Consider the following 1,153,433-nt stretch of genomic DNA (forward strand, 5'->3'; position numbering starts at 1 on the left):
TTGCAATGACACCTCTCCTTCAGCTCGTATATTTCTTGACATGTTAGCTGGAGAGACACTAAAGCTGATCTGTGAAGTAGATCCAGATGCAGGCTGTGTAGAAGACATGACTACACTTGCAAACGACCTGTCACAACACATTTAGGAACTTGTTACAGTGCTCAGCACTTTTTCTTTCAGCCAGGAAATCATAGCTCAGCTTGATCAGCCTTTGTAATCCTATTCCCACACAGCTCACAGCCCCCTTGGTGTCACCATCCATCGTTTCTGTCTCTTCTGATATTCCAAAAGGTTAGAAAGGAGCAAGGCAGTCTAAATAATGCAAGAGACCATCGTGTATTATGAATATGGACCCAGTGAGGCAAACGCAATTGCAGCAGGCAGTGTTAGAAACTGAGAGTAACTTCTGGCTATACTTTTTGTGGAAGAAAACTGATCATGCAAGCAGCTGACATGTGAGCAGTGCAATGTTAGAACAGCTAGTACACAAGATTGCCCCCTTCTCTGCTGTGAGCTGGAAAAAAAATCACAGTTCGCAATGTTTCTTCGTGGAAGTGGAGCCACAATCTTGCGTAAGTTTGCAGCTCCTGTGTTGCACTACTCATATGTAGGTGAATGATATCCTTCTAATCCTATTTCCGCAAGTGTGTGTAAAGGTAAAGGTAAAGGGACCCCTGACAGTTAAGTCGAGTCGCGAACGACTCTGGGGTTGCGGCGCTCATCTCACTTTACAGGCCGAGGGAGCCGGCATTTGTCCGCAGACAGTTTTTCCGTGTCATGTGGCCAGCATGACTGAGCCGCTTCTGGCACAATGGAACACCGACACCAGAGCAGAGCACGGAAACACCATTTACCTTCCAGCCGGAGCGGAACCTATTAATCTACTTGCACTTTTTTTGGTGTGCTTTCAAACTGCTGGGTTGGCAGGAGCTGGGACCGAGCAACAGGCATGTAGAGAGGGAGGGCAAAGAGGTGCCCTGCTTCTGGTCTATTTCCCTTCACCAGTATTTTTTAAATGTGCAATACATGGTGTGCATAAATGCATTCCAGCAGGACTGGGTCTCTATTCTCTGTCTGGTCTATTCCCACATCTCCTGGTGGGGTGAGGCCCTGCCTGACTCCAGCTGTAAAGACGGTTCCTGTTGTTTAAAGTGCCTAGAGATCATCGTGGTGGGGTGTTTTTAAGGAATTGTTGATGGTGTCAAAATTTAGTTTCAGGGATGCACTATTTTTGCTGTTACCTGCATTATTTTCTTACATATTTTTCACTGTTGGGACTTAATTTTGAATCATCAGTGGATTGTTTAATATTCTACATTTATTAATATTAAATGTTTTAATTAGCCTGTTGTTTATGTAACTATTTAAATTCTGGTTACAGATAGGTAGCCGTGTTGGTCTGCCATAGTCAAAACAAAAAAAATTCCTTCCAGTAGCACCTTAAAGACCAACTAAGTTAGTTCTTGGTATGAGCTTTCGTGTGCATGCACACTTCTTCAGATACACACGTGTATCTGAAGAAGTGTGCATGCACACGAAAGCTCATACCAAGAACTAACTTAGTTGGTCTTTAAGGTGCTACTGGAAGGAATTTTTTTTGTTTTATTTAAATTCTGTTATGCCTTCTAATTACTGATAGTGAATTGTTAGTGAATTGTAAATAGGTTGTCTTATGTAAACTTTAGATGCTGTTGCCACTTAGACCATGGTTTACCATGGAAAAGCAGCACATATGTAATGATGATATAAGAGTGTTTAGCACATGTGTATATGAGACCATATGTTCAAGTACATGTGTGTTTGTGTGTGTGTTGTTCATGGTCAGTGGACAGGGGATGTTACAGATCCATTCATTGGCATCCTCCCTATCATTGCAAATTACCACATTCCAACTTGTCCCCACTGATTACCCACAGTTAACTAATGGTGTTGCTTGTTGCTTTATACTAAGAGGATAGGAAAAACAGAAGACATGCCAGTTCTATGTTCATACAGCAGCAGATAGCAGGAACAGCCAACAGAGGCTAACCGCAAAATAACACAAAGACCCGAGGAATAAGTCTGCACACTTTCCATCAATCCCTAAAACCAAGCCACTTGCCCTTCCTCTGAATTCAGTCTGTACTAGATAAATAAATCTGGGAAGCACCCTTATATCAACACCTCTGCAACAATTCTTACGCCTGGCCCCTGGCTCCTGATGTACATCTTCCTCCAACAATGGGGATTTAAAAAAGAAAATATGTGAAGATTCATCTTTCTCCCAGGCTTTCATGATTGTATGATTGATGGTCTCTGCATATGATTTCATTGGCTAATTGCTTATATAGCCCACCCTATTCGTTTTAAACTATTTTTAATATTGCATCTTTTAATTGCTACTAGCACACTGGGACCATTAGTTTTGGGAAGTTCAAGCCCTTCACCAATTCAGATTGAAGATGGCTGAATCATATGCCGTCATATAAGGTACCGGTAAGTGCACAGAAAGGAAGCAGTATGCAAGGAGGATGGCTTGGCCCAGTAGACTTTGGATGCTGGAACCATCTGTGCTGTCCCTTTAACTCTGCTTTGGCTGGGATAATCAAGCAGGCTTAAAGTCCTCCTAAATGCTGTGCTATGCTTATGCATTTAGGTAGCCAGCTGCTATACTGGTTGTGATGATTCGAAAAATGGTTTTGAGGTATCTTTGTTTGTAAGTATATTACAAAGTATATTATATTTTTAGCACACCCTGTGGTCTCTAGTTCTTTTTTAATAAATGAAATTAAAAAATAATAAATAATAATAAATAGTGCAACCAGAGAAACACAGAGCCTATAGAAGCAGGCATTCTTCCACTGCGCCAATTGATAGCACAGTGTGTAAATGCATCACAAAAGTTACTGCTGAAGACCCGTGTGTGAAAAAGGAAGTGCTACCCCTGATGTCCAGTATTCCTGTATTGTTCTTAAGAAGTGGCTTCAGATTAAACAAGCAGGTATTTTTGTGCTTCTGTAGCAACAGCCTGCTAGTTCACCCAAACACTTCCCAGGGTTATTTGGAGACCTCTGCATATTTAACAAGGTTTGTGAACCTTCACAGTCCTGCATAATTTATCCTATAAATCAGGGTACACACAAGAAATATCTGCTATGTCAACAATTCTGCAGTCAACAGGCTCTAATAAATTGGAACTTGGAACCCTAGTTTTGCTCAAAGATTTGTTTGGACATACACAAGGTTATCTGGTCAGCTATTTCTTAGCATGTTAGTTACAGACTCAGGTAAAGAGAGAGAGAGAATTAATCAATTAGATGATGTGAAGTTGTAATTACCTTCATACTCAGTGATCGGATACCAATTCTTGAAAAATATCGGCTATGCTGAGCATTCCTATGGAAAACACCAAATCCCCCTCTCACCATTTTCACCATTTTGCAAGTTGTCAAAATTCTTGTCATCTTGGGGAAAGTGGCAAAATAAAAATTATCTTCTTAAGGTGGATAGAGACTCCCCACCATGTATATGGAGGCAAAGTTTTATGGGCGGTTGGTCTATTGACTCAGCTGGCAGCTTTTGCTTTGCATTTTCATTCATTCTTCCATTAAAAGGTTTCAGCTTGACTCCACCCTCTCTGCTCCTCCTTAGAGGAGTGTCTGACACAATTCTTGGAGAGATAAAAGGTTATCCTGAAGATGCGTCCTAGGCCAAGCAGAAGCAACACTCCTGCTGGAAAGCACCAGGGAACTGCAAGGGACTATCTGTCCCGCTGCTTCGGATTAGGCTAGCTGTGTAAATTTGTGAAATCAGAAGACAAGGAAGTTCCACTTAATGTTAGTCATGCTGATTAGAGACAATTTACAACTGGCACTTACTACAGACTGTAGATTATGTTAGATAGAAAATATTTTGCTATATTGCCTAGTTCCAAAGAGTCTGTCCACATCCTTCAACAATGTGTGTTAAGTCAGCAAAGTAAGAGTGCATAGACAGAATCATTAAGGCAGAGCTCATTTGTGTCTTGAGCATGCATTCTTTGACTAAGAGAATTAAAATTGTATTGCTGGTATATACCAAGAAGAACCTTTTCCAACATTTTTGCAAAGATCCCAGCTGCCCAATACATGATCTTGTGGAAGCTGACCAGTTGTCCACTGGTGGGCCACTGTCTACTTTCTGCATACCTTTGTTCTGCTGTGATGAAGAAACAGAACCACATTGGTTCCCATTAATTTCTGTGGGACAATGTATACAACCTGCAATCTGGTACACAGCTGAATATACAAAAACTATGAAGATGCCCTATACCAAATTAGACCATTAGTTCATCTAAGCCTCAGTACTGTCTACACTAACTGGCAGCGGCTCTGCAAGGTTTCTCCCAGCCCTACATGGAGATGGCGAGGATTCAACCTGGAACCTTGGCATGCAAAGCAGATGCTCTACCACTGAACTATGGCCCTTCCCCATTGCCTCATTCCACAAACTGAGATCACCAATACCAACAGTTTCCCTAAGTGCATTCCTGTACTTTCTCAAACCTAGGTAGATATTTCTCTAGGTAAATATGCTTTTATTGGGCACATCAAATAAATCTGTGCAAATATACCAATTTTATATTATATTGGTATATCTGGATCCAGAGATAGACAAGCAGAACTCCACGCAGCGGGCCTTTTCTGCACCACCCTGAATATATTCCCTTGTGCTCCCCCCAAAAGCCTCTCTTTAGGGTTGAGGAATCCTCTGGTTTTCCCCTCCTGCAAGTCATTTGTAAATAAAAGTCATTAGAAATAAAGAGCACAGCAATGCAAAGGTGAAAACATCCTCACAAATAAAAGGTCATCACACAAACACACCCAATATAATCAAGAGTACAAGCATCCGCAGCCCAAACACTTTGTCAGCTTCTGCATACAGTTAATATGGAGCCAGTCATAGATCTGATAATGTTCTTATTTGAATTTGCCAATAAATAGGTAGGAATTTCAAAGTTTGACCAAGGAGATCTCCTCTTAAGAAACTAATGGAAAAAGCATGCAGTTAGCTTCTTTAGAAATTGAGTATTTGAGGAAAAAAAGCTGCATCTTCCACAACACACTCCGGTCCACTCAGAATTGGAAGGCAAAAGAGATACATATTCCTACACTGCCCATCAATTGCAGAGAACAATGGCACGCATTGCATTTTGAGCAACATCAACACTTTCCTAACAGTGAAATTAAATAAGTCCACTTGACAGACCTCAAGCTCATGTTTTTTTCACATACAAGAAAGGGAGGAATATGTATTATAATAACAGCTAACATGTTATTGGAACTGGAACTGGAGTTAGACTTCAACTTCCATCCACTCCAACTAGCGTGGCCTTGGGGCAGGAATGATGGGAGTTGTGGCCTACAACTTCTGGAGGCAACATATTGGTACATCAGAATTCCTACAAGTGGAGCAAGGAGAGTCATACTTAGGGGCAAGACCAGATCACTAACCCAGTGAGTAGCATAGCAACCACAACGGGTGCACCATGGCCCTCCTTCCTATTCTGCAACTCCAGAATTGTGGAGAAGGGGGCAATATGTTTTCAAAGCTCTCTCCCCCCCACCCCCTTTTTTAAATTTAAGGACATCTGCACTTGCTTCCCAGCCTCCCCCTTTGTGCTTCAGTCTAGAAACATCTGCTTCAGAACTCCCCCCACCTTCTCCCCACTGACAAATAAAAAAATAAAGAATAAAATGGAAGGGGTACCAAAAACAGGCCAATTGAGAACTGGCTGTGTTCATTGGGCATGGAACACTGGCTGGGGTGGGGGACCAAGGAACAGCGACATATAGTGTGGGTTGCCAGCACCCGGCGCAGGAAAGCCACTGACACCGCGAGTGACACACACACCCTGAATCAAGATTTGTAGGCACTAAAAAAACTTTAGATTTTTCCAGGGCACAGTATGAATTCCATTAAAAACAACAACATGGGGGGACCTCCAGAAACAGCCCCAAAAGAAATCAATGACACAGAATGTTGAACAAGTAAGGCGGCAGAACAGAACTGTGGGTGGGGTGGAGGCACAGCTGTCAACGTTTCCCTTTTCTTAAGGGAAATTCCCTTATTCCGAATAGGATTCCTCGCAAGAAAAGGGGAAAGTTGACAGCTGTGGGTGGAGGTATGGAATCAAAATCATCTAACCTCTCAGCGACATTTGTGCCTGCAAATCAGGATGAAAGCTCAATAAACCGGTTGTATGGAAGTGACTAAAGAGGGGACAAAATCCAACCAAATTCACGCAAACAGTTTATAAGTTTAAGTGGAGAGCATATATGCATGTAACAGTAGTAGAATGAAACACTGATATTGCAAGCAGTATACAATATGCATGATACAAGGAATATTAGTGTAATTTTCATACAGGAGATGTGGGAATAGTAGATATGTTCCTCTAAAACATTAATTAAAAGGTCACTCACAAAATACCATATTCTTATGTAACATAAATTTAAATCAGAAGGCATATTTTCTGGTCTAGTAACAAGAAAAATGACTCTCATAAATATTCTGGCACTAAAATGACATGCTAGTTAGAGCTACTGTAGATCAGTAATAACGTTCATGAATTGGTCTTCTGGTTTCTTGTTTTGACCCCCCCCCCCAGTCTTTTCTGAATTTTTTTTTTTTAATTGGGCCACTATTCTCTTTTAAACATATGATGATGCTAATGCATTTTACATTCATGTGACAATTAGTGATCTGCTCCAATTTTAGTCTACACTTATAAATAATGGTGTACATTGAAAGAAAATCTCGTGCAAGAGAATCGCTTGAAGTAGGAGAAAAATTTCTTTGTTGCTCTTGGGTCCTGCAGACTTTGGGAACCTCCATTTAGCACCATTTTCTCCCATTTTTGGCAATGAAGAAGAAGAAGAAGAAGAGTTTGGATTTGATATCCCACTTTATCACTACCCTAAGGAGTCTCAAAGCGGCTAACATTCTCCTTTCCTTTCCTCCCCCACAACAAACACTCTGTGAGGTGAGTGGGGCTGAGAGACTTCAGAGAAGTGTGACTGGCCCAAGGTCAGCCAGCAGCTGCATGTGGAGGAGCGGAGACACGAACCCAGTTCCCCAGATTACAAATCTACCGCTCTTAACCACTGCACCACACTGGCTCTCCAGTGTAGCCAGGCCGAATTTTAAAAGAAACTATATAGGAAATAAAATTGTATTATTATTAACAATACATAACAAATAAATGTACCTTTGAGAATGTGCAGACTTTACAACTGCAGGTGTATTTCCACTCTGAAAGAAGGTGTAGGACTCCCAGTGAAGATGGGAAAAGCTCCAATTAGCCCTCCTGTTTCTATTTTTTAAAAGTTAAGCACTCTTTGAGTGGGGATAAAGCATTCTGCACATGCTCAGGGGTACATTTGTTGAGTATATGATGTTACCTCATATACAGTTTATTTAAAGAAGGGTTAGGGCCAAAGATGAAGGAGTGTTGCTAAACAGAGAGAGCCAAGGAAGGAGGGTGTGTCTATCAGAACACCTTCCCTCACAATGTTATGAGAGCAAAAGGCCAAAGTTGTTCTGAAAGCTTACAGCTGAATATAGTATTCCTCCTATGCCACCACCAAAGACTTCAGCTCTACTATCCTCTGCTAACAAATATTAAATAAATATAGTATGAGCACTGGGTGTACTCAGAGCTCCTATTCTCCCCCTCTCTGCACCTATATTCTTCTTTTTCGTTCACTTCACCCACTTTAAGAAGAAAAACTTTGTTGTAGGAATTAGCCTGATGATCCCACCGTTTTGCACATGGGGTTGATTTTGCTGTGTGAACGTGCAATTTACACATGCTAAGAAACTTCAGCAACTTTCAGCTTCTTAGCATGTGTAAACACAGAGGAAAGCTCTACATTTAAGATTTAGCTTATTGCTACTTGTAGATGAATTTGAAATCACAGACCACCTAGCTGGAACCATCACAGTTGTGTTTGTGGCTGTGTTTCTTCCCCAGGTTAGCAAAATCTGTTTTCAAATATGACCAGGGTGTTTGTTTGCAGGGCTTTTGGTATTAGGGGCCTAAGCCAATTGCTCCTCCATGCACATGAGACCTGTGGTCTTTCCAAACGCAAGCGAGATAAGACTCTTTTCTTATCTTCATCATAAGAGAAGGAACCAAGGTCTCAGAAATAGGTCAAACTCCATTGCCGATAGGATTAGCAGAGTCAGATGACACAGACGATACATGAAATACCTTCCTCATATTCAAAGAACACTTAAGTAGGTGAGGATTTCAAAATGGCTTAACAACCCCCAAACTTCATCTTCCTTCAAGAACAGCCATAGCAGAGAACTGGAGCAAGCGAGCGTCCAGTGTGGTCAAATTGGCACATTGAGTCTGTGGGTTGCGTGAATGAACATTCAATGAAATACTTGAGTGATTGTTTCTGTGTTTCAAAGACCCTATCTTTGAAAGTCTATAGCAAACCACACATAGGAAGGCATCTCACAAGGCTGCCAAAACTTTGTTAGCTCAACCATTTATTATTCTCAGCCTTATGGCTTGGTATATAACTGAGCTTCAAAATCTATCTAGTTCAACGGCCTGAAATAAAACCATGCCCAATTGCCCCTGGCAAATATATTCTCCAACATAGGTGTCAGGGAACTGCCATCGGAGCCAGAGGAGGAGGGAGGGCTCCAGAGGGATGCCAGAGAGCGTCCCAGGAGGGAGAGAGGCAGCCCATCTGCGGGGGAAGGAAATCAGCGTAGCACCAGTGGAGAAGGGGGGCAGATGGGGGAATCGGTGAGGAGGCTCCATGACTCCTCGCCGGAGACCAGCGGGGAGACCATGGGTCCTCCACTGCCCACACCCTCCCTGCGCAGAAGATTTCCGCGCAGGGAGAGTAGGCGGAGACTTGGCGTCAAAGAACTTCTTTGCTGGAAGAAGTTCAAGAAACGCCCACTGACGGATTCTGCCAGTGATTGAGACAGCCACGGATGAGTGGCTGTCCGGACAGAAAGGGTTCACCCAGGTGACTCAGCCAGGTGTGGCGACGACTTACGCACAAGCAACCCCTAGAACCATTACAATAGGCTACCAGCTACAATGGCATCCACATTTATTTCATTTATATACTATTTGATGGTAATAAAACCTCAAAGCAGTTACCATATTAAATGCATGTAACATGTAAGACAGTCAACAATTGCTATCTCCATTCAGATGGGCAGGGTACAATTAATAAATTTTTATTTAAAAACATAACAGGAATTTTAAACATGAGCAGCAATGATGTATGTTTCCTGCAATCTGGGAAGCTATTGGTAAAATATACTTAAGCAAACAGATCGTAATCTATTTTTCACAGAAAGCCAGCAGAATCAGCAGCTATCTCACCCTGGTAAAATTTCTGACTAGCCATAGTGATAAGGCTCCTCCTTTGCCCCAACACCAACACTCTCACAACAGATCCTTTGCCATTCATTGTAGCAGAACGTTAACCTTTAATTCCCTTGCTCCAACTATATATCTTTCCCAGCAGCCCATTGAAGCCTTTCTTCCAAGTGGAAACTCATTTATACATAAATAGACAATCACAATAATGACAATTAGTGATTATAGCACTGATTAATTTAGAACAAAGTGCATTCTGCTTTAATAGTTTGCATGACCTTTTTCTCCTGATACTGGCTTATCTTGGAAGCAAGGACTTTGCTCAAATAAGAAACCGGGAGATTGGGAGGCATTCCGTATGCAGCATTTAAAAGGAGAGAGATGTCTGCCCTGAAGCTACACATTCCTTTTACGCTTTAAGCATAATGTGTCCTTCCACATCCTGTTCAAGGTCTATTTTATTTCCTTTCCTTAAGTCTGGAAGGCTGTAATAAGGGATCTCCTTGGCTTGTTTGCTGTAGCATGCGGAAACAATATAATCCTGTCCTTGACTAGACTTTAAATAAATGAGTATTTACCTATATTGGAGGCCCAGCCATGAATAGTTTATTCATATCAGCCAGTATTTCTACTAAGAAGCCTAGCTGGGAGAACAAGTTCAAGAAACCTACTACTGTCCTTCGTACATGGCAAGCAATTTTCCTGCAATGGCTTTCTATTCCTTGGATAAGGACAGACCAAAGGAGAAAAGCAGGTTTTCTGGATGTCCCTAAACCATGGGTAGGCAAACTAAGGCCCGGGGGCCGGATCCGGCCCAATCGCCTTCTCAATCTGGCCCACGGACAGTCCAGGAATCAGCATGTTTTTACATGAGTAGAATGTGTGCTTTTATTTAAAATGCACCTCTGGGTTGTTTGTGGGGCATAGGAATTCGTTCATATATTTTTTTTCAAAATATAGTCCAGCCCCCCACAAGGTCTGAGGGACAGTGGACCAGCCCTCTGCCAAAAAAGTTTGCTGACTCCTGCAAACCGCACAGGTGAAAACATTTAGGAAACCTCTGAAATAAAGAATATAAAAAGATGTGTTAAAGGATCAGTAAAAGGATATCTATATAACTTTTAAGCAAGATCACACACAGAATACTGTTATCGGTTGAGGTGGGGGCTGAAATATACTCAGAGTCGCAAAGTGATTTCATGCTCTTTATTCAGCTCATGGTGGTGAGGAGGAATGAATGAAAGTCCCCTCAAAGTATCTGCTTTATATACATCATTTACACAATGGGCTGCACATGATTGGCTAATTCCGGAATTCTACTGTAAGCCAATCAGGTTGTGGATTCACTTCAATCTGGAGCATGATTGGGTGGTTCCTGCCAACCAATCATACTGCTGCATTGTTCTAGGACCAATCAGACTGCTGCATTCTGAATCCTATTGTTCTAGGACCAATCAGACTGCTGCAATTTGGATCCTATTGTTCTAGGACCAATCAGACTGCTGCAGTTTGGATCCTATTTGACTCAGTACATAACACCCCTCCCCTCTAAGTTCCAGTCCTGCCCGGGAGGTCGCATTCATAGTCCCCAAGGTACGCTGGCGGCCTACGTGTGCGTTGCGGCCTGGGGTGTTCCCTGGTCCGGGGTTCAGGTTCTGGCTCGTGTTCTAAGGATGCTGGCTGTGATGGGGCTGTTTGGTCTGGCGCAACCGGCTCGCTCAGTCGTGGTTCTGGTTCCGGTGTCCTTTCGGCCTCGCGGGTCCTCTCTGTATTTACTGATTCTGCCTCTCCTGCTGGCCCCTGCTGCTCTATGGGCCTCACTGCCCCACTGTTCCCTTGGGACTCCTCTGACCTGTCCTCCTCCTCCTGGTTTTCTGCCGGGAATCGTCGCCATATCTGGTCGCAGTGGCGGCGCCAGCATTGCCCCCCATCTGTTAGCACCTCGTACGACACGGGGCCAGTGACCCTGGTGACTGTGGCAGGTACCCATGCAGGGCCTGCCCCAAAATTCTTTGCGTACACTGGGTCCTGGGCCTCGAAGGTCCGGGGGTTCCTGCCTTCCCCCACCACTACCTCATCCTGAGCTCTATCGGGGTGAAGGCGGTCCAATCTGATTGCAAGGCACCGACCCATTAGTAGTTCAGCGGGACTCCGGCCAGTCGTTGAGCTGGGGGTGCTGTGCTGTGCTAGAAGGAATGTGGCAAGGCGGTACTCCCAATCCCCTTGTGTCATGCGGCGAAGGGTTTCCTTGGTGGTCCGCACCATGCGTTCTGCTTGGCCATTGGTGGCAGGGTGGAATGGCGCCGAACGGATGTGGCGGATGGCGTTCTGCGCTGTGAAGGTTTGGAATTCTCCTGACGTAAATGCAGTCCCGTTGTCTGAGACGAGAGTGTCAGGGAGCCCGTGGGTTGCAAACAGCCTGCGTAGTACCCGGATGGCTGCGGACGTAGAAGTGGACGGTACCAGTGCGACTTCCAGCCATTTGGTGTAGGAGTCCACCACTATGAAGAATGTTTTCCCCTGAAAGGGGCCAGCGAAGTCCACATGCAGGCGTGACCATAGTACTCGGGCGGACTCCCAGGACTGGACAGGGGCCCTTGGGGGATCTGGGCGGGATTCTTGGCAGGCCTGGCAGTGTTTGACCCAGGCCTCTATCTCTCCGTCGATCCCCGGCCACCACACATAACTCCTGGCAAGGGCCTTCATTCTTACTACCCCTGGGTGTGTCTCGTGTAGGGCTGTGAGGACCCTTTTGCGGAGGGGCTGGGGAACAACGACCCTGCTTCCCCATAACAGGCACCCCTTGTGGGCCGACAGTTCATGTTTGCGGGTTGTGTAGCCGGCGAATTCTGGCCCGGTGCTGCTGCTGGGCCATCCCCTCCACACCCAGTCCAGGACCCGGGAGATGACCCTATCTTTCTTGGAATGGTGTGCAACTTCTTGTGCCTGAATGGGGTGGTCGGGAAGCAGCTCCAGGCTCATAACCTCTTGTGCAGGTGCTGGGTCAGGGCCTGTTTCCGGTAGTGGTAGCCTGCTGAGGGCGTCCGCATGGCCCATCGCCTTCCCCGGGCGGTGAATCAGTGCATACTGGTAGCTGGCAAGGAAAATTGACCACCTGAGGACGCGAGGAGACAGCACTTGGGGGGTCTGCTTTTGGGGGGCAAACAAGCCAAGCAACGGTTTGTGGTCAGTCACCACGGTGAAGGGCTGCCCGTACAAGAAATCATGGAATTTTTTTACTCCCTTCACGATTGCCAGACCCTCCTTGTCGATTTGTGAGTAGTTCCGCTCGGTTGCGTTGAGTGTCTGGGGAAAGTATGCCACCGGTACCTCTCTTCCATCTGGGAGTTGGTGTCCCAGGACAGCGCCAATGCCATAAGGCGAGGCGTCGCATGCTAGCACCACCGGCAGCCTCTCGTCGAAGTGTGCCAAGACCGAGTTTGAGACAAGCAAGTCCTTGACTGCCTGGAATGCAGCCTCCTGGCGCTGGCCCCACACCCAAGGGGCCCGCTTGTCTAGGAGTCTGTGTAGGGGCTCCGCTACCGCCGCCTTGTGGGGAAGCAAGGAATGGTAAAAGTTCAATAGTCCCAAGAAGGCCTGAAGTTCAGTCTTGCTCTTGGGCGCTGGGGCATCACAAATGGCCCGTACCTTGTCCCCAGTCGGGTGGACCCCTTCTGCGTCCACCATAAATCCCAGAAAGTCTACCTGGGGCACTCCTAGTAGACATTTTTCCCGCTTCACCTTGAGACCCGCTGTCTGGAAACGGTGCAGAACGGTGCGGAGGCGGTCCTCAAACTCCTCTGGTGTGGGCCCGGCAATCAACACATCATCGAAGAAGGGGGTGACGGCAGGAATCCCTTTAAGGAGCGAGTCCATTAGATTTTGGAATATGCCTGGTGCCAAGCTGACACCGAATTGCAGCCGCTTTACCCTGAATGCTCCTCTGTGCGTCACAATCGTCTGTGCCTCTGCTGTGGCCTCATCTACTGGCAGCTGTTGATATGCTTGGGCCAAGTCCAGCTTGCCAAAAATTTTCGACCCAGCCAGGGTGGCAAGGACATGGCTGACCACTGGCACTGGGTATGCATGGGCCGTGAGGGCCTTGTTTATTGTACATTTGTAGTCTGCGCAGATGCGGATTGAACCATTGGGCTTGACAGGTGTGATGATTGGGGTTTCCCAGGGGGCATTAGGCACCGGTTCCAGCACTCCTTGCTCCATGAGCCAGTCCAATTCCTTGTCTATACTGGGTTTCAGGGCAAACGGGACCCAGCGGGCCTTGAGCCTGACCGGTCGTACTGCAGGGTCAAGCTGTAGTACAATGGGGGGGCCCATATACTGTCCCAATTTCCCATCGAAAACCCCTGGAAATTCCTTGCATATGGCGTCCACGTCCACTTGTAAGCTAGTGTGGTTCACTTGTAAGCTAGTGTGTAAGCTAGTGTGGTTCACCCCGGTGACAGCTAGCCCCAGTGGTCAAAACCATGCCAATCCCAGTAAGCTAATGTAGGGGCCCTTGACCACAAGCAAGTCCAGTTGCCGCGTCCGCCCTCAGTATTGCACCCTGAAGGTCCCCACCCCCATTGTGGGGACCTTACGTTTCTGGGAGTCCCGGAGGGTGAATGGGGCCGGCCTGAGTTTGGGACCCCCAGTAGGACACAGTTTCCTTAAGGTCCTTGCCGAGATTATGGATAGAGTTGAACCTGTGTCAAGCTCCATGCGGCATGGGCCCCCCTCTATCTGTACCTCTACATAAATTTTCTCTACGTTGGGGTGGGGCAACTGGTACACCTGGAAGTCCATGAGCTCCGTCGAGTTGCCTTGGTGCGTTGGGCCCCGGGACCTGGGGTTCTTGGATTGGTCATCTGATGCCTTGTTCTAGGACCAATCAGACTGCTGCAGTTTGGATCCTATTCGACTCGGTACATAACAGGGGCTAAACCCTGGAAATTAATAAATGATAGGATTTTGATTACTTGGAGTACTGAAGGGAAGATTGGAGGCCAGTGGGAAAGTACAGACTAAGCTTTCTGTCCAAGCCAGGGTCTCACCTGGGATAGAGGCATTAACATTATAAAAGGAGTTTGTGGCCCATCAGAGAGCCTGGACCTGGCAGACAGAGGTTGCCATGGTGATGGGATGTGGATTCGAACATCCACACAGGAAAAGAGAGTCTTTAGAGCAAGGTGTACTGGGAAGAAGGCGAAAAAGAAGGAGGAGGAGAAAAAGAAGGGAGACTGGCATCCATCTCGGGCAGGCTGGCTGAAAGCTAGCTGCCATTTTAAATTCTAAAATAGAGAAAACAAGCATCTGTGACTGTATAAAATAGAACATTCACAAGCAGAAAAAAGGTGATGGGAAACTGATAATAAACACACGCACAATGCCTTGATAAACAACATCAAAAATATTCTGAGCATGTACAGTTCCACATTTTAAAAACTGACTTTACCCATCATTACTTTTCCTCACTTACTGCCTTGTGGCCACTCGGCCTACCTCACATGGCTGATGTGAAGAAGTAGGAGTCCTTAACATGAATGAAAAGGGAGACTTAGCGCTTGTATTGTAAGCGTCAAATTTTATTTCCTTCAATCAGAGTAACATCTATGTTCTACAAACAGATATGTTTTCCACCACTCCAATTAGCACAGCTTCAAGGCTAAGCCCTGGTTGCCTCAATGGACCAGCCTGCAGTGCTCAATGGGAAATTTCCTGAATGGTGACATACAGTGGTGCCTCGCAAGATGAAATTAATTCGTTCCGCGAGTCTCTTCGTCTTGCGGTTTTTTCATCTTGCGAAGCACGGCTATTAGCGGCTTAGCGGCTTAGCGGCTATTAGCGGCTTAGAGGCTTAGAAAAAGGGGGGAAAGGAAAAAAACTCGCAAGAACTCGCAAGACGTTTCGTCTTGCGAAGCAAGCCCATAGGGAAATTTGTCTTGCGAAGCACCTCAAAAGATGGAAAACTCTTTCGTCTAGCGAGTTTTTCGTCTTGCGAGGCATTCATCTTGCGGGGCACCACTGTAGTAAAAATGGCAGTTCCAACTCAGACACCAATAACTTTCTCACCATAGAGTTGGTTGCCCACCACTGTGCCATTTACTAATGCTTCTCTCCTCACAAAATGATGGGCTGCAGATGGTTGCTCTCCAAGTGTTAAGGCTTAGAACAGCCCACCACAGGGTAATTTCCCACATGTCTGAGGGAAGGAGCATTTTGTGGGTTGAATATCTCCCCTCCCCACTGTCTATGCATCAAGACTGTTCAATTATCACCTCACCCAAAGCTTCATTCCTTGTGCCCCAGAAGAGGCAAAAATTACAACATTTTGTTTGCTTTCTTTGGTTGCCCCAGAAAAAGCTGATAACAAGCTGCAGCTGAGGTTCAGTGTGCATACATCCAGCTTGTTGGTTTAACTTACACATAAATACACAGTAGGCAAAGATGTGCCTCGGGGCATGGACAATTGTTTAAATTGGACAGCAAATTCCTGCTGCATACATTCCATTACACTGCTGTTTACCAAGAAAGGAGGTGAATTTTCATCGGCCAGTAAAACATTCTCAGGGGGGAAATGTAACAAATCTACTAACTCAGCCAAATGGCTGCTCCGATTTTTAGTCTGAGTAATTTATCTTTGTCCTCTCTCTGAGGAGCTTTAACACAGTACGTGAAGCAACCTTGTGTGTGAGGATGTATTCATGTGATTATCATATCCTTCTTCAAAACATTTACTAGGTCTACAGCGCCCTCCATTGTCAGGACTTCAAAAATCTGCATATATGGAAGTAGATTAATGGTCGGACTTGGATCCTGGCATGAAGAAGTGCATATATATATATTTGAGACTCCCTTGCCTTTGCAGGAAAATAGCATAGAGTTTAAATGGCTTCTCAAGGAGTTTAAAACCTACCCATCTTTGAGAAATACCCCTCACAGCAGAGGGTAGCAAGCAAGGACTTGCCCTGGTACCATGGGGGGGGGGTAAAGGTAAAGGTACCCCTGCCCGTACGGGCCAGTCTTGACAGACTCTAGGGTTGTGCGCCCATCTCACTCAAGAGGCCGGGGGCCAGCGCTGTCCGGAGACACTTCCGGGTCACGTGGCCAGCGTGACAAAGCTGCATCTGGCGAGCCAGCGCAGCACACGGAAACGCCGTTTACCTTCCCACCAGTAAGTGGTCCCTATTTATCTACTTGCACCCGGGGGTGCTTTCGAACTGCTAGGTTGGCAGGCGCTGGGACCGAGCAGTGGGAGCGCACCCCGCCGCGGGGATTCGAACCGCCGACCTTTCGATCGGCAAGCCCTAGGCGCTGAGGCTTTTACCCACAGCGCCACCCGCGTCCCTATGGGGGGGGTACACATCTATTAATTTCAGGGCTGGCCCAATGCATTTCGGCACCTGAGGAGAACCATACAATGGCACTACCACCCTTGGCCAGGAAAGAAGGGGCGAGAGAATATCCATATCAGGAATAAGGGAGCAAGAGTGGAAAGAGACCAGCAGCGCCTCCTATTCACCAAGAGGCTGCTGCAGAGGCAGCATGGTGGGGGCCGCTGAGGTGGCGGCAGATCCAGCCTCCAAGGCGCATGCGGCAGCTGTTACCGACACCACGGCAGCGGAGGCAGCAGCGGGTGGAACGTTCCTTGAAGGCCGGATCTGCCACCCCTGTGGACTCTGCTGCCTGGGGCAGTCACCTCATGGGTGGGCCAGCCCTGGGGAACTGTACTGACTGAAAGGAAATGCACATTTTGCTGAGCTACTGGGCAGCATAAGGCTGAGGAGCCGATCCTGAGGCACCTTAGGCCTGAACAACATTCACCAAACACCACCTTGCGGAGACAATCATACGATACCACGGCTGCAGCATTTCCTGCTGGTCAAGTACAAAAATCATTAGAGGAAACATGTGAAACTGCTGTATTTTAAGCACAGAAATCATTGAGCTTATGTATTGCTTTTAGGGAAGCCTGAGGGGGAAAAGGAAACCCCAAATCAATAAATAGCAGTCAACTAACAGTGATACTGATGTAGAATATAATGTATCTATTTTCATCTGAGGAATGTAGGAGGGTAGGTCATGCACTGGACTTAGCTCTCGATTTTGAAACTTCCTTGTGAGTTTACTTGTTTGTAGCAAAGGTAAGTAGGAAGGCATTGTCCTTTCTCACCTGCACCATATATTTTATCCAGAGGCTATTGGGACAACTCTCTGTTTGCTAATAGCATTAGTTACAAACATTGGCATCATTTTAAATTGTGATTGTTGTCTTTTTAAGATAAAACAGTTTGAAAGCTGTGTTGGTCTTTTTACTGACGGAATCTATAGAGATATCTTTGTATAGGAAATAATAGATGTTCTTGATTGCTTAGGAAATTACACATCATTGTAAAGTAGCTGGACACCAAAAATAATACTTATGACTCATTTTTAGTTTGTCAATAACTCTTCTGGAGCTATTTTTCAGACTGTAAAATAGTAATCCACTTTTGTTTATTAGTATTTTGCTATCATATCTGCACAATATTTGACTTTATCTGTTCTGAACTTTCTATTTTAAATGGTTCACTGGGGTTCTTCTGCTTTTATTTTTGTTGTGTTTTTTCACTTTGGTCTATTGTTTGCAGTGTTTAGATATTATATAGATATAATAAACTTTCCCCAAAATTAAAAAATAATGAGTTTAATAACAAACAAAATAAAAAATATGTATCTTCATCAGCTTTCAGGCTTCCCATAGGCAACTGGTTGGCCACATAATACTTGACTAATCAGGCTCTTCTTATGTTCTTATCTTCTCTCGTGCCTATTTGAAAAATATAAATATTGGAAAAATATAGCAACTGAGGTTTTAAAGGAGAATTATGATTTGTAGGCTCCATTGGGTAGGTGTAACAGAACAGAAACTATCTCCATGAAAAGACTGACAAGCGAAGAGCAAATTGGCCAGCATTCCATGGCAGTTGGGTCATGCTGGCTAGGTGTGGTCAATGGCTCCTTTGCCAAGATCTTTTTCAACTGGCTACTGCTGCATCAACACCAAGAAATAGGTAAGTGACAACATACTGTGAATTAAAGTGGCTGCCCCTCAATGCAGTTTAACCACCCTTATACCCACAACATAAGGTTGGATTTTTCTCTTGCTCTTTCAGCATCTATTTTAAGGTGTGGAGTGCTAATCCCTACTGGTTAAGGGTGAGAACCAAGATGGGTTCATTTTGTTTTTTAAAAAATAATATTTATTAAGAGTTTAAAGATTACAAAAAGAAAGAAAAAGAATTAAACATGACAATATAATAAAATACAAAAACAAAAACACTACATGAAACATTGAATTAACAAAACAAAACAAAACAAAAACAATTAAAAACACTTCCAATATTTTCAATCTTAACTTTCATTCACTTGTTTCATTGACTTCCTCACCCCTCCCTTTTTGTATTCCACTTCAATTAACTGTTTCAGCAATTCCTTTCCATCTTCATCTGTTTTCTGTCCTGTAATTAATCTTAACATATTCTAACCTTATTTTTTCCCTTTAATACATTAACAATCTATCTGCACCTAGTTCCTTATAACATTTCTGCCAAAGCCATATAACTTCATTCCACCATTTTTCTATAGCTCATTAATTTTACAATATTTCTGTAAATAATCTTTAAATTTTTTCCAATCTTCTTCCACCAACTCTTCTCCCTGGTCTCGGATTCTGCCAGTCATTTCCGCCAATTCCATATACAGTAGTCCATCAACTTCATCTGCCATTCTTCCCGGGTGGGTAAATCTTGTGTCTTCCCAAGATGGGTTCATTTTGATTGTGGATGAATTAGTCCAGGGAAAAATTATGAGATCACCATACATATGGTGAGTGGGTTGGAGAGAAAGAAGAAGATTTGAAGTAGCATTTTCACCAGTTTGGTATACTTGAGAAGCAAATAAGAAAGACTTGGGGAAAAAGGGGAGGGGTGTGGATTTACATTGGGGTATGTGAGGATAAAGCCCTTGTACCATGTGAAGACGGGGACGCGGGTGGCGCTGTGGGTAAAACCTCAGTGCCTAGGACTTGCCCATCGTATGGTCAGCGGTTCGAATCCCTGCGGCAGGGTGAGCTCCTGTCTTTCGGTCCCAGCTCCTGCCCACCTAGCAGTTTGAAAGCACCCTTAAGTGCAAGTAGATAAATAGGTACCGCTTTATAGCGGGAAGTTAAATGGTGTTTTCGTGTGCTGTGCTGGTGCTGGCTCGCCAGAGCAGCTTTGTCACGCTGGCCACGTGACCCGGAAGTGTCTGCGGACAGCGCTGGCTCCCGGCCTCTTAAGTGAGATGAGCGCACAACCCTAGAGTCGGATACAACTGGCCCGTACGGGCAAGGGTACCTTTACCTTTTACCATGTGAAGACAGCTGATCCGTTTAAGATCTGGTAAAGATGAAGATTAAGGGTTATATCCAACTATGTCATACTTGGCATTGATTTCTACTCAAATCAATGGATTTTAGTTAGTCATGTCATGATGTGATATCAGTTCACCTGGTTTTAAATGAGATCTTCATTTATTGATACAAGGACAATCCACGGCAACTAAATGCAACACGTGCCACATCACTTGCATGCACATATTTTACAATGGATAGGAAAAGAAATTCTGCCTTAGCCACAATGGGCCCAAACAGTTGGAGAAAGTATTGAATTTTGGAACTGCACAGGTGCAGTCAGTACTGTTACTCACAAAAGATAAATATATTACAGCTCCCTCCCTCCCTTTGTGTGTGAGGGGTGGGGGGTGCTTCCACATTACACATTTAGTGTGGAATTGTTGCACTTTGTTCACTTGCCATTTACTGGGCAGCTATATGGTGCCATCATCGAATTGTTGACCACCTGTGCTTTCCTTGTGTTCTTGTCATCTGTTGTGAAAGAACAGCATTGTGGCACAAAACCAGCAGATATAAAATGCCCTAGCTCTACTCTTTGGTCTGTTTTTGAAGTGTGCTGTGATGTATTGTCAAGTGTCAAATGTTCTTTTTAGGGGATCCCTCAAAGCCCCAGAGCCTAGAAAGATTTAGGGATCCCTCTCACCACAGGCTTTAGCTCTGTTAATAATCTTATTCTCTTTTGCTGGTGTGCCATTGGGCGTTTTCACCCAGAACTGCCCAAACCTCCTTCTTTGCACTCTTTAGTCCTTTTAGCTCTCTCCTGTCCTTTTAGCTTTTTATAGGTGTTTCCTGAATTATGCACCTCCCTGGGTTCTATCCCAAATGCCTGTTTGTTTGCTTCTCCCACCTGCTTCCACTGTTTTTGTGCCATCTCCACTCCCTGCCACTATCATCATTTTGCCACACCTGCACTTTAACCTTTCCAGTGAGTGTCATTTTATCTCTGTATTCTTGTTTTCTAGCAATTAATGCTAGATGGGATTTTTAAACAAACACATTTGTGAAATACTGTGTAGAAGTAATAATTATTTTTTAAAATATATTGTTTTCAAGAAACAAAACCTTGACCTTCTGGTCACGACCATTGTTGCAGCATTGTTTGTTTGCCCCTAAAAGTCTTTCTAACATTTTAAAGTGTTTGGCACTCTAAAGGCAAGTATTTACTCATTGTTGTTAAATAATGACATCATTGGTTCTTCTTTTCTTAAAATGATTGATTTTTAAAAATGGGATGGGAAATAGTGCGCTCAGAGAATTTTAACTTTCCCATCCATATAGCCATGTTATACCCACAAGTGCAACAGAACAAGGCATTGTGAACAAGTACTATACTTGAAAAATACGTGTGGAAAGTCACTTGTAATTCTGGTTGCAGCTTACGGAACAGCAATGTCTGGGTACTGCTAGGAGCCAGCTGTCTCTTAATACCTGGATATCACACTCAGCTGAGTTGAAATATTAGATAAAAAAGGGAATGAGTGAAAAAAGAGACATGTAGGGCATAAATGGCTTGAGGCGGCACAATTTTCCCCATATCTAATGCTTCAAAACCAAGACAATTCAGAAGAGCTTCAGTGCTGAATACACCACCACTTGAAACAGAGGGTTGCATTCCAAGTTACTCATACTTGGAGCTGAGTCATTGAAATTAGGAACATTGGCACCTGCCTTATACCAAGCCAGGGCAACGGTCCATCTAGCCCACTGTTATCCACTGCTAGCACATTTGCAAAGCTAAGCAGGGTTTGGTATGGTTTCAGATTGGATGGGGGGACCGTGTGTTGAGATTCCTGCATTAGAGGGGGTTGGACTAGATGACCCTCAGGGTCCCTTCCAACTCTACCATTCTTTGATTCTATGATTCTACTCAAACTGGTAGTGGCTGTCTAGGGTTTCAGGCAGGAGTCTTTTCCCAGCCCCACCTGGAAACACTAGGGATCAAACTCGATACCTTCCAACATGCAAAGCAGATGCTACAGTCTTTCCCCTAATTTAACTACAGTAATACCTCTGGTTATGAACCGTACTCCTTACGCACATTTCGGGTTATGAGCTCCGCTAACCCGGAAGTAGATGCTCCTGTTTGCAAACTTTGCCTCGAGATGCGAGCACAAGTCGCGTGTCGGAGGTGCACGCGCAGCAGGAGGCCCCATTACGAAAGCGAGCCTCAGGTTAAGAACGGTTTCGAGTTCAGAACGGACCTCTGGAATGAATTAAGTTCGTAACCAGAGGTATTACTGTATTGGACTAACTTAGGTGCATTTATTTCAATGGGTTTACTCTGAGTAGAACTTAGTTGGATACAATCCAGAATCAGTTGATTTATTCTGCTTTCGTCTGATCACATCTGGAATACTGTGTCCAGTTCTTGGTGCCATAAATGTGCTCTCCTTTAATGGAGGTTGGATGGCCATCTGTCATGGATGATCTAGTTCAGATTCCCGCATTGCAGGGAGTTGGACTAGATGACCTTTGGAGTTCCTTCCAACTCTACAGTTCTATGGTTCTATGATTCTACCACCAAAGCAATTTTCAGACATTCTCTCCAATTCTACAGCTCATGAAACACCAGTAGCCAACACGTCAGACTGCATGAGGCTCCAATGTACACAGAGTCACACCAATATACACATGAAACCGTTCCCTTCTTCCCGTTTCTCTGAGAGAAAACACTGCTGAACACATACAGGCAATGGGAATTATCCATTGCAAGTAGAATATTCCCTGAAGGAGAAAAGAACAGGGCAGCCTTTATTTACCTGAGTTCCTTGTGTGTACTGAAGGAGTGATTCTTAGAAAACAACAATCCTACAGCCTGTTTTCTTCAGTTTTATATACAGCTTCAGACCAGGCCAAAGGAAGAGCTCTCCTTCCACTTAGCATGCTATTCCTCAGATCTGATAGATCTCTGATGTGTGCTGAGGAAACAATATAAGCTAAATACTACTTCAACATTCGGGCCTTTACCTTTACCTTTTATTACTTCCCTTGATCTAGATGCTATACTCCTATTGATGCAGCCCAGAATTGCGTTGGCTTTTTTAGCTGCCGCGTCACACTATTGGCTCATGTCAAGTTTGTGGTCAACCAAGACTCCTAGATCCTTTTCACATGTACTGCTCTCAAGCCAGGTGTCACCCATCTTGTTTTTGTGCCTCTCATTATTTTTTTTGCCCAAGTGCAATACTTTACATTTCTCCCTATTAAAATTCATCTTGTTTGTTTTGGCCCAGTTCTCTAATCTGTCAAGGTCGTTTTGAAGTGTGATCCTGTCCTCTGGGGTGTTAGCCACCCCTCCCAGTTTGGTGTCATCTGCAAATTTGATCAGGATGCCCTTGAGTCCATCATCCAAGTCGTTGATAAAGATGTTGAATAAGACCGGGCCCAAGACAGAACCCTGTGGCACCCCACTAGTCACTCTTCTCCAGGATGAAGAGGAACCATTGATGAGCACCCTTTGGGTTCGGTCAGTCAGCCAGTTACAAATCCACTGAGTGGTAGCATAGTCAAGTCCACATTTTACCAGCTTCTTTACAAGAATATCATGGGGCACCTTGTCAAATGCCTTGCTGAAATCAAGGTAGGCTACATCCACTGCGTTCCCTTCATCTACCAGGCTTGTAATTCTGTCAAAAAGCGAGATCAGGTTAGTCTGACATGACTTATTTTTCAGAAATCCATGCTGACTATTGGTGATCACAGTATTCCTTTCCAGGTGCTCACAGACTGTTTGCTTAATGATCTGCTCCAGAATCTTCCCTGGTATTGATGTCAGACTGACTGGGCAGTAATTATTTGGGTCCTCTATTTCCCCCTTTTTGAAAATAGGGACAACATTTGCCCTCCTCCAGTCTGCCGGGTCTTCGACTGTTCTCCAGGAATTCTCAAAGATGACTGCCAGTGGTTCTGAGATCACATCTGCCAGTTCTTTTAATACTCTTGGATGCAGTTCATCTGGCCCTGGAGACTTGAATACATCTAAACTAGCCAAGTATTCTTGTACTATCTCCTTAGTTATTCTGGGCTGCGTTTCCTCTGCTGAATCATTTGCTCCAAATTTTTCAGGTCGGGCATTGTTTTCTTTATCGGAGAAGACTGAGGCAAAGAAGGCATTGAGGAGTTCAGCCCTTTCTGTGTCCCCTGTTTGCATTTCACCATCTTCTCCTCTGAGTGACCCCACTGTTTCTTGGTTCTTCCTTTTGCTACGAACATACCCATAAAAGCCTTTCTTGTTGCTTTTAACCTCTCTAGCAAGCCTGAGTTCATTCTGTGCTTTAGCTTTTCTGACTTTGTGTCTACACGTGCTGGCTATTTGTTTGAATTCCTCTTTGGTGGTTTCCCCCCTTTTCCATTTTTTGTACACATCCTTTTTAAATCTTAACTCAGTTAAAAGTTCTTTAGATAGCCACCCTGGCTTCTTTAGGCACCTTCCATGTTTCCGTCTCATTGGTATTGCCTGAAGTTGTGCTTTTACTATCTCCCTCTTAACAAACTCCCAGCCATCATGAACTCCCTTTCCTTTTAGTATTACTGTCCATGGGATCTCACCCAGCACTTCCCTAAGTTTTATGAAGTCGGCTTTCTTAAAGTCAAGAAATTGAGTCCTAGTATGCTTGGCTGCTCCTTTCCGCTGTATAGTAAACTTCAGAAGAGCATGATCACTCGCGCCTAATGATCCTTCCACTTCTACCCCACTAACCAGGTCATCAACATTGGTTAGGACCAGATCTAAAATGGCTGCTCCTCTTGTTGCTTCTCCCACTTTCTGGACAACGAAGTTGTCTGCAAGGCCAGTGAGGAATCTGTTTGACCTTATGCTCTTGGCTGAGTTTGACATCCAACAAATATCCGGGTAACTGAAGTCCCCCATTGCTACTATCTCCCTTCCTTTTGCATCTTTCTCTCTTTTCATACAGACACGCACAAATTATACTGAGCCAAGTGTGGCAGGATGGGTGAAGTTTCTTCATTCACCTGCTTCCACGCACAGGTTCTTCATTCCATACTGGCACATTCTATGTGCCAGCTCCAGCCACAGCCAGTCAACAGAAAGGGTTTGCTACAAGGTCTGCTCCTGAGGGCGTCCACCAGGCTCTTTCCCCAGCCGGATCCAGGCTTATAGGTAGAATGGTAACAGAAAGAAGATAGACTGCACTCTTCCGGGGGAGACCTTGTAGAAAAAACGAAAAGCACAAAACACTGAAACTGCTAAATTTAGTTCATTTAAATGGCAAGAATACAACAATATTTGATTATCCACAAAATCTTGCATTGTCTACAAAAGAAAACCTTTTAGCACACAACCCATTTTTAATAATCTTGTGAAGTGCCATGTTAGAATTTAAGTCTCTTAAATATCTCAAGTCAAAGTCTCACTGTGGTCATGTTCAGCTGACAGAGTGGCCAAGCCCCCGCTTCCCACGAGGAGGGTTAGACGAGGACCCAGCCTTTGACCCAGGGCAGCGGGCTGAGCCTCTTCTGCTCGGGTGAAGCCTGGCGGGGAGGCGGGCGGGAGGGAGCCGGGAGGCTTCAGGGCCTGCGACCAACCACCGCAGCCAAGGAGGTTCCCTCAGCCTCCCCAGCGAAGCCCCGAAACAGAGCAGCTGCGCGCCGGCTGCGCTCCTTCCTGCCAGCTTTCCTTGCGCGGCGCCTGTCCTTTTAAGAGGCCGGTCCGGGCGGCGGAGGCGCGCGAGCTTTGGCGCGGCGGCGATTGGTCGGCGGGGCCGGAAGGGGCCGGAGAGGCGCTTGGGCGCTGGCGCGCTGGCTGGCTGGCTGGCTGGCGTCTCCGGGCGGCGCAGGGCGAGAGCGGGCTCCCGGCGGGAGGGGCAGGCTGCCTCCGGACCCCCTTCCCCCCATGGCGGCGCCGCTGCGCAGAGCGGGGCCCGAGGCTCGTCCGCCGGCTGGTGCGCCTCCCTGCGCGTAGATCTGTGCCTACCTGTATGTGTGAGGCTTTGTGTCTTTCTGTCTCTCCTGGCAGGTTTGCTGGTCGCCACCATGGCCCAGAGGGCCTTCCCGAATCCTTTCGCAGACTATGACAAATCCTTGGCCACGGGATACTTTGACTCTGCGGGGAGGGTGAGTTTTGGTGGTGCTTTAAAGCTTGGCGGGGAAACAAGGTGGAAGAAATGGTTAGTGTGATGCTTGAGAGGGTCATAGAATTGTAAAGTTGGAAGGGGCCCCAAGGCTCTTCTAGTCCAGCCCCTGCAATGCAGGAGGATCTTGCCCAACGCTGCGCCCACTGAGCTATTTGCAACACTTCGATTCAGGATTAGAAATAATCGACCTGATCTAATCCTGAAGCCACTTTTGTTGTCTTATTTTGAATACTGCCCCCTCAGATAGTAATTTCTAACCACCTCACTTTTTGTTTCATCAACAGAGTCACAAGGTGCTTGGTTTCTAGCTAGAAATGGAAACCTGTTATTTTACCTTCCAGAACCATCTGCCCTGTCCTCAGGGCCGACCCACGCGTGAGGCAAGATGAGGTGACTGCCTCAGGCGGCAGGACCCACAAGGGCAGCAGATCCAGCCTCCCGGGAATGCCTGCTGGTGCTGCGGCTGCCGCCGTGGCGCCTTGGAAGCTGGCTCTTCCGCCCCCCGAGCATCCGCCATGCTGGCCTCCTGGTGAATAGGAGGAGCTGCCTGTCTCCCCCAACCCTCATTCCCAGGGTAGATTTTCACTCCCCTCTTCTTCCTTGTCATTGGGAAGGGGTGCCATTTTCTGGTTTTCCTCAGGTGCCATCATGTCTTGAGCTGGCCCTGCCTGTCCACCACCACCATTCGGTTCCTCTCTCAAAAGTACCGGTGCTGATCACTCCATTACGGATCCACTAGTGAGGGGGAAATGTGTGTCCCTTAGGGACTGGCAGGCAAGAGTTTTCAAGCTGCTAGGAGGTTTTGCACTTCAAGAAGAAAGGCTCTGTCAGATGCATGAGTTAAACTCAAAAGACCACTTTGGCTAATGAAGCTAAATCTTAGCCTTCGCTCCTGGGTCAGAGAAATGGTGTGCTTTAATAGTTCTAAAGGGGTGAAATTAATAAAGACACAAAGGCATCGGGGGAAAAGAAACTAGCTTACCTGCTGAGTCTCAACATTGAGGATTGGAGCCACTGACTTGATTGCTCTTTAAAGACTAGGAGTGGTGGGTTTCAACTATTCCTCCTGCCCCGTAAGTATGTCGGCATGTGCCAACCTGTATGTGTGCACGTGTTCGCTTACAACGAAAAGGAGGAGTCAAAGGGAAAGTTCTGGTTTCCCAGTGAAGTGTTCAAAGCCCCTTTATCTAAGCCGGGCTTCCTCAACCTCCAAAAGTTTTTGGCCTACAACTCCCATGACCCCTAGCTAGCAGCAACAGTGGTCAGGGATGCTGGGAACTGTAGTCTCAAAACATCTGGCCGAGGTTGAGGAAGCCTGATCTAAGCCAAGCCGGTTTTATTCTCGTTTTAGAACAAGCCACCATACAAGTTCAGTGGAAAGGTCATCTAATCATTTAGCTTCACACTAAGCATTAATCTTGAGAATAAAGAGGCCTGCCTACATATATTGCTTATTTCTTAAAGAATTTGAGATTAGGAACATGGTTTCCATTTTACTACAACTGCTGAAAAGCTAAGATGAAAATAATGAATTACCTTCAGAGAAGGGTGTGGCATGAGAACTTGTCCAATAAGCTAGAAATTGTAATTGTTCCGTCACTGCCCCTGGGCATGACACTCTGCATCACCGCTTCAAATTTCCCATAGAGGGGAAAAAATTGCTATAGGATTTTTGGCCAGGGTAGTGAATGTTTATAGCATCACTTGGGGAAAAAATGTGCTGTGCTGAGTGCCTGTGATTCTCATGAATCCGAATGTAAAGAGAATAATATATTTGTTTTTACAGCATTGCTCTGCTGTTCAGAATGGCACTTCTTCCCTTTTAATATCATCTCTCTCAAGATAATAACTTTTAGGACATTCTGTTGTCACAACAGTGAGGTAGTCTACTCTATATTATGATATTATCAGGATTATTGCAAAAAATGCAATGTAATGCAAGCATTTATTTTTGGGCCTTTTGTGCATGGACCAGCCATTAATTTGAAATCCATACTAGCTGCATTTGAGGCTCCTTACAGGTTGCCTGCATATGGTCCCTAATAAAAGTCCTGTTCAAACACGCACACACAAACATAGTGCATACTTTCTCCTGTGTCAGTAACGCCTTCCAACTGATGGCATTATGCAGGACTTGCTGAGACTGCTCAGTGGTTGCATCATAAGTTTAGTGCTTGGGGTGGGGGGCGGGGACTGTTAAACTGAATGGACTCGCCAAAGATTTTTGGAACTGTTAGCTCGGGTCTCTAGCAGGCAGGAGCTACAGCAGTGACCCATCCAATCTTCAAATTTCTCATCAGTATTATTTAATTGACACCACTTCACTTCCGCTTTTGGCAACAGATACATAGATGCTTCAGTGGGGAAGGGCTGAGAGGATCACTCCATTGGGACAGATTGTTCTTAAGGAGTTTTACCATGGCCTGCAAAGTCATTCTGTAAAATTCTGCAAAGTCAGAATTTATTTATATTTTGTTAAAGCAAAAAGGAATAAACAAAATGTTATGGTTCGAGTAGTAAACTTCTGCAGCTTGACAAACTACAGCAAAAGAATAATAATAATATCTTGATTAATGCTTGGCTTATTCAAAAGTGAAATCATTATTTAGCACATTTTCAGAAAGTATGATTAAAAGCAGAATAACTGAGTACAGATGTTCAAAAAATGGTGACATGAATGTGATGGGTCGGCTGTGTTTCACCACATATCTGCTCTTATAAAACAGGGGAATCTTTGTCTCAAAAACTACATGTGGGTGAGTGGAGATGAATTCTCCCCTGCCATGCCTCCTCCAACTCCCATCACTTCAAGCACTCCCTGCCCCCCAACCTGCCTCCAGTACCAGAACTGAACCAAACTGGGAGCCATGTGGGAGAAAGATCAGCCATCCTCTTCCACAGGTATAAAGTAGAGCCCTCCCACTCCCAGCTTTATATGTGGAAAAAGAAAAAGGAACAAACTGCCCCATCATATCTAGTTTGGCCGTAGCGACTAATCTTTCAGGAGTTCCTTTCTGTGTTAAGTTCAGCAGTGTGGAAACTCCATCATTGCTGTTTCCTGGAAGTTGGAGATTCCAGTGGTCCTAAGCAGTGAAGGAAGGAGCCACAGAACCTTGGCCATTGCTTACTTGGCATGTAAACGCCACCATACATGCAGTTCTCGTCTTTCAAAGTTTTGCGGTGTAGCAATCACTTTCCAGGGCCCTGAGTATCAGAAGCATTAGACACAGCAACACAGAGACGTCATTTTTTGCTACAGTGAACATTTAAAGTGTGCAGGGGAGGCACATATCCTGATACAGTTAGGGAAATGCAGTGGACTTGGCATAGGGCTTGGCTGACGCCCCCTGGCACCCTTGACTATGCTTACGACAGCAAACACTGGTGTATCCCACAATGTCCCGCGCAGCAACTTAACTTGTAGTAGATATGTGGCGAGTCAGCGCAGACCGTCAAACAGCATTGTAATGTACCATTCCCATACTTTTTTGTCAAACTGCAGTCAACTAGCAGAATCTACTGTTTAGAATTTGAGTAGGCTAGAGGGTCCCCTGAGGGTATAGCACAGCAGTGCTATAGCCTAAAGGTAATAAAGGCATGGATAACCAGGTTACCGTTAGGGGAGAGAATATGGCTTTCAATATTTATGTCTGGGTTCTTAATCATAGTTATTTGGACAAAAGCTTCATTGAAATCAGTGGGGCTTTACTCCCAAGTGAATGAGTTTAGGTATGGAGTGATCGTGAGTAGGGCTTTTCTCGGTCTCTCTCTAATTATTGCTGCCTGAGTAATAAGCTCTTTATTTTCTCGAGGTTGCTGAAAGAGATCCAGTTTTCTTTAAAAAGTGCTGAGCGCTTTAAAGCACTTATCCCGCTATGCTGTTTTGCTGCAACTTGATAAGCCGCAGTGTGTCTGCTGAGACATAACAACAGTATTTCTCTTAACACTCACAGCTGACTCCTGAGTTCACTCAGCACCTGAACAATAAGATCAGGGAGCTTCTGCAGCAGATGGAAAGGGGCCTGAAGTCTGCGGACCCCAGGGACTGCACTGGCTACACCGGCTGGGCAGGTAGGATGGTGGCACTTGAAAACGTGTGAATGAAATACATTTGCCACTATTAGGCTAAAGAGCAGCTGAGGGACACATCCTGCAGGGTAAGAAACTCAGATTTATAAGGTAATTGCCAAATGGCACTATAAAACTATGTTACGGTCGCCACAACAGAATGTCTAGGTGCCATCCCCCCCCCCCCCAAGATTTATTTCTGTTTTTCATTTCATTTCTATACAGTGAGGGGATCAAATACTTTCCCCCTCACTGTACTTCTGTGTGCAGAGTGGCTTTCTTACCCTCAGGAAACTGTGCCTAGGACTGCAGCTCAAGCATGCACCTTTTGTTGTGAAGGTTTTTAAGCCAATAACTGTTAGGAAACAAATCACATTTAATCTGCAGGGCAGGGTTCACACACACCAACAGCCCATAGCTTAATAAAGCACAACTTTATAAAACCTGGCTTAGCTTTGTGTGAATCAGGCGTCTTGGTTTGGCCTTGTAACAAAAAGTCTCAGATTGGCATTCATATCAAGGTGCTAATAAAGCCTAGGAATTGGAGCTATTGCTCAGTTAAAGATAACTCAGTACATGCAAATTTATGCAGCTATAATTGGTTAATTGACTATGTATTTGGGAAGAGTTGTTTGTTCACAGAGCATTTGGACATCTCTTATGATATCATGACCACATTTTGCCTAGATGGTTCTCAAGATTCATGAGCCTTTTTTTTTTTTTGCCTATGAATACAGTTGGATGCCATTTTGAATCAAGATGGTGGACTGAACCTTTTCAAACTGCCCTGATTTTACTCACTGGTTTCAAAACTATATAGTTTTTTGGGGGTGGGGAATGTGTCTTAGGATTCCTGAGCAATGCTGACTACAAGGCTGCTAGTTATCAATAAAACCGTAGTTGGGGGAGATTTGTACTAATATGTACTAATTTTTTTCTTTTAAAAACAGTCATCTGCCAGGCATTTTTAAAAATCTGGTTGTTTTTTTAATCAATTAAACTGACAAAAATGTGCAGCCTTCTGGTTTATTGTGGTTTAGTGTGAATCTGGTCTAGTGTTGGGACATGGTGCCCGATCACTCCGACTTTGCTCCTCCTGTGAGCAGTTAAGTTTGGCTTCCTGTGATGTATGAATTCAGGATTGTGATTTGTTGATAGCTAATAAGCCAAGGTCCAAAAGTCAACTGCAAACCTTGGTTTAGGGCTGGGTAGGAATTTGTTACGCAGAAACAAACCACGATCCTGCCTTGATGTCTTTTGAAACTGAGCTTAATTGCAGCTTCCTGGATCCATGTCTTATCAGGAGAAGCAAATGTGTGATTGAGGAGGCATTTATTTACTGTGGAATTGTTAAACTTTCTGCAGGCATCAATTGTAGTGGGAGAAGTGGCTTTGCCACCAGAGAGGCAGAATTGAACTTGAATGGGACAGAGAAGTGCCTCAATGCTGCTGCTGCTGCTGCTTGATTCTCTGCTTGTGAATTCTAAACTCACAGGTTTGCCTAACATGTTTGGAATTGAGAGTGAGTCTCTGAAGGATTTCCTCTGGGTCATGTGTTGCTGTTCCAGGGCTTGCCTGCTCTCCACACACCCCACCCAATCCTATTTTTGTTAATTTATTCGGTGTGGTTTCAGGTTATAAGAAATTAATTGGGCCAAGGCAACAGCATTCCATCTTAATTGCTTCTGTGGGAAAGGCTTGTTGAGCATCTCCTCATGTAGATAATCTCCTGGCAATCCGAAATCAATTGGTGCTTGTGTGGCAGCTAATAAGAGATGTTGGGAAGGAATGTCATGGCTCTTTTCCTCACAATTCCTCCTCTATAAAAGGGAACTGGCTAAGACATGGTGGCAGTGATTTGGCATATGCTGGCGCTGGGCTTCAGAAGCATGTTTTCCTCTGATTGAGTCTTGTCATTAGGCTGCTACCCGGTGCCACCAGGCATATATTTCCCCCTTTCCTTCACAGATACGGTTTCTGTTACCATCCTTTCAGTGGATGGATGTTCCTTAGCCTCTTCTGGGATCCTATCCCACAGTGGCGTGGCGTGAATTTTTTTGTAGGGAACAGTTAGGGCCAGAGGCACTGGCATGTGAGGGCTATGTGTTGCACATGTGAGCATCACGCCTCCTTCCCTAAGCTGGGCAGAAGCTTCCTGGGCTTTGGGAAGGAGGCACCAGGCTTTTGATACTCTAATTTACCAGGAACATTTAGGAGACTAGCCAAGTCACCCTAGTCCACTGATCACACGCTACTGCTCTCCCATCCTCTGATGGATGGTAGAGGCACCGATCAGGTATTCCTCCCTGCTCCCAAGTCCCAGCATGCACTGCATGTGTTGGAAAAGAGCAGTTGACAGACCAAAGGTGGATGGGAGCAACTTGCATCACCTGGTCTGTACTGAGGGCCTTGGCTTTCTGCCTTCAGCCCCTTAACTGGCACAGCAGAAGGTGGTGCTGTTATAGAGTGTTGTGGGAATGGTTTTCACCTGTTAAAGTGCCTGGCTTGCACACTATATTTGCCACACGAAAGTAGGCCCATCTTGCCACATGAGACGCTGCTTCTTTAGAATATTGGCTAGAAAGCTTCCTCCCCAACAGGTAGGGAAAACTGGACCAGTGAATTCATTTATTGTTTCGTGCCTTTGTCCTTTGATGCTAATTTCCCATGCTCTTCCCCTTCATCTCATATCTTGCCTTGATACAGATGCTTGAAATACCTGAAATTTAAAAGCATGTTGACTATGGTACAAAATTGTTGTTTTAAAAAGGATGGTGTCTGATCCTTGCATTTCGTTGGCAGCAGCATACTTTCTGTGAAGATCAGGAATTAGTTCTTGAATCCAATATTGGACTGGATCACTTTTTATCTGTAAAGCAACAAACTGAACAGCTACTTAAAGCAATCTAAATATTTACATGCCAAGTTGTTTCTTATGCAGCGTCTGCTGCCAAAATAAGATTGCAGGTGGCAAATCCTATTTGCATCTTAAATGAAAATCTGTTTGGTGTCTTATTTAAGTGGATATCTTTATCCGCAGCACAACTTCTTTTGGCATAATATTAAATTATGGTTGTATTGTTTTGGTATTGAGTTATTTTGTACATTCCTTTTGTATTTGTTATGTTTTGGTTTAAAAGCTTTTTATTAAAACAACTATACACAAAAAAGGATGTCACAGTTGGGCAAATCCTTTTGTGAAGCTCTTACTGTGTGGAAACATCTAGTGGAGTTCCTTCTGCATGTTATGTTCCATGCCAGTGTTTGACAGGGAGTCTGGCCTGTTTAAATACAAGAGAGGGGCACGTTCAGAGGAAGTGTAACCCCATCAAGAGCAGGCGAACTCCCATTCATCTGGTTTAGTGAACCGCCCACTAACAGTGCCTCAGTCTTATCTGGACTGAGCTTCAGTTTGTTGGCTCTCGTTCAGTCCATTACCGGGGCAAGACAAAGGTCCACCACATCCCCTGCCTCACCTGCAGAGGAGACAGAGAGCTGTGTGTTATCAGCATATTACTGACACCGTACTCCAAAACTGCAGATGACCCCACTCAGCAGTTTCATGTAGGTGTTAAACAGCACAGGGGATGAAATTGAACCCTGAAAAACCCACCTTGCAGGTTCCTTGGGGCCGAAGAGCACTCCCCAAGCATCACCCTCTGGGAACGCCCATACAAGTAGGACTGGAACCACCACAGAACAGAGCCATCCACCTCCCACTTGGACAGCTGCTCCAGAAGGATACCATGGTCGAAGGTACCGAAAGCAGCTGAGAGGCCATGGAGAATTAAAGGGACACATTTCCCCTGTCTCTCTCCTGATAGAGGTCATTATGCAGGGCAACCAAAGCAGTTTCTATGCTAAAACTGGTCCTAAACCCCAATTGAAATGGATCTTGAAAATCAGTTTCCTCCAAGGGTACCTGGATCTGGTCCATAACCACCTGCTCAAGAAGCTTGCCCAAGAAGGGAAGATTAGCAACTGGCTGGTAGTTACTTGGATTTTTTGAATCCAGGGAGGGTTTCTTGAGGAGTGGTTTTATCACTGCCTCCTTCAAGCAGCCAGAGACCATCCCCTCTCATAGACAGGCATTAATTGCCTCCCTGGCTCAGCCAGCTGTTCCCTCCCTGTTAGCTTTTGTCAGCCAAGAAGAGCAAGCATCCAAAACACAAGTGGTTGACCTGACTGATCCAAGCACCTTGTCCGCATCCTCAAGCCTCACTAACTGATATAAAGATCAGCAGAGCATTATTAGCAAAGAAAATTTTTAAGAGTCCAGAGGGGCAGCTCCAACGCTTCTAGGGAGGGAAGTTATTGTCGCCAGTTCCCCCAGTCTTTAAAAGATGAGGAATTGCAATGACATTATCGCCAGGTCTTCCTTTAGGCGCAAGAAAAAAGTACTGACTGTTGAGATACTTTCCTCAGTGGCAATTTTCTGCTGCCAGGGCAAGCAACTACTCAGCTGTAGGTGGACCTTCTGTCTGTCAAGGACTCGGTGCTGCAGTGTTTTGCTTTACCAAACTCTAGAAAAGTGGCTGGCTGCCTGCCAGCATAAGGTTTTCCCTTCTTAAAAACAGCTTCAGGTGCACACCTTTGCAGACATGACTGATAGTAGCATACATCTGAGCTGCCCTCATTGGAAATACTAACACTGAAACTGCCTACAGAGCGGACAAGGTTATTAACTTTAGCAAAAAATGGAAATTTGCCCTTAATATACATGCTGAATTGAATTGTCTGTGGTGTGAAGCTTTGGAGATTACCCATGCAAAATGAGAAAATGATCTAAATTTAAAACGATCCCCTGTATATTGAAAGGTAATTTTGAAGGCTGTTCTTCTTTTTCCTTTTTCTTTTCTGCACTGAAATCTGAAGGCATTGGCTCTATTAATTTAGGCTTAAATACAGAGACCTCTGTCATCTTAAAAATGGTTAATGAGATGGAAAGCACGCTGCTAGGGATAAAATGAGAATTCTGAAGTTGATGCAAGCCGCTGGCTCTTACTGGATTCACTGAGGGTGGTTCACTGTATGTTCAGCTCATGATTAAACCACACTGGTCCAAGCACTGCTTGAATTTGTTTTTAGATTTCTACATTACTATTTAAATAACTAAAGGAGCTTAGCTTATTTGGGGCCTTAGCAGCTCCTCCTGCTCCAGTATGGCTGCTGTCAAAAGAGGATTGTTGCCTGGACACCCTCAGAAATACTGCCTTGTTAACTATTTCCATTTATAATGTATATAGCACTTTCATAATTGCTTTGTGCCTAATAAGAAAACTAAGTGCTTATGAAGCATTCTAAAGGTATTCAAAGGCCTTCCAGTATGTTAATCTTACTGTAATCCTTACAACAGTCCTGTACATTGGATGTGTTCATGTGTGATGCCGACATCGTTAAAACAAGCGCAGTTTAGTAAGCCAACAACAAACCTCAGCTTCAGATAGAGATTTGCTTGCAATAGGCAAACCACAATTAAGCAACTAGGCAGAGTTCATACATAACGCTGAGCCCATGGTATAATGAACTATAGTATAGCATTATGTGTGAACCAGGCCATGGTGAGTTCCTGGAAGAAGTAATACTTGAACTGTAGGCTTCCTGATTCAGCTCAGTCTTTGTCCACTTTACCAAACCAGCTCTTTTTACAGTCCTGCGTCTCCTTATCCTTGCCACAGTCTTATGAGCTAGTCTTTTGATGGTGGTTTCTTGTCCTACAGTGCAGAACTGGAGCTAGAAATGTGACTTGATGAAGCTGAAGTTTGAAACTGATGGGAAGCTTCAAAAGTGTGTATGGTGATGGTGCAGGAGACTGAGGTTCCAGTTCAAAGTAGAAAAGTGGTTGTGTCTAAAGTAATGTTCTGAGAACCTCAGCAATTGTCAGTTTCCACAAAAACTACATGCACAAGGAATGTCATAAATGAAACAGCTGTAGGCATTACCCTAGGGAATTACCACAAAATGCATATCTATTTCTCCTTTTTTTATTTTATTTTTTGAAAGACACGGCAGCAAATGTTTACAGTCTCACTGGACAACGCTCGCATTCACCTAAATGCATTTCTGTATTTCCAGACACTCTCTGAATAAATCTGCAATTGTCAGCATGCCCATGTGGGTGTCAACAATTGCTGCATTTCTGATCTGCACCAGCGCATAATTGCTGAAATAGATATTAAAATGTTACACAACATCAGAGTTAACTTGGGTTAACTTCTTTAATCTCTTTGCAGGCATTGCTTTGCTATACTTACATCTGTATAATGTCTATGGAGACCCATCCTTTCTCCAGATGGCCCAGGAATATGTCAAGAAGAGCCTGAGCTGCCTGACAAAGCGATCCATCACCTTCTTGTGTGGGGATGCTGGACCTCTGGCAGTGGCTGCTGTGGTATTCCACAAGCTGCAGAACGACAAGCAAGCAGAAGATTGCATTGCCCGGTAATGCCTGAAGGGTATTTCAGCTGATATTCCTCACCACACTAGGATTTATCATCTCAGCCAGGGTAAACTGTAATATCTAGAAAGGAGAAGGCAGTCAAAGAGGTCACTCAAATACCGTTTCCATGAAAACACAATAACGTTTAGGGAGTTCTTCATTCAGTATGCAATACCCATTACTTCAGCCTCAATAAAAGCCAGTGTTTTCTGTTGCCACTGTAATTGATATTGACGTAAATTTGGAAAGGGCTGTTAATACACTGCAAAACATTTTGCATTATTTATTTTGACCAAATGGTTTGTCAGGGAAGTGTTGCAAAAGTCACAAATCATATCCATGTCTAACTTTGCAGTTTACTGGGATTTTACTCCCAAGTAAGTGTATAGTATTGCAGCCCAAAGCATCTCTGTCCTAGGTGTGTTCCATCAGGTATATTTTTATTTACTTGCCGTACTTGTATGCTGTGTTTCTGCTAATGCATTCAGCGAAGTGTACAGTTTTAATAGTGGCATGCAATCTAACAGACACAACATGAGAAGAAAAAAGGCTGCAGAGACAATAAGCAAATTCACCCACTGGTTCTTAAATCGTGTTACATAAATGTTTATGACTGGGTGGAATGAGCACTTAGAGACAGTTTAGGCAGCTGGTCCCAGATGGACGTTGCTGCCTCATCTCTGCACCTTAGATAGTTTATTACGTGTTTTACTGGTATAAATGTACGTATCACTTCAGGTGAACCACGAGTATGAGAAGAAGAGCCTTGGCATTGGCTATACATCTTGGCCACAGCCCACCTAATAGGGCACAACGCTCCGTCATACTATTAGGACTTGCATAAAAGCCATTGATATGAATAGAAAATACACCCTTGCTATTCTTCATCAGTCATGCTACTGACTTTGACCAGTATTATAGTTCATTTTGTAATTAAGCTACTTTAAACTTTTTTCCATTTGGGCAACATATGTGCATTGCATGTCATCTTTATATATTCCCCATGTTTGTATTTCCTGTTTTATTCTTATCCACATGGATTTCAATATTCCCTGCTGTTTCCCATTTGTCATGTTGTGATTCTGCATATTTCATGTTGTTTTCCTGATGTGGCTCTGGCGTTTACAAAAGGCATGGGCCTGTTATCACTAGAGATAGAAACACATTCTCCATAATAAGAATATTCACTCCAACGCAATCCCACTCTTTGTTTCATTTTGGAAATTACCGGTACTCCTTTGTTCCTCCCACACTTAACCTCAGCTGTGCTACAGAGTGGGAATTTAGTATAATCCCACACTGCCATCTCATGGTATCGTGAGGGTAAGCAGCCTTATATCATAGTGTTGGGAAGGGAGCATAAGAGTCCCTTTGGGGAAAGGATGTCTAAAGCATCCTGAACTGGCAGTTGTCAAATATGCATTCTCTTTATTTACTTTTAATGCTTTTATATAGCTGCTCTATAGCAGGAGATTAAAACCTCAAAGGAAGGAGCAACCACGGAACATCTTGATGTGTTATGCTTTGACTTGCTTTCTTGCTTTCGATCCTAAGCATATTTATTCATCATGGATCTTTTTGCAGCTTGTCCTGTCTCCATCTTCTCCCACCCCTAGAATCATAGAATCATAGAGTTGGAAGAGACCACAAGGGCTATCGAGTCCAACCCCCTGCCAAGCAGGAAACACCATCAGAGCACTCCTGACATATGGTTGTCAAGCCTCTGCTTAAAGACCTCCAAAGAAGGAGACTCCACCACACTCCTTGGCAGCAAATTCCACTGTCAAACAGCTCTTACTGTCAGGAAGTTCTTCCTAATGTTTAGGTGGAATCTTCTTTCTTGTAGTTTGGAGCCATTGCTCCATGTCCGCTTCTCTGGAGCAGCAGAAAACAACCTTTCTCCCTCCTCTATGTGACATCCTTTTATATATTTGAACATGGCTATCATATCACCCCTTAACCTCCTCTTCTCCAGGCTAAACATGCCCAGCTCCCTTAGCCGTTCCTCATAAAACCCACTGACAAATACCCCTTCCTCTTGGTTCATGTGGAAACCAATGACACTGCAAGCAATAGCCTCCAGAAGATCAAAAGAGACTATGAGGCTCTGGGCAGGAAATTGAAGCAATTAAATGCACAAATTGTCATCTCATCTGTCCTCCCAGTTGAACGACGTGGCCCAGGGAGAGAGAGAAAAATAGTGGAAGTGAACAGCTGGCTTCGCAAATGGTGTAAACAGGAACGGTTTGGATTCTTAGATTACGGACTGCAGTTTCTCGAAGATGGACTTCTGGCAAGCGATGGGCTGCGCCTCACAACGGTTGGGAGGAATGTTTTTGCCAAAAATCTCAGAAACCTCATCAGGAGGGCTTTAAACTGACTAATGTGGGGGAGGGAGACAGTGCTCCTGAAGGCAGGAGTCTATCAATTGATGAAGATGATCATCCAAATGTCTTAGACCAAATGGAGCAAACAGCACGCAGACCTAGTGGTGAGAGGAAAAAATCCTTAAATAAGAGACACGGGGGAATGATTAATGGACTTTAATGTCTGTACACTAATGCGCAAAGCATGGGAGATAAACAAGATGAGCTTGAGCTCTTGGTACAGCAAACTAAATATGACATAATAGGCATCACTGAAACCTGGTGGGATAAGTCCCACGACTGGAATGTAATAATGGAGGGATACAATCTATTTCAGAGAAACAGACCAGACAAGAAAGGAGGAGGAGTGGCGTTATATGTCAGGGATGTGTATACCTGTGAAGAGATCCAAGATTTAGAACCTCAAAGCCAAAGTGAGAGCATTTGGGTCAAAATTAAGGGAGAGAAGAATAACAGGGACCTCATTGTGGGAGTTTACTATAGATCCCCAAGCCAAACGGAGGACATAGATGATGCCTTCCTGGAACAGATGGCCAAGCATGCAAAAGGAAGGGAGATAGTAGTAATGGAGGACTTCAGTTACCCAGGTATTTGCTGGATGTCAAACTCAGCCAAGAGCATAAGGTCAAACAGATTCCTCACTGGCCTTGCAGACAACTTCATTGTCTAGAAAGTGGGAGAAGCAACAAGAGGAACAGCCATTTTAGATCTTGTCCTAACCAATGTTGATGACCTGGTTAGTGGGGTAGAAGTGGAAGGATCATTAGGCGTGAGTGATCATGGTCTTCTGAAGTTTACTATACAGCGGAAAGGAGCAGCCAAGCATACTAGGACTCAATTTCTTGACTTTAAGAAAGCCGACTTCATAAAACTTAGGGAAGTGCTGGGTGAGATCCCATGGACAGTAATACTAAAAGGAAAGGGAGTTCATGATGGCTGGGAGTTTGTTAAGAGGGAGATAGTAAAAGCACAACTTCAGGCAATACCAATGAGACAGAAACATGGAAGGTGCCTAAAGAAGCCAGGGTGGCTATCTAAAGAACTTTTTTTTTTTTTTAATAATATTTATTAAAAATTTTCCAGAATAAAAAGGAAAGATAGCAAGAAAGAAAGAAAAAACAAATATGATTTACACTTGGTTTCAGTGGCATCTTTCCCGGACTTCCCCCCCTCCCCCTCTTGTATTCCATTTCCCTTAAATTGATTCCACAGATTCTTACCCCAAATTTTAAAACCTTATTTGTAATTTTAAATAACCCATTTATTCCAAATTAATTTATCTTATTTATCTTAATGAACCATTTCTCCTTATATTTTATATAATTCCCTAAGATCGACCCCATTTCCCTTCCACGAATTCCCCTATTTTCAAACAACAAACATGAAAAAAGAAAAGAAAGAAATAATATATAATTTTACAGCCTTTGGATTCCAAATCTCCCCCCCCCCATTCCCCGGTTCCAATCCCCAAAGTTCATCCATTGTCTACTGCCAGCCTGGTGTATCCACGTCTATATCTCAACTCCACTTTGCCGTCTTTTGATAGCTTTTAATTTCAGAAAGTCCAATCTCGAAAAAACTCTCAGAAAAAGTCATTGTTCTTCCATCCAGACCTCTATGTTTAAGAGTCTAACTTAAATTCTATTTCTTTGTCCTTTTAAAGTCTGGATGTTCCAAATACTCCGGCTTCAAATTTGGTCCAGCTCTTATTCCTCAGGTTGCTTTTTCCTGTTCTGCTGCAGAAACCTTCTAATTCAGAAACTTCTTGTTCTCCACAGAGGCTTTTGTTATTCAGGAACATAACTTGCGTCAAGTCCCTTCCTTTCTTCAATAGATAAATCCATTGTCTCCTTTAGTATAGAAACCTCTGTAGACAAAATAATGCTTCGTTTTTGCAGCTTTCCCAAGAGATAACAGATCCTGCTCAAATTCATAGTATTTTTCCACTTGCTGCTACTGTTGCAATGTCCCAGCCTCCCTCTAGAGGGAATATGGTAACTTAATTTCTTTCAAAATCAGACCCAAAAGTCAAATAACTTGTTGTCTTTATTTCCAATAATTTATGTCCAAATTGTAACAAATCTAACCAGCAAAGCCATCGTAACAAAGTTCTCTTTTATTTTCCTGCTTTGACAGCTACTTTGACAGCTGTCAAAGTTTCTGTGTCTCTTCACCAGTCTCTCATAGCGGATCGTTCCCGGTTCCCAGGGGGGTTGCATTTTAGTTCCCACAAATCAGTCTTCTCCTCCAGCACAATTATTGTAATTTCCCTTCGTGAAGTTAAAATTTTTTTTCAGGTAAACAAGTTCATCTCTCGATCTTAGTTGTCAAATCCTTGCGTTGAGCCATCTACAACAGGGGTGGCGGACTTCCTTTTTGCACTCCCCCCGCTCGCTCCAAATTCAAAGATCAAATTTCCCTTTTAAGTCCAATCAATTTACTCACGGGTTGTTCCTTTTAGTCCAAATCCGAAATTTTCAAAGAAGAAGTCGTTGCTCTCCGCCGAATGGCATGCGGCTTCGCTGGGCAGGGGAAGCATTGGACTCACAGCACCACACCCCCCCCCCCGTCACCCGCTCCGCAGCCTTTAAAAAGGCTCCTTCGTGGGTCGGGGGGGCGCAAACGGTGCCCGCCGAGTCACCAAGTCCATGGGCATCTCCGCCCATGGTTTTTGAGGGTCCCCGCATCACCGGCACGGCAGGACCCAACCCCTACCCAGCCGACTCCCTCCGGAGCTCGGAGGGGGTCCGCCATTTGGCGATGGCGCCGACCCAGAAGTCCTCGCTATCTAAAGAACTTTTAACTGAGTTAAGATTAAAAAAGGATGTGTACAAAAAATGGAAAAGGGAGGAAACCACCAAAGAAGAATTCAAACAAATAGCCAGCACGTGTAGACACAAAGTCAGAAAAGCTAAAGCACAGAATGAACTCAGGCTTGCTAGAGAGGTTAAAAGCAACAAAAAAGGCTTTTATGGGTATGTTCGTAGCAAAAGGAAGAACCAAGAAACAGTGGGGTCACTCAGAGGAGAAAGATGGTGAAATGCAAACAGGGGACACAGAAAGGGCTGAACTCCTCAATGCCTTCTTTGCCTCAGTCTTCTCCGATAAAGAAAACAATGCCCGACCTGAAGAATTTGGAGCAAATGATTCAGCAGAGGAAACACAGCCCAGAATAACTAAGGAGATAGTACAAGAATACTTGGCTAGTTTAGATGTATTCAAGTCTCCAGGGCCAGATGAATTGCATCCAAGAGTATTAAAAGAACTGGCAGATGTGATCTCAGAACCACTGGCAGTCATCTTTGAGAATTCCTGGAGAACAGTCGAAGACCCGGCAGACTGGAGGAGGGCAAATGTTGTCCCTATTTTCAAAAAGGGGAAAAGAGAGGACCCAAATAATTACCGCCCAGTCAGTCTGACATCAATACCAGGGAAGATTCTGGAGCAGATCATTAAGCAAACAGTCTGTGAGCACCTGGAAAGGAATACTGTGATCACCAATAGTCAGCATGGATTTCTGAAAAATAAGTCATGTCAGACTAACCTGATCTCGTTTTTTGACAGAATTACAAGCCTGGTAGATGAAGGGAACGCAGTGGATGTAGCCTACCTTGATTTCAGCAAGGCATTTGACAAGGTGCCCCATGATATTCTTGTAAAGAAGCTGGTAAAATGTGGACTTGACTTTGCTACCACTCAGTGGATTTGTAACTGGCTGACTGACCGAACCCAAAGGGTGCTCATCAATGGTTCCTCTTCATCCTGGAGAAGAGTGACTAGTGGGGTGCCACAGGGTTCTGTCTTGGGCCCGGTCTTATACAACATCTTTATCAACGACTTGGATGATGGACTCAAGGGCATCCTGATCAAATTTGCAGATGACACCAAACTGGGAGGGGTAGCTAACACCCCAGAGGACAGGATCACACTTCAAAACGACCTTGACAGATTAGAGAACTGGGCCAAAACAAACAAGATGAATTTTAACAGGGAGAAATGTAAAGTATTGCATTTGGGCAAAAAAAATGAGAGGCACAAATACAAGATGGGTGACACCTGGCTTGAGAGCAGTACATGTGAAAAGGATCTAGGAGTCTTGGTTGACCGCAAACTTGACATGAGCCAACAGTGTGACGCGGCAGCTAAAAAAGCCAATGCAATACTGGGCTGCATCAATAGGAGTATAGCATCTAGATCAAGGGAAGTAATAGTGCCACTGTATTCTGCTCTGGTCAGACCTCACCTGGAGTACTGTGTCCAGTTCTGGGCACCACAGTTCAAGAAGGACACTGACAAACTGGAACGTGTCCAGAGGAGGGCAACCAAAATGGTCAAAGGCCTGGAAATGATGCCTTATGAGGAACGGCTAAGGGAGCTGGGCATGTTTAGCCTGGAGAAGAGGAGGTTAAGGGGTGATATGATAGCCATGTTCAAATATATAAAAGGATGTCACATAGAGGAGGGAGAAAGGTTGTTTTCTGCTGCTCCAGAGAAGCGGACATGGAGCAATGGCTCCAAACTACAAGAAAGAAGATTCCACCTAAACATTAGGAAGAACTTCCTGACAGTAAGAGCTGTTCGACAGTGGAATTTGCTGCCAAGGAGTGTGGTGAAGTCTCCTTCTTTGGAGGTCTTTAAGCAGAGGCTTGACAACCATATGTCAGGAGTGCTCTGATGGTGTTTCCTGCTTGGCAGGGGGTTGGACTCAATGGCCCTTGTGGTCTCTTCGAACTCTATGATTCTATGATTCATAAGGCATCGTTTCCAGGCCTTTGACCAGGCCCTCTGGAGTTTTGCTCCTGTTAGTGGTTGTTCTATTTTGTGTCAGAAAACTGCTACCATGGCCCATTACAATCCACTTTATGCCATCCTCGTACATGATTTTGACTCATTTCTTCTCTGAATCCTTACTGGTGTGGATGTGACCATAACATCTAGCATGTGCTCCAGTTGAGCCACCAGCTAGTGCCAAGTATATTGTTAGGAAATACTTCTTACACCTAGCACATAATTATTTTGTTAGATGGAATCCATGTGCACATTTGCCTCTTTTAAAAATAGACGGTGGGATTTTTGTCTCTTCATTTTAAGGTCTAGTTTACATTAATCTTGCTGGAATTTCATTTTTTCCTGAAATTTATTGAGATGCTATAAAAGGAAGTATGTTGGAAACTATGATAAATTCATGTGCTGAGAAACTGGTGGTTTCTCTTGCCACTGGGCCATATTGAGCAGTCAATGGGGAAGCCTGTCTTTTGGTCAAAAACAGTTCCAGAAGGTCTACCCTGAAGGAGTCCCTTGTTTGTTTGTGTGCATTTGCCCTTTCCCCTTATATCTACACTAAAGGCCACTTCAGATTTGACTTTTAGTTAGTATAGCCATACATGTCAGAGTGATGTTTCGCATGTAATTGGCATACAAGTAATGCACATTTACTTGGTCAAGATTAGCATGGTGATTAAGATTTAGGCCTTATGATCAAAAACAGCTGTTAACTTAGAAGACTTCTTTTCTCATTGCTTATTTTGTCAGTTGAAGAGTTCTGTTTGTTTTTGAAAGCTCTCTCCGTGGGGAATCGCTTTTATCCTCTTGATAATTTCATGTATATTGCAGTTCTGTTTCCTTTTCAAGTTACGGGGACTAGCACTAACATTTACACCCGCCTTCCCCAACCAGGAATTTTCAGAGACACTGAGGAGCATTACATTCCCCTCCCCCCCCTTTGTACAAACTAGTCATAACACAGGCCTTGTTCTCACTGAGGTAGTAAATTTGTGTGCACACTGTATGTACCACTTCAGGTTGCATGGGGGGGGGGGGGGTTCACATGACTGAATGCTCCTCTAGACAAAAATATCAGTGTGCATAGAAAACAACTGTGTCAGATAAAGGGTGATAAACTTTGGGGTGTGCCTTTTTTTTTTTAAAAGGAAGTAATTTAGTCTGAAGTGATACATCCCAGACATGGGTTTACTCGTCTTTGGCCAGAGAGCCCGCAATGGTTCTTATCCTTAACCTAAGCAGATATTCATCACCATTTTCAGTTTTCAGTAACCATTGGTCCCACCCAAGCTGATGAAGGGATGCTTGTTTCCCCCCACTCCTTCTGTTGCTACAACTACGCAAAATGTTCCTCTGACTACTATATGCTAAGGGAATAAATAGGGGTAGAGAAAGATTTGTTTCCTTCATGCCTCCCTAGAAGCATTTTGGGAAGAAAAGACTGGACTAGGTGGACTGTTGGTCTGAGCCAGCAGGTGGTAGGTTAAAACCACCACCATCAAGGAGTGCAGTAGAAATCAGAGCTGGTAAAAACAGAATCATGCTGATTGTCAAAGGACAGGTGTTCTCCATGTGCCCTTTGCCCTGCTTTGCTGAACCATTTTCACTAAGGTTCCTTTCCAGCTTTCTCTTAAATCTGCTGAAGCAGCACCAAGAAGGGAAAATACAAACTGCTGCAACCACTTTTTTGGAACAACGACTGTTGTCTCTGAGTAAGGAGGGAGGATCACTTTTCTTTATATCTCGCTGTCAGGGACAACAGGAAGAAGCAATACTTTGAGAATTAATTTGCATCTTCAATGATTGGGCTACAGAGCTAGAAAGTTAAACTTAAGGCTGCAGAGGTATCCTCAGTCTTGGCTCAACTTTTAAGAAGGTTTTTTTTTTGGGGGGGGTGTCTGTTTTCAGGCCCTGCTCCCTTACTGTGCAGCTGTAGCTAGGAGTGATCTCCTAGCCTTATTCTATTTCATAATGCCAAATGGCAGGCAGCAAAGCTATCCCCCACACCAAAAAATATATCTGCTGGCTTTGTCATTGGGAGCACAGCTATCCTCCAGAAACTAAAGTAAAATATAGTCCTGAAGTTTTGATTTTATACTTTATTCACTTGTGATTTGGGGAGAAATTATCATGCAAACAGTATCAGTGTTTAGTGGGTAGAATGCCAGATTTACAAACAAAGAGGAGTAACAAACTTTGTTGTTTAGAATTGTACCCACAAATTGAAAAATGTGTATATCACTGAATTTGTACATGGTGTGTGTGTGTGTGTGTGTGTGTGTGTGTGTGTGTGTGTTTTAAGAATTATAAGTCTCATGTTTTATCTTTCAAGCTTGCTCCATCTGCCCAAACTTGACCCTCGGGTCCCTGACGAGATGCTCTATGGACGTATGGGGTACTTGTATGCTTTGCTATTTGTGAACAAACAATTTGGAGAGGAAAAGATTCCTCAAAACCATATTCAACAGGTACTGTGCCCATTTCCTCTTCCACCTTAAACTATTTAAACTATTCATCTTCTCTGCCTCCTGGGGGGGGGGGAGTCCTGTTGTACAAGCAGAAATCCTTGTGCATCTGATGGGATGCGGTAATTGAATGCTATGCACACTTGTTGTTGTTGTTGTTTAGTCGTTTAGTCGTGTCCGACTCTTCGTGACCCCATGGACCAGAGAACGCCAGGCACTCCTGTCCTCCACTGCCCCCCGCAGCTTGGTCAGACTCATGCTGGTAACCTCGAAAACACTATCCAACCATCTCGTCCTCTGTCGCCCCCTTCTCCTTGTGCCCTCCATCTTTCCCAACATCAGGGTCTTCTCCAGGGAGTCTTCTCTTCTCATGAGGTGGCCAAAGTACTGGAGCCTCAGCTTCACAATCTGTCCTTCCAGTGAGCACTCAGGGCTGATTTCCTTCAGAATGGAGAGGTTTGATCTTCTTGCAGTCCATGGGACTCTCAAGAGTCTCCTCCAGCACCATAATTCAAAAGCATCAATTCTTCGGCGATCAGCCTTCTTTATGGTCCAGCTCTCACTTCCATACATCACTACTGGGAAAACCATAGCTTTAACTATACGGACCTTTGTTGGCAAGGTGATGTCTCTACTTCTCAAGATGCTGTCTAGGCCTGTCATTGCCCTTCTCCCAAGAAGCAGGCGTCTTTTAATTTCGTGGCTGCTGTCACCATCTGCAGTGATCATGGAGCCCAAGAAAGTAAAATCTCTCACTGCCTCCATTTCTTCCCCTTCTATTTGCCAGGAGGTGATGGGACCAGTAGCCATGATCTTCGTTTTTTTGATGTTGAGCTTCAGACCATATTTTGCACTCTCCTCTTTCACCCTCAATAAAAGGTTCTTTAATTCCTCCTCACTTTCTGCCATCAAGGTTGTGTCATCTGCATATCTGAGGTTGTTGATATTTCTTCCGGCAATCTTAATTCCGGCTAGGGATTCATCCAGCCCAGCCTTTCGCATGATGAATTCTGCATATAAGTTAAATAAGCAGGGAGACAAAATGCAGCCTTGTCGTACTCCTTTCCCAATTTTGAACCAGTCAGTTGTTCCATATCCAGTTCTAACTGTAGCTTCTTGTCCCACATAGAGATTTCTCAGGAGACAGATGAGGTGATCAGGCACTCCCATTTCTTTAAGAACTTGCCATAGTTTGCCATGGTCGACACAGTCAAAGGCTTTTGCATAGTCAATGAAGCAGAAGTAAATGTCTTTCTGGAACTCTCTAGCTTTCTCCATAATCCAGCGCATGTTTGCAATTTGGTCTCTGGTTCCTCTGCCTCTTCTAAATCCAGCTTGCACTTCTGGGAGTTCTCGGTCCACATATTGCTTGAGCCTTCCTTGTAGAATTTTAAGCATAACCTTGCTAGCGTGAGAAATTAGTGCAATTGTGCGATAGTTGGAGCATTCTTTGGCACTGCCCTTCTTTGGGATTGGGATGTAGACTGATCTTCTCCAATCTTCTGGCCACTGCTGAGTTTTCCAAACTTGCTGGCATATTGAGTGTAGCACCTTAACAGCATCATCTTTTAAAAATTTTAAATAGTTCAGCTGGAATACCATCACTTCCACTGGCCTTGTTATTTGCAGTGCTTTCTAAGGCCCATTTGACTTCACTCTCCAGGATGTCTGGCTCAAGGTCAGCAACCACACAATCTGGGGTATATGAGACATCCGTTTCTTTCTGGTATAATTCCTCTGTGTATTCTTGCCACCTCTTCTTAATGTCTTCTGCTTCTGTTAGGTCCTTTCCACTTTTGTCCTTTATTATGGAAATCTTTGTACGAAATGTTCCTTTCATATCTCCAATTTTCTTGAACAGATCTCTGGTTCTTCCCATTCTATTGCTTTCCTCTATTTCTTTGCATTGCTTGTTTAAGAAGGTCTTCTTGTCTCTCCTTGCTATTCTTTGGAAATCTGCATTCAATTTCCTTTATGTTTCACGATCTCCCTTGCATTTTGCTTGCCTTCTCTCCCCCGCTATTTGTAAGGCCTTATTGGACAGCCACTTTGCTTTCTTGCATTTCCTTTTCATTGGGATGGTTTTCGTTGCTGCCTCCTGTATAATGTTACGAGCCTCCATCCATAGTTCTTCAGGCACTCTGTCCACCAAATCTAAATCCTTAAACCTGTTCCTCACTTCCACTGTGTATTCATAAGGGATTTGACTTAGATTGTATCTTACCGGCCCAGTGGTTTTTCCTACTTCCTTCAGTTTAAGCTTGAATTTTGCTATAAGAAGCTGATGATCTGAGCCACAGTCAGCTCCAGGTCTTGTTTTTGCTGACTGTATAGAGCTTCTCCATCTTTGGCTGCAGAGAATATAATCAATCTGATTTCGATGTTGCCCATCTGGTGATGTCCATGTGTAGAGTCGTCTCTTGTGTTGTTGGAAAAGCGTGTTTGTGATGACCAGCTTGTTCTCTTGACAGAACTCTATTAGCCTTTGCCCTGCTTCGTTTTGATCTCCAAGGCCAAACTTGCCAGTTGTTCCTTTTATCTCTTGACTCCCTACTTTAGCATTCCAATCCCCTATAATGAGAAGAACATCCTTCTTTGGTGTCACTTCTATAAGGTGTTGTAAGTCTTCATAGAATTGGTCAATTTCAGTTTCTTCAGCACCAGTAGTTGGTGCATAAACTTGGATTACTGTGATGTTAAAAGGTCTGCCTTGGATTCGTATCGAGATCATTCTATCATTTTTGAGATTGCATCCCAGTACAGCTTTTGCCACTCTTTTGTTGACTATGAGGGCCACTCCATTTCTTTTACGGGTTTCTTGCCCACAGTAGTAGATATGATGGTCATCCGAACTGAATTCACCCATAGGGCTTGTCCGCACTTTTGGGTTCCCCGTGCCTGGAAAACACAGTTCCAAGCGGTTTCCCCCTTGCACCACTCCTTTCGCAGAGAAAACCCACTCCTTAGCTCTAAATCAGAACAAACACCAGTGTGTGGAAGACATGATTGCTGTTTGCTCCAGCTGAGTGCTAAAGACTCAGAAAGTGCTGGGGCCTGAGGGAGTGTGGATAAGCCCTAAGTTTGACCGTGACAAACAAAATTTCAAAGCATCCATTTCAGAACAGTAGTCACTTGAGAAAAGCAGAAATAATTGACTGCTTTTCTAAACTGAAAGCTTCAGAATGTTGCCATTGGCCACTTCAGTTTGTTTGTTTGTTTGTTTGTTTTTGTCATCCACCATTTATTTCTGATTTTCCTGCAGGTCTGTGAGGCAGTCATGGCATCTGGCGAGAACCTAGCCAAGAGACGGAACTTCACAGCTAAGAGCCCCCTGATGTATGAATGGTACCAGGAATATTATGTAGGAGCTGCTCATGGCCTAGCAGGGATCTATTACTATCTCATGCAGGTGAGAGGCTTCCTTCAGAGTGGAGGAGGTCCACTTGTCTGTACTGTATGAAACTTCTGATTGATTGATTGATTGATTGATTTGTATACCACCCTTCATCTGAAGATCACAGGGCAGTTCACTACATAAAAATACAAAATAGAAACACGAAAGACATAATAAAAGCAAAAGAAAACCATAACCCCCCCAAACCCCACATTTAAATGGACATAGGATGTTTATCAGCTAAAGGCCTAGTTGAAGAAGAACATTTTCTCCTGGTGCCTTGAAGGTGCCAGGTGAGCCTCCCTGGGAAGAGCATTCCCCAAATAGGGAGCCACTGTGGGGGTGGGGAGCATTTTCATGTTGCTACCCTCCAGACTTCTTGTTTTGCCCCAGAGACAGAAAATGAGAAAAGACACAAAGTTAGCATATTTGATGCATTGAAAGCTGGCTGAAGCAGTGCTTCATCTGTGATTTAACATGGTGCTTGTCTTTTATCTCTCAGCCTGGCCTTGGAGTGAGTCAGGCAAAGCTGCACAATGTGGTCAAGCCCAGTGTGGATTACGTCTGCCAGCTGAAGTTCCCATCGGGCAATTACCCGCCATGCATTGAAGATAAGAGAGACCTGCTGGTCCATTGGTGCCACGGTGCTCCTGGTGTTATCTACATGCTCCTTCAGGCCTATAAGGTAAGCAGGAGGCTTTGCCAAAGAGAGATGGGCAATAACAGTAAGGAAACCTAACACGTTTTCACCCCTGCTTACAAGGAGATTATAATATTTAAATGCAATAACTCCTCTGCCCCCTTCTGAAATGGAAATTAGACTTTTACAAATGATTCCTGAAGACGTCCTTGTCATGCATCCTGAATGCGGGACATTCTTATTGCTCAGAGTTGGCCATGTGTCCTGTTCTGTGGCGATTGACTAATGGTGACAGCCAGTTGTGACTTAAATAATGGTCATGCTCCTTCCATTTATCACTCCAAAAGTCTTTGAAGGTAAGGCAAAGTCACTGTGTTCTTGTCCAAGTTTGTGTGTGTGTGTGAGAGAGGCCACTCCTTGATAAAAGAGCTAATTGGCAAAAGTATGCCCGAGTCCTCCCTGTTCCAGTCTCGGATGATGACGCCGCAGGGCAAAACGCTTCTTGTCTCCGCAGGTGTTTGGCGAACAGAAGTACCTCAGCGATGCCTTGCAGTGTGCTGAAGTGATTTGGCAGTGGGGGTTGCTGAAGAAAGGTTACGGGCTGTGTCACGGTACAGCTGGCAATGCATATGCGTTCCTGACTCTTTACAACCTCACTCAAGACATGAAATATCTCTACAGAGCCTGCAAGGTGTGTGACACACACACACACACACACACACACACACATATGAACTTTGTTTGGGATGAGCATGTTTTCTTTTGAGGTAGTCGTCAAAAGCAATTTTTGGATAAAGAAAAGGGCATGCTAATATCCTGAGAAGAAACTAAGCTGTATCCACTAACTGAAGGTTGATCCTAGCACATGACAAAATCGTTTGTGATCAGCCTTCAAATGCCAGCCTGCTAAGGACTCGGGGAGATCCTCAACTTTAGTCATACTTGGAATAGATCCATTAAAATCAATGTACTTAAGTCCCTTGATTTCAGTGAATCTATTCTGAGTATGACAGATGTTTGATATCACTCCTGGGATGTGGAATACTTTTCTTTTTTTAAAGGCTTGTCTGCATTTTGAAAGGTGCTCACAGGCTGCCCCAAATGAAGATTATTTGTTGCTTCTGGATCATGAGCTCTGAGCGGCCCGTCTCTGCTTCGGGGTTTTCCCCAGACTTAGGAAATCATGAAATGTGATAATAATTGGAAAGCTGGCCTTCACATGTTGCAAAACTTCTGTGCGCAAGGTGCTTCTATTAATGAGTCACTCATATAGAGGTCACAGTAATTAAAAGTGCATGACCTGTTTTTCTAAAATGCTTGATATGATGATACTTAAAGTGTAGCGGTGGCTGTGTGAAAAATACGATGTCCCTGTTCCATGTTTCTCTTCCTGCCACCTTTGGCAGATCTGTGGTGATCTATGTCTAATGCTACTCTGCCTCACATCTTTCAGTCCCAGTATTTAATTTGTCCCAGGGCCCACTGGCGTATCAGAGGCATTCTGCTGATTATATAACCCCTGATTATACAGGGGATCTTTAATACAGGATTGTGCCTTAGTCTTCTTAACTTCTTTCTTTTCTTAGTTTGCAGAATGGTGCTTGAGTTATGGGCAGCATGGTTGTCGAACACCAGACACTCCATTTTCTCTCTTTGAAGGTAATCATTGTTAAGCTTGTTCCTCCTTAACGATTTTCAGGTGTAAATGTATCTACTCCACAGTTCTCCCAGCCCAGAATTCGGCATCAGCTCACTAGAGCATGTGGTTAAAAGTAAGCACATGTGGGGCCTGGTCAAATCAGCTGAAGCTCTGTCATTCAAAGCTTATACTGAAAAGGAAAACACTGTAGAGCAGGCATCCCCAACCTTCGGCCCTCCAGATGTTTTGGACTACAATTCCCATCATCCCTGACCACTGGTCCTGTTAGCTAGGGATCATGGGAGTTGTGGGCCAAAACATCTGGAGGGCCACAGGTTGGGGGTGCCTGCTGTAGAGGAAGTTAAGTTTGTCACGTCTAGCTGTGGTAGGCCTGGCTTCCCTTGTTCCAGTACTTTAGGCTGAAGCCCCCCATAGCTCAGCTGGATCTGCGGGTTATCCTTAACATCCAGGGATCTGGGATCCTGCTCCACTTGGATTGCCACTCACGTTGGCTTTCAGAACCATTGATCGGCTAACTCTCCAGGATCCAAACAAACTTCTAAAGACTTTGCAGGGATTGTTTGGCTGCCACCAGGCTCAGTAAAGAACCACAGAAACCAATTCTGCAGGGTCCGTTGCGTATGCTGCTCTAGAGCTAAGGAAACACCACATTCCTTATGCTGTAAGTAATTGCTATTCTATGACTTTTGTCTCCTCAGGAATGGCTGGAACAATATATTTTCTTGCTGACCTGCTGGTACCAGCCAAGGCCAGGTTCCCAGCTTTTGAACTGTAAATTCCATCCCAGCATGAAGCTTGTTGCACTTCATATCTTTGGAAAAGGCAGATTAAATAGATTTCATCTCATATCTTGGCTAACATGGGAAAATCTTTGGGGTTTATCAGTATTTTACATTCTTTTCAGTGTCCAATCTGCTTTTAAAAGTTACTAGCCGTTTTATTATGTGCATTGTTTAGGTTTACAGGTAAGGAACAGGGTTTTAAAGCTGGCAAATGCACTATATTTTGTTGGAGTATTTTTTAAAAAAAACCTTGCTATTTTATGTATCTTATTTTGAGGAAGGGAGACTTTTCCCATTATGAATATATCTTTCTCAGTTTTAATGATAAGGGTGCAACTTGGTTAATGTTTTGGAAATATAGAAGGGATAAAATATATGGAGCCCAGTTGTTTGTTGTGTGTGTGTGTTATCCCTTCTATCTTTCAAATTACATAACATGTAAGAAATAAGGAGGGGAAAATACAGTTGGAATTAAACATACAGAGAACAAAGGAGGTGTAAATTGGGGTTATTGCATTCATAATCTTCAAGAATAATTATTAATATTGGAGGGTAATAACATTTATTTCCTGCTCCCCCTTGTGTTAAGAGGTATTGTCCTCAGGGTCTTGTGATACTCTCATTTTCAAGCTGGAACCTTGGTGGGGCTTTTTAAGTAGCTACAGCTACAGGACAGGTTGTTCTTGAATAACAGCAGTGCTTGCTTATGACGTTCTTCAATATCTCTGCAAAGGCTTGTAGCTATGACAGGAATGTACCAAAGTCTTGTCGTTCTACTTTTAAGCAAAGGTTCTGTTTACTGCTGCTTGCTGCATCAGCACCCAGTGCATAAGCTTATAACCCCTTGAAGTGATAATGCAGTTTCTTCAGTGAATGCTTTGAGATCTGTGGCAACCTAGTCTAACAGAGACATTGTGCATTTGCACGTGTTACCTCATGTATTTTTCAATCTGCAACAGATTGGAACTAATTTGCATCCTCTATAGCGCATCAGTGTGCTACCAGTTCTTTGTGAAAAGGGCTATCTAAACTGTAATTTGGTGTCGGACTGCAACGTGGCATAAGCTTGACTTAATAGTAGATTCTCAAAGTATTATTAAAAGTGGAAAGTACCCGTATGAAGTCAGGTAGGCAGCAAACCTCAACTCATCTGGGGCTGTGTAAGTGATATGGAAAGCTCAATTTCAGGTTCTGCTTCAGAGGATGACGAGATAGTTGGTCTCGGGGTCCTGGAAAATGCCCAGAGTGCCTGCTGCTCTATTGCTGCTACTATGTTCCCTTTGTCCAGCGTATCCAATATATGATCAGATTTAGCCTAAAGCATTTCTAGGTTTGCATGTCCCGATTCTCCGAGGTTAGGGGAACCCACTGAGGGGGCCTTGCCTGAGAGCCCCAAAATCCTGGAGTCAGCCTGGTAACTGTCACTGATAGCTGACTGCTTGGCTCCTTCCAGTTGATTGTTGGAAGCAACTGACAACTCTGTAGTCTTCCCCATCCCATGTCAGCATAAATTACTAGGTTTTCCAGTGTATATTATAATGGAGCAGCTTAAAAATACTTTCAGAGGAGCAGCAGCCAAAGGTTGATTGGGATCTGCTAGTAGATTTGCTGTAGATAAGTAAGTAGGTAAGTTTTAATAATAGTTCTTTAATAATAGTAGCAACAAAACAAAACAACTTTTCCCATCTAACTTAATATGCTGAAATGAAGAAAGCTAACCAGGAGCATTAAAAGACTATGAGCTAACTCTAAGGACAGATCTTTTGTGTCTGCCTCTGGGTTGTAGATTTTTCGGGTTCTAGTAGAAATACAAAGTAGATCTGAAAAACCTGAAGTTTACCCTGTCCTGTTTTAGACCAGTTGTTCTGAAGACGTTGCCATCTCCTTGACTTTCAGGCAAAGCATTTCCACACTGGTGTGGACAATTAAATTGAAGCCTTTTAAACACAATGAAGCTAATTTGCCTGTTGCCAGATGTCACAGTTGTCACAATTAAAACCGCTTTGGACCAGTATCTTGTCTTATATTCTTTCTGAACATCAGCTATGTTGTGAATAAATTAAAATTGCACTTCCAAGGACAGAGATTACAGCCTGCGCTGAACTTGCATCTTCCCTTTAACTATAGATTCCCTGGCCCTCAGAGTATGCAGTGAGTCTCCCCAAAAGGACACAAGCAATTGTCAAGAGTGGCACAGTTTCTCTCTTCCAGCCCAACATGCATTGATAGAGCACAGAGGTACACATACCCCTCTCAAAATCAGTAGCTGCACCCACGTGCACTCACAAAGTTTGTTGTTAAGCCCTTTTATGGGTTCCTGCTTTGAGAACTGCTTCCCTCTATTTGACGCCAGAGCCAAGGTGAGAGCGGGCAGTGCCTAGTGCTTGCCTATGTTTTAACCAAGGAGGTTCACCACAACAGCTTTGGGGAACCTGTGTGCCACAGAGTCACCATGGCTACAGCTTTTAATTTAGAAACATTTGTACCAGCTTATATTTGAATGTTTTTGAAACTGCAGGGGGAAATGGCTCATTGGCTGGAAGCTGTGAAACATTTAATAAAGTTCAACCCTGAAGAATAGACTCTTATTTTTCATCTTTCACGTGCCCATGTATATGTGTGCATGCTTATGTTCAATACTCATATCCTAAAATCAAAAATTCCACAAATAAAACAGATTTTAGTTCTTAAAGTGTGGAAAAATTAGCATGCATATTGGGTTTACAGTGAACAAGGGTGATGTGTAATGTTTGTCATACTTAGAGACTGCTTAAGCCACAAATTATAATGGGCCTACTCAGAGTATGACAAATGTTGCTTATCACCCTGTGTTATTTGTTATTTTTATAGACTTACAACATGATTACAACCTGCCTATAAATCTTTGTTACACATTTGATAAAATTGTTTAGAGGCGCTTAATGGGCTGCTGCTTCTCCAGCAGGTGGTGCTGCCGTCTGGTGGGTTCTTGCCTCTCATGAGCAAACACTGGGATGCTGTCTTAAGGATAATGTAAACCATTAAAGTCACCAGATTCAAAAATCTGTTAGTCTGTTGAAGTCAAAACTGTGGAGCCCTGTGCCTCTGAGAGCCTCTTGTGAAGTATAAAAGCTGTTCAGTCATGCAACAATTAAATGCTTAGGCTTTCAAGTGCTGCATGATTCTGCCCCCTTTCAGAGTGTTAGTGTTCCTTGGCTCTTAGGATTTACTGCTGCTGATTTTAAATGGGCCCAGTCATCTGATTTTAACAGCAGCATGGTTGCAGAAGTTTAGCGTGTGAGCCTTTTCTCTCTGTGCTAGGAAAACCCCTGCTAAATTTATGTGTAACAGGGTCCTTTTTTCCCCTTGTTGTATAAATAATTTTTTTTAAAAAAAAAACAGGGTCGTTTTAAAGGTATTGAAACAGAATCATTGGGGGGTGGGGAGTGTGAGAGCCTGTTCTGAGGAACTATCATCCCTACTAAGCGTCCCCTCAACCTCTATCATGGAATCCTACATAAAGGAGAAGGCAAACAGTGGTTGCATCACACATTTCCATAGTTGTGTGGGTCATTTATTCCAGTTATTTACACCCCATCCTTTAGCCAGAAAAGCTCCTAGGAATAAAGCTTAGGTAAAGGTAAAGAGACCCCTGACCATTAGGTCCAGTTGTGACCGACTCTGGGGTTGAGGTGCTCATCTCGCTTTATTGGCTGAGGGAGCTGGCGTACAGCTTCCAGGTCATGTGGCCAGCATGACTAAGCCGCTTCTGGCGAACCAGAGCAGCGCACGGAAATGACGTTTACCTTCCCGTCAGAGTGGTACCTATTTATCTACTTGCACTTTGACGTGCTTTCGAACTGCTAGGTTGGCAGGAGCAGGGACCAAGCAATGGGAGCTCACCCTATCACGGGGATTCGAACCGCCGACCTTCTGATCAGCAAGCCCTAGCTCTGTGGTTTAACCCACAGCTTAGGAATAAATAAAACATGACAGACCCTGCCCTCAAGCTTAGAGTCTGAAAAGCTTACACAAAATGAAAAAGTGTCGTCATAGCTTTGAGATGTGGCAACTCCCCCCCCCCATATGTTACAGCAGTCAAGCAGAAACGTTACCAAAATGGAACATTTGGGGTAGGGTGTGGCCACAATGCCTTTGCTGCAAAGCTAAGCAGGGTCCAGTATAGTTTCAGATTGGATGGGGAACTGTTGAGATTCCTGCATTGCAGGGGTTGGACTAGATGATCCCTGGGGACACTTCCAACAATTCTATGAATGCATACCAGAAAGGAATACTCTTTGCAAGAGGCATGCAGAGATAAGCAAGACTGATAAATCTTCAGATATGTCAGATGGCCAACGTTAACCCTTTGCTTCATAGCAGCTGCTACGTCTAACATTCTGCTCAGACGACTTCTTGAAAATTCTTCTACGTCCCACCCCCCCTTTAGACAGACTGAATGGCTGAGCCGCGTTCCACATTCCATGCATGCTATAAGTGCTTATTGGCAACAGCTGCAAACACAAGGAAAAAATGGCAGCACTTTTCCTTATATGGCAAACACCTAAGAGATCACTGGCATCTTTTTTTAGGCAAAATGGATTTATATCAGACTAGTAGGAGGCTAGCAGACCACAGCTTCGAGCACAGAGACTTGGTATCGCCTGCATCTCAAGGCACCTCCGATATCACTGGTATCTGTGGGTACCCCTTTCTTCTTTAGGGCTTTTCGGACATTTCCCCTCACACATTTGCCATCACATGATGGGCAGAATGGGGGGCTGCGCTCCCTGACCCTACATGGTGGCATTTTCAAACAAGCCTCTATATATTGCAGGCTGAATGTCTACAGTGGGAAACTTTTTCTACTCATTGTAGGCCCTCCACGTGATTTAACCCCATCCTCCCCTTAAGGGGTTCTAAAGTGTACATAAAGCCCCCCAATATGTGGAGGGGTGCAGCAAGGCCAGGGAACAGGCCCCCGCTCACACAATGGATGCCTGAATAGGGCTTTTTGGGGTCAAGAGATCTGTGGTGTAATTTTTGCTGAAAATGCCAAAATAAACCAAATACATGCATAATTCAAAGTCTTTGGCTTGATATGTTAAAGCTAAGTCAGACAACAACGTTTATCTGTGGATGCCGCCCCCCTGTTAATGTTTACGTAACTTAGGTTTCAAACTATGTCCACAGAATATCTAGCTGGTATTTTTTTATAGGGCCAACCAATTACTGCATTTCAGTATGCCGATCAGGCTAGATCAAAGACATGGTGTGCTTGTACTGCCCTTTATGCTATTCACCTGGAGATAGATATACCTGTTTCAGAATTTCCTTAAAGGTACAATGGATTATTTCAAAATTAGACGGTAGCTGGCTGACAGAGACAAGTTGTTATCTGTAGGTTTATATGCACTGAGGTGAGAAAGATAATCTAAATTATTTGGGGAACTTTACCATTCTTTGTTTGGATAGTTTGCAGTTCTGCAAATTGTTTAAAGATAAAAATTTAAACATATATGTATCCATCTCCCGTGTGAGAAATTTTGGAGATTGCTTAACTAGTCCTCCTTTCTGCATGTCCAGATATGTGAAACCAGAGCTAATTTTCTAGAAAAATAGGTGCTGGAGCTCACTATGAATGTCTTATAATGGCAGTGGCACCCAGTTCTGGCTGAAAAAAAGCCCTGTGTAAAACAAATCTGCACCATCTACAATTTTAGTGACTAGAGAAGAATGGCATATATTGTCAGTTACAATCCAGAAAGCTCATGCTGAAGTTTATGATCTCGATATGCTACATTATATGTGTGTCAACTATTGTAAAAGAAGGAAAGGACCCCTGACAATTAAGTCCAGTCGCGAACGACTCAGGGGTTGCGGTGCTCATCTCACTTTGCTGGCCGAGGGAGCCGCCGTTTGTCCGCAGACAGTTTTTCCGGGTCATGTGGCCTGCATGACTGAGCCGCTTCTGGTGAAATCATTAAAATTAATATTTATTAAGTTTCAAATAACCACATATAAACACAAATACAAACAACAATAAAAACATACAAAAACCAACAAACAAAACAAAAACAAGTATAAATTCAAACCTTATTTTCTAAACCTAATTTCACCGACCTCCTCACACCTCCCCCTTCTGTATTCTAATCTCATTTATCTTATCAGCAAATCCATTCCCATATTTCCCATAGTTTTTAATAATTCTATTCTTTTTCCTTAATCAAGGCCCCTGCAAACCACTAATTTTTAAACCCATATCTTTTTAACCTTCATTAATTTTATAATATTTATCAAGATAGTCTTTAAACTTCTTCCAATCTTCTTCCACTGTCTCTCTGTCCTGGTCTCGGATTCTGCCAGTCATCTCTGCCAGTCCCATATAGTCTGTCATCTTCATCTGCCATTCTTCCAGAGTGGGTAGATCTGGTGTCTTCCAATACTTTGCAATAAGAATCTGTAGTAGCGTACATAAAAAAAGTTCTGTCCTTCTTTAACACCACATGGCTTACCATACCCAGGAGAAAGGCCTCTGGTTTCTTCAAGAAGGTATATTTAAATACCTTTTTCATTTTGTTATACATCATTTCCCAGAAAGCCTTAATCCTTGGGCATGTCCACCAGAGGTGAAAGAATGTACCTTCATTTTCTTTACATTTCCAACATTTGTTATCTGATAAGTGGTGAATTTTTGCAAGCTTGACTGGGGTCATGTACCACCTATAGATCATTTTCATAATATTCTCTCTCAAGGCATTACATGCCGTGAATTTCATACCGGTGGTCCACAACCTTTCCCAGTCAGCGAACATAATGTTATGACCAATATCTTGTGCCCACTTAATCATAGCTGATTTAACTGTTTCATCCTGTGTATTCCATTTCAACAGCAAGTTATACATTTTTGACAAATTCTTAGTTTTGGATTCTAACAACTCTGTTTCCAGTTTTGATTTTTCCACCTGGAAGCCAATTTTCCTGTCCAACTTATAGACCTCCAATATTTGATAATAATGAAGCCAGTCTCGCACTTTGTCTTTTAGATTCTCAAAACTCTGCAATTTCCACTTACCGCCCTCCTGTTCTAAAATTTCACAATATTTTGGCCATTTAGCCTCCATATTAAGTTTTTTCAAAGCTTTTGCCTCCATTGGTGACAGCCACCTTGGAGTTTTGTTCTCCAGCAAATCTTTATATTTAATCCAGACATTATACAATGCTTTCCTGACAATATGGTTTTTAAAACCTTTATGAGCCTTAACCTTGTTGTACCACAAATATGCATGCCACCCAAAGAAGTTGTTAAATCCTTCCAAATCCAAAATGTCTGTATTCTCGAGAAGCAGCCAGTCCTTTAACCAGCAGAAAGCTGCTGATTCATAATAAAGTTTCAAATCTGGCAGGGCAAATCCCCCTCTTTCCTTTGCATCAGTTAAAATCTTAAATTTTATCCTGGGTTTTTTGCCCTGCCAGATAAATTTAGAAATATCTTGCTGCCAACCCTTGAAATAGTCCATCTTGTCCACAATTTGCAACGTTTGAAACAAAAACAACATTCTAGGCAATACATTCATCTTTATAACTGCTATTCGACCAGACAAGGAAAGCTTCAAATTTGACCAAATTTCTAAATCTTTTTTAACTTGTTTCCAGCATTTCTCATAATTATCTTTAAATAAATTAATATTTTTAGCTGTCATGTTAATCCCCAAATATTTTACACTCTTAACCACAGTTAAACCTGTCTCATTCTGAAACTTCTCTTTCTCAATAGCTGTTAAATTTTTCTCCAATACCTTAGTTTTTAAATTATTCAATTTAAATCCTGCCATTTGACCAAATTCTTGCATCAGTTCCAAAACTCTTTTAGTACTAGATTCTGGCTCTTGTAATGTACGCTTCTGGTGAAATCAGAGCAGTGCACAGAAACGACATTTACCTTCCCGCCCAAGCGGTACCTATCTATCTACTTGCACTTTTGGGTTTGCTTTCGAACTGCTAGGTTGGCAGGAGCAGGGACTGAGCAACGGGAGCTCACCCCGTTGCGGGGATTTGAACCACTGACCATTATATGTGTGTCAACTATTATAGGATACATGAAATGCTGTTGTGGGGGGTGGGATCCTCTCTCTCAGAAGACCCACACATCTAATCTCAAGCAAGCAGCAACACTCTCTTCAATTTGTGCAGCGGAATCCAGTCCATTTCTATGCATGTTCTACTGGCTTTATTGTGTTTTCCTCTAAAGTAAGTGTACATAAAATTCAGTGCTAAGGTTCTTCTTTACATGCACATGAACTGGGAGCTTTTTAAAATATTTAGGTTAGCTGGAAAAGATTGTGCACTGTGCATTCATTTACCCAACTGTTGCTAGGCTGATTTACAGTCTCCTGCTCCAGCTGCTTACATAGAAGGCAGCCACTGAGTTGGGAGGAAACGAATTATGAAGTAGGTCCACAGCAAGAGGTGGCTGCTCAGACCTTGATTCATCTTAAGAGTCTGTAAAGAGTCTGTAAAAATGGTGACATGGTGTCTAGGAGACTGCTGCTAGAGAAAACAAGGATGGTATTTGAGGCTGGCAAAGAAATATGAACTAGCTCTTCTCCCAAAGAATTTCCACATGGCTCAGAAATTTCCGGAAACAGGTACAAGTGTTTGTGCTAGAGGTGTTCACAGCAGCCACAATTTGTTGCAATTTTTGCAGTGACTGTAACTGAAACCACGGGCGATTCCTCATCATCTGTAAATCCATTTGGAGACAGACACATAAATAGTTACCCTTCAGCATGCAACAGGGTACAGAACTGGAACAAATGTTTCACGACTGTTGCTCTAATAGGATTATTTGAGTTGATCAAATTTCCAGTACAGTCATACCTCGGGTTACAGACGCTTCAGGTTGTGTGTTTCCGGGTTGCGCACCGCGCCGAACCTGGAAGTACCAGAACGGGTTACTTCTGTGTCTCGGCGCTCACGCATGCGCAGAAGCGCCAAATCGTGACCCGCGCATGCACAGGCATGGTGCTGCGGGTTGTGAACTCTGTGAGTTGTGAACGTGCCTCCTGCACAGATCATGTTCGCAACCCGAGCATCCACTGTATCGGCCGTTAGTCTTCTCCGATAAAGAAAACAATGCCCGACCTGAAGAATTTGGAGCAAATGATTCAGCAGAGGAAACACAGCCCAGAATAACTAAGGAGATAGTACAAGAATACTTGGCTAGTCTAGATGTATTCAAGTCTCCAGGGCCAGATGAACTGCATCCAAGAGTATTAAAAGAACGGGCAGATGTGATCTCAGAACCACTGGCAGTCATCTTTGAGAATTCCTGGAGAACAGGCGAAGTCCCGGCAGACTGGAGGAGGGCAAATGTTGTCCCTATTTTCAAAAAGGGGAAAAGAGAGGACCCAAATAATTACCGCCCAGTCAGTCTGACATCAATACCAGGGAAGATTCTGGAGCAGATCATTAAGCAAACAGTCTGTGAGCACATAGAAAGGAATACTGTGATCACCAATAGTCAGCATGGATTTCTGAAAAATAAGTCATGTCAGACTAACCTGATCTCATTTTTTGACAGAATTACAAGCCTGGTAGATGAAGGGAACGCAGTGGATGTAGCCTACCTTGATTTCAGCAAGGCATTTGACAAGGTGCCCCATGATATTCTTGTAAAGAAGCTGGTAAAATGCGGACTTGACTATGCTACCACTCAGTGGATTTGTAACTGGCTGACTGACCGAACCCAAAGGGTGCTCATCAATGGTTCCTCTTCATCCTGGAGAAGAGTGACTAGTGGGGTGCCACAGGGTTCTGTCTTGGGCCCGGTCTTATTCAACATCTTTATCAACGACTTGGATGATGGACTCAAGGGCATCCATAGAGGAGGGAGAAAGGTTGTTTTCTGCTGCTCCAGAGAAGCGGACACGGAGCAATGGTTCCAAACTACAAGAAAGAAGATTCCACCTAAACATTAGGAAGAACTTCCTGACAGTAAGAGCTGTTTGACAGTGGAATTTGCTGCCAAGGAGTGTGGTGGAGTCTCCTTCTTTGGAGGTCTTTAAGCAGAGGCTTGACAACCATATGTCAGGAGTGCTCTGATGGTGTTTCCTGCTTGGCAGGGGGTTGGACTCGATGGCCCTTTTGGTCTCTTCCAACTCTATGATTCTATGATTCTATTATAAGTGCCAAACCCCTTCCCTCTAGTAATCATGGTAGGAGGAGAACAATCGTATCTGCACATGGCTTTCTGCACCAATTCCCCTCAGGTGTTTTTATTTTATTAGGGTTCATCCCAGACAGAGCAGTGTGATTACTTTTACTATTTGCTTCTCTTCCTGCATTGGCTGCAACCTATTTACCCTCCTCACAATCCACTGTATCATTCATTAATATGCCTTCTTGTATACTGAACGCTCGGTATAAGCTTAGCCTTCCGAACCAACAACAGGTTTCTATGAGCATGTGCAGAGTGCATTTCCATCACCACACCAATCTCCACTTTTAGGATTAGGATGCTAGCGCTCACATATCAAAAGTAGGTCTTCCTGGCATGCTTGAGCACATTCGTCTCATTTTAGAAATTAAGTACTACCATGCTCTTAGAAAGAAGAGATGTTTTATGAGTTGAGAAGAGCCAACATGACCTCAGTTGCTCCCACTTGAAATTAATATATACATATACTTAGCCACTGGGCACCTCCTGCCACTGAACTATGCCAGCCGATCAGTATAGGAACAATGGTCTAGAAACTGATGCCTGAGTTTTGAGTTGTATTTTCCTCTTCCCTCCATGTCCCCTTTCCTTTGTGTGTTGTTTGTTTGTTTGTTTGTTTGTTTGAATATAGGCGTACGTGTAGGGAGTGACTTGTTTTGATTTCATGTTAGCCTGTTAGCTGCTCTGGGAGCCTTTTTGACTGTACAAGGTACAAATGCTCTAAATTAAGCAAATAAACAAATGGTAAAGGTAAAGGGACCCCTGACCATTAGGTCCAGTCATGGCTGACTCTGGGGTTGCGGCGCTTATCTCACTTTACTGGCTGAGGGAGCCGGCGTACAGCTTCCGGGACATGTGGCCAGCATGACTAAGCTGCTTCTGGCGAACCAGAGCAGCGCATAGAAATGCCATTTACCTTCCTGCCAGAGCAGTACTTGCACTTTTGAAGTGCTTTCGAACTGCTAGGTTGGCAGGAGCTGGGACCGAACAACGGGAGTTCACCCTGTCGCGGGGATTCGAACCGCCGACCTTCTGATCGGCAAGTCCTAGGCTCTGTGGTTTAGACCACAGCGCCACCCGCGTCCCTAAAACAAATGGTACAGGTACACATTACACAGCTTTTGAATTGCACAGCTCTCAAAAGCTTCCACACACATAAAGTGGCTGAGTTTTATATGATCTTCCACACACATTTTTATACTCTCAGTGATCAAGTCTTAGCAGCAAATGTCTATATCAGAAAATTAGTCAGTAAGGCTGCACACACGTTCCTGCGAGTATGCCCCATTGAATGCAACAATATTTATTTTGTAGTCGTATGTACACTGTAGAATTTCTTTTTGATCTTAATTCCACCCTTTACAAAAGCTGAGAGTGGAGTTTAAAAAATAATAATAATACAGTGGTACCTCGGGTTAAGAACTTAGTTGGTTCCGGAGGTCCATTCTTAACGTGAAACTGTTCTTAATCTGAAGCACCACTTTAGCCCGCTGCCACCGCGCCGCTGCCACACGGTTTCTGTTCTCATCCTGAAGCAAAGTTCTTAACCTGAGGTACTATTTCTGGGTGAGTGGAGTCTGTAACCTGAAGTGTACCACTGTAATCAATATTTTAAAATATAAATTATGTTTTTAAAATCCTAATGGATTTTTTCCTTCAACAAAACCAGCACAGATCAAGCAACAGAAATCTATCTAGCAATAGAAGAAAAACTAAGTTTCTGGGAGATGCTGAAGCCAGAACATAGATTAGTTTCCACAAGGTGTAGTTTGGACTGAAATAAATTAAGAAGCAATTAACATATGTTTGTTGCTCTGTGTGACAGCTGCAGTCAACCTCTCATTCCTTGGAGCATTTAGTTGCATAAGAAATGCATTGACAAACCCATAGATCATATTTATATGTATACCAATAAAGCTTTATGTAAAAAAGTACATAGATAAGTTATTTATTATATTTTACATGTATTATGCAAACAACGGTGTAGAGGGCCAGTGGCAAAGTACATGCTTTGATGCAGAGGGTCTCACGTTCAATCCTGGGCAGGCTAAAAGAATCCCAGGTCGTAGGTCCTGGGGAAAGACCCGCCTCCGCCTGAGAAACTAGTAAGGTAAAGGTAAAGGTACCCCTTGCCCGTACGGGCCAGTCGTGTCCGACTCTAGGGTTGTGCGCCCATCTCACTTAAGAGGCCAGGGGCCAGCGCTGTCCGGAGACACTTCCGGGTCACGTGGCCAGCGTGACGAAGCTGCTCTGGCGAACCAGCACCAGCGCAGCACACGGAAACACCGTTTACCTTCCCACTATAAAGCGGTCCCTATTTATCTACTTGCACTTTTGAGGTGCTTTCGAACTGCTAGGTGGGCAGGAGCTGGGACCGAACAACAGGAGCTCACCCCGCCACGGGGATTCGAACCGCCGACCATGCGATCGGCAAGCCCTAGGCACTGAGGTTTTACCCACAGCGCCACCCGCGTCCCTGGCAAAACTAGTAGCTGATGTCAATCAGAGTAGGCAGTTTCCAGATAGATGAATCCATGATGTCACTCTGTATAAGGCAGCACCATATGTTCACAGCCATTTTAAAATGCAAAATTCCTTTCTGACTTTAGGAATCAAGTTCACCTGCTAAAATAAGCTATGATGTTTAGATGTCTAGATACCTCTTTATTCTTCAGCCTATACAGATTTCATTTATTTCTGCTACGTCTATTCAAAAGTCTGCATAGTCCCAAAATAGCCTGATGGACCATTAGATACTTTCAGTCTGCTTTCCAGCCAGAGACCAATATATTAAAGTTAAGCCTAGCTTAGAGGGGAGTGGACTCCCGTACCTTTAACAGAAGAGGGAATCTCAGCAAGTGTAGCAGCAGCACCTGTTGGAATTTCCTCTTCTGCACAACTAGCCCTGTCCAGTTTTGTATCTGGCCACTACGCTTTTCGTTTTCTGCATTTGGACAAGACTTCTATGTTTTGAATTAAGCCTTCTCACCTGTAATAGCTTCTTTGACTCTGCTCTTTAAGAACACCAGAATCCTCTTGGCTCTCATGGCACGCTTCCTGATCTTTAGTAAACAGTCCAGTCGAGCTATTGGCTATGATAACAAAAAAAAATCCTCTTGAATTAATTTGTTCTTATCAGTTTATACTTTTAAACAACAAAACTTTTTTGGGATAATCTGAACTTCTTGCCTTTGCTTCTCTCTCTCTCTCTCTCTCTCTCTCTCTCACACACACACACACACACACACACACACACACACACACTGTGTGTTCTTTGGATCCAGTCTCTGGAGTCTGACTTCACCCTGTTCTGAATTGCTGTCTTATTCTTTAAGATTTATAGATCTATATTTCAGTCTAAGCTGTTGTTAGTTTCCTTCTTAACAATCTCTGATCACGTAAGATATATGAGAAGTAGAACAACATTCTTTAGCTACATGCCGCTTGCCTCTATTGCTAAATAGGGTATTGAGGGGGTGGCAATGGGTGTTTAAGGAAGGTTAAAAGATCTGCCTTGGAATAGGGCTGCCTTAAGAAATGAAGGGGGCTTCTCGGATTATTTTTGATAAAAACAATAGCTGCATTTCATCCTACATCTTTCCAACGTAATCAATGCATTTTTAAAAGAATTGTAGATAATCAACAAGTAGATAAAATAATGTGGGAGAGGCAAGCTCCTATTCTTCTGTAAGACATTTGCGGCAGGGGGTGAAGCACCACTACTTTCCATTCTGCTCTTTCTCAAAGAAGACGGGAGGCAAACACCTGCTTCCCTATGATCTGGTTAAGATTTCTGCTCCCAGACTCAGGAGTTCCCTCCCTGGAGAAGTTAGACTGGCTCCCTCCTTTTTGTTCCAACAGGCCTTTGGGAACTGACTGCTTTTAATTAAAGGGCTGGTGTTGTGCTGTTTTTATTGTAATTATTTCACAGAATCAAAGAATTCTAGAGCTGGAAGGGATCCTGAGGGTCATCTAGTCCAGCCCCCTGTAATGCAGGAATCTCAACGAAAGCATCCATGACGGATGGCCAGCCCACCTCTATAAGCAGATGTATGGTTTAAACCAGGCATAGGCAAACTCCAGCCCTCCAGATGTTTTGGAACTACAATTCCCATCATCCCTAGGTAACAGGACCAGTGGTCAGGGATGATGGGAACTGTAGTCTCAAAATATCTGGAGGGCCGGAGTTTGCCTATGCCTGGTTTAAAGAGATGGTTGATAGAGAGATAGATTTAATCCTATCCATGTTTAATTGGTGGCGCTGTGGGTTAAAGCCTCAGCGCCTAGGGCTTGCCGATCGAAAGGTCGGCGGTTCGAATCCCTGCGGCGGGGTGCGCTCCCGCTGCTCGGTCCCAGCGCCTGCCAACCTAGCAGTTCGAAAGCACCTCCGGGTGCAAGTAGATAAATAGGGACCGCTTACCAGTGGGAAGGTAAACGGCGTTTCTGTGTGCGGCTCTGGCTCGCCAGAGCAGCGATGTCACGCTGGCCACGTGACCCGGAAGTGTCTCCGGACAGCGCTGGCCCCTGGCCTCTTAAGTGAGATGGGCGCACAACCCCAGAGTCTGTCAAGACTGGCCCATACGGGCAGGGGTACCTTTACCTTTACCTTTACTATTCTATATTTTAGCAATTCTTGTTTTTACCTGTAAGTTGCTTTGAGTCCCATCAGGGAATAAAAGTGGAACATAAATTTGCATAATACACTTTCATCCTGCCTTTACTCAGAAAGAAAACAAAATGAGAACAAAACAGTGGCATAATGTATATAAATTTCAAAGCAGCAGAGGTTAAAATACTAAACCAACAGGCACCCAAGCTCTTTGAGATGCGGTAGGAGACATCACCACTACCTATAAACATGATTCCAGTTACAGATAGGTAGCCGTGTTGGTCTGCCATTGTCAAAACAAAATAAAACATAAAATTCCTTCCAGTAGCACCTTAAAGACCAACTAAGTTGGTCCACCACCCTTCTGAGTAATACCCCTCCCCACCTTCTCACTATATAGAAGGGTCTGGTGACTTCTGTTTCAGTGTATCTGAAGAAGTGTGCATGCACACGAAAGCTCATACCAAGAACTAACTTAGTTGGTCTTTAAAGTGCTACTGGAAGGAATTTTTTGTTTTATTTTGTATAAACATGATGATAAACCATGGTCTTGCTGAGTGATAAATGGACAAGTACTGGGAAAACTCTAAAAATATATATTAAAATTAGTTTTAGATTTATTTTAAATTTAAAATCCCTACTTATCTAGGCTGCAGAGATAGGAGGCCACTGAAGGCTAGAAATCTTAAAGAACGGAGGCCGCAGAATTACAGTTGCGAAAGGAAATCCTGCCTTCGACACAGAATATTTTCCTGAACAAGGTGGGTAGTGGCTGACCAAATTCAGGCACTCCTGGAGCAAAATAATTTTATAGAACAATTTTAATTAGGATTTCACCCCAGTTTAAGCATGGAGACTGTCTTGGTCATCCTATGCCAGGGGTCAGCAACCTTTTTCAGCCATGGGCCGGTCCACTGTCCCTCAGACCATGTGGGGGGGCCGGACTATATTGGGGGGGGGATGAACAAATTCCTATGCCTCATAAATAACCCATTTTAAATAAAAGAACACATTCTGCACATGTAAAAACATGCTGATTCCCGGACTGTCCGCGGGCCGGATTGAGAAGGCGATTGGGCCGGATCCAGCCCACGGGCCTTAGGTTGCCTACCCCTGCCCTATGCCCTGTATGTTCTCTATGTCAGGAGAGAGAGGTGGGGAGTGTAGCTTGGACGTGACATATCAGAAAGAAAATATGGAACATTTATATGGAAATACAGAACTTCTGAGGGTCCATGCACTATTTACTTCTCCATCCTATAATGCTCATTCTAACCCTGAAGTCACTGAAGGCAAATATTGAATGAGATTCAAGGAAGACACAGTTCATTTAAATGAGAATTAATACAGTAGAATTGTTTGTTCAGCATTCCAGGGAATAGTCTGAAGTGGAAACTTTTTACAGTAAATGCATGGACTGTAGGGGCCTTGAAGCTGCAAGAATTCAAATTGTCCAAAGAATTACCAGAGAGATTTTATTTTTAACACACGCAGCGCAAGCATGAATGCTGGAATTAGCATCTTGTGCAGAGCTTAATCTTCACATTTTAAACTATCCAGTGAGAACTACCCCACTGGGCCTGTCAGCTAAACTCTTTCCCCTGTGAAGGGTTCTGCATAATGTGAATCATTATTATATGTGTTTTGTGTTGACTGCGGATATCTCAAAAGAAGCTGTGAACAGGTGCTGGCAAAGTGGCTGCCGCAAATTTTCCTGTTACATTATAGTGCTTGCTTACATTTGATAGCCTCAGCGGTACCAGGATTACCAATAAACCAAGGATGCTTTGAGGAGGTCAGTTTTTTAAAGAAAACAGAGGAAAGGGAGGAAGTTTTCAGGATTGTTGAAAATGAAGGAAAAACATATCCCTGGCCATCCACAAGCATGCACATTTCTTCAGAGAAAAAGCTGTGTATACATGGATATGCTTCTTTTGAAATTCTTAATGTAAGCTGGTATCTGAGCAAAGCACTTAAGATTCCCAGCACTCCCCATTTTTAATTTAAAACAAATTTCTAATTTGTATTGTTGGGAAGTAATCCTAGAACACAAACCCTAGTCTTCAAAGTACCTCAAATATTAACTTCAGCGCAATGCATACTAATCAATTCTTTCAAATTTTCTGTAATTCCCCCCACCCCGAGTAGAAAACCTTAATTAAAGAAAAGAACGTCAAATACTAGTTTCTTTGCATCTGAATCTGGACTTCTGGGTGGTGCTCTGGTGTCTAGTAAACAACTGCCGTGGTAGGAAGACATTTCTCTTTGGGCATGCTATGTCCCCTTGAGAGAGGCTGAGGTGCTGGAGAGTTCTAGAAGGAATAATTTGCATTCCTCAGGGCTGATCGCTTAGAGACACTGATATTGCTTTGAGACAGAATTAGAAAACCTTGAGTGAGAGGGCAATGAGGCACAACTGCAAAGTCAGCCATCCGCTATATGCAGCACAGCAGTTGGCGTTCCTCCTCTTAGCGATTGGACACAGCCGCACCAGCCCCACGTCACACAAAGGAAAAACACATATCCCAAACTATAAGAGAGAAAAGAGGTGCTACCCCAGAGTCTGTCAAGACTGGCCCGTACGGGCAGGGGTACCTTTACCTTTACCTTTAACTAAATCTTTTCCTTCTTTTTTGTCTCACCCTCTCTGCTTTTAAGTATAAAATCACTTTCTTTGGGGCTACTTCTCTTATTCTTTTAACGATACATCAGTGCCAATACTTAACAATTCAGTTTGTATCTGTAAATCACGGTCAGACTTCAATAGCCACTCTTCTGTTCCATGTCTCAGATTCATCCAGTTTATCATGAATGGGTGTTTTTCTCATTGTCTGTGATGCTGCAGAATAGCTCAGTCTCAGGGCAAGAAATTCCTGCATTGCAGGGGGCTGGACTAGATGACCCTCACGTTGCTTTCCAACTCTACAGTTCTCTGATTTTATGATAAGAAAGCCAACCCATGATGGAATTGTAATTCAGCTAGGTTCTCGCGTGGAATAACACAACTGCTGCAATGGAAAACATAGTTCTGAAAATCCAAGTTCTATCTTCAAAAATAATGTGCTTTTAACAGAAACCAGCAGAAAAAACTTTCTGCAGCATGGAAGTAAACATTAGCACCTGCAGTTATTTGCAGAACAGGTTGCAATTAAAAGATGCAGGAGCAAGAGCTCATTAGAATGTTTCATAATTACTTTTCCATGTAATGTCCTACTTTACAGAGGACAGTTCTCTGTCTGGAGGGCTGTCTCTCCTCATGGGGAAATTAGAATTCCATTCTGGTAACAGTACAGCATAACCCCAACAATGATCAACTGCTTGTGTGGAAGCACCCTCATAATCTAAGCCTATGTCATGTTTTCTCAGAAGGAAGCTTCATCATTGTCATCAATGGGGCTTATTCCCAGTTGGATGTGTACAGAATTGCAGCCTCACACAAACAGCTTTTGAGGATGTCAGATGCAAATATTTTCAAAATTCTCCATCAATGACTCATAGCAAAATCCTCTTCATTTCCACTCAGAGTATGCTCAAGTGACCTCAGTGTGACTTACCGGTACTCCCAGATAAGTGTGTATGGGACTTCCGGAGGCGGCGCCAATGGCAATGGCGGTCTCCTTCTAGCTCGGAGGGAGAAGCTCCGCGGAAATTGGGTCATCCGCTACAGCGAAGCGGGGACCCTTGCAAAAATCACAGGCAGGAGAAGCCTGTGACCGTGGGACTCGGCGGGCACCGGTAGCGCCCCCGGACCAGCGAAGGGACCCCGTAAGGGGCTCCGGAGCGTAATGGGAGTCTGGCGCGGTACTGAGAGTCGATCGCTCTTTCCGTGGGGTGAAGCCGCAAAAGCTGTTGCCGGAGAGCGCTGACCTTTTTCCTGTGACAATTCAGCTGCTAAACAACAACCCGTGAGTAGGTGAAGCTTAAGAATTGGGACTCAAAGGAGAAGAAAAAGGATCAATTTGGCACTGAAGCAGGAAGGTGTAAACAGGAAGTCCGCCTTCCGTTTCTGTATATAGTTCAAAGCAAAGACTCTTTAAGCTAAGACCTGGAGAGTGGCGTTTTAAAAGCTCCAGATCCGAACATCAAGGCAAAAGAATCCCCCCCCCCAGGCTATAGGAGAGGGGGGGAAGAGGGAAAAGTGACTTTTTCTTTTACTTGTGGAACAAAAATAGAGACACTTACGTAACTCCTGGGAACGGACTGCCAGGTCCACTAGAATTGCTGCTCTGATAGTCGCACTACTTATAGACATTCAATCAATCAATCTTTATTTACGGCTATTAGCCCATAAAATATGTACAAACATAAAAGCACAGAAGCATAAAAACCAATACATCTAACGACAGAAGAGGAACACCACAATGCAAGGGTGGGACATTGAGCAGTGACAAATAACAGCTTGGGGCCCGGAAAGATCCAAGGGACGGTTCACAGAAAAAGGAGAACTGGAGATGAGGTCCGTCATGCGCTCTCATGATAACTGTCCGATTGGTTTTTGTTGTTGTTGTTGTTGTTGTTTGGTGGTTTTTGTGTGTGAGATAACCGCATTCAGGAATCTCGCCACCTGCAGAGTTACAGAGGGATCTGTATCCTGCAAAAGCAGTGCGGCATGTGACTCAACAGGCCTGCCAACCAAGCGCAGTAAAGCAGGACCCAGGAATTTAGTCCTGGCTATGCTATGTAAGGGACAGTGGAACATTATATGTGGAAGAGATTCAACTGTTTTCCTGTCACACTCACATAGCGGAGACACCAAACCCTTGGAAAATCTGTGGCTCAGCAGGTTCGATGGAAAAACATTGAACCTTGCACGAATAAATGCAAGTCGGTGTGGTACAGATGAAAGTGATGACATGTATGATGGAAGGCCAAGTGGTGGGGTTATTCCGTAATACCTGGGAGAGCAGACACCCCCTCCCCTGGAGAGGTTGTGTTGATTTTCAATGTCTGCTAATCTTTGCTCGATAAGGCTTTTGGCTGAGCGTAGGTTCATCTTTAAGGAGTCCACTGGGGAAATTCCGATGCTCAGAAGTTTGGCATGGATTTTTCCTACCCACGGATTAACAAAGTCATCCCGCCAGAGACACTGAAAGAGGTAATGGTCGGGAAGCTTATGCCAGCTGGACAGCCAATAGCCAAAGACTCGCTTCCAGATGACAGTCTCCAATGATGCAATCCTTAACTCCAGATGTATGGCTGCATTGCTCACACACATGGGGAGTTTCAGGAGGCAACGGAGAAACTGATTCTGCAATGTCCCCAGCGATGTTAAATTGGACCCTGGGGCCCAGAGCGGGGCAGCATAACAGAGGGTGGAAACCACTTTTGCATGGTACACCTTCAATGCAGAAGGGATGTGGGAGGCTCCGTCGACCGCAAAAAATTGGAGTAGAGTGTAAAGTATTGTTTTCCCTTTGTTCAGTAAATACTGTATCTGTGGCTTCCAGCTTAGGTTGTAGTGAAAAAAGACTCCCAGGTATTTGAATTTGAAAACCTGTTCTAGTTGGACTCCATCTAACTTCCAGCTGTAAGTTTTCCAAGACCTGGTAAAGACCAGTACTTTAGATTTTCCATAATTAATTGTCAGATGGTTGAGTTTGCAATAAGCCGCAAAAATCTTTAGAGCTCTGCATAAACCGACTCTAGAGTAGGAAAGGATCGCTGCATCGTCAGCATATAGAAGCAGAGGGCAGCGAAAATCAGCTAGGCGGGGGGCATGAATATTGGCTTGAGACTCACTCAAAAAGAGCTTCATGTCGCTAATAAACAAGTTGAAGAGGAGTGGGGCCAAAATGCAGCCTTGGCGCACTCCTCTATTTATTGGGACCTCATTGGATAGGTTTCCCGCCGGTGTGAGTCTCACTCTAGCCGACAACCCATGGTGTAATTGGGTTATAAGCCATAACAGCCTTCTATCTATGCCCCATCTCTCTAATTTCTTCCATAGACAGTTTCTTGGGATACTGTCGAAGGCGGCCTTTAAGTCTATGAAAGCGACACATAGGCGCCCCTGGCTCGGGGCAGAATATTTTCTGGCAAGATGATACATAATTACCATATGGTCAGTGGTCGAATAATTGTTCCTAAAGCCCGCTTGCTCATGGCCAATCAAATTTGAGTCGTATGCCCAATGGGACAGCTTAGCCAGCAAAAATTTTGCATAGATTTTCCCGATGATAGACAAAAGGCTGATGTTCCGATAGTTCTCTGGGTCAGCAGGGGGACACTTTTTATAGACTGGTACGATCACGGCCTCCTTCCATGACCTAGGGATAAGCCCCGTAGAATTAATTGCATCAAAGACTTTGGCCAGGATTTCAGCCCACCACCTCGGTTGCATAACAATAGCCTCAGCAGGGACTAGATCCGGCCCAGGGGCTTTGCCCGTTTTCAGATCTAGTATCAAGTCCATTATCAGTTCTGGGTCGGTAGAGGGCCACAAAGGTAGATGGTCGGCTCGGAATTCCATGGGTGAGTTGGATTCCTCTGCCAAAGAGAAATATTTACTCAAGAATTGTTCCCATGTGGGCGCAGGGATAATCGCCAGTGGGTACTTCCTCTTTTGTTTATCAGAGCCCAAAATTCCTGTGGTCTGCGGGATCTAGAGGCCGCAATCAAGGCTCGCCAACGCTTTTGGTACCACTCGCGTTTGGCCAGCTTTAAAGTCTGTTTGTATGCTCTTTTGGCTTGTAAATAGGAGGGTGGTAGAGCCTGGACATTAAGGGACGCAGGTGGCGCTGTGGGTTAAAGCCTCAGCGCCTAGGGCTTGCCGATCGAAAGGTCGGCGGTTCGAATCCCTGCGGCGGGGTGCGCTCCCGCTGCTCGGTCCCAGCGCCTGCCAACCTAGCAGTTCGAAAGCACCTCCAGGTGCAAGTAGATAAATAGGGACCGCTTACCAGCGGGAAGGTAAACGGTGTTTCCGTGTGTGGCTCTGGCTCTGGCTCTGGCCAGAGCAGCGATGTCACGCTGGCCACGTGACCCGGAAGTGTCTCCGGACAGCGCTGGCCCCTGGCCTCTTAAGTGAGATGGGCGCACAACCCCAGAGTCTGTCAAGACTGGCCCGTACGGGCAGGGGTACCTTTACCTTTACCTTTTTTAGAGCCTGGGCATTAGAGTTTTTGTATTCATTATAGATGGAATGAAGAAGGGATCTTGCTTGTTTGCAAGAGGTGTTAAACCAAGGGGCCCCATTACTGCAATGCGCCACTTTCGCCTTTTGGGGAGTTGATGTAAAAAAAGTAGTGAGGTTTGTTATAAGAAGGTTAAAAGGTTTCAAAACCGAATTGAAATCTTGTAAATCAGTAGTTATTTGAGGTAGATAGGCAATGATTTCCCTATGAAAAAATTCCTGGTATTTTTGGGCCACAGCCTCCGACCATTTGATCCCTCTTATTTTGGTCGATGATGAGGTTTCCAGAGGGACTGAGTGTTTATAGTCCTTCTGGCACCGGAACAATGACAAAGTGGTCACTATTGGAAGGTGATCACTGAAATGTTGGTTTTCAACTTGGAAGGAAAGAACATTAACGGCCAAATTTGCAGAGATCAAGAAGTAATTGATAACACTGTTAGATGCTAGTCCCAGGTGAGTGAACTCCCCCGGTATGTCGGGGGGGAAGGTGCCGTTCAAGAAGACTAAATTCAGGCGAATGGCCATTTGGTAAAGGGTCACTCCTGCTTTGTTTACTCTGTTGTCCTTTGAAGTTCTAATTCTGGCATGTTCCAAGTCAAAGTTGTCCAAGCATGGGGGAGTCCACCATTTGGACTTGGTTAGTAGGTCCCAATTTGTGGCAATACGAGCATTAAAGTCTCCCCCAATTAAGGAGTACGAGTTAGGGCATTTGGTATGACATGACAATAGGTGATTTTCAAATGATTCCCATCTCCAATCAAGATCAGGTGCAGAGCCTTCAGGGGGGAGATAGACATTAGTAATTAGTAATGAGGACTTCCCTTCTGCGATCAGTCCAGATAGAGCAAAAGGCGGGGAAGCCCGTACCAGAGTGAATTTGGCGTGAAGTTGGAGTGAGATCCCAATCAAAAGACCCCCTTTGGGGCGACCACCTCTCAAGGAAGGGGAGGCCGGAAGTGTTAGAAGATCAAAGCCGTCTATGGTAATCTCTTCCTCATCCCATGTTTCTTGGAATAGAATGATATTAAATGAATTTATGTACTTCCTGAATTCGGGATCTGATTTTTTGGTTCTCCAACCAGCAATATTCCAGCTAAGTATTGATAATGTCAGGTCCTTGTGCTGTCCCGGTAATTGTCACTTTGAGTTGTTTAATAGGTTCTTGGAGGTAGAAGGAGGACCCATAAAGAAATCAGTAATTTTAGTTTGTGCGGATAAGGTCTTCTTCTGTGTTGATCGAATCAATGATTTGGTAACATTAACAGGCAGGGAGGGCTTTGCCGGGGTGGAAGAATTAGGCAGAGTTAGTGAGGTCGGATGCTGTTCATTGAAGTGAGTAGTAGTAGGTCTTTGATGGGCTATACTAGTAGATCCGTCAGAGTTGTCAGTCTTAACCAGGGTAGCGCTAAGAGGTGTTCCAGCCATCACTTGTAGTTGCTGCGCAGGTGGGAAAGAATTATCACGCAGATGTATAGAAGGACGTGAACGTGGGGGTGGTGCATGCATAATCATTTCCTGGTGATCTTCAGACAGGGTAGATTCTAGCTCTGGCATTGAAGCAAAGGATTCATCAACTAACATATTTTGATTGGGCATAAGAACTGAGACGGGAGTGTTGAGTTTATCGACTTCCTCCACGGTAGAATGGTGCTGTTGGTCAACAGGTGACTGCTAATTCAGATCAGTAGGGGGTAACAAAGTAGCAGGTTGAAAGCTTATCAAGGCATTTGATGGAGACGCCTTGTGGGGCGTGGAGCGCCTGCTCTCCTCTCTCGTCGGCATAGAGGGGTCCCCTTGCGATAGGAGTCTTTGTTTGAGTAGATCCAATCTGTCGAGAATAGCCTGCTGTTCTTCTGAAGGGAGTTTTCCATAAGAGGAGATAAGATTTCTCTCTTCAGGGATATTCCAATCTCGGCTTGCAATTGGATCATTCCTCAGCGTAACTAGATGGGCACTTGGGATCGCAGGTGGAACAGGGGGTACCCGGCTAGGTGTTTTTTCCTTTATTATAGGAACAGAAGGAGGTAACGAGCATTCATTGCCGGTTAAGATGTTAGCAAAAAGAGGTTTGACACTCGTGTCCTTAAAGACTCTTGTTGTTACAATCTCCCAGGCTGCCAGCCGGTCTTTTTGTCTTGTAAGAAGATGTGGGATCCTTGCAGACTGGAAGGAAAGCATAAATTTCCTTGGCCAGGGCGTGGCATTTAGGGGTACTACAGATATAAGATCTATCTGGAAAAAAGGAATATTTAGCAAATCACGTAGGTACCCTTTAGGCATCCTCAGGTAATTCCACCTAAGTCTGGGGGCGTCACGGGAAAAAATGGATAGACATATTTTATTAGGTTGAAAAATCAAGGAATGCTTGTTCCTTTGGGGCAGTGGCAGCCTGCTTCTAGATCCCTTAAGGTGAGATTTCTGGTCATGTTGTCTCTTTAAGGCACTTACAAGCTGCACAGGAGATTGATGCATATTAGATAGTTCAGTTGAGGAAGATGGATGAGTCAGAAGGGCTTGTGAAAGTTTATTCAAAGATAAAGAAATCCCTTCCAGTTTCTTGAAAATGAAGCTTAAAGTCCTGATTACTAGTTGTATTTGGTCAGGTACTGATTCATGGGCAGTTTGCCCTGATGCGTCCTGTTTTAGTGACGGCGAAGGTGTAATTAAGGTGTCAGGGAGGAGGGCTTCCCTATGGCTTCCCCCTGGATCAACTGGCTTTTCCAGCTCCCCTTGACCATACAGAGGCCAAAAGCGGTTGTATGTTTCGACCGCAGAAACAATTACTTGCTCTGTTGGGCTGTTATTGTTAGTAGGCGGTGAGGGAGATTCAAGCTTTGGCTGCTTTACCTTTCTCAGCAGATCTTGGTCGCTTGCCATGACCCATTTGTCACTGTCTCACTGACTGCGGAGGTTAAAAGTAGAGATAAACGGCGATAAAAAGAGAACTTATCTTTTGTTGACACAACTCCTCTGCTACTCCTCCTCCACTGCTCCGCATAACCCAGTCTTCAAGGCGGCGTTTCTAATCAGCGGCAGGCTTTCTCAGCAGAAGGTTTGAATATCCTTGTTAATACGTATATTGGTCACGACTGGCCAACAGTAGAGATAAAACGGTTAAAACTTCTACCAGCGGTAAAATAATTAAAGTCTAATAAAAACAGCTATAAAAATGGCTATAAAAGGCTGTAAAAGGCTATAAAAGGTTTGTTATCCAGGAGGGTTCACGGAGGAGAAGTTGTTACAGCCGCCATCTTGGGCTCGGCAGCTAAAGTTAAAGTTGTAACTTTTTAATGGTTAACTCTGCAAAGGAGATACTTTTTGAAGGTCTTCTCTGGATTTGAAACTGTTGCTTGCTTTCTGGAGGGGGACTTTGGAAAGTTGGAAAAGACTTTTTATTGTAACTTTAATGACTGTTACAATGTCCCCCTAGAGGAATATTGAAATTGCGCACCCAGTTGGGGGATTTTTCCATTATTGACTTTGGGGATTTTCCATGGTAAGACCTGACCGTGGGATTGACCTTGATTCACAGACAAAAGTGTGATGACGGATAGGGCAACAAGATCCAAGGCTAGAGTCCAGCAGCCCAGCGCAGCTTCCCAGCAACGCAGATCATCTGTTCCCGGCCCTCCTGCGACACAGGGGGAAGATTTTTTACAAGCTGGTTGAAAAGGAATGGCTTCAGAAGGGGATTTTACTTCAGTGTTAAATAAAATTTATGAAAAATTGGATGGCCTAAGCAAACAAGTTACTGAACAATCAATTAAAATAGACCGAAATACTGCCAGCATTAACAATTTGGGACAGAAGGTGAATTCTAACACACAAACCATTGAAAAATTGCTGGAAGAATCTGTCTAATCGAAAAATAGCTGAGGAAGCCAAAGAAAAAGCAGAAGCTGTAGGGGAAGAAATAAAACCGATGCGCAAGCAGATTGGGGACCATCAGTCACTTTTGTCTATGATTGAACTGAGGGAGAAACAGACCAATCTGAGGATTAGGGCAGTGCCAGAACTTGAAAAAGATAACTTAAGTGACTACCTTACACAGGAATTTGGAAAATTTTGGAATTTGGAGGTGTAGCAAGACTTTAAGATAGTAAGTGCGTTCAGACTTGGAAGATGAGGGAGAAAAAACAGGGTGAGAGAGTGTTTGGTTACCCTCCGATCGAAAGAAGAGAGAGATAAAATACTGAGTGCGCACTTCCAGAAGACTTTGGAAATCAACGATTCAAGAGTGGAGATTTTTAAGGACATTCTGAAATATCTATTGGATCTTAGAACCAACTACGGAGATCTGGTGGCCCTACTGAGAAGAAACAGAATTGTTTTTAGATGGGAATTCCCCCAGGGGTTATCTTTTACCTTTAAAGGGAAAAAGGTCAAAATAAGATCAGTGGAAGACAAGGAAAAATTTTTGAGAGACCACGAAGAAGACCTGCAAAAAGAAGTTCCAGAAGAGCTAAGAGCCTTAAAACCAGGAGTACTTGACACAGTACCAACACCTTTGGGATTGGATAAATTAGAAAAAGTAATACCACCGTCAGAAGAAGAAGAACTTTTGGGAGCAGTTGGAGGAAAATAGAATAACTACATCATGTCTCTATAATTATTAAGTTGGAACATTCATGGATTTAATTCCCCGGAGAAGAGGAAGGAAGTCTTTCATTTATTGAAAAAGGAACAATTGGACTTAATTTGTTTACAGGAAACGCATGTGATTAGGCTACACAGGAAAGTACTGATCAATAAAAGATGGAGTCAAGAGTTTATTTCATCGGAAAAGGTTAAAAAGAAAGGAGTTGTTATCTATGCTAAAGAGAGCCTATCACCGAAATTTGTTTTTAAAGATGAAAAAGGAAGAATTGTGGCAATTGAAATTCAATCACAAGGAGAAAAATTTTTGATTGTAGGAGTTTATGCACCAAATGAGGGGAAATCTGAATTCTTTAAGAAATTGCATGAGACATTGTTGGACTATATGGATTACAACATCATTACGATGGGAGATATGAACGGAGTGGTATCTACAAATATGGATAAGTCGCAGAGACAGTTTGTAACTAAAGATGGCAGACTGCCAAAAATCATTTTTGAATTGACTGACAATATGGACCTAATTGACATCTGGAGAACTAAGAACCCCCTTGGATTAGAGGGTACATTCTTCTCTGAAGCCAAAATGACATGGACGAGAATTGACCAAATGTGGATAATTAGAGGACTGGCACCTAACATATGAAAAGTGGAAATTTGCCCAAAAACCTGCTCCGACCATAATGCAGTGAAGATGGAGATGAAACTAACACCAATCGGTTCCTTCAGATGGAGGATGAATGACGCCTTATTTAGAGATCAAGAGGTTACCAAGAAGGCCCAAAAAATCTTGAGAGACTATTCTGAGGTTAATTTGAATACCACGGTTGAAAAAAGAGTAATCTGGGATGCAAGCAAAGCGGTCATGAGAGGGTTTCTGATTCAACAGAATACAATAAAAAGGAGAATTCAAAATGAGAAAAAAGACAAAATCTTGGAAAAAATAAAAGAAGGAGAGAAGAAATTAAGAGCGAAACCAAAGTCGCAGGAGATTCTGAGAGAAATAAAGTTACATCAAGTACAATATATGAAAATGATAAATCAGGAAGTAGAATGGAAAATTAAACAGATGAGACAAAAGACATTTGAATCGGCTAATAAATGCGGGAAACTGCTAGCTTGGCAGATGAAAAAAAGACAGAAATTAAACACTATTACAAACCTAGATGTGGAAGGAAAGAATATACAGAACCCATTGGAGATTAGAAGGTGCTTCCAGAGATACTTTAAACAACTATACACACAAGAGCCACAGAAAGAGACTGATATAGACCAATTTCTAAGAACAAATGGATTACAAAAAATCTCTCAAGAAAATAAGACAATGTTGAACCACAAAATTACAGAACAGGAGGTAGAAGGTGCCATTCAGAATATGCAGTTGGGTAAATCTCCAGGGCCAGATGAACTAACCTCCAAATACTATAGGGTCTTGAAAGACTGGTTAATTCAGCCACTAAAGGAGGTTTGTAATGAGATTTTGGAGGGGGAAAAGGCGCCAGAGTCGTGGAAGGAAGCTTATATCACACTTATACCGAAAACTGAGTCTGAAAAGACACAACTCAAGAACTACCGCCCCATATCCCTGCTCAATGTGGATTATAAAATTTTTGCTGATATTTTGGCTAATAGATTAAAAAAGGTATTAGTTGAAGAGATACATAAGGACCAAGCTGGCTTTCTCCCCGGTAGACACTTGTTTGACAATACGAGGAATATAATTAACATTTTGGAGATGTTGCAAGTGAATATTAATACCAAAGCAGTTTTAATTTTTATAGATGCGGAAAAAGCCTTTGACAATATTTCTTGGAGTTTTATGAAGAAAAATCTTCAGGGAATGGGGGTGGGTCAAGGGTTTGAAAATGGTATAAGTGCAATTTACTCAGAACAAAAGGCTAAGTTAATAGTCAATAATGTGATGACAGAGGAATTTAAGATAGAGAAAGGGACACGACAAGGCTGCCCAATTTCCCCATTGCTTTTTATTTCGGTCCTGGAGGTTTTGCTGAACATGATTAGGAGGGACCATTTGATTAAAGGTATTCAGGTCGGAGCCAAACAATATAAATTGAAAGCTTTCGCAGATGACTTAGTTTTGATGTTACAGGAGCCAGAATCTAGTACGAAAAGAGTATTAGAATTGATTCAAGAATTTGGACAGGTGGCAGGATTTAAGCTGAACAAGTCAAAAACCAAAGTGCTTGAGAAAAGTTTTACACCAATTGAGAAAGAGAAGTTTCAGAAGGAGACAGGTTTAACATTGGCTAAGAAAGTAAAATATCTAGGGGTTAAATATGACCTATTTAAAGATAATTATGAGAAATGTTGGGCAGAAGTGAAAAAAGACTTAGAAATATGGTCAAATTTGAAGCTTTCCTTGTTGGGTCGAATTGCAGCCATAAAGATGAATGTATTGCCAAAAATGTTATTTCTGTTTGAATCACTGCAAATTTTGGACAAGATGAACTGTTTCAAGAAGTGGCAGAGAGATATCTCTAGATTTGTCTGGCAAGGGCAAGAAGCCCAGAATAAAATTTAAAATACTTACTGATGCAAAGGATAGAGGTGGATTTGCCCTGCCAGACCTTAAACTTTATTATGAATCAGCAGCATTCTGCTGGTTGAAAGACTGGCTGCTTCTTGAGAACACAGACATTTTGGACTTAGAAGGTTTCAATAATGCTTTTGGGTGGCATGCATATTTGTGGTACGACAAGGTTAAAGTACATAAAGCATTTAAAAACCATATTGTCAGGAAAGCATTGTTTAATGTCTGGATAAGATATAAAGACTTATTGGAAAATAAAACCCCAAGGTGGTTGTCACCAATGGAAGCAAAGGCTTTGAAAAGACTCAATATGGAGGCCAAATGGCCGAAATATTGGCAAATACTGGAACAAGAAGGAGACAAATTGAAATTGCAGAGTTTCGAGAAATTAAAAGATAAAGTGCGAGACTGGCTTCTTTATTTTCAAATAAGAGAGGCCTACAATTTGGATAAAAAAAATGGCTTCCAGGTGGAAAAATCAAAATTGGAAACAGAACTGTTAGATCCCAAAACTAAGATACTTTCAAGAATGTATAACTTGCTGTTAAAATGGAATACTCAGGATGAAACGGTTAAATCAGCTATGATTAAATGGGCACAAGATATTGGTCATGATATTATGTTTGCTGACTGGGAACAGTTGTGGACCACCGGTATGAAATGATCTACAGGTGGTACATGACACCAGTCAAGCTTGCAAAAATATATCATTTGCCCGAGAACAAATGTTGGAAATGTAAAGAGAATGAAGATACATTATTTCACCTTTGGTGGACATGCCCAAGGATTAAGGCTTTCTGGGAGATGATTTATAATGAAATGAAAAAGGTATTCTTGAAGAAACCAGAGGCCTTTCTCCTGGGCATGGTCGGCCAATTGGTGCCAAAAAAGGATAGAACTTTTTTTATGTATGCAACAACGGCAGCAAGAATACTTATTGCAAAGTATTGGAAGACACAAGATCTACCCACCCTGTAAGAGTGGCAGATGAAGGTGATGGACTATATGGAATTGGCGGAAATGACTGGCAGAATCCGAGACCTGGGAGAAGAGTTGGTGGAAGAAGATTGGAAGAAATTTAAAGACTACCTGCAGAAATACTGTAAAATTAATGAATGTTAAAATAATGTTGGATTGAAAATAAATGGTATTAGCAACAAAGTTAAAAAGAGTATGCAAAAATGAATTGATAATGGGCGAAAATATAGAGTTATAATATGTTAAGATATAGAGTTAAGATAAATGAAAAAGGGTAAGGATTTGCTGATTTGATTATATTAATGGGAATACAAAAAGGGGAGGTGTGAGGAAGTCAAAGAAACAAGCTAATGAGTTTAAAGTTATAAAAAATGGATTTGTTTTAACTTTCCTTTTTCTATTTTTCTAGTTCTCTTGTTTTCTGTATCTTGTATTTTTGTTTAAGAGTTTTTTTTCTTTTCTTTTTTTGTTTTACTATGTATTTTTGTATTTATGACTTTGTAAAACCTTAATAAATATTCTTTAAAAAAAACCAAAACAGATAAGTGTGTATGGGGTTAGAATCATAGAATCATAGAGTTGGAAGAGACCACAAGGGTCATCGAGTCCAACCCCCTGCCAAGCAGGAAACACCATCAGCGCACTCCTGACATATGGTTGTCAAGCCTCTGCTTAAAGACCTCCAAAGAAGGAGACTCCACCACACTCCTTGGCAGCAAATTCCACTGTCAAACAGCTCTTACTGTTGTAGCTTAAAACCCTTATTCAAAGCAACTAATTATTATTTATAAATATATGTATTGAAAGTAGCGTTCTAGCCAGTGTAAAAGTCCTTAAACAGTTCTGAACATGCCCTGTTTTGAAGGAAAGATGTTCAAGACGTGGAAGTGCCTTGTCTGTTCTTGGGAGCACTTCATATTCTCCATTTTTGAGGACAAGTACAGATGTTCAGTTTCCAGACTCTTCTAGTACAGTAATAGTGTTTTGGACAATTTTCAGCTTTCTACCTTCTGTGGAAATACTATAACAGTTTTAACTCCAAAGCAAGTATGCAATGCTTCTAATAAGCAAAGTTCCTTTGCCCCAGTTCAGAGAGTTTAGCAGCAAGCCCTATGATGAAGTGAAGGAGTCTATTGTCTAGGAGCAGAACATATAAAAAGCCAGCTGCTATGGAACACCCGAATCCTCAGCTGTTGCCTTTGCTTTCCATTACAAGTGAAGTTTGTCAAGTCACACTGCCAGGGATGACAGAGTGAAACAGTGATCATATTTAGTTATTTGCTATGTTAAAAGCAGAAGAGAAACTCTGTTTCTGTAGCACCTGGAAACAGATAAGCCTCTGTCACTGTTCACATTGGACTGTCAGTGTTAAGCAGTTTCCCATGTCTTTTCCCAGTGCAAAATGGAGTGCTAGCCAGCTTCCCAAATGCCACTCAATGCTTCTGTTTCATGCCATCATAAGGGAAAGCATCTAAATCCACAGCTGTTCATCTTAAGCTTTACATACTAAACAATTGGTGTGAATTCCTCAATGTGTTCCAATTTCTTTCAGGGGCTTTGAAAAGTACAAAGCACCTCTAAGCCAGGGCTTCTTAAAGTAGATCTTGGTGGAGCTCTCCAGTTCTGTGGTCAGCTCCTCTCCGCATGGTTAAAGTACTTAAACTTTGTCCTAGGCACCCAAGACGTTAGTCACAGAAAATTGACTCTCCTACATGAAGTCTAGGGCAATGGTTAGTTGAAAAAGGAAGGTAGGTCTTATTGTCCAGTAGTGTTTGCTGGCTGTTGCTGATTATGACGACTGAACTTGGTATGTTGATTGAACTAGGCAGCTAGCAGTCCACAGCTTGTCTCTGCCTCCCATGCCAGCGCTTGAAACTTCAGCAGCAAATTGATATGTGCCTATTACTAGGTGTGAAAGCTAGGCAAGAAAAGCTTTATGCTGATTTCTAACCCTCTGTTACCTGGCAGAACTGGGCTAGTTCACAGCCCTTCTCTTCCTGAAGGTGAATTGGCCTCAGAGCAGCAGCAAAAAGAAACAGGCTGTACGTAATTTGCTTGTTTTTAAGTTAACTTTTCCAGCTCCTGCTTTCTCCCCCCCCCACCTCTCCACACAGCCCACTGACCCAATCAATGGATTGCACCTCCAATGTTTGCCCCTCCCCAGCCTCATTGCACAGTCTCTTACACAGACACCACCATGTTCTCTTATTTTACTGAGATCTACATGTATATTATGCCTGTGTGCCTCACATCCCGCTGTTACTCCCCAGCACAGTCCACATGGCTATGTTAAGTGGAGCACACATATTTAAAGTCGCAGAAACTTAAGGCACCATAAACAACATCAGTTGATTATAATTCTCTGGACACTTGAATCATTAATTATTTTTTCCAAATTGTTGCATGTTGGGCTGGGAGTATCCTTGAACTGTCAATCTTAGTATTGGGGGTGGGGGGCCCAAACTACTGCATTCAGCAAAAAAGTACAGTATTCTGTTTTGCTTGTCCCTTGACGGCACAGAGTTGATGCATAAGCTTCTCCACAACAGTGATTTCCACAGCTGTGTTATGACAAGTCTGGCAGCAACTAACATCATTCTAATCCAATCTTTATGCCACCTTCACATGTTACTCACATACAGATGGCAAGCGTGGTGAAATAGGCTGCAAAGCTCGCCATTTAGCCCTGCCCTGGAGTTGTGCTGCTCTTCCTGCCCCCCTCAGTTGCCATGCTGAGAATAACATCTGCAGCGTGTGTGGAGGCATCCCTTATGATGTACAAACTTGGGACATCCTTTATAAAAACATCCAAATATTTCCTTATCCCAAGTTCTCAATTGTAAAATAAGAAAAACAGTGATCGGAGTTGGGTTGGGTTGGGCAAACGTGTGTTTTTCTGCTTTCTATTTCTTTATAATATGAATAATAATGACACACTGGTTGTGTTATGAAGTTTTTCCTCAGTTTAAGGCTTGCCTCGCCATCTGACTCTGTTTTTAAAAAAATCATGTTTGTCACCATGTTTTCCACTCTTCTTCTTCTTCTCCTGCTTCCTTTCACCTCTGCATCATTTCCAAGATTGCTTCAAAACACCTCACTAAGTGAGCCATAAGTTATTGAACTATACATAATACTGAGGCTTGCACGTATCTCTCTACCTGTTGAACTGCTACCAGACTGTCTCGCTTGATAAGTGGCTCTCACATCCATGTGCACTGGCCTTTTAGCTATCATTCACTCTGGGGCACATGTTGCCCAATTTATGATACATGGTTGGGTGTATAAAGCTTTCTAAGAGAGAGGTTTAAGTTATATGGGATCATTGGCTTAAATGCAACACAGTGTAGGCATGTTTAAGCCAATTGATTTAAAGGGGCTTAAGCAAACTTACCTTTGTAGGATTTAGACTATTAATGGAAACTTCAGGGCCAGAGATGGCCATATACATTGAGTGAGGCACCACAAGTCACTCTTTCTCAGATAAACTGGGTGTTGTTGTTCCATTTATAGACATGCCTTCATGAAAAACCAGAGTGGTTTGCAGTATATTAAAAACTGAATAATATACTTGACACCAATAAAATCACAATACGGTACATCAAAATGTTAAAAACCAAGAGTTTCCATCCAGTTCATGAAACCAATATAGCACCCATTAGCACAACCTCATAATGTGCTTCTAATAGACACTGAAAACCCTATATCATAGCTCAAGGAATAAGTTCAAAGATAGGGCACCACCACAAAGACCATGCCCACTGGAACCATGATAATGACCTTCCCTGCAGAACTTTAGGGCCTAGGACAGCAGCTGTAGCGAGAGTATTTGGCCACCAAATGACTTAGCGATTTATAAGTCAACATTTACATTTTGAACTGGAAGTATATAAGCAGCCTATGCAGATCACAGAAAACAGATTCAATATGAATTGAATTGGGTGAGTTGTGCAGCATTCTGGAGGCACTATACATTACCAACTGCAACTTCTGGAACATCTTCAATGGCAGCCTCACATAAAACCTGCTGTTTCATGGAAATGCAACCCCATCTAGAACAGTCTCCATACTTCCCAGACTTGGGAAACCACCCACCGACAGTGCCTCCATTTCACCTGATTTTGTTGTTCTTTAGTCATTTAGTCATGCCCGACTCTTCGTGACCCCATGGACAAGAGCACGCCCGGCACTCCTGCCTTCCACTGCCTCCCGAAGTTTGGTCAAACTCATGCTGGTAGCTTCAAGAACACTGTCCAACCATCTTGTCCTCTGCCATCCCCTTCTCCTTGTGCCCTCCATCTTTCCCAACATCAGGGTCTTTTCCAGGGAGTCTTCTCATGAGGTGGCCAAAGTATTGGAGCCTCAGCTTCCGTCCTTCCAGTGAGCACTCAGAGCTGATTTCCTTAAGAATGGATACGTTTGATATTCTTGCAGTCCATGGGACTCTCAAGAGTGTCCTCCAGCACCATAATTCAAAGGTATCAATTCAAAAGCATCACCTGATTTTAGTCTCTATTAATTGTTTCTGGTGATCTTAAGATACAGCCTTGCCTGAAAAGCAATGCAACTGTGAGCACTGCTTCCTGGAATACAATCACAGAATAGAATCATAGAATCATAGTGTTGGAAGAGACCACAAGGGCCATCTAGTCCAACTCCCTGCCAAGCAGGAAACACCATCAGAGCACTCCTGACATATGGTTGTCAAGCCTCTGCTTAAAGACCTCCAAAGAAGGAGACTCCACCACACTCCTTGGCAGCAAATTCCACTGTCAAACAGCTCTTACTGTCAGGAAGTTCTTCCTAATGTTTAGGTGGAATCTTCTTTCTTGTAGTTTGGAACCATTGCTCCGTGTCCGCTTCTCTGGAGCAGCAGAAAACAACCTTTCTCCCTTCTCTATGTGACATCCTTTTATATATTTGAACATGGCTATCATATCACCCCTTAACCTCCTCTTCTCCAGGCTAAACATGCCCAGCTCCCTTAGCCGTTCCTCATAAGGCATCGTTTCCAGGCCTTTGACCATTTTGGTTGCCCTCCTCTGGACATGTTCCAGTTTGTCAGTGTCCTTCTTGAACTGTGGTACCCAGAACTGGACACAGTACTCCAGGTGAGGTCTGACCAGAGCAGAATACAGTGGCACTATTACTTCCCTTGATCTAGATGCTATACTACTATTGATGCAGCCCAGAATTGCATTGGCTTTTTTAGCTGCCGCCTCACACTGTTGGCTCATGTCAAGTCTGTGGTCAACCAAGACTCCTAGATCCTTTTCGCATGTACTGCTCTCAAGCCAGGTGTCACCCATCTTGTATTTGTGCCTCTCATTTTTTTTGCCCAAGTGCAATACTTTACATTTCTCCCTGTTAAAATTCATATTGTTTGTAGTGTGGAAGATGTAGTGTGGATGAGCAGAACTTATGAAGGAGAACTGCCCAGGCCATAGAGTTCTAGATCTATCCAGGATTTGTTGTTGTTATTGTTGGGGGTGTTAAAACAAGCTCTGGTTTTCTAAATACACCTTGTGGGACCTAAACCTGTGCCTCAGTTGCTTAACACACAACATTTGCAGCATTTGTTCGTATATATTTTTGTCTGGTTTGTGTATGGGCCCTTTTCACACATCCAGGAAGCCACATATATTCACCAATCGCTTTTAGAAAGCTGAAAATGAAATGGGCTTTTAGGATGGTTTCTGACATGTTTATTTGTCTCGAGACTGGCACTGCTCTTTGACCTACTTTGTGAGTAACTGAACTTAGTGCGGCTTATTGCTGAGTAAACTTGCAAAGGATCAGGTTGCATGTCTGGGACACCATCTTAAGATGGTCCCATTTTACAGATGGGCCTTTGCTCTGCCCTTTTGAGACAACATTCCCCCACTTCCATTTTTTGTTCAACATCCAGCCTGAGGAAGAATTTTGTGAAACTCAAAGCTAGTTCACTGCCTTGTGACTTCTAGCTGGTTCTAATAAAAGTCTTATGCTACTGCTGCCTCCCTCTTGGATTTTGCTGGTTATAGGTCATTCTAATTAGCATTTAATATTTCAATGTGTTAAACTGCTATTCCAGATTGGTTTTCTTGGGCTACTACTTAACAGTAGGCAATTACCTAACAAGTGGAGTCCAACTGGGAGGTGATAATCCCATTACATTGTTGCTTTAACTTCAATGTGCAAACCTCATTTATAGATGGTATTCAGCGAAGTGCTAGGCATGTGGCTTCAATGGAATCACTTCCCCCTTTCCTCCCTGCCCCAATGCACTCTATAAATCTGTCCTGGGGTTCCCCCAACCTTCCAGAGCAGTTTTGGGTATAGCACTGGGCATGGGGGGGGTGGAAGGAGAGATCAGAATCCCCCTCAAGTTGTGCAAAAATGTAGTTGAATATCACCCTTAATCATTATGAAGAATACTGGCTTGCTGCAAATTATAAACCACAGTTCTGCAAGGTGTAGATTCACAGTAATGTGAACTAAATGTTATGCAAATGTACAGAGCTTTAATAAACCAGGGACAAATGCAGTGTTTAGCACAGTCCTCCTGCAATCCTGGCTCCTTTGGAAGGAAGGGCAAGAAAGAAATAAAAAAATTAAAAACATCAGAAAGGGTTGCATCTAACACTGCATGAGCAGAGTTAAACTCATGGAGCAGGATACTTCCCCTTCCTCTTTTCTCCCTGTGTGTGCCCAAAGGGGTTGGGGGCTGCGGGAAAGAGAAGGCTCAGTACCATTGTCCAAGAAGAAGTCTTGTTTTGCAAACATAACAGCAGCATTGGATACAAACCAAATAGGTTTTGTGTGTGTGACCCCATGTTAGGCTACATTATGTGGCCTAATTGTGACCAAAAACTAGAAAACAAAATTAAATGAAGACCTTTTGCACTCCATATAGGAGGTTCCAGTCATGGGTGGACAATATTTTAAGTAGACAGTCAGAAATACAGCTGGCAGCCATGTCAGACCATTTCCCAGCTGTTCTTTTCCTTAAAATATAGAAACATCCCCCGCCGCCGCCGCCGCCCAAGAAGAGTGTGGGTATGTTTTAAGGTTACCATGAGTCCAAATAATTGATCATTTTGCCACATCTGCTTCTAATGTGTGGTAAACCCCTCTGAGGCAGATAAACAGGTGATCACACTTTCAAGAAGACCAAACTACTGCGGGAGGGGAAGTTCAGTAATTAATATGGAAAGTAACTAACTTGAATCTTGGTTGTTTTCTACATTTAATACAACCCAACTTGTAATCTGCAAGGATATAAATGATTTTTATTGGTAGCTTTGTGCTTATTATTGGAAAGATACCAGGATGCTGAAATCTATCTAAATGATTTTCAACACAGTAAGCTGAACAAAGCAACAGTTGAGATGGCTGCAGAGGTCAGAAATCCTTCGGATCTAAGAGTATAGTAACCGAATATGGGTTTAATTAACAATGAGAGCAGAGCCCTTCTGAGTAACACAGAAGTGATTAATAAGAGCTTGAACACTTGTCTGCTCAGGAAAGGAACGGGAGAGCATGAGAAGGGGAAATGTCTCTGTGAGGCTGGAAGTGAAGAGAGCTAAATACGTGACAGAAGACTGGCAATTAAATTAGAAACAATAAACACAACTGCTATCCTTGATTGATAGCTATTTTGGTTTTATAAATGCTGTGAGGGAAGGGAGTCTCCTGCCTTTCTGGGAAAATACATTAGGTGGCATGTCTGTCTCCTTTATAAATTGGGCTTGGTTATGTCAGCCAACAATACATGAAATTGGATTAAGCGGAGAGCTTCTGGCTTTTCAGAGTAGCTTTATTGTAGATTCTGAGCTTTATTAAAAGAGTAATAAGAACAGATGGAAGAATCTTGGACTGGAGAGAGTGAGAGGGGGGAGAGAGAGGCTAAAGCAGGATGGGTTTTCCATATACGCCTGCCTTTATTTTTAACCCCCCCCCCCCTACTCTTTGCTGGATCAACATTTTCATCTTGCAAAGGAAGGAAATGGAGGAGGAGTAAAGGAGGGAGGAGGGGACATGATCTAGAGGAAAGAGGGGAGGGGGGAGGGGGAGATGGAAACTGGTGATCATTTCCCAACCCTTAAAGTCAAAATTCCAGATGGAAATTCAATCCCCCCCATAATGACATACAGTGATGGAAAATAAGATTTACAACTTTAGCAGAACTGTAATTCTACCAAGAAAAAAAGTGTCAGTCAATCTTACACTTGAACGAATGTCAACGAGAGACCTGAAACTGGCTTTGTCATATTCTTCCCTCCTTTTCATCTATTGCAAAAATGTTTGGGAGGCTTTAAAAAAGGGCACAGAAGTCCCCTTGAATCTGATGAAGGTCTGACCCCCTTAGATTCCATTTATAGCCTGACTCGGATGACATCCCCCTTGACTAGCAAACTGTCCAATCCAGCTGCAAGTGTCAAGATTGTATTAGGCACTAAGTGAAATATATATATGCCCTTATGGTGTTCAACACACTGGGTCTACCTCCAAGGCACCGGGCTGTAGATCATCCTCACCATCTGCTGCTCCTCATCCAGGAATCTCTCATAAGGGTTTTTTGGGGCACCTTTTAACTTAAAAAAGAAAGAAAAGAAAATGGCACCAAAGAAAGACGCCAAGAAAGCAGCTGCACCTGCCGCTGCACCTGCCCCAGCACCAGCACCAGCACCAGAACCAGCAAAACCCAAAGAAGCAGCAATTGATCTCTCCAGCATCAAGGTAAATGGATGGACTTATGTGGTCACTGAAGCTAGAAAAAACAGGTGCATTATCTTATTCAAATCTGGAAGAGTATTTTTGGCTGGTCTTACTTATGGCTTGAATACTTTAATGAAGCTGAGCTGGAAAAGAAACTGGGCATTTTTTTCTGAAATACTTACAGCTTATGTGTATTTTTTTTAAAAGGCACAGCAAATATTTATTTCAGTAGCTGAACTTGGCATGTTAGAAAACAAAAACCTATGGCGGTGTTTTTGTTTTTTGATTCTGGTGTCTAATCTATTTCAATTTGGCCTGAATCAGAGCTTTCTCAGTTAAATTTGTCTGTGCTTACCTTGTCGGATAAATCAAAAATCGTATAAACAAAATTCACAGCAGATTTGCAATTAATTAAATTAAGCACATCTCCCTCCTTTTTAATAAGGGTTAATTAGTGTGCAATTTTTATTCTGAAATTATTATCATTATATATATCTATATATATAGTTATCAGCTGACTAGCCATTCATTCTGGATATATTGCTTTGCTTATTGTTGATGTGAATGAAAAATAGCAACTCAGTTCATTTCCTTTAAGCTTTAAAATTTGGTCAGACTCAAACTTGGATGTGAGATTAAAAGAAAAGCTGACATGTTTCAGTGACTACATCTTTCATCTCTGTGGATCATGATTTGCAAATTGCAGTGACATGAACAAACTTTTGAGTGTTTTTACTTTTTCAAAGTTGATGCATGCCACCGTTTAGTTGTTGCATGCTGGCATTAAATGTTATGCAGTGCAGTCACTATTTTGCCCAGGATTTTACCTCAAAGTGTGATCCGCAAGGAAGCCGTCTGCCTGTGGAATGAAGTCAGAGGGACAGACCCAGCTGGATAGATTCCCTGAGTGACTAAGTAGAGCGTCATCTTGCCACCTACAAGCCCTTTGATTGATCACAGTACCAATTTAGGAAACTCTGCTTAATAAATGAAGCCTAATATGGCAAGTTAAACAGTGAAAAATGCTGTAAGGGTGGGCAAGAATTTTGATACTGTAGCTCTCTATTTGAACCACCAGGTCCTTCTAGGGAACTCTTAATCATTTTAAGCTGGCAAATGTGGCTTACTTTGCAATACTATCGCTGCATGTTTCCTCGCAAGTAAGTGCCACTGCCTTCAGTGGGGCCCACTTCCAGCAAGTAAGTATGGTTAGGATTTCAGTCTTACAGAGTCCTCCATAACTAATCCTGAAATAGCACACTAATCAGTACCAAAGTACTGATTGTTAGGTCTGATTCTTTGACACCTAAAAAGCAAGCCATAGGGGTGCCAGAGTAAAATCCAAGGGAGCATTATATCTGCATCGCCTAAACAGTGATACTAGACATTTGAAAAACAAAAAGTCTCAAAACTGAACCGAGAGGAGACAGGGCTCCAACGAGACCATCTGTGGCACTTTTTTCCAATTATAATAGATGGTGGATTTCTTGTACACTGAGCTATGAAGAAGAATGTGGGCTGTATTTTCCGCTGAAGTAATTTACATTAGTTTCAAAGCTGCATGTATTCAATTCATTAGGAGAAAATAGAATTTTCAACTCTAGTGGCTCCGGTTAATTTACCTTTACATAAATATGCTTAATGGTGTATTTATCATCTGAAAGATGGAATAATGTAATTTCAGCCCTCACAACAGCCCTGCATGACCCTCTTCTTCAGACATGAAAGCACTTTTCTAACTCAAGAGTGTCACTCTAGCGGCAGAGGTGGACCTTCTGTGACTGGCACCAGAGCTCCTTGCTTTTATACCTAATTAGCTAGTGCACAAAAAATGAATATTCCAATTTAACTGGAATACAGTATGAGAGGAGAAACCTCTTGAATTACTAAACAAACATTTTGCATTATTGCCTCATAAGACGTAGCCTTTTAGTTGAAAGTACTCTATATACACTGCCTCAGGAATTCTTAGGACAACCTTGTAACAAAAGTCAGTATTTTTACCCTGATGTGTGGGGACTGAGGATGCGAGAGTTCATGCTAGTGAGTTCATGGGCAATTTACCAATTCATAGCCCATGCTCTTTATCACTCAGTCACTTCTGAAAGAGTATTCCATTTCTGAAGCATACGATCCCTGTAATCTCTGAACACTTGTATCAAATGTCTAAATACATTTGGACAAAGGTCTAAATAACCATTCTCCAACAAAACTAGATGTGAGAAAGCCACCCTCCCAACTTACAAATAACAGGGGTGGGAGGCAATTGCACTCCCTTTCCTTAGATGTACCCAGTCCTAAAACAATAATGGTTGGTTCCTGTGTTCTAGCCCTGTGCTCTGCTCATATGTCTTCTTACTTATATGGCCCTGTTCTTTACCACATTTGAGACTCCTTATCCTCACAATACCCCAGTGAGGTAGCTGAATATTCTTATCCTCATAACTGAGGCCCGGACAGCCTCATGGGGATAAGGTCACCTCCTGAGATAGTTGCCGTTCCAAGGATTAGTGCTGGGAATCTAGTCTCCAAGCCTAAGAAACATCTTGATGAATAAAATGCTCAGCACTGTAGCCATTTACATTTTTGAGAACATTTTTCTTGGGCATTCAGCCTAGACTCTCAATCCATCTCCCCCTCTCCCTGGGTGCTATGTTCCAGAGTCCTTTCCATTGGTACCTGAAGGAGTTGCATTAGTGGCATTTGCCACTGAATAAATTGATCAAAAGCTATAGTTTATTGCTTCAACTTTGGGGATTTAAGTTTCCAAGGCTTTGTCTGAGACCCAGCAGGCAAACAGATGATAGAGCTGATTTAGCTGGATTCTTTTTCAATTTGGCTCTGTTCTGCAGCTTCCCTTCAGGCATCCTCACGCTGTTTAGTCAAGGAACCCTCATATGAACAGATATTTCCTTTCTCAATGAAAACAAGAGTTTTCAAGCAACCAATGAAGAAATATGCAGCCTTTCCCTACAATAGAAAATCCCAAGTAACCATTTGAAAACAGCCTTGACTCAGCACACTTGGTTGATTCTTTTTATTTAAAGCACTGCATAAACTATTTCCAGCTTCTCTTTAAAATTTTGAACATCAGTAGACAGTCCTCTGGTGGCTAATATTTGCTTATCCATAGCCTTTAAATTCAGTTTTTTCTGAAGGGCGGTGCTAGATGGCTTGCTTTCTAGCACCACCTGTTGGACAGTAAAGCTCTGACTGATTTAATGTGACACATTCGCCTGACCAGAAACTCCACTAATTTCTAATACTCTGTCGTGTCAGTTACATCTCAAATCAAACCACTCTGTGATGCAGCTCACTACAAAACATATCTATTTAATTGCCACTGACCTGACTTGGAATAAAATGCTTCTATTAAAACGACTTGATATAAAAACACACCCGAGGAGCTCCTGGAGTGTTACGAATATTTCCTCTATGTTTACCATGTACAGCAGGTGAAAATTCCACCTGCCTGCGGGTTCAGCCTCCTCTACAATGTCAAAGGCCTGGAAACGATGCCTTATGAGGAACGGCTAAGGGAGCTGGGCATGTTTAGCCTGGAGAAGAGGAGGTTAAGGGGTGATATGATAGCCATGTTCAAATATATAAAAGGATGTCACATAGAGGAGGGAGAAAGGTTGTTTTCTGCTGCTCCAGAGAAGCGGACACGGAGCAATGGTTCCAAACTACAAGAAAGAAGATTCCACCTAAACATTAGGAAGAACTTCCTGACAGTAAGAGCTGTTCGACAGTGGAATTTGCTGCCAAGGAGTGTGGTGGAGTCTCCTTCTTTGGAGGTCTTTAAGCAGAGGCTTGACAACCATATGTCAGGAGTGCTCTGATGGTGTTTCCTGCTTGGCAGGGGGTTGGACTCGATGGCCCTTGTGGTCTCTTCCAACTCTATGATTCTATGATTCTATTCTAGGTGGGGGCTGTGAGGGAAAACAGTTTTGTGGGGCTGTGCTCCATTTGCCCCAATAAAGCAGCCTCTGTTGTCTGCAGTGAAGAGCCTTCTCTACTCAAAGAGCTTCCCTGTGCAATGTAGGACTCTGGAAGAGCAAGGTCTGACATTGTACAAATGCTCTCTACTGCGGAGGTTATAGCTGAACCAAATATCAGATTCTGGATTGTGGCCTATAGGGGTATTGCTCTAGGCTGATAAAGTAGTATTGGCTTACATGTTTCTTTCACAGGAGTGAAAGGCTGTGTGTTTAAGGACTCTTACTTTGGCAGTCCAAAGTTCTACGAAGGATAGTTCCTCCTCCTCCAGGTCTTAGGTTGAAGATCAGAGGGCTGCCTGCATGCCCATCTCGACTCCTGGCTGAGCTCTGCCACCCTGTGGCCGACTTTGAGTAGGGCCACAGATTGCAGTGCATGAAATAAAATGTCTGGAATGAGGGGACTGCAGAGTAGTGTAGACTGTTAATAATAAGTAGCATATACAGCACAGTAAGAGCAATGGGCACAAATCCTGTAAAAAGCTCACCAGCATTTCGGGATATTCAGACAAGCAGACATTGAAAGTATGGCAGAAATGGTTTGAATGCACATATATTGGATTGCACTGTTAAGTTAGTCGTGACTAAGACCACAGTCTTATGCACAATTACTTCTGAGTGAATAAATACCCATACTTCAGTCAATCTTACCATTGTGTAGACAATACAGTGGGTCTTGTTCCCATACAAGTGTAGATAGAATTGCACTGCTATACTGGAACTAACTTTTGCTCGGTTGGATCCAACAATTCTTAAACAGGGAAATATAAAAGGAGAAAGCAGAAGACAAATGAGCATTGTCTTGCATAGAGTCATACAATGTGCTAAGTGTTGACGTGTGACTGTGCATGTGCATGCCATTGTATATATGAATTTTTGCATATTTTGACCATTTTCTTCACTGGCTTTCACAATTACTACTCAACCAGGTCGTCGCTGAATGAACACTACAAGTGGTATAAGGAGAGAAGGTAAACAGATAAATTGCCTTGACAGACAACTCACAGTAGTGTGAAACTCCTAATTGTATCAAAAAAGAGGAAAAAGAAAAGTTTATTAAAACAAACCGTGTATCTTCAACCCTCAAACCCCCATTATGCTAAGGCCTGATAGCAGGTATGCTCACACAACCAAAGAATCTGCAATTAAAGTCTTATATAGTGTTAGATTTACAATTGATAACAGCATCAATACCATACATACTGCTGCAATGCTTTGCACAAGGACAAATGACAGACACAATTTCTCTCTACTTTGCATCTGTGAGACATGAAGAGGATGAGTGTTAATGATCAGAAAAGGAAGTCCTATGTGGGTAAGATCTATTGACCTGCCACTATTCCCAAGGCTGGTCCAAGTGGTCTCTGAGGGTTGGAAGCCATTTCTCTCCTGTTAGACGGAAGTATAAAGTTGGAAGGGATTCATTAGCCCATTAAGTCTTCCTGGTCCTACAAGAGCATAACCATTGCCTAAACTTACTATCCTGATGGGTTAAATAATGAAATTTCCTATAAATCTATGCTTAAGTGGCAGGTGGTTGTGCTAGAGAAAAGTGGGCTATGTGGTGCCCTCCAGATGTTTTTGGATGGAAATTCCCATCGGACCCAGCCAACATGGGCAATGGTTAGGGATGACTGGAGTTGTATTCCAGCAACATCTGGAAGGCACCACATTGGCTACCCCTGGCAAAGAGGATTTCCCTACCTTAATGAATCCTTCCTAGGGTTGGACACCATAGGAAGTAGCTATAATTCTATGGTTCCATGGCCTCTGCCTGTAAAACATGCATGCCAGTTAACTAAATTGATTGTATAAGTTTTTTTGCTTCAGTGCTACTTGAATACTTGTGGTTTTTGAATGTCAAAAAGTACATCATTAAGAAGAGTTTTGCATATCTATTCAGAATATGCATGAACCAAAAAGCTCAAAAAAGTGCTGGCATGACGTTACCCTCCAATGAGGAAGATTTAAGACAAGGCTGGACAGGGATCTTACCAGGATTGCTTTATACATGTAGGGTCCTGATTCAGTGTCCTGGACTAAATAGCAATTCGTATTCTTCTTAGTACTAAAAGTTCTTGACTTGGTTCCTGCCATGCCCAAATTTGTATTATTAAACACAAAACTACTGCTCCCAATAAGGGGGAAATAAGGAGAAATTTCTGTATTTTAAAAACTCAGCTGATGGGCTGAATCACCAAAGTGATGAGTGTTAGAAGATACAGCACAAGTAGCATTCACACCCATATCCACCCTAAATTCCAAATTTGTACTATGTGATGCTCAAATGGCATGATTATTAGAATATTTAAATGTTAATGCAAAGGTAATGGTTGCTACTGAAAATCACTTCCTCACAGATAGGACTCTATGTACCTGTAGTAACTTTTGGATAAGCTACAGTAGCAACCAAGCCATGGTGTTTACTTTTAAGTCAGTCATGTGTGTCTTCAGCAAAGAGAGGACTCTTCTTTTAACCCATACCCACAACCTTCCCCACCACTGACCAGCCCAGTATCTGTGAGCAACAGTGTGAACCTTTACAGTATGTTGTTCCTACAGAGGACGCCTTTTTATAGCAACGGTGAGAAAACATCCCACTGCTGCTGCTTGGATGCTGCTTGAGGTGCCATAGGCAAAATAATTAATTGTGCCTTGGCATCTAAAAGGTCAATAACTCTTCTTACTCTAGAGTTGAATTAATCTGGCCAAGAATACAAATTTAATTTTCTGATATTGAAAAATCAAGATGTTGAAGAAACAAAACTGTACATTTGGATAATGACTATCAAAGGGGTGTCATATATCAAGAGATATTAAAGAGTGGGCTTTAAATATGATCCTTGAATATATATTTGGCACGCTTCCTGTTTACAGACAGAAGTTACATGTTTTGGCAAATAGCTCCAACCCTAAGGATATTAATACCTCAACATGGCCACTGGAAGCACCTCAAAGGAGACAGGTCCCCTGGAACTCACTGTAAATGTCAATAGCACTGTGTTTCTTCATCTTCTACCGTGCTGATTAGAAAATTAGTTGTGAAGAAAATGGAAGTGCTAAGATGTGGTGGTGGTTCTATTCTTAAAGAATCATTACTCCTAAAGCTACGTAAAAACGTATACAATTAGCCCTTGTTACTTCCATTTCTAAATTCCACACCAAAGAAACACATTAATGGCGAATTTCATTCCCATATTTTCAACACATAAATGTAGACTGAGGCTTTTTAGAGTTGTCCATAAAGGTGACACACACACATCACATTTTAGGTGAGAGCTATGGATCAGGGCCCCAGATTCTTAGCATCAGCTCCTCTCGTATTTAGGTGAGCATTGTATGTACAAGTGAATTGGGTTATGCTGAAGATAAAGTGGTGTGAATAAACAACAGCTTCAGAATAGGCCAAGCCTGCAATTCTATTCACATTCACTTGAAAGTAAGTTGCATTAAAATCAACAAGATTTGCTTCGAAATAAACATACACAGGATTGTTGTTACTTGCGTGGATTTTTAAATATTTTTTTTATGTCAGCCCCTGCACCTGCAACCTGAAGTGGCACAGTATCACTGCATTCTTTTGCATGCTTGTGCAGAGACTAGACCCAAATGTGTGTTTTCACAGCTGGGGTGGGATGAAAATAGCATTCAACAGTGACAAAATCTGTTACACAAAAAGGATTAAGGCTGTAATCCTAAACATGCTTGCTAGACAGAACGTCTTACTGTATGATAGGATTTCACTGTCTTTCTATATGCATAAAAACGTAAGGTGCTATCATGCTCTGCAGTGTGCATGGCCACCACTAGGCAGCCATGCCAACTGCAGCATGAGGAACAGGAGGCAGCCCAGGCGAGCTGATTAAAGAAGGGGGGGGGGAGAGATAACCACTGTTTGAAGTGTCACAGCCCAGTATTATTGTTATATGATATCCATGGTTGTAGTAATGTTGACCGTTTAATTTAATGTGATCAGACCACTGATCTGACCAATATGTCAGTTAAGGCATATTGGGCTGCAAACACCTTTAGACCACATTTTGCCCCTCAAAGAATTCTGGGCACCCCACACAGAGTTAGAGTTCCCAGCACCCCTTAACAAACTACAGTGTCCAGAATTCTCTGAGGTAAAGAATGTGCTTTAGAGGTATATTGCGTAAACAAGTCTGACTCATTACTTGCAAAAGTGTCAGAATTCTAGAATGTTATTTACCAGTAACAAATGCTGGTAAAGCTTCTAGATCCTTCCTCACAATTCACACATTTGCCACCCACCCGTCTCACTTTTTTATGGGCAGAGGTTCACCTGCTTTGAGCAGTTGCATGGCAGACAGCAATCTGCCAGTGGTACAACTTTCCTGTATCACCACACCTCCATCCAAGAAAAGCTTCATCTTCTGAGTTTGGCCTATTCTGTAGTTATTAAGACTGCCCATAACAAAGGGGAAAACCCAGCTATGGACTTTCAGACATTACAAAGATATATCCATAGCCATTTCTCTTTATATATTTTGAAAACTGTACTGTTGGATGGGACCCTGAAGGTCACCTAATAAAATTGAAAGTAGTCCTGGGAAATGACAATTTCCTCCTCCCAAAGACAAAAACTACACCCTATTTCTTTTCACGTTTGTTTCCAATTTCTATGTATAGCAGGATAATGTTGAGATGTTGTTTTTCGCTCACACTCCTCAGTCAGAAGTAACACGATAAGATGGGAACTCTTGCTAATAATTCATCTACTATCATCTGACACTCCAAATGGTCCTTATTTCTTATTCCCATGCATGGCTCAACATGGAGATAGCAATTCTTCTTTCACTCCTGATTAGCACCTAACTAGAAGCAGTGGGGGAAACCACATTATTCAATCATGTGCTGGTTTTCACCTGGGGCTTATGGAAAACCTCCCTCCGGAGGAGAGACAGGGGCTTTCCCCCCCGCCTTTGGCATGCCCTCCTCAGGGAAGCCCACCTGGTGCCTACTATGCTAAGGTTACCAGATTTTTTTCAATGAATCCAGGGACACTTTTCAGCTTCAATGGATTTTGTCAGGGGACTGATTTGTAAATCCAGGGACTGTTCCCGGGAAACAGGGACACCTGGTAACTTTATACAGTTGTACCTCGGGTTAGTAAGGACATGGGTGGCGCTGTGGGTAAAACTTCAGCGCCTAAGGACTTGCCAATCGTATGGTCGGCGGTTCGAATCCCCGTAGCGGGGTGAGCTCACGTTGTTCATCCCAGCTCCTGCCCACCTAGCAGTTCGAAAGCACCCCTAAGTGCAAGTAGATAAATAGGGACCGCTTTCTAGCGGGAAGGTAAACGGCGTTTCCGTGTGCTGCACTGGTGCAGGCTCGCCAGAGCAGCTTCGTCACACTGGCCACGTGACCCGGAAGTGTCTTCGGACAGCGCTGGCTCCCGGCTTCTAGAGTGAGATGGGTGCGCAACCCCAGAGTCGGTCACGACTGGCCCGTACGGGCAGGGGTACCTTTACCTTTACCTTACCTCGGGTTAAGAACTTAATTCGTTCTGGAGGTCCGTTCTTAACCTGAAACTGTTCTTAACCTGAGGTACCACTTTAGCTAATGGGGCCTCCCGCTGCCGCCATGCAATTTCTGTTCTCATCCTGAAGCAAAGTTCTTAACCCGAGGTACTATTTCTGGGTTAGCGGAGTATGTAACCTGAAGCGTATGTAACCCGAGGTACCACTGTGCAATCCTTGGGGCACCAGCCAAATACTTTTTCTTAACAGCGCCCCCGACTTTTCAGCAATATTAATAGTTTTGACATATTACAGCTTCATATATGCTCAGTGGTTAATATTGCCTATTGAGTATCTTCAGTAAAGCTTATCAATTTCTTATTGATTCCAATAGCTTTGTTTTATTGTTTATGCCATTTGCTACTTGGCAACCTGAATTTATGATTCTGTGTGTTTTGTTTTACTTGTGAGCCAGCTAGAGGCTTTTTTCCATAAGCAGAATATAAATTCATTGGACAGTGAATAATAATTCCCATATCACTTCATCCTGGCTCACTCCCCTCTTCTTCCCCAGCATTTTGTGGCTCACCTCAGGTGCCAGCCCAGGTCCCCATGGCATCTTTCAAAAGCACCCAAGCAGGATTTGCCTTGAGGAGGAGAGGCTAGCAAAACTGAATACCTCTTAAAGGGCCCCACCTGCATTCTGCTGAATAGTACGTTGTCAAAACCAAACCAAACCAAACCAAACCCAGAAGGCCCAAAGGCAAAGGGATCTGTAGAGAATCCATTTTGCTTCAGCCTCGACACACGCAGACTCTGTACTGCTGAGGAATACAACTCATGTAAGATTCCCCAGCTTTCTTCTTACGCACCAATCAAGGCCTCATCCTGTCTAAACCAGTATTACCTCTGAAGAACTGACAGGTCAACCCTGATAATTTTCAAAGTGATTTGGGCTGTAATTCTGCACCGGTTTACAGGTGGGTAAGTCCCATTGGGTGGATCTACTCAGCAATCTATAGTCTATAAGCAAGCCAATCCCATAATGCCAATTTAGCTGTATCTAAGAATTTCTACTGTTACAGCTGGGAAACAACTTCACTCATGAAGTTTCAGCCTCTCTTTCAAAGAGAAAAATCCTTTCTTACCCACAGCAACAGAAGTGCAAAAATGGCCTGGTTTGTGGGGCCGGATGTGCATTCTCCTTGCTTGTAGGATGCCATCGATAGTGCTGGTGTGGCCCCACTCCTGTCTTTAACCCAAATTTACATGGGATTCATTCATGAATCTCATATTCTGAAAGTTTCTATGGGGTGAGTTTATTGGAAATGTAACCATGCCCTGAAGAATGACCAATCTTGGTCTTGCGGCTCAACAAGGAAAAAATACCTCCTGATAATAGATTTGGCATAGGAACTGAATGCCCTACTCCAGATGCTGCTCTTCACCTGTTAATTAGGAACTGTAGTTGTAGAACTTTATTAGTTACAAATTATTAAATATAATTGGAAATAATGATAGCATGGCAATTACTTGTTTAGCCAATGAAAAGGAATTAGGATTTTTCCCACAGCAAGCTTCACATTTCATTATGTCCAAGGGGAACTCCAGAGTCCTTTTTAGCTCATTCTGGAAGCAATGTTGAGTCCCATTCTGTTACCTCTAAAACTGTGGTAATTATCAATTAATTTTCAAACAAGGTAAATTACTCTACTTTTTTTACCTGAACCAGAATCAAACCTGAGACACGGGTTTAAATTGTTGAACATAAACAAAACTGCATAAAAGCAAAATATATTTAAAATGTGGTCTCCCTACCCACACTTTAATATGCAAGTTAGATATGCAAGTTTTGTATTTTGTAGCTACTAGAAATGTCAAAGAATGGCAAGGGCAATGTTACAGGGATTGCAAATAAACCTGTAAATGTAGTGAGGGAAATGGTCGTATTCCAAACTCCTGTCTCTGAATATGCTACCAGCTTTTTATTATAATGATGGGAACCCTCTCCTGTCTGTCATGAACCAGCAGCATATCATTTTTCCAAAACCTACATGAGCTACATTTTATCACGATTCACAAAATCTAAAAATACAGAATCTTATGAATCATACATACTTTAAATACTAGAAGTAATTCAGATTACATCAGTTCTACACAGGTGAATGTTTTCTGAATGTTTGTTTGATGTGGAATTCACTATGCCAGATTGAACTATTGAAGGCTAAAGTTTGCTCTGTCTTAGTAAAATGCCACATTACATAGGAGACAATATAGACTCAGCACTCAAAACTGATATGGTAAAATCATCTTAACAGTGGCTTTACCATGTTCAAAATTAATGCATGAATCAAGCCAAATTTATCATAAAACCTGCTACTTTTTCATGGATCTTTAATCATTTCCTTTGTGAACTTAACCTGGGAGTAACATTCCCTTAACATAGTGGATCTCACTTCAAGTAAACCTGCCTAACTCTCTGCCTTAACTGGCAAGTGAACTATGCTGACTGAAAGCAGGAGGGGTGGTTTCCCTGGTGTGTAATAATTCGGGATTAAGCTTCTTAAATTCGCTGGCTAGAAAATGTCGTTCTCAATACCAAAGGTATCAGACCTAGCTGAAAATGCTTAAGGCAGCCAGCTGGAGAAACCCTTGAGAGGTCCACTGTCCCACCAGCTGGCTCAATAGGAGCAGGCGTCCATAAGCGATAAGCCTTTTTTGAGGAAGACTACATAAGGAATATTCCATCTTTACGCTGCAGAGTGAAAAAGTGCTGACAGGATTCAAACTCAGGAAAGCAAGCAGCAGCTCCCTGCCTGCTCTTCACCCTCCTAAAAATAGTGCCTACGAGAGGTCCATCAAGAGATGGATCCTTCTTTGCCTTTGCCCTAAGAAAGTTAAAGAACTCCCCTAGGGGGAGTGGCCACTACTCTCTGACACTTAATCCTGCCCATGATGTCACTGGCTTAAGTTAAATAAGAAGAAATAAGGCCAGGGAGTCAGGGCCACTCTCAGGGATTCAGGCAGCTTCCAGCCTTGCCTCCTCCTCTTCCCTTCCAACTTTCGCAATCATGGTGGGTGCAGGAGAAAATTAGTTCTGCATAGTGAGCCAGTGGTTTGATCTAACATTGTCATTTTCAAGTGTGTAATTAATGCATAGCATAAGGGAGTCAGAGAACCAATATAGTGTCCTACCAAAATCATGCAGGAGTGTGTGCATCTATTCTTATTGTTAATGTGAAATTACTGGGATTATTTGGGAAATCTTGTCTTATGTAATAGCTCGCATGTTTCCCGTCTTTTACAGCAGGTTGTTGTTATCAATAGTCTGTAATTCATGTTTGCTGAAATATATGTGCAGTAGAATCCAGATGCACAACCTGCCTATGAACAGTAACAAAATGGCATGTTTTTAAAATAAAGGCTTAAAGGACATATGGGTCTTAAACCTTCTGTTTTATTAGTTCTTTTGAATGTAGTATTTATTGCACAATGATATTTTTGATTTACATTATGTTCTCTACTGTAATGCAATAATATGTTCCTCTAAAAAGGATTAGGATATTTAGCTCATACTTTATATATATCTGTGCTTCTGATTGTGTGCAGGAAGACACTATAATGGACTTCAAATACTTACATGACATTGTTATCTGCTTTTATTATTATTATTATTATTCTAACATAAACTGCTTTTGGAGGGCTTTGCCCTGAAAGGTGGCCTAGAAAGATTTCAAATAATGGAATACATAAAATACATTTGTGGCCAAATTAGTTCACATAAACACACTATAGGATATGTATAACTTTTGTCTGTCAATGCAATTTTCCCTCCAAGAGTACTAGCTTTTTACTTTCCTCTCTCTTTTGCCAAATGCAGTCCTTCAGCGCTGATCAGATTGCTGGTAAGTGGAACATAAATTCAATTCCCTGCGTGTTGATGTGATTCATTGCACGGAACATCAAATACTGGATACTCATTAGCTTAAGTAGGCATTGTTCCATTAGCAACCTGGTGGCATCTCAGCTACACTTGAAAAATCGGACAAAATCCTTTTCTTTGCATCTTGGGAAGATGTTTCAAGGAGCAAGCTGGATGCTGTCAAGTCCAACAAGTCTTTTTTTTTTATTTTTTAAAGGGGGCATTTTGTGATTGATTTTTTTTCTAACAGATCGAGTTCTCCAAGGAACAACAGGATGGTAAGTTTATGGGGAGAGCCAGTAAACATAGAGAGAGGTATTTTAATACCATTGGAATATCCCCGCTGGTATAAACAGTGAAGCTAAATTGACTTCAATCATGTAGACTTCCACCACTTAAAGATCAGGCCACAGATTCCAAATCACTTCTTTAGATGTTTTATGTTTTGCTGTTGACTGCCTTGAAGCACAGATCACAAGAGAGTGCTGCCTTCTCCTTTTGGCACATAGCTCTTCAGAGAGCTGGTAAGGCAGTAATGAGAGAATGAGGTTTAAAGCCATTAGTAAGGAAAAAAGCAGAGAAACAAAAATCTATAAATGTTGCATATTGATAAATAAATAAATGAAGCCAATGCATGTATGATTATGACTCCTAGGAAATGCTAAGGGAATATCAAGCTGTATTGCTGGAGTGGGGCAGAGCTAAATCAATTTAACTAAGAATATGGTATGTAATATGAGTGTCATGAATTAAAGGGAATTTGAGGCTTATTTATTTATTTATTGTAATCAGCCTGTTGTATACATTTCATAATTCCAGTAAATTAATGTTCCTACCCCCACAAAAAATCTTTGTGTCTTTGTCAGACAAAAGAAACAAATAGCCCAACTTCATCAATTAAATATCCTAAAATATTACTTCTGTAAAGATAGTTTTATTTGATACCAATTTATGTAAGTCTTTTATTATTCAATTAAAAGCAAGACACCTTTATCACTAACATCACAGCCCTAATCTTCTCTACTCAGAAGTAAATCCTATTGAATTCAATGGTGGTTACTCCCAAGTAAATGAGGCTAGAATTACAGCCTTATAGTAGTAGCATTATAAGGCTTCTTGCCTATCATCCATTTTAATGCAATGTCACAGCAGTTGAATGGCATGTTGATATGCTACCACTCATACATAGGATCAATATACTACAACGCTTTGGATTTTATTTGTCAAATAATTGGCTTGCATAATGTGATTTAAGATATGAGTATATGATGCAGAATGCCCCAGATATGGTGAATGTCAGCATTCACTGGTATATCTACAAAGAGCTTTGTGGGGTGGGGGATATATTTCTGTTTTCAGGTATTCACAAAATTCCTCTGGATTTCCAACATTCACATTTAAATGGCAACATTCAGCAAAATCTGGATGTTCACTGTAACATGGGGATTCTAAATGAAACCATCAAATGGCAAGATTTCTTTAACTTGATTTGATATGCCCTTGCTGTAGTGAGTACCTATTGTTTTTTTACATTTCTTAGACCTATAAATTGAATTAAAAACTCACCTTGCCTGGAATGTACCTTTGAATTAAAAAGCTCTCTCTCCAGCTTCACATTCTGCATTAACAACTTTCACAAGCAATACATTCCAGATTAAAGGGTATTCTTGGAGTTGCTTGTTAAGGTGACCATAGATTGATTAATTTGCTAGATTAATTTTAAATCAGTCAAAACCAAAGTATTTCAAAACAAAAGAGCTGGCCAACATTTAGTAAGAACACTTTTAACAGTTGAAACACTTTCTTTAGTCATATTAAACTGCTATAAAAGAAAGGTTGCCCCCAGTTAATATCAATTTTTTGGCTTATTAAAAAGTTGACAAACACCTAGCCAATTAAAGAAGACGTGGAAGAACCCTAAAATAAAATTTTTACTTCTGGGTTAATAAATAAATTATTGCACTGCGCAACATGAATGGGGGTAAAATCAGAATCCAAGCTGTGTCTTTAAGCACCCACACACACCTGTAGACTTAGCTTCACATTCTGCCTACTGCAGAAACATATTTTTAAACCTATTGAGATCTTGCATGGAGGGGAGAGGAAAGAATTTCAGTCACAATGCGTGCCTATAAAGAAAGGAAACATCTCTGGCCTTCCAATTGTTTCAGCAATGCCCATCTGTTCTTGGGCTGCAAATACACTGATCCAAAATGCAGAGCAAAAAGAATCTGAGGGACAGAAGAATGTGCTTGAAGCATACTTTACTGAGCCTATTATTACCGTTAAAAATGTTAAACCAGGCTTAAAAGCTGAGCCAAATTTGTTCGGAATCATACTGTAACCTGTTTCCCACCAGTATACATGGAAAACTGACTTCTGTTTGCAGCAGCTGAAAATGAGGAATTTGCATTTTACATTCCCAAAAGTGGGTAGTCTTTTAAAAAGAAGAATAAAAATGGTGATGAGTTGGTGATGAGATCTTCCATTGGTGTAAATGAGTGAAGTTCTGTTGTTTGTAGCCACTCAGGAAATATCAAATGTGAGCCTGGGAGCATGTAGCCGTCTCGTCTCTTCAATTCTAAAAGGCCAGAACTTTATGAGCTGTAATAGGAGAGGGCTAGCTATTGAAGTGCCTTGCAGGTCTCAACGCATCAGACAGTGAGGGGATTAATATCAGATATATTGGGTTACAGACTAGCCACCGCACGTCCTGCCTCAGCAGTTTAGGAGAGGGCTAGGGAACTTCTTGAGGCAGTATAAGGAGGGCAAGAGGGAGCACCAAAATAGTACAGCTTCACAAGCACCCAGGAGAAAATGAATGGAGGCTGCATAATTTGCCCCGTGGGCTTACTGAGCCTGCGTCGACCGAAAGACGGAAGGAGCAGAGTTCTATATAAAGCAGAAATTTACGCTTTGCCAGGCATGGTGTGGATTCAGAACAAATTCCAAATTGGTCTAGAAGAAATTTCAAAACTGCTCTGTGGCGACTGCAGTTAGGTGACACTCTGGGTTCTCAACAGCCTTATTAATGCAGTGTAGAAGGTGAAAACTTTAAACCCCTCCAAAGACACACCTATTCACGCTGTCTTGCCTTTCAATAGGACCTGCTTGCTTTCCCACATTATTCATAAGCTTCGCTTCTATGCCTCTCAAAGTACTTTTACTGTCAAGACACAATGCTTGCTATTTTCAGCTGCTAGTTGTGTCAGATCCTTTTTCCATTTGCTGAACTTTTTGGCTGTCTGCAATGGCCCCCTGCAATGGCCATAATTGCAAGGTTCTGCCTTGCTTTATATGATGATAGCAATGATGGTGAGATATTGATTTATACCCCTCCCTTTTCTTGTAATGGGACCCAAGGTCTCTTACAGATAAAAATAAGAACCATTAAAAACACAGGAAAGACAATTAAACATGGATATTAATTAATATTTTATTTAATTAATATTTAATTAATAATTAAATATAGATATTAATTAAACGGCATTTCCATGCACTGCTCTGGTTCGCCAAAAGCGGCTTAGTCATGCTGGCCACACGACCCGGAAGCTGTACGCCGGCTCCCTCGGACCAGTAAAGTGAGATGAGCGCCGCAATCCTAGAGTCGGCCACGACTGGACCTAATGGTCAGGGGTCCCTTTACCTTTTTTATTAATTAATTAAAACTATATACATATATAACATCTATATGCATGCAGGCAGTTACGATAAAAGCTCCTACATGTGACACAGCCCCGTTGCTTCAGCCGCAGAGGAGAGTAACCAAAAAAGGTGAGAGATCCACACCAGTGCTTCCTTCTGTGGAGACTCCACTCAGGCAATCTCTCTCTCTCAAAAGTGGGGTGAAAGAAGATAGGCAGAGTTTTCCTGGGGATCAGGTGTCAGAGCAGATGCCCCAGCTCATATCTTACCTCCTCCTCCATGGGGCTATGGCAATGTGGCTGTTTCACATGGAGGATTTTAAAATGTATCAACCTTATCAGGGCTCTATTAGCCATCATAAGATATGGTAAACAGTCAATATTTATTGGGGGCAGGGTTGTGAACCAAAGGGGCTCACTGCTTCCATGAAACCACACATTTTTATTTTTATTTTAAAAAGGGACAAGGGAGGGGGCCAAATCTCAGCTTGTAATGGCTATTAGAGGCAAAAAATGGGGGGGGTGTAAAAATAAATTTGATACTACCAGTAAAATTATGCAAATGTCACACCGCTGGAATTTTGTTGCAGAGAAAGTAGCCCTATTAATATTTATACCATAGTAGATACAAACTAGTGTATGGGCAAGTTGTTTAGCTATGGTGACACTGACACTTTCCTCTTGCAGACTTTAAGGAGGCCTTCCTCCTTTTCGACAGGACTGGTGAAAGCAAGATCACCCTAAGCCAGGTTGGAGATGTCATTCGTGCTTTGGGGCAGAACCCCACCAATGCTGAGGTCAAGAAGATCATGGGCAACCCCAGCAATGAGGGTAATGACTCTGAGATGAAATGGTCCATAATATGTCCTCTTAACGTTCAGTCAAATTCTCCTTTCCCACTACCTTAATTTTAGTGAAGATGGAGTGTGCTTTCCTCTTATACAAGCCTTGACCACACAAGCATTTGGGGGGGGGGGGTTTATTTTTTAAAAAATAAAGCATTTAATATTTTGTTATTACGGACATGAGTTTGTAGAACTTGTGAATGTGCAAAGTATTTTTTTCAGCTCAACAGTTTTATTCCAGCTTTTTTGTTGTTGTTGTTGTTGTTGTTGTTGTTTAGTCGTGTCCGACTCTTTGTGAACCTGTAGAATAGACCAGAGCATGCCAGGCACTCCTGTCTTCCACTGCCTCCCTCAGTTTGGTCCAACTCATGTTAGTAGATTCCAGCTACCCACCCAAATTAAATTCCTGATGTCTTTGATGAGAAAGAATCAAGCATGTGCCAAGGGCATATCTGAAGACATATGATACAGCTACTTCATGAAATTAAATAGTTCAAGATCTGACTAGTGCCTGGTGGGACCTATATAAACTGACTTGAAATTGCCGTCTGTACTGAGCCCCTTAAGCCCCCATCACCTCACCAGTAGCTAGTTTAACTATTTCCAGGAATCAGAAGTCTTGATTAGCTTTTAACACTTGCTGAATCCAAGGATTAGAGGGGCTTAGCCAGGATTTTTGTTAGGGGGGCAAGCTTTTGTTGGGGGAGGCAGAACCTCAGTTAAGTATTTTTATTGCTTTTTATTGATTTACAAGGGGCAGCTTCCCCCATCCCCCCTTGGTTGCCCCCATGGGTCTGGCACTCCTCACCCCACAACTCATAACAATATCTAACTCACAGCCCCTTGTTTTCTTTTCCTTTAAAGCTGTTAGCAAGCTTTACCAGTGTGAAGGTGCTGTACGAAAAGCCATAGTACACAGCACTAGAAACACCACTATAAAACTATAATAAATAGATAATGCATGAAATAAATAGCGTGTTCAAATTAAACTACAGATCCTTTTTCACAAGCAGTGCAACCACTGTGTGCTTGTGTTTCCTTAGAAATGGAGCTGGACAACCATTAAATTATGATTCCTTTAAATTATGATTCCTGTAAAAACCGTTTAAATTATGAGTCCTGTAAAAACTGTCCCCCTCCACTGAATACAGATTTGCCTCCTTTATGTGTATGTAGCATCACCTGATGATAAGTACAACAATAAGCAAAGACGTCAGTGTTTTATGACTACCTGAAAGCTTTGGCAGTAGTGCCATATTGTGAAGGAAGAAATTTAATTTCTAAAGGAAGCATAGTTTTGGTTGAGAAACAGATGTAAATCACAGGATAGCACTTCAGGAGAACTTCCTAAAGCATCGCAAATATATCTGAGAACATTGTTGATAATGTTGTTTTATTGTAGAGATGAATGCCAAGAAAATTGGGTTTGAAGAGTTCCTGCCCATGATGCAAGCAGCAGCCAATAACAAGGACCAGGGCGGCTTTGAAGACTTCGTTGAAGGTCTGCGTGTCTTTGACAAAGAGGGCAATGGGACCGTCATGGGTGCTGAACTCCGTCACGTATTGGCCACTCTGGGTAAGGCTTCCAAAAGTCCTCATAGGGTTGGAAGGAACCATAAAGGCCATCTGGTCCAAGCCCGTGCAATACAGGAATATTTTGCCCAACATGGGGCTTGAACCCCTGACCCTGTGTTAACTGTACTACAGATATGTTTTGTTTTTATAAAAGTTACATTCCTTTGGCTTTCTTCAGTTAAATCTGGGAACTGGAATTTTGGTCAGAGCACCAAGAATTCTCTGTAAGGGATCCCAAGGCTTTCCATCCCCTTAAACCAAGCACTGGAGTCCTCTGAGAGATGGGTTGGAATAAAAATAGGAAAATAAAGTAAATGTTTCTGGAGCTGGAGAAGATTAACTTTTTAGCCACTTTAAATCTATATTGGCATTAGTGCCCAATTATTATTTCCAATGTAATAAAACGGATATTTCTAATTGCAAATGCCTATTTATTTAAATTTGGATAATCCACACTTTCCCTGAAGTATAACAATGTGATATAAAACATTCAAGATTATAATAAAATAACTAAAAGTGTAATTAAAAGTAACTCTTTACCATGGCTGTTGATACCTGAGGTGTATGTTTTTGGACCCACCTTATTTTTAAGGTTGGAAGTTGTTTTAAGTTGTTTTTATATTATGTTTTAATGATGTAGCCCACCTGAGATCTTAGCATGGAGAGCAGGTAATACAAACATACATACAGACATCAATAAAGCATCATTAAATCCTGGTTGGTTAAAAAGAAATATATTTCAAAGACACTGAGAATCATACAACCGCAGGAACAGAGCATGTGATCTCAGGGGGTGAAACTTAATTTTTGCAAATTTCTTCAGTGAAGGGTCTTAAAAATATGTTTTAGAGTTTGAGGAATTTATATTTGCTATTATTTTGTGATTAGACAACATTCAGCTTGGTAATTTGATTTGATGAAGGTTTCAAAAAACTAGATAATTTTAATTTTACCTTCTGAAAATCTCAGGTAATGATGATAGATAGATAGATAGATAGATAGATAGATAGATAGATAGATAGACAGATGATAGAGATAGATAGATAGATAGATAGATAGATAGATAGATAGATAGATAGATAGATAGATAGATGATGACAAGAATATGAACTACAAGTCCAAGCACTTGGCAATTGTTTGCAATGATTTCTGTGCAATTTTACAAACATTTTATTTACCAAGCAAAACTTAAGTATATTAATTTAACCAAAATATCTTTTGAATTCCCAAGTCATGATACAACTTTTTAGATCCATCATATTTGGAATTTGAAAGTTGAATAATTCAACATGCCCTTTTGCAGGGGTACCTCTCCTTTGATATCCTGTGTGGTCATGGATCTGTTGTGAGCACCTAGAAAGTTGCTTCCACAGCAGCAGGAAACAAAGGTGATCCACCCTGAGTTCTGCATGTCAGCATTCTGACTGCCTAACCACATTGCACCCTTGGCTGAAAGTCCACATAGATTGCTACAACACCGCAAGTCCCATGACATCAGAAATGAAGAGCTATCAGAACAGATACACTGACCTAGTTTGTACATCTACAGTTAAAATATGGTTTAATTGGAACGAGGAGTGTGCTGGTGCGTGCTGCTCAGAAGTCTCCACTTCAGATCTCCCCCACCCTATTCCTGCTGTTGTCATTCCAGGGAGGAGATAAACCAGAGGCCAGCTGTGTGTTACACGTGAACCAGCACTTGTAGTTTGTTTATCTGAAAGAAACCATGAGCCAGTAAGCTAAGAACAAACTAAGAACAAACTGCTTGGGCTTTCTTTGGAGTGAAACACACCATGAGTGATAGCTGACACATAACACAAAGCCAGTCTCTTGTTTGCCCCCCACCCCACAGCACAGCATAGGCCTCTGTAAGAACAGGATGCTGAACTAAATGTGTCAGATCTGTAAACTGCTTAGAAGCAATTTTGGCACATAAGCAGTATAGTCGTACCTTACTTCTCGAATGTAGTCTGTTCTGGAAGTCTATTCGACTTTCGAAAACCAAGGTTCAGCTTCCAACTGGCTGCAGGAGCTTCCTGCACTCAAGAGGAAGCCATGTTGGATGTTCATTATCTAAAAATGTTCAAAAATGGAATGTTCAAAAACTTACTTCCTGGTTTTGGGCATTTGGAAGCCAAAATGTATGAAGCCAAATGTACCAAGGTGTTTGAGAACCAAGATACGACTGTATATAACATCATCACCACCATAAATATCTTCTGTGGTTTAGGTGAGAAGATGAAGGAAGAAGAAGTAGAGGAACTGATGAAAGGGCAGGAAGACTCCAACGGCTGCATCAACTACGAGGGTAAGTTCCACTATACAGTAGGGGAAAGCAGCCATGGGGTGGGGTCAAATGAAAGAGGGCAACGGTGCTGGAGGAAGGAGAATTTAACACTTCCCTCACCCATGCTGTTTTCCCAAGTAAATTGCACACCCCAAGCTGCTATTTTCTTTGCTTTGCTTTGCCGGAGACCCAATATAAAACAGTGGTACCTGTGTTTTCCTCCCCAGTAGCTTTGGGGAAAACGTGCAGGAGGAAAGGGAGAAATATCCTCTCCCCAGCACTATTTCACTAGTGTATTCCATCCCTCACGCAAGGACAGATGCCTTTCCTTTTTAAGTTGGCATATCAGAGCATGGATTTCTCATGTCACATCTGTTTGTGCTCTGAAGAGATGCTGGGGATTGAATTTAGGACCTTCTGAATGCAAAGCAGATGCTCAACCACTGAGCCACGTCCCCCTCCCAAATGATGGGGCTGAATCTGTCGTGTGCCCTTATCAGCAGCCCAATGCGGACAAGCTCATTGCAGGGGAAAGCGGGTGGCCAGTGTCCAAAGCAAGAGAGAAAAGAAGTGGGATGGTTAGCCCACGTTCATGTCCACCGGAAAAGAAAGGAGATTGTTTATGGGGCCACATGAAAAGTATGGCATCCCTCGCCCACTTTCAGCACTGAGAATGGTGCATGAATAGCAGCGGTTTCTCTTTTCGCCTAGGTTGAAATCCAACACTCCTGGCACTGGAACACCTGTCTTTCCATGAAAGGAATGAAAGGCTCCCTATCATTACTACACCAGCCATGATGCTTTTGAGCTATTAATTTATTAGATGTTGAGCTTTTCAGCATTTCCCAATGACTTCTCCCAAAGATTTCATGTAGGTTTGGGTTGAAGTGTCATTAGTCTGCAGATGACACTTGGTCAGCTCTACCTCAGCTCCCCACAGGCTGTTGAACTTTTCAACCAATGACTGGAGGCTGTACAGGGTTGGATGAGAATGAACAGGCTGAAATTGAATCCATTGGGCAGGGAAACCCATAACTTTGGACAGAGTCTTACATTGGTCTTAGATGAAGCTGTGCTCCTCTCAAAGGACCATGTTTGCAGTTTGGGAGTGTGATCCTGGACTCAGAGCAAATTGGGGGTGTTCAGGTGGCAGCAGTGGCCAAGGATGCTTTTTGCCAGTTTAGGTTGGTATGCCAGCTGTGATCCTATTTGGAGAGCAGAGCTTGCCTCACTTACTCATGCACTAGTGATATCTAGACTAGACTACTATAATGCACTTCATGTCAGAGGTGCCTTTAAAGATGGTCTGGTAACTTTGATTGGTACAAAACACGGTCACTTGGAAACCGGGCATTTGGAACATATTTCACTAATATTGCATCAGTTGCACTGGTTGCCAATGCATTTCTGGGCCCAATTCAGAGTGCCCAAAATGGTTTGGAGACAGGTTCATCTGTACCTGTCTCAACCTGCCCTAATGTAAAGCTCTACATTGCAGGTCCTGTTAATATGCCAGCCTCCAAAGATGGTTAGGTTGCTGGGCACTTTCAGCAGTTGTCTCATGGCTGTCCTGTGTGAGATCAAGCAGACTTCATTCCTCAGGCTTCTTACTATGGACTGACTCTACTGGGGGTTGTTGCTGTTGTTGTGCTTATGCTGACTTTTAATAGCGTTTTGAAGGAAGCAGCTGCTCTAAATGCTCAAAACGGTTTAAATATTAGGTTTTATTTTGTATATCATGATAAGTCAAACAAACAAACAAACAAACAAACAGCAGCTGGAGAAATCCCTGCATGGCTTCACTTGAAAAGCAACAGGCAGGGATCAGAGAGAAATGCCATAAGTGTGGCTTCCAGAGCGTGGGGTAGTGTGGAAGCTGGAATGACTGTTAAGAGAGGGGGGAGGGAGGACAATTACCGTAGCTTGAAAAAAATGCAATGACAGAAAGGGATCAGGAATTGCATGAAAAAAGGACTCTGAACCATTAGCAGATCCTCATATCATAGAAGTCTTGGAAGGCACCCTGAGGGTCATCTAGCCCAACCCTCTGCAATACAGGAATCTCAAAATGTGGTCCTCCATCCAGCTCTATCTACAAGAACGGCAAAGTCTTACCCATAGAGGCTAGTGGCGCAGGGCACCAAGTTCTGGAGGCTGCCAGGGAAGAGGCGGAGGCTGGACATGGCACCTCCTGGCATCAACTCGCCGCCTGCCTCCGCCATGCCGCACTGAAGCAGCACCATGCCCAGAGCCTCCGCCTGCCATGGCCACCACGGCACGAAGCGGCCAGCTGAGCCGCGAGCCTCCGCGTCCAGCCTCCGCCTCTTCCCCGCCAGAGGAGCTGCCCTCCAGCCGCTGCCCGCCTCCTCCAGTTCCGCAAAGCTGTGCATGTAGCCGGCAGCGCTGTCCTCCCTAAAAACGATTGGCAACTCTGGGAAAGGGGGGGCGGCGCCAGAGGGATATTTGCACCACGGCGCCGGATATGCTTAAGATGGCCCTGTGCAAAGACAACCTGATTACTTTGTGAGGTAGCTGGGACTGAAGCAACAGGGCCCAAGAGTGTACAGTATGAGAAGTAATCCCAAGGAAGACAGGAGATCAGAGAATTCACATCTCACTTTGGATTTATCAGTGCTGTCATTTGTCGACTGGTGGCAGGTGCTACTAATTAAATGAGGTGATAGTCAAGTTTTATTTTTTTATTATCATTCTCATAAATTTACACACCACAATTGTAAAAAGCCTCAAAGCAGTTTACAAAAAGATAAAACAGTAAAATCATTGTAAATTTACAACCGTACCTTAAAACATACAAAAGTTAAAATACTAAAACAGATTAACCTTATCTCAACTTTCTAAGCATCTGGGTAGGCTTGTCTAAACAGGAATGTTTTTAGCAGGCACCCAAAAGAGTACAGTGAAGGCACCTGCTTGCTCTCAATAGGCAGGAAATTTCAAAGTACAGGCGCTACCACACTAAACAATCAGTTGAATGGGCACATGTTGGGTAAGGCAACCTCATAGTTTTACTCAGAGTGGGTCCATTTAAATTAATGGACCTAACTTATTCGTGTTCATTAATTTAAATGGGTCTACTCTGAGTAAAACTTAGTTAAATACCACCGACAGGGTTCAGCTCATGTTGCAATTCTACTACTGGCTCATCAGTTCCACTGAAATATGCTCTCAGTACAGAAGAATTTTGACACATCTGGAAATGTCTGTTTTATTTTTATATATACTAACAGTGAACACAGTTCTATTGAGAGCTTGTTCTTAAGGAGCTAAAATGATGCCAGCCTTGCATGAGAAGGAAGTAGCAGTAGCAGCGGGTTGAGGGAGAACCCCAAAGTTTGCAGAAGTACCAAAACAAAAACCCCCACACCTCGGGGGGGGGGGCAGGAGTCCTAGTCCTAATAGTCCAATGTGGACCAAGCACACTCTGTGGGTATGGAATGCTGACTGGCTCTTGGGGAAGGGCAAAAGAAAACCGAGAGGGAGGTGGGTTGGGATCGAGTGTCCTGAGCAGGAGCACTCGATACTGCAATCTCTTTTCAAGTTCCCTGCTTCCGTGACGTATTGATTATGTTTTATTCCACAGCATTTGTGAGGCACATCATGTCTGTCTAAACAGATTTCTCAAGACACGTAGTTTGGTAAGTTCCTTCTGTACACGTGCTCTGGTTTCTTTCGCACTTCCATTTGTGGGTGCCTTTTATTATCTGCATGTAGCCAGCAGTAGCACTGAGCTACTATAGGCGGCATCCCTACCAGTATCAGCTGAATTTCTGTGGGTGACAATTTGAAAAGAGCTGCATTGGTTTATAATACAAAAAGGACCCTGTGACATTTGATCCCTTTCAAGGGTTTGACACAACTGTAACAAGTACATAAATAAGGCATGGCCCAGCCCAAGTGAATGGTGTTTCAGTCCCACTTAGAGCAATTCTGTCTCTCATTAAAGTCCGTTAGAAGAGCTTCACTTGGGCTGGATTGTGTCCACAATTCCTGTCTAATGCTGACTTTTCTCTAAGATAAGGATTTCTCTTTGATTCTTAAACATAGATCATAGGCACACAAAAATAACTAATGGCAGCATTGGGGCTTTAATCATATTATACATTTAACTCTGATCTCCAAATAACCTGACATAAACACTTAGGATCTTATGTGGTCTCATCAGTAGATCCAGAAGATACCAAGTCAGCTATGGCTGACCAGGAACAAGTTGTTATCAGTCTCAGTTTTCATATCTGTAAAATGGAACTATTGCTGCCTACTCATAGGGTTATTTCAGAGAGAAAGTATTTATTGCAAGTTGAAAATGTAAATATAGGCATCCCCCCCCCAACTTATAATAAAATACAGAATCTAATGATATTTGCTTTGCTTTTTGACAGAACAAGATCAGTGGGCACTTGAGATCTACAAATCTAGGAAACTATTGCTCCATCCACTAACACCATCCTAGAGCCTTAAAGGATTGTAATAGATGCCTTCCAATCATCCCCTTTTTTAAAGCCATCAGCATCAGACACCAATTGAATCTCAAAGTTTTTACACTTCACAGAAGAAGCACTTGCCAAGGCAAATGAGGACTACATTGCCACAGCTGTTAAGCCCAATTATCTTTTTTCCATATTGTCCACCATGAAAACAGTGTATGTTCTTGGCTGGGGGAATACAAATCTGATAATAAATCTCTGTGGTCAGTGAATGGCTGGAAAATCTTTCTTTAATCTGTTCAGATCCCCATTAAAACAAATTTGAAGTCTTAATTTATTTTCTCTATATGTTGTATTCCATACAATAAAGTTTTATCAAAAAAAGATATTATCTGAGGTTCAATTTGATTTCATGTAGATCCAAGAGCGGTTTTAATTCCTTGGGGCTGAGAGATAGAGTGAATTTTTTAACAGTTCTTCAATGGTTTCAAATTTTTCATTGGAACATATTCAATTCGTATCCAAGAAAACTTCATAATGTCCATTAATTACTTTAATTGGCCAGTACATTCTTTACAACTTATTAATTGAAGGGACAGGTGCCAGGCAGCTGGTGAATAAGTAATTAAATTATCTCTGTCATAGGCATGTGCCCTTTAGCATCCTCCCAGTTCCTCGTGGCTCAAAGGAATGGAAGGAATGAGCATATGCTAATGGTAATGTCTCTTCCTACCAAAGTAGGTAGCAAAAGTCAGAAGCAACAGATTCCATTGAATTTAGAGATGTTGACAAATAGTGCCCTTTAAAAATGTGTTTATAAACTATTTTAGGAATGCCACTAAAATGCATTTGCCACATTGAACTTAAAAGCTAACTTGCACCATGCAAAATAGCTCATTTAGAATTTTCTAAAGTGGAATTTCGTAAGACTGAGCCATAAAGTAGAACTTCCAGTTTGAATCAAACACAGAGCCTAACTTATCATCAGCTTGGAAATGGGAGATCTGTGATTCAAATCAGAATTTTACAAAAAATGTGAGACCCAACAACAAATATTTTCATTTTAACTGCATTTCAAATGTGAGTAAAAAATTATTGGGCCACCTAGATGGAGTACAACAATTACAGCCACTTGTGTTTTTTTATATATATAATTTTTTATTAATTTTCCAATACATTTATACATTTTTAACCAAATTGTAACAAAACATCTCTTTTGGACTTCCTTCAGCTTCCCTGGAAATCATCCATGTTTATCTCTTAATTACGCATTCCCTTTACACATATTGCCATTTATCTTCCCTCTCCCCTCTATTTCTTTTTTGACAATATCTCTCATTTTTTATAGCGCCTCTCGAAACCCCACTAGCGTTGTTTGTATATCGCATACATTTTTCAGATACTCTACAAACTTTCCCCAGTCTTCAATGAACCTTTGGTCTTGGGCATATCTGATTTTCCCAGTTAATTTGTCCAGTTTGGATTTGATATCCCGCCTTATCACTACCCGAAGGAGTCTCAAAGCGGCTAACAGTCTCCTTTCCCTTCCACCCCCACAACAAACACTCTGTGAGGTGAGTGGGGCTGAGAGACTTCAGAGAAGTGTGACTGGCCCAAGGTCACCCAGCAGCTGCATGTGGAGGAGCGGAGACGCAAACCCGGTTCCCCAGATTATGAGACTACCGCTCTTAACCACTACACCACACTGGCTCTCCAGTTCCGCATAGTCTGTCAATTTCAATCTCCATTCTTCTATTGTCGGTAATTCCTCTTGTTTCCATTTTTGAGCCACTAAAGTCCTTGCCACTGTAACTGCATACTGAAAGAGTTTACAGTCTTTTCTTCTTATTTCTTTCCCTGTAATTCCTAAAAGAAAGGCTTCTGGTTTCTTCACAAAAGTAAATTTTAACATCTTTTTCAATTCATTATAAATGGCATCCCAGAAACCTTTCACCTTCTTACATTCCCACCACATATGGTAAAATGTTCCTTCTTTTTCTTTACATTTCCAACACTTATTACATGTCTTATACATTTTTGCTAATTTTACCGGTGTGATATACCATCTGTAAAACATTTTCATAACATTTTCCTTCAACGCAGTACATGCAGTAAATTTCAGATTTTCTTTCCACAATTTTTCCCAATCGTCAAATTGTATATTATAACCGAAGTCTTTGGCCCATTGTATCATTACCGATTTAACCTCTTCATCTTTCATGTTCCATTCCAACAGTATTTTATACGTTTTTGACAGAATTTTACATTCATTATTTATTATATCTACTTGAAACTTTGAATCTTTTAATCAATCTCTCTTTAATATCTTCATTCTGTATCTCTGGCACTGATCTCAGCCTCAGATTCACCTCCCTCTGTCTCAGTTCATTCATAGCTATCGCATCTTTAATATCTTCCTGTACTTTATTTATTTCCATCATGTCCACTTTCATCTTCTTTTCTTCCCGTTTCACCTCTTTCATTTCTAATTTAACCCTTTTCATCCCTTCTTCCAATGATAAAGTTCTTTTTGGTACCTCTCTTATTTGTCCTTTCAATTCATTGACCGTCTTGTCAATTTTTTTGTCCATTTTGCCAATTTTACTATCCACTTGCTCTAATTTTGTTTCCAAATTCTTTTCACTTTGTTTAATTTCTGCAAACATTTTCAATATTTCTGCTTTGAAGTCCGATTCTTGCTTAGATGCTCTCCTTTCTGTTGGTGTCACCCCCTCCACCCCTTTCTTCTGTTGGTATGCCATTTCTCCCTTCTACAACCTCCCTCCCCAATCCTTCACCGAACTGCCTTACAGTACAAAACCCTATTCATTAAATTAGCCAATAATCAATTATTGTATACCAAATTCGGATGATAATTTTTAAACAATTTTTACAATTTCGATTATTGAATTATAATATGTCCACTTCCAAAAAAGTAGGGAGTAGAGTAGGGAGTAGAATAGGGATATAGTAGTAGTGGGTATAAAAAAGAAAAAAAGAAAAGTACAATATGTAGAGAGGGGTATCTTTTGAGAGAAGGGGTACCCAGATAGGTAAGTTGTCGGGTTATCTCCTTTTAATAACTTCAAAGGAGAAAAGGAGAAGCCAAATCCAAAATCCAAGCCAAAGTACAGGACCGTCTTCTTGCCCCCAATTGGGCTAATCCTTAATTAGAATCTTCTCTTTCGCTTCCTCCCATATAAAATTATAATCCAATTATAATCCAAAGAATTCGTAATCCAAATATTTTCTTTTATAATTCAAATATAATGTCCAAATATAGTTATTTTGCAAAAATAATTTTTCAGATATCCAAATATTTTATAACCTATAATATCAACTCAGAAGATTGATTCTTAATTGTCTTGTTGGTATTAATTCCAGAATATATTTAAATATTTTAAAGATGAATCAATAGAGTCCCAGAAGGAGTATTCCACATAGCACCCAAAACATGAAGTGGGAGAAGTCAGATTTCCTGTTTCTTAAAAATATTCCACGGGCAAGGAAAATCATAGAAAAACAAGTTGTAATGACTCATTCCATCCACTAGGGAATCGGAGTCCAGATAAGTGGCGTAGATCTAAAATTCATATAAGTGTCAGTCTCCAAAGGAAAAAAAATAAAAATTAAAAAGAAAACCACCTCCGTTCCAAATTATACTATATATAGTTTTTTTTCTTCTTAAAAGTCTATATCAACCAAAAGATGAAAAGAAACTTTAATTCTCCCTCTGCAACAGCAGCCTTTTAGCTCTTAACAATGGAGTCGAAGGCTCTCTTTGTCTTTAAAAGTGAAAGTGGAAAAACACTTCAAGCCTTATATATCCTCTGCTACACCAAAGACGTCTATTTGCCACTATAGTAACTTTCTGATCCCTCTTTTACTGTAATAATCTTCCTGTGTCCTTGTAACCTCTTCCAAAGTCTCTTTTATACTTTTTAACTTTAGTTCTAAAAGTTTAGAGAGAAAACAATAGCCGCTAGCGGCAACTCACTTTCAATTTCCAGCTCTGCTTACAATGCTGCGTCTGTGCTGATTCCAGATGACAGCTGAACTCTGTATTAATCCTTTTTAGTTGCAGAGCCTTCCTTAATGTTATTTCTTCCAAATTATAATTTTGTTGAGTCCGAATTTCTTAAATTTGAGAGCGGAGCGCTGTTCCTTGCAAGGTCGGGGCTTCGCTAATCGGCCATAGCAATGGCTTCCCGATAGCCTGCTAATCCTCCCTCCGTACTCTTCACCCCTTTTCGGGGTTACCTGACAGCCGGTAGGCACTTCCGGGAACCTGATCCTCTGAACACCCTCCAGAGGCTTTATGGGGGGGTTATTTCGCCCAATAACCCCCCATTTCGACCGAAATAGCTGGGATTCCTCTAGCGGAAAAATCTATCGCTTGCGACGGGCTCGCGCTCCACCGGAAGTCCACAGCCACTTGTGTTAATTTCTATGTCGGCAATGATAAAACAAGGTTTATTTCATTTGTAGTACAGAGTTAAGACCTTGGTTTAATCTTACTCTTTGATGGCTGCTGTAGAGTAATTAAACAACAAAGCTACATCATTACTGGCATACCTTGGGTCTCAGCTTGACACTTTCCCCATCCCCTGGGCACATATAAAACTACTTTAAGCCCCTAGCCAAGTGTCAGCTTATTCTATAACAGTCTGTCTTAACCTTATTAAATTTCTACATGTGAAATGGTCATAACTCAAGAGGCACCAGGTGCATCAGCGAGGTGGGGTTTGAGAAGCAATGTAATCCTTAATGCGCCAGCCAGCTGTAGAAATGGGTGGTGTCAGGTTTCCATGTCTTCCTCCACCAAACCCCCTCACCACCCCCATGTTCCTATTTTAAACCCTGGCATGCAGGCAAATGTCCAAATTAATATTTGCACTAGTTTGTGCATGGATAGGCTGCCAACCATTCATAACACAGTCTCCATAAGTGGAAGAACAGCCAAGCCATTTTGTGCATGCTTGCAGACGGGAAAGAAGCAACTTGTACCTGATTCCTGACAATTAGATTCTCTCTAGGAATCTATGTTTGCGGGGTTAGTTCCTATATTTAATTGGGATGCAGGGTGAAGGTATTTAGAAATCAAACTTGATTTTTTTATTTTTCATGAACATTAAGGATGTATTAGACACTGCTTTCATTGTGTTTGGAAGGGCATACATGATGTGTTGCCCATTCCTCCCTTCACATCTCTGGAACAGCCAAGGCTGAGAAATAGTGACTGTCCCAAACACTTAGCCATGAAGGGTTAGCAATATGAAGCCATTTCCCCCAGTCCTAGTCAGACACTCGAACCACTGTGCGATACATCTGCCTATACATTTGTTCTTCAGGAAGAAGTAAGAAAAAGAGTAGGCTGCTGTCTAATAACTTTAATTTGGCTATTACATCTACCTGTCAGACTGGGTAGACATACAATGTCACAGGCAGGTTGAGGGGAATAATAGAATCATAGAGCTATAAAGTTGGAAGGGTCATCTAGTCCAACCCCCTGCAATGCAGAAATCTCAGCTAAAGCTGAGTTTGTGTTTAAGGAAAGCAGGGCTTTAGCCTTTTCACCTCAAATCATATTTCTGTTGCATCTACACTAGTCCTCAACAGAGATCATACACAGAGCATGTGACACAAACACTGCTCACCAAAAAAGTGATGCTGTATTCTGAATAATTGTGTAAGGAAAAGCAGTGTTCAATGTGCAGAGGCATCACTGCACCTGTTAATCCAAAATCGTATTTGTTCTATTAAAGGACTGTGACTTAGCTAAAGTTAGCCATGAAATTAGCCCAAGTGAACAATTTAAAAGGTAAAGGTAAAGGTACCCCTGCCCGTACGGGCCAGTCTTGACAGACTCTGGGGTTGTGCGCCCATCTCACTTAAGAGGCCAGGGGCCAGCGCTGTCCGGAGACACTTCCGGGTCACGTGGCCAGCGTGACATCGCTGCTCTGGCGAGCCAGAGCCGCACACAGAAACGCCGTTTACCTTCCCGCTGGTAAGCGGTCCCTATTTATCTACTTGCACCCGGAGGTGCTTTCGAACTGCTAGGTTGGCAGGCGCTGGGACCGAGCAGCGGGAGCGCACCCCACCGCAGGGATTCGAACCGCCGACCTTTCGATCGGCAAGCCCTAGGCGCTGAGGCTTTAACCCACAGCGCCACCTGCGTCCCAGTGAACAATTTAGGCATGATTAAATCCCTTTGCTTTCATTGCAATTATCAGGCGTGGCCAGACTTGGCCCGCCAGATGTTTTGGGACTACAACTCCCATCATTCCTAGCTAACAGGACCAGTGGTCAGGAGTAATGGGAATTGTAGTCCCAAAACATCTAGAGGGCTGAGTTTGGCCGTGCCTGGATTTAGTTGAAGAGTCAGACACGACTAAACGACAACAACAACAAATTTAGCTGGGCTGCAGCCTTTAAATAGCAGTGCAGTTTAAGATGTGATAATCTTTCCCCACCCAGTAACTGAAATACATCCACACATCTCCTAACTCCAGCTTCTTTCTTTGTCACTCTGTGTACTGAATATCGATGTAGATTCAGACTCCTCTTCCAGTCCTTGTCACCTCAGTCCCTCACTGAGATTCTAGGAGGAGGCCGAAATGCAACAGGTGCCCTTGTTCCCAGCATGGCAGCCAACTTAATGTGGGAAGCATCCCTTGATGGTAAGATGGTTGAACTTGAAGCCATTGTTCCACTGGCCTTTAAATATGCAAAGTGCTTTACACTGGTTCCTTGGGAACTCGGAGCAGAAGGGAAGCCCACTCTGGCCACCACTGAGGGGCTCTCCCCACCTCCACTCAGCACCAAAGCCAGGTGGGACTGTGGAGCTGAAGGCTAGAGCCTCTAAATCGCTAGACTGGCTGGTGGAGAGGAGCCATCTTGTGGCTCGCCTCAGGTGCCAAAATGTCTTGGGCTGCCTCTGCCTAGACATCTAAAGACTGCTGCTTTTATGTGGGGCTGGCCCAAAACATTTTGCTGCCTGAGGCAAAGGACAAGATGGTGGCGCTCCCGCATTGCACATACAAAAATCAACTGGAATGACAGTTAAATCTTAATCCGCCCTGTTGACAGGACAGTGTCTCCACTGCCTTAGAGGGACAGGGCAGGCTGTGTGGCTCAGACAATTCTGCCCTCCCCAGCCTAACCCTAACCCTAAAACAACCGCTAACCCTAACCGTACCCCTAGCTCAAAACCTAAGCCTAACCCTAAACCAAAATTTACCCTAATCCTAACCCTAAAACAAACCTTAACCCCAGTGCTTTTTTCCTAGAAAAATAGGTGCTGGTACATGGAGTTGTTGCAGTAACCGTCACACTTTTTAACCAAAAAAAGAGAGGTGCCAGTACTATGTAGAGTTAGGATTGGGGCCAGGACTAGGGCTAGGGCTAGGGTTACGGTTACGTTTGGGTTTAGGGTTAGGGTTGGGGTTAGGGTCAGAGTCAGTGTTAGGGTTATCGTTATGGTTACAGTTAGTTGTTTATTGTTCAGTTGTTTAGTCATATCCGCCTCTTCGTGACCCCCTGGACCTGAGCACACCAGGCACTCCTGTTTTCCACTGCCTCCCACAGTTTGGTCAAACTCATGCTGGTAGCTTCAAGAACACTGTCCAACCATCTCATCCTCTGTTGTCCCCTTCTCCTTGTGCCCTCAGTATTAGGGTTAAAAGATTAAGATTTTTTGGGTTACGGTTAGGTTTTTTAGAGTTAGAGTTAGAGTTAGGGTTAGAGTTGCGTTGGGTTGGGTTAGGGTTAGGGTTAGGGTTAGGGTTAGGGTTAGGATGGGTTGTGTTAGGGTTGGGGTTGTGTTAGGGTTAGGGTTAGGGTTATTGTTATGGTTACAGTTAGTATTAGGGTTAGGGTCTTTTGGTTTAGCGTTAGGCTTAGGTTTTTTAGTTTTAGGGTGAGGGTAAGGGTTAAGGCTTAGCCTTAGGTTTAGGTTTAGGCTTAGGCTTATAGTTTGGTTTAGGGTTGGGTCTATGGTTAGGGTTAGAATTTTAGTTTGGTTTAGGGTTAGGGTTTTTTAGTGGTGGTTTAGTGTTATGGACCAGATTTGGGTTAGGGTTTGTTTTTCGCTGAGTGTTAGGGCTAGGGTTAGTTTTAAGGTTAGGGTTAGGGTTAGGATTCCTGCTTGGGTTAGGTTTAGGGTCAGAGTCAGTGTTAGGGTTATAGTTATGGTTACTGTCAGTATTAGGGTTAAGGGTTAGGATTAGGGTTTTTCAGGTTAAGGTTAGGGTTTTGTTTAGGTTTAGGGTCTAGGTTAGGATTTGTGTTAGGGTTAGTGTTAGTTAGTTAGGGTTATGGATATGGTTACTATTAGGGTTAAGGGTTAGTGTAAGGGTTTGTTTTAGGTTTAGGATATGTTTTAGTGTTAGGGTTTCTTTTAGGGTTGGGTTAGGGTTATGTTAAGGGTAAGTTTAATGGTTGGGCTTAATGGTTAGGATTAGGCTCAGGCTCAGGGTTAGGGTTAGGGTTAGGGTTTGGTTTATATTTAGCATTAGGGTTTGGTTTAATTTTGGGGTCATTGTTAGGGTTGTGGTTATGGTTAGAGTTAGGTATGTGCCACCACAGTAACAGCACAAGGAACTGAAGCATCTTTGTTCTTTGCAGAATGTGGGAAGCAATGGAGATACAGGGGCAGTGAAGTGTATAGGGAAAGTTGTTGAGTGCAGGCCGTATGTAGCTATTCTGGACAATTAATTTCTCGTACTGATCCTTGTCCAGTGCTTGCACAAACCCAAGTTAGCATCTCCATTCAGCCAAAAAGCTCACCCGACTATTTAGTCCAGTTTTACTGGCAATGGTCATTTTAATAGGTCCAATTAATGTGCAATCATGACACGTGTGTCATGCTGGATCCAGAAGGCGGAACAGGGTTGCCTATGGTGTGTTTATATGCACCGCTGATGCATGCAGGAGACAAGAACGGAAGGAACCCCCTTGTGAAATGGTCACCACGTATTGAAGCATTTTTATTATGCTCTTCAGCTAAGGGCTCCCAGAGTAGCTTAAAATGATCTGTTATGAGATCTGACTCTTTCAGTCTAACATGCTTCACAGGGCTGTTTGGGGGTTTTGCTGAGGAAATCCACAAAGGATTTTTTTTGTACCACATCCATATAGGTTAACAGATGCCCTGCCTTGCAAATTATCTCTATTCCTTCTCTGATGTAGATGTGGCTGGTCCATATTATTGGCTGGCTGCCACAGTATTTCTTTCCATATGATGCAAACTTCACAGAAATTCAAGGAAGAGAGACAAAAATGTCTGGTCTTCAGAGTATTCTATTAAGATGCATAGCATCAGAGGTTTTTCCCAGCCAGTCTCATTGACTGGTGACAAACAGTTTTCTGAGAGACCTGAATGCAATACATGAGAGGTTTCTCTTTTCTTGCTGTAGAAATACATTTCTTCTGGCTGAGAGTCACCTCAAGTCAAACAGATTCTGCAGGCAATATCATATAATATATATAACAATATAATAAAAAACTTGAACAACCTGCTTACAAGAAGCAAAAGTAGTATTATGAGGGTATACTCTGGATCCCTCTTTCCTGCTAGCATCAAAATACTAGTTGCCTGTCATCAATATTTGTTTTTAATATGTTCTCCTGCACTGCCATCTTGTGGTTACGTGTAAAGAACAGTGTTGCTTTGCCACAGCCCAGCAGAAGTTCAGATAGAAATTTTACTACAGAAGGCTGCCAGTTAGCACATAATTGGTGAATAACTACTGAAAATCTAACAATAATCATTTGTTCTCTTAATAAGTGATAAACTGTGATATGTTAAGACCCATTGACAGTAACTCCTGAAACTATGAATACGTGAAAAGTCTGCTTCTCTTTCACTGTAATCTTTTTCATGACTAACAGACACTAACTGCTTTGGAATGTTTCGACCTAATATTCATGGCTCCTTGCCAGCATTCTGTGCGGGTGTCTGAATATATATATATTAGTATTCTGCAAGAAAGCTTTTAAAATAACATCTGCCATGGATGCTTTGAGATTCCTGCATTGCAGGGGGCTGGACTAGATGACCCTTGGTTCCCTTCCCAACTGTAGCCACTTGCCACGGAAGCTTTCGTTTGCCGGATGCACACTGTCTGCAACCCCGGGGTTTGCTTAGTGCTTTCATTACGTATGTTTAGGAGCCAGGTGAAAGCATTTCTCTTCAGCTGAGCTGATTAACATTCTACAGCTTTTAAAACGCATTTGCGGGAGCGTGTGTTGGATTTATTATATAATTTGTACAGTATTCTTGTTTTGTATTTTGCTGCTGTGAACTGCTCTGTCAACTACAAATTTAATAAATGCCACTACTGCTAGCGGTGGCGATTCCTGAACCGAGGCTGGATGGCCACCTGTAATGGATGCTTTATTTGAGATGCCTGCGTCGCAGGGGGTTGGGATAGATGACCCTGGGTACCCCCCCCTTCCAACTCTGCAGTTCTACCGCCAAACCAGACCATTTCCTGGCCCCTTCCCTGCGGAACGAGCCTCGTGATTTTCTCCTGCCCATCCTGGGCTGCAGCGCGCTTTCCTCTCCGCCGGAGGAGGGCTCCTGGGAGGCGAGGCGGCGCTGGAGAGGAAGCCGAGCGGCAACATGGCCACGTCGAGGCTGCCGGTGCGCCGAGCCGCGCGCCTGCTGGCCTCTCTCCCGGGCGGCCGGGCGCCTGCCAGGTGAGCGCTTGGGCAGGGGCGGCGGGAGGCTGGAGAAGCGGGCCGAGCTGGACGCGTCCTGGGCGCGGCAGTTTTAGGCCTGAGAAGGACTGGCAGGGGGCGGAGAGCGTCTTGCACCGGCGGGGAAAGTAGGGCGCAAGTATCCCACATAAGTCAGTCGCCCAGATCCTCGCTGCACGCCTGGCAGTTTTGAGATCGCGAGTCTTCAGAAACAGAAACAGAAACAGCTCCCATTAAGGATCTTCTGCTGAAGTTCTTTCTCTCCCTCCCCCCTTTCCGTGCAACTCTCAGTACTTCCGGAGAAGAAGAAAGAACCCTTGTAAATTTAAAATTAGTTGGAAATAAATAGATCTGTGCCTGTTTATGCCACTATTAAAGACAGCTGCCTCTTTATAACATCACTTGGCTGTAGTGGGTAGCTGTCCCCTGAATGTACAGTGGTACCTCGGGTTACAGACGCTTCAAGTTCCGCTAACCCAGAAATAGTACCTCGGGTTAAGAACTTTGCTTCAGGATGAGAACAGAAATTGTGTGGCGGCAGCAGGAGGCCCCATTAGCTAAAGTGGTACCTCAGGTTAAGAACAGTTTCAGGTTAAGAACAGACCTCCAGAACGAATTAAGTTCTTAACCCGAGGTGCCACTGTATTGCAAGCAGTGCCAGATTTATGTATAGGCGAAGTAGGCTGGAGCCTAGGGCCTTTAAATCTCGGGGGGCCCCCCAGCCCACCTGCCCCCCAGTAGGCAGTCTCCCCTCTCCCAAAATTGCAAACCCAAGACTTCATGCGATGGCAGGGCAACCTGGGCAACCCTATGATACTCAGGGCCAGCCAGTGGGGCCCAGTTTGAACCTCTAGGGCCCAACTTGGAAAAAAAATTGTGGGGCCCTAGTTTATAGCCAAAATCTGCAGAATCTTAGAGATATAAATCTCTGTGCTTGGTCATTTTCACAAGATCAGCAAAGCCCTTAAAAAATCAAACCTGTTACTGAGTTCTTGTGCAAGTTTGTACAGTTCACTTCTGGAATTTTTAAAGAGAAGATTTTGATGAGCTTGAGAAGCAAGCAAAAGCCACCTTGCCAAATGTTAACTACAAAACAAGGAGATAAGGAGCAAGGGAACAGAAGACCATCTGATACCTTAGATGCACTTTCTTCAAGAGATAAGTTTAGGATAAAATCCTTTATTCCTATATTAGATGCACCTGAAGCCAATTTAAAAAGAAGTACTGGGTACAGTGATGTTGCACAATTGTTTTTCCATTCTTGCTATTCTGATAGCATCTAAGCAAGAAATTCAGCAAGGTGTTGAACTGTTGATGGAAGTATCCTCTGGAAGATATTGACCTGAAACCTATTGATGATATTTTGCACTTTCACCTGTACATGAGACAAAGCAGAGCACTCTTTGTCTTACAGCAGAGCACTCTTTGTCTCATACAGAGCTTTATCAAATTATATACAAGGAAAAAATTCAGATGGCCTTTCCTAATGTGGAAGTAGTTTTGTGGCTATTTCTTAGTTTTTAGTTAGGGTTAGGGTTAAAAACTGCTTGGGAGATAGTTTTTCAAGACCCAAAAGAATTAAAAATTAATTAAGGGCCACAATGTCTCAAGAGAGGTTGTCCACACTGAGCATTCTGTACATAGAATGTGACAAACTTAGACAAACAGATTTTGAGATGTCCTTTAGAGGAGAAATTGTGAATTGCAGAATTTTAAATACCCATCATCAACCTTGGCTTCATTCAGTTTTGTTTATAACACTCTTCCATTTTCTTCTCCTCGTGAGTGTGGGGGATGGGGAGGGGCCTCACAAGTGGGGTAGCCCAGGTCCTCTCTGCATCTAAATCCGGCCCTGATTGCAAGGAGGGGTTTTCCTGCCACAGGTTATAAATGCCATCGGCACAGTCTTTGCCAGAACTGAAGGGGCAAGAATGCTGAACGCTTCACCTGTTTAATTTCTGCCTGCTGCACATCTGTTGATAGCGTGCAAACCCGATCTCAAAAAAAGGAGGAAGTGTTAATTGCTGGAGGGGGTGCAAGTGGTGCAGATGAGGAGTAATTGCAGTTTGATTGTGATTGTCAATTGCCCCATAATTAGAAGAGGAATAAATTGCCATAGGAATTAAAAGGCAAGTGGCTTGTATCCTTATTTCCAATCCAGAACTCCTGTAAGACTGGAAAAACCAGCTGTGAACTCTGACCCAATTCCTGCCTGTGTTGTGCTGCTTAGATAGTTGCTGTGACATGACAAGGCTGGTGTTGGAAGATACCTTTGCTCTCTTTATCATTTAACTACAAGAGATGATTTATTAAAGGGACAGCCATTGTCTTGGTGGTTTAAAAATAGAAAACTACATCTTTCTTCCCTCTGGCTTTAAAATATTTAAAGTTCTATTTATAGCTCTCTCTCTCTTCTCTCTCTGATGCTGTTGACAAACCAGTCAGTGCATCTTTCATGCCAGGAGACTGTTAGCTGGTGTACAAAGTGCCAGCGTGGGACAGTTCATGTCCAGAGAGCGCTTGAGTCAAGCTAGCTGCTAGATGAATGGTTTGGAGAGGTCCTGGCAGAGGGGAAAGTGTGAGTGGAAGAGGTAGGGGAGGATCCACTAATATCCAAAAGTGCAGAAAAGATAATGCTTTATTTCTAGAATTTACCAACCATCCACCATTCAAAAAAAATTGTAGCGGTGCACAAAAACAAAGAAAAGAAGTGCAAACAAAATATGAGGTTGAAACATGAAAAATAGATTGAAACGCATTTGTAAAACCAATGAGAACAATAGCAAACAATGCAAGCCTGAAAAGGCCACAAGAGGGCCTCATTTGACCTGAGAGTTCAAGCAGGCTGAAGGTGACCTCAGGCCCTTGGCTGCTGAGGAGTTTTGCACTCGAGCAGTAAAAGCGTAAACTTCACCCAGTAGCAGATTGGCAGCCAGTGCTGATCCATTAGCAGTGGTGCCAAGGAAAAGTTGCTTCTATCTATGGTTAGGGAGCACACATGCTGTCAGCTCCCAGTTGGCCTGAGAGGACTCTTACCAGACTACATTTGGTGTTTTGAAATTGTAAATTGCATTGGGCAGAATGGCAGAAGAGTAATATATTTAAATCCAACCAATAAATGTGACAACCAGTCCAGAGGATGGCAGCAGTTGCCAGCTTTTTCCTCTTCGCTTCAGTGTTGCACTGAATACTTTAGTTATTATTTCATCCTTGTTTCATATAATTTAGGGATTGTGGCTGACATCTTTTGCAACACATCAGAATTATTAAATTGCTCTTTCCTGTTTTTGCAAGTGAGCGTGAATGTGAATAATATTAAGTTTCCCGTAAGATCAGGGAACTGAAATTGTTCTGTGGGGAATACCAAGCCTTTATCAGTTTAAACTGTGAATCAGAAGAGTCTGAATCATAGCTGAACCCCACAGGGCATTAAATGAGGAGTGGGAGAACTATGTAAACCACCTTGAGCTCCATGGAGAAAAGGGTAGGATATAAATGCAACAAATAAATAGGTTTTCAGTGGAAGCTATGTTCTTATAACTCCCAGTTTTGCCCACATTCTTCCAGAAGTAGTTTGATTGTGACTAGTGTTTTGCTTAAAAAAAAAATCAGTATAAATGTGATGTTTTTCCTACAAGTCCTCTTATTTAATTTTATTTTTAAAGATATATTCAAACAGAAAATCATGAATCGGCACGCCTTGAAACCTCCTCTGCTAAAACCTTAATGGACATAGGAACTCGGAGGATCTTCTCATCGGATCATGACATCTTCAGGGAAAGTGTAAGAAAGTTCTTCCAGGAAGCTGTGCTTCCACATCATGGAGAGTAAGTTAAACATTGTAAATCTTGTGGTCTTGCCTGTGGCGGTGTTTGTTAACCGGAGTTCGTTCCATTCTCCCCCACCCGCCACCTCCTGTTAGAAGCAATGTTAAATTACATGTCGGTTCTTCTAGGAGAAGAGATTATACTTTTGCCAATGGAAGTTTCAATCCTACAGTGTTTAGCAGCTTTGCAGGACTGGGGTATATTTGCTGGAACAGTGGCATGGGATAAAAGGATTGCAGAACAAAACCACACACACTGTAGTCCTGATCAGGTCTCTCTGTGGCTAAAAATCCTGCCCTCCCCTTGTTGTGCATTCATGCATTTAACATAAATATAGTTTGGCCCTTGGTTTAATAATGTAATGCAGCAGGTTAACAAAGGCTGCAACCCTATACCTACTTTCCTGATAGTTTGCCCCATTAAACTTAATGGGACTTACTTCTGAGTATTATTATTATTATTATTATTATTATTATTATTATTATACCGTGCCTTTTTCCCCTGTAGGCAGCCTACAGACAAAAACAAGAACTGCTTAAAATATAGAAAATCATTAAAAAACGATTAAGCATGGATAAAATTAAAACTATATATATATATATATATATATATATATATATATATATATATAATAACTATTGAAACTATACCAATAATTGCAATAACAGCAGCATGGCACCAGCTGCAGTCAGTTCTCCAAAGCCTGTTTTTTTGGCTTTTGGGAACTGACTTTTGAGAACAAGGAAGTCTTCACCTGCTGGCAGGACAACAAGGAGGGAGTCAGTCTAGCTTCTCTATGGAGGAACTTCCAAAGTCTGGGAGCAGCCACCGAGAAGGCCTTCTCCTGCTTCCCCACCAAGTGTGCCTGTGAGGGTGGCAGGACCAAGACAGGGGCTTCCTTTATTTATTTTAATTTGGTTGCAGTATCTCCATTGGGGGGAAGGGGAACAAATCCAACGAACACCCCCCCCCCCAGTGCTTAAATCTTGCATCTCTGAATCAGCAGGTGTGAGTGTGCACATGATTGAGCATGTGCACGTACAGACACATATAAGCAATCCTCAACTCTTGGTATTGTGTACAGGTTTGCTTCTAAACGTCTTTGTTTTCAGTCAATGCATTTTTATAGAGCAATTCCTCAGTTTTGTGTCCCCCGCCCCCGCCCAGCACACTGTAAAAAAGTATCCCACAGATTCCGCTCAAATCTTGTTTTATTTGCAGGTGGGAGAAAGCTGGACAGGTGAGCAGAGAGCTCTGGGAAAAAGCTGGACAGCAGGGCTTGCTGGGTGTCAATATATCAGAAGAACATGGTGGCATTGGAGGGGATCTTTTCTCTGCAGCAGTCGTTTGGGAAGAGCAGTAAGTAGCAAATGCACCGTGAAATAATTTTTTCAATGTCAAGTACCTTTTTGCTCTTGATTTCCTATGGTCATATATTTTGGGAACGCTGTTGTTGGCTTCCCCTCCCTTGTGCACCCTGATGGCAGCATTTTAGGGTATTGCTAATTCTTCTGAAATGTATAAAGCCCTGAACAACTTGGGATGTAGATACCTGAAGGAAAGCTTCTCTGTATATCAGCCTACCCACTTATTGAGATCTGCAGGTCATAGTCCTTCTGTGTGTTCATCAGAGCTCTATGTGTGGTGGTGACTTAGAATAAGGAATTCCATCCCTCCTGAGATACCATTGCCACTGTTGGGTCCATATTTTGACGACTAAAAAGTGATCTCATGTTGAGTTGTAGACTGCTTGATCTTATTGTGCAGGACATTGATTTGATGCTAAATGGTAGACTTCTGTGAATCTGGTTGTTGTTGTTTGATGGTAATTTTATGTATTTATGTCAGCTCTTGCTGAGAATCAGCATCTCGGCTGAAATGCTCCCCAGACTACTTGAATGTCCCCCCATCAGTATATCCTTTCCCATAGAAAATTTGCACATTGCAGAGAAGGCTAGGCTATAATCCTTGACCCTGACATGTTACTTTCCATTCCATCATCATCCCCAGACTGCAGTGGTACAGTTCAGAAACCCCTACGGCACTTGATTCCAGTTATCTGTATTTGTGTCAAAATGCCACGCCTTCAGTATGTTGAGAGGCTAGGGTGGAATCTAGACACATTAAAAAGCTGTGAAAATGTTATATAACATTTTCACAGCTTTTTATATATTACACAAATGTGGCACAAGATGGCAATGGCGAGCTATGGCAATATATATAATTTGCCATAGCTCACCATTGCCATCTTGTGCCACATTTGTGTAATGCACTTTACAACACACTTAAAATGTTTTATCTGCAGCTGTATATCTCAGTCCTAGATCATGGTCTCTCTCTTTCTCTTTTTCCTTTAAAAAAGGAAAGGCCAGTATGCGGAACTATTGTGTGATTTAAGGAATAATTTTGAACAAGTAAATCCAGTCCCTAGCTTCAGAACTTCCCCTCAGTAACAAAAACTTTAGATATCAAAAACAATGGAATTATAAAAATAATTTGATAATTAGGTTTCTCTATGTTTTGATATTGTATTTAAAAATCAGCCTGAAATCAATGTGAAGCTGCTTTTTTGAACATCTCTTGACTTCTTTTTTTCTTTTTCAGAATGTATGTTAACTGCACAGGCCCAGGATTCAGCCTTCACTCCGATATTGTCATGCCATATATAGCAAATTATGGTTCAAAAGAGCAGATTAAGAGGTTCATTCCAGAAATGGCAGCTGGCAAATGTATTGGTGCAATAGCTATGACAGAGCCTGGTGCTGGGAGGTGAGCCAAGAAATTACAAAAATTAATTGTTGTAAAAAGTAAGTCCCATTAAGTGTGTGTGCATGTGTGTGCTCTGTAAGATTTCAAATACTTTTGTCTTCCTGTATAAGGTAAAATTGGTGGACCAGTTTGTCAGAGCAAATTCCTCTAACTTTGCTGAACTAGGTCAGAGAGCTAGAGTAGTGGTCGAAAGATGGAGCTGTGAACCAGGAAGGAACCAGTTTTAATTTCTCCTCTGCCACAAATTCACTAAGAGTCCACTGGCAAATCACCATCTGTTGGCCTCTGCTCCTTGTATAAAAACAATGCTAAGTACCTTACAAGGTTGCTCTTAAGTATTTCTGAGTGTGTAGACAGGAGGAACTCTTAACACTATAAATGCAAAGCATTACTGATGTTACAAGAAATTATATGCACATGATTCCAAGTGCAGGAGGCAGAATAATTATCAACAGGAAGCTGTTATTCCAGGACTAGATGAAAAAAGAAGCAAAGCACTCACCGCTGAAGTAACATTGGATGCAAATGCTCCATATGAAAATTAAGTGTTAATGTATGCTTTAATTTTTCTTGTTACCCTGTTTAGATAATGCTTTTTAAAAAATTATTGTGGCTAATTAGGCTGCAGTCTGAACCCCTGGAGCCTGGCTGCTGGAGGAGGTTAGGATGTAGCAGATGTCCCTGTCTGCTTACCTCTTCCTGCCTCTGCTGTTGGTGGGCTCTTCCTTCTGCAGAGATCCCCATGCCTAATTGAATGCTATTACCAGTAGTGTTCCTGATATGGCTCTGAAACAGGGCATTATGAAGGTGGAGCAGGATCCTAAACTGGTCCATAACTTGGATAGGGGCCAATCTGTGCCGGCCAACTACTGGAGCAGGAAAAAGAGAGAGAAAGTGCTCCTTCCCACATTCTGCCCTGGCTGGCAAGACCTGGCGAGGCTTTTGATTCTGCTATTCTGTCCCACTGCTCTTTGCTGAGACCTTAGAATTGCTCATTCTGTGATATTATGGCAGCGAACAAAACTGTATTGTAACCTTTGAATAAATGTTTTAAATAATAAAAAAGAGTTGCTCCCTTACTGTGCAATCCTGTGCATGCTTACCTGTGGGTAAGCCGCATTGAATACAGTGGAGCCTCCTTACGGAGGGCAGATTTTGCCCTTATTGCAGCCCTGTTTGTACAGGGACGCAGGTGGCGCTGTGGGTTAAAGCCTCAGCGCCTAGGACTTGCCGATCGAAAGGTCGGCGGTTCGAATCCCTGCGGCGGGGTGCGCTCCCGCTGCTCGGTCCCAGCGCCTGCCAACCTAGCAGTTCGAAAGCACCTCCGGGTGCAAGTAGATAAATAGGGACCGCTTACCAGCGGGAAGGTAAACGGCGTTTCCGTGTGCGGCTCTGGCTCGCCAGAGCAGCGATGTCACGCTGGCCACGTGACCCGGAAGTGTCTCCGGACAGCGCTGGCTCCTGGCCTCTTAAGTGAGATGGGCGCACAACCCCAGAGTCTGTCAAGACTGGCCCGTACGGGCAGGGGTACCTTTACCTTTACCTTTACCTTGTAAGGGCAGTGCTATACTTTCCCCCCTTGTAGGAGTGAATGGCAATGGATCACCATTAGAATAGGATCTATTTTTTCATATCCCTTGTTAACACTGAATTTCCTCCCACATATGCCTAACTATTCTGGATTCTGCTTGGGTTCTTTTTTCTTTGTTTTTGTTTTTGTTTGTGTGACTATTTGGAGAACTTGCTTTTATATATAATAGATTCCCTGGTGTGTGATCTATCTATACTGGGGTTATTTAAAAATAAATACTGTGCCTTTTCCTCTGTACTATTAAGAATTGTTTTATTGTTAGTGATTTGCAGGGTGTGCGAACATACGCCAAAAAGGATGGAAGTGACTGGATTCTAAATGGCAGTAAGGTATGTGCAGGAAGGATAAATTATTCTGGATTCGGTGTAGACTTCATCTTACAGCCCTTTGAGATAATGGCTTCTAAACTGGCCACGGTGGTCTTGCCACTCTACCTTTTGCCAAAGAAGCAGTGCCAAGCTGCTTCCCGTTATGTTTTTTACGAGAATTCATGCTGCCAGGTAATGTGGCTACTTCTGCCGGCAGCCTCAAAACTCAATCAGCCTAGCAGGTGCTCTTCTGTACTTCTTTTATCTGGGGAAGATATAAAGACCATCTGAAGAATTTGGCCTTTTCGTGTTCCAACATAGTTGGCCTGCACAGGGTAACCAATGTGCAAATATTTCACAGTTCAAAAGAGTTGGCAGTAGAATGGCTTCCCTGGTATGAAACTGCCTGAGGGGACCAAGGAGGCAAATAAAAACTTGACTACATCAGTGCAAAAGAGAAAAAAGAATGAGTTTACTTTCTCGGTGAGTGTATTGTTCAGGGTTCAAGGAAAATGCCATGCTGGATGCCAACTGCATGCATCCAGGTTGCTGTTGCTTTGTTATTAGTTCCTTTAGTTCAAACTGCTTCTCTTCTTCTCTGATAAAAGTTTGGGGCAGGGAGGAGGAGGGGGAACACCACCTCTCAGTCTACCTCCCAGGTTGCTGTAAGGATAGAATAGATAGCCCCACGTGCAGGACCCTGAGCAAAATGGAGGAAGGCCAGGATACAAAACATTTTCGTCAATCAGTACAATGCCACACAAAGTTGCAGGGCTTTTTAGGATGTAACAGCATTTATTGCCGTGTTTGGGAAAAGAGACGAGAACATTGTTAATTTTTCCTATTGCTTTCACTTGTTCACGGCTCTTCTGACATGCTGAAATTAGTTACAGCAAAGTGTTCTGCAGGCTTCGGTGGCATGGTTGATTTTCAGCACAATCCCAAGCATCTTTACTTGGTCAGAATTACCGTTAAGTCTCATTGTCCTCCACAGGGCTTTACAGCAGCCTTCCCCAAATGGTGCTCTCTAGATATTTTGGACCACAGTCTCCATCATCCCCAAGCAATATGGCTTTGCAGTCTGGGGCTTGAAGTCCAAAACATCTGGAGGGCACTAAGTTTGAGAAGTCTGCCCTAGTTAAGTGTGCTTACTGGATTATAAGTTTACTTTATGCTAATGTTCGGTTTGCTGCTTGCTGCTTCTTTTTTTAAGAGCTTGAGCTGCATTAGAAGAATCGTGAGCCTCTTTTTTCCGTCTGCTTTACTCCTTGTGATGGGGATCACTTGGCAGTGGGATATATTTGGGTCTCTTCTGTATCCTGTCCTGTGAACAAGAATTCAAAGTGATCTTGATTAAACTAGACAATTAGCACGAAAGCTGCAAGATAAAATGAATAAGCAATGGTTTGCTCAGAGAGAAATCCACCAGTAAAAACGGGAATGGCTGACTCTATGGTAGCATTGTTGTGATGGGTTCCCCTCTCCTCCATGTGAATGTTCATTGCAAATCACCGCTGCATTGTAAATGGCTGCAGCTGCTTTGGAGTTCCTTAACAGAGACCCTGTCTCTAAGACAAAGGAAGTCATAACAATAGTATGTAGCTACCGTACTTTATCCCACTCTACTGTATTGCAGGTGTTCATTACTAATGGTTGGATGAGTGATGTAGTAATTGTTGTGGCTGTTACAAACCGTGAGGCCCGTTCCCCTGCTCATGGCATTAGCCTCTTTCTGGTAGAAGAAGGAATGAAAGGATTCATCAAAGGGCGTAAACTTGAGAAAATAGGACTTAAAGCACAGGTGAGTTGTGGGAGTCTGAGAAGCCACTCCGATGATTGCCTGTGATGAATGCAACTTGAGGAATGACATAAATATTCTAAAACTATTAACAAGTGTATTATTTAGCACTAAAATAGACAGTAAAATTGAAAGGTGGGTGTAGGACCACACATCACGCAAAGGAGCCCTTTACCCAGAAGCTACTTGTGCAGCGGCATCCCATGGCGGTGGCAGCCACCTTTGGCATCTCATGTGTCTGCCCCTTTGACACAAAGTGAGCTGTGGGGCAGGAACCTGATCTTAGCATCAAAAGTGGTGCATTGGTGAAGACAGCTTAACTTCCATTGCCCCAGTTCCCCAAGGTCAGTTTCCCAAACTCCTGCTCTGTGTATGTATATATGTCCTGCCCCAACCCTGTTCCAGTAATGGAAGTGAGCCCATCTGAGAAAAGTACAGTACCTGGGTTGATGGAGGGGTGGGATTTGTCTCCTGTCCCCCATGCATGATGTTAAGTATTAGGCACACCCTACGGCTCTCCAAGTGTTGGCGGTGGGACAGACATTTGAGACAAACATGGCTACTGCTGCTACATTGCATTTGGTCCTTAGAAAATGGATGTGGTGAGCTATAACTTTCATCAGCAGTTTGACTTCTGAGCCTGTGTGTATGAAGGGAACAAGAAGCAGACTTGCAAAATGGTGTTGGCAAATTTTCTGTGAGATTTTTTTTTTTTAAATTAGGACACGGCAGAGCTGTTTTTTGAAGATGTCCGCCTGCCTGCCGGGGCCTTGCTTGGACAAGAGAACAAAGGCTTCTATTATCTAATGGCAGAGCTTCCTCAGGTAGGGGAGACATAAAACCACACTGAGGCACACAAAGGCATGACTTGTTCATTGCAGCAAACTGCGAGCGACAGATTGCATGGTGTGACATTTGATCTCCGACACAGGATTTCAGCAGCCACCACCTGCTGATCTCAGCGTGGGTTTTTTGCTGCTTCATGTTGGAAATACTGCATTTGAAACTGACGTGAGATCTTCTTTCTACTGGGTTACAGACTTGTGTGTTAATTTAAGAGATCACAGCTTCATAAGAAATGGTTTGATAATGTAACTGATTTTTGCCATGCCAGTTTAATATTAAAATGAATGTGGATGGACAATTTGATTTCAAATTATGATACCATATTGAGTAGATCTGTCGCAGACGCATTTGATCACAGCATAATGGATAACTGTTGTTTAACATTAGTGACTCCATCTTCAGCTGTTCCATTCTGGAGCTGGCACAGCGAAAAATGAGAAAAAAACCCATCCCATCCACCTTCTAGTCTGGCTGGCGCAAGTAGCAAGACGAGATGAGGCACTCAGTGTTCTGCTCACTGTCTGGGGTAGGGTTGGGTCATATCTGCTTTTCAGTATTGTGATATATCATCTGCTGAACATCACGTCATCCTGATATCTCACAATGTCTGAAAAAAGGATGTAACTAGAGGCAAATGGGGTAATGTTTTGGCAACAGCTACTTCTTAGGAGTGTAAAACTGATACCTTTTTACTTATCTTTAACATATTGCCCCGATTCATAGAATCATAGAATCATAGAGTTGGAAGAGACCACAAGGGCCATCGAGTCCAACCCCCTGCCAAGCAGGAAACACCATCAGAGCACTCCTGACATATGGTTGTCAAGCCTCTGCTTAAAGACCTCCAAAGAAGGAGACTCCACCACACTCCTTGGCAGCAAATTCCACTGTCAAACAGCTCTTACTGTCAGGAAGTTCTTCCTAATGTTTAGGTGGAATCTTCTTTCTTGTAGTTTGGAGCCATTGCTCCATGTCCGCTTCTCTGGAGCAGCAGAAAACAACCTTTCTCCCTCCTCTATGTGACATCCTTTTATATATTTGAACATGGCTATCATATCACCCCTTAACCTCCTCTTCTCCAGGCTAAACATGCCCAGCTCCCTTAGCCGTTCCTCATAAGGCATCGTTTCCAGGCCTTTGACCATTTTGGTTGCCCTCCTCTGGACACGTTCCAGTTTGTCAGTGTCCTTCTTGAACTGTGGTGCCCAGAACTGGACACAGTACTCCAGGTGAGGTCTGACCAGAGCAGAATACAGTGGCACTATTACTTCCCTTGATCTAGATGCTATACTCCTATTGATGCAGCCCAGAATTGCATTGGCTTTTTTAGCTGCCGTGTCACACTGTTGGCTCATGTCAAGTTTGTGGTCAACCAAGACTCCTAGATCCTTTTCACATGTACTGCTCTCAAGCCAGGTGTCACCCATCTTGTATTTGTGCCTCTCATTTTTTTTTGCCCAAGTGCAATACTTTACATTTCTCCCTGTTAAAATTCATCTTGCTTGTTTTGGCCCAGTTCTCTAATCTGTCAAGGTCGTTTTGAAGTGTGATCCTGTCCTCTGGGGTGTTAGCCACCCCTCCCAGTTTGGTGTCATCTGCAAATTTGATCAGGATGCCCTTGAGTCCATCATCCAAGTCGTTGATAAAGATGTTGAATAAGACCGGGCCCAAGACAGAACCCTGTGGCACCCCACTAGTCACTCTTCTCCAGGATGAAGAGGAACCATTGATGAGCACCCTTTGGGTTCGGTCAGTCAGCCAGTTACAAATCCACTGAGTGGTAGCATAGTGAAGTCCGCATTTTACCAGCTTCTTTACAAGAATATCATGGGGCACCTTGTCAAATGCCTTGCTGAAATCAAGGTAGGCTACATCCACTGCGTTCCCTTCATCTACCAGGCTTGTAATTCTGTCAAAAAACGAGATCAGGTTAGTCTGACATGACTTATTTTTCAGAAATCCATGCTGACTATTGGTGATCACAGTATTCCTTTCTAGGTGCTTAATGATCTGCTCCAGAATCTTCCCTGGTATTGATGTCAGACTGACTGGGCGGTAATTATTTGGGTCCTCTCTTTCCCCCTTTTTGAAAATAGGGACAACATTTGCCCTCCTCCAGTCTGCCGGGACTTCGCCTGTTCTCCAGGAATTCTCAAAGATGACTGCCAGTGGTTCTGAGATCACATCTGCCCGTTCTTTTAATACTCTTGGATGCAGTTCATCTGGCCCTGGAGACTTGAATACATCTAGACTAGCCAAGTATTCTTGTACTATCTCCTTAGTTATTCTGGGCTGTGTTTCCTCTGCTAAATCATTTGCTCCAAATTCTTCAGGTCGGGCATTGTTTTCTTTATTGGAGAAGACTGAGGCAAAGAAGGCATTGAGGAGTTCAGCCCTTTCTGTGTCCCCTGTTTGCATTTCACCATCTTCTCCTCTGAGTGACCCCACTGTTTCTTTGTTCTTCCTTTTGCTACGAACATACCCATAAAAGCCTTTTTTGTTGCTTTTAACCTCTCTAGCAAGCCTGAGTTCATTCTGTGCTTTAGCTTTTCTGACTTTGTGTCTACACGTGCTGGCTATTTGTTTGAATTCCTCTTTGGTGGTTTCCCCCCTTTTCCATTTTTTGTACACATCCTTTTTAAATCTTAACTCAGTTAAAAGTTCTTTAGATAGCCACCCTGGCTTCTTTAGGCACCTTCCATGTTTCCGTCTCATTGGTATTGCCTGAAGTTGTGCTTTTACTATCTCCCTCTTAACAAACTCCCAGCCATCATGAACTCCCTTTCCTTTTAGTATTACTGTCCATGGGATCTCACCCAGCACTTCCCTAAGTTTTATGAAGTCGGCTTTCTTAAAGTCAAGAAATTGAGTCCTAGTATGCTTGGCTGCTCCTTTCCGCTGTATAGTAAACTTCAGAAAGAGCATGATCACTCGCGCCTAATGATCCTTCCACTTCTACCCCACTAACCAGGTCATCAACATTGGTTAGGACCAGATCTAAAATGGCTGTTCCTCTTGTTGCTTCTCCCACTTTCTGGACAACGAAGTTGTCTGCAAGGCCAGTGAGGAATCTGTTTGACCTTATGCTCTTGGCTGAGTTTGACATCCAGCAAATATCCGGGTAATTGAAGTCCCCCATTACTACTATCTCCCTTCCTTTTGCATGCTTGGCCATCTGTTCCAGGAAGGCATCATCTATGTCCTCCGTTTGGCTTGGGGATCTATAGTAAACTCCCACAATGAGGTCACTGTTATTCTTCTCTCCCTTAATTTTGACCCAAATGCTCTCACTTTGGCTTTGAGGTTCTAAATCTTGGATCTCTTCACAGGTATACACATCCCTGACATATAACGCCACTCCTCTTCCTTTCTTGTCTGGTCTGTTTCTCTGAAATAGATTGTATTCCTCCATTATTACATTCCAGTCGTGGGACCTATCCCACCAGGTTTCAGTGATGCCTATTATGTCATATTTAGTTTGCTGTACCAAGAGCTCATAAGGGACGCAGGTGGCGCTGTGGGTTAAAGCCTCAGCGCCTAGGACTTGCCGATCGAAAGGTCGGCGGTTCGAATCCCTGCGGCGGGGTGCTCTCCCGCTGCTCGGTCCCAGCGCCTGCCAACCTAGCAGTTCGAAAGCACCTCCGGGTGCAAGTAGATAAATAGGGACCGCTTACCAGCGGGAAGGTAAACGGCGTTTCCGTGTGTGGCTCTGGCTCGCCAGAGCAGCGATGTCACGCTGGCCACGTGACCCGGAAGTGTCTCCGGACAGCGCTGGCCCCTGGCCTCTTAAGTGAGATGGGCGCACAACCCCAGAGTCTGTCAAGACTGGCCCGTACGGGCAGGGGTACCTTTACCTTTACCTTACCAAGAGCTCAAGCTCATCTTGTTTATTTCCCATGCTTTGCGCATTAGTGTACAGACATTGAAGTCCATTAATCATTCCCCTGTGTCTCTTATTTAAGGATTTTTTCCTCCCACCACTAGGTCTGCGTGCTGTTTTCTCCATTTGGTCTATGACATTTGGATGATCATCTTCATCAATTGATAGACTCCTACCTTCAGGAGCACTGTCTCCCTCCCCCACATTAGGCAGTTTAAAGCCCTCCTGATGAGGTTTCTGAGATTTTTGGCAAAAACATTCCTCCCAACCGTTGTGAGGTGCAGCCCATCACTTGCCAGAAGTCCATCTTCAAGAAACTGCAGTCCGTGATCTAAGAATCCAAACCGTTCCTGTTTACACCATTTGCGAAGCCAGCTGTTCACTTCCACTATTTTCCCCTCTCTCCCTGGGCCACGTCGTTCAACTGGGAGGACAGATGAGATGACAATTTCCTGCCCAGAGCCTCATAGTCTCTTTTGATCTTCTGGAGGCTATTGCTTGCAGTGTCATTGGTTCCCACATGAACCAAGAGGAAGGGGTATTTGTCAGTGGGTTTTATGATTCCTTGCAGTCGTTCAGTTACATCTTGGATCTTAGCCCCGGGGAGACAGCACACTTCCCGAGACATCTTGTCAGGCCCACAGATCACTGCTTCTGTTCCCCTCAGTAGGGAATCCCCTATCACCACTACACGCCTCCTCTTGGGTTTGGTCGGGGTTCTTCCGTGAGCTGTCCGTTCCAAGGTTGCCTGCACATTCCCTGAGGACTGACTTTGCTGCTCGTCTTCATATACCTGATCGACTGTAATGAGGGAGAGATCCTCAAATGGAGTCTGCTCTTCGTCTTCCATGCTAGGGGAGAGGACCTCAAAGCGATTGTGTATTTCTAAGCAATCAGAGCGAACCCTGGGCCTCCTACTTCTTTGAGTCACGTTTCTCATAATTTGAAAATAGCTTCTGCATATGGCCCTACATGCATATATTCCATGTCCAGTTTTTCTCAGGATGCATTGTTGTTATGCACCATCCCAAACTCAAAGAGTGGTGCAAGATTCCAGGAGTTGCAGATGCGCTTTACATGGAGTCTGTTTCCCTTTGGACAATGAGGCATAGAAAAGACTAATGTCTTTACAATATATGATTTATTTACACACACACACACACACACACACACACACATATATACAATCTGAGGAATTTAGGGTGTGTGGCACCTCACAAACTCCTAACAATATATTGTGTGTTCAGAATGTACATACATGAGGTGCATGTACTTAGGTCCCCTGTGTGGACAGGTTCTCAGGCGCATGGATGCAAAGTGGTAATCTCAAACCCCACCCCCACCCCCCGCTGTGCTTATACGCTGCACACTTTGGCCATCAATACAGGGCGGATGTTGCTATTCTAAACACATGTCTAGCAATTTGGATCTGGGACTAAAAATTTTATATCCAACTTGAACCGTGTGGGGATTTTGAAGAATGTTGAAAATATTAGAAGCTTAATTCTCGTCCACGTCACTTTTAAAGACTGGGAAGACTAATTTAGCTTGTGATGAAAGGGCAGGGAATATCAAATACAGAACTGTGCATACGAATAGCTTTTCTGTGGTAATGAGCACATGTGAGAATGTTTTCTCCCTCCATCTCTTAAGGAAAGGTTGTTGATTGCTGATATGGCAATTGCCAGTTGTGAATTCATGTTTGAAGAGACAAGAAACTATGTTAAACAAAGAAAAGCTTTTGGAAAAACAGTTGCACATTTGCAGGTAAGCATTTAGGCATGTTTCTTTGACCTGTAAAGTCATAATAAATGTCTGAATCCCATAAAGCATATATTACTCTGACAAGCTCTAACACCACACTTCAGACTACCGGTTTGATTCACCTAATGTGCAATCGGCCTTTCCCCCATCTCCTTGGCCCCAGATTTGACTCTAGGGTAGCTGGGAGAACCTCCTGGATGGTACATGGGGTAAGGGGAGACGGTGACATCTGACAAACTGCAAGGCTTGCGCTGGTGGAATGTTCACCACCCTATGAATTCCACCCTATGGCTGTATATGCACATCACACTAAAAACATAGTTTAGCAGCATGTGCATGAGTCAGTTCACCATTTTTTCCTCAATAACTTAATTTTTACAAGTGTAAATTTTAGAGAAATCCATAGAATTCGTCCTGGATACAGTACAGCATGACAAACCTGAGATACCCTGAGAAAACAGTATCCTTCCAGGTGAAATGAATACTTTCCTTGCTAGCAATTTCAAACAAAATCTGGGTTCAACCTCATATAATTTATTGCCTTTTCTCCCCTACCTCACCCTGCCTTCTGTCTTTATACTGGTTCTGTTCTCTCTGCCAAGCGGTGCTTCTCAAACTTGGGTCTCCAGCTGTTGTTGGACTACAACTGCCATCATCCCTGACCACTGGTCCTGCTAGTAAAGGGATGATGGGAGTTGTAGTCCAAAAACAGTTGGAGACCCAAGTTTGGGAAATACTGATAGGTATCCACTTCTCACCAGACGCTTTGCCTGTATTGTCTCATTTCCGTTTTCCCAGGCACCTTCCACGTAGCACATCTATATCTGTGCTTCCTCGGAGCACCTCCACAGGTCTTCCTGATGCTACAGTGGCTTACCTTCGCAAATGTTTCCCAGAGTACACAGTGTAATGTACATTTTAAGAATAGTTTGGAACTTTGTGGGTGGTGCATTCTGTGCCGTGGGAGAGCAGAATTGAACCTGCCAGCCTATGGATCATTAACCCACATAAAATATAGGAGAGGTACATTATGGGGTGCCTGACCCGATCTTCCGTTTCAAATAGCCCTCTTAATTTTCAGTGCTGCTCAGTTCTAATGGATCTTACTCCCAGGTAAATAAACTGTGCATTTTCTTTCTTGAATTGGAAGACTGTGCAGCACAAGCTAGCAGAACTGAAAACGCAAACATGTGTAGGTCGTACGTTTCTGGATAGCTGTCTCCAGCTCCACTCCGTGAAACGGCTGGATTCTGCCACCGCTTCAATGGCCAAGTACTGGTATGTGTGTTAAACAAATTATCTAACTTTCCATATAGCATCTCTGTCTTTTGAACAGTTACATTGAACATAACTGCATATGGTTGACAGGCTGTGAAAGGCCTTTCTTACAGGGGTGCGAAGAATTTCCTGTGGGGTGACAAATGTCTCCATGATCCTTCCTTCAGTTTAATTTTGCTACTTCTGTGCACAAATACTTGTGCATATGAGAAGTGGGATGCACACCCCAGGGCTCATTTTGAACAGCAGGATTGATTTTTTAAAATGGAAGTAAAAGTTCCTGAAATGGTTAGGAAAGTGCAACTACTTCTTAAGTAGAACAGGAGTTGTGTTCAACATAGCATGAAGAAGATCACACAATCAGCACAGGGATTTCCCCTTGCACCACAGAACGTTCTCATCTGCACCGTGTAATATTGTTCTGAGTTCCCCTCCAGCCCTCTGGAACAGATTTGGAAGTCCCACCGGGGAGGAGAGGTGGGGGAAGCCCATTGTGCTAATGCTAATCCTTGCACTTGTGCAACTATTTAGGTCTGGATGCTCCACATGAGGCCATTCAACACTTAAGTGCAAGAAAGTTAACAGTAACAACAAATACATCCTGATAGGCTGCCACCACAAACAAAATGTGAAAACCCCCCTCTAAGCCACAGGATTCTGTCTTGGGCCCGGTCTTATTCAACATCTTTATCAACGACTTGGATGATGGACTCAAGGGCATCCTGATCAAATTTGCAGATGACACCAAACTGGTGGCTAACACCCCAGAGGACAGGATCACACTTCAAAACGACCTTGACAGATTAGAGAACTGGGCCAAAACAAACAAGATGAATTTTAACAGGGAGAAATGTACAGTACTGCACTTGGGCAAAAAAAATGAGAGGCACAAATACAAGATGGGTGACACCTGGTTTGAGAGCAGTACATGTGAAAAGGATCTAGGAGTCTTGGTTGACCACAAACTTGACATGAGCCAACAGTGTGACACGGCAGCTAAAAAAGCCAATGCAATTCTGGGCTGCATCAATAGGAGTATAGCATCTAGATCAAGGGAAGTAATAGTGCCACTGTATTCTGCTCTGGTCAGACCTCACCTGGAGTACTGTGTCCAGTTCTGGGCACCACAGTTCAAGAAGGACACTGACAAACTGGAACGTGTCCAGAGGAGGGCAACCAAAATGGTCAAAGGCCTGGAAACGATGCCTTATGAGGAACGGCTAAGGGAGCTGGGCATGTTTAGTCTGGAGAAGAGGAGGTTAAGGGGTGATATGATAGCCATGTTCAAATATATAAAAGGATGTCACATAGAGGAGGGAGAAAGGTTGTTTTCTGCTGCTCCAGAGAAGCGGACACGGAGCAATGGTTCCAAACTACAAGAAAGAAGATTCCACCTAAACATTAGGAAGAACTTCCTGACAGTAAGAGCTGTTTGACAGTGGAATTTGCTGCCAAGGAGTGTGGTGGAGTCTCCTTCTTTGGAGGTCTTTAAGCAGAGGCTTGACAACCATATGTCAGGATTGCTCTGATGGTGTTTCCTGCTTGGCAGGGGGTTGGACTCGATGGCCCTTGTGGTCTCTTCCAACTCTATGATTCTATGATTCTAAGTTAGCCTTTGCCAGCCTGGGGTTGGACTAGATGACCCTCTGGGCCCCTTCTATCAGACATTTTGGACTTCTGCCAGCAAAGGCTCCTCTAGGAGGGTGTCTGAGCCCAGCTGACAAGGACTTCTCTGCTTAAGCCAAGCTCTAGAAATATAAACAGTAAGGAGCTTGATATTTACTTTGCTACAGCTAAGGGGACACAGAACAAAACCCTGTGAAATTTCACTGGAACACTTGGGGGTAGCTTAACAGCCTCCAGCACACAGGGGAAATTGTTAATGAGAAATACATTTTAAAGCAGTGAATTTAAATGCCCAAGTCTTTAAAGAATGTTTGATGAGAGGAAATGGAAGGTGACTATCACACACAGGCTTGCAAATAAAATCAGTAAAGTCAATCTAACTTTGCTGATTATACCTTCTTGCCTGACCAATACAGTGTTCCTTGCGAGAAAGAAGTTCTGAAAGAGAATGAGAACGTCTTTAGGTTCCTGATTTAGATCAAGCCTGTCATGTTTTTTGGAAATTGGAGACCAACAAAAGCTGCGGTCTTAATGGAGGTGCATTGTTTCGTTAGACCGATGGCAGGAGAGTCTCTGCCTTTGATGTAAGGGGTCTAGGCCGCAGACCAGAAATTCATTTCGTGGTTGGTTCCACTTCCTTGATAATTCTAAACTTCCACTGCAAATCAGTTAGCTATTGTGAAAAAGGAGTTAATGCGAAAATGTGCACTGGGAAATTAAAAATGCAATATATATGCCTATTCAGTATTCACCATAGTGGGTGTCAAATACCAGGCATCAGGAGGTACTGTTGGGAATATTTCAGGATGTAGGGGGGCTCGTCACAATAGCAGCAGGCAGGGAATTAAAATGGAAAGAAAACAGAAGAATGCGACAGAGGGTTGTTTCTTGATTGCTCGTGACTAAGAATACTAGTCACGGTCACACCCCATGCAGCACTTGTAGTAGCACAGATGCTGCCTCTAGATGAGAAAAATGGCTTGTCCTCAAAATAATATGATGCCATGAGTGAGGTGAGGTCTATATACCAAATGAACACTGCGTTTATTGGCTATGAACTAGTCTGGAAAGGCAATTAGAAAGTAGGAAAGAATCTGGCTGCATGACTACAATGCAGTACAAATGGGTGAGGACCCTTTAATAAAAGACTCTGGGACCCATTACTGGAAATTACTGGGTTCCTTAGATTTGGAAACTGGGTATGCTGGGTTGGTTTTAAAGCAGCTTTGGCTACTTGCAGTCCTTGAACTGAATAAAGTTTGTCAGCTGATTTATTCAGGAAGATCTTGTATTTCCTTTCCCCCCTTTTCTCTCCCTCCTCCTCTTTTGAGGTAGACAAGTCATCTTGACCTCAGCTTCTAAACTGCTCTTGGCAAAATACAGCTTGAAGAGACCCTGATATTAGAAGTCTGGCTTCCATAACAATGCTTAATTGCTGAGCTGAAAGGCTTTTGGAAACCATAACACAATCTTATTACAAAACAGCTGAAGGTTTATCAAATAAGTAGTTCCATATAGCATGCTGCATAAACATAGACTCGGTATTTTTCACCAAGCATTTCCCCAAATCTCTCTGACTCTTCAGGGTGGAAATGTTGCCCACTTGTTATAACACATCCTGACCTGGGCTGCCTCTTTAGAGTTCCATTTTTCATTAGCCAGAAAAAGCCGCTGGGTTATTATTGCTGTTACATATTAACTTATGTTTTACCAGACAGAGTTAGACAGTAAAAACAGCTAAGGTAATACTTTGTACTGATGCCAGATTGAATTAACTACATGGTTGAAAGAAATCAGATGCTAGATTAGGACAGAAAACGAGGCTATACTGATTTTTCTCTTGTGGAAACTATAGAAAGAGAAACACACACCAATAACAGAGTCCAGATGGGGTATTTCCAGTTATGGAAAAGAAATTTGGGTATAAATGCCTGATAGGAAAGTAATTTTACTTAGCCTCTAAGAAAAGGAAATCACCATTGTCTGTGCAGAAAGATTAACTATAGTCATAACCACATGGTGAATACTGCAGCCCATGGCACCCATATCTTATCCCAATAAAACTCCTTATAGTTTCCTTAAATAAAGCGGTTTCTTGGTATCATTACTGAGTATGACTCTGGCTGTATTCAGATAGAGCTGTTCTCTTTTTACTGCTGCATGGGAAAAGATCCTAGAGTGTGTGTGCACATTCTAAACTGGAATGGAAAACTCAGCGCTGGGAGAAAAGTACCAATCAAACTGTGTTGCCTAGGTAGTGCTTTTATCACTAAGGAAAGCAATACATAAAACCAAGCTGTTGCTGAATTGTAGGGGGCTGGATTCAACTAAGGGTTTCCCACTGCTGGAAGCCAATTCAAGGTCTTGTGCTAGTGCAATATGGCTTTCCCCTGTTCTCTCCCTTTGTACCCCCCTCTCCATCCAAATTGGCTCGGGGGGGGGGTCTGGAGAACCCCCGAAACAGGATTGGGGGCAGGGAGATATTGTTCCCTGGCAGAGTGATCTCCTTAGTGCTGCATTGAATTCCCCTCTAAATGTTGCATCAACCTGCATTTGAAACCTTTTCTACAGCCAATACATTATTTTGAGCATCATGCAAGCTATTTCAAAATGGTGATTATTAAAAGATCATGGTGGTGCAACTTATTTAAGAGCTCAACTGCTTTGGAAACAGACTTTTCTCTCTGTTTAAGGGCTTCTGATCTCCAAAACAATGTGGCTACTCAGTGCGTGCAACTCCATGGAGGATGGGGATATATGTGGGAATATCCAATTGCAAAGTAAGTACGATTACTTTTTATCCTCACAGGCATGCCTGTTGTTTGGGAAAAGCTGATCATCCATAAAGAGAGATGTTTCAGTGGTCTTTTACTTACCCAGTTAAGTCTACAAAGCTGTGAAACGATGTTTGTATTCTTTAAGTACAAAATGTTGACACGGGAGTTTTAATTGAGCCCCCGTGTTCTCTCTGTGTCTAGTCACTGGTTGAAACCTGAAAATCACCTTTAAACAGGATTAAGGCAGTTTCTTCCAAAATGTAAAACTTCATTATCTATTGGTTGTGAAGAAGAGGAGTTGCAGAACATTATAATCAATAGGTCTAGAGAAACTGAGACTGGTGCTTGAGCTGAATTACTAACCAGTTTCTCTTCAGATGAGAAACTGTTATGACAGTGGCACCATGCAGATGTTTCAGCAGCATTATTAATATGATTTAAGGATGACAGTGGGCCAGTTTGGACCTCACAAGCTGCAGCAACGAACGATACTTAAGATCCCAGTTAAGTAATGTGTGGCTCATCACCCAACCTTTGGGGTGCTTTGAGATCTATTATTTGTCTTTATGGTCAAAATTATGTCCTGTTGTCTTTTCAAACATTTAAGGTCCCATCATTTGATTTCTAAGAATTACTGTGTATAAGACTAAGTCTTTTTCCTAAAAAATAATGTCAAAAATTAGGGGGACGTCTTATAGACAGAAAAATACGAGATAGATAGATAGATAGATAGATAGATAGATAGATAGATAGATAGATATTGCTTGCAAGGAACTTTATTGGAAACCTCTAAACACACATGGTCTTTTATGCACAGACCAGAACTTCTTTTGAAATGACTGAAGCATCTGGAAAATAAATTAAAAATGGTTATTATTAACAAGAATATAAATGTTAGACAGTGTGCTAGTGTAATCATCAACATGACAATTAGCTTTGTTTCTTACTTTCTCCTTGTTGTTGTTACTTTTTAAATATTTATCTTTAGAAATAAATAAACAGCATAAAAACAATTTTCTCCCCAAAGCTTAGGATAGTGTGGGAGAATGTAATAGACTCTTATGAAACAATTGCTCTGTAAAAACTACCGTAATTTAAGCAATGCACACTTGAAGATCCCAGGATCCAAGGTTGTGTTCCTGATGACACACGTTTCTATTTAGAAGTACTAATATGTTTTGCAATCTTCTCATTGACATTTTTCTCTAGATCTTTTGTAGATTCTCGTGTTCAGCCAATATATGGTGGTACTAATGAAATAATGAAAGAGCTCATTGCTAGAGATATCGTGATCGACAAATAGGCGTCTGTTTATACTAACGGATAGTCCCAGATTCCATTTCCACTGATAAGGAATTACATTGTGCCAAAAATAAAAATAAGGAGACAGTATGGGTCTAATTGAAGATGAAACAGCAGCAAAAGCCTGTTTAGACATTAACAATAAAAATGTATGTTTTTGTTGATCTCCAATGTTAAACTTAGAATAACTGTTTATGATTTATTTCTCTTATGATTTAACTCCCCAAATGCAAAAAACTCTTACAAGTATTTGGACTACAAGCACAAAATTCATGATGTCATCTAATGCTGAATTACTTAAAACCTAATGCAATTCTTTTCTGTTCTAAATAGAACATATGTTGGAGGATGATGTGAAAAAATTCTACTGTAGAAACTGTAAAGCTCTTTGGAAATAAATGTAGGCCCATTTCTGACAAAAAAGAAATAAATATATCTCTTCTAATGATCTGAATGGGTATGCTTCTCTATAAGCAAAGAAGACAACAGGTGGGCAGTTAATCTTCTAATGTTACAGATGATTGCACAAAAAGAGTGACATTTGCATGCAGCCTAAAGTGCCTTCCAACATGTAACTGTATTTTGTATATGACAATAAAAGAAAAAACTTAAATAATAGTAATATCATAGTCCAATAATATCTTTGATATCTTTTGAGTCAACAGCTTGAAAGTGTCATGATACCTGAGGTGCTCCAAACTGCACTGCAAGATGTGACACACTGGATGTGCAACATGACACCTATTAAATGTGGCAATAGTGCTTAAATTAACTTCAGAGACCTGGTACCTAGCCATCAATTAAATCAGGGGTTGCCAGCCTTTTGAGGCCCCTGTGCACATTTGCAAACTGGAGAAATGGTCATGGGCGCTACCCAAAACTTGCAATCAAGCACATAACCCTCCTATTTGATTGGTTAAAACAGAATACTTCTTTGGAGTCTAATTTCAGTGGAGGAAAGGGACTCAGTGGGTGCCATGGAACGATTGGAAGGCTTGCCGATTGGAAGGTTGGCAGTTTGAATCTCCACGACGGGGTGAGCTTCTGTTGTTCGGCCCCAGCTCCTGCCAACCTAGCAGTTTGAAAGCACGTCCAAGTGCAAGTAGATAAATAGGTACCGCTGCGGCAGGAAGGTAAATGGCATTTTTGTGCGCTGCTCTGGTTTCGCCAGAAGCAGCTTAATCATGCTGGCCACATGAGGGAGCTGTACGCCGGCTCCCTCGGCCAATAAAGCGAGATGAGCACCGCAACCCCAGAGTCGTTCGCGAGTGGACTTAATGGTCAGGGGTCCCTTTACCTTTATGCAAAGATTGCATGGCTCTAAGTCTCTTACATTGACTTACCTTGCCATTTTGCCCTCTTCTCCCCTGTAACCTTATTCGTAGTCCTATGTGAGCAGACTTACATGGAAGTTAAGCTTCTTTGAGCTCAGTTCTAGGGGCGGAGGGAGGGGTTGCAGCCTCAGAAGAAAGCTCGGGGACAGATGCTGCTTTGTTGTGAAATAAATGGTTGTTTGTGCTCAAAGACTGTTGAGTTTGTAAGGAGTTGCCATCTTTAAGCTTTATTCTTAGAACAAGTGCTGTGATTTGAGCAGTGGTGTAACGTGGGTTATCAGCACCTGGGGCAAGGCAAGTAATTTGCGCCCCCTAACCCATGGATTTGCGCCCCCTAACCCGTGGATTTCCCTAACCCCCAGATGTTGCGCCCGGTGCGGCCGGCCCCCCCTGCACACCCCACGCTAGGCCACTGGATTTGAGTGATATCTCCAGGAAACACACACACAATTTATGCAGGAAAGCTTTAAACGGTAGAGCATAAAACTCTTAACCTCAGGGTCGTGGTTTCGAGCCCCACGTTGGGCAAAACATTCCTGCATTGCAGGAGGTTGAACCAGATGGCCCTCGTGGTCCCTTCCAAGTCCACAATGCTGTTGATAACACACACTCTCCTGGAAGTAGACCCGCCGCCCACGCCGCCTCCTTTGCATAGGCCCGTCCACCGGCCCTCCGGATTGGCCGGCCGACGCCCCGCCCACCCCGCCGCCTAAACTACCGCCCGCGCGCGGCCGCTCGGGCTGCTGAGGCAGCTTGGCTCGGGAGCGCCGGGCGGGCGGCTGTTGGGAAAGGCGGCGCCGCCGCCGCGAGTGCGAGGGACGGGCAGAAGAGAAGCGGCGGCGGCGGGAGAGGAAAGCGCGAGTCCCTCTGAGGAGAAGTTCGCCGGGCTGCGCGGCGGGGGGAGCGGAGGAGGCGGCCGGGGAACAGACCGAAGTTGGCAGGCAAGTCCGGGCGGAGGGGGAGGGGGGAGAGGGGCGTCGGGAGAGGCGGTTGGCTTCTTGCCCAAGCGGGGCTCCTTCGTGGCGCGCGGGCCACTCGCCTCCCCTCAGGCGCCCTCCCCAACGGCAGGGGAGCGGCCAAGGGGGTGGGATTTGGGAGAGTGATGGGGTGGCGGCCAATGGGGAGGGGCGGGGCCGTGGAGTTGGAATGCGAGGGGAGGGGAGCGGAAAGTAGATGCTCGCGCGCCTCGGCGGAGGGAGGGAGGGAGGGGGTGGCGTGACGTAGAGCCGTGGGGGCGGAGCCAGCGCCCCAGCCGGGTGTATCGGGAAAGGATGGGACAAGCTTCTCAGGAAGCCCCGAAGGAGGGTCGGGGAGCAGCTGCGGGGCTCTGCGGGACAAAGCCCCGAAAGACCGGAAATGGGAACTTTTGCCTAATACTGGTATGGGGGGGGGGGGAACTACCGCATTTATCTGTCTTTTTTACTCACACTTAAATGCTGTTTTAGATATGAGTGATGCCTGTGAATCCATATATATCGCCTCCTTCAGCATTACTTCAGCTTTGCACTTTGCAACACAGTTCGTTCCCTCAGGGGGAAGTACCTAGGTATATTAGTTGCTGGAAAGTACTGGTATCGAATTGGGATGCGGGTGGCGCTTTGGGTTAAACCACAGAGCCAAGGGCTTGCTGATCAGAAGGTCGGCAGTTCGAATCCCCGCGATGGGGTGAGCTCCCGTTGCTCGGTCCCTGCTCCTGCCTACCTAGCAGTTCGAAAGCATGCCAGTGCAAGTAGATCAATAGGTACCACTCTGGCAGGAAGGTTAACAGCGTTTCTGTGCGCTGCTCTGGTTCGCCAGAAGCAGCTTAGTCCTGCTGGCCACATGACCCCAGCTGTACGCCGGCTCCCTCGGCCAGTAAAGCGAGATGAGCGCCACAACCCCAGAGTCGGTCACAACTAGACCTAATGGTCAGGGGTCCCTTTACCTTTACTGGTATAGAGTGCTGTTGCACTTGCCCTGCTTGCAGGCTTCTCAAAGGCATCTGGTTGGCCACTGTGAGAGCAAGATCAGTGGCAAACTTTGAGTTTTGAAATTTCAGTGCCCAGTGTGGGTGAACCAGGCGTACTCCCATAAATCTGCCTTGGGCCTGATCCAGCAGGGCTTTCCTTGCATTCTTATAACAGTCAGACTGCATGGGACAACGGCAGACATTCAGCTGCTACCACAGCCCTGTGCATTAGGAGGGGCGGTTTAAAGTGTTATTACTTGCAGGTGGTAATGGTGAGCATGCCTTATTATACCTAGGAAATGGAGTTAATGAAAGCCACATTGATAAATATTTATGGGCTGCTATTGAGTGAATGGAAATTACTGCTTCATATGTAAATGTATGTAACTTGGCTTGCTGCCAAACCTTTAGCCTTGCAGATAAAAATTGGTACAAAAGACCAGGATAGAAATATCGTCCACAGTTCCTACAGTCATGTGGATACAGTCATGCTGGACTTGCCACTCAAGATTTTCTGATATAAGATGAATTATTAATACCTTCCAGAATGGTAGCTAACTGTATTGAAAGGTTGCAGTGTTTGAGACTTCTTAGTTTAGATTAGGGTTTGTCCACACTTCCACTTGTCCCTCCTCTTCCCCCTTGTTTACCACTGAATTGGAATAAATGTCAGGTTTTCTGCGGATTGACTTTGACAGTGGTAGCTCGGGTTAGGAACTTAATTCGTTCTGGAGGTCCGTTCTTAACCTGAAACAGTTCTTAACCTGAGGTACCACTTTAGCTAATGGGGCCTCCCGCTGCTGCTCCGCCGCCGGAGCACAATTTCTGCTCTCATCCTGAAGCAAAGTTCTTAATCCGAGGTACTATTTTTAGGTTAGCAGAGTCTGTAACCTGAAGTGCCTGTAACCCGAGGTACCACTGTATTCTGATTCAGCGGTAAAGGGTGGGTTTTCCTGAGGAAAGTGGTGGGGCAAACAGAAAGCCACTCAGACTTATTTTTCTCCTTTACTTATAACACTAGAACTTGTACAAGTTCAATGAAGCTGAATATTGTAAGATTTAGGACAGACAAAAGGCAGGACTTATTCATGCAGCACATAGTTGAAGTATAGCATTTGCTCCCCCGTGAGGCAGTGATGGTGACCAACTTGGATGGCTTAAAAAGAGGATTAGGCAAAATTGTGGAAGAGAGGAGCTGTCAATGACTAGTAGCCCTGATGACAGTGATCTATCTCCATGGTCGGAGGCAATAATGCTTCCGAATACATGTTGCTGGAAGCCACGGAAGGGAAGAGCGGTCTTGTGCTCAGATGCTGCTTGCAGGTTTTCCATATGCATTTGGTTGGCCTTTGTGAGAACAGGGGTGCTGGACTAGATGAGCCATTGGCCTGATCTAACAGGCTATTCTTATGTTCGACCATTTGTTCAGTGTGTTTAAGTCCTGTGATGAATGGCAGCACCTCTCCAATACTTAATGTAACTTTTCCAGGTTAATACTTGAGATCTTCAACTGGAATTTGGAGAATTGGATGTGTTCTATATGCAAACTTGCCCTTTACCACATTAAGCTGCTCTTTGCCAAATAAGTATATTTTTGATTAAATGACATGGATTAAATGACCAGAGGGTTACGTAAGCGGAGGTACTACTGTATTTTGGTAGTCTCTTGGTTTACTCACTGTGATTATCAGTGTAAAGTGATAAGAGTTCAAAGTTAAACTTTCATTATTCTGTTTCTCTTTATTGTTAACAGATCAACATAGTGAAATATTTATACATTGCAGCTGGCAAATGTTTTGGGTATGAACAAAAATAGTCATATTGGAGTTTTTAAAAACTATTCGAAGGCTATGCAGGTATTTCCTAGTTTTTGAAACCCTGCAGTTGTTTTCAGCAAATCGGACAATATTTTTATGGGTCTCACAGAAAACCAATAAGGATGCAATCCTGTACATAAGTAGTGGAGAACCTCCAGCCTGCAGACCTAAATAGGTGCAGCAGCCCCCCCCATGTGACCTGTGAAGCTCTTTGGTAAAGCCACACCCACCTGCCCTCTGTCCAGTGTGACACACGCAAAGACATAGGTTCTTGCTAAAGTGAAGATTGTGCTGTCTTCAGCACTTGTAAAGCCAGTTTGGCAGACACCGACAACCAGCTGATTGGTGGCACTTACAAATTACTGTGTCTTAAAAATAGGGGAAAATGTTTCATCTGACATCACAATTATGTCACATGTTAAAGAGTTGGATAAGCCCACATGTCAAAATGACTTGTGGAAATCTGAGGACCTAAGGTCTTAACCAGCTGTAAATGATTCCCCGCCCCCGCTGTATGTGCTTACCTGGGAGTAAGTCCCATTGTGCTCAAAGGACTTATGATCTGAGGAGACATGTATAGGATTGCACCATTAATTGCTAATTAAATGATTTTTCAGGATCAAATAGTAAAAAAAAGTTAATTCTGAAGACATAGAATAGTTTGAAAACAATATTTTATTGTACCTGAAGTTATGTTTCAGTCAGTCACTGAAGCTATTTCCTTTAATTGAATTAGTGTCTCTGGTAGCTTCCTAGAGAGCATTTCAGATATCACATTTTAATTTTAGATCTTCCCTTAATTCATGATATATATATATTTAAGGAATGTTGACAACTGGTTTTGAGTCTTTTAATTATAGACTTGTATTTAATTGATTGCTTTTCAAAAGTTTAATAGTTTAATTTTTACTTAAACTATATACTGTCATTCAACAAAAATTCTCAAAGTGGTTTCCATAGTAAAATTTAAGTAGCAATTAAAACACATTTTATTTAAAGTTTTCTTTATATTTTATCTTCTGTTCCCTTTTTTGTACACACTGTTCTGTGATGCTGCTTGTTTAAATATACAAAAAGGAAAAGAAACTGTGTTAGTTCATAACAGAAAATACACCTGAGTAACACCTTTATTTGGACAAATGAATATGTTGTTTGGATGGTAGGAGTGAGGAGACAAAGGCAGGCTTATGTTGAAACTACCAAGCCTGAATTTAGTGACTTCAAAATCAAGCCACCTTTTCTCCCTCTTTCCCCTTTCCCCTTCTCAGCATCTAGCCTGAAGAATTCTGGAGAACAGGAAAGCTTTGCTCACTATTTTGTGACATTCTGGTTGGTCCTAGTAAAGGCATTGTGCACTGTGGATAGTACTTTCCCTTATTTTTTTCCTTACTGTAAAACAAAGTAAAATGCTCTCCCTACCCCCAGCCTTTGAAGTACAGCAGCCAGAAAGTAAACAAATTGCTATAGCAAGAAATTTCATATGCTGTTTATATTTTAGGAATTAGGAAAGTGTGGAGAGACAAACAAAAAGTGATACACTGTTAGGCAAGATTAAATATATGAGGATAGGAAACTGTTCAATCTGGAACATTAAAAATAAAAACATTGGAGAGAAAAATATAATGGATGTTTTTATAGGACTCCTATTTTTAATTGGATGACTTTAAAGAGGAAAATTGGGATATGAAAACTGCAAATAATTATTTTGTATAAAATTGAGAATAATGGGAACCAGGCTTACAGAAAGAATTACAGATATCCTCCTGGCTGTGAAACAATGGTCTGGTTCATATGATCCAATCCTGATTGATTAAGCTTGGGTATGCTTGAGCTTTGTGCACTTTCATCATGCTTTAAAGTTGTCTTCCTAATCTTGATTTCTTAGAAAGCCATTAAATGTAATTCATAATTCACACATAATAGGGGTCTTTTTTGCCATTCATGCAAATGAAGTAGTGAATCAGCAGCAAAGGGATTGCATAGGCATGCAGCTCGTGTATGTCTTTGCTTATTGATAATGAAAATGTGGGGGGAGGGGGGAAATACCTGCAAACAGAACTGATTTATATATTTAAAACAGTAACAAGCAAAAGCATACATAGTTATGGTTTCAACATGGCCAGTATTTTGGTGCACCTAAAAATATTACTACAGCCTTTGTTGTTGTGGCAGATGTTCTGAATTAGATGTTTCCATAGATTCATAGAACTATAGAATTGGAAGGGACCCTGAGGATCATCTAGTCCAACCCCTGCAATGCAGGAATACAGCTGTCCCAACTGAGCTATCCAGGCACATAATCACGGAACAGTTGATAAGATTATTTTATTTTCTTAAAGAGCAACTGCAAATTATATCTGGAATTTATGGCACTGCAGAAGTGGAAATTAACAGTAGATATCAAAACAATAGTTTTATTCAGTATTTGCTTTTCTTACAGGTTGGGTGTAAACTGTTTACGACAGCTATGACACCTGCTCTTCAAGAGAAAGCAATGAAAGGGCACGGTATCTGCTTATCATCTTCCTTGTCTTCAAGAGTGATGGAGTCCAATGATGCATTAGGCATGGGAAGTACCAGACCAGTAAAAGAGAAGATGAAAGACGGGTCTGTCACAAAAATTACTTGCTCCATGCTGGGGTTCCCCATTCCTCAAGCCAACCATAGCACTGATTGCTTTAACTTAAAATACTTGGGTTCTCAGTCTTCTAAACACTATCCAGTATTAATGAGCCCCAGTTCTACTTTCCATGTAAACAATAAAAATTGTGTGCAGAGGAACTCAGAAGAGCATAGCTGCTCCAAAGTGAGAAATCCGTTATGTAACAGCACTAATACACACTTCAGTCAAATTATTAATTCAGAATCTGGGGAGCAGGTCAGAGGGGAAACTTTATTAGGATCAACAAAGAACTTACCTGAAATGGGAAAACTATTTGATTCATGTTTAACTGAATCCCACAATGTAGAAGAAAGGCAGCTTCCTAACTGTAAAGGGTATCAGAAGAATGGCTTTTTGAGCAAGGCATTATTTATTAATCCTGAGACAAAAAAAGGAGACCTGTTCCATCAAGTGTGTGATGATGCCCTGGAACCAAAAGTGAACTACAATCCCAGTACTAAAGAACAGGAATTGAATTTTCATTTACTTCAGTGTGTAAGCAAGCAACAGGCTTTGCTCAGCCGGGCCAAAAGAACTCAGAAACGTTTGCAAATACTCTTGGCGAAGCATGTTGTCAAACACTGTGACCAGCAGATGAAATGCTTTGTGAGACACCAACTACAGAGAATGAAAGCCTTTCATGATCCATCCGGTGTTTTGGGTGGCAGCTATCATAGATGCACCAACATTAAAATGGAAAACATAGAGGCTAATACAAGTAAAGATATACAGTGTGATTTTGATGTTTCATCTGATGAAATCAAAGTGTTTGCTCGCTCAACAGCTGGACTCCTATTTCACGCGGAAGAGAGTTTGGATTCTGATGCCACTTGTAGCAGCTCAAGTGAAGATGATGATGAGCAGATTTCCAGAAAAGCTATGTCAGTGTAGGTATTAAAAGAATTGCTGAACTTCTGTGCTACAATCCTGCATGCTCAAGTTCCATGTAAATCTGTGTTATCTCTGTACATAAAGGACAGAAAATGTGATATGTTAATGACAGGATCTCCAAATCTTTTATTTTTGGAGTTTATTTCACTAAGTTGATAAAGTTTACTGATGTAAATGGAACTGCTCTTTGATCATAGCTTGTTATATTAGTCAAATTTTACAGTACAGGCAATCCTTGCTTTGCATGGGGGTTCTGTTCCAGACCCCCATGTGCATTGGCAGGGCCAGAGTAAAGCGTACTGCTCCGCCCCCATTCCACTCTTTTAGTGATCAGGTCACTTCTGGGTTTGGCACTGTTGGGAGTTGCCTGTACAAGCAGCAAATTAGTGACACTATTTCAGCACCATTGAGATGTGTTCCCTGTGGCTGGTATCATCCAGCTGTGTCATATTTTTACATCAATTGAAGTAGTTTTCCAAGGTGTTCCCAAACACAGCTCATTATAGTAGTCTAAATGCAAATCATCTGAGAGTGTGGACAAAGGCCTATCTGTGCTTGAGGGCCTGTAGTTTGCTCACCAAGCTAAACTGGTGAAAGGCACTTCATGCAGCTATTGTGTCATGGTGGCGCTGTGGTTTAAACCACTGAGTCTCTTCGGCTTGCCAATTGCAAGGTTGGCTGTTCGAATCCGCGTGATGGGGTGAGCTCCCGTTGCTCTGTCCAAACTCCTGCAAACCTAGCAGTTTGAAAGCATACCAGCGCAAGTAGATAAATAGGTACTGCTTCAGTGAGAAGGTAAACGGCATTTCTGTGTGCTCTGGCTTCCATCACAGTATCCTGTTGCACCAGAAGCAGTTTAGTCATGCTGGCCACATGACCCAGAAAATCTGTCTGCAGACAAACACTGGCTCCCTCGGCCTTAAAGCAGAGATGAGTGCCGCACCTCATAGTTAAATTCAACTGGACTTAATCCTCCAGGGGTCCTTTACCTTTTATATATTTCAAGTCTGGATTGCCAATGTTACATGGATGGTTCTCTCATGATTTTATTGGCTAACTTATGCCAATAAAGGCTAAATGAATGAAGGTACTTCATGCCACAAATGCCACTTGGACATGGCCATCCAAGTTCATGTAAACCTGCTTAAGCCTTAGGGCCTGTATCAATTGCCTATGTTCTCTAGGCATTTGATTTATGGGAACCAGGAACAAGGCCATCTCTGTAGTGGTACCAAAATTATGGACTTCATGTTGCACTCATGTTCTGCTTTCAGGCATTTGATCCACAGGATGCTGGACTAGGTGGGCCATTGATTCAGCAGGCTCTTACTATGTGCTATATAGTAATAATAATAATTTATTATTACAGCTATGTTTTCAACTCTGTGCAGAAATAAGACTCAATTCAGCTCTTTCTGTTTTTAGCAGATACTTCTAAAAGGCATTTTATGATATATTCACTGCTGTTTTAACCTGTTACCTGCTAGTTATTGTAGCCCCAAAGGCTTCTTGTGATATCCTAAGGACTCTTTTGAGTTGTCTTTCTAAAATAGTGATTATCTCTTCTAACCAATGTTCTGTGTTCTTCCTAGTAACTATAGATCTGACTGGAAATGGCTGGTAGACAGAGCTAATGTTGGCTGTCGCTGGACATGGCTTCAAGCCCAGATTTCAGAGCTAGAATACAAAATCCAGCAACTCACTGACCTTCACAGGCAGATTCGTGCCACCAAGGTATTGTCAGTAAGGAAGAAAAATGGGTTATTGAAATAAAAGATTGATAGATGTTTTTTCTCTGTGTTCTGTGGGTTTCTGGTATCTGGTATCTAAGCAAAAGCCATTATGTAAAATCTACAAAGGTCAATGAAATAGTAAGCTGAGTTTGAGTGTTGTGTTTGTTTGAAAGTAGGATTGTGGTACAGAATCCATACTAAGATTTGTAGTTTACTGGGCGGCCTTGGGCAAGTGACTGTTTCCCAGCTTAATTTATTTCATTCTTTAAAAAAAAAAAAGAGGCGAGGGGGTGAAATCCATCTTGTTTTGTTCTTGTGGTAGTGAAGCTCTGCTGTGAAGCGTAGTCATGGACTGGGAACAGTGACATGAGAGAGAGAGGTAGGGACTGGTAGGAGGAGGATGAAGAGAGGGTGCTTCTTATTTTGGTAGTTTGGAAACAAGTAAGTTGTGTGCATTGGGATGGACCAACCAAAACATTGTCTATAAGTCTCCAGTATAAGTACAGTGAGGAAGCGATAATTAATAGACAGGACTCCTCAAACACAGTCATAAACAATCGATTAAAATAATTTCCATCTTTTCTTGAAGTGTAACTAAACAGAAAAAACACAGATAGGCCACAACTATCTTTTCCCAAGGGGTGGAGAGCATGGAAGAAAATGTTATTGGAAGCAGAGAGTTGTCGACCGGTACCAGCAATCTGAGTCTTGGTTTTTTAGTGATACCTGGTTCCTTGTAGATTAATCCTTATGGAAATAAAGAAAATAGCTGTTGTGGGCAAGTGAAAGCAGATCTTTATCCCCCCCCCAATAATTTGTATTGGTTTTCATGTAAATACAAGAACAACATATAACTACAATTAACTTGTCCAGTGGCACAGTCTTACTAAGTTTCATATGCAGTACACAGTACACAAGCAATAAGTTTTTTTATGCATTGTCAATTCAAGTATCCTCTCCACAGAGGAAAGCAGATCTTTATGCATATATTGAATTGCCTGGTGATTAAACTATTTTTTTGAAGAAAATTGATTGTGCACTTTGCATGATGATTGAGTTCTTTATATAAGGTAATCCAATAAAGATCATGCTTGGTAATCTAGAGGGATAGATTTAATTTATTATTAAAAATTAAATCAAATCTTTATTGTTACAGTCAATGACCAGCATTAAGGAAACAAGATAAAAGGCACATAGAATGCACTATCAAAATGTGTATAATAAAGAAAAGGCTGGTACTCGTCAATCCAGCATCTCTTCTCAAAGAGCTGGAAACCCAAGACCTCAGCACATTGTAAAACCTGGAGAGGCTCATATGTATGCAGGCAGGCAGGCCTGCAGCTAATCTGTTCTGCAAACTAACACTGTCCCAGAAACAAACAAGTTGCCAATATGCCAATATGTGTTCCAAATTGTTGACCATATAAGCCTTCTAGCTGCACCTTTTGTACCAGTTGTCTTCAAAGGCATTTCCATATGGAGCAAACGACAGTAATCCAGTCTCAGTTGTGAACAGAAGATGTGTCACTGATGCAAATCTTGTTTTTTATTATTTATTGCATTTATATCCTCCTCTTCAAGGAGCTTGGTTGTGTGAGGTAGGTTAGGCTTAGAGGAGGTGACTGCCTCACAGTGAGATTAATGTTTGAGTGGGGATGAGTGGGCTGATGTACAGCAACTTGCAGGTCTGGTTGCTGAATCATAGTGTTTGGGCAGCATCACATCTACACTGGCCCTCAGGATGTTTCATTTAGTAGATGAAACTAGAAAATGATACAACACTCAATACATAGATTTGTATGCCAAATTTTTGAACTGGAGCAGAAAATCACTATACTGTTAGCTGTTTGCAAAAATTGAAGTTGCAGCTTTATTGTCATGTGAGATTATTCACTTTGTCTGTATACAGATCACACTTTGAGCTCTAAATCATTAAAGTGTTTCAGGGGGCTGCAGCAGTTTGAGAGATTACATTTGTTACACAATTGTGTTCAATTGCTGTTGTCTAGGGAATGGTGATCCTAGAAGAATTTCCAAATCCAAAGGACTTCTTGAAGAAACGAACACAACTGGACCATGAAGCTTTATTAAACACCACAGGGAATTCACATGCTTCCCTTGAGAGGCAGGATGCTTGGCCAGAACATGATTTTGAAATGTCACCCAGCAGTCCAACTCTGCTTCTCCGCAACATAGAAAAACAGGTATTCAAGTGAGAGTGAGCATCATATAGAATTAGATAATTTGTAGCAAAACACAGGTACACTGTAATAGCTTATTAATAAAACAAAGTTCCATATTTCTGTAAGCATGATCTGCATAAGTTGCAGGAAGTGGGAGATTGTGTAGTGGTTTTTGTACACTCAGAAGGCATCTTGGAAGCTGTAGTGTTAAGACTTGGTTTGGCAGGTCTTAATTCAGAAATTTACTTGTGAAATTCACATTGTCCAGTAACAGTGTCTCCATTTCATCTATCTGTTATGAGGATAAAATGTGATATATTTTATGTATGCTACTTGAGCACCTTTTATGTCACCCATCAGCATGATAAAGTCAAACATTTCAGTTTCAGGCAGGAGGGCTGTGGAAAAAAGTCTTGATTTTTCATTTCCCTCCCTGACTTTTTCCCTTTCCCTTGAGCTTAGTATTCATAATTATAGTGTGATTTGCAAAAGAGATTGTTTAATGTGACCATTGCATGAATGTGTTTTGTGTTTATCTCTCTAGTGCAGGGGTGGGGAATTTATTTGGTGCAGTGGTTCGGATCTTTATCTTCCTTCTACCCCCACGGGCCAACTTTGACAGGCGAGTGGGACCACCTACCTGTCAAATCATCTGAAATGGTGGGGCTTGGTCAAAAGAGGCTTTGCAGATGTTGCTGATTGGAAGTGTCTGCAAAGTCCCTTGCACTGTGCTTTCCTGAGCACCAGCTGATCGCTGGGTGCTTTAGAAGCACTGTGCTTTGAATATAATCCTGAGTTCTTTAGACTGTTATTTGCTGTGCATTCAATTCAAGGTTTTCCCTTTGATTCTTCTTTCAGAGTGCTCAACTGAGTGAAATAATCAGCAGTCTGATTACTCCTCTCAATCTGTCTCCCACATCATCTCCTCTTTCCTCAAAGTCCTGTAAGCAGAAAGAGTTAGCCAATGGCATCTCTATAAGGTACGTGACACTTTCATGTATTTCATAATAACTGGGTATTTAGCATTTGGGGGAATGTAATATAAAATGACAGTACAACTGTTGTTTAAATAACAACAGTGTTATTATTTAAACAAACTTGCAGTAGTTTAGTATTACAAGGCTGCAATCCTACACACACTTGGGCGTATTGCTGCAATCCTAGCCCCCCCCCTCCCCAAATACCTGAGAACTTAATTCTGAGTAGACATAGTAAGTACTTTTAAACTCAGTAGGGCTTGCTTGTGAGGAGACATGTATAGGATCAATGTGTTTTTAATAATGTGTTTGATAATAATGAGGATGCTGTTCAGAAGAGGCTGACATGTGCTTTGAAATACTGTATATGAATTGCATAGAGCAATTACCAAAATAATAAATATATTATTTTAACATAATAGTCTCCTTCTATTGTAATAATGGTGATATATGATAATGTAAAGCACATTAATACAACAATATAAATCACGTTTATAAAGTTAGTAAACAAAATATAAATGAATTCAAACAATAGACTTGGAAAATAAGGTTGTTGTTCCGTCTTCTAAAATCAAAATAGTCATTCTATCATGCAATAGGGGAGGGTGAGAGATGGGATTTCAGTGCTTCTCCATTGGTTCCGCTGAAGGATCAGCAACTTTGGGCTCTTTTCCAAATTGTTCCATTCCAGCTGAACATTACAAGAATGCCGTAAGGAAGAACTAGTGTTTGAGCTTGTTTTCTTGCTATGAAGTCCTTTTCCTTCTGTGCCATGCCTTCTGGAATGTAAGCCTGGGAGCAGGGACTGTTTTATTCCTAATATTTATGAGCTGCTTTGGAAGCTTTTTTTTGGGGGGGGGCCCTGAAAAGTAGGATAAAAATGTGTTAAATAAAACATAAATTAATTTTTGTTAATAATGATTAAAGATGATTGGATTTAGATGGTGGAGTAATGAGATTAGGTCGTATTCTAATGAGATTAAGAAATCTCAACTAAAAAGATGATTTCCCATGTTTTTAAAAGCTATTATGGTCTGTCTTGAATAATAAACTGAGGATGTCTCTTTAATGGTTCAACTTCACTAGGGGTCAGGTCTCATTTCTTTGCCACTGATACTTCTCTATGCTGCTTTTCTTGGGAATATTCATGTTCACAGTTTATTGCTTGCAGCAAGTACCTCTGTGAAAGTACAGTGGTACCTTGGGTTAAGTACTTAATTCGTTCTGGAGGTCCGTTCTTAACCTGAAACGGTTCTTAACCTGAAGCACCACTTTAGCTAATGGGGCCTCCTGCTGCCACTGCACCACTGGAGCACAATTTCTGTTCTCATCCTGAAGCGTATGTAATCTGAAGCGTATGTAACCCGAGGTACCACTGTATAGAGAAATTATGGAGCAATGTTGGAAGGTTTAGAAGTTGGGCTCCCAGCTTTAGAAGATATAATTAAACCTATATGAAGAATAATGTATGGACAAGCAAATCAATATATGTACATTGCCTAGAGCAGCCTTTCTCAACCTTGTGTCCCCAGAAGTCTCCGCTGTCCCGGGAAGGCAGGCGGGGTAAGCAAAGACTTTCGCCCCCCCCCCCGCCGGCCTTCAGAAGAGGTCGGGGGACAGACTGTCCCCGGACCTGGTCTGAAGGCGGTTTCCATAGGAACGCATTGATTGATTTTCAATGCATTCCTATGGGAAACCGTGCTTCGCAAGACGAAAAACTCGCAAGACGAAAAGAGTTGCGGAACGAATTAATTTCGTCTTGCGTGGCACCACTGTATATCACTTAATCCTGAGTACACCTTCTGATCTTGAACTTGGTGTATGGACCTCAAATATTATATAATATGCAGAGCTTATTTCTGACATCCTAGGATAATTATTTGGTGCTTTTCAGAAATTCAGAGAACAATGAGGAGATATCATGCACCAGTAGTTGGTTGGTTGACCAACAACACCTGAAGAGGAGGAGGAAAGAAAAGGCGAAGTTGAGAACATCATCTGTTGCCATGATATGCACATCTGCTCGCACTAGACCGCTTCAGAGTTTCCAGAGGAGGAAGCTGTACAAAATGAGCACTGCTTTCAATTCAAACCAGCAGGTACAAATGCATGTTTCTATCTCTTTAAGAAAGTATGTTAAGGTTCCAGCTTTGTGTGCCAGATTAGTATGGGTGTGTATCTACTACATGCTCCTGCTCTTGTTCTGTTCTGTGAGATCCTAAATTAGGGGAGAAAATTTTCAAGAAGCAGGTCAGATGCGAGGTTGACCACACATAAGGCTAAACTGGATTTCCTAAGTTGGCCTTGTTGACCACCGCGACTTCCTAGGTGTGATGTTGGATGAAGCATTGTATATATTCATCCTTAAAAATACAGTGGTGCCTCGCAAGACGAAATTAATCCGTTCCGCGAGTCTCTTTGTCTAGCGGTTTTTTCGTCTTGCGAAGCAAGCCCATTGGCGGCTTAGCGGATTAGCGCTAATAGCGGCTTAGCGGATCAGCTGATAAGCGGCATAGCGGCTTAGAAAAGGGGGGGGAGGAAAAAAAACCCGCAGGAACTCGCAAGACATTTTCGTCTTGCGAAGCAAGCCCATAGGGAAATTTGTTTTGCGAAGCGCCTCCAAAACGGAAAACCCTTTCGTCTAGCGGGTTTTCCGTCTTGCGAGGCATTCGTCTTGCGGGGCACCACTGTAAAATAAAAAACCCAAATTTGATGATTCTAAATTATTTTTCTTTGTTATCCAATGTCTCACACATAGGGGGTACCCTTGTATTGTCAGCTGGATTTTCCCTTTGGGGGACAAAAGAACAGGAGAGAGAAGCAAGATATATTATGGATTAATTGTACAATGAGTTTCTTTCATGTGACCATTTATATGAGTCCAGAACTGAAAGCATCTTCCATCGACTTCTGGGTTGGTGCCTCCGGTAATGGCGGAATTCCTCTGATTGGGAGGAATTTGCCCCGTGGAATCTGGGTCTGGCCGCCATGGCGAAGGCGGAGACCCGCAAAAAATCACAGGCGGGAGAAGCCTGTGAGCATGGGATTCGGCGGGCACCTTTTGCGCCTCCCCTACTCGCAGGGAAACCCGGTTTCGGGGGTCCGGAGCGACGTGGGGTGAGCGGCGCGGTGCTTTGACTCGTCTGCTTCTTCCACGGAGCGAAGCCGCATAGCTGTTGCCGGAGAGCGCTGACTTTTTCCTGTGGACAATCTGATTTTAAAGTAATTACCCGTGAGTAGAGCTGAAGCAGGAGAATTGGATTTTTAAAAGTTTAATTTGGCATCGTAACGGGGAGGTTCAATACAGGAAGTCCGCCTTCCCCTTTTGTAAATAGACTGAAGCAATGAGGCTGCAAGCTGAAGTCTTGGAAAGCCTACTGTAAAGGACTAAATTTCCACTGGTAAAGAACATTAACCCCCCCCCCCTTGGAGGCAGGAGAAGAGGGGGGAAAGTTGTGGATTGAGTATGCCTGCAGGAGAGAGCGAAGAGAGCTAAAATACTGCCGCTCTGACTCTGGAAACGGGCTGCTAGCAGGATTGACGTCTTTTGGAATGCTTATTGACAGTGTTTAGAACGTTCATTGACAGCTAGCTAAATAAGAGAAATACATTGTTTCTATTGTCTCCGGCTGCTTTTAAAAAGGAGTAAAAGTAACTGAAAATTGAAACTAACTTTGGATTGTTTGAAACTGTGTTTAAAAGAGGACATTACTGATTAATATAAATAGAAACTGTTTCCCCCTAGTGGAAGCCTTTGAAACTGGTTGCTTTACAAGAGCTGGGCTAGGGGAATTTCCAGGTGCAAGATAAAGAACTGAGAGACTCTGGGACTGACCTTGAATTTTTTAAGTGTCATGGCAAATGGAAAGGAAAAAACAGACCAGTCAATTGCTGAAAAAACATTAAGGTCTGGGAGGACTTGGCAGCAATCCAGGAGAGGCTCAACATCAGGCCTCCCTGCTACTTCTGCTGCTGCTTCTGCATCAGTACACTCAAAATCAAGAGGAATGTCGACAGAAGAAGCCTTAGCGGTTGCATTAAATAAGATAAATGATTCACTGGAACAGCTTAACAAGAAAGTGGATGTTGCAACTACTAAAATTGACTTAAATACAGAAAGTATAAATAATTTGGGACAAAAGGTGAATACCAATACAGAAACTATCCAGAAATTGATACAGGAATCTACTTTGATACGGCAGACTGCGGAGGAAGCCAGGGAGAAAGCCGTTGCTGCTGAATGTAAAGTAACACAACTTGAGAGAGAGAGAGTCCCAGCCCTACAGAGGCAACTTGATGAACATAAGTTGACGCTTGCTATGATTGAACTTAAAGAAAAACAGACGAATTTGAGGATCAGAGCCCTACCTGAATTGGAGAAGGAAAGCTTGACAGACTTTCTCACACAGGAATCTGCTGACTTTTGGGACTTGGACTTGGGCCAAGAAGAGTTTAGAATTGTGAGGGCCTTCAGACTTGGAAGAGGAGGGAAAAAAAGAGAAGAATAGATTAAGAGACTGCTTGATCACCCTTCGAACTAAAGAAGAGAGAGATAGAGTCTTGGGTTGGCATTACCAGAAGAACCTAGAAGAACAACAGTCAAGAGTGGACATTGTTAAAGACGTCCCAAAATATCTTTTGGATTTTAGGCCTAACTACGGAGATATTGTTGCTCTGCTGAGAAGGAACAAAATCATCTTTAGGTGGGAGTTCCCCCAAGGTCTATCCTTCAGTTTCAAAGGAAGGAAAATAAAAATAAGATCAGTAGAAGATAAAGTAAAGTTTTTGTATAAATACGAAGAAGATCTGCAGAAGGGACTTGGAAAAGAGCCAAGAGCATCGGATAGAAGATCACCAGGATGAAGTTGATGGACTATACGAAACTGGCGGAAATGACTGGCAGAATCTGAGACCAGGGAGAAGAGTCGGTGGAAGAAGACTGGAAAAAGTTTAAAGATTATTTACGGAAATACTGTAAAATTAATGAATGTTAGAAAAATGTTGGAATGAAGTTATATGGCTTTAGTAGAAATGTTATAAGGAATTAAGTATAAATAGATTAATAGAGTATTAAAGGAAAAAATAAGGTTAGAATGTGTTAAGATAATTATAGTAGGAAAAAATAAGGTTAGAATGTGCTAAGATACTTATAGGATAGAAAACAGAGGAAGATGGAAATGAATTGCTGAAACAATTGACAGAAGTGGAATACAAAAAGGGAGGTGTGAGGAGGTCGCGGAAATAAGTGATGAAAGATAAGATATTGAAATTATTTGATGTGTTTTAAATTGTTTTTGATTTGTTTTGTTTTGTTAGTTTAATTTGTTAGTGTTATGTAGTGTTTTTGTATTGTATTGTATTGTTCTGTTTTTCTTTTGTAGTGTTTAAATTGTTGGAAAAGTAATAGATATTATTAAAAAAAAATGAAAGCATCTTCCATCTTGTTGGGTCATATCCTTACCCAATGTAATGGGGTATGGGGTTGCTGGTGCGTAAATCGCAAACTGCTCCAGGCTGAGTAGTTTGGACAAAACTTTCCCCCCCAGGCTGGACAGTCAGTACACCATGACTGTCTCAATCACTGGAAGAATCCATCAGTGGGCGTTTCCTGAATTTCTTCCAACATAAGAGTTCTTTCACACCCAATCGTCTCCCTTCTCTGCACGAAAGCTGTCTGTGCAGAGTGGGCGTCCCCAGAGGAGGTCCTGTGCTCTCCCCGCTGGTTTCACTGGAAGAGTCCTGGAGCCTTCTCTCCGCAGCTCCCTCGGACTCCCCTTTCTCCCTGGTGTCACCTCTATCTCCTTCCCCAGCGGAAGCGTCCTCTCTCCCTTTGCTGGTTCCCTCTCCAGCATCATCATTAGGGAGCCTCAGTGCCACCCTTGGTTCCGATGGCAGTTCCCTGACATCCACCTCCCTCCCAGGGCCCTCCCCACCCCCGCCCCGGTTCCTGGGCGGTGAAGCAGGAAACCCCTGGAACAAACTATCCCCCTCCTCAGATGATTCAAACATCGTTTTCCACCTGCTGCTGTTCCTGTCCTCTGCCCAATCTCCCCAATCTGACTCCTCTTCCTCTGATACCTCCCTTCCCTCTCCCTCTAAAGGAGGATACCCCACAAATTCTTCATCATCATCCGTGGTTCCAAATTGCTCTTCCCAAAATCTTGCCAACGGTTTCGGCTTCCTTGGAAACTGGCGATGAAACTCCCCCAGCAGACACTCATCCCTTATCTCTCCTGCAGGCACCCACGCGTTTTCTGACAGGCTCTCCCTCCCAAGCTACCAAATATTCCACCTGCTTCCCCTTCCACCTTGAGTCAAGTATTTCCGCTGCTTGACTACTGAGTTCCCTCTCCTCCACCTCTGGGTGACTGGGGGTTTCTCTCTCTCGCCCCGGAAACTCCCTCCCTTCTCGGTATGGTGAAAGTAAAGACCGGTGGAACACCGGATGCAATTTCATGTTGGTTGGCAGTTTTAGCCGGAAAGCCACAGGGTTCACCTGCTGCGTGACCTCAAAAGGTCCCAGCCTCCTTGGCCGTAATTTTTTACAACCTCCCTTGAACGGTAGCCCTTTGGTTGACAACCACACCCGGTCCCCAACCCTTATTGTCTCCCCTTCTCTGCGGTGCTTGTCTGCCTGCCTTTTGTACTCTTCCTTTTTTTTTTAAAAAAAATAATTTTTATTCATTTTTCAAACACATAATAAAAACAAAGCACACAACAGAAAGTCAAAACACAAAACAAAAACATACAAAACATTTAAACAAATATAACTTCAAAATTGTATTTTCATGCCCTTCTTTCCTTCGACTTCCCCATACCTCCCCATCCCTGCATCCTTGTTTTATGATTCTTTAGCAACCCTTTGGTCAATTTATCCTGATTCCCTTTCATTAAATTTCCTTTAGTTTTTTAGTTACAGCTGTAATTCTCTGTTTCTTACCCCTTGACACCTTAGCATTCCTCAATTTTGCAACAGTTTTTAAGGTATATTTTAAATTTCTTCCAGTCCTCTTCCACTGTCTCCTTCCCCTGGTCACGGATTCTGCCCGTCATCTCAGCCAGTCCCATAAAGTCCATCACCTTTGTTTGCCATTCTTCCAGAGTAGGTAGTTCCTGCATCTTCCAATACTTCGCCAGTAGAATTCTTGCTGCTGTGGTAGCATACATAAAGAAAATCCTATCCTTCTTTAACACCAATTGGCCAACCATGCCCAAGAGAAAAGCCTCTGGTTTCTTAGGAAAAGTCCACTTAAGGACTTTCTTAATTTCATTGTAGATCATTTCCCAGAAAGCTTTAATCTTCGGGCAGGTCCACCAAAGGTGATAAAAAGTACCTTCAGTCTCATTACATTTCCAACATTTATTATTTGGCAAATGATAGATTTTTGCAAGCTTGACTGGGGTCATGTACCACCGATAGATCATTTTCATTATGTTTTCTTTTAAAGCATTACATGCAGTAAATTTAATACCGGTAGTCCATAATTGTTCTCAGTCAGCAAACATAATATCATGACCGATGTCTTGTGCCCATTTAATCATAGCTGATTTCACCGTCTCATCCTGTGTGTTCCATTTCAACAGCAAATTATACATTCTTGATAAGTTCTTAGTATTGGGTTCTAACAATTCTGTTTCTAGTTTTGACCTCTCTTTCTGAAATCCTATTTTCCTGTCCTGTTTAAATGTCTCATTTATCTGATGATAGTGCAACCAATCTCGAACTTTGGGCTTTAATTTCTCGTAACTCTGAAGTTTAACCCTTTCACCCTCATATTCTAAAATTTCACAATATTTTGGCCATTTAGAGTCCATATTAAGCTTTTTCACTTCCTTAGCTTCCATTGGTGACACCCACCTGGGAGTTTTACTTTCCAACAAATCTTTATATCGAATCCAAACATCATACAATGCTTTCCTTACAATATGGTTTTTGAAGCCTTTATACACCTTTGCCTTGTCATACCATAAGTATGCATGCCAACCAAAGCTATTATCATACCCTTCCAGATCCAAAATGTCTGTGTTCTCAAGAAGTAGCCAGTGTTTCAACCAGCAAAAAGCTGCCGATTCATAATAAAGTCAAAATAAACATTTTTCATAATTATCCTTAAATAAATTCACATTCTTAGATGTTAAGTTTATCCCCAGGTATTTCACTTTTTTCATTATTTCCAAACCTGTTTCATTCTGAAATCTCTCTCTTTCCTCCATTGTTAAATTTTTTCCCAACACTTTCGTTTTTTGTTTGTTCAATTTAAAACCTGCTACTCGACCAAATATTTCAATTAATTCTAATACTCTTTTAGTACTAGTGTCTGGCTGTTGCAGGGTCAATACTAGATCATCTGCAAATGCTCTTAGTTTGTAGTGTCTAACTCCGACCTGAATTCCTTTAACCAACTGGTCCTTTCTAATCATGTTTAACAAAACCTCCAGGACTGATATAAAAAGCAAAGGGGATATTGGGCATCCCTGCCGTGTACCTTTTTCTATGAATATTTCTTCCGTTACCACATTGTTTACAATTAACTTAGCTTTTTGTTTAGAATATATTGCACCTATACCGTTTTCAAAACCTTGGCCTACCCCCATCCCTTGGAGATTCTTCTTCATAAAGCTCCAACAAATATTGTCAAAGGCTTTCTCCGCATCCACGAAAATCAGAACAGCCTTCCTGTTAATGTCGACTTCTAACAACTCCAAAATGTCTATAATGTTCCTCACGTTGTCTGACATATGTCTCCCTGGGAGAAAGCCCGTTTGGTCCTTATGAATCTCCCCTATCAACACTCTCTTCAATCTTTTTGCCAAAATGTCTGCAAAAATTTTATAATCCACATTGAGTAAAGATATAGGGCGGTAGTTTCTAACCTGGTTCTTCTCAGTCTCTGTTTTCGGTATAAGTGAGATGAAAGCCTCTTTCCACGATTCAGGTGCCTTTTTCCCCTCCAAAATTTCATTACAAACTTCCTTCAGTGGTTGTATTAGCCATTCCTTCAGCACTTTATAATATTTAGCCGTCAAACCATCTGGTCCTGGTGATTTTCCCAATTGCATATTCTGAATGGCACCCTCTATTTCTTGTTCTGTTATTTTCTCATTCAGGATCATTTTACTTTGTTCTGAGATTTTTGGTAGGCCATATTTTTTAATAAATTCTTCTATTTCTTGTTCGTTAACTGGCCCTTGTGCATACAATTTCTTAAAAAAGCTTTGAAAACAATTACTTATCTCATTAGGTTTGTAGATAATTTTTCCATCCATTTCTAGACTTGTCACAGTATTCAATTTCTGTCTCTTTTTCAATTGCCATGACAGAAGTTTCCCACATTTATCTGCTGATTCAAAAGTCTTTTGTCTCATTTGCTTTATTTTCCATTCTATTTCTTGATTCATGAGTTCCATGTATTGCATCTGATAAAACTTTATTTCTCTCAAAATCTCATGGGACTTTGGTTTGGACCTCAATTTCTTTTCTCCTTCTTTCATTTTTTCTAAGATTTTTTCTTTCCTCTCATTTTGTTTCTTCCTCTTTATGGATTTCTGTTGAATTAGGAAACCTCGCATCACGGCTTTGCTTGCGTCCCAAATTGTTCTTTTCTCCACTTCTGTTCTCAAATTTATCTCAAAGTAATCTTTCAATGTTTTTAGGGCCTTCTTATAAATCTCTTCATCTCTAAATAGGGTGTCATTTATTCTCCATCTAAAGGATCCAGTTGTTGTTAATTTCATCTCCATCTTTACAGCGTTATGGTCGGAGCAGGTTTTTGGGCAGATTTCTACTTTTTTTGTTCTTGGCGCCAGGCTACTAGAAACCCAAATTTGGTCGATTCTTGTCCATGTCATTTTTGCTTCAGAGAAAAAAGTTCCCTCTCTCTCAAGAGGGTTCCTTGTTCTCCATATGTCAATCAGGTCCATAGTTTCAGTCATTTCAAAAAAAGTCTTTGGTAGTCTCCCTTCCTTTGAAATCACCTGTCTCTGTGCTTTATCCATGTTTGTGGAGACGACTCCATTCATATCTCCCATCATTACGATTTTATAGTCTAAAAAGTCCATTAAAGTCTCATGCAACTTCTTAAAAAATTCGGCCTTCCCTTCATTTGGCGCATAAACTCCAACTATCAAAATTTTTTCTCCTTGAATTTGTATTTCAATTGCCAGGTACCTTCCTTGTTCATCTTTAAATATCATTTTTGGAGCCAATTTTTCCTTTGCATAAATCACCACACCTCTTTTCTTCACTTTGTCTGATGAAATAAATTCCTGTCCAAGTCTCTTGTTTATCAGCAATTTCCTGTGTATCCTGGCAATGTGGGTTTCTTGCAAGCATATTAGGTCTAATTGTTCTCTCTTCAGGATATGAAAAACTTGACGTCTTTTCCGGGGAAGGTTCAAACCGTTGCAATTCCAACTAAGAAGTTGCAGAGACATTTTGTTCTTAAGTACCTGTTCCTCCGACTGCTCCAAGCTTTTGTTCTTCCTCCGATGGTGGTGGTAAAAGTCCGAATGATAGATTTGCAATGTCAGTTGGTTCTTTCTCCTCTACAATTCCTTTCTGCAGGTCTTCCACGTATCTCTCCAGAAACTGTTCTTTGTCTTGAATTGTTCTTATTTTAATCTTCCTTCCTTTAAAGTTGAAGGACAGTCCTTGTGGGAACTCCCATCTAAAGGGTATGGTATTTTTCTTCAGCAGGTCAACCAGATTTTTATAGAGGGTTCTCACCTCCAAGATATATTTAGGGATGTCTTTAAAAATCTGTATTTGACAGTTCTGAATCACCAGTGCCTTTTGGTAATGCAGGTTCAATATTTTATCTCTTTCTTCCTTTGATCTCAGTGTAATTAGACAATCCCTTGGTTTCTTGTCCTGCCTCCTGCCCAGCCGAAAGGCTGTTGTTATCTCAAATTCATCTTCTTCCCCCCATTCCTCTTGCCAAAAAACCGCAAAGTTCTCTGTAAGGAAGTCCACGAGGCTGTCCCCCTCACTTTCAGGAACCAGTCTTAATTTCAAGTTTTTCTCTTTCCTCTGGAGTTCCAGTAAAGACAGGGTTGCATCATGTTCATTCACTTTTTTTATGATCGGCCCAAACTTTTCCCTTGTCTCCTCTGCAGTATTTTTTGCACTTTCCGCGATCTTTCGTGTTTCAGAGCTCTCTTGAATTAATCTATTTATAGAATCTGTGTTAGATGTTACACTTGCTGTGTTCACATCTAGTCTTGCTGTCAGCTCTGTCAATTTTTTGGAATTTTCTGTAGACAACTTTGTCAGTGCTTCCAAAGATTAATTTATTTTAAGCAGAGCCTGTGTCATAGGATCCATAGAGGCTGTTGCTGCTTTTTCCTGTGCAGCTGGTGTTGTGCCTGATATTGAGCCCCTTTTCTTCTGTGATTGCTTTGCTTTAAGTCTAGTTACTATCTCTTCTGTTGGGCCACTCATATCCTCAAGGTCGTTCTCACAGAAAGAACTTACAAGTGGAAAATCCCACTGTTTCTTTTTTGGTGCAACAGTTTCACTTAAAACCCTCTAGAGGGAGCATTCAATTGTATCCGAATGGAAAGAAGAAACAAAGGAACAAGGAAGCATAAGGCGGTAAACAGCAATTTCCAAAGTCCACACTGTAAATCCTCAGTTTTTCAATGTAACCAAAAATTCAGCAGGCTACTCCCATTAAAGTCCAGTAACTTTGTTTCAGACAAACCCCCACTTTGTATCCAGTTTAGTCTGACAGTTAACTTTCCCGATGCCTTGCTTAGGCAGCCCGACCTGGGGGATTTGGCAGTGAAAGATCTTATTTTCCCATTTATTTTCACACAGGTTATCAATGTCCAACTCCCTTCCCCCCTTCTCCTGCCTGTCGGGGGGAAGCCTAAGTTCGATGTCAAGTTTGACAGCTTAAAAAAAATATTTTCCCTTCAAATGCAGCTTGCTTTTTTCGTTGCTTTGTTTATCATGCAGCTCAGGGGAGGCAGACTTCCTTAGTTTATGCCTTTCCCGTTTTCAGCCAAATTTCCAAATTTTAATGTCCCGTCAATCTCTCAATCTTACTCACGGGTGTTGTAGTCAATTTTCAGTTTCAGGAAGGAATCGGCGCTCTCCGTTCATGGCGACGCGGCTTCACTCCGCGGGCTGGGTGACGACTCTCAGCACCGCGCTTACCCCGATGCCGCTCCGAAGCCTTTAAAAAGGCTCCTTCACAGTACCGGGGGGCGCAGAAGGTGCCCACCGAATCTCCTTGTTCACAGGCTCCGCGCCTGTGATTTTAGGGGTCCCCCGCTCGCCGTAGCGGGTCAGACCCGAACTCGCGGAGCAGTCCTGCCTCGGAGCTTGAGGCAAGGACCGCCATTAAACGCTGGCGCCGACCGGAAGTCCCCTTTTGTACTCTTCCTTGGCCCTCTCCAGGTTCATTTTAAGCTGCTGGTGTAAGGCCTCCATTTCTTCCACAAATTGCTCCGCCGCAGGCACACTCCACCTCCCGTCCACCTCCCCTGGGAAGGCTCTGGGGTGACACCCGTAATTGGCCATGAAAGGACTCATCCCCGTGGACACATGCTCCGCGTTATTGTAAGCAAATTCAGCCAGCGCCAGCTTTTCCACCCAGTCGTTCTCTCTCTCGCCGACGTAACATCGTAGGTACTGTTGGAGTATGCTATTGGCCCTTTCCGCTTGCCCGTTGGTTTCTGGGTGACGAGCCGTCGAGAAACTCACCTCAACTTGAAGCAAGCTCATGAGCTTCCTCCAGAACCTGGAAGTGAATTGCCTTCCTCTGTCAGATAAAACCCTCAAGGGGGCGCCATGCAACCGAAAAACGTGATCCACAAACAGCCTAGCTGTTTCTTCTGCTGATACTGCATGCGAGCAAGCAATGAAATGGCACATCTTGGTCAACAGGTCCACTACCACCATGACCGCTGTTTTCCCCCTGGACCTGGGCAAATCGGTCATAAAATCTATGGATACCACCTCCCATGGCTTCCCCGGAGTGGGCAAGGGTTCTAGTAACCCTGCGCGTGCTGCTTTCTCCCTCTTAGCCCGCTGGCATTGGTCGCACCCCCTCACGTATTCCCACACGTCTTCCCTTACTCTTGGCCACCAGAACTCCCTGGTAACAAGCAACATGGTCTTGTGCTGACCAAAGTGCCCCGCCGTGGGGTTGTCATGCGATTGCTTGAGTACTCTCCTCCTCAAATCCCCCTCTGGTATGTACAATGCTCCCCTGTAATACAATGCTCCATCCTTTTCCTGAAAACCCCCTTGGTTTTCACCCGCTTCCTGGAGCTCCCTGATCTTGGTTTGTGCATACTTGTCGTCCCTTGTCAACCCCGCCAATTCCCTTTTCCCAACCAATACTCTCCCACACACCCATCGGTCCTCGGGTATCACGTGTCGTACTTCTGGTGCCCCCTCTCCTTCTAAGTATTCTGGTTTCCGGGATAGGGCGTCTGCTCGGACGTTTTCTTTTCCCGGTATGCACCGTATCTCAAAAGAAAATTTGGAAAACTCCTGAGCCCACCGCATCTGTCTCTGGTTGAGAACCCTTGCAGTCCTCCAGTATTCCAGGTTCTTATGGTCCGTGCACACCTGGATCTTGTGTTGAGCCCCTATCAACAAATGTCTCCAGCGTCGGAACGCTTCATGAATAGCAAGCAGTTCCCTGTCATACACCGTGTAGTTTTGTTCTGATTTGCTCAACTTCCTCGAGAAAAAGGCGCAAGGTCTCCAGTTGGACTGTTCCCCCGGCTGGAGCAAAATGGCGCCTACCGCTCTGTCTGACGTATCTGTTTCCACCCTCATTGGCTTCTGCAGGTCCACGTGCAAGAGCTGCTCTTCCGAAGCGAACGTTCCTTTTAGTTTCTCAAAGGATTGCTGTGCCTCTGCCGTCCACACGAACTTCTTCTTGTCACTGAGACAATCGGTGATTGGTGCAGTCAAGTGCGTGAAGTTCTTGATGAACTTCCTGTAGAAATTCGCAAACCCCAGGAACCTCTGCACGTCCTTTCGGTTCTTAGGAGTCTTCCATTCCAGCACCGCCTGCACCTTGCTTGGGTCCATGGCTAACCCCTTGTCTGACAACCTGTAACCCAGGAATTCGACCTCTCGGGCATGGAATTGGCACTTCTCCAATTTCACCCACAACTGGTGCTCTTGCAACTTCTTCAGCACTTCTCTGACATCTTTTACATGCTGTTCCTCGTTCTCCGAGTAGATCAGGACGTCATCTAGGAAAGCCACGCAGTTCTTTGTACAAGAGGGACCCCAACACGTGGTGCATGAACCCTTGAAAACATGCTGAGCCTGATTGTAATCCGAAGGGCATAACTAGGTACTCAAAGGCTCCCAGGGGGGTGAACATGGTAGTCTTCCATTCATCCCCTTCCCTTATCCTAATTAAATTGTACGCCCCTCGAAGATCCAACTTGGTAAAAACCTTTCCCTTCCTTACCCTGGTCAAAATGTCATCGATTCTGGGCATTGGGAAGGTCACCGGCTCCGATATTGAGTTTAACCTCCTGTAATCACAAATTAATCTCAGTTCTTTTGAGTCTCTCTTGTCCATGAAAAACACTGGACTGCCCCCCACCGCCCTCGATTCTCTTATAAAACCTCTCTTCAGGTTCTTGTCGATAAACTTCCGCAACTCCTGCATTTCTCTGTCCGACATGGCGTACAGCTTACCCACTGGCAGCTGAGCCCCTGGGAGTAGGTTGATTTGACAGTCAAAGGGCCTATGGGGGGCAGCCTATCTGCCTCCTTCTCACTGAAGACTTCTTTCAAATCAGCGTATTGTGGTGGTATCCTCACCTTTTCCTCCGCCTCCAACCCTGCCACTCTGGCTACGGCCATCCTCGGGATCTCCCCCCCCCCGTGGCAGTGTTGTACACAGTGAGCTGACCCAAAGGATACTGTGCGCTGGTGCCATCCCACCACCGGATCATGCAGTGCCAATCAGCTCATTCCCAGTATGATTGGCGGCCCGGCCAGTGTGGCTACATGAAATGCAATTGTCTCAGTATGCCTAGAGACTCGCATCTTCATGGGAGGAGTTTGGTGTGTCACTTCTCCCCCCAGGAGTTCCCTCCCATCTATGGTCGTAACTTGCAAGGGGCGCTCCAAGGGCAACAGCTGCAGTTGGTGCTCTAGTGCAAAGTCCCTGCTAAAGAAATTGCAAGAACTGCCTGAGTCCATTGAGGATGTCCATTGGGTAGCTCTAGCTCCACCTCTATGGCTATGGCTGGTCCGGGGGGGGGTCTGGTTTGGGCACTCTTACTGGTTGTTTGCCTGGCTGCTGTGCCCCTTGATCGGCAGCCAAGCGCTCTCGTTTCCCTGCTGTGAATGCCCCTCCTCCTCACTGCCTGCGGCCCCCACCATCCGTTGCCAAGCCTTTCTCTGCGGGCACACCCTGGCGAAATGTCCCGGCTGTTAGCAAAGGAAACACTTTCTGGTCGCTTTCCCCTCCTTTTTGCGCACCTCGCCGGAGTTTGAAACCCTGCGCGCCTCCGATTTCCATTGGCTCCTCTGGCTGGGAAGGTTGCCCCGGCATTTCAGGAATCCGGTTGTCATGCCAACGCTCTGCTTTCCCTTCCCGCCTCTCCAAAGCCCGTGCTTCGTGTCGTATTCCAATCGTCAGCGCCATTTTGGTCAGCTGATCCATTGGTTGTGGGCGGGGCGAGCGGGAAAGTTCGTCCTTAACCCAGGAGGCTAAGCCTTCGTCAAACAGCATCTGAATAGGTTCCCAACTCACTTCCTACCCAAGTTTGTGGATTAGCATAGAAAACCGCGACCAGTACTCTCTAACTGATTGGCTCCCTTGCTTGCAAGCCATCAGCTCTCTGCGCCCCAAGCTCTGCTCCAGCTGACTCGAAAACATGTGATCCATGGCGCTAAAAAACTTCTTCAGGTCTTTTAATGCAGCATTGTCCGATGCCATCAAGGGTCTAACCCAATCCCTGGCGCCGCCTTCAAGATGCCCAATCACGAAGGCAACTCTTGCACCATCGTCCACAAAATCATCATACTGCAGTTCCAGCGCATACTGCACCTCCATCTTAAAACCATTATAGTCCCTCGGGTCGCCCCCAAACTTATGCACCAGTCCCGGTACCTTCCTTCCAATGGGGGTGGGTTTCCCCTGAGCATCATGAGTCCGCCTTTCATCTAGCCGCACCGCTAGTAAAGCCAGCTGTTGCTCCAAATCTCTGTTTCTCTCCTCCAGAGTTGGTCCTCCCCTGGCTCCCTCTCCGGCGCCTGCTCCTCCTGTCAGACTCATGATGTTCCCTCCGCACAAACAACGTCAAGGACTGACGGATTGCTGTAATGGGGTATGGGGTTGCTTGTGCATAAAGCGCAAACTGCTCAAGGCTGAGTAGTTTGGACAAAACTTTCCCCCCCAGGCTGGACAGTCAGTACACCATGACTGTCTCAATCACTGGAAGAATCCGTCAGTGGGCGTTTCCTGAATTTCTTCCAACATAAGATTTCTTTCACACCCAATCGTCGTCTCCCTTCTCTGCGCGAAAGCTGTCTGTGCAGAGTGGGCGTCCCCAGAGGAGGTCCTGTGCTCTCCCCGCTGGTTTCACTGGAAGAGTCCTGGAGCCTTCTCTCCGCAGCTCCCTCGGACTCCCCTTTCTCCCTGGTGTCACCTCTATCTCCTTCCCCAGCGGAAGCGTCCTCTCTCCCTTTGCTGGTTCCCTCTCCAGCATCATCATTAGGGAGCCTCAGCGCCACCCTTGGTTCCGATGGCAGTTCCTTGACACCCAATTTTCTGGATGACAGCCTACCATGTATGGCAGTGAGGTCACTTTGACTTGACCAGTGGGCTGGGCTGTGTTAACAGGCCGCATTCTGCTTCATACTAGTTATTTAGGTAAATATTTTTTACAAATGGCTTAACACTTGAGAGTTAATGTGGAAGTATATAAGGAAAGAAAGCAGTGTAACTGAGCTGTGTTATTTGATGCATTCAAACAATATGACTGAGCACTGAAATGGGTTTAAGAGGTCAGCTAGGCTGAAGTCACTTAACCAAGAAAGGTTTTTGCGAGCAGAAATGATACGCCTCCTCAGATAAAAACAGTGTCTTCACTTAGCTTCTACTGAGGCCAAGTGAGGCTAACATTAAATTACAGTCCACGCCCCCCAACCAACAAGGAAATGCAATCTGATTTTACTACACTGTCAGCATCATTAGTACAATACTATACTGCAACATGTGGAAGACAGGAGGGCCTGGCATGCTCTGGTCCATGGGGTCACGAAGAGTCGGACATGACTAAACGACTAAACAACAACAATACTGCAACATGCTGCCTTGTTACAGCAAACTTCAGAATTCAGAAATGAAGCAGCAGTATTGTAGTCCGCTCTTTGCACCTAATACATATGGCTGGACAAAAACGGCAATTGAAAACTATCATACTTTGCTAAATCATAGTGCTGTATAATGAATGCTTTGAAAAGCAGGACTTGGCATGCAAGTAAACCCTGTATTGAATACTAAATTGTTTGCTATGGAAGCAATGACAAGCTTAAGTTGGATGTCTCCAAGAGCTGTTGTAAGACACAGAGAAGGAAAATTCCAAAACAGCTCTCAGTTGCATTTGGGCTTCAGAAGTGTGGGAGCACATGATCTAAGTTACAGAGAGCTACTCTTGCTGCCATCAAAAACTTGTAATTGCTAGCTGTTTTCCGAGTCATAGCCAAAGGTCTTAGTAATTTGGGAGTTTATTGAAGACTGAGTTATGTGTTTGTTTTGTGTGTGTGTGTGTGTGTGTGTGTGTGTGTTAAACACACATTTACGTATAAATAGATGTATTTGTATGTATTTAAATGTACCGTATTTTTCGTCCCATAGGACGCTCCGTCCCATAGGACGCACCTACTTTTTTGGGGGGGAAATAAAGGAAAAAAATGTTTCCTTTATTTTCCCCCCAAAACCAGGTCGGGGAACAGTGGGAGGGCGGTGCTGCGCCTCCCCACTGTCCCCCGAGCTTGTGGGGCTGGCCGATGTCTGCCTGGCGCGAGGGGCGCTCTGCTTCAGGGCGCCCCGCGCGTCGGGCGGCAGGCTACTGTCCACAGCATGGGGAGCCCTCTGTTTCAGGGCGCCCCACGCGCCCCCCCGGTGCGCAAGGCTTGCCGACACCTGCGCGAAGCATGGGGCATCCTCCAAAGGGCGCCCCGTGCTCCGCGCTGCAGGCTGCCGCCCGCAAGCCATGCGCGCCCGGGGGGAAATCCCCCGGGTGCGCAAGGCTTGCCAACACCAGCGTGCAGCACGGGGTGTCCTCCGAAGGGCGCTCCGTGCTCCGTGCTGCTGGCTGCCGCCCGCAAGCCTTGCGCTCCCGGGGGGAGATCCCCGGGTGCGCAAGGCTTGTCAACATGAGCACAGGGCGTCCTCCGGAGGGTGCCCCGTGCTCCGCGCTGCCGGCTGCCGCCCGCAAGCCTTGCGCTCCCGGGGGGAAATCCCCCGGGTGCGCAAGGCTTGCCAACACCAGCGCGGAGCACGGGGCGTCCTCCGAAGGACGCCCCGTGCTCCGCGCTGCCAGCTGCCGCCCGCAAGACTTGCGGACACCTGCGCGGAGCACGGGGCGTCCTCTGGAGGGCCCCCCCGTGCTCCGCGCTGCAGGCTGCCGCCCGCAAGCCTTGCGCGCCCAGGGGAACTCCCCCCCGGGCGTGTAAGGCTTGCGGATAGCTTCCTGGAGCCTGGAGAGCAAGAGACGTGCGCACCGACGCCTCTCGCTCTCCAGGCTTCAGCGAAAGCCTGCATTCGCCCCATAGGACGCACACACATTTCCCCTTCATTTTTGGAGGGGAAAAAGTGCGTCCTATTGGGCGAAAAATACGGTAACTGTTTAAGCCATCCAAGCTCTTAGAGACATGACAGAATCTTCATACAAAATGCATTTTGTTTGTACAATAAAACAAATAAAACATTTCATATATGAGTTTCTTAGGAGTCAGAGGCCTAAAACTAATAATAGTTCAAAATCTCTCATATCAAATTAATGTATCTGTTCTAGTTTCAGAGTCTGGTAACGGTGATGAGAGCATAAAGATCCCCTCCCCCAAACACTTACCTCTGAGGAAGTATGTTGCCATCTAAATCTGCTGTTTATTTTTGGACTATTTATTTAATCACAAAACCTTACACAGCTGGCAGTGCTCAAGTTTAAAGGAAATTGAAAAGCTGTATCTTCTCTCTTTCTTTTTTTAAAAAAAGATTTTTGCTGTTCCAAGCTAGCTTAGTTTTCCTCTTCATAGGCTCAGAAGTGCCTTAAGCTGATCTGTGTTAAATTAAGATTCGACCTAGCATAAACAGCTGCCAAGTACCTGAACTGAAATAAATATTTAATTTGGAAAATTCTGCTTTGCTGCTGTTTTTGCAAATAATCTTAAAACTTAAAATCTTAAAACTTTTAAAACAAAATATAGCATATCACGTGTAAAGCAAGAGGAATGGAAACCTTCACAAAAATATGTATATTCCTCCTACAGTAATATTTCATTAATCAGGTTTTTATTTCCCTAGCAATATGATATTCATAAGAATAGTTTTCTCAGTAAAAAGGAAAGAAAAGAAAAAGGTCAGAGCCAGTGATTGAAGCTAAAAATGTTATGTCCCAGTAAAACTTTGTCTTCACCTAAAAGGGGGGGGGGAGTAATTTTCACCTGTTTAAAATAAAGCAGAGTGGTATCCAATGCTGGCTGTTTACTAGCAGGACAGGAGAGAGAGGCATTTTTGCATGTTCCATCTCCCTTGTACTCCAAAGGATCCCTTTTCAATATTGTTTGCATTTCTATTTAAAAGCTAAAGGTTGCAATTTCAGCTGGCTGAAGATCTTTCATTGCAGTCAGAAGCAAGCACCACTGAGTTCAGTGAACCTTGCATCCAGGAAACTATCGTGCTTATCCTCTTTTAAAATTCTTTTTTTTAAAAAAAAAATTATTGAAATTTTCAAAAAATTATCTAAAATAAAAAAAAACAGAGGAAAAATAAAAAGAAAAAATACATACAAAACATACAAACCACATACAATAACAAGTATAATTCCAGTCCCTTATGTTCATAAGCCTTACTTTCCCGACCTCCTCGTACCTCCCCTTCCTGTATTCCAATCTCTAATTAGTTCAATTCAGCAAATCCTTCCCCTTATCTCTATTAACTTTTTTACTCTTCCTTTTCTTAATACCTAATCATTACAGCTGAAAACCCCTTAATTTCCAAATCCACTTCGTTCTTTCATTCAGTAATTTTACAATTTTTATTAAGGTAGTCCTTAAATTTCTTTCATTCTTCTTCCGCCGTCTCTTTTCCCTGGTCTCGGATTCTGCCAGTCATTTCTGCCAGTCCCATATAGTCTATGACTTTCATCTGCCATTCTTCAACGGTGGGTAGATCTTCTGTCTTCCAATACTTTGCGATGAGTATTCTTGCTGCTGTTGTGGTGTACATAAAGAATGTTCTGTCCTTCTTTGGCACCAATTGGCCGACCATGCCCAGGAGAAAGGCCTCTGGTTTCTTCAAAAAGGTAAACTTAAATACCTTTTTCATTTCATTATAGATCATCTCCCAGAAAGCCTTAATCCTAGGGCACGTCCACCAAAGGTGAAAGAATGTACCTTCAGTTTCTTTACATTTCCAACATTTATTATCAGACAAGTGGTAAATTTTTGCAAGCTTGACTGGGGTCATGTACCACCTATAAATCATTTCCATAATATTCTCTCTTAAGGCATTACATGCCGTAAATTTCATACCGGTGGTCCACAACTGTTCCCAGTCAGCAAACATAATGTTATGACCTAAATCTTGAGCCCACTTGACCATAGCTGATTTAACCGTTTCATCCTGGGTATTCCATTTCAACAGCAAGTTATACATTCTTGATAATATTTTAGCATTGGGTTCTAACAGTTCTGTCTCCAGTTTTGATTTTTCCACCTGAAAACCGATTTTCCTATGTAACTTATAAACCTCCATTATCTGATAGTAATGGAGCCAGTCTCACACTTTATCTTTCAGTTTCTCATAACTCTGCAGTTTCCATTTATCCCCTTCTCGTTCCAAAATCTCCCCATATTTCGGCCATTTGGATTCCATATTAAGTTTTTTTACTGCCTTTGCCTCCATTGGAGACGGCCACCTTGGAGTTTTATTTTCCAACAAATCTTTGTACTGACCCAAACATTATATAATGCTTTCCTAAGAACATGGTTTTTAAAAGCTTTATGGACTTTCACCTTGTCATACCACAAATATGCATGCCACCCAAAAGCGTTATTAAAACCTTCTAAATCCAAGATATTTGTATTCTCCAGAAGTAGCCATTCTTTCAACCAGCAGAAAGCTGCTGCTTCATAATATAATTTAAAGTCTGGCAGGGCAAATCCCCCCCTTTCCTTTGCGTCTGTTAGAATCTTAAATTTTATTCTGGGCTTTTTGCCCTGCCAAACAAATTTAGAAATATCTTTCTGCCACTTCTTGAAACATTCCATCTTATCAGTTATTTGCAATGTTTGGAATAGAAATAACATTCTATGCAATACATTCATCTTTATAGCTGCAATTCGCCCCAACAAGGAAAGCCTCAAATTTGTCCAAATTTCCAAATCTTTTTTCACTTCTATCCAACATTTCTCATAGTTGTCCTTAAACAAATTTACATTTTTAGCTGTCATATTAATCCCCAAGTATTTAACTTTCTTAACCACCTCTTTTAAAATTCTTTTATTGATTTTTCAAAATAACATGAGTGATAATCTGCGAAAAAGGGTGCCATATCACTATAAAGTTAGTATCTTCTCCTTTTCTGACTAATGCCTTGACTTCCTTTGTTAATTTTTTAGAGACTGCCAGTGTCCATGCTTTCTATTTCCACTGTGATAATTCCAAATGTTCTAGGGACTTTCAGTTTTGAGCAATAGGTTGTCTAGTAGCTATCAAAAGGAAGGTGATTAGTTCTTTATTTAAGGATGATAACAGTATCATCTTTAAAACTTAATAGCAGAACCAAGGTTGTGGCGCAAATAACATTTTGGTTTGTAGCCTATCTCATTAACAGAATTGTTCCAAATAGTTGCAGTTTTTTACATGCCTACCACGTATGAATAGTTGTTCTCCTTACACTTTCTCCAACAGAGAGGAGAAATGGTTTTATTGATGTAGTTGCACCTCAGAGGGGTCTATGTAAGATACTGAGAGTGTTTTCTTTTACACATGTGGATACTGATTTTTTTAGCCCACAAGCTTTGCCAATCTTCCCCTTCAAATTATGGTTTCTAAATCTGATTCCCAAGTATGTTTTATTAAATTTGTTTGGCCCAATTGTATGTCATGTACTATTTTGTAATTATTGATAATACATGTTCAGATTTTGCATTAGTATTCATAATTAGAATTTCAAATAGAGTTAGAGGCATAGAAGCATATGCGATAACTGTTGGACTTGCCAAAAAGTGTGTAATTTGATGCATATTCAGCCAATTCCCGATGTTTTGTCTAGCTTTACATATTGATTGTTCTTATGTTCTCCTTTATTTAAAAGTTTCTTGAGCTGTTATGCTGATCCTAATAAATTTGGTATTGTGCTGCTCTTTGGTAAGTGTGCAAGCTCACACATAGTATTTAGGGATGTGGGTTGTGGCTTTGTGAAATATAACTTCAAAATTTGACACTACTTGTCATTCTATATGACAAGTAGAATAAATTGGAGCATGCCCAATATATTTGCCTGCAGGTTGGTGTTAGGTGACTTTAAAAGGAGTTAAGAAATTCATGGAGGATAAAACTACCAGTCATTATTAGTCATCATGGGGGAGCAACAGTAGGAGGAGATAATTGCTTTCATTGGATTTTTGGGGTAAACAGAGAACGGAAGTTAAGAAAAATATTACGGATTTAATTTAGTAAAGTCAGGGATAAACTGGCTGAAGAATACCTATCTCTGGAGCAGTAGTCCTGCTGTCTTGTCCAGCTTGAACTTCAATCTGTTGACACGGTTTGCTTTAGAATGTGAACAAGCTTTAAAAAGTTTTAAATCTGTGTGCCACCTTACAGGCTGTGCAACTGAGAGATGCCTTGTTTAATACAGAAGAGGTGGTTCCAGCCTCCATGTGGAGTACATATGAATTGAGCACCAAGCCCAGGACACAAAAACAACTCATTTTAGAATTGGACACCTCATTCCATCCCGTCTTATCATTTCCTTCTGGTAAGTGGTTTCTTGCTATCATATGTACAGCAGAACATCCCTTTTATTGACTATTTTTTTATTATGCTGTATTTTCTGCATTCCTCCAAGGAGCTCAAGGCAGAGTCAGAGACCCCCCCTGCCCCCATTTTTTCTTGTAAGTACTCTGTGAGGCAGTTAAGATTAAGAGAAACAGTAACTGTCACTAGGGGAGCTTCATGGTTTGGTACACTCCACTTAGCATTTTCTCCACAAAACTACTGGCACTTACATAGTGGAGCGTAGGCCAGACTTCATGAATTAGCCTTTGAAAATAGGCATGCAATGCACATGTAAGTGAATAGATTTTGGGGATAGTAGATTGCAATTAGATGATTTATATTTCTTTACATAGATTGAATCTCTATTTTTCAGACACTTCTCTTCATGTACACTTTAAGACACTGCTCAAGAATTATGAGGTCAAAGGTGAATCTGCCCTTGGTTTAGAGTTAAAAATGTCTCCATCTAATGGTATGCAGTACATAATTTTGACTTTTTTTGTTTCAAAATTTATTATTTGACATTGTTTTGTTGATTTTTCTCCACTGTACTTTTTTTTTTTAACTGATGGGGATGAATTTTTACATTGTAATTTAAAGTGCAAATAGAAAAAATTGCCTTTCTTTAAACTGAGAAGAAACAATAGTAAGACAGTGTTTATTTTGTTGTAGAATATTTTCATTATAAAGGTCCTCCACAACAGTGGATCTGTGGATTTGAATCCAGTTTCAAACATCAGACTGTGTCAGAAGCATCTGAACAGCTGCTAGAGGGAAGAAAGAAAAGGCATTTAAGTGAGACAGTGATTGGTAAGTTGCCTAAGCTATCAGGAGGTCAGGTAAATGACGTCCCCAGCATACTGTCCACTTCTGTCCACAAGAAGAAAGTAACTGTTTGCAGTGCAATCCTGTACATCTCAATTCAGAAGTAAGTCCCATTAAGTTCACTCGGACTTGCTCAGAGGGAAGTGTGTATAGGATTACAGCCTCAAATGGATGTTTTGTCAAACTCTTGAGGATTGCATTCCAGCTGTAGAAACCATGTGGTACTGTGGAGAATAACTTTTTATCAGCTTCCTTTGAATATAGCAATAGGTGAGCATATGTTTGCATTTATACAGATAAGACTCTCTTAACAGTTTCATTGTCACCTCTTGCTATGTTCCATTTACGTTTATTATAACATCATGTGGAGCAGCTAAGTCGTAATTGTAGTAGTTGTTCAGAAATATCGTTCATTACATACAACTTCATTTTCTGAAAGATAAGGACTCTTCCCCTTTTCCTTCTTTTGTGTGGCAGGAGAAAGTAGTAAGAGATGTGAAGCATTTTCCTTTCAGCACGCAGAACCAGAATCCCAGAGTCCTTTTACAGGAGCAGCCAATGGAGACATGATGTCTAGATCAAGTCATAGTATATCAACACAGGTATGCTAAAATTATTGTACTGGAAGATTAGCAGTCTAGACCAACCTTCTCCCACCTGGTGCCATCCATATTTTTTTTTAATTGGAGCTCCCATCATCCTGGCCATTGACCATACTGGCTGGGTCTCAGGAGTCAGGTAGGGTGAGTCTGGTTTAGAGGGGCTGATCTGCTTCAGATGTGTTGCATAGTATAAATTACTCTCTCAACAGCTAAATCAGTATGCAAATCCTGGCAGCTGGAGAACAATACAGATGTGCCCCCAAGCAGCTCCAGCTCCAGCATGGTCCCTGTTCACATGAATGCTATGATACATGATACATGAGAAGGCCATGTTGGCGAAGTCCGATGGATAACAACTAAAGGGTGCCAAGTTGAGGGTTGTTGCTGTCTCAGCACCATCCTTTTGCTTCCTGCACTGCACTGGCTATGCAGTCAGCAGTAGGAGCATGTCTCCTGAGGAATGTAGCAAAGGAACATATTCCAGAGACACTCTGTACCATAACTGGAGATATTAGGGACAATATAAGGGATAAAAGTTGTGCTTTAAAAAGGAGTTAGGACCCTTGTTCGTTTATAGGATACCTTGCCCTTTAGTAAAAAAAACCTCTGAGCGGCTTAACAAAACAAGCTCTAAGACAGCCATTGCCCTCAGGCTCACAAGCTAAAAAGACTTGATAGAAGAGGAAAGGACTAGGAGGAAGAAGCAAGTTCCAGCACTAATTCTTAAAGTTACAGCTGACATCAGTGACATTTCAGGCTGTCTTGTCCTTGTCCATCCTTCCCATGAATCACTCTTTCCACTAGACCAGATGTAGGAGCAAAGCTGGTGGTGATGTCTAGGTAAGGAGGAAATGGCAGCTCTGGTACACAGTTTTTCTCTTGAATAGCAGACTTGATGGCAGTTAAGACTCCTCACACAGGAGGGCACTCGATGGATTTACAACAAAGCCAATAAAAAACATTTTACCTCTGGCTTTGATAATTTAGTATATCCGTTTGTATTTTCATGAATTAATGATTATATATTAGTTTTAAACCAGAGCTTGTTTATAGTACTGACATTTTTCTGTTGGGATATAGTTTCAAAAATTTCTGATCAGCTTTGAGTATTAAAGATGGTTTTCTAGCAAGTTCTGTGCACTTAAGTTTACTTTTGACTTTGAGTGTCCATTTAATGACATCCAATGTATAATGTTATGATTTTTGCACAGCTCAATTCAAGACGTAGACTGAGAAGTGAGAGCTCCTATGATATAGATAATATTGTTATACCTATGTCACTCGTGGCACCGTCCAAGCTGGAGAAACTGCAGTATAAAGAAATTCTCACTCCAAGGTACAGTTAATTTGTGTCCATTCATAAGACAGTGTGAAGCTATATTTTGCTAGGGCCATACTCAACCTTAAAAGTACATTTGAGCCAGACTAGGAGGCCAAATTGCAAATATTTCTTATCTCTAGAAAAATACATATTTTGATGATGTGGGGAGGAGGTAACTCAAAAGTGCAAAGGACAGCTTTCTTTTGCCACTTTCTTCTGCAGCAATGAAACTGCCACAATGCATCAGAACAGCCCAGGTGTTCGCTGGTATACATGTCTGAGCATATATATTCCTCCCAGTGGGTTATGTTCTGGAATGCACATTCAAGAATGCATCAAAACATTCTGATAGAATCATAGAGTTGGAAGAGACCACAAGGGCCATCGAGTCCAGCCCCCTGCCAAGCTGGAAACAGATTTGTAGCTGTTTCAGGATTTCTCTGTGAAACCAGCCAGGATTTGCTTGCCCTTAACTGGTTTCAGCAGAGCCAAATCCTGATTAGTTCCATAACACTGTCATGATTCCTGACTGGACAGGACTGTAGTCAATGAGGAGCTGTCCTGTTTTTGTTTTATTCTGTTTCATTAAAAATGATGCCAAAGCATCAGTAGGAAATTATGCCTGCAAACAGGTGTGAAAAGCAGTATTAAAAAACTGGAAGGTAGGGTTCAAAAGGCTTTATCCACCCCATGAAAGCATGTTATTTGCCATTAGAACAGTGGACAAATATTTTAAAGTCTTGTGCTGAGCCAGATAAATTAATTGCGTCACTGATATCAAAAGCTCTTTAAGCAGTGAAAGCAAAGAGTCTTGAGGCGGAGACCCACTAAAATCACAGGTGGGAGAAGCTTGTGAACGTGGGATTCGGCTGGCACCCTTTGCGCGCCTCCCCTGCTCGCGGGGAAACCCAGTTTTGGGGATCTGGAGCGACCTGGGGTGAGTGGCACGGTGCTTCGAATTGATTGCTTTTTTCACGGAGTGAAGCTGCATTGCTGTTGCCGGAGAGCGCTGACTTTTTCCTGTGGACAATTTGACTTCAAACAACTACCCGTGAGTAGAACGGAAAATTGGATTTACAAACGTCTTAATTGTACTGAAACGGGAAGGTTTCAAACAGGAAGTCCGCCTTCCCCTTTTGTAAATAGATTGAAGCAAAGAAGCTGCAAGCTAAGGTCTTGGAAAGCCTTATGTAAAGGATTAAACTTCCACCGATTGAAATCATTAAACCCCCCTTGGAAGCAGGAGAAGAGGGGGGAAATTTTGGATTGTGTAGCCTGCAGGAGAGAGTGATTAAAAATTAAATTACCACTGCTCTGAACCTGGAAACGGGCTGCCAGTAGATTGACATTTTGGGAGAGTTCATTGACAGTGAAGAGAACGTATGTTGACAGTTAAATAAGAGAAATATATTGTTTCCATTGTCCTCTTCTGTGTTTAAAAAGGAGGAAAAGTAACTGAAAATTGAAACTAACTTTACTTTTTGAACTGTGCTTGAAAGGATTGATACAAGTGGAGACTGTTTCCCTCTAGAGGGAGCTTTTGAAACTGTTACAAGAGGAGCTGGGGAATCTCCAGCTGCATGATAAAAACTGTGAGAATCAGGGATTGACCTTGGACCATTTAAGAATGTCGACAGGAGAAGCCTTAGTGACTGCATTATGTAAGATAAGCTACTTGTTGGAACAACTTCACAAGAAGACGGATGTTTTGACTACTAAAATTGATAACTTGGGACAAAAAGTGATTAATTTGGGACAAAAAGTGAGCACCAATACAGAAATTATTCAGGATTTGGTACAGGAATTTACTTTAGCAGGACAAATTGTGGAAAAGGAGAAGGAGAAAGTTGTTGTTGTCGAACCTAAAGTAATACAAGTGGGAGCCTCAGCCTTACAGAGGCAAATTGAGGATTATAAATTGAGGCCTTTTGTGATTGAAACTAGAAAAAGTCAGATTTTGAGGATCAGAGCCCGGCCTGGACTGGAAAAGGAAAGTTGGAAAGATCCCTCCATGCAGGGATTAACTGACTTTTGGGACATGGACTTGGGTCAGGAGGAGATTGGAGTTCCGGGGGCCTTTGGATTTGGAGGAATCTTGAAACATGCCCTGAAATACTTTATGGATCTTAGCTTTAACTACGGAAATTTGGCTGACCTGTCGAGAAGGAATAAAAGCATCGTTAGGTCGGAGTTTCCCCGAGATCTGCTCTTTAGCATCAAAGAATATGAAGAAGACCTGCAGAAGGGACGTGGAAAAGAGTTAATAGCCTCGGACATAAGATCTCCAGGTTGATGGACTGTATGGAGTTGACGGAAGTGACTGGCAGAGTCCGAGACCGGGGAGAGGAGAAATATTGTAAAATTAATGAGTGATAGAAAAATGTTGGAATGAAAATTTTATGGCCTTAGTGGAAATGTTTTAAGGAGTTAAGCTTAAATAAGTATACTAGTTTTAATGGAAAATAAGATTAAAAATATGTTAAGACATTTATATGACAGAAAATAGAGAAAGAGGGAAAAGAATTGCTGAGACAACTAATAGAAGTGGAATACAAAAAGGGAGGTGAGAGGAGGTCGATGAAACAAGGGAATGAAAGATAGAATATGGAAAAGGTATGATGTATGCTATTAAATTGTTTTTGTATTGTTTTGTTTAGTTTATTGTGTTTAGTCTAATGTGTTAAGGTTGTGTTTTGTATAGTTTATATATTGTATTGTATTGCTTTTTCTCTTTTTTGTTCTTTTCTTTCTTTTGTCTTTTTCTTTTTTGTAAGTTTTAAAAGTAATAAATATTATTTTTTTTAAAAAAAGAAAGCAAAGAGTCTTGATTTTGCATCGTATGAGGCTTCTTCAAATGTGTTTAGATTAAGTTGCTTTGGTCAGTGTCCAGAATTCGTTGAAAATCATCATTCATGATGTCAATCCTAGATTAAATTTGTGCATTTCTCTGCTTTTCAAGTATACACCAGTCAGTTTTTACTGTCAGATTTAGTTAACTAATTGCAGCTTACTTTGCCCATAAAGCACCAACTTTATAGTACTTAGAGGAGGCAGATGAGCAAAATAGTGGCTAGAGAGGGTCCAGTGAGTTCATATCAGCTTATAGTCAATGGATTTAAACTAGACAAGCACTAACCATACACAGAAATTCAATTATTTCATTTGTTGAATTAGTGTATTTGTAGTGTTTACTATGCAAAATGATTTTTCACAATGTGACAGAGATGAATAGTGCATTGAGGAATCTTTTTCATCAACAGCTGGAGAACTGTTAACCTCGAGCCTTTGGGAAGCCTGCATGAAGAAGAAGAAAAGGTTGGTTGTGTTTCCATCCATCTGATAATTTATAACATTGCTTTTGTTTTATCCAGTAGTTTTGTAGATCTCTTAGAGCTGGAAACTATTTTCCCTCCCAAAATAAACAGTATCCTTGACACACACTTGCATGTTTATGAATTGTACAAGCGAGGAAAGGAAACAATAAGATCAGAAATATTGTATGAATGTTTTCTTAAGGTATTGGCTAACTAGTGCTTGAAAGTTCACAAAAATAAGTTACATCAGCCTTTTCAGAAGTACACCTTGAATGACCCCAAAGCCATTTTCACTTGCAACATCTACTGTTAAATTCTGGCTGAAATATCTTTGCTGAACATATGTTCCTGCTTCAGTCTTTCAGAGGGGAAACTTACCGTATTTTTTGCTCTATAAGGCTCACTTTTTCCCTCCTCAAAAGTAAGGGGAAATGTGTGTGTGTCTTATGGAGCAAATGCAGGCTGCGCAGCTATCCCAGAAGCCAGAACAGCAAGAAGGATTGCTGCTTTCACTGCGCAGCAATCCCTCTTGCTGTTCTGGCTTCTGAGATTCAGAATATTTTTTTTCTTGTTTTCCTCCTCCAAAAACTAGATGCGTCTTGTGGTCTGGTGCATGTTATAGAGCAAAAAAATACGGCAGTCAAAATCAAGCAAGCTGTCACCCATTTTTCAAAATTTGCTTGCCTGTACTGCAGGGTTATCATGTTCCTCCTTCAGCTGAAAATAGTAATTTAATGAATGACATATATTTAGACAGGGCTGCTATATCACATACACTGCCATATTTCACAATCTGGCAATGCAAAAAGTAGAGTATACACATTTAATAAATCATAATAGAGCCGCACACGGACACCACAAGCCTAGATTGATATATTCACGGATGCCAGAGAGGTGCAGGTCCTGCAAGTCCTATGCACAGTGCATTGAACAACCCTACAGTAGGCACAGGCAAGAACTCTGGTTACCTAAATCATTGACTTTTAAGTTTGGTTTTACATAGCTATCACTGCTCTTTATGCTTTTTGTTTCCCCCCGACCCGATTTCTCCCAACAGCACCCCAACCTATGTGTATGTCAGCCTGCGACTATATTTCATACCCCTGATGAAATAAGCCTGCTCCATCCAGCTCTGCCCCTTTTCACGACGTATTTATGATGTATTGGGGCTACTTCAGGTTTGGGGCAATTGCGCATCTAACGTACCTAAACTGGGAGTTGCCTGTATAAACAGCTTCATGTAGCACTAAAATACACGTTCTGACCAGAAATTGACCAGTATCAGTTTCACATACTGTATAAACATTTTAAAGTAATACCCTGCCTTCCGCTCTACTCTGCCCAGGATAGTAAAATAACCTGTGAAAGAATTGTGTCTTTTTACGGTTGAAAGATTGGTGTTTTATTCTTACCAAAAAATTAATGTATGTTCTAGAGATGTGCCAAGTTTTAAATTTGTATAGCTATAAAATGTGTTTTATAGACATACATCTAGGTTGCTTTTTTGCAGTTTTTGTTGTTTGGTTTGATTTCCTTTTGGTTTTTCCACAAAAGCTTATGCTACAATAAATTTTGCTAGGCTTTAAGGTGCCACAAGACTCTGGGTAAGATCCAGCATCACAACAGTTGATACATCATTTCCCCTCTTCCCCTTATAAACAATGTTTATAATCTGGGCACTTTAATATTTAGGCAGAAGATCTGTCAGATGATGCCTATGCTTCGCGTCATGCAAACTACGAAGACAAAGAGAGAGCACGGTGGTCGCTGTGGCAACAGTGTCGATGGCCCAGAAGGAACAGGCAGGTTGATACCTATATAAGAGAAATGGTTTAGTCATGTTGGCCACATGATCTTTGGACAAATGCCGGCTCCCTCTGCCTGAAGCGAAATAAGTGCCGTGGTTCATAGTCACCTTTGACTGGACTTAACCGTCCAGGGGTCCTTTAACCATAAGAAACCAAACTTATGATATGATATTTTTCTGGAACTATTATTGCTCAAATAGCAATATTAAAATTTCACTAAAATATATTGCATGTTTCACACACAACTTTGAATAACTAAGGAAAGTGTTTATTAAATGCTGTTTAATGCCCTGTCCCAGTAAAGATTATAGAAAAGGATGTGGTAAGACAGCACCACAGGAGGGTCCTACACTTTGCTACTCTTAAATGCAAGATTTCTTATACAGGCAACTTTCCATTTATGCACATTCAAGGCATGCATGATTGTACGCATCGCTGCAAACCCTGCAAAAATTGCCCCAAAAGAGTGCAAAAACGAAAATAGTGCCTAGCAATCCTACAAGCCGTTGCAAGTGCAATTCCATGAGCCTTTGCACCAACCTCAGGCCCATGGAAAGTTGGGAGTCTGAGCAAGGAGGTTTGGAGGGAGCAATTGTGTTTTGTTTTTTTAAAGGGCTTTTCAAGGGTTTCTGGAGGTTTAGAGGTGGTTTGCAGGCTTTTTCAGTGGTCTTCCCCATATATGTGATTTCACTTACCGTAAATGTATGGTGCCTTGGAATGTAACACCCACATAAATAGGGAATTGCTTGTATACAGTTGTCTGCATTCAATTTTTGGGTTATCCTTTCAAAATATTAAGAAATTTTAATTCTACCCCCTTAAAATATGACAGCATCTTATTTTCCATTAGATGGTTTCTGTTTGGAAAAAACTGGAGCTTTGTCTCATTAATAGAACATATAGCAGAAGTTCTGACGGACAAGATCCAGCATTGAAAGAAAAACAAGGCAACACTGACTTAATATCCGATTTTTCTGAAAACACTGCTGACGCTACTTCAGAAATCCACAGTTCTCTCTGCCTTAGGGAGTCACAGTCTTCAGAAAGAAACCAAAAAACAAAGGTAAAATATATATATTTAGTAATAGCTGGGTGTATTGACTTGAGTCCCACTGACAGAAGGGACCAAAACCTGCTATCTTATAAACCTTTTTGATTTAAATTATTTAGCATTATATGTATTAAAAGTGTAAAACTAATTTAAAGGTCCACATTGTGGTGGTGGGTTTGGTTTTTTATTAATTTTTTTAAAACAAATTAAAGCTAATATTTTTTGTTGACTATACTATACTGTTTTTAATTGTGCTATGTAGCAGTCACTAAGAATGTGAGCTAGAAAATCCCTGGTCATCCCTTACCTCAGTCCTGAACTCACTGTGGGGTGTAATACTACAAATCTAGCCCAGTGGGGCTTACTTTTGAGTAGATATGTATAGAATTACCCTGCATGACTGAAATCAAATCCACTTTCCTTTAAGTAAGTCCCATTAAACATAGTAAGCTTTGTTCTGAGAATTCAGGGATTGGATTGCAAAAGGCCTCAAGAGAGAGGCACTAGATCTTGGTTTCATAACCTTCATCAAGATAATGTTGTTCTGGGGAGGTAGCAGGCAGGAAGGTTGTTTGTACTACAGAGAGAATATGTGAAGAACATCAACATTATTTTTTTGTTAATTACAAAGACTGTTCATAAAGTGGAGGATAAACAATGTTAAGAAAACACTACTGCTTATTTTCAGTTGAATTCACCTCTTCCTCCCTCTTTCATTCCTTTCAGTCTGTTCTTTGGGAACGTCGGTCTTTTCCACTAAAGGTTGAAGAAGCAGGTGCTTTACTATGCCAAGATCAGATAACAGATCAGCAAGAGAATTCAGATGCGGCCATCCCCAGTGACTTTGACTGTACCTCACATGCTGCCTTTAGTTTACCAACTAACCAGCCACAAAAGAAAAGCTCTCCCAATGAGCTGGAAGAGTACAACGAAGCTCACTTGGGAATTGGCAGCATGAAAAAACAGAGGTGACAGAAAGTAATGTGGTTCATCAAGAAAGCTAACCAAAGTGAAAGAATGTGTAAGGTAAAAATATTTTAATGCTCCTAAAAGTGCTAACAGCTTTTGACTCACATTATTTTAAATTACAATACACATTTTGTCTTTTTTATAGTTTTGACAGGCAGGATAAGAGCCCCAGAGATGTAAAGAGTGAATGCTCTTAAACTGCAACCACCTTTGCCTACACATCTGAAAGGAAGACCTATTTTAAATGTACGTATGGTTGCTGTGCAGCAGAATAAGGTTTTTTCCCCATAGCTATGCAACAATTTCAAATGAACACAGAAAAAGCTACCCAAGAAGTTGTTTTTGTAAGTGGCAGGAGCACACAAGTCTACTGTCCTCTTAAGGAATCTGGTTTGCCCAGTGATACATCAAGCACTGTAAATGTGATGAATGGTTACTCAATTCTTACTATAGAAAGACAAAAAGCTTTGTGGGAAGAAAAATCAATTGAAATAATTGATTTTCTGAATTTCACAATGGATATGTTTCATTTTTGAGTGCCAGGGAAGGACTAAGAATTAGAAATACTATACTTTAGCTACTTAGCATTTTTATTACAACATTTTAAACACTTTGCCTAGCCTACAAAAACTATTATATTACACCTGAGCAGATTTCTGAGTAACCATTTCATATTTTGCATTAGCTAAAGAACTACAACATTTAATTAAATGTCAATAACACAAACAAGGCAATAACAATGTTTTAGTTACTGAGGGAAAACCAAATTATTTTCATACTCAAATTCCAGATTGCAGTGTGTGGAATGTTACCTGCATCCTCCCGTGATGCTAAGTGTTGAAAAGCATCACATTCAGTGATGTTAATGCAATATGACTGTATGCTGCTGTGAAACCGAATAGCTCTTCTGTGAGGAACTGTTGAAGGTTTTAAGAAAAGCCCAATTGTTAAGCAAGCTTTTCTTCAATGCCATGTCCAATTGTAGTCCCCCCTCCCCACCCCGGACTGGAAGTACACTGGATATTATAAAAATTTTCAGTTGCATTTCTACATTACAGACTGTTAAGATTGTAGCTTACTGCAAATTTGGTTTTTAACTTTTAAAAATACTTTTTGTCTAATGAATTAAATTTTTAATCTTATCTCTGACACAACTATTTTAAATGCAAGTTTTTAAAATTAAAAATTTTTTTCTGTACACTACAGTGTGATGTTGATAGATTGAGATGCTGAACAGAAAGATGAACCATGTACCCCTTTAGGAGCTCAGATTTTGTATGTAATATCACAAATCATGATTATGGCATGACATTGTTTGCTTGTCACCAGATATTTGTATAATGGATGATGAGCTGGCTAGTCTTTCCCTCTTCTATCTCTTCTGAATTTTTTCCAGGCCTGGGTAGCAGTTTGAGAGAAACTGCAGCGCCATGACTAAAGAGTGGCAGTTCTTACTTAGTTTGCCCTTCAAAACTTTTTAAGCAATATGATTACTGCAAGATAATTGAAATAATGGATATAGACACCATAAATTAGCCAGCTTGTCTTTACTCTTACCACACACACACACCCAGTCCCAGCCTGATAAGAGTATCCTTAGAATCTGTATACCATGTGTTTGAACCTGTCCTGCTAGCCAACAGCAGAGTTGACTCTTCCTGGGCATAGCATCTGTCTCCCAAATCTTTTCTAATGCCTTATATGCAACACTGTCATGAAAATAGTGCACTTAGGAGCTGGCCAGAACTCTGTTCTTAAATGTGACCAAAATAGCACGCGTAGCAAAGGGTGTGTATTTAAATGAAATAAATTTATTTGGTTCACTCTTAAATCCAACTTCATTTTCGCCCTATAATAAATGGAGAGCTGATCTACAACCACTCTTAACTCTTTACTGTACTAAGTTTCTCTGGCTATAATATTTTGAAAGACATACTACAGCTCTCAAAGAACTCTTCTTACAAATTAGTTTGTCTGATGTTGTGTGCGACTTCCATTTACCCAATTGGTCACAACCAAAATGGCTGTATATCTAGCACATTCTGTATTTATTGTAAATTACTGGATGCCATATCATAATTCACCTGTTTACCTCTGCATACAGCTACTGTACCTGTCCCCGAAAGTATTATTTTACACCCTCCCTTCAGTGTTTCAGATTTGTAGAGGATTAACTTGGGAGTCAGTAATTGGTGACCCTGTCACCTTCTTAGAGATTCTTATATTGTAATATTTTTTTCACAAAAGCACCTTCAGTTTAACAGGTGTTAGAGCAAGATCTTAGAGCAATACTGATTACTTTTTCATATGCTTGTATTCAGAAATCCCTGTATTTTGCAAGTTCTTGTTTTCTATATAGATTTTTTCAAGTAGACTTCCTGCTTTTACATCTCCCCTTCATTTTGTATCCTTAAATTTACAGAGCTTTAAGTGGGACGTGGGTGGCGCTGTGGGTTAAACCACAGAGCCTAGGACTTGCCGATCAGAAGGTCGGCGGTTCGAATCCCAGTGACGGGGTGAGCTCCCATTGCCCAGTCCCAGCTCCTGCCAACCTGGCAGTTCGAAAGCACGTCAAAGTGCAAGTAGATAAATAGGTACCGCTCTGGTGGGAAGGTAAACGGTGTTTCCGTGCACCAGAAGTGGCTGTATGCCTGCTCCCTTGGCCAATAAAGCGAGATGAGCGCCGCAACCCCAGAGTCGGTCATGACTGGACCTAATGGTCAGGGGTCCCTTTACAGTTACCTTACTAAGTGAACTGGACCAAAAACTAGTTATCAAGATCAGTTACTCTTGTTTATCAGTGTTTATTTTCAAAACATTTAAGTTATTAGGGAATGAACAAATCTGTGTTGAATGTAGAACAAAATACATTTGTCTTAGATTGCAAGCTGACACATACAATATTCAAGCAAGAGGCACCCTGATTTTGTAACGCATATTACAAAGTTTTCTGAAATCAAAGGATAGCACTGGACCAATATACTTCCATGCTGCCAAGATGATATTCTCTGCAGCACAGGAAAACCTGCAGTTTTCCTTTAGCAGCACCAAATTCCACAACATCCCACCCACACATATACAAGAAAGCAGCCCTCCCAAGTCGCAACCTGATTTCATCGGTCAAGGGAACGCTTTTGAGCAGTTTCACAACATACGTTCCTCAGGAGATTAATCACTGCTCTGGGATCATCACTCTTCATTATAGCACTCCCAGACACAATCATATTTGCTCCAGCCTGCAAAGAGGAAAAAGCCAGTTATATTTTAAAAGAAGAACTTACTGCATGTTTATATTCATGAGATGATGTAAAGGAAATACATTGTAGGGCTGTGCTCAAGACAAATTCGGCCTATTTGGAGGGATGTGTCATGTTCAGGTAACCTTGGATTGCAACAAGTTGGACTGGATGCCCCCCCCCCCACATCACAGCTGTAGAACAGAGGGAGCAGTCCTGCAAGGGGCACTACCTCTGGTCTCGGGGAGGAAAAGGTCGTCTTCCCCCACCCCTCTCCTGGCTATATGTTCAATTAGGATTTGAAAATGCTAATGAAACAAGCCCTGCCCCATATTGGGGTGGTTCCTATGTCAACCTGATGCCCCCCATGGGTCACGGTGACAGGCTGTGAGCAGCCCTAGTACATTCCAATAAGAAATTAAAAGCAACTTGTCAGATCTGCCATTCTAACTTTATATTCTCCTTGCTGCTCATCAGTAGAGAAAGGGCATTCAGAATTTCTCAAAGGTGCAAGAATATTCAACTATTCTGTTTCTGAAAGCTGCTAGTCTTACCTCTGCACATTTATGAATGGTATCTGGCCCTACACCACCATCCACTTCAATATCCAAGGAAGGAAACTGTGTTCTCAGCCAATGAACCTAGTTCACAGAAATAATATTATTACCAAGTCACAGGAACTGTAATCTCTAGTCTCCTTCCATGTGTGCAAAAACTAGGCATCAATCCTTAGTATAACAGCACTCTACTATGAAAACATTCAAAACATTTTCCATAATCCTACTATATTCACAGCTGCTGTACTCAAAATAATAAATGTCCAAATCTACCTTTGGCATCATATCTTCCATGAACTTCTGTCCACCAAATCCAGGTTCCACAGTCATAACTAAGGCCATGTCTATCTGATTGGCCCATGGTGCTAAATATTCTACTGTAGTTCCTGGCTTGATAGCCAAACCAACCTATGGAAACACAATAGATTATTATATATTAACTGAACCTACACCTTGGATTAGCAGTAAATCACACTTACAAAAGAAAGCTATGACATGATTCCCACTAACTCAACAGTGAACATTTCCTCCTGGGCAAAGGAGATCAGTACCCAGTGTTGTCTTCATAAGTTCATTTTTCTGCCATATCTGCATATGAATAAAAGTTGTTTCCGTGCGCTGCTCTGGTTCGCCAGAAGCAGCTTAGTCATGCTGGCCACATGACCCGGAAGCTGTCTGAGGACAAACGCCGGCTCCCTCGGCCAATAAAGCGAGATGAGCGTCGCAACCCCAGAGTCGGTCACGACTGGACCTAATGGTCAGGGGTCCCTTTACTTTTTAAGCTCTTCAAAACCTAATGTAAGCATTGATTTTACATTTCCAGTGATTAAATAGTATCTTGCGATCTCTTTCCAAATATACAATGCCTCTTTCCAAATATATAATTCAGTTAAAATTGTGCCACCATTACCACACAAAGATGATGAGAGCATTATAAAATTCTTGAACTGTATGGACATTTGAGGAGAAATGTGCTTGCTGTTTTCCAGGTGTATAGTTTAGATTATACTTGAGTGCACTCAACTCAAGTACAATCTAAATTAGATTGTCAAGATTGTCTAGAAGCACAGGCAGTTGCCAAATTGCACATGCCCTTAAGAAATTAGCTGCAGTCTACTACCTAAGGCAGGAGTTCCTAAACTGCGTGTTGCATGAACTCTGAGCCTGCCAGAAGAAAAACAGATAATTAAATGTTCTCACTAGCCCAGGTGTATAGCCATGGAAGAGACTTCACTCTGTCTATGTGTGGCTCACTGCTCTGCCAAGCCTCCTTCCAATCAGACTTGGCTGGGATCAGCTAGTTCTGCATCAGCTATGGAGCACTCAAGCACTCCCAATTTAAAAATTGGAATTGGCTATCTTCTGGTGGTTGCCTGCAACATATATACATGAATGAATGGTCTCAGCTTTGTCTCCTTCCAAATTAGAAGAAATGCCCCAAACAATGCCTCAAATAAGCAGAAGATACATGCTCTGTTGAGGGCATTTTTTTAAAAAAAGGTGCTGCAAAAACAAAACCAACCAAACAAACACACTAAAAGGGGTTGGGTGTTTTTTGTTTAAGAGTAAAGTATGTTTACAGCTGTAATTCAGACAAAGTGCTTCATCTTTCAGTGGTTTAAGGAAACGCTTACAAAGTAGCCCCAGAAGCTGTTAAACTGTTTAGCGACCCAAACTTCTCACCTTCATCCCATTTTCTCTTATGTCCTTAATGAGTGCCCCTGGATTGTTGGTAGCTTCTATGTGAAAGGTATATTGATTGGCACCTGCTACAGCCATAGGCTTCACCCACTGTTCTGGCTTAGCAACCATCATATGCATATCTAGAAAGAATCAAGTAGATCAGAAACATGAAAACAGCACATTTACTGAATCGCTACCTCAAGCATGCTCTCATAATTTATACAGCAAAACACGTGCACCTACTGCACCCAAATCTTGTTGGAAGCCACAGTGTATGGCTACCTAGAGAGATGCCTTACTTCCTATAACTTCTTGGAGTTGGAAGCAGCAGAAACCACCTATGGTCCCTCCTCTCAAAATGTAGGCTTTTCAGTGGCCAGCTCTCAATGATTTGTTTAAAAGTCCAAGCATTCTTTAGAGCATTCTGTGCAGGGTTCTGTTCCTGGCATGTCTGTGAAGTGTATATAAGCGGGCCCCACCAGATCCAAAACACGGTGATAGCGCATCAATTGGACGTGCCTAAAATGGTTGCTACCTGTATATGTAGGCTAAGAGCACTTTAAAAAATATTTATTGTGTGTTGCAGAATATGACAGTGTGATGCCAGAGTGTTTAATGTTCTGGCTAAAAGAAATTACTAAAGTGCACTGATTCTACAGATCTCATCACATTTGTTGGCTGTTTTTGTTTCAAAATACCACAGAATCATTAGCAGGAAAATTATTATCAAACAGGTACCGCTCCGATGGGAAGGTAAACGGCGTTTCCGTGCGCTGCTCTGGTTCGCCAGAAGCGGCTTAGTCATGCTAGCCACATGACCCGGAAGCTGTACGCCGGCTCCCTCGGCCAATCAAGCGAGATGAGCTGCAACCCTGGAGTCAGCCACAACTGGACCTAATGGTTGGGGGTCCTGTTACCTTTACCTTTAATGAAACTCATGGGAGACATGTTAGCTGAAGCCTTCTAGTACATGATAAAGTGCCAATGCTGGCTGCTAAGAAGGTAAAATGAAACTCCAGTTTTGCTTCTGAGAATCTTGAGGCAGACATTCAAACATTTTTAAAAAACAAATAGCTTACCGAAGAAGGGCTGCTGACCCAGCTGCTTCCGAAGGCTCTCTACAACAGGGTGGCCAAAAGTGATGTTTGGTACAAAATGCCTACCCAATTGGGAGGGAAATAAGAAAGATAATTTATTTTAAGGTTTTGAGAAAATAGTTCTATTTAGTTCTATACTACTATAAGTGTCAGTCAATTTTAGAATGGAAATTGCTTTCAGCTTTGATTTTATACTGCTATCGAGAAATGTTAAACGCCCCACAATTCAGTACAGGTGACTTGCAGCTTACATACATTTAACTTCCTATCTCTCTTTCTTGAGGATTCTTGAGGGATTTATACAGACCGTCTAGAGAATTGCAGACTACATACACACCAACACACCTCTCAAACTTCAATAGGGCTTGCATATTTATCTGCACCCTGAAGCATGTTTATACAACAAAAGAACAGAACCAGGCCAGTACAATTTCTTTTAGCATGCGCACACACCACCCTGATGCTGCTTATTTGAAGAGGGTTACATTGTAGCCCTAGTCTACTTCCCACAGACAACCCCACAGGGATGCCCCACCCATGAGGAAAAGTGAGTCAAGGGCTTCAGGGTCCACCGGGGCAGCAGGTCCCACTGTCGACATTTCTCCCCACACCCTTGTTTCTGATGCTACACAATTCACCACTTTTTTTACACTTAACTAATATAACCAAGAATGTTCCCAGTCCTGCAAGGAAGAAGGGAAGGAGCAAATATGTATGTGGTGCTTCCAGATAACAATTTATTTATTTGGTGCATGCATGCAGATTTTATGCAGCATTCACAGAACATTTTCATCAAAATGCTATCCTATATGATTTTTCCATTTAATGTGGATTAACTTTTTCCACAGAAAATCAAAGAACTTTATTAAAAGCTCTATGGAAACAGCAAATTGAAATTAATCAGGGATTAATGTAAAATCAGGGACGCGGGTGGCGCTGTGAGTTACTTTCTATGCACAATAAATCTTGCTTGTGTCTATCTTGCCACAAGATTTCAGACAAGACTTGCTCCATTTCACCAAACCCAACAAACGCTCACTAGGGGAGAGAGATTTGATAATTTGACAACACTAATGATTAGGTTGATAAAATCAGATTAATAAATAGATTGGAATGGATTAATAGATAAATATGTCAGATTATTAGATAGATTGTATTAGACTGAGTAGAGTAGATTAACAGGTGGGTTGATTAATGACATTAAATAGATAAGGCCAGAAAGCTAGATTAGATGGACAGATAAATAGATTAGATGATCCAGGTAGATAAAAGGGACGCGGGTGGCACTGTGGGTTAAACCACAGAGCCTAGGACTTGCCAATCAGAAGGTCGGCAGTTCCAATCCCCACGAAGGGGTGAGCTCCTGTAGTTCGGTCCCTGCTCCTGCCAACCTAGCAGTTCGAAAGCACGTCAAAGTGCAAGTAGATAAATAGATACCGCTCCGGCGGGAAGGTAAACGGCATTTCCGTGCGCTGCTCTGGTTTGCCATGCTGGCCAGGTCATGTCCTGGAAGCTGTATGCCAGCTTCCTCGGCCAATAAAGCGAGATGAGCGCCGCAACCCCTAATGGTCCTAATGGTCAGGGGTCCCTTTACCTTTTTAGATAGATCAAAATAATCAGATTAATGGATTGGATCAGACCGGGTAGATTAATATATTGGTTGGTTGATTATTAAAAAAAAATGATTAGCTGATTATATTAAATCGGTTGATTCTAAATACCAGATAAACAAAATCAGATTGGATGGATTGGATTAGATTAGATTGGGGAAAAAGTAAAAAAATAGTCCAGCAGCACTTTAGAGACCAACTAAGTTGTTCTGGGTATAAGCTTTCGTATCTCAAGTGTGCATGCACGCAAAAGTTTATGCCCAGAACAACTTAGTTGGTCTCTAAGGTGCTATTGGACTATTTTTTAATTTTTAATTTCGACTGCATCAGACTAACCAACACGGCCACCTACCTGAATCTGGATTAGATTGAATGGAGTAGATTATGAGGCAGATTGACTATATTAGATTTGCTAGACTGGAATGCGCATATTAAATCTACAGGGCTGTCGCGGGGGGGGGGGTCACCAGAGACGCCCCGCTGCGCGCGCCCCCCGCCGTGCTCCCCCGCTCGGGCTTCCGAGCCTCTTTCGGCCTCCCCTTCGCGGTCCGCGGCGCAGTTACCCGTCCATTACATCCAGGTGCAGGTAGTCCGCTCCGCAGTCCACCATCCGGCCGCACTCGGCGCCCAGGGCCGCCAGGTCGCTGTTGAGGATGGAGGGGCCGACGCGGCAGCCGGACGCCATGGCGGAGGGACGGGAGGGAGAGCTTCGTGGCGAGGCTTCCGCCCGCCCTCCTGGCCTGGCCGGAAACGAAGGCGCCGGGCGGAAGCGCGCGCCTGAGCCCCGCCTCGGCTTCTGGGTGAGCGTCGCTTGCGGCGCGCCCGTCTCGGAAACAAGCCACGCCTCTGCTATTCTTTCCCCCGCTCATCTTTCCCTCAGCTCTGCGGACGGGGTGGAACTACGCATCCCACAAGGCCCCGCGCGCGCCACGTGCCCGCTAATAGACTAAATGTTTCTTAAGGACAAGCAATCGATCAGTCCACCTCGGGGGCGGGGCTGGTTGCCGGTGCTCCGGATTGGCCTCTGAGGAGCTGCGCGCGTGGAAGCCTCATGGTGGGCGGAATTCTATTGGCTGGCTTGGAGGGGGAGGGCGACCAGCCAATCGCATGCAAGCGCGCAATCGTTCCCTTCCAATCGAAAGGCCTCCGTTTGGTAGGCGGGGGTCCTAATTAGCTGTGGTGGAAGGGAGCGCTGCCTGGAGCGCCGCGTTTGGGCCCTAGCGCTCCCTCCGGGTGCGCGGAGCAGCCTAGCTGGGCTCAGGGGGCTTTACCTACTATTATTTGTTAATTTTGTAATGCAGCTGTGATAAGAATTTTAAAGTCTTCGATATATAATAAATGTTCATAAGTGTACCAACCAAGCACGTAGATAGATCAGCACAGGAAGACCGACCTGGAACCATTTTGATTCCCAAACTGCCCCAAACTGCCCCAATGTTTTCTCTGCAAGGTCAAAGGAAAATGGAAAAGCCTCCCCATTGTCTTTTCCTTCACAAATCCTGTCTTAAGGGTATGTACCCAGGCAATCCAATCAAGTAACCTGCCAGACGGGAGATAAACAAGGACAGGAGAAAAAACAACATTCAAATGTTCTGTTTTAGACCACCTTTTTTGTGCTGTAGGTGTGATGTATCTGAGGGGTTTTAGGTTACACCCCTTCTGTGATGTATGTATGATGTTTCTGAGGGTGGTCTTGATCTATAGGGTGGCAATTTCAAAAGTATAAGACCTTGCACACTATTTTTCTGGGTCCCTCCTCTCTCCTGTGTGTGAGGGGAGCACCCTGTTGCAACAGATCAATAAAGATCAAGCTTACTAGCTGCTTTGCTTCTCAATATTCTCTGGTTGGCCTCTGTTATTCTCTCCTACCAATAGGGAACCTATGTAAGGACTCTATATGGGCTCTTGGATACCCCATAAGGGAAAAAGGGCAGATTTTTGTTTACAACACCGCCCACCACTGTAATTGTCCTAGCCCAACACTGTAATTGTTACACCACATTGGCTCCTGTTAACAAGTGGTATGAATATTGAAAACACCAACTGAAAAATATACCATTATGAACAGAAATGTCTTCAAACAAAAATATTTGTAGATAACTTTTATTATTTATTCATATTCAAACATTAGACTACTGTAATCTTTCATAAACATAATTCAGACATCTTTATGCTTCATCTTTGGTCATTTGGCACACATTGCAGATCTAGAACATTTCAGCTCTGTATCCTTACATCCCATAGTTTAAAATGATTCTATCTTCTCAGTGGGCTTCATTTTTCTGGTTAACATTAAAAATTCATTTTAACTGGGTACGAATTCCTAATTTCATGGTTGGCTTTATGGTTTGTATAAACAAATATTTTAATAAAAGTATATCGATTTCAAATATTCTCCCTTAATATCTAACATGGCAAGATAGCCCTTCCTTCACTTCCATATGTAACATTTGTCAATAACATTTGTCAATAAACATTCTCCTGACTGCCCTGAGATCATTTACTAACAGTATACTAACAGTATAATCTGGTGTTATTAAGAGGAGTCGACTTTCCTTTCCCTTTATATTTTTACATATCTCTTTGGCAATGCAAGTGTCAAAATGTATTGTATTAAAGCTTAACAATTTTAATGAATATTTACAGGGAACACCCTGTTTTAAAAATTTGGAGGGAAACAGCTTACTTGTTCTTATAACACTAGTGGAATTCTGATTTTTATGCCAATTTTTCCTTTGCTAAAATATATTGGCAAAATTCTCTAGAAATTAAAACCATTTCAAGTCTCAACAGCTTTTCTTTAAAATCTTGCAGCAGCATTCTTAAAAATACATCCCTTGACATTCTTATACATATAGATGTACACATAAACACACATACAAGTATTTTTGACATTTAGCACAGCTACGATCACATATAGAAAAGACAATTGTAAAACAATGATCATACTGAAGATTTCCAATACAGTAATGCTCCCTTTGTATAAAACTGGACTGGGACTGGGCACTGCTTGAAAAGCTATGAGGAGGCACATGTTGAAGAGGAAATTTACAGTAAACTTCATGGCTGTAATCTCATAACTCGGTATGACAGTCTTTTAGAAAGGGGGACTTTGTGATTTGTAACAATATCAATGACAGCAAGTTAATGTAAAAAGTTGAAACAACCAAACTTTACTGAACACCGACAGACAGTTGTTTTTACACAACACAGATCATTTTTTGAACACTACGTATACATAAGGCCTCTAACACTAAGGAAGCAGCATAGTTTTTCTTCACAGCAGAATATACTTGTCACTTATCAATATACTGGAAAAAGCACAACGTCTGTTAAGAGCACATCTGTATGCACCTTTAGTCAGTACAGTGTGCCTAATAGGACATAGATATACACTTGAAAAACAGGCGTGCTCAGGATTTCAATAAACTGCTTAAGCAGCAGCCTTGCTGAACCACAAGATTGATGTTATTTTAAAGTCACTAATGTAATTTTAAAATTGCAACTTAAAAAAAAAGACAGAAATGAAAACAAGAACACCACAATAGGGATATTTACGAGTTCTCATTATGGCTTGCTAAAATGTATTCAATACCGTACAACTGGTAATGATGAAGATACTAAGTTTTATGAGAACTGGCTTTTATATAGTGAATCACAGTATTTTCTATTCTTAAAACTATGATCAGGTGAAATACTTATTGCACATACAGATAAATACTCCCTTTACCTAAATTAGTATGTCATTACTGAAAACATTTCCCTAAAAATCTTTGTAAAATACAGGTATATGCTTGTTGTCTGCATTGTCATTTCCATATTGTAGTCACATAATGTGCACTAATAAATGAATAAATTTAACCATAAAGAAATCCTCAGTGGACCAGAAATTATAGGTTTGAAATATCAATTAATTTTTTTTAATAAAAATATTTCATTTGCAGTTCAGAAAATGTTTTCCACACATGGGATGGAATCTAACAAAGTGTGAGGGACCTCCCTTTCTTCTCTCCCCTCTGCAAATATTTGTTCACCAGAAATCCAGAGCAGATTGATTCATGGGGAAGGAGAGGAATGAGGAGTCCCAACGCATAAGCAGGAGTCACTTTTGCAAAGCCACCCATGATTCCCAAAGGAAAAGCAAATCCAACATACAGTACTTCTACTGCAGGGCAGACTGTACCACTGCTCTGATGTCACAACAAGAAAAAGTAGTAGAACCTATTTCACAGTGCAGTGCTATCTCTATTCAGAATTAAGTCCTATTGAATTGAGTGCTGCTTACTCCCAAATAAGTTGGGGTAGGACTGCAGCCTCAGCTTGCTAAAAGGTCCATACACTTTGTTATTTGTTTTTACATTACAGTTCTTATAATGCATGTAGAATAAAATAACTCTGTTGACCATGATCATGCTCTTAAAAACATGTTCCCTGATTAGGAGGGATACAAGCTGGGAAACAGAGTGCTGCTTGCTGAACTTTCCCATTCAAATCTCATTGAATCCAATGAGGAAGCCACCCTATGAATAGATCAAATTATCACTTTAATTAATAACATGTAAAAAGTGACACACAAATTCTCTGTGAAAAAAGGCTTGGTACAGAGGCTTGGTTTGGTTTAAAGTGACAGGAGTGATGCAGCGCTTTTTTCCTGCATAGTTTCAGAAACCATTCTCAGCTATAATTTAAGCTTAGCCTTCTGGAAAGGTATTTTGGTAACCATACATATGGCTGGCACAATAAATCCATGTTAGAAACCTGTAAACAAATTAATTGACATCAACTTAATGACATCAGAAAATGTTATTCCCCTACTTGAAAATTAATGCTTACATTCATTCATTCATTGAGTCTAGATTGCAAATCATCCATGATTTTAGATGAATAAGCTTCAAAGAGAGGTATAATTCAATACATTTCACATTGAGAATCACAGATACCTGCAGATTCATATAAGTGTATGTGAAAATAAATCTTCACTTCACACTCCCAGTGTGCAAAAATACTTGTTACACACACATCAACTCTTGGTTTTTTATGTAGATTATATTAATGGAAATACAGATGCAACTATAAGTGTAGCAGAAAGATGCACACACTTTCTTGCTGTTTTTATATTCAGGTTGTTTAAACATTCAAAGCAGGATATTTAGTATAATTTACAAAACACTTGCTACAGTGTTTTACAACTCTGTATAGCAGTATCATTTTTTCCATTCCGTATTGTCCACATTTAGTTTTCAAGAGAGTGAAAAGAGTTTATATTTCAGATAGTGTAAGTGTAAACAAGGAACAGAGATCACCCAAAATATTCCTCTGAACTTTGTTTGGTGGTTAATATTCTGATGCTAATTAATAATAATTAATAATTAATAATACCATCATAAAGCATTCTGCAGTTCTATTGTTAGTAATTATGTCTCTGATGAGTATACTATGTGTGTGTGTGTGTGTGTGTGTGTGTGTGTATATATATATATATATATATATATATATATATCTTCTGAAATTACAAAAATAAACTTTAGATTTAGATTACTATATTAAGGTGGATAACCTCCAAAAATATAGTTCTCTATTTCTGCCTGGCATTTGTTATGTAACTTATAGAAGCTAAAGAGTGCAAAAGATGTTGTGAATCAGTTCTGTGCCTAGGAAGGTTCCAGTGATAATCTCTTCCTCTATTTTATGGTGTGCCCTGAGTCCACCTAGATCTGTCCAAAGCTGCAGCTTATTTTCTAAGATATATTGGCCCAACTTTACCAATAGGATACTAGATGTGTTCCACATGTTCATAAAGTGCTCCTTTACATACCTCTAGAAGAATAGGAAGACCAGAGGAAGATCTCTCATTCCTCTGGTGTACCACCTGCTGCTTCCCAAGTCAAACATGAGACTCATCCAGGTCAATATCAGTCTGTCCCACCTCAACTTGCGTGTAGCTGAACTGGCTGGAAAGTAGGGGATTCTCGGTCCCATTGTCTTCACTAATGTGAAGGACAGTGTCTTCATGCTGCAGTAAGCTGGTGGTTTCAAGGCCTGCAAAATCCTCAGTGTCAGAAAGTTCTGTGGGTGGAGGGGTACTGTGAGCTGGTGCTGGTTTTTGCTCCACATTCTCGTCCTTTTTTTTATCCTCAGCAGAAGCCGTCACATTCTGAAATGAAGAAAGGTTATTGCAGATAAACATTACCCTGCAACTATCCTTAAAACGGTCAAATTCCAATGGCTGCAATCCAACCCCCAGCCGCCCTCGTGGGTGGCAAGGCTGCACACACATCTGAAACCCTGCCACTTATGTTGCTGGCCAGGGTGAAAAGTGGGGCAGGCATATTGTGAGCTGACTCCGCAATAAGACCTGGACCAGTCTTGATGCCATTGCATGATGGCAGCAAGGACAGCTCAGCCCCTCTCTGCACCTGGAATGCCCTGGTTTGGGGCTGCCACTTTGGGGGTCCTACCACATTCAGTGAGCAAAACAGGTCACTCCATGCTGGAAGAGTGACGCTGGTGCCAACGGACCTTGACACCTCAAATTTCAGTGGGGCCCTGTGCAATGCCAAAATCCAGTATCCTGCTCCGCCTCTGACTTTCCATTGGACTTCATAGCTGTGGTGCCTGCTGAGGCAGCCCAGAAGCACTGTGCCTGGTATTTTGCTCTTTGTGTCCTGGACTGTATGGATTTCTGTGGGATTATTAGACATTTTGTAGGCACTTTAATGTCACTTTTGTAAGTCGTTTTAGAAATACAAGAGACTGGGGAAGTAACATTTGAGAGGTTCCCATGCATTACTGTAACTAGATAAATAATAAAATATATATTTAGGGAAATATATTCAAATATGTGCACAAAGAGAGGAAAGGTATAAGGGAACAGAAAGAACAGAGGACTATCTTAAGATACAATGAGAAAATAAATAGCAAACATGTATGCAGAGTAGGGGTGGGCAAATATGTCAATCTCAGTTTCTCCCAGTTTATAATTTTTCCAGTATGATGTTCAATTTTCCATATTTCTATATCAGTTTGCATTTTTTTAAAGTCCTCATGAAAATTTGCCAGCATCTTTGTGCCAATTTCTCCTCCTACATACATTTATATGAAATTTTGCCTAATATACACATTTTTGCAAAGCAGTTTCCCCTAAGCTAATGCATTTATGTATTGTCCAGTCACAAATGTGCATTTATATGCACACTTCGCCACTGTATATGCATTTTTGTACAAATACACATTATTTGGCTGGAGAATTGAATTGCAAGATTCTGGTAGTGTGAATTTCAAAGGATAGCCATGTTTCAGTTTGCATAGTATTTCAGAAAATGTAAATTTGGTAAGTAAGCCTTTAAATGCAAATTGAATCAAATTTTCCACCATCCCTAACGGGAACAGAAGAATAAACTGTGACAAGCAAGCAAACACACTTTTCCCAGTAGATTACCTGACTGGAGGAGACTTGACTATGGAGATCTGCCACAGTAACAGCAGGTGAGGGAGGCAGAGTGGATCTGTTTGCAGCTTCCTGCTTGCTACCGTCTGAAGGGCTGCTCTTTTTGCTGCTTTGCTGCTGGGCTGCAATTGGTGCTGGATCCGGCTTTGATGTCAGTGCCTCGGATTTAGCTTCAGTGAAGGTTACAGATCGTTTTTGATCAACTGCAGAATTAGACCATAAGCAGCAGTGGATGTACCACCACACGCATTTGAAAATGAATTCTGGAACCATTTCATGGCCTGAATGCCTATCTTCTGTCTAGGGATGGATGAACCAGACTGACCTGTCCTGGTTCCATAAATGGATGTCTTATGGATATGCTTTATCCCACCCTGTTCCAGATGAGATTTTTTAAAGGGTATTTCCAGGGAAATCCTTTTAAAAAAACCCTGAATAAAAACACTCACGAAAAGACACATGAAAATGAGGAGTGCTTACAAGGTGAACTGAAAGATTATTCTCCAGGTGGCGCAACAGGAGATGATAGATAGATAGACAGATAGATAGATAGATGATAGATAGATAGACAGACAGATAGATAGATAGATAGAGATAGATATATAAATATATAGCTATATATTTATATATCTCTCTATCTCTATCTCTATCTCTATCTCTATCTCTGTCTCTGTCTCTGTCTCTGTCTCTGTCTCTGTCTCTATCTCTGTCTCTGTCTCTGTCTCTGTCTCTGTCTCTGTCTCTGTCTCTATCTCTATCTCTGTCTCTATCTCTATCTCTATCTCTATCTCTATCTCTATCTCTATCTCTATGTCTGTCTGTCTGTCTATCTATTAGTATAGTGCCTTTAAGGAAATTATGTGCAGTTGCTTCTTGCACCATTTAAAAAGTGTTTTGACTTGGTACAGCAGAGGTGCTGTACTTTGAAGCTGGTCAACACAACTTTAGTGTTAAGAAAAAAGAAAGAGCAATCCCTCAGTTCTCCTCAATACAATGATTAAACTGGCCATTGGAAAAGTTCGTCAATCTGCAGACTAAACCACAATTCTGAGACTTGCCCTATGGAATGAATGAGGTGGTGTTCACACCAAAATCTAGCCTAAATTGAAATCCTCTGACATGCCTATTTCCAGCCCCTTGTTTTCAATCAGTAAATCAATCAATTTATTTTTATGTCATCTTTTCATGGAACAGGCCAAGGTGGCTCACAACAAATCAAAATAAAATAATACATAATTTGATAATCAGTACAGTAGCACACAGGAAAAAACATCATCATGCTTTGTTCCTGCTCCAGAATGAAAATCCCCAATACAGATTAAAATAAATAAATAAATACAGATAGGAAACAATAAATTAGCATCCGGATCCTAAACAAGTTTATTGCAAGTAATTATACAATCTATGTTAATAGAGATAACTTTCACGATAGGAGGAGGAACTTAGGTTACAACTGACCCCCACATAAATTGCAGAGAATTTCCCTGCCTTTCCTTCAAAGTGTATCACTGAACCACAACATGAATGGAGAGAAATAGTTGGCCAACACTGCCCACCTTTAGATGGCAGTTTGGATTTCTGGACCTACAACAGCAATGCCATTCCATCTCCACAATGAGCACAGCAAACATTATCCCATCTTTTATAAGACATGATCTTATGTTGAATCATATTCTTAAGCTCCACATTTACTCCACACAGGCACACAAGTGGCTGTGTACCTGGATCATTTTCTGATACAGGTGGAAAGTACCATTTTGTTTTTGAGAGGAAGGAGAAGGTAGTAGAGTTTTGGGTGAGCACATAGCACTGCACCTGGGAGAGTGCTCAAAATCTGCTTTTGAGGGTTGGAGGACTCTTCAGCAGATTTTATGGGTGCGAAGCAGGCAGTGAGGAAGCTAGCACCCTGTTACATGTGCAGAGGTTCACTAGCTCACCACTGCTTTCCTCACCAGGAGCTTTAAAAAATGAAACCACAGCATTGGAAAAATGTTTCCTTACCAGTTGGTTTTGCTTTGGGCTGTATGCTTCTACGTGTGGTAGAAAGACGTGCACCATGACGGCTGCGAGGTTCCGTCTGTGTTTTCTGACGTGATAAAAGAGGCCTTCTTAGCTGGAAAACATTGAAGGAACAAAGTTAGAAATACAATAATGTGGTTCTGCAATACATCTCACTTGACAGTAAGCCTGCAACATATGTGGGAGTTATGTTCTGCGGATTGTGCCTAAAGAGCTTAAATCACACATCGTCAAAACCTTTTAGGTTCGATGGCAAGTGGGATTGCCAAAGTCACACCCCTTTTATTTATTATTAATTTTTTGCCGTGCACATTAAGCTGAATGCTCACAAGTTAAATGTGAGCTACTGTATAGCCCTATTTTTTTTCAGTAGATACATTTATTTTGTTTTCACTATTTGATCTAACAAGGCAGGTGAACAAAATTGTACCTTTTAGAATTTTACTTGATAATATGAGAACAAGGGAGACACTATTTAATATGGTCTTGTTATTGCTAGGACAGATTAGATAATCTCTCACCATGTCCTGCATTTTTTTAAAAAGTGTCTGAGATTTTTAATGCAGATAATGAAAATGAAATGCAGTGATTAAACATGTGCTCCTAAGGGCTGTACACTCCTCCTTGTTGTCTTGTTGGAACAATGCAATCTCTACACAGAAACAGGCATACATCACAATCAGTTTCATAAACCCAATGCTTAACATTGATATGGTCTACTTCATTTTCAAGCAAATTCTACTGAACAAAATGTAATCATTTATTTCATCCAATAGGCTACCAACGTATTATGAACTTACCTGCCTCAAGCCTCTTTTTCTCCCTAAGGGTTGCTGTAGAAGAAGATTGTGGTGTCCAGGTTCACTCTGCACGCTTGCTACCCTGTTAAGTGTTAAAAGCATTATCACTACTGTAGAAGAACATATACAAGAGACTTGTTTTATTGCAGACGTTGCTAAACATATTGATAAAATAGCTTCCAAGATCACATCACCTCTGAAGGTAATGGGAGAGTATCTGTTAGGTTTGGAATTAGGATATGAAGAGTACTAGGATAAAAAGAGTAATGACATTCAAGAGTAGGCCATATATTGGAAAGTATCAGTCTCGCAAACTGAACTCAAAATCATGCAATAATACATCCCATTATACAATGGCCATTCTGCTCCCCATGCCATGAAGGATGAAGGCAAGTCAATAAAAGGATGTCATTTTATGATCCTAATGTCTTTTTTTGTTTTTTGTTTTTTTGCAGACACTAGGCAACAGTTGGAAACACACATTTTCCTTCCTGTTAGATTTTTAATTTACCCCTTAATCATTTATAATTTTAGTTCAGAAGGTGAATGATGAACACATTTGACAAAGTATTAATTCATGTCATGGGCACAAGACTTAATGGAAAAAGTTATCACATTGAACACATACTTGCAGGCTCAAGTTTCTTTGTGGATAGTGATTAACATAAGCACTAGTCCTAGAAAAAGGATGATCATGGTCTTCAAAAAATGAATTTAACAGACTCAACAGAAAGCAAATTTTCTGAATTGAGAACAAACATAGTTCCATAATTAAGCAGGCACAAAACCCTACTGCAGCACTCATCTGCAAACTAGAACAATGTCTCCCCGTCTGTTTCCATTACTTTATAGTATAAAGTTTATACCATCCAATAAGAACTGTTCATATAACAGGGAATGCCTGCCAGTATTCTAGTTGAAAGAACAGCAATATGAAGACAATTTCAGTAGTAGATAGTACTTTGCCATTGTCTGATTACAGTACATTTTAATTCTGTCCCTTATACATCTCCTTAACAAGCCTTGGCATGCATTATTCCGTATTTGACTTTGAAATAGATTTTGCTGATGTCTGGACTGAAAAAGGCTCCCCACCCCCATCTTCCCTAACTTTGATGGATACGTATGGTTCTTGTTTATTGCAGCTTAAGAAATTGAACCAAATAAAGCAACATTTATAAGTTATCAAAATTCTAATGGTCTTGGAGCACATCAGCATCAATAGTGCTATTGATCTTACGCCAGAGGAAGAATTAATGCTTCGTATTTATGTGGTGTATATGTTCTTTGGTCTATCTCTCACCTAGTGCTGGGCAGAAGTCTTCAGTCCAATGATTTTTGCAAGCTGGGGCATGGGGTGGAGAGATGCTCTTTGAAAATTAATTAATCTTGGGGGAGGGTTTGGAATTTTCAGAGAAGAATCTTAAATATAGAGTGGCTGACCCTTCCAAAATGGTCAAAGGGAATCTCTTTTGCCAAGTTGAAATGTAAGGGTTTAATACAGGGTTGTAACTAAGATGGCAAGGAATAGATCTGTTGGACTCTCTGCACTGTCATACAGGACCCAGGTTGGCTTAGCTCCTCCTAGTGCTTGAAGGAAGGAACGTCATCCCTTCTCAGGAACCTTTTTGTAGCTTGCCCCTGGAAGCAAGCCAAAATAAAGGAAGGAAACACAGGACCCATAAAGAGAACAGCCACACACTGCATATAGGCACTTCAAACCAATTTAGGTAGCTCAGGCAGGCAGCCGAAATGAGCCACATAGAGTGTGGCCCCTGGGTCTAGTATGACAGCATGAGAAAACAACAACCCTTCTCTCCCAATGGATCCTGCTAGAGGTAAAGAGTATCACTAAGGAAAATTCCAGCCAAGTGCGGAGACTCTCTTACATAGCATTTGTCCTAGAACAAAATTCTCTAGATGGACCATTAAGAAATAGCTTTAATCCTATCTGTAGCCCTGTCCAGGCACTGAAGAGCTGGCAAGTTGAGAGAACAGTAGGTCCCACCCCTCTGTTGTGTTCCCTGATTATGCAGAGTTCTATGTATATCGCCCCAGGGCAGCAGACTCCCTGAAGCAGATCCCCTCCAATCCACAGAGGGTAGCAGAATAAGCGAACAGATCCCTACAGTCTCTACATGCAACTCTAATCATGCGATGGCTTTAACACCCAGATATGGCTACTGTACGAAGCTGCAAGCAGATTACTTTGGTAGGGAAGACCTGCCTCAGAAGATGCAAGTAAGTAATTGTAAGTAACACTTCAGTGAACTTCCAAAGATTTTGAAACCATCTAGTAAACCACCGGCTAAAAAAAGGTCTCCCATATTATTGAAATTAGTACATGTGACTAAAATGTTTAATAGGAACCTGACAGATGCTGCACAGGTTTGCTGGAAGTGTAATTAAAAACTAAAATTTTGAACTCACTATGTAATAAATATAGCTAGGGATGCCACTTGAGTAAAATATTGGGAGGGGGGTGTCATGCATCACATGACGTGGTGCATGAACACCATTTGAAAGGCAATGCCCACTAACCTTTGGGGGCCCTGGCCCCCTCAGATATTTTATTTAGGGGCTGAAGACCCTTCGGCCCCTAGGAGTTGGCTCGTATGAATATAGCTAAACAGTTCCTGACAAATAGTCATTCAGGTCAGGATTCACTTAATGAACCCAGAAAGGCAAAGCAGTGCCCTGTGCAGGGCTTTCTGCTTGCACATTGGGGCTTTCCCTTCTCTCCTACTCCTGTGCCTCTGAAATAAGCTTGGGGTGTGTATGCTGGGGGAACCCCCAGAACAGTGCACAGGAGTGATGGTGTTTGCACAGAAGGAATGCTTGCAATAGCACAACGCTGAATTTCTTCCTCAGTTTCCACATGAAGATCTCCAAAGGATAAAATTCAATAGCTTATATTTTCACGTATTTAAAGGGGTTAGTGAAAAGTTTTGGGTATTTTCCCTAAACCTATCTTCTTGCAGCTTAAAACTTTTCCTTTTGTCTTACCTGGCAACAAAGAAGATGAGAGAACTGTTGACACAGTCTTCAAAGCATTTAAATACTGTTATACAGTGGTGCCCCACAAGACGAACGCCTCGCAAGATGGAAAACCCGCTAGACGAAAGGGTTTTCCGTTTTGGAGGCGCTTCGCAAAACGAATTTCCCTATGGGCTTGCTTTGCAAGACGAAAATGTCTTGCGAGTTCCTGCGGGGGTTTTTTCCCTCCCCCCCCTTTTCCTAAGCCCTAAGCCACTTATCAGCTGATCCGCTGATAAGCCGCTTATCAGCTGATCCGCTGAAAGCCGCTAAACCGCTAATAGCGCTAATCCGCTAAGCTGTCAATGGGCTTGCTTCGCAAGACGAAAAAACCGCTATACGAAGAGCCTCACGGAACGGATTAATTTCGTCTTGCGAGGCACCACTGTAATCTATTCAACGAGTTTTTCTATAGTTCCATTTAGTTAAAATGGTCCTTTACTCATTATTGTCCTTCTCTTGCTTCCCTGAACTTTGTGTAGCAGTCCAGTCCTAACAGTCACTCATCTTAAGAGATCCTACAGCAGTTATGGTATTGTGGCAGCAGTCATTATGAGCTGCTTTATGATTTGAATGCCACAGCAGGATCAATGGTTAGTATTCTAGCAAGGGCCACCATTACATTACATGGCGTTTAATACATAGCAACAAAAATACTTAAAAATCACTGTCTCCCATTAACACTGATGTGTTATGTATAAATAGAAATAGAAATAGAGCCCTTTGTTGAGAAGAGAAGAGAAGAGAAGAGAAGAGAAGAGAAGAGAAGAGAAGAGAAGAGAAGACTCTAATCTGATACCTAGTAAAAGCTACAAAGACACGGACAAAGTCCTGCAACAGATAATCTAGGAGTTTGGTGTGACAAGTTTTATTTCACATGGAACCCCCCCCCCCCCGCTTTTTTTTTTTTTTTTGCCAATAAAGGTTACTAGTAATCAATAGTCTCAACTGAACTAGGGTTGCTGCACGTTTGACTTGCAGGCCTGATAATCAATGAAGAACAAGGAACAGGAATGGAGGGAGAGAGAACTGAGGATGAGTAAGGAAAGACAGTGAATATAGGGAGCAGGTTGTTCCCAGCACAGACACTGACATACAGGTAGGGTAAACACTGTACCTAGAGAGGCTGCCCTCAGCTGCCAGGCCTTGGGAGTCATCGAGGACATTAGGTTCACTGCAGGAGGGGCGGGGAAGTGAAGCATTTAGGGAAGAAAATATGTTTTTAAAGCATGCAACCGTCTCTGTGTTCAAAGAAAAGAAGTATCAGAAGGATAGTAAAGGGAAAAAATAACAGTAAAGTTGGTCTCAAAGCTGACTCACTGAAGTTAGGGTCAAACTAGATTTTTGGTTAATGTGTAGACAGCAACTATATTGTGGTGGTTAAAAATGTAATACAACACATGTTGTATATGTGCACTGGGACACTGTTTATCCATTACCTACTTAGCTTTTTTTTTGTTTGTTTTTAACTTCTAAAATTAGCATTGGGAAAAAGCTCCCATTGGCACCAGCAGCATCTTCCCCTCCCCCAAAGCTACCTGCAGCAGGGTGGTGCAATTTTCATGTGGATCATAAGTGGAAAGAGAAGGGTTAAACCTCCCCATTCCCTATAGTTCAGATGAAAATTGGGATCCCACCACACTTTACATTACATTATTTTTTAAAACCCAGTTATAGTTGCCGACTATCCATTGAACATTATGTGCAGTTTGACCCCTAGAACCAATACCTGGACAGAAGACTTGCTTTTTACTCTAACGGGTGTCCTATAGACAGAAGTTATGATGCAAAGAAATATCCTGATTTTTACAATACATCACAATTAGGTGGCATTGTAATAAAAGAAATGAGGATGGAGTGATCTTCAAACCCTCGTGTCCCGTTTTTATTCTATTTACTGTCTTTCTTTTCAGACCCCCTTTCTCCTCAACATCATTTTACAGGACAGCATTCCTCTGGACAGCCATGACCAGATAGGCACCAAAGCTTCTCATATGTTTTGGACTCAACCCTCTTCTCATTTTAAATTTACCCATGAGGCCCACTCATTCTAACATTATTTTTCCCACAAGTAAGGAACCCTAAGAGCCTCACACACAGCTGAATGAGGGCGACCTGCTCCTGTAGGTAAGGGTATGTGGAATGGGAGACCAATGTAATATTGGAACCTAAAGAACCTCACTTTCCCCACCACCACCTCCCCCCAAAACATGCATAGGAAAACATAGTTAAACACTAAGCTCCTTTTTCTGTAGCTCAGGATGTGGCAATGGGGCAGCCACCTGCACAAATATAATGTGGATCAGTAAGAGCCTTCTGTCACAGAGCCTGTTCATCTCATACAGTTCTCCTATCAAGGCTTCACTGCTGCAAGATCCTCTGCTTCCATGGGCATAGCCAGGATTTATGTTAGGGAGGTCAGGATGGGGGGGGGGGGGAGAGAACCAAACTATCTGTGATGCAGTTGCTCAGTTAGTTAAGTATTTTCATTTATTTACAGTGGTACCTCGGGTTAAGAACTTAATTCATTCCGGAGGTCCGTTCTTAACCTGAAACTCTTCTTAACCTGAAGCACCACTTTAGCTAATGGGGCCTCCCGCTGCCGCCACGCCGCCGAAGCACGATTTCTGTTCTCATCCTGAAGCAAAGTTCTTAACCCGAGGTAATATTTCTGGGTTAGCGGAGTCTGTAACCTGAAGCGTCTGTAACCCGAGGTACCACTGTACTTGATTTAGGTGGTGCAGCTGCCCCCTGGCTAAGCCCTTGACTGCTTCCATGAAACTTTATGCCTCACCTGCCGCCTTCTGCCAAGCGTCTCTCCCCCCAGGGATGTGTTATCTCTTAACTAGAGGGAGTGCTGTCTGCAATATCAAACCTGATTTTTTTTTTTCCAGGAGGAAGGCTCAGCCTGCTTCAGAATCTCCTCCTCCTTTGGAACCCTGAAGACTCTCCAGGGGACGAGGGCTCTCCTGTTCACTTTGCGTTACAGTAATGCACCATGACCAAAACAGTTGCAAATATTAGTGTGCCTTTACGTTCTCACCAGTTAATCAATTATTTTTTGAGCAATCCACCAATTAAACTTTGCAGTTTTAGTAAATATACTTTTCAAGCGCTACCAGGCTAATGATGTCATAGCATACAAGTATGATTTACAGTACAGCAAAACATGAGTAGAACTGTTACAAATAGCTTTACAGCTGAACTTAATTTAGGCAAGTTCTTAGGGTGGAAAGCTTATAGCCCTGTCAATAGACAATGACTGCTCTTTCTTTCACAGTTGTCAGCCATCAAGGATTGTTTCTGATGACCAAACTAGATGAGACACAGGAGAAACATGATAAGCATTTCTTATCATTTCTTCTTATGTTCTCAGGGGGAGAACATAAACTGAATCAGGTCCATGGCACTAGGGCAGAGGTCGGTAACCTTTTTCAGCCGTGGGCTGGTCCAGCATCCCTCAGACCATGTGGTGGGCCAGACTATATGGGGGGGGGAATGAACATATTCCTATGCCCCACAAATAATCCAGAGATGCATTTTAAATAAAAGGACACATTCTACTCATGTAAAAACGCACTGATTCCCGGACCGTCCGCGGGCCGGATTGAGAAGGCGATTGGGCCACATCCGGCCCCAGGGCCTTAGGTTGCCTACCTCTGCACTAGGAGAAGGTTTCTCTAAGAGTTTATCTACACTGACCTTTTGCCCCGCTCATGCCACCCAGGCCAGCACTTTAAAGCACTGCGTTGGGGTTTTCACTCTTTAATGCTGAAGTCCAACAAACAGCAATTCAGCTTTTCTGCAGAATGCCATGTGCTCTGATTCAGCTTGAAAAAGCGAGTTTTCATGGGGAAAGCTCCGGAGCACGGATCATGCCCAGAAAGCGCAGAAGAAAGGTAAGTCCGGGAAAGCCCTATTCCTCCCCCGGTGATGTTTTCCCAATTAAAATAAACTTCACAAAGCTGGAGGGTTTTCTCTCTCTTAAGAGAAAACATACAGGCACCAATGCTCAACACGTGCATTAAGTGGCCCCAAGAGCGACTGCAAATTGGTATGGATTTCACGTGATGGCAGCATGGTTGCAAAAAGTTTCCGTTTCATGTTGCATCTTTCTGCCTTACTTTTTCACTATGCATAAGCAGTTGAGAGAGAAAAAAACCTGGCTAATTACTGTGTCAATTTATCACCATGTCAACTGGTTCTCTAAATCCACTGTAAGAAAACAAGACTAGGCTATGGAGGGGGAATACTGGGGATCAATGTCAATTTATTTTCCAATGATTGCCAAGTGAATATAAAAGTTGGGCTATCACTAGATTTAAAACCCCCAAATTCTCTCTCTCTTGCATACACGCCCCCCCACACCCATGCACCATGAGCACAGTTAGCTTTTCCTATGTCAGCAGGTATGGGACAGTTCATGGTTACACATTCTTACTGTCTAAAATCTCACTTTACATTTTAAAGTCATCCTAATGTTCTCAATATGCCACAAACCATAGTGCCTAAAGTTCTGTGCAAATGCAACAAAAGAACACTTAGTTCAAAAAGTAGGACCCCTTAGCTGTAGGACCATAGAAGTAGCTCAGCTACTTCTCAGCTAGATGGACAGATCTGTCCAAGATAGTGATCCATATGTTTTTATTTTTTTAAAATGTTGCATTCACAAGCACCTTCAGCTGAGGCTCTGATTTAGCAGAACGTATCTGTAACTTAGACTAGGTCATGGAATGGAAACTTAACAAGAACAACAATCTCTCTTCAAATTACCTATTCCTCATTAATAAGTATCAAGGAAAACATGTATAAGTTTCTAATATGTAGGATTAAAACAGTAGTTCCTACACCATACACATTTTAACATAAAGCCAATGTTGCATTGCCTCATTTCTTATTTTATTTGACCTTGTGACAACTCTTCTTCTCCAAACACCCATGTGTTGAACACTATATTATACCTTCGTAATTTCTGCTCTTGTGAGAGATGTCAGGAAATGTGAAATAGCCCGTATTGTTACCTTTGGCTGGGTAACATGCCCACCTCAGCCTGAGGTGCAGACATGCTGGAGAGATGGCTGGAGAATCGCCTCCTCCCAATGGCACCCATGAGGTATGCTTCTTGTTCACTTACCACACTGGGCATGCTCACGGAATCATCTAGAGGGGGTAGGATGAAGAATCTCTCACATTATGTTTTAATATCTGCTGTAAGCCACCCAGAGTGGCTGGGGTATAACAACAACAACCACCACCACCACCACAACAACCACAACAGATGGTAAATTGTTTCACATATAGCTTTTGGGGTTAATAGTTTCATGGTTGCCAAAATTCAAGCTGTCAAAACAGGGACAAGATTTACCCCTATAATAAAGCCTTCTGGGAGAAAGCCCTACTGGCTTCAATGGGACTGAGTCCCAGGTTATGTGTGTTCTGGATTGCAGACCTTAGTTACATACCAGAATGAAAATGGCTTCAAGAAGTATAAACCAGTTTGTTTGTTTGTTTTGTTTTTCAGCCTCAGCTTGAGTAATTTAAATCTACTTTTAATAATAATCAGCTAAAAATGAAATAAATTAAAGCTTGCCACCTTAGTTTGAACTTCAGCAGAGCATTTGTAGCAGTTGTAACAGGAAGAGTCTTCCCTTCCTAATATAACTGTAAAAATGGCAGCAAAATCCTACAAATATACAAAAATTTCAGCCCCAAGATAAAAATAATCAAAATGTTTTTGTAAACCCTCTCAAATATAAGAAGTATAAATATAAAAATCTAAGTTCAAAATAATGTACATAAAGGCAATATTTGTTAAGAAAAAGATTAATCTGCTTTTTTAATTGCTTTTTTAGTCCGTATAATTTAAATTAATATGTGTCCACCATTTAATTGTCCATATGGGTATATCTCAGCGCAACAGCCATGTGTTTAAATCTGTGTTTGTATCTGTAGCAGCCATACAGAAAATAGAGGGCCAATTTTCACTTTCAGTAATAAAGGGAAGGGGCAGGATGGCAGTTTACCTCCCTGTAGCCCCTCTGCCTAGTGCTTTTCTCCTAGATGAATGAATGAATAAATTTATTTAATAAATCTGTATACAACCCATTATCCAAAGATCACAGGGTGGTTCACAGCATAAATCACAAAATACATAATGAAAACAAGAACAAAACAAGCCTATAACCCCCCTCCCACAAACACATTTAAAAGAACAAGGCCTGGTTGAACAGTAACATTTTCACCTGGTACCTAAAGGTGTATATGAAAGTGCCAGGTGAGTTTCCCTAATATTATTTCTAGTATTAGAGCACAGCAAGGAAAAAGACTGTAGACAGGTAAGCTGGGAGGTTGCAGCAGAGCAAGGGGTGGAACACGGCCACTCCATCAGCTCTGCTGAAAGACCCCAGGCTCTTTCGTCCCTCCACTGTCACCTGGCCGCAGCCATTGCATCAGAGGAAGGGAAGGGGAGCAGAGTATTTCCACTTGCTCTGCTGAGATATCAGCTCCATCCATCTCCTTTCCCTGAACTGTTTCCATTCCAGTTGGCCATTATAAGAAGTAGTATGTAACTTTAAGAACAGCTGCCTGCCTGTCTGCCTTTGCTTGTTTACTTCTTTTCCTCTCCATCCTCCCCAGCCCCTGCTTTATGAGATCAATGCTATTTTTCTAGAAAAAGAGGTGGCAGAACTCACCATGAGCACCTCCATTGTTCTCTTAGAATGGCAATGGCGCCCACCTGAGAGGTGCCAGAACTGAGTTTCAGCAAGTTCTGGCTGAAAAAAAGCCCTTTATAAGACGTATCTTAGATTATAAACCTATGGGCAGATAATGCCTTGTTTTTATTGATCTTATATAAACTCCTCCGGGAGTAAAAATGCTTCAACTCAGGGGAAGGATTGTGCACACCTCCCAATGCATCTCCCTCTGCCCCTGGCTTTTTAGATGACTGCAGGGGATCCAGATTTAAAGAAACAGGCCTGCTGCCACATCACCTCTGCAATGCTGGGTACTTACTTTCTTCATCTTCCTCATCTGTCCGGCTTAAAGTATCCTGGGAAGCTTGTTGGGAAGGCTCACTATCCTGTTCCCAGACAGTTCCAGTGCCAGTGTTGGAGCGCGACATCGTGGCGAGACTCAGTCGGTATGCAGAGGTAGAGGTGCCTGCAGTGCTGATGGAAGTCTTACCTTGGTAGGCTGATCAAATTAAGGTGGCGGAAAAGAGGTGTTCATTAAAATGAAAGTTGGCAAGACTTAGTTCTTTTCCACAGCAGGAACGAAAGGAGGAGAGTCAGTGATCTGCAGATTCTGAGCCATTGGAAGTGCAGGCAATGTAAAGAGAAGCTTTCCTAATGTACTTACTTTAATTCCATGATACTATGAAGTTACAAGAAGCACTTCCTTGAGACTGATTGAATAAATGTCATGTAAGACATTTATCTCACCATATTTGATGGGCACCAGTGGTAGTCACTGGTTTTCAATTACACTATATATTTAGAAGATATTGTCTCACCACCATCCAGGTGGCAATTATTTCTTTGCAGGACTTCAACCTTAAGGGATGCCAATGTAACATTTTACAAAAGCTTTAAAAAGTTAAATTATTGATCCTTTCCAATTTCAGTTTTAGAAGTGATATGTGGTTTAAAGCATTGTGCTGTTGGTTAAGTGATGATTAGTGTAGTATGTTCTTATCTGAGGTGCATCTTTTCTCAACTGGCTTTTATTCATCAATTTCCTCACCTGACCCACTATGCACAGCCTCCTTGAGGATCTTTAGCTCATTGTTGAATTCCGCAATGAGAGAGCTCTTGCAGAGAGGGCGTGGGATGAAGCGCCGCTCCAACTGGTCAGCAATGTGCTGTCGAGCAGTCATTTCTTCATGATTCTCAGCTGGCTGGGCTAGCAACTGGGGGTGAGGGTGGTCAGGAAGATCCAGGAAGAACAAAAATAAAAGAAGAAGAGGAGGAGGAGTTTGGATTTGATATCCCGCCTTTCACTCCCCTTCAGGAGTCTCAAAGCAGCTAACATTCTCCTTTCCCTTCCTCCCCCACAACAAACCCTCTGTGAGGTGAGTGGGGCTGAGAGACTTCAAAGAAGTGTGACTAGCCCAAGGTCACCCAGCAGCTGCATGTGAAGGAGCAGAGACGCGAACCCGGTTCCCCAGATTACGAGACTACCGCTCTTAACCACTACACCACACTGGCTCAAAACAAAACCAGTTACTGGTAGTTTTAAGTCAACACTCACAGTGATTCTGCAAGTGACCCTCGTAACACTCAACAAAGATATTGGTTCAGTTTTGTAATGCCAGTTCCGTTTTTTTAATGCCATCTGGTTTTGTTTATATTTATAGGTTTATAAAGTTTATATTTATAAAAATAAGAAACACCATCAAAATACTGCTTTAAAATTAAGAGGCGGAGCCATAGCTCAAAGGCAGAATGCCCACTTTGCATAAACCTCAGTTTCAATTCTAAGCTCGTCACTTGAAAGGATCTTAGGTAACAGGGCTTATTAGCTCTCTGCTTGAGACCATACAGGGGTCACTGCCCGGTCTCCCACTTGTCCATCCATTCCCAACAGCAAGGTCTGGTGGACTGGCTGACTGGGCTCCCTCACCCACTTGCTTGCTTACTCTAACACCGCCTCAGCTCCTGACAACCAGCACTCCTTGGCCAGCTCCAGAGGCACCATTTGCCTGGGAAGCTTGTAGCCAGGGCTGCTACAACAAACAGCTGTGTAAGCCTTGGCGAGGCAGAGACGCAAGAGGGCATCAGAAGGCGGAGGGCAGGAAAGAGGGACAGAGGCCAGTGTTGCCTACTGCATCTCTGACCATCATTCAAGGCACCCTAGGGTGCCATGGCACACTGGTTGAAAACCCTTGGTCTAGAGCAGGGCATGTCAACCTGGTCCCTACCGCCAACTAGCGGGCATTTCAGGATTCTAGGTGGGGAGTAGGGGGTTCTACGGCACAAGCTGAATCCTTCTTCCATTGAGCACTGGGGGTGATAAGGAAATTTTACCATCAAGAAAGATGCATTAGTGGGCAGATGGTATAAAAAGGTTGACTACCCCTGGTCCAAGGGACGTGGGTGACGCTGTGGTTTAAACCACAGAGCCTAGGGCTTGCCGATCAGAAGATCAGTGGTTCCAATTCCCCTGATGGGGTGGGCTCCTATTGCTTGGTCCCTGCTCCTGCCCACCTAGCAGTTTGAAAGCATGCCAAAGTGAAAGTAGATAAATAGGTACCACTCTGGCGGGAAGGTAAACGGCGTTTCTGTGTACTGCTCTGGTTCGCCAGAAGCAGCTTAGTCATGCTGGCCACATGACCCGGAAGCTGTCTGCGGACAAACGCCGGCTCCCTCGGCCTATAGAGCGAGATGAGCGTGCAACCCCCAAGTCATCCATGACTGGACCTAATGATCAGGGGGTACCTTTACCCTGACCTTTACCCCTGGTCTAGAGAATCAACACCTTTGAAATGTTTCCTGCTCTTCCTTTGAAGCAAACAACAGGGGTACTCAAGCCTGTTTAGTATCCAAGGAATACTCTCTCACTTTTGAGAGTGCTACTACAACAAAGCATTCCTCGCTCCTCCCCCCCCCCCATCTGGTTTATCAATGTCATTTCACAAGGAAATGGCGATTAACATTAAAAGTAGCTTTACCTTGCACTGAATGAAGGGTCGAAGAAGCACAAAGATAGGAATTCGGGTGCGAACAATAAAATCTATGAAATCCCACAAAGCAAGCCCTCCTACTTTTCGCAAAGCCATCTCTTTGACCTGCAGGCTTAGCCAATACCATTGGCTGCCAAGCTGACGCTCGAAACAGACAAGGATCACCTTCAAAGCTAAAAGCGAAACAAATGTCAGAAGAATTAAAGTTCTATGTGGTGACAATACATGCAACACTTGCATGCATAAACGTTAGCGTGCACAAAGCCTTTCTTCGTCAGCTTCAAGCTCTTCACCAGAAAGCAGACAAAATGTTGCTTATTGATTATAATTCTTACTCCGACTTTTAGTCTAGTCATAAATTCATAAAAACAATTAAGTTTCCTGTTCCCTCTTCCTCCACCAGCAGCCGTCTACATTGTTCAGCAGAGCTCCTGATGAAGCTCTGAGAGGCTTCGTTTTTTTGGAGGGGGGGAAGAGTGCAAACAGGCCCCACTGTTGTCTAGCTGGGCACTGAGAACTGGATGCTGGACCTGATCAAGCACGACTCTTCTTATGCTCTTTCTGGTGGGCATGCAAAAGGCCCCCAGAATATAACAGGTTAAACATACATCCACACCACCCAGAAGACGGCATGTGATTTATATTGCAGTCACAGCAGCTTCCAAGGATTTCCTTCCAGATTTCCCTCTGTGGCTGAGTGTAAGACAGAGCAGGTAGAAGGAAGAAGAAAGGAAGGAGGAGACAATATGAAGACAAACCAAGAAGAAAAAACACCCTCTGTGGCCTGGAAGGTGCAATATGTCAGCCAAACTGAGATAAATGTGCAGAAGCCCCTGTATGAGAAACATCCTCCTGATCAGAATAAGAGGGAGGGGCTGGAGACCTTCCAAACCTCACCAGAAGGAACATGACTGGCCCAAAGTTCTTATCTGTGACTGGCACACAGGAGGCCTTCAGAATACAATGCAACTTGCCCAAGCTAACTGCAATGCCATTCAGGAGGATCAGGTGGCTGAGCACCCTACTGACGAAAGCTACTTCTGTTTATCAATCTCACAGTGTCTAGCAGAAGTCCATGTAGCAGCCCTGCAAATCTCTTCCAACAGAGCATTAGTGGAAAATGCTGGTAGGATGGGCTATAATATTAAGCAGCCATGTCCTGAACCCACCTAGTCAAGGTCAATCTAAACACCTTCTGCCCCAATGTATTGGGCTATTAGGTGCAAACAGATATTCCGCTCTGCTGAAATGGCAGGTTCTTTGGACATCTCTGATGTCCAGCTTATGTCATGCCCACTGAGAGGGTTGGGAGAAGAATTAGGACAGAAAGAAGTTACGGGAAGCTCTTGAGATTTGTGACAAAGAGGACTGATATTAGGAAGGAAATATGGTTTAGGCCCTAGTACTACTCTGTCTTCCTCAAAGGCACAATGTTGGACTTGATAGACAGGGCCTTCAATCTGGAGATCTCTTCAGACTGGCAATAATAACCACAAGAAAGAGTACCTCAAGTGAGGACGGTCTTAATGAAATAGTCCTAAGAGACTCAAATGGAGGTTTCATTGTCACTTGCAGCACCAAACACAGGCTACACATGGGGAAATAATGAACCTTTGGTCCAGTGGTCCCTCTCCCAGGGAAGATGAAAAGGGCCGTGGTTTCCCTTTTAAGGGTGTTTGGCTTGAACCCACCCATGCCAGCCCAGCCTGCAGGAGTCTCCAGATGTCTCCTGTTTCCAGGCTCTGAAGATTTATATGCTTAAATCTGCACTGTTTGAAAAATTATAACAACAGAATAGGAGAGAAAAGAGAGAAGCAGAGAAGACAAATGAGGCAGAGTCCTTCCTGTTCTCCCAAAATATCAGAAAAGAAAAAATATAAATTAAGGGAAAGGGAGTGGTGAAGAGACAAGTACAAAATAAACTGCAGAAAGTAATGTGTGCTAGAAACAAGGAGAATGAGCAGCTTACCAGGCACCCAAACTGGAGGAACAGCCTTGGGAGCTGCCTGTAAGTAACTGCAGTTTAGGCCACATGCCCCTGGCTGCCTTTAGCTGTTGGGGAGTGGGGTTGCCTACTGTGTTCTGCACACCTCCTGCAAGCCAACCAGAGAAAGGAAACTTTTCTCCAGTGAACCTCCTTAGTTTGACTTTACTTAGGATCCAAGCCAGAGCTTTTAGATCACTCAAATGTCACCTCAAACATGATGCTCTTCAGGGGAAGCAGTTTACATGTTCAGCTGTGAGCCATCAAGTTTTAAGACGTCAAATGATGAAATGTCACATAAAATCAATAGATAGAATCAATAGATATCAATAGATAGAAAAGCATGCATGCACCAGCTCTCAGTTTCCTTTATTTTCTTTCTTTCTTTCTTTTTGTTTCAGCTCTGGCAGGCAGAAGCTTTCACTCACCCAGGTAGGCTGCCTGGCTAGTGGATTCGGCTAGCCCTTCCTTGCGCAAGTCCTTCCCTGCGTCCCCAGGGGTGGAGCAGTGGGCAGGAGAGCTCTCCAGCATAAAGTTCTTACTGCGGGAAGTGCTGATGATGCGAGGTGGCAGCAAAATATTAATGACTGTCTGGAGCAGGAGGAGGACCTCTGGCTGCTCCAGCCAAGGGCTGTCTGCATGACACCAAAGGGAAAAGACATAGAGCAGGTCAGGAGCTGACTCACCAAACAGGTTCAGCACCATTGATGCAATATGAACATTCGGCACACCCAACTGGTCCCCTCTACCTTCTCCTCCTGCAAGCAAAAGTTGGGGTTATTCTACAACACCAACATACACAGCACCTAATTTTAACCAACATGATGTTTATGCTCACTTGCACTTTCCCCACCCTCTCACTGTCCTTTGACTTTTAAGGACAGGTTCCCACCAGGGTTGATATGATCAGGTAATGGACACCCTTCCTATTTCTTTACTAACCCCAAGGCAATGGTTCTCAACATTTTTCTCTGGGTCATACTTTCAGCATAAAAATATGCTTGTGCTACACAGAATATTGGAAAACAAAAAGAAACGACTCCTAGAAGGGCTTGATTGATAACGAAGAACACAACTACTTTATAATACAGTCACGGGACATCCAGAATGTATAAAACAATGCAGCTATGTAAGAACATGAATCATTCCCAAAATATAATTATAAATGAGCCTCATACATATGTACTTTAAGTATGCATTCAAACTGTATGAGAGGTGGGAGCCTGCAGTATCACTTGATGCTCTTGCTCTCATTTTGAAAATATATCTAGCCATATTCTGCAAACAAAAAATGTTGTGTGGCAGAACAATTTGCTCAGGTGAATGAGCCCTTTGGAAAATAATTGGTCATACTGAATTAACTGTAATGTGAAAAGCAGAGTTTGAACCACTCAAGTGGCATGGAATTCAGTGAAGAGTAGCTTAAGTGGAAGCTGTGTGGCTTTCTAGTTTGGTTCCATTTCTTTCTTACACATAGGTGGGGTGTTTTGTTTTTGCTTTTGCTCTGCCAGGATACTCTGTCTTTCATTGATCTCAAAAAGAGGAGCTCCTCTGTCAAAGAGTGAATTCAGAAAAAACAGCTGAAATAAAAGAAGGACACCACAACACCCTTTTCCTTTTGTTTGTCCCCTACAAGCCCAACTGACAACAGACCACTGAAAGGACGCTCATAGCAGAAGAAACATAGAGGTGGACGGATGCACAGACATTTTCTGGTTCGGAGAGGCAGCAGGGAGGGGGAAACAGAAGAATCTTTCTGTTAATCAGACCTTTGCTTCCTGATCCTACTGTGAGCACAAATGGAATCAGTAGATTTAAAAGCATTCCTTCCCTTCTCTCCTGATTGGTGAATGGGGAGATCACGTGGCTTAGGGGAAAATCTTCTTTCAAAGCCTGCGCAGTAATAATAAAAAAGAATTAAAATATTGTACTGGTAGAGTATAGGGGTGAAGTATAGTCAAAGAAAAAGGGATCCATCAACACTTCGTTTACACAATGCCCTGTGTCCACATCTGGGTGAGTTCACCAGCTTGGATGACATCTACAAAAGACTCACATTCCAGTTTCAGCATAATCTCTTAAATTTAAATCTGGAGTTAAGCCCCATATTGTTTTGCTTGATCCTGAGGCTTGATATGCCAAATGCCAAAGATTAATAGCAGTAATTGTGTTCTGACACTCTGGAAACAGGAAGGCTTAGCCAGTGACAAAAACTACGTGAAACTGAAGCAGCTTTGTCCAATCTGGGGTATAAATAAATTATTATTATTATTATTATTATTATTATTATTATTATTTGGACTACAACTCCCATCAGTCCCAGCCAGCACAGCTGAATGCTGCTGTGGTGAATGGAGTCATGTCTGTGCTTCCTGTGGTGATGGGAGTTACAGTCCAAAGCATATTGAGAGCACAATTTGAGCAAGGTTTGTAAGTTCTTCAATACTTACATCTTAGGTGTGAATTGTACTTAGGGGTGTGCAGAGGCTTTGTGTGAGAGCTGAATGATGAGATGAATTAGGGTGTTTCAGGGATCTCCCCACTTCAAAGTCAAAACATGATGTCAATACCTCCCTGAGTCAGATCGGAGTCCCCACAAAGTCATGTCACTCTGTTATTCTGTTTCTGTGCTCTTTTGTGCTGTATTGCCTATATATTTCTTTTCTCTAGGTTCATGGGCTTTGCAATAAGTGAGGCCTTTTGGAATACTGCCTGCAGGGCACTAAGGAGCAGTGTTTCCCAACCTTGGGCCTCCAGCTGTTTTTGAATTACAATTCCCATCATCCCTGACCACTGGTCTTGCTAGCTAGGGATGATGGGAGTTGTAGGCCAAAAACATCTGGAGGCCCAAGGTTGGGAAACACTGCTATAGAGGTCTGAATTTTGATGCTGTTGAAGAACAGCAGTGTAGGATTATTATTTTTTAATTTAGACACTTAAAAAAAGTCCATTGCTCTGCTTTAGCACTACAACAGAGCTCTTCAGGACTTCACAGGAAGAGTTGTAGGACCTATTGGAGACCTGTAAAAGCTTATCAGAAGACAAAAAACACCACCCCAAAGAGAAGCTGGTGTGTGACTTAAGTTTTTAAATATTGTGAGCAAGAATACACACTTCCTAATTCATTTAAGCTAAGAAAGAAACAAACTCACACTCCCAATTAAGGGATCATGGAGGAAAATGAACCCCTTTTATTTTCCTTATAAAAAGCCCCTGGACTTATTTGTCTGCAATTTGTCAGGCTTAATCTACTCTGGAGGCTCCTGTGCCTGTAAATTTAATCTATTTTGGCCAAGAGGGGGGAAAGGTATGTCCATTGTTATGTTTCCCATTACATAGAACAGGGGAACCACAGACCTTTATTGCACACAGAGCAGCTCAGAACCCAAAACACAGATCAAAGTGGAGTGAACACAGTGACTCAGAGAGAGTTTGGAATTTTTAAAAATGCACAGATACAATGCAAATTTTGGAGCCTATACACACACATAGGATTTGAATGTGAAATGAACGGACTCTCAAAACAACTTGAATCTTATAATGATGTATTTCCAACACTGCTGCAACTTAATAGTAATAGATAAACAGGTACCAACTCCATCTGAAACATATTAACTGTGAAATGGCTTAGGTTTTTTGTGGGTTTTTTTTTTTTTTTTTTGAAAATTCAATATCAATATAACCTTGGAACTACAAAATTATTTCCTAAGAGTACGTGACTAAAAAACAAGAAACATGTTTGAAGGTGCATACATTTGCTGCCACAGACTGACATGACTACTTCTAGCTAAACTGAATGTATTATATTAACTCTCCCTGCCCCCCCCCGGTCTGTTAATGTATTTATTTAAAACATTATACACCACTTTTCCAAAGCTGACCCCACTCTCAATCAAAATACACTACTGACATCTTTCTTTAGTCACGCATATGCTTCAATTTCTCTAAATCTGTGCTTTGGTTCTTTATTCCTCCCACCCCACCCCTTTTATCATGACTCTCTCTCATCTAGACTCTGAAAAAGCCCCCTCTTGATTCCTTTCCAGTTAACCTGGGCAAAGTACAGTCAGAACATAGAAGGACTACATCATTCCACATGTGGACCAATCTATATGTGTAATATTTCTGCACAAATCTAGTGCTGTTAGGGAACCTGGAAATGGGGCTGAAAGCTTGCCTTTGCATTTAGTAGCTGAGAGCCTTTCCCCTCACTACCTTAAATTGGTGCCAACAAAGAAGTCCAGGCAACATGGAAGCCTAAAGAACCTAAAGCACACAGCTTGCATTTTGTGAGAGAGTAGCACTGTAACTCACTGAACAAAATTATTACATTTCCAATATTAAAGATAGGTAAATATAGTATTTGATGATTAGTATAAAAAAAATTACTCTATGCATTTATACTTTCTGTGGTCTCATCACATTGTTATTTGAATTAAAGTTCAGTTTACCCAAATGTCCTATAACAACAACAATAGTTCAATACAGTTGGACAGAAATAATTAATCTAAGAATCTACACTTTAGAAAAGAAAGGAATGCCTTATGTGAACTTCAAAAAATCCTAAGATTCAAAAGTCATAACCAATCTCTCATTCAACTAATAACGGTTTGTGAGGTGTCAATGCAAAGTTTGAAATTACACAGGAATTTTCAGTGGCAAAATAGCTGGTCCTCGTATTGCAAAAAAAAAACAAGACATCATCAGCATACATTGATCTAGTCATTTCAGATAGTGTGAGAATTTTTTAAAATTTCAAAGCTTGCATACCCATGACCTATACAAGTCCTGCAGTTCTTCACCTCTTTTGTTCTTGTTCTAAGCCTAAAAAGTAACCATGGTTATCTATCTATCAGTCATGAGAAGTACAACTACCATTTGTGTCAGCTCTTCGGCTGGTTTAAACCTGCATAGTCCCAATGTGACTTCAGTGGGGCTATGCTAAACTGGTACCCACCGAGGATCTGGACAATTGCTAAATGCCATGGCATTCCAAACTATTAACATATTTGTTGGGAAATTTTCATTTTGCTTCACAGTTTTTGCCCAGCTTTCGCAGAAAACAAGAGCACCAATGAGTTGGTGTCTCAACCACATGATAAGCAAAGCCTGCTGAACAGGCAAGGCAATCACACCTGAATCTGCAATGCTACAAGCCGGACAACAGCTGTGCTGAAGGGTAGAGGTGGCGAGAGATAAGGGCTGAGATGAAGAAGGGGCAATCCATCGGCCACACTGGAAGGTCCTACTACTCCCATCACCTGCAATACAAACACAGCACAGCACCATGACCAACTATTGCAATTCCATCCATGCCATACCCTCCAGTGTTGGTAAGGTACACACTTCAGGTAGCGCAAGACTGGAGTTGCTCTGCGATTATGAGTCCTCCACAGTGTCTTGCGGTAGCTGGGGCCAGTAAGGAAAAGGAGTGGTTCTAACAGGAAGTGGGTGGGGAGGAAACAGGGACTGCTACAGGGTTAGCCAGAGGGGTTGGTCAGAAGGCACAGGGAAAACCAGTACATTTAAGAATGTACCCAGTACTAGCCCTGAAAAACCAGCACTGTACTGGTAGAAGGAGGAGGGGTTGGAGGGTATGCCATGTAGTTACCGTACTCAATAGAAAAAGGTACTGAAATCACAGTGTTTCTAGTTGGCTTGAGCTGTTCCCTTATTATGTCATGGTAATGTCCTGAGTCAGACCTAGACTGTTTTTTATACAATGTTCAGACTCTCCTGTATGGATGTACTATTACTGTACTTCAAAGGTTAAATCTTGAGGGGGATTGAACTGTTTCAAATCTATGCCTGCAAAATATATTCATTTAGAATGAATTATGTTGCTAGAATGCTTTGAGGTTACAAAAAACGAACCCCTTTCAAAGGGTTTTGTTCAGCTTTGCATCTGTTAGTTAAGAATACAGTCCTTATTACACTTGCATCCAGTGGCTACTCCAAGCTATCTCTCTAGATGCAGTTAAACATTAGTTCTAAGCAATTTGAAGGTGTCCTGAGTTTAGATCTTGCTAGAAGTTCCCTAAGAAGTTTACGGCTGACACAGGTTTCTTGCTAATATGTTGTGATGCTGAATAAATATGAATAAATATTGCTTGAAGGACTAATAGTCACCTTGCTTGGCTCTACTTCAACTTGTATACTTGTAAGTAAACAGAAAAAATTGCAAATGTCTCCAGTGGCACTTACCACCTGGGGAAGTGGAAATTCCAATGGCTGATCAAATAAGCTGATAACTTCCAAGCAATGTGGGACATAACAGGACCATTCAGGATCAGGTAAAAGGACCCCTGGACAGTTAAGTCCAGTCAAAGGCTGGATCAAACCAGGGGTCCATTTAGACCAGTAATCTGTTTTCAACAGTTGGCCAGCCAACTCACAGGCAAGGCACAAAGGCAACAGTCCTTTCTACTGTGTGTCCTTCAACAACTGTATCATTATCACTGAACATGGAAGCTCAATTTTGCCAATATTACTAATATCCATAAATGTCCTCCATTAATGCATCTACTTCCCTTTTGAAACCATCTGTCAATATATCTTGTGGATATAATTGTCTAAGTCTACTTTTATTGTATGTATGGAGAAGGAAGGTTCAGTGCAAAATGCTTTGCAGTACTGGATAAACAGGCAGCTAAATGCTAACATACCATTTCTGCACTCTCTAAAGTGTTTTCTGTATTACAAGTTATATGTTTCCAAATTATGGTTTTCATCATTGATGGAGCAAATTTGATCAAGCATTGTTTGTGAAGGCTTGTCTGGAGCAATGATCCCCATTAAAATGGCAGAAGTCCAGGATTTGCATAAATTCTTAACTTGAATGAAACCTTGTGAGAGTTTAATTTCAGTATAAGAACTGTCAAGATCTAAAACAGAATTGTCTGTTACTGCAAAGTTCACAGACTTGTTCCAGTGGCTCTATACTCTATAACTTCCTCATCAGAAATTCTTCTATTTAGGTGTTCCCTAAAGCAATCTAAGGGACGTGGGTGGCGCTGTGGTTTAAACCACAGAGCCTAGGACTTGCCGATCAGAAGGTCAGCGGTTCGAATCCCCGCAACGGGGTGAGCTCCCATTGCTTGGTCCCTGCTCCTGCCAACCTAGCAGTTTAAAAGCACGTCAAAGTGCAAGTAGATAAATAGGTACCGCTCCGGCGGGAAGTGAAATGGTGTTTCCGTACGCTGCTCTGGTTTGCCAGAAGCGGCTTAGTCATGCTGGCCACATGACCCGGAAGCTGTATGCCAGCTCCCTCGGCCAATAAAGCGAGATGAGCGCCGCAACCCCAGAGTCGGTCACGACTGGACCTAATGGTCAGGGGTCCTCTTTACCCCCTTAAAGCAATCTAAATGTACAAAACACACAGCAACACCGAGATGGATAAAAATGTCCATTTTAGTTTCTCTCAGTTTTTCATTTTTCTGCTCTTAAATTCAGTTTGCCGCATTTCTGCTTCAGTTTCTGACTTGGCTTTTAAAAACGTCATCACAAATATTTATCACCATTTCTGTATACATTTCTGCTGTTTTGCACATTTTTGCAAGCAATTCCCCCCAATATAAAGCATTTTTGTAAGTTATTTTCACCACTAAATGCATTTTAATGCACATTCCCACCCCCCCAATATATGTATTTTGTATGCATTTTGTTTGGAGAACTGCAATGCAAAATTCAGAATAGGGAATATTTTGAGGGATAGTTGTGTTTTGGGTTGCATATTATTTCAGGTAGGCTTGCATTAAAATGTGAACCAAACTGAATTTCTCTTTCACCCTGATAAAGGGGCAGAAGGATCTGAACATTGTACAAGAAAATCTAAAAGTTACTTTAGACCAGGGACATTACAAATGGCAAAGCAAATTTAGTTTAGTAATTCATCTAGTCAATTGCTTATGCCCTTCTGCAGAGCGATAAAAAATGTTGTCTTTCAACAACTTGAGACTGAGTATGTTTCCAGCTTCCCCCATCCCCTTCCAACTCCTCTACCAGGTGTGTGCAGTATCCACCACTCTCCAACTTGCAGCCCTCAACTCTCGGCGCAACATGCAGGAATGGATTTTCAAAATGGTGCATGGAAAGCAGCAAAAACCAGTCACTGGGCTTAGGCTATGGGCTTCCTCCCCATTCGCTCCCCATGCACCACTTTAAAAATGAACTCCACTATTTCTAGTGTCAGTTAAATAGCTTATTTCCATGAGTAGGACTGGGACTGGAAATGGGGAATCTCTACCACAGAAGGAAGTCTGGTAGATGTGCAGGAGATTGGAATGTTGGTTACTCACCAGATTGACACAGACATTGATCAGTGACCTAAGGTGAGGCAGGAAGGATATGATTGGCTGCCTCTGAAGTGTCAAACAAACCCCTTCAATCAAACTGCTGGCAGGCTCCCACTCAACCTGTCGCCTGGAACACAACAGTAGGTGGTGTTAGGCATCCGGCTCCACCCAGAAACCCTGCACAAGGTGACTGAGACAAAAGGACTCTGAGGGATGCTTCAGACAAGGGCATCTCAGATGGCAAAAATTTGCATTACAACAAGTGCATTTTACCTACACTACTGTATTCAGAAATCAGGGAAGCACAGAAAGCACTGCAGTAGAAACTGGACCTACAGCAAAGAAGTGTTGCCATGAGACTCAACAAACGATAGAAAAATATTCAGATCAACAATCGAAAGGAGTAGAAATTGGTGTGTATATGCAAGAAACTAACAACGTGGTGTCCTGTGAATTTGTTTTAAACAGACATACTGCAAATGGCAATAGTATGCTTCTCCTCCACTGATTTCAAAGGATATATATTGCTGCTTCAAATCTCTATGGAGAAGGGTATTCTGAATTTGCCCATCAGAAATAAAACACCAGATTTCTGCTGGGATTTTGAAATCTGAAGTAGAATCCAGCAGATCTAGTACAGTCATACCTTGGAAGTCAAACAGAATCTGTTTGATTTCCAAAATGTTCAGAGACCAAAGCGCGGTTCTGATTGGCTGCAGGAAGCTACTGCAGCCAATCAGAAGCCATGGAAGCCCTGTTGGACGTTCGGCTTCCAAAAATAGTTCACAAACCTGAACAGTCACTACTGGAAGAAAACCATGGAGAATAGTAGTGATAAGGAACTATGATAAGGACTTGATTCTGTGATTAAACCAGTGTTCTCCAGTTCAGATGTAGCGGACAACTATGGCTTAACACAAGACAAGAATGAAGCACCAAAGATGTCAGATGACCGAGGGGGAGGTGGGTAAGAGAGGAATGCTCAACCCCAACCATGGTTTATAAAGCTGGGAAGTAGTGGCCAAACCCCTTTGCATCCTGGCTTTTCCTATGACAAGGGATAATTATAACAAGTGGACTTTCCAAGGTTCCAATCAGAAAAACTTCACAAGCAGAATTAGCTTGTCTTCCTGACACAATGTCACTCTCAGAGAGCGGGAAGGAAATTCAACATTCAAGTCCCTAGGGTACTAATTAATGCTTAAAAAATGAAGAAACAATATTTTTTTAAAAAACGGGTAAGATTTGGAAAACAAAATAATAGTTTGGGATGGCACACACATCAAAATACAATTCAGTTTCCATTAACATCATTTTGATACACACTGGTTACAGGAAATAAGGGGAGGAATAATGTTTAGTTTATTTCATCTCATTGGGAAGATGAACAAAGACAGTCTTGATATGGATATGTGCCCATGCAGATAAGAAATCATTAAATCAAATTTATACAACTTTAGCCTAGTTCCAGATTACTTTTTCTGGGAAGAAACTTGTTGCATGATACGTTAAAGACTAGCAAATGTATTGGGGCATAAAACTTTGTGGACTGGATCTCACTTTGTTAAATATTTTTTGGGAAATCCCCTTAGCTTTTCCATGTCTTTTCCATGCCTTTTCTCACACGTCTTTTATCTAAGCAGCTATCCAGGTAACATGTTCTCACACTCAAATGACTAATCTGAGCCATATGTTTGCTGATGTAGCTAAAACATGCTAGAATATCATGCAGGAAAAACAGCACTGAGGGAGTTCATCCACACTTCTGCCTGTCCCATGCCTAGAAAGGGTCTAAGCGCTTTCCGCCTTGTCCCACTCCTTTCCCAGGGAAAAACAGCTCTTTAGTGCTAAATCAGTGCAAACATCAATCTGGAGAAAACTGTAATTGCCGTTTGCTCCATCTGAGTGATAAGAGTGGTTTTTTCCCAGGGGAAAGAAGTAGGACCAGAGGAAGTGTGCATGAGCCCTGTCTCAATGACTTCTGAAACGACCTCATTTTTCTTTGCCTTTGCAAAATAAGACTATTCATATGGCTTTTTAAGCTCCATAAAGTTTATAATCCTGCATTTAAGTGCATTGAAGGTGACTCGGAAACTACAACTAATCCAGAATGCGGCAGCTAGACTGGTGACTGGGGGCGGCCGCCGAGACCATATAACACTTGAAAGACCTACACTGGCTCCCAGTACGTTTCCGAGCACAATTCAAAGTGTTGGTGCTGACCTTTAAAGCCCTAAACGGCCTCGGTCCAGTATACCTGAAGGAGCGTCTCCACCCCCATCATTCTGCCCGGACGCTGAGGTCCAGCGCCGAGGGCCTTCTGGCGGTTCCCTCATTGCGAGAAGTAAAGCTACAGGGAACCAGGCAGAGGGCCTTCTCGGTAGTGGCGCCCGCCCTGTGGAATGCCCTTCCAGCAGATGTCAAAGCGATAAACAACTACCTGACATTCAGAAGACATCTTAAGGCAGCCCTGTTCAGGGAAGTTTTTAACGTGTGATATTTTATTGTATTTTTGCTTTCTATGGAAGCCGCCCAGAGTGGCTGGGGAGGCCCAGCCAGATGGGCGGGGTATAAATAATAAATTATTATTATTATTATTATTATTATTATTATTATTATTATTATTATTATTATTTTAATACAGTTACAGACAGTTACAACAAAACGTATTCACGGTCCTGCAGAATTTATATCACATATGCTTCATTCTTAAAATCATGAGATTTTAGAAATGACAAAATCAACAAAAGTATTATTCCTGGGCACCTGTTTTGTGGTGGATGCCATATTTTTACCAGTTCTGCTATGGTTCATCATAAAAGATGCATTTCCTCTATTGTTGTCTCACAAATGTGGCCGCATGCATATACAACAATAGGAAAAATACATTTATTTATTTTTTTGCTGTGAGAGTTCAGTGCAGCAAAACACTGTCAATAAAATGACATACCCTTCCTTCAAGGCTTGCAACAACAGAAACGGACCCCTGTAGGTTTCCGTCATACATGCTCACCTCAAAGTAGGCATCTTGTGAATTTTATTGAACATACGATCCAATCGCTTTAAGATGAGGATTAAGGCAGGCCTCACTGCCTCGGCCGTCCAGTCAGTGATGGGCAGCATCTCCATGATGTATCGCCGGAGCCCACGGCTCTCCATCGTCTGGGTGTCGTAAGGTGCCAGCTTCAGAAGGGAATGTGCAATTTCTGCCAACCTAAAATTACTGCTCGTTAAGAGGGAAATCTCAGATTCTACCAAGTGAGCCCCTTTGTAGAGAGCCACAACCACTGCACAGTGGGAAAATACACCCCATTCAAAAGAACGTTAAGTGATCTAAGAACACAACTTCCAGCACACTTGAGGATCACAGTGAGCCAGAAGTGGGTCACTATTTTGGCCCTGTGGGTTACAGGTGGGGATGGGGTGGTGGTGGAGGGGCACAAGCCCATAGGCATGACCAGAACCTGCCGTGCCAATACAGATTAACACAGAGACGTTAGCACTCGGTTACACATGTGTGCACATACCCCACATGGGTAGATAGAAACACAGGGAGGAGCCTCCCTGAGAACGCATAGCACCATTGAATTTGTGCTTCCCAAGCCTAGCTGTTTGTGGTTGGGGGGCACAATTGAAGTGGGGAGATAAAAGCACAGGACAGCGATCCTTACCAACACACAGAAGATCACTACCCTCCCCCATGCTACCTACCCCCCAGAGCCCAGTTGATGGGCAGTAGTGAAAAATGAGTGGAGCTCTCTAAGGCTTGGTGGGCTGCAGAGAATGGCTGTGGGCAATGGGCTGGCCACCACTGCAACACTCCATGGCAAAACTAAAGGAACATAAAAACTTAAGAGACTTAAACCTATGAGTGCACCATCAGTTTCACTTTGCTCCAGACAATGTCTGAGTGGCTCAGCAAGAAAATGTCCTATGCATGTCTTTCTATCATTTTTCGTAACAAGATTCAAAACAGCCTCAGCTCAGTTTTAGTTCTTGATTATTCATAAAGACTAAAGTAAGTGAAGCTGTTAAAATACACAAACCAAACTTTCATGAAGCTGCAATCACTGAGAGAACTTGCTTTTAAAATGTTTACATGAGGAACCTCAACCACAATAGAAGCAGCTATTTGTTTCCACAGCCAAGGTAAGTATTACACTAATTCAACTGGAGACACAACTTAAAAAAATCATAAATCAATGGCATATATTGAGTAACAATGTATCAGCAGGTCATGAAGAAAGTGAGAAACCTCTTGAACTCCATCCTGTAGATGTAAAAACAGCTATGAAGCAACCACATGTAGGATCCAAAAATGCACAAATCAACTGCCCAAGGATTACAAGTAACAAGGTCAAAGGCTCTCTTCCCCTGATATTACAAATAAGTGCTAAACATGGATGCCAGATTTGATGGAGATATAGATAGCTATATAAACTAAATTATGCACCAGCTGTTTGCCTGAACTTGTAAGCCCTTTGCCATCAGCTGCAATTAAAACAGGAAGCCTCTAAATAATCATAGTTTCCTATTTCATCCAAAATGGAAACCTATGGTTAACAGCGTCAGAAAAAGCCAGGATATTAAAATATAGTTTGCACTTGATGTATTAACAACCTGGCTTGTTGCAATGCTAGTATACAATTTTCTACTTCAGACAACAGCGGACACTAAGGTTAATTAGTAGTTTCCTTGTTTTATTATGGGTCACATGACAGAAGTGGCAAATAGGTTCTGTGCACAAGCAGGAGGCTTGTGTACATATTTAGGCTTAATAAACTGAGCTATGATAACCTGTTATTTCTGATAAATACATCTTACTAATTCCACATGGTTTCCCCTTTTGAACTACCAACTCTAGCTGAGCTTTTAATGCTAAATGTTTCTTGTAAATTTCCATCCACAGTTTCAAATCCTGCCCCTGGAACAAAAGAGGACAAGCCTGCTCCTTCTTCTGCATGCCTATACTGCCTCCCTTTAATCTTCCCTTCTCTAGGCTAACCCAGAACTCAACACCATACTTTAGGTGGGGCTAACGGTTTCAGCTAAAGCAATACAAAGAGCTTGCAATTTAACAAGTCTGGGTGTAACACAAAGCCAAACTATGGCCTAGCTCCAGGTTGTGCAGCAGCAGCAGGACCAAGGGATGAGCAATGCGCACACACGTTTATGCTTAGCCATGATTTGGTTTATGCATGAGCTTCTGTTGTCAAAAGCTTTAGGATTTTCCATAAAGGTGTTGTGATAACATTAAATAAAGCTCCTGCAATATATTACCATATATGCTTCAACAGTTTGATATATGTTTTACATATTTCATATATATACTGTACATATTTCAGACATATACTTAATGTGTTATTAAAATAATACCTCATATGAGACTTAACATCCAGCAGCTCTAAGGAAGTCACTCTGGGCTCTCCAGCTAGGTTCTGCAAAATCTTCAGTCTGGGGCCACAGTGTTTATAGAACTCAGTACAGATATTCAACAGGGACTCACGGGGTCTCCTGAACTCCTCCCTAGCAATGCGTTCATCTAGCTCCTCGCGCTGAATGCCTTGGCCTTCCTCCAGCAAGTGAAGGTTTTCCCTGAAGGGAAAGATGCAGAATATGAAGGTGCAAACAGAGAAAATGCACTGATAAAATAAAAGATTGTAACGAACTCCTCCTTTTGAACCCATGAAAATCATGGCTTGGCAATCGACAGAAAATGAAGAGTGAGCAGCTAGGGAGACTAGATAGAGATAAAAAGTCTATTGTCAATTTCCCCTTGTAGCAAATTGTCGACACTGGAACCTAGGGAGAGAGAAAACTGCAGAGGTGTTCATCACAAATGCTAAGGAGACTGGGTGGCAAACTTACAGTACCTGATAAAGTGCAGTTTGGCTCCTTGATCTGGGTATCTAGAAATACAGAGGGAAAATGGTATAAGGGAAAAGACCGAGGACCTTAAATACACTTTGGACCCCTTCAGACAATGCTCCCACAGCATGTGGTGAGCATGCCTTCCCTCCCAACACACTTATTCTGCTTTTGACACCACCTGACATCCATGCATGGGTGTAACACTTCCATGGAGTTGTCTGTGCATGAACTCCAATCCATAAATGCTCTGCCTCTATGCTCAACGGGTGTTCTAAACTCAGAATACCCGATCAAGTGCAGAGGCAAGCCTTCATCTTAGAGGTGATGGGGGCAGGTGGAGAGGTATTGGATTGCTTTGGTTCAGTGCCCAACAGGTGCTCTGAGCACCTGAAGTGGTTGTTCCTGACAGTGCTCAGGCAAAGCAGCCAGCCTTCAGCCAAGAGCAGAGGTGGGTGGCAGAGGCATGGAAGATCGCATCTGCACCCAATGGATGCTCTGAGCTTGGAATGCTCTTAGGCACAGAGGGTAGCCCACATGACTCAGCCTCCTGTCTTCAGCTTAATGCAGAAGGGGAGAAGGAGAGGCACATTGGCTTGCCTCTGCCTGGAGCTCCAGCCTGAGGTTCATCTTGCTCAGTAGAACTTAGATCCCCTCTTGTCATGGGGAGGGACGTGGGGTGGGTAGGATTACTGGACCCTATGTATGTTGTGTGTGTATAAAGTTTCATGGGGAAACAAGGAACCTTCTCTACACACACACGCATTCTAGCTCTGCTCTCCAGGTGCTGTAAACAGATAACATCATATAATTATCGTCTCTTTCATGTTGTGCTTGCAAGTTTCCTGTGAGTATTGGGCAGGCTACTGCTGGAAACAAAAGAAATTGGGAAAGATGGGCCTTTGGCTTGATCCAGCAAGGCAATTCTTACGTTCTTCTCCCAAAGCCATAGTCCCAAACTCCATGTTTCCCCATGAAACTATGTACACACGCATACAATATCATCAGGAACGTTAGGAACTGGAGCTTGGATCAGCAAGTCATAGGACAGCCCCAGTTAATTACCTAGTATTTGTTCCAGACGACATAGTATGGTTAGCAGTAGTGGTTCCTTTATGGCCTTGATCACAGCGACTCATCTGAGGGGCAGTCATTGGCCTGTTTAATGGGGAAAAAAGGCAGGGTCAAAAACTAATATCCTGGTGACAATTTTTGCATTTACCACAGAAATGTGAATTTTTATCACCCAAATGCTGTGATCAAGGTCCAGTATTTGCTTTTGACCTCAAGTTTTTCACCTAAACAGATTTTGCTAATTAAATATTGAAATAAAACACCCCACACTTTTTGTATCATATTTGAAGATTGTGCTGATCTGAATTCTCCTTTGGCAATTCAAATCAGTCCTCATGAAAGAACACCTATCAACTTTTACAACAGGGACTAACATGAAATAATTTTCTTGTGTTCTTCACCTCCTACGTTCTCCATGGTCACAGTCACAAAAGTGGAGCAGCTCACCTGGTAAGAACTTCTACACTGTACAAGAGGGCTTGTAAGGATGTAGCAAGAGCAGCGGTAGCAGCAATCTCCTCTCGAGCCGCTGTCACTGTCTCCACTTGGGAAGTTTGCCTCTTAAGCCTCTGCAGGTAACAGGGAACCAGGGCTTCAAGGACCATCAGCATCTGAAGACTGAGCCCGTGTGAATCATGTGAGGATGAAATCAATCAAACCAAGGGTGCACCCAAGCATACAGAATTCTAATAATTTGAATAAGCATATAACTTGCTCCCTGCTTCTTCGCACAGCACTGACGGGCTTGGATAGCTTCCTTGGAGCGATATTTTGAGTTTAACAGTTAGATAATTAAAGAAATTATGATTATAGTATTAATAATTACTAAACAAATGTTTAATTGAATAAAAATGCACTGCACTGTTAAAAATCAGGCAGCCTACCTGAAACAATCAGGGTAGGTGCTAAGAGTAAAATGACAGCTCTAAAAAACATTTCACGATCCAACAAGAGGAGCCATGTGCATATGTTGGGTTATGTTTACTGAAGTAGAGCAAGCAGTGCACAAGCACAATCCTAGGCATATGGTCTTCAAAGCAACTGACAGTCTGAGAAGCAAGCACAACTTCAACTCCTGAACAGCTCTTCTATTCCCTAGAAATATACACACCATTTAAAAACTTTTTTAAAAGGCAGCTTTGGAAAAGGTTTAAATCATACATAGGGCCATAATTTGCCCATATTATACTTTTCAAAAAAGGAGACATACAGTGGTACCTCGGTTTTTGAACAGCTTAGTTCACAAACAACTTGGAATTCATACACCGCAAAAACGGTAGTAGGTGTTCTGGTTTGCAAACTATTTTTGGATCCAAACGTGCTCCATTCTGAGTGTTGCACTTCCATTTTGAGTGCCACACTTCTGTTGCCTGCTCTCTTGCCGCCTGGCCTGGCCTTCCCTGACTCAGTGCTGGGGTCACAGCAGCTGCAGGCAACATCCAGAATTGGAGGTGGGAGTAGTTGATGCTGCAGTGGCGGCAAAGGTGGAGGAGTGACCCAGCACCAGGCGGCAAGCGAGCGGGCAAGGGATGTCACCACCCCCTAGGGCTGGGTCCCTCCGCCACCATTGCCGCCACTGCAGCATCAACTGCCCGATCCTCCGGTACCAGGTGTCACCCATGGCCGCCGCTCCAGGCCCCAGAGCAATGCCAAGCGGCTAGGCCCCAGCAGTGACATGCCACCGCTTCCCCTCACAGGGCGTGGGGCAGCACGGGCAGGATGCAGGTGCTGCCACTGCAGGATGAGTTCTTCAGTGAGGAGAATGTGCCCAAGTGGCGGAGGCTGCTCATGCCAGCCCTGGAGAAGGTGCTGGACAGGGAGGGGAGGGATCCAGAAGGGCTGGGGGGGGAAAGCAGTCTTAGGGGGGGAGAAAGGGCTGGCGGGGGGGAGGGAGCCGACTGGCTCCTCAGAGAGAGAATTTTTTTTGGCCTTTCCTCCCCCCCCCCCTTGAACTCCCCCTTCATGCACCTGGTGCACAATGACAATGGGTAGATCACTGCCAGTTTTTGATACTGGGTAGTAGATTGCAGCCTGGTTTATTGCTTTCATTTTAAGGATCAATGGTCTTGTTAGATAGTAAAAGTAATGTTAAATTGCTGTTTTAGGGGTTGTTTTTAAAAGTCTGGAACGGATTAATCCATTTTGCATTACTTTCTATGGGAAAGTACGCCTTGGTTTTGGAACGGATTTCCGGAATGGATTAAGTTTGGGAACCAAGGTACCACTCTCTCTCTTTCTGCTAGGCTCATGCCATCAGAGTTTTATTTGCAAATGCACTCAAACTCCAACCCCAAAACATTGGTTACCTTCTGAATGACTCAGGGGCATATGCAACAACTGTTACACATAACTTTATGGCCTCGCTGATGGAAAAAGTCAGGTCCTCGTTGCCGTAGCAGAAATCTGCAAAGGGGGGGGGGGAGTAGATTATAAATTCTGTGAAATGGGGGTGACACAATAAGGAGGAGAGATCTATTCAACAAATCAACAGCAGCCCAGTAAATTGATTACTGAACTGTAATCCGATATTTTGTGGGCTTAGCCACCCGCTCACCATGATTTCTTAGGCAAGTAATTCTCTTTCTATTGCAGATCTTGATTTGTATAATAGGATTTATCCCTGAAGGTTTTTTATGATGATAATAATGGCACAAGAGTAAATTTGACCTACAATGAACTTTAGCAATAGGTTTAGTTATTAACCTATTATTAGTTATTAACCTATATTGCAGCTGATATTGGCTGGTTAGTTAGCACATAAGTTAGCAAAATTAAATACACCCACCAACAACAGACTTTTGGCCTTAGCAATCTCCTTAGCACTGCCAGGGCAAGATGCTGCTGCGGTGAGATCAGAGCAAACAAATCCTCCCTTCCCTGCTCACTTCCTTCCTGCTAACAGTGACGGCTCCTAGGCACCATGTCCCATGTTGCATACTTCTCAGCTATCCTACTTTGAGCAGGACACCCCAGAATTACAGAAGTCATCCAGACTTCTGACTGGATCCCAGGTTGTCCTATTTTGGCTCCTGCGCTCTGGTGCAAGTTAGCTGGCTCCCATTCAGACATTGTTGGACTCTCCCATCAGCCCTAGCAAACAGTGCTAATGGTCGGGCATGATGGCAGCTGGAGCCCAACAACATAAGGAGGGTCACAAGTTCTCCATCCCTGTGCAAAATGGTTTGGAAAAGGTTTGTCAGTCGGAATTGTCATGGCAGCTGAAACTGTGCATGTCAGAAGCACTTCGGCTGCTGAACAACAGTTCAGCAAGGAAACTGTTTTCCCACAAGGAAAATGCCAGCCCTTCCACTAGGCAAACTGAAGCAACTGCCTCAGGAGGTGGGCAGGCGCGGTGGCATACTGAGGCCTTGGGCCCACCACTGGTTGCCAACAAGTCCTGCTGCTGCTGCCCACCGAACAGCAAGACCTCTTGTATCCAGCTCCTGCCTTGCTCTGAGTAGGCCCTCAGAACAAGACATTTTTCCTGGAGTGACTATGAAATCCCCTGTGCCACTGCTGCAGCGATGCTTACTTTTAGAGTTAAGGAGGCAGGGGGTTAAGAATGTAGAGGCTTGAAAGAAGCCTCACTGTGCTTCAGGAGGACAGGCAGGTGTTTGCTATTATGGGAGAGTTTGTGTGTATTGCAATGGGCAGGTCTTGGGAGTCTGTCCAAAACAAAGGTTGGATGAATGGACAAATTATGGTAGACAATAACTATTGAATTTTTAATACTTTATAAACAGTTTTGTGTACTGCCTTGGACTGCCAAAAGGCCATCTATAAATAATTATATAAATAATGTCCTTCATGCTGATAAAGTGGGGTGAACACATTGGCATTTTAAACCTAAATAAATAATAAGAGTTGAAGCTGAAGTATGTTCAAAGGTTAACAGAAAAGACATATTTATTTCATAAAAAAGCTAATTCAAAGAAACTTTGGAAATACCTAATGATTTTAGAGGCTTTTCTGCTTTCACTAGTTCCAGAATGTCCAGGTTGTCAGGAGTGTCTCCTTCTAAGGACTGCAGCAGATCAAACAGGCACTGAGCTGATACGCCTTTGTTGGGTGCATTGTTTGTTGCATCCTGCATTTCAAAAAATAAATGTAATTCTGATTTTCAGGTTCCATTTACATTTTGTTACACTTACAGATGGAAGTAGCATCATATGTATATAGTTATATGTTTTACAAAAATTCTACTAGCTTGAATCCAGTACTACAGGGTGATTGTATGTTACATGTGGAAAATGGAGATCCTGCCCCCCCCCCCAAGGTGGTCTAAACTTCTGATAGAGATACTGAACAACACTTTCCTGTGAAAGATCAGGAAGTCAGTTCCATGAGCCCCACAGCACTGTCAGGATCAGGCTGGGATTGGTAGGCCCAAGCAGAGGAGGAGGAAGAACAGACAGAGAGACGGCTGAACTGTGGGAACCTGGGTTGAAGGAGGGCAGATTACCTTTTCCGCCCCAACTTCAGCCATTTCGCAGGAGAAGCGGGGATGCCAGATCCTGCTTTGTGAGAGCCTCAATGGAAGTTGGGGAGCGCTTTGATCAGCCAGTATGGGATGCTGAACAGGAGGTGGCAGCAACCGAACAGGAGACTGAACAGGAAGATGCAGCCCTGTCACCTAGAATTAGGTGCTGCATTTGTATATGGGAGCAGGAACCCCTCCCCCCACCCCACCCCGCAATGGAACATGCGCTTGCAAGCTTGACATTCCCACAAGATGAGAGAGTTTTGCAAGTGAGTGCACCATGAGTCATCTTTAAAATCTTGGAGGGAGGGGGAAGTTGTTGGGAATCCATTTGTACTCACAGGAAACTCCAAGAGAGGAGCCACACTGGCAAACAATTGTAGTACAAAGGGCTTACGATGTAGAATGTAAAATTGACGGCAGGCAAACTCAATTGCTTGACGGAGCTGTGGGTTGCTTTCGTAGTCAGCATATACCTGGACAGAGAGAAAACACTAAAGGTACTATTTGATTGATAGGCATGATGACCCATTGCAAAATCACACTCTAAAGTTCCACATTTCACTGTTCCTCCTGTTCATTAGATGGATGGATGGATGGACAGACAATTTGGATTTCATATTTCTCTACAAAGCCACGACAATGTGGCTCGTGTCCTTAAATCATGTGAAGAACTGAAACGCTATGTTCTGAAGTGACCAAGTGCAAGGAGCAGATACGGCCAGTGCAAGAAGCAAAATCAGCACCCTTTCTCCACATCAAGGAGCTCCAAGGCAAGTTTAACGTAACAGGACTTTCCAGCTTGATCAGGGCCCTTCACAGTTGCAGAATTGACTTCATGGCTAGTTCAGGCCTGTTCATTTCTCTCTGGTGAGAGACTCACCTGGAGCATAGTGGGGAGAATCCACTGGTACCCACTGAGAGAGAAGAGGTGGTTGAAATGTACGGCTGTGTTGATGACAGTGGCAGCATATTGCCTCAACAGGGCACTGTCCTCAGGGTGCAGGATCAGGGCTCCATTGAATACGTTGAGGAAGAGCATAATTTCATCCCCCCAGGGAAATTCACTAGGCATCCCGAGAAACATCTCCTCTAGCAGTTTAATCCAAAGGCTTTTCTGAAGGGTGTCAAGGCCAAATAGCTCCTTTCCAGCTATAAGAACAAGGTGAGCAACATGAGTTTCAAACACAGCAGCTTGCCTCAAAGATGAATAAACACCTGGCATTCCAAGGAAAATCTCCACTGTGAACCATTGCCTCTGCAGATATGCTGACGGCGGGTGGGGAAATGTAATAATAATAATAATAATAATAATAATAATAATAATAATAATAATTTTTTATTTATACCCCGCCCTCCCCAGCCAAGGCCGGGCTCAGAGCGGCTTACAAACAATAATAAAAACAAGAAGAATGATTACAACTTAAAAACAAAAATAAAATACAACATTAAAATAATGGAACATTAAAATATTAAAATGTAGCCTCATCGCAGGAGGAGAAGGAAAAGAAAGAGAGAGAGAGAGAGAGAGGGAGGGAGGGAATCAAATTGGCTCCAAGCCAAAGGCCAGGCGGAACAACTCTGTCTTACAGGCCCTGCGGAAAGAAATCAGATCCTGCAGAGCCCTGGTCTCATGAGGCAGAGCGTTCCACCAGGCCGGAGCCAGAGTTGAAAAGGCCCTGGCTCTGGTTGAAGCCAATCTAACTTCCTTAGGGCCTGGGACCACTAGGGTGTTGCTATTTATGGACCTTGAGGAATGTAGTGGCTGCTTTGTTTACATATTAGATAATCAAACACTAGATCCTTTAACTTACATCTTTCTGATCTGAAAATAACCTTGTAATATTATAATAAATATTAATGTTATCAATTGGCATTTTAGTGTACTCAGTCAGCAAAACAGAGCTACTGGAGTTGCAGCCAAAGGCTTTCTCCTTGTAGTACCTTGTGGATCACTGAAGAGTGAGAACTCAGCATCAATGGCGCTGCGAGGAAAAGAGGGCAAGCGGAGAAGGTCTTCTTGCAACAGAGACACATGAGACTGTTTGTGAGCAACGGGGATCTTCTGGGTTAGAGAAATGAGGAACAGAACCCGACCCACTTCTTCAAGCTTGCGTGTGAACACCTGGTAAAACAGCCAAAGAAAGAGTCTGAAATTGTGTATGCACACATAAAATGTATACATTGACACAGGAACACTAGTGTCCAAAAACACACCCACAATTAGGTCTTGAATCTGACACCTAGTTAACAGATGCTTTGTTCCACTTATACCCCTAGCCTAAAGCAAGTAATAATAGATGCACAGCTATTGGCAGGGGGACAGAATACCTGTTTCTGAATGAGTTCTTGGCCCCTTTCTGGGTTCATGTGTACCAAATTCAACTGGGGAGATACTGATCTTCGAAATGGATAAATATCACGGACATAGGTCTGAAGTGGAATGGGGGAAAAAAAGAAATATATTTTACCAATAAAATAATGCAATTTTAATCACAGCAGTAATAATGAATGTTCTTTAATAGTAGCTGAATGCTATGCTATCTGTGGTTGCTCATCTAATGTCTGTGCATTAAAAACAACAACAACACCTAGGTGAATCATCCATGTTTCTGACTCTAAAACTGGATGAATGCTCTTTACTCCAAAATTTTAAAATTGCAAGACAAAATATTTCTTGTAACACATCTTTTTCCAAGATGGTGCAATTTACATAGAAAAGCACAGTCGTCAATAGCAATGAAGGGGACGCGGGTGGTGCTGTGGGTTAAACCACAGAGCCTAGGACTTGCCGATCAGAAGGTCGGCGGTTCGAATCCCCGCAATGGGGTGAGCTCTCGTTGCTCAGTCCCTGCTCCTGCCAACCTAGCAGTTCGAAAGCACGTCAAAGTACAAGTAGATAAATAGGTACCGCTCCGGTGGGAAGGTAAATGGTGTTTCCGTGCGCTGCTCTGGTTCACCATAAGCGGCTTAGTCATGCTGGCCACATGACCAGGAAGCTGTCTGTGGACAAACGCCGGCTCCCTCGGCCAATAAAGCGAGATGAGCGCTGCAACCCCAGAGTCGGTCACGACTGGACCTAATGGTCAGGGGTCCCTTTACCTTTACCTTTACAATAGCAATGAATGCATGAAATCAGCTCACAAAACATTGTCTCACCTTATTATAATGAATAAGATTCCATCGTTTATCCATTAAGAAATAGTTGGAAGATTGGGATTCAGATATGTTAAAAAATTCCAAACACTCCTGAAATGGAAAGAAATAAGCAGCAGCTGTTATCTTTTGAGCAAATCATATAGGACGTAATTTAAAATATCTTATTTGGGTTCCAGAATACTTTTTCATTCAAGAAAGCTATCTATTTTAGACTCTAAATTCCTCCTGTGATCACATCTCATCTCTATAAACCACTGCATGTAGAAAGGGGGATTTTAAAAACTGCATAGTTTTTCAAGAGGATGAAAGTATTTGCTTCAGATCCGAAATACTGGAGATTCTTTTTAAAAAGTTATATTAACTGATGTAATTCTGCAAGTATTTTATTGGTCATTCTTGTGAATATAAGGCACAAGTAGGGTGGTAGCTGGGAATCCCTTCATGTCCTTAAACAATTCCTTCTGCTTAGGATAAGAGCTGCCTGGTTTCAGCCATGTTGGCATGTTAATGTTTAATACAATTTTCTTTTATTTACTCTATTTCTTTGCTCCATACACTGGAGGAAATTCATGCTTTTACAAGTGAAGTCTTTACACATCTAAGTTGATACCGGGACAAATAATTCACAGAAAAATGAAGCTTCATATTTCATTACTTCCATAATACTGGTGGATTTGAAAATATAGGCATCAAAACATTGTTCTGAATTGTTTTAATAAAATAGTATTCAGACCTTTAACAGAGCTTCAAACTGAGTGTCCTCATGGACTGGTAACTGAGTTGGGATATCACATTCATTTTGCCCATGAACTACAAGGGTCTTGGTGCCTACAAAAAATATAATATAATATAATATTGTCCTAATATAATTAGTATAATACAAAGTCAAATGTAATTAGTATAATTTAATGTCCTAATATACTATACCAGACTACAAAAGACCAACACTACTGGTAATATTAACCCTAGCATACATGGTTGTTAGAAAAAGAAAAAGGGGTGGTGGAATAAAGTACTATTTCAAAGCCACTGTTCAGTGTCTATATTTCAGTTTATATTTATATCCTGCCCTTTCTCCACAGTTCCCATGGAACTGTACATGCCCCCCCCCATGTTATTTTCACAAGAACCCTGTGAAATATAGATGCTTTAGTTGAGATTCTTGCATTGCAGGGGGTTAGACTAGATGACCCTCAGGGTCTCTTCCAACTCTACAATTCTATAGGTAGGTTAGGCTTAGAGAGAATGATTGGCTCCAAGTCACACAGTGTGTTTCATGGCTAACTGTGACACAATGCTGGCTCTATTGTGTAGACAGCAATCTTTGAAGAGACATCAACAGCTAGGAAGTGTTTGTGGTTAATATTTTATGAATCCTCAGGGGATACTCTAAGAAAAATAATAATATTTGAGAACTCGGGGGGGGTGTTGTTAAAAAGGATGATTTTTGGATCAGTGTCTTTGTTGTTCACACTACAGCAGACATGGCTAACACAGAACTCACAAGGACATACTGTCTATTGCAACCCAATGTCGTTTCTGCAGATGGGTACCAGTTCTCCAAATGTTGTGGCTGATACACCTGCTCTGGTCAATCCCCCCAGTGGAGTTGGAAGAGGGTGGGGAAGTGGCCTGATCAGCCAAAGAGAGTGCCCATCACTGACCTACCAAGTCCTTTGTGAGGGCATATTTAGTTTAGTTTAGCTTTTAAATTATTATTAATAATAATTGTATTTTAAAACCCTACTTTAAATTTTAAAACTGGAAATTAATTTTTAAGAGAATTGACTTTGAATTGTTTAATTAAAAGGAGTGCATCAAAAATAATGAGAAAGAAACACAGCAGTGCTGCAGCAGCAAAAAGTAAATATAAGCAAATTCGGCTAAAAGGCCCCCGTCTATGTACTGTATAGTGAATTCCATACCAGGCATTGAGGCAGTAACCAGAAGCTTCACTTCGCATTGTTCCTTCTTCATAGTCTGTTTGAGATCCTTGAAGAATAGTCCTTCTACATATCCTACAACTTCCCACAGGAAAGTCAGAGTCGCTGAGATAGCATCCATGCCCCATTCACATGGCGTGCGCACAAAATACATGATCAGTCCCACCTATGAATCACAAAGATACAGGCTGCATTTGGCTTAGTTCTGCAAGGAGCACCAGTTAGGCACATATTAGCCCTTGTCTGGAGATCCTCAGTTTCAAAGTATAATGTATTTGGAACTCCCTGCCTATTGAGATCAAGCAGGTGTCACTTTGGAACTCCCTGCCTATTGAGATCAAGCAGGCGTCTTCACTGTACTCTTTTGGGTGCCTGCTATAAAACTTTCTTATTTTATAGCAGGCCTACCAGATGCTTAGAAAGCTGAGGTAATTTTAATCTATTTTAGAATATTAACTTGTTTTCTCAGTTTTATTATTTTTCTCAATTTTATTATTTTACCTTTTCGTAAATTGCTTTGAGGATTTTTACAATCAAGCAGTGTATAAATAAAAAAATAATAATGAATGTGAAGTCCCCTCAGGGAACACGTGTTGCTGCTTGAAAGAGCCTCTTGACTGAGTCTTCCCATCTAGTTTTCTGTATGCTGTGATTCAGTCAAGAGAAAGAGTTCTAACTTGCCCCTAGCCTGATGAGTGAGATTCATGTAGCTATGAAGACTTTGTCTGACTAGCAACAGCAGAGACCCTGTTCTTTCCCAAACTTTTGAATCTTTAGTGATCATCTCTCAGTAATGTTAAATCATATTTCAGGTCCACTTTGTTTTGATTCCTGTATTTCTATTTCTTAGTCACAGGACTATGGGCATCAGAACCAACACCACAATATCAGCCAACTGTATTTTGCCTTTATTACACTTTGGGAACACCCAGCAAGTCTTTTCTTGGGTTTAGGGAGGTGCAAATCAGACCAGTGTTTACATTTTGGAGAAATGTGTAAATAATGGCTACAGTTTTGGTTCTGAAAGGGACTCAGAACAGCTTACCAAGTAATTAAATAGAATATGGGATGTCTGGGCAGGGAAGTCTCCAATGTTGAGCAGAAGTTTCCTCAGCATATACATCAACTCATCCTAGAATAAGAGCAGAATTTGCTTTTCAGCTTTATTACTTTCTTCTCAAAATTTAACTCACTTTTACTCTTTTCATCAAAAAGGATCCACTCCACAAATACATATGAATACCTTCCATTGGTTAACTTCACGGCTTCTACTAGGATAAATTATTGTACCCAACTTCCACCCCTGCCAGCTGAACAGGCTTCCCAGTCATTCACTTTCATGTTAACTAAACTGGAAATCCATAAAACCTGGAATGAAGGTACAGCTATGTACCCTAGTCTTGTCTCAAATGGTTTGGGGCATTTTAAAAAATAATAAATAAATGTATTTGATACTAGTATCAACACATAAAAGTTAAAACCTTCATATGAAGGTAACATTTCTCTAAGATAAATACGTTTTCAAAAGGCAGAATATGAGGTTTGACCAGGGCTTTTTTCCAGCCAGAACTCAGTTCCAACACCTCTCAGGTGGGCACCATTGTTTTTCTAAGAGAACAAGGGAGGTGTTCATGGTGAGTTCCAGCAGCTCTTTTTCTAGAAAAATAGCAATGGGTTTAACCATTCAAATTGGTCATAGCTCAGTGACAAAGAGTTGCTTATAAAACAGCTACTGAACTCCATATTTCATTAACATGTTCAAATAAACCTGAAAGCTGTGAGTTTCACTAATAAAATTATTTCCCAGAAGTTCCCCAGCCATCCTTGTTTCAAAGGTATCTTCTTATGTACCCATTGACAATGTAACATTACAAATGTAGCAGGAAACCCCCCCCCCAAATCATTCAGTTTGTACAAACTTCACACACACTCACACTCACACACTACATACGCTATGCTTCTGTTATAAATTCATAGAAAATCAACCATACATCGGATTTGCACTGTTCCACTTTTATTTTACTCCATGAAGGAAGGACTACAAAATGGGGAAGGTTTGATACAGGGCAGCTGAAATATACTCAGAGTCGCAAAGTGATTTCATGCTCTTTATTCAGCTCATAGTGGTGAGGAGGAATGAATGAAAGTCCCCTCAAAGTATCTGCTTTATATACATTATTTACACAATGGGCTGCACATGATTGGCTAATTCTGGAATTCTACTGTAAGCCAATCAGGTTGTGGATTCACTTATATCTGGAGCATGATTGGGTGGTTCCTGCCAACCAATCATACTGCTGCATTGTTCTAGGACCAATCAGACTGCTGCATTCTGAATCCTATTGTTCTAGGACCAATCAGACTGCTGCAGTTTGGATCCTATTCAACTCAGTACATAACAGCAGCCATAATCCCTTCACCATACCAGCACATCCACAGGAGCCCTGCCCAATTGCTATGCCAACCCTGATGGTCCTAGACAGAAGACAATCAAGATCACAAAGAACTTCCATATGGGAGTGGATTCAGCATGGACTGGAACAAAGGACAATAATCAGCTCTTCCCTCTGCGGGCAGGAAACTGCAAAGTCCCCTCTGTCACCTGGAAAATGACTCATGGGGAGGGGGAGAAGGGAATCAGCCAGGTGACAGGACACTCAGGTTACCACCACCACCCCTCCCTCAACCCCTCCTTTCTGTGATATATGCATGATGTTTCTGGGGGTGGGCTTGACCTACAGGATGGGAATTTCAAAAGTTTTTATAAGGCCTTGCACACCATTTTTCTGTGTCTTTCCTCTCTCCTGCAAGTGAGGGGAGCACCCTGTTGCAACAGTTCAATAAAGGCCAAGCCTACAGGCTGCTGTTTTGCTCCAAGTTATCCTGGTTGGTGTATTTGTTTTTGTCCAAGGGAGCCCTCGGATTTTTCCGTTAACACAAACACATACAAGAAGTTCCACTGGTACATTAATTTTAATTGTATACTAGAAAACAGAGTCTCTACCTGTCGATTGCTGATCGTAAGTTTCTCCAGAAAATGTCGAAGAACTGTAGAAGGATCTTCAATGAGACAGTTCCACAGGACTTGCTGAGCCACGGCACTCACTGCACAAGACAAAAGGAGAGGGCTAGTCTGGGCCCCATTTCAGGAAAAAGTAAATGTCACATGGCAATAACTAATGGTTCACTTTTTTTTTTTAGCTAGGCCAGGTCCCACCTAGCCTTGTGAGTCTAAAATCAACTTGATTTTTTAGTTTACATCTCTCTTCTGCACATAACCAATTCTTTGTGTTTATTTTAAATTATGAGCCATCTGATGGCAACTGTGTTTTCACCTTTCCATGCAACACTTAAGTTGCTTCCCAATAAAGCTCTTTAGAACAGCTGAGGCATTGCTATTCTACAACTGCCTGAAGTGGAAGTTCCACATTTGCAGTGCAATTCTATACAGGTCTACTTGGAAATAAGTCCCACTAAATATAACAGAATTTACTTCTGTTATATAATACAGGACTGTTATGTTATATTAGGACTGCAGCCTTATAGTACTACATTATATAGTGATATCTTTGCTATGGCAATGATCCTTCTACAATATTTTACTTTTACTTAATTACTGCTTATTTAGTGAAATATGGAACCTGGAAATAGGAAACTTTTGAATACAGTAACAGTAGTCCTAAAAACTTCAAAAGCACACTAAGTGCTAGGAATCAAGGAGGCAAATGCATGCTCCAGTTACAACATGAGAAAATGATACTTTAAATGGCTGTTATGCCCTAACAAACCATTTATGGAACCAACCATGGGATTATATAAAATTTATTCCTGTAAATTGCTTCAATTATTTTGTAGAATGCAACAAATCAATTGACCTAATTCAGGCAATAAAACAAACCCCTCTGCCTATAACAGAAAGATAAGGATTTCTCTACCAGCTAGATGGGACACAGGTGGCGCTGTGGGTTAAAGCCTCAGTGCCTAGGACTTGCCGATCGAAAGGTCGGCGGTTCGAATCCCTGCGGCGGGGTGCGCTCCCGCTGCTCGGTCCCAGCGCCTGCCAACCTAGCAGTTCGAAAGCACCTCCGGGTGCAAGTAGATAAATAGGGACCGCTTACCAGCGGGAAGGTAAATGGCGTTTCCGTGTGCGGCTCTGGCTCGCCAGATGCAGCTTTGTCACGCTGGCCACGTGACCCGGAAGTGTCTCCGGACAGCGCTGGCCCCTGGCCTCTTGAGTGAGATGGGCGCACAACCCCAGAGTCTGCCAAGACTGGCCCGTACGGGCAGGGGTACCTTTACCTTTACCTTTACTACCAGCTAGATACTGATTTTAAGTGCTAAAAGGAGGGTGAATGCTTTAAGAGTTTTAGGCTGCAGTCCTACTTTCCAGATAGTCTCCTTTAAAAAAACAAACAAAAAACCCCTTCCTTTTTGATATGGAGGAAAGCTAACAACATAAACACCACCAGAAAATAAAAAACTCCCCCTCTCTTTTTTCCACTGGTGGGGGTGAGTGGGGGGGGGGGAGAAAGAAGAGCTTTCAATTCTTTGTTTTTTTGTGGGGGGGGGGGTTCCCCTCCTGGATTGTTAGCAGACTCTGAATCAATAGCTGAGCTCTAAGTGTAAAGATACCAGTGAAGCTGAAAAGAGTGTGCTGGTTTGTGTGAGGGCTTGTCCTCATTTCTTATTGGTTAGGAGGGAGAGAGCAAACAAAGTGGGAGATAAGGTGCCTGCAAATTATCTGCAAATTATCTGTAATGTGCCCCCTGGGACGCTGTTAAGTCTCCCCCTTTTGTTCACCAGAATGTTGCCTTGTTGAAACACTTATCACGATGTTATTTCAATACCGGTATTCAACGATATGGCAATTTATCGCACAGCCCAAATTACTGCACTGTCACATTCATTTTAATTATTCTAAAAACCCTTAAAACTAAAAACACCTGCTACTCCATCCTCCCGGACTTCTCCGTCTTCCATTAAGTGGACAATAGGGAGCACAGCTGCACAAATACATGCTGGGAAGACTGCCTGTGGGGGCTGGGGCACATGATGATTTGGTGTGTGCTCTGTCGTGTGTTCCTCATCTAGGGGGGAAAACAAACAGATATAGTGTAAATGGAGTCCCGCTTAATAATGAGTCTGTTTCCCATAAGAAAACATTGCAAATATGGAAACACAAACACATTCCTAAACTGCAATCTAATCCAGCAGTGACTGCAAGTTAATTCAAGCATTCAAAAAGGAGAAGGGAGTTTGAAAGCATGGCGAGATCTTAAGAGCCCCCACATACATAAATTATACATAAATATAATTGAAGCTTGTCACTCCTTCGATTGAAATCATATACAGCGGTAGCTTGGTTTAAGAACAGCCCTGTTTACAAACTATTTGGTTTACAAACTCCGCAAAACTGGAAGTAGTGTCCCAGTTTGCGAACTTTACCTCGGTCTAAGAACGGAATCCGAACGGTGGAAGGGCACCGGCGGCTGGAGGCATCCTTAGGGAAAGCGCACCTGGGTTTAAGAATGGTTTCGGTTTAAGAACGGACTTCTGGAACAGATTAAGTTCGTAAACCGAGGTACCACTGTACCTTAGATACCTGAAGGAGCATGATCTGCTATACAGACCTGCCAGTGTGTTAAGATCTATGAGAGAAGCCCTCATGGTAAGTTACCCTACTACATAGTAAACTGAGGGAGGGCCTTCTTGGTGATGGTGCATCAATTATGAAATTCCCTTCCCTGAAGGGAAATCCAGCTGGTTCTGACTCCTGTGAGGCTTAGGAACCAGCTAAAGAATCACACTTTTGCTTTGGCATTTGCAGGATATTTGGGCCTCTTCATTCTTATTATTTTAGTTTTTTTCTGACTGTTGAGAGTAATGTAATATATTGATTCCTCCTGTCTTACTACATACTACATTTTATATAAGCCACTCTGGGACTGCTATCACAATACACAATGGGTTTTAAATAAAATAAAAATAAATGAATTCCCTGATTCAAGCTATAAGCAAAGCCAAATGTATGTAACAGACAAAGCAGCTCCACCAGGCTCTTCCCTCCCATCACCTGTCACCTGACAGCACCCATTCCATCAGGCTGCAGTGATTGAGGGGAGGGCTTGATGGGAAGCAGAGTCATTCCTTTGGCTCTGCTGAGAAACCAGCTCCATTGGGCTCCTTCTCTGCCGGAACCAGTCATGTAACTTTAACGACTGGTCCCTGAGATGGTTTGCATTTCCTCTGGGAGGAAGAAGGTATAAATGCTTTGAAAAAATACATAATCAATGCAAGAAAGAATCTATGGCATTTAACAAGACGATCAATATCCAGTCTTAAACTGCATTACCTTCAGCACTGACTGCTGAACGCACTGACCAAACTGAGCCACGGCGGAAGGAGTAGTTCCTGTGAGATGTGCTGGAGGTGCAGGATGGGCTTACAGAGAGACGGCGGGACGCCAGGTTGGCAACTTCTTCTACTGACGGAACAAATAGTAGATGTAAATTTTGGTTTCTAAACCCTAGTTCTATGCTGGTCTACTGGCTACAGTGATCCATGCGATGGTCACCTCCAGGCTTGACTACTGTAATTTGCTCTACGTGGGGCTGCCCTTGAAGCTGTGCCAGAAACTCCAGCGGGTGCAGAATGCTGCAGCGAGGCTCCTCACGGGGTCTCTGCCATGGGAGTATATTCACCCAGTGCTTTTCCAGCTGCACTGGCTCCCGGTGGAGTACAGGGTCAGATTTAAGGTGCTGCTTTTGACCTTTAAAGCCCTTCATGGCCTAGGACCCTCGTACCTACGGGACCGCCTCTCCCAGTATGCCCCACGGAGAGCCTCAAGGTCCATAAATAGCAACAACCTAGTGGTCCCGGGCCCTAAGGAAGTTAGATTAGCTTCAACCAGAGCCAGGGCCTTTTCAACACTGGCTCCGGCCTGGTGGAACGCTCTGTCTCATGAGACCAGGGCCCTGCAGGATCTGATTTCTTTCCGCAGGGCCTGTAAAACAGAGTTGTTCTGCCTGGCCTTTGGCTTGGAGCCAATTTGATTCCCTCCCTCCCCCTCTTTCTTTTTTTCTTTTCCTTTCTCCTCCTGTGATGAGGCTACATTTTAATATTTCAATATTTCAATATTTTAATGTTGTATTTTAATTTTGTTTTTAAGTTGTATTCATTCAACTTGTTTTTATTATTGCTTGTTAGCATTACTACTGTAATGACCTATCTCAACAGTGAAAAACTCAAGTCAGACTTTTATTCCAAGTTGTTAACAATTGTTAGTGAACTGAATGCTTTTTAAACAACCAGACTGCTGGGAGGAGCACAGAGAGAAGAAACACCATGGTGCACCTAAAGCAGCAAAACCAGATGCCTTCATCTGCCCCAGCTGCAACAAGACAAGCCTCGGTCTCCAAAGCAGGCACTGTAACTCTCCGAAGGTTTGACTTCAACCCTGGAGATAAATGGATGCCAGCTGGCAACAACAGCCAGGTGGTTCCCAATCCAGATCAAGATCACACTGAGGACAGTTCTAATCCATGGCTTCTATTGGGATTGGGCACGGATTCTATTTGCTTCAGGAGGAAACTCCCATTGTCACCATCTTCCATATAACACCCCCCTCAGTCCTCAAACAACTGAATCTGAGCTTCTCCTGTCTTCTTTTGGGGTTATGCAGTTTCCTGGAGTGTCAATCCTGTCAAGGCTGCCAGAGGACCTTGCTGCCAACCCTGAATATTTAAAGACTATTGTCATATGCTACTTACTGACAAACACTTTCCCCACTCCATTTTTAATAAGCAAGAGCAATTACTTTAAGAAAAAAATAGCTACATCAATCCTGTTTAAAGTAATATAAGGAAATGAGGACTGTTCTAGTCTTCTTGTGCTCATTTCACAACAAACCTTGAAAAAGCTCTCAGTCTTTTTCAACAGGTGACAATGCTAATAAATTGTGCTCAAAGCAACTAAGTGCTGCTCCTACTTCTAATCATCAACTGAATCAACACTCGCTCCCCTGTAACCTTGAATTATCTCTACTGCAATAAAATCATGAGCAATTTATGAAGATTATATTACATCCCCAGTAGATTTGCCTTATCAGACTCTAGTAATCACACCTTCCTCTTCCTGCTCCACGCTTGGGGAACAGCTGGGCTCATAGCAAGCTTCCTGGGTGATGGGGATAGCAGTGATCAGACTAGCTTCTCGGCCCAGACGTTTTTTCTCTTCTTCCTGCTGCAGATTCTTGAGAATGTGTTCTGCTCGCTGATGAGAACGTGACACTGCCCGGGCTGAAAATGACTTCTGTAAGCAAACCATTGGGCAGGAGGCAGGCTATGTGAATGAGTTTGCTTGGGTTTTATACAGCACATTTTCTATTTATCATCCATCCATCCATCCATCCATCCACATTTTGCAGTTTATGAGTATTCTGATTAAGTTTTTAACATGGACATAATTTACTAACAACCTTAATAAACTATGGAAACATTCGAAGCAATTTGTTAATAGAGACTACGTACATCAGAAATGTAGCCAGTTCACACTATGTCTACTACATGTGGTATATTACAACAATCTAATGCAACTTTACATGGAAGTAGGTGTGGAGTTTGGAACAGACAGGGTTAAAACTCCATGGTGCCCTGCATCTGGGAGGGGCCGGAAGCAGGGCTTTACGTCACAGGCTTTGTCTGTGAGAGTTACTTTCAGTTCTACCGAGAGACGCTGAGAGACACAGCTAAACAGACAGGCTGTGTCTGTGTGCTTTTGGAAGCACGGAGAATGCAGGAAAACTCCGATGGAGAGACTGATTTATGGCTTGTAAAAAAACGCTTCTAGAGATAAGAACCGATCTGTCTTTTGGACTTGATTTATCCCTTTCTCACATGGACTCAGGACCGCTGCATTATTCTGCTAGGCCAGCTCAGAGCTTCCAGGGATACGGAGCTGAACTGGGAAGCTTGCTGGACCCAATATTCCGGACGGGGAATTTATTTTCATTCCCAAAGGTTATGGGTGTTACGTGTTTCCTGACAAGTGTGAGAAGGGAGGAGAACGCCAGCTTTGAGTTGCTGTGATCTCCTGCCAGGAAGGGCAGTGGGAGACGCGGGGGTGCAGGCCGATCCAAGAGCTCTGAGAAAGCGAAAGTCTCCGAAAGTTGTTTGTGCTTTGCTGCGATGTCCAACAGTGCTGGGAAGCATCCGCTAGAGGCCCAGGCTGCCAAGGACACCAGCTGCAGTGGAATGTCAACAAAGCAGTTTCCCAAGGCCGGTTCTCAGCAGCGACGTGGGAAAGCGGCAGGCCAGGAGAAAAACAAAGACAAGGCATCTTATCACCTCACAGCTGCGACAGCGGCCCTGGGAAAAGGCAAAAGCCTTGATCGGGGGGAGGCTGTGTCCATGGCAACCAGGCAGGACACTGACTTTGACACTTGCAGAGGCCCCGGTGGGGGTGCGAGCGTTGCCATGGCAGCTTTGGAAGACAGCCAGAGAGACACTTTATCTCTAATTATAGACACGGGAGCGACTCACTGTCTTGTGCCATCTGGTGGGCTCCTGAGGAACTGCAAGACAGTTAAATCTGGACAAAATGTCAAAATGGCAGATGGATCTAAGAGACCACTGACTGAATCTGGGTCTTTATATTGTTCTTTCTTGGATTGTTGGGTGCAAGCTTATGTTGTCCCAGAGCTTGCGCACTCTCTTTTAAGTGTAACAGCCTTAAATGATGCTGGGTTCGATGTTCATTTCTCTAACACTTGTTGTTCCTTCTACAGGGATGGGAAGAAGATCTACAGCATTGAGAGAACAGACAGGCTCTTTCTGGTGCAGATGCCTGTTGAAAATGGGGCTGGTGGAAAAATGGGACTAGTGGAAAATGGGACTAGTGGAAAAATGGGGCTGGTGGAAAATGGGGCTAGTGGAGAGTCCATTGAAGATGCCCATGTGCAGTGTGCAAATGTCCCACCACACAATGATTGTATTCATTTATGGCATAGAAAATTTGGGCACGCGGGGTGGTCGCTTGTGCGAAAGGCTGCCGAAAACACCATTGGTTGTAGGTTCAAGGCTTGTGACAAATACCTAGATTGTCAAGCCTGTAAGCAGTCGAAAGTCACAACTTGCCCATATCCCAGATCAGAGAGGAGGACAAGCAAACCCTTTGAACTTGTCCATGCAGATTTGTCAGGACCCATGCCGACACCTTCTTTAGCTGGGTCTAAGTGGGTTCTAGTTCTGATTGACGATTTTTCGAAATTTAGTTGGATTTTTGCGCTTAAATGCAAGTCAGAGGCGGCTACATTGATCAGGGATTGGATCACTGCGATAGAACTACAGTTCTCTACCAGGGTGATTTCCTTTCAATCTGATCGCGGGGGGGGGGGAGTTCACAGGTTCTGCGCTGCAATCGTTTTTCAGGCAGAAGGGTATCAATCATCGATTGACGGCCCCCTACTCTCCGCAACAGAATGGGGTTGCGGAGAGAAAGCTTCGCACATTACAAGAATCTGCGAATGCAATGTTGGCAGACTCAGGTTTGCCACAGCGCTTTTGGGCAGAGAGTTATCGGACAGCATGTTTTGTGCAGAATAGGGTGTACAATTCCAGTGTAGGCAACACACCGTATTACTTGTTGCATCAGAAGAAGCCGAAGGTGGGGTTTCTTCATGTTTTTGGGTCTGAGGCTTTTGTTCTCATTCCAAAAGCCATGCGCAGAAAGGATGAGCCAAGGTCTAGGAAGATGATCTTTGTGGGCTATGAGCCGGGTTCAAAGGCGTGGCGTTTCGCATACCCTACTGGCAACCAGTCTAAGCTGCTTATTAGCGGCAGTGCTGAGTTTTGCGAGCAGAGTGGGTGGAAACGTCTTCACGGGAACCCAGATGTTCTGTCAGACTCAGATGAGGAAGAGGAGGAAGGCGAAGCTGAACCTGCTGCTGATGTGCACGGTCCACAGCAACAGGGTCCAGCGCCAGTTTCTCCAAAAGGGAGTCCCAGGACCCCTCCACAGGTCACTGTCAAGTCTGAGCTAAGGAGTGCACCATCCTCACCAGCAGAACCAGCTGTACGCCCGAAACGGCGCAGCAGGTCAGAGGGGGATGTTTCTGACACAGAGGATAGTAGAGTTGATCCAGGTGAATCAGGCGCAGTTCCAGAATTCACGCTGAGGAGATCAGCTAGATCAACCAAGGGAAAGCCACCTGAAAGGTATGAAGCAACTAGTGTCTGGGTTGGTGTGGCTAGATGTGAGCCTGAATCCTTTGAGGATGTTCAAAAGTTGCTTCAGGAAGAAGCCAGCAAATGGCGTGAGGCGATGCAGAAGGAGATGAACTCAATGGAGTCTCTAGGTGTGTTCTCTCTCACGAAGTTGCCGATGAGCGAAAAAGCTGTTAGCTGCAGATGGGTTTACCGTTTGAAATCCACAGAAGCAGGAGAACCACAGTATAAAGTGAGATTAGTGGCCCGAGGATTCACACAGAAAAAGGGTATCCATTTCACAGAGGTATATTCGCCAACCTCGAGAGCGGAAACTCTGAGAATGCTTTTGGCGATAGCAGCACAGAGAGGTTGGAAGGTGAACCATTTTGATGTAGATGTCGCCTACCTGAACTCAGATCTCAAGGAGGAGTTGTACATGCTTCCTCCTCCAGGGTTTGAAGTCAGTGAGCCAGGCGTTGTGTGGCGGTTGCACAAATCCATCTATGGATTACGTCAATCTGCCAGGAATTGGAATATGTGCCTACATGAAGCCTTAGAAGAGCTAGGTTTTAAGAGATCTCTTGCAGACAACTGTCTTTACATTAAAGAGTCAGTCTTAAAACAGCAAGTGGTGCTTGTGTTTGTTGATGATATCTTAGCAATCGCACAGACAGGTAAACAGGTGGAAACGTTTGCTAGAGAGCTTGGAAAGCGGTTCAAGCTGAAGCAGCTTGGAAATGTCAAATCCTATTTGGGCGTGCAAATCACAAAAGCAAGTGATAGAAGCTTTTTGCTTTGCCAGGAAGGTAAGATTGAACAGTTGCTTGAGAAGTTCAGGATGTCTGAGTGTGCAGGTGCCAGATCGCCCATGGAGGCTGGTTTTGTAAAGGAGTGTCAGCAAGTAGAACGTGTGGTGTTCGAAAACACTGAGCTCTTTCAGTCAGCTCTGGGTAGTCTGTTATATCTGTCACAGTGGAGCAGACCAGATATAGCGTTTGCTGTCAATCTGCTCAGTAGAGAGGCCTCAAGTCCTAGTGTGCAGGCCTGGAATGGTATAAAGCGGGTGCTGCGTTACCTGCAAGATACCAAAGACTTTTGTCTTAAGTTGTCAGCTCAAGGAGATGTCAAGCTGACTGCTTGGGTGGACTCGGATTGGGCTAACCTTGAAGATCGCAAATCAGTGTCAGGTCTAGTGGTGAAGTTTGAGGACTCAGTAGTAGGGTGGAGGTCCCGGAAGCAAAGTCTCATAGCGCTTTCGTCTACTGAAGCTGAGTTCAGTGCGCTATCAGATGCTTGCAGAGAGTTGGAGTTCTATGTGTGTTTGGTCGAGGAAATCTGTGGAGAGGATTGTCTGCCCGTTGTGGTGCATGAAGACAATCAACCGTGCCTTAAATTAGCTGAGACGGGGCAATTCAAGGTGAGAACCAAACATTTGGACATACGTTTTCAAAATGTGTGTCAGAGCGTTCGTGAGGGGCTAGTTGCTCTGAAATACTGTCCCTCAACAAAGAACCTCGCTGATGGTTTCACAAAACCATTAACCTTCCAGAAGCACGAGGAGTTCTGTGAGGGTTTGTGTATGGGGAAAGCATTGTTGGCTATTGTCCCCAGATGCAGGACAAGAGGGGGTATGGAGTTTGGAACAGACAGGGTTAAAACTCCGTGGTGCCCTGCATCTGGGAGGGGCCGGAAGCAGGGCTTTACGTCACAGGCTTTGTCTGTGAGAGTTACTTTCAGTTCTACCGAGAGACGCTGAGAGACACAGCTAAACAGACAGGCTGTGTCTGTGTGCTTTTGGAAGCACGGAGAATGCAGGAAAACTCCGATGGAGAGACTGATTTATGGCTTGTAAATAAACGCTTCTAGAGATAAGAACCGATCTGTCTTTTGGACTTGATTTATCCCTTTCTCACATGGACTCAGGACCGCTGCATTATTCTGCTAGGCCAGCTCAGAGCTTCCAGGGATACGGAGCTGAACTGGGAAGCTTGCTGGACCCAATATTCCGGACGGGGAATTTATTTTCATTCCCAAAGTAGGTGCCATGGTATTGGTTTATAAATCACAGCACTGCTGCCTGCATTGCATGCAGAGATGCTGTATTGTATTGTCTCCCATGATTGTTTGTTATGGGGTGGTTCAACTAGTCCTTGTGAATGGTGCTTGCTGTCAAAGAGAGGTTCCAGGCTCAATTCAAGGTGAAGGTTATTCCTCCTATAAAGCCCTCTAGAGCATTTTATCACACTGACTGAAATCACTAAGGAATGCACCCAAAATGGGAAGAACTGGCTGTCGAAACAGAGGAAGGTTCTAGTCCCTTGGAATTCAGTTCCAAGTGAGGTTTGATACCGACTAACCCTAAAATATGTTTAAAACCAAATAAATGAGAATGTGTCAAAACTGTCCACTTTCCCTCACTGAGTACAGTGGTACCTTGGGTTACAGACGCTTCAGGTTACAGACTCCGCTAACCCAGAAATAGTACCTCAGGTTAAGAACTCTGCTTCAGGATGAGAACAGAAATCGTGCTCCGGCGGCGCGGCAGCAGCGGGAGGCCCCATTAGCTAAAGTGGTGCTTCAGGCAGGAGCACTCCCTCTTCGCTCAAGAAGCTTTGCGTTGCTTTCGCTGAAGCCAAGAGAGCGAGAGGGATTGGTGCGCACTGATCCCTCTTGCTCTCCTGGCTTCAGAGATAGCCATGCAAAGCCTCTTGAGTGCTGCTGGAGTACTCCTGCCTCTTCGCTCAAGAGGTTTTGCATTGCTTTCTTGTTTTCCTCCACTAAAAACTAGGTGTGTCTTATGGTCAGGTGCGTCTTATAGAGCGAAAAATACAGTATATTTTTTCCCAATTTTTTTGTTTAAAATTGAGGGTCATCTTATACATGGAATGTTGCAATTATTTATTTCGGACTCAAAAAGTAGGGGTTGTCTTATACATGGGGGCATCTTATACACGAAAAAATACAGTAATTGCTTTGTCTCCCCTCATTCTTGGATATTCATGGGAAGACCACAGATTTTCTCAAATACCCTTGCTTTTCTGAACAACTTCAGAAGATTTGGGGTGTTTATCCTCATGAAAAAGTATTTTTGTAACTAATGCACATTATAGCAGCAGGCTACCTCAAGTGGTTTACCATGTGCATGGGTATATTGGTTCTGGGTTAACAGACACCCACAAAGATGTACATTCTGATGCAGATTTGGCCTCTGCTTTTTCAATGCTGCTTGTGCAATACTTTACATATATAGACACTCCCCATGGAGTGGAACTTTCTCATGGAGAGGGAATTGTATGGAATTGGACATCTGGAGGACTGCTATAAAAGTAAAATATTTTTATTTAGACCAATTTTTATTGATGAGCTCCATCCCTTTTTAGTAAAAGCATTTCTTGAATTCAATGTATTTATATTTTGTCCCTGGACTTGGTCTTTTTATTCAGGATAAAAAAACTGCTTTAATGGCTGTGTTTTTATGGCTGTGTTACTAATCTAAGATCCCTAGAGCTATTTGTTTGCTTTTCTCCAACACTATTAATATTGTTGATATAATATTCTTATTAATAGTAATTCATGTATTGAGAGAATCATTAAAATGATTTTAAAAACCCACATCCCACATTATTTTTCATGTGCTATGAAATGTACTAAAAATGTATTTCAAAGACACTTAAGGAGTTATTTGGGTGCCTTTTACCTGCATGTCTTGTTTTGCGACTGTCTCACTCTTCCCACAAGCAGCGTATCATTCAAAAAATAAGGCCTACTTCAAGAAGATTTTTTACTTACGGATTGATCTTCATTAATTGGGTCCTGGACACTCCCACTACACTGTGGAACCCATGGAGGGTCGAACATGGGGACGGATGGCATTCCCAGAACTGGGGATGGGAGTGTGAAGTTAATGCTAGGTGGAGGAATCTAGGGAAAAAAGATCAAGACATCAAAATGGGGGAGAAAGAGACTCACATAACCAAAAGCTTCTGTAGAAACAAATCCCTTCTATCTATACTAAATATTTCCTGTTTCAGGTATGAGGAAATGTTCCAGAGTCCAAATATGAAAGGCCATTTAATTTCATCCATGGGATAAAGATGGAATTACAAGCTTCATTATGAAACAAGAAGTGAAAGCTAATGATTCTTTAAACTAAGTAACCTATTGTTATGAAAGACATTTTATTTATTTATTTTTAGAAGAAAATAACCTTATATTTTTCCCTGTGTGGGATGCCAGCCTCACATAAGCAACATGTTTAACTCTAATCAATGCATGAAGGGATTAAGAGCATAGAGCAAGCCCTCCCGCCAGCTTTAGCTAGGTCACACTCCCTCAGCTTGGGAGGAAGGGTTACAAAGCATATTCTGTCACTCTGTGTGGCCAACGCAGTGTCAAAGCCACCTATACCTACAACAATAGGGGAGAAAGCTTTGATCCAGGAAGATCCACTCTAGTATCAGACCAAAGGCCTATCTAGTCTAGCATTCTGTTTTCACAGAAGTTAACGCAGCTTAATAACCTCTTAGCTCCCAGAAAGCTGGATATAAGATGTATGTATCATATCTTCTTACATTTGTCTGCTATCCCAATAAATCAGATGTGGTATAATGAATGGGATAATCTGAGCTGTCACATGACCTTAACCCGTGTTCAATTTATTGCCACAGAATGTTTCAAACTCCTTAAAGACGTCAACAGTGTTAATTATAGTCATATTATAAAGGGAGTCTCATATTCTCCCCATTGCATCTTGGTAAGTTTTAATTTCTATTTTATTTTACTGTAAGTGGTTGTCTAAATTCAAAGTCTAAAAAATGTGTTGTATGGAAAGTTAAAAAAGGAAAACAAAACAAAACAGGATTTTGAAGGTGTATTCTGGTGCCACAACTCGAACACTTAATTGTACCAGACAGTGTCACAATTTACCTTAAAGATTTGCTGAGCTCCTTCCTCCATCCGAGGCCACACCTGATACCTAAATCTCCAGAGGGTGTGGAATTTAAGAATGGCATTCAACCTTTGCACTGCCTCAGGGTGATGAAATTCAGACATCAGCATATCTGACACTGCCTCTGGCACTTTCACAGCACATAGAAGGAACATGGCAGCTGCAGGAAGCAAATATTTCATGAATGGTGCATATCTGTTTTTAACCTCTTATGTTTGTGTGTGTGTGTGTGTGTGTGTGTGTGTGTGTTGCTGTAAAATTCTTTGTTTTTTAATGACATACTCATAAAGAAAGAAGAAAACCTGGGAGACACCTTAATTTTAAAAAGCAGTTCTGGAGGATGTAGTTCAGAACTATGCCTTTGATTGGTTCTTTGAGTAAATGGTTAGGAAACTGCTGTTTTATGAGCAGATCTGGCAGCAAATGGGAAGCTACTGTGGGCCACTCATTATAAATTTCCTGTGTGGAAAGCATGAATACTACATGCAGCAAGAAGAGAAAGGGTGTGTGTGTGTATGTGTACTGTCTTAGTACATGTAGTAGCATAAGCAAGGGCTCACATAATATCAGAATAACATGACTGTTCCAGGGGACAGAAAATTCCCAGGATCCAAAGCTGGGGGAGCGGGGGGAACTGCTATGGGACTCTGTACCACTGCCAAACCCGGATCACTAATATTGCACGCTTGGTAAAGAAAGTTGAATTTTTCATCTTGCAAATTCCAAAAATGAGGGATGCTCAAAAGTTGTAACATTACTTGAGAATTCAAAAGATATTTTGAATAAATGAATATAATTTGCTTGGCAAGTATAAAGTGTGTAAAACTGCAAAGAAATCATTCAAAATGTTTGGCAAGTACTTGCAGTTATATAACAGATAAGAGATATACTATATAATTATTATTTAGCATTACCTGACATTTTCAGAAAATTAAAATTGTTTGGTTTTCCAAAAGCAGTTTCTGTTGCTTCTTCATCAAATGTAGACTTACTAAGCTAAATGTTGTCCAATCACAAACATTATAGCCTCATTATAATGCCTCACACCCAAAAACATATTTTGAAAGACTTGTCACTGAAGAATTTTACAAAAATTATGTTTTGCCCACTTAAAATGGCTTGAGTGCCAGAGGAAGAGGACATTCTTACCTGCTGCCCCAGCCATGTGCTCATCCATACTGAGCAGCAGTTCCCATGCTGCAGGCTGGATGTCCCCATACATCTCTTCTGTGAGGATGGGCGCTGCCTTAATTAACAATGACAAAGGTGCTGGAGACAAACTCATCACCTGCAGAAAAGGAGATCATGCTGTACAGCAGAGCCAAATAGCAATTAAAAGTAAGAGGACATTTATAGCCCCAAAACATGCTTGATCCGAAGAACGTTCTGCTGAGTTCAGCGTGGACTATGTACTAGTGTTTAAGTATGCAGCATTCTCCAAAAGCCCTGCTTGCACCTCATCAACCTTGTTCAACAAGACTTATAAGTGGAGATTTTTATCCCATCTGCATTTGTACTGGAACTATTTTTAACTGTTTTTATACATGGAATCATTTCATATTGTTTTACATTTTCCTTCTCTGTGGTTGTAGACAGCTTTATCTGTTCTATAACGGTGAATTTTATTATTGAGGGTATGGGATGTTAGGGTAGTATCTGTAGTGAAGAACCTGTTGCCCTGGGGTCCCACCCTACAGTCAGCTCTCACCTGTAGCTCCTAGAAGCTGTCAGCATGTGACAGCGGCCACACCCTGGGAATGGCTTCAACTGGTTGGCTAAGCCAGGTGAAGGTAGCTGATGGGTTTCAAGCAGAAGTTAGGGACTTCTGCTGCATGTGAAGACAAGCTCTGGCAGATTGAGTGGAAGAGATCAAGAGTGGGTCCAATGGTCAAGAAGGTGGTTTCTGCACATCCTAGAGGGAAGTGAGGGGCAGATGGGGCTTGCCAACCTGGGAAGTTAGTCCATCTAGAAAAAGTGAAACTCTGATCCTAAACCTCCTCTACCTTGCGGGGCATCTTTGGAGAAGAAAAGGCTAAGGAACAAAGCCTACACAAATCTGGAGTGGAGTCCCTAAGCCAGTTGGATGGTGCTTTGTACACCTCCTTCCAGGAACTCCTGTAGCCAAGCTGATGCCAAACATTTTGCTCTTCTTTCCTATGGACCACTTCAGCGAGCCCGAGAGGGAGGGTCTTGTTGTCTGGGCAGCCCGGGATCTCAATACACACTTGAGGCTTGAGCCTTGTAGAGGTCACGTCGGTGCTCCTAACGCACCTCACGGACCCACATCCATTGTCTCTCGCGAGATGGATACCAATAACATTTTATCATTATAAGCTGCCCTGAGGCCTCATGGGGGGTATTAAACAAACAAACAAACAAACAAATGAAAGAATGAAATCCATTGCCTAATTCAAAAATATTACATTTAACAATTTTGAGTGTATTTCTTGTCCGAAGGACCAGGGATATAGGTATGCACATGCTTCTTTGTTCTTTATATATTAACTAATTAAAAAAAAAATTAAAGGAAAATTACATTTCACTTGCAGCTCCTTCATTAAATCCAATATGTATTTCATTAATTTTTTTTGGAAGCTGCCCAGAGTGGCGGGGAAGCCCAGCCAGATGGGCGGTGTATAAATAATAAATAAATAAATAAATAAATAAATATAATAATAATAATTATTAATGACCCCGATATTAATTATGTTACTATGATCAAACATCAACTCAAATGAATCTGTTTCCAGGTCACTGGCTATTTTGTATTCTTATACAGAGCTAAAAAATATTGTGTTCAGTGCTAGGGCAACACAGCATATTATGAGTGCATTTTTAAAACCAAGTAACTGTTTGAAAAGGAAAACACAGTCCTTCGTCTGAAAAAAACTATAATCTATTCTGGACATATTAATAGAATCAAGAGATTCATAGAATCAGAGTTGGAAGGGATCCTGAGGGTCATCTCATCCAACCCCCTGCAATGCAAGAATCTTTCCCCCCACGTGGGGCTCAAACTCAACAATCTGAAATTAAGACCGAGGCACTGTGGGTTAAAGCCTCAGCGCCTAGGACTTGCCGATCGAAAGGTCGGCGGTTCGAATCCCTGCGGCAGGGTGCGCTCCCGCTGCTCGGTCCCAGCGCCTGCCAACCTAGCAGTTCGAAAGCACCTCTGGGTGCAAGTAGATAAATAGGGACCGCTTACCAGCGGGAAGGTAAACGGCGTTTCCATGTGCGGCTCTGGCTCGCCAGAGCAGCGATGTCACGCTGGCCACGTGACCCGGAAGTGTCTCCGGACAGCGCTGGCCCCTGGCCTCTTAAGTGAGATGGGCGCACAACCCCAGAGTCTGTCAAGACTGGCCCGTACGGGCAGGGGTACCTTTACCTTTACCTTTTACCTACTACTATAAAGACCTTTTCCCATGTTATGTGATGCATACAAGTGGATGTGAAATCATACAACCTATCACACACATTCTTTCCAGGGGTATGCATGCAAAAAGAGTGCCCTGGGACAGGCAGGGTCACTTAGAATATTTCTGCAGGTACAGAGTCTTGTGATTGTTACAGGGGTCCAGGAAGCAAAGACAGCTTACATTTGCACACAGTGGGCTTATCTTTAATAATTTTGCACATTGCTGCTGCAGCAGTGTACCTGGACGACAATTTGTGGGCACACACGAGGGTGGAAGTCAATGGCATAATGGTATATGAAATTAAAAAGGCAGGAACTCAAACGGCAGCTGGGATCAAAAAGATGGGAACTGGGAATTGAGATGGTAGCCGGGAGTACTGTTTGGGCAGAGGGTGGTTCAAATAGTGAACAACAATGAAGGGTGGAAGCAGTGGAACCCAAAAAAGATGCATTCAAAATAGAGACTAAAGAACTTCATAGAACTTTAATGACACCTGTGAAAGCAAGTATAAGGATGGCCACCTCAAGCACAGCCAAGTGCCCTGAAGGCAAATAAAATGGGTGCAAGATGTGGCTACAGCTGTGCGCTGACCAACTTAGTCCAAACAATTCATATCTTTCAACTCAGTGACAAACATTACTTCAGGGAATTAACTGTAGAAAATCACTTTAATTAATAATTAGACACTGGGAATTAATTGTAGAAGGAATCACCATGGAGATGATTCTGCCAACCAGAAACAGAAGGAAGAATGGAGACAACCACAGAATTAATTAAATTGGTGACTCCAGAAGAATGAGGAAAAATTCCTGGCCAATTAGAGGAAAACACACAAACCTAAGCACAAGATACAGACAAACCAGAGCAGCAAGTCAACCAAAATACAAAAAGGGGTCCTGAGCACACATGGCAAAAACAGATGAACAGACACTGAAGTACAAGCCTGGAAAATAAAAACAGAAATTACATTAACACCTGTAAATCTCAAGTTGGTATCCAAAACCATAATTATATGGCTGACGACCTCTGACCAAAAGACTGACTCTAGCACAGGGCCAAATCATGCAACGTATCAGGCAACTTAAAAGCTCCTGCCTTCAAGTACTAAGAGAAGCTAAACCTACCTGGTTCCAGTACACCAGCACAGGAAGAAAATGCTAGCATTTTTTAGTCTTGCAAGAATGGCCTAATCTAGCAGTTCCCAATCTTTACCAACCACGGACCACTTGAAAACTGCTGAAGACCTTGGTGGACCATTTAATGATTCTGCCCCCAGCCTGTCTGTTGTAACAATTATAATGCACTGTGTGTTTTTAATTATATTTTAATTGCTTCTTTTATTTCTTATATTGTATTTCATTGCATTACAGATTTAATTCCATGAAATTTAATTTCTAAAGGGTTCTTCACAGACATGCCGTGGACCGCCCAATTCAAGGGGACACATATATTAAAGACAAAAAAATGATGTTCCATTAGCTAGTCTGTCAGACCTGTAGGTGACACACTCATTACCTGATGCCTGATGTATTTCAGCATTCCAGAATCCTTCTTTCCTTCAAGGTTGGAATCTGTCACTCTCTTCTTCAAGGAGGGTGTTCTCAGGCATGACTTGTCTGAACACTGAAAGAAAATTGGATGGGGGAAATGCTCTAAAAATGTTTTTAGAGGCCACCTTACTTGTGGGGGGAAACTGACCTCACAAGGTGCCTATTACTAATACACACACACACACACACACACACACTAAATGAATTATGGAGCTTTCCCTTTGGTTCTCAGGACATGAGTGACATGACTTCTGAAAATGAGATAAGATGAAATACCCTCCCTTTTCTGCAACCTGATCTCACATCCAAATATCATGCTAGTACAAGTTTCCCTGGCCAGCATGCTATGAAAAGCTGAGAAATGCCCATGCAATAGTTTAATATGCATTAGGTAGCTGAGTTAACTGGAATAAATGCTTGTGTAACCAAGAAGTATTTTGTCAGCTTGCTTACCTCTTTCTGTTTTTTGCTCCTAGCCGCATTGTTTAGTAAATTATTCTCTTTGAGTGAATCCACAGTGTCTCCATACAGGAGTTTGATGGCTCGGACAAGGCGTGCACAAGAGCGACTATGATGGAGGTAACAGTGAGGGTGGCAGTAGTCAATGTGGGTGCAAATGAAACTCTGCTGGTTGCATAGCAGTATCATCACCTGGAACAAAAAGTATGCCCAGATATTTCAGTAGAGATACAGGGCTATGTTTGTACCAAGAAAAGACCACAAAGAAAATATTGAATATAGCTATAAATTAATTTATCAGTGAAAAGCAAAATAAGCTCAGCTCAGCATTCAATACGCGGAAAAAATACTTTTTTTTTTTAATAATATTTATTAAATTTTGTATAACCAATAAAAGACATTCATAATAACATAATATTTTCCATTATCCACATTTCATTCTCAACTTTGGACTTCCTCACATCTCTTGTTCCTGCTTTCTAAACATAAATTTTACCAGCAAATTATTAACTTGATTTAATTCATATAATATAATTTTCCAATATTTAATGTCTCAAATTTTGGGATTTAACATACTCTTATTGAAGCTTAATCATAAAATATTAATTATCCCAAATTTATCTTTTCATCTTCCGATTGAATTTAAATTTATATTCTTTATAACTAGTTTGTTGAAGCCATGTTTTTGCTAATCTTACATCTTTCTTAACAATCATACAATTTACAATATTTTTGTAGATAGTCCTTGAATTTCTTCCAGTCTTCCTCCACCAGTTCTTCTCCCAGGTCTCGGATTCTGCCCGTCATCTCCGCCAGTTCCATATAGTCTATCAGTTGCATCTGCCATTCTTCCAGTGTGGGTAATTCTTGAGTTTTCCAGCTTTTAGCGATGAGTATCCTTGCTGCTGTTGTAGCGTACATAAAAAAGGTTCGATCCTTCTTTTGCACACTCTGACCAACAATGCCCAAGAGAAAGGCCTCTGGTTTCTTAGGGAAGGTATACTTAAATACCTTTTTCAGTTCATTATACATCATTTCCCAGAAAACCTTCACTCTAGGGCAAGTCCACCAGAGGTGAAAGAATGTTCCTTCAGCTTCTTTACACTTCCAACATTTATTATCAGACACATGGTATATCTTTGCAAGCTTGACTGGGGTCATGTACCACCTGTATATCATTTTCATAATATTTTCTTTCAAGGCATTACATGCCGTAAATCTCAAACCTGTGGTCCATAACTTTTCCCAGTCAGCAAACATGATGTTGTACCCTATGTCCTGTGCCCATTTTATCATGGCTGATTTGACCATTTCATCCTGTGTATTCCATTTTAACAGCAAATTATACATTCTTGAAAGTATCTTAGAGCTGGGTTCTAACAGTTCAGTTTCTAACTTTGATTTTTCCACCTGGAATCCTACCTTTTTATCCAACTTAAAAACTTCTTTAATCTGAGCATAATGTAGCCAATCTCGCACTTTATCTTTTATTTTATCCATACTCTGCAACCTCCAGTTAGCTCCATCTTTTTCTATTATTTCCCAATATTTCGGCCATTTGGCCTCCATATTGAGTTTTTTCACGGCCTTAGCCTCCATTGGTGATAACCACCTTGGGGTCTTGTTTTCCAATAAGTCTTTATATTTCAACCAGACATTAAATACTGCTTTTCTGACAACATGGTTCTTGAAATTCTTATGTATTTTAGCCTTGTCATACCACAGATATGCATGCCACCCAAACGCATTGTTGAATCCTTCCAAATCTAAAACATCAGTGTTCTCAAGAAGTAGCCAGTCTTTCAACCAGCAGAAAGCTGCTGATTCATAATACAACTTTAGGTCTAGCAGGGCAAATCCCCCTCTTTCTTTAGCATCAGTTAATATCTTAAACTTGATTCTGGGCTTTTTGCCCTGCCAGACAAATCTTGAAATATCTCTCTGCCACCTCCCAAAACACTCCATTTTGTCCACAATCTGCAAAGTTTGAAACAAAAATAACATTTTTGGCAATACATTCATCTTAATTGCAGCAATACGTCCTGTCAAAGAAAGTTTCAGTCTTGACCAAGCATCTAAGTCCCTTTTAATTTCAGACCAACATTTTTCATAATTGTCTTTAAATAAGTTCCTGTTCTTCGCTGTTATATTTACCCCTAGGTATCTCACTTTTTTAACCACATTTAATTCTGTCTCTGAAACCTTTCTGATTCTGAAGAAGTCAATTTTTTTTCCAAAACCTTAGTTTTTTGCTTATTAAGTTTAAATCCCGCCACTCGACCAAACTCGTAAATCAGTTGTAATACCCTTTTAGTACTGGGCTCTGGCTCCTGTAGGGTCAAAACTAGGTCATCTGCAAATGCTTTCAGTTTGTATTGTTTCGCTCTGACCTGGATACCTTCCACCCACCGGTCTCCTCTAATCATATTCAAGAGCACTTCTAGGACCGATATAAATAACAAAGGGGATATAGGGCAACCTTGTCGTGTTCCTTTTTCAATTCTAAACTCTTCTGTCACCACATTGTTGACTATCAGTTTTGCCTTTTGCTCTGAATAAATTGCCTCTATCCCATTATAAAACCCCCGCCCCACTCCCATTCCTTCCAAATTTTTCTTCATAAACTTCCAGGAGATATTATCAAAGGCCTTCTCCGCATCTATAAATATCAAAACTGCTTTTGTATTAATATTTGTTTGCAGGAGTTCCAAAATATCAATAATGTTCCTTGTGTTTGCAAACAAATGTCTACCTGGGAGAAAGCCTGCCTGGTCCTTGTGAATTACTTCATTTAAGACTTTTTTAAATCTACTTGCTAAAATGTCTGCAAATATTTTGTAATCCACATTTAGGAGGGAGATGGGGCGGTAATTCTTAAGTTGTGTCTTTTCAGTTTCTAGTTTAGGTATCAATGTGATGAAAGCTTCTTTCCACGACTCCGGTGCCTTCTTCCCCTCCATAATTTCATTGCAAACCTCCATTAATGGATGTATCAAATAGTCTTTCAATGTCTTATAATATTTGGAGGTAAGCCCATCTGGCCCTGGAGACTTGCCCAATTGCATATTCTGAATGGCCTCCTCGATCTCTAATTGTGTTATTTTATAATTCAGGATTGTTCTATTCCGGAGAGTCAACTTTGGTAAACCATTCTTCTTTAGAAACTGTTCTATCTCTGATTCATTTTGCGGCCCTTGAGTATATAATTGTTTGAAATATCTCTGGAAGGACTTTCTGATTTCCACTGGGTTCTGAATATTTCTTCCCTCAATTTCTAAATTTGTTACTGTATTCAGCTTTCGTCTCTTTTTCAGCTGCCATGCTAGCAGCTTTCCACATTTATTTGCCGATTCAAAGGATCTTTGTTTCATTAACTTAACTTTCCATTCCACTTCCTGGTTTATCAGTTTTGAATATTGTGCTTGATAATGTTTGATTTCTCTTAATATCTCCTTTGATTTCGGTCTCGATCTTAACTTCTTCTCGCCTTCTTTAATTTTCTCCAAGATCTTATCTTTCTTATCATTCTGTACTTTTTTCTTAATAGTATTCTGTTGTATCAGAAACCCCCTCATGACCGCCTTACTTGCGTCCCATACAGTTCTTTTTTCCACCGTAGTATTCAGGTTTATCTCAAAATAGTCCTTCAAAGCTTTTTGGGCCTTTTTAATAATGTCCTGATCTCTAAACAAGTTGTCATTCATCCTCCATCTAAAGGAGCCGGTTGGAGTTAATCTCATATCCATCTTCACCGCATTATGGTCGGAGCAAGTCTTTGGGCAGATTTCCACTTTTTTTATCTTGGGTGCCAGGCCTCTGGTTATCCAAATTTGGTCGATTCTTGTCCATGTCAGTTGGGCTTCAGAAAAGAATGTTCCTTCTCTTCCTAGAGGGTTCTTTGTTCTCCAAATGTCAATCAAGTCCATGTTGTCAGTCATGTCAAAGAATGTTTTCGGTAGTCTGCCGTCTTTTGTCACGTTTTGGCTATGTGACTTATCCATGTTGGTTGATACCACTCCATTCAAATCTCCCATCATAATGATTTTATCATAGTCCAGATAATCCAGCATAATCTCGTGCAGCTTCTTGTAGAATTCCGATTTTCCCTCATTTGGCGCATAAATTCCTAATAACAAAAACTTTTCTCCTTGGGTCTGGATCTCTATTGCCAAAATTCGTCCTTGTTCATCTTTAAATAGAAATTTTGGTGACAGGCTCTCTTTTGCATATATCACCACACCTCTTTTCTTTACTCGGTCCGATGAAATAAATTCTTGGCCTAATCTTTTATTTATTAACACTTTTCTATGTAGCCTAGTCACATGTGTTTCTTGCAAACAAATAACGTCCAATTGTTCTTTTTTCAAAATATGAAATATCCTTCTCCTTTTCTCCGGGATGTTGGCGCCATTTATATTCCAACTCAGAAGTTGCAGAGACATCCTGGTCAAATCTGTTATTGTTCTAGTGGTGGTATCTTTTTATCCTGGTCTACAGACCCCAGAGGTGTAGATGTGGGTTCAGGCTGTGGTCCAGCCCCTAAGGGTCTTTCAATCCCTTTCTGAAGGTCCTCTCCGTACGAATTCAAAAATTTATCTCTGTCTTCAGCTGTTTTAATTTTAATCTTCTTCCCCCTGAACGTAAAAGATAGTCCTTGTGGAAATTCCCACCTAAAGATAATCAGGTTGCTCCTCAACAGCTTGACTAATTCAAGGTAGGTAGATCTAAGAGCCAAAAGTTGTTTAGGAATATCCTTGTAAATCTCTGCTCTTTTGTCCAAAATTTCGAGTGACTTTCCGTAATGTAGTCCTAATATTTTATCCCTTTCCTCCTTGTATCTCAGGGTAATCAAACAGTCTCTGGGCTTGTCCTCCCTTGTAAGTTTTCCAAGTCTGAAAGCAGTCACAATTTTAAAGTCCTTTTCCTCCTCCAAAGGCCACCACTTGGAAAATTCTTTTGTTAAAAACTCAGTTAAGTTCCCTTGTTCGTGTTCAAGTTCTGGTATAAACCTCAATTTTAGGTTGTTTTCCCTGGCCCGAAGTTCAATCATAGACAGATAGGCCTGTTGTTCCCCAACCTGCTTATGGAGTGGTCTCACCTCCTGCTCCAATACTGCAGTTCTCTGAATGGCTTCCTCTGCCAGTCTCCGATTTTCTACAGTGGATTCAGATAAATTGCTAATTGCTTGAGCGTTCGAAATAACTTGTTCAGTTAACTTGTTAACAGAGTCTCTGGTCTGGTCGATCTTTGCCGTTTGTTCATCCACCTTTTTATCTAGGCCTTCCAATTTTTCAAGTATTTTGTCTAATACTGAAGCAGTTCCACCTGCTGCCATATCTTCACCCGACAGCTGCTCACTTTCTTCTAGTTCCAAAACATCAGGGACCGATGATCTGCGCGGCTGGGAAAGTAAATTCAAAGTTGTTTGCTTTTTTGCTTTACCCGCTCTTGTTTGTCTCCCAGTGCCGCTCATTCCACTTCTGTCTACGAGTCAAGGTCAAACTGAATATGTTCTCATGGGAATCCACAAGCCCATGAGATAAACAACCACATAGGAGGAAAGGAAACCAAAAGGAAAGTCACATATAATTGTAAATCCAAGGATCCTCTAGGGGGAGTCCACTTGTATTGTAGGGAAGAAGTCAAATTAATTAATATCAATTATTAAAATTTTCCAAACTTCAATACTTTAAAAAGAATGTCCAAACAGCCTTTAATTTCTTGAAGAACCTTCAGCAGTTGTATTTAGCAGAGTTGGTCTCAATATATAACCATGTCTCAATAAGTGCAAGATGTAACAATTCAAAGCAACAGTTCCATTTAGGCTCAGCTAATACTGGCTCCAGTAACAAAATATCAAAGTCTTGCAATCTGACAGTTCTAGTGTCTAGGCAGCCCGACTGCCTGGGATTCTTTATCAATTTGTAAATCCAACAGTGGAGGTATCAGGCAGTTCAAAGATTAAAATAAAACTTTCAAAAGTTAAGTCCTGAAATAGCTTAAGTAGATGTAAGAATTAATTGTCCTTTGACAGCTCTTCAAAGACTCCAAGCGTCAAAGCCTTTGCTTTAGATCTTAAGCAGTGGCAAGAGACGGACTTCCTGGTTGCGTCTCTCGTTTTTAGCCAAATTAGCGAAAATTTTGGTCCCAAACCTTATCTTTTCTTGTCTTACTCACGAGTTGTTGGTTCCAAGCCGAATGATTCCAGGAAAAGAGGGCAGCGCTCGCCGACAGCAGCTACGCGGCTTCACTCCGCAGAAAGAGCGATTGACTCACAGCACCGCACCCCCCTCTACGTTCCGGAGCCTCTTACGAGGTCCCTTCTTCGTTTCGGGGAGCGCTCCTGGTGCCCGCCGAGTCCCACGGCCACAGGCTTACGCTGCCTGTGGTTTTCCGATGTGGGTCTCCGCTGCGCCGTAGCGGACGACCCGTTCCTGCGGAGCTCCCTCTTCGCAGTTAGAAGAGGGCAGCCATTGCCGGACGCGCCGCCTCCGGAAGTCCAATACGCGGAAAAAATACTATATTTAATGAATGAAAAACTTATGGGACTTGATTTGTTGCTGACTTACATCGGGCCATGAGGTCTGGAACGACTTAATTTTACCTTTCTTCACTTTGGGGGTTTATACTAGGCTTCCTTAAACTCGGCCCACCAGATGTTTTTGGCCTACAACTCCCATGATCCCTAGCTAGCAGGACCAGTGGTCAGGGACACTGGGAATTGTAATTTCAAAACATCTGGAGGGCCGAGGTTGAGGAAGCCTGGTTTACACTTTCTTAAAGTGATGCCTTAAAGGTAAAGGGATCCCTGACCATTAGGTCCAGTCGTGACCAACTCTGGGGTTGCGGGGCTCATCTCGCTTTATTGGCTGAGGGAGCCGGCGTACAGCTTCTGGGTCATGTGGCCAGCATGACTAAGCCGCATCTGGCAAACCAGAGCAGTGCACGGAAATGCTGTTTACCTTCCCACCGGAGCGGTACCTATTTATCTACTTGCACTTTGATGTGCTTTTGAACTGCTAGGTTGGCAGGAGCTGGGACCAAACAACAGGAGCTTACCCCGTCGCGGGGATTCGAACCACCAACCTTCTAGGCTCTGTGGTTTAACCCACAGCGCCACCCACGTCCCAAAAAAGTGATGCCTTAACTTGTCTCAATGGGAATTTTGGGCAGTGAAGGGGAGAGCAAACACTGGAGTAGCTGGGGGGAGGTCACCATTCAGCCCAAAAACATATAACTCTACCCTGATGATCAGCTGTGAGTTCTGTGTGCAACAAGCTGAGATTCTAGGACCTCGCCAGTGATCTCTACTTACATGCAGCCAAGACATATTCCGGTGATAGTTCTCTTCGGTGCCTGTGCTGCTTAATACTTCAGGTTCTATACTGGGTTCACTTGCACTCCAAGGGCTTCCTTCTTCAAAAGAAAAAAGATACACCCAAGTAGTTTGGTTTTTTCCATGCTTCCTGTGGGTTTTTTTTAAAAAAAACTATGGTATATGCTTGTAATCCAGGCCAGTTTCTTAATGTTACATGTCCTAAAGGGTGCCAGAAATGACATGCCATTAGCATACCAGCCTAATGAGCCAAACACTGATGGAGTAACATTGGCTATTCTCAACAAATGTCAGACATTTCCCCTTATTCTCATTCCCAACCCAACCTTCTTCTATGGCCCCGATTATCTGCTGGGCTGGAAATTACAAGCATAATTCATAACAGCCATTGAAAGAACAACTAATCAGGGATAAACGTTACTCCCTTTTCTGGAAGAGGGGAGGGTTAAGTAAAGAGAAGGATAATTCTTGCATCGTCAAGATGCTGCAAAATTGTTGGTTTCAGTGATCTGCATTGACTGGGCTCTGTGGTTAAAAAACAACACCAAATGTATGGTCCTGCAGCGGCAGCACTTTTGCTATAACTACTGCTGCCGCATACAGGCTACAGCCCTACGAGGTCCCATCAAAGGACTCTAAAACGCCTGGGAATGAAAGGGGGAAAAATCCTGACAAAAGCTAGAGGACAAAGGCAGGGGGAGGGCTCTCTCTGACCCCAGAGTTTCCTGGATGTATTTATTGCCAAATGGGCCTTCTAATTTGCCAGACCTTTAGCACAAAATCTGAGTATTGGAGATTGTAACATTAGGATTGGCTTAGTAAGAGACATGGCTTACTTCCAATTAGTTCTTCCCTGCCCTTTCTTTAAATGAATATGTAGCTGGCTGAACTCGAATTTCCCTGTGGAAGAAAAGAGCATGGGCAATGCCACTGAGACCAGAAGGGTAAAGGAGATTCAAGTGCAGGATTTATCTGTTCCTGACTTTTCTGTATGTGAAATCTTTGGGAACTAATATTCTGGAGATTCACGAGCACACATATATTTATATCTCATACACAGCATAATATATACATATTGTATATATACAGCTATATGCACAGTACATAATATTGAGATATGTATATATATATGTATATATATAAAATACCACAGCTATTATATATGCCATATAGATATATAATATATGGTATTTTTATATATACCTTTCTAAGCATGGCATGCATTGGGTTGGCAGTCAGGAAAATGCCTGTATAGAGAGTCCATGCACCAAACGTTTAGGTTTTTAAAACTTAGCATCCTTTGAGTGGAACAGATCTGACTACCTCGTGTACCAATGGCAGGACTCAATCTCTGCTCTTGCCATGTATTTAAATCATGCAAAAAGTGTGAACTTCTCCTTACTTCAGCTGAAATAACTGGAGGGTCTGCCTAGCCTACAAGCCCTTTTACTACTTCCCTAGACCTGCCTGAGTTGCTTCCAGGCTCAAGATGCTGCCTCATCATCCCGCTCCCTTTTTAGCCCAGCTCATCTATGTTACCTATGTCAGTGACAGTGTCCCTGCTGTGGGACAGCTGCAGCTCCTCATTCTCAGACTCTGAGTCCTGACGTGATAACTTGGTGCTCTTTAGGCTGCCGGCCCGGCGAATGCTGGACAGGGAACCCCCTTTCTTCACCCGGAAACTGCGGGTTCCTTTAATCTGGAGCAAGCGGGAGCCTCCTATCCTGATCTTCCTGCTGGGAACTGTATTAAAAGAATAAGAAAGGACTTTTCCCCCCTTAGGTTTCCCCATTTAAAAATTATAATTGTATTTTAAATATAGAGATATATATAGTTATATTCCTACCCCTCCATCCCCCCATCCTGCATTGCAGAGCCTTTCCTTCTCTCAAGGAAGACCGGCAAGAGGCTCCCTCCAAAGCCAATGCCAATGCAGCTCTATTAATCATCCAGCAAGGGATACCTTGGCAAAGATGTGACATATTTCTTGCCTGTTACTCAGATTAATTATTATCCTTCAATTCAGTCATTAGTATCATGAAAATGCTGTGTAAGAGGCACTGTTGGAAACCCCATAGCTAAACAATCAAAGCTACAATTTGTGCTCCCCCCACCACCCTCAAAAAAACCCATGTTGCTCCAGATTTATTCTTCAGCAATATGATGAGAGACAACTTCTATCCTCCAGCTATTTTGGGACTACAACTCCCATCATCCCTAGCTAATAGGACCAGTGGTCAGGGATGATGTAGCCCCAAAACAGCTGGAAGGCCAAGTTTGGCCATGCCTGATTTACACCATTGCATCTACATCAATTGCTGGCTACCAATGACTGAGTTGTAGACAAGATGCCAGGGGCAAACCTATCCTCCTGCTAGCAGAAGGTTGTTTAAATCTTGTTATAGAATCACAGTGTTCAATCATGCAGCATTCATGATTGTAAATAGACAGCCTGCTTTCTGAAGCTAAGAGTCTACTTCGCTTGCCCAGTTTCGGTATTACCTTTGAACAGATCACTGTTTTTGTATATTAAACTTCACCAGAATTTTACAGAAAAAGCAATAACATGTAGTCCAACTCCTTTCAGCAGCTTTCGGGCATTAAAGACATCTGTGGATGCTGAGGTTTTTGTGTGTGTGTGTGTGTGTGTGTGTGTGTGTGTTTTTAAATGAGCACAAAGATATGGAATGGTTTGAAGCACCAGTCATTTACACATTGTTTTCCACTCAGCTTTAAGGCAGTACATGACATTATGCAAGTCCAAATGTTGCAACACTTAACTGAACATCTACTTAAGATGAACATACTGCACAGGTGCAATGTAGATAAATGATAGCTGTCACTTTTTGAGCAGGGGCAGGCCAGAGAAATGTGCAGTGGTGAGAAGAGATATGTCTAAATTCAACAAAAAATGGGTTTGGGAGTATCCTTCTGATTTCTAGACACACTGACACTCTGCCATGTTGAATGCGCAGTTCTGCTCAGAGGTGTTCCAGACTCTAGCATTATTGTCTTAGTTATGTTTTGCATTTAACTGTGTTTGCATTTTAGAGCTACCACAATCAGGGGAATATTTTTGAATGACTTGGAAACAGGTCATGTGATACACTGCCAGAGAGATAATCACAAAGAATTCTGAGCAGTGCCTTAAAAAACCTAAAATATTCATTATGGACCACAGTCCTCTTCATCTGATGCATGAAGTAAAGAGGACTTGATACTCCTAAAAAAGTCATGTCTAGTTGATAAAGGTTTTTGTAGCAACGACTTTAAGAAACTACAAGGCAGAAGTCTTTATTGTTTTGTGATGGACTGGAAGCTAAAATCCAGTTTGCTTGATGGTTAGTGCTGGTTAAGATCTCCTGTAATGAAAAACTATTTCTAGGAAGCATGTTAACAACAAGAACAACAACAAGAACAGCAGCATCCTGCAGACACTAATATGAGCAAGGCACAACAAACTGAGTAAAACTTATAGTCCTCTGTATGCTGATCGGAATGTAAAATGCTCCAATTGCTTTATAATTTGCATTGCACTGGCTAACAACCTTACTGTTATTCCTATTTATCCAGACCAAAAAAACAACAATTTAAAAAAATGGGAGCGAGAGTATGACATGCAATGTCATCTATTGACTCAGTCTTGCAATGCTGTGCAAGATTTATACTAGCTGGTCATGGCTTCCCCCAAATAATCTACAATAGACAACACTGTGGTAGTAAAGTACACGGCTTAGTTCACAATAATAAATATATTTTCCAAGACTACTAATTAGCCCTAAGTAGTATATCTACATTAGGACCCACCTTTCAGTGACTGTAAAAACATAGCTTTTACATAGTTTTAAAAACACACCTTGGTTGCCCAATCAATGAAAAGTTATTATCATACAAGTGAGGTGAATGTTGTGTGAAAGGAAGAAACAGGTTAATGGTTTTCAAAGTGATTTGAAGCCTGTCCTTGTCACTGCAGATGAGAAAAATCAGATAACAGATTTTAGCTGAACAATAACAAGAGATGCCCTTGTCAAGATCTGCAAATGTTGTTACCTTTAAATTTGAGAAAAGAATAATTTAAATTATAAAACAATTGAATATGTTCATCATAGTCAATTCCAAAGTGTCATAAAGCATCTTACTAACAATCTACCATCTGCAATCTAGTCTTACATAAGAAATCCCTTGTGCCACAACAAAATCAATTCTGAACAGGTTTTTTTACATGGGACTGCATTTTAGCAATTGTTAAGCAACACATTAAAGCTCCTTTTACTGAAAGCATGATTGTATTACATTCTGATGTGTGTTTGCTGAACTGATCTATTTTACTGAATTTACATTATATACATTTTTATTGTTACTTTCTATTCTTATGTTGCCTTGTTGGGTAATTTTAGTAAAAATAGGCAATTGATAATTAATTCAGAACTAAACAATGTGAGCAGCTATGCTAGGAAGAGAAAAATTCAATGCTAAAATGATGGGAAAGGTAGATTCTAGAAATCTGGCTGCATTTCCAGAATCACATACACAGAAAGTGTTGTGATGCCTTCAAGAGAATTAGTGGCTAGTACTGAACTGGGTGAGTTTCTCCTAGCTCACATCAGTTACTCCCTCAGAATCATGAGGAAGTTCCACTTATTTCCGAGGAAATCAAAATCCTGCTCCTTCCCTCCCATGTATTTTTTCTCCAGCTCAGATTAAAACCTGAGCTGGAAAATAATTCAGAGGCTATGAAACTCATCTCAAAGTAGAGTTGAGTATTGCAAACCTCCAGAAACTCATACAAGTCACTACTACTGATAGTCTCTATCATATTAGCCTATGCTCTGGTCCCCAATTCAAGCATGGGCTTCTCTAACAAAAAAAGAAGAAAGGGGGTGGGAGAAAATCACAAGTAGCTTGATTGTGAAAGACGACTGCCTGGGTCCTCAGAAAACCATTACAAGTCTGGGCTGGAAAAAATGATCTGACCAGGTACAAATCTCCCCACCCCTCTCTCTGGCTAGTAAAAGAAATAATCTTGCACTGAACCGTGTTGCTTTTGCGATATGAACTCACATGATGTGACTATGCCCAAAACACCTGCAATGCTATTCCATGCCACGTATAATTTGCATACTGAATTTGCACTGTTGCTCTGTATGGTTTTACATATGGTATCTTCATAGAGAGCTGCGAGAGAACAACTGACGTGGATAATAAATACACCAAAAAGGTTCCATAGCACACCTATTGTTCAAAGAGACTATTAGAAAGATAGGTGTGTATGCTACTCATCCATGCAAGTCATCTTCAAGTACATCTGTAAACATGGAAGAGACTCATAGGAATTTGCAAATAATAATGTAAAAAGCACACAGATACTATACCACTGATGCAGCTCAATGTAGCTATATTTAGAATATTTAATTATATCTTTAAATAAATTGGTGTTATGCAGATTTTGAAAAACCTGTAATGTATGCAAATAACATAATGCAAGAAGCACCTGGGGTTCTTTTACTTGATTTGATTGGGGATCTGTAATGATGATAGGATATCAACAGTATCTACTAACGTGAAAGACAGATAAAACATATAGTATGCAATTCTGCCAAGAGAAGATGACTTCACAGAGATTAGAAACCAATTTCCTATGTAAATCAGAAGCCAATCACAGGCAAAGTGATGCTTTCAATCAATTTACAATGAACAGACTTGTGACAAAAAACAAATAAATAAGAGAAATTCATTGCTCACTGCCATAAAACAGGATCTCTCTTTTGGTTTAAAAAAGCTATTCTGGCAAAGCCAACAGCTTAACTGTGCCAGTTCAGAGGCAAAGAAACTAGAGACACATCTCCATGGCCACAGTTGTGTGGAGGAAGTAATGTCTGGACCAGGATGACCATGTTCGTCAAGCACTGCTTCCTGGTGATCTGCCCAAATGCAACAGGTATTAAATGGGTTTCCATGTTTACACAAACCACTATTAGGCAATGGTAGTGCTGAGTCTGGTGTTACTACTCCATGTAACCATACTCATGGAGAGTTTTAGAATATTTGAACCTACACTGGTGGAGATCTTAAGCATTAACTTGAAAGTGTACTCTACTTAAGTACTTACTTCCACCTAAATATGTTGAGAATTGTAGGGCGGGACTGTACAACTTGTGAGTTAATAAGCTGAGCAAACCCTGTTTCTGCAATTCCCAAGGCAGGTTTATCAAGGTTTATCACCGTATATGGTTCAAGGGCTGCATCTGGTTTCATGCATTGTGAAGTCCCGTGCTGAGGAGTTTAAGACTGAGTTATATACTTCTAAGTGGGGTTCTGCTATCTTGGAAGGACAGAAATCATGGCAGGGATGACTGGAAGCAATAGGTAGGAACAAATTATAGCTGCCTCGTTATCTTGTGCACCAGACATCTGTCATATACAGAAGTGTATGAAAGAGACAGGATGTTTGGAAACCAGGTTTTCAAACAGATTCGAGCTAGGAAGGGTGATTTGCCAGGTACTTGCTGGAGTCTCAAGAAAGCAGCCAAATAATATAGTCAGAGTCTCCAAAGACTTACGGTTCTTCATGGCAGCAAAGCCTGCTGCTCCTTTGAAATCCCTAATTTCTACATTGTGAGACTTCAAAAAAGTAAACAGCTTGCTGTCTCAATTTTCTATGCTACATCTCATACCCTGAACTATTACTTATTGTCCAAAATAGTGTTGTATAAGTAACTGTTACAGATAGGTAGCCGTGTTGGTCTGCCATAGTCAAAACGAAATAAAAAAATTCCTTCCAGTAGCACCTTAAAGACCAACTAAGTTAGTTCTTGGTATGAGCTTTCGTGTGCATCTTTAAGGTGCTACTGGAAGGAATTTTTTTATTTTGTTTTGTATAAGTAACTGTTAATTGTATTTTGTATTGCAACACTTGAACCAAGAGGCTGTTTTCGTGTGCGTGCGCACGTGTGCATGAAATGGCATTACAGTGATAGACACTCTGCTGGCTTTAGCAACCACAGTGAGTTATGCCCTAAGAGTAAACATATTTTGGGGCTAGTGATAGTTCAGCCTTGTGGCTCCATAGCTTCCCGCTTCTTAAAACAATTTCGAAAGTTAGGACATAGAAGTCCAGCGCTAAACAATAGACCTGGAAAAAGTTTGAAGCTTTAGTAGGTAACAAACCTTTCTTCTCTTCACAACCTGTGTCAGATTTCAGGGTATGACTGCTGCTGTGCAAGGAATCTTTTGAATCTTCATTTTCATCCAGAACCCCAGCAAAGCTGATCTTCCTCTCATACCTGTGCCGATCCATCTCAGGGTCCAAACGCAACCTGCAACTCTCCAGGTCCTAAAATATTACATGAACCACAGAAGCACGTGAATATCATGGATACCAAGTTTTATTCTAATGTTAAGGAAAAGACCAATAAACTCAATCAGAAAGGTTGTTTTCTCCATTTGTATCTTCTAACCTCTCACTTGTTTCATCAAGGAGCTTAGACCAGTGCACATAGGGACATCTCAATTTACCCTGGTAGTAACCACAAGGAATAGGTTAAGTTGACAATGCATTTTATTGCCAGCCACCTATATATAATTTTACTTGATACTGTTTTTATTAAATGTTACTTATGCAATGTTGCATTGCTTTTCACATGTTTATTGTAAGTTGCTGTTGTGATCCCTTGCCCTGCAAGTCAGAGTAGAAACTAAAATAATAATGATGATGATGAAGATGATGATGGCTGTGCCCAGTGTTAGCCAGTGAGTTTCACAGTGTGGCAGAGGTTTGAATCCAGGTTTCCCTAGCTCCAAGTACATACACTGTCTCCTACACCACACTGATCAGGGCTGGCCCAGGTCATTCTGCTGCTAGAGGCAAAGAAGAAAATGCTGCCCCTCCAGCCCTCTGCCTCCTCCTCTCCCGCTGAACCACCCACCCACCAAGTGGGTGAGAGAGTCTGTTCGCTTCTCATGAATTGTCAGGGACTGGTTGGATGAGGAAGAGTGGGGGCAGCCAGTGGTCCAGGAGGCACCTGTGGGGTAAGGGGACTTTGAGCCAGGTTCAGACTGGTAGGACAGAGAGGAATCATCGGCAGAGTGTGCTGGTGAAAGGGAGAGTCTTGAGGTAGGTAGCCACAGACACTGATAGAGAAGGAGAAGGAGCTGTGTCTCCTGCTCTGCAGTACAGCTTGTTCCCCATCCCCACCCTCAGCACAGGTACAAAGAGTCCAGAAAAAGCTGAAACAGCTAAGAAAAGCTGAGTCACAATGAAAAAAATGCATGGAGGGAGGATGAATAGGGGACGGAAGGGGCAGGAACTTTAGCTTCTGCAACTGACCTGCTTAACTGATGGAAGTGCTGGGTGCTAACTCTTTGACCTCGGAGCAATAAAGTTAATCACTGCAAGCCTTGTGCCTGGTCTGCTTACAGCATCAGACAACAGGCGGAGGGGCCTTTCTGGCAGCCTGACAAGAATTTAACAATATATTTTTTCAGCTACTCAGCTGGTTTTCTGGTTTCCCCCTCCAATTCTGCAACTTGTGCTTATTCTTTCTTTTTCCCTGTCCTAGATTGTCTCCAAAGTAAATTCCTGCCTTTTGCTCACCACAAGAGGCTCCGTCCGCGGCCTGGGCATGTAGGGAAAGGTCTCTCGAAGGAATGTGGTGATCTCCAGGAGGAGCTGACATGCTGCCATCTTCAGTGCAAAAGGACAGCAACATTTGGTGGGGTTCACAGTACCTAAGAAGTGACATTTATATATAGATTGGTTTTATTAAAAATAGCACTAGGAAAAATACATATTTAAAAACAGATGGACAGCACCACACATGGTACAAGCTGCATATGGAACACTATGGCCTCCTCGCAATATTTTTCTATTTTTACTAACAATCTCATTTGCTGTTATTGCCAGGTAGCACTGGTAATTCAACAACAACAGGATTTCAGTGGTCTCAAAATCAAACTGTTCTATGAATACTGATGTTGAAATGCATACACTTAGACCCTGCTCACCTCTAGAAATGTCACACATTTTTCTCAGAGCAGAAATGTCACACATTTTTTTCAGAGCAGAGGACTACCAGAGGGCAGAGGCACTGGGTTCTGCGTGACTGGGTTCTGTGTGACTTCACACATGTGAAGTCACACACATCGGGAGGAGGCCATGGGGCTCAGGGAGGTTTGTCGCCAGGCGGTAGGCCCAACGAGGCCTTCTGCCGCCACGAAGAGGCCCAGAGGGCCCAGCCCCTCAAGACAGTGGGGGCTCATCCCCATAGAGTTGCCCCCTGTGCCAGAGGGTGTGGCTGCTTTTCTTACCCACACTCACCCAAACCCAGTGCTGCTCTTATCTCTTCCCCTGCATAAAGAAAAGCAACTGGGAAGGAGGGGGAGATGCTATTGGTAAAATAAAAAAATTTAAAAATGGAAGAAAAATCCCCATAGCTTTTCTTTTTTAAAAAAATAATATTTATAACTTTTTAAAAGGAAAAAGAGAGAAAAGAAAAAAGAAAAAAAAGAACAAGAGCAAGAAAAAATAATACAATACAATACAATATATAAACCATACAAAACAACCTCAACACATCACCCAACACAATGAACAAAACAAAACAAAACAAAAACAATTTAAAAACATACATCATACCTTTTCCATATTCTAACTTTCATTTCCTTATATCATCGACCTCCTCTCACCTCCCTCTTTGTATTCCACTTCCATTAATTGTTTTAGCAATTCCTTTCCATCTTTCTCCATTTTCTATCATATAAATGTCTTAACATATTTTTAATCTTATTTCCATTAAAATTAATATACTTATTTAAGCTTAACTCCTTATAGCATTTCTACTAAGGCCATAAAAATTCATTCCAACATTTTCCTGTCACTCATTAATTTTACAATATTTCTATATATAGACTTTAAATCTTCCAATATTCTTCCACCATCTCCTCTCCCCGGTCTCGGACTCTGACAGACACTTCCGTCCACTCCATACAGTCCATCAACCTGGAGATCTTATATCCGAGGCTCTTAACTCTTTTCCACATCCCTTCTGCAGTTCTTCTTCATATTCTTTGATGCTAAAGAGCAGATCTCGAGGAAACTCCAATCCAACGACACCTCCACTCCCTCTCGAAAGGGCAGCCAAATTTCCACAATTAAAGCTAGGATCCATAAAGTATTTCAGGGCATATTTCAAAATTCCTTCAACTCCAAAGGCCCCCCGAGCTCCAGTCTCCTCCTGACCCAAGTCCATATTCCAAAAGTCAGTTAATCCCTGCATAGAGGGATCTTTCCAACTTTCCTTTTCCAGTCCAGGCCAGGCTCCGATCTTCAGAGTCTGACTTTTTCTAGTTTCAATCATAAAGGGCCTCAACTTATAGTCTTCGATTTGCCTCTGTAGAACTAAGGCTCCCCCTTGTATTGCTTTAGGTTCGACAACAGCAACTTTCTCCCCATAGCTTTTCATCACAACTAGATTAGGCCTCGGATATTCCTATCATATATTACAGTGATGGAATAATTAACTGAAAAATATGTTATTGAACAAACTGACCAACAGCAAAACTGCAGTTGTTTTAGGTAGGATAGAAAGGATAAAATTTCTGTATTTTCGTTTCTGTTATATTAGTGAATGTTTGCCATGCAAATCTTATGCCACAGTAAGAGCTGTTTGACAGTGGAATTTGCTGCCAAGGAGTGTGGTGGAGTCTCCTTCTTTGGAGGTCTTTAAGCAGAGGCTTGACAACCATATGTCAGGAGTGCTCTGATGGTGTTTCCTGCTTGGCAGGGGGTTGGACTCGATGGCCCTTGTGGTCTCTTTCAACTCTATGATTCTATAATTCTATGATTCTATAACACGGGGGCGGGGGCGGGGTGGGGAATGGGACTCTGACTGATACTCAGTACCAGGCTTTCTCAACCTTTGGCCCCCCAGGCGCTGTTTGACTACAACTCCCACCATCCCTATGTTATGTTGGACTACAACTCCCATCATCCCTAGCCAACAGGACCAGTAGTCAGAGATGATGGGAAGTGTAGTCCAACATAACATAGGGATGATGGGAGTTGTAGTTGGACAACAGCTGGGGACCAAAGGTTGAGAAAAGCTGTACTACACTGTTGAATACTTAGAACCACTATGCAGGAAATGCATATCTACTACATGTCGTAGTAAATGCTGTTAACCTTTGGAGGAAGATTTGGTGGCATGGGGCAGACACACAAGGGCCATGGCTTCCCTAATGGGTGCTCACTGCATTTACAGGTGCTCGTCTTCACTTCAGTTCATTGCACTGCTCATATAACGTAATGATGAAGTAGTCTTTGTTTATCAGATGATTGCTGCTTAGTTCCTAGAAGCCTAATGACTGCCCTTCCAGCTATGGCCCTGAGAGAATCAAGAAGGGAGAGGAGGGGAGGTCTGAGCTAAGTAAAGTCTCTCCTCACCTTGCCTAACACTCAACAGTAGTGCCAGATGTGCCCATCAAAAGGACATTCTGTCACATCATGGGCCATACATGAGAGTGGGCTCTAGCACATCACCATAGGACCGTCAAGCCAAGCTTCAGGTTTGTCTTGCCTCTGTCCATGACAGATTTAGCCAGTTAGTTCAACTCAATCGATGAAATTAAGCTCCAACCCCCAAATTAGATCTCATCACCTTTTAGGGTTTCTAGGCCCAGGTCCTGAGAGGACCACTCTGCACTCAGCTGATATTATCCATGGGCATTCTGTGAGCTTCCTCCCAGTTTAGATTTATGTACAGGTGTCCCTCTACTTATGCAGGGGCTGTGTTCTGGGCCCCTGCACACATAAGCAAAAATCGCATAAGTGGGGAGCACCCTCTAAAAAGCCTCTAAATGTCAATTTCCCCCCTGCTTTCCAGCTCTCTCGCCACACAACTCTCTCTTCTACTAGAATTGAAGTTCTGGGACCAGCTGGAGGATGCACAGAAAAGTAGCTACTGTTCAAACGATTTTTCCACCAAAAGGAAACCAAAGCCAGCTAAGTGCCAAAGCCCTGAATCCTCTCTCCACTTGGGGAAACATGGAATGTGCCAAAATCTCTATGTGCTAACTATTTAAGTCTGAAGACTGCTAGAAGAAATCAGTGTCACTGTAGTTAGTAGGTTAAGAAACAGAGAGTGATAAGAATTGGGTGGGGGGCAGAGTACCAGAATTAGCAAAGCTGGTATATCTGCTCACTTCCTTGTTATCCTCCTTTCCCTTGCATATGCAACTACAGAGAGCCACTAATTTCTTCAGCCCTTTTCCATGAAGCTTGAAATATGCAGGAAGACACCATAGAGCTACAGTCCTTCTCCACACCTCCATTGTCGCGGCCTTCTCTAAACAGTAGTTCTTCCAAGGGACAATTTATACAAATGAAAGTATGTCTATAAATATTTTTTTCTGAAACTGTCACTAGGAAACTAATAATTCCATTGTGTCTCTAGAAAGTCTAATAGAACATGAAGACACAACAGGCATTTGCAGAGAGGCAATTCTCTACACACAGCTATCATAATCATAATCAAATTATGCCATGCATTGCAGCACTTGGGGAGAAAAGAATTAGATGTATTCAGGAGGGATGTCAAATTCTAGATGCCCACACCTCTCTGACTTAAATATCCCACTTTGTTCTCTATGTTCACTCATAAAGAAGCAGTCATGCAGCTAGACCTACCTAGTCCCATTAAATATCTCCAATTTTACTCCATTAAATACCTCTAATTTTACTCCACGTAGACAGCAACTTGAGCAATGTTTGCAATGCGAGGGTGAAGATAAAGACCCCTCTACATATCCTCCTGCTTTAAACTTCAAACTATGTCTATGTAAAGAGAGAAGACAACACCTGGCTCCATTAATTACATATTTTAACTAGGATTCTAACCCAAATATTTATACTAGCGTTCCTCCATAGCTTTTTACTAATCTGTTCTTAAAAGGTAAAGGTAAAGGGAACCCTGACCATTAGGTCCAGTCGTGACCGACTCTGGGGTTGCGGTGCTCATCTCACTTTATTGGCCGAGGGAGCCGGCGTACAGTTTCCAGGTCATGTGGCCAGCATGACTAAGCCGCTTCTGGCAAACCAGAGCAGCTCACGGAAATGCTGTTTACCTTCCCGCTGGAGCGCTGCCTATTTATCTACTTGCACTTTGATGTGCTTTCGAACTGCTAGGTGGGCAGGAGCAGGGACTGAGCAACTGGAACTCACCCCGTCATGGGGATTCGAACCGGCGACCTTCTGATCGGCAAGTTCTAGGCTCTGTGGTTTAACCCACAGTGCAACCCGCGTCCCTGTTCTTAGAACATTGCAATTGTAGAACAAAGCCAACAAACTTACAAAAAGCTCTAATGGATTACATGCTTTTTGGAAAACAGTAGAGCGAGCTCACACACGAATATGATGTTCGGAGAGGATATTGTACTGAACATCAGTGTAAACTGCACTCTGTATTGGCATGAGGTCTTGTCATGTTCTGCATATTCATTTTGATTTTAAAAAATTCCTGCCTTCATAAAGAATATGTACTATTGTAACACTGCGTTATACGATGTCCTGTTTTCCATGTTTTTAATGCAATGAACACATGAACATTTGATATCTAGTTTACACTAACCTAATTTCCATTTAGTTTTGGTTCTGGTGTGTAAATATTAAGGGAATGGAGATGAATACTATCTTATATCTGGAAGGCTATCTCATCCACATAATTTATAGCATTAAGGTTCCACTTATAGTTTTTAAAATGACATTGTCTCAGTTAAGATCTAATAGTTTCTGCAGATCTGTCATAAGTTTGTCACAGTTGTGGCTTCTAAGGGAGCACCTGTAATGATCTGGTCGGTGTACACTTTTGGACGCAACAGAGGAAACTGACTAAAAATCTCAGCAGGTTCCCTTCAGGATCAGGATCTTTGTATGTAATTAATTAAATACTTATTTGCCCACTTTCACTATATATGGACTACATACATAAAACATGACCAGTGTTTTTGAAAGGAGGACCATCAAAACAACCTGGCAAACAGTCATTCAAAAGCTAACAGAGTTCAATCAGTTTTATTCATGGTTGGTCAATTCAATTCAAGGAGAACCACATCCAGAAGCAGCGCTGGACATAAAAAGTTGCCTTCTGTTGAGTAAGGTCATTGGTCTATCTAAACCATTACAGTCCACTCCAGCGGTGGGGAATCTAAGATCCTCCAGATATTGTTGAACTGCATCTCCCACCATCCCTGGCCATTGCCATGCAAGATGGGGCTGATGGAAGCTGGTTCCCCATCCCTGATGTACTCTGACTGGCAGCAGCTCTCCAAGTTCTCAGGCACAAAAATGGTATTTCCAGGCATTGCCATGTGAAATTATTGTAAATGTCAATACCAGAACAGAACATCAGACCTTCTTCATGCAACTAATGTGTAATACCATCAGAGATGGGTAAATCTTTCTCTTTTTCTCACTTTTCCAGTAACAAGTTCATCTTATTTCCATGGCAGTTTGTGGATTTCCCCCCACTAAAGTCCACATGAAACTGCACCAGCACATTAGTGCAAATTTCTCCAAGCACACACACATTTCTATGCAATTTCCCCTCATATAATACTTTTTATGCTATATGCATTTTTATGCACACTTTACCCTGGCAAACGTATTTCTGTACCGACTACTTGGCTTTTATTGCGAAATTAAGAGAAGTGTGAATCTTGGAAGTTGGCTGTGTTCACATATTTTTTTGGAAAGTACAAATTAAGGAAAATCACCTTTAAATGTGGTCTAAACTCCAAAGCCTGGGGCTTGCCAATCAGAAGGTTGGCAGTTTGAATCCCTGTGATGGGGTGAGCTCCGATTGCTTAGTCCCAGCTCCTGCCTACCTAGCAGTTTGAATGCATGCCAAAAAGTGCAAGTAGATAAATAGGTACCGCTCTGGCGGGAATCGTAGAATCATAGAATCATAGAGTTGGAAGAGACCACAAGGGCCATCGAGTCCAACCCCCTGCCAAGCAGGAAACACCATCAGAGCACTCCTGACATATGGTTGTCAAGCCTCTGTTTAAAGACCTCCAAAGAAGGAGACTCCACCACACTCCTTGGCAGCAAATTCCACTGTCGAACAGCTCTTACTGTCAGGAAGTTCTTCCTAATGTTTAGGTGGAATCTTCTTTCTTGTAGTTTGGAACCATTGCTCCGTGTCCGCTTCTCTGGAGCAGCAGAAAACAACCTTTCTCCCTCCTCTATGTGACATCCTTTTATATATTTGAACATGGCTATCATATCACCCCTTAACCTCCTCTTCTCCAGGCCAAACATGCCCAGCTCCCTTAGCCGTTCCTCATAAGGCATCGTTTCCAGGCCTTTGACCATTTTGGTTGCCCTCCTCTGGACACGTTCCAGTTTGTCAGTGTCCTTCTTGAACTGTGGTGCCCAGAACTGGACACATTACTCCAGGTGAGGTCTGACCAGAGCAGAATAGAGTGGCACTATTACTTCCCTTGATCTAGATGCTATACTCCTATTGATGCAGCCCAGAATTGCATTGGCTTTTTTAGCTGCCGCGTCACACTGTTGGCTCATGTCAAGTTTGTGGTCAACCAAGACTCCTAGATCCTTTTCACGTGTACTGCTCTCAAGCCAGGTGTCACCCATCTTGTATTTGTGCCTCTCATTTTTTTTGCCCAAGTGCAATACTTTACAATTCTCCCTGTTAAAATTCATCTTGTTTGTTTTGGCCCAGTTCTCTAATCTGTCAAGGTCGTTTTGAAGTGTGATCCTGTCCTCTGGGGTGTTAGCCACCCCTCCCAGTTTGGTGTCATCTGCAAATTTGATCAGGATGCCCTTGAGTCCATCATCCAAGTCGTTGATAAAGATGTTGAATAAGACCGGGCCCAAGACAGAACCCTGTGGCACCCCACTAGTCACTCTTCTCCAGGATGAAGAGGAACCATTGATGAGCACCCTTTGGGTTCGGTCAGTCAGCCAGTTACAAATCCACTGAGTGGTAGCATAGTCAAGACCGCATTTTACCAGCTTCTTTACAAGAATATCATGGGGCACCTTGTCAAATGCCTTGCTGAAATCAAGGTAGGCTACATCCACTGCGTTCCCTTCTTCTACCAGGGTTGTAATTCTGTCAAAAAACGAGATCAGGTTAGTCTGACATGACTTATTTTTCAGAAATCCATGCTGACTATTGGTGATCACAGCATTCCTTTCTAGGTGCTCACAGGCTGTTTGCTTAATGATCTGCTCCAGAATCTTCCCTGGTATTGATGTCAGACTGACTGGGCGGTAATTATTTGGGTCCTCTCTTTTCCCCTTTTTGAGAATAGGGACAACATTTGCCCTCCTCCAGTCTGCCGGGACTTCGCCTGTTCTCCAGGAATTCTCAAAGATGACTGCCAGTGGTTCTGAGATCACATTTGCCAGTTCTTTTAATACTCTTGGATGCAGTTCATCTGGCCCTGGAGACTTGAATACATCTAAACTAGCCAAGTATTCTTGTACTATCTCCTTAGTTATTCTGGGCTGTGTTTCCTCTGCTGAATCATTTGCTCCAAATTCTTCAGGTTGGGCATTGTTTTCTTTATCGGAGAAGACTGAGGCAAAGAAGGCATTGAGGAGTTCAGCCCTTTCTGTGTCCCCTGTTTGCATTTCACCATCTTCTCCTCTGAGTGACCCCACGGTTTCTTTGTTCTTCCTTTTGCTACGAACATACCCATAAAAGCCTTTTTTGTTGCTTTTAACCTGTCTAGCAAGCCTGAGTTCATTCTGTGCTTTAGCTTTTCTGACTTTGTGTCTACACGTGCTGGCTATTTGTTTGAATTCCTCTTTGGTGGTTTCCCCCCTTTTCCATTTTTTGTACACATCCTTTTTAAATCTTAACTCAGTTAAAAGTTCTTTAGATAGCCACCCTGGCTTCTTTAGGCACCTTCCATGTTTCCATCTCATTGGTATTGCCTGAAGTTGTGCTTTTACTATCTCCCTCTTAACAAAATCCCAGCCATCATGAATTCCCTTTCCTTTTAGTATTACTGTCCATGGGATCTCACCCAGCACTTCCCTACGTTTTATGAAGTCGGCTTTCTTAAAGTGAAGAAATTGAGTCCTAGTATGCTTGGCTGCTCCTTTCCGCTGTATAGTAAACTTCAGAAGAGCATGATCACTCGCGCCTAATGATCCTTCCACTTCTACCCCACTAACCAGGTCATCAACATTGGTTAGGACCAGATCTAACATGGCTGTTCCTCTTGTTGCTTCTCCCACTTTCTGGACAACGAAGTTGTCTGCAAGGCCAGTGAGGAATCTGTTTGACCTTATGCTCTTGGCTGAGTTTGACATCCAGCAAATATCCGGGTAATTGAAGTCCCCCATTACTACTATCTCCCTTCCTTTTCCATGCTTGGCCATCTGTTCCAGGAAGGCATCATCTATGTCCTCCGTTTGGCTAGGGGATCTATAGTAAACTCCCACAATGAGGTCCCTGTTATTCTTCTCTCCCTTAATTTTGACCCAAATGCTCTCACTTTGGCTTTGAGGTTCTAAATCTTGGATCTCTTCACAGGTATACACATCCCTGACATATAACGCCACTCCTCCTCCTTTCTTGTCTGGTCTGTTTCTCTGAAATAGATTGTATCCCTCCATTATTACATTCCAGTCGTGGGACTTATCCCACCAGGTTTCAGTGATGCCTATTATGTCATATTTAGTTTGCTGTACCAAGAGCTCAAGCTCATCTTGTTTATTTCCCATGCTTTGCGCATTAGTGTACAGACATTGAAGTCCATTAATCATTCCCCCGTGTCTCTTATTTAAGGATTTTTTCCTCCCACCACTAGGTCTGCGTGCTGTTTGTTCCATTTGGTCTATGACATTTGGATGATCATCTTCATCAATTGATAGACTCCTACCTTCAGGAGCACTGTCGCCCTCCCCCACATTAGTCAGTTTAAAGCCCTCCTGATGAGGTTTCTGAGATTTTTGGCAAAAACATTCCTCCCAAACATTGTGAGGTGCAGCCCATCGCTTGCCAGAAGTTCATCTTCAAGAAACTGCAGTCTGTGATCTAAGAATCCAAACCGTTCCTGTTTACACCATTTGCGAAGCCAGCTGTTCACTTCCACTATTTTCCCCTCTCTCCCTGGGCCACGTCGTTCAACTGGGAGGACAGATGAGATGACAATTTGTGCATTTAATTGCTTCAATTTCCTGCCCAGAGCCTCATAGTCTCTTTTGATCTTCTGGAGGCTATTGCTTGCAGTGTCATTGGTTCCCACATGAACCAAGAGGAAGGGGTATTTGTCAGTGGGCTTTATGATTCCTTGCAGTCGTTCAGTTACATCTTGGATCTTAGCCCCGGGGAGACAGCACACTTCCCGAGACATCTTGTCAGGCCCACAGATCACTGCTTCTGTTCCCCTCAGTAGGGAATCCCCTATCACCACTACACGCCTCCTCTTAGGTCTGGTCGGGGTTCTTCCGTGAGCTGTCCGTTCCAAGGTCGCCTGCACATTCCCTGAGGACTGACTTTGCTGCTCGTCTTCATATACCTGATCGACTGTAATGAGGGAGAGATCCTCAAATGGAGTCTGCTCTTCGTCTTCCATGCTAGGGGAGAGGACTTCAAAGCGATTGTGTATTTCTAAACAATCAGAGCGAACCCTGGGCCTCCTACTTCTTTGAGTCACGTTTCTCCATATATCTGGCTCCTGTGTTGGTGAACTAGCCTCCTTCTCAGGGGAGTCCCCTGTCTCCTCCGTGGTGGAGACGGTGTGCTCTGTTGCTTCCAAGAAGAGCTCCAGCTCTCTAATTCTTCGGAGCGTAGCTACACGTTCCTCCAGTTGCTGGACTTGGTCTTCTAAGAGGGCAATCAACATGCAATTGCTGCAGGTAAAGCTGCCTGCAACCTTTGGCAAGATGGCAAACATTGCGCAGGAACCGCAGGCGACTGCAGCTGTTCCCTCACCCTCCATCTTGAGAACGTGTCGTTGGGGGTGACTACAGCGGTCCTCCATCATAAAAAGCGTGCAGACAGGACAAATAACTCCCCCCCAAAAAAACCTAGGTCTCCCCCAACAAACGTTTGAGACTAGCTCCCCTAAATCTAAAAGATGGATCAAACTGTGCGCGCCACTGCCCTGCAACCTCTGATAAGCTCCTCCCACAGCTAATTCACCTGCCTCAACAGAAACCCTGCCCCCTCTGACCTTTGCACAGGGAGAGCAGCTAATCAGCCGCAAGAAACACACAAACAAGAAAACCCTTTTTGCTCCTTCTTCAGCTGCTGCCCTCCAAGTTCGCCTGTAGCGGTTTAGACATGTTGGCCACATGACCCAGGAATCTGTCTGTGGACAAACACAAGCTCCCTCAGCCTGAAAGCAAGATGAGCGCCACAATCCCATAGTTGCCTTTGACTGGACTTAACCATCCAGGGGTCCTTCACCTTTACCTTTTATTATTGATTACATTTATATAGCACTTTTTCCTCCCAGTGTGGTGTGGCTGGTTCTCCTCCTGCTCCCCACTTTATCCCCACAACAGTCCTGTGAAGTAGGCTGAGAGGTGGTGACCAGCCCCCAAGATCACACCCCATGAGCTTCAGGGTTGGGTGGGGATTTGAACCGTGATCTCCCATATCCTAGTCTGATACCACACTGGCTCTTAATTCATATATATATTTATATCCTATCATATATCGCAGAATTGCAGCCGGAGAGTCTTATCTGGATTGAAGGGAAGAACAGTCCATTGTTATAAATAAATATATTGTCCCGATCCCTCCTTGCAGATAGCTGCTGCTTTGAATTTGGGGGGCAGGGGGGTGGATGTTGGGAAATTGGACCACAAAACCTACCGTATTTTTTGCTCCATAAGACTCACTTTTTCCCTCCTAAAAAGTAAGGGGAAATGTGTGTGCGTCTTATGGAGCAAATGCAGGCTGCGCAGCTAAGCCAGAAGCCAGAACAGCAAGAGGGAGCGCTGCTTTCACTGCGCAGCGATCCTTCTTGCTGTCTGGCTTCTGAGATTCAGAATATTTTTTTTTTCTTGTTTTCCTCCTCCAAAAACTAGGGGCGTCTTATGGTCTGGTGCGTCTTATGGAGCGAAAAATACGGTACTTTGTCACAGCTCCTGTGGCTCTCGGGTCGCATTTTCCTTTCGTTCGCCCCATTAGCATCCGCTGACACCCCTCCTTTCAGGTTTAATTGTAGGTTGTTGTTGTTTTAAGAGGTATATCAGGAAAAACCGATCTTCAGCCAAGCCAGGCCCTGACCAGCCTGGAGACGCGTTCAGGCGGCTCTCTCGTTCCTTCTCCCCCGGGGACCTTTGAGAGGCCCTGCGAGGCAGAATATTTCCGCAAGGTGTGCCGTCCTCTGACATAACCTGCTGTTATTCCTCGGGAAGGCAGGGATGTGGGCCTGCTCCAATTCCCCGCCTCCAAATACTGTGCAGACATTTTCCCCTCTGAGTGGCAAGAAAGGGGGCGCAATCTCTGGAACCCTTTTTGCTGTTCCCACAACTGTTCCGGCTTCCCCTCAGATGTGGTTTCATCTCTTCTGTTTTGGGGCCCTCTTCCATCCAGCGATGGGGTTTGGTACTCCTCAGACGTTTACCTTTCTTGATTTTAATGCCTTATCTCTTGTAAATCGCTTTGAGGTTTTTTTAGTGGTGTGTAAATTTTATGAAACTAACAAAGCAAAAAACTGGTCTCCTGGTGCATCAAATGTCTGGTGAACTGTGGACTGATGTTGGCATGAGGCTTGTAGAGAGAGAGGCTGGGCTCAAAAATGCCTGGAACTTTGAAAAGCACGAAATAACTGCTTCCTGTTTGTTCACCTTTTTGACCAGGTCATCTGAACTGGTGGGCCAATGTCGATCCCAGCTGCCAGCAGTTGCTCCCCTTAGCCACGACGGGCGACGGGAACTGCCTGCTCCACGCTGCATCGCTAGGTAAGACCTCCCTGCCACCAACACGGTGCATTTTATTTATTTTTTAAAAAATAATATTTATTCAGATTTTCCGAAATACAAAAACAAAACAAAAAACATACAAAAACAAAAAAACCCCAGCAAAATAGAAAAAAAAGAATGAAAAAACATAGATAACAGAAAAAAATACAAATTCAAATTACATCCTCTCATTAACTTGTTTCTTGGACCTCCTCACACCTCCCTTTTTGTATTCTAATTTATTCATTATTTCAGCAAATTCTTCCCATACTTCTCAATTTTTATTTAAATAATTTATCTTAACAATCTGTCTCAATTTACCATTAATTTCTTTAACCTTATCTTACCTTCAAAACCATAGAATTTCAAAATTTAAACCATATTTACACTTAACTCCTTCAAACCTTTCTACTAAAGCCAATTAATTCCTTTCCAGCACAATCTGTTATTTCATTAGTATTACACTAATTCCAAAAATAAAAAGATACATAAAAAGAAATTCTCTTCTAATTTTATCCAACATCCCTTCTTCCTGGTTTCGGGTTATGTCAGTCCTTTCTACCCATTTCATCCTGTCCATCAATCTGGTGTTCTAATGTCCGAGGCTCTCAGGTCTCTTCTAAGCCCCCTCTGCAAGTTTTCTTGTTCCTGTTTATGGTTACACCCTTCCTTGTCTCTTGTTGGATTCTTTCGTAGTTTCTTCCCTTTTTCCTTGGGGAGTGGATCTCCGGGGAATTCCATGCAGTAATAGTCTCCATTTTCTTTCATCAGGTTATTCCATTCCCCACAATCCCACTCCCCTATGTTAATTTTGTAATCCAAAAGATAATTGTTCCAGAAATACTTATCAACTTGTTTCACAGTCCCACTAGAGCTAAGAACTTCCTTAATTCCAGAAATTTGCAGACACTCTCCAAATTCAATCTTCTAATGTTGCAGCTTTTGGTCATGCAAGGCTTTAGATCTCTCCCTTTGTATCTTTTGGGATGCGATCACAGCCTTTTCCATCTTCATCTGCCCTTGGACTTGCCTTATTGAGCCAATTTCCTGAATTGGTTGTTGTGAGATTTCTTTGTCTTCGTTTCCTGTCAGTTCATATTCACTAGCTACAGCAGTCATAAAATCCAACTTTTCATTCATCAAGTTCATTTTCTCATACAACTGCTGCAGCATAGCATTTACTCTGCCAAGGGCAGAGGGTAAAACTTCCCCCCTGCTCATTTCCGTTCAAGGTCAAGTATCTGGTCCCACGCTGATTTTCACAACTGTTATGTCTCCCTGTGAACTGCAGCAAACAAACTGACAAGCTCCTTCTAGGGGACACAGTTTCTATTTAACGTCCATTTTTAAAATGTATCCAACAAAGGGAAATTTACTTTCGATTTTCAAATACTTTGTTTCATTACAATACAGAAAAGCAGAAAGCAGCATTGAAGTTAATTTGTTTCTCTTTTGTTTCTATTTGTCAAAAGTGTTCCATTTTCAATTGATGGACATCTCCAAAAATTTCTGTCCTGACGTCCCGTCCCCAGGTTTGGGACGATGGAAACTAATATTCCTTACTCTCTCTCTGCAGGATTAAACGGTCAAAATCCCCCCCCCTTTTCTCCTGCTGGCAAGGGGGCTTTGATAGTTATAGGTGCAGGAAATTTCAGTCTTAAAGTCAATTTTCCAGGCTATTTAGCTTGTACGATCTTTGCTTCAATCTATTTACAAAAAGCGGAAGGCGGACTTCCTGTTTAGACCTTTCCGCTTCGTTGCCTAATTCACAAATTTTCTTAGTCAAATCTTCCGTTTTTACTCACGGGTGCTTGTTTAGAGTCCAATTGTCATCAGGAAAAAGTCAGCGCTCTCCGGCGATGGCTGTGCGGCTTCCCTCCGTGAAAGTAGCAATCGGTTCGCTGCACCGCGCTGCTCACCCCACTCCATTCTGGAGCCCCAAAAAGGGGTTTCCCCGCGAGTAGGGGAGGCACTCTTGGTGCTCTGCCGAACCCCACGTTCCTAGGCTTCTCCGCCTGGGATTTCTAGCGGGCCCCCGCCTTCGCCGCAGCGGGAAGACCCAATTTCCACGGAGCCCGTTCCTCCGGTCGGAGGAACTCCGCCATTCGCCGATGGCGCTAACCCGGAAGTCCAACATGGTGCATTTTAAAAGCCAGTGCGATGGGTCGCTCACACAGCGTCCCTGAGCCTTCCACAGAGCCCACAAAATATTCCAGTAAAGAATATTTAGAATGTGGTATCGAGAAGCCACTTCAGATCTCCTAATACACAGCTTAACCGTGTGTGTTAGCACATCTATAAATGTTTATATGTACATGTAAGAATGTGTGTGCCTGTGTGTACATGCAAATATTTATTTACGTTACACGCTGTATATGTATAAGTAGGCTCTCTATCATACCTATATCCCAGGGCATGGTATATGACTGACAATCAACATTTCCAGTATCGTTGTAATGTTGCTGAGGGATGTTTGCCATCATAATAGAGAAAATGAACATTTTCCAGGGACTCCGCTATACAGATGCAAATAAAACATTTTACATGTGCTGTAAAGTGCAGTACACAAATGTGACACTAGATGGCGGCAGTGAGCTATGCAAAATTCATTGCATTTTTCAAAACTTCTTTCTTTTAAAAGCATTTTCACAGCGTTTTCTATATGTGTGTAGATTCCACACAGTATTGTGATATTCACATCCCAGTATTGTTCGTGCTTAATGCTTTGGGGAAATAATGTAGTGTTACATTTGTCCATCTATTTGTATTTTATGAATTTACAAGTCTTGAGACATCCTTTTTTTGGTGGGCGACGACAATGAATAAATATAAACCTACATATTTTCAAAAGAGCAGTATGATTGACAGCTAACATTTTCCGCAATTTTGGAGGGTAAAGATTCCCCCCCCCCCCATCTTATAATGTATATGAAACAGAGAGAACAATTATAGCAACAGATGAAAATGATAAAAGATGGCAAACAAAACTATGAAATAGGCAGGTAGAGTGAGTGCAGTTGCATGTGGGTTAAAATATTAAAAATCCAGGTAAAGAATAGTTGCATTAAACATTTCTAGCATTATTGTTCCTTAATTTTTTTTGGGGGGGGGAATATTTATCCTCATGGAAGGCAAGGGGTGGGTGGAATTAATGAATTCATTGCATCAGCTTAAGTACCACTTCTTTGGTTTTAAAAAATCTCTCTTTCCTCCCTGTAGGCATGTGGGGTTTTCACGACCGAGATCTGATGCTCCACAAAGCCCTCTACGCCCTCATGGACAAAGGGATGGAAAGGGAGGTCCTCAAGCGGCGGTGGAGGTGGCAGCAGACGCAGCAGAACAAAGAGGTGAGGCCTGATCCTGCAGGGCCCTTGGGGTTTCCTTACAACCAGCCTCCACTGGCACCCGGCACTTCCTTGGGGCTGAGGCTCAGCCCAGGATCCCTTTCCTATGTCTTGGAACATAGGGATGTCCACAAATCCCAAGCGGTTTTTTATGTCTTCCTTATTGTGGGAGAAAGTTCCCTGGGAGTGGGGGTGGTTCAGGACGGAGGTTTGCACCAAATCCCCAGTCGGCCAGACTCTATTCAGCAACACGTTACAGGACAGAGTCCAGAGAGTCTGCAAGAGTACAGTTGTACCCGCAAGTCAAACGGAATCCGTTCCAGAAGTCCGTTCGACTTCCAAAACATTCGGAAAGCAAGGTGTGGCTTCCAATTGGCTGCAGGAAGTTCCTGCAGCCAATCAGAAGCCGCATCGGACATTTGGGTTCCAAAGAACGTTCGCAAACCGGAACACTCACTTCTGGGCTTGCGGCGTTCGGAATACTAGGTACGACTGTATTTCCATTATAAAACACATTACACAGCCAAAATGCACGTCATCTGAGCTGCTTTCCCTCCCCCCAACCACCACTTGCCACCCTGTCACCCCACCATATCTCACCCAAACACAGTCCTTTGAAACACTTTGTTGTTGTTTAGTCGTTTAGTCGTGTCCGACTCTTCGTGACCCCCTGGACCAGAGCATGCCAGGCCCTCCTGTCTTCCACTGCCTCCCGCAGTTTGATCAAACTCAGGTTCGTAACTTCGAGAACACTTTCCCACCATCCCATCCTCTGTCGTCCCCTTCTCCTTGTGCCCTCCATCTTTCCCAACATCAGGGTCTTTTCCAGGGAGTCTTCTCTTCTCATGAGGTGGCCAAAGTATTGGAGCCTCAGCTTCAGGATCTGTCCTTCCAGTGAGCACTCAGGGCTGATTTCCTTCAGAATGGAGAGGTTTGATCTTATTGCAGTCCATGGGACTCTTGAAACACTTACTCAACCCATATATGTATATATATATATTACTGGACGTGCAGAGCCCTCCTTGTACCTCACCTGGTTTTTAACTCTTAACATTCCCCCTTAACTGGCTCTTACCAGTTTTGTGGGCAGGCGTACGTGACAGTAGCCTCGCCGATAAAGGTTATCCTAAGTTGTACCTCGTTTTCCAAGTGCCGGTTATGTCCACACCAGGCTAGCTTTAGCACCGGATCCTCTCTGAGCATTCAAGAAACCCTGGACGGTTAACCTCCAGGAGCGCACCATACCCTGCAGACGTCTTGAAAGTAGCCTCGCAGTGTGGAGAGAAGCCTTGATTTACATATCTGTTTTCCCTCTCTTCCCATTCATCTTCCAACCACCTTAGTCTGGCCTCGTTTACACAGAAGAGGAATGGCAAAAGGAGTGGAACGAGCTGATCAAGCTGGCTTCCAGTGACCCACGCATGCACTACGGCACAAATGGAGGGAGCTGCGGAGGGTGAGTGGTATTTCCCTGCTCCCCACAGATCACACCCAAGATTGTTACACTGTGCTCTGCCCTTGAAGGCTCCCCAGAAACTTCAGGTCACCCATAATGCAGGAGCAGGAATGTAAAGTCAAGTAAAGTAACTGTCAGGGAACTGCCATCGGAGCCCAAGGCGGTGGCAGGGCTCCCAGATGCAGGGGAGGGAACTAGCAGGGAGAGAGGGAGAACTTCTGCTGAGGAAGGAGAGGAGGAGGCGGGGGCATCAGAGGGAAGGCTCAGGGACGCTTCCAGCGAGGGCAGCGGAGAGAGCTCAGGACCTCCCATTGGGACGCCCACTCTGCGCAGAAAGTTGTCGCGCAGGGAATCTAGGCAGAGACTCACTGTCAAGGAGCTTTTATGTTGGAAGAAGTTTAGGAAACGCCCACTGACGGATTCTGCCAGTGATTAAGACAGCCACGAAGTAAGCTGGTTAGGGAAAGTTTTAAGCCAAACACTCTTCTTGGAGCAGGTTTGCGCTTACGCACAAGCAACCCCTTATCCCTTTACAGCAATCCGTCAGTCCTCGACGTTGTTTGTGCGAAGGGGGCATCATGAGCAAGACAGAAGGAGCCGGAGGCGGAGAGGGAGCCAGGGGAGGACCAACTCTGGAGGAGAGAAACAGAGATTTGGAACAACAGCTGGCTATCCTAGAGGCGCGGCTCGATGAGAGGCGGGCTCAGGATGCACAGGGGAAACCCACCCCCATTGCAAGGAAGGTACCGGGACTGGTGCATAAGTTCGGGGGCGATCCGAGGGACTACCAGGCATTTAAGACAGAGGTGCAGTATGCCCTGGATCTGCAGTATGATGACTTTGTAGACGAGGGGGTGAGAGTAGCCTTCGTGATCGGACACCTGGAGGCTGGGGCCAGAGAGTGGGTTAGACCACTGATGGCATCTGATAATGATGCCTTAAAAGACTTGAGGAAGTTTTTTGCAGCCATGGATCTAATGTTTTCCAGCCAAATTGAGCAGAGCGTTGTACGCAGGCAGTTGATGGCGTGCAAACAAGGGAACCAATCAGTCAGAGAGTACTGGTCACGATTTGCCATGCTCATACACTGACTTGGTTGGGATCTGACTTCGGAACCGATTCAGATGTTGTTTGAGGAAGGCTTGGCCCCCGCAGTGAAGAATGAACTTTCCCGCGCGCCCCGCCCGCAGTCGATGGATCAGCTGACCAAAGCTGTGCTTGCGATTGGAGCGCGGCAGGAAGCACGGGCTCTGGAGAAGTGGGAAGGCAGGGGAGAGCGTTGGAATGACTTCCGCATTCCTGAAATACCAGAGCAACCTTCCCCGCCAGTGGAGCCAATGGAGATCGGAGGCGCGCGCGGGGGGGGGGGTTTCAAACTCTGGCGAAGTTCGAAAGAAGGAGGGGAAAACGGCCAAGAAGTGTTTCCTCTGCCAACAGCCAGGGCATTTTGCCAGGGTCTGCCCTCAAAGAAAGGCATGGCAAGGAATGGTGGGGGCGGCCGGGAGTGAGGAGGAGGGGCTTAAGGAGCCGGGAAAAGCCAATGCTTGGCTGCCGACGACACGGCACAGCAGCCAGGCAAACAACCAGTAAATGTGCCCAAGCCAGAGCCACCCCGAGCAGCCATCGCCATAGAAGTGGTGCTAGAGCTCCCCAACGGCCACCCCCTCAAGATAAAGGCACTGTTGGACTCAGGCAGTTCCTGCAACTTTCTTAGCAAGGAATTTGCGTTAGAGCACCAGCTGCAGACTCTGCCACTAGGCAGTCCCTTGCAAGTCACGACCATCGATGGGAGGGAACTCCTGGGAGGGGAGGTAACACATCAGGACCCCCCCATGAGAATGAGGATTGCCAGGCACACTGAGATTATTGCCTTTCACGCAGCCACCCTGGCGGGACCGCCAATCATACTGGGAATGAGCTGGCTGGCGCTGCATGATCCGTTAGTGGGATGGCACCAGCGGACGGTCTCATTCGGGTCAGCTCACTGCTTGGAACACTGCCATGGAGGGGAAACCCCGAGGATGGCAATAGCCAGAGTGGCAGGGATGGTGGTGGGAGAGAAGGGGCAGGTACCACCGCAGTACGCTGACTTGCAAGATGTGTTCAGTGAGAAAGAAGCGGATAGACTGCCCCCGCATAGGCCCTTTGACTGTCAAATCAACCTACTCCCGGGAGTCCAGCTGCCAGTGGGCAAACTGTACGTCATGTCGGACAGGGAGATGCAGGAATTGAGGGAATTTATAGACAAGAACCTAAAAAGAGGTTTCATAAGGGAATCAAGGGCGGTGGGGGGCAGTCCAGTGTTCTTTGTGGACAAAAGGGACACTAATAAGCCCAGGCTTGTAGTGGACTTTTGGGCCGTTAATTCGGTGTCGGAACCCGTGACCTTCCCCATGCCCAGGATTGACGACATTTTGACCAGGGTGAGGAAGGGAAAGATTTTCACCAAGCTGGACTTAAGGGGAGCGTACAATCTGATCAGGATGAGGGAAGGAGATGAATGGAAGACCACCATGTTCACCCCTCTGGGGGCCTTCGAGTACCTTGTTATGCCCTTTGGATTACAAGCGGGTTCGGCGTGTTTTCAATCTTTCATGCATCACGTTTTGGGACCCTTGCTGTACAAGAACTGTGTGGCCTTTCTAGATGACGTGTTGATTTATTCAGAGAACGAGGAGCAACACGTCAGGGATGTCCGGGAAGTGCTAAAGAGGTTACAGGCGCACCAGCTGTGGGTCAAACTGGAGAAGTGCCAGTTCCACACCCGTGAGGTCGAGTTCCTGGGGTACCGGTTGTCAGACAAGGGCCTAGCTATGGATCCAGGCAAGGTACAAGCGGTACTGGAATGGAAGACACCCAAGACCCGGAAGGACGTGCAGAGGTTTCTGGGGTTTGGAAACTTCTATCGGAAGTTCATCAAAAACTTTGCCCACTTAACTGCACCCATCACAGATTGCCTCAGTAGCAAGAAGAAGTTTGTCTGGACGGAAGAGGCGCAGCAGTCTTTTGAAAGGCTAAAGAAGGCGTTCGCTTTGGAAGAGCAGCTCTTGCACGTGGATCTGCAGGAGCCGATGTGGCTGGAGACTGATGCATCGGACAGAGCGGTGGGGGCCGTACTGCTTCAGCCAGGGGGAAACCAGTCCGACTGGAGACCGTGTGCTTTTTTTTCCAGGAAGTTGAGCAAGTCGGAGCAGAACTACACGGTTGTCAGGGGCTCAGGAGCAGCAGCACAGGGAAGAGGGGAGATGGAGAGCGAAGGGGAAGAATCTGAGGGCAGCGTAGGGGAAGATGACAGTGGCCCAAGAGATTCCATGAGCCTCTCCAGCGAATCGGAAGATTCACAGAAGGGGGCTCCGATGGCCAGGGCAAGGGGGGTCCCGGGAGGGACGCACCAGAAGCTAGGGGCCAGCAGCGACTCCCAAAGCAGCAGCTGGAGATCGGGACCAGTTTCCCCACCAGAGCGTAGCGGGGGGGAAGAGTCCCATGAGTCAGGGCTGACCACGCCCCTATCGCTGAGTGAGGGAACGGAGGGGAAGTCAGATCCAGCTAGCCCCCCCGAAGGGGGAAGCAGTGACAGGAGCAGTGTAACGGTCAGGAGGAAGGTGGCCGGGTGGGCGCGCGCGCCAAGTTCAAATGTACAGGCGCGCGGGACAGCAGGGAGCTCGGATTGGGAGCCAGGTCCTAAAGCACGCTGGAGGCAGGGGGAAGAATCCGGGGACTCTTCAGCATCAGAAGAGTCCAGAAAGGGCAACACCCCGGCGGGCAGACGGACCCAGAGGAGGAAAGAACAACGGAAGAGGTGGAGTAAGGCTAGAGTCTTAAACTGGTGTCTAGGGGGAGGAGACTCAGACGGAACTTCGGCGGTCTAGGGTTTAAGACGTAGAGCTGCGCGCTACGGCTTTGGAATGGAAACTGAACTTCAATAAAGACTTTTGTATATAACCACGACCTGGCGTTGGTCCTCTGTGAGCTGGGACCTTGGGCAGCTCTGACAACGGTGTATGACCAGGAGCTGCTGGCTATCTATGAAGCATTTCGAAGCTAGAGATATTTGCTAATAGGGGTGCAGCACAAGATCCAGGTGTGCACGGACCATAAGAACCTGGAATACTGGAGAACGGCAAGAGTACTCAACCAGAGACAGGTGCGGTGGGCTCAGGAGTTTTCCAAGTTCCATTTTGAGATTCGTTATGTACCGGGGGAGGAAAACGTCAGAGCAGACGCCCTCTCACAGAAGCCAGAGTATCTGGAAGGAGAGGGAGCGCCGGAAGAACAACATGTGATACCCGAGGACCGATGGGTGTGTGGGGGAGTGTTGGTAGGGTGACGGGAGCTTGCAGAGGGGACGGAAGACGACGAGTATGCCCAAAACAAGATCAGGGAGCTCAGGGGGGCAGGAGGAAACCCGGGGGGGTTTGAAGAAAAGGATGGGGCACTGTATTACAGGGGGGCGTTGTATATACCAGAGGGGGACTTGAGGAGTAGAGTACTCAAACAATTACACGACAGCCCCACGGCGGGACATTTTGGTCAACACAAAACCATGTTGCTAGTCACCAGGCAGTTCTGGTGGCCAAAGGTGAGGGAAGATGTACGAGAATATATAAGGGGGTGCGACCGCTGCCAGCGAGCCAAAGGGGAGAGGGCGGCGCCCGTGGGGTTACTAGAACCATTACCCACACCAGAAAGACCATGGGAGGCAGTGTCCATAGATTTTATGACCAATTTGCCCAAGTCAAAGGGCAAGACGGCCGTCATGGTAGTAGTCGACCTATTAACTAAGATGTGCCATTTTATCGCTTGCTCGCATGCGGTGACGGCGGAGGAAACCACCAGGCTGTTTGTGGAACACATTTTCAGGCTGCATGGCGCCCCCTTGAGCGTTTTATCAGACCGAGGAAAACAATTCACTTCCAGGTTCTGGAGAAAGCTCATGAGCCTACTACACGTCGAGGTCAATTTCTCGATGGCCCGGCACCCGGAGACCAACGGACAGGCGGAAAGAGCGAACAGTATACTCCAACAATACCTACGGTGCTACGTCAGCGAGAGGGAGAATGACTGGGTAGAGTAATTAGCTTTGGCAGAATTTGCATACAATAATGCGGAACATGTGTCCACGGGAATGAGCCCGTTCATGGCCAATTATGGGTGTCACCCCAGGGCTTTCCCAGGGGGAGGGGAGGAGAGATGGAGTGTACCAGCGGCTGAAAGGTTTGTGGAAGAGATGGAAGCCCTGCACCAACAGCTTAAGATGAACTTGGAGAGGGCTAAGGAAGTGTACAAAAGGCAGGCAGATAGGAGCCGGAGGGAAGGAGAGACCATAAGGGTTGGGGACAGGGTGTGGTTGTCAACCCAAGGGTTACCGTTCAAGGGAGGTTGCAAGAAATTAAGGCCAAAGCGACTGGGACCCTTTGAGGTAACACAGCAGGTGAACCCGGTGGCCTTTAGGCTCAAATTGCCTGACAACATGAAACTACACCTGGTATTCCATAGGTCATTACTCTCACCATACAGGGAAGGGCGGGAATTTCAGGGGCGAGAGGGAGAGGTTCCCGCACCCCCACAGGTAGAAGAGAGGGAGCGTAGCAGTCACGCAGCGGAGATACTAGATTCAAGGTGGAAGGGAAGACAGGTGGAGTATCTGGTGGCGTGGGAGGAGGAGCCAGAGTCGGAAAATGCATGGGTGCCAGCGGAAGCCATCAAGGATGAGTTTCTACTGGAGGAGTTTCACCGTAGATTCCCAAGAAAGCCCAGACCTTTAGCGAGGTTCTGGGAGGAACAATTTGGCACCACAGATGACGAAGAGGATTTTGCGGGGTTTCCGGCCTCTGAGGGAGAGGGAGGAGAAGTATCTGAGGAAATGGAATCGGATTGGGAAGATTCTTCTGTGGGAAGAGATAGTAGGAGGTGGAGAGCAATGTTCGAGTCATCAGAAGATGGGGAAGGTTCCTTCCGGGGGTTCCCAGCATCACTGGCCGAAGAAAGGGGACGGACCGGGGGTGAGGGTGGTCCTGGAGGGGAGGTGGATGTCAGGGAACTGCCATCGGAGCCCAAGGCGGTGGCAGGGCTCCCAGATGCAGGGAAGGGAACTAGCAGGGAGAGAGGGAGAACTTCCGCTGAGGAAGGAGAGGAGGAGGCGGGGGCATCAGAGGGAAGGCTCAGGGACGCTTCCAGCGAGGGCAGCGGAGAGAGCTCAGGACCTCCCATTGGGACGCCCACTCTGTGCAGAAAGTTGTCGCGCAGGGAATCTAGGCGGAGACTCAATGTCAAGGAGCTTTTATGTTGGAAGAAGTTTAGGAAACACCCACTGACGGATTCTGCCAGTGATTAAGACAGCAACGAAGTAAGGGCTGTCCGGTTAGGGAAAGTTTTAAGCCAAACACTCTGCTTGGAGCAGGTTTGCGCTTACGCACAAGCAACCCCTTATCCCTTTACGGTAACCTTTATTGGCATCACATAAGCAGGTGGTTCTGCTGGTTATACCACAGAGCCTAGGACTTGCCGATCAGAAGGTCGGCGGTTCGAATCCCCGCGACGGGGTGAGCTCCTGTTGCTCGGTCCCTGCTCCTGCCAACCTAGCAGTTCGAAAGCACGTCAAAGTGCAAGTAGATAAATAGGTACCGCTCCAGCGGGGAGGTAAATGGTGTTCGCTAAATGCGGCATAGTCATGCTGGCCACATGACCCGGAAGTTGTACGCCGGCTCCCTTGGCCAGTAAAGCGAGATGAGCGCCGCAACCCCAGAGTCAGTCACGACTGGACCTAATGCTCAGGGGTTCCTTTACCTTTACCTTTACCTTAAGAACATTCAGAATATATTTAAAATAGATAGGCCAGTGCGATCTCGTCACCACCCCAACGGCACAGTCACCCGCCAAAGGGCAGAAGAGGCGAGCAATCCGCCTCATCTCTGTGGGTTTCCAGAAAGGGCAGGATCCTGTAGCATACTTTGGAAACAAAAAAAATCAAATAGAGGAACTTAGCTACTGTCTTGGTGAGCTCCTGGTCTCTCCCTTGTAATAAGAAGTGCATGACCTCTGTTGCTGGTTTCCATGTTGGAATACATAGATGGTCTAGAAACTGTCGGTGGAGATCATCATATATTTTGCATTTAAGGGCCATGTAAGCTGGTGTTTCCACCAGGTGGGCATCGCATGGGCAGATCCTATCTTCTGCCAAACCCGCAAACCTACGCCAAAGGAGGTTAGAAGGATTAGAATTGAACCTAGCCAGCCAAAAAGCCCTTCTTTCTTGTGGATTAAACAAAAATTGTAAATAATTGAGATTAAATTCCGAGCAGGAATGGATGTGAGGGCGATCTGGCTGCAACATCTCTCACCCCACTGATCGCCAGGGTTGATTCGGCTGTTCTGGCTGGCTAGGCGGGTGTCCCCTTCTTCCCTCACCGCTCCATGTGCGTCCCTCCCAAAGCTGTGCACTTGGTGGAAGAGGACGACCATCCCAGATAGAAGGAGTGTACCATTCTTCGGTCAAGGGTATACAGTAGCCGCACTCCCCTGCTAGAGCAAGAATGTGTCTGTCTTGCATGAGCCACATTCAAGTGGGAGTGGATGCCATGAAATCCTTCTCAATAATGATCCAGATTAGATTCCAATGTATAGTTAGCAGAGTAGAAACTGAAAACACAAGCTGCAAACTCTGATAAGCAACTTCCACAGCTAATCACCTGCCTCAACAGAAACCCTGCCCCCTCTGACCTTTGCACAGGGAGAGCAGCTAATCAGCCACAAAGAAACACACACACCAGAAAACCCTTTTTGCTCCTTCTTCAGCTGCTGCCCTGTAAACGGCGTTTCTGTGCACTGCTCTGGTTCGCCAGAAGCGGTTTAGTCATGCTGGCCACATGACCCAGAAGCTGTGCGCTGGCTTCCTCAGCCAGTAAAGTGAGATGAGCACCGCAACCCCAGAGTTGTTCGCGACTGGACTTAACTGTCAGGGGTCCTTTACCTTTACCTTTAAATGCAAAGAAAACCAAATTTGACTTTCATCTCTAACTACCACAGATATATGGTCCATGGCACACAGAGCCAATAAGAGTTCAGGTACATGCCTGTATCTGCATTGTAATGCTCATCCAGACCCCTCTGAACCTGCTGGAAGTAATATTTGGGTGCAGATGGAAAGGTGAGTCCCACTATCTGTTGAACATGACTAGCTGCACTGAATTAAAGTCTTATTCTCCTTGTTCTGTGGATCCAATTCCTTTTTGCTGCTGCTACCACTACATGACATGTTACATCTTGGCACAGATAGATAGAGAGGGAAAGGGAGGTAAGTGTGGAATACAATTGGGTGGAAAGGGAATGAAAGAGGAAAATAAAAAAGAATTAAGTGTTCCTAAAGCAGAGATTCTTACAAGCGGGGGTTCTTGTAGTAAAGGGAGTCTCCTTACTGTCATCTAAAAAGTCTTCTTCCTCATCCTCCTTTCTCAGTCTTCGCTTGGTCTCCTCATCATAAATGAGGCCCAGCAGATTGGCTGGGCTCTCACTCTCACTATGGCAGAGTTCGTTGAGACGGATGCCAATTGCCTGCCAAGAGAAACAAAAGAAGGAAAATAATGAAGTGTTACAAAGGTAACTTAGGGTAGCAAAGCTTCACCAGAGAGCTGGAGGTTTCAAATAAAGAACATGGCCGGTGTACTTGAAAGAGTTGACGACTGAGATTAGGGGTGTTTGCAAATTTATCAGGTGGGATTTATCAGGTGGGACTGTTCTGCGGCTTGTTCAAGGTAAAGAGGGGATCTGTAAGAGGCTGCATGAGTTGAAACAGAGAACTGTAAAGCACTTAGAGGGGCCTCAGTGACCCTGGCATTAAAACATTGCAGACAACCATCTACTAAAAGAAAAACTATGTCTCTAAGCTTACCACATAGGGGAAACACCAGGGTGCTGAGGGGAGGTGGAGCAGCTTTGCTCAAGTCTCTACCCTGAGGAAAACAATGTGGGAAGGAGGAGATTTTTAGAGCTGAGCATACCTCTCTAAGCTTAAGGAAGATATCAAGAGGTGAGAGGGCAGAGAGGGGAGCTCTGTTATGCCTGAAAGGTTAAGTTTGCAGTAAGAGAATGTTTTACACAGAAAGCAAAACTCTTTTAGTTCTTCTCAAACTAAAATCAAGTTTGGCTCCAAATCTCCTTTACTTATTTATCTACAATTTAGCAGGTTTCTTACCCAGGGGCATCTCTCTCTCTCTCTCTCTCTCTCTCTCTCTCTCTCTCTCTCTCTCTTTATTAATTTTTTTATTGAAAATTTTCTTTTACAAATTTGTTCAAATACAACCATATTTTCCAATTTACAAATTTTTTGACTTCCACCAGCTCCCCCCACAATCCTCATATTTTAATCTTTATTCCGCATTTCCTTTATAATGTATTGCCAGTTTATGGTATCTTCACATCTCTTTTTCTCTTTACAATACCCTTTCTCATCACAAAGCCTCTTTAAATCCAACTAGCGTTGTCTGTTCATCACAAATATTTTCCAGATATATCGTAAACTTTCTCCAGTCCTGAGTGAACTTGTGATCTTTCTGGTATCTAATTTTTCCAGTCATTTTATCTAATTCCGCATAGTCCATTAGTTTCTGTCTCCACTCTTCCAGTGTCGGTAGTTCTTCTTGTTTCCATTTTTGGGCTATTAGGATTCTAGCCGCAGTCACTGCATATTGGAAAAGTTTGTAATCACTTTTATTAATTTCTCTTCCTGTAATTCCTAACAGAAAAGCTTCTGGTTTCTTCACAAATGTATATTTAAACATCTTTTTCAACTCATTATATATCAATTCCCAGAAGCCCTTCACTTTCTTACATTCCCACCACATATGGTAAAACGACCCTTCCTTTTCTTTACATTTCCAACACTTATTACATGTTTTATACATTTTTGCAAGTTTAACTGGAGTAATGTACCATCTGTATACCATTTTCATAATGTTTTCCTTTATCGTCATACATGCGGTGAATTTCATGTTCCCATTCCACACTTTTTCCCAATCTGCTAATTGTATATTATAACCAAAATCCTTGGCCCAATGTATCATGACCGATTTAACTTCTTCGTCCTTTGTTTGCCACTCCAATAACATTTTATACATTTTTGACAATATTTTACAATCGTTATTTATAATTTCTTTTTGAAATCTGGACTCTCCCTCAATATATCCCCTCTCTTTAAAATCCTTTTTAAACATTTCATTTGTTTGAAGATAGTGCAACCAGTCATATACATGTTTTTTAACTTCTTCATATGGCTTCATTTTCCATTTCCCCCCTTCTTTAATGACTATATCTCCATAAGTCATCCAGTGTTCTCTCATATTTACCTTTTTCACACTCATAACCTCCAGTGGGGACAGCCAATGTGGTACTTTAGGTTCCAAAATATTTTGATACCTATCCCATATTTCTATTAGAGAACCCCTGAAAATATGGTTCTCAAAACCTCTATGAACTTTCTTCTTCCCCAACCATAAATAAGCGTGCCATCCAAATCTATTGTCAAAACCTTCCAAATCCAACAGCTTATTATTTTTTAATGTTATCCACTCCTTTAACCAACAGAGACAAGATGCTTCATAGTATAATTTCAAATCTGGCAGGGCGAAGCCACCTCTTTCCTTCGCAACAGTTAACAACTTATATTGTATTCTTGGCTTTTTGCCCTGCCAGATGTATTTTGATATCATTCTTTGCCATTCTCTGAAGATCTTTGTCCCCTTGATTATTGGAATCATTTGAAATAAGAATAACATCTTTGGAAGCACGCTCATCTTGATTGTTGAAATTCTACCCCAAAAGGATAGTTTCATCCTGCCCCACACTTCGAGGTCTCTCTTTATACCGTTCCAAGTTGTTAGATAATTATTTTGATATAAATCAATATTTTGGGGGGTTAACCATATTCCTAAGTATTTCACCTTCTTAGCCACCTCCATTTCTGTTTCTTTTTGCACTTCTTCTATTATCCCTTGATCCATATTCTTCACCATTAGTTTAGTTTTTCTTTTGTTTAATATAAACCCAGCCACCTTTCCAAATTGATCTATTTCCTTTATAACCTCATTTAAACTGATTTCTGGGTCTTCCACTGTAATTACCAGATCATCGGCAAAGGCTTTTACTTTATATTCATTTCGACCTACTGTGACCCCTTTTATTAAATCATTTCGTCTAATTGAACTAAGCAAAACCTCCAGGACCGTAATAAATAATAGTGGTGAGAGAGGGCATCCCTGTCTTGTACCTTTCTTTATATTCACTTCTTCTGTAATTACATTGTTTATAATCAGTTTAGCTCTTTGTTCTGAATATATTGCCTTTATACCGTTATAAAAGTCTTTTCCCACTTCCATCATTTCCAAATTTTTCAGCATAAATTCCCATGATATGTTATCAAACGCTTTTTCTGCATCTACAAACATTAAAACGGCTTGCTTCTCATTCCTGGCAGTCAGATATTCCAAAATATTTATTATATTCCTCACATTGTCTTTCATGTGTCTGCCAGGAAGGAAACCTGCCTGATCTTCATGAATGAATTTCTGCAGTACCTTTTTTAATCTTTTTGCTAAAATACCCGTAAATATCTTATAATCTGTGTTCAATAAAGATATATTCTTTACTTGTGTGGGATCACAATCTTGTTACGGTATGAGTGTAATAAAGGCATCTTTCCATGTCTCTGGTATTTCCTGTTGTTTCATAATATTATTCATAACTTCCTTAAGTGGTACTGTCAGGGCGTCCTTCATTTCTTTGTAGTAAGTCGCCGTAAAGCCGTCCAGTCCTGGTGCTTTTCCTTTTTTCATCTCTTTTATAATTTCTATTATCTCTTCGTTCTCAATTGGGGCATTCAGTCTTTCTATTTTTTCTGTCGGGATCTTTTGCACCTTTTTTTCTTTTAAATTTTTTTCTATTTTCTTCATATTATTTTTTTCTCTTTTTGTATACAAATGCTTGTAAAAATCCAAGAATCCTTTTCTGATACCTTTTGGGTTTTCTATTTCTTCTCCATCCACAATGATTTTATTAACTGTGCTTTGCTCTTTTCTCTTCTTAATTTGCCATGCAAGCCATTTTCCAGGTTTGTTTGCAAATTCAAAGTTTCTTTGTCTCAATTTCTTAATATTCCATTCCACTTCTTTGTTAATAATCATGGCAAACTGTGTAAAACTTTGATATTTTGTTTTATTTTGTTTTATTTTGACATTGTTTGGTTTTTTGATTAACTTTTGTTCTCAGAAAATATGAATAAAGGCACAAAGATGAGTACAGTTTGGGATGCAAGCAAGGCTGTAATGAGGGGATTCTTCATCCAACAGAATGCGATTAAAAACAAAAATAGAGAGAAAGGAAAGAAGGAAATTTTGAAACAAATAATGGACAATGAACAAAAGTTAATCAAAAAACCAAACAATGTCAAAATAAAACAAAGTACGCCAAGAAGAAAAAAAAAACGAAGAAAAAAGCAACAAAAAAAAAAAGGGTCAGGTTGTTATTTACCTTCTGACCACTGGGAGTCGAAAATTCCCGAAAGTTCCCAATTTCGAAAATAGTATCAAAAAGTTAAATAGATTCAACAGGTTAAATAAGAAAAAGAGAGAGGAGTACCAAGTTCAAAAAAAATAATCTTGTAGAGTCCCATAAAATCCAAAAGAGTTCTCTTTCCAATTTCGGCAAACGCTGGACCCCATAGTAAACAATAGCCACTTCCGGAGGCGGCGCGAACGGCAATGGATGCCCTCTTCTACCTGTGAAGAGGGAGCTCCGAGGAAACGGGTCGTCCGCTACGGCGAAGCGGAGACCCGCGTTGGAAAACCACAGGCGGCAGAAGCCTGTGGCCGTGGGACTCAGCGGGCACCTTCAGCGCCCCCCGAAACTGGATAGGAACCCCGTAAGGGGCTCCGGAAGGTGACGGGGTTGGCGCGGTGCTGAGAGTCGATCGCTCTTTCCCCGGAGTGAAGCCGCAAAGCTGTTGTCAGTGAGCGCTGACCTTTTTCTTGGGACAATTTGGCTAAGAAACGACTACCGTGAGTAGGTGAAGCTTAGTAAATTTGGACTTTAAGAAAAAACAATTAATTTGGACACTGAAGCGGGAGATGTAACCAGGAAGTCCGTCTCCCGGCTCTGTTTAAAGATTAAAGCAAGGACGTGTAATATACTATTGCTTTTGAACTATGCTTTAAAAGATAAATCATCTGAACAGAACTTGGAAGAGGAAGAATTTGGCTTTCCCTCTTCCTGCTTGGATTTATAAAAATTTATTCCACCCTCGGAGACCGGGCTGCCAGATTATTGGAGCTGTCAGGCTGCATGAACTGTCACTTTGCAACTTGCATCTTTTGGAGACATTGTAACTTCTTATGACTAACTGCAAGTTAAAGGATTTGAGGCTCTCTGGACATTTGAGACTTACAAATTTGAAGGGATATTTTGTAATTTGAAAAGACTCTGGTAAAGATCTTATTAATGACTTTTGAAAGAAACATTGTGTCCCTCTAGTGGATGATTGAAGTTCTGTAACTACTGGGGGTGTTTTTCCATCTTTGGACTTGGGGATTCCCATGGGAATTACAAATTGTGAGATTGACCTTGACACATAGACAGCAGTGGAATGAGAGGGAGGACAAGATCAAGTAAAACAAAGACACAGCAGCCTAGCATAATCTCACAGCTGCGTAGATCATCTGTTCCCACTATTCCTGTGGCGCAAGAGGAAGAGTTAGAACAAACAGGATCTGAAGGAATGGCCGCAGGAAGAGACTTTACTACAGTATTAGATAAAATATTTGAAAAACTAGACGGCCTGAGCAAACAAGTGACTGAACAATCAGCCAAACTTGACCAAAACACAGCCAGTGTAAACAACCTGACTGAGCAAGTCAGGTCAAATGCAGAATCTATTGGGAAACTATTTGAGGCTACCACAGTAAATCGCAAAACAGCTGAGGAGAACAGACAGAAAGTAGAGGCTGTGCAAGAGGAAATCAAACCTCTGCGTAAACAGATTGGTGAACATCAGGCATACCTGTCTATGATAGAATTGAAATCTAGGGAAAATAACTTAAGATTGAGGTCAATCCCAGAACTTGAGAGAGAAGATTTAATTGAATTTTTGACAAAAGAATTTGCAAAATTTTGGCCTTTGGAAGAGGAAAAAGATTTTAAAATTACAAGTGCATTCAGACTTGGAAAAGGAGGGAGGAAGGTCAGGTCAAGAGATTGCCTGATCTCCCTCAGAACAAAGGAAGAAAGAGACAAGATATTAGGTGCACATTTTCACAAGGCTCTTGAGATTCACGATTTTAGAGTGGAAATTTACAAGGATATTCCAAAATATCTTCTGGATTTGAGATCTAACTATGGGAACCTGGTGAAACTACTGAGAGGCAACAAAATTATTTTCAGATGGGAGTTCCCCTAGGGACTATCTTTTAACTTTAGAGGGAAAAAAGTTAAAATTAGAACAGTTGAAGATAAGGAAAAATTCTTGAGTGAGTACGAAGAAGATCTCCAGAAAGAGATTGAAAAAGAACTAAAAGCCCTAGGATCTGGCCCACTGAGTTCCTTACTTACACCCTTGGGTCTTGATGAACCGGAGAAAGTAATACCACCGTCAAAAGGAGAAGAACTTTTGGGAGCAGTTGGAGGAGAATAGACGTACCTCAACATGTCTCTGCAACTCCTAAGCTGGAACATCAATGGTTGTAACTCCCCCCAGAAGAGGAAGAGGATATTTCATATATTAAAAAAGGAACAATTAGATTTAATTTGTTTACAGGAAACGCATGTGATTAGGCAACACAGAAAAGTCTTAATCAACAAAAGATTGGGCCAAGAATTTATTTCATCAGACAGAGTCAAGAAGAGAGGAGTTGTTATCTACGCAAAAGAAAGCCTATCACCAAAATTTCTATTTAAAGATGAACAAGGGAGAACTTTGGCAATTGAAATCCAAATACAAGGAGAAAAATTTTTGATTTTAGGAGTTTATGCACCAAATGAGGGGAAGTCAGAATTTTACAGGAAGTTGCATGAGACAATGTTGGACTATATGGATTACAACAACATCATCATGATGGGAGATATGAATGGGGTGGTATCTACAAATATGGATAAAGTACAAAGACAAAACATAACAAAAGACGGCAGACTACCTAAAACTTTTTTTGATCTAACTGACAATATGGACTTGATTGATATTTGGAGAACTAAAAATCCCCTAGGAAGAGAAGGGACCTTCTTCTCTGAAGCCCAAATGACCTGGACTAGAATTGACCAAATATGGATAACTAGAGGACTGGCACCGAAGACTAGAAAGGTGGAAATCTGCCCAAAAACGTGCTCCGACCATAATGCCGTGAAGATGGAAATGAAACTAACACTAACTGGCCCTTTCAGATGGAATATGAATGACACCTTATTAAGAGATCAAGAGATTGTTAAGAAGGCCCAAAAGACACTGAGAGACTACTTTGAAGTAAATCTGAAAACTACAGTAGAAAAAAGAGTAATCTGGGACGCAAGTAAAGCGGTCATTGGGGGGGTTTCTGATACAACAAAATGCAATAAAAAAGAGAACTCAAACTGAGAAAAAATAAAAAATTATGGAGAAAATAAAAGAAGGGGAGAAGAAACTAAGATCTAAACCAAAGTCACAGGAGATCCTGAGAGAGATTAAATTTCACCAAGTACAATATTTGAAATTGATAAATCAGGAAATTGAGTGGAAAATCAAACAAATGAGACAAAAGACCTTTGAATCTGCAAATAAATGTGGGAAACTGCTAGCATGGCAGTTGAAAAAGAGACAGAAGTTGAATACAGTTACAAATCTTGAGGTTGAAGGGAAAAACATTCAGAACCCCGTGGAGATTAGAAAATGTTTCCAAAGAATCTTCAAACAACTTTACACCAAGGGGCCACAAAATGAGACCGAGATAGATCAATTTCTGAGAACAAATGGACTACAAAAAATATCTCAAGAAAATAAGACAATATTGAATCATAAAATAACCGAACAGGAGATTGAAGGTGCCATTCAACATATGCAACTAGGCAAATCTCCAGGACCGGACGGATTAACCTCCAAGTATTATAAGACTTTGAAAGACTATCTAATTCAACCATTAAAGGAGGTATGCAACGAAATTTTGGAGGGAAAGAAGGCGCCGGAGTCGTGGAAAGAAGCTTTCATCACATTAATACCGAAATCTGAATTTGAAAAGACACAACTCAAGAACTACCGTCCCATATCCCTTTTAAATGTGGATTACAAAATTTTTGCAGACATTTTAGCTAATAGACTGAAAAGAGTTTTGAATGAAGTGATACATAAAGATCAGGCAGGCTTTCTCCCAGATAGACATCTATCTGATAACACAAGGAATATTATTGACATTTTGGAGCTACTACAAGAGAATATAAATACAAAAGCAGTTTTAATTTTTATTGATGCGGAGAAGGCCTTTGACAATATTTCTTGGAATTTCATGAAGAAAAATTTAAAGGGAATGGGAGTGGGACGGGGGTTTGAAAACGGTATAGAAGCGATTTATTCAGAACAAAAAGCAAAATTGATAGTTAACAATGTGGTGTCAGAAGAGTTCAGAATAGAAAAAGGAACACGACAGGGCTGCCCTATCTCTCCATTGTTATTTATATCGGTCCTGGAGGTGCTGTTAAACATGATTAGAAGGGACCAGTTGATTCAAAGGAATTAGGGTCGGAGCTAAACAATACAAACTGAAAGCTTTCGCAGATGACCTGGTTTTGACCTTACAGGAGCCAGAATCTAGTACAAAAAGGGTGTTAGAACTGATTCAAGAATTTGGTTATGTGGCAGGATTTAAATTAAACAAGCAAAAAACTAAGGTTTTAGAGAAAAATCTGACAACAATGGAAAAAGAAAGGTTTCAGAGGGAGACAGAGTTAACTGTGGTTAAGAAAGTGAAGTACCTAGGGATTAACATGACAGCTAAAAATCTGAATTTATTTAAAGATAATTATGAGAAATGTTGGTCAGAAATTAAAAGAGATTAGAAATTTGGTCAAAATTGAAGCTTTCCTTGTTGGGCCGGATTGCTGCTATAAAGATGAATGTATTGCCAAAAATGTTGTTTCTGTTTCAAACCTTACAGATTGTGGACAAGATGGACTGTTTCAAGAGGTGGCAAAGAGATATTTCTAAGTTTGTCTGGCAGGGCAAAAAGCCCAGAATAAAATTTAAAATATTGACCGATGCTAAAGAAAGAGGGGGGTTTGCCCTGCCAGACATGAAGTTGTATTATGAATCGGCAGCATTCTGCTGGTTGAAAGATTGGCTACTTCTTGAGAACACCGATGTTTTGGATCTGGAAGGGTTCAACAATTCTTTTGGGTGGCATGCATATTTGTGGTACGACAAGGTAAAAGTCAACAGAGTATTCAAAAACCATATTGTCAGGAAAGCTTTGTTAAATGTCTGGATAAGATATAAAGACCTATTGGAAAACAGGACTCCAAGGTGGCTATCACCTATGGAGGCTAAGGCTTTGAAAAAACTTAATATGGAGGCCAAATGGCCAAAATATTGGGAGATATTAGAACAAGATCGAGACACATTGAGACTGCAGAGTTTTGAGAAATTAAAAGATAAGGTGTGAGATTGGTTACATTATTATCAAATAAGAGAAGCCTTCTATCAGGATAAAAAAATAGGCTTCCAGGTGGAAAAATCGAAACTAGAAACAGAATTGTTAGAACCCAAAACTAAGAATTTGTCAAGAATGTATAACTTGCTGCTGAAATGGAATACTCAGGATGAAACAGTTAAATCAGCTATGATTAAATGGGCACAGGACATTGGTCATAACATTATGTTTGCTGACTGGGAAAAGTTGTGGACCACCGATATGAAGTTTACAGCACGTAATGCCCTAAGAGAAAATATTATGAAAATGATATATAGGTGGTACATGACCCCAGTCAAGCTTGCAAAAATTTACCATTTGCCTGCTAATAAATGTTGGAAATGCAAAGAAACTGAAGGAACATTCTTTCACCTTTGGTGGACGTGCCCAAAGGTTAAGGCTTTCTGGGAAATGATCTACAATGAATTAAAAAAGGTATTTAAATATACCTTTCCTAAGAAACCAGAGGCCTTCCTTCTGGGCATTGTCGGCCAAGGGGTGCCAAAGAAAGATAGAACACTCTTTATGTATGCAACAACCGCAGCAAGAATACTCATCGCAAAGCACTGGAAGACACAAGATTTGCCCACTTTGGAAGAATGGCAGATACAAGTGATCGACTATATGGAGTTGGCGGAAATGACCGGCAGAATCCGGGACTGGGGAGAAGAATCTGTGGAAGAGGATTGGAAGAAGTTCAAAGAATACCTGCAAAAGCATTGTAAAATGTTTGAATGTTAAAATGATGTTTGGATATAAAAATAACATGGCATTAGGAAATTGGCAAAAAGAAATTTGCAAAAATGATCTGGAAAAGAAGGGGTAAGATCTGAGTATTATTATGTGGTGATTAAATAAATGATACAAGGGATTAAGTTATAATGAATAGGTGATAACAGTGTTTAAAAGAGAAGGAAAGTAAATGCATAATAGGTTGAAATCTATAAATATTAAACAAGATTGGAAAAAGGGTTGGAAACTGCTGAAATTGATTGTGTGAAGGAGAACACAGAAAAGGGAGATGTGAGGAAGTCAGGAAATAGGGTAATGGAAATAGTAAATGCAAGTAATAATTTTTTGTTTCTTCAATGTTGTGTTGTTTTTGACTTTGTTTGTTTTTGCCTTTTTGATTCTTGTTTTGATTCTTGTGTTTGGTGTATTTTTCTTGATTTTTTTATTTGTTATGAAAAACTTCAATAAATATTTATATATATATAAAAAAAAAAACAATAGCAATGGAGTCAGCACCAAAGTCATAAATCCCCTTCCGTTGCGCAGTTTTATTTAGAAGCGATACCACCGTCTTATTTCTTTAACTCCGCTTCATAAGTCCCCAAAAGGACCTTAATGACTCATCCTCCTCCTCCTCCTCTGTCTCCCCTTCTAAGTCAACTTTGCTACATTTATATCTTCCAAAAAGAAAGTTTTTAACTAGTTGAAAGGGAGAAGAAACAATAGCCGCAAGCGGTAGCTTACTTTCACTTTTGGTCGCTTTGCTGTTTCAACGCGATTGTGGTGATTGCGGATAAAAGCTGGTCTCGTAATTTCTAACTTTGCATCCGGTTTATTTTCTTGATTTAATTTAGTTTTTCCATCCAATTAAGTCCAAATTCCTTCCAGATCGAGAATTGAGAGCTCCCCTTGCGAGCTCAGGGCTTCATTTCTCGAAGGTAGCTATGGCTTCCCTTCAGCCCGCTCTCCCTCCCCGCCGTTCTCTTCACCCCTTTAGGAGTTACCTGACGGCCGGGTGGTTTGCGTTTTGACTGTCTGCGGGAACCTGAGTGTCGGAACACCCTTCCAACACTACTTCGGGGGGTCACTGCGCCCTGTGACACCCCTAAATCCTCCGAAAAACCCGGGATTTCCCAAGAGAGAAAATCCCCGCTTGCGCTCGGGTCGCTGTCAACCGGAAGTTCCCAGGGGCATCTCTCTCATGCCTGTAATTTTCAGACCAATTTGCCCACAAAACACTTAGGGAGATTCAGGGGTCCCCCCTGCTTTTTAAACAAAATTAAGCTTCAAACAGTGCATAGCACCTGGGCTGATTTGCCCATAAATTGGCAAGCTTTATCCACTCTAGAAGGGCTGGTATGACTTCAAATTCCATCCAGTTCTGTCAAAAGGGAAAGACATAGCCTCTAAAATATTTGGTCTGAACCAAATCTGGTGGCCAGGGCACGCCTCTAATTTAAATGATCCAAAGGGTTCAAACTCCATTAGTTTCCATTTTTTAACATGTTTCTGTTTATATTGAACTGGTTCAAAATTTGAAAAGAAATAGAATAGATTATTATCATAAAACTTAACATTTATACAGTACTTTAAAATGCTCCAAGTACTTCAACATATCTTTCGATAATCCTTACGAGAGTCCCATAAGGCAGATCAGCATCATTACCCACATATTGAAGACTGAGGAACAAGCCCAGCATAGAGTGATTTGCCTTAAGGCAGAAGCAACAGTTAAACCAGGAACTCTTTTTTATTTATTAGATTTCTACCTCCCTCTGCAGGGACGCGGGTGGGGCTGTGGGTAAAACCTCAGCGCCTAGGATTTGCCGATCGCATGGTCGGCGGTTCAAATCCCCGCGGCGGGCTGAGCTCCCGTCGTTCGGTCCCAGCTCCTGCCCACCTAGCAGTTCGAAAGCACCCTTAAGTGCAAGTAGATAAATAGGTACCGCTTTATAGCAGGAAGGTAAACGGCGTTTCCGTGTGCTGCTCTGGTGCCGGTTCGCCAAAGCAGCTTCGTCACGCTGGCCACGTGACCTGGAAGTGTCTCCGGACAGCGCTGGCTCCCGGCCTATAGAGTGAGATGAGCGCACAACCCTAGAGTCTGTCAAGACTGGCCCGTACGGGCAGGGGTACCTTTACCTTTACCTTTACCTTTACCTCCCTCTGCAGCACACAGAAATCCCAGAATGGATCATATAACAAATTCAAATCATATTCTATGTAATCATTATATCACATAAAACAAAGTCTTATACAAATTTTCATGAGGACTTTAAAAAAAACTGCAAACTGATGCAGAAACACAGCAAGCTGAAAAATGAGAAGCTAAAATGAAAAGAACTGAATAAAGTCAAATGCAACTGTACTAAGAAGAAAAAGCTGGAATCCTCCTCTCCAGGTAAGCTTTATATGCGCAGGTGTTTTTAAAAAAGAAATTAATAAGGAAGATGGAGTTCTACTGTGCAATCCCTTTAGTCCTTCTCACCCAACTTAAACTTAAAAGTACATGTAACTGAACTGAATGAATATTCTCTCCCCACGCTGCATCCTTATCTCAGCTTTTTTCCCCCTTCCTTCATTGGCCATTTCTATCATTAGGCAGAATCAGGAGATTGTCTCAGGCTGTAGATGAAGAAAGGAGTGGTGACAGGTCCCCCACCCAGTCATTCCCAATGACAGCTCTCAGCTCACCATTACCATCCTCACCAGCTGAAACCAGTGACACTTGTTGGGCTGGGCTGGCTGGCTCTCTCACTTACTTGCCTTCTCCCAAAGCATCTCATAAAACACCACTGAGAAAGACCTTTGAAAGGCAAAGTGGCAGCCATCCAGGTCACATGTACCAGAAGGCATTGCACATGGTACTGCTCTGCTCATGTGACGCAGGCTGGTGGAGGATAACTTCTGCAGGTGGCTACTCTGACTTCCAGGTTTCTAGCATGTACCTGTTTCCTGTTTCCAGATTGGTCTAGAAAGCAATATGGAATGTTCAGAACTAAACACAAATGTTTCTGAATAATGTTGATTACGAGAGAGAGAGAGAGAGAGAGAGAGAGAGAGAGAGAGAGAGAGAGAAAGGTTGAACTTACATCTCCCCATTGATAGAAGAGCTTGGCCGCGTTCCACTGTAACTTCTGGTTACGTTTGTTCCCCACTATTGGGGAGCGCCCACGGGAAAGACCCTTTTTAGTGATGTTCACATGGTGTCCCTTCATCCACTCTGGCCAGTTGCCACGGTTGCAGCGGTGAACGAAGCGAGCACATTCCAGGAAAAGGGCTGCTCTTGCTACCACTGGTGCCTCCTAGAATGTGTTGTGAAAATGTCATTAACAGTTTTTAAAAACCCAAACATTTCTAAAAAAAATGTGGTACCAATTTATATACTCAAACTGACAGGATTTAGATTTCATAATTCAGCTACAAGGTAGTTTATTGAGTCAAATATGATAGATCGCTCATGTGGTCATGCCAATTCATTAGATGACAAGGGTAGAAGTAGCCTATAATATCAATTTGGTGATGGCTTCAACCAAACAAGCAATGCCATAGTTACAGTTTCTCTTCAGTTATTTAGAGAAAAATTGTTAAGTGCTATTATTAAATATACTGATTTTGCTTTCTTAGGAGCAAGTATCCACTGAATTGAATTGCAACACCCACAGCCAGGTTGCTGATATTCCCAATGAAAGTTCTGAAGACAAGACTGCTTTTTTATATTCCTACTAAAAACCTTTAAATGGCATGCCCCTGATCTTCAGGCAGTGCCGTTTCCATGATTCTAGAGCAGGTAGTCATCACTCTTCTTTGACCAGTGGGTATATTTTAAATCTGAGAGTGCCTGGGGGTGCCAGTCTCAAAATGGCTGCCATCAGGTTTGCCAACATGAATAAAATATTGGGGATGGGGATAGGAAACAATACCCCACATAATCAATCACATGATGTGGTGCACACACACCATTTGAATGGCAATGTCCATCAACGTTTGAGATGCAGCCCCCTCAAATACTTTATTGGTGGGGTGAAGGACCTCGGCCCCTAGGAGTTGGTTCCTATGGCTGCAATAGAAGGTGTGTGCCACAACACAAAGTGGCTGCAATGGGAAGCATGGCATAACACAATATAAGAGAGACAACCATCCCTGACAACCTTATGCTTACTATGGGAAACCAGCTATTTGCTGCTGGTCTTTATTGTGGAGATCACAGAGAGAGAGAGAGATGCTGTCGCTTCTAATAAAAACAGGTAGCATTCCTCAGGAGTAGAAAAAATATACACCACTCTCATTGCACAGAAATCACTTAGAAGGTACCTGCACATTTTGCCCCATAAGTTACTTTCTAGAAGGGCTACAACAGTTGTATAACTGTTGCAAGGATTTTAAAAGGTACCAGTGACCAGTTCAGATAGTCCAAGAATTGACAGACGCAGCAATTGGAGAAAAGGAAAGTGAGGTTTATTGCTGAGCAATAATTGACCCAGTGGAATCTTTTCCAAAAGACTGGGCCCTGAGCCCTATCGCCCAGGGGCTTTTATACCTGAGTACATACATCACCGATCATGGCATAATAGGATACAATTGTGAACGGCAGCAAAATAAGCTAATGAGCGCATACAAGCCTTGCTCCTGACCGTACAAAGAGTTCTCTCCCAACTTCTGCTTTTTAGTTTGAACACCAGTCCGACCTATCCCCCAGATTTATAGCAAGGAATAGAAACTTAGGGTAAAGAGGAACTTCGGCTGTTGAGCTCCTACGGACCATCTGCTATAAGGGACATTCTGCGGTTTCCTGTTTCACTGCTCAGACCTTGTCTGGACAAGGGGGGAAATGTGCCAGCACATCAGATTTATCGCTTCCCCCTTTCTTGTTCAGTGAGATAGGGAGAGAACAAGGAGATACTGGGACAAAGTTCATTTCGGATTTCTCAGATCTAAGCAATTTGCTAGTAGGCTAAGCAGAAGCTTTCACGATTCAAACATGGATTATAAAATCACTGTAGAAATATCTGGTTATATGAATATATTGATAACTGATAATTGATTGTATGGATAACTGATTATATGAAAAGCATAAGGGTAAAATTCCTCCAGGTCCTGTTTCACAACAACGATGAAAGTCATAATCCATGATACCTGCCTAGGGCTGCCAATGGAAGCCTTGATGGGTGTCATGGCACCCAAAGGCATCAGACTGAAATTCCTGGTCTAGAGCCTCCAGGAATAAAAGGTGCAAAGACTTTTTCATCTAGGTTGACCTGAATGCTGCAGACATTTGGATCCAATATAGTAAGCAATTCAGACTGGAGCAGTTCCTAGCTCATAAAACATTAGGCCAGTTCACCTTGGTTTGGCACTATAAGAACAAGCCATGTGCCATGCACAGTTTAATCCATCTCTTAGATTTAGGGGAGCTAGTCTCAAACGTTTGTTGGGGGAGACCTAGGGTTTTTTGGGGGGAGTTATTTGTCCTGTCTGCACGCGTCTTATGATGGAGGACCGCTGTAGCCACCCCCAATGACACATTATCAAGATGGAGAGTGAGGGAACAGCTGCAGTCGCCTGCGGTTCCTGCACAATGTTTGCCATCTTGCCAAAGGTTGCAGGCAACTTTACCTGCAGCAATTGCATATTGGTTGCCCTCTTAAAAGACAAAGTCCAGCAACTGGAGGAACGTGTAGCTACGCTCCAAAGAATTAGAGAGCTGGAGCTCTTTTTGGAAGCAACAGAGCACATCGTCTCCACCAAAGAGGAGACAGGGGACTCCCCTGAGAAGGAGGCTAGTTCACCAACACAGGAGCCAGATATATGGAGAAACGTGACTCAAAGAAGTAGGAGGCCCAGGGTTTGCTCTGATTGTTTAGAAATACACAATCGCTTTGAGGTCCTCTCCCCTAGCATGGAAGATGAAGAGCAGACTCCATTTGAGGATCTCTCCCTCATTACAGTCGATCAGGTATATGAAGACGAGCAGCAAAGTCAGTCCTCAGGGAATGTGCAGGCGACCTTGGAACGGACAGATCATGGAAGAACCCCGACCAAACCTAAGAGGAGGCGTGTAGTGGTGATAGGGGATTCCCTTTTGAGGGGAACAGAAGCAGTGATCTGTGGGCCTGACAAGATGTCTCGGGAAGTGTGCTGTCTCCCCGGGGCTAAGATCCAAGATGTAACTGAACGACTGCAAGGAATCATAAAGCCCACTGACAAATACCCCTTCCTCTTGGTTCATGTGGGAACCAATGACACTGCAAGCAATAGCCTCCAGAAGATCAAAAGAGACTATGAGGCTCTGGGCAGGAAATTGAAGCAACTAAATGCACAAATTGTCATCTCATCTGTCCTCCCAGTTGAACGACGTGGCCCAGGGAGAGAGGGGAAAATAGTGGAAGTGAACAGCTGGCTTCGCAAATGGTGTAAACAGGAACGGTTTGGATTCTTAGATCACGGACTGCAGTTTCTTAAAGATGGACTTCTGGCAAGCGATGGGCTGCACCTCACAACGTTTGGGAGGAATGTTTTTGCCAAAAATCTCAGAAACCTCATCAGGAGGGCTTTAAACTGACTAATGTGGGGGAGGGAGACAGTGCTCCTGAAGGTAGGAGTCTATCAATTGATGAAGATGATCATCCAAATGTCATAGACCAAATGGAGCAAACAGCACGCAGACCTAGTGGTGGGAGGAAAAAATCCTTAAATAAGAGACACGGAATGATTAATGGACTTCAATGTCTGTACACTAATGCGCAAAGCATGGGAAATAAACAAGATGAGCTTGAGCTCTTGGTACAGCAAACTAAATATGACATAATAGGCATCACTGAAACCTGGTGGGATAAGTCCCACGACTGGAATGTAATAATGGAGGGATACAATCTATTTCAGAGAAACAGACCAGACAAGAAAGGAGGAGGAGTGGCGTTATATGTCAGGGATGTGTATACCTGTGAAGAGATCCAAGATTTAGAACCTCAAAGCCAAAGTGAGAGCATTTGGGTCAAAATTAAGGGCGAGAAGAATAACAGGGATCTCATTGTGGGAGTTTACTATAGATCCCCTAGCCAAACGGAGGACATAGATGATGCCTTCCTGGAACAGATGGCCAAGCATGCAAAAGGAAGGGAGATAGTAGTAATGGGGGACTTCAAATACCCGGATATTTGTTGGATGTCAAACTAAGCCAAGAGCATAAGGTCAAACAGATTCCTCACTGGCCTTGCAGACAACTTCGTTGTCCAGAAAGTGGGAGAAGCAACAAGAGGAACAGCCATTTTAGATCTGGTCCTAACCAATGTTGATGACCTGGTTAGTGGGGTAGAAGTGGAAGGATCATTAGGCGCGAGTGATCATGCTCTTCTGAAGTTTACTATACAGCGGAAAGGAGCAGCCAAACATACTAGGACTCAATTTCTTGACTTTAAGAAAGCCGACTTCATAAAACTTAGGGAAGTGCTGGGTGAGATCCCATGGACAGTAATACTAAAAGGAAAGGGAGTTCATGATGGCTGGGAGTTTGTTAAGAGGGAGATAGTAAAAGCACAACTTCAAGCAATACCAATGAGACGGAAAGATGGAAGGTGCCTAAAGAAGCCAGGGTGGCTATCTAAAGAACTTTTAACTGAGTTAAGATTTAAAAAGGATGTGTACAAAAAATGGAAAAGGGGGGAAAGCACCAAAGAGGAATTCAAACAAATAGCCAACACGTGTAGACACAAAGTCAGAAAAGCTAAAGCACAGAATGAACTCAGGCTTGCTAGAGAGGTTAAAAGCAACAAAAAAGGCTTTTATGGGTATGTTCGTAGCAAAAGGAAGAACAAAGAAACAGTGGGGTCACTCAGAGGAGAAGATGGTGAAATGCAAACAGGGGACACAGAAAGGGCTGAACTCCTCAATGCCTTCTTTGCCTCAGTCTTCTCCGATAAAGAAAACAATGCCCGACCTGAAGAATTTGGAGCAAATGATTCAGCAGCGGAAACACAGCCCAGAATAACTAAGGAGATAGTACAAGAATACTTGGCTAGTTTAGATGTATTCAAGTCTCCAGGGCCAGATGAACTGCATCCAAGAGTATTAAAAGAACTGGCAAATGTGATCTCAGAACCACTGACATCAATACCAGGGAAGATTCTGGAGCAGATCATTAAGCAAACAGTCTGTGAGCACCTAGAAAGGAATACTGTGATCACCAATAGTCAGCATGGATTTCTGAAAAATAAGTCATGTCAGACTAACCTGACAGAATTACAAGGCTGGTAGATGAAGGGAACGCAGTGGATGTAGCCTAGCTTGATTTCAGCAAGGCATTTGACAAGGTGCCCCATGATTTTCTTGTAAAGAAGCTGGTAAAATGCGGACTTGACTATGCTACCACTCAGTGGATTTGTAACTGGCTGACTGACCGAACCCAAAGGGTGCTCATCAATGGTTCCTCTTCATCCTGGAGAAGAGTGACTAGTGGGGTGCCACAGGGTTCTGTCTTGGGCCCGGTCTTATTCAACATCTTTATCAACGACTTGGATGATGGACTCAAGGGTATCCTGATCAAATTTGCAGATGACACCAAACTGGGAGGGGTGGCTAACACCCCAGCGGACAGGATCACACTTCAAAACGACCTTGACAGATTAGAGAACTGGGCCAAAACAAACAAGATGAATTTTAACAGGGAGAAATGTAAAGTATTGCACTTGGGCAAAAAAAATGAGAGGCACAAATACAAGATGGGTAACACCTGGCTTGAGAGCAGTACATGTGAAAAGGATCTAGGAGTCTTGGTTGACCACAAACTTGACATGAGCCAACAGTGTGACACGGCAGCTAAAAAGCCAATGCAATTCTGGGCTGCATCAATAGGAGTATAGCATCTAGATCAAGGGAAGTAATAGTGCCACTGTATTCTGCTCTGGTCAGACCTCACCTGGAGTACTGTGTCCAGTTCTGGGCACCACAGTTCAAGAAGGACACGGACAAACTGGAACGTGTCCAGAGGAGGGCAACCAAAATGGTCAAAGGTCTGGAAACGATGCCTTATGCGGAACGGCTAAGGGAGCTGGGCATGTTTAGCCTGGAGAAGAGGAGGTTAAGGGGTGATATGATAGCCATGTTCAAATATATAAAAGGATGTCACATAGAGGAGGGAGAAAGGCTGTTTTCTGCTGCTACAGAGAAGCGGACACGGAGCAATGGTTCCAAACTACAAGAAAGAAGATTCCACCTAAACATTAGGAAGAACTTCCTGACAGTAAGAGCTGTTCGACAGTGGAATTTGCTGCCTAGTGTGGTGGAGTGTGGTGGAGTCTCCTTCTTTGGAGGTCTTTAAGCAGAGGCTTGACAACCATATGTCAGGAGTGCTCTGATGGTGTTTCCTGCTTGGCAGGGGGTTGGACTCGATGGCCCTTGTGGTCTCTTCCAACTCTATGATTCTATGATTCTATGATTCACATTCCCCCCTTCTTTTGATGTTCCCCATCTCAATTCAATTAGCAACTTCCTGATTTACGGCAAACCATAGTTACTGGTGTCACAATTGCAAGTACATTTTGAAATACTCACCTTGTTTATCGTTCTTCTTATCTCTTCTTGTGATGCACATTTTAATTCAATTTTGTGCTAACTGCTGGATTGCATTCTTCAAATATGACAGGACACTTTGCAATAAGATCTATGGGTTGTACTAAACTTAGTTTTACTCAGAGTAGACCCAGTGAAATTAATGTTACTAACATAGTCATACCCATTAATTTCAGTGGTTCTGCTTGAAACTTACTTGACTACTGCCCTATGGTTTGTGGCAAATCCACAACACGAGTAATAATAACCTCTCCACAACCTCTCCAGCTGAACCTCTCACTTGCAAAGGCTACATATTTAATTTCTTAATATGATACATCCCCAAAGTCCATTAATTAAAAAGTTAGAGAGACCATTCCACAGGTATTGGCTCCATCAGCCCTTGATTCTGCTGCAAATCCATATTTGATGAAACAGCTATGGCCCAGAAGAGATTATGTCACGGTGTATTTATTAGTTCTTAAGGTGCGACAAGATCTTCTTGTGTGTTTTTTAAACATAGACTTGTTGGTCTGATTATAAAACGTGTGTGTGTGTGTGTGTGTGTGTGTGTGTGTGTGTGTATCTGGGAGGGAGCCTGGTTCTATTAAAATGTTACTGTGTTGATTCTGATGACCCTGGGGTTACATCTACTTCCTCCAATGCAGACAAGAACTTGCATGCTGGGGGTCTCTCTACAGACAACCATGCCTATCACGCAGTTAGAGGAAAATCACTCAACATCAAGGGCGGGGCTAAAAGTGCAGCCCCACTAACTCCAGATTCATACACATGTGAGTAGCACATGAATGGGGTTCTGGTTGTCTTCTAGCACCTATGTAGGGTTACTTCCCCGGCCCACAGAACCTTACCATGCAGCTGTGGGTAAAAATGAATATATTCCTTCTTTGAAATTATCCTGTCTTTCTGTCCCAATATGAGACACTCAAGGCAATTCATAATGAGATCCAATGCAAAATGCAAAACAACAATCCACAAAAAACAACCCAACAGAATTCAATAAGACATAAAAAATGTTAATAAAAATGAAAAACAAAAACCAGCATACAACACCAATCAAATAATAAGAGAGAACAAGAGCATTGGGTGGAGGAGGGCAAGAGAACAAACTTTAAGTATCTAACAGACCAAATGCCTGTCTGGACAAAAACGTTTTCAGCTGGGAATGGAAAGTCTGAATGCTATAGTGGAAGCCAAATGAATATTCCAGGGCAGGGCATTCCTTCATGGCAAAAGGTGCCTTAGGAGACATTCCCACCAAACCAGCCTCAAATGCAAACAGGTCCTGAAGCAAGTCCATATTCTACTTTGTTCTATTCATTATATATACATATTGTATTTTTATGCTGTGAAACGGCCTGAGACCTACGGATGAAGGATAGAATACAAATTTACTAAGTAAATAGCAACAGCAACAATAAGACTGCAGAGAGCCATCAGGCTCGCCTGGTCAGATTCTGAGTGTTCATGTGCCAAGCAGTTTGCTGTTGCTTAGTGGGAGAGAGGGGCATGGAACAGAAGAGTACATTTAGAAGACAACCTTGAGTTCAAAACTGAGAAAAACTACTGTAGAGCATGAGGGATGAGGGAACCTGTGGTCTTCCAAATGTTGTTGGACTACAAAACCCATCATCCTTGAGCATGGTCATGCAAGCTTGGGCTGAGAAGTCCAACAACATATGGATGGCCATGGGTTCCCCGAGTTCTAAATCAGGTTTTCCCAGACACTGGACAAAGTGTTTTAATAAATGTGCTTGGAACTGGTCCAGCACCTTCATGTGCAAATAGCACATTTGAGGGGTGTTTTGGGGTGATATAATGCAGGGAGCATCTACTTCCATGTCGTGCCCCTGATCAGAATTCCCATGGTTCATTTTCCTAAAGAAATAGGTATGTGCAGTTCTAAGCATGCCAAGTTAAACATGCTTTAAACTGTAAGCTATGGTTTGTCCCTGGTCTGCTCAAAAGGAATTCATTGCCTGGTAACAAGGTCCTTAGTTCTTGATTGCATAATTAATTCCTGCAGGATCTTATGCCTAAAGAGATCTCTCAGTCAAAAGGACTTGTGATGCAAATTCCTGTTGACCCATCCTTACGCGTAAAGCAAGTGTTATAAGCATTGTCCTCAGAGAAAATTAGCATGCTGAATGTCAAGGTATTATGAAAATACCCTGCAATAGCTTACCTTACACCCAGAGCAATCTGAAGAAGCAGCGAGAGAAAGATGAAGATGTGTGACAGAATGGGTAAGGATGAATTCACACCACAGAGAAACACACCACAAATGAGGAGAAATGAATCAGCCAGGAGATGCATAGCTGAAAAGAACCACAGGTTACCACTCCACTCATGGTCAACAACAGAAAGCAAAACATCGCCACAAAGTTCTAACAAGATGGGCACTTTCTTTGAAATTCTGCTTACAAAATGGCCTCCCCACTTCCTCCATTACAGTTCTTTCGCTGCTTTTAAATATGGCAAGATAAAACAAAGGCAAAACTGAACTCCCAGTTAAACACTTTGGACACAGGTCATCCAGTAGAGCATGAGACTCTTTATCTCAGGATCATGGATTTGAGCGCCACATTGGGCAAAATATTTCTGCACTGCAAGGGGTTGGACTAGATGACCCTTGTGGACCCTTCCAACTCTACCATTCTATGAGTCTAGGTGCAGGGCAGGCCTAAGCACTGTGGGAAGGAGGGACAGCAGTTTACTCAGCCCTAGAGGTTAAGGAGAGGGAAGCAGCCCATAAGCTGAAAACTGAGGTTGAATTTGAAGAATGTGCTTGAAGGTGTCTATACAAACTTATTTCCCTGTATCTTTTTGGCATGCCCATATGCGATTTGCAGCAATTGCCGGAGAAGAAGCAGTGTGCTGAACAGTTACCTGCCACTCGCCCAGGCCCAGAGAGGGTGCTTGTAATTTGAAACTCTTAATACTTGCAATTTGAGAAACAGGGATGTTTGCCTACCCATGCAACATGCTTACTTGAGAACTACAAATCTCATCATCCCTTAGTCCCTTGCTGATATTGTCTATCCCTGGGCAAGAAAAACCACATGACACAGAATCCATCAGATAGACGGGGTAGTGGGAGCCTGTACAGTTTCACAAGTTTCACAAGTACAGTTTCACAAGTTTCCTAAAAAGGCATGAGCCAGGCTCCAGACAAAATGGGAATGGGGATGGGTGCATAAATGCTAGTTGTCATTTGTGTATGCATGCATGCGATATACTGGCTGTAAACCAAGCCACAATAATACCTATGGAGCTTAAACAAAGAGACCTTAAGAAGCTATCAATCAATTTTCAAAACAGACAAGACCTTTTATTTGGCAAGGGGAGCGGGGGTGGTATGTGACCTGTTTGTACCTGGTCCAAACAAATAGTGCTTGGGCTCTGGGGCAGGGAGGCTATTTGGATGGATGAAAGTCATTTTACTGATTCTGCAGCCCCTCTCACCTCACCCCCCACTTTATATATGGAAGAAGATATGTAGCTTTGAAGTTGTGATGGTATGTAGGCCCTTAGAAATGAGGCTCTGCAAAGACTAAAAAAAGGATTCCAGGAACAGAGCCCCCCACTTTAAATGTTTTAATTGATTTTTTAAAATACTGTATGCTGAGAAATAATACTGGCTGAAGTGAGCAAAGAAGCGCCAGACAAAAATATAAATAAAAAACGCCCAGACCTTTGCCTACAAAGTGCAGAACAAAAGGTAAGTGTGGATAAGCCCTGAATCTTTGTTGTTGTTTAGTCGTTTAGTCATGTCCGACTCTTTGTGACCCCGTGGACCAGAGCACGCCAGGCACTTCTGTCCTCCCGCAGTTTGGTCAGACTCATGTTTGTAGCTTCAAAGACACTATCCAACCATCTTGTCCTCTGTCGTCCCCTTCTCCTTGTGCCCTCCATCTTTCCCAACATCAGGGTCTTCTCCAGGGAGTCTTCTCTTCTCATGAGGTGGCCAAAGTATTGGAGCCTCAGCTTCACGATCTGTCCTTCCAGTGAGCACTCAGGGCTGATTTCCTTAAGAATGGATACGTTTGATCTTCTTGCAGTCCATGGGACTCTCAAGAGTCTCCTCCAGCACCATAATTCAAAAGCATCAATTCTTCGGCGATCAGCCTTCTTTATGGTCCAGCTCTCACTTCTATACATCACTACTGGGAAAACCATGGCTTTAACTATACGGACCTTTGTTGGCAAGGTGATGTCTCTACTTTTTAAGATGCTGTCTAGGTTTGTCATTGCTTTCCTCCCAAGAAGCAGGCATCTCTTAATTTCGTGACTACTGTCACCATCTGCAGTGATCATGGAGCCCAAGAAAATAAAATCTCTCACTGCCTCCATTTCTTCTACTTCTATTTGCCAGGAGGTGATGGGACCAGTGGCCATGATCTTCGTTTTTTTGATGTTGAGCTTCAGACCATATTTTGCACTCTCCTCTTTCACCCTCAATAAAAGGTTCTTTAATTCCTCCTCACTTTCTGCCATCAAGGTTGTGTCATCTGCATATCTGAGGTTGTTGATATTTCTTCCGGCAATCTTAATTCCGGCTAGGGATTCATCCAGCTCAGCCTTTCGCATGATGAATTCTGCATATAAGTTAAATAAGCAGGGAGACAAAATACAGCCTTGCCGTACTCCTTTCCCAATTTTGAACCAATCAGTTGTTCCATATCCAGTTCTAACTGTAGCTTCTTGTCCCGCATAGAGATTTCTCAGGAGACAGATGAGGTGATCAGGCACTCCCATTTCTTTAAGAACTTGCCATAGTTTGCTGTGGTCGACACAGTCAAAGGCTTTTGCATAGTCAATGAAGCAGAAGTAGATGTCTTTCTGGTACTCTCTAGCTTTCTCCATAATCCAGCGCATGTTTGCAATTTGGTCTCTGGTTCCTCTGCCTCTTCTAAATCCAGCTTGCACTTCTGGGAGTTCTCGGTCCACATACTGCTTGAGCCTTCCTTGTAGAATTTTAAGCATAACCTTGCTAGCGTGTGAAATGAGTGCAATTGTGCGGTAGTTGGAGCATTCTTTAGCACTGCCCTTCTTTGGGATTGGGATGTAGACTGATCTTCTCCAATCCTCTGGCCACTGCTGAGTTTTCCAAACTTGCTGGCATATTGAGTGTAGCACCTTAACAGCATCATCTTTTAAAATTTTAAATAGTTCAGCTGGAATATCATCACTTCCACTGGCCTTGTTATTTGCATTGCTTTCTAAGGCCCATTTGACTCTCCAGGATGTCTGGCTCAAGGTCAGCAACCCCACTACCTGGGGTGTACGAGACATCCATATCTTTTTGGTATAATTCCTCTGTGTATTCTTGCCACCTCTTCTTGATGTCTTCTGCTTCTGTTAGGTCCTTACCACTTTTGTCCTTTATTACGGTAATCTTTGAACGAAATGTTCCTTTCATATCTCCAATTTTCTTGAACAGATCTCTGGTTCTTCCCATTCTGTTGTTTTCCTCTATTTCTTTGCATTGCTCGTTTAAGAAGGCCTTATTATCTCTCCTTGCTATTTTTTGGAAATCTGCATGCAATTTCCTGTGTCTTTCTCTATCTCCCTCGCATTTTGCTTGCCTTCTCTCCTCCGCTATTTGTAAGGCCTCATTGGACAGCCACTTTGCTTTCTTGCATTTCCTTTTCATTGGGATGGTTTTCGTTGCTGCCTCCTGTATAATGTTGTGAGCCTCCATCCATAGTTCTTCAGGCACTCTGTCCAGCAAATCTAAATCCTTAAACCTGTTCCTCACTTCCACTGTGTATTCATAAGGGATTTGATTTAGATTGTATCTTACCAGCCCAGTGGTTTTTCCTACTTTCTTCAGTTTAAGCTTGAATTTTGCTATAAGAAGCTGATGATCTGAGCCACAGTCAGCTCCAGGTCTTGTTTTTGCTCACTGTATAGAGCTTCTCCATCTTTGGCTGCAGAGAATATAATCAATCTGATTTCGATGCTGCCCATCTGGTGATGTCCACGTGTAGAGTCGTCTCTTGTGTTGTTGGAAAAGCGTGTTTGTGATGACCAGCTTGTTCTCTTGACAGAACTCTATTAGCCTTTGCCCTGCTTCGTTTTGCTCTCCAAGGCCAAATTTGCCAGTTGTTCCCTTTTATCTCTTGATTCCCTACTTTAGCATTCCAATCCCCTATAATGAGAAGAACATCCTTCTTTGGTGTCACTTCTATAAGGTGTTGTAAGTCTTCATAGAATTGGTCAATTTCAGTTTCTTCAGCATCAGTAGTTGGTGCATAAACTTGGATTACTGTGATGTTAAAAGGTCTGCCTTGGATTCGTATCAAGATCATTCTATCATTTTTGAGATTGCATCCCAGTACTGCTTTCGCCACTCTTTTGTTGACTATGAGGGCCACTCCATTTCTTTTGCGGGTTTCTTGCCCACAGTAGTAGATATGATGGTCATCTGAACTGAATTCGCCCATTCCCGTCCATTTTAGTTCACTGATGCCCAGGATGTCAATATTTATTCTTGCCATCTCATTTTTAACCACATCCAACTTACCCAGGTTCATGGTTCTTACATTCCAGGTTCCTATGCAATATTTTTCTTTACAGCATTGGACTTTCCTTTCGCTTCCAGGCATATCTGCAACTGAACGTCCTTTTGGCTTTAGCCCAGCCCGCTTCATCAGCTCTGGATCTACTTGTACTTGTCCTCCGCTCTTCCCCAGTAGCATGTTGGAGGCCTTCCGACCTGAGGGGCTCATCTTCCAGCGTCATAACTTTTATATGCCTGTCTTTGTCCATGGAGTTTTCTTGGCAGGGATACTGGAGTGGCTTGCTGGTTCCTCCTCCAGGTGGATCACGTTTGGTCAGTTCAGCTGGGCAGCTGGGCAGTTCAGCTGGGCAGCACATTTGGTCAGTTCAGCTGGGCAGCTTTCTACATGCATCAGTTATTAGACAGCAGCTAGATTCAGGGCTTCACGTTTGCCCCTTCATGGATCACTGCCTTGCCTTGGCGAAGGGGCTTGAAGAACTCAGAGAAGCTATGAACTATGCCGAGCAGGGCACCCAAGATGAACAGGTCATAGTGGAGAGTTTTGACCAAACGTGGTGCCCTGAATCTAGCTGCTGTCTAATAACTGATGCATGTAGAAAGCTGCCCAGCTGAACTGACATGATAATGCTAATGAATTGTAAACGTGTGTGCATGTGCAGAAATACATGCCATGCAATACAAGGGATTTTAAATACCAAAGCAGTGATTTGAATCACAATCGCTGTAAAACCAACCAAAGGCACAGAGGGTGAATGAGATGCAAGGAAAGCAAGAAGAACAAAGTAGCTGAAGCAACTGCAAGATTGAAAAATCATCATCTATGCTGGGCTTGGATCATCTAGGCCTTGGATCCACAAATCACCATTCGATGAATAAGTCATATACCAGAAAGCTTTGAAGACTCCCCTACCCTTCTGCTCCCCACAGTGAATTACTTGAGACTCACAGCTATGGCTTGCTTCAATTATTTATAGCATCAGCTGAACATCTCTGTGGAGTTAAAGTAGTTGGAGCCATATATACCAGTCTTCTGTTTATAAGACATTTATAGAGGCTTAGTAATAGTTGTGAAATACGGACCCTTAAAGAAATCTGAATATTAAAAGAGCTGTTTTCTTTAGGTGCAGCACAAATCTAGTAAATCAAATATCCTATCCAGGTACATATTCGCAGATACACGAAAATTTCCTTGTTTGTACTTAGCATTTATTGCATAGTTTCCTTGTGTGTTTTTAAAAATATCTTCCCACTTCACATCGCAGCTTATGCATTATTGAATTATTGGTTGTGAAGAGTGTTCAAGAAACATCATGCAGTTACTTACAAGATCGAGGGCAGCTGCCAGGATAGAGGCATCAGGGATTGTTCCTGGCTCACAGCAGTTTAAGAGAAACTGAAAGCGCTTCATGCCTTGTCTTATTGCACCCAAGTTCACCACGTTCTTGGATTTGCTTCCTTCTTGATTGGAAGCCAGGTGGTCATCATAGGTCTGACAGCCTTCAAAAAGAGTACAAAAGGGGGTTGTGGGAGAGAGGGGAAAGGAAGGCCCCACAAAAGTTTAAACATAAAACGGTCTTGCAAATGATATTGGAACATGTGAGTCTTATCTATTTGCCCCTATGTACGACCATCAGACCCTAACATAAGGATTGAGATATGCATGAGGATTATCCATCACTGCAATGATATCTCTGAAGTCTCTCAGGACAAAAAATCATCTTAGCTAGCAATGTGGAAAATGGGAAAATACATACTGTTTTATCACAAGTGTTCTCAGTTCCATTGGAGTTTGAGAGCCATTGATCCACAACTCTGAAAGCACATTATCTGCAATGGCTGCTGCTTAAATGCGGCAGTCATAAGGCAATATGGTTACTCCATGGGAACACAATTTTCAAAACCAAGAAGAGGCTTTCAGAGCCTACTTTCAGCATGCAGATTACTGAACACCAGTAGAAATTTTGCCTCCTAAAGTTAGCTATGATCAAGTCAGACTGAATCAAAGGAATAAGTCATGACTAAGTTAAATCCTATTACTTTAAGTCATCTGTGGCTACTATCTGGGCTACCTGAATGAGAAGGTGGAGCTCTTAAGTGTAGCTGGCCTCTACAACCAAGGCAAAATCAAGCCAAAGATGGATGCTGGCCCCACTGATCAGGTGGTAGGTGCCATGAAACAGGTGCAAGAGAAGTAAAAGGTTGGAAAAGTTGTTCCTGAAGCACCACCGAAGGATGAAAGCAAAGAACTAAAGTAAAGGGCGTGGGTGCATTGTCTGACCTCAGGTCCTCATGTTGCTGTAATTTGGGTTGTATTATTATTATTATTATTATTATTATTATTATTATTATTATTATTTTAAAAGTCCCCCACCCATGTCTGAGCCTTTGATAGAAGTAAGAATGGACATATAAATCTCTCTCAAAGACACATGTCAATGGGTGGTTTTTAAAGGTGACATAAGCTTCTGGGTTTCACAGAACACTTCTCTCAAAAGTGTGCACTAACTTTAAAGCATTGGCCCACCTACTTTAAAAATAAAATAAATAGAAAGTAACCACACAGAGAGAAGTCCGTTTACCTTACTTCTAGTTGTGGCAGCATTGCAGGCCAGCCTTGCTTCTCCCCCACGCTATCCAATGCAGAACTGCTTTTAATGGAGGTTTTCCAACTGGTGGGGAGTCAAAACAGTTCACCTTGTCAGCCTGGAAGCAGATTCAAGCCTACTGGCTGAATTAGCCAATAGCCGGCAGGCTAAGAGGCAGGCTCTTGATGGGGGGGGGGAGGCCCAACTGAACCAGCAGGTTTCACCTTGGTCTGATCCTCAACTATTTAAAGAGACCCACCTCCCTGCTCCACACGCAGTTCCTCATCAGATCTCCCTCCGCCCATCCCTTATTTTAGCCTACTGTTGGCTATCTACTTTACCTTGCTATGGACATTGTTGCTCACCGTATTCAGGGCTGTATTCAATTTTCCGTATTCAATTTTCCTTCAGGCAAATTGGCTCAGTCAGGGGGTTTTGCCTACTACATAACAATCATCACAACTTTGGTTGTGGATTGGCCTTAGCCTTAGTTGGAGGGGAGGTTGGAACTCTCTGCCTGCTCCTCCAAGAAAAGGGTGTATCCCAGTAAAGGGATCTGGCAGGATGAGCTTTTGTCTGGACGTCCAGGTGGGGTCCAGGACCATAGCACCCGTCAAGACAAGAATTCTGCTGAGAGAATCCTATTTGATATAAGTCATAGGTCCTCCCCGCCTCAGGGTCAACCCCTTCGGTAATACTGCCAGCACATGGGCTAATGCCTAATGCCTATGCTAAACCTCTTACATCTGGAATCAATAAAGTTATGGCCTTATTTGGCCCAAAAGTATTGTGTCTTGTCTGGATCTTAATTATAAAGTCGGGGGGGGGGGGGACACAGTGCCTGGCCACACAGTTAAGGTTGCAGTATAGGTGTAATTCATATTTAAGCTCTAGTAAAACGTGGGGCTAAATGCATGTAACTGTCCACATACTAATACCTAAGCCAATACTAGTAGAAAATGATTGCTGTGGTAGAACAATGTCTGCAGTTGCTGTAATGCACAGTAATGTGGCAGCACTTCAGAGCAGAGATGCACAAATGTCATTCTGAGAACCACACCACCCTTTTGCTAACTCCTTTTCTTTCTCCAGTCAGTTCTCTATCCTTTAGTGCTTTCCCTAGCACATGCTCTACTTTCTTTCTTTCTCCGCACCACCACCACAGGTTGGGGCTTCCAACTTTGTTATTATGCCTCTCTTTTTTCTGTTTCCCCACCCACAGGTTTCCTTGCAACCCCTTCTTCTCAACCTCTTTTTCTTTGCAATCCATAGCACTCTTCTCTCTGCATCACTACGGGTCTCTGTAACATGGGACCATCTCTATTTCCTTCATTCTTTTTCTCTGTCTCTCCACCGTCAGGTTTCTGTGCACTTCTGTTTCCCTCTCCCCTTTTTCATGCTTTCTTTGCCACACAGATTTCTCTGCATCCCATTACACCTTTCTCTGCACCTCAAATGCTATCTCTTTGTTCTCCACAACACCACAGATCTCCCTCAGTTATTCTTCCTTGAGACTCTTCTTAGTCAGACCTCCTCCACTCAGATATGGCAAGCAAAGCTTTCAGTCCCAGAATTTCATGGTAAGTGAAATGCAGAAGCTGGAAGGCCATATAGTGTGAATGGCTGGCTGCAATAAACCAGGGTGGGGGTGGAATAAGACCACCCACCATAGCTGTCAACTTACAGATTTGAAAATAAGGGACCAGCAGCCAAAATAAGGGACCTGCAGCCTCACCTGTTCCAGGCACTCCAGTCTTCCTGTCCTCTTGCAGTCTGGTCAAACTCATGCTGGGTAGCTTCGAGAACACTGTCCAACCAACTTTGTAACCAGAGGTTCAACTGAACAGAATCTGAATCACATGCACCACAAGGCCTATGCAGCCTCAACTTAAGATGGCTCCCTGGCCTGGCCTTGCACTGCAAAGTTTGCAGCAGCACGTGCAACAAAATGGCATCCAGCATTCAAAACCCCCCTCAGCTTGCATTAACTAGCCACACACAAGGCATGCAAGCTCCACCCCCCAGTTGTTCTTAGACTTCTTATTGGGTGAGCAACACAGCCAAGCAACACAGTTGGAGCCTCCCTCCTCCCTGGCCGGCAGGGAGGGAGGGAGAGGAGCTGCTTCCTTTGAAATTTAAGGGACATCATTTAAGGGACATTTAAGGGACATCCATTAATAAGGGACAGCAGCGGGACATGGTGCTGGAATAAGGGACTGTCCCTTCAAATAAGGGACACTTGACAGCTATGCCACCCACATTCCTCTCAAAACCAGGGAGAGGAGAAGCAATGCTGAAGTAGTGATTATATTAATTGGGAAGGGCTGTAACTCATGGGTGGAGCATATGCTCTGCATACAAGATGTCCCAGGTTCAACAGCCCTTGTCTCTAGGTAGGGCTAACAGAGACCTGCACCTGAGAGTTGCTGCCAGTCAGTCAACTATATTGGGCTATGGCCTGACTCAGTGTCAGGTGGCAAACTGCTGCAAACGATGGGTGTTTGGAATTTTCCCAGGGGGCAGCAAAGAGATGAGGAACAGGGTGCAACTGGCCTAGATTAAAGCATAGTATCTACTAACCATTTGATCCCCTCTTAGGAACATACGTACTGCAAGAGGGCTAAAGCTTTCCTCTCTCTTCAATGAGCTAGTCTTTCCAGCTAGCCTGGTGGGAAATGATGTTCAAATCACCTTCCAATTCTATGATTCTATCTACCAAAGCCTATATTATGTCCTCCTCTCCAACCATCCTGTCACATTCTGAATAATAACGTGACTGCATTACTGGCACATGGAAAGGTGGAACTGAGTTGTAAATCCTTTGTTTAACTTGCTCTTCCCTCCTATATTGGGCAAGGTGAGTTCCTGAGTGCCCACTTCCATTCACTACAATGGGGTAGTAGAGAGAGGAAAACTTCAAGGTTCACATAATGTATATTGATGGGTGGTCACTGAATAGAAGGACTTATTAAAAACAGCAGTGCTACCTCACCAGAGCAGGGCCAGGTACTGCCAGACTGATGAGGCTCAGTAGACTCGAACTGGAGAGGGCAGAATCACCCATTATCCCTATTTTAACATGATAGCCATAAGGGCTTAGATTACAATTCTGTTAGCATGAATGTCTCAAAATTAAAAATGAACAATTTCCCATTCAGTTGAATTTCCATAGAGGAATTCTAGCACCTGGATTTTGAAATTCATGCTACTTGTCTCCAGCTCACAGTTAAACACAAACATTTCAGCTTTGACACTGAAATCTGTTATACAATGACCTGGGTCCAGGCACTGTACTCTGAGTTCAAATAATTTAACACAGTAGTCTATTTCCAAACAATAAACCTATTTGCAGCCACAGAGCTTGCACTTCTCAAACAGAAACTCCTCCCCATAGCATATTGAAAAATGCATCTTTTGAAACTGAGGGGACTTTCAAACCAGTTGATGACATGGCACTGGGGTCTGTTCAAAGGGGAGGAGTCAAAGACCAAAGTCCTTCTGACTTAAGTACAGTCAGGAAGAGCCCAACCACTTTTTCCATTTGGACAGCATCTAATAGCAAGAGCCACTTTATTTGGTACAGAACCCCTCTTTGTTTAGAAATGCATTGTGTGATGGAGCAATGGCCAAAGGAAAAATACACTGATGTAGTAATGTAACTTTCATGTTTGACAATGCAATATGTAATGTTGGATTATGTTGAGTACTATGAAAAATACAGAGAACAAAACTCATTGAGATGGGATGCTGTGTTCCTTTTCCAATACAAAAATAGAAGAATGTCAAGATGCAAGGTTGTTTCCTTGGTAACAAGCTCACATTTGCAACTGGATGGCAGTGAAGTACTTGGAAGAATACAGTTCCTATCATTTTTTTCCAAAATAGGAAAGAAAGTGCTTTTTTCAGATGCCACTGCTTAAAAATAACAAAGCAATTAATTGTTTGTCTCAAAGAATAGTAATTTTGTTGAGAATGCAGAACAGCATCTTTCTAAGAAATGGTATGAAGACACAAGACATGCAAACACAGAAGAAAAGAGATAATTAAAACACATTTTGTACAGGGTTTTCAATTTCATCAGTGCTGAGCTTTACAGAAGATGGTAGATGATCAATAATGGGAGATAAAAGCTGATGGGCGCATTCATAATTTCACATCAAAGAGTGAAATTAAATTTTAGCATAATATGTTTGAAATCAGACCCCTGCTTTCAAATGATTTCCAAATTTCCCCCCTAAAGCTAGAGGGCTTGATTTTTTGGAAGTCCAAATGTTACTTTAGTTTAATTTATTGGCCCATATTTGCTTTTCCTTCTTGGTTAGAATTACACTGAAATCAAAATGGCGTAAAAAGAAAAAAAGAACAAAAATGGCTACAAAGTATGCAGAGCCAGAGAGAGAAGCAGAATGAGTTCAAAAACCATGTTTAAAAAAAGATAAAGGATAAATTGATGAAAGAAAGGAATCAAAGAATGGAGCAGGGGAGGGGAAGCAAAAAAGGACTGAAGAAACAGAACCCTGATTTCTAACCATCTTTTTCTTCTGTGTGATGAAGCTTGGATGGATGTCTTCGGCAGGTGCGCCATTTACCAAGACGCTTGAAGAAATTCTCCTCTTCATCTCGTCCATTCTCCAAGCCACTTCCTGGCCCTCCTTCAGACAGCTTCACGGCACTAGTGAATTTCACCTAAACAAAAAGAAGGTGTGCCATTCATTGTTAATGCCCCTTCTTTAGCTTCTTCTGATGTAACAGTCCCTCATTCCTATTCTTCTACATGCAACATTTTGAAGCTCCCAGAAGACTTACTGCTAAGTGCTGTGGCATAAGTTGAAGAATGAAACACCACTAGGGTCTACTGCAAGACAAAAACTCATGTGCCTTGGCCTTATTTTGCTGCTACATGTGGGCAGCTGGAGTCCTACAAGGAAAGACTTGCTCTTTGAGCACCTCTGCTTCATGGCCTAAGGGAATGGATTTTGTGCTTTTTTCTTGTCAATGTCCCAATATGCACACAGAAAAGCCATAATGGATTATGACTGTGCATAATGGGAAATAGCAACCTACCTAACACATCTGTGGATAAAAGAAATGGACAACATTTAGATACTTAAAACCACCCACAACATTAACAAGTGTAAATGATGCTACCTTAGAACCCATACATGGCTCCTTCCCAGAAAAAGGTGGTTTTAAGAACAATCAAGTACGAGCTTCCAGTAGGGTTGTTCCTAGTCTTTGTGTTGCAGAACAAATTAAGAGACTGTGTATTGCGAAGTGCACATTTTCCATCCTCAGACTTATTCAACTGTTACTGGTCATCTACAAGGAGTGAGACGTGACAAAAACAAGTGCACTACGCATATCTCCATACTTCTTCATCTCTCTATGAGTTCAAGGAAACTTATTTACCTTGGAACTCTGCCGGATGAAAGAGAGCCGGTCCACAGAGCTGATGTCCAGAAGGTCTTCCACACCATCTGCCAGACCAGAAAGGGATGAGCGTTTCAGCCAATTCCCTGTTTGTACAGAGAACATAGAAAAATGTGAGCATGTGTGTGAATCTACCAGCAGTAAATGTGGGTACCAAGGAAGCTACATCACATGACAAAAGGTTGGCACACATGTTTTATATGAAAGAGGTTTTGTACAGAAATGGATGGTAATAAATATGGAGGAAGACTGAATAATATATATTCTCCAGGTGATGCTAAAATATGAACAGAACATTTCTCTGAAAATGTCTGTGCACTGATACATGGAAAAATAGAAAATATATTAAATGTTATATGATAATATCATGTGAAGAGGCATACATTTACCTAAGGGGAGTTTGAGTTTCTTTCGGAGTGAGATCCTCCTTGAGCGAGAGCGGGATCGCCTCTCAGTGGTTGCCCCTGAGTGTGCAGTTGTGCATTCCGAGGTATCCTGCTCCGACTGGCTACTAGTATCACTCGCTGCACTCTGAGATTTGAACATCTTTCGCCAGAAATCTTTGCGCCCTAGGGCTGCTCCTTGCATCTGCTCATCACTGCAATGGAACAAATTGCATGGTTCGTAACGCTTAGCTAATGTACCCAGGAATGCACAAAGAATGGGAGCACCTTACCTTTTCTACTGTGCTCTAGCGGTCAGAGGATTGTGTGACATTTTGTTAGCTTTCTTTGGTGCTCAGCTTTGTCAATAGGCTAGTAAGGCACAACATTGTTCTACTTAACATTTGCTTAGTGTTCTGGATTCTCATAAACACTCAGTACATGGTCCTCTGATCCTTACAACAACCCTGTAAGGTAGGCCAGTGTTACTATCTCTGTACTGCAAATGGCGGGCAATGCCAAGTCTGAGAGAGAGGTTTTCCAAACCCTCTTGATATAATAAGAGGCTGCATACACAGCATGCTGTAGATTTAATCCTGGGAACTGTAGTTTACCCCTCCCAGAGCTACAATTCCCAGCATCAGGATTCTTTAGGGGTGAGGTGAGCTGTACATGTATGGTATGTACACAGCCCAAGGCTACAGGCTTATGGTACTGACTGTTTTTTTTTACTAGAATCACAAGCTCCACTAACTAGAGCACAAGATAGTGACTTTGCACCCCAAGACATTGACTGCCATAATTTGCATAGACAAATAGAAATTACACATGAGTTACTGCAGATCGCAAAACTCTCAAACTGGCTAGCACAGTTGCACAAAGACCCAGCTGTAGGCAACCAATTACCAGTAATATCCATTTTAGAGGTAAGGAACACAAAGGCTGGGTTGTAAAGCTATGAAATGCTGGGTGTCACAAAATATTTTATTTCTTAGATTGCAATTGTCAGGCTATTGGGAGTCAGAAATCCTTACCAATCTACTGTAAATCACTTTAAGATCTCCCAGTGGAACCCAACCCAACTTCCGCCCACCTCTGGTATAAAGGGCTATGCCAAAACAGCGAGGCACTAGAAGTAGCAGCCCATGGACCAACTGATCACCTTTTGGAAAGAATCCTCTCTAATGCTCATGATAATTATTTCACACACACTCTTCAACAAAAAAAGCACTTGTTGTAGGGATGTGTCATTTTCATACCATTGTTCTCAGCCCACTCTTTTAATGTAGAATCATAGAATCATAGAATCATAGAGTTGGAAGAGACCACAAGGGCCATCGAGTCCAACCCCCTGCCAAGCAGGAAACACCATCAGAGCACTCCTGACATAATGGTTGTCAAGCCTCTGCTTAAAGACCTCCAAAGAAGGAGACTCCACCACACTCCTTGGCAGCAAATTCCACTGTCAAACAGCTCTTACTGTCAGGAAGTTCTTCCTAATGTTTAGGTGAAATCTTCCTTCCTGTAGTTTGGAACCATTGCTCCGTGTCTGCTTCTCTGGAGCAGCAGAAAACAACCTTTCTCCCTCCTCTGTGTGACATCTTTTTATATATTTGAACATGGCTATCATATCACCCCTTAACCTCCTCTTCTCCAGACTAAACATGCCCAGCTCCCTTAGCCGTTCTTCATAAGGCATCGTTTCCAGGCCTTTGACCATTTTGGTTGCCCTCCTCTGGACACGTTCCAGTTTGTCCGTGTCCTTCTTGAACTGTGGTGCCCAGAACTGGACACAGTACTCCAGGTGAGGTCTGACCAGAGCAGAATACAGTGGCACTATTACTTCCCTTGATCTAGATGCAATACTCCTATTGATGCAGCCCAGAATTGCATTGGCTTTTTGAGCTGCCGCGTCACACTGTTGGCTCATGTCAAGTTTGTGGTCAACCAAGACTCCTAGATCCTTTTCACATGTACTGCTCTCAAGCCAGGTGTCACCCATCTTGTATTTGTGCCTCTCATTTTTTTTGCCCAAGTGCAATACTTTACATTTCTCCCTATTAAAATTCATCTTGTTTGTTTTGGCCCAGTTCTCTAATCTGTCAAGGTCGTTTTGAAGTGTGATCCTGTCCTCTGGGGTATTAGCCACCCCTCCCAGTTTGGTGTCATTAACTGGCCATTAACTGTTTGGGCAATATTAAATTAAAGATTGAGCTTTATGAAACAAAATATCCAAATAAACAAACCATACACAAATAAGGGTTGTTCTGAGTAATTATCTTTTGTGCCTTTGGTAACTGTACAATCACTCTTCAGTTTAATCCAATGCAATTATTTCTATGGACTTAGATATTTTCTACTCCAGCACTGAGTACTATGCACAAAGAAGTCATTAGGGGGAAGGGAAAGGAAGAGAGAAGGCTGGAAGAATGAAGTGGAGGCAGTGGCAGATGGTAATGTTTTGATTTGGTAGGCAGCTATTTTTAACTTTGCTGTTTTCATTGCAATAAGTAATATACAGCACTTACTTAGGAAAGTGTGGCATTACACAGGTGCAGAAAGCCGTTGTCCCCCCCCCACCCTCAAAAAATAAAAATAAAAATTCTCTGCACATTTATGGACAGAGAAAGAGCTTCCATTTAAATAAATCCAGCTATGATTTTCAGACGAGATTGACTCCATACCTCTTATTTACAAATTAAGACATACCAAAAGATGTTTTTGACTTCATTTATTATTTACACCCACATCTCTGTTGCAAAAAAAAACCCTAAACACACAAAAATCTTTAAAGTGCGAGGGAAATTTGATTTCCATTGCATGCAGTTCCCAATCCTCCAGGGCAGCTTTAGGGGGATGGGTACAGGGGGAGGAGAGGGGGAAATCCATTGCATAAGTAGACCTCAGTCCATGCATGCAACAACTTAGTTCAATTCTGCCCCTTGTGTAGACATTGATAACCTCATCCTTCATTACTTCAACTACAGGCGATGACTGATTAATGCAGGGATCAGCAAATTTTTTTAGCCATGGGCCAGTCCACTGTCACTCACACCTTGTCGCGGGCTGGAGAAGCAGCACCGGGGAGGGGAAGCTAGAAGAAGAGGCAAGGGAGGCAAGAAGTCCCCACCCCCCACTGCTGCCCCTACCTTCCCAGGGGCGGCCACCACCACCACCGCTTCTTCTTGTGGGTAGGCAGAGTGAGCTCGTCTGCTCCACTCTCTGGCCCACAGGAGCACCAGGGCGGCAGCAGACGGATGATGAGCGGCGCGAAAGGGCTGGCTCTGCTTAAAATGGCACTCAGCCAGCTCCCTTCCTCCTCTAGGCAAGGCGGGGAGAAGCCAGGAGGAGGAAGGGAGGAGGCGCCACTACAGGGTGTGTGGGGGGGGGGGAGGGGAGAAATAGAATGGCGCGGGGGGGGGGAATGGTGCAGCCCAAACGAACAGAATCCTCACACCGATCCAAGGACAGTCCGAGGGCCAGATCCTGAAGGCAATTGGGCTTGATCCAGCCCGCGGACCTTAGTTTGCCAACCCCTGGATTAATCTGTGTCCAAAAAACACGTAATCATGCACACACACACAGCACTGAACCCAGAAGTGACTGAAAACATTACTAAATGTGTCACAAAAAAGGTGTAACAGGATGGGGCAGGGCATAATGGGGTGGGGGTGGGGTTGCTTATACACGATTTGCCAACACACGCAGGGGCTGGGAACAAAATATTATTATATTATTTCACAAATGGATTCACAGATGACCCAGTCCCATATTCCATACTTATCCATGGTTTGAACAATTCATGATGGTAGCCTGTCTGTTGCTGTTCTTACGCTTAAATTTAAAGCGTCAGCACAATTCATGCTCAGAAGGGTGAACATTTGTGGGTTACATCAATTAAGGCTAGAATACCCAATAGTGGTGACTAGAATGCTTACCAGATTCCTTGGGAAGACTGAATATACCTTTGAGCTCCAATATATTTACTTACTGCTCTGGAGTCTGCATTGGGCGGCTGGAGATGTAACTGCGGCATTCATCGGGAGCTGAAGACGGTTGTCCTTTGTCAATGACAACACTTCCCACTTCAGATCTATGCAGACGAAACAGCCACATGTACAGTAATATTTTTTTTTGAAACCCCTACCTTGTATTCCTGTAATATGAAGTTGGAGGTCCATGTTCCCATTCTAGGAATTGCCTCATCTGTATGCACTGCCATCACAAATCTGTCATGACAGGCAACATGCACCGAGGTGCTCAAAATGTGCAATAAATAGTTGACGATCCACTTTTAAAGACTCACAGCTTGATACATACTCAGATGTAAGTCTCGCTGTGCTCAAGAAGACTAACTCCCTAGTAAATATGCATAGAATTGCAACATAAACGTGGATAGGACCACACCCCACTTTTCAAACACTCTCTAGAAAGAAACAAGCCTGCAGAGTGAGCTTTAAGTCTGGATCTCACAGGTACAAATTATGATCAAACTTGAGGTGTCTGCTTAAGTCAAGAGTCCTTCAGTCCTGCTTTGTGGATATCTAATGGGGCGGTCTTTGAGATGATGAATAATCTGTGTGCAGCCCTTAAGTGTGCTTCAGAGCCATGGATTTCATTGGACTTCAAGCACACTAAACTGTGCTCTCTGTTGCATCAATATCAACAAGGTCTGAAGAAGAATTGTGTTATAAAAGTTTTTAAGCCCTAGCAAAATTGTGTGAATATCATTTATCTCCTTACTCCTGCATACTCCTTATGCTGAGGTGCTTGGTTCTGCACATTTGCATTAGGGGAAAGGTAGGACAGGGCATCACTCAAACATCTCTGTGCGTTTTGCACTTCGGTTACAAACCTTTTACTGCCTGATGGTTTGGGCTCCTGTTCAGCTGATTCCTCTGCTCTTCTTCCTGGTATCAACTTCTCAGCACTATCCAAAAGGGCACTAAGGGCTACTCTTCTAAAGACATTCCCATGAGCCTCCTTGATAAACTGAACCAGTTGTCGGATGTCACAATACAATCCCTATGGAGTGCAGGATTAGAAAGTGAAAAGGAAAAAAAGAATGAAAGATTTAATGTGTTTGGAAGCCAATTGAAGCAAACATCAGAATCATTTCCCCCGAGTCATGCTTTGAAGCAATATTGGCCCAAGCTTCAGTCCTTTCATTTTCAAGCAGCCGTAACTAAGAATCTCAAAAATATGAAGAAAATTTAACCAATAAAGTGTTTTAGCTTTTTCAAGAGTTGCCATCATCTCACCCAACATGGAAAAAACTCATTCAGGTAAATTAACGGTGATTGGATTAGAAACAAATGTGGATAGGTCGGAGCGAAACAATACAAACTTAAAGCTTTTGCAGATGACCTAGTTTTGACTTTGCAGGAGCCAGAATCTAGTACGAAAAGAGTGTTACAATTGATTCAAGACTTTGGTCGGGTGGTGGGATTTAAATTAAACAAACAGAAAACTAAGGTGTTGGGAAAAAATTTGACAGATATAGAGTCGGAACAGTTTCAGAGAGAGACAGAACTAACTGTGGTTAAAAAAGTAAAGTACCTAGGGGTAAACATAACAGCAAAAAATCTGAGTCTTTTTAAGGATAACTATGAAAAATGTTGGTCTGAAATTAAAAGAGACTTAGACAGTTGGACAAAATTGAAACTTTCTCTGTTAGGCCGAATTGCCGCTATTAAGATGAATGTATTGCCAAAAATGTTGTTTTTGTTTCAAACACTACAGATTGTGGACAAGACGGAGTGCTTCCGGAAGTGGCAGAGAGACATCTCTAAGTTTGTCTGGCAGGGCAAAAAGCCCAGAATTAAGTTTAAGATATTAACTGACGCGAAAGAAAGAGGGGGCTTTGCCCTGCCAGACCTAAAGTTGTACTATGAGGCCGCAGCTTTCTGCTGGCTAAAAGACTGGCTACTTCTCGAGGACACTGACGTTCTGGACTTGGAAGGTTTTAACAATGCTTTTGGATGGCATGCATACTTATGGTATGACAAGGTTAAGATCAATAAGGCCTTTCTGACTGCTTGTCAGAAAAGCAGTGTTTAATGTCTGGACAAAATATAAAGACTTATTGGAAAATAAAACTCCAAGGTGGCTTTCACCGCTGGAAGCTAAGGCCCGAAAAAAACCCAATATGGAGGTCAAATGGCCAAAATATTGGGAAATACTAGAAAAAGATGGAGACAATTGGAAATTGCAGAGTATGGAGAAAATGAAGGATAAAGTGCGAGACTGGTTACACTACGCTCAGATTAAAGAAGTTTTTAAAAATGACAAAAAGTTAGGGTTCCAGGTGGAGAAATCGAAATTGGAAACAGAACTGTTAGAACCTAAGACTAAGGTACTTTCAAGAATGTATAACTTGCTGTTAAAATGGAACACACAAGATGAAATGGTTAAATCGGCTATGATAAAGTGGGCACAGGATATTGGGTACAACATTATGTTTCAGGACTGGGAAAGGTTGTGGACCACTGGGTTGAACTTCACTGCATGTAATGCTTTGAAGGAAAATGTAATGAAAATGATATATAGATGGTACATGACCCCAGTCAAGCTTGCAAAGATATACCATGTGTCTGATAATAAATGTTGGAAATGTAAAGAAGCTGAAGGAACATTTTTTCACCTCTGGTGGACTTGCCCTAGAGTGAAGGTTTTCTGGGAAATGATTTATAATGAACTGAAAGAGGTATTTAAGTATACTTTCCCCAAGAAACCAGAGGCCTTCCTCCTGGGTATTGTCGGCCAGAGGGTGATAAAGAAGGACAGAACTTTCTTTCTGTATGCAACAACAGCAGCAAGGATACTCATCGCTAAGCACTGGAAAACCCAAGATCTACCCACACTGGAAGAATGGCAGATGCAACTGATAGACTATATGGAATTGGCTGAGATGACCGGCAGAATCCGAGACCTGGGAGAGGAGAGGGTTGAAGAAGACTGGAAGAAATTTAGGATTTATTTACAAATAAAATTGTAATTTAATTGGATGTTAAGAAGGATGCCAGATCATAAACAATTGAGCACCACTAAATTAGACGTAATCTGGATGATAAATGAGATTGAGGAAAATATAAATTTTTTGGAGAATTATTAGATTAAATTAAATGAATGAGACTTAAGAATGTAAACAAGTTGATAAATTGCTGGAAAAAGTTTTACAATGATGCAAGTGGGAGCGGGGGACGTGAGGGAGTCCAAAGAAGCTCTGAAAATATGTTATGACACATGTCTTATTGTTTATTATTTTTGCACTTTTGTATTTAAAAAATCTCAATAAATATTTTTTTTTTTTTTAAAAAGAAACAAATGTGGATATTTTACATAAAGATTTTGAGAACTGCAGAGCAGATTCTGGAAGGCAACATGATTTTCCACTGAGAGAAGTGGCACAGCTCTAGTATACAGAGGATTTAAATTTGTGTTACAGTGGTGCCTCGCAAGACGAAAAGAATCCGTTCCACGATTCTCTTCGTCTAGCGGTTTTTTCGTCTTGCGAAGCAAGCCCATTGACGGCTTAGCGGATTAGCGCTTGTCAGGGGTCAGCGGCTTAGAAGCTTTTAGCGATCAGCTGTTAAGCGGCTTATCAGCGGATCAGCTGATAAGCGGCTTAGGGCTTAGGAAAAGGGGGGGGGGGGAGGGGAAAAAACCCGCAGGAACTCAGAAGACATTTTCGTCTTGCGAAGCAAGCCCATAGGGAAATTCGTTTTGCGAAGCGCCTCCAAAACGGAAAACCCTTTCGTCTAGTGGGTTTTCCGTCTTGCGAGGCGTTCGTCTTGCGGGGCACCACTGTAATTGGAAATCTTTGTCAAAACTGGAGGCAAAAGAAGTGCACACAGTCAACATTTTCCTTATGGATGAACTCTGTCTGGTGCTCTCTCAGGTCAACAATAGTATCAATACTTAGGCCACTAAAACAGTATGGAGTGAAATTAATTGTGCTAGGGTTTCAGTGTTGTCCTTACCAGATTCTCGGGGCTATGAAGCTCATGTGTAGTAGAGGCACAGCGGGTGATAAGCGATTTGAACATAGCACTGACAATAATACCTTCCACACTTTGGGCAGTAGACTTGTTGTCCACTGTCGTGAAATTATTTCCAAAACCAGCCTTGTCTGCAAAACGCAAGCATTAAATAGTCAAGTTGAACTGTTCGGTTTTCACAAAAAAATGGCAAAATCTGAATCAATAATACTCTTGACATCTACAGCTCCTATGTTTTGTAGCAGTGTCATTTCTCTTAAGGAATCTTATGATAACAGCCTATATTTACTAAGATTTTATTAAAGCTTTTCCATAATACAATAAGATAAAATAAGCTAAAATAAAATAATCTAAATAAAAACAAAAACACACATTCTTCTCTCAAAGGTAGCTCTTAACCCTTATCTCACTCAGAAAGCGGTGGACCCTCCCAGCTCTCACCTGGGAGCTTTCCTTTCTTCTCCCAGTCTCTCACCCTGTGAGATCTTCCCTTCCCTGCATCTCTCTCAGGGTCCTTCCACCACCCACCTACCAGTTTCATGCGTGTGCAGTCTTTGGGCTCGGACAACAGTCCATAGCAGAGGACATCAAAGGAAAGGAAGGAAGGAAGGAAGGAAGGAAGGAAGGAAGGAAGGAAGAAGAGAGGAAGATTTTTTTAAAGGAAAAAAAGAAAAATAAAGTGTGTGGGGGGGAGGGCTTTCCAACAACAGCTTATACTTACTGTCAGTGACTGGCTCCATGCAGAAACCTAGCAATGCATGTAAAAAATCCACCACATTGTTGAGTGAATCCTTGTTTACATAATCCCTCATGGTTTGCCGGAACTGCATCTTATCCAGCTTGTACAACTTTGTGAGGCAATTCTGAGCCTATGGAGGGAAGATCAGGCACTTAGGTTCTGGTGACAGCAACCATTTATTATCTGGAGAACAAAGAAAGAAACTGAGCCTGGAACAGCCCTGCGTCTCTTCTTCATTGGCCATGTGTACTAAATGAGAAGGCGTAAAAAATGCTCCCAGTGACAGAGCTTCAATGTGAAGGGACAAAAAAATAATTGATAACAGTTGGTCATGGGTTATCTATTACAACACATGACAGGAGAGATTAATGGACACACAGGGTTGCGATTTTCATAGGGGAGCCGTGCGTCACCCAGAGCATGCATTTCTGCCCTTCGTTCAACTCCCACACCAAACTTTGGTTCCCATGCAGTGCCAGCAAGGGGTACAGTCTTGGCAAGTCTTGCCCTATTGAGGATGCTGTGTCTTAGGGATGACTGGTTAATCTTGGATTCCATTTGGCCAACTCTTTCAGTTCTCCAGATGCTATTGGATCCAGTCTAGCCAGGACATGCAAATGCATGCACATGTACACACAGACTGAAAAATCAGAGCAGTTCAACCAAAGCTGACCATGATGCAGTCCCATTAAGTGGGCATTGATGTAAATGGTTAAAAAAAATGGTTGCCCAACAGTACAACACGGGGGCAGCCGTTGTTTTGAATGGATGGTGGTATTTTGTGCACAGAATTACACAGGAAGTACTGTGTGACCACTTCCTGCATCATTTTTAAAGCATCTTTACCTGGTGTGGCAGAGGTGCCATGCTTTGAAGCTGTTCTAACCAGCTTTACACTGTTATAAGCAAGAATGAATCAATTTATTTCGGTCACTGACCAGAGGGCAAATAAGCAAGAAAAATGGCAGGATGCCATTGGAACTCACAAATATTCAAGTGTGTTTGTATAAAAGTTTGTGTGTGGACTTTTTAGAATTTCCCTGGAATTATCCTAAAAGAGCTATACAGAAATGTGCTGGGGTGTGTTTTTAAATGTCTACATGTAGAAGCAAGATGGGGCAGATTAGGAGGGATTCCTCTATTTCTAGCTGGAGCATTCACATACAGCACAATGCCCCTTACTCACTCCTGTCCTCTGGTGCTAAATCACAGGCTTCACAGTTAAGAATCATGAGTGCAGAAGGTCTTGCCTTCCGCATACAATTCCAGACCGAGATGAACGTTGTGAGCTGCTCAGACCAGGAACTCTACAAAATGGTTTAAGAATCCTGCTTCCATCCATTGTTCTGCCATGGCATACCTGATGTCTCAGCCGGTCTCCAGAGAGCCCACGGTGACCTTCTCCACAGCCATATGCACAGCCCAGAGACTTCACAATTTTTATCAGCATTGTCAGGGCCAACCTGTGTGTGCTTGCTGGAGTGCTTTCCTCCTTAGCAACAGGGGGGAAGAGACAACAATATCCCATTTTATTGCATGAAGCAGATGTATATAACATTCCAGGTTGTTTTTGTGCTCCCAGACAATCCAATCTAAAACAATGAACAGTGGGTTAATCAGCCTCATATAACCAACATTTACCTTGTCTTCCTTTTTATCATTCTTTTCATAAGGTCTTCCTCCACCTTCTCCTCCTCCGTCACCTCCTCCTCCATCTCCTCCACCACTTTCTCCACCTCCTTCTTCTCCACCGCCATCTCCAGCTGCACTGGCTGGGGCAACCCCAAATCCAGAGGTTGAACTACTCAGAGCCCCCTTGAGTTGGAAGGAGGTCTCGCTTTGTCTCTTCTCACTGGGTTCATTCTCTTTGTTGTCACTTTTCCTTCTGATCTTCTCCACGCAGGGCACCACACCAAGCTGAAGCAGGCATTCCACAATATTGAGGGCCACATCACAGATTCGGGAGCTGATGTCGTGATTCAGGACCAAGAAAACAGCCTTGAGAACCACCTTGGAGGATGAAAAGCAAGATGTTGCAAACAATTTTGTTCTTAAAGACAGCTTTCAAAATCCGGAGGCGGCGCCAATGGCAATGGCGGTCCCCTTCTGATCTAGAGGGGGAAGCTCCGCGGAAACGGGTCGTCCACTACGGCGAAGCGGAGACCCTCGTGAAAAAAAATCACAGACAGAAGAAGCCTGCAACCGTGGGACTCATCGGGCACCGTTAGCGCCCCCCGAATCTGTGAAGGGACCTCGCAAGGGGTTCCGGAGCGTAACGGGGTTGGCGCGGTGCTGTGAGTCGATCGCTCTTTCCGTGGGGTGAAGCCGCAAAGCTGTTGCCGGACCAGTCGGCTGTTAAACAACTACCCGTCAGTAGGTGAAGTTTTATGAATTTGGGACTAAAGAAAAAAAAAAAGCTTGAATTTGGCACTGAACCAGGAAGGCGCAACCAGGAAGTCCGCCTCCTGGCTTTGTTTAAGATTTCAAAGCAAAGACTCTTAATTCTAATGTCTTGGAGAGTGGACCTGTAAAAGTTTAAATCTGAGCATCAAAGAGAAGAACTCCCCCTCAAGTAAAGAGAGGGGGGAAGAGGATAATTTGATCGTTTCTCTTTCTTTTGTGGATCTAAAAAAAAAAGGGAAACTAGCGAACTCCCAGTAACGGGCTGTCAGGCTGCTTAGAACTGTCAGGCTGCTTTGAACTGTTACATTGAAACTCGCACCATCCATAGACATTGTAACTTCGGTATGATCAACTCTGCAAAAAGTGATGCCTTTTGAAGGTTTTCCTATGATTTGCAACTGTTGCTAGCTTTCAAGGGACACTTTGGAAAGTTGGGAAAAGACTTGTAAATTGTAACTTTAAAGATAGATACAGTGTCCCCCTAGAGGAACATTGAGACTGTGCACTTACTGGGGGAATTTTCCATTCCTGGCTTTGGGGATTTTCCACGGGAAGAACTAACTGTGGGACTGACCTTGACTCATAGACAGAAGTGGGATGACCGGCAGGACAACAAGGTCAACTAAAACTAAAACACAGCAGCCAAGCATAATTTCTCAGCAACTCAGCAACTCAGCAACTGTTCCTAGTCTCCCTGTGACACAGGAGGAAGATTCAGACCAAACCAGGCCTAAAGGAATGGCTTCAGGAGAGGACTTTACCTCGGTGTTAAATAATTTTTATGAAAAATTGGAAGGCCTAAGTAAGCAAGTGACTGAACAATAAAGTAAAATTGACCAAAACACTGCTAGTATTAATAATTTGAGTCAGCAAGTGAATTCAAATGCACAATCTATTGGAAAATTATTGGAAGAAACTGCGTCAAATCGAAAAACAGCAGAGGAGGCAAAGGAAAAAGTAGTGGCTGTGGAAGAAGAAATAAAGCCGATGCGCAAACAGATTGGGGAACATCAGGCACTTCTGTCTATGATAGAACTGAAAAATAAAGAGAGTAATCTGAGGATCAGGGCAGTACCAGAACTTGAAAAAGAGAATTTAAGTGAGTACCTTACACAGGAATTTGAAGAATTTGGTCTCTGGAAGAGGATAAAGACTTTAAGATAGTAAGTGCGTTTAGACTTGGAAAGGGAGGGAGGAAAATCAGGTCGAGAGACTGTTTGATCTCCCTCAGAACAAAGGAAGAGAGAGATAAGATATTGAGTGCGCACTTCCAGAAGACCTTGGAGATCAAAGACGCAAGAGTGGAAATTTATAAGGATATTCCAAAACATTTGCTTGAACTCAGAGCTAACTACAGAGACTTAGTGGCCCTATTGAGAAGCAACAGAATTGTCTTTAGATGGGAATTCCCCCAGGGGCTGTCCTTTACCTTTAAAGGGAAAAAAGTTAAAATAAGATCAGTTGAAGACAAGGAAAAATTTTTGAGTGACCACAGAGAAGACCTTCAAAAAGGGGTTGAGGAAGAACTAAGAGCCTTAAGATCCGGAGCATTAGGCTCAGCACTTGCACCTTTGGGATCTGACAAATTAGGGAAAGTGATACCACTGTCAAAGGAGGAAGAACTTTTGGGAGCAGTAGGAGGAAAATAGAACTACCACATCATGTCTCTGCCACTATTAAGTTGGAACATTCATGGTCTAAATTCCCCAGAGAAGAGGAGGAAAGTCTTTCATTTATTAAAAAAGGAACAATTGGACTTAATTTGTTTACAGGAAACACACGTGATTAGGCTACACAGGAAAGTATTGATTAATAAAAGACTGGGTCAAGAGTTTATCTCATCGGACAAGGTTAAAAAGAGAGGAGTGGTTATCTACGCAAAAGAAAGCCTATCACCAAAATTTCTTTTTAAAGATGAACAAGGAAGAATTTTGGCAATTGAAATTCAATCCCAAGGAGAAAAATTTCTGATCTTAGGAATCTACGCACCAAATGAAGGGAAATCGGAGTTTTACAAGAAGTTGCATGAGACACTCCTGGACTACATGGACTACAACAACATTATCATGATGGGAGATATGAACGGAGTGGTATCTACGAACATGGACAAGGCACAGAAACAGTCTCTAACAAAAGAGGGCAGACTACCGAAAACTTTTTTTGAACTGACTGACAATATGGATTTAATTGATATTTGGAGAACCAAGAACCCCCTTGGAAGAGAAGGTACATTCTTTTCTGAAGCCAAACTGACATGGACTAGAATTGACCAAATATGGACAACTAGAGTACTGGCACCTAAGATAAGAAAGGTGGAAATCTGCCCAAAAACTTGCTCCGACCATAATGCTGTAAAGATGGAAATGAAACTAACACCAATCGGTTCCTTTAGATGGAAGATGAATGACACCTTATTAAGAGATCAAGAGATTATTAAGAAGGCACAAAAGACATTGAGAGACTATTTTGAAGTAAATTTGAAAACTACGGTGGAAAAAAGAGTAATCTGGGATGCAAGTAAAGTGGTTATGAGAGGGTTTCTAATTCAACAGAATGCAATAAAAAAGAGGACTCAAAATGAGAAAAAAGAAAAAAAATTGGAGAAAATAAAAGAGAGAAGAAATTAAGATCAAAACCAAAGTCACAAGAGATTCTGAGAGAAATTAAGTTATATCAAGTATAATATATGAAATTGATAAATCAAGAAGTAGAATGGAAAATTAAACAGATGAGACAAAAGACATTTGAATCGGCCAATAAATGTGGAAAATTGCTAGCTTGGCAGTTGAAAAAAAGACAGAAGTTAAATACTATTACAAATCTTGAGATAGAAGGAAAGGACATTCAGAATCCAGTGGAGATTAGAAGGTGCTTCCAGAGATACTTTAAACAACTTTACACACAAGGGCCACAGAAAGAGACTGATATAGACCAATTTTTAAGAACTAATGGACTACAAAAAAATTCTCAAGAAAATAAGATAATGCTGAACCATAAAATCACAGAACAGGAGATTGAAGGTGCCATTCAGAACATGCAATTGGGCAAATCTCCAGGGCCGGATGGGTTAACCTCCAAGTACTATAGAACCCTGAAAAACTATTTAGCTCAACCACTAAAGGAGGTTTGTAACAAAATTATGGAGGGGAAGAAGGCGCCTGAGTCGTGGAAAGAAGCTTTTATTACACTTATACCAAAAATTGAGTCTGAAAAGACACAACTTAAGAACCACTGCCCCATATCCCTATTAAACGTGGATCACAAAATTTTTGCTGACATTTTGGCTAACAGATTAAAAAAGGTATTAGTTGAAGAGATACATAAGGACCAAGCTGGCTTTCTCCCAGGTAGACACTTGTCTGCCAATACATGAAATATAATTAACATTTTGGAGAAATTACAAATGAATATTAACACAAAAGCAGTTTTAATTTTTATTGATGCGGAGAAGGCCTTTGACAATATTTCTTGGAATTTCATGAAGAAAAACCTTCAGGGAATGGGGGTGGGACAAGGGTTTGAAAATGGTATAAGTGCAATTTATTCAGAACAAAAGGCTAAATTGATAGTTAATAATGTGGTGACAGAAGAATTTAAGATAGAAAAAGGAACACGACAGGGTTGCCCTATCTCTCCATTACTTTTTATTTCGGTCCTGGAGGTTCTGCTGAATATGATTAGAAGGGACCGTTTGATTAAAGGTATTCAGGTCGGAGTTAAACAATATAAATTGAAGGCTTTTGCAGATGACTTGGTTTTGACACTACAGGAGCCAGAATCTAGTACGAAAAGGGTATTAGAACTGATTCAAGAATTTGGTCATGTGGCAGGATTTAAATTGAACAAGTCAAAAACTAAGGTTTTAGAGAAAAATTTAACACCAATTGAAAAAGAAAGGTTTCAGAATGAGACAGGTTTGACTGTGGTTAAGAAAGTGAAATACTTGGGGATTAATATGACAGCAAAAAAATTGAATTTATTCAAAGATAACTATGAGAAATGTTGGTTAGAAGTTAAAAAAGATCTAGAAATATGGTCAAAATTGAAGCTTTCCTTGTTGGGTCGAATTGCAGTTATAAAGATGAATGTATTGCCAAAGATGTCATTTTTGTTTCAAACTTTGCAGATTGTGGACAAGATGGACTGTTTCAAGAAGTGGCAAAGAGATATTTCTAGATTTGTCTGGCAGGGCAAAAAGCCCAGAATAAAATTTAAAATATTAACTGACGCAAAGGAAAGAGGTGGGTTTGCCCTACCAGACTTTAAACTTTACTATGAATCAGCAGCATTCTGCTGGTTGAAAGACTGGCTGCTTCTTGAGAACACTGACATTTTGGATTTAGAAGGTTTTAACAATGTTTTTGGGTGGCATGCATATCTGTGGTACGACAAGGTTAAAGCGCATAAGGCATTTAAAAACCATATTGTCAGGAAAGCATTGTTTAATGTCTGGACAAGATACAAAGATTTATTGGAAAATAAGACCCCAAGGTGGTTGTCACCTATGGAAGCAAAGGCTTTGAAAAGACTCAATATGGAGGCCAAATGGCTGAAATATTGGGAGATATTAGAACAAGAAGGAGACAAATTGAAATTGCAGAGTTTTGAGAAACTAAAAGATAAAGTGCGAGATTAGTTTCATTATCATCAAATAAGAGAGGCCTATAATTTGGACAAAAAAATGGGCTTCCAGGTGGAAAAATCAAAATTGGAAACAGAACTGTTAGAACCTAAAACTAAGATACTATCAAGAATGTATAACTTGCTGTTAAAATGGAATACACAGGATGAAACGGTTAAATCAGCTATGATTAAATGGGCACAAGACATTGGTCATAACATTATGTTTGCTGACTGGGAACAGTTGTGGACCACCGGCATGAAATTTACGGCATGTAATGCCTTAAGAGAGAATATTATGAAAATGATTTACAGGTGGTACATGACCCCAGTCAAGCTTGCAAAAATCTATCACTCGCCTGATAATAAATGTTGGAAATGTAAAGAAACTGAGGGTACATTCTTTCACCTTTGGTGGACGTGCCCAAAGATTAAGGCTTTCTGGGAAATGATCTATAATGAACTGAAAAAGGTATTTAAATATACCTTCCTTAAGAAACCAGAGGCCTTTCTCCTGGGCATGGTCGGCCAATTGGTGCCAAAGAAAGACAGAACATTTTTTATGTATGCAACAACAGCAGCAAGAATACTCATCGCAAAGCATTGGAAGACACAAGATTTACCCACCTTGGAAGAATGGCAGATGCAAGTAATAGACTATATGGAGATGGCAGAAATGACTGGCAGAATCCGAGACCTGGGAGAAGAGTCGGTGGAAGAGGATTGGAAGAAGTTCAAAGACTACTTGCAGGAACACTGCAAAATTTATGAATGTTAAAATGATGTTGGATATAAAAATAATATGGCATTAGTGACAAAGTTAGAAAGAGTATGCAAAAATGAATTAAAAAAGGGTGAAAGACTAGAGTTATATTATGTCAAATTTAAACAATATGGTATAAGTGATTAAGTTATAAGGAATAGGTAAGAACGAATTAAAAAGAGAAGAAAGATCGGAGACATAATAGGTTGAATTATATAATTAACAATGAGATTTGAAAGAGGGTAAGGATTTGCTGAATTTGATTGGGTAAATGGGAACACAAAAAAGGGAGGTGTGAGGAAGTCAAGAAACAGGGTTAAATAAGTATAAAGCTAAAAATTGGATTTTTTCTTTTTTACATTTTTTATTATCTTTTTTGATGATTTTTTGTGTACTTTTTGTGTAGTTTTTCTGCATTTTTGGTTATGTTTGTTTTCTTTTACTTTGTTGTATGTATGCATATGTTTTTTTTGTAAAACCTTAATAAATATCTTATAAAAAAACAAAAACAAAATCCAGGCTGAGCTGGCAGCAAAGACAGATTTTGCCATGGGATTCACTGCGGGAACTTTTATGTGGTCATTTACAAAGCATGGTTGGTACACCACTTCAAAGTGAGCTTGGTTGTGGCGTGATGTGCTGTGCACTGAGGTGTATGCCATTTGTAGAAGCTTACCAAAGCAAGTCTCTGTCTTTACTCTTCAGCCAGAATTGATCTAGGTCATGTTTCTAACAGAGTTGCCTTTTAGCGAAACCATAATGAACATGTCATAAGAGGTGAGAGAGTAATGCACCAGCCGCAGCAGTTGTTGAAAAAGTACTTTGGGATCAGAAACTGAGAGTGTTTCATGACTGGACAGTCATTAGTCTTTCACCTCACAGGTTCAATTTAGAGGGAGTTTCTGTCAAGTGCAAATTGCAGGGGTGAGGGACCTGATTCATAATGAGACCACAGTGGAAGTCAATGCACAGAAATGGACAGTCCTTCAAATTGCTATTTATATGTTTATTCTTATTTCTTATATTTATTCCTCGCAAAATAAATATTTATCCAAGAACTCCAAGTGGTTTACATATATTTAGAAAATTAAAAATGCAGACTTCCAGCGGAGCCATGGCCATTGAAAAGAAGTGCAAGATAGCCCTCCCGGGAATCTAGAGCAACACGGGGTGTTTTAGAAGTTTAGCGAAGGCTAGGCGGACCTCGGAACCTCAAGAGGATTATCTTGGGGGACGTGGCACCCGGCGGTGCCCGGTCGTGCTCTCCTGCTCCCCAGGTTTTGCTAATAAATCCAGAGATGGGATCAAGCTGCAGGCACGAAGGGGAGGCAGCACTAACCCCGCGCTGTGCAGTCTCAGGCTTCTAATGAAAGTGGCAAGCTTCCAAGAATCAAAAAAAAAGAACCTGGAACTATAATTGGGAAAGTTTATTTGACCATCGCATTAAAATTTAACTTATTAAGATTTGGAGTGTTGAGGGGTGAAAAAAGGGAGTCCGTCCCGGCAGCTGGGAGAAGATGGCGTATGGCGGAAGGCTGCAGGAAGGAGCAAGGAAAGAAATTATCTGCTGAGTGAGTGTTACTAAAAGACCTCGGTTACTTTGTTTAAAGTGCCGAGGCTGATTTTTTTATAAGAAATAACTGTGTGGCAAGTGAAGTAGAGTGGAGGAGTCTCCCTTTTGGTTCTGGTCGGAGTTCAACCTGTCAGTGGCTTAAAATCTGAACTCGACACACTTCACCATTTTCTGACGGAGAACGTTTTGCCAGTTCTAGCGGGCAAAAATCAGCAAAGGCTTTGATTAGTGAACTATTGTGGAACTTTGGAAAAGTGTAAGGTAAAGGTAAAGGTACCCCTGCCCGTACGGGCCAGTCTTGACAGACTCTGGGGTTGTGCGCCCATCTCACTTAAGAGGCCAGGGGCCAGCGCTGTCCGGAGACACTTCCGGGTCACGTGGCCAGCGTGACATCGCTGCTCTGGCGAGCCAGAGCCGCACACGGAAATGCCGTTTACCTTCCCGCTGGTAAGCGGTCCCTATTTATCTACTTGCACCCGGAGGTGCTTTCGAACTGCTAGGTTGGCAGGCGCTGGGACAGAGCAGCGGGAGCGCACCCCGCCGCAGGGATTCGAACCGCCGACCTTTCGATCGGCAAGTCCTAGGCGCTGAGGCTTTAACCCACAGCGCCACCTGCGTCCCCTTGGAAAAGTGTAAGACTTGGCTAAAGGCTTTCACTTGGTTTATCACAGTTTAGGCGAAGGGAGCTTGGTCGTCGGGACTTTTTTTTAAAAAAAAAAAACCTCTGCTCTTCTATCAGAGGAGAGTGCCGGAAACTCTGTATTTAATTGCACTTGGAATTTGTGTCGGTTCTCTGGGCTATCTACTGCCTTGAATTAAGCCAACAAGCGGCTGAAAAATAAGAAAAACCCCAACTGGATTACAAATATTTGGTCTCCTGGGATATCCACTGTTTTGGATTAAGCCGTCAAGTGGCTGAAAAATAATAAACTTCAACTGGATTACAAATATCTTTTTATTTTCTTCCTTTCCTTTCTTTGAACACAGCATCGTGGCAGAGAAAGAAATCGAAAGTAACTTTGTTTAAGGACTTGGCATTTATGCATTAGCTGCCACCGAGTGGAGTTGAGGGGAACTGTACCTAAGAGAAAAGTTAGAACGGATTTGCAACCCCTGGAGGAGGATAGTAAAATTGCATAGAAGAATTTAAAATTTGGTTATTGATTTTAACAGTAAAAAAGATTCTATGGCTGGGAAAAAGGGAACGGGCACCCCAGGGGAAAGACAGGAAAATGGGAAAGGATGGTAAGGAAATTAAAGATTATGACAGTTTAATAGTGGAAATAAGGAAGGAATTCAAACAAAATGAACAATATATGGAGAAAAAATATTGGAGGTTAAGGAGACTTTAGATAAGAAACTAGAGGGAGTAGTGAGGGAATTGACAAGTAAAGTAAAAGATCTTGCAGTTAGATCTAAGACACTGGAAGACTCAATGAGTCAAACATAGAAAGAATTGAAGGAGACAAAGAGGGAGACAGAACAGGTCAGAGGAGAGGTAACACAAGAAGTGATGTTGGATAATATGGCTTTTTTGGAGATGAGACAAAAACAATTGAACTTGAAATTTAGAGGAATCCCTGAGGAAGCAAATCAGAATATAAGGGCCAAAATAATTAGAGAATTACCAATTTGGATATATTTAAAAGAAGAAGACATCGAATTTACAATTGGAAATGCATTTAGAATAAAAGTAAAGTCAGCAAAAGCAAAAGTGAAGAAATTACCAGGAGATGTCTTGGTAATGTTTAATTCAATGGATATGAGGAATGAAATTCTGAGACTGAATTATAATAGAAATTTATGTATTGAAGGGAAGAAAATTATCATATTTAAAGAGATTCCATCCAGATTTTTATGAAAAAGGGACATTTATAAACAACTGGTTGGATTGTTGAAGAAAAATGGGATACAGCACAGGTGGGAATTCCTGGAAGGAATTTCCTTCTATTACAAAGACAAAAGGTTCAAATTAAGTAGCCTTCAAGAACTAGAGAAATTCTCCTGGAGATATGACAAAGAGTTGGGAAAAATAGAGAAAGCTAGACCAGGACGGGACCAGAGGGAGGAAGAAAAAAAGGAAGAAGAGAAGGAAGAAGAAAAAGAGGAGGAGGAGGAGGAAGAAGAAGAAGAAAAAGAGGATAATAACAAAGCTCCCCAAACTTAACTTAAATTTGACAAGAGACTTAAATAAACTGGATAATGGCTCTGAAAATAATATCATGGAATGTGTATGGACTTAACAATAAAAATAAAAGGGATAAAATTGAACATGTTTTGATTAAACGGAATTTAGAACAAAATTTGTTTGCAAGAAACACATGTTGCAAGGAAACATAAAAAGATTTTAAGTAACAAAAGGTTGGGGAGAGACTTTATAACCTCAGACATAAATAAAAAACGAAGGGTGGTATTGTACATAAAAGAGAAATACAATCCAAAATTAATTTACAAAGATGAGGTAGGGAGAGTGTTGATTGTACAAATCATGTTCCAAGGTGAAAAGCTGATCATTGCGGGAATTTACGCACCTATTGACAAGAAAGCTGACTTTTACCTAAAACTTAATAGAATACTATTAGAGATAGTATGGATCAGAGAGTGATGTTAATGGGAGACTTTAATGGAGTGGTTGTGCCAGATTTAGACAGATCAGGGAAAAGATGAAATGTAAATGAAGGCAAACTACCAAAAATATTCTTTGACATGGTAAATACTATGGGATTAATTGACATTTGGAGACTCAAAAACCCAACAACAAAACAGTTCACGTTCTTTTCAGAATCAAATCAAAGTTCTGGCAGAATGGAATAACTTTGGATTTCTAAGGAGTTTGTTCCAAGAGTTTCAAAAACTGAGATCTCCCCAAGGAGCATAATTCACTATATATGGAACTAAAAGGGAAAGACCCCACATCTTTCAGATGGAGAATGAATGAAAGTTTATTCAACGATCAAAAGATAGTAGAAAAAGCAAAAGAGGCAATTGCAGAATATTTTAAATGGAATTTAAATAAAGGAACTCCTATTGAAACAGTGTGGGATGCAAGCAAAGCACTGATGCGAGGTTTCTTGATTCAAAAGAACAGTTTTCAGAAAAGAGGAAAGGAGGAGAAGAAAGAAGAAATCCTGGCTCACCTCCTGGAGAATGAGAGACTGCTAACAATAAAACTAAAGGATGAGTCAATAAAACAAAGTATTAAATTGTTGCAGACCCAGTTCTTCATGGTGGTAAACCAGGAAGTAGAGTGGAGAATAATGACAATGAGACAAATTAATTTTGAATCGGCTAACAAAATTGGGAAACTCTTGGCATAGCAATTAAAGGTTAAACAAAAACAAAATACAATTTGTAAGATAAAAGATGTAGATGGGACAGTGGAAGAGCCTAAGGAAATTAGGAAAAATTTTCAGAAATTTTACATGGACTTGTATCAAAAAGAGAAGGAAGACATTAAGAAAATAGAAAACTATATACAAAAGCATAAATTACAGCAGATTCCCATAGGAGAAAAAGAACAGCTAAATCAGACAATAACAGAACAAGAAATTGAGAAGGCAATAAAAAGAATGAATATTGGAAAAGCCCCAGGCCCAGATGGCGTCTCAGCAAAATATTATAAGACATTAGCAGGTCAATTAACACCCGTGCTATGTGAAGTTATGAATAATATTCTGAAAGAAGGAAAGATCCCAAATACTTGGAAAGAAGCCTACATTACCTTGATCCCAAAGAAAGACACAGATGGTTTGAACGTGAAAAGCTATAGGCCTATTTCGTTATTGAACAACAACTATAAGTTATTTGCGGATATACTGGCTGATAGACTACAAAAGGTGTTAAATGAAGTAATCCACAAAGATCAAGCCGGCTTGATCAAGACAGTTGAAGGATAATGTGAGAAATATAGTAGACATAATTGAATATTGGAGATGAGAAATGAAAAACAGGTAACGTTAATGTTTATTGACGCCGAAAAAGCGTTTGATAATGTTATAATGGCACTTTATGAAAGAAAATTTAAAAATAATGGGATTAGGAGAAATGTTTTTGAAAGGCATTGATGCTATATATTCAGAGCAAAAAGCCAAACTTATTATTAACAATAATTTATCAGACAATTTTGAGATCTCCAAAGGTACTAGGCAGGAGTGCCCTTTGTCACCCTTGCTGTTTATTACTGTTTTGGAAGTGTTGAATAAGAATTTGAGAGAAGTGTCAGAAATCAGAGGTGTAAAGGTGGGAACAAAAGAGCACAAGGTGAAAGCCTTCGCTGACAATTTAGTCTTAACTGTTGAAGATCCAAAGAACAGTGTAAGAGAAGCTTTAGAGAGAATGGAGGACTTTGGAAAGGTATCAGGATTTAAACTTAACAAAAATAAAACCAAAATGTTAGCAAAGAATATGAATAAAGAAGAATAGAGGAATATGAATAAAGAAGAATAGAGGAATTGCAATACATGTCAGGAATTATGGTGGTTAAGAAAGTGAAATATCTTGGAATTTGGTTGACAATGAAAAATATTAATCTGTTCAAAGACAATTATGAAAACACATGGAAGGAGAAATTAAGAGGGATTTAGATATTTGGAGCACTGAAATTGTCATTCCTGGGTAGAATTATCAGTGATAAAGATGAACGTTTTACCTAGAATGTTATTCCTATTCCAAACAATTCCAGTAATGAGAGGGACGGGGCAACTCAAAGATTGGCAAAAATCATTATCAAGATTCATCTGGCAAGGGAAAAAGCAGAGGATTAAAATGAAAATATTAATAGACAAAAAAGAAAGAGGCGGATTGCCTTGCCATACATGAATCTATATTATGAGGCATCCTGTCTAGTATGGTTGAAGGAATGGATAACACTGGAAAACACAGATCTCTTGGACTTAGAGGGTCACGATAATAGGTATGGGTGGCACTTGTACCTATGGTATGACAAAGTAAAAGTACATAAAGGGTTTTTAAATCATGTGATTAGAAGGTCAATTTATGAAGTGTGGGAAAGGAATAAAAACCTACTGGAAAGGAAAACTCCATGGTGCGGCACACCAATAGAGGTACTGACGGTTAAAAAGGTGAATATGGAGGGGAGGCGAGCAACGTATGAGGAAATTATCAGACGAACGGAACAAGGATTAAAGCTTAAACCATATGACCAAATCAAAGGTATGTTAACAGGCTGGTTGCAATACCATCAGGTAAATGACATAATGAGTGAGGATAAAAGGAAAGTCGGATCTGAGGGTAAAAAATCAAGATTCCAAATTAATAGAAAGCAGAGGTAGAACACTATCCAGAATGTATGATTTGTTGCTAGAATGGTTTACGAAAGATGAGGAAGTGAAAGAAGCTATGATAAAATGGGCTATAGATTTTGGGCATAAGATTGAATTGTATGCATGGATAAAATTATGGAATGAAGGTATTAAATTTACGGCATGTACGGTTCTGAAAGGAAAGGAAAATTGCCTTGCAAAAATGTGTATACAGTGGTACTTCGGGTTAAGTACTTAATTCGTTCCGGAGGTCCATTCTTAACCCAAAACTGTTCTTAACTTGAAGCACCACTCCAGCTAATGGGGCCTCCTGCTGCTGCCACGCCACCAGAGCACGATTTCTGTTCTCATCCTGAAGCAAATTTCTTAACCTGAAGCACTATTTCTGGGTTAGCAGAGTATGTAACCTGAAGCGTATGTGTCAGAGCTGCCCCTAGGTCCCAGCTCACAGAGGACCAACGCGAGGCTGTCGTTATGTACAAAAGTCTTTATTGAGGTTCAGTTTCCATTTCAAAGCCGCAGCGCGCAGCTCTACATCTTAAACCCTAGACCGGCGAAGTCCCGTCTGAATCTCCTCCCCTCTGACACCAGCTTAAGATCCTAGCCCTGCTCCACCTTTTCCGCTGCTTTCTCCTCCTCTGGGTCCTCCTGCCCGCTGGGGCATCCCCCTTTCTGGACTCTTCTGACGCTGAGTCGCTTAACTCCTCCCCCTGCCTCCAGCGGGCTTTAGGACCCGGTTCCCAATCCTCATTCTCTGCTGTCCCGCGCTCCTGTACATTTGAACTTGCCTCTCGCGCCAACCCAGTGACCTTCCTCCTGACCGTTACACTACTTCTGTCACTGCTTCCCTCTTCCGGGATACTGGCCGGATCTGACCTCCCCTCTGTTGTCTGACTCTCCGATGGTGTGGTCAGCCCTGCCTTATCTTCTCTCCCTGGTGGGGAATGCACTGGCCCCAATCCTTGGGATTCTTCCCCCCCACTCTGCTCTGGTGGGGAAGCTGGTCCTGATTTCCAACTACTGCTCTGGGAGTCCCTGCTGCCCCCTTGCTCCTGGGGCGTTCCCCTTGGGAACCCCCTACCCCTGGCCACTGGCGCCCCCTTCTGTGAATCTTCTGATTCGCTGGAGAGGCTCATGGAATCCCTCGGTCCACTGTCCTCTTCTCCTACGCTCCCCTCGGATTCTTCCCCTTCGCTCTCCATCTCCTCTCTTCCCTGTGCCTCTGCTCCTGAGCCCCTGACAGTATGTAACCTGAGGTACCACTGTACAATCATATGTGGTGGACGTGCGATAAAGTGAAGAAATTTTGGGAGTTGATTTAGAATAAACTTAAGAAAATAATAAAGTATACCTTCCCCAAAAAGCCAGAAGCTTTTTTGCTTGGCCTGATGGGAAAGGAAATTAAGATCAAAGATCAGCGATTATTTATGTATGCCACAGCTGCTGCAAGCACTTTGTTGGCCCAAAACTGGACATCGCAAGAAGTTCCTACCATTGCGGAGTGGCAGTCGAAGATGACGGACTATGCGGAGTTAGCCAAACTGACCAGAAGGATTCGGGAACAGGACGATCGGAGATTCCAGGACAATTGGAGTAAATTTATTGAATATTTAAAGGACAGTTGTAAAAACTTAAAAACACTAGCAGGACTGAAGTAACTCCTACAATGTAGATAAGATATGAAAAGATAAAATACGAGAGTGGATAAAGGATACCATCTGAAGGGAGGGAGGGAAATCACAAGCTCGGCAGAGCAAAAAGGTGTATATGTTGTTTAAAGTACGATAAGAAAGAATATGTAAAGAAAATAATAAAAATGTATGGGGTGGGTGGGAAGAAAATAAAAAATGCAGTAGCTAATGTCAGAATGAGTATTGCCATAAATATTTACCGAAAGATCTAGCATGCCGTTCTTGTGGACAAAGTTGCTGGTCCCGTCGATGTGGTCTGTATCCTCCAGGCAGCTATAGTTGATGCAGGAATCCGTCAAACTCCGAGGGAGATTGGCACAAGCCAGGGGCTCATGGGGCATCTCTGGGATGGGCACCTGGTTACAGAGCTTGCGCATGTGCTCACTGAAGAAGTCTGCATACCCCACATTGAAAGAGGCCAGAGTGGTGTTGAATGTTGCCACTGTGATGGTGGAAATTTGGGAACGTACTAGGCAGAAGTACAACAGATAATGTTAGCTTCACAAGGGGGATAATGTATTTATATTATGTCTTTTGTTTTCCCCCCATAAAATTTATTCATCACTTGGTTGAAAAAAAACCCTAAAACCCTCAAAGCGGTTTACAAAAGATAAAACAACAAAATCAATAATTTTTTGCAACCTCACTTTAAAACATACAAAAGTTAAAATGCCAAAACAGAATTACCTCAGCTTTCTAAGCATCTGGGTAGGCCTGTCAAAACAGGAATGTTTTTAGCAGGCTCCGAAAAGGGTACAGTGAAGGCTCTTGTTTGCTCTCAATAGGCAGGCAGTTCCAAAATGCAGGCACTGCCACACTGAACAATTGAGTTCCAAATGTGGAACAGGTATCATGTGGCACTTGATACAGTGCCAGTTCCTCCAATCAAAGTGGTCTAGTGAGTGCATGCAGGGTAGGGTGATCTTGTAGGTAAACTGGTCCAAAGTTCTTAAGGGCTTTAATAGTAATATTTAGTAATAGTAATACCTTGAACTTCGCCCACCAACAAATTGGCAGCCAATGCAGATCTCTGGCCACAGGTGTTATGTGCTGATAAGGTGTCACTTCTGTCAGCAATCATGCTGCAGAATTCTGCTCTAACTGCAGCTTCTGGATCAACTTGCACCCTGGGGAGGTCACTTCGGTGCTGCTAACACAGGTGTTTGACTTCACCCATGAGGTGCACTCCATTGTCTTTTGAGACAGATGCATGCTGACAACAGGTATAATATTTAATTATATTATTGGAATAGAATCTCTCTTGGAATAAAATCTCACCATGGCTGTTGGAGTGGTCTGGCAGGTCAGTAACCAGGGTATGATGGGAATGGGAATGCCTAGCACTCAAGCTCTCCATCTCTGTAGCTGTATCGGAACTACCTCGCCTGGTAAACCTCCCTAGAGCATGGGAAAGAAGCACACAGTTATGCTCATAGTGCAATGTTATTAATGAGGATGCTTTGCAAAATGATCATGTTTGCAAGTTGCAGCAATCAAGCCACATTTGGGTCTGTTGGCTGAAAATAGATGGGATAGAAATGCACCAAGCAAACGTTTTCTGGGGACTGAACACAGTGAATGGGTGATATAAAAGCTGCAGGATTTGGACTGTGAAGACAGGATCAATGAGCATGTCTGGAAATGTTCTGCACCCAGTTTGTTGAAATCATTAAATATTTAAACATAGTTATTCATATTAACATAGTTATTAAGCCCAGACAAACAAAAGAAATGTGTGGTTCAGCTATAAATCTGGCACAAATTTCACTGCAATTTCTAAAATATTAAATCAGATTAGATTGCTAAGTCATAATCAAACAGTATCCTGTGGTCCGTAAAAGCAACGGGACATTCTAGTGCATTCAGGGTCCGGAGAGCTCTCTACTCTGAAGGCCATGTTCTCATTCACCTAGGATGGTCGTTTGCCACCCTCCTCTCTCAATGCCACGCCTGTCTTCTCCAATCCCCGAGAAGCTGCCAAAAGAGAAGGTGCTCCGAGTAGGTGACACGTCCAAATGGTCTTCGTGGAGTAAGAAGGGCACCCCCATCCTTCGCTGCCGCTTTTTCCCTGTGTGGTGGTAAGGAATGGAGCCCTTGCGCTCGCGATCTTCTTTGCGGCTCTTGAACTGCAGGAAGAAGACAGGAAGAAATCTTAGCAGCAGAACTCATAAGACACAGGTGGGGAACCTCAGGTTCCAGTACCTGAATCATAGAATCAAAGAACGGTAGAGTCGATGGGACCACAAGGGTCATCTAGTCCAACCCCCGGCAACGCAGGAATCTTTTGGCCAACGTGAGGTTTGAACCACAATCCTGAGATTAAGAGTCTCATAACCCTACCAAATGAGCTATCCCAGGTGAAGAATGTGTCTCCCTCTGAGGCCACTTTGTCTTTCTAGACTCCCAATCTGCACCCCTGCTCAAGTTTCTTTGTGTGTTTGGAATGTGTCCTTGAACCTCTTGCTTGCCTGGCTGGCAGATAAAGAGGGGTGTGAAGGAGTGTGTAGTTATTAGCTTACTGCACAAAGGTATCATTTAGATTCATCACTCTTTTTTTCTTTTTGGGGGGATTTGATATCCCGCTTTATCACTACCCGAAGGAGTCTCAAAGCGGCTAACATTCTCCTTTCCCTTCCTCCCCCACAACAAACACTCTGTGAGGTGAGTGGGGCTGAGAGACTTCAGAGAAGTGTGACTAGCCCAAGGTCACCCAGCAGCTGCATGTGGAGGAGCGGGGAAGCGAACCCGGTTCACCAGATTACGAGACTACCGCTCTTAACCACTACACCAAACTGGCTCTCTGCCTGAATTTTCCTAGTTAGATCGCTTTAGTTCAGTGAGGGTCGGCCTTCATGTAGTTTATGCAGTCCACACCTTTAGCAAATAACAGCATTAAGTACATTAAGGGAAGAGATCCAATATTTTAATTTAAGGTGTGATTCATTTACCTTCTTAAAAATATTCATTCCCAAATCAGAGGAGAGGTCTGGAACAGCTGGCCTGCGCAGGTTGGTTAGCGACACTTTAGCAAAAGCTTCAGTGCTTAACGATTTTTCCTCCTCATTGCATTTCATTGTGAGATCCTATACGTCCGCAGAGAGACAAGAAACATACTACCATGTATAGGAAGACTGGATAAACAGCCAAATAACATAATATAAACATAATCATCTCTTATTATGTTGTAACATACTCCCCATTCCTCAGTTCCAAGGTTAGCACAATTGGTGTTTTCATTCCTTTGGGTGAGAACACTGGAGGCTTCTGGTGTGTAAGCATAGTGTAAGTTAGCACACATTTCTACAACAGGCAGCAGATCTGCTGACCATCAATCAGATTCCCAAAAGCCAACAAAGTTGCGCTCCAGTTTAACTCGCAACAATGACTAAAAAAGGGAAACTGACTCCATTCAATTTCATCTTTCATCTTCTCAAATGCCAACTGATATTATATTTGAAAAGCTGGAGAATATTTCCCAACAGCCAACTGACAGATTTATGCTATATTATTCTTTTTTCTTCAGCCATAGAAAAGCTTCAATGTCTACTTGTGGCTACCAAAAGAGCCATTAGGGGGAGGGGAAATGTCTGCAAAAACCTGCAGAAAAAAGCAGGGAAAATAGGCAGATCCCCCATCTTTCATCCAAACCTGCTATAGCCTAGGTCAGGGCCGTCTTTAGCAGATGCAACGCCGGGGTGCAAATATCCGCTCAGCGCCCCCAAATTACCACGGATAGTGGGGGAGGGGCAAAGCTGCGCACTGCCAGCCATCGGGGGGGGGGGGGAGAGAACTCTCCCCCATGCCGCTGCAAGATCACTCTCCTTCCACAGAGGCTTGGGAGGCAAGCTGCACACCCTCCAGCCATATGGTTAGTGGAGCGCAACTGGCGGGCGCAGCTCCCCCACTCGCTGGGGTGTCCCTGAGAGGCCGGCACCCTGGCGCAATGCACCACTAAGCCCTATGGGAAAGACGGCTCTCGACTAGGTTAAGCCAGGTACACTTCCCTCATGCTGGCAGGGAATGTCCCGGGTAGCAGATGGCAGCACTCAGCTGCAAACGCTTAATCTCTTTGCTTAGTTTACTTCGTTCCCCAAAATAAGAAATTCAGAGGTAGAGGGAAGCTGTGTAGGGTCTGTCCTGAAATAATTGCTGTGGGTGGGATAGCATTGACCAAAAGTAAAGTTTTATCTGAGCCCAGTCCCTTTTTCTGCCTCTTGTTTTGGGAGCAATGGGCGGCTGATCTGCTAAGGCAGCTTTGCAAGAGTAAAGGAAAGGGATCCGTTTTTATTCTGTTGCCCCCTTCAGTCAATCCCACCCCAAGGAACCTTTGCATGCTCCAATTTGCTGTAAATATCAGCTACCCACAGCCCTTATTCACTGTCATGGCACTAGTGTGGAGTTTGCATAGTTGGGTGTCTAAGAGACTGTCTCTCAGTTCCATAGCTGCTCTATTGGGGAAATAACATTTATTGGCCAGATCACACAGATAATGCATGCAACATATTTTTGTACATTCTAGAAATACTGCATGTGTAGTAAATATTACAGTTACACATACTTTTCACTACTTCTTTAAGTCTCTTCACTGTGTAATTGTTACTAATTAATGTACCCTGACAGGTCTGCAACTATTCAAACATACCTCATTGCAATTCTAAACTCATGTTTGGTTCTATACGTTCCTCTGTGAACACAGTAATAGTGGTGAGTCAAGATATTTTATATCTGCTGCTTATAATACTAACTGGGTGCCTCTTTCCGTATCAGCTGCCAGTGCATTAACATCTTCTGCTGAAACCATCCTTCATTATACCTTTATCAGAGGTACACTATATGAAAACAAGGGAAAGGGCCTTTTGGGGGTGGTACCCCAATTATGGAATGCTCTCCTTAAAGAGGCTTGCCCGGTATCCCCCAGTGCAATGTTTTGGGAACCAGGCAAAAATATTTTTGTTCACTCAGTAATTTGAATGCTGTGTATGTTTCAAAAATTGAGTGGTTTTTAATGATTTTTTTTTTACTGTTGTATTTTATTGTGCACTGCACTGAAATTGTCAATAGAACAGTGTAAATATATTTTAAATAAATAAATCCTAAAAATCAAAGGAATATTTTGTTTATTTCCAAATGAACAAAAGAGCAGCAACCTAGAAAGACAGCTAAATTATATGTGTACTTCTTCCCTGGTTGGTCTGAAATTCTGGCCAGGTTTCTGACCAGGCCATAAGACCTAAAACTATAGACATGTTAGCCACACCACCCCCAAACCTTTGTGGGCTGTCCCGTTGTCCTTACCTGTGTTTTGTGAGTGTTCACCAGTGATGGAGCTGCTGCAACCATGGAACTGCTGCGAGGCCTGGGCAACGGTGGGACCTCTGGCTCAGGAGATTTCTCAGGCCTTTCCTCCAGCATATGCCGCAGCCTCTGGAGGTAATACATCAGGGACCACTGAGTGCCTTCCTCGGACCAGTGTGGCTGAAGTAGGCAGCGTAATACAGCCACGTCAAAATAGGTAGCATACCGAGACTTTTGGCATGGTGGGATGACCAAAGACACCCTGTCACAAATGATAAAGAAACAAATGCTTTGAACTATAGAAGCAGCCAGACCCCTAAGGGCTTCCAAGTATACCTTATTACAGGACAAGTCAAAGGACAAACTGCTTACTTCAGTCTGGAGAAAGCTGCTTAAGTTAATAGCAACCTTATTAGCAGAAGATATCAAATTCTAACCAGAAAAGCTTAACTCTGCAATCTAAACATATAATTCATATAAGGAAAATGGCACAAACTATTCAGTATTCAAGCTCTCTTGAAATATAGCTTTTCTATCAAAGCTTAAGGTCAAGGAGAAGAATAAAGAATGTGACTAATTGTGATTCCAAGGAAGGATGATGATGATTATATATTTATACCCTGCTTACAGATTAAAATATGTACTACTATGAACTACCTGCATTTGCATCACTGCCAATCAACCCTAAGCACCCTCTCCTACGGAAATCTGACCAGGCACCCACATATTAACCGTGTGATTAATTAATAAGTCACACCAGTTAATTGATTAGTGCTTCTAGCCCAGCTTTTGTGAACCCTAGATGTTGCGCTTCCAGTGAATTTTCCACAAGTGCTGAGCCCTTTCAAGAGCACTTGCCTGCCTGTTCTAAAGAGGGTCCCCAGATTGCTGCCAGAGTCATCTCCCTTTTCCCCAGGGTCTATTGCAGCTGAGGTTGTACATCAATGCCAAAGGCTGCTGGAGAATAATGCAACATGAGGTCTGCCACACCAGGGCCAGCCCTGACATTTTGGCACCTGAGGTGAACCACTAAATGGTGTCGCCCCACCCATCAGGGATTAAGGGGCGAGTGAAGACCTACATCAGGAACAAGGGTGTGTGTGAAGAACTACTTTGGGGTGGGGGGCAGGCGGGGGGCGGGCGGGGGCAGTGCAGCGGTGGCAGCAGTAGGCAATGCATTCCTTAGAGGCCAAATTTGCTGCCACTGTGGATCCTGACACCTGAGGTGGCTGCCTCACCTTGCCCCATAGTAGAAGTAGCTACACCTTCTGTTGGCTGGGACTGTTATGGAAGAGGATAAACTGCTGTCCTTTTTATGGAATGAAGATAAAAAATCAGGATTTAGTGAGAAAAAATCTAAATATCAAACAGAAATTTTGGAAGGGAAAACAAAACTTCTATTGAAGATGTATAATGTTTTAATGGAATGGGATACCAAAGACGAGGAAATTAAGGAGGTGATGGTAAAGTGGGTAATTGACCTGGGTTATAATATAGATTTTGATAAATGGACAAATTTATGGAATAAGGGAATGAAATTTACGGCATGTTCCACTTTAAGGGAGAACCTAGAAAAAATGATGTATAGGTGGTATATTACCCCAGTTAAATTAGTAAAAATGTATAAAATGGGAAATAAGGCTTGTTGGAAATGTAAAAGTAAAGATGGAGACCTATATCATATGTGGTGGACATGTGAGAAAATGAAAAGATTCTGGGAATTAATATACAATGAATTAAAGAAAATCTTCAGGTATACCTTTCCAAAAAAGCCAGAGGCGTTCTTATTAGGGATAATAGGGGACAAAATAAAAAGATTGATCATAAGTTATTTCAGTACGCAACGGTGGCAGCTAGGATTCTAGTAGCGCAAAAATGGAAGACATCAGAAATTCCAACTGTTATGGAATGGCAGGTAAAACTATTCGAATGTACGGAATTAGCGAAAATGACACATAAGATTAGAACCCAAAAAGGATCAAAGTTTGTAGAAGAATGGATCAAATTTGTTACATATATAGAAACTAACTGTAGAAGCTTAAGGACTACAGCAGGATTAACTTAACTCTTGTGATATATATATAAAGAATATGAAGAAACTGTAAAAGATAAGAAATAATAAGAAAACCACAACTGGGAAGGAGGGAAGTCGAGGCATGATCTAACGAAATGTAGATAAGATGATACTATATATAACTTTAAAGAATATTGTATTTAATTTTTAATTTATTATTTCGTACTTATGTTTTCTTTTTCTTTTTTTGAAAATGTTAATAAAAATTAATATTTTTTTTAAAAAAAAGGATGGTAGTCATGTTGGCTCATAAGGAAAACTCCAAAATTGCATACCCTCCAACATTTCTCTGATGAAAATAGGGACGTCCCATTCCATAATGATAATTTTACTATTTATACCCCACACATCTTACTGGGTTGTTCCAGCCACTCTGGGCAGCTTCCAACATATATTAAAACATAATAAAACATTAAACATTAAGAAAACCTCCTTATGCAGTATTGGCTTCAGATGGCTCAGGGGTCGAATAACTCCATACCCTCCAACATTTCTTCAATGAAAGAAGGGACATTGTAAAGAAAAGTGGGGCATTCTGGAATCAAATCAGAAACTGAGACAGCTTTTCTAAATCAGATATGTCCCTAGAAAATAGGGACACTTGGATGGTCTGAAATCAATAAAAGGGTGATACTTTCATTAGGTCAACCAAAATGGTTTTTGTTTTTTTAAAAGGAATTCATGTCTGTTTTGTTATGTTCCCCCTCCAGTGATTAATCCACTGGTATACTGTGATCTATTTTTAGTTGCTCTTTAATCTTGTTTGTAAATTGTTTTTTAATGCTCTGTTATTTTATGGTTTTGTAAATTGCTTTGAGAATTTGTGCCGATAAAGCTGCATTGGTAGAGAAACAATAAACACTGGTGTTGGCACAAATCCCAAAACCTAAGAGTGTTTAATCCTTGCTGAGAAACAGATTGTGCATCTTACACCTGATTCTTCCCTATTAATGAGCACTAATACTAAAAGGAAAGGGAGTTCATGATGGCTGGGAGTTTGTTAAGAGGGAGATAGAAAAAGCACAACTTCAGGCAATACCAATGAGACGGAAACATGGAAGGTGCCTAAAGAAGCCAGGGTGGCTATCTAAAGAACTTTTAACTGAGTTAAGATTTAAAAAGGATGTGTACAAAAAATGGAAAAGGGGGGAAAGCACCAAAGAGGAATTCAAACAAATAGCCAACACGTGTAGACACAAAGTCAGAAAAGCTAAAGCACAGAATGAACTCAGGCTTGCTAGACAGGTTAAAAGCAACAAAAAAGGCTTTTATGGGTATGTTCGTAGCAAAAGGAAGAACCAAGAAACAGTGGGGTCACTCAGAGGAGAAGATGGTGAAATGCAAACAGGGGACACAGAAAGGGCTGAACTCCTCAATGTCTTCTTTGCCTCAGCCCGACCTGAAGAATTTGGAGCAAATGATTCAGCAGAGGAAACACAGCCCAGAATAACTAAGGAGATACAAGAATACTTGGCTAGTTTAGATGTATTCAAGTCTCCAGGGCCAGATGAACTGCATCCAAGAGTATTAAAAGAACTGGCAGATGTGATCTCAGAACCACTGGCAGTCATCTTTGAGAATTCCTGGAGAACAGGCGAAGTCCCAGCAGACTGGAGGAGGGCAAATGTTGTCCCTATTTTCAAAAAGGGGAAAAGAGAGGACCCAAATAATTACCGCCCAGTCAGTCTGACATCAATACCAGGGAAGATTCTGGAGCAGATCATTAAGCAAACAGTTTGTGAGCACCTAGAAAGGAATACTGTGATCACCAATAGTCAGCATGGATTTCTGAAAAATAAGTCGTGTCAGACTAACCTGATCTCGTTTTTTGACAGAATTACAAGGCTGGTAGATGAAGGGAACGCAGTGGATGTAGCCTACCTTGATTTCAGCAAGGCATTTGACAAGGTGCCCCATGATATTCTTGTAAAGAAGCTGGTAAAATGTGGTCTTGACTATGCTACCACTCAGTGGATTTGTAACTGGCTGACTGACTGAACCCAAAGGGTGCTCACCAATGGTTCCTCTTCATCCTGGAGAAGAGTGACTAGTGGGGTGCCACAGGGTTCTGTCTTGGGCCCGGTCTTATTCAACATCTTTATCAACGACTTGGATGATGGACTCAAGGGCATCCTGATCAAATTTGCAGATGACACCAAACTGGGAGGGGTGGTTAACACCCCAGAGGACAGGATCACACTTCAAAACGACCTTGACAGATTAGAGAACTGGGCCAAAACAAACAAGATGAATTTTAATAGGGAGAAATGTAAAGTATTGCACTTGGGCAAAAAAAATGAGAGGCACAAATACAAGATGGGTGACACCTGGCTTGAGAGCAGTACATGTGAAAAGGATCTAGGAGTCTTGGTTGACCACAAACTTGACATGAGCCAACAGTGTGACGCGGCAGCTCAAAAAGCCAATGCAATTCTGGGCTGCATCAATAGGAGTATTGCATCTAGATCAAGGGAAGTAATAGTGCCACTGTATTCTGCTCTGGTCAGACCTCACCTGGAGTACTGTGTCCAGTTCTGGGCACCACAGTTCAAGAAGGACACGGACAAACTGGAACGTGTCCAGAGGAGGGCAACCAAAATGGTCAAAGGCCTGGAAACGATGCCTTATGAAGAACGGCTAAGGGAGCTGGGCATGTTTAGCCTGGAGAAGAGGAGGTTAAGGGGTGATATGATAGCCATGTTCAAATATATAAAAGGATGTCACACAGAGGAGGGAGAAAGGTTGTTTTCTGCTGCTCCAGAGAAGCGGACACGGAGCAATGGTTCCAAACTACAAGAAAAAAGATTCCACCTAAACATTAGGAAGAACTTCCTGACAGTAAGAGCTGTTCAACAGTGGAATTTGCTGCCAAGGTGTGTGGTGGAGTCTCCTTCTTTGGAGGTCTTTAAGCAGAGGCTTGACAACCATATGTCAGGAGTGCTCTGATGGTGTTTCCTGCTTGGCAGGGGGTTGGACTCGATGGCCCTTGTGGTCTCTTCCAACTCTATGATTCTATGATTCTATGATTCTATGATTCACTAGGACAACATTAACATTAACAAACAGACTGAAAAATAATACAAAAAGTATATCTAATTTATTTGAGATTAAGAAAGTTAACAAACGGATAAGGTTGCTCTGCTGGTTAAGAATCGTTACCTTATATTAATTTTTGCTGGGGCAGAAGTGGCCTTGCTAAAATTCCCAGTCTACTTGTCATCAAACACCCACCTCCCAGTTTTCTACATGTCACTCAGACTGTGGCTATGAACTCTGAGGGTGACTCGTTCTTTTGGACTGGGGACTACATTAGGGACAAATAGTAGACTGCATATAGTATATTCAGAAACAGAACGCCAAAGTTCAAAAAAAAAGGTCAGGATATCTACCAAAAAGCCAATCTATGTTCTGTTGAATAAACCTGCCTTTTAAAAAATCTAGACATTTTCATGTCTTCTGAATTTTAATTTCAACTCTGTGCTGACTCAACTCAGTTACCACGACCCCCAAAGGCTGTGGATGTAGCAATTTGGTTGAATTTGGTCTTCAAGGACAAAATAATTCCATGGATGCTGGATTAGTAACTGGAGCAAACAACATTTATTTCTTCACTGCATGTTGCTTGGCAACAACAACCCTTCCCCCCCCCCCCCCGTATCCAGTTGACTTTGTAGTGATCAATGAGTTCAGAAAATGAGGAGAAATTAATGACGCAGAATAGAGAGCCTGCCTGCAGCTTCATTGCCATAGCGACCGCCCAGCTCAGTTTCAGACACTGACTGCCTCATTTTTGCTGTCTAAAAACCAGTTTCTTCCTCCTTAGGTCACTCTGAACTAGCCTAAAAATAATCAAGTAAAGAGAGCTGTCCAAAAACTATAGCTCAGCAGGAAAATGAATATTTGATATATTTTTAAGAGTGTGTATGTTTTGTGTCTCCCCCCCCCCCTTTCTGTGTATATATTTGGGGAAAGTCTTCGTTTCCACTCTCTGTGAGCATGGCACTGCTAACTTTCCTACATCACAGAAGTTGCTTTTCAATGTTTTTTTCACAGAAAATAAGGTTCCTGGGTGGGGAAGTCAGCTGTGCCCTTTTAATATAGTTGGCAACAGGTCAGGACCAGGTCAGTAAACATGAATGCCTTGTTTCAGGCACTATGCTTCAAACATTTTTCTGAAAAATTAAAATGCTTGCCAGAGATTCTTGCAAGAGAAAGTGTCTTTGAATGTCTAAACAACAATTTGTGTTTCGATCCACTTGGCAATGGCTTCAGCTTAAAACATGGTATCCTACAAGAGACCAACAACCCAGGGTCAAAACTTAAAACGGGCAAAGAAATAATGCCCCTTAGTGGCCACAGTGTAACACCTCAGGAAGCTTTGAAGGGGACAAACTGAGAGGAAGGTGCCTGCCTCATTCGCAGCAATGCTGTGTGAGGAAGGAAAAGCAGTTCCCACAACACTGCTAGGGCATATGGAAGGCACCAACGTCCCACAGTCTCTTCCAGAGCTGTATGTGAAGTGAAGTCCTGGAAGATAGCAAGGCCACCAATGAGGGTGTTAAATTAGTGTTATATGCTATTCAACACACATTTTATAGTCCAAATACATTTCAAACAGAATCACACAACTGGAAGACTCCCATTTTAATATTTAGAACAGAAATAATCTTTCTCTGTATTTTCTAACTGTGGGAAGTATCCTATGATCATAAAAGAAGAGGACAGGGATGGGGAGAAAAGAGAGACAAGGAGGACCCCTTCTAGAAGATCAGCTTTTACCTAGGATAGGGGGGTCCTTTCTCCTGGGAGGCTTGGGATGACACACTTCCATCAATAGAATTCCCACGGTGGCAGCCTGAGAAAGCAGGCCTGGGGGGCACTGCATCTGCCTGGGGTGTTTCACACACTACCTGGAGCCCCTGTGGGTGCAAAAATATTTCACAGAGAGAAATGCAATCAAAATGTGCAGTTTGCTGTTCTGCCTAACATGTAATCCAAACTACTCTTGCTGTTAATTGGAGGAACTGAACATTCAGGTGTCCTCCGTGAAAGCTTCACTGCAGGAATAATGGTTGAAGTCTGCATAATTAGGCTATGCACTGAAACTGCAATCCTTTGCATAGTTTGCATAGTTTCTTGAGGGTAAAACCCACTGAAAGAAACTGCACTTGCTTTGAATGAAGCACACATATAAAAGACTGCACTGTAAGGATCTACTCCCATGGTGTAGCAATGAGCTTGCCTTGCATCCATCATGCAGGAACTTGTTGCTGTTTTCTACTTCACTCTACTACACTATTTGCAAAATGAGGAGCGTGGTGGTGCAACTCTAGAGTGCAATTAAAGGGAAAGGAATTGGCTTTGACAGTCCATGTCAAGTGCACAGTTCAAACCTGTTCTTTGAAATAACTGTGTTCATGTAAAACTTGTTCTAGCTCTCTGATGTGTTATCTTTCTAGGTGCAGAGCAACAATTCTTAGAGTGGTTAAACTGTTGTCCTCAGGCTTTTGTGGGGGAAGCCATGGCTGTTTAAAGTGGAATGATACTGGGATGGCTGACAGCTCTCCCACACCTAGCATAGATCTGATCCAAGAAGGCTCCTATCTAGTTCATCATTCTGTTCTCACAGTGGCTGCTTACGAAACTTTCTTTCCCTGAAATCCTGAATAAAGGCCTGAACCTCTTACGGAGGGCAATCATTTAAAGCCAATCTTTGATGGCTGAGGTTAAGTGGATATGGATTAAGTGGATTTTAGCTTTTGTTATTTCAGGTTCTGCTAGGATTTAATTTGCATTATACAGCAAGCATTTGTTTAAAGTTATTCCACTTCTCTTGAGTTCCCAAAGGGACTGTGGTTGGTATTTTGGTATTTTCAAAATTGGCCTTCCCAAAGGAGCAAGTGGGAAGGACAACCCGTTCCTTTCCAGGATCGCTTCCTTCCCTGCAGAAAAATGCTTTCCTCAGCCCAGTTCCTTAGCTCGCCCCCTGCCCCTCCCCTCCCTGTGATTCCAATAAAGATTGTACAGCCTCAGACATTACCTCTGTACGTCCAGCATCCACATTAGGAGATTCACATGTCAGAGTCTGGTTTTTCATTGGAGAACTCCTCTTTGCTGGCAAATGAAGAACTTGTTAGTAGGCAAGCTGTGTGACTCAAAGCACAGAAACACTGGAATTGGCTAAGAAGTGCATGCATTTTTAAATAAAACAAAAAACCTCTTGAATCATGCAAATGCAGCCTCCCAGGCTTCTCTATCAATCCCTTCAGGCTCTCCCCAGGCTACAACCCTCACCAACCTTACTTCACACCCTCTTCTAGTGCTTTCACCTGGGTGGGAGGTGTCATTGAACTCTGATAATGCACAGGAGTCACCTGATTAACTCTGTCAGTGAAAGCCCTGTGGAAGGGCTTCAGTTTGTGCAGTGGGGCATCTCCCCTCTCCTTCTCCTTGCACCTCTGAAATTAGCTGGGTGTGAACCCCCAGAACTGTATACGGGAGGGGGGAGTGTCGTTCCATTTGGCACTTTTGCAATAGTGCAGCAATGAATACCACCAAATGCCTCTTGATGGATGATAGAGAGGGTGTTTGAGTGTCTGTAGATAGTAGACTACTGAACAAAGATTACATTCACATGTATTGCTGCCCCTACTTTGCCTCTGGCCGCTAGAGTTGCCATATTTCAGAAAGTGAAAATCCAGACACAAAAGTTTTTTGGGGGCCAAAGTTGACATGGCATGCCATACATCTGGATTTTCTGGGAAGTCTTGCCGATTTCTGCCCGGACACTGCTTTTGACCACAGTATTCCAGGAAATTCTGGACATATGGCCACCCACCACTATCATGTGTCCCCTGGAATGTTTCTCATGAGACACTGTGACCCTTGGTCTGGAAAAGGTTCCCCAGCTCTGTGTTAGGGACTTGGAGCCCTGTTAGATACTACATCTACTATTAAGAGGTGGTTCTCTGCAAAAGAATTTGCTATCGGTTCTTTGGTGGAAGTTTGAGGAAGCCTCTGAAACTCTATAACAGACACTTACCAGCTACTTCTCTATGACTTTCAGTTTCTAAGTACTTTTGCATGCATTAACACAACCACAAACCTGTGATTATATTCCTGATGGGTTTAACCAGGGCAGTAAAGGCGGAAACTTCAGGTTGCCTGTGCTCCCACATCGGCTGCCAAATAACAAGGCCACTGGCCAGACGAAAAGTCAGATCAGATTCCTAAAAGGACACAAGAACATGGGGACACCTGTGGATCTGACGGAGAAGAGCATTGATATTTTTTATTTAAACCCAGAGATTCCTTGTTCCAAAATCTCATAGGTAGAGTCCTTCTGTCCTATAAACCACTCTCTTATTCCATTTTACACATGGTTTATCCACAAAAGTGTATGGACAATCATGGGGGTGGTATGTTGTGCACAAGGTGTCTTATGACTGGGTTTGGGGTGCCGGCAGTGGGAGCAGCCATTGGCTCTGTGTTGCTGTAGTTGGGGAAGAGTATCTGAAGTTCTTATTGCTGGTTCCAATTTCACTCTCCAAAAATGTAATGCAATTCTACCTGTAATGAAGGTGGTAGAAATTGTAAGAATCATCTCATGCACCGAATAAACATTTTATACAGCAGAAAGAAAGAAAGAAAGAAAGAAAGAAAGAAAGAAAGAAAGAAAAGGGGTTGCTTACAAGGACTCTGCTACACCCTCCATTTGATATCCTAAAAGAAAAGTTTCTGTGAGATACCATAGGAATGCCAGACATGAAAGATAAGATGGAATGGTTGCCCTTGTGGGTCCAGGCCTCCTCCAGAATCCTCCACAGCAGGATTTGGAGGGTTGTCTGACTTGAGCTTCCATGCTTCTGTCTGTATAAGTATGAGTGAACCTGAGGGAAATAAAGCAGGGACAAGGGGAACTCTGGGAGTGGTGATGGAATCAGAGTGTCCCACAACACTGGAGATCTAGGAAGGAAACACAGTAGCCACTTCTGGACATTGTAAGTAAGTAATTCAATACTTTCTAGGCATGGGACAAGCAGAAGTGTTGACGAGCCTTTACTTTAAGCACTTACTTTGATCCTATGAACTAGCGGAGCAAACAAGAATACAAAGAGCTCCACTGTGGCCATTGAATTCTGAAAGAACTTCCTCCTGTTGTTCTCCTCCTCTTCATTGGTGCTGTCATGCCTTGGATGCCCTGGAGATCCCTGGTTTTCAATCTGGTGGATGAAAGCGCTGCTGCTCCCTCTCCAGCTCGATGCCCTGTCTCCGCCTCCTCCTCCTCCAAAGCGGTCATTGCTGCAGTCTTGAGGAGCTTCTAGCAGCATCCAGTGCAGAGTATGAAGCAGCTTCGTTTCTGCAACACCAAGTTTATCCTGATGTCCTAGATGAGAAAACACAGCAAGACGTTCTGGGTCTTCCCATGCACTGTTTTTGGATTTTGTCTTCTGGTGATATATTAGTTTTGCTATGGCTTATGGCTGGGCAACATTTACCGTATTTTTCGCTCTATAACACGCACCAGACCATAACACGCACGTAGTTTTTAGAGGAGGAAAACAAGAAAAAAAATATTCTAAACGAAATAGTGGATATATGATTTTTGTGGTTCATGCTGTGGCCACAGACATGTGATCTGACAGTGAGTTTGGAGTAGCCCAATCTAAAAATCCTGAGGATCCATGTGGATCCATGCTTTGTAACCACGGAGGAGGGAAGGAAGGGGAACCATGGATCCTCTGCTCACGACTGCAGCAGATCCCCCCGCCACCCGCAGGCATTCGCTCCATAACACGCACAGACATTTCCCCTTACTTTCTAGGAGGAAAAAAGTGAGTGTTATGGTGCAAAAAATACGGTATTTTACTACTACACTACTAAAACTACTACTGCGATATAATTAATTGAAAGTTTAAATGTTCTCCTCCAGACCAAGGCCATGGGCTGTTACAATGTTCAGTCTTTATCTAGAAGTTCTCTCTAGCTTCCCCTCCCCCCATAATTGGATAGGTGTGTGTGTGTGTGTGTGTCATTCTGCTCAATCACAACCAACTGAAATCAAAAGGGGTAGGTAAATGCATCCCTTAGCCACAGCTTATCCTGCTTTGAGAACCATCAGTTTAAACTAGACGGAACATAATTAGGTTTTTAGCATAATAGCATCCTAACATGCGCACTGACCTAACTTGTTCCGATTGGAAAGCAGTGTCGCCGTGCAGTGAAGAACATGTGGTAAGGCAGCTTGGACCAGTTCCCAGCGAGAAATGCTCTGGATGGCTTCAGAAAGGGCCGGTGAAAGACCGTGCAACTTATTCTCAACCAAAACTCTTTCAAAGGACTAAAATGAAGGAGGAAAAAGAAAAAAAACAATCCTATTACACGTTCTTGAAAGACTGAACATTTCTGCTTTGTATGAAAATAGTACCATACGTAAATTTAATGAGGACAGTTCCATTCTTCACACAGGAAGTCTGATTGGCCCACATTGCAATGGTGGACAGTGGGCACATTATCTCTGGAAACCATGTGCACATGCATGGAAACCCTATTCAGCCCATTGCTCCTAGATTTAAGTACAGAGGGCTGACACACATCTGTCAATATGTCAGGAACTTCTGGGCCCTTGTTGGACTCCCATGAGCAGCCAGGTCTTGGCTAATGGTCAGAGCTGATGAAAGTTGTAAGGGGTTGTACTTTTGTTTGTTTTGTTTGTTTCATGCATTTTGTATTTTCATGCTGTAAACCACCCTGTGATTCTTGGGTGAAGGGTGGTATATCAATTTGCGTGGACAGGCGGAGTCCCCAGATCCCACGCGGTCCCCCCCCCCGTCATGTGGAATAACGACTTAAGACAACGTGCTATGGGATTAAATTGGCCACAACTTTATTAAATTTCAAATGTGGGTAGACCTTGGCTCAGGCATTGGGCGTTCTCCCTCCCCAGTCCCCAGCCAGGGACCTAGGGAGCATCAGGGTTATCCAGTGTGTGTGGGGGGGGAATGGGCCGGCTCTGGAGAACATATGTTCAAGCAGAGATAGCCGCCCCCGTTACGCCACCACTGCAGGGGAGAGCAATGACGACCTTTCGGCGTATGGTCAAAGCCTCCCTTCAGAAACCCCTTTAACGGGGAACCCTGGTATCACCGCCGCAAAGAGGAAGATGGACTAAAGGATTCCGCCCAAGGCCTGATACCGCCAAAGTTGTGACGTTTTGCTACGGGAAAGGCGAAACCTGCCAATGCAGGGAAATTCCTTTCCGGCCCTTTAACAGCGACCTTAACGTAGCAGCGCCTGCATACCTGTGAAGAAAAGTTAACCTGCAAAACCTGTGAAGAAAAGTTAACCTGCAAAATAAGACATTAACTGAGGGTGGGTAGGGTGGGAGAAGCTCTGGAGCCAAGTGAGGATTCCCAGGTAAGATCCTCCCTCTATTGTGTGGGCAGGTAATCCCTCCCCTACCTGGCCTGGTCTCCTTGGCAATGCTTCCCCCAGGTGGGATTGGACAACTGACTGAGGTAGGCGGAGACCTCCAGGTATCCCACCTGAGGGAAGGCAAAGCCAAGCCTATGCTGTTGGAGCCGCTCCAGATCTAGGGGCTGCGCGCGTCCCCGCAAAGGGCGCCCCCCGTTTTAGGCGGGGAGCGGTCATTAATTAACATCAACAGCAGCAGCAGCAGCAGTGTTTGCATTTGCTTGGCACTGTCCTAAGATGTTTTTGTGAAAGGATAAAAGCCCAACCATTCAAAGTGCTGTTTTTGACCTAAAAACTTCACAGGGCAGTTCACAAAATAAAAATGCAAAATGAGAATAGAAAAAACCTAAAAAGACAAAAACTAACCAATAACCCCCTTTCCTCAATGATTTAGAAGAACCACTTATACCCTTCTTCAAGGCCTGTCTATAAGGCCAGTTTTGTTGGCTGGCACAAGAAACAGGCTTTTCTGTGGAGGTCCAAGATTATGTAACCGTGGAGGCCCCGCCCCAACTCTGCAAATTTTAAAGCGGGTGTTTTAAACCTTTTTTTTTTGGGGGGGGACTAGCTTTTTCCTAATCTATGCCTTTATTTAATGAGTGAGAGCTGTTTTAGAATGTGTAGCATTTTAAAGTGCTGAATCTGTTCTGCCTGCTGTTTTATTTATTTTTAACCAGGCTATGTTTTTAAATTATTATGTACTGCCGCCATTTAAATTGCCTAGTTTTCAATGGTATTGTGTGCCTAGTTTTCAATGGTATTGTGTGCCTGTTTTCAATGGTATTGTGTTCATTGATATGTAAAGCTGCCTCTGTGTGGGCAACTTCACAAAAGGCAGCTTATAAATAAGTTTATAATTAAACAAATCAGACTTTGATTGAAAATCGGCCTGTCAGTGCTGAAATTTTGATTGCTAGCAAGTGTAAATAACCCCCCCAAAAAACCTTCAGTTAAAGAACAGCTACCAGGAAGCCACTGTGGGGTAGCATAAATGGATAAATCAATGGTCTCCACAGAGGCGCCAACTCCTAGGGGCCGAGGGGGCTTTGCCCCCAATAAAATATTTGAGGGGGCTATCCTCGCCAAGTTGATGGGCATTGCCATTCAAATTGTGTGTGCGCACCATGTCACGTGATCAATTATGTGGGGCAGGGCTTACCTGCCCCCCCAATCTTTTATTCAAGTTGGCACCCCTGAGTCTCCCCTTGTTTCCTTTTGAAACAAATTTATAAGGTGTAATAGAAAAGAACATTTTGAGCTTACCCACACTTTTTTTCAGCAATTTGTTTTAACACTCCATGACCGAACATTTCTCTTTTTTTTGTCCCAGACCTTTCCCCATAAAAACCTGCTCTTGAAAGCTGATTTGGAGCAAACATCAGTTTTCATTTTCCATGGTTTGTCACTTGCTCTGATTGAGCCTTAAAGAGCAGGTTTTTGCAGGAAAAGCTCTAGGCTAAAAATAAACAGGGTGCTCGGACTTAGAGCTTTAAATCATGGATTGTGACTGGAAAGAGTGGGGGAAAGTAAGTGTGGACAAGCCCTTTGCTTGCTTTTTAAACACAGGATAGCGTGTTTGAACAAGGCTTTTCATTCATGCAAGACTCTCATATAATAATCAGCAGGGAATAGTAGCAATACTTGGTTAAGAAATTTTCAGGACATTTTAAAACTGCAATGTCGCCATGGATAGCTCAGTTGGTTGGAGCATGTTGTTGATAATGCCAATGTTGCAGGACATAAAGGACAGCTGCCTATTCCTGCATTACAGGGGGTTGGACTAGATGATCCTCTATCATTCTATGAAAGACTTATTTTATGTATGTCCTTTCAAACCATCTGTACCACTTTTTTAGGTAACAATGAAGTGTCCTGATTCTAAATCAGGCATCTCCAAACTTGGCCCTCCAGATGTTTTGGGACTACAACTTCCATCATTCCTAGCTAACAGGACAGTGGTCAGGAAACTGTAGTTCTTAATGTAAAAAAAGGGCCAGGTTCCATCCTGCTCTGGGGGGGAGTAATTGTTGGAACTGAGGTCAGTGGGGAAGTTGGAAGGGGCTTAGGGAGCAGTGGCAGAGGCTGGTGTCTGAAAGGAAGTTGGAGATCCAGCTCAGGAGCTGATATCACTGGAGCAAAGAGTCGAGGGAGGAAATATGAGAGCAAGACAGCCTTCAAGAAAGCTGCTGTAAGTAACAGCATTGTTCATTATGAACTTGAGGTGGTAGCTATTGCTGGACCAAGTTAAAGACCATAGGTGCAATCCTGAGAGAATCCTGAAAAACTCCAGATTGCAGGAGGTATGGGTCACTAAGGCGATTACTGTGTTATGGTTCCTCCTGAGTCCTCTGATTCAGACCAGGAGTGCGAGGCACCTGAGGATGAGAACTCAGAGTGTGAAGAGAAGGGGATCAGACTATGCTGCAGAGACCACTTGATGAAGCTCCCCACCCCACCCTGCACCTAGATAAGCCTGGAACCGGCAAGGCGAGAAACACAAGGACTGATCCTTCCCAGCTTGCTAGGACAGAGCAGGAGAGTTCAGAGGAAGACACAGGCTTAGGGATTGATGGCACATCAAGAGATGAGAAGAGACTTTTCCCACCCCCAGGAGGTATACCTGTCTTCAGATAAGGAATAAACTTGTTAGAACATGTTCACAGCTCCCATGCAAACTCCTGAACCTTGGCTTGTGATTTTGGACCAGATTTGTTGATGCTACTCCTTTGCCTTCTAAGAGCACCTGGACTTTCCTAGTTTGTACCATTAGACTGTTATAATAAAAGTTTACTTTTTTAAAACTTACAAGTTAATGCTTATGGGGGTCTGGACAGACTGCTTGTGAAGTCCTCTGGGTATAGTGCATTAACTGGCAAGGGAGCACTATAGGGTAATTGCCAAGGGTTTGATTTGGGGTGAAAAAGCAACCTTACATAGGCAGCTTCTTAAAGGGACAGTAACCCTATTGTGTATGTGGGCGCTATTTAATTATACAGTAACTAAGTGAAACCACAAGCGTTATAAGTAATCCTTTAAATAAACTTCATAGTATTAATATTGCAATTAAGCATCAATAAAGTTGTAATGTATTGTTTTAAACAGAATACTGTGGTTGGTTTTGTCCCACATTCATTCATAGCTACTGAAAGTTTAACTATTATAGGAAAACAGGAAGATATTGAGTTATATGGTGGCCGATGAGACAAAGGAGGGGGGGAAATCTCTATATTTTTGGGTTGGGTTGGAAAGTACAGCATTAAAAGTGACCTCCAAATACAGCACAATACATCAACAAATTCAGCAAAAGGGATGTGTCTAAAAATAGTGCACCATCACACACTTCAATGGCTTCAACTTGGCAACTCAGATTCTAAAAATACACGGGACACTACTGAATTTTATAAGACCGTTACAATCTTAAAGAAAAGGACTTTGTCTCCTTGACATTTAGGAAATTACAGTGTCAATAGAACAAAAGATTGGAGAGCAGGGCAGAAAGCACTGACAGAGCCAGGAAGAACATTTCCACATGATGATACACAGCAAAGAGCTCCAATATCTAGCTTGGGAAGCATGTTTTGGATGTAGTTACCGTATATACTCGAGTATAAGCCGACTTTTTCAGCACATTTTTTATGCTGAAAAAGCCCCCCTCGACTTATACTTGAGTGAGGCGGCAGTGGTGGGATGAGCAGCCCGCTGGTCCTACCACCGCCACCTGCCTCTCGCAAGGCCAGGTACAGGAAGCCGCAGATGGGAGAGGCGCTGTGCTGTGCCTCTCCCAACCGCGGCTCCTATGCCTGCTCTTGTGAGCGGCAGAGGCGGCGGCGGAGGGACGAGCGGCCCAAAAGGAGCCCTTTTGGGCTGCTTGTTCTTCCTCCATCGCTGCCACCGCCACCAGGTTTGTGATGTGGTGAATGGGTTTATACTCGAGTCAATAAGTTTCCCCAGGTTTTTGTGCTAAAATTAGGTGCCTTGGCTTATATTCGGGTCTGCTTATACTCAAGTATATACAATATGTTCTGATTGATTAAATGAAAAGGCTACAGCAAGGCTTGTTAATAGAGGGCTTGCTTCTGAAATACACTGGTAAGTCAGAAGCACGAGAGAAGAGGTCCAACACTCAATGCCCTTGGAGGTGATGTAGTAGCTCGGAAGCTAGAGCAGAACGGAAATGTAGTAACTGGTTGCCTCTCCCCAGCAATGCTCTGCATTGATGGGAAGCCTCCTCCCAGGTCTCTTACTCTGCTCCATACTCCAGTGCAGGGGAAGCATGTAGTGCCCTCCAAATATTGATGAACTACCATACCCATCATCCCTGACCATTGGCCATTCTGACTGGGGCTGATTGTGAGTGCTGGTCCATCAATGTCTGTAGGACACAACATTGACAATCTGTGCTCTAGAAGCGCTTTGACACATTTTGTGGAAAGTTAAAAGTGTAGGTCCAAGTGGTCTGTGCCAGAGTCCTCATGCTACCCTCACCTTCCCACTCCATCTCCTACATACTGTGTAGTATCAAAGCAATATTAGCATAATGGAGGACTGCATGAATAATACTGCCACTGCTCCCTCTTCTCATCCATGTACTTGGAGTAGGGTAATGGACTGTGACTGTAAAAAGCAAGCTAGCAAATGAGCTCCCTAAAAGGAATTTATGATCGTATTTCAGTGGCATTATGAACGCAGGGAGACCATATTTAGTTAAGCTAATAGCATACTAATAAGAACATAATGGGAGCAAATTATGAAAGCAAATCACAAGAGTTGTTCTCCTGATAGCTGGGACCCTCTCTCCAACATTTGGAATACAGTTTGGGAAGATTATGTCCTCCAGCTGGTGACTGAAAGCAGGTGATGTTTTGGAGCCAGTCTGCAACTTGAATGGACAGGAAGAGAGAAAAATTCAGAGAGTGAGAGTCCGGGTTGTTTGAAAGTGAAGCACCTTGAGTTGCAATGGTTCTCCCCAGAACTCTGAAACATGATCAGCAGATTAACTGCCTCCTGTAGGAGTGTCTGTCTGTTTTTGTTTTTATATGTGGAGAAATGTGAAGACCAAAAGATAATTTCATTTCAATTCACACATCAGTCCAGGGTGTGTGAATCAGGTCAGTTTGCTCAAAAATGCAGACCAAAACAAAATCCTCTACAAGGGAAGCTAACTAGGATGCTTTGTCCTGACATGCTTGGGGAGGAGTGTTTGATATGGAAGAGTGCATTGAAACATTAATTCCCACAACCCCACATTTCAGCTGTGTGAAACAGTATAGCATAGCAACAGTTGTGAATTTTCTGCTTGTACCTGTCAGAATTCAAGAACTTTGAGAAAGTGAGGAAAATAGTGTTTTCTTCAAATGATATATAAAGCATGAGCAGTAAATGATTTATTTGCTCTACAGGAGTGATTCAATAAATCAAGGTCATATGCTAGAAGCCTGAAAAGAAATGGGTCATATTTCTTTGAAGTAGCATTTGTAGCTGTGCCAACTGAACAGAAGAGCATAGGGAGTCAAAACTCATGCATTAAGCTAGAGGGCATCATTCATAGTATGTCTGATGAGGTCCAGCAAACACAACAAGGCATAACCATCTGCATCAGTGATATGTGATTGACATGAGGTGCTGATATCTTATATTAGCAAAAGCCAGAACCAAAAGGCTTCAAGAACAACTGAGTTCATTAAATCATAAAATTGTAGAGTTGGGAAGGACCTCAAGAGTCGTCTAGTGCAACCCGCTGAACTGCAGGAATCTCAACCATAGCATCCCTGACAGATGGCCATCCAGCCTCTGCTTTAAAACCTCCACTGAAGGAGAGTCCACCACATTCCTAGGGGGTTGTGCCACTGCCAAACTGCTTTTACTGCCAGAAAGTTCTTCCTGATGTTATAAAACCTCTGTACTAGCCTGACAGGGATTCTGCAATGGATATGAGCACACACCCTCTGCAATCTTCATGCTCAGAATCTCATCTGTCAGAATTATATTGATTTTGCCAGTACATAATAATGGAAACTTTTTTTGTATAAAACAGCTAACAGTGTGAATCATGATAATAAATTTATATATAGTAATATTGGTTTGTACTTAGCTACTTTTGCCATGGTAAGGCAAGTGCTACATTTGGGCCATTGAGCTTAACAAAAGTCTGCCAGTTTCCTTTACTAAAATTAAGGAAATGCATGCAAATCCGTATATATATAAAAAATTGAAAGTCACATACCACACATGAAGCTTCATATTGTTTTCCCAGTTTGGGCCTCAAAAATGCACTGAGGGGAGAAAAAAGAAGCTTGTCAAAGGAATGGTCATAGGTACATAACACAATTAAACATGTTGAATTACAATGAAGGTTACAATGGCATAATTACTTACGACACTGTGGCTATATAAATAAATCACACGCCAAGGTCCCAAGGAAACTGCATGTTACAAAGCTGACAAATAGCCCCATGTGGCTGCATCTGAGAGATTTCTGCAGGGGCTACAGTAAGTACTAGAGACAGAGGGATTTCCCTTTCCCAACAGTACATGGTACATGTCAGGGTGGGGAGGGCTGACGCTAAAGAAAAGCAAGGGAGACCCATTCAATCAGAGGCTTCAATTTTGGGAGTCTCAGGATGAATATGTGCAGTGTAGGTGAGTGGACAGCAGTGGTAACCCACTCATAACAGTCATCCAGCAGGCCTGGGAAATGTTTATGACAGCCTTCCCCAAGCTGCCATCTTCTTTAAGTTTTTGGACTACAACTCCCATCAGCCCCAGCCAGCATATGGAGGGCACCAGTCTGCGGAAGGCTGGTTTAGGATGCTGTGGCAATGCAGGTGCAAGGAAAGGTGACTAGTACTGGGATCTAATGTGAGGTGGAACCCATTGTAAACTCTCCTCTATATGCCTAAGGCATGGCCTGCTCTGTAGGATCAGTCCAATAATAAAGAAGTCAATATTGTTTTCATACGAGAAGAAGATAATGCAACACTTAAACAAACTTACCGGTAATTGAAAAATGTCAAATGAGTTATAGTGTGAGATGATACTAAAAAGTCCCCTTTCCAAACTCACACAATACAGCCCCTTGCCTCATTTAATGCCTGAGGCCCAGGTAGCTGAAGCACCAACTTCTTGAACATGAAGACATTGGTTAATTTCATTTTCTGAAGTCTTGCCTCCTTTCTCAGTGGTGGTGAGGGGTTTTTCCTGGGGGGGGGCAGGTTTTTTTTTTTTGGGGGGGGGACGGAAGATGCCCCTGTCTGTATAACACTCTCTCTAGGGATGTTCCCCAGTCTCCTTCACTATATTTTTTTTAAGCACCAGATGCAAACAATTCCATTTATGAAGGCCTTTGATGGACTATAATTATATACTCCAGATGGCTCGGTATCTCAACTCCCAGCTCCACTAAAGGTGTGGAGGAAGAGATCTTTTGAATATATCTATGGCAAAGTGATGCTTTTTGTTTTGTTTGTCTGAGCTTATAAAGGCAAATGAAACAATAAACAATAATTTTCTGAAGTTAACAAATATTCTATACTATATTCATAAATATACTAAGCATTATCCAGTCAAAGTGAAACACCTTTCAATCTCATTGATTTTAATGGATTATTTAACGATGTGTTCAGAATCAGATTTATCTGACTGGAAGCAATGGGATGTATAAGTGATACCAATTGTAGTTATATATTTATATATTTACATCTGATGTTGCATGGCTTTAATTTCATTGTACTTTAAAAAATATAATTTCGTTTGTGTGTAAATCATAGTAAACTGACATTTTCCATGCTTTATCTCAGAAAGTCTTCAGGATTCCATTTCAATGTAAGGTTATGCTGTGAAGTAGTGAACAACAAAATTGTGCAAAGTGACTTAAACATGCTATAAATTGAATAAATTCATTATAATATTTATAGCCCTCCCTTCACTGCAAGCAATCTCATGATGAGTCACGTTCAAATAAATACAATGAGTTGTATCTAATGTTAGTTATACTAAGAGTAAGCCCACCAAAGTTATTAAATCTAAGTCTAATCATTAATACTTATTAATTTAATAGGGTCTCTTTTGAGTAGAAGTGCCATTGGTTTTACAACCCAATACAAACAGATACAATAAAATCAGACAATAAAACAATAAAACTACCTCAACCTGAATAACTTAATTTGCTTCATCTAACAATGCCAGGTAGCTCAGCATGTCAACACCCAGCTCCACTAAAGGCCTGGAGGAAGAAATGGGTTTACATCTGGCAGCAGAAGCTAAATAATGCTGTACTTCAGGGGAAATAGCATTCCACCCCCAGGGTACAAGCACCAAAAAGGCTCCTCACTGAGCTAAAGCACCACAGGTGTCACTTGGTGATTGAATGACAAGAAGAGCCTTGCTGGTAGGTCTTAAATCTTGAGCAGGAAAATGCTGAGAGGCATTCTTTCATAGAACTGGGTCCTAAGTCATTCAGGACTTTGTACATAAACACTAAAACCTCAATTGGGCTCAGAAGCATGTAGGCAGCCAGTGAAAAACTCTTCAGAATTGTTCTCTGGTTCCAAGCAGCTGCACAGGTCAACACACTGACCATCGCCTTTGCAACAACTGCAGATTCTGAACAGTCTTTAAGGGCAGCCCCCCCCCCAGTGCATTACAGTCATCTAACCTGGAGGTTGCTACAGCAGGGTATACTGTAGCCAGGCTTATTTCTATGCAGGAACAGCCATAGCTGGTGAACTAGCCTATTCCACAAGCCCAGCATTCACCACAATCTGAAGCAAAAGCTTGTTGCTGTGCCATAGTGGCAGTGGGAGAGCATCACCGCTCAAAGGCAGATGCATAGCTTGATAGCTTGCTTCAGGGGTTTCTTCTCCTGGACTGTGCTGCTCACAGGGACGACTGATGTAACCGGTTCTACAGACCAGTGTGGCTCACCGAGGGGACTGGCAGAGCTGCTGTGAAGCCTTTGGGTCTGACTGCAGCTGGAGGACGGCATCAGGTGCCAGGGAGGGGGAGAAAACGTGGAAGCACCTTAATTCTAAAAAACAAGCGCGAAGTACCCCTTATAGCACGCAGCACTCTTATCAGAAAAGGAAAAAGCCTCAGCCCTCTTGATTTGACGGCGAGCCCTTTTGCTGTTGCAAGAGGAGGAGGCACTTGTTTGCGGGTCGCCAGCCTTTCCATCCCCAACGAGGCTTCGCAGGTAGCGCCCCCTACTCTCTCTTACCTGGTTTGCCTCCATAGGAAGGTCTGGATGGGCAGCGGGACCCCTCGGCCGCTCTCCTGGTCATGGCCTTCCGAGCTCTTCCTCTTCACCATGGTGCCGGCTCGCCTGGCCGCAACAGCTGCTGCTAGTCCATCGCTCGGCTCCGCCGGCAGCCTGCCCCTGCCTCCGGCTCTGCTGGTTGCAAAATGGCTGCAGAAGCGGCAGAAGCAGCCAAGCAGCGGGGGGAGGAAAATCAGCGCCGCTCGCGGGGAGGCGGCGGCAGCCAAGGACAAGAGGATGCCTGCAGTGCGCCGGCGTCCTTCGCCCTTTCAGCACCTCCCCCCGTGGACAGCGACCGGCGCGGAGCGACGTGAGCCCGAGATGCCAAGGGGACCAGGCGAAGCTGCCAGGCGCCGACCCCGCCGGTGCCAGCCTCCCAGGGCCACGGGGCACACAGCAGACCCCCCAGTTTGGGCGCCCCCTCGCCTACTTATAGCCACAAACTGTTAAGTTCATCCCACAAAGAGACCCAACACGTCATGTCCCAAAGCTTCACCCCCCTCGCGCGCTTTATTTCCAGTGAGTAATAGTTCCCAGCCCTTGCTAGATTGTCGCAAGGTAATCGTCCATCTGCCAATCCGACCATATTTTTTTTTCGAAAGAGGGGAAATAAATCAGATGCAGAAAGCTAGATCTGTGAAGCAATTGGAGGCGCTTGCTTCCAAAGGAAGACTTCACTACCTTCAGGGTCGCAGTCACTTTTTTATTTACTTTATTTATTTTATTTTTTTAGAATGGGTCTAGGAAAGAGGGTGTTCATGAAGGGTGAGGGCACTCTCCTGTTTCAGATCCTTCAAACACAGAATTGGATTTGCCCTAACTTAGGTCCCATTGATTCCAACTTTCTCTAGCTCAAGATGTTTCTAATGAGTTCAATGGGCAATCACCTCATTTCGGTGTTTGGATCACATTATAGGCCTGTTTAAGGAATTTCCCATCCAACTAAAAAGCACAGTTGAATAATAATTATTATTATTATTATTATTATTATTATTATTAATTATTAATTATTAATTATTATTATTTATACCCCGCCCATCTGGCTGGGCCTCCCCAGCCACTCTGGGCGGCTTTCAAAAGAATATTAAAATACTATGATACATCAAACATTAAAAGCATCCCTAAACAGGGCTGCCTTCAGATGTCTTCTAAAAGTCTGGTAGTTGTTGTTCTCTTTGACATCTGGTGGGAGGGCATTCCACAGGGAGGGCGCCACTACCGATAAAGCCCTCTGCCTGGTTCCCTGTAACTTGGCTTCTCGAAGTGAGGGAACCGCCAGAAGGCCCTCGGTGCTGGACCTCAGTGTCCGGGTAGAACGATGGGGGTGGAGACGCTCCTTCAGGTATACTGGACCGAGGCCGTTTAGGGCTTTAAAGGTCAGCACCAACACATTGAATTGTGCTCGGAAACGTACTGGGAGCCAATGTAGGTCTTTCAAGACCGGTGTTATATGGTCTCAGCGGCCGCTCCCTGTCACCAGTCTGGCTGCTGCGTTCTGGATTAGTTGTAGTTTCCGGGTCACCTTCAAAGGTAGCCCCACGTAGAGTGCATTGCAGTAGTCCAAGCGGGAGATAACCAGAGCATGCACCACTCTGGCGAGGCAGTCCACAGGCAGATAGGGTCTCAGCCTGCGTACCAGATGGAGCTCGTACACAGCTGCCCTGGACACGGATTTAACCTGTGCCTCCATGGACAGCTGTGAGTCCAAAATGACTCCCAGGCTGCGCACCTGGTCCTTCAGGGGCACAGTTACCCCATTCAGGACCAGGGAGTCCTCCACACCTGCCCGCCTCCTGTCCCCCAGAAACAGTACTTCTGTCTTGTCAGGATTCAATCTCAATCTGTTAGCCGCCATCCATCCTCCAACTGCCTCCAGACACTCACACAGGACCGTCACCGCCTTCACTGGTTCTGATTTGAAAGAGAGGTAGAGCTGGGTATCATCCGCATACTGATGAACACCCAGCCCAAACCCCCTGATGATCTCTCCCAGTGGCTGCATGTAGATGTTGAAAAGCATGGGGGAGAGGACAGAACCCTGAGGTACCCCACAAGTGAGAGCCCAGGGGTCTGAACACTCATCCCCCACCACCACTTTCTGAACACGGCCCAGGAGGAAGGAGCGGAACCACTGTATGACAGTGCCCCCAGCTCCCAGCCCCTCAAGACGGTCCAGAAGGATGTTATGGTCGATGGTATCAAACGCCGCTGAGAGATCCAGCAGAACTAGGAAACAGCTCTCACCTTTGTCCCTAGCCTGCCGGAGATCATCAACCAGTGCGACCAAGGCAGTTTCAGTCCCATGATGAGGCCTGAATCCCAACTGGAAGGGATCCAAATGGTCTGCTTCTTCCAGGCGTGCCTGGAGTTGTTCAGCAACCACTCGCTCAATCACCTTGCCCAAGAATGGAAGATTTGAGACTGGGCGATAGTTGGCCATCGTGGCCGCATCTAAAGATGGTTTTTTAAGAAGTGGTAACCGCCTCTTTCAGCGGGTCTGGGAAGGCTCCCTCACGGAGGGAAGCATTCACCACCCCACGAAGCCCATCGCCCAGTCCTTCCCGGCTAGCTTTTATAAGCCAGGATGGGCAAGGATCAAGGAGACAGGTGGTTGGTTTCACTCGTCCAAGCAGCCTGTCCACATCCTCGGAGGTAACAGACTGGAACTGATCCCATGCAATTTGACCAGACAGGACTCTAGCACTCTCCCGCCCCGGCCCTGCTCCCACGGTGGCGTTTACCTCTTCCCGAATCTGAGCGACTTTATCTGCAAAAAACTTTGCAAAATCATTGCAGGAGATCATGTGGCCCGTACTGGGCCCCGATGTAGCAGGTGGTTCCGCTAAATTGCGGACCACCTGAAAAAGTCTCCTGCTGCTGTTTTCTGCAGATGCAATAGAGGCGGTGAAGAAAGTCTTCTTCGCCGTCGCTACCGCCACTTGGTAGGCTTGACATTGAGCTCTAACCTGTGTCCGGTCAGCTTCAGAATGAGTTATCCGCCACCGGCGCTCTAGCCGTCTCAACGATTGTTTCATTGCCCTCAGATCCATGGAAAACCACGGGGCTCTCCGGGCTCCATGCAATTGGAGAGGGCGCTTCGGAGCCAAACAGTCAATAGCCCTGGTTAACTCCACATTCCAGCGGGCCACCAGGGAATCAGCTGAAAGGCCATCAACATGGGATAAAGCATCCCCTACCACTCTCTGGAAACCATTTGGATCCATTAAGTGGTGGGGGCGGACCATCCGAATCGGTCCCACCTCCCTGCAGAGGGGAAGGGTCGCGGAGAAGTCCAGTTGCACCAGGAAGTGATTTGACCATGGCACTTCTTTTGTTTCACTTTTAGTTAGTGTCAGGTCACCAACATCCGTAGAGGTAAACACCAGGTCCAAGGCATGTCCGCGGCTATGGGTTGGGCCAAACTTATTCAGGGACAGCCCCATGGAGGCCATGCTTTCCACGAAGTCCCGAGCGGCCCCTTGTAAGGTCGTGTCGGCATGGATATTAAAATCCCCTAGGACAACCAAACTAGGCGTCTCCAGGAGAACATCCGCCACGACCTGAAGCAGCTCGGGCAGGGAATCCTTGGTGCAGCGGGGAGGTCGGTACACCAAAAGGAATCCTGTACTGCCCCTATTGCCCAACTTCCAGAACATGCACTCAGAGAACTGGGTCTTCCCAATAGGACGCCTGGTGCAAACTAATGACTTCCTAAAAATCACTGCAACCCCCCCTCCCCGCCCACAAGGCCTGGGTTGCTGTGCGTAAGAGAAACCTGGTGGACAAGCAGCGGCAAGAACAGGCCCATCTGCTTCATTCAACCAAGTCTCTGTTACACATGCCAGGTCAAATCCTCCATCCATGATCAGGTCATGGATGGCAGTGGTCTTATGAATCATTGACCTGGCATTGCACAGCAGCACCTTCAGGTCATGTGGGTATCCCTTGCTGATTCTAGTATCCATCTGGTCAGGACCAGACCTGGAGGCAGGGATAGTCCTCAGACAACGACTAAACCTGCCTCCTCTGTAATGACATGGTCTGGTCTTAGCGTAACTCCTCCTCCTACCCGAGATCACTGAGATCGGTTGTCCCAACGCATCCCCCCCTGTGGAACATGCCGCAGCCATTTTGTTGGCTGGGACCCACTCCCCGGCAGCCCTGACCCCTCCCCTTAAGAACAAAATAAAAATAAAAATAAAAATAAAAATAAAAATAAAAATAAAAATAAAAATAAAAATAAAAATAAAAATAAAAATAAAAATAAAAATAAAAATAAAAATAAAAATAAAAATAAAAATAAAAATAAAAATAATTTATTTGTACACCGCCCTCCCCAGCAGAAGCCAGGCTCAGAGCGCCTAACATCATACAGATAACACAGTATACATGAATTATTTGTTATGTGGAATGAATTTTATTACTCTATAACATCTGAATCAAGAGCAGCTGCACATGTCCTAAACTGGTGCCTGAATGCAATCATAGGCTGGATTAGAGCTAATAAATTGTTGAGTCATGACAAGGAGGTTTTATAAGATGGAGTGCTGACAAGAAGCAGTGGACAGTTCCCAGGTCTGGCAATTGGGTTAAACAGCTGCTCTGGATGGGATTGCACTCTCCTTGAAAGAGCAGGTGTGGAGTTTGGAGGTCCTCCTAGATCTATCACTGCCATTATAACCAATCAATTAATCACCTTCCACCTATGCCCCCAATATATAAAATATATATTTAAACATTGTGTGCAAACATAACAAACACACAAACATAATGCAAGTTTAAAACAATACAAAACTACCCACCCTGGAAGAATGGCAGATGAAGGTGATGGACTATATGGAATTGGCGGAAATGACTGGCAGAATCCGAGACCAGGGAGAAGAGTTGGTGGAAGAAGATTGGAAGAAATTTAAAGACTATTTACAGAAACACTGTAAAATTAATGAATGTTAAAATGATGTCGGAATGAAATGAAGCGGTTTTAGTAATAAGGTTAAATAGGAATATGTAAAAATGGATTGATATTAGATGAAAATATAATGCTATAATATGTGAAGATAAAGAACTAAAATAAAACAAAGAGGGTAAGGATTTGCTGAACTAACTATTTGAACTGGAATACAAAAAAGGGAGGTGTGAGGAAGTCATGATAATAAGTAAATGAATTGTAAGATATAGAAAGAGGGACTTATTTTTAACTGTTTTTATTTTTTCTGTAATTTGTATTTTTTGTTTTTTGTTTTTATCATCTTTGTAACCTTTTTTTATTGAAATTTTAATAAATATTATTTAAAAAAACAAACAAAATGGACATCTATATGGCAGGGACCTATTGAGCAAGTTGGAAAAGTTTTGTCAGAACAAAAATGTATTCAGCTGTTTCTGGAAAGCACAAAGAAGGCAGCCTGGAATGGTCAAAAATTGCCTTGCTTTTGTGAAATCACTTCTTAAATTTCTGGGTATGCATCCCAGGAGATGTCTTTTGTCTTTTTGTTTGAAGATCAAACTTTTCCCAATGTATGTCTGTGGAAACAACCCAAAATGACCAGAGTTGTGGCACTCAGCAACATTAATGAGCCTGTGTCAGAAATGGTTAGACACAGTATACAAATATTTTTAATTGGTTAGCAAAAGCAAAATAAGACAAGAGGCATTTCATTCAAATTGATTTCCGATTCTACCAGAAAACACATATCTCTATGTGGTTGGTCTATGGGCAGCCTTTAGGTGAGTACTAAATGGTGGGAATAAGCACCATGGGACATACATTATCTTCACACTCATGAAATACATCACTCGTATCAAGGGTGACAACTTTTAGTTAATTTAAATTTTATTTACACATGAAGGCAGAAGATCCTAATTCTTTCTCAGTGGCCCAGACTAGATCACCAGCTCACTATCCCCCCCCCAACAGATTTGCTTGGTTGATTGTGTTTTGTAGTGAGCTCTGCTAGCCCCAGTCACGGGTTTTCCCCCCAGATTGTAAGGCTTCCTCACATTAACCAGTTGTGAGATAGCCTTCTGTATTAGCAATCCAAGAGAGGCAACTTCAAATGAAAAATATATTTTACCAAATAATTGCAGTTTTTGTGAGAATTTTTTAAATTAAAAATATTCACTTCAATTTTGACAATTCAGTAGGAAAACTTTATAAATAAAAGTCATATTCACTTTAGCATGGACCAATAAAATGGCTACTTCTTGCTAGAATCCACTTGACAGAAACAGAAAAAAATAAATAAATCTAAAGATGGAGTCTTCTTTCAGCCCATAATAAGAAGAGAGTCTCAGTTTCACCCTATAACGGTCGGATTGCTACCCAGTGTTTGGGAATTTTTATATTTATAGTCATCTTCATTAATTATTATTATTGTCATCATTATTATAGAAACTGTAGCCATATCTCTGAAGTTATTGTGCTGTGTGATGACGGGGCTGGGTGGGTATCTCATTCCATCTACTAGTAAACTCTGGTGCTGACACGATTAGAATCAAAACAGGGCTGCTGAGAAACTTGCAGAAGTATAAAATTAAAAAATAACAAAAGCCAAAAGGGCAACCCCCATTCCCAAAGACTAAGCATGCTCAACTACCTCCAGGAATCATGGAAGTTGCATCACTTGGAGAAGAAAAACTGGAATGGTGGGGGGGGATTCAGAGAGAATGGACTGGTCTTTCTGAGCCCCTTGCAGTGTATAGGGAGGAGCATATGGCTGGCTACAATCCTGAACAGGAGCATTACGGAAGAAGGATACACTGCAACATTTTGTTGCAGGTCTTACTCACATGTGATTAATCTTTATTTTCCAGTGTGTAATGACACAGCATAAAAGCAACACAGTTTTCTTTTTAAACAGCTGGGCATTTTTTCTTTAGAGAAACAGAATTACTCCGAAGACAGGGGGAAATAATTTATTGAATTCATTGAAGCAACACAATTATCAGGATGAATAAACTGTCAAGACTGTGAGCCCAGATTAACCATCTGCTTTTCTCAACGAGAGCCCAAGAAGTTCTCACAAAACACTGCATCCAAGCATTGAGGGATAGCTCAACTCTTCCCTCCATAGCAACGAAACAAGTCAGTAACTAGGGGTGGAGCAGCAGACAGAATGCTACAAAGCCAGCCACAGTCCTCTGTGCTGCTGCACTTCACTGCATTTAGCACCCATTTCAGAAGGCAAACTTCCCTGTGTGAAATTGAATTAAAGGTAAGGACCCCTGACAGTTAAGTCCAGTCAGGAACGACTCTGGGGTTGTAGCGCTCATCTCGCTTTACTGGCCGAGGGAGCCGTCATAGAATCATAGAATCATAGAGTTGGAAGAGACCACAAGGACCATCGAGTCCAACCCCCTGCCAAGCAGGAAACACCATCAGAGCACTCCTGACATATGGTTGTCAAGCCTCTGCTTAAAGACCTCCAAAGAAGGAGACTCCACCACACTCCTTGGCAGCAAATTCCACTGTCAAACAGCTCTTACTGTCAGGAAGTTCTTCCTAATGTTTAGGTGGAATCTTCTTTCTTGTAGTTTTGAACCAGTGCTCCGTGTCCGCTTCTCTGGAGCAGCAGAAAACAACCTTTCTCCCTCCTCTATGTGACATCCTTTTATATATTTGAACATGGCTATCATATCACCCCTTAACCTCCTCTTCTCCAGGCTAAACATGCCCAGCTCCCTTAGCCGTTCCTCATAAGGCAACGTTTCCAGGCCTTTGACCATTTTGGTTGCCCTCCTCTGGAAACGTTCCAGTTTGTCAGTGTCCTTCTTGAACTGTGGTACCCAGAACTGGACACAGTACTCCAGGTGAGGTCTGACCAGAGTAGAATACAGTGGCACTATTACTTCCCTTGATCTAGATGCTATACTCCTATTGATGCAGCCCAGAATTGCATTGGCTTTTTTAGCTGCCACGTCACACTGTTGGCTCATGTCAAGTTTGTGGTCAACCAGGACCACTAGATCCTTTTCACATGTACTGCTCTCAAGCCAGGTGTCACCCATCTTGTATTTGTGCCTCTCATTTTTTTTGCCCAAGTGCAGTACTTTACATTTCTCCCTGTTAAAATTCATCTTGTTTGTTTTGGCCCAGTTCTCTAATCTGTCAAGGTCGTTTTGAAGTGTGATCCTGTCCTCTGGGGTGTTAGCCACCCCTCCCAGTTTGGTGTCATCTGCAAATTTAATCAGGATGCCCTTAAGTCCATCATCCAAGTCGTTGATAAAGATGTTGAATAAGATGGGGCTTAAGACAGAACCCTGTGGCACCCCACTAGTCACTCTTCTCCAGGATGAAGAGGAACCATTGATGAGCACCCTTTGGGTTCGGTCAGACAGCCAGTTACAAATCCACTGAGTGGTAGCATAGTCAAGACCGCATTTTACCAGCTTCTTTACAAGAATATCATGGGGCACCTTGTCAAATGCCTTGCTGAAATCAAGGTAGGCTACATCTACTGCATTCCCTTCATCTACCAGGCTTGTAATTCTGTCAAAAAATGAGATCAGGTTAGTCTGACATGACTTATTTTTCAGAAATCCATGCTGACTATTGGTGATCACAGCATTCCTTTCTAGGTGCTCACAGACTGTTTGCTTAATGATCTGCTCCAGAATCTTCCCTGGTATTGATGTCAGACTGACTGGGCGGTAATTATTTGGGTCCTCTCTTTTCCCCTTTTTGAAAATAGGGACAACATTTGCCCTCCTCCAGTCTGCTGGGACTTTGCCTGTTCTCCAGGAATTCTCAAAGATGACTGCCAGTGGTTCTGAGATCACATCTGCCAGTTCTTTTAATACTCTTGGATGCAGTTCATCTGGCCCTGGAGACTTGAATACATCTAAACTAGCCAAGTATTCTTGTACTATCTCCTTAGTTATTCTGGGCTGTGTTTCCTCTGCTGAATCATTTGCTCCAAATTCTTCAGGTCGGGCATTGTTTTCTTTATCGGAGAAGACTGAGGCAAAGAAGGCATTGAGGAGTTCAGCCCTTTCTGTGTCCCCTGTTTGCATTTCACCATCTTCTCCTCTGAGTGACCCCACTGTTTCTTGGTTCTTCCTTTTGCTACGAACATACCCATAAAAGCCTTTTTTGTTGCTTTTAACCTCTCTAGCAAGCCTGAGTTCATTCTGTGCTTTAGCTTTTCTGAATTTGTGTCTACACGTGCTGGCTATTTGTTTGAATTCCTCTTTGGTGCTTTCCCCCCTTTTCCATTTTTTGTACACATCCTTTTTAAATCTTAACTCAGTTAAAAGTTCTTTAGATAGCCACCCTGGCTTCTTTAGGCACCTTCCATGTTTCCGTCTCATTGGTATTGCCTGAAGTTGTGCTTTTACTATCTCCCTCTTAACAAACTCCCAGCCATCATGAACTCCCTTTCCTTTTAGTATTACTGTCCATGGGATCTCACCCAGCACTTCCCTAAGTTTTATGAAGTCGGCTTTCTTAAAGTCAAGAAATGGAGTCCTAGTATGTTTGGCTGCTCCTTTCCGCTGTATAGTAAACTTCAGAAGAGCATGATCACTCGCGCCTAATGATCCTTCCACTTCTACCCCACTAACCAGGTCATCAACATTGGTTAGGACAAGATCTAAAATGGCTGTTCCTCTTGTTGCTTCTCCCACTTTCTGGACAACCAAGTTGTCTGCAAGGCCAGTGAGGAATCTGTTTGACCTTATGCTCTTGGCTGAGTTTGACATCCAGCAAATATCCGGGTAATTGAAGTCCCCCATTACTACTATCTCCCTTCCTTTTCCATGCTTGGCCATCTGTTCCAGGAAGGCATCATCTATGTCCTCCATTTGGCTTGGGGATCTATAGTAAACTCCCACAGTGAGGTCACTGTTATTCTTCTCTCCCTTGATTTTCACCCAAATGCTCTCGCTTTGGCTTTGAGGTTCTAAATCTTGGATTTCTTCACAGGTATACACATCCCTGACATATAACGCAACTCTACCTCCTTTCTTGTCTGGTCTGTTTCTCTGAAATAGATTGTATCCCTCCATTATTACATTCCAGTCGTGGGACTTATCCCACCAGGTTTCAGTGATGCCTATTATGTCATATTTAGTTTGCTGTACCAAGAGCTCAAGCTCATCTTGTTTATTTCCCATGCTTTGCGCATTAGTGTACAGACATTGAAGTCCATTAATCATTCCCCCATGTCTCTTATTTAAGGATTTTTTTCCTCCCACCACTAGGTCTGCATGCTGTTTTCTCCATTTGGTCTATGACATTTGGATGATCATCTTCATCAATTGATAGACTCCTACCTTCAGGAGCACTGTCTCCCTCCCCCCACATTAGTCAGTTTAAAGCCCTCCTGATGAGGTTTCTGAGATTTTTGGCAAAAACATTCCTCCCAAACGTTGTGAGGTGCAGCCCATCGCTTGCCAGAAGTCCATCTTCAAGAAACTGCAGTCCGTGATCTAAGAATCCAAACCGTTCCTGTTTACACCATTTGCGAAGCCAGCTGTTCACTTCCAATATTTTTCCCTCTCTCCCTGGGCCACGTCGTTCAACTGGGAGGACAGATGAGATGACAATTTGTGCATTTAATTGCTTCAATTTCCTGCCCAGAGCCTCATAGTCTCTTTTGATCTTCTGGAGGCTATTGCTTGCAGTGTCATTGGTTCCCACATGAACCAAGAGGAAGGGGTATTTGTCAGTGGGTTTTATGATTCCTTGCAGTCGTTCAGTTACATCTTGGATCTTAGCCCCGGGGAGACAGCACACTTCCCGAGACATCTTGTCAGGCCCACAGATCACTGCTTCTGTTCCCCTCAGTAGAGAATCCCCTATCACCACTACACGCCTCCTCTTAGGTTTGGTCGGGGTTCTTCCGTGAGCTGTCCGTTCCAAGGTCGCCTGCACATTCCCTGAGGACTGACTTTGCTGCTCGTCTTCATATACCTGATCGACTGTAATGAGGGAGAGATCCTCAAATGGAGTCTGCTCTTCGTCTTCCATGCTAGGGGAGAGGACCTCAAAGCGATTGTGTATTTCTAAACAATCAGAGCGAACCCTGGGCCTCCTACTTCTTTGAGTCACGTTTCTCCATATATCTGGCTCCTGTGTTGGTGAACTAGCCTCCTTCTCAGGGGAGTCCCCTGTCTCCTCCTTGGTGGAGACGGTGTGCTCTGTTGCTTCCAAGAAGAGCTCCAGCCCTCTAATTCTTTGGAGCGTAGCTACACGTTCCTCCAGTTGCTGGACTTTGTCTTTTAAGAGGGCAATCAACATGCAATTGCTGCAGGTAAAGCTGCCTGCAACCTTTGGCAAGATGGCAAACATTGCACAGGAACCGCAGGCGACTGCAGCTGTTCCCTCACTCTCCATCTTGAGAACGTGTCGTTGGGGGTGGCTACAGCGGTCTTCCATCATAAGAAGTGTGCAGACAGGACAAATAACTCCCCCCAAAAAAAACCTAGGTCTCCCCCAACAAACGTTTGAGACTAGCTCCCCTAAATCTAAAAGATGGATCAAACTGCGTGCGCCGCTGCCCGGCAAGCTCTTGTTTGTCCGCAGACAGTTTTTCTGGGTCATGTGGCCAGCATGACTAAGCCACTTCTGGTGAAATCAGAGCAGCACACGGAAACGCCGTTTACTTTCCCGCCGGACCGGTACCCCTTTATTTACTTGCACTTTGACGTGCTTTCGAATTGCTAGGCTGGCAGGAGCTGGGACCGAACAACAGCAGCTCACCCTGTCGCAGGGATTCGATCCACCGACCTTCCGATCGATAAGCCCTAGGCTCAGTGGTTTAGATCACAGCTCCACCCGCGTCCCAATTTAACCGGTGTTAAATACCGCCTACAGTATAATAATAATTTATTATTTATACCACGCCCATCTGGCTGAGTTTCCCCAGCCACTCATTTTCATATAATTCTCTTTAAGTAAGGTACTATATCATTTCTCCATAGTGTTCCCCACAGTGTCACCCGCGTCCCTGAAATTGAATTAAATGTGTGCTAAAACAAGATGTGAATTCAGCTAAACCTGAACCTGTGTGTGCACAAATTATATGCTCTTAGACCAGGGGTAGGCAACCTAAGGCCCACAAGCCAGATGTGGCCCAATCGCCTTTTTAATCCAGCCCACAGATGGTCCAGGAATCAGCGTGTTTTTACATGGGTAGAATGTGTGCTTTTATTTAAAATGCATCTCTGGGTTATCTGTGGGGCACAGGAATTCATTCACCCCCCCCAATATAGTCTGGCCCACCACATGGTCTGAGGGACGGTGGACCGGCCCATGGCTCAAAAAGGTTGCAGACCCCTGTCTTAGATTCTCTCTGTGTGATCTGGATGTCCCGCAAAATCTAGGGTCTTGCTTACACAAACAGTTCCTACCTGCATATAGTTTGTATATGCAACGGTTCTGTAAACAGGCTGAGCTGAAAACACAGGGGTCAGGAGGCACAATCCTGCTCCTCTGCTCCATCCAATGCATTCACTGGACAAGCTATGTCTTCTGAACGGGGCTTATAAGAACTGAGTACTTACTCTGGTACTTACTCTTCATAGCATATTCCATCTCACTTAAACCACTTGTTGTGAATTAACTTTTTATTTTGGTAAATGTTTTTATGTGGCATCTGATGAAGGCATGTGTCAGAGCTGCCCAAGGTCCCAGCTCACAGAGGACCAACGCCAGGTCGTGGTTATATACAAAAGTCTTTATTGAAGTTCAGTTTCCATTCCAAAGCCGTAGTGCGCAGCTCTACGTCTTAAACCCTAGACCGCCGAAGTTCCGTCTGAGTCTCCTCCCCCTAGACACCAGTTTAAGACTCTAGCCTTACTCCACCTCTTCTGTTGTTCTTTCCTCCTCTGGGTCCGTCTGCCCGCCGGGGTGTTGCCCTTTCTGGACTCTTCTGATGCTGAAGAGTCCCCGGATTCTTCCCCCTGCCTCCGGCGTGCTTTAGGACCTGGCTCCCAATCCGAGCTCCCTGCTGTCCCACGCGCCTGTTCATTTGAACTTGGCGCGTGCGCCCACCCGGCCACCTTCCTCCTGACCGTTACACTGCTCCTGTCACTGCTTCCCCCTTCGGGGGAGCTAGCTGGATCTGACTTCCCCTCCGTTCCCTCACTCAGCGATAGGGGCGTGGTCAGCCCTGAGTCATGGGACTCTTCCCCCCCGCTACGCTCTGGTGGGGAAACTGGTCCCGATCTCCAGCTGCTGCTTTGGGAGTCGCTGCTGGCCCCTAGCTTCTGGTGCGTCCCTCCCGGGACCCCCCTTGCCCTGGCCATCGGAGCCCCCTTCTGTGAATCTTCCGATTCGCTGGAGAGGCTGATGGAATCTCTCGGGCCACTGTCATCTTCCCCTACGCTGCCCTCAGATTCTTCCCCTTCACTCTCCATCTCCCCTCTTCCCTGTGCTTCTGCTCCTGAGCCCCTGACAGCATGTTTCACAATAAATGATATCTTCTTGCCTAAAAAGTTATGATTTGGACTTTGTTTTTCAAAGAAGAAATTATCCATTATAGTAATGGTCCCGCTCTATTCTGCCTTGGTCAGACCACACCTGGAATTCAGTACTGGGCATCACAATTTAAGAAGGACAAGTTGGAAAGTGTGCAGAAGAGGGTCTGGAAACCAAGCCTTATGACAAACAGTTGAATTGGGTATGTTTAGTCTGGTAAAGAGAAGACTGAGAGGAGATATGATAGCCCTCTTCAAATATCTAAAGGGCTTTCACTTGGAAGATGGAGCAAGCTTGTTTTCTGCTGCTCTGGATGGTAGGACTTGACCCAATGGATTCATGTTATAAGGAAGGGGATTCCAACTAAACATCAGGAAGAACCTTCTGGTGGTAAGAGCTGTTTGACAGTGGAACAGACTCCCAAGAGAGGTGGTGGGCTCTCCTTCCTTGGTGTTTTTAAAGCACAGGCTGGATGGCTACCTGTCATGTATGATCTAGTTGAGATTCCTGCATTGCAGGGGGTTGGACTAGATTACCCTCAGGGTCCCTCCAACTCTACAATTCTATGATAGTTGCATCAAGAGGTATCTCTTGTTCCCAGGGCTTGAAAAAGGAGTTGAGTCCTAGGGAGGCTGTTCCATTTGGGCAATTGGGGCACTGCCCCACTAACCTCAGCCTTCACCACCTGCCTGCCTTCTTGCTGATATCCAGTCCAGAGATGGAACTGCTTCTTTGTCTTAGTGTTGCCCTTGCTGAATTCACAAAGGAACAGGATGTCAGGCTTGGGTCTCTCCCACACACACAAGATGACTCTGGCAGTTAATTATTTCAGATTTTCCTCCGATAGCAGTTGCCGGAACTAAGCTCCGCTCCCTTTCCCTCCAACAAGAAAAGCACCACCTTTTCTTCCTGTTAGTTTTGCGCTTCTTGTTTAATCTCATGAGTCTACGAGATTGGGGAGATTGCACTCCCACTATTTCTGTGTGTGTGTCACTATCTGAGCTTTGCAGCTGCATTTCTGCTCTCTGTGTCTCTCTGTGTGTAAAGGTCAAATTCCTGTGGCTGACTGCTTCTCCCCCCTCTCTTAGGAATTCTCCCCCTCCTTCCACTGTATCTGTCTCGTCTCTGCCTGTCAGAGTCTCGTTCTCTGACACAGGATGCGATAAAACTAGAATTAGCTGACTGCACCTGCCATTGGCTATTATGGATTGGTTGGACACAGAGGAATGGTGGGAGGAACCAGCTGGGGAACCCCCAGGGGATGAAGGCTCAGAGTCTGGGGAGTGGTGGTGGGACAATGATGACTGGTCACAGGGAGAAGAGGGAGAAGGCTGGGAAGAAGAGGTGACAGGCTTAGTGAGTCGGGTGAGTCTGTGGCAGAGAGAAGTCAAGAATCAGAGGCAGAAGCTGAAGCCGGAGAGTGGGAGGAGGGAGACCAAGAGGCAGAAGCTGAGTCAGGCTGGTGAAAGGTTACGAGTGTCTCCCCCCTTGACCACCTCCCTTCCCACTTCCCCCATGCTCCAGAACCAGGAGAGGCATGAAAAGGGTGGAGGGAAGGTTGACTGCACAGACACACATTCTCTGATTGCTTGGAAAAAGCCCTGAACTGGAGGTGGGGGTCTTTCAGTCTTGGCAACTGATTTTCATGGAGGAAAACCACTGGGAATGAGCTGCTGTGCTCATTAGGCCTGACTCAACCAAGTCTGGGGAGGTCGTGTTTCTGCTAATAAAGAGTTGGCTCCCTCTTTGAACTGTGTGATTACTGACCACTCCTTTGACATTTGCTCTACAGTTGGCCTCCCTGCCTCTTGTGCCAGTGGTTCCATTGGTCATCAGCCACAACTGTCATAGGATTCCCTTTTCTTTTGGGACTAGCATTTTTATTCAGATAAAGAGATACATTTGAACACTGATGAGGAAGAGCTTTCCCTTTGCAGGAGGAAGGGGAAGCATAAAATATTTGTGACAGTGGGAGGTAAAAAGGTGTGGGAGACAGTTGTGTCTTCATCAGTGGTTTTCCCCTGGCAGGGCTGGGGAAAACTCAGTGTGATGGCCTCAACTCATACATGGATATGTTCTAAAGGATACATCCAAGCAGTGGGGTAGAGTTGCTATGGGGATGCTAATCCCATGGCAACATGCAGACTGGCTCTTAAGCTGAACTCTGGCAAGAAAGAAAATGGTGCTGGCTATAAGAAATGGTTCAGGCTCATGCCAGAAGCTTGCTCACCATGGCCTGTTCTTCAGAGATCATTCAAAAAAGCCGACAGAGCAAGGATTCAGTCCAATACTCACATAACAGATCATCGGGGAAAATATTTCTCTTTTAAATGGAAAGGGGGTTGCAGCAGAGCTGTTTACACGCCAGTAGATATTCCTCTCTGTTGCTTCTGTTTCAGCAGAATCAGAACAGAGTGGCATGCAGTTGCTATGATACTCATTTCATGCTGTGTTTTATGACTGCTTTCTTGCCCCCACTCAGTAAATAATCAGGATCCAGCTACCATAGCATTTAGCAAAACATAAAGCCAGACATATGGAGTAGATAAAGAATTAGAAAATAAGGCCCAGATTGCGCAAATAAAAATATGAAAGTGGTGGGAAAGCATAATACACTGTGATGATTATAGGGTCATTACAACCTACACACACACACACACACACACACATACACACACGTATTCAAAGCTTACAATTTCCCAGTTATCTGTTGCAGCAGCTGTGCCCGCAAAGACATTCCAATTTTAACAAAACACTTAAGGCAGTGTTTCCAAGAGAGATTGGTGCCAAATTTGCCTTAATGAGCAATTGCTATAGAAGGTTCTGAAAACAACTCAGCTCACACTGATGCTTCTGGGCAGAGAATATGACATTAGTTCAGGAGCTAAACAACTTTTTGAAAAACCTCATTGCACATTTTTGCACTCAACTGGTATCTCATTTGTAGAGATAAGTTAAACCATCTATTTTGCTCCCAAAAATGGTTTTGTGGACTTGGATCCTTCATTTGGAACTTTTGCCAACTTTCTGCTTCTGGAATCCACTTCCCCTTCACATTTGCTGGAACATGACAGGTTCTGGGACCAACAGATTGCTCAGTTGGCTTTAGACATTTTTGTAATGTGGCATTTATTTCTTTATCTTATTTTTTCCATTTCCATTTTGATGGCTATGAAGATAGAGGAAATATTTTCTGAAAATAATACTAATAATACTAATCGTCATCGTCATCATCATCATCATCATCATAATTTATTATTTATACCCCGCCCATCTGGCTGGGTTACCCCAGCCACTATGGGCGCCTTCCAACAAAACACTAAAATAAGTAAAAAATGAATGATTAAGTATGAAAGGCACAAAGTCTACACCAGCTCAGAGTGAAGAAGAGCACAGATGCCACATGTGGATGACTGGTTTAATTTCTGTTCAAAACCATAAGCTTTCATGGTGTGTATCATGTACTAGATATAATAATAATAATAATAATAATAATAATAATAATAATAATTTATTATTTGTACCCCGCCCATCTGGCTGGGTTTCCCCAGCCACTCTGGGCGGCTTCCATAAAAACCAATAATACACTAAAATATCACAGATTAAAAACTTCCCTGAACAGGCCTGCCTTAAGATGTCTTCTGAATGTCAGGTAGTTATTTATCGCTTTGACATCTGATGGGAGGGCGTTCCACAGGGCAGGCGCCACTACCGAGAAGGCCCTCTGCCTGGTTCCCTGTAGCTTTGCTTCTCGCAATGAGGGAACTGCCAGAAGGCCCTCGGCGCTGGACCTCAGCGTCCGAGCAGAACGATGGGGGTGGAGACGCTCCTTCAGGTATACTGGGCCGAGGCCGTTTAGGGCTTTAAAGGTCAACACCAGCACTTTGAATTGTGCTTGGAAACGTACTGGGAGCCAATGTAGGTCTTTCAAGACCGGTGTTATGTGGTCTCGGCGGCCGCCCCCAGTCACCAGTCTAGCTGCCGTATTCTGGATTAGTTGTAGTTTCCGAGTCACCTTCAAAGGTAGCCCCACGTAGAGCGCATTGCAGTAGTCCAAGCGGGAGATAACTAGAGCATGCACCACTCTGGCGAGACAGTCTGCGGGCAGGTAGGGTCTCAGCCTGTGTACCAGGTGGAGTTGGTAGACAGCTTCCCTGGATACAGAATTGACCTGCGCCTCCATGGACAGCTGTGAGTCCAAAATGACTCCCAGGCTGCGCACCTGGTCCTTCAGGGGCACAGTTACCCTATTCAGGACCAGGGAGTCCTCCACACCAGCCCGCCCCCTGTCCCCCAAAAACAGTACTTCTGTCTTGTCAGGATTCAACCTCAATCCATTAGCCGCCATCCATCCTCCAACCGCCTCCAGGCACTCACACAGGACCTTCACCGCCTTCACTGGTTCTGATTTGAAAGAGATTTGAAAGAGAGATAGAGCTGGGTATCATCTGCATATTGATGGACACCCAGTCCAAACCCCCTGATGATCTCTCCCAGCGGCTTCATATAGATGTTAAAAAGCATGGAGAGGATGGAACCCTGAGGCACCCCACAAGTGAGGGCCCAGGGGTCTGAACACTCATCCCCCAACACCACTTTCTGGACACGGCCCAGGAGAAAGGAGCGGTACCACCGTATAACAGTGCCCCCAGCTCCCAGCCCCTCTAGACGGTCCAGAAGGATGTTATGGTTGATTGTATCAAAAGCCGCTGAGCGATCCAGCAAAACTAGGAAACAACTCTCACCTTTGTCCCTAGCTCGCCGGAGATCATCAACCAGCACGACCAAGGCAGTTTCAGTCCCATGATGAGGCCTGAATCCCGATTGGAAGGGATCCAAATGGTCCGCATCCTCCAGGCGTGCCTGGAGTTGATCAGCAACCACGCGCTCAATCACCTTGCCCAAGAATGGAAGATTTGAGACTGGGCAATAGTTGGCCATACTGGCCGGGTCTAAAGATGGTTTTTTAAGAAGCGGTTTAATGACCGCCTCTTTCAGCAGATCTGGGAATGTTCCCTCACAGAGGGAAGCATTCACCACCCCGCAGAGCCCATCGCCCAGCCCTTCCCGGCTTGTTTTTATTAGCCAGGATGGGCAAGGATCCAGGAGACAGGTGGTTGGTTTCATGCGTCCAAGCAGCCTGTCCACATCCTCGGGGGTAACGGATTGAAATTGATTCCATGCAACTTGACCAGACAGAGCTCTAGCACTCTCCCGCCCCAGCCCTGCTCCCACAGTGGTGTCTAGCTCCTTCTGAATATGAGTGATTTTATCTGCAAAACACTTTGCAAAATCGTTGCAGGAGATCTTGGGGTCTTTACAAGGCCCCGGTGGTAAAGGTGGTTCCGTTAAATTACGAACCACCTGAAAAAGTATCCTGCTACTATTTTCTGCAGATGCAATAGAGGCGGTGAAGAAAGTCTTCTTCGCCGTCACTATCGCCACTTGGTAGGCTCGACGATGAGCTCTAACCTGCGTCCGGTCAGATTCAGAGTGAGTTTTTTGCCACCGACGCTCTAGCCGTCTCAGCGATTGTTTCATCGCCCTCAGCTCCGAAGAAAACCACGGAGCTGTCTGGGCTCCATGCAATCGGAGAGGGCGCTTCGGAGCCAGACAGTCGATAGCCCTGGTTAACTCCGCATTCCAGCAGGCCACCAGGGAATCAGCCGAAAGGCCATCAACATGGGATAAAGCATCCCCTACCACTCTCTGGAAACCATTTGGATCCATTAAGTGGTGGGGGCGGACCATCTGAATTGGTCCCACCTCCCTGTAGAGGGGAAGGATCGCGGAGAAGTCCAGTTGCACCAGGAAGTGATCTGACCATGGCACTTCTTTTGTTTCACTTTTACTTAGTGTCAGATCACCCACGTCACTAGAGGTGAACACCAGGTCTAAGGTATGTCCATGACTATGAGTTGGGCCAAACTTATTCAGGGACAGCCCCATGGAGGCCATGCTTTCCACGAAGTCCCGAGCAGCCCCTTGTAAGGTTGTGTCGGCATGGATGTTAAAATCCCCTAGGACAACCAAACTAGGTGTCTCCAGGAGAAAATCCGCCACAACCTGAAGCAGCTCAGACAGGGAATCCTTGGTGCAGCGGGGAGGTCGGTACACCAAAAGGAATCCTGTACTGCCCCTATTGCACAACTTCCAGAACATGCACTCAGAGAACTGGATCTTCCCAGTAGGACGCCAGGTGCAAGCTAGTGACTTCCTAAAAATCACTGCAACACCCCCTCCCCGCCCACATGACCTGGGTTTCTGTGCGTAAGAGAAACCTGGTGGGCAAGCAGCGGCAAGGACAGGCCCATCTGCTTCCTCCAACCAGGTCTCTGTCACACATGCCAGGTCAAATCCTCCATCCACAATCAGGTCGTGGATGGCAGTGGTTTTATTCATCATTGACCTGGCATTACACAGCAACACCTTCAGGTCATGTAGGTTTCCCCTGCTGATTCCAGTATCCATCCGGTCAAGGCCAGACCCGGAGGCAGGAATAGTCTTCAAACAACGACTAAACCTGCCTCCTCGGTAATGACATGGTCTGGTCTTAGCGTAACTCCGCCTCCTGCCCATGATCACCGAGATCGGATGTCCCAGTGCTTCCCCCCCTGTGGAACTTGTCCCAGCCATCGTGTTGGCTGGGGCCCCACTCCCAGGCAGCCCTAATCCCGCCCCTTAAAAACAAAACACAAACTATACAGAACCAATAAAACAACAACAACAACAAAAAGAAACAGAACAATTATACTAAAATTAATCCCCAACCAAATATCCATCCCACCCACCCCCAACAATGGAAAAAAGGGAAAAAAAATTTAAATTGCCACCGACTGCTTGAGGACATTTTAAAGCACATTAACCACCTGGAACAGGGAAGCAATGGCAGAACACTTCCCACCCTTCCCAAAAAGTTTGTTCCAAATAAGGACCTGGGCCACACCCCCTGGGCCACTTGGAAAAGGCCCTGGAAGGGAGCAGGCCCTGCAGTCCTCACCCAGCCGATGGTCCGATGGTCCGAGGCCTCACTGCAGCAGGAGTCCCTTTATAGCTGGGAGAGAGGGCCTGGGCCACGCCCCCTGGGCCAGTTGGAAAAGGCCCTGGAAGGGAGCAGGCCCTGCAGTCCTCACCCAGCCGATGGTCTGAGGCTTCCCTGCAGCAGGAGTCCCTTTATAGCTGGGAGAGAGGGCCTGGGCCACGCCCCCTGGGCCAGTTGGAAAAGGCCCTGGAAGGGAGCAGGCCCTGCAGTCCTCCCCACAGCCGATAGATAACACTACATGGCATAAAGCCGTATCAGTTTACTGAGAAAGACTCATTTAACCATGGAGTGTGCAGGGGTATATGCAAGGCAGAGTAAGCAGCTACAACTCTGAGGGGCAGCGGGCGCGCGCGCACACACACACACACGGGACACCATACAGTGAAAAAGCACTTCTAACAAAATCAAGGCTATTCAGCCTCAAATAAAGGAGAGAGCACTGACAAACACCCCTGAAAGACATGGCATGCTGTGTGTGTGACATCAGCCAAATTGGAATTCACTGCCCAGCATGTGGGAAGGATTGCAGAAAATGTGGCAAGTTTAATCATTCTGCTAAAATGTGTTGAACAATTCTAAGGCAGTATTTTCCATTGCTACTGTAAGGTTAGTACAGGGCCAAGTCAAAATGAATGCTGAACAACAACTTTATTGCTCTGAAGAGTTTGTGGGAAAGAAGCAAAGCTGAAAGCCTCCTTTCAAGATACAGCATGACCTATGGTTGGAATAACCAAAAGCTCCCCGTTCCATCCATTATGCTCCACCCAGAAGTATTTTCTGAAGTCTTAATAACTGGGAGATGACTGTACCAAGACTTCAGTTTCCGCACACATGCCTTGCCAATAATTGCCTTCTCTTTTTATTATTATGTTCATTCTATTTTTTTTTTAAGTTAACCAATTCCTTTTTATAGACCATAAAGCACCAATATCTTCTGTATATTTAATGTCTGTCTATAGGAAGGCTTTTTAAAGTTTAAAGTTGTATTATGTTTTTATATATGTTGGAAGCCACCCAGAGTGGCTGGGGCATCCCTGTCAGATGGGTGAGGTACAAACAAGGAAACAAATAAAAAATATCTGTGCAAAAATAGTAGTCTTGTTGAGGTGGATCAGTTTTAGGGCATATAAACCAAAGCAGATCTAGATCAAAATATTTGATGTTGAGAAAACTGCACCAAAATATATTTCTACAGTACCTTTTACTGCTCTGTGGGCAGGCCTGTCTCATTTTCCCCTGTTTGCAGCTGTTTATTTCTAAAGTTCAAGTAGAAGCTCAAGGGACAGGACCTGAATGGAGTGTTACAAAGCAAGTACCGGTAGTTCTCAAACCCACTCAGCCCTTACGGATTTCACTTACCTGTGTTTGCCTCCTAACACTGATGTGGGGGAAGAGGGTATTTGGAAGGGGAAATTGGCAGGCTGAGTTGGGATGATTAATCCTCTTCATTTCTAACAATTGTTCCTTGTAGATGCCTCCTCAGTTGTTTCTAATCTATTTTTCCACATTTGCCTCCAAGACTGGAATTAAGTCCTGCAGGGAGGGGAGCAACTTTACAGGGAAGAAATGGCAGGAGCAGGAACCTGCCCCTGCTAATTCTCCCCTAAGCATCAAACCAACCACCCTACTACCTAGTTACTGTGAATACATGTATTTGCTTAAGTAATGTCACACACAGTTCTGTCCTCAGTTTTAGATCACCAGCTTTGAAGAGTTGGCTTTTTAGAGTAGCCTTTTAAATGCTTATTAAAGCACCCCCTGGCGGCTTGTTTGCTTCAACAACAACAACAACCTGCCTCACTCTAGATTATACTGCAAGGATATAGAACATTTAGCCAAAGTGTTGTTTGAGGAAAAACTATCATGGACAGTATGCTCTGTAAATTTCTGCGCGTGTGTTTCTGTGCAGGCACAAGTATTTAAAAAATGCACAACATTATTATCAAGGCTTTCACGCAGGAAGCAGCATTGCAACAATGAATAAAGACGAGTCCTATGAACATGTGTGGAATGTGGTTTGCTTAGCAGCAGTGTTTAATCACAGCTGCCCTTTTCCTTCCAACATTTTGCATTTGCAAGGGCTGTGTGCCAGAGGGTGCTCAGTAAAAACTGGGCCTTGTCACTTTCCTTTAGAAACAATCCTAGCGGTGCGGCAGTAAAACTGCTAGCACATTTGCAAAGCTGAGCAGCGTCCGGTATGGTTTCAAATTGGGCAGGGGACCATGTGTTGAGATTCCTGCATTGCATGCGGGTTGAACTAGATGGCCTTTGGGCCTCTAGTTTACAACTTTACAATTACCGTATTTTTCCGTGTATAAGTCGATGTTTTTTGTTTTAAATAATCTGCCAAAAATTGGGAGTTGTCTTATACACGGATGGGGAATGCACAGGGGTTACAAAAACACTACTTACCTTCCCATGGCTGCCATGAAGAAGCTGCCAGAACTGTCAATCATTTCATCATAATCATAAAATGTTGATTTCTTAATTTGGGGTTCAAAAAAATAAGGGTCTTTTATACATGGGGACACAAAGAAAAACATAGTATAGGATCCTGATTCTGTGTGGTCGTTTCCTATAACTAATTCTTGCACAACTTAGCAGCAGCCTCCTCGCATCCTGGTAGCACTTTGTTGGTTATTCAACTTGTGACTGGGCCGATAGGGACAATACAAGGGTAAGCTGTGAATGCCATACATAAAAGAGCACACACAGCTTCCCCTAAAGTATCATGGGGAGTGTAGTTTGTTAAGGGTAGTGAGAACTGTAGCTCTGTTAGGGGTAAACTAGTTCCCAGGATCAATTGATGTAGTGTTTCTTTAAATGTATCTTGTGTACCGAGGCAGAAACTTGTGTCAGGACAGTAAGGATTTAAGGGCGAGTGCCTGGTAGCTTAGACTGTTTTAGACTGATCTCGTTTTTTGACAGAATTACAAGCCTGGTAGATGAAGGGAACGCAGTGGATGTAGCCTACCTTGATTTCAACAAGGCATTTGACAAGGTGCCCCATGATATTCTTGTAAAGAAGCTGGTAAAATGCGGACTTGACTATGCTACCACTCAGTGGATTTGTAACTGGCTGACTGACCGAACCCAAAGGGTGCTCATCAATGGTTCCTCTTCATCCTGGAGAAGAGTGACTAGTGGGGTGCCACAGGGTTCTGTCTTGGGCCCAGTCTTATTCAACATCTTATCAACGACTTGCTTGCTAGAGAGGTTAAAAGCAACAAAAAAGGCTTTTATGGGTATGTTCATAGCAAAAGGAAGAACCAAGAAACAGTGGGGTCACTCAGAGGAGAAGTTGGTGAAATGCAAACAGAGGACACAGAAAGGGCTGAACTCCTCAATGCCTTCTTTGCCTCAGTCTTCTCCGATAAAGAAAACAATGCCCGACCTGAAGAATTTGGAGCAAATGATTCAGCAGAGGAAACACAGCCCAGAATAACTAAGGAGATAGTACAAGAATACTTGGCTAGTTTAGATGTATTCAAGTCTCCAGGGCCAGATGAACTGCATCCAAGAGTATTAAAAGAACTGGCAGATGTGATCTCAGAACCACTAGCAGTCAACTTTGAGAATTCCTGGAGAACAGGCAAAGTCCCAGCAGACTGGAGGAGGGCAAATGTTGTCCCTATTTTCAAAAAGGGGAAAAGAAAGGACCCAAATAATTACCGCCCAGTCAGTCTGACATCAATACCAGGGAAGATTCTGGAGCAGATCATTAAGCAAACACGCTGTGAGCACCTAGAAAGGAATGCTGTGATCACCAATAGTTAGCACGGATTTCTGAAAAATAAGTCATGTCAGACTAACCTGATCTCGTTTTTTGACAGAATTACAAGCCTGGTAGATGAAGGGAACGCAGTGGATGTAGCCTACCTTGATTTCAGCAAGGCATTTGACAAGGTGCCCCATGATATTCTTGTAAAGAAGCTGGTAAAATGCGGTCTTGACTATGCTACCGCTCAGTGGATTTGTAACTGGCTGACTGACCGAACCCAAAGGGTGCTCATCAATGGTTCCTCTTCATCCTGGAGAAGAGTGACTAGTGGGGTGCCACAGGGTTCTGTCTTGGGCCCAGTCTTATTCAACATCTTATCAACGACTTGGATGATGGACTCAAGGGCATCCTGATCAAATTTGCAGATGACACCAAACTGGGAGGGGTGGCTAACACCCCAGATTAGAGAACTGGGCCAAAACAAACAAGATGAATTCTAACAGGGAGAAATGTAAAGTACTGCACTTGGGCAAAAAAAATGAGAGGCACAAATACAAGATGGGTGACACCTGGCTTGAGAGCAGTACATGTGAAAAGGATCTAGGAGTCTTGGTTGACCACAAACTTGACATGAGCCAACAGTGTGACGTGGCAGCTAAAAAAGCCAATGCAATTCTGGGCTGCATCAATAGGAGTATAGCATCTAGATCAAGGGAAGTAATAGTGCCACTGTATTCTGCTCTGGTCAGACCTCACCTGGAGTACTGTGTCCAGTTCTGGGCACCACAGTTCAAGAAGGACACTGACAAACTGGAACATGTCCAGAGGAGGGCAACCAAAATGGTCAAAGGCCTGGAAACGATGCCTTATGAGGAACGGCTAAGGGAGCTGGGCATGTTTAGTCTGGAGAAGAGGAGGTTAAGGGGTGATATGATAGCCATGTTCAAATATATAAAAGGATGTCACATAGAGGAGGGAGAAAGGTTGTTTTCTGCTGCTCCAGAGAAGCGGACACAGAGCAATGGTTCCAAACTACAAGAAAGAAGATTCCACCTAAACATTAGGAAGAACTTCCTGACAGTAAGAGCTGTTTGACAGTGGAATTTGCTGCCAAGGAGTGTGGTGGAGTCTCCTTCTTTGGAGGTCTTTAAGCAGAGGCTTGACAACCATATGTCAGGAGTGCTCTGATGGTGTTTCCTGCTTGGAAGGGGGTTGGACTCGATGGCCCTTGTGGTCTCTTCCAACTCTATGATTCTATGATTCAATTCAGGAAATACTTTGGATTATTATTACATTTATATCCCGCCCAGGGCAGCAAGTGCCCAACCCTTCCAGACCCTTTAGGCCTCGTTCCGACTTACCATGGCAGGTGGGAGAGAAATCTCTCCTCGCTCCCATCTTGGCACCTGCTCTGCTGCCAGGCCTTTTCCAGCCGCCCAAATGACATTTCCCCAAGGCCAAAGGAGGGTTGGGGGAATCCGTGGCATCCTGCCAATGCACACCTCTGCGGAGAGGCCAAAATGGTGGTTCATGTGCTGTCAGTTTGCTCTTTGTACACAGCTTAGTGTAAAGAATTAATTGGCCCATTATCTCAATCTGAACATTTGCACACTTATTATTTGACTTTTCTCCTTGTAGTTCAGAATAGAGTTCCAGAAAGTTCAAGCTGAAAGAAAAAAAAGGCCCTGGAGCTTGGCAATTCTACCTGCGTAGTGTTTCTATTCTGTATACAAACCACAATGGCTGGTGCTTTGATTTAGTTTGGTGATTAATATTCCCTGCTTATACACGTTTTTACCTCCTGCTCCAATTGTGAAGGCCAGTGGCTGCTGCAAATAAATCTTTCTCTCTCTGTAGCAACACTGTTCATTGGGTTGGATGGGAAAAGGAGGGAAAGATATTGGAAGCTGGGAGGAGGGCAAGAAAAGCATGACTCTGATGGATTGAAACCTATGCTCACCTCATATTTGAGGCAAACATCAGAAATACTAGGCTAGCCAACACTATCTGCTTCAGTCTGTAAGGAGAGTGCTCACATGAGGGAATACTCGCTTCAACACACAGAAAACTAGAAGGTCGCCCCCCCCCCCCCGTTACCTGTTTCCTTCTTTTCTGTCTTGCAAATATCAAGTTTCTGCTGGAATTGGTACAGCCGGGCAGCAGCTTTCCTAGTTCAGGAAGAAGCAGGCCTCCATTTTGACCAGGAACACGCAGGTTGCAATCCTAAGCCCACCTACCTGGGAGCCAACCGCACTGCAGGCAAGGGGTTTACTTCTGAGGAAACGCTGTGCTGAAGTAAAAAAATTGCAGGCAAGGGTCCTGAATTGGCCCTTTAGGCCTTTAGGACTAGAGTGCCCAACTGCCCATCTGCACCACTAACGAGAGTCATTATTAAAAGGAGAAAATTTGCAAAGACAAATCAGGTGAGGATGCTGATATATTAAGAACCCCACTGGTGGAGGGAGGGGAGAAATGCAAAGAAAGAAGACGGGGTGCAAGCAATTAGATGACAAGCCATTTTATTTTGCAAAACAATCACTATACAGCAACAAATACAATTGCAAATTGGATTGAAAAACATGAACTACCTACCACCAGCCATTCAAGAAATGCCTCTTTTATGATAACAGGCTCTAGAATTGCCAGGAAAAGAAATGGCTACACAGGCTTTGTAATGGCCTACTGTTGTTTCCTCCTTCTTTTTGAAAAAAGGGAAAGGGGGAGGGGAATCCCAGCACACAGAAGGCAATTTTATGTTTCTCTTTGCTAAAGTTGAAATGACTGTTAGGCCTGGCCTTACCAAATCTGCAAACTCACTATCTGCTTAATTTGTAATGGAATTTGCTAGGAACAGCTGTGCGTGAGAGAGAAAGCTCTAGAGCAGTTTCTGGATAGGTCTGCACAACCAAGCTGATCACACCCGGTCAACTGTGGGTGGGTGTCCTTTTGGGGGCTCAACTACTACTACCCTGTTTTTACACTTCTAAGGAGGCAGCGAAACCAGAGGGTCTACCAAGCCGCTGGTGGGCTTAGGTCAGCCTAGCAGCTCTGAGACTGCAGCCCTGGCTTAGGTTGAAGCTTTGGCTTCCAGCTTCCTCTTTTACAGTGGTGCCTCGCAAGACGAAATTAATCCGTTCCGCGAGTCTCTTCGTCTTGCGTTTTTTTCGTCTTGCGAAGCACGGCTATTAGCAGCTTAGCGGCTATTAACGGCTTAGCGGCTTTAAGAAAAAGGAAACAAACTCGTAAGAACCCGCAAGACGTTTCGTCTTGCGAAGCAAGCCCATAGGGAAATTCGTCTTGCGGAACGACTCAAAAAACGGAAAACTCTTTCGTCTTGCGCGTTTTTCGTCTTGCGAGGCATTCATCTTGCGAGGTACCACTGTATGTTGATTTGCATTATACCTTCTGGAAGGGAGTCTGGAATTCAGGACTACAGAAAAGCCCCTTGCATGCTTGTTGTGACTTGGTGGTCCACATTTTTGGATCCTTCGGGACGTACACTAGGCAGACATAGATATTTGCAAACAGCCATTATGAAGAGAAAGGTTGCAGCTGTATAGGAGAGCATACGGTTAGATGTCTAATGCCATATATGTTCTATAGATAATATCCCAGTAGGCAAAAGGACTACCCTTATAATTAGCAGCTTGGACTACTGTTGCTGGACAAAAAAATGTCTGCCTGTCTGTCTTTTTTTGTCTCATCATGCCTAGGATTACACAGAAGCAAATGCTATGTAAGCAGAGAGAAACAGAGGGATCCCAAGGGACAGATGTTTTCTTGATTGAACCATCTATGGCAGCCCTACATGTTTTTATTCATCTTCTCCACAAATTGCTAAGTGCACATTACTTCATTATACTTTAACTTACAAGAGCTTGTTAGTCAGTGTTACAGTGCCAGCTCCATAAAACCGACAAAGACGTGTGTTCCGATAATTGCAATAGGGCACAATCCAGCAAAATGTTATCTTGCTGACTTGAAGAACAGCAGTGCCCTTGTGTGGCTGTTGCACAAGATAACTTCCCCCTGAATTGTTGTGCTGTTAGCTTTTAAATGAAGCTTAGGCATGGGAAGTTAAGATTTGGCTGCCCCCCCCTCCCGCTACCACCCCAGCGAAAATCTAGAGTCCTGTAACATAGTGTGTGCATTTCTTTTAATAATATGATCTCCTGCTGGCTCTTCAACTTGTACGACTTCAGCAAAATTCTGCAACTTTCTATGGAAGGATGATTATCGATTACAAGGACTTTAAGATGAGAAAGATAAATTTGCAGCATGAAATTAATGACTCGGCAGCGTTGGACATATATACTCAATAAATAACTTCACCATCTAGAATGTGTTTATATCCCAAAAAAGCAGAATACAAAATAGTCACAGATTAAACACTGTTCTGACTGGCTGGCAATCAGCATCAGTCCATGTGAGGTTCAGTAGTACCTTGGGCACTCTCTCTAAGACTGGAAAAAGATGTAAAAACACTAAGAGGCTAATCTGCAAGAACCAATGGCATAGAGTCAGAGTGACAACATTTCATTAAAAATACTGTTCTTTTGCCTTTATTATTTTTTTCCTGAAGCGGTGGTGGTATGGACCCCTTGTCTGATCCAGCAGAGCTCTTCTTTTGTTCTTAGTGTTTGTATTTTGTACAATTATTCTAAGCAACATCACAGCCATAAGAGTCCTCCTGATGCACTGGTGTCTAAGCTAGGTTTTTTTTATTAATTATATGACTGCATCATAAACTGAATGAGGCATCTTACAACATGAGATTGCTTTTAGGATGTAATGTATAAGGATATTACTTAGGCTTTCATTCATTCCATGGAATTTGAACAAGCTCTACAATACACTGCTGAAGTTTTACCTATTAGAAATAAGCTGATGCCATTTAGAAAGCTTTTTTAAATATTCATGATCTAATTTAATTTTATGGAACTCCATAACTAAGGGAACAGTACTGGAATATATTGGAAGTCTGATCTGTGCATCTGATAATTTGGTTCTAGTTCCTGAAACATTTGCCATGGTAATTGTTTTAGTCTTTATGGTGCTACCAAGACTCATGGTTGATCATACCGTTGATGTTTTCTATCTTTAAAAACCATTTTAAAATCAGTACTGGATACATATTTTGTAAATTAAGGTGTTGAAGAGGTAGCCCTTTTCAAAAAGCTTCTAACATGTAAAATCATCCTAATGAACCGTTCATGTACTTGAGAGTATTCAGCTTGAGAGCATGCAAATGTTATGCAGGTGAATTTATAAGGAAATGAGCAATTGATCTGCAGGTTGAAATAAGTAATTATTATCATCTAGTCAAAGCTAACATACATAACATGAGTAGACATTTGTCCACTTATGTGTCATATTACCATACCACCAATATTCTCTTAGTGTCCATGTGGCAGTGGTGGAAATCCCCTAGACTCCACTTGTTTTAATGTCTAGGTGTTCTTGTCTTATTTCTTATTACACACACTTGTCATATACTTTTTATGTTCAACATATGCATTCTGCAGATTTATTTATCAGTTCCATCACCTTGGTGATGCTGTATAAGAAGCTTATTTAATTATGTTACCAGTAATCAACATGCATTATGTATGCATCTCTCCAGAGCATCATTCTCCGGAGGCATCTGAGCACATCTATGCATTAAAGGAATGGAAATGACTTCTGTTTAAACTCCCCCATTATTTCTTGGAATTTCAACTTTAGCAAAAGAAAATAAATAAATAAATAACTTTATATTCCACTTTTACTGCAGGATTTTTAAAAAAATGCCAAAAAATGAACCATTGTTTTATTTTATTAATTTAGAATCCAAATCCATCTTTTTGGAAAACTTTTTTTAAAAAAAGATACTTGGACCCCATATACTCATGGTGAATTAAATAATAATAATAAAAAAAAGAATGAGGAAGTACAGGAGAAAGAAGGGAGAGTATTTTTTCTCGTATCACAGAAGAGACTTGCATCTTGCACTAAAACAGGGTCACAGTTTTGAGATGTCACAGAAAGCAATTTCATGCTAAAAGATCTTTGCCTTTTTGTATTTTTTAAAAGTCTGAATAGGGAAATAAAAACCCTGCTAACATCTACTTTTACATACCTAAAATTGCAACACCAAAGGGTGCAAGAGACACAGATACTGTGAATAAAGAAGTAGAATATTCAAGTATGAGAGGGCGTATCACAAATGGCCACAGAGAAATATATATCTATAATAATACTGTATCAAACAGATGGAAAGGATGTGAAACCAGTAGTGTAGACACAAACCTAGCTGCTTAACCAACATTCTAATCAGACACAATTCCATTGCTTATTTTCAGTAGCTGCTTTTAGAAAAGAAAAATGCCACTTCCCCAGTACAGTTCATATGATTCCCCCCCCCCACTACTTTCTTTAATTATTAGTTAAATAATTTATTGGAATCAGCTATACACCGACATAATTATCCAAGTTCAACAACGTTAATAACTTAACTGACTCTTTCTTCTACCCATTTATATAAAATAACCCAACCCTGCACACCCCCTTTTGAAGCTTTGACATGTTTATTTGCCCTTCTGCCTGGTATTCAGACTCTCCAGTTTAATTTAACCTGTTAGTAAATTACAATGGGAGATGTTCCTTAATTCCATCCATCAACAAAATGGTAAAATGAGCAACTCAAGGTATTTAACAAGGCTCCTCAAAAAGTGGTAGATGGATGGCCTTCAGGCACATGAAAGGTAAAAATGCATTGTATCATAGTACAGTACTCCATGCAAGACAGGGCAGACCGACAATTATTGTCCAATGTAATATACTGCAATTGTACCCACATAAAAGCCAGTGTCTTCCTGCTGTAAATGGAAATCAGGCCAATTTCTGCATCTATATATAACTTTCCCCCAGTTTTTATTTTATGGTTACTACAGTCTTGGGATGTGACTTAATTTTAGACATGGTAAAGAATGAATGTTAACACCTGCTCAGAGCCCATTCCTGGCAAGAGCTCATGCCTAAATATTATTACTTCAAACACTGCTAAATGAAGCAAATTCATAAGCCCTGTTTAGCTAGGGCTGCAGTGACATCTTCAGCGAGAGTAGCAAGCTGAGGAGATTCAAGCAGGTTGATGCTTCCAGAGGATGAGACGTTGCTGAGCCTCCGTGGGGAAGCCACGCTGGATCTGCCTGGTGACTGCGTGATGATCTCAGCTCCATGGTCTACCCGGGCCTTAGCATGCTCTCGGAAATTTAGCTTCTGGCTGTCAATCTGTACAAAGAAAGCAGGCTCACTAAAGAAAACGCAGCAACTGCAGACATGTGAAGCTCCCCAAAGAAAAAGTGTCAATTTAATAAATATTATTTTAATTTACCATGAAAGGGCTATGGATTTTTTACTTCAGCAGAGCCCCTCAAATTCACTTCAATTTTCCCCCAAGTCAATTTCCCCCCATAATATATTGCATTAATCTTATCAAAATAATATTAACTTCCATGGAGGACATGTGGCTTGCCAGGCGAAAAGGATCTAGGAGTCTTAGAAGACCACAAGTACAACGTGAGTCAGCAGAGTGATGCAGCAGCAAAAAAATACCGGTACTTATCCTACTCTAGGTTGCACCAACAGAAGTCTAGTGTCCAGATCAAGTGAACTCATAGTACTGCTCTATTCTGCCCTGGTTGGACCACACCTGGTGTACTGTGTCAAGTTCTGGGCACCACAATTTAAGGAGGATATTGACAATCTGGAACATGTGCAAATGATAAAGTGTCTGGAAATCAAGCCTTAGGAGGAATGGTTGAGGGAGTTGAATATGTTTAGCTTGGATAAGAGGATGCTGAGAGAAGATATGGTAGCCACCTTCAAATATCTAAAGGGCTGTTACATGGAAGATGGAGCAAGCCTGTTTTCTCCTGCTCTGGAGGGTAGGACCCAAATCAATGAATTCAAGTTATAAGAAAGGAGATTCTGACTAAACATCATAAGACCTTCTCAACAGTGGAACAGACTCCCAGGAGAGGTGTTAGGAAGGCCACCTGTCCTGTATGCTTTAGCTGAGATTCCTGCATTGCAGGGGGTTGGACTAGATGACCCTCGGGGGCCCTTCCAACTCTACAATTCCATGAGTCTAATTTCATAGACGTTTGCCTGAGCAGCTCCTCTTCAGCTGGACTTCATTGGGAATTTGTAGATGGGCAAACCCCTGTAAGAAATTTCACTGATCTTATTAAAATAATGTTAACTCCCTTCATATTTAATGCCATTCTGAGTACACTTTACTTTTACCTTTTTTCCTAGGCAACCTTACTCCTCTACTTAAAGAGAAAGAAGTTTGTAAAGATACAAAATAAATAAGGATAAAATGTTTTCTTTGGAAAGAACTGAAGACTGTGCACACACAATTCCTTTAACCCCCACCCCCCAAAAATCCTTGTTGCCAAACATTAACTATAGGAATTACAGCTTTCTGTTTCTCACCTCTCTTTATTTCCCAGCTGGCAAAATCCAAGACATAACTAGGTACGTTAAGGTACAACAGTTTGCAGCTTCATCTATAATACTGGATATATCCATAATCATTGTTGTTGTTATAATTATTATTTATTAAATTTGTTTACCTCTCTTCATCTGAAGATCACAGGGTTGTTCACAACATAAAATTACAGAATTGTTTGGTTGGGTTGAACCCCAAGTCATATATATACATTTATGAAAATACCCCAGTATAATTGTATGCACTAAGTTTTATATAATAATATTTCATATTAAAGCAGCAAAGCAATTTGACCTTTGATAAAGTAAGTAGAATGGCATATATTCAAATTTCCCATGAATGCCTGGTTTTTCCACACACAAAAGTTTTTTTTTTGGGGGGGGGACCCTCAACAGTTTTATTCCATGGATTCAAGATTCATGGGGATTGTACACCTCTACTCCTGCAACTCTACTCAGCTATGATGTGGTTGAGGATGTGAAGTGAGTGGTGGAGCTGATACCTGCTGACCCACCTCAGGCTATCATACTCTAGTGCAGCGTTTCCCAACCTTGGGCCTCCAGCTGTTTTTGGACTACAACTCTCATCATCCTTAGCTAGCAAGACCAGTGGTCAGGGATGATGGGAATTGTAGTCTGAAAACAGCTGGAAGCCCAAGGTTGGGAAACACTGCTCTAGTGTATATATGACATGGCTGACCACAACACTGGATGAATCCCCAGTCCTCACAGGTATTTCTGCCTTCCCTAAGAGAAGCCCCACCTCAGCCCCTGGGCCTGCTTGCTGCCGTTAGAGCTAACCTTCCCTTGAGAAATTCCTGGGCTCAAAAGACAAATTGTGCAGTGCCTATGTAATAAAGAATAAACAGGCTGGTGATAAAGGTTTGGATCACAACTAACTTGTCCTGCTGATTTCAGTGGAACCACTTAGTCTGGATATCTAGGGTATTCACAAGCAACTGGATGATGCACAGAATGAATGTTTCAGTAAGTAGAAGTGGCAGCGCCTTACCTTGATATTGCCTCCTCCAGGTACATGGTGAGCGTTGTCAAGCGAGCCAACCTTGGCATGGGCCTTTTCTTTAAAATCCAGTTTCACGCTCTCAATTTTCACTCGCCCTCCACCTAGATGTTATGGGAGGAAAATTAAGTCAGAAAATACAGCAAGACTCTCCAACTGTGACTGAAGCACTTTTCAACACACATACTTTCCTCCTTAACAATGATCATGGGGTTAGGATGACACACTGAGCCAAACTTTGCTGTGGCTGCTATGCTGTGCTCAGTGGAAAGGCTTGGAGAGAAGCACAGCGGGTACAATCTCCCCTCCAGGAGCCAGCTCATTTGTGCAGTCCTGGTAAGCATAGTTTGGCTTTCCATTATGTGCAGATCAGGCCATTCATTGTGTGGGCAGCTGGCACTGTGTACTTCAGAATGAGAAATCATTTGTAAATGGCTTTCAATTAGAGAGAGATACTCATGTATGCAAGTGCCTAATGTCAAAACTGGAATAAGCTAATGCTCCTCTGTGAACTTTTAGTGTCAGGGGTTTGGAAAAGAAACCAAAACTTTACATGGAAGCAGACCACAACAGAAACCAAGGTTAATCATTGCATAATGGACGGAGAGTGTTAAGAGAGTGCCTATATAAAACACTTCAACAGAAGAATCCTTCTGGGTTTGGGGAAGAAGACCTGAGGGTGCATGAACTGTGACTAGGGAAGAAAGTGGCATGAGTTTTTTGCCTTCCCTTAATCTTCCTGCTCCATTTTCCTTTCCACTGCTTACCCAAGATCAGGAATGGGAGTAGCTCCAAAACCATATTAACACAATAATATGCATATTAAATGCATGGCCTCTATAACCTAGTAAGTGGTACATGAGATTAGCAAAAGAAAATACCATGGGAAATATGCAAACCCACAGCAGATGTGCTATAGGGAGGGACAGCCATCTTCTTCGTTTCACATTTATCTGGCAGTGGCAGTGGAGGTGTTTTTCTGGAGGCTTCCTTCACTCTCAAATGTGGCAATGACAACACCCCAGATGACAGGTACCCCAGGAAATGTAATTTTCCTACAGTGCCTGAGTACTTATTATGGACATCAGGTACCCTGGAAAATCCGTGTTTTGCAAAATTCTCTCCCCCCCCCCCCCGAGAATTTCCATCTTACCTGGCCTGTGACGGATATTCTTTAGTGAGCCACATTTTGAAGTCACATGACTTAAGTCTATCTTCTTGGTTACGATCTGCACCTGTTAAAAATATACAAAAATATATCTTGGGAATGAGAAAATAAAACCTGGAAATGAATGTGCCTTGACTTTGAAATATACTGTAAGAAAATAGATGATTAGTAGTATACAATCATGCCACAAAGGAGGGAAACACCCAGATTAATACAGCAAGCTTCCCATTTGAACCTAGCAGAACCATGTTAAAGGTTTTTCATTAGTAAAGTGAAGACTGTAAATCAGGAAGGTGAGTGAAGTTCTTTCCTAAGTTTTTTCATGTGAAAGAAAGTTTGTTTCAGTGCTGTGTGCTGAGAACTGTATGACATATTTCTATTTCCTTTTTGCACAGAGTTCCAGGATTGCCTTCTGTGGCTTAACTGGATTTCTGATTGGAATATTTTTCAGTGCTCCTGTAGCTACATAAGGACACTTCCACCTTTCTAAGGCCCGATTTGGTCTCGCTAACCTTTTTTAAAAAGGTTATGTTATCCTCTAAGAGGAAAAAGTACAGATGTGTCTGAAGCATAAACTGGCATGTTTCCTTACAATGTTCCTGGCATTTGGGGGTGCTACTACAGATATTGCCTTAGATATGTGATAGACTTAAGGTTCATTCACCCTTTTGGACCCACCATGAAATGAGATGGTGCAAATGGGTCAAGCATATCCAGAAATTATATGGCTCACGAGTTGGCTCTGATTCTACAAGGCCTTCAGTGTGAAATGAAGTCACACAATGGTGGGTCTACAACAGCTATATTCCCCTATTCTTGCTAAGCCACCTGGCTGCCACCTGGTCAGGAAACACTACCATGTGTTAAGGACATATTGCTAGCCTTACCTCCAGATTGCTAAGCAAGCGCAACTCTTATGTTTGTATCCTTAATATTTTCTCACATTTTCAGCCCTGTAAGGACTGGGATTTCTTTTTTTTATAAGGCCTTGAATAGTTGTGGATTTCAGTTGGCTGAGTCAGTGTCTTGTGGAGCAGAGTGCTTTGACTGAGACTGAGAAATTTGCTGTGGTCTGTGAGGAAGGATGGAGATACCCACCACTCAACACACAATGCTGAACACATCACTAGACCAAGGTGTCTGTGAAACATTAGCAAGAAGGGAAAGAGTGCTTGGTAGGAAGACACAAAGGACTAGGCTGTGCAGAGGAGGGTCACCAAAGTGGCCCAGGGTACCTTGCCAGGCGCCATCTTTACTTACATTTCCTCCCCCTGCTGAATGTGTGATGTTATCCTTGGAACCACATCTGGATTGAATATCGCTAAAATCAATCTTCTTGCTTAAAATCCTAACCTAAAAGGAATCGGAGGTTAACTTACTATAAAAAGTGTTAACGTTGGTATGCAAAGCTCCCAACAAAGTCCTGTCTGCTGCAGTGGAGGGGGCCATTTGCTTTACAAGTTATGCTCTAATCATGAGTCAAAGTTGTTTAAGAATGCCTTGACCTTTCTATCCTGTTTCTCTCCAGCTGCCTGCATGGCAAAACAAAACCATTTCTTCAAGATTCTGAGAGGCAGGTGACTTTTCTATAGCAGCAGCTAGTTAAGTGCCCATCCGTGTGAAGATAGAAGGCCTATATCCTCTAAGCTACTGAAATGGGGCAAGGGAATAGTAGGCTCCTGAAAAGTGCAAGCAGTGCACTGAATGCTGGCTCAATATATTAAATATCAGCTTGGATTTCCATTATGAGGTTTTCAGTGGCACATACAACAAAATGCAAAGGCTTCAGCTCATGAGAGAAGTACAGTGGTACCTCGGGTTACATAAGCTTCAGGTTACATATGTTTCAGGTTACAGACTCCACTAACCCAGAAATAGTACCTCGGGTTAAGAACTTTGCTTCAGGATGAGAACAGAAATCGCACGGCGGTGGCGCAGCAGCAGCAGCGGGAGGCCCCATTAGCTAAAGTGGTACCTCAGGTTAAGAACAGTTTCAGGTTAAGAACAGACCTCCGGCACAAATTAAGTACGTAACCAGAGGTACCACTGTAGTCAGTATGAATACTTTCTTGGTAGCAGACTTCCGGTCTACTGCGGAGGACAATGGCAATGTGCTAAGTGTCGTCCAACAACATGGAGTGGACAGAAAGGCGTGGAGGGTGGCGCTAGAGCTCAGCGCACCCCAACCCCCCCCCACAGAAGAGTGGGGACCCGAGGGCTCCAGCAGAGTGGAAAAAATCGCCCCCTGAACATCTCCCAGCTGCCGCTGTGCACATGGGAGGGAAGGGGCTTGAGTTCGCTCTCAACTCCAACACAGCCTGCTGCTGAAGCTATGATTTGTCACCAGAAGCAGCAGATCTTCCAATTAGAGGTAAATGTGAAAGAAAACATTTAAAATTAAAAATTAGAGGCTAAAAAGTTTATTTGGCGAAACGAAAGCAAAACAGGAAGTCAGCTTCCGATTTCTGCGGATGAGCTCTGCAAAGGGAATTTTTTTGTGAATGGGACACAGAGACTGCCTACAGCAACGGAGAGTTGAAACATTTAACTCTAATGAATATATATATTAACTATCAAGTAACCTATTGGATTATAAAGTTAAAAACCCTCTGACTTTATAATTGGATTATAAAGTTAAAAACCCACTGACAGCTGGAGGAATTTGAACAGTATTTTAAAAATTGGTGGAGCAGAAGAGGAAAAGGGGAAAGAAAGGGAGCTAGCAGGGGACTCTCAGCACTTCTGTGGGGTAACCACAGAAAGTGGAAAGAGCCTGGAACAGCTTCCAAAGTAACTTTAATACTCCAGGAGACTGAAAGAGCTTGCCAAGAAAGATCTGTCGATTGAAACTCCAGCACGTTTGTAAATTAAACAACAAGACAAAATGCCATGGGATTACATATAAGAAATAAAATGGAGATATAAATTCTGGAACTATTGCAAGTCACCACTGTTTGAGACAATTACAAGTAGATAAGTACAAATTAAAGAATAACCTTGTTTTTAAAGACATAAATCTGAAACTGAACTGGCCTAACATCTTTTTGCTTTATGGACTTTTAAATTACTTTCTTATTTTTTTGCCCTTTTAATTGTACATTTTATATCTCCTGATTTATTGGATGTTTTCATTTCTCTCTGCCTTTTTTGTTATATGACTGTATGATTTGCTGTTGTGGGGAGGGAGAAGGCAGACAAAAGGGAAAGGGAAACTGGAAAGAGTCTGGGAGGGGGGAAACAACCTCATGGCTAGATAGAGCCGGAACTTGCAGGTGTGACCTTGAACAACTCAAAAAACACTGGGAACCAACTGATAAGACATGTTGGGTAAGGAGGGAACAACAACCAGGAAAGTGGCAGCTGCAGCTGCAGCGGCCGCTAGAAGGGCTAGTGTGCGAGGAGAAACGGGCGATAAAGGGGAGAAAGAGCAAACAGATCTTCTTGCACAGCAACTTTTGGAATTCAGGAAAGAAATGGTTCAATCAATGCAAGAATTTACAAAACAGGTTCACAGTAAAAAAAATTCCTTCCAGTAGCACCTTAAAGACCAACTAAGTTAGTTCTTGGTATGAGCTTTCGTGTGCATGCACACTTCTTCAGATACACTGAAACAGAAGTCACCAGACCCTTCTATATAGTGAGAAGGTGGGGAGGGGTATTACTCAGAAGGGTGGTGGGATTGGGTGATTGGCAGATAGCTGTGATGAGCCTGTTGACGACTCTTAACGACTGCAATAGGTCTTACAGGAAAAAGCAAGGGGTGAGAAGGTGAAAAATGGCTTTGTCATGTATAATGAGATAAGAATCCAATGTCTTTGTTCAGACCAGGTCTCTCCATGGTTTTAAGTTTGGTGATAAGTTGCAATTCAGCAGCTTCTCTTTCCAGTCTATTTCTGAAATTCCTATCTGTAACAGGTTCACAGTGACATGGAAAAATCCAATCAAACATTGATTGAACAAGTGCACAGGGATATTGAAAATTTGAAGAGTTTTGAAACAGCAATTTGGGATATTGGGAGACAAGGTCAACAAATTGGAAACCAAAGTAGACAAACTAGAAAAAGTTAAAAGAGAAGGTAGGAGAATTAAGAGAGAAACAAAAAGGGTTGATGGGAACTGTGGAAGGGGTTCAAGGGAAGCAGAATGAATTGGAGGACAAGATCCTTCTCTTGCAGCTAAGGGAAAGAGACAGGACATTACGAATTAGAGGCCTTCCAGTATCTGACACAGAGCCAAATTTGGAGACATTTGTTACACAGACAATCTCAGAATGGATGGGAGAAAGTAAAGACTGGTTGGATGGACTTTCAGAGAGCTGTTTCAGAATTAGATCTTGCGAAAGTCGAGAACAGATGCAGCCAGGAGATGTTTTATTAACATTAGTAACAAAAAGAGTGAAGGATGCATTCCTTCAGAACAGCTTTGAAAAAAATCTCGTGGTTGCTGGACAGAAAGTAGACATTTTTAGGGAGATCCCACTGAAATTGAGATTTAGAAGAATCAAATATAGGTTTTTAACAACAGCACTCAGGAGAGCTATCAGATACAAATGGGAATTTCCAGACGGCATTTCTTTCACATACCTGAAAAGGAGATATAGGCTAACATCAGAGTTTCAGGTGAGAGAGTTCTTTGACAAATACAGGAGAGACTTAGATTCCAAACAAGACAGGGGAGACCCTTGAGCTGAACAAAAAGAGGCCTTGGAGCAGTTAGCATTGGAAGGCACTACACCAGAAAAAACAGATATTGCAACTGACTCTGACAATGGCCAATCTTAAAATACTGAGCTGGAATGTGAATGGATCGAACTGTAAAGCCAAATGCAATCGGATTGAGCATGTAATAGCAAAATAAAAATTAGACATAATTTGCCTCCAAGAGACACATATTGCAAAAAAAGGGGGTCTTAATTAGCAAAAAAAAAAAAAAAAGGTATAGATTTCATTTCATCAGATAAAACCAAAAAAAGAGGAGTTTTTTTTTTTACATTAATCCTGCACTTGAACCCAGATTGATTCAGAAGGATGAAAAAGGCAGAATCTTAATAATACAAGTTAAAATTCAGGGAGAGAAAGTGTTATTGGTTGGCATTTATGCACCCAACAATAAAAAAGCATTCTTCTTTAAAAAACTAGAAACAGAACTACACGAATTTGCAGATCAAAAGATGATCTTAATGGGAGACCTAAATGGAGTTCCAGATCAGACAGGCAGATCAGCCAAGCAAAAAAGAGACCAAGGAAGATAAATTACCAAAGACTTTTTTTGATATGACTCAAAATCTAAATTTGATAGATATATGGAGGACTTCCGGGTTAGCGCGATCGGCTAATGGCAGATTCCCTCCTAGCTCCGGAGGGAATCGGCTCTGCTGAAGACGGGTCTTACCGCGCCGGCGACGCGGGGACCCTTAGAAACCACAGGCGCGGAAGCCTGCGGACTTGGTGACTCGGCGGGCACCTTTAAGCGCCTTCCCCGACCCACGAAGAGCCTTTTTAAAGGCTACGGAGAGGGTACGGGGAGCGGCGTGGTGCAGTGAGTAGACCGCTACTTCAGTGGAGCGAAGCCGCGAGCCATGGCCGGAGAGCGCTGACTTTTTTCCCAAAATTCGGACTGGAAAACAAACAACCCGTGAGTAGAATGGAATCTGGACTTTAAAATTTATATCTTTGAATTCGGTACAACCGGGGGATGTGCTAAAGGGAAGTCCGCACCCCCCCTACCTACAAACGATCTAAAGCAAGGATCGGAGAATTAAGGTGGAGAGTATTGTTTTTGGTGTCAGATAAAAGATATTTCCATGAATTTGATAGAAGAAGTTTTTGTGCTGGAGAGAAAGTGAGGAATTTTGGAAGTTTTTGTGTAAACGCCCCTCCCCCCCGAACCCGGGAGCGTCCTGTGCATGAACCGGAGGGAAAAGAATAAGGAGTTTGACAGCTGTCAAAGGAGCTGTCAAACGGGCGGTGAAAGTTAAGAACTTTGTTACTTAATAACTCTCTTAATAACTCTCTTAATAACTCTCTGAACTAAAAGTGTTGTATTTGAATTGAGGTGGTTGGAAACAACATAGCTATAAATAACAAAGTAACGGACTGTTGGAAAAGGACTATTAAGCAATTGGAATCCCCCTAGGGGGAACTAGAGACATTACAATGGCTGCAGAGGGAAAATTACTGGCAGAGTTAGAAAAAATGTTCTTTCTTGTGGGAATCCTGCAAGAGCAGAGTACGGCTATGAACAAAGAACTTATGACCTTGAATCCTAAAACAAACAACTCTGCTGAATGTGTAAAGGAAGGGACTGATAAGAAATCTGCAGCTGAACCAGAAGAGACATTTTTGGAACTGGTGGAAAGGAAAGAAGGAGTGGAAAAAGTACAGGAAAATACCAATCAGGAGTCTATATTGTCAGGAAATAAAGAAGAAGATCTATGGATTACAAATCTGCGAAAGAGGAGAAAGATGAAGGAGGAAGTCCCTGGAATACCTGGAATGCTGGAATTTAAAAGAATAAAGAAATATGATTGGGACTTCCTCTTTGAGTATGGGAGATCAGCTGACCTTTTGCAGCAACTGCTTTTAAGTATCTTGGATGGAAGAAAATTTGATGTGACTGTGACAGAACTCCTTCGAGACCTGAGGTCCAACAAGAAGGATTACCAACAAAATCGGCAGAGAGAGATGGACAGAGATTTGAAGGCCTCGGATGTGAGGAATCCGGGCTAGGAACTGTGGACATTTGCTTGGGAAGGGATGGAAACTGGGGTAGGGAGGAAGGGGAGAACAGAATCTCAAAACTTTTATGATTTTTGTATTTGGCTATTAGGACATATAATTAATTAATATATAAAGGGAGAAATTCGTGGAAGGGAAATTAGGTCGACCTTAGAAAAAGGATTTAATGTTTATAAGAGAATTGGATAAGTTAAATGTGGATAAGTAAAAAGAGCTAAGATTAAAAATAATAATAATATGTTAAAGATGAGAGACAAGAACTTGTTGAATTAATTATTGGAATTGGGATGTATGAAGAGGGGGTGGGGGGAAGTCAGGGAAAGGGGGTAAAGAAAGTAAGAGTATGAAATTATACATGTTTTGTTTTTGTTTTTGTTTTTGTTTTGTGTGTGTGTGTGTATAAAATGTGAAAACCTAATAAAAATTTTATAAAAAAATAAATAAATAAATTTGATAGATATATGGAGAATGAGACATATGTTTGATACAGAGTTCACTTATTACAGCCATGTACACAATAGCAGCTCGAGAATAGACTCTTTGTGGATTTCCAAAGAATTGGAAATAAGAGTAAAAAAAATTGAAATTAACCCCAGAACTTTTTCAGACCAAATTCCTTGATTATGGAATTACAAAAAGAAAGCCAACTCTCTTTCAGATGGAGACTATATGATGATTTACTAGATGATCAAAAATTTGTAGAAAAAATATAAAAGGCCTTGATTGATTATTTTGAAATAAATAATCAAGGACAGACAAAATTACAGTCAGTCTGGGATGCAAGTAAGGCGGTGGTGAGAGGACTCTATACAACAAAACTCATATAAAGGGAAATTGAAAGAGAAATAGAAACAGGAAATTCTAGAGGAAATTACTGAAAAGGAGAAACAGCTGCCAAATAAAGCAAATAAAGAAGCAGTGAAACAGGCAATTAAAACCTTACAAACTCAATACTCAACGATAATTAATGAGGAAATTAGTTGGAAAATAAAGAGAGTAAAAAAAAATATTTCAGCATGTAAACAAACCGGGAAAATTGTTAGCCTGGCAGTTAAAAAAACTGAACAAAGGAACTTCATAAATAAAATTAATCTAAATGGAAAGATCACAGATAAGCTGAAGGAAATTGGAGTAGGATTTGTTAAATATTCTTCAGATTTGTATAGACAAGGGAAAGAAAAAACATTCAAGATAGAAGAGTATATCAGAAGTAGTAACATGCCACATATAAAGGATGAACAAAGGAAGATTTTTAATACCCAAGAACTGCTAGAGGCAATAAAAGGCTCTAAAAATGGCAAGTCACCAGGCCCGGATGGACTTACGGCAAAATATTATAAAAAATTAAGTGAACAACTAGTGAACCCACTGAAAGATGTCATGAATGAGATACTGAACACAGGTGAAATTCCAGAAACATGGAAAGAGGCCTATATTACAGTAATTCCAAAACAAGACACAGACTTGCTGCAAATCAAAAATTACAGACCTGTCTCTTTGTTAAACAACAATTACAAACTGTTTGCAAACTTATTAGTTAACAGATTGAAAAATATACTAAATATACTATACTATATACATCAAGACCAGGCAGGATTTCTTCCAGGTAGACAAATGAAGGGGAATATAAGGAATATTTTGAATATCATAGAATACCTAGAGGCTAAAAATGAAAAGAAAGCAGCAATGATGTTTATAGATGCTGAAAAAGCTTTTGACAGCGTCTCTTGGAAATTCATGACAAAGATATTAGACGAAATCAAAAGTGGGCCTAAATTCCTAAAAGGAATATCAGCAATCTATTCAGAACAAAAAGCAAAATTAATTATAAACCAGGTAATAACGGATCATTGTAAGATTCAAAAAGGAACCAGACAAGGATGTCCACTATCACCATGATTGTTCATCCTGGTACTGGAAGTACTTGCCAGAAATATAAGAGCAGATAAAGAGATCACGGGCATTAAAACTGGGAAAAGTGAATTTAAATTAAAAGTATATGTAGATGATTTAGTGATAACAGTGGAAGACCCAAAAACTTCACTCCCTAAAGTAATAGAAAAGATTCAGAAATTTGGGGAAGTAGCAAGATTTAAATAAAATAGGGATAAAACTAAATTATTAGTTAAACATTTGAAGGAAGAAGAAAAAAATAATGAGTTGGAGCAAAACATTGAGATTGAAGTCCATAAAAAGTTTAAGTATTTAGGGATATGGTTAACATCAAGAAATCTAAATTTATTTAAAAGTAATTATAAAAAAATCTGGTTTGAGGTAAAAAGAAATTTAGAAATATGGAGCAGAATGAATCTCTCATTGTTAGGTAAAATAGCAGCGATTAAAATGAATGTGTTGCCAAAAATGCTATTTCTTTTTCAATCAATTCCAGTTATCCTGAAAGATGATTATTTCAAAAAATGGGAGAAAGAGATTTCAAACTTTATCGGGGGGGGGGGGGGCAAAGGCTAAGGATAAAATATAAAATACTTACAGATGTAAAAGACAGAGGCGGGTTTGCCCTCCCAGACTTTAAATTATACTATAAAGCTGCATGTCTGGTATGGATCAGGGACTGGATCAAGTTGGAAAAACAAGAAGCATTAGAATTGGAAGGATATGGTAACAGATTAGGATGGCATGCATACTTATGGTATGGGAAAGGAAAGGTACACAGAAGTTTTTACAATCATATAGTTAGGAAATCATTAATGAGAGTATGGGAGAGATATAAAGACTTACTAGAACAAAAGATTCCTTGGTGGCGTTCACCACATGAAGCGTTACTGCTCAAACCACTTGGAAAGAAAGGAAAATGGCTTACATATGCTGACTTGTTAAAGGATCAAGATGGAAAATGGATACTAAGAGATTATGATGAAATAAAAGATCATTTTCAGAGTTGGTTGCACTATCGACAATTACATGAAACATATAAAGACAGTAAGAAAGGATTTAGTTACATGATATCCAGATTTCAAAGGGAAGCGGTAGAAGGGAAAGTAAAGCTGCTGAAAGGTGCATACAGTATTCTGCTAGAATGGGAGACGAAAGACAAAGAGGTGAAATCAGTTATGATTAAATGGGCACAAGATATAGGTCATAATATTATGTTGGAAGATTGAGAAAGGTTATGGAAAGCTGACTTAAAATTTACAGATTGCTCCTTGCTGAAAGAAAATTATATTAAGATGATGTATAGATGGTATATAACACCAGTGCAGCTAGGAAGAATGTACAAAACCAGTTCAAATATGTGTTGGAAATGTAAAGAAAAAGAAGGGACCTTTTATCATATGTGGTGGGACTGCAGTAAAATTAAAAAAATTTTGGAAATGATATATAATGAGTTGAAGAAAATGTTCCAACTAACATTTGTCAAAAAACCTGAAGGATTTTTGTAGGAAAAGACCTGCCAAGGAAACTGAAAAACATCTTTATGTATGCGACAACGGCGGCAAGAGTCTTAATAGCACAAGGATGGAAGAACGAGGAAATCCCGGCTAAAGAACCATGGCAAGAGAAATTGATGCACTACGCAGAATTGGCAAAACTGACACACAAACTACATGACAAGGATAACTGTGATTTTAAAAGATGAATGGGAACCCTTTACAAAGTACTTAAAGAAACAACAAAATGAACTGGACTCCTTGGCAGGTTTTGAATAAACATTCACAAACTTTTTATTGATAATATTTAGATAGACAAATTAAGGATCTGTACAGTTTTGTAACATGCAGAAAATAACATATATTGATAAACCAGAGAGAGGAGCTGAGGGAAGTCTGGGGGGGAGGGGGTTATGTTTGGGGGAGGGGGAGGGGAAAATAGGGGGGAATTTAAGGATATGTTCTCTGATAAAATGTTATGTTGAAATTACTAATAAAAAATATTTTTTAAAAAAGAATACTTTCTTGGTAGCAAAGAGATCTACCCCAATACTGATTTCATCCTCTTTACAAATTGCAAAATATATGATTAATTAAAAAAGATGATGGGGATAACTTTTACTAAAAAAACGGTGGTATTTCTATTAAGTATTTTAGATAAAGAGATCCCAAAAAATCTAAGAGAGGTATTCTTGTATGCAACCGCAGTGGCTCGTATACTTGTTGCCAAGGGATGGAAAGATCACGAGGCTCCAAAAATAACAGATTGGCAAATCAAATTACAGGAATTGGTGGAGATGGCTCAATTGACTAGTAAACTCAGAGAAAACTCAAAGCAAAAATTTGCAGAAAAATGGGATGGTTATAGAAGATATGTTCAAAAATACAGTAATAGTTTTGACTCCATGCTAGCATTCAAGTGATAAAGGAACTAAAAGGAGGTGGACAACAATTAAGGATTTATTATGTTTTCAGATTGTATTGGAAAATTTATATAGAAAGGTTTATTGTTTTGTGTACATTCGATTGTAAGATAAAATATATGTAAAGGGACTTGACAGGAAGTCAAAGTTGAAGAAAAGATTTTGGAAGATAAAAGGGGGAAAATATTTACTTTCATTATTATCATTTTGTGTGCAGGTGTGGGTGTGTGGGTGTCTGCACATATGTGTGTTTTTGTATGGAATGTTTGGGAGGAAATAAGATGGTAAATAACAAACTAAATATTGATGTATGTAATTTTTATTTCTTAATTATATTTAGTGGTAGTATGGTTGTATTGTTTTTTGTAACATAAAATCATTCAATAAAAATTATTTAAAAAATAAAACCAGAATCACATTTGGGTAGAAACTGTTTCTCAGGCAGCTAGTCCTAGTCTTTATAACCCTGGACCTTCTTCCAGAAGGCAGAAGCTGAAAGAGATCATTTCCAGGGTGCGCGCTATCCTGTGCTATCTCTGCAGCTTTCTTATGACACCTGGAAGCATAGATTTGATCCAAGGTGGGAAGAGTGCACCCAGTTATTCTCTCTGCAGTCTTTACAACCCTGGACCCTATACCATACTACCCTAAAATATTTACCATATTTTTCGCTCTATAAGACGCACCAGGAGGAGGAAAACAAGAAAAAAAAATATTCCGAATCTCAGAAGCCAGAACAGCAAGAGGGATCTCTGAAAGCAGCAATCCCTCTTGCTGTTCTGGCTTCTGGGATAGCTGTGCAGCCTGCATTCGCCCCATAAGACGCACACACATTTCCCCTTACTTTTTAGGAGGAAAAAAGTGAGTCTTATAGAGCAAAAAATACGGTAAATGTGTCTTTGATTGTCCTTGAATCTTCCCACCACAATCACCATCCTCTCCTGCTACACCCTTTGAGAGCCACTGTTCTAAGCTCTTACTCCAGAAAGGAAGGGGAGTCAGAGGACCTTTAGCAGATGCCAAAAAGAAGCTGATGGAGCAGACAATATAATTGATACGGTATACAATGAAGAGCACCACTTATATTTCATGTGTATCATTGGATTGTCTACAAAACTTCCATTTGAAAAGCAGCCTCCATCAAAACAACAAAAGACTATTCAAGCTTCCATGAGTACAAGAAGCAGGTGGAAGACTTGGTGTGAGAGCTTTTCAAATAGGAAATAACATCTCCCTCCCTCCTTCCCTCCCTCCTTCCTTGACTTCTTTCTATTGTTCTATTGTAATTATGCTTTCCACATTTTATGGCTGAGATAATATTCTTCTTCTCAAGTTTACAAGCTAGCATTTTATCTGCTAGATACAGATTGCTTTTACTTAACACCTTCCAAATTGCCAAGAAGAAACAAACAACTTTCATGAAAATTGTGTGATTGCACATTAACATGCACTGACTGCATTCTCTTTCTGTATTTTTAAAAATTGTAACACACAATAAGGTTTCCCTAGCAGTCGAAGGGGCTTATGAAATTGCATGGAAACGTGAACAAGCATATTCTGCCTTCTATACTTCATGCCGAAGAGCAAGATGAAAGATAAGGAAGCAGGCTAATGGTGACATATAAAGGACTCTGCCAATGGGCAATGTTTAAAAGAGAACAGGCGAAGTCCCGGCAGACTGGAGGAGGGCAAATGTTGTCCCTATTTTCAAAAAGGGGAAAAGAGAGGACCCAAATAATTACTGCCCAGTCAGTCTGACATCAATACCAGGGAAGATTCTGGAGCAGATCATTAAGCAAACAGTCTGTGAGCACCTAGAAAGGAATACTGTGATCACCAATAGTCAGCATGGATTTCTGAAAATAAGTCATGTCAGACTAACCTGATCTCGTTTTTTGACAGAATTACAAGCCTGGTAGATGAAGGGAATGCAGTGGATGTAGCCTACCTTGATTTCAGCAAGGCATTTGACAAGGTGCCCCATGATATTCTTGTAAAGAAGCTGGTAAAATGCGGACTTGACTATGCTACCACTCAGTGGATTTGTAACTGGCTGACTGACCGAACCCAAAGGGTGCTCATCAATGGTTCCTCTTCATCCTGGAGAAGAGTGACTAGTGGGGTGCCACAGGGTTCTGTCTTGGGCCCGGTCTTATTCAACATCTTTATCAACGACTTGGATGATGGACTCAAGGGCATCCTGATCAAATTTGCAGATGACACCAAACTGGGAGGGGTGGCTAACACCCCAGAGGACAGGATCACACTTTAAAACGACCGTGACAGATTAGAGAACTGGGCCAAAACAAACAAGATGAACTTTAACAGGGAGAAATGTAAAGTATTGCACTTGGGCAAAAAAAATGAGAGGCACAAATACAAGATGGGTGACACCTGGCTTGAGAGCAGTACATGCGAAAAGGATCTAGGAGTCTTGGTTGACCGCAAACTTGACATGAGCCAACAGTGTGACGTGGCAGCTAAAAAAGCCAATGCAATTCTGGGCTACATCAATAGGAGTATAGCATCTAGATCAAGGGAAGTAATAGTGCCACTGTATTCTGCTCTGGTCAGACCTCACCTGGAGTACTGTGTCCAGTTCTGGGCACCACAGTTCAAGAAGGACACTGACAAACTGGAACGTGTCCAGAGGAGGGCAACCAAAATGGTCAAAGGCCTGGAAACGATGCCTTATGAGGAACGGCTAAGGGAGCTGGGCATGTTTAGTCTGGAGAAGAGGAGGTTAAGGGGTGATATGATAGCCATGTTCAAATATGTAAAAGGATGTCACATAGAGGAGGGAGAAAGGTTGTTTTCTGCTGCTCCAGAGAAGCGGACATGGAGCAATGGTTCCAAACTACAAGAAAGAAGATTCCACCTAAACATTAGGAAGAACCTCCTGACAGTAAGAGCTGTTCGACAGTGGAATTTGCTGCCAAGGAGTGTGGTGGAGTCTCCTTCTTTGGAGGTCTTTAAGCAGAGGCTTGGCAACCATATGTCAGGAGTGCTCTGATGGTGTTTCCTGCTTGGCAGGGGGTTGGACTCGATGGCCCTTGTGGTCTCTTCCAACTCTATGATTCTATGATTCTATGAAAAGGAATTATTAAAATAATGAATAAGCCAAAAAGCAGATTGAAACAAATGTCAACATTCTACATATCTGGCTAGGCTTAAGTAAACAAAAATGTTTTTAGCAAGTGACAAAGAGAGTACAGTGAAGGTGTCTTGCCTGATTCAAATAAGCAGGGAGTTCCAATGTGTAGATGCTGCCCCACTAAAAGGTAAGTTTATTACAAATGCTTTATCACTGACCCATGGCCTTTCCTCCCCAATAATCTGAAGTAGAAATTTGCCCTTCTTAATAACAATGCAACAGTGGCATTGCAACATCTATATTTTCAGGCAACACAGATGTGAAATAATACAAGTGCCATAAACTAAAATGGAAAGGTTGAATGTGAAAGACTGTGCTGTGGTACTCTTCTCATATATGCAGTCATTTGTAACTGCAGTGGTTTATCATATGTGGCTATTGTCTTGTCACTTGCAAATGTCTGTTCTGAGGTTTTTGTATCCTTTCTTTTATGGATGGAGATTAATCATAGAACTGTAGAGTTGGAAGGGACCTTGAGGGTCATTGAATCCAACTCCTTGCAAACTTAACAGCTGATGACTGGAATTGCCAAGGCAACTGTCATAAGATTTTTGAACAGTTGTGTATGTTATTTTAGGTGATTTGGTTATTTTAGAAACCTTGACAGGAGAGCACTGACCCTCAAACATGAACCCTGGATCTAATTCCTGGAGAAGTGTGAGTCAGATGGATAACAAAAACCCCTTCCCAATTTCTGTCCAGCCTGCCTGTTGCCAGCAGCAAGGAATCGGCAACACCTCTGAGCAGTGGTCAGGAGGGAGAATTTGCTCCACAAATGCAGATTCAAGGGGCACAGAAAGTCCAAACTGCTGCAAGGTCTTGTGAAAGCCTGATTTAGAAATACAGTGCCCCTTGATTTAGAAATACAGCAAGCTCTTCAACTGGCATGGCAGAGGCACACAGGAAAGGTTCTTTTCCATCTCAGTTCTGACCTACGAGTCTGAATGAAACCTGCGTGATTCAGGCCTTTATCTCCTCATTTCCATCTGGACAGGAATTCTTGCTGGCCAAGGGCTTGGCCTACATCAGGCCCAGTTGTTGGCCAATTGCAGCCCTTGGAGTCACCACACCCACAAATTTATCGTTAGATGCCCCATCTTGTCTCACATCCTGTTCCAAAGCCTGAGATCCATTTTCACAGCATAGTTCCCTAGTGTTTGATTCTTACCTGCCCCTGTAAAAGAACTCACCCTAAAGTATCAAAGTTCATAAAGAGCTTATTTAAAAGCTTTCCAGCTTTTGCACCCTATTCTCAATTCTCAGCTGACTTCTCAGCAGAATCCAGTGCATCTCCTGCACCTGCAACTAGAGCCAGAAGCAGTAGCAGCCATCGCCTGGGGGTTGGGGGAGTCCTGGCCTGTGAGGGGCTTAACATCAAGCTGCTTCAGCAACCTTTCTGGACCAAGATTATTTCTTTGGGCACCTGCTGTGGCTCAGAGATTCAGCAGCACAGTGGTGGTTGGAACATCTGAGGACTTGCAGGGAGGGGTGGAAGGTTCTAGCACCTTTGCTACCTCTGTGCTTCCTACATCCACCACTGGAGCCAGAATCTGTGAGGGTCAGGGGCTATAGCAGTTTCTCAGTGAGAGACAAACACCCGAATTTTTCAACTGCCAGTTCAAGGCCTGGAGTTTTCAGTTGCAGAGTGGCAGCTGGAGAACTAGGGAAGAGAAAACCTTTGTACACTTTTGCTAATAACTAGTGCACTATGGTCTATCTCTTGCATTTTAATGATATTGCAAGCCACCCTGCACTTTATTCTTAGACCATATACTCCAATCCACAGTTAAGCCTTCAAAACATTCTACTATATAAAACCAATGCTGGGGGGGGGGGGGAATGCAGTGTTTAAAGTTTTTTTTTTCTCCTGTGCTTCTTTCACTAGGTTACTTCCTTCCTGTGCTCATGACATCTTATGCAACTGGAGTTATGAGGCTGATTATATGCAATTTCCTGAAAGGTTTATGAAAATTCATGTATACCTCAGAGGCTATTATCCTCTGCATACGTGTGCATAACTTTCAATGATAATTCAGTCCCTAGGGGACCAATTCTGCCATCTTTCTTCACTCCAAATTCCCTTTGAAGTATATAGGACATGACACAGGCAGTGGAACTTTTAAGTTTAGTATGCACATAGAAAAAACCCATTAGATAGATAGATAGATAGATAGATAGATAGATAGATAGATAAGACTGCAGCAATGCAGGCAAGGAAGTCTGGGCTGAACCCCCAGGCATAGGCCCCAGTCATTATACAGATAGACTATATTTCTAAAGCTTCTGAAAAGATTTAGTTAATCACACTCAATTGGTTTCCTGAAGTCTGGTTTGACCAGGTAAAAGAGTAATCCCTTGGGAAGTGCCCAGTTCACATCTCACCTCAACTACAAAGCCACCTCTTGGGCTTTGCAATATGGGAATTATAAAACTGACCTCCCTGACAGAACTTGCAAGTCTTGGTGACAGTGTATTGTTATTATCGTGTTTCTATGTGGTCTTTCCTTCAGGAAGCTCAATGGCATTAGGCTGTGAAAAGGTGCCTGGCCCAAGGTCAACTAGTGAGTTTTGTAGCTTCCTGAGGGCTTTGAACTTGGGTCTCCCAGCACTATTAACAACGACACCACCATGGCTCTTTGTGAAATGCTTTGGGCACTGATATGTGCCCAATAACTGCTAAGTATTATTATTGTTCATTTCAAATGACAGGTCCATTTCCATTCCACTCCAGCTGTAAACTGAAAGTTGCTCAGGGAGAGTAGGGTGGCTTCAAAGGTTAAGGTACTACAAGATTCTATGTTCAGTCTTCAACATCTGCCATTCAAAGGATCAGGGAGCAGGTGATGTGAAAGGCCTCTGCCTGACACTCTGGAGGATTTTGTCCTGGCCTTCAAACTGAACTGAACACCCTAGAGAACCAAAGCCAGGCTACACGAACCATAGACTGATACAAATCCATATATTCTAATCTCTTGCTTGGGGGACATCAATGGCAACTGAGTGTATCACTTGTACCAAATAAGTCCCTCACATATCCCAAGCCAAAGGAAACATCATGCTAAAAGGCCAACTAGATGTTATGCTAAGATGACATCAGCAACCATCTCCCTACATGATATTCTGTCTTTCCCAAACTCCACTGCACATCATTGGCTGCTGCTGAGGAGTGGGAAACACAAAGCATTGTGATGTCAGGGTACAGCTAAGTTCCACAAGCCATTGTTATAGAGGAAGACGGTGCAGCTAAATGTACAGTTGCTGTTTTCAGCAGTAACTGCACGTCTTGATTCTTAAAAATCCAGTGTTCATTCTCACATTGGCAATCCTTTGAACACATTTTTGGCCACTTCTGAAAACTTGTGGATATGTGTTATTGCTGTGATTAATATGAGAATCTGGGTCTGAGGAAGACCTGGTGTTGTAGCATCATCTTTGGCAGTGTCAGCTGCCTTGTAGCCAATTCTCTGTACTAATATGAAAACGTTTGCAGATTGGCAGGCACTGGTGTCATTTACACTACCAGATGGAGAGATAGGCGATATCTTTTATAATAGGGAAAGTGTTCTTTTCACCACACAAGCTTGTACAGCTTCTGCTACTGTCCTGTTAACATATGAAGGACAATCCTCATAACAGATCCCCATAGTGGGATTTGTTATCTCTAGAGGTTTTGTTTAGCTCACAGATCTCTCAATGAAAATAAGCATATTCCACTGATGGGATACATTTTCTTCTTTGGAATTAGTAGTGCATTGAGACACATCTCTTCATTTCCATAACAAGGAGGGGTGGGAGGGAAATAAAGATAAAATAAGGCTTGGCACACGTTGCAAAAATTCCCAATTACATTCCTTGGGACATCTTGCAAATCATTCATGACGCCAGGTTGCTTCTGAATGCCCTTCCCTGCAGTGTTTTCTGTTCCTGACGGATAGCATGCTAAATTACTTCTGAAACCTATCAGACATGCCCAAGAGCAAGCAGCCTTAAAATTTTGCCAAGAATTGAATATTTTTACCCAGCAACCTCTTAAGAAGGAAAACAGGCAATTCTCTCCAATGAAGTTGTCCAGCTGGCCTTGCAGACAACTTGGTTGTCCAGAAAGTGGGAGAAGCAACAAGAGGAACAGCCATTTTAGATCTTGTCCTAACCAATGTTGATGACCTGGTTAGTGGGGTAGAAGTGGAAGGATCATTAGGCGCGAGTGATCATGCTCTTCTGAAGTTTACTATACAGCGGAAAGGAGCAGCCAAACATACTAGGACTCCATTTCTTGACTTTAAGAAAGCCGACTTCATAAAACTTAGGGAAGTGCTGGGTGAGATCCCATGGACAGTAATACTAAAAGGAAAGGGAGTTCATGATGGCTGGGAGTTTGTTAAGAGGGAGATAGTAAAAGCACAACTTCAGGCAATACCAATGAGACGGAAACATGGAAGGTGCCTAAAGAAGCCAGGGTGGCTATCTAAAGAACTTTTAACTGAGTTAAGATTTAAAAAGGATGTGTACAAAAAATGGAAAAGGGGGGAAAGCACCAAAGAGGAATTCAAACAAATAGCCAGCACGTGTAGACACAAATTCAGAAAAGCTAAAGCACAGAATGAACTCAGGCTTGCTAGAGAGGTTAAAAGCAACAAAAAAGGCTTTTATGGGTATGTTCGTAGCAAAAGGAAGAACCAAGAAACAGTGGGGTCACTCAGAGGAGAAGATGGTGAAATGCAAACAGGGGACACAGAAAGGGCTGAACTCCTCAATGCCTTCTTTGCCTCAGTCTTCTCCGATAAAGAAAACAATGCCCGACCTGAAGAATTTGGAGCAAATGATTCAGCAGAGGAAACACAGCCCAGAATAACTAAGGAGATAGTACAAGAATACTTGGCTAGTTTAGATGTATTCAAGTCTCCAGGGCCAGATGAACTGCATCCAAGAGTATTAAAAGAACTGGCAGATGTGATCTCAGAACCACTGGCAGTCATCTTTGAGAATTCCTGGAGAACAGGCAAAGTCCCAGCAGACTGGAGGAGGGCAAATGTTGTCCCTATTTTCAAAAAGGGGAAAAGAGAGGACCCAAATAATTACCGCCCAGTCAGTCTGACATCAATACCAGGGAAGATTCTGGAGCAGATCATTAAGCAAACACGCTGTGAGCACCTAGAAAGGAATGCTGTGATCACTAATAGTTAGCACGGATTTCTGAAAAATAAGTCATGTCAGACTAACCTGATCTCATTTTTTGACAGAATTACAAGCCTGGTAGATGAAGGGAACGCAGTGGATGTAGCCTACCTTGATTTCAGCAAGGCATTTGACAAGGTGCCCCATGATATTCTTGTAAAGAAGCTGGTAAAATGCGGTCTTGACTATGCTACCGCTCAGTGGATTTGTAACTGGCTGACTGACCGAACCCAAAGGGTGCTCATCAATGGTTCCTCTTCATCCTGGAGAAGAGTGACTAGTGGGGTGCCACAGGGTTCTGTCTTGGGCCCAGTCTTATTCAACATCTTATCAACGACTTGGATGATGGACTCAAGGGCATCCTGATCAAATTTGCAGATGACACCAAACTGGGAGGGGTGGCTAACACCCCAGATTAGAGAACTGGGCCAAAACAAACAAGATGAATTCTAACAGGGAGAAATGTAAAGTACTGCACTTGGGCAAAAAAAATGAGAGGCACAAATACAAGATGGGTGACACCTGGCTTGAGAGCAGTACATGTGAAAAGGATCTAGGAGTCTTGGTTGACCACAAACTTGACATGAGCCAACAGTGTGACACGGCAGCTCAAAAAGCCAATGCAATTCTGGGCTGCATCAATAGGAGTATAGCATCTAGATCAAGGGAAGTAATAGTGCCACTGTATTCTGCTCTGGTCAGACCTCACCTGGAGTACTGTGTCCAGTTCTGGGCACCACAGTTCAAGAAGGACACTGACAAACTGGAACGTGTCCAGAGGAGGGCAACCAAAATGGTCAAAGGCCTGGAAACGATGCCTTATGAGGAACGGCTAAGGGAGCTGGGCATGTTTGGCCTGGAGAAGAGGAGGTTAAGGGGTGATATGATAGCCATGTTCAAATATATAAAAGGATGTCACATAGAGGAGGGAGAAAGGTTGTTTTCTGCTGCTCCAGAGAAGCGGACACGGAGCAATGGTTCAAAACAACAAGAAAGAAGATTCCACCTAAATATTAGGAAGAACTTCCTGACAGTAAGAGCTGTTTGACAGTGGAATTTGCTGCCAAGGAGTGTGGTGGAGTCTCCGTCTTTGGAGGTCTTTAAGCAGAGGCTTGACAACCATATGTCAGGAGTGCTCTGATGGTGTTTCCTGCTTGGCAGGGGGTTGGACTCGATGGCCCTTGTGGTCTCTTCCAACTCTATGATTCTATGATTCTGTTCTATGATTCTCCTGTTTAAGATCACAGCCTCCTTGGCTTTTAGCCCCATATAAAACCAATTAAAAACTTCTGGAGGCACAAATTGTAAGCTTGGCTGCAATGCCACAGTGTGAGGTACGATTCCCCAAGGAGACGAGGGAAAGTGCAAGATTCTCTTTGGTCTCTCCTGTCCCATTTTACTTGCTATGTACAAAGTCGCAATAGTCATGCTCAGCTGAATCACATAGTGTGCCTTTTGCTGAGGTGTACGACTGCAGAATACTGGAGTAGGGTCTGATTGGTTTTTGAATACAACATTATCTGCATGAAGATAGCTAGGATGTCAGAGTGACGAGGGCAATGCCAACTGTCCTAGGGCATGGGATTTTAATGCTGGGGACCATTCAAACAGGCAATCCTCAACTCACACTCTCAAGTGATGCACAAACCAGCAAGAGGTAAACTATGTGATTTGGATGGTAATATAGTCTGGCTCTGAGCAAGGAGATATTTCCTATTATGTAACAGTGGCAGCTTAGAAATTGTCTCTCTCTTTCCCACTATGTGAGTTACAGCCAGCCAATGTAAGCAGGATTCCCTGTCCAGGGGATAAAGGGAACTTAAAGCAACCTACTGTTACGGATTTATATGCCACTATACCTAAGTACATCTGCCTGTTTTGTCACAAAGCACAATGTGAAAAATGCTCCCATCAAGTTCTGTTAGAGAGGATCATTATCATAAAGTTTGAAATCTCATCTTCAGGTGGTATCTTCCGCTTGTTAAAAAAATGTGGCAGAAGTGGTTGGGTGGGTAAAGACATGATTTTAAATGGATTTGTTAGCTGATGAGTTTCTAATGAGACCTTTACAACTCTGTATTTCTACTTTGATTTATTTAACATTCAGACACCTCCTGCTGCTCTCTGTGTAAGCACCTCCAGAGCATGGTGCTGTCACAGTGCGACTCTGCTCCCCAGCACAGCTGCAAGCCAAGGATGGACTCTCAGCTACTAGGTTAACAGATGCCTCCGGTAAAAGGAGAAAATCTATCTCCAAATGACACTTTAGGGCCGGATATCTATACCCTTTCAGTAATTTTCCTGTCATACTTGCTTATGTTCAGGGTTTTCCGCTCCTTCCTCCTCCTGGAGTTATTACACTCAGCATGGCAATTTAAGCTCAGGTTATGAAACTCCAGCTGCCTTCTATTTGTTTCCATAAACTGACTTGCATAAAGCAGACTGTAGAAAGCAGTTCATTCCAACAGCTACAAGAGCCCCAGCCAGAAATGATATAGGAGAAGTAAAACTGAGGTATTGCTACTACATCCTTCTGGGTTGGACTTACTTTCTAGAAAAGAGATGACAGAGGTTCAAGTCTTCCCGGAAATAAAATGGTGTGGCCTTGAAGGCTTCCCCTCTAACCTGTAGTTACTCAATGCCAACGTGGAAGATGTACTCTGTACTCAACCATGTATAGAGGACCTCAGTGAGAACTAGGCTATGGTGTCATAGGCACCCTGCTAATGGTGAGAGGAGACTTAGGGCGTGTCCACTTTCTATTTGTCCCAGGCCTAGAAAGCATGGAGCTGAGTGGTTTTGCCTCTGCTGCACCACTTTCCCCTGTAAAACCTGCTCTTTAATGCTTAATTGGTGAGAATACTTGGGGGAGCCAGTTGTCATGACGCCAGAGCTTTTAGACACAGGGAAAACTCTCTCAGAATCATCATATCCTCACACTTCTCTTTGGCCTTCCCCTGCACATTCAAGCACTATGCACGCTCCTTTGTTGCTGGGGTTGTTTCTTGGCAGTATGAGGGAAGGATAGACATCCCACACCCAGGGCAATTTTGGAGGCTTGTTCCACCTCCTGCCACTTTTTCTACAAGAATACAAGGTCTCTATTATTGGAAGAATCTACTTTCCAGCCCTCCACATTTAGGTGTTTACAATCCCCACACATGAACACCCCACTATTCCTGTTCCATGAGGCTCACACAGTGGTAGTAACAAGCAGAACCCCTTTGAAGCAGGCAAGTCCAAGCAAAGTCTACCCAAAGCAGTCGGGAGCCTGAGCTATTGATCATGCTACATCTGTAGAGAGCTGTGGCCTCATGTAGGCTAGCAAGAGCCAAGTTGGCTCTGCTTCCTTGTGGAAGTGCCTATGCTGACTTAAAAGGCCTTTGTCGATCTTGTAGTCACTGATTTGTATGCTGCGGAGCAGACGTAGATACTACTCAGGACTCAGCTTTCCCACTTTCCTCAGACTTGGAGGGTTATAGCCTCACTCTGGGAAGGGTCAGATTGTACCTCCATTCCCTTTTTTGTACCTTACACAGTGTAGTATGAGGGGCCAGATGCAGGGATCATAACACATTTTACAAACAGATAAACAGATATTGCTACCATATAGAACCACATGCAAGTTTCATGGAGAAGCACAGTGATCTGGAATGGATCCTGGCTAATCCTGCCCATTCTGTCACCTTTCCTTCAATGCAAATCATTTTCAGAGACTGTGTTTTCACACAGTATTAAAACACAAAATACTAAAACATAAAAGTTTGATCTAATAAAGAATGCAATTTACCTACTGAGCAATCCTAATCATTTTTACTTGAGAGTTCCCACAGTTTGCAGTGACCTTACTCACTAGTAAGTAAGTATGTTTAGGATTGGAGTCTGAATTATTGGGGTGCACTTTACAACTGCAGTATTTGAAGGAACTGACCTATCCACATTTAATTAAAATAATATTATATTATTGAACATTTATTTGCTTTCCTTGACTGGGCTTTCTAAGGCTCTGTTTTGTAAATACACCAGGTAGCTGCTCCTCTTATCTGGCCCTTGCCTTAATACAAAAATATTCCGATGGCATGTAACAAATATATATAACAGGCATTTTTTCATTCAGAAGCACTTCAATTATATAAAAAAGATAAAATTATAGTTGTTTTGAAAATATGTTTGTTCAGTCCACAAAAAGCAGCAGTAGTACATTTGATAAAAACATACCCCCCTCTCCAAAAAAGCCTTAACCTAAAAAGGCTTTATTAAAACCCCAGAACTGACAAGTTTCCATCCCTCTTGGTAAGGAGATTTGAAGGAAGAGATCCGCATTTGTATCTACCTTCTCCACTCCATGCCTTTACTCCTCTCTATGAGACCCTGCATTCTGCTTCCAGTGATAATGCCTGAAACATTGGCTGTTGTTGGAACAGAAGCCTTACCTGTCCCCCTTTAGGCTGATATCTGATGTTCTCTGTTGACCCAATTTTGGACCTGACATTCTTGAGATCAGGGAGAGGCTGGTTAATGAGCCGTAGTTGCTTCGGGGTAGCTGGAGATTTTGGAGGTGTGCGTATGATGGCAACTTTCTTCTCAGTGGACACCAGAATACCAGATTTGGGAGTACCTGGTGTATGGGGGGTTCTGGGGTAGCTGGGGGTCCCAGGAGTGCCCGGGGTACGGGAGGAATAGCTAGGTGGTGTCCCAGGAGTTATGGCGGTGGAACCCGGTGTAGTTGGGGTTGATGTGCCACTCTTTCCTGTCCGGCTTCGAATAGGCTCTGATCCTGTATTGGGGAAAAATTAAACCATGTTGCTGATATTTTCATGAAGCAGAGGACATCTATCTTATATTTCATGAGGGCACCTTGCAGATTATTCACTCTACCGTGTTTCTGAAGGCCATAAAGAAACGTGAGAATGAGCAATAACTTGCTAAATGAGAGCACTATGATATTGAAATCAGTTAATGTTCAAAGAAGGTAATTTAAAACCAACAAGGTTAGAGATACTAAAATAATTATTGCATGGTTCGTAGATCACAGGCTTACGGAGAAATCTATTATAAAAGAATACACGTATTACTGCTGACCTGAACATTTGCAGACATATGGTACCATCCTGTGTGGGACTGCATCACCCTTGCTTGCCCATTTTTCCTAGCTTGCTTTACCTGCCTGCCTGCCTGCCTGCTTACCTACCCATTTCATTTCATCTATGGGTTTTGAATGTTTGTATCATTTGTACTGATACTGTTTTAGTGATTTAGTTGTATTTGTATATTCTGGCCGGTAAATTCTACTGAATTCCCTCATTTTTTGTATTATTATTTAATATAATACAGATACAGTGGTACCTTGGTTCTCAAACGCCTTGGTACTAAAACAACTTGGAACCGAAAGACCGCAAACCTGGAAGTAAGTCTTCAGGTTTGCAAACTTTTCTCGGAAGCTGAACGTGCTCTCTTTGACTGTTACAATTCCGTTTTGAGTGCCACACTTCCGTTTTGAGTGTTAAGCTGAGATCTGTCTGTTTTCGCTATTTTGTGTTTTTTGTTTTTGCGGCTTTTTGTTTTGTTTTTGTGACTGTATGGAACCCAGTTCAGCTGCTGATTGATTGATTGATTGATTGATTATGTGACTGCAGTACATTGTTTATTGCTTTCATTTTATGGATTAGTGGTCTTGTTAGATAGTAAAATTCATGTAAAATTGCTGTTTTAGGGGTTGTTTTTAAAATGGATTAATCCATTTTGCATTATTTTCTATGGGAAAGCTTGCCTTGGTTTTGGAGTGCTTTGGTTTTTGAACAGACTTCCGGAATGAATTAAGTTTGAGATCACCTTACCTCACATGTGCCTACTCAACCACTTTGATCAATGGAATTTGCACGACTACAGGTGCCACATAGTACTTGTTCAGCACCCGTAAGACCTCGATCATTTAGTGCAGCAGCACCTGCACTTTGGAACTTCCTGCCTATTGAGATCAAGCAGACGCCTTCACTGTACTATTTTGAGACCTATTCAAAACATTATTGCACAGACAAGCCCACCCAGGTTATTAGAAAGGGCTCACCCATGCTTCTACTTATCCAAGTGGTTTTCTCCTTGTCCCGCTCCTTCCCCAGGGAAAACCTGCTCTTTAGTGATAAATCGGAATAAACAACAATCTGGGGCGGAAACCTTCAGATTTCCCCTGCATAAAGCAGAGGTTGTGTGGATAAGCCCATAATTGAGGTAATTTTAACCTGTTTTAGTATTTTAACACTTCTATGTTTTAAAGTGTGGCTATAATTTTTTCTTGATTTTATGGTTTTATCTTTTTTTGTAAACCACTTTGAGGTTTTTTACAATTAAGTGGTGTATAAATTTTATGAAATAACTAAATAATATATTAATATATTTTTAAAGACTATCTACCTCTCTATCTCTCTATTCTTGCGAATTCAACAAGAATGTGGCCTAAGTAGATCTTAAACTCCTTACAAGGTTAACTTAATATCCTCAAAGGAATATAAATAAGAACCTAACTTCTTCTCAGAGTAGAGTCACTGAAATTAATTTGTTAGTCAAAGCCATTCATTTCTATGGGCCTACTCTGACTAAAACTTGGTTGAAAATAAAGGATGTTTCCCCACTCTTCACTACTAAATAATCATTACACACGCACTAGTATTTACAAGGTTTCTAACAGCAGGACTGAACATTTTCTTGTGTCTTATTCTTACACCAATACTTTACAAACATGCTCCAACTTTCAGTAAACAATTGTCTAATCTCCCTCCTTTTAATTATCTTAGTTAATTTAACCATATTTACTAACTCCCATGTCCTCATAATTCACTTGTCCAATGTGGGCATTCATTGTTGCTTTTCCAGGTTAAAACAAATTCTCTTATATGTATTATATTTGGTTGATGGGTGGCCTAGAAATGGAAATTAACAGGATGCTTTATCTGACTTACCAAAATCTGCTAGTAATGTAAAACACAAAAATAATCTGCTGTGGGGGAAACGGAGGAAGCTATCAAAGCAATAAAACAGAGATGAAGAATTCTAGATTTTTTTTTTGGGGGGGGGGACTTGAGCTCCCATCAACCCCAGGCAGAGGAGCCAATAGTACAGGATGATGGGAGTAGTAGTTGGGCAATAGGTTATCCATCCTTGATACGAGATTCCTTGGATGGCAGTATGTAAGATATCCCTGCTTATGTACAAGCAGTACTTTGATTCCTGTGCCGCAGCAAGGTTTGTAGGTCTGCGTATTTTTCAATGAATCTTCACTTTAGTAAATGAGAGTAAATAGCACAGAAAAGGAAAAGGAATGTTTTTCTAAAGCTCCTTTGCTTAAGGCAACTGAACAACTTTACCAAACTGGATCTGTTTTAAAACATGTTGATCATAACTCTGTTATGAGAGCAGAAATGCAAGTGAGTAAAATAATGCCAATGTCATTTTGGCATGTATTTAGCAAGAAGCTAAGGGACGCAGGTTGCGCTGTGGGTTAAACCACAGAGCCTAGGGCTTGCTGATCAGAAGGTCGGCAGTTCAAATCCCCGCAACGGGGTGAGCTCCCGTTGCTCGGTCCCTGCTCCTGCCAACCTAGCAGTTTGAAAGCACGAATTGCAAGTAGATAAATAGGTTCCGCTCCAGCGGGAAGGAAAACAGTGTTTCCATGTGCTGCTCTGGTTTGCCAGAAGCGGCTTAGTCATGCTGGTCACGTGACCCGGAAGCTGTACACCAGCTCCCTTGGCCAATAAAGCGAGATGAGCGCTGCTACCCCAGAGTCAACTGTGACTGGACCTAATTGTCAGGGGTCCCTTTACCTTTAAGAAGAGGCTGCAAATTCAGTTACTCCAAGCTATGCAGCTCAAACGCATCCATTCTTAAGGAAATCAGCCCTGAGTGCTCACTGGAAGGACAGATCGTGAAGCTGAGGCTCCAATACTTTGGCCACCGCATGAGAAGAGAAGACTCCTTGGAAAAGACCCTGATGTTGGGAAAGGTTGAGGGTACAAGAAGAAGGGGACGACAGAGGACGAGATGGTTGGACAGTGTTCTCGAAGCTACAAACATGAGTCTGACCAAACTGCGGGAGACAGTGGAAGACAGAAGTGCCTGGCGTGCTCTGGTCCATGGGGTCACGAAGAGTCGGACACGACTAAACGACTAAACAACAACAATGCAGCTCAATTCAGTGCACGTTTCCTAAAAAGCAAGTCCCACTTTGTGAAATGGAACTTCCAAGTCATTATTAACACTTAACAGGTATACCGTTGTACACCTGCAATCCCAAGCACATTCACCAGGAATAAACTAATGGCATTTACTTATTCAGATTTTCGCCTACTTCACCCTATGTTACCTCCTTAACTCACTTTATTCTCACAGCAATACAGAAAACCAATCTAGCATCTATTTCCAGGTCCATACACTATGGAGCAGTTGCAGCAACAGGGGTCTCCCCCCCTCCAACAGTTTATGTAGCTTTCCCTGACGGAATGCACACATGCAGATGGAGACTACGCCTGCGTGGAAACTTCCTCTGCTCACCCCCTTTCAATCTGCTTCTGGTTCTGGGACACAGTGGTGCAGGAGAGGGTGAAGCACCGGTCCTTCACTTGCCTGACCTGCCTCTTCCTCCTCTTCTCCCAACCCATCCTGTGCTCTACCCTCCAGTGCTGAAGCATCCCCTGCCTCTGACTCTTGCCTTCTGACTGGTACAGGTCCTCACAAGCCACTGCCTTCCAATCCCAAGTCAGACTCCAGCCCCCGTTTTCCCGATGCACACTCGCCAGCATCCTGCCAGTCCCTGACATGATGGAAGGGATGGGATGGTGGATAGGTTGTAGGTGGTTCAGTATTAAGCTAAGGGGCATTCTGGGGTGTTGGTGTAAATGAGTGGAGAGAACCTTCAGGAGAAATGTTGTGTGTTAGGGAAACCAGGATGCTGAGCAAGAGCTTCAGGGTAAGAGTAGAAGGGGATATGAGAGTGTGTAAATTGTATGTACAAAACTCTGGCGACCAGCATACATTTTTTCTGTTGTAATTTGTAAATAATATAAGAGGGTGTATTATACTGTATCATTTTGATATGCACAGAGACCTCAAGAGATTCACACAAAGTGCACCTGCAGGCTAAAGAAAATGTGGAGGGGGAGTTAGAGGGTACAGAAACCTACTGGTGGTCCGTCGCATTGATGAAGAGATGGTGCTGTTCAGTGAGAAAGAATTTTCATCTCGTTCTCTGTCTCCTGACAGGCCCCTCCGGGTGGGTAGAATAGAGGAAGGTCTTGGTAAAGAGGAACGCTTTTCTGGACTCTTGGTTACACCGTCCTAGGAGAAACAATAGAAATTGGGTTTTTTTGCTTTTAATTTTTTTAAAAAACGGGTAAAATGCAGTTGTTGTGATGACATTTATTTTTCCAGCAGTTTCTCCCCAGCAAGAGCTTCAAACCTTATGTCAAGGTAAGGAAGGTCAGATCAACCCTAGACAGATTAATTTCCAGCCCCCATGCATCTAGAGGTGAGATTATTACCTCCAGAGGGGATCCAACATGGATTTAACTTTGCTTACACCGTACCAAAGTGAGATGATACAGGCAAAACTGAGTAATTTGGCAGGCTGGGGTAGGGGAGCATAGCTGATTTTAGTTTGGCTATGACTACACTAGTATTAGTCTCAAGTCTGCAGCGAAAAGTCAAAAGGACACCCCCACCTGTAATATTTAGGCCTCATCCTATTGTAGTCTTATGGCAAAAAGCTTATTAGGTTTGTGAACTTTGGTTTGAACCAACTAACAGTTTTTAAGAGTGGTTAAAGTGGTATGACAGAGACATCACTGCCTTTTTGCGTGCATGCATTTCTTTGGCAACAGTTGTCCTTAATCAAATGGTGCTTGCGTGTTTTTGAGAAAAAAATGTTTTAAAATGTTTTAAAGTTTGCAAAACTTGCTTACCTGAGGCAATAATAACTGAACACACTACCTCCAGCACTGAAAAGTATAATGTTTCTCCAGCCTAAATGGATGGATTCCTAGGGTTTTAATCAAACCCAGTTCAGGATAGGAGCTAATTATGGGTCTTGTAATAAGAAAGGCAATATCTGACAGTGTTTTTTCTTGAATTCAACAGGGGGAAGTTTGTTCACTCCTGCTCTACAGCTCTTTTGTCAGTGTGAACTATTTGTGTTCAGAGAAGGGCAAGGGGAAGAGAGTGTAAGCAAACAGATCAGAATCCACCTCTGGCCCTTTCTTTGCCATCACTGACTACATTTACTCTGCTGCCTTACCTGAGCATCTGTTTTTGAATATGGCAAGCAGTCTCTTGGGCCTGCGGAAGAGGGCCTGGCAAAATAATTGTCTGCATCAAGCAAAGCTTTTTTAGTAGAAGTTAATGAGCAAGCTGAGCTGGGTCTTGGAGGAAGCAATGACTTTGCTCTAACCTTTGAGGCAGGAATCTTTGACAAAGAAGAAGTCTAGTCATGAGAAAACAAACAGAAGGAACACAACGTGAACATGGACAATGGTGTAAACAGAAAATGCATGCAATATGGAAAACAAACTGCAAAACAAAACTTCTTTTTAAAAAAATCACCATGTGTGCATATCCTAAGGTACACATGTATAAATGAGGCTGTTTTGTTGCTTTTTTAAAAAAGTAATGTGAATAAAGAGATTGGGAATATTTTTCAGATTTCAAACATGATCTTTTACTGTTGTTCATAAGCATAAGATATGGTCAGGCCACTGGTTCATCTAAGGCTGTCCACTTTGCTGGGCAGTGGCTTTCCATGGCTGAGATAATCCCATCCTATCTGAGAGATCTCCAAGTGTCCTGATTTTCCAGGGACAGTCCTGGAATTACAAAAGCCACCCAAGCTTCTGATTTGATCTCAGAATGTCCCTATTTTCCCTGCTGGAGCATGAGCCAGCGCTTAATCGGAGCAATGGTGATGGTGGTGGCAGAGAGGAAGCATCCCGTGGCCCCTCCTGAAAAGCAGGTGAGGAGGAGAAGAGGCTGCAGCCGCCAAGGCCCAGCCTCAGGTGACATGCCGGCTCTGGGGGGCAGGCAGAGGGCAGGGCTGCCCAGGGCAGGAAGAAAAAGGAAGCAGAGCAGAGTGCAAGGAGTCTTGATATGGGGGGTCAAGGAGGGTCACTTGGGGGAGAGTGAGAACTATCCCTATTTTCATCTGCGGAATGCTGGATGGTATGTAAGAGTCTATACCAAAGGCTGAAGTTGGGCATTCAAAGCAAATGCTCCACCTACTGGGCCACAGTCTTCCTCCAGGCCCAGGCTGATAAAAAACTTTATTACTAATGATTGTAACATTTAGTATCAAGTTATTGTTACCTTCAGGATGCCCAAATTGCTAGAAGCTGCATCAGAAATACATGTGTGTGTGTTTTAAATATGGACAAGAAGTGACAACCTAACATACAAACCACTTTGGGAGTGGACATTGATTTTTAATATGTAAAAATGTAAATAAATGAAGTGTTTCTGCTTTTTAGTGCCAAAATGGATTAAATTTCATATTTTCTAGTTTAACTCAATTATGCTTTAGGCCTACTAAATAAAAGCTGATAAAATTTGAAAGAACTCCCTTGCCACGGATGAAATGCTGATTAATTTTTTAAAACTTCTCGATTTTCCCGTCAAAATTCCGACTAGGTATTATTTTCTTTATGTCAATGACAGAACACTTCTGTTGGTAGAAATCTGAAGATATTGGACAATGATGATGACAGAATTTGAGAATGTAAATGCAAAAACTAAAAATGTATACACATCTACAGATGAAATGACAAATACTAAAGACAAAGTCTTAAAGAAACAACAGCAGCAAAACTGTTATCCACCACCAGAGTCATCAAGTAGAATCCCATTTCAGTTTTATGTATCTATATCTATATATAGACACCACTTTAAACATGCTGTGTTTTTGCAAATGCAAAACGCAAGTACAGCTCATTTCCTCATTGCTGCAAATGCAGAACGCAGGTCTGGCTCATTTCCACCCAGCCATCCACAGAAGAAGAGATGTGTATGCAGTCATGTATGTACATTTTTAAAAAATCTGATCCCATTGAGATCCCAATATGAAATTTTGCAGGTAGCTTTTGAAATATTAAATAATCAATACATTTTTGAAATTTTTAAATCATACTAATTTTTAAAAAGATGGAGCCAGCTTGTTTTCTCCTGCTCTGAAGGGTAAGACTCAAACCAATGGATTCAAGTTACAAGAAAGGAGATTCCAACTAAACATAAGGAAAAACCTTCTGAAGGCAAGAACTGTTTGACAGTGGAACGGACTCCCTCAGAAGGTTGTGGACTCTCCTTCCTTGGAGGTTTTTAAGCAGAGGTTGGATGGTCATCTGTCAGGGAAGTTTTAGCTGAGATTCCTGCATTGCAATGGGTTGGACTAGTTGAACCTTCCAACTCTATGATTCTATAGAAAGCCATATGATGTTTTCTGACCTGTTCAGGGAAGTTTTTAATGTGTGACATCTTAGTGTATTTTTGGTCTTTGTGGAAGCTGCCCAGAGTGGCTGGGGAAACCCAGCCAGATGGGCGGGGTACAAATAATAAATTATTATTATTATTATTATTAGGAAGAAGTGGCTTTGTTAAGCCTTCATAGCTAAGAGCGAAGGATGGGGCCTGCCCTCCACGACTTGATCCCCTTTCGGAGCAATTTAAGGCAAAGAGACTTTGTCCCCCTTTAGAGCCATGTAAGGCACCACAACTTTTGGCAGCAATTCTGTACATTAATTATATGTTAATTATGCATTGTTAATTGGTACCTTGGCAGTCTCTGTGGTCCAAAAGCCCAATAATTTGTTTCAACATGACTGAACATGAGCATAATTTAATATGTTCTAGAAAGTTGTGACCTTTAAATAAGGTGTCCAAAGTTTAGTTAAACACACACACACACACACACACACACACACACAGGACCAAACCTTTAAAGGGGGCAGAGCAGCCATGTTTCTTTATTCACAGGTCTGTCCTATTTACACGCAAGGGAGAGATGGTGAGGTGGGCCTAATTTTTCTAACTAAAGGAGAATGTAGGGTGGTCTGAATGTTGTCACTTCTGTCATCTTAGGTGGCTGATTTAGGCCACCTTCCTCTCCAGTCCAGCTCACCTCATGTCAGGCCAGGAGAAAAATGCCTGCAGTGGCAGCATAAGATGAAAGCGCAGAGGAGTTCAGCTTTTGGCAATCTGAACGCACCATTTGTTTTGTTTTGTTTATATATATATATAAAATAAGACACCCCTCATTTATTTGAGAATGTACTTAGAAAAAGGGAAATCTTTTTGCAGTGGTTGTTCCCCAAGATTTTTCCTCAGACAAAATAAAAGTTTATGCTAAAAATGGGCCAGAAATATCAGGTTTTTTAAATAAAACTTTGGGGACTCAGGGGAATTATATATATATATATTACTACTGAGATACTCGTGCACCTCAGAATAGAAGGGGTGACAACTACAGGTGATATCCAAGTAACTCATGCTCAGAGTAAACCCATTAAAATCAATAAACTTAAGTCAGTTGATTTCAATGGATACATTCTGAGTGTGACTAATGTTAGCTAACACCTCTATTTTTGGACAATGGAATTGCAAAGTGTATATTTTCTTTTAACAATTCAGCAAAATGACACAAGCGACAACTTTCATTAACATTGCTCCATTGATTTATCACAAATCTGGCTCTGGCTCTAAGCATTTAACAATATTGATTCTTAATGGAGTTCAGAAATTTTAAAACAACATATATAGGTACTTGTTAATTAGCAGCCTACATCCCATTTTCCAGTTGATTTTCATTGTGCAGAGAGATAAACATGTGAAGGGGGTGGGGTGACAACTGTCTGTACGGCACACTAGCGAAAGAAGCTATGATGTCCTTTTTTTTACAGGAGTACCTATTTGCAAAACAGCAATGAAATAGCTCCCTGTTAGAATAGTGTACTTTGAATTACAGTTCTCTCTCACTCTATGGCTGTCAGCTGAATAAATGGATGAACTGCCACCCAGCTCAACCCCCCACAAGCAAACCCCATCCACTCTTTTGCATTGATTCCCTCACAGCCAAATACTACTTTCTCTCCCCTCATGATTTTTCCTCTCATTGTTCCTTTCTCTTTTCCTCCCTGCTGCCTATGAACATGCTATTACAACAGGGGAGAAAAAAAGGACAGGGGAGGTGGAAGGCTGTAGACAGGATGAGGTAGGAATCACAATGCGTGCTGGTTTCTTAGAAAGCAGCCAAAAATGTGTAGTGTATTCCATATATCTACAGTTCCTCCTTCTCTCCTTTCACGCTGTGGCCAGAGTTTTTAAACAGTTGAGAGGTATAAGTAGAGAGAGGGGAATGAGTCTTTCTTCATTTTTCCTTCTCTCTCCTTCAAACCTGCCCCATTTCAAGCTTTGCTACCTGAAATGCCTCTTCATGGGGTGGTGGGAGAGGTGATGAGGGAGGAAATAATGAGGGTTGGCAACCAGTAGCCAAGTGGCCACTCTGCCTGTTAAGGTTGCTGCACTAAGACCTTGGATAAAGTCCACTTGGTCCCTGGCCACGCAGGCATTTGAGGAGGATAGGTTGCTGATGCAACGCACTGTGACTAGGCAACCACACGATTCTTTCCACTGAAAACAATCACCTTGTGAAAGGGATGTGGACGCAAACTCGCAGTTCTACTGAACTCATGAGACTTGATCCAAGGATCAAGGATGTGTGACAATAGCTCCAATTGGTGAATGGGTACCTGCATTCCCATCCATACAAACAGATGGACAGGAAAGTGTATCATGCAGGGTTGTCCATGCACTTGCCCTTGTGACTCAGGAGGTCTGCACTTGTATACAACTAGGTCAGTAGTTCTAGCATGCATGTTAGCATGGTATACTGGTTTACATGCTTGGAAGCTCGAATGCTGCCTCTGTTATTTCACCTAGGCACTGAGAATATTCTGTTCTTTAGGGATGTAGGAACTGAGAGCACAATACACTGCTGCCATGAAAGATACACCAGTGGAACTCCCCTGATACTGCCAAAACGGGGCAGAGCTGTGGGTGGAATATGGATGGCACACTGAAGGGAGCACATTTATGCTGTATCCTGCATTCCTTTGATACACAGCCATGCCCCAATGGTGTAAATTTACACCAGCCCTGACGTGGCAGCCCCAGACCTTGATTTTACCAGGACAAGAATAAGCTTTTAAAAAATGAGCAGCCCCTGCATAAATGGTTGTCCCCATGCCTCAGCCATGTCACCGTGATAGAGCACAGGATATTGTGTAAGTTAGCACAGGATATCCTTCATTTAAGATGACCACAATTCAGATGACAGGGTATGTGATATGGGGATACACCTCTCTGGATCTGAACCAGAAATCTCCAGTATATAAAGCATAAGCTCCTTCGACAATTGCTCTGCTCCTAGTGTCTGACTGGGACTTGAAGCTAGGGCAAATGTCATGTGCTGAAAAGAACTGCTCGGTGGTGCTTGCAGTCTTGGGGGCACCCTCTCTTCTGCCACCAACATGGCATTTCCCCTACATGAATGTAAAGACTGAGTGAGGACATATCTTCCCCTTTCCTCTAGTGGGCTTCAAATACCTGTCTCTTGCTTCCCAGTCTCATGCATGCCCTATGGAGCGAGCCACTGGAGGTGGTTGCTGCTTCAGTGTGCATCTTGATCTATTGCAGCGGTTCTCAACCTGTGGGTCCCCAGATGTTGTTGGACTACAACTCAAAGCATCCCTGAGCTCTGGCCTTGCTAGCTAGGGGTGATGAGAGTTCAGCAACATCTGGGGACCCACAGGCTGAGAAAGGCTGATCTGTCGGTTGCTTCTGGGTGCAACTTGCTCCACTCTTCCAGGAGAGCTGTGCATGCTTTCTGAAGAACCCTTGAGCAGGAAGCTATGTGGTAGCTGCACTGTGTGCTTTCTCCTTTCCTCCCCTTTCCATGTATTGAGCCCATGAGAAGTTTGAACCCGTCTGTAGGGATACCCGGGGACACACAGTGATGGGGCTGTTGCTGACGCTGCTGCTGGGGCTGAAGGAAATGGAGTGCTGTCACACTGATCTGTGGGATGTGTGTATGATGATGCAGGGAATGTCCCCCATCTTAATGAATTAAAGGATCCCTCTGTGTTTGAGTGGGACATGGGATCTTGTCCTTCATCAGTGTTTCCTGCTGCTTCTGAATTTTCTACTTATGTGTTTTCCCACTTTCCTCCCAGGTTGAGCAGTGAACGTGGTGGTGTATCTTCAGCTCAGTGTAAAGCTGGTATGGGATTGCTCTCATATAATGACCCTGGCAAACTGATTTCTGGGTCAAAGTAACTGAAACTGGGAATGCAGTGCTAGCCCACTTACCTGGGAGTAAGTCCAATTGAATTCAATGTGGTTTACTTTTGAGCAAACATACCGTAGTTCAGGTTGCCCTTTAAATCAGATTTAAATGCAAGTACTTCCATTTAGGGGGAAAGTAAATTGGTCTCCTCCACACTGGTAGATGGAAGTCAATTGGTAAAGAATAGTGCAATTGAGGTTGTTGTGGTTGTACCATATTAAGTGAGTCGAAAATTAAATACATAGTTTAGTAGCTTAATATGTTGCCAATCTCCATTCTACAGTGTGTACCAATTAGGAAGTTTTAATAATATATGAGTAATTCTGAAAATCAATTGTCTTAAAACTGGCAAATGGTTTCTAAAAGATTTTCACCTGTCTTTCAGATATGACCATAAAACCATCTGGAATACAAAAATGAATGTGAAAACATGAATAAAAAAGAAAACAAGTCTACTCACTGAAAGTTTTTCCTTTGCTTGCTTAAACACCCCAGGACCTTGGTTTGTTTCACCACCAGCAGCTATTAGGTACACAGAAAGAAAAAGACCCTTAATGGTAATTTCAAACTCACCCTTAACATATTCAGTTTGAATTGCCATGCAATATTAAGACACAAATGAATTCATTATTAGCAATAGCTAATGCTAATTAAAAAAACAAATTCAAACTAGCAAATAAAGAAAGGTTATCTGGTTTTCTCTGTCTTGGGCAAGGATGTAGAAAGCTTTCCAAGGTAACGTGAGTTCTGGATAATTTTGGAATCTTTTTCAGGCAATCAACAACCATAATATCATAGTATCTTTCTCTGACCTTTTGTGAACATGGGATGAGCAGGGAAACCCCTCTACTCAGATTTTAAAATAGACTCATATTATTTGATCATGATGAATCATAACCCTGGACCGGACCAGGGGCCCAGTTCAGAATCCACAGTTGGTACTTTGAAATCCAGTGTGTGCAATATATGCTTGTATAATGAAAAATCATTCCACAAGGTCACTAAAATGATGATGAAGAGGGAGGAGCGAGCAAGATCATCTGCACTCCCCCCCTCCCCATCCCCAAGTTTACTTCCTGGTATTTATAAAACATGCATAGAGCTTGAATGTGCTCTGCTATTTTGATCATCCGCTGATAATTGAACTGTACACACATTGTTAATAACAGTAGCAGTTTATGAAATGCTTGCTAAGGCAGCTGTTGGGCAAAAGGCATCTTTGAGTCTTCCATTTGTTAAACTATTTCAAATTTTAGTTGAGGCACCTATGGTTGATTCTCATTGGCCTAGGCAAATGTGGCAAGACTTGTTTGCCTACAGTTCCAATGGTTTGAACTCAAGTTTATTGCCAACATGACTGCACTTTTCCTTTGATATGTGACCCTCACTTAAATAACATCCTACCTAAAGACAGATGATAATTTGTAGTGGAGAGTATCAAAGCAGAAGACAAAGGAAAGAGTTTCAGTCAAACAATATCTGGCAGAGAATGTTCAGTACAAAATGCCTGTATAATTCCCCCCCTATAAATTCTGCTGCTGTTCACCTATCCCCATAACAAATACCTCTCATTTTATTAGACTCCAATCATCCACTGCCAACCAATAATCCAATGCTCTGAAATGAGGGCAAAACACCTTTATTGCTGACTTACCTGAAAGCATAACAACTCCTCCATCTGAACAATGAACCTGGATCATGACTTCACCCTGTCCTTTGGAGTTTGGCTAACAGTTTAATCATGCAAGAAACATATTTACTCCTGGGGCATACACCATGAAATTTAAGGTGATTAAGACAAACCTAATACATGTTTGACCCAGTTCACATAGCTTGAGCTGATGCCCGTTTGCCCTATGATATCAATGTTGTGATGTCACAAAGGAAGAACAGTCTTACATTTTCAACCAATCAAAGTGTGAAGTACAAATTACGACAATGTTTGGATGGTAGTGGTGACTTAAAATGCTTTCTAAAAGAATTCCTTTCTTTTCTTTTCCATTCTGTGTATTGAGAAAGAAGGAAAACCACTCTGAATCAAAATCTGGAACAACTGCAGGTATACTTGATTTTATGAATTAGTTTCTTTTTCTAGAACCTAAGCTCTATTACCATTCTTAACGCCAATCCTTTGCATGTTTACACAGCAGAAAGTCCCACTGACAAATTTAATGGGACTTACATTCCATGTAAATATGTTCAAAATTACTACTATAGAAAAATATACCTGCTAGTGACCTTTGAATTTGCTTACCCAAACAAGAAAAAGAGAATATGAGAAATGTTTTATAAAAAACTAAGAGCATTCTGAAGAACCCATGATTTGCAATTACCACTTCTTTCATCAAAATTCACAATTTTAAAACAAGGACATTAACAACATCAGCTCACAATCCTAGCATTTGAGAGACTTATCTTTTCCTGCTTAGAAATTAGCAACTGGAAAACTGGGTAAAATCCATCAGAAACACCTACAAGGCTGGCCTAATACAGTCAAATAATCTGCACTCTTTTCATGACTAAGAGAAGAGCACTGGCTACCAGCTTCCCAAGATCTCTAAGGCTATCATTACAGGGGGAAGCCTTCCCTGCATTTTCAGCTTTTTCTTTTAAAAAGCCTCTAAACCTTTTACTTATAGACCAAGTTCATAAAGATGCACAAGCCACAGTTGGCCTTGAGACTGTCTGCTCCCTGTTCCCTTCCTCTTTTCCACTTCAGAAGAGATAGAATGTTTTTGCGCCTAATTTTTAAACTAAGCTAATTACAGTTCCCTGTGACAACTGAACTTGGGGAACTATGGTTTGTTTAAACTCTAATTAGAGAAAATAGGCCAGGATCTGAAAATCACTTTTAGATCCTGGTTTGCTGTCACAAACCATGCAGAAGGCACATTTCTTCAAGCTCAGCCATTATGGGGGTAGGGAACTGTGGATCGCAGCACCAATACCTACTTCTCTTTGCATTGATGATGGATTTCCACATGCGAGGACTAGATCATCTCTTAGGCCTCTCATGTATTCTTTATATTGACAGCTGATCATTGCTCATGTGGAACAGAAAACTGAGGAGAGGCTTTCATATGACAAGTGAGCATTGTTGCCAACACACATGTGCGTGCGTGCCAGCCATTGTTTGCTCAAAACTGCTCAACCAGTTGTTTTTCTCCTTGGGGACAGGGAGGGAAATTTTGAATTGACAGATAGCAGGTAAAAAATTATCTCCCTCTCTTCCTGCACCTCTACTTAGCCTGAAGCCACCAACAGCTGTTTTTACCTAAGGAAAAAGTCAGGGAAATTAATCATAGAAATGTATACACTGGCTATATGTAGGGTTTCTACTAACATGGAGATTCCTGTAATTCCCACCTCTGGGTTTCTGAGGGTCTGCTGGAGTCAGAGAAAACGCAACTCACTTGGCAAAAGGCTGAATGTAGTTAAAGGCTACAGCCAGCCATCTAGTTGCATTGTTAACATCACCATGTGGTGATCTTTTCAAGCAGAACCCAGTAGTTATAGTAATTGCACATTTTTCTGTCTCAAAACCCTAATCCAGATAGTGGTTACTATATATTGCAAGGATTGGCTGGAAGTGGGGGGTCTTGAATCTGCTGAACTTGGATTCCAAAAAAGACTCATCTGATTTGAACAGTAGCTAACAGCCAGTATTGGATCATGGGCCCACTTCAGAACCTGCAGCCCTGTGAATTCCTTTATGATGGTCCAATCCAATGGATGGGCATTACTTTCATTCCTCTAATTTTTTATTTTTACTTTTAAACTGAGATGATTTGATAACGTTCTTTCACCCTCAGGGGGAACAGTACAGAAAAACATAGTCTCCTCCATGTAAACATAGAGGTTTAAGAGGATCCCCCCCCCCAAAAAAAATGTGTGTTACCATGCTGATTTTAAAAGTGTTCCCATTAAAGATCCACCCAGAAACAGGACGGGATGCACTTAGTTCCACCCGCATGCCCTACTGGCATGAACCTTACTTTAGTGGGTCCAACTGTGCCTAATGACTCATTTTGTGAATCAACATGCATAGACCACAAAATATTATGTAATACACTATGTGGATATATTTGCTGAGTTACAGTTAGTTATAGTTTTATTTGTGTAGTGGATGAGGAATAATCTGTACAGCTATTTTGAAAATGAAATATAGCCTCCTTTTGTAAAAAAAACAAAAACATAACTGAAAGGCCAACTTTCTCTCAATATAATTTGGGTTAATCTTTTTAAAAAGCTTTGCAGGTTTTGGTTACTACACGGCATTAAACTGAAGATACTGAGATCAAGTCTATTAACAACAAGAGTTCTTATAATTGTAAGTTATTAAATGACACACCTATTTACAATTTTATATTCTAAGAAAATACTGAGTGGGAATATTTTTCCAGTGCTTGGGTGAGGGAAACATTTTTCCTGTAGTAGAATCATCTGATGAATTCTTTACATAAAAGTATTGAAAGAGAATGAGGATGCTTTTTATTCTTCTTCCCTTTGAAGGATAGGGATCAAATAAGGTTACTGTGTGAATGTGTGAAGAGGCAGAGCATGTGCATGATCCACTTAAGTTTCCGCACACAGATCCAACTAAAATGGTGGGGTTGTGCAAATCCAATTCTTTTTCATTTCAGTGCAAATCACACAGCATCGTTCCTTGTAGGTTTGCATCCATTTATGCTTCCACTCGCTGCCTGGAAAGCCCTGGAAAGCCCAAGTTTCTGTTCCTCTGAATGGCAACAGAGAGATGCATAAACTGAAAGAATCCCTTATTTTCCCCTCCTGTATTGTCCAATGTCCTCATTGCAGAAAAAGATGGAAAGTTATAGATTCATACTCCTAGTGACTACAGATTTCTTCACTTTCCACTTCCTGGCAGAGCTCAATTTGCCCTGAAGGTTTTGTGTTTCAATACATAAAACTTTCAATATACAAAATACGTTAATAGATTTGAAACAGCTAATGCATACAATATAAATACAAGCCGAGCAATGCTGAAATGCTTCTTCTTATTATTATGCATGAGGAAAAAAAGGGATATAGATGAAAAAAATGTAAACCATGGTTTAAAGCCGTTAGCACTTCCCACCAGAACAGAGCAAAATGGAGAGAGAGAAAATAAAACAGAACAAGGCAAAACAGAGAAATTTCTACAACACCACTGTCAAACCACAATGCCAAGAAACAACTACAGAACTTGGGAAATCCAAGCATGACAAGCATACATGATCATGGTCTCTGTTCAAACAAACAAACAAACAAACAAACAAACAAATGCATAATACAAAAAAGCAGTATCATTCATGACAGCAGAAAAAGGTCTCAGAAGGGGGAGTAAGAAAACTAAAATCAAAACCAGAGCAGCCAGTAGAGCAATGAGATTACAAATAATAATAACAATAGTAATGTCTATGTTTGCCAGCCACGTTGCATAAATTCAAGACAGCACAATCACCTGTCTGCTTCCGCTTAACACAGGAGAGATGAGTTGGTCTAGTATGTTTGATAGCAGGTTTTAAAATGATTTTCCTGGAGGGAGAGTGAGCCTGAACTTCAGCTTTTTTAGAAAGTTCAGCTTTCTTATATACAGCTATAGACAAGAAAACAAGAGCATACAATCAGAAATAAAAAAAACCAAGAAACCGAAATATATTTCAACATGACATTTTGGCTGTTGGTACCATGTTTTAGACCTTCAGTTAGAATGTGAGCCTACCAAGGCCCAGAGACGACTCGTAGTTGTTGCAAGCAACAACTGATTGGGTAGCAAGTGTCACTTTACCTGTCACCACACTCTGACCGTGCAAGCCAGGCACCTTCTGTACAAACTGCATAGAATGAGGGCATATTCCCACTCCAGCCTGCACACTCCTGCCATGTAGCATTGCAATTGTACTAGGCAGCTTCCAAGGCTATGTCTGGAAGGGTATGTGCTATGTTCCACTGGTGCAAACAATGGAGGTATTTTTTTGTTGTTTTTTTGTTAAATGACAGATCTGCAGGATCTAGGCCTCACTTTAGCTTGGACAAAATGCTGGACATTAACCAGGGCTCAAAACCCAGTGGAGCCACAGATCTGACTGGTAAAAGGTAAAGGGACCCCTGACCGCTAGGTCCAGTCATGGACGACTCTGGGGTTGCTGCACTCATCTCGCTTTACTGGCCGAGGGAGCCGACATTTGTCCGCAGTTTTTCCGGGTCATGTGGCCAGCATGACTAAGCCGCTTCTGGCGAACTAGAGCAGCGCACGGAAACGCCGTTTAGCTTCCCGCCGGAGCGGTACCTATTTATCTACTTTCACTTTGACATGCTTTCGAACTGCTATGTGGGCAGGAGCTGAGAACAAGCAACGGAAGCTCACCCCGTCGAACCGCCAACCTTCTGATCGGCAAGCCCAAGAGGTTCAATGGTTTAGACCACAACACCACCCGCGCCCCTGACTGGTGCCCACTGACAATTCTCTGCCTCTTGCACATGGGGAATAATAGTGGGATATTTTACATACTAGATTCAGCAACTAAGCAGATGGAAAGATTGCCACATGGCTACCCAGAGCACTAGCAAAGTCATGGTACATACGTGACTTTATGCTAGTGTTATTTATTTGATATTAATGAATCCAAGTAAGCAGAGCTGAATTCTCATACCGGATGTTTTACTACTCCATAAAAGAAAGAAATCATCAGCCTAAACTGGAGTGGCTGGAAGCAATGTAGACTGAATGCCCTGCTGTTAACACAAATGAATATTCTTGATTAAATGTGTAACAGTACTGCTAAAATACTCCTATAAAACAGGTGAACAACTCACAGTATGGCATTATAGGAAAAAGATAGTATTACATGAACCTTTTTTCCTTCTCACTTCATCTCTGGAGACAGTGCTAGGTTCCTTTTTAGCTATTTTTCTTTCAGGAGTAGAAATCCTGCCTCTCCCAGTTTTTAAAGGTTTCTCTTTTTTATGTTTATCAAGAGACGGTCTCCGCAATTCTCTCTCTGCCTTCTCCTCTTTAGGAACAGTCTCTAACTGTTCCGTCATGATGCTCCTATCATCATCTGCAGGATCAGAGTAAATTATAACAACAACAACAACAACAAAACAGAATTAGTAAAATATTAATAGTGCTTCAGTGGGATTTCATTTTTAAAAATCAGATTATTTCCTATTGTCATTATTTTAACAATATTCCTGAATGTTGAATGTGGTAATATTAATTATTATTAATTATTAATTATTAATGAATAATTTCAGAAACAAAAAAATGAAAAAAGGATAAGGCACACCTTGAGTATCCACCCATATGCTGTCTGTGTCCAGGATGGAGTCATCGATGGTTGTTTCATCTTTATAGTCATCATACGTCTCTGTCTTGTAATCAGTCAATGGGATTTCTTCTTGTTCAGGGGAGCCAGGAGCTTCCAGAGAGCTTTCTTTTGTCTCTGCTTCGACATCAGTCACCACCTCCACCTCCACTTCAGGATGGACGCTTTCTTCTTCTGTATCAGCCGGTGGTGCTTCTGCAAAGCGCACACTGTGGGAGCTGGTTTCTCCCTCATCGACTGTGGTCTGCACTATTGTGATGAAGTCATCCTCAATTGTAACCACAGACTCTATTACTCCTTTGAGTTCAGGCATTTGCCCAGGGACAGCTTCACACACCTTAAGCTCTTCACCAGGTATCTCAAAGTCCCTTTCTTTGCTTCTTTGCCTCATCTCTCCTTCTTCCTGCTCAATCTCTTCTTTCTTAATCTCTTCCTCTTGCTTCCTCTTTTCTTCTTCTTGTCTACTCTCTTCCTCACCTTCCTGCATGATCTTTTCCTTCTGCTGTTCTTGCTTAATTTCTTCTGCTTGCTCTAGTTTACTCTCTTCCTCATTATCTTCTTTTTGCTTACTCTCTTCCTCTTGTTCTTCTGCTTGCTTACTCTCCTTCTCTTGTTCTTCTTTCTGCAATGCCTCAGTTTTTACAGAGCCTTCCAATCCTAGAGATTCCACATTATCTTCCTTAGGCTGTGATATGTTCTTCATTTGAATTTCAGTTGTTTCGTCTTTGGTAGCTTTATATGCACCTCTTTCTGTAACTGGTTGTTCCACTGTCAATTGTGATGCCATCTCCTCTTCCAACAAAGAAGGGCTTTCTAGTTCTAATTTGTCATCATATGGTTTTAAAGTTTCTACAGGCAAGCCCTCTTGTGCTTGGTCATTATCACCACTTGACTCATATGATTCTTCTTTATCTACTGCTTCTTGGTGAACCAGGTCAGGCTTCGCTCCTTTCTCCTTAACATCAGTTTCAGACAGTTTATTGGCATCTTTCATTTGAGCAGGTTCTGCTTTTGCAGAATCTTGGGGCAATGTTGAGAGGGTCTTTTCTTGACCCTCATCTGTGCCTTGCTCTGTAACAGGCTCTGTGACATGAACGCCTAACTTAGTCTGGTTTTCTTGCTCAACTTGCCGAGCAGCAGAATCCATCTCATGCTTTATAGCATCATAGTCTGGTTTATAGGAAATTTCTGCCTTGCCTGTCTCTTCAGCAATGTGAACAGCTTTTTTTTCTTTCTCAGATAATGAAGAACCTTTCTTTTCCAGTCCAACTATATGTTTATCACCTGCATTTTCTAAAGTTGGAGCAGGCTTTGCTTTTTCATGTTCAGTGTCCTCATGAGAACAAACGTCTTTAGAGTCACTTTGTTCCTCGCTTTTTTCTAGCACAGTATCTAGTTTATCAATAGCTTTTCTCTCCTGCTCAAATTCTTTGCCTAAAACTGCTGATTCCCCAGAGGCCTCTCTTTCTTCTTTGGCTCTCTCAGCTGCTGCCAACTTCACTTCTATCAAAGAAAGGTCTGCAACGACACCTCTTCTAATTTTTTCATCAAAGGGACAGCTTTCCCCTGTCAAATTCTCACTGTCCTGTACTGGAGATGGCATTGGCACCGTGTACTTATTGAAAACACAGTAACCTAAATCTTCTAGTTGACTGTCAGCTTTTAGAGTCATATGGTTCTCGTCGGCCATGAGGAGCTGGGCCACTCCACTGTCCTCTACAACTGCTTCTGAAGGAACAGACTTCCTGTGGACTACCTCAGCATCTGCACTCACAGATGCTTCTCTGGACCTTGTGCCTGCTAAGTCCAACATTTCAGGTAAATCAGGCGCCATTACAGTCCCGTTTTTGTAATAATCTTTAGCCAGGAAGGGTGACTCACACAAAGGCTCCACTTGGATCTCTCCTCCTTGTTTTACTTTGGACTCTTCAGTTTTCTCATCTTCTTCCCTGCTCACTGATGGGAAGGAGGGAGACTTTTCTACTGCTGGAGTAGTGGCTGGCAAATAATCATCACCTTCATCGCCACTAGCATTATCCATAATATCTGAACCTAGTGGTGAAAGGTCATGTGTCCGCCCAAAGTTAAACCCCAGCGCTATAGAGTCCAAGCAGGACATGGGCAGATTAATTGACATACTCCTCTGCTCTATGGCAGATCTCCCACCAAGCCCCAAGCTCCTGCTTAGAGTTAAGTCATCTTTATTTTTACTGTGGAGTTCTCTCTTATCCCCATATACATTTGGGTCAATGGTGTACATTCTTTCTGTAGGGGAACTAGGTTCCTCAGAATCATCTGGGAAGCTCTGGGCAAGGGTGCTGTATCCCATTTCATGAGCAGGTATGCTGGTGTGTTGATATGCCTCTGGCTGAAATTGCTCAGTGTCTTTCTTAGATATGATGAAATCTTTATGGTAAGGGTCGTAGGTCTCCTCTTTAGTAACACTCAGTTCATAGTAATCATTGCCTTGCTGTAGGATGTCACTCTTGAAAGCTTCATCTTTAAGGGTGGAAGTCTCAAAATATGTAGACATTCCTGATTTATCCTCCTCTATCTGCATTTTGTGAGCTTCTGAATCTGCAGCTGAGAACACTTCCCCTTTCCCATCCTTTCCTTGCAGAGATTCTTTGCTGGGTTCAGCAGTGGGTTTCTCTATTGCTGCAGACAGTACAGCTTTATCTAAAGGCTCATTTACTTTTTCAGGAAGTAATTCTTGGCTGAGTCTTTCTGTAGAACTCTCTGTGCCATGCTTTTCCTCTTTTTTAATATCCCATGTTGATGAAACCTCAGTTTTCTCCAACTCTGCTTCTGCTTTGAGAGTACCAGATGACTTGGGCTTTTGTCCACTGGAAAGGGAGTACCCCTCCTCGTCGCTTTCATCCTCTGTCATATCTTTCTCTTCCTCCCAAAGAGGAACATTCTGGGTGGGCGTCTGCACTGTAATTTGTTTTGAGGCATGAGAAGTCAATACTTCAAATTCTTCTTCATGTTTTTTTGCTTGCTCTTTGTCAATTTTTCTATCTTTGGCAATCTCTGAAGCAGTAGATATTTGCATCATGTTTCTACTACCATGTGGCTCAGATTTATGTAGAGTAACTGGCAAAGTTTCAGAAGAAAACACAGTTTTAACTGTGCTTTTTTGGCCCACTGTAAATTCTGAAGATGAGAAACAACCTATGCTTTCATGAGAGGTAAAGTCACTTTTTATAGCATCAAACTGGCCATCTCTAGACCTGAAGGGTTGTGCTTCAGCGGCAGGTTTCTGGGCCTCTGGAGCCTTTTCATCTCTTTTACTTTCTTTGTGCAGCTCTGTTGACAAATCTTTCGGTTCTTTATGTAGATGTGGCTCTCCTGTGAAATCAAAATCTGCTTTTATAGAATTCCTGTCTTCTTTCTTCTGTGGACTGGCATCTAAGGTCTGTCCTGACAGGGTTGGGAACATTTTTTCTTCTCCTTTGCCTTGTGATTCTGTTGTTTCTAAAGTCTCGGTTTTTGCTGGCTGTTGAAGTAAGGCATCGTGTATAGGTTGCTCACTAGTCTTACTTCCTTTCTCTGGTTCCTTTGGGCCTAATGGCTCAGCTGCAAAAAGGCCTGCATGCTCCTCATGGATTTCCATCTTCGAAGCTGCAAGTAAATCTGTAGTTGTTTGATTGGATTTTACAACAGATTACTTAAAGCATTCACAGGCAGCAGCAGACTAGTTTACAGCATTATTTGGCATGGCAGAGTGGTTAAAAAAAGGGGGGTCACATGCAATGGTACCTTTTTAGAGGTCTTTTTTAAACAGATGGTTTTTCTCTCTTTTAGAGGGACAAATCTTTATTTAAAGTATTAATAATAACTCCTGTGATACACGCAAACCTACCTATAGTTTAATGACAAATTATTATGCTTTTAAAATCATAGGCCAGTTTCCTCACAAGCATTGCACTACAGATAAACCCAGCTTCATCTTATTACGCTTTATGGTACAATGGGTGATATCCAACGTCAGTCATCCTCAGAATAGACCCACTGAAATCAGTTAAAAAACTTAAATCTATTGATTTCAACAGTCCTTCTGTGCCTGACAATGGATATCACTCAATGATATAAATTCTGAATTACAGTCATACATAGGCATAATATTTGTGATAGGCTGTACATTATATTTAACATTCAAACCTCTAAATCCATTTAATGATATGATTCCTTTTATTTGAGCTCAATCAAATAATAGTTACAAAGCAATTTATTCACCAATTTTCAGTTATTACAGGAGGAACATTCCCCCCCCCCTTTCATATATTTTTAAAAATCAGATTACTGTCATTAAAGACATTAAATACTGTCTTCAAAATCCAGATGTTAATATAAAATGTGACGATCTACCACTGATTCAAAACAAAATCAGTGCCACTGCAGCTTCCAGCACATTGCTGAAAAGCTCAAGCCTTAGATTTTCTTATTTAAAACTCATGGAAATTGTAATTCTTCATTTGCCTATATCCTTTGGTAACATTTTATATAGTGATGCCTTTCCTAAACATTATATGCCATGCTTAATAAGACTTTGTTTCCTCAGACAATTACAGGGCCTGCATAATGCAATCTACAACATCATATTACAATCATGGTTACACATGTCTTTAAAAATGTCCTGAAAAAGCTTGGCAAAATTCTGTATTCTCAACATATATAATTATTTCAGTGGGAACCATTTCAGCTCAGCATACAGCACAATTTTTATCCCACTTGTTTCAAAAGAAATCCGTATCAAAAGGAATAAACATTAACACTGCAATCCTGTGCACACTTGCTTGTGAGTAAACCCCACTGAATTCAGCAAGCTTACTTCTGAGTAAGCATGTCTAGGATTGTTCTTGGTATCCTTCTAAACCCAGGAACAGGAAATTGAAAAACAATTCATCCCGATCAACAGTCCCATAAAAGGTAAAGGGACCCCTGACCATTAAGTCCAGTCGTGACCGACTCTGGGGTTGCGCACTCATCTAGCTCTATAGGCCGAGGGAGCCAGTGTTTGTCCGCAGACAGCTTCCGGGTCATGTGGCCAGCATGTCTAAGCCACTTCTGGCGAACCAGAGCAGCACATGGAAAGGCCGTTTACCTTCCCGCCGGAACGGTACCTATTTATCTACTTGCACTTTGACGTGCTTTCGAACTGCTAGGTTAGCAGGAGCAGGGACCAAACAACGGGAGCTCACCCCGTCGCGGGCATTCGAACTGCCGACCTTCTGATCGGCAGTCCTAGGCTCTGTGGTTTAACCCACAGTGCCACCGTCCCTCAACAGTCACATATTTCTATGGAAATATTTGGTATTGCTTCATTTCCCACAAATGATCATTTTGCAACACTGCCACTATTTTTAATGATCAACATTCTTACATCAGATTAGGCACTGTGAGAGACTGAGATAAACCTGTTAAGAACTGTGATCCACACTACGGCTGTGATCCAGAGAACCTGTTCCAAATTGGGAAACAGCTGTCCTTTAGCAGAGCAGTTGTTTCATTTGAACAAGCTTGGAAGCCCCTAATCCCCCTAGCTAAGTGCACTATATGCTTCACAGTTCATATAAATCCCCTTGCTTGGAAACACCTTCATCCCAAATTCTGGCTCTAAAAGCAGCCAGCCTGGTGCCTCTGGAAGCTCACAAGCCAGGCATCATGGTGACGGTGCTCAGCACCTGGTGAACAAAGGTATGCTGTTTTCGGAGGGCTAACTTTTAGCTAACGCAACTAGTTGCTACTGAGCAACCTGCTCTCTCTGAACAGGTTTATATGCGGGGAGGAAGCCATCCAAGACAATGGTCCTCATCATATTCTGTGTTAGTTAATTCTGTAAATTATGATTCCGGCACAGGACTACAGTTGTGTAATTTGACCTTAAACTGCTGCTCATTTAACGTCTCTGATCGATTTTAATGTGAAAGAGAGGATCGTTTCTCTCTACTCAAGTTCTCTAAGTTTGTGTTTAATGCTGTATACATCTATCAAGTCTAGCCTCCATCTCTTAAGTATTTTCTAAATAGATAGATAGATAGATAGCACAGGTAAGAGCTCATCTCACATGAGGGTTACATTTCTGGCTATTGCACGTATAAGCAAAATTGCACAAAGCCAGAATGACCCTACACCACAAATGGCCCCATGTGAGCATCCCTACTTGTTTGAAGCCAATGTTGAATGGGCCTTACACTCTGCCCCCTCCCCATGAAAGATGAGATTTTAAGCTCCCTGCCTTGTTTTCTGGGTTCTGGGAAAGCCCTGCAAGTCTCCTACAGGATCTTGTGGGAGCCTTCTCATAAACTTTCTGAGCCCAGCAAGCAAGGCAGGTGGGTTAAAAAGCTCTTTCCATGGTGGGAAAACAAGGAGAGGTTGTTTTGTCTAGCAATAGACATTATTGTACTGATGGAACAGTACTAATAATATGACATTGAATTCCTTCCTATGTGCCCTGACTTAAAGATTTTTACAGGTGAAACTATACTCATTCCTAAGGCAGAACATTGGACCAGGGCAGATTACACACTATTTATTTACTTCATCGTAAAAGTTGTCATTTTATTCCTGCCCTCTGGGAACTCTTTTTCAACCAGTTACTGGTCAATTAGAGAATTCATTTTTTTAGTCTATGACTTAAGTTTTAATGGGAGTTATTTGTGAGAGATTTTGACAGAAATAATGTTATATGTACTGTGTATCAGATCACCCATAAAAAGGATCTTCTGTGATTTTTTTAAAAAGTGTGAATAGCAGCTGTTGAGAGGATCTTCGAGTTGAGACCCCTGACTCCAATAGGTGCTATCTGACCTGCAGGGAAATAGCTTGGAAGGGGTGGGGTTTAATAGGAATTATATCAGAGTGAAGTTCCACTGCTGCAATCCCAATCCAATCCTTCCCCACAGCTCCCATTGCTATTAACACTTCTATATCTAGTCTAGATTGGTACTACAGAACGTATGCTGACATCCTCGTCTAAAAGGTCATAAGCTGATTTTTCTTCAGCAACTTTTATTCTTAGTGTTCAATCATTTCACTCTTAATCAAACTTTCCACAAATATTCCATTAAAAGTTAGGCTGAATCTGATTATTTGTGGAAGTGCTTGAGAATATGAGTATACTCTGGATCACAGCCTAATCTGGTTAACAGGGTTAACAGATTTCATTAGGAGGTCAAACTCTGAACTTGTATTTAGTTTTTCCTCAAGTAGAAGAGCTTCATTATGATTTGTTTGACTCGGTAACACAGGATTTCACCCTCAATGTCTAATCTTGCTCTTCATTCTGGTTTCCAAAATATCACAGGAATCCATGCAAATTTTCTTCCCGCACTGGGTTTTCAATTTTCAGCATCAACTTGTAAGAAAGGTAACAAAGATGAAAACAAAAAATTCTGGCAATGGCTAAGGAGGGTCAAGGTGGACTGCAATGAATGGCAAAGATATGACATAAAAAGCAGCAGCCTTGGAGAAATTGAGCCAGAATGTACTGAAGCACAAGCAAAAATACACTGCACACTGCAAACAAAAGACATCAGTACAATTTAAGCCTCTTTATGTCATAGTCAAGGTTAATCAGCTGGTTTCTTGAAATGAAAAGCAGATGAACCTCTGCATCAAAAACAAAAAGTAAAAAATATATACACAGATCAGCAATGTGACTGGCAAACACATCTGTGATGAAGAGGGAGGGAAGGTTTTGTGATATATCAGCTTGGCTGCATAGCATACTGTGTCATGGTTAGGGGGGAAAGTCAGGAATCAGCTGCAGTGGTGGGAAACCATGTCATCATCACACAGCATTTGCACAGTTCGCTTGCCTGTTATGCACTCCTCAAAGCATAATAACAAGAGCATTAATCATGAGGGTATTAAATGGGGGAAAGAGTAAATGGAGCAGAGTGGAGGAAGCTTGAGAACAGCTCAAATGCAGCCAACACATGCAGGTCCCTAAGGAGGACACACCTTCCTCACCCAAGGAAGGCATTTTGGCTTTCAAGGGTTCCTCCTCAACTAGGGTGACATTTTCCCCATTACGTGCCACTTGGTCTTCAGAAATGGAGTCCTGCTGGGCCTCTTTGGAGCCCTCTGCCTGTTGCAAAGGCTCAGCAGGATCACTCATTTTCTCACATTCCTCACCAAGCGGAACAGCAGGTTTGGGTTCATCAGCCACTGGACCTTTAACTGTGTCTTCTTCTTCTTCTTCTTTGACAGAACAGAAGGGGGAAAGGATGGAAAAATGAGGCGACACCAAGACACACACACAAGATGCACACATTAAACTGGTTGCCCATGTACAACATTTTCAGCTCTACACAGAATTTATACATTTGTGTCACCTTAGCTGTTACCACATTTTTAGTACCATGAAGCAGAGTGAGCTTGCATTATTTTTTTTTTTATTGTTATGGCTGACAATGCCATTTGTAATGCTGAATGTCTTCTTTTTTGTGCTGAAAATTGGTCTGATTCAAACATCATCCGTTCTTGACTGTCAAACCATGGTTTGGTAAACAGCTTCCATGCTCCTTTCCCTCATACTTCTCCCTCCCTTCTCTAGTTAGAGTTAGCAGTGGTTCACTGTTATATCTGAACTGGAATAGTTACAATAACCGCTAACCATAATTAGCTTTAGAACCAGAGACAACTTTCTAATCCTGGTCTCAATTTCTAGTTTAGAATCTAACTATGGGTAGTGTTACCTATGGCTATGTCAATTCAGTCTTGATGCTAACCAAGGAAGGAAAAGGAAAGGGGCGTGTGAAGCTGAAAAGAAAGAAAGAGGAGATAAGGCCAGGAGTCTGCAAACCTGCAGAGCACTCCTAATTGCCAAATGGTATGCATAGCCCATGCTTTTGGGGCAAGCCACAGTAATAAAATAAAGCTGAAAATGTTTTATTGTTCCCAAGGTGGAAACGACTGTAGGAAAGAAATTGTTATCTATGATAATGGAGATGTGTGGTGGTGATTGATGGTTTTGAAAAAGACTAATAAATAGTCAAACAAAATACATTGCCCTTTTGATTACTGTAATATGCATTACATTGGGCTGCATCTGAAAGCTCTAGAAAATGTAACTAGTTTGTTTTAAGGCTCAATCTAAGGTTTTGGTTTTGACTTTTAAAGCTCTGTGTAGCCTGGGACTGGGATGCCTCAAACCACCTTCTTTAGAATGAACCGACTCGTGAACAAAGGTCATCTTCAGAGGCTCCGTGTCTGCCCCCCCCCCCCCCCCCGGTCATCTAATGGATAATGCCTATTCAGGAAAGGGCCTTCTCAATATTGGTGCCTAGAATACAACTCCTCCCAGAGGGAAACTTGCTTGGCTCCTGTGATAATGGTTGCTTTCTTGCTGCTTTGGCATTGGCTTTATTGCTTATGTTGCTATTTTATTGCTGTTTTATGTTTTGATAACTCCTTTTAAACTGCTGTTTAAAATCGCTTTGTGGATCCTGGTGGATGGAAAGGTGAGGTACAAATATTTTAAATTAAATAGAATAAACACATATTCGCCTGGTGCTTAAAAATACTCAAACCCATTCTGCCCTTTTGAAGTAACAATACTGTAGCATTGAATAAGCTACAACCCTAGTCATAGTGACCCAGGGGTAAGCCCCATTCAACTCAATACATGAGTAGGTATGAATAGGGTTGCTTTGTAAATCACTGAAACATGCATTCTTATTTGGCACAAGAGGCAGCAATGTGAGAAGTTATGGCTCTCTCTAGAGACAGATCATTGCCACACCTTTAGGGCTCAGTTTAGAGGCTTTGCATGCACTGCTGTGCACTCAACAAGCTTACCTTCAATTCAGCAATATACAGCAAAGTTATTTAAACCATAGATGTACTACAAAGGAATTCAGGAAGAATAAAAGAAGAGATTTTTCATAACCAAAGAAAAGCTAAAAAGGAAATTGATTTCGCTTGTATTAACTCATGAAGTATTTTCTGCCACCCTTTACTTAATGATAAAGGCTCTTTGCAGGATGGACTCTATACTTAAGATTGAGCAGAACCACACGAGATATACAGAATTGTCCTCATTTTGCCAGTTAGAACTTCATTGGAGGCAGAGCTCCATGCTGTGAAAAAGGAACAAGGAACAAAGCAGTTCTGTCTAAGGGAAGCCCTTATAGGTGCTGATCAGCATGCTAAGACAAGTACAGAATACAATGCAAAATGACAAAAATGAAGCTTGATAGCCTGCCTTGTTAACATAAATGTGGTTTGAAGAAGCCACTGTCTGCTGCGTTCAGATGTAGTAACAAACCATGATTTGTTCCCCCAAAGCAACAGAATCTCTTCCCTTTGCACATGGAATGGGGAACATGCAAGCCATGGCTTATTCGTTGTTATGTCCAAAGTGGGTGACTATAGAGCACCACAGGTGAACTCTGGAGCTGGGTCTTGCAAAATCTATGTTGGAACATTGCTGTTGGCATTGGTTTGTCTTGAGGAAATGGAGTACACCTCCGGGGGTGTTACCAGCACCAAAATGACCTCCCTGGGGTACAAGCCTGGCAAGTGTGTATGGAGGCCCCAGGCTGTCCAGATAACAAGACACTCAGGTCGGCCTCACTGATGTGGTCCAAAGGAAAGCAGAGCAATATGTTTGGCACCAGCTTGGCTGCAGGAGTTCCTGGAAGGAGGCATACAAGGTACCATCCAACCATCTTAAGGACTCTACTCCAGATTTGTGTAAGATTTACTCCTTAGCCTTGCACTATTAATTTAAATGGAATCTCTCTCCGACTTTTCTTTTAAATTTCAGAAAGTCAAAAGTAATTATACTTGTCAAAGTCTCCTTGATTTTGTCTATTTCTTGATTTTGTCTATTTCTTTAAATGCTGTTATTTCTTCAAATAATGTTTGAATATGTAATACAAGTCTGTTTTAGCTAGACAAAATTATATTAACCCACTCCACTAAAGCAAAATCCATAGATCACCCCAGAAATAAATTCAGAAATGTCCCAAAATTTGTCCTGGTCAGTTTCACTTGCCAGGAGAAAAATGCTATGTTTTCAGCCCCACTCCTTGAGACTGGAATCACAGGGTGTGGTGTTTCAACAATCTGTCCCCATCAATAATACACTACTGTATTTGAAAGAACTATGGAGCAGCAAGGAGATTTTAATGTTGCAAGTGCCTAAACTTTTTGAATGGGGCATAGAATGGAATCCAAAGAGCCAGACCAGGAACTCCACATCTCCACTCCACAATGTACTGCAAAGAAACCTATTTTGGAAAATGAAGAGACTTTCAAAAGCCATTTGTGGTGTGTCATGGAGGTCTGCTGTTCAAAGAAAAAAAAGGGGGGGGGAGCACACAAAAAAAACCATGATGGACATGAGGTTGTAGCAAAAGCTGCCAAGCCAAGCTTAAAATAGCCTTTCCCTTTGATTCTGGTCTCAGACCTGAAGACCCTGAGAAGGTAGAGGATAAAACTCTGAAACTTTAGGACTAAACCTGACACCTGACAGCCCTGGACACAAATGATGAAATGAATGTGGCATGGCAGGGTAGAGGAGAGGAGGAAGAGTGGGACCATGCTTTGTTCACCTTCTTCATAGCCTAAAAAGGCCTCTGCACTTTGGGCTGTGGCACTGGGAGGTCCACTAGCTTCAGTCCATTTGGAGATGAACAAAGGGTGTTCATAGTACTCCTCATCTGAATTGTAGGGCTCATCATCAGGCACAGACACTGAAATGGAAGGGGCAAGGAACTTACGCCTCTCCCCTGTGGCAGCTGGCCCATGCCATGAGCTGCTGCGAAGAGGTCCCACCTCATCCTCAGCTCCTTCATCTACAGACAGACACACAGGAAGAAACTGCACAGAGAACTTGAAGAGACAGAAGGACATAACACAAGACAGAATGGAAACAGGCAGACACGTACTGGACACTGATGCAACATCATGGGATGAAAGGAAACAACCATGCTAAGCTCAATGTCATCTCAAAGGCACAATACACACATTTAATGCATTGGTCAACTTGAATGCATTTATTATGTTTTCTGTGGTGCCTACAGGAAGAGTAGTCCATGTCTTTCCACAATGCAAATGAACCCAATAGCCAAAACAAGCACTTTGTTCCAAACACCTAAGTGATTAAGGATATTCTAGATATGAGTCAAATTTGCCACAGTATGTGTCAGAACCACATTATATAGTAAAAGTAAAAGAAACTGGGACAAAACTAGACATTCATCAGCAAGCAAGGCAGAATAAAATAGGTCTCCCCTCCATAAAGCAAACAAACAGATGGACTTCCGGGTTAGCGCCTCCGGTAATGGCGGAATTCCTCTGATCGGGAGGAATTTGCTTCGTAGGAATCCGGGTCTGGCCGCCACGGCAAAGGCGGAGACCCACTAGAAATCACAGGCCGGTGAAGCCTGTGAATGTGGGATTCGGCTGGCACCTTTTGCGCCTCCCCTACTCGCGGGGAAACCCGGTTTCGGGGATCCGGAGCGACGTGGGGTGAGTGGCGTGGTGCTTCGAATTGACTGCTTCTTCCACGGAGCGAAGCCGCATAGCTGTTGCCGGAGAGCGCTGACTTTTTCCTGTGGACAATTTGATCTTAAAGCAACTACCCGTGAGTAGTTGGATTTTTAAACGTCTTAATTTGGTGCTGAAACGGGGAGGTCTAAAACAGGAAGTCCGCCTTCCCCTTTTGTAAATAGATTGAAGCAATGAGGATGCAAGCTGAAGTCTTGGAAAGCCTATTGTAAAGGACTAAATTTCCATCAGTAAAAAATACTAAACCCCCCTTGGTGGCAGGAGAAGAGGGGGGAAAGTTTTGGACTGAGTATACCTGCAGGAGAGAGCAAACAGAGTTAATATACCACTGCTCCGATCCTGGAAACGGGCTGCCAACAGGACTGACCGTGTTTAGAACGTTCACTGACAGTTAGTTAAATAAGAGTAATACATTGTTTCCATGGTCTCCGTCTGCGTTTAAAAAGGAGTAAAAGTAACAGAAAATTGAAACTAACTTTATTGTTTGAATTGAGTTTAAAAGGACTAATACAAATAGAAACTGTTTCCCTCTAGAGGAACTGTTTCCCTCTAGAGGAAGCTTTTGAAACTGTCACAAGAGTTGAGCTGGGGGAATTTCCAGCTGCAAGATAAAAACCTGTGAGATTCTGGGGACCTTGAATCGGTTAAGAATGTTGACAGAAGAGGCCTTAGTGGTTGTATTATGTAAGATAAGTGATTCACTGGAGCAGCTTCACAAAAAGGTGGATGTGGTAACTACCAAAATTGACAATTTGGGACAAAAAGTGAACACCAATATAGAAACTATTCAGAAACTGATAGGTAGCCGTGTTGGTCTGCCATAGTCAAAACAAAATAAAAAAATTCCTTCCAGTGGCACCTTAAAGACCAACTAAGTTAGTTCTTGGTATGAGCTTTCGTGTGCATGCACACTTCTTCAGATACACTGAAACAGAAGTCACCAGACCCTTCTATATAGTGAGAAGGTGGGGAGGGGTATTACTCAGAAGGGTGGTGGGATTGGGTGATTGGCAGATAGCTGTGATGAGCCTGTTGACGACTCTTAACGACTGCAATAGGTCTTACAGGAAAAAGCAAGGGGTGAGAAGGTGAAAAATGGCTTTGTCATGTATAATGAATGTATATAGGAGAACACTTCAATCTCCCAGGACATTCTATACAAGATCTCAAAGTAGCTGTTCTATTACAAAGGAATTTCAGAAATAGACTGCAAAGAGAAGCTGCTGAATTGCAACTTATTACCAAACTTAAAACCATGGATAGACCTGGTCTGAACAAAGACATTGGATTCTTATCTCATTATACATGACATTATTGTCGTAAGGAAGCAGCTGGGAAATTGCTTTTAAAGATAAAAGCCCTGAGAAACCAGTTTTTGACCTTGGACTGTTTAAGGATGGCGGTCGGGAAGGAAATCGAGTGTGAACTGAACAGGACATTTTATCTCTTGGGAAAGCTGCAAGACCAGATAAATGTTATGGCTACTAATGTTGTAATCTTGGGAACAAAAGTGGGTATTAGTAAAGAAGTTGACAAGAACTCGGCACAGGAACCTCTTCCAACTGAACAAATTGAAAAATTTGAGAAGGAGAATCATGTTGTGATTAAAGTGATGAAAGGGGGAGCCGTAACCCTACAGAGGCAAATGGTGGACTACAATTTGAGGCCTTACATGATGGCAACTAGGAGAAGCAAATTTTTGGAGATGGAAGCCTGGCTTGGTCTGGAAAATGAAAGATGGAGAGATCACCCTATGTGGAGATCAAATGACCTTTGGGATACAAATCTGAGCCAGGTGGAGGTTGGAGCTTCGGGGGCCTTTGGATTTGAAAGGAGTGTGAAACAAGATTTGGAATATCCTATAGGCCCTATTTTTAACTATGGAAGTTTGGCAGGAAGGAATATGATTACCGTTGGGTTGGAGCCTCCCTGAGATCTGGTTTTCAACACCAATGATTATCAAAAAGACCGGCAGAGGGGACATGAAAGAGACTTAAGAGCCCCGGACTTAAGATCTCCGGGTTGATGGTTTCCCGAGATTGATGGAACTATTGCTAGGGGCCGAAACCGGGGAGGGGATCTGGTGGAAGAAAATTGGGAATTTAAAGTGTATATAATATAATTTGTGTTTTTTTTTTTTCTTTTAATGAGAGATGGGAAAATCGTGGAATGGAATCTTTTTTGACCCTAGGGGAAACGTCTTAAGAATAATACAGATATATAAGTTTTAATGAGAAATAAGATTAAATAAAGTAAAAGTGGATGGCTATTTGGTGAAAGAAAGAATGGAAAATTATAGTATATTACGATAAGATATAAGGATAAAAATAAGATGAAGGATTTGTTGAAATATCTATATGAATTAGAATAAAAAGAGGGGAATTATAGTATGTTAAGATAAATTATTAGGATAAAAACAAAGTTGGAAGGATTTGCTGGAATATCTAATTGAATTAGAATACAAAAATGGGAGGCGTGAGGAAGTCAAGGAAATAAGTGAATGTAAGTAAGTGAGTTAAAGGTTTGACTTGTTTTTTACTTCTTTTTGATGATTTGTTTTTATATGTACTGTTTTTTCTTTTTTTATTGTTTTCTTTTTAGTTTTTTCTGTAACCTTTAAAATCTTAATAAAAATTTATTAAAAAATAATAATAATTGAAAGTATAGGTTGTGTTTCTTTTTTCTTTTTCTTTTTTAATTGTTTTTGTTTTATTTTTGTTATGCATATGTAATATTTTTCTTTCTATATTGTATTGTATGGTTTTGTTATGTTTAACTTTTTTTCTTTTTCCTTTCTGTAACTTTCAAAACTTTAATAAATATTATTAAAAAAAAATAATTTAATGTTTGGGGTTGGTGTTGTGTGGTGTTTTTGTTTTTGTATTGTATTGTATTGTTTTGTTTACTTCTTTGTCTTTCTTTTGCAGTCTTTAAAATGTTAATAAATATTATTTAAAAAAAACATAAAGCAAACAAACAAACAAAAAACCAAATCCAGAAGAATCTTTTTATGATTTGTTGAAATACGGGTTTGAAACTTTTGGGTATCATTTCATCATCCCACCAGTAAGCAAAAATGTTGTCTAATCACCAAAGAATAATGAAGTTAATGTATGCAGCCAGGGCATGTTTGCAATCCAAGGAAACAAACATCACTGCTTGCCCTCTCTTAGGAAACTTCTCCAACCTACCACCTCAGGCCAAAGTATAGTGATAGGAACAATCACATATGTCTGTTCCCAAGTTTGCCCATTTGGTCATGTGAGTTTGGTGAATATGCGGGCTACAGTGCTAGCAAATGAGGCGCATGTTGGTGATGGGAACAAGATCCTTTCCTTGTTTTACCTTTCTCTGCTCCATCACTTCAGCCACACCTCTCCCCATCCTGGTTCAATTCCAGTTGAGTTTCCATCACTCGTATAGCTCTCTGGTGCAAAGGTTTGACTTCCACCCATTACTTTATATTTGTACAGGCAGACATCTGAACAGCAAATGTAACTGCATCCATCACATCAGGTATGGCCCCTAGGAGTATCTTTTTAAAGAGTTGCTCTTATAATCAGACCCTGCACCTTCCTCTACTGAATGATAACTTTATGTACTGCAGACACATACCATATAGGGGTTCCTACTTATTCCAGACTATTATAACCCAAGAACTGTCTTAGCCACTGACAAAAAACAGGCAGTATATAAGGAGCCACAAATGAATTATTTTTCTTTTAAGATAACAAACAAATTCACTTCAACAAAGAGGTTAAGCATCACAATCTCCTCTTACTGAACAGTGGTACAAGTAAACTCATTACAGTGGTGCCTCGCAAGACGAAATTAATCCGTTCTGCGAGTCTCTTCGTCTAGCGGTTTTTTCGTCTTGCGAAGCAAGCCCATTGATGGCTTAGCGGATTAGCGCTATTAGCGGCTTTTAGCGGCTTAGCGGCTTAGAAAAAGGGGGGGAAAGGGGAAAAAACCTGCAGGAACTCGCAATACATTTTCGTCATGCAAAGCAAGCCCATAGGAAATTCGTTTTGTGAAGCACCTCCAAAACGGAAAACCCTTTCGTCTAGCGGGTTTTCCGTCTTGCAAGGCATTCGTCTTGCAGGGCACCACTGTATGTCACGCTTTGCTTTTGGGAAGACTAGAAAGAAAGCTTGACTAAGCATCCACAAAGCTTGAAAGTTGGTATCTGGTTGAATGCTGTATTCAGCAGAGGTCCTCTTCAGCTGATCTTCCTTTGTAGCTTACTGTCCAGGATTTGCTCCAACATACAAAAAACCTACAAAAATTATTATTTTCACATTTCAACTTCCTCCACTTATTGCTAACACACAATGCAAAAGCTAAGGGAGCTGGGCATGTTTAGCCTGGAGAAGAGGAGGTTAAGGGGTGATATGATAGCCATGTTCAAATATATAAAAGGATGTCACATAGAGGAGGGAGAAAGGTTGTTCTGCTGCTCCAGAGAAGCGGACACGGAGCAATGGTTCCAAACTACAAGAAAGAAGATTCCACCTAAACATTAGGAAGAACTTCCTGACAGTAAGAGCTGTTTGACAGTGGAATTTGCTGCCAAGGAGTGTGGTGGAGTCTCCTTCTTTGGAGGTCTTTAAGCAGAGGCTTGACAACCATATGTCAGGAGTGCTCTGATGGTGCTTCCTGCTTCGCAGGGGGTTGGACTCGATGGCCCTTGTGGTCTCTTCCAACTCTATGATTCTATGATTCTATGATTCAGATTTCTTCACTCCCTCATCCACCCCCACAAATGTATTTTCATTCTAAACACAACACAAGTATATAATTTCACTTTAGGATGTCATTACCTTAACTGGTCAACGGCTTTTACACGAAGCAGTAAAAGCAAATGCTCTTCCATTTGCTCTTTATGTACGTGTCTGTACCAGAATAAAAGGTGGAAAGAGATGTTGCTGCACAGAGAGTTGCTCATCCTCTGCTAGTCCGCACACACAAAGTTATGTGTTTTCACTTCTAAGGGAGTGCCAGCTTTCTCCCCAACTTTTCACACTTTTTAAAATTAGTCTCCCCATCCATGTTTCCTATGCAGAGAATTAGAACTTAACTTCTTTTAAAAGAAGTAAAAGCTGAATTTGCAAAAGGACTCACTGCAGGGCAAGTATATGGAGAAGCTGCCTGCAAACCAATCTGTGGGCATAACCCCAAAGTCCTGGGTCAATGCCAGCTCCATTGGAATGGTGCTGAAGGTATATGAATTCTTAAGCAGATAGCTGAGAAAGGTGCTTTAGTTAAGATGTTCTAGCCCACCCAAAAAATGCCTGTGTGGCTTGCCTTTCCTTTTAGAGACTTCCAGTACCACTTATGTAGTATGTAGGTTAGCCCAGTCCAAACTACTCTTCCCTCACTGCTTCCAATCCTTTTTGACAGACATCCTGATTCCAAGACTGTTCCCCCCAGGAGGTAGCAAGCAATCCTTCATGTATGAAAGCTTATTCCTACTCCTAGCTGGAGTAATCTACATGGGAGATACAGTTCAATGAATGATGCGAGACCCAATGATGCTTTGCCATGGCCCAGAATGGCATGATTACGACAATCAAATTAAATTGTATGAATTAGCCTAAAATGCAGCAAAATAGCAACACAATGAAGGGGTCTCGATTTGTGCCTCTCTTTAGTTTGCTTTATAATGTTAAATTTTCAAGGTCATATATTGCTACTTAAGACCTCCACCATATGGCATAATTGCTGAAGAATGAAAATGTACTGGAAGTACATCTGAATGCGTTATATTTTAATTGTTGTAACAAAAAAATAAATAAATCATACAGCTCTTTTGTCCATTGTAGTAGGTACTCTTTAAAATATATGCTGTAGCAAGACTCTTTGAAATGAATTGGGGCTGTCCTGGTACAGCCTAATGATTGAAGCCTAGCTAGCAGAGAAATATTTTTATAGAAAGCATTTTTAAATTCAAGCTGCTGGATATCTGTTGCCAGCAGGGTGGGGTGCAGGGGGCTGGGGGGAGATCAGAATACATTCTAATCAGTGTTAATTCTTTTAGAAAAAAATAGCTCTTATCAATTTGTAAAACACTCACTGGTCTCAAAATCCTTCCTCAAAGACATAAATTATAAATTATAGTATTCTCAATGCACAAAATAGTTTTAATAAAATCGAATTAGGTTTCTTACCTCCTAGTGCTGTGCAAACAGACCCACTCATTCTTTTATGTAGGTGAAGCAAGTTATCAAAATAGAACAATGAAAGCTGCAGCAGCAAATCCTTCCCTCTTCTGAAACAGATTTGCCTTACAAACCTCTCTCTGTCTCTCTAATTTGTGTTTGCTGCTTGGTTGGCCACATCTACCTTTGTCATGTCTGCTACACTGTGATTTCCCACCCCGGGATGACTGAAGGAACTCACCCTCCTACTCTGGACTATGCAACCTGCTGATGAAATTACCACCATCAAAATGCTGTGGGGAAAGGAATGTGGGGAAAGAAAGTCTCGTTTCCTGTGCTCAATCCAAATTCCACGCTAAGCAGAAGCATGTTCCCAAATGCTTCTAATGATGCAAATCAATAACCCACCTGTGTCTACTTCTCATAAATCCCAACCCAAATTCAATCCATGGCAGAGGTATGGGTTATGGCACATGGGTTAAGTGGGGATACTGTGTGTTCTGCAGGTGTGGGAACATGAAGAAAGGACAAATGGCAAATAAGACTACAACAGTTGCACTTCCTTTATAGCAAAGCTTTTCACAGGCATTCCCTTTGACCTGGGGCCCATGTGTGTATGCATGCGCACTCGCATGCACAGGGAGTATGAGGCACTAATGGAGAAGGACATGAATAGATGGGTGTGTTTTCATCAGTACTGAAAAATGCCTCAATGCTGAATGTATGCAACAATCCCTGACACTGAGGAGAATGGGACTACCTCTGTCACAATGGGCAATGGAGTCCTGAGATGCCTGTGGCTCATGCTCACTGCATGCAGTTTTCAAAGCTATAGACACAGAGTAATCCCACAATGATATAAATGGGACTAATTTAGTTATCATTAATTTCAATAGTACGCTCTGAGTAAAAGTTAGTTGATCATAACCCTAAATATAGATTAATTCACCATACAAATAAGAAAGCAAGTTGTTTCGAGACAGAAAAAGAAATGAGCATTGGCTGAACATGTTTGTTGACAACCCTCCAGTCCTTTTCTACAAAAATAATAATAAAATAAAATAAAATAAAATCACACACAATACATAGATACCTTGCAGCACATTCGAATTATGATTACCCATTAATGGTGAAGCACACAGCGTCTTGGACTATATGCATGATACTGCCAAAGTTAAACAATCTGAAGTTCCACTTATTTCAATGAAAAAGATTTACAGTACATTCCCACATTCTGTTTATGCTGCCTGGAAAGGCACTGTATCCTTCTGTCTGGTGAGCAGCGTCTTCTGTTTGCAGGGTGCTGAATGGCTGCATGAGCATGTTATCTTGAAATTGTGAGCACAGACTTAGTCCACGCCTGGCTAAGGGCAAGGTACTATGAGCATGCTGCTCTGTGATTGGTGAGAGTTAGTGCTGATGCTGTGGTTGCTGGGAGAAAGACTGTCGTAGCTGCAATGGTACTTAAAAGTAATGTTGATTTGCTCCCAGTGTTGCGGCTGAGAAAGCAGCGACCACTTGGAAAGCTAGGACTATTCTGCCAGGCTAAAATACCTAGAAAGAGTAATTCCACGCTGAGCGAGCTTAGTGGGACATGCTTCTGCATAAACACGCTTAAAATTATATTGCATTGTATTTGTTGACCGTCAACTGATTTTTAAAGTTTTGATAATCTGCAAATCTGTAAGTGTGTATGTTTGACTTATTCTTCAGCTTTCTTGGTTTTTTGTGATGTATGTTTTAATGGCCATTGGCTATGAATAATAAAAATCCTACTGATATTTAACTCTTCTATTAAAACAAAAGGGTTTTAAAAGTGATTAACTCTGCTTAGATTGTTATAACCTCTTATTTTGGGAGATTTGAATAAAAATGGTTGACTTGGCTGTTCAGCTGGGGGGAAAACAAACTTTTGAAATAATGTTGTTTGTTAACTTGAAAAAGCAAGCTTGAATGATATATTAACATACACTACTCAATAAGCATATATGCATCATAGCTTGAGAATCCTGCACAAACATCAGCTTTTTGGTTAATTTTTATAACCATCATTTTCTATATTATACAGATTTTTATAAAACAGAAATACAGTATGAATTGCTAGCTGTAGCAGTCGGAGCAACATGATCTACTGAGTCACAATGACCTGGAGATGTTTCATCTCTTTGAAATACTAACACAGAGAAGAGGTAGCTGGCAGTTAAATTCATTAGAGAGCCTTAACATTCCTGGAGATCAATCAATTTTCATTTTATACAAAATGAAAACCAGCAGAAAAGTGACAGCACTAACATTAATGACTACCACATAAAGCCAATTTTATGCTGGTATCTTAAGACTGTAATCAGCAGATCTGGTGGGTTACCAAAAATGTTAAAAGGGTGCTTCTGAGACAGAAAGGTACCCAAACAAACCCTTCAATGTGGGATGTTCTATTTTCTCAAAGTGAGCACTTTAGATAACATGGGTACATCACATCACAAGCTCTGAATTGCATGTATGTTTAAGATTATAGGTACGTATACACTTATGAACCCAAACATGCATGCGGAAACATGAGCATTCAAATATACACAGTTTCTTCCCTTCCACAGGGAAGTAGCATAGCCCCGGGAGGAATATATCATGTGTTTTTTCTGCACATGAAGCTCAGCTCTAACTTTTCATACTCTCTAACATCCATTAGAAGCAGAGACTGTGACTACAAAGTTTCCCCAAAGTGTCACCTTAATAACATAATGAAGTGGTGGGTAACAGATGTGCAATATAAAATCAAGTCCCCAGTTACAGCCTATTGGCTGAAATAGCCTTTGTTAAACATGTGATTAAGAGGCCTCTTGATTTAAGCACATGTTCAAATTTCTTTGTCAACAGAGGTTTGCAGAGCTCTGTAGATGGGGGCTGCTGAAGTTAGGGGGTTCTACAATACAGGCCTGGGGTGGGGAACCTGTGGCCTGCCAGCTGTTGCAGGACTCCAACATCCATCAGTGCTAGGCACTAGAGCAAATGGCTAGGAATGAGAGGAGCTGCATTTCAACATTTAGAGGATCAACATTCCCCCCCTTCCTGGCACAGGTACATCAAATTTATTCCAATATTGAATCTCACCAAATTAAAAAGAGCTTAGCACTTGGACACAAATTCATGGACCCACAAAGGTATTCACAAGAATAATGATGGTTTGCAGTAAAATCTGAAAAAATGCTGACCCCAGGAGTCTAGTTCCGCCCCCCCAAACAAATCTCAATTTAAAAAATAGTAAGAATATTACTCATTTTATTATCAGGGAGGTCTTGCCATTTCCCCCCAACCCCATGGCATGCTCCTGTGCATTTAAAGGTTTCAGGTAAAGCATATATTCACTGGCTATCTAAAAATACAGAAAGAGAAAGAAGATATTGAACATCACGGTAGCATTTAATAACCTCAGAACAGAATTGCACTTAATTCACATTTATCTTACGATAGTTTTTTACATTTATGCTGTTATGTTTTACATTACCTGTCATGTCTAAATTTAAAAGAAAACAGATATAAAGCAAGCAGAAAGAAAGATGGAAAGAAATTAATTCAAGAAACGAACCGTTTCCCAGCATGGAAATAAAGCGCTGGAAAAAGCTTTATAGTGTTTTGTCTTGAGGGCTGCCAGAATACATTGACATTCCTACTGCTAGGAGATGCCCTTTGCATCCTCTATAGTTGGGTATACTGGGTAGTAAGTATGTTTCCCTAGTCCAGAACTTGAGAGATTGCTGTAACCATTTTTCCAAGTTCAGCTTTTCTCATCGCAGGAAGTCAGTGATAAGAGAAATTGTACCAAGTGGAATTATCCTCTATCTGCAAGCCTTAAAAGCAGGGCTGTGGAACCAATGGGCTTCTTGATATTCTTGGACTCCAACTCCCATCAGCATGAGTCTGCCTGGCCAATATTGGCCAGGGGTGTTGGCAGTTGTAATCCAACAATATCTAGAAGGCCACAATTTTTCCTGCCCTTTCTTCAAGGTACCAGAATCTTTTCAAAGCCATTTGGAATATCTATTCAATGGCGCAACAAAACTTGTATTCATGTTAATATACACTCCCAAATATGACCATAAGCATATATAGATATGTACATAACAATGTACATATCGGTACTGCTTGTGCTTTACAGCGATGTGGAACTGCTAACTTGCTATTAGGGAAAATGCCCTTTAAATTAATGCTGACAGGTCATCCTCCTACCTCTCTCATTAGGATTCCTGGGTTTCTCTCCTTAGAGATGGGCTCTGCAACGCCCAAGGGAATTCTTACCTTCTTCCAATGTTCCAGTCTGCTCTGAAGCTGGTGATGGGGGCGGAGAAGGAGGCAGGTTAGCTGTTTCTTCAACTGCTAAAGATTGAACAGTAAAAATGAGACACAACAATTAACTGCTTTGAGACCAGGTTATGTCAACTGGACAATCTATGCCAATGTTTCCTAACCTGGTAGCCCTGCCAGATGTTGTTGGACTCTCATCAGTCCAAGCCAGCAAAGCACTGGTTGGGGGGTGATGGGAGTTGTGGTCCAAAGCATCTGGAAAATACCGGGTTGGGGAAGGCTGATCTGCATTACAGTTACCTGACAGCATATTATAACATTTCAATTGAGTTGGATCTAAGACTTGCATTGTCTTATACCAACAATAGTAACCACTTGATTCAGATGATGTAGCATTATGCTGATAATTCTACTGAAATAGCTTATTGTTTTTGTTTCTTTAGTAAAGTTGTACATAAATACTAGAGTGTTTTTTGTTTACACCAAAGCCGTTTGAATGATTGACCTGATAATTCTTACATGCCTTGAAGAAAAGCACATTCACAAGCCAAAAGCAGGAGGGGAAGAGTTTTTAAAATATCATTCAGGGAGAAAGAACATCACATAAAGGTGCCCAACCACATGTTTAATTCACTTACAGGTATCTGAAAGGATAAACGTATAATTGCTTACATAAATGATTAAATCCTATTTTCTCCAGAACCTACTTAATTTCATATTGTAACTGCTTAAAGCCAAATCTTGAATTTTGCCAGCTCAAGGCTGACCCACAGCTAAGCAGAAACCTTTACCACTAACTTCCTTTCCAATGCCCAACTGCAGTATATGAAACACGAAAGTGGGATAGTGACAAAACCACAGATACAGTGGGAACAAGACCCATGGAACATTTCCTAAACCTTCCTCTTAAAAGCCTGAGCATTTTTCTGCCAAAGTTAAGCATTAAAGCCCATTTGTTTCAGTGGGAAAAATCAGTATATTCTTAAGTCATTTTCATTGATCTCAGCAGGGCTTAAATATGATTCAGTTTGGAAGAGTTGTGCCTATGCTTCTGAGTCGCTATACCTGATTACAGAAAATGGTTTTGTAACAGTGCATGCCTATTAGCAATTTCTTCAACATATCTGGGATGTCATGTAGATAAGTTTAGTCTTTATTAACAGTGTAAAAGTCAAAATCATTCTATTACAAAAGATGGTGGTGGTGGTGATACATTATACAAGTACCAATGAATGTTCACATTCAAGCACAGAATGCATACTGTAGGGAAACCATTATTTGCTTATTTTGGTGTGTGCATGCAATGGCAGCTTTTACTATGAGGGCTCAGATATTTTTCAATGCAGTTCAGCAAGAACTTAAAACATGTACTAAAGCTCCATTTGCTGTGTTAACCAAACAATGGGTTGGATCTAATGGTGGCTTTGTGCTTAGAAGAACCTCCACATGCACAAGGCAAAGCACCCAATTTTCACTGGTTACCCCAACCTACTGCAGTCTTCTGTGCCATATCCAATACTGCCCTGGGGGGGGGGAGAACATCCCCCAAGTACAGCTTTTTGAGTTTTGCATTAGGTAGAACTTGGAATCGGAGAAAATTGTTTGAGTGAGTGCTTCTTGCAAGTGCAAAGTTACCATAAGATACAATCCGTTGTTTGTGCTAGCTATATAACCTTGTTCTGTATTCAACTGATAATTCAGGAAGCAATCCTAGCTCATAACCAGGATGAGTGGAGTCATTGCTCTTTCCAAAGCCCTGCTGCTCATGCTGACCAGAGTAGAGGATGGGGGCAGTATTTTTCTCCACAATAGCACGAGAGAGAAGCCTGGATCAGGCTCATCTCTGGCAGCTAAACTCACTTGGCACCCAGTGGATCTTTCATTGGTCTTGTTCGGCCCTGTTTCGGGGCCTTATTCTTGCGGTAGCCTGTCAACAGCTCATGCTTGCAGCAGCTGAAATAGGCTCCCCTTGCCACCCCAGCCTAGTGGAGCAGGACTACATCTTAGCTCTCCCCAGCAGCACAGGTCAGGAAACAGGATTGTTCTGTATGTAACCTTTTTATTCTGCCCTACAGAGAACTCTCTGCACTTTGAAACCTTGATGGTCTTCTGTCATCAGAAATGACCCTCATGCATTTTGCACCCTTTAATAAAACTGTGGGCAAAACATGTGGCTGAGCAAGAGGGAAAGACTTTTTGTAAAAGCATAGATTGACATAAAAAGGTTGGGTTGCTTTAAATGCTGGGGAAGGGAGGAGTACTCTAAATACAAACATCAGAATTTGAAACACAAATCTCAAGCATTAAGCAAAGATCAGGAAAATTGGATCAGGGAATGTTTCCATCTTCCCTCAAATGTTGCATGATACAGGGGCTACTTCCACATGGGTAGCTCCTGTCACTGCTCTTCTACTGTAAGCTGCAAGAAGAATTACAATGGATTTCCCACATGATCAGGAGTATTGCTCTACCTACTTATCTATCTATCCATCTATCATCTATCTATCTATCTATCTTTCTATCATCTATCTTTCTATCATCTATCTATCTATCTATCTATCATCTATCTATCTATCTATCTCTATCATCTTTCTATCTATCTATCTATCTATCTATCTATCTATCTATCTATCTATCATCTATCTATCAAGGTAAAAGAGTAAAGGAGCCCTGGATGGTTAAGTCCAGTCAAAGGAGACTATGGGGTGCAGCGCTCATCTCGCTTTGAGGCTGAGGGAGCCTGCCTTTGTCCATAGACAGCTTTTCCGGGTCATGTGGCCAGCATGACTAAACCACTTCGGGCGCAACGGGACACTGTAACGGAAGCCAGAGCACACGGAAATGCTGTTTACCTTCCCACCCTCTTTTCCATGATGTTTGTTTCCTTCCTTGTGCTGCACCCTGTCTTCTATCTCTTAAACCTTAACAAAACTACTATAATCTTCAATCCATTCTGTTGGTAATTTATTATGGTGCTCTAGCACTTCTTTCTCTGGCGATCACTCGTAGCCGAGTACTATAACACTATACTACAATAATGCTATATGATATGCTATTGCTTTTCCATTTTTTCAAATATACATATATATAGGTGGAAAAGTGCTTTAGCAATATTTAAAAGATTGATTTAAAAAAACAAAAATGGGGTAATAAAATGGCACCCAGCACAAATGTTATAAACAAAGTGTGTTGACTTCCTCAATGGGGAACAACTTATCCTTTTTAAAAGACAGAAGACAAATACTGAAGACTTCTACACCTGTAGAAAGTGTGCTACTCTTCTATTCTGCAAAAAATGGACTTTCTGCAATCTGAGAAAAGATGGAAGAGCCACAAAGAAAATATAGGATGAGAATGCTTGGACACCAACATCATGTGGATGCCTTAGAGAAAGTAAGCGTATGAGGCACTGCAGTTTCCAAACTAAAAGCCTAGTGTGGAAGCGCCTGGAATTGGCAAAGCTTGTGACTTTCAAACAATAAGCAGAATTGCAGCAAGTGATCATGTGGATAGAAGGCCTGCTCTTGAATAATGTGAATATGTCAGCATCTTAGCTCTTAAATTCTTAAAATAAATGAACGAGTAAATAAGAAAAAATCTAGGCCACAGCTGCAGTGCAAAAGGTTGACGTTTTTAACACAAAATACAGCTGAGATTGCTTGCTTTACCTAAAGGTAATGGTGCAGGCTGATCTTTGTGCTGGGCTTCTTGTTCCTGTTCACCTTTCAGGACTGCCACAGCTTCAGCTGTTACTACTTGGACTATCCTTGCAGATACTTCTTCTGGGACAGTAGTAAGATTAACAACAAGACAAACAAAAGCACATTAATGTAAGTGATATAGGGAAATATATATGTGCTTAAAGGCACTCTGCATGAACAGTGATTACAGACTAAGATGGTACTTCTGAAATTACAGTCTCTACAGTCACCCTATTGCGTTCAATGTGTTTTGATCTACAACAGGTTTAGGATCCCTGCTTTCTTCTAAAATATTTTTCAGTAGATTGCTTAGACACATAATTTAGAAGGCTGGATTCTCACATGAACATCATTACCAACAGTTGCAACCCCCAAGGGTGGAATGGCCATTATCCTAAGTTAGATAGAATAAAACCCAGCTACACAGGGCATCTACTATGAGCTGAAGGCTCTTCTGCATAGCAAGAGTACACCTTCTATTTCTATTCAAAACAGCTATGTAACAGAAGAACATTGTTCCTACTCCTAGCAGAACATCTGAGTTAACACTTCTTGGAGAAAGAGAAACATTCTGGATGGAATATGGGTGAGTCAACTTGGGATGGGTCAAGAGCCAGTTCAGAGGCTTTTAGTGGGTCTAGGGAGCATATTGTTGTATTTTGGCAGGTTTTGGGGTAAGGTCTCCAACTGATTTTTTAAAAAAGGCGTTGCAATTGGCAATCTTGTCCTCCAGTTGCCCATTACATGGATAGATGGCTTTTTACAAAGGATTCCACCCCAAAATCCACCAAAAACTACATGGTGCCATCCTCATTCCAGAGGCCTTTGCCCCCAAGACCAAAGAAGAAACCAGAATATCTGAGTTCCAGGATTGACAGCCCTATATGTGGGGGCAAAGTTCAGTGTGAAAACCACCTCATCAGCTAAAGCAATTAGTGTAGGGGAGGAAATATCAGGGAGGGAAAACACTTTTCCTACATGCTTTCCTAGCTAAAGACCCAAAAAGTACATACACATACAAGTTGGCCAGGCAGTTTGTTCCTGATTGTTTAAAATGTTCAAAGATTGAGGTGGCAGGACCATTGAAAGCTAGTCCATTGACCAAGCAACACCATCTCTATATTTGAATCCCCACACACTTGATGAACATCAGGTATAAAGGCAGCGCCATTTTTCTCATCAGTGTGTGGGGATTTGAGAATGTCCAGTGAGAGAAATCTTAGGTTCTGAAGAAGCCTAAATTCATCAGCAACCAAGCCTTACAGTAACATCCAGTTCCTAGCCTCGCTTTCAACCGTCTCATTCCTTCCTTCCACTTCCCATGCTGCCGCCCGTTCAGCTGCACCTGACCTGAGGTCTGCAGGAAAGACAAGAAGCCTGAAACCATTTCCAATTGCTGGGTCATAGTTGGGACTGGTTTTCTGGGTTACCACCTAGCAAGTAGATAAGACCTATTTCTCATTTGCAGTCCCCTTCTCCTGAGCAAGGTGTCCTAAGCAGCCCACAAGACCAAGGCAGGTGGAGAGGTAAGCTACAAGAATACACTTCCTTTATCTTCTCAATGACTAGAGTCATTGAGTTAGGATTTCATTCCTTATAAGCCTCCCCTACTGCATATCTTAAAATCAACCATGGTCCTCAGTAATTCTACTAAAACTAACATCTCTAGAGACACCTGAACATGTTTTACATTGTTTAAACCATCCCCTCTGTTTTCTCCTTTGCTGCTGTTTTCTGCCACTTAGAAAATGGTATCGAAGGAGAAATATGCCAAAAATTTGCTTTAAAAAAAAAACATTCCCAATATACAAAAAGTTCAATAAAAGATGTCAAATTGACCCACACAGTGCTATAAAATCACAGCATGCAAGTTTTTATGAGCAATGGGAGGGTCTGCGATAAAGTTTAGAGCCACATTCTGCTTGGACAAATGGAAACACCTGAGAAAGTGCTTTTGCACAAGAGTATGTCTGTCTCGGGATGTGGGTGGTGCTGTGGGTTAAACCACAGAGCCTAGGACTTGCTGATCAGAAGGTTGGTGGTTCGAATCCCCGCGACGGGGATAGGTACCACTCCAGCGGCAAGGTAAACGTCGCTTCCGTGTGCTGCTCTGGTCCGCCAGAAGTGGCTTAGTCATGCTGGCCACATGACCCGGAAGCTGTACGCCAGTTCCCTCGGCCAATAAAGCAAGATGAGCACCGCAACCCCCCAGTCGGCCACAACTGGACCTAATGGTCAGGGTTTCCTTTACCTTTACCTATGTCTGTCTCACTAAATACCCACTTACCCACCCAGCTGCTCCACACAACCCCCCTCCCCAAAATGTGAGGCAACATTGGGGTGGGAAGGCTACAGCTGCTGACATTATCAGTGACATCCCTGTCTGTGAGCAAAATTTCTGCTTCCACATGCTGAGGTTGGATCAAAGCCAATAAAAATAGATGTCACTGATATGCTTAATGCTTTGGTGGTCACCATCAGTATCATCATATTAAAATAGCTGATTAAGATCGAAGTACATGTTGTGGAACAGAATATAAAAATGGCATTATCACTTGTCTTAGCTGCTGGATTGGCAGTAGGAAGTGTATATTTACCTTAGTTCCTGGCATTTAACATGTACTATTGTTTTATCTCACAACTGGCAATAATTTACTATTGTATTGAATTATTTGTAGGGGGACAGTTGATAGCAATAGAATTTTATTGACTTCAGTCAGCAGAGACAAAAGTGTCAGATCAACAGTGTGCCCAGAATCTGCCAAGCAGAGATCTGTACAGCTGCCAAGTCACTCTATAGTAGTTCCAAACTGCTGTTAATAATTCACAAATATGTTTGCAAAAATACTGAGTGGGTGAAAAAGAGACAATATCTAGCAGAATGACTCATCTGTCAGAGATGTCTGGTGGGAGCTTAGAATCATAGAAGAGACCACAAGGGCCATCGAGTCCAACCCCCTGCCAAGCAGGAAACACCATCAGAGCACTCCTGACATATGGTTGTCAAGCCTCTGCTTAAAGACCTCCAAAGAAGGAGACTCCACCACACTCCTTGGCAGCAAATTCCACTGTCAAACAGCTCTTACTGTCAGGAAGTTCTTCCTAATGTTTAGGTGGAATCTTCTTTCTTGTAGTTTGGAACCATTGCTCCGTGTCCACTTCTCTGGAGCAGCAGAAAACAACCTTTCTCCCTCCTCTATGTGACATCCTTTTATATATTTGAACATGGCTATCATAACACCCCTTAACCTCCTCTTCTCCAGGCTAAACATGCCCAGCTCCCTTAGCCGTTCCTCATAAGGCATCGTTTCCAGGCCTTTGACCATTTTGGTTGCCCTCCTCTGGGCACGTTCCAGTTTGTCAGTGTCCTTCTTGAACTGTGGTGCCCAGAACTGGACACAGTACTCCAGGTGAGGTCTGACCAGAGCAGAATACAGTGGCACTATTACTTCCCTTGATCTAGATGCTATACTCCTATTGATGCAGCCCAGAATTGCATTGGCCTTTTTAGCTGCCGCGTCACACTGTTGGCTCATGTCAAGTTTGCGGTCAACCAAGACTCCTAGATCCTTTTCACATGTACTGCTCTCAAGCCAAGTGTCACCCATCTTGTAATTGTGCCTCTCATTTTTTTGCCCAAGTGCAATACTTTACATTTCTCCCTGTTAAAATTCATCTTGTTTTTTTTGGCCCAGTTCTCTAATCTGTCAAGGTCGTTTTGAAGTGTGATCCTGTCCTCTGGGGTGTTAGCCACCCCTCCCAGTTTGGTGTCATCTGCAAATTTGATCAGGATGCCCTTGAGTCCATCATCCAAGTCGTTGATAAAGATGTTGAATAAGACCAGGCCCAAGACAGAACCCTGTGGCACCCCACCCCACTCTTCTCCAGGATGAAGAGGAACCATTGATGAGCACCCTTTGGGTTTGGTCAGTCAGCCAGTTACAAATCCACTGAGCGGTAGCATAGTCAAGTCCGCATTTTACCAGCTTCTTTACAAGAATATCATGGGGCACCTTGTCAAATGCCTTGCTGAAATCAAGGTAGGCTACATCCACTGTGTTCCCTTCATCTACCAGGCTTGTAATTCTGTCAAAAAATGAGATCAGGTTAGTCTGACATGACTTATTTTTCAGAAATCCATGCTGACTATTGGTGATCACAGTATTCCTTTCTAGGTGCTCAAAGAGTGTTTGCTTAATGATCTGCTCCAGAATCTTCCCTGGTATTGATGTCAGACTGACTGGGCGGTAATTATTTGGGTCCTCTCTTTCCCCCTTTTTGAAAATAGGGACAACATTTGCCCTCCTCCAGTCTGCCGGGACTTCGCCTGTTCTCCAGGAATTCTCAAAGATGACTGCCAGTGGTTCTGAGATCACATCTGCCAGTTCTTTTAATACTCTTGGATGCAGTTCATCTGGCCCTGGAGACTTGAATACATCTAAACTAGCCAAGTATTCTTGTACTATCTCCTTAGTTATTCTGGGCTGTGTTTCCTCTGCTGAATCATTTGCTCCAAATTCTTCAGGTCGGGCATTGTTTTCTTTATCGGAGAAGACTGAGGCAAAGAAGGCATTGAGGAGTTCAGCCCTTTCTGTGTCCCCTGTTTGCATTTCACCATCTTCTCCTCTGAGTGACCCCACGGTTTCTTGGTTCTTCCTTTTGCTACGAACATACCCATAAAAGCCTTTTTTGTTGCTTTTAACCTCTCTAAGCAAGCCTGAGTTCATTCTGTGCTTTAGCTTTTCTGACTTTGTGTCTACACGTGCTGGCTATTTGTTTGAATTCCTCTTTGGTGGTTTCCCCCCTTTTCCATTTTTTGTACACATCCTTTTTTAATCTTAACTCAGTTAAAAGTTCTTTAGATAGCCACCCTGGCTTCTTTAGGCACCTTCCATGTTTCCATCTCATTGGTATTGCCTGAAGTTGTGCTTTTACTATCTCCCTCTTAACAAACTCCCAGCCATCATGAACTCCCTTTCCTTTTAGTATTACTGTCCATTGGATCTCACCCAGCACTTCCCTACGTTTTATGAAGTCGGCTTTCTTAAAGTCAAGAAATTGAGTCCTAGTATGCTTGGCTGCTCCTTTCCGCTGTATAGTAAACTTCAGAAGAGCATTATCACTCGCGCTTAATGATCCTTCCACTTCTACCCCACTAACCAGGTCATCAACATTGGTTAGGACCAGATCTAAAATGGCTGTTCCTCTTGTTGCTTCTCCCACTTTCTGGACAACGAAGTTGTCTGCAAGGCCAGTGAGGAATCTGTTTGAACTTATGCTCTTGGCTGAGTTTGACATCCAGCAAATATCTGGGTAATTGAAGTCCCCCATTACTAGTATCTCCCTTCCTTTTGCATGCTTGGCCATCTGTTCCAGGAAGGCATCATCTATGTCCTCCGTTTGGCTTGGGGATCTATAGTAAACTCCCACAATGAGGTTCCTGTTATTCTTCTCTCCCTTAATTTTGACCCAAATGCTCTCACTTTGGCTTTGAGGTTCTAAATCTTGGATCTCTTCACAGGTATACACATCCCTGACATATAACGCCACTCCTCCTCCTTTCTTGTCTGGTCTGTTTCTCTGAAATAGATTGTATCCCTCCATTATTACATTCCAGTCGTGGCACTTATCCCACCAGGTTTCAGTGATGCCTATTATGTCATATTTAGTTTGCTGTACCAAGAGCTCAAACCAAACGTGATCCACCTGGAGGAGGAACCGGCAAGCCACTCCAGGATCCCTGCCAAGAAAACTCCATGGACAAAGACAACAGGCATATAAAAGTTATGACGCTGGAAGATGAGCCCCTCAGGTCGGAAGGCGTCCAACATGCTACTGGGGAAGAGCGGAGGGCAAGTACAAGTAGATCCAGAGCTGATGAAGCGGCTGGGCCAAAGCCGAAAGGACGCTCAGTTGCGGATATGCCTGGAAGCGAAAGGAAAGTCCAATGCTGTAAAGAAAAATATTGCATAGGAACCTGGAATGTAAGAACCATGAACATGGGTAAGTTGGAGGTGGTCAAAAATGAGATGGCAAGAATAAATATTGACATCCTGGGCATCAGTGAACTAAAATGGACGGGAATGGGTGAATTCAGTTCGGATGACCATCATATCTACTACTGTGGGCAAGAAACCCGTAAAAGAAATGGAGTGGCCCTCATAGTCAACAAAAGAGTGGCAAAAGCTGTACTGGGATGCAATCTCAAAAATGATAGAATGATCTCGATACGAATCCAAGGCAGACCTTTTAACATCACAGTAATCCAAGTTTATGCACCAACTACTGGTGCTGAAGAAACTGAAATTGACCAATTCTATGAAGACTTACAACACCTTATAGAAGTGACACCAAAGAAGGATGTTCTTCTCATTATAGGGGATTGGAATGCTAAAGTAGGGAGTCAAGAGATAAAAGGAACAACTGGCAAGTTTGGCCTTGGAGATCAAAACGAAGCAGGGCAAAGGCTAATAGAGTTCTGTCAAGAGAACAAGCTGGTCATCACAAACACGCTTTTCCAACAACACAAGAGACGACTCTACACATGGACATCACCAGATGGGCAGCAGCGAAATCAGATTGATTATATTCTCTGCAGCCAAAGATGGAGAAGCTCTATACAGTCAGCAAAAACAAGACCTGGAGCTGACTGTGGCTCAGATCATCAGCTTCTTATAGCAAAATTCAAGCTTAAACTGAAGAAAGTAGGAAAAACCACTGGGCCGGTAAGATACAATCTAAGTCAAATCCCTTATGAATACACAGTGGAAGTGAGGAACAGGTTTAAGGATTTAGATTTGGTGGACAGAGTGCCTGAAGAACTATGGATGGAGGCTTGTAACATTATACAGGAGGCAGCAACGAAAACCATCCCAATGAAAAGGAAATGCAAGAAAGCAAAGTGGCTGTCCAATGAGGCCTTACAAATAGCGGGGGAGAGAAGGCAAGCAAAATGCAAGGGAGATCGTGAAACATACAGGAAATTGAATGCAGATTTCCAAAGAATAGCAAGGAGAGACAAGAAGACCTTCTTAAACAAGCAATGCAAAGAAATAGAGGAAAGCAATAGAATGGGAAGAACCAGAGATCTGTTCAAGAAAATTGGAGATATGAAAGGAACATTTCGTACAAAGATTTCCATAATAAAGGACAAAAGTGGAAAGGACCTAACAGAAGCAGAAGACATCAAGAAGAGGTGGCAAGAATACACAGAGGAATTATACCAGAAAGAAACGGGTGTCTCATATACCCCAGGTAGTGTGGTTGCTGACCTTGAGCCAGACATCCTGGAGAGTGAAGTCAAATGGGCCTTAGAAAGCACTGCAAATAACAAGGCCAGTGGAAGTGATGGTATTCCAGCTGAACTATTTAAAATTTTAAAAGATGATGCTGTTAAGGTGCTACACTCAATATGCCAGCAAGTTTGGAAAACTCAGCAGTGGCCAGAAGATTGGAGAAGATCAGTCTACACCCCAATCCCAAAGAAGGGCAGTGCCAAAGAATGCTCCAACTATCGCACAATTGCACTAATTTCTCACGCTAGCAAGGTTATGCTTAAAATTCTACAAGGAAGGCTCAAGCAGTATGTGGACTGAGAACTCCCAGAAGTGCAAGCTGGATTTAGAAGAGGCAGAGGAACCAGAGACCAAATTGCAAACATGCGCTGGATTATGGAGAAAGCTAGAGAGTTCCAGAAAGACATTTACTTCTGCTTCATTGACTATGCAAAAGCCTTTGACTGTGTCGACCACAGCAAACTATGGCAAGTTCTTAAAGAAATGGGAGTGCCTGATCACCTCATCTGTCTCCTGAGAAATCTCTATGTGGGACAAGAAGCTACAGTTAGAACTGGATATGGAACAACTGACTGGTTCAAAATTGGGAAAGGAGTACGACAAGGCTGCATTTTGTCTCCCTGCTTATTTAACTTATATGCAGAATTCATCATGCGAAAGGCTGGGCTGGATGAATCCCTAGCCGGAATTAAGATTGCCGGAAGAAATATCAACAACCTCAGATATGCAGATGACACAACCTTGATGGCAGAAAGTGAGGAGGAATTAAAGAACCTTTTATTGAGGGTGAAAGAGGAGAGTGCAAAATATGGTCTGAAGCTCAACATCAAAAAAACGAAGATCATGGCTACTGGTCCCATCACCTCCTGGCAAATAGAAGGGGAAGAAATGGAGGCAGTGAGAGATTTTACTTTCTTGGGCTCCATGATCACTGCAGATGGTGACAGCAGCCACGAAATTAAAAGACGCCTGCTTCTTGGGAGAAGGGCAATGACAGGCCTAGACAGCATCTTGAGAAGTAGAGACATCACCTTGCCAACAAAGGTCCGTATAGTTAAAGCTATGGTTTTCCCAGTAGTGATGTATGGAAGTGAGAGCTGGACCATAAAGAAGGCTGATCGCCGAAGAATTGATGCTTTTGAATTATGGTGCTGGAGGAGACTCTTGAGAGTCCCATGGACTGCAAGAAGATCAAACCTCTCCATTCTGAAGGAAATCAGCCCTGAGTGCTCACTGGAAGGACAGATTGTGAAGCTGAGGCTCCAGTACTTTGGCCACCTCATGAGAAGAGAAGACTCCCTGGAAAAGACCCTGGTGTTGGGAAAGATGGAGGGCACAAGGAGAAGGGGGCGACAGAGGACGAGATGGTTGGATAGTGTTTTCGAGGTTACCAGCATGAGTCTTACCAAGCTGCGGGGGGCAGTGGAGGACAGGAGTGCCTGGCGTTCTCTGGTCCATGGGGTCACGAAGAGTCGGACACGACTAAACGACTAAACAACAACAACAACCAAGAGCTCAAGCTCATCTTGTTTATTTCCCATGCTTTGCGCATTAGTGTACAGACATTGAAGTCCATTAATCATTCCCCCGTGTCTCTTATTTAAGGATTTTTTCCTCCCACCACTAGGTCTGCGTGCTGTTTTCTCCATTTGGTCTATGACATTTGGATGATCATCTTCATCAATTGATAGACTCCTACCTTCAGGAGCACTGTCTCCCTCCCCCACATTAGTCAGTTTAAAGCCCTCCTGATGAGGTTTCTGAGATTTTTGGCAAAAACATTCCTCCCAACCGTTGTGAGGTGCAGCCCATCGCTTGCCAGGAGTCCATCTTCAAGAAACTGCAGTCCGTGATCTAAGAATCCAAACCGTTCCTGTTTACACCATTTGCGAAGCCAGCTGTTCACTTCCACTATTTTTCTCTCTCTCCCTGGGCCACGTCATTCAACTGGAAGGACAGATGAGATGACAATTTGTGCATTTAATTGCTTCAATTTCCTGCCCAGAGCCTCATAGTCTCTTTTGATCTTCTGGAGGCTATTGCTTGCAGTGTCATTGGTTCCCACATGAACCAAGAGGAAGGGGTATTTGTCAGTGGGTTTTATGATTCCTTGCAGTCGTTCAGTTACATCTTGGATCTTAGCCCCGGGGAGACAGCACACTTCCCGAGACATCTTGTCAGGCCCACAGATCACTGCTTCTGTTCCCCTCAGTAGGGAATCCCCTATCACCACTACACGCCTCCTCTTAGGTTTGGTCGGGGTTCTTCCGTGAGCTGTCCGTTCCAAGGTCGCCTGCACATTCCCTGAGGACTGACTTTGCTGCTCGTCTTCATATCGACTGTAATGAGGGAGAGATCCTCAAATGGAGTCTGCTCTTCGTCTTCCATGCTAGGGGAGAGGACCTCAAAGCAATTGTGTATTTCTAAACAATCAGAGTGAACCCTGGGCTTCCTACTTCTTTGAGTCATGTTTCTCCATATATCTGGCTCCTGTGTTGGTGAACTAGCCTCCTTCTCAGGGGAGTCCCCTGTCTCCTCCTTGGTGGAGACGGTGTGCTCTGTTGCTTCTAAGAAGAGCTCCAGCTCTCTAATTCTTTGGAGCGTAGCTACACGTCCCTCCAGTTGCTGGACTTTGTCCAGCAACTGAAGGGCAGTGTATAAATTCTCTAAATAAATACAACATGACCACTTGTATTCCTCATCCTTTTTTTTTTAAAAAAAACAACCTGTTATATATTAGATTTATTTTATTTTTATATATTAGATTTATTTTTATTTTTCAGTTTTGCAACTTAATATTTATTATAACCTACCACATGTGCAGAATATAACTGTTTCAAAACATGTGCCTTTGGGGCTCTATTCACTATCAAGCTGAGTTTAAGGTCTTCTTGCTAACCTTTATGACCCTGAACAGCTTAGGGGCAGGCTGCCTGGGAGAGAGCCTCCCTCTTTACAATCCAACTCATTCCCTGAGGAGATGACACTTCTAGCCATGCAGAAATTAATCTGCAATAACTCGAGTAAGGGCCTTCTCTGCAGTGGTCCTTTTTCTGTAGAATACCTTTCATCTATGGATACTTCCAAATTATGGGTGAACCTTCGTGGTTTGAAAGTTCAATTCAACCTTTGTAAAAAAAACTCCAACCAGTTGGATCAAATATTGAACACACCTGAACTGTTTCATAGCAGAAACCCGCTCCTTACCCTTCCATCACCCATTCAGATATACTCCTCATGGTTGTTACAGGCTGGGGACCCCCCCCCCCCCATTTTCTCCCTCTAAAAGAAGGACAACTGAAAATTTCATCTGAATTTTCTCCAACTTTTTGTGGCCGCTGTCAGTGGGCAATAGTGAGGAGATGTGATGTTCCTCCAGATCTGTGGGTTTAAATCTGGATCTACTGCAGACAACTAGAAATGCTTCTGAGGGTGCTGCCAAATGAGAGCTTGGCATCACAAACAAATTCTTTAGCTACAGTCCTTAGCTTCTTGTTTCCAACAATTTTCTGTATCAACATTCCAACAGGGACACCCTGACTACTGATCCCATTTTATTCCTGAAGCTGTCTTTACTTCAGTCATGGCCACTAGCCATCAATCATCCAGACCATGCCTTGTTGTACTATCAAGATCTTAGTCTTGCTCTTGCAACAACTGTTAAATACCATAGACTTTCTTTGACCCGGTCACAATGGCTAAAAGTTAAAGTACGTATGGGGGGCAGCGCTCAAAGAGAGGCTGCTTTGCTGACTAATGGAAGCTTCAATGTAAGGCATAACAAACAAACTAACAAACAAAATCACCCCCAGGGATGCTATCAAGTAAGGTTCAGTTCATAGCACTATTTTGATGGATATTTTTGGTGACACAGGAGGAGCAGTCAATGCAGCAGAAACAGTATTTCTACTATTAATGACTACTATAAAAACAACTCAGACATTTGGTACTAATGGACCCTATAAATAGCAAATCCAGTGGGTAAGTCAAATCTTTGGAAGGTAGCTATTAAACTTCACAGTTGCCTTATGGTTCAGTTAAAGTTCAAGGGATTCGAATGATATTTAAGGCAAAAGAAAGAAAAGGGAATCCAGCCAACTTCAATGTAAAGCTCTCAAAATGTGTATTGGTTATGCATTGATTTGCTTTGGCTGTTTCACTTTTATTTCTGGAATGAGAGCAACAAATGCTGAATTAGGCATAAATAAAGTTCTTGGATGCCCCTCCAGGCTTATTCAGTGCACATTCTGCTTTTTGCATCATTCTCAAGGATGAGGCCTTTCATATTTCTTGAACTTTATGAGAACAAAGGGGGAAAACCAAATTCTACTGGGCTTTCACTTTGTCAGCCCCCCATGCACTCCTACTTGATACAAATCACAAGCTGACAGGATATTGAATCAAAATCTTACTTTGTAAATTTGCTAAATATGAACTTCGATCAGGCAGTGATGAAAATTATGAGAGAACTATTAGCCTGTGACTGTGTCGACCACAGCAAACTATGGCAAGTTCTTAAAGAAATGGGAGTGCCTGGTCACCTCATCTGTCTCCTGAGAAATCTCTATGTGCGACAAGAAGCTACAGTTAGAACTGGATATGGAACAACTGATTGGTTCAAAATTGGGAAAGGAGTACGGCAAGGCTGTATATTGTCTCCCTGCTTATTTAACTTATATGCAGAATTCATCATGCGAAAGGCTGGGCTGGATGAACCCCAAGCCACAATTAAGATTGCTGGAAGAAATATCAACAACCTCAGATATGCAGATGACACAACCTTGATAGCAGAAAGTGAGGAGGAATTAAAGGACCTTTTAATGAGGGTGAAAGAGGAGAGCGCAAAATATGGTCTGAAGCTCAACATCAAAAAAACAAAGATCATGGCCACTGGGCCCATCACCTCCTAGCAAATAGAAGGGGAAGAAATGGAGGCAGAGATTTTACTTTCTTGGGCTCCATGATCACTGCAGATGGTGACAGCAGTCACGAAATTAACAGACGCCTGCTCCTTGGGAGAAAGGCGATGGCAAACCTAGACAGCATCTTAAAAAGCAGAGACCTCACCTTGCCAACAAAGGTCCGTATAGTTAAAGCCATGGTTTTCCCAGTAGTGATGTATGGAAGTGAGAGATAGACCATAAAGAAGGGTGATCGCTGAAGAATTGATGCTTTTGAATTATGGTGCTGGAGGAGACTCTTGAGAGTCCCATGGACTGCAAGAAGATCAAACACATCCATTCTTAAGGAAATTAGCCCTGAGTGCTCACTGGAAGGACAGATCGTGAAGCTGAGGCTCCAATACTTTGGCCACCTCATGAGAAGAGAACACTCCCTGGAAAAGACCCTGATGTTGGGAAAGATTGAGGGCACAAAGAGAAGGGGACGGCAGAGGACGAGATGGTTGGACAGTGTTCTCAAAGCTACAAACATGAGTCTGATCAAACTGCGGGAGACAGTGGAAGACAGAAGTGCCTGGCGTGCTCTGGTCCATGGGGTCACGAAGAGTCGGACACGACTAAACGACTAAACAACAACAACAATCTGATCTGAAGATGACAGCAAACTGGGAGGGGTAGCTAATGCCATAGAAAACAGAACTGGGATTCAAGATACCTTAACACAGTGTTTCCCAACCTTGGGCCTCCAGCTGTTTTTGAACAACAATTCCCATCATCCCTGACCACTGCTCTTGCTAGCTAGGGATGATGGGAGTTGTAGGCCAAAAACATCTGGAGGCCCAAGGTTGGGAAACACTGCCTTAACGGATTGGAGAACTGGGCCCAAACTAACAAAATGAATTTCAGTAGGGGCAAATGGAAATTTATATCAGGCATAGGCAAACTCAGCCCTCCAGATGTTTTGGGACTACAACTCCCATGATCCCTAGCTAACGGGACCGGTCTTAGGCAGGAAGAACCAGCTGCACAAATATAAGGTCAGGGACATCTGGCTTGCGAGTAGTACATGTGAAAAGGATCTAGGGGTCTTCGTAGATCATGAGTCAACAGTGTGATGCAGAAGCAATAATAATAATAATAATAATAATAATAGTGGACAACTGGTGCTATAAGGTAAGGCAGGGGAGAGGGCTAGTTTTGCTCCCTTCCCCTCCATAGTTCTTTTTTGCCTAAAATAGTAGATTCCCCCACTTTATTTGGGAACAGGACAAAAACATGTCATCTACTATGGCCCTTATTCTCTACACATAGAAAAAAAGGAAAACAACAGTCAGATGGTAAATCGGTCCATACCATCTCCAGCTGGAAACAGATTTGAGACTGAATAATATGCACATTTCAGGACAATAGTCAAATACTGGAAAGATTCGAAGAGAGAAACACTACCTTCTTCCTCCACTACCACCTTCTCTTCCTCCCCCTCCTTCTTTTTACCCACATTTTAGACTAAACCTGTAGGCAGTGGTGATAAGGAAATTAGTTATATTCACGGTTGTGATATCAGGAAATAAAAACAATTTCAGAATGCTCTTTGTCAAACTTCACAGCAGGGTGCAGAGCAGTTTCCTGGGCAACCAGCGTTAATAGCTGGCAAAGGTAGACTCTTAGACAATAAAAGAAATGAGTAATTTTCAGCTCTTAGTTAAGTGCATATGCTAAATATATTCCTCATACAATAAAGAAAATTTATTCCTTGCTACATATAAACAGGGACATGGGTGGCGCTGTGGGTAAAACCTCAGCGCCTAGGACTTGCCGATCGCATGGTCGGCGGTTCGAATCCCCGCAGCGGGGTGCTCTCCTGTCGTTCGGTCCCAGCGCCTGCCAAGCTAGCAGTTCGAAAGCACCTCCGGGTGCAAGTAGATAAATAGGAACCGCTTACCAGCGGGAAGGTAAACGGCCTTCCATGTGCTGCGCTGGCTCGCCAGATGCAGCTTGTCACGCTGGCCACGTGACCCGGAAGTGTCTGCAGACAGCGCTGGCTCCCGGCCTCTAGAGTGAGATGAGCGCACAACCCTAGAGTCTGGCAAGACTGGCCCGTACAGGCAGGGGTACCTTTACCTTTTTACATATAAACAACTCGAAGCATCTTCATTAAACAAAGCAATCCCACACCATATAATTTTTTTGCATGGAACAGATTTAGATTTGGATCATAGTGGGCTGAAGCAAAGTATTTCAGACAATCTTGCTGGGCCTTATAGGATGTCATGGTTGAGGAACCCTTGATAGGTTCCCACTAACCAACTTCTCAGGTTCTCAAATACACTGTTTGAAAAGCTGTCACTGGGTGCCTTTGGCCAGTCACTGCCTCTCTCTAACTCCCTTAAAGAGTTGTTGTGTGGATAAAATAAGGAGGTGGAGAACAATGTACACCACCTTGAGCTCCTTGGAGGAGGGCAGGATATACCGGTAATTGTAATAATAAATAAAATACATTTAGATGGTACCAACAGTGTGAAGTAGTACCATATGGTCCCTTTTCCAAATAATTTGCAATCAAAGACAATCAAAACAGAGAAATGAAAATAATTACTCCCTCCAACTTCTTGCTTCTTGAAGCTTATCCATAAAAATGGGCTGTCTAAGAACCCCAAATGGTTTTTCTTGAAGTAGGGATGGGGAAGGGAATTTGATCTTAGTTGTATTTAATGACCTAATTCATACTTCTCAAACCAATTCACAAACCAAAATTCAGTTATCCTTTGAAATTCTCCATCCTAACAATATGTACAAAATTGCATATATATTAGGGGAAAATGTGATTAAGAACTCGTAAACCAAAACAACAAGAAACAAAATGCATTATATTAGGGGGAAATGCTTGCAACAAATGTATAGCGTTAGTTAAAGCTGCATACAGTGGTACCTCAGGTTAAGTACTTAATTCGCTCTGGAGGTCTGTTCTTAACCTGAAACTGTTCTTAGCCTGAAGCACCACTTTAGCTAATGGGGCCTCCTGCTGCTGCCACGCTGCCAGAGTCCGATTTCTGTTGTTATCCTGAAGCAAAGTTCTTAACCTGAAGCACTATTTCTGGGTTAGTGGAGTGTGTAACCTGAAGCATATGTAACCTGAGGTACCACTGTATAAAAATGTGTTTATGAAAATAAATCTGCACTAAATTGCTTATGATTTTTTTGTGAACCAAATTTAAGATTGGGAAAATGAGAAATGGAGAGAAACTAAAATTGACAGATTTTTCCATCTCTACTTTCAAGGGAAGTCACTGTCGATTGCTCTCTCCTAGGTCAAGGTTGTGTCAGTGAATTAGAGGGTGAAATCTCTCAAGCCCCTTTATCTCTTTTCTCTCTTGATCCCACTGCTTTAACTGTTGTTAATTTGCAAACCCTGTCTTTTAAAGCCTCAAACAAGATTGATTGCTATGTGAAGGTTGTGTGAACACTGGCCTCATGGTACTGGACAGCACTTTTCATTCATAGATTGCTTCCAAAGAGTGTGCCTCCATCCCAGTTTTGCTGATAGTGAAGCTGAGAGATAATGCCAGAATCATACAAGATGTGAAGCCTCAAACACTACAGATACCATCTTCTTTTTTCAGTGGTTACAGATTGACACAGCTTTACAGATTTAAATCATGTATGTTGCACCCTTGTTATAGCAAGCCTTTCTTGACCCTCTCCTCAATATCTAACTAATTTCTTATGTCCCTACTATCTAGTCCTCTTCAAAGCTATCCCCGGCAAACCACATTGGTTGGATTCATAGTGGGTTGGATCCAGATTAAGTTGTACTTAGTTCCTTTTGAAATAACTGGAATTAAGTAATGAATAATTTGTCCCATTGATTTCCAATTGAATCCAATGGCAACTCTTTACACTTCTGAGTAGATATACGTATATACAATTAGTCCAACTCATAGTAATTCCTATTTATCAGCAGATGCATATAGCCAAAAGTCTCTCCTCTTCCACTTATTATTCCCCCACCAGAAGACAAAGTAATGCTGTGTGTAGCTAAGCAGTAAATACTATATATGCATAGGAAAATCAATCAACATTAAGCTATCTGCAGTTTCTGTTTTTAAAAAATGGACTTATCTAGATGTGTCTACTTTTGGGCAGGGTGTTTACATATCCACAACAATCATGCTAACTCAGAGAGGCAATAATGCAAATCACAGAAATATCCACATATATCCCTAACAACATACTGAATAGAGCTTAATAGTAAGTAGAAAACAACCTATGCAACCAATAGACAACGGGGAATTGTGATCACAACCAAAGAAAGCTGAGTGAGGGCAGGCTGCATGCGTGACAAACTATGAGTTAGAAAGCTGAAACTTAAAGAAGAAAGGAAAGAGGATTACTATAGTAGGGATATAGTAGGGATATAGCAGAGATAGAATGAATTAATGAGGGAGGGAGAGAGAGAGAGAGAGAGAGAGAGAGAGGGAGGGAGGGAGGGAGGGAGGAAAGCAGAGATTAGATCTGTAAAAGAGTGAAAATGTAGACTAGTATAGAAATGGATGGACATCAATAATACTGGGAAAATGAGAACAGAAAATGCAGTTGTAAGATGAAGAAAAACGTTTTTAGAAATCTGCAGGACAGAAGAACAAGAGGTAAATGCTCTGAAACAAACATACACATACAATCTGGGATACTGAAGAGACAGGAGGAGATTTGTCCCCGATGATTAAGATTTTAATCACTGGTCTAAGATTTTCTAGATCAGCAGAAAGCTATGTGTATGTATGGGTGTGAAGAGATACCAGTCACAGCACATAGACATCATTTTATACAACTTAGCCATGAGATTTTGTATCGGTCTTAATGAATTGGCCTGTCATAGTGACCGCACAAGTAAATGCAAAAGACAGTTCCTAACCTTAAATGCTATGGGTGGTTGCAGAGTAGAGCCACTGGGTATGACTTAGTTCGATACTGTATAAGTGAACAGATATTGCAAGAAGGCAAAAAATGTCCAAAAATGAATTACTTTTACACACACACAGCCCTTTATCCAAGGAACCCAGGGCAATGTGCAATATTAAGAACATAATTTACAGAGCATAATAATAATAATGAAAACATAATACAGAGCATAATACTAAACAGCATAATAAAATAACCATAATAACAGTCCCTGCCACACATATGTAACAGGCCATAGATTATTTCATGGCCGAAGGCCTGAGTAAGGATGAGTAAGGACGATGGTTTTTCTCTGGTACCTAAAGACACATAATGATGGCACCAGGCGAGCCTCTCTGGGAAGAGCATTCCACAGACTGGAAGCCACCACAGAAAAGGCTAGTTCTCATGTTGTCACCCTCCAAACCTCTCAAGGGGGGGGGGACATAGATGCCAAGCACAGGGTCTGGGTCAGTTTGTATGGAGAGAGGCAGTTCTTAAGATATTGAGGTCCTGAGCCGTGTAAGGCTTTATAGGTCAACACTTGCACCAGCAACACCATCATAACCAATTTCCTCTCTGCTGTTCCCCAAGTCCACTAAAAGTTTGAGTTTCATAGAATTGAGTTTCACAGTTGGAAGAGGCCCTGAGGATCCCTGCAATGCAGGAATATGCAGCTGCCCCATACAGGGATTGAACCTGCAAACTTGCCATTATCAGCACCATGCTGTAATCAACTGAGCTGTCCAGGTTTGTATGTGTCTTCCATATGTTGCCTTTGCTACACTCCAAATGCAATATAAACAATATAATTTGTTTCTGTTACCTATTTTGGATCTCCAGTAGAGGATGGTGATTTTCAATTGGGAAATTCAGTAAATAAAAATTACAGTATATTTCTGAGCATCTTTCAGGAACAGTAAGACATTCAATTTGGACCAGAAATTGGGGATCAGAGTTAGCTGGCACAGGAGTATCATATCTGTTACTTTTTAAGAATGAGATCTTAATCCATTTTGTAATTAATATTTTGTATGATTTCATATACATAAGCAACTAATACATTTAAATAACTATATTAACATTGGTAAGAGCAGCCACAACCCTCACTTTCTGTTTTCCAACAGAAAACAGCAAAGTAATTGCCCTCCCACAACCCATCTCTCTGAGATAGAGCAGCTTCAGTAGCAAAAAGTAAAGACTCAAACCCTGACTCAAACCTTCTAACACAAAAGCTGTTCCAGAATCATCCTGGAAACAAGAAATTGTCCACCAGAATCTTCTGCTTGATAATGTATGTGTCACTAAAAGGAGCACCAGAAGCTACTAGCAAAGGAGGCAGTCAAAAGCATCCATTCCCCTACCCAGCTTCAAATATACCATCCTGTAGTGGAGAAGCAATTAGAAAGGCAGATCAAAATTATTATATTGATTAAAATGGACTGCAACAATTGCAAAGCTTTTTAATACACACTCTATATCTATAGTCCAGTATATCTGAAGGAGCGTCTCCACCCCCATCGTTCTACCCGGACACTGAGGTCCAGCACCAGAACCTTCTGGCGGTTCCCTCACTGCGAGAAGCCAAGTTACAGGGAACCAGGCAGAGGGCCTTCTCGGTAGTGGCACCTTCCCTGTGGAATGCCCTCCTACCATATGTCAAATAGAACAACAACTACCAGGCTTTTAGAAGACATCTGAAGGCAGCCCTGTTTAGGGAAGCTTTTAATGTTTGATGTATTATAGTATTTTAATATTTTTTGAAAGCCGCCCAATAATTATTATTATTAATTATTATTAATTATTATTATTAATTATTATTATTATTATTATTATTATTATTATTATTATTATATCTACATCTATATCTATGTATCTCCAATCCTATCATTGTTGGTTTACTTTGAGAAAATAAATTAGTTGTTCAGTTTTCTACCACTGTGATAACAAAAAAGAAAGAAAAAAAGGAAATGGAGAAAACACAACTCTTCATTTAGTCACAAGTAAAGTAAGAGATTGAGCAAAGATATAGCTATATGGGAGCCAGAAGAGAGGAACAACCCTAGCATAGTTAAATAATTATCTATTCTGCACAAGAAACAGTCACCTCTGCCAAAAGAAGCCTGAATTTCACTGATTTCAAAACTGGAGAATAAAAATAATCAAAAGGAGCATATCTAGAGCTAAAGTATTTATGAGCTACATGAAGGATGTTGAAAAATTATCCCGCAAAGAGGCACAGAATGGAAAGTGAACAGCACACAGTAAACATGGGCTACTATTATTCCTTTGGTTGGATAACTGACAATCATTTTCTGTCTATGCAGCATAATTCTGACACATTCTATTAAGAAGAGAGTGACATGAAGATGCAGCAGCATGGTGCCCCTTTTCCCTTCAGGCTCTCACTGCCAGACAGACACTGCTAAAGCCACTAGCCCTGCAATGCAGCACCAGCTGCACAGCTAATCTGCTCCAAGCATTAATTCTCAATCCACTAGCAAGGTAGTATGTTTAGTTAGACATCTTCCTCTTGCACATGACCATGAATATGCTGCCTAATAATTTATAAAAATGCAGTAGAGATAAGAATAGGGGGGTCTTTGGCCAGACAAAAATAGTTTGCTGCTAACCATTCAAAACCTGCTAAAGATGAAATTCTGAAGAGCAGCAATTCATCCTTCTCTCAAAGTCAGCATATATGCGTGCGCGCGCGCGCACACACACACACACACACACAGACAGAGAGACAGAGAGAGACAGAGAGACACACACACACACACAGAGAGAGAGAGAGAGAGAGAGAGAGAGAGAGAGTTCCATCAATTTAAAAGGCAGCTATATTTTCTACAAATACAAAGCTGGCACCACAACTGCATGCAAGATTACTTACTGGCTTCTGACTTTAAGTTGCACAGAACTGGTGATAGCTCAAAGCCTACTAGGTCCCCCCCCCCCCCCCAGTGTGGACTGGGACCTACAACTGGGTTTAACTTACAAATTATACTTTTGTATGTGCACCAGCAGCACTGCCAATATACATATACTGGGAGGAAGGAAATAAACAGCAGGTCCCATTTAGTATGTTTTGGCAACAGGTCACAGTGACTGATGGTTTGTTATTCAGCACTTTGGACAGCACGATGGTTAAAAAGTACTGTTAAAAAGTACCCAGTGGATTTTACATGGACATGGATCAATCCTATGTAAAGCTTACTTATCTTTTATTGTATGCATGTATGTAATTTATCTGCTTGTTAATTTTCTGTTTCTCTCCTGGTTTTTAATGTTTGTTTTTGTAAGTTGCTTTGAGTTTGACTTTTTAGGCAAAAAGCAACTAACAGATATGATTAAATAAATAAATAAATAAATAAATGTCATTTATATAGGTTTTCCAATAACACAGTTCTCTTGGTTGGTCACAAACATAATATATAGCAAAATAATAGTATGGAAATATATGTTGTTGTTGCTATTATTATTTGATTTATAACATTTTCTAAATGCTTAGACAGAGGTTAAGATCTATGATAGATTTTATAGTGGCCATAAGGGCTACTGAAGAGACTATTATGGGAAAGGAGAAACCAGGAGCCAAAGGACAGATTGCTGCAGCTGACCCAGTGGTGATTATGGAGGCTTTTCTTCTCTCTCTATCCACAGAAAGACAGAACTAACATAGATCTACTGATTCTTAATTTATTTTGCAAATAAATGTATCAGTTTATTTTCACCCCCAAATGAAAGCAATTCTCCTGGTTTTCCAAAATATCCTGGCAAAGTTCTGATACATCATGCATGCTTTCTACTCTGTCTCTGAAACTGATTACACAGCAGAAAACAAATTAACTAAATGACCACATACAATTTCTGGAATAGGAAAAGGAATGCTAACATTGTTTTGACCTATGAAATTTTATATGCAGAGTGTATGTAAATCAACCAAAAATTATTTGCAGTTTCTTTCTGTTTAATTATAAAGCAAATACACCATTAAAATATGGCTCTTCAAGAGTCTGGGTAATCAGATGGAAAGAAACAATGATTTAATTTCTTTCCAATTGCTCTTAAGCGTAAGTGCAATAATCTAGAGTAGAAAATTATTTTATTAAACCACCCATTTTCCTACAGATATTACACCCAATGAAGATATCCCAGATACAAAAATGTGGATTTAACCTTTCAATGTTTGTTTAATGTGGACAGTGAAGGGAGGCTCAATATTGATAACTTGTCCATAGGAAAATCATAGAATCACAGAATTCTAGAGTTAGAAGGGATGCTGAGGGTCATCTAGTCCAACTCCCTGCGATGCAGGAATCTCAACTAAAGCATCCATGACAGATAGCCAGCCAACCTCTGCTTAAAAACCTCCAATGAAAGAGAACTCACAGTGTTCTGAGAGAGTCCATTCTACTGTCAAACAGCTCTTACTTTTGAATCTGGAGGAAAAGTCTGGGTCTAAATAAAGAAGGAGGAAATATAACTTTGACTCTATTTTGTCCAGAAGGCAGGTACTTTTAAGACAATGCTTCTTGAAAGTAAGTCAAAGTTTACAAAGAGCTTTTTGTATTAGTCAGACATCCTGTGGAAGTCAGCTTGACTCTGTTCTTGTAGGGAGGAAGAGAGTTTGTGAGTTTGTGCTACTCTTGTGGTTGCTGTTCTGGACAATGGCTGAGGCGATAAAAAAAACATTGTCTCTCTCAAAAGACCTAGATGCAAACTGTAGCGCAGTGCCAGGGCAGCTGCTTGGAGTGCAGAAGGGTCAATCCTAGTCTAATTCTAGTCCAGGGAGGAGACTCTAAAACCTTGAGAGAGCCACTGCCAGTTTCAGAGGTCACTGTAAAATTAACAGTGGTGGAGTACTTCTGTTTGGAAATTCATTCCAAACTTGCTATTCAGCCAGGCAGCTGTGTGTGTGTGTGTGTGTGTGTGTGTGTGTGTGTGTGTGTGTGCTTGCTTGCGCATGCATAAATATATATATTACCACAGCATCAAAATACTGCACAAATAAAAGCACAAAATACATAATATAAACAAATACAAATACAAAAGGAAACAAAAAACCTGTCACTCACAAACACATTTAAAAGGCTGTAGAATGTTCAATCAGAGCAAGGCCAGGTTGAAGAGAAAAAATTTCGCCTGTCACCTAAAGATATGTAATGAAGGTCCCAGTTGAGCCTCTCTGGGGAGAGCATTCCACAAGGGGGGAGTCACTGCAGAAAAGGCCTGTTCTCGTGTTGCCTCCCTCCAGACCACTTGTGGAGATCTGGCATATGAAGAAGGGCCTCATGTGATAATCACCGCTTTGAGATTTTTCTTAAAAATATAAAGCGGTGTAGAAATGAAATAATTAATAATAATAATCAAAGGGTTCAGATCAGTTTATATGGGGAAATGCGGTCCTTGAGGTACTGTGTTTCTGAGCCACCTAAGGCTTTCTAGATGAAAACCAGCACTTTGAATTAGGCCCGGAAACCACTTTGTCAGCCCGTGGAGTTGGGCCAGGCTTGGTGTTATATGCTCATACTGTCTTGCCCCAGTGAGCAACCTGGCTGCCAAATTCTGCACCAGCTGAAGTTTCTGAACCATCTTCAGAGGCAGTCCTGCGTTTAATGCATTGCAGTAATCTAACCTGCCTTCATTTTGGGAATTAATGTGAGCAGCCTGAGATGTTTCTTTTTAGTTATACCTGGCAATGCTTAGTCCCCTGGTAATGGGGACTCTGTTTCTTAGTTTAGTATCTATCTATCTATCTATCTATCTATCTATCTATCTATCTCTCTCTCTCTCTCTCTCTCTATCATCGTTCATTTGTTCATTCGTTTGTCTTTTAATCATATTCATGTAACCTTGTGTAGCACCCTGCTTGTGGTTAACGCTTAGCTGGAATGAAATATTCAACGCAGCAATAGAGAAATTAAAATAATAATTTATTTGTCAGACAAATAAATATGAAGCACAGTGGTATATGGTTACCAAGCTCTGGCCTGGCCTCTTGCCATTCTGGCCAGCACTTATATTTCCTTAATCCAGCCCCCTTGCTCCTCCTGTGGCTGCCTCTGTCCAATCAGCCTGGTTGAAATTCCTATTGGCTGTTTGCTAGAACCAATCACAAAAGATACACCCATTTCCTTCTGCCCTTTTATGGGAATCAAAAAGCTATATATTCTTCTATCTATAAATGACAAATAAGTAGTAATATATCTTACATGTGTCTCAACAAGGAACCTTAATTACCAGCTCACCTCGCCCTATTGCCCTCCAAAACAGATGGTTAATCTTAAATTTTTATCTTAAACAGATGTCAAGGATCATCATTGAAAGATCTCCTTCTCTTGAAGGTCTTTAAAACAAAGGCCTGACAACCATATGTGCTCTAATGATGTTTCCTGCTTGGCAAGGGGGGGCTGGGCTGGTGGCTGATGGCCCCTGTGATCTCTTCCAACTATATGAAATAAGAATCTAGCATAAGGATTTAACATTTCTTAGTTTCTAATTCCTTTGCATATTACATTTAAGCCAATATATTTAATACATAACATAAATAACCTTTTAAAAGGAAAAGAAATCTTAAAAGGATCTCAGTTTAAGAAAGAAACAACTTTAGAAAAAGACTTCCCAAAATACTCTCTTCCTTTCTGCCAGCTAGATGCTTTTCCATTGCTCTTGACCTTTGAACCTTAGGAAAATATGGCTCAAGTTGAATGGGAGGCACATGGTTTTATTTTACTATTTACCCACTCTTAATTATGTTTATCTCTTTTTTTATCTTCTGTAATATGTAGGGTCAGTGTAACCTTGCCTGTCAGCCTGTAATTCCCTTTGACTTTGAGAATTGTTTTCTGCTATAAATCAGGGGGCCCCCTTGTCTAGGAGGAAAAACATTTTGCCAAGGTTCTTAGGCAGCTGCTCTTCTGCCTGGCATGAAACATTTGAAGATCTTTAAGCTCATTTTAAGATACAGGCCCTGATCAAAATATAAGCTTGATAAAAATGCAGGCTTATGATTAGATGCCTCACTTGTGCAGTTACTACCAAGGAAAAAACGGCCTGCTATTCTTTGTCTGACAGACTGAATCTTTCTCAGACTATTCACAGACTGTTCAGTTTGCTGTGGGTCTGCTCCTGAATGCTAAACAACCTCCCATACTGCCTACTTTCTCTCAGAGGAGCTTAAACAGGAACCTCAGCTAGGGCACTGAAATGTTGGCATGGCAACGTTGAAGAGAAAAGCAGCAACCTCTGGCATCCTGATGAGCCGTAGTAGCAGCTTGTTTATATAGCTTGCTGTTTTGCAGCATTTCAGTGCAATCTCTCCTGTTTATCCAAGACCGTATTCAAATGAATGAATTCATATTTTATGAATGAGTACTCTAGAGCTAACTGAAGAAATGATTTGGGGAAGCAAGCATACAAAGTTGCCCAAGTGGGTGTGTAACTTCAGTGACCTTTAAGGAATCATGTTTGGGATCACTATAGGCAGCTTTGTTAAAAACGAGCTCAGGCATGGCGGCAAACTTTGGCAAAGAGCTGCAGCAGCATACTAGTTTCCTCCGGGAACGTGAACCACACAACAGCCTAAGGCTGCTGGAGAAAGGACAAGGGAACACTCAGTCAGACAAGGAAAACACATATAAAATCTCTGGAGTCAAATCCATTCATTCAAGGCAAGAAACGGAATTATTCAAGAAATGAATTTATCCCCTTTGAAGAAAGACAGGAAGAAAAAGCTGCAGCAGTTTCTCCCAGCTAGCTGTTCAAATTCTGATTCAGCACATACTAAAAAGCAAAGTTCCATATTTATCAGGTGATCTTCGTGGACAGCAAATAATCCCACAAGAAAATTATGGTCTAAAAATTATGTGTAAAAGATGTTTTAAAGTTTCTACAACCTTTTTCTGGGGAAAGCTGCAAAATCTGCTTGCCATGTTACTTTGCCAATAGACATGTTGAGTTGGATCCTGACTAAGTGTGAAATTCTATACTCACCTACCTGACAGCAAGCCCCATTGAAGTCAACGGACTCTACCTCTGAACAGACATACGTATAGAGAATTGTGGTGTTAGCTGCATTTTGTTCATAAAAATCATAAGACTTAAGTTGATCATAACTATATTTTCACACTGATTTCAGTGTGATCTAAACACAGCTAACAGTCTGGATCCAACTTGTATTGACTAGAAGGACAGCAAAAGAGAACTAACATTTTAAAAAGAAAAGAAAAATCACATTTTATAAATCAGGTGTAAAAATTAAAGCCTGCAACTCCAGATTTATTAAAATGCAAATATCAGCTGACAAAGCAGAATGATAGATGACTAATTTAGAGGGGAGGGTTACCAAGGTGCTCAGTTCAGTTGCCACTCTATGTATGCCCCAGAACGCCTTGGCTCCTTTGCTCTACAGGTTATTCTGCAATGAGTGTGCAAGCACAACGGAGGAAGCAATCCTTTTTATAGACTAGCTGCTTTCACTGAAAAGCGGCTTCTGGCTGTCATGGGATTGAGATGTGCAAGAACTCTATTTGCTAATACCTAATGTGAGACCTAAGCCTTTTGCCAACTGCTAGCCCAAGCAAACCTCAATTCAGTCATTATTTAGTCCTGAGGAGGTTGAAGCTTCCATCCACTGCCCCATAGCAATAATCAATACCCGTTTGCTTTCCTCTCAGCTGATGCACATCTACTTTCATGCCCTGAATGCGGAATCTCCATTGCCTACATTTCAAATATGACATGGACTTAGGGCACTCTGTATTGAATAACTCATGGAACAAACCTGTGCTCCCTTAGTTCAACCTCTCTCATCTTTGTGTGGAACCTTGTACAACCACTTAGCACCTCAGAAACAACCACTGACACCTGGTCCAAGTTCACCTCTTGTAACAGGTAACCCCTTCCCTTAGGGTATTTAAACTGTTTCCCCCAGAGAGATTATTTTGTTTAGTCAGAAGGCTAATGCACAACACAGTTTCAGTAGGTTCTGTATGTCTCTCACTCAGGCTGGTTTAAGGTCTGCTCATGCCTGCATTACCTCTCGTCCCCCAGAGAGAGGTCTGGTGGCCTCCTCTATCCTGTCCCCTGGGTTCTCCCTTAAGGAAAGTTTCTCTGTTTTTGAATCAATAGTGGGTTCTCATTTTGCATCAAGATGTTTGTATTTGTGGACTTCCAGGGAGGAATCATGGTGGACTAGTCGTCTCCTCACAACATTCCATCAACAGAGATCATTATTTGCTGATTAAAGATAGCCAAGCCATAAATCTTGGTTATCACATTACCTCTGGAGGAACAGAGATAACAGGGACTTCCAATGCTCTGAAAGGGTTGCTCTTCACAATGAGAGACTAAGAAATTTTCGATGGACGGATGGAAAGCTATGGCCCACACGAAATAGGTTTGGAAGATTGAGTGTGAATTAATTAATATACACTAAGTAAATAACTATGAATTAATAATTTTCATATATGACCACAACAAAGAGACTCCCGTGGGAATAAAGATCAAGGATTTATTGTTTCTCAACACAGTAAAATTGCTTTGTTGGCCTGCAGAAAGACTATTGTTGACATTTATCCATAATAAAAAATGGAAAACTTCCTTTAGACTTTTTGTGTGGAAGGAAAAATGAATGAACTTGAGATGTCCTGGTCTGAAGACTGGGAATATATTGCCTAGCAGAAGGAGAAACAGCTGGAGTGAACAATTTGAATATTTTGAATAATTTTTATATATACAACTGAGAGAATTGGATGTCTATTTTATTTCTCTTTCATTATCTTTTCCCCTTATTTATCATTTCTATTTTTCTGTTACTTTTGCTTTTCCTTCTTTGCTTGTCTTTTCTTTTCTTTTTTAGATGTCCTCTACTCTGGGTCAATGAAGGGATTGTATGAAAATGAAGCTGATGGCTGGCTGGTGAAGGACCCTGTGGGAGAGGCAGGGAAGGGCAGCTCTCCCAGGGTAGGAGGCTGGGAAGAAATATAGTTTAAGCGGACTTCTGGGTTAGCGCCTCCGGCAATGGCGGAGCTCCTCCGAACGGGAGGAACTTGCTCCGTGAAAAGTAGGGTCTGAACCGCCACGGCGAAGGCGGAGACCCACTGAAATCACAGGCGGAAGAAGCCTGTGAACTTGGGATTCGGCTGGCACCCTTTGCACCTCCCCTACTCGCGGGGAAACCCTGTTTTGGGGATCCGGAGCGACGTGGGGTGAGCGGCGCGGTGCTTTGAATCGACTGCTTCTTTCACGGAGTGAAGCCGCATTGCTGCTGCCGGAGAGCGCTGACTTTTTTCTGTGGACAATTGGACTTTAAACAACAACCCGTGAGTAGTACGGAAAATTGGATCTTTAAATACCTTAATTTGACATCAAACGGGGAAGGTTCAAAACAGGAAGTCCGCCTTCCCCTTTTGTAAATAGACTGAAGCAAAGAGCTTACAAGTTAAGGTCTTGGAAAGCCTTATGTAAAGGATTAAACTTCCATCGATTGAAATTATTAGACCCCCCTTGGAAGCAGGAGAAGAGGGGGGAAATTTTGGACCGTGTATCCTGCAGGAGAGAGTGATTAGAATTAAATTGCCACTGCTCTGAACCTGGGAACGGACTGACAGTGATTGACGTTTTGGGAGAGTTCATTGACAGCGAAGAGAACGGATGTTGACAGTTGTTTCCATTGTCCGCTTCTACGTTTAAAAGGGAGGAAAAGTAACTGAAAATTGAAACCAACTTTATTTTTTGGAGCTTTCTTTGAAAGGATTGATACAAGTGGAGACTGTTTCCCTTTAGAGGGAGCTTTTGAAACTGTTACCAGAGTGGAGCTGGGAAATCTCCAGCTGCTTGATAAGAAGTGTGGGAACTAGAGATTGACCTTGGACATCCGAGATGTTGACAGGAGAAGACTTAGTAACTGCATTTTGCAAGATAAACTATTTGTTGGAACAGCTTCATAAAAAAATGGATGTTATGACTACTAAAACTGACATTTTGGGACTAAAAGTGAGCACCAATACAGAAATTATTCAGGATTTGGCACAGGAATCTATTTTAACAGGACAAATTGTTGAAAAGGAGAAGGAGAAAGTTGCTATTGTCGAACCTAAAGCAATACAAGGGGGAGCCTTAGTCTTACAGAGGCAAATTAAAGACTATAAGTTGAGGCCCTTTATGATTGAAACTAGAAAAAGTCAGACTCTGAAGATCGGAGCCTGGCCTGGACTGGAAAAGGAAAGTTGGAAAGATCCCTCTATGCAGGGATTAACTGACTTTTGGAATATGGACTTGGGTCAGGAGGAGATTGGAGTTCTGGGGGCCTTTGGATTTGGAGGAATTTTGAAACATGCCCTGAAATACTTTATGGATCCTAGCTTTAACTGTGGAAATTTGGCTGACCTGTCGAGAGGGAGTGGAGGTGTCGTTGGATTGGAGTTTCCTCGAGATCTGCTCTTTAGCGGAGAAAGCCTTTGACAATATTTCTTGGAGCTTCATGAAAAAGAATCTACAGGGGATGGGGGTAGGGCAAGGTTTCGAAAATGGTATAGGTGCAATATACTCTGAACAGAAAGCTAAATTGATTGTAAATAATGTGGTTACAGAAGAATTTATGATAGAAAAAGGGACACGACAGGGATGCCCAATTTCACCTGGAGGTCCTGCTGAATATGATTAGAAGAGACCAGCTGGTTAAAGGTATACAGGTCGGAGCTAAACAGTATAAACTGAGAGCTTTTGCAGATGACTTAATTTTGACATTACAGGAGCCAGAATCTAGTACTAAAAGGGTTCTAGACTTAATTCATGAATTTGGTCAAGTGGCAGGTTTTAAACTGAACAAGTTAAAAACTAAAGTTTTAGAGAAAAATCTAACACCAACTGAAAAAGAAAGGTTTCAGAAGGAGACTGGTTTGACTGTGGTTAAGAAAGTGAAATACCTGGGGATTAATATGACAGCAAAAAATGTGAACTTATTTAAAGATAATTATGAAAAATGTTGGACAGAAGTGAAAAAAGATTTAGAAATATGGTCAAACTTGAAGTTTCCTTGTTGGGCCGAACTGCAGTCATAAAGATGAATGTATTGTCATCTTATACTGCCCATTTTATCGAGACTCAAGAAAAGAGCTGATTGAGCCGATTCTGAGGAAAATACCTCATAGTACAGACGACACCTACATCAGACACCTCTTAGCGGGCAAAGAGCCCGAAACCATCAGGCCTGTGGCAAAGTACTGTTACATTGCAACAAGAATGAGACGAGCAATGATGTCAGCAACGGAGTCCAAATTGTAAACATCGAAGGAACGATAATAAACAGTAGTGACATTTGAACTGAATTTTTAAAACCTTAAAAGCCGAAACCTGGTTATAAATATAAGCACCAATTCTGTGAATTGGCCATATCTCCACTGCTATTTGTAGCACAATACTACTTATAATGTCATTTTATAAATTGCTTTCTGGTCATTGACCATATTAAAGATATTTGATTTGCCTAGAATGTTGTTTTTGTTTCAAACATTGCAGATTGTGGACAAGATGGACTGTTTCAAGCAGTGGCAGAAAGATATTTCTAGATTTGTCTGGCAGGGCAAGAAGCCCAGAATAAAATTTAAGATATTAACTGATGTAAAGGAAAGGGGTGGATTTGCCCTGCCAGACCTTAAACTTTATTACGAATCAGCAGCATTCTGCTGGTTGAAAGACTGGCTGCTTCTTGAGAACACAGACATTTTGGACTTAGAAGGATTTAATAATGCTTTTGGGTGGCATGCATATTTGTGGTACGACAAGGTTAAAGTACATAAAGCATTCAAAAACCATATTGTCAGGAAAGCATTGTTCAATGTTTGGATAAGATACAAAGATTTATTGGAAAATAAAACACCAAGGTGGTTGTCACCAATGGAAGCGAAAGCTTATAAAAGACTCAATATGGAGTCCAAATGGCCAAAATATTGGGAAATTTTGGAACAAGAGGGAGACAAATTGAAACTGCAGAGCTTTGAGAAATTAAAAAATAAAGTGCGAGATTGGCTTCATTATTGTCAGATAATGGAGGCTTACAAATTGGACAAAAAAAATGGATTCCAGGTGGAAAAATTGAAATTAGAAACAGAATTGTTAGAACCCAAAACTAAGATTTTGTCAAAGATGTATAACTTGCTGTTGAAATGGAATACTCAAGATGAAACAGTTAAATCTGCTATGATAAAATGGGCACAAGATGTGGGACATAATATGTTGTTTGCTGACTGGGAACAGTTATGGACCACCGGTTTGAAATTTACGGCATGTAATGCCTTAAGAGAGAATATTATGAAAATGATTTACAGGTGGTACATGACCCCAGTCAAGCTTGCAAAAATCTATCATTTGCCGGACAATAAATGTTGGAAATGTAAAGAGAATGAAGGTACATTCTTTCACCTTTGGTGGACGTGCCCAAGGATTAAGGCTTTTTGGGAAATGATTTATAATGAAATGAAAAAGGTATTTAAGCATACCTTCTTGAAGAAACCAGAGGCCTTTCTCCTGGGCATAGTCAGCCAATTGGTGTCAAAGAAGGATAGAACTTTATTTTTGTATGCGACAACAGCAGCAAGAATACTCATCGCAAAATACTGGAAGACACAAGACCTACCCGCTCTGGAAGAATGGCAGATGAAGATGATCGATTATATGGGATTAGGAGAAATGACCGGCAGAATCCGAGACCAGGGAAAAGAGTCGGTGGAAGAAGATTGGAAGAAGTTTAAAGACTATTTGCAGAAACACTGTAAAATTAAGGAATGTTAGAGAGATGTTGGAAAGTAACTAAGTGGTTTTCAGCTGTAATGCTTAGGAGATAGAAAATAAGGATTTGAAGTAAGTAAGACCTAATGGTAAGGATTTGCTGAACAAACAATCTGAGTTGGAATATAAGAAAGGGTGGTATGAGGAGGTCTGGAAAGTAAGGTAAAAGAAAATATGTAAATGGAATTCATATGTGTCTTTTTGTTTTTTCTTGTTTTTAAATTGTTTTTAACTTTTGTATTTTTGTATTCCTGTTTTTTCTTCTTTTCTTTTCTGTTACAATGTATTAATTTTGAAAACTTTAATAAATATTTATTTAAAAAAAGAGATCTGCTCTTTAGCATCAAAGAATATGAAGAAGAACTGCAGAAGGGACGTGGAAAAGAGTTAAGAGCCTCGGACATAAGATCTCCAGGTTGATGGACTGTATGGAGTGGACAGAAGTGTCTGGCAGAGCCCAAGACCGGGGAGAGGAGATGGTGGAAGAAGATTGGAAGATTTAGAGTCTATATATAGAAATATTGTAAAATTAATGAGTGACAGGAAAATGTTGGAATGAATTTTTATGGCCTTAGTAGAAATGCTATAAGGAGTTAAGCTTAAATAAGTATACTAATTTTAATGGAAATAAGATTAAAAATAGGTTAAGATATTTATATGATAGAAAATGGAGAAAGATGGAAAGGAATTGCTGAAACAATTAATGGAAGTGGAATACAAAGAGGGAGGTGAGAGGAGGTCGATGATATAAGGGAATGAAAGTTAGAATATGGAAAAGGTATGATGTATGTTTTTAAAAGGACGCAGGTGGCGCTGTGGGTTAAAGCCTCAGCGCCTAGGGCTTGCCGATCGAAAGGTCGGTGGTTCGAATCCCTGCGGCGGGGTGCGCTCCCGCTGCTCGGTCCCAGCGCCTGCCAACCTAGCAGTTCGAAAGCACCTCCGGGTGCAAGTAGATAAATAGGGACCGCTTACCAGCGGGAAGGTAAACGGTGTTTCCGTGTGCGGCTCTGGCTCGCCAGAGCAGCGATGTCACGCTGGCCACGTGACCCGGAAGTGTCTCCGGACAGCGCTGGCCCCTGGCCTCTTAAGTGAGATGGGCGCACAACCCCAGAGTCTGTCAAGACTGGCCCGTACGGGCAGGGGTACCTTTACCTTTACTATGTTTTAAAATTGTTTTTGTTTTGTTTTGTTTAGTTCATTGTGTTAGATAATGTGTTAAGGTTGTGTTTTGTATGGTTTACATATTGTATTGTATTGTTTTATTTTTTATTGATCTTCTTGTTTTTGTTTTTTTTCAATCTTTTCTCTCTTGTCTCTTTTTCCTTTTTTAAAAAAGTAATAAATATTATTTTTTTTAAAAAGAAATATAGTTTAAGCATCCATCCATCTAAGGACCAATGGCCAGCCTGCTTCTTCATATCTGTAAACTGAGGACTGTGAGCATTACTATTTCTTATCTTGACATTCATCATCTCTATTTGCTACTAAATGTATTTACTTTTTTGCCATTACATCCAGCTCATTGTATCAGCAAAGGAAACCGTACAGTTTTCGTCAGACCTTTCTGCCAGTTTGTGGTCATGTGTGGTCATGTGGTCATCTTGGATATGTTTCACTTTTTGTTAAGATAACCTCTTTTCACTGGAGGCTGCAAGCATGTGGCAGCAAAGAGAGCAGGAAATGTGGGAGGCACCACACTGTTCCCTACATTGAATCTGGCATTCTGTGCAGTTTTGTTACGTCTAACTAGCCTGATTCACTCCCAAAATGAAATTTTGTTATTCTTAAAATGTCAAGCATGAACATATGACGTGTACCATGTGCTTGCCAGTGCCTAAATCAGTATGGGCCAAAGTGTGCAATGTATAACAATTAATATCATGATCTCCTTTCGGGGGTGGTGGTGGAAAAAAGCAGAGCAGTTCATTATAACAGTTTATATCGCAGGAGACTAATCATCAACAGGATAAGCATCATGCTTGGGCTTTCATAGAATAAATTGCTGAGCAGAAATAAACAGGCCTATTTTCTTTCTGATATTCCTATTTAGAAGTATCTGCTTACCCTGCTCTTAGTAATTTTTTCAAAATATCAACAGAAAATGAATGTCTGAAACTAAATATCTAATATTCTAGGCTGCATCAACAGAAATACAGTGTCCCAATCAAGGGAAGTAATACTCCCGTTCTATTCCGCCTTGGTCAGACCATACCTGGAGTCCTGTGTCCGGTTCTGGGCACCACAATTTAAGAAGGATGATGATAAGCTGGGAAGTGGACAGAGTGCGACCAGATGATCATGGGTCTGGAAAACAAACCTTATGAGGAACGGCTGAGAGAACTGGGTATGTTTAGCCTGTATAAGAGGAGACTGAGAGGAAATATGATGGATGTCAGGGAACTGCCATCGGCTCAGAGGCTAGAGATAGAGGGGGAGTTGTGTTACAGGGAGCCTCTGAAAATCTTGTGAAGCAGTTCCTCTTCCGGTGAGGAGGAAATCCCCACCTCCAGTGGAGAAGAGGTACAAGGACCAGAGGTGCTAGAAAGAGCCTTAACACCGCGCCAGAGCAAGCCGGAGAGGAGGGAAGCACACCCCTGCCCTCGCCCATCATGCGCAGTAGTTTGAGGTGCAGGGAGGGGCGGAAAAGGCTGGGGGTGGCGAAACTTTTATGTTGGGGGAGGTACAAGAACAGACCACTCCCGGATTCTGCTAGCGATTGAGCCAGACATGAACTTATGACGCTCTTCACTGTAAATAGTTTGCACCAAAATAAAGCCTGTAAAAGACAGGTCGGAGTCCTGCCTGGTTACTCTCGAGCAACCACAACAGCATCTGACAATAGCCATCTTCAAATTTCTAAAGGGCTATTACATGGAGCATGGATGAAGATTTCTTCTCCCTGCTCCGGAGGCTAGGACTCGAAACAATGGCTTCAAGTTACAAGAAAGGAAATAGGGTGGCACTATTTGCACCAGCAGCAAGAAAGATAAGGGCAACCTTTCTGGATAGTGCTAGTGCTAAACCCTAGGGACGCTGACTAGAAGTAACTTTCCTAAATTGTAGACTTGTCCTGGTGTGGTGCATGTATTGTTTTTATTTATTATTTATTTTTGTAGCTGTGTGGTTTGTGCTCATACTGTATTAGCTATAAACAATATATATATGTATTTCAAAACTAAAGAACTTTCTGACAGTAAGAGCTGTTTGACAGTGCAACAGACTCCCATGAGAGGTGACGGACTCTCCTTCCTTGGAGGTTTTAAAGCAGAGATTAGGTGACCATCTGTCATGGATGATCTAGTTGAGATTACTGCGCTGAAGGGGTTGGACTAGACAATCCTGAAGATCCATTCCAATTCTACAATTCTATGATTCATTCAGAACATGAGCTCCAGACCAAGCAAAAAAGTGATCTCAACCAGGATCTTGGGAAGGTTCTCTAGGTATAAAATTCTATGGCTCACGGATTTCATTTGAGACACATTTTTTAAAGTGAACTCTCCTGATTAGCACTTTCTGAACAAATACATAAATCAGAACACAGTCATATTTCATGTTTTGCACATCTCTGAATTTTGCAAAATGGTTATTGGCTCCAAAATGCATGTTTTATGTTAAAGGGTGATAAAATATTTTGGGATAAAATGCATATTGAAATGCCAATTTTGTGGGTAAATATGTCAAAAAATAAAGTAAATTTGTATGCATGTTTTTGTTGTTGTTTTTAAATGGAACTTGCAGATTGATGCTGAAATAACAGACTGGATTTTTCAATGCACATATGCATAGCGGACATGGACCAGAAGCAGATTGATCCATCTATCCCTAATATATTTCCCTAAGTGCTGGACTTGAATTCTTTTAGTCCAGAAACTGTGTTTAATTCTGCAAGGACTCTTGTCAGTTTCCTGGAGGCAAGGACAATGCACGGTACAAAGATGAGAAATGCTGCAATGGCGCAGTGAGAAAAGGATGAAACAGTGCCAGGATCAGCAGCAATTGCTCCACACACACACACACACACACAGAGAGAGAGAGAGAGAGAGAGAGAGAGAGAGAGAGAGAGAGAGAAGAGGGAATGTGGATGAAAATGGACTGGAATGGGTGGAAATATGAACATTGATTTTCTGTCTAAAGTAATTCTAGTTACAAGATCCATGCTTCTGAACTGCAAAGAATACAGTATCCTCTTCAAATACCTTTGAGAAATAACACCAGGCTTTGGAAGAGGATTTCTCACTTTCCCCAGTGCCCAAACTAGGAAACGAGAATATATGTTTCAAAACTAGCAACACTCTTCAAATTCACTAAGAATCAATAGGAAGCTTCTCGTGGATTTGCAGCAATGCCAGGTAAGGGCCTTGTTGAAAATGAGGAGGAACCAAGAGTGGAACAACCATCTCTGAATCACCTGCCTGCTGCAGAGTCAGCATATGTTGTCACAGGCAATCCTTCTGCCTGGCTGAGGAACATTTTCTCACTATTTCTGAACATCGCCTGCAGGAAGATTAAACAGTCTGCAAGGAAAGTGTGGAGACAGGCACAGGGATATAAAAAGAGCATCCAATGTTTCTAGGGCTTAATTGCTACAATATTCCCCCGGACAAAAAGAGAATAAATGTTACAAGTTACTTACAAATAATAATCCCCCCACCTTCCACACAGTGCTACACTGGGGTAGGGTAGATCCAGCACCAGGAGTGCCTTTAAGGGAATAAAAGGCTGCGTCCTATGGGGAATAACCCTTCCATTTCCTACAGCAATTCCGGGGAACCTCCAGCTTGTGGGCTTCCCATTTGGTCTGTGAGGTTGTTTTGGCCATCACTAGAATTGCCACCAGTCCACCTATTTGCCTACTTTTCATTTGTGTAAGAATGCCCCAAGTAAAATCACTCATCATGGCCAATGCAGAAGATTAAATCTCAGAAGATTTTAAAAGTGAGGTTAGGCTCAACAAATCTTGAGAGATGCTGAAAGAGCAAAGCAAGGGGAAGGTAGCAGTGCAAACAAAAAAAATGTCATTTGCAGCGATGGATTATGTGTTTGTTAGTGATTATAGAGAAGAGAAGACTCCCTGGAAAAGACCCTGGTGTTGGGAAAGATTGAGGGCACAAGGAGAAGGGGACGACAGAGGACGAGATGGTTGGACAGTGTTCTCGAAGCTACCAGCATGAGTTTGACCAAACTGTGGGAGGCAGTGGAAGACAGGAGTGCCTGGCATGCTCTGGTCCAGAGGGTCACAAAGAGGCGGACACGACTAAACGACTAAACAACAACAACAATAGCTATTAGGTTACAGCATTAACTCTGCAGTTAGCTGTGCCATTTTATGTCCAATGCACAATGTATCCCCCAAAACAACAAGAATGAATAGAAAGTAAACCTAAGTTACTTCATCTTATCAAATCAGAAGTTAGCCCAATCCGCAATTTGGGTAAGAGGAAGTAATAAAATTTAAATGGATGATTCCTATGCTTTATTTTTTAATTAAATTCTAAAAGTTTTTTTAAGTGATAGGGTGAGATATACATTACTATGAATAGTATTGGCATTTGCTATTGTTTCTTAAAGCACAAGGCATGTTGTTGTCTAGTGATGTACTAACATAGAATTAAAAACATGCTCCTTGCCTTAAAAGGGGAGGGGAACAGGTTATAAATACTCTGGAAGCACAGGGTAATAATGCCGAGAGAAAAGTAGCTGTGAGGAAGCAAAATGGAAAGAAATGGTTTGAAAACAGCAGTTGAGGGTATTTCCCAAAAGATCAATGACTTAATCTCCCATGTTTTCAAAATCAGCTATAAGGGAGGATTCCTTCCCTCCCCAACACCTGAAGCAGGTAGATACAGAAGCAGGATTCACTTAATTCAGTAGGACACCCTCCCTCTCTCCCAAGTGTGCTTATGATCACAGCCTTAAAGTCTTGTTCAAGCCATGATCTCTAGAAAACAAGCATTAAAATGAGTTAAGAGTTAGATGTATTTCTGTATGTTTCGTTCTTGGTCAAATGAGTTAGTCATCCATAATGCTATAATTTTACAACTTCTTTATGCAACATATATACAAAAGCTGGTTCAGCCATCAGTGTTTTGCCCTTTTCCACAAGCTTATGGTAGGCTGTCTGACTATTTTAAATTTGTTTATACATTTATATGCTAATAGTCACCTTATTCTTTCACCTTATCAAAAAACAGTATTTGTAAAACTGCAGGAGGGATGGATATGTGGATGCACTGATGATGTCATAGACATCATGTCATGATGTCATAGCCAATAGGTAATATACATGGCTGGCTTTTTGCTAGTTCAAGCAGAAAAATTTTGTTCAGAGCTTGCTCCATTTGAGCAAGTAGCATGTTTGCATCAAAGTGGATGAGGGTAGTTTTAAATCACTCCTGTTGCTCTTTATTAGCCTTCATTTTTAGACTCAGGGTGGAACTTCATTTCTAATGATAAATGAGCAGGGGAGCATTTTTATTTTTATTTTCAGACTTCTATATAACTAGTTAATGTAATCATGGTTTTCCCCAAACCTACATTTACATTATTCTAACAAAGATATTTCCAGGGCTGTCAATTTATGAAAGAACTTAGGGCCTGGAGATTTAAAACTATCCAATTCTTGAGAAATTATGAATAGCTTTTTCATAAAGTACTGTCAACAGCTAGTAAATGGTGCTAAGATTATCCTCTTAGCATGCATAGTTGCATACACCACCAAGGGCAGTTGTTCATGTGAGAAAGATGAATTCCTACTGCTTAATGCACTGAGGCTGGAAAAAAATGTATTTGCCTGAAGAAAAATCCTAAAGAAATATTAAGTTACTTTCAGCAATAAACTTTTATGAATGCCAAATTATTCTTTTTATGCAATGATTATATTTTACATAAAGATAAATCTTGAAATGTTTGCACTTTTTGCAGGTAAAGCAGAATATGGGTAGGCTTAGGACTTCAGAAGAGTAAGTGTGCATGTGGTTACATCTACTGCCTGGATTCCAACCAAAAGCTCAAGTTGGCAGGTAATGCTAATGAGCTCCCCAAAGCAGATGCTCATCTGGTCAGTATGTCGCTTTCCAGCAAAGCACTGGCTGGGAGAAACTTGTAGTAATTCCCAATAAGCATAAACGCTGGCTTGGATCCAAAGCTGCCCTCTAGCTAGCCGAAAGCCTCTTCCACTCATTGACAAGCCGTTTCTGATACAGTGGTACCTTAGGTTGCTGTTCCGGAGCCCCATTCGCAACCTGAACGCAAAACAACCCGTGTCTGCGCATGCACAGGTCGCAATTCGCTGCTTCTGCGCATGCACGTGATGTCATTTTGCACGTCTGTGCATGCACGAATGACAAAACCCAGGAGTAACCTTTTCCGGTACTTCTGGGTCACCGCAGGACGCAACCTGAAAACGCACAACCTGAAGTGGACGTAACAAGAGGTATGACTGTATAGCAGAAGAATGATGCATTAGAAAGATGGCCCCAGATCCACTGAAGTTCTTCCACTTGCTAAATTTCTGGCACTTCACACATCTTTTCAAGACTCTGGACTGCCTACTATAGCTTATATGTTAGCAACTGTACGTTTCTTATTCACCATGTTTCTCTTATGGCAATGCAACCTCCAACACATTGTGGTAAGGTAAAGGTAAAGGGAGCCCTGACCATTAGGTCCGGTTGTGGCCGACTCTGGGGTTGTGGCGCTCATCTCGCTTTATTGGCCGAGGGAGCCGGCGTACAGCTTCCGGGTCACGTGGCCAGCATGACTAAGCTGCTTCTGGCGAACCAGAGCAGCACACGGAAACACCATTTACCTTCCCGCCGGAGCGGTACCTATTTATCTACTTGCACTGCTAGGTTGGCAGGAGACACATTGTGGTACTTCACTGCAAAAGGTCTCCTAGTAGCATTTCATAGTACAACACTAATGCACTTCCTTCTGATGCTCACGATTCTTTGGATCCAGGTAACTTGACAATGCATATATAAATACTAGTTACATAGCCCTTGTCTCCAGCAGTCCAGGAGACACTGATTCTTCATAGCTCACTCTTCCTGTTTGAAGACCCAAGCCTTAGCTACTCTGCCCACTCCTTACCTACCCACATTCCATGAGTCATATTCTTCCCTTCTCTCATCTAAAGCTCAGTTCATCAGTGAAGACAAAGCTCTTCATTGTGCATGAGAGATACTGCTTCAGAGAAGCTGTTATCTCTTGCATTGATGATGCATAGAGTTTGTAGCTTAATTAAACAAATCTGACTAATGTATTGGATCAAATAGGCGCATACAAACCCATTTCAGACCTATGCAGGTGGCTGGTTTAAGAATTGGTTTCTTCTGCGGCTGGATTGCTGTTTTATTATGCATATTGGTTTTATATATTTTAAGTCATCTTGCTCTGTTGTATTTTAACAAATTGTCAATATACGGCCCAGTGAACTATCACACTGAAGGGTGTGTTATAAATACATTAAATAATTATTATCAATAGTTTCATAATTTGTAATATACTTACAATGGATTTGCATTTGGGTTTATACATTGTGGAACTTCACACTGCAGCAGACTAAGGGGCCTGCGTATAGCCTGCCTCATTCACTGAGGCTGAAGATGCACGCCTCAGTATAAAAAGAACAAACAAACAAACTGACGGTTTCAAAGACCAAAATCAAGACCTTCCTGACAGTAAGAGCTGTTTGACAGTGGAATTTGCTGCCAAGGAGTGTGGTGGAGTCTCCTTCTTTGGAGGTCTTTAAGCAGAGGCTTGACAACCATATGTCAGGAGTGCTCTGATGGTGTTTCCTGCTTGGCAGGGGGTTGGACTCGATGTCTCTTGTGGTCTCTTCCAACTTTATGATTCTATGATTCTATTCTAAGACAACAAGTTTCTATCTTGGGTAGTCCAGATTGGTGCAATAAAACCTACACCAGCAGTTGGTACTTCCAGGAGGCTGGGGAAGAGACTTACCATCACTGCTCTCCCCAACATTTGCCTTTTAGTGCTGTCAGCCTCCTCTGGAGGAGAGATGGGGGAGACAGCTGCATGTGATCTACCCCAGGCACGTCCAACAGGTAGATCTTGATCTACTGGTAGATCACTGGACGTCTGTGGTAGATCACAGTAGCTCTTTCCTCCCCCTCCCCAAAAAAGCTTTGGCTCCCCCCCAAAAAGCTCAACAACTTTGCCCTGAACCCCCCCCCCAAATGGCTTTCCTCCTCCCTCAAACTAGCTCAACAACTTTGACCTGAACCCCCCCCCCCAAAACAGGGGTAGATCACTGGCAGTTTTTAATTCTGTGAGTAGATCGCAGTCTCTTGGGAGTTGGCCACCCCTGATCTACCCCAACAAATCCCTGGCTGAACTGTATTTAAGCTAGACTCCTTGGAGTGAAGCAAGACGAATACCAGAAACTTTATTGATGATTAACTTTAATTTTTGCTTTATATTTATGTACTTGAGCCTAGATTACTGTTGGTGCTTTGTAATATTGAATTTATTCTGTTTGCTCAATTGTTGATTTTTGTTACTTTGAATTTATTGACAACTTCTGTATTTTAAAAAAAAATTGTGTTTCCAATGCTCTCTAGTTTGATGCTTTAAATGTTTTCTGTAAGCAACTTTAGGCAGGGGCAGAGGAAGGTGGGTGCAGACCGCCCCAGGTGTCACCACTGAGGGGGGTGACAAAATGCCGGCCGGCACTCACTGTGGGGCCTGCAGTGCGCCCAAGGCACATGTCTCTCCTGGGAGAGACATGGTGGCTTGGGTGTGCACAGGCTCCGCGCTGCCCAAATGGTCCACCTGTTGCCTCCCCCCCAGCTGTAGGGTTGGCTGAGTGGAAGGAGGCAGGCAGACTCCAGAGGCCCCGCGGTGCGCCCAGTCCTCACCCTGCCCCTATGGGAGGCTTGCCCCACCCCTTGGTGCTCTGCCCCAGGTACCCAAGCGGCTTCCTCCATCGCTGACTTTGGGCACAGATTGTTGTGGGAAAGTGGTATATAAGTAAAATCAATCAATCAATCAAATAAATCTACGCCATTGCCAGCACACCCAGTAGCAAGAAGGCTCTGGCCCAAATTATCTAACAACATTTGACAAAGGGTTAATACAATTCAGTACTGAATGCAGTGGAGCTGTAGCTTTTAGCAGAGTAACTGATTACCCAAATGGCTTGATCTGACAAACTTCCTTATTCTGGAGCCCTCTCTCTGGAGTACTCTCTCAGTCAAGACTATCAGCAAAATCCAAGCTTTGTTTCTGAACTGCAACCACTTTCTAGACTTCAAGTAGGAAAACATGTGTTTGAATGGTTTCTCCCGCAACAACAACCCCAGATCTCTTTGCACATACAAAACTGATATCTGAAGCAGAAGGATAGTCTATGCATTGCAGAACTTTCCCTCTAACGTTAATTTTTTTCTGAACTGGAAATGGCTTAATGGCTTGCAGGTCAGTATATGCATTAAGATTAAGCAGCTGGTCTGACTTTTCGTACAGCAAGTCACATGCTCATCTTCTAATATTTCATTTAACTCAGTTATATATTCAACAAAAATGACAGTGGTGCCAGGAATCACATCCAATGTCGTGACTATAATGACCTTGGTTTTTAGAGTAAAATAGTGTAGCGAGCCAGGGAAGAAATCATTTATGACAGTGTCTGCCCTTGGTTTCACTCTTGAGACCTGATCCTGTGAAGTAGGACAACTATGGAACAGAGAAGCCTGCTTTATGCTGTGTCAGACAATTGTCCTGTCCAGCCTCACATTTCTGCTGTGTCTGGCAAAGCTGTCTAATGCCTTAGACCTTTTCCTGACCCATTATCTGAAAGGCTTTTTAATTAGAGGTGCTCAAAGCCAGGCAAAGGATGTGCTCTACCACCGAGCTGAAAGCCCTCTCTTTCTCTGTGTTGTGTTCCCTCCCATTAACTTTAGGATTTGACCTTGGCCCAGGCTGCCCCAAAATGCCTTTCACAAGAGAAATCTGTTCCATTTCCAATGTGTGGGCTGCACCACCTGCTGCAGTCTGATCTAGTGTAGGGTGAATCAGATACCAATATCTGCAGCACTCTCCCCTTGAAAAGCAAGTCTTTAAAGGACAAAGGAAAGGTGGTCTTTTACCTGCAGTTTCTTTCTCTCCTGTAGCTAGTTCTCCATTGATCCCATTCTCTTTGGTTCTGGAGTATGAGCTCTGTTGCCCACGTGAACCATATCCGCCATCTTCATCCTCTCTGTATGGAAATCCATTGGCACTTCTGACTAGTCCTTCGCCTGTGCCGCTTTGCTCCTTCATCTCAGGGGAGTGTGAGTGCGAAGAAGCCTCTGCTATCTGACTGGAAGTCCAGTGTGGTGCCTTAGCTTCGTCCTTCCTGTCGTCAGCCATGTTGCTCCGCCTTTACAATTGTTCCTGTAACAAGAAATGAATAAAATATCACTATTATAGGGACATATTAGCACATGTGATGGGAGTGTCCAAAAACTGAAAGATTTTTTGAAAATGTATTTACAGAAATATCTTTCATTACAAGGCAAACAGTTCCCAGGACTCCAGGACTTACACTACTTAATTTGTATAGTCATGATAGGTTGCAAATTAGAAATAAAGAACTCATTACACAACTATTAACCACTGCAATAACAACCGTTGTCAGGACATGGAAATCATTACAATTATTGACTATGGATCAATGGCACAATGCAATATGTCAAACAACATTACTGGAAAAACTGACACAAAAATAAAAAGTAGCCAGAGGACAAAAGAAATGAGACAATTTTTATGCAATTTGTTGTGATTTTATTGATTATACAAATAAAGAGGCGTATGGCAGAATAGCACCCACAATTTACAGCATAGTTTGGCGTGAATGAAGTATATATTTTAATTTCCTCTCTTCTCCCTTACTCCCTATAAATTCCTATGAATTAAAATTGTTATTGATTTGAAATACCTTTTACTAATGGTCAACAATCTAAGCATGTATCTTATTATACATCACTTCGTGTCTGCAATAATTATGTATACTTTAACACAACTTGTTAGTATACTCAGAAACATTTATCTGAACATAAACTATTGTTTCATTTTAATTCTTGTTTTATGTAACTGTTCCATGTCATATTTCTAAATATAATAACTAATAATAAAAGAAAAGAAAAAAGAAAATGAATGGGAAATCTGTTAATATATGTATTTCCCCCTAATAATATGAATAAACTTCTTGCAAGACTATCTATAAATTGTCATGAAAGAAAAGCCACCATGGAAGCTTTGCTGTTGACTTCATTACAACAATGTAGCAAGGAAGCAAGGATTTTACCCAACATTCATTCATTAATTTACTTACTTATTTAAAATGCATATCCTACTATTATTTTGAGTTCATGTACAGTTATCCCATTTTATCCTAACAAAAACCTTTGCCATAGGTTAAATTAGTAGATGGAGCTTTTTTGGTAGAGCAGTAATTTTAACCCAGGTCTTAACCCTCACCATCCAATCCCATATACTATCTGGCTTGCTACTGAGAAGTCCAGCATATTTAGAAAAACAATAAATCCATTGATGTCAGCACACTAGCTATTTGACTAGGTGCTAGATGGAAGACAGGAGACAAAAGTTGGACTTAACTGTTTAATTTAAAATTACAGCATGGATTAAAATTCACATATTAAAAACACCATGGAGCTTCAATCTTTTGGTTGTCAATTTTTAGGAAACGGATTTTTGGAGCAGCTTCCCATACCTTTAGATTCCAACCTTTGGATTCCCCACTGCTGCCAAAATGTCTACTCAGGAATGCCCACTCAAGCTTTGCCAGTGCAGAATATGGAGAACAGAGACAGAAGCTATATTCACAAACCAGTACCTACAAAGTTGCATTCACTGCTGTAATTTCCTATAGGCAAAATTTGTTGCTCACCTCAACACTACAGGGCTAGCTGGACCAATGGTCTGACTATGAACATTCACTGCAAAAACAATTGTAAGTAAAAATGTCATTCTTCTAACAAGATGAACATACAAAATAGCTTTATATACACAAACCCACAACCTAGTATCATACTGGTGGCTTTTCAAGGTCTCACACACCAAGTTCTCACCTGCTACCTGAGATCATTTAAACTGGATATACTAATGACTGGAAAAGCCACTGTGTTATGACACCCAAACCATGCACTCTACCCACAGTCACAGACCTCCCTGTGTTACTGCTGTAAAGTCCAATGAATGTAGTTTTTTATTACCAATGCAACAAATCTTAACTCTTTTAATGCCCCTTACTATATGTTCAAAATCTTTTGTAAAGAAATGCTCACAAGCTGCAGAGATCCCTCTGTATAAGAAATGGAAGTCTTCTGTCTTTAAAATGACCCCTGTGTGGTGCATCTTACAGCAGGACCAAACATTGGCTCAATATGTTTAATAGAGGGTTACTGTGCAGAATGCAGATTAAATTCTCATGTTATTGGTAAGGTGCAGTACAGAATGCCAGAGAAATACCTGGAGTGAATCAAAACAACCTTCTCTGTGTTGTATGAGAAAATTGCAACCTGGAAAATTCTCCTAAATGCAGACTGGTAAGCAGAGAACACATGACAGGTCCAATAATTGCCACTTTTTTCATTAGTAATTTTGGTAATCATTAAAGTAACTAATAATGTACTGAAAACATTTGCTCTTTTACTTAACTGTACAGATACTTAGCAGGCAAATAATTTTGCAATGGTGTTATTTTACGTAACAGCACAGTATCAGGTACTTAAAAACAAACTAAAAACATGCAGAATGACGGGTACAGACGCTTCAGGTTACAGACTCCGCTAACCCAGAAATAGTACCTCGGGTTAAGAACTTTGCTTCAGGATGAGAACAGAAATCGTGCGGTGGCAGCGGGAGGCCCCATTAGCTAAAGTGGTACCTCAGGTTAAGAACAGTTTCAGGTTAAGAACGGACCTCCAGAATGAATTAAGTTCTTAACCCAAGGTACCACTGTACAACAGAGGAGACATCAATCTACAGACTATGTTCTCAAATTCAAAAGATGTGCATGAAGGCAGCCTGCCCTTTCTGATAAAGCTATTCATTTTTCTGCTCCCTTCATGCATTACTTGTGTAAAGGGGGAACACGTAGCTTCATGACCAGAGGCAGAGCAACACAATCATCAGGCAGCTCTTGGGATCCCACTGATCAGGGCCCACTGATGGAGATGCCATTCCCATCTATCCCAGTGTAGGCACACAAAGCAGAGGAATAAAGGGTTGGGAAGACACTGTTTTCACTCTTCTACAGTGCCCCAGACTGATGCTATGTTGGGGCATCATGGAAACATTACAATGGCAAGAGGCTTGAGGGCATCTGCAGCAGATTATGCTCTGCTGCCTGCTGGCAATGAATAGAGGGGTCTGCTAGCATCGGGAAAGATCTGAGGACATCACAGGGGACCCAGTGGAGGGCACTTTACTGAAGGTGCCCTCACGCCTGGCACTGGCCTTGAAACTCCAATATAAAGACTATATAAAATCAGACAAGCTAAATCCACTAATGTATTTTTAGTTCTGAGTAAGCTTGCATTTTGACTTCAAAAATTAGTCAATTTTCAGAATGTGTCGGGCGGGCAGTGTAATTCATGAGGGGATCACATCTTGTGCGCTGACAGTAAAACCCAAGTAGGAAGGTGAGGGAGTTGAGGAAGGAGGACAAAAGGAGTGCTTGTGACCACCTAGCCCAGGGGTCAGCAACCTTTTTCAGCCGTCCCTCAGACCATGTGGGGGGCCGGACTGTATTTTGGAAAAAAAAATCCTGTGCCCCACAAATAACCCAGAGATGCAGTATAAATGAAAGGACACATTGTACTCATGTAAAAACACGCTATTCCCGGACCGTCCGCGTGCCAGATTGAGAAGGCGTTTGGGCCGTGGGGGGGCCAGTAGGGGGCGCATCGGAAGATGGCTGACAATAACATCTCTCCGACCCACATGAGGTAATTTGGAGGCTATGATGGGAGTAATTAGCCTCCCTAACCCCCCCCCCAGGATGGGACTGCCTTGCCTGCTGTGCCCTATACCACCCCCAAATTTGTGGGGATGGGGGCACTAGGCACAAAGCCCTCCTGTGGGATTCCGGTGCTCCTGGACGCCATCCCTGATCTGCGCCACTAGCTGCAAGAACTTCAAAAGAAACAATTTGGATGAAGGAATGCACATATTTCAAGGAAGGAGGGGGAGTAAAGACTGCTAACAGAAGAGATCTCTGATAAAACAAGACAAGATTAAATCATGAGAAGATACGCCAAGACACGGTATGGCAAATGACTGATGGGGGAAGGAGGAAAAAAACTTTCCTTTCTTTCCTTAGGTGATTAAACAAGAATCCCCTCCCCTCACGAGTCAGAAATGTCGTTTTAAGGACTTAAGCTGTGGATTTAAGGCTGTGTGGAGATAAACTTTCGAACCAAAGCATGTTTTAAGAAGAGCGTGGAATGTATAAGAGCTTTGGAATGACAAAGTTAAAAATGCCGTCGCCATATTGGGAAGTTCTGTCGGAGGACTTGAGTCTGGGAGGAGAAATAGAGAAATAGAGCTGTTTTTATATTGTGGGTGAAACTCCTCAGAGGGACTTAAGAGCGACAGTTTTGCGAGATTAATGATGGAAAGAGCGATGTTATCTATGAAGGCGATGATATATGGAAACCATCTCGATTTGAGGATTGGAAGAACGAAAAAATTCACACAGGATTATTATTGGTGTTTATCGGCTTAAGGAGACTATCAGAAGATATCATAAAGAAAAAAGAGAAAATATATGAACAAGATGTGATGTGGAAACAGCAAGATAAGACTGGATAGAATTATGAACTCTGTTTTGACTGATTTGGATTGATTTGGACATTAACGCAGTAGCAAGATGATCAGAATCCCACTTAGGATCTTGAAATATGGGTCCCCCCAACAAAAATTTAAAATTCGGCTTTGTAATTCGGAATTTATGTGATGTGATTTAATTTGATTTGATTGGCCGGTTAATAAAATTTTATTTTTTAAAAAAAGGGGGGAGGCGTTTGGGCCGCATCCGGCCCCCTGGCCTTAGTTTGCCTACCCCTGGCCTAGCCTGTAGGAAAAGAGAGGAATGTTACCGTGGCAATTACATATCAAAGGCTGAGTCAGCAAGGTCGTGACTAAGGCAAGAGAGAACAGTGGTTATTTATGGGCTAACCAGGAATTTTTCTCTTTCCAGAAATGTAACACCTACATTTTCTTATTTAAAACACAACTCTGGTAGAGTATGTTTTAGATGATGTGAACTGTTAATGTTTCACAATTCAAATTAGAAATATTGCCTAAGAGGCCTAGACAACCTGTAACTCTTTTGCTTTTGAGGATGACTGAAGTGTCATAATTTAAGATTTAAATCTTTCCAACCGAGAAATTTTGTTCTTTGCACAGTATGAACAAAATGAGGGGTTCTTTAAAATTGAACATTGTGATGATTTTGTCCTTATTTGCATTATAGCTGCTTAATTATGAATGCAATTAGAATCCCACCCCACCCTTTGTATTATTGCACTTCTGTAGAGATAGGAAAAACAAGAGGAAACCTGTATTTAGTCAGAAGATTTACTACTTGCCAGGAGAAAGTTCCCATTATCCCAGCATTAAAGAAGTTCCTACAGAATGTGTCCACGTTTTCTTCTTCTTGCTTCTCCAGTGGACACTTTCTAATTTTTAAACTAAAGATCTGAAGAGGAACTAAAGGGTCATTCAGTCCCTCTTCCCACAGCCAGGGTAAAAGTGAGGAAAAAATGAATCCGAAGAGAATAAACTCTAAAGTCTAGCTTGCAGGTAGCCTAATTTACCTAGGTTACTTAAAGGTTACTTATTCGACATCTTTATCAACGACTTGGATGATGGACTCAAGGGCATCCTGATCAAATTTGCAGATGACACCAAACTGGGAGGGGTGGCTAACACCCCAGAGGACAGGATCACACTTCAAAACGACCTTGACAGATTAGAGAACTGGGCCAAAAAAAACAAGATGAATTTTAACAGGGAGAAATGTAAAGTATTGCACTTGGGCAAAAAAAAATGAGAGGCACAAATACAAGATGGGTGACACCTGGCTTGAGAGCAGTACATGTGAAAAGGATCTAGGAGTCTTGGTTGACCACAAACTTGACATGAGCCAACAGTGTGACGCGGCAGCTAAAAAAGCCAATGCAATTCTGGGCTGCATCAATAGGAGTATAGCATCTAGATCAAGGGAAGTAATAGTGCCACTGTATTCTGCTCTGGTCAGACCTCACCTGGAGTACTGTGTCCAGTTCTGGGCACCACAGTTCAAGAAGGACACTGACAAACTGGAATGTGTCCAGAGGAGGGCAACCAAAATCGTCAAAGGCGATGCCTTATGAGGAACGGCTAAGGGAGCTGGGCATGTTTAGCCTGGAGAAGAGGAGGTTAAGGGGTGATATGATAGCCATGTTCAAAGATATAAAAGGATGTCACATAGAGGAGGGAGAAAGGTTGTTTTCTGCTGCTCCAGAGAAGCGGACACAGAGCAATGGTTCCAAACTACAAGAAAAAAGATTCCACCTAAACATTAGGAAGAACTTCCTGACAGTAAGAGCTGTTTGACAGTGGAATTTGCTGCCAAGGAGTGTGGTGGAGTCTCCTTCTTTGGAGGTCTTTAAGCAGAGGCTTGACAACCATATGTCAGGAGTGCTCTGATAGTGTTTCCTGCTTGGCAGGGGGTTGGACTCGATGGCCCTTGTGGTCTCTTCCAACTCTATGATTCTATGATTCTAAGTATTTTTCTTTCTAGTCATGATGAAGTATATTTGGGGTTTGCATGTCCTTAGCCATCCACTGGAATTACAGAAATGCGTGTCCTTGTCCTAGAGCCAAACAAAGGCTCTATACCCATTATATGTCTTCTCTAGGGTCTGCCTATTTCTCACTGAAGCTTTCTGGGAAGTTCTATACTCCAGTCATTTCTCCAGTCTCCAGTTGGCGAGAATGAGAAGGGATGTCCATATATTAATACATGTGAAGTTTTTTCTTCTCCACTTTTAACTGAAGTCAGCTGCAACTAACTGGTGTTGATTAAAATACTTCCACAGAATAGAGAGAGTAACCCACCCATCCCAAGTTAAAAAGACATTTAAGAACTAAATAAATCTGTTATCTGTGGGATTTTACTCACAGATCTGCTCCCATTCTGCCCTTTTCCAGGTCCAAAATGACCTGTTGATGATTGTGTGTCAACTGAATGAGCACAAAATGGTTGCCGTCTTTGGTAGCATTTTAATATGTTATACCCATATTGTGTTTTGAAATTAGAGGGGACACTTTCAGAACATGAACATGTAATTTAGGTGCTACATTAGATATACGTGACGGAGCCCAATAAACGAACAAAGGGATGCCATCCTGTGCTTAATGGTAACTACACCTACTCCATTAATTTCTACTGCATATGGAATCAGAGGCTACAAGTGCAACATTGATGTGAAGGACACATCTTAGCAACGGATGTTCATCAGTACTGCATTGTCCACTGTTTATGTCAACACAGCATTTTGCCTTGTTTCTAAAATGGATTTCCTGAAATAGCAAAGAAGAAGAATTAGTTGAGGGTTATTGTTTCAAAAATTACACTGTTTGAGTTTATTGCATGCTTTGAGGAGGCCATGGGGTAGGCAGAGATGTGTGAGAGGAAGATGTCTACTGAACAGAGGAATAAGAAAGCTATACAAACTCCTCAACAAGACCGGATTTTGATGGTGTTATTTGTCTGAGAGCTGTGGAAACTTCAAGATTAGAGTTCTAGATGAAGTTGGTCTAGGACAGTGATGGCGAAAATTTTAGAAACCGAATGCCCAAATTGCAACCCAAAACCCACTTATCACGAAGTGCCAACATGGCAATTTAACCTGAATACTGAGGTTTCTGTTTAGAAAAAACAACTCATACACGCTTGGAGCATGAGGAGCAGTTCACATGATACACTCAGCTGGCTCCACCTGACTCAGTCGAGGGGCACAGAATGGAGTGGGAGCAGCTGGGCCGGGCAGAGGTGAGGGTGATGTGAGAAATGTCCTCAGGAGCGCGTGGAGAGGAGAATGTATAAGTAGGGAAAAGAATGATATTAAATTATTGTTTTCTCATTAACACAAAATGTGAAAAGTCTTTAACAGATGTCAGTGGAACTTCCTCCAAATGACCATGCCCGAGATTATGCCCCCAGATTCTTAGACTTCATGATAGAAAGCAGTATCTTTGTATATTTAGATAAAAAATGTTTGCTACAATTTACAATTTTTAAAAAAGTAATCTGAAGTTTTGATTTATATTTTTTAATTTAAAAACTAACTGTTTAAAAAGCAGCTAAACCTACAATCCCATATATAATTAACACAGTGGTCTTTACTTCTGATAAATATTGATAGGACTGCACAGCAAAATAATCATATTATGACTTTTTCTAAAGATTAGACAAGAAGTACATGTCTCCTTAATGGGATTTCTTTCATTCCAATGAAATGGGCCCATTTGGCTATAAAGTGTAGGTTGCCTTTTATATGTTCCTTTGAATGTTGTCAGACATTTTCCTCATTTTTACTATGTTCAGAACTTTTCTCTAGCCATTCTAAACTTGCTGGGTCTTGCTGTGTTTTTCCAATATATTGGCTGAACTGTTTTGGTAACAGCTAGTAAGTCCACTTGGATCAGTTTCTCTTCTCCTTGTACCAAGGGTCAACGGGGTCCTACTTCTCAGAACCAGACATTTTGTTTTTTGTTTTTAAAATAATATTTATTACTTTTTTAAAAAAGGAAAAAGAGACAAGAGAGAAAGAAAAGAAAAAGAACAAGAACAAGAAAAAATAAAACAATACAATACAATATATAAACCATTCAAAACACAACCTCAACACATCACCCAACACAATGAACAAAACAAAACAAAACAAAAACAATTTAAAAACATACATCATACCCTTTTCATATTCTAACTTTCATTCCCTTATATCATCGCCCTCCTCTCACCTCCCTCTTTGTATTCCACTTCCATTAATTGTTTTAGCAATTCCTTTCCACCTTTCTCCATTTTCTATCATATAAATGACTTAACATATTTTTAATCTTATTTCCATTAAAATTAATATACTTATTTAAGCTTAACTCCTTATAGCATTTCTACTAAGGCCATAAAAATTCATTCCAACATTTTCCTATCGCTCATAATTTTACAATATTTCTATATATAGACTTTAAATCTTCCAATCTTCTTCCACCATCTCCTCTCCCCGGTCTCGGGCTCTGCCAGACACTTCCGTCCACTCCATACAGTCCATCAACCTGGAGATCTTATGTCCGAGGCTCTTAACTCTCTTCCACGTCCCTTCTGCAGTTCTTCTTCATATTCTTTGATGCTAAAGAGCAGATCTCGAGGAAACTCCAATCCAATGACACCTCCACTCCCTCTCGACAGGTCAGCCAAATTTCCACAATTAAAGCTAGGATCCATAAAGTATTTCAGGGCATATTTCAAAATTCCTCCAACTCCAAAGGCCCCCCGAGCTTCAATCTCCTCCTGACCCAAGTCCATATTCCAAAAGTCAGTTAATCCCTGCATAGAGGGATCTTTCCAACTTTCCTTTTCCAGTCCAGGCCAGGCTCCGATCTTCAGAGTCTGACTTTTTCTAGTTTCAATCATAAAGGGCCTCAATTTATAGTCTTCGATTTGCCTCTGTAAGACTAAGGCTCCCCCTTGTATTGCTTTAGGTTCGACAACAGCAACTTTCTCCTTCTCCTTTTCAACAATTTGTCCTGCTAAAATAGATTCCTGTGTCAAATCCTGAATAATTTCTGTATTGATGCTCACTTTTGGTCCCAAAATGTCAGTTTTAGTAATCACAACATCCATTTTTTTATGAACTGTTCCAACAAATAGTTTATCTTGCAAAATGCAGTTACTAAGGCTTCTCCTGTCGACATTCTTGAATGTCCAAGGTCAATCTCTAGTTCCCACACCTCTTATCAAGCAGCTGGAGATTTCCCAGCTCCACTCTTTTCCTCCCTTTTAAACGTAGAAGCGGACAATGGAAACAATATATTTCTCTTATTCAGCCGACTGTCAACATCCGTTCTCTTCGCTGTCAATGAACTCTCCCAAAACGTCAATCACTGTCAGTCCGTTCCCAGGTTCAGAGCAGTGGCAATTTAATTCTAATCACTCTCTCCTGCAGGATACACGGTCCAAAATTTCCCCCCTCTTCTCCTGCTTCCAAGGGGGGTCTAATAATTTCAATCGATGGAAGTTTAATCCTTTACATAAGGCTTTCCAAGACCTTAACTTGTAAGCTCTTTGCTTCAGTCTATTTACAAAAGGGGAAGGCGGACTTCCTGTTTTGAACCTTCCCCGTTTGATGTCAAATTAAGGTATTTAAAGATCCATTTTTCCGTACTACTCACGGGTTGTTGTTTAAAGTCCAATTGTCCACAGGAAAAAGTCAGCGCTCTCCGGCAGCAGTGATGCGGATTCACTCCGTGAAAGAAGCAGTCGATTCAAAGCACCGCGCCGCTCACCCCACGTCGCTCCGGATCCCCAAAACAGGGTTTCCCCGCGAGTAGGGGAGGCGCAAAGGGTGCCAGCCGAATCCCAAGTTCACAGGCTTCTTCCGCCTGTGATTTCAGTGGGTCTCCGCCTTCACCGTGGCAGTTCAGACCCTACTTTTCACGGAGCAAGTTCCTCCCGTTCGGAGGAGCTCCGCCATTGCCGGAGGCGCTAACCCGGAAGTCCTAGAACCAGACATTTTGTCAGGTCGCCAAGGGAATGTCTGTGCTGCCACTCTGATTTGCAGCAGTAGCAGCAGCAGCAGCAGCAGCAGCTAGAAACTTAGAATTATTCCAAGTTAAATATATATATATTTCTAGTTGCAATAACAAACCATAGCAGCATAGGCATTCTCTTGGTCATCTTGCCCAGAGTGCCTGGATCTGAAAAAGGACCCCTTTGGCCTTTCTCAGAGCCCTGGGATCTAGTGTTGACACCACTCTAGTGATTTATTTAAAAAGTAAGGGGGGCAGCAGGAGGAGTGCGGGTTCCAGTGTTTGGGGGGGGGGGTTGGCCAGACCCCACCAAGGGCTCAAGGAAGGAATAAACAAAGTGTAATAAAAATGCTACTTCGAGCTCTATTTTCATCCCAAGTGGTTGCAGTGTTCTGTGGTGGGCAATACCAGCACACAAATTTGGATGCATGCAAGGTCTTGGTTAGATTGTATTTAATCTAGCTAGAGTAGAAAACCAGAGATAAGTTACATTGTATTTGGTTTCCACCAATATTAAGTAGCTACATCACACATAAGCATATTTCCAGATGGTAATTGTTCTGGATATCAGTGAGCAAAACTTATGCCTTAAAATAACAGGTGCATAAATATTTGTCTTGCTAACTTGAAAGGTTATCTAAAATTATAGTGGCTCGTTTCATTTTAATAAAATATGCACTGCACTTTTTATGCAGTTAGCACACTCATGGAAAATGCAATGTGTATGTATATATTGTATTTTATTCCTTTCCCCTCCCTTTCCACAAACGGTACAGTGAGGCCATGCTAGCAATTGACATATGCATCTCTAGCAAGTTGCTTCAATGCAGATCCAAAAAAGATTAATCTCTAAAGGTGAAAGGAGAGTTTAGTTTCTGGCACTGAAAAATTGCCCTTGGCTTCTGCGGAAGAAGGCTGTAGTTGGTACTCATTAACCTCTTTGCTCAGACTGCCAGGAAAAATAGCAGGGTTTCCTGTTAATGCCACACAAGGAACTAACTCATCTGACCCATTTTAGAGAAGGAGAGCGATTTTCATTTGATCAAGGAGAGCTTCAGCTGCATGGGAACTTGGGATCCACTTTGGGGAAGGGGGAAGTTAGTGATGAATCCCCATCAAGCCTGATGTAGTGATGTCACATGTAGTAATTTAGTTATTTATGTATTAAAATTATTTACATCCTGCTTTGGATGTGATGTGGCTTACAAGTAATATTAAACTACTTATTATTTTTTTAGATGAACAATGTTAACCTATGAAATATTGTCAGGAACCTTCCTTCAGAGCAGTTAGTGGAACATGGACTTTGGGGCAGGAGGAAGAAAGTCCAGGAGGAGTGGGCATTGAAGTGGCCTTTGGCTACATCCTGCTTTCTCCTGGAGTTCTTCCCACGGGACAGTCTTTGTTTTTGTTTTCCAGGATGGCAGAAGCCTTCCACATTTTCAGAATCACTGAGATCCTGGAACAGCTCACTTAATGCTGAAGAGTCCAAAGCTGTGACATAAATTAACATTAGTGTTATCAGGAATGAGTGGAAGTTCTTACAATGAGATTCGACAAGTCCAGCTCACGGCAATTCCTACACAAAGCTTGGAGCCTGTGAAATTTCTCTGCAACTCAAACAGTACTGTTTCTGTGCTTGACTCCAGTTATACAGTAGTATTAAAGTATCATGTTGTGTTAATATGACCTTCACAAAAGCTATTTAGGAGATTCAGGCCAGGTGAGCTTGGCCTGTTTAGCTTGAAATAATTGACTGCAGTAGCACCAAGAAAATGGTAAACATAAAATCTTAACTTGCTGCTCATTATAAGACTTCTTTCCCCGAGTTCTCTGGAATTAAGTAGGTACTTGCTGACCTAAGGAATATTTTCCCCCATCTGATCCAACTTATAAATTCAACTTTCATTAATTCCCCATGAAAGTACTTATATCAGAGAAGCTCAGGGCTCCTGACAGTTAGGTCCTGTCAGGTCAAAGGTCCCAAGCAGCTTCCTAACCAATTATTTATGCCCATGTCGCTCAACTAGCATATGGGGTTTTACAGGACAAACACACAAGAAGGGCTTCATCCACAGCAAAATGTGCTGTGGAAAAGCTACTCTTGCTTTGCTACACATATGTAAGACACCACAACAATGAAACGGCTAGGCATATAAACAGAAAGACGGGGCACTGGCGGAAATTATTTTTAGGGCATTAGAGGAAAAACAATTTTGCCCAGAGAAAAGCAAGATGAACAGAGCGGCAGACATTCTGTCTAAAAAGTAATTTCAGAAGGCCATTACATATGTATCCAGAAGCTCTAACTTGCATCCTTAATGGGATGTTGTATACTAATAACATATGTATCAAAATGGATGCTGCAGGGCACAGAATGAAGTCTTGTGCATTTCCTTATTCACTTAAGGAAAGCAGTCTGTCCCTTCAATGACCTTAGCTCTGACCCAAAGGGACTGTCTCTGTTTGAGAGATGATTCATGCCCTCTGCTAACTGAGTTGAATGAAAAGGCTGTATTCAGACTTCAAAACTCTTATGAGTCGGGTTTCCTTCAGATTCTCAGACTGACATGACTGGGTTAGTAACCATGCACTTGCTTTCGTATTTTTTTAGGCAGCAAAGTCTTTTTGCCTTCTCAAGCAAGTCCCTGAAATTGGAATTTTCTTTTTAATGACTTGCTAATTATTGCTGCTAGACTTCTGCTGTAAAAACCGTTACCTCAACCTCTGGGTATAAAACGTTAATCATCATAAACTTGCATCCTAAATAAACAGTCGCATGGCGAAGAATGGCATATTGTTAAACCAGGCCCTCTAAACAAATAAAAGCAACTATTCCTTAAAACACAATCTACCACATTTAAAGGCAACCTTGTGTAAATAATATAATATTTTTAGTTGATTAAAGAGGTGTATGAACCCATTATTAATGAAATGCATTACAAGTGGGATGTGTGGAGTCACATTTTACTCCATGAGTATTAAGAAATAACAAAATGTTTTACCACACTGACAGAAGGACTCTTCACAGTAGCTATGGCAACTGCTAGAAGTGCACCCAAAGTCACGTTGTAGGCCAAAGACTGTAGGAATGATTTAAATGAATCATTGTAGTCTTCTGTTAGATCTGAAATCAGTTTAAATTGGGCATGTTTTTATTTCCATGTCCAGGACTGATTCATTACCCTGCAAAGTAAGTTCTACTTGTAATCATTCTCACCTATGTGACCTCAAGGAGTTGTCAACCATAAAAGTGTGAATGCAGTGCAGTTTGTAAAGAAAAGCAGCCCTGTGCTTTTAAATTTCTATCCGTACCATTCCATCTGCAAGAAAATGAGTAAAACTCCTAGATCTGCCAAAAGTCTTCAGGCAGAAGTGTGCCAACAAGTCCTTAAGAATGAAGCTGCTTCAGGGGAAACAGCAGGATTGCGGGGGGGGGGGGGAGGACTGGTGAAGTCCCTGGGAGTGGCTGTGGCGATCACACAGGGTCCCTGGACACTTCACCGTCTATTGATCCCTGTGCCAGCACTTTATTTCTCGCTGCCACCACCCAGACCCTACCTGGGACAATACTGAATCCAGTCAGGGTTAAATTGGAACATAAACCTCTGCTTATTTATTGCAGTTTAACAAGCATGTGGTTTCATAAACGGTCTCAGTCAATTACAATCATGGGCTGCCTATCCAGACCTATAACTTCCACTATCTGCTCTCACTCCCTAAACCACCTCTCAGATATTTACTTGTCTTCCTAGCTCCTAACTGTTCCTGACTCAGCTTATTTCGCTACACTAACTCAACCTACCCCCAGACTCTCCTAGGGGATATCATCAATTTGTCCCTTGGCACGGGGACATTCCCAGGGGAACTGAAGGAGGCAGTGGTGCGCCCGCTCTTAAAGAAAACATCATTAGATCCCTTAGATCTAACCAATTACCACCCGGTTTTGAATCTTCCATTCCTGGGTAAGGTGATTGAGAGAGCGTGAAATATACTCAGAGTCGCAAAGTGATTTCATGCTCTTTATTCAGCTCATAGTGGTGAGGAGGAATGAATTGAAGTCCCCTCAAGGTATCTGCTTTATATACATTATTTACACAATGGGCTGCACATGATTGGCTAATTCCGGAATTCTACTGTAAGCCAATCAGGTTGTGGATTCACTTCTATCTGGAGCATGATTGGGTAGTTCCTGCCAACCAATCATACTGCTGCATTGTTCTAGGACCAATCAGACTGCTGCATTCTGAAATAGATGACCCTATCTTTCTTGGAATGGTGTGCAACTTCTTGTGCCTGAATGGGGCGGTCAGGAAGCAGCTCCAGGCTCATAACCTCTTGTGCAGGTGCTGGGTCGGGGCCTGTTTCCGGTAGTGGTAGCCTGCTGAGGGCGTCCGCATGGCCCATCGCCTTCCCTGGACGGTGAATCAGTGCATACTGGTAGCTGGCAAGGAAAATTGACCACCTGAGGACGCGAGGAGACAGCACTTGGGGGGTCTGCTTTTCAGGGGCAAACAAGCCAAGCAACGGCTTGTGGTCAGTCACCACGGTGAAGGGCCGCCCGTACAAGAAATCATGGAATTTTTTTACTCCCTTCACGATTGCCAGACCCTCCTTGTCGATTTGCGAGTAGTTCCGCTCGGTTGCGTTGAGTGTCTGGGAAAAGTATGCCACTGGTACCTCTCTTCCATCCGGGAGTTGGTGTCCCAGGACAGCGCCAATTCCATAGGGCGAGGCGTCGCATGCTAGCACCACCGGCAGCCTCTCGTCGAAGTGTGCCAAGACCGAGTTTGAGACAAGCAAGTCCTTGACTGCCTGGAATGCGGCCTCCTGGCGCTGGCCCCACACCCAAGGGGCCCGCTTGTCCAGGAGTCTGTGTAGGGGCTCCGCTACCGCCGCCTTGTGGGGAAGGAAGGAATGGTAAAAGTTCAATAGTCCCAAGAAGGCCTGAAGTTCAGTCTTGTTCTTGGGCGCTGGGGCATCACAAATGGCCCGTACCTTGTCCCCAGTCGGGTGGACCCCTTCTGCGTCCACCATAAATCCCAGAAAGTCCACCTGAGGCACTCCTAGTAGACATTTTTCCCGCTTCACCTTGAGACCCGCCGTCTGGAAACGGTGCAGAACGGTGCGGAGGCGGTCCTCAAACTCCTCTGGTGTGGGCCCGGCAATCAACACATCATCGAAGAAGGGGGTGACGCCAGGAATCCCTTTAAGTAGAGAGTCCATTAGATTCTGGAATATGCCTGGTGCCACGCTGATACCGAATTGCAGCCGCTTTACCCTGAATGCTCCTCTGTGCGTCACAATCGTCTGTGCCTCTGCTGTGGCCTCATCTACTGGCAGCTGTTGATATGCTTGGGCCAAGTCCAGCTTGCCAAAAATTTTCGACCCAGCCAGGGTGGCAAGAACATGGCTGACCACTGGCACTGGGTATGCATGGGCCGTAAGGGCCTTGTTTATGGTACATTTGTAGTCTGCGCAGATGCGGACCGAACCATTAGGCTTGACGGGTGTGACAATTGGGGTTTCCCAGGGGGCATTAGGCACCGGCTCCAGCACTCCTTGCTCCACAAGCCGGTCCAATTCCTCGTCTATACGGGGTTTCAGGGCGAACGGGACCCGGCGGGCCTTGAGCCTGACCGGTCGTACTGCGGGGTCAAGCTGTAGAGCAATTGGGGGGCCCGTATACTGTCCCAATTTCCCATCAAAAACCCCTGGAAATTCCTTGCATATGGCGTCCACGTCCACTTGTAAGCTAGTGTGGTTCACCCCGGTGACGGCTAGCCCCAGTGGTCCAAACCATGCCAATCCCAGTAAGCTAATGTAGGGGCCCTTGACCACCAGCAATTCCAGTTGCCGCGTCCGCCCTCGGTATTGCACCCTGAAGGTCCCCACCCCCATTGTGGGGACCTTACGTTTCTGGAAGTCCCGGAGGGTGAATGGGGCCGGCCTGAGTTTGGGACCCCCAGTAGGACACAGTTTCCTTAAGGTCCTTGCCGAGATTATGGATAGAGTTGAACCCGTGTCAAGCTCCATGCGGCATGGGGCCCCCTCTATCTGTACGTCAACATAAATTTTCTCTACGTTGGGGTGGGGCAACTGGTATACCTGGAAGTCCGTGAGCTCAGTCGAGTTGCCTTGGTGCGTTGGGCCCCGGGACCTGGGGCTCTTGGATTGGTCATCTGATGCCTGGCGTCGGGTGGGCCGAGCCCGACACACCCGGGCGATGTGTCCCGATTTTCTGCACTGCCTGCACTCTGCGTTGCGGAAACGGCAGGTCCTCCTCTCGTGACTTTCTCCACAGCTTGCGCAGTTCCCTCCTTCTCGTCGAGGCAGCTGTGGTATGTGGGCTGCTTGAGTGCGCTGCTGTACTCGGTGCACCTCCTCCCTGTTGGATCCTGAGTCGTCGGTGAGGTCTTCATGGTGGACCCTCGGTTGGGATGGCTGGCTCGGCCGTGCCTCTTGCGTCGACCTCTCGGCAGCTTCCGTTGCCAGGGCCTCCTCCAGAGCGACCTGGAACGTTAGGTCCTTCTTAGCGTAGAGGCGTCGTTGCAGCTTCTCATCCCTCAGGCCACCGACGAGGCGGTCACGAAGCATGTTCTCCAGCTCTGAGAAGTTGCAGAACCGGGCGGCTTGGCGGAGAGAGGTCACAAACCCAGTTATGGTTTCCCCAGGGGCTTGCCGCTTTGCGTAGAAGGCATTTCGACGAGCCACCACTGAGGGCTGCGGCGAAAAGTGCCCCTTCAGCTGTTCCATTATTGTTTTGTATGGAACAGTAGCGACGTCTTCAGGCGCAAGGAGAGCCCGGGCGATTTCAAACGTCTCCTCTCCGCAGACGCTGAAGAATATTGCCCTCTTCTTGGCGTCTTCTTCATCGGTGACCCCTTTGGCTTCTAGGAGGAAGGTGAAACGGGAGGCGTATGCTTCCCAGTCTCCAGATGCTGGGTTGAACGGCGAAAAGCTGCTGTTGGTTGCCATTCTGAGTTCCTTGTGTCCCGGAGCTGAAGCCTGGATACACGGTGCGAGGCAGCGATGCGGCAGGTGGCGGTGCTGCGGTGCTGTGTGTGGCAGTCAGCTCAGCGGGATCCCACCTTCGTCGCCAGTGAAATATACTCAGAGTCGCAAAGTGATTTCATGCTCTTTATTCAGCTCATAGTGGTGAGGAGGAATGAATTGAAGTCCCCTCAAGGTATCTGCTTTATATACATTATTTACACAATGGGCTGCACATGATTGGCTAATTCCGGAATTCTACTGTAAGCCAATCAGGTTGTGGATTCACTTCTATCTGGAGCATGATTGGGTAGTTCCTGCCAACCAATCATACTGCTGCATTGTTCTAGGACCAATCAGACTGCTGCATTCTGAATCCTATTGTTCTAGGACCAATCAGGCTGCTGCCTTTTGGATCCTATTGTTCTAGGGCCAATCAGACTGCTGCAGTTTGGATCCTATTCAACCCAGTACATAACAGAGCGGTTGCTGAACAGCTTGGTGGGTTTCTGGATGAAACATCGGCTCTGGATCCATTCCAGTCTGGCTTCCGCGCTGGTCATGGGACCGAGACGGCTCTGGTTGTCCTAACAGATGATCTTCGTAGACAGCTGGATCGAGGCGGGTCGGGGCTGCTGATTCTTCTAGATCTGTCAGCAGCTTTCGACATGGTCGATCACGAACTCCTGGACCACCGCCTTGCCGACGTGGGGATCCAGGGCACAGTCCTTCAATGGCTGCGCTCGTTTGTCTCTGGTCGAGGACAGAGGGTGGCGCTTGGGGGAGAATTGTCATCGCGCCACTCCTTGGTGTGTGGAGTAGCTCATTGTGCGATACTCTCCCCGATGCTTTTCAACATCTTTATGCGCCCCCTCGCCCAGCTTGTCCGGAGTTTTGGGCTGTGTTGCCATCAGTATGCTGATGACACCCAACTCTATCTGTTGATGGATGGCCATCCTGACTCAGCCCAAGACACACTGACCAGATGTTTGGAAGCTGTGGCTGGATGGTTACGTGGGAGCCGTTTGAAGCTAAATCCTTCGAAGACAGAGGTCCTGTGGCTGGGACGGGACGATATGGGATTGGGGGGGCAAATCCCATCTCTTGTAGGGGCGCAATTAGTGCCAGCACCGTCCGTTAAGAGTTTGGGTGTAATCTTCGACACCTCCCTTTCCATGGAGGCGCAGATTGCAGCTATAACAAAGGCGGCATTTTTCCATCTCTGCCAAGCTAAGCAGTTGGCTCCTTACCTCTCTCGCCCTGACCTAGCCACTGTGATCCATGCGACGGTCACCTCCAGAATGGATTATTGTACAGTGGTGCCCCGCAAGACGAACGCCTCGCAAGACGGAAAACCCGCTAGACGAAAGGGTTTTCCGTTTTGGAGGCGCTTCGCAAAACGAATTTCCCTATGGGCTTGCTTCGCAAGACAAAATGTCTTGCGAGTTCCTGCGGGTTTTTTTCCCTTCCCCCCCCTTTCCTAAGCCGCTAAGCCACTTATTAGCTGATCCACTGATAAGCCGCTTAACAGCTGATCCGCTAAAAGCCGCTAAACCGCTAATAGAGCTAATCCACTAAGCTGTCAATGGGCTTGCTTCGCAAGACGAAAAAACCGCTATATGAAGAGCCTCATGGAACGGATTAATTTTGTCTTGCGAGGCACCACTGTAACTCGCTCTACGTGGGGCTGCCCTTGAGACTGACCCAGAAACTCCAGCAGGTGCAGAATGCTGCAGCAAGACTCCTTACAGGGTCCTCGCTGCGAGATCACATTCACCCAGTGCTATACCAGCCGCACTGGCTCCCGATGGAGTACAGGATCAGGTTTAAGGTGCTGGTTTTAACCTTTAAAGCCCTATACGTACCTATAGGACCCTCGTACCTACGGGACCGCCTCTCCTGGTATGTCCCACAGAGAAACTTACGGTCTTCAAATAAAAACATCTTGAAGGTCCCAGGCCACAGAAAGGTTAGGCTGGCCTCAACTAGAGCCAGGGCTTTTTCGGCTGTGGCTCCGATCTGGTGGAACACTCTGTCACAAGAGACTAGGGCCCTGCGGGACTTGACATCTTTCCGCAGGGCATGCAAGACAGAGCTGTTCCACCAGGCCTTTGGCCAGGGCACAGCCTGACTCCCTCCTTCAGCAATCTTCGCGGAGCTCTGGCCCAATGGTTGCCATTGGTTTGATTGAATTAATTTTATAATGAATGATTTTAGAGTGTTGTGTTGTGTTGTACTGTTGTACTGTTTTATTGTTGTTAGCCGCCCTGAGCCCGGCTTTGGCTGGGGAGGGCGGGATATAAATAAAATTTATTATTATTATTATTATTATTATTATTATTATTATTAGACTAGATTATACCAATACTCTGTATTCTGGCATACATCAATTTACCTCTTATGGGGCCTGATCTAGTAAATGATACACACTGAATTCTCCTTCCCTAAGAAGTTGCAGTTTGAAAGCAAGCTGGATCACCTTCCTCTTCCTGCTAGCCAAAAGCGTGTGTGTGTGTGTGTGTGTGTGTGTGTGTGTGTGTGTAAAAAGGGCATGCATGGACCCCAGTACTGGTACAAACAACAACATCCTGAGTTAAAGGAAAAACATGTCAACTTCAAAGGAGAGCAGAGTGCAGTGACATTTCAGAATAATTGCTCCTCTTGCACAACTTTACATGACATTTACATGCAAGATGTCAAAGCCAAAAAGAAGGATTTTATTTTTTAAAAAGAATCTAAACATGCACATTACCACTGCAGTAGTATCTCGACAAATTCCAGAAAATGCAAGCTGGCAGCATGGTGGAAAGCAAAGAAAATCATGACCACTAACTCAGAAGGTGGGGGGGGGGGCGGGGGGGAAGCATCCCTACTCAAAATGTGTTTGAATCATACACTTTTTGGCTCCTTTTCCCAGAAAGGTAGATTTTGGAGTGTCTGTTTTCCGAATTCACTAACATAAAACATCCTTTTTTGGCATTCTTCCAGCATTAGAGGTCTTGCAATAACAAATAACCCTGCAGTTGTATTGATTTAACACCCCCACCTCAAGCACAGGAAAGGGGGGGGGAGGCCAATTTTCTGTTGGTTCCAGCACTTTCAAATTGCTATGTTTGTTACCATGAGAACTTGATTAAAATACCGCCTACATGCTGGGGAGGGGGAGGAGAGGTAATATCTTCTTTTAACCTTTAAGTGAGAGCTAGTTCTAGCACACACTTGGTGCATTGCAGTATTTTCACCATCACCATAACGTTCAGCGGTCTATGGCAGCAGAAATGCCTTGACAGATTTTATTTTGCTGAATGGTTTCTCCTGGAAAATATTTAGCTGTCAGAACAGCTTCAGCCAGTACTGACACACAAGGAGTTTTCATATGCACGCATGTTTCTTTCATACTAACAAAAACACCATTAACACAAGGATCTAATCCGAAATTTACAGGTGGGGTTTTCAGCTCCCAAAGGCAATGAGGGTACCAGCGGTATGTGGGTGCACATGTCTAAAAATAACCCAAGAAGCATGATATATTTAGGATTCTCTTCTTTTTGCTAATTATTATGCATTCAGCTTTGTAAAATGAATTCATAGAACTGTAGTGAATAGTACAACATGAAAGCTTTAATTAACAGATATGACCAATGATATGTGAAGAAATAAGGTAGAAACAGTATTTTAAATTACTAAGGACTACTCCCAAAATGAGTATTTGTAATGCCTGGAGAGCCATTATAGATGTTGGCCAGAGATTTAAGGGACAACACCCCCATCAGTGTAAACAGGGCAATAAGCTGTGTAGGCTAATTATTAGTCCAACAGCTATCCGGTTTTTCTTTAAGCGACTATTTTGAAAAATATTAAAGCTCTTACAATAAAAATTGTTATATGACACTTACCTTAAACAACCAGTAAGTACACAGTGTTAATTTAATGTTTTGCAGTCACCCATATAGTACTGTTTGTGTGTTTGAAATATACAAAGCTAGAAAACATATGTGCTCCCAAAAAGACTTCAAAACAACAATAACTCTTATCAGAAAAAGCACTCATTGGCTCAACAAGTAGCATGAGGCCACTGAAGCAACTCTTCCAAGTTCACAGAATGGTTTCAAGCCATGGAATTTGTCCTCCCTCGTTCATTTCTTTGGATCAGCGGTGGGAAGATGCAAGAGCTCCTTTCCCATATGAATGAGTCAGTCATCTCCAAGTATGTCTGTCCTGTAACATGCAGAGCATCATGGCTCTTCCCCATCCCTGCATGTACACTCCACATAGAAAGCAATGGACTGTATTCAGCTATGTTTTAGTCCGAGGCCATTAATAACAGCCATTAATAACTTATAAAGTGGGGAGTCGGGCATGTCTATGTGATTAGGGCAGACATATGAACAGCAGACATCTCTGATGCCGAATCTGGTCCTTAGAAGCCAAGCATTCTTTTGCCCTCTCCACACTCAACATGTGATATAAAAATCTATTCAGAGGCAGAATCAAGCACCCTCTTAACTATGCCAAAGGGAGGAGAATTTCCTCCCCTAGTCCCAGCTTTTATTGAATTCTGATGTTAAGTAAGGAACTTGCAGCAGCTGGTGCCACCTCTGACTGTATAATCCCAGGCTAAACACAGTCTGTGTCCCAATTTTAGACATGTTTGCAGGAGTGGATGATGAGTCAATCTATTAATTTGCATTATTATTATCACTAGCCTGATCTCCTGTCAATTAATGGAACTAAAGTTGAGTAAGCCTTCAACTTCTTTCAACAACTTCTCAGTGATTGTGCTGAAGATTAACAAAGTAGTTTAAATACCACCTGACTGCTTTATTATTATTATTATTATTATTATTATTATTATTATTATTCCCTGCCTTTTTCCCTGATGGGACTAAGGCACTTTACAGATTAAAATAAGAATTGCTAAGAACATAGAAAAAAGAATTAAAAACAATTAAGCAATGATAGAAATACACACACTTTCATTAAAAGCCGTCAGTTTCCAAAAGCCTGTTGAAATAAGAAAGTCTTCACCTGCTGTTGGAAGGACAGCAAGGAGGGAGCCAGTCTAACTTCTCTAGGAAGCGAGTCCCAAACTTTGGGAGTAGCCACCGGGGAAGCCCTCTGCCACATGTGCCTGTGTGACCAAAAGAAGGGCATTCCCAAAGATCTCAAAACTTGGGTATGAGGGAATATGGTCTTTCAGATAGCTTGGCTCTAAGCTGTGTAGGGCTTTATAGGTCATAGCCAGCAAATTGTGCCTGTGGAGCTGTTCTATTTTTTCCTAAATAATTTTTTATTTTAAATATTTTTTTTATGCCAGTGGAGCTGTTCTAGCAAAGGAGTCCTATGAATCCTATAACCAGCAACAGTCAGCAATCCAGCTGCAGCTCTTTGAACCAGCTGAATTTTCCGAACACTTTTCAAAGGTAGCCCCATGTAATCCAAACGGGCTATAACTAATGCATGTGTCACCGAGGCCAAACTGGACATCTCACTAAGGTATGTGTTGTGTATTGAGTCAAAGGATTTTATATCTGTATTATTATTGTCTGTATTTGCATTAGGGTAAAGTAACTGCCTTTTGGTTCCAGAGGGTACAGCTACTATTGGTTCATTTAAGCTGCTGTATTTGGATCCTCTGTCTTATTGGTTTCCTCCAAAAGGCAGGACTGTGATTGCCTGATATTGTTCCCTCCAAAATGTATCCTTTCTAGCTAGTTCCCTGTCCCTATAAATGTAGCTCTCCTCTCCTCAGGCCCCAGTCTTGTTGCTTTAATAAAGAAGTGTTACTAGAGAACTGTCTCCAGCATATTATGTCAAGAAAGCTGAAATCACAAACCCCACGTCACAACAACTGGCGACGAAGGTGGGATCCGGAATGCTGAGGAGCGGTTAAACGCAGCCCTGCCTCAGAGTCCGGATTGTAGCTAAGAACAAGACTCACTGGCCAGCTGAGAAGACGACCCTGCCCACAGGACAATGGAGAGTCCAAGGGTATTGGAGCCCTTCCAGCCATCAGAGCCCCACACGTGGGAAGACTACGTCGAACGCTTCGAGTTCTTCGCAGTGGCTCAAGGGATCACCGATGCCAGCAAAAGAAGGGCCACATTCCTGAGCTACTGTGGGCCTGAGACCTTCAAGCTGGCCAAGGCATTGCTTGCCCCAGCGAAGTTAAGTGAGACATCTCTCAAAGATATTCTTGCCTGCCTAACAAGCCATTTAGCGCCTACTGAGACCAAGATGGCCCGGCGGATGGAGTTTCATAAGAGGCAGCAGCGTGCTGGGGAGTCTGTATCTGCATTTCTAGCTGAACTGCGGAAGCTCGCTCAGCACTGCGACTTCCAAGATCTGGAAGAGACTCTCCTGGATCGGTTTGTCGGTGGTCTGAGCAGCAAGAAAGCCAGAAGACGCATCGTGGCTAAATAAGAGGTTACCCTTGCTTCAGCCTTGAAGGAGGCCGCCGCCACGGAGAATTATGAAAGAGAGGAGCTTGATGCCAGTCGCAGGGTCCCTAAGCCACAGATAGAAGTTGCGCATGCCATGGACGAGCTAGAGGCTACTCCGAGCCAGAGCCCAGTCCGTGGGGTCGAGTCAGTGCGTCAGGCCTGCACAGTGCACAAAGATCACCGAGGCAGGTGCCCTGGTTGTGGCGGAAACCATGAGCGGAAGAGTTGTCGTTTCCGGGATGCTATGTGCTGGACGTGCGGAAAGACAGGTCACATCGCCAGGGTCTGTAGATCGGCGGCGTTGGGAGCGACAGGAGCACCTAGACTGGAGCATCGCAGATCGGCCACAGCAAACCATGTTCTAAAGGACTGCCACTACGTAACGGAGATCAACGGGAGGGTCGTGCAGTTTCCAGCGCAAGGCAAGGCACACGTCAAGGTGAAGATTGAGGGTCAGCTGTGCGACATGGAGGTGGACTCCGGATCTGGATTCACTATCGTGTCGGACCAGACCACGAGGACATTCTTCCCCAGGGGTAAGTTGCCCCCTCTGGAGCCCTTCCCGGCAACTTTGCAGTCATACTCAGCGGGCCGCATCCATGTCATGGGAATGTGTGCCGTGAGAGTACAGTTCCGGGACAAACAGGCGGTACTCAAACTGGTGATTGCGAAGGGCAGTCGCCCCAGTCTCCTGGGCACTGACTGGTTCCCCGCCCTGGGACTGAGTATATCAGGGCTTAATTCAATCCAAACCTGCCCTGAGATGAGCGAGGCATTATGCAAAGAATTTGCTGGTCTCTTTAATGGAAAACTGGGTTGTTATAAAGGGCCCCCAGTTGACTTCGAATTGGACCCTGGGGTGGCCCCAATCCGACTCAAACCAAGGCGAGTGCCATTTGCACTGCAACCCAAGATCGAAGCAGAGCTGGATAAATTGGTCAAGCAGGGAGTTCTCTCACCCGTGGACTCCGCTAAGTGGGAGACTCCAATCGTCACGCCCCTTAAAGCAAATGGGGAAGTCAGGATCTGTGCTGATTACAAATGTACTATCAATAAGGCACTCAGGGGGAACTCATACCCCATTCCAGTCGTATCACATCTGTTGGCTAAACTGGCTGGGGGCAAGGTGTTCGCCAAACTTGACCAGGCACAAGCTTACCAACAGCTGCCAGTAACCCCACAATAATCAGTGGAAGCACAGACTATTGTCACACATAAAGGGACGTTCAGAGTTAACAGATTACAATTTGGAGTTTGTGTGGCCCCAGGGATTTTTCAAGGGCTCATGGAACGCCTGTTAAGAGGTCTGCCGGGGGTCTTGCCATTTTTTGATGACGTTTTGATTGCTGGAAAAGACCCACAGGAACTGGTTGCGCGTGTCCGTGCCGTGTTGCTCAAGTTCAAGGAGGTGGGGTTGCAACTAAAAAAAGAAAGATGCAGTTTTGGGGTGCCAACTGTGGAATTCTTGGGGTTTAAAATTGATGCATCAGGATAAAAAGATAGGATTCCAGGTGGAAAAATCAAAGTTAGAAACAGAACTGTTAGAACCCAGCTCTAAGATACTTTCAAGAATGTATAACTTGCTGTTAAAATGGAATACACAGGATGAAACGGTCAAATCAGCCATGATAAAATGGGCACAGGACATAGGGTATAACATCATGTTTGCTGACTGGGAAAAGTTATGGACCACAGGTTTGAGATTTACGGCATGTAATGCCTTGAAAGAAAACATTATGAAAATGATATACAGGTGGTACATGACTCCAGTCAAGCTTGCAAAGATATACCATGTGTCTGATAATAAATGTTGGAAGTGTAAAGAAGCTGAAGGAACATTCTTTCACCTCTGGTGGACTTGCCCTAGAGTGAAGGTTTTCTGGGAAATGATTTATAATGAACTGAAAAAGGTATTTAAGTATACCTTCCTTAAGAAACCAGAGGCCTTTCTCTTGGGCATTGTTGGTCAGAGTGTGCAAAAGAAGGATCGAACCTTTTTTATGTACGCCACAACAGCAGCAAGGATACTCATCGCTAAAAGCTGGAAAACTCAAGAATTACCCACACTGGAAGAATGGCAGATGCAACTGATAGACTATATGGAACTGGCGGAGATGACGGGCAGAATCCGAGACCTGGGAGAAGAACTGGTGGAGGAAGACTGGAAGAAATTTAAGGACTATCTACAAAAATATTGCAAACTGTATGAATGTTAAGAAAGATGTAAGATTAGCAAAAACATGGCTCCAACAAATTAGTTATAAAGAATATAAATTTAAATTTAATTGGAAGATGAAAAGATAAATTTTGGATAAGTAATATTTTATGATTAATCCCAAAATTTGAGATATTAAATATTGGAAAATTATATTATACGAATTAAACTAAGTTAATAATTTGCTGGTAAAATTTATGTTTAGAAAGCAGGAACAAGAGATGTGAGGAAGTCCAAAGTTGAGAATGAAATGTGGATAATGGAAAATATTATGTTATTATGTATGTTTTTTATTGGTTAAACAAAAATTTAATAAATATTATTATAAAATAAAAATAAAAATTGATGCATCAGGCATCCACCCCACAGATGCTAAGGTTAAGGCCATCATCGAGGCACCACGACCACAGAACAAGACGGAGTTGCAGTCATTCCTGGGACTTATTAACTTTTATCATTCGTTCTTACCCCAGAAAGCTTCGGTAGCTGAACCATTACATAGACTGTTGCAGAAAAAGAATGTGTGGTGATGGGGGCAGGAGCAGCAGAAGGCTTTTGACTCCTTGCAAGGAATGCTGAGTAGCAAGAGCGTCCTTGCATATTATGATGAATCTAAGCCGCTGGTCCTGGCATGTGATGCCTCTCAATACGGCCTGGGGGCGGTGCTGAGTCATAGGGAACCGGATGGGTCGGAAAAGCCCATCTCTTTCTATTCCCGTACGTTGTCGCCCACGGAGCGCAACTATGCTCAAATTGACAAAGAGGCGCTTGCAATTGTGGCAGGAATCAAAAAGTTCCATGATTATGTGTACGGTCGTCATTTCTCCATTGAAACGGACCACAAACCACTGTTGGGGTTGTTCAACCCGAACAAACAAACGCCACAAATTCTCTCCCCCAGAATGTTGCGTTGGTCTATATTCCTGAACGGGTTCCAGTACACCTTGACCCATGTGCCGGGGAAACGGTTGTGCCACGCTGATGCGCTGAGTCGATTGCCCCTTCCTGGCGGGAGCCATGAGGATCCTGCACCAGCGGAGCACATAATGATGCTGGAAACACTTCCGGGGGCTCCTGTAACGGCTACTGATATTGCTGAGAAAACGAGGAAAGATGCTGTTCTCTCCCATGTGCTCACTTGGGTGGGGAGGGGGTGGCCAGGTGGTCCGCATGAAGACAAATTCAGGCCTTATGCGACAAGGCAGCACGAGTTATCCATGCATAAGGGTTGTCTCCTGTGGGGAGATAGGGTGATCATCCCAGCACCACTGAGAAACAGGGTTCTTGAGACGCTTCACATGGGACACCCGGGAATGGTCAGGATGAAGTCGCTAGCCCGATGTTATGTGTGGTGGCCTGGAATGGACCAGAACATAGAACAATGGGTACGAACATGCAAGGCATGCCAAGAGGTGCGGCCAGAAGTGGCCAGAGCACCAGTTCACTGGTGGGAGCAGTCCAGATCTCCCTGGAGCCGGCTGCACTTAGATTTTGCTGGGCCATTCCAGGGGAAGGTTTTTTTGGTTATCGTCGATGCATATTCCAAATGGTTAGAAGTGGCGATGGTCCCTAGCATGGCATCAGCTGCCGTAATCAAGGTGTTGAGGCAGCTGTTTGCAACCCACGGGTTACCTGAGACCATTGTATCAGATAATGGGGCAGCTTTTGTATCCCAAGAATTCAGGGCATTCTTGGCTGATAACTTCATAAGAGGGGTCACATCCGCGCCCTTTCACCCATCCTCCAATGGGCAGGCGGAGCGCATGGTAAGAACAGCCAAAGAATCAATTGCGCGCTTAATGGAGGGTAACTGGTCAGCTCGCATCGCGCGAAAGTTATTTTTGCAGCATGCGACACCGTGTACTGCGACGGGCAAGTCGCCAGCTGAGCTGCTCTTGGGTAGAAGATTGGTAACGGTGCTGGATTATGTCCACCCAGATAAAATGCCAAACCGTAATTCAAGAGCAATTCCCCAGGCTGAGACTGACACAACAAGGTATTTCGCCCCTGAAGATCTGGTCTGGGTGAGGAACTATTCACGAGGTTCGCGGTGGGTGGCTGGTGTGGTCACCCGGACTAGTGGACCTGTGTCCTATTATGTGACCTTGGAAAATGGGCAAGTTTGGAAGAGACATATAGATCAGCTGAGGCGCCGGGCGCTCAGCAGGGAGGAGTCTGATAATTCATCCCTGGCTAACGACGCATAGCTGCAAGACCAGAGTGAAAATGGCCCAGAGGTGCAATCACCAGGGGCTTCAGCAAATGAACCAGGGTCTGCCAGTCCTCAGGATGACGAGGTACAGGTAGGGGACCCTGAGATGTCTGGGACTCCATCTGTTCCTGATGAAACCTCTATAGCAGCCACCCTACCACAGGTGACACCCAATCCAGAACCGGCAACACCTGTTGTCAGGAGATCAAGTAGAAGTTGTAGGACCCCACAGTACCTGAGAGATTACGTCTGCTGTGCTCACTAAGGGGGGAGGGGTGTTGTGTATTGAGTCAAAGGATTTTATATCTGTATTATTATTGTCTGTATTTGCATTAGGATAAAGTAACTGCCTTTTGGTTCCAGAGGGTACAGCTACTATTGGTTCATTTAAGCTGCTGTATTTGGATCCTCTGTCTTATTGGTTTCCTCCAAAAGGCAGGACTGTGATTGCCTGATATTGTTCCCTCCAAAATGTATCCTTTCTAGCTAGTTCCCTGTCCCTATAAATGTAGCTCTCCTCTCCTCAGGCCCCAGTCTTGTTGCTTTAATAAAGAAGTGTTACTAGAGAACTGTCTCCAGCATATTATGTCAAGAAAGCTGAAATCACAAACCCCACATCACAACAGTATGGAAGCCACATAGGATAGCTAGCAATCTTTCTACAGATTTCCCTCCTACCTGCTCACCTTGTCTTTGGATCAGAGACCAAATTCAGAGTTTATCCAGTATGCAGATCCAAGCCACTTTACAAGCATCGGATCACTTCCCTTTGTTCAGGTGCTATCAGAAACAACAGCAATGCAAATATTTCTTGAAGACCATGCCTCATTCCCCTGTTCTAGTTTTTTTTCCTTTTTAGTCATCTTCATATAGATGACATAGTTAACTGGGCCACTACAAAATAGTATTTGACACATCAGAATAATATCTGAAACTCAATGGAAGCATGTCTGGTGAAACTCTGGCAAAATATGTTTGCTACTGAGTGTGTGATGCTCGGTTGTACCTCTATTTCTATGAGGATGTCTTGGTGTGTTTGAACAGCATAGCCTCGGTGAAGTAAAAGCAGAGACTTCAGTCTTGAAAACAAAGGTTAAATTAATGTCAGACTAACCTGATCTCGTTTTTTGACAGAATTACAAGCCTGGTAGATGAAGGGAACGCAGTGGATGTAGCCTACCTTGATTTCAGCAAGGCATTTGACAAGGTGCCCCATGATATTCTTGTAAAGAAGCTGGTAAAGTGTGGACTTGACTATGCTACCACTCAGTGGATTTGTAACTGGCTGACTGACCAAACCCAAAGGGTGCTCATCAATGGGTCCTCTTCATCCTGGAGAAGAGTGACTAGTGGGGTGCCACAGGGTTCTGTCTTGGGCCCGGTCTTATTCAACATCTTTATCAACGACTTGGATGATGGACTCAAGGGCATCCTGATCAAATTTGCAGATGACACCAAACTGGGAGGGGTGGCTAACACCCCAGAGGACAGGATCACACTTCAAAACGACCTTGACAGATTAGAGAACTGGGCCAAAACAAACAAGATGAATTTTAACAGGGAGAAATGTAAAGTATTGCACTTGGGCAAAAAAAAATGAGAGGCACAAATACAAGATGGGTGACATCTGGCTTGAGAGCAGTACATGTGAAAAGGATCTAGGAGTCTTGGTTGATCACAAACTTGACATGAGCCAACAGTGTGACGCGGCAGCTAAAAAGGCCAATGCAATTCTGGGCTGCATCAATAGGAGTATAGCATCTAGATCAAGGGAAGTAATAGTGCCACTGTATTCTGCTCTGGTCAGACCTCACCTGGAGTACTGTGTCCAGTTCTGGGCACCACAGTTCAAGAAGGACACTGACAAACTGGAACGTGTCCAGAGGAGGGCAACCAAAATGGTCAAAGGCCTGGAAACGATGCCTTATGAGGAACGGCTAAGGGAGCTGGGCATGTTTAGCCTGGAGAAGAGGAGGTTAAGGGGTGATATGATAGCCATGTTCAAATATATAAAAGGATGTCACATAGAGGAGGGAGAAAGGTTGTTTTCTGCTGCTCCAGAGAAGCGGACACGGAGCAATGGTTCCAAACTACAAGAAAAAAGATTCCACCTAAACATTAGGAAGAACTTCCTGACAGTAAGAGCTGTTCGACAGTGGAATTTGCTGCCAAGGAGTGTGGTGGAGTCTCCTTCTTTGGAGGTCTTTAAGCAGAGGCTTGACAACCATATGTCAGGAGTGCTCTGATGGTGTTTCCTGCTTGGCAGGGGGTTGGACTCGATGGCCCTTGTGGTCTCTTCCAACTCTATGATTCTATGATTTAATGCTCCCCAACTCAACTACTCTGCTCTAGCTTTCTTTTAACCTACAACATCTAAATGCGCATTGATTAAAAAATATATTATACATTAATTTATTTATTAGTTGTAATTATTACTTGCCCTTCACCCAAAGGTACCCATAGCAGGATACGTAAAAAGATAAAATATAGCACATAAGCACACAAAAAGACATGAAAGCAAAAGCAGTAGTAAGCCATATAGCAGTGGCAATGATGTCAATGAATAACAACATTTCCCAGAATGACTGGATTTATGTCCCTTTTAGCCTGATTAAACCTTCCCCATTGTTTAAGAATATTCCAAAGTTTTGCTTTGGGGCTGTATACAGTTTTACAGAAGCCTCACTTTAGCTACTTCTGTTCTGCCTGGGTGATGCTCTTAAGGGAGTTGGCTGGCAAGATTGGAAAGCTGCCTGGGTGGACTGATTAAGGGTGGACACACTTCACATCAGTTTGGCCAATTCCTGCTTGTATCAATGAGGAACCTTTAGTATGTACATCATAAAATGATAGGAGCTACCCAGGTTGAGGAAGAGAGATAGGTTCCCACTATTCATTTTTACTGCATCCCCAGGAGTGTGTCGTGGTATTAAAAAATACGTTGGCTCAACTAGTTTTGTTCCTGAGTTTGTTAACAGATAGGTTGGAAGTTCATATTCAAGTTGCATATGCTAATGATTGCATATACTAATGATTTTTTTAAACCCTATTTCCTTTTAATATCACATTTCATGAAATTTTCCTCCTTCAAGCCATGGCACTGGTGCTAAACAGCAAAGAGTGCTACAGGCAATTACACAGAGAAACACCAGCCTCTGTGCTAGTTTGTCTTTCAGTCCAAGAATGCGGCCGACCAGCATTAATATTAATATATATCATACAATTGACATTATCTATCACTCCAAAGCTTTACAATTTACAGTTTTGGAGAAGATCTGAAAACAATTTTCCTTTGAATATGAAAGCTTTACCAGGTCAAACACTGACAAAGCATTGTGAATTTTCTTTTGGCAGCACTTTGACTGTGGGGCTGGCATTCATACAACCTCAGAAGACTTCCTTTGCTCAGAACAGTGCTTGTATGAAATAATTCTCCAGGGATTAATTAACATTGTCATGTTTCCCACAGAGGGGAGGAAAGAATGAAAAAAGATTTTATTCTCAGACAGAAGGTCACTGTTCATTTAAATGTTTATTTATTTAAATGTATGTACGAACATCGCACTTTCTCCCTACAACTCAGCTACTAAAGACAGCAGGTAAAGGTAAAGGTAAAGGTACCCCTGCCCGTACGGGCCAGTCTTGCCAGACTCTGGGGTTGGTGCGCCCATCTCACTCAAGAGGCCAGGGGCCAGCGCTGTCCGGAGACACTTCCGGGTCACGTGGCCAGCGCGACATCGCTGCTCTGGCGAGCCAGAGCCGCACACTGAAACGCCGTTTACCTTCCCGCTAGTAAGCGGTCCCTATTTATCTACTTGCACCCAGGGGTGCTTTCGAACTGCTAGGTTGGCAGGCGCTGGGACCAAACGACGGGAGCGCACCCCGCCGCAGGGATTCGAACCACCGACCTTTCGATCAGCAAGCCCTAGGCACTGAGGCTTTTACCCACAGCGCCACCTGCGTCCCCTCTCTAAGACAGCAGAGCCCTCTCTAATCTGGTCATGCTCCACATTTAACCCCTCTCTAAGACAGCAGAGCCCTCTCTAATCTGGTCATGCTCCACATTTAACAAGAACCGGCCCATTCAGGGTCACTTTGTGTCTATTTTTCACCCATGTAATTCTGTTTATTCATCATGTAAATGTATGTTGACTTAAGAATGAAATACAATTTGCATTTGTGGGGCGGCAGCATGACAGATTAAGACTGGCTAGGGAAATCGGTAATGATTTTAATAATAATAAAAATATAAGCCTGCTGCTTCTTGCATACTTACCAGTTGATTTTAGAAGTATCATATATCTGATAATGCTGCTGGCTGGTAGTAGCTCTCTTTGAGCAGTATACAACCAAAGTAGAACAAATTTGGAAGCGTTTTATTAATACAATACATCACATTTTGGGGGTGATTTTCCTTCCCCTACATCAAACCCAAAAAGTTCAGTTGGCTCATAGTTTATTGGAAAGACACTGATTTGCTTCTAAAAGCATAAAACCATAGACAGTCTAATGCATAGTGAAACAGATTGCTCAGTGTTTAGATTAGTCCTAGGCTACATGCACCTTTTAAAGCCCCTTCTTTCTCTCAAAGAATTCTGGGCACTAGACTGAGTTTGTCTGTCAACATAGGTTGCAAAATTGAGAGAATGCCTATCAGCCTTATCCTAATCACAGGACGCTAAAACATAAACATATGCACTAAATCTTTGTGAGTCTTTAGTTGAAGTGACCTGTGTAGTGCCAGACAGCAGGTTAGGGAGATGACAAAAAGGGATGGAACAGAGAATGGAAGAGAAGAGCAAAGAGGCAGTCTTGCCTCCCCCAGCTAGCCCTAAGCTGACCTATATCTACCCTCCCACTGGTGGGGGAAGAGGAATGAAGAGGAGAAACTTTATCCCCTTTGTCCCCCTCCTGCACTACACTGAGAGAAGGAAGCTTGCATGGAATGAGACACAAAGAGGCTTCTCCAGGAAGCCCCCACAAAAATAGATCAGCAGGGGTCATATCAGCTTGCCTTACAGGACTTGACTCTTGATTCCCCCCACCCCTGCCTGGGGCGACCTGTTCAACACAGGACAGAATTGAGGAGTGTCTCCTTTACACTCCTTTGCACGTCCCATGCAAGGTGTAGACATAAAAGAGACTTTGGAAGCTGCTTCCCTCAAGTCCTGGGTGCTCAGAAGGGTTGGGGCAGTGCTGTGGTCAAGGCTGGGAATGGGAGCTGGTAAAGTCCAGGGACACCCTGTTTCCTTGGACCTGGAGAAGTAGGACCCAGTCGCCCTTTGATTTGTTTGGACACAGCCAATTGGACAGTAGTGGTGGCTCAGCAGCCGAAGAGGGATAGTTCACCTGATGGTGACTAGCTCCCCTTCATCATCTGCTGCTGCCGCCACCAAGAAAAGGAAGCCTGTGCAGGGGCAGGGGCGAGGGGGCATGAATCTGCAAGGGGGGGGCAACAGTGTAGACTTTTGTCCCCATGCTAAAATGTTTATCTCTGGCACTGCACGTGTGTAGACTGTAGAGACAGTGTACATGACCAGTGTTGTCTGTTCAACCTTGACTACTGTATTCAGGCTATAATGAGTGTAAAGGTTTTATAAAACAGGGCTATACACAGCATTAAAGGTAAAGGCACCCCTGCCCGTACGGGCCAGTCTTGACAGACTCTAGGGTTGTGCGCCCATCTCACTCAAGAGGCCGGGGGCCAGCGCTGTCCGAAGACACTTCCGGGTCACATGGCCAGCGTGACAAAGCTGCATCTGGCGAGCCAGCGCAGCACACGGAAACGCCGTTTACCTTCCCACCAGTAAGTGGTCCCTATTTATCTACTTGCACCCGGGGGTGCTTTTGAACTGCTAGGTTGGCAGGCGCTGGGACCGAGCAGCGGGAGCGCACCCCGCCACGGGGATTCGAACCGCCGACCTTTCGATCGGCAAGCCCTAGGCGCTGAGGCTTTTACCCACAGCGCCACCCGCGTCCTATACACAGCATTATTGAGGCTCAAAAAATAGGCCTGCAATAGGTGTGGCTCTTTCTTGCTCTAACTGCCTGTTCACCTGCCTCCTCTGTGTAAACAGCGGAAAAAACAAGGAAAAACAGCAGCAGCAGCCTCTGCTTGTCTTGCCCTCTGGGTTGGTGATGCAAATTGGGTCCAGAGGGAAATGGCAAGTGGACAGAGAGCTGTATCAATGACAAGGAGGAGGTGGATTCACTCAGGTAACAGGACCCACTGAGGGCATGTTGCTCATGGACTAAAACAGACACTGCTTCTCTTGAAGACCCCGGGGAAGGGGTAAGCTAAAACCCTGAAACTTCAGGTCAAACTCTGGGATCCTGAACTTTCTACTCTTGGATGGTTTTTATTCTCCCTGTTATCTCGACTTTTCATACAAAGGACTGTCTTATATAGCATCAGACAATTGCTCTACATAACAGGGTTAACAACCTCTGCCTTAAAAGATGTATGGCTAGGAGTTGTCTGGCAACTGTAACTTCTCCCATCATGAAACTTATAAACCAGTTTGAGATTTTTTTATTTAAAATATGAAGTGGTATAGAAATTAAATGAATAATAATAATAATAATAATAATAATAATAATAAACTGCATATTACGAATGAGGAGCATTTATCTATCCTCTTTTGCCTTGTATGCCCATCCAAGACAGATTTGGCAATAAAATTAGGATATTGCACAGAATCAAAGAGTTGGAGGAGGCCTTGTTGGTCATCTAGACCAACTTCCTGCTTCTTGCTAGAGCATCCCCAACAGATTCCTGGCTGGCCTCTGCTTTCCAAAAGCTCTCTGGACCAGAAAAGTGGATATTTATGGGGCATTTTGAAAAATAAAAAATAGGTTTCAGTTCAAACTCCCTTTTGCAAGAAGGAGGAGGAGGAGGAGGAGGAGGAGGAGGAGGAGGAGGAGGAGAAGAAGAAGAAGAAGAAGAAGAAGAAGAAGAAGAAGAAGAAGAAGAAGATTAAGATTGTCATTACTGCATATGTGTTAGGAGCTGAAGAGTAGGTTAGCAGGAAGATATAGAGCATTCACTGACTGGAAATGAAGCAGTATGTCTGCCCCAAAACCTTTGCAGGAGCAAACAGTACTGAAAGCACCCCAGTACTATCCTGAGCGGAGACTACTATTGGAGAGCACTCCCCAGTACTATTGGGGAGCGGGTGGCACTGTGGTCTAAACCACTGAGCCTCTTGGGCTTGCTGATCAGAAGGTTGGCAGTTTGAATCTGCCTTACAGGGTGAGCTCCTGTTGCTCTGTCCCAGCTTCTGTCAACCTAGCAGTTCAAAAGCACACCAGTGCAAGTAGATAAATAGGTAGAGCTGTGGTGGGAAGGTAAAAATCATTTCCATGCACTCTGGTTTCCATCACAGTGCTCTGTTGCACCAGAAGTGGTTTAGTCATGCTGACCGCATGACCTGGAAAAGCTGTCTGGGCACAAACGCCGACTCCCTCAGTCTGAAGCAAGATGAGCACCACAAGCCCATAGTCACTGTTTACTGGACTTAATCATCCAGGGGTCCTTTACCTTACCTTTTCCCTTTACTATCCTCAGCACAAACCAGCAACAGGAAGGATGTCTAGAGGGCACCAAGAACTGCCAGGCAGAGAGGGGCAAGGATGTAAAGAATTTCAAAGCTAGACAAGTATTTCACACAGTATCATGGACAAATAATGGTGCAGTAATACCCATACACCTTCTAAACCCTATTTAAAAGGCAAATATCTGGCTTGAAAAGCTTTATAATCAAGCTTAAGCAGAACATGTTGAGGAAATCTCCACTCAATATGAAGTTGGACATATCTGGCCCACGTACTGATTAGACTCTAATTCCACTTCCCCCACTAAATACCCTTCCATCACTGCTTTTGCTCTGCAGTGTTAAATCCTTCATAATAGATGTGCAAGTTAAGCAATAAATAAATAAACCCAAAATACTCCCCAAAAGATATTAACTGTGTCAAACTGTCATGCTATGAGAGGTTGCTTAAATCATCTTGCTATCCTGAAAAGATTTACCTGGAACTTGTCCTAGATTTTAAGTTAACTGTTGTCATGTGAATCTGTCCAATTTTGTTATGAATGGTTCATCTTTATTCATAATTTGCCATCTTGGTTTATATAAGATACTGCCTGAGTACTATTATTATTATTATTATTATTATTCCTACTTCTTGTTGTTGTTTAGTCGTTTAGTCGTGTCCGACTCTTTGTGACCCCATGTTCCTATTACAATTTAGTAATCTCCTTCTAAACAACCATATTAAGGTGAATCAAGGTAATTTTTCCTGTAAGACCTATTGCAGTCGTTAAGAGTCGTCAACAGGCTCATCACAGCTATCTGCCAATCACCCATTCCCACCACCCTTCTGAGTAATACCCCTCCCCACCTTCTCACTATATAGAAGGGTCTGGTGACTTCTGTTTCAGTGTATCTGAAGAAGTGTGCATGTGCACGAAAGCTCATACCTAGAACTAACTTAGTTGGTCTTTAAGGTGCTACTGGAAGGAATTTTTTTCTTTTATTTTGTTTTGACTATGGCAGACCAACACGGCTACCTATCTGTAACAAGGTAATTTATACATAAGATAATTAACAGCAATTAAAAACATTTAAAGCAAGAATATATTTAAATACATTTAAAGAAGAATGTCTTCCAACTGCTTCCAGAACGTGCACATAGTGGGTGCTTATCATATCTCAACAGGGGCAGCCAAGTTCTTCTGGAGTGGGGCTTCTGAGATCTTTGGGACTTATAAGTAAAATGACTATGCTTCCCAGTCTGCTAGTGGGGGATACATCTTTAGGTCTTACTGTCCTGACGTCTACTGATAAAGTATAAGCAGATGAGGAGCTAGCTGCTCTGGCATCCAGAGCGGCGCACATGCTGTGCGTCCTGGGGGTGCCGCCCGCATCAAGCGGCCCAGGAGGGCACTGCCCACAGTGAGCGGCCCGGGGGGGGGCGATGTCACCCACCTGAGGGATGACACCCGGGGTGAACCGCACCCACCACACACCCCTTCCTCCACCAGTGAGTATTAGTGATTTCAGTGGGACTTACTCACAAGTAGGTGTGCACAGGTTTGCAGTCCTAAGAAAACGTCTTAAGCATATGCAGCAAAAATCATATATATAATGTTTATCCTTTTCTAGTCTTTCCTTTATCTCCTTGAAAGTATAGCCTTGAGTCTTCCTCATAGGCTTTGAAGACACTTTTTTTGGGGGGGGGGAGGAGAAAGGAAATGAGGTTGAGGTTGAGAGTCAGTTATCATTAACTCCATTCCCACCGGGTTATTCTGTCCCAGGAAGGTCATGGGGTGTTGTTGAAAGCAGCCAGCTGCCGCTTTCAGGGGAAGCAAGGCTTTTATTTGCCAAAAATAAATGAATTAATAAAGTTAAACCACGTAATGGCTATAGTGCAGCTTGGTTTGGAGGTTGTTTTTTGACATGCTACTCCTTGCTGATCCATTTTGTTGTCTTGAACTGTTTGGACTATTCTATGAGTTTAATATTCGCAACTCACTCTTGGACACATTGTTTATTTATATCATTGTATCCCACAATTGTAGTATAAATTTTGTTTTCCAGGGTGCCCAACAATATAGCTAAAATATAACATGACAAAAGTGAAGTATATGGAACCTGACATACCAAATCTGCCCATTGGTTAAAAATACTTGGATCATTAAAATCTGGTAGCCTAGGATTGCATCCAACAAATTCATCCTGTTATAACAAGGACTTCTGCCAGTAAAATGGGATTTTCTCTCCCCTCCATGTGTGCCCCCCAAATCTGTTCCAGATGATGGTTGGGGGTGGGGATATCCATAACAGACTGGAAGGGTACAAGGGCACAAAGGGAGAGGGAGAGGTCTTTGAGCTAATGGGACAACTTTGTTGGATACTTGCCTATAAATTAGTGTAGAACCTAAATGACCATACTGTGGATGCAAGTCTCCTTGGGGAGCAAAATAGATGCTCAAGTTGAATTGTGAGGATAAAATAAAGAAGTGTTTTAAAATAAAACAATAGCATGATAAACTGGGTTACCTATTTATATGGGTAGTACCAATCGAAGGTTCCTGTACTCCGTTTTCGGGACACCAATAAAAGCCTCAGTTGCCTGTAAATGAATGGATAAATTTGAATGACTAAAGATTTCCTGCGAAAAACAGATACGTTTCATTTCATTCAGAAACAAGTTATTTACAAAATGTTTATTATTATCTGGACAATATGCTGAATGGATACAGCTCAGTTGGTAGAGAATCTCAGGGTTATGCATTCGAACCCGATGTTGGGCGAAAGATTGCATTGCATTGCAGGGGGTTGTATTAGATGACCCTTGTGATTCCTTCCAACTCTACAGATTTGCCTCTAGGTCATTTTCATCCTGGACTCCACTTCTGTGTATTTTTGATGAGTATTTTTGCTGGCTTGGCTTTAACCACTTGGGTTTGCTTCATCAGAAATATGATTTGTTGGATAACAGACAAGTTGGTGGGCTTTAGTAACACGTGTTCTCTGTTTGTCAGTCACTATAATCAAAGGGGCAGAGGAACCAGAGACCAAACTGCAAACATGCGCTGGATTATAGAGAAAGTTAGAGAGTTCCAGAAAGACATCTACTTCTCCTTCATTGACTATGCAAAAGCCTTTGACTGTGTCGACCACAGCAAACTATGGCAAATTCTTAAAGAAATGGGAGTGCCTGATCATCTCATCTGTCTCCTGAGAAATCTCTATGTGGGATAAGAAACTACAGTTAGAACTGGATATGGAACAACTGATTGGTTCAAAATTGGGAAAGGAGTATGGCAAGGATGTATATTGTCTCCCTGCTTATTTAACTTACATGCAGAATTCATCATGCGAAAGGCTGGGCTGGATGAATCCCAAGCCGGAATTAAGATCGCCGGAAGAAATATCAACAACTTCAGATATGCAGATGACACAACCTTGATGGCAGAAAGTGAGGAGGAATTAAAGAACCTTTTAATGAGGGTGAAAGAGGGGAGCGCAAAATATGGTCTGAAGCTCAACATCAAAAAAACGAAGATCATGGCCACTGGTCCCATCACCTCCTGGCAAATAGAAGGGGAAGAAATGGAGGCAGTGAGAGATTTTACTTCTTGGGCTCCATGATCACTGCAGATGGTGACAGCAGTCACGAAATTAAAAGACACCTGCTCCTTGGGAGAAAGGCGATGGCAAACCTAGACAGCGTCTTAAAAAGCAGAGACATCACCTTACCAACAAAGGTCCGTATAGTAAAAGCTATGGTTTTCCCAGTAGTGATGTATGGAAGTGAGAGCTGGACCATAAAGAAGGCTGATCGCCAAAGAATTGATGCTTTTGAATTATAGTGCTGGAGGAGACTCTTGAGAGTCCCATGGACTGCAAGAAGATCAAACCTATCCATTCTTAAGGAAATCAGCCCTGAGTGCTCACTGGAAGGACAGACCGTGAGGCAGAGGCTCCAATACTTTGGCCACCTCATGAGAAGAGAAGACTCCCTGGAAAAGACCCTGATGTTGGGAAAGGTTGAGGGCACAAGAAGAAGGGGATGACAGAGGACGAGATGGTTGGACAGTGTTCTCGAAGCTACAAACATGAGTCTGACCAAACTGCGGGAGACAGTGGAAGACAGGAGTGCCTGGCATGCTCTGGTCCATGGGGTCACAAAGAGTCGGGCACGACTTAACGACTAAACAACAACATAATCACAAGAGACTGATTTTTTTCAGATATTGTTGGGGCGAATGCACATTTTACCCAACAGTCTTGCCTATACCCATAAAGAACAAAGGGGGTGGGGGGTGTACAGAGAGTATGTCTGAAAGCAGGCCATGCATACCAGACCTCTCTCCATCAGTGGCAAAGTCTAGCTACAGTGAGGAAAAGCAACAGCATGTGTGTGCAAGGAGCAAGGGCTTACTGAAGAACATGGATGTGTGAAGAGGTAAAGGATGGAGCCAGAGGAATGCTAAGGGAAATGAAGGCCTGTGAGCTAATAAAAAAAGCTCACTGCAAACCATAAGGTCCCTAGTAGAAACACTGAAGATTTAGATCTGAGAGACAAGGTCTAACTTCTTTGCACAACTACCGATTTAGTGAGTGGCCTTTGCTCACACCTCCCCGCCCCCAACATCAGTTCTGCAAAAAAGGGACAAGCAATCTCACATGGATGTTGTGAAGGTAAGCAAGATTTTAAAAAGAAATCACCTTCCACTTAGACAATGAAACACCACTTTGCAATAACTCCTCTTAACCAATGTGTGGTTGCAGGCTTGGAAGAGTTGATATGTTTAATGTTGTTGGGAAATGGTGATGTTTACTTTAAAGCTAGCTTGTTTTTTTTTGGGGGGGGGGGTTGAAGAGCCTCCTAAAAAGCATGCTTCATACATCATGGATTTTAGGTGTGTATGTAAATCATTCTAAGTGTGCACCTAAAGCATGACTCAGACAAACACAATTTTGGAAACGTGTGTCTCATGCAGGTATAGAGAGCCAGGATTACTGCGTGAGCACTTGGCAACAACCTGATGTCATATAATATGCAAAATGTTGTCAGTGATCTCTCATTTGTTATACATTTCAAAACTGGTTTGCATTGGCACAAACAGCTCATGCTGCGAGAGGGTACTGTTTTTCAGGGCAAGAACAAACCTGTGTGCATCGTGGGGAAGAGTAGGCTGTTTTCCCCAGAGAGCCTTGAATGGGGAAGCCTTATAACAAACATTACGACAGCAAGGCTGCTGCCATCTTTCTGCAAAGCCCCCCAGTAAAAGGCCCCAGTCATCTCAATGCAGTAATTAGCTGCATTATAATGAGCTGATTGGAATCGAGGCTGTAGCTCACATTGATTTGTAACACCCATCCATGGTATGCAGAGGAATTTTAAAACAAATTAATTAAGCTTCCTCTGGCTCAGCAGAATGATCAATACAGTGGAGACATCTGAGTGCCTTCAGCATTAGCGGCCTTGCCATGCCTTCTGATGTGCCACTGCAGCAAAAATAATTCAACATGGTTTAGCTCAGGGGATACAGCAAGTAGCTGCATAAATAGTTATTAGCTGAAGAGATGGCTCTTAGGCACAGATATAATCCAAAACACTTTAAGATCTGCAGCTTCTAAATGATCCAGATAATAAGAAAAAGATTAGGTTTGCTTGGTCCAGTTGTTTTATAAGAAATGAAACAAACAAATTAACACTTGTAAACTTCCCCCCAAGGCCAGGTCTGATTTTAAATGGCTTAAAGCTATATGGAAGGCTAATTAAACCTAATTTACATATTACAGGCATAGCATTCACCTAATATGGGGCTGCTACAGATGTCAGGATTAACAAAACCATCCAGGACTAATACCTGCCAGGACTAATGCCTTTTCTTTTAAGCAGTTCATTGTGTTTATGTCCCTATAAATCTCCGAAGAAATTTTTCTTTCCTAATGTTTCTTAGGTTTGGTGCGCGCACACACACACACACACACACACACACACACTATAGCCCTACCCAGACTTTCTAACCCCACATTCAATTAGAATCACATGAGTGTGAATGGGATGAGCATGCTAGCTCTGCCCCATCCTCAGTTCCACCCTTCTCATTTTCCGTTAGTCGGAGGCGAACTGCTGGAGGCAGTGGGGAGCCTGCTGTCCTTGTGCAGACTCCCTATGTAACAGAGACTCCTGGAAGATCAGTATGCCAAATTACACAAGGATCTCCCACAAATAGGAGATCTCCACTTCAGAGGCTACCCCTCCAACTCCCAGGGGGGGCAGAAATGAGGGGCAGAGCTAGTGGACTCACCCCCTCCCTCGCATTTGTGTTATTATACCTGGGAAGGGGGGGGTGAGAACACCTGAATAAGGCTTACGTAGAAGCTTCCATGTGTGAAGGGGTAATAACTGGTATTATGGGCTGTATACAGTGTAGCACTAAGAAACTCATTAGGCAAGCAGAATGACTTCTGTTTGCGAAATGGTACTTTCCTCCCTCTGGAGCAGATTTGGATATGCTGCAGGGCATGCACAGTGGCAGAGAATAGCTCCAGTAAGGGGCATTCTACAAAATAATAACAATTAAAGAGTATATGCACGCAGGTCAACACTGAAGCAAAAAGCAATCTTTCAAAAATCTGCATTAGTGAAACTGAGGACTCCAGCAGCCACTCACAACCATAGTCATTGAAGAAAAAGCCCATTGACCACCCTGCCAATTTTCAAGAGGCTTCTCTGGATACCCTAGAACAGGGATTTTTGAAGTGTGATGTGGGAGTTCCATTCATTTGGTATGCAGAAAGATTGAGAATATCTGCACTTAATTTTTCTTCTTCTTCTGACAACAGAGATCAGTGGGGGGCGGGAATTTTCATAATATGACACTGGTAGACTCTACTAATTTTTCTCTAAAACTCTACCAAGTACAGGGACACTTTTCAGTGGCCTGACTTAGGGTCTATGATTTTCATAATGCAATACCGATCGTGCTGTGGGTGAAGAACATTTTTATTTTAAGTGGTCCACTGAAACCACCTGCGCTTTTGAAGTGGTCTGCAAAGAAAGAAAGTAAAAATGAGAACCATGGTCCTCATCCGTTTCACCAATGCTTTAAAAATTGCTGTGTTTCCCCGCTGCCGCTCTTCAGATCAAATCTGACACACTGTAGGATTCAGTTTTACTTATGATTTTAACTTCTGGTTTGAGATCAACAGTGCAGAAACACTCCAATGAGAGAAAATTTAATCTATCAGATTAATACAGAACAGCTTCACACACAGAGAGAGTTCGGTCACTGCCATCCAAACCAATGTAATAATTGTTGCATAAATTATGCTTGTTCTTTGCAATTATTGCCCACATGATATAAATGAGGAGCTGAGGAAGATGTTGAAACTTATAATTAACGTGGGGCACTTACAAATGCTTTGCATAGAGCAGCATGGCAGAGTTGTCATTAAAATTACATCTCTCTGAAATAACAACGTGCTTTGCTTTGTAGCCACTCAGGCAGGGGTGAGTCTGAGGGTTGTTTTGCTGATCCTGCCAAGAGGAATAATTTTAATACACTGCTTGAAAGATGTGCCACCTGCTATTTTATTATCTGTAATTTATGATGCAACGAGTGCTTGTAAATTCTTACAACACTTTATGAGACCAATAAAATCAAGAGCATGGGACTTCTCTCCTACTTCCCGGTTTGCCACCAAGCTGAACAGCTTAGGATACAATCCCAAATCAATGTGAATGGTTTTTACGTGTGACTGAGCCTATGTGCAAAAATAAAAAGTCCCTGTTGCTGATTTGGAGTTTCTCCACTCTACATCACCGTAGAGTCTGCAGAAGTGCAAGACCTGATGCAAGCTAGGAGTGACGGTATTACATGCTCAAAGAACGCATTGGTTCTTTCTTTTTCAAAAGGAAACAATGGCTCAACTCTCATGTCACACCACCATAGTCCACACTAGTCACAACTGGGAACCCAAACTATGGGTGATGGTCACTGCTAGTCCTGAGTACACTCACTGAATTTAGGTTCATTAATTTCAGTGGGTCTACTCTGCACAGGATTTAATTGAATTCAGTCCTATAATCTGAAAGCCTGGATATGCCGGCAAACCATGGGTTATAGCTGGCTTTCTAGTTTTATTTTCCATCAGCTCAGCATTCCTACCCCTATTGCACAGGGTCTTCTGGAGGCGGAGCAATAATCAGGACTATGCTTTTTCAACTCTGAGAACACTTCAAACCGTGAAAGCATTAACATTCACTGAGAGCATATGGCCTTTGTCATGTACAAACAGCTTGGGCTGTTACTGCACAATGACTCCCTATGGCTGCACAGCTAAACAAGATGTATGTGGTCAGAAACAACCTACCTGTGTGTTCTGTGAGAAATCATATGGACTGAAATAGGGCATCTATTTTCCTAACACACAACCACATGATTATGCTACATAAGCGCACTACAATGTTTTCTGAGCCCCTGTACAGGTGGGTATGCTAGAGACTGCCTACTCTGCCTATGCACATGTCTTACTAGTCCCAGGCTCATGGGCTCAATCAGACATCAAGCTAAGCCATGGTCAAGGTCAGCTGGGTGTTATATGCTATATGCTATATGTGTTGTGTGTGTGTGTGTGTGTGTGTGTGTGTGTGTGTGTGTGTCACTGCAATGTGGGGACCTCTAGATGTTTTGGACTACAACTCCCATCAGCCCCAGCCAGCATCTGCAATGGTCAGGTATAGAGACTGCCACATCAAATTTGATTGTAGCTTATTGTCACCCTGGACCTTTAAAGCTGATAGTATGGATATCCAGCTATACAATTCCTATACCCTTTGGAAGTGAGGGGAAAGTGTCATGAATGCTTCCTTGAGCTCCTAAAAGGAGAGGCAGGCTATAAATGCAATAAATGAATGTATCCTTCTTCCACAATATGTTCCTATATACACATGAGGAAGTTCACAGAAGAGCACTGAGATTATGTGTCATCTTAAAAGAACCCACCAGGCACCTGCTTTGGGGCAGAGTATTGACTCTTCTTCATCTATTGTTGGTTAGGGAATTTGTGGGGAACCTTTGGCTCTCCAGCTGCTCCCTTGCCATGCTTTGCTGGAGCTGATGGGAGTTTTAGATCAGCAACTTCTGGAGGGCCACAGGTTCCCCACACCTGTATCATACTAAGTGTTCTGATTTTCCAGGGACAGAGCTCGTTTCAGAGAGCTCGTTTCAGAGAGCTCGTTTTCAAAGTAACACAGCAGGCAGACAGGCAGCAAGAGAGAATGAGGTGCCCGCAAATAAACCTACTGACTTGAATTTTCTGCTGGAGGATAGCTTGACAGAGGAAGCAGAATCTGAGGAAAACTTATTTACTCTGCTACAGCCAAACCTTGGGTGTCAAACGTAATTCATTCCGGAAGCCCGTTCGGCTTCAGAAACGTTCGACAACCGAGGCACGGCTTCCCATGGGATGCAACAGCTTCCTGCCCTCAAGCTGAAGCCACGCCAGACATTCAGCTTCCAAAAAGTTCAAAAACTGGAGCATTTACCTCCGGATTTTCACCGTTCGGGAGCCGAAACGTTCGAAAACAGAGCCATTTGGGAACTGAGGTTTGACTGTACCAGCCCACTTTGTGCCTTTCCTCATCTCTAAAGGCTTAGGTTATTCTGTTAAGTTATTTAAAGTATTCTATCCCATTTAAATATTCTACCCCATCTTCCAACCAAGCTTCTCCCTGAGTTATTTATTTAAATATATGCTCTGGCCTTTTTACGATATGATAATTTTTATTGTCATTGTCCCATACAGAACAATGAAACTGAAAATCTACATACGACATTCAGAAACCAACAAGCCTGCTATCCCAGCTATCCCAGCCTGGTTAACCCCCTAAAAACTCTGATACACCTAAACATTAGGAAGAACTTCCTGACAGTAAGAGCTGTTGACAGTGGAATTTGCTGCCAAGGAGTGTGGTGGAGTCTCCTTCTTTGGAGGTCTTTAAGCAGAGGCTTGACAACCATATGTCAGGAGTGCTCTGATGGTGTTTCCTGCTTGGCAGGGGGTTGGACTCGATGGCCCTTGTGGTCTCTTCCAACTCTATGATTCTATGATTCTAAATATAGTGGTACCTCGGGTTACAGACGCTTCAGGTTACAGACGCTTCAGGTTACAGACTCCGCTAACCCAGAAATAGTACCTCGGGTTAAGAACTTTGCTTCAGGATGAGAACAAAAATCGTGCTCCGGTGGCGCAGCGGTAGTGGGAGGCCCCATTAGCTAAAGTGGTGCTTCAGGTTAAGAACAGTTTCAGGTTAAGAATGGACCTCCAGAGCGAATTAAGTTCTTAACCCGAGGTACCACTGTACAATATACTCCCATAGAGACTACCTTAGGTAAAGGACCATTAGGTCCAGTTGTGGCCGACTCTGGGGTTGCGGCGTTCATCTCGCTTTATTGGCCGAGGGATACGGCGTACAGCTTCCGGGTCATGTGGCCAGCATGACTAAGCCGCTTCTGACAAAGCAGAGCAGCGCATGGAAACGCCGTTTACCTTCCCGCCAGAGCGGTACATATTTATCTACTTGCACTTTGACGTGCTTTCGAACTGCTAGGTTGGCAGGAGCAGGAACCAAGCAACGGGAGCTCACCCCGTCGTGGGGATTTGAATTGCCAACCTTCTGATCTGCAAGTCCTAGGCTCTGTGGTTTAACCCACAGCACCACCTGCGTCCCAGAGACTACCTTACACTGCGTTTAAAACCAAAATCTCATTTGAAGAGAAACTGTTTCTCAGGCCTAGTCTTTATAACCCTGTACCTTCTTCCAGAAGGCAGAAGCTGAAAGAGATCATTTCCGGGGTGCGCTCCTACATGCTCCCCAAAATGCTAGAATTTACCAGAGAATTCATAATCATTATTTTTTAAAAAAAGTAAACTAGCTTTTTAAGAACAATTTAAAACTAATAAATCAGTTTATTGCTTAACCCAGCTCTGGAACTATCACCCATCATATGCTGTGGGGGGTATTGTTTTTGTTATTATGGTGTGTATTTTTGTGTTTTTATATTGTAAACTGCCCTGCGATCTTCGAATGAAGGAAGGTAATAATTATTAATAATAATAATAATAATAATAATAATAATAATAATAATAATAATTGTAGCTAAGATAATTTTTTTTGCACTGGATCACACAGCCCTGAAAAGCAGTGGGTGTGACTGAGTGCAAAAGGTGATTTCAGCACAGCATCAGCCGACGGCAGGTTAAGCAAAAAATGACTCCCAAGCATATGCCCCAAAGAGCTCCTAAGTGCTCTGTGCCAAAAGACTATAGCTGTCATAGGCAAATACTCCAGCAATTTGGCTTTTAAAAATCCCTTAACTGGGATTTACATGATGCATCCCCGAACATGGAAAGAAGCAATCATACCACTTCAAATAAAGTCCTCTCGTTTAATACTGTACATTCTTCTGAGCTTTTCTTAATAAACTGTATCCCTGTTCCTGATCTCACTCTTCCCTCCCCCCTTAATTAAGATTTCAGAATCTTCACTTACAGAGTCATATTACCCCTCCTTAAGAATAGTCCTCAGAGGAGAACAAAGTGCACAGAGTTTTCCTGTTAATTCAACTATTAAAACTGGGCAAGGGTAAAGAGTTGAGCGTGCCCCATGTTTATACTATTCATGTTTATTGCTCCAGCCCTGGCTCAGCTTCAAGGATTGCTTAGGTTATATATTAGGTAGTACTCTAGCAATCTGGATGTGTTCGTTGTATTCCCATTCACCTTAGCCCACACATTATCAATGGTTTATTCAATAGCGTACCTTCATCCATGCATTTATATAAACATCACCTCATCACATTTTCAGCTCACTTTTTGCACCTGATTGATCAAGCTGCTGTTGCCTAAGAAAACTCATGTCCCAATTTTTCAATCAGTATCCAAGGTAAATTCACCTCACTCACCTTTTTCTTTTTCTTTTTTGCCATTAAAGGAGCCCAAGATATCATCAGAACCCCACAATAGGCAAGTCAAGATACCAGCGGAGTCAGGAATGTAACAAGGCTTTGTGTCTTATCCACAATAACTTTCTTCAGATCAGTTCAGTTGACGACCGACACCATATCCTCTTTTCACAGACCATGTTACATTATGTAGTTTAATCAGTCCAAGCTGATTTTAGAGAATGTCACTTACATTACTAGGAAATAATAACATGACCTTTCTTATCCTTTTTGAAGAAGTTTCCATATCTATTCCTTAGAGATCATCAGAATACATGATTTATTTATTTTAACACAAACTGAAAAGAATAACAAGGGATTTATCACACCATCGTGCAAAATGTGCCACAAGCAAGTCTGATGCTCCTGAAATTATGTCATAGGTACTATATTATGCCATGCACACACATGACATAAGTGATGTGTTTTGCAACAAGGGAGACAGTCGTGCTACCAGGGTAATGTGAGACCTAGAACAGTGATTCTGTAGCAAACACAGGTTGCTCAGATCCTTGCTCAGATAGGTTAATAAAGTAATAAAAAACAGTAATGCTCCTGTGTTCACCCATATGCATTGTTAACACACTTTCAATGTTTGCACTGCAGGACAGAGAGAGAGAATGTAGAACTGCCAAGTAATTTGCAAAAAAAGGAGGGGGGAGGAATGAACGTTTTAAGCATGGTAAAGAGAAAAGAAACTAACCTAAAAGGGAAAAGGGAAGGATAATATATTAATGCTTGTTCAGTCTTGCTTTCAAGCGAGATGAAGTTTTTTTGTGCTTAAGGCTCAATACCTTAATCCACCTTGCGCCAAAGTTCATTGCAAATTTGAAAAGTTAATAATGTTAAAAATGCACTTACTATTGAAACATAACAAATTATTATTAATGTACTGTATGTAAATGAACTGGAGAAGATTAGTGGGCACAAAACACAGGAAAAATATCTCTATAGAGATATGGGATAGTCACTGGAATAACTAATGAAATTCCCTGTCACAGAATGTGGCTAGAATAATGAGTCTTCCAAACACTGTCCATGGCTTTCTTTTAAAATTAAGGGATCCAGGTCCCAGGGTGCTGCCTTTAATTTGACTAAAGGCCTTTCTTTTAACTTGCTGTCACCACAAACTCCTACCTTTGTCTTCAATTGGGAAACAATGGGAGTGCCCATAGCTCAGTGATTAATTTAGAAACACATGTGCTGCCAGCGCTCTGCCTTGCCCTGCAGCTGAGGTGGTCGAGGCCACACGATGCAAGAATGCCATGTGCATATGACATCAGCATGCCTCATGGCACACCACAGGGCATACTGACATCATGCATGCATGCCGTGGAATTTTGAGGGGGACTGCCCCCCTCCTTGAAAATTTTGGGGAGTGTCTGCCCCCTGCCCCCTTAGATGGCAACCACTACATGGTAACATGTGTTCTATCTGTAGGAGGAAGCCTTGAGTACCTTGACTGATACTTCTGAAGCAGGCTTATACTCCAACTAATCTGAATAATGTTTTGTCATCCGGCATGTAAAAGTTAATAGTTCTGTCATCTGGATAAAGTCCAAAGTTCAACATACTGAAACTAATCACTGCCCTTTCCACAAACCAAAAGCTAATTCCCCAAACTACCCCAAAAAATGTGAGCATTATCCTCCTGTTGGACTTTTGCCTGCAGCATACGCAAAATGCATGTTGACATATATATAGTCAAAGTGATTCACTGGGAGTAAGGGAGAAGAGTGAAGAAAAACTTAAATGCCTTTTAACAATTCTCCAAACACAACTATGCAACAAGCCTCTTAATTTGCTTGGTAAAGTACTACATATGTAAAATTGCTTTTGGACAGCTTTGTTTTAACCAAATATCTTTGTTTCTGTTCTCATAGCTAAGTCGGTTCAAATAATTATTCCTGAATAGATTTCTGTATGCCACTTAAAATTATGCTTGAAGCTGACCAGTAGTGCTAAGTTGCTTATTAGCAGGACCTTCTTCAATTCAAGTGCAGATACAGCATAGAGTAGGAGCCGGGCTTTAACCAGCCAGTGTCTCAAAATAAGCTTTGTACCACCCCAACCCCCAAGGCCAGAAAACTGGGAGACTGCTGCTATTAACTGATGTGCATTGGTCCCTGGTTTAAAAACTCGCCTTTGCAAGTCACACCTTCAAGCAGGGTGTCCCCACCGCAACACTGGAAATAAAATATATGCTGAACACTTGGATTCAAATAGTGTTTGCACCCCAAAAGAGCCTTTGGAACAACCCAAATCACAAGTCCCTTCAACCAGTTTGCTGCACTATGGGAGACTGGCTGCAATTGGACCCGTCACAGCAGATGATGGAAACAAACGTTTGTCAGAGTTGGAGCCCGCATGAGCACTTTGGCCTTTCCCACATGTTCAATGAAGTAGAGGTGATTGCTCCAGCCCTCACTTCACTCATTAATTATCATCTGAAACAAGAAGGTGTTTCATGTGTTTTCGTATGAGTCACAACTTAAAGCGAGGAGACTCATAAGAAAACATGTGCAAGCTTAGCTTTTCTTTTTTTAAAAAAACCCACAAATTGTCAGGAGGAACTCAAAACAGTTAGTCACTGCCATGATCTCAGAGGCCCTGAAAGCTTCTAATACAACAGTGCTAAGGGAAAGTGTTGCATCTTGTTGTCATGTCTTGAACCCGATTCCCAAGGAATTCTGCAGGCGAGATCCAGGGCAGCCCAGAGGACAGTGCAGGAATCTTAGGCATGGGTTCAGATCCTCAGTTCAGCTGAAGACAGTTAGATATATCACCTCAGCAGAAGCTACCACGTAGTTAGAGGTGCTGAACCTTTAACGCTCGAGAACAACTGTGTAGCAGACAGCGATCAACCATTTATTCACTGCCTCTCTATGCCTATGAAAGCTTTACCTGTTGATTTTTGCTTATTACGCAACTGCTCACAGGACCAGCCTTCATGAACAACATGGCACGTTTAGTTTTGGCTTCTCTCCCCTCCACCCTCAAATAACCTCACAGAAAGGCTGTGGTTCTTAGTCTCAGTTGAGAATGCAAGACCCGTTGGATCAGGTGAGTGGCCCATCGAGTGCAGTATCCTGTTCTCACAGCAGCAAACCAGAAGGCCAAGGGAAGCAACTACACCTGCACTTCCCAGAGACTGGTATTCAGAGGGGTTGAACATAGCCAGCACAGCAACTAGCCATTGACCATCTTGGCTTCCAGTCTCTTAGTGCAGCTCCTCCAGCAAGCGCCAAAATGGTTCTCCAATCCCGGCCCCACATGGCGTTCTGGCCGGCCCAGCAGCTCACAGGCCTTTGTTCTTTTACTTCTTCTCAGCACCCATCTTCCCCCAAACCTCCTGTAAAAGACACTTTTTCCTGTCCTCTCACACTCTTCCCGGTCACCTTGGCAACCACTATCTGCCCAGGCCTAAGGATTCCTCTCTGATGTGGGCCAGTAACAAGGTGAGGCCCTGGCTTGGAAAGGAAGCCTAGCCTGTATTTTCCTACTGGCCTGGAGCTAGATTCTGACATTCATAATTCCTTAGAAACCAATGATTTAAGAACTTGGACTGCTATCACATGGATTGACAGTCAAGCAGATTATAATTATAAACAAGTTGAAAATATATGTTCTCAAGTTCTACCCAGCTTCTCACTCTAACACTAAACACAAATCATTGAAACAGTAAAACATACAAGTTTAATTCTTTTTGTTTGTTGGTGACACGTTCAAGAAGCAATGCCCTGAACTTTAATCTCTTTGAATGTGATGGGATGATGAGCTGCTTGTGTGTAAAGCTTAGTCCCTCAGAGTTTGCTCAACTTAGCAAGGCTCTTAAGCATGGCTCCCTCAGTCGCTGGCAGAATCCGACAGTGGGCGTTTACGGAATCTACTCCAGCATAAAAGCTCCTTGACGGAAATGCGTAGTCTAGATTCTCGGCGCGACAGTTTCCGGCGAGGAGTGGGTGTACCTATGGGAGGACCTGAGACTTCTCCGCTGTTATCGCTGGAAGACTCCCTGAGCCATTCCTTCGTCTCTCTCTCTCCCTGATCCCCCATTCTCCCCCTGCTGCTGCCTTCCACCGCTGCTGAGTCTCTCCCGACTTCTGAGAGCCCCTCCACCTCCTGTCTTTCCGATGGCAGTTCCCTGACATCCACCTCCCCTCCAGGGCCCCCTTCACCCCCTCCCGCCCCCCTCCCCTGCTGGCGGTGAGGATGGAAAACCCCGGAAAGAACACTCCTCATCATCAGAGGATTCAAACACTTCTCTCCACTGCCTCCCGTCTCTTCTCCCTGTGTCCTCTTCCCCGTCTGAGTCTATTTCCCCTTCCAGCCCTGATTCTGGGAACCCTTCAAACTCCTCTTCCTCATCGGTGGTGCCGAAGTGTTCCCTCCTGAACCGTCCCACGGGCTGAGGTTTCCTTGGAAACCGTTGATGAAACATTTCTATTAAAACCTCGTCATTGACCTCCTCTGCTGGTACCCATGTGTTTTCCGACTCTGCTTCCCCTTCCCATTCTACTAAATACTCCACCTGATTCCCTTTCCACCTGGAATCAATGATTTCTGCCACATGCATGTTGCGTTCCCTTTCTTCTATGACTGGTGTTTGAGTGACCTCCCTCTCACGTTCCCCCCACTCTCACCCCTCTCGGTATGGCGACAGTAGAGACCTGTGAAATACTGGGTGCAAAAGTCTTTATTGAAGTTCAATTTCCATTTCAAAGCCGCAGCGCGCAGCCCTACGTCTTAAACCCTAGATCAGCGAAGTCCCGTCTGAGTCTCCTCCCCTCTGACACCAGTTTAAGATCCTAGCCCTGCTCCACCTTTTCCGCTGCTCTCTCCTCCTCTGGGTCCTCCTGCCCGCTGGGGCACTGCCCTTTCTGGACTCTTCCGACGCTGAGTCGCTTAGCTCCTCCCCCTGCTTCCTGCGGGCTTTAGGACCCGGTTCCCAATCCTCATTCTCTGCTGTCCCGTGCTCCTGTACATTTGAACTTGCCTCTCGCGCCAACCCAGTGACCTTTCTCCTAACCGTTACACTACTTCGGTCACTGCTTCCCTCTTCCGGGATACTGGCCGGATCTGACCTCCCCTCCGTTGTCCGACTTTCTGATGGAGGCGTGGTCAGCCCTGCCTCATCTTCTCTCCCTGGTGGGGAATGTACTGGCCCCGATACTTGGGACTCTTCCCCCCCACTCTGCTCTGGTGGGGAAGCTGGTCCTGATTTCCAACTACTGCTCTGGGAGTCCCTGCTGCCCCCTTGCTCCTGGGGCGTTCCCCTTGGGAACCCCCTACCCCTGGCCACTGGCGCCCCCTTCTGTGAATCTTCCGATTCGCTGGAGAGGCTCATGGAATCCCTCGGTCCACTGTCCCCTTCTCCTACGCTCCCCTCGGATTCTTCCCCTTCGCTCTCCATCTCCTCTCTTCCCTGTGCCTCTGCTCCTGAGCCCCTGACACATACGTATCAGATTATATGCCCCCCTTAGGTCCAGCTTGGTAAAAATTTTCCCTTTCCTCACCCGGGTCAAAATGTCATCGATTCTGGGCATGGGGAAAGTCACTGGTTCTGACACTGCATTTAGGGCCCGGAAGTCCACGACCAATCTGGGTTTATTAGTATTTTTTTTTTCCACAAAGAACACTGGGCTGCCCCCCACCGCTCGTGACTCTCTGATGAAACCTCACTTGAGATTCTTGTCAATGAACTCCCTTAACTCCTGCATCTCACTGTCTGACATTGCATACAGCTTGCCCACTGGCAGTTGTGCTCCTGGGAGTAAGTTAATTTGACAGTCAAAGGGTCTGTGCGGGGGCAGTTTATCTGCTTCTCTTTTGCTGAAGACATTAACCAGGTCGGCGTATTGTCGTGGTACCTTCCCTTTATCAGCTACTTCCATCCCTGCTAGGGTGGCCTTGGCTCCCACCTGGGCTTCCCCTTCCTTGCAGTGTGCCAGGCAGTGTGCTGACCCAAATGAGACTACTCTCTGGTGCCATCCCACTAGCGGATCATGCAGCGCTAGCCAGCTCATTCCCAAAATAATGGGCGCTCCTCCCAAGGTGGCCACATTAAACGCTATCAGTTCCGTGTGTCTTGCCACCCTCATTATCATTGGGACAGTCTGCTGGTTAACTTCTCCCAACAGCGCCCTCCCATCAATCGTGGTCACCTGCAAAGGGTTACTTAGAGGGATAGTCTGTATCTGGTGTTCGGCTGCAAACTCCTTACTCATAAAATTACAGAAGCTGCCTGAGTCCAATAGCGCCTTTATCTTTAGTGGGTGTCCGTTTGGCAGCTCTAGCGACACCTCTATTACAAGCGCTGGTCTTGGTGGTTCCGGCGTGGGCACATTCACTGCTCTTTGGCCTGGCTGCTGTGCCCCGATGGTGGCAGCCAGGCGTTGGCTTTTACTTGCTCCTTAACTCCCTCCTCCTCCCCCCCAACAGCTCCCGCCATCCCTTGCCATTCCTTTCTTTGTGGGCAGACTCTGGCAAAGTGACCTGGCTGTTGGCAGAGAAAACATTTCTTGGCGCCCTTTCCCTCCTTCTTCCGCCCTTCACTGGGGTTTGAAACTGCCTGCGCGCGCGCTGTTCCAATTTCCATCGGCTCTACTGGCGGGGAATGCTGCTCGGGAATCTCTGGAATGCGGAAATCCCTCCAACGTTCCCCCTTCCCTTCCCGCTTCTCCAAAGCTCTCGCCTCCTGGCGTGCTCCTATGGCCAGCGCTGATTTAGTCAGCTGGTCCATAGACTCCGCCCTGGGCGCCCGGGAAAGTTCGTCCTTCACCGCCGAAGATAGCCCTTCTTCAAAGAGCATTTGTATGGGTTCCGCCGACAGGTCCCATCCCAATCTATGGATCAACATGGTGAACTCAGTCCAGTACTCACGGACAGATCGGCTCCCCTGTTTACACCCCATTAACTGTCTGCGCACCACTCCCTGCTCAATCTCGCTGGAAAACATCAGGTCCATGGCGCGAAAAAACTTCGAGTCCTTTAGGGCGTCATTATTAGCTGCCATCAGGGGTCTCACCCAGTCCTTCGCCCCTCCTTCGAGATGGCCAATCACAAACGCTACCCTCGATTCCTCATCGGGAAAGTCATCAAACTGCAGATTGAGGGCATATTGCATCTCTGTTCTAAAGGCTTGATAGTTCCTGGGATCCCCCCCAAACTTCTGCACCAATCCTGGCACCTTCCTCGTGAGTGGGGTGGCTTTCCCCTTTTCTGCATCCTGAGCCCTCCTCTCCTCGAGCCTAGCCATTTGCAGCGCTAGCTGGACCTCCAACATCCTGTACCTTTCTTCCAGGCTTGGACCCGCTCCAGCTCCTCCTGCGTCTCCTGCTCCGGTTGGGTTGCTCATGATGCCTCTTTTGCACAAGCGGCTTTCAGAGACTGTCGGATTGCTGTGATGGGATGATGAGCTGCTTGTGCGTAAAGCTTAGTCCCTCAGAGTTTGCTCAACTTAGCAAGGCTCTGTTTTTAGCGGAGCCCTTAAGCATGGCTCCCTCAGTCGCTGGCAGAATCCGACAGTGGGCGTTTACGGAATCTACTCCAGCATAAAAGCTCCTTGACGGAAACGCGTCGTCTAGATTCTCGGCGCGACAGTTTCCGGCGAGGAGTGGGTGTACCTATGGGAGGACCTGAGACTTCTCCGCTGTTATCGCTGGAAGACTCCTTGAGCCATTCCTTCGTCTCTCTCTCTCCCTGATCTCCCACTCTCCCCCTGCTGCTGCCTTCCGCCGCTGCTGAGTCTCTCCTGATTTCTGAGAGCCCCTCCACCTCCTGTCTTTCCGATGGCAGTTCCCTGACAGATGGTATCAAAGTAGTGATCAACTGGGGACAAAAAAAGCTGCAACAAGCCCTCATAGCTCATTCTCTCAATGTCATATGAAGCATGCATGGTGGTTAAGAGAATGAGATATAAACCAAAAGACCCCCATCTGAACACATTCTCAGCCTATCTGTAATACAGGATAAAAATACTGTCTGACTTTAAAGAGCAGTTGAGGGTATTAGCACAAGTAAGCTATAAACTGAGATGGTGTTTGTAAAACAGTAATTTAAAGCATAATTACTCATGTCCAAAAATAAAGGCTTTTTGTGATCAATTTCCCACTTTGGGGGAGATTTTGGAAGCATATGTGCAAAAAAGGACAGAATCACATCTGGCCATTTCATTTTAAGGAGTATCACGTGAGCTTTAATGCAGAACAGAAAGTGGAAATCTGTTCTGGAACAACAAAACAAAACAAAATAAAGACCAAGGTGGTACAGAGTCATCTGTGATGCCAGTGTAGGAAGGCTGAATGTTATTTGGCAGGTTTGTATCTTTTCTTAATATGAACTGAGTCCAAACTAATAAGGCCATTTTGAACCAGAACACTAAGATGACAATACATAAGGGCTGTCAAGAGGATATCTTTTTCTCTGAGCAAACTCAAGAAAGGTCTGTCCAACGACTCCGCAACCTCTTCCCCCTGTCGCAAAGACCTAAAATTGACCAGCCCATTGATTTCCTACATGATTTCATACTGGCTTCGCCATGTGTTCACATATCTATATGACACATGTTGATTAGCATAGTATCAGGTATGTAGTTTTGTATAAAACACACACACACACAAATTAGGAACAAAAACATTCTTGAAAGCCTTATTTTTTACCCAGACCTTTTGATATTAATTTTCTGCTCATCTTTTAGTGTGGTGGGAGGTACAGTTGGACCTACTTGTATATTTTAGGTTGTTTTACCCTTATTTTTAATGTTCATATTTATAAGTTGCTTTGAGATTCATTTTTTAATCAACTAAGTAATAATGATAATAGGAGGAGGAGGAGTACACGGCACATACAGGAAATTCATCCTCCTTTTTTAGCAAAAGGGCCTAAGGTTAAATCCTGAGCTTACCAGTGGAATTCTGCAGTGTGATAACTGTTGGTGTTACGTTGTGGGCGAACATAGCAGACAACACAGCGATTTCTCCAGAGCAGATCTTTACTTGCAAGCTGGACAGAACTGAACAGCAAACAGCTCAGCCGGCCTGCTTTTATAGGCAGCCGGCTGTCAACATTGTAGCAACAACAACCCAGAGTTTCCCGCCTAAAATAACTGACGTGGACCTGAGTGAAAACTATCTACAGACCTGAGTGAAAACTATATACAGTATCCCCCTGCTGGCCCAGGGTGAAACTTCACTACATAACAGTTGGGGCTGCAGAAATAGATGGCTGCAATATAGGCTGGAAATGTCTGGTCATTCAGCTGTATGAGCAGCAGGATAAATTGCCCTCACTCAAATCTGGCTTTGTGACATTGACACCTAGACAAATTTAACTGGCTATGAGATGATATGATACCATCAGACTGCTACCTGATTGTTGATGGGCCAGGATATTTTAAAAGTACATTTTTAAAAATTCTGCTGCAGCTGGCTGTGAACAGTGTGTAAAAATGGTGTTTTCACGGACCTTTTCCCCACCACTCCCCACTTTCACTCTGAAAAAAATTTACAGGTGAAATTTTTGTGCAGCCGTACTTATCGATTGTCCACATCTGATGAAATGGGAGAAGCTGCTCCAAAGGAGAACAATGTACAAATACAATACAAGAAATCTGTATGGTTGTCTATTGCTCTCATCAATTGCACTGAGAGCTGAAGCCGACGAAGGCTAAACTGGCTGATCTATGCCATTTTGAGTAATCTGATTATAACATACAGGAATACAAATAAATAGCCTAGATCTAATTTTATAAACTGTTCCACATTTCCTTTATTATATTAAACCTGCAATGGAAATAGAGCAACACATTCCCACTTCTCAGTGTCAATGGCCCAAATTCCTCCCTGGTGGATGTGTTTTCACTGGGGCTTATTGATTTCCTTTATGAATCAATTTAAGCCAGTCCAAACCATTTTTAAAAACTTATAATTTATTGTTTCACATGTATCTTGCCTGTAGAGCTCTGAAGACCATAGACTATGGATGGAGTTCAACTGAGCAAGCCAAGCCCTTGGGGGGAGGCAATAGAGGGAACTGCCCCAAACATGGTGGGACCCACATTAACACTGATTAAGAGTACACTCCAAGGGCAAGAGAGAAGGAAGGGGTGACTTGGTAGCTCAATGAAAGTCAGCCCCCAAGCCCTCTAGAGTTTTTTAAAAGAACCTACCGAGAGTGAGTTCTAGGGGGCAAGACTTCTTACACTCATTACTGTCATCTTGTTAGTAGCAATAAGGCAATCTATCTGATTGCAAACACTCGAGTCACCTGTTCCCACAGGAAATAATGAAATGAACACCACGTAAAACAATTAATGGTTTTTTTCATTTAAAAAAATCGAGTAGTAACCAAAAACAATCAGCTTGAAATATGTACAGTAATATCATGACTTCCCACCTGCAGCAGACATGAGATACAACATGCAACAGGAGCAACACGGTTCTGATTTTCTATTAGATCAACATTTATCGCATGCTTATAGTTGATCCCTATTAGAATATGTGCGTAGCTTTACTTCTGACTAGTTTTCTGGTATGGATGCCGACAAACAGATTTACCCTCTATTTGTCCACAAGATCAGCAGCTTTTGCTAAAACCTTTCATGTCTAGAATTGGTTGTTTCTGTAACACAATGGAGAATTGCAATAGTTATCCTAAAAAGCAGTAAGTGCCATAGGATCTGCTGTTGCATGGCCTGACATCATCATTTATCTGTCCCCCACCCCCCTGCTAAAAGCCTAGTGGAGACTTTTACGCCTCCTTTGCCAGTGCTGCAGCAAAAACTTGCATGATGTCATCAAGTGCAACCAGTAAACAGTAGCAGTCCCTGAATCACAAGTTTGGAACTCCTTTGGAATGAATCCCGGCAGAAACTGCTGTTTCAGCTTGTTGCTTGTGGATGGTGCAGGGTAAAATTTTAAAATGTGAAGATAAATCATTGGTGTTCAGCCTTTGACAAATGGATGAGAACTTCAGGCACATTCCTAATTCATGCCTTTCCAGTGTCGAAAAATATAACAAATAAAAATGTTTATAGAGGTCTCTGGTGGGGGAGACGTCAACACCCAAAACAAATAGGGAATATTTCTGAGGCATTTAAAATTCCCACACCAGCCAGGCACCTGCCCACAAAAGCCAGACAACAAGTGTAGGGGTTGTAGAGCCAATAGGAGCAATATATATTTAAAGCTATCTATTTTTATTTTTATTTTGAAGATAGGGTAAATTATTGAAAATATAATACTGCAATGGGTTACTTTTTGTCCTGTGGGTTTTGTTGGTAACTTTCCTATGTAGTTTAGATTGTTTGGCAAATGGAAATCAATTTTTAGAAAGCCAGGTTTAGAAATAATGCTAGATTGCCTGGGTGAGAATGAGCATATGACAAAACAAAACCCTAAATTGCTATGGTTCTGCAGCCATAGTAGCAAAATGTGTATGAACTACTAGCTAGAATTCCTTGATTTAAATCTTATCTCAGCCTGCACTGGGTGGATTTAAGAAAGCTAAACTTCACCTACCCAACTGACACTTGAGGATAATAATTTTGGTCTGGCCCAAGACAAGGAGTAGCATTTTGATTTGAGAGAGCTAAGTCCAACTGCCTTAATGTGGCTCTGTTCTCTGTTTTCATTTCAGTCAGTAAGAAAACCTATGTTTATCTTATTACCAATTCAAAGACTGGTGCTGAACCCACTGTGCTTTTCACCTTATTCCTTCCTAGTACTCTTTGCTTCTCACCCTCTGTCTCATCTTTGGGTCAGAATAATAATTATTTTTTGCTCATCTCAGCAGATGATAGTGGGGAATGAGATGGGGTTTCCAGTAAGGAATATGGCAGAAGATGTAGCTTCTATGAGCCTAGCAGCAGCCACCTCCTCTGCATTTTATTTATTTATTGCAAATATTTATAAGTCACAGCCAAAATGTGGAACACCAGAACCAACTTTTCCCTGTAGAAGCAACTACGTAAAATCAATACTATGAAGAAGACAAACAGTAGCTTGGACACAGTAAGGGGATGCACCTCATCCCTCCCCAAAGGAATGGACAAAAAGGTACCAATTCACCTGTTGATGCAAGGACAGTAATGTTGGGGCATGATGCATCTCAGACAAGGAGATACTAGCAATAGTAGAGGTAGACTTACGATGGCAGCTCTACCTGGGGCACCTTTTTAAAACAAACAAACAAACAAACAAACAAACAAACACAACAACAAACTCATTGTGCTGTAAAGCACTTTGGAAATGTAAAGCTGTGTCATTAACACAGACAGTTTTTCCGGGTCATGTGCCAGCATGACTAAGCCGCTTCTGGCAAACCAGAGCAGTGCACGGAAACGTTGTTTACCTTCCCGTCGGAGCGGTACCTATTTATCTACTTGCACTTTGACGTGCTTTCGAACTGCTTGGTTGGCAGGAGCTGGGACCAAACAACGGGAGCTCACCCCATTGCGGGGATTCGAACCGCCAACCTTCCAATCCGCAAGTCCTAGGCTCTGTGGTTTAGACCACAGCGCCACCCGCGTCCCTTAACAAACAGTAGCAGAAGTCATATAGTCAAAATCTAGTTCCATGCAATCAAGCCAGTGGTAATGCCTCACCCCTGATTTGCCTTGGAATGACACCTCCACCTCTATTTTCTTTGGCTCCAAAGAAACGATCAACGGCAGGATGAACAACAGCTCCAACTTAGCGATCTTTGGCAGTGTCCAGGACCTCTTCTGGTTGCTCTGCCTGAATGAACTCCAATCTGCCTGCTCTTTGCCTTTAGCTGTACCCCTGATCAAAGAATGCTACCAATGTCCCAGCATGCAACTATCCAATGGGGAAGCATTAACTCAGAAAAGGTAAAACATAACTTAGGACATTCAGCTATAGCTTCTGAGCAGCCATTTGTCATTATCATGGAAGCACATTTTCAGCTGTCAGCATCACAATAGCTGTCACTTTATCTACTGAGGGCCTGAGTTGCATGTTGTTATTGTTTATGATTACATTTATTCATTACTCATGACACAAAACATTTCAAAGCAACTTACAACGTTAAGTTGTTACATTTATGGTATGTTATCTTTATGGGGCAAAATCATCTGGGGGACACTTGAGATGTCTTGCATGGAGGAATATTTCAACTGTGTGTGAAATGTCCCTTACTTTTCAAGCATTAGAGTGCCAGTTTTCTAAACAATTCTTTGAAGAATGGAACTTACAAAAAAGCATAGCTAGCCATACTTTCCATTGATCATGCTGGCTAGATTTTCAAGAAAGAAGAGACTTTTAAGGTCAACAATTCAAAGGCATTGTCACAGTAAATATTACCAAATGAAGAGTCCAGTTTGAGCCCCTCAGAGCAAAGATACAAGCTACATGCAACTAATGTGGATTCCTGCAGCCCAAGTTGACCTCTTTAAAGAGGAAATAGTGGCTTCTGGAGTGGGTGATCAGGAGGAGAGAGGTAGCAGGTGAACTTCCCAGTCCAATCATTCTCCCAAGTGGCACCCCACATCACAGAGCTTCAAATGAATGCTTGTGGAAGAGCCTCTTTTTCTATCAACTGTAGAGGCACTATATCATGTTTCTATGAGTGGTGGCAGGCCATTAGACCTCAGCAAACAAGATTATTAGCCAGATTTAAAAGCCAACACTGAAATAGATGCAATATTAAATGGCAAAAGAACTGCATGGAACAACAAAGAGCATTTTATGTGTACTTAACTTTTTATATCTCATAAGATCTTGTGATAAGGTCCCTCCACTTTGTTCAGCAGAAGGATTTGCACCTGTAATTTCCATACCTCGTACCTTATACCCATTTTATTGTGCATAATAATCATGGGGTTGCCATGTTTCAACAAGTGAAAATCTGGACACAAAAGTTGTTGGCCTTTTTTAGTTTTGTCCATTGGCCAAAGTTGTTGAGCTATTTTTAAGGAAATTTGCCAAAATCTGACAAAGAGATCTAAGTGAGCAAAGGGTACAATCCACACATGGTCTGAAACATGAACTGGCCTTAATGGCAGAAGGTCCCCAGCATCTCAAAGGAGAGAGCAACTCATGTGTGGAGAAGGGCTATTGTTACATGGCAGAGCACATGGTCTGCAGGAAGAAGGGGCCCAGATTGCAGGTCCTGGGAAAGACCTCTGCCAGAGATCCTGCAGAGCTGATGCCATTCAGGGGAGACCATAGTAAGCAATGTCTGATTCACTATAAAGCAGCTTCCCGTATTCATATTCTTTTAAAAAACCAGGTAAACGTAAGGATGACAAGGTGCTGCAATTAAGGCAACAAATAGCAGAGGAAAATGAACACAAAAAGCAGAATGTGAGTTTGAAGCCTAGTTGCATTTTGATCTCTCCTAAATATATAGTTGACATTGGGGGGAGGTAATTAGTATATAAAACACTACGATAGATTCAGATTCAGGCAGACAACAGTTAAGAACTTAACATGTGAAGCACACAGACGGGCATGCAGACACACAACACACATACATTGAACACACAAACACGTGCATGCCATTTGACATAATGTATCACACTCAACTTTGGGTTACAGAGAAATACAGCCAATCTTGATACTTTGGCAATTGCACTTATGTGACATATGTGTTTGCAAACATACTTTTTCATGTGAATGTGTGAAAAAACATTATGTGACTACATTAAGGTGAACATGGGACATGGACTATATTTACAGAACCTTAGGTAAAGGTGAAGTGACCACCAACCCCCCCCCCAAAAAAAAACCCCACAGACTGAGAGGGTGCCCAGAACAGATTAGGCCCCATTCAAAACCCAAACCAAAAAGAACAGTTCCCAGATTCTGTGTTATGGAGTATTGTATTAGATGTATTCCAGAGGGAGAGAAAAAAAGAGACACATTTTGCTTTCTTTTCTCAGTATCTCATGCAGATGGCTGCAAAGTGTTGTTACAGCAACGAAAAAGGAATGAGTGGAAGGCAGGATAATATATGTATATTCTGATGTGTCTCAGCAACAAAATGTTCTGCAGCTTTTGTGGCAACATGTAGGCGTAGCCTCTTATAAGCTGAATGGCTTGATTGGGGGGGGGGGTAGAAAAGGGATGCATTTGCTGTATCCTCACATCCCTACCCAATAAAGATACAGCATGAAAATCAATGGCAAGGATACATGTATCTCTTAGTTACAATAGCGGGGGGGGGGTAACAAAACAGACATTTCCCTCCCTAGAAACAAACACGGCTCTGTCTGTATGTGGCAGACTCTACCTACTGAAACAAGCCAAGGTATTTAATCCCTTATGTACTCCTTTACACAGAACTGCAACCACAGTTAATTTTTAGGGAGAAAGGTTTCCCCACTCTTAATACCCTTTATCTAGAATGGTTGAGAATAAAGGGCTGAATAATGTTGGTGCTTGTTTTGTTTGTCCAGCTCTGACAGGTGATCGAGAAAAGCAAAGGTTTTTAGTTGTTGTTTTTTACTTTGAGGCAACCCCAGTGGCCAAAATGACTGAGCTTATATCTCCTCCACGCATCAAGTAGTTTTTAAGAATGCAGCCATCACAATGAACTTCCACAATGGTACTCCATGGCCAAGCCAAAGCACCCAAGAAAAGCTATAGTACTGTGTATCAGAATAGAATAAAAAGTCATATGCAAAAGATCGCCTGTGAATGAAACACCCACTCCGCTGTGTGAGTACAGACAGGTGAAAAACGAGCTGTGCCTTACCTTTTGTCTGCAAGCAAGTCAAACCCAAGGAGTGTGTCTGGTTAGAAAGAAAAGGCTGGAGAATCTGAAAAATAACACACACATATACACACACACACTTAATATTATTACACTGGAAAAGTATTGTCCTCCATTTCTGTACAAAAAGCACTCATTTAGTTTAAAATGCAACCCAAAAATGCATGCAAAATTCCCCCCCTCAAAAAACCCCACCCATATACCAAAGCAATTAAATAAATGCATGAAATGCAAACATATGTATACTCTATGCCTTCCATACAGAGCCTGCATTCATCTAGTATTTGCAAATTCTGCACCTAATATATAGACGGAAGGGCTTCTGTAGATCAGCATATTGCAGGTATTTAAAAAGACACACATAAAGCTGATGGTAAAACAAAAAGGGGAAAAAACATTACCAGCTCCTGTGCTGCAATACCAACAAAGGCATATCCTTAAATAACTGCAGCATAACCATTCTCCCAGAGTATTAGTATCCGTGAGCTCTCTGTCTATCTCCAGACAGACACAGTCTGCCAGCCACCAGCTTGCAGCTTCCGTATGTGTGTCGGGGAAGAGGAAAACTGCAAATCAGATGAAGTCCCCGCAGTGGTGAAAAGGAAAAGAGGCCGAGTGGGAGACACAGAGGGAGCTCGCTGGCCACAGAATTTTCCAGAATGACGGCAAGGCAGCCAGCTCCGCCATCACTCACTTACAATAGGATGCTGCACTTGCCTCAGCTTAAGCCGTCTATCAAAAGGGTTCCTGGTATCGAATGCCTGACAAGCATTTTAATTGCAACCAACCAAAACATGTCCTTGGTAATCAGGCCTCTAATCCCAGGAAAACCATCAACCGGTTTTCTTTTGTGTCACTGCCAAATGTACACACAGGCAACAGAATACTAAAATTTATATGAATCCATTTTTAAAAAATAAAATGTTTTACGTGCAGTAATATGTACTGCTGAAAAAACAGATCTGTTCGGATTATAAATGCAAAGTTACTACAGCATGCACACTACACACACACACACACATTCCTTTGTATCTTCCAAACACTTTTTTAACTTCTCAAAGAAATGGGAAGCTTCCTTGTAAGAGAAAATATACTGTATGCTCAAGCATTATTTTGGCTTTCAAAGAAAGATAATCATGCTACAAGTATAAGGTGCAATTACATTTCTGCTATAAACCAGGCTTTGCCACCATAGCTAATAATAATAATAATAATAATAATAATAATAATAATAATAATAAATTTTATTTATATCCCGCCCTCCCCAGCCGAAGCTGGGCTCAGGGCGGCTAACAACACTAAAACAGTGCAACATTATAAAAACATTATAAAAATTAATTAAAATCAAAATTGATGGCAGCCATAAACTAAAGTTTTGTAAAGATTGCCAAAGGAGGGAGTCAGGCTGCGCGCTGACCAAAAGCCTGGTGGAACTGTCTTGCAGGCCCTGCGGAAAGATGTCAAGTCCTGCAGGGCCCTTGTCTCTTGTGACAGAACGTTCCACCAGGTTGGAGCCGCAGCCAAAAAAGCCCTGGCTCTAGTTGAGGCCAGCCTAACCTCTCTGTGGCCTGGGACCTTCAAGATGTTTTTATTTGAAGACCATAAGTTCCTCTGTGGGGCATACCAGGACACAAATGTACTAGCTGAGCCACAAATTCTCTGCTGTGGATTGGAAACATCAGCAGAAATATTATATACAAGCAAATGAAAACCATGCAACAGAATGACACTTTCGAAAGTTTTGCAGCATGAGCTGCCTAACTGAACTATGTGAGAGTATGGAAGCATAAAATGTTATGGTTGACCCAAACCCTATTAATTTGCTTTTTTAAATATAATGAACACAGAAGGTGACAGAGAGTGCTCCAAGGGCAGCTGAGTTCATAACCATGCCTTGTTTACTCATAAATAAATCTCATTATGTCTGATAGGAATACTAAGCGGGCATAGGAATGCAGCTCTGAATATGTGTGTAATGATTAATCTCAAAAGTACTGTACAAATGAATAATTGTCAGGTTACTGGAAGATGTTACAGAAAGATTATTTTCTGGTAAATATCTGTTATGCATCCCAGGTCTTGTTCCTGGGAAGTCAAGAGGAAATAATGCGGAGACACATACAGACCTATAAACACGAATTTGGGAGTAAATTCCACTTCCAAATAAAAATTCTTATTATTTAACTGTAAAAATATTTTCGTAAGTTGTGCTAAGGTAGGGTTGCCATATTTCAAAAGACAAAAGTTGTTGAGTTTTTCATGGGTTGCCATGACATTGTTAGCAATTTCCACCCAGATACTGCTTTCAACTGCCGTATTTTGGATACATCTGGGACATTCCGGACGTATGGCAACCCTAAAAGGGTAAAGCTATAAATTCTGACATACACACAGCAATTGCTAGAAAAATAAGTTGTGTGCCCAGTTACTCTCGCTCAACAAGAGCACTGGACAATAAAATAGTAATAATGTCAAATGACTTAGAAGTTACTAAGCAAAATGTTGTTGGCAAGGTGGGAAGAGAAACAGGTGCTTTTATTGAGTTCTTCCCTTTTCCAGTTAAAGAAAACAGTTCCATATAAATCAGCAGGGTCGACAATACCTCATAATGTAAAAAACAACAACACATACAGTGTATGGAGCCTAACTGACAGTTTTTGACACAAACATTGTTCTATTAACATGCATATAGCATAACAACAGTATAAGAGTGCAATAATAATGGGTTATGAAATACTTGTAGCAACAACAAACCTCACAGACCTTGAAACTTTGGCACATGCGAGGTGGGAAGCCTATACACAATCATAGTTCACAGCTACATGAGTGGGTGCAACTTTTTGTCATTGAAGGTGCCAGAGAGATGACACCTTCCCCTTTTCTTGGTTCAGGTAGGTAGCCATGTTGGTCTGACATAGTTGAAATAAATTAAAAAAATATTTAAAAAATTTAAAAATCCAGTGGCACCTTAGAAACCACAAAGCCTAGGACTTGCCGATCAGAAGGTCGGCGGTTGAATCCCCGTGACGGGGTGAGCTCCCGTTGCTCGGTCCCTGCTCCTGCCAACCTAACAATTCGAAAGCACATCAAAGTGCAAGTAGATAAATAGGTACTGCTCCGGCGGGAAGGTAAACGGCGTTTCCATGCACTGCTCTGGTTCACCAGAAGCGGCTTAGTCATGCTGGCCACATGACCCAGAAGCTGTACGCCGGCTCCCTCAGCCAGTAAAGTGAGATGAGCGCCGCAACCCCAGAGTCGGCCACGACTAAACCTAATGGTCAGGGGTCCCTTTACCTTTACCTATTCTGCCTTGGTCAGACCACACCTTGAATACTGTGTCCAGTTCTGGGCACCACAATTTAAGAAGGATGTTGACAAGCATGAGGAGGGCAGAGGAGGGCAACCAAGATGATCAAGGTCTGGAAACCTAGCCTTATGAGGAATGATTGAGGGAGCTGGGTATGTTTAGCCTGGAAAAGAGGAGACTGAGAGGAGATATGACAGCCATCTTCAAATATCCTGCATATGTCACATGAAAGAGAGAACAAGCTTGCTTTCTCCTGCTCTGGAGGGTAGGACGTGAACCAATGGCTTCAAGGTACAAGAAAGCAGATTCTGACTAAATAACTTTATCAGGAATAACTTTCAGACAGTAGGAGCTGGTTGAGAGTGGAACAGACTCCCACAAAATGTGGTAGATACTCCTTCATTGGAGGTTTTTAAGCAGAGGTTGGGTGGCTATATGTCAAGATAACTTACCTGAGATTCCTGCACTGCAGGGGGCTGGACTAGATGACCCTCAGGTTTCTTTGAACTCTACAGTTCTATGATTCTACTGACAAACAGCACCTCTTTCCTGTCTCGACTGAGCCTTCCCCACCCAGTCCTTCAGCGACTCCAGACAATCAATAGTTTAAAGCTTATACAGCCTCCTTGGCATTGCTTGAGAAGGAGAGGGGGGGGGGAGAGAGAGAGAGATACTTGCCCCCCGCCCAGCTCTGGATGGGAACTATAACTTAAGACAGTTAAACACACCAATAGTCTGCTCTACTGCATCAGGGGGGTGGGGGAGGAAGAGATTTTGCTGTGAGGACAGTTAAGGCAGAAGCTGTAGCTATTAAGCATCTCTATGGTTACTGGTATAGGAAAAGTTACAGATAGGTAGCCGTGTTGGTCTGCCATAGTCAAAACAAAATAAAAAATTCCTTCCAGTAGCACCTTAAAGAGACCAACTAAGTTAGTTCTTAAGTAGCACCTTAAAGAGACCAACTAAGTTAGTTCTTGGTATGAGCTTTCGTGTGCATGCGGGTATCTGAAGAAGTGTGCATGCACACGAAAGCTCATACCAAGAACTAACTTAGTTGGTCTTTAAGGTGCTACTGGAAGGAATTTTTTATTTTGTTTTGGTATAGGAAAAAAAATCACACTTTTTAAAAACAAAATGAGCAATGGGGGAGAGGAGCAAAGGATGACTTCAGCTAGTACAGTCACCCTCAGCAGGTATGGGGGGAGGGGGAGGAAGCACAAATAAAATTCAGGAGCTTTAGAAAAAAAATCATTCTGGAAATTTTTCCAGTGGAATAAAGGACTGCTGTTCTTCCCCTTCTAATGTTTCCTTACAGAGAGCCAACATGGAAGTATCTCATCAGCCCATCTCATTTTGGCAGTACGTCTGTTCATGCTCTTCAGAATTGGATTGCCTGTTTGCTTTGAACTTGACTGAACCTCCCAGATTGTGTTGTATTGTCAGCACATTGCATCATCTTGCTCATACCCATGCAGCCCCTTTTCTTAGCTACTGACGGAGCAAAGAGCATCTGTCTTTCTGTGAATCTGAGGGCTCTCTGGTATTAACGCCATCCACAAATGCCTTAGCTTTAAATATACATATATATTGTTTCTTTTTTCCACACAACTTGGGACAGTGAGTGGTCTCTTTTTTTTAACCTGCTTACATTAAAGTTGAGATAAGTAGATATTGTGGATTAACTGATACACCAGCGTTAGCAAAAACAAAAAATACTTGTATACTGGTGACACAAGGGACAAGTGCAGCAGTCAAACTCCCTGGATCTTGGGTCATGCTATGCGCATGAAAGACCATATGCCTTGAAGTGTTAGTTAATTTGTCACCCTATGTTTAATTTATTTAAGAGTAATAAAAAAATATTTGCACTAACAAGTAACCTTGCCATCCTGTTCACGAATTTCAAGTTCTTCCCAGCTGTGGGTCCTATCCAGCAATGCTGTTCCACTTACACAGCGGAGCTTTTCCCTCCTAGTTACCCTTCAAAGCCTACTTCAGAGAGTTGGAGGACACCCCAGGGTAGATTTTTGAGGGCATGCAAGGAGAAGAGAGGTAGTTCCACTGTGCATGACAAACTCCACACATGCAGTGTTAGAAACACTGCTTAGAGATTGTTCAAATCGTAAGTGGTGCATGAATGCTTTTAAATGAATAAATATTTTCTCCGCACCTTTGGCTGGTGTATCAACGGTAACCAACTGTATTTCTCTCTAGCTGCCACAAACCAACCTTGAGGTGGTGGCTCGAGGTAAAACCTTGAAACCGCTTCCTACTCATCTTCCACTATAGTCCCTCGGATCAACCAGGAACACTCCCTGGATGATCCCAGCTACACATCCAGTTCACAGAGCAAAGAGGCAGGAAATGGGATCTGCCATGGCTACGTAACAAATATTGGTTTCCTCCTCTCTGGAGCCTGAAAGTGAGTGTCTTAGTCAGAAGTGTACTAAGAACTGTTTCTTTAAGCAAGATGGTTAATTGTTCATAGAACTGAGTTGGAAGAGACCCTGAGCATCATTTAGTCCAACCCCTGCAATGCAGGAATCTCAACACGGGTTCCCCTATCCAATCTGAAGCCATACCAGACCCTGCTTAGGTTTGCAAATGTGCTGTCAGTTTTAATTGTTTTTAGCATTCGGTTTTGCCTTGTTTTTATTGCTATTTGTATTTGTTTAGCAAACTGCAAGCCATCTGAGACTTTAGGACAGTCTGGGCTAGAAATCAGAATGAAAAATGAAGATGTATATAGGTAAAAATTTACAAGGGGTATTACCAGAGAGCATCATCTCAATTCTGCCCTCACTTTTGTATCTCAGTTGCCATCTTGTATGGGACGTTTAGTTGGCAAGAGCTGGCTATCCTGAGCAAGGTGTGTTTATAGGACCAGCTGTCATGGAAAAGAGAGCATCCTGACCCTCTGTGCTTTGAGCTATGAAAACGTTGGGATGCACAAATGGCAAAATTTTCCACAGCCTCATTCAATCAGCACAACACCCTGCCATAAATGACAATCCTAAGCCCTATCCATTCTGAAGTGCCTATCCATTCAGCCCTGAGTGCTCACTGGAAGGACAGATCGTGAAGCTGAGGCTCCAAGACTTTGGCCACCTCATGAGAAGAGAAGACTCCCTGGAAAAGACCCTGATGTTGGGAAAGATGGGGGGGAACAAGGAGAAGGGAATGGCAGAGGACAAGGTGGTTGGACAGTGTTCTTGAAGCTACCAGCATGAATTTGACCAAACTGCGGAAGGCAGTGGAAGACAGGAGTGCCTGGCATGCTCTGGTCCATGGGGTCACGAAGAGGCGGACACGACTAAACAACAAAAGCCCTGAAATCTTGCCTCAAAACATACCCTTCCTGTATCTGGTACCTCTAGGCAGGACAGCAACAGATGAAGAGAGAAAGTCCTTTTCAACTGCCACCTGATTCCCCCCCCCCCCATATAACTGGTCCATGCCCTTTGTTGGGGGAAACCTCTGCCCATTCCTTGTCCCTCCTGAAGGTGTCAATAAAGATGCCCACTCCATCCCCTATTCTCCTCATTTCACCTTATCCTGGCACTGAGGATTTCATTCCCTCTTTCCCACTGATGCATTCTTGGGAGTTCATAAGAAAGGTTATGGTTTTTTGTTTTGTTAAAAAAAATTCTCTCTCTCTTTCCTTCCACAGGAAAACCCACTGAAATTTTCTCTGTTTCTCTCCCCCTGGTAGCTTAAAGGGGTGCTCCACAACCTAGACCAAGTTCCTAACCTTACCTATGCAGTGCACCTCATGTGTTGGTCAAATACGCTTCGTTTCTGGGCATTTCTACCCTTACTGACCAGGTCCACACAGGGAAAATGCTACCTTAACATCAGGCTTAAATTCACCCACCCTCCCCCAGTAATACAGGTTCCAGAAGGGCTTACTCCCTGAACACAGGAAAAAAATAGGTCAGCTGCCAATGACAAATGTGTAGTATTCAAGATACAAAATGCCACTCTTTAGGCAAAAGGTTTAATGCTCTTAACACAAGCAAAGTGGTGCCTATTTTGTATCTCTTATGAGATGATGAAGCAAGCAACTATATACTAAATTAATAAAGATGTAAATTAGGTTACTTATGAGTAGCTAGTTTCGGTAATGAGCATATTTGTCCACTGGGAACAATGCTGAGAGACTCATTCAATTTGCATTAGGCCACTGTAACATTTTCTCTTAAATTACTTTTTAGCAAAAAGGGTTTATCTGCTTCTCATTCTTTCACAACTGGGGACATTTAAAAAGGGTACACAGAAATGGTATTTGTACCCTCACTCTAGGCATATACTTAGAAGTTCCAATGCTTTCAAAGGAAATGGCAGGGGGTTGGACTCGATGGCCCTTGTGGTCTCTTCCAACTCTATGATTCTATGATTCTATGAACTTTATTCTGAAGATGTACGTTTAAGATTGCATCAAGATTACATTTGGATAATTATTTACATCCAAAATCAGACAAATATATTTGAAGTGAGGAACCTGTCAATAAAGAAATGCACAGCTGTGAAGCCAAACCAACACATACAGACTCTGAATGAGCATACCTGAACTCAGATGATTGACTCAAATGAAATCTGCACTTGGGGGCTTTCGGAATAACTTTAGGGGGCAGGATATGTCTTAAGACATCTATCCCTTGCAAGCCTCTCAGCCATTATGCTAACAGAATATCATTCACAGGTAACAATTCATACAGGGGAACTGCTTTTCTTGCTCTTAGTTTTGTGCTAAAGCACCAAGCTTTGTAATCTTTCATGACACTTTCATGAGTGCATGCTCTTATTTCGTTGACACCAGAAGTCTGGGATCAGACTATAATAAAGGTAAAGGTAAAGGTACCCCTGCCCATACAGGCCAGTCTTGACAGACTCTGGGGTTGTGCGCCCATCTCACTTAAGAGGCCAGGGGCCAGCGCTGTCCGGAGACAATTCCGGGTCACGTGGCCAGCGTGACATCGCTGCTCTGGCGAGCCAGAGCCGCACACGGAAACGCCGTTTACCTTCCCGCTGGTAAGCGGTCCCTATTTATCTACTTGCACCCGGAGGTGCTTTCGAACTGCTAGGTTGGCAGGCGCTGGGACCGAGCAGCGGGAGCGCACCCCGCCGCAGGGATTCGAACCGCCGACCTGTCGATCGGCAAGTCCTAGGCGCTGAGGCTTTAACCCACAGCGCCACCTGCGTCCCCTCAGACTATAATAGGGGTAAGCAACTGAAAATCTGAAGGGTACATCCTGGCACAGAAGTTTCTAATGTGCGTGGGCAGAGTGGCAGATGTGACGGAAACACAGGGGGCAGCATGTCCTGTTTTGCCACTTGAGGAAAACAGGAAGTGCCACTCTGCACAGCCACTGCTCCCACCACTACCTGCCTGCTCCTCTGCCACTGCTTGTGGTACAGGGACGTGGTTGCATATTCCTGAGCATCTCAGCTTGCAAGCTTTCCAATGGTTGTGTACAGCTGTGTTTTCTCCACAACGAGCCCTATGCTCTGTATGAGAAAAGCCCTTGCTGTTCTCTAGAATTAGAAAACCAAAAAGAAATTATGCAATCTAGTAAAAATAGAAAATAAGAAAAAATATTCAGATTTATTCTATTTGCACAATGAAGACAAGTCCCAGAATTCTGCATTTTGCTGTTCATATTTAGATGGCAGAATTTTATTTTAAAGGAGCCTTCCTAGAATTACACATTCCACTGCTACTTTCACTCACATTTTATTAATGGAAACACGGATTTGCCACTTTCACATACAATTTCTCTCTCCCTCCCACTTGTTAAAGCCTGAATTGAGACAAAGCTTTGCACTGTGTGTTGCATTTTACATCAAAGGATATAATAAAATAGCCCTGCTGCTTGTCAGTTCCATTTATACAAAGTTATAATTATGTTTTATTAATCCCTTTGTTGAGTTTCACAAGTTATTTCTTTTAGACTCTAGCTATTTCTTATAAGATTTTAAATTTGTAAATAAAAAAAAATTATCTAAATGTCTGAAAGGAATCAATTTTGTTTATTTTAAGTTAGTTCCTAGGTCTCAGTTACAATACTTCATTTAAAGTTTAAACTGATTCGTGTTTTTTATGGTTTTCCCCAAGGAAATCTGAACACAATTCTGTGAGAATTCTCAGAATTTTCATAAAACTGCAATTTCCAGAATTCTTTAAAGGAATTCATGCTAGTTAGCCACATGGATTGTCTGTGCAGGAAGGTAGTATATAAATTAGGCTTGTGTGTCCTCTGTGTTTGTGTAGTAATAATGAGATGACTTCACATTGTCTACAGCAATGTCTACCTACATCCTCAGTCCTGGCCAGACTGCTGAAGAGTTAGAACTGGTATAATACACAACTGAAGTACTCCAAGTGCGATAAAAGCCTCATTCATACAACTTGTTGTGTACATTTGTGTTCCACTGTCCTCTTTTTCTGTCCGTTGGCTTGTAACTATTCACTTTCTTTTTTTGTTGTTCCCAACAGTCCTGTGTGTGTACAAATTTTGGGGCTTTCTCTGTTAAACCACTCAGATGGTAGTGTTTTGAGGAGCCCCCCCAGTCTGGGACTGGCACAATATTAATACCTTTCTAACATACATATCATTAAGGAGTGAAAAGGATATCGTACTGAGAAGTGTGAAAGCAATATAATTATGTTGCTGTAGCAGGGAAGGGGCTATACTCAGGGGTGCCAGAAGAAAATATGAGCTTACACTTTGCAAGGGAGACTATTTCCAAGCGTAAGCCCCACTCGCTACAGCTTCAGCTACTAGTTGTAGTGTAAAGAAATATACTTGTTAAAGGAGAGTCCATGTAGTGAAGCCTAGGCATTCAAAATAGGTTATTTAGCTCCAAGTATTACCACATGCCATGCTGGCTCTCTATTAATAGTTTCAAACAAAGGGCTCTATTGTAACGAAAGCTAAAATGGCCTTTACTCTTTTAAAAGAGTTTATAAATGATTGATCACTTAATATTTTAAATAGGATAAAATAGAGTATAGCTTTCATAAAATACAGCAGGACGGCTAGCATACAGTCACTAAATTTGGTGGCCTCTGCTAAGTTCTCTGGATAATATAAAGATCTTACACAGATGGAACGAATCCCAGTTCTATCAACAACATAGTTTTATCAATCACATCTATTATCATGTGAAGGGAGGGCTGGCAGTTTTTTTCCTTCCATCAATAAATGTAACAGCCTTGATTGCAGGTGTGCTGAATCCACCTACAGTGCAGCAAGAAACTCTAATTTCAATTGGCTGAGCTGCTGTGATGGAATGGACTGTTCTGTTTCTCAGGAAACTATTCTGTAGGGCTAAGACTGTGTACTGTGGGTAGCAAGCCAGAAGGCAAACAAGCTGGGGGCTGGGGGGCTGGGGGCCAAGACAAGAGGGCACAACATTGCTAGGTCTATTCTAGACCCTGGCAGAGGAATTCTACCTGTATGGATTGTCACGGCAGCACTTTGACAGCTGGGCAATCTAAAAGAAGGCAATGAGGGCGGAAAAGAAAGTCCTTTGGGTGCAGGGTTGTAGTTTAGACCAGCAAGGGACTGGACCCAAATTCGTGAGTTTTTGAAACAGGAAATATCTGAACACAGATTCACAAAAACAACAGGACCATTGAACATTCCTGGCTTGACGCCTTAATCTTTTGGGGAAAGTATTTCCAGAGATATTTCCAGCACACTGAACAGAAAGCTTCTTCATTTCGTAGCTCTTTTCAAAGACTCCAATGAAAGCTGATAAGGGATTCAAAGGTATTGTTGGCCATAAATACTAAATAGTCACAGCCTGTAAATGCTGGGTAGAAAACTATCAAGATGTTTCGATTTTAGAACAAAATAATAAGAACGCTGCCTCAAAAAGGGCATGTAGATTCTAGCCCAAAACTGGAAACAAGAAGAATTACCGTCGATGGAAGAATGGAGAATGAAGTTGATGGAATACACAGAACTTGGTAAATTAACAGGAAGGATCCGAGGCCTACGAGACCACAGTTTTACTGAAGACTGGAGTAAATTTGTAGACTATTTGAAAAGTATTTGCGATGAACAATTAACGTTTGTAGGTTTGCAAGAGGCTCTGTGAAAATAATATTAGTAAATATTATTGTAAAAAAGGGAATAAGAGGGAGGAGGTTTTTAACAAAAGGCAATATTAGATTAAGAAATGCGGAAGAAGGATTAAAACGGAGGATTTGCAGAAGAGCTGAGGGAAGTCCAAAAAATGTATCTGTGAAAAACTGTGTTATGTGTTTTTATATTTTTGTATTGCAAAATGAATAAAAATAATTTATTTAAAAAAAGGGCACGTAGAGATTATGCTTTGTGTATGCTACATGCAGTACAGCACATAGCTGCTGTGGGTAACACTATTTAATCTAATTGGGTTTTTCCAATTACGCTGATATTCTAGAGACAATATAATCATCATCATAAAGATGCCTAGGGTTCAATAGCACGGACAGCCCCACCAAACATTCAGTGGTGGCTTTTACCATCAAAATGATTCAATTAAGTGATCACAAGTGATCACAAATCTCTCAACATTTTAGAGGTTAAGTGTTTTACAAGTGGAGCTTACTTTATTTTAAGCATTTATAGCTATTGAACAGTAGGCCTCTGTTCATCTACAATTTGCTGCTTGGAGTATTTTTTTCTGAATTTTACCCATTCTGAGCTGTTGAGTACAGGGAGAACTAGATAACACATAAATAAATAAATAAATAAATAAATAACAACATTTGAACTTTCTGCTGCAAACTTGCATTTCCCATAACAATCTCTTCAACAACTGCACCATGCACAAGTTTTTGCTCACCAGAAACTGAGCGGTACATTGAACACTTGCCTGTCTTCAATGGCAGAGAGAGCAACAGCATGGGCAGTCAGAGTCAGTGACAGGCAGAATCCCTGGCAGATGGAGCCAGCTAGTTGTAGGTTAGTCTCCATCCTCCTCCCTGCTGAGCTCTACAAGGGCAAAAGAACTGAGACTTCACCAGTTGTCTAAGAAGACAGGCAAGTGGGGCTGGCAGAATAGGTTGGTGGGACACTGTTCTGTTTGCCCTCATGGAGCAGCCTCCACTGGCTGAATAGGATATAAGAAGCATATGGGTGTGACTAAAACACCCAGGGATTTCATATCCTAATAAACAAGAATTTGTTTGGATTAGCACTGACTCCCCTGTGTTCCCACATGATATACTGGAAGTGCAAGTTATTCACCCATCTGCCTAAATGTAATGTTCAAAGTCATCCTCAATTCAAAGATGTTAATGAGTGGTTAAGAAGATGAAATGCTGAGTTGAAACCTAAAGTAATGAAATGGAAAATGACAAGGAGGAAGGGAGGGCGCTCTGGCTGCATAGCAAGGTAATATTCCTGTGTTGACTTGTGAAATTATCTCTCCAGGGCAGTAGAGGAAAGACTGGGTTTTTTATGAGAGCAATGGTCAATATATTTAAAAAAAACAAAACAAAAAACAAAAAAGAGCAAAAAGAATTGAGCACCCGAACTAATAGCTTCTTCTGTCTTCAGTTTTAATGGTTTTGCACCTCACTTTATCACAACAGAGAATTTAGCACTGAACCATTTCAGAAGGTGTTAGAGGCTTCTTAACTCATGCCGGTGTTTTGTTCCAGATGAAAAAGTATAATATATGGATGTGAAGTGCTAGGATTGCAACTAATTTCCATTCTGGAATGTGAGAAGGAACACAGGGGGAGGAGACAGCAATAACATGGTATACATCCCTCATTTTGAATGTCTGGATTATATTTTTAGAAAAAAACATTATTGATGAGTGGAGATTGCTGAACTCCTTTTTTGCCCTGTCATTGCTCCTCCCCTATTCTCCCCTTGTATTGCCAATGTTTAATTTTAAAATATTTTTAAGAAAGGGTTATATCCAACAGAGAGAAAAGAACAGACGGGGAAGGGAGAAGCCATGCCAAAGCTTTGTATCACCCAGCTATCATTAGTGACCTGACTCATATCACTCTCACAGAAATCAAAGGTTGAAGTTGCAAAAAGGCAGTGATGTTGACGGAAGCTAGGCATCACCTGGAGACGAAATCTCTTGACAGCCTATCCCCAATTTCCAGGACTGAGCAGGTGTTTGCCATCTGATCATGCTGTGAGTTGGGTGGGGAGCTAATTGCTCAGCCTATATGTGCACATTTCAGCTGGGTTCCCAATTCTCAATATGCTGATACATAATTTCAGGGCTCAAGGCTTTTGGGGTGTTTTATTTAAAAAAAACCTGAATTATTATTGCTGCAATACATGATGTAGTAGAAAGAGAAAATACCAGTGTCAGGGACTCAGCGGGAGCGCAGGGAGGAGAGGAGATGGAGAGCGAGGGGGAGCAATCCGAGGGCAGCGTAGGAGAGGATGACAGCAGCCCGATAGATTCCGTGAGCCTCTCCAGCGAATCGGAAGATTCACAGAAGGGGGCGCCAATGGGCAGGGCAAGGGGGGACCCAAGGGGGACACCCCAGAAACAAGGGGCCAGCGGGGACTCCCAGAGCAGCAGTTGGAAATCAGGACCAGCTTCCCCACCAGAGCGTAGTGGGGGGGAGGAGTCCCAGGTATCAGAGCCCACATATTCACCACCAGCGAGAGAAGATGAGTCAGGGGTGGCCACGCCTCCATCGGAGAGCGAGAGAACGGTCAAGAGGAAAGTTGCAGGCTGGGCGCGCGCGCCAAGTTCAAATGTACAGGCGAGCGGCACAGAAGGTAGCCCGGATAGGGAACCAGGTCCTAAAGCCCGCCGGAAGGAGGGGGAAGAATCATCAGGGTCAGCGTCAGAGGAGTCCAGAAAGGATGAAACCCTAGCGGGCAGGAGGGCCCAGAGGAGAAAGGAACTTAGGAAGAGGTGGAGCAAAGCGAGAGTCTTAAACTGGTGTGGAAGGGGCGGAGACTCAGACGGGACTTCGCCGGTCTAGGGTTGAGACGTAGAGCTGGGCGCTGCGGCTTTAAAATGGAAACTGAACCTCAATAAAGACTTTTGTACATAACTACAGCCTAGCGTTGGTCCTCTGTGAGCTGGGACCTAGAGGCAGCTCTGACAACCAGCTATGGCATCTGTGATTTGCACTGCCCTCTGCAGTTTCAATTCAGAGAAACTGTCTTAAACCAATGTAGAAAACTTCCCATTATCTACTTTCCTATGGACAAGCCAAGAAAAACTTTTTTTTGTCTTCTCAAATTTGAAAGAATGTGATAATCTGAAAAGAATCTGACATTTTTGCTTTTATTTTTTACCTGGAAGCTGAATTGTTGCCTTAAGAACACATAAAAAAACCTTGTACAAAATCTATGTCTCAGCAACTTAAGTAAAAAATGGTGAAGACCCATCCGAATGACAACTGATTCTGGCATTCCAACAACCTTATGTATTGAGCTGGAATCCCAGGACCCCAAGTTGTGTAGTATCAAGGGATAAGTCCAATGTGGAAAAGGCCAAACAGTCTGCTGATTCCAAGGACAAGAAAGAAGCCTTGAGAGGTTGCTAACACTGCAGTCCATTAAATACATAAAACATTATTTCTAATGCATTGAACACTCACAGCTGTACCCTATATCAGTGGTTTTCAACCAGCGTACCGCGGCACCCTGGGGTGCCTTGAATGATATTGAGGGGTGCCGCAGGCAACAATGGCCTCTGTCCCCCTCGAGTCTCTGCCTCCCAAAGGCATGCACAGTTGTTTATTGCAGCAGCCCTGGCTACAAGCTACCCAGCTTTGGGGGCTGGCCAGTGGGTGCTGGTTGCCAGGAGCTGAGGTGGCCTTGAGTAAGCAAGCAAGCAGGCGAGGGAGCCCAGCCAGCTAGTCCACCAGCCCTTGCTGTTGGGAATGGACAGACAAATGAGGAGGCACCTCTCTTTGGGGTGGGTGGGGGCACCTCAGAGACCAGGGGCGGCAATAGTGGGTGCCTGGAGGACTCCTAAGGAGAGGGGAGAGGAAAGGAAGCTGAGGGAACCCACCACAAGGGAGGGTGTTCAAAAAAGGGTGAGAGGCTGCCAGCTCTGCAGGCACCACAGGGGTGCCACAGAAAGAATGAAGGTCAAGGAAGACTTGGACTCAAAAAGGTTGAAAACCTCAGTCCTATTGAAACCATTTTAAGAACCAGTTGTTGCATCACATCAAAAGTCCTCTACCTTCCTGCCAGAAAAACAACCTGTCAGAAGAATAGCATTTGAGCCACAATGGGTCAGTGTGTCTGGCTATTAACCAGAAGGTTGGTGGTTTGATCCCACAAGAGGACAGCTGTGGGCAGGATTCCTGCACTGTAGGGAGTTGGAGGAGATGACCCTCAGGATCCCTTCCAACTCTACAATTCTATGATCCTAATTTCCATGGGGAGGGTGGCTGGCTACCTCAAATTGAAGGCTGCAAACTGGAGGCTAGGGCTGGATCTATACAGGTATTTTTAAAATGCTATGGGAAAAAATGCTATGGGGGGGGGGAGAAAGGCTCCCAAGGCAATCTGCCATTGGCTTTGGATTCTGCTCTACAGCACCATCTGGTGTTACATTTTTATAACACTTTTTAACATTATAAATTGACCAGTGTAGCTGAGTCCATCACTCACAAACTAGGCTCTTTATTTATAGGACCTTGCCCTATGCCTGGATATTTGACAGCTTTCAAATTAACATCAACATGTACTTTTTCCCCCTCGGGAAAGAAGGTGGCAAGGAACATTGGGGCCTAAGAGTAACAAAGGATCAAAATTACAAATGTATATGCATTTTGTACAGTTTAATGCTGAAATTCTCACTTTGGAAAAAGGGACACAGGATGATAGGCTAACGCTCCAGCCATAGCTTGTGTGTTGGCAACCTGATGATTAGCTGATATTCCTTAGAGTGTTTGGATTGGGGCCTGGCTCTGACAAGTGATTCTTAAAGCGGAATCATGAAATTGCTACCAAGAGTGTTTTTAGTGAGTTTGCTATGGAAACACCAATTCCATGAGGTAAAAATCTAAAATCTGAAGTGGCTTCACATTTATAGCTGTGGGTAAAAATATAAATACAGGTCTGTATCGCTCTTAAATCCCAGCAGTTGCCAAGTGTGTCAGAACTGTTGAGACACTATAACTGATGTGCCACAAAACAATATGAATTATTAAGGGACAGATACCCAATTTAAAATATATCTAACTCCGTCTCTGTGGAGTTCCTAAATCTCACATACTGTTTATATAGCGCTTTAGGGTAGGAATAATTTCACATGCTTTATTTCAGTAATCTGACAACAACCCCGCTGAGGGCATGCCCCCCACCCTCAAACAATGAACTGTTATACGGCAACAAGGAGCAAGTGCTGTGTCTCCCTTCCAAGCTTTTCCTGGAGCAGCACAATCAATGCCTTGTCAGCTTCACAAACCATGCAGAAGTAGATACTCTTGAGTTTGACCATTTGGCTTTGAATGATTCTCTGATTTATACGTTGCATAATCGGTGGTTCTTATTGGAATACCAAACTGCACTGATGTGCTGAACCAAATAATGACTGGAGAAAAACAAGGAACAGTATTCATGAACTTTTAAACAATAATGAATTTAGATTTGGGTATTCAGCCTGCACGTAGAAAGCTAGATGCTGACCCAGCCTGCTCCCTAACGTTTTAGTTTCATACTCACCTGCAATATGAAGGAAATTAACCTGTGTTTGAATGGAACATGAAATAGTTGAAGTAAAAATTCACTTAAATTTTAACTATGACTTACAAAATCACAGCTTGGCACAGATGTGGGCGGGTGGATAAATAAATAAAATGAGAGTGGAGTGTGTATACTCTCAATTTACTTATTTCCCAACATACCCCCGCACAGCTGTTGTGGGGTTACCTGGCTTTAGGCAGATGGTGCAAGAGCTCTGAAAGCATCCCAGAGCTATCACACTACCTTCCCAAAGCCCATTCTGAGGGTTCCTGGCTCTACATGTTTTTGCATTTATGTGTGGACTGAACCCTCGCATAAGATGCGAGTTACCTGCATTTCTTTTATGAGTTAATTGGCAGATTGATTACCACAATTATGACTTATCTATTAACCTTATCTGCTCTTTCCCTTGCAAGAATAGTTAGCAATTCTCCTCCCATCACCCTTTGGGAAACTAAGACTGAATGGGAAACTAAGCTCAACACCTTCATATAAGAACAAAAAAATCTAAATGCAGCATCCTGAAATGCAGCCTGAATTATGATGTTTACACACCACTTGTAATGTTACCATATATATTTGAATGTACAGGCCTGTTTTAGTTTTCTGGGGTCCATGTGCTGACATGGGCTAAGTAAGTACACTGTGTTGGGGAGAAAATATTGAACAAAAGCCCTTACATTTTGGCAAGCTAGAAAACACACCAATAAATCAAAATAAGAACAGAATTTACATAGACCTGGCTTATGCTATTAATGAGCAGATTTGTTTGTCATTATTATTATTGCTATTGGTACATTTCTATGGAAAGGTTCAGGAAATTCCTCACTAGTGATGCAAGTTTCTTCCAGTTTTACCAAGCCTGAAAAAAAGGGAATTGCAGTACAGTACAGCTTTCAGTGTTAAGAAACTATAATAGAAACTATTAGTTAAGAAACTATAATAAATTTCTGTTCCCTTCAGGGGCTTTTTCACTGATTTGAAATTAATGTACTACTGAAATAAATAAAAACAACATTTTTTAAAAAATAAGGAAGTTCCAAACTTAAGACCCAACAAAAGCGCTTGCGCTCGCTCTCTCTCTCTCTCTCTCTCTCTCACACACACACACACACACACACACAAACCTGACTATTCTCTGAAAAGTTAAGCTTATGAGCCATAATCTCTCGAAAAATATAAGACACAATGGAGCCAACATGGGACTTTTGCATATTTTTGTAAGATACAGGAAGAAGCAAATAACCTTATTTCAGAACCATTTATATTTTACTATCTGGATAACAGAGATAGGAGGCTGTGAAATTTCTGCTATCTTGCAGGGGGTAGGGTGACCGGGTGAGCTCAATTTAATAGTGACAAAAATTGTGGGAGAGGTGAGTAACATGTTACATCACTGCCAGTTCTGGACTGGCTAGCCAAATCAGAGGATGGAACAAATAAGTTGGGAGGTTGTGGACTCTCCTTCACTGGAGGTATTTAAGCAGAGGTTGGATGGCCATCTGTCATAGATGCTTTAGCGGAGATTCCTGCATTGCAGGTGGCTGGACTAGATGACCCTTGGGTCCCTCCAACTCTATGATTCTATGATTTTAAGTCATGAATGCAGTTGATGGACCAGCATTAGTATTACCTGAACCTTGGCCCTCTAAGATCCTTGACCTTCTGTAAAACTCCTATTAACAGCAATAGTCCGTAACAGTGGCAAGTAGATGCTACACATGTTTTAATTAGGGCTGTAAGTAACCAAAGCATTCTCCCTCCATTTTCCCAATCTCCACAATTTGGTTGTACAGATCCTATGGGTTTAATTACCTGTATCTGTCAGGTGGGGAGGCAGCTTTTTTTCTGAAACTGCACTCTTGTCAGGGCAGGCAAGTCACTGCCTCTCTTGGCTATCAACCAACTACCTCTAATCTCTCCATTACTGAGAAATGGAGAGCTTGCGAAATTTCAGGAGACAGCCAACAGAACCTGATAGAATTAACTCACTCCTCCTTTCTTGCCTCCTAACCCTTCCTTGCCGACATGTTTTCCTCTGTGTCAGAAATATATGTGACTGAAAGGGAACTTGGCCAATTTTTTATTTAAAAACTATTGATAACAAGGGCAAAGCCAGCAGGTGGAACCAAGGATGGCCAGAGGAGGAGGGGCCAATATGGCGCCGAGGTAAGACGCGCTTACCGGTGCTCTTCGGACTTCTTTTAATCTTCTTTTAATCTTTTATATTTTATCTTAACTGACCTAGTCAGTTTTTGAAGCATTTTATAATTGCTGCAGCTGCATGCTATGGCAACTCTCTGAGAGATTTGGCCCTGCTCCAGACTGCTACAGACTGCTCCTTGTTTCTCTCTTATCAGCGGGCCGGCCTCGGCTGCTAAAAGAGATGAGAACGCCATTATCTTAATTGGAGAGAGGGCTTAAGAGGAAGACGCTGTGTGGTGTTTAAATCCTGGATAAGACATCGTTTGTGCCCAGGCTGCTGTCATAGAGGGCTGAGAGAGACCAGTGGAGTCAGGATAATTGGCACCCTACCCCCTAGACATCTTGAGGCTGTCACATTTCAATAAATTTCAATACTTCCCTTGTGAGAAGCACTTTTAACAAACTGCAGTTACCTGGATTCTTTGGAGGAAGATGTGTGCATTGATTGTGCTTTAAATTTATGGAGTGGATCTGCCCTAAATCAAATCATGGTTTAGCCGGGTTTAGTGTTATGTGCAAACTGGATTGTTGTTCTTATATAAATCCATGCAACACAACATGAGACATGTTGTCTCATCATCGATCCTTTATGGGTCATTTCTTTTAAAGCCTCACTAGTGTGGCTTATTATTTTAGGCATGGGACAGGAGCTATCAAGAGCTGTGATGCTAAAGAGAAAGCATCCCAATTGTTGCTTAGCTTTGGTCTAACAAAATGCCTGAAGAGCTGTAGGGGACTTCAGAATACAGACCAGAATGGAAAAAATCCAGGCAGCAATATTTTAAAAGGAAAAGTTTTATTGACTTTGGTTTATTTGTCAGACAAGCAAAGCAAAGGGGTGCATTCAGCAAAAATGAGAGAATGCCCCCCTGTCCATCAGATGCAGACATCTTTTATACCTTTTGGCAAAGCAACAGTTCAGCCCCTTGACCCACCCCCAGGCATTCCCCTTTATGCATATTCATTAAAAGCTCAACCAATGATAATTGGCGTTTTGCCTTGTTTGGTTCCAAGCTGCATTATCCACTAGGTGGCGCTGCGAGCCTATAAACTCCCTGACCTACTTTACATTTCCCAGTACAAACCCTTCTGACCACCTGCACTATCAAGGCAGTTTGTGGTTTTCACAGTTTGTCTTTGTGGTGAGCTAGAAGTTCCTGTTGTTCGCTCTCTTCTCGGTGTTTTACTGGAATTGGGTCAACAGCTAGCTTGCAGGTGTGAAGTGCTCTGACCACACTTGCTGCGTTTACAAAAATGCTTTGTGCAAGCAGAGGAGAGAAGTAGTTTTTAGCTTTTAGCTTGCTTCTTATAAAATGGCTTCAGTCTGGCTCCTCAAAGTGGACCTCTGGTCTCCACTCCTTCAGAGCCAGGTCTGTGATTTGTAAATGACTGAAAATAAAACACAGGAAACTGTTGCTGAGTCGCCTCACTGTCCAGCCTCTAACTGATGTTACACAATCCCTTTCACAATGTGCACAGAGAACCCATTTAACACGCTGGTATCCATTCCTCCAAGAAATTGATTTAATGAGGCCTCTTTTCCAGCATAGTTAGAGGGGAAAGAAGTGTCTCTTTTATCTCTGTGAACCTAGAAAGCAAAGTAATATGGGTGGGGTCACTTTGTCTGAATCTTGGCACGTTGAGCTGGAGCCAGGCAGGAGTTCTAATTAAGCAAGTCAGATTCAATGGCAACATGATACGAGCTGGGGAGAAATATGGAAAATAAGTGTGCACAACAACGTGGATTCCACTGGTCATCACTGTACTCTTCCTCACTGTTCTTTTCTCTACACATTAGGGTAATGGAAACTTGAACACTCAGTAACTGAGCAAAAAAAGATATGAACAAATATTCTTTGTCTTTTAATATATTTGCTCACTGCACGTTTGCTGGAAAAGGGTAGAGACTGGAAACTTGACTATGATTTTCAGCTCTATTGCACTCCTCCCAGCTTAAATACAAAACTTGAACTTTTCATTTCATGATTATGCTGCTCAATATATTGCTTTGCATGAATTATAATGCAATCCTAACCATGTCTACTCAGAAGCACATCCTATTAAATTTCCAGGAGAGGGGGTTAGGATTGAAGGCTTATTCAGCACTTCTTTTTACTTTTTGCTTTTTACATTGGTACACAATTTTATGTAATTTTTTATTTTTTAAAAAAATGAATATTGAGGCCTTTATAAATTGTGGAGTTATGTATTTGTGCGACCATGTATCTATTACGCATTCCTGTGCACATTTCCCACCTGACTTCATTGAGGTGCATTCTCAGGTAAGTGGGCACAAGGCTGTAGTCCTAATCTGCTTCCAATAATCATGGGCTGAGGTCACATCAATAGGGTATTAGATCCCAACCATCATATTCAACCCCTTCTGACATTTTTCCACATATAGTCTACATTTTCACATTTTGCAGCCACAAACGCTAGAACGTTATTTTATATTTTCAAACAAAAGCTGAATATTCTTGGGGACGGCTACTAAATACTACACTTGTACAGAGACATGGAGTGAAATTCAACATAGCAGTTATGCATGTGAAAAACAAGGTATGCTCATGCAATATTTTCCACTCTCTCCTACCCTAGGCATGCCTCTTTGCATCCCTTAAACCTATACTGGGGGTCCCCCAACCCTCCAGAGCAAATGTTGAGGGTACAGGTTGGAGAAGCAGGAGAAAATCCCATTGTGCAAGCAGATTTGTTCTGCACACAGAACAACTTAGTTGAATCCTACCCATGGTTTTATTGCTCCATGCACCGAAACCCTGTCAAATCATTAGTTTCCATCCAGACCAAGGTAGTTGCACTTTGGTTCCCTTGAAATCAATGTGAGTTAAATTAGTGATGACTAACTTTTCACATTGATGTGGAAAGGCGTTTATATTATTATTAGGGATGTGTGCATGGATGGCTTTCTGTGGAGCTTTTCACTTTTCTGCCCCATAATTTTAGATATACACAGACATTCAACAAAGTCATTTTTTTGTTTTTCTTTCAGGAACTGTAGGCATAAACTGGGTGTGCATTGGAATATGCATCAGATATAGATGCTGCCCACTGCTTTCAACAGAATATACATTCAGAATACAGTTGTACTTGGGAAGTCGAACAGAATCCGTTCCGGAAATCTGTTTGACTCCCAAAACGTTCGGAAACCAAAGCACGGATTCTGATTAGCTGCAGGAAGCTGCGGAAGCCCCGTTGGACGTTTGGCTACCAAAAATAGTTCGCAAACCATAACACTCATTTCTGGGTTTGCAGTGTTCGGTAGCCAAAACACTCGAGAACTAAGCTGATCAAAACCAAGATACAACTGTATACACATTCTTAAACCTCCACCCAGCTTACACAATAATATGCAGGGTGCTTCCAGAGTGTTGCTTTCTTCAGGTGGAACTCAATCACATCTTGACAAATTCAATTTCCATATTTAAAGTTGATTTTGTGATGATGACAATGATTTGCTTTTACCCTGCCCGTCTGACTTGGTTGCCTCAGCCACTCTTGTGCCACAAAACCACTTCCTCCCAAACTTGGACTCCTTGTGACAGGAAAGTGCACTGGAAAGTGCGATATAGTAATTAACTGACACAACATCATGTAACCTCCCTGCAAACAAAGTAGAATGAATTCGCTGTAAATTTCCAATGTTGCCCAACCTTCCTGCAAACTGTGTACAAACAAATCAAGGTGAATGCTCAATAAACAAGTCATCTGGAAATCACATACAGAAAGTAAATCAGAACTAATCAGAGGGAGGTTTGGTTCACAAATAACATTAAACCATAGTTTGAAATAAACCAAACAAACCATGAGCCTGGGTTTAGAGGACAAGACAAACCAGACTCTGGCTCATTTTATCTCCTCTGTAGTGAATCAGGAGCAGGAACAGAAGAGGGGTACAGTCATACCTCTTCTTGCAAACGCTTCATGTTGCGTTTTTTCGGGTTAAGAACACGTCAAACCCGGAAGTGTTTACTTCCAGGTTTCACTGTGCGCACATGCGCAGAAGCATTCTGCGTGGTTTGCACATGCGCAGAAGTGTTCTGCGTGGTTCGCGCATGCGCAGAAGTACTCTATCGCACTTCGCACATGCGCAGAAGCGCCGCTCTGGTTACGGACTTTTCGGGGTGCGAATGGCACTCTGGAACAGATCGTGTCCACAACTCAATTCAATTTGAAATAACCGTCTGCTCCAAGAGAAATATGGAAATCAAGCCTGCTGGGCCACCTTAGTATCCCATTGCCTGCTTGCTATACATATTCCTGCTCTGCGCAGTCTACGACTCAAGAGACATGCATTTGGCAGAATTTTGACTGCTTACTTTTAACAGCCTCCCTTGTGTTTTAAACATTGGAACAAAGATTAAACTCCACAAAGAAGTAAATGTCTTGAAAATTGACAATACTCCAGAAAACCTACTACCAGACTGTCATTATCACAAGGGAGTGCAGATAAAAAGAATATAATGCAGAAAGGAAATCAAGTCGTCTTTTTAAGTAGTGTCCTAAATAGTTTTTGGTATATAGATATGATTTCAACAGGCTCTTAGATCTGATGGTCTCCAGAGTGTTAAGTTCTGCGTAAGATAGTAATATTGGTATTTTTTTAATATAAAATTGAGATTTTATTCATTCATCCTCTCTGTACACTAATTAATTAGGGGTTGTTGTTTTTTTACTATCGAAGATTCTTATAAAAGATGTAGCAAAGTAAGTATGAAAATAACCGGAATCCCAATACAGTTCTTTCGCCTTCCATTTATACTGTGCATGCTTACTGTTGTCAGCATTAGGCCTCTACTCTGAGCTGTCATAGCTCTGGACAGATGCGCTTGGTCTTGCATAATTCTCAAGTCTCACCTGCTTGCCAACATGAGCACCTGAAAGTTCAAATCTGTTATACCCAATAAGGTGGATCAGAATGCAAATTAACCGGCAGTCTAGGAAATAAAAAAAGCCGTTTGGAAGATGCCACAGAATTGGCAGAGCTACAGCTGGAGCAAAATGCACGTGACAGCCCCTCCCTGTATAATACCAGATCCCTCTGGCTCGTATCTTTCCAGATTCCACTAACCTTTCCCAGAAGCTGCTTTTCCCTCTTTGTAAGATGGGCAAGAGGAAAAGAAACTAAAAATTGGGGCATTTGTGCTATAGATTAATCACCTATACTAGACATATTATTGAGGAACCTTCTATTTACTACCCTCTATGGTAGATGCTCTTTTGGAGCATCTTAAAAAAAATAAAGTGTCCTATGTAAGCAGCATAAATTAAACAGCAAATGGTGCTCAATTCAAGCAGCATAAACCTACTGGTACAGTTTTTTTGAAGGCTTGAATTGAACCATGTTGATAGTTGTCCTGGTGCCAATGAATCAGTTAAAGGGAAATATTCATCTGCTATTCTTCCTGCATGTTTCATACTCCAGAGATCAGCAGCAAACAAGGAACCTGCTGACTACTTGTGCATTCATTGATAATAGCAGGGAATTACTATGTGTACTATTGTACACTGTTGGTTCCAAAGAAATATTTGTGTATTAGCAACATTAGCACTGCATTTAAACCACCATGGCCAATGCTGGATCTGATTGCTCTTGTAAAAAGAATGTTCATCGTTTCTTTTGAGATTAGATTGACATATGTGTAGGGCTATTTCCCTCTTCCTCAGAACAGCCTGTGTTGAACTTCAAACTAGCAAAATCCCCATCACTTTGAAGGGAGAAGCTGTTAAGATCGCGGCCTGAACACTGCAAAACCTCAGTGCCTGCAATGTATCCTCACTGTTTGTAATGCAATGCTTTGAGAAAGGGAATGACTCAGCATTATTTAGCATTACTGCCGTTAGAGATTCCCCTTCAGTTATTTTCACCCACGACAGATAAGCTCCCTCTAATTCGAATACGGGATATTTTAACCTCTGCTATTAAAAACACTGCGTTTTAATACAGCTTGGCCTACTTCTCCTTCCTCCCAAGCTTTCCTCTCCTTAGTTGCTCTCCATATCTGTCAGCAGCTTCAGCCTTCACCCTGTTGACCAGGCACACAGCCTTGGCTTCATCTTTGATACAACCTGGTCTGTCGCAGACCAATTGCACTTGTGCTGAGGGAACCGCAATGGCTGCCAGATAGCCAGCTACTGAGTCATGTTTGAGGTCTTGTTGTTAGCATACAAAGACATGGACAACCCAGGACCAGGTTGAGCCATAGTGGGTGCTTGTATGGTTGTGCATGAAAGGATGTGATTGTGTGTGTGTGCATGCACATGTGTGGACAAAAGAGAGGGGCGGGGAATAGGACTGGAAGAGGTTGAATGACAGAGCAATCCTAGTCCCATATATTGAGATGTTCTATTGTATTCAATGATCCTACTCCCAGGTAAATTTGGTTCACATTGTAGCCTGAAAGAAGGGAGCAGATGGTAGCTGATTTTGTGGATTGCTCTGTTAAGTGTTTGTGTGCCTGTGCAAGGGCCAGCGTGAATAAGAATGAGGAAGAAAAATGAATGGAAGATGGACGTACAAACGGCAGAGTGTGTCACTAGCGTGTGGGCCTAACCATTTTCCCATTTTCCCAAATGCAGGCCTTGACTCTGAAAGTGGCGCCCACCCCTGTCAGAGGGGATGCCATCAGAGCAAATGGTTTTCCCTCCTCCTGTGTGTGGGTGGAAGTGCTTTATGCTTCCCCTACATGGGTGGCAGTTGACTTATTGGATCTCAGTAATTCCTCAGAGCCAAGAAACATTTTTTTAAAACCCTCTGAGAGCAGCAACATGGGTTGGAGAATCTGAGCTGACTCTTCCTTGGCATGTTCCTCTAGTTACTTCTCACACAACTCTTGCGCATCATAGTAGCCTATTCATGGTTTTCATGTGAGTGAGTGAATGATAGTTAGTTGACCTCTACATCAGTATGGATGGAAACTGTGGGGTTTTTTTATTTAGTCATACTGCCACCCACACAAAGTACCGCACATGAAGTCCCTCTTAATGTTCCCCACACATCTGAAAACGCTGCAGTGACTGCATTCCTGTTTCTCTGAGTGTACAAACATCCCACTCAACACAAGTCAGCCCTTCCAATTCGTCACCTTCTCCAAGTGCCAGATGCACAAAGAAGGCGACTCACTACACAAAGCATGCATTCTTCAAGTGACAAACATAACAGGGCATCAGAAATGATTAGAAGAAGACGGCAACATTATATTGTAGGTGCTGCTGAGTAATTATACATCTCACAACTCTGTTACTCTTTTCTTTTTCTGAAAGTGCTATTCCCCATTCATCTACCAAGTTATTGACAAGCTTGCCATTTTTAATTCATTTGACTAGCTAGAAGAAATCCTCAGCACCTTTTAGAAGGGCAGAAGAAAATATTTAATTCTTACATGCACCATTTTAAAGGAGTGCTTCCACATTTTTAGGCAACAGACCCATGAAGAACGTGGTACGACCACTTAGAAAAGGGGTCTGAGCTTAGTAGCAAGAGTGCAGGCTTTGTTTGCAGAAAGGACAAGGTGCCAACTCTGGCAATTCTAGTTAATTGGGCAGCATCTCTGGTAAGGAATTCTGCTTGGGACCCTGGAGAGCCATTGCTAACAGAACAGACAGTGTTGAGCCATGTGGAACAATAGTCTGGCTCAGTATATGGCAACTTCATACATTCCAGAAATATTAAAGATTTCTAGGTGCTCTCAGCAAGTGATTATGAACCCAAGCGGAACAGCTTTCTGGATTAGTAGGGAAAATGTGGACATTAGTGGGAAATAATTTGTTAGAAATGGGGAGTATCATCTACATAACAACAGTTTATAGCATTTTCTTTCACTACAACATGAGTCAAACATTATTCTAACCTCTCCCCACTATGAAATGCTGTAAGTTTTAAAAGAAGGCTCAAAAATACCATTTTGTGTTTGCTAACATCCACAATCACTTCTGTTTACAAAGCTGTTCACCCTGTTACTGCTATTTATTGATGATTTGTAATTGTTTTACTGATGATTTGTTAATTATTCTACATGATTTATGTTGTCTTTGTGATGTTCTATTATGTTGTTGTCGTTTATTGTTTGTAAGCCACTTTGAGATTCATTTGAATGAAAAGGGGGCACAGAAATATAATCAATCAATCATAATCTGTTCAAAATCCCAGGTGACACTGTTGCAATAATTCTCACATTGTAGAGGAAAATGAATACTCTAATTAATTGAAAGCAAGTGGCTTCAGTCTATCTAGTATCTCATCCAGGCTTTAAGTAAAGTGGCCTAAAATGAAGATTGCTCCACTTCCTGCCAGGATTAGACCAGCAAGTGAAAGAAGCTTATCTCCACTACCTTGTCCCTACAATTCATAGAGAACCCAACTCTCTCCCTTAGGGTTGCTCACCCACCCCAAAACCAGAGTTTCCTTCTGCAACAAGGCAGACTGTCAAGAATCCAAACAGCCACTTCAAATTGCACACTATCCATGTCTTCTCTTGTCACTCAGATCCAGCAATCCCTCCTCTGCATGTGGTTCCCTACTTTCCACTAGACTAGCTCCCAATAGTATTCCTAGAGATGGAGTAAGAGACGGTTCCTCCATGCTTCCCTCTCCCACCCCCAAAAGAGGAAGAATATCATCCTCAAAAGGCCTGCTGTGTCAAGGAAGATTTTTGTGGTCTGCAAAAATAATCTGTAGATTATCAAGAAAGGCGGGGGGGGGGGGAGGGAGAGAGAGAGAGAGAGAGAGAGAGAGAGAGAGAGAGAGAGAGAGAGAGAGAGAACTGAGCTCAGTGACAGCCTCCCTCACTTTCCTCCAGTTGAAAATACTAAAACTTGCTCACTTTGAGAGCATGGTTAGATTTAGAGGCATGCCAGGTTAACAGTAGAGCAGAGTGGGTGAAGAAACTATGGTTCTCCAAATGTTCTCATCATTGGCCCTGCTGATCTTGGGCTGATGGGGTTTGGAGTTCAATGACTAGAGGACCACAGGACTCTGAACTCTGGGCGATCTGTACACTACAAAAATGGAGGGTGCAGTTCATGCACAGGAGGTAAGAAGTGGGACGAGCAGCCACAATTTAGTCTCCCTCGTGTATTTCTTTCTATGCAACTTGATTTATGAAATGTGTGTTTAGTTTAGCTCTAATAGCATCAGAGCACTTGCCATTTTGAAAGGCTTTTTCAAAACAAAAGATGTCTGAAGATGCAATATTTAATAACAGAAGGAGAAAGAAAAGGTATCATTTTAAGAGGGAAAGGGCTACAGAAAATATAAAAATAGAATTGGCTAAAAACCAGAAACCACAAAAAGAGATGTCATTCAGGAAATAGCACTAATGTGTCACCATGCTGAAGAATTTTCCCCATGTATTACAGAGAAATCTTAGGAGAGCAAAAGAGATTTTCTGTGTGAAGGAGATGATTTTGATTATGACAAGACTGAGTTGCTTCTCTGTGAAATCTTAACCAAAGATTTCATCCTCCATTTATTAACTGCAGCTAGATTAGAGATTGCAATTTTTTTTAGGAAAATTTAAATGCAAATCTTTTTGAAGCCTGGATGTCACAAGTATGGGACATCATGCTTATGGACAAATTAGCCATTTCATAAAAGTAATTATGCCCTGGCTGGGGGGAGAGGAGGGGGAAAGACTCACACCTTTTATTGACTTTGTTAAGAAAACCAAACATGGTTTCCACTGTCCACCAACACAAGGAACCTTATGAAGAAACATATTCATTTGAGCTCTGACAGTGCTTTTCTTGGAACATCTAAAACTGCAACCATCAGTCACTGTTTTGCTTTCTTTTTCTGTACTCTGTTTTCCTTGTATGGGTATGTTTTGTTACTTGAAATTAAAAATCATTTTTTATAAAAAGGAAATGTATGCATTTTGCATTATCCTATTGGGGGGGGGGGGGACACTCTAAGTCTGTTTCTGTCCAGAAACTACATGCTACTAATCCTATCTACTGTTGGGGATTTCTGAATCAGGGAGTGTTAAAAATAATTATATGTTAATCGTCTTTCATCCTTACTACAGAAACTCAAACACACTGACCTGGTTGTAGTGTACAAGCACACTGTCCTCTGGATTAGTTGACAATGTAAGACACCAGTCTCTTCACCCAGCTGAAGAAGAGAGACATAAAAAAGGGGGAAAGTGAAGTTAAAGCAACATTGGTATTAACCCTTGAAATCTGAGGGAAAGAAAATATTTTTAAGCTGCTTAAATAATGGTCAGAAAATCATCAAATAGAAAACGAATCACAGTTATGTCAAAACAGAATTGTAATCCATAGGAAACATCTATTTCTTTTTTCCTGCTTCTTTATGGTGTGATCCTATGTATTTAAATTTCAGTCAACAATTCCCAGAGAGACGGAATACTTCTGATAATTTACATACAGTGGTACCTCGGGTTAAGTACTTAATTCGTTCCGGAGGTCTGTTCTTAACCTGAAACTGTTCTTAACATGAAGCACCACTTTAGCTAATGGGGCCTCCCACTGCTGCTGCGCCGAAGCACGATTTCTGTTCTCATCCTGAAACAAAGTTCTTAACCTGAAGCACTATTTCTGGGTTAGCAGAGTCTGTAACCTGAAGTGTATGTAACCCGAGGTACCACTGTATATGCAAAAAGGTGAGCATGAGCTGTGCTAGTATATATTTACATGGGGAAGCTTGTAATGTCTGAGATTCCAACAAGGATCTGCTGAAATGTGATCAACAAGTGGAAAGGGGGAAGCAGTGAAATTTCCACAATTTTTATATTTAAATCCTGCTTAGTGAAACATTTTAACATTCTCAGGCTCAATATAAACCTGGGATTCTTTTGCACCTTCAATGACCATGTAAATGAGAGGATTTAGACATGCAGTTGCTGTACCTGCTAAATCCTCCCCACCCCCTTCAACATATAAACATTTATGACTCAGGATGTCTGTCCTGCATCAAAACTGGCAATTGGCCCCCAACATCAAGATAGGGCTTATAGAAACTGGCTAAGAGATATGTATAACTGGCCACATCATTTTCTGTACACTGTAAGGCAATATAACTATTTCCAACACAATATTTTGTGGTTTCTTCCCTGTGTAAAATGGTAGTGCGGATGTGGTAAAATCTCACAGTCTTAAAATGTTCTTTTTCTAACTGTAATTTCATGTTCTTTATCGTATTGTGAGGATGGTTGCCCTGAAAGGAGGGATGAAAAAAAAGCTAATTAATAAAATTCTGAACTTAGGTGTCTGCATTTTGTGAAATATCGATGGATTATTATTTCAAATTCTGAAAAAGTATTTTGGTTAGAGCAGATGTTGTAGATGGGTGGTGAATTGAATCCAGCTGGTGCACTGGAGTCTCTCTCACACACAACACAGGCCAACTTTGACAGAAAGACAATCACCTGACGTCAGGTGACAGCTTCAAGAGGTCTCACTCTCTGTGCCAATCTGCACTGAGAGCAAGCTCCTTTGAAGTGCCAATCAGCTGATTGGTTTCCAGGCTGTACATGCAAACAGGCATTTTCTTTCTCGGTCTACAGACAGTTTGGATTCAAACCATGCTTGCAAACAGAGGGGGGGCTGACCCTGACTGAAGGCATCATTTGAATCCAAACCACACCTGCAAATGGATTTTGAAGACACATTAGGTAAGGGATTTGCAAGTGCCAGAAATCAGTTGTTCATCAGTGCTTGGGAAGCCCTGCTGCTCATTTGATCAGCTTAATGGCTGGTCTTGCAAAGGCACAAGGGTAAGTCACACTTTGCCATCTTTTCCTGCCCTGATGTTATATATGACTTCAGGTGTAGGGCAAGTGAGTGCGGCTTAGCATCAAACAGCCTTGTGCTCAAGGGCCAGATATTCCACACAGAAGATGTAGTGCATGCTTTTTTCACATGGTGGCTGAACACCATTTTCATTTAACAGTGTTTCTATAAAATGACATAAAGATGGAAACTGTCCCAGAAGGAACTGGAAGCAGAAGGAAAAAACTGTGGGGTAGACAAGAAAGAGGAATATATATCCACGTTTTGTTTTGGACCATACTGATCTAAAAAGAGGATAAACTTAAACTTATTTGGAAAGGGGGAGGTGCTTCATCTGACGAAAGGTTCCTCTCCAGAGCAAAAGACACATGGCACAGTTTTCATACCTGACAACATACACAGGCATACCAGATTTTGCTCTTCCATTCAAACACTCTCAGCTAACAAGAAACTAATGGGTGAAGTAGCCCTTAACTGAGAAATGTTCACATTTATCACAATGCATTGCTAAAAATGGCAGATCAAGCTTCACGCCATAAAAGTAGCTATAATTTTGTATACGTATCCTCAAATTCAGTAAATCTAATTCTGCAAATGGGATATAATATAGAATCTACATTCTATGTAACAAGCAATGTATAATAATCTAATGCGCTAAAATAGAAATTCTGTCTTTAAAAAGATTTGCTTTCCTTTTTATAACTAATGTGCATTCAGCAATGCATGATTTGGGAAAGTAGGTTGCCCCAGGATTCTGAAAATCTTTTAAAATTATCCTAATCAGCTGATAATTGTTCAGGGTTTAACAGCGAATGAGTTCTCAGAAAGAGGGCAATGGTAATAACTGAGGTCACATGGCTTAGTTGCCTGCCTCAGTTAAAGAAGCAGATGGCTTATATTAGCATCTGAATAAGAGCATGAAGTTCCTAGCTGAGACTTGAAGGCGGGGTGGGGGGTTATAAGTGCACTAGACAAACATAATTTCCTTTCCACATAAGATGCTGACTTAAGGTAAAGGTAAAGGTACCCCTGCCCATACGGGCCAGTCTTGACAGACTCTGGGGTTGTGCGCCCATCTCACTTAAGAGGCCAAGGGCCAGCGCTGTCCGGAGACACTTCCGGGTCACGTGGCCAGCGTGACATCGCTGCTCTGGCGAGCCAGAGCCGCACACGGAAACGCCGTTTACCTTCCCGCTGGTAAGCGGTCCCTATTTATCTACTTGCACCCGGAGGTGCTTTCGAACTGCTAGGTTGGCAGGCGCTGGGACCGAGCAGCGGGAGCGCACCCCGCCGCAGGGATTCAAACCGCCGACCTTTCGATCGGCAAGTCCTAGGCGCTGAGGCTTTAACCCACAGCGCCACCTGCGTCCCCTAAGATGCTGACTTAGGAGCTATTTAACAAGCAGGTTTGTAAGAATCTTACATGGGCACTATGAATGAAAAGCAAATCTTTCATACCTGTAGGCTTGGGAAACAATAAGAATTAGGAAGATATCAACTGCCCAGGCAATCATAACTGAAAAGCAGAGAGGAAGCAATTTTGGAAAACTTTTTTAAAAAAGAAAACCTCTCCATTTAAAAGAGCTTTAAGGATTGTGCTACAGGTTGTGGGCTGGACTGTTGGCCAATGGAATTACCCTGTCCATTGTCCCATGCTATTGCCACTCCTTGAATCTGTCTCAGTACAGAACAGAAATACAGAAATTAGCAACAGTATTCAACAGAATGCCTGTATTCACCAGCATGTTGTTGTTGTTTAGTCGTTTAGTCGTGTCCGACTCTTCGTGACCCCATGAACCAGAGCACACCAGGCACTCATGTCTTCCACTGCCTCCTGCAGTTTGGTCAAGCTCATGCTAGTAGCTTCGAGAACACTGTCCAACCATCTCGTCCTCTGTCGTCCCCTTCTCCTTGCGCCCTCCATCTTTCCCAACATCAGGGTCTTTTCCAGGGAGTCTTCTCTTCTCATGAGATGGCCAAAGTCTTGGAGCCTCAGCTTCAGGATCTGTCCTTCCAGTGGGCACTCAGGGCTGATTTCCTTAAGAATGGATAGGTTTGATCTTCTTGCAGTCCATGGGACTCTCAAGAGTCTCCTCCAGCACCATAATTCAAAAGCATCAATTCAATGGAGAGCCAGTGTGGTATAGTGGTTAAGAGCGGTAGACTCATAATCTGGTGAACCGGGTTCGCATCTCCGCTCCTCCACATGCAGCTGTTAGGTGACCTTGGGCTAGTCACACTTCTTTGAAGTCTCTCAGCCCCACTCACCTCACAGAGTGTTTGTTGTGGGGGAGGAAGGGAAAGGAGAATGTTAGCCGCTTTGAGACTCCTTTGGGTAGTGATAAAGCGGGATATCAAATCCAAACTCTTCTTCTTCTTCTTCTTCTTCTTCTTCTTCTTCTTCTTCTTCAGCGATCAGTCTTCTTTATGATCCAACTCTCACTTCCATACATCACTACTGGGAATTCACCAGAATAAGGGGTAGCAATTACCTTCTCCTGGCAGCTGGCTCTTGGAGTGTGCGCAATGTGTAGCATTTTGTTGGGGACACAATGAAATTTAGGCCCCGTCTGCACTACTCAGTTACACAGTATCATCCCAGATTAAACACTCATGGCCAAAGAATCATGGGAACTGCTGTTTGTTAAGGATGCTAAAAGGTGAGTTCCCCACACAGAACTACAATTTCCAGTTTCCTGGGAAGAGGGTTTGACTCTTCAACCATGCTGGAAACTGTAGCTCTGCAAGGGGAATAGGGGCCTCCTAACAACTCTCAGCACGCTTAACAAATTTCACTTCTCAGGATTCAAAATGCTGTAAAACTGCTTTAAATGTATGGTGCTGGTGGGGCCTTACCTCTGAGTAAACCTGCATAAGATTAAGCTGCATTACACCTTTTCACTGCATTATTTTCACCATGTAATTGGCTCTTCTACAATTACAGAGTGTCATTACTAACACTGGGGGATAATTTACATCTTGTTATTTATGCAAGTGAGACAGATAATAAATCCCATGGTGGAGAAGCATCCCAGAGGGACCACATGCTGTGTAATTTCAGACCATTGTTACTGCATTAGTTTTGGTTCCTCTGCCCTCCAACAAATAAGAAGTTGAAGAACAAGAAAACCCAGGAAGATACCGTATTTTTCGCCCCATAGGACACACTTTTTCCCCTCCAAAAATGAAGGGGAAATGTGTGTGCATCCTATGGGGCGAATGCAGGCTTTCGCTGAAGCCTGGAGAGCGAGAGGCAAGGGTGCGCACTGACCCCTCTCGGTCTCAGGCTTCAGGAAGCTATCCGCAAGCCTTGCAAGCCCGGCGGGAGTTCCCACGGGCTCACAAGGCTTGCGGGCAGCAGCCTGCAGCCCGAGCGAGTGTCCGCAAGCCTTGCGCGCCCGGCGGGAGGTCCCGCTCGGCGCGCAAGGCTTGGGGCGGCAGCCTGCAGCCCGAAGCACACGGAGCCCTCCGGAGGGTGCCCCGTGCTTCGGGCAGGTGTGCGCAAGGCTTGGGGCGGCAGCCGCGGCTGGGACGAGGAAATAATTTTTTTTTATTCATTTCCCCCAAAACAACAACAACAACAACAACAAGGTGCGTCCTATGGGCCGGTGCACAGTATAGGACGAAAAATACGGTACATTAAATGTTAATTATCAGGTATAGCACTAATTTAAAAGTATGGCTACTTTCTTGTTTGATACATTGCTGTTTCTCATATTCAGGAGATTAAAAGGTATAGACCTCTTTCTTAAAAGGGAGCAAACATCAACTTTGTTTAAGAGAAAAGCTTGCACATTTTTTTCAGTAATAAGAGTAAATTCAGTATCATGCAGCAGATTGTATCTTTTTTTTTCCTCGTGGGAGACTCTGGGGCATTTTGTGAAAACCGTGAGACACACAATCAATCAGTGATAGAAGCAATGGACAGAATACTAGTTCTAATATGTTGCCTACTCTACCTCTCCCTTTTGTTCTCCCCAAACACACTTTTTGTTTCTGCATCCACAGGATTTACAGAAGTCAACGTACACAAATGTAAACTGATGAATCATAGAATCATAGAATCATAGTTGGAAGAGACCACAAGGGCCATCGAGTCCAACCCCCTGCCAAGCAGGAAACATCATCAGAGCACTCCTGACATATGGTTGTCAAGCCTCTGCTTAAAGACCTCCAAAGAAGGAGACTCCACCACACTCCTTGGCAGCAAATTCCACTGTCAAGCAGCTCTTACTGTCAGGAAGTTATTCCTAATGTTTAGGTGGAATCTTCTTTCTTGTAGTTTGGAACCATTGCTCCATGTCCGCTTCTCTGGAGCAGCAGAAAACAACCTTTCTCCCTCCTCTATGTGACATCCTTTTATATATTTGAACATGGCTATCATATCACCCCTTAACCTCCTCTTCTCCAGGCTAAACATGCCCAGCTCCCTTAGCCGTTCCTCATAAGGCATCGTTTCCAGGCCTTTGACCATTTTGGTTGCCCTCCTCTGGACACATTCCAGTTTGTCAGTGTCCTTCTTGAACTGTGGTGCCCAGAACTGGACACAGTACTCCAGGTGAGGTCTGACCAGAGCAGAATACAGTGGCACTATTACTTCCCTTGATCTAGATGCTATACTCCTATTGATGCAGCCCAGAATTGCATTGGCTTTTTTAGCTGCTGCGTCACACTGTTGGCTCATGTCAAGTTTGTGGTCAACCAAGACTCCTAGATCCTTTTCACATGTACTGCTCTCAAGCCAGATGTCACCCATCTTGTATTTGTGCCTCTCATTTTTTTTGCCCAAGTGCAATACTTTACATTTCTCCCTGTTAAAATTCATCTTGTTTGTTTTGGCCCAGTTCTCTAATCTGCCAAGGTCGTTTTGAAGTGTGATCCTGTCCTCTGGGGTGTTAGCCACCCCTCCCAGTTTGGTGTCATCTGCAAATTTGATCAGGATGCCCTTGAGTCCATCATCCAAGTCGTTGATAAGATGTTGAATAAGACCGGGCCCAAGACAGAACCCTGTGGCACCCCACTAGTCACTCTTCTCCAGGATGAAGAGGAACCATTGATGAGCACCCTTTGGGTTCGGTCAGTCAGCCAGTTACAAATCCACTGAGTGGTAGCATCGTCAAGTCCGCATTTTACCAGCTTCTTTACAAGAATATCATGGGGCACCTTGTCAAATGCCTTGCTGAAATCAAGGTAGGCTACATCCACTGTGTTCCCTTCATCTTGGCAGCAGGGGAGGGAACCTGGCAGAAAAAGGAACCAGAAATCTTAGTGGATGACTCAGTGACAGTATGTGCAACATACTGTGCAGCAACTGGAGGGGAAATTAATTTTTATTCTATTTACAGTATTTAACACCTGAATGGACACACTAATGGAGAAAGGTTGTATCATGCTTATTCCCAATGGTTTGAAGCCAGAAAATGTTACACTGAATGTAGCACACATATCTCCAAGATATCTTTGTTAACTCTTTCAAAAGGTGTTCTGTTTTGTTTTTTTTACAAAATATGAAGGAAAACAGAAGGAACACTAATAAGTTTTAGGGTGTCGAACCTGTTTGGGTTGGTGTTGCACCATAAAAATCAGGGTCAGAGCTTGTGTGTGCTCCAGGATCCATCACTGCATCCAGAAGCTCATGTAACACTATAGAGTGCCTCTTAGCAGCTTAGGTTGGTTCACCTGCTGAAGACTTACCTTGAAAAAATGGACCTCTCATTCATTCCATACATAGTGCAGGGAGCGGAACCTATGGCCCTCCAGGTGTTGCTGAACTACAGCTCCCATCATCCCTGGCCATTGGCCATGCTTGTTGGGTCTGGTGGGAGTTCAACAACATCTAGAAGGTCACAAGTTAGCCAGCCCTGCCTCAGTCGCATCCAGCTGGGGCAGCTGTAACGTGCTGTATATGAATTTTCCAATGATGTATAGTTATGCTGAAGTCAGTATGGACAAGGACAAGGTGTATGGAGAACTTTTTGTTAGTATTTTCCACTGCCACTGTTGCAGAGGGTCACGTGATCAGGTGATTTCATTTCTTATCACTGTGTGTGAGAGCGGAAGTCAAGCTGACAAACTTCCGCTTTTGTTCTCTGTCCAGCTAAGGGCTAGAGAGGATGTGTGAGAAGGAGCTCACGCAAAATGCGTTTCTTTTGTTTCTTTTGCTGTAAATAATAAAATACTTGATGCCACAATTCCTACACAATTTTGCTTTCACTGACTCTGCTAATACGCTTCATATTGTGCACATGTCTTTTGGATGTGTGCCTATGCTTTCTACGGGACTCCAATAAGAGGCACCTCCCGCCACTTTTATCCAGTCTTATTTCATTGGTTACCCACTGGCTTCCAGGCTCAATTCAAAGTCCAGGTTTAATCTCTGAGTACCTTAACCAGTGTAGAACTATGAAATCTCAAGGACCATCTTCATGCACAAGTACTGATCCGAACATGTAATTGAAGCCCTTTCTCTGTTTCCTCCATCATCTGAGGTACAGCAAGTAAGATGGGACTTTTTTGGGTCATAGAGCCACAATTGTGTAATGGTCTCCTTGCCTCCAACATTACTGGCCTTCCACCATCCAGTTAAGCCATGTTCAGACCAGTTTGGTGGTTAACGAAACTGCTGACCTCGAAGTTAACTGATCTGATGATAGTTTACTTGCTGTGCTGATCTTCTCATGGTTTCTTCTCTTTTCTGTTTACTGTTTTATGTATCTTGATGTTTTATTGTGGATTTTAACTTGATTGCTAGCCACTTTGGGAGTCTTTTTTTTTAAGGAGATAAATTGTATTTTAATTAATATACAAATAAAATACAAATTCAAATTCACATTTGAATGTGATTCAAATTGTACTGGGTTCTTTGGCAAGGGAAATACAAAAATCTAGTAAACTGGAAAGTGCTCTATTTTCTTATAATACTCTTATTATGGAGGCTGACTGCTGTAAAGGTAAAGGACCCCTGGATGGTTAAGTCCAGTCAAAGGTGGCCATGGGGCTGTGGCACTCATCTCTGCTGTAAACCACACACCTCTACCCCTAAATATATTTTCACATGGCTGCAAGATATTCTGATTCAGTGTATGCCCCTCCCATTTTAAAAAAATCTTATCTCTTTTGAAATAAATGAGAGCCACCTATAGACGCTGAGGACATAGGACAAAATTATCCTGTTGATAAAGTTTTTCCATGCAAATATAATGTGCTCGATTTTGTTTTCCCTTGGGGTCTACTCAAACATTATCTTTCTCTCTCTGCTTTCTTTTTTCATGGGAACATCTCCAGGAGTCACATCTCCAGGAGTCACAAAGAGTTTTTGAAAACCCACCTTAGCTGAGGAGTTCTAGTTCAATTTCTGTTATCTCCTGTTAAACATTATTAGGCCGCAAAGTTTGTTAATCTCTTGCCCGTCAGATCAAATTGAGACAGTGCTGACAAGGTGGAGCAATAGTGAAACACCAGCTCTTAATAGGCAGAGCTTTGCTCTGCAAATTTCACCATTAGAAAATCTGCCTAAAAATGCTGAGACTCTGTTCCTCAAAAGTGCTCCAGTGAAGCAAATCCAAAGCTTAAGTACCTTAATTCTACAAAGGATGTTCTGTCCTTGATTCTTAAATCGGTCATCTGTCCTTAACTCCTCAGGTAGCAGTTTCATGGCTGTGAGAAGGATTTATTCATCTTTCAGGTTACAAATATGCTACTTCCTGATTAAATCTTGACTAACTAGTTTCCTTCAAAAGAATGAATGTCATTGTGCATCTTTTTAATGTGGAATGATCATAAATACGCATAAAATCAAATGCTTTGCTTATCAGTATACAGTCTTTAATCTTGCACAGGGGGTAGAACTCATCCTTTAATTACATACTATGTGTAGTATATAATTAACCATCTCCTCAGGGGAAAGTAATCTGTTACCTGTAGTTTGGAAACTTAAGTGAGGGTATCTAGATATAAATTAACAGAGTATCTGGATTGGAAAAAAATGTGATTATTTTATCATCCCCTTTGGGAGGGGTTTTCGTTTTGTTCTCAGTTGTACCTAATGCATATTAAACACTATTACCAAAATTGGGCTGTAAAGCATTCATCAACGGTGCTCTACAAAGGTAGATAAAATGTTTGTTTTGTTTACTCATTTGAAGGAAACTCTCTGCTGACCAGTCCAGTTCTACGAGCCACTGCACTCAGGAAGCATGTCAAGTTCTGGGCATAGTGATATTTAATATCAATCTGACGGGGGAGTGCTAAAATCCAAGCCCCACAATGGTAGGGCACCTGACTTTGCCCTTCGCTTACACAATGGAAAGGACATGCAAAAAACATCTGTGGTAAGTATCACCATTCTTTTCAGGACTTTTTGTTTGCTGGTAACCCTTGACATTCCTTGGATTCTTCACTTTAGGACGAACTTCCAAAGTTACCCTGACGTTTGGTTGAAGGCCCACAATACACACAGCTAGGCGTCTCCTGGGAGGACCTACTTGGTGCTGCTGTGGCAGGTACAGCATACCCCTAAGTTCCCTCCCATCTGATCAAGGCCCATCAACCCACAGAGTGTAAGGCAAAGAGCATTAGCCAAAATTAGGAAGGAAAAGTTTTTTCCTAAGGAAGAGCACCCCCTGTCCAGCTTCAGTCAAAGTGCAAGACTAACAGCTACAATATTCACTGCTACTAACCCTCCATTAGTTTCACAGCTAATTAACACCACACCATCCTTCTGAGCTTACTAAATCCTTGGTGCTACTTTAAAAATCTATATTTAGATGCTGTGATTTTATTTATTCTAACTTTATAAATAAAACTCTCTCTCTTTCTTCTCTAAGTAAGAATAATATATAAATGACAGCACAAGAAACTGATAGAAAATGTTTTGGGACCTTTTAGTCTTGAAAGGGCAGAAAAGTGATTTATTATTCTTCATCCTTCTTTATGCTTGCATCTAGAGCCTCTTACCAGCATCTGTATTTTGAGTTGAAATTTTCTTATGTATTCAGATCATTTTCTGTACAAGAATGCCCAGGGGGAAATCTAGCTGAAGGGGAAACAGCATTCACTGAGTGCTTGTTGCATGAGCAATCCTCAACTAGGCCCCATGATAAAGAAAATGAAGGCTCTCAACCAGTCAAGAACAGCTTTATAAAATAAAAACACCAACCCTTCACTCTTAGCCTCTGGGATTAAAGTTGATTCCCCACTAATAACTAATCAATGTAAAGTGTGAGGTGACTCATTCTTTGCTTGAAGCTGAATAAAATTTGAAGCCCTAAAAAAACCACTTTTCATGGCTTTATTTCAAACTTTAGAAGCCATTTCATCAAATGATACTATATTTGGAAGTCAAAGCAGGATAATGGGGGGAAAACTTTCTAAAAATGTTTCACAGAGTATCCTTTACATGCAAGGAAAAGAGGAACTCAAAAGGCATCCAAGACAGACCTGTCATGGTTTACTTCAGATTTCCCGGAGAATCATCAGGACCTTTCGATAGTGAGGACTTTCCACATTCATGCAAGCTTCCCTGTTAAGAATACTTCTACAGGGCTCATATCCAGAGCAACCCCAGCAAAGTCTGGGCTGGGTGAAAAGGAAGAAGCTCAGGCCCTGCAGCAGGAGAATGTGGGTGCTCAAGATAGATGGAGGAGCGTGGAAAGCTTTCTTAGGCCAGTGGCAGAATGTAGGCAAAAAACACTGTTAACATCCTTAAACGTACACGCGTTGTCCCATTTTTCATCTGAGAAATGAAATGGCTCAGGAAAGAAAAAGTATCCTAGGAATTCAGCTTGGTAATAAAACATTGAGTGGAGTGACTCTGAAAAATCTCCTTCAAGTGGTCTTCACTATGAAAGGTTACAAAAGAGGGGCATGGGGGAAAGCCAACATTTTCCATATTCCAACCAGAACATTTTGCATATTCCGGTGAGAAATGCAGGAACAGATATGGCAACAGGCTAACAAAATAACATGGGCCAAATGGGAGCAGAACATTTACTGCAATATTAAAAGTGCTGAATTTCGAACTAGTTTTATTTTTCCAAAGTACAGTGGTACCTCTGGTTACATACTTAATTCTTCCGGAGGTCCGTTCTTAACTTGAAACTGTTCTTAACCTGAAGCACCACTTTAGCTAATGGGGCCTCCCGCTGCTGCTGTGCCACCGCTGCGCGATTTCTGTTCTCATCCTGAAGCAAAGTTCTTAACCCGAGGTACTATTTCTGGGTTAGCGGAGTCTGTAACCTGAAGCATATGTAACCCGAGGTACCACTGTACATTTTACAGGCTGTTAAAAGGAAAGGCAAAATTAAGCAATCACTGTGAAATATTTTGCAACTCAAAACCGAAGAAAATATTGCAAGAAGATGACTCCTTGTAACTCACCAACAACCTCTACCTTCTAGAAAGCAACTATGAGAGCAAACAACATGTAGGTGGGGGGGAAGGCTTATCTCATCCTGGATCCCTGGTCCTCCACCCCATTGCACCCTCCACCTGCTCCCTTGCAGATTTCCATGCTTCTTATGAGAGTGAAAACTGGGGACCACTTTAACACATATAAGGAATGGCCAAGGAACTCTTTCTCCTCTCACCTCACAAAGGTATTTCCTAATAATATTTTTTTCACACAAAAAATTGTTCAGGGAGGTGAATTACACCACATTTCCACAAGACACCTTGTTCAGCCCTAAGCCACAAAGGATTAAAATTAGCTTTGGAGTTTCACCACAGACTCCCCATGTGACCTGAGGGAAAGCGAAGTTGCTAAAGAATTGCATTTAGGAGTCAGAGACTAATGGCCAAATCATTGCTCAGCTCTGGAGCTTATGGCATCCTGAGGGAAGTCACTACCAGAGGGCAATGCAGCTTCCTTGGCTGTTATAAGACTTGGCAGCTGCTCTGAGGTCCCTGAGAGGCAAAACATAATTTTTCCAAAAAAAAACCCCACAAAACTTCAAATTACCTGACAATTTAATTTTCAGTTAATTATAACCTGGTTGAGTAGTCATTGCATTAACTCATTAATTTAGCATTCTGTATGTTGCTTCGTTGATTTGCAACAGAGTAACTTCAGTGAATATTGAGATATCACATATTGGTACTCAATCCTACATGCCAAGGTTAAATACCAGTTCAACCTCTGCATCCACTTTCAAAGGGGAAATGACAATGCAAATTATATGGTACCATCCAGCTTCACTGAAATATTAGAATGATAGCATGGCCATCCATAGGATTTTTAAATTTTCTTTTTGGCGGGGTGTGGGGTGTGGAGGATATACTCCAAATAAATAAAGTTGTGCATTTCGTGAACACAGTGATACATTTCAAGTTGAAACATCAGCTTGCTTTCAAGGAATCCACGAATGCTGTAAAACCACAGTGCACAACAATGTTTCCATCAAACAATGAAAGCTAAATGAAAATCAGGATGTATATTTAATCATTCTGTATCTGAAAATCAACCCTGCCCTACTCCCAAGGTGATGAAGGATGCAAAATACATTGCAAAGCACTCTCAAGATGATAACCTCTTGGGCTGCACTAGCCTTAAAATACATTAAAAGTACAATTTGAAGACACTCAAAAGTCATCTTAGACCAACAGCTATTTCAGGTTCATTCTTCTGCTCTTAACAGCAACAGCTTGACAAAATAAAACAGCTATCACTTGCCTTCAGTGGAGAAATGGGTCGTATTCTACGGGAGAGGAGAATAATTCTAGACACTTGGTGCCACAACCCCAAAGGCCATGCCATAGGCAGCCCTTGATACACCTCCTGAACAGATGGAACTGGCAGCACGGCAAGTATCTCTGTGGTGGGTTTAGCATCTGCGGTGGGATTAGCAACTACAGTATTTTCCCTGACTATTGGATTCTGTGTCTCTCTGTGTGTAATCTGAAGTTGCCTCTAAGGACTGGCAAATTCTGAAGCTTAAAGGTTATTAAAGCTTAAAGGGACATTAAAAATAAGAAGAACACTTACATCACACCTGCTTCTTTATTTATAATATAATCAGCAAAGCAGAAGAGGTGCTTCTGAGCCAAGGTAATAATGATTTGTGAGATTTCATATATTACAAGGTTCTTCAGTAAGAATGTTTTGATACTCTAGTCCATCCATGCATCTGAGAAATGTATGAAACATGAGTGGAATTCAGTGCAGAGCCGAGTGGGATATGCATACACAGAATGAGGTCCACTCTTGCAGCCCTCCAGAGCAGATTGAGGGAGAATGGGAGGCGCATGGGGAGGGGGGAGTCCTGTTGCACGAGCAGACAGTATTCCACACATGCAGGAGCGTGGCTGAATCCTGCCCTGCATGAATTCTTCTTGCTGTTGCAGTATCTGCAGATTACCTGAAACATGGTTTCCCAAAGTTCAGTGTCTGAGGGCTAAACACGGCCCCACATTATTCATGCAATTGTGGGGTGGCTGCTTATGCCTTACCAGAAAAGAGGAAACAGATAACCAAAACACAGGGTAAAAGAAGACCCATATTTGGATATGCTCAAGGCTTTTCCCCCCAACCAGAACTTGCCAGAACTCAGTTCTGGCACCTCTCAGGTGGGTACCATTGCCATTCTAAGAGAATGAAGGAGGCATTTTGGCACCTCTTTTTCTACAAAAATAGTACCACAATCCCTTCAGAAACTGGCCTGACATGGGTCAATGTCTGAAGAGGGCTTAAACTGCTCATCATGACAACTTCTAGAGATGGAAAGAAGGGGACTTGAATGGATCCTGGCTTCATAAAATGTGAGCCTTTAAAAGGCAAAGGGGGTGGCAGGAGTTTTTGAGGGGAAAGCAAGCACCCACATCTGAACCCTGTAAGAACATTCTAAGTACAACGAGAATGGCAATGTGAAAGTTGTTTGGTGCTTAAATCATTTTCTGCATTGAACTGATATTTAAAAATCTAGACAACAGAATTCTTATTAACATTTTACATTTGTGTTATTAGTATTTTACTAATTTAGTATCTCCAACTCTTTCAATACCTCTTTGTGAAACATTTATAAAAGTCCTTTTGGAAGGAACGCATAATGTTTACTGCAGCAGTTAACTGCAAACCCCTTTCCCACACAAACCTGTCTTCTTCTCATGTTATCCAACTTCTTATGTGTGAATTGCATACTGGGAGGCTTGATAACATGACAAAATGAAAAACCTAATGTCTCCCCAATAAACTCATCCAGTGTGAAAATCTGTATCTATTTGTATTTCCCACAGGCAGACCAGGACAGAGAGGACACACCATTAATGGGCCTCGAGTTGCCTTGAGAAGTCTATGCACTTGGTTAAAAATTCAATGACTGGTCAAAAATCACACACACACTTTGCTTTTCTTCCAGAGGGAAGTGAGAAACAAATATTTAGAGCAAAAATATAATCAAGTGGTTGTATATCTTAATTTTTGTTATTATTTTGATATCCTGTCACTCTAGTTGACATTATGCTTATAGAGTGTTTACCCCTAGTCTACCTTAAGGAGATGGGCCTTTATCAAAAAGTAACAACAGATATCTGGGTTTTGCCTTTCTGTCAAAAGTGATCCCCCCCCCATTTATTTTGTAAAATTTCATCTTAGCGTTCTGCACTTTAGTTTCCAGCCTCTATGCCCAGCTGACCTCTGCAGCACACAACCCTCTGCCACTTGCAGAAGGTGCCTGTTAACAAGCTGGGGATTTTGCAGCTTCAGCCACGCACACTGCATAAACCACAGTGCTCCTGCAATCGCTGTACAACCATGGCAGAAGAACTTAGAACCATCCACTTACCACTGCACAAGTACCTGCCTCCTCGTGTAAAGGAACAAAAACCCTACGCTAGATAGGAGGAAAATATTCCACTGAACAATACACAGATATCGAGTTGCCAAAGAAATGCAAGCTGAGTATCTGCTCATCTGCAACCCACATACATGTTCCACAGAATCGCTTCCAAAGCTTACATAATAATCAAAAGGAAAACAAGGTCCCAGGAAATGGGAAACCTATGATCCTCCCAATCCCAACAGATACCAGTATAACTTTAACATATACCCCAAGGTATTTTCATTACTCCAATTTGCTCCAACCTTCAGCCTGGTGTAATGAATGAATGCAGGGGAGCAATGTACTCACAGCACCGCCATGTTTCACACATTCAAATATTTGCTACAGTGGCAGCTAAACTGATCCAAACCTATCTTGCACAATGAGATGCTGTCAGCTTGAGTCATTCTACCTCCTAAAAAAGGATGTCTGATTATATGATTCAGGTGCACCAGTAATGCAGTTGAAATTTGTGCCAAAAATACTAAGCTGAGATCAACAAGTTTGTATTTCTAATAGAGCTTCTGATTCTCATTAATGTATTCTCAAATAATACATAGATAGTAAAAGCACAACTTCAGGCAATACCAATGAGATGGAAACATGGAAGGTGCCTAAAGAAGCCAGGGTGGCTATCTAAAGAACTTTTAACTGAGTTAAGATTAAAAAAGGATGTGTACAAAAAATGGAAAAGGGGGGAAACCACCAAAGAGGAATTCAAACAAATAGCCAGCACGTGTAGACACAAAGTCAGAAAAGCTAAAGCACAGAATGAACTCAGGCTTGCTAGAGAGGTTAAAAGCAACAAAAAAGGCTTCTATGGGTATGTTCGTAGCAAAAGGAAGAACAAAGAAACAGTGGGGTCACTCAGAGGAGAAGATGGTGAAATGCAAACAGGGGACACAGAAAGGGCTGAACTCCTCAATGCCTTCTTTGCCCCAGTCTTCTCCGATAAAGAAAACAATGCCCGACCTGAAGAATTTGGAGCAAATGATTCAGCAGAGGAAACACAGCCCAGAATAACTAAGGAAATAGTACAAGAATACTTGGCTAGTTTAGATGTATTCAAGTCTCCAGGGCCAGATGAACTGCATCCAAGAGTATTAAAAGAACTGGCAGATGTGATATCAGAACCACTGGCAGTCATCTTTGAGAATTCCTGGAGAACAGGCGAAGTCCCGGCAGACTGGAGGAGGGCAAATGTTGTCCCTATTTTCAAAAAGGGGAAAAGAGAGGACCCAAATAATTACCGCCCAGTCAGTCTGACATCAATACCAGGGAAGATTCTGGAGCAGATCATTAAGCAAACACTCTGTGAGCACCTAGAAAGGAATACTGTGATCACCAATAGTCAGCATGGATTTCTGAAAAATAAGTCATGTCAGACTAACCTGATCTCATTTTTTGACAGAATTACAAGCCTGGTAGATGAAGGGAACGCAGTGGATGTAGCCTACCTTGATTTCAGCAAGGCATTTGACAAGGTGCCCCATGATATTCTTGTAAAGAAGCTGGTAAAATGCGGACTTCACTATGCTACCACTCAGTGGATTTGTAACTGGCTGACTGACCGAACCCAAAGGGTGCTCATCAATGGTTCCTCTTCATCCTGGAGAAGAGTGACTAGTGGGGTGCCACAGGGTTCTGTCTTGGGCCCGGTCTTATTCAACATCTTTATCAATGACTTGGATGATGGACTCAAGGGCATCCTGATCAAATTTGCAGATGACACCAAACTGGGAGGGGTGGCTAACACCCCAGAGGACAGGATCACACTTCAAAACAACCTTGACAGATTAGAGAACTGGGCCAAAACAAACAAGATGAATTTTAACAGGGAGAAATGTAAAGTATTGCACTTGGGCAAAAAAAAATGAGAGGCACAAATACAAGATGGGTGACACCTGGCTTGGGAGCAGTACATGTGAAAAAGATCTAGGAGTCTTGGTTGACCACAAACTTGAAATTAACCAACAGTGTGACGCGGCAGCTAAAAAAGCCAATGCAATTCTGGGCTGCATCAATAGGAGTATAGCATCTAGATCAAGGGAAGTAATAGTGCCATTGTATTCTGCTCTGGTCAGACCTCACCTGGAGTACTGTGTCCAGTTCTGGGCACCACAGTTCAAGAAGGACACTGACAAACTGGAACGTGTCCAGAGGAGGGCAACCAAAATGGTCAAAGGCCTGGAAACGATGCCTTATGAGGAACGGCTAAGGGAGCTGGGCATGTTTAGCCTGGAGAAGAGGAGGTTAAGGGGTGATATGATAGCCATGTTCAAATATATAAAAGGATGTCACATAGAGGAGGGAGAAAGGTTGTTTTCTGCTGCTCCAGAGAAGCGGACACGGAGCAATGGTTCCAAACTACAAGAAAGAAAATTCCACCTAAACATTAGGAAGAACTTCCTGACAGTAAGAGCTGTTTGACAGTGGAATTTGCTGCCAAGGAGTGTGGTGGCGTCTCCTTCTTTGGAGGTCTTTAAGCAGAGACTTGACAACCATATGTCAGGAGTGCTCTGATGGTGTTTCCTGCTTGGCAGGGGGTTGGACTCGATGGCCCTTGTGGTCTCTTCCAACTCTATGATTCTATGATTCTATAAGCTTCAGCATAAAATTGGACCAAGAAAAGGTCAGAACCCTGAACAAATCCATCCTGTCTCATAGCTGACAGAATGTCTACCAGCTCCTTTTGCTGGAAAACATTCTTGGCAGCTGTTCACCCAAATCTGATAAATGGTAAGAGAGCAAAATGCTGTGTTTTGGACTCAAGCTACAGCATTTGACTCAGCGTACCCAGCTCTTTAATGTATTTAATGGAAGCTGGGAGTAAAATAAGGTCTCTCTGAAAGCAAAAGTATCTGTATATAAATAAATAAATCAGCAAACTCACTGTAGGAGTTTTGTTTTCTTTGGAGTTTGTGCCACATTCCAAAACCCACCCACACTTAGTCTGAGTCAACAATAAGTTCAGCATTTTATACAGAGACAGAGTGTGTGTGTTCTTTTTGTTTTTTTGAATTCAGAAGCTCGTGGCATGGTCCTTATGAAACTGCAAAATCAAATGAGGGGATTTTATGTTGGCACTTATGCTTGGGTCGGGATGGTATGGGGATGAGGGACCAACTCCCTTCTCTTGCGGGGGCCCAATTAGTGCCATTGCCTTCCGTTAAAAGTTTGGGTGTAATCCTTGACGCCTCCCTTTCCATGGAGGCGCAGGTTACAACAACAGCCAAGGCAACATTTTTCCACCTTCGCCGCATCAAGCAGTTGATCCCTTACCTTTCCTGCCCCAACCTGGCCACAGTGATCCATGCAATGGTCATCTCCAGACTTGACTACTGTAATTTGCTCTACGCGGGGCTGCCCTTGAAGCTGTGCCAGAAACTCCAGTGGGTACAGAATGCTGCAGCGAGGCTCCTCACGGGGTCTCTGCCATGGGAGCATATTCACCCAGTGCTTTTCAAACTGCACTGGCTCCCGGTAGAGTACAGTGTCAGATTTAAGGTGCTGCTTTTGACCTTTAAAGCCCTTCACGGCCTAGGACCCTCATACCTGCCTCTCCCAGTATGCCCCACAGAGAGCCTCAAGGTCCATAAATAGCAACACCCTAGTGGTTCCGGGCCCTAAGGAAGTTAGATTGGCTTCAACCAGAGCCAGGGCCTTTTCAACACTGGCTCCGGCCTGGTGGAACGCTCTGTCTCATGAGACCAGGGCCCTGCAGGATCTGATTTCTTTCCGCAGGGCCTGTAAAACAGAGTTGTTCCGCCTGGCCTTTGGCTTGGAGCCAATTTGATTCCCTCCCTCTCTTTCTTTTTTTCTTTCCTTCTCCTCCTGCGTTGAGGCTACATTTTATTTTAATGTTGTAATATTTTAATGTTGTATTTTAATTTTGTTTTTAAGTTGTAATCATTTAACTTGTTTTTATTATTGCTTGTAAGCTGCTCTGAGCCCGGCCTTGGCTGGGGAGGGCGGGGTATAAATAAAAATTATTATTATTATTATTATTATTATTATTATTATTATTACAAACACTAAATAGCACCTCAGGCAGAAGCCTAGGCTAGACATTCTTGTGCCTTACTTATGGGCAGGGACTTTTTGATGTGGCAGAATATTTAGGATGCAATCCTAGGTTCACTTGTCTGATAGTATGTCCCACTAAACACAGGGGGACTGACTTCTGAGTAAGCATGCACAGGATTGAAGGGTTCAATATGCAATCCCCCACCTGCATCCTCACATGATACATTCTTAGAAGGAATCTATTAAGTTCTTTCTCTCTCTTTGGTAGCATGGAGATCAGAGCTTTGTAATAAGGAACATGTTCCAGATCAATCAGACCTCCATAGAATATTTTTACACTGCACGGTGATGGGGCTTAGACCATCACAAAAAAGATACCTACCTTTGGGTAGATTTGCCAGCCAGTGAATACCTCGGCAGGTTTTCTACAGTCTAAAAGAAAGAGAGGGAACCTTAATTAAAGTTAGAAACTGAAAATACTCATATGGTCCAGTTTTCAGACATGCTGTGCCAGCATTTAAGTGATAAAGGCAAAACGTAGCAAAGACTATACTGGGGGGGGGCAGTGTTATACTGCGCTCTATATGACACTGACCAAACGAATATAATTTCATAAAACAGAGGTAAATTGTAATACCAGACAAGAAACAATGCCCCTCTACATCTTTAAAAAGTACAGTCCAGAAGGCCTTTTTACTCAATGCTAACAGATAAGCAGAATAATCATGCCAAAGTAATATAGTACCTGTGGTATATTGGATATGGCAAGGACTACAGTCCTGCTCCTCCCTAGAGCATTTCTGTTCTCTCAACCATGAAAAACTGCTTTACAATAAGCCCACAACCTATGTGCATTTAACTTGTGCACATTCAGCGGGGCTTGGCGTCCAGGAAAAAAAGTTGCAGGCTTAGTTACTGAAAAATGTAAGTTGCAGGCTTACTGTACAAAATCCTATGCATTGTTGTAGAGCCCACATAATATGACTTTTAGTTCAGAAGGAAACCTTGCAAGCAGGAAATTTTTTTTTTGTAGAAATGTGAAAAGTCCTTTTAACTTTCAGCAACCTAACAACCACAGATGTCACAGATGACTCAGTCAGTCTAAAGAAACTGACACCCAAGGCAAAACTAAGATGAACCTTGCTGTAATAAAACATAGTCCATGCCAATACTTCTGACTCAAAAAACTATTAGACTCTTCAAATATGCTGGCTTTTTAAAAAATGTATTTGGGCTAATTGAATTACAGGTGGTTTTTTGAAAGACACACCCTGTTAAATTCTTGCATTTTGGTTTTTGTTGTTGTTCCTCTTCCCTTGCATCTTTTTGTGAATCCTGCAGAACATTTTGGCCAAACAGTAAAATGAGCAGGAGTCATTTTCTGTATAAACACACCCACTGTCTCTACTTGCCAGCGTCAGTCTCCCATTCTTTGTTTTGTAACCATGTTTGCCTTGGGGGGGATGCTTTGTTAAAAAGTAATTTGTGTTAGGTTCACAGGTATAGCTTGCTCTGAAGGCAGTCTAAAAGGGCTAAGCTGGACATGACTTTAATTGTGTGCTTAAAACCTGTAGTTGGGATTCTCTGTGTCTTTTTTGAGAGAGAGAGAGAGAGAGAGAGAGAGAGAGAGAGAGAGAGAGAGAAGGAGAGAAAGAGAGAGCAAGAATCAGCTGCAGTACCTACAACCCAAATTAGGATCACAACACAAGGGATACTTTCCTCATGGTATTTCTTAAGATGGTATTTCCACATTTCGAAACTCATTTTCAAAGTTGACCTGTTCTGTGGTCCAACTATACAGTACCTTGCCCTGCAACATTTCACAGATGAAAATAGGGGCACATGTGCATGAGGCTAGGGGTGGGGTTTGGGAACCCAATCACATTGTTTCTTGTGACATCCAAACTTAAGACAGCTTAAGTGCTGTCTAGAAACCAGGATGACATATCAGGAGTTGTGGCCAGCTCTCCAAACGCTGTTTCCCACAGGAAACTATGGTTCAAGAGTCTAGGAAGTCTCCTCTAATTGGGTACCGTATTTTTCGCTCTATAGGGCGCACCGGACCATAGGGCGCACCAAGTTTTTTTTGGGGGGGGGGAATAAAGAAAAACAATTTTATTCCCCCCCCCCCGAGCCCCAAAGAGCAAAGAAGCCATGACAGCGAGCGGGATGGATCCCACTCGCTGTCTTGGCTTCGTTTTTAGCCTCGGGGCTGGGGCAGCTCCGCAGGCTTGCGGATAGCTGCCCTGAGCCCGGGGTACGCAGTGCTGCGCTCCCCAGGCTTCAGGGTGCAATCACCTATCCGCAAGCCTACGGAGCCCGACGGGAACTCCCGCCAGGCTCCGCAGGCTTGTCGATAGCTGCCCTAAGCCCGGGGCGTGCAGTACCCTGCTCCCCGGGCTTCGGGCTGCAAGCACCTATCTGCAAGCCTACGGAGCCCGACGGGAACTCCCGCCGGGCTCCGCAGGCTTGCCGATAGCTGCCCTAAGCCCGGGGCATGCAGTACCCTGCTCCCCGGGCTTCGGGCTGCAAGCACCTATCCTCAAGCCTTTGGAGCCCAGTGGGAGTTCCCGCCGGGCTCCGCAGGCTTGCCGATAGCTTCCTGAAGCCTGGAGAGCGAGAGGGTCTCGCTCTCCAGGCTTCAGGGAAAGCCTTCATTTGCTCCATAGGACGCACACACATTTCCCCTTCATTTTTGGAGGGGAAAAAGTGCGCCCTATAGGGTGAAAAATACGGTATATATACCACTCTTTATATATACCACTTTTTCAGTACTTGATACCTGGTGTCTGTACTGATATTGAGACGTTTGGAGAACTACTCCCAACATAGGGGGTTGGACTCGATGGCCCTTGTGGTCTCTTCCAACTCTACGATTCTATGATTCTATACCGTTCAAGGTTGCTCAGCACTTGATAAATCGAAAGGTGCTGAAGATCAAACCTTCATGGAAATGCACTCCTATAGAACTTGAAGTTTTGGTCTCATTCAGCATAAAAGTAGAATATGCATTCTAAGAAAACCTGGCAGCCTATAATCTCAAGTAACATTTTAAAGTAGAAAATGATCTTATTCTTTTGAAACTCATATGTAGTTCTGCTGCTTAGAATCAGAGGTAACAGCAGCTATATGTACAAACTTTAGTTTATGCTTACATATTTTTTTTAATAACAAAGGTTTGTGCAAAACTTCCAGAAGGAGCAATTGAAGATGTGTTCTAAGTCAACTCCATTTACAGATGAAATCTGCTTTTTCTCCTTTCTTAATGAGCAACTTCTAAAGATGCCCAGGTTCTTCTGTTAAAACTGAGGATGAGCAAGGCTATAACTACAAGCCTCTTCATACAGATATGGTATTAATCAATGTTTTATTAGGCTGCAAGAGCTAACACGAGCAGAAGTACTTAATGAGGAGTTACACAACTCTCCAAAATCCTGTTCTCTTTCTCCAAATTCCTAAGGACCAGACCATCTGATACATTTAATTCACTGCAGAATACAGGTAGATCTATGAATTTACCCTATGTAAGAGTCCAGACTAGGCTTGTCATTCTCCAGTCTCAATGGAAACTGCAACAGACAATCTCACTGTTTTATGCGTCAGCTTAATCAAGCTACAGTTGCCTTCTGCTACCTTCTGTACTTGTTAATAACTGTCAGGGGTTCAGGGAGAGAGGCGCAGAGGAGGGAGGAGACCGAGAGTGAGGGAGAAGGATTCCAGCCTGACGAGGAAGAGGACGACAATGACCCGAGATGGTCCATGAGTCCGTCCAGTGAATCGGAGGATTCCCAAAAGGGAGCCCCCCTGGTCAAGCCAAGGGGAGCCCAAGGGGGAAGCAGTCAGGAGCAGGGGAACGTAGGGGGAACCGCCAGTGGGAGTTGGAGATCGAGACCGGCTTCTCCACCGGAACGGAGTGAAGAGGGTGGAGTTACCAGTGTGTCGGGAGGAACAGAACAAGGAGCAGAGGGGGGAAGGAGATCGGGGCAAGACGTCCTGCCGGAAGGGGCGGAAAGCAGTACCGGGAGCAGTGTGGCTGTTGAAAGGAAGGTCAGGAGCAACGTACGCGCGCCAAGTTCAAATGTGGAGGCGCGCGGAAGTGGGGAGAGCTCTGGGGAGGAGCCTGGTGCTAAAGCACGAAGGAGGGGGCAGCAGGCAGGAGAAGACTCAGCCTCTGGGGAGTCCCGGAAAGAGGGAACACAGGGGGGCAGGAAGACCCTGCGGAAAAGGAAGGAGAGGAAAAGGTGGAGCAGCACAAGCCTCTTAAATTGGTGCAGGGGAGGGACGGACTCAGAGGGGACTTCTAACATCTAAGGGTAACAGATGCGGAGTCACGGAGTTTGGATGTAATGACGACAATGATCTTCAATAAAACCTTTAGTATATAACTTGGACTGGACTTTGGTCTCTTGTGAGCTGGGACCCAGGGTGGCTCTGACAGTAAGTCCCCTCCAAAGAACGCAAAAATTTTTTTTTGCAAAGCTCACGAACGGTGACAGCCATGAGTGCGGAGGAGCAGTTGACAGCTCTGCGAACTACAGTTTCCGAACTCACTGCTGCAGTCCTTGCGTCTCAGAAGAAGCATGACGAAATGGAGAAGCGCTGCCAGGACCTGCAAACCAGGTGGGAACGTGCAAGCAGGGAAGGGTTCCCAGGGTCCAGATCAGAAGGGATTGGACTTGGACGGAAGGGGGGCAGCCTAGTCACCCACTTCGATGGGAACCTGAAGCACTACCCCAGTTTCAGAGCAGACGTTTTGTATGCATTGCACTTGCTTCGTCATGACTTTAAAGATGAGGAGGAGAAAGTGGGGTTTATTGTTTCTCACTTGCATGGGCCGGCCAGAGACTGGTTGCGCAATTTGTGGCGTGAAGATGGCCCTGCCCGCCGCGATGCAGATGAATTCATTAAAGCAATGGATGCCTGCTTCCAGTCAACTGTAGATGTGGATCTTGCACGCAGGGAAATTTTTGGATTGCGGCAAGGCAAAGCCACTGTGCGTCAGTACCATTCCAGATTTTTTGCTTTACTGACTGCGCTAAGCTGGGAGAAGGATTGTGCACCTGTGAGGGATTTGTTCTGGGAGGGGCTCAGCGGTCCCATTAAGGATGAACTTGCCAGGGGAGACAGACCCCAGACCCTGGAGGAGCTTGTGCAGAGGGCTTTGGCGATTGGGATAAGGCACGAGGGACGTCCTTGGCACGCTGAGGAAGAACGTCAGGTGCGTCCACCAGCGAGGACGTCTTCTTTCATCCCCAGGGAGTTCAGTCAGTCACATCCTTCGCCACTGGGAAGGCAGGGGGAGGAGCCCATGGAACTTGGTGGTGCTAAGGCTCAAGCAACAGCCAGAGCCCCAGCTTCCGGTGCAGTAAAGGCACAGCCTCCTAGAGGGACCAGGAAGTGTTACATTTGCGACAGTGCACAGCACATGGCGAAAGAGTGTCCCCAGAGGCTGCAGAAACACACTGCAGCTTTAGCAACTGTTGCAGCAGAAATGATGCAAGCAGAGCAACCTCAGGGAAACGACAGTGCCTGGCTGGAAGCAGAGCTGCTGGGGCTCAGCCAGGCGAATCTGTAGAGCAGTCCCCAGCGCTTTTGCAACGCACAGACCCTTTACCACCCAAGCCAGCGGTGCAGCTCACTGCAACACTTCAGTTGCCGAATGGAACCACCCTGGAAGTCCCCATCACGATTGATTCTGGGAGCAACGCAGATTTTGTGGGGACGCACTTTGTCAAGCAGCATCGCATAGCGCTTCTGCCAGCGACAACACCTCTGAACGTAGTCACGGTGGATGGCAGGAAATTGCTAGGAGGACAAGTTGTGCAACAGACGCCTCCCATGGTGATGAGGATTGGAAATCATCGAGAAGTCATCAGCTTCAATGTCACCCGCCTTTCAGACACGCCTATAGTATTAGGCATGAGTTGGCTGGAGAGACACAGTCCTGCTGTAGCGTGGTACCAACGGCAGATCACCTTTTGCTCATCGTACTGTGCTCAACATTGCATCCAGTCCAGCCAGGAGGAGGGAGCTGAGCAGCAGTTGCAACTTGGCATGGTGCAGGCAGTACCCCGCAAGTACGAGGGGTTCCTGGAGGTTTTCTGCGAGAAGGAAGCTGACCAGTTGCCGCCCCACAGGCCTTATGATTGTGCCATCGACCTGGTGCCAGGGGCGCAGTTGCCGACTGCAAAGCTGTATTCCATGTCTGAGGACGAGATGCAAGAACTCAGGGAGTTCATAGAGCACAATTTGAAGCGCGGATTCATCCGAGAATCGAAAGCGGTGGGGGGCAGTCCTGTTTTCTTTGTAAAGAAAAAGGACACGCCCCAAAAAAGACTCATTGTGGACTATCGATTCATAAACAGTAAGACCAAACCCAAGGCCTTCCCCATGCCCAGGATAGATGATCTCCTGGCAACCGTAAGGAAGGGGAAGATCTTCACCAAATTGGATCTGCGTGGAGCGTATAACCTCATACGCATCCGGGAGGGCGATGAGTGGAAGACGGCCATGTTCACGCCTCTGGGCACGTACGAATACAGAGTGATGCCATTTGGTCTCCAAAATGGATCTCACGTCTTTCAAGCATTTATGCATCACGTGCTAGCGGGACTTCTCTACAAGAAATGCGTGTGTTTCCTCGACGACATCCTGATCTTTTCGGAAACGGAGGAGGCCCATGAGAAGGACGTAAAGGAAGTCCTGCAGAGACTACGGGAGAACAAGCTCTACGCCAAGTTAGAGAAGTGCCAGTTTGATGTGACGGACGTGGATTTCCTAGGCTACAAGCTGTCCGACAAGGGGCTGGCCATGGACAGCGCCAAGGTCCGCGCGGTGTTGGACTGGAAGAGCCCTCGCAATCGGAAGGAAGTCCAAAGATTCATCGGCTTCGCCAACTTCTACCGCAAATTCATCAGAGGTTTTGCAAAGGAGACGGCAGCGATCACGGACACTCTCAGTTCCAAGAAAAAGAGGTTCGTGTGGACGGAACAGGCGGAGCGCTCTTTTCAGAAGCTTAAAAGCCTTTTCGCCTCCGAGGAGCAGCTGCTGCACGTGAATCCAGGCAAGCCCATACGAGTAGAGACCGACGCGTCAGACAGAGCGGTTGGAGCCGTACTCCTGCAAGAAGATCCACATGGAAACTGGAGACCCGGTGCCTTTTACTCCAGAAAGCTCAGCAAAGCGGAGCAAAACTACACCATATGGGACAGGGAGCTGTTAGCCATTCACGCAGCGTTCAAAGCGTGGCGACATTTCCTCATTGGAGCCAAGCACACAGTGCAGGTCCGCACGGATCACAAGAATTTAGAGTATTGGCGCACGGCGAAACTCCAGAGCCAAAGACACATGCGCTGGGCAGAGTTCTTCGCGGATTTCGACTTCAGGATAGAGTACGTCCCAGGGGACTCCAACGTTATAGCCGATGCGCTCTCCAGGAAACCGCAATATCTTGAGGAAGCGGCGCCAATAGCAGCCAGGCACATTTTTGCACCGCAGGCGTGGGCGTGCGCTGCCATCGCTGTCGACCTGGACGCAGTGCGACGCGCGTTGCAGGTAGATCAGTTTGCACAATCCAAAATAGAGGAGCTGCGTAGGGGTTCGCTGAGAGACGATGAGTTCCAGTTACGCGACGGACTGTTAACTCACAAGGGTGCCCTCTACGTGCCGAGCGACGAGCTCCGAGCAAAGGTTCTGCAGCAGTTGCACGACGCTCCCAGTGCGGGCCATTTCGGCAGGGAGAAGACAATAGAACTGGTGGCCAGGGACTTTTGGTGGCCCCAGATGCGAGGAGAAGTAGCGGAGTACGTCGCCAGATGTGACACTTGTCAGAGGTCCAAGCCAGTACACCAGAAGCCGGCGGGCTTGCTGGAACCACTGGAAACACCACAGCAACCGTGGGAGAGGGTGGCGCTGGACTTCGTCACTGACCTGCCCAGTTCCAGAGGCAAGACGGCGGTACTGGTGGTGGTGGACTTGTTCACCAAGATGGCGCACTTCATTCCCTGCGCGAAGGTGGCGACGGCGGAACAGACCGCCAAGCTCTTCATCGACCACGTGTTCCGGGCGCATGGGCTGCCGCGGGCCATCCTGTCCGACAGGGGGCGCCAGTTTATTTCCAATTTTTGGCAGAAGCTCCTAGGTATCCTGCGCGTCAAGATCAACCTAGCGTCGGCAAGACATCCACAAACCAACGGCCAGGCCGAGAGGGTCAACGCGATCATGCAGCAGTACCTGAGATGTTATGCAAATCAGCGACCCACAGCTTGGGTGGACTACCTACCGATGGCGGAGTTTGCCTACAACAACACGAAGCATGCGTCGACGGGGGTGACGCCGTTCTTCGCGAACAATGGACGTCATCCCAGGACCTTCCCGGGGGTCGTAGCACCAAGAGAGGGGGAGCCGCAAGAGGCCGACCAGTTCGCTGCAGAACTACAAGAGGTGCACGAGGAGCTGCGGAGACATTTGGAGCTAGCCAAACAAGCATATAAGGTGCAGGCAGACAAAGGCAGAAGAGTGGGAGAGGACATCCAGGTGGGGGACTGGGTGTGGTTAGCGGCCCAGGCGATGCCAACCAAGTCGTTGGCCAAGAAGAAGCTAGGGCACAGGCAGCTAGGACCATACCAGGTGGAGGCTAAGATCAACCCCGTGGCTTTTCGACTGGCCCTCCCCGAAGGTTCCAGAGTCCACCCGGTTTTTCATAGGTCGGTGCTCACTCCCTACAAGGCCCCGCACAGGTTTCAGGAGCCTGAAACAGTACCGCAGCCACGCACAGAGTCACCTAGGAGGGAGGGATCGCCTAGGGTCGAACCACTCAACGAGGTCACAGAGATCCTGGACTCGAGATGGGGGGAAGAGGGAATAGAATACTTTCTAGTCAGAGAGGGTGCACCAGTCAGTGCCAGTGGGTGGGTGCCGGACTACGCTTTAGACGAACCTCTTTTAAAGGACGAGTTCCATGCCCTTTTCCCACATAGACCCATGCCAGCCGAGTACTTCGATGACTGGCTCTTTACCCCCACATGTTCAGGCAGCACTTTCCACGGCTTTTCTTCAGCCGAGGAAAGAACGCCGAACTCAAACTCGCCCAGGGGATCGTGTTCGGGGGTGGACACAGAGCCCTCTTATTGGTGGGATGAGCAACCAGAGGAAGCCTGGCGCAAGAAATGGCTGAAGGGGCCTTGGCCGGCAGCACCAGACGAAGTAGCAATGGAAGAGGGAACTGCGAACATTTTGGGTGAAGAACCCGAATTCGAACACACGTACACCGAGCTGCCAGCAGAGGTCATGGACGTAGCCGAAATGTATCCTGCATCTACCTCCGAGGAGCTGCAGTTCCCACAACCCGCACCCGATGGGGGGGAGGGGGGAAGGGGGGGCTTCGAGGGGGGGATGGATGTCAGGGGTTCAGGGAGAGAGGCGCAGAGGAGGGAGGAGACCGAGAGTGAGGGAGAAGGATTCCAGCCTGACGAGGAAGAGGACGACAATGACCCGAGATGGTCCATGAGTCCGTCCAGTGAATCGGAGGATTCCCAAAAGGGAGCCCCCCTGGTCAAGCCAAGGGGAGCCCAAGGGGGAAGCAGTCAGGAGCAGGGGAACGTAGGGGGAACCGCCAGTGGGAGTTGGAGATCGAGACCGGCTTCTCCACCGGAACGGAGTGAAGAGGGTGGAGTTACCAGTGTGTCGGGAGGAACAGAACAAGGAGCAGAGGGGGGAAGGAGATCGGGGCAAGACGTCCTGCCGGAAGGGGCGGAAAGCAGTACCGGGAGCAGTGTGGCTGTTGAAAGGAAGGTCAGGAGCAACGTACGCGCGCCAAGTTCAAATGTGGAGGCGCGCGGAAGTGGGGAGAGCTCTGGGGAGGAGCCTGGTGCTAAAGCACGAAGGAGGGGGCAGCAGGCAGGAGAAGACTCAGCCTCTGGGGAGTCCCGGAAAGAGGGAACACAGGGGGGCAGGAAGACCCTGCGGAAAAGGAAGGAGAGGAAAAGGTGGAGCAGCACAAGCCTCTTAAATTGGTGCAGGGGAGGGACGGACTCAGAGGGGACTTCTAACATCTAAGGGTAACAGATGCGGAGTCACGGAGTTTGGATGTAATGACGACAATGATCTTCAATAAAACCTTTAGTATATAACTTGGACTGGACTTTGGTCTCTTGTGAGCTGGGACCCAGGGTGGCTCTGACAATAACCTTCTTACTTTTGCTATGGGAGCTTCTACTCGCATATGAATCTCCTTGCTCCCTTAAATCACTGCAGATTCTATCTCTGTCTAAAACCCTAAGAGACCAACTGCCAATCAGTGTAGGCAATACTGTGCTAGTTTCAGCCAATGGTCTGACTTGGTATAGGCCAGCTTCAAGGATGAAGGGGACTGTGGTCCAACGACATCTCAAGGGCACCAAATTGCAGTTAGACAGACACAGCCAAGATACTTTGGCTGCACAAAGAGCAAAACTGCCAGAAGTAAACTGAAGTACCAAAGGACTCCAAAAGATGTCATTTTGATGGCTGCAGTTCAAGTCCCAGTTAGGGCACAATTATCTTGGCCAACTTACTTAAGTATATGGCTTTTAAAGAGCAAAACAAAAAAGCAAACCACCAGAGCAACTACCAAGCATTTGTATGACCCAGTTTTCAGTGTTCCCCATCCAAACGATATCTCTGCATCCTTCCTGAATCTCCCTGTAAGGTATTTATCAGGTATTTATCAGTAGTGTTTAAGTTTCTTAACTGAGCTATTGATTTATTATCTGGTCACAATGTTTCCATGATTGAATCCAAAGAGGCTGATGCAATACACATTACAGTGGTACCTCGGGTTACATACACTTCAGGTTACATATGCTTCAGGTTACAGACTCCTCTAACCCAGAAATATTACCTCGGGTTAAGAACTGTGCTTCAGGATGAGAACAGAAATCGTGCTCTGGCGGTGCGGCAGCAGCAGGAGGCCCCATTAGCTAAAGTGGTGCTTCAGGTTAAGAACAGTTTCAGGTTAAGAACGGACCTCCAGAACGAATTAAGTATGTAACCAGAGGTACCACTATATACTTGAAGAAAGCCACAGGAATAGTTCTTGGAAAGAATCACTTTGGCATCTTAAACACAGCAACAGCAGTCCAGCAGAGCTGATCCATGTACACAGAAGGGCTTCCTTGTTGTTGACTACAGGGAGGGAAAGATACTAGTGTCCTCAAATTATATATTGTGGAAAATTGCCCTGAAAAATCCAACACAGCCATACTTAATTTCAAAAGGAGAAACTTCTCAGACATCAGAGGATTAGTGAAGAGGCAGCTAAAGGGTCAAATCTCTTCAGGAAGCTGGGGGAATATTTTATGAAGCTGTAATAGGGGATCAAATAAAATGCATACCGCAGATTATAAAAGGCACAAGCAAGTCCAAACGGTTATCATTGTGGTTAAAAAGCAGAGACAATGAAACTATGGAAGGCAAGAAGAAAAATGGAAGTCTTTATAAAATGAAGAAAATGGGAGAAGGGACTGACAATCTAAAATCTAAAATAAAGAATTTGTATCAATCCACTCAACATGTAAAATTGTGTCAGAAGATATCCATGTAACTAACTAAAAAAATGATCAGAAAAAGCAGGGGTGGGAACAGAAAGGCAGCATTAAAAATGTGTATGTAAGTCTAAAACAGAAACAGGAGATGTTGACAAAAATATAGAAGCCCTCATGAAAGATTGGAATTCCTTCACCAGGCAAATCATTCAGATCAGATCCCAACCTTGCAAAGAGGTGCAAGGATGGCAGGGTGGTGTGAAGAGCCAAATGCATCCCCCCCAAAAAAATGTGTCTGGGGCCATTACCCCGACAGCCCCACCCCCATGCTACACCCCTGGTGTGGGCCCCCTTCCAGGATTAGTGCTCCTTTGGATAATTTGAAGACACGGTGGAGACTTATAGCTTTAAGAAATGTTATTTATTCACATATCTACACCTTCAGTCTGCATGGAGGAAGCCCAGTTCTCACAGCATGGTCGTTTCAAGAGAGGCTGGTTACCCACAGCTGTGCAGACATGGAGGCCAAGGCATCTCTCCCAGCCAGCCTTCAGCCATCCTGCCCAAGATGGCTCGCTCACTGTTCTCCCCCCTTCTACTTCCCAGAACACTTTTTTTGTTTGCTTTATTATGCATTTTGTGTTCTTTTGTATTTTTATGTTGTGAACCTCCCCGTGATTTTTGGCTGAAGGTCGTATTAAACAAACAAACAAATAATTTTTTAAAAAACAGATTAAGAAACTAATGTAAAACTAATGTATTGGATAATCATAGAATTTGGCCTGATTACTGTGTCAATGTAGTACCATAGGAATGTCACCATCTCTCAGTCTACCATTTTCAAAATGTAACTGTGGCTTACCTCACAAAATGGTGAAGGGGATAAGGCAGTTATCCTGTACTCAATGTACTTAGGATTAAGACACTAGGGCTTACTACTGAGTAGATATGTGTAGGATTGATCAGTAATAGGAGAATAGTGTGTATCTGAAGAAGTGTGCATGCACACGAAAGCTCATACCAAGAACTAACTTAGTTGGTCTTTAAGGTGCTACTGGAAGGAATTTTTTTTGTTTTGACTATGGCAGACCAACACGGCTACCTATCTGTAACAGGAGAATAGATTGATATTCATTACTCTTTTACCCTTGGGGGAGCCATTGCTTGGTGAGAGAATCATAGAATTTCAGAGCTGGAAGGGACAATGTAATCTAGTCCAAGCCCCTGCAATGCAGGAAACATTTTGCCCAACGTGGGACTTGAACCCACAACCCTGAAGTTAAGAGCCTCGTGCTCTACCACCTGAGCTATCTCATCTCATACTTCACATACTGAGTCATCAGGTTGAGTCTCAAGGCTCTTGAATTTAAAAGGATATTGGGGAGTCCAGGAAATACCTCACTATGTCCCAGACTTCATAAGTGACTACCAATCAGAGTAGACAGTACTGGGCCAAATGGCTGACAATTCAGTCATAAAATGGTGCTTAGGCAGGACTTTTTTTCCAACCGGAACTCAGTTCTGGCCATTGCCATTCCAAGAAAACAGGGAAAGTGTTCATGGTGAGTTCCAGCACCTCTTTTTCTTGAAAAATAGCACTGTGCTTAGGGACACCCATAGTCCATTGCAATTGCCTATTCAAACCTCACTCCCTCAACAGTAAGGAAGAATAAGAATGATCATTAAGGTTAAAGTTATTTAGGTCTTTTTCATCTTTTTCTTAAACTAGAAATCCACTTAAATTTAGGGGTCACGATGTACTTAAAACACACAAAAATACACTCAGGTTTAATGTAATGCTTTCCATTTGTAATACAGACCTAAAGTAATCTACTTTAAGTATATTCCCCCCATGGGGGTGAGAAGGTAACAAGCATAGGAATGAGTGTGTATAACTGCAAAATTTACTATACAGTGGAATAACAGTATAATTGCAGTTAAGTACAAGAAGAGTATTGATTGAAGAAACAGTGAAGTCCAGTGAAACCAAATACTGCTGACCCCTGCAGGGCATCAAGAAGAGGAAACTACATGAGAAGAGGAAACGTGCAGGAATTATTCAGAATTATTATTTTTTAAAATAATATTTATTACTTTTAAACACTACAAAAAAGGAAAGAAAAAAGAAAAAAAGAAAAAAGACAAGACAATACAATATAAAAAGATTACACAACACTAACACAATAAACTAAACAAAACAAAACAAAAACAGTTTAGCACACATCATACAATTTCAGTATCTTATCTTTCATTCACTTGTTTCAATGACCTCCTCACACCTCCCTTTTTGTATTCCACTTCTATTAATTGTTTCAGTGATTCCTTTCCATCTTCCTCTATTTTCTGGCCTATAATTATCTTAACATATTCTAAACTTATTTTTCCTTTAATACTCTAATAATCTATTTATACCTAATTCCTTATAACATTTCTACTAAAGCCATATAACTTCATTCCAACATTTTTCTAACATTCATTAATTTTACAATATTTCTATAAATAGTCTTTAAACTTTTTTCCAATCTTCTTCCACCGACTCTTCTCCCTGGTCTCGGATTCTGCCAGTCATTTCCGCCAATTCCATATAGTCCATCAACCTGGTGATCTTCTGTCCGATGCTCTTAGCTCTTTTCCAAGTCCCTTCTGCAAATCTTCTTCGTATTTATACAAAAACTTTACTTTGTCTTCTACTGATCTTATTTTTATTTTCCTTCCTTTAAAGCTGAAGAATAGACCTTGGGGAAACTCCCACCTAAAGATGATTTTATTCCTTCTCAACAGGGCAACCAAATCTCCATAGTTAGACTTAAGATCCAAAAGGTATTTCGGGACGTCTTTAAAAATTTCCACTCTTGGCTGTTGTACTTCTAGGTTCTTCTGGTAGTGCCAACAGTCTCTTATTCTGTTCTCTTTTTTCCCTCCTCTTCCAAATCTGAAGGCCCTCACAGTTTTAAACTCTTCTTGACCCAGATCCAAGTCCCAAAAATCAGCAAATTCCTGTGTGAAGAAGTCTATCAAACTTTCCTTCTCCAATTCAGGTAGGGCTCTGATCCTCAAATTCGTCTGTTTTTCTTTAAATTCAATCATAGCAAGCGTTGACTTATGGTCATCAAGTTGCCTTTGTAAGGCTGGGACTCTCTCTCACACCAATTGTATTACTTTACATTCAGCAGCAACGGCTTTCTCCCTAGCTTCCTCCGCAGTCTGCTGTATCAAAGTAGATTCCTGTATCAATTTCTGGATTGTTTCTGTATTGATATTCACCTTTTGTCCCAGATTATTTATACTTTCTGCATTTAAGTCAATTTTAATAGTTGCAGCATCCACTTTCGCATTTGTCACATCTATTTTCTTAACAAAATAAAAAAATTCCTTCCAGTAGCACGTTAAAGACCAACTAAGTTAGTTCTTGGGATGAGCTTTCGTGTGCATGCACACTTCTTCAGATACCTGTCAAAACAAAATAAAAAAATTCCTTCCAGTAGCACCTTAAAGACCAACTAAGTTAGTTCTTGGTATGAGCTTTCGTGTGCATGCACACTTCTTCATCTGAAGTATCTGAAGAATACTTTCGTGTGCATGCACACTTCTTCATCTGAAGTATCTGAAGAAGTGTGCATGCACATGAAAGCTCATACCAAGAACTAACTTAGTTGGTCTTTAAAGTGCTACTGGAAGGAATTTTTTTATTTTGTTTTGACTATGGCAGACCAACACGGCTACCTATCTGTAACTGGATCTATTTTCTTGTTAAGCTGTTCCAGTGAATCACTTATCTTACTTAATGCAACCGCTAAGGCCTCTTCTGTCGACATTCCTCTTGATTTTAAATATACTGTTACAAAAGCAATAGCGGAAGAAGCAGGGGGGCCTGATATTGAGGCTCTCCTAAATTGCTGCCAAGTCCTCTCAGACCTTAATGTTTTTTCAGGAATTGACTAGTCTGTTTTTTCCTTTCCATTTGCCATAACACTTAACCAATTCAAGGTCAGTCCCAGAGTCTCACAGCTTATTATCTTGCAGCTGGAAATTCCCCAGCCCAGCTCCTGTAACAGTTTCAAAAGCTTCCTCTAGGGGGAAACAGTTTCTGTTTATATTAGTCAATAATGTCCTCTTTTAAACACAGGTCAAACAATGAAGTTAGTTTCAATTTTCAGTTACTTTTACTCCTTTTTAAAAGCAGACGGAGACAGTAGAAACAATGTATTTCTCTTATTAGCTAGCTGTCAACAAATGTTCTAATCGCTGTCAGTGAGCCTTCCAAAGAACGTCAGTCCTGCTAGCAGCCCGTTTCCAGGGTCTGAGCGGCGGTATTTTAACTCTCTTCGCTCTCTCCCGCAGGCATATTCAGTTCACAACTCCCCCCCCCCTTCTCCTGCCTCCAAGGGGGGGGTTTAATGTTCTTTACCGATGGAAATTTAGTCCTTTACAATAGGCTTTACAAGGTTTCAGGTTGCAGCCTCAATGCTTCAGTCTTTTTACAAAAGGGGAAGGCGGACTTCCTGTATTGAACCTCCCCATTACGATACCAAATTAAACTTTTAGAAATCCAATTCTCCCGCTTCAGCTCTACTCACGGGTAATTACTTTAAAATCAAATTGTCCACAGGAAAAAGTCAGCGCTCTCCGGCAACAGCTATGCGGCTTCGCTCCGTGGAAGAAGCAGACGATTCAAAGCACCGCGCCGCTCACCCCACGTCACTCCGGAACCCCAAAACCGGGTTTCCCCGTGAGTAGGGGAGGCGCAAAAGGTGCACGCTCACAGGCTTCTCCCGCCTGTGATTTTTTGCGGGTCTCCGCCTTCGCCGTGACGGCCAGACCCAAATTCAGGAATTATTCAGAATTAATGTCAAAGGGCCCAATGTTTCTAGCAGAGTTATGTTGTTGTTTAGTCGTTTAGTCGTGTCCGACTCTTCGTGACCCCATGGACCAGAGCACGCCAGGCACTTCTGTCTTCCACTGCCTCCCGCAGTTTGGTCAGACTCATGTTTGTAGCTTCGAAGACACTATCCAACCATCTTGTCCTCTGTCGTCCCCTTCTCCTTGTGCCCTCCATCTTTCCCAACATCAGGGTCTATTCCAGGGAGTCTTCTCTTCTCATGAGGTGGCCAAAGTATTGGAGCCTCAGCTTCACAATCTGTCCTTCCAGTGAGACCCAGGGCTGATTTCCTTAAGAATGGATACGTTTGATCTTCTTGCAGTCCATGGGTCTCTCAAGAGTCTCCTCCAGCACCATAATTCAAAAGCATCAATTCTTCAGCGACCAGCCTTCTTTATGGTCCAGCTCTCACTTCCATACATCACTACTGGGAAAACCATAGCTTTTACTATACGGACCTTTGTTGGCAAGGGGATGTCTCTACTTTTTAAGATGCTGTCTAGGTTTGTCATTGCTTTCCTCCCAAGAAGCAGGCGTCTCTTAATTTCGTGGCTGCTGTCACCATCAGCAGTGATCATGGAGCCCAAGAAAGTAAAATCTCTCACTGCCTCCATTTCTTCTCCTTCTATTTGCCATGAGGTGATGGGACCAGTGGCCATGATCTTCGTTTTTTTGATGTTGAGCTTCAGACCATATTTCAGACCATATTCTCCTCTTTCACCCTCAATAAAAGGTTCTTTAATTCCTCCTCACTTTCTGCCATCAAGGTTGTGTCATCTGCATATCTGAGGTTGTTGATATTTCTTCCAGCAATCTTAATTCTGGCTAGGGATTCATCCAGCCCAGCCTTTCGCATGATGAATTCTGCATATAAGTTAAATAAGCAGGAAGACAAAATACAGCCTTGTCGTACTCCTTTCCCAATTTTGAACCAATCAGTTGTTCCATATCCAGTTCTGACTGTAGCTTCTTGTCCCACATAGAGATTTCTCAGGAGACAGATGAGGTGATCAGGCACTCCCATTTCTTTAAGAACTTGCCATAGTCAATGCATAGTCAATGAAGCAGAAGTAGATGTCTTTCTGGAACTCTCTAGCTTTCTCCATAATCCAGCGCATGTTTGCAATTTGGTCTCTGGTTCCTCTGCCTCTTCTAAATCCAGCTTGCACTTCTGGGAGTTCTCGGTCCACATACTGCTTGAGCCTTCCTTGTAGAATTTTAAGCATAGCCTTGCTAGCGTGTGAAATGAGTGCAATTGTGCGGTAGTTGGAGCATTCTTTAGCACTGCCCTTCTTTGGGATTGGGATGTAGACTGATCTTCTCCAATCCTCTGGCCACTGCTGAGTTTTCCAAACTTGCTGGCATATTGAGTGTAGCACCTTAACAGCATCATCTTTTAAAATTTTAAATAGTTCAGCTGGAATACCATCACTTCCACTGGCCTTGTTATTTGCAATGCTTTCTAAGGCCCATTTGACTTCACTCTCCAGGATGTCTGGCTCAAGGTCAGCAACCCCACTACCTGGGGTGTATGAGACATCCATATCTTTCTGGTATAATTCCTCTGTGTATTCTTGCCACCTCTTCTTGATGTCTTCTGCTTCTGTTAGGTCCTTACCACTTTTGTCCTTTATTATGGTAATCTTTGAACGAAATGTTCCTTTCATATGTCCAATTTTCTTGAACAGATCTCTGGTTCTTCCCATTCTGTTGTTTTCCTCTATTTCTTTGCATTGCTCATTTAAAAAGGCCTTATTATCTCTCCTTGCTATTTTTTGGAAATCTGCATTCAATTTCCTGTGTCTTTCTCTATCTCCCTCACATTTTGCTTGCCTTCTCTCCTCCGCTATTTGTAAGGCCTCATTGGACAGCCACTTTGCTTTCTTGCATTTCCTTTTCATTGGGATGGTTTTCGTTGCTGCCTCCTGTATAATGTTGCGAGCCTCCATCCATAGTTCTTCAGGCACTCTGTCCAGCAAATCTAAATCCTTAAACCTGTTGCTCACTTCCACTGTGTATTCATAAGGGATTTGATTTAGATTGTATCTTACCAGCCCAGTGGTTTTTCCTACTTTCTTCAGTTTAAGCTTGAATTTTGCTATAAGAAGCTGATGATCTGAGCCACAGTCAGCTCCAGGTCTTGTTTTTGCTGACTGTATTGAGCTTCTCCATCTTTGGCTGCAGAGAATATAATCAATCTGATTTCGATGCTGCCCATCTGGTGATGTCCATGTGTAAAGTCGTCTCTTGTGTTGTTGGAAAAACGTGTTTGTGATGACCAGCTTGTTCTCTTGACAGAACTCTATTAGCCTTTGCCCTGCTTCGTTTTGCTCTCCAAGGCCAAACTTGCCAGTTGTTCCTTTTATCTCTTGATTCCCTACTTTAGCATTCCAATCCCCTATAATGAGAAGAACATCCTTCTTTGGTGTCACTTCTATAAGGTGTTGTAAGTCTTCATAGAATTGGTCAATTTCAGTTTCTTCAGCATCAGTAGTTGGTGCATAAACTTGGATTACTGTGATGTTAAAAGGTCTGCCTTGGATTCGTATCGAGATCATTCTATCATTTTTGAGATTGCATTTGGTGGACAGAGTGCCTGAAGAACTATGGATGGAGGCTCGTAACATTATACAGGAGGCAGCAACGAAAGCCATCCCAATGAAAAGGAAATGCAAGAAAGCAAAGTGGCTGTCCAATGAGGCCTTACAAATAGCGGGGGAGAGAAGGCAAGCAAAATGCAAGGGAGATCGTGAAACATACAGGAAATTGAATGCAGATTTCCAAAGAATAGCAAGGAGAGACAAGAAGACCTTCTTAAACAAGCAATGCAAAGAAATAGAGGAAAGCAATAGAATGGGAAGAACCAGAGATCTGTTCAAGAAAATTGGAGATATGAAAGGAACATTTCGTACAAAGATTTCCATAATAAAGGACAAAAGTGGAAAGGACCTAACAGAAGCAGAAGACATCAAGAAGAGGTGGCAAGAATACACAGAGGAATTATACCAGAAAGAAACGGATGTCTCATATACCCCAGGTAGTGTGGTTGCTGACCTTGAGCCAGACAACCTGGAGAGTGAAGTCAAATGGGCCTTAGAAAGCACTGCAAATAACAAGGCCAGTGGAAGTGATGGTATTCCAGCTGAACTATTTAAAATTTTAAAAGATGATGCTGTTAAGGTGCTACACTCAATATGCCAGCAAGTTTGGAAAACTCAGCAGTGGCCAGAAGATTGGAGAAGATCAGTCTACATCCCAATCCCAAAGAAGGGCAGTGCCAAAGAATGCTCCAACTATCGCACAATTGCACAAATTTCTCACGCTAGCAAGGTTATGCTTAAAATTCTACAAGGAAGGCTCAAGCAGTATGTGGACCGAGAACTCCCAGAAGTGCAAGCTGGATTTAGAAGAGGCAGAGGAACCAGAGACCAAATCGCAAACATGCGCTGGATTATGGAGAAAGCTAGAGAGTTCCAGAAAGACATTTACTTCTGCTTCATTGACTATGCAAAAGCCTTTGACTGTGTCGACCATGGCAAACTATGGCAAGTTCTTAAAGAAATGGGAGTGCCTGATCACCTCATCTATCTCCTGAGAAATCTCTATGTGGGACAAGAAGCTACAGTTAGAACTGGATATGGAACAACTGACTGGTTCAAAATTGGAAAAGGAGTACGACAAGGCTGCATTTTGTCTCCCTGCTTATTTAACTTATATGCAGAATTCATCATGCGAAAGGCTGGGCTGGATGAATCCCTAGCCGGAATTAAGATTGCCGGAAGAAACAACAACCTCAGATATGCAGATGACACAACCTTGATGGCAGAAAGTGAGGAGGAATTAAAGAACCTTTTATTGAGGGTGAAAGAGGAGAGCGCAAAATATGGTCTGAAGCTCAACATCAAAAAAACGAAGATCATGGCTACTGGTCCCATCACCTCCTGGCAAATAGAAGGGGAAGAAATGGAGGCAGTGAGAGATTTTACTTTCTTGGGCTCCATGATCACTGCAGATGGTGACAGCAGCCACGAAATTAAAAGACGCCTGCTTCTTGGGAGAAGGGCAATGACAGGCCTAGACAGCATCTTGAGAAGTAGAGACATCACCTTGCCAACAAAGGTCCGTATAGTTAAAGCTATGGTTTTCCCAGTAGTGATGTATGGAAGTGAGAGCTGGACCATAAAGAAGGTTGATCGCCGAAGAATTGATGCTTTTGAATTATGGTGCTGGAGGAGACTCTTGAGAGTCCCATGGATTGCAAGAAGATCAAACCTCTCCATTCTGAAGGAAATCAGCCCTGAGTGCTCACTGGAAGGACAGATTGTGAAGCTGAGGCTCCAGTACTTTGGCCACCTCATGAGAAGAGAAGACTCCCTGGAGAAGACCCTGATGTTGGGAAAGATGGAGGGCACAAGGAGAAGGGGGCGACAGAGGACGAGATGGTTGGATAGTGTTTTCGAGGTTACCAGCATGAGTCTGACCAAGCTGCGGGGGGCAGTGGAGGACAGGAGTGCCTGGCGTTCTCTGGTCCATGGGGTCACGAAGAGTCGGACACGACTAAACGACTAAACAACAACAAATTGCTTTCGCCACTCTTTTATTGACTATGAGGGCCACTCCATTTCTTTTGTGGGTTTCTTGCCCACAGTAGTAGATACGATGGTCATCCGAACTGAATTTGCCCATTCCCATCCATTTTAGTTCACTGATGCCCAGGATGTCAATATTTATTCTTGCCATCTCATTTTTGACCACATCCAACTTACCAAGGTTCATGGTTCTTACAGTCCAGGTTCCTATGCAATATTTTTCTTTACAGCATTGGACTTTCCTTTCACTTCCAGGCATATCCGCAACTGAACGTCCTTTCGGCTTTAGCCCAGTCATCAGCTCTGGATCTACTTGTACTTGTCCTCCGCTCTTCCCCATTAGCATGTTGGACGCCTTCCGACCTGAGGGGCTCATCTTCCAGCATCATAACTTTTATATGCCTGTTGTCTTTGTCCATTGAGTTTTCTTGGCAGGGATACTGGAGTGGCTTGCCGGTTCCTCCTCCAGGTGGATCACGTTTGGTCAAAACTCTCCACTATGACCTGTTCATCTTAGGTGCCCTGCTCGGCATAGTTCATAGCTTCTCTGAGTTCTTCAAGCCCCTTCGCCACGGCAAGGCAGTGATCCATGAAGGGGCAGCAGAGCTATACATACTATGATTTCTTTGACTTTTAACTCCTTCTCTCCTATTTTACTCATTGGTATTGAAAGGTGGCATAAAAAATGAGGGCTGGTGAGAGAAGCTTTACTGCTTTCTAAGAATTGTAGTGCAGTCTCTTTGCAGATACTCGGAAGTACTATGGCTACCAGCCACCTCTAAGGAAGGGGTGTGGAACCTTTGGCTTTCCAGATGTTGCTGACCTACAACCCAATCAGCCTTGACCATTGGCCACATTGGCTGGGGCTGATGGGAGATGTAGCTCAACAACATCCAGAGGGCCAAAGCTTCCCCACCCCATCTCTAAGGGATAGAGGTAGCAAAAAGATTCAGGAAGTACGAGCTAAACAGGAGATTAAGAAAGAGCTAGAGATCTCACTGCTAGACAAACCTCAAGGAGACAAAACAATCTGGCCAGGGCATTGGGACACCTGAGGCAAACAACAAAATGGTGCCCCACCCCATCCTGCAAGGGAAGAATGGGTGAGTGAAGATCTATATCAGGAATGGGGAGGGGGAGATAAAGGGGGGAAAGAGGGAGGACACCAGGAACACTTCCTATTTTCCAAGAGGCTGCTGAGAGGCAGCATTTGGGGTGGGGGCCGCCAAGGAGACGGTAGATTTGGCCTCCAAGGAGCACTCTGCAGCAGTAGCTGCCATTGCAGTGGCAGCAACATCAGGCAATGCATTCTCTGGAGGCTGTATACGCTGACCCTATGGATTCTGCCGCCTGAAACAATCACCCAACCTTGTCTCATGGGTGGGCCAACCCTGAATCTGGCAACAAAACTTGACATCCTGGATTATTCACATCTTGCCGCTCCACAACTTCTAAACAGGGATACAGCTGATACACCCCAAATCTCAGCAGCCTCTTGGAAAATGGAGTATAAATTTCAAATGAACTCTTTTACATTTTATGAAATTCCCATTGAATTGAACAAGGAAAATGATGCTACTGGAAGGGTAACACTGCTACACTGTCTGGGGCTCCAATACAATGGATTTTCTTCCCCTTCAATTTTCTAGGAGAAATTGCCATAACCTTGGATAAGGATTTTGCTCCTTTTACACTAGAAATAGCTAAATTATGGGGAAATGTAGCCACAAAACATTAACTTAAAAATATCCACAGCAGGCTGACCTGTGCCTAGAGTAGGCAATTATTATGGCCAGGATGTATGAAAGCACTCAAGAAGAAAGTCACTTAATGGCTGCCATGACTGGCGACTCTGCAGATATTTACATTAATTGTACCAGTTGGCAAGTTAATGTCTAAAGGATTTGTGAGAGCTACCAGGACACAGTGCCCCAGATGAGAAATCAAGAAAGTCTGAGAATCTATGTCTAACTGCTGTGGATTATTGAACCACTCCTGTTCCACAGAGGAAGTATTTGTGAGGAGAACCTGAGCTTACAGGGTTAAACAGCTCAGAGTGTACGCCCTGCCTACATTTGGGAGGAGGGAGATTCTGCGTCATATCCGAGAGTCTCCAGCCTTTGTTCTTTCTCTCTACTTTCGCTTTTGAGGAAAGAGGATGTGTTTTCACGATGCTGTTCGCTGTGATAGATAATGGATAGTTTCTGCTTAAATAAAACTGCTTTTAGCTGCTAAGATCCTGTCTGGACTTTATTTAAGCACACTGAAGGAAAGCACTTGAGTTTGCAGCTTTCTCTGACCGCTGCTGATCTCTGCGTGTTGCTCAGAGCCTTTGGAATGTGGCCTTTGAAGTCCGGGGGCCTGGCTGGTAGCTGCGCAGCCGAAGCGGGCTGGACGCCAAGGCTTATCTGAGCAATAAATCTTCTTCAGTATTCACAGAATGAACATGAAATCTGGGGAGCCATTGTAAAGTTTATTTCTAGGAGTTCACTGATCACAAGCCATTCATGTACCTGCTTCAACCAAATAAAAGCAATGCCTTCCCACCTCACATTCAGCAACTCAGTCAGAGATGACAATCTTATGATTTTACTGTCAAACAGATCCCTGGGAAGGAAGCTTAACACAGCTGATTTGCTAACACATCTTCCACTTTCTGAAATGGGGTCAAGCTCCTTGGTGGAGGATTATGTCTGTAGAGTTGTCACAATGTCTATGTTTGATTTTGACGCATTATCTGTTGAAGAACGCAGACTTGTCTCTCAACAGGGACATGCTTTCTGTCCACAAGGATTGTCTGTTGTGAGGCGAACAGATTGTTATGTATCTAAATCAAAGATTCAAAAATTAATAAAACTTGTTCATGAGAGACAAGGGTTTGTGCAGACCAAGCGAGTTTTTTGTGCAAATTTTTACTGGCCAAATACAGATGCTGAGCACTATTTCAGGAATCATGCTACTTGTATGCAGACATGATGATCTGCCTCTACTAACTCTTCAGTTACAACCCCAGTCCTTGGACTAAATTAGGCATTGATACCGTGGAGCCAATACACCAAACATATGTGTTCTCAGTAACTGGTTATTACTCTTCTTAACTAGGAGTCAAATACATCTTCAGATACCATCATCTATATACTGCAGTGCATAGATTTTATTGCTCATTTTGGATATCCTCTTGAAGTTGTCATTGACAATGCTAGATAGTTTGTGAACTGTCTAACTGAAGAGTCTTGTGGTATTAAACATTTCCACGCTTCCTCAAATTATCTGAAAAGTAGTGGGAAGATGGAATGCTTTTATCACTATTTGAAGAAAACCAAGCATGGAGCTCACTGTGAAGAGAAGAACAGCAAAACGTAATTACCGGTACCGACAATTTTTAAGGCATATCGATCTGCTCTGCACAGGGCATCAAAAGAGACACCAGCTAGATTGCTTTTGTCACGTGGTAATTGCACTAAATTTCCTGGACCTTAGGATCAAGGGAGATAGAGGATCTTTCTGTTAGAGATAATCACCAGCAGTGCAAGGAGAAGTTGAAAAAAATATGCTGATACCAAACACAGGTCTAAAGAACACAACTGCAGAGTTGGGAACTTGATCTACATTGATTGCCTCTACTTCTGTCATTTCACTGCTATGTCAAACCTATTACAGTGAATACTGCCAGAAGTGGAAAGCTACGTGGGTATCCCTGTATTTTGCTGCTGTGGAGGAAGCTTTCGTAGTGGGCTCTGCCTCTGGACCAGCCAGAAGCTACTGAAACCATCTCCAGCTGCACCCAGGTACTATAATATTTTATTTCAAAATGTTGGCAGCCATATTACTGTTAATGATAAGAGGCAGGGGGAAGTATTGTGTGTTGTGCTAACATAGCCAGTAACAGGGCACCAAACACACACATGGGTCTATAATTTATAGACCTCAAAATAGCATACCCTAATAAAAATGAACTGCAGCTGTTACACCCCTATTCTAAATATTTATGCCACAGGTACACTTGTGGGAAATGCTTCAGGGGAAATCCTAGCAATTTTTTTGACACTGAATCGAGTACAGTACAGTGGTACCTCGGGTTAAGTACTTAATTCGTTCTGGAGGTCTGTTCTTAACCTGAAACTGTTCTTAACCTGAAGCACTACTTTAGCTAATGGGGGCCTCCTGCTGCCGCCGCACCACCGGAGCCCGATTTCTGTTCTCATCCTGAAGCAAAGTTCTGAACCTGAGGTACTATTTCTGGGTTAGCAGAGTTTGTAACCTGAAGCGTAACCTGAAGCGTATGTAACCCGAGGAACCACTGTATATAAATATATAAGAACTATATTGCTGGATCAGACAATGGTCAATCTAATCTATCAGTTTGTTTGCAACAACAGGCAGCCAGATGCTACTGGGCAGCGCAGAACCAAGACAAAACAAAAATATCAGCATGTGTTATTTTGTGGGTAAACTGCCTCTGATCACAGAATTTCCATTTAGCTATTATGGCAACTGGCCACCTGTTCTTCATATATTTGCCTAATCCTTTTTAAAAGTCATTTAAGGCTACAAGCCTAACCCCATACATCTAGGAGTAAGCCCCATTTAATTCAGTTAGTGAACTTTTCCCTTGCCCTCCCTCCCTTTGCAAAATTGTCCCCCCTTCCACATGTTCTCATTTTTATTTTTGAGAAGGCAAACAAGTGTAGGGCACTGATTTTGGCACTGATTTTGAACAGAAAAGCTGCAGGAAGAAAAAGGATGAAGCAACTCCCTTCCACCACTTCATATTGGCTTCATAATTCCCCTTCCAGAAGCTGGTTTGTTTGTTTTCTGAGAAAAGGAAGTGTGGGATCCCATCAGAGATTTGCTGCATACATTTGCATCTAACAGCTGCTTCCGCCTTGAGTGTATTGTAATGTTACCCAATAAAATATTGAAGAGACACAGTCACATCTTCTGTTTGTTTATACCAGTCTAATTTCTCTCAATGTACAGGAAAGGAGCAAAGCGGAGCAAATTTATGAGTTCTCAGAGTTCATAAATGATATTCCTGGCACAGCCTGTCTCCTCCCTTCCAAGGAAGCAGCAACGCAAACAAAACCCACGCTTTACAGAATAAACATCAATTCACATTTCACTGTCATTACAGATAATTCTCATGAGATATATAACCTATGCGGGAGCTCCCTAAGTAGGAGACATTTCTGAATTTTCAGCAGAAGGGTTTGTAAAGAAGTTGTTTCCCCAGATCAGAAGTGATCTGATGTTTTGCTCAGATTAAGGCTTACTTGCTGCCATTGATGCAATCACACTGATTCTTCCTATTGTTGACGTGTCCCTAAATATATTCAGTCTGGAAGTGCAGAGGATGATTATTTGGTACCTTCAGCTCATATTACTGGAAGGACAGTCAGGAGGGCAATCAACAGTGCCTGGAGATAGGGATGGTAGACTTTTTATTCAGCATGGATCTTCCTTCGGCTGGCACTTCTGGTGGTGTTATGTATTCCCCTCCAGGCAGAATTCTCCAGTAGCAGTTTAGTTTACTGCTGCTGTCACTAAACCACATGGGGTAGGAGGGAGGAAATGGAGCCCTATGTTCCTTTTTGACAGGAAAATCCTTTTCAGGTACTATAGCTAGAAAAGCATATCCATTTCCCCTACCTTCGTATTTACATCACTGGGATTTACAGCACCTATTAGATTTACAGTTCTATGTTACCACCCAATGACAGGACAGTAGGAGTTTGGAACAATAAAACTGCAAGCCAAGCTGGCCATTGTCACACATGATGGGCATGTTCAGTGGTTACTTGGCACTTGGTGCTCTGTCCTGGAGGCTGAATGTGCTTTGTCTTTTCCCGTGTTTCTGACAATAGACTGAACTGCACTGCTTCCCTTTTCCCTGCACCAAAGGCAATGGGAGTGACCAGGCCAAAGACCCATCCAAAGACCCAGGAGAGAATCCCAGGTTCCACATGATGACCACGTTCAGTTTCTGATAATTAATCCCATGTATTTTAATCAATTAATTCACGGATTAAATCTGCATATCAGTCTAGCTATAGTTTTAAAGCCTATTTTGTTTTTATGATGATGGGCACGTGTGTCATAGAAAGTAGAAGAGATATTCCTTCTTATATGAGAGAAAAGGGAGAATGCATCTATTCAAGTGGTGCTTGCTGTCTATAGTTATTAATAAGTACAATGGAACCTCAATTTTTGAGCATCTCGGAAGCCGAACGATTCGGAACCCGAACGCCGACAACCCAGAAGTAATTGCTTCCATTTTCAAACGTGCCTTGGAAGTTGAACAGCTTCCGAGGCAAAATTTCTCCATTTTTTCAATGGATTTTGCAGACCACCCATTGATCCTGAGTTTTCCAACGTTTTGGAAGTCAAACGTACTTCTGGAGCAGATTATGTTCAAAAACTGAGGTTCCACTGTACTTATTTTAAATTTTATGTTTTAATCTCGGCTGGATTAAACAAGAAGCATATTTTGATTAAAACTTAAATAAAAGAATCTAACCAATTAATAGATCATATTTTTAAGGCAGGAAAATACGTTTCAAACTCTTTCAGACTAGAAAGAGAGTGTCAAGAAATGCTGGGGAGTAACAGACCAATGAATAAGGGTCCACAATGCCTTCCAAAGTAATAACTCCAGAGCTTTTTGGGTGGTAGCCTCTGGAATTTTTCAGTCCATGGATCAATCCTCCAATTGCTGTATTTCTAATGTTTGGGGAATCACTTTAGATCCATTTTTATGGATCACACTGTGCTTTGCTGGCAACCTTTGGCTCCGTGTGGGTAGAAATTCTTCTGGTTATAGCAAGTTAAGCAGCAATCTCTATCAAAGAAATCTTAGATTTAATCAACATCTAAAATTAGTGAACACTCCAAGGATTTAACTCATTAAATTAAATTAAACTAGCATTGGTGGGTACTATTTTAACTGCCTTGTTCACCATTGTAAGTAATTCCAGTCTAATCCCAAATCACAAACAAAGCAGTAATTGTGTCCTTTAAAAAAAGAAGAAAAAGGCCCAGCTGATAATGCAGGTGATTACAGGCCAATTAGCTTGTTGTCCACTGTAGGCAAGGTATATGTCAGATTTCTCAGCAGCAAATGGGGGGGCGGGTGGAATTCTGGGGAAAGCGGCTTTAATAAATGATTATGCTTTGTAGCCCTGATAATACACAATACATTATAGCCTTACTTCATGGAATAATTAAAGACAGAGGTCTTGGGAAGCAACAGTATGCTAATATATTATGAACAAGGAAGAAACCCATGTACCTTAAGGACTAATGAATTCCTTGAAGATTTACTTTATCAGTGTTTCCTCACTGTCTCTTGCAAATGCATAATTGCTCACTGGGACCTGATGGATCATAGCTAGTTAGATTACCAACTTGAGCAACCCAGCACACACACACAAACACACACACAAAAAAATTAAAAAGACAGTGTTGCCCATAAATGCTTGTGGCATACAATAAAAAAGTTAGTCTTTGCATTGCCAGGAATCTTTCTGCCCCCACATCTTTTCTGGAAATATGTGTATCACTATTATAAAATCCTTGTGGATATGTGCATATGATATATCACATTCTGCATATTTAAATATAATAATTTGCAATGCTAAGAATACGTTTCTTAAACAAAGAACGGTATTTTTCTTGCTACTGACAATCCAATTCAAGACAAACCACTAAGAGGATGGTGCACTCTCCTACCTTTTTAACCAGAGGTTGGATGGCCATCTGTCAGGGATGCTTTAGTTGAGATACCAGCACTGCAGGGGGTTGGACTTGGGGTCCTTTGTAAAACTGTAGAGTTCTACAGTTTTGTGATTTGATGAAGCCTTTGCATATAGCCCATATTAGCCGGTCAGTTGGCTTTCACAGTGGTTGTATTGAGGGTGACTTGAAACCCATTCATCCAAAGAAGGCTATGTGCTGGTCTTCAAGCCATCCATCCTCCTTTAGAACAGGTTGGCACACACTCTGGACTTCAGAAAAAAAAAATTCTGAAAATTCCCCCTCCACATTTGTGCAACAAGAGATCCCACCCACACCTACTCCATGGTAGGGAATGGCAAAGCACCAACACCCTCTTAAAAAAAAATTCATAATACATTGCTGTGAGAGCCAGTGGAATCTGAATGACAGTTCTGTAATGGTTGGGTAAATACATTTCATGCATCTCACTGCAGTCACACAGCATTTGCACAGCCATTTAAAAACAATTTAAAGATCAGATTATTTAAGTGGAATGGGGTGCTGTCTTTTGCTACAATTGGCCTCTCAATTTAACCTCTATTGACTGCCTCACGCACACAAAAAGAAAGAGTGAATCGTGTGGACTATGGTGAAAGCTGAATGAAAAGAAAGCAAAGTCGCTAGAGGCAAGGAGAAAGAGAACAGAATCATACTTCCTGCTCTAATTTTGGCTTTTCTTGTGGACAGAGCTAATTAAGATAGTGAACTAAGAAAAATGTAAAGCCAACTTTTCCTTCCCTGTCTGCACTTCAAAGCAGATGCCATACAAAAGTAGGAAGAGTCCAGATTAGGGATGACCCACTTCTGTATTTTCAGGAGCCATATTGTTTTCCAGAAACTGTTTTGGAGGATGCAGGCCACCACACTGCTATGGAAGAGAACGTTATGCATCAACAGAGTTCTTGAATTACAGTGGTGCCCCGCAAGACGAACGCCTCGCAAGACGGAAAACCCGCTAGACGAAAGGGTTTTCCGTTTTGGAGGCGCTTCGCAAAACAAATTTCCCTATGGGCTTGCTTCGCAAGACGAAAATGATTTGCGAGTTCCTGCGGGGTTTTTTCCCCTTCCCCCCCCCTTTTCCTAAGCCGCTAAGCCGCTTATCAGCTGATCCGCTGATAAGCCGCTTAACAGCTGATCGCTAAAAGCCGCTAAACCGCTAATAGCGCTAATCCGCTAAACTGTCAATGGGCTTGCTTCGCAAGACGAAAAAACCGCTATACGAAGAGCCTCACAGAACGGATTAATTTCGTCTTGCGAGGCACCACTGTATTTGGATCTGGATTCCAGTGGAATTCCTGCCACTGCCCCTTTCTACGGCTTTTCAGCATCACACAAGATTATCACTCATAGAGGATTTTCAGTGTGCCAAGCACCTTTTAAAATTATAATTATTACCATTTTTGCAGATCTGCAAGGTCAATTTCAATTCCAGGATTGTACACAGAGTTCAGTGGAGAGCTAATGTCAGACATACACAGTACATAAAGGATAAAATCGCACACAAACAGGAATAGAAATTTCATGACTTGGAGGCCCCTCCTTAAATGTAGGTGTGTCGTGGCTTGTGTAGACGTATTCAATGAGTATTAAATCCTCTAGACAATTTGTGTATAGACATAGTTATGGCAAGTCACTCTTGATTTTTTTTTAAACTAAATTGCTTAGGGGGAACAAAGCATTGCAAATGAACATGCATTCAGCATTATTATTATTTTTTAATGATATTTATTAAGGTTTTAAAGGTTACAGATAAAACAGAAAAAGACCAATTTAAACAAAAAACAAAACAGTGTATCACAATAGAAAAAAAGAATACCATACAAATAAAAAAAAGAAAAGAAAAAAGATCAAGAAAAAAGGAAAAACAAAAGCAAAAAACACATCAAACCTTCACATAATATATCTTTCATTTGCTTGTTTCCTTGACCTCCTCCCACCTCCATTTTTTGTATTCTAATTCAGTTAAATATTTCAGCAAATCCTTTTCCTCTTTATTTTATCCTTATAATCTATCTTAATACACTATAATTTTACATTCTCTTCTTTCACCAATTAACAATCTGTTTTTGCTTTTTCTTTTTTAATCTTATTTCTCCTTAAAATTAATATATCTATTTGAACTTAAACTCTTAAAACATTTCCACTAGGGTCATATAAATTTCATTCCACGATTTTTCTCTCCCTCATTAAATTTTTACAAAATTTCCAAATATAAACTTTAAATTCCCAAACTTCTTCCACCGTCTCCTCTTCCTGGTCTCGGACTCTGCCATCCCTTCTGTCAACTCCAAACAGTCCATCAACCTGGAGATCTTATATCCGAGGCTCTTAACTCTTCTTCACGTCCCTTCTGCCGATCTTGTTCATAATCTTTAGTGCTAAAAAGCAGATATCGGGGGAGCTCCATTCCAACAATGCCTTTATTCCTTCTTAACAGGACAGCCAGATTTCCATAGTTAAAGCTAGGGTCCATAAAGCATTCCAAATCTTGTTTCAAAATTCCTCCGAAACCAAAGGCCCCGAAAGCTCCAATCTCCTCCTGACCCAAATCCATATCCCAAAAGTCAATTGATCCCTGCATTGGGGAATCTCTCCAACTTTCCTTTTCCAGACCAGGCCAGGCTCCAATCTTCAAGAACTGGCTTTTTCTAGTTTCAGTCATAAAGGGTCTCAATTTGTAATCCTCAATTTGCATCTGTAAGGTTAAGGCTCCCCCTTGTATTACTTTAGGTTCGACCACAGCAACTTTCTCCTTCTCCTTTTCAACGATTTGTTCAGTCATGATAGATTCCTGTGCCGGATCCTTAACAACTTCTGTGTTAATTCCCATTTTTGATCCCAAGATGTCAATTTTAATAGCCATAGCATCTATCTGTTTATGAAGCTTTTCCAGCAAATAGTTTGTCTTATAAAATGCAGACACTAAATCTTCCCTAACCGACATTCTTGGGATGTTCAAGGTCAAACTCTGGTTTCTCACAGTCCTTGTCTTACAGCTGGATGCCTCCGCTCCACTCTTGTAACAGTTTCAACAACTCAGTCCTTTCCAACACAGTTCCAAAGGTGAAAAATACTATCAATTTTCAGTTACTTTTTCTTCTTTTAAAACACAGAAGCGGACGATGGAAACAGTATCTTTCTCTTATAGCTAGCTGTCAAATATGTACTGTTCACCGTCAATGGACTTTTTCCTTTTTTTCCCTTTTAGTAGCCCGTTCCCAGGTTCAGAGACGTGGTAATTTAGTTTTCCACTCTCTCCTGCAGGCACACTTGGTCAAAATTTTCCCCCTCTTCCCCTGCTTCCAAGGGGGGTTTAATAGTTTCAATCAATGGAAGTTCGATCCTTTACATGAAGCTTTCCAAAACCTTAGCTTACGAATACTTTGCTTCAGTCTATTTACAAAAAGGGGAGGCGGACTTCCTGATTTGAGCCTTCCCCATTCGATGCCGAATTAAGGTATTTAGAAATCCAATTTTTCCGTTCTACTCACAGGTTGTTGTTTAAAATCCAATTGTCCACAGGAAAAAGTCAGCGCTCTCCGACAGCAGCAATGCGGCTTCACTCCGTGAAAGAAGCGGTTGATTCAAAGCACCACACCACTCACCTCACGCCGCTCCGGATTCCCGATACCGGGTCTCCCTGCGAGTAAGGGGTGCGCAAAAGGTGCCAGCCGAATTCCAAGTTCACAGGCTCTTCCGCCTGTGATTTCCAAGGGTCTCCGCCTTCGCCGTGGCGGTTCAGACCCTGCTTTCCACGGAGCAAGTTCCTCCCGATCGGAGGAGCTCCGCCATTGCCGGAGGCGCTAACCCGGAAGTCCATGCATTCAGCATTATTGTTGTGCTAGGTTCTGTACAGAGTTAGAACAACACAGAAAGAAAGAGAGAGGGAGTGAGATGTTATGTACTGAAGTTCTCACCCTCACAACTGTTGCGTTGTAGTGGAGCATGCTGGCTGAACCCTTCGGTTCAGTTCTGTTATGGCCTGTTTGAAGAATCGCTGTGTCGTCTGATATGTTCACCCACAACTTAATGCTGGCGACGAAGGTGGGATTGACGGACATTAGAGCACAGCCAGATGCGGCCACCCTCTGAGCTGAGCTGAATCACTGAGCTGAAACACCAAGCAAAATCACTGAACAGAACCAATTCAGAGCTGACCGTTCTGGCTAGAGCACTGTGTTCCATCCATTGCCCTCCACGTTGGCATCGGAACCATGGCTTCACTCGTGCCTCTGCTGCCGTTTGCCCCAGCCTCTGAATCATGGGACTCCTACCTCGCTTGGTTCCACTGCTACCTCCAAGCAAACGAGCTGACGGAAGTGTCAGAGGAGTGTAAGCAGGGCCTATTCCTCAGCCTATGTGGGCCCGAGGTGTTCAAGACGGCCTGAGCATTGGTTTCACCTCTAGCAGTCCAGGCAGCGCCGTGGGACACAATTCAAGAGAAGCTCCGCAACCACTACGCACCAAAGCCGTCCAAGATTGCTGCCCGCCATACGTTCTACCACCGGAACCAGGCAGAGAATGAGTCAATTAACAACTACACTGCCGCCCTCCAACAGGCCGCAATGCACTGCGAGTTCCGAGACTTAGACGATGCCCTGATGGATCCAATCGTCTGCAGGGTCCAGGACATCCATCTTCAACAGCATCTCCTCGCCAAACCAGACGTCATGCTGCAGAAAGCCATTGAGGCCGTGGCCTTGGAAGCTGCTGAACTCTCCACCCAGGAGATCCACAAGGCCAGCAGCCCACGTCTTGCTAAGAAGCCAGTTCCAGTGCATCACGAAGAGGCCAGCAGTGATGAGCCATTCTCCAGTGAAGACAATGACATGAACCAGACAAAGCGGGAGCGCGGGAAGTTCACACAGAAGTCCAAGGGCCAATCGGAATGTGCTGGCTGTGGAGGCAACCATTCCTGTGCCAAGTGTTGATTCAGAGATGCCATCTGTGTTCCAGAAGGGGCCACATCGCTAAGGTCTGCTGATCAGCTCCGTCCGACACCCCCCCTTCACTGACTCACAAGTCCAAGTCTTCACTCCAGTCCACCAAGGAAAGCTGTTTCGCTCCCACCAACTGCCACTGCCCGTCCAGAACCACGATTGGCCAAACCGACTCACCTATGCGACACAAGCTGAACATCACTGTGCTCATTGAAGAAGCTCCATGTGACATGGAGATCGACACTGGGTCTGCCCTGTCCATCGTGTCTTGGAGCACCATCAAAAGACTTGTACCCAGAGTGTCCAAAAGAGTGGCTGGGGAAACCCAGCCAGATAGGCGGGGTACAAATAATATATTATTATTATTATTATTATTATTATTATTATTATTATTAGGCAGCTCGACTCTCACCGCATACACCTGAGAGACTACCAGGGAAACGACATTCTGTGGTAGGTGTTGGCCGGTTCCAGATCGCCTTCAAGGACTTTTCAGGCCTGCTCCAACTGGTGGTGGTCGAAGGTCAGTGGCCAAACCTCCTAGGGCTAGACTGGTTTGATGCCTTTGGCCTGGAAGTCACCGGCATCAACTGCATCTCTAACGCAGAGACTGAGGGTCTGATCAGAGTTTGCCAAGGTTTTTGATGGCACTTTGGGTCGATATACAGCTACGCCCATCTCCTTTAGCGTTGATCCACAAGTCACTCCCATTAAGCTAAAGCACGCCGGGTTCCATTTGCTCTCTAGACTAAGGTGGACAAACAACTGGAAAAGCTGGTCGCCCAAGGAGTTTTGGAGCGGGTTGACCACGCCAAGTGGGAAACCCCCATCGTCACGCCTGTCAAGCTGGACGGGTCGGTGAGAATCTGCGCCGAGTACAAGTGCACGATCAACAAGACACTTCAGCAGCACGCTTACCCGGTTCCTCTTGTCCAACACCTGCTGCATTCCCTGGGTGAGGGTAAGGTCTTCGCTAAGCTGGACCTTGCCCAAGCCTATCAACAACTGCCCATCGGCGATGCCACCGCTGAAGCCCAGAGGATCGTCACCCACCGAGGGGCATTCCGTTGCCACCGTTTGCAGTTCGGGGTGAGTGTGGCTCCTGGCATCTTCCAAAGCCTTATGGAGCGTCTCCTGCAAGGGCTTCCGGGCGTGGTACCATATTTTGATGACGTCTTGGTGTCCGCAGACTCACACCAGCAGCTGTTTGAGAGCCTCCGTGCCGTGCTGACCAGGTTCCAAGAGGCCGGGCTCAAGGTAAAGAGGGAGAAGTGCCAGATCGCCGTTCCACAGGTAGAGTTCCTGGGCTATCTTATCGACGCCTCCGGCCTTCACCCAACCACGTCCAAGATCCGCGCTATCCAGCAGGCCCCCATCCCAAAGAACAAGACGGAGTTGCAGGCATTCCTGGGGCTGCTGAACTTTTATAATATGTTCCTGCCCCACAAAGCCACTGTGGCTGAGCCTCTTCACTGACTCCTCAGCACGAAGACACCTTTGTCCTAGGGTCATCGGGAGATGGCAGCCTTCAACACGGTCAAGGCTCTCCTTTCATTGGACAATGTGCTGGTACAGTACAGTGAAGCCAGCAGCTGTTTGAGAGCCTCCGCGCCATGCTGACCAGGTTCCAGGAGGCCGTGCTCAAGGTAAAGAGGGAGAAGTGCCAGATCGCCATTTCACAGGTGGAGTTCCTGGGCTATCTTATCAACACCTCCGGCCTTCACCCGATGACATCCAGCAGGCCCCCATCCCAAAGAACAAGACAGAGTTGTAGGTTTTCCTGGGACTGCTGAACTTTTATAACATGTTCCTGCCCCACAAAGCGACGGTAGCTGAGTCTCTCCACCGACTCCTCAGCACGAAGACACCTTTGTCCTAGGGTCATCGGGAGATGGCAGCCTTCAACGCGGTCAAGGCTCTCCTTTCATTGGACAATGTGCTGGTACAGTACAGTGAAGCCAGGCCGCTGGTCCTTGCCTGCAACGCCTCACCTTTTGGCATCGGCGCTATCCTCAGTCACCATTTTCCAGACGGAAGAGAAGCACCGCTCGCCTACTTTTCCAGGACGCTATCTCCGACTGAACGGAATTACAGCCAGCTCGACATGGATGCACTGGCACTTGTGGCTGGAGTGAAGAGGTTCCATGAATATCTCTACGGCAGGACTTTCGACCGACCACAAGCCACTCCTGGGCCTCCTCACTGGTGATCGACCAACTCCAACTCCACCGGTCCTCTCGCTGTGCATGCTGTGATGGACTGTTTTCCTGGCTGCCTACCACTACCGGCTCATCCATCGCCCGGGGAAATCGATAGGCCATACCGACGCCCTTAGCCGTTGCCCTCTTCCAGTGTTTGTGGAAGACCCGGCTCCTGCTTCATCACTCCTCCTGACTGAGGATCTTCCGGCAGCGCCTGTATCAGCTACCACTGTGGCCTCCACATCTGCCCAGGATCGCACCATTAGCCATGTGCTCAACTGGGTGTGGAGGGGCTGGCCACAACGGCCTTTTGCATCGGCGTTCCAGTCGTTCGCAACCAGACAACACAAGCTCTCGGCTAATCACAGCTGTCTGCTGTGGGGAGTCCGCGTCGTGATTCCCCAAAGACTCCGTCAACGCATCCTTGAGGCTCTGAACATTGGCCACCCGGGAATCGTCAAAATGAAGGCGTTGGCTCGGTGTTATGTCTGGTGGCCTAACATGGACGATGCCATCACTTCCTGGGTTTCCGCCTGTCAAGCGTGCCAAGAATCGAGGCCTGCGTATTTATTACCTGCCCTTCGTCAGTAGGTCCCAGGGCAAGTTACAACAATTTAAAATTCAATATTAAAAAGGTGAAACAAATTACAGTAGCAGAAAAAGGGAGCTTCATGAAAATACAAATCTCAGGTGTCAAAGGCCAGGGTAAAGAGTTGTGTGTCTTCACTAGGGGTGGTGATTAAGTTTGTTAAAAAGTGAGCTCACATACCTGCACACAAACTAACCTTCTGCCTTATTTGTGAGAGCTCATGAGCAGCCTTTGATGCCAAACTTTTGATTAACCCTTCACCCCAAAAATCTCATCACTGTTCTTGATCTCCGAGCTTAAGCTCATAATTCTGCTTGGCTGACTATCACTGTTTTTCTGGTTTCTGCCCAATCTAACATGATCAAATGTGTATTGGAACTGACTGTGCTGTTACATTTAAGTAATGTTTTCTTATTACCCTATGCCCTGCATTGCCATTACATAGCAAACTTACAGAAGGCCCCTTTTTCGAAGGCCAACACACAACGCTTTAGAGTTATGTCCAGCTACTGCAAAGCAACTATGTACAGCCTCAACCCTGAAAATATTTTAAGGAACTTGATCTTTTAACTAAGTACCAAGTGCATATTTTGCAACTGCAAAGGGAGGAGCCACAACGTTTAATGTGCTACTTCCAAGGCAAATTGTATTTAATGATAACATTCAGACAACTGGTTAAGGGAGAACAACGAGTATAATTATGGTGCTTGTATGAGCTCTGTGGATGAGAAGAAAAGGGAGGTTTAATCATATTGACATAATTTTTTGTTCAAGCTTTTAGTGTTTTCTCAGACTTTAGATGATAAAAAGCATTGCTTCTGTTTATATTACTCGGGCACTGCGCCCGAATTTTGTAAATTACCCCTAGGGAAATGAACACCGATTAACATATTTCATCTGTGGTTAGGCTGTGGAAAGAAAAGCATAAGGTGTTATACTCATATCTGCCTCACCTTCGCTATCCAAGGAGGAAACACAATTAGAAACGAAAACTTCAACAAGTCCAGCCAGAATCCCAAACTTATCAAATACATCTAATTTCTTACATCACAGAATGGAAAAACAGATGACAACAGTACAACTCATATTTGGCATGAATGCGGCCATACTGCCTGGATTGCCATCACTGCCACATTCTAGGCATGCCAATTAATGCTCAAAATAGGCACCATGTGACTTAGACTCCAAGCTTGGGGTGGTTCTTATTTTAAAAAGCAACGAACTTTCTAGCCCTTAAAGTTACCTGAAGTAGGGGGAACCATGTAAGCAATATTTTGCCAGAACCTTCTCTCAGGAATTGTCCCTTGCTATTAAATCCCACTGATCTCAGTGAATTATGCCTGAGTTAACATCGAAAGGCTGCAATCCTAAGAATACTTATTATGGAGCAAATCTCATTTACTTTGGAATTCATTGCAAGCTAATCTCCGTAAAGCTGCTATAGGACTTTAGGGAGGCCTTGAAGGCACACTTAATTTTACTAAGCGATTCTCTATGCCACTATTGAGCTTCTTTGAGTTGAAGGGCTTTTGAGGGGAAAAACAACAACTTTGTTTTATCTTTGGTTTGTATCTATATTTATTATTGCTGGCTATACTGATATGGTGAGTTTTCTGGTAAGTTTTGTGTTTTATTTTACTTTACTATTGTTGAAAATTGCATTTTTGTCTGTTATTGTGAAAGCTGCATGGAAGGAAGTTTTTACGCACTCTCAGCTGGTCCTTGGGCAGCAGAATGGCTGCCAAATAGAAAATTGTACACCAGGCCATATAATCTTAAGAAATTGCCGCTGCCCCTCCCTCCACGTACGTAGCAAATGTGGTTTTAGGTTGGCATAGCTCAGGCATCCCCAAACTCGGCCCTCCAGTGGTCAGGGATAATGGGAATTGTAGTCCCAAAACATCTGGAGGGCCGAGTTTGGGGATGCCTGGCATAGCTTATAAATGAACTCTGCGGCTGTGTACACACCATACATATAACTGTAGTTTGTTAAGGGTCCTAGGAATTGCAGCTCTTGGCAGGGTGTTTGTCGGCAGCCTGGGTCTCCCCATTACTTGACACACAGCGTAAATTAATAATGCAGAGTTTTTAAAGAATAAAAGTTTTACTGAGTTAAAATAAACTTCTTCATAAACAACACGGTTCCAAACAGTTTGACTGAGATTACATACAGACTCTGTGTCAGAGAAGAGTCAGCTGGGACAGACAGACTCTCACATCTTACAGAGAACACAAAAGAGAAACTGGCTACTAAGTCACATGTCAGAGTGTTAGCAGTTAGGCCTGAATAACGTTAGTAGGCCCAAATGACTGTGCAGTCCCAGCACTTCCCAGCCTGCTTTGCTGCTTCTGCTCTCATGTGTCTTTGTCACGTGACATTACTTTCTTCCCACAGTAAGGCTCTAAGATCAAATAAGGTAAGCCGTCTCAGGCAAGAGACGCTGTAACAGTGGAGCTGCTGGGAGGCCACGCTCTGTCAGTCATGCAGCCTTTCCTGGGTCCCTGAACCAAGCCGGCTGCGCTTGGGTGCCATGCCATTTTGCCAGAGCTGAAGAAAGATCAATCGACCAGTCTAGTCCGCTATCTTGTCTCACAAACAACAGATGTTTTGGGCCAGTTCTAGCCCTGCTTCCTTAAAATTCTTTTTTGTTTCTAAGTATTGGGGTATTGCACAATAATTCTGATGTATTTTTGGCATTATTAGGATACATTTACTAGAGTATGCCTATGTTTTTTCATATGTGCTTGGTTTCTTTCTTCATAATCAACCACAATCTAGGGATGGGGGAGAAATGGGCTTCATTTTCTCCATGAAATTGTCATTTTCTGAGGAAAGGGCTGGTGCTGTGTTTTTTATTGTCACTGTGTTTTTAATGGATCTTTTTCTATCCTTTTAATTTTATTAGTGTTTAATTACAATTTAATTATGGTCTTTTCTATGTTTTAGCTTGTTCTGTTTATCTGTATAAGCCACATTGAGAGTCCCAGACTGGGGGGGAAAGCAGAATATAAATAAATAAATATAAATATAGCATATACAAGTGTGCACATAAGTTTCAGTGCTAATAGGAATCCTCTGTTTATTCCAAGCCTTGACATACCCTCCAACATTTCTCCAATGAAAATAGGGACATCCTAAGGAAAAGCAAGACATTCCGGAATTAAATCAGAAACGGGGACGGGTTCTCTAAATCAGTGACGTCCCTGTAAAATAGAGGCACTTGGAGGGTCTGCCTTGATGCTCAATTGGTGACAGAACTTTCTTTCATTCAGAACTGCTTATAAAAGACAGGAGAGCTCCTGCCTGCTGGATTAAGAAAAGTATTGTGATTACCTTGCCAGGACACTGGGAGTGAAGGATAAGTTCAGAGGTCGATTCTGAGATCTTCTGTTTATCCCTCTGTACTTGTGAATTTATTTATTTTTGTTTCACAGTATTTATTTATGTAGAAATATGTTTTGATCCTTTTCATAGTTGGAAGTTTTTATACCTAAAAACTAACAGCTAAAAACTAACAGCCCCTGAAATAAAATCTGCTTTTAATTATCATATGGTCATGGAGATACTCATGAGGGTTTAGACACTATTCATCTTCTTCCATCAATGTCAATTATAAGTGAAATCTGTTGTCTTCATTAATTTAAAGTTTCCTAGCATGGAAAGCAATGCAGATAATTCAAGGCAGCAGAGCTTGACCCCCGAGAAATACATTTTTAGGGAGCACTTCCCATTCCAAATCAATAGAGAATATACATGACTTGACAAAAGAGCCATTTCAATCTATTTGTGGTTACGCTAGCATATTCAGACCATTCACTCTGCTGTTCACTGATGTCAGGCAGACTTACATTAATGAACTTCATTTAGCACCAAGTCTGGCTTCTCTCTAGTGTGCAGAGGCATCTGTCCTTGCAGAAAGAAGGAAACAACTGACTGATCAAATTAAAAGGAAGAGAAAAGCCACACAAGTAGAGCAAAGCTAAGAGAGACTGCACTTTGTGGCACAGGGGAAGAAAAACCTTGGAAGAACAAACTGTGGAGGTTGCACCTGGAGAAAGTTGTTTTTAGAAGTCAGACGGCTGTAGAAGACAGTGCAGATGCGACTCCTCCTGCCCAGTTCTGCCCCTGGTCCCCTTGTTTGTCCTCCTCTCCTGCTGTGGTAAGTAGGACTCTACACCATGATAGATAGGAAAGAGGCAAGAAGAAAACTAATGGAAGAACACAGCAGGAGGAGCCATAGGTACACCGCCTCCCCTGAAGGTTTTTAAGCAGAGGTTGGGTGGCCATCTGGTATGGATGCTTTAGCTGAGATTCCTGCGTTGAAGGGGGTTAGATTAGATGACCCTTGGGTCCCTTCCAACTCTGCGATTCTATGATTTCCCATTTCCACATGGAAGCTCTCCTAAAGCACAACCATGCCAGATTCAGGGTGCATGAAGGTTAGGAGATAGCAAGGCATGCAGCAGCACCTTGCCCAACTGGTAACAGACTAACACAAGCATGCCAACATCTTTCCCTACTGATTTAGAGAAGCATTTCTAGCCTTCTACTATTTAGGTGTAAGGTATTATCAGCTGGGTTTTTACACGACTCAACAGAGGATGTAAATCTTTGGTTGGCAGCTACATTTTAAAAGAAGCCTAACAGCCCAGAGTAAATATTAGGCCACCGACATAGGAGAACGAACAAGTGAGATGCCTAAGTAACTTTTGCCACCAAGGAGAACAGAAGGATTAATGAGGTCTCTGCACATATGATTATTGTGGCCAAGTGGGGGGAAATGCCAGGGCTCCTCAAACTGTGATACCTGTTTAGAAAGAAGAACGTCATGCAAGTGTCACCTGTTGAAATTCCTTCTTCTGCACAGGGTACAGAAACACTTTTTCATCTGTCCCCCACCCTCATGTTTTGCAAGAATTCATATTAATAAAGCATATTAAGGTATGTGTGTTGCTCTCTTTGTGCTGGGGAACAGAAATATGTTCTGGTCAGTGAAAGATAAATGGCAGTATAGAGCAGTATGCACAGAGCAACAGGGCAAGGCCTGACAAGGTCTTTGAAATGTTTGGCATATCCCACTGTTTGTTGAATGCACTTTCAGCCTCTGACAGTGCTAGGGGCAGGTCAGGGTTGACCTGTTAATGCTACTGTCTCTAGCGGCAGAGTCTGAGAACATCCTACATCTTTCTACTCTTATTTGTACCTCCCAACTGTCCTGCTTTAAGGGGGACATCCCGGATTTACAGAAGCTACAGAAGCTTCTGTTTGAAATCACGGAGGTCCGGCTTCTGCCACAGTCTCCCACCATCGCCACACTTCCGGAAGCTGCCAACAAATGTCTGGAAGCCCACTTCCAGCACTGGCTTCCAGAAGTAGGTGGAGGCAGAGGCTTTGTGGTGGCAGCCTGGGAAGCCTCTTGAACTTGCAACAGAAAAAGCTGGAGCATATGCTTGTCTAGAAGGACTGCTCAGTTAAGGTGCAGATCCTTGACTCATTCAAATACTGGCATTATGATAGTCCTGCCCCTGCCCCCAAATCTGCACTGGTGCATTCAAGTAGGACAGAAGTGAGGCAACTGGAATGACTTAGGCCCCATCTGCACTATAAATTTTTTAAAGTATCATTCCGCTTTAAACTGTGGTTCAACTGTAAATCCCTCTTCCTAGGAAACTCTGGAAACTGTAGTTTTGTGGGAGGAACAGAGATCTCTTAACTGCTCTCAGCAACCTTAACAAACTGCAGTTCCCAGGATCCTTTGGGGAAAGTGGTGACTGTTTAAAGTGGGATGATACTGCTTTAAATGTATAGGTGACTGCCCCATATAATTGTCTTGGCTTGCAGGAACTCTCAGAGCTAAAAGCCTAACATGTCAGTCACAAGTAAACCAGGTATAATTAAGACTGTGAGCACCTGCCATGGGACACATCACCTCCTGATTTCTCAAAATCAAACCTCTGCTAAGGGGAACAAGAGTGGCCTTTTCTAATAACTTTTTTTTTTAACCACCAATTTGTCAACCCCAGATGCTGACCTTAATTCTCTTGCCTTGGAATAGTGCTGGTGGAGAAAGGAGGTGCAGATGCTGGCAGGATTTTGCGGCTGCCTGGCCTTGCACAGCACAGCTAGAGCAAATGTGGCTAAAGGAAGATGATAACTGCATCAGGATGGTGGGCAGGAGACTCAGAAGATGGGCTGGCTGCTTGGGCAGAGGGCCTTGCAGCCTTCACACACACACACCCCCTCTCTCTCTCAGCATTGGCAAAAAAAAAGGCTATGGCAGCAAGAATTTTGATTGGTACTGACTGCTGTTTGCCGAGAATGTTCAATGAGTTGCTCGTGCCACTGGCTACTATCCAATGTCTGTTACCAATGCTTAAGTAAACACTGCAATTAGATAAAGAAGGAAGCAATTAAGCACAATAATTTTCAGCAGTGGGATTCCTGCCCAATTGCTTGTCCTTGCCAAAAGATGACACACAGAGGGAAACGTCTAAGGGCTGTTCAGAACAAGGTAGGATATATACTTTGAACAAGGTGTTTCTTTCAAGGCCAGTGCTCAAATATAAATAAATCATTACATGCACACAGTGGCACCATTCAGTAGAAAGGAGTCTGAAGGAAAGGGGCGGACAAACTCCTTCCCGAAGGGTAAATTCACTTGCGGGCAATGTCAAATGCAGTTTCAACCATATTCTCCCATGTACAGATGCCACCTGCCTGCATCCATCCACTCACAAGCAGACCTTACTGGGGGGAAACTTTCCATTTGCTCCAATGAACATTCCCCCCCCCCCCCATGGAAGGAGCTTGGACTCAGTGTGGGTTGAGACTCTGGTATGGAATAGAGAGGCTTTAATTCTTTGCAGGGGTTGTCTCATTCAACGGAAATGCAATTTGTAGTTGTTTTGCATGTATGCATGTGTGGTGGGGAAGCATTCATATTCCAATGTCATATATGCTGATAGGCCAAAGAAACGACTCCCAAACTGTAGACTCCAGCATAGGAGCTGATCACCAACTATAAAAGTGATTGTCCTTCATTAGGTATTTATTTTTACACAGATGCTTTGAGTGAGCCAGTAGTAGGTTACACCCACTTTGACTGGCTCTTATATCCATTCAATTGGTCCTTGAATATATTTGTCCTCTGTGTAGTTCCATGACACAGATACTGCCATCTGTTGCACTGCTTGTTCTTTAAATGCTTCTCCATGCATCTGTTGAAGTGGGCTCTGGCACATTAGTTCCCCCCTGCCCCTTCAAGGTGCCACAGGACTGTTGATTTTGATGCAACACAGCTAGCCTTCTGAAATTCAGAAATGACATTTGCCAACCCAGGGCCAGCCCAGACCACAAAGAGTATAAGGACAACCTATGGTAAGAAAATATGGTTCAAAGCATAGCCAATGTGGCTATTTTGATGTTCTTTTTTCTCTAAACCCCTGCAGAGACTTTTTATATCTAAAATTTTTGTAGCAATTCCTACTACATCCCATCTAAGAAAATGTCAAATTAATGGCTTCTTTTTGGTTTTCTCTTCCAGAAAACTGCTCCCATTGTTTAATAATAATATTTCTGCATCATTTACTGGCCATTTTGTATAGCTATAAACATATATTTGTATATTGTATATATATATATATTTGTTCTTTAGTCATTTAGTCGTGTCCAACTCTTCGTGACCCTATGGACCAGAGCACGTCAGGCACGTGCGCACGCACACACACACACACACACACACACATATATAACAGGCTTCCCTGCCATCTTTTTCATCATTAGATTAATATGACTGATAATGAGGTAAATTTGGCATTTTGATAATAACAATAACAACAATAATAGGAAAACCCACAATATGAAAAGTAACAGCAAAAATATTGCTGAGTTCACATGTGCTTCATTTTAATGGAACTTTTGGGAACTTCCTGGTGGATTTTGTGGGTAATCTAAACTTGATCAATACCAGTATCATATTTGTTTAGCCCATCTTTTTTTAAAAAAAATGAACTTGAAGTGGCTTACAACCATATATATGCAATATGTAAGTGAAAAAATGAATGAAAAACCCATCAAACAACAGCCTGGGTGGAGCAGCTTTAACATAACTCATTTAAGTGTAGTTTTATACATGTCTATTCAGAAATAAGTCCCCTTTATTTCGGTGGAAATACAGGTTGCATCTAACTGGCAGAAAGAAGCTTTTTATTTCTCCCTCTAATCTTTGCTTAACCAATACAGTGGTACCTCGGGTTAAGAACTTAATTCGTTCCGGAGGTCCGTTCTTAACCTGAAACTGTTCTTAACCTGAAGCACCACTTTAGCTAATGGGGCCTCCTGCTACCGCCGCGCGATTTCTGTTCTCATCCTGAAGCAAAGTTCTTAACCCAAGGTACTACTGCCAGGTTAGCAGAGTCTGTAATCTGAAGCGTCTGTAACCTGAGGTACCACTGTATGAGGTTACACGGTGGGGGTCTGTCACCCTGTCTGTGGGACCTATGTACCTAAATTGAATGAATGGATGGGAAGGGGCCTGTCCCAGTTTGCCACCTGAGGCCAAATGGGATGGTGTTACCTGCCAAAGTCTCGCTTACTGGAGTTGAGCAGTTGTTGCAGCAACAGCTTCCAGCAACATTTTGCAAGATCTATTCTCGCCAGAAGCCACTGCTGCACGACCCCAATGGCAGCAGAGGCAGGCAGGGCATCGTGGGAATCCATCACCCAGATTGCTGGACCAGCCCTGGAGGGGAAGCATCACAGCAGCAGCTCTTGCTCTTGAGCTCCAGGAATTCAGAGAGCCTACAAACACACAACTTCTACAGATGTTGACTGCCTTGCCTTGACTGGGCCACTGCAAAAAGCAGAGTTTCTTATTACATAGACACGAGCCTGCAAATCCGTAACTTGTATGCAAAAAGATCCCCTCCATGAGAAAGGCAATGTCAAGGAAATTCTCATCCTTCTCCCTGATGTGTTAGTTTTCTATGTGCATCATTAAAAACAAATAAAAGAGGCCCATTTCAATCATGTGAGCCCTTGCCTGCTCTATAAAGCTGTATAGCCCAATGGCAACATGAACCAAGGTTTCGACTAACAGGGAAGAGAGAGAGGAAAGTCTGACTCTTATGTGCAACGCAACTGGGAAAAACTACTGGCAGTTTTCCATGTTAAGGATCTAAAAGGTATAGATGTCCCTTCAACCCACTATCTTAAATGTTTATAATCACGGTGGTGGCAGGATTGCCTAAAGCTTGCAAATGGCCGTTTGAGATGGCCACCCGCTTCTCACTGCTCCAGCAACTTTGTTTAAGCTCTTACAAGGTAGAGAACAAGGTCTTGGTTAGGGATGTAATTTTCTCAATGTCAAATTTATCTGCACAGGTTTTTTCTAAAGCCCATCTCACTCCTTAATCTCAGTAAGAAGCATGTTCCCCCACCCCGATCCACTAAAAAATGCAAGTAATTCTAGCATATTAATACATAGAATCATAGAATTGTAGAGTTGGAAGGGACCCATGGGTCATCTAGTCCAACCCCCTGCAATGCAGGAATCTTAGCATCCATGACAGATGTTATGATACATATAATATGAAATGCATATGCACTCCAGGTTTCCTAAAGTAACGAACACATAAAGAGATATATGCAACAGTGCATCTAACAGTTTTTAAAAAGGAATGTATCCATATACTTATAAAATTATGCTGCAGAAATATAGTAAGAATGGGTCTTACTCTTCTATACATATTACATATCAAATGTATGTAGTTTTTGTGTATAATTTTGCATAAAATTATGCCTTAAAAATGCAGCTTGGACCTAAGTTGGTACCCAATATAAGAGGTGGTCCGATGCAAGCAAAGTTGTGTCATGATGGCATTGGCAAGTTCTGTATATAATCCTGTTTTTAAAAGATCCCTCCACCATCCCTAGTCCTGCAAGGGGAGGGGGACTCAAAGATTCAAGACAGGAGATGACAATCTCATTGGCCAATCTCAGATTTCCCCACCGCTCTTTAACAAGACAAAAAAATCATCACCAAAAACAGGGACAAAAGAGAGCACAAACTTGCATGTGCTAATTTATATATACATATGCAAATTTAGAAATAATTATTAAAATTTAAATAGAAAAACAGTAAATCTAACCATATTGGTGAAGAGTGTGACCAGGAGAGCTGTGCTCAGTCTGCTGGCCGGATGTGAACTGTGCATGGCCAGTTTGCAGCACTTGCTGCTTTCTCTATTCTGGTGGTTATTTAACTAGGCACAATCCAGATATCTCTACAAAGAGAGGACTCTGTCCAGTGGAGCAGAGTCTTCTGACAGCCCATCAAATAAGAGAAATGTCCCCTGTCAAGTTTTACGCATTGGTACCTTGCCTCTTTTAAAATGAAAACCCAACAGTAGGTATCCCTGCAATGAGGCTGTTTCTCATAAAGAAAGAAAACCCTACTTAATTTTAGAATGTAATCTTTGCATTGGAAGAAACACTTAAAATCCACGGAAACAAAGCGCTAATGCTGCTAATTCTTGACAAGTTTCAGTAGGGAAGAGTTATAATTTGCTGCTTAGATATGAATGTTACCATCACTTACGATGAGCTCCTGCTGGTTCTTGTATACTTGGCACTGTTGGTAAAACAGAATATACAAAGATTGGCTGAGGTGTGAAGATATTGCAGGAAACGCCAAGGGCAAGAATGTTCCCCCTTGACTCGAGTCAACACTTGTAATTAACAATTTGTGAGTGGCATTGCTGGGTGGGTTTTCTTCATCTTGAGAACAGTGGCCAAGTTTGCAGATGATTCAAGAACACCCCTTGCCTTGTTCATCTCCACCCACATTCTTTGGGCATTGACTCTCTGTATTATGTAAGGGTTGGGTTGAAAAACCTGTACCATAATAGCTTTGGGGCGTTGAGAAAGTCTAAACAATGGGAATATTTTCACTTCAAGAAAATGCTTCTCCTCCTAGAGAAGCTAATGACATCAGTGAAAGAGAAGTCCCAGTTCAGGAAGTTGCCTGGCTGGCTGCAGCAGAAAGGTTATCTAAAGTACCAAAAGAGATGCAAGCTGGAGCTTAAGTTGCTTTGTTCATTTAAAGCGGAAAGCGAACTTTGAGAAATGCAACGCGGTGCAATCTGGAACAATGGACCCTAAAAGAAGTTTCAAGAGATGCTTCATAATCATGCAGGCACAGCACTTGGACCTAGGCTAGCAAGTCAACTACTTATTGCTAACTGGCACCTTATGTTCAGCTTTGGTCGGCTGCAGACTGGAGTAAATGCTTGTGTTTTGTGACTGGGACATTGGGCTTGTACAATAGAGTCAAAAATAGGACACACTTTTGGCTTATGTTTAAGAGAAAGGAAGGCAAGTACTAACAAAATCTCCTCAAAGAGTAACTTCTTCTTTGATCAGTATGGTATTTACGCCCCTCCTCTATTTAGTAAAGCACACACATGCCCAGCCTGCCATGGTCATTTCAACCAGCCTTCATCCTCATCCTTTTGCAAATCTCTAGATACAACACCCACGTCCCGCCTAAACCTCAACAGGACTGTGCGCTGTCCCTCTCCGTTGCTGCTGGCAGCAGAGAACAGCACATGTGCACAAACCCTAACCCTGACAGAGCTAGAAGTCTGAAAGTGAAGGGGAAACTGAGCTTGAGGGATGAGCCCAGCCCAAACCCAATTTTGCTCCCTGGATCTTTTTAAGTTGCAAAGGGGAATGCACCCGAGGAATACATCTGAGAGGAGGTGCTGCTTTGGAGTCAAGTTCTCTGACTGCTATCCTTCATTTTTCTTGTTAACTTTCATATAGATTGCATGTTCTTATGGATCATGCTGCTAAGCATACGTACCGGAGAATAAAGTCCAAACCCGCTGTCTGGTGCATAAAAGTGTCTCAAATTACAGCAATAGTACATGCCTCTGAAAAGCCAGAAATTATCTCACTCTGCCTCCAAGAAAAATGCTGCCATTGACGTATTAAGATGCTAGAGTCAGAGAATTATAGCTCCTTGTTTCCATCAAACAAAAAAATTATATAAGCAGGATACCAGCAGTCATGCAACTGCTGTACATGTTATTGGTGCTTGTCATATTTCAGTTACCAAACAGTTTTCTGAGCTTATGGGAATTTTACTGTGTCCATCTCCAGAGTGAATACTTTGGGTATTTGACCACTGAGGTTTGTTGCACACTTGTTCATTCATGATAAAATATCGGGTTCTGGACTGCAATACCAATAAGCTAACCTAGACTTTTATTGTTCTTTCTATTGCTTTTACTGAACAATAATAACACAGGACAGTATATCAAAAATGTTACAGTGGGGAAAATATTGACTTTTTTTTTTTGCCTGTGTTTGTACTTTCAGCCTTTCCTAACTCTCCACAGATAGAATGCATTTCAAACACAAGTACAAAATTCATGTTGCTTTCATATATTGGGGAATGTTGACGTTTCCAGAGCACACTAAATTAGAACTATAATATTATAGTACAGGATATGAGTTCAGTTATAGTCAATAAATCCATAGCCACCAGTCCTGACAATGACCATACCCTCAACTTAGCAATGAAAACACTGGTGTGTGTGGGTGTTGGTGTTGGTGTTGTTTGCGGTGAAGAGTTCTTCTAGTTCATTTAAATTTCTACAAGACTCATACTTGGAAGCAGAGGTTACTATGCCTATGAACTCCACTGAACGTTCTTAGACTTGTGTATTCAACTCTGTTTGCAACATCAAGAAAGGAGACAAACTCAATGTTGGAATTTAGGAAGGCAGGCTGCAAATTATTGGTATCCTACTGACTTTGAAATAAACCGTGTTTCCTTCTGTGCCTCATTCCAAAGGAAACATGTACCCTGGGAAATCAGGGTAGTGTGCAGAAATATATATTTCTCAGATACAGTATAGCAATCTGAAAAAAGTTTTCCCATTTCACTGGTAATGTGTCTGTTTATGTTGCTGATTAATTAATTTGATGACACTAGGCATCTTTAGAAAAAGATAGCAGTGAGTAGAATAGAGTAGAATTTTATACCAAAAGCAAGCAAATCAAAGAGAACAAATTTTAAACTCCACAAAAAAGTCTACTTACAATGATTTTTTATGCTTGTTTTGCTAAAGCTAACAATTCAATATTAGGATAAAATAAAGCTAAATAGGGGAGGTACGTGTCAAAATAAATTTCTATCCTTAAAACTTTCTATCCTTAAAACTCGGAGTCTTCATCACAGTTGTCTAAAACTGACTCCAAATATCTCTTCCTAAAACTGAAGACATTTACTGCCAAAGAGACATTTACTGCCAAAGAGACATTTACTGCCAAAGAGACATTTACTTCCATTCTTCATCATTTGATACAGTTCATATTATCTTTTCACACTGAGAAGCCCACATAGGAGATAACATTCCCAGCTACAGCTGACTCTGTTCATGTAGTAACAATGTAGTGAGAATCATAGAATCATAGAGTTGGAAGAGACCACAAGGGCCATCCAGTCCAACCCCCTGCCAAGCAGGAAAGACCATCAGAGCACTCCTGACATATGGTTGTCAAGCCTCTGCTTAAAGACCTCCAAAGAAGGAGACTCCACCACACTCCTTGGCAGCAAATTCCACTGTCGAACAGCTCTTACTGTCAGGAAGTTCTTCCTAATGTTTAGGTGGAATCTTCTTTCTTGTAGTTTGGAACCATTGCTCCGTGTCCGCTTCTCTGGAGCAGCAGAAAACAACCTTTCTCCCTCCTCTATGTGACATCCTTTTATATATTTGAACATGGCTATCATATCACCCCTTAACCTCCTCTTCTCCAGGCTAAACATGCCCAGCTCCCTTAGCCGCTCCTCATAAGGCATCTGTCAGGGACTCGGCGGGAGCGCAGGGAGGAGAGGAGATGGAGAGCGAGGGGGAGCAATCTGAGGGCAGCGTAGGAGAATATGACAGCAGCCCGATAGATTCCATGAGCCTCTCCAGCGAATCGGAAGATTCACAGAAGGGGGCGCCGATGGGCATGACAAGGGGCGACCCAAGGGGGACACCCCAGAAGCAAGGGGCCAGCGGGGACTCCCAGAGCAGCAGTTGGAAATCAGGACCAGCTTCCCCACCAGAGCGTAGTGGGGGGGAGGAGTCCCAGGTGTCAGAGCCCACATATGCACCACCAGCGAGAGAAGATGAGTCAGGGTTGACCACGCCTCCATCGGAAAGCGAGTTAACGGTCAAGAGGAAAGTTGCAGGCTGGGCGCGCGCGCCAAGTTCAAAGGTACAGGCGAGCGGCACAGAAGGTAGCCCGGATAGGGAACCAGGTCCTAAAGCCCGCCGGAAGGAGGGGCAAGAATCGTCAGGGTCAGCGTCAGAGGAGTCCAGGAAGGATGAGACCCTAGCGGGCAGGAGGGCCCAGAGGAGAAAGGAACTTAGGAAGAGGTGGAGCAAGGCGAGGGTCTTAAACTGGTGTGGAAGGGGAGGAGACTCAGACGGGACTTCGCCGGTCTAAGGTCGAGACGTAGAGCTGCACGCTGCGGTTTTAAAATGGAAACTGAATCTCAATAAAGACTTTTGTACATAACTACAGCCTAGTGTTGGTCCTCTGTGAGCTGGGACCTGGAGGCAGCTCTGACAGTAAGTCCCGTCTCAACTCAAAGAACCTCGCAACGTGAGAGGACGCAGCGAGGGGCGAAGATTGGTGCTTCGCGAGCTCACAAAAGCAGCACAAGATGACTACAGAAGAACGACTGGCAGCTTTGCAAGATGCCGTGGTACAACTTAACGCAGAAATACGAGCGGCAAAGAGGAGAGAAGAGGAATCAGATGCTGTCTGCAAGGATCTGCAAACCAGGTTGGAAATGTTGACTAAACAGGGGCCACCGGGAGCCAAATCGTAAGGGATCGGGCTCAGGAAGAGAGGGGGGAGCCTGGTGTCGCATTTCGATGGGAGTCTGCAGCAATATCCTAACTTCAGAGCAGACGTAGTTTTTGCGCTAAAGTTGCTGGAGAAGGACTTTAGAGATGAGCAGGAGAAAGTAGGCTTCATACTAACGCATCTCCATGGAGAAGCTAAAGCGTGGTTGCGCAATCTGTGGAGAGATAATGATCCAGCCCTCCAAAACGCAAAAGCCTTCATTAAGGCAATGGACGATTGTTTTTTATCGGAGATAGATGTGGATGTCGCTAGAAAAGAGATTCACGGTTTGAAACAAGGCAGAGCCACTGTAAGGCAATATCATTCCCGCTTTTTTGCATTGGTCAACGCGCTGGGATGGGAAAAAGACTCAGCGTCCGTCAGGGACCTCTTCTGGGAGGGGCTAAACGGGGCTGTGAAAGACGAAATCGCAAGGGGGGAGAGACCACGGAGCACTCAAGAAGTGATCCAGAAGGCGCTGACGATTGGTGTGCGGCTAGAAGAACGTCCCTGGAGCAAAGATGAAGGGCGTTGGGGACGCACGCCAGCAAGGGCACCTCCTTTCTTTCCCAGAGACTCAGCGCGCGCTCAATCCACGCCTCCACTGGGAGGGGGAGAGGAGCCAATGGAGATAGGTGGTGCCAAGGCTCAGTCAGCGACCAGAGCCCTCACACCAGGAGCAGCCAAGGTGAAGCCTCCTAGAGGGAACAGGAAGTGTTACATCTGCGAAAGTGCTCAGCATATGGCAAAAGAGTGCCCCCAGAGGCTCCGCAAGCACAATGCAGCCTCAGCAAAAGTAACAGAAGCAGCTCAGCAGAGGGAACCGCAGCAGGGAAACGACGAAGTCTGGCTGGAAGCAGAGCCGCTGGGGCCCAGCCAGACGAGTCAGTGAAGCAGTCCCCAGGAATCTTACAGCCCACAGACCCCCTCCCGCCCAAACCAGTGGTGCAGCTCACCGCAACACTCCAGCTTCCCAATGGGCTCACCATGGAAGTCCCTATTACCATTGACTCTGGTAGCAATGCAGACTTTATAGGAGTGGATTTCATCAAGCAACATAGCATAGCGCTCCTGCCTGCCACGATGCCCCTGAAGGTAGTGACAGTCGATGGAAGAGAATTGCTGGGGGGACAGGTGGTACAGCAAACGCCGCCAATGGTGATGCGCATTGGAAATCACCGCGAAGTCATCAGCTTCAACGTCACCCAACTGTCAGACACGCCCATAGTGTTGGGCATGAGCTGGTTGGACAGGCACAGCCCGGCATTGGCATGGTACCAGCGTAAATTGACCTTCTGCTCCTCCTACTGCGCAGAACATTGCATCATGACTAACCAGGAGGACGAGGGGCAAGAGGATGACCCACAGCTACAACTGGGCATGCTGCAAGCGGTACCCGACAAGTACAAGGCGTTTTTGGAGGTCTTCTGCGAGAAGGAAGTGGACAAGCTGCCTCCCCACAGACCCTACGACTGCAAGATTGACCTCCTGCCGGGGGCAACGCTGCCGACCGGAAAACTGTACTCCATGTCTGAAGACGAACTGCAAGAGCTCAGGGAGTTCATAGATCACAATTTGAAGCGGGGCTTCATCCGAGAATCCAAAGCAGTGGGGGGCAGTCCTGTGTTCTTTGTGAAGAAAAAAGACACGCCCCAAAAGAGGCTAGTAGTTGATTTCAGAATTTTAAACTCGAAAACCAAGCCCACGGCTTTCCCGATGCCCAAGATCGACGACTTGCTCGCGACGGTGAGGAAGGGACGCATCTTCACCAAGTTGGATCTACGAGGGGCGTACAATCTTATACGCATGCGGGAGGGCGACGAGTGGAAGACGGCCATGTTCACGCCCTTGGGCACCTATGAGTATAGGGTTATGCCCTTCGGTTTACAAAATGGCTCCCACTGCTTCCAAGCCTTCATGCATCACGTGTTAGCGGGGCTCCTCTACAAGAAGTGCGTCTGCTTCCTGGACGACATTCTGATCTTCTCGGAATCGCAGGAGGCTCACGAGAGAGATGTCAAGGAAGTCCTGCAAAGACTACGGGAGCACAGGCTTTACGCCAAGCTGGAGAAATGCCAGTTCGACATGACGGAGGTGGATTTCCTGGGCTACAAGCTGTCCGACAAGGGAATCGCCATGGACAGCGCCAAGGTACGATCAGTACTGGACTGGAAGAGCCCGCGCAATCGGAAGGAGGTCCAGAGGTTTGTCGGCTTTGCTAACTTTTATCGCAAGTTCATCAAGGGTTTCGCTATGCAGACGGCGGCCATCACGGACACCCTCAGCTCCAAGAAGAAGAAGTTCATCTGGACGGAGCAGGCGGAGCAGTCCTTTCAGAAACTCAAGCGTCTTTTCGCTTCCGAGGAACAACTGCTGCATGTGAACCCCAGCAAACCCATGAGGGTGGAGACGGATGCCTCCGACAGAGCCGTGGGGGCAGTCCTGTTGCAGCAAGACCCGCAAGGGAATTGGAGGCTGTGTGCTTTCTACTCCAGGAAACTCAGCAAGTCGGAGCAGAACTACACCATCTGGGACAGAGAGTTGCTGGCCATTCATGCAGCCTTCAAGGCGTGGCGGCACTTCCTCATCGGAGCCAAACACACGGTGCAAGTTCGCACGGACCATAAGAACCTGGAGTACTGGCGCACGGCGCGGTTCCTGAACCAGAGACACATCCGCTGGGCGGAGTTCTTTGCGGATTTCGACTTCAGGATAGAATATATCCCCGGAGACAACAACATCATGGCTGATGCGCTATCCAGGAAGCCGCAGTATCTGGAGGAAGCAGCACCGGTAGCGGCCAAACACATTTTCGCACCCAAGGCGTGGGCATGCGCTTCAGCCACCGTAGACCTGGAAGCGATACGGCGCGAGCTGCGAACAGATTCCTTCGCACGCTCCAAGATGGAGGAGGTGCACAGCGGCACGGCAAAGGACGACGAGTTCCAGATACGCGACGGACTGCTCCTCCGCAAGGGGGCCATCTACGTACCGGGAGATGAACTCCGCGCGACAGTACTGCAACAGCTACACGACGCACCCAGCGCCGGACATTTCGGCAAGGAAAAGACGGTGGAATTAGTAGCCAGAGACTTTTGGTGGCCCAAGATGCGGGGAGAAGTCGCGGATTACGTCACAAGGTGCGACACCTGCCAAAGGGCCAAGCCAGTACACAGACCGCCGGCGGGACTGTTAGAACCGCTACAGACCCCGTCCGAACCGTGGGAGAGGGTAGCCTTGGACTTTGTCACTGACCTGCCCAGCTCGAGGGGCAAAACAGCAGTACTCGTGGTAGTCGACATGTTCACCAAGATGGCGCACTTCATTCCTTGCGCGAAGGTGGCCACAGCGGAACAGACAGCCAAGCTGTTCATAGACCACGTGTTCAAGGTACACGGCCTGCCACGGTCTATCCTGTCCGACCGGGGGCTCCAGTTCATCTCGAGTTTCTGGCGGAAGCTGATGGGGATCCTGAACGTCAAGGTCAACCTAGCGTCGGCAAGACACCCGCAGACCAACGGACAAGCGGAGAGGGTCAACGCCGTCATGCAGCAGTACCTGAGATGTTACGCCAACCAGCAGCCCTCGACCTGGGTGGACTACCTGCCCCTGGCCGAGTTTGCCTACAACAACACACAACACGTGTCCACGGGGGTGACACCGTTTTTCGCCAACCACGGGCGACATCCCAGGACCTTCCCGGGCTTAGAGAGAGAGGGGGAGGGGAAGCCACAGGGGGCAGAGGCATTGGCAGAGGAGTTACAGGAGGTCCATGAACAGCTCCGTAGACAGTTAGACCTAGCAAAACACGTATACAAGATGCAAGCAGACAAACACAGAAGAGTGGGGGAGGACATACGGGTAGGGGACTGGGTCTGGTTAGCGGCCCAGGCAGTGCCGGCCAGATCCTTAGCTAAGAAGAAGCTAGGACACAAGCAGCTGGGCCCTTACCTAGTCGAGGCACAGATCAACCCAGTGGCTTTCCGTTTGACACTACCGGAGGGTTCCAGAATGCACCCGGAGGAGACTCAGACGGGACTTCGCCGGTCTAAGGTCGAGACGTAGAGCTGCACGCTGCGGTTTTAAAATGGAAACTGAATCTCAATAAAGACTTTTGTACATAACTACAGCCTAGCGTTGGTCCTCTGTGAGCTGGGACCTGGAGGCAGCTCTGACAGCATCGTTTCCAGGCCTTTGACCATTTTGGTTGCCCTCCTCTGGACACGTTCCAGTTTGTCAGTGTCCTTCTTGAACTGTGGTGCCCAGAACTGGACACAGTACTCCAGGTGAGGTCTGACCAGAGCAGAATACAATGGCACTATTACTTCCCTTGATCTAGATGCTATACTCCTATTGATGCAGCCCAGAATTGCATTGGCTTTTTTAGCTGCCGCGTCACACTGTTGGCTCATGTCAAGTTTGTGGTCAACCAAGACTCCTTGATCCTTTTCACATGTACTGCTCTCAAGCCAGGTGTCACCCATCTTGTATTTGTGCCTCTCTTTTTTTTTTGCCCAAGTGCAATACTTTACATTTCTCCCTGTTAAAATTCATCTTGTTTGTTTTGGCCCAGTTCTCTAATCTGCCAAGGTTGTTTTGAAGTGTGATCCTGTCCTCTGGGGTGTTAGCCACCCCTTCCAGTTTGGTGTCATCTGCAGATTTGATCAGGATGCCCTTGAGTCCATCATCCAAGTCGTTGATAAAGATGTTGAATAAGACCGGGCCCAAGACAGAACCCTGTGGCACCCCACTAGTCACTCTTCTCCAGGATGAAGAGGAACCATTGATGAGCACCCTTTGGGTTCGGTCAGTCAGCCAGTTACAAATCCACTGAGCGGTAGCATAGTCAAGACCGCATTTTACCAGTTTCTTTACAAGAATATCATGGGGCACCTTGTCAAATGCCTTGCTGAAATCAAGGTAGGCTACATCCACTGCGTTCCAGTGCATCATGAAGAGGCCAGCAGTGGTGAGGCATCCTCCAGTGAAGACGATGACGTGCACCAGACAAAGCGGGAGTGCAGGAAGTTCCAACAGAAGTTCAAGGGCCAACCGGAATGTGCCGGCTGCGGAGGCAACCATTCCCATGCCAAGTGTCGATTCAGAGACGCCATCTGTAGGAAGTGTTCCAGAAGGAAAGCTGTTTCGCTCTCATCAACTGCCGCTGCCCGTCTGGAACCACGATTGGCCAAACAGACTCGCCTACGCAACGCAAGCTGAACGTCATGGTGCTCATTGAAGGAGCTCCATGTGACATGGAGATCGACACCGGGTCTGCCCTGTCCATCGTGTCTTGGAGCACCATCAAAAGACTGGTACCCAGAGTGTCCAAAAGGCAACTCGACTCTCACCGCGTACACCTGAGAGACTACCAGGGAAACGACATTCCCGTGGTAGGCGTTGGCCGGTTCCGGATCGCCTTCAAGGATTTTTCGGGCCTACTCCGGTTGGTGGTGGTCGAAGGTCAGCGGCCAAGCCTCCTAGGGCTAGACTGGTTTGATGCCCTCGGCCTGGAAGTCACCGGCATCAACAGCATCTCTAACGCAGAGACTGAGGGTCTGGTCAAAGACTTTGCCGAGGTTTTTGACGGCACCTTGGGGCAATATACAGGTACGCCCATCTCCTTTAGCCTTGATCCACAAGTCACCCCCATCAAGCTAAAGCCACGCCGGGTTCCCTTTGCTCTCAAGGCTAAGGTGGACGAACAACTGGACAAACTGATCGCCCAAGGAGTTTTGGAGCCAGTTGACCACGCCAAGCGGGAAACCCCCATCGTCACGCCTCTCAAGCCAGACGGGTCGGTGAGAATCTGCGCTGACTACAAGTGCACAATCAACAAGGCACTTCAGCAGCACGCTTATCCGGTTCCTGTTGTCCAACACCTGCTGCATTCCCTGGGTGAGGGTAAGGTTTTCGCTAAGCTGGACCTTGCCCAAGCCTATCAACAACTGCCCGTCGATGATGCCACTGCTGGAGCCCAGACGATCGTCACCCACTGAGGGGCATTCCGTTGCCGCCGGTTGCAGTTCGGGGTGAGTGTGGCTCCTGGCATCTTCCAAAGCCTTATGGAGCGTCTCCTGCAAGGGCTTCCGGGCGTGGTACCATATTTTGATGACGTCTTGGTGTCCGCAGACTCACACCAGCAGCTGTTTGAGAGCCTCCGTGCCGTGCTGACCAGGTTCCAAGAGGCCGGGCTCAAGGTAAAGAGGGAGAAGTGCCAGATCGCCGTTCCACAGGTAGAGTTCCTGGGCTATCTTATCGACGCCTCCGGCCTTCACCCAACCACGTCCAAGATCCGCGCTATCCAGCAGGCCCCCATCCCAAAGAACAAGGCGGAGTTGCAGGCGTTCCTGGGGCTGCTGAACTTTTATAATATGTTCCTGCCCCACAAAGCCACTGTGGCTGAGCCTCTTCACTGACTCCTTAGCACAAAGACGCCTTGGGCCTGGGGTCATCGGGAGACGTGGTCAAGGCTCTCCTTTCATCGGACCGTGTGCTGGTACAGTACAGTGAATCCAGGCCGCTGGTCCTTGCCTGCGACGCCTCACCTTTTGGCATCGGCGCTGTCCTTAGTCACCGTTTCCCAGACGGAAGAGAAGCACCGCTCGCCTACTTTTCCAGGACGCTATCTCTGACGGAACGGAATTACAGCCAGCTCGACAAGGAGGCACTGGCACTTGTGGCTGGAGTGAAGAGGTTCCATGAATACCTTTATGGCAGGACTTTTGACCTCATCACTGACCACAAGCCACTCCTGGGCCTCCTCACCAGTGATCGTCCAACTCCACCGGTCCTCTTGCCATGCATGCTGCAATGGACTGTTTTCCTGGCTGCCTACCACTACCGGCTCGTCCATCGCCCGGGGAAATCGATGGGCCATGCCGACGCCCTCAGCCGTTGCCCTCTTCCAGCATTTGTGGAAGACCCGGCTCCAGCTTCATCGCTCCTCCTGATTGAGGATCTTCCGGCAGCGCCTGTATCAGCTGCCACTGTGGCCTCCGCGTCTGCCCAGGATCGCACCATCAGCCGGGTGCTCAACTGGGTGTGGAGGGGGTGGCCACAAGGGCCTTTTGCATCGGAGTTCCAGCCCTTCGCAACCAGACAACATGAACTCTCGGCTCATCGCAGCTGTCTGCTGTGGGGAGACCACGTCGATTCCCCAGGGACTCCATCAGCGCGTCCTGGAGGCTCTGCATGTTGGCCACCCGGGAATTGTCAAGATGAAGGCGTTGGCTCGGTGTTACGTCTGGTGGCCTAATATGGACGATGCAATCACTGCCTGGGTGTCCGCCTGTCAAGCGTGCCAAGAGTCAAGGCCTGCACCACCGCCAAGTAAGGGACATACCTGGGAGACGCCAAAGACACCCTGGTCGAGGGTGCACATCGATCTGGCTGGCCCCTTTTACGGCCGGACCTTTATGGTAGTGGTGGACGCCTATTCCAAATGGCTGGAGGTGGCCCTGATGCCCTCCACCACTACTGAGGCTGTCATCCGGGTGCTGTGAGGCCTGTTTGCAACGCATGGGTGTCCTGATGTCCTTGTCTCCGACAACGGACCACAGTTCACGTCAGGCACGTTTGAGCAGTATCTTTTGGGACTGGACATCCGCCATGCCCTAATGGCACCCTTTCATCCATCCAGCAACGGGCAAGCGGAGAGAATGATGTGCTCGGCAAAAGAGGCACCGGCGCGCCTGGACCGGGGAGACTGGCACGAGCGGGTCGCCGAATACTTGTTCGTGCAACACATCACCCCTCATGTGGCCACAGGGCGGAGTCCTGCTGAACTGCTTATGGGCCGCCGCCTCAGGTCACCGTTCGACCGGCTGCACCCAGACTTTGCCGTGGCCGAACCCCCAGGCTGTGCCAACGCGCCACGGTCATTTGTCCCAGGAAACCAGGTCTTTGCCCGGAACTATGTGGGGGACATTCCTTGGGTGCCAGCCACAGTAGTGGGAGTCACTGGACCTCGCTCGTACCAGGTGTCACTCGAAGACGGATGCTTGTGACGCCGGCACATAGACCAGCTTAGGCGCAGGGTTGGGGACTTGGACACTACCGTGGTGCCCCCAACTGCGCTTGTGGCTCCAGAAGAGACGCTTACAGATGGCGAGGCTCCACCTACACCTCCCTCGCAAACTGCCAGCGTGGAGCCGAACCAAGCCGCTGCAGAGGGTCTGCCAGACTTACCACAGACTCAGAGCACTCCACTTGCGGAGGCTCCACCCACAGCAGCGGATCCAGGGGATTTGGTTTCAACGCCACCTAGGGTCGCACCACAGCCTCAGCAAGAACTGTGTTGCCCTCCGGACTTGGCTACCAGTCCCCGGGGGTCTGGCAGAGTTTCCAAGCGCCCAACTTATTTAAAGGACTATGTTGTTGGACATGTATCACTGTTGGTCTAAGTATGGGAAATGTAACCGATATGCTTTTGTGCCTAATTGAACCATTACGCGTAGTGCTGTATATAAGGAAACCATTACGATTGTAACTAACGCCTTATCTCAGTGGGGAGGGGTGTTATGTAGTGAAGTTTCACCCTGGGCCAGCAGGGGGATACTGTATATAGTTTTCACTCAGGTCTGTAGATAGTTTTCACTCAGGTCCACGTAAGTTATTTTAGGCGGGAAACTCTGGGTTGTTGTTGCTACAATGTTGACAGCCGGCTGCCTATAAAAGCAGGCTGGCTTGAGCTGTTTGCTGTTCAGTCCTGTCCAGCTTGCAAGTAAAGAGCTGCTATGGAGAAATTGCTGTGTCGTCTGCTATGTTCGCCCACAACGTAACAAGCACCCTTTGGGTTCGGTCAGTCAGCCAGTTACAAATCCACTGAGCAGTAGCATAGTCAAGTCCGCATTTTACCAGCTTCTTTACAAGAATATCATGGGGCACCTTGTCAAATGCCTTGCTGAAATCAAGGTAGGCTACATCCACTGCGTTCCCTTCATCTACCAGGCTTGTAATTCTGTCAAAAAACGAGATCAGGTTAGTCTGACATGACTTATTTTTCAGAAATCCATGCTGACTATTGGTGATCACAGCATTCCTTTCTAGGTGCTCACAGAGTGTTTGCTTAATGATCTGCTCCAGAATCTTCCCTGGTATTGATGTCAGACTGACTGGGCGGTAATTATTTGGGTCCTCTCTTTTCCCCTTTTTGAAACAACATTTGCCCTCCTCCAGTCTGCCGGGACTTCGCCTGTTCTCCAGGAATTCTCAAAGATGACTGCCAGTGGTTCTGAGATCACATCTGGCAGTTCTTTTAATACTCTTGGATGCAGTTCATCTGACCCTGGAGACTTGAATACATCTAAACTAGCCAAGTATTCTTGTACTATCTCCTTAGTTATTCTGGGCTGTGTTTCCTCTGCTGAATCATTTGCTCCAAATTCTTCAGGTTGGGCATTGTTTTCTTTATCAGAGAAGACTGAGGCAAAGAAGGCATTGAGGAGTTCAGCCCTTTCTGTGTCCCCTGTTTGCATTTCACCATCTTCTCTGAGTGACCCCACGGTTTCTTGGTTCTTCCTTTTGCTACGAACATACCCATAAAAGCCTTTTTGTTGCTTTTAACCTCTCTAGCAAGCCTGAGTTCATTCTGTGCTTTAGCTTTTCTGACTTTGTGTCTACACGTGCTGGCTGTTTGTTTGAATTCCTCTTTGGTGGTTTCCCCCCTTTTCCATTTTTTGTACACATCCTTTTTTAATCTTAACTCAGTTAAAAGTTCTTTAGATAGCCACCCTGGCTTCTTTAGGCACCTTCCATGTTTCCGTCTCATTGGTATTGCCTGAAGTTGTGCTTTTACTATCTCCATCTTAACAAACTCCCAGCCATCATGAACTCCCTTTCCTTTTAGTATTACTGTCCATGGGATCTCACCCAGCACTTCCCTAAGTTTTATGAAGTCAAGAAATTGAGACCTAGTATGCTTGGCTGCTCCTTTCCGCTGTATAGTAAACTTCAGAAAAGCATGATCACTCGCGCCTAATGATCCTTCCACTTCTACCCCACTAACCAGGTCATCAACATTGGTTAGGACCAGATCTAAAATGGCTGCTCCTCTTGTTGCTTCTCCCACTTTCTGGACAACGAAGTTGTCTGCAAGGCCAGTGAGGAATCTGAGTTTGACATCCAACAAATATCCGGGTAATTGAAGTCCCCCCATAACTACTATCTCCCTTCCTTTTGCATGCTTGGCCATCTGTTCCAGGAAGGCATCATCTATGTCCTCCGTTTGGCTTGGGGATCTATAGTAAACTCCCACAATGAGGTCACTGTTATTCTTCTCTCCCTTAATTTTGACCCAAATGCTCTCACTTTGGCTTTGAGGTTCTAAATCTTGGATCTCTTCACAGGTATACACATCCCTGACATATAACGCCACTCCTCCTCCTTTCTTGTCTGGTCTGTTTCTCTGAAATAGATTGTATCCCTCCATTATTACATTCAAATCATGGGACTTATCCCACCAGGTTTCAGTGATGCCTATTATGTCATATTTAGTTTGCTGTACCAAGAGCTCAAGCTCATCTTGTTTATTTCCCATGCTTTGCGCATTAGTGTACAGACATTGAAGTCCATTAATCATATCTAACTGATAATATGGATTTGATTGACATTTGGAGAACTAAAAATCCCTTAGGGAGAGAAGGGACCTTCTTCTCTGAAGCCCAGATGACCTGGACTAGAATTGACCAAATATGGATAACTAGAGGACTGGCACCAAAGTGGAAATCTGCCCCAAAACCTGCTCCGACCATAACGCCGTGAAGATGGAAATGAAACTAACATTAACTGGTTCCTTCAGATGGAAGATGAATGACACCTTATTAAGAGATCAAGAGATTGTTAAGAAGGCCCAAAAGACTCTGAGAGACTACTTTGAAGTAAACCTGAAAACTACAGTTGAAAAAAGAGTAATCTGGGACGCAAGCAAAGCGGTCATGAGGGGGTTTCTGATACAACAGAATGCTATAAAAACGAGAACCCAAAATGAGAAAAATAAAAAAAAATGGAGAAAAAAGAGAATCCAAAATGAGAAAAAAGAAAAAAAATTGGAGAAAATAAAAGGAGAGAAAAAATTAAGATCGAAACCAAAGTCACAGGAGATTCTGAGAGAAATTAAACTATATCAAGTACAATATTTGAAATTGATAAACCAGGAAACTGAGTGGAAAATTAAACAAATGAGACAAAAGACTTTTGAATCAGCAAATAAATGTGGGAAACTGCTAGCGTGGCAGTTGAAAAAAAGACAGAAGTTGAATACGGTTACAAATCTTGAGGTTGAAGGAAAAAGCATTCAGAATCCTGTGGAGATTAGAAAGTGCTTCCAGAGATACTTTAAACAACTCTATAGCCAGGGGCCACAGAACGAGACTGAGATAGACCAATTTCCAAGAATAAATGGATTACAAAAAATATCTCAAGAAAATGAGATAACATTGAACTATAAAATAACAGAACAGGAGATTGAAGGTGCCATTCAAAAATGCAACTAGGCAAGTCTCCAGGACCAGACGGATTAACCTCCAAGTATTATAAGACTTTGAAAGACTATTTAATTCAACCATTAAAGGAGGTATGTAACGAGATTTTGGAGGGAAAGAAGGCGCCGGAGTCGTGGAAAGAAGCTTTCATCACACTTATATCGAAATCTGAATCTGAAAAGACACAATTCAAGAACTACCGTCCCATATCCCTTCTAAATGTGGATTATAAAATTTTTGCAGATATTTTAGCTAATAGATTAAAAAGAGTTTTAAATGAAGTAATACACAAAGATCAGGCAGGCTTTCTCCCAGGCAGACATTTGTCTGACAATACAAGGAATATTATTGACATTTTGGAGCTATTACAAGAGAATATTAATACAAAAGCAGTTTTAATTTTTATTGATGCGGAGAAGGCCTTTGACAACATTTATTGGAATTTTATGAAGAAAAATCTTAAGGGAATGGGAGTGGGACGGGGGTTTGAAAATGGGATAGAAGCAATCTATTCAGAACAAAAAGCAAAATTGATAGTTAATAATGTGGTGTCAGAAGAGTTTAGGATTGAAAAAGGAACACGACAGGGCTGCCCTATCTCTCCATTGTTATTTATATCGGTCCTCGAGGTGCTCTTGAACATGGTCAGAAGGGACCGGTTGATCCAGGGAATTAGGCTCGGAGCTAAACAATATAAACTTAAGGCTTTCGCAGATTATTTGGTTTTGACATTACAGGAGCCAGAATCTAGTACGAAAAGGGTGTTAGAATTGATTCAAGAATTTGGTCATGTGGCAGGATTTAAATTGAACAAACAACTAAGGTTTTAGAGAAAAATCTGACAACAATGGAAAAAGAAAGGTTTCAGAAGGAGACAGACTTAACTGTGGTTAAGAAAGTGAAGTACCTAGGGATCAATATGACGGCTAAAAATTTGAATTTATTTAAAGATAATTATGAGAAATGCTGGTCAGAAGTCAAAAAAGATCTAGAAATTTGGTCAAAATTGAAGCTTTCCTTGTTGGGTCGGATTGCTGCTATAAAGATGAATGTATTGCCAAAAATGTTGTTTTTGTTTCAAACTTTTCAGATTGTGGACAAGATGGATTGTTTCAAGAGGTGGTAAAGAGATATTTCCAAATTTGTCTGGCAGGGCAAAAAGCCCAGAATAAAATTCAAAATATTGACAGATGCCAAAGAAAGAGGGGGGTTTGCCCTGCCAGACATGAAGATTTATTATGAATCAGCAGCATTCTGCTGGTTGAAAGACTGGCTACTTCTTGAGAACACTGACATTTTGGATTTGGAAGGGTTCAATAATGCTTTTGGGTGGCTTGCATATTTGTGGTACGACAAGGTAAAAGTTAACAGAGCATTCAAAAACCATACTGTCAGGAAAACTTTGTTTAATGTCTGGACAAGATATAAAGACCTATTGGAAAACAAGACTCCAAGGTGGCTATCACCCATGGAGGCTAAGGCTCTGAAAAAACTCAATATGGAGGCCAAATGGCCAAAATATTGGGAGATACTAGAACAAGATCGAGACACATTGAAATTGCAGAGTTTTCAGAAACTAAAAGATAAAGTGCGAGATTGACTACATTATCATCAAATAAGAGAAGCCTTTAATTTGGATAAAAAAATAGGCTTCCAGGTGGAAAAATCAAAATTAGAAACAGAATTGTTAGAACCTAAAACTAAGATACTTTCGAGAATGTACAACTTGCTGTTAAAATGGAATACTCAGGATGAAACAGTTAAATCAGCTATGATTAAATGGGCACAGGACATTGGTCATAACATTATGTTTGCTGACTGGGAAAAGTTGTGGACCACTGATATGAAGTTTACGGCATGTAATGCCTTAAGAGAAAATATTGTGAAAATGATATATAGGTGGTACATGACCCCAGTCAAGCTTGCAAAAATTTATCACCTGCCCGATAATAAATGCTGGAAGTGTAAAGAAACTGAAGGAACATTCTTTCACCTTTGGTGGACCTGCCCAAAGGTTAAGGCTTTCTGAGAAATGATATATAATGAATTAAAAAAGGTATTCAAATATACCTTTTCCAAGAAACCAGAGGCCCTCCTTTTGGGCATGGTCGGCCAACTGGTGCCAAAGAAAGACAGAACATTCTTTATGTACGCAACAGCTGCAGCAAGAATACTTATCGCAAAGTATTGGAAGACACAAGATTTGCCCACCTTGGAAGAATGGCAGATGCAAGTGACTGACTACATGGAATTGGCAGAAATGACTGGCAGAATCAGAGACCGGGGAGAAGAATCGGTGGAAGAGGATTGGAAGAAGTTTAAAGAATATCTTCAAAAACATTGTAAAATGTTTGAATGTTAAAATGATGTGGGATATAAAAATAATAGGGCATTAGGGGTTTGGTAAAAAGAAATTCGCAAAAATGATGTGGAAAAGAAGGGGTAAGACCAGAGCACTATTATGTTGTGACTAAACAAATGATACAAAGGATTAAGTTAAATCATAAAGAACATGCGATAAAAAAAAAATTCTTAAAAGAAAAGGAAAATAAATGCATAATAGGTTGAAATGTACAATATTGAATAAGACTGGAAAGAGGGTAGGAAATTGCTAAAACTGATTTGTGTAAAGGGGAACACAGAAAAAGGAGATGTGAGGAAGTCAGGAAAAAGGGTTAGAAAGATAGTAAGCAAGTAATAATTTTTTCTTTTTTGTTCTTGTTGTTTTCGTTGTGTTGTTTTTGATTGTTATTTTTGGTGTATTGTTTTTGATTTGGATTTGTTGTGAAAAACCTTAATAAATATTTATTAAAAAAAATAAAAAATGAAGTCCATTAATCATTCCCCCGTGTCTCTTATTTAAGGATTTTTTCCTCCCACCACTAGGTCTGCGTGCTGTTTGCTCCATTTGGTCTATGACATTTGGATGATCATCTTCATCAATTGATAGACTCCCACCTTCAGGAGCACTGTCTCCCTCCCCCACATTAGTCAGTTTAAAGCCCTCCTGATGAGGTTTCTGAGATTTTTGGCAAAAACATTCCTCCCAACCGTTGTGAGGTGCAGCCCATCGCTTGCCAGAAGTCCATCTTCAAGAAACTGCAGTCTGTGATCTAAGAATCCAAACCGTTCCTGTTTACACCATTTGCGAAGCCAGCTGTTCACTTCCACTATTTCCCCCTCTCTCCCTGGGCCACGTCGTTCAACTAGGAGGACAGATGAGATGGCAATTTGTGCATTTAGTTGCTTCAATTTCCCGCCCAGAGCCTCGTAGTCTCTTTTGATCTTCTGGAGGCTATTGCTTGCAGTGTCATTGGTTCCCACATGAACCAAGAGGAAGGGGTATTTGTCAGTGGGTTTTATGATTCCTTGCAGTCATTCAGTTACATCTTGGATCTTAGCCCCGGGGAGACAGCACACTTCCCGAGACATCTTGTCAGGCCCACAGATCACTGCTTCTGTTCCCTTCAGTAGGGAATCCCCTATCACCACTACACGCCTCCTCTTAGGTCTGGTCGGGGTTCTTCCGTGAGCTGTCCGTTCCAAGGTCGCCTGCACATTCCCTGAGGACTGACTTTGCTGTTCGTCTTCATATACCTGATCGACTGTAACGAGGGAGAGATCCTCAAATGGAGTCTGCTCTTCGTCTTCCATGCTAGGGGAGAGGACCTCAAAGCGATTGTGTATTTCTAAACAATCAGAGCGAACCCTGGGCCTCCTACTTCTTTGAGTCACGTTTCTCCATATATCTGGCTCCTGTGTTGGTGAACTAGCCTCCTTCTCAGGGGAGTCCCCTGTCTCCTCCGTGGTGGAGACGGTGTGCTCTGTTGCTTCCAAGAAGAGCTCCAGCTCTCTAATTCTTCGGAGCGTAGCTACACGTTCCTCCAGTTGCTGGACTTGGTCTTCTAAGAGGGCAATCAACATGCAATTGCTGCAGGTAAAGCTGCCTGCAACCTTTGGCAAGATGGCAAACATTGTGCAGGAACCGCAGGCAACTGCAGCTGTTCCCTCACCCTCCATCTTGAGAACGTGTAGTTGGGGGTGACTACAGTGGTCCTCCATCATAAAAAGCGTGCAGACAGGACAAATAACTCCCCCCCAAAAAAACCTAGGTCTCCCCCAACAAACGTTTGAGACTAGCTCCCCTAAATCTAAAGATGAATCAAACTAGTGGCGCGCGCCGCTGCCCTGCAAGCTCTGATAAGCTCCTCCCACAGCTAATCACCTGCCTCAACAGAAACCCTGCCCCCTCTGACCTTTGCACAGGGAGAGCAGCTAATCAGCCACAAAGAAACACACACACCAGAAAACCCTTTTTGCTCCTTCTTCAGCTGCTGCCCTGCAAGCTCTGAGATAAGTGAGATAAGTGTTTGCCTTGTGCAATCAGATGCTTATCCCATCTTCCTTCTGAACCACCCTCACCCTGTCTGTTTCCTCCAAAATTAGTCTTCCAATGTAGTATAGTATATTTGCATATGCAATCAGAGCAACCAATGACAAAAGTAATACACCACTCAATTCATCATCTAATTGTTTCTACTTAAGTTTAGTGAAACTGTTTCATAACCATCTAATTGATTTTGCAGAATTTGTTTTGCTTTTTAATTCTTAATTGGCTAGTCCTACTCAGAGTAGATCCCTTTGGGTTGTATACAACTAAGTTTTATTCAGAGTAGCCTAGTGTCGGATACAACCCATCAAAACTAATGAACATGATTAACTTGGGTCCATTAATTTCAATGGGTCTTGAAGCCATCGCTCCTGGTCCTCTCCAATGGCGGCTGACAGTAATAGCAGGAAAAACTCTTTGTGGTGGGCTCCAATTCATGCAAAGAGTTCAGGTTCACAATACAGCTGGTGTGTGGAGAGGGTCACCAAGGGGGTGTTGAGCTCTTTGGTAAAAGTGATTATAGACCAGCTCTAAGAATACAGCCAAAATTGAAAAAAGGTAGTAGGGAAAGTGGAAGCTCGTAGTCCCTGTCTAATAGCGCTCATGTCTCTTTAGGCAGACCCACCTCCCGCTCTGAGAATCACGTGTTTGGGTAGTTCTGAAGCAGAGAGAGATAATCCATAACTGCATTTGATAGGCAGCTTTAAAACTTCAACAAAGAGAAATATTATCCACCATGAAATTCCACTGCCGTTTTCCATTAGAGTATTATATTCCATTCCCCTTCACTCAGCCTCACAACAAAGAAAAATCTGCTGAGTCACACCTCAGAAATCACAAGTAGGAGGAATTAGGCTCAACTCTTATATTTACTTTCGAGAGACTACAGGAAATAATGAAAGATGGATGCTAAGGGAGAAAGAAGAAGCATAAAGGATTAGAACGGCTAGGCCTTTTCCAATATCCCCCAACCGATATTTCATAAAGATGTACTTTATTTATTTTTTTCTATCTGGCATACCTTTTGCTGGCTGACCTAGTACAAATCAGAATGACAAAAGCAAAACTAAATGGTATCTTCAAACGTTGGCTTTGGAATGCTGGCTCTTCCATACCCAGGAGTCATGGAAATATGGTATTGTTCAGTAAAAACATACAATGTAAGAATAATCAAAGGCTACATGACCCGCAGCAATTTCACACTTATTTCCCCTTAAATTAGTCTCTAGTCAACATAAAAAAGGCAGCTGCTGGAGAACAACAGAATGGTGTGCAAAAGACATGTAACATTCATCAACTGTCAATGCTTTCCTATTTCTAAAGCACAGCCATCTGCTCAAAAGCTCACATTAATTTAAAGTCTGCCAGAGTACGAAATACAGATTAATAGGAACAAATGGAAATCCATTTCCCGGTCCCAGCTCAGTTCCACGGAGGATGCTTTATTTTCACATGGCAGAACATCTGGGTGTTCTAGCACATGGCTTGGTTTGCAATCACCTGGAGGTCTTTGATCTGTTGATTCTAGGATTCAGGGGCCCTGATGTACCACTTTTGAACCTGGTGTCCATCTACTAAGCCACTCCACCATATTCTCAGCACTCAGGAATGCCTGCTGAAAGCTGTTCAGTTTTCTTCTCTTCCACTGAGCTTCATTCCTCTGCCACTCTTCACCGACTCTTGCTAACCCATCTACCTAACATATACTTCTAGGCTGCCTTAGAGCTCTTGCATGAATAGAATACAAGCTCACACAATGGATCTATCTATCCCTTTCCCGTCGCACCACCCTACCAAACATTGTGAGCTGTGTTATACAAAGCTACAGTGGTGTGGAGTGAATTGTCCAAAACTGGGTGCAGAAATATTATACTCCACGTGCACAAGATTCTTCCACTAGACGTCAGGTGATTCCACGCTTCCACTGTGGCCCTGAACATCTCAATCCACAATGACTGGTAGGTCCCCTAAGACTTCTGCATAGGCTTTGGCTGTGGGGAGGAGGAAAAGAAAGATCTGTTGTGTGAACTGCCTTGTTTTGTGCAGCGTTGGCAACAACCCTAACATAATGCTCTCGGTTCCTGCTCTTTGCACTCTCTCCCAACTTCTAATTGCCTTTGCATTTTTTCCAATCTGGCTATTTCTTTCCTGCAAGCACCTGCTGAAAATGTAAACGGGCCTGAGTCTTGCCTTCCTAGCCTCCTTTCCAGAATCAACAGCTGGTACCTTTCAACAGAGCACCAAAATGCTGCTTGTGACATACCATGGCTTACAGGTTGCTCTACTTCTGGTCCGTTCAGTTTCTAATATGTATGAAATGTCTGAATGTCTGAAATGTCTGAAATGTCTGAAATGGAATAGCGAGATGGCTGTCACTGAAGCCAAACTCAGGGAGGTTTTGGGTGCAGCCATAATAATAATAATAATAAATTTTATTTATATCCCGCCCTCCCCAGCCAAAGCCAGGCTCAGGGCGGCTAACAACACTAAAACAGTACAACATTATAAAACATTATAAAAATGAATTAAAATCAAAATTGATGGCAACCATAAACTAAAGTTTTGTAAAGATTGCCAAAGGAGGGAGTCAGGCTGCGCCCTGACCAAAGGCCAGGTGGAACAGCTCTGTCTTGCAGGCCCTGCGGAAAGATGTCAAGTCCTGCAGGGCCCTTGTCTCTTGTGACAGAGCGTTCCACCAGGTTGGAGCCGCAGCCAAAAAAGCCCTGGCTCTAGTTGAGGCCAGCCTAGCCTCTCTGTGGCCTGGGACCTTCAAGGTGTTTTTATTTGAAGACCGTAAGTTCCTCTGTGGGCATACCAGGAGAGGTGGTCCCGTAGGTACGAGGGCCCTAGGCTTTGAAGGTTAAAACCAGCACCTTAAACCTGATCCTGTACTCCACCGGGAGCCAGTGCAGCTGGTATAGCACCGGATTAATGTGATCTCTAAGCGAAGACCCCGTAAGGAGTCTCGCTGCGGCATTCTGCACCTGCTGGAGTTTCTGGGTCAGTCTCAAGGGCAGCCCCACGTAGAGCGAGTTACAATAATCCAGTCTGGAGGTGACCGTCGCGTGGATCACAGTGGCTAGGTCAGGGCGAGAGAGGTAAGGAGCCAACTGCTTAGCTTGGCGGAGATGAAAAAATGCCGCCTTTGTTATAGCTGCAATCTGCGCCTCCATGGAGAGGGAGGTATCGAAGATTACACCCAAACTCTTAACGGACGGTGCTGGCACTAATTGCACCTCCGCAAGAGATGGGAGTTGCCCCCTCAGTCCCATGTCGTCCCGTCCCAGCCAGAGGACCTCTGTCTTCGAAGGATTTAACTTCAACCGGCTCCCACGTAACCATCCAGCCACAGCCTCCAAGCATCTGATCAGTGTGTCTGGGGCCGAGTCCGGGTGGCCGTCCATCAACAGATAGAGTTGGGTGTCATCAGCATACTGATGGCAGCCCAGCCCAAAACTCCGGACAAGCTGGGCGAGGGGGCGCATAAAGATGTTAAAAAGCATCGGGGAGAGTATTGCACCCTGGGGCACACCACACACCAAGGAGTGGCGGGATGACAATTCCCCCCCAAGCGCCACCCTCTGTCCCCGACCAGAGAGAAACGAGCGCAGCCATTGAAGGACTGTGCCCTGGATGCCCACGTCGGCAAGGCGGTGGTCCAGGAGTTCGTGATCGACCATGTCGAAGGCTGCTGACAGGTCTAGAAGAATCAGCAGCCCCGACCCGCCTCGATCTAGCTGCCTGCGGAGATCATCTGCTAGGGCGACCAGAGCAGTCTCGGTCCCATTACCAGCGCGGAAGCCGGACTGGAATCGATCCAGAGCCGATGTTTCATCCAGAAACCTACCAAGCTGTTCAGCAACCGCTCTCTCAATCACCTTACCCAGGAATGGAAGATTCGAAACCGGGCGGTAATTGGATAGATCTAAGGGATCTAATGATGTTTTCTTTTAAGAGCGGGCGCACCACTGCCTCCTTCAGTTCCCCTGGGAATGTCCCGGTGCCAAGGGACAGATTGATGATATCCCCCAGGGGGGCCCGCACCTCGTCTGGACACGCTCTAATCAGCCAGGACGGGCACGGGTCGAGAGGACAAGTGGTGGGCTTTCCAGCTCGGAGGAGTCTGTCCACATCGGCTGGGGATATCCAGTCAAAGTGGTCTAATACTGAACCCGAGGACAGTCGAGGGGCCTCCAGTTCCTTTATTGTATCCAAATTGGCAGGGAGGTCATGGCGGAGCAACAAGACCTTCTCCGCAAAAAAGCTCGCAAATGCCTCACAGCTGTGTGTCAAATTGTTATTTAAATTTGGCTGTCCTTCGAGGGACGTTAAAGACCGAATTATACTAAATAATTGCGCCGGGCGAGAGCTAGCGGATGCAATGGAGGCCGAGAAGTAGGACTTCTTAGCGGCCTTCACTGCCATCTCGTAGGTTTTCATAAAAACCCTATAAGATGTTCTTGAAGCTCCGTCACGGGCACCCCGCCATACTCGCTCTAGCCGTCTGAGGTCCTGCTTCATTTTCCGGAGCTCCTCGGTAAACCAGGGAGCCCAGTTTCTGCGGGGTCGCAGAGGGCGCTTAGGTGCGATCTCATTGATGGCTGCCAGGAGCTGGGTATTCCAGGCCTCAACAAGCTCAGTCAATGAGTCGCCAGGGGGAGCAAGGTCCCGCAAGGCTTGACGGAATCTATCAGGGTCCATCAGCCTCTGCGGGCGAGCCCAAATTGGCTCGCCACCCAAGCAGGGTGGGGGTGGAACGTCAATCCTGGCTTTCAGAGCATAGTGATCAGACCATGGCACCTTCATCGAAGGAAACATGATCACATCTATACCGACGCCAAAGATCAAATCCAGCGTGTGGCCTGCTTGATGTGTGGGGCCCGAAACAAACTGGATGAGCCCTAGTGTCGCCATGGAAGACACCAGGTCCAGAGCCTGTGAGGAGGGAGTGGCATCAGCATGGATGTTGAAGTCCCCCAATACCAATAGGTTAGGGAACTCCAAGGCCCAGCCGGCCACCGCTTCCAGTAGGCCTGACAGGGTGGCTGCTGGTGCGCTAGGTGGCCGGTACACCAGCCAGACAGCCAAGCTCACCTCGGAGCCCCACACTAGGCCAACACATTCAATGCCGGGGATCGATGGCGATGGTAGAGCCCTGAAAGGACAATCTTCCCGGATTAATAACGCCACCCCTCCCCCCCGGCCCACAGTCCGCGACTGGTGGAGGACGGAGAAACCCGGGGGCGCCATCTCTCGTAAGGTAACAGTATCCCCTTCGCGCACCCAGGTCTCAGTCACACATGCCAGGTCAACCCCCTGCGAGGTGAAGAAATCTCGCAGGGTGGCGGTTTTGTTGCCTATAGACCTGGCATTGCACAACACCAGTGACGGAGGTGAATAATCCTTGCTCACCCTACCCTCGTCTCTCGGGATGGGGCGCAGATTGGAAGGGGTACGAGCATATCCGTATCTCGATCCCCTTCGCCTATGACATCTGCCCCCACCGCCATACCTCCCTCGCCCCTCCACAGTAGGAATCCCAAGCCTCATACTCGCCTCCCTTTACAGAATATAAAAGCAAACAAACAAAAAACAATTACATCAAAACAAAACCAATCCCCACCCCACTCAACAACCACCCCACCCCAACCCAAAATAAACCAAAACAAAATAAAAGTACATGGATAAAAACCACCGCTTATGGTGGTACAACAAAGCAAAAAAAATAAAAACAGTTTAAAACATATAAAAACACTTCAAACAACCGCTGCAGCAGCACCAGTGTCCCCAAAGCTGCGGCGGTGGTGAGCGTGGGCCCCGCCCCCTGGCCTGGTGGAGAGTGGGCCTGCAGGGGGAAGAGCCCTCCCCACAAACGCACGGCAAAGCGGCAGCAGCAATGTTCCGAGGCCTCCTTGGAGCCTTATATGCTGAGGTGGAGTCTGGGGCCCGCCCCCAGGCCCAAGGTGGAGAATGGGCTTGCAGGGGGAGCGGTCCTCCCCAAGACTCACCGGCAAAGCGGCAGCAGCAATGTTCCGAGGCCTCCTTGGAGCCTTATATGCTGAGGTGGAGTCTGGGGCCCGCCCCCAGGCCCAAGGTGGAGAATGGGCTAGCAGGGGGAAGAGCCCTCCCCACAAACGCACGGCAAAGCGGCAGCAGCAATGTTCCGAGGCCTCCTTGGAGCCTTATATGCTGAGGTGGAGTCTGGGGCCCGCCCCCAGGCCCAAGGTGGAGAATGGGCTTGCAGGGGGAGCGGTCCTCCCCAAAACTCACCGGCAAAGCGGCAGCAGCAGTGTCCCGGGCCTCCTTGGAGTCTTTTATGCTGAGGTGGAGTATGGGGCCCGTCCCCAAGCCCAAGATGGAGAATGGGCTAGCAGGGGGAAGAGCCCTCCCCACAAACGCACGGCAAAGCGGCAGCAGCCATGTGTGCTGGAGTCAGGAAGCACAAAAGCCGTCCCACTCTGAGATTGGCAGAATCCCTAAAAAAATCAAATGCAACTAAATCTACATTCCAGGTAAGCATGAGTTTCTAAAGGCTATTGAGAGTTACTACTGTATCCTTGTATGGAAATTTGTGATCATGACACAGGCATTACTTATCCCTTTCAGCCATTTTGGTAAGTTCTGAACCAGGCATAGGCAAACTCAGCCCTCCAGATGTTTTCAGACTACAACTCTCATCATCCCTAGCTAGCAGGACCAGTGGTCAGGGATGATGGGAATTGTAGTCCCAAAACATCTGGAGGGCTGAGTTTGCCTAAGCCTGCAATCACTACGCTGCTGGGGGTGGGGAGGACATGGCAGCAGCTGGAAAGAATCCAGAGAGAGACAAAAGCAACTGAAGGTATAGAGAATATGTTATATATTTAGCAGGGCTGAAGAAGCCAGAGTAACTTAGAGAAGAGAGGGAAGGATGGGGACTTCTGAAAAGACTTCAAACACACAAAGGGAAGCCTTGAGAGTAACTGAGGAAACCCAGCCAGATGGGCAGGGAATAATTGTTGTTGTTGTTGTTGTTATGTTATAGGGTAGGCCTACCTCTTTTCTACCAAGGCCAATAATGATGATGATAACAGGCTCAAGCTACAACTGAAGCATTTTCTTGCTGTGTCCCAGTTGTACCATTCCGACACACACGTTAGTCTACACACATACCATGATATTTTGGCCCACCTGGCTTTCCATTCCAGAAGCTGCATAAGTTAGCTTTCTGGCACAGTAATTCTAGGTTCCAGTTGTGTATCACAAGCAGCAACCTGCCACAGGCTTTTCCCCTCCATAAACTGCTTGCATTAAAATTGTTCTGGTCGTGCATCCTCTGTGTGGCCTCCTCTTCTTGATGTTACACAGTTATTGTTCATGTGCAGGCTTCCTTTTGCAGATGTCTGCACTCCTTGTGCTGGCATGAGGAGGCAGGGGTTGCGGGGTATGCGATACCAGAGAGAGTGGAGCTATTATTCTCATTTGTGCAGCACCACAAAGCATATGCTATTTCCAGAATACTGAAGATAATACTTCAGTCGCTAAGGAGAATTGGGAGGTTGAATAGCTTGGTTTGACTTCATCCTTGAACGAGCACTCCACCGTTGTCTAGTGAGAGTGGTTGTCTAGTGAGAGTGGTTGCCAACCAACCCAACCTCTGCTGCCTTGTGACTATACTCATTCTTAAAAATGGCTTCAGGAGTAAACCCCAAGGAAAAATCCATACCTGCTGCCTTGCAGGACCTTTTCAGGAGAAGAAAAGGCTAAGGAATAAACCCTACACAAATCCAGAGTGGAGTCCCGAAGATGATTAGATGGCGTCTTATATGCCTCCTTCTGGCGACTCCTGCTGCCAGGCTGGTGTGAAACGTCTTGCGCTGCTTTCCTTTGGACCACATCAGTGAGGCCAAGGGGGGGGGTGTCTTGTCATCTGGGCAGCACAAAACCTTCCTACACACTGCACCCCAAAGAGGTCACTTCCAGTTTGAAGGGTACTGCTAACACAGCAAAAACAATGTGGGAGGCAGCAGTTACGAGTTGCCGGTTTCTGCAGTGATTTGACTTCACCCCCAGAGGTGCACTCCATTGTCTTGAGACAGATGGATGCCAGCAACAACCCTTCAAACCAGAATTCTATGCAATGGAAGGGAATGTATCCATTTATTTCCTTGGGATCTTACAGAAATAGCAGTTAGCATGTTGTTAGGTAGCTGCTGGCAGACTCTAACATAAAACCAGGCCATGCCTGATCTAAAGTGGTTGTGCCTGCTTGCCAAACATCACTGCTTCTTGAGAAGAGGGCAAAGAGAGGGTGAGTGAGAAGGAGAAAGCAGAAAAAGACATACAGAAACACATAAATATAGGGGAAAAGTCAAAGTAGACCCCATGTTAGAAGATGAGATTATAAAAATGAAGTTACAAAATGGCTGAATTAGAAAATGGCCATTCAAGTACTTTTGGCAAACAGAATGAATTTTATTTTATAATTAAAGTATAGACATCAAATTAGGGTTTCATCAAGCATCTCCTCCCCACATTACAGGTTTGCCACTGCAAACAGCCACACATCCGAGTCCACCCCCCCCCCCCGTGAAATGGCTCCTGTTTGTCAGGGGCAATTCCACCCCGGGAGACAGGGAAATCAGTGGGGGGAAACAAGCAACACATTAAGAGGTAATACGTTACAAAGAAACTAGTGAAAGTAAGGGACACAGAAGAGTTCTGGAAGACATATATTCAGAGGAAAGCACAATATAGCGGTTGCCTGCAAAGGGAAAACATTGCCTCCGCTACTAGCAGTTCCCGCTTGGCTTCTGACCACCTGCTGCTGGGGCTCCATCGTTGCTCTGCACACAGACGACACAGCTCAATAGCGCCCGACTGCCATGGTTATAATCTCTGAACCACAGCGTTTCATGCAGATCTGATGGAGATTCAGGCTCAGACCTATCAGTCACTCCTTTGTCGTCTAAAAATAACTCTGGTTTAATTGCAACTAGCTACAGTTTTCTAATTCCTTGTGACCCCAGCCCTCTAAATCTATTATCCAGAGACAGTCCAAGTAAATCCCAAACAAAGGTGTGGGTCGCAGGCAGCTGGCCATCTGTCTGCCAGGTGCTCTGTGGCTTAGCTTGAATGAGTGCAGCCTCCCTGCACTCTGCTCGCCACTCTAAGATCCAGGCGCAGCTCCTCTTTTCATTTGCTAAGATCAATATTCTGCTGCCACCGTTCCAGGATTGATCTGACAGGATGGTGCTTTTAAAAGATACCATTTCCGATTATCAGCTTCGCCATTAAACCAACTTTTTGTTCCAAATGACGAGCTGTTTGGTTTTGTGTTTGTTTTAGAATAAGCCCACTGCACATCGCATAGTGAATGAAATAAACATCTAATTTAGGGTGGCCATGTTTCAAATTCCGGACGGATGGCAGTCCTAATTAACTTAAACAGCAGTAAGTACAGAATATATAAAAGGTTAAAAATACAATATTGTGGGAAAGGCCGTCAGCTAATTCAGATCAGGGGCTGCAGCAAGCCATTCTTCCAGCTAAGGTATCATATTCTTGGTTTTTCAATAGTTAGTGTCACCCTGGAATAGATTCTCACCTTAAGTAAAGAGAATTAACATTCTTACTACATACAGGTATCTCTGTTGGTCATTAGCTTGATTAGGAACATCTGGAAGTCACAAAGCACTCAGCTAGTTTTCAAGTTCACTAAAATCATTCTGGGACTGAATTTGGGTTGCCGTATTCTGAGGAGCAAAAACCCAGGACCCCCCCCCCCCGCATCTCTGTTGCCCCCTCCCTGCCGCTGACCCCTTCCTCGCCTGCCTGCTCACTCCCCCCCCCCCCCGTCCATCTCCCCTTATCTTTGCTGTCTTCAGCTTCCCGCTCAGGAGATCCTGCCAGGCCTTGGAAATGTTGCGCCAGGCCTGGCGACTGCCTGAAACAGTAGGAGGCCTGGCGCAACCCCAGGTAGGCTGTGCAAGGTCTGCCAGCTGCTAGGAACAACATGAGGCCTAGCGTGGCCCCAAGAAGGCCACGCAAGGCTGCCCGATGTGGCGCTTCCTGTTCTGGGGCACAGCACCTTCTGAGCATGTGCGTGCCCCCCCCCCATTTATATTTTTAATCCAAACCTTGGCATGCCATAAAAAATGCAAAAATCTGGCCTGATGGGCATGCTGGTCCCCCAGAATAGGACAAGTCTGGGACATCCCGGCTGTATGGCAACCCTAACTGAATGTAAAAAAATAAATAGAGGTGGGGGCACCAAGCCCAAGAAATAGATCTGAAAAAGTCAACAGCTTGCTCCCTGCTTTGTGATTTTTCAGCTACTTAGTATTATTTATTCTAGTTATTAGTCACCTCATGCAGAACCTTCCAAATAATGTACAATAAAACAAAAATAAACTGTCAAATTAAATTAAAATATGGGAACACAACAAAATGCAAACAATTAAATGGATGCTTTAGTTGAGATTCTTGCATTGCAGGAGGTTGGACTAGATGACTCTACAATTCCATGAAATAAATAAGGCAAACCACAATGACCGCTCCCCGCTTAAAACGGGGGGCGACCTTTGCGTGGACACATGCAGCCCCTAGATCTGGAGCGGCTCCAGCAGCATAGGCTTGGCTTTGCCTTCCCTCAGGTGGGATACCTGGAGGTCTCCGCCTACCTCAGTCAGTTGTCCAATCCCACCTGGGGGAAGCATTGCCAAGGAGACCAGGCCAGGTAGGGGAGGGATTACCTGCCCACCCAATAGAGGGAGGATCTTACCTGGGAATCCTCACTTGGCTCCAGAGCTTCTCCCACCCTACCCACCCTCAGTTAATGTCTTATTTTGCAGGTTAACTTTTCTTCACAGGTTTTGCAGGTTAGCTTTTCTTCACAGGTATGCGGACGCTGCTATGTTATGGTCGCTGTTAAAGGGCCGGAAAGGAATTTCCCTGCATTGGCAGGTTTCGCCTTTCCCGTAGCAAAACGTCACAACTTTGGCAGTATCAGGCCTTGGGCGGAATCCTTTAGTCCATCTTCCTCTTTGCGGTGGCGATACCAGGGTTCCCCGTTGAAGGGGTTTTCTGAAGGGAGGCTTTGACTGTACGCCGAAAGGTCGTCATTGCTCTCCCCTGCGGCGGCGGCGTAACGGGGGCGGTTATCTCTGCTTGAACATATGTTCTCCAGAGCCGGCCCATCCCCCCCCACACACACTGGATAACCCTGATGCTCCCTAGGTCCCCGGCTGGGGACTGGGGAGGGAGAACGCCCAATGCCTGAGCCAAGGTCTACACACATTTGAAATTTAATAAAGTTGTGGCCAATTTAATCCCATAGCACGTTGTCTTGAGTCGTTATTCCACATGACGGGGGGACCGCACGGGATCTGGGGACTCCGCCTGTCCACGCAATAAGATTATCAAAGCAAAAGTCAAGAAGGTCATTCCTCTTGGTGGTTATTCAAAACTAAAATAATAGAAACTCAGCTGGAGGGTAGCAGGATTAAAGCACAGAGTCAAGGAAGCTGAATCCAGATGAAACTGAAGTTTTATATGTTCCAAGCTCTCAGATCTAGGAAGTGGGGAAGCAGCCTATCTGGATGGGATTACACTCCTGTGGGTAGCAGTTCATTAGCCTGGGGGTCCTCCTGGATTCAATATTGTCAGTGGAGGCTCACAAGGCCACAGTGGCCTATTTCCAGCTGTGGCTGGTTGGCCAGCTATGACCCCTTTTCGGACGGGGATGATTTGGCCACTATACCCCATTCTTTGGTAACTTCCAGACTGGATTATTGCAATGCACTCCATGTGGGGCTACTCTCAAAGGCGTCTCAGAAATGTCAGCTGGTCCAAAATGTGGCAAGATTGCTGGCTGTACTTGTTGCCAATTCATTTCCAGGCAGAACTGAAGATGCTTGCATTAGTGTTTAAAACCCTACATGACAGGCACCAAATATCTGAAAGATCTTCTCCTTCCCTACAGCCCCTCTTGGTAGTTCCACTGATCTCAGAAATTTATAGGGTGGCAGCCTGAGAGAAGGCTTTATCTGTGGTGGGCCCTAAGCTGTAGAATTGCCTGCCCACAGAGGTGCATCTGGCACCTTCATTACATAGTTCCTGTTGTTCGCTGACAACACAGCTCTCATACCCTCTGACATCTTGCTGATCAAAACTGGGACGCTTGCTTTTTTGGTCCCGAGCTCTCGCAGGAGCCAGCTGACTCACACAAGAGCACAAGGCCAAAAAATTAGCATCTCTGGTCTAGCACTCTGGCGTGAATCAGCTTGTTTGCATGAGACCAAAAACGAGCGTCCTTTGGTTCAGCACTCTGACAAGAGCCAACTAACTGGAGTGCTGGACCCCAAAATGGGGCATTCTGGATTCCAATCACAAGCCAGGATGGCTTCTGTTATGCCGGTTATGACCCCTTTGCTCTGAACTTTGACAATTAATTATATGCATAGACCCACCCTGTTCCTTTGACTGTATTTCTCTACAAAAGAAATGCACAACAGTAAGGAATGGGGTGGTGGAATTGAGGAGCCATTAAAAGCAACAATAAAAGATGATTTAAAGTACATCAGAAGCAGGTAACCAGTTAGAGGGACTTTTGGACAACAAAGAAGTTAAAGGAAGGACTTGTTCACACAGAGGTTTCCTGTGGAACTTGCTCCCTCAAGAGGTTGTGATATCCTGCCAATTTTAACTCCCTCCAATATCTGAATACCACTCGCTGGAGAATGTGAGTAGAATAGTGTTGTCGGGCAACAGGCCTCTTGTCTGATCCAGCAAGGCTGTTCTTGACACTAAGGCATGCATTAATTCACATATAATTTTCAGGACCTCTTTTCTAGGACTTCTTTTTTCTTGAGGTGCTGCTGCCAGTCAGAGTAGGTAGCCATACAACAGGAACAGAAGGCAGAATGCAATCTCTTGGGATTGTTTTGATATGAAGCCTTCAACCCTTTATGTACTTACTTGGGAGTAAGACACACTGGGATCAGAGGGACTGACTTCTGAATAGTCAGGCATAGAATTGCTCTACAAATATTGCTATATCACAATGTTCATAAGGAAAACCAGAATTTATAAACCTAGATAAATAATAAATCGGTTCTGCAATAGAAAGGAAAGCTTTTCTCCAGGGAACATGTAGGCTCAGAATTTACTTAAAAGGCAATGGAAGCAGCTTATGAACAGATTTATTTATTTATTTATCTGAAAAACTGGCTGTGGGCATGCTTGTTTGATCATTAAGTGATGCCTACTGATTCAACAGTGGGAGTAGAATTTGCATCTCCAGAATTCCCAGGAAATGGTGCCTGCTTGAGATCAAGAAGCAGATGTTTCCCAGTTTTCATTTCCTTACCTTCTCTAAACAAATTACAGCACAAACTGTGAGCCCTTTGGAATCTTATGCACTTTATCATTACGCCTTATATATTTCTGCATTAGAAGCTCAGGCAGAACAAATTTTTGCACCGTGTCACACTCCCACTGTATTAATAAACATGTCTTGCCTCATGCTGAATGTCACTGAGCAAATGGGCAATTTTGGGGGGAGTTCTCAAAGCTGGCAGAAGATTCATGAACAAATCTACATTTAGAATGTATGTCCAAAACAACTGAGCAGTAATGGATTCACACCACTATTTTTGTACCTTAATATGACTTTTGGTACCACGCTGTAGTGGAGATCATGGAGATGGGAATATGGGGGAAGACTGTCTTGTGAATGAGCTCTAAATACGGCCACTTGCTAAGTCCATGGACTTCAAGCTCCATGTGGATTGCCCCCATGGTATACTAATAAAAAGTGTAAAGAATTACCTTCTTGTTCACCAGAAGGCATTATAAAAATTGCACAGTATTACCAAAGTACAAATGCAAACTCATAGCTATTTTAATATATTTACCATATACAGTGGTACCTCGGGATGCAAACGGGACCCGTTCCGGAGCCCTGTTTGCATCCTGAACAGTACATAAGATGTGACGACGCGTCTGCGCAGGTCGCGTTTTGATGCTTCCGCGCATGCGCGTGACGTTATTTGAGCGTCTGCGCATGCGCGAGCGGTGAAACCCAGAAGTAACGCACTCCATTACTTCCGGGTTGCCGCGGAGTGCAACCAGAAAGCACTCAACCTGAAGCACTTTCAACCCGAGGTATGACTGTATTCAGCAGACCAGAAGGGGAAAGGAGAAAAACACGGATTACGTTTTATATAAGCTTCAAGTTTTTACAGAATACATCTCAAGAAACAAGATGATGCAAAGCAAACTCCCTGTATCAACCCATTCTTGCCTTGCCGAGTTTGGCACCATCTTTGTCAGTCACAGTTCATTATAGCAAAAGAAGCTAAGCTCTCCTTGCTGCTGCTGTAAAATGAAGCACTGGTGTATCATTGAGAAACATTTCTTCCGGTTCCCAGCTGGAGGTCACAGTGTGCTTTGGAGCATGGGAATTCGGGACCTCTAAAATGTTGGCTTTGGCAAGCTCACCGCAGTGTCCTGGGTATACAGATTAATCCTCTGCAGCAGCAGACATTTATACACACTAAATAAACCGAGAGCTGATGAGTGGCTAAAAGACTGAGCTGAAGTTTAGGGAGTCTCCAGTTGGAGTTCAAGCACGCAGCGAAGGCATACTTCTACATTCCAATGTATTAGTGCCTATTGAATTTTCAACTTTCAATTTCCAAAAATAAGGGGTGCAGAAAAGTTGTAACATGGCTTGGGAATTCAAAAGATATTTTGGCTAAATTAATATAATTTAGTTTTGCTTTGAAAGTAAAATGTGTGTAAAAGTGCATAAAAATCATTTCAATGATTGCCAAGTACTTACCATATTTTTTGCTCTATAAGACTCACTTTTTCCCTTCTAAAAAGTAAGGGGAAATGTGTGTACGTCTTATGGAGTGAATGCAGGCTGCGCAGCTATCTCAGAAGCCAGAGCAGCAAGAGGGATTGCTGCTTTCACTGCGCAGCGATCCCTCTTGATGTTCTGGCTTCTGAGATTCAGAATATTTTTTCCTTGTTTTCCTCCTCCAAAAACTAGGTGCGTCTTGTGGTCTGGTGCGTCTTATAGAGCGAAAAATACGGTATGTGTTAATATTATATCATTTATTTATTTATTATTTAGCATTACCTGACATTTTCAGAAGGTAAAAGTAAAATTCTTTGCTTTTCCAAAAGCAGTTTAAGTGCCTCTTCATCAAACGTAGACTTATCATGCTAAATGCTGTCCAGTCACAAAAAATAATAGCAGATTTGAATTCCTCACACCCAAAACCACATTTTTAAGACCCCTCACTGAAGAAATTTACAAAAATTAAGTTTCACCCCCTAAAATGGCACACCCTACTAACATATCTAACAATTACAGATAGGTAGCCGTGTTGGTCTGCCATAGTCAAAACAAAATAAAAAAAATCCTTCCAGTAGCACCTTAAAGACCAACTAAGTTAGTTCTTGGTATGAGCTTTCGTGTGCATGCACAGTGCATGCACACGAAAGCTCATACCAAGAACTAACTTAGTTGGTCTTTAAGGTGCTACTGGAAGGAATTTTTTTATTTTGTTATATCTAACAATGGCATCAATAAAAGCTTCTTTTCTCCCTTGCTGTTGTAGCATGCTAGGAAAATGATGTACCTTCTAAGCAATCGTGGCTCAATAATATATGAGAATGGTAAAACAGCATACAAAGCCCAAACAACTAAGAACATAAAAGCAGGTAAGTGGGCTTTACAAAGCAAGGCAAGGCAAGGCAGATTAGGGGTGGGGAATTGGGTGTGGCTTAACTTTGATGGGCGGGTCCATCACGTGATGTCATATTGGCATCAGGTGTCAACTTGAAAGGGGCTCACAGAGCCAAAAAGCTGGTTTGCTCCGGCTTTTGGTGCCGATCAGCTGCTACATGCTGAAAGCTACTTAGTGCAGCCTGATCCCACTGGAGCTCAGGTGGTCAGCACTGAGCAGGATTCCTGTTTGCCAAGATCAAAAGAATGATTGGGAGGGAACTCCAAACTCCCCAATGTTCCTTTGCAGCCATGTCTTCACCTGCTCACATGTGACGTCAGGTGTAGGGCAGATGGGTGTGGTTTGGGGAAAATCAGTCTTGTGGGTTAAATTAAGAGCCCTGCCATAGCTAACTGTTGTTGTTTAGTCGTTTAGTTGTGTCCGTCTCTTCATGACCCCCTGGACCAGAGCACGCCAGGCACTCCTGTCTTCCACTGCCTCCCACAGTTTGGTCAAACTCATGCTGGTAGCTTTGAGAACGCTATCCAACCATCTCGTCCTCTGTCACCCCCTTCTCCTTGTGCCCTCCATCTTTCCCAACATCAGGGTCTTTTCTAGGGAGTCTTCTCTTCTCATGAGGTGGCCAAAGTATTGGAGTCTCAGCTTCAGGATCTGTCCTTCCAGAGAGCACCATAGCTAATTAGACCCTACCTTTTATATAGACCACTAGTCTGCTTAGCCCAGTACCACCTCCTCCAGCTGGCAGTGGCACTTCCATTCACATTGCTGCCAGCTGGGATCCTTTGGCCTGGGAGGTTATCGGGGCATGGAAAGCATCCACTCTGACATTGAATTGAATTGTGGCCTCTAATCTATTTGCAGTTGAAGATTACAAAAAAAACCCTGCTACTTTAATTTCATATACATTTTGTGTAATAGGTGTGATGTGCAAAACAAGAAGCTGCAAATCAGCATAGTACATGCGAACATATGTATTTGTGTAGCTGCTGGCACTGTTATTGTTAGCATGGAAAAATTCAAAAATAAAACCTTTTAAAAATTTATGTTGTGGGTTTTTTGTATTCTGTCTACATTTTACCTTCTTGGTCTATTTCTAAACATGTGTCCCCATTCTGATCCCTTGGTAGGGTAGGGTATTGTGCTCAAATACAATGTGGCCAGGGGATGCAGGTGAGCCAAGTGCATCATGAGAAACAGGTGAGAGGTCCACATCTGCTCTCACTGCTTAAGAGCTTTAAAGCTATGGGCATGATTGTTCAAACTCATTCTCTGCTGTTCCAGAAGACAGGACTAGAACCAGAGCATGGAGATTGCATGGAAGCAGATTTCAGCTGAAAGTTAGGAGAACCTTCTAAACAGGAAGAGCCATTTGGCAGTGGAACAGGCTCCTTGGGAGGTGGTGGGCTACTTATATTTGGGTTTTCAAAAGAGCATAAACCTCCCAGGGTCCCTCACCACAACATTTCTTGATGTCCTGTGCACTGTGCCCTCCTTCCATCCATCTGGTCTTCAGAACAAGGAAACCCAAAAGCTTCTTGCCCTTTGTTTTATTTTACTTATATATTTAAAATATTTTGAGACCACCATTCATACAATTTTCAAGGTGGTTTACAACGTGCTTTTGCAGAATAACCAGAATCTCTTCTAATTTGCTTGGTCGTTTTAGAATAATAATTTATTTGTTGCTGTTGTTGTTGTTGTTGTTGCGATTAATAGAATAGTAATAGTTTTGAAAGTGCCATGAGATTCTTCTGTGAACTAAGTGAAAATACTAGTCAGAAAATATAGGGTTGTCTTTCCAACTTTATTATGGGTTATGCTTTTCTAAAGAATGATGTCCAGACTAACTATTTTTGGAAGATCAGACACTTCTGAGGGAGCATTGCGCAGATTAGAGGAGAGCAAGAAAATCATAAACAGAATAAAATCCAGCAGAAAGCTGCTTCTGCTGTTTTAAACCCTTGTTCAACATATGGGCTGAAACCCAACCATGTCAGCTTGAAAGGAAAGCTCTTTCATAGTTCATGAGGGACTATGCATTTAAAATGAGTTGGGGAGCTTCTAAGCAGGACAGTTGAAAGTATTGAAATATTTAGTTAATGTCTCTGGCCTGTGAAGAAATGGCTCCGTGTTGTATTGATGCGGATTTTAAAAATATTTGCTTGAGGGTGAAATTCTTGCACTCATTATTTCTTGTGCTCTGGTGGAATATTCTGCAGTCTTTATATGTGTTTCACAAAGTTGCTGGAAGGCCAGCAACATTCCATTATGCTTGTGATTATCACCGCACTACCCCCAGCAATCTAAAGACAAATTTCATTCTGTGATCGCCCCCACCCCCCGGTGGCTCTTCAGATGTTGCTGGTCTCCCTACTCCCATCAGCCAAATGTAGCATGGTCAATGGTCTGGGACGATGGGAGCTGTAGAAGTCCAGCAACATCTGGAAGCAGGCAGATTTCCCACCAATCTCTTAGCCTCGTGTCAAAGGTCATGGTGCAGATCCTCAGTGCCAAGAATAGGCACAACTCTAAAAACAATAGATTGAATTCAATGGACATCTACCGTATTTTCCGCTCCATAGGACACACTTTTTCCCCTCCAAAAATGAAGGGGAAATGTGTGTGCGTCCTATGGTGCGAATGCAGGCTTTCGCTGAAGCCTGGAGAGCGAGAGGCATCGGTGCGCACCGACCCCTCTCGCTCTCCAGGCTTCAGGAAGCTATCCGCAAGCCTTGCAAGCCCGGCGGGAGTTCCCGCAAGCTCACGAGGCTTGCGGGCAGCAGCCTGCAGCCTGCAGCCCCAGCGAGTGTCCACAAGCCTTGCGCGCCTGGCGGGAGGTCCCGCCGAGCGCACAAGGCTTGGGGCGGCAGCCTGTTGCCCGAAGCACGGGGAGCCCTCCGGAGGGCTCCCCGTGCTTCGGGCAAGTGTCTGCAAGCCTTGCGCGCCCGGCAGGAGCTCCCACGAGGCAGGCGAGCGAGGCTTGGGGCGGCAGCCTGCCGCTCGAAGCACGGGAGCCCTCCAGAGGGCTCCCCGTACTTCGGGCGAGTGTCTGCAAGCCTCGCGCGCCCGGCGGTAGGTCCCGCCAGGCGTGTGAGGCTTGGGGCGGCAGCCTGTTGCCCGAAGCACAGGGAGCCCTCTGGAGGGCTCCCCGTGCTTCGGGCAAGTGTCTGCAAGCCTTGCGCGCCCGGCAGGAGGTCCCGCCAGGCGCGCGAGGCTTGGGGCGGCAGCCTGCCGCCCGAAGCACGCGGAGCCCTCCAGAGGGCTCCCCGTACTTCGGGCGAGTGTCTGCAAGCCTTGCGCGCCCGGCAGGAGGTCCCGCCAGGCGCGCGAGGCTTGGGGCGGCAGAAGGGTCTCCTTCTGTTCCTTCTCCAGGTTTGCTGAAGGGCGATGCCCCTTCTCCCTCTCTGCGCAGCACCTCTCCTGTGAAGGAGGGGCACTGGGCAGAGAGAGAGAAGGCGCAGTGCTCCTTCAGCGACACGTCTGTCCTGGCTTCTGCTTTAGCCCTGCGCAGCCTCTTTGGGCAGGGGGAGCCTTCATCCCGCTGCCCTGAAGAGGCTTGGCGCGGTTACCCCAGAAGCCAGAACAGCCACACGGTATCCCAGAAGCCAGATCCCTCTTGCTGTTCTGGCTTCTGGGGTTCAGAATAATTTTTTCTTGTTTTCCGCCTCCCAAAACTAGGTGCGCCCTATCATCCGGTGCGCCCTATGGTGCGAAAAATACGGTACTAGGGAGGAAGCCACAATGCACTTAGGAGAGGCTTGACAACCATATGTCAGGAGTGCTCTGATGGTGTTTCCTGCTTGGCAGGGGGTTGGACTCGATGGCCCTTGTGGTCTCTTCCAACTCTATGATTCTATGATTCTAGGAGACATAACTTCTAAATAGTCCTGCATGGGCTCAGTCAAAGTCCTGAATAGTAGAAACATGACAGTATTTTGGTCTTCACTTGATCCGTGCTGATTACATCAATAGCTTAGAAACTCTAAAAAAGGACAGCTGCCATTTGTTTATGCAACACAAAGATTCTCTCAAATAAAAGGAAATGCTTTGCTTTTTCAAGTGTCCCATTCAGCAGAAAACTCCATTTTTCATTTTGTGAAATCTATTTGAAAACAAAACAAATTGCTATCCATATTGAGCTGACAAGGAAGCAGCTTGAATAATAGACATTTCAGGCAAAAAGGGCAAACATTTCAGTGTTTTCTTCTCAAGGGCATAAAGAAATACTCTTAGAAAGTAGAGGGTTTATTTTTTTTAAATGACATTTCAAATGCTGTGAAGGACTAATTGCATTATTGCCTGACCCTGTGAAGTTTGCCTAAAAGTTTCCACAGAGCAAAAGGCTCACAAGCGATCATTTGCAGCACAATCCTATGACTGTTAACTCAAAGCTACTCTTCAATGAGTTGAATGGGGCTTACATAAGTGCATACAGAATTGCATCCATAACATCCTAACACTTCAACAAGAGATGGGTTGATGTGTCATGTACAGGCCTGGCAATAGTGATTGGCCAAGACCCCCCAGGGGTTCACAAAGACCCCTCACCAGCCTGGCCTGGCCAGACTATCACTTGCCACTCTCCCCGCTAGCTCCCTGGGCAGCTATTTTAGTGGTTGGGAAGTGGTGGTGCTGTTTCTGAATAGGAGCTCTGCTCTGCTCTGCTCTGCTCTGCTCTGTCAGTTTGTGAGGGGTTATTGGATGGGTAGTCCTGATTTTAAAGCAGGAGGGTGGATTGTAGCACCTTCTCTTCCTCCTAGCACTGTAATTCTAAGGTGTATTCACCAAATCACATTCAACAAATCATATGGCGGTGTCCTGAGACTGGGCCACTTCAGTCAACTGGTGGAGGTGCATGATGTTTCTAAATCCTGCCCCTTTATTATTTGTGAAAGAACATTCCCTGAATGTAGGAAACTATGTATATGAAGGGAACTAACATAGCCAGGACTTTTCTTCCCAGTTTATTTATTTTGCACATAAAAAAGCTATTATAGGTTTGTCTGTTTTTTTTCTTTTTTAATGATGGAGCTTAAACAAATTTAATGTTTCTCTTTATATATATATATAATATTTATTAAAGTTTCAACAATTACAGAAAGAAAACATAAACATAAAGCCCATTAAACAAAAACAAAAAACGCAAAAAAATGCATCAGATCTCCTCGTTACCATTCTTTCATTAGCTTATTTCCTTGACCTCCTCACACCTCCCTTTTTTGTATTCTAGGTCTATTATCTATTTCAGCAAATCCTTTCCCTCTTTTAAAATTTCTGTCCTGTAAATTGTCTTAATATAATGTAACTTTACTTTTCCTCCTTTCACCAATTAACAGTCAGTTATTCCCAAATCCTTTATATCCTTCCTGCTAAAATCATATAATATTGTTCCAACATCCTTCTAACAGATATTAATTTTACAGTGTTTCTGTAAATAGTCTTTAAATTTCCTCCAATCTTCCTCCACCGACTCCAAATTTAATGTTTCTCTGTTTCTCCTGCAACCTGAAATGGGGCAGTCCAGAATAAACTCCTTTATGTGCATTTGATGGGCATAAAATATATTATCGCTGAAACAGTAACTGGCAATATAATATATATTTTTACACACTCAGTGAAGCAAAGAGCAAGCTGAATTCTATATAAACTGTAAAAGATATCTGAAGTGTGTATAGGTCAGCACCTCAACCAGGGTAGATCGGTGAAAGTCCACAGAAGTCAATGAACGTAACAACTACTTGATGTAAATTAGTGGCACTCCACTGAGAGCAGGAGGAGCTACGCTGATTTATCTGTGCAGAAGATCTAGTGCTTTTAACCTGGAAATATTTCATTTTAAAAAAACACTCAGAATGCCATTATTGGGCAAACTATGCAGCACTGCAGAGCCATAGGGCATCAGCACGTATAATTAAAGGGAACAAGAAAACACGTATTAAGCATATTCCATTGGGTGCCAGTAGCTTCAAACTGTCTGAACAGAACCCAAGAAATTAATCTGGCAATTCTTTTTTTCACAACAGGCCTGCCACAGACTTTAATTTACGTAGATTAGCAGCATGTTCTTGGAAGACAAAGGCATTACAATTTCATTGCCTGGGAACCTCGTTATTAGAATCAAATATTTTCCTTCAAATGTTAATCAAATAGAACATCCATGCATCATGACCCTGAAAGCTTTTCAAAGCTAAGGCAGGGAAGCCTGATGTTGGATCTGCATCCTTTGCTGTTATAGTACAAACAAACAAAGATCCCTACTAGTGTCACAAAACCATTGACTGGGGTCCCTGGAGGTCTTATCCAAAGTCTCTGCAAGTGGTGCAGAATACCTAAGAGGCAGGGCAAGGGAGAATCCAAGGAGGAGAAACCACACACTTTTCCTGGCCACATAAATATGGAAAGAGGGCATGGGTGTCTGAAGGAATTTATCCAGGGGTGTGGTGAAGAGGAGAAGAATACTTCAAATAAACAAACACAACGAGCATCAGAGAACAAGTCTACCATTTCCAGTAGATCAGGTGACACAGCAGTGGCGAGACTTTCAGAAGTCTGGCTCCTGCAAAGTAGGACTACCCTTCCGCTGGTTCTCAGTGGGTAGACCAGCTGCACATCTATGGTTAGACCCAAAGCCCAATCATCTTCTCAGTCACTGCTGAAATCCCCATCTTCCCCCTGGCTCACTTCATCAGCTCCAGCCCATAGTTAATTGCACCACTACTACAATAAACTGCACAGCTACCTCTTCACTGCATCTCCCTAAAATAACGCATTGGATATCAACACTGGACTACACTTCAGGGCTGCCAGACACTACTCTAACTCCCCACCTCACCGTCACCCCAGCAAAATGGGTACTATGACAACAATGGGTTACTTTGCAGGGCAGACATAACTCACAATCTCTCAACCTTGCCCTCTGCATTGTGGATATAAATATGATGGGTTTTATCCGCATTGGCTTTAGCAGGGTATTTATTTTTTTAACAACACAGGGGTCACTTTTTTCTTTGTTTTTGGTATGAAATGAGATTTGAATTAGAAAGATTACGAACTCCTGTCTTTGTTGTGGCCTTTTGTTTTGGGAGAGGCGTCCTCCTGCCTAGTCACACAGGCAGCACCACAAAATCCCTGGGTATCTAAATTGTTTTCTGTGGGGCATCAACCACTTCTCCTCCACCAGGGAAGACGAACTGAAAAGGCTTTAGATTTGTTGACTTAAAGGCAGCAGAAAGTGGGAGCAGACTACTATCAGAGTAAGATTCTTGCACACCTGGAGATTAATTTTGATATATTTGCACGTCTGACAGTCAAACTAGATATGACATTTGCCACATAGTGTGGTGATGTGTAGTCTTTTTTTTTCCAAATAGCTGGTGTGGGCAGGCCATGACGCAGAGGGGAGGGGAGGAGTAGGGGCTTTAATCCTTTCTTATCTTCAGAAACAATAGGATCTTTCTTCCAATTTCAAACAGGACATATGAAGGACCAATTCCATTTAGGACCACAGCAATGGGAAAGAATGCAAGGCCCTTGTCACTTGTCCGTGGCACCAGGTTGTTTTTTTTTTGGGGGGGGGGTCCTTTTAGAATTGTTTGTGTGTTTGTGTGTCAGTCTTCTTTATTCTCCTAGCAAATCAGCGTGAACTTCATCAATAGAACATTTCCTTTCTTCACTGCCTTTCCACCACATGGCAAATCTTCTGTGCTTTTTGTTCCCTCTTCCTCCTTGCAGGCCTTTCCTCACCTGGCCTGGGAGGGACGGTGGAGCCCTGACTAACTCCAGCTACAAAAGAGGAGGTTGCCGAACAGATTCTTGGGCTGGGGTATTGCTTAACGGGGATTGTTACTGGGGGGTTTTGTTGCTGTAATTGATGTTGACTGTTTGTATCTTTATTTTTAGATCTTATTATGATTTATTTGGAAATTGATGTGTTTTGCTTATTGTTGATGACAACCTTTGTAATTATGTAAACCTTGAGTTTTAGCTATGGAAAGGTGGCATATAAATAAAATGATGTGATTATCTCTGTCCCAAATCCCATTTACTCTGGATGTGTGAAGCTGCCCTTATACCAAATATGACTCTTGGTCAATGATCTACTCCATCTAGCTCTCCAATGCTTCAGACAGAGACATTGCTACCAGTGAACTTTTTACCCAGAGACACCGGAGATAGAACCCGGGACTTCATGCAACAAAGCATGCACTCTAGCTGGGGCCCGCCCAAGTCATTTTGGCACCCAAAGCAGACCCCAAAATGGTGCCTCCTCCCCACCAGGTAAGAAGGGATGAGGGGAAATCTACATCAGGAACAAGAGGGGAAGAAACACTGGGATCTGTTGCCCCAGTGAACCCTGCAGCCTGGGATAGTGGCTTCAGCTTGCCTCATGGGTGGGCTGGCCCTGGATCTAGCTCTGAGCTGTGGCCATGTATACGCACAATAAGGGCTAGCCTACAACCATTTTCAGTGGCCTAAGACCTGCTTGTGTGGCCTAAAAGGTGGGGGGAGTAGGGAAGGAAACTTCTGTATAGCTATTCTGCTTGGTGAGCTGAAGACTCACCATAGGTGACCAGGTGATAAACTACATAGTGTCCAAGGACTTATGTAGAGCAACCGCATATTAAAAATAAGCAAAAATAACAGCGCTCACGTGTGGAGGTGCTATACTCTTTCCTCAGTGCAAGTGCAAACACACTTGTGTGAAGGAGGAAGCCCCTCCTTTTTCTTACTGGTCCTCCACACCAGAATCGCTGGCTCAGGGTTGAAAGAACAAAAAGACATTTTAGAATCGAACAGCCTCAAACCTTCATGCTTTGTTTTTCCTGAGAAGCAAAGAACCAGGGTGGGGGAAATGGGTTAAGGAATATTCCACAATCTGCTAAATGGTGATTACAGGGAGAGTGGAAATCTATACTAGCAAGGCAGAAAACGTTAGCTCTTTCTTCTAATATATCTGAAAGGCAATTATACATGTCATGTCAAATCTCCTTTTCACAGAGTGCTCCACAGTTTAACGGCACAGCTGGCGACTAAATCTACCCTCTCTTCTATAGAAAAGCCCTTTGCTCTGTGGAGGCAGATGGTTTGGGAAGACACCCCTATTCACATCCCAGACATTTGGGCTGCTGTACCCAATGCAAATCTAGCCTGTGTGTCTGCGAATTCTGATCTGACCACATGATAGGTTTGCTGCCTATGAGACTGCCACTGTCTTCTCTACAGCAGAGAAGGAAGAAAAGGAAACAAAGAACTGCAGAGAGCAGAGAAAGTTAAAGGCAAGAGTTTGTCTCCATAAGCACAGGGACGGAGCATAGGTCACTTGTTTGGCCCCAGGATTGCAAGTGGGTGACTAAGGCTGTGTTGATGAGCTGTGGCTCATATGCATGTTTTAGCTACAGATAATTTCAGCAGGCATTGGGTGGCTGGATCAGCACAAGAAGCATTTCTATTATGCACTTAATTATGTGCCATTTGATTTTGTGGTTTTAAAATATCACTGATCCAAATGCTACGGTCCATTTATGCAAACCAATCCTGAACAGCGTCACCCCACTGGAAACAGACACCAGCAAATAAATTATTGCCCAGGCTTCAACCCTACAGTGGCTCAGAAAAGCGATAGCAGGCCCTGTTGCTGCTATTTTACATCAGGCAAGGGTGACGCCCGTTTAAGAAGAGCAACAGTGTGCAGAAATGTCAGCACCCGCTTCACAGAATGCTCTCTCAGCACATTCTCTATGGCTTCTGGAGCCAGGTTGCCAGAATAACACCTTCAGTTAAAGGAGACCAGAGAGCAGCTACAGAAAACCCGATAGTCCTGCAGCTGAAACCTAGCTCCTCTTTTCGCTGGGTAGGCTCAGTACAGAAGTCTAGACACAACAAGAAGTCCAAATTGGCACAGGTGGAAAAAGAGGTCCTGTCACAGATGGTGCGTGTGGGAAACTGGATATAGAAATAAAAGGGGGTGCTTATAACTTGTATGAAATGACAGTCATGGGGGTGGGGGGTGCCTACTGAGAAAGAATGAAGGCATGCAGTTTACACAAATAAAATAAATGTTCTCAGAACAAAAACAAACAACCTTTGTATACAATAAGCAAGAACCACTTCCTTAAAGAGAGAGAGATGACTACACACAATGTCTACAATGTCCTTAAGGAATTGCACTTCTAAGAGGTCATGAGAATTCTAGATGGAAGGCGAGAGGCAGGAGGGACCCTGCACCCTTTGCTGAGTTCCAGAATGGAGGAAACGGTTCTGGCTACCCACAAAGGCACACTCCCTCCTTTCCCAAAACCTCCACAAAAACAGCCTTCATTTAAATGCTTAGGGTGTGAACAGCAACCCAAACCTGTATGCAAGTGAGTCAGTGTGTCTTTATTTGGGAGATTTTTTTTTTCCACCCCTGAAACACAAAAGGCTGCGCCAGACAACCGGCCTGGCAGAGGGTTTCTGTGCCATTTACCTGCGGCAGTTCAAGCATGGAACGTTTTTTGCATACTGTTTCGCTCACTTCAAAAGGCTTTGTTCTCCACTGCCTTGCTGCAGTTACAAGCCCACTGTCTAAGGCGTCTCTTTTCCAATAGCTAATTATATTAATACTGAACTCCCCCAAAAAGGGGGGTAGGGAATGCAGATGGACATATATTTGCTCCTTCTGTGATGCATCCCCATTTCTGCCCTCCTTGTTGGTCTTCTAGCCTTGCAGATTTGTTCACTGGAGCTTAAGAGTAGAGTTACAGTCTTAAGGGCTTTTGTGTCTGAATGGGGCTTGCCAAAAGGGATGCTCCATATCCAGGAATGAAGGAACAAAACAAAGCTTTGCCTCATTTCTCAGGCTCCCCCAGCTGCAGGGCTGCTGATGAGGAATTTACTGAAAGTCTGCTCACCTCCTTCCACCCCTCCCAATATTCTTGAAATTTCCATCCTTAAACAAAAGAAGGTGAGGAAGTTAAATAAGGTATCACATGACCACACCTCATGGGTGTTGGGAGGGGTGGCAGGGAAGCAATTTTAAAAAGAAAGATAGATGTTTCTTTTTAAGTCACTGGTGAAAACTCGCCTTGGTGGAGATGCAACACCTTCACAAACCTGCTCCATCCCATAAATATTAAACAGCTTTAAGCTTCTGGCTCCTGTCCTCTAACTGCATCTCTTCTTCTTCCCTACCTTTTTCTATTTGCACTTAGACACACACAACCACCTCCATCCTCAAAACACAAAGCATTTCCACCTCCTTCTAGGGAGGGAAAGAAACCAACCCCTTGGCTTAGCTCAGACCCCTTGGCTATTACCCCTGCCTCCCTGTCTTCAACCAACTCCAAGTTATCCAGCAAAGCTTAATGGCACACGTGCAGGCTTTTCATACTATTGCCGGAAAGGAAGCTGGATGCAAGCCCACCAGCAAACAGGTCCACTGCCTACAGCAGTTCCCCACAGCTGTTTCTGACATTTGACTTTGTCATACTCCTGAGAGTCTGTCCAAGGGCAACCTTAGTACACTATGGGAAAAGGGTAAATGAACCACAGCTGGGATTGCTTCTGTTATCCTCCCCCCCTCTCTTTTTGTGATGGCTCTCTACTTCGACCTGTTATTGTTGTTATTGTTATTGTTATTTTTCTGTTCTCCTTTATCATTCCTAATTCATTTGTAACTGACAATCAATAAAATGCCGGGGGGGGGGGGGGACGAGCTCTCCGGCACCTGCTCAACTCCTCTCTGCAGGTAGGCAAGTGCGAAGGATGGGTCCTGCAGCCAAGCAGGGTCCAAATAGGGCAGACAGACAGACAGGCGAAAAACAACCCCCTAGCCCTCGTCTGGCTTTCTTCCAGGCGAGAGTGAGGTGCCAGGATTTGGAGCTGCGCAGGTGCGCCCGGAGGAAGAATGCATCTGTGAAAAGCACGCAGACCTTACCTGCTGCTGCTGCCTCCGATCCTGCAGCTCGCAGAAGAGAGGAGCCCCCGAGCCCAGCCGCCAAGGAGCTGCTGTCTCTCTCTCTCTCTCCCTGCCTGCCTGCCTGTCTGCGCGCCTCCGCCCGCGCCGGGGACCCGCCCCTTCCCACGTGCCTCCGTGCAGGCGCCTGAAGGGGCCGCTCCCGCAGCTGCTGCAGCCTCTTTCGCCCAGCCGAAAAGTGGACTGGGGGTGGGGTCCTGGAGGGGCAGGAAGAGGGGGTGCACGCGTCTGGGCACAGGAGGTTTCGGCTAAACAGCGGCGAGGGGGGGGGAGCACGAGGTTGATTGGGCTTGATGATATTGGTCCAGTCCTCTAACTGCATCTCTTCTTCTTCCCTACCTTTTTCTGTTTGCACCTAGACAAATGATGATTGATGATGATGAGATGCTAAGAAGAATAAGGAAGAATAAGGGGAAAGTGGGAAAGGGGGTGGTCCCCCCCCCCGCCACTCGTCCCTAACCCTCCATTTAATTGTTCGTTTATTTGCCCTTTGCCCGAAGATCCCAGGGAGGTGTGCAACATTAAAAACATAATTTGGATAGCACAATAATAAAATAAAATAGAAACAGAAAGAAATATTGCTTTAAAAGGCAATAGATTGCTTAATGGCAGAAGACCTGGGTAAAGAGGACTGTTTTTGCCTGGCACTGAAAAACATTGGATCATAGGTTTGGAAGGGGCGACAAGGGTCATCTAGTCCAACCCCTTCAATGGAGCTATCCACACTCAACATGTTAAAAAGGTCAAGGCGCCTTTGTGGATTGCATTAGGTGAATTAACTGGAGTGATGGTTTCTATAGAGGATCCTGCTTTAAGTTAAGTAGCTGACTAAAATAACCAGTATTTAGACAGCATTTCTGAGAATTCAAAGCACTTTGTATATGTTGTCATGTTGTTCTCCTTCTAACACAACTGTTAGGTTAGTCATATGGCTAGTCACCATATTGTAGAGGACGGTGACTGGGTCAGAAAGAGAGTGGTTTAGGTAAGGTTGCCTGTGGCAATCCTATGTATGTATAATTTGGGGTTGGGGGGAGTCCTGCCATTTTCAGTAAAGTAAGTAGGCATAGGATTTCTGCCTTGGTGAGTTCATGGCAGAGGAATGATAAACAAGTTACCAAGAAGTAACCTAAAGTGGATTTGCTGCTCTTGTGCAACAAACCCCATGTCCAAACGAAAGGGACTTTTTCAGTAAGGAAAGTGACAGGGAAAACACACCACAAAGAGTAAGAATAACCGTCTTAAAAATCTCCCCACAAACAAATCAGAATGAATGCTCATAAACAGTCTCCGAGTTAAGATGCTCAATGCATTTGTAATGCCAAGGGAAATCCTTCACTGGCCAGCATGCTCATTCACATTACAAATGCCTCATTTTCTCTGCTACATTAACTATGATCCCACAAATTGAATCTTCATATACAGAAAAAGTCCCTTAGCAATAGGATCTTTCATAAGGTGTCTGGCCAAGGCACTTGACACACAAGGCTCTGAGTTTGATGTCTGAACCTTCTCATAGTTTTCCAAGTAATGTTCAAAAGGAGGGATTTGTATGTGTCAAGAGAGCTGCACACCTCAGTTTCATTGCACTTCTTTTTTTTCTATTTAAGCACTATTTAGTGAAAAAGCATTGCACGGTAGGCAGTGCTATGATGAACCATCTGGAAATGCTGAGCAGCTAAAATGCCTCTTGGCAGATCAGGGATGCAAATGCTTACAGATTAAAAATTGAGGGATTAAAAATATTTCCTTACTTGAAAATATATTTGAAGCACTTAGTACAGCAATGTTACATGCAGAAAGAAGAAATATAGTAGAAGCGGTGTATACATTTATTTTTAAAACAACAGCACCTTGATCTTATATATTTGTGTCTTGTCTGAGATTATTCCCCCCACCCCCAAAAAATCCCAAAGGTAGTGCCATATCTTCAACAGAGATTGAGCCTTTGGCACCTCTTCCCTTCCATCTGTACGCTGAATGTGTGGAAGGAGACTTGGGCTGAACTCCCTGGCCCCACCTTCAGTCCCTGTGTGTCATAATTTCATAGAATTGGAAGGGAACCCAAGGGTCCTCTAGTCCAACCCCCTGCAATGTTGGAAGCCTGTCCACAGCCATTCCTAGGTGGGCTTGAACCTCCACTGGCCGATTGTGCCTCAGGAGAACCATGGAAAGTGGGAAGGAGACACCTGTACACCTCCATCTGTACATACATAGGTTCTTCCATACACCTGAGAACAGAGATGTGACCCAGCCATTCTACTTCTCCTGGGTTTCTTTGGGAGGAAGGACAGGATATAAATTAAATAGATATATAATAGAGTACAATTTGTTTGGCCTCCATTTTCTTGCAACCATTATCATGGCTGCTGAGGAATAATGGTTCCCTTATTTCACACATTTGAAACAATTAATTAGAAAAATTCTTTCTAGTCATCTAAGAAACCTTTATGCAATGCTCAACTATTCTTTTTCATGCAGTAAGGCTGGGTTTTGATGCAGTGCTACTAAATATGCAAAAAGTGACCATTCCCAACATACCTCTAATGTGTCGTCCACAGCTACAAACCCACAAACATTTATCCGAGAGTAAATCCCTATTTGACTTATATGCAGAATTCATCATGCGAAAGGCTGGGCTGGATGAATCCCAAGCCGGAATTAAGATTGCCGGAAGAAATATCAACAACCTCAGATATGCAGATGACACAACCTTGATGGCAGAAAGTGAAGAGGAATTAAAGAACCTTTTAATGAGGGTGAAAGAGGAGAGTGGAAAATATGGTCTGAAGCTCAACATCAAAAAAACTAAGATCATGGCCACTGGGGCCATCACCTCCTGGCAAATAGAAGGGGAAGAATAGAAATAGAAGGGGGTCACGAAGAGTCGGACACGACTAAACAACAACAACAAAATCCCTCTGAACTCAATGGCACTTCCAAGCAGACATGACTGGGTCTGCACTGTGATGAATGTTTCCTGAAGTTTGACAGTGAAGGGCATCATTTTATATAAGCAGTTTATATAACTGGTTAATCTCGACTTGAGGTGTGATTATTGCTAATTGAAAACTAACTCTGCTAACTTCAGAGGAGTATTTTAAAACAGCTGCTAGCTCTGTAGTTCATTCCTCTTCAGTCCCTTTCTTTAAATACTGATAAGACGAAGGCCTGAAAAGAGCTTCAGAAAGAGATGATCCCAAAGGACTCCTGATGCTAACCAGTACTTCTGTGGAAATATTGGGAAGGCCCACTGAAGAGGAGCAGTTATGGCACAGCCCATTATTTGCCCAGCAACAGAAAAGAGACAAAAGGAGGCCAGAATAGATTGTGGCTCAAAGACTTAACAGATTTATTGTTGTACCACATGCTTTTGCCAGTAGAATCCACTTCAGTTGAATAAAGTGGCATTTCATTTTTTTATTTTTTTAAACAAAGGTTGCAACACAGATAAGCTGCTGCGTTTTTAAGAGCCAGGCTAGATGCATTTGTTTGTTGATTCATGAGTCTGTCCCCAAGGGAGGCTGCAAGACTAATTTTTACAACACATCTTCATCTCAGTGTACTGGGTTCAAGCCCCATGTTGGGCAAAAGATTTCTGTATTGCAGGTGGTTGGACTGGATGACCTTCGGGGTCCCTTCCAATACAACAATTCTATGATCTCACGAGTACATGCAACAATACTTGGAGACTTAATAATTAATAATAAGGCTGTCTGACTTCCAGGAGCAACATGGGACCAAGGACCTGTGGTGGCTATTTGTGTTTTTGAGAATCATAGAATCATAGAGTTGGAAGAGACCACAAGGGCCATCGAGTCCAACCCCCTGCCAAGCAGGAAACACCATCAGAGCACTCCTGGCATATGGTTGTCAAGCCTCTGCTTAAATACCTCCTGTCAAACAGCTCTTACTGTCAGGAAGTTCTTCCTAATGTTTAGGTGGAATCTTTTTTCTTGTAGTTTGGAACCATTGCTCCGTGTCCGCTTCTCTGGAGCAGCAGAAAACAACCTTTCTCCCTCCTCTATGTGACATCCTTTTATATATTTGAACATGGCTATCATATCACCCCTTAACGTCCTCTTCTCCAGACTAAACATGCCCAGCTCCCTCAGCCGTTCCTCATAAGGCATCGTTTCCAGGCCTTTGACCATTTTGGTTGCCCTCCTCTGGACACGTTCCAGTTTGTCCGTGTCCTTCTTGAACTGTGGTGCCCAGAACTGGACACAGTACTCCAGGTGAGGTCTGACCAGAGCAGAATACAATGGCACTATTACTTCCCTTGATCTAGATGCTATACTCCTATTGATGCAGCCCAGAATTGCATTGGCCTTTTTAGCTGCCGCGTCACACTGTTGGCTCATGTCAAGTTTGTGGTCAACCAAGACTCCTAGATCCTTTTCACATGTACTGCTCCCAAGCCAGGTGTCACCCATCTTGTATTTGTGCCTCTCATTTTTTTTGCCCAAGTGCAATACTTTACATTTCTCCCTGTTAAAATTCATCTTGTTTCTTTTGGCCCAGTTCTCTAATCTGTCAAGGTTGTTTTGAAGTGTGATCCTGTCCTCTGGGGTGTTAGCCACCCCTCCCAGTTTGGTGTCATTTGCAAATTTGATCAGGATGCCCTTGAGTCCATCATCCAAGTCGTTGATAAAGATGTTGAATAAGACCGGGCCCAAGACAGAACCCTGTGGCACCCCACTAGTCACTCTTCTCCAGGATGAAGAGGAACCATTGATGAGCACCCTTTGGGTTCGGTCAGTCAGCCAGTTACAAATCCACTGAGTGGGGAGGGGTGTTATGTAGTGAAGTTTCACCCTGGGCCAGCAGGGGGATACTGTATATAGTTTTCACTCAGGTCTGTAGATAGTTTTCACTCAGGTCCACGTAAGTTATTTTAGGCGGGAAACTCTGGGTTGTTGTTGCTACAATGTTGACAGCCGGCTGCCTATAAAAGCAGGCTGGCTTGAGCTGTTTGCTGTTCAGTCCTGTCCAGCTTGCAAGTAAAGAGCTGCTATGGAGAAATTGCTGTGTCGTCTGCTATGTTCGCCCACAACGTAACAAGCACCCTTTGGGTTCGGTCAGTCAGCCAGTTACAAATCCACTGAGCAGTAGCATAGTCAAGTCCGCATTTTACCAGCTTCTTTACAAGAATATCATGGGGCACCTTGTCAAATGCCTTGCTGAAATCAAGGTAGGCTACATCCACTGCGTTCCCTTCATCTACCAGGCTTGTAATTCTGTCAAAAAACGAGATCAGGTTAGTCTGACATGACTTATTTTTCAGAAATCCATGCTGACTATTGGTGATCACAGCATTCCTTTCTAGGTGCTCACAGAGTGTTTGCTTAATGATCTGCTCCAGAATCTTCCCTGGTATTGATGTCAGACTGACTGGGCGGTAATTATTTGGGTCCTCTCTTTTCCCCTTTTTGAAACATTTGCCCTCCTCCAGTCTGCCGGGACTTCGCCTGTTCTCCAGGAATTCTCAAAGATGACTGCCAGTGGTTCTGAGATCACATCTGGCAGTTCTTTTAATACTCTTGGATGCAGTTCATCTGACCCTGGAGACTTGAATACATCTAAACTAGCCAAGTATTCTTGTACTATCTCCTTAGTTATTCTGGGCTGTGTTTCCTCTGCTGAATCATTTGCTCCAAATTCTTCAGGTCGGGCATTGTTTTCTTTATCGGAGAAGACTGAGGCAAAGAAGGCATTGAGGAGTTCAGCCCTTTCTGTGTCCCCTGTTTGCATTTCACCATCTTCTCCTCTGAGTGACCCCACTGTTTCTTGGTTCTTCCTTTTGCTACGAACATACCCATAGAAGCCTTTTTTGTTGCTTTTAACCTCTCTAGCAAGCCTGAGTTCATTCTGTGCTTTAGCTTTTCTGACTTTGTGTCTACACGTGCTGGCTGTTTGTTTGAATTCCTCTTTGGTGGTTTCCCCCCTTTTCCATTTTTTGTACACATCCTTTTTTAATCTTAACTCAGTTAAAAGTTCTTTAGATAGCCACCCTGGCTTCTTTAGGCACCTTCCATGTTTCCGTCTCATTGGTATTGCCTGAAGTTGTGCTTTTACTATCTCCCTCTTAACAAACTCCCAGCCATCATGAACTCCCTTTCCTTTTAGTATTACTGTCCATGGGATCTCACCCAGCACTTCCCTAAGTTTTATGAAGTCGGCTTTCTTAAAGTCAAGAAATTGAGTCCTAGTATGCTTGGCTGCTCCTTTCCGCTATATAGTAAACTTCAGAAGAACATGATCACTCGCGCCTAATGATCCTTCCACTTCTACCCCACTAACCAGGTCATCAACATTGGTTAGGACCAGATCTAAAATGGCTGTTCCTCTTGTTGCTTCTCCCACTTTCTGGACAACGAAGTTGTCTGCAAGGCCAGTGAGGAATCTGTTTGACCTTATGCTCTTGGCTGAGTTTGACATCCAGCAAATATCCGGGTAATTGAAGTCCCCCCATAACTACTATCTCCCTTCCTTTTGCATGCTTGGCCATCTGTTCCAGGAAGGCATCATCTATGTCCTCCGTTTGGCTTGGGGATCTATAGTAAACTCCCACAATGAGGTCACTGTTATTCTTCTCTCCCTTAATTTTGACCCAAATGCTCTCACTTTGGCTTTGAGGTTCTAAATCTTGGATCTCTTCACAGGTATACACATCCCTGACATATAACGCCACTCCTCCTCCTTTCTTGTCTGGTCTGTTTCTCTGAAATAGATTGTATCCCTCCATTATTACATTCCAGCCGTGGGACTTATCCCGCCAGGTTTCAGTGATGCCTATTATGTCATATTTAGTTTGCTGTACCAAGAGCTCAAGCTCATCTTGTTTATTTCCCATGCTTTGCGCATTAGTGTACAGACATTGAAGTCCATTAATCATTCCCCCATGTCTCTTATTTAAGGATTTTTTCCTCCCACCACTAGGTCTGTGTCCTGTTTGCTCCATTTGGTCTATGACATTTGGATGATCATCTTCATCAATTGATAGACTCCTACCTTCAGGAGCACTGTCTCCCTCCCCCACATTAGCCAGTTTAAAGCCCTCCTGATGAGGTTTCTGAGATTTTGGCAAAAACATTCCTCCCAACTGTTGTGAGGTGCAGCCCATCGCATGCCAGAAGTCCATCTTCAAGAAACTGCAGTCCATGATCTAAGAATCCAAACCGTTCCTATTTACACCATTTGCGAAGCCAGCTGTTCACTTCCACTATTTCCCCCTCTCTCCCTGGGCCACGTCGTTCAACTGGGAGGACAAATGAGATGACAATTTGTGCATTTAATTGCTTCAATTTCCTGCCCAGAGCCTCATAGTCTCTTTTGATCTTCTGGAGGCTATTGCTTGCAGTGTCATTGGTTCCCACATGAACCAAGAGGAAGGGGTATTTGTCAGTGGGTTTTATGATTCCTTGCAGTCATTCAGTTACATCTTGGATCTTAGCCCCGGGGAGACAGCACACTTCCCGAGACATCTTGTCAGGCCCACAGATCACTGCTTCTGTTCCCCTCAGTAGGGAATCCCCTATCACCACTACACGCCTCCTCTTAGGTTTGGTCGGGGTTCTTCCATGATCTGTCCGTTCCAAGGTCGCCTGCACATTCCCTGAGGACTGACTTTGCTGCTCGTCTTCATATACCTGATCGACTGTAACGAGGGAGAGATCCTCAAATGGAGTCTGCTCTTCGTCTTCCATGCTAGGGGAGAGGACTTCAAAGCAATTGTGTATTTCTAAACAATCAGAGCGAACCCTGGGCCTCCTACTTCTTTGAGTCACGTTTCTCCATATATCTGGCTCCTGTGTTGGTGAACTAGCCTCCTTCTCAGGGGAGTCCCCTGTCTCCTGCTTGGTGGAGACGGTGTGCTCTGTTGCTTCCAAGAAGAGCTCCAGCTCTCTAATTCTTTGGTTCGTAGCCACACGTTCCTCCAGCGCTGCTGGACTTTGTCTTTTAAGAGGGTAATCAACATGCAATTGCTGCAGGTAAAGCTGCCTGCAACCTTTGGCAAGATGGCAAACATTGTGCAGGAACCGCAGGCGACTGCAGCTGTTCCCTCACTCTCCATCTTGAGAACGTGTTGTTGGGGCTGGCTACAGCGGTCCTCCATCATAAAAAGCGTGCAGACAGGACAAATAAAGGTAAAGGTAAAGGTACCCCTGCCCGTACGGGCCAGTCTTGACAGACTCTGGGGTTGTGCGCCCATCTCACTTAAGAGGCCAGGGGCCAGCGCTGTCCGGAGACACTTCCGGGTCACGTGGCCAGTGTGACATCGCTGCTCTGGCCAGAGCCCGAGCCGCACACGGAAACGCCGTTTACCTTCCCGCTGGTAAGCGGTCCCTATTTATCTACTTGCACCCGGAGGTGCTTTCGAACTGCTAGGTTGGCAGGCGCTGGGACCGAGCAGCGGGAGCGCACCCCGCCGCAGGGATTCGAACCGCCGACCTTTCGATCAGCAAGTCCTAGGCGCTGAGGCTTTAACCCACAGCGCCACCTGCGTCCCACACAGGTTATTTGACACACAGGTCCCACACAGGTTATTTGGGGGGAGTTATTTGACAGGACAAATAACTCCCCCCCAAAAAACCTTAGGTCTCCCCCAACAAACGTTTGAGACTAGCTCCCCTAAATCTAAAGATGGATCAAAATCTAAAGTTGTCCTGAGTTGCCTCTGCTCTGTGTTTGGGGTGTTTTGTTCTGGGCCAAGTAACATTTTCTGGGGAGTATCATTTTATCTTTCTTTACTGCTGTTTTATCTTCAGTTGCTTGTTATCAGGTGAAACTCCTGATAAATCAAAAACAATTTATTTCAGCACCTACACACGCACACACTCAACTTTAGAGATACAGAACATGGAGCCGTCCATTTACAAATGGACTGCTGGATGCTGACACTGCTGTTTCCATGGTAACCTGTCAGACTGCGCAAGGGTGTGAAGATGCATTCAAATAGCAACAGGGTGTTCTTTCAGATCTAATATATATGTCGTATCAATTTGAAATGCAGCTCCTCCTCTTTATCTCTCTCTCTTTGATTTTCCATGCATACTATATGTTCAAAACACATCCCCCCCAAGAACCATGCAAACTGTAGGTTGTTAATGGTGCTGGGAATTGTAGCTCCATGGGGGTAAACTACGGTTCCCCTGTTTTTTTGGGTGTATACTTTAAGAGTATGGTGTATACACCAGCGTGAGATTTTCTGTAACACCCTGTCCATCCATCACTTTACTTTGTATGCCTTAGAAGAAGCACACTATAAATTATGCTTTAGTTTCAACTTTGTATTTTGACTCCTGATCAAGGCCTAAAATTGATGTAGGCGAAAACTCATTGGACTTGTTTGCTACTAAAATTCTATACTGCATACTGAGATTTTTCTCCCTCCTTTTTTTGGTCTATTTTGGATGCTGACTGTTTGGATGCTGACTGTTGTATGAAATTTGCCACATAGAACTTAATTAAGGCAGGATATAGTTTGGCCACATATGAGCCAAGTGTGTCTTGGTTTTTCAGTTTAACACTGGCCTCCACATGGCGTGATGTGTCCAAATGTGTGTCTATATTTTCTAAGCTGGCTGAAGTAAATCTCCACTGAAATACTGTTACAGTTTTACAGGAAGAGGGATGACATTTGTATGTGCAAACTGGACAACTGCCAGTTTGTGAAATCAAAGAGCAGCTTTGCACAAAATTCATGCAATTGAGAGCTCTGGGTATAGATTTAGCACTTGCCCAGAAATTAACATTTGGGGCAGAATCCACTGTTTATCCCCAGGGCACTGCTTGTTTTAAACCATTAAGCATGTAAGAGACTTTTGACAAAATGATACAGTGATATATTCCAGTGAGAACATGCAGACTTTCAAGTTTCCACACTACAAAACTGACTCATGGCCCAGGTTTTATTTAGATTAAAGTTCTAAATAGGGTAGCTGTCAAGTTTCAAACAGCTTGGCAAATCCAAGTATAAACAGGGCCTTGAACAAAAGCAGGCTCGGCAGGTTCCGGTCATCTTTACTCCAGATTAAGACCCAAACTACCGGTACGTTTTATGCAGAAACGTGTCTCACTGTAATAGTCTAACAGGCTTAATAAATCAAGGAGAGCTACTTGTTTTTTTTGGATGGTCAAGGTCAGAGCAACAGCATGCCCACCACTGGCTTGGTGACTTTCCCCATGCTTCAAAATTCTGAAACAAATACAAATTTTATTACTAAACCCCCTCAATACTACTATAACTCAGGGGAATGGGTGGCGCTGTGGTCTAAACCACTGAGCCTCTTGGGCTTGCCGATCGGAAGGTTGGCCATTCAAATCCATGCAACGGGGTGAGTTTCCGTTGCTCTGTCCCAGCTTCTGCTAATCTAATCATCATCATCATCATCATCTTCTAGCAGTTCGAAAGCATGCCAGTGCAAGTAGATAAAAAGGTACAGTTGTGGCGAGAAGGTTAAACGGTGTTTCCGTGTGCTCTGGCTTCCGCCATAGTTGCCTTTGACTGGACTTAACCGTCCAGAGGTCCTTTACTCTCACCTTTCTACTATAACCAACCAAATGATTAAAATGTCATAATCAAGCAGCACAATAAAAACATATCAGAGCCTCTGACTATAGCCTTAGTATATGGCATCTTGACATACATGACAAGATGCTGGCAGATGTGTCTCTCCTTTCTCATAGGCTGATTCTGAAAATAATCATGTCTCCCATAGCTCCAGTACGGGTGCATGGCTGCCGTCTCCATGGCGACCGCTTGCTCTGTAGAAAGCGCTGAACATGAATTCTCTTGCAATGTCCTGTAGCAGTTCTGCCTTTTGCAGAAAACCATGTGGTTTCAAATAAAGAGAACGAAATGTATATATATATTTCTTTGCATATTGCTTCTCTCTTTCCACCAGCTCATTTTATCAGGCCCCAAATCTTCAGTTCACTGTCTCTCTTGACAAGCATTTTTTTTACCGCTCCCGCCTCCCTACCCTCTCTACACCCAGCGTGTTTCTTCTAGAAAAAAAGGTGCACCATGAAGTTGTTACAGTAAGTGCTGCACTTTTAACCAGTATGTTTCTTCTAGGGAGAAAAAAAAAGATGCTGGTAACTGTTTATCCTTGAGAAAAAAGCACTGCTTACATACCTTCGTGGACCCCCAGGACGATGGCAAGATGAGTTTCTGATATTTCCATTTTAGGCTAAGCATCTAATCAGATCGTTGGGTGTGTCTTTCATTTGGCCTTTGTGCAGGGTGCTGGGGTGGCTGCCTGGGTTGGCAGGTTTTCAGGGCCCTTGAAGGAGGGGAGGGCTCAGCTCCCTTCACACGTGCAGCTCTTTGCTGTGGTAGAACCTTCCAGGAAGTGCAGACGCTGCAACTTACTAAAAGAACTTTATCATTTATTTATTAGCTTTGTGCTGCATTTGAACAATACTTCTTTTTCTTTTTTAAAAAAGACCTTAACCATCTGTAACTATTTATTTATGCTACATTTACCACAGAAGGGGTTCCCAAGGGTCATCTAGTCCACCCCCTGCAATGCAGGAATCTCAGCTAAAGCTTCCATGACAGATGGTCATCCAACCTCTGCTTAAAAACCTCCAAGGAAGGTGAGTACACAACCTCCCGAGGGAGTCTGTTATGCAATAGTATGCTATGCAGCAGTTGTCTAGAGCAGTGTTCCCCAACCTTGGGTCTCCAGCTGTTTTTGGACTACAACTCCCATCATCCCTCGCTAGCAAGACCAGTGGTCAAGGATGATGGGAATTGTAGTCCGAAAACAGCTGGAGACCCAAGGTTGGGAAACACTGATCTAGAGCACCAAAACACAATAAGCCATTTTCTGGGCTGCATCAATAGGAGTATAGCATCTAGATCAAGGGAAGTAATAGTGCCATTGTATTCTGCTCTGGTCAGACCTCACCTGGAGTACTGTGTCCAGTTCTGGGCACCACAGTTCAAGAAGGACACGGACAAACTGGAACGTGTCCAGAGGAGGGCAACCAAAATGGTCAAAGGCCTGGAAACGATGCCTTATGAGGAACGGCTGAGGGAGCTGGGCATGTTTAGTCTGGAGAAGAGGAGGTTAAGGGGTGATATGATAGCCATGTTCAAATATATAAAAGGATGTCACATAGAGGAGGGAGAAAGGTTGTTTTCTGCTGCTCCAGAGAAGCGGACACGGAGCAATGGTTCCAAACTACAAGAAAAAAGATTCCACCTAAACATTAGGAAGAACTTCCTGACAGTAAGAGCTGTTTGACAGGAGGTATTTAAGCAGAGGCTTGACAACCATATGCCAGGAGTGCTCTGATGGTGTTTCCTGCTTGGCAGGGGGTTGGACTCGATGGCCCTTGTGGTCTCTTCCAACTCTATGATTCTATGATTCTCAAAAACACAAATAGCCACCACAGGTCCTTGGTCCCATGTTGCTCCTGGAAGTCAGACAGCCTTATTATTAATTATTAAGTCTCCAAGTATTGTTGCATGTACTCGTGAGATCATAGAATTGTTGTATTGGAAGGGACCCCGAAGGTCATCCAGTCCAACCACCTGCAATACAGAAATCTTTTGCCCAACATGGGGCTTGAACCCAGTACACTGAGATGAAGATGTGTTGTAAAAATTAGTCTTGCAGCCTCCCTTGGGGACAGACTCATGAATCAACAAACAAATGCATCTAGCCTGGCTCTTAAAAACGCAGCAGCTTATCTGTGTTGCAACCTTTGTTTAAAAAAATAAAAAAATGAAATGCCACTTTATTCAACTGAAGTGGATTCTACTGGCAAAAGCATGTGGTACAACAATAAATCTGTTAAGTCTTTGAGCCACAATCTATTCTGGCCTCCTTTTGTCTCTTTTCTGTTGCTGGGCAAATAATGGGCTGTGCCATAACTGCTCCTCTTCAGTGGGCCTTCCCAATATTTCCACAGAAGTACTGGTTAGCATCAGGAGTCCTTTGGGATCATCTCTTTCTGAAGCTCTTTTCAGGCCTTCGTCTTATCAGTATTTAAAGAAAGGGACTGAAGAGGAATGAACTACAGAGCTAGCAGCTGTTTTAAAATACTCCTCTGAAGTTAGCAGAGTTAGTTTTCAATTAGCAATAATCACACCTCAAGTCGAGATTAACCAGTTATATAAACTGCTTATATAAAATGATGCCCTTCACTGTCAAACTTCAGGAAACATTCATCACAGTGCAGACCCAGTCATGTCTGCTTGGAAGTGCCATTGAGTTCAGAGGGATTTTGTTGTTGTTGTTTAGTCGTTTAGTCGTGTCCGACTCTTCGTGACCCCCTGGACCAGAGCACACCAGGCACTCCTGTCTTCCACTGCCTCCCGCAGTTTGGTCAAACTCATGCTGGTAGCTTCAAGAACACTGTCCAACCATCTCGTCCTCTATCGTCCCCTTCTCCTTGTGCCCTCCATCTTTCCCAACATCAGGGTCTTTTCCAGGGAGTCTTCTCTTCTCATGAGGTGGCCAAAGTATTGGAGTCTCAGCTTAAGGATCTGTCCTTCCAGTGAGCTCTCAGGGCTGATTTCCTTAAGAATGGATAGGTTTGATGTTCTTGCAGTCCATGGGACTCTCAAGAGTCTCCTTCAGCACCATAATTCAAAAGCATCAATTCTTCAGTGATCAGCCTTCTTTATGGTCCAGCTCTCACTTCCATACATCACTACCGGGAAAACCATGGCTTTAACTATACGGACCTTTGTTGGTAAGGTGATGTTTCTGCCTTTTTTTCTTTTTTCTTTTTTGCTTTTTAAGATGCTGTCTAGGTGAAAACCGTTTGTTGTTGTTTAGTCGTTTAGTCGTGTCCGACTCTTCGTGACCCCATGGACCAGAGAACGCCAGGCACTCCTGTCCTCCACTGCCCCCCGCAGCTTGGTCAGACTCATGCTGGTAACCTCGAAAACACTATCCAACCATCTCGTCCTCTGTCGCCCCCTTCTCCTTGTGCCCTCCATCTTTCCCAACATCAGGGTCTTCTCCAGGGAGTCTTCTCTTCTCATGAGGTGGCCAAAGTACTGGAGCCTCAGCTTCACAATCTGTCCTTCCAGTGAGCACTCAGGGCTGATTTCCTTCAGAATGGAGAGGTTTGATCTTCTTGCAGTCCATGGGACTCTCAAGAGTCTCCTCCAGCACCATAATTCAAAAGCATCAATTCTTCGGCGATCAGCCTTCTTTATGGTCCAGCTCTCACTTCCATACATCACTACTGGGAAAACCATAGCTTTAACTATACGGACCTTTGTTGGCAAGGTGATGTCTCTACTTCTCAAGATGCTGTCTAGGCCTGTCATTGCCCTTCTCCCAAGAAGCAGGCGTCTTTTAATTTCGTGGCTGCTGTCACCATCTGCAGTGATCATGGAGCCCAAGAAAGTAAAATCTCTCACTGCCTCCATTTCTTCCCCTTCTATTTGCCAGGAGGTGATGGGACCAGTAGCCATGATCTTCGTTTTTTTGATGTTGAGCTTCAGACCATATTTTGCACTCTCCTCTTTCACCCTCAATAAAAGGTTCTTTAATTCCTCCTCACTTTCTGCCATCAAGGTTGTGTCATCTGCATATCTGAGGTTGTTGATATTTCTTCCGGCAATCTTAATTCCGGCTAGGGATTCATCCAGCCCAGCCTTTCGCATGATGAATTCTGCATATAAGTTAAATAAGCAGGGAGACAAAATGCAGCCTTGTCGTACTCCTTTCCCAATTTTGAACCAGTCAGTTGTTCCATATCCAGTTCTAACTGTAGCTTCTTGTCCCACATAGAGATTTCTCAGGAGACAGATGAGGTGATCAGGCACTCCCATTTCTTTAAGAACTTGCCATAGTTTGCCATGGTCGACACAGTCAAAGGCTTTTGCATAGTCAATGAAGCAGAAGTAAATGTCTTTCTGGAACTCTCTAGCTTTCTCCATAATCCAGCGCATGTTTGCAATTTGGTCTCTGGTTCCTCTGCCTCTTCTAAATCCAGCTTGCACTTCTGGGAGTTCTCGGTCCACATACTGCTTGAGCCTTCCTTGTAGAATTTTAAGCATAACCTTGCTAGCGTGAGAAATTAGTGCAATTGTGCGATAGTTGGAGCATTCTTTGGCACTGCCCTTCTTTGGGATTGGGATGTAGACTGATCTTCTCCAATCTTCTGGCCACTGCTGAGTTTTCCAAACTTGCTGGCATATTGAGTGTAGCACCTTAACAGCATCATCTTTTAAAATTTTAAATAGTTCAGCTGGAATACCATCACTTCCACTGGCCTTGTTATTTGCAGTGCTTTCTAAGGCCCATTTGACTTCACTCTCCAGGATGTCTGGCTCAAGGTCAGCAACCACACTACCTGGGGTATATGAGACATCCGTTTCTTTCTGGTATAATTCCTCTGTGTATTCTTGCCACCTCTTCTTGATGTCTTCTGCTTCTGTTAGGTCCTTTCCACTTTTGTCCTTTATTATGGAAATCTTTGTATGAAATGTTCCTTTCATATCTCCAATTTTCTTGAACAGATCTCTGGTTCTTCCCATTCTATTGCTTTCCTCTATTTCTTTGCATTGCTTGTTTAAGAAGGTCTTCTTGTCTCTCCTTGCTATTCTTTGGAAATCTGCATTCAATTTCCTGTATGTTTCACGATCTCCCTTGCATTTTGCTTGCCTTCTCTCCCCCGCTATTTGTACGGCCTCATTGGACAGCCACTTTGCTTTCTTGCATTTCCTTTTCATTGGGATGGTTTTCGTTGCTGCCTCCTGTATAATGTTACGAGCCTCCATCCATAGTTCTTCAGGCACTCTGTCCACCAAATCTAAATCCTTAAACCTGTTCCTCACTTCCACTGTGTATTCATAAGGGATTTGACTTAGATTGTATCTTACCGGCCCAGTGGTTTTTCCTGCTTTCTTCAGTTTAAGCTTGAATTTTGCTATAAGAAGCTGATGATCTGAGCCACAGTCAGCTCCAGGTCTTGTTTTTGCTGACTGTATAGAGCTTCTCCATCTTTGGCTGCAGAGAATATAATCAATCTGATTTCGATGCTGCCCATCTGGTGATGTCCATGTGTAGAGTCGTCTCTTGTGTTGTTGGAAAAGCGTGTTTGTGATGACCAGCTTGTTCTCTTGACAGAACTCTATTAGCCTTTGCCCTGCTTCGTTTTGATCTCCAAGGCCAAACTTGCCAGTTGTTCCTTTTATCTCTTGACTCCCTACTTTAGCATTCCAATCCCCTATAATGAGAAGAACATCCTTCTTTGGTGTCACTTCTATAAGGTGTTGTAAGTCTTCATAGAATTGGTCAATTTCAGTTTCTTCAGCACCAGTAGTTGGTGCATAAACTTGGATTACTGTGATGTTAAAAGGTCTGCCTTGGATTCGTATCGAGATCATTCTATCATTTTTGAGATTGCATCCCAGTACAGCTTTTGCCACTCTTTTGTTGACTATGCGGGCCACTCCATTTCTTTTACGGGTTTCTTGCCCACAGTAGTAGATATGATGGTCATCCGAACTGAATTCACCCATTCCCGTCCATTTTAGTTCACTGATGCCCAGGATGTCAATATTTATTCTTGCCATCTCATTTTTGACCACCTCCAACTTACCCATGTTCATGGTTCTTACATTCCAGGTTCCTATGCAATATTTTTCTTTACAGCATTGGACTTTCCTTTCGCTTCCAGGCATATCCGCAACTGAGCGTCCTTTCGGCTTTGGCCCAGCCGCTTCATCAGCTCTGGATCTACTTGTACTTGCCCTCCGCTCTTCCCCAGTAGCATGTTGGACACCTTCCGACCTGAGGGGCTCATCTTCCAGCGTCATAACTTTTATATGCCTGTTGTCTTTGTCCATGGAGTTTTCTTGGCAGGGATACTGGAGTGGCTTGCCGGTTCCTCCTCCAGGTGGATCACGTTTGGTCAAAACTCTCCACTATGACCTGTTCATCTTGGGTGCCCTGCTCGGCATAGTTCATAGCTTCTCTGAGTTCTTCAAGCCCCTTCGCCACGGCAAGGCAGTGATCCATGAAGGGGTGAAAACCGTTACTTAATGTTTAAAACCATGAGTGTCAATCTGCCCTTGGTGCTCCTCCCCTTTCAAATAGGAGCCTTGTTGTGAAATGTGATTGCTAAGAGATGACCAAGAGGAGCCGGTGAAGATGCCAGACTAAGGACCTGACCAAACCACAGGCCCATCTGTCTTCAAGTTTAGTAAACGTACAAACCACTTTTAAAGAAAACATTCTTTGCAAAGCAGTGCATAACAACCAAACCAACCAACATACGCACATCTTTAAAATAAGACCTGGATTTCATAATCATATATATATATATATATATATATATATAAAGTCAGCAGAAAAATTGATCAACCCAGCAAAGACTATAAGCCACTTAAAGTTCCATCTGCGCTCAAGGGAAACTGACTATAAATGCGTTATCTGACTTGAATGGTTTTGAATATAACTTTTTAATGAAAAGTTGATAATTTTTTATTCTGATGTTTATTCTTTGTCTACTTGTGGATTAATTAATTTAGGGCATAAAGGTAAAGGTAAAGGTACCCCTGCCCGTAAGGGCCAGTCTTGACAGACTCTGGGGTTGTGCGCCCATCTCACTTAAGAGGCCAGGGGCCAGCGCTGTCCGGAGACACTTCCGGGTCACGTGGCCAGCGTGACATCGCTGCTCTGGCGAGCCAGAGCCACACACGGAAACGCCGTTTACCTTCCCGCTGGTAAGCGGTCCCTATTTATCTACTTGCACCGGGAGGTGCTTTCGAACTGCTAGGTTGGCAGGCGCTGGGACCGAGCAGCGGGAGCGCACCCCGCCGCGGGGATTCGAACCGCCGACCTTTCGATCGGCAAGCCCTAGGCGCTGAGGCTTTAACCCACAGCGCCACCTGCGTCCCTTTAGGGCATATGCCCCTGTTATTGCTGGTAATTCAGGTAATTTAGGTAATTTAGGGCATATGCCCCTGTTATTGCTGGTAAACAATATAATTATAATTACATAGCATTATATGCACAAATCAGACTACCCAGTTTTAGTTTTTAAAAGGTGATCCTCCCCCTCAGTAATAGGTTTATTGTATCATTTCTAAAGCTTCAGGAAAACCATTGTATGTGGGGCCAGCTTATATAATAGAATCAAGCCCCTCAGTGTTTTTTGGGCCAATCCATTTTTTGAAAGACAACAAGTTTACATATGGAACGAATGGATGGCAGATAGAATTTGTTAACACAAAATACGTATGGACTTTTCCAAATATAGAAAAGTGTTCACATTCAGATTCCAATACAAATAAAACAAACTGCTTGACATCTTCCCTAGGCTTTCATGGTACCCAGTTCAACGGCTGCTGAACTTCTTTTGCAAAGCTTTGCTGCCAGGCAACCGAAAATTTGATGAGGCAACGTGAGAAGCTTCAGAAGCATGATGTTAAAGAGTCGGTCTCTTCTGCCAGAAACACTATTTGGCAAGCTGCAGGATTACTTCTGTGTGATCATTCTGAGACCTGTTTGACTAAAAGAAGCTGTTAGATGAGAAACAGGAATAGCAACTGGTGTTAATAGCTGCTGGTAAGCAGGCTGCATTGCAGCTGCTTTGCATGAAGGATGGCGAAAGGGGAGGTGGAGAATAAGACACAGAACCATGCGATACCTGCTGGCAGTCCAGTGGTACGAGGAGAGCCAGAGGGGAATCTGAAAACGCCTTTCCTACCGTCAGCTTTGACGCAAGAAACTGTGACAAGAGAAGGGGTATTGTCAGAGCTGCCTCTAGGTCCCAGCTCACAGAGGACCAACGCCAGACTGTCGTTATGTACAAAAGTCTTTATTGAGGTTTAGTTTCCATTTCAAAGCCGCAGTGCGCAGCTCTACGTCTTAAAGCCTAGACCGGCGAAGTCCCGTCTGAGTCTCCGCCCCTTCCACACCAGTTTAAGACTCTCGCTTTGCTCCACCTCTTCCTAAGTTCCTTTCTCCTCTGGGCCCTCCTGCCCGCTAGGGTTTCATCCTTTCTGGACTCCTCTGACGCTGACCCCCCTGATTCCTCCCCCTCCTTCCGGCGGGCTTTAGGACCTGGTTCCCTATCCGGGCTACCCTCTGTGCCGCTCGCCTGTACATTTGAACTTGGCGCGCGCGCCCAGCCGGCAACTTTCCTCTTGACCGTTCCCTCGCTCTCCGATGGAGGCGTGGCCAACCCTGTCTCATCTTCTCTCGCTGGTGGTGAATACGTTGGCCCTGATACCTGGGACTCCTCCCCCCACTACGCTCTGGTGGGGAAGCTGGTCCTGATTTCCAACTGCTGCTCTGGGAGTCCCCGCTGGCCCCTTGCTTCTGGGGTGTCCCCCTTGGGTCCCCCCTTGCCCTGGCCATAGGCGCCCCCTTCTGAGAATCTTCCGATTCACTGGAGAGGCTCATGGAATCTCTCGGGCTGCTGTCATCTTCTCCTACGCTGCCCTCGGATTGCTCCCCCTTGCTCTCCATCTCCTCCCCTCCCCTCCCTGCGCTCCCGCTGAGTCCCTGACAGGTATCTATTCAATGAGCTCTGATTCCAAAGTGGGCTCTCGTGATTTGATCTGGGCAGGTTATTAGGAGTCTACTTCAGAGTTGGCGGTCCCTTTAAGAGCTGGTCTGAAGGCTGTGGCCTTGTCTCCGTTTCTGTACAATTTCCCCTGAGAGTGTTGGGATGTCACCAGGATGTGCTAATGACATCTAGCTCTCTTTATCTGACACACCTGAATCAGGAGGGGGCTGGGGCTGTTTCAAACTGGTGTCTGTGCAGCTTCTGTTTGGGAGGGAGTGCCACACCATCTAGATATCTGTGTCATGCCTGATTTGAAGCTTGCAAAATCCAAAGTTGTTTATTCAATAATAATTTTAAATATGTACCTGGTTAACATTAAAACAATTATACAAACAAATCCATAAATTAGCCAACAACGGAACAAATACAAGGAGCTAATCTGGACCAATAATCTTCCCCTCCAAACCAGTAACAAACAACCCACACAAGCCAATACGGCCTCAAACTAGTACTCTTTTCAGGTTTCTGACTTAGCCACACTGCCACTTGTCATGAGCCGATAAGTTTTCTGCTTGCCCCGTTGTCAGGGAACTGCCATCGGCTCAGGGGGGAGAGGGGAAAAGCCGGATGGATTACAGAGAGCCCCCAAAGATCGTGGGAAGCAGCTCCTCGGCAGAGGAGAGTAACCACGCCTCCAGTGGAGAGCTTCAGGGCTCGGAGGAGGCGAGGCGGTGCCAGGACACCTTGCCTGGGCAAAGCGAGGAGGAGAGAGGTCCTCCATTACCCACGCCCTCCTTGCACAGTAAGCTTTCCCGCCAAGAGGGGAGGCGCAGACTGGGTGTCAAGAAACTACTTTCCTGGGGAAGGTTTAAGGACCGGTGTCAGAGCTGCCTCCAGGTCCCAGCTCACAGAGGACCAACGCTAGGCTGTAGTTATGTACAAAAGTCTTTATTGAGATTCAGTCTCCATTTTAAAGCCGCAGCGTGCAGCTCTACGTCCCGACCTTAGACCGGCGAAGTCCCGTCTGAGTCTCCTCCCCCACCACACCAGTTTAAGACTCTCGCTTTGCTCCACCTCTTCCTAAGTTCCTTTCTCCTCTGGGCCCTCCTGCCCGCTAGGGTCTCATCCTTCCTGGACTCCTCTGACGCTGACCCTGACGATTCTTGCCCCTCCTTCCGGCGGGCTTTAGGACCTGGTTCCCTATCCGGGCTACCTTCTGTGCCGCTCTCCTGTACCTTTGAACTTGGCGCGCGCGCCCAGCCTGCAACTTTCCTCTTAACCGTTAACTCGCTCTCCGATGGAGGCGTGGTCAACGCTGACTCATCTTCTCTCGCTGGTGGTGCATATGTGGGCTCTGACACCTGGGACTCCTCCCCCCCACTACGCTCTGGTGGGGAAGCTGTTCCTGATTTCCAACTGCTGCTCTGGGAGTCCCCGCTGGCCCCTTGCTTCTGGGGTGTCCCCCTTCGGTCGCCCCTTGCCCTGCCCATCGGCGCCCCCTTCTGTGAATCTTCCGATTCGCTGGAGAGGCTCATGGAATCTATCGGGCTGCTGTCATATTCTCCTACGCTGCCCTCGGATTGCTCCCCCTCGCTTTCCATCTCCTCTCCTCCCTGCACTCCCGCTGAGTCCCTGACATCCATCCCCCCCTCGAAGCCCCCCCTTCCCCCCTCCCCCTCTTCTGGCGTGGGTTCCGGGTGCTCCAATGCTGTGGGGGTGCATGCCGGATACCGGTCTTCCCCCCTGGCATGCTGCCAGTCCGTGACGGTTACATCGACGTCGCTCTCCTCCGCTTCCATCTCGTTGCCGGCGTGCTCAAACCCAGGATCCTCCCCCAACCCGTCCATGCCCCCTTGTTCCCCCATTTCCTCTGGGGAGTCTGCGTGCCAGGGCCCTCTGAGCAGTCTCCTGCGCCACTCCTCCTCGGGTTGAGTGTCCCACCAATAAGAGCGTTCCGCACCCAAGTCTGAGACCGACCCCTCCGGCGAGGTAGTCTCTGGAACCGTCTCCTCAGCCGAGGAGAACCCCTGAAACGTACTGGCTGAGAGTGTGGGGGTGAAAAGATATTCGTCAAAATAATCCTCCGGCATGGGCCTGTGTGGGAAGAGTGCGTGGAACTCGTCTTTGAGGTAGTGCTCCTCCACCGCATAGTACGGCACCCAGCTGTTGGCGCTGGCCGGGGCACCTTCCCTTGCGATGAGATATTCGACTCCCTCTTCCCCCCATCTCGAGTCCAAAATCTCCGTCACCTCGTTGAGTGGCCCCGCCCTCGGCGACCCCCCTGTCATGGGTGCATCTCTAAGCGGACTGGGAGCTGTCCCTGGCTCCTGAAACCTGTGAGGTGCCTTGTAGGGCGTTAGCACCGATCTATGAAAGACCGGGTGCATTCTGGAACCCTCCGGTAGTGTCAAACGGAAAGCCACTGGGTTGATCTGTGCCTCGACTAGGTAAGGGCCCAACTGCTTGTGTCCTAGCTTCTTCTTAGCTAAGGATCTGGCCGGCACTGCCTGGGCCGCTAACCAGACCCAGTCCCCTACCCGTATGTCCTCCCCCACTCTTCTGTGTTTGTCTGCTTGGATCTTGTATACGTGTTTTGCTAGGTCTAACTGTCTACGGAGCTGTTCATGGACCTCCTGTAACTCCTCTGCCAATGCCTCTGCTCCCTGTGGCTCCCCCTCCCCCTCTTTCTCTAAGCCCGGGAAGGTCCTGGGATGTCGCCCGTGGTTGGCAAAAAACGGTGTCACCCCCGTGGACACGTGTTGTGTGTTGTTGTAGGCAAACTCGGCCAGGGGCAGATAGTCCACCCAGGTCGAGGGCTGCTGGTTCGCGTAGCATCTCAGGTACTGCTGCATGACGGCGTTGACCCTCTCCGCTTGTCCGTTGGTCTGCGGGTGTCTTGCCGACGCTAGGTTGACCTTGACGTTCAGGATCCCCATCAGCTTCCGCCAGAAACTCGAGATGAACTGGCGCCCCCTGTCGGACAGGATAGACCGTGGCAGGCCGTGTACCTTGAACACGTGGTCTATGAACAGCTTGGCTGTCTGTTCCGCTGTGGCCACCTTCGCGCAAGGAATGAAGTGCGCCATCTTGGTGAACATGTCGACTACCACGAGTACTGCTGTTTTGCCCCTCGAGCTGGGCAGGTCAGTGACAAAGTCCAAGGCTACCCTCTCCCACGGTTCGGACGGGGTCTGTAGTGGTTCTAACAGTCCCGCCGGCGGTCTGTGTACTGGCTTGGCCCTTTGGCAGGTGTCGCACCTCGTGACGCAATCCGCGACTTCTTCCCGCATCTTGGGCCACCAAAAGTCTCTGGCTACTAATTCCACCGTCTTTTCCTTGCCGAAATGTCCGGCGCTGGGTGCGTCGTGTAGCTGTTGCAGTACTGTCGCGCGGAGTTCATCTCCCGGTACGTAGATGGCCCCCTTGCGGAGGAGCAGTCCGTCGCGTATCTGGAACTCGTCGTCCTTTGCCGTGCCACTGCGCACCTCCTCCATCTTGGAGCCCGCGAAGGAATCTGTTCGCAGCTCGCGCCGTATCGCTTCCAGGTCTACTGTGGCAGAAGCGCATGCCCACGCCTTGGGTGCGAAAATGTGTCTGGCCGCTACCGGTGCTGCTTCCTCCAGATACTGTGGCTTCCTGGATAGCGCATCAGCCATGATGTTGTTGTCTCCGGGGATATATTCTATCCTGAAGTCGAAATCCGCAAAGAACTCCGCCCAGCGGATGTGTCTCTGGTTCAGGAACCGCGCCGTGCGCCAGTACTCCAGGTTCTTATGGTCCGTGCGAACTTGCACCGTGTGTTTGGCTCCGATGAGGAAGTGCCGCCACGCCTTGAATGCTGCATGAATGGCCAGCAACTCTCTGTCCCAGATGGTGTAGTTCTGCTCCGACTTGCTGAGTTTCCTGGAGTAGAAAGCACACGGCCTCCAATCCCCTTGCGGGTCTCGCTGCAACAGGACTGCCCCCACGGCTCTGTCGGAGGCATCCGTCTCCACCCTCATGGGCTTGCTGGGGTTCGCATGCAGCAGTTGTTCCTCGGAAGCGAAAAGACGCTTGAGTTTCTGAAAGGACTGCTCCGCCTGCTCCGTCCAGATGAACTTCTTCTTCTTGGAGCTGAGGGTGTCCGTGATGGCCGCCGTCTGCATAGCGAAACCCTTGATGAACTTGCGATAAAAGTTAGCAAAGCCGACAAACCTCTGGACCTCCTTCCGATTGCACGGGCTCTTCCAGTCCAGTACTGATCGTACCTTGGCGCTGTCCATGGCGATTCCCTTGTCGGACAGCTTGTAGCCCAGGAAATCCACCTCCGTCATGTCGAACTGGCATTTCTCCAGTTTGGCGTAAAGCCTGTGCTCCCGTAGTCTTTGCAGGACTTCCTTGACATCTCTCTCGTGAGCCTCCTGCGATTCCGAGAAGATCAGAATGTCGTCCAGGAAGCAGACGCACTTCTTGTAGAGGAGCCCCGCTAACACGTGATGCATGAAGGCTTGGAAGCAGTTGGAGCCATTTTGTAAACCGAAGGGCATAACCCTATACTCATAGGTGCCCAAGGGCGTGAACATGGCCGTCTTCCACTCGTCGCCCTCCCGCATGCGTATAAGATTGTACGCCCCTCGTAGATCCAACTTGGTGAAGATGCGTCCCTTCCTCACCGTCGCGAGCAAGTCGTCGATCTTGGGCATCGGGAAAGCCGTGGGCTTGGTTTTCGAATTTAATATTCTGAAATCAACTACTAGCCTCTTCTGGGGCGTGTCTTTTTTCTTCACAAAGAACACAGGACTGCCCCCCACTGCTTTGGATTCTCGGATGAATCCCTGCTTCAAATTGTGATCTATGAACTCCCTGAGCTCTTGCAGTTCGTCTTCAGACATGGAGTACAGTTTTCCGGTCGGCAGCGTTGCCCCCGGCAGGAGGTCAATCTTGCAGTCGTAGGGTCTGTGGGGAGGCAGCTTGTCCGCTTCCTTCTCGCAGAAGACCTCCAAAAACGCCTTGTACTTGTCGGGTACCGCTTGCAGCATGCCCAGTTGTAGCTGTGGGTCATCCTCTTGCCCCTCGTCCTCCTGGTTAGTCATGATGCAATGTTCTGCGCAGTAGGAGGAGCAGAAGGTCAATTTACGCTGGTACCATGCCAATGCCGGGCTGTGCCTGTCCAACCAGCTCATGCCCAACACTATGGGCGTGTCTGACAGTTGGGTGACGTTGAAGCTGATGACTTCGTGGTGATTTCCAATGCGCATCACCATTGGCGGTGTTTGCTGTACCACCTGTCCCCCCAGCACTTCTCTTCCATCGACTGTCACTACTTTCAGGGGCATCGTGGCAGGCAGGAGCGCTATGCTATGTTGCTTGATGAAATCCACTCCTATAAAGTCTGCATTGCTACCAGAGTCAATGGTAATAGGCACTTCCATGGTGAGCCCATTGGGAAGCTGGAGTGTTGCGGTGAGTTGCACCACTGGTTTGGGCGGGAGGGGGTCTGTGGGCTGTAAGATTCCTGGGGACTGCTTCACTGATTCGTCTGGCTGGGCCCCAGCGGCTCTGCTTCCAGCCAGACTTCGTCGTTTCCCTGCTGCGGTTCCCCCTGCTGAGCTGCTTCTGTTACTTTTGCTGAGGCTGCATTGTGCTTGCGGAGCCTCTGGGGGCACTCTTTTGCCATATGCTGAGCACTTTCGCAGATGTAACACTTCCTGTTCCCTCTAGGAGGCTTCACCTTGGCTGCTCCTGGTGTGAGGGCTCTGGTTGCTGACTGAGCCTTGGCACCACCTATCTCCATCGGCTCCTCTCCCCCTCCCAGTGGAGGCGTGGATTGAGCGCGTGCTGAGTCTCTGGGAAAGAAAGGAGGTGCCCTTGCTGCCGTGCGTCCCCAACGCCCTTCATCCTTGCTCCAGGGACGTTCTTCTAGCCGCACACCAATCGTCAACGCCTTCTGGACCACTTCTTGAGTGCTCCGTGGCCTCTCCCCCCTTGCGATTTCATCTTTCACAGCCCCGTTCAGCCCCTCCCAGAACAGGTCCCTGACGGACGCTGAGTCTTTTTCCCATCCCAGCGCGTTGACCAATGCAAAAAAGCGGGAATGATATTGCCTTACAGTGGCTCTGCCTTGTTTCAAACCGTGAATCTCTTTTCTAGCGACATCCACATCTATCTCCGATAAAAAACAATCGTCCATTGCCTTAATGAAGGCTTTTGCGTTTTGGAGGGCTGGATCATTATCTCTCCACAGATTGCGCAACCACGCTTTAGCTTCTCCATGGAGATGCGTTAGTATGAAGCCTACTTTCTCCTGCTCATCTCTAAAGTCCTTCTCCAGCAACTTTAGCGCAAAAACTACGTCTGCTCTGAAGTTAGGATATTGCTGCAGACTCCCATCGAAATGCGACACCAGGCTCCCCCCTCTCTTCCCGAGCCCGATCCCTTCTGATTTGGCTGCCGGTGGCCCCTGTTTAGTCAACATTTCCAACCTGTTTTGCAGATCCTTGCAGACAGCATCTGATTCCTCTTCTCTCCTCCTTGCCGCTCGTATTTCTGCGTTAAGTTGTACCACGGCATCTTGCAAAGCTGCCAGTCGTTCTTCTGTAGTCATCTTGTGCTGCTTTTGTGAGCTCGCGAAGCACCAATCTTCACCCCTCGCTGCGTCCTCTCACGTTGCGAGGTTCTTTGAAATTTGGAGACGGGACTTACTGTCAGAGCTGCCTCCAGGTCCCAGCTCACAGAGGACCAACGCTAGGCTGTAGTTATGTACAAAAGTCTTTATTGAGATTCAGTCTCCATTTTAAAGCCGCAGCGTGCAGCTCTACGTCCCGACCTTAGACCGGCGAAGTCCCGTTTGAGTCTCCTCCCCCACCACACCAGTTTAAGACTCTCGCTTTGCTCCACCTCTTCCTAAGTTCCTTTCTCCTCTGGGCCCTCCTGCCCGCTAGGGTCTCATCCTTCCTGGACTCCTCTGACGCTGACCCTGACGATTCTTGCCCCTCCTTCCGGCGGGCTTTAGGACCTGGTTCCCTATCCGGGCTACCTTCTGTGCCGCTCTCCTGTACCTTTGAACTTGGCGCGCGCGCCCAGCCTGCAACTTTCCTCTTAACCGTTAACTCGCTCTCCGATGGAGGCGTGGTCAACCCTGACTCATCTTCTCTCGCTGGTGGTGCATATGTGGGCTCTGACACCTGGGACTCCTCCCCCCCCACTACGCTCTGGTGGGGAAGCTGTTCCTGATTTCCAACTGCTGCTCTGGGAGTCCCCGCTGGCCCCTTGCTTCTGGGGTGTCCCCCTTCGGTCGCCCCTTGCCCTGCCCATCGGCGCCCCCTTCTGTGAATCTTCCGATTCGCTGGAGAGGCTCATGGAATCTATCGGGCTGCTGTCATCTTCTCCTACGCTGCCCTCGGATTGCTCCCCCTCGCTTTCCATCTCCTCTCCTCCCTGCGCTCCCGCTGAGTCCCTGACAACCGGCCACTCACGGATTCTGCCAGTGAATGAGCCAGCCACGAGAGAGTGGCGCTCTGGACAGATAAGTTTATTTTGGCATCAAAAGCAAGGCTTCACAGCCGAGCAGGGAGGCATTTGCCTGCTTGCTCTCAAGCAACCCCTTGGAACCCTTACACCCGTGCTTTCCAGGCATGAGTCCAAGCTGCATTTCATTTGTCCCAGGAAAACCTGCTGTTTAGCACTAAACTGGAACAAATGTCAATCTGCAGAAAACACAACAGGCGTTTGTTGCAATTCTGCAGTAAACAGCAGGTTTTCCCAGGGGAGAGCAGCGGGAGAAATGGAAGTGTGGAAGAGCCCTGAAACTCCCATCATCCCCAACCATTTGCCCTGCTGGCTGGGGCTGATAGGAGTTGTTCAGAAATACTGAAAGGGAGGAAGGAGTAGCTGGGGGTGAAGAAGACTGGCCTTGATTAGTTCCAGCCTCACTATAGCCTCCATCCAGACTGTAGGAATCACTGTCACCCAACAAGCAGAGCTGAGCAGCCAGGTAGGTGTGGACAAGACTGGTCTTCTCTCTCCAAGGCTCTTCTCCACTCTCCACATCCACAGGACTGAAAAATATCCAACAAAAAAAGCACTTCAGCACACAAAAGGATATTTCGGATACCAGCTTGTCCCAATGGTCCTGCAGGATCCCACTTAGAGCTCCTACATTATCAAAGTGCCACAAATACTTTGGGGTCAAAAAGATCAATGAATCAAGTACTTCTGCCAATGTGATAAAGAGCAACGTTTCTCTATGAATATCATACAAAAGAGCCTCACAGTTGATTCCTCAATACCTATGGAAACCTATGAAAAAGTCTGAATGTATTAATGGGATTAATTGGAAGATTAATCAGTAAGGTTGTTAAGTGTAGCTTTACAATGTGGATTTTTAATTGGATTTTAATTTCAACATCCCCTGTGAAAGGTTCCTCATACCAAGACATAAAGCCAAGGCTTTTTGTTCTATCAGCAGTAATCTAATGAATCAAGGGCTGGAACAGAGTTCTTGGAATACCGTTTTTCTTAGAATTTCTCATATCTGATGCAAAGAGGCAAAGTAGTGGTCTCTCTTTCTCCAGCCCCAGAGGATACACAGAGATGAAGGCAGGAAAATGGCACCTATTGCATCGAGCAACAGTTTCGTGCTTTACACTCTGACCATACATGGCTTCAAATCTCACATCAGAGCACTCATCATATGGGCAGGGGCACAAAAATTGCTATCAATCTCCAGGGTATTTTTTTAGTGTGAGGTTGGCCACAAAACTGTGCAGCAAGAAAGCTAATAATGTGCAGTTGGAAAAAAGGAGGTGAGGGGAACTAGGCACCTTAGGTGTATGTGTTTATTAAGCACTTAAGTGACAGGCAGTGTCAGGGACAGTATGTACACCAAATGTGTAAAAATAGAATGTGCTCCGTTTCCATACCAAGGGTATGTTCACATTTCCACTTACTCCCCATCCAGTGCTCTCCTACGGGTGGTTTTTGAAGCTGTGCTCACATGATGTTAGCCACAACCATAAAACCTGCTTCTATGTGCAGTTCTTTACAGAGTCAGGTCTTTTCAAAGTAAATCTCCACAATGCACTCCTGACATCTTCTGGACTATCTCTGAAATTACAATGTGCATCTTTGTACTTGGAAGTCCAGGGCAGCTCACCACACGCCCACACACAGCAGCTTTTCTGCTCTGCATCAATGCTGTTAACTGCAGGCTGTAATTTGGAAGAAAACTCAAGTGTACATCCCTAACAGTGCCACTTTTAAGCCTGACATGTGGAAACAACCCAAATTTCCTTTCATAGAATCATAGAATCATAGAGTTGGAAGAGACCACAAGGGCCATCGAGTCCAACCCCCTGCCAAGCAGGAAACACCATCAGAGCACTCCTGACATATGGTTGTCAAGCCTCTGCTTAAAGACCTCCAAAGAAGGAGACTCCACCACACTCCTTGGCAGCAAATTCCACTGTCAAACAGCTCTTACTGTCAGGAAGTTCTTCCTAATGTTCAGAATCTTTAACAGGGGTTGTCAGTTGTGGGGGGGAGGGCAGGATTTAATACATTATTGTAATAATAATAGCACATCCGTTTTCTAAAGAACTAGTTTTTGAGATTTATTTGCACATGGCAACTTCAGCCCTGCTACTTGATTAAGCACTGAAATTCACAACATTCAGAAACAGTAAGGTTGCTGCTGTCCTGCTAAAGGTGGGGCTCCTCCCAAGCAAAAATAAAAAAGGTTCGTGACTCCTCAATGGAATTTTTTTCCAGATGGAAGAGTCAGTAGCTTCTATGGCTCTGAAGATAAAGAGAACTCTAGTTTGTTCTGCAAACAGAAGGCTAAAATAAACATGAGGAAGTACGGTAACTAAGTTGAAAATTGGTAGTGAAGCAGCAGCAGCATCTCCTGGGTGCCTCCTGCACTCTTATTACTTTCCATGGCAAATAAACCTTGCAGTCACTTTGGTTAACTTTGCCTTAAGCCCTCAGAATGGCCAGGCTTCACCTCTAGCAAATTGCTCTGAGTTTTAGGGCTTTTGGGTTTTTCCTGTGGAAGACTGGAGGCTTTGTACCATGATCATTCTTATCAATCCTGCACATTAGGATTATATTGCTTAACTCTGGTGTTTTCAAAGCTTTAGAATACTTTGTTGGCTTCTGTCTGTCTCAAGAAACAATGGATTGTGCCTCCAGGGGTGAAGTCAAACCGTTGCGTGAGCAACACCGAAATGACTTCCCCAGGACACAAGTCTGGGCACTGTGGGTGGAGGTCCTGCGCTGCCCCGACAACATGACCCCCATTCTCAGCCCCACAGATGTGGTTCAAAGGAAAGCAGAGCAATATGTTTGTGTCAGGGACTCAGCGGGAGCGCAGGGAGGAGAGGAGATGGAGAGCGAGGGGGAGCAATCCGAGGGCAGCGTAGGAGAAGATGACAGCAGCCCGATAGATTCCATGAGCCTCTCCAGCGAATCGGAAGATTCACAGAAGGGGGCGCCGATGGGCAGGGCAAGGGGGGACCCAAGGGGGACACCCCAGAAGCAAGGGGCCAGCGGGGACTCCCAGAGCAGCAGTTGGAAATCAGGACCAGCTTCCCCACCAGAGCGCAGTGGGGGGGAGGAGTCCCAGGTGTCAGAGCCCACATATGCACCACCAGCGAGAGAAGATGAGTCAGGGTTGACCACGCCTCCATCGGAGAGCGAGTTAACGGTCAAGAGGAAAGTTGCAGGCTGGGCGCGCGCGCCAAGTTCAAAGGTACAGGCGAGCGGCACAGAAGGTAGCCCGGATAGGAAACCAGGTCCTAAAGCCCGCCGGAAGGAGGGGCAAGAATCGTCAGGGTCAGCGTCAGAGGAGTCCAGGAAGGATGAGACCCTAGCGGGCAGGAGGGCCCAGAGGAGAAAGGAACTTAGGAAGAGGTGGAGCAAGGCGAGAGTCTTAAACTGGTGTGGAAGGGGAGGAGACTCAGACGGGACTTCGCCGGTCTAAGGTCGAGACGTAGAGCTGCACGCTGCGGCTTTAAAATGGAAACTGAATCTCAATAAAGACTTTTGTACATAACTACAGCCTAGCGTTGGTCCTCTGTGAGCTGGGACCTGGAGGCAGCTCTGACAGTAAGTCCCGTCTCCAAATTTCAAAGAACCTCGCAACGTGAGAGGACGCAGCGAGGGGTGAAGATTGGTGCTTCGCGAGCTCACAAAAGCAGCACAAGATGACTACAGAAGAACGACTGGCAGCTTTGCAAGATGCCGTGGTACAACTTAACGCAGAAATACGAGCGGCAAGGAGGAGAGAAGAGGAATCAGATGCTGTCTGCAAGGATCTGCAAAACAGGTTGGAAATGTTGACTAAACAGGGGCCACCGGCAGCCAAATCAGAAGGGATCGGGCTCGGGAAGAGAGGGGGGAGCCTGGTGTCGCATTTCGATGGGAGTCTGCAGCAATATCCTAACTTCAGAGCAGACGTAGTTTTTGCGCTAAAGTTGCTGGAGAAGGACTTTAGAGATGAGCAGGAGAAAGTAGGCTTCATACTATCGCATCTCCATGGAGAAGCTAAAGCGTGGTTGTGCAATCTGTGGAGAGATAATGATCCAGCCCTCCAAAACGCAAAAGCCTTCATTAAGGCAATGGACGATTGTTTTTTATCGGAGATAGATGTGGATGTCGCTAGAAAAGAGATTCACGGTTTGAAACAAGGCAGAGCCACTGTAAGGCAATATCATTCCCGCTTTTTTGCATTGGTCAACGCGCTGGGATGGGAAAAAGACTCAGCGTCCGTCAGGGACCTGTTCTGGGAGGGGCTGAACGGGGCTGTGAAAGACGAAATCGCAAGGGGGGAGAGACCACGGAGCACTCAAGAAGTGGTTCAGAAGGCGCTGACGATTGGTGTGCGGCTAGAAGAACGTCCCTGGAGCAAAGATGAAGGGCGTTGGGGACGCACGGCAGCAAGGGCACCTCCTTTCTTTCCCAGAGACTCAGCGCGCGCTCAATCCACGCCTCCACTGGGAGGGGGAGAGGAGCCGATGGAGATAGGTGGTGCCAAGGCTCAGTCAGCAACCAGAGCCCTCACACCAGGAGCAGCCAAGGTGAAGCCTCCTAGAGGGAACAGGAAGTGTTACATCTGCGAAAGTGCTCAGCATATGGCAAAAGAGTGCCCCCAGAGGCTCCGCAAGCACAATGCAGCCTCAGCAAAAGTAACAGAAGCAGCTCAGCAGAGGGAACCGCAGCAGGGAAACGACGAAGTCTGGCTGGAAGCAGAGCCGCTGGGGCCCAGCCAGACGAATCAGTGAAGCAGTCCCCAGGAATCTTACAGCCCACAGACCCCTCCCGCCCAAACCAGTGGTGCAGCTCACCGCAACACTCCAGTTTCCCAATGGGCTCACCATGGAAGTCCCTATTACCATTGACTCTGGTAGCAATGCAGACTTTATAGGAGTGGATTTCATCAAGCAACATAGCATAGCGCTCCTGCCTGCCACGATGCCCCTGAAAGTAGTGACAGTCGATGGAAGAGAATTGCTGGGGGGACAGGTGGTACAGCAAACGCCGCCAATGGTGATGCGAATTGGAAATCACCGCGAAGTCATCAGCTTCAACGTCACCCACCTGTCAGACACGCCCATAGTGTTGGGCATGAGCTGGTTGGACAGGCACAGCCCGGCATTGGCATGGTACCAGCGTAAATTGACCTTCTGCTCCTCCTACTGCGCAGAACATTGCATCATGACTAACCAGGAGGACGAGGGGCAAGAGGATGACCCACAGCTACAACTGGGCATGCTGCAAGCGGTACCCGACAAGTACAAGGCGTTTTTGGAGGTCTTCTGCGAGAAGGAAGCGGACAAGCTGCCTCCCCACAGACCCTACGACTGCAAGATTGACCTCCTGCCGGGGGCAACGCTGCCGACCGGAAAACTGTACTCCATGTCTGAAGACGAACTGCAAGAGCTCAGGGAGTTCATAGATCACAATTTGAAGCAGGGATTCATCCGAGAATCCAAAGCAGTGGGGGGCAGTCCTGTGTTCTTTGTGAAGAAAAAAGACACGCCCCAAAAGAGGCTAGTAGTTGATTTCAGAATTTTAAACTCGAACACCAAGCCCACGGCTTTCCCGATGCCCAAGATCGACGACTTGCTCGCGACGGTAAGGAAGGGACGCATCTTCACCAAGTTGGATCTACGAGGGGCGTACAATCTTATACGCATGCGGGAGGGCGACGAGTGGAAGACGGCCATGTTCACGCCCTTGGGCACCTATGAGTATAGGGTTATGCCCTTCGGTTTACAAAATGGCTCCCACTGCTTCCAAGCCTTCATGCATCACGTGTTAGCGGGGCTCCTCTACAAGAAGTGCGTCTGCTTCCTGGACGACATTCTGATCTTCTCGGAATCGCAGGAGGCTCACGAGAGAGATGTCAAGGAAGTCCTGCAAAGACTACGGGAGCACAGGCTTTACGCCAAACTGGAGAAATGCCAGTTCGACATGACGGAGGTGGATTTCCTGGGCTACAAGCTGTCCGACAAGGGAATCGCCATGGACAGCGCCAAGGTACGATCAGTACTGGACTGGAAGAGCCCGCGCAATCGGAAGGAGGTCCAGAGGTTTGTCGGCTTTGCTAACTTTTATCGCAAGTTCATCAAGGGTTTCGCTATGCAGACGGCGGCCATCACGGACACCCTCAGCTCCAAGAAGAAGAAGTTCATCTGGACGGAGCAGGCGGAGCAGTCCTTTCAGAAACTCAAGCGTCTTTTCGCTTCTGAGGAACAACTGCTGCATGTGAACCCCAGCAAACCCATGAGGGTGGAGACGGATGCCTCCGACAGAGCAGTGGGGGCAGTCCTGTTGCAGCAAGACCCGCAAGGGGATTGGAGGCCGTGTGCTTTCTACTCCAGGAAACTCAGCAAGTCGGAGCAGAACTACACCATCTGGGACAGAGAGTTGCTGGCCATTCATGCAGCATTCAAGGCGTGGCGGCACTTCCTCATCGGAGCCAAACGCACGGTGCAAGTTCGCACGGACCATAAGAACCTGGAGTACTGGCGCACGGCGCGGTTCCTGAACCAGAGACACATCCGCTGGGCGGAGTTCTTTGCGGATTTCGACTTCAGGATAGAATATATCCCCGGAGACAACAACATCATGGCTGATGCGCTATCCAGGAAGCCGCAGTATCTGGAGGAAGCAGCACCGGTAGCGGCCAAACACATTTTCGCACCCAAGGCGTGGGCATGCGCTTCAGCCACCGTAGACCTGGAAGCGATACGGCGCGAGCAGCGAACAGATTCCTTCGCGCGATCCAAGATGGAGGAGGTGCGCAGCGGCACAGCGAAGGACGACGAGTTCCAGATACGCGACGGACTGCTCCTCCACAAGGGGGCCATCTACGTACCGGGAGATGAACTCCGCGCGACAGTACTGCAACAGCTACACGACGCACCCAGCGCCGGACATTTCGGCAATTAAAAGACGGTGGAATTAGTAGCCATAGACTTTTGGTGGCCCAAGATGCGGGAAGAAGTCGCGGATTACGTCACAAGGTGCGACACATGCCAAAGGGCCAAGCCAGTACACAGACCGCCGGCGGGACTGTTAGAACCGCTACAGACCCCGTCCGAACCGTGGGAGAGGGTGGCCTTGGACTTTGTCACTGACCTGCCCAGCTCGAGGGGCAAAACAGCAGTACTCGTGGTAGTCGACATGTTCACCAAGATGGCGCACTTCATTCCTTGCGCGAAGGTGGCCACAGCGGAACAGACAGCCAAACTGTTCATAGACCACGTGTTCAAGGTACACGGCCTGCCACGGTCTATCCTGTCCGACCGGGGGCGCCAGTTCATCTCGAGTTTCTGGCAGAAGCTGATGGGAATCCTGAACGTCAAGGTCAACCTAGCGTCGGCAAGACACCCGCAGACCAACGGACAAGCGGAGAGGGTCAACGCCATCATGCAGCAGTACCTGAGATGCTACGCCAACCAGCAGCCCTCGACCTGGGTGGACTACCTGCCCCTGGCCGAGTTTGCCTACAACAACACACAACACGTGTCCACGGGGTGACACCGTTTTTCGCCAACAACGGGCGACATCCCAGGACCTTCCCGGGCTTAGAGAAAGAGGGGGAGGGGGAGCCGCAGGGAGCAGAGGCATTGGCAGAGGAGTTACAGGAGGTCCATGAACAGCTCCGTAGACAGTTAGACCTAGCAAAACACGCATACAAGGTGCAAGCAGACAAACACAGAAGAGTGGGGGAGGACATACGGGTAGGGGACTGGGTCTGGTTAGCGGCCCAGGCAGTGCCGGCCAGATCCTTAGCTAAGAAGAAGCTAGGACACAAGCAGCTGGGCCCTTACCTAGTCGAGGCACAGATCAACCCAGTGGCCTTCCGTTTGACACTACCGGAGGGTTCCAGAATGCACCCGGTCTTTCATAGATCAGTGCTAACGCCCTACAAGGCACCTCACAGGTTTCAGGAGCCAGGGACGGCTCCCAGTCCGCTTAGAGACGCACCCATGACAGGGGGGTCGCCGAGGGCGGAGCCACTCAACGAGGTGACGGAGATTTTGGACTCGAGATGGGGGGAAGAGGGGGTCGAATATCTCATTGCAAGGGAAGGTGCCCCGGCCAGCACCAACAGCTGGGTGCCGTACTATGCGGTGGAGGAGCACTACCTCAAAGACGAGTTCCACGCACTCTTCCCACACAGGCCCATGCCGGAGGATTATTTTGACGAATATCTTTTCACCCCCACACTCTCAGCCAGTACGTTTCAGGGGTTCTCCTCGGCTGAGGAGACGGTTCCAGAGACTACCTCGCCGGAGGGGTCGGTCTCAGACTTGGGTGCGGAACGCTCTTATTGGTGGGACACTCAACCCGAGGAGGAGTGGCGCAGGAGACTGCTCAGAGGGCCCTGGCATGCAGACTCCCCAGAGGAAATGGGGGAACAAGGGGGCATGGACGGGTTGGGGGAGGATCCTGGGTTCGAGCACGCCGGCAACGAGATGGAAGCGGAGGAGAGCGACGTCGATGTGCCCGTCACGGACTGGCAGCATGCCAGGGGGGAAGACCTGTATCCGGCATGCACCCCCACAGCATTGGAGCACCCGGAACCCACGCCAGAAGAGGGGGAGGGGGGAAGGGGGGGCTTTGAGGGGGGGATGGATGTCAGGGACTCAGCGGGAAACTTCCATCATCTTTTCATTTTGATTATAAATGAAGGCATGTAACACAAACATTGAGTGTCCCACTTTAAGCAGGACATCCCAGATTATCAGAAGCCACCCCCGCTTCTGATCCCAATCCCAGATGGTCCGTTTTGGCTCCCATGCTGTGGCAGCATCAGAGCATGGGGCCAACAGACACACTTTTTTGGTTCCACACTGTGGCATGAATTAGTTGGCTCACACCAGAGTGCAGGACCAGAAAAACCGAATGTTGCCACTCTTCTTCTCCTTCCATTGTGGCACTTCTGGAAGCTGCCTTCCATGTCCCACCATGCAGCCTCCCCTCCCCAGGACACATCAGTCAGCACAGCATCTCCCGAGGCTGCAGAGGAGGCGGCGGCCAACGGACAAAGGTGGGAGGGGACAACTGAGCAGGCCGTGGTGAGGCGGCGGGTGGGTGAGGAAGGGGGCAAGCGGGAGAGCAGTGGGGTCAGTGGAGTGGTGGTGGGGCCTCGATTTGCCCTCCTAAAATGTCGGGGGGGGGGGTATGCCCGATCAGTCATCTCTGAAACAGGGCTTAAATTGGGCACAAACATGAATCCTGCACTAACTGAGACATTTGTTTTATTTTTCTGCCAAATCCTCTGTTGAAATAATATGGAACACAAAGAGGAGGGGTGGGGCTAAGAGCTTCTTAATGTTAATTGCAAGAGAATGGCTTCTTGAGATAAAGATGCAAACTGTAAATCCTGAGATGGTCCACAAGATGGCAGGAGAGCCCTGTGGAGATTCTTAGACGAAGTGAAGCAGAGCTGCATGAAGAATTATTAGGCTGAATCGAAAGGTCCACTTCAAACAGTGCATTGCATGAAATTCTCAATCCTGTTGGATTCGAATTGGGCCCACGGTCTGCAGTGCAGAGTGGGATATGAAGACATAGTCGTAGGAATGGGATCCCCAGTGCCATTGTGGAGTACGGATGGAAATATTCTTTCTTCCATCTTGTGATGTGAATGGGGCAGATGTTCCCGATAAAAGCAAACCAGCCCACCCACACTTGGGAATTTTGTGGTGGTATCTGGAACAGCAGCATCTCCTTGTGAATGAGTCGGATAAATTTTTATTTTGCTATCATCTCGCACTTTGCCCTGGTGAACTTGGACCATAAGGTCTGTCTCTGCTGTGCTGCACTGGAACCTTTTATTATTATTATTATTATTATTATTATTATTATTATTATGCAAACTACAGTTCATGAAATACGAACAGTTTAAGAGCAACACAGAATGCAATGGAACACACAGTGTTAAGAAATCTCACTACAAGGTAGAAAAACTAATACAGTGGAACCTCGGTTGTCGAACATCTCGGAAGCTGTACATTTCGGCTCCTGAACACTGAAAACCTGCAAGTGACTGCTTTCATTTTCAAATGCGCCTTGGAAACCGAACAATTTCCGAGGCGCATTTCTTTCCCCGTTGACTTTGCTGACATTCGAAGACTTTGCCTTTGTGCTTCAGTTGTTGAACGTTTCAGAAGCCGAACGGGCTTCCACTGTAATTGGATAGAACAAAGACCCAAAGTTATGGATGTAATGGAAAAGGCAGCAAAGCTAAACTGGACGTAGACAGGACATGGGGCCAGAGATGACTTAGCAGTGTTAATACGGAGACCATGCAATCTTAAAAGACTTATGTGATAGCTTTATTATTATCTTCAGGAAACGTTCCGTGGCCTCTGCACAATGCCATGCATGCCCACATGTGCCAACTGTTACTTGGCCAGCCTTTACAGAGTGAAAGGCAATGTGCCAGTCATACAATTAACTTTCTACTCGCTAGTCCCAGAGCTCCTAAACACTTTAGGCCTGCAGGCTCACACTGACTGTCAACACCACATAATTGTAAGCCAGCTTTATTAAGGGGCCAGACGAACTGAAAAGTATGTACTGCATTTAGTACTTTTCAGGGCTTCAGTCTTAATTAAAACCAAGTTTCTGCTGGCATGAACTCAGTGCTTTTTTTCTTTAAAAAATGTTTAGGGGTACTCTCATTTTCCTACTCATATTGAAATACTGCCCCTCAATGGGGCCAAGCTTAGATTCACAAAATGTTTAGGGGTATGCACACCCCTGCGTCCCTCCAGAAAAAACTATCAAGCATTACCCATATAAGCAAAAGGTAAACAATTGATATTGACCCTCCCCATTGTGTGTCGGAGGGAGAACCCACACAGTTGAATCTGCTCCTTATAAAATAACATGTTAGGGAAAATAAGTGGTGATGAAACATCACGGTATGTTTTCCATGTCTCCTGCTTACCCCAGAGTTCAAGCACAGCTTAGAGGGTTTTCTCTCTCTATTGCTCAGTATTTTTCTTCAGCAATGGTGCAAAGCACAGCCAGTGCATAGAGACAGAACAATTAGTGCCAGTTCCTCTGTTATTCTCAAGAACCAAGCCTAGGACTCATTCTAGGGTTGCCATATGTCCTCTTTTTCCAGGACACACCCTCTTTTTTCATGGGTAGTTATCTATAGTTAAAAGTAAAAAAAGGTAAAGGTACCCCTGCCCGTACGGGCCAGTCTTGACAGACTCTGGGGTTGTGCGCCCATCTCACTTAAGAGGCCAGGGGCCAGCGCTGTCCGGAGACACTTCCGGGTCACGTGGCCAGCGTGACATCGCTGCTCTGGCGAGCCAGAGCCGCACACGGAAACGCCGTTTACCTTCCCGCTGGTAAGCGGTCCCTATTTATCTACTTGCACCTGGAGGTGCTTTCGAACTGCTAGGTTGGCAGGCGCTGGGACCGAGCAGCGGGAGCGCACCCCGCCGCAGGGATTCGAACCGCCGACCTTTCGATCGGCAAGCCCTAGGCGCTGAGGCTTTAACCCACAGCGCCACCTGCATCCCTATAGTTAAAAGTAGAAGCCAGCAAAATAAGTAGGTGTTTTGTAGAGCATGTGTCCCTGACAGCATGTTTTGTAGAGCAAAAAAGGAGGACACATTTGCTGGCTTCTATAGTTAAAAGTAGAAGCCAGCAAATGTGTCCTCCTTTTTTGCTCTACAAAACATGCTGTCAGGGACACATGCTCTACAAAACACCTACTTATTTTGCAAATGAAATGGGGAAGTCTGCAACTTGGCCACGGGCCTAGTCAGCAATCCAGCAGCTGGCTGGTGGTGTTGTAAATAAAAAAGAGCCCATATAGAGCCCATATAGAGTCCTTACATAGGTTCCCTATTGGTAGGAGAGAATAACAGAGGCCAACCAGAGAATATTGAGAAGCAAAGCAGCTAGTAAGCTTGATCTTTATTGATCTGTTGCAACAGGGTGCTCTCCTCACACGCAGGAGAGGAAGAGGACCCACAAAAATGCTGTGCAAGGGCTTATAAAGACTTTTGAAATTCCCATTCTCTAGATCAAGACCACCCCCAGAAACATTATGCATACATCACAGAAGGGGTGTAACCTAAGACCACCCCTCAGATACATCCCACCTACATCACAGAAATTTAAATGTTGTTTTTCTCCTGTCACAGTTTATCTCCTGTCTGGGAAGTTACTTGATTGGATTGCCTGGGGAGCCTGGCCATTCTTTTGTAGTGGTAAAATACTTATTTCCTGGGCCAGGTTACAGGCTCACACCCTATTCATATCTTAAATGTGTCCTTAAGACAGGATTTGTGAGGAAGGAGACAATGGGGAGACTTTTCCAGTTTGACCTTGCAGAGAAAACATTTGCTCAGTTTAGGAATAAAATGGTTCCAGGTTGGCCTTCCTATGTTGATCTATGTATGTGCGGTTATGAACATTACCATATATCTAAGACCATAAAATTCCTATCACATTATCCCCCCTTTGGGTCTAGAATTTTTCTTAAAAAATTTTGCCCCACAAATAATAACATCGTATGTTGTAAATGGATGCCTTTGTATAAATATATCATATAAAAATAACATATGTTGCATTTTGTTACTAAGTTACTTGTGGCATTCTAGCTCTTGGGAGAAACGTTTTCTCAATAGTGGCTATGTTTTACATTTAGCAGGAAGGTCCACTAATGACTGAAAAATGCAGTTGGTGTTTTGTCCTTCGCCATTTTTGTGTGTTTCTCAGGTGTCAAGCTAGCTCTTCTGTGGTCTCACACCGGCATAGTGCTACAGCAACACATACTGTCTGTTGAATCCCCTCGGGGCTTTCATTTAACCATGTCGCCTGGCATTCACCATAGCTGGCACAGGTTTGGACATCTCATGAGAGAGATGTCTTTGCCTTGGCCTTTCTATGGGATTTTATTATAGGCTGTGGTCTTGCACTCATGCGAAGTTGCTCACTTGCACTTAAAGGACCAAAAAGCTAATTGCAGCCTGGATACACTTGCCCAATTATACACTGAGTCCAGTTATAATTTATATATGCCCATGGTTCTCAACTTATCAAAACAAACTGTTAAAAGAAAACCATTATTAAAAAGGGCACTTGTCCAAATAAGTCAATTTAACTCTATAAGGGATCATTCCTGCTAAACCAAAGCATGTCCACCTTCATGTATCTTAGAAGCTTCTCCTTCGTAAAGCGAGTTTTAGCACATTTTAAAATCAGTAGGGAAGGTTGGCATAGTGCCAGGTGGGACAATCTAAACATTGGACTACACAATAGCCTGGTCTATTAGAATGCATAAAATGTATGAGAATCCTCCACTGGGGTGTAAGGAATAAGACATTAAACATAAAAACAATTACACACAAAAATACCCCCCCCCCATTTGTGGAAATAACACACTGTCAGACACATTGCAACATTCCTACGTAACATTCCTATGTAATAACACATAATACAAAACAAACTAATTAAATATCAGTTGCATATCTTGAGACAATTGTGATATTTTATGTATGTATCTTTTGAATCCTGGAGCAGTCTTGAGGTTCAAAAGTGAGAAAATGTCCTTGCAATTCAACTCCTCCCCCCTTTGTCAGCCCCACTCCCCCATCAGTCTATATCCTTTGAAAGACATAGCTGTGGGCACTTTGAAAACTCTGGTGTCTGTTGTTGTTGTAGGTGGCGAACAAAGTGGGTACTTTGAAAACTCTGGTGTCTGTTGTTGTCTTGTGGTGGCAAAGCTTTTCATTGCATCTGTAGTAACACATCTGTAGAAGTGATATCCTGTAAGGGGCAGGTGAATTGCAACTTATTACCAAACTTAAAACCATGGAGAGACCTGGTCTGAACAAAGACACTGGATTCTTATCTCATTATACATGACAAAGCCATTTTTCACCTTCTCACCCCTTGCTTTTTCCTGTAAGACCTATTGCAGTCGTTAAGAGTCGTCAACAGGCTCATCACAGCTATCTGCCAATCACCCTTCTGAGTAATACCCCGCCCCACCTTCTCACTATATAGAAGGGTCTGGTGACTTCTGTTTCAGTGTATCTGAAGAAGTGTGCATGCACACGAAAGCTCATACCAAGAACTAACTTAGTTGGTCTTTAAGGTGCTACTGGAAGGAATTTTTTTATTTTGTTTTGACTATGGCAGACCAACACGGCTACCTATCTGTAACTTAAAAAACAGAGTTAGAAAAAGGAAGGGGCAAAAGGCAAAAAGGATGTCCTTGAGTTTTCCATGGGAAGCTGCAGATAATAAAAATCTTAGCGCATTAAGCATTTTATTCATTTCAATATTATTATCACATTTCCATATAATTACTGTTATTATCTGCTAAGTTTGTTTGCTTTCCTTCATTTAGTCCCCCCCATATTATTAAATTAAAAATTACTCCACATGTACAGAAAGAGAACTGTAAAAATAGAAGAAAGGTTAAAAAATAAAAAAGAAAGCAAAAAAATTAGATTACCAGTCAGATAAAAATGGACTTGACACAAAGACATCAGATTTAGAAAAGAATTATTATTAAATAATACAAAGATAGTATCAAAAACCACACAGATTACTATTGGACTGAAAAAATGGGAAAACAATGGGGGGGAAACTTAAAATTCACCATGTGCTATGTGATAAAAGAACTTCATGAAACTGACTTTCAACATGTGATGGACATGTCCCCAAAGTAAAACACACACACACACACACACACACACACAAAATGACCTATGAGGAACCAAAAATAAATAAATGCTAAGACACACAATTATTAAGAAACCTAAAGTAACCTGAAGTAATCTGTTTTGGCATTCTAACAACCCAATGAAAAACTGATTAATAAATGAAGAACAGATTATTTGTAACCTAAAAAAGTGTCAAAGCCACAAAGAGATAGAGGGAAATCAACTAATATAGCAGGGATTCAGACTTGTTTTGCTGAACAGAAAGAAAGTGACTGTTTGAGGTGGTTGTCACCAATGGAGGCAAAAGCCTTGAAAAAGCTCAATATGGAGACCAAATGGCCGAAATATTGGGAAATTTTGGAACAAGAGGGAGATAAACTGAAATTGCAGAGTTTTGAGAAACTAAAAAACAAAGTGCGAGATTGGCTTCATTACTATCAGATAATGGAGGCATATAAATTGGACAAGAAAATTCCAGGTGGAAAAATCAAAATTAGAAACAGAATTGTTAGAACCCAAAACTAAGATTTTGTCAAAGATGTATAACTTGCTGTTGAAATGGAACACTCAGGATGAAACGGTGAAGTCTGTTATGATTAAATGGGCACAAGATGTTGGACATCATATTATGTTTGCTGACTGGGAACAGTTGTGGACCACAGGTATGAAATTTACGGCATGTAATGCCCTAAGAGAGAATATTATGAAAATGATATACAGGTGGTACATGACCCCAGTCAAGCTTGCAAAAATTTATCATTTGCCCGATAACAAATGTTGGAAATGTAAAGAGACTGAAGGAACATTCTTTCACCTTTGGTGGACGTGCCCAAGGATCAAGGCTTTCTGGGAAATGATCTATAATGAAATGAAAAAGGTATTTAAATATACCTTCCTGAAGAAACCAGAGGCCTTTCTCCTGGGCATGGTCGGCCAATTGGTGCCAAAGAAGGACAGAACTTTTTTTATGTATGCTACAAAAGCAGCAAGAATACTTATTGCAAAATACTGGAAGACACAAGATCTACCCACTCTGGAAGAATGGCAGATGAAGGTGATGGACTATATGGGACTGGCAGAAATGACCGGCAGAATCCGGGACCAGGGAAAAGAGTCGGCAGAAGAAGACTGGAAGAAATTTAAAGACTACTTACAGAAATATTGTAAAATTAATTGTCAGAGCTGACTTCCGGGTTGGCGCCATCGCCGAATGGCGGACTCCCTCCGAGCTCCGGAGGGAGCCTGCTCGGCAGGGGCTGGGTACTACCGCGTCAGCGTCGCGGGGACCCTCAAAAACCATGGGCGCTGAAACCCATGGGCATGGTGACTCGGCGGGCACCGTTTGCGCCCCCGACTCACGAAGGAGCCTTTTTAAAGGCTACGGAGTGGGTGCAGGGGGGGGTGGTGCTATGAGTCCTCCGCTTCCCCTGCCGAGCGAAGCCGCGTGCCATTTGGCGGAGAGCGCTGACTTCTTCTATTGAAAATTCGGATTAAAAGAACAACCCGTGAGTAATTGGAAACTGGACTTAAAAAGGGGAAAGATTTTAAATTTTAAATTCGGAGCAAGCGGGGGAGGTGCAAAAAGGAAGTCAGCCTCCCCCCTGTTGTAGAGGAGTTAAAGCAAAGGATTTAACAACTAAGATCGAGTGCTACCTAAGTTTGATAAAGTTATTAATTTCACGATGGAAAATTATAAGACTGGGCTGGAGGAGAAAAGTAGAACCTGAGCTAAAATGCAACACACCCCCCCCCCCCCGGGAACCAGGAGCGGACCGTGAGAGTGCCGGGAGAGGAGAAACAGAGGAATAATAAAAAAAGAGAGAGAACTTTGTTACGAGGACTTTGCCGGTTACATTTGTTACAAATTAGATATAAATTGTTTAAAACAAGGAATAACAAGCTATTTTGACTGTTGGGTGTGATCTGGAAGGAAACTGAGTTATTATAATCCCTCTAGAGGGGCTGTGGGACATTACAAGCATTGCTGGTATGGAATTTGAATTGGACTTTTTATCTCCTGGGAAACTGCAGAAATGGAACACTATTTTGTCTACAGAGGTCTCTACACTAAAGGAGACAATAGACTTATCTATTGAAGAATGGAAGGGATTGGGAGCCAGGTCCTAAAGCACGCCGGAAGCAGGGGGAAGAATCCGGGGAATCAGCATCAGAAGAGTCCAGAAAGGGCGACACCCCAGCGGGCAGAAGGACCCAGAGGAGAAAGGAGCAAAGGAGGAGGTGGAGCAAGGCTAGGGTCTTGAACTGGTGTCGAGGGGGAGGAGATTCAGATGGAGCTTCAGCGGTCTAGGGTTGGGACGTAGAGCTGCACGCCGCGGCTTTGAAATGGAAACTGAACTTTAATAAAGACTTTTGTATATAGCAAGAAGTGGCGTTGGTCCTTCTTGAGCTGGGACCTTGGGCAGCTCTGACAATTATTATTATTATTTAATAATATTTATTGAACATTTTCAAATATAACAGAAAAATGAAGAAAAAAAGAAAAAGAAAGAAGTTTTATATCCTTATTTTCATTAACATCCTTCCAGGACTTCCCCTCCCCACCCCCTCTTGTATTCCAATTCCTTCAAATAAAGTTCTTACCCCAAATTTTAAACTTATTACAATTAACCCAATGTTAAAAATGTTTTTCCCTCCCCTAAAAATCGACCTCGCTCCCTTCCACGAGTTCCCCTTTTAAATATGCAGAACTGTCAGAGCTGCCTCCAGGTCCCAGCTCACAGAGGACCAACGCTAGGCTGTAGTTATGTACAAAAGTCTTTATTGAGGTTCAGTTTCCATTTTAAAGCCGCAGCGCGCAGCTCTATGTCTCGACCTTAGACCGGCGAAGTCCCGTCTGAGTCTCCGCCCCTTCCACACCAGTTTAAGACTCTCGCCTTGCTCCATCTCTTCCTAAGTTCCTTTCTCCTCTGGGCCCTCCTGCCCGCTAGGGTTTCATCCTTTCTGGACTCCTCTGACGCTGACCCTGATGATTCTTCCCCCTCCTTCCGGCGGGCTTTAGGACCTGGTTCCCTATCCGGGCTACCTTCTGTGCCGCTCGCCTGTACATTTGAACTTGGCGCGCGCGCCCAGCCTGCAACTTTCCTCTTGACCGTTCCCTCGCTCTCCGATGGAGGCGTGGCCACCCCTGACTCCTCTTCTCTCGCTGGTGGTGAATATGTGGGCTCTGATACCTGGGACTCCTCCCCCCCACTACGCTCTGGTGGGGAAGCTGGTCCTGATTTCCAACTGCTGCTCTGGGAGTCCCCGCTGGCCCCTTGTTTCTGGGGTGTCCCCCTTGGGTCCCCCCTTGCCCTGCCCATCGGCGCCCCCTTCTGTGAATCTTCTGGTTCGCTGGAGAGGCTCACGGAATCTATTGGGCTGCTGTCATCCTCTCCTACGCTGCCCTCGGATTGCTCCCCCTTGCTCTCCATCTCCTCTCCTCCCTGCGCTCCCGCTGAGTCCCTGACATCCATCCCCCCCTCGAAGCCCCCCCTTCCCCCTCCCCCTCTTCTGGCGTGGGTTCCGGGTGCTCCAATGCTGTGGGGGTGCATGCCGGATACAGTTCTTCCCCCCTGGTATGCTGCCAGTCCGTGACGGGTACATCAACGTCGCTCTCCTCCGCTTCCATCTCGTTGCCGGTGTGCTCGAACCCAGGGTCCTCCCCCAACCCGTCCATGCCCCCTTCTCCCCCCAGTTCCTCTGGGGAGTCTGCGTGCCAGGGTCCTCTGAGCAGTCTCCTGCGCCACTCCTCCTCGGGTTGAGTGTCCCACCAATAAGAGCGTTCCGCACCCAAGTCTGAGATCGACCCCTCCAGCGAGGTGGTCTCTGGAGCCGTCTCCTCAGCCGAGGAGAACCCCTGAAACGTACTGGCTGAGAGTGTGGGGGTGAAAAGATATTCGTCAAAATAATCCTCCGGCATGGGCCTGTGTGGGAAGAGTGCGTGGAACTCGTCTTTGAGGTAGTGCTCCTCCACCGCATAGTACGGCACCCAGCTGTTGGCGCTGGCCGGGGCACCTTCCCTTGCGAGGAGATATTCGACCCCCTCTTCCCCCAATCTTGAGTCCAAAATCTCCGTTACCTCATTGAGTGGCTCAGCCCTCGGCGACCCCCCTGTCGTGGGTGCGTCTCTAAGCGGACTGGGAGCTGTCCCTGGCTCCTGAAACCTGTGAGGTGCCTTGTAGGGCGTTAGCACCGATCTATGAAAGACCGGGTGCATTCTGGAACCCTCCGGTAGTGTCAAACGGAAGGCCACTGGGTTGATCTGTGCCTCAACTAGGTAAGGGCCTAGCTGCTTGTGCCCTAGCTTTTTCTTAGCTAAGGATCTGGCCGGCACTGCCTGGGCTGCTAACCAGACCCAGTCCCCTACCCGTATGTCCTCCCCCACTCTTCTGTGTTTGTCTGCCTGCATCTTGTATACGTGTTTTGCTAGGTCTAAATGCCTACGGAGCTGTTCATGGACCTCATGTAACTCCTCTGCCAATGCCTCTGCTCCCTGCGGCTCCCCCTCCCCCTCTTTCTCTAAGCCCGGGAAGGTCCTGGGATGTCGCCCGTTGTTGGCGAAATACGGTGTAACCCCCATGGACACATGTTGTGTGTTGTTGTAGGCAAACTCGGCCAGCGGCAGGTAGTCCACCCAGGTCGAGGGCTGCTGGTTAGCGTAGCATCTCAGGTACTGCTGCATGATGGCGTTGACCCTCTCCGCTTGTCCGTTGGTCTGCGGGTGTCTTGCCGACGCTAGGTTGACCTTGACGTTCAGGATCCCCATCAGCTTCTGCCAGAAACTCGAGATGAACTGGCGCCCCCGGTCGGACAGGATAGACCGTGGCAGGCCGTGCACCTTGAACACGTGGTCTATGAACAGCTTGGCTGTCTGTTCCGCTGTGGCCACCTTCGCGCAAGGAATGAAGTGCGCCATCTTGGTGAACATGTCGACTACCACGAGTACTGCTGTTTTGCCCCTCGAGCTGGGCAGATCAGTGACAAAGTCCAAGGCCATCCTCTCCCACGGTTCGGACGGGGTCTGTAGCGGTTCCAACAGTCCCGCCGGCGGTCTGTGTACTGGCTTGGCCCTTTGGCATGTGTCGCACCTCGTGACGTAATCCGCGACTTCTCCCCGCATCTTGGGCCACCAAAAGTCTCTGGCTACTAATTCCACCGTCTTGTCCTTGCCGAAATGTCCGGCGCTGGGTGCGTCGTGTAGCTGTTGCAGTACTCTCGCGCGGAGTTCATCTCCCGGCACGTAGATGGCCCCCTTGCGGAGGAGCAGTCCGTCGCGTATCTGGAACTCGTCGTCCTTCGCCGTGCCGCTGCGCACCTCCTCCATCTTGGATCGTGCGAAGGAATCTGTTCGCAGCTCGCGCCGTATTGCTTCCAGGTCTACGGTGGCCGAAGCGCATGCCCACGCCTTAGGTACGAAAATGTGTTTGGCCGCTACCGGTGCTGCTTCCTCCAGATACTACGGCTTCCTGGATAGCGCATCAGCCATGATGTTGTTGTCTCCGGGGATATATTCTATCCTGAAGTCGAAATCCGCAAAGAACTCCGCCCAGCGGATGTGTCTCTGGTTCAGGAACCGGGCCGTGCGCCAGTATTCCAGGTTCTTATGGTCCGTGCGAACTTGCACCGTGCGTTTGGCTCCGATGAGGAAGTGCCGCCACGCCTTGAAGGCTGCATGAATGGCCAGCAACTCTCTGTCCCAGATGGTGTAGTTCTGCTCCGACTTGCTGAGTTTCCTGGAGTAGAAAGCACACGGCCTCCAATCCCCTTGCGGGTCTTTCTGCAATAGGACTGCCCCCACGGCTCTGTCGGAGGCATCCGTCTCCACCCTCATGGGTCTGCTGGGGTTCACATGCAGCAGTTGTTCCTCGGAAGCGAAAAGACGCTTGAGTTTCTGAAAGGACTGCTCCGCCTGCTCCGTCCAGATGAACTTCTTCTTCTTGGAGCTGAGGGTGTCCGTGATGGCCGCCGTCTGCATAGCGAAACCCTTGATGAACTTGCGATAAAAGTTAGCAAAGCCGACAAACCTCTGGACCTCCTTCCGATTGCGCAGGCTTTCCAGTCCAGTACTGATCGTACCTTGGCGCTGTCCATGGCGATTCCCTTATCGGACAGCTTGTAGCCCAGGAAATCCACCTCCGTCATGTCGAACTGGCACTTCTCCAGTTTGGCGTAAAGCCTGTGCTCCCGCAGTCTTTGCAGGACTTCCTTGACATCTCTCTCGTGAGCCTCCTGTGATTCCGAGAAGATCAGAATGTCGTCCAGGAAGCAGACGCACTTCTTGTAGAGGAGCCCCGCTAACACGTGATGCATGAAGGCTTGGAAGCAGTGGGAGCCATTTTGTAAACCGAAGGGCATAACCCTATACTCATAGGTGCCCAAGGGCGTGAACATGGCCGTCTTCCACTCGTCGCCCTCCCGCATGCGTATAAGATTGTACGCCCCTCGTAGATCCAACTTGGTGAAGATGCGTCCCTTCCTCACCGTCGCGAGCAAGTCGTCGATCTTGGGCATCGGGAAAGCCGTGGGCTTGGTTTTCGAGTTTAAAATTCTGAAATCAACTACCAGCCTCTTTTGGGGCGTGTCTTTTTTCTTCACAAAGAACACAGGACTGCCCCCCACTGCTTTGGATTCTCGGATGAAGCCCCGCTTCAAATTGTGATCTATGAACTCCCTGAGCTCTTGCAGTTTGTCTTCAGACATGGAATACAGTTTTCCGGTCGGCAGCGTTTCCCCCGGCAGGAGGTCAATCTTGCAGTCGTAGGGTCTGTGGGGAGGCAGCTTGTCCGCTTCCTTCTCGCAGAAGACCTCCAAAAACGCCTTGTACTTGTCGGGTACCACTTGCAGCATGCCCAGTTGTAGCTGTGGGTCATCCTCTTGCCCCTCGTCCTCCTGGTTAGTCATGATGCAATGTTCTGCGCAGTAGGAGGAGCAGAAGGTCAATTTACGCTGGTACCATGCCAATGCCGGGCTGTGCCTGTCCAACCAGCTCATGCCCAACACCATGGGCGTGTCTGACAGTTGGGTGACATTGAAGCTGATGACTTCGCGGTGATTTCCAATTCGCATCACCATTGGCGGCGTTTGCTGTACCACCTGTCCCCCCAGCAATTATCTTCCATCGACTGTCACTACTTTCAGGGGCATCGTGGCAGGCAGGAGCGCTATGCTATGTTGCTTGATGAAATCCACTCCTATAAAGTCTGCATTGCTACCAGAGTCAATGGTAATAGGGACTTCCAGGGTGAGCCCATTGGGAAGCTGGAGTGTTGCGGTGAGCTGCACCACTGGTTTGGGCGGGAGGGGTCTGTGGGCTGTAAGATTCCTGGGGACTGCTTCACTGATTCGTCTGGCTGGGCCCCAGTGGCTCTGCTTCCAGCCAGACTTCGTCGTTTCCCTGCTGTGGTTCTCTCTGCTGAACTGCTTCTGTTACTTTTGCTGAGGCTGCATTGTGCTTGTGGAGCCTCTGGGGGCACTCTTTTGCCATATGCTGAGCACTTTCGCAGATGTAACACTTCCTGTTCCCTCTAGGAGGCTTCACTTTGGCTGCTCCTGGTGCTAGGGCTCTGGTTGCTGTATGAGCCTTGGCACCACCTATCTCCATCGGCTCCTCTCCCCCTCCCAGTGGAGGCGTGGATTGAGCGCGCGCTGAGTCTCTGGGAAAGAAAGGAGGTGCTCTTGCTGGCGTGCGTCCCCAACGCCCTTCGTCTTTGCTCCAGGGACGTTCTTCCAGCCGCACACCAATCGTCAGCGCTTTCTGGACCACTTCTTGAGTGCTCCGTGGTCTCTCCCCCCTTGCGATTTCGTCTTTCACAGCCCCGTTCAGCCCCTCCCAGAACAGGTCCCTGACGGACGCTGAGTCTTTCTCCCATCCCAGCGCGTTGACCAATGCAAAAAAGCGGGAATGATATTGCCTTACAGTGGCTGTGCCTTGTTTCAAACCGTGAATCTCTTTTCTAGCGACATCCACATCTATCTCTGATAGAAAACAATCGTCCATTGCCTTAATGAAGGCTTTTGCGTTTTGGAGGGCTGGATCATTATCTCTCCACAGATTGCGCAACCACGCTTTAGCTTCTCCATGGAGATGCGTTAGTATGAAGCTCTGACACCTACTTTCTCCTGCTCATCTCTAAAGTCCTTCTCCAGCAACTTTAGCGCAAAAACTACGTCTGCTCTGAAGTTAGGATATTGCTGCAGACTCCCATCGAAATGCGACACAAGGCTCCCTCCTCTCTTCCCGAGCCCAATCCCCTCTGATTTGGCTCCCGGTGGCCCCTGTTTAGTCAACATTTCCAACCTGATTTGCAGATCCTTGCAGACAGCATCTGATTCCTCTTCTCTCCTCCTTGCCGCTCGTATTTCTGCGTTAAGTTGTGTCACGGCGTCTTGCAATGCTGCCACTCGTTCTTCGGTAGTCATCTTGTGCTGCTTTTGTGAGCTCGCGAAGCACCAATCTTCGCCCCTCACTATGTCCTCTCACGTTGCGAGGTTCTTTGAGTGTGACGGGACTTACTGTCAGAGCTGCCTCCAGGTCCCAGCTCACAGAGGACCAACGCTAGGCTGTAGTTATGTACAAAAGTCTTTATTGAGGTTCAGTTTCCATTTTAAAGCCACAGCGCGCAGCTCTACGTCTCGACCTTAGACCGGCGAAGTCCCGTCTGAGTCTCCGCCCCTTCCACACCAGTTTAAGACTCTCGCCTTGCTCCACCTCTTCCTAAGTTCCTTTCTCCTCTGGGCCCTCCTGCCCGCTAGGGTGTCATCCTTCCTGGACTCCTCTGACGCTGACCCTGATGATTCTTCCCCCTCCTTCCGGCGGGCTTTAGGACCTGGTTCCCTATCCGGGCTACCTTCTGTGCCGCTCGCCTGTACCTTTGAACTTGGCGCGCGCGCCCAGCCTGCAACTTTCCTCTTGACCGTTCCCTCGCTCTCCGATGGAGGCGTGGCCACCCCTGACTCCTCTTCTCTCGCTGGTGGTGAATATGTGGGCTCTGATACCTGGGACTCCTCCCCCCCACTACGCTCTGGTGGGGAAGCTGGTCCTGATTTCCAACTGCTGCTCTGGGAGTCCCCGCTGGCCCCTTGTTTCTAGGGTGTCCCCCTTGGGTCCCCCCTTGCCCTGCCCATCGGCGCCCCCTTCTGTGTATCTTCCGATTCGCAGGAGAGGCTCACAGAATCTATTGGGCTGCTGTCATCCTCTCCTATGCTGCCCTCGGATTGCTCCCCCTCGCTCTCCATCTCCTCTACTCCCTGCGCTCCCGCTGAGTCCCTGACAAGAACAAATTAAATTAAAAGAAAATAGAAAAAAGAATAAAGTATAATTTAACACCCTTTGGATTCCAAATTTCCCTCCCCCCTTTTCCGATTGCGTTCCCCAATGTCCATCAATGCCTGTTGTCGTCCTGGAGATCCCACATCTAGGCCGAGATCCTTGCCAAGTCCACTTTGCCGTCTTTTTAATAGTCTTTGCCGTCTTTTAGATCATCTTTAATTTCGAACGTCCAATCTTGGAAAGACTTTATCTCAAAAAGGACCATTTCTTCCATCCAGATCTCTATATTTAAGAGTAAAAACTCCAATTTTATTTCTTTAGACCTTTCAAATCTGGATGTCCCAAATGTACCCACTTCCAGCTTTATCCAATTCTTGTTGTTCATATTATTCTTATTATTCTCTCTCCTCACTTTTCTCCAATTTCTTTTCCTGCTCTCCTGCAAAAATGTTCCAATTCCAAAAACTTCTAAATCCCCTACAGAGGCTTTGTTATTCAGGAACAAAACTTTACGTCAAGTCCCTTCCATTCTTCCTCCTGACCGTTACACTGCTCCTGTCACTGCTTCCCCCTTCGGGGGGGCTAGCTGGGTCTGACTTCCCCCCTGTTCCCTCACTCAGCGATAGGGGCGTGGTCAGCCCTGACTCATCTTCTCTCCCCACTGGAGGGGAAGCCGGCCCTGACACGTGGGACTCTTCCCCACCGCTACGCTCTGGTGGGGAAGCTGGTCCCGATCTCCAGCTGCTGCTTTGGGAGTCGCCGCTGGCCCCTTGCTTCTGGTGCGTCCCTCCCGGGACCCCCCTTGCCCTGGCCATCGGTGCCCCCTTCTGGGAATCTTCCGAATCGCTGGAGAAGCTCATGGAATCTCTCGGCTCACTGTCATATTCTCCTACGCTGCCCTCGGATTGTTCCCCTTTGCTCTCCGCCTCCTCTCTCCCCTGTGCCTCTGCTCCCGAACCCCTGACATCCATCCCCCCTCGAAGCCCCCCCTTCCCCCCTTCCCCTCTTCGGATGCGGGTTCCAGGTGCTCCAGTGTTGTGGGGGTGAGTGCGGGATACAGTTCTTCCCCTTTGGTGTGCAGCTGGCCGGCTGGGTCCGGCCAGTCCGGAATGGGCTCGTCGACGTCGATCTCTTCTGCTTCCATGTCTCTGCAGCTGTGCTCGAACCCAGGATCCTCCCCCAACAGGTCCATGTCCGTCTCCCCCCCGGTCGCCTCGGGGGATGCTGCCTGCCAAGGCCCCTTGAGCAGTTCCCTGCTCCACCCCACCTCCGGTTGATCGTCCCACCAATAAGAGCGGTCTGTAACAGACCCCGAGAGTGATCCCTCCGGGGAGCGTGTGTCGGGTGCTGGTTCCTCGTCTGATGAGAACCCCTGGAACGTGCTGGCTGAGAGTGTGGGTGTGAAAAGATATTCGTCGAAATAATCTGCCGGCATAGGTCTGTGTGGGAAGAGTGCATGGAACTTGTCTTTGAGGTAGTGCTCCTCCACCGCGTAGTACAGTACTCAGCTGTTGGCGCTGGCCGGGGTACCTTCCCTGGCGAGGAGATATTCAACCCCTTCTTCCCCCCATCTCGAGTCCAAAATCTCCGTGACCTCGTTGAATGGCCCTGCTCTCGGCGACCCCCGCCATTGGCGATTTGCGGGGTGGGTCTGGTGCGTTCCCTGGTGCCTGGAACCTGTGGGGTTCCTTGTAGGGTGTGAGCACTGATCTATGAAAGAATGGCTGCATTCTGGAGCCCTCTGGGAGTGTCAACTGGAAGGCTACCGGATTGATTTGTGCCTCGACTTGGTAAGGCCCTAGCTGTTTGTGTCTGAGCTTCTTCTTAGCTAACGTCCTGGCCGGCACTGCCTGGGCTGCTAACCAGACCCAGTCCCCCACCTGGATGTCTTCCCCGACTCTCCCTGTGTGTCCCCCTCCCCCACTTTTTCTAATCCCGGGAAGGTTCTGGGATGCCGTCCATTGTTGGCGAAGAACGGTGTCACCCCCGTGGACACGTGCTTTGTGTTGTTGTAGGCAAACTCAGCCAGCGGCAGGTAGTCCACCCAGGTCGCAGGCTGTTGATTCGCGTAGCATCTCAGGTACTGCTGCATGATGGCGTTGACCCTCTCCGCTTGTCCGTTGGTCTGCGGGTGGCGAGCCGACGCTAAGTTGATCTTGACGTTCAGGATGCCCAGCAGCTTCTGCCAAAAGCTCGAGATGAATTGACGACCCCGGTCGGACAGGATGGACCGCGGTAAGCCGTGAACCTTGAACACGTGGTCTATGAACAGCTTGGCTGTCTGTTCCGCTGTGGCCACCTTCGCGCAAGGAATGAAATGCGCCATCTTGGTGAACAGGTCTACGACCACGAGTACCGCTGTTTTGCCTCGCAAACTGGGCAGATCTGTGACAAAGTCCAGGGCCACTTTCTCCCACGGCTCGAGCGGCGTCTGTAGCGGTTCCAACAGTCCCGCCAGCGGCCTGTGTACTGGTTTGGCCCTTTGGCATGTGTCACACCTAGTGACGTAATCCGCGACTTCTCTCCTCATCTTGGGCCACCAAAAGTCTCTGGCTACTAATTCCGCCGTCTTGTCCTTGCCGAAATGCCCAGCGCTGGGTGCGTCATGTAACTGCTGCAGCACTTTCGCGCGGAGGTCGTCTCCCGGCACGTAGAGCACCCCTTTGCGGATGAGCAGTCCGTCGCGTATCTGGAACTCGTCGTCCTTCGCAGTGCCTCTTCGCACCTCCTCCATCTTGGATTGTGCGAACGAATCCACCTGCAGCGCGCGACGTACCGCGTCCAGGTCCACGATAGCTGAAGCGCACGCCCACGCCTTCGGTGCGAAAATGTGCTTGGCCGCCACCGGTGCCACTTCCTCGAGATACTGCGGCTTCCTGGATAGCTCATCCGCCATGACGTTGCTGTCTCCCGGGATGTATTCTATCCTGAAGTCAAAATCCGCAAAGAACTCCGCCCAGCGGATGTGTCTCTGGTTCAGGAACCGCGCCGTGCGCCAGTACTCCAGATTCTTATGGTCCGTGCGGACCTGCACCGTGCGTTTGGCTCCGATGAGGAAGTGCCGCCATGCTTTGAAGGCTGCATGAATGGCCAGCAACTCCCTGTCCCAGATGGTGTAGTTCTGTTCCGACTTGCTGAGTTTTCTGGAGTAGAATGCGCACGGCCTCCAGTCCCCTCGCGGATCTTGCTGCAGCAACGCTCTGGTGGGGAAGCTGGTCCCGATCTCCAGCTGCTGCTTTGGGAGTCGCCGCTGGCCCCTTGCTTCTGGTGCGTCCTTCCCGGGACCCCCCTAGCCCTGGCCATCGGTGCCCCCTTCTGGGAATCTTCCGAATCGCTGGAGAAGCTCATGGAATCTCTCGGCCCACTGTCATACTCCCCTACGCTGCCCTCGGATTGTTCCCCTTCGCTCTCCGCTTCCTCTCTCCCCTGTGCCTCTGCTCCTGGACCCCTGACATCCGCATCCTCCAGGCGTGCTTGGAGTTGTTTCTGCCACCGGCGCTCTAGCCGTCTCAACTACTGTTTCATTGCCCTTAGCTCCAGGGAAAACCATGGGGCTGTCCAGGCTCCATGCAATCGGAGAGGGCGCTTCGGAGCCAGACAGTCAATAGCCCTGGTTAACTCCGCATTCTACCGGGCCACCAGGGAATCAGCTGAGAGGCCATCAACTTGGGATAAAACATCCCCTACCCCTCTCTGGAAACCAGTTGGATCCATTAAGTAGCGGGGGCGGACCATCCAAATCGGTCCCACCTCCCTGCAGAGGGGAAGGGTTGCAGAGAAGTCCAGTTGCACCAGAAAGTGATCTGACCATGGCACTTCTTTTGTTTCGCTTTTAGTTTAGTGTCAGATCACCAACATCCATAGAGGTAAACACCAAGTCTAAGGCATTTCTGCGCCTATGAGTTGGGCCAAACTTATTCAGGGACAGTCCCATGGAGGCCATGCTTTCCACGAAGTCCCGAGTGGCCCCTTGTAAGGTCGTGTTGGCATGGATATTAAAATCCCCCAGGACAACCAAGCTAGGCGTCTCCAGGAGCATATCTGCCACGATCTGAAGCAGCTCGAGCAGGGAATCCTTGGTGCAGCGGGGAGGTCGGTACACCAATAGGAATCCTGTACTCCCCCTATAGCCCAACTTCCAGAACATACACTCAGAAAACTGGGTCTTCCCAATAGGATGCCTGGTGCAGACTAATGACTTTCTTAAAATCACTGCAACCCCCCCTCCCCGCCCACATGACCTGGGTTGCTGTGTTAAGAGAAACCTGGTCGGCAAGCAGTGGCAAGGACAGGCCCATCTGCTTCATCCAACCAGGTCTCTGTCACACATGCCAGGTCTAATCCTCCATTCACGATCAAGTCATGGATGGCAGTGGTCTTATGAATCATTGACCTAGCATTGCACAGCAACACCTTCAGGTCATGTGGGTTTCCCTTGTTGAGCGCAAATATAACATTCAATCACAATGGTACAAAATAACTCAGCAAGCTGACATTTATCAAGAGTTAAACAAAGGTTAGTGTACTAAATATTATTTCCAATTCTAGGTTGTTTGCTATTGGAGAAATACCATATATGATTATAAAAATCTAAAGCAAGAATTATTTTAAAATATGATTTCATTTCTAGATCAGACAGACAAGATTTCTTCTATATATTTCTTTCTTTAGCATACACACACAAAGCTTCTATTTTTAAACAGGAAATATTTTTGTAACTAAGGTCTATTATACAAATCCATACAGATGTTCATTTTGTTACAGTTCTGTTAAGTTGTATACAAATTATAAAGATGAGTCAATTATTTACTAAATTGGTGAGTTTTGCCATTACTGCATATTCTGATAGTTTCTCTTTCCATGCATCTATTTCAGGACATATGTCAGATTTCCATATGTTAGCCAACACCACTCTGACTGCTGTGGTCATATAACTAAATAGTTCCACTGAAGATTTCATTCCCAACGGCATAGTTTTGGGGTCCAATGAAAATTTAGGGTTTTTTACATTTTTTCATTTCGAAATGAACTTTCCTCCAAAACCTTTTGGTCTTTTCACAGGTCCATCATAAATGGAAGAAGATTCCTTAAGGTCTATGACATTTCCAGCAATGTCCATTCATTTCATTATTCATCTTCTGTATATTTTTCAAAGTTATATACCATTGAAAGAACATTTTTGTACAGTCATACCTCATGTTACGGCCACTTCAGGTTACGTGTTTTTGGGTTGTGGACCACGGGAAACCTGGAAGTACCGGAACGGGTTACTTCCGGGTTTTGCCGCTTGCGCATGCGCAGAAGGGCCAAATTGCGCTTGCGCCTGTGCAGATGCGGCCCTTCAGGATGCTAGTGCTGTGGGTTGCGGACATGCCTCCATCATGGGTAATGTCTGCAACCCGAGCTTCCACTGTACCAATTTTGTTTTAGGGATTAACTTGCAGTAAATTTTATTCCTTTATTCGTAATTGTTCTCTTTGTTCCACTGTAAAGTGCTCAAACTTTTTGCATCCATTTTGTCATATAAGGTTTTTCTTGTTCGGGCTTGGTGTCATATTTGAGTAATAGTTTATAAATTTTACCCAAAAGGTTGAACTCTGTTATGATGGACTCAAATTCTGTCTTTTAAATGTTTAAATGTTTGCCATACAGTCTTTCTTGAATCTGGATATTAGTTGACAGTATGTAAGCGGTTTCATATTTTTTCTCATCTTTAATACTTTGGCATGTATTTGATCTGTTCTTGAAGACGAACCATATCTTGGTACAATATATTGTCATACATTTTCCTATCGGCTCTAATAATAATGTTCCAGTGGTGACATTAACAGTGCAGGTAAGGGCATTTTTGGGATTTTTGTAGTGCAACTCATGTTTTTTGTGGTGCAGGCTGTGCCCATGGCCATGATGTTTGATCTGATGGTGACTTTGGGCTGATCTAGTGCAGAAATCATGAGGATCCATGAGGATCCGTGGTTTTTAACCATGTTTTTCTGCCCCTGCGGCCCCACAAAACAGTGGATGCATGATTTTTTTGATGCTGTCTACATAGTAAGACATGGTCTACAATATCATGGTGGTTTTATTTAATTTGAATGAAAAAATCATATTGTCAGGGACTCAGCGGGAGCGCAGGGAGCCACTGGGGCCCAGCCAGACGAGTCAGTGAAGCAGTCCCCAGGCATCTTACAGCCCACAGACCCCCTCCCGCCCAAACCAGTGGTGCAGCTCACCGCAGCACTCCAGCTTCCCAATGGGCTCACCATGGAAGTCCCTATTACCATTGACTCTGGTAGCAATGCAGACTTTATAGGAGTGGATTTCATCAAGCAACATAGCATAGCGCTCCTGCCTGCCACGATGCCCCTGAAAGTAGTGACAGTCGATGGAAGAGAATTGCTGGGGGGACAGGTGGTACAGCAAACGCCGCCAATGGTGATGCGGATTGGAAATCACCGGGAAGTCATCAGCTTCAATGTCACCCGCCTGTCAGACACGCCCATAGTATTGGGCATGAGCTGGTTGGACAGGCACAGCCCGGCACTGGCATGGTACCAGCGTAAATTGACCTTCTGCTCCTCCTACTGCGCAGAACATTGCATCATGACTAACCAGGAAGACGAGGGGCAAGAGGATGACCCACAGCTACAACTGGGCATGCTGCAAGCGGTACCCGACAAGTACAAGGCGTTTTTGGAGGTCTTCTGCGAGAAGGAAGCGGACAAGCTGCCTCCCCACAGACCCTACGACTGCAAGATTGACCTCCTGCCGGGGGCGACGCTGCCGACTGGAAAACTGTATTCCATGTCTGAAGACGAACTGCAAGAGCTCAGGGAGTTCATAGATCACAACTTGAAGCAGGGATTCATCCAAAGCTAGGCTGTAGTAATGTACAAAAGTCTTTATTGAAGTTCAGTTTCCATTTCAAAGCCACAGCGTGCAGCCCTACGTCTTAAACCCTAGATCGGCGAAGTCCCGTCTGAGTCGCCTCCCCTATGACACCAGTTTAAGATCCTAGCCCTGCTCCACCTTTTACGCTGCTCTCTCCTCCTCTGGGTCCTCCTGCCCGCTGGGGCATTGCCCTTTCTGGACTCTTCCGACGCTGAGTCGCTTAGCTCCTCCCCCTCCCTCCAGCGGGCTTTAGGACCCGGTTCCCAATCCTCATTCTCTGCTGTCCCGCGCTCCTGTACATTTGAACTTGCCTCTCACGCCAGCCCAGTGACCATTCTCCTAACCGTTACACTACTTCTGTCACTGCTTCCCTCTTCCGGGATACTGGCCGGATCTGACCTCTCCTCCGTTGTCCGACTTTCTGATGGAGGCGTGGTCAGCCCTGCCTTATCTTCTCTCCCTGGTGGGGAATGCACTGGCCCCGATCCTTGGGACTCTTCCCCCCCACTCTGCTCTGGTGGGGAAGCTGGTCCTGATTTCCAGCTACTGCTCTGGGAGTCCCTGCTGCCCCCTTGCTCCTGGGGCGTTCCCCTTGGGAACCCCCTACCCCTGGCCACTGGCGCCCCCTTCTGTGAATCTTCCGATTCGCTGGAGAGGCTCATGGAATCCCTCGGTCCACTGTCCTCTTCTCCTACACTCCCCTCGGATTCTTCCCCTTCGCTCTCCATCTCCTCTCTTCCCTGTGCCTCTGCTCCTGAGCCCCTGACATCCATCCCCCCTCGAAGCCCCCCCTTCCCCCCTCCCCCTCTTCTGGCGTGGGTTTTGGGTGCTCCAGTGTTGTGGGGGTGAGTGCAGGATACAGTTCTTCCCCCGCGGTGTGCCTCCAGCCGGTTAGATCCGGCCAGTCCTCAACGGGCTCGTCGACGTCGATCTCCTCAGCTTCCATCTCTCTGCCGGTGTGTTCGAACCCCGGATCCTCCCCCAACACGTCCATGACTCCCTCTCCCCCTGTCGCCTGGGGTGACTCTGCGTGCGCGGGCCCGCTCGGCAGTTCTCTGCGCCACCCCACCTCAGGTTGATCTTCCCACCAATAAGAGCCGCCTGTGCCAAACCCTGAGAGGGACCCCTCTGGGGAGCTAGACTCCGGCGCCGTGTCCTCATCTGAAGAGAAACCCCGGAACGTGCTGGCTGAAAGTGTGGGTGCGAAAAGATATTCGTCGAAATAATCCTCCGGCATGGGCCTGTGTGGGAAGAGTGCGTGGAACTCGTCTTTGAGGTAGTGCTCCTCCACCGCATAGTACGGTACCCAACTGTTGGCGCTGGCCGGGGTACCTTCCCTTGGTGAGGAGATATTCAACCCTCTCTTCCCCCCATCTTGAGTCCAAAATCTCCGTGACCTCGTTGAGCGGCTCCGCCCTCGGCGACCCCCCTGTCGTGGGTGCGTCTCTAAGCGGGCTAGGAGCTGTCCCTGGCGCCTGAAACCTGTGAGGTGCCTTGTAGGGCGTGAGCACCGATCTATGAAAGATCGGGTGCATTCTGGAGCCCTCCGATAGTGTCAACCGGAAGGCCACTGGGTTGATCTGTGCCTCGACAAGGTAAAGGGCCTAGCTGCTTGTGTCAAAGCTTCTTCTTACCTAAGGATCTGGCCGGCACTGCCTGGGCTGCTAACCAGACCCAGTCCCCTACCCGTATGTCCTCCCCAACTCTCCTGTGTCTGTCTGCCTGCATCTTGTACACGTGTTTTGCTAGCTCTAACTGCCTTCGGAGCTGTTCATGGACCTCCTGTAACTCCTCTGCCAATGCCTCTGCTCCCTGCGGCTCCCCCTCCCCCTCTTTCTCTAAGCCCGGCAGAACTTGCCTCTCGCGCCAACCCAGTGTCAGGGACTCAGCGGGAGCGCAGGGAGGAGAGGAGATGGAGAGCGAGGGGGAGCAATCCGAGGGCAGCGTAGGAGAGGATGACAGCAGCCCGATAGATTCCGTGAGCCTCTCCAGCGAATCGGAAAATTCACAGAAGGGGGCGCCGATGGGCAGGGCAAGGGGGGACCCAAGGGGGACACCCCAGAAACAAGGGGCCAGCGGGGACTCCCAGAGCAGCAGTTGGAAATCAGGACCAGCTTCCCCACCAGAGCGTAGTGGGGGGGAGGAGTCCCAGGTGTCAGAGCCCACATATTCACCACCAGCGAGAGAAGATGAGTCAGGGGTGGCCACGCCTCCATCGGAGAGCGAGGGAACGGTCAAGAGGAAAGTTGCAGGCTGGGCGCGTGCGCCAAGTTCAAATATACAGGCGAGCGGCACAGAAGGTAGCCCGGATAGGAAACCAGGTCCTAAAGCCCGCCGGAAGGAGGGGGAAGAATCATCAGGATCAGCGTCAGAGGAGTCCAGAAAGGATGAAACCCTAGCGGGCAGGAGGGCCCAGAGGAGAAAGGAACTTAGGAAGAGGTGGAGCAAAGCGAGAGTCTTAAACTGGTGTGGAAGGGGCGGAGACTCAGACGGGACTTCGCCGGTCTAGGGTTGAGACGTAGAGCTGCGCGCTGCGGCTTTAAAATGGAAACTGAACCTCAATAAAGACTTTTGTACATAACTACAGCCTAGCGTTGGTCCTCTGTGAGCTGGGACCTAGAGGCAGCTCTGACAGTAAGTCCCGTCTCTTCAAAGAACCTCGCAACGTGAGAGGACGCAGCGAGGGGCGAAGATTGGTGCTTCGCGAGCTCACAAAAGCAGCACAAGATGACTACCGAAGAACAACTGGCAGCTCTGCAAAACGCCGTGACACAACTTAACGCAGAAATACTAGCGGCCAGGAGGAGAGAAGAGGAATCAGATGCTGTCTGCAAGGATCTGCAAGTCAGGTTGGAAATGTTGATTAAACAGGGGCTACCGGGAGCCAAATCAGAGGGGATTGGGCTCGGGAAGAGAGGAGGGAGCCTTGTGTCTCATTTCGATGGGAGTCTGCAGCAATATCCTAACTTCAGAGCAGACGTAGTTTTTGCGCTAAAGTTGCTGGAGAAGGACTTTAGAGATGAGCAGGAGAAAGAGGGAACAGGAAGTGTTACATCTGCGAAAGTGCTCAGCATATGGCAAAAGAGTGCCCCCAGAGGCTCCGCAAGCACAATGCAGCCTCAGCAAAAGTAACAGAAGCAGTTCAGCAGAGGGAACCACAGCAGGGAAACGACGAAGTCTGGCTGGAAGCAGAGCCGCTGGGGCCCAGCCAGACGAATCAGTGAAGCAGTCCCCAGGAATCTTACAGCCCACAGACCCCCTCCCGCCCAAACCAGTGGTGCAGCTCACCGCAACACTCCAGCTTCCCAATGGGCTCACCATGGAAGTGCCTATTACCATTGACTCTGGTAGCAATGCAGACTTTATAGGAGTGGATTTCATCAAGCAACATAGCATAGCGCTCCTGCCTGCCACGATGCCCCTGAAAGTAGTGACAGTCGATGGAAGATAATTGCTGGGGGGACAGGTGGTACAGCAAATGCCGCCAATGGTGAGGCGCATTGGAAATCACCGCGAAGTCATCAGCTTCAACGTCACCCAACTGTCAGACACGCCCATAGTGTTGGGCATGAGCTGGTTGGACAGGCACAGCCCGGCATTGGCATGGTACCAGCGTAAATTGACCTTCTGCTCCTCCTACTGCGCAGAACATTGCATCATGACTAACCAGGAGGATGAGGGGCAAGAGGATGACCCACAGCTACAACTGGGCATGCTGCAAGCGGTACCCGACAAGTACAAGGCGTTTTTGGAGGTCTTCTGCGAGAAGGAAGCGGACAAGCTGCCTCCCCACAGACCCTACGACTGCAAGATTGACCTCCTGCCGGGGGCAACGCTGCCGACCGGAAAACTGTACTCCATGTCTGAAGACAAACTGCAAGAGCTCAGGGAGTTCATAGATCACAATTTGAAGCGGGGATTCATCCGAGAATCCAAAGCAGTGGGGGGCAGTCCTGTGTTCTTTGTGAAGAAAAAAGACACGCCCCAGAAGAGGCTAGTAGTTGATTTCAGAATTTTAAATTCGAAAACCAAGCCCACGGCTTTCCCGATGCCCAAGATCGACGACTTGCTTGCGACGGTGAGGAAGGGACGCATCTTCACCAAGCTGGATCTACGAGGGGCGTACAATCTTATACGCATGCGGGAGGGCGACGAGTGGAAGACGGCCATGTTCACGCCCTTGGGCACCTATGAGTATAGGGTTATGCCCTTCGGTTTACAAAATGGCTCCCACTTCTTCCAAGCCTTCATGCATCACGTGTTAGCGGGGCTCCTCTACAAGAAGTGCGTCTGCTTCCTGGACGACATTCTGATCTTCTCGGAATCGCAGGAGGCTCACGAGAGAGATGTCAAGGAAGTCCTGCAAAGACTACAGGAGCACAGGCTTTACGCCAAACTGGAGAAATGCCAGTTCGACATGACGGAGGTGGATTTCCTGGGCTACAAGCTGTCCGACAAGGGAATCGCCATGGACAGCGCCAAGGTACGATCAGTACTGGACTGGAAGAGCCCGCGCAATCGGAAGGAGGTCCAGAGGTTTGTCGGCTTTGCTGACTTTTATCGCAAGTTCATCAAGGGTTTCGCTATGCAGACGGCGGCCATCACGGACACCCTCAGCTCCAAGAAGAAGAAGTTCATCTGGACGGAGCAGGCGGAGCAGTCCTTTCAGAAACTCAAGCGTCTTTTCGCTTCCGAGGAACAACTGCTGCATGTGAACCCCAGCAAGCCCATGAGGGTGGAGACGGATGCCTCCGACAGAGCCGTGGGGGCAGTCCTGTTGCAGCGAGACCCGCAAGGGGATTGGAGGCCGTGTGCTTTCTACTCCAGGAAACTCAGCAAGTCGGAGCAGAACTACACCATCTGGGACAGAGAGTTGCTGGCCATTCATGCAGCATTCAAGGCGTGGCGGCACTTCCTCATCGGAGCCAAACACACGGTGCAAGTTCGCACGGACCATAAGAACCTGGAGTACTGGCGCACGGCGCGGTTCCTGAACCAGAGACACATCCGCTGGGCGGAGTTCTTTACGGATTTCGATCTCAGGATAGAATATATCCCCGGAGACAACAACATCATGGCTGATGCGCTATCCAGGAAGCCGCAGTATCTGGAGGAAGCAGCACCGGTAGCGGCCAAACACATTTTCGCACCCAAGGCGTGGGCATGCGCTTCTGCCACAGTAGACCTGGAAGCGATACGGCGCGAGCTGCGAACAGATTCCTTCGCGCGCTCCAAGATGGAGGAGGTGCGCAGCGGCACGGCAAAGGACGACGAGTTCCAGATACGTGACGGACTGCTCCTCCGCAAGGAGGCCATCTACGTACCGGGAGATGAACTCCGCGCGACAGTACTGCAACAGCTACACGACGCACCCAGCGCCGGACATTTCGGCAAGGAAAAGACGGTGGAATTGGTAGCCAGAGACTTTTGGTGGCCCAAGATGTGGGGAGAAGTCGCGGATTACGTCACGAGGTGCGACACCTGCCAAAGGGCCAAGCCAGTACACAGACCGCCGGCGGGACTGTTAGAACCGCTACAGACCCCGTCCGAACCGTGGGAGAGGGTAGCCTTGGACTTTGTCACTGACCTGCCCAGCTCGAGGGGCAAAACAGCAGTACTCGTGGTAGTCGACATGTTCACCAAGATGGCGCACTTCATTCCTTGCGCGAAGGTGGCCACAGCGGAACAGACAGCCAAGCTGTTCATAGACCACGTGTTCAAGGTACACGGCCTGCCACGGTCTATCCTGTCCGACAGGGGGCGCCAGTTCATCTCGAGTTTCTGGCGGAAGCTGATGGGGATCCTGAACGTCAAGGTCAACCTAGCGTCGGCAAGACACCCGCAGACCAACGGACAAGCGGAGAGGGTCAACGCCGTCATGCAGCAGTACCTGAGATGTTACGCCAACCAGCAGCCCTCGACCTGGGTGGACTATCTGCCCCTGGCCGAGTTTGCCTACAACAACACACAACACGTGTCCACGGGGGTGACACCGTTTTTTGCCAACCACGGGCGACATCCCAGGACCTTCCCGGGCTTAGAGAAAGAGGGGGAGGGGGAGCCACAGGGAGCAGAGGCATTGGCAGAGGTGTTACAGGAGGTCCATGAACAGCTCCGTAGACAGTTAGACCTAGCAAAACACGTATACAAGATGCAAGCAGACAAACACAGAAGAGTGGGGGAGGACATACGGGTAGGGGACTGGGTCTTGTTAGCGGCCCAGGCAGTGCCGGCCAGATCCTTAGCTAAGAAGAAGCTAGGACACAAGCAGGTGGGCCCTTACCTAGTCGAGGCACAGATCAACCCAGTGGCTTTCCGTTTGACACTACCGGAGGGTTCCAGAATGCTCCCGGTCTTTCATAGATCGGTGCTAACGCCCTACAAGGCACCTCACAGGTTTCAGGAGCCAGGGACAGCTCCCAGTCCGCTTAGAGATGCACCCATGACAGGGGGGTCACCGAGGGCGGGGCCACTCAACGAGGTGACGGAGATTTTGGACTCGAGATGGGGGGAAGAGGGAGTCGAATATCTCCTCACAAGGGAAGGTGCCCCGGCCAGCGCCAACAGCTGGGTGCCGTACTATGCGGTGGAGGAGCACTACCTCAAAGACGAGTTCCACGCACTCTTCCCACACAGGCCCATGCCGGAGGATTATTTTGACGAATATCTTTTCACCCCCACACTCTCAGCCAGTACGTTTCAGGGGTTCTCCTCGGCTGAGGAGACGGTTCCAGGGACTACCTCGCCGTAGGGGTCGGTCTCAGACTTGGGTGCGGAACGCTCTTATTGGTGGGACACTCAACCCGAGGAGGAGTGGCGCAGGAGACTGCTCAGAGGGCCCTGGCACGCAGACTACCCAGAGGAAATGGGGGAACAAGGGGGCATGGACGGGTTGGGGAAAATCCTGGTTTCGAGCACGCCGGCAACGAGATGGAAGCGGAGGAGAGCGACCTCGATGTACCCATCACGGACTGGCAGCATGCCAGGGGGGAAGACCGGTATCCGGCATGCACCCCCACAGCATTGGAGCCCCCGGAACCCACGCCAGAAGAGGGGGAGGGGGGAAGGGGGGCTTCGAGGGGGGGATGGATGTCAGGGACTCAGCGGGAGCGCAGGGAGGAGAGGAGATGGAAAGCGAGGGGGAGCAATCCGAGGGCAGCGTAGGAGAATATGACAGCAGCCCGATAGATTCCATGAGCCTCTCCAGCGAATCGGAAGATTCACAGAAGGGGGCGCCGATGGGCAGGGCAAGGGGCGACCCAAGGGGGACACCTCAGAAGCAAGGGGCCAGCGGGGACTCCCAGAGCAGCAGTTGGAAGTCAGGACCAGCTTCCCCACCAGAGCGTAGTGGGGGGGAGGAGTCCCAGGTGTCAGAGCCCACATATGCACCACCAGCGAGAGAAGATGAGTCAGGGTTGACCACGCCTCCATCGGAGAGCGAGTTAACGGTTAAGAGGAAAGTGGCAGGCTGGGCGCGCGCGCCAAGTTCAAAGGTACAGGCGAGCGGCACAGAAGGTAGCCCGGATAGGGAACCAGGTCCTAAAGCCCGCCGGAAGGAGGGGCAAGAATCGTCAGGGTCAGCGTCAGAGGAGTCCAGGAAGGATGAGACCCTAGCGGGCAGGAGGGCCCAGAGGAGAAAGGAACTTAGGAAGAGGTGGAGCAAAGCGAGAGTCTTAAACTGGTGTGGAGGGGGAGGAGACTCAGACAGGACTTCGCCGGTCTAAGGTCGAGACGTAGAGCTGCACGCTGCGGCTTTAAAAAGGAGACTGAATCTCAATAAAGACTTTTGTACATAACTACAGCCTAGCGTTGGTCCTCTGTGAGCTGGGACTTGGAGGCAGCTCTGACACCCGCGCAATCGGAAGGAGGTCCAGAAGTTTGTCGGTGTCAGAGCTGTCTCCAGGTCCCAGCTCCCAGAGGACCAACGCTAGGCTGTAGTTATGTACAAAAGTCTTTATTGAGGTTCAGTTTCCATTTTAAAGCCGCAGCGTGCAGCTCTACGTCTCAACCCTAGACCGGCGAAGTCCCGTCTGAGTCTCCGCCCCTTCCACACCAGTTTAAGACTCTCGCCTTGCTCCATCTCTTCCTAAGTTCCTTTCTCCTCTGGGCCCTCCTGCCCGCTAGGGTTTCATCCTTCCTGGACTCCTCTGACGCTGACCCTGATGATTCTTCCCCCTCCCTCCGGCGGGCTTTAGGACCTGGTTCCCTATCCGGGCTACCTTCTGTGCCGCTCGCCTGTACATTTGAACTTGGTGTGCGCCCAGCCTGCAACTTTCCTCTTGACCGTTCCCTCGCTCTCCGATGGAGGCGTGGCCAACCCTGACTCATCTTCTCTCGCTGGTGGTGCATATGTGGGCTCTGATACCTGGGACTCCTCCCCCCCACTACGCTCTGGTGGGGAAGCTGGTCCTGATTTCCAACTGCTGCTCTGGGAGTCCCCGCTGGCCCCTTGCTTCTGGGGTGTCCCCCTTGGGTCCCCCCTTGCCCTGCCCATCGGCGCCCCCTTCTGTGAATCTTCCGATTCGCTGGAGAGGTTCACGGAATCTATTGGGCTGCTGTCATCCTCTCCTACGCTGCCCTCGGATTGCTCCCCCTCGCTCTCCATCTCCTCTCCTCCCTGCGCTCCCGCTGAGTCCCTGACAGTCGGCTTTGCTAACTTTTATCGCAAGTTCATCAAGGGTTTCGCTATGCAGACGGCGGCCATCACGGACACCCTCAGCTCCAAGAAGAAGAAGTTCATCTGGACGGAGCAGGCCAAGGAGTCCTTTCAGAAACTCAAGCGACTTTTCACTTCCGAGGAACAACTGCTACATGTGAACCCCAGCAGACCCATGAGGGTGGAGATGGATGCCTCCGACAGAGCCGTGGGGGCAGTCCTGTTGCAGCAAGACCCGCAAGGGGATTGGAGGCCGTGTGCTTTCTACTCCAGGAAACTCAGCAAGTCGGAGCAGAACTACACCATCTGGGACAGAGAGTTGCTGGCCATTCATGCAGCCTTCAAGGCGTGGCGGCACTTCCTCATCGGAGCCAAACACACGGTGCAAGTTCGCACGGACCATAAGAACCTGAAATACTGGCGCACCAGAGGCACATCCGCTGGGCGGAGTTCTTTGCGGATTTTGACTTCAGGATAGAATATATCCCCGGAGACAACAACATCATGGCTGATGCGCTATCCAGGAAGCCGCAGTATCTGGAGGAAGCAGCACCGGTAGCGGCCAGACACATTTTCGCACCTAAGGCGTGGGCATGGGCTTCGGCCACCGTGGACCTGGAAGCAATACGGCGTGAGCTGCGAACGGATTCCTTCACACGATCCAAGATGGAGGAGGTGCGCAGCGGCACAGCGAAGGATGACGAGTTCCAGATACGCGACGGACTGCTCCTCCGCAAGGGGGCCATCTACGTGCCAGGAGATGAACTCCGCGCGAGAGTACTGCAACAGCTACACGACGCACCCAGCGCCGGACATTTCGGCAAGGAAAAGACGGTGGAATTGGTAGCCAGAGACTTTTGGTGGCCCAAGATGCGGGGAGAAGTCGCGGATTACGTCACGAGGTGCAACACCTGCCAAAGGGCCAAACCAGTACACAGACCGCCGGCGGGACTGTTAGAACCGCTACAGACCCCGTCCCAACCGTGGGAGAGGGTGGTCTTGGACTTTGTCACTGACCTGCCCAGCTCGAGGGGCAAAACAGCAGTACTCGTGGTAGTCGACATGTTCACCAAGATGGCGCACTTCATTCCTTGCGCGAAGGTGGCCACAGCGGAACAGACAGCCAAGCTGTTCATAGACCACGTGTTCAAGGTGCACGGCCTGCCACGGTCTATCCTGTCCGACCGGGGGCGCCAGTTCATCTCGAGTTTCTGGCGGAAGCTGATGGGAATCCTGAACGTCAAGGTCAACCTAGCGTCGGCAAGACACCCGCAGACCAACGGACAAGCGGAGAGGGTCAACGCCATCATGCAGCAGTACCTGAGATGCTACGCTAACCAGCAGCCCTCGATCTGGGTGGACTACCTGCCGCTGGCCGAGTTTGCCTACAACAACACACAACACGTGTCCACGGGGGTGACACCGTTTTTCGCCAACAATGGGCGACATCCCAGGACCTTCCCGGGCTTAGAGAAAGAGGGGGAGGGGGAGCCGTAGGGAGCAGAGGCATTGGCAGAGGAGTTACAGGAGGTCCATGAACAGCTCCGTAGGCAGTTAGAACTAGCAAAACACGTATACAAGATGCAGGCAGACAAACACAGAAGAGTTGGGGAGGGGACTGGGTCTGGTTAGCAGCCCAGGCAGTGCCGGCCAGATCCTTAGCTAAGAAGAAGCTAGGACACAAGCAGCTAGGCCCTTACCTTGTCGAGGCACAGATCAACCCAGTGGCCTCGGATTCTTCCCCTTCGCTCTCCATCTCCTCTCTTCCCTGTGCCTCTGCTCCTGAACCCCTGACATCCGTGTTTGCTGTACCACCTGTCCTCCCAGTAGCTCTCTTCCATCAACTGTGACAACGTTCAGGGGCATAGTGGCTGGTAAAAGCGCTATGCGATGTTGTTTGACGAAATCCCCTCCTATAAAGTCTGCATTACTACCAGTCAATGGTAATAGGGACTTCCATGGTGAGTCCATTTGGTAGCTGGAGTGATGCAGTGAGTTGCACCACTGGTTTGGGCGGGAGGGAGTCTGTGGGCTGTAAAATCCCTGGGGGCTGCTTCACTGACTTGCCTGGCTGGGCCCCAGTGGCTCTGCCTCCAACCAGGCTTGGTCGTTTCCCTGTAGCTGTTCCCCCTGCTGAACTGCTCCCCTTACTGTTGCTGAGGCTGCAGTGTGCTTGTGGAGCCTCTGGGGACACTCTTTGGCCATGCGCTGTGCACTGTCGCAGATGTAACACTTCCTGCTCCCTCTAGGAGGCTTCGCCTTGACTGCTCCCGGTGTTGGGGCTCTGGTGGCTGTCTGAGCCCTGGCACCACCTATCTCCATCGGCTCTTCTCCCCCTCCCAGTGGAGGTGTGGACTGGGCGAGCGCTGTCTCTCTGGGTAAGAAAGGAGGTGATCTGGCTAGTGTGCGTCCCCAACGCCCTTCATCCTTGCTCCACGGGCGTTCTTCCAGACGCACCCCAATCGTCAGCGCTCTTTGGACGACTTCCGTGGTGCTCTTGGGCCTCTCTCCCCTCGCAATTTCATCTTTCACCGCCCCATTCAGCCCTTCCCAGAACAGGTCTCAGATGGCAGCTGAGTCTTTTTCCTATCCCAGCGCATTAACCAACACAAAAAAGCGGGAGTGATATTGTCTCACAGTGGCTTTGCCCTGTTTCAATCCATGCATTTCCCTCCTGGCAACGTTCGCATCCACTGCAGATTGAAAACAATCGTCCATAGCCTTAATAAAGGCATCTGAATTTTGGAGGTCGGGATCATTGTCGCGCCAAAGATTGCGCAGCCACGCTTTAGCTTCTCCATGCAGATGAGTTATTATGAACCCCACTTTCTCCTCCTCATCTCTAAAGTCTTTCTGAAGCAACTTGAGCGCGAACACCACGTCTGCTCTGAAGTTAGGATACTGCTGCAGGCTCCCATCGAAATGAGACACGAGGCTGCCCCCCTTCTTTCCGAGGCCAATCCCGTCCGGCTTGGCACCGGGCAGCCCCTCCTTTCTCAAAATTTCCAACCTGGTTTGCAGATCCTGGCAGAACGCGGCTGATTCCTCCTCTCTCTTTCTGGATGCTGCTACTTCCATGGAAAGCCTCGTGACTGCTTCTTGCAGGGCTGGCGTTGGTCCTTTGTGAGCTGGGACCTCGGGCAGCTCTGACACACATACTTTGCGATTTCTGGGTTAATGTGCATTAACACCACGGAGGTGATTCTGGTGCACACCCATAAAACACCATGCGAATTGAAATAAAGCTTATTCGTCTTTTTTCTACCGAAAAGACGGTTTTGTGTTATTTTGCGCTCATTACACATACTTTGCAATTGCTGGGTTAATGTGCATTAACACCACGGAACACGATTTGAAATAAGCGAAATCCAAGATTCTTCTTTCTATGTAGCTGGAACGCAGAAAGAACATGGAAAGAACAATCCAAACTTTTTCGTCTGCTTTCTATTGAGATGGAACCAAAACACCTATGCTTGATTAGGGCTGTTAAGAAACATTTCACTCTGAGATTTTTGAGTGAATGTGCATTCTAACCGCAAAAACACCAATTTGCAACAAAACCAATCAGAGCTTTATCTTCTTTCTTTTTAAGTGGATGGAACCCAAAACACCTTTTTGCATTGGTTGGGGGTGATTCTGGTGCACACCCATAAAACACCATGCGAATTGAAATAAAGCTCATTCGTCTTCTTTCTACGCATAAGGAAGCGAAAAGACGGTTTTATGTTATTTTGGCTTCATTACACCTACTTTGCAAATTCTGGGTTAATGTGCATTAACACCACGGAACACGATTTGAAATAAGCGAAATCCAAGATTCTTCTTTCTATGTAGCTGGAACGCAAAACAACCTGTTTGGGTTTGTTTAGGCTCATTACACTTCGCTTTGCTATTTGTGGGTGGAAAGAACATGGAAAGAACAATCCAAACTTTTTCGTCTACTTTCTATTGAGATGGAACCAAAACACCTATGCTTGATTAGGGCTGTTAAGAAACATTTCACTCTGAGATTTTTGAGTGAATGTGCATTCTAACCCCAAAAACACCAATTTGCAACAAAACCAATCAGAGCTTTATCGTCTTTCTTTTTAAGTGGATGGCACCTAAAACACCTTTTTGCTTTGGTTGGAGGTGATTCTGGTGCACACCCAAAAAACACCATGCGAATTGAAATAGGCCCAATCAAAGCTCATTCGTCTTCTTTTTACGTATATAGAAGCGAAAAGACGGTTTTATGTTATTTTGGCCTCATTACACACACTGCGATTTCTGGGTTAATGTGCATTGGCACCAAGGAACACAACTTGAAATAAGCGAAATCCAAGATTCTTCTTTCTATGTAGCTGGAACGCAAAACAACCTGTTAGGGGAGGTTTAGGCTCATTATACTTCGCTTTGCTATTTGTGGGTGGAAAGAACATGGAAAGAACAATCCAAACTTTTTCGTCTGCTTTTTATTGAGATGGAACCAAAACACCTATGCTTGATTAGGGCTGTTAAGAAACATTTCACTCTGAGATTTTTGAGTGAATGTGCATTCTAACCCCAAAAACACCAATTTGCAACAAAACCAATCAGAGCTTTATCTTCTTTCTTTTTAAGTGGATGGAACCCAAAACACCTTTTTGCATTGGTTGGGGGTGATTCTGGTGCACACCCATAAAACACCATGCGAATTGAAATAAAGCTCATTCGTCTTCTTTCTACGCATAAGGAAGCGAAAAGACGGTTTTATGTTATTTTGGCTTCATTACACCTACTTTGCAAATTCTGGGTTAATGTGCATTAACACCACGGAACACGATTTGAAATAAGCGAAATCCAAGATTCTTCTTTCTATGTAGCTGGAACGCAAAACAACCTGTTTGGGTTTGTTTAGGCTCATTACACTTCGCTTTGCTATTTGTGGGTGGAAAGAACATGGAAAGAACAATCCAAACTTTTTCGTCTACTTTCTATTGAGATGGAACCAAAACACCTATGCTTGATTAGGGCTGTTAAGAAACATTTCACTCTGAGATTTTTGAGTGAATGTGCATTCTAACCCCAAAAACACCAATTTGCAACAAAACCAATCAGAGCTTTATCGTCTTTCTTTTTAAGTGGATGGCACCTAAAACACCTTTTTGCTTTGGTTGGAGGTGATTCTGGTGCACACCCATAAAACACCATGCGAATTGAAATAGGACCAATCAAAGCTCATTCGTCTTCTTTTTACGTATATAGAAGCGAAAAGACGGTTTTATGTTATTTTGGCCTCATTACACACACTGCGATTTCTGGGTTAATGTGCATTGGCACCAAGGAACACAACTTGAAATAAGCGAAATCCAAGATTCTTCTTTCTATGTAGCTGGAACGCAAAACAACCTGTTAGGGGAGGTTTAGGCTCATTATACTTCGCTTTGCTATTTGTGGGTGGAAAGAACATGGAAAGAACAATCCAAACTTTTTCGTCTGCTTTTTATTGAGATGGAACCAAAACACCTATGCTTGATTAGGGCTGTTAAGAAACATTTCACTCTGAGATTTTTGAGTGAATGTGCATTCTAACCCCAAAAACACCAATTTGCAACAAAACCAATCAGAGCTTTATCTTCTTTCTTTTTAAGTGGATGGAACCCAAAACACCTTTTTGCATTGGTTGGGGGTGATTCTGGTGCACACCCATAAAACACCATGCGAATTGAAATAAAGCTCATTCGTCTTCTTTCTACGCATAAAGAAGCGAAAAGACGGTTTTATGTTATTTTGGCTTCATTACACCTACTTTGCAAATTCTGGGTTAATGTGCATTAACACCACGGAACACGATTTGAAATAAGCGAAATCCAAGATTCTTCTTTCTATGTAGCTGGAACGCAAAACAACCTGTTTGGGTTTGTTTAGGCTCATTACACTTCGCTTTGCTATTTGTGGGTGGGTGGAAAGAACATGGAAAGAACAATCCAAACTTTTTCGTCTACTTTCTATTGAGATGGAACCAAAACACCTATGCTTGATTAGGGCTGTTAAGAAACATTTCACTCTGAGATTTTTGAGTGAATGTGCATTCTAACCCCAAAAACACCAATTTGCAACAAAACCAATCAGAGCTTTATCGTCTTTCTTTTTAAGTGGATGGCACCTAAAACACCTTTTTGCTTTGGTTGGAGGTGATTCTGGTGCACACCCAAAAAACACCATGCGAATTGAAATAGGCCCAATCAAAGCTCATTCGTCTTCTTTTTACGTATATAGAAGCGAAAAGACGGTTTTATGTTATTTTGGCCTCATTACACACACTGCGATTTCTGGGTTAATGTGCATTGGCACCAAGGAACACAACTTGAAATAAGCGAAATCCAAGATTCTTCTTTCTATGTAGCTGGAACGCAAAACAACCTGTTAGGGGAGGTTTAGGCTCATTATACTTCGCTTTGCTATTTGTGGGTGGAAAGAACATGGAAAGAACAATCCAAACTTTTTCGTCTGCTTTTTATTGAGATGGAACCAAAACACCTATGCTTGATTAGGGCTGTTAAGAAACATTTCACTCTGAGATTTTTGAGTGAATGTGCATTCTAACCCCAAAAACACCAATTTGCAACAAAACCAATCAGAGCTTTATCTTCTTTCTTTTTAAGTGGATGGAACCCAAAACACCTTTTTGCATTGGTTGGGGGTGATTCTGGTGCACACCCATAAAACACCATGCGAATTGAAATAAAGCTCATTCGTCTTCTTTCTACGCATAAGGAAGCGAAAAGACGGTTTTATGTTATTTTGGCTTCATTACACCTACTTTGCAAATTCTGGGTTAATGTGCATTAACACCACGGAACACGATTTGAAATAAGCGAAATCCAAGATTCTTCTTTCTATGTAGCTGGAACGCAAAACAACCTGTTTGGGTTTGTTTAGGCTCATTACACTTCGCTTTGCTATTTGTGGGTGGAAAGAACATGGAAAGAACAATCCAAACTTTTTCGTCTACTTTCTATTGAGATGGAACCAAAACACCTATGCTTGATTAGGGCTGTTAAGAAACATTTCACTCTGAGATTTTTGAGTGAATGTGCATTCTAACCCCAAAAACACCAATTTGCAACAAAACCAATCAGAGCTTTATCGTCTTTCTTTTTAAGTGGATGGCACCTAAAACACCTTTTTGCTTTGGTTGGAGGTGATTCTGGTGCACACCCAAAAAACACCATGCGAATTGAAATAGGCCCAATCAAAGCTCATTCGTCTTCTTTTTACGTATATAGAAGCGAAAAGACGGTTTTATGTTATTTTGGCCTCATTACACACACTGCGATTTCTGGGTTAATGTGCATTGGCACCAAGGAACACAACTTGAAATAAGCGAAATCCAAGATTCTTCTTTCTATGTAGCTGGAACGCAAAACAACCTGTTAGGGGAGGTTTAGGCTCATTATACTTCGCTTTGCTATTTGTGGGTGGAAAGAACATGGAAAGAACAATCCAAACTTTTTCGTCTGCTTTTTATTGAGATGGAACCAAAACACCTATGCTTGATTAGGGCTGTTAAGAAACATTTCACTCTGAGATTTTTGAGTGAATGTGCATTCTAACCCCAAAAACACCAATTTGCAACAAAACCAATCAGAGCTTTATCTTCTTTCTTTTTAAGTGGATGGAACCCAAAACACCTTTTTGCATTGGTTGGGGGTGATTCTGGTGCACACCCATAAAACACCATGCGAATTGAAATAAAGCTCATTCGTCTTCTTTCTACGCATAAGGAAGCGAAAAGACGGTTTTATGTTATTTTGGCTTCATTACACCTACTTTGCAAATTCTGGGTTAATGTGCATTAACACCACGGAACACGATTTGAAATAAGCGAAATCCAAGGTTCTTCTTTCTATGTAGCTGGAACGCAAATCAACCTGTTTGGGGAGGTTTAGGCTCATTACACTTCGCTTTGCTATTTGTGGGTGGGTGGAAAGAACATTGAAAGAACATTCCAAACTTTTTCGTCTGCTTTCTATTGAATTGGAACCAAAACACCTATGCTTGATTACGGCTGTTTAGAAACATTTCACTCTTGAGATTTTTGAGTGAATGTGCATTCTAACCCCCAAAACACCAATTTGTAACAAAACCAATCAGAGCTTTATCGTCTTTCTTTTTAAGTGGATGGCACCCAAAACACCTTTTTGCTTTGGTTGGAGGTGATTCTGGTGCACACCCATAAAACACCATGCGAATTGAAATAGGACCAATCAAAGCTCATTCGTCTTCTTTTTACGCATATGGGAGCGAAAAGACGGTTTTGTGTTATTTTGGCTTCATTACACCTACTTTGCAAATTCTGGGTTAATGTGCATTAACACCACGGAACACGATTTGAATTAAGCGAAATCCAAGATTCTTCTTTCTATGTAGCTGGAGCGCAAAACAACCTGTTTGGGGAGGTTTAGGCTCATTACACCGCTTTGCGATTTGTGCGTTGAAAGAACATGGAAAGAACAATGCAAACTTTTTCGTCTGCTTTCTATCTAGATGGAACCAAAACACCTATGCTTGATTACGGCTGTTAAGAAACATTTCACTCTGAAATTTTTGAGTGAATGTGCATTCTAACCCCAAAAACACCAATTTGCAACAAAACCAATCAGAGCTTTATCGTCTTTCTTTTTAAGTGGATGGCACCCAAAACACCTTTTTGCTTTGGTTGGAGGTGATTCTGGTGCACACTCATAAAACACCATGCGAATTTAAATAAAGATTCGTCTTCTTTCTACGCATATGGAAGCGAAAAGACGGTTTTGTGTTATTGTGGCCTCATTACAAATACTTTGCGATTGCTGGGTTAATGTGCATTAACACCACGGAACACGATTTGAAATAAGCGAAATCCAAGATTTCTTCTTTCTATATAGCTGAAACGCAAATCCACTGTGTTTGTTTATTCTCATTACACTTCGCTTTGCTATTTGTGGGTGGAAAGAACATGGAAAGAACAATCCAAACTTTTTCGTCTGCTTTTTATTGAGATGGAACCAAAACACCTATGCTTGATTAGGGCTGTTAAGAAACATTCCACTCTGAGATTTTTGAGTGAATGTGCATTCTAACCCCAAAAACACCAATTTGCAACAAAACCAATCAGAGCTTTATCGTCTTTCTTTTTAAGTGGATGGCACCCAAAACACCTTTTTGCTTTGGTTGGAGGTGATTCTGGTGCACACTCATAAAACACCATGCGAATTTAAATAAAGATTCGTCTTCTTTCTACGCATATGGAAGCGAAAAGACGGTTTTGTGTTATTGTGGCCTCATTACAAATACTTTGCGATTGCTGGGTTAATGTGCATTAACACCACGGAACACGATTTGAAATAAGCGAAATCCAAGATTTCTTCTTTCTATATAGCTGAAACGCAAATCCACTGTGTTTGTTTATTCTCATTACACTTCGCTTTGCTATTTGTGGGTGGAAAGAACATGGAAAGAACAATCCAAACTTTTTCGTCTACTTTCTATTGAGATGGAACCAAAACACCTATGCTTGATTAGGGTTGTTAAGAAACATTTCACTGTGATTTTTGAGTGACTGTGCATTCTAGCCCAAAAACAGCAATTTGCAACAAAACCAATCAGAGCTTTATCGTCTTTCTTTTTAAGTGGATGGAACCCAAAAAAACCTTTTTGCTTTGTTTGGAGGTGATTCTGGTGCACACCCATAAAACACGATGCGAATTGAAATAAAGCTTATTCGTCGTCTTTTTACGCATATGGATTCGAAAAGACGTTTTTATATTATTTTGGCCTCATTACACACGATTCATTTGCCTCATTACACACGGCCTCATTTGCGATTTCTGGGTTAATGTGCATTAACACCACGGAACACGATTTGAAATAAGCGAAATCCAAGATTCTTCTTTCTATGTAGCTGGAACGCAAAACAACCTGTTTGGGTTTGTTTAGGCTCATTACACTTCGCTTTGCTATTTGTGGGTGGAAAGAACATGGAAAGAACAATCCAAACTTTTTCGTCTACTTTCTATTGAGATGGAACCAAAACACCTATGCTTGATTAGGGCTGTTAAGAAACATTTCACTCTGAGATTTTTGAGTGAATGTGCATTCTAACCCCAAAAACACCAATTTGCAACAAAACCAATCAGAGCTTTATCGTCTTTCTTTTTAAGTGGATGGCACCTAAAACACCTTTTTGCTTTGGTTGGAGGTGATTCTGGTGCACACCCAAAAAACACCATGCGAATTGAAATAGGCCCAATCAAAGCTCATTCGTCTTCTTTTTACGTATATAGAAGCGAAAAGACGGTTTTATGTTATTTTGGCCTCATTACACACACTGCGATTTCTGGGTTAATGTGCATTGGCACCAAGGAACACAACTTGAAATAAGCGAAATCCAAGATTCTTCTTTCTATGTAGCTGGAACGCAAAACAACCTGTTAGGGGAGATTTTTGAGTGAATGTGCATTCTAACCCCAAAAACACCAATTTGCAACAAAACCAAGCAGAGCTTTATCGTCTTTCTTTTTAAGTGGATGGCACCTAAAACACCTTTTTGCTTTGGTTGGAGGTGATTCTGGTGCACACCCAAAAAACACCATGCGAATTGAAATAGGCCCAATCAAAGCTCATTCGTCTTCTTTTTACGTATATAGAAGCGAAAAGACGGTTTTATGTTATTTTGGCCTCATTACACACACTGCGATTTCTGGGTTAATGTGCATTGGCACCAAGGAACACAACTTGAAATAAGCGAAATCCAAGATTCTTCTTTCTATGTAGCTGGAACGCAAAACAACCTGTTAGGGGAGGTTTAGGCTCATTATACTTCGCTTTGCTATTTGTGGGTGGAAAGAACATGGAAAGAACAATCCAAACTTTTTCGTCTGCTTTTTATTGAGATGGAACCAAAACACCTATGCTTGATTAGGGCTGTTAAGAAACATTTCACTCTGAGATTTTTGAGTGAATGTGCATTCTAACCCCAAAAACACCAATTTGCAACAAAACCAATCAGAGCTTTATCTTCTTTCTTTTTAAGTGGATGGAACCCAAAACACCTTTTTGCATTGGTTGGGGGTGATTCTGGTGCACACCCATAAAACACCATGCGAATTGAAATAAAGCTCATTCGTCTTCTTTCTACGCATAAGGAAGCGAAAAGACGGTTTTATGTTATTTTGGCTTCATTACACCTACTTTGCAAATTCTGGGTTAATGTGCATTAACACCACGGAACACGATTTGAAATAAGCGAAATCCAAGATTCTTCTTTCTATGTAGCTGGAACGCAAAACAACCTGTTTGGGGAGGTTTAGGCTCATTACACTTCGCTTTGCTATTACACTTCGCTTTGCTATTTGTGGGTGGAAAGAACATGGAAAGAACAATCCAAACTTTTTCGTCTACTTTCTATTGAGATGGAACCAAAACACCTATGCTTGATTAGGGTTGTTAAGAAACATTTCACTGTGATTTTTGAGTGACTGTGCATTCTAGCCCAAAAACAGCAATTTGCAACAAAACCAATCAGAGCTTTATCGTCTTTCTTTTTAAGTGGATGGAACCCAAAAAAACCTTTTTGCTTTGTTTGGAGGTGATTCTGGTGCACACCCATAAAACACGATGCGAATTGAAATAAAGCTTATTCGTCGTCTTTTTACGCATATGGATTCGAAAAGACGTTTTTATATTATTTTGGCCTCATTACACACGATTCATTTGCCTCATTACACACGGCCTCATTTGCGATTTCTGGGTTAATGTGCATTAACACCACGGAACACGATTTGAAATAAGCGAAATCCAAGATTCTTCTTTCTATGTAGCTGGAACGCAAAACAACCTGTTTGGGTTTGTTTAGGCTCATTACACTTCGCTTTGCTATTTGTGGGTGGAAAGAACATGGAAAGAACAATCCAAACTTTTTCGTCTACTTTCTATTGAGATGGAACCAAAACACCTATGCTTGATTAGGGCTGTTAAGAAACATTTCACTCTGAGATTTTTGAGTGAATGTGCATTCTAACCCCAAAAACACCAATTTGCAACAAAACCAAGCAGAGCTTTATCGTCTTTCTTTTTAAGTGGATGGCACCTAAAACACCTTTTTGCTTTGGTTGGAGGTGATTCTGGTGCACATCCAAAAAACACCATGCGAATTGAAATAGGCCCAATCAAAGCTCATTCGTCTTCTTTTTACGTATATAGAAGCGAAAAGACGGTTTTATGTTATTTTGGCCTCATTACACACACTGCGATTTCTGGGTTAATGTGCATTGGCATCAAGGAACACAACTTGAAATAAGCGAAATCCAAGATTCTTCTTTCTATGTAGCTGGAACGCAAAACAACCTGTTAGGGGAGGTTTAGGCTCATTATACTTCGCTTTGCTATTTGTGGGTGGAAAGAACATGGAAAGAACAATCCAAACTTTTTCGTCTGCTTTTTATTGAGATGGAACCAAAACACCTATGCTTGATTAGGGCTGTTAAGAAACATTTCACTCTGAGATTTTTGAGTGAATGTGCATTCTAACCCCAAAAACACCAATTTGCAACAAAACCAATCAGAGCTTCATCTTCTTTCTTTTTAAGTGGATGGAACCCAAAACACCTTTTTGCATTGGTTGGGGGTGATTCTGGTGCACACCCATAAAACACCATGCGAATTGAAATAAAGCTCATTCGTCTTCTTTCTACGCATAAGGAAGCGAAAAGACGGTTTTATGTTATTTTGGCTTCATTACACCTACTTTGCAAATTCTGGGTTAATGTGCATTAACACCACGGAACACGATTTGAAATAAGCGAAATCCAAGATTCTTCTTTCTATGTAGCTGGAACGCAAAACAACCTGTTTGGGGAGGTTTAGGCTCATTACACTTCGCTTTGCTATTTGTGGGTGGGTGGAAAGAACATTGAAAGAACATTCCAAACTTTTTCGTCTGCTTTTTATTGAATTGGAACCAAAACACCTATGCTTGATTACGGCTGTTTAGAAACATTTCACTCTTGAGATTTTTGAGTGAATGTGCATTCTAACCCCCAAAACACCAATTTGTAACAAAACCAATCAGAGCTTTATCGTCTTTCTTTTTAAGTGGATGGCACCCAAAACACCTTTTTGCTTTGGTTGGAGGTGATTCTGGTGCACACCCATAAAACACCATGCGAATTGAAATAGGACCAATCAAAGCTCATTCGTCTTCTTTTTACGCATATGGGAGCGAAAAGACGGTTTTGTGTTATTTTGGCTTCATTACACCTACTTTGCAAATTCTGGGTTAATGTGCATTAACACCACGGAACGCGATTTGAATTAAGCGAAATCCAAGATTCTTCTTTCTATGTAGCTGGAGCGCAAAACAACCTGTTTGGGGAGGTTTAGGCTCATTACACCGCTTTGCGATTTGTGCGTTGAAAGAACATGGAAAGAACAATGCAAACTTTTTCGTCTGCTTTCTATCTAGATGGAACCAAAACACCTATGCTTGATTACGGCTGTTAAGAAACATTTCACTCTGAAATTTTTGAGTGAATGTGCATTCTAACCCCAAAAACACCAATTTGCAACAAAACCAATCAGAGCTTTATCGTCTTTCTTTTTAAGTGGATGGCACCCAAAACACCTTTTTGCTTTGGTTGGAGGTGATTCTGGTGCACACTCATAAAACACCATGCGAATTTAAATAAAGATTCGTCTTCTTTCTACGCATATGGAAGCGAAAAGACGGTTTTGTGTTATTGTGGCCTCATTACAAATACTTTGCGATTGCTGGGTTAATGTGCATTAACACCACGGAACACGATTTGAAATAAGCGAAATCCAAGATTTCTTCTTTCTATATAGCTGAAACGCAAATCCACTGTGTTTGTTTATTCTCATTACACTTCGCTTTGCTATTTGTGGGTGGAAAGAACATGGAAAGAACAATCCAAACTTTTTCGTCTGCTTTTTATTGAGATGGAACCAAAACACCTATGCTTGATTAGGGCTGTTAAGAAACATTCCACTCTGAGATTTTTGAGTGAATGTGCATTCTAACCCCAAAAACACCAATTTGCAACAAAACCAATCAGAGCTTTATCGTCTTTCTTTTTAAGTGGATGGCACCCAAAACACCTTTTTGCTTTGGTTGGAGGTGATTCTGGTGCACACTCATAAAACACCATGCGAATTTAAATAAAGATTCGTCTTCTTTCTACGCATATGGAAGCGAAAAGACGGTTTTGTGTTATTGTGGCCTCATTACAAATACTTTGCGATTGCTGGGTTAATGTGCATTAACACCACGGAACACGATTTGAAATAAGCGAAATCCAAGATTTCTTCTTTCTATATAGCTGAAACGCAAATCCACTGTGTTTGTTTATTCTCATTACACTTCGCTTTGCTATTTGTGGGTGGAAAGAACATGGAAAGAACAATCCAAACTTTTTCGTCTACTTTCTATTGAGATGGAACCAAAACACCTATGCTTGATTAGGGTTGTTAAGAAACATTTCACTGTGATTTTTGAGTGACTGTGCATTCTAGCCCAAAAACAGCAATTTGCAACAAAACCAATCAGAGCTTTATCGTCTTTCTTTTTAAGTGGATGGAACCCAAAAAAACCTTTTTGCTTTGTTTGGAGGTGATTCTGGTGCACACCCATAAAACACGATGCGAATTGAAATAAAGCTTATTCGTCGTCTTTTTACGCATATGGATTCGAAAAGACGTTTTTATATTATTTTGGCCTCATTACACACGATTCATTTGCCTCATTACACACGGCCTCATTTGCGATTTCTGGGTTAATGTGCATTAACACCACGGAACACGATTTGAAATAAGCGAAATCCAAGATTCTTCTTTCTATGTAGCTGGAACGCAAAACAACCTGTTTGGGTTTGTTTAGGCTCATTACACTTCGCTTTGCTATTTGTGGGTGGAAAGAACATGGAAAGAACAATCCAAACTTTTTCGTCTACTTTCTATTGAGATGGAACCAAAACACCTATGCTTGATTAGGGCTGTTAAGAAACATTTCACTCTGAGATTTTTGAGTGAATGTGCATTCTAACCCCAAAAACACCAATTTGCAACAAAACCAATCAGAGCTTTATCGTCTTTCTTTTTAAGTGGATGGCACCTAAAACACCTTTTTGCTTTGGTTGGAGGTGATTCTGGTGCACACCCAAAAAACACCATGCGAATTGAAATAGGCCCAATCAAAGCTCATTCGTCTTCTTTTTACGTATATAGAAGCGAAAAGACGGTTTTATGTTATTTTGGCCTCATTACACACACTGCGATTTCTGGGTTAATGTGCATTGGCACCAAGGAACACAACTTGAAATAAGCGAAATAAAAGATTCTTCTTTCTATGTAGCTGGAACGCAAAACAACCTGTTAGGGGAGATTTTTGAGTGAATGTGCATTCTAACCCCAAAAACACCAATTTGCAACAAAACCAAGCAGAGCTTTATCGTCTTTCTTTTTAAGTGGATGGCACCTAAAACACCTTTTTGCTTTGGTTGGAGGTGATTCTGGTGCACACCCAAAAAACACCATGCGAATTGAAATAGGCCCAATCAAAGCTCATTCGTCTTCTTTTTACGTATATAGAAGCGAAAAGACGGTTTTATGTTATTTTGGCCTCATTACACACACTGCGATTTCTGGGTTAATGTGCATTGGCACCAAGGAACACAACTTGAAATAAGCGAAATCCAAGATTCTTCTTTCTATGTAGCTGGAACGCAAAACAACCTGTTAGGGGAGGTTTAGGCTCATTATACTTCGCTTTGCTATTTGTGGGTGGAAAGAACATGGAAAGAACAATCCAAACTTTTTCGTCTGCTTTTTATTGAGATGGAACCAAAACACCTATGCTTGATTAGGGCTGTTAAGAAACATTTCACTCTGAGATTTTTGAGTGAATGTGCATTCTAACCCCAAAAACACCAATTTGCAACAAAACCAATCAGAGCTTTATCTTCTTTCTTTTTAAGTGGATGGAACCCAAAACACCTTTTTGCATTGGTTGGGGGTGATTCTGGTGCACACCCATAAAACACCATGCGAATTGAAATAAAGCTCATTCGTCTTCTTTCTACGCATAAGGAAGCGAAAAGACGGTTTTATGTTATTTTGGCTTCATTACACCTACTTTGCAAATTCTGGGTTAATGTGCATTAACACCACGGAACACGATTTGAAATAAGCGAAATCCAAGATTCTTCTTTCTATGTAGCTGGAACGCAAAACAACCTGTTTGGGGAGGTTTAGGCTCATTACACTTCGCTTTGCTATTACACTTCGCTTTGCTATTTGTGGGTGGAAAGAACATGGAAAGAACAATCCAAACTTTTTCGTCTACTTTCTATTGAGATGGAACCAAAACACCTATGCTTGATTAGGGTTGTTAAGAAACATTTCACTGTGATTTTTGAGTGACTGTGCATTCTAGCCCAAAAACAGCAATTTGCAACAAAACCAATCAGAGCTTTATCGTCTTTCTTTTTAAGTGGATGGAACCCAAAAAAACCTTTTTGCTTTGTTTGGAGGTGATTCTGGTGCACACCCATAAAACACGATGCGAATTGAAATAAAGCTTATTCGTCGTCTTTTTACGCATATGGATTCGAAAAGACGTTTTTATATTATTTTGGCCTCATTACACACGATTCATTTGCCTCATTACACACGGCCTCATTTGCGATTTCTGGGTTAATGTGCATTAACACCACGGAACACGATTTGAAATAAGCGAAATCCAAGATTCTTCTTTCTATGTAGCTGGAACGCAAAACAACCTGTTTGGGTTTGTTTAGGCTCATTACACTTCGCTTTGCTATTTGTGGGTGGAAAGAACATGGAAAGAACAATCCAAACTTTTTCGTCTACTTTCTATTGAGATGGAACCAAAACACCTATGCTTGATTAGGGCTGTTAAGAAACATTTCACTCTGAGATTTTTGAGTGAATGTGCATTCTAACCCCAAAAACACCAATTTGCAACAAAACCAAGCAGAGCTTTATCGTCTTTCTTTTTAAGTGGATGGCACCTAAAACACCTTTTTGCTTTGGTTGGAGGTGATTCTGGTGCACATCCAAAAAACACCATGCGAATTGAAATAGGCCCAATCAAAGCTCATTCGTCTTCTTTTTACGTATATAGAAGCGAAAAGACGGTTTTATGTTATTTTGGCCTCATTACACACACTGCGATTTCTGGGTTAATGTGCATTGGCATCAAGGAACACAACTTGAAATAAGCGAAATCCAAGATTCTTCTTTCTATGTAGCTGGAACGCAAAACAACCTGTTAGGGGAGGTTTAGGCTCATTATACTTCGCTTTGCTATTTGTGGGTGGAAAGAACATGGAAAGAACAATCCAAACTTTTTCGTCTGCTTTTTATTGAGATGGAACCAAAACACCTATGCTTGATTAGGGCTGTTAAGAAACATTTCACTCTGAGATTTTTGAGTGAATGTGCATTCTAACCCCAAAAACACCAATTTGCAACAAAACCAATCAGAGCTTCATCTTCTTTCTTTTTAAGTGGATGGAACCCAAAACACCTTTTTGCATTGGTTGGGGGTGATTCTGGTGCACACCCATAAAACACCATGCGAATTGAAATAAAGCTCATTCGTCTTCTTTCTACGCATAAGGAAGCGAAAAGACGGTTTTATGTTATTTTGGCTTCATTACACCTACTTTGCAAATTCTGGGTTAATGTGCATTAACACCACGGAACACGATTTGAAATAAGCGAAATCCAAGATTCTTCTTTCTATGTAGCTGGAACGCAAAACAACCTGTTTGGGGAGGTTTAGGCTCATTACACTTCGCTTTGCTATTTGTGGGTGGGTGGAAAGAACATTGAAAGAACATTCCAAACTTTTTCGTCTGCTTTTTATTGAATTGGAACCAAAACACCTATGCTTGATTACGGCTGTTTAGAAACATTTCACTCTTGAGATTTTTGAGTGAATGTGCATTCTAACCCCCAAAACACCAATTTGTAACAAAACCAATCAGAGCTTTATCGTCTTTCTTTTTAAGTGGATGGCACCCAAAACACCTTTTTGCTTTGGTTGGAGGTGATTCTGGTGCACACCCATAAAACACCATGCGAATTGAAATAGGACCAATCAAAGCTCATTCGTCTTCTTTTTACGCATATGGGAGCGAAAAGACGGTTTTGTGTTATTTTGGCCTCATTACACATACTTTGCGATTTCTGGGTTAATGTGCATTAACACCACGGAACACGATTTGAATTAAGCGAAATCCAAGATTCTTCTTTCTATGTAGCTGGAGCGCAAAACAACCTGTTTGGGGAGGTTTAGGCTCATTACACCGCTTTGCGATTTGTGGGTTGAAAGAACATGGAAAGAACAATGCAAACTTTTTCGTCTGCTTTCTATCTAGATGGAACCAAAACACCTATGCTTGATTACGGCTGTTAAGAAACATTTCACTCTGAAATTTTTGAGTGAATGTGCATTCTAACCCCAAAAACACCAATTTGCAACAAAACCAATCAGAGCTTTATCGTCTTTCTTTTTAAGTGGATGGCACCCAAAACACCTTTTTGCTTTGGTTGGAGGTGATTCTGGTGCACACTCATAAAACACCATGCGAATTTAAATAAAGATTCGTCTTCTTTCTACGCATATGGAAGCGAAAAGACGGTTTTGTGTTATTGTGGCCTCATTACAAATACTTTGCGATTGCTGGGTTAATGTGCATTAACACCACGGAACACGATTTGAAATAAGCGAAATCCAAGATTTCTTCTTTCTATATAGCTGAAACGCAAATCCACTGTGTTTGTTTATTCTCATTACACTTCGCTTTGCTATTTGTGGGTGGAAAGAACATGGAAAGAACAATCCAAACTTTTTCGTCTGCTTTTTATTGAGATGGAACCAAAACACCTATGCTTGATTAGGGCTGTTAAGAAACATTCCACTCTGAGATTTTTGAGTGAATGTGCATTCTAACCCCAAAAACACCAATTTGCAACAAAACCAATCAGAGCTTTATCGTCTTTCTTTTTAAGTGGATGGCACCCAAAACACCTTTTTGCTTTGGTTGGAGGTGATTCTGGTGCACACTCATAAAACACCATGCGAATTTAAATAAAGATTCGTCTTCTTTCTACGCATATGGAAGCGAAAAGACGGTTTTGTGTTATTGTGGCCTCATTACAAATACTTTGCGATTGCTGGGTTAATGTGCATTAACACCACGGAACACGATTTGAAATAAGCGAAATCCAAGATTTCTTCTTTCTATATAGCTGAAACGCAAATCCACTGTGTTTGTTTATTCTCATTACACTTCGCTTTGCTATTTGTGGGTGGAAAGAACATGGAAAGAACAATCCAAACTTTTTCGTCTACTTTCTATTGAGATGGAACCAAAACACCTATGCTTGATTAGGGTTGTTAAGAAACATTTCACTGTGATTTTTGAGTGACTGTGCATTCTAGCCCAAAAACAGCAATTTGCAACAAAACCAATCAGAGCTTTATCGTCTTTCTTTTTAAGTGGATGGAACCCAAAAAAACCTTTTTGCTTTGTTTGGAGGTGATTCTGGTGCACACCCATAAAACACGATGCGAATTGAAATAAAGCTTATTCGTCGTCTTTTTACGCATATGGATTCGAAAAGACGTTTTTATATTATTTTGGCCTCATTACACACGATTCATTTGCCTCATTACACACGGCCTCATTTGCGATTTCTGGGTTAATGTGCATTAACACCACGGAACACGATTTGAAATAAGCGAAATCCAAGATTCTTCTTTCTATGTAGCTGGAACGCAAAACAACCTGTTTGGGTTTGTTTAGGCTCATTACACTTCGCTTTGCTATTTGTGGGTGGAAAGAACATGGAAAGAACAATCCAAACTTTTTCGTCTACTTTCTATTGAGATGGAACCAAAACACCTATGCTTGATTAGGGCTGTTAAGAAACATTTCACTCTGAGATTTTTGAGTGAATGTGCATTCTAACCCCAAAAACACCAATTTGCAACAAAACCAATCAGAGCTTTATCGTCTTTCTTTTTAAGTGGATGGCACCTAAAACACCTTTTTGCTTTGGTTGGAGGTGATTCTGGTGCACACCCAAAAAACACCATGCGAATTGAAATAGGCCCAATCAAAGCTCATTCGTCTTCTTTTTACGTATATAGAAGCGAAAAGACGGTTTTATGTTATTTTGGCCTCATTACACACACTGCGATTTCTGGGTTAATGTGCATTGGCACCAAGGAACACAACTTGAAATAAGCGAAATCCAAGATTCTTCTTTCTATGTAGCTGGAACGCAAAACAACCTGTTAGGGGAGATTTTTGAGTGAATGTGCATTCTAACCCCAAAAACACCAATTTGCAACAAAACCAAGCAGAGCTTTATCGTCTTTCTTTTTAAGTGGATGGCACCTAAAACACCTTTTTGCTTTGGTTGGAGGTGATTCTGGTGCACACCCAAAAAACACCATGCGAATTGAAATAGGCCCAATCAAAGCTCATTCGTCTTCTTTTTACGTATATAGAAGCGAAAAGACGGTTTTATGTTATTTTGGCCTCATTACACACACTGCGATTTCTGGGTTAATGTGCATTGGCACCAAGGAACACAACTTGAAATAAGCGAAATCCAAGATTCTTCTTTCTATGTAGCTGGAACGCAAAACAACCTGTTAGGGGAGGTTTAGGCTCATTATACTTCGCTTTGCTATTTGTGGGTGGAAAGAACATGGAAAGAACAATCCAAACTTTTTCGTCTGCTTTTTATTGAGATGGAACCAAAACACCTATGCTTGATTAGGGCTGTTAAGAAACATTTCACTCTGAGATTTTTGAGTGAATGTGCATTCTAACCCCAAAAACACCAATTTGCAACAAAACCAATCAGAGCTTTATCTTCTTTCTTTTTAAGTGGATGGAACCCAAAACACCTTTTTGCATTGGTTGGGGGTGATTCTGGTGCACACCCATAAAACACCATGCGAATTGAAATAAAGCTCATTCGTCTTCTTTCTACGCATAAGGAAGCGAAAAGACGGTTTTATGTTATTTTGGCTTCATTACACCTACTTTGCAAATTCTGGGTTAATGTGCATTAACACCACGGAACACGATTTGAAATAAGCGAAATCCAAGATTCTTCTTTCTATGTAGCTGGAACGCAAAACAACCTGTTTGGGGAGGTTTAGGCTCATTACACTTCGCTTTGCTATTACACTTCGCTTTGCTATTTGTGGGTGGAAAGAACATGGAAAGAACAATCCAAACTTTTTCGTCTACTTTCTATTGAGATGGAACCAAAACACCTATGCTTGATTAGGGTTGTTAAGAAACATTTCACTGTGATTTTTGAGTGACTGTGCATTCTAGCCCAAAAACAGCAATTTGCAACAAAACCAATCAGAGCTTTATCGTCTTTCTTTTTAAGTGGATGGAACCCAAAAAAACCTTTTTGCTTTGTTTGGAGGTGATTCTGGTGCACACCCATAAAACACGATGCGAATTGAAATAAAGCTTATTCGTCGTCTTTTTACGCATATGGATTCGAAAAGACGTTTTTATATTATTTTGGCCTCATTACACACGATTCATTTGCCTCATTACACACGGCCTCATTTGCGATTTCTGGGTTAATGTGCATTAACACCACGGAACACGATTTGAAATAAGCGAAATCCAAGATTCTTCTTTCTATGTAGCTGGAACGCAAAACAACCTGTTTGGGTTTGTTTAGGCTCATTACACTTCGCTTTGCTATTTGTGGGTGGAAAGAACATGGAAAGAACAATCCAAACTTTTTCGTCTACTTTCTATTGAGATGGAACCAAAACACCTATGCTTGATTAGGGCTGTTAAGAAACATTTCACTCTGAGATTTTTGAGTGAATGTGCATTCTAACCCCAAAAACACCAATTTGCAACAAAACCAAGCAGAGCTTTATCGTCTTTCTTTTTAAGTGGATGGCACCTAAAACACCTTTTTGCTTTGGTTGGAGGTGATTCTGGTGCACATCCAAAAAACACCATGCGAATTGAAATAGGCCCAATCAAAGCTCATTCGTCTTCTTTTTACGTATATAGAAGCGAAAAGACGGTTTTATGTTATTTTGGCCTCATTACACACACTGCGATTTCTGGGTTAATGTGCATTGGCATCAAGGAACACAACTTGAAATAAGCGAAATCCAAGATTCTTCTTTCTATGTAGCTGGAACGCAAAACAACCTGTTAGGGGAGGTTTAGGCTCATTATACTTCGCTTTGCTATTTGTGGGTGGAAAGAACATGGAAAGAACAATCCAAACTTTTTCGTCTGCTTTTTATTGAGATGGAACCAAAACACCTATGCTTGATTAGGGCTGTTAAGAAACATTTCACTCTGAGATTTTTGAGTGAATGTGCATTCTAACCCCAAAAACACCAATTTGCAACAAAACCAATCAGAGCTTCATCTTCTTTCTTTTTAAGTGGATGGAACCCAAAACACCTTTTTGCATTGGTTGGGGGTGATTCTGGTGCACACCCATAAAACACCATGCGAATTGAAATAAAGCTCATTCGTCTTCTTTCTACGCATAAGGAAGCGAAAAGACGGTTTTATGTTATTTTGGCTTCATTACACCTACTTTGCAAATTCTGGGTTAATGTGCATTAACACCACGGAACACGATTTGAAATAAGCGAAATCCAAGATTCTTCTTTCTATGTAGCTGGAACGCAAAACAACCTGTTTGGGGAGGTTTAGGCTCATTACACTTCGCTTTGCTATTTGTGGGTGGGTGGAAAGAACATTGAAAGAACATTCCAAACTTTTTCGTCTGCTTTTTATTGAATTGGAACCAAAACACCTATGCTTGATTACGGCTGTTTAGAAACATTTCACTCTTGAGATTTTTGAGTGAATGTGCATTCTAACCCCCAAAACACCAATTTGTAACAAAACCAATCAGAGCTTTATCGTCTTTCTTTTTAAGTGGATGGCACCCAAAACACCTTTTTGCTTTGGTTGGAGGTGATTCTGGTGCACACCCATAAAACACCATGCGAATTGAAATAGGACCAATCAAAGCTCATTCGTCTTCTTTTTACGCATATGGGAGCGAAAAGACGGTTTTGTGTTATTTTGGCTTCATTACACCTACTTTGCAAATTCTGGGTTAATGTGCATTAACACCACGGAACGCGATTTGAATTAAGCGAAATCCAAGATTCTTCTTTCTATGTAGCTGGAGCGCAAAACAACCTGTTTGGGGAGGTTTAGGCTCATTACACCGCTTTGCGATTTGTGCGTTGAAAGAACATGGAAAGAACAATGCAAACTTTTTCGTCTGCTTTCTATCTAGATGGAACCAAAACACCTATGCTTGATTACGGCTGTTAAGAAACATTTCACTCTGAAATTTTTGAGTGAATGTGCATTCTAACCCCAAAAACACCAATTTGCAACAAAACCAATCAGAGCTTTATCGTCTTTCTTTTTAAGTGGATGGCACCCAAAACACCTTTTTGCTTTGGTTGGAGGTGATTCTGGTGCACACTCATAAAACACCATGCGAATTTAAATAAAGATTCGTCTTCTTTCTACGCATATGGAAGCGAAAAGACGGTTTTGTGTTATTGTGGCCTCATTACAAATACTTTGCGATTGCTGGGTTAATGTGCATTAACACCACGGAACACGATTTGAAATAAGCGAAATCCAAGATTTCTTCTTTCTATATAGCTGAAACGCAAATCCACTGTGTTTGTTTATTCTCATTACACTTCGCTTTGCTATTTGTGGGTGGAAAGAACATGGAAAGAACAATCCAAACTTTTTCGTCTGCTTTTTATTGAGATGGAACCAAAACACCTATGCTTGATTAGGGCTGTTAAGAAACATTCCACTCTGAGATTTTTGAGTGAATGTGCATTCTAACCCCAAAAACACCAATTTGCAACAAAACCAATCAGAGCTTTATCGTCTTTCTTTTTAAGTGGATGGCACCCAAAACACCTTTTTGCTTTGGTTGGAGGTGATTCTGGTGCACACTCATAAAACACCATGCGAATTTAAATAAAGATTCGTCTTCTTTCTACGCATATGGAAGCGAAAAGACGGTTTTGTGTTATTGTGGCCTCATTACAAATACTTTGCGATTGCTGGGTTAATGTGCATTAACACCACGGAACACGATTTGAAATAAGCGAAATCCAAGATTTCTTCTTTCTATATAGCTGAAACGCAAATCCACTGTGTTTGTTTATTCTCATTACACTTCGCTTTGCTATTTGTGGGTGGAAAGAACATGGAAAGAACAATCCAAACTTTTTCGTCTACTTTCTATTGAGATGGAACCAAAACACCTATGCTTGATTAGGGTTGTTAAGAAACATTTCACTGTGATTTTTGAGTGACTGTGCATTCTAGCCCAAAAACAGCAATTTGCAACAAAACCAATCAGAGCTTTATCGTCTTTCTTTTTAAGTGGATGGAACCCAAAAAAACCTTTTTGCTTTGTTTGGAGGTGATTCTGGTGCACACCCATAAAACACGATGCGAATTGAAATAAAGCTTATTCGTCGTCTTTTTACGCATATGGATTCGAAAAGACGTTTTTATATTATTTTGGCCTCATTACACACGATTCATTTGCCTCATTACACACGGCCTCATTTGCGATTTCTGGGTTAATGTGCATTAACACCACGGAACACGATTTGAAATAAGCGAAATCCAAGATTCTTCTTTCTATGTAGCTGGAACGCAAAACAACCTGTTTGGGTTTGTTTAGGCTCATTACACTTCGCTTTGCTATTTGTGGGTGGAAAGAACATGGAAAGAACAATCCAAACTTTTTCGTCTACTTTCTATTGAGATGGAACCAAAACACCTATGCTTGATTAGGGCTGTTAAGAAACATTTCACTCTGAGATTTTTGAGTGAATGTGCATTCTAACCCCAAAAACACCAATTTGCAACAAAACCAATCAGAGCTTTATCGTCTTTCTTTTTAAGTGGATGGCACCTAAAACACCTTTTTGCTTTGGTTGGAGGTGATTCTGGTGCACACCCAAAAAACACCATGCGAATTGAAATAGGCCCAATCAAAGCTCATTCGTCTTCTTTTTACGTATATAGAAGCGAAAAGACGGTTTTATGTTATTTTGGCCTCATTACACACACTGCGATTTCTGGGTTAATGTGCATTGGCACCAAGGAACACAACTTGAAATAAGCGAAATAAAAGATTCTTCTTTCTATGTAGCTGGAACGCAAAACAACCTGTTAGGGGAGATTTTTGAGTGAATGTGCATTCTAACCCCAAAAACACCAATTTGCAACAAAACCAAGCAGAGCTTTATCGTCTTTCTTTTTAAGTGGATGGCACCTAAAACACCTTTTTGCTTTGGTTGGAGGTGATTCTGGTGCACACCCAAAAAACACCATGCGAATTGAAATAGGCCCAATCAAAGCTCATTCGTCTTCTTTTTACGTATATAGAAGCGAAAAGACGGTTTTATGTTATTTTGGCCTCATTACACACACTGCGATTTCTGGGTTAATGTGCATTGGCACCAAGGAACACAACTTGAAATAAGCGAAATCCAAGATTCTTCTTTCTATGTAGCTGGAACGCAAAACAACCTGTTAGGGGAGGTTTAGGCTCATTATACTTCGCTTTGCTATTTGTGGGTGGAAAGAACATGGAAAGAACAATCCAAACTTTTTCGTCTGCTTTTTATTGAGATGGAACCAAAACACCTATGCTTGATTAGGGCTGTTAAGAAACATTTCACTCTGAGATTTTTGAGTGAATGTGCATTCTAACCCCAAAAACACCAATTTGCAACAAAACCAATCAGAGCTTTATCTTCTTTCTTTTTAAGTGGATGGAACCCAAAACACCTTTTTGCATTGGTTGGGGGTGATTCTGGTGCACACCCATAAAACACCATGCGAATTGAAATAAAGCTCATTCGTCTTCTTTCTACGCATAAGGAAGCGAAAAGACGGTTTTATGTTATTTTGGCTTCATTACACCTACTTTGCAAATTCTGGGTTAATGTGCATTAACACCACGGAACACGATTTGAAATAAGCGAAATCCAAGATTCTTCTTTCTATGTAGCTGGAACGCAAAACAACCTGTTTGGGGAGGTTTAGGCTCATTACACTTCGCTTTGCTATTACACTTCGCTTTGCTATTTGTGGGTGGAAAGAACATGGAAAGAACAATCCAAACTTTTTCGTCTACTTTCTATTGAGATGGAACCAAAACACCTATGCTTGATTAGGGTTGTTAAGAAACATTTCACTGTGATTTTTGAGTGACTGTGCATTCTAGCCCAAAAACAGCAATTTGCAACAAAACCAATCAGAGCTTTATCGTCTTTCTTTTTAAGTGGATGGAACCCAAAAAAACCTTTTTGCTTTGTTTGGAGGTGATTCTGGTGCACACCCATAAAACACGATGCGAATTGAAATAAAGCTTATTCGTCGTCTTTTTACGCATATGGATTCGAAAAGACGTTTTTATATTATTTTGGCCTCATTACACACGATTCATTTGCCTCATTACACACGGCCTCATTTGCGATTTCTGGGTTAATGTGCATTAACACCACGGAACACGATTTGAAATAAGCGAAATCCAAGATTCTTCTTTCTATGTAGCTGGAACGCAAAACAACCTGTTTGGGTTTGTTTAGGCTCATTACACTTCGCTTTGCTATTTGTGGGTGGAAAGAACATGGAAAGAACAATCCAAACTTTTTCGTCTACTTTCTATTGAGATGGAACCAAAACACCTATGCTTGATTAGGGCTGTTAAGAAACATTTCACTCTGAGATTTTTGAGTGAATGTGCATTCTAACCCCAAAAACACCAATTTGCAACAAAACCAAGCAGAGCTTTATCGTCTTTCTTTTTAAGTGGATGGCACCTAAAACACCTTTTTGCTTTGGTTGGAGGTGATTCTGGTGCACATCCAAAAAACACCATGCGAATTGAAATAGGCCCAATCAAAGCTCATTCGTCTTCTTTTTACGTATATAGAAGCGAAAAGACGGTTTTATGTTATTTTGGCCTCATTACACACACTGCGATTTCTGGGTTAATGTGCATTGGCATCAAGGAACACAACTTGAAATAAGCGAAATCCAAGATTCTTCTTTCTATGTAGCTGGAACGCAAAACAACCTGTTAGGGGAGGTTTAGGCTCATTATACTTCGCTTTGCTATTTGTGGGTGGAAAGAACATGGAAAGAACAATCCAAACTTTTTCGTCTGCTTTTTATTGAGATGGAACCAAAACACCTATGCTTGATTAGGGCTGTTAAGAAACATTTCACTCTGAGATTTTTGAGTGAATGTGCATTCTAACCCCAAAAACACCAATTTGCAACAAAACCAATCAGAGCTTCATCTTCTTTCTTTTTAAGTGGATGGAACCCAAAACACCTTTTTGCATTGGTTGGGGGTGATTCTGGTGCACACCCATAAAACACCATGCGAATTGAAATAAAGCTCATTCGTCTTCTTTCTACGCATAAGGAAGCGAAAAGACGGTTTTATGTTATTTTGGCTTCATTACACCTACTTTGCAAATTCTGGGTTAATGTGCATTAACACCACGGAACACGATTTGAAATAAGCGAAATCCAAGATTCTTCTTTCTATGTAGCTGGAACGCAAAACAACCTGTTTGGGGAGGTTTAGGCTCATTACACTTCGCTTTGCTATTTGTGGGTGGGTGGAAAGAACATTGAAAGAACATTACAAACTTTTTCGTCTGCTTTTTATTGAATTGGAACCAAAACACCTATGCTTGATTACGGCTGTTTAGAAACATTTCACTCTTGAGATTTTTGAGTGAATGTGCATTCTAACCCCCAAAACACCAATTTGTAACAAAACCAATCAGAGCTTTATCGTCTTTCTTTTTAAGTGGATGGCACCCAAAACACCTTTTTGCTTTGGTTGGAGGTGATTCTGGTGCACACCCATAAAACACCATGCGAATTGAAATAGGACCAATCAAAGCTCATTCGTCTTCTTTTTACGCATATGGGAGCGAAAAGACGGTTTTGTGTTATTTTGGCCTCATTACACATACTTTGCGATTTCTGGGTTAATGTGCATTAACACCACGGAACACGATTTGAATTAAGCGAAATCCAAGATTCTTCTTTCTATGTAGCTGGAGCGCAAAACAACCTGTTTGGGGAGGTTTAGGCTCATTACACCGCTTTGCGATTTGTGGGTTGAAAGAACATGGAAAGAACAATGCAAACTTTTTAGTCTGCTTTCTATCTAGATGGAACCAAAACACCTATGCTTGATAAGGGCTGTTAAGAAACATTTCACTCTGAGATTTTTGAGTGATTGTGCATTCTAACCCCAAAAACACCAATTTGCAACAAAACCAATCAGAGCTTTATCGTCTTTCTTTTTAAGTGGATGGCACCCAAAACACCTTTTTGCTTTGGTTGGAGGTGATTCTGGTGCACACTCATAAAACACCATGCGAATTTAAATAAAGATTCGTCTTCTTTCTACGCATATGGAAGCGAAAAGACGGTTTTGTGTTATTGTGGCCTCATTACAAATACTTTGCGATTGCTGGGTTAATGTGCATTAACACCACGGAACACGATTTGAAATAAGCGAAATCCAAGATTTCTTCTTTCTATATAGCTGAAACGCAAATCCACTGTGTTTGTTTATTCTCATTACACTTCGCTTTGCTATTTGTGGGTGGAAAGAACATGGAAAGAACAATCCAAACTTTTTCGTCTACTTTCTATTGAGATGGAACCAAAACACCTATGCTTGATTAGGGTTGTTAAGAAACATTTCACTGTGATTTTTGAGTGACTGTGCATTCTAGCCCAAAAACAGCAATTTGCAACAAAACCAATCAGAGCTTTATCGTCTTTCTTTTTAAGTGGATGGAACCCAAAAAAACCTTTTTGCTTTGTTTGGAGGTGATTCTGGTGCACACCCATAAAACACGATGCGAATTGAAATAAAGCTTATTCGTCGTCTTTTTACGCATATGGATTCGAAAAGACGTTTTTATATTATTTTGGCCTCATTACACACGATTCATTTGCCTCATTACACACGGCCTCATTTGCGATTTCTGGGTTAATGTGCATTAACACCACGGAACACAATTTGAAATAAGCGAAATCCAATATTCTTCTTTCTATGTAGCTGGAACGCAAAACAACCAGTTTGGGTTTGTTTAGGCTCATTACACTTCGCTTTGCTATTTGTGGGTGGAAAGAACATGGAAAGAACAATCCAAACTTTTTCGTCTACTTTCTATTGAGATGGAACCAAAACACCTATGCTTGATTAGGGCTGTTAAGAAACATTTCACTCTGAGATTTTTGAGTGAATGTGCATTCTAACCCCAAAAACACCAATTTGCAACAAAACCAATCAGAGCTTTATCGTCTTTCTTTTTAAGTGGATGGCACCTAAAACACCTTTTTGCTTTGGTTGGAGGTGATTCTGGTGCACACCCAAAAAACACCATGCGAATTGAAATAGGCCCAATCAAAGCTCATTCGTCTTCTTTTTACGTATATAGAAGCGAAAAGACGGTTTTATGTTATTTTGGCCTCATTACACACACTGCGATTTCTGGGTTAATGTGCATTGGCACCAAGGAACACAACTTGAAATAAGCGAAATCCAAGATTCTTCTTTCTATGTAGCTGGAACGCAAAACAACCTGTTAGGGGAGGTTTAGGCTCATTATACTTCGCTTTGCTATTTGTGGGTGGAAAGAACATGGAAAGAACAATCCAAACTTTTTCGTCTGCTTTTTATTGAGATGGAACCAAAACACCTATGCTTGATTAGGGCTGTTAAGAAACATTTCACTCTGAGATTTTTGAGTGAATGTGCATTCTAACCCCAAAAACACCAATTTGCAACAAAACCAATCAGAGCTTCATCTTCTTTCTTTTTAAGTGGATGGAACCCAAAACACCTTTTTGCATTGGTTGGGGGTGATTCTGGTGCACACCCATAAAACACCATGCGAATTGAAATAAAGCTCATTCGTCTTCTTTCTACGCATAAGGAAGCGAAAAGACGGTTTTATGTTATTTTGGCTTCATTACACCTACTTTGCAAATTCTGGGTTAATGTGCATTAACACCACGGAACACGATTTGAAATAAGCGAAATCCAAGATTCTTCTTTCTATGTAGCTGGAACGCAAAACAACCTGTTTGGGGAGGTTTAGGCTCATTACACTTCGCTTTGCTATTTGTGGGTGGGTGGAAAGAACATTGAAAGAACATTACAAACTTTTTCGTCTGCTTTTTATTGAATTGGAACCAAAACACCTATGCTTGATTACGGCTGTTTAGAAACATTTCACTCTTGAGATTTTTGAGTGAATGTGCATTCTAACCCCCAAAACACCAATTTGTAACAAAACCAATCAGAGCTTTATCGTCTTTCTTTTTAAGTGGATGGCACCCAAAACACCTTTTTGCTTTGGTTGGAGGTGATTCTGGTGCACACCCATAAAACACCATGCGAATTGAAATAGGACCAATCAAAGCTCATTCGTCTTCTTTTTACGCATATGGGAGCGAAAAGACGGTTTTGTGTTATTTTGGCCTCATTACACATACTTTGCGATTTCTGGGTTAATGTGCATTAACACCACGGAACACGATTTGAATTAAGCGAAATCCAAGATTCTTCTTTCTATGTAGCTGGAGCGCAAAACAACCTGTTTGGGGAGGTTTAGGCTCATTACACCGCTTTGCGATTTGTGGGTTGAAAGAACATGGAAAGAACAATGCAAACTTTTTAGTCTGCTTTCTATCTAGATGGAACCAAAACACCTATGCTTGATAAGGGCTGTTAAGAAACATTTCACTCTGAGATTTTTGAGTGATTGTGCATTCTAACCCCAAAAACACCAATTTGCAACAAAACCAATCAGAGCTTTATCGTCTTTCTTTTTAAGTGGATGGCACCCAAAACACCTTTTTGCTTTGGTTGGAGGTGATTCTGGTGCACACTCATAAAACACCATGCGAATTTAAATAAAGATTCGTCTTCTTTCTACGCATATGGAAGCGAAAAGACGGTTTTGTGTTATTGTGGCCTCATTACAAATACTTTGCGATTGCTGGGTTAATGTGCATTAACACCACGGAACACGATTTGAAATAAGCGAAATCCAAGATTTCTTCTTTCTATATAGCTGAAACGCAAATCCACTGTGTTTGTTTATTCTCATTACACTTCGCTTTGCTATTTGTGGGTGGAAAGAACATGGAAAGAACAATCCAAACTTTTTCGTCTACTTTCTATTGAGATGGAACCAAAACACCTATGCTTGATTAGGGTTGTTAAGAAACATTTCACTGTGATTTTTGAGTGACTGTGCATTCTAGCCCAAAAACAGCAATTTGCAACAAAACCAATCAGAGCTTTATCGTCTTTCTTTTTAAGTGGATGGAACCCAAAAAAACCTTTTTGCTTTGTTTGGAGGTGATTCTGGTGCACACCCATAAAACACGATGCGAATTGAAATAAAGCTTATTCGTCGTCTTTTTACGCATATGGATTCGAAAAGACGTTTTTATATTATTTTGGCCTCATTACACACGATTCATTTGCCTCATTACACACGGCCTCATTTGCGATTTCTGGGTTAATGTGCATTAACACCACGGAACACAATTTGAAATAAGCGAAATCCAATATTCTTCTTTCTATGTAGCTGGAACGCAAAACAACCAGTTTGGGTTTGTTTAGGCTCATTACACTTCGCTTTGCTATTTGTGGGTGGAAAGAACATGGAAAGAACAATCCAAACTTTTTCGTCTACTTTCTATTGAGATGGAACCAAAACACCTATGCTTGATTAGGGCTGTTAAGAAACATTTCACTCTGAGATTTTTGAGTGAATGTGCATTCTAACCCCAAAAACACCAATTTGCAACAAAACCAATCAGAGCTTTATCGTCTTTCTTTTTAAGTGGATGGCACCTAAAACACCTTTTTGCTTTGGTTGGAGGTGATTCTGGTGCACACCCAAAAAACACCATGCGAATTGAAATAGGCCCAATCAAAGCTCATTCGTCTTCTTTTTACGTATATAGAAGCGAAAAGACGGTTTTATGTTATTTTGGCCTCATTACACACACTGCGATTTCTGGGTTAATGTGCATTGGCACCAAGGAACACAACTTGAAATAAGCGAAATCCAAGATTCTTCTTTCTATGTAGCTGGAACGCAAAACAACCTGTTAGGGGAGGTTTAGGCTCATTATACTTCGCTTTGCTATTTGTGGGTGGAAAGAACATGGAAAGAACAATCCAAACTTTTTCGTCTGCTTTTTATTGAGATGGAACCAAAACACCTATGCTTGATTAGGGCTGTTAAGAAACATTTCACTCTGAGATTTTTGAGTGAATGTGCATTCTAACCCCAAAAACACCAATTTGCAACAAAACCAATCAGAGCTTTATCGTCTTTCTTTTTAAGTGGATGGCACCCAAAACACCTTTTTGCTTTGGTTGGAGGTGATTCTGGTGCACACTCATAAAACACCATGCGAATTTAAATAAAGATTCGTCTTCTTTCTACGCATATGGAAGCGAAAAGACGGTTTTGTGTTATTGTGGCCTCATTACAAATACTTTGCAATTGCTGGGTTAATGTGCATTAACACCACGGAACACGATTTGAAATAAGCGAAATCCAAGATTTCTTCTTTCTATATAGCTGAAACGCAAATCCACTGTGTTTGTTTATTCTCATTACACTTCGCTTTGCTATTTGTGGGTGGAAAGAACATGGAAAGAACAATCCAAACTTTTTCGTCTACTTTCTATTGAGATGGAACCAAAACACCTATGCTTGATTAGGGTTGTTAAGAAACATTTCACTGTGATTTTTGTGTGACTGTGCATTCTAGCCCAAAAACAGCAATTTGCAACAAAACCAATCAGAGCTTTATCGTCTTTCTTTTTAAGTGGATGGAACCCAAAAAAACCTTTTTGCTTTGTTTGGAGGTGATTCTGGTGCACACCCATAAAACACGATGCGAATTGAAATAAAGCTTATTCGTCGTCTTTTTACGCATATGGATTCGAAAAGACGTTTTTATATTATTTTGGCCTCATTACACACGATTCATTTGCCTCATTACACACGGCCTCATTTGCGATTTCTGGGTTAATGTGCATTAACACCACGGAACACAATTTGAAATAAGCGAAATCCAATATTCTTCTTTCTATGTAGCTGGAACGCAAAACAACCTGTTTGGGTTTGTTTAGGCTCATTACACTTCGCTTTGCTATTTGTGGGTAGAAAGAACATGGAAAGAACAACAAACTTTTTCGTCTGCTTTCTATTGAGATGGAACCAAAACACATATGCTTGATTAGGGCTGTTAAGAAACATTTCACTGAGATTTTTGGGTGAATGTGCATACTAACCCCAAAAACACCAATTTGCAACAAAACCAATCAGAGCTTTATCGTCTTTCTTTTAAAGTGGATGGAACCCAAAAAAACCTTTTTGCTTTGTTTGGAGGTGATTCTGGTGCACACCCATAAAACACGATGAGAATTGAATTAAAGCTGATTCGTCGTCTTTTTACGCATATGGATTCGAAAAGACGTTTTTATATTATTTTGGCCTCATTACACACGATTCATTTGCCTCATTACACACGGCCTCATTTGCGATTTCTGGGTTAATGTGCATTAACACCACGGAATACGATTTGAAATAAGCGAAATCGAAGATTCTTCTTTCTATGTAGCTGGAACGCAAAACAACCTGTTTGGGGAGGCTTAGGCTCATTACCCTTCGCTTTGCTATTTGTGGGTAGAAAGAACATGGAAAGAACAATCCAAACTTTTTCGTCTACTTTCTATTGAGATGGAACCAAAACACCTATGCTTGATTAGGGCTGTTAAGAAAGATTTCACTGAGATTTTTGAGTGAATGTGCATTCTAACCCCAAAAACACCAATTTGCAACAAAACCAATCAGAGCTTTATCTTCTTTCTTTTTAAGTGGATGGAACCCAAAACACCTTGTTGCATTGGTTGGGGGTGATTCTGCTGCACACCCAAAAAAGACCATGCGTATTGAAATAAGCCCAATCAAAGCTTATTCGTCTTCTTTCTACGCATATGGAAGCGAAAAGACGGTTTTGTGTTATTTTGGCGTCATTACACATACTTTGCGATTTCAGGGTTAATGGGCATTAACACCAGGGAACACGATTTGAAATCAGCGAAATCCAAGATTCTTCTTTCTATGTAGCTGGAACGCAAAACAACCTGTTTGGGTTTGTTTAGGCTCATTACACTTCGCTTTGCTATTTGTGGGTGGAAAGGACATGCAAACTTTTTCGTCTGCTTTCTATTGAGATGGATCCAAAACACCTATGCTTGATTAGGGCTGTTAAGAAAGAATTTTGAGTGAATCTGCATTCTAACCCCAAAAACACCAATTTGCAACAAAACCAATCAGAGCTTTATCGTCTTTCTTTTTAAGTGGATGGCACCCAAAACACCTTTTTTGCTTTGGTTGGAGGTGATTCTGGTGCACACCCATAAAACACGATGAGAATTTAAATAAAGATTCGTCTTCTTTCTACGCATATGGAAGCGAAAAGACGGTTTTGTGTTATTGTGGCCTCATTACAAATACTTTGCGATTGCTGGGTTAATGTGCATTAACACCACGGAACACGATTTGAAATAAGCGAAATCCAAGATTTCTTCTTTCTATATAGCTGAAACGCAAATCCACTGTGTTTGTTTATTCTCATTACACCGCTTTGCTATTTGTGGGTGGAAAGAACATGGAAAGAACAATCCAAACTTTTTCGTCTACTTTCTATTGAGATGGAACCAAAACACCTATGCTTGATTAGGGTTGTTAAGAAACATTTCACTGTGATTTTTGTGTGACTGTGCATTCTAGCCCAAAAACAGCAATTTGCAACAAAACCAATCAGAGCTTTATCGTCTTTCTTTTTAAGTGGATGGAACCCAAAAAAACCTTTTTGCTTTGTTTGGAGGTGATTCTGGTGCACACCCATAAAACACGATGAGAATTGAATTAAAGCTGATTCGTCGTCTTTTTACGCATATGGATTCGAAAAGACGTTTTTATATTATTTTGGCCTCATTACACACGATTCATTTGCCTCATTACACACGGCCTCATTTGCGATTTCTGGGTTAATGTGCATTAACACCACGGAATACGATTTGAAATAAGCGAAATCCAAGATTCTTCTTTCTATGTAGCTGGAACGCAAAACCTGTTTGGGGAGGTTTAGGCTCATTACCCTTCGCTTTGCTATTTGTGGGTAGAAAGAACATGGAAAGAACAATCCAAACTTTTTCGTCTGCTTTCTATTGAGATGGAACCAAAACACCTATGCTTGATTAGGGCTGTTAAGAAACATTTCACTGAGATTTTTGGGTGAATGTGCATACTAACCCCAAAAACACCAATTTGCAACAAAACCAATCAGAGCTTTATCGTCTTTCTTTTTAAGTGGATGGAACCCAAAACACCTATTTGCTTTAGTTGGAGGTGATTCTGGTGCACACCCATAAAACACCATGCGAATTGAAATAAAGCTTATTCGTCGTCTTTCTATGCATATGGAAGCGGTTTTATGTTATTTTGGCATCATTACACTCACCTTACGATTTATGGTTTAATGTGCATTAACACCTAAGAGCATGATTTGAAATAAGCGAAATCCAATATTCTTCATTCTTTGTAGCTGGAACGCAAAACAACCTGTTTGGGTTTGTTTAGGCTCATTACACTTCGCTTTGCTATTTGTGGGTGGAAAGAACATGGAAAGAATAATCCAAACTTTTTCGTCTGCTTTCTATTGAGATGGAACCAAAACACCTATGCTTGATTAGGGCTGTTAAGAAAGATTTCACTGAGATTTTTGAGTGAATGTGCATTCTAACCCCAAAAACACCAATTTGCAACAAAACCAATCAGAGCTTTATCTTCTTTCTTTTTAAGTGGATGGAACCCAAAACACCTTTTTGCATTGGTTGGGGGTGAATCTGCTGCACACCCAAAAAAGACCATGCGTATTGAAATAAGCCCAATCAAAGCTTATTCGTCTTCTATCTACGCATATGGAAGCGAAAAGACGGTTTTGTGTTATTTTGGCGTCATTACACATACTTTGCGATTTCAGGGTTAATGGGCATTAACACCAGGGAACACTATTTGAAATCAGCGAAATCCAAGATTCTTCTTTCTATGTAGCTGGAACGCAAAACAACCTGTTTGGGTTTGTTTAGGCTCATTACACTTCGCTTTGCTATTTGTGGGTGGAAAGGACATGCAAACTTTTTCGTCTGCTTTCTATTGAGATGGAACCAAAACACCTATGCTTGATTAGGGCTGTTAAGAAAGAATTTTGAGTGAATCTGCATTCTAACCCCAAAAACACCAATTTGCAACAAAACCAATCAGAGCTTTATCGTCTTTCTTTTTAAGTGGATGGCACCCAAAACACCTTTTTGCTTTGGTTGGAGGTGATTCTGGTGCACACTCATAAAACACCATGCGAATTTAAATAAAGATTCGTCTTCTTTCTACGCATATGGAAGCGAAAAGACGGTTTTGTGTTATTGTGGCCTCATTACAAATACTTTGCGATTGCTGGGTTAATGTGCATTAACACCACGGAACACGATTTGAAATAAGCGAAATCCAAGATTTCTTCTTTCTATATAGCTGAAACGCAAATCCACTGTGTTTGTTTATTCTCATTACACTTCGCTTTGCTATTTGTGGGTGGAAAGAACATGGAAAGAACAATCCAAACTTTTTCGTCTACTTTCTATTGAGATGGAACCAAAACACCTATGCTTGATTAGTGTTGTTAAGAAACATTTCACTGTGATTTTTGAGTGACTGTGCATTCTAACCCCAAAAACAGCAATTTGCAACAAAACCAATCAGAGCTTTATCGTCTTTCTTTTTAAGTGGATGGAACCCAAAAAAACCTTTTTGCTTTGTTTGGAGGTGATTCTGGTGCACACCCATAAAACACGATGAGAATTGAAATAAAGCTTATTCGTCGTCTTTTTACGCATATGGATTCGAAAAGACGTTTTTATATTATTTTGGCCTCATTACACACGATTCATTTGCCTCATTACACACGGCCTCATTTGCGATTTCTGGGATAATGTGCATTAACACCACGGAACAATTTGAAATAAGCGAAATCCAAGATTCTTCTTTCTATGTAGCTGGAACGCAAAACAACCTGTTTGGGGAGGTTTAGGCTCATTACACTTCGCTTTGCTATTTGTGGGTAGAAAGAACATGGAAAGAACAATCCAAACTTTTTCGTCTGCTTTCTATTGAGATGGAACCAAAACACCTATGCTTGATTAGGGCTGTTAAGAAACATTTCACTGAGATTTTTGGGTGAATGTGCATACTAACCCCAAAAACACCAATTTGCAACAAAACCAATCAGAGCTTTATCGTCTTTCTTTTTAAGTGGATGGCACCCAAAACACCTTTTTTGCTTTGGTTGGATGTGATTCTGGTGCACACCCATAAAACACGATGAGAATTTAAATAAAGATTCGTCTTCTTTCTACGCATATGGAAGCGAAAAGACGGTTTTGTGTTATTGTGGCCTCATTACAAATACTTTGCGATTGCTGGGTTAATGTGCATTAACACTACGGAACACGATTTGAAATAAGCGAAATCCAAGATTTCTTCTTTCTATATAGCTGAAACGCAAATCCACTGTGTTTGTTTATTCTCATTACACTTCGCTTTGCTATTTGTGGGTGGAAAGAACATGGAAAGAACAATCCAAACTTTTTCGTCTACTTTCTATTGAGATGGAACCAAAACACCTATGCTTGATTAGGGTTGTTAAGAAACATTTCACTGTGATTTTTGAGTGACTGTGCATTCTAGCCCAAAAACAGCAATTTGCAACAAAACCAATCAGAGCTTTATCGTCTTTCTTTTTAAGTGGATGGAACCCAAAAAAACCTTTTTGCTTTGTTTGGAGGTGATTCTGGTGCACACCCATAAAACACGATGAGAATTGAAATAAAGCTTATTCGTCGTCTTTTTACGCATATGGATTCAAAAAGACCTTTTTATATTATTTTGGCCTCATTACACACGATTCATTTGCCTCATTACACACGGCCTCATTTGCGATTTCTGGGTTAATGTGCATTAACACCACGGAATACGATTTGAAATAAGCGAAATCCAAGATTCTTCTTTCTATGTAGCTGGAACGCAAAACAACCTGTTTGGGGAGGCTTAGGCTCATTACCCTTCGCTTTGCTATTTGTGGGTAGAAAGAACATGGAAAGAACAATCCAAACTTTTTCGTCTGCTTTCTATTGAGATGGAACCAAAACACCTATGCTTGATTAGGGCTGTTAAGAAACATTTCACTGAGATTTTTGGGTGAATGTGCATACTAACCCCAAAAACACCAATTTGCAACAAAACCAATCAGAGCTTTATCGTCTTTCTTTTTAAGTGGATGGAACCCAAAACACCTATTTGCTTTAGTTGGAGGTGATTCTGGTGCACACCCATAAAACACCATGCGAATTGAAATAAAGCTTATTCGTCGTCTTTCTATGCATATGGAAGCGGTTTTATGTTATTTTGGCATCATTACACTCACCTTACGATTTATGGTTTAATGTGCATTAACACCTAAGAGCATGATTTGAAATAAGCGAAATCCAATATTCTTCATTCTTTGTAGCTGGAACGCAAAACAACCTGTTTGGGTTTGTTTAGGCTCATTACACTTCGCTTTGCTATTTGTGGGTGGAAAGGACATGGAAAGAATAATCCAAACTTTTTCGTCTGCTTACTATTGAGATGGAACCAAAACACCTATTCTTGATTAGGGCTGTTAAGAAAGATTTCTCTGAGATTTTTGAGTGAATGTGCATTCTAACCCCAAAAACACCAATTTGCAACAAAACCAATCAGAGCTTTATCTTCTTTCTTTTTAAGTGGATGGAACCCAAAACACCTTTTTGCATTGGTTGGGGGTGATTCTGCTGCACACCCAAAAAAGACCATGCGTATTGAAATAAGCCCAATCAAAGCTTATTCGTCTTCTTTCTACGCATATGGAAGCGAAAAGACGGTTTTGTGTTATTTTGGCGTCATTACACATACTTTGCGATTTCAGGGTTAATGGGCATTAACACCAGGGAACACGATTTGAAATCAGCGAAATCCAAGATTCTTCTTTCTATGTAGCTGGAACGCAAAACAACCTGTTTGGGTTTGTTTAGGCTCATTACACTTCGCTTTGCTATTTGTGGGTGGAAAGGACATGCAAACTTTTTCGTCTGCTTTCTATTGAGATGGAACCAAAACACCTATGCTTGATTAGGGCTGTAAAGAAAGAATTTTGAGTGAATCTGCATTCTAACCCCAAAAACACCAATTTGCAACAAAACCAATCAGAGCTTTATCGTCTTTCTTTTTAAGTGGATGGCACCCAAAACACCTTTTTGCTTTGGTTGGGGGTAATTCTGCTGCACACCCATAAAACACCATGCTAATTGAAATAAGCCCAATCAAACCTTATTCGTCTTCTTTCTACGCATATGGGAGCGAAAAGACGGTTTTGTATTATTTTGGCCTCATTACACATACTTTGCTATTTCTGGGTTAATGTGCATTAACACCACAGAACACGATTTGAAATAAGCGAAATCCAAGATTCTTCTTTCTTTATAGCTGGAACGCAAAACAACCTGTTTGGGTTTGTTTAGGCTCATTACACTTCGCTTTGCTATTTTTTCGTCTGCTTTCTATTGAGATGGAACCAAACACCTATGCTTGATTAGGGCTGTTAAGAAAGATTTCACTCTGAGATTTTTGAGTGAATGTGCATTCTAACCCCAAAAACACCAATTTGCAACAAAACCAATCAGAGCTTTATCTTCTTTCTTTTTAAGTGGATGGAACCCAAAACACCTTTTTGCATTGGTTGGGGGTGATTCTGCTGCACACCCAAAAAAGACCATGCGTATTGAAATAAGCCCAATCAAAGCTTATTCGTCTTCTTTCTACGCATATGGAAGCGAAAAGACGGTTTTGTGTTATTTTGGCGTCATTACACATACTTTGCGATTTCAGGGTTAATGGGCATTAACACCAGGGAACACGATTTGAAATCAGCGAAATCCAAGATTCTTCTTTCTATGTAGCTGGAACGCAAAACAACCTGTTTGGGTTTGTTTAGGCTCATTACACTTCGCTTTGATATTTGTGGGTGGAAAGAACATGGAAAGAACAATCCAAACACCCATAAAAGACCATGTGTCACGGGGTTCAGGAGCAGAGGCACAGGGAAGTGAGGAAATGGAGAGCGAAGGGGAAGAATCCGAGGGGAGCGTAGGAGAAGAGGACAGTGGACCGAGGGATTCCATGAGCCTCTCCAGAATCAGGGGGGTCAGCGTCAGAAGAGTCCAGAAAGGATGAAACCGAGACCTGGGAGAAGAGAGGGTTGAGGAGGACTGGGGGAAATTTAAGACTTATTTACAGAAATACTGCAATTTGGTTGAACGGATGCTAGATCATAAATAATTGCCTACCATTGAATTAGATTTGATTTTGAAGATAAGTGAGAAATAAGGAAAATATAAATTTATTTTGGAGAATTGTTAGATTTTACCTAAATGAGCGGTGATAAATATTGTAAACAAGTGGGTAATTTGCTTGGAAAAAATCTTTTGCAACGATGTAAGTGGGAGCGGGAGATGAGAGGGAGTCCAAAGAAGAGACGAAATTATGTTATGATATAAGTAATTTTTATTTATGCATTTGTATTCAAAAATCTTAATAAATATGAAATTAAAAAAAAAGAAGAAAGGATGAAACCCCAGCGGGCAGGAGGGCCCAGAGGAGAAAGGAGCAAAGTAGGAGGTGAAGCAAGGCGAGAGTCTTAAACTGGTGTGGAAGGGGCGGAGACTCAGACGGGACTTCGCCGGTCTAGGCTTTAAGACGTAGAGCTGCGCGCTGCGGCTTTGAAATGGAAACTAAAACTCAATAAAGACTTTTGTACATAAGAACAGCCTAGCGTTGGTCCTCTGACACCATGCGAATTGAAAAAAAAGCTTATTCGTCTTCTTTCTACGCATATGGAAGCGAAAAGATGGTTGTCAGGGGTTCAGGAGCAGAGGCACAGGGAAGAGAGGAAATGGAGAGCGAAGGGGAAGAATCCGAGGGGAGCGTAGGTGTCAGGGACTCAGCGGGAGCGCAGGGAGGAGAGGAGATGGAGAGCGAGGGGGAGCAATCCGAGGGCAGCATAGGAGAAGATGACAGCAGCCCGATAGATTCCGTGAGCCTCTCCAGCGAATCGGAAGATTCACAGAAGGGGGCGCCTATGGCCAGGGCAAGGGGGGACCCAAGGGGGACACCCCAGAAGCAAGGGACCAGCGGGGACTCCCAGAGCAGCAGTTGGAAATCAGGACCAGCTTCCCCACCAGAGCGTAGTGGGGGGGAGGAGTCCCAGGTATCAGAGCCCACATATGCACCACCAGGGAGAGAAGATGAGTCAGGGTTGGCCACGCCTCCATCGGAGAGCGAGGGAACGGTCAAGAGGAAAGTTGCAGGCTGGGCACGCGCGCCAAGTTCGGAGACTCAGACGTGACTTCGCCGGTCTAAGGTCGAGATGTAGAGCTGCGCGCTGCGGCTTTAAAATGGAAACTGAACCTCAATAAAGACTTTTGGACATAGCTACAGCCTAGCGTTGGTCCTCTGTGAGCTGGGACTTGGAGGCAGCTCTGACAGTAAGTCCCTTCTCCGTCAAAGAACCTCGCAACGTGAGAGGACGCAGCGAGGGGCGAAGATTGGTGCTTCGCGAGCTCACAAAAGCAGCACAAGATGACTACAGAAGAACGACTGGCAGCTTTGCAAGACGCCGTGGCACAACTTAACGCAGAAATACTAGCGGCAAGGAGGAGAGAAGAGGAATCAGATGCTGTCTGCAAGGATCTGCAAACCAGGTTGGAAATGTTGACTAAACAGGGGCCACCGGGAGCCAAATCAGAGGGGATTGGGCTCAGGAAGAGAGGAGGGAGCCTTGTGTCGCATTTCGATGGGAGTCTGCAGCAATATCCTAACTTCAGAGCAGACGTAGTTTTTGCGCTAAAGTTGCTGGAGAAGGACTTTAGAGATGAGCAGGAGAAAGTAGGCTTCATACTAACGCATCTCCATGGAGAAGCTAAAGCGTGGTTGCGCAATCTGTGGAGAGATCCAGCCCTCCAAAACGCAAAAGCATTCATTAAGGCAATGGACGATTGTTTTTTATCGGAGATAGATGTGGATGTCGCTAGAAAAGAGATTCATGGTTTGAAACAAGGCAGAGCCACTGTAAGGCAATATCATTCCCGCTTTTTTGCATTGGTCAACGCGCTGGGATGGGAAAAAGACTCAGCATCCGTCAGGGACCCGTTCTGGGAGGGGCTGAACGGGGCTGTGAAAGACGAAATCGCAAGGGGGGAGAGACCACGGAGCACTCAAGAAGTGGTCCAGAAGGCGCTGACGATTGGTGTGCGGCTGGAAGAACGTCCCTGGAGCAAAGATGAAGGGCGTTGGGGACGCACGCCAGCAAGGGCACCTCCTTTCTTTCCCAGAGACTCAGCACGCGCTCAATCCACGCCTCCACTGGGAGGGGGAGAGGAGCCGATGGAGATAGGAGGTGCCAAGGCTCAGTCAGCAACCAGAGCCCTCACACCAGGAGCAGCCAAGGTGAAGCCTCCTAGAGGGAACAGGAAGTGTTACATCTGTGAAAGTGCTCAGCATATGGCAAAAGTGTGCCCCCAGAGGCTCCGCAAGCACAATGCAGCCTCAGCAAAAGTAACAGAAGCAGCTCAGCAGGGGGAACCGCAGCAGGGAAACGACGAAGTCTGGCTGGAAGCAGAGCCGCTGGGGCCCAGCCAGACGAATCAGTGAAGCAGTCCCCAGGAATCTTACAGCCCACAGACCCCCTCCCGCCCAAACCAGTGGTGCAGCTCACCGCAACACTCCAGCTTCCCAATGGGCTCACCATGGAAGTCCCTATTACCATTGACTCTGGTAGCAATGCAGACTTTATAGGAGTGGATTTCATCAAGCAACATAGCATAGCGCTCCTGCCTGCCACGATGCCCCTGAAAGTAGTGACAGTCGATGGAAGAGAATTGCTGGGGGGACAGGTGGTACAGCAAACGCCGTCCATGGTGATGCGAATTGGAAATCACCGCGAAGTCATCAGCTTCAATGTCACCCAACTGTCAGACACGCCCATAGTGTTGGGCATGAGCTGGTTGGACAGGCACAGCCCGGCATTGGCATGGTACCAGCGTAAATTGACCTTCTGCTCCTCCTACTGCGCAGAACATTGCATCATGACTAACCAGGAGGACGAGGGGCAAGAGGATGACCCACAGCTACAACTGGGCATGCTGCAAGCGGTACCCGACAAGTACAAGGCGTTTTTGGAGGTCTTCTGCGAGAAGGAAGCGGACAAGCTGCCTCCCCACAGACCCTACGACTGCAAGATTGACCTCCTGCCGGGGGCAATGCTGCCGACCGGAAAACTGTACTCCATGTCTGAAGACGAACTGCAAGAGCTCAGGGAGTTCATAGATCACAATTTGAAGCGGGGATTCACCCGAGAATCCAAAGCAGTGGGGGGCAGTCCTGTGTTCTTTGTGAAGAAAAAAGACACGCCCCAAAAGAGGCTGGTAGTTGATTTCAGAATCTTAAACTCGAAAACCAAGCCCACGGCTTTCCCGATGCCCAAGATCGACGACTTGCTCGCGACGGTGAGGAAGGGACGCATCTTCACCAAGTTGGATCTACGAGGGCCGTACAATCTTATACGCATGCGGGAGGTCGACGAGTGGAAGACGGCCATGTTCACGCCCTTGGGCACCTATGAGTATAGGATTATGCCCTTCGGTTTACAAAACGGCTCCCACTGCTTCCAAGCCTTCATGCATCACGTGTTAGCGGGGCTCCTCTACAAGAAGTGCATCTGCTTCCTGGACGAAATTCTGATCTTCTCGGAATCGCAGGAGGCTCACGAGAGAGATGTCAAGGAAGTCCTGCAAAGACTACTGGAGCACAGGCTTTACGACAAACTGGAGAAGTGCCAGTTCGACATGACGGAGGTGGATTTCCTGGGCTACAAGCTGTCCGACAAGGGAATCGCCATGGACAGCGCCAAGGTACGATCAGTACTGGACTGGAAAAGCCCGCGCAATCGGAAGGATGTCCAGAGGTTTGTTGGCTTTGCTAACTTTTATCGCAAGTTCATCAAGGGTTTCGCTATTGTCAGGGACTCAGCGGGAGTGCAGGGAGGAGAGGAGATGGAAAGCGAGGGGGAGCAATCCGAGGGCAGCGTAGGAGAATATGACAGCAGCCCGATAGATTCCATGAGCCTCTCCAGCGAATCGGAAGATTCACAGAAGGGGGCGCCGATGGGCAGGGCAAGGGGTGACCCAAGGGGGACACCCCAGAAGCAAGGGGCCAGCGGGGACTCCCAGAGCAGCAGTTGGAAATTAGGACCAGCTTCCCCACCAGAGCGTAGTGGGGGGGAGGAGTCCCTGGTGTCAGGCCCACATATGCACCACCAGCGAGAGAAGATGAGTCAGGGTTGACCACGCCTCCATCGGAGAGCGAGTTAACGGTTAAGAGGAAAGTTGCAGGCTGGGCGCGCGCGCCCAGTTCAAAGGTACAGGCGAGCGGCACAGAAGGTAGCCCGGATAGGGAACCAGGTCCTAAAGCCCGCCGGAAGGAGGGGCAAGAATCGTCAGGGTCAGCGTCAGAGGAGTCCAGGAAGGATGAGACCCTAGCGGGCAGGAGGGCCCAGAGGAGAAAGGAACTTAGAAAGAGGTGGAGCAAAGCGAGAGTCTTAAACTGGTGTGGAGGGGGAGGAGACTCAGACAGGACTTCGCCGGTCTAAGGTCGGGACGTAGAGCTGCACGTTGCGGCTTTAAAATGGAGACTGAATCTCAATAAAGACTTTTGTACATAACTACAGCCTAGCGTTGGTCCTCTGTGAGCTGGCACCTGGAGGCAGCTCTGACAGTAAGTCCTGTCACTAATTTCAAAGAACCTCGCAACGTGAGAGGACGCAGCGAGGGGCGAAGATTGGTGCTTCGCGAGCTCACAAAAGCAGCACAAGATGACTACAGAAGAACGACTGGCAGCTTTGCAAGATGCCGTGGTACAACTTAACGCAGAACTACGAGCGGCAAGGAGGAGAGAAGAGGAATCAGATGCTGTCTGCAAGGATCTGCAAAACAGGTTGGAAATGTTGACTAAACAGGGGCCACCGGCAGCCAAATCAGAAGGGATCGGGCTTGGGAAGAGAGGGGGGAGCCTGGTGTCGCATTTCGATGGGAGTCTGCAGCAATATCCTAACTTCAGAGCAGACGTAGTTTTTGCGCTAAAGTTGCTGGAGAAGGACTTTAGAGATGAGCAGGAGAAAGTAGGCTTCATACTAACGCATCTCCATGGAGAAGCTAAAGCGTGGTTGCGCAATCTGTGGAGAGATAATGATCCAGCCCTCCAAAACGCAAAAGCCTTTATTAAGGCGATGGACGATTGTTTTTTATCGGAGATAGATGTGGATGTCGCTAGAAAAGAGATTCACGGTTTGAAACAAGGCAGAGCCACTGTAAGGCAATATCATTCCCGCTTTTTTGCATTGGTCAACGTGCTGGGATGGGAAAAAGACTCAGCGTCCGTCAGGGACCTGTTCTGGGAGGGGCTCAACGGGGCTGTGAAAGACGAAATCGCAAGGGGGGAGAGGCCACGGAGCACTCAAGAAGTGGTCCAGAAGGCGCTGACGATTGGTGTGCGGCTAGAAGAACGTCCCTGGAGCAAAGATGAAGGGCGTTGGGGACGCACGCCAGCAAGGGCACCTCCTTTCTTTCCCAGAGACTCAGCGCGCGCTCAATCCACGCCTCCACTGGGAGGGGGAGAGGAGCCGATGGAGATAGGTGGTGCCAAGGCTCAGTCAGCGACCAGAGCCCTCACACCAGGAGCAGCCAAGGTGAAGCCTCCTAGAGGGAACAGGAAGTGTTACATCTGCGAAAGTGCTCAGCATATGGCAAAAGAGTGCCCCCAGAGGCTCCACAAGCACAATGCAGCCTCAGCAAAAGTAACAGAAGCAGCTCAGCAGAGGGAACCGCAGCAGGGAAACGACGAAGTCTGGCTGGAAGCAGAGCCGCTGGGGCCCAGCCAGACGAATCAGTGAAGCAGTCCCCAGGAATCTTACAGCCCACAGACCCCTCCCGCCCAAACCAGTGGTGCAGCTCACCGCAACACTCCAGCTTCCCAATGGGCTCACCATGGAAGTGCCTATTACCATTGACTCTGGTAGCAATGCAGACTTTATAGGAGTGGATTTCATCAAGCAACATAGCATAGCGCTCCTGCCTGCCATGATGCCCCTGAAAGTAGTGACAGTCGATGGAAGATAATTGCTGGGGGGACAGGTGGTACAGCAAACGCCGCCAATGGTGATGCGCATTGGAAATCACCGTGAAGTCATCAGCTTCAACGTCACCCAACTGTCAGACACGCCCATAGTGTCGGGCATGAGCTGGTTGGACAGGCACAGCCCGGCATTGGCATGGTACCAGCGTAAATTGACCTTCTGCTCCTCCTACTGCGCAGAACATTGCATCATGACTAACCAGGAGGACGAGGGGCAAGAGGATGACCCACAGCTACAACTGGGCATGCTGCAAGCGGTACCCGACAAGTACAAGGCGTTTTTGGAGGTCTTCTGCGAGAAGGAAGCGGACAAGCTGCCTCCCCACAGACCCTACGACTGCAAGATTGACCTCCTGCCGGGGGCAACGCTGCCGACCGGAAAACTGTACTCCATGTCTGAAGACGAACTGCAAGAGCTCAGGGAGTTCATAGATCACAATTTGAAGCGGGGATTCATCCGAGAATCCAAAGCAGTGGGGGGCAGTCCTGTGTTCTTTGTGAAGAAAAAAGACACGCCCCAGAAGAGGCTAGTAGTTGATTTCAGAATTTTAAATTCGAAAACCAAGCCCACGGCTTTCCCGATGCCCAAAATCGACGACTTGCTCGCGACGGTGAGGAAGGGACGCATCTTCACCAAGCTGGATCTACGAGGGCCGTACAATCTTATACGCATGCGGGAGGGCGACGAGTGGAAGACGGCCATGTTCACGCCCTTGGGCACCTATGAGTATAGGGTTATGCCCTTCGGTTTACAAAATGGCTCCCACTGCTTCCAAGCCTTCATGCATCACGTGTTAGCGGGGCTCCTCTACAAGAAGTGCGTCTGCTTCCTGGACGACATTCTGATCTTCTCGGAATCGCAGGAGGCTCACGAGAGAGATGTCAAGGAAGTCCTGCAAAGACTACGGGAGCACAGGCTTTACGCCAAACTGGAGAAATGCCAGTTCGACATGACGGAGGTGGATTTCCTGGGCTACAAGCTGTGCGACAAGGGAATCGCCATGGACAGCGCCAAGGTACGATCAGTACTGGACTGGAAGAGCCCGCGCAATCGGAAGGAGGTCCAGAGGTTTGTCGGCTTTGCTAACTTTTATCGCAAGTTCATCAAGGGTTTCGCTATGCAGACGACGGCCATCACGGACACCCTCAGCTCCAAGAAGAAGAAGTTCATCTGGATGGAGCAGGCGGAGCAGTCCTTTCAGAAACTCAAGCGTCTTTTCGCTTCCGAGGAACAACTGCTGCATGTGAACCCCAGCAAGCCCATGAGGGTGGAGACGGATGCCTCCGACAGAGCCGTGGGGGCAGTCCTGTTGCAGCAATACCCGCAAGGGGATTGGAGGCCGTGTGCTTTCTACTCCAGGAAACTCAGCAAGTCGGAGCAGAACTACACCATCTGGGACAGAGAGTTGCTGGCCATTCATGCAGCATTCAAGGCGTGGCGGCACTTCCTCATCGGAGCCAAACACACGGTGCAAGTTCGCACGGACCATAAGAACCTGGAGTACTGGCGCACGGCGCGGTTCCTGAACCAGAGACACATCCGCTGGGCGGAGTTCTTTGCGGATTTCGACTTCAGGATAGAATATATCCCCGGAGACAACAACATCATGGCTGATGCGCTCTCCAGGAAGCCGCAGTATCTGGAGGAAGCAGCACCGGTAGCGGCCAAACACATTTTCGCACCCAAGGCGTGGGCATGCGCTTCTGCCACAGTAGACCTGGAAGCGATACGGCGCGAGCTGTGAACAGATTCCTTCGCGCGCTCCAAGATGGAGGAGGTGCGCAACGGCACGGCAAAGGACGACGAGTTCCAGATACGCGACGGACTGCTCCTCCGCAAGGGGGCCCATCTACGTATCGGGAGATGAACTCCGCGCGACGGTACTGCAACAGCTACACGACGCACCCAGCGCCGGACATTTCGGCAAGGAAAAGACGGTGGAATTAGTAGCCAGAGACTTTTGGTGGCCCAAGATGCGGGGAGAAGTCGCGGATTACGTCACGAGGTGCAACACGTGCCAAAGGGCCAAACCAGTACACAGACCGCCGGCGGGACTGTTAGAACCGCTACAGACCCCGTCCCAACCGTGGGAGAGGGTGGTCTTGGACTTTGTCACTGACCTGCCCAGCTCGAGGGGCAAAACAGCAGTACTCGTGGTAGTCGACATGTTCACCAAGATGGCGCACTTCATTCCTTGCGCGAAGGTGGCCACAGCGGAACAGACAGCCAAGCTGTTCATAGACCACGTGTTCAAGGTGCACGGCTTGTCACGGTCTATCCTGTCCTACCGGGGGCGCCAGTTCATCTTGAGTTTCTGGCGGAAGCTGATGGGAATCCTGAACGTCAAGGTCAACCTAGCGTCGGCAAGACACCCGCAGACCAACGGACAAGCGGAGAGGGTCAACGCCATCATGCAGCAGTACCTGAGATGCTACGCTAACCAGCAGCCCTCGACCTGGGTGGACTACCTGCCCCTGGCCGAGTTTGCCTATAACAACACACAACACGTGTCCACGGGGGTGACACCGTTTTTCGCCAACAACGGGCGACATCCCAGGACCTTCCCGGGCTTAGAGAAAGAGGGGGAGGGGGAGCCGCAGGGAGCAGAGGCATTGGCAGAGGAGTTACAGGAGGTCCATGAACAGCTCCGTAGACAGTTAGACCTAGCAAAAAACGCATACAAGGTGCAAGCAGACAAACACAGAAGAGTGGGGGAGGACATACAGGTAGGGGACTGGGTCTGGTTAGCGGCCCAGGCAGTGCCGTCCAGATCCTTAGCTAAGAAGAAGCTAGGACACAAGCAGCTGGGCCCTTACCTAGTCGAGGCACAGATCAACCCAGTGGCTTTCCGTTTGACACTACCGGTGGGTTCCAGAATGCACCTGGTCTTTCATAGATCGGTGCTAACGCCCTACAAGGCACCTCACAGGTTTCAGGAGCCAGGGACGGCTCCCAGTCCGCTTAGTGACGCACCCAGGACAGGGGGGTCGCCGAGGGCGGGGCCACTCAACGAGGTGACGGAGATTTTGGACTCGAGATGGGGGGAAGAGGGGGTCGAATATCTCATCGCAAGGGAAGGTGCCCCAGCCAGCGCCAACAGCTGGGTGCCGTACTATGCGGTGTAGGAGCACTACCTCAAAGACGAGTTCCACGCACTCTTCCCACACAGGCCCATGCCGGAGGATTATTTTGACGAATATCTTTTCACCCCCACACTCTCAACCAGTACGTTTCAGGGGTTCTCCTCGGCTGAGGAGACAGTTCCAGAGACTACCTCGCCGGAGGGGTCGGTCTCAGACTTGGGTGCGGAACGCTCTTATTGGTGGGACACTCAACCCGAGAAAGAGTGGTGCAGGAGACTGCTCAGAGGGCCCTGGCACGCAGACTCCCCAGAGGAAATGGGGGAACAAGGGGGCATGGACGGGTTGGGGGAGGATCCTGGGTTCGAGCACGCCGGCAACGAGATGGAAGCGGAGGAGAGCGACGTCGATGTACCCGTCACGGACTGGCAGCATGCCAGGGGGAAAGACCGGTATCCGGCATGCACCCCCACAGCATTGGAGCACCCGGAACCCACGCCAGAAGAGAGGGAGGGGGAAGGGGGGCTTCGAGGGGGGGATGGATGTCAGGGACTCAGTGGGAGCGCAGGGAGGAGAAGAGATGGAGAGCGAGGGGGAGCAATCCGAGGGCAGCGTAGGAGAATATGACAGCAGCCCGAGAGATTCCATGAGCCTCTCCAGCGAATTGGAAGATTCACAGAAGGGGGCGCCGATGGGCAGGGCAAGGGGCGAGCCAAGGGGGACACCCCAGAAGCAAGGGGCCAGCGGGGACTCCCAGAGCAGCAGTTGGAAATCAGGACCAGCTTCCCCACCAGAGCGCAGTGGGGGGGAGGAGTTCCAGGTGTCAGAGCCCACATATGCACCACCAGCGAGAGAAGATGAGTCAGGGTTGACCACGCCTCCATCGGAGAGCGAGTTAACGGTCAAGAGGAAACTTGCCGGCTGGGCGCGCGCGCCAAGTTCAAATGTACAGGCGAGTGGCACAGAGGGTAGTCCGGATAGGAAACCAGGTCCTAAAGCCCGCCGGAAGGAGGGGGAGGAATCAGGGGGGTCAGCGTCAGAGGAGTCCAGAAAGGATGAAACCCTAGCGGGCAGGAGGACCCAGAGGAGAAAGGAACTTAGGAAGAGGTGGAGCAAAGCGAGAGTCTTAAACTGGTGTGGAAGGGGCGGAGACTCAGACGGGACTTCGCCAGTCTAGGCTTTAAGACGCAGAGCTGCGCGCTGCGGCTTTGAAATGGAGATTGAATCTCAATAAAGACTTTTGTACATAACGACAGCCTGGCGTTGGTCCTCTGTGAGCTGGGACCTAGAGGCAGCTCTGACAGTAAGTCCCGTCACCCTTAAAAACCACGCAACGTGAGGGGACGCAGCGAGGGGCGAAGATTGGTACTTCGCGAGCTCACGGAAGCAGTACAAGATGACTACCGAAGAACGAATAGCAACCCTGCAAAACGCAGTGACACAACTTAACGCAGAAATACTAGCATCCAGGCGGAGAGAAGAGGAAGCGGCTGATGTCTGCAAAGATCTGCAAGTCAGGTTGGACATGTAGACTAAACAGGGGCTACCGGGAGCCAGACCAGAGGGGATCGGGCTGGGAAAAAGAGGAGGCAGCCTTGTGTCTCATTTTGATGGGAGTCTGCGGCAATATCCTAACTTCAGAGCAGACGTGGTTTTTGCGCTAAAGTTACTGGAGAAGGACTTTAGAGATGAGCAGGAGAAAGTAGGCTTCATACTAACGCATCTCCATGGAGAAGCTAAAGCGTGGTTGCGCAATCTGTGGAGAGATAATGATCCAGCCCTCCAAAACGCGAAAGCCTTCATTAAGGCAATGGATGCTTGTTTTTTATCGGAGATAGATGTAGATGTCGCTAGAAGAGAGATTCATGGTTTGAAACAAGGCAGAGCCACTGTGAGGCAATATCACTCACGCGTTTTTTCATTGGTCAACGCGCTGGGATGGGAAAAAGATTCAGCGGCCATCAGAGACCTGTTCTGGGAGGGGCTAAGCGGGGCTGTGAAAGACGAAATCGCAAGGGGGGAGAGACCCCAGAGCACTCAAGAAGTTGTCCAGAGAGCGCTAACGATTGGTGTGCGTCTGGAAGAACGTCCCTGGAGCAAAGACGAAGGGCGTTGGGGACGCACACCAGCAAGAGCACCTCCTTTCTTTCCCAGGGACTCAGCGTGCGCTCAATCCACGCCTCCACTGGGAGGGGGAGAGGAGCCGATGGAGATAGCTGGTGCCAAGGCTCAGTCAGCAACCAGAGCCCTAAGACTAGGAGCAGCCAAAGTGAAGCCTCCTAGAGGGAACAGGAAGTGTTACATCTGCGACAGTGCTCAGCATATGGCAAAAGAGTGCCCCCAGAGGCTCCACAAGCACAATGCAGCCTCAGCAAAAGTAACAGAAGCAGTTCAGCAGAAAGAACCACAGCAGGGAAACGACGAAGTCTGGCTGGAAGCAGAGCCACTGGGGCCCAGCCAGACGAGTCAGTGAAGCAGTCCCCAGGAATCTTACAGCCCACAGACCCCCTCCCGCCCAAACCAGTGGTGCTGCTCACCGCAGCACTCCAGCTTCCCAATGGGCTCACCATGGAAGTCCCTATTACCATTGACTCTGGTAGCAATGCAGACTTTATAGGAGTGGATTTCATCAAGCAACATAGCATAGCGCTCCTGCCTGTCACGATGCCCCTGAAAGTAGTGACAGTCGATGGAAGATAATTGCTGGGGGGACAGGTGGTACAGCAAACGCCGCCCATGGTGATGCGAATTGGAAATCACCGCGAAGTCATCAGCTTCAATGTCACCCAACTGTCAGACACGCCCATAGTGTTGGGCATGAGCTGGTTGGACAGGCACAGCCCGGCATTGGCATGGTACCAGCGTAAATTGACCTTCTGCTCCTCCTACTGCGCAGAACATTGCATCATGACTAACCAGGAGGAGGAGGGGCAAGAGGATGACCCACAGCTACAACTGGGCATGCTGCAAGCGGTACCCGACAAGTACAAGGCATTTTTGGAGGTCTTCTGCGAGAAGGAAGCGGACAAGCTGCCTCCCCACAGACCCTACGACTGCAAGATTGACCTCCTGCCTGGGGCAATGCTGCCGACCGGAAAACTGTATTCCATGTCTGAAGACGAACTGCAAGAGCTCAGGGTGTTCATAGATCACAATTTGAAGCGGGGATTCATCCGAGAATCCAAAGCAGTGGGGGGCAGTCTTGTGTTCTTTGTGAAGAAAAAAGACACGCCCCAAAAGAGGCTGGTAGTTGATTTCAGAATCTTAAACTCGAAAACCAAGCCCACGGCTTTCCCGATGCCCAAGATCGACGACTTGCTCGCGACGGTGAGGAAGGGACGCATCTTCACCAAGTTGGATCTACGAGGGGCGTACAATCTTATACGCATGCGGGAGGGCGACGAGTGGAAGACGGCCATGTTTACGCCCTTGGGCACCTATGAGTATAGGGTTATGCCGTTCGGTTTACAAAATGGCTCCCACTGCTTCCAAGCCTTCATGCATCACGTGTTAGCGGGGCTCCTCTACAAGAAGTGCGTCTGCTTCCTGGACGACATTCTGATCTTCTCGGAATCGCAGGAGGCTCACGAGAGAGATGTCAAGGAAGTCCTGCAAAGACTATGGGAACACAGGCTTTACGCCAAACTGGAGAAGTGCCAGTTCGACATGACGGAGGTGGATTTCCTGGGCTACAAGGTGTCCGACAAGGGAATCGCCATGGACAGCGCCAAGGTACGATCAGTACTGGACTGGAAGAGCCCGCGCAATCGGAAGGAGGTCCAGAGGTTTGTCGGCTTTGCTAACTTTTATCGCAAGTTCATCAAGGGTTTCGCTATGCAGACGACGGCCATCACGGACACCCTCAGCTCCAAGAAGAAGAAGTTCATCTGGACGGAGCAGGCGGAGCAGTCCTTTCAGAAACTCAAGCGTCTTTTCGCTTCCGAGGAACAACTGCTGCATGTGAACCCCAGCAAGCCCATGAGGGTGGAGACAGATGCCTCCGACAGAGCCGTGGGGGCAGTCCGTGGGGGCAGTACTCCAAGACATGGAGTACAGTTTTCCGGTCGGCAGCGTTGCCCCCGGCAGGAGGTCAATCTTGCAGTCGTAGGGTCTGTGGGGAGGCAGCTTGTCCGCTTCCTTCTCGCAGAAGACCTCCAAAAACGCCTTGTACTTGTCGGGTACCGCTTGCAGCATGCCCAGTTGTAGCTGTGGGTCATCCTCTTGCCCCTCGTCCTCCTGGTTAGTCATGATGCAATGTTCTGCGCAGTAGGAGGAGCAGAAGGTCAATTTACGCTGGTACCATGCCAATGCCGGGCTGTGCCTGTCCAACCAGCTCATGCCCAACACTATGGGCGTGTCTGACAGTTGGGTGACATTGAAGCTGATGACTTCCCGGTGATTTCCAAAGTGCATCACCATTGGCGGCGTTTGCTGTACCGCCTGTCCCCCCAGCACTTCTCTTCCATCGACTGTCACTACTTTCAGGGGCATCGTGGCAGGCAGGAGCGCTATGCTATGTTGCTTGATGAAATCCACTCCTATAAAGTCTGCATTGCTACCAGAGTCAATGGTAATAGGGACTTCCATGGTGAGCCCATTGGGAAGCTGGAGTGTTGCGGTGAGCTGCACCACTGGTTTGGGCGGGAGGGGGTCTGTGGGCTGTAAGATTCCTGGGGACTGCTTCACTGATTCGTCTGGCTGGGCCCCAGTGGCTCTGCTTCCAGCCAGACTTCGTCGTTTCCCTGCTGCGGTTCCCCATGCTGAGCTGCTTCTGTTACTTTTGCTGAGGCTGCATTGTGCTTGCGGAGCCTCTGGGGGCACTCTTTTGCCATATGCTGAGCACTTTCGCAGATGTAACACTTCCTGTTCCCTCTAGGAGGCTTCACCTTGGCTGCTCCTGGTGTGAGGGCTCTGGTCACTGACTGAGCCTTGGCACCACCTATCTCCATCGGCTCCTCTCCCCCTCCCAGTGGAGGCGTGGATTGAGCGCGCGCTGAGTCTCTGGGAAAGAAAGGAGGTGCCCTTGCTGGCGTGCGTCCCCAACGCCCTTCATCCTTGCTCCAGGGACGTTCTTCTAGCCGCACACCAATCGTCAACGCCTTCTGGACCACTTCTTGAGTGCTCCGTGGCCTCTCCCCCCTTGCGATTTCGTCTTTCACAGCCCCGTTCAGCCCCTCCCAGAACAGGTCCCTGACGGACGCTGAGTCTTTTTCCCATCCCAGCGCGTTGACCAATGCAAAAAAGCGGGAATGATATTGCCTTACAGTGGCTCTGCCTTGTTTCAAACCGTGAATCTCTTTTCTAGCGACATCCACATCTATCTCCGATAAAAAACAATCGTCCATTGCCTTAATGAAGGCTTTTGCGTTTTGGAGGGCTGGATCATTATCTCTCCACAGATTGCGCAACCACGCTTTAGCTTCTCCATGGAGATGCGTTAGTATGAAGCCTACTTTCTCCTGCTCATCTCTAAAGTCCTTCTCCAGCAACTTTAGCGCAAAAACTACGTCTGCTCTGAAGTTAGGATATTGCTGCAGACTCCCATCGAAATGCGACACCAGGCTCCCCCCTCTCTTCCCAAGCCCGATCCCTTCTGATTTGGCTGCCGGTGGCCCCTGTTTAGTCAACATTTCCAACCTGTTTTGCAGATCCTTGCAGACAGCATCTGATTCCTCTTCTCTCCTCCTTGCCGCTCGTATTTCTGCATTAAGTTGTACCACGGCGTCTTGCAAAGCTGCCAGTCGTTCTTCTGTAGTCATCTTGTGCTGCTTTTGTGAGCTCGCGAAGCACCAATCTTCGCCCCTCGCTGCGTCCTCTCACGTTGCGAGGTTCTTTGAAATTGGAGACGGGACTTACTGTCAGAGCTGCCTCCAGGTCCCAGCTCACAGAGGACCAACGCTAGGCTGTAGTTATGTACAAAAGTCTTTATTGAGATTCAGTCTCCATTTTAAAGCCGCAGCGTGCAGCTCTACGTCCCGACCTTAGACCGGCGAAGTCCCGTCTGAGTCTCCTCCCCCTCCACACCAGTTTAAGACTCTCGCTTTGCTCCACCTCTTCCTAAGTTCCTTTCTCCTCTGGGCCCTCCTGCCCGCTAGGGTCTCATCCTTCCTGGACTCCTCTGACGCTGACCCTGACGATTCTTGCCCCTCCTTCCGGCGGGCTTTAGGACCTGGTTCCCTATCCGGGCTACCTTCTGTGCCGCTCGCCTGTACCTTTGAACTTGGCGCGCGCGCCCAGCCTGCAACTTTCCTCTTAACCGTTAACTCGCTCTCCGATGGAGGCGTGGTCAACCCTGACTCATCTTCTCTCGCTGGTGGTGCATATGTGGGCTCTGACACCTGGGACTCCTCCCCCCCACTACGCTCTGGTGGGGAAGCTGTTCCTGATTTCCAACTGCTGCTCTGGGAGTCCCCGCTGGCCCCTTGCTTCTGGGGTGTCCCCCTTGGGTCACCCCTTGCCCTGCCCATCGGTGCCCCCTTCTGTGAATCTTCCGATTCGCTGGAGAGGCTCATGGAATCTATCGGGCTGCTGTCATATTCTCCTACGCTGCCCTCGGATTGCTCCCCCTCGCTTTCCATCTCCTCTCCTCCCTGCGCTCCCGCTGAGTCCCTGACAGCCGCCGTCTGCATAGCGAAACCCTTGATGAACTTGCGATAAAAGTTAGCAAAGCCGACAAACTTCTGGACCTCCTTCCGATTGCGCGGGCTTTCCAGTCCAGTACTGATCGTACCTTGGCGCTGTCCATGGCGATTCCCTTATCGGACAGCTTGTAGCCCAGGAAATCCACCTCCGTCATGTCGAACTGGCATTTCTCCAGTTTGGCGTAAAGCCTGTGCTCCCGTAGTCTTTGCAGGACTTCCTTGACATCTCTCTCGTGAGCTTCCTGCGTTTCCGAGAAGATCAGAATGTCGTCCAGGAAGCAGACGCACTTCTTGTAGAGGAGCCCCGCTAACACGTGATGCATGAAGGCTTGGAAGCAGTGGGAGCCATTTTGTAAACCGAAGGGCATAACCCTATACTCATAGGTGCCCAAGGGCGTGAACATGGCCGTCTTCCACTCGTCACCCTCCCGCATGCGTATAAGATTGTACACCTGTCAGAGCTGCCTCCAGGTCCCAGCTCACAGAGGACCAACGCTAGGCTGTAGTTATGTACAAAAGTCTTTATTGAGATTCAGTCTCCATTTTAAAGCCGCAGCGTGCAGCTCTACGTCCCGACCTTAGACCGGCGAAGTCCCGTCTGAGTCTCCTCCCCCACCACACCAGTTTAAGACTCTCGCTTTGCTCCACCTCTTCCTAAGTTCCTTTCTCCTCTGGGCCCTCCTGCCCGCTAGGGTCTCATCCTTCCTGGACTCCTCTGACGCTGACCCTGACGATTCTTGCCCCTCCTTCCGGCGGGCTTTAGGACCTGGTTCCCTATCCAGGCTACCTTCTGTGCCGCTCTCCTGTACCTTAGAACTTGGCGCGCGCGCCTAGCCTGCAACTTTCCTCTTAACCGTTAACTTGCTCTCCGATGGAGGCGTGGTCAACCCTGACTCATCTTCTCTCACTGGTGGTGCATATGTGGGCTCTGACACCTGGGACTCCTCCCCCCCACTACGCTCTGGTGGGGAAGCTGTTCCTGATTTCCAACTGCTGCTCTGGGAGCCCCCGCTGGCCCCTTGCTTCTGGGGTGTCCCCCTTGGGTCGCCCCTTGCCCTGCCCATCGGCGCCCCCTTCTGTGAATCTTCCGATTCGCTGGAGAGGCTCATGGAATCTATCGGGCTGCTGTCATATTCTCCTACGCTGCCTTCGGATTGCTCCCCCTCGCTTTCCATCTCCTCTCCTCTCTGCGCTCCCGCTGAGTCCCTGACATACATCCCCCCCTCGAAGCCCCCCTTCCCCCCTCCCCCTCTTCTGGCGTGGGTTCCGGGTGCTCCAATGCTGTGAGGGTGCATGCCGGATACCGGTCTTCCCCCCTGGCATGCTGCCAGTCCGTGACGGTTACATCGACGTCGCTCTCCTCCGCTTCCATCTCGTTGCCGGCGTGCTCGAACCCAGGATCCTCCCCCAACCCGTCCATGCCCCCTTGTTCCCCCATTTCCTCTGGTTAGTCTGCGTGCCAGGGCCCTCTGAGCAGTCTCCTGCGCCACTCCTCCTCGGGTTGAGTGTCCCACCAATAAGAGCGTTCCGCACCCAAGTCTGAGACCGACCCCTCCGGCGAGGTAGTCTCTGGAACTGTCTCCTCAGCCGAGGAGAACCCCTGAAACGTACTGGCTGAGAGTGTGGGGGTGAAAAGATATTCGTCAAAATAATCCTCCGGCATGGGCCTGTGTTGGAAGAGTGCGTGGCACTCGTCTTTGAGGTAGTGCTCCTCCACCGCATAGTACGGCACCCAGCTGTTGGCGCTGGCCGGGGCACCTTCCCTTGCGATGAGATATTCGACCCCCTCTTCCCCCCATCTCGAGTCCAAAATCTCCGTCACCTCGTTGAGTGGCCCCGCCCTTGGCGACCCCCCTGTCATGGGTGCATCTCTAAGCGGACTGGGAGCTGTCCCTGGCTCCTGAAACCTGTGAGGTGCCTTGTAGGGCGTTAGCACCGATCTATGAAAGACCGGGTGCATTCTGGAACTCTCCGGTAGTGTCAAACGGAAGGCCACTGGGTTGATCTGTGCCTCGACTAGGTAAGGGCCCAGCTGCTTGTGTCCTAGCTTCTTCTTAGCTAAGGATCTGGCCGGCACTGCCTGGGCCGCTAACCAGACCCAGTCCCCTACCCGTATGTCCTCCCCCACTCTTCTGTGTTTGTCTGCTTGCATCTTGTATATGTGTTTTGCTAGGTCTAACTGTCTACAGAGCTGTTCATGGACCTCCTGTAACTCCTCTGCCAATGCCTCTGCTCCCTGTGGCTCCCCCTCCCCCTCTTTCTCTAAGCCCGGGAAGGTCCTGGGATGTCGCCCGTTGTTGGCGAAAAACGGTGTCACCCCCGTGGACACGTGTTGTGTGTTGTTGTAGTCAAACTCGGCCAGCGGCAGGTAGTCCACCCAGGTCGAGGGCTGCTGGTTGGCGTAGCATCTCAGGTACTGCTGCATGACGGCGTTGACCCTCTCTGCTTATCCGTTGGTCTGCGGGTGTCTTGCCGACGCTAGGTTGACCTTGACGTTCAGGATTCCCATCAGCTTCTGCCAGAAACTCGAGATGAACTGGCGCCCCCGGTCGGACAGGATAGACCGTGGCAGGCCGTGTACCTTGAACACGTGGTCTATGAACAGCTTGGCTGTCTGTTCCGCTGTGGCCACCTTCGCGCAAGGAATGTAGTGCGCCATCTTGGTGAACATGTCGACTAGCACGAGTACTGCTGTTTTGCCCCTCGAGCTGGGCAGGTCAGTGACAAAGTCCAAGGCCACCCTCTCCCACGGTTCGGACGGGGTCTGTAGCGGTTCTAACAGTCCCGCCGGCGGTCTGTGTACTGGTTTGGCCCTTTGGCAGGTGTCGCACCTCGTGACGTAATCCGCGACTTCTCCCCGCATCTTGGGCCACCAAAAGTCTCTGGCTACTAATTCCACCGTCTTTTCCTTGCTGAAATGTCCGGCGCTGGGTGCGTCGTGTAGCTGTTGCAGTACTGTCGCGCGGAGTTCATCTCCCGGTACGTAGATGGCCCCCTTGCGGAGGAGCAGTCCGTCGCGTATCTGGAACTCGTCGTCCTTTGCCGTGCCGCTGCACACCTCCTCCATCTTGGAGCGCTCGAAGGAATCTGTTCGCAGCTCGCACCGTATTGCTTCCAGGTCTACGGTGGCTGAAGCGCATGCCCACGCCTTGGGTGCGAAAATGTGTTTGGCCGCTACCGGTGCTGCTTCCTCCAGATACTGCGGCTTCCTGGATAGCGCATCAGCCATGATGTTGTTGTCTCCGGGGATATATTCTATCCTGAAGTCGAAATCCGCAAAGAACTCCGCCCAGCGGATGTGTCTCTGGTTCAGGAACCGCGCCGTGCGCCAGTACTCCAGGTTCTTATGGTCCGTGCGAACTTGCACCGTGTGTTTGGCTCCGATGAGGAAGTGCCGCCACGCCTTGAATGCTGCATGAATGGCCAGCAACTCTCTGTCCCAGATGGTTTAGTTCTGCTCCAACTTGCTGAGTTTCCTGGAGTAGAAAGCACACGGCCTCCAATCCCCTTGCGGGTCTTGCTGCAACAGCACCCAAAATACCTTTTTGCTTTGGTTGGAGGTGATTCTGGTGCACACCCAAAAAACACCATGCGAATTGAAATAGGCCCAATCAAAGCTCATTCGTCTTCTTTTTACGTATATGGAAGCGAAAAGACGGTTTTATGTTATTTTGGCCTCTACACACACTGAGATTTCTGGGTTAATGTGCATTGGCACCAAGGAACACAACTTGAAATAAGCGAAATCCAAGATTCTTCTTTCTATGTAGCTGGAACGCAAAACAACCTGTTTGGGGAGGTTTAGGCTTCGCTTTGCTATTTGTGGGTGGAAAGAACATGGAAAGAACAATGCAAACTTTTTCGTCTGCTTTTTATTGAGATGGAACCAAAACACATATGCTTGATTAGGGCTATTAAGAAACATTTCACTGAGATTTTCTGTGAATGTGCATTCTAACCCCGAAAACAACAATTTGCAACAAAACCAATCAGAGCTTTATCGTCTTTCTTTTTAAGTGGATGGAACCCAAAAGACCTTTTTGCTTTGGTTGGATGTGATTCTGGTGCACACCCATAAAGCACCATGCGAATTGAAATAGGCCCAATCAAAGCTCATTCGTCTTCTTTTTACGTATATAGAAGCGAAAAGACGGTTTTATGTTATTTTGGCCTCATTACATATACTTTGCAATTGCTGGGTTAATAAGCGAAATCCAAGATTCATCTTTCTGTGTAGCTGGAACGCAAAACAACCTGTTTGGGTTTGTTTAGGCTCATTACACTTCGCTTTGCTATTGTGGGTGGAAAGAACATGGAAAGAACAATCCAAACTTTTTCGTCTACTTTCTATTGAGATGGAACCAAAACACCTATGCTTGATTAGGGTTGTTAAGAAACATTTCATTTTTGAGTGACTGTGCATTCTAACCCCAAAAACACCAATTTTCAATAAAACCAATCAGAGCTTTATCGTCTTTCTTTTTAAGTGGATGGAACCAAAAAAAACCTTTTTGCTTTGGTTGGAGGTGATTCTGGTGCACACCCATAAAACACCATGCGGATTGAAAAAAAGCTTATTCGTCTTTCTATGCATATGGAAGCAAAAAGACGGTTTTATGTTATTTTGGCATCATTACACTCACTTTGCGATTTAAGGTTTAATGTGCATTAACACCTAAGAGCATGATTTGAAATAAGCGAAATCCAATATTCTTCTTTCTATGTAGCTGGAACGCAAAACAACCTGTTTGGGTTTGTTTAGGCTCATTACACTTCGCTTTGCTATTTGTGGGTGGAAAGAACATGAAAAGAATAATCCAAACTTTTTCGTCTGCTTTCTATTGAGATGGAACCAAAACACCTATGCTTGATTAGGGATGTTAAGAAAGATTTCACTCTGAGATTTTTGAGTGAATGTGCATTCTAACCCCAAAAACACCAATTTGCAACAAAACAGAGCTTTATCTTCTTTCTTTTTAAGGGGATGGAACCCAAAACACCTTTTTGCATTGGTTGGGGGTGATTCTGCTGCACACCCAAAAAAGACCATGCGTATTGAAATAAGCCCAATCAAAGCTTATTCGTCTTCTTTCTACGCATATGGTAGCGAAAAGACGGTTTTGTGTTATTTTGGCGTCATTACACATACTTTGCGATTTCAGGGTTAATGGACATTAACACCAGGGAACACGATTTGAAATCAGCGAAATCCAAGATTCTTCTTTCTATGCAGTTGGAACGCAAAACAACCTGTTTGGCTTTGTTTAGGCTCATTACACTTCGCTTTGCTATTTGTGGGTGGAAAGGACATGCAAACTTTTTCGTCTGCTTTCAATTGAGATGGAACCAAAACACCTATGCTTGATTAGGGCTGTTAAGAAAGAATTTTGAGTGAATGTGCATTCTAACCCCAAAAACACCAATTTGCAACAAAACAAATCAGAGCTTCATCGTCTTTCTAAGTGGATGGCACCCAAAACAACTTTTTGCTTTGGTTGGAGGTGATTCTGGTGCACACCCAAAAAACACCATGCGAATTGAAATAGGCCCAATCAAAGCTCATTCGTCTTCTTTTTACGTATATGGAATCGAAAAGACCGTTTTATGTTATTTTGGCCTCATTACACATACTTTGCTATTTCTGGGTTAATGTGCATTAACACCACAGAACACGATTTGAAATAAGCGAAATCCAAGATTCTTCTTTCTATGTAGCTGGACGCAAAACAACCTGTTTTGGTTTGTTTAGGCTCATTACACTTCGCTTTGCTATTTGTGGGTGGAAAGAACATGGAAAGAACAATGCAAACTTTTTCGTCTGCTTTCTATTGAGATGGAACCAAAACACCTATGCTTGATTAGGGCTGTTAAGAAACATTTCACTCTGAGATTTTTGAGTGAATGTGCATTCTAACCCCAAAAACACCAATTTGCAACAAAACCAATCAGAGCTCTATCTTCTTTCTTTTTAAGTGGATGGAACCCAAAACACCTTTTTGCATTGGTTGGGGGTGATTCTGCTGGAACGCAAAACAACCTGTTTGGGTTTGTTTAGGCTCATTACACTTCGCTTTGCTATTTGTGGGTGGAAAGCACATGCAAACTTTTTCGTCTGCTTTCTATTGAGATGGAACCAAAACATTTTATTTGTCGGTGGAAAGAACATGGAAAGAATAATCCAAACTTTTTCGTCTGCTTTCTATTGAGATGGAACCAAAACACCTATGCTTGATTAGGGTTGTTAAGAAACATTTCACTGTGATTTTTGAGTGACAGTGCATTCTAAGGCCAAAAACACCAATTTGCAACAAAACCAATCAGAGCTTTATCGTCTTTCTTTTTAAGTGGATGGAACCCAAAAAAACCTTTTTGCTTTGGTTGGTGATTCTGGTGCACACCAATAAAACACCATGCGAATTGAAATAAAGCTTATTCGTCTTCTTTCTACGCATATGGATTCGAAAAGACGTTTTTATATTATTTTTGCCTCATTACACACGGCCTCATTTGCGATTTCTGGGTTAAGGTGCATTAACACCACGGAACACAATTTGAAACAAGCGAAATCCAAGATTCTTCTTTCTATGTAGCTGGAACGCAAAACAACCTGTTTGGGGAGGCTTAGGCTCATTACACTTCGCTTTGCTATTTGTGGGTAGAAAGAAGATGGAAAAAATAATCCAAACTTTTTCGTCTGCTTTCTATTGAGATGGAACCAAAACATTTTATTTGTCGGTGGAAAGAACATGGAAAGAATAATCCAAACTTTTTCGTCTGCTTTCTATTGAGATGGAACCAAAACACCTATGCTTGATTAGGGCTGTTAAGAAACATTTCACTGTGATTTTTGAGTGAATGTGCATTCTAACCCCAAAAACACCAATTTGCAACAAAACCAATCAGAGCTTTATCGTCTTTCTTTTTAAGTGGATGGAACCCAAAACACCTATTTGCTTTAGTTGGAGGTGATGCTGGTGCATACCCATAAAACACCATGCGAATTGAAATAAAGCTTATTCGTCTTCTTTCTACGCATATGGAAGCGAAAAGACGTTTTTGTGTTATTTTGGCCTCATTACACATACTTTGCAATTGCTGGGTTAATGTGCATTAACCACGGAACACGATTTGAAATAAGCGAAATCCAAGATTGGAACGCAAAACAACCTGGGTTTGTTTAGGCTCATTACACGTCGCTTTGCTATTTGTGGGTGGAAAGAACATGGAAAGAATAATCCAAACTTTTTCGTCTGCTTTCTATTGAGATGGAACCAAAACACCTATGCTTGATTAGGGCTATTAAGAAACATTTCACTGAGATTTTCTGTGAATGTGCATTCTAACCCCGAAAACAACAATTTGCAACAAAACCAATCAGAGCTTTATCGTCTTTCTTTTTAAGTGGATGGAACCCAAAAGACCTTTTTGCTTTGGTTGGATGTGATTCTGGTGCACACCCATAAAGCACCATGCGAATTGACATAAAGCTTATTCTTCTTTCTACGCATATGGAAGCAAAAAGACGGTTTTATGTTATTTTGGCATCATTACACTCACTTTGCGATTTAAGGTTTAATGTGCATTAACACCTAAGAGCATGATTTGAAATAAGCGAAATCCAATATTCTTCTTTCTATGTAGCTGGAACGCAAAACAACCTGTTTGGGTTTGTTTAGGCTCATTACCTTCTAACTCATTACATACATTCGCTCATGGCCCCATTACACATACTTTGCGAATTCTGGGTTAATGTGCATTAACACCACGGAACACTTGAATTAAGCGAAATCCAAGATTCTTCTTTCTATGTAGCTGGAACGCAAAACAACCTGTTTGGGTTTAGGCTCATTACACCGCTTTCCGATTTGTGGGTGGAAAGAACATGGAAAGAACAATGCAAACTTTTTCGTCTGCTTTCTATTTAGATGGAACCAAAACACCTATGCTTGATTACGGCTGTTTAGAAACATTTCACTCTGAGATTTTTGTGTGAATGTGCATTTTTGGGTGAATGTGCATTTTTTTGGGTGAATGTGCATTCTAACACCAATTTGCAACAAAACCAATCAGAGCTTTATCGTCTTTCTTTTTAAGTGGATGGAACCCAAAAACTTTTTGCTTTAGTTGGAGGTGATTCTGGTGCACACCCATAAAACACCATGCGAATTGACATAGACCCAATCAAAGCTCATTCGTCTTCTTTCTACGTATATGGAAGCCAAAAGACGGTTTTATGTTATTTTGGCCTCATTACATATACTTTGCAATTGCTGGGTTAATGTGCAAGAACGATTTGAAATAAGCGAAATCCAAGATTCATCTTTCTGTGTAGCTGGAACGCAAAACAACCTGTTTGGGTTTGTTTAGGCTCATTACACTTCGCTTTGCTATTTGTGGGTGGAAAGAACATGGAAAGAACAATCCAAACTTTTTCGTCTACTTTCTATTGAGATGGAACCAAAACACCTATGCTTGATTAGGGTTGTTAAGAAACATTTCATTTTTGAGTGACTGTGCATTCTAACCCCAAAAACACCAATTTGCAACAAAACCAATCAGAGCTTTATCGTCTTTCTTTTTAAGTGGATGGAACCAAAAAAAACCTTTTTGCTTTGGTTGGAGGTGATTCTGGTGCACACCCATAAAACACCATGCGGATTGAAAAAAAGCTTATTCGTCTTTCTATGCATATGGAAGCAAAAAGACGGTTTTATGTTATTTTGGCATCATTACACTCACTTTGCGATTTAAGGTTTAATGTGCATTAACACCTAAGAGCATGATTTGAAATAAGCGAAATCCAATATTCTTCTTTCTATGTAGCTGGAACGCAAAACAACCTGTTTGGGTTTGTTTAGGCTCATTACACTTCGCTTTGCTATTTGTGGGTGGAAAGAACATGAAAAGAATAATCCAAACTTTTTCGTCTGCTTTCTATTGAGATGGAACCAAAACACCTATGCTTGATTAGGGATGTTAAGAAAGATTTCACTCTGAGATTTTTGAGTGAATGTGCATTCTAACCCCAAAAACACCAATTTGCAACAAAACAGAGCTTTATCTTCTTTCTTTTTAAGGGGATGGAACCCAAAACACCTTTTTGCATTGGTTGGGGGTGATTCTGCTGCACACCCAAAAAAGACCATGCGTATTGAAATAAGCCCAATCAAAGCTTATTCGTCTTCTTTCTACGCATATGGTAGCGAAAAGACGGTTTTGTGTTATTTTGGCGTCATTACACATACTTTGCGATTTCAGGGTTAATGGACATTAACACCAGGGAACACGATTTGAAATCAGCGAAATCCAAGATTCTTCTTTCTATGCAGTTGGAACGCAAAACAACCTGTTTGGCTTTGTTTAGGCTCATTACACTTCGCTTTGCTATTTGTGGGTGGAAAGGACATGCAAACTTTTTCGTCTGCTTTCAATTGAGATGGAACCAAAACACCTATGCTTGATTAGGGCTGTTAAGAAAGAATTTTGAGTGAATGTGCATTCTAACCCCAAAAACACCAATTTGCAACAAAACAAATCAGAGCTTCATCGTCTTTCTAAGTGGATGGCACCCAAAACAACTTTTTGCTTTGGTTGGAGGTGATTCTGGTGCACACCCAAAAAACACCATGCGAATTGAAATAGGCCCAATCAAAGCTCATTCGTCTTCTTTTTACGTATATGGAATCGAAAAGACCGTTTTATGTTATTTAGGCCTCATTACACATCTTTTGCTATTTCTGGGTTAATGTGCATTAACACCACAGAACACGATTTGAAATAAGCGAAATCCAAGATTCTTCTTTCTATGTAGCTGGACGCAAAACAACCTGTTTTGGTTTGTTTAGGCTCATTACACTTCGCTTTGCTATTTGTGGGTGGAAAGAACATGGAAAGAACAATGCAAACTTTTTCGTCTGCTTTCTATTGAGATGGAACCAAAACACCTATGCTTGATTAGGGCTGTTAAGAAACATTTCACTCTGAGATTTTTGAGTGAATGTGCATTCTAACCCCAAAAACACCAATTTGCAACAAAACCAATCAGAGCTCTATCTTCTTTCTTTTTAAGTGGATGGAACCCAAAACACCTTTTTGCATTGGTTGGGGGTGATTCTGCTGGAACGCAAAACAACCTGTTTGGGTTTGTTTAGGCTCATTACACTTCGCTTTGCTATTTGTGGGTGGAAAGCACATGCAAACTTTTTCGTCTGCTTTCTATTGAGATGGAACCAAAACATTTTATTTGTCGGTGGAAAGAACATGGAAAGAATAATCCAAACTTTTTCGTCTGCTTTCTATTGAGATGGAACCAAAACACCTATGCTTGATTAGGGTTGTTAAGAAACATTTCACTGTGATTTTTGAGTGACTGTGCATTCTAACCCCAAAAACACCAATTTGCAACAAAACCAATCAGAGCTTTATCGTCTTTCTTTTTAAGTGGATGGAACCCAAAAAAACCTTTTTGCTTTGGTTGGTGATTCTGGTGCACACCAATAAAACACCATGCGAATTGAAATAAAGCTTATTCGGCTTCTTTCTACGCATATGGATTCGAAAAGACGTTTTTATATTATTTTGGCCTCATTACACACGATTCATTTGCCTCATTACACACGGCCTCATTTGCGATTTCTGGGTTAAGGTGCATTAACACCACGGAACACGATTTGAAACAAGCGAAATCCAAGATTCTTCTTTCTATGTAGCTGGAACGCAAAACAACCTGTTTGGGGAGGCTTAGGCTCATTACACTTCGCTTTGCTATTTGTGGGTAGAAAGAAGATGGAAAAAATAATCCAAACTTTTTCGTCTGCTTTCTATTGAGATGGAACCAAAACATTTTATTTGTCGGTGGAAAGAACATGGAAAGAATAATCCAAACTTTTTCGTCTGCTTTCTATTGAGATGGAACCAAAACACCTATGCTTGATTAGGGCTGTTAAGAAACATTTCACTGTGATTTTTGAGTGAATGTGCATTCTAACCCCAAAAACACCAATTTGCAACAAAACCAATCAGAGCTTTATCGTCTTTCTTTTTAAGTGGATGGAACCCAAAACACCTATTTGCTTTAGTTGGAGGTGATGCTGGTGCATACCCATAAAACACCATGCGAATTGAAATAAAGCTTATTCGTCTTCTTTCTACGCATATGGAAGCGAAAAGACGTTTTTGTGTTATTTTGGCCTCATTACACATACTTTGCAATTGCTGGGTTAATGTGCATTAACCACGGAACACGATTTGAAATAAGCGAAATCCAAGATTGGAACGCAAAACAACCTGGGTTTGTTTAGGCTCATTACACGTCGCTTTGCTATTTGTGGGTGGAAAGAACATGGAAAGAATAATCCAAACTTTTTCGTCTGCTTTCTATTGAGATGGAACCAAAACACCTATGCTTGATTAGGGCTGTTAAGAAAGATTTCACTCTGAGATTTTTGAGTGAATGTGCATTCTAACCCCAAAAACACCAATTTGCAACAAAACCAATCAGAGCTTTATCTTCTTTCTTTTTAAGTGGTTGGAACCCAAAACACCTTTTTGCATTGGTTGGGGGTGATTCTGCTGCACACCCAAAAAAGACCATGCGTATTGAAATAAGCCCAATCAAAGCTTATTCGTCTTCTTTCTACGCATATGGAAGCGAAAAGACGGTTTTGTTTTATTTTGGCGTCATTACACATACTTTGCTATTTCAGGGTTAATGGGCATTAACACCAGGGAACACGATTTGAAATCAGCGAAATCCAAGATTCTTCTTTCTATGTAGCTGGAACGCAAAACAACCTGTTTGGGTTTGTTTAGGCTCATTACACTTCGCTTTGCTATTTGTGGGTGGAAAGAACATGGAAAGAACAATCCAAACACCCATAAAAGACCATGTGTCACGGGGTTCAGGAGCAGAGGCACAGGGAAGAGAGGAGATGGAGAGCGAAGGGGAAGAATCCGAGGGGAGCGTAGGAGAAGAGGACAGTGGACCGAGGGATTCCATGAGCCTCTCCAGAATCAGGGGGGTCAGCGTCAGAAGAGTCCAGAAAGGATGAAACCGAGACCTGGGAGAAGAGAGGGTTGAGGAGGACTGGGGGAAATTTAAGACTTATTTACAGAAATACTGCAATTTGGTTGAACGGATGCTAGATCATAAATAATTGCCTACCATTGAATTAGATTTGATTTTGAAGATAAGTGAGAAATAAGGAAAATATAAATTTATTTTGGAGAATTGTTAGATTTTACCTAAATGAGCGGTGATAAATATTGTAAACAAGTGGGTAATTTGCTTGGAAAAAATCTTTTGCAACGATGTAAGTGGGAGCGGGAGATGAGAGGGAGTCCAAAGAAGAGACGAAATTATGTTATGATATAAGTAATTTTTATTTATGCATTTGTATTCAAAAATCTTAATAAATATGAAATTAAAAAAAAAGAAGAAAGGATGAAACCCCAGCGGGCAGGAGGGCCCAGAGGAGAAAGGAGCAAAGTAGGAGGTGAAGCAAGGCGAGAGTCTTAAACTGGTGTGGAAGGGGCGGAGACTCAGACGGGACTTCGCCGGTCTAGGCTTTAATACGTAGAGCTGCGCGCTGCGGCTTTGAAATGGAAACTAAAACTCAATAAAGACTTTTGTACATAAGAACAGCCTAGCGTTGGTCCTCTGACACCATGCGAATTGAAAAAAAAGCTTATTCGTCTTCTTTCTACGCATATGGAAGCGAAAAGACGGTTGTCAGGGGTTCAGGAGCAGAGGCACAGGGAAGAGAGGAGATGGAGAGCGAAGGGGAAGAATCCAAGGGGAGCGTAGGTGTCAGGGACTCAGCGGGAGCGCAGGGAGGAGAGGAGATGGAGAGCGAGGGGGAGCAATCCGAGGGCAGCATAGGAGAAGATGACAGCAGCCCGATAGATTCCGTGAGCCTCTCCAGCAAATCGGAAGATTCACAGAAGGGGGCGCCTATGGCCAGGGCAAGGGGGGACCCAAGGGGGACACCCCAGAAGCAAGGGACCAGCGGGGACTCCCAGAGCAGCAGTTGGAAATCAGGACCAGCTTCCCCACCAGAGCGTAGTGGGGGGGAGGAGTCCCAGGTATCAGAGCCCACATATGAAAGACCAGAAAGGATGAAACACTAGCGGGCAGGACGGCCCAGAGGAGAAAGGAACTTAGGAAGAGGTGGAGCAAAGTGAGAGTCTTAAACTGGTGTGGAAGGGGCGGAGACTCAGACGGGACTTCGCCGGTCTAAGGTCGAGACGTAGAGCTGCGCGCTGCGGCTTTAAAATGGAAACTGAACCTCAATAAAGACTTTTGGACATAGCTACAGCCTAGCGTTGGTCCTCTGTGAGCTGTGACCTGGAGGCAGCTCTGACAGTAAGTCCCTTCTCCGTCAAAGAACCTCGCAACGTGAGAGGATGCAGCGAGGGGCGAAGATTGGTGCTTCGCGAGCTCACAAAAGCAGCACAAGATGACTACAGAAGAACGACTGGCAGCTTTGCAAGACGCCGTGGCACAACTTAACGCAGAAATACTAGCGGCAAGGAGGAGAGAAGAGGACTCAGATGCTGTCTGCAAGGATCTGCAAACCAGGTTGGAAATGTTGACTAAACAGGGGCCACCGGCAGCCAAATCAGAGGGGATTGGGCTCAGGAAGAGAGGAGGGAGCCTTGTGTCGCATTTCGATGGGAGTCTGCAGCAATATCCTAACTTCAGAGCAGACGTAATTTTTGCGCTAAAGTTGCTGGAGAAGGACTTTAGAGATGAGCAGGAGAAAGTAGGCTTCATACTAACGCATCTCCATGGAGAAGCTAAAGCGTGGTTGCGCAATCTGTGGAGAGATCCAGCCCTCCAAAACGCAAAAGCCTTCATTAAGGCAATGGACGATTGTTTTTTATCGGAGATAGAGGTGGATGTCGCTAGAAAAGAGATTCACGGTTTGAAACAAGGCAGAGCCACTGTAAGGCAGTGCGGGGAGAAGTCGCGGATTACGTCACGAGGTGTGACACATGCCAAAGGGCCAAGCCAGTACACAGACCGCCGGCGGGACTGTTGGAACCGCTACAGACCCCGTCCGAACCGTGGGAGAGGGTGGCCTTGGACTTTGTCACTGATCTGCCCAGCTCGAGGGGCAAAACAGCAGTACTCGTGGTAGTCGACATGTTCACCAAGATGGCGCACTTCATTCCTTGCGCAAAGCTGGCCACAGCAGAACAGACAGCCAAGCTGTTCATAGACCACGTGTTCAAGGTGCACGGCCTGCCACGGTGTCAGGGACTCAGCGGGAGCGCAGGGAGGAGAGGAGATGGAGAGCGAGGGGGAGCAATCCGAGGGCAGCGTAGGAGAATATGACAGCAGCCCGATAGATTACATGAGCCTCTCCAGCGAATCGGAAGATTCACAGAAGGGGGCGCCGATGGGCAGGGCAAGGGGCGACCCAAGGGGGACACCCCAGTAGCAAGGGGCCAGCGGGGACTCCCAGAGCAGCAGTTGGAAATCAGGACCAGCTTCCCCACCAGAGCGTAGTGGGGGGGAGGAGTCCCAGGTGTCAGAGCCCACATATGCACCACCAGCGAGAGAAGATGAGTCAGGGTTGACCACGCCTCCATCGGAGAGCGAGTTAACGGTCAAGAGGAAAGTTGCAGGCTGGGCGCGTGCGCCAAGTTCAAAGGTACAGGCGAGCGGCACAGAAGGTAGCACGGATAGGGAACCAGGTCCTAAAGCCCGCCGGAAGGAGGGGCAAGAATCGTCAGGGTCAGCGTCAGAGGAGTCCAGGAAGGATGAGACCCTAGCGGGCAGGAGGGCCCAGAGGAGAAAGGAACTTAGGAAGAGGTGGAGCAAGGCGAGGGTCTTAAACTGGTGTGGAAGGGGAGGAGACTCAGACGGGACTTCGCCGGTCTAAGGTCGAGACGTAGAGCTGCATGCTGCGGCTTTAAAATGGAAACTGTCAGGGACTCAGTGGGAGCGCAGGGAGGAGAAGAGATGGAGAGCGAGGGGGAGCAATCCGAGGGCAGCGTAGGAGAATATGACAGCAGCCCGAGAGATTCCATGAGCCACTCCAGCGAATCGGAAGATTCACAGAAGGGGGCGCCGATGGGCAGTGCAAGGGGCGAGCCAAGGGGGACACCCCAGAAGCAAGGGGCCAGCGGGGACTCCCAGAGCAGCAGTTGGAAATCAGGACCAGCTTCCGCACCAGAGCGCAGTGGGGGGGAGGAGTTCCAGGTGTCAGAGCCCACATATGCACCACCAGCGAGAGAAGATGAGTCAGGGTTGACCACGCCTCCATCGGAGAGCTAGTTAACGGTCAAGAGGAAAGTTGCAGGCTGGGCGCGCGCGCCAAGTTCAAAGGTACAGGCGAGCGGCACAGAAGGTAGCCCGGATAGGGAACCAGGTCCTAAAGCCCGCCGGAAGGAGGGGCAAGAATCGTCAGGGTCAGCGTCAGAGGAGTCCAGGAAGGATGAGACCCTAGCGGGCAGGAGGGCCCAGAGGAGAAAGGAACTTAGAAAGAGGTGGAGCAAAGCGAGAGTCTTAAACTGGTGTGGAAGGGGAGGAGACTCAGACGGGACTTCGCCGGTCTAAGGTCGGGACGTAGAGCTGCACGCTGCGGCTTTAAAATGGAAACTGAATCTCAATAAAGACTTTTGTACATAACTACAGCCTAGCGTTGGTCCTCTGTGAGCTGGGACCTGGAGGCAGCTCTGACAGTAAGTCCCGTCTCCAATTTCAAAGAACCTCGCAACGTGAGAGGACGCAGCGAGGGGCGAAGATTGGTGCTTCGCGAGCTCACAAAAGCAGCACAAGATGACTACAGAAGAACGACTGGGAGCTTTGCAAGATGCCGTGGTACAACTTAACGCAGAACTACGAGCGGCAAGGAGGAGAGAAGAGGAATCAGATGCTGTCTGCAAGGATCTGCAAAACAGGTTGGAAATGTTGACTAAACAGGGGCCACCGGCAGCCAAATCAGAAGGGATCGGGCTTGGGAAGAGAGGGGGGAGCCTGGTGTCGCATTTCGATGGGAGTCTGCAGCAATATCCTAACTTCAGAGCAGACGTAGTTTTTGCGCTAAAGTTGCTGGAGAAGGACTTTAGAGATGAGCAGGAGAAAGTAGGCTTCATACTAACGCATCTCCATGGAGAAGCTAAAGCGTGGTTGCGCAATCTGTGGAGAGATAATGATCCAGTCCTCCAAAACGCAAAAGCCTTCATTAAGGCAATGGACGATTGTTTTTTATCGGAGATAGATGTGGATGTCGCTAGAAAAGAGATTCACGGTTTGAAACAAGGCAGAGCCACTGTAAGGCAATATCATTCCCGCTTTTTTGCATTGGTCAACGCGCTGGGATGGGAAAAAGACTCAGCGTCCATCAGGGACCTGTTCTGGGAGGGGCTCAAAGGGGCTGTGAAAGACCAAATCGCAAGGGGGAGAGGCAACAGAGCACTCAAGAAGTGGTCCAGAAGGCGCTGACGATTGGTGTGCGGCTAGAAGAACGTCCTTGGAGCAAAGATGAAGGGCGTTGGGGACGCACGCCAGCAAGGGCACCTCCTTTCTTCCCCAGAGACTCAGCGCGCGCTCAATCCACGCCTCCACTGGGAGGGGGAGAGGAGCCGATGGAGATAGGTGGTGCCAAGGCTCAGTCAGCGACCAGAGCCCTCACACCAGGAGGAGCCAAGGTGAAGCCTCCTAGAGGGAACAGGAAGTGTTACATCTGCGAAAGTGCTCAGCACATGGCAAAAGAGTGCCCCCAGAGGCTCCGCAAGCACAATGCAGCCTCAGCAAAAGTAACAGAAGCAGCTCAGCAGAGGGAACCGCAGCAGGGAAACGGCAAAGTCTGGCTGGAAGCAGAGCCGCTGGGGCCCAGCCAGATGAATCAGTGAAGCAGTCCCCAGGAATCTTACAGCCCACAGACCCCCTTCCGCCCAAACCAGTGGTGAAGTTCACCGCAACACTCCAGCTTCCCAATGGGCTCACCATGGAAGTGCCTATTACCATTGACTCTGGTAGCAATGCAGACTTTATAGGAGTGGATTTCATCAAGCAACATAGCATAGCGCTCCTGCCTGCCACGATGGCCCTGAAAGTAGTGACAGTCGACGGAAGAGAATTGCTGGGGGGACAGGTGGTACAGCAAACGCCGCCCATGGTGATGCGAATTGGAAATCACCGCGAAGTCATCAGCTTCAACGTCACCCAACTGTCAGACACGCCCATAGTGTTGGGCATGAGCTGGTTGGACAGGCACAGCCCGGCATTGGCATGGTACCAGCGTAAATTGACCTTCTGCTCCTCCTACTGCGCAGAACATTGCATCATGACTAACCAGGAGGACGAGGGGCAAGAAGATGACCCACAGCTACAACTGGGCATGCTGCAAGCGGTACCCGACAAGTACAAGGCGTTTTTGGAGGTCTTCTGCGAGAAGGAAGCGGACAAGCTGCCTCCCCACAGACCCTACGACTGCAAGATTGACCTCCTGCCGGGGGCAACGCTGCCGACCGGAAAACTGTACTCCATGTCTGAAGACAAACTGCAAGAGCTCAGGGAGTTCATAGCGGGGATTCATCCAAGAATCCAAAGCAGTGGGGGGCAGTCCTGTGTTCTTTGTGAAGAAAAAAGACACGCCCCAAAAGAGGCTGGTAGTTGATTTCAGAATTTTAAACTCGAAAACCAAGCCCACGGCTTTCCCGATGCCCAAGATCGACGACTTGCTCGCGACGGTGAGGAAGGGACGCATCTTCACCAAGTTGGATCTACGAGGGGCGTACAATCTTATACGCATGCGGGAGGGCGACGAGTGGAAGACGGCCATTGTTCACGCCCTTGGGCACCTATGAGTATAGGGTTATGCCCTTCGGTTTACAAAATGGCTCCCACTGCTTCCAATCCTTCATGCATCACGTGTTAGCGGGGCTCCTCTACAAGAAGTGCGTCTGCTTCCTGGACGACATTCTGATCTTCTCGGAATCGCAGGAGGCTCACGAGAGAGATGTCAAGGAAGTCCTGCAAAGACTACGAGAGCACAGGCTTTACGCCAAACTGGAGAAACGCCAGTTCGACATGACGGAGGTGGATTTCCTGGGCTACAAGCTGTCCGACAAGGGAATCGCCATGGACAGCGCCAAGGTACGATCAGTACTGGACTGGAAGAGCCCGCGCAATCGGAAGGAGGTCCAGAGGTTTGTCGGCTTTGCTAACTTTTATCGCAAGTTCATCAAGGGTTTCGCTATGCAGACGGCGGCCATCACGGACACCCTCAGCTCCAAGAAGAAGAAGTTCATCTGGACGGAGCAGGCGGAGCAGTCTTTTCAGAAACTCAAGCGTCTTTTCGCTTCCGAGGAACAACTGCTGCATGTGAACCCCAGCAAACCCATGAGGGTGGAGACGGATGCCTCCGACAGAGCCGTGGGGGCAGTCCTGTTGCAGCAAGACCCGCAAGGGGATTGGAGGCCGTGTGCTTTCTACTCCAGGAAACTCAGCAAGTCGGAGCAGAACTACACCATCTGGGACAGAGAGTTGCTGGCCATTCATGCAGCATTCAAGGCGTGGCGGCACTTCCTCATCGGAGCCAAACACACGGTGCAAGTTCGGACCATAAGAACCTGGAGTACTGGCGCACGGCGTGGTTCCTGAACCAGAGACACATCCGCTGGGCGGAGTTCTTTGCGGATTTCGACTTCAGGATAGAATATATCCCCGGAGACAACAACATCATGGCTGATGCGCTATCCAGGAAGCCGCAGTATCTGGAGGAAGCAGCACCGGTAGCGGCCAAACACATTTTCGCACCCAAGGCGTGGGCATGCGCTTCAGCCACCGTAGACCTGGAAGCGATACGACGCGAGCTGCGAACAGATTCCTTCGCGCGATCCAAGATGGAGGAGGTGCGCAGCGGCACGGCGAAGGACGACGAGTTCCAGATACGCGACGGACTGCTCCTCCGCAAGGGGGCCATCTACGTACCGGGAGATGAACTCCGCGCGACAGTACTGCAACAGCTACACGACGCACCCAGCGCCGGACATTTCGGCAAGGAAAAGACGGTGGAATTAGTAGCCAGAGACTTTTGGTGGCCCAAGATGCGGGGAGAAGTCGCGGATTACGTCACAAGGTGCAACACGTGCCAAAGGGCCAAACCAGTACACAGACCGCCGGCGGGACTGTTAGAACCGCTACAGACCCCGTCCCAACCGTGGGAGAGGGTGGTCTTGGACTTTGTCACTGACCTGCCCAGCTCGAGGGGCAAAACAGCAGTACTCGTGGTAGTCGACATGTTCACCAAGATGGCGCACTACATTCCTTGCGCGAAGGTGGCCACAGCGGAACAGACAGCCAAGCTGTTCATAGACCACGTGTTCAAGGTGCACGGCCTGCCACGGTCTATCCTGTCCGACCTGGGGCGCCAGTTCATCTCGAGTTTCTGGCGGAAGCTGATGGGAATCCTGAACGTCAAGGTCAACCTAGCGTCGGCAAGACACCCGCAGACCAACGGACAAGCGGAGAGGGTCAACGCCATCATGCAGCAGTACCTGAGATGCTACGCTAACCAGCAGCCCTCGACTTGGGTGGACTACCTGCCCCTGGCCGAGTTTGCCTACAACAACACACAACACGTGTCCACGGGGGTGACACCGTTTTTCGCCAACAACGGGCGACATCCCAGGACCTTCCCGGGCTTAGAGAAAGAGGGGGAGGGGGAGCCGCAGGGAGCAGAGGCATTGGCAGAGGAGTTACAGGAGGTCCATGAACAGCTCCGTAGACAGTTAGACCTAGCAAAAAACGCATACAAGGTGCAAGCAGACAAACACAGAAGAGTGGGGGAGGACATACAGGTAGGGGACTGGGTCTGGTTAGCAGCCCAGGCAGTGCCGGCCAGATCCTTAGCTAAGAAGAAGCTAGGACACAAGCAACTGGGCTCTTACCTAGTCGAGGCACAGATCAACCCAGTGGCTTTCCATTTGACACTACCGGAGGGTTCCAGAATGCACCCGGTCTTTCATAGATCGGTGCTAACGCCCTACAAGGCACCTCACAGGTTTCAGGCGCCAGGGACGGCTCCCAGTCCGCTTAGTGACGCACCCAGGACAGGGGGGTCGCCGAGGGCGGGGCCACTCAACGAGGTGATGGAGATTTTGGACTCGAGATGGGGGGAAGAGGGGGTCGAATATCTCATCGCAAGGGAAGGGTGCTGTACTATGCGGTGGAGGAGCACTACCTCAAAGACGAGTTCCACGCACTCTTCCCACACAGGCCCATGCCGGAGGATTATTTTGACGAATATCTTTTCACCCCCACACTCTCAACCAGTACGTTTCAGGGGTTCTCCTCGGCTGAGGAGACGGTTCCAGAGACTACCTCGCCGGAGGGGTCGGTCTCAGACTTGGGTGCGGAACGCTCTTATTGGTGGGACACTCAACCCGAGGAGGAGTGGCGCAGGAGACTGCTCAGAGGGCCCTGGCATGCAGACTCCCCAGAGGAAATGGGGGAACAAGGGGGCATGGACGGGTTGATGGAGGATCCTGGGTTCGAGCACGCCGGCAACGAGATGGAAGCGGAGGAGAGCGACGTCGATGTACCCGTCACGGACTGGCAGCATGTCAGGGGGAAAGACCGGTATCCGGCATGCACCCCCACAGCATTGGAGCACCCGGAACCCACGCCAGAAGAGAGGGAGGGGGGAAGGGGGGCTTCGAGGGGGGGATGGATGTCAGGGACTAAGTGGGAGCGCAGGGAGGAGAAGAGATGGAGAGCGAGGGGGAGCAATCCGAGGGCAGCGTAGGAGAATATGACAGCAGCCCGAGAGATTCCATGAGCCTCTCCAGCGAATCGGAAGATTCACAGAAGGGGGCACCGATGGGCAGGGCAAGGGGCGAGCCAAGGGGGACACCCCAGAAGCAAGGGGCCAGCGGGGACTCCCAGAGCAGCAGTTGGAAAGTGAGTGTAATGATGCCAAAATAACATAAAACCGTCTTTTTGCTTCCATATGCATAGAAAGACGAATAAGCTTTTTTTCAATCCGCATGGTGTTTTATGGGTGTGCACCAGAATCACCTCCAACCAAAGCAAAAAGGTTTTTTTGGGTTCCATCCACTTAAAAAGAAAGACGATAAAGCTCTGATTGGTTTTGTTGCAAATTGGTGTTTTTGGGGTTAGAATGCACAGTCACTCAAAAATGAAATGTTTCTTAACAACCCTAATCAAGCATAGGTGTTTTGGTTCCATCTCAATAGAAAGTAGACGAAAAAGTTTGGATTGTTCTTTCCATGTTCTTTCCACCCACAAATAGCAAAGCGAAGTGTAATGAGCCTAAACAAACCCAAACAGGTTGTTTTGCGTTCCAGCTACACAGAAAGATGAATCTTGGATTTCGCTTATTTCAAATCGTGTTCCCTGGTGTTAATGCACATTAACCCAGCAATTGCAAAGTATATGTAATGAGGCCAAAATAACATAAAACCGTGTTTTCGCTTCCATATACGTAGAAAGAAGACGAATGAGCTTTGATTGGGTCTATGTCAATTCGCATGGTGTTTTATGGGTGTGCACCAGAATCACCTCCAACCAAAGCAAAAAGGTTTTTTGGGTTCCATCCACTTAAAAAGAAAGACGATAAAGCTCTGATTGGTTTTGTTGCAGATTGGTGTTAGAATGCACATTCACCCAAAAATCTCAGAGTGAAATGTTTCTAAACAGCCGTAATCAAGCATAGGTGTTTTGGTTCCATCTAAATAGGAAGCAGACGAAAAAGTTTGCATTGTTCTTTCCATGTTCTTTCCACCCACAAATCGGAAAGCGGTGTAATGAGCCTAAACCCAAACAGGTTGTTTTGCGTTCCAGCTACATAGAAAGAAGAATATTGGATTTCGCTTAATTCAAGTTTTCCGTGGTGTTAATGCACATTAACCCAGAATTCGCAAAGTATGTGTAATGGGGCCATGAGCGAATGTCTTTTCGCTTCCATATGCGTAGAAAGAAGAATAAGCTTTATGTCAATTCGCATGGTGCTTTATGTGTGTGCACCAGAATCACATCCATCCAAAGCAAAAAGGTCTTTTGGGTTCCATCCACTTAAAAAGAAAGACGATAAAGCTCTGATTGGTTTTGTTGCAAATTGTTGTTTTCGGGGTTAGAATGCACATTCACAGAAAATCTCAGTGAAATGTTTCTTAATAGCCCTAATCAAGCATATGTGTTTTGGTTCCATCTCAATAAAAAGCAGACGAAAAAGTTTGCATTGTTCTTTCCATGTTCTTTCCACCCACAAATAGCAAAGCGAAGTGTAATGAGCCTAAACCTCCCCAAACAGGTTGTTTTGCGTTCCAGCTACATAGAAAGAAGAATCTTGGATTTCGCTTATTTCAAGTTGTGTTCCTTGGTGCCAATGCACATTAACCCAGAAATCGCAGTGTGTGTAGAGGCCAAAATAACATAAAACCGTCTTTTCGCTTCCATATACGTAAAAAGAAGACGAATGAGCTTTGATTGGTCCTATTTCAATTCGCATGGTGTTTTTTGGGTGTGCACCAGAATCACCTCCAACCAAAGCAAAAAGGTGTTTTGGGTGCTGTCAGGGACTCAGCGGGAGCGCAGGGAGGAGAGGAGATGGAAAGCGAGGGGGAGCAATCCGAGGGCAGCGTAGGAGAATATGACAGCAGCCCGATAGATTCCATGAGCCTCTCCAGCGAATCAGAAGATTCACAGAAGGGGGCGCCGATGGACAGGGCAAGGGGCGACCCAAGGGGGACACCCCAGAAGCAAGGGGCCAGCGGGGACTCCCAGAGCAGCAGTTGGAAGTCAGGACCAGCTTCCCCACCAGAGCGTAGTGGGGGGGAGGAGTCCCAGGTGTCAGAGCCCACATATGCACCACCAGCGAGAGAAGATGAGTCAGGGTTGACCACGCCTCCATCGGAGAGTGAGTTAACGGTTAAGAGGAAAGTGGCAGGCTGGGCGCGCGCGCCAAGTTCAAAGGTACAGGCGAGCGGCACAGAAGGTAGCCCGGATAGGGAACAAGGTCCTAAAGCCCGCCGGAAGGAGGGGCAAGAATCGTCAGGGTCAGCGTCAGAGGAGTCCAGGAAGGATGAGACCCTAGCGGGCAGGAGGGCCCAGAGGAGAAAGGAACTTAGGAAGAGGTGGAGCAAAGCGAGAGTCTTAAACTGGTGTGGAGGGGGAGGAGACTCAGACAGGACTTCGCCGGTCTAAGGTCGGGACGTAGAGCTGCACGCTGCGGCTTTAAAATGGAGACTGAATCTCAATAAAGACTTTTGTACATAACTACAGCCTAGCGTTGGTCCTCTGTGAGCTGGGACCTGGAGGCAGCTCTGACAGCGACGGACTGCTCCTCCGCAAGGGGGCCATCTATGTACTGGGAGATGAACTCCGCGCGACAGTACTGCAACAACTACACGACGCACCCAGCGCCGGACATTTCGGCAAGGACAAGACGGTGGAATTAGTAGCCAGCGACTTTTGGTGGCCCAAGATGCGGGGAGAGGTCGCGGATTACGTCACGAGGTGCGACACATGCCAAAGGGCCAAGCCAGTACACAGACCGCCGGCGGGACTGTTGGAACCGCTACAGACCCCGTCCGAACCGTGGGAGAGGGTGGCCTTGGACTTTGTCACTGACCTGCCCAGCTCGAGGGGCAAAAGAGCAGTACTCGTGGTAGTCGACATGTTCACCAAGATGGCGCACTTCATTCCTTGCGCGAAGGTGGCCACAGCGGAACAGACAGCCAAGCTGTTCATAGACCACGTGTTCAAGGTGCACGGCCTGCCACGGTCTATCCTGTCCGACCTGGGGCGCCAGTTCATCTCGAGTTTCTGGCGGAAGCTGATGGGAATCCTGAACGTCAAGGTCAACCTAGCGTCGGCAAGACACCCGCAGACCAACGGACAAGCGGAGACGGTCAACGCCATCATGCAGCTGTACCTGAGATGCTACGCCAACCAGCAGCCCTCGACCTGGGTGGACTACCTGCCCCTGGCCAAGTTTGCCTACAACAACACACAACACGTGTCCACGGGGGTGACACCATTTTTCGCCAACAACGGGCGACATCCCAGGACCTTCCCGGGCTTAGAGAAAGAGGGGGAGGGGGAGCCGCAGGGAGCAGAGGCATTGGCAGAGGAGTTACAGGAGGTCCATGAACAGCTCCGTAGACAGTTAGACCTAGCAAAACACGTATACAAGATGCAAGCAGACAAACACAGAAGAGTGGGGGAGGACATACGGGTAGGGGACTGGGTCTGGTTAGCAGCCCAGGCAGTGCCGGCCAGATCCTTAGCTAAGAAGAAGCTAGGACACAAGCAGCTGGGCCCTTACCTAGTCGAGGCACAGATCAACCTAGTGGCCTTCCATTTGACACTACCGGAGAGTTCCAGAATGCACCCGGTCTTTCATAGATCGGTGCTAACGCCCTACAAGGCACCTCACAGGTTTCAGGAGCCAGGGACAGCTCCCAGTCCGCTTAGAGACGCACCCATGACAGGGGGGTCGCCAAGGGCGGGGCCACTCAACGAGGTGACGGAGATTTTGGACTCGAGATGGGGGGAAGAGGGGGTCGAATATCTCATCGCAAGGGAAGGTGCCCCGGCCAGCGCCAACAGCTGGGTGCTGTACTATGCGGTGGAGGAGCACTACCTCAAAGACGAGTTCCACGCACTCTTCCCGCACAGGCCCATGCCGGAGGATTATTTTGACGAATATCTTTTCACCCCCACACTCTCAGCCAGTACGTTTCAGGGGTTCTCCTCGGCTGAGGAGACGGTTCCAGAGACTATCTCGCCGGAGGGGTCGGTCTCAGACTTGGGTGCGGAATGCTCTTATTGGTGGGACACTCAACCCGAGGAGGAGTGGCGCAGGAGACTGCTTAGAGGGCCCTGGCACGCAGACTCCCCAAAGGAAATGGGGGAACAAGGGGGCATGGACGGGTTGGGGGAGGACCCTGGGTTCGAGCACGCCGGCAACGAGATGGAAGCGGAGGAGAGCGACGTCGATGTACCCGTCACGGACTGGCAGCATGCCAGGGGGGAAGAACTGTATCCGGCATGCACCCCCACAGCATTGGAGCACCCGGAACCCACGCCAGAAGAGGGGGAGGGGGGAAGGGGGGGCTTCGGGTGGGGGATGGATGTCAGGGACTCAGCGGGAGCACAGGGAGGAGAGGAGATGGAGAGCGAGGGGGAGCAATCCGAGGGCAGCGTAGGAGAAGATGACAGCAGCCCGATAGATTCCATGAGCCTCTCCAGCGAATCGGAAGATTCACAGAAGGGGGCGCTGATGGGCAGGGCAAGGGGCGAGCCAAGGGGGACACCCCAGAAGCAAGGGGCCAGCGGGGACTCAGACGGGACTTCGCCGGTCTAAGGTCGAGACGTAGAGCTGCGCGCTGCAGCTTTAAAATGGAAACTGAACCTCAATAAAGACTTTTGTACATAACTACAGCCTAGCGTTGGTCCTCTGTGAGCTGGGACCTGGAGGCAGCTCTGACAGGTGCCATCCACTTAAAAAGAAAGACGATAAAGCTCTGATTGGTTTTGTTGCAAATTGGTGTTTTTGGGGTTAGAATGCACATTCACTCAAAAATCTCAGAGTGAAATGTTTCTTAACAGCCCTAATCAAGCATAGGTGTTTTGGTTCCATCTCAATAGAAAGTAGACGAAAAAGTTTGGATTGTTCTTTCCATGTTCTTTCCACCCACAAATAGCAAAGCGAAGTGTAATGAGCCTAAACAAACCCAAACAGGTTGTTTTGCGTTCCAGCTACATAGAAAGAAGAATCTTGGATTTCGCTTATTTCAAATCGTGTTCCGTGGTGTTAATGCACATTAACCCAGCAATTGCAAAGTATGTGTAATGAGGCCAAAATAACACAAAACTGTCTTTTCGGTAGAAAGAAGACGAATAAGCTTTATTTCAATTCGCATGGTGTTTTATGGGTGTGCACCAGAATCACCTCCGTGGTGTTAATGCACATTAACCCAGAAATCGCAAAGTATGTGTGTCAGAGCTGCCCGAGGTCCCAGCTCACAAAGGACCAACGCCAGCCCTGCAAGAAGCAGTCACGAGGCTTTCCATGGAAGTAGCAGCATCCAGAAAGAGAGAGGAGGAATCAGCCGCGTTCTGCCAGGATCTGCAAACCAGGTTGGAAATTTTGAGAAAGGAGGGGCTGCCCGGTGCCAAGCCGGAGGGGATTGGCCTCGGAAAGAAGGGGGGCAGCCTCGTGTCTCATTTCGATGGGAGCCTGCAGCAGTATCCTAACTTCAGAGCAGACGTAGTGTTTGCGCTCCAGTTGCTTCAGAAAGACTTTAGAGATGAGGAGGAGAAAGTGGGGTTCATAATAACTCATCTGCATGGAGAAGCTAAAGCGTGGCTGCGCAATCTTTGGCGCGACAATGATCCCGCCCTCCAAAATTCAGATGCCTTTATTAAGGCTATGGACGCTTGTTTTAAATCTGCAGTGGATGTGGACGTTGCCAGGAGGGAAATGCATGGATTGAAACAGGGCAAAGCCACTGTGAGACAATATCACTCCCGCTTTTTTGCGTTGGTTAATGCGCTGGGATAGGAAAAGGACTCAGCTGCCGTCTGAGACCTGTTCTGGGAAGGGCTGAATGGGGCGGTGAAAGATGAAATTGCGAGGGGAGAGAGGCCCAAGAGCACCACGGAAGTCGTCCAAAGAGCGCTGGCGATTGGGGTGCGTCTGGAAGACCGCCCGTGGAGCAAGGATGAAGGGCGTTGGGGACGCACACTAGCCAGATCACCTCCTTTCTTACCCAGAGAGACAGCGCTCGCCCAGTCCACACCTCCACTGGGAGGGGGAGAAGAGCCGATGGAGATAGGTGGTGCCAGGGCTCAGACAGCCACCAGAGCCCTAACACCGGGAGCAGTCAAGGCGAAGCCTCCTAGAGGGAGCAGGAAGTGTTACATCTGCGACAGTGCACAGCACATGGCCAAAGAGTGTCCCCAGAGGCTCCACAAGCACACTGCAGCCTCAGCAACAGTAAGGGGAGCAGTTCAGCAGGGGGAACAGCTACAGGGAAACGACCAAGCCTGGTTGGAGGCAGAGCCACTGGGGCTCAGCCAGGCGAGTCAGTGAAGCAGCCCCCAGGGATTTTACAGCCCACAGACCCCCTCCCGCCCAAACCAGTGGTGCAACTCACTGCATCACTCCAGCTACCCAATGGACTCACCATGGAAGTCCCTATTACCATTGACTGGTAGTAATGCAGACTTTATAGGAGGGGATTTCGTCAAACAACATCGCATAGCGCTTTTACCAGCCACTATGCCCCTGAACGTTGTCACGGTTGATGAAAGAGAGCTACTGGGAGGACAGGTGGTACAGCAAACACGGATGTCAGGGGTTCAGGAGCAGAGGCACAGGGAAGAGAGGAGATGGAGAGCGAAGAGGAAGAATCCGAGGGGAGCGTAGGAGAAGAGGACAGTGGACCGAGGGATTCCATGAGCCTCTCCAGCGAATCGGAAGATTCACAGAAGGGGGCGCCAGTGGACAGGGGTGGGGGTTCCCAAGGGGAACGCCCCAGGAGCAAGGAGGCAGCGGGGACTCCCAGAGCAGTAGTTGGAAATCAGGACCAGCTTCCCCACCAGAGCAGAGTGGGGGGGAAGAGTCCCAAGGATGGAGCAAGGCAAGAGGTGGAGCAAGGCGAGAGTCTTAAACTGGTGTGGAAGGGGCGGAGACTCAGACGGGACTTCGCCGGTGTCAGAGCTGCCTCCAGTTCCCAGCTCACAGAGGACCAACACTAGGCTGTAGTTATGTACAAAATTCTTTATTGAGGTTCAGTTTCCATTTTAAAGCCGCAGCGCGCAGCTCTACGTCACGACCTTAGACCGGCGAAGTCCCGTCTGAGTCTCCGCCCCTTCCACACCAGTTTAAGACTCTCGCTTTGCTCCACCTCTTCCTAAGTTCCTTTCTCCTCTGGGCCCTCCTGCCCGCTAGGGTTTCATCCTTTCTGGACTCCTCTGACGCTGACCCTGACGATTCTTCCCCCTCCTTCCGGCGGGCTTTAGGACCTGGTTCCCTATCCGGGCTACCTTCTGTGCCGCTCGCCTGTACATTTGAACTTGGCGCGCGCGCCCAGCCTGCAACTTTCCTCTTGACCGTTCCCTCGCTCTCCGATGGAGGCGTGGCCACCCCTGACTCCTCTTCTCTCGCTGGTGGTGAATATGTGGGCTCTGATACCTGGGACTCCTCCCCCCCACTACGCTCTGGTGGGAAAGCTGGTCCTGATTTCCAACTGCTGCTCTGGGAGTCCCCGCTGGCCCCTTGTTTCTGGGGTGTTCCCCTTGGGTCCCCCCTTGCCCTGCCCATCGGCGCCCCCTTCTGTGAATCTTCCGATTCGCTGGAGAGGCTCACGGAATCTATTGGGCTGCTGTCATCCTCTCCTACGCTGCCCTCGGATTGCTCCCACTCGCCCTCCATCTCCTCTCCTCCCTGCGCTCCCGCTGAGTCCCTAACAGCGGGCTTTTCCAGTCCAGTACTGATCGTACCTGTCAGAGCTGCCTCCAGGTCCCAGCTCACAGAGGACCAACGCTAGGCTGTAGTTATGTACAAAAGTCTTTATTGAGGTTCAGTTTCCATTTTAAAGCCGCAGCGCGCAGCTCTACGTCTCGACCTTAGACCGGCGAAGTCCCGTCTGAGTCTCCGCCCCTTCCACACCAGTTTAACACTCTCGCTTTGCTCCACCTCTTCCTAAGTTCCTTTCTCCTCTGGGCCCTCCTGCCCGCTAGGGTTTCATCCTTTCTGGACTCCTCTGACACTGACCCTGATGATTCTTCCCCCTCCTTCCGGCGGGCTTTAGGACCTGGTTCCCTATCCAGGCTACCTTCTGTGCCGCTCGCCTGTACATTTGAACTTGGCGCGCGCGCCCAGCCTGCAACTTTCCTCTTGACCGTTCCCTCGCTCTCCGATGGAGGCGTGGGCAACCCTGACTCATCTTCTCTCGCTGGTGGTGCATATGTGGGCTCTGATACCTGGGACTCCTCCCCCCCACTACGCTCTGGTGGGGAAGCTGGTCCTGATTTCCAACTGCTGCTCTGGGAGTCCCCGCTGGCCCCTTGCTTCTGGGGTGTCCCCCTTGGGTCCCCCCTTGCCCTGCCCATCGGCGCCCCCTTCTGTGAATCTTCCGATTCGCTGGAGAGGCTCATGGAATCTATCGGGCTGCTGTCATCTTCTCATACGCTGCCCTTGGATTGCTCCCCCTCACTCTCCATCTCCTCTCCTCCCTGCGCTCCCGCTGAGTCCCTGACAGTACCTTGGCGCTGTCCATGGCGATTCCCTTGTCGGACAGCTTGTAGCCCAGGAAATCCACCTCCGTCATGTCGAACTGGCACTTCTCCAGTTTGGCGTACAGCCTGTGCTCCCGTAGTCTTTGCAGGACTTCCTTGACATCTCTCTCGTGAGCCTCCTGCGATTCCGAGAAGATCAGAATGTCGTCCATGAAGCAGACGCACTTCTTGTAGAGGAGCCCCGCTAACACGTGATGCATGAAGGCTTGGAAGCAGTGGGAGCCATTTTGTAAACCGAACGGCATAACCCTATACTCATAGGTGCCCAAGGGCGTGAACATGGCCGTCTTCCACTCGTCGCCCTCCCGCATGCGTATAAGATTGTACGCCCCTCGTAGATCCAACTTGGTGAAGATGCGTCCCTTCCTCACCGTCGCGAGCAAGTCGTCGATCTTGGGCATCGGGAAAGCCGTGGGCTTGGTTTTCGAGTTTAAGATTCTGAAATCAACTACCAGCCTCTTTTGGGGCGTGTCTTTTTTCTTCACAAAGAACACAGGACTGCCCCCCACTGCTTTGGATTCTCGGATGAATCCCCACTTCAAATTGTGATCTATGAACTCCCTGAGCTCTTGCAGTTCGTCTTCAGACATGGAGTACAGTTTTCCGGTCGGCAGCGTTGCCCCCGGCAGGAGGTCAATCTTGCAGTCGTAGGGTCTGTGGGGAGGCAGCTTGTCCGCTTCCTTCTCGCAGAAGACCTCCAAAAACGCCTTGTACTTGTCGGGTACCGCTTGCAGCATGCCCAGTTGTAGCTGTGGGTCATCCTCTTGCCCCTCGTCCTCCTGGTTAGTCATGATGCAATGTTCTGCGCAGTAGGAGGAGCAGAAGGTCAATTTACGCTGGTACCATGCCAATGCCGGGCTGTGCCTGTCCAACCAGCTCATGCCCAACACTATGGGCGTGTCTGACAGTTGGGTGACATTGAAGCTGATGACTTCGCGGTGATTTCCAATTCGCATCACCATGGGCGGCGTTTGCTGTACCACCTGTCCCCCCAGCAATTCTCTTCCATCGACTGTCACTACTTTCAGGGGCATCGTGGCAGGCAGGAGCGCTATGCTATGTTGCTTGATGAAATCCACTCCTATAAAGTCTGCATTGCTACCAGAGTCAATGGTAATAGGGACTTCCATGGTGAGCCCATTGGGAAGCTGGAGTGTTGCGGTGAGCTGCACCACTAGTTTGGGCGGGAGGGGGTCTGTGGGCTGTAAGATTCCTGGGGACTGCTTCACTGATTCGTCTGGCTGGGCCCCAGTGGCTCTGCTTCCAGCCAGACTTCGTCGTTTCCCTGCTGTGGTTCTCTCTGCTGAACTGCTTCTGTTACTTTTGCTGAGGCTGCATTGTGCTTGCGGAGCCTCTGGGGGCACTCTTTTGCCATATGCTGTGCACTTTCGCAGATGTAACACTTCCTGTTCCCTCTAGGAGGCTTCACTTTGGCTGCTCCTGGCGCTAGGGCTCTGGTTGCTGACTGAGCCTTGGCACCTCCTATCTCCATCGGCTCCTCTCGGCGTGGATTGAGCGCGTGCTGAGTCTCTGGGAAAGAAAGGAGGTGCTCTTGCTGGCGTGCGTCCCCAACGCCCTTCGTCTTTGCTCCAGGTACGTTCTTCCAGCCACACACCAATCGTCAGCGCTTTCTGGACCACTTCTTGAGTGCTCCGTGGTCTCTCCCCCCTTGCGATTTCGTCTTTCACAGCCCCGTTCAGCCCCTCCCAGAACAGGTCCCTGACGGATGCTGAGTCTTTTTCCCATCCCAGCGCGTTGACCAATGCAAAAAAGCGGGAATGATATTGCCTTGCAGTGGCTCTGCCTTGTTTCAAACCATGGAATCTCTTTTCTAGCGACATCCACATCTATCTCCGATAAAAAACAATCGTCCATTGCCTTAATGAAGGCTTTTGCGTTTTGGAGGGCTGGATCATTATCTCTCCACAGATTGCGCAACCACGCTTTAGCTTCTCCATGGAGATGCGTTAGTATGAAGCCTACTTTCTCCTGCTCATCTCTAAAGTCCTTCTCCAGCAACTTTAGCGCAAAAACTACGTCTGCTCTGAAGTTAGGATATTGCTGCAGACTCCCATCGAAATGCGACACAAGGCTCCCTCCTCTCTTCCCGAGCCCAATCCCCTCTGATTTGGCTCCCGGTGGCGCCTGTTTAGTCAACATTTCCAACCTGGTTTGCAGATCCTTGCAGACAGCATCTGATTCCTCTTCTCTCCTCCTTGCCGCTAGTATTTCTGCGTTAAGTTGTACCACGGCGTCTTGCAAAGCTGCCAGTCGTTCTTCTATAGTCATCTTGTGCTGCTTTCGTGAACTCGCGAAGCACCAATCTTTGCCCCTCGCTGCGTCCTCTCACGTTGCGAGGTTCTTTGAATGAGACGGGACTTACTGTCAGAGCGGCCTCCAGATCCCAGCTCACAGAGGACCAACGCTAGGCTGTAGTTATGTACAAAAGTCTTTATTGAGGTTCAGTTTCCATTTTAAAGCCGCAGCGCGCAGCTCTACGTCTCGACCTTAGACCGGCGAAGTCCCGTCTGAGTCTCCGCCCCTTCCACACCAGTTTAAGACTCTCGCCTTGCTCCACCTCTTCCTAAGTTCCTTTCTCCTCTGGGCCCTCCTGCCCGCTAGGGTTTCATCCTTCCTGGACTCCTCTGACGCTGACCCTGACGATTCTTCCCCCTCCTTCCGGCGGGCTTTAGGACCTGGTTCCCTATCCGGGCTACCTTCTGTGCCGCTCGCCTGTACATTTGAACTTGGCGCGCGCGCCCAGCCTGCAACTTTCCTCTTGACCGTTCCCTCGCTCTCCGATGGAGGCGTGGCCACCCCTGACTCCTCTTCTCTCGCTGGTGGTGAATATGTGGGCTCTGAAACCTGGGACTCCTCTCCCCCACTACGCTCTGGTGGGGAAGCTGGTCCTGATTTCCAACTGCTGCTCTGGGAGTCTCCGCTGGTCCCTTGTTTCTGGGGTGTCCCCCTTGGGTCCCCCCTTGCCCTGCCCATCGGCGCCCCCTTCTGTGAATCTTCCGATTCGCTGGTGAGGCTCATGGAATCTATTGGGCTGCTGTCATCCTCTCCTACGCTGCCCTCGGATTGCTCCCCCTCGCTCTCCATCTCCTCTCCTCCCTGCGCTCCCGCTGAGTCCCCGACAGCCGGTCTAGGGTTGAGACGTAGAGCTGCGCGCTGCGGCTTTAAAATGGAAACTGAACCTCAATAAAGACTTTTGTACATTACTGCAGCCTAGCGTTGGTCTTCTGTGAGCTGGGACCTAGAGGCAGCTCTGACAATAAGGATTTAACATTTCTTAGTTTCTAATTCCTTTGCATAATTACATTTAAGCCAATATATTTTATACATAACATAAATAACCTTTTAAAAGGAAAAGAAATCTTAAAAGGATCTCAGTTTAAGAAAGAAACAACTTTAGAAAAAGTCTTCCCAAAATATTCTCTTCCTTTCTGCCAGCTAGATGCTTTTCCATTGCTCTTGACCTTTGAACCTTAGGAAAATATGGCTCAAGTTTAATGGGAGGCACATGGTTTTATTTTACTATTTACCCACTCTTAATTATGTTTATCTCTTTTTTTTATCTTCTGTAATATGTAGGGTCAGTGTAACCTTGGCTGTCAGCCTGTAATTCCCTTTTTACTACTTTGAGAATTGTTTTCTGCTATAAATCAGGGGCCCCCCTTGTCTAGGAGGAAAAACATTTTGCCAAGGTTCTTAGGCAGCTGCTCTTCTGCCTGGCATGAAACATTTGAAGATCTTTAAGCTCATTTTAAGATACAGGCCCTGATCAAAATATAAGCTTGATAAAAATGCAGGCTTATGATTAGATGCCTCAACCTGGGACCTAGAGGCAGCTCTGACACGTGCGAACTTGCACTGTGTGTTTGGCTCCGATGAGGAAGTGCCGCCACACCTTGAAGGCTGCATGAATGGCCAGCAACTCTCTGTCCCAGATGGTGTAGTTCTGCTCCGACTTGCTGAGTTTCCTGGAGTAGAAAGCGCACGGCCTCCAATCCCCTTGCGGGTCTTTCTGCAATAGGACTGCCCCCACGGCTCTGTCGGAGGCATCCGTCTCCACCCTCATGGGTCTGCTGGGGTTCACATGCAGCAGTTGTTCCTCGGAAGCGAAAAGACGCTTGAGTTTCTGAAAGGACTGCTCCGCCTGCTCTGTCCAGATGAACTTCTTCTTCTTGGAGCTGAGGGTGTCCGTGATGACCGCCGTCTGCATAGCGAAACCCTTGATGAACTTGCGATAAAAGTTAGCAAAGCCAACAAACCTCTGGACCTCCTTCCGATTGCGCGGGCTTTTCCAGTCCAGTACTGATCGTACCTTGGCGCTGTCCATGGCGATTCCCTTGTCGGACAGCTTGTAGCCCAGGAAATCCACCTCCGTCATGTCGAACTGGCGTTTCTCCAGTTTGGCGTAAAGCCTGTGCTCTCGTAGTCTTTGCAGGACTTCCTTGACATCTCTCTCGTGAGCCTCCTGCGATTCCGAGAAGATCAGAATTTCGTCCAGGAAGCAGACGCACTTCTTGTAGAGGAGCCCCGCTAACACGTGATGCATGAAGGCTTGGAAGCAGTGGGAGCCGTTTTTTAAACCGAACGGCATAACCCTATACTCATAGGTGCCCAAGGGCGTGAACATGGCCGTCTTCCACTCGTCGACCTCCCGCATGCGTATAAGATTGTACGGCCCTCGTAGATCCAACTTGGTGAAGATGCGTCCCTTCCTCACCGTCGCGAGCAAGTCGTCGATCTTGGGCATCGGGAAAGCCGTGGGCTTGGTTTTCGAGTTTAAGATTCTGAAATCAACTACACGCCTCTTTTGGGGCGTGTCTTTTTTCTTCACAAAGAACATAGGACTGCCCCCCACTGCTTTGGATTCTTGGGTGAATCCCCGCTTCAAATTGTGATCTATGAACTCCCTGAGCTCTTGCAGTTCGTCTTCAGACATGGAGTACAGTTTTCCGGTCGGCAGCGTTGCCCCCGGCAGGAGGTCAATCTTGCAGTCGTAGGGTCTGTGGGGAGGCAGCTTGTCCGCTTCCTTCTCGCAGAAGACCTCCAAAAATGCCTTGTACTTGTCGGGTACCGCTTGCAGCATGCCCAGTTGTAGCTGTGGGTCATCCTCTTGCCCCTCGTCCTCCTGGTTAGTCATGATGCAATCTTCTGCGCAGTAGGAGGAGCAGAAGGTCAATTTACGCTGGTACCATGCCAATGCCGGGCTGTGCCTGTCCAACCAGCTCATGCCCAACACTATGGGCGTGTCTGACAGGTGGGTGACATTGAAGCTGATGACTTCGCGGTGATTTCCAATTCGCATCACCATGGGCGGCGTTTGCTGTACCACCTGTCCCCCCAGCAATTCTCTTCCGTCGACTGTCACTACTTTCAGGGGCATCGTGGCAGGCAGGAGCGCTATGCTATGTTGCTTGATGAAATCCACTCCTATAAAGTCTGCATTGCTACCAGAGTCAATGGTAATAGGGACTTCCATGGTGAGCCCATTGGGAAGCTGGAGTGTTGCGGTGAGCTGCACCACTGGTTTGGGCGGGAGGGGGTCTGTGGGCTGTAAGATTCCTGGGGACTGCTTCACTGATTCGTCTGGCTGGGCCCCAGCGGCTTTGCTTCCAGCCAGACTTCGTCGTTTCCCTGCTGTGGTTCTCTCTGCTGAACTGCTTCTGTTACTTTTGCTGAGGCTGCATTGTGCTTGCGGAGCCTCTGGGGGCACACTTTTGCCATATGCTGAGCACTTTCACAGATGTAACACTTCCTGTTCCCTCTAGGAGGCTTCACCTTGGCTGCTCCTGGTGTGAGGGCTCTGGTTGCTGACTGAGCCTTGGCACCTCCTATCTCCATCGGCTCCTCTCCCCCTCCCAGTGGAGGCGTGGATTGAGCGTGTGCTGAGTCTCTGGGAAAGAAAGGAGGTGCCCTTGCTGGCGTGCGTCCCCAACGCCCTTCATCTTTGCTCCAGGGACGTTCTTCCAGCCGCACACCAATCGTCAGCGCCTTCTGGACCACTTCTTGAGTGCTCCGTGGTCTCTCCCCCCTTGCGATTTCGTCTTTCACAGCCCCGTTCAGCCCCTCCCAGAACAGGTCCCTGACGGATGCTGAGTCTTTTTCCCATCCCAGCGCGTTGACCAATGCAAAAAGCGGGAATGATATTGCCTTACAGTGGCTCTGCCTTGTTTCACACCGTGAATCTCTTTTCTAGCGACATCCACATCTATCTCCGATAAAAAACAATCGTCCATTGCCTTAATGAAGGCTTTTGCGTTTTGGAGGGCTGGATCTCTCCACAGATTGCGCAACCACGCTTTAGCTTCTCCATGGAGATGCGTTAGTATGAAGCCTACTTTCTCCTGCTCATCTCTAAAGTCCTTCTCCAGCAACTTTAGCGCAAAAATTACGTCTGCTCTGAAGTTAGGATATTGCTGCAGACTCCCATCGAAATGCGACACAAGGCTCCCTCCTCTCTTCCTGAGCCCAATCCCCTCTGATTTGGCTGCCGGTGGCCCCTGTTTAGTCAACATTTCCAACCTGGTTTGCAGATCCTTGCAGACAGCATCTGAGTCCTCTTCTCTCCTCCTTGCCGCTAGTATTTCTGCGTTAAGTTGTGCCACGGCGTCTTGCAAAGCTGCCAGTCGTTCTTCTGTAGTCATCTTGTGCTGCTTTTGTGAGCTCGCGAAGCACCAATCTTCGCCCCTCGCTGCGTCCTCTCACGTTGCGAGGTTCTTTGACGGAGAAGGGACTTACTGTCAGAGCTGCCTCCAGGTCCCAGCTCACAGAGGACCAACGCTAGGCTGTAGCTATGTCCAAAAGTCTTTATTGAGGTTCAGTTTCCATTTTAAAGCCGCAGCACGCAGCTCTACGTCTCGACCTTAGACCGGCGAAGTCCCGTCTGAGTCTCCGCCCCTTCCACACCAGTTTAAGACTCTCACTTTGCTCCACCTCTTCCTAAGTTCCTTTCTCCTCTGGGCCCTCCTGCCCGCTAGTGTTTCATCCTTTCTGGACTCCTCTGACGCTGACCCTGATGATTCTTCCCCCTCCCTCCGGCGGGCTTTAGGACCTGGTTCCCTATCCGGGCTACCTTCTGTGCCGCTCGCCTGTACATTTGAACTTGGCGCGCGCGCCCAGCCTGCAACTTTCCTCTTAACCGTTCCCTCGCTCTCCGATGGAGGCGTGGCCAACCCTGACTCATCTTCTCTCACTGGTGGTGCATATGTGGGCTCTGATACCTGGGACTCCTCCCCCCCACTACGCTCTGGTGGGGAAGCTGGTCCTGATTTCCAACTGCTGCTCTGGGAGTCCCCGCTGGTCCCTTGCTTCTGGGGTGTCCCCCTTGGGTCCCCCCTTGCCCTGGCCATAGGCGCCCCCTTCTGTGAATCTTCCGATTCGCTGGAGAGGCTCACGGAATCTATTGGGCTGCTGTCATCTTCTCCTATGCTGCCCTCGGATTGCTCCCCCTCGCTCTCCATCTCCTCTCCTCCCTGCGCTCCCGCTGAGTCCCTGACACCTACGCTCCCCTGGATTCTTCCCCTTCGCTCTCCATCTCCTCTCTTCCCTGTGCCTCTGCTCCTGAACCCCTGACAACTGTCTTTTCGCTTCCATATGCGTAGAAAGAAGACAAATAAGCTTTTTTTTCAATTCGCATGGTGTCAGAGGACCAACGCTAGGCTGTTCTTATGTACAAAAGTCTTTATTGAGTTTTAGTTTCCATTTCAAAGCCGCAGCGCGCAGCTCTACGTCTTAAAGCCTAGACCGGCGAAGTCCCGTCTGAGTCTCCGCCCCTTCCACACCAGTTTAAGACTCTCGCCTTGCTTCACCTCCTACTTTGCTCCTTTCTCCTCTGGGCCCTCCTGCCTGCTGGGGTTTCATCCTTTCTTCTTTTTTTTTAATTTCATATTTATTAAGATTTTTGAATACAAATGCATAAATAAAAATTACTTATATCATAACATAATTTCGTCTCTTCTTTGGACTCCCTCTCATCTCCCGCTCCCACTTACATCGTTGCAAAAGATTTTTTCCAAGCAAATTACCCACTTGTTTACAATATTTATCACCGCTCATTTAGGTAAAATCTAACAATTCTCCAAAATAAATTTATATTTTCCTTATTTCTCACTTATCTTCAAAATCAAATCTAATTCAATGGTAGGCAATTATTTATGATCTAGCATCCGTTCAACCAAATTGCAGTATTTCTGTAAATAAGTCTTAAATTTCCCCCAGTCCTCCTCAACCCTCTCTTCTCCCAGGTCTCGGTTTCATCCTTTCTGGACTCTTCTGACGCTGACCCCCCTGATTCTGGAGAGGCTCATGGAATCCCTCGGTCCACTGTCCTCTTCTCCTACGCTCCCCTCGGATTCTTCCCCTTCGCTCTCCATCTCCTCTCTTCCCTGTGCCTCTGCTCCTGAACCCCGTGACACATGGTCTTTTATGGGTGTTTGGATTGTTCTTTCCATGTTCTTTCCACCCACAAATAGCAAAGCGAAGTGTAATGAGCCTAAACAAACCCAAACAGGTTGTTTTGCGTTCCAGCTACATAGAAAGAAGAATCTTGGATTTCGCTGATTTCAAATCGTGTTCCCTGGTGTTAATGCCCATTAACCCTGAAATCGCAAAGTATGTGTAATGACGCCAAAATAACACAAAACCGTCTTTTCGCTTCCATATGCGTAGAAAGAAGACGAATAAGCTTTGATTGGGCTTATTTCAATACGCATGGTCTTTTTTGGGTGTGCAGCAGAATCACCCCCAACCAATGCAAAAAGGTGTTTTGGGTTCCATCCACTTAAAAAGAAAGAAGATAAAGCTCTGATTGGTTTTGTTGCAAATTGGTGTTTTTGGGGTTAGAATGCACATTCACTCAAAAATCTCAGAGTGAAATCTTTCTTAACAGCCCTAATCAAGCATAGGTGTTTGGTTCCATCTCAATAGAAAGCAGACGAAAAAATAGCAAAGCGAAGTGTAATGAGCCTAAACAAACCCAAACAGGTTGTTTTGCGTTCCAACTATAAAGAAAGAAGTATCTTGGATTTCGCTTATTTCAAATCGTGTTCTGTGGTGTTAATGCACATTAACCCAGAAATAGCAAAGTATGTGTAATGAGGCCAAAATAACACAAAACCGTCTTTTCGCTCCCATATGCGTAGAAAGAAGACGAATAAGGTTTAATTGGGCTTATTTCAATTCGCATGGTGTTTTATGGGTGTGCAGCAGAATTACCCCCAACCAAAGCAAAAAGGTGTTTTGGGTGCCATCCACTTAAAAAGAAAGACGATAAAGCTCTGATTGGTTTTGTTGCAAATTGGTGTTTTTGGGGTTAGAATGCAGATTCACTCAAAATTCTTTCTTAACAGCCCTAATCAAGCATAGGTGTTTTGGTTCCATCTCAATAGAAAGCAGACGAAAAAGTTTGCATGTCTTTCCACCCACAAATAGCAAAGCGAAGTGTAATGAGCCTAAACAAACCCAAACAGGTGGTTTTGCGTTCCAGCAGAATCACCCCCAACCAATGCAAAAAGGTGTTTTGGGTTCCATCCACCCCCTTGCCCTGCCCATCGGCGCCCCCTTCTGTGAATCTTCCGATTCGCTGGAGAGGCTCACGGAATCTATCGGGCTGCTGTCATCTTCTCCTATGCTGCCCTCGGATTGCTCCCCTTCGCTCTCCATCTCCTCTCTTCCCTGTGCCTCTGCTCCTGAACCCCTGACAACCGTCTTTTCGCTTCCATATGCGTAGAAAGAAGACAAATAAGCTTTTTTTTCAATTCGCATGGTGTCAGAGGACCAACGCTAGGCTGTTCTTATGTACAAAAGTCTTTATTGAGTTTTAGTTTCCATTTCAAAGCCGCAGCGCGCAGCTCTACGTCTTAAAGCCTAGACCGGCGAAGTCCCGTCTGAGTCTCCGCCCCTTCCACACCAGTTTAAGACTCTCGCCTTGCTTCACCTCCTACTTTGCTCCTTTCTCCTCTGGGCCCTCCTGCCCGCTGGGGTTTCATCCTTTCTTCTTTTTTTTTAATTTCATATTTATTAAGATTTTTGAATACAAATGCATAAATAAAAATTACCTATATCATAACATAATTTCGTCTCTTCTTTGGACTCCCTCTCATCTCCCGCTCCCACTTACATCGTTGCAAAAGATTTTTTCCAAGCAAATTACCCACTTGTTTACAATATTTATCACCGCTCATTTAGGTAAACTCTAACAATTCTCCAAAATAAATTTATATTTTCCTTATTTCTCACTTATCTTAAAAATCAAATCTAATTCAATGGTAGGCAATTATTTATGGTCTAGCATCCGTTCAACCAAATTGCAGTATTTCTGTAAATAAGTCTTAAATTTCCCCCAGTCCTCCTCAACCCTCTCTTCTCCCAGGTCTCGGTTTCATCCTTTCTGGACTCTTCTGACGCTGACCCCCCTGATTCTGGAGAGGCTCATGGAATCCCTCGGTCCACTGTCCTCTTCTCCTACGCTCCCCTCGGATTCTTCCCCTTCGCTCTCCATCTCCTCTCTTCCCTGTGCCTCTGCTCCTGAACCCCTGACACATGGTCTTTTATGGGTGTTTGGATTGTTCTTTCCATGTTCTTTCCACCCACAAATAGCAAAGCGAAGTGTAATGAGCCTAAACAAACCCAAACAGGTTGTTTTGCGTTCCAGCTACATAGAAAGAAGAATCTTGGATTTCGCTGATTTCAAATCATGCTCTTAGGTGTTAATGCACATTAAACCATAAATCGCAAAGTGATGCCAAAATAACATAAAACCGTCTTTTTGCTTCCATATGCATAGAAAGACGACGAATAAGCTTTATTTCAATTCGCATGGTGTTTTATGGGTGTGGACCAGAATCACCTCCAACTACAGCAAATAGGTGTTTTGGGTTCCATCCACTTAAAAAGAAAGACGATAAAGCTCTGATTGGTTTTGTTGCAAATTGGTGTTTTTGGGGTTAGTATGCACCTTAACCCAAAAATCTCAGTGAAATGTTTCTTAACAGCCCTAATCAAGCATAGGTGTTTTGGTTCCATCTCAATAGAAAGTAGAAAAAGTTTGGATTGTTCTTTCCATGTTCTTTAAACCCACAAATAGCAAAGCGAAGTGTAATGAGAATAAACAAACACAGTGGATTTGCGTTTCAGCTATATAGAAAGAAGAAATCTTGGATTTCGCTTATTTCAAATCGTGTTCCGTGATGTTAATGCACATTAACCCAGCAATCGCAAAGTATTTGTAATGAGGCCACAAAACCGTCTTTTCGCTTCCATATGCGTAGAAAGAAGACGAATCTTTATTTAAATTCGCATGGTGTTTTATGGGTGTGCAGCAGAATCACCTCCAACCAAAGCAAAAAGGTGTTTTGGGTTCCATCCACTTAAAAAGAAAGACGATACAGCTCTGATTGGTTTTGTTGCAAATTGGTGTTTTTGGGGTTAGAATGCACATTCACTCAGAAATCTCTGAGTGAAATCTTTCTTAACAGCCCTAATCAAGCATAGGTGTTTTGGTTCCATCTCAATAGAAAGCAGACGAAAAAGTTTGCATTGTTCTTTCCATGTTCTTTCCACCCACAAATAGCAAAGCGAAGTGTAATGAGCCTAAACTAACCAAAACAGGTTGTTTTGCGTCCAGCTACATAGAAAGAAGAATCTTGGATTTCGCTTATTTCAAATCGTGTTCTGTGGTGTTAATGCACATTAACCCAGAAATAGCAAAGCATGTGTAATGAGGCCAAAAGAACACAAAACCGTCTTTTCGCTCCCATATGCGTAAAAAGAAGACGAATGAGCTTTGATTGGGCCTATTTCAGTTCGCATGGTGTTTTTTGGGTGTGCACCAGAATCACCTCCAACCAAAGCAAAAAGTTGTTTTGGGTGCCATCCACTTAAAAAGAAAGACGATGAAGCTCTGATTGGTTTTGTTGCAAATTGGTGTTTTTGGGGTTAGAATGCACATTCACTCAAAAATCTCTGAGTGAAATCTTTCTTAACAGCCCTTATCAAGCATAGGTGTTTTGGTTCCATCTCAATAGAAAGTAGACGAAAAAGTTTGGATTATTCTTTCCATGTTCTTTCCACCCACAAATAGCAAAGCGAAGTGTAATGAGCCTAAACAAACCCAATCAATTTGTTTTGCGTTCCAGCTACATAGAAAGATGAATCTTGGATTTCGCTTATTTCAAATCGTGTTCCCTAGTGTTAATGCCCATTAACCCTGAAATAGCAAAGTATGTGTAATGAGGCCAAAATAACACAAAACCGTCTTTTCGCTCCCATATGCATAGAAAGAAGACGAATAAGGTTTGATTTGGCTTATTTCAATTCGCATGGTGTTTTATGGGTGTGCAGCAGAATTATCCCCAACCAAAGCAAAAAGGTGTTTTGGGTGCCATCCACTTAAAAAGAAAGACGATAAAGCTCTGATTGGTTTTGTTGCAAATTGGTGTTTTTGGGGTTAGAATGCACATTCACTCAAAATTCTTTCTTAACAGCATAGGTGTTTTGGTTCCATCAAGCATAGGTGTTTTGGTTCCATCTCAATAGAAAGCAGACGAAAAAGTTTGCATGTCCTTTCCACCCACAAATAGCAAAGCGAAGTGTAATGAGCCTAAACAAACCCAAACAGGTTGTTTTGCGTTCCAGCTACATAGAAAGAAGAATCTTGGATTTCGCTGATTTCAAATCGTGTTCCCTGGTGTTAATGCCCATTAACCCTGAAATAGCAAAGTATGTGTAATGAGGCCAAAATAAAACAAAACCGTTGTCAGAGCTGCCTCCAGGTCCCAGCTCACAGAGGACCAACGCTAGGCTGTAGTTATGTACAAAAGTCTTTATTGAGATTCAGTCTCCATTTCAAAGCCGCAGCGTGCAGCTCTACGTCCCGAGCTTAGACCGGCGAAGTCCTGTCTGAGTCTCCTCCCCCTCCACACCAGTTTAAGACTCTCGCTTTGCTCCACCTCTTCCTAAATTCCTTTCTCCTCTGGGCCCTCCTGCCCGCTAGGGTCTCATCCTTCCTCGACTCCTCTGACGCTGACCCTGACGATTCTTGCCCCTCCTTCCGGCGGGCTTTAGGACCTGGTTCCCTATCCGGGCTACCTTCTGTGCCGCTCGCCTGTACCTTTGAACTTGGCGCGCGCGCCCAGCCTGCAACTTTCCTCTTAACCGTTAACTCGCTCTCCGATGGAGGCGTGGTCCACCCTGACTCATCTTCTCTCGCTGGTGGTGCATATGTGGGCTCTGACACCTGGGACTCCTCCCCCCCACTACGCTCTGGTGGGGAAGCTGGTCCTGATTTGCAACTGGTGCTCTGGGAGTCCCCGCTGGCCCCTTGCTTCTGGGGTGTCCCCCTTGGGTCGCCCCTTGCCCTGCCCATCGGCGCCCCCTTCTGTGAATCTTCCGATTCGCTGGAGAGGCTCATGGAATCTATCGGGCTGCTGTCATATTCTCCTACGCTGCCCTCGGATTGCTCCCCCTCGCTTTCCATCTCCTCTCCTCCCTGCGCTCCCGCTGAGTCCCTGACAACCGTCTTTTCGCTTCCATATGCGTAGAAAGAAGACGAATAAGCTTTGATTGGGCTTATTTCAATACGCATGGTCTTTTTTGGGTGTGCAGCAGAATCACCCCCAACAAATCCAAAAAGGTGTTTTGGGTTCCATCCACCTAAAAAGAAAGAAGATAAAGCTCTGATTGGTTTTGTTGCAAATTGGTGTTTTTGGGGTTAGAATGCACATTCATTCAAAAATCTCAGAGTGAAATCTTTCTTAACAGCCCTAATCAAGCATAGGTGTTTTGGTTCCATCTCAATAGAAAGCAGACGAAAGTTTGGATTATTCTTTCCATGTTCTTTCCACACACAAATAGCAAAGCGAAGTGTAATGAGCCTAAACAAACCCAAACAGGTTGTTTTGCGTTCCAGCTACATATAAAGAAGAATATTGGATTTCGCTTATTTCAAATCATGCTCTTAGGTGTTAATGCACATTAAACCATAAATCGCAAAGTGATGCCAAAATAACATAAAACCGTCTTTTTGCTTCCATATGCATAGAAAGACGACGAATAAGCTTTATTTCAATTCGCATGGTGTTTTATGGGTGTGGACCAGAATCACCTCCAACTACAGCAAATAGGTGTTTTGGGTTCCATCCACTTAAAAAGAAAGACGATAAAGCTCTGATTGGTTTTGTTGCAAATTGGTGTTTTTGGGGTTAGTATGCACCTTAACCCAAAAATCTCAGTGAAATGTTTCTTAACAGCCCTAATCAAGCATAGGTGTTTTGGTTCCATCTCAATAGAAAGTAGAAAAAGTTTGGATTGTTCTTTCCATGTTCTTTAAACCCACAAATAGCAAAGCGAAGTGTAATGAGAATAAACAAACACAGTGGATTTGCGTTTCAGCTATATAGAAAGAAGAAATCTTGGATTTCGCTTATTTCAAATCGTGTTCCGTGATGTTAATGCACATTAACCCAGCAATCGCAAAGTATTTGTAATGAGGCCACAAAACCGTCTTTTCGCTTCCATATGCGTAGAAAGAAGACGAATCTTTATTTAAATTCGCATGGTGTTTTATGGGTGTGCAGCAGAATCACCTCCAACCAAAGCAAAAAGGTGTTTTGGGTTCCATCCACTTAAAAAGAAAGACGATACAGCTCTGATTGGTTTTGTTGCAAATTGGTGTTTTTGGGGTTAGAATGCACATTCACTCAGAAATCTCTGAGTGAAATCTTTCTTAACAGCCCTAATCAAGCATAGGTGTTTTGGTTCCATCTCAATAGAAAGCAGACGAAAAAGTTTGCATTGTTCTTTCCATGTTCTTTCCACCCACAAATAGCAAAGCGAAGTGTAATGAGCCTAAACTAACCAAAACAGGTTGTTTTGCGTCCAGCTACATAGAAAGAAGAATCTTGGATTTCGCTTATTTCAAATCGTGTTCTGTGGTGTTAATGCACATTAACCCAGAAATAGCAAAGCATGTGTAATGAGGCCAAAAGAACACAAAACCGTCTTTTCGCTCCCATATGCGTAAAAAGAAGACGAATGAGCTTTGATTGGGCCTATTTCAGTTCGCATGGTGTTTTTTGGGTGTGCACCAGAATCACCTCCAACCAAAGCAAAAAGTTGTTTTGGGTGCCATCCACTTAAAAAGAAAGACGATGAAGCTCTGATTGGTTTTGTTGCAAATTGGTGTTTTTGGGGTTAGAATGCACATTCACTCAAAAATCTCTGAGTGAAATCTTTCTTAACAGCCCTTATCAAGCATAGGTGTTTTGGTTCCATCTCAATAGAAAGTAGACGAAAAAGTTTGGATTATTCTTTCCATGTTCTTTCCACCCACAAATAGCAAAGCGAAGTGTAATGAGCCTAAACAAACCCAATCAATTTGTTTTGCGTTCCAGCTACATAGAAAGATGAATCTTGGATTTCGCTTATTTCAAATCGTGTTCCCTAGTGTTAATGCCCATTAACCCTGAAATAGCAAAGTATGTGTAATGAGGCCAAAATAACACAAAACCGTCTTTTCGCTCCCATATGCATAGAAAGAAGACGAATAAGGTTTGATTTGGCTTATTTCAATTCGCATGGTGTTTTATGGGTGTGCAGCAGAATTATCCCCAACCAAAGCAAAAAGGTGTTTTGGGTGCCATCCACTTAAAAAGAAAGACGATAAAGCTCTGATTGGTTTTGTTGCAAATTGGTGTTTTTGGGGTTAGAATGCACATTCACTCAAAATTCTTTCTTAACAGCATAGGTGTTTTGGTTCCATCAAGCATAGGTGTTTTGGTTCCATCTCAATAGAAAGCAGACGAAAAAGTTTGCATGTCCTTTCCACCCACAAATAGCAAAGCGAAGTGTAATGAGCCTAAACAAACCCAAACAGGTTGTTTTGCGTTCCAGCTACATAGAAAGAAGAATCTTGGATTTCGCTGATTTCAAATCGTGTTCCCTGGTGTTAATGCCCATTAACCCTGAAATAGCAAAGTATGTGTAATGAGGCCAAAATAAAACAAAACCGTTGTCAGAGCTGCCTCCAGGTCCCAGCTCACAGAGGACCAACGCTAGGCTGTAGTTATGTACAAAAGTCTTTATTGAGATTCAGTCTCCATTTCAAAGCCGCAGCGTGCAGCTCTACGTCCCGAGCTTAGACCGGCGAAGTCCTGTCTGAGTCTCCTCCCCCTCCACACCAGTTTAAGACTCTCGCTTTGCTCCACCTCTTCCTAAATTCCTTTCTCCTCTGGGCCCTCCTGCCCGCTAGGGTCTCATCCTTCCTCGACTCCTCTGACGCTGACCCTGACGATTCTTGCCCCTCCTTCCGGCGGGCTTTAGGACCTGGTTCCCTATCCGGGCTACCTTCTGTGCCGCTCGCCTGTACCTTTGAACTTGGCGCGCGCGCCCAGCCTGCAACTTTCCTCTTAACCGTTAACTCGCTCTCCGATGGAGGCGTGGTCCACCCTGACTCATCTTCTCTCGCTGGTGGTGCATATGTGGGCTCTGACACCTGGGACTCCTCCCCCCCACTACGCTCTGGTGGGGAAGCTGGTCCTGATTTGCAACTGGTGCTCTGGGAGTCCCCGCTGGCCCCTTGCTTCTGGGGTGTCCCCCTTGGGTCGCCCCTTGCCCTGCCCATCGGCGCCCCCTTCTGTGAATCTTCCGATTCGCTGGAGAGGCTCATGGAATCTATCGGGCTGCTGTCATATTCTCCTACGCTGCCCTCGGATTGCTCCCCCTCGCTTTCCATCTCCTCTCCTCCCTGCGCTCCCGCTGAGTCCCTGACAACCGTCTTTTCGCTTCCATATGCGTAGAAAGAAGACGAATAAGCTTTGATTGGGCTTATTTCAATACGCATGGTCTTTTTTGGGTGTGCAGCAGAATCACCCCCAACAAATCCAAAAAGGTGTTTTGGGTTCCATCCACCTAAAAAGAAAGAAGATAAAGCTCTGATTGGTTTTGTTGCAAATTGGTGTTTTTGGGGTTAGAATGCACATTCATTCAAAAATCTCAGAGTGAAATCTTTCTTAACAGCCCTAATCAAGCATAGGTGTTTTGGTTCCATCTCAATAGAAAGCAGACGAAAGTTTGGATTATTCTTTCCATGTTCTTTCCACACACAAATAGCAAAGCGAAGTGTAATGAGCCTAAACAAACCCAAACAGGTTGTTTTGCGTTCCAGCTACATATAAAGAAGAATATTGGATTTCGCTTATTTCAAATCATGCTCTTAGGTGTTAATGCACATTAAACCATAAATCGCAAAGTGATGCCAAAATAACATAAAACCGTCTTTTTGCTTCCATATGCATAGAAAGACGACGAATAAGCTTTATTTCAATTCGCATGGTGTTTTATGGGTGTGGACCAGAATCACCTCCAACTACAGCAAATAGGTGTTTTGGGTTCCATCCACTTAAAAAGAAAGACGATAAAGCTCTGATTGGTTTTGTTGCAAATTGGTGTTTTTGGGGTTAGTATGCACCTTAACCCAAAAATCTCAGTGAAATGTTTCTTAACAGCCCTAATCAAGCATAGGTGTTTTGGTTCCATCTCAATAGAAAGTAGAAAAAGTTTGGATTGTTCTTTCCATGTTCTTTAAACCCACAAATAGCAAAGCGAAGTGTAATGAGAATAAACAAACACAGTGGATTTGCGTTTCAGCTATATAGAAAGAAGAAATCTTGGATTTCGCTTATTTCAAATCGTGTTCCGTGATGTTAATGCACATTAACCCAGCAATCGCAAAGTATTTGTAATGAGGCCACAAAACCGTCTTTTCGCTTCCATATGCGTAGAAAGAAGACGAATCTTTATTTAAATTCGCATGGTGTTTTATGGGTGTGCAGCAGAATCACCTCCAACCAAAGCAAAAAGGTGTTTTGGGTTCCATCCACTTAAAAAGAAAGACGATACAGCTCTGATTGGTTTTGTTGCAAATTGGTGTTTTTGGGGTTAGAATGCACATTCACTCAGAAATCTCTGAGTGAAATCTTTCTTAACAGCCCTAATCAAGCATAGGTGTTTTGGTTCCATCTCAATAGAAAGCAGACGAAAAAGTTTGCATTGTTCTTTCCATGTTCTTTCCACCCACAAATAGCAAAGCGAAGTGTAATGAGCCTAAACTAACCAAAACAGGTTGTTTTGCGTCCAGCTACATAGAAAGAAGAATCTTGGATTTCGCTTATTTCAAATCGTGTTCTGTGGTGTTAATGCACATTAACCCAGAAATAGCAAAGCATGTGTAATGAGGCCAAAAGAACACAAAACCGTCTTTTCGCTCCCATATGCGTAAAAAGAAGACGAATGAGCTTTGATTGGGCCTATTTCAGTTCGCATGGTGTTTTTTGGGTGTGCACCAGAATCACCTCCAACCAAAGCAAAAAGTTGTTTTGGGTGCCATCCACTTAAAAAGAAAGACGATGAAGCTCTGATTGGTTTTGTTGCAAATTGGTGTTTTTGGGGTTAGAATGCACATTCACTCAAAAATCTCTGAGTGAAATCTTTCTTAACAGCCCTTATCAAGCATAGGTGTTTTGGTTCCATCTCAATAGAAAGTAGACGAAAAAGTTTGGATTATTCTTTCCATGTTCTTTCCACCCACAAATAGCAAAGCGAAGTGTAATGAGCCTAAACAAACCCAATCAATTTGTTTTGCGTTCCAGCTACATAGAAAGATGAATCTTGGATTTCGCTTATTTCAAATCGTGTTCCCTAGTGTTAATGCCCATTAACCCTGAAATAGCAAAGTATGTGTAATGAGGCCAAAATAACACAAAACCGTCTTTTCGCTCCCATATGCATAGAAAGAAGACGAATAAGGTTTGATTTGGCTTATTTCAATTCGCATGGTGTTTTATGGGTGTGCAGCAGAATTATCCCCAACCAAAGCAAAAAGGTGTTTTGGGTGCCATCCACTTAAAAAGAAAGACGATAAAGCTCTGATTGGTTTTGTTGCAAATTGGTGTTTTTGGGGTTAGAATGCACATTCACTCAAAATTCTTTCTTAACAGCATAGGTGTTTTGGTTCCATCAAGCATAGGTGTTTTGGTTCCATCTCAATAGAAAGCAGACGAAAAAGTTTGCATGTCCTTTCCACCCACAAATAGCAAAGCGAAGTGTAATGAGCCTAAACAAACCCAAACAGGTTGTTTTGCGTTCCAGCTACATAGAAAGAAGAATCTTGGATTTCGCTGATTTCAAATCGTGTTCCCTGGTGTTAATGCCCATTAACCCTGAAATAGCAAAGTATGTGTAATGAGGCCAAAATAAAACAAAACCGTTGTCAGAGCTGCCTCCAGGTCCCAGCTCACAGAGGACCAACGCTAGGCTGTAGTTATGTACAAAAGTCTTTATTGAGATTCAGTCTCCATTTCAAAGCCGCAGCGTGCAGCTCTACGTCCCGAGCTTAGACCGGCGAAGTCCTGTCTGAGTCTCCTCCCCCTCCACACCAGTTTAAGACTCTCGCTTTGCTCCACCTCTTCCTAAATTCCTTTCTCCTCTGGGCCCTCCTGCCCGCTAGGGTCTCATCCTTCCTCGACTCCTCTGACGCTGACCCTGACGATTCTTGCCCCTCCTTCCGGCGGGCTTTAGGACCTGGTTCCCTATCCGGGCTACCTTCTGTGCCGCTCGCCTGTACCTTTGAACTTGGCGCGCGCGCCCAGCCTGCAACTTTCCTCTTAACCGTTAACTCGCTCTCCGATGGAGGCGTGGTCCACCCTGACTCATCTTCTCTCGCTGGTGGTGCATATGTGGGCTCTGACACCTGGGACTCCTCCCCCCCACTACGCTCTGGTGGGGAAGCTGGTCCTGATTTGCAACTGGTGCTCTGGGAGTCCCCGCTGGCCCCTTGCTTCTGGGGTGTCCCCCTTGGGTCGCCCCTTGCCCTGCCCATCGGCGCCCCCTTCTGTGAATCTTCCGATTCGCTGGAGAGGCTCATGGAATCTATCGGGCTGCTGTCATATTCTCCTACGCTGCCCTCGGATTGCTCCCCCTCGCTTTCCATCTCCTCTCCTCCCTGCGCTCCCGCTGAGTCCCTGACAACCGTCTTTTCGCTTCCATATGCGTAGAAAGAAGACGAATAAGCTTTGATTGGGCTTATTTCAATACGCATGGTCTTTTTTGGGTGTGCAGCAGAATCACCCCCAACAAATCCAAAAAGGTGTTTTGGGTTCCATCCACCTAAAAAGAAAGAAGATAAAGCTCTGATTGGTTTTGTTGCAAATTGGTGTTTTTGGGGTTAGAATGCACATTCATTCAAAAATCTCAGAGTGAAATCTTTCTTAACAGCCCTAATCAAGCATAGGTGTTTTGGTTCCATCTCAATAGAAAGCAGACGAAAGTTTGGATTATTCTTTCCATGTTCTTTCCACACACAAATAGCTAAGCGAAGTGTAATGAGCCTAAACAAACCCAAACAGGTTGTTTTGCGTTCCAGCTACATATAAAGAAGAATATTGGATTTCGCTTATTTCAAATCATGCTCTTAGGTGTTAATGCACATTAAACCATAAATCGCAAAGTGATGCCAAAATAACATAAAACCGTCTTTTTGCTTCCATATGCATAGAAAGACGACGAATAAGCTTTATTTCAATTCGCATGGTGTTTTATGGGTGTGGACCAGAATCACCTCCAACTACAGCAAATAGGTGTTTTGGGTTCCATCCACTTAAAAAGAAAGACGATAAAGCTCTGATTGGTTTTGTTGCAAATTGGTGTTTTTGGGGTTAGTATGCACCTTAACCCAAAAATCTCTGAGTGAAATCTTTCTTAACAGCCCTAATCAAGCATAGGTGTTTTGGTTCCATCTCAATAGAAAGTAGAAAAAGTTTGGATTGTTCTTTCCATGTTCTTTAAACCCACAAATAGCAAAGCGAAGTGTAATGAGAATAAACAAACACAGTGGATATGCGTTTCAGCTATATAGAAAGAAGAAATCTTGGATTTCGCTTATTTCAAATCGTGTTCCGTGATGTTAATGCACATTAACCCAGCAATCGCAAAGTATATGTAATGAGGCCACAAAACCATCTTTTCGCTTCCATATGCGTAGAAAGAAGACGAATCTTTATTTAAATTCGCATGGTGTTTTATGGGTGTGCAGCAGAATCACCTCCAACCAAAGCAAAAAGGTGTTTTGGGTTCCATCCACTTAAAAAGAAAGACGATACAGCTCTGATTGGTTTTGTTGCAAATTGGTGTTTTTGGGGTTAGAATGCACATTCACTCAAAAATCTCTGAGTGAAATCTTTCTTAACAGCCCTAATCAAGCATAGGTGTTTTGGTTCCATCTCAATAGAAAGCAGACGAAAAAGTTTGCATTATTCTTTCCATGTTCTTTCCACCCACAAATAGCAAAGTGAAGTGTAATGAGCCTAAACTAACCAAAACAGGTTGTTTTGCGTCCAGCTACATAGAAAGAAGAATCTTGGATTTCGCTTATTTCAAATCGTGTTCTGTGGTGTTAATGCACATTAACCCAGAAATAGCAAAGCATGTGTAATGAGGCCAAAAGAACACAAAACCGTCTTTTCGCTCCCATATGCGTAAAAAGAAGACGAATGAGCTTTGATTGGGCCTATTTCAGTTCGCATGGTGTTTTTTGGGTGTGCACCAGAATCACCTCCAACCAAAGACGAATGAGCTTTGATTGGGCCTATTTCAGTTCGCATGGTGTTTTTTGGGTGTGCACCAGAATCACCTCCAACCAAAGCAAAAAGTTGTTTTGGGTGCCATCCACTTAAAAAGAAAGACGATGAAGCTCTGATTGGTTTTGTTGCAAATTGGTGTTTTTGGGGTTAGAATGCACATTCACTCAAAAATCTCTGAGTGAAATCTTTCTTAACAGCCCTTATCAAGCATAGGTGTTTTGGTTCCATCTCAATAGAAAGTAGACGAAAAAGTTTGGATTATTCTTTCCATGTTCTTTCCACCCACAAATAGCAAAGCGAAGTGTAATGAGCCTAAACAAACCCAATCAATTTGTTTTGCGTTCCAGCTACATAGAAAGATGAATCTTGGATTTCGCTTATTTCAAATCGTGTTCCCTAGTGTTAATGCACATTAACCCAGAAATAGCAAAGTATGTGTAATGAGGCCAAAATAACACAAAACCGTCTTTTCGCTCCCATATGCGTAGAAAGAAGACGAATAAGGTTTAATTGGGCTTATTTCAATTCGCATGGTGTTTTATGGGTGTGCAGCAGAATTACCCCCAACCAAAGCAAAAAGGTGTTTTGGGTGCCATCCACTTAAAAAGAAAGACGATAAAGCTCTGATTGGTTTTGTTGCAAATTGGTGTTTTTGGGGTTAGAATGCACATTCACTCAAAATTCTTTCTTAACAGCATAGGTGTTTTGGTTCCATCAAGCATAGGTGTTTTGGTTCCATCTCAATAGAAAGCAGACGAAAAAGTTTGCATGTCCTTTCCACCCACAAATAGCAAAGCGAAGTGTAATGAGCCTAAACAAACCCAAACAGGTTGTTTTGCGTTCCAGCTACATAGAAAGAAGAATCTTGGATTTCGCTGATTTCAAATCGTGTTCCCTGGTGTTAATGCCCATTAACCCTGAAATAGCAAAGTATGTGTAATGAGGCCAAAATAAAACAAAACCGTCTTTTCGCTTCCATATGCGTAGAAAGAAGACGAATAAGCTTTGATTTGGCTTATTTCAATACGCATGGTCTTTTTTGGGTGTGCAGCAGAATCACCCCCAACAAATCCAAAAAGGTGTTTTGGGTTCCATCCACCTAAAAAGAAAGAAGATAAAGCTCTGATTGGTTTTGTTGCAAATTGGTGTTTTTGGGGTTAGAATGCACATTCATTCAAAAATCTCAGAGTGAAATCTTTCTTAACAGCCCTAATCAAGCATAGGTGTTTTGGTTCCATCTCAATAGAAAGCAGACGAAAGTTTGGATTATTCTTTCCATGTTCTTTCCACACACAAATAGCAAAGCGAAGTGTAATGAGCCTAAACAAACCCAAACAGGTTGTTTTGCGTTCCAGCTACATATAAAGAAGAATATTGGATTTCGCTTATTTCAAATCATGCTCTTAGGTGTTAATGCACATTAAACCATAAATCGCAAAGTGATGCCAAAATAACATAAAACCGTCTTTTTGCTTCCATATGCATAGAAAGACGACGAATAAGCTTTATTTCAATTCGCATGGTGTTTTATGGGTGTGGACCAGAATCACCTCCAACTACAGCAAATAGGTGTTTTGGGTTCCATCCACTTAAAAAGAAAGACGATACAGCTCTGATTGGTTTTGTTGCAAATTGGTGTTTTTGGGGTTAGTATGCACCTTAACCCAAAAATCTCAGTGAAATGTTTCTTAACAGCCCTAATCAAGCATAGGTGTTTTGGTTCCATCTCAATAGAAAGTAGAAAAAGTTTGGATTGTTCTTTCCATGTTCTTTAAACCCACAAATAGCAAAGCGAAGTGTAATGAGAATAAACAAACACAGTGGATTTGCGTTTCAGCTATATAGAAAGAAGAAATCTTGGATTTCGCTTATTTCAAATCGTGTTCCGTGATGTTAATGCACATTAACCCAGCAATCGCAAAGTATATGTAATGAGGCCACAAAACCGTCTTTTCGCTTCCATATGCGTAGAAAGAAGACGAATCTTTATTTAAATTCGCATGGTGTTTTATGGGTGTGCAGCAGAATCACCTCCAACCAAAGCAAAAAGGTGTTTTGGGTTCCATCCACTTAAAAAGAAAGACGATACAGCTCTGATTGGTTTTGTTGCAGATTGGTGTTTTTGGGGTTAGAATGCACATTCACTCAGAAATCTCTGAGTGAAATCTTTCTTAACAGCCCTAATCAAGCATAGGTGTTTTGGTTCCATCTCAATAGAAAGCAGACGAAAAAGTTTGCATTATTCTTTCCATGTTCTTTCCACCCACAAATAGCAAAGCGAAGTGTAATGAGCCTAAACTAACCAAAACAGGTTGTTTTGCGTCCAGCTACATAGAAAGAAGAATCTTGGATTTCGCTTATTTCAAATCGTGTTCTGTGGTGTTAATGCACATTAACCCAGAAATAGCAAAGCATGTGTAATGAGGCCAAAAGAACACAAAACCGTCTTTTCGCTCCCATATGCGTAAAAAGAAGACGAATGAGCTTTGATTGGGCCTATTTCAGTTCGCATGGTGTTTTTTGGGTGTGCACCAGAATCACCTCCAACCAAAGACGAATGAGCTTTGATTGGGCCTATTTCAGTTCGCATGGTGTTTTTTGGGTGTGCACCAGAATCACCTCCAACCAAAGCAAAAAGTTGTTTTGGGTGCCATCCACTTAAAAAGAAAGACGATGAAGCTCTGATTGGTTTTGTTGCAAATTGGTGTTTTTGGGGTTAGAATGCACATTCACTCAAAAATCTCTGAGTGAAATCTTTCTTAACAGCCCTTATCAAGCATAGGTGTTTTGGTTCCATCTCAATAGAAAGTAGACGAAAAAGTTTGGATTATTCTTTCCATGTTCTTTCCACACACAAATAGCAAAGCGAAGTGTAATGAGCCTAAACAAACCCAATCAATTTGTTTTGCGTTCCAGCTACATAGAAAGATGAATCTTGGATTTCGCTTATTTCAAATCGTGTTCCCTAGTGTTAATGCCCATTAACCCTGAAATAGCAAAGTATGTGTAATGAGGCCAAAATAACACAAAACCGTCTTTTCGCTCCCATATGCATAGAAAGAAGACGAATAAGGTTTGATTTGGCTTATTTCAATTCGCATGGTGTTTTATGGGTGTGCAGCAGAATTATCCCCAACCAAAGCAAAAAGGTGTTTTGGGTGCCATCCACTTAAAAAGAAAGACGATAAAGCTCTGATTGGTTTTGTTGCAAATTGGTGTTTTTGGGGTTAGAATGCACATTCACTCAAAATTCTTTCTTAACAGCATAGGTGTTTTGGTTCCATCAAGCATAGGTGTTTTGGTTCCATCTCAATAGAAAGCAGACGAAAAAGTTTGCATGTCCTTTCCACCCACAAATAGCAAAGCGAAGTGTAATGAGCCTAAACAAACCCAAACAGGTTGTTTTGCGTTCCAGCTACATAGAAAGAAGAATCTTGGATTTCGCTGATTTCAAATCGTGTTCCCTGGTGTTAATGCCCATTAACCCTGAAATAGCAAAGTATGTGTAATGAGGCCAAAATAAAACAAAACCGTTGTCAGAGCTGCCTCCAGGTCCCAGCTCACAGAGGACCAACGCTAGGCTGTAGTTATGTACAAAAGTCTTTATTGAGATTCAGTCTCCATTTCAAAGCCGCAGCGTGCAGCTCTCCGTCCCGAGCTTAGACCGGCGAAGTCCTGTCTGAGTCTCCTCCCCCTCCACACCAGTTTAAGACTCTCGCTTTGCTCCACCTCTTCCTAAATTCCTTTCTCCTCTGGGCCCTCCTGCCCGCTAGGGTCTCATCCTTCCTGGACTCCTCTGACGCTGACCCTGACGATTCTTGCCCCTCCTTCCGGCGGGCTTTAGGACCTGGTTCCCTATCCGGGCTACCTTCTGTGCCGCTCGCCTGTACCTTTGAACTTGGCGCGCGCGCCCAGCCTGCAACTTTCCTCTTAACCGTTAACTCGCTCTCCGATGGAGGCGTGGTCCACCCTGACTCATCTTCTCTCGCTGGTGGTGCATATGTGGGCTCTGACACCTGGGACTCCTCCCCCCCACTACGCTCTGGTGGGGAAGCTGGTCCTGATTTGCAACTGGTGCTCTGGGAGTCCCCGCTGGCCCCTTGCTTCTGGGGTGTCCCCCTTGGGTCGCCCCTTGCCCTGCCCATCGGCGCCCCCTTCTGTGAATCTTCCGATTCGCTGGAGAGGCTCATGGAATCTATCGGGCTGCTGTCATATTCTCCTACGCTGCCCTCGGATTGCTCCCCCTCGCTTTCCATCTCCTCTCCTCCCTGCGCTCCCGCTGAGTCCCTGACAACCGTCTTTTCGCTTCCATATGCGTAGAAAGAAGACGAATAAGCTTTGATTGGGCTTATTTCAATACGCATGGTCTTTTTTGGGTGTGCAGCAGAATCACCCCCAACAAATCCAAAAAGGTGTTTTGGGTTCCATCCACCTAAAAAGAAAGAAGATAAAGCTCTGATTGGTTTTGTTGCAAATTGGTGTTTTTGGGGTTAGAATGCACATTCATTCAAAAATCTCAGAGTGAAATCTTTCTTAACAGCCCTAATCAAGCATAGGTGTTTTGGTTCCATCTCAATAGAAAGCAGACGAAAGTTTGGATTATTCTTTCCATGTTCTTTCCACACACAAATAGCTAAGCGAAGTGTAATGAGCCTAAACAAACCCAAACAGGTTGTTTTGCGTTCCAGCTACATATAAAGAAGAATATTGGATTTCGCTTATTTCAAATCATGCTCTTAGGTGTTAATGCACATTAAACCATAAATCGCAAAGTGATGCCAAAATAACATAAAACCGTCTTTTTGCTTCCATATGCATAGAAAGACGACGAATAAGCTTTATTTCAATTCGCATGGTGTTTTATGGGTGTGGACCAGAATCACCTCCAACTACAGCAAATAGGTGTTTTGGGTTCCATCCACTTAAAAAGAAAGACGATAAAGCTCTGATTGGTTTTGTTGCAAATTGGTGTTTTTGGGGTTAGTATGCACCTTAACCCAAAAATCTCTGAGTGAAATCTTTCTTAACAGCCCTAATCAAGCATAGGTGTTTTGGTTCCATCTCAATAGAAAGTAGAAAAAGTTTGGATTGTTCTTTCCATGTTCTTTAAACCCACAAATAGCAAAGCGAAGTGTAATGAGAATAAACAAACACAGTGGATATGCGTTTCAGCTATATAGAAAGAAGAAATCTTGGATTTCGCTTATTTCAAATCGTGTTCCGTGATGTTAATGCACATTAACCCAGCAATCGCAAAGTATATGTAATGAGGCCACAAAACCATCTTTTCGCTTCCATATGCGTAGAAAGAAGACGAATCTTTATTTAAATTCGCATGGTGTTTTATGGGTGTGCAGCAGAATCACCTCCAACCAAAGCAAAAAGGTGTTTTGGGTTCCATCCACTTAAAAAGAAAGACGATACAGCTCTGATTGGTTTTGTTGCAAATTGGTGTTTTTGGGGTTAGAATGCACATTCACTCAAAAATCTCTGAGTGAAATCTTTCTTAACAGCCCTAATCAAGCATAGGTGTTTTGGTTCCATCTCAATAGAAAGCAGACGAAAAAGTTTGCATTATTCTTTCCATGTTCTTTCCACCCACAAATAGCAAAGTGAAGTGTAATGAGCCTAAACTAACCAAAACAGGTTGTTTTGCGTCCAGCTACATAGAAAGAAGAATCTTGGATTTCGCTTATTTCAAATCGTGTTCTGTGGTGTTAATGCACATTAACCCAGAAATAGCAAAGCATGTGTAATGAGGCCAAAAGAACACAAAACCGTCTTTTCGCTCCCATATGCGTAAAAAGAAGACGAATGAGCTTTGATTGGGCCTATTTCAGTTCGCATGGTGTTTTTTGGGTGTGCACCAGAATCACCTCCAACCAAAGACGAATGAGCTTTGATTGGGCCTATTTCAGTTCGCATGGTGTTTTTTGGGTGTGCACCAGAATCACCTCCAACCAAAGCAAAAAGTTGTTTTGGGTGCCATCCACTTAAAAAGAAAGACGATGAAGCTCTGATTGGTTTTGTTGCAAATTGGTGTTTTTGGGGTTAGAATGCACATTCACTCAAAAATCTCTGAGTGAAATCTTTCTTAACAGCCCTTATCAAGCATAGGTGTTTTGGTTCCATCTCAATAGAAAGTAGACGAAAAAGTTTGGATTATTCTTTCCATGTTCTTTCCACCCACAAATAGCAAAGCGAAGTGTAATGAGCCTAAACAAACCCAATCAATTTGTTTTGCGTTCCAGCTACATAGAAAGATGAATCTTGGATTTCGCTTATTTCAAATCGTGTTCCCTAGTGTTAATGCACATTAACCCAGAAATAGCAAAGTATGTGTAATGAGGCCAAAATAACACAAAACCGTCTTTTCGCTCCCATATGCGTAGAAAGAAGACGAATAAGGTTTAATTGGGCTTATTTCAATTCGCATGGTGTTTTATGGGTGTGCAGCAGAATTACCCCCAACCAAAGCAAAAAGGTGTTTTGGGTGCCATCCACTTAAAAAGAAAGACGATAAAGCTCTGATTGGTTTTGTTGCAAATTGGTGTTTTTGGGGTTAGAATGCACATTCACTCAAAATTCTTTCTTAACAGCATAGGTGTTTTGGTTCCATCAAGCATAGGTGTTTTGGTTCCATCTCAATAGAAAGCAGACGAAAAAGTTTGCATGTCCTTTCCACCCACAAATAGCAAAGCGAAGTGTAATGAGCCTAAACAAACCCAAACAGGTTGTTTTGCGTTCCAGCTACATAGAAAGAAGAATCTTGGATTTCGCTGATTTCAAATCGTGTTCCCTGGTGTTAATGCCCATTAACCCTGAAATAGCAAAGTATGTGTAATGAGGCCAAAATAAAACAAAACCGTCTTTTCGCTTCCATATGCGTAGAAAGAAGACGAATAAGCTTTGATTTGGCTTATTTCAATACGCATGGTCTTTTTTGGGTGTGCAGCAGAATCACCCCCAACAAATCCAATAAGGTGTTTTGGGTTCCATCCACCTAAAAAGAAAGAAGATAAAGCTCTGATTGGTTTTGTTGCAAATTGGTGTTTTTGGGGTTAGAATGCACATTCATTCAAAAATCTCAGAGTGAAATCTTTCTTAACAGCCCTAATCAAGCATAGGTGTTTTGGTTCCATCTCAATAGAAAGCAGACGAAAGTTTGGATTATTCTTTCCATGTTCTTTCCACACACAAATAGCAAAGCGAAGTGTAATGAGCCTAAACAAACCCAAACAGGTTGTTTTGCGTTCCAGCTACATATAAAGAAGAATATTGGATTTCGCTTATTTCAAATCATGCTCTTAGGTGTTAATGCACATTAAACCATAAATCGCAAAGTGATGCCAAAATAACATAAAACCGTCTTTTTGCTTCCATATGCATAGAAAGACGACGAATAAGCTTTATTTCAATTCGCATGGTGTTTTATGGGTGTGGACCAGAATCACCTCCAACTACAGCAAATAGGTGTTTTGGGTTCCATCCACTTAAAAAGAAAGACGATACAGCTCTGATTGGTTTTGTTGCAAATTGGTGTTTTTGGGGTTAGTATGCACCTTAACCCAAAAATCTCAGTGAAATGTTTCTTAACAGCCCTAATCAAGCATAGGTGTTTTGGTTCCATCTCAATAGAAAGTAGAAAAAGTTTGGATTGTTCTTTCCATGTTCTTTAAACCCACAAATAGCAAAGCGAAGTGTAATGAGAATAAACAAACACAGTGGATTTGCGTTTCAGCTATATAGAAAGAAGAAATCTTGGATTTCGCTTATTTCAAATCGTGTTCCGTGATGTTAATGCACATTAACCCAGCAATCGCAAAGTATATGTAATGAGGCCACAAAACCGTCTTTTCGCTTCCATATGCGTAGAAAGAAGACGAATCTTTATTTAAATTCGCATGGTGTTTTATGGGTGTGCAGCAGAATCACCTCCAACCAAAGCAAAAAGGTGTTTTGGGTTCCATCCACTTAAAAAGAAAGACGATACAGCTCTGATTGGTTTTGTTGCAGATTGGTGTTTTTGGGGTTAGAATGCACATTCACTCAGAAATCTCTGAGTGAAATCTTTCTTAACAGCCCTAATCAAGCATAGGTGTTTTGGTTCCATCTCAATAGAAAGCAGACGAAAAAGTTTGCATTATTCTTTCCATGTTCTTTCCACCCACAAATAGCAAAGCGAAGTGTAATGAGCCTAAACTAACCAAAACAGGTTGTTTTGCGTCCAGCTACATAGAAAGAAGAATCTTGGATTTCGCTTATTTCAAATCGTGTTCTGTGGTGTTAATGCACATTAACCCAGAAATAGCAAAGCATGTGTAATGAGGCCAAAAGAACACAAAACCGTCTTTTCGCTCCCATATGCGTAAAAAGAAGACGAATGAGCTTTGATTGGGCCTATTTCAGTTCGCATGGTGTTTTTTGGGTGTGCACCAGAATCACCTCCAACCAAAGACGAATGAGCTTTGATTGGGCCTATTTCAGTTCGCATAGTGTTTTTTGGGTGTGCACCAGAATCACCTCCAACCAAAGCAAAAAGTTGTTTTGGGTGCCATCCACTTAAAAAGAAAGACGATGAAGCTCTGATTGGTTTTGTTGCAAATTGGTGTTTTTGGGGTTAGAATGCACATTCACTCAAAAATCTCTGAGTGAAATCTTTCTTAACAGCCCTTATCAAGCATAGGTGTTTTGGTTCCATCTCAATAGAAAGTAGACGAAAAAGTTTGGATTATTCTTTCCATGTTCTTTCCACACACAAATAGCAAAGCGAAGTGTAATGAGCCTAAACAAACCCAATCAATTTGTTTTGCGTTCCAGCTACATAGAAAGATGAATCTTGGATTTCGCTTATTTCAAATCGTGTTCCCTAGTGTTAATGCCCATTAACCCTGAAATAGCAAAGTATGTGTAATGAGGCCAAAATAACACAAAACCGTCTTTTCGCTCCCATATGCATAGAAAGAAGACGAATAAGGTTTGATTTGGCTTATTTCAATTCGCATGGTGTTTTATGGGTGTGCAGCAGAATTACCCCCAACCAAAGCAAAAAGGTGTTTTGGGTGCCATCCACTTAAAAAGAAAGACGATAAAGCTCTGATTGGTTTTGTTGCAAATTGGTGTTTTTGGGGTTAGAATGCACATTCACTCAAAATTCTTTCTTAACAGCATAGGTGTTTTGGTTCCATCAAGCATAGGTGTTTTGGTTCCATCTCAATAGAAAGCAGACGAAAAAGTTTGCATGTCCTTTCCACCCACAAATAGCAAAGCGAAGTGTAATGAGCCTAAACAAACCCAAACAGGTTGTTTTGCGTTCCAGCTACATAGAAAGAAGAATCTTGGATTTCGCTGATTTCAAATCGTGTTCCCTGGTGTTAATGCCCATTAACCCTGAAATAGCAAAGTATGTGTAATGAGGCCAAAATAAAACAAAACCGTCTTTTCGCTTCCATATGCGTAGAAAGAAGACGAATAAGCTTTGATTTGGCTTATTTCAATACGCATGGTCTTTTTTGGGTGTGCAGCAGAATCACCCCCAACAAATCCAAAAAGGTGTTTTGGGTTCCATCCACCTAAAAAGAAAGAAGATAAAGCTCTGATTGGTTTTGTTGCAAATTGGTGTTTTTGGGGTTAGAATGCACATTCATTCAAAAATCTCAGAGTGAAATCTTTCTTAACAGCCCTAATCAAGCATAGGTGTTTTGGTTCCATCTCAATAGAAAGCAGACGAAAGTTTGGATTATTCTTTCCATGTTCTTTCCACACACAAATAGCAAAGCGAAGTGTAATGAGCCTAAACAAACCCAAACAGGTTGTTTTGCGTTCCAGCTACATATAAAGAAGAATATTGGATTTCGCTTATTTCAAATCATGCTCTTAGGTGTTAATGCACATTAAACCATAAATCGCAAAGTGATGCCAAAATAACATAAAACCGTCTTTTTGCTTCCATATGCATAGAAAGACGACGAATAAGCTTTATTTCAATTCGCATGGTGTTTTATGGGTGTGGACCAGAATCACCTCCAACTACAGCAAATAGGTGTTTTGGGTTCCATCCACTTAAAAAGAAAGACGATACAGCTCTGATTGGTTTTGTTGCAAATTGGTGTTTTTGGGGTTAGTATGCACCTTAACCCAAAAATCTCAGTGAAATGTTTCTTAACAGCCCTAATCAAGCATAGGTGTTTTGGTTCCATCTCAATAGAAAGTAGAAAAAGTTTGGATTGTTCTTTCCATGTTCTTTAAACCCACAAATAGCAAAGCGAAGTGTAATGAGAATAAACAAACACAGTGGATTTGCGTTTCAGCTATATAGAAAGAAGAAATCTTGGATTTCGCTTATTTCAAATCGTGTTCCGTGATGTTAATGCACATTAACCCAGCAATCGCAAAGTATATGTAATGAGGCCACAAAACCGTCTTTTCGCTTCCATATGCGTAGAAAGAAGACGAATCTTTATTTAAATTCGCATGGTGTTTTATGGGTGTGCAGCAGAATCACCTCCAACCAAAGCAAAAAGGTGTTTTGGGTTCCATCCACTTAAAAAGAAAGACGATACAGCTCTGATTGGTTTTGTTGCAGATTGGTGTTTTTGGGGTTAGAATGCACATTCACTCAGAAATCTCTGAGTGAAATCTTTCTTAACAGCCCTAATCAAGCATAGGTGTTTTGGTTCCATCTCAATAGAAAGCAGACGAAAAAGTTTGCATTATTCTTTCCATGTTCTTTCCACCCACAAATAGCAAAGCGAAGTGTAATGAGCCTAAACTAACCAAAACAGGTTGTTTTGCGTCCAGCTACATAGAAAGAAGAATCTTGGATTTCGCTTATTTCAAATCGTGTTCTGTGGTGTTAATGCACATTAACCCAGAAATAGCAAAGCATGTGTAATGAGGCCAAAAGAACACAAAACCGTCTTTTCGCTCCCATATGCGTAAAAAGAAGACGAATGAGCTTTGATTGGGCCTATTTCAGTTCGCATGGTGTTTTTTGGGTGTGCACCAGAATCACCTCCAACCAAAGACGAATGAGCTTTGATTGGGCCTATTTCAGTTCGCATGGTGTTTTTTGGGTGTGCACCAGAATCACCTCCAACCAAAGCAAAAAGTTGTTTTGGGTGCCATCCACTTAAAAAGAAAGACGATGAAGCTCTGATTGGTTTTGTTGCAAATTGGTGTTTTTGGGGTTAGAATGCACATTCACTCAAAAATCTCTGAGTGAAATCTTTCTTAACAGCCCTTATCAAGCATAGGTGTTTTGGTTCCATCTCAATAGAAAGTAGACGAAAAAGTTTGGATTATTCTTTCCATGTTCTTTCCACACACAAATAGCAAAGCGAAGTGTAATGAGCCTAAACAAACCCAATCAATTTGTTTTGCGTTCCAGCTACATAGAAAGATGAATCTTGGATTTCGCTTATTTCAAATCGTGTTCCCTAGTGTTAATGCACATTAACCCAGAAATAGCAAAGTATGTGTAATGAGGCCAAAATAACACAAAACCGTCTTTTCGCTCCCATATGCGTAGAAAGAAGACGAATAAGGTTTAATTGGGCTTATTTCAATTCGCATGGTGTTTTATGGGTGTGCAGCAGAATTACCCCCAACCAAAGCAAAAAGGTGTTTTGGGTGCCATCCACTTAAAAAGAAAGACGATAAAGCTCTGATTGGTTTTGTTGCAAATTGGTGTTTTTGGGGTTAGAATGCACATTCACTCAAAATTCTTTCTTAACAGCATAGGTGTTTTGGTTCCATCAAGCATAGGTGTTTTGGTTCCATCTCACTAGAAAGCAGACGAAAAAGTTTGCATGTCCTTTCCACCCACAAATAGCAAAGCGAAGTGTAATGAGCCTAAACAAACCCAAACAGGTTGTTTTGCGTTCCAGCTACATAGAAAGAAGAATCTTGGATTTCGCTGATTTCAAATCGTGTTCCCTGGTGTTAATGCCCATTAACCCTGAAATAGCAAAGTATGTGTAATGAGGCCAAAATAAAACAAAACCGTCTTTTCGCTTCCATATGCATAGAAAGAAGACGAATAAGCTTTGATTTGGCTTATTTCAATACGCATGGTCTTTTTTGGGTGTGCAGCAGAATCACCCCCAACAAATCCAAAAAGGTGTTTTGGGTTCCATCCACCTAAAAAGAAAGAAGATAAAGCTCCGATTGGTTTTGTTGCAAATTGGTGTTTTTGGGGTTAGAATGCACATTCACTCAAAAATCTCAGAGTGAAATCTTTCTTAACAGCCCTAATCAAGCATAGGTGTTTTGGTTCCATCTCAATAGAAAGCAGACGAAAAAGTTTGGATTATTCTTTCCATGTTCTTTCCACACACAAATAGCAAAGCGAAGTGTAATGAGCCTAAACAAACCCAAACAGGTTGTTTTGCGTTCCAGCTACATATAAAGAAGAATATTGGATTTCGCTTATTTCAAATCATGCTCTTAGGTGTTAATGCACATTAAACCATAAATCGCAAAGTGATGCCAAAATAACATAAAACCGTCTTTTTGCTTCCATATGCATAGAAAGACGACGAATAAGCTTTATTTCAATTCGCATGGTGTTTTATGGGTGTGGACCAGAATCACCTCCAACTACAGCAAATAGGTGTTTTGGGTTCCATCCACTTAAAAAGAAAGACGATAAAGCTCTGATTGGTTTTGTTGCAAATTGGTGTTTTTGGGGTTAGTATGCACCTTAACCCAAAAATCTCAGTGAAATGTTTCTTAACAGCCCTAATCAAGCATAGGTGTTTTGGTTCCATCTCAATAGAAAGTAGAAAAAGTTTGGATTGTTCTTTCCATGTTCTTTAAACCCACAAATAGCAAAGCGAAGTGTAATGAGAATAAACAAACACAGTGGATTTGCGTTTCAGCTATATAGAAAGAAGAAATCTTGGATTTCGCTTATTTCAAATCGTGTTCCGTGATGTTAATGCACATTAACCCAGCAATCGCAAAGTATTTGTAATGAGGCCACAAAACCGTCTTTTCGCTTCCATATGCGTAGAAAGAAGACGAATCTTTATTTAAATTCGCATGGTGTTTTATGGGTGTGCAGCAGAATCACCTCCAACCAAAGCAAAAAGGTGTTTTGGGTTCCATCCACTTAAAAAGAAAGACGATACAGCTCTGATTGGTTTTGTTGCAGATTGGTGTTTTTGGGGTTAGAATGCACATTCACTCAGAAATCTCTGAGTGAAATCTTTCTTAACAGCCCTAATCAAGCATAGGTGTTTTGGTTCCATCTCAATAGAAAGCAGACGAAAAAGTTTGCATTGTTCTTTCCATGTTCTTTCCACCCACAAATAGCAAAGCGAAGTGTAATGAGCCTAAACTAACCAAAACAGGTTGTTTTGCGTCCAGCTACATAGAAAGAAGAATCTTGGATTTCGCTTATTTCAAATCGTGTTCTGTGGTGTTAATGCACATTAACCCAGAAATAGCAAAGCATGTGTAATGAGGCCAAAAGAACACAAAACCGTCTTTTCGCTCCCATATGCGTAAAAAGAAGACGAATGAGCTTTGATTGGGCCTATTTCAGTTCGCATGGTGTTTTTTGGGTGTGCACCAGAATCACCTCCAACCAAAGCAAAAAGTTGTTTTGGGTGCCATCCACTTAAAAAGAAAGACGATGAAGCTCTGATTGGTTTTGTTGCAAATTGGTGTTTTTGGGGTTAGAATGCACATTCACTCAAAAATCTCTGAGTGAAATCTTTCTTAACAGCCCTTATCAAGCATAGGTGTTTTGGTTCCATCTCAATAGAAAGTAGACGAAAAAGTTTGGATTATTCTTTCCATGTTCTTTCCACACACAAATAGCAAAGCGAAGTGTAATGAGCCTAAACAAACCCAATCAATTTGTTTTGCGTTACAGCTACATAGAAAGATGAATCTTGGATTTCGCTTATTTCAAATCGTGTTCCCTGGTGTTAATGCCCATTAACCCTGAAATAGCAAAGTATGTGTAATGAGGCCAAAATAAGACAAAACCGTCTTTTCGCTCCCATATGCATAGAAAGAAGACGAATAAGGTTTGATTTGGCTTATTTCAATTCGCATGGTGTTTTATGGGTGTGCAGCAGAATCACCCCCAACCAAAGCAAAAAGGTGTTTTGGGTGCCATCCACTTAAAAAGAAAGACGATAAAGCTCTGATTGGTTTTGTTGCAAATTGGTGTTTTTGGGGTTAGAATGCACATTCACTCAAAATTCTTTCTTAACAGCATAGGTGTTTTGGTTCCATCAAGCATAGGTGTTTTGGTTCCATCTCAATAGAAAGCAGACGAAAAAGTTTGCATGTCCTTTCCACCCACAAATAGCAAAGCGAAGTGTAATGAGCCTAAACAAACCCAAACAGGTTGTTTTGCGTTCCAGCTACATAGAAAGAAGAATCTTGGATTTCGCTGATTTCAAATCGTGTTCCCTGGTGTTAATGCCCATTAACCCTGAAATCGCAAAGTATGTGTAATGACGCCAAAATAAAACAAAACCGTCTTTTCGCTTCCATATGCGTAGAAAGAAGACGAATAAGCTTTGATTTGGCTTATTTCAATACGCATGGTCTTTTTTGGGTGTGCAGCAGAATCACCCCCAACAAATCCAATAAGGTGTTTTGGGTTCCATCCACCTAAAAAGAAAGAAGATAAAGCTCTGATTGGTTTTGTTGCAAATTGGTGTTTTGGGGTTAGAATGCACATTCACTCAAAAATCTCTGAGTGAGATCTTTCTTAACAGCCCTAATCAAGCATAGGTGTTTTGGTTCCATCTCAATAGAAAGCAGACGAAAAAGTTTGGATTATTCTTTCCATGTTCTTTCCACACACAAATAGCAAAGCGAAGTGTAATGAGCCTAAACAAACCCAAACAGGTTGTTTTGCGTTCCAGCTACATATAAAGAAGAATATTGGATTTCGCTTCTTTCAAATCATGCTCTTAGGTGTTAATGCACATTAAACCATAAATCGCAAAGTGATGCCAAAATAACATAAAACCGTCTTTTTGCTTCCATATGCATAGAAAGACGACGAATAAGCTTTATTTCAATTCGCATGGTGTTTTATGGGTGTGGACCAGAATCACCTCCAACTACAGCAAATAGGTGTTTTGGGTTCCATCCACTTAAAAAGAAAGACGATAAAGCTCTGATTGGTTTTGTTGCAAATTGGTGTTTTTGGGGTTAGTATGCACCTTAACCCAAAAATCTCAGTGAAATGTTTCTTAACAGCCCTAATCAAGCATAGGTGTTTTGGTTCCATCTCAATAGAAAGTAGAAAAAGTTTGGATTGTTCTTTCCATGTTCTTTAAACCCACAAATAGCAAAGCGAAGTGTAATGAGAATAAACAAACACAGTGGATTTGCGTTTCAGCTATATAGAAAGAAGAAATCTTGGATTTCGCTTATTTCAAATCGTGTTCCGTGATGTTAATGCACATTAACCCAGCAATCGCAAAGTATTTGTAATGAGGCCACAAAACCGTCTTTTCGCTTCCATATGCGTAGAAAGAAGACGAATCTTTATTTAAATTCGCATGGTGTTTTATGGGTGTGCAGCAGAATCACCTCCAACCAAAGCAAAAAGGTGTTTTGGGTTCCATCCACTTAAAAAGAAAGACGATACAGCTCTGATTGGTTTTGTTGCAAATTGGTGTTTTTGGGGTTAGAATGCACATTCACTCAGAAATCTCTGAGTGAAATCTTTCTTAACAGCCCTAATCAAGCATAGGTGTTTTGGTTCCATCTCAATAGAAAGCAGACGAAAAAGTTTGCATTGTTCTTTCCATGTTCTTTCCACCCACAAATAGCAAAGCGAAGTGTAATGAGCCTAAACTAACCAAAACAGGTTGTTTTGCGTCCAGCTACATAGAAAGAAGAATCTTGGATTTCGCTTATTTCAAATCGTGTTCTGTGGTGTTAATGCACATTAACCCAGAAATAGCAAAGCATGTGTAATGAGGCCAAAAGAACACAAAACCGTCTTTTCGCTCCCATATGCGTAAAAAGAAGACGAATGAGCTTTGATTGGGCCTATTTCAGTTCGCATGGTGTTTTTTGGGTGTGCACCAGAATCACCTCCAACCAAAGCAAAAAGTTGTTTTGGGTGCCATCCACTTAAAAAGAAAGACGATGAAGCTCTGATTGGTTTTGTTGCAAATTGGTGTTTTTGGGGTTAGAATGCACATTCACTCAAAAATCTCTGAGTGAAATCTTTCTTAACAGCCCTTATCAAGCATAGGTGTTTTGGTTCCATCTCAATAGAAAGTAGACGAAAAAGTTTGGATTATTCTTTCCATGTTCTTTCCACACACAAATAGCAAAGCGAAGTGTAATGAGCCTAAACAAACCCAATCAATTTGTTTTGCGTTCCAGCTACATAGAAAGATGAATCTTGGATTTCGCTTATTTCAAATCGTGTTCCCTAGTGTTAATGCCCATTAACCCTGAAATAGCAAAGTATGTGTAATGAGGCCAAAATAACACAAAACCGTCTTTTCGCTCCCATATGCGTAGAAAGAAGACGAATAAGGTTTAATTGGGCTTATTTCAATTCGCATGGTGTTTTATGGGTGTGCAGCAGAATTACCCCCAACCAAAGCAAAAAGGTGTTTTGGGTGCCACCCACTTAAAAAGAAAGACGATAAAGCTCTGATTGGTTTTGTTGCAAATTGGTGTTTTTGGGGTTAGAATGCACATTCACTCAAAATTCTTTCTTAACAGCATAGGTGTTTTGGTTCCATCAAGCATAGGTGTTTTGGTTCCATCTCAATAGAAAGCAGACGAAAAAGTTTGCATGTCCTTTCCACCCACAAATAGCAAAGCGAAGTGTAATGAGCCTAAACAAACCCAAACAGGTTGTTTTGCGTTCCAGCTACATAGAAAGAAGAATCTTGGATTTCGCTGATTTCAAATCGTGTTCCCTGGTGTTAATGCCCATTAACCCTGAAATAGCAAAGTATGTGTAATGAGGCCAAAATAAAACAAAACCGTCTTTTCGCTTCCATATGCGTAGAAAGAAGACGAATAAGCTTTGATTTGGCTTATTTCAATACGCATGGTCTTTTTTGGGTGTGCAGCAGAATCACCCCCAACAAATCCAAAAAGGTGTTTTGGGTTCCATCCACCTAAAAAGAAAGAAGATAAAGCTCTGATTGGTTTTGTTGCAAATTGGTGTTTTTGGGGTTAGAATGCACATTCACTCAAAAATCTCAGAGTGAAATCTTTCTTAACAGCCCTAATCAAGCATAGGTGTTTTGGTTCCATCTCAATAGAAAGCAGACGAAAAAGTTTGGATTATTCTTTCCATGTTCTTTCCACACACAAATAGCAAAGCGAAGTGTAATGAGCCTAAACAAACCCAAACAGGTTGTTTTGCGTTCCAGCTACATATAAAGAAGAATATTGGATTTCGCTTCTTTCAAATCATGCTCTTAGGTGTTAATGCACATTAAACCATAAATCGCAAAGTGATGCCAAAATAACATAAAACCGTCTTTTTGCTTCCATATGCATAGAAAGACGACGAATAAGCTTTATTTCAATTCGCATGGTGTTTTATGGGTGTGGACCAGAATCACCAACTACAGCAAATAGGTGTTTTGGGTTCCATCCACTTAAAAAGAAAGACGATAAAGCTCTGATTGGTTTTGTTGCAAATTGGTGTTTTTGGGGTTAGTATGCACCTTAACCCAAAAATCTCAGTGAAATGTTTCTTAACAGCCCTAATCAAGCATAGGTGTTTTGGTTCCATCTCAATAGAAAGTAGAAAAAGTTTGGATTGTTCTTTCCATGTTCTTTAAACCCACAAATAGCAAAGCGAAGTGTAATGAGAATAAACAAACACAGTGGATTTGCGTTTCAGCTATATAGAAAGAAGAAATCTTGGATTTCGCTTATTTCAAATCGTGTTCCGTGATGTTAATGCACATTAACCCAGCAATCGCAAAGTATTTGTAATGAGGCCACAAAACCGTCTTTTCGCTTCCATATGCGTAGAAAGAAGACGAATCTTTATTTAAATTCGCATGGTGTTTTATGGGTGTGCAGCAGAATCACCTCCAACCAAAGCAAAAAGGTGTTTTGGGTTCCATCCACTTAAAAAGAAAGACGATACAGCTCTGATTGGTTTTGTTGCAGATTGGTGTTTTTGGGGTTAGAATGCACATTCACTCAGAAATCTCTGAGTGAAATCTTTCTTAACAGCCCTAATCAAGCATAGGTGTTTTGGTTCCATCTCAATAGAAAGCAGACGAAAAAGTTTGCATTGTTCTTTCCATGTTCTTTCCACCCACAAATAGCAAAGCGAAGTGTAATGAGCCTAAACTAACCAAAACAGGTTGTTTTGCGTCCAGCTACATAGAAAGAAGAATCTTGGATTTCGCTTATTTCAAATCGTGTTCTGTGGTGTTAATGCACATTAACCCAGAAATAGCAAAGCATGTGTAATGAGGCCAAAAGAACACAAAACCGTCTTTTCGCTCCCATATGCGTAAAAAGAAGACGAATGAGCTTTGATTGGGCCTATTTCAGTTCGCATGGTGTTTTTTGGGTGTGCACCAGAATCACCTCCAACCAAAGCAAAAAGTTGTTTTGGGTGCCATCCACTTAAAAAGAAAGACGATGAAGCTCTGATTGGTTTTGTTGCAAATTGGTGTTTTTGGGGTTAGAATGCACATTCACTCAAAAATCTCTGAGTGAAATCTTTCTTAACAGCCCTTATCAAGCATAGGTGTTTTGGTTCCATCTCAATAGAAAGTAGACGAAAAAGTTTGGATTATTCTTTCCATGTTCTTTCCACACACAAATAGCAAAGCGAAGTGTAATGAGCCTAAACAAACCCAATCAATTTGTTTTGCGTTACAGCTACATAGAAAGATGAATCTTGGATTTCGCTTATTTCAAATCGTGTTCCCTGGTGTTAATGCCCATTAACCCTGAAATAGCAAAGTATGTGTAATGAGGCCAAAATAAGACAAAACCGTCTTTTCGCTCCCATATGCATAGAAAGAAGACGAATAAGGTTTGATTTGGCTTATTTCAATTCGCATGGTGTTTTATGGGTGTGCAGCAGAATCACCCCCAACCAAAGCAAAAAGGTGTTTTGGGTGCCATCCACTTAAAAAGAAAGACGATAAAGCTCTGATTGGTTTTGTTGCAAATTGGTGTTTTTGGGGTTAGAATGCACATTCACTCAAAATTCTTTCTTAACAGCATAGGTGTTTTGGTTCCATCAAGCATAGGTGTTTTGGTTCCATCTCAATAGAAAGCAGACGAAAAAGTTTGCATGTCCTTTCCACCCACAAATAGCAAAGCGAAGTGTAATGAGCCTAAACAAACCCAAACAGGTTGTTTTGCGTTCCAGCTACATAGAAAGAAGAATCTTGGATTTCGCTGATTTCAAATCGTGTTCCCTGGTGTTAATGCCCATTAACCCTGAAATCGCAAAGTATGTGTAATGACGCCAAAATAAAACAAAACCGTCTTTTCGCTTCCATATGCGTAGAAAGAAGACGAATAAGCTTTGATTTGGCTTATTTCAATACGCATGGTCTTTTTTGGGTGTGCAGCAGAATCACCCCCAACAAATCCAATAAGGTGTTTTGGGTTCCATCCACCTAAAAAGAAAGAAGATAAAGCTCTGATTGGTTTTGTTGCAAATTGGTGTTTTGGGGTTAGAATGCACATTCACTCAAAAATCTCTGAGTGAGATCTTTCTTAACAGCCCTAATCAAGCATAGGTGTTTTGGTTCCATCTCAATAGAAAGCAGACGAAAAAGTTTGGATTATTCTTTCCATGTTCTTTCCACACACAAATAGCAAAGCGAAGTGTAATGAGCCTAAACAAACCCAAACAGGTTGTTTTGCGTTCCAGCTACATATAAAGAAGAATATTGGATTTCGCTTCTTTCAAATCATGCTCTTAGGTGTTAATGCACATTAAACCATAAATCGCAAAGTGATGCCAAAATAACATAAAACCGTCTTTTTGCTTCCATATGCATAGAAAGACGACGAATAAGCTTTATTTCAATTCGCATGGTGTTTTATGGGTGTGGACCAGAATCACCTCCAACTACAGCAAATAGGTGTTTTGGGTTCCATCCACTTAAAAAGAAAGACGATAAAGCTCTGATTGGTTTTGTTGCAAATTGGTGTTTTTGGGGTTAGTATGCACCTTAACCCAAAAATCTCAGTGAAATGTTTCTTAACAGCCCTAATCAAGCATAGGTGTTTTGGTTCCATCTCAATAGAAAGTAGAAAAAGTTTGGATTGTTCTTTCCATGTTCTTTAAACCCACAAATAGCAAAGCGAAGTGTAATGAGAATAAACAAACACAGTGGATTTGCGTTTCAGCTATATAGAAAGAAGAAATCTTGGATTTCGCTTATTTCAAATCGTGTTCCGTGATGTTAATGCACATTAACCCAGCAATCGCAAAGTATTTGTAATGAGGCCACAAAACCGTCTTTTCGCTTCCATATGCGTAGAAAGAAGACGAATCTTTATTTAAATTCGCATGGTGTTTTATGGGTGTGCAGCAGAATCACCTCCAACCAAAGCAAAAAGGTGTTTTGGGTTCCATCCACTTAAAAAGAAAGACGATACAGCTCTGATTGGTTTTGTTGCAAATTGGTGTTTTTGGGGTTAGAATGCACATTCACTCAGAAATCTCTGAGTGAAATCTTTCTTAACAGCCCTAATCAAGCATAGGTGTTTTGGTTCCATCTCAATAGAAAGCAGACGAAAAAGTTTGCATTGTTCTTTCCATGTTCTTTCCACCCACAAATAGCAAAGCGAAGTGTAATGAGCCTAAACTAACCAAAACAGGTTGTTTTGCGTCCAGCTACATAGAAAGAAGAATCTTGGATTTCGCTTATTTCAAATCGTGTTCTGTGGTGTTAATGCACATTAACCCAGAAATAGCAAAGCATGTGTAATGAGGCCAAAAGAACACAAAACCGTCTTTTCGCTCCCATATGCGTAAAAAGAAGACGAATGAGCTTTGATTGGGCCTATTTCAGTTCGCATGGTGTTTTTTGGGTGTGCACCAGAATCACCTCCAACCAAAGCAAAAAGTTGTTTTGGGTGCCATCCACTTAAAAAGAAAGACGATGAAGCTCTGATTGGTTTTGTTGCAAATTGGTGTTTTTGGGGTTAGAATGCACATTCACTCAAAAATCTCTGAGTGAAATCTTTCTTAACAGCCCTTATCAAGCATAGGTGTTTTGGTTCCATCTCAATAGAAAGTAGACGAAAAAGTTTGGATTATTCTTTCCATGTTCTTTCCACACACAAATAGCAAAGCGAAGTGTAATGAGCCTAAACAAACCCAATCAATTTGTTTTGCGTTCCAGCTACATAGAAAGATGAATCTTGGATTTCGCTTATTTCAAATCGTGTTCCCTAGTGTTAATGCCCATTAACCCTGAAATAGCAAAGTATGTGTAATGAGGCCAAAATAACACAAAACCGTCTTTTCGCTCCCATATGCGTAGAAAGAAGACGAATAAGGTTTAATTGGGCTTATTTCAATTCGCATGGTGTTTTATGGGTGTGCAGCAGAATTACCCCCAACCAAAGCAAAAAGGTGTTTTGGGTGCCACCCACTTAAAAAGAAAGACGATAAAGCTCTGATTGGTTTTGTTGCAAATTGGTGTTTTTGGGGTTAGAATGCACATTCACTCAAAATTCTTTCTTAACAGCATAGGTGTTTTGGTTCCATCAAGCATAGGTGTTTTGGTTCCATCTCAATAGAAAGCAGACGAAAAAGTTTGCATGTCCTTTCCACCCACAAATAGCAAAGCGAAGTGTAATGAGCCTAAACAAACCCAAACAGGTTGTTTTGCGTTCCAGCTACATAGAAAGAAGAATCTTGGATTTCGCTGATTTCAAATCGTGTTCCCTGGTGTTAATGCCCATTAACCCTGAAATAGCAAAGTATGTGTAATGAGGCCAAAATAAAACAAAACCGTCTTTTCGCTTCCATATGCGTAGAAAGAAGACGAATAAGCTTTGATTTGGCTTATTTCAATACGCATGGTCTTTTTTGGGTGTGCAGCAGAATCACCCCCAACAAATCCAAAAAGGTGTTTTGGGTTCCATCCACCTAAAAAGAAAGAAGATAAAGCTCTGATTGGTTTTGTTGCAAATTGGTGTTTTTGGGGTTAGAATGCACATTCACTCAAAAATCTCAGAGTGAAATCTTTCTTAACAGCCCTAATCAAGCATAGGTGTTTTGGTTCCATCTCAATAGAAAGCAGACGAAAAAGTTTGGATTATTCTTTCCATGTTCTTTCCACACACAAATAGCAAAGCGAAGTGTAATGAGCCTAAACAAACCCAAACAGGTTGTTTTGCGTTCCAGCTACATATAAAGAAGAATATTGGATTTCGCTTCTTTCAAATCATGCTCTTAGGTGTTAATGCACATTAAACCATAAATCGCAAAGTGATGCCAAAATAACATAAAACCGTCTTTTTGCTTCCATATGCATAGAAAGACGACGAATAAGCTTTATTTCAATTCGCATGGTGTTTTATGGGTGTGGACCAGAATCACCAACTACAGCAAATAGGTGTTTTGGGTTCCATCCACTTAAAAAGAAAGACGATAAAGCTCTGATTGGTTTTGTTGCAAATTGGTGTTTTTGGGGTTAGTATGCACCTTAACCCAAAAATCTCAGTGAAATGTTTCTTAACAGCCCTAATCAAGCATAGGTGTTTTGGTTCCATCTCAATAGAAAGTAGAAAAAGTTTGGATTGTTCTTTCCATGTTCTTTAAACCCACAAATAGCAAAGCGAAGTGTAATGAGAATAAACAAACACAGTGGATTTGCGTTTCAGCTATATAGAAAGAAGAAATCTTGGATTTCGCTTATTTCAAATCGTGTTCCGTGATGTTAATGCACATTAACCCAGCAATCGCAAAGTATTTGTAATGAGGCCACAAAACCGTCTTTTCGCTTCCATATGCGTAGAAAGAAGACGAATCTTTATTTAAATTCGCATGGTGTTTTATGGGTGTGCAGCAGAATCACCTCCAACCAAAGCAAAAAGGTGTTTTGGGTTCCATCCACTTAAAAAGAAAGACGATACAGCTCTGATTGGTTTTGTTGCAGATTGGTGTTTTTGGGGTTAGAATGCACATTCACTCAGAAATCTCTGAGTGAAATCTTTCTTAACAGCCCTAATCAAGCATAGGTGTTTTGGTTCCATCTCAATAGAAAGCAGACGAAAAAGTTTGCATTGTTCTTTCCATGTTCTTTCCACCCACAAATAGCAAAGCGAAGTGTAATGAGCCTAAACTAACCAAAACAGGTTGTTTTGCGTCCAGCTACATAGAAAGAAGAATCTTGGATTTCGCTTATTTCAAATCGTGTTCTGTGGTGTTAATGCACATTAACCCAGAAATAGCAAAGCATGTGTAATGAGGCCAAAAGAACACAAAACCGTCTTTTCGCTCCCATATGCGTAAAAAGAAGACGAATGAGCTTTGATTGGGCCTATTTCAGTTCGCATGGTGTTTTTTGGGTGTGCACCAGAATCACCTCCAACCAAAGCAAAAAGTTGTTTTGGGTGCCATCCACTTAAAAAGAAAGACGATGAAGCTCTGATTGGTTTTGTTGCAAATTGGTGTTTTTGGGGTTAGAATGCACATTCACTCAAAAATCTCTGAGTGAAATCTTTCTTAACAGCCCTTATCAAGCATAGGTGTTTTGGTTCCATCTCAATAGAAAGTAGACGAAAAAGTTTGGATTATTCTTTCCATGTTCTTTCCACACACAAATAGCAAAGCGAAGTGTAATGAGCCTAAACAAACCCAATCAATTTGTTTTGCGTTCCAGCTACATAGAAAGATGAATCTTGGATTTCGCTTATTTCAAATCGTGTTCCCTAGTGTTAATGCCCATTAACCCTGAAATAGCAAAGTATGTGTAATGAGGCCAAAATAACACAAAACCGTCTTTTCGCTCCCATATGCGTAGAAAGAAGACGAATAAGGTTTAATTGGGCTTATTTCAATTCGCATGGTGTTTTATGGGTGTGCAGCAGAATTACCCCCAACCAAAGCAAAAAGGTGTTTTGGGTGCCACCCACTTAAAAAGAAAGACGATAAAGCTCTGATTGGTTTTGTTGCAAATTGGTGTTTTTGGGGTTAGAATGCACATTCACTCAAAATTCTTTCTTAACAGCATAGGTGTTTTGGTTCCATCAAGCATAGGTGTTTTGGTTCCATCTCAATAGAAAGCAGACGAAAAAGTTTGCATGTCCTTTCCACCCACAAATAGCAAAGCGAAGTGTAATGAGCCTAAACAAACCCAAACAGGTTGTTTTGCGTTCCAGCTACATAGAAAGAAGAATCTTGGATTTCGCTGATTTCAAATCGTGTTCCCTGGTGTTAATGCCCATTAACCCTGAAATAGCAAAGTATGTGTAATGAGGCCAAAATAAAACAAAACCGTCTTTTCGCTTCCATATGCGTAGAAAGAAGACGAATAAGCTTTGATTTGGCTTATTTCAATACGCATGGTCTTTTTTGGGTGTGCAGCAGAATCACCCCCAACAAATCCAAAAAGGTGTTTTGGGTTCCATCCACCTAAAAAGAAAGAAGATAAAGCTCTGATTGGTTTTGTTGCAAATTGGTGTTTTTGGGGTTAGAATGCACATTCACTCAAAAATCTCAGAGTGAAATCTTTCTTAACAGCCCTAATCAAGCATAGGTGTTTTGGTTCCATCTCAATAGAAAGCAGACGAAAAAGTTTGGATTATTCTTTCCATGTTCTTTCCACACACAAATAGCAAAGCGAAGTGTAATGAGCCTAAACAAACCCAAACAGGTTGTTTTGCGTTCCAGCTACATATAAAGAAGAATATTGGATTTCGCTTCTTTCAAATCATGCTCTTAGGTGTTAATGCACATTAAACCATAAATCGCAAAGTGATGCCAAAATAACATAAAACCGTCTTTTTGCTTCCATATGCATAGAAAGACGACGAATAAGCTTTATTTCAATTCGCATGGTGTTTTATGGGTGTGGACCAGAATCACCAACTACAGCAAATAGGTGTTTTGGGTTCCATCCACTTAAAAAGAAAGACGATAAAGCTCTGATTGGTTTTGTTGCAAATTGGTGTTTTTGGGGTTAGTATGCACCTTAACCCAAAAATCTCAGTGAAATGTTTCTTAACAGCCCTAATCAAGCATAGGTGTTTTGGTTCCATCTCAATAGAAAGTAGAAAAAGTTTGGATTGTTCTTTCCATGTTCTTTAAACCCACAAATAGCAAAGCGAAGTGTAATGAGAATAAACAAACACAGTGGATTTGCGTTTCAGCTATATAGAAAGAAGAAATCTTGGATTTCGCTTATTTCAAATCGTGTTCCGTGATGTTAATGCACATTAACCCAGCAATCGCAAAGTATTTGTAATGAGGCCACAAAACCGTCTTTTCGCTTCCATATGCGTAGAAAGAAGACGAATCTTTATTTAAATTCGCATGGTGTTTTATGGGTGTGCAGCAGAATCACCTCCAACCAAAGCAAAAAGGTGTTTTGGGTTCCATCCACTTAAAAAGAAAGACGATACAGCTCTGATTGGTTTTGTTGCAGATTGGTGTTTTTGGGGTTAGAATGCACATTCACTCAGAAATCTCTGAGGGAAATCTTTCTTAACAGCCCTAATCAAGCATAGGTGTTTTGGTTCCATCTCAATAGAAAGCAGACGAAAAAGTTTGCATTGTTCTTTCCATGTTCTTTCCACCCACAAATAGCAAAGCGAAGTGTAATGAGCCTAAACTAACCAAAACAGGTTGTTTTGCGTCCAGCTACATAGAAAGAAGAATCTTGGATTTCGCTTATTTCAAATCGTGTTCTGTGGTGTTAATGCACATTAACCCAGAAATAGCAAAGCATGTGTAATGAGGCCAAAAGAACACAAAACCGTCTTTTCGCTCCCATATGCGTAAAAAGAAGACGAATGAGCTTTGATTGGGCCTATTTCAGTTCGCATGGTGTTTTTTGGGTGTGCACCAGAATCACCTCCAACCAAAGACGAATGAGCTTTGATTGGGCCTATTTCAGTTCGCATGGTGTTTTTTGGGTGTGCACCAGAATCACCTCCAACCAAAGCAAAAAGTTGTTTTGGGTGCCATCCACTTAAAAAGAAAGACGATGAAGCTCTGATTGGTTTTGTTGCAAATTGGTGTTTTTGGGGTTAGAATGCACATTCACTCAAAAATCTCTGAGTGAAATCTTTCTTAACAGCCCTTATCAAGCATAGGTGTTTTGGTTCCATCTCAATAGAAAGTAGACGAAAAAGTTTGGATTATTCTTTCCATGTTCTTTCCACACACAAATAGCAAAGCGAAGTGTAATGAGCCTAAACAAACCCAATCAATTTGTTTTGCGTTCCAGCTACATAGAAAGATGAATCTTGGATTTCGCTTATTTCAAATCGTGTTCCCTAGTGTTAATGCACATTAACCCAGAAATAGCAAAGTATGTGTAATGAGGCCAAAATAACACAAAACCGTCTTTTCGCTCCCATATGCGTAGAAAGAAGACGAATAAGGTTTAATTGGGCTTATTTCAATTCGCATGGTGTTTTATGGGTGTGCAGCAGAATTACCCCCAACCAAAGCAAAAAGGTGTTTTGGGTGCCATCCACTTAAAAAGAAAGACGATAAAGCTCTGATTGGTTTTGTTGCAAATTGGTGTTTTTGGGGTTAGAATGCACATTCACTCAAAATTCTTTCTTAACAGCATAGGTGTTTTGGTTCCATCAAGCATAGGTGTTTTGGTTCCATCTCAATAGAAAGCAGACGAAAAAGTTTGCATGTCCTTTCCACCCACAAATAGCAAAGCGAAGTGTAATGAGCCTAAACAAACCCAAACAGGTTGTTTTGCGTTCCAGCTACATAGAAAGAAGAATCTTGGATTTCGCTGATTTCAAATCGTGTTCCCTGGTGTTAATGCCCATTAACCCTGAAATAGCAAAGTATGTGTAATGAGGCCAAAATAAAACAAAACCGTCTTTTCGCTTCCATATGCATAGAAAGAAGACGAATAAGCTTTGATTTGGCTTATTTCAATACGCATGGTCTTTTTTGGGTGTGCAGCAGAATCACCCCCAACAAATCCAAAAAGGTGTTTTGGGTTCCATCCACCTAAAAAGAAAGAAGATAAAGCTCCGATTGGTTTTGTTGCAAATTGGTGTTTTTGGGGTTAGAATGCACATTCACTCAAAAATCTCAGAGTGAAATCTTTCTTAACAGCCCTAATCAAGCATAGGTGTTTTGGTTCCATCTCAATAGAAAGCAGACGAAAAAGTTTGGATTATTCTTTCCATGTTCTTTCCACACACAAATAGCAAAGCGAAGTGTAATGAGCCTAAACAAACCCAAACAGGTTGTTTTGCGTTCCAGCTACATATAAAGAAGAATATTGGATTTCGCTTCTTTCAAATCATGCTCTTAGGTGTTAATGCACATTAAACCATAAATCGCAAAGTGATGCCAAAATAACATAAAACCGTCTTTTTGCTTCCATATGCATAGAAAGACGACGAATAAGCTTTATTTCAATTCGCATGGTGTTTTATGGGTGTGGACCAGAATCACCTCCAACTACAGCAAATAGGTGTTTTGGGTTCCATCCACTTAAAAAGAAAGACGATAAAGCTCTGATTGGTTTTGTTGCAAATTGGTGTTTTTGGGGTTAGTATGCACCTTAACCCAAAAATCTCAGTGAAATGTTTCTTAACAGCCCTAATCAAGCATAGGTGTTTTGGTTCCATCTCAATAGAAAGTAGAAAAAGTTTGGATTGTTCTTTCCATGTTCTTTAAACCCACAAATAGCAAAGCGAAGTGTAATGAGAATAAACAAACACAGTGGATTTGCGTTTCAGCTATATAGAAAGAAGAAATCTTGGATTTCGCTTATTTCAAATCGTGTTCCGTGATGTTAATGCACATTAACCCAGCAATCGCAAAGTATTTGTAATGAGGCCACAAAACCGTCTTTTCGCTTCCATATGCGTAGAAAGAAGACGAATCTTTATTTAAATTCGCATGGTGTTTTATGGGTGTGCAGCAGAATCACCTCCAACCAAAGCAAAAAGGTGTTTTGGGTTCCATCCACTTAAAAAGAAAGACGATACAGCTCTGATTGGTTTTGTTGCAGATTGGTGTTTTTGGGGTTAGAATGCACATTCACTCAGAAATCTCTGAGTGAAATCTTTCTTAACAGCCCTAATCAAGCATAGGTGTTTTGGTTCCATCTCAATAGAAAGCAGACGAAAAAGTTTGCATTGTTCTTTCCATGTTATTTCCACCCACAAATAGCAAAGCGAAGTGTAATGAGCCTAAACTAACCAAAACAGGTTGTTTTGCGTCCAGCTACATAGAAAGAAGAATCTTGGATTTCGCTTATTTCAAATCGTGTTCTGTGGTGTTAATGCACATTAACCCAGAAATAGCAAAGCATGTGTAATGAGGCCAAAAGAACACAAAACCGTCTTTTCGCTCCCATATGCGTAAAAAGAAGACGAATGAGCTTTGATTGGGCCTATTTCAGTTCGCATGGTGTTTTTTGGGTGTGCACCAGAATCACCTCCAACCAAAGCAAAAAGTTGTTTTGGGTGCCATCCACTTAAAAAGAAAGACGATGAAGCTCTGATTGGTTTTGTTGCAAATTGGTGTTTTTGGGGTTAGAATGCACATTCACTCAAAAATCTCTGAGTGAAATCTTTCTTAACAGCCCTTATCAAGCATAGGTGTTTTGGTTCCATCTCAATAGAAAGTAGACGAAAAAGTTTGGATTATTCTTTCCATGTTCTTTCCACACACAAATAGCAAAGCGAAGTGTAATGAGCCTAAACAAACCCAATCAATTTGTTTTGCGTTACAGCTACATAGAAAGATGAATCTTGGATTTCGCTTATTTCAAATCGTGTTCCCTGGTGTTAATGCCCATTAACCCTGAAATAGCAAAGTATGTGTAATGAGGCCAAAATAAGACAAAACCGTCTTTTCGCTCCCATATGCATAGAAAGAAGACGAATAAGGTTTGATTTGGCTTATTTCAATTCGCATGGTGTTTTATGGGTGTGCAGCAGAATTACCCCCAACCAAAGCAAAAAGGTGTTTTGGGTGCCATCCACTTAAAAAGAAAGACGATAAAGCTCTGATTGGTTTTGTTGCAAATTTGTGTTTTTGGGGTTAGAATGCACATTCACTCAAAATTCTTTCTTAACAGCATAGGTGTTTTGGTTCCATCAAGCATAGGTGTTTTGGTTCCATCTCAATAGAAAGCAGACGAAAAAGTTTGCATGTCCTTTCCACCCACAAATAGCAAAGCGAAGTGTAATGAGCCTAAACAAACCCAAACAGGTTGTTTTGCGTTCCAGCTACATAGAAAGAAGAATCTTGGATTTCGCTGATTTCAAATCGTGTTCCCTGGTGTTAATGCCCATTAACCCTGAAATCGCAAAGTATGTGTAATGACGCCAAAATAAAACAAAACCGTCTTTTCGCTTCCATATGCGTAGAAAGAAGACGAATAAGCTTTGATTTGGCTTATTTCAATACGCATGGTCTTTTTTGGGTGTGCAGCAGAATCACCCCCAACAAATCCAATAAGGTGTTTTGGGTTCCATCCACCTAAAAAGAAAGAAGATAAAGCTCTGATTGGTTTTGTTGCAAATTGGTGTTTTGGGGTTAGAATGCACATTCACTCAAAAATCTCTGAGTGAGATCTTTCTTAACAGCCCTAATCAAGCATAGGTGTTTTGGTTCCATCTCAATAGAAAGCAGACGAAAAAGTTTGGATTATTCTTTCCATGTTCTTTCCACACACAAATAGCAAAGCGAAGTGTAATGAGCCTAAACAAACCCAAACAGGTTGTTTTGCGTTCCAGCTACATATAAAGAAGAATATTGGATTTCGCTTCTTTCAAATCATGCTCTTAGGTGTTAATGCACATTAAACCATAAATCGCAAAGTGATGCCAAAATAACATAAAACCGTCTTTTTGCTTCCATATGCATAGAAAGACGACGAATAAGCTTTATTTCAATTCGCATGGTGTTTTATGGGTGTGGACCAGAATCACCTCCAACCAAAGCAAAAAGGTGTTTTGGGTGCCATCCACTTAAAAAGAAAGACGATAAAGCTCTGATTGGTTTTGTTGCAAATTTGTGTTTTTGGGGTTAGAATGCACATTCACTCAAAATTCTTTCTTAACAGCATAGGTGTTTTGGTTCCATCAAGCATAGGTGTTTTGGTTCCATCTCAATAGAAAGCAGACGAAAAAGTTTGCATGTCCTTTCCACCCACAAATAGCAAAGCGAAGTGTAATGAGCCTAAACAAACCCAAACAGGTTGTTTTGCGTTCCAGCTACATAGAAAGAAGAATCTTGGATTTCGCTGATTTCAAATCGTGTTCCCTGGTGTTAATGCCCATTAACCCTGAAATCGCAAAGTATGTGTAATGACGCCAAAATAAAACAAAACCGTCTTTTCGCTTCCATATGCGTAGAAAGAAGACGAATAAGCTTTGATTTGGCTTATTTCAATACGCATGGTCTTTTTTGGGTGTGCAGCAGAATCACCCCCAACAAATCCAATAAGGTGTTTTGGGTTCCATCCACCTAAAAAGAAAGAAGATAAAGCTCTGATTGGTTTTGTTGCAAATTGGTGTTTTGGGGTTAGAATGCACATTCACTCAAAAATCTCTGAGTGAGATCTTTCTTAACAGCCCTAATCAAGCATAGGTGTTTTGGTTCCATCTCAATAGAAAGCAGACGAAAAAGTTTGGATTATTCTTTCCATGTTCTTTCCACACACAAATAGCAAAGCGAAGTGTAATGAGCCTAAACAAACCCAAACAGGTTGTTTTGCGTTCCAGCTACATATAAAGAAGAATATTGGATTTCGCTTATTTCAAATCATGCTCTTAGGTGTTAATGCACATTAAACCATAAATCGCAAAGTGATGCCAAAATAACATAAAACCGTCTTTTTGCTTCCATATGCATAGAAAGACGACGAATAAGCTTTATTTCAATTCGCATGGTGTTTTATGGGTGTGGACCAGAATCACCTCCAACTACAGCAAATAGGTGTTTTGGGTTCCATCCACTTAAAAAGAAAGACGATAAAGCTCTGATTGGTTTTGTTGCAAATTGGTGTTTTTGGGGTTAGTATGCACCTTAACCCAAAAATCTCAGTGAAATGTTTCTTAACAGCCCTAATCAAGCATAGGTGTTTTGGTTCCATCTCAATAGAAAGTAGAAAAAGTTTGGATTGTTCTTTCCATGTTCTTTAAACCCACAAATAGCAAAGCGAAGTGTAATGAGAATAAACAAACACAGTGGATTTGCGTTTCAGCTATATAGAAAGAAGAAATCTTGGATTTCGCTTATTTCAAATCGTGTTCCGTGATGTTAATGCACATTAACCCAGCAATCGCAAAGTATTTGTAATGAGGCCACAAAACCGTCTTTTCGCTTCCATATGCGTAGAAAGAAGACGAATCTTTATTTAAATTCGCATGGTGTTTTATGGGTGTGCAGCAGAATCACCTCCAACCAAAGCAAAAAGGTGTTTTGGGTTCCATCCACTTAAAAAGAAAGACGATACAGCTCTGATTGGTTTTGTTGCAAATTGGTGTTTTTGGGGTTAGAATGCACATTCACTCAGAAATCTCTGAGTGAAATCTTTCTTAACAGCCCTAATCAAGCATAGGTGTTTTGGTTCCATCTCAATAGAAAGCAGACGAAAAAGTTTACATTGTTCTTTCCATGTTCTTTCCACCCACAAATAGCAAAGCGAAGTGTAATGAGCCTAAACTAACCAAAACAGGTTGTTTTGCGTCCAGCTACATAGAAAGAAGAATCTTGGATTTCGCTTATTTCAAATCGTGTTCTGTGGTGTTAATGCACATTAACCCAGAAATAGCAAAGCATGTGTAATGAGGCCAAAAGAACACAAAACCGTCTTTTCGCTCCCATATGCGTAAAAAGAAGACGAATGAGCTTTGATTGGGCCTATTTCAGTTCGCATGGTGTTTTTTGGGTGTGCACCAGAATCACCTCCAACCAAAGCAAAAAGTTGTTTTGGGTGCCATCCACTTAAAAAGAAAGACGATGAAGCTCTGATTGGTTTTGTTGCAAATTGGTGTTTTTGGGGTTAGAATGCACATTCACTCAAAAATCTCTGAGTGAAATCTTTCTTAACAGCCCTTATCAAGCATAGGTGTTTTGGTTCCATCTCAATAGAAAGTAGACGAAAAAGTTTGGATTATTCTTTCCATGTTCTTTCCACACACAAATAGCAAAGCGAAGTGTAATGAGCCTAAACAAACCCAATCAATTTGTTTTGCGTTCCAGCTACATAGAAAGATGAATCTTGGATTTCGCTTATTTCAAATCGTGTTCCCTAGTGTTAATGCCCATTAACCCTGAAATAGCAAAGTATGTGTAATGAGGCCAAAATAACACAAAACCGTCTTTTCGCTCCCATATGCGTAGAAAGAAGACGAATAAGGTTTAATTGGGCTTATTTCAATTCGCATGGTGTTTTATGGGTGTGCAGCAGAATTACCCCCAACCAAAGCAAAAAGGTGTTTTGGGTGCCATCCACTTAAAAAGAAAGACGATAAAGCTCTGATTGGTTTTGTTGCAAATTGGTGTTTTTGGGGTTAGAATGCACATTCACTCAAAATTCTTTCTTAACAGCATAGGTGTTTTGGTTCCATCAAGCATAGGTGTTTTGGTTCCATCTCAATAGAAAGCAGACGAAAAAGTTTGCATGTCCTTTCCACCCACAAATAGCAAAGCGAAGTGTAATGAGCCTAAACAAACCCAAACAGGTTGTTTTGCGTTCCAGCTACATAGAAAGAAGAATCTTGGATTTCGCTGATTTCAAATCGTGTTCCCTGGTGTTAATGCCCATTAACCCTGAAATAGCAAAGTATGTGTAATGAGGCCAAAATAAAACAAAACCGTCTTTTCGCTTCCATATGCGTAGAAAGAAGACGAATAAGCTTTGATTTGGCTTATTTCAATACGCATGGTCTTTTTTGGGTGTGCAGCAGAATCACCCCCAACAAATCCAAAAAGGTGTTTTGGGTTCCATCCACCTAAAAAGAAAGAAGATAAAGCTCTGATTGGTTTTGTTGCAAATTGGTGTTTTTGGGGTTAGAATGCACATTCACTCAAAAATCTCAGAGTGAAATCTTTCTTAACAGCCCTAATCAAGCATAGGTGTTTTGGTTCCATCTCAATAGAAAGCAGACGAAAAAGTTTGGATTATTCTTTCCATGTTCTTTCCACACACAAATAGCAAAGCGAAGTGTAATGAGCCTAAACAAACCCAAACAGGTTGTTTTGCGTTCCAGCTACATATAAAGAAGAATATTGGATTTCGCTTCTTTCAAATCATGCTCTTAGGTGTTAATGCACATTAAACCATAAATCGCAAAGTGATGCCAAAATAACATAAAACCGTCTTTTTGCTTCCATATGCATAGAAAGACGACGAATAAGCTTTATTTCAATTCGCATGGTGTTTTATGGGTGTGGACCAGAATCACCTCCAACTACAGCAAATAGGTGTTTTGGGTTCCATCCACTTAAAAAGAAAGACGATAAAGCTCTGATTGGTTTTGTTGCAAATTGGTGTTTTTGGGGTTAGTATGCACCTTAACCCAAAAATCTCAGTGAAATGTTTCTTAACAGCCCTAATCAAGCATAGGTGTTTTGGTTCCATCTCAATAGAAAGTAGAAAAAGTTTGGATTGTTCTTTCCATGTTCTTTAAACCCACAAATAGCAAAGCGAAGTGTAATGAGAATAAACAAACACAGTGGATTTGCGTTTCAGCTATATAGAAAGAAGAAATCTTGGATTTCGCTTATTTCAAATCGTGTTCCGTGATGTTAATGCACATTAACCCAGCAATCGCAAAGTATTTGTAAATGAGGCCACAAAACCATCTTTTCGCTTCCATATGCGTAGAAAGAAGACGAATCTTTATTTAAATTCGCATGGTGTTTTATGGGTGTGCAGCAGAATCACCTCCAACCAAAGCAAAAAGGTGTTTTGGGTTCCATCCACTTAAAAAGAAAGACGATACAGCTCTGATTGGTTTTGTTGCAGATTGGTGTTTTTGGGGTTAGAATGCACATTCACTCAGAAATCTCTGAGGGAAATCTTTCTTAACAGCCCTTATCAAGCATAGGTGTTTTGGTTCCATCTCAATAGAAAGCAGACGAAAAAGTTTGCATTGTTCTTTCCATGTTCTTTCCACCCACAAATAGCAAAGCGAAGTGTAATGAGCCTAAACTAACCAAAACAGGTTGTTTTGCGTCCAGCTACATAGAAAGAAGAATCTTGGATTTCGCTTATTTCAAATCGTGTTCTGTGGTGTTAATGCACATTAACCCAGAAATAGCAAAGCATGTGTAATGAGGCCAAAAGAACACAAAACCGTCTTTTCGCTCCCATATGCGTAAAAAGAAGACGAATGAGCTTTGATTGGGCCTATTTCAGTTCGCATGGTGTTTTTTGGGTGTGCACCAGAATCACCTCCAACCAAAGACGAATGAGCTTTGATTGGGCCTATTTCAGTTCGCATGGTGTTTTTTGGGTGTGCACCAGAATCACCTCCAACCAAAGCAAAAAGTTGTTTTGGGTGCCATCCACTTAAAAAGAAAGACGATGAAGCTCTGATTGGTTTTGTTGCAAATTGGTGTTTTTGGGGTTAGAATGCACATTCACTCAAAAATCTCTGAGTGAAATCTTTCTTAACAGCCCTTATCAAGCATAGGTGTTTTGGTTCCATCTCAATAGAAAGTAGACGAAAAAGTTTGGATTATTCTTTCCATGTTCTTTCCACACACAAATAGCAAAGCGAAGTGTAATGAGCCTAAACAAACCCAATCAATTTGTTTTGCGTTCCAGCTACATAGAAAGATGAATCTTGGATTTCGCTTATTTCAAATCGTGTTCCCTAGTGTTAATGCACATTAACCCAGAAATAGCAAAGTATGTGTAATGAGGCCAAAATAACACAAAACCGTCTTTTCGCTCCCATATGCGTAGAAAGAAGACGAATAAGGTTTAATTGGGCTTATTTCAATTCGCATGGTGTTTTATGGGTGTGCAGCAGAATTACCCCCAACCAAAGCAAAAAGGTGTTTTGGGTGCCATCCACTTAAAAAGAAAGACGATAAAGCTCTGATTGGTTTTGTTGCAAATTGGTGTTTTTGGGGTTAGAATGCACATTCACTCAAAATTCTTTCTTAACAGCATAGGTGTTTTGGTTCCATCAAGCATAGGTGTTTTGGTTCCATCTCAATAGAAAGCAGACGAAAAAGTTTGCATGTCCTTTCCACCCACAAATAGCAAAGCGAAGTGTAATGAGCCTAAACAAACCCAAACAGGTTGTTTTGCGTTCCAGCTACATAGAAAGAAGAATCTTGGATTTCGCTGATTTCAAATCGTGTTCCCTGGTGTTAATGCCCATTAACCCTGAAATCGCAAAGTATGTGTAATGACGCCAAAATAAAACAAAACCGTCTTTTCGCTTCCATATGCGTAGAAAGAAGACGAATAAGCTTTGATTTGGCTTATTTCAATACGCATGGTCTTTTTTGGGTGTGCAGCAGAATCACCCCCAACAAATCCAATAAGGTGTTTTGGGTTCCATCCACCTAAAAAGAAAGAAGATAAAGCTCTGATTGGTTTTGTTGCAAATTGGTGTTTTGGGGTTAGAATGCACATTCACTCAAAAATCTCTGAGTGAGATCTTTCTTAACAGCCCTAATCAAGCATAGGTGTTTTGGTTCCATCTCAATAGAAAGCAGACGAAAAAGTTTGGATTATTCTTTCCATGTTCTTTCCACACACAAATAGCAAAGCGAAGTGTAATGAGCCTAAACAAACCCAAACAGGTTGTTTTGCGTTCCAGCTACATATAAAGAAGAATATTGGATTTCGCTTATTTCAAATCATGCTCTTAGGTGTTAATGCACATTAAACCATAAATCGCAAAGTGATGCCAAAATAACATAAAACCGTCTTTTTGCTTCCATATGCATAGAAAGACGACGAATAAGCTTTATTTCAATTCGCATGGTGTTTTATGGGTGTGGACCAGAATCACCTCCAACTACAGCAAATAGGTGTTTTGGGTTCCATCCACTTAAAAAGAAAGACGATAAAGCTCTGATTGGTTTTGTTGCAAATTGGTGTTTTTGGGGTTAGTATGCACCTTAACCCAAAAATCTCAGTGAAATGTTTCTTAACAGCCCTAATCAAGCATAGGTGTTTTGGTTCCATCTCAATAGAAAGTAGAAAAAGTTTGGATTGTTCTTTCCATGTTCTTTAAACCCACAAATAGCAAAGCGAAGTGTAATGAGAATAAACAAACACAGTGGATTTGCGTTTCAGCTATATAGAAAGAAGAAATCTTGGATTTCGCTTATTTCAAATCGTGTTCCGTGATGTTAATGCACATTAACCCAGCAATCGCAAAGTATTTGTAATGAGGCCACAAAACCGTCTTTTCGCTTCCATATGCGTAGAAAGAAGACGAATCTTTATTTAAATTCGCATGGTGTTTTATGGGTGTGCAGCAGAATCACCTCCAACCAAAGCAAAAAGGTGTTTTGGGTTCCATCCACTTAAAAAGAAAGACGATACAGCTCTGATTGGTTTTGTTGCAAATTGGTGTTTTTGGGGTTAGAATGCACATTCACTCAGAAATCTCTGAGTGAAATCTTTCTTAACAGCCCTAATCAAGCATAGGTGTTTTGGTTCCATCTCAATAGAAAGCAGACGAAAAAGTTTGCATTGTTCTTTCCATGTTCTTTCCACCCACAAATAGCAAAGCGAAGTGTAATGAGCCTAAACTAACCAAAACAGGTTGTTTTGCGTCCAGCTACATAGAAAGAAGAATCTTGGATTTCGCTTATTTCAAATCGTGTTCTGTGGTGTTAATGCACATTAACCCAGAAATAGCAAAGCATGTGTAATGAGGCCAAAAGAACACAAAACCGTCTTTTCGCTCCCATATGCGTAAAAAGAAGACGAATGAGCTTTGATTGGGCCTATTTCAGTTCGCATGGTGTTTTTTGGGTGTGCACCAGAATCACCTCCAACCAAAGCAAAAAGTTGTTTTGGGTGCCATCCACTTAAAAAGAAAGACGATGAAGCTCTGATTGGTTTTGTTGCAAATTGGTGTTTTTGGGGTTAGAATGCACATTCACTCAAAAATCTCTGAGTGAAATCTTTCTTAACAGCCCTTATCAAGCATAGGTGTTTTGGTTCCATCTCAATAGAAAGTAGACGAAAAAGTTTGGATTATTCTTTCCATGTTCTTTCCACACACAAATAGCAAAGCGAAGTGTAATGAGCCTAAACAAACCCAATCAATTTGTTTTGCGTTCCAGCTACATAGAAAGATGAATCTTGGATTTCGCTTATTTCAAATCGTGTTCCCTAGTGTTAATGCCCATTAACCCTGAAATAGCAAAGTATGTGTAATGAGGCCAAAATAACACAAAACCGTCTTTTCGCTCCCATATGCGTAGAAAGAAGACGAATAAGGTTTAATTGGGCTTATTTCAATTCGCATGGTGTTTTATGGGTGTGCAGCAGAATTACCCCCAACCAAAGCAAAAAGGTGTTTTGGGTGCCATCCACTTAAAAAGAAAGACGATAAAGCTCTGATTGGTTTTGTTGCAAATTGGTGTTTTTGGGGTTAGAATGCACATTCACTCAAAATTCTTTCTTAACAGCATAGGTGTTTTGGTTCCATCAAGCATAGGTGTTTTGGTTCCATCTCAATAGAAAGCAGACGAAAAAGTTTGCATGTCCTTTCCACCCACAAATAGCAAAGCGAAGTGTAATGAGCCTAAACAAACCCAAACAGGTTGTTTTGCGTTCCAGCTACATAGAAAGAAGAATCTTGGATTTCGCTGATTTCAAATCGTGTTCCCTGGTGTTAATGCCCATTAACCCTGAAATAGCAAAGTATGTGTAATGAGGCCAAAATAAAACAAAACCGTCTTTTCGCTTCCATATGCGTAGAAAGAAGACGAATAAGCTTTGATTTGGCTTATTTCAATACGCATGGTCTTTTTTGGGTGTGCAGCAGAATCACCCCCAACAAATCCAAAAAGGTGTTTTGGGTTCCATCCACCTAAAAAGAAAGAAGATAAAGCTCTGATTGGTTTTGTTGCAAATTGGTGTTTTTGGGGTTAGAATGCACATTCACTCAAAAATCTCAGAGTGAAATCTTTCTTAACAGCCCTAATCAAGCATAGGTGTTTTGGTTCCATCTCAATAGAAAGCAGACGAAAAAGTTTGGATTATTCTTTCCATGTTCTTTCCACACACAAATAGCAAAGCGAAGTGTAATGAGCCTAAACAAACCCAAACAGGTTGTTTTGCGTTCCAGCTACATATAAAGAAGAATATTGGATTTCGCTTCTTTCAAATCATGCTCTTAGGTGTTAATGCACATTAAACCATAAATCGCAAAGTGATGCCAAAATAACATAAAACCGTCTTTTTGCTTCCATATGCATAGAAAGACGACGAATAAGCTTTATTTCAATTCGCATGGTGTTTTATGGGTGTGGACCAGAATCACCTCCAACTACAGCAAATAGGTGTTTTGGGTTCCATCCACTTAAAAAGAAAGACGATAAAGCTCTGATTGGTTTTGTTGCAAATTGGTGTTTTTGGGGTTAGTATGCACCTTAACCCAAAAATCTCAGTGAAATGTTTCTTAACAGCCCTAATCAAGCATAGGTGTTTTGGTTCCATCTCAATAGAAAGTAGAAAAAGTTTGGATTGTTCTTTCCATGTTCTTTAAACCCACAAATAGCAAAGCGAAGTGTAATGAGAATAAACAAACAAAGTGGATTTGCGTTTCAGCTATATAGAAAGAAGAAATCTTGGATTTCGCTTATTTCAAATCGTGTTCCGTGATGTTAATGCACATTAACCCAGCAATCGCAAAGTATTTGTAATGAGGCCACAAAACCGTCTTTTCGCTTCCATATGCGTAGAAAGAAGACGAATCTTTATTTAAATTCGCATGGTGTTTTATGGGTGTGCAGCAGAATCACCTCCAACCAAAGCAAAAAGGTGTTTTGGGTTCCATCCACTTAAAAAGAAAGACGATACAGCTCTGATTGGTTTTGTTGCAGATTGGTGTTTTTGGGGTTAGAATGCACATTCACTCAGAAATCTCTGAGGGAAATCTTTCTTAACAGCCCTTATCAAGCATAGGTGTTTTGGTTCCATCTCAATAGAAAGCAGACGAAAAAGTTTGCATTGTTCTTTCCATGTTCTTTCCACCCACAAATAGCAAAGCGAAGTGTAATGAGCCTAAACTAACCAAAACAGGTTGTTTTGCGTCCAGCTACATAGAAAGAAGAATCTTGGATTTCGCTTATTTCAAATCGTGTTCTGTGGTGTTAATGCACATTAACCCAGAAATAGCAAAGCATGTGTAATGAGGCCAAAAGAACACAAAACCGTCTTTTCGCTCCCATATGCGTAAAAAGAAGACGAATGAGCTTTGATTGGGCCTATTTCAGTTCGCATGGTGTTTTTTGGGTGTGCACCAGAATCACCTCCAACCAAAGACGAATGAGCTTTGATTGGGCCTATTTCAGTTCGCATGGTGTTTTTTGGGTGTGCACCAGAATCACCTCCAACCAAAGCAAAAAGTTGTTTTGGGTGCCATCCACTTAAAAAGAAAGACGATGAAGCTCTGATTGGTTTTGTTGCAAATTGGTGTTTTTGGGGTTAGAATGCACATTCACTCAAAAATCTCTGAGTGAAATCTTTCTTAACAGCCCTTATCAAGCATAGGTGTTTTGGTTCCATCTCAATAGAAAGTAGACGAAAAAGTTTGGATTATTCTTTCCATGTTCTTTCCACACACAAATAGCAAAGCGAAGTGTAATGAGCCTAAACAAACCCAATCAATTTGTTTTGCGTTCCAGCTACATAGAAAGATGAATCTTGGATTTCGCTTATTTCAAATCGTGTTCCCTAGTGTTAATGCACATTAACCCAGAAATAGCAAAGTATGTGTAATGAGGCCAAAATAACACAAAACCGTCTTTTCGCTCCCATATGCGTAGAAAGAAGACGAATAAGGTTTAATTGGGCTTATTTCAATTCGCATGGTGTTTTATGGGTGTGCAGCAGAATTACCCCCAACCAAAGCAAAAAGGTGTTTTGGGTGCCATCCACTTAAAAAGAAAGACGATAAAGCTCTGATTGGTTTTGTTGCAAATTGGTGTTTTTGGGGTTAGAATGCACATTCACTCAAAATTCTTTCTTAACAGCATAGGTGTTTTGGTTCCATCAAGCATAGGTGTTTTGGTTCCATCTCAATAGAAAGCAGACGAAAAAGTTTGCATGTCCTTTCCACCCACAAATAGCAAAGCGAAGTGTAATGAGCCTAAACAAACCCAAACAGGTTGTTTTGCGTTCCAGCTACATAGAAAGAAGAATCTTGGATTTCGCTGATTTCAAATCGTGTTCCCTGGTGTTAATGCCCATTAACCCTGAAATAGCAAAGTATGTGTAATGAGGCCAAAATAAAACAAAACCGTCTTTTCGCTTCCATATGCATAGAAAGAAGACGAATAAGCTTTGATTTGGCTTATTTCAATACGCATGGTCTTTTTTGGGTGTGCAGCAGAATCACCCCCAACAAATCCAAAAAGGTGTTTTGGGTTCCATCCACCTAAAAAGAAAGAAGATAAAGCTCCGATTGGTTTTGTTGCAAATTGGTGTTTTTGGGGTTAGAATGCACATTCACTCAAAAATCTCAGAGTGAAATCTTTCTTAACAGCCCTAATCAAGCATAGGTGTTTTGGTTCCATCTCAATAGAAAGCAGACGAAAAAGTTTGGATTATTCTTTCCATGTTCTTTCCACACACAAATAGCAAAGCGAAGTGTAATGAGCCTAAACAAACCCAAACAGGTTGTTTTGCGTTCCAGCTACATATAAAGAAGAATATTGGATTTCGCTTATTTCAAATCATGCTCTTAGGTGTTAATGCACATTAAACCATAAATCGCAAAGTGATGCCAAAATAACATAAAACCGTCTTTTTGCTTCCATATGCATAGAAAGACGACGAATAAGCTTTATTTCAATTCGCATGGTGTTTTATGGGTGTGGACCAGAATCACCTCCAACTACAGCAAATAGGTGTTTTGGGTTCCATCCACTTAAAAAGAAAGACGATAAAGCTCTGATTGGTTTTGTTGCAAATTGGTGTTTTTGGGGTTAGTATGCACCTTAACCCAAAAATCTCAGTGAAATGTTTCTTAACAGCCCTAATCAAGCATAGGTGTTTTGGTTCTATCTCAATAGAAAGTAGAAAAAGTTTGGATTGTTCTTTCCATGTTCTTTAAACCCACAAATAGCAAAGCGAAGTGTAATGAGAATAAACAAACACAGTGGATTTGCGTTTCAGCTATATAGAAAGAAGAAATCTTGGATTTCGCTTATTTCAAATCGTGTTCCGTGATGTTAATGCACATTAACCCAGCAATCGCAAAGTATTTGTAATGAGGCCACAAAACCGTCTTTTCGCTTCCATATGCGTAGAAAGAAGACGAATCTTTATTTAAATTCGCATGGTGTTTTATGGGTGTGCAGCAGAATCACCTCCAACCAAAGCAAAAAGGTGTTTTGGGTTCCATCCACTTAAAAAGAAAGACGATACAGCTCTGATTGGTTTTGTTGCAGATTGGTGTTTTTGGGGTTAGAATGCACATTCACTCAGAAATCTCTGAGTGAAATCTTTCTTAACAGCCCTAATCAAGCATAGGTGTTTTGGTTCCATCTCAATAGAAAGCAGACGAAAAAGTTTGCATTGTTCTTTCCATGTTCTTTCCACCCACAAATAGCAAAGCGAAGTGTAATGAGCCTAAACTAACCAAAACAGGTTGTTTTGCGTCCAGCTACATAGAAAGAAGAATCTTGGATTTCGCTTATTTCAAATCGTGTTCTGTGGTGTTAATGCACATTAACCCAGAAATAGCAAAGCATGTGTAATGAGGCCAAAAGAACACAAAACCGTCTTTTCGCTCCCATATGCGTAAAAAGAAGACGAATGAGCTTTGATTGGGCCTATTTCAGTTCGCATGGTGTTTTTTGGGTGTGCACCAGAATCACCTCCAACCAAAGCAAAAAGTTGTTTTGGGTGCCATCCACTTAAAAAGAAAGACGATGAAGCTCTGATTGGTTTTGTTGCAAATTGGTGTTTTTGGGGTTAGAATGCACATTCACTCAAAAATCTCTGAGTGAAATCTTTCTTAACAGCCCTTATCAAGCATAGGTGTTTTGGTTCCATCTCAATAGAAAGTAGACGAAAAAGTTTGGATTATTCTTTCCATGTTCTTTCCACACACAAATAGCAAAGCGAAGTGTAATGAGCCTAAACAAACCCAATCAATTTGTTTTGCGTTACAGCTACATAGAAAGATGAATCTTGGATTTCGCTTATTTCAAATCGTGTTCCCTGGTGTTAATGCCCATTAACCCTGAAATAGCAAAGTATGTGTAATGAGGCCAAAATAAGACAAAACCGTCTTTTCGCTCCCATATGCATAGAAAGAAGACGAATAAGGTTTGATTTGGCTTATTTCAATTCGCATGGTGTTTTATGGGTGTGCAGCAGAATTACCCCCAACCAAAGCAAAAAGGTGTTTTGGGTGCCATCCACTTAAAAAGAAAGACGATAAAGCTCTGATTGGTTTTGTTGCAAATTTGTGTTTTTGGGGTTAGAATGCACATTCACTCAAAATTCTTTCTTAACAGCATAGGTGTTTTGGTTCCATCAAGCATAGGTGTTTTGGTTCCATCTCAATAGAAAGCAGACGAAAAAGTTTGCATGTCCTTTCCACCCACAAATAGCAAAGCGAAGTGTAATGAGCCTAAACAAACCCAAACAGGTTGTTTTGCGTTCCAGCTACATAGAAAGAAGAATCTTGGATTTCGCTGATTTCAAATCGTGTTCCCTGGTGTTAATGCCCATTAACCCTGAAATCGCAAAGTATGTGTAATGACGCCAAAATAAAACAAAACCGTCTTTTCGCTTCCATATGCGTAGAAAGAAGACGAATAAGCTTTGATTTGGCTTATTTCAATACGCATGGTCTTTTTTGGGTGTGCAGCAGAATCACCCCCAACAAAACCAATAAGGTGTTTTGGGTTCCATCCACCTAAAAAGAAAGAAGATAAAGCTCTGATTGGTTTTGTTGCAAATTGGTGTTTTGGGGTTAGAATGCACATTCACTCAAAAATCTCTGAGTGAGATCTTTCTTAACAGCCCTAATCAAGCATAGGTGTTTTGGTTCCATCTCAATAGAAAGCAGACGAAAAAGTTTGGATTATTCTTTCCATGTTCTTTCCACACACAAATAGCAAAGCGAAGTGTAATGAGCCTAAACAAACCCAAACAGGTTGTTTTGCGTTCCAGCTACATATAAAGAAGAATATTGGATTTCGCTTATTTCAAATCATGCTCTTAGGTGTTAATGCACATTAAACCATAAATCGCAAAGTGATGCCAAAATAACATAAAACCGTCTTTTTGCTTCCATATGCATAGAAAGACGACGAATAAGCTTTATTTCAATTCGCATGGTGTTTTATGGGTGTGGACCAGAATCACCTCCAACTACAGCAAATAGGTGTTTTGGGTTCCATCCACTTAAAAAGAAAGACGATAAAGCTCTGATTGGTTTTGTTGCAAATTGGTGTTTTTGGGGTTAGTATGCACCTTAACCCAAAAATCTCAGTGAAATGTTTCTTAACAGCCCTAATCAAGCATAGGTGTTTTGGTTCCATCTCAATAGAAAGTAGAAAAAGTTTGGATTGTTCTTTCCATGTTCTTTAAACCCACAAATAGCAAAGCGAAGTGTAATGAGAATAAACAAACACAGTGGATTTGCGTTTCAGCTATATAGAAAGAAGAAATCTTGGATTTCGCTTATTTCAAATCGTGTTCCGTGATGTTAATGCACATTAACCCAGCAATCGCAAAGTATTTGTAATGAGGCCACAAAACCGTCTTTTCGCTTCCATATGCGTAGAAAGAAGACGAATCTTTATTTAAATTCGCATGGTGTTTTATGGGTGTGCAGCAGAATCACCTCCAACCAAAGCAAAAAGGTGTTTTGGGTTCCATCCACTTAAAAAGAAAGACGATACAGCTCTGATTGGTTTTGTTGCAGATTGGTGTTTTTGGGGTTAGAATGCACATTCACTCAGAAATCTCTGAGGGAAATCTTTCTTAACAGCCCTTATCAAGCATAGGTGTTTTGGTTCCATCTCAATAGAAAGCAGACGAAAAAGTTTGCATTGTTCTTTCCATGTTCTTTCCACCCACAAATAGCAAAGCGAAGTGTAATGAGCCTAAACTAACCAAAACAGGTTGTTTTGCGTCCAGCTACATAGAAAGAAGAATCTTGGATTTCGCTTATTTCAAATCGTGTTCTGTGGTGTTAATGCACATTAACCCAGAAATAGCAAAGCATGTGTAATGAGGCCAAAAGAACACAAAACCGTCTTTTCGCTCCCATATGCGTAAAAAGAAGACGAATGAGCTTTGATTGGGCCTATTTCAGTTCGCATGGTGTTTTTTGGGTGTGCACCAGAATCACCTCCAACCAAAGCAAAAAGTTGTTTTGGGTGCCATCCACTTAAAAAGAAAGACGATGAAGCTCTGATTGGTTTTGTTGCAAATTGGTGTTTTTGGGGTTAGAATGCACATTCACTCAAAAATCTCTGAGTGAAATCTTTCTTAACAGCCCTTATCAAGCATAGGTGTTTTGGTTCCATCTCAATAGAAAGTAGACGAAAAAGTTTGGATTATTCTTTCCATGTTCTTTCCACACACAAATAGCAAAGCGAAGTGTAATGAGCCTAAACAAACCCAATCAATTTGTTTTGCGTTCCAGCTACATAGAAAGATGAATCTTGGATTTCGCTTATTTCAAATCGTGTTCCCTGGTGTTAATGCCCATTAACCCTGAAATAGCAAAGTATGTGTAATGAGGCCAAAATAAGACAAAACCGTCTTTTCGCTCCCATATGCATAGAAAGAAGACGAATAAGGTTTGATTTGGCTTATTTCAATTCGCATGGTGTTTTATGGGTGTGCAGCAGAATTACCCCCAACCAAAGCAAAAAGGTGTTTTGGGTGCCATCCACTTAAAAAGAAAGACGATAAAGCTCTGATTGGTTTTGTTGCAAATTGGTGTTTTTGGGGTTAGAATGCACATTCACTCAAAATTCTTTCTTAACAGCATAGGTGTTTTGGTTCCATCAAGCATAGGTGTTTTGGTTCCATCTCAATAGAAAGCAGACGAAAAAGTTTGCATGTCCTTTCCACCCACAAATAGCAAAGCGAAGTGTAATGAGCCTAAACAAACCCAAACAGGTTGTTTTGCGTTCCAGCTACATAGAAAGAAGAATCTTGGTGTCAGGGACTCAGCGGGAGCGCAGGGAGGAGAGGAGATGGAAAGCGAGGGGGAGCAATCCGAGGGCAGCGTAGGAGAATATGACAGCAGCCTGATAGATTCCATGAGCCTCTCCAGCGAATCGGAGGATTCACAGAAGGGGGCGCCGATGGGCAGGGCAAGGGGCGACCCAAGGGGGACACCCCAGAATCAAGGGGCCAGCGGGGACTCCCAGAGCACCAGTTGCAAATCAGGACCAGCTTCCCCACCAGAGCGTAGTGGGGGGGAGGAGTCCCAGGTGTCAGAGCCCACATATGCACCACCAGCGAGAGAAGATGAGTCAGGGTGGACCACGCCTCCATCGGAGAGCGAGTTAACGGTTAAGAGGAAAGTTGCAGGCTGGGCGCGCGCGCCAAGTTCAAAGGTACAGGCGAGCGGCACAGAAGGTAGCCCGGATAGGGAACCAGGTCCTAAAGCCCGCCGGAAGGAGGGGCAAGAATCGTCAGGGTCAGCGTCAGAGGAGTCGAGGAAGGATGAGACCCTAGCGGGCAGGAGGGCCCAGAGGAGAAAGGAATTTAGGAAGAGGTGGAGCAAAGCGAGAGTCTTAAACTGGTGTGGAGGGGGAGGAGACTCAGACAGGACTTCGCCGGTCTAAGCTCGGGACGTAGAGCTGCACGCTGCGGCTTTGAAATGGAGACTGAATCTCAATAAAGACTTTTGTACATAACTACAGCCTAGCGTTGGTCCTCTGTGAGCTGGGACCTGGAGGCAGCTCTGACAGTAAGTCCTGTCTCAAATTTCAATGAACCTCGCAACGTGAGAGGACGCAGCGAGGGGCGAAGATTGGTGCTTCGCGAGCTCACAAAAGCAGCACAAGATGACTACAGAAGAACGACTGGCAGCTTTGCAAGAAGCCGTGGTACAACTTAACGCAGAAATACGAGCGGCAAGGAGGAGAGAAGAGGAATCAGATGCTGTCTGCAAGGATCTGCAAAACAGGTTGGAAATGTTGACTAAACAGGGGCCACCGGCAGCCAAATCAGAAGGGATCGGGCTTGGGAAGAGAGGGGGGAGCCTGGTGTCGCATTTCGATGGGAGTCTGCAGCAATATCCTAACTTCAGAGCAGACGTAGTTTTTGCGCTAAAGTTGCTGGAGAAGGACTTTAGAGATGAGCAGGAGAAAGTAGGCTTCATACTAACGCATCTCCATGGAGAAGCTAAAGCGTGGTTGCGCAATCTGTGGAGAGATAATGATCCAGCCCTCCAAAACGCAAAAGCCTTCATTAAGGCGATGGACGATTGTTTTTTATCGGAGATAGATGTCGATGTCGCTAGAAAAGAGATTCACGGTCTGAAACAAGGCAGAGCCACTGTAAGGCAATATCATTCCCGCTTTTTTGCATTGGTCAACGCGCTGGGATGGGAAAAAGACTCAGCGTCCGTCAGGGACCTGTTCTGGGAGGGGCTGAACGGGGCTGTGAAAGACGAAATCGCAAGGGGGGAGAGGCCACGGAGCACTCAAGAAGTGGTCCAGAAGGCGTTGACGATTGGTGTGCGGCTGGAAGAACGTCCCTGGAGCAAAGATGAAGGGCGTTGGGGACGCACGCCAGCAAGGGCACCTCCTTTCTTCCCCAGAGACTCAGCGCGCGCTCAATCCACGCCTCCACTGGGAGGGGGAGAGGAGCCGATGGAGATAGGTGGTGCCAAGGCTCAGTCAGCGACCAGAGCCCTCACACCAGGAGCAGCCAAGGTGAAGCCTCCTAGAGGGAACAGGAAGTGTTACATCTGCGAAAGTGCTCAGCATATGGCAAAAGAGTGCCCCCAGAGGCTCCACAAGCACAATGCAGCCTCAGCAAAAGTAACAGAAGCAGCTCAGCAGAGGGAACCGCAGCAGGGAAACGACGAAGTCTGGCTGGAAGCAGAGCCGCTGGGGCCCAGCCAGACGAATCAGTGAAGCAGTCCCCAGGAATCTTACAGCCCACAGACCCCCTCCCGCCCAAACCAGTGGTGCAGCTCACCGCAACACTCCAGCTTCCCAATGGGCTCACCATGGAAGTGCCTATTACCATTGACTCTGGTAGCAATGCAGACTTTATGGGGGTGGATTTCATCAAGCAACATAGCATAGCGCTCCTGCCTGCCACGATGCCCCTGAAAGTAGTGACAGTCGATGGAAGAGAATTGCTGGGGGGACAGGTGGTACAGCAAACGCCGCCAATGGTGATGCGCATTGGAAATCACCGCGAAGTCATCAGCTTCAACGTCACCCAACTGTCAGACACGCCCATAGTGTTGGGCATGAGCTGGTTGGACAGGCACAGCCCGGCATTGGCATGGTACCAGCGTAAATTGACCTTCTGCTCCTCCTACTGCGCAGAACATTGCATCATGACTAACCAGGAGGACGAGGGGCAAGAGGATGACCCACAGCTACAACTGGGCATGCTGCAAGCTGTACCCGACAAGTACAAGGCGTTTTTGGAGGTCTTCTGCGAGAAGGAAGCGGACAAGCTGCCTCCCCACAGACCCTACGACTGCAAGATTGACCTCCTGCCGGGGGCAACGCTGCCGACCGGAAAACTGTACTCCATGTCTGAAGACGAACTGCAAGAGCTCAGGGAGTTCATAGATCACAATTTGAAGCGGGGATTCATCCGAGAATCCAAAGCAGTGGGGGGCAGTCCTGTTTTCTTTGTGAAGAAAAAAGACACGCCCCAGAAGAGGCTTGTAGTTGATTTCAGAATTTTAAATTCGAAAACCAAGCCCACGGCTTTCCCGATGCCCAAGATCGACGACTTGCTCGCGACGGTGAGAAAGGGACGCATCTTCACCAAGCTGGATCTACGAGGGGCGTACAATCTTATACGCATGCGGGAGGGCGACGAGTGGAAGACGGCCATGTTCACGCCCTTGGGCACCTATGAGTATAGGGTTATGCCTTTCGGTTTACAAAATGGCTCCCACTGCTTCCAAGCCTTCATGCATCACGTGTTAGCGGGGCTCCTATACAAGAAGTGCGTCTGCTTCTTGGACGACATTCTGATCTTCTCGGAATCGCAGGAGGCTCACGAGAGAGATGTCAAGGAAGTCCTGCAAAGACTACGGGAGCACAGGCTTTACGCCAAGCTGGAGAAATGCCAGTTCGACATGACGGAGGTGGATTTCCTGGGCTACAAGCTGTCCGACAAGGGAATCGCCATGGACAGCGCCAAGGTACGATCAGTACTGGACTGGAAGAGCCCGCGCAATCGGAAGGAGGTCCAGAGGTTTGTCGGCTTTGCTAACTTTTATCGCAAGTTCATCAAGGGTTTCGCTATGCAGACGGCGGCCATCACGGACACCCTCAGCTCCAAGAAGAAGAAGTTCATCTGGACGGACCAGGCGGAGCAGTCCTTTCAGAAACTCAAGCGTCTCTTCGCTTCCGAGGAACAACTGCTGCATGTGAACCCCAGCAAGCCCATGAGGGTGGAGACGGATGCCTCCGACAGAGCCGTGGGGGCAGTCCTGTTGCAGAGAGACCCGCAAGGGGATTGGAGGCCGTGTGCTTTCTACTCCAGGAAGCTCAGCAAGTCGGAGCAGAACTACACCATCTGGGACAGAGAGTTGCTGGCCATTCATGCAGCATTCAAGGCGTGGCGGCACTTCCTCATCGGAGCCAAACACACGGTGCAAGTTCGCACGGACCATAAGAACCTGGAGTACTGGCGCACGGCGCGGTTCCTGAACCAGAGACACATCCGCTGGGCGGAGTTCTTCGCGGATTTCGACTTCAGGATAGAATATATCCCCGGAGACAACAACGTCATGGCTGATGCGCTCTCCAGGAAGCCGCAGTATCTGGAGGAAGCAGCACCGGTAGCGGCCAAGCACATTTTCGCACCCAAGGCGTGGGCATGCGCTTCTGCCACAATAGACCTGGAAGCGATACGGCGCGAGCTGCGAACAGATTCCTTCGCGCGCTCCAAGATGGAGGAGGTGCGCAGCGGCACGGCAAAGGACGACGAGTTCCAGATACGCGACGGACTGCTCCTCCGCAAGGGGGCCATCTACGTACCGGGAGATGAACTCCGCGCGACAGTACTGCAACAGCTACACGACGCACCCAGCGCCGGACATTTCGGCAAGGAAAAGACGGTGGAATTAGTAGCCAGAGACTTTTGGTGGCCCAAGATGCGGGGAGAAGTCGCGGAATACGTCACGAGGTGCGACACCTGCCAAAGGGCCAAGCCAGTACACAGACCGCCGGCGGGACTGTTAGAACCGCTACAGACCCCGTCCGAACCGTGGGAGAAGTTAGCCTTGGACTTTGTCACTGACCTGCCCAGCTCGAGGGGCAAAACAGCAGTACTTGTGGTAGTCGACATGTTCACCAAGATGGCGCACTTCATTCCTTGCGCGAAGGTGGCCACAGCGGAACAGACAGCCAAGCTGTTCATAGACCACGTGTTCAAGGTACACGGCCTGCCACGGTCTATCCTGTCTGACAGGGGGCGCCAGTTCATCTCGAGTTTCTGGCGGAAGCTGATGGGGATCCTGAACGTCAAGGTCAACCTAGCGTCGGCAAGACACCCGCAGACCAACGGACAAGCGGAGAGGGTCAACGCCGTCATGCAGCAGTACCTGAGATGTTACGCCAACCAGCAGCCCTCGACCTGGGTGGACTATCTGCCCCTGGCCGAGTTTGCCTACAACAACACACAACACGTGTCCACGGGGGTGACACCGTTTTTTGCCAACCACGGGCGACATCCCAGGACCTTCCCGGGCTTAGAGAAAGAGGGGGAGGGGGAGCCACAGGGAGCAGAGGCATTGGCAGAGGAGTTACAGGAGGTCCATGAACAGCTCCGTAGACAGTTAGACCTAGCAAAACACGTATACAAGATGCAAGCAGACAAACACAGAAGAGTGGGGGAGGACATACGGGTAGGGGACTGGGTCTGGTTAGCGGCCCAGGCAGTGCCGGCCAGGTCCTTAGCTAAGAAGAAGCTAGGACACAAGCAGTTGGGCCCTTACCTAGTCGAGGCACAGATCAACCCAGTGGCTTTCCGTTTGACACTACCGGAGGGTTCCAGAATGCACCCGGTCTTTCATAGATCGGTGCTAACGCCCTACAAGGCACCTCACAGGTTTCAGGAGCCAGGAACAGCTCCCAGTCCGCTTAGAGATGCACCCATGACAGGGGGGTCGCCGAGGGCGGGGCCACTCAACGAGGTGACGGAGATTTTGGACTCGAGATGGGGGGAAGAGGGAGTCGAATATCTCATCGCAAGGGAAGGTGCCCCGGCCAGCGCCAACAGCTGGGTGCCGTACTATGCGGTGGAGGAGCACTACCTCAAAGACGAGTTCCACGCACTCTTCCCACACAGGCCCATGCCGGAGGATTATTTTGACGAATATCTTTTCACCCCCACACTCTCAGCCAGTACGTTTCAGGGGTTCTCCTCGGTTGAGGAGACGGTTCCAGAGACTACCTCGCCGGAGGGGTCGGTCTCAGACTTGGGTGGGGAGCGCTCTTATTGGTGGGACACTCAACCCGAGGAGGAGTGGCGCAGGAGACTGCTCAGAGGGCCCTGGCACGCAGACTACCCAGAGGAAATGGGGGAACAAGGGGGCATGGACGGGTTGGGGGAGGATCCTGGTTTCGAGCACGCCGGCAACAAGATGGAAGCGGAGGAGAGCGACGTCGATGTAACCGTCACGGACTGGCAGCATGCCAGGGGGGAAGACCGGTATCCGGCATGCACCCCCACAGCATTGGAGCACCCGGAACCCACGCCAGAGGAAGGGGAGGGGGGAAGGGGGGGCTTCGAGGGGGGGATGGATGTCAGGGACTCAGCGGGAGCGCAGGGAGGAGAGGAGATGGAAAGCGAGGGGGAGCAATCCGAGGGCAGCGTAGGAGAATATGACAGCAGCCTGATAGATTCCATGAGCCTCTCCAGCGAATCGGAGGATTCACAGAAGGGGGCGCCGATGGGCAGGGCAAGGGGCGACCCGAGGGGGAAACCCCAGAAGCAAGGGGCCAGCGGGGACTCCCAGAGCACCAGTTGCAAATCAGGACCAGCTTCCCCACCAGAGCGTAGTGGGGGGGAGGAGTCCCAGGTGTCAGAGCCCACATATGCACCACCAGCGAGAGAAGATGAGTCAGGGTGGACCACGCCTCCATCGGAGAGCGAGTTAACGGTTAAGAGGAAAGTTGCAGGCTGGGCGCGCGCGCCAAGTTCAAAGGTACAGGCGAGCGGCACAGAAGGTAGCCCGGATAGGGAACCAGGTCCTAAAGCCCGCCGGAAGGAGGGGCAAGAATCGTCAGGGTCAGCGTCAGAGGAGTCGAGGAAGGATGAGACCCTAGCGGGCAGGAGGGCCCAGAGGAGAAAGGAATTTAGGAAGAGGTGGAGCAAAGCGAGAGTCTTAAACTGGTGTGGAGGGGGAGGAGACTCAGACAGGACTTCGCCGGTCTAAGCTCGGGACGTAGAGCTGCACGCTGCGGCTTTGAAATGGAGACTGAATCTCAATAAAGACTTTTGTACATAACTACAGCCTAGCGTTGGTCCTCTGTGAGCTGGGACCTGGAGGCAGCTCTGACACTTGGATTTCGCTGATTTCAAATCGTGTTCCCTGGTGTTAATGCCCATTAACCCTGAAATCGCAAAGTATGTGTAATGACGCCAAAATAAAACAAAACCGTCTTTTCGCTTCCATATGCGTAGAAAGACGAATAAGCTTTGATTTGGCTTATTTCAATACGCATGGTCTTTTTTGGGTGTGCAGCAGAATCACCCCCAACAAATCCAATAAGGTGTTTTGGGTTCCATCCACCTAAAAAGAAAGAAGATAAAGCTCTGATTGGTTTTGTTGCAAATTGGTGTTTTGGGGTTAGAATGCACATTCACTCAAAAATCTCTGAGTGAGATCTTTCTTAACAGCCCTAATCAAGCATAGGTGTTTTGGTTCCATCTCAATAGAAAGCAGACGAAAAAGTTTGGATTATTCTTTCCATGTTCTTTCCACACACAAATAGCAAAGCGAAGTGTAATGAGCCTAAACAAACCCAAACAGGTTGTTTTGCGTTCCAGCTACATATAAAGAAGAATATTGGATTTCGCTTATTTCAAATCATGCTCTTAGGTGTTAATGCACATTAAACCATAAATCGCAAAGTGATGCCAAAATAACATAAAACCGTCTTTTTGCTTCCATATGCATAGAAAGACGACGAATAAGCTTTATTTCAATTCGCATGGTGTTTTATGGGTGTGGACCAGAATCACCTCCAACTACAGCAAATAGGTGTTTTGGGTTCCATCCACTTAAAAAGAAAGACGATAAAGCTCTGATTGGTTTTGTTGCAAATTGGTGTTTTTGGGGTTAGTATGCACCTTAACCCAAAAATCTCAGTGAAATGTTTCTTAACAGCCCTAATCAAGCATAGGTGTTTTGGTTCCATCTCAATAGAAAGTAGAAAAAGTTTGGATTGTTCTTTCCATGTTCTTTAAACCCACAAATAGCAAAGCGAAGTGTAATGAGAATAAACAAACACAGTGGATTTGCGTTTCAGCTATATAGAAAGAAGAAATCTTGGATTTCGCTTATTTCAAATCGTGTTCCGTGATGTTAATGCACATTAACCCAGCAATCGCAAAGTATTTGTAATGAGGCCACAAAACCGTCTTTTCGCTTCCATATGCGTAGAAAGAAGACGAATCTTTATTTAAATTCGCATGGTGTTTTATGGGTGTGCAGCAGAATCACCTCCAACCAAAGCAAAAAGGTGTTTTGGGTTCCATCCACTTAAAAAGAAAGACGATACAGCTCTGATTGGTTTTGTTGCAAATTGGTGTTTTTGGGGTTAGAATGCACATTCACTCAGAAATCTCTGAGTGAAATCTTTCTTAACAGCCCTAATCAAGCATAGGTGTTTTGGTTCCATCTCAATAGAAAACAGACGAAAAAGTTTGCATTGTTCTTTCCATGTTCTTTCCACCCACAAATAGCAAAGCGAAGTGTAATGAGCCTAAACTAACCAAAACAGGTTGTTTTGCGTCCAGCTACATAGAAAGAAGAATCTTGGATTTCGCTTATTTCAAATCGTGTTCTGTGGTGTTAATGCACATTAACCCAGAAATAGCAAAGCATGTGTAATGAGGCCAAAAGAACACAAAACCGTCTTTTCGCTCCCATATGCGTAAAAAGAAGACGAATGAGCTTTGATTGGGCCTATTTCAGTTCGCATGGTGTTTTTTGGGTGTGCACCAGAATCACCTCCAACCAAAGCAAAAAGTTGTTTTGGGTGCCATCCACTTAAAAAGAAAGACGATGAAGCTCTGATTGGTTTTGTTGCAAATTGGTGTTTTTGGGGTTAGAATGCACATTCACTCAAAAATCTCTGAGTGAAATCTTTCTTAACAGCCCTTATCAAGCATAGGTGTTTTGGTTCCATCTCAATAGAAAGTAGACGAAAAAGTTTGGATTATTCTTTCCATGTTCTTTCCACACACAAATAGCAAAGCGAAGTGTAATGAGCCTAAACAAACCCAATCAATTTGTTTTGCGTTCCAGCTACATAGAAAGATGAATCTTGGATTTCGCTTATTTCAAATCGTGTTCCCTGGTGTTAATGCCCATTAACCCTGAAATAGCAAAGTATGTGTAATGAGGCCAAAATAAGACAAAACCGTCTTTTCGCTCCCATATGCATAGAAAGAAGACGAATAAGGTTTGATTTGGCTTATTTCAATTCGCATGGTGTTTTATGGGTGTGCAGCAGAATTACCCCCAACCAAAGCAAAAAGGTGTTTTGGGTGCCATCCACTTAAAAAGAAAGACGATAAAGCTCTGATTGGTTTTGTTGCAAATTGGTGTTTTTGGGGTTAGAATGCACATTCACTCAAAATTCTTTCTTAACAGCATAGGTGTTTTGGTTCCATCAAGCATAGGTGTTTTGGTTCCATCTCAATAGAAAGCAGACGAAAAAGTTTGCATGTCCTTTCCACCCACAAATAGCAAAGCGAAGTGTAATGAGCCTAAACAAACCCAAACAGGTTGTTTTGCGTTCCAGCTACATAGAAAGAAGAATCTTGGATTTCGCTGATTTCAAATCGTGTTCCCTGGTGTTAATGCCCATTAACCCTGAAATCGCAAAGTATGTGTAATGACGCCAAAATAAAACAAAACCGTCTTTTCGCTTCCATATGCGTAGAAAGACGAATAAGCTTTGATTTGGCTTATTTCAATACGCATGGTCTTTTTTGGGTGTGCAGCAGAATCACCCCCAACAAATCCAATAAGGTGTTTTGGGTTCCATCCACCTAAAAAGAAAGAAGATAAAGCTCTGATTGGTTTTGTTGCAAATTGGTGTTTTGGGGTTAGAATGCACATTCACTCAAAAATCTCTGAGTGAGATCTTTCTTAACAGCCCTAATCAAGCATAGGTGTTTTGGTTCCATCTCAATAGAAAGCAGACGAAAAAGTTTGGATTATTCTTTCCATGTTCTTTCCACACACAAATAGCAAAGCGAAGTGTAATGAGCCTAAACAAACCCAAACAGGTTGTTTTGCGTTCCAGCTACATATAAAGAAGAATATTGGATTTCGCTTATTTCAAATCATGCTCTTAGGTGTTAATGCACATTAAACCATAAATCGCAAAGTGATGCCAAAATAACATAAAACCGTCTTTTTGCTTCCATATGCATAGAAAGACGACGAATAAGCTTTATTTCAATTCGCATGGTGTTTTATGGGTGTGGACCAGAATCACCTCCAACTACAGCAAATAGGTGTTTTGGGTTCCATCCACTTAAAAAGAAAGACGATAAAGCTCTGATTGGTTTTGTTGCAAATTGGTGTTTTTGGGGTTAGTATGCACATTAACCCAAAAATCTCAGTGAAATGTTTCTTAACAGCCCTAATCAAGCATAGGTGTTTTGGTTCCATCTCAATAGAAAGTAGAAAAAGTTTGGATTGTTCTTTCCATGTTCTTTAAACCCACAAATAGCAAAGCGAAGTGTAATGAGAATAAACAAACACAGTGGATTTGCGTTTCAGCTATATAGAAAGAAGAAATCTTGGATTTCGCTTATTTCAAATCGTGTTCCGTGATGTTAATGCACATTAACCCAGCAATCGCAAAGTATTTGTAATGAGGCCACAAAACCGTCTTTTCGCTTCCATATGCGTAGAAAGAAGACGAATCTTTATTTAAATTCGCATGGTGTTTTATGGGTGTGCACCAGAATCACCTCCAACCAAAGCAAAAAGGTGTTTTGGGTTCCATCCACTTAAAAAGAAAGACGATAAAGCTCTGATTGGTTTTGTTGCAAATTGGTGTTTTCGGGGTTAGAATGCACATTCACTCAAAAATCTCTGAGTGAAATCTTTCTTAACAGCCCTAATCAAGCATAGGTGTTTTGGTTCCATCTCACTAGAAAGCAGACGAAAAAGTTTGGATTGTTCTTTCCATGTTCTTTCCACCCACAAATAGCAAAGCGAAGTGTAATGAGCCTAAACAAACCCAATCAATTTGTTTTGCGTTCCAGCTACATAGAAAGATGAATCTTGGATTTCGCTTATTTCAAATCGTGTTCCCTGGTGTTAATGCCCATTAACCCTGAAATAGCAAAGTATGTGTAATGAGGCCAAAATAAGACAAAACCGTCTTTTCGCTCCCATATGCATAGAAAGAAGACGATTAAGGTTTGATTTGGCTTATTTCAATTCGCATGGTGTTTTATGGGTGTGCAGCAGAATTACCCCCAACCAAAGCAAAAAGGTGTTTTGGGTGCCATCCACTTAAAAAGAAAGACGATAAAGCTCTGATTGGTTTTGTTGCAAATTGGTGTTTTTGGGGTTAGAATGCACATTCACTCAAAATTCTTTCTTAACAGCATAGGTGTTTTGGTTCCATCAAGCATAGGTGTTTTGGTTCCATCTCAATAGAAAGCAGACGAAAAAGTTTGCATGTCCTTTCCACCCACAAATAGCAAAGCGAAGTGTAATGAGCCTAAACAAACCCAAACAGGTTGTTTTGCGTCCAGCTACATAGAAAGAAGAATCTTGGATTTCGCTGATTTCAAATCGTGTTCCCTGGTGTTAATGCCCATTAACCCTGAAATAGCAAAGTATGTGTAATGAGGCCAAAATAAAACAAAACCGTCTTTTCGCTTCCATATGCGTAGAAAGAAGACGAATAAGCTTTGATTTGGCTTATTTCAATACGCATGGTCTTTTTTGGGTGTGCAGCAGAATCACCCCCAACAAATCCAAAAAGGTGTTTTGGGTTCCATCCACCTAAAAAGAAAGAAGATAAAGCTCTGATTGGTTTTGTTGCAAATTGGTGTTTTTGGGGTTAGAATGCACATTCATTCAAAAATCTCAGAGTGAAATCTTTCTTAACAGCCCTAATCAAGCATAGGTGTTTTGGTTCCATCTCAATAGAAAGTAGACGAAAAAGTTTGGATTATTCTTTCCATGTTCTTTCCACACACAAATAGCAAAGCGAAGTGTAATGAGCCTAAACAAACCCAAACAGGTTGTTTTGCGTTCCAGCTACATATAAAGAAGAATATTGGATTTCGCTTATTTCAAATCATGCTCTTAGGTGTTAATGCACATTAAACCATAAATCGCAAAGTGATGCCAAAATAACATAAAACCGTCTTTTTGCTTCCATATGCATAGAAAGACGACGAATAAGCTTTATTTCAATTCGCATGGTGTTTTATGGGTGTGGACCAGAATCACCTCCAACTACAGCAAATAGGTCGGTGGGTTCCATCCACTTAAAAAGAAAGACGATAAAGCTCTGATTGGTTTTGTTGCAAATTGGTGTTTTTGGGGTTAGTATGCACCTTAACCCAAAAATCTCAGTGAAATGTTTCTTAACAGCCCTAATCAAGCATAGGTGTTTTGGTTCCATCTCAATAGAAAGTAGAAAAAGTTTGGATTGTTCTTTCCATGTTCTTTAAACCCACAAATAGCAAAGCGAAGTGTAATGAGAATAAACAAACACAGTGGATTTGCGTTTCAGCTATATAGAAAGAAGAAATCTTGGATTTCGCTTATTTCAAATCGTGTTCCGTGATGTTAATGCACATTAACCCAGCAATCGCAAAGTATTTGTAATGAGGCCACAAAACCGTCTTTTCGCTTCCATATGCGTAGAAAGAAGACGAATCTTTATTTAAATTCGCATGGTGTTTTATGGGTGTGCAGCAGAATCACCTCCAACCAAAGCAAAAAGGTGTTTTGGGTTCCATCCACTTAAAAAGAAAGACGATACAGCTCTGATTGGTTTTGTTGCAAATTGGTGTTTTTGGGGTTAGAATGCACATTCACTCAGAAATCTCTGAGTGAAATCTTTCTTAACAGCCCTAATCAAGCATAGGTGTTTTGGTTCCATCTCAATAGAAAACAGACGAAAAAGTTTGCATTGTTCTTTCCATGTTCTTTCCACCCACAAATAGCAAAGCGAAGTGTAATGAGCCTAAACTAACCCAAACAGGTTGTTTTGCGTCCAGCTACATAGAAAGAAGAATCTTGGATTTCGCTTATTTCAAATCGTGTTCTGTGGTGTTAATGCACATCAACCCAGAAATAGCAAAGCATGTGTAATGAGGCCAAAAGAACACAAAACCGTCTTTTCGCTCCCATATGCGTAAAAAGAAGACGAATGAGCTTTGATTGGGCCTATTTCAGTTCGCATGGTGTTTTTTGGGTGTGCACCAGAATCACCTCCAACCAAAGCAAAAAGTTGTTTTGGGTGCCATCCACTTAAAAAGAAAGACGATGAAGCTCTGATTGGTTTTGTTGCAAATTGGTGTTTTTGGGGTTAGAATGCACATTCACTCAAAAATCTCTGAGTGAAATCTTTCTTAACAGCCCTTATCAAGCATAGGTGTTTTGGTTCCATCTCAATAGAAAGTAGACGAAAAAGTTTGGATTATTCTTTCCATGTTCTTTCCACACACAAATAGCAAAGCGAAGTGTAATGAGCCTAAACAAACCCAAACAGGTTGTTTTGCGTTCCAGCTACATAGAAAGAAGAATCTTGGATTTCGCTGATTTCAAATCGTGTTCCCTGGTGTTAATGCCCATTAACCCTGAAATCGCAAAGTATGTGTAATGACGCCAAAATAAAACAAAACCGTCTTTTCGCTTCCATATGCGTAGAAAGACGAATAAGCTTTGATTTGGCTTATTTCAATACGAATGGTCTTTTTTGGGTGTGCAGCAGAATCACCCCCAACAAATCCAATAAGGTGTTTTGGGTTCCATCCACCTAAAAAGAAAGAAGATAAAGCTCTGATTGGTTTTGTTGCAAATTGGTGTTTTGGGGTTAGAATGCACATTCACTCAAAAATCTCTGAGTGAAATCTTTCTTAACAGCCCTAATCAAGCATAGGTGTTTTGGTTCCATCTCAATAGAAAGCAGACGAAAAAGTTTGGATTATTCTTTCCATGTTCTTTCCACACATAAATAGCAAAGCGAAGTGTAATGAGCCTAAACAAACCCAAACAGGTTGTTTTGCGTTCCAGCTACATATAAAGAAGAATATTGGATTTCGCTTATTTCAAATCATGCTCTTAGGTGTTAATGCACATTAAACCATAAATCGCAAAGTGATGCCAAAATAACATAAAACCGTCTTTTTGCTTCCATATGCATAGAAAGACGACGAATAAGCTTTATTTCAATTCGCATGGTGTTTTATGGGTGTGGACCAGAATCACCTCCAACTACAGCAAATAGGTGTTTTGGGTTCCATCCACTTAAAAAGAAAGACGATAAAGCTCTGATTGGTTTTGTTGCAAATTGGTGTTTTTGGGGTTAGTATGCACATTAACCCAAAAATCTCAGTGAAATGTTTCTTAACAGCCCTAATCAAGCATAGGTGTTTTGGTTCCATCTCAATAGAAAGTAGAAAAAGTTTGGATTGTTCTTTCCATGTTCTTTAAACCCACAAATAGCAAAGCGAAGTGTAATGAGAATAAACAAACACAGTGGATTTGCGTTTCAGCTATATAGAAAGAAGAAATCTTGGATTTCGCTTATTTCAAATCGTGTTCCGTGATGTTAATGCACATTAACCCAGCAATCGCAAAGTATTTGTAATGAGGCCACAAAACCGTCTTTTCGCTTCCATATGCGTAGAAAGAAGACGAATCTTTATTTAAATTCGCATGGTGTTTTATGGGTGTGCACCAGAATCACCTCCAACCAAAGCAAAAAGGTGTTTTGGGTTCCATCCACTTAAAAAGAAAGACGATAAAGCTCTGATTGGTTTTGTTGCAAATTGGTGTTTTCGGGGTTAGAATGCACATTCACTCAAAAATCTCTGAGTGAAATCTTTCTTAACAGCCCTAATCAAGCATAGGTGTTTTGGTTCCATCTCAATAGAAAGCAGACGAAAAAGTTTGCATTGTTCTTTCCATGTTCTTTCCACCCACAAATAGCAAAGCGAAGTGTAATGAGCCTAAACAAACCAAAACAGGTTGTTTTGCGTCCAGCTACATAGAAAGAAGAATCTTGGATTTTGCTTATTTCAAATCGTGTTCTGTGGTGTTAATGCACATTAACCCAGAAATAGCAAAGTATGTGTAATGAGGCCAAAAGAACACAAAACCGTCTTTTCGCTGCCATATGCGTAAAAAGAAGACGAATGAGCTTTGATTGGGCCTATTTCAGTTCGCATGGTGTTTTTTGGGTGTGCACCAGAATCACCTCCAACCAAAGCAAAAAGTTGTTTTGGGTGCCATCCACTTAAAAAGAAAGACGATGAAGCTCTGATTGGTTTTGTTGCAAATTGGTGTTTTTGGGGTTAGAATGCACATTCACTCAAAAATCTCTGAGTGAAATCTTTCTTAACAGCCCTTATCAAGCATAGGTGTTTTGGTTCCATCTCAATAGAAAGTAGACGAAAAAGTTTGGATTATTCTTTCCATGTTCTTTCCACACACAAATAGCAAAGCGAAGTGTAATGAGCCTAAACAAACCCAAACAGGTTGTTTTGCGTTCCAGCTAAACCTCCCCAAACAGGTTGTTTTGCGTTCCAGCTACATAGAAAGAAGAATCTTGGATTTCGCTTGTTTCAAATCGTGTTCCGTGGTGTTAATGCACATTAACCCAGAAATCGCAAATGAGGCCGTGTGTAATGAGGCAAATGAATCGTGTGTAATGAGGCCAAAATAATATAAAAACGTCTTTTCGAATCCATATGCGTAAAAAGACGAATAAGCTTTATTTCAATTCGCATGGGTGTGCACCAGAATCACCTCCAACCAAAGCAAAAAGGTTTTTTTGGGTTCCATCAACTTAAAAAGAAAGACGATAAAGCTCTGATTGGTTTTGTTGCAAATTGGTGTTTTTGGGGTTAGAATGCACAGTCACTCAAAAATCACAGAGTGAAATGTTTCTTAACAACCCTAATCAAGCATAGGTGTTTTGGTTCCATCTCAATAGAAAGTAGAAAAAGTTTGGATTGTTCTTTCCATGTTCTTTTCACCCACAAATAGCAAAGCGAAGTGTAATGAGAATAAACAAACACAGTGGATTTGCGTTTCAGCTATATAGAAAGAAGAAATCTTGGATTTCGCTTATTTCAAATCGTGTTCCGCGGTGTTAATGCACATTAACCCAGCAATCGCAAAGTATTTGTAATGAGGCCACAAAACCGTCTTTTCGCTTCCATATGCGTAGAAAAAGACGAATCTTTATTTAAATTCGCATGGTGTTTTATGGGTGTGCAGCAGAATCACCTCCAACCAAAGCAAAAAGGTGTTTTGGGTTCCATCCACTTAAAAAGAAAGACGATAAAGCTCTGATTGGTTTTGTTGCAAATTGGTGTTTTTGGGGCTAGAATGCACATTCACTCAAAAATCTCTGAGTGAAATCTTTCTTAACAGCCCTAATCAAGCATAGGTGTTTTGGTTCCATCTCAATAGAAAGCAGACGAAAAAGTTTGGATTGTTCTTTCCATGTTCTTTCCACCCACAAATAGCAAAGCGAAGTGTAATGAGCCTAAACAAACCCAATCAGGTTGTTTTGCGTCCAGCTACATAGAAAGAAGAATCTTGGATTTCGCTTATTTCAAATCGTGTTCCGTGGTGTTAATGCACATTAACCCAGAAATAGCAAAGTATGTGTAATGAGGCCAAAATAACACAAAACCGTATTTTCGCTCCCATATGCGTAAAAAGAAGACGAATGAGCTTTGATTGGTCCTATTTCAATTCGCATGGTGTTTTTTGGGTGTGCACCAGAATCACCTCCAACCAAAGCAAAAAGGTGTTTTGGGTGCCATCCACTTAAAAAGAAAGAAGATAAAGCTCTGATTGGTTTTGTTGCAAATTGGTGTTTTTGGGGTTAGAATGCACATTCACTCAAAAATCTCAGTGAAATGTTTCTTAACAGCCCTTATCAAGCATAGGTGTTTTGGTTCCATCTCAATAGAAAGTAGATGAAAAAGTTTGGATTGTTCTTTCCATGTTCTTTCCACCCACAAATAGCAAAGCGAAGTGTAATGAGCCTAAACAAACCCAATCAGGTTGTTTTGCGTTCCAGCTGCACAGAAAGATGAATCTTGGATTTCGCTTATTTCAAATCGTGTTCCGTGGTGTTAATGCACATTAACCCAGCAATTGCAAATTATGTAATGAGGCCAAAATAACATAAAACCGTCTTTTCGCTTCCATATACGTAGAAAGAAGACGAATGAGCTTTGATTGGGCCTATTTCAATTCGCATGGTGTTTTATGGGTGTGCACCAGAATCACCTCCAACCAAAGCAAAAAGGTTTTTTGGGTTCCATCCACTTAAAAGAAAGACGATAAAGCTCTGATTGGTTTTGTTGCAAATTGGTGTTAGAATGCACATTCACCCAAAAATCTCAGAGTGAAATGTTTCTAAACAGCCGTAATCAAGCATAGGTGTTTTGGTTCCATCTAAATAGAAAGCAGATGAAAAAGTTTGCATTGTTCTTTCCATGTTCTTTCCACCCACAAATCGCAAAGCGGTGTAATGAGCCTAAACCCAAACAAGTTGTTTTGCGTTCCAGCTACATAGAAAGAAGAATCTTGGATTTCGCTTAATTCAAATCGTGTTCCGTGGTGTTAATGCACATTAACCCAGAATTCGCAAAGTATGTGTAATGAGGCCACAATAACACAAAACCGTCTTTTCGCTTCCATATGCGTAGAAAGAAGAATAAGCTTTATGTCAATTCGCATGGTGTTTTATGGATGTGCACCAGAATCACATCCAACCAAAGCAAAAAGGTGTATTGGGTTCCATCCACTTAAAAAGAAAGACGATGAAGCTCTGATTGGTTTTGTTGCAAATTGTTGTTTTCGGGGTTAGAATGCACATTCACCCAAAAATCTCAGTGAAACCAACAACGGGCGACATCCCAGGACCTTCCCGGGCTTAGAGAAAGAGGGGGAGGGGGAGCCGCAGGGAGCAGAGGCATTGGCAGAGGAGTTACAGGAGGTCCATGAACAGCTCCGTAGGCAGTTAGACCTAGCAAAACACGTATACAAGATGCAGGCAGACAAACACAGAAGAGTGGGGGAGGACATACGGGTAGGGGACTGGGTCTGGTTAGCAGCCCAGGCAGTGCCGGCCAGATCCTTAGCTAAGAAGAAGCTAGGACACAAGCAGCTGGGCCCTTACCTAGTCGAGGCACAGATCAACCCAGTGGCCTTCCGTTTGACACTACCGGAGGGTTCCAGAATGCACCCGGTCTTTCATAGATCGGTGCTAACACCCTACAAGGCACCTCACAGGTTACAGGAGCCAGGGACAGCTCCCAGTCAGCTTAGAGACGCACCCACGACAGGGGGGTCGCCGAGGGCGGAGCCACTCAATGAGGTAACGGAGATTTTGGACTCAAGATGGGGGGAAGAGGGGGTCGAATATCTCATCGCAAGGGAAGGTGCACCGGCCAGCGCCAACAGCTGGGTGCCGTACTATGCGGTGGAGGAGCACTACCTCAAAGACGAGTTCCACGCACTCTTCCCACACAGGCCCATGCCGGAGGATTATTTTGACGAATATCTTTTCACCCCCACACTCTCAGCCAGTACGTTTCAGGGGTTCTCCTCGGCTGAGGAGACGGCTCCAGAGACTACCTCGCCGGAGGGGTCGATCTCAGACTTGGGTACGGAACGCTCTTATTGGTGGGACACTCAACCCGAGGAGGAGTGGCGCAGGAGACTGCTAAGAGGGCCCTGGCACGCAGACTCCCCAAAGGAAATGGGGGGACAGGAGGGCATGGACGGGTTGGGGGAGGACCCTGGGTTCGAGCACACCGGCAAAGAGATGGAAGCGGAGGAGATCAACGTCGATGTACGAGTCACGGACTGGCAGCATGCCAGGGAGGAAGAACTGTATCCGGCATGCACCCCCACAGCATTGGAGCACCCGGAACCCACGCCAGAAGAGGGGGAGGGGGGAAGGGGGGCTTCGAGGGAGGATGGATGTCAGGGACTCAGCGGGAGCGCAGGGAGGAGAGGAGATGGAGAGCGAGGGGGAGCAATCCGAGGGCAGCGTAGGAGAATATGACAGCAGCCCGATAGATTCTGTGAGCCTCTCCAGCGAATCGGAAGATTCACAGAAGGGGGCGCCGATGGGCAGGGCAAGGGGGGACCCAAGGGGGACACCCCAGAAACAAGGGGCCAGCGGGGACTCCCAGAGCAGCAGTTGGAAATCAGGACCAGCTTCCCACCAGAGCATAGTGGGGGGGAGGAGTCCCAGGTATCAGAGCCCACATATTCACCACCAGCGAGAGAAGATGAGTCAGGGGTGGCCACGCCTCCATCGGAGAGCGAGGGAACGGTCAAGAGGAAAGTTGCAGGCTGGGCGCGCGCGCCAAGTTCAAATGTACAGGCGAGCGGCACAGAAGGTAGCCCGGATAGGGAACCAGGTCCTAAAGCCCGCCGGAAGGAGGGGGAAGAATCATCAGGGTCAGCGTCAGAGGAGTCCAGAAAGGATGAAACCCTAGCGGGCAGGAGGGCCCAGAGGAGAAAGGAACTTAGGAAGAGGTGGAGCAAAGCGAGAGTCTTAAACTGGTGTGGAAGGGGCGGAGACTCAGACGGGACTTCGCCGGTCTAGGGTTGAGACGTGGAGCTGCGCGCTGCGGCTTTAAAATGGAAACTGAACCTCAATAAAGACTTTTGAACATGGCTGCGGCCTGGCGTTGGTCCTCTGTGAGCTGGGACCTAGAGGCAGCTCTGACACCAGCGCTTTCTGGACCACTTCTTTAGTGCTCTGGGGTCTCTCCCACCTTGCAATTTCGTCTTTCACAGCCCCGTTCAGCCCCTCCCAGAACAGGTCCCTGATGGACGCTGAGTCTTTTTCCCATCCCAGCGCGTTGACCAATGCAAAAAAGCGGGAGTGATATTGTCTTACAGTGGCTTTGCCTTGTCTCAGTCCATGTATCTCTCTTCTGGCGACATCTACATCTACTGCTGATAAAAAACAAGCGTCCATCGCCTTAATAAAGCATCCGCATTTCTGAGGGCTGGGTCATTATCTCGCCACAGATTGCACAACCACTGTCAGGGACTCAGCGGGAGCGCAGGGAGGAGAGGAGATGGAAAGCGAGGGGGAGCAATCCGAGGGCAGCGTAGAAGAATATGACAGCAGCCCGATAGATTCCATGAGCCTCTCCAGCGAATCGGAAGATTCACAGAAGGGGGCGCCGATGGGCAGGGCAAGGGGCGACCCAAGGGGGACACCCCAGAAGCAAGGGGCCAGCGGGGACTCCCAGAGCACCAGTTGCAAATCAGGACCAGCTTCCCCACCAGAGCGTAGTGGGGGGGAGGAGTCCCAGGTGTCAGAGCCCACATATGCACCACCAGCGAGAGAAGATGAGTCAGGGTGGACCACGCCTCCATCGGAGAGCGAGTTAACGGTTAAGAGGAAAGTTGCAGGCTGGGCGCGCGCGCCAAGTTCAAAGGTACAGGCGAGCGGCACAGAAGGTAGCCCGGATAGGGAACCAGGTCCTAAAGCCCGCCGGAAGGAGGGGCAAGAATCGTCAGGGTCAGCGTCAGAGGAGTCGAGGAAGGATGAGACCCTAGCGGGCAGGAGGGCCCAGAGGAGAAAGGAATTTAGGAAGAGGTGGAGCAAAGCGAGAGTCTTAAACTGGTGTGGAGGGGGAGGAGACTCAGACAGGACTTCGCCGGTCTAAGCTCGGGACGTAGAGCTGCACGCTGCGGCTTTGAAATGGAGACTGAATCTCAATAAAGACTTTTGTACATAACTACAGCCTAGCGTTGGTCCTCTGTGAGCTGGGACCTGGAGGCAGCTCTGACAGTAAGTCCTGTCTCAGATTTCAAAGAACCTCGCAACGTGAGAGGACGCAGCGAGGGGCGAAGATTGGTGCTTCGCGAGCTCACAAAAGCAGCACAAGATGACTACAGAAGAACGACTGGCAGCTTTGCAAGAAGCCGTGGTACAACTTAACGCAGAAATACGAGCGGCAAGGAGGAGAGAAGAGGAATCAGATGCTGTCTGCAAGGATCTGCAAAACAGGTTGGAAATGTTGACTAAACAGGGGCCACCGGCAGCCAAATCAGAAGGGATCGGGCTCGGGAAGAGAGGGGGGAGCCTGGTGTCGCATTTCGATGGGAGTCTGCAGCAATATCCTAACTTCAGAGCAGACGTAGTTTTTGCGCTAAAGTTGCTGGAGAAGGACTTTAGAGATGAGCAGGAGAAAGTAGGCTTTATACTAACGCATCTCCATGGAGAAGCTAAAGCGTGGTTGCGCAATCTGTGGAGAGATAATGATCCAGCCCTCCAAAACGCAAAAGCCTTCATTAAGGCGATGGACGATTGTTTTTTATCGGAGATAGATGTCGATGTCGCTAGAAAAGAGATTCACGGTCTGAAACAAGGCAGAGCCACTGTAAGGCAATATCATTCCCGCTTTTTTGCATTGGTCAACGCGCTGGGATGGGAAAAAGATTCAGCGGCCGTCAGGGACCTGTTCTGGGAGGGGCTGAACGGGGCTGTGAAAGACGAAATCGCAAGGGGGGAGAGGCCACGGAGCACTCAAGAAGTGGTGCAGAAGGCGTTGACGATTGGTGTGCGGCTGGAAGAACGTCCCTGGAGCAAAGATGAAGGGCGTTGGGGACGCACGCCAGCAAGGGCACCTCCTTTCTTCCCCAGAGACTCAGCGCGCGCTCAATCCACGCCTCCACTGGGAGGGGGAGAGGAGCCGATGGAGATAGGTGGTGCCAAGGCTCAGTCAGCGACCAGAGCCCTCACACCAGGAGCAGCCAAGGTGAAGCCTCCTAGAGGGAACAGGAAGTGTTACATCTGCGAAAGTGCTCAGCATATGGCAAAAGAGTGCCCCCAGAGGCTCCACAAGCACAATGCAGCCTCAGCAAAAGTAACAGAAGCAGCTCAGCAGAGGGAACCGCAGCAGGGAAACGACGAAGTCTGGCTGGAAGCAGAGCCGCTGGGGCCCAGCCAGACGAATCAGTGAAGCAGTCCCCAGGAATCTTACAGCCCACAGACCCCCTCCCGCCCAAACCAGTGGTGCAGCTCACCGCAACACTCCAGCTTCCCAATGGGCTCACCATGGAAGTGCCTATTACCATTGACTCTGGTAGCAATGCAGACTTTATGGGGGTGGATTTCATCAAGCAACATAGCATAGCGCTCCTGCCTGCCACGATGCCCCTGAAAGTAGTGACAGTCGATGGAAGAGAATTGCTGGGGGGACAGGTGGTACAGCAAACGCCGCCAATGGTGATGCGCATTGGAAATCACCGCGAAGTCATCAGCTTCAACGTCACCCAACTGTCAGACACGCCCATAGTGTTGGGCATGAGCTGGTTGGACAGGCACAGCCCGGCATTGGCATGGTACCAGCGTAAATTGCCCTTCTGCTCCTCCTACTGCGCAGAACATTGCATCATGACTAACCAGGAGGACGAGGGGCAAGAGGATGACCCACAGCTACAACTGGGCATGCTGCAAGCTGTACCCGACAAGTACAAGGCGTTTTTGGAGGTCTTCTGCGAGAAGGAAGCGGACAAGCTGCCTCCCCACAGACCCTACGACTGCAAGATTGACCTCCTGCCGGGGGCAACGCTGCCGACCGGAAAACTGTACTCCATGTCTGAAGACGAACTGCAAGAGCTCAGGGAGTTCATAGATCACAATTTGAAGCGGGGATTCATCCGAGAATCCAAAGCAGTGGGGGGCAGTCCTGTTTTCTTTGTGAAGAAAAAAGACACGCCCCAGAAGAGGCTTGTAGTTGATTTCAGAATTTTAAATTCGAAAACCAAGCCCACGGCTTTCCCGATGCCCAAGATCGACGACTTGCTCGCGACGGTGAGAAAGGGACGCATCTTCACCAAGCTGGATCTACGAGGGCCGTACAATCTTATACGCATGCGGGAGGGCGACGAGTGGAAGACGGCCATGTTCACGCCCTTGGGCACCTATGAGTATAGGGTTATGCCTTTCGGTTTACAAAATGGCTCCCACTGCTTCCAAGCCTTCATGCATCACGTGTTAGCGGGGCTCCTATACAAGAAGTGCGTCTGCTTCCTGGACGACATTCTGATCTTCTCGGAATCGCAGGAGGCTCACGAGAGAGATGTCAAGGAAGTCCTGCAAAGACTACGGGAGCACAGGCTTTACGCCAAACTGGAGAAATGCCAGTTCGACATGACGGAGGTGGATTTCCTGGGCTACAAGCTGTCCGACAAGGGAATCGCCATGGACAGCGCCAAGGTACGATCAGTACTGGACTGGAAGAGCCCGCGCAATCGGAAGGAGGTCCAGAGGTTTGTCGGCTTTGCTAACTTTTATCGCAAGTTCATCAAGGGTTTCGCTATGCAGACGGCGGCCATCACGGACACCCTCAGCTCCAAGAAGAAGAAGTTCATCTGGACGGACCAGGCGGAGCAGTCCTTTCAGAAACTCAAGCGTCTTTTCGCTTCCGAGGAACAACTGCTGCATGTGAACCCCAGCAAGCCCATGAGGGTGGAGACGGATGCCTCCGACAGAGCCGTGGGGGCAGTCCTGTTGCAGCGAGACCCGCAAGGGGATTGGAGGCCGTGTGCTTTCTACTCCAGGAAGCTCAGCAAGTCGGAGCAGAACTACACCATCTGGGACAGAGAGTTGCTGGCCATTCATGCAGCCTTCAAGGCGTGGCGGCACTTCCTCATCGGAGCCAAACACACGGTGCAAGTTCGCACGGACCATAAGAACCTGGAGTACTGGCGCACGGCACGGTTCCTGAACCAGAGACAGATCCGCTGGGCGGAGTTCTTTGCGGATTTCGACTTCAGGATAGAATATATCCCCGGAGACAACAACATCATGGCTGATGCGCTATCCAGGAAGCCGCAGTATCTGGAGGAAGCAGCACCGGTAGCGGCCAAACATATTTTCGCACCTAAGGCGTGGGCATGCGCTTCAGCCACCGTAGACCTGGAAGCGATACGGCGCGAGCTGCGAACAGATTCCTTCGCAAGATCCAAGATGGAGGAGGTGCGCAGCGGCACGGCGAAGGATGACGAGTTCCAGATACGCGACGGACTGCTCCTCCGCAAGGGGGCCATCTACGTGCCGGGAGATGAACTCCGCGCGACAGTACTGCAACAGCTACACGACGCACCCAGCGCCGGACATTTCGGCAAGGACAAGATGGTGGAATTAGTAGCCAGAGACTTTTGGTGGCCCAAGATGTGGGGAGAAGTCGCGGATTACGTCACGAGGTGCGACACATGCCAAAGGGCCAAGCCAGTACACAGACCGCCGGCGGGACTGTTAGAACCGCTACAGACCCCGTCCGAACCGTGGGAGAGGGTGGCCTTGGACTTTGTCACTGACCTGCCCAGTTCGAGGGGCAAAACAGCAGTACTCGTGGTAGTCGACATGTTCACCAAGATGGCGCACTTCATTCCTTGCGCGAAGGTGGCCACAGCGGAACAGACAGCCAAGCTGTTCATAGACCACGTGTTCAAGGTGCATGGCCTGCCACGGTCTATCCTGTCCGACCGGGGGCGCCAGTTCATCTCGAGTTTCTGGCATAAGCTGATGGGAATCCTGAACGTCAAGGTCAACCTAGCGTCGGCAAGACACCCGCAGACCAACGGACAAGCGGAGAGGGTCAACGCCATCATGCAGCAGTACCTGAGATGCTACGCCAACCAGCAGCCCTCGACCTGGGTGGACTACCTGCCCCTGGCCGAGTTTGCCTACAACAACACACAACACGTGTCCACGGGGGTGACACCGTTTTTCGCCAACAACGGGCGACTTCCCAGGACCTTCCCGGGCTTAGAGAAAGAGGGGGAGGGGGGGCCGCAGGGAGCAGAGGCATTGGCAGAGGAGTTACAGGAGGTCCATGAACAGCTCCGTAGGCAGTTAGACCTAGCAAAACACGTATACAAGATGCAAGCAGACAAACACAGAAGAGTGGGGGAGGACATACGGGTAGGGGACTGGGTCTGGTTAGCGGCCCAGGCAGTGCCGGCCAGATCCTTAGCTAAGAAGAAGCTAGGACACAAGCAGCTAGGCCCTTACCTAGTCGAGGCACAGATCAACCCAGTGGCCTTCCGTTTGACACTACCGGAGGGTTCCAGAATGCACCCGGCAAACTTCTGGACCTCCTTCCGATTGCGCGGGCTTTTCCAGTCCAGTACTGATCGTACCTTGGTGCTGTCCATGGCGATTCCCTTGTCGGACACCTTGTAGCCCAGGAAATCCACCTCCGTCATGTCGAACTGGCACTTCTCCAGTTTGGCGTAAAGCCTGTGTTCCCATAGTCTTTGCAGGACTTCCTTGACATCTCTCTTGTGAGCCTCCTGCGATTCCGAGAAGATCAGAATGTCGTCCAGGAAGCAGACGCACTTCTTGTAGAGGAGCCCCGCTAACACGTGATGCATGAAGGCTTGGAAGCAGTGGGAGCCATTTTGTAAACCGAACGGCATAACCCTATACTCATAGGTGCCCAAGGGCGTAAACATGGCCATCTTCCACTCGTCGCCCTCCCGCATGCGTATAAGATTGTACGCCCCTCGTAGATCCAACTTGGTGAAGATGCGTCCCTTCCTCACCGTCGCGAGCAAGTCGTCGATCTTGGGCATCGGGAAAGCCGTGGGCTTGGTTTTCGAGTTTAAGATTCTGAAATCAACTACACGCCTCTTTTGGGGCGTGTCTTTTTTCTTCACAAAGAACACAGGACTGCCCCCCACTGCTTTGGATTCTCGGATGAATCCCCTCTTCATATTGTGATCTATGAACACCCTGAGCTCTTGCAGTTCGTCTTCAGACATGGAATACAGTTTTCGGGTCGGCAGCGTTGCCCCAGGCAGGAGGTCAATCTTGCAGTCGTAGGGTCTGTGGGGAGGCAGCTTGTCCGCTTCCTTCTCGCAGAAGACCTCCAAAAACGCCTTGTACTTGTCGGGTACCGCTTGCAGCATGCCCAGTTGTAGCTGTGGGTCATCCTCTTGCCCCTCGTCCTCCTGGTTAGTCATGATGCAATGTTCTGCGCAGTAGGAGGAGCAGAAGGTCAATTTACGCTGGTACCATGCCAATGCCGGGCTGTGCCTGTCCAACCAGCTCATGCCCAACACTATGGGCGTGTCTGACAGTTGGGTGACATTGAAGCTGATGACTTCGCGGTGATTTCCAATTCGCATCACCATGGGCGGCGTTTGCTGTACCACCTGTCCCCCCAGCAATTCTCTTCCATCGACTGTCACTACTTTCAGGGGCATCGTGACAGGCAGGAGCGCTATGCTATGTTGCTTGATGAAATCCACTCCTATAAAGTCTGCATTGCTACCAGAGTCAATGGTAATAGGGACTTCCATGGTGAGCCCATTGGGAAGCTGGAGTGCTGCGGTGAGCAGCACCACTGGTTTGGGCGGGAGGGGGTCTGTGGGCTGTAAGATTCCTGGGGACTGCTTCACTGACTCGTCTGGCTGGGCCCCAGTGGCTCTGCTTCCAGCCAGACTTCGTCGTTTCCCTGCTGTTGTTCTTTCTGCTGAACTGCTTCTGTTACTGTTGCTGAGGCTGCATTGTGCTTGCGGAGCCTCTGGGGGCACTCTTTTGCCATATGCTGAGCACTGTCGCAGATGTAACACTTCCTGTTCCCTCTAGGAGGCTTCACTTTGGCTGCTCCTGGTCTTAGGGCTCTGGTTGCTGACTGAGCCTTGGCACCACCTATCTCCATCGGCTCCTCTCCCCCTCCCAGTGGAGGCGTGGATTGAGCGCACGCTGAGTCCCTGGGAAAGAAAGGAGGTGCTCTTGCTGGTGTGCGTCCCCAACGCCCTTCGTCTTTGCTCCAGGGACGTTCTTCCAGACGCACACCAATCGTTAGCGCTCTCTGGACAACTTCTTGAGTGCTCTGGGGTCTCTCCCCCCTTGCGATTTCGTCTTTCACAGCCCCGCTTAGCCCCTCCCAGAACAGGTCTCTGATGGCCGCTGAATCTTTTTCCCATCCCAGCGCGTTGACCAATGCAAAAAAGCGTGAGTGATATTGCCTCACAGTGGCTCTGCCTTGTTTCCAAACCATGAATCTCTCTTTTAGCGACATCTACATCTATCGCTGATAAAAAACAAGCATCCATTGCCTTAATGAAGGCTTTCGCGTTTTGGAGGGCTGGATCATTATCTCTCCACAGATTGCGCAACCACGCTTTAGCTTCTCCATGGAGATGCGTTAGTATGAAGCCTACTTTCTCCTGCTCATCTCTAAAGTCCTTCTCCAGTAACTTTAGCGCAAAAACCACGTCTGCTCTGAAGTTAGGATATTGCCACAGACTCCCATCGAAATGAGACACAAGGCTGCCTCCTCTTTTTCCCAGCCCGATCCCCTCTGGTCTGGCTCCCGGTAGCCCCTGTTTAGTCCACATTTCCAACCTGACTTGCAGATCTTTGAAGACATCAGCCGCTTCCTCTTCTCTCCGCCTGGATGCTAGTATTTCTGCGTTAAGTTGTGTCACTGCGTTTTGCAGGGTTGCTATTCGTTCTTCGGTAGTCATCTTGTACTGCTTCCGTGAGCTCGCGAAGTACCAATCTTCGCCCCTCGCTGCGTCCCCTCACGTTGCGTGGTTTTTAAGGGTGACGGGACTTACTGTCAGAGCTGCCTCTAGGTCCCAGCTCACAGAGGACCAACGCCAGGCTGTCGTTATGTACAAAAGTCTTTATTGAGGTTTAGTTTCCATTTCAAAGCCGCAGCGCACAGCTCTACGTCTTAAAGCCTAGACCGGCGAAGTCCCGTCTGAGTCTCCGCCCCTTCCACACCAGTTTAAGACTCTCGCTTTGCTCCACCTCTTCCTAAGTTCCTTTCTCCTCTGGGCCCTCCTGCCCGCTAGGGATTCATCCTTTCTGGACTCCTCTGACGCTGACCCTCCTGATTCCTCCCCCTCCTTCCGGCGGGCTTTAGGACCTGGTTCCCTATCCGGGCTACCCTCTGTGCCGCTCGCCTGTACATTTGAACTTGGCACGCGCGCCCAGCCGGCAACTTTCCTCTTGACCGTTCCCTCGCTCTCCGATGGAGGCGTGGCCAACCCTGCCTCATCTTCTCTCGCTGGTGGTGAATACGTCGGCCCTGATACCTGGGACTCCTCCCCCCACTACGCTCTGGTGGGGAAGCTGGTCCTGATTTCCAACTGCTGCTCTGGGTATCCCCGCTGGCCCCTTGCTTCTGGGGTGTCCCCCTTGGGTCCCCCCTTGCCCTGGCCATAGGCGCCCCCTTCTGAGAATCTTCCAATTCGCTGGAGAGGCTCATGGAATCTCTCGGGCTGCTGTCATCTTCTCCTACGCTGCCCTCGGATTGCTCCCCCTCGCTCTCCATCTCCTCCCCTCCCTGCGCTCCCGCTGAGTCCCTGACACCTACTGTCAGAGCTGCCTCCAGGTCCCATACAGAGGACCAACGCTAGGCTGTAGTTATGTACAAAAGTCTTTATTGAGGTTCAGTTTCCATTTTAAAGCCGCAGCGCGCAGCTCTACGTCTCGACCTTAGACCGGCGAAGTCCCGTCTGAGTCTCCGCCCCTTCCACACCAGTTTAAGACTCTCGCCTTGCTCCACCTCTTCCTAAGTTCCTTTCTCCTCTGAGCCCTCCTGCCCGCTAGGGTTTCATCCTTCCTGGACTCCTCTGACGCTGACCCTGATGATTCTTCCCCCTCCTTCCGGCGGGCTTTAGGACCTGGTTCCCTATCCGGGCTACCTTCTGTGCCGCTCGCCTGTACCTTTGAACTTGGCGCGTGCGCCCAGCCTGCAACTTTCCTCTTGACCGTTAACTTGCTCTCCGATGGAGGCATGGTCAACCCTGACTCATCTTCTCTCACTGGTGGTGCATATGTGGGCTCTGACACCTGGAACTCCTCCCCCCCACTGCGCTCTGGTGGGGAAGCTGGTCCTGATTTCCAACTGCTGCTCTGGGAGTCCCCGCTGGCCCCTTGCTTCTGGGGTGTCCCCCTTGGCTCGCCCCTTGCCCTGCCCATCGGCGCCCCCTTCTGTGAATCTTCCGATTCGCTGGAGAGGCTCATGGAATCTCTCGGGCTGCTGTCATATTCTCCTACGCTGCCCTCGGATTGCTCCCCCTCGCTCTCCATCTCTTCTCCTCCCTGCGCTCCCACTGAGTCCCTGACATCCATCCCCCCCTCGAAGCCCCCCCTTCCCCCCTCCCTCTCTTCTGGCGTGGGTTCCGGGTGCTCCAATGCTGTGGGGGTGCATGCCGGATACCGGTCTTTCCCCCTGGCATGCTGCCAGTCCATGACGGGTACATCGACGTCGCTCTCCTCCGCTTCCATCTCATTGCCGGCGTGCTCGAACCCAGGATCCTCCCCCAACCCATCCATGCCCCCTTGTTCCCCCATTTCCTCTGGGGAGTCTGCGTGCCAGGGCCCTCTGAGCAGTCCCCTGCGCCACTCCTCCTCGGGTTGAGTGTCCCACCAATAAGAGCGTTCCGCACCCAAGTCTGAGACCGACCCCTCCCGCGAGGTAGTCTCTGGAACCGTCTCCTCAGCCGAGGAGAACCCCTGAAACGTACTGGTTGAGAGTGTGGGGGTGAAAAGATATTCGTCAAAATAATCCTCCGGCATGGGCCTGTGTGGGAAGAGTGCGTGGAACTCGTCTTTGAGGTAGTGCTCCTCCACCGCATAGTACGGCACCCAGCTGTTGGCGCTGGCCGGGGCACCTTCCCTTGCGAGGAGATATTCGACCCCCTCTTCCCCCCATCTCGAGTCCAAAATCTCCGTCACCTCATTGAGTGGCCCCGCCCTCGGCGACCCCCCTGTCCTGGGTGCGTCACTAAGCGGACTGGGAGCCGTCCCTGGCTCCTGAAACCTGTGAGGTGCCTTGTAGGGCGTTAGCACCTATCTATGAAAGACCGGGTGCATTCTGGAACCCTCCGGTAGTGTCAAACGGAAAGCCACTGGGTTGATCTGTGCCTCGACTAGGTAAGGGCCCAGCTGCTTGTGTCCTAGCTTCTTCTTAGCTAAGGATCTGGCCGGCACTGCCTGGGCTGCTAACCAGACCCAGTCCCCTACCCGTATGTCCTCCCCCACTCTTCTGTGTTTGTCTGCCTGCATCTTGTATACGTGTTTTGCTAGGTCTAACTGCCTACGGAGCTGTTCATGGACCTCCTGTAACTCCTCTGCCAATGCCTCTGCTCCCTGCGGCTCCCCCTCCCCCTCTTTCTCTAAGCCCGGGAAGGTCCTGGGATGTCGCCCGTTCTTGGCGAAAAACGGTGTCACCCCCGTGGACACGTGTTGTGTGTTGTTGTAGGCAAACTCGGCCAGGGGCAGGTAGTCCACCCAAGTCGAGGGCTGCTGGTTAGCGTAGCATCTCAGGTACTGCTGCATGATGGCGTTGACCCTCTCCGCTTGTCCGTTGGTCTGCGGGTGTCTTGCCGATGCTAGGTTGACCTTGACGTTCAGGATCCCCATCAGCTTCTGCCAGAAACTCGAGATGAACTGGTGCCCCCGGTCAGACAGGATAGACCGTGGCAGGCCGTGCACCTTGAACACGTGGTCTATGAACAGCTTGGCTGTCTGTTCCGCTGTGGCCACCTTCGCGCAAGGAATGAAGTGCGCCATCTTGGTGAACATGTCGACTACCACGAGTACTGCTGTTTTGCCCCTCGAGCTGGGCAGGTCAGTGACAAAGTCCAAGGCCACCCTCTCCCACGGTTGGGACGGGGTCTGTAGTGGTTCTAACAGTCCCGCCGGCGGTCTGTGTACTGGTTTGGCCCTTTGGCATGTGTCGCACCTCATGACGTAATCCGCGACTTCTCCCCGCATCTTGGGCCACCAAAAGTCTCTGGCTACTAATTCCACCGTCTTTTCCTTGCCGAAATGTCCGGCGCTGGGTGCGTCGTGTAGCTGTTGCAGTACTGTCGCGCGGAGTTCATCTCCCGGTACGTAGATGGCCCCCTTGCGGAGGAGCAGTCCGTCGCGTATCTGGAACTCGTCGTCCTTCGCCGTGCCGCTGCGCACCTCCTCCATCTTGGAGCGCGCGAAGGAATCTGTTCGCAGCTCGCGTCGTATCGCTTCCAGGTCTATGGTGGCTGAAGCGCATGCCCACGCCTTGGGTGCGAAAATGTGTTTGGCCGCTACCGGTGCTGCTTCCTCCAGATACTGAGGCTTCCTGGATAGCGCATCAGCCATGATGTTGTTGTCTCCGGGGATATATTCTATCCTGAAGTCGAAATCCGCAAAGAACTCCGCCCAGCGGATGTGTCTCTGGTTCGGGAACCGCGCCGTGCGCCAGTACTCCAGGTTCTTATGGTCCGTGCGAACTTGCACCGTGTGTTTGTCTCCGATGAGGAAGTGCCGCCACGCCTTGAATGCTGCATGAATGGCCAGCAACTCTCTGTCCCAGATGGTGTAGTTCTGCTCCGACTTGCTGAGTTTCCTGGAGTAGAAAGCACACGGCCTCCAATCCCCTTGCGGGTCTTGCTGCAACAGGACTGCCCCCACGGCTCTGTCGGAGGCATCCGTCTCCACCCTCATGGGTTTGCTGGGGTTCACATGCAGCAGTTGTTCCTCGGAAGCGAAAAGACGCTTGAGTTTCTGAAAAGACTGCTCCGCCTGCTCCGTCCAGATGAACTTCTTCTTCTTGGAGCTGAGGGTGTCCGTGATGGCCGCCGTCTGCATAGCGAAACCCTTGATGAACTTGCGATAAAAGTTAGCAAAGCCGACAAACCTCTGGACCTCCTTCCGATTGCGCGGGCTCTTCCAGTCCAGTACTGATCGTACCTTGGCGCTGCCCATGGCGATTCCCTTGTCGGACAGCTTGTAGCCCAGGAAATCCACCTCCGTCATGTCGAACTGGCACTTCTCCAGTTTGGCGTAAAGCCTGTGCTCCCGTAGTCTTTGCAGGACTTCCTTGACATCTCTCTCGTGAGCCTCCTGCGTTTCCGAGAAGATCAGAATGTCGTCCAGGAAGCAGACGCACTTCTTGTAGAGGAGCCCCGCTAACACGTGATGCATGAAGGCTTGGAAGCAGTGGGAGCCATTTTGTAAACCGAAGGGCATAACCCTATACTCATAGGTGCCCAAGGGCGTGAACATGGCCGTCTTCCACTCGTCGCCCTCCCGCATGCGTATAAGATTGTACACCCCTCGTAGATCCAGCTTGGTGAAGATGTGTCCCTTCCTCACCGTCGCGAGTAAGTCGTCGATCTTGGGCATCGGGAAAGCCGTGGGCTTGGTTTTCGAGTTTAAAATTCTGAAATCAACTACCAGCCTCTTTTGGGGCGTGTCTTTTTTCTTCACAAAGAACACAGGACTGCCCCCCACTGCTTTGGATTCTCGGATGAATCCCCGCTTCAAATTGTGATCTATGAACTCCCTGAGCTCTTGCAGTTCGTCTTCAGACATGGAGTACAGTTTTCCGGTCGGCAGCGTTGCCCCCGGCAGGAGGTCAATCTTGCAGTCGTAGGGTCTGTGGGGAGGCAGCTTGTCCGCTTCCTTCTCGCAGAAGACCTCCAAAAACGCCTTGTACTTGTCGGGTACCGCTTGCAGCATGCCCAGTTGTAGCTGTGGGTCATCCTCTTGCCCCTCGTCCTCCTGGTTAGTCATGATGCAATCTTCTGCGCAGTAGGAGGAGCAGAAGGTCAATTTACGCTGGTACCATGCCAATGCCGGGCTGTGCCTGTCCAACCAGCTCATGTCCAACACTATGGGCGTGTCTGACAGTTGGGTGACATTGAAGCTGATGACTTCGCGGTGATTTCCAATTCGCATCACCATGGGCGGCGTTTGCTGTACCACCTGTCCCCCCAGCAATTCTCTTCCATCGACTGTCACTACTTTCAGGGGCAACGTGGCAGGCAGGAGCGCTATGCTATGTTGCTTGATGAAATCCACTCCTATAAAGTCTGCATTGCTACCAGAGTCAATGGTAATAGGGACTTCCATGGTGAGCCCATTGGGAAGCTGGAGTGTTGCGGTGAGCTGCACCACTGGTTTGGGCGGGAGGGGTCTGTGGGCTGTAAGATTCCTGGGGACTGCTTCACTGATTCGTCTGGCTGGGCCCCAGTGGCTCTGCTTCCAGCCAGACGAGTCGTTTCCCTGCTGTGGTTCTCTCTGCTGAACTGCTTCTGTTACTTTTGCTGAGGCTGCATTGTGCTTGTGGAGCCTCTGGGGGCACTCTTTTGCCATATGCTGAGCACTTTCGCAGATGTAACACTTCCTGTTCCCTCTAGGAGGCTTCACTTTGGCTGCTCCTGGCACTAGGGCTCTGGTTGCTGACTGAGCCTTGGCACCACCTATCTCCATCGGCTCCTCTCCCCCTCCCAGTGGAGGCGTAGATTGAGCGCGCGCTGAGTCTCTGGGAAAGAGAGGCGTGCGTCCCCAACGCCCTTCATCTTTGCTCCAGGGACACCAATCGCCCTTCATCTTTGCTTCCAGCCGCACACCAATCGTCAGCGCCTTCTGGACCACTTCTTGAGTCCTCCGTGGTCTCTCCCCCCTTGCGATTTCGTCTTTGACAGCCCCGTTCAGCCCCTCCCAGAACAGGTCCCTGACGGACGCTGAGTCTTTTTCCCATCCCAGCGCGTTGACCAATGCAAAAAAGCGGGAATGATATTGCCTTACAGTGGCTTTGCCTTGTTTCAAACCGTGAATCTCTTTTCTAGCGACACCCACATCCATCTCCGATAAAAAACAATCGTCCATTGCCTTAATGAAGGCTTCTGCGTTTTGGAGGGCTGGATCATTATCTCTCCACAGATTGCGCAACCACGCTTTAGCTTCTCCATGGAGATGCGTTAGTATGAAGCCTACTTTCTCCTGCTCATCTCTAAAGTCCTTCTCCAGCAACTTTAGCGCAAAAACTACGTCTGCTCTGAAGTTAGGATATTGCTGCAGACTCCCATCGAAATGCGACACCAGGCTCCCCCCTCTCTTCCCGAGCCCGATCCCTTCTGATGTGGCTGCCGGTGGCCCCTGTTTAGTCAACATTTCCAACCTGTTTTGCAGATCCTTGCAGACAGCATCTGATTCCTCTTCTCTCCTCCTTGCCGCTCGTATTTCTGCATTAAGTTGTACCACGGCATCTTGCAAAGCTGCCAGTCGTTCTTCTGTAGTCATCTTGTGCTGCTTTTGTGAGCTCGCGAAGCACCAATCTTCGCCCCTCACTGCGTCCTCTCACGTTGCGAGGTTCTTTGAAATTGGAGACGGGACTTACTGTCAGAGCTGCCTCCAGGTCCCAGCTCACAGAGGACCAACGCTAGGCTGTAGTTATGTACAAAAGTCTTTATTGAGATTCAGTTTCCATTTTAAAGCCGCAGCGTGCAGCTCTACGTCCCGACCTTAGACCGGCGAAGTCCCGTCTGAGTCTCCTCCCCTTCCACACCAGTTTAAGACTCTCGCTTTGCTCCACCTCTTTCTAAGTTCCTTTCTCCTCTGGGCCCTCCTGCCCGCTAGGGTCTCATCCTTCCTGGACTCCTCTGACGCTGACCCTGACGATTCTTGCCCCTTCTTCCGGCGGGCTTTAGGACCTGGTTCCCTATCCGGGCTACCTTCTGTGCCGCTCGCCTGTACCTTTGAACTTGGCGCGCGCGCCCAGCCTGCAACTTTCCTCTTGACCGTTAACTCGCTCTCCGATGGAGGCGTGGTCAACCCTGACTCATCTTCTCTCGCTGCTGGTGCATATGTGGGCTCTGACACCTGGAACTCCTCCCCCCCACTGCGCTCTGGTGGGGAAGCTGGTCCTGATTTCCAACTGCTGCTCTGGGAGTCCCCGCTGGCCCCTTGTTTCTGGGGTGTCCCCCTTGGCTCGCCCCTTGCCCTGCCCATCGGCGCCCCCTTCTGTGAATCTTCCGATTCGCTGGAGAGGCTCATGGAATCTCTCGGGCTGCTGTCATATTCTCCTACGCTGCCCTCGGATTGCTCCCCCTCGCTCTCCATCTCTTCTCCTCCCTGCGCTCCCACTGAGTCCCTGACAATTACTTATATCATAACATAATTTCGTCTCTTCTTTGGACTCCCTCTCATCTCCCGCTCCCACTTACATCGTTGCAAAAGATTTTTTCCAAGCAAATTACCCACTTGTTTACAATATTTATCACCGCTCATTTAGGTAAACTCTAACAATTCTCCAAAATAAATTTATATTTTCCTTATTTCTCACTTATCTTCAAAATCAAATCTAATTCAATGGTAGGCAATTATTTATGGTCTAGCATCGGTTCAACCAAATTGCAGTATTTCTGTAAATAAGTCTTAAATTTCCCCCAGTCCTCCTCAACCCTCTCTTCTCCCAGGTCTCGGTTTCATCCTTTCTGGACTCTTCTGACGCTGACCCCCCTGATTCTGGAGAGGCTCATGGAATCCCTCGGTCCACTGTCCTCTTCTCCTACGCTCCCCTCGGATTCTTCCCCTTCGCTCTCCATCTCCTCTCTTCCCTGTGCCTCTGCTCCTGAACCCCTGACACATGGTCTTTTATGGGTGTTTGGATTGTTCTTTCCATGTTCTTTCCACCCACAAAGAGCAAAGCGAAGTGTAATGAGCCTAAACAAACCCAAACAGGTTGTTTTGCGTTCCAGCTACATAGAAAGAAGAATCTTGGATTTCGCTGATTTCAAATCGTGTTCCCTGGTGTTAATGCCCATTAACCCTGAAATCGCAAAGTATGTGTAATGAGGCCAAAATAACACAAAACCGTCTTTTCGCTCCCATATGCGTAGAAAGAAGACGAATAAGCTTTGATTTGGCTTATTTCAATACGCATGGTCTTTTTTGGGTGTGCAGCAGAATCACCCCCAACCAAAGCAAAAAGGTGTTTAGGGTTCCATCCACTTAAAAAGAAAGACGATAAAGCTCTGATTGGTTTTGTTGCAAATTGGTGTTTTTGGGGTTAGAATGCAGATTCACTCAAAATTCTTTCTTAACAGCATAGGTGTTTTGGTTCCATCAAGCATAGGTGTTTTGGTTCCATCTCAATAGAAAGCAGACGAAAAAGTTTGCATGTCCTTTCCACCCACAAATAGCAAAGCGAAGTGTAATGAGCCTAAACAAACCCAAACAGGTTGTTTTGCGTTCCAGCTACATAGAAAGAAGAATCTTGGATTTCGCTGATTTCAAATCGTGTTCCCTGGTGTTAATGCCCATTAACCCTGAAATCGCAAAGTATGTGTAATGACGCCAAAATAAAACAAAACCGTCTTTTCGCTTCCATATGCGTAGAAAGAAGACGAATAAGCTTTGATTTGGCTTATTTCAATACGCATGGTCTTTTTTGGGTGTGCAGCAGAATCACCCCCAACAAATCCAAAAAGGTGTTTTGGGTTCCATCCACCTAAAAAGAAAGAAGATAAAGCTCTGATTGGTTTTGTTGCAAATTGGTGTTTTTGGGGTTAGAATGCACATTCACTCAAAAATCTCAGAGTGAAATCTTTCTTAACAGCCCTAATCAAGCATAGGTGTTTTGGTTCCATCTCAATAGAAAGCAGACGAAAAAGTTTGGATTATTCTTTCCATGTTCTTTCCACACACAAATAGCAAAGCGAAGTGTAATGAGCCTAAACAAACCCAAACAGGTTGTTTTGCGTTCCAGCTACATATAAAGAAGAATATTGGATTTCGCTTATTTCAAATCATGCTCTTAGGTGTTAATGCACATTAAACCATAAATCGCAAAGTGATGCCAAAATAACATAAAACCGTCTTTTTGCTTCCATATGCATAGAAAGACGACGAATAAGCTTTATTTCAATTCGCATGGTGTTTTATGGGTGTGGACCAGAATCACCTCCAACTACAGCAAATAGGTGTTTTGGGTTCCATCCACTTAAAAAGAAAGACGATAAAGCTCTGATTGGTTTTGTTGCAAATTGGTGTTTTTGGGGTTAGTATGCACATTAACCCAAAAATCTCAGTGAAATGTTTCTTAACAGCCCTAATCAAGCATAGGTGTTTTGGTTCCATCTCAATAGAAAGTAGAAAAAGTTTGGATTGTTCTTTCCATGTTCTTTAAACCCACAAATAGCAAAGCGAAGTGTAATGAGAATAAACAAACACAGTGGATTTGCGTTTCAGCTATATAGAAAGAAGAATCTTGGATTTCGCTTATTTCAAATCGTGTTCCGTGATGTTAATGCACATTAACCCAGCAATCGCAAAGTATTTGTAATGAGGCCACAATAACACAAAACCGTCTTTTCGCTTCCATATGCGTAGAAAGAAGACGAATCTTTATTTAAATTCGCATGGTGTTTTATGGGTGTGCACCAGAATCACCTCCAACCAAAGCAAAAAGGTGTTTTGGGTTCCATCCACTTAAAAAGAAAGACGATAAAGCTCTGATTGGTTTTGTTGCAAATTGGTGTTTTTGGGGTTAGAATGCACATTCACTCAAAAATCTCTGAGTGAAATCTTTCTTAACAGCCCTAATCAAGCATAGGTGTTTTGGTTCCATCTCAATAGAAAGCAGACGAAAAAGTTTGCATTGTTCTTTCCATGTTCTTTCCACCCACAAATAGCAAAGCGAAGTGTAATGAGCCTAAACAAACCAAAACAGGTTGTTTTGCGTCCAGCTACATAGAAAGAAGAATCTTGGATTTCGCTTATTTCAAATCGTGTTCTGTGGTGTTAATGCACATTAACCCAGAAATCGCAAAGTATGTGTAATGAGGCCAAAAGAACACAAAACCGTCTTTTCGCTCCCATATGCGTAAAAAGAAGACGAATGAGCTTTGATTGGTCCTATTTCAATTCGCATGGTGTTTTTTGGGTGTGCACCAGAATCACCTCCAACCAAAGCAAAAAGGTGTTTTGGGTGCCATCCACTTAAAAAGAAAGACGATGAAGCTCTGATTGGTTTTGTTGCAAATTGGTGTTTTTGGGGTTAGAATGCACATTCACTCAAAAATCTCTGAGTGAAATCTTTCTTAACAGCCCTTATCAAGCATAGGTGTTTTGGTTCCATCTCAATAGAAAGTAGACGAAAAAGTTTGGATTGTTCTTTCCATGTTCTTTCCACCCACAAATAGCAAAGCGAAGTGTAATGAGCCTAAACAAACCGAAACAGGTTGTTTTGCGTTCCAGCTAAATAGAAAGAAGAATCTTGGATTTCGCTTATTTCAAATCCTGTTCCGTGGTGTTAATGTACATTAACCCAGTAATTGCAAAGTTTATGTAATGAGGCCAAAATAACATAAAACGGTCCTTTCGCTTCCATATACGTAAAAAGAAGACGAATGAGCTTTGATTGGGCCTATTTCAGTTCGCATGGTGTTTTTTGGGTGTGCACCAGAATCACCTCCAACCAAAGCAAAAAGTTGTTTTGGGTGCCATCCACTTAAAAAGAAAGACGATGAAGCTCTGATTGGTTTTGTTGCAAATTGGTGTTTTTGGGGTTAGAATGCACATTCACTCAAAAATCTCTGAGTGAAATCTTTCTTAACAGCCCTTATCAAGCATAGGTGTTTTGGTTCCATCTCAATAGAAAGTAGACGAAAAAGTTTGGATTATTCTTTCCATGTTCTTTCCACACACAAATAGCAAAGCGAAGTGTAATGAGCCTAAACAAACCCAAACAGGTTGTTTTGCGTTCCAGCTAAACCTCCCCAAACAGGTTGTTTTGCGTTCCAGCTACATAGAAAGAAGAATCTTGGATTTCGCTTGTTTCAAATCGTGTTCCGTGGTGTTAATGCACATTAACCCAGAAATCGCAAATGAGGCCGTGTGTAATGAGGCAAATGAATCGTGTGTAATGAGGCCAAAATAATATAAAAACGTCTTTTCGAATCCATATGCCTAAAAAGACGAATAAGCTTTATTTCAATTCGCATGGGTGTGCACCAGAATCACCTCCAACCAAAGCAAAAAGGTTTTTTTGGGTTCCATCCACTTAAAAAGAAAGACGATAAAGCTCTGATTGGTTTTGTTGCAAATTGGTGTTTTTGGGGTTAGAATGCACAGTCACTCAAAAATCACAGTGAAATGTTTCTTAACAACCCTAATCAAGCATAGGTGTTTTGGTTCCATCTCAATAGAAAGTAGAAAAAGTTTGGATTGTTCTTTCCATGTTCTTTTCACCCACAAATAGCAAAGCGAAGTGTAATGAGAATAAACAAACACAGTGGATTTGCGTTTCAGCTATATAGAAAGAAGAAATCTTGGATTTCGCTTATTTCAAATCGTGTTCCGTGGTGTTAATGCACATTAACCCAGCAATCGCAAAGTATTTGTAATGAGGCCACAAAACCGTCTTTTCGCTTCCATATGCGTAGAAAGAAGACGAATCTTTATTTAAATTCGCATGGTGTTTTATGGGTGTGCACCAGAATCACCTCCAACCAAAGCAAAAAGGTGTTTTGGGTTCCATCCACTTAAAAAGAAAGACGATAAAGCTCTGATTGGTTTTGTTGCAAATTGGTGTTTTTGGGGTTAGAATGCACATTCACTCAAAAATCTCTGAGTGAAATCTTTCTTAACAGCCCTAATCAAGCATAGGTGTTTTGGTTCCATCTCAATAGAAAGCAGACGAAAAAGTTTGGATTGTTCTTTCCATGTTCTTTCCACCCACAAATAGCAAAGCGAAGTGTAAAGAGCCTAAACAAACCCAATCAGGTTGTTTTGCGTCCAGCTACATAGAAAGAAGAATCTTGGATTTCGCTTATTTCAAATCGTGTTCTGTGGTGTTAATGCACATTAACCCAGAAATAGCAAAGTATGTGTAATGAGGCCAAAATAACACAAAACCGTATTTTCGCTCCCATATGCGTAAAATAAAGACGAATGAGCTTTGATTGGTCCTATTTCAATTCGCATGGTGTTTTTTGGGTGTGCACCAGAATCACCTCCAACCAAAGCAAAAAGGTGTTTTGGGTGCCATCCACTTAAAAAGAAAGAAGATAAAGCTCTGATTGGTTTTGTTGCAAATTGGTGTTTTTGGGGTTAGAATGCACATTCACTAAAAAATCTCAGTGAAATGTTTCTTAACAGCCCTTATCAAGCATAGGTGTTTTGGTTCCATCTCAATAGAAAGTAGACGAAAAAGTTTGGATTGTTCTTTCCATGTTCTTTCCACCCACAAATAGCAAAGTGAAGTGTAATGAGCCTAAACAAACCCAAACAGGTTGTTTTGCGTTCCAGCTGCACAGAAAGATGAATCTTGGATTTCGCTTATTTCAAACCGTGTTCCGTGGTGTTAATGCACATTAACCCAGCAATTGCAAATTATGTAATGAGGCCAAAATAACATAAAACCGTCTTTTCGCTTCCATATACGTAGAAAGAAGACGAATGAGCTTTGATTGGGCCTATTTCAATTCGCATGGTGTTTTATGGGTGTGCACCAGAATCACCTCCAACCAAAGCAAAAAGGTTTTTTGGGTTCCATCCACTTAAAAGAAAGACGATAAAGCTCTGATTGGTTTTGTTGCAAATTGGTGTTAGAATGCACATTCACCCAAAAATCTCAGAGTGAAATGTTTCTAAACAGCCGTAATCAAGCATAGGTGTTTTGGTTCCATCTAAATAGAAAGCAGACGAAAAAGTTTGCATTGTTCTTTCCATGTTCTTTCCACCCACAAATCGCAAAGCGGTGTAATGAGCCTAAACCCAAACAGGTTGTTTTGCGTTCCAGCTACATAGAAAGAAGAATCTTGGATTTCGCTTAATTCAAATCGTGTTCCGTGGTGTTAATGCACATTAACCCAGAATTCGCAAAGTATGTGTAATGAGGCCACAATAACACAAAACCGTCTTTTCGCTTCCATATGCGTAGAAAGAAGAATAAGCTTTATGTCAATTCGCATGGTGTTTTATGGGTGTGCACCAGAATCACATCCAACCAAAGCAAAAAGGTGTTTTGGGTTCCATCCACTTAAAAAGAAAGACGATAAAGCTCTGATTGGTTTTGTTGCAAATTGTTGTTTTCGGGGTTAGAATGCACATTCACCCAAAAATCTCAGTGAAATTGTCAGGGACTCAGCGGGAGCGCAGGGAGGAGAGGAGATGGAAAGCGAGGGGGAGCAATCCGAGGGCAGCGTAGGAGAATATGACAGCAGCCCGAGAGATTCCATGAGCCTCTCCAGCGAATCGGGAGATTCACAGAAGGGGGCGCCGATGGGCAGGGCAAGGGGCGAGCCAAGGGGGACACCCCAGAAGCAAGGGGCCAGCGGGGACTCCCAGAGCAGCAGTTGCAAATCAGGACCAGCTTCCCCACCAGAGCGCAGTGGGGGGGAGGAGTTCCAGGTGTCAGAGCCCACATATGCACCACCAGTGAGAGAAGATGAGTCAGGGTTGACCACGCCTCCATCGGAGAGCGAGTTAACGGTCAAGAGGAAAGTTGCAGGCTGGGCGCGCGCGCCAAGTTCAAAGGTACAGGCGAGCGGCACAGAAGGTAGCCCGGATAGGGAACCAGGTCCTAAAGCCCGCCGGAAGGAGGGGCAAGAATCATCAGGGTCAGCGTCAGAGGAGTCCAGGAAGGATGAGACCCTAGTGGGCAGGAGGGCCCAGAGCAGAAAGGAACTTAGGAAGAGGTGGAGCAAAGCGAGAGTCTTAAACTGGTGTGGAAGGGTAGGAGACTCAGAAGGGACTTCGCCGGTCTAAGGTCGAGACGTAGAGCTGCACGCTGCGGCTTTAAAATGGAAACTGAATCGCAATAAAGACTTTTGTACATAACTACAGCCTAGCATTGGTCCTCTGTGAGCTGGGACCTGGAGGCAGCTCTGACAGTAAGTCCCGTCTCCGCTCAAAGAACCTCGCAACGTGAGAGGACGCAGCGAGGGGCGAAGATTGGTGCTTCGCGAGCTCACAAAAGCAGCACAAGATGACTACAGAAGAACGACTGGCAGCTTTGCAAGATGCCGTGGTACAACTTAACGCAGAAATACGAGCGGCAAAGAGGAGAGAAGAGGAATCAGATGCTGTCTGCAAGGATCTGCAAACCAGGTTGGAAATGTTGACTAAACAGGGGCCACCGGGAGCCAAATCAGAAGGGATCGGGCTCGGGAGTTTCTGGCAGAAGCTGATGGGGATCCTGAACGTCAAGGTCAACCTAGCGTCGGCAAGACACCCGCAGACCAACGGACAAGCGGAGAGGGTCAACGCCATCATGCAGCAGTACCTGAGATGCTACGCCAACCAGCAGCCCTCGACCTGGGTGGACTACCTGCCCCTGGCCAAGTTTGCCTACAACAACACACAACACGTGTCCACGGGGGTGACACCATTTTTCGCCAACAACGGGCGACATCCCAGGACCTTCCCGGGCTTAGAGAAAGAGGGGGAGGGGGAGCCGCAGGGAGCAGAGGCATTGGCAGAGGAGTTACAGGAGGTCAATGAACAGCTCCGTAGGCAGTTAGACCTAGCAAAACACGTATACAAGATGCAGGCAGACAAACACAGAAGAGTGGGGGAGGACATACGGGTAGGGGACTGGGTCTGGTTAGCAGCCCAGGCAGTGCCGGCCAGATCCTTAGCTAAGAAGAAGCTAGGTCACAAGCAGCTGGGCCCTTACCTAGTCGAGGCACAGATCAACCCAGTGGCCTTCCGTTTGACACTACCGGAGGGTTCCAGAATGCACCCGGTCTTTCATAGATCGGTGCTAACGCCCTACAAGGCACCTCACAGGTTTCAGGAGCCAGGGACAGCTCCCAGTCAGCTTAGAGACGCACCCACGACAGGGGGGTCGCCGAGGGCGGAGCCACTCAATGAGGTAACGGAGATTTTGGACTCAAATTGGGGGGAAGAGGGGGTCGAATATCTCATCGCAAGGGAAGGTGCACCGGCCAGCGCCAACAGCTGGGTGCCGTACTATGCGGTGGAGGAGCACTACCTCAAAGACGAGTTCCACGCACTCTTCCCACACAGGCCCATGCCGGAGGATTATTTTGACGAATATCTTTTCACCCCCACACTCTCAGCCAGTACGTTTCAGGGGTTCTCCTCGGCTGAGGAGACGGCTCCAGACACTACCTCGCCGGAGGGGTCGATCTCAGACTTGGGTGCGGAACGCTCTTATTGGTGGGACACTCAACCCGAGGAGGAGTGGCGCAGGAGACTGCTCAGAGGACCCTAGCACGCAGACTCCCCAGAGGAAATGGGGGGACAAGGGGGCATGGACGGGTTGGGGGAGGACCCTGGGTTCGAGCACACCGGCAACGAGATGGAAGCGGAGGAGAGCGACGTCGATGTACCCGTCACGGACGGGCAGCATGCCAGGGGGGAAGAACTGTATCCGGCATGCACCCCCACAGCATTGGAGCACCCGGAACCCACGCCAGAAGTGGAGGAGGGGGGAAGGGGGGCTTCGAGGGGGGGATGGATGTCAGGGACTCAGCGGGAGAGCAGGGAGGAGAGGAGATGGAGAGCGAGGGGGTGCAATCCAAGGGCAGCGTAGGAGAATATGACATCAGCCCGATAGATTCCATGAGCCTCTCCAGCGAATCGGAAGATTCACAGAAGGGGGCGCCGATGGGCAGGGCAAGGGGCGAGCCAAGGGGGACACCCCAGAAACAAGGGGCCAGTGGGGACTCCCAGAGCAGCAGTTGGAAATCAGGACCAGCTTCCCCACCAGAGCGTAGTGGGGGGGAGGAGTCCCAGGTATCAGAGCCCACATATTCACCACCAGCGAGAGAAGAGGAGTCAGGGGTGGCCACGCCTCCATCGGAGAGCGAGGGAACGGTCAAGAGGAAAGTTGCAGGCTGGGCGCGCGCGCCAAGTTCAAATGTACAGGCGAGCGGCACAGAAGGTAGCCCGGATAGGGAACCAGGTCCTAAAGCCCGCCAGAAGGAGGGGGAAGAATCATCAGGGTCAGCGTCAGAGGAGTCCAGGAAGGATGAAACCCTAGCGGGCAGGAGGGCTCAGAGGAGAAAGGAACTTAGGAAGAGGTGGAGCAAGGCGAGAGTCTTAAACTGGTGTGGAAGGGGAGGAGACTCAGACGGGACTTCGCCGGTCTAAGGTCGAGACGTAGAGCTGCGCGCTGCAGCTTTAAAATGGAAACTGAACCTCAATAAAGACTTTTGTACATAACTACAGCCTAGCGTTGGTCCTCTGTATGGGACCTGGAGGCAGCTCTGACAGTAGGTGTCAGGGACTCAGCGGGAGCGCAGGGAGGGGAGGAGATGGAGAGCGAGGGGGAGCAATCCGAGAGCAGCGTTGGAGAAGATGACAGCAGCCCGAGAGATTCCATGAGCCTCTCCAGCGAATCGGAAGATTCTCAGAAGGGGGCGCCTATGGCCAGGGCAAGGGGGACACCCCAGAAGCAAGGGGCCAGCGGGGACTCCCAGAGCAGCAGTTGGAAATCAGGACCAGCTACCCCACCAGAGCGTAGTGGGCGGGAGGAGTCCCAGATATCAGGGCCAACGTATTCACCACCAGCGAGAGAAGATGAGTCAGGGTTGGCCACACCTCCATCGGAGAGCGAGGGAACAGTCAAGAGGATGGTTGCCGGCTGGGCGCACGCGCCAAGTTCAAATGTACAGGCGAGCGGCACAGAAGGTAGCCCGGATAATGAACCAGGTCCTAAAGCCCGCCGGAAAGAAGGGGAAGAATCAGGGGGATCGGCGTCAGAGGAGTCCAGAAAGGATGAAACCCTAGCGGGCAGGAGGGCCCAGAGGAGAAAGGAACTTAGGAAGAGCTGGAGCAAGGCGAGAGTCTTAAACTGGTGTGGAAGGGGCGGAGACTCAGACCGGACTTCGCCGGTCTAGGCTTTAAGATGTAGAGCTGCGCGCTGCGGCTTTGAAATGGAAACTAAACCTCAATAAAGACTTTTGTACATAACGACAGCCTGGCGTTGGTCCTCTGTGAGCTGGGACCTAGAGGCAGCTCTGACAGTAGGAGAAGAGGACAGTGGACCGAGGGATTCCATGAGCCTCTCCAGCGAATCGGAAGATTCACAGAAGGGGGAGCCAGTGGCCAGGGGTAGGGGGTTCCCAAGGGGAACGTCCCAGGAGCAAGGGGGCAGCAGGGACTCCCAGAGCAGTAGTTGAAAATCAGGACCAGCTTCCCCACCAGAGCAGAGTGGGAGGGAAGAGTCCCAAGGATCAGGGCCAGTGCATTCCCCACCATGGAGAGAAGATAGGGCAGGGCTGACCACACCTCCATCGGAGAGTCAGACAACGGAGGGGAGGTCAGATCCGGCCAGTATCCCGGAAGAGGGAAGCAGTGACAGAAGTAGTGTAACGGTCAGGAGGAAGGTCACTGGGATGGCGCGAAGGGCAAGTTCAAATGTACAGGAGCGCGGGACAGCAGAGAATGAGGATTGGGAACCGGGTCCTAAAGCCCGCCGGAGGGAGGGGGAGGAGCTAAGCGACTCAGCGTCGGAAGAGTCCAGAAAGGGCAATGCCCCAGCGGGCAGGAGGACCCAGAGGAGGAGAGAGCAGCTGTCAGGGACTCAGTGGGAGCGCAGGGAGGGGAGGAGATGGAGAGCGAGGGGGAGCAATCCGAGGGCAGCGTAGGAGAAGATGACAGCAGCCCGAGAGATTCCATGAACCTCTCCAGCGAATTGGAAGATTCTCAGAAGGGGGCGCCTATGGCCAGGGCAAGGGGGGACCCAAGGGGGACATCCCAGAAGCAAGGGGCCAGCGGGGACTCCCAGAGCAGCAGTTGGAAATCAGGACCAGCTTCCCCACCAGAGCATAGTGGGGGGAGGAGTCCCAGGTATCAGGGCCAACGTATTCACCACCAGCGAGAGAAGATGAGGCAGGGTTGGCCACGCCTCCATCGGAGAGCGAGGGAACGGTCAAGAGGAAATTTGCCGGCTGGGCGCGCGCGCCAAGTTCAAATGTACAGGCGAGCGGCACAGAGGGTAGCCCGGATAGGGAACCAGGTCCTAAAGCCCGCCGGAAGGAGGGGGAGGAATCAGGAGGGTCAGCGTCAGAGGAGTCCAGAAAGGATGAATCCCTAGCGGGCAGGAGGGCCCAGAGGAGAAAGGAACTTAGGAAGAGCTGGAGCAAAGCGAGAGTCTTAAACTGGTGTGGAAGGGGCGGAGACTCAGACGGGACTTCGCCGGTCTAGGCTTTAAGACGTAGAGCTGTGCGCTGCGGCTTTGAAATGGAAACTAAACCTCAATAAAGACTTTTGTACATAACGACAGCCTGGCGTTGGTCCTCTGTGAGCTGGGACCTAGAGGCAGCTCTGACAGTAAGTCCCGTCACCCTTAAAAACCACGCAACGTGAGGGGACGCAGCGAGGGGCGAAGATTGGTACTTCGCGAGCTCACGGAAGCAGTACAAGATGACTACCGAAGAACGAATAGCAACCCTGCAAAACGCAGTGACACAACTTAACGCAGAAATACTAGCATCCAGGCGGAGAGAAGAGGAAGCGGCTGATGTCTGCAAAGATCTGCAAGTCAGGTTGGAAATGTGGACTAAACAGGGGCTACCGGGAGCCAGACCAGAGGGGATCGGGCTGGGAAAAAGAGGAGGCAGCCTTGTGTCTCATTTCGATGGGAGTCTGTGGCAATATCCTAACTTCAGAGCAGACGTGGTTTTTGCGCTAAAGTTACTGGAGAAGGACTTTAGAGATGAGCAGGAGAAAGTAGGCTTCATACTAACGCATCTCCATGGAGAAGCTAAAGCGTGGTTGCGCAATCTGTGGAGAGATAATGATCCAGCCCTCCAAAACGCGAAAGCCTTCATTAAGGCAATGGATGCTTGTTTTTTATCAGCGATAGATGTAGATGTCGCTAGAAGAGAGATTCATGGTTTGAAACAAGGCAGAGCCACTGTGAGGCAATATCACTCACGCTTTTTTGCATTGGTCAACGTGCTGGGATGGGAAAAGGATTCAGCGGCCGTCAGAGACCTGTTCTGGGAGGGGCTAAGCGGGGCTGTGAAAGACGAAATCGCAAGGGGGGAGAGACCCCAGAGCACTCAAGAAGTTGTCCAGAGAGCGCTAACGATTGGTGTGCGTCTGGAAGAACGTCCCTGGAGCAAAGACGAAGGGCGTTGGGGACGCACACCAGCAAGAGCACCTCCTTTCTTTCCCAGGGACTCAGCGTGCGCTCAATCCACGCCTCCACTGGGAGGGGGAGAGGAGCCGATGGAGATAGGTGGTGCCAAGGCTCAGTCAGCAACCAGAGCCCTAAGACCAGGAGCAGCCAAAGTGAAGCCTCCTAGAGGGAACAGGAAGTGTTACATCTGCGACAGTGCTCAGCATATGGCAAAAGAGTGCCCCCAGGTGCTCCGCAAGCACAATGCAGCCTCTGCAACAGTAACAGAAGCAGTTCAGCAGAAAGAACCACAGCAGGGAAACGACGAAGTCTGGCTGGAAGCAGAGCCACTGGGGCCCAGCCAGACGAGTCAGTGAAGCAGTCCCCAGGAATCTTACAGCCCACAGACCCCCTCCTGCCCAAACCAGTGGTGCTGCTCACCGCAGCACTCCAGCTTCCCAATGGGCTCACCATGGAAGTCCCTATTACCATTGACTCTGGTAGCAATGCAGACTTTATAGGAGTGGATTTCATCAAGCAACATAGCATAGCGCTCCTGCCTGTCACGATGCCCCTGAAAGTAGTGACAGTCGATGGAAGAGAATTGCTGGGGGGACAGGTGGTACAGCAAATGCCGCCCATGGTGATGCGAATTGGAAATCACCGCGAAGTCATCAGCTTCAATGTCACCCAACTGTCAGACACGCCCATAGTGTTGGGCATGAGCTGGTTGGACAGGCACAGCCCGGCATTGGCATGGTACCAGCGTAAATTGACCTTCTGCTCCTCCTACTGCGCAGAAGATTGCATCATGACTAACCAGGAGGACGAGGGGCAAGAGGATGACCCACAGCTACAACTGGGCATGCTGCAAGCGGTACCCGACAAGTACAAGGCGTTTTTGGAGGTCTTCTGTGAGAAGGAAGCGGACAAGCTGCCTCCCCACAGACCCTACGACTGCAAGATTGATTGCACAGACCCTACGACTGCATAGATTGCTATGCTATGTTGCTTGATGAAATCCACTCCTATAAAGTCTGCATTGCTACCAGAGTCAATGGTAATAGGGACTTCCATGGTGAGCCCATTGGGAAGCTGGAGTGTTGCGGTGAGCTGCACCACTGGTTTGGGCGGGAGGGGCTCTGTGGGCTGTAAGATTCCTGGGGACTGCTTCACTGATTCGTCTTGCTGGGCCCCAGCGGTTCTGCTTCCAGCCAGATTTGGTCGTTTCCCTGCTGTGGTTCCCTCTGCTGAACTGCTTCTGTTACTTTTGCTGAGGCTGCATTGTGCTTGCGGAGCCTCTGGGGGCACTCTTTTGCCATATGCTGAGCACTTTCGCAGATGTAACACTTCCTGTTCCCTCTAGGAGCCTTCGTTTTGACTGCTCCCGGTGTGAGGGCTCTGGCTGCTGACTGAGCCTTGGCACCACCTATCTCCATCGGCTCCTCTCCCCCTCCCAGTGGAGGCGTGGATTGAGCGCGCGCTGAGTCTCTGGGAAAGAAAGGAGGTGCTCTTGCTGGCGTGCGTCCCCAACGCCCTTCATCTTTGCTCCAGGGACGTTCTTCTAGCCGCACACCAATCGTCAGCGCCTTCTGGACCACTTCTTGAGTGCTCCGTGGTCTCTCCCCCCTTGCGATTTCGTCTTTCACAGCCCCGTTCAGCCCCTCCCAGAACAGGTCCCTGATGGACGCTGAGTCCTTTTCCCATCCCAGCGCGTTGACCAATGCAAAAAAGCGGGAATGATATTGCCTTACAGTGGCTCTGCCTTGTTTCAAACCATGAATCTCTTTTCTAGCGACATCCACATCTATCTCCGATAAAAAACAATCATCCATTGCCTTAATGAAGGCTTTTGCGTTTTGGAGGGCTGGATCATTATCTCTCCACAGATTGCACAACCACGCTTTAGCTTCTCCATGGAGATGCGTTAGTATGAAGCCTACTTTCTCCTGCTCATCTCTAAAGTCCTTCTCCAGCAACTTTAGCGCAAAAGCTACGTCTGCTCTGAAGTTAGGATATTGCTGCAGACTCCCATCGAAATGCGACACAAGGCTCCCTCCTCTCTTCTCGAGCCCAATCCCCTCTGATTTGGCTCCCGGTGGCCCCTGTTTAGTCAACATTTCCAACCTGGTTTGCAGATCCTTGCAGACAGCATCTGATTCCTCTTCTCTCCTCCTTGCCGCTAGTATTTCTGCGTTAAATTGTACCACGGCGTCTTGCAAAGCTGCCAGTCGTTCTTCTGTAGTCATCTTGTGCTGCTTTTGTGAGCTCGCGAAGCACCAATCTTCGCCCCTCGCTGCGTCCTCTCACGTTGCGAGGTTCTTTGAATGAGACGGGACTTACTGTCAGAGCTGCCTCCAGGTCCCAGCTCACAGAGGACCAACGCTAGGCTGTAGTTATGTACAAAAGTCTTTATTGAGGTTCAGTTTCCATTTTAAAGCCGCAGCGCGCAGCTCTACGTCTCGACCTTAGACCGGCGAAGTCCCGTCTGAGTCTCCGCCCCCTCCACACCAGTTTAAGACTCTCGCTTTGCTCCACCTCTTCCTAAGTTCCTTTCTCCTCTGGGCACTCCTGCCCGCTAGGGTTTCATCCTTCCTGGACTCCTCTGACGCTGACCCTGATGATTCTTCCCCCTCCTTCCGGCGGGCTTTAGGACCTGGTTCCCTATCCGGGCTACCTTCTGTGCCGCTCGCCTGTACATTTGAACTTGGCGCGCGCGCCCAGCCTGCAACTTTCCTCTTGACCGTTCCCTCGCTCTCCGATGGAGGCGTGGTCAACCCTGACTCATCTTCTCTCGCTGGTGGTGCATATGTGGGCTCTGACACCTGGGACTCCTCCCCCCCACTACGCTCTGGTGGGGAAGCTGGTCCTGATTTCTAACTGCTGCTCTGAGAGTCCCCGCTGGCCCCTTGCTTCTGGGGTGTCCCCCTTGGGTCACCCCTTGCCCTGCCCATCGGCGCCCCCTTCTGTGAATCTTCCGATTCGCTGGAGAGGCTCATGGAATCTATCGGGCTGCTGTCATCATCTCCTACGCTGCCCTCGTATTGCTCCCCCTCGCTCTCCATCTCCTCTCCTCCCTGCGCTCCCGCTGAGTCCCTGACAGTGGGCTTCATACTAACGCATCTCCATGGAGAAGCAAAAGCGTGGTTGTGCAATCTGTGGCGAGATAATGACCCAGCCCTCAGAAATGCGGATGCTTTATTAAGGTTATGGACGCTTGTTTTTTATCAGCAGTAGATGTAGATGTCGCCAGAAGAGAGATACATGGACTGAGACAAGGCAAAGCCACTGTAAGACAGTATCACTCCCGCTTTTTTGCATTGGTCAACGCGCTGGGATGGGAAAAAGACTCAGCTGCCGTCCGGGACCTGTTCTGGGAGGGGCTAAACGGGGCTGTGAAAGACGAAATTGCAAGGGGGGAGAGACCCCAGAGCACTAAAGAAGTGGTCCAGAAAGCGCTTGTGTCAGAGCTGCCTCTAGGTCCCAGCTCACAGAGGACCAACGCCAGGCCGCAGCCACGTACAAAAGTCTTTATTGAGGTTCAGTTTCCATATTAAAGCCGCAGCGCGCAGCTCCACGTCTCAACCCTAGACCGGCGAAGTCCCATCTGAGTCTCCGCCCCTTCCACACCAGTTTAAGACTCTCGCTTTGCTCCACCTCTTCCTAAGTTCCTTTCTCCTCTGGGCCCTCCTGCCCGCTAGGGTCTCATCCTTCCTGGACTCCTCTGACGCTGACCCTGATGATTCTTCCCCCTCCTTCCGGCGGGCTTTAGGACCTGGTTCCCTATCCGGGCTACCTTCTGTGCCGCTCGCCTGTACATTTGAACTTGGCGCGGGCGCCCAGCATGCAACTTTCCTCTTGACCGTTCCCTCGCTCTCCGATGGAGGCGTGGCCACCCCTCACTCCTCTTCTTTCGCTGGTGGTGAATATGTGGGCTCTGATACCTGGGACTCCTCCCCCCCACTACGCTCTGGTGGGGAAGCTGGTCCTGATTTCCAACTGCTGCTCTGGGAGTCCCCGCTGGCCCCTTGTTTCTGGGGTGTCCCCCTTGGGTCCCCCCTTGCCCTGCCCATCGGCGCCCCCTTCTGTGAATCTTCCGATTCGCTGGAGAGGCTCACGGAATCTATCGGGCTGCTGTCATCCTCTCCTACACTGCCCTCGGATTGCTCCCCCTCGCTCTCCATCTCCTCTCCTCCCTGCGCTCCCGCTGAGTCCCTGACAGCTGGCGATTGGAGTGAGGCTGGAAGAACGTCCTTGGAGCAAGGACGAAGGGCGTTGGGGACGCACGCCAGCTAGATCACCTCCTTTCTTTCCCAAAGAAACAGTGCGCGCTCAGTCCACGCCTCCACTGGGAGGGGGAGAGGAGCCGATGGAGATAGGTGGTGCCAGGGCTCAGTCAGCAGCCAGAGCACTCACACCGGGAGCAGTCAAAACGAAGGCTCCTAGAGGGAACAGGAAGTGTTACGTCTGTGACAGTGCTCAGCACATGGCGAAAGAGTGTCCCCAGAGGCTCCACAAGCACACTGCAGCCTCAGCAACAGTAAAGGGAACAGTTCACCAGGAGGAACCACTGCAGGGAAACGACGGAGTCTGGCTGGAGGCACACACACTGGGGCCCAGTCAGACGAGTCAGTGAAGAAGTCCCCAGAGATCTTACAGCCCACAGACCCCCTCCGGCCCAAACCGGTGGTGCAACTCACTGCATCACTCCAGCTACCCAATGGACTTACCATGGAAGTTCCTATCACCATTGATTCTGGTAGTAATGCGGACTTTGTAGGAGTGGACTTTGTCAAGCAACATAGCGTAGCACTCCTGCCGGCCACGATGCCCCTGCACGTTGTCACGGTCGATGGCAGAGAGCTACTGGGAGGACAAGTGGTACAGCAAACGCCGCCAATGGTGATGCAAATTGGAAATCACCGCGAAGTCATCAGCTTCAACGTCACCCAACTGTCGGACACCCCCATAGTGTTGGGCATGAGTTGGCTGGACAGGCACAGTCCGGCATTAGCATGGTACCAGCGCCAATTGACCTTCGGCTCCTCCTACTGCGCAGCAAACTGCATACTGTCTACCCAGGAAGATGAGGGGCAAGAAGATGGACCGCAGTTACACTTGGGCGTGCTGCAAGCGGTACCCGACAAGTACAGAGGGTTTTTGGAGGTCTTCTGCGAGAAGGAGGCGGACAAACTGCCCCCCCCCACAGACCATACGACTGCAATATTTACCTCCTGCCGGGGGCGACGCTGCCGACCGGGAAACCGTATTCCATGTCTGAAGACGAACTGCAAGAGCTCAGGGAGTTCATAGATCACAACTTGAAGCGGGGATTCATCCGGGAATCCAAAGCAGTGGGGGGCAGTCCTGTGTTCTTCGTGAAGAAAAAGGACACGCCCCAAAAGAGGCTGGTAGTTGATTTTAGAATTTTAAATTCGAAAACCAAGCCCACGGCTTTCCCGATGCCCAAGATCGACGACTTGCTCGCGACGGTGAGGAAGGGACGCATCTTCACCAAGTTGGATCTACGAGGGGCGTACAATCTTATAAGCATGGGGGAGGGCGATGAATGGAAGACGGCCATGTTTACGCCCTTGGGCACCTATGAATATAGGGTTATGCCGTTTGGTTTACAAAATGGCTCCCACTGCTTCCAAGCCTTCATGCATCACGTGTTAGCGGGGCTCCTCTACAAGAAGTGCGTCTGCTTCCTGGACGACATTCTGATCTTCTCGGAATCGCAAGAGGCTCACGAGAGAGATGTCAAGGAAGTCCTGCAGAGACTACGGGAGCACAGACTTTACGCCAAACTGGAGAAGTGCCAGTTCGACATGACGGAGGTGGATTTCCTGGGCTACAGGCTGTCCGACAAGGGACTCGCCATGGACAGCGCCAAGGTACGCTTGGTACTGGACTGGAAAAGCCCGCGCAATCGGAAGGAGGTCCAGAAGTTTGTCGGCTTTGCCAACTTTTATCGCAAGTTTATCAAGGGTTTTGCTATGCAGACGGCGGCCATCACGGACACCCTCAGCTCCAAGAAGAAGAAGTTCATCTGGACGGAGCAGGCGGAGCAGTCCTTTCAGAAACTCAAGCGTCTCTTCGCTTCCGAAGAACAACTGCTACATGTGAACCCCAGCAAACCCATGAGGGTTGAGACGGATGCCTCCGACAGAGCCGTGGGGGCAGTCCTGTTGCAGCAAGACCTGCAAGGGGACTGGAGGCCGTGCGCTTTCTACTCCAGGAAACTCAGCAAGTCGGAGCAGAACTACACCATCTGGGACAGAGAGTTGCTGGCCATTCATGCAGCCTTCAAGGCGTGGTGGCACTTCCTCATCGGAGCCAAACACACAGTGCAAGTTCGCACGTGTCAGAGCTGCCTCTAGGTCCCAGGTTGAGGCATCTAATCATAAGCCTGCATTTTTATCAAGCTTATATTTTGATCAGGGCCTGTATCTTAAAATGAGCTTAAAGATCTTCAAATGGAAGGCTACCAAAGGCTACCAAAGACTTTCTTTGAATTGAATGGAAGGCTACCAAAGACTTTCTTTGAATTGACAGACAATATGGACTTGATTGACATTTGGAGAACTAAAAATCCCCTAGGCAGAGAGGGGACCTTCTTCTCTGAAGCCAATATGACATGGACAAGAATTGACCAAATCTGGATTACAAGAGGGATGGCACCTAAGATACGGAAAGTGGAAATCTGCCCAAAAGCTTGCTCCGACCATAACCCTGTGAAAATGGACATGAAATTAACACCGATTGGTTCCTTTAGATGGAGAATGAATGACACCTTATTCAGAGACTGTGAAATTATTAAGAAGGCCCAAAAAACTATGAAAGATTATTTTGAAATAAACCTGAAGACAATTGTAGAAAAAAGAATAATCTGGGACGTGAGTAAGGCAGTTATGAGAGGTTTTTTGATTCAACAAAACACTTTAAAGAGGAGACTTCAAGAAGAAAGAAAAGGAAAGATTTTGGAGAAAATTGGAGATGGAGAGAAGAGGCTAAGGATGAAACCAAAGTCACAGGAGATCCTGCGAGAAATTAAATTATATCAGGCACAATATTTGAAACTGGTTAATCAGGACATGGAATGGAAGATTAAACAAATGAGACAAAGAACCTTTGAATCAGCTAATAAGTGTGGAAAGCTGCTAGCATGGCAGCTGAAGAAAAGACAAAAATTAAACACTGTGACTAATCTTGAAGTAAATGCAAGGAATGTACAAAACCCACAGGAGATTAAAGATTGTTTCCAGAGATATTTTAAACAACTGTATGCACAAGGGCCACAGAATGAGACCAAGATTGACGAATTTTTAGAAACAAATGGATTACAAAATATTTCGCAAGAGAACAAACTAATATTGAATGGAAAAATTTCTGAACAGGAGGTTGAAGGTGCCATAAAGAATTTGCAACTCGGCAAGTCTCCAGGCCCAGACGGGCTTTCCTCCAAATATTATAAAGTGATGAAAGACTATTTAATTCAACCACTAATGGAGGTTTGCAATGAAATTATGGAGGGGAAAAGAGCGCCGGAGTCGTGGAAAGATGCTTACATCACTCTTATACCGAAAAATGAAGCGGAAAAGACACAGCTTAAGAACTACCGCCCCATTTCCCTACTTAATGTGGATTATAAAATTTTTGCAGATATTTTAGCTAAAAGACTGAAAAAAGTTTTGGCAGGAATTATACATAAAGACCAAGCAGGCTTTCTTCCAGGTAGACATATGTCAAATAACACAAGGAATTTAATTGATATTTTGGAAAAATTACAAGTTAATATCAATACGAAAGCAGCATTGATATTTATTGATGCTGAGAAAGCCTTTGATAATATCTCTTGGAGTTTTATGAAGAAAAATTTGCAAGGGATGGGGGTGGGAGAAAGGTTTGGAAACGGTATAGGGGCGATTTATTCTGAACAAAAGGCAAAGTTAATTGTGAATAATGTGGTTACAGAAGAAGTCAAGATAGAGAAAGGGACACGACAAGGCTGCCCAATTTCCCCTCTACTTTTTATTTCAGTCCTGGAGATATTGCTGAACATGATTAGAAGGGACCAACAGATTCAGGGTATACAGGTCGGAGTGAAACATTATAAATTAAAAGCCTATGCAGATGACCTAGTTTTGACATTACAGGAGCCAATCCCTAGTACTAGAAGAGCTTTGGAATTAATACAAGAGTTTGGTCAAGTGGCAGGGTTTAAACTCAACAAATCAAAAACTATGGTTTTAGAGAAGAACTTAACACAAATGGAGAAGGATAGGTTTCAGAGAGAAACAGGTTTAACGGTGGTGAAAAAAACAAAATACCTAGGGGTGAACATGACTTCAAAGAATGTTAATTTATTTAAGGATAACTATGAAAAATGTTGGTCTGAAGTGAAAAAAGATCTTGAAATATGGACAAATTTAAAATTATCCTTACTGGGTAGAATAGCAGTTATTAAAATGAATGTATTGCCAAGACTATTGTTTCTGTTCCAATCGCTACAGATAATTGACAAGATGGATTGTTTCAAGAAGTGGCAAAAAGAAATTTCTAGATTTGTCTGGCAGGGCAAAAAGCCCAGAATTAAATACAAAATTCTTACTGATGTGAAGGAGAGAGGGGGGTTTGCCCTGCTGGACTTTAAACTATATTATGAGGCGGCAGCTTTTTGCTGGCTGAAGGAATGGCTACTTCTTGAGAACACAGACATTCTTGATCTGGAAGGGTACGATAATGCTTTTGGATGGCATGCATATTTGTGGTATGGCAAGGATAAAGTACAAAGGTCGTTCAAAAACCATATTGTCAGGAAAGCGCTGTTTAATGTCTGGGTCAGATATAAAGATCTTTTGGAGAATAAAACCCCAAGGTGGCTCTCTCCAATGGAGGCTAAGGCCTTAAAAAAACTTAATATGGAATCTAAATGGCCAAAATATTGTGAAATTTTGGAGCAGGAGGGAGATAAATGGAAATTGCAGAGTTATGAGAAACTTAAAGATAAGGTGCGTGACTGGTTACATTACTGTCAAATAAGAGAGGCCTATAATTTGGACAGGAAAAATGGCTTCCAGGTGGAAAAATCGAAGCTGGAAACAGAATTACTAGAACCCAGGGTTAAGGTATTGTCGAGAATGTATAACTTGCTGCTGAAATGGAATACCGAGGATGAAACGGTCAAATCTGCTATGATAAAATGGGCACAAGATATTGGTCATAATATTATGTTCGCTGACTGGGAACGGTTGTGGACCACCGGTTTGAAATTTACGGCATGTAATGCCTTAAGAGAGAATATTATGAAAATGATGTATAGGTGGTACATGACCCCAGTCAAGCTTGCAAAAATCTATCATTTGCCCGATAATAAATGTTGGAAATGTAAAGAGGTTGAAGGTACATTCTTTCACCTTTGGTGGACGTGCCCAAGGATCAAGGCTTTCTGGGAGATAATTTATAACGAAATGAAAAAGGTATTTAAATACACTTTCCTAAAGAAACCAGAGGCCTTTCTCCTGGGCATGGTCGGCCAATTGGTGTTAAAGAAGGATAGAACCTTTTTTATGTATGCTACTGCAGCAGCAAGAATACTCATCGCAAAACACTGGAAGACACAAGATCTACCCACCTTGGAAGAATGGCAGACACAAGTAATAGACTATATGGAATTGGCAGAAATGACCGGCAGAATCCGAGATCAAGGAGAAGAGTTGGTGGAAGAAGACTGGAAGAAGTTCAAAGTTTATCTACAAAATCATTGTAAAATCTATGAGTGCTAAGGGCAGTGTAAATGAAATGATGGGGTTCCAGTGATTAGGATAAGGAAGAGTATAAAGGGAAAGATAAAGGATAAAACGAATTTGAACGAGCTTGCTGAAAAAACTCTTAAAGTGGAATACAAGAAGGGAGGCGGGAGGAAGTAAGGAAAATAAGGCTTTGAAGACTATTAGAATGAACCAGAGTTTTCTTTTAATGTTTCTGCTATTATTATGTTGAATCTTTTGTATGTTTTTGTTTTTTTTGTTTTTTGATATTGTTTGTATTTCTGATGTTTGTTGTTTGTTGTTTCGAAGTTTCTTATATTTTGTGAAACTTAATAAATATCATTAAAAAAAAAAATAAAGATCTTCAAATGTTTCATGCCAGGCAGAAGAGCAGCTGCCTAAGAACCTTGGCAAAATGTTTTTCCTCCTAGACAAGGGGGCCCCCTGATTTATAGCAGAAAACAATTCTCAAAAGGGAATTACAGGCTGACAGCCAAGGTTACACTGACCCTACATATTACAGAAGATAAAAAATAGAGATAAACATAATTAAGAGTGGGTAAATAGTAAAATAAAACCATGTGCCTCCCATTAAACTTGAGCCATATTTTCCTGAGGTTCAAAGGTCAAGAGCAATGGAAAAGCATTTAGCTGGCAGAAAGGAAGAGAATATTTTGGGAAGACTTTTTCTAAAGTTGTTTCTTTCTTAAACTGAGATCCTTTTAAGATTTCTTTTCCTTTTAAAAGGTTATTTATGTTATGTATAAAATATATTGGCTTAAATGTAATTATGCAAAGGATTTAGAAAGTAAGAAATGTTAAATCCTTATTGTCAGAGCTGCCTCTAGGTCCCAGCTCACAGAAGACCAACGCTAGGCTGCAGTAATGTACAAAAGTCTTTATTGAGGTTCAGTTTCCATTTTAAAGCCGCAGCGCGCAGCTCTACGTCTCAACCCTAGACCGGCTGTCAGGGACTCAGCGGGAGCGCAGGGAGGAGAGGAGATGGAGAGCGAGGGGGAGCAATCCGAGGGCAGCGTAGGAGAGGATGACAGCAGCCCAATAGATTCCGTGAGCCTCTCCAGCGAATCAGAAGATTCACAGAAGGGGGCGCCAATGGGCAGGGCAAGGGGCGACCCAAGGGGGACACCCCAGAAACAAGGGGCCAGCGGGGACTCCCAGAGCAGCAGTTGGAAATCAGGACCAGCTTCCCCACCAGAGCGTAGTGGGGGGGAGGAGTCCCAGGTATCAGAGCCCACATATTCACCACCAGCGAGAGAAGAGGAGTCAGGGGTGGCCACGCCTCCATCGGAGAGCGAGGGAACGGTCAAGAGGAAAGTTGCAGGCTGGGCGCGCGCGCCAAGTTCAAATGTACAGGCGAGCGGCACAGAAGGTAGCCCGGATAGGGAACCAGGTCCTAAAGCCCGCCGGAAGGAGGGGGAAGAATCATCAGGGTCAGCGTCAGAGGAGTCCAGGAAGGATGAAACCCTAGCGGGCAGGAGGGCCCAGAGGAGAAAGGAACTTAGGAAGAGGTGGAGCAAGGCGAGAGTCTTAAACTGGTGTGGAAGGGGCGGAGACTCAGACGGGACTTCGCCGGTCTAAGGTCGAGACGAAGAGCTGCGCGCTGCGGCTTTAAAATGGAAACTGAACCTCAATAAAGACTTTTGTACATAACTACAGCCTAGCGTTGGTCCTCTGTAAGCTGGGACCTGGAGGCAGCTCTGACAGGTACGATCAGTACTGGACTGGAAAAGCCCGCGCAATCGGAAGGAGGTCCAGAGGTTTGTCGGCTTTGCTAACTTTTATCGCAAGTTCATCAAGGGTTTCGCTATGCAGATGGCGGCCATCACGGACACCCTCAGCTCCAAGAAGAAGAAGTTCATCTGGACGGAGCAGGCGGAGCAGTCCTTTCAGAAACTCAAGCGTCTTTTCGCTTCCGAGGAACAACTGGTGCATGTGAACCCCAGCAGACCCATGAGGGTGGAGACGGATGCCTCCGACAGAGCCGTGGGGGCAGTCCTATTGCAGCAAGACCCACAAGGGGATTGGAGGCCGTGTGCTTTCTACTCCAGGAAACTCAGCAAGTCGGAGCAGAACTACACCATCTGGGACAGAGAGTTGCTGGCCATTCATGCAGCCTTCAAGGCGTGGCGGCACTTCCTCATCGGAGCCAAACACACGGTGCAAGTTCGCACGGACCATACGAACCTGGAATACTGGCGCACGGCGCGGTTCCTGAACCAGAGACACATCCGCTGGGCGGAGTTCTTTGCGGATTTCGACTTCAGGATAGAATATATCCCCGGAGACAACAACATCATGGCTGATGCGCTATCCAGGAAGCCTCAGTATCTGGAGGAAGCAGCACCGGTAGCGGCCAAACACATTTTCACACCTAAGGCGTAGGCATGGGCTTCGGCCACCGTAGACCTGGAAGCAATACGGCGCGAGCTGCGAACAGATTCCTTCGCACGATCCGAGATGGAGGAGGTGCGCAGCGGCACGGCGAAGGACGACGAGTTCCATATACGCGACGGACTGTTCCTCCGCAAGGGGGCCATCTACGTACCGGGAGATGAACTCTGCGCGACAGTACTGCAACAGCTACACGACGCACCCAGCGCCGGACATTTCGGCAAGGACAAGATGGTGGAATTAGTAGCCAGAGACTTTTGGTGGCCCAAGATGCGGGGAGAAGTCGCGGATTACGTCACGAGGTGCGACACATGCCAAAGGGCCAAGCCAGTACACAGACCGTTGGCGGGACTGTTGGAACCGCTACAGACCCCGTCCGAACCGTGGGAGAGGGTGGCCTTGGACTTTGTCACTGACCTGCCCAGCTCGAGGGGCAAAACAGCAGTACTCGTGGTAGTCGACATGTTCACCAAGATGGCGCACTTCATTCATTGCGTGAAGGTGGCCACAGCGGAACAGACAGCCAAGCTGTTCATAGACCACGTGTTCAAGGTACACGGCCTGCCACGGTCTATCCTGTCCGACCGGGGGCGCCAGTTCATCTCAAGTTTTTGGCGGAAGCTGATGGGGATCCTGAACGTCAAGGTCAACCTAGCGTCGGCAAGACACCCGCAGACCAACGGACAAGCGGAGAGGGTCAACGCCATCATGCAGCAGTACCTGAGATGCTACGCCAACCAGCAGCCCTCGACCTGGGTGGACTACCTGCCCCTGGCCGAGTTTGCCTACAACAACACACAACACGTGTCCACGGGGGTGACACCGTTTTTCGCCAACAACGGGCGACATCCCAGGACCTTCCCGGGCTTAGAGAAAGAGGGGGAGGGGGAGCCGCAGGGAGCAGAGGCATTGGCAGAGGAGTTAAGGAGGTCCATGAACAGCTCGGTAGGCAGTGAGACCTGGCAAAACACGTATACAAGATGCAAGCAGACAAACACAGAAGAGTGGGGGAGGACATACGGGTAGGGGACTGGGTCTGGTTAGCGGCCCAGGCAGTGCCGGCCAGATCCTTAGCTAAGAAGAAGCTAGCACACAAGCAGCTAGGCCCTTACCTAGTCGAGGCACAGATCAACCCAGTGGCCTTCCGTTTGACACTACCGGAGGGTTCCAGAATGCACCCGGTCTTTCATAGATCGGTGCTAACGCCCTACAAGGCACCTCACAGGTTTCAGGAGCCAGGGACAGCTCCCAGTCCGCTTATAGACGCACCCATGACAGGGGGGTCGCCGAGGGCGGAGCCACTCAATGAGGTAACGGAGATTTTGGACTCAAGATGGGGGGAAGAGGGGGTCGAATATCTCCTCGCAAGGGAAGGTGCCCCGGCCAGCGCCAACAGCTGGGTGCCGTACTATGCGGTGGAGGAGCACTACCTCAAAGACGAGTTCCACGCACTCTTCCCACACAGGCCCATGCCGGAGGATTATTTTGACGAATATCTTTTCACCCCCACACTCTCAGCCAGTACGTTTCAGGGGTTCTCCTCGGCTGAGGAGACGGTTCCAGAGACTACCTCGCCGGAGGGGTCGGTCTCAGACTTGGGTGTGGAACGCTCTTATTGGTGGGACACTCAACCCGAGGAGGAGTGGCGCAGGAGACTGCTCAGAGGGCCCTGGCACACAGACTCCCCAGAGGAAATGGGGGAACAAGGGGGCATGGACGGGTTGGGGGAGGATCCTGGGTTCGAGCACGCCGGCAACGAGATGGAAGCGGAGGAGAGCGACGTTGATGTACCCGTCACGGACTGGCAGCATGCCAGGGGGGAAGAACTGTATCCGGCATGCACCCCCACAGCATTGGAGCACCCGGAACCCACGCCAGAAGAGGGGGAGGGGGGAAGGGGGGGCTTCGAGGGGGGATGGATGTCAGGGACTCAGCGGGAGAGCAGGGAGGAAAGGAGATGGAGACCGAGGGGGAGCAATCCGAGGGCAGCGTAGGAGAATATGACAGCAGCCCGATAGATTCCGTGAGCCTCTCCAGCGAATCGGAAGATTCACAGAAGGGGGCGCCGATGGGCAGGGCAAGGGGCGACCCAAGGGGGACACCCCAGAAGCAAGGGGCCAGCGGGGACTCCCAGAGCAGCAGTTGGAAATCAGGACCAGCTTCCCCACCAGAGCGTAGTGGGGGACGGAGTCCCAGGTGTCAGAGCCCAAATATGCACCACCAGCGAGAGAAGAGGAGTCAGGGTTGACCACGCCTCCATCGGAGAGCGAGGGAATGGTCAAGAGCTGCACGCTGCGGCTTTAAAATGGAAACTGAATCTCAATAAAGACTTTTGTACATAACTACAGCCTAGCGTTGGTCCTCTGTGAGCTGGGACCTGGAGGCAGCTCTGACACCTAGCAAAACACGTATACATGATGGAGGCAGACAAACACAGAAGAGTGGGGGAGGACATACGGGTAGGGGACTGGGTCTGGTTAGCAGCCCAGGCAGTGCCGGCCAGATCCTTAGCTAAGAAGAAGCTAGGACACAAGCAGCTAGGCCCTTACCTAGTCGAGGCACAGATCAACCCAGTGGCCTTCCGTTTGACACTACCGGAGGGTTCCAGAATGCACCCGGTCTTTCATAGATCGGTGCTAACGCCCTACAAGGCACCTCACAGGTTTCAGGAGCCAGGGACAGCCCCCAGTCCGCTTAGAGACGCACCCACGACAGGGGGGTCGCCGAGGGCGGAGCCACTCAATGAGGTTACGGAGATTTTAGACTCAAGATGGGGGGAAGAGGGGGTTGAATATGTCCTCGCAAGGGAAGGTGCCCCGGCCGGCGCCAGCAGCTGGGTGTCGTACTATGCGGTGGAGGAGCACTACCTCAAAGACGAGTTCCACGCACTCTTCCCACACAGGCCCATGCCGGAGGATTATTTTGACGAATATCTTTTCACCCCCAACACTCTCAGCCAGTACGTTTCAGGGATTCTCCTCGGCTGAGGAGGCGGCTCCAGAAACTACCTCGCCGGAGGGGTCGATCTCAGACTTGGGTGCGGAACGCTCTTGTCAGGGACTCAGCGGGAGCGCAGGGAGGAGAGGAGATGGAGAGCGAGGGGGAGCAATCCGAGGGCAGCGTAGGAGAGGATGACAGCAGCCCAATAGATTCCGTGAGCCTCTCCAGCGAATCGGAAGATTCACAGAAGGGGGCGCCGATGGGCAGGGCAAGGGGGGACCCAAGGGGGACACCCCAGAAACAAGGGGCCAGCGGGGACTCCCAGAGCAGCAGTTGGAAATCAGGACCAGCTTCCCCACCAGAGCGTAGTGGGGGGCAGGAGTCCCAGGTATCAGAGCCCACATATTCACCACCAGCGAGAGAAGAGGTGTCAGGGGTGGCCACGCCTCCATCGGAGAGCGAGGGAACGGTCAAGAGGAAAGTTGCAGGCTGGGCGCGTGCGCCAAGTTCAAATGTACAGGCGAGCGGCACAGAAGGTAGCCCGGATAGGGAACCAGGTCCTAAAGCCCGCCGGAAGGAGGGGGAAGAATCATCAGGGTCAGCGTCAGAGGAGTCCAGGAAGGATGAGACCCTAGCGGGCAGGAGGGCCCAGAGGAGAAAGGAACTTAGGAAGAGGTGGAGCAAAGCGAGAGTCTTAAACTGGTGTGGAAGGGGCGGAGACTCAGATGGGACTTCGCCGGTCTAGGGTTGAGACGTGGAGCTGCGCGCTGCGGCTTTAATATGGAAACTGAACCTCAATAAAGACTTTTGTACGTGGCTGCGGCCTGGCGTTGGTCCTCTGTGAGCTGGGACCTAGAGGCAGCTCTGACACAAGCGCTTTCTGGACCACTTCTTTAGTGCTCTGGGGTCTCTCCCCCCTTGCAATTTCGTCTTTCACAGCCCCGTTTAGCCCCTCCCAGAACAGGTCCCGGACGGCAGCTGAGTCTTTTTCCCATCCCAGCGCGTTGACCAATGCAAAAAAGCGGGAGTGATACTGTCTTACAGTGGCTTTGCCTTGTCTCAGTCCATGTATCTCTCTTCTGGCGACATCTACATCTACTGCTGATAAAAAACAAGCGTCCATAACCTTAATAAAGCATCCGCATTTCTGAGGGCTGGGTCATTATCTCGCCACAGATTGCACAACCACGCTTTTGCTTCTCCATGGAGATGCGTTAGTATGAAGCCCACTGTCAGGGACTCAGCGGGAGCGCAGGGAGGAGAGGAGATGGAGAGCGAGGGGGAGCAATACGAGGGCAGCGTAGGAGATGATGACAGCAGCCCGATAGATTCCATGAGCCTCTCCAGCGAATCGGAAGATTCACAGAAGGGGGCGCCGATGGGCAGGGCAAGGGGTGACCCAAGGGGGACACCCCAGAAGCAAGGGGCCAGCGGGGACTCTCAGAGCAGCAGTTAGAAATCAGGACCAGCTTCCCCACCAGAGCGTAGTGGGGGGGAGGAGTCCCAGGTATCAGAGCCCACATATGCACCACCAGCGAGAGAAGATGAGTCAGGGTTGACCACGCCTCCATCGGAGAGCGAGGGAACGGTCAAGAGGAAAGTTGCAGGCTGGGCGCGCGCGCCAAGTTCAAATGTACAGGCGAGCGGCACAGAAGGTAGCCCGGATAGGGAACCAGGTCCTAAAGCCCGCCGGAAGGAGGGGGAAGAATCATCAGGGTCAGCGTCAGAGGAGTCCAGGAAGGATGAAACCCTAGCGGGCAGGAGTGCCCAGAGGAGAAAGGAACTTAGGAAGAGGTGGAGCAAAGCGAGAGTCTTAAACTGGTGTGGAGGGGGCGGAGACTCAGACGGGACTTCGCCGGTCTAAGGTCGAGACGTAGAGCTGCGCGCTGCGGCTTTAAAATGGAAACTGAACCTCAATAAAGACTTTTGTACATAACTACAGCCTAGCGTTGGTCCTCTGTGAGCTGGGACCTGGAGGCAGCTCTGACAGTAAGTCCCGTCTCATTCAAAGAACCTCGCAACGTGAGAGGACGCAGCGAGGGGCGAAGATTGGTGCTTCGCGAGCTCACAAAAGCAGCACAAGATGACTACAGAAGAACGACTGGCAGCTTTGCAAGACGCCGTGGTACAATTTAACGCAGAAATACTAGCGGCAAGGAGGAGAGAAGAGGAATCAGATGCTGTCTGCAAGGATCTGCAAACCAGGTTGGAAATGTTGACTAAACAGGGGCCACCGGGAGCCAAATCAGAGGGGATTGGGCTCGAGAAGAGAGGAGGGAGCCTTGTGTCGCATTTCGATGGGAGTCTGCAGCAATATCCTAACTTCAGAGCAGACGTAGCTTTTGCGCTATAGTTGCTGGAGAAGGACTTTAGAGATGAGCAGGAGAAAGTAGGCTTCATACTAACGCATCTCCATGGAGAAGCTAAAGCGTGGTTGTGCAATCTGTGGAGAGATAATGATCCAGCCCTCCAAAACGCAAAAGCCTTCATTAAGGCAATGGATGATTGTTTTTTATCGGAGATAGATGTGGATGTCGCTAGAAAAGAGATTCATGGTTTGAAACAAGGCAGAGCCACTGTAAGGCAATATCATTCCCGCTTTTTTGCATTGGTCAACGCGCTGGGATGGGAAAAAGACTCAGCGTCCATCAGGGACCTGTTCTGGGAGGGGCTGAACGGGGCTGTGAAAGACGAAATCGCAAGGGGGGAGAGACCACGGAGCACTCAAGAAGTGGTCCAGAAGGCGCTGACGATTGGTGTGCGGCTAGAAGAACGTCCCTGGAGCAAAGATGAAGGGCGTTGGGGACGCACGCCAGCAAGAGCACCTCCTTTCTTTCCCAGAGACTCAGCGCGCGCTCAATCCACGCCTCCACTGGGAGGGGGAGAGGAGCCGATGGAGATAGGTGGTGCCAAGGCTCAGTCAGCAGCCAGAGCCCTCACACCGGGAGCAGTCAAAACGAAGGCTCCTAGAGGGAACAGGAAGTGTTACATCTGCGAAAGTGCTCAGCATATGGCAAAAGAGTGCCCCCAGAGGCTCCGCAAGCACAATGCAGCCTCAGCAAAAGTAACAGAAGCAGTTCAGCAGAGGGAACCACAGCAGGGAAACGACCAAATCTGGCTGGAAGCAGAACCGCTGGGGCCCAGCAAGACGAATCAGTGAAGCAGTCCCCAGGAATCTTACAGCCCACAGAGCCCCTCCCGCCCAAACCAGTGGTGCAGCTCACCGCAACACTCCAGCTTCCCAATGGGCTCACCATGGAAGTCCCTATTACCATTGACTCTGGTAGCAATGCAGACTTTATAGGAGTGGATTTCATCAAGCAACATAGCATAGCAATCTATGCAGTCGTAGGGTCTGTGCAATCAATCTTGCAGTCGTAGGGTCTGTGGGGAGGCAGCTTGTCCGCTTCCTTCTCACAGAAGACCTCCAAAAACGCCTTGTACTTGTCGGGTACCGCTTGCAGCATGCCCAGTTGTAGCTGTGGGTCATCCTCTTGCCCCTCGTCCTCCTGGTTAGTCATGATGCAATCTTCTGCGCAGTAGGAGGAGCAGAAGGTCAATTTACGCTGGTACCATGCCAATGCCGGGCTGTGCCTGTCCAACCAGCTCATGCCCAACACTATGGGCGTGTCTGACAGTTGGGTGACATTGAAGCTGATGACTTCGCGGTGATTTCCAATTCGCATCACCATGGGCGGCATTTGCTGTACCACCTGTCCCCCCAGCAATTCTCTTCCATCGACTGTCACTACTTTCAGGGGCATCGTGACAGGCAGGAGCGCTATGCTATGTTGCTTGATGAAATCCACTCCTATAAAGTCTGCATTGCTACCAGAGTCAATGGTAATAGGGACTTCCATGGTGAGCCCATTGGGAAGCTGGAGTGCTGCGGTGAGCAGCACCACTGGTTTGGGCAGGAGGGGGTCTGTGGGCTGTAAGATTCCTGGGGACTGCTTCACTGACTCGTCTGGCTGGGCCCCAGTGGCTCTGCTTCCAGCCAGACTTCGTCGTTTCCCTGCTGTGGTTCTTTCTGCTGAACTGCTTCTGTTACTGTTGCAGAGGCTGCATTGTGCTTGCGGAGCACCTGGGGGCACTCTTTTGCCATATGCTGAGCACTGTCGCAGATGTAACACTTCCTGTTCCCTCTAGGAGGCTTCACTTTGGCTGCTCCTGGTCTTAGGGCTCTGGTTGCTGACTGAGCCTTGGCACCACCTATCTCCATCGGCTCCTCTCCCCCTCCCAGTGGAGGCGTGGATTGAGCGCACGCTGAGTCCCTGGGAAAGAAAGGAGGTGCTCTTGCTGGTGTGCGTCCCCAACGCCCTTCGTCTTTGCTCCAGGGACGTTCTTCCAGACGCACACCAATCGTTAGCGCTCTCTGGACAACTTCTTGAGTGCTCAGGAGACTGCTCAGAGGGCCCTGGCACACAGACTCCCCAGAGGAAATGGGGGAACAAGGGGGCATGGACGGGTTGGGGGAGGATCCTGGGTTCGAGCACGCCGGCAACGAGATGGAAGCGGAGGAGAGCGACGTTGATGTACCCGTCACGGACTGGCAGCATGCCAGGGGGGAAGAACTGTATCCGGCATGCACCCCCACAGCATTGGAGCACCCGGAACCCACGCCAGAAGAGGGGGAGGGGGGAAGGGGGGGCTTCGAGGGAGGATGGATGTCAGGGACTCAGCGGGAGAGCAGGGAGGAAAGGAGATGGAGACCGAGGGGGAGCAATCCGAGGGCAGCGTAGGAGAATATGACAGCAGCCCGATAGATTCCGTGAGCTTCTCCAGCGAATCGGAAGATTCACAGAAGGGGGCGCCGATGGGCAGGGCAAGGGGCGACCCAAGGGGGACACCCCAGAAGCAAGGGGCCAGCGGGGACTCCCAGAGCAGCAGTTGGAAATCAGGACCAGCTTCCCCACCAGAGCGTAGTGGGGGACGGAGTCCCAGGTGTCAGAGCCCAAATATGCACCACCAGCGAGAGAAGAGGAGTCAGGGTTGACCACGCCTCCATCGGAGAGCGAGGGAATGGTCAAGAGCTGCACGCTGCGGCTTTAAAATGGAAACTGAATCTCAATAAAGACTTTTGTACATAACTACAGCCTAGCGTTGGTCCTCTGTGAGCTGGGACCTGGAGGCAGCTCTGACACCTAGCAAAACACGTATACATGATGGAGGCAGACAAACACAGAAGAGTGGGGGAGGACATACGGGTAGGGGACTGGGTCTGGTTAGCAGCCCAGGCAGTGCCGGCCAGATCCTTAGCTAAGAAGAAGCTAGGACACAAGCAGCTAGGCCCTTACCTAGTCGAGGCACAGATCAACCCAGTGGCCTTCCGTTTGACACTACCGGAGGGTTCCAGAATGCACCCGGTCTTTCATAGATCGGTGCTAACGCCCTACAAGGCACCTCACAGGTTTCAGGAGCCAGGGACAGACCCCAGTCCGCTTAGAGACGCACCCACGACAGGGGGGTCGCCGAGGGCGGAGCCACTCAATGAGGTTACGGAGATTTTAGACTCAAGATGGGGGGAAGAGGGGGTTGAATATGTCCTCGCAAGGGAAGGTGCCCCGGCCGGCGCCAGCAGCTGGGTGTCGTACTATGCGGTGGAGGAGCACTACCTCAAAGACGAGTTCCACGCACTCTTCCCACACAGGCCCATGCCGGAGGATTATTTTGACGAATATCTTTTCACCCCCAACACTCTCAGCCAGTACGTTTCAGGGATTCTCCTCGGCTGAGGAGGCGGCTCCAGAAACTACCTCGCCGGAGGGGTCGATCTCAGACTTGGGTGCGGAACGCTCTTGTCAGGGACTCAGCGGGAGCGCAGGGAGGAGAGGAGATGGAGAGCGAGGGGGAGCAATCCGAGGGCAGCGTAGGAGAGGATGACAGCAGCCCAATAGATTCCGTGAGCCTCTCCAGCGAATCGGAAGATTCACAGAAGGGGGCGCCGATGGGCAGGGCAAGGGGGGACCCAAGGGGGACACCCCAGAAACAAGGGGCCAGCGGGGACTCCCAGAGCAGCAGTTGGAAATCAGGACCAGCTTCCCCACCAGAGCGTAGTGGGGGGCAGGAGTCCCAGGTATCAGAGCCCACATATTCACCACCAGCGAGAGAAGAGGTGTCAGGGGTGGCCACGCCTCCATCGGAGAGCGAGGGAACGGTCAAGAGGAAAGTTGCAGGCTGGGCGCGTGCGCCAAGTTCAAATGTACAGGCGAGCGGCACAGAAGGTAGCCCGGATAGGGAACCAGGTCCTAAAGCCCGCCGGAAGGAGGGGGAAGAATCATCAGGGTCAGCGTCAGAGGAGTCCAGGAAGGATGAAACCCTAGCGGGCAGGAGGGCCCAGAGGAGAAAGGAACTTAGGAAGAGGTGGAGCAAGGCGAGAGTCTTAAACTGGTGTGGAAGGGGAGGAGACTCAGACGGGACTTCGCCGGTCTAAGGTCGAGACGTAGAGCTGCGCGCTTCGGCTTTAATATGGAAACTGAACCTCAATAAAGACTTTTGTACATAACCACAGCCTAGCGTTGGTCCTCTGTGAGCTGGGACCTGGAGGCAGCTCTGACAATGCGTATTGAAATAAGCCCAATCAAAGCTTATTCGTCTTCTTTCTACGCATATGGAAGCGAAAATACGGTTTTGTGTTATTTTGGCGTCATTACACATACTTTGCGATTTCAGGGTTAATGGGCATTAACACCAGGGAACACGATTTGAAATCAGCGAATTCCAAGATTCTTCTTTCTATGTAGCTGGAACGCAAAACAACCTGTTTGGGTTTGTTTAGGCTCATTACATTTCGCTTTGCTATTTGTGGGTGGAAAGAATATGGAAAGAACAATGCAAACCTTTTCGTCTGCCAGTGTGGTGTAGTGGTTAAGAGCGGTAGTCTCGTAATCTGGGGAACCGGGTTCGTGTCTCTGCTCCTCCACATGCAGCTGCTGGGTGACCTTGGGCTAGTCCCACTTCTCTGAAGTCTCTCAGCCCCACTCACCTCACAGAGTGTTTGTTGTGGGGAAGGGAAAGGAGAATGTTAGCCGCTTTGAGACTCCTTAAAGGGAGTGAAAGGCGGGATATCAAATCCAAACTCCTCCTCCTCCTCTTCTTCTTCTTCTTCTTCTTCTTCTTCTTCTTCTTCTTCTTCTTCTTCTTCTATTGAGATGGAACCAAAACACCTATGCTTGATTAGGGCTGTTAAGAAACATTTCACTCTGAGATTTTTGAGTGAATGTGCATTCTAACCCGAAAAACACCAATTTGCAACAAAACCAATCAGAGCTTTATCTTCTTTCTTTTTAAGTGGATGGAACACAAAACACCTTTTTGCATTGGTTTGGGGTGATTCTGCTGCACACCCAAAAAAGACCATGCGTATTGAAATAAGCCAATCAAAGCTTATTCGTCTTCTTTCTACGCATATGGAAGCGAAAAGACGGTTTTGTGTTATTTTGGCGTCATTACACATACTTTGCGATTTCAGGGTTAATGGGCATTAACACCAGGGAACACGATTTGAAATCAGCGAAATCCAAGATTCTTCTTTCTATGTAGCTGGAACGCAAAACAACCTGTTTGGGTTTGTTTAGGCTCATTACACTTCGCTTTGCTATTTGTGGGTGGAAAGAAAGACCATGTGTCAGGGGTTCAGGAGCAGAGGCACAGGGAAGAGAGGAGATGGAGAGCGAAGGGGAAGAATCCGAGGGGAGCGTAGGAGAAGAGGACAGTGGACCGAGGGATTCCATGAGCCTCTCCAGAATCAGGGGGGTCAGCGTCAGAAGAGTCCAGAAAGGATGAAACCGAGACCTGGGAGAAGAGAGGGTTCAGGAGGACTGGGGGAAATTTAAGACTTATTTACAGAAATACTGCAATTTGGTTGAACGCTAAGAAGGATGCTAGATCATAAATAATTGCCTACCATTGAATTAGATTTGATTTTGAAGATAAGTGAGAAATAAGGAAAATATAAATTTATTTTGGAGAATTGTTAGATTTTACCTAAATGAGCGGTGATAAATATTGTAAACAAGTGGGTAATTTGCTTGGAAAAAATCTTTTGCAACGATGTAAGTGGGAGCGGGAGATGAGAGGGAGTCCAAAGAAGAGACGAAATTATGTTATGATATAAGTAATTTTTATTTATGCATTTGTATTCAAAAATCTTAATAAATATGAAATTAAAAAAAACACAGAAGATGAAACCCCAGCGGGCAGGAGGGCCCAGAGGAGAAAGGAGCAAAGGAGGAGGTGGAGCAAGGCGAGAGTCTTAAACTGGTGTGGAAGGGGCGGAGACTCAAACGGGACTTCGCCGGTCTAGGCTTTAAGACGTAGAGCTGCGCGCTGCGGCTTTGAAATGGAAACTAAACCTCAATAAAGACTTTTGTACATAACGACAGCCTGGCGTTGGTCCTCTGTGAGCTGGGACCTAGAGGCAGCTCTGACAGTAGGAGAAGAGGACAGTGGACCGAGGGATTCCATGAGCCTCTCCAGCGAATCGGAAGATTCACAGAAGGGGGAGCCAGTGGCCAGGGGTAGGGGGTTCCCAAGGGGAACGTCCCAGGAGCAAGGGGCCAGCGGGGACTCCCAGAGCAGCAGTTGGAAATCAGGACTAGCTTCCCCACCAGAGCGTAGTGGGGGGAGGAGTCCCAGGTATCAGGGCCAACGTATTCACCACCAGCGAGAGAAGATGAGGCAGGGTTGGCCACACCTCCATCGGAGAGCGAGGGAACGGTCAAGAGGAAAGTTGCCGGCTGGGCGCGCGCCCCAAGTTCAAATGTACAGGCGAGCAGCACAGAAGGTAGCCCGGATAGGGAACCAGGTCCTAAAGCCCGCCGGAAGGAAGGGGAAGAATCAGGGGGATCAGCGTCAGAGGAGTCAAGAAAGGATGAAACCCTAGCGGGCAGGAGGGCCCAGAGGAGAAAGGAACTTAGGAAGAGGTGGAGCAAGGCGAGAGTCTTAAACTGGTGTGGAAGGGGCGGAGACTCAGACGGGACTTCGCCGGTCTAGGCTTTAAGACGTAGAGCTGCGCGCTGCGGCTTTGAAATGGAAACTAAACCTCAATAAAGACTTTTGTACATAACGACAGCCTGGCGTTGGTCCTCTGTGAGCTGGGACCTAGAGGCAGCTCTGACAGTAGGAGAAGAGGACAGTGGACCGAGGGATTCCATGAGCCTCTCCAGCGAATCGGACGATTCACAGAAGGGGGAGCCAGTGGCCAGGGGTAGGGGGTTCCCAAGGGGAACGTCCCAGGAGCAAGGGGGCAGCAGGGACTCCCAGAGCAGTAGTTGGAAATCAGGACCAGCTTCCCCACCAGAGCAGAGTGGGGGGGAAGAGTCCCAAGGATCAGGGCCAGTGCATTCCCCACCAGGGAGAGAAGATAGGGCAGGGCTGACCACACCTCCATCGGAGAGTCAGACAACGGAGGGGAGGTCAGATCCGGCCAGTATCCCGGAAGAGGGAAGCAGTGACAGAAGTAGTGTAACGGTCAGGAGGAAGGTCACTGGGTTGGCGCGAAGGGCAAGTTCAAATGTACAGGAGCACGGGACAGCAGAGAATGAGGATTGGGAACCGGGTCCTAAAGCCCGCCGGAGGGAGGGGGAGGAGCTAAGTGACTCAGCGTCGGAAGAGTCCAGAAAGGGCAATGCCCCAGCGGGCAGGAGGACCCAGAGGAGGAGAGAGCAGCTGTCAGGGACTCAGCGGGAGCGCAGGGAGGGGAGGAGATGGAGAGCGAGGGGGAGCAATCCGAGGGCAGCGTAGGAGAAGATGACAGCAGCCCGAGAGATTCCATGAGCCTCTCCAGCGAATCGGAAGATTCTCAGAAGGGGGCGCCTATGGCCAGGGCAAGGGGGGACCCAAGGGGGACACCCCAGAAGCAAGGGGCCTGCGGGGACTCCCAGAGCAGCAATTGGAAATCAGGACCAGCTTCCCCACCAGAGCGTAGTGGGGGGAGGAGTCCCAGGTATCAGGGCCAACGTATTCACCACCAGCGAGAGAAGATGAGGCAGGGTTGGCCTCGCCTCCATCGGAGAGCGAGGGAACGGTCAAGAGTTAAGTTGCCGGCTGGGCGCGCACGCCAAGTTCAAATGTACAGGCGAGCGGCACAGAGGGTAGCCCGGATAGGGAACCAGGTCCTAAAGCCCGCCGGAAGGAAGGGGAAGAATCAGGGGGGTCAGCGTCAGAGGAATCCAGAAAGGATGAAACCCTAGCGGGCAGGAGGGCCCAGAGGAGAAAGGAACTTAGGAAGAGGTGGAGCAAAGCGAGAGTCTTAAACTGGTGTGGAAGGGGCGGAGACTCAGACGGGACTTCGCCGGTCTAGGCTTTAAGACGTAGAGCTGCGCGCTGCGGCTTTGAAATGGAAACTAAACCTCAATAAAGACTTTTGTACATAACGACAGCCTGGCGTTGGTCCTCTGTGAGCTGGGAACTAGAGGCAGCTCTGACATTGGGCCTATTTCAATTCGCATGGTCTTTTTTGGGTGTGCAGCAGAATCACCCCCAACCAAAGCAAAAAGTGGTTTTGGATTCCATCCACTTAAAAAGAAAGAAGATAAAGCTCTGACTGGTTTTGTTGCAAATTGGTGTTTTTGGGGTTAGAATGCACATTCACCCAAAAATCTCAGAGTGAAATGTTTCTTAACAGCCCTAATCAAGCATAGGTGTTTTGGTTCCATCTCAATAGAAAGCAGACGACAAAGTTTGGATTGTTCTTTCCATGTTCTTTCCACCCACAAATAGCAAAGCAAAGTGTAATGAGCCTAAACCTCCCCAAACAGGTTGTTTTGCGTTCCAGCTACATAGAAAGAAGAATCTTGGATTTCGCTTATTTCAAATCGTGTTCCGTGGTGTTAATGCACATTAACCCAGAAATCGCAAAGTATGTGTGTCAGGGACTCAGCGGGAGCGCAGGGAGGAGAGGAAATGGAGAGCGAGGGTGAGCAATCCGAGGGCAGCGTAGGAGAGGATGACAGCAGCCCAATAGATTCCGTGAGCCTCTCCAGCGAATCGGAAGATTCACAGAAGGGGCCGCCGATGGGCAGGGCAAGGGGGGACCCAAGGGGGACACCCCAGAAACAAGGGGCCAGCGGGGACTCCCAGAGCAGCAGTTGGAAATCAGGACCAGCTTCCCCACCAGAGCGTAGTGGGGGGGAGGAGTCCCAGGTATCAGAGCCCACATATGCACCACCAGCGAGAGAAGATGAGTCAGGGGTGGTCACGCCTCCATCAGAGAGTGAGGGAACGGTCAAGAGGAAAGTTGCCGGCTGGGCGAGCGCGCCAAGTTCAAATGTACAGGCGAGCGGCACAGAAGGTAGCCCGGATAGGGAACCAGGTCCTAAAGCCCGCCGGAAGGAGGGGGAAGAATCATCAGGGTCAGCGTCAGAGGAGTCCAGAAAGGATGAAACCCTAGCGGGCAGGAGGGCCCAGAGGAGAAAGGAACTTAGGAAGTGGTGGAGCAAGGCGAGAGTCTTAAACTGGTGTGGAAGGGGAGGAGACTCAGACGGGACTTCGCCGGTCTAGGGTTGAGACGTAGAGCTGCGCGCTGCGGCTTTAAAATGGAAACTGAACCTCAATAAAGACTTTTGTACATAACTACAGCCTAGCGTTGGTCCTCTGTGAGCTGGGACCTGGAGGCCGCTCTGACAGTAAGTCCCGTCTCATTCAAAGAACCTCGCAACGTGAGAGGACGCAGCGAGGGGCAAAGATTGGTGCTTCGCGAGCTCACGAAAGCAGCACAAGATGACTATAGAAGAACGACTGGCAGCTTTGCAAGACGCCGTGGTACAACTTAACGCAGAAATACTAGCGGCAAGGAGGAGAGAAGAGGAATCAGATGCTGTCTGCAAGGATCTGCAAACCAGGTTGGAAATGTTGACTAAACAGGGGCCACCGGGAGCCAAATCAGAGGGGATTGGGCTCGGGAAGAGAGGAGGGAGCCTTGTGTCGCATTTCGATGGGAGTCTGCAGCAATATCCTAACTTCAGAGCAGACGTAGTTTTTGCGCTAAAGTTGCTGGAGAAGGACTTTAGAGATGAGCAGGAGAAAGTAGGCTTCATACTAACGCATCTCCATGGAGAAGCTAAAGCGTGGATGCGCAATCTGTGGAGAGATAATGATCCAGCTCTCCAAAACGCAAAAGCCTTCATTAAGGCAATGGACGATTGTTTTTTATCAGAGATAGATGTGGATGTCGCTAGAAAAGAGATTCACGGTTTGAAACAAGGCAGAGCCACTGTAAGGCAATATCATTCCCGCTTTTTTGCATTGGTCAACGCGCTGGGATGGGAAAAAGATTCAGCGGCCGTCAGGGACCTGTTCTGGGAGGGGCTGAACGGGGCTGTGAAAGACGAAATCGCAAGGCGGGAGAGACCCCAGAGAACTCAAGAAGTGGTCCAGAAAGCGCTGACGATTGGTGTGCGGCTGGAAGAACGTCCCTGGAGCAAAGACGAAGGGCGTTGGGGACGCACGCCAGCAAGAGCACCTCCTTTCTTTCCCAGGGACTCAGCGCGCGCTCAATCCACGCCTCCACTGGGAGGGGGAGAGGAGCCGATGGAGATAGGTGGTGCCAAGGCTCAGTCAGCAACCAGAGCCCTAGCACCAGAGCAAGCCAAAGTGAAGCCTCCTAGAGGGAACAGGAAGTGTTACATCTGTGAAAGTGCTCAGCATATGGCAAAAGAGTGCCCCCAGAGGCTCCACAAGCACAATGCAGCCTCAGCAAAAGTAACAGAAGCAGTTCAGCAGAGAGAACCACAGCAGGGAAACGACAAAGTCTGGCTGGAAGCAGAGCCGCTGGGGCCCAGCCAGACGAATCAGTGAAGCAGTCCCCAGGAATCTTACAGCCCACAGACCCCCTCCCGCCCAAACCAGTGGTGCAGCTCACCGCAACACTCCAGCTTCCCAATGGGCTCACCATGGAAGTGCCTATTACCATTGACTCTGGTAGCAATGCAGACTTTATAGGAGTGGATTTCATCAAGCAACATAGTATAATGCTCCTGCCGGCCACGATGCCCCTGAAAGTAGTGACAGTCGATGGAAGAGAATTGCTGGGGGGACAGGTGGTACAGCAAATGTTGCCAATGGTGATGCAAATTGGAAATCACCGCGAAGTCATCAGCTTCAATGTCACCCAACTGTCAGACATGCCCATAGTGTTGGGCATGAGCTGGTTGGACAGGCACAGCCCGGCATTGGCATGGTACCAGCGTAAATTGACCTTCTGCTCCTCCTACTGCGCAGAACATTGCATCATGACTAACCAGAAGGATGAGGTGCAAGAGGATGACCCACAGCTACAACTGGGCATGCTGCAAGCGGTACCTGACAAGTACAAGGCATTTTTGGAGGTCTTCTGCGAGAAGGAAGCGGACAAGCTGCCTCCCCACAGACCCTACGACTGCAAGATTGACCTCCTGCCGGGGGCAACGCTGCCGACCGGAAAACTGTACTCCATGTCTGAAGACGAACTGCAAGAGCTCAGGGAGTTCATAGATCACAATTTGAAGCGGGGATTCATCCGAGAATCCAAAGCAGTGGGAGGCAGTCCTGTGTTCTTTGTGAAGAAAAAAGACACGCCCCAAAAGAGGCTGGTAGTTGATTTCAGAATCTTAAACTCGAAAACCAAGCCCACGGCTTTTCCTATGCCCAAGATCGACGACTTGCTCACGACGGTGAGGAAGGGACGCATCTTCACCAAGTTGGATCTACGAGGGGCGTACAATCTTATACGCATGCGGGAGGGCGACGAGTGGAAGACGGCCATGTTTACGCCCTTGGGCACCTATGAGTATAGGGTTATGCCCTTCGGTTTACAAAATGGCTCCCACTGCTTCCAAGCCTTCATGCATCACGTGTTAGCGGGGCTCCTCTACAAGAAGTGCGTCTGCTTCCTGGACGACATTCTGATCTTCTCGGAAACGCAGGAGGCTCACGAGAGAGATGTCAAGGAAGTCCTGCAAAGACTACGGGAGCACAGGCTTTACGCCAAACTGGAGAAGTGCCAGTTCGACATGACGGAGGTGGATTTCCTGGGCTACAGGCTGTCCGACAAGGGAATCGCCATGGACAGCGCCAAGGTATGATCAGTACTGGACTGGAAAAGCCCGCGCAATCGGAAGGAGGTCCAGAGGTTTGTTGGCTTTGCTAACTTTTATCGCAAGTTCATCAAGGGTCTCGCTATGCAGACGGCGGCCATCACGGACACCCTCAGCTCCAAGAAGAAGAAGTTCATCTGGACGGAGCAGGCGGAGCAGTCCTTTCAGAAACTCAAGCGTCTTTTCGCTTCCGAGGAACAACTGCTACATGTGAACCCCAGCAGACCCATGAGGGTGGAGACGGATGCCTCCGACAGAGCCGTGGGGGCAGTCCTGTTGCAGCAAGACCCGCAAGGGGATTGGAGGCCGTGTGCTTTCTACTCCAGGAAACTCAGCAAGTCGGAGCAGAACTACACCATCTGGGACAAAGAGTTGCTGGCCATTCATGCAGCCTTCAAGGCGTGGCGGCACTTCCTCATCGGAGCCAAACACACGGTGCAAGTTCGCACGGACCATAAGAACCTGGAATACTGGCGCACGGAGCGGTTGCTAAACCAGAGGCACATCCGCTGGGCGGAGTTCTTTGCGGATTTCGACTTCAGGTTAGAATATATCCCCGGAGACAACAACATCATGGCTGATGCGCTATCCAGGAAGCCGCAGTATCTGGAGGAAGCAGCACCGGTAGCGGCCAAACACATTTTCGCACCTAATGCCTGGGCATGCGCTTCGGCCACCGTAGACCTGGAAGCAATACGGCGCGAGCTGCGAACAGATTCCTTCGCACGATCCAAGATGGAGGAGGTGCGCAGCGGCACGGTGAAGGACGACGAGTTCCAGATACGCGACGGACTGCTCCTCCGCAAGGGGGCCATCTACGTGCCGGGAGATGAACTCCGCGCGAGAGTACTGCAACAGCTACACGACGCACCCAGCGCCGGACTTTTCGGCAAGGACAAGACGGTGGAATTAGTAGCCAGAGACTTTTGGTGGCCCAAGATGCGGGGAGAAGTCGTGGATTACGTCACGAGGTGCGACACATGCCAAAGGGCCAAGCCAGTACACAGACCGCCGGCGGGACTGTTGGAACCGCTACAGACCCCGTCCGAACCGTGGGAGATGGTGGCCTTGGACTTTGTCACTGATCTGCCCAGCTCGAGGGGCAAAACAGCAGTACTCGTGGTAGTCGACATGTTCACCAAGATGGCGCACTTCATTCCTTGCGCGAAGGTGGCCACAGCGGAACAGACAGCCAAGCTGTTCATAGACCACGTGTTCAAGGTGCACGGCCTGCCACGGTCTATCCTGTCCAACCGGGGGCGTCAATTCATCTTGAGTTTCTGGCAGAAGCTGATGGGGATCCTGAACGTCAAGGTCAACCTAGCGTCGGCAAGACACCCACAGACCAACGGACAAGCGGAGAGGGTCAACGCCATCATGCAGCAGTACCTGAGATGCTACGCTAACCAGCAGCCCTCGACCTGGGTGGACTACCTGCCCCTGGCCGAGTTTGCCTACAACAACACACAACACGTGTCCACGGGGGTGACACCGTTTTTCGCCAACAACGGGCGACATCCCAGGACCTTCCCGGGCTTAGAGAAAGAGGGGGAGGGGGAGCCGCAGGGAGCAGAGGCATTGGCAGAGGAGTTACAGGAGGTCCATGAACAGCTCCGTAGGCAGTTAGACCTAGCAAAACACGTATACAAGATGCAGGCAGACAAACACAGAAGAGTGGGGGAGGACATACGGGTAGGGGACTGGGTCTGGTTAGCAGCCCAGGCAGTGCCGGCCAGATCCTTAGCTAAGAAGAAGCTAGGACACAAGCAGCTAGGCCCTTACCTAGTCGAGGCACAGATCAACCCAGTGGCCTTCCGTTTGACACTACCGGAGGGTTCCAGAATGCACCCTACAAGGCACCTCACAGGTTTCAGGAGCCAGGGACGGCTCCCAGTCCGCTTAGAGACGCACCCACGACAGGGGGGTCGCCGAGGGCGGAGCCACTCAATGAGGTAACGGAGATTTTGGACTCAAGATGGGGGGAAGAGGGGGTCGAATATCTCCTCGCAAGGGAAGGTGCCCCGGCCAGCGCCAACAGCTGGGTGCCGTACTATGCGGTGAAGGAGCTCTACCTCAAAGACGAGTTCCACGCACTCTTCCCACACAGGCCCATGCCGGAGGATTATTTTGACGAATATCTTTTCACCCCCACACTCTCAGCCAGTACGTTTCAGGGGTTCTCCTCGGCTGAGGAGACGGCTCCAGACACTACCTCGCCGGAGGGGTCGATCTCAGACTTGGGTGCGGAACACTCTTATTGGTGGGACACTCAACCCGAGGAGGAGTGGCGCAGGAGACTGCTCAGAGGGCCCTGGCACGCAGACTTTCCAGAGGAAATGGGGGGACAAGGGGGCATGGACAGGTTGGGGGAGGACCCTGGGTTCGAGCACACTGGCAACGAGATGGAAGCGGAGGAGATCGACGTCGATGTACCCGTCACGGACTGGCAGCATGCCGGGGTGAAGAACTGTATCTGGCATGCACCCCCACAGCATTGGAGCACCCAGAACCCACGCCAGTAGAGGGGGTGGGGAAGGGGGGGCTTCGAGGGGGGATGGATGTCAGGGACTCAGCGGGAGCGCAGGGAGGAGAGGAAATGGAGAGCGAGGGGGAGCAATCCGAGGGCAGCGTAGGAGAGGATGACAGCAGCCCAATAGATTCCGTGAGCCTCTCCAGCGAATTGGAAGATTCACAGAAGGGGGCGCCCTCTCCAACGGTTCGGACGGAGTCTGTAGCGGTTCCAACAGTCCCGCCGGCGGTCTGTGTACTGGCTTGGCCCTTTGGCATGTGTCGCACCTTGTGACGTAATCCGCGACTTCTCCCCGCATCTTGGGCCACCAAAAGTCTCTGGCTACTAATTCCACCGTCTTGTCCTTGCCGAAATGTCCGGCGCTGGGTGCGTCGTGTAGCTGTTGCAGTACTCTCGCGCGGAGTTCATCTCCCGGCACGTAGATGGCCCCCTTGCGGAGGAGCAGTCCGTCGCGTATCTGGAACTCATCGTCCTTCGCACCTCCTCCATCTTGGATCGTGCGAAGGAATCTGTTCGCAGCTCGCGCCATATTGCTTCCAGGTCCACGGTGGCCGAAGCGCATGCCCACGCCTTAGGTGTGAAAATGTGTTTGGCCGCTACCGGTGCTGCTTCCTCCAGATACTGCGGCTTCCTGGATAGCGCATCAGCCATGATGTTGTTGTCTCCGGGGATATATTCTATCCTGAAGTCGAAATCCGCAAAGAACTCCGCCCAGAGGATGTGCCACTGGTTTAAGAACCGCGCCGTGCGCCAGTATTCCAGGTTCTTATGGTCCGTGCGAACTTGCACCGTGTGTTTGGCTCCGATGAGGAAGTGCCGCCACGCCTTGAAGGCCGCATGAATGGCCAGCAACTCTCTGTCCCAGATGGTGTAGTTCTGCTCCGACTTGCTGAGTTTCCTGGAGTAGAAAGCACACGGCCTCCAATCCCCTTGCGGGTCTTGCTGCAATAGGACTGCCCCCACGGCTCTGTCGGAGGCATCCGTCTCCACCCTCATGTGTCTGCTGGGGTTCACTTGTAGCAGTTGTTCCTCGGAAGCGAAAAGACGCTTGAGTTTCTGAAAGGACTGCTCCGCCTGCTCCGTCCAGATGAACTTCTTCTTCTTGGAGCTGAGGGTGTCCGTGATGGCTGCCGTCTGCATAGCGAAACCCTTGATGAACTTGCGAAAAAAGTTAGCAAAGCCAACAAACTTCTGAACCTCCTTCCGATTGCGCGGGCTTTTCCAGTCCAGTACTGATCGTACCTTGGCGCTGTCCATGGCGATTCCCTTATCGGACAGCTTGTAGCCCAGGAAATCCACCTCCGTCATGTCGAACTGGCACTTCTCCAGTTTGGCGTAAAGCCTGTGCTCCCGTAGTCTTTGCAGGACTTCCTTGACATCTCTCTCGTGAGCTTCCTGCGTTTCCGAGAAGATCAGAATGTCGTCCAGGAAGCAGACACACTTCTTGTAGAGGAGCCCCGCTAACACGTGATGCATGAAGGCTTGGAAGCAGTGGGAGCCATTTTGTAAACCGAACGGCATAACCCTATACTCATAGGTGCCCAAGGGCGTAAACATGGCCGTCTTCCACTCGTCGCCCTCCCGCATTCGTATAAGATTGTACGCCCCTCGTAGATCCAACTTGGTGAAGATGCGTCCCTTCCTCACCGTCGTGAGCAAGTCGTCGATCTTGGGCATCGGGAAAGCCGTGGGCTTGGTTTTCGAGTTTAAGATTCTGAAATCAACTACCAGCCTCTTTCGGGGCGTGTCTTTTTTCTTCACAAAGAACACAGGACTGCCCCCCACTGCTTTGGATTCTCGGATGAATCCCCGCTTCAAATTGTGATCTATGAACTCCCTGAGCTCTTGCAGTTCGTCTTCAGACATGGAGTACAGTTTTCCGGTCGGCAGCGTTGCCCCCGGCAGGAGGTCAATCTTGCAGTCGTAGGGTCTGTGGGGAGGCAGCTTGTCCGCTTCCTTCTCGCAGAAGACCTCCAAAAACGCCTTGTACTTGTCGGGTACCGCTTGCAGCATGCCCAGTTGTAGCTGTGGGTCATCCTCTTGCCCCTCGTCCTCCTGGTTAGTCATGATGCAATGTTCTGCGCAGTAGGAGGAGCAGAAGGTCAATTTACGCTGGTACCATGCCAATGCCGGGCTGTGCCTGTCCAACCAGCTCATGCCCAACACTATGGGCGTGTCTGACAGTTGGGTGACATTGAAGCTGATAACTTCGCGGTGATTTCCAATTCGCATCACCATTGGCGGCGTTTGCTGTACCACCTGTCTCCCCAGCAATTCTCTTCCATCGACTGTCACCACTTTTAGGGGCATCGTGGCAGGCAGGAGCACTATGCTATGTTGCTTGATGAACTCCACTCCTATAAAGTCTGCATTGCTACCAGAGTCAATAGTAATAGGGACTTCCATGGTGAGCCCATTGGGAAGCTGGAGTGTTGCTGTGAGCTGCACCACTGGTTTGGGCGGGAGGGGGTCTGTGGGCTGTAAGATTCCTGGGGACTGCTTCACTGACTCGTCTGGCTGGGCCCCAGTGGCTCTGCTTCCAGCCAGACTTCGTCGTTTCCCTGCTGTGGTTCTCTCTGCTGAACTGCTTCTGTTACTTTTGCTGAGGCTGCAGTGAGCTTGTGGAGCCTCTGGGGGCACTCTTTTGCCATATGCTGAGCACTCTCGCAGATGTAACACTTCCTGTTCCCTCTAGGAGGCTTCACTTTGGCTGCTCCTGGTGCTAGGGCTCTGGTTGCTGACTGAGCCTTGGCACCACCTATCTCCATCGGCTCCTCTCCCCCTCCCAGTGGAGGCGTGGATTGAGTGCGCGCTGAGTCTCTGGGAACGAAAGGAGGTGCTCTTGCTGGCGTGCGTCCCCAACGCCCTTCGTTTTTGCTCCAGGGACATTCTTCCAGCCGCACACCAATCGTCAGCGCTTTCTGGACCACTTCTTGAGTGCTCCGTGGTCTCTCCCCCCTTGCGATTTCGTCTTTCACAGCCCCGTTCAGCCCCTCCCAGAACAGGTCCCTGACGGCCGCTGAATCTTTTTCCCATCCCAGCGCGTTGACCAATGCAAAAAAGCGGGAATGATATTGCCTTGCAGTGGCTCTGCCTTGTTTCAAACCATGAATCTCTCTTCTAGTGACATCCACATCTATCTCTGATAAAAAACAAGCGTCCATTGCCTTAATGAAGGCTTTTGCGTTTTGGAGGTCTGGATCATTATCTCTCCACAGATTGCGCAACCACGCTTTAGCTTCTCCATGGAGATGCGTTAGTATGAAGCCTACTTTCTCCTGCTCATCTCTAAAGTCCTTCTCCAGCAACTTTAGCGCAAAAACTACGTCTGCTCTGAAGTTAGGATATTGCTGCAGATTCCCATCGAAATGCGACACAAAGCTCCCTCCTCTCTTCCCGAGCCCAATCCCCTCTGATTTGGCTCCCGGTGGCCCCTGTTTAGTCAACATTTCCAACCTGGTTTGCAGATCCTTGCAGACAGCATCTGATTCCTCTTCTCTCCTCCTTGCCGCTACTATTTCTGCGTTAAGTTGTGCCACGGCGTTTTGCAAAGCTGCCAGTCGTTCTTCGGTAGTCATCTTGTGCTGCTTTTGTGAGCTCGCGAAGCACCAATCTTCGCCCCTCGCTGCGTCCTCTCACGTTGCGAGGTTCTTTGAAAAGGAGACGGGACTTACTGTCAGAGCTGCCTCCAGGTCCCAGCTCACAGAGGACCAACGCTAGGCTGTAGTTATGTACAAATGTCTTTATTGAGGTTCAGTTTCCATTTTAAAGCCGCAGCGCGCAGCTCTACGTCTCAACCCTAGACCGGCGAAGTCCCGTCTGAATCTCCGCCCCTTCCACACCAGTTTAAGACTCTCGCCTTGCTCCACCTCTTCCTAAGTTCCTTTCTCCTCTGGGCCCTCCTGCCCGCTAGGGTTTCATCCTTTCTGGAGTCCTCTGACGCTGACCCTGATGATTCTTCCCCCTCCTTCCGGTGGGCTTTAGGACCTGGTTCCCTATCCGGGCTACCTTCTGTGCCGCTCGCCTGTACATTTGAACTTGGCGTGCGCGCCCAGCCTGCAACTTTCCTCTTGACCGTTCCCTCGCTCTCCGATGGAGGCGTGACCACCCCTGACTCATCTTCTCTCGCTGGTGGTGAATATGTGGGCTCTGATACCTGGGACTCCTCCCCCCCACTACGCTCTGGTGGGGAAGCTGGTCCTGATTTCCAACTGCTGCTCTGGGAGTCCCCGCTGGCCCCTTGTTTCTGGGGTGTCCCCCTTGGGTCCCCCCTTGCCCTGCCCATCGGCGCCCCCTTCTGTATTAATTCCGATTCGCTGGAGAGGCTCACGGAATCTATCGGGCTGCTGTCATCTTCTCCTACGCTGCCCTCGGATTGCTCCCCCTCACTCTCCATCTCCTCTCCTCCCTGCGCTCCCGCTGAGTCCCTGACACTTATGCTAGATTCTTATTTCATATAGTTGGAAGAGATCACAGGGGCCATCAGCCACCAGCCCCCCCTGCCAAGCAGGAAACATCATTAGAGCATTTGTCAAGCTTTTGTTTAGAGACCTCCAAAGGAAGGAGATCTTTCAATGATGATCCTTGACATCTGTTTAAGATAAAAATTTGAGATTAAACCATTTGTTTTGGAGGGCAATAGGGCGAGGTGTGCTGGTAATTAAGGTTCCTTGTTGAGACACATGTAAGATATATTACTACTTATTTGTCATTTATAGATAGAAGAATATATAGCTTTTTGTTTCCCATAAAAGGACATGAGGAAATGGGTGTATCTTTTGTGATTGGTTCTAGCAAACAGCCAATAGGAATTTCAACCAGGCTGATTGGACAGAGGCAGCCACAGGAGGAGCAAGGGGGCTGGATTAAGGAAATATAAGTGCTGGCCAGAATGGCAAGAGGCCAGGCCAGAGCTTGGTAACTATATACCACTGTGCCTCATATTTATTTGTCAGACAAATAAATTATTATTTTAATTTCTCTATTGCTGCGTTGAATATTTCATTCCAGCTAAGCGTTAACCACAAGCAGGGTGCTACATTTTATGGTGCCCCTGTGACTCGGATAAGTGGTCTGCTGGAACGCAGCCCCTTCACCCTACTGGGCAGGGTACAAGAGGGAGGACCACGAACTGCTTACCCAAGCGCGCACTGGGAAATTTTTCCAGGGGAACGCAGAAGTCTCGTCTGTCTGATACCCTGCTCACTGGCGGCGACGGACCGGGGGGAACCAGAGAAATAAACAGGGAACCAGCCAAGGGTAAGTGCACAAAGGGGTTTTTGGCCCTCCAATTAATTGGGAGGAAGAGAAGTCTTGATCAAACTTCTGCGTCTCAGTAAGGGGGAACTGAGTACGCTAGGTGGCTGTGTACATCAGATGGTGATCTGGTGTAGGGAAAGGTTGGGAGGTAGAGTATGGTAAAGTATCCAGCGCATTGTATGTGTGAGAAAGTACAGAGCAATCTGTAGCTGACCTGAGTGTGGAGTGGGCAGTACTTCGGTTCCTAGTAAGGTGACTTCACTAAGGCAAGGAACCTCACAAAGCGCATGTGTGAGTGACTGAGTGGATACTTCACAGGGCCATACAATGGGAGTTGGGGGTTCAAAGGGGAGAAATACACCTCTTGAATGTATGTTAAATAATTTTAAGAAAGCCTTCTCAGGGGCATATGGAGTCAAAATGACTCCAGAGCGCTTGAGAACGTTATGTGAATTAGAGTGGCCGAAACAAAATACTGGATGGCCATCTCAGGGAACCTTTGATATAAATTTAGTAAGCAAACTTTGGTCTGATATCACCAAAGAAACTGGAGGGTGCCCAGAACAATTTTCATATATAGATTCTTGGCTGAGCACATTAAATAAAAATCCTCCATGGATAAGGGAATGCAAAGTCAAACGATGCAAATTATTGGCTGTAAAAGCCGAAGCTAGGAAAGGAATCTTGCCAAATAAACTCAAACCCATTTTTGAGGGACCAGAGGAAGAGGTGCTTCCACCTCCACCCTATGCTCCACATCGAAGGGAGCCTAATCCAAACACTCCACCAGTTGTAACCCCAAGGCAAGAAAGTGGAATGAATAATGGGGGTGGAGTCACAGAGCTTGATTCCTTGATAGATTATGATAAATATCTTCAGGAGGCATTGGAGTCCTATAATAAAGCCCAAGCAGAAGTGGTTATTCCACCTGTGACTCCTAATAGACCTCCATCTACAGTCTCCTTTAGTGGAACAACTGATTGCCCACCCCAAACCCCTGTACATCCAAGTCCCAGAGAAATATTACAGAAGTTACAGGGAGACCTTGATCGGTCAGCAAGCAATACAGCCAGGCGTATAAAGCTGCTAAAAGAACGCCTTGGGACAGATACCATCCCCTATGATTTGAGGCCCCTAGAGCAAAGTGAAGAAAAAGGTCACGTAGTAGCCCCTCTTAGAAGAGTATTTGATGCACTTGAGGAGCCTGTGCTGGTTAACGGGCAACCCGGACCATGGCCACCTCGAACTTCGACCCTGCAATATATTCCATTCACGACTACGGATCTGATGAATTGGAAAACACACACCCCATCTTTCGCAGAAAAACCTCAGGCTATGATGGACTTGGTGACTTCAATAGTAAATACTCATAGTCCTACTTGGACAGATTGTCGCCAGCTCCTAAATACTCTTTTCACCACTGAGGAAAGGAGAGACATAATTGAAAAGGCACAGATATATTTGCGTGAGCAGGCCAGAGTGGGAAATATTTTTAATATTGATCGTCATCTTCAGGACAACTTTCCCTTGGAAGATCCTAATTGGGATCCAAACAATGTAATTCACCTGGCCAGACTTACCACCTACCGCCAGACACTTGTGCAAGGTATCCGCAGGGCATGCCAGAAGCCCACTAATATGTCTAAAGTCTCAGAAGTAGAACAGAAACCAAATGAGAGTCCGGGAGACTTTTTAGAGAGGCTGCAGGAAGCCTATCGTATATGGACTCCTTTTGACCCTGAAGCCCCTGAAAACAGCAGAATGATTACTGCTACATTTGTGGCCCAGTGCGCTTCTGACATTCGTAAGAAAATTCAGAAATCAGAAGGATGGGAAGGGATGCTGATGAGCCAAATTATGGCCATTGCACGCCGAGTTTATCGGAATAGGGATGAGGCTGAGAAACAAGAGAAGAAGAAGTGGCAGAAGATGGTAATGCTAGCCACAGCAGTGAAGCAAGACTACCGCCCCTTAAATGGAGGGAGAGGACGGGGAAAGAATCCACCACTGGGAAGGAATCAATGTGCAAATTGCAAGAAGAAGGGTCACTGGAAGCGGGAGTGTCCTGAACCCTTGAGGTTGGAAGAAGTACGCCCAGGCCCAGGCCCAGGCCCAGGCTCCGGCCCAAGAAACCAGGGACGGGGACGAGGAATGATCCGAGATGGAAGATATCAGAGAACTGGACAAGGACGGAGTAGAGACAATTTCATTGGACTGGCAGAAGAGGATTTTACCCAAGACTAGGAACGACCGGACTCCATAAAGTTAGGCTTCCAGGAGCCCACGGTCACGATTCAATTAGGGAGCCATTTAATAGACTTTATGATTGATACTGGGGCTGAATACTCAGTACTCCCAGAACTATTGCAGAAAAAGGCATCCAAAAGTGTAGTCATTAAAAGTGCCACTGGACAGTCAGCTAAGAGGTCTTTCCTCCAACCTTTGGAATGCCAGATTGGGGGACATCGTTTAACCCATCAGTTTTTGTATATACCTGAGTGTCCAATACCTCTCTTAGGCAGAGATATGCTGTCCAAATTGCAGGCCCAAATCACCTTCACTCCTCGAGGTCCAGAAATGAAACTGCCATCAAAAGCAGCAGGAATAATTACCCTCTCACTACCTAAGGAACAATCATGGCGCCTAATGTCAGCCTTGCAAGTCCAACCCACATTGGATACAGAATTAAACAAGCTCCTCCGAACTCTACAGGTGCCACCAGGAGTATGGGCCGAAAATAGCCCACCAGGAATGGCTAAGAATATAGCTCCAATTGTAGTAACCCTAAAACCTATGGCTACCCCTGTATCTGTAAAGCAATATCCCTTACCCCGGCGAGCAGCAGAGGGCATCCAGAAACATTTGGACCGCCTATTAAAATATGGTCTGCTTAAGCCCTGCCAATCAGAATGGAACACACCCCTTTTGCCTGTTCGAAAACCTGGGACAGATGAATACAGGCCAGTACAGGACTTGAGGCTCGTAAACCAGGCTATCGAGACCTTGCACCCAAATGTACCAAACCCATATACCTTGCTGAGTTTGATCCCACCAGAAGCAACATTTTTTACTGTATTGGACTTGAAAGATGCATTCTTCTGTTGCCGGCTGGCACCACAGAGCCAACCTATATTTGCCTTCCAGTGGGAAGACCCTTTGACAGGAATAAAAGGCCAGCTAACCTGGACAAGATTGCCCCAGGGATTCAAAAATTCCCCAACTTTATTTGACACTGCCTTGGTGAAGGATCTAACAAGTTACCCCTCAATACCAGGAGAAAAGGTGGTTCTGCAATATGTAGATGACCTTATACTAGCGGCAAAGGATTTTGATACCTGTAAAGAAGGGACAGAGGAACTGCTCCACTTGCTCTGGGAAGCTGGCTACTGAGTTTCCCAGAAAAAGGCACAGTTATGTTTAGAAAAGGTCAAATATTTGGGCTTTGACATCTCACACCAACAACGAGCATTGAGACCAGAGAGGAAAGAAGCTATTTGCCTTATCAAGGAACCTACCACAAGAAAACAACTCAGAGGATTCCTGGGAACAGCAGGGTTTTGTAGACTATGGATACCTGATTTCAGCAGTCTGGCCAAGCCCCTACATGAAAGCACTCGAGGTGCAGAAAAGGACCCATTTGTATGGGGACCTGAGCAGAAACAAGCCTTTTTAGTTATCAAACAACGACTTATGGAGGCCCCAGCCCTTGGATTGCCTAATTCGGAAAAACCCTTTCAGCTGTATGTACATGGACAGAATGGGATTGCAGCGGCAGTCCTGACCCAGAGATTAGGAAGTTGGAACCGTCCAGTAGCTTATTTGTCTAAACAATTGGACTCAGTAGCAAAAGGATGGCCTCCATGCCTAAGGGCAGTAGCGGCCACTGCAAGCCTTGTCAAAGAAGCTGATAAATTTACCTTTGGCCAGACGATGTATGTGAATGTACCTCATGCTGTTCTGACACTCATGGAATATAAGGGTGGTTATTGGCTAACGAACCCAAGGATGGCTAGATACCAAGGCCTATTGTGTGAAAATCCCAGGATTCATCTACGAGTAGTGAATATGCTCAATCCAGCAACTTTGCTGCCCCTACCAGAGGTAGATGATGAAGAATCACATGATTGTCTCCAAATAATGGATGAAGTTTATTCCAGTAGACCCGATCTGAAAGATGAGCCATTGAAAAATCCAGATGTTGTATATTATACTGATGGTAGCAGTTACCTGCATGAAGGTGCCAGACGAGCAGGATATGCTGTGGTCACCAATGAGGAAGTTGTGGAAGCTGAAGCTTTGCCTGCTGGCACCTCAGCACAAAAAGCTGAACTTATAGGTTTAACTAGAGCTCTGCAATTGGCAGCTGGATGTAAGGCAAACATCTATACTGATTCTAAATATGCCTTCTTAACCCTGCATGCACATGGAGCTCTATGGTAAGAAAGAGGTCTAATCGGAGCCCACAGGAAGGCCTTGAAATATGGACCTGAAGTAGAAATCCTGTTGGAAGCAGTATGGGCTCCAGAACAGATTGCTGTAATGCACTGCAAAGGTCATGGACGAGGAAGGGATCCAATAACCAGAGGAAATCATGCTGCTGACAAAGCAGCCCGAGAGGCAGCCCAAAAGCCTGTGGGAGGATTTATAGCAGCCCTCATACCAGAGGTAGTTCCAGAAGAAGTTAAACCTCACTATACCCCAGAAGAGAGGAAGTGGGCTGAACAGGAAGGAGCGGTTGTGAAGGACGGTTGGATGATCCTGCCGGACAATAGGATTTATGTACCTCATCATCTAGCAGGCACAATTGTAAGAAATTATCATGAATCTACTCACCTTGGCGGTACTGCAACCAGAGAGAGTCTGTCAGAAGTTGTATATTATTAATCTATCACAATTAGCAACTTGCATTTCACAGAAATGTGTTCTTTGTGCTAAAAACAATCCCAGGCAGGGACCGGTACAACCTCCTGGAATCCAACACGTGGGATACGTCCCCATGGAAAGCCTAATTGTGGACTTCACAGAGCTGGTCCCTTCTAAGGGATTCAAGTATCTCCTTGTGTTTGTAGATACTCTTACCGGATGGGTTGAAGCTTTTCCCACCCGAACTGAAAAGGCACGAGAGGTAACTAAGAGACTCCTCACTGAATTGATCCCGAGGTTTGGATTACCTAGATGCATTGGAAGTGATAATGGGCCAGCATTCATTGATCAAGTAGTACAAGAAGTATGTCGAGTCCTACAAGTGAAATGGAGACTGCATGCAGCATATAGGCCTCAGAGTTCAGGGAAAACTGAAAGAATGAATCGGACTCTGAAAACCCAATTGGCAAAATTAACCCAGGAAACGGGATTGGGATGGGTAGATGTGTTACCCATAACACTGTTTTGTGTTCGGTGTGCACCCACAAAAAGACTTAAGTTGTCACCTTTTGAGCTCCTGTATGGGAGGCCACCCTCCTTTGTTCAGGATATTCCAGCTGACCTTAAACAAATAGGAGACCATGTGACACAGGAACAAGTGCAATCTCTCTCCCGTGTTTTTGTTTCTCTTAACAGGTGGGCCCTCGAGTGCACGCCGTGCAGCATTGCCGAGCCGATTCATCAGTTCCAGGCTGGCGATAGCGTATGGGTGAAAGAGTGGAAACGCGATCCACTTGCACCTAAGTGGCGTGGACCTTACACCGTCTTGCTCTCTACTCCAACAGCGGTGAAGGTAGCTGAGGTGACCCCCTGGATTCATCACTCTCGTTTGAAGAAGTCCGAAGGCAGTTGGACGTGCAAAGGTGACCCCTCTAATCCTTTAAAACTGACTCTCTCCAAAAACCCCTGTATCTAGCCCTACCGGGAACGGGCTAGGTCACGGGCAACATTTAGACGACCGGCCTGCTGCAGCCACAACCTGGAAGCTGGCTGACCTGCGCACGCCTGAAGCTTGAGGAGCGTCTGAACCAGCGACTGTGAACGGAAAGATTCTCTTATACAATTGATTGACTGCCCCCTTGTGGAACAATTATAAGGGATATTACTCATTGGGGATCCTCGGGATATATGTTTTGGTCTTGGTGGTTCCCCATTTCTGTCACTGGGGGAATTATATTGGGACTAATATTTATTTGCTATCACAATAAGGTAATCTTTTGTGGAAGGAATGCATATACTAGACATCAACATGATTTTATTATTAATCCTGATCCCTTGGGAAGGGGAAGGGTCCTTGAATCTGACCAAATTTGCTAAATATGGATTCCGCCATGACCACAATATGTGGGTAGGCTTAGCTGAGATGGTAGCTAAGGTTACAAATAGGACTAATTGCCTTGTTTGCTCTCTTGGGCCAGATGATTCAGAGGGAGGTATGCCCTTATTACCGATACCATTAAATGCCATTGGTATGGTAAGCGAAATGCCACACCAAACAGAAGTACAGAATTTCCCCGGATGGAACTCAACTAAACCAATACGAGTTATACCTGTGCAAGGGGAATTCTGTGTACATAAATCATCAGATGCAGCTGATCCTACCATGATAGGCTCTTCTCATTGCCACTATACTTGGGATTATATTAAGAATATTAAGAACCTGGGCAAACGGTACTACCTATCGAACTCGGAATACCTTGCCCTGTGCACCTCCTTTTATTCATGCATGGAAAATGGTATGGAACATAACTGTGACAGAAAAAGGCAATCTAACATACTGCACTGTGAACTCTCTACCCCTTTTGATATTTCGCCTTATGCACTCCACGTACCAGAATCCTCAGACCCGATGGTTGTGGTGGATATGTGGAGAATGGGCATACAAGAAACTCCCTTCCAAATGGAGTGGGACTTGTTTCTTGGGATGGGTATTACCACCAATATGGATTATGCCCACTAGTTCGGCCAAGCGTACACGAAGAAACGCTGATATTTCTCATATAGCAGGAGGAAGTACCCAAAGTTGGAGCGATACTGATGATTGGCCACCAGAGCACATTATAGCCTATTATGAACCTGCCTCCTGGAATCCTGGTGAGCTCATACAAGGGGCACGGGATCCTATTTATAATCTAAACAGAATAATTCGATTGCAAGCAGTAGTGGAACTTGTAACCAATGCAACGGCCCAGAGTTTGAGACTTATTGCACAACAGTTGGATGAAAGTAGAGCTGCCATTCTGCAGCTGAAAATGGGAATGGATTATGTACTTGCCAGGCAGGGAGGCCTATGTGGAGTCTTGAACTTGACAGGGAATGCCTGTTGCTTTAACATTTCTGATAATGGTGAGGCAATCCGTGTGTTGGCCACAAAGATGGAGAATATAGCACATGTCCCACTACAAACATGGGAAGGATGGGATATGGGATGGCTCACCAAGGTTACCTGATGTCGCAGGACTCAAAGGGATACTATTGTCTTGCTTGTTTTTCTTGACAGTAGTAGTAATGGTTTTATGTATGGTGCCATGTATCATTTCATGTTTTAGAAGTACAATTAGCAAGATGATTTCGAATGAAACTCTACCTCATATCATGGCCCTATATAGAGCTTTACCTCAGGAATATGATGAAGGTCAAGCTATCAAGGACACTTGGGATGAAGGTCCTTGAGCTTGAAAGGGGGGAATGAGGCATCTAATCATAAGCCTGCTGTCAGAGCTGCCTCCAGGTCCCAGCTCACAGAGGACCAACGCTAGGCTGTAGTTATGTACAAAAGTCTTTATTGAGGTTCAGTTTCCATTTTAAAGCCGCAGTGCGCAGCTCTACGTCTCGACCTTAGACCGGCGAAGTCCCGTCTGAGTCTCCGCCCCTTCCACACCAGTTTAAGACTCTCGCTTTGCTCCACCTCTTCCTAAGTTCCTTTCTCCTCTGGGCCCTCCTGCCCGCTAGGGTTTCATCCTTCCTGGACTCCTCTGACGCTGACCCTGATGATTCTTCCCCCTCCTTCCGGCGGGCTTTAGGACCTGGTTCCCTATCCGGGCTACCTTCTGTGCCGCTCGCCTGTACCTTTGAACTTGGCGCGCGCGCCCAGCCTGCAACTTTCCTCTTGACCGTTCCCTCGCTCTCCGATGGAGGCGTGGCCAACCCTGACTCATCTTCTCTCGCTGGTGGTGCATATGTGGGCTCTGACACCTGGGACTCCTCCCCCCCACTACGCTATGGTGGGGAAGCTGGTCCTGATTTCCAACTGCTGCTCTGGGAGTCCCCGCAGGCCCCTTGCTTCTGGGGTGTCCCCCTTGGGTCGCCCCTTGCCCTGCCCATCGGCGCCCCCTTCTGTGAATCTTCCGATTCGCTGGAGAGGCTCATGGAATCTATCGGGCTGCTGTCATCTTCTCCTACGCTGCCCTCGGATTGCTCCCCCTCGCTCTCCATCTCCTCCCCTCCCTGCACTTCCGCTGAGTCCCTGACATCCATCCCCCCCTCGAAGCCCCCCCTTCCCCCCTCTCCCTCTTCTGGCGTGGGTTCCGGGTGCACCAATGCTGTGGGGGTGCATGCCGGATACAGTTCTTCCCCCCTGGCATGCTGCCAGTCCGTGACGGGTACATCGACGTCGCTCTCCTCCGCTTCCATCTCGTTGCCGGTGTGCTCGAACCCAGGGTCGTCCCCCAACCCGTCCATGCCCCCTTGTTCCCCCATTTCCTCTGGGGAGTCTGCGTGCCAGGGCCCTCTGAGCAGTCTTCTGCGCCACTCCTCCTCGGGTTGAGTGTCCCACCAATAAGAGCGTTCCGCACCCAAGTCTGAGATCGACCCCTCCGGCGAGGTAGTCTCTGGAACCGTCTCCTCAGCCGAGGAGAACCCCTGAAACGTACTGGCTGAGAGTGTGGGGGTGAAAAGATATTCGTCAAAATAATCCTCCGGCATGGGCCTGTGTGGGAAGAGTGCGTGGAACTCGTCTTTGAGGTAGTGCTCCTCCACCGCATAGTACGGCACCCAGCTGTTGGCGCTGGCCGGGGCACCTTCCCTTGCGATGAGATATTCGACCCCCTCTTCCCCCCATCTCGAGTCCAAAATCTCCGTCACCTCATTGAGTGGCTCCGCCCTCGGCAACCCCCCTGTCATGGGTGTGTCTCTAAGCGGACTGGGAGCTGTCCCTGGCTCCTGAAACCTGTGAGGTGCCTTGTAGGGCGTTAGCACCGATCTATGAAAGACCGGGTGCATTCTGGAACCCTCCGGTAGTGTCAAACGGAAGGCCACTGGGTTGATCTGTGCCTCGACTAGGTAAGGGCCTAGCTGCTTGTGTCCTAGCTTCTTCTTAGCTAAGGATCTGGCCGGCACTGCCTGGGCCGCTAACCAGACCCAGTCCCCTACCCGTATGTCCTCCCCCACTCTTCCGTGTTTGTCTGCTTGCATCTTGTATACGTGTTTTGCTAGGTCTAACTGTCTACGGAGCTGTTCATGGACCTCCTGTAACTCCTCTGCCAATGCCTCTGCTCCCTGCGGCTCCCCCTCCCCCTCTTTCTCTAAGCCCGGGAAGGTCCTGGGATGTCGCCCGTTGTTGGCGAAAAACGGTGTCACCCCCGTGGACACGTGTTGTGTGTTGTTGTAGGCAAACTCGGCCAGGGGCAGGTAGTCCACCCAGGTCGAGGGCTGCTGGTTGGCGTAGCATCTCAGGTACTGCTGCATGATGGCGTTGACCCTCTCCGCTTGTCCGTTGGTCTGCGGGTGTCTTGCCGACGCTAGGTTGACCTTGACGTTCAGGATTCCCATCAGCTTCTGCCAGAAACTCGAGATGAACTGGCGCCCCCGGTCGGACAGGATAGACCGTGGCAGGCCGTGCACCTTGAACACGTGGTCTATGAACAGCTTGGCTGTCTGTTCCGCTGTGGCCACCTTCGCGCAAGGAATGAAGTGCGCCATCTTGGTGAACATGTCGACTACCACGAGTACTGCTGTTTTGCCCCTCGAGCTGGGCAGGTCAGTGACAAAGTCCAAGGCCACCCTCTCCAACGGTTAGGACGGGGTCTGTAGCGGTTCTAACAGTCCCGCCGGCGGTCTGTGTACTGGCTTGGCCCTTTGGCATGTGTCGCACCTCGTGACGTAATCCGCGACTTCTCCCCGCATCTTGGGCCACCAAAAGTCTCTGGCTACTAATTCCACCGTCTTGTCCTTGCTGAAATGTCCGGCGCTGGGTGTGTCGTGTAGCTGTTGCAGTTCTGTCGCGCGGAGTTCATCTCCCGGCACGTAGATGGCCCCGTTGCGGAGGAGCAGTCCGTCGCGTATATGGGTGCGAAAATGTGTTTGGCCGCTACCGGTGCTGCTTCCTCCAGATACTGCGGCTTCCTGGATAGCGCATCAGCCATGATGTTGTTGTCTCCGGGGATATATTCTATCCTGAAGTCAAAATCCGCAAAGAACTCCGCCCAGCGGATGTGTCTCTGGTTCAGGAACCGCGCCGTGCACCAGTACTCCAGGTTCTTATGGTCCGTGCGAACTTGCACCGTGTGTTTGGCTCCGATGAGGAAGTGCCACCACGCCTTGAAGGCCGCATGAATGGCCAGCAACTCTCTGTCCCAGATGGTGTAGTTCTGCTCCGACTTGCTGAGTTTCCTGGAGTAGAAAGCACACGGCCTCCAATCCCCTTGCGGGTCTTGCTGCAACAGGACTGCCCCCACGGCTCTGTCGGAGGCATCCGTCTCCACCCTCATGGGTCTGCTGGGGTTCACATGCAGCAGTTGTTCCTCGGAAGCGAAAAGACGCTTGAGTTTCTGAAAGGACTGCTCGGCCTGCTCCGTCCAGATGAAGCGCAGGGAGGGGAGGAGATGGAGAGCGAGGGGGAGCAATCCGAGGGCAGCGTAGGAGAGGATGACAGCAGCCCAATAGATTCCGTGAGCCTCTCCAGCGAATCGGAAGATTCACAGAAGGGGGCGCCGATGGGCAGGGCAAGGGGGGACCCAAGGGGGACACCCCAGAAACAAGGGGCCAGCGGGGACTCCCAGAGCAGCAGTTGGAAATCAGGACCAGCTTCCCCACCAGAGCGTAGTGGGGGGGAGGAGTCCCAGGTATCAGAGCCCACATATTCACCACCAGCGAGAGAAGATGAGTCAGGGGTGGCCACGCCTCCATCGGAGAGCGAGGGAACGGTCAAGAGGAAAGTTGCAGGCTGGGCGCGTGCGCCAAGTTCAAATGTACAGGCGAGCAGCACAGAAGGTAGCCCGGATAGGGAACCAGGTCCTAAAGCCCGCCGGAAGGAGGGGGAAGAATCATCAGGGTCAGCGTCAGAGGAGTCCAGAAAGGATGAAACCCTAGCGGGCAGGAGGGCCCAGAGGAGAAAGGAACTTAGGAAGAGGTGGAGCAAAGCGAGAGTCTTAAACTGGTGTGGAAGGGGAGGAGACTCAGACGGGACTTCGCCGGTCTAGGGTTGAGACGTAGAGCTGCGCGCTGCGGCTTTAAAATGGAAACTGAACCTCAATAAAGACTTTTGTACATAACTACAGCCTAGCGTTGGTCCTCTGTGAGCTGGGACCTAGAGGCAGCTCTGACAGTAAGTCCCGTCTCCCCAAAGAACCTCGCAACGTGAGAGGACGTAGCGAGGGGCGAAGATTGGTGCTTCGCGAGCTCACAAAAGCAGCACAAGATGACTACCGAAGAACAACTGGCAGCTCTGCAAAACGCCGTGACACAACTTAACGCAGAAATACTAGCGGCAAGGAGGAGAGAAGAGGAATCAGATGCTGTCTGCAAGGATCTGCAAGTCAGGTTGGAAATGTTGACTAAACAGGGGCTACCGGGAGCCAAATCAGAGGGGATTGGGCTCGGGAAGAGAGGAGGGAGCCTTGTGTCTCATTTCGATGGGAGTCTGCAGCAATATCCTAACTTCAGAGCAGACATAGTTTTTGCGCTAAAGTTGCTGGAGAAGGACTTTAGAGATGAGCAGGAGAAAGTAGGCTTCATACTAACGCATCTCCATGGAGAAGCTAAAGCGTGGTTGCGCAATCTGTGGAGAGATAATGATCCAGCCCTCCAAAACTCAAAAGCCTTCATTAAGGCAATGGACGCTTGTTTTTTATCAGAGATAGATGTGGATGTCGCTAGAAGAGGGATTCATGGTTTGAAACAAGGCAGAGCCACTGTAAGGCAATATCATTCCCGCTTTTTTGCATTGGTCAACGCGCTGGGATGGGAAAAAGATTCAGTGGCCGTCAGGGACCTGTTCTGGGAGGGGCTGAACGGGGCTGTGAAAGACGAAATCGCAAGGGGGGAGAGACCCCAGAGCACTCAAGAACTGGTCCAGAAAGCGCTGACGATTGATGTGCGGCTGGAAGAACGTCCCTGGAGCAAAGACGAAGGGCGTTGGGGACGCACGCCAGCAAGAGCACCTCCTTTAGTTCCCAGAGACTCAGCGCGCGCTCAATCCACGCCTCCACTGGGAGGAGGAGAGGAGCCGATGGAGATAGGTGGTGCCAAGGCTCAGTCAGCAGAATTGCTGGGGGGACAGGTGGTACAGCAAACGCCGCCAATGGTGGTGCGAATTGGAAATCACCGCGAAGGTCCTGGGATGTCGCCCATTGTTGGCGAAAAACGGTGTCACCCCCGTGGACACGTGTTTCGTGTTGTTGTAGGCAAACTCGGCCAGCGGTAGGTAGTCCACCCAGGTCGAGGGCTGCTGGTTCGCGTAGCATCTCAGGTACTGCTGCATGATGGCGTTGACCCTCTCCGCTTGTCCGTTGGTCTGCGGGTGTCTTGCCGACGCTAGGTTGACCTTGACGTTCAGGATCCCCATCAGCTTCTGCCAGAAACTCGAGATGAACTGGTGCCCCCGGTTGGACAGGATAGACCGTGGCAGGCCGTGCACCTTGAACACGTGGTCTATGAACAGCTTGGCTGTCTGTTCCGCTGTGGCCACCTTCGCGCAAGGAATGAAGTGCGCCATCTTGGTGAACATGTCGACTACCACGAGTACTGCTGTTTTGCCCCTCGAGCTGGGCAGATCAGTGACAAAGTCCAAGGCCACCCTCTCCCACGGTTCAGACGGGGTCTGTAGCGGTTCCAACAGTCCCGCCGGCGATCTGTGTACTGGCTTGGCCCTTTGGCATGTGTCGCACCTAGTGACGTAATCCGCGACTTCTCCCCTCATCTTGGGCCACCAAATGTCTCTGGCTACTAATTCCACCGTCTTGTCCTTGCCGAAATGTCCGGCGCTGGGTGCGTCGTGTAGCTGTTGCAGTACTTTCGCGCGGAGTTCATCTCCCGGCACGTAGATGGCCCCTTTGCGGAGGAGCAGTCCGTCGCGTATCTGGAACTCGTCGTCCTTCGCTGTGCCACTGCGCACCTCCTCCATCTTGGATCGTGCGAAGGAATCCGTTCGAAGCTCGCGCCGTATTGCTTCCAGGTCCACGGTGGCCGAAGCGCATGCCCACGCCTTAGGTGCGAAAATGTGTTTGGCCGCTACCGGTGCTGCTTCCTCCAGATACTGCAGCTTCCTGGATAGCGCATCAGCCATGATGTTGTTGTCTCCGGGGATATATTCTATCCTGAAGTCGAAATCCGCAAAGAACTCCGCCCAGCGGATGTGTCTCTGGTTCAGGAACCGCGCCATGCGCCAGTATTCCAGGTTCTTATGGTCCGTGCGAACTTGCACTGTGTGTTTGGCTCCGATGAGGAAGTGCCGCCACGCCTTGAAGGCTGCATGAATGGCCAGCAACTCTCTGTCCCAGATGGTGTAGTTCTGCTCCGACTTGCTGAGTTTTCGGGAGTAGAAAGCGCACGGCCTCCAATCCCCTTGCGGGTCTTGCTGCAACAGGACTGCCCCCACGGCTCTGTCGGAGGCATCCGTCTCAACCCTCATGGGTCTGCTGGGGTTCACATGTAGCAGTTGTTCTTCGGAAGCGAAGAGACGCTTGAGTTTCTGAAAGGACTGCTCCGCCTGCTCCGTCCAGATGAACTTCTTCTTCTTGGAGCTGAGGGTGTCCGTGATGGCCGCCGTCTGCATAGCAAAACCCTTGATAAACTTGTGATAAAAGTTGGCAAAGCCGACAAACCTCTGGACCTCCTTCCGATTGTGCGGGCTTTTCCAGTCCAGTACCGAGCTTACCTTTGCGCTGTCCATGGAGATTCCCTTGTCGGACAGCTTGTAGCCCAGGAAATCCACCTCCGTCATGTCGAACTGGCACTTCTCCAGTTTGGCGTAAAGCCTGTGCTCCCGTAGTCTTTGCAGGACTTCCTTGACATCTCTCTCGTGAGCCTCCTGCGATTCCGAGAAGATCAGAATGTCGTCCAGGAAGCAGATGCACTTCTTGTAGAGGAGCCCCGCTAACACGTGATGCATGAAGGCTTGGAAGCAGTGGGAGCCATTTTGTAAACCGAACGGCATAACCCTATATTCATAGGTGCCCAAGGGCGTAAACATGGCCGTCTTCCACTCGTCGCCCTCCCACATGCGTATAAGATTGTACGCCCCTCGTAGATCCAACTTGGTGAAGATGCGTCCCTTCCTCACCGTCGCGAGCAAGTCGTCGATCTTGGGCATCGGGAAAGCCGTGGGCTTGGTTTTCGAGTTTAAGATTCTGAAATCAACTACAAGTCTCTTTTGGGGCGTGTCTTTTTTCTTCACAAAGAACACAGGACTGCCCCCCACTGCTTTGGATTCTCGGATGAATCCCCGCTTCAAATTGTGATCTATGAACTCCCTGAGCTCTTGCAGTTCGTCTTCAGACATGGAATACAGTTTTCCGGTCGGCAGCGTTGCCCCCGGCAGGAGGTCAATCTTGCAGTCGTAGGGTCTGTGGGGAGGCAGCTTGTCCGCTTCCTTCTCGCAGAAGACCTCCAAAAACGCCTTGTACTTGTCGGGTACAGCTTGCAGCATGCCCAGTTGTAGCTGTGGGTCATCCTCTTGCCCCTCGTCCTCCTGGTTAGTCATGATGCAATGTTCTGTGCAGTAGGAGGAGCAGAAGGTCAATTTACGCTGGTACCATGCCAATGCCGGGCTGTGCCTGTCCAACCAGCTCATGCCCAACACTATGGGCGTGTCTGACAGTTGGGTGACATTGAAGCTGATGACTTCGCGGTGATTTCCAATTCGCATCACCATTGGCGGCGTTTGCTGTACCACCTGTCCCCCCAGCAATTCTCTTCCATCGACTGTCACTACTTTCAGGGGCATCGTGGCGGGCAGGAGCGCTATGCTATGTTGCTTGATGAAATCCACTCCTATAAAGTCTGCATTGCTACCAGAGTCAATGGTAATAGGGACTTCCATGGTGAGCCCATTGGGAAGCTGGAGTGTTGCGGTGAGCTGCACCACTGGTTTGGGCGGGAGGGGGTCTGTGGGCTGTAAGATTCCTGGGGACTGCTTCACTGACTCGTCTGGCTGGGCCCCAGTGGCTGTGCTTCCAGCCAGACTTCGTCGTTTCCCTGCTGTGGTTCTCTCTGCTGAACTGCTTCTGTTACTTTTGCTGAGGCTGCAGTGAGCTTGTGGAGCCTCTGGGGGCACTCTTTTGCCATATGCTGAGCACTGTCACAGATGTAACACTTCCTGTTCCCTCTAGGAGGCTTCACTTTGGCTGCTCCCGGTGCTAGGGCTCTGGTTGCTGACTGAGCCTTGGCACCACCTATCTCCATCGGCTCCTCTCCCCCTCCCAGTGGAGGCGTGGATTGAGCGCGTGTTGAGTCTCTGGGAACGAAAGGAGGTGCTCTTGCTGGTGTGCGTCCCCAACGCCCTTCGTCTTTGCTCCAGGGACGTTCTTCCAGACGCACACCAATCGTTAGCGCTCTCTGGACAACTTCTTGAGTGCTCTGGGGTCTCTCCCCCCTTGCGATTTCGTCTTTCACAGCCCCGTTTAGCCCCTCCCAGAACAGGTCCCTGACGGCCGCTGAATCTTTTTCCCATCCCAGCGCGTTGCCCAATGCAAAAAAGCGTGAGTGATATTGCCTCACAGTGGCTCTGCCTTGTTTCAAACCATGAATCTCTCTTCTAGCGACGTCCACATCTATCGCTGATAAAAAACAAGCATCCATTGCCTTAATGAAGGCTTTCGCGTTTTGGAGGGCTGGATCATTATCTCTCCACAGATTGCGCAACCACGCTTTAGCTTCTCCATGGAGATGCGTTAGTATAAAGCCTACTTTCTCCTGCTCATAACTAAAGTCCTTCTCCAGTAACTTTAGCGCAAAAACCACGTCTGCTCTGAAGTTAGGATATTGCTGCAGACTCCCATCGAAATGAGACACAAGGCTCCCTCCTCTCTTTCCCAGCCCGATCCCCTCTGGTCTGGCTCCCGGTAGCCCCTGTTTAGTCAACATTTCCAACCTGACTTGCAGATCTTTGCAGACATCAGCCGCTTCCTCTTCTCTCCGCCTGGATGCTAGTATTTCTGCGTTGAGTTGTGTCACTGCGTTTTGCAGGGTTGCTATTCGTTCTTCGGTAGTCATCTCGTGCTGCTTCTGTGAGCTCGCGAAGTACCAATCTTCGCCCCTCGCTGCGTCCCCTCACGTTGCGTGGTTTTTAAGGGTGACGGGACTTACTGTCAGAGCTGCCTCTAGGTCCCAGCTCACAGAGGACCAACGCCAGGCTGTCGTTATGTACAAAAGTCTTTATTGAGGTTTAGTTTCCATTTCAAAGCCGCAGTGCGCAGCTCTACGTCTTAAAGCCTAGACCGGCGAAGTCCCGTCTGAGTCTCCGCCCCTTCCACACCAGTTTAAGACTCTCGCTTTGCTCCACCTCTTCCTAAGTTCCTTTCTCCTCTGGGCCCTCCTGCCCGCTAGGGTTTCATCCTTTCTGGACTCCTCTGACGCTGACCCTGATGATTCTTCCCCCTCCTTCCGGCGGGCTTTAGGACCTGGTTCCCTATCCGGGCTACCTTCTGTGCCGCTCGCCTGTACATTTGAACTTGGCGCGCGCGCCCAGCCTGCAACTTTCCTCTTGACCGTTCCCTCGCTCTCCGATGGAGGCGTGGCCAACCCTGACTCATCTTCTCTCGCTGGTGGTGAATATGTGGGCTCTGATACCTGGGACTCCTCCCCCCCACTACGCTCTGGTGGGGAAGCTGGTCCTGATTTCCAACTGCTACTCTGGGAGTCCCCACTGGCCCCTTGCTTCTGGGGTGTCCCCCTTGGGTCCCCCCTTGCCCTGGCCATGGGTGCCCCCTTCTGTGAATCTTCCGATTCGCTGGAGAGGCTCATGGAATCTCTCGGGCTGCTGTCATCTTCTCCTACGCTGCCCTCGGATTGCTCCCCTCGCTCTCCATCTCCTCCCCTCCCTGCGCTCCCGCTGAGTCCCTGACAACGCACTTCTTGTAGAGGAGTCCCGCTAACACGTGGCGCATGAAGGCTTGAAAACAATGGGAACCATTTTGTAAACCAAATGGCATAACTCTGTATTCATAGGTGCCCAAAGGCGTAAACATGGCTGTCTTCCACTCGTCGCCCTCCCGCACACGTATGAGGTTGTACGCCCCTCGAAGATCCAACTTGGTGAAGATGCGTCCCTTCCTCACCGTTGCGAGCAGGTCGTCGATCTTGGGCATCGGGAACGCCGTGGGCTTGGTTTTCGAGTTTAAAATTCTGAAATCAACTACAAGCCTCTTTTGGGGCGTGTCTTTTTTCTTCACAAAGAACACAGGAGTGCCCCCCACTGCCTTGGATTCTCGGATGAATCCCCGCTTCAAGTTGTGGTCTATGAACTCCCTGAGTTCGCGCAGTTCATCTTCAGACATGGAATACAGTTTCCCCGTCGGCAGCGTCGCCCCCGGCAGGAGGTCAATCCTGCAGTCGTAGGGCCTGTGGGGTGGTAGCTTGTCCGCTTCCTTCTCGCAGAAGACCTCCTGTCAGGCAGCTCTGACACCTCCAAAATCTCTTTGTACTTGTCGGGTGCCGCTTGCAACATGCCTAAGTGTAGCTGGGGTCCATCTTCCGGCCCCTCATTCTCCTGGCTAGTCAGGATGCAGTGTTCCGCGCAGTAGGAGGAGCAGAAGGTCAGTTGACGCTGGTACCATGCTGTCAGAGCTGCCTCTAGGTCCCAGCTCACAGAGGACCAACGCTAGGCTGTCGTAATGTACAAAAGTCTTTATTGAAGTTCAATTTCCATTTCAAAGCCGCAGCGCGCAGCCCTACATCTTAAACCCTAGATCGGCGAAGTCCCGTCTGAGTCTCCTCCCCTCTGACACCAGTTTAAGATCCTCGCCCTGCTCCACCTTTTCCACTGCTCTCTCCTCTTCTGGGTCCTCCTGCCCGCTGGTGCATTGCCCTTTCTGGACTCTTCCGACGCTGAGTCGCTTAGCTCCTCCCCCTGCTTCCGGCGGGCTTTAGGACCCGGTTCCCAATCCTCATTCTCTGCTGTCCCGCGCTCCTGTACATTTGAACTTGCCTCTCGCGCCAACCCAGTGACCTTTCTCCTAACCGTTACACTACTTCAGTCACTGCTTCCCTCTTCCGGGATACTGGCCGGATCTGACCTCCCCTCCGTTGTCCGACTTTCTGATGGAGGCGTGGTCAGCCCTGCCTCATCTTCTCTCCCTGGTGGGGAATGCACTGGCCCCGATCCTTGGGACTCTTCCCCCCCACTCTGCTCTGGTGGGGAAGCTGGTCCTGATTTCCAACTACTGCTCTGGGAGTCCCTGCTGCCCCCTTGCTCCTGGGGCGTTCCCCTTGGGAACCCCCTACCCCTGGCCACTGGCGCCCCCTTCTGTGAATCTTCCGATTCGCTGGAGAGGCTCATGGAATCCCTCGGTCCACTGTCCTCTTCTCCTACGCTCCCCTCGGATTCTTCCCCTTCGCTCTCCATCTCCTCTCTTCCCTGTGCCTCTGCTCCTGAGCCCCTGACACATGCTAATGCCGGGCTGTGCCTGTGCAGGGAACTCATGCCCAATACTATGGGCGTCTCCGACAGGTGGGTGACGTTGAAGCTGATGACTTCGCGGTGATTTCCAATTTGCATTACCATTGGTGGTGTCTGCTGCATCACCTGTCCCCCCAGCAGCTCTCTGCCATCGACCGTGACAACGTTCAGGGGCATCGTGGCCGGCAGGAGTGCTATGCGATGTTGCTTGATAAAGTCCACTCCTACAAAGTCTGCATTGCTACCAGAGTCAATGGTGATAGGAACTTCCATGGTGAGTCCATTGGGTAGTTGGAGCGATGCAGTGAGTTGCACCACTGGTTTGGGCGGGAGAGGGTCTGTGGGCTGTAAGATCTCTGGGGACTTCTTCACTGGCTCGTCTGACTGGCCCCCAGTGCCTCTGCCTCCAGCCAGACTCCGTTGTTTCCCTGCAGTGGTTCCTCCTGCTGAACTGTTCCCTTTACTGTTGCTGAGGCTGCAGTGTGCTTGTGGAGCCTCTGGGGACACTCTTTCGCCATGTGCTGAGCACTGTCGCAGACGTAACACTTCCTGTTCCCTCCAGGAGCCTTCGTCTTGACTGCTCCTGGTGTCAGGCTGCTGACTGAGCCCTGGCACCACCTATCTCCATCGGCTCTTCTCCCCCTCCCATTGGAGGTGTGGACTGAGCGCGTGCTGTTTCTCTGGGAAAGAAAGGAGGTGATCTAGCTGGCATGCGTCCCCAACGCCCTTCGTCTTTGCTCCAAGGACGTTCTTCCAGCCTCACTCCAATCGCCAGCGCTTTCTGGACCACTTCTTTAGTGCTCTGGGGTCTCTGCCCCTTGCAATTTCGTCTTTCACAGCCCCGTTTAGCCCCTCCCAGAACAGGTCCCGGACGGCAGCTGAGTCTTTTTCCCATCCCAGCGCATTGACCAATGCAAAAAAGCGAGAGTGATATTGTCTTACAGTGGTTTTGCCTTGTCTCAGTCCATGTATCTCCCTTCTGGTGACATCTACATCTACTGCTGATAAAAAACAAGCGTCCATCGCCTTAATAAAGGCATCCGCATTTCTGAGGGCTGGGTCATTATCTCGCCACAGATTGCGCAGCCACGCTTTTGCTTCTCCATGGAGATGCGTTAGTATGAAGCCCACTTTTTCCTCCTCATCTCTAAAGTCCTTCTGCAGTAACTTGAGCGCATAAAGTACGTCTGCTCTGAAGTTAGGATACTGCTGCAGGCTCCCATCAAAATGAGACACGAGGCTGCCTCCCCTCTTTCCTAGACCAATCCCCTCTGGTCTGGCACCCGGTAGCCCCTGTTTGGTCAACATTTCCAACCTGGTTTGCAGATCTCGGCAGGCAGCGGCTGCTTCGTCCTCTCTCTTCCTGGATGCTGCAATTTCCATGTTAAGCCTTGTCACTGCTTCTTGCAAGGCTGCCATTCTCTCTTTGGTACTCATCCTGTCCTGTCTTCGTGAGCTCGCAAAGCACCAAGCTTCGCCCCTCGCTGCGTCCACTCACGTTGCGAGTTTTTTTATGAGACGGGACTTACTGTCAGAGCTGCCCCTAGGTCCCAGCTCACAGAGGACCAACGCCAGGCTGTCGTTATGTACAAAAGTCTTTATTGAGGTTCAGTTTCCATTTCAAAGCCGCAGCGCGTAGCTACGTCTTAAACCCTAGACCGGCGAAGTCCCGTCTGAATCTCCTCCCCTATGACACCAGTTTAAGATCCTAGCCCGGCTCCACCTTTTACGCTTCTCTCTTCTCCTCTGGGTCCTCCTGCCCGCTGGGGCATTCCCCTTTCTGGACTCCTCTGACGCTGAGTCGCTTAGCTCCTCCCCCTGCCTCCGGCGGGCTTTAGGACCCGGTTCCCAATCCTCATTCTCTGCTGTCCCATGCTCCTGTACATTTGAACTTGCCTCTCGCGCCAACCAAGTGACCTTCCTCCTGACCGTTACACTACTTCTGTCACTGCTTCCCTCTTCCGGGATACTGGCCGGATCTGACCTCCCCTCCGTTGTCTGACTCTCCGATGGAGGCGTGGTCAGCCCTGACTCCTCTCCTCTCCCTGCTGGGGGAGACGCTACTCCCGATACCTGTGACTCTTCCCCCCCACTATGCTCTGTTGGGGAAACTGGTCCTGATTTCCAACTGCTGCTCTGGGAGTCCCTGCTGGCCCCTTGCTTCTGGGGTGTCCCCCTTGGGACCCCCCTTGCCCTGGCCACGGGCGCCCCCTTCTGTGAATCTTCCGATTCGCTGGAGAGGCTCATGGAATCTCTCGGGCCACTGTCATCTTCTCCTACGCTGCCCTCAGATTCTTCCCCTTCGCTCTCCATCTGCCCTCTTCCATGTGCTTCTGCTCCTGAACCCCTGACACACATACTTTGCGATTTCTGGGTTAATGTGCATTAACACCTAAGAGCATGATTTGAAATAAGTGAAATCCAAGATTCTTCTTTCTATGTAGCTGGAACGCAAAACAAGCTGTTTGGGTTTCTTTAGGCTCATTACACTTCGCTTTGCTATTTGTGGGTGGAAAGAACATGGAAAGAACAATCCAAACTTTTTCGTCTGCTTTCTATTGAGATGGAACCAAAACACCTATGCTTGATTAGGGCTGTTAAGAAACAATTCACTCTGAGATTTTTGGGTGAATGTGCATTCTAACCCCGAAAACACCAATTTGCAACAAAACCAATCAGAGCTTTATCGTCTTTCTTCCTAAGTGGATGGAATCTAAAACACCTTTTTGCTTTGGTTGGCGGTGATTCTGGTGCACACCCATAAAACACCATGCGAATTGAAATAAAGCTTATTCGTCGTCTTTCTATGCATATGGAAGCAAAAAGACGGTTTTATGTTATTTTGGCATCATTACACTCACTTTGCGATTTCTGGGTTAATGTGCATTAACACCTAAGAGCATGATTTGAAATAAGTGAAATCCAAGATTCTTCTTTCTATGTAGCTGGAACGCAAAACAACCTGTTTGGGTTTGTTTAGGCTCATTACACTTCGCTTTGCTATTTGTGTGTGGAAAGAACATGGAAAGAACAATCCAAACTTTTTCGTTTGCTTTCTATTGAGATGGAACCAAAACACCTATGCTTGATTAGGGCTGTTAAGAAAGATTTCACTCAGAGATTTTTGAGTGAATGTGCATTCTAACCCCCAAAACACCAATTTGCAACAAAACCAATCAGAGCTTTATCTTCTTTCTTTTTAAGTGGATGGAACCCAAAACACCTTTTTGCATTGGTTGGGGGTGATTCTGCTGCACACCCAAAAAAGACCATGCGTATTGAAATAAGCCCAATCAAAGCTTATTCGTCTTCTTTCTACGCATATGGGAGCGAAAAGACGGTTTTGTGTTATTTTGGCCTCATTACACATACTTTGCTATTTCTGGGTTAATGTGAAATAAGTGAAATCCAAGATTCTTCTTTCTATGTAGCTGGAACGCAAAACAACCTGTTTGGGTTTGTTTAGGCTCATTACACTTCGCTTTGCTATTTGTGTGTGGAAAGAACATGGAAAGAACAATCCAAACTTTTTCGTTTGCTTTCTATTGAGATGGAACCAAAACACCTATGCTTGATTAGGGCTGTTAAGAAAGATTTCACTCAGAGATTTTTGAGTGAATGTGCATTCTAACCCCAAAAACACCAATTTGCAACAAAACCAATCAGAGCTTTATCTTCTTTCTTTTTAAGTGGATGGAACCCAAAACACCTTTTTGCATTGGTTGGGGGTGATTCTGCTGCACACCCAAAAAAGACCATGCGTATTGAAATAAGCCCAATCAAAGCTTATTCGTCTTCTTTCTACGCATATGGGAGCGAAAAGACTGTTTTGTGTTATTTTGGCCTCATTACACATACTTTGCTATTTCTGGGTTAATGTGAAATAAGTGAAATCCAAGATTCTTCTTTCTATGTAGCTGGAACGCAAAACAAGCTGTTTGGGTTTCTTTAGGCTCATTACACTTCGCTTTGCTATTTGTGGGTGGAAAGAACATGGAAAGAACAATGCAAACTTTTTCGTCTGCTTTCTATTGAGATGGAACCAAAACACCTATGCTTGATTAGGGCTGTTAAGAAACATTTCACTCTGAGATTTTTGAGTGAATGTGCATTCTAACCCCAAAAACACCAATTTGCAACAAAACCAATCAGAGCTGTCAGAGCTGCCCAAGGTCCCAGCTCACAAAGGACCAACGCCAGTTCTTACTATATACAAAAGTCTTTATTAAGGTTCAGTTTCCATTTCAAAGCCGCTGCGTGCAGCTCTACGTCTCAATCCTAGACCGCTGAAGCTCCATCTGAATCTCCTCCCCCTCGGCACCAGTTCAAGACCCTAGCCATGCTCCACCTCCTCCTCTGCTCCGTTCTCCTCTGGGTCTTTTGCCCTCTGGGGTGTCACCCTTTCTGGACTCTTCTGATGCTGATTCCCCGGATTCTTCCCCCTGCTTCCGGCGTGCTTTAGGACCTGGCTCCCAATCCGACCTCCCTGCTGTCCCGCGCTCCTGGACATTTGAACTTGGCGCGCGCGCCCTTCCTCCTGACCGTTACACTACTCCTGTCACTGCTTCCCCCTTCGGGGGGGTTGGCTGAGTCTGACTTCCCCTCCATTCCCTCACTCAGCGATAGGGGCGTGGTCAGCCCTGCCTCATCTTCTCTCCCCACTGGAGGGGAAGCCGACCCTGACACATGGGACTATTCCCCCCCGCTACGCCCTGGTGGAGAAGCTGGTCCCGATCTCCAGCTGCTACTTTGGGAGTCGCCGATGGCCCCCTGCTTCTGGTGCGTCCTTCCCAGGACCCCCCGTGCCCTGGCCATCAGTGCCCCCTTCTGGGAGTCTTCCGAATCGCTGGAGAAGCTCATGGAATCTCTCGGCCCACTGTCATACTCCCCTACGCTGCCCTCGGATTGTTCCCCTTCGCTCTCCGCTGCCTCTCTCCCCTGTGCCTCTGCTCCTGAACCCCTGACATCCATCCACCCCTCGAAGCCCCCCTCCCCCCTCCCCCTCTTCGGATGCGGGTTCCGGGTGCTCCAGTGTTGTGGGGGTGAGTGCGGGATACAGTTCTTCCCCTCTGGTGTGCAGCTGGTCGGCTGGGTCTGGCCAGTCCGGAATGGGCTCGTCGACGTCAATCTCCTCTGCTTCCATCTCTCTGCAGCTGTGCTCGAACCCGGGATCCTCCCCCAACACGTCCAGCTGTCAGAGCTGCCTCTAGGTCCCAGCTCACAGAGGAGCAACGCCAGACTGTCGTTATGTACAAAAGTCTTTATTGAGGTTTAGTTTCCATTTCAAAGCCGCAGTGCGCAGCTCTACGTCTTAAAGCCTAGACCGGCGAAGTACCGTCTGAGTCTCCTCCCCTATGACACCAGTTTAAGATCCTAGCCTGCCTCCACCTTTTACGCTTGTCAGGGACTCAGCGGGAGCGCAGGGAGGGGAGGAGATGGAGAGCGAGGGGGAGCAATCCGAGGGCAGCGTAGGAGAAGATGACAGCAGCCCGAGAGATTCCATGAGCCTCTCCAGCGAATCGGAAGATTCTCAGAAGGGGGCGTCTATGGCCAGGGCAAGGGGGGACCCAAGGGGGACACCACAGAAGCAAGGGGCCAGCGGGGACTCCCAGAGCAGCAGTTGGAAATCAGGACCAGCTTCCCCACCAGAGCGTAGTGGGGGGGAGGAGTCCCAGATATCAGGACCAACGTATTCACCACCAGCGCCAAGTTCAAATGTACAGGCGAGCGGCACAGAAGGTAGCCCGGATAGGGAACCAGGTCCTAAAGCCCGCCGGAAGGAGGGGGAAGAATCATCAGGGTCAGCGTCAGAGGAGTCCAGAAAGGATGAAACCCTAGCGGGCAGGAAGGCCCAGAGGAGAAAGGAACTTAGGAAGAGGTGGAGCAAAGCGAGAGTCTTAAACTGGTGTGGAAGGGGCGGAGACTCAGACGGGACTTCGCCAGTCTAGGGTTGAGACGTAGAGCTGCGCGCTGCGGCTTTAAAATGGAAACTGAACCTCAATAAATACTTTTGTACATAACTACAGCCTAGCGTTGGTCCTCTGTGAGCTGGGACCTAGAGGCAGCTCTGACACCTGGCCACTGGCGCCCCCTTCTGTGAATCTTCCGATTCGCTGGAGAGGCTCATGGAATCCCTCTGTCCACTGTCCTCTTCTCCTAGGCTCCCCTTGGATTCTTCCCCTTCGCTCTCCATCTCCTCTCTTCCCTGTGCCTCTGCTCCTGAACCCCTGACACTAGCGTTGGTCCTCTGTGAGCTGGGACCTAGAGGCAGCTTAGACAGTAAGTCCCGTCTCCCTAAAAACCTCGCAACATGAGTGAACGCAGCGAGGGGCGAAGATTGGTGCTTCGCGAGCTCACAAAAGCAGCACAAGATGACTACCGAAGAACAAATGGCAGCCCTGCAAAACGCAGTGACACAACTTAACACAGAAATACTAGCGTGCAGGAGGAGAGAAGAGGAAGCAGCTGCTGTATGCAAGGATCTGCAAGCCAGGTTGGAAATGTTGACTAAACAGGGGCTACCGGGAGCCAGACCAGAGGGGATTGGGCTGGGAAAGAGAGGAGGCAGCCTTGTGTCTCATTTCGATGGGAGTCTGCAGCACTATCCTAACTTCAGAGCAGACGTGGTTTTTGCGCTAAAGTTACTGGAGAAGGACTTTAGAGATGAGCAGGAGAAAGTAGGCTTCATACTAATGCATCTCCATGGAGAAGCTAAAGCATGGTTGCGCAATCTGTGGAGAGATAATGATCCAGCCCTCCAAAACGTGAAAGCCTTCATTGAGGCAATGGATGCTTGTTTTTTATCAGCGATAGATGTAGATGTCGCTAGAAGAGAGATTCATGGTTTGAAACAAGGCAGAGCCACTGTGAGGCTTCTTCTAAAAAGCTGTCTATGATAATGTATGTGTCAGGGGCTCAGGAGCAGAGGCACAGGGAAGAGAGGAGATGGAGAGCGAAGGGGAAGAATCCGAGGGGAGCGTAGGAGAAGAGGACAGTGGACCGAGGGATTCCATGAGCCTTTCCAGCGAATCGGAAGATTCACAGAAGGGGGCGCCAGTGGCCAGGGGTAGGGGGTTCCCAAGGGGAACGCCCCAGGAGCAAGGGGGTAGCAGGGACTCCCAGAGCAGCAGTTGGAAATCAGGACCAGCTTCCTCACCAGAGCAGAGTGGGGGGGAAGAGTCCCAAAGGTCAGGGCCAGTGCATTCCACACCAGGGAGAGAAGAGAAGGCAGGGCTGACCACACCTCCATCGGAGAGTCAGACAACGGACGGGAAGTCAGATCCGGCCAGTATCCAGGAAGAGGGAAGCAGTGACAGAAGTAGTGTAACGGTCAGGAGGAAGGTCACTGGGTTGGCGCGAGAGGCAAGTTCAAATGTACAGGAGCGCGGGACAGCAGAGAATGAGGATTGGGAACAGGGTCCTAAAGCCCGCCGGAGGGAGGGGGAGGAGCTAAGCGACTCAGCGTCGGAAGAGTCCAGAAAGGGCAATGCCCCAGCGGGCAGGAGGACCCAGAGGAGGAGAGAGCAGCGTAAAAGGTGGAGCCGGGCTAGGATCTTAAACTGGTGTCATAGGGGAGGAGACTCAGACGGTACTTCGCCGGTCTAGGCTTTAAGACGTAGAGCTGCGCGCTGCGGCTTTGAAATGGAAACTGAACCTCAATAAAGACTTTTGTACATAACGACAGTCTGGCGTTGGTCCTCTGTGAGCTGGGACCTAGAGGCAGCTCTGACAGTAGGCTTCATACTAACTCATCTACATGGAGAAGCTAAAGCGTGGTTGCGCAATCTGTGGAGAGATAATGATCCAGCCCTCCAAAACGCGAATGCCTTCATTAAGGCAATGGATGCTTGTTTTTTATCAGCGATAGATGTGGATGTCGCTAGAAGAGAGATTCATGGTTTGAAACAAGGCAGAGCCACTGTGAGGCAATATCTCTCCCGCTTTTTTGCATTGGTCAACGCGCTGGGATGGGAAAAAGATTCAGCGGCCGTCAGGGACCTGTTCTGGGAGGGGCTGAACGGGGCTGTGAAAGACGAAATCGCAAGGGGGGAGAGACCCCAGAGCACTCGAGAAGTGGTCCAGAGAGCGCTAACGATTGGTGTGCGTCTGGAAGAACGTCCCTGGAGCAAAGACGAAGGGCGTTGGGGATGCACACCAGCAAGAGCACCTCCTTTCTTTCCCAGGGACTCAGAGCGCGCTCAATCCACGCCTCCACTGGGAGGGGGAGAGGAGCCGATGGAGATAGGTGGTGCCAAGGCTCAGTCAGCAACCAGAGCCCTAACACCGGGAGCAGCCAAAGTGAAGCCTCCTAGAGGGAACAGGAAGTGTTACATCTGCGACAGTGCTCAGCATATGGCAAGAGAGTGCCCCCAGAGGCTCCACAAGCACACTGCAGCCTCAGCAACAGTAACAAAAGCAGTTCAGCAGAGAGAACCACAGCAGGGAAACGACGAAGTCTGGCTGGAAGCAGAGCCACTGGGGCCCAGCCAGACGAGTCAGTGAAGCAGTCCCCAGGAATCTTACAGCCCACAGACCCCCTCCCGCCCAAACCAGTGGTGCAGCTCACCGCAACACTCCAGCTTCCCAATGGGCTCACCATGGAAGTCCCTATTACCATTGACTCTGGTAGCAATGCAGACTTTATAGGAGTGGATTTCATCAAGCAACATAGCATAGCGCTCCTGCCTGCCACGATGCCCCTGAAAGTAGTGACAGTCGATGGAAGAGAATTGCTGGGGGGCAGGTGGTACAGCAAACGCTGCCAATGGTGATGCGAATTGGAAATCACCGCGAAGTCATCAGTTTCAATGTCCCCCACCTGTCAGACACACCCATAGTATTGGGCATGAGCTGGTTGGACAGGCACAGCCCGGCATTGGCATGGTACCAGCGTAAATTGACCTTCTGCTCCTCCTACTGCGCAGAACATTGCATCATGACTAACCAGGAGGACGAGGGGCAAGAGGATGACCCACAGCTACAACTGGGCATGCTGCAAGCGGTACCCGACAAGTACAAGGCGTTTTTGGAGGTCTTCTGCGAGAAGGAAGCGGACAAGCTGCCTCCCCACAGACCCTATGACTGCAAGATTGACCTCCTGCCGGGGGCAACGCTGCCGACGGGAAAACTGTATTCCATGTCTGAAGATGAACTGCAAGAGCTCAGGGAGTTCATAGATCACAACTTGAAGCGGGGATTCATCCGGGAATCCAAAGCAGTGGGGGGCAGTCCTGTCTTCTTCGTGAAGAAAAAAGACACGCCCCAAAAGAGGTTGGTAGTTGATTTCAGAACCTTAAACTCGAAAAACAAGCCCACGGCTTTCCCGATGCCCAAGATCGACGACTTGCTCGCGACGGTGAGGAAGGGACGCATCTTCACCAAGTTGGATCTACGAGGGGCGTACAATCTTATACGCATGCGGGAGGGCGACGAGTGGAAGACGGCCATGTTTACGCCCTTGGGCCCCTATGAATATAGGGTTATGCCATTCGGTTTACAAAATGGCTCCCACTGCTTCCAAGCCTTCATGCATCATGTGTTAGCGGGGCTCCTCTACAAGAAGTGCGTCTGCTTCCTGGACGACATTCTGATCTTCTCGGAATCGCAGGAGGCTCACGAGAGAGATGTCAAGGAAGTCCTGCAAAGACTGCGGGAGCACAGGCTTTACGCCAAACTGGAGAAGTGCCAGTTCGACATGACAGAGGTGGATTTCCTGGGCTACAAGCTGTCCGACAAGGGAATCGCCATGGACAGCGCCAAGGTACGATCGGTACTGGACTGGAAAAGCCCGCGCAATCGGAAGGAGGTCCAGAAGTTTGTCGGCTTTGCCAACTTTTATCGCAAGTTTATCAAGGGTTTCGCTATTGTCAGGGACTCAGCGGGAGCGCAAGGAGGAGAGGAGATGGAGAGCGAGGGGGAGCAATCCGAGGGCAGCGTAGGAGAAGATGACAGCAGCCCGATAGATTCCGTGAGCCTCTCCAGTGAATCGGAAGATTCACAGAAGGGGGCGCCGATGGGCAGGGCAAGGGGGGACCCAAGGGAGACACCCCAGAAGCAAGGGGCCAGCGGGGACTCCCAGAGCAGCAGTTGGAAATCAGGACCAGCTTCCCCACCAGAGCGTAGTGGGGGGGAGGAGTCCCAGGTATCAGAGTCCACATATGCACCACCAGCGAGAGAAGATGAGTCAGGGTTGGCCACGCCTCCACCGGAGAGCGAGGGAACGGTCAAGAGGAAAGTTGCAGGCTGGGCGCGCGCGCCAAGTTCAAATGTACAGGCGAGCGGCACAGAAGGTAGCCCGGATAGGGAACCAGGTCCTAAAGCCCGCCGGAGGGAGGGGGAAGAATCATCAGGGTCAGCGTCAGAGGAGTCCAGAAAGGATGAAACCCTAGCGGGCAGGAGGGCCCAGAGGAGAAAGGAACTTAGGAAGAGGTGGAGCAAAGCGAGAGTGTTAAGCTGGTGTGGAAGGGGCGGAGACTCAGACGGAACTTCGCTGGTCTAAGGTCGAGACGTAGAGCTGTGCGCTGCGGCTTTAAAATGCAAACTGCACCTCAATAAAGACTTTTGTACATAACTACAGCCTAGCGTTGGTCCTCTGTGAGCTGGGACCTGGAGGCAGCTCTGACAGCTATGCAGACGGCGGCCATCACGGACACCCTCAGCTCCAAGAAGAAGAAGTTCATCTGGACGGAGCAGGCGGTGCAGTCCTTTCAGAAACTCAAGCGTCTCTTCGCTTCCGAAGAACAACTGCTACATTTGAACCCCAGCAGACCCATGAGGGTTGAGACAGATGCCTCCGACAGAGCCGTGGGGGCAGTCCTGTTGCAGCAAGACCCACAAGGGGATTGGAGGCCGTGCGCTTTCTACTCCAGGAAGCTCAGGAAGTCGGAGCAGAACTACACCATCTGGGACAGAGAGTTGCTGGCCATTCATGCAGCCTTCAAGGCGTGGCGGCACTTCCTCATCGGAGCCAAACACACGGTGCAAGTTCGCACGGACCATAAGAACCTGGAATACTGGCGCACGGCGCGGTTCCTGAACCAGAGACACATCCGCTGGGCGGAGTTCTTTGCGGATTTCGACTTCAGGATAGAATATATCCCCGGAGACAACAACATCATGGCTGATGCGCTATCCAGGAAGCCGCAGTATCTGGAGGAAGCAGCACCGGTAGCGGCCAAACACATTTTCGCACCTAAGGCGTGGGCATGTGCTTCGGCCACCATGGACCTGGAAGCAATACGGCGCGAGCTTCGAACGGATTCCTTCGTACGATCCAAGATGGAGGAGGTGCGCAGCGGCACAGCGAAGGACGACGAGTTCCAGATACGCGACTGTCAGAACTGCCTCTAGGTCCAAGCTCACAGAGGACCAACGCCAGACTGTTGTTATGTACAAAAGTCTTTATTGAAGTTTAGTTTGCATTTCAAAGCCTAGACCGGCGAAGTACCGTCTGAGTCTCCTCCCCTATGACACCAGTTTAAGATCCTAGCCCGGCTCCACCTTTTACGCTGCTCTCTCCTCCTCTCGGTCCTCCTGCCCGCTGGGGCATTGCCCTTTCTGGACTCTTCCGACGCTGAGTCGCTTAGCTCCTCCCCCTCCCTCCTGCGGACTTTAGGACCCGGTTCCCAATCCTCATTCTCTGCTGTCCCGCGCTCCTGTACATTTGAACTTGCCTCTCGCGCCAACCCAGTGACCTTCCTCCTGACCGTTATACTACTTCTGTCACTGCTTCCCTCTTCCGGGACCCTGTCCGGATCTGACCTCCCCTCCGTTGTCTGACTCTCCGATGGAGGTGTGGTCAGCCCTGCCTTCTCTTCTCTCCCTGGTGGGGGATGCACTGGTTCTGATCCTTGGGACTCTTCCCCCCCACTCTGCTCTGGTGGGGAAGCTGGTCCTGATTTCCAACTGCTGCTCTGGGAGTCCCTGCTCCCCCCTTGCTCCTGGGACGTTCCCCTTGGGAACTCCCTACCCCTGGCCACTTGCGCCCCCTTCTGTGAATCTTCCGATTCGCTGGAGAGGCTCATGGAATCCCTCGGTCCACTGTCCTCTTCTCCTACGCTGCCCTCGGATTCTTCCCCTTCGCTCTCCATCTCCTCTCTTCCCTGTGCCTCTGCTCCTGAACCCCTGACAGCGACGGACTGCTCCTCCGCAAGGGGGCCATCTACGTGCCGGGAGATGAACTCCGCGCTAGAGTACTGCAACAGCTACACGACGCACCCAGCGCCGGACATTTCGGCAAGGACAAGATGGTGGAATTAGTAACCAGAGACTTTTGGTGGCCCAAGATGCGGGGAGAAGTCGCGGATTACGTCACGAGGTGCGACACATGCCAGAGGGCCAAGCCTGTACACAGACCGCCAGCGGGACTGTTGGAACCGCTACAGACCCCGTCAGAACCGTGGGAGAGGGTGGCCTTGGACTTTGTCACTGATCTGCCCAGCTCAAGGGGCAAAACAGCAGTACTCGTGGTGGTCGACATGTTCACCAAGATGGCGCACTTCATTCCTTGCACGAAGGTGGCCACAGCGGAACAGACAGCCAAGCTGTTCATAGACCACGTGTTCAAGGTGCACGGCCTGCCACGGTCTATCCTGTCCGACAGGGGGCGCCAGTTCATCTCGAGTTTCTGGCAGAAGCTGATGGGGATCCTGAACGTCAAGGACAACCTAGCGTCGGCGAGACACCCGCAGACCAACGGACAAGCGGAGAGGGTCAACGCCATCATGCAGCAGTACCTGAGATGCTACGCTAACCAGCAGCCCTCGACCTGGGTGGACAACCTACCGCTGGCCGAGTTTGCCTACAACAACACGAAACACGTGTCCACGGGGGTGACACCGTTTTTCGCCAACAATGGGTGACATCCCTGGACCTTCCCGGGCTTAGAGAAAGAGGGGGAGGGGGAGCCGCAGGGAGCAGAGGCATTGGCAGAGGAGTTAAGGAGGTCCATGAACAGCTCCGAAGGCAGTTGGAGCTAGCTAAACACGTGTACAAGATGCAGGCAGACAGACACAGGAGAGTTGGGGAGGACATACGGGTAGGGGACTGGGTCTGGTTAGCAGCCCAGGCAGTGCCGGCCAGATCCTTAGCTAAGAAGAAGCTCGGACACAAGCAGCTAGGCCCTTACCAAGTCGAGGCACAGATCAACCCAGTGGCCTTCCGGTTGACACTACTGGAGGGATCCAGAATGCACCCGGTCTTTCATAGATCGGTGCTCACGCCCTACAAGGCACCTCACAGGTTTCAGGCGCCAGGGACAGCTCCTAGCCCGCTTAGAAACGCACCCACGACAGGGGGGTCGCCGAGGGCGGGACCGCTCAACGAGGTCACGGATATTTTCGACTCAAGATGGGGGGAAGAGGGGGTTGAATATCTCCTCGCCAGGGAAGACACCCCGGCCAGCGCCAACAGGTGGGTACCGGACTATGCAGTGGAGGAGCAATGGCTCAAAGACGAATTCCATGCACTTTTCCCGCACAGACCCATGCTGGCAGATTATTTTGATGAATATCTTTTCACCCCCACACTCTCAGCCAGCACATTTCAGGGGTTCTCCTCAGCTGAGGAGACGGCGCCAGAGACTACCTCACCGGAGGGGTCGATCTCAGGCTTTGGTACGGAACGCTCTTATTGGTGGGACACTCAACCCGAGGAGGAGTGGCGCAGGGAACTGCTAAGAGGGCCCTGGCACGCACACTCCCCAAAGGAGATGGGGGGACAGGAGGGCATGGACGGGTTGGGGGAGGACCCTGGGTTCGAGCACACTGGCAAAGAGATGGAAGCGGAGGAGATCGACGTCGATGTTCCCGTCACGGACTGGCAGCATGCCAGGGGGGAAGAACTGTATCCGGCATGCACCCCCACAGCATTGGAGCACCCGGAACCCACGCCAGAAGAGGGAGAGGGGGGAAGGGGGGGCTTCGAGGGGGGGATGGATGTCAGGGACTCAGCGGAAGTGCAGGGAGGGGAGGAGATGGAGAGCGAGGGGGAGCAATCCGAGGGCAGCGCAGGAGAAGATGACAGCAGCCTGAGAGATTCCATGAGCCTCTCCAGCGAAACGGAAGATTCACAGAAGGGGGCGCCGATGGGCAGGGCAAGGGGGGACCCAAGGGGGACACCCCAGACGCAAGGGGCCAGCGGGGACTCCCAGAGCAGCAGTTGGAAATCAGGACCAGCTTCCCCACCAGAGCGTAGTGGGGGGGAGGAGTCCCAGATATCAGGGCCAACGTATTCACCACCAGCGAGAGAAGATGAGTCAGGGGTGGCCACGCCTCCATCGGAGAGCGAGGGAACGGTGAAGAGGAAGGTTGCCGGCTGGGCGCGCGCGCCAAGTTCAAATGTACAGGCGAGCGGTACAGCAGGTAGCCCGGATAGGGAACCAGGTCCTAAAGCTCGCCGGAAGGAGGGGGAAGAATCAGGGGGGTCAGCGTCAGAAGAGTCCAGAAAGGATGAAACCCTAGCGGGCAGGAGGGCCCAGAGGAGAAAGGAACTTAGGAAGAGGTGGAGCAAGACGAGAGTCTTAAACTGGTGTTGAAGGGGCGGAGACTCAGACGGGACTTCGCCGGTCTAGGCTTTAAGATGTAGAGGATCAGAACCAGTGCATCCCCCACCAGGGAGAGAAGAGAAGGCAGGGCTGACCACACCTCCATCGGAGAGTCAGACAACGGACGGGAAGTCAGATCCGGCCAGTGTCCCGGAAGAGGGAAGCAGTGACAGAAGTAGTGTAACGGTCAGGAGGAAGGTCACTGGGTTGGCGCGAGAGGCAAGTTCAAATGTACAGGAGCGCGGGACAGCAGAGAATGAGGATTGGGAACCGGGTCCTAAAGCCCGCAGGAGGGAGGGGGAGGAGCTAAGCGACTCAGCGTCGGAAGAGTCCAGAAAGGGCAATGCCCCAGCGGGCAGGAGGACCCAGAGGAGGAGAGAGCAGCGTAAAAGGTGGAGCCGGGCTAGGATCTTAAACTGGTGTCATAGGGGAGGAGACTCAGACGGTACTTCACCGGTCTAGGCTTTAAGACGTAGAGCTGCGCGCTGCGGCTTTGAAATGGAAACTAAACTTCAATAAAGACTTTTGTACATAACGACAGTCTGGCGTTGGTCCTCTGTGAGCTGGGACCTAGAGGCAGCTCTGACAACGCTGTTTTGTTATTTTGGTCTCGTTACATACTGTCAGAGCTGTCCGAGGTCCCAGCTCCCAAAGGACCAACGCCAGTTCTTGTTATATACAAAAGTCTTTGTTGAAGATCAGTTTCGATTTCAAAGCCGTAGCGCGCAGCTCTACGTCTTAAACTCTATACCGCTGAAGCTCCGTCTGAATCTCCTCCCCCCAGACACCAGTTTAAGACTCTAGCCTTGCTCCACCTCTTACTTTGCTCTTTCCTCCTCTGGGTCCGCCTGTCCACTGGGGTCTTGCCCTTTCTAGACTCTTCTGACGCTGAATCCCCTGAGTCTTCCCCCTGCCTCCGGCGGGCTTTAGGACCACGTTCCCAATTCTGGCTTTCTGCTGTCCCGCGCGCCTGTACATTTGAACTCGGCGCGCGCGCCCAGCCGGCCACCTTTCTCCTGACCGTTACACTGCTCCTGTCACTGCTTCCCCCTTCGGGGGGGCTAGTTGGATCTGACTTCCCCTCCGTTCCCTCACTCTGCGATGGAGGCGTGGTCAGCCCTGACTCATCTTCTCTCCCTACTGGAGGGGACGCTGGCCCTGATACATGGGACTCTTCCCCCCCGCTACGCTCTGGTGGGGAAGCTGGTCCTGATTTCCAGCTGCTGCTTTGTGAGTCCCCGCTGGCCCCTTGCTTCTGGTGCGTCCCCCCTGGCACCCTCCTTGCCCTGGCCCTCGGCGCCTCCTTCTGGGAATCTCCTGAATCGCTGGAGAAGCTCATGGAATCTCTCGGGCCACTTTAATACTCCCCTACGCTGCCCTCAGATTCTTCCCCTTCGCTCTCCGTTTCCTCTCTCCCCTGTGCCACTGCTCCTGAGCCCCTGACACATACACTTTGCGTTTTCTGAGTCAATGTTGCATTTACACCAAAGAAAACGACTTGAAATAAGCGACATCCAAGATTCGTCTTTCTATGTAGATGGAACCCAAAACAAACTGTTTTGCTTTGTTATGGCATTTTACACTTCGCGTTGCTATTTGTGGGTGAATGAACACGGAAAACAATCCAAGCTTATTCGTCCTCTTTCTATTGAGATGGAACCAAAACACCTGTGCTTGAATTGGGCTGATAACAAACCTTTCACTCTGCGGATTCTGGATGAATGTGCATTCTAACCCCCAAAACAACAATTGGAAATAACCCCCATCACAGCTTTATCATCTTCTTTTTATGTAGATGGAACCCAAAAGTCCTTTTTGCTTTGGTTGAGGGCGATTCTGGTGCACACCCAACAACACCATGCGAATTGAAAGAAGCCCAATCAAAGCTTATTCGTCGTCTTTCTATGCATATGGAAGCAAAAAGACGCTGTCTTGTTATTTTGGTCTAATTACATAAACTGCGATTTCTGGGTCAATGTGCATTTTCACCAAAGAACACGACTTGAAATAAGCGACATCCAAGATTCATCTTTCTATGTAGATGGAACCCAAAACAAACTGTTTTGCTTTGTTTCTAACCCCAAAAACAACAATTGGAAATAAGCCCCATCAGAGCTTTATCATCTTCTTTTTATGCAGATGGAACCCAAAAAGCCTTTTTGATTTGGTTAGGGGTGATTCTGGTGCACACCCAAAAAACAACATGCGAATTTAAATAAGCCTAATCAAAGCTTATTTGTCTCCTTTCTACGCATATGGAAGCAAAAAGACGCTGTTTTGTTATTGTGGTCTCATTACATCCACTGCGATTTCTGAGTCAACGTTGCATTTACAACAAAGAACACGACTTGAAATAAGCGACATCCAAGATTCGTCTTTCTATGTAGATGGAACCCAAAACAAACTGTTTTGCTTTGTTATGGCATTTTACACTTCAATCCAAGCTTATTCGTCCTCTTTCTATTGAGATGGAACCAAAACACCTGTGCTTGAATTGGGCTGATAACAAACCTTTCACGGACTTCCGGTTGGCGCCAGCGCTAATGGCGGCTCGTTCTCCGATCTCCGGAGAGGGAGCTGCTCCACGAGTTCGGGTCTGACCGCTACGGCGAAGCGGGGACCCCTAAAATCACAGGCGCGGAAGCCTGTGGACAAGGAGACTCGGTGGGCATCGTTTGCGCCCCCTTTTACTGCAAAAGAGCCTTTTTAAAGGCTCCGGAGGAGCATCGGGGGTGCGCAGAGCTGAGAGTCGCTACCCAGCACGTGGAGTGAAGCCGCATCGCCATTAACGGAGAGCGCCGATTCCTTCCTGAAATTTGGACTGAAAGAGACTCCCGTGAGTAGGATTGGCAACCTTATCGGGACTTTAAATTAAATTCCTTAAAAATTCGGCCGAAAGTGGTAAATAAAGGAAGTCTGCCTTCCCCAGATTGCATGACTGCTAAAGCAACAGATCCAGCAAGCTGTAATTGATATATTTAAGGATAAATTTTTAAAAGGACTAACCCTAGCATTGAGCTTAAGTCCCCCCCCTAGTAAGCAGGAACAGGGGGGGGGGAGAAGAAGAAAGGAAACCTGCGGGAAAAGTTTTAAAGGGACAATTTACTGCAGACTCTGACTCTGGGAACAGACTGCCTGGGTGAAGCACTTTGACAGGGAACTGTCAGATGTGTTGCAAAGTGGGGACTTTATTAGACACAATTTATTGAGACTTTGTAGAAATAATATGGTTGCAACTAAAAAGACTGAGAGATGTTTTTAGCAACTTTTTCCCTCTGAGGGTTTTTGGATTCATTGTTTCCCTGTTTTATTGAACATCTTGGCTCCCTCTAGAGGGCTGAAGGCAACAGTTGCAACACTGACTGTTAAAAACAAAGTCACTGGATTTTTCCATTCAAGACCTGTTCCTGTGAGAACGACCTTGGGACATGAGTGGCCCTGCAGATGAGATAGCAACAAGATCTAAGTCTAAGGCAGCACAAAAGAAAAGGGGCTCTTTATCAGGACTATTGCCAACAGGTCCAGGCGGACAGGAAAAAGGAATAAGTGCATTCATGGAGTCAGTGACGCAGGCATTACTGAAAATAAATGAATCTTTAGAAAAATTGAATAAACAGAGTACAGAAAATACTAAGCAACTGGCAGATTTAACGGCAAAATTAGACTTGAACACCAAGAGTGTGACATCTAACACACAGATTATACACAAATTGGTCGAGGAAAACGCCACAATAAGGAAGATTGCAGAAGCAGCTAAATCCACTGCGGAATCTACACAGGAAAATTTAGTACCGGTTTGCAGGAGGCTTGACCAACATGAGGCGACCCTGTCTTTATGGGACATGCAGCTTAAGGAGAAGAACTTAAGACTCAGGCTGGTTCCAGAAAGTGAAGGGGACAACCGAGTGGACTTTCTCACAAAAGAAATTTCAGACTTTTGGCAGAAAAACCTAGAGGGAACAGAATTTGAGATAACAACTGCCTTCAGACTGGGCAGAAGGCAAGGCAGAAAGATTCCAAGGGACTGCCTGATAACATTGAGATCCAAAGAGGAAAGAGACAAGATACTAAGTTTGCATTACCAGAAAACACTTCAGATTCAAAACGTCTCTGTGCAAATCTACAGGGATATCCCAAAATACATTCTGGAGGTGAGAACTCAGTTCAAGACTTTGGTGGACCTGCTGAAGAAGAACAACATACCTTTCAGGTGGGAATTTCCACAGGGTCTGTCTTTTAATTTTAGGGGAAAGAAAGTCAAGATAAGAACAGTACAAGATAAAGAACAATTTCTGCACAAGTACGGAGAGGACTTGGTGAAAGGGGTTTTAAACTCAACCTCGGATACAGACTTGGGGAACTTGACATTTGGACTTAAATCACCAACGGACGAAGAACAGCTGCAGGGTGCAGTTGGAGGCATCTAATTAACAATGTCTCTGAGATTCTTAACTTGGAATTGTAATGGACTGAACCTTCCCAGAAAAAGGCGTGAGGTTTTCCACATTTTGAAAAGAGAACAATTGGATCTGATTTGTTTACAAGAAACCCACGTGACAAGGGCACAGAGAAGACTACTTATAAATAAAAGATTGGGACAAGAATTTATTTCATCAGATAAAGTCAAGAAAAGAGGAGTGGTGATCTATGCAAAAGAGAAACTGGCTCCAAAACAGATTTTCAAAGATGAACAGGGTAGAATTTTGGCAATTGAGATACAGATTCAAGGAGAAAAAATTCTGATATTTGGAATTTATGCACCGAATGAAGGGAAGGCAGAATTTTACAAGAAATTGCACGAGACATTAATGGACTATTTGGATTATAAGGTGATCCTTTTAGGCGATATGAATGGTGTCGTCTCTACAAATATGGACAAAGCACAAAGACAGGTGATCTCCAAGGACGGTAGATTACCTAAGACTTTCTTTGAAATGACTGACAACTTGGACCTGATTGACATTTGGAGAACAAGAAATCCTCTCGAGAGGGAGGGAACATTCTTTTCAGAATCATAGATGACCTGGACAAGAATAGATCAAATATGGATTACTAGTGGAATGGCTCCAAAGATAAAGAAACCTTGCAAGAGCCAGACACTAGTACCAAAAGAGTTTTAGAACTAATTCAAGTATTCGGCCAGGTCGCAGGATTTAAGTTGAACAAACAAAAAACCAAGGTACTGGAAAAAAACTTAACAAATGTTGAAAGAGAGAGATTCCAAGAGGAAACTGGGTTAGTGGTGGCAAAGAGTGTAAAATACCTGGGGATTAACATGACATCTAAGAATGTAAACTTATTTAAGGATAACTATGATAAGTGCTGGACTGAGATAAAGAAAGTTTTAGAAATATGGTCAAACCTGAAACTTTCCTTGTTAGGTCGAATTGCTGTGATCAAAATGAATGTATTGCCTAGAATGTTATTTTTGTTTCAGACATTACAAATTGTTGATAAACTGGACTGTTTCAAGAAGTGGCAGAAAGACATATCTAAATTTGTCTGGCAGGGCAAAAAGCCCAGAATTAAGTTTAAGATACTTACTGTCAGAGCTGCCTCCAGGTCCCAGCTCACAGAGGACCAACGCTAGGCTGTAGTTATGTACAAAAGTCTTTATTGAGGTTCAGTTTCCATTTTAAAGCCGCAGCGCGCAGCTCTACGTCTCAACCCTAGACCGGTGAAGTCCCGTCTGAGTCTCCGCCCCTTCCACACCAGTTTAAGACTCTCGCCTTGCTCCACCTCTTCCTAAGTTCCTTTCTCCTCTGGGCCCTCCTGCCCGCTAGGGTTTCATCCTTCCTGGACTCCTCTGACGCTGACCCTGATGATTCTTCCCCCTCCTTCCGGCGGGCTTTAGGACCTGGTTCCCTATCCGGGCTACCTTCTGTGCCGCTCGCCTGTACATTTGAACTTGGCGCGCGCGCCCAGCCTGCAACTTTCCTCTTGACCGTTCCCTCGCTCTCCGATGGAGGCGTGGCCACCCCTGACTCCTCTTCTCTCGCTGGTGGTGCATATGTGGGTTCTGATACCTGGGACTCCTCCCCCCCACTACGCTCTGGTGGGGAAGCTGGTCCTGATTTCCAACTGCTGCTCTGAGAGTCCCCGCTGGCCCCTTGCTTCTGGGGTGTCCCCCTTGGGTCCCCCCTTGCCCTGGCCATAGGCGCCCCCTTCTGAGAATCTTCCGATTCGCTGGAGAGGCTCATGGAATCTCTCGGGCTGCTGTCATCTTCTCCTACGCTGCCCTCGGATTGCTCCCCCTCGCTCTCCATCTCCTCCCCTCCCTGCGCTCCTGCTGAGTCCCTGACATCCATCCCCCCTCGAAGCCCCCCTTCCCCCCTCCCCCTCTTCTGGCGTGGGTTCCGGGTGCTCCAATGCTGTGGGGGTGCATGCCGGATACAGTTCTTCCCCCCTGGCATGCTGCCAGTCCGTGACGGGTACATCAACATCGCTCTCCTCCGCTTCCATCTCGTTGCCGGCGTGCTCGAACCCAGGGTCCTCCCCCAACCCATCCATGTCCCCTTGTCCCCCCATTTCCTCTGGGGAGTCTGCGTGCCAGGGCCGTCTGAGCAGTCTCCTGCGCCACTCCTCCTTGGGTTGAGTGTCCCACCAATAAGAGCGTTCCGCACCCAAGTCTGAGATCGACCCCTCCGGCGAGGTAGTCTCTGGAGCAGTCTCCTCAGCCGAGGAGAACCCCTGAAACGTGCTGGCTGAGAGTGTGGGGGTGAAAAGATATTCGTCAAAATAATCCTCCGGCATGGGCCTGTGTGGGAAGAGTGCGTGGAACTCGTCTTTGAGGTAGTGCTCCTCCACCGCATAGTACGGCACCCAGCTGTTGGCGCTGGCCGGGGCACCTTCCCTTGCGATGAGATATTCGACCCCCTCTTCCCCCCATCTTGAGTCCAAAATCTCCGTTACCTCATTGAGTGGCTCCGCCCTCGGCGACCCCCCTGTCGTGGGTGCGTCTCGAAGCGGACTGGGAGCTGTCCCTGGCTCCTGAAACCTGTGAGGTGCCTTGTAGGGCGTTAGCACCGATCTATGATAGACCGGGTGCATTCTGGAACCCTCCGGTAGTGTCAAACGGAAGGCCATTGGGTTGATCTGTGCCTCGACTAGGTAAGGGCCTAGCTGCTTGTGTCCTAGCTTCTTCTTAGCTAAGGATCTGGCCGGCACTGCCTGGGCTGCTAACCAGACCCGTATGTCCTCCCCCACTCTTCTGTGTTTGTCTGCCTGCATCTTGTATACGTGTTTTGCTAGGTCTAACTGCCTACAGAGCTGTTCATGGACCTCCTGTAACTCCTCTGCCAATGCCTCTGCTCCCTGCGGCTCCCCCTCCCCCTCTTTCTCTAAGCCCGGGAAGGTCCTGGGATGTCGCCCGTTGTTGGCGAAAAACGGTGTCACCCCCGTGGACACGTGTTGTGTGTTGTTGTAGGCAAACTCGGCCAGGGGCAGGTAGTCCACCCAGGTCGAGGGCTGCTGGTTGGCGTAGCATCTCAGGTACTGCTGCATGATGGCGTTGACCCTCTCCGCTTGTCCGTTGGTCTGCGGGTGTCTTGCCGACGCTAGGTTGACCTTGACGTTCAGGATCCCCATCAGCTTCTGCCAGAAACTCGAGATGAACTGGCACCCCCGGTCGGACAGGATAGACTGTGGCAGGCCGTGCACCTTGAACACGTGGTCTATGAACAGCTTGGCTGTCTGTTCCGCTGTGGCCACCTTCGCGCAAGGAATGAAGTGCGCCATCTTGGTGAACATGTCGACTACCACGAGTACTGCTGTTTTGCCCCTCGAGCTGGGCAGATCAGTGACAAAGTCCAAGGCCACCCTCTCCCACGGTTTGGACGGGGTCTGTAGCGGTTCCAACAGTCCCGCCGGCAGTCTGTGTACTGGCTTGGCCCTTTGGCATGTGTCGCACCTCGTGACGTAATCCACGACTTCTCCCCGCATCTTGGGCCACCAAAAGTCTCTGGCTACTAATTCCACCGTCTTGCCCTTGCCGAAGTGTCCGGCGCTGGGTGCGTCGTGTAGCTGTTGCAGTACTGTCGCGCGGAGTTCATCTCCCGGCACGTAGATGGCCCCCTTGCGGAGGAGCAGACCGTCGCGTATCTGGAACTCGTCGTCCTTCGCCGTGCCGCTGCGCACCTCCTCCATCTTGGATCGTGCGAAGGAATCTGTTCGCAGCTCGCGCCGTATCGCTTCCAGGTATACGGTGGCCGAAGCGCATGCCCACGCCTTAGGTGCGAAAATGTGTTTGGCCGCCACCGGTGCTGCTTCCTCCAGATACTACGGCTTCCTGGATAGCGCATCAGCCATGATGTTGTTGTCTCCGGGGATATATTCTATCCTGAAGTCGAAATCCGCAAAGAACTCCGCCCAGCGGATGTGTCTCTGGTTCAGGAACCGCGCCGTGCGCCAGTACTCCAGGTTCTTATGGTCCGTGCGAACTTGCACCGTGTGTTTGGCTCCGATGAGGAAGTGTCGCCACGCCTTGAAGGCTGCATGAATGGCCAGCAACTCTCTGTCCCAGATGGTGTAGTTCTGCTCCGACTTGCTGAGTTTCCTGGAGTAGAAAGCACACGGCCTCCAATCCCCTTGCGGGTCTTGCTGCAACAGGACTGCCCCCACGGCTCTGTCGGAGGCATCCGTCTCCACCCTCATGGGTCTGCTGGGGTTCACATGCAGCAGTTGTTCTTCGGAAGCGAAAAGACGCTTGAGTTTCTGAAAGGACTGCTCCGCCTGCTCCGTCCAGATGAACTTCTTCTTCTTGGAGCTGAGGGTGTCCGTGATGGCCGCCGTCTGCATAGCTGTCAGGGAATCAGTGGGAGCGCAGGGAGGAGAAGAGATGGAGAGCGAGGGGGAGCAATCCGAGGGCAGCGTAGGAGAAGATGACAGCAGCCCGAGAGATTCCATGAGCCTCTCCAGCGAATCGGAAGATTCACAGAAGGGGGCGCCGATGGGCAGGGCAAGGGGCGAGCCAAGGGGGACACCCCAGAAGCAAGGGGCCAGCGGGGAGTCCCAGAGCAGCAGTTGGAAATCAGGACCAGCTTCCCCACCAGAGCGCAGTGGGGGGAGGAGTTCCAGGTGTCAGAGCCCACATATGCACCACCAGCGAGAGAAGAGGAGTCAGGGTTGACCACGCCTCCATCGGAGAGCGAGTTAACGGTCAAGAGGAAAGTTGCAGGCTGGGCGCGCGCGCCAAGTTCAAAGGTACAGGCGAGCGGCACAGAAGGTAGCCCGGATAGGGAACCAGGTCCTAAAGCCCGCCGGAAGGAGGGGCAAGAATCGTCAGGGTCAGCGTCAGAGGAGTCCAGGAAGGATGAGACCCTAGCGGGCAGGAGTGCCCAGAGGAGAAAGGAACTTAGAAAGAGGTGGAGCAAAGCGAGAGTCTTAAACTGGTGTGGAAGGGGAGGAGACTCAGACGGGACTTCGCCGGTCTAAGGTCGAGACGTAGAGCTGCACGCTGCGGCTTTAAAATGGAAAGTGAATCTCAATAAAGACTTTTGTACATAACTACAGCCTAGCGTTGGTCCTCTGTGAGCTGGGACCTGGAGGCAGCTCTGACAGTAAGTCCCGTCTCCAATTTCAAAGAACCTCGCAACGTGAGAGGACGCAGCGAGGGGCGAAGATTGGTGCTTCGCGAGCTCACAAAAGCAGCACAAGATGACTACAGAAGAACGACTGGCAGCTTTGCAAGATGCCGTGGGACAACTTAACGCAGAAATACGAGCGGCAAGGAGGAGAGAATAGGAATCAGATGCTGTCTGCAAGGATCTGCAAAACAGGTTGGAAATGTTGACTAAACAGGGGCCACCGGCAGCCAAATCAGAAGGGATCGGGCTCGGGAAGAGAGGGGGGAGCCTGGTGTCGCATTTCGATGGGAGTCTGCAGCAATATCCTAACTTCAGAGCAGACGTAGTTTTTGCGCTAAAGTTGCTGGAGAAGGACTTTAGAGATGAGCAGGAGAAAGTAGGCTTCATACTAACGCATCTCCATGGAGAAGCTAAAGCGTGGTTGCGCAATCTGTGGAGAGATAATGATCCAGTCCTCCAAAACGCAAAAGCCTTCATTAAGGCAATGGACGATTGTTTTTTATCGGAGATAGATGTGGATGTCGCTAGAAAAGAGATTCACGGTTTGAAACAAGGCAGAGCCACTGTAAGGCAATATCATTCCCGCTTTTTTGCATTGGTCAACGCGCTGGGATGGGAAAAAGACACAGCGTCCGTCAGGGACCTGTTCTGGGAGGGGCTCAACGGGGCTGTGAAAGACGAAATCGCAAGGGGGGAGAGGCCACGGAGCACTCAAGAAGTGGTCCAGAAGGCGCTGACGATTGGTGTGCGGCTAGAAGAACGTCCCTGGAGCAAAGATGAAGGGCGTTGGGGACGCACGCCAGCAAGGGACCTCCTTTCTTTCCCAGAGACTCAGCGTGCGCTCAATCCATGCCTCCACTGGGAGGGGGAGAGGAGCCGATGGAGATAGGTGGTGCCAAGGCTCAGTCAGCGACCAGAGCCCTCACACCAGGAGCAGCCAAGGTGAAGCCTCCTAGAGGGAACAGGAAGTGTTACATCTGCGAAAGTGCTCAGCACATGGCAAAAGAGTGCCCCCAGAGGCTCCGCAAGCAAAATGCAGCCTCAGCAAAAGTAACAGAAGCAGCTCAGCAGAGGGAACCGCAGCAGGGAAACGACGAAGTCTGGCTGGAAGCAGAGCCGCTGGGGTCCAGCCAGATGAATCAGTGAAGCAGTCCCCAGGAATCTTACAGCCCACAGACCCGCTCCCGCCCAAACCAGTGGTGCAGCTCACCGCAACACTCCAGCTTCCCAATGGGCTCACCATGGAAGTCCCTATCACCATTGACTCTGGTAGCAATGCAGACTTTATAGGAGTGGATTTCATCAAGCAACATAGCATAGCGCTCCTGCCTGCCACGATGCCCCTGAAAGTAGTGACAGTCGACGGAAGAGAATTGCTGGGGGGACAGGTGGTACAGCAAACGCCGCCAATGGTGATGCGCATTGGAAATCACCGCGAAGTCATCAGCTTCAACGTCACCCAACTGTCAGACACGCCCATAGTGTTGGGCATGAGCTGGTTGGACAGGCACAGCCCGGCATTGGCATGGTACCAGCGTAAATTGACCTTCTGCTCCTCCTACTGCGCAGAACATTGCATCATGACTAACCAGGAGGACGAGGGGCAAGAGGATGACCCACAGCTACAACTGGGCATGCTGCAAGCGGTACCCGACAAGTACAAGGCGTTTTTGGAGGTCTTCTGCGAGAAGGAAGTGGACAAGCTGCCTCCCCACAGACCCTACGACTGCAAGATTGACCTCCTGCCGGGGGCAACGCTGCCGACCGGAAAACTGTACTCCATGTCTGAAGACAAACTGCAAGAGTTCAGGGAGTTCATAGATCACAATTTGAAGCGGGGATTCATCCGAGAATCCAAAGCAGTGGGGGGCAGTCCTGTGTTCTTTGTGAAGAAAAAAGACATGCCCCAAAAGAGGCTGGTAGTTGATTTCAGAATTTTAAACTCGAAAACCAAGCCCACGGCTTTCCCGATGCCCAAGATCAACGACTTGCTCGCGACGGTGAGGAAGGGACGCATCTTCACCAAGCTGGATCTACGAGGGGCGTACAATCTTATACGCATGCGGGAGGGCGACGAGTGGAAGACGGCCATGTTCACGCCCTTGGGCACCTATGAGTATAGGGTTATGCCCTTCGGTTTACAAAATGGCTCCCACTGCTTCCAAGCCTTCATGCATCACGTGTTAGCGGGGCTCCTCTACAAGAAGTGCGTCTGCTTCCTGGACGACATTCTGATCTTCTCGGAATCGCAGGAGGCTCACGAGAGAGATGTCAAGGAAGTCCTGCAAAGACTACGGGAGCACAGGCTGTACGCCAAACTGGAGAAATGCCAGTTCGACATGACGGAGGTGGATTTCCTGGGCTACAAGCTGTCCGACAAGGGAATCGCCATGGACAGCGCCAAGGTACGATCAGTACTGGACTGGAAGAGCCCGCGCAATCGGAAGGAGGTCCAGAGGTTTGTCGGCTTTGCTAACTTTTATCGCAAGTTCATCAAGGGTTTTGCTATGCAGACGGCGGCCATCACGGACACCCTCAGCTCCAAGAAGAAGAAGTTCATCTGGACGGAGCAGGCGGAGCAGTCTTTTCAGAAACTCAAGCGTCTTTTCGCTTCCGAGGAACAACTGCTGCATGTGAACCCCAGCAAACCCATGAGGGTGGAGACGGATGCCTCCGACAGAGCCGTGGGGGCAGTCCTGTTGCAGCAAGACCCGCAAGGGGATTGGAGGCCGTGTGCTTTCTACTCCAGGAAACTCAGCAAGTCGGAGCAGAACTACACCATCTGGGACAGAGAGTTGCTGGCCATTCATGCAGCCTTCAAGGCGTGGCGACACTTCCTCATCGGAGCCAAACACACGGTGCAAGTTCGCACGGACCATAAGAACCTGGAGTACTGGCGCACGGCGCGGTTCCTGAACCAGAGGCACATCCGCTGGGCGGAGTTCTTTTAGGATTTCGACTTCAGGATAGTCGACATGTTCACCAAGATGGCGCACTTCATTCCTTGCGCGAAGGTGGCCACAGCGGAACAGACAGCCAAGCTGTTCATAGACCACGTGTTCAAGGTGCACGGCCTGCCACGGTCTATCCTGTCCGACCGGGGGCGCCAGTTCATCTCGAGTTTCTGGCGGAAGCTGATGGGAATCCTGAACGTCAAGGTCAACCTAGCGTCGGCAAGACACCCGCAGACCAACGGACAAGCGGAGAGGGTCAACGCCATCATGCAGCAGTACCTGAGATGCTACGCTAACCAGCAGCCCTCGACTTGGGTGGACTACCTGCCCCTGGCCGAGTTTGCCTACAACAACACACAACATGTGTCCACGGGGGTGACACCGTTTTTCGCCAACAACGGGCGACATCCCAGGACCTTCCCGGGCTTAGAGAAAGAGGGGGAGGGGGAGCCGCAGGGAGCAGAGGCATTGGCAGAGGAGTTACAGGAGGTCCATGAACAGCTCCGAAGACAGTTAGACCTAGCAAAACACGCATACAAGGTGCAAGCAGACAAACACAGAAGAGTGGGGGAGGACATACAGGTAGGGGACTGGGTCTGGTTAGCGGCCCAGGCAGTGCCGGCCAGATCCTTAGCTAAGAAGAAGCTAGGACACAAGCAGCTGGGCCCTTACCTAGTCGAGGCACAGATCAACCCAGTGGCCTTCCGTTTGACACTACCGGAGGGTTCCAGAATGCACCCGGTCTTTCATAGATCGGTGCTAACGCCCTACAAGGCACCTCACAGGTTTCAGGAGCCAGGGAAGGCTCCCAGTTCGCTTAGTGACGCACCCAGGACAGGGGGGTCGCCGAGGGCGGGGCCACTCAACGAGGTGACGGAGATTTTGGACTCGAGATGGGGGGAAGAGGGGGTCGAATATCTCCTCGCAAGGGAAGGTGCCCCGGCCAGCGCCAACAGCTGGGTGCCGTACTATGCAGTGTAGGAGCACTACCTCAAAGACGAGTTCCACGCACTCTTCCCACACAGGCCCATGCCGGAGGATTATTTTGACGAATATCTTTTCACCCCCACACTCTCAACCAGTACGTTTCAGGGGTTCTCCTCGGCTGAGGAGACGGTTCCAGAGACTACCTCGCCGGAGGGGTCGGTCTCAGACTTGGGTGCGGAACGCTCTTATTGGTGGGACACTCAACCCGAGGAGGAGTGGTGCAGGGGACTGCTCAGAGGGCCCTGGCACGCAGACTCCACAGAGGAAATGGGGGAACAAGGGGGCATGGACGGGTTGGGGGAGGATCCTGGGTTCGAGCACGCCGGCAATGAGATGGAAGCGGAGGAGAGCGACGTCGATGTACCCGTCACGGACTGGCAGCATGCCAGGGGGAAAGACCGGTATCCGGCATGCACCCCCACAGCATTGGAGCACCCGGAACCCACGCCAGAAGAGAGGGAGGGGGGAAGGGGGGGCTTCGAGGGGGGGATGGATGTCAAGGACTCAGTGGGAGCGCAGGGAGGAGAAGAGATGGAGAGCGAGGGGGAGCAATCCGAGGGCAGCGTAGGAGAAGATGACAGCAGCCCGAGAGATTCCATGAGCCTCTCCAGCGAATCGGAAGATTCACAGAAGGGGGCGCCGATGGGCAGGGCAAGGGGCGAGCCAAGGGGGACACCCCAGAAGCAAGGGGCCAGCGGGGAGTCCCAGAGCAGCAGTTGGAAATCAGGACCAGCTTCCCCACCAGAGCGCAGTGGGGGGGAGGAGTTCCAGGTGTCAGAGCCCACATATGCACCACCAGCGAGAGAAGAGGAGTCAGGGTTGACCACGCCTCCATAGGAGAGCGAGTTAACGGTCAAGAGGAAAGTTGCAGGCTGGGCGTGCGCGCCAAGTTCAAAGGTACAGGCGAGCGGCACAGAAGGTAGCCCGGATAGGGAACCAGGTCCTAAAGCCCGCCGGAAGGAGGGGCAAGAATCGTCAGGGTCAGCGTCAGAGGAGTCCAGGAAGGATGAGACCCTAGCGGGCAGGAGGGCCCAGAGGAGAAAGGAACTTAGAAAGAGGTGGAGCAAAGCGAGAGTCTTAAACTGGTGTGGAAGGGGAGGAGACTCAGACGGGACTTCGCCGGACTAAGGTCGGGACGTAGAGCTGCACGCTGCGGCTTTAAAATGGAAACTGAATCTCAATAAAGACTTTTGTACATAACTACAGCCTAGCGTTGGTCCTCTGTGAGCTGGGACCTGGAGGCAGCTCTGACAATAGCGAAACCCTTGATGGACTTGCGATAAAAGTTAGCAAAGCCGACAAACCTCTGGACCTCCTTCCGATTGCGCGGGCTTTTCCAGTCCAGTACTGATCGTACCTTGGCGCTGTCCATGGCGATGCCCTTGTCGGACAGCTTGTAGCCCAGGAAATCCACCTCCGTCATGTCGAACTGGCACTTCTCCAGTTTGGCGTAAAGCCTGTGCTCCCGTAGTCTTTGCAGGACTTCCTTGACATCTCTCTCGTGAGCCTCCTGCGATTCCGAGAAGATCAGAATGTCGTCCAGGAAGCAGACGCACTTCTTGTAGAGGAGCCCCGCTAACACGTGATGCATGAAGGCTTGGAAGCAGTGGGAGCCATTTTGTAAACTGAAGGGCATAACCCTATACTCATAGGTGCCCAAGGGCGTGAACATGGCCGTCTTCCACTCGTCGCTCTCCCGCATGCGTATAAGATTGTACGCCCCTCGTAGATCCAACTTGGTGAAGATGCGTCCCTTCCTCACCATCGCTAGCAAGTCGTCGATCTTGGGCATCGGGAAAGCCGTGGGCTTGGTTTTCGAGTTTAAGATTCTGAAATCAACTACCAGCCTCTTTTGGGGCGTGTCTTTTTTTTTCACAAAGAACACAGGACTGCCCCCCACTGCTTTGGATTCTCGGATGAATCCCCGCTTCAAATTGTGATCTATGAACTCCCTGAGCTCTTGCAGTTCGTCTTCAGACATGGAATACAGTTTTCCGGTCGGCAGCGTTGCCCCTGGCAGGAGGTCAATCTTGCAGTCGTAGGGTCTGTGGGGAGGCAGCTTGTCCGCTTCCTTCTCGCAGAAGACCTCCAAAAACGCCTTGTACTTGTCGGGTACCGCTTGCAGCATGCCCAGTTGTAGCTGTGGGTCATCCTCTTGCCCCTCGTCCTCCTGGTTAGTCATGATGCAATGTACTGCGCAATAGGAGGAGCAGAAGGTCAATTTACGCTGGTACCATGCCAATGCCGGGCTGTGCCTGTCCAACCAGCTCATGCCCAACACTATGGGCGTGTCTGACAGGTGGGTGACATTGAAGCTGATGACTTCGTGGTGATTTCCAATTCGCATCACCATGGGCGGCGTTTGCTGTACCACCTGTCCCCCCAGCAATTCTCTTCCATCGACTGTCACTACTTTCAGGGGCATCGTGGCAGGCAGGAGCGCTATGCTATGTTGCTTGATGAAATCCACTCCTATAAAGTCTGCATTGCTACCAGAGTCAATGGTAATAGGGACTTCCATGGTGAGCCCATTGGGAAGCTGGAGTGTTGCGGTGAGCTGCACCACTGGTTTGGGCGGGAGGGGGCCTGTGGGCTGTAAGATTCCTGGGGACTGCTTCACTGATTCGTCTGGCTGGGCCCCAGTGGCTCTGCTTCCAGCCAGACTTCGTCGTTTCCCTGCTGTGGTTCTCTCTGCTGAACTGCTTCTGTTACTTTTGCTGAGGCTGCATTGTGCTTGTGGAGCCTCTGGGGGCACTCTTTTGTCATATGCTGAGCACTTTCGCAGATGTAACATTTCCTGTTCCCTCTAGGAGGCTTCACTTTGGCTGCTCCTGGTGCTGGGGCTCTGGTTGCTGACTGAGCCTTGGCACCACCTATCTCCATCGGCTCCTCTCCCCCTCCCAGTGGAGGCGTGGATTGAGCGCGCGCTGAGTCTCTGGGAAAGAAAGGAGGTGCTCTTGCTGGCGTGTGTCCCCAACGCCCTTCGTCTTTGCTCCAGGGACGTTCCTCCAGCCGCACACCAATCGTCAGCGCTTTCTGGACCACTTCTTGAGTGCTCCGTGGTCTCTCCCACCTTGCGATTTCGTCTTTCACCACCCCGTTCAGCCCCTCCCAGAACAGGTCCCTGACGGACGCTGAGTCTTTTTCCCATCCCAGCGCGTTGACCAATGCAAAAAAGCGGGAATGATATTGCCTTACAGTGGCTTTGCCTTGTTTCAAACCGTGAATCTCTTTTCTAGCGACATCCGCATCTATCTCCGATAAAAAACAATCGTCCATTGCCTTAATGAAGGCTTTTGCGTTTTGGAGGGCTGGATCATTATCTCTCCACAGATTGCGCAACCACGCTTTAGCTTCTCCATGGAGATGCGTTAGTATGAAGCCTACTTTCTCCTGCTCATCTCTAAAGTCCTTCTCCAGCAACTTTAGCGCAAAAACTACGTCTGCTCTGAAGTTAGGATATTGCTGCAGACTCCCATCGAAATGCGACACAAGGCTCCCTCCTCTCTTCCCGAGCCCAATCCCCTCTGATTTGGCTCCCGGTGGCCCCTGTTTAGTCAGCATTTCCAACCTGATTCGCAGCTCCTTGCAGACAGCATCTGATTCCTCTTCTCTCCTCCTTGCCGCTAGTATTTCTGCGTTAAGTTGTGCCACGGCGTCTTGCAAAGCTGCCAGTCTTTCTTCGGTAGTCATCTTGTGCTGCTTTTGTGAGCTCGCGAAGCACCAATCTTCGCCCCTCGCTGCGTCCTCTCACGTTGCGAGGTTCTTTGAAGGTGACGGGACTTACTGTCAGAGCTGCCTCCAGGTCCCAGCTCACAGAGGACCAACGCTAGGCTGTAGTTATGTAGAAAAGTCTTTATTGAGGTTCAGTTTCCATTTCAAAGCCGCAGCGCGCAGCTCTACGTCTCAACCCTAGACCGGCGAAGTCCCGTCTGAGTCTCCGCCCCTTCCACACCAGTTTAAGACTCTCGCCTTGCTCCACCTCTTCCTAAGTTCCTTTCTCCTCTGGGCCCTCCTGCCCGCTAGGGTTTCATCCTTCCTGGACTCCTCTGACGCTGACCCTGATGATTCTTCCCCCTCCTTCCGGCGGGCTTTAGGACCTGGTTCCCTATCCGGGCTACCTTCTGTGCCGCTCGCCTGTACATTTGAACTTGGCGCGCGCGCCCAGCCTGCAACTTTCCTCTTGACCGTTCCCTCGCTCTCCGATGGAGGCGTGGCCACCCCTGACTCCTCTTCTCTCGCTGGTGGTGAATATGTGGGCTCTGATACCTGGGACTCCTCCCCCCCACTACGCTCTGGTGGGGAAGCTGGTCCTGATTTCCAACTGCTGCTCTGGGAGTCCCCGCTGGCCCCTTGCTTCTGGGGTGTCCCCCTTGGGTCCCTCCTTGCCCTGGCCATAGGCGCCCCCTTCTGAGAATCTTCCGATTCGCTGGAGAGGCTCATGGAATCTCTCGGGCTGCTGTCATCTTCTCCTACGCTGCCCTCGGATTGCTCTCCCTCGCTCTCCATCTCCTCCCCTCCCTGCGCTCCTGCTGAGTCCCTGACACTTACCGATTCTAAAGAAAGAGGGGGGTTTGCCCTGCCGGACTTAAGACTCTACTATGAATCGGCAGCTTTCTGCTGGTTAAAAGACTGGCTACTTCTTGAAAACGCAGACGTTCTAGATTTGGAAGGATTTGATAACAACTTTGGTTGGCATGCATATATCTGGTATGACAAGGTTAAAGTGTATAAGGGTTTTAAAAATCATATTGTCAGGAAAGCACTATATAATGTTTGGATACGGTACAAAGATTTATTGGAAAATAAAACTCCCAGGTGGCTCTCACCTATGGAGGCCAAGGAGGTAAAGAAACTTAATATGAGAACTAATTGGCCGAAATATTCTGAAATTTTAGAACAAGAAGGTGGTGAATTTAAATTACAAAGTTATGAGAAAATAAAGTCCAAGGTACGAGATTGGCTCCATTATTTTCAAATAATGGAGGCTTACAAACAAGACAGGAAAATTGGTTTTTCAGGTGGAGAAATCGAAACTAGAAACAGAACTGTTAGAACCCAATACTAAGAATTTATCAAGAATGTATAACTTGCTGTTGAAGTGGAATACATTAGATGAGACAGTGAAGTCTGCTATGGTTAAATGGGCACAGGACATAGGTCATGACATTATGTTTGCTGACTGGGAGCAGTTATGGACCACAGGTATTAAATTTACGACATGTAATGCCTTACGAGAAAACATTATGAAAATGATTTACAGGTGATACATGACCCCAGTCAAGCTTGCGAAGATTTATCATCTGCCCAATAACAAATGTTGGAAATGTAAATAGACTGAAGGTACCTTTTTCCACCTTTGGTGGACCTGCCCAAAGATTAAGGCCTTCTGGGAAATGATTTATAATGAAATTAAGAAAGTGCTTAAGTGCACCTTTAACAAGAAACCAGAGGCTTTTCTCTTGGGTATGGTCGGCCAGTTGGTGCCGAAGAAGGACAAGAATTTCTTTTTGTACGCTACTACGGCAGCAAGGATTCTTCTAGCAAAGTATTGGAAGACACAAGAGCTACCCACGCTGGAGGAATGGCAGGCGAAAGTGATTGACTTTATGGGATTGGCAGAAATGACCGGCAGAATCCGCGACCAAGAGAAAGAGACTGTGGAAGAAGATTGGAAGAAATTTAAGATGTATCTTAAGAACTATTATAAAATTGAGGAGTGCTAAAATGCTGAGGGAAAAGAAGACGTAGAATTGCAGCGGCAAATTGTGTTTAATTTTAGGGTGGAATTGAAAAGGAGAATGAATTTACATTTAATTGGTTAAGAAGGGTTGCTGAATAATGGTTTAAAATTAAGGATGCAAAAAGGGAAAGGTATGGGGAAGTCCGGGAAAAGAGGGTTATGGAAATAAGGTTAAGAAAATATGATTTTTTGTGTTTGTTTTTATGTTGTTTTTGTTTATGTTAAAAAATTTGGAAATTAATAAAAAAATTATTATTATTTTTTTTTTAAAAAAAGATAACAAACCTTTCACTCTGCGATTTCTGGGTGAATGTGCATTCTAATCCCCAAAACAACAATTGGAAATATGCCCCATTACAGCTTTATCATCTTCTTTTTATGTAGATGGAACCCAAAACTCCTTTTTGCTTTGGTTGAGGGCGATTCTGGTGCACACCCAACAACACCATGCGAATTGAAAGAAGCCCATTCAAAGCTTATTCGTCGTCTTTCTACGCATATGGAAGCAAAAAGACGCTGTTTTGTTATTTTGGTCTAATTACGTAAACTTTGCGATTTCTGGGTCAATGTGCATTTTCACCAAAGAACACAACTTGAAATAAGCGAAAGCCAAGATCTTCTTTCTATGTAGTTGGAACCCAAAACAACCTGTTTTGGCTTATTACATTTCCCTTTGCTATTTGTGGGTGAATGAACAATGAAAGAAAAATCCAAGCTTATTCGTCCTCTTTCTATGGAGATGGAACCAAAACACCTGTGCTTGAATTTGGCTGATACCAAATATTTCACGCTGCGATTTCTGGGTGAATGTGCATTCTAACCCCAAAAACAACAATTGGAAATAAGCCCCAGCAGAGCTTAATCATCTTCTTTTTATGCAGATGGAACCCAAAAAGCCTTTTTGATTTGCTTAGGGGTGATTCTGGTGCACACCCAAAAAACAACATGCGAATTTAAATAAGCCCAATCAAAGCTTATTTGTCTCCTTTCTATGCATATGGAAGCAAAAAGATGCGGTTTTGTTATTTTGGTCTCATTACACCCACTTTGCGATTTCTGAGTCAATGTTGCATTAACACCAAAGAAGACGACATGAAAAAAGCGAAATCCAAGATTCTTCTTTCTATGTAGTTGGAACCCAAAACAACCTGTTTTGCCTTCTTTAGACTTATTACACTTCGCTTTTTTTTGTGTGGGTGAATGAACACGGAAAACAATCCAAGCTTATTCGTCCTCTTTCTATTGAAATGGAACCAAAACACCTTTGCTTGAATTGGGCTCATACCAAACATTTCACTCTGCGATTTCTGGGTGAATGTGCATTCTAACCCCAAAGGCAACAATTGTAGATAAGCCCAATCAGAGCTTTATCATCTTCTTTTTATGTAGATGGAACCCAAAATGCCTTTTTTGCTTTGGTTGGGGGCGATTCTGGTCCACACCCAAAAAACACCATGCGAATTGAAAGCAGCCCAATCAAAGCTTATTCGGTTTTTTTCTACACACATGGAAGGGAAAAGACGCTGTTTTGTTATTTTGGTCTCGTTACATACACTTTGCGTTTTCTGAGTCAATGTTGCATTTACACCAAAGAACACGACTTGAAATAAGCAACATCCAAGATTCGTCTTTCTATGTAGATGGAACCCAAAACAACCTGTTTTGCTTTGTTATGGCATTTTACACTTCGCTTATTCGTATTCTTTCTACGCATATGGAAGCGGAAAGACGGTGTTTTGTTATTTTGGTCTCATTACATCCACTTTGCGATTTCAGAGTCAATGTAGCATTTTCACCAAAGAACATGACTTGAAATAACCGAAAGTCCCTCCATGGTTTTAATTTCATAATAAGTTGCAATTCAGCAATTAAGTTTAATTAATTGCAATTCATTAAATTAATTAAACTTAAACTTAATTGTATAATTAAGTTGTATAATACAACTTATTACCAAACTTAACACCATGGATAGACCTGGACTGAACAAAGACATTGGATTCTTATCTCATTATACATGACAAAGCCATTTTTCACCTTCTCACCCCTTGCTTTTTCCTGTAAGACCTATTGCAGTCATTAAGAGTCGTCAACAGGCTCATCACAGCTATCTGCCAATCACCCAATCCCACCACCCTTCTGAGTAATACCCCTCCCCACCTTCTCACTATATAGAAGGGTCTGGTGACTTCTGTTTCAGTGTATCTGAAGAAGTGTGCATGCACACGAAAGCTCATACCAAGAACTAACTTAGTTGGTCTTTAAGGTGCTACTGGAAGGAATTTTTTTATTTTGTTTTGACTATGGCAGACCAACACGGCTACCTATCTGTAACTACATCCACTTTGCGATTTCTGAGTCAATGTTGCATTAACACCAAAGAAGACGACGTGAAATAAGCGAAATCCAAGATTCTTCTTTCTATGTAGTTGGAACCCCAAACAACCTGTTTTTCCTTCCTTAGACTTATGACATTTCCCTTTTCTATTTGTTCGTGAGTGAACACGGAAAGAACAATCCAAGCTTATTCATCCTCTTTGCCAAGCAGGAAACACCATCAGAGCACTCCTGACATATGGTTGTCAAGCCTCTGCTTAAAGACCTCCAAAGAAGGAGACTCCACCACACTCCTTGGCAGCAAATTCCACTGTCGAACAGCTCTTACTGTCTTCAAATTTAATTTAGCAAATTCATTTATATTAGTTTTATCCTTTAAAAGTTCCTTCAAATATTATATTATTCAAATTTTCATCCAACATCTATCCCTTCTTTCATATTCTTATTTATCTTATTCACTTGAACCTCTTCGTTTCATTTCAGTGTCCTCAACATTCAAAGATTTTACAATGTTTTTGTAGGTAATTTTTAAACTTCTTCCAATCTTCTTCCACCTGCTCTTCTCCTTGATCTCGTATTCTGCCAGTCATTTCTGCCATTTCCATGTAGTCCATTACTTGCATCTGCCATTCTTCCAAGGTGGGTGGATCTTGTGTCTTCCAATACTTCGTGATGAGTATTCTTGCTGCTGCTGTTGCATACATAAAGAAAGTTCTGTCCTTCTTTGGCACCAATTGGCCGACCATGCCCAGGAGAAAGGCCTCTGGTTTCTTCTGAAAGGTATATTTAAGTACCTTTTTCATTTCATTATAGATCATCTCCCAGAAAGTCTTAATCCTTGGGCACGTCCACCAAAGGTGAAAGAATGTACCCTCAATCTCTTTACATTTCCAACATTTGTTATCGGGCAAATGATAAATTTTTGCAAGCTTGACTGGTGTCATGTACCACCTATATATCATTTTCATTATATTCTCTCTTAAGGCATTACATGCCGTGAACTTGATACCTGTGGTCCATAACTGTTCCCAGTCAGCCATCATAATGTTGTGTCCAACATCTTGTGCCCATTTTATCATAACAGATTTCACCATTTCATCCTGAGTATTCCATTTCAACAGCAAGTTATACATTCTTGACAAGGTCTTAGTTTTAGGATCTAACAGTTCTGTTTCCAATTTTGATTTCTCCACCTGAAAACCAATTTTCTTATCCAAATTAAAAGCCTCCATTATTTGATAATAATGAAGCCAATCCCATACTTTGTTTTTTAGTTTTTCAAAACTCTACAGCTTTAATCTGTCTCCTTCTTGTTCCAATATTTCCCAATATTTTGGCCAGTTGGCCTCCATATTGAGCTTTTTCTGAGCCTTTGCTTCCATTGGTGACAACCACCTTGGAGTTTTATTTTCAAGCAAATCCTTATATCTTATCCAGACATTAAACAGTGCTTTTCTGACAATATGGTTTTTAAACGCTTTATGTGCTTTGACCTTATCATACCACAAATATGCATGCCAACCAAATACATTATTGAACCCTTCCAAATCCAATACGTCAGTGTTTTCAAGAAGCAGCCATTCCTTCAGCCAACAAAATGCGGCTGATTCATAATGGAGCTTAAGGTCTGGCAGGGCAAATCCACCTCTTTCTTTAATGTCAGTTAATATCTTAAATTTTATTCGGGGCTTCTTGCCCTGCCAGACAAATCTAGAAATATCTTTCTGCCACTTCTTGAAACAATCCATTTTATTCAAAATTTGCAATGTTTGAAACAAAAACTGTGGGGATATATTGACTAATTATATCCTTATCCAACTTGTGCTAACAAGTTCCCAAAATATCAGCAGAGTTTATGACATTCCCCTTTTAGTTCGCAACGGTAACATCTGCACAGGTTCGCTAGAACCTCTATAATAATTACTCTGGTAATTTCCCCTTTGTTCCCTCTCAAAATACAAGACACGACACAGTCTTCTTAAAAGTATAAAAGAGTTTACTCACGTTCTGTTCACAATATGATCCCAGAAGGCAGACAGCTTAAAAAAGGTTACATACTGTCAGGGGCTCAGGAGCAGAGGCACAGGGGAGAGAGGAAACGGAGAGCGAAGGGGAAGAATCTGAGGGCAGCGTAGGGGAGTATGACAGTGGCCCGAGAGATTCCATGAGCTTCTCCAGCGATTCAGGAGATTCCCAGAAGGGGGCGCCGATGGCCAGGGCAAGGGGGGTCCCAGGGGAGATGCACCAGAAGCAAGGGGCCAGCGGGGACTCCCAAAGCAGCAGCTGGAAATCAGGACCAGTTTCCCCCACCAGAGCGTAGCGGGGGGGAAGAGTCCCATGGATCAGGGCCAGCGTCCCCTCCAGTAGGGAGAGAAGATGAGTCAGGGCTGACCACGCCTCCATCGGAGAGTGAGGGAACGGAGGGGAAGTCAGATCCTACTAGCCCCCCTGAAGGGGGAAGCAGTGACAGGAGCAGTGTAACGGTCAGGAGAAAGGTGGCCGGCTGGGCGCGCGTGCCAAGTTCAAATGTACAGGCGCGCGGGACAGCAGAAAACCAGAATTGGGAACCAAGTCCTAAAGCCCACCGGAGGCAGGGGGAAGACTCAGGGGATTCAGCATCAGAAGAGTCTAGAAAGGACAAGACCCCAGTGGACAGGCGGACCCAGAGGAGGAAAGAGCAAAGTAAGAGGTGGAGCAAGGCTAGAGTCTTAAACTGGTGTCTGGGGGGAGGAGACTCAGACGGAGCTTCAGCGGTCTAGGGTTTAAGACATAGGGCTGCACGCCGCGGCTTTGAAATCGAAACTGAGTTTCAATAAAGACTTTGGACATAACCACGGACTGGCGTTGGTCCTTTGGGAGCTGGGACCTCGGGCAGCTCTGACAGTAAGCTCCGTCTCCCTTTGAACCCTCGCAGCGTGAGTTGGCGCAGCGAGGTGCAAAACTTGCGAGCTCATGAAAATCGGCAAAGATGACCACAGAGGACAAGGTGAAGCAGCTGCAAGAAGCAGTCTCGGCGCTTTACACAGAAGTAGCAGCTTCCAGAAAGAGAGGAAGAAGCAACAGCGCTCTGCCAGGATCTGCAAACCAGGTTGGAACGTTTGGGCAAAGAGGGGATGCCAGGACCCAAGCCGGAGGGAGTTGGCCTCGGGAAGAGGGGGGGCAGCATCGTAGCCCACTTCGACGGGAACCTGCAGCAGTATCCTAACTTCAGAGCAGACATAGTTTACGCGTTCAATTTGCTTCGGAAAGACTTTAGAGATGAGGAGGAGAAAGTAGGCTTAATAATAACTCATCTGCATGGGGTGGCTAAATCGTGGCTGCGCAATTTATGGCGCAAAAATGACCCCGCCCTCAAAGATTCAAACACCTTTATTAAGGCTATGGACAATTGTTTTAAATCAACGGTAGATGTGGATGTCGCCAGGAGGGAAATGCATGGGCTGAAGCAGGGCAAAGCCACTGTGAGACAATATTACTCCCGCTTTTTTGCGTTATTAAATGTGCTGGGCTGGGAGAAGGACTTCGCTGCCGTCAGGGATCTGTTCTGGGAGGGGCTGAATGGAGCTGTGAAAGACGAACTAGCGAGAGGGGAGAGACCCAACAGCACTACAGAAGTCGTCCAAAGAGCGTTGGCGATAGGGGTGCGCCTGGAAGAACGTCCTTGGAGCAGGGATGAGGGACGTATGGGGCGCACACAAGCCAGAACAACTCCTCCCTACCCAGAGAGACAGGGCGCGCGCAGTCTGTGCCTCCACTGGGAGGGGGAGAAGAGCCGATGGAGATAGGTGGTGCCAGGGCTCAGACAGCAACCAGAGCCCAAACACCAGGAGCAGTCAAGGCAAAGGCTCCTAGAGGGAGCAGGAAGTGTTATAGCTGCGACAGTGCACAGCACATGGCCAAAGAGTGTCCCCAGAGGCTCCAGAGGCAAACTGCAGCCTCAGCAACAGTAAAGGGAGCAGTTCAGCAGGGGGAACAGCTGCAGGGAAACGACGAAGCCTGGTTGGAGGCAGAGGCACTGGGGCCCAGCCAGGCGAGTCAGTGAAGCAGTCCCCAGAGATTTTACAGCCCACAGACCCCCTCCCGCCCAAACCAGTGGTGCAACTCACAGCATCGCTCCAGCTGCCCAATGGACTCACCCTGGAAGTCCCTATTACCATTGACTGTGGTAGTAATGCAGACTTTGTAGGAGTGGATTTCATCACGCAACATCGCATAGCGCTCCTACCAGCCACGATGCCCCTAAACGTCGTCACGGTCGATGGCAGAGAGCTACTAGGAGGACAGGTGGTACAGCAAACACCGCCAATGGTGATGCAAATTGGAAATCACCGCGAAGTCATCAGCTTCAACGTCACCCACCTGTCGGACACGCCCATGAGTTGGGCATGAGTTGGCTGGATAGGCACAGCCCAGCATTAGCGTGGTACCAGCGTCAATTAACCTTCTGCTCTTCCTACTGCACGGAGCACTGCATTCTGACCAGCCAGGAAGTTGAGGGGCAAGAGGATGGACCACAGCTACACTTAGGCATGGTGCAAGCGGTACCCAACAAGTACAAGGCGTTTTTGGAGGTCTTCTGCGAGAAGGAAGCAGACAAGCTGCCTCCCCACAGGCCCTACGACTGCAAGATTGACCTCCTGCCGGGGGCGACGCTGCCGACTGGGAAACTGTATTCCATGTCTGAAGACGAACTGCAGGAACTCAGGGAGTTCATAGATCACAATTTGAAGCGGGGATTCATCCAAGAATCCAAAGCAGTGGGGGGCAGTCCCGTGTTTTTCGTGAAGAAGAAAGACACGCCCCAACGGAGGTTGGTAGTTGATTATAGAATCCTCAATTCAAGGACAAAGCCCACAGCATTCCCCATGCCCAAGATCGACGACTTGCTCGCGACGGTGAGGAAGGGACGCATCTTCACCAAGTTGGATCTACGAGGGGCGTACAACCTTATACGCATGCGGGAGGGCGATGAGTGGAAAACGGCCATGTTTAAACCTTTAGGCACCTATGAATATCGAGTTATGCCGTTTGGTTTGCAAAATGGCTCCCATTGTTTCCAAGCCTTCATGCACCATGTGTTAGCGGGACTCCTCTACAAGAAGTGCGTCTGCTTCCTGGACGACATCCTGATCTTCTCGGAATTGCAGGAGGCTCACGAGAGAGACATCAGGGAGGTCCTGCAGAGACTGCGGGAGCACAGGCTTTACGCCAAACTGGAGAAGTGCCAGTTCGACATGACGGAGGTGTATTTCCTGGGCTACAAGCTGTCCGACAAGGGACTCGCCATGGACAGCGCCAAGCTCGGTGTTGGACTGGAAGAGCCCGCACAATCGGAAGGAGGTCCAGAAGTTTGTCAGTTTCGCCAACTTTTATCGCAAGTTCATCAAGGGGTTCGCGATGGAGACGGCGGCCATCACGGACACCCTCAGCTCCAAGAAGAAGAAGTTCACCTGGACGGACCAGGCAGAGCAGTCCTTTCAGAGACTCAAGTGTCTCTTCACGTCCGAAGAACAGCTGCTACACGTCAACCCCAGCAAACCAATGAGGGTGGAAACGGACGCCTCGGACAGAGCGGTGGGGGCGGTCCTGTTGCAGCAAGATCCGCAAGGGGATTGGAGGCCGTGTGCTTTCTACTCCAGGAAACTCAGCAAGTCGGAACAGAACTACACCATCTGGGACAGGTGGATTTCCTGGGCTACAAGCTGTCCGACAAGGGAATCGCCATGGACAGCGCCAAGGTACGATCAGTACTGGACTGGAAAAGCCCGCGCAATCGGAAGGAGGTCCAGAGGTTTGTCGGCTTTGCTAACTTTTATCGCAAGTTCATCAAGGGTTTCGCTATGCAGACGGCGGCCATCACGGACACCCTCAGCTCCAAGAAGAAGAAGTTCATCTGGACGGAGCAGGCCGAGCAGTCCTTTCAGAAACTCAAGCGTCTTTTCGCTTCCGAGGAACAACTGCTGCATGTGAACCCCAGCAGACCCATGAGGGTGGAGACGGATGCCTCCGACAGAGCCGTGGGGGCAGTCCTATTGCAGCAAGACCCGCAAGGGGATTGGAGGCCGTGTGCTTTCTACTCCAGGAAACTCAGCAAGTCGGAACAGAACTACACCATCTGGGACAGGGAGTTGCTGGCCATCCATACAGCCTTCAAGGCGTGGCGGCACTTCCTCATCGGAGCCAAGCACACAGTGCAAGTCCGCATGGACCATAAGAACCTGGAGTACTGGCGCACAGCGAGGTTCCTGAACCAGAGACACATCCGCTGGGCGGAGTTCTTTGCGGATTTCGATTTCCGGATAGAATACATCCCGGGAGACAACAACGTCATGGCGGATGCGCTATCCAGGAAGCCGCAGTATCTCGAGGAAGTGGCACCGGTGGCGGCCAAACACATTTTCGCACCGAAAGCGTAGGCGTGCGCTTCAGCCACCGTGGACCTGGACGCGGTACGTCACACACTGCAGACGGATTCGTTCACACAATCCAAGATGGAGGAGGTGCGAAGAGGCACAGCGAAGGATGACGAGTTCCAGATACGCGACGGACTGCTCATCCGCAAAGGGGCCCTCTAGGTGCCAGGAGACGACCTCAGCGCAAAAGTACTGCAGCAGTTACACGACGCGCCCAGCGCCGGGCACTTCGGCAAGGACAAGACGGCGGAATTAGTGGCCAGAGACTTTTGGTGGCCGAAGATGAGGGGAGAAGTCGCGGATTACTTCACTAGGTGTGACACATGCCAAAGGGCCAAACCAGTACACAGACCGCCGGCCGGACTGCTGGAACCGCTACAGACGCCGCTCGAGCCGTGGGAGAAAGTGGCCCTGGACTTTGTCACAGATCTACCCAGCTCGCGGGGCAAAACAGCAGTACTCGTGGTCGTAGACCTGTTCACCAAGATGGTGCACTTCATTCCTTGCGCGAAGGTGGCCACAGCAGAACAGACAGCCAAGCTGTTCATAGACCATGTGTTCAAGGTTCACGGCTTACCGGGGTCCATCCTGTCCGACCGGGGTTGCCAATTCATCTCGAGCTTCTGGCAGAAGCTGCTGGGCATCCTGAACGTCAAGATCAACTTAGCGTCGGCATGACACCCGCAGACCAACGGACAAGCGGAGAGGGTCAACGCCATCATGCAGCAGTACCTGAGATGCTACGCGAATCAACAGCCCTCGACCTGGGTGGACTACCTACCGCTGGCCGAGTTTGCCTACAACAACACGAAGCACGTGTCTACGGGGGTGACACCGTTCTTCGCCAACAATGGACGGCATCCCAGAACCTTCCCGGGATTAGAGAAAGTGGGGGAGGGGGAGGCACAGGGAGCAGAGGCTTGGGCAGTGGAATTACAGGAGGTACACGAGCAACTCCGAAGGCACTTAGAACTAGCAAAACACGCCTACAAAGTGCAGGCAGACAGGCACAGGAGAGTCGGGGAAGACATCCAAGTGGGGGACTGGGTCTGGTTAGCAGCCCAGGCAGTGCCGGCCAGGACGTTAGCTAAGAAGAGGCTCAGACACAAGCAGCTAGGGCCTTACCAGGTCGAGGCACAAATCAATCCGGTAGCCTTCTGGTTGACACTCCCGGAGGGCTCCAGAATGCACCTGGTCTTTCATAGATCAGTGCTCACACCCTACAAGGAACCCCACAGGTTTCAGGCGCCAGGGAACGCACCACACCCACTCAGCAAATCGCCAACAAGGGGGGGTCGCCGAGAGCGGCGCCACTCAACGAGGTCACGGAGATTTTGGACTCGAGATGGGGGGAAGAGGGGGTTGAATATCTCCTCGCCAGGGAAGGTACCACGGCCAGCGCCAACAGGTGGGTACCGTACTATGCCGTGGAGGAGCACTACCTCAAGGACAAGTTCCATGCACTCTTCCCACACAGGCCCATGCCGGCAGATTATTTCGACGACTATCTTTTCACACCCACACTTTCAGCCAGCACGTTCCAGGGGTTCTCATCAGCTGAAGAAACGGCGCCAGAAACAAGCTCCCCAGAGGGATCACTCTCGGGGTTTGTCACAGACCGCTCTTATTGGTGCGACAATCAACCGGAGGTGGGGTGGAGCAGGGAACTGCTGAGGGGGCCCTTACACGCAGCATCACCCGAGGCAACAGGGGGAGAGAGGGACATGGACGTGTTGGGGGAGGATCCTGGGTTCGAGCACAGCTGCAGAGAGATGGAAGCAGAGGAGATTGACGTCGACGAGCCCATTACGGACTGGCCGGATCCAGCTGGCCGGCTGCACACCAGGGGGGAAGAACTGTATCCCGCACTCACCCCCACAGCACTGGAGCACCCAGAACCCACACCCAAAGAGGGGGAGGGGGGAAGGGGGGGCTTCGAGGGGGGGATGGATGTCAGGGGCTCAGGAGCAGAGGCACAGGGGAGAGAGGAAACGGAGAGCGAAGGGGAAGAATCTGAGGGCAGCGTAGGGGGAGTATGACAGTGGCCAGAGAGATTCCATGAGCTTCTCCAGCGATTCAGGAGATTCCCAGAAGGGGGCGCCGAGGGCCAGGGCAAGGGGGGTCCCAGGGGAGATGCACCAGAAGCAAGGGGCCAGCGGGGACTCCCAAAGCAGCAGCGAGAGATCAGGACCAGCTCCCCCACCAGAGCGTAGCGGGGGGGAAGAGTCCCATGTATCAGGGCCAGCGTCTCCTCCAGCAGGGAGAGAAGATGAGTCAGGGCTGACCACGCCTCTATCGGAGAGTGAGGGAACGGAGGGGAAGTCAGATCCAACTAGCCCCCCCGAAGGGGGAAGCAGTGACAGGAGCAGTGTAATGCTCAGGAGAAAGGTGGCCGGCTGGGCGCGCACGCCAAGTTCAAATGTACAGGCGCGCGGGACAGCAGAAAGCCAGAATTGGGAACCAGGTCCTAAAGCCCGCCGGAGGCAGGGGTAAGACTCAGGGGATTCAGCGTCAGAAGAGTCTAGAAAGGACAAGACCCCAGTGGACAGGCGGACCCAGAGGAGGAAAGAGCAAAGGAAGAGGAGGAGCAAGCTAGAGTCTTAAACTGGTGTCTGGGGGGAGGAGACTCAGACGGAGCTTCAGCGGTCTAGGGTTTAAGACGTAGGGCTGCACGCCGCGGCTTTGAAATCAAAACTGCGTTTCAATAAAGACTTTTGTACATAACCACGGACTGGCGTTGGTCCTTTGTGAGCTGGGACCTCGGGCAGCTCTGAAACATACACTTAGAATCTATCTTATAGGAAGATAGTACTGTCCTCTCTTGGCTGAGAGCCAAGAGGGCATGTTGCTCCTTCACAAGATGAAGATGAGAGAGAGAGATATGGCTGCCTGCCCTGTGCTTTTATCATTTACCTGCACAGGTGAGGCCACACCCACCTCTGGTCACATGCGGAGGAAGTCTGTCCCCAGGAAGTTTACCTGCTTGCTAGACAGACATCCCTCCCCATGTTCTAACACGTACACTCTAGGAATGTTGTCATTGACTGCTCCTGTGTTTACATCCCACAAAAACAGCATCCTTGGCAATACATTAATTTTTATCACAGCAATTCGGCCTAGCAATGATAACTTCAAATTTGACCATTTTTCTAAGTCCCTTTTCACTTCCATCCAGCATTTTTCATAGTTACCTTTAAATAAATTCACATTCTTAGCAGTCATATTAACTCCTAGATATTTCACTTTCTTAACCAGTGTTAATCCTGTCTCCTTCTGAAACCTCTCTCTCTCAATCACTGTTAGATTTTTCTCTAAAACCTTAGTTTTTAACTTGTTCAACTTAAAGCCCGCTACCTTGCCAAATTCTTGAATTAATTCCAATACTCTTTTGGTACTAGATTCTGGCTCCTGTAATGTCAAAACCAGATCATCAGCAAATGCTTTCAGTTTGTACTGTTTGGCTCCAACTTGTATACCTTTAACTGTTTGGTCCCTTCTAATCATATTTAAGAGCACCTCCAGGACCGATATAAAAAGCAATGGAGAGATTGGGCAACCTTGTCGTGTTCCTTTCTCTATCTTAAATTCTTCCGTCACTACGTTGTTCACAATTAATTTAGCCTTTTGTTCTGAGTAAATTGCACCTATACCATTTTCAAACCTTTGACCGACCCCCATCCCCTGTATGTTTTTCTTCATAAAACTCTAAGAAATATTGTCAAAAGCTTTCTCCGCGTCCACAAAACTGCTTTAGTCTTAATATTCACTTGTAGCTTTTCTAAAATGTTAATTATGTTCCTCGTGTTATCGGACAAATGTCTGCCCGGGAGAAAGCCTGCTTGATCTTTATGGATTTCTTCTACTAGCACCTTTTTTAATCTTTTGCCCAAAGTGTCTGCAAAAATTTTGTAATCCACATTAAGCAAAGATATGGGGCGGTAGTTCTTAAGCTGTTTCTTCTCAGACTCTATTTTCGGTATAAGTGTAATATAAAAGCTTCCTTCCACGACTCTGGTGCCCTTTTCCCTTCCAATATTTCGTTACACACTTCCTTTAATGGCTGTTGTCAGAGCTGTCCGAGGTCCCAGCTCACAAAGGACCAACGCCAGTTCGTTGTTATATACAAAAGTCTTTATTGAAGTTCAGTTTCGATTTCAAAGCCGCGGCGTGCAGCTCTACGTCTCAAACTCTAGACCACTGAAGGCCACTGGATTGATTTGTGCCTCGACTTGGTAAGGCCCTAGCTGCTTGTGTCTGAGTTTCTTCTTAGCTAACGTCCTGGCCGGCACTGCCTGGGCTGCTAACCAGACCCAGTCCCCCACTTGGATGTCTTCCCCGACTCTCCTGTGCCTGTCTGCCTGCATTTTGTAGGCGTGTTTTGCTAGCTCCAAGTGCCTTCGGAGTTGCTTGTGGACCTCCTGTAACTCCGCTGCCAAGGCCTCTGCTCCCCGTGACTCCCCCTCCCCCTTCGTCTCTAACCCCGGGAAGGTTCTGGGATGCCGTCCATTGTTGGCGAAGAACGGTGTCACCCCCGTAGACACGTTCTTCGTGTTGTTGGAGGCAAACTCGGCCAGCGGTAGGTAGTCCACCCAGGTCGAGGGCTGTTGATTCGCGTAGCATCGCAGGTACTGCTGCATGATGGCATTGACCCTCTCCGCTTGTCCGTTGGTCTGCGGGTGTCTTGCCGACGCTAAGTTGATCTTGACGTTCAGGGTGCCCAGCAGCTTCTGCCAGAAGCTCGAGATGAATTGGCGACCCCGGTCGGACAGGATGGACTGCGGTAAGCCGTGAACTTTGAACACGTGGTCTATGAACAGCTTGGTGGTCTGTTCCGCTGTGGCCACCTATGCGCAAGGAACGAAGTGCGCCATCTTAGTGAACAGGTCTACGACCACGAATACCGCTGTTTTGCCTCGCGAGCTGGGCAAATCTGTGACAAAGTCCAGGGCCACTTTCTCCCATGGTTCGAGCGGCGTCTGTAGTGGTTCCAGCAGTCCCGCTGGCGGCCTGTGTACTGGTTTGGCCCTTTGGCATGTGTCACACCTAGTGACGTAATCCGCGACTTCTCCCCTCATCTTGGGCCACCAAAAGTCTCTGGCTACTAATTCCGCCGTCTTGTCCTTGCCGAAGTGCCTGGCGCTGGGCGCGTCGTGTAACTGCTGCAGTACTTTTGCGCGGAGGTCGTCTCCCGGTCGTCTCCTTTGCGGATGAGCAGTCTGTCGCGTATTTGGAACTCGTCGTCCTTCGCTGTGCCTCTTCGCACCTCCTCCATCTTGGATTGTGCGAACGAATCCGTCTGCAGCGCGCGATGTACCGCGTCCAGGTCCACGGTGGCTGCAGCGCACGTCCACGCTTTCGGTGCGAAAATGTATTTGGCCGCCACCGGTGCCGCTTCCTCAAGATACTGTGGCTTCCTGGACAGTGCATCCGCCATGACGTTGTTGTCTCCCGGGATGTATTCTATCCGGAAGTCGAAATCCGCAAAGAACTCCGCTCATCGGATGTGTCTCTGGTTTAGGAACCGCGCCGTGCGCCAGTACTCCAGGTTCTTAAGGTCTGTGTGGACCTGCACTGTGTGTTTGGCTCCGATGAGGAAGTGCCTCCACGCCTTGAAGGCTGCATGAATGGCCAGCAACTCCCTGTCCCAGATGGTGTAGTTCTGTTCCGACTTGTTGAGTTTCCTGGAGTAGAATGCGCATGGCCTCCAGTCCCCTTGCGGATCTTGCTGCAACAGGACCGCCCCCATCGCTCTGTCCGAGGCGTCTGTTTCAACCCTCATTGGTTTGCTGGGGTTGACGTGTAGCAGCTGTTCTTCGGTCGCGAAGAGACGCTTGAGTCTCTGAAAGGACTGCTCCGCCTGGTCCGTCCAGGTGAACTTCTTCTTCTTGGAGCTGAGGGTGTCCGTGATGGCCGCCGTCTCCATCGTGAACCCCTTGATGAACTTGCGATAAAAGTTGGCGAAACCGACGAACTTCTGGACCTCCTTCCGATTGCGCGGGCTTTTCCAGTCCAACACCGAGCGGACCTTGGCGCTGTCCATGGCGAGTCCCTTGTCGGACAGTTTGTAGCCCAGGGAATCCACCTCCGTCATGTCGAACTGGCACTTTTCCAGTTTGGCGTAAAGTCTGTGCTCCCGTAGTCTCTGCAGGACCTCCTTGACGTCTCACTCATGAGCCTCCTGCGATTCCGAGAAGATCAGGATGTCGTGGTAGCTAGCTAACACGTGGTGCATGAAGGCTTGGAAACAATGGGAGCCATTTTGCAGACCAAACGGCATAACTCGATATTCATAGGTGCCTAAAGGCGTAAACATGGCCATCTTCCACTCGTCGCCCTCCCGCATGCGTATAAGGTTGTACGCCCCTCGTAGATCCAACTTGGTGAAGATGCGTCCCTTTCTCACCGTCGGCAGCAGGTCGTCGATCTTGGGCATGGGGAATGCTGTGGGCTTTGTCCTTGAATTGAGGATTCTATAATCAACTACCAACCTCCGTTGGGGCGTGTCTTCTTCACGAAAAACACGGGACTGCCCCCCACTGCTTTGGATTCTTGGATGAATCCTCGCTTCAAGTTGTGATCTATGAACTCCCTGAGTTCTTGCAGTTCGTCTTCAGACATGGAATACAGTTTCCCAGTCGGCAGCGTCGCCCCCAGCAGGAGGTCAATCTTGCAGTCGTAGGGCCTGTGGGGAGGCAGCTTGTCCGCTTCCTTCTCGCAGAAGACCTCCAAAAATGCCTTGTACTTGTTGGGTACCGCTTGCACCATGCCCAAGTGTAGCTGTAGTTCTTCCTCTTGCCCCTCATCTTCCTGGCTGGTCAGGATGCAGTGTTCTGCGCAGTAGGAGGAACAGAAGGTCAATTGACGCTGGTACCATGATAATGTGGGGCTGTGCCTATCCAGCCAACTCATGCCCAACACTATGGGCGTGTCCGACAGGTGGGTGACGTTGAAGCTGATGACTTTGCGGTGATTTCCAATTTGCATTACCATTGGCTGTGTTTGCTGTACCACCTGTCCTCCCAGTAGCTCTCTGCCATCGACCGTGACGACGTTGAGGGGCATCGTGGCTGGTAGGAGCGCTATGCGATGTTGCTTGATGAAATCCACTCCTACAAAGTCTGCATTACTACCACAGTCAATGGTAATAGGGACTTCCAGGGTGATTCCATTGGGCAGCTGGAGCGATGCGGTGAGTTGCACCACTGGTTTGGGCGGGAGGGGGTCTGTGGGCTGTAAAATCTCTGGGAGGTGTTCTGGCTGGTGTGCGTGCCATACGTCCCTCATCCCTGCTCCAAGGGCGTTCTTCCAGGCGCACCCCTATCGCCAGCTCTCTTTGGATGAGTTCTGTGGTGCTGTTGGGTCTCTCCCCCCTCGCCAGCTCATCTTTCACGGCCCCATTCAGCCCCTCCCAGAACAGATCCCTGACGGCAGCGGAGTCCTTCTCCCAGCCCAGCACATTTACTAACGCAAAAAAGCGGGAGTGATATTGTCTCACAGTGGCTTTGCCCTGCTTCAGCCGATGCATTTCCCTCCTGGCCACATCCACATCTACCGTTGATTTAAAACAATCATCCATAGCCTTGATAAAGGCTTTTGAATCTTGGAGGGCGGGGTCATTTTCGTGCCATAAATTGCGCAACCACGATTTCGCTTCCCCATTCAGATGAGTTATTATGAAGCCTACTTTCTCCTCATCTCTAAAATCTTTCCAAAGCAAATTGAGCGCGAAAACTATGTCTGCTCTGAAGTTAGGATACTGCTGCAGGTTCCCATCGAAGTGGGCTACGATGCTGCCCCCCCTCTTCCCGAGGCCAACTCCCTCCGGCTTGGGACCTGGCAGTCCCTCTTTGCCCAAACGTTCCCACCTGGTTTGCAGATCTTGGCAGAGTGCTACTGCTTCTTCCTCTCTCTTACTGGATGCTGCTATTTCTGCGTAAAGCCTCATGACTGCTTCTTCCAGGTCTTTCACCTTGTCCTCTGTAGTCATCTTTGCCGATCTTCGTGAGCTCGCAAAACACCAAGTTTTGCCCCTCGCTGCGCCAACTCACGCTGCGAGGGTTCAATTCTTTGAGAGACGGAGCTTACTGTCAGAGCTGCCCGAGGTCCCAGGTCACAAAGGACCAACGCCAGTTCGTTGTTATATACAAAAGTCTTTATTGAAGTTCAGTTTCGATTTCAAAGCCGCGGCGCGCAGCTCTACGTCTCAAACTCTAGACCGCTGAAGCTCCGTCTGAATCTCCTCCCCCCAGACACCAGTTTAAGACTCTAGCCTTGCTCCACCTCTTCCTTTGCTCTTTCCTCCTCTGGGTCCGCCTGTCCGCTGGGGTCTTGCCCTTTCTAGACTCTTCTGATGCTGAGTCCCCTGAGTCTTCCCCCTGCCTCCGGCGGGCTTTAGGACCTGGTTCCCAATCCGGGTTTTCTGCTGTCCCGCGCGCCTGTACATTCGAACTTGGCGCGCGCGCCCAGCCGGCCACCTTTCTCCTGACCGTTACACTGCTCCTGTCACTGCTTCCCCCTTCGGGGAGGCTAGCTGGACCTGACTTCCCCTCCGTTCCCTCACTCTCCGATAGAGGCGTGGTCAGTCCTGACTCATCTTCTCTCCCTGCTGGAGGAGACGCTGGCCCTGATACATGGGACTCTTCCCCCCCACTACTCTCTGGTGGGGGAGCTGGTCCTGATCTCTCGCTGCTGCTTTGGGAGTCCCTGCTGGCCCCTTGCTTCTGGTGCATCTCCCCTGGGACCCCCCTTGCCCTGGCCCTTGGCGCCCCCCTCTGGGAATCTTCTGATTCGCTGGAGAAGCTCATGGAATCTCTTGTGCCACTGTCATACTCCCCTACGCTGCCCTCAGATTCTTCCCCTTCGCTCTCCATTTCCTCTCTCCCCTGTGCCTCTGCTCCTGAGTCCCTGACAGCTGTATTATCAATTCTTTCAATGATCTATAATATCTTGAAGTCAAACCATCGGGTCCTGGAGATTTACCCAATTGCATATTCTGAATGGCACCTTCTATCTCTTGGTCCGTTATTTTGTAATTCAACATTAGTTTATTTTCTTGAGAGATTTTTTGTAATCCATTTATTTTTAAAAAACGATCAATATCCATTTGTTTATGGGTTTCCTGTGTATATAGTTGTTTAAAATACCTCTGGAAGCATTTTCTAATCTCCGCTGGATCCTGTATATTTCTTCCATCTACTTCCAAGTTTGTGATAGTGTTAAGTTTCTGTCTTTTTTTCATTTGCCAAGCCAGCAGTTTTCCACATTTATTTGCCGATTCAAATGTCTTTTGTCTCATCTGTTTAATTTTCCACTCTATTTCCTGGTTCATTTTCATATATTGTACTTGATGCAGCTTTATCTCTTTCAGAATCTCCTGCGACTTTGGTTTCGCTCTCAATTTCTTCTCTCCTTCCTTTATTTTCTCCAAAATCTTTTCTTTTTTCTGATTTTGAACTCTCTTTTGAATCGTATTCTGTTGTATCAAAAATCCTCTCATAACCGCTTTGCTTGCGTCCCAAATTACTCTTTTTTCTACAGAGGTATTCATATTTATCTCAAAATAATCTCTCAAATTTTTGGGGGCTTTCTTAGTCACTTCTTCATTTCTAAACAATGTGTCATTCATCCTCCATCTGAAGGAACCCATTGGTGTTAGTTTCAATTCCACCTTTACAGCATTGTGGTCGGAGCAAGTTTTAGGGCATATTTCCGCCTTTCTAGTCTTTGGAGCCAGCCCTCTAGTTACCCAAATTTGGTCAATTCTTGTCCATGTCATTTTTGCCTCAGAGAAGAAGGTTCCCTCTCTTCCCAGAGGGTTCTTAATTCTCCAGATGTCAACTAAATCTATGTTGTCAGTCATATCAAAGAAAGTCTTTGGTAGTCTACCATCCTTAGTGACTACCTGTCTCTGTGCCTTGTCCATGTTTGTAGACACCACTCCATTCATATCTCCCCTCAAAATCATATTATAGTCCATATAGTTCAACAGAGTCTCATGTAACTTCTTAAAAAAATCCGATTTTCCCCCATTTGGTGCATAAATGCCTAATATCAAAAATTTCTCTCTTTGTAATTGAATTTCAATTGCCACAAATCTTCCTTGGTTGTCTTTAAAAAGAAATTTCGGTGATAGGCTCTCCTCTGCATAGAGTACTACTCCTCTTTTTTAAACTTTGTCTGATGAAATAAATTCATGTCCCAATCTTTTATTTATCAATATTTTCCTATGTAGCCTTATCACATGTGTTTCTTGTAAACAAATTAAGTCCAAGTGTTCTTTTTTTAATACATGAAAGACCCTTCGTCTTTTTTCAGGGGAATTCATCCCATTAATGTTCCAACTTAATATTTGCAGTGCCATGGTCTGGTTACTTTAAGTCTCCTCCAACTGCGCCCAGTGCTTGCTCCTGTTCTGTCGGTGGTGTTGATATCCCTTTCACTGGGCAGCCCAATCCAAAATTTAGCTTTGCTATGTCCAATATAGGTGATCTTCTGTCCAGTACTCTTTGCTCTAGTCCTCTATCTGGTGATGTCTGTCCGATACTCCTGGTTCCTTTCCAAGTCCCTTCTGTAAATCCTCTCCGTGATTGCTCAAAATTTTTTCTTTGTCCTCAACTGATCTTATTTTTATTTTCCTTCCTTTAAAACTAAAGGATAGGCCTTGGGGAAATTCCCATCTAAAATGATTCCGTTCCTTCTCAGCAAAGCAACCAAATCTCCATAATTGGACCTAAGGTCCAAAAGGTATTTCGGAATATCTTTAAATATTTCCACTCTTGTCTGCAGTATTTCCAAAGTCTTCTGAAAATGCCAACCCAAAATTTTATCTCTCTCTTTTTTAGAGCGAAGAGTAATCAAACAGTCTCTTACTTTGTTCTTTTTCCCTCCTCTTCCAAGCCTAAAGGCACTCACAATTTTCACTCCTTCTTGTTCCAAAACTCTGCAAATTCCTTCGTAAGGAATTCTATCAAACTATCCTTCTCCAATTCAGGTACAGCTCTGATCCTCAAGTTCATCTGTTTTTCCTTAAGCTCAATCATAGAAAGAATCAGCTTATGGTCCTCAACTTGTCTCTGTATGTCTGGGACTCTCTTTGTTTCTAATTCAGTTACCTTGGCTTCCACCGCAACCACTTTTTCCTTGGTTTCCTCTGCAATCTGATGAGTCGAAGCAGATTCCTGTATCAATTTCTGTATAGCTTCTATGTTAGTATTCACCATTTGTCCCAAACTATTTATACTTTCTGTATTTTTATCAATTTTAATATTTGCAGCATCCACCTTCGCATTTGATGCATCCACTTTTACATTTGTCGCTTCTACTTTACTGCTAAGATTTTCCAAAGCTTCATTTATCTTACCTAGTGCAATCGCCAAAGCTTCTTCTGATGTCATCCCTCTTGGTTTAGGTTGTGTTGGTACGGCTGCAGGTGAGGCAGAAGGACCAGATGCTGACGCTCTTTGCTGCCAAGACTTCCCAGACCTTGTTGCTTTGTCTGGGAGTGACAAATCTACTTTTTCTTTCCCATCTGCCATAACACTTAAACAATAGAAGAGCCAAGGTCAATCCCAGCTACGCAGTTTGTCTTTGCAAATGGAAAATTCCCCTAGTAACAGTTTAACAGTTTCAGAATCTTCCTCTAGGGGGAAACAGTTGCAATAGTCCAAAAAAAAAAACACCACTTTTTAAACTCAAACAATAAGAGAAATAAACAGTTCCAATTTTTGTTACTTTTCAGTTACTTTCTGTTACTTTCCCTCGTTTTTAAGAGCAGAAGAGGAAAACTGACCACAATGTATCTCTCTTGCTGGGCTAGCTGTCAGCAAGTCGTCTGTTCACAGTTAATATGCAGTTCAAAGCATGGCAGTCTTTGTCTATTGGCAGCCCGTTCCCAAGTTTTGAGTGATGGATTTTAAGTTCTTTCCCTCTCTCTTGCAGGTATATACAGTCCAAGACTTCCCCCCTCCTTCCCCTGCTTCCTTGGGGGGGGGGGTTCGATGCTTTTTGTGTTAGGAATTTAGTCTTTTCCAAGGCTTTAGCTTGTATTCTCTTTGCTTTGATCTATTTACAAAAGCGGAAGGCGGACTTCCTGTTTAAACCTTCCCCACTTTGGTGTCAAATTAAGTCTCTTTTATACTTCCAATTTTCCCCTACTCACGGGTAGTTGCTTTTAAGGTCGAATTGTCACAAGAAAAAGTCAGCGCTCTCCGGTAACAGCTGTGCGGCTTCGCTCCGAGGAAAAAGCAGTCGATTCACAGCACCGCACCGCACCACTCACCTCGCTTCACTCCGGAACCCGTAATCGGGATTCCCCGCGAATTGGGGGGGCGCAAAGGGTGCCCACCGAACCCCCACGCTCACAGGCTTCACCCGCCTGTGATTTTTGAAGGGTCTCCGCTTTCGCCGTAGTGGTAAGACCCAATTCTCTCGAAGCAGATCCCTCCTAATCAGAAGGATTCCGCCATTACTGATGGCGCTAACCCGGAAGGCGGACTTCCTGTTTTGAACCTCCCCCGTTCGATGCCAAATTAAGATGTTTTTTTAAAAAATCCAATTCTCCACTCTACTCACGGGTAATTGCTTTAAAATCAAATTGTCCACAGGAAAAAGTCAGCGCTCTCTGGCAACAGCTGTGCGGCTTCTCTCCGTGAAGGAAGCAGTCGGTTCGAAGCACCACGCCACTCACCCTACATCGTTCCGGATCCCCGAAACTGGGTTTCCCCGTGAGTAGGGGGGGCGCAAAAGGTGCCAGCCGAATCCCACGTTCACAGGCTTCACCCGCCTGTGATTTATAGTGGCTCTCCGCCTTCGCCGTGGCGGCCAGACCCAAATTTTCACGAAACAAATTCCTCTCAGTCAGAGGAATTCTGCCATTGCCGATGGCGCTAACCCGGAAGTCCTAGTTACTATAGTCTACAATAGTCTACAATAACACATTATGATCTTTCTTGTGGTTTAAAACTGTGGCTTTTATTTTAGCAGTATGAGTGATGGTATGTAGAACTCTGGCAGAAATTAATCAGGAACAGTTGCCAGCCACACTTACTTGCAATATGAGACCAGTAATTGAAAAGATTCCTATGCTGGGAGATGGAGTTGGAAAGCAGGATATGGTGGCAAAAAGTTGAGCCTTTGTTTACTAGCAGGAAGAGATTGCATGCAGTGCCCTCATCTAGCTACCGTAGTCTGGCTGACAGATGTCATGGGATAGGCTGGATACCATTTCCTGAGTTCACAAGGCCACATTGCATTTTAGCATGTTCCTAACCATTGAAAAAGTCTTGATTTTTTCCTCTACCAATTATATATTGAGCTGTTGCAGCTGCTGAGAAGTTGGTTGGTAGTGCCAAGTGCCAACAAGATTCTGTGCCGTGGCAAGTCTCCCTCCAGTCAGTGCACCATGTCTGCAGTGGGGCCCTCATCAGCCAAGAATGGGTGTTGTCCTCAGCTCAGTGCAGCAGGAGGTGGGTATAAGCCTGCTTCACACCCTTTGCACACAATCTGTCTCCCACAGGGAATAAAGTCCATTCTCTGTTGTTGGCTGCTGTGTTCTCATTTGAAATTCGAGGGCAACTTGTGCATTTGACTGCCTGCCTACAAGAATCCTTGAGGGTGAGCAAGGAATCTTTCAACCCAGGCTGAGGCAGAAAAACTCTAGGGAGAACACTATTAACCTATCTGCTCTTCTTCCAGCAGCCCAGACCACATGGAGGTCTGGCTTGGCCTACAAGTCCCTGAGACTCTTCCTAAGGAGAAGCAACAGGTCATTGCTGCTGCCAAGCTGGTCCCTCATAAGCAGTTCAACAACTACTCACTGGACTATGACATCATGCTCATCAAGCTTGCACAACCAGCTGTCCTGGGTGAGCTAGTGCAGCCCATCAGTTTGCCCAGCCAATGTGCCATAGCTGGGAACCAGTGCCTGGCTTCAGAATGGATCAGCAGCAACTGTGAGTACAGAGAGGGTGGTGCTGAGAGACTAACCAGGACCAGCAACTGATTGCTATTTTTATGGAGGGAAGCCGCATAGCCATTGCCGGAGAGCGCTGACTTTTTCCTGTCGACAATTGGACTCTAAACAAGTACCCGTGAGTAGAAACGGAAAATTGGATCAAGAAACATCCTAATTTGGCACCGAAGCGGGAAGGTTCAAAACAGGAAGTCCACCTTCCGCTTTTTGTAAACAGACTGAAGCAAAAACCTTGTAAGCTAATAGCCTGGAAAGTTGTTTTATAAAGGTCGAAATTTCCTTCATTTATAACCACTAAAAACCCCTTGGAAGCAGGAGAAAAGGGGGGGGGTTTGACTGTTTAAGCCTGCAGGAGAGGGAGTAAAGAAAAATAAGTTTCCACCGTCTCAAACCTGGGAACGGGGGTCAGAGACAGGAATTGTTGGAGACATCCATTGACTGTGAATGGAACATTTTGACAGATAGCTAAAAAAAGAAGAAGAGAGAAACAAACTGATTCCAATGTTGCCTTTTGCATTCTAAAGAAACAAAATATTTGAAAATTGAAAGTAACTTTCTTTTGTTGGACATGCTTTAGAAATTGTCTCCTCTAGAGGGAGCTTGTTAAATTGTTGCTGCAGTTTACTTGGGGACTTCACAGCTGCGAGATTAAGATCGTGGAAACAGACTGCGACCTTGAATAAAAATGTGTTTGGAAGAAGTCTTGGTGCTTGCTTTTTGCAAGACAAGCGCTTTGCTGGAGCAGTTGCATGAGAAGATGGATTTGATGAATGAGAAGTTGGATTTGATGACTGTTATAGTCAGTGAATGTGGACAAACAGGGAATACTGACACAGAAATCATACAGGGACCAACTCAGGAAACTGGTTCGACTGGGCAAATGCAAGGGCAGATGATAATGGAGGAGGCTGCGGTTGTACCTTAAGCAATACAAATGGAGAGATCTGAGGCCCTGCAGGAGCATAAGCCGTTGTTTTGGAAGATTGAATTTGGAATGGGCCAGAGGGAGTCTGGAGCTGAGGAGGCTCTTAACTTTGGAGGGACTTTGAAATATGCTGTTAAATATTTTTTGAATTATATTGATGACTGTGGGGAGTGGGACTGTGGGGAATGGGCTGGTCTGATGAGGGGAGATGGAGATAATTATGGGCTGAAATCCCCCAGAGACCTACTCAATGAGAAAGGAAAGAAATCAAGAAAGAGATCAACAAAAGATAAGGAAAAGTGCAAGTATGAACAACAAGAAGATGATCTGCAGAAGGAGCATGGAAGAGATTTAAGAGCCTCGGACATAAGACTACCAGGTTGATGGACTAGATGGAATGGACAGTAAGGACTGACATAATCCGAGACCAGGAAGAAGGGACGTTGGATGAAAATTGGAAGAGGCTATAAAGAAAAACTTTTATTTTGGGATCTAGTGTAAAATTAATGAATATTAGGGAAAATGTTGGAATGAAATTGTCTGGCTTTAGTAGAAATGATATAAGGAGTTATGTATAAATAAGCATTAAGTTTTAAGTTTTAAGGTATTTTACAGTAAGATAAGGTTAAATAAAGTAAGGCAAATTGAATAACAGAATATGAAATAGATTGTTAACAGGTCAGAATGTAAAGTTACAATATATTAAGATAAATTAGTAAGATAAAAATAATGAAGGAAAGGATTTGCTGAAACAACTAATGAACTAGAATACAAAAAAGGGAGGTGTGAGGAGGTCAAGGAAACAAGCAAATGATAGATAAGATATGGAAAGATGGATTTGTTTTTAATTGTTTTTTCCCCCTGTATTCTGTATTTTCTGTTTTTCTGTTTTTCTGTTTTATTCTTGTAACTTTTTGGAACACCAATAAATATTATATATATATATATATATATATATATATATATATATATATAATAGATGAACGGCAAATGCGAGGGAGGCACCAACAATTCATTGTTCTATGATAGATTCATGGCAGGTGGCAGTGCCCCCTTGAAGCAGAAAGAGCTCAAGGAGAGAGGGGTGAGGCCTGAGCATAAGAGTCTCCCTCCTGCCTTGCCCCATGTTGATATTTTGGGCTTACAGCTGATGGAACAGACAACCTTCTGCAGTGCTCCTACCTTCCAGTCACATCTGATGCCACGTGCAACAATGTCTACCCAGGACGGTTCACTGAATGGATGCTTTCTGCTGGACAGCTGGACAGCAGCCAAGATGCCTGCAAGGTGAGGCTCTTCTCTTTTTACTGGCAAGTCCAGTGATTGGGGGTGGGGGTGGGGAGCAGACAAGCAGAGGTATACCTTGACTCCCTTGCGATCTTGGCCAGAAGCTGTATCAGTACATGTGAAGCTGGGAGAGACCATGGACCAGAAACTCCAAAAGTTTGCTTTTTGTCAAGTTTCATGCTCTGCCTGTGATTTTCTCTATGACCATCAGGACTGCTCTTCTTCATCTCTCCCTCCCTCTCTTCCTGCAGCTCTCACCTGCTGTCTCTATCTTTCTTCTACCCAAGTGCCACTTGGCACTCCACTCACAGTTCCAATAGCACCACTGGCCAACCTGGGAGATGGTCCTGCAGGGCTGATGAGATGGGTGCCTAGAGGAGCCTGCATGCCTTGCCTGGCCTCCCAGAGGGGCATGTGTGCTCCTAGCCACTCCAAGCCATGGGTGAGAGGTGAGCCTGCACTTTTTGGTGGGAGGTAAGGTTGTATAAGGTAAGGTAAGGACGCAGGTGGCGCTGTGGGTTAAAGCCTCAGCGCCTAGGACTTGCCGATCGAAAGGTCGGCGGTTCGAATCCCTGCGGCGGGGTGCGCTCCCGCTGCTCGGTCCCAGCGCCTGCCAACCTAGCAGTTCGAAAGCACCTCCGGGTGCAAGTAGATAAATAGGGACCGCTTACCAGCGGGAAGGTAAACGGCGTTTCCGTGTGCGGCTCTGGCTCGCCAGATGCAGCTTTGTCACGCTGGCCACGTGACCCGGAAGTGTCTCCGGACAGCGCTGGCCCCTGGCCTCTTAAGTGAGATGGGCGCACAACCCCAGAGTCTGTCAAGACTGGCCCGTATGGGCAGGGGTACCTTTACCTTTACCTTTCAGGTTGTATAGGTGTCCCTGACGTTGAGTTCAGTAACATGGTCTAATTATGTGCATCCACACACACCATATAGATGAATGCTTCCCTTCAGACTAGAGCTGTCTCCAACCAAATCACTCACAAGCACAAGCATTCTCCATAGGCAGGCTAGTAGCTTACTGGCCAGACATTAACCAGAACTAAACAACAAAGCATAATATATTTGAAAAGTACAATAAAAAGCCATGTGCCAAATCCTCCCCAGATCAAAGTTAAATAGCATTTATGTCATTCCCGCATTCTTGAGAGGGACAGAGGGGCTGTAAGCGCAAGCGCACACCCAGCCCAACAGGGGAAGAGAAATTCTCCAGCTGCAAGAGCCAACTTCTTGGGACCACTCAGGAGGTACGGTACTTGTGGCTGGGGAAAGCCTCACACAGCTCCCTCTCTCCTGCTGCAGGCAGTGCTCCAGGGCCTGAGAGTTCAAATAACGACAGTGAGAAATTGCCATGATTTGATCCTGTGCCCTGGAGAGTCCCAAAGCTGTTGTCTGTGTCTTAGGGAGATGTGGGCAGCCCCCTGGTGTGTGAAGAAGCCATCCAAGGACTGCTGTCCTGGAAGAAAAGCTGCAGTGAAGAGAACCGGCTGGGGCTGTACACCAAGGTCTGCATCTTTGAAGACTGGATCCACTACACAATTGCCAACAACTGAAGAGCAATCAAGGCAGATTGTGCTCTGACCTGGTATCTTGCTGCTCTGAGAAAGACCCTGTGATCTGGCACCACCAGCAATGCAATGACTATACAGGCCTGGCTACTATGGAAGAGAAGGCTTCTAGGAAGTCTACCCCCCAGTCTGCCCACCACCAGAGGGGTCATGGCTGAAGCAAGGGAGCAGAATCAAATGATTTGCTACCTCACTCCTCAGCTTCCGGCACACCTCCTGGAATGGCTTGATTTCACATTATGGTAGATGTTGGTTAGGTTTTACCATGTAGGTGAGGGAATATATTAACTATATTTTATTCCTCCACAAACCTGGCCAACAGACAAAACATCAGCTTATCGCTTGTGTTTAGAAGCACAGTGCCGAGCATCTTAAACAGTAAAAACAAAAGCCTTTAGGCTGATCTCCCCCTTCTGTTACCCTGTAAACAGGCCACCGACTGAAAAGTATGGTTAAAACATATAGTTTGCTCACAGTCAAGCACCTGCCCTTAGCAACAACAGCAGTAAAAATAAATGCAGGTAAAATACTTGTATTTACAGTGAAAGCAGCCTCAGGCATGAGCCTGATGCTGGAGCAAGCAGATACAAGTCTTCTCCCATCGGCTGGTTGGAGAGAGAGAGAGAGAGAGAGAGAGAAGGAACAGAAAATACTTCTTTTCTTCTTCCCTACCAAGAGAGGAGGGGAAATGAACTAACACAGAGCCTTCTCTACCAATTGCATTGATCTGAGTCCACCTAACAGCAATACTGCTCTGTGATTTTAATCCCCACACATGCTTACTAGTAAGAATATGCATTTTTAGATTTGATTTCTAAACTCCCACAATATTTACTCCATGGAACAGTTTCATTAGCATCCCAGCCTTCCATGGCCTAACACAGTCAAAGCTCCATGAAAGAACCTACCACACCAGCACCCACCTAGAGCTGGCTCTGAAGTCTGCTTGTTTGTGAAGTGAGGCACTTGGGGTGCTCAGAGGCCCGATCCTCCAACGGACGTAAGTTGCAGAGCTGCTGATTTCCTTATACCGAAAACCGAGTCTGAAAAGACACAACTTAAGAACTACTGCCCCATATCCCTGCTTAATGTGGATTATAATTTTTTTGCAGACATTTTGGCTAAAAGACTGAAAAAAGTATTAATGGAGGAGATCCATAAAGATCAAGCTGGCTTTCTCCCAGGCAGACATTTGTCTGACAACACGAGGAATATAATTAACATTTTAGAAAAGCTCAGTGGCGTAGTGTGGGTTGTCAGCACCCGGGGCAAGGCAAGTAATTTGCGCCACCTAACCCATGGATTTGCGCCCCCTAACCCGTGGATTTGCGCCCCCTAACCCTAACCCCCAGATGTTGCGCCCGGTGCGGCCGGCCCCCCCTGCACCCCCCACGCTACGCCACTGGAAAAGCTTCAAACAAATATTAATACCAAAGCAGTTTTGATATTTGTAGACGCGGAGAAAGCTTTTGACAATACTTCTTGGAGTTTCATGAAGAAAAATCTTCAGGGGATGGGGGTTGGTCAAGGCTTTGAAAATGGTATAGGTGCAATTTATTCAGAACAAAAGGCTAAACTGATAGTGTCAGAGCTGCCTCCAGGTCCCAGCTCACAGAGGACCAACGCTAGGCTGTAGTTATGTACAAAAGTCTTTATTGAGGTTCAGTTTCCATTTTAAAGCCGCAGCGCGCAGCTCTACGTCTCGACCTTAGACCGGCGAAGTCCCGTCTGAGTCTCCGCCCCTTCCACACCAGTTTAACACTCTCGCTTTGCTCCACCTCTTCCTAAGTTCCTTTCTCCTCTGGGCCCTCCTGCCCGCTAGGGTTTCATCCTTTCTGGACTCCTCTGACGCTGACCCTGATGATTCTTCCCCCTCCTTCCGGCGGGCTTTAGGACCTGGTTCCCTATCCGGGCTACCTTCTGTGCCGCTCGCCTGTACATTTGAACTTGGCGCGCGCGCCCAGCCTGCAACTTTCCTCTTGACCGTTCCCTCGCTCTCCGATGGAGGCGTGGCCAACCCTGACTCATCTTCTCTCGCTGGTGGTGCATATGTGGGCTCTGATACCTGGGACTCCTCCCCCCCACTACGCTCTGGTGGGGAAGCTGGTCCTGATTTCCAACTGCTGCTCTGGGAGTCCCCGCTGGCCCCTTGTTTCTGGGGTGTCCCCCTTGGGTCCCCCCTTGCCCTGCCCATCGGTGCCCCCTTCTGTGAATCTTCCGATTCGCTGGAGAGGCTCATGGAATCTATCGGGCTGCTGTCATCTTCTCCTACGCTGCCCTCGGATTGCTCCCCCTCGCTCTCCATCTCCTCTCCTCCCTGCGCTCCCGCTGAGTCCCTGACATCCATCCCCCCCTCGAAGCCCCCCTTCCCCCCTCCCCCTCTTCTGGCGTGGGTTCCGGGTGCTCCAATGCTGTGGGGGTGCATGCCGGATACAGTTCTCCCCCCCTGGCATGCTGCCAGTCCGTGACGGGTACATCGATGTCGCTCTCCTCCGCTTCCATCTCGTTGCCGGTGTGCTCGAACCCAAGGTCCTCCCCCAACCCGTCCATGCCCCCTTGTTCCCCCATTTCCTCTGGGGAGTCTGCGTGCCAGGGCCCTCTTAGCAGTCTCCTGCGCCACTCCTCCTCGGGTTGAGTGTCCCACCAATAAGAGCGTTCCGCACCCAAGTCTGAGATCGACCCCTCCGGCGAGGTAGTCTCTGGAGCCGTCTCCTCAGCCGAGGAGAACCCCTGAAACGTAATGGCTGAGAGTGTGGGGTGAAAAGATATTCGTCAAAATAATCCTCCGGCATAGGCCTGTGTGGGAAGAGTGCGTGGAACTCATCTTTGAGGTAGTGCTCCTCCACCGCATAGTACGGCACCCAGCTGTTTGCGCTGGCCGGGGCACCTTCCCTTGCGATGAGATATTCGACCCCCTCTTCCCCCCATCTTGAGTCCAAAATCTCCGTTACCTCATTGAGTGGCTCCACCCTCGGCAACCCCTTCTGTCATGGGTGCGTCTCTAAGCGGACTGGGAGCTGTCCCTGGCTCCTGAAACCTGTGAGGTGCCTTGTAGGGTGTTAGCACCGATCTATGAAAGACCGGGTGCATTCTGGAACCCTCCGGTAGTGTCAAACGGAAGGCCACTGGGTTGATCTGTGCCTCGACTAGGTAAGGGCCTAGCTGCTTGTGTCCTAGCTTCTTCTTAGCTAAGGATCTGGCCGGCACTGCCTGGGCCGCTAACCAGACCCAGTCCCCTACCCGTATGTCCTCCCCCACTCTTCTGTGTTTGTCTGCTTGCATCTTGTATACGTGTTTTGCTAGGTCTAACTGCCTACGGAGCTGTTCATGGACCTCCTGTAACTCCTCTGCCAATGCCTCTGCTCCCTGCGGCTCCCCCTCCCCCTCTTTCTCTAAGCCCGGGAAGGTCCTGGGATGTCGCCCGTTGTTGGCGAAAAACGGTGTCACCCCCGTGGACACTTGTTGTGTGTTGTTGTAGGCAAACTCGGCCAGGGGCAGGTAGTCCACCCAGGTCTAGGGCTGCTGGTTGGCATAGCATCTCAGGTACTGCTGCATGATGGCGTTGACCCTCTCCGCTTGTCCGTTGGTCTGCGGATGTCTTGCCGACGCTAGGTTGACCTTGACGTTCAGGATCCCCATCAGCTTCTGCCAGAAACTCGAGATGAACTGGCGCCCCCGGTCGGACAGGATAGACCGTGGCAGGCCATGCACCTTGAACACGTGGTCTATGAACAGCTTGGCTGTCTGTTCCGCTGTGGCCACCTTCGCGCAAGGAATGAAGTGCGCCATCTTGGTGAACATGTCGACTACCACGAGTACTGCAGTTTTGCCCCTCGATCTGGGCAGGTCAGTGACAAAGTCCAAGGCCACCCTCTCCCACGGTTCGGACGGGGTCTGTAGCAGTTCTAACAGTCCCGCCGGCGGTCTGTGTACTGGCTTGGCCCTTTGGCATGTGTCGCACCTCGTGACGTAATCCGCGACTTCTCCCCGCATCTTGGGCCACCAAAAGTCTCTGGCTACTAATTCCACCATCTTGTCCTTGCCGAAATGTCCGGCGCTGGGTGCGTCGTGTAGCTGTTGCAGTACTGTCGCGCGGAGTTCATCTCCTGGCACGTAGATGGCCCCCTTGCGGAGGAGCAGTCCGTCGCGTATCTGGAACTCGTCGTCCTTCGCCGTGCCACTGCGCACCTCCTCCATCTTGGATCGTGGGAAGGAATCTGTTCGCAGCTTGCGCCGTATTGCTTCCAGGTCTACGGTGGCCGAAGCGTATGCCCACGCCTTGGGTGCGAAAATGTGTTTGGCCGCTACCGGTGCTGCTTCCTCCAGATACTGCGGCTTCCTGGATAGCGCATCAGCCATGATGTTGTTGTCTCCGGGGATATATTCTATCCGGAAATCGAAATCCGCAAAGAACTCCGCCCAGCGGATGTGTCTCTGGTTCAGGAACCGCGACGTGCGCCAGTACTCCAGGTTCTTATGGTCCGTGCAAACTTGCACCGTGTGTTTGGCTCCGATGAGGAAGTGCCGCCACGCCTTGAAGGCTGCATGAATGGCCAGCAACTCTCTGTCCCAGATGGTGTAGTTCTGCTCCGACTTGCTGAGTTTCCTGGAGTAGAAAGCACACGGCCTCCAATCCCCTTGTGGGTCTTGCTGCAATAGGACTGCCCCCACGGCTCTGTCGGAGGCATCCGTCTCAACCCTCATGGGTCTGCTGGGGTTCACATGCAGCAGTTGTTCCTCGGAAGCGAAAAGACGCTTGAGTTTCTGAAAGGACTGCTCGGCCTGCTCCGTCCAGATGAACTTCTTCTTCTTGGAGCTGAGGGTGTCCGTGATGGCCGCCGTCTGCATAGCGAAACCCTTGATGAACTTGCGATAAAAGTTAGCAAAGCCGACAAACCTCTGGACCTCCTTCCGATTGCGCGGGCTTTTCCAGTCCAGTACTGATCGTACCTTGGCGCTGTCCATGGCGATTCCCTTGTCGGACAGCTTGTAGCCCAGGAAATCCACCTCCATCATGTCGAACTGGCACTTCTCCAGTTTGGCGTAAAGCCTGTGCTCCCGTAGTCTTTGCAGGACTTCCTTGACATCTCTCTCGTGAGCCTCCTGCGATTCCGAGAAGATCAGAATGTCGTCCAGGAAGCAGACGCACTTCTTGTAGAGGAGCCCCGCTAACACGTGATGCATGAAGGCTTGGAAGCAGTGGGAGCCATTTTGTAAACCGAAGGGCATAACCCTATACTCATAGGTGCCCAAGGGCGTGAACATGGCCGTCTTCCACTCATCGCCCTCCCGCATGCGTATAAGATTGTACGCCCCTCGTAGATCCAACTTGGTGAAGATGCGTCCCTTCCTCACCGTCGCGAGCAAGTCGTCGATCTTGGGCATCGGGAAAGCCGTGGGCTTGGTTTTCGAGTTTAAGATTCTGAAATCAACTACCAGCCTCTTTTGGGGCGTGTCTTTTTTCTTCACAAAGAACACAGGACTGCCCCCCACTGCTTTGGATTCTCGGATGAATCCCCGCTTCAAATTGTGATCTATGAACTCCCTGAGCTCTTGCAGTTCGTCTTCAGACATGGAGTACAGTTTTCCCGTCGGCAGCGTTGCCCCCGGCAGGAGGTCAATCTTGCAGTCGTAGGGTCTGTGGGGAGGCAGCTTGTCCGCTTCCTTCTCGCAGAAGCCCTCCAAAAACGCCTTGTACTTGTCGGGTACCGCTTGTAGCATGCCCAGTTGTAGCTGTGGGTCATCCTCTTGCCCCTCGTCCTCCTGGTTAGTCATGATGCAATGTACTGCGCAGTAGGAGGAGCAGAAGGTCAATTTACGCTGGTACCATGCCAATGCCGGGCTGTGCCTGTCCAACCAGCTCATGCCCAACACTATGGGCGTGTCTGACAGTTGGGTGACATTGAAGCTGATGACTTCGCGGTGATTTCCAATTCGCATCACCATTGGCGGCGTTTGCTGTACCACCTGTCCCCCCAGCAATTCTCTTCCATCGACTGTCACTACTTTCAGGGGCATCGTGGCAGGCAGGAGCGCTATGCTATGTTGCTTGATGAAATCCACTCCTATAAAGTCTGCATTGCTACCAGAGTCAATGGTAATAGGGACTTCCATGGTGAGCCCATTGGGAAGCTGGAGTGTTGCGGTGAGCTGCACCACTGGTTTGGGCGGGAGGGGGTCTGTGGGCTGTAAGATTCCTTGGGACTGCTTCACTGATTCGTCTGGCTGGGCCCCAGCGGCTCTGCTTCCAGCCAGACTTCGTCGTTTCCCTGCTGTGGTTCTCTCTGCTGAACTGCTTCTGTTACTTTTGCTGAGGCTGCATTGTGCTTGTGGAGCCTCTGGGGGCACTCTTTTGCCATATGCTGAGCACTTTCGCAGATGTAACACTTCCTGTTCCCTCTAGGAGGCTTCACTTTGGCTGCAACTGGCGCTAGGGCTCTGGTTGCTGACTGAGCCTTGGCACCACCTATCTCCATCGGCTCCTCTCCCCCTCCCAGTGGAGGCGTGGATTGAGCGCGCGCTGAGTCTCTGGGAAAGAAAGGAGGTGCCCTTGCTGGCGTGCGTCCCCAACGCCCTTCATCTTTGCTCCAGGCACATTCTTCCAGCCGCACACCAATCGTCAGCGCCTTCTGCACCACTTCTTGAGTACTCCGTGGCCTCTCCCCCCTTGCTATTTCGTCTTTCACAGCCCCGTTCAGCCCCTCCCAGAACAGGTCCCTGACGGACGCTGAGTCTTTTTCCCATCCCAGCGCGTTGACCAATGCAAAAAAGCAGGAATGATATTGCCTTACAGTGGCTTTGCCTTGTTTCAAACCGTGAATCTCTTTTCTAGCGACATCCACATCTATCTCCGATAAAAAACAATCGTCCATTGCCTTCATGAAGGCTTTTGCGTTTTGGAGGGCTGGATCATTATCTCTCCACAGATTGCGCAACCACGCTTTAGCTTCTCCATGGAGATGCGTTAGTATGAAGCCTACTTTCTCCTGCTCATCTCTAAAGTCCTTCTCCAGCAACTTTAGCACAAAAACTACGTCTGCTCTGAAGTTAGGATATTGCTGCAGACTCCCATCGAAATGCGACACAAGGCTCCCTCCTCTCTTCCCGAGCCCAATCCCCTCTGATTTGGCTCCCGGTGGCCCCTGTTTAGTCAACATTTCCAATCTGGTTTGCAGATCCTTGCAGACAGCATCTGATTCCTCTTCTCTCCTCCTTGCCGCTAGTATTTCTGCGTTAAGTTGTGCCACGGCGTCTTGCAAAGCTGCCAGTCGTTCTTCTGTAGTCATCTTGTGCTGCTTTTGTGAGCTCACGAAGCACCAATCTTCGCCCCTCGCTGCGTCCTCTCACGTTGCGAGGTTCTTTGAATGAGACGGGACTTACTGTCAGAGCTGCCTCCAGGTCCCAGCTCACAGAGGACCAACGCTAGGCTGTAGTTATGTACAAAAGTCTTTATTGAGGTTCAGTTTCCATTTTAAAGCCGCAGCGCGCAGCTCTACGTCTCGACCTTAGACCGGCGAAGTCCCGTCTGAGTCTCCGCCCCTTCCACACCAGTTTAACACTCTTGCTTTGCTCCACCTCTTCCTAAGTTCCTTTCTCCTCTGGGCCCTCCTGCCCGCTAGGATTTCATCCTTTCTGGACTCCTCTGACGCTGACCCTGATGATTCTTCCCCCTCCTTCCGGCGGGCTTTAGGACCTGGTTCCCTATCCGGGCTACCTTCTGTGCCGCTCGCCTGTACATTTGAACTTGGCGCGCGCGCCCAGCCTGCAACTTTCCTCTTGACCGTTCCCTCGCTCTCCGATGGAGGCGTGGCCAACCCTGACTCATCTTCTCTCGCTGGTGGTGCATATGTGGGCTCTGATACCTGGGACTCCTCCCCCCCCCACTACGCTCTGGTGGGGAAGCTGGTCCTGATTTCCAACTGCTGCTCTGGGAGTCCCCGCTGGCCATTTGCTTCTGGGGTGTCCCCCTTGGGTCCCCCCTTGCCCTGCCCATCGGCGCCCCCTTCTGTGAATCTTCCGATTCGCTGGAGAGGCTCATGGAATCTATCGGGCTGCTGTCATCTTCTCCTACGCTGCCCTCGGATTGCTCCCCCTCGCTCTACATCTCCTGTCCTCCCTGCGCTCCCGCTGAGTCCCTGACAGATAGTTAATAACGTGGTGACAGAAGAATTTAAGATGGAGAAAGGGACACGACAAGGCTGCCCAATTTCCCCATTGCTTTTTATTTCGGTCCTGGAGGTCCTGTTAAACATGATTAGAAGGGACCATCTGATTAAAGGTATTCAGGTCGGAGCTAAACAATACAAACTTAAAGCTTTCGCAGATGACTTAGTATTGACATTACAGGAGCCAGAATCTACTACTAAAAGGGTTTTGGAATTAATCCAGGAATTTGGTCAGGTGGCAGGTTTTAAGCTGAATAAATTAAAAATTAAAGTTTTGGAGAAAAATTTAACACCAGTTGAGAAAGAGAGGTTTCAGAAGGAGACAGGTTTAACATTGGTAAAAAAAGTAAAATACGTGGGGGTGAACATGACTGCTAAGAATGTGAATTTGTTTAAAGATAATTATGAGAAATGTTGGTCAGAAGTGAAAAAAAGATCTTGAAATATGGTCAAGCCTGAAGCTTTCCTTGTTAGGCCGAATTGCTGTTATCAAAATAAATGTATTGCCAAGAATGCTGTTTTTGTTTCAATCATTGCAAATTATAGACAAGATGCACTGTTTCAAGAAGTGGCAGAGAGATATTTCTAGATTTGTCTGGCAGGGCAAGAAGCCCAGAATAAAATTTAAAATACTTACTGATGCAAAGGATAGAGGTGGATTTGCCCTGCCGGACCTTAAACTGTATTATGAATCAGCAGCTTTTTGCTGGCTGAAAGAATGGCTGCTTCTTGACAACACAGACATTTTGGACTTAGAAGGTTTTGACAATGTTTTTGGGTGGCATGCATATCTGTGGTATGACAAGGTTAAAGCACATAAGGCATTTAAAAATCATATTGTCAGAAGAGCATTGTTTAATGTCTGGACAAGATATAAAGACTTACTTGAAAATAAAACCCCAAGGTGGCTATCACCTATGGAAGCGAAGGCTCTGAAAAAACTCAATATGGAGGCCAACTGGCCAAAATATTGGGAGATTTTGGAACAGGAGGGTGACAAATTGAAACTGCAGAGTTTCGAGAAATTAAAAGATAAAGTGCGAGATTGGCTTCATTACTTTCAAATAAGGGAGGCCTGTAATTTAGATAAAAAAATTGGCTTCCAGGTGGAAAAATCAAAATTAGAAACAGAACTGTTAGAACCCAAAGCTAAGATACTATCAATAATGTATAACTTACTGTTGAAATGGAATACTGAGGATGAAACGGTAAAATCTGCTATGATAAAATGGGCACAAGATATCGGACATGACATTATGTTTGCTGACTGGGAACAGTTGTGGACCACAGGTATGAAATTTACGGCATGTAATGCCTTAAGAGAGAATATTATGAAAATGATATACAGGTGGTACATGACTCCAGTCAAGCTTGCAAAAATCTATCATTTGCCCGATAATAAATGTTGGAAATGTAAAGAGACTGAAGGTACATTCTTTCACCTTTGGTGGACGTGCCCAAGGATTAAGGCTTTCTGGGAGATGATCTATAATGAAATGAAAAAGGTATTTAAATATACTTTCTTGAAGAAACCAGAGGCCTTTCTCCTGGGCATGGTCGGCCAATTGGTGCCAAAGAAGGATAGAACTTTCTTTATGTATGCTACAGCAGCAGCAAGAATATTCATTGCAAAGCATTGGAAGACACCTTGGAAGAATGGCAGATGCAAGTAATGGACTACATGGAATTGGCAGAAATGACCGGCAGAATCTGAGACCAGGGAGAAGAGTTGGTGGAAGAAGATTGGAAGAAATTTAAAATCTATCTACAGAAACACTGTAAAATTATTGACTGTTGATGACGTTGGAATGAAACGAAGTGGTTCTAGCAATAAGGCAAAATAAGAATATGTAAGAATAGATTGATATCAGATGAAAATTTGAAGTTAGAATACTTGAGGATAAACAATTAAGGGTAAATTAAGAGGGTACGAATTTGCTGAACAAATTTTTAAATGGAATACAAAAAAAGGAGGTGTGAGGAAGTCATGAAAATAAGTAAATGAGTGGTAAGATATTAGAAAGAGGGATTTTTCTTTTTTCTTTTTACGTTAAATTTTGGTTCTTGTATTTTCTTTGTGCGTTCTTTGTTTATTGTTCACTGTTTTGCAATCCTTTTTTTGTCAAAAACTGAATAAATATTATTTTTTTAAAAAAAAGTCGCAGAGCTGCTGATTTCCATACCCCCTAAGGTACCCATTTCACACACCCCTCTGCGACGTCACTGTTTCTGCCAAGAAAGTGCCTGTTAGGTTGAGGCACAACCTCTTCTGTTCTTTGCTCTTCGTCAAACTGGCTATCAATTGTACTTAAGGAGGCCATCCAACAGTCCCTTGCCTGAGCTAAGCCAAGCCCCCTTGCCCACCTCACCAGCTTCTTACAGACATCTCAGTTCTGTTTCCCCATCATTGCCAACCACAGAGATGCCAACTGAGAATGCCCACAAATGGCAAGTTTAGTTGAGTGTGCTCATACGCTACGTCACTGCACTGAATGGTGCCCAAAGCAGCCTGAAACAAACACCAACTGATTATCAAAACACAGCATCCTTGGAGGTTGCTACTGCTGCTGAAAGCTCTTAACTCTGTCCCTTGATAAAAACAGGATTATGACAGGAGGGATTCATTCCATTGTCTCTGCAGGCAAGGGCAGAGGAAGGGGGTGCGGTGGTTGTGTGCCACCCTGGGCGTCACCACTGAGGAGGGTGACAAAATGCTGGACGGCACTCACCATGAGGCCTGCAGCATGCCCAAACCACCAGTGGTCAGGACCTCATTAGCAGGACCAGTGGTCAGGGATGATGGGCCTTGTATTCCCACAACATTGGGTGACCCAAGGTGGAGAAAGGCTGCTCTGCACTGACTGGCAACCACTCTCTATCTCACACGAGGAGAGATACCTGGGTGCATTGGGTTCGCTGATGCATTTGGTGCAGAAGTTTCCCCTACGCAGGTCGCTCTCTCTGTGGTCTTTGTGG

At 44.8% G+C, this 1,153,433-nt stretch overlaps 9 protein-coding genes and 8 long non-coding RNA genes across 78 annotated transcripts; 12 read left to right on the forward strand and 5 right to left on the reverse strand.

The window, feature by feature from the left end:
- The first annotated feature begins 18,299 nt into the window (after positions 1 to 18,299).
- Positions 18,300 to 54,534, forward strand: LANCL1 (LanC like glutathione S-transferase 1). 3 transcript variants are annotated; one of them, XM_079980678.1, is made up of 10 exons: positions 18,301 to 18,426; positions 25,786 to 25,883; positions 29,857 to 29,974; positions 36,205 to 36,412; positions 45,912 to 46,047; positions 49,307 to 49,453; positions 49,941 to 50,123; positions 50,593 to 50,769; positions 51,665 to 51,737; positions 52,437 to 52,584. In XM_079980678.1, the coding sequence occupies exons 1-10, from the start codon at positions 18,333 to 18,335 to the stop codon at positions 52,511 to 52,513; spliced, it is 1,311 nt and encodes a 436-aa protein (XP_079836804.1). In that variant the 5' UTR covers positions 18,301 to 18,332; the 3' UTR covers positions 52,514 to 52,584. The 3 variants fall into 3 exon arrangements, with proteins under 3 accessions (XP_079836805.1, XP_079836804.1, XP_079836806.1); XM_079980679.1 differs by lacking the exon at positions 50,593 to 50,769 and having other exon boundaries at positions 18,300 to 18,426; XM_079980680.1 differs by lacking the exon at positions 25,786 to 25,883 and having other exon boundaries at positions 18,329 to 18,426; positions 52,437 to 54,534.
- Positions 41,841 to 44,714, forward strand: LOC307220830. Its single transcript, XR_013841124.1, has 2 exons — positions 41,841 to 42,210; positions 44,442 to 44,714. It is a non-coding gene; the product is annotated as an uncharacterized lncRNA (long non-coding RNA).
- Positions 54,228 to 66,969, reverse strand: LOC307220247. Its single transcript, XR_013840787.1, has 4 exons — positions 65,969 to 66,969; positions 65,708 to 65,803; positions 55,956 to 62,447; positions 54,228 to 55,811 (listed from the first exon to the last, which is right to left on the reverse strand). It is a non-coding gene; the product is annotated as an uncharacterized lncRNA (long non-coding RNA).
- A 24,073-nt stretch (positions 66,970 to 91,042) lies between these two features.
- MYL1 (myosin light chain 1) lies at positions 91,043 to 117,752 on the forward strand. Of its 3 annotated transcripts, none has more exons than XM_079983312.1 (7): positions 91,043 to 91,302; positions 104,935 to 104,962; positions 109,016 to 109,159; positions 110,576 to 110,749; positions 112,979 to 113,056; positions 116,637 to 116,691; positions 117,436 to 117,752. In XM_079983312.1, the coding sequence occupies exons 1-6, from the start codon at positions 91,180 to 91,182 to the stop codon at positions 116,663 to 116,665; spliced, it is 576 nt and encodes a 191-aa protein (XP_079839438.1). In that variant the 5' UTR covers positions 91,043 to 91,179; the 3' UTR covers positions 116,666 to 116,691; positions 117,436 to 117,752. The 3 variants fall into 3 exon arrangements, with proteins under 3 accessions (XP_079839438.1, XP_079839440.1, XP_079839439.1); XM_079983314.1 differs by lacking the exons at positions 91,043 to 91,302; positions 104,935 to 104,962 and adding exons at positions 103,718 to 103,836; positions 104,643 to 104,667; XM_079983313.1 differs by lacking the exon at positions 91,043 to 91,302 and adding an exon at positions 103,763 to 103,836.
- Positions 117,753 to 128,029: 10,277 nt separating this feature from the next.
- Positions 128,030 to 152,569, forward strand: ACADL (acyl-CoA dehydrogenase long chain). 2 transcript variants are annotated; one of them, XM_079980816.1, is made up of 11 exons: positions 128,030 to 128,181; positions 131,847 to 132,008; positions 133,230 to 133,367; positions 134,613 to 134,777; positions 136,631 to 136,697; positions 138,313 to 138,477; positions 139,197 to 139,298; positions 144,854 to 144,967; positions 146,115 to 146,242; positions 150,562 to 150,648; positions 151,855 to 152,569. In XM_079980816.1, the coding sequence occupies exons 1-11, from the start codon at positions 128,105 to 128,107 to the stop codon at positions 151,946 to 151,948; spliced, it is 1,299 nt and encodes a 432-aa protein (XP_079836942.1). In that variant the 5' UTR covers positions 128,030 to 128,104; the 3' UTR covers positions 151,949 to 152,569. The 2 variants fall into 2 exon arrangements, with proteins under 2 accessions (XP_079836942.1, XP_079836943.1); XM_079980817.1 differs by lacking the exon at positions 128,030 to 128,181 and adding an exon at positions 130,624 to 130,772.
- Positions 152,570 to 154,017: 1,448 nt separating this feature from the next.
- KANSL1L (KAT8 regulatory NSL complex subunit 1 like) lies at positions 154,018 to 200,484 on the forward strand. 5 transcript variants are annotated; one of them, XM_079977079.1, is made up of 16 exons: positions 154,018 to 154,222; positions 159,487 to 160,595; positions 162,192 to 162,333; positions 164,342 to 164,536; positions 165,374 to 165,495; positions 167,387 to 167,591; positions 188,544 to 188,697; positions 189,091 to 189,189; positions 189,390 to 189,527; positions 190,020 to 190,144; positions 191,356 to 191,480; positions 194,726 to 194,780; positions 196,472 to 196,581; positions 197,482 to 197,650; positions 198,365 to 198,664; positions 198,753 to 200,484. In XM_079977079.1, the coding sequence occupies exons 2-15, from the start codon at positions 159,514 to 159,516 to the stop codon at positions 198,608 to 198,610; spliced, it is 2,967 nt and encodes a 988-aa protein (XP_079833205.1). In that variant the 5' UTR covers positions 154,018 to 154,222; positions 159,487 to 159,513; the 3' UTR covers positions 198,611 to 198,664; positions 198,753 to 200,484. The 5 variants fall into 5 exon arrangements, with proteins under 5 accessions (XP_079833205.1, XP_079833206.1, XP_079833208.1 ...); XM_079977080.1 differs by lacking the exon at positions 154,018 to 154,222 and adding an exon at positions 154,639 to 154,660; XM_079977082.1 differs by lacking the exon at positions 154,018 to 154,222 and adding an exon at positions 155,480 to 155,501.
- Positions 194,619 to 198,394, reverse strand: LOC307220869. Its single transcript, XR_013841136.1, has 2 exons — positions 198,337 to 198,394; positions 194,619 to 194,759 (listed from the first exon to the last, which is right to left on the reverse strand). It is a non-coding gene; the product is annotated as an uncharacterized lncRNA (long non-coding RNA).
- Positions 200,485 to 201,395: 911 nt separating the features above from the next.
- Positions 201,396 to 207,534, reverse strand: RPE (ribulose-5-phosphate-3-epimerase). Of its 4 annotated transcripts, none has more exons than XM_079983041.1 (6): positions 207,354 to 207,525; positions 205,163 to 205,242; positions 204,084 to 204,223; positions 202,674 to 202,808; positions 202,398 to 202,484; positions 201,396 to 201,843 (listed from the first exon to the last, which is right to left on the reverse strand). In XM_079983041.1, exons 1-6 carry the CDS (start codon positions 207,473 to 207,475, stop codon positions 201,721 to 201,723), a joined length of 687 nt encoding a protein of 228 aa, XP_079839167.1. In that variant the 5' UTR covers positions 207,476 to 207,525; the 3' UTR covers positions 201,396 to 201,720. The 4 variants fall into 4 exon arrangements, with proteins under 4 accessions (XP_079839167.1, XP_079839169.1, XP_079839170.1 ...); XM_079983043.1 differs by having other exon boundaries at positions 207,365 to 207,485; XM_079983044.1 differs by lacking the exon at positions 207,354 to 207,525 and adding an exon at positions 207,143 to 207,225.
- A 1,343-nt stretch (positions 207,535 to 208,877) lies between these two features.
- UNC80 (unc-80 homolog, NALCN channel complex subunit) lies at positions 208,878 to 406,808 on the reverse strand. 13 transcript variants are annotated; one of them, XM_079974823.1, is made up of 65 exons: positions 406,274 to 406,808; positions 403,283 to 403,331; positions 395,770 to 395,926; positions 394,662 to 394,972; positions 393,692 to 393,815; positions 392,627 to 392,700; positions 391,366 to 391,505; positions 384,513 to 384,774; positions 382,166 to 382,300; positions 381,127 to 381,343; positions 380,496 to 380,615; positions 379,418 to 379,686; positions 364,527 to 364,895; positions 364,246 to 364,377; positions 362,868 to 363,015; positions 362,129 to 362,277; positions 359,002 to 359,171; positions 358,138 to 358,239; positions 354,153 to 354,361; positions 353,743 to 353,849; positions 352,923 to 353,019; positions 347,073 to 347,245; positions 332,748 to 332,960; positions 319,618 to 319,789; positions 294,083 to 294,216; positions 292,657 to 292,822; positions 287,029 to 287,232; positions 285,469 to 285,569; positions 278,148 to 278,345; positions 277,660 to 277,767; positions 273,878 to 274,016; positions 272,707 to 272,888; positions 271,570 to 271,701; positions 264,700 to 264,886; positions 262,929 to 263,060; positions 261,520 to 261,663; positions 259,581 to 259,681; positions 257,622 to 257,708; positions 256,559 to 256,742; positions 255,367 to 255,461; positions 254,634 to 254,723; positions 253,806 to 253,907; positions 253,419 to 253,599; positions 252,358 to 252,626; positions 251,816 to 251,950; positions 250,943 to 251,081; positions 249,301 to 249,397; positions 247,442 to 247,612; positions 246,986 to 247,078; positions 245,926 to 245,961; positions 245,429 to 245,647; positions 243,066 to 243,266; positions 240,056 to 240,179; positions 236,894 to 237,019; positions 233,528 to 233,651; positions 232,187 to 232,393; positions 229,763 to 229,947; positions 227,836 to 228,001; positions 227,107 to 227,286; positions 225,114 to 225,252; positions 221,210 to 221,266; positions 217,057 to 217,138; positions 216,239 to 216,350; positions 214,229 to 214,440; positions 208,878 to 212,944 (listed from the first exon to the last, which is right to left on the reverse strand). In XM_079974823.1, exons 1-65 carry the CDS (start codon positions 406,363 to 406,365, stop codon positions 212,675 to 212,677), a joined length of 10,002 nt encoding a protein of 3,333 aa, XP_079830949.1. In that variant the 5' UTR covers positions 406,366 to 406,808; the 3' UTR covers positions 208,878 to 212,674. The 13 variants fall into 13 exon arrangements, with proteins under 13 accessions (XP_079830949.1, XP_079830947.1, XP_079830944.1 ...); XM_079974821.1 differs by having other exon boundaries at positions 319,654 to 319,789; positions 352,863 to 353,019; XM_079974818.1 differs by having other exon boundaries at positions 285,469 to 285,566; positions 352,863 to 353,019.
- LOC307224134 (OTU domain-containing protein 7B-like) lies at positions 306,074 to 311,259 on the forward strand (the record flags this gene model as incomplete). Its single annotated transcript, XM_079990641.1, has 4 exons — positions 306,074 to 306,083; positions 306,338 to 306,439; positions 309,659 to 309,786; positions 311,127 to 311,259. The coding sequence occupies 4 exons, from the start codon at positions 306,074 to 306,076 to the stop codon at positions 311,241 to 311,243; spliced, it is 357 nt and encodes a 118-aa protein (XP_079846767.1). The 3' UTR covers positions 311,244 to 311,259.
- LOC307220561 lies at positions 368,685 to 689,051 on the forward strand. The gene is made up of 2 exons (XR_013840926.1): positions 368,685 to 370,043; positions 688,645 to 689,051. It is a non-coding gene; the product is annotated as an uncharacterized lncRNA (long non-coding RNA).
- LOC307220853 lies at positions 429,383 to 432,350 on the forward strand. The gene is made up of 2 exons (XR_013841131.1): positions 429,383 to 429,451; positions 432,134 to 432,350. It is a non-coding gene; the product is annotated as an uncharacterized lncRNA (long non-coding RNA).
- Positions 437,391 to 760,675, reverse strand: MAP2 (microtubule associated protein 2). 37 transcript variants are annotated; one of them, XM_079975440.1, is made up of 21 exons: positions 760,561 to 760,675; positions 666,015 to 666,064; positions 646,085 to 646,155; positions 616,806 to 616,869; positions 591,622 to 591,694; positions 573,440 to 573,478; positions 552,981 to 553,266; positions 510,909 to 511,022; positions 507,235 to 507,312; positions 492,227 to 492,469; positions 484,220 to 487,882; positions 483,785 to 483,991; positions 482,392 to 482,526; positions 477,388 to 477,449; positions 470,841 to 471,026; positions 469,732 to 469,885; positions 464,992 to 465,335; positions 442,441 to 442,533; positions 441,166 to 441,247; positions 440,004 to 440,116; positions 437,391 to 437,767 (listed from the first exon to the last, which is right to left on the reverse strand). In XM_079975440.1, exons 7-21 carry the CDS (start codon positions 553,240 to 553,242, stop codon positions 437,552 to 437,554), a joined length of 5,952 nt encoding a protein of 1,983 aa, XP_079831566.1. In that variant the 5' UTR covers positions 553,243 to 553,266; positions 573,440 to 573,478; positions 591,622 to 591,694; positions 616,806 to 616,869; positions 646,085 to 646,155; positions 666,015 to 666,064; positions 760,561 to 760,675; the 3' UTR covers positions 437,391 to 437,551. The 37 variants fall into 37 exon arrangements, with proteins under 37 accessions (XP_079831566.1, XP_079831558.1, XP_079831559.1 ...); XM_079975432.1 differs by lacking the exon at positions 573,440 to 573,478 and having other exon boundaries at positions 510,909 to 511,019; XM_079975433.1 differs by lacking the exon at positions 573,440 to 573,478 and having other exon boundaries at positions 507,235 to 507,309.
- LOC307220513 lies at positions 443,807 to 451,705 on the forward strand. The gene is made up of 4 exons (XR_013840900.1): positions 443,807 to 444,686; positions 445,096 to 446,497; positions 448,385 to 449,837; positions 449,871 to 451,705. It is a non-coding gene; the product is annotated as an uncharacterized lncRNA (long non-coding RNA).
- On the forward strand, positions 478,629 to 482,482 carry LOC307220313. Its single transcript, XR_013840831.1, has 2 exons — positions 478,629 to 478,986; positions 479,962 to 482,482. It is a non-coding gene; the product is annotated as an uncharacterized lncRNA (long non-coding RNA).
- On the forward strand, positions 603,994 to 610,831 carry LOC307220437. The gene is made up of 2 exons (XR_013840878.1): positions 603,994 to 604,546; positions 610,599 to 610,831. It is a non-coding gene; the product is annotated as an uncharacterized lncRNA (long non-coding RNA).
- A 376,808-nt stretch (positions 760,676 to 1,137,483) lies between the features above and the next one.
- LOC307219916 (trypsin-like) lies at positions 1,137,484 to 1,142,278 on the forward strand. Of its 2 annotated transcripts, none has more exons than XM_079983463.1 (4): positions 1,137,484 to 1,138,006; positions 1,138,236 to 1,138,492; positions 1,140,585 to 1,140,724; positions 1,142,128 to 1,142,278. In XM_079983463.1, exons 2-4 carry the CDS (start codon positions 1,138,249 to 1,138,251, stop codon positions 1,142,275 to 1,142,277), a joined length of 534 nt encoding a protein of 177 aa, XP_079839589.1. In that variant the 5' UTR covers positions 1,137,484 to 1,138,006; positions 1,138,236 to 1,138,248; the 3' UTR covers position 1,142,278. The 2 variants fall into 2 exon arrangements, with proteins under 2 accessions (XP_079839589.1, XP_079839588.1); XM_079983462.1 differs by having other exon boundaries at positions 1,138,239 to 1,138,492.
- Positions 1,142,279 to 1,153,433: the final 11,155 nt, after the last annotated feature.

The sequence above is a fragment of the Podarcis cretensis genome, assembly GCF_951804945.1.
Source record: "Podarcis cretensis genome assembly, chromosome: 1".
In the NCBI taxonomy this organism is placed as follows: Eukaryota; Metazoa; Chordata; class Lepidosauria; order Squamata; family Lacertidae; genus Podarcis; species Podarcis cretensis.

What these genes read in the sequence shown, in the direction of transcription:
- RPE (XM_079983041.1), bottom strand. Translation starts at nt 207,475, where the DNA reads ATGGCGTCCGGCTGCCGCGTCGGCCCCTCCATCCTCAACAGCGACCTG. An exon ending in CACCTGGATGTAATGGACGG is followed by an intron (nt 205,243 to 207,353) that starts GTAACTGCGCCG and finishes CCAATTGGGTAG; the next exon opens with GCATTTTGTACCAAACATCA. An exon ending in TGGAAGATATGATGCCAAAG is followed by an intron (nt 202,485 to 202,673) that starts GTAGATTTGGAC and finishes TCTGTGAACTAG; the next exon opens with GTTCATTGGCTGAGAACACA.
- MYL1 (XM_079983312.1), top strand. Translation starts at nt 91,180, where the DNA reads ATGGCACCAAAGAAAGACGCCAAGAAAGCAGCTGCACCTGCCGCTGCA. An exon ending in TCACGTATTGGCCACTCTGG is followed by an intron (nt 110,750 to 112,978) that starts GTAAGGCTTCCA and finishes TCTGTGGTTTAG; the next exon opens with GTGAGAAGATGAAGGAAGAA. An exon ending in CGGCTGCATCAACTACGAGG is followed by an intron (nt 113,057 to 116,636) that starts GTAAGTTCCACT and finishes TTTATTCCACAG; the next exon opens with CATTTGTGAGGCACATCATG.
- KANSL1L (XM_079977082.1), top strand. An exon ending in CGTCTTATCATTTCCTTCTG is followed by an intron (nt 188,698 to 189,090) that starts GTAAGTGGTTTC and finishes TCTATTTTTCAG; the next exon opens with ACACTTCTCTTCATGTACAC. An exon ending in AAAAATGTCTCCATCTAATG is followed by an intron (nt 189,190 to 189,389) that starts GTATGCAGTACA and finishes ATTTTGTTGTAG; the next exon opens with AATATTTTCATTATAAAGGT.
- UNC80 (XM_079974813.1), bottom strand. Translation starts at nt 406,365, where the DNA reads ATGGTGAAGAGGAAGAGCTCGGAAGGCCATGACCAGGAGAGCGGCCGA. An exon ending in CATCAGGAATATAATCACAG is followed by an intron (nt 392,701 to 393,691) that starts GTTTGTGGTTGT and finishes TTCATTTGCCAG; the next exon opens with CAAAGAGGAGTTCTCCAATG. An exon ending in GAAAAAGAGGCTTGAGGCAG is followed by an intron (nt 216,351 to 217,056) that starts GTAAGTTCATAA and finishes AATGTTTTCCAG; the next exon opens with CTAAGAAGGCCTCTTTTATC.
- ACADL (XM_079980816.1), top strand. Translation starts at nt 128,105, where the DNA reads ATGGCCACGTCGAGGCTGCCGGTGCGCCGAGCCGCGCGCCTGCTGGCC. An exon ending in GCAGTCGTTTGGGAAGAGCA is followed by an intron (nt 133,368 to 134,612) that starts GTAAGTAGCAAA and finishes TTTCTTTTTCAG; the next exon opens with AATGTATGTTAACTGCACAG. An exon ending in AAATAGGACTTAAAGCACAG is followed by an intron (nt 138,478 to 139,196) that starts GTGAGTTGTGGG and finishes TTTTTAAATTAG; the next exon opens with GACACGGCAGAGCTGTTTTT.
- LOC307219916 (XM_079983463.1), top strand. Translation starts at nt 1,138,249, where the DNA reads ATGGAGGTCTGGCTTGGCCTACAAGTCCCTGAGACTCTTCCTAAGGAG. An exon ending in AGAATGGATCAGCAGCAACT is followed by an intron (nt 1,138,493 to 1,140,584) that starts GTGAGTACAGAG and finishes TTGGGCTTACAG; the next exon opens with CTGATGGAACAGACAACCTT. An exon ending in GCAGCCAAGATGCCTGCAAG is followed by an intron (nt 1,140,725 to 1,142,127) that starts GTGAGGCTCTTC and finishes TCTGTGTCTTAG; the next exon opens with GGAGATGTGGGCAGCCCCCT.
- MAP2 (XM_079975430.1), bottom strand. Translation starts at nt 553,242, where the DNA reads ATGGCTGACGACAGGAAGGACGAAGCTAAGGCACCACACTGGACTTCC. An exon ending in GCCTTCCTTGGGTGAGGAAG is followed by an intron (nt 487,883 to 492,226) that starts GTGTGTCCTCCT and finishes ATTTACTTGCAG; the next exon opens with CTTCGAAGATGGAAATCCAT. An exon ending in ATTCAAAAACAGATGCTCAG is followed by an intron (nt 469,886 to 470,840) that starts GTAAGGCAGCAG and finishes TGTTTCTCCTAG; the next exon opens with GACGGTGTAACCAAGAGTCC.
- LANCL1 (XM_079980678.1), top strand. Translation starts at nt 18,333, where the DNA reads ATGGCAGTTGGGTCATGCTGGCTAGGTGTGGTCAATGGCTCCTTTGCC. An exon ending in TGGCTACACCGGCTGGGCAG is followed by an intron (nt 29,975 to 36,204) that starts GTAGGATGGTGG and finishes ATCTCTTTGCAG; the next exon opens with GCATTGCTTTGCTATACTTA. An exon ending in GCAGAAGATTGCATTGCCCG is followed by an intron (nt 36,413 to 45,911) that starts GTAATGCCTGAA and finishes TTATCTTTCAAG; the next exon opens with CTTGCTCCATCTGCCCAAAC.